At 40.9% G+C, this 1,153,433-nt stretch overlaps 5 protein-coding genes, 2 long non-coding RNA genes and 1 pseudogene across 13 annotated transcripts; 5 read left to right on the top strand and 3 right to left on the bottom strand.

Annotated features, from left to right (window-relative positions):
- The first annotated feature begins 89,868 nt into the window (after positions 1-89,868).
- LOC309658261 lies at positions 89,869-567,456 on the top strand. Of its 2 annotated transcripts, none has more exons than XR_014262152.1 (4): positions 89,869-97,789; positions 117,538-117,620; positions 139,295-147,675; positions 567,095-567,456. It is a non-coding gene; the product is annotated as an uncharacterized lncRNA (long non-coding RNA). The 2 variants fall into 2 exon arrangements; XR_014262153.1 differs by having other exon boundaries at positions 89,869-97,746.
- Positions 110,932-136,871, bottom strand: LOC309658237 (large ribosomal subunit protein uL30m-like; annotated as a pseudogene). The gene is made up of 2 exons: positions 117,147-136,871; positions 110,932-117,019 (listed from the first exon to the last, which is right to left on the bottom strand). The product of its transcript is annotated as a large ribosomal subunit protein uL30m-like (transcript).
- LOC309658220 (uncharacterized protein) lies at positions 431,748-523,997 on the bottom strand. Of its 3 annotated transcripts, XR_014262058.1 has the most exons (10): positions 517,742-517,855; positions 514,157-514,335; positions 493,181-493,501; positions 487,204-487,299; positions 481,768-481,910; positions 475,839-481,141; positions 471,807-472,018; positions 459,256-470,917; positions 454,940-455,095; positions 431,748-442,760 (listed from the first exon to the last, which is right to left on the bottom strand). XR_014262058.1 is itself a non-coding variant. In XM_082456616.1 (8 exons), the coding sequence occupies exons 2-6, from the start codon at positions 493,031-493,033 to the stop codon at positions 470,875-470,877; spliced, it is 447 nt and encodes a 148-aa protein (XP_082312742.1). In that variant the 5' UTR covers positions 493,034-493,501; positions 514,157-514,335; the 3' UTR covers positions 442,593-442,760; positions 454,940-455,095; positions 459,256-470,874. The 3 variants fall into 3 exon arrangements, 2 of the variants coding, with proteins under 2 accessions (XP_082312742.1, XP_082312743.1); XM_082456616.1 differs by lacking the exons at positions 475,839-481,141; positions 517,742-517,855 and having other exon boundaries at positions 442,593-442,760; positions 481,825-481,910; positions 493,024-493,501; XM_082456617.1 differs by lacking the exons at positions 431,748-442,760; positions 454,940-455,095; positions 459,256-470,917; positions 471,807-472,018; positions 517,742-517,855 and adding an exon at positions 523,980-523,997 and having other exon boundaries at positions 474,270-481,141; positions 481,825-481,910.
- On the top strand, positions 518,536-534,648 carry IL12B (interleukin 12B). Of its 2 annotated transcripts, XM_082456538.1 has the most exons (7): positions 518,536-518,625; positions 522,840-522,927; positions 526,338-526,613; positions 527,186-527,303; positions 528,925-529,142; positions 530,598-530,755; positions 532,385-534,648. In XM_082456538.1, the coding sequence occupies exons 2-7, from the start codon at positions 522,840-522,842 to the stop codon at positions 532,514-532,516; spliced, it is 990 nt and encodes a 329-aa protein (XP_082312664.1). In that variant the 5' UTR covers positions 518,536-518,625; the 3' UTR covers positions 532,517-534,648. The 2 variants fall into 2 exon arrangements, with proteins under 2 accessions (XP_082312664.1, XP_082312663.1); XM_082456537.1 differs by lacking the exon at positions 518,536-518,625 and having other exon boundaries at positions 522,829-522,927.
- UBLCP1 (ubiquitin like domain containing CTD phosphatase 1) lies at positions 559,425-589,470 on the bottom strand. The gene is made up of 11 exons (XM_082456539.1): positions 589,320-589,470; positions 586,068-586,265; positions 584,816-584,907; positions 584,324-584,409; positions 584,127-584,242; positions 583,018-583,116; positions 580,685-580,722; positions 580,023-580,121; positions 577,370-577,486; positions 564,919-565,046; positions 559,425-563,377 (listed from the first exon to the last, which is right to left on the bottom strand). The coding sequence occupies exons 2-11, from the start codon at positions 586,219-586,221 to the stop codon at positions 563,350-563,352; spliced, it is 957 nt and encodes a 318-aa protein (XP_082312665.1). The 5' UTR covers positions 586,222-586,265; positions 589,320-589,470; the 3' UTR covers positions 559,425-563,349.
- Positions 589,471-622,535: 33,065 nt separating this feature from the next.
- LOC309658085 (CCA tRNA nucleotidyltransferase 1, mitochondrial-like) lies at positions 622,536-624,496 on the top strand. The gene is made up of 2 exons (XM_082456266.1): positions 622,536-622,709; positions 622,801-624,496. The coding sequence occupies exons 1-2, from the start codon at positions 622,562-622,564 to the stop codon at positions 623,967-623,969; spliced, it is 1,317 nt and encodes a 438-aa protein (XP_082312392.1). The 5' UTR covers positions 622,536-622,561; the 3' UTR covers positions 623,970-624,496.
- A 13,831-nt stretch (positions 624,497-638,327) lies between these two features.
- Positions 638,328-702,215, top strand: RNF145 (ring finger protein 145). Of its 2 annotated transcripts, XM_082456431.1 has the most exons (11): positions 638,328-638,467; positions 645,124-645,327; positions 653,407-653,515; positions 673,720-673,811; positions 681,130-681,365; positions 683,821-683,996; positions 687,376-687,516; positions 690,014-690,196; positions 696,850-696,997; positions 697,918-698,274; positions 700,593-702,215. In XM_082456431.1, the coding sequence occupies exons 2-11, from the start codon at positions 645,144-645,146 to the stop codon at positions 700,974-700,976; spliced, it is 2,010 nt and encodes a 669-aa protein (XP_082312557.1). In that variant the 5' UTR covers positions 638,328-638,467; positions 645,124-645,143; the 3' UTR covers positions 700,977-702,215. The 2 variants fall into 2 exon arrangements, with proteins under 2 accessions (XP_082312557.1, XP_082312558.1); XM_082456432.1 differs by lacking the exons at positions 638,328-638,467; positions 645,124-645,327 and adding an exon at positions 667,469-667,628 and having other exon boundaries at positions 653,405-653,515.
- An 82,232-nt stretch (positions 702,216-784,447) lies between these two features.
- On the top strand, positions 784,448-800,811 carry LOC309658002. Its single transcript, XR_014261989.1, has 2 exons — positions 784,448-785,206; positions 785,261-800,811. It is a non-coding gene; the product is annotated as an uncharacterized lncRNA (long non-coding RNA).
- The last annotated feature ends 352,622 nt before the right edge of the window (positions 800,812-1,153,433 follow it).

Here is a 1,153,433-nt window from a genome sequence, read left to right on the forward strand (position 1 = left end):
CTTTTTCTCTTCTTCTTCTGGGACCCGTATAATTCGAATGTTGGTGCGTTTAATGTTGTCCCAGAAGTCTCTGAGACTGTCCTCAATTCTTTTCATTCTTTTTTCTTTATTCTGGTCTGTGGTAGTTACTTCCACTATATTATCTTCTGGGTCACTTATCCGTTCTTCTGCCTCAGTTATTCTGCTATTGATTCCTTCTAGAGAATTTTTAATTTCATTTATTGTGTTGTTCATCACTGTTTGTTTGCTGTTTAGTTCTTCCAGGTCCTTGTTAAACGTTTCTTCTATTTTCTCCATTCTAGTTCCAAGATTGTGGATCATCTTTACTATCATTACTCTGAATTCTTTTTCAGGTAGACTGCTTATTTCCTCTTCATTTGTTTGGTCTGTTGGGTTTTTACCCTGCTCCTTCATCTGCTGTGTATTTCTCTGTCTTCTCATTTTGCTTAACTTGCTGTGTTTGGGGTCTACTTTTCTCAGGATGCAGATTCATAGTTCCCATTGTTTTTGGTGTGTGCCCTGAGTGGGTAAGGTTGGTTCAGTGGGTTGTGTAGGCTTCCTGGTGGAGGGGACTGGTGCCTGTTTTCTGGTGGATGAGGCTGGATCTTGTCTTTCTGGTGGGCAGGACCACATCCAGTGGTGTGTTTTGGGGTGTCTGTGAACTTATTATGATTTTAGGCACCCTCTCTGCTGATGGGTGGGTTTGCGTTCCTGTCCTGCTAGTTGTTTGGCATGGGGTGTCCAGCACTGGAGCTTGCTGGTCATTGAGTGGAGCTGGGTCTTAGCACTGAGACAGAGATCTCTGGGAGAGCTCTCGCCAATTGATGTTACATGGGGCCAGGAGGTCTCTGCTGGTCCAGTGTCCTGAACTCAGCTCTCCCACCTCCAAGGCTCAGGCCTGACACCTGGCCGGAGCACCAAGACCATGTCAGACACATGGCTCAGAAGAAAAGGGAGTAAAAAAAGAGGAAGAAAGAAAAAAAATAAAGTTATTAAAATAAAACATTTAAAAAGTATATTATTAAATTTAAAAAGTAATAAAAAAAAGAAGAGAGCAACCAAACCAATAAACAAATCCACCAATGATAACAAGTGCTAAAAACTAAACTAAGATAAGCATATAAATCAGAAACTAGTCAGTCGCATACAGCAAACGCCAAGTCTACAGTTGCTCCCAAAGTCCACCGTCTCAATTTTGGGGTGATTAGTTGTCTTTTCAGTTATTCCACAGATGCAGAATACATCAAGTTGATTGTGGAGATTTAATCCGCTGCTGCTGAGGCTGCACGGAGAAATTTCCCTTTCTCTTCTTTGTTCGCACAGCTCCTGGGGTTCAGCTTTGGATTTGGCCCCGCCTCTGCATGTAGGTTGCCCTCTGGTGTCTGTTTTTCGCCCAGACAGGAGGGAGTTAAAGGAGCGGCTGATTATGGGGGGTCCGGCTCACTCAGGCTGGGGGGAGGGAGGGGTACGGAATATGGGGTGAGCCTGTGGTGGCAGAGGTCGGCGTGACATTGCAACAGCTTGAGGCGCACCATGTGTTCTCCCGGGGAAGTTGTCCCTGGATCATGGGACCCTGGCAGTGGTGGGCTGCATAGGCTCTTGGGAGGGGAGGTGTGGGTAGTGACCTGTGCTTGCACACAGGCTTCCTGGTGGCTGCAGCAGCAGCCTTAGCGTTTCATGCCCGTCTCTGGGGCCCATGCTGATAGCCGCAGCTCGTGCCCATCTCTGGAGCTCGTTTAGGCGATACTCTGAATTCCCTCTCCTCGCACACTCCGAAACAATGGTCTCTTGCCTCTTAGACAGGTCCAGACAGGTCCTGGCTAGCTGTGGTGCACTAGCCCCCTCAGGCTGTGTTCACGTAGCCAACCCCAGTCCTCTCCCTGGGATCTGACCTCCGAAGCCCAAGCCTCAGCTCCCAGCCCCCACCCGTCCTGGCAGGTGAGCAGACAAGCCTCTCGGGCTGGTGAGTGCTGGTCGGCACTGATCCTCTGTGCGGGAATCTCTGCTTTGCCCTCTGCATCCCTGTTGCTGCTCTCTCCTCCATGGCTCCAAAGCTTCCTCCCTGCCCACCTCCCGTCCCCGCCAGTGAAGGGGCTTCCTAGTGTGTGGAAACTTTTCCTCCTTCACAGCTCCCTCCCAGAGGTGCAGGTCCCGTCCCCATTCTTTTCTCTCTGTTTTTCCTTTTTTCTTGGGCCCTACCCAGGTACTTGGGGAGTTTCTTGCCTTTTGGGAAGTCAGGTCTTCTGCCAGTGTTCAGTAGGTATTCTGTAGGAGTTGTTCCACATGTAGATGTATTTCTGATGTATTTGTGGGGAGGAAGGTGATCTCCGCATCTTATTCCTCCACCATCTTGAAGGTCCTCTTGCTAGTTCATTTCTTTACAAAACATAGCAGCGGAACTAAAGACAAGTGTCAAATCACACAGAGGTCTTCCCATTGCAAACTATACAATCTTAGGTAAAGTAGCATCTTTAAGTGTGAGTTGCCTCATCCATAAAATGGTGATAAAAATGTGAAGATTACTTGAAACAATTAGTGTAAAGAATCTAACATTCAGGGCTTCCCTGGTGGTGCAGTGGTTGAGAATCTGCCTGCCAATGCAGGGGACACGGGTTTGAGGCCTGGTCTGGGAAGATCCCACATGCTGCGGAGCAACTGGGCCCGTGAGCCACAACTACTGAGCCTGCGTGTCTGGAGCCTGTGCTCTGCAACAGGAGAGGCTGCGATAGTGAGAGGCCCACGCACCGCGATGAAGAGTGGCCCCCACTTGCCACAACTAGAGAAAGCCCTCGCACAGAAACGAAGACCCAACACAGTCATAAATAAATAAAGAGGATGCATTTCAAATTGTCTAAAAAAAAAAATTATAAAAAAAAAAAGAATCTAACATTCAATTAGATGGGTACCGGGGAGATATGTATTCCCAACTCCTGATGCTCCATTAGCTAGAGTAAGTGCTCACCCTGGCTTCTCTCCCCTAACTTCAGGAGCCCCTCTCTAGAGGAAGAAGAAAAACCTACGCATTGACTGATTGGCAAGTTTAAGAAGAAGGAAGCGACTTTCAAAGCCTGTCTGTGATAGGCGTTCATTTAAGATCTGCTTACCTGAACAGATGCTAACATTCTGATCTGCTCAGTACCTCTGTGCAGTAAGGGACCCACCCCTGAAAATGTCTACCTCGACCATGCCTGCTAGAAAAGCCCACCTGACTCAAGAGTAAAGAATGGGCAAGTCCACTTTGCCATAGACTCAAAGCCACGTTCTCTAATCCTGTGGTAATCAGCAGTAAAGTTGAAATTTCAATTCTCTAAAAAAAAAAAAAAAAAATCACTCATCTCAAATGACTACTTGCTTCATCCATGGGTGGGGCTGGTCAAGACACAGCCAAATCAGCAACTGGGAGAGGTAGAGGAGTCCAGGAAAATAGCCCCTGGAGTCCAAAACACTGCACTTCCATCCCAGCTCTGCCACCTCCTTGCTGTGTGACTTTGGGTCAGTTGCCTGATTGTCTTAGCCTTGATTGCCTCCTCAACAGCATGGAGATTAAATAAAGCCATTGTCAATGGGCCTCAAAGGGCTGTTGGGGGAAAAAAATGAAAGGAAAGAAATTCAGGCCATTTCCAAATTTCCCATATTATGTAAATAATTATTTGGAACCTGGACAGAATTTGGTTACATGGAGCTTTTTTTATTACTACAAAAGGGAATTCTTGGATTCTTATGTGCTGGGCACTGAGTTAGACACTTACCCTGCTATCACTGAATATGTACAATGATCCTGTATCTTTCTGTCTTATTGACTTGGAGGAGTAAAATGCTTGATCTGCCCTGTGCTAGGCAAATCTCTGTCTTTGAGAATTTTTTCCAGGGGCTTGCTAAATACATCTGAGATTCCAGTGGAGTGTGCCTGATGAGGGTGTTTCCTGAGATCATCACACCGTGAAACAAGAACGGATTTGACAGAGAACCCAGTGTGCTCTTCTACATGCAGTTGCTTTCACATTATATTAAATTTCCAAGCCCTGTGAAATAAGGGACTCATGGGCCCCTATCCTTCCTCTCCACCCTTCTACACCCACATTCACTGAACAATAGAGATCGTCAGATATTCCCTCCCGTCCCCGAGCACACACCTTCCATCTGAGTCAGGAGGAACACTTGAGAATTCCAGGAACACATTTAATCACTTAAATTTGGTCGGTGCCATCAACCTCTGGGGAATTGATACCAATGCTGGGAATTACAGCAAATGTTCTTGTGGAAGCACATTGCCAAAAAGATGTCTCTTTTCGGGCTCAGGTTTGGTTTCAAATCCAAGGCTTTTAACATTTTAAGTTTATCTGAATTGATCTTGAGTAACTGAATTAAAAAGTGATCTCTCTTCTTTCTTTGCCTATTGGTAGCTTGTTTGTTTATTTAAACAGAACATCCCATTTAAAATTCATTTTCTTTTGAGTTCAAGGTAACAGAATTAGAAACTCTTAGTTCTACTTAATCTGTAAGTAACAGGAGTGTTATTTAATGATTCCACAAGTCTTTATTGAGCTCTTTCTATATGCCAAGCACTGTGCTAGGTATTGGGATACCAGGTTCGTGGGTGGATACCCAGCCATTCTTTCGTCTATCCATTCATTCATTCAACAAGTATTTATTGAGCACCGCCAGGAGGTGTCAGGCACTGCACTATGTGAAGGGGACACAGAGCTGAATGAGACAGAAATGATCCCTGCTTTCATAGATCTTACAGTCTTCAGGGAGCCCTAAGACATGGGCTGTGCCTTCTAGGAGCTCTTGGCTTGGTAGGCGAGGAAGAACTTTAGTAGAGCTGTGTAGCAGAGCACTCTGGAAAGCCTAAGGGAGAATGGGAGCGGTACTGGGGAAGGCTGCGGCTGGAAATACTGAGTGCAAGCTTTGGAGGTCTGAGAGCCGAGTTTGAGGTCCAGCTCTGCCTCTGGTTGCTCTGTGACCTTGGCCTCCCCTTGCCTTAGTGTCCTCTTTTGTGAAATGAGGGTAGTAGTGTCATCTACCCCAGGATTATGAAGCTTCAACAAGGCGCTAGCACAGTGCCTGGAGGCTACTCCTCTTCTTTGATTCCCCAGAGTCCATTCTGGACACATTCCTAGGAAGGTGAAGATTCCATTGGGTCTAAGATGTGGAGTGAGCTGGGGAAATGGGTCCAGTTGGTCTTTGCTGCCATCCTGGTCTAGAAAGGCAGTGCCTGGCAAGAGGAAGACTGTTGGGCTCAGGCTGAGTTCCGCTTGTTGGCCTACAGGTCAGCATTTCTCAAAGTGTGGTCTACATAGATAACGTTTAGGTAGCGTTGAGGCAAACATTTTTATGTGTATTACAAAGATACTATCTTTCCACTTATGGTAGTTCTATAATGCTTCCTTTAAAGATAAATTTATGTAAGTTACAAAAACTGATTTGATTTAAAGGAGAACCTTAAGGACTAGCAGTGTGGTACGTGAATGTGGTAAAACCACGAGTGGTATTTGTTTGTGGAGATTTGGGAAATGCTGGCGTAGAATGAGGTTCTGAATGGTACCAGTTCTCCAGCTCCTTACTGTAAAATGGAAGAGACAGTATTACCTCTCAGGGAGTAGAGGGATGACATGAGACAATGTGTATGAGGGTCCTGCGTGGTGCTTCAGATAAGAACCCATCTTACGTGAAGTCGCTCTCTCCCTGCCTCACTCAGGATTATATGATCCTTTTTGATTATCTTCATTGCCTGTATCACTATCTAAAATTATCTTGTTTACAGTCCTCCTCTGTAATTCTGAAATTCCAAATGCCCTCAAGGTAGAACATTAAAAAAAATAGTTTGGGCACGCATCAGTTTGTTTTTGATATAAATCTGCAGTTTTTGTAGCAAAATATGACCTGAACTGATGTGAAACTATCTTTTTTCTTAATTTATCCCTCTTAGTGTAAACATGGATATGTGCAGCTACAGAACTGTTAATGTGTTTGACTATGAAGAGCTGGCCCAGACTCTAAGGGGTATAATGTATTACATGGAATTTGAACAGCATGACCTCTCTAAAATGTGAAAAATTCTCTATCCCCAAAACACATCTGTGGTGAATGTTTCAGATAAGGTATTGTGGCTCTCTAGCTGTTTGTTTCCCCAACCTGAGCATATACCCCAAGGGGGCAGGGACCTCATTTGTTTTATTCAATACTGTATCCCCAGGCCTAGACCAGAGACTGGCACATAGTAAGCTCTTGGTACATGTGAGTGGAGCTACTGAGTGCACGTCTCCCTGTGGGCCTGGCTCTAGTGAGGGGGTTTCTGGCAGTTCAACAAGGACCGCTTTTGGCTGGCTGGCCCCTTGCGGTGGTAGGTAGCTGCCTGTTTTGGACATGTGAGGGGCAAGCCTGAGACCCCTGAAACCAGGTCTGTCTCAGAGCTTGGCTCTAAGAGTGATTAGGTTTACTTAGGATGGTCCAGACTGGACAGGGCCATTCAGGGAGGCCTTTCCAATTTAGTCCCCGATGGCATCTTAAACTCCTAGAACCTGGTGGCAGATTCAATGTCTGTGAGGCTACTTGAACCATGGCAGAAGGCTGCGAGTCCTTACTCTGTTTCCTGATGCACCAGCATAGCCCCACATCTCTGGACTGGTATTTCCAAAAGTCTTTTGATGATATTTGCACTCCTGACTGCCTCTCTGCCCAGCTTTCTCAGACAGCACCAGTTCCTGTATTCCTTTTGGCACTACAGAGCTTCTTGCATGTAGCAGGGGTCTGGGAAATGTTTACTGAATGACTGAATGGACGAACGAATTGAAGAAATAGTGAATTGCATCTTTCTTGATATTTGACCTTCTCCCTTTTTCCTAGCTTGGTGCAATCCCCCAGTCATTACCTCTGAGGAGCTGGCATGCATATTTTGTTCCCCACTTTGTTTCGCAGTATATTCAACTCTCATTCTTGGTTTCCAGGCTCTGACTGCCACCTGGAGACCCTCCTGCTAGGCTGCATCCTCAACCTCATCTTCATCTTCATTAAGCATTGAGTGAATGATCACTTCTTGTGGGCCAGGGACTATACTTAAGCTCATTATCTTGTTTAATTATTTTATCCCCTCTTTACAGAGAGGTGAAGTAACTCACCCAAGGTCACATAGCTAACAAGTGGCAGAGCTGGAATTCCAATCTAGGCCTGGCCAGTCATTCTGACATTCTCTCTACCTATGCTGGGCCTGTGAGAACCTCTCCATTTTCCTCCTTTGAGTTGTCTCCACAAATCACCAAGGTATTCTAAACTCTTAGTTCAGCCTGCTAAGCCCTGCAGCCCAAGATGAACTCTTGGATGCCTGGCACTAACCCCTCAGGTCATGGAAGATACACCCATTACCAGCATGCGGTTCTATGGCTTTGTGGTTAATGTGTCAGGCTGTGGAATCCCAGAGAAGCAGTTTTAGTCCCAGCTCTAACAGACATACCTCAAAGAATATAAACTCTAGGAGACCATGATAGGTACTCAATAACATGTGTTTGATTAATTTGATTAATCAATCAAATTCAATAACACCTGTGAAGAGCATGGCTCAGTGATTGGCACAAACTAAGCATCTTCAAAGGATGGCTATTATTTTTATTTACTATGAGAGGCCCATTTCAAATTTGAGCATTGATAACTACAGCTTTTTGACAAGTGCAAGTGACTCCTATTCTACAGTCATGGTAGAAACCTAAAGCGATTCTCCTCCATCAAAATCAGGGACTAGAATCTCTACGCTGTTGAGCAGTCTAGAGTTTTTACCCAGTTCCGGCTTCCCTGACATGACTTTGCCCTCGTCTCACACAGAGTCAGTCCTGGCCTACAGCAAAGGACTGAGGAAGCAAGGCTGCAGGAGGGTATTGTGAAAATTCTCAGCAATGAATCCCTGATGCTTTACCTAAGGGCTAAAAGCCCAGTCAATTTATTTGTTGCCTTTCCATCTCCAAATCATCCAGCTCCTGCAGGATCCTTACTTGGGAACATTAACTCAAGTTTAGGGCCTTCTCTTCCTGTTGTGTAAGCCACCTTCCTACCCCACCTTGTTGGGTTTCCTCTCCCACCTCAACAAGCTTGCTGATGTGGAATGCATTTTATGCTGAGGTGTCAGCCCTTGAGGGGCTGGGTCTTCATGAATATAATTCCAGGTGGCAGAAGTTGAGTGGGGAAAGTGTAGTGTGAGCAATTTTCGAGCCATGTTTGTACTTAACTCTGTGTAGTTTTATTTATTTTTTTCATCAGAAAAATCACCTTGGAGTTATTGATTAAATGAGCTGTGCAAGCAAAAGCGCAGTGTGAACCATAATGCGGTGTACAGCTCCGAGGAGTCAGTGAAATCAGTATCTTTGGGTTCGTGTGTGTAGCAGAGAGCTCTATTGAGAAGACATTTGCATTTATTTGCTTTTCTTCAGAAGAAGGATCCAGAAGAGCACCTGGGACACACTGAGTGCAGTCCCCTTCCTAGAAGGTAGGTGGACTCACTGAGGACGGGTATACTTAGAAGGTCAGGTACAGAGCAAGTTGCTACATGATCAAAGGAGAATGAGTCCAAAGAAGCCTTTTAAACCTGAGAATTACTGAAGGTGACTGGGGCAGAAAATATTTTCAAGAAAACTTCATCAATATATCTTCCATTCCACGGGCTTGTCTTACAATGTGACAATGATATTCCTCCACTGAGACGTGGAGGTCTTTGTGTCCTTCCCTTGAAATGGGGTGGATCTTTGTAACTGGCTTGGCCAACAGAATGTGGTGGAAGCGATGCCACATGACTTCTGAGGTTAGAAGGCAATATTGCTTCCACCTGTTTCTTGGAAAGCAGCTGCCATGTTGTAAGGAAGCCCAAGCCATGGAGAAGCCATGTGTGGGAGGTGTTTCAGTTGGTCACCCCAGCTAGGTCTGCAGCCAGCAGCACCTGTCAGATATCTGAATGAATGAGCCCTCAGATGAGTATAACCTCCAGCATTTGAATTTTCTAGCTGAGACCCTCAAACATTGTGGAGCAGAGATAAGCCATTCCTATTGTGCCCTGACTGAATGCTTGACCTCCAGAAACCATGGGAAGTAATAAATACTACTAGCATTTTAAGCCACTAAGTTTTGAGGTGATTTATTATGCAGCAATAGATGACTAATTTAATAGATGATGATTTAGAGTAAGAGAGATCCTTGGAAATTGCTGACTGATGTTGCAAGGAGGCTGGAGGTTCTGAAATTGCAAGCATGTAGAGGCTAATAATTTCTGACAGAACTTGGCTTGGGAGAGGGAAGGAGATGCAACAAAGTCAAGAGCTTCCTGGGTGCAGTGAACCTTTGTGGGAGAGATATGAAGATGATCCAGTCTCTGCCACTGGGTTTTGAACTTAACCCTCAAGGCAAGTGACTCTTCTCCATGGTCATGGCTGGGGATAGCTTGATTCCATACCTATGGATGCTGGAGGCTGGTAGCACATCCCAGCCTCTCAGGACGTCTAGAGGGTTCTAGGCCAAAGTCTACTTATTTGCCATTGCCTATTTCTCTTGGATACTGTAGGAGATGAAGCTCCCTAAAACTCATGGGCAATCATAAGGGCTAGACTGAAGATATAAGATCTCTGGTCACAAAACAAGGAAGGAGTTTATGCTAGTAGAGGTTCTTTGTTGTGAGCAACAGACAATTATTCTAGATGATTTAAGCAGAAAGTGAAATTATTAGAAAGATTTGGATAGTTTTCAAAATCCCTGGGAGGCTAGAGATTAAGGGCCAGGTCACATGTCAGACCAGTTTGGTAAGGAAACAATTGCCACAGCACTTGGAACCTGGATGTGGCTACTTCTCCATCAGGATGGAACCTCCCTGTTTCTACCTCTTTGGGTCACTAGCTCCTGATTCCAAGTCTAGGAACAGATGTATCTGACTGGTGGAGCCTTGGTCATGTGCCACCTCCTAGCTGCAAGTAAGCTGGGAAATCCAGGATCTAGAGCTTCATCTTTGTACAATGGGGGATTCCCCCCAGATAGGAAGAGACTTCAGGTACTGAACAGAAAAAGAATTGCAAATGTCCACTACTGGGTTGCTACTGTGGGTATATCACTGTGTCAATGTGTGTTTGTAGGGGAGAGGGAGCAAGACCCTGGGGAAATTTCTGGGAAGAATATTACATTTAGAAAATATGGTGTGCTGGTTATTTCCTGCTTATTCTCAGCACCATTCTTGCCTTTACACATGCTGCTCTGCATTACAGGGCCTGGACCCCTGCAAACCAAAGATCCCAGACCCCCTTTGCAGGTTCAGCCAAGGGGAAGCACTGGTAGGAAGTTGGACGGTGGGAGGAAGTGAGACGGTGTGTTCTTTGTGTGATCTTTGGGAGTGACTGAATCTCTGCCAATTCCAACCTCAGTCACAACAGCTCAGTACCGGCCTGGGAGAGCCCTCCCTGTTGGTCCTCCTTCATGGTTCCATCACCCTTTCTGGCACCCCCAGTGGTGCAGTCATAAGTGCATTCCTGCACTTGGATAATAACATGTTCTCGTCTTTGTCCCAACATAGAGCTGCTTTCTGCTTTTTCCTAGTCTCCAGCTTACCTCAACTTTTCCTTTTTGTTCTTTTAGCATTTCCAACACTTTGTAAGTACTTTGCTGGATTAAATCCTCTGATTTGAAATATTAATCTGCTTGCTGTTTCCTGACTGGACTCTGACTGCTACACTTGGTAATTTGGTGAGAACAATAGGACTTACATTTATAACATTGTTCTCAATTTCAAAGAGGTTTAATGTTTGGAATACTCCCATTTCTTCCCTTTTTCACCTGCTAAACTCATATGTAGCATTCAAAACTTTGTCCAGGCATTCATTCTCCAGAAGCCTTCCTGATATTAGCCCTGCACTCTGCCCCTCTAAGCCCTAAAGTGCCAAATATAGTATCATATGCTCACAGGGAGGTATATGACAGCAGTGTTTGTTGATGTTCACAGTGACAGTCATGAAGACTAAAAGTGTATGTTTGCAAGAGAACGCTTCAGTAGCTTTTCTTGGGCAACTTGTGCTGGTGTCTGAGTCTGGAATTCTAGTCAGATTCCGTTAGTAGCTAGCTGTGCAACCTTGGAAGTCAGATGACTTTTCTGGGCTGTAGTCTCCTCTTCTGAAAAATGAGTGGGTTCAATCAGGAGGGTGATGTCCAAACTTTAAAAAATTTTTGAGTAACATCACATGGAAACTCAGCAGGGAAACCAGAAATAGATGATCTGGTTGAAGTCAGGGGTGGGCATTCTAGAGTTTCATAAACTCCAGTCTTCCCCTAGCCTCAAACCCTTGGCAGTACCTTCATCATTCCACCAAGGATCCATGGAGCACAGTTATAACTCTGCACTAGATCATCTCTTCTATGTATTTCAGTTTTACACATACAGGCACAAAAGGAGGGGATCCAATTAAATATGATGCCCACACATTGCTCAAATGATAGTCTGTACATACCTTACTTCAACCAATAGACTTAGAAACCTGGGTGCAAATCTTCCCTGCTACCTTGTCAGATAAGACATGTATATTTTGGCCAACTGGATAACTACATCATATTCAATGGCAGATAAAATGAAATCCTGGGGAGATATTTGAATAAAGCATAGTCCAAGTCTTCACACCATGAACCTGATAAGATCATTATAATAGCTTTGAATACTGAGGCTTAGTTACCCTGTAACCAACATTTTCTCTTGAAAGTAACCATACCTGTGTTGGTTCACCTTTTCCAATTCTGTATGTAGCCTGACTAATTGGCTCTACTGAGTTGAGGTGGGTGTTCACCATTAACACAGCTTGATACAATAGGAAATCATCTTTGTAGTCAGTCACAGAAGATCCAGTTTCTTGGGTAAAGTTCAAGTGCACCAAACTGTGCTTTCCTTAAGGAGGGAAGAAACATGGGAGCATGGGGCAAAATAGAAGCGGAGAGTCTCAAGTATGGGACCTGTCTGGAGTTGTTATTAAGAAGAAATTTTGACCATGAGAATTAACACATGTTCTCTATCCACTCAATTTTTCATCATTATTGTCATATTATTGCAGCCAGTATCATTATCTTCAAAGGCGCTGAGCATTTACTATGTTCCAGAGTAATGCTCATCAGGTCTAATCCCCACAATCATCCTACCCTTATTTTTTACAGAAGAGGAAACTGAGGTTCAGGGATGTTCCATTACTCACTTTTTTGCATTCACTAGTTAACAAGTAACTGAACTGGGAGTCAGATCCATATGGGCTTAATTATGGGACCACGCTCAAAACCACGACATCCTACTGCTTTCCCATGTCTAGAACCCCACAATGCAAGGGTGGGCTCCTCATTTTTCTTTGTCCTATTAGCATGATGATATCAGTTTGTCATGCCATTGTCAGTCTGTCTTTCACTCATGGACAATCAAAGGCCTGTGAGGTCCCTATGGGGGAGCTCCTGGTGACCCATCCTCAGCTTAAAGCAGCTTCAGGTGTCTGCCTTCTTTCCATGTCTGGGACTTCTGGCCACTATTGAGCTGTCACCTGGCTTGGGAGACGTGCTGAATCAAGACTGAAACCAATTAGCATGGGAAACCTGCCAACTCATCCTGCAAGTCCCCAGCAGACAGCCTAATTTCCCTGGTGGTGAGAACTTCCCACTGGCAATGATGTAACCCCTGTCATGGCAGGGGTTTCCAGGATAATCATGTCTCTCTTCAATGGCTGCAAAAAGTCAATTAATGAACTGAAAAGGCACAAATGAAAAAGGAGGTGGAAGGGCATAGAGAACCAGGTAATATGGCTAATGATTAAAGAGAAAGGCTAGTCATTCAAGCCAGAGTATAGGTCTCGTGAGAAGCGATGCCTTGGTTAAAGGAGAGACCACACTGGCTCCTGATCTCTGAAATCATCACCATCCTTACGGGCATTGAAAGAGCACTGGACCTTGGTTTCAACCCTTGGATGATACTGACTTATGGTGTTTTTGGAACAAATCTTTTCCTTTTCTGTTATAGAGCATGGAGGCTAAAATTGTAGGTCCTGGAGTCAAAGTGCTTAAATATTGAATCTAGTCTCCACCACTTACCAACTGATTCTGACAAATTATTTAATATCCCTAAGACTTAATTTCCTCAATTGTAGAATCAGATAACAATGATATTCATCTCACAGGGCTGCCACAAGGCAAATAAGGGAAAATTATTTCCCTTTAGCTTATAGGGTACCAAGCACAGTGGCTGGCACATGGTAAGCATTCTCTAACTTGGGATGTTTTTGGCTGCAAGTAATTGAAACTCCATCTCAGAGTGGCTTAAAAAGGGAAGTGTAATAGCTCATGTGACTGAAAGTTTAGGGAGAGGATGTCTTCAGGATTAGTTAAATTAGTTCCTCAGTGACTTCATCAAGAACCTGGCTCTTTCCATATTTCTATTTGTGATCCTGAGTGCTAGCTCCACTCTTAGGCTGGTATCAGGATGGGTGCCTTACTTCCAGGCACCACATCTTCATATGTCAACGTCCTGGGGAAGAAAAAGGATGTCTCTCCTATGACTCTCTATTTGAAGCAAAGTAACTTTTTTTTTTTTTTTAAATCCCACCAGCAAACTTCTGCGTATATCTTATTGTCCAGAATTGGGACACATGCCTGTTCTGACCAATTACTTGTAAGACACATTTAACCAATGGAACTTACCCTGGCTCTGAGGGGTACAGTCAGCTTCACCTGAGGCTACATGGAGGGAGGCTGGATGTCCAAAGAAAACTGAAGTTCTGTTGGGAAAGAAGAAAGGAGATATGGATGCTGGCTAGGCATCTGAATAAAACCTCTACAATCCATAAGTTTTACTATTATTATTCTTATTATTACTCTTTTTATCATCAGTTTTTGCTTTGGACTGCTTGCTCTCCCAGTCTCTCTTCCTGTTCTGAGAGTCATGAGTCTGATCTTACTCAGCATTCTCAGGGTCTGCTGGGCTAAGTTTGGTCCCTGCCTCTTCTAACGAGAGGGCAACTGAAATGTACCATTTCTATTTCCAACTTTCATTCCCTTCTCGGAAATACCTCAAGCCAAACACTCCAGGTGTGCAGAGTTACTCAGAACAAGCCAAAGGAAATTGATTTCAAGATCCCGGCAACTGTCACTCACAACAGTGAGTTGTGTAACTCACTGAGCTTGTGTAACTGAGCTGATGATACAGTTGACTAAGTGCCAAAGTGTCTGCCTTTTTCTACTTCAGGAACATACCTGGGAATCCCTCCTCTACCCAAGATGGCAAGCCCACCTCAAATAGTGTTTTGGATTGAAGGGCAGTACATCTGGACATTTCTAGCTCCTCTGTGTGTTGCGGTCACATATTGTATGGCTAACATTTTTTTTTTTTTTTTTTTAAGAAGGATCAGTGCAAATGGTTGATAAAAACCATTCCCATTTTGAAGGAACAACTCAAAACATAATGGCATGCCATTTGGGGGTTGGGAAAATATTCTTCAGTTACATGGGACAACCAATTTTTTTTTAGTTTCCTCACCATGAAACATAGCTTAGGCACATGCATAACTGAATTGATTTTTTCTTTTGAATTTATCCTTGGCTTTTGGTCACAATGAAGGTTGCTTGCAGAGCAGATGGCACAGACCATTTTTTCTGTCTGTTGCAAATGGTCTGTTCAATCAACCATCAGCAACCCCTCAGCCGCTGGTCAGTCGGCCTGAGTCAACCAGAGCGTGATGTGTTTGGTTCCGAGGGTAGACAGGGTCTATCGCCTCATAGCTTAGATAACATTTTTCCTCCAAGGGTCAGGTCAGACTCTGTCTGATGTCATAACTCCCAGGCAAATGGCAGAAGTTCAGCATTATGGTAGTATTCTCAATGATCAGCCAGGAAGTCTCCAGAATCCGGCAGAATGAATTATGGTTCATTGAGTAAGATGTTTATCACCCTCTTCTTAGAAATAAATTCTCTTTGTTTTCATCAGAGAATCATGAACACTCAGAGCTAGAAGTGACTTTGGAGGTTATGTGTTTAAATGTTTTTGCAGCAAAGTCCATGGGGTGGACCTAATTTGTGTCTGCTGCCGGGACTCTGATGTAGGGATTCAGTCTGTATGAAGTCCCCATAGACCTTCTAGGAGAGCCAGTGAGGAAATATGTTGGAGCTGACTGTTTGCTCTAGGCTAAAATTCATGAACCAAGATGGGGAACAAAGGTTGCCCCTTAACTCTTGAACCAACTCTAAGTTTGAGTCCAGTTCTTAGATGGTCTGTCAAAGAAGGGGGATAATTCTGTATGCTACACTTTTTTGCATCTTGCCCTCTATCCTGGTCCCAAAGAAACCATTCCCAGATTCCCAAAAGAGAGGGCACAGTAAGAGACTGTATTTGTGAGTCAAAGGAATCATAACACCAGGCTGCAAGATACTGAGAGAGCATGGAAACTCTACTTAGGGGTATGACAAGAGTTTGGTGTTATGATTCTTAGAGTGGTAGAAGCATGACAAAAGCCAGGTCAGACTGGGAGAGGGGAGAAGGAGCAAGGGCCACTTGTGGGCTAGGTAGCCTGTGACTGCTTGAGCCATGCCACCCAAGACTTGGCTCAAGGGAAGCAGTAAATATGGTGACCTGGAGAGCCTGGAACCAGCAGTTGTACAAAGGAACCTCAGTGGACACTAAGGAGGTGGTCATGTGAACTGAGTTCATCCATCTGTTTCCCTCTCCCATGACCCTGCAATCTCGGGAAAATTGGTTGACTTTCATTCATTCCAGCCACGGTGCCTCGACACTGTCAGTTTGGAGGACTCCTCAATACTCTCTCTCAATCTCTCTTTTAGGCTAGTTAGAGTCGGGCTCTGTTGATTGCAATTAAATTACCCTAACTGTTACAGGGTCCCTTTATGAATTAGCTAATTGCAAAATAGACAGACACCTAAGGAGTGAGTTTGGCCTTTTAGGGGGCTTGAGCCCTAAAGCTGCCACTTCATCACTGTCCTGCTGCTTGAACACTGCCAAGCACAGCTGTATACCTGGGCTATCGGGCAATGGAAACGTGTCAGTAGTGAATGCCTCACACTTCGCTGCAGGAGGAAAACACAGATGGTTAGCTATCATGATACTTCTCCATGTCAAAAATCATTGCTTTCTTTTTCTTTTTAATTTATTTTTATTTATTTATGGCTGTGTTGGGTCTTCGTTTCTGTGCGAGGGCTTTCTCTAGTTGTGGCAAGCGGGGGCCACTCTTCATCGCGGTGCGCGGGCCTCTCACTATCGCGGCCTCTCTTGTTTCGGAGCACAGGCTCCAGGCGCGCAGGCTCAGTAGTTGTGGCTCACGGGCCTAGTTGCTCCGCGGCATGTGGGATCTTCCCAGACCAGGGCTCGAACCCGTGTCCCCTGCATTGGCAGGCAGATTCTCAACCACTGCACCACCAGGGAAGCCCCCTGCTTTCTTTCTTGTCTCAATATGACCTGTGCTGTGCCAACACAACCACACCTGTGCTGTGCCAACAGAGAGAGGGCTCTGGGAGTCATCACAGCTGGAGCCAGCTCAGCTCAGACTCTAGCTAGCTGTGCGACCCTGAGCCAGTCATTCCCCTCTCTGCAGTCAGTTTACTCACCTATAAAAGAGTGAGATAACACACAGCAACCTAGCATAGAATATTAAGAAGAGCAGAATTTCTCTGGTTGCTGGAAAAATGCTGGTGGTCCAGGTGGTGGTGGTGGGTGGAAATCTGCCTGCCAGTTGTTCCTGTTTTACCTCCTTCTTTGGCTCTTGAGGAACCCTAGAGGTCCGAGAGACACAGTTTGATGACCACATGGCTAGATGATCACTAAGGGACTTTCCAGTCTATGAGTCAGTCAATTTTAATTTCCTTTACAAAACAGCCATATTTCCCTTTTCTCTAGCCCTTACCTAACCATAACCCTCACTACTCCATGTACACATACCTTTTCTATGAATATAGGGAAGAAGAAAATGGGCTGTTTATGTGGTTAGCACTTGCTGATTGGATCTTCTATATTACCAGAGATGGCCAAGATCACTGACAGGATCTAAGGTGCCACTAATAACTCCGGTAGAACATTCCCCTGCAGGTGGGAAGCTTGAGCCCTCTCCAGAGCACCTATGGCCACTGGTCAGGCTTTTCAGGGCCTCATGGCACTGAAGTAGAATTACAGAAGCACAAGAAGTTCTGAAAGGCCCTAGTCCCTAGAGCTCATGTTTGGACATCCTAAGGATAAAGTGCTTCTCCGAGAGCACCATAAGTCATTCAGACAAATTTATAATACTCATACTTAAAGGTGTACAAGAGATGCCAGCATTTCTAGTCACCCATACTCCTTTACCAAAGAATCTTCCCTTCCTTCTGAACAAACCCTTTGAACCCTTGCTAAGGAGGTGCTGAAGGATGCATGTTTGTACTAGATGATCCCTCCTTCCTGCCTACTAGCTATTGTCGATTGGTCTAGGAGTAGCTACCTGACTCAAGTATGACCAATCGGTTCCTCTCTACCGGGACACAGAGCCCCTGTTACTTAATGCTGATGGACATGGAGCTGTATGGGACTACGGTTATGGGACAGCCACCATGTTGGGCCATGAGCAATAGTGGAAACCAGCATGTCAAGAAGTGTACATAGTAGACACATGAAGTGAAGGTAGAGATCAGAGAACAGAAGGAAGTGGGGGTAGTGGTGGTGGTGGGGCTTTCTGATATTGTTCTCATTCTACAAGTCCCTTTAATTCCTCCACATTTAGCTTACTTTAGAATCCCTTGGATGCTTCCTTTAAACCTGAATTTTCACTTGAACTAGCTACAATAGGCTCTTTTCCTGGCAACCAGGAAATCCTTAATTAAGACAAAAGACTTAAGGAAACAAGTCATGGCACCATCTACCGTGAAAGGGCTTGTTTACCTCTCTCTCTTTTTTAAGAATGAATTTATTGGATTCTTCAATATACGCAAATCAATCAATGTGACACACCATATTAACAAATTGAAGAATAAAAACCATATGATCATCTCAATAGATGCAGAAAAAGCTTTTGACAAAATTCAACACCCATTTTTGATAAAAACTCTCCAGAAAATGGGCACAGAGGGAACCTACCTCAACATAATAAAGGCCATATACGACAAACCCACAGCAAACATCATTCTCAATGGTGAAAAACTGAAAGCATTTCCTCTAAGATCAGGAACAAGACAAGGATGTCCACTCTCACCACTATTATTCAACATAGTTTTGGAAGTCCTAGCCATGGCAGTCAGAGAAGAAAAAGAAATAAAAGGAATCCAAATTGGAAAAGAAGAATTAAAACTGTCACTGTTTGCAGATGACATGATACTATACATAGAGAATCCTAAAGATGCTGCCAGAAAACTACTAGAGCTAATCAATGAATTTGGTAAAGTTGCAGGATACAAAATTAATGCACAGAAATCTCTCGCATTCCTATACACTAATGATGAAAAATCTGAAAGAGAAATTAAGGAAACACTCCCATCTACCACTGCAACAAAAAGAATAAAATACCTAGGAATAAACCTACCTAGGGAGACAAAAAACCTGTATGCAGAAAACTATAAGACACTGATGTAAGAAATTAAAGATGATACCAACAGATGGAGAGATATACCATGTTCTTGGATTGGAAGAATCAATATTGTGAAAATGACTATACTACCCAAAGCAATCTACAGATTCAATGCAATCCCTATCAAATTACCAATGGCAGTTTTTACAGAACTAGAACAAAAAAATCTTAAAATTTGTATGGGGACACAAAAGACCCCAAATAGCCAAAGCGGTCTTGAGGGAAAAAAACGGAGCTGGAGGAATCAGACTCCCTGACTTCAGACTCTACTACAAAGCTACAGTGATCAAGACAATATGGTACTGGCACAAAAACAGAAATATAGATCAATGGAACAGGACAGAAAGCCCAGAGATAAACCCAGGCACCTATGGTCAACTAATCTATGGCAAAGGAGGCAAGGATATACAATGGAGAAAAGACAGTCTCTTCAATAAGTGGTGCTGGGAAAACTGGACAGCTACATGTAAAAGAATGAAATTAGAACACTCCCTAATATCATACACAAAAATAAACTCAAAATGGATTAGAGACCTAAATGTAAGACCAGACACTATAAAACTCTTAGAGGAAAACATAGGCAGAACACTCTTTGACATAAATCACAGCAAGATCTTTTTTGATCCACCCCCTAGAGTAATGGAAATAAAAACAAAAATAAACAAATGGGACCTAATGAAACTTCAAAGCTTTTGCACAGCAAAGGAAACTACACACAAGACGAAAAGACAATCCTCAAAATGGGAGAAAATATTTGCAAATGAATCAACAGACAAAGGATTAATCTCCAAAATATACAAACAGCTCATGCAGCTCAATATTAAAGAAACAAACAACCCAATCCAAAAATGGGCAGAAGACCTAAATAGACATTTCTCCAAAGAAGATATACAGATGGCCAAGAAGCACATGAAAAGCTGTTCAACATCACTAATTGTTAGAGAAATGCAAATCAAAACTACCATGAGGTATCACCTCACACCAGTTAGAATGGGCATCATCAGGAAATCAACAAACAACAAATGCTGGAGAGGGTGTGGAGAAAAGGGAACACTCTTGCACTGTTGGTGGGAATGTAAATTGATGCAGCCACTATGGAGAACAGTATGGAGGTTCCTTAAAAAACTAAAAATAGAACTACCATATGACCCAGCAATCCCACTACTGGGCATATACCCTGAGAAAACCATAATTCAAAACGGCACATGCATCCCAACGTTCACTGCAGCACTATTTACAATAGGTAGGACATGGACGCAACGTAAATGCCCATCGACAGATGAATGGATCAAGAAGATGTGGTACATATATACAATGGAATATTACTCAGCCATAAAAAGGAACGAAACTGGGTCATTTGTAGAGACGTGGATGGATCTAGAGACTGTCATACAGAGTGAAGTAAGTCAGAAAGAGAAAAACAAATATCGTATACTAACGCATATATGTGGAACCTAGAAAAATGGTACAGATGAACCGGTTTGCAGGGCAGAAACTGAGACACAGATGTAGAGAACAAACGTATGGACACCAAGGGGGGAAAGCAGTGGGGGGTGGTGGTGGCGGTGGGATGAACTGGGAGATTAGGATTGACATGTATACACTAATATGTATAAAACGGATAACGAATAAGAACCTGCTGTATAAAAAAATAAATAAAAGAAAATTCAAAAAAAAAAAGAAAGAATAAAGCTGCTATAATCATCAAAAAAAAAAAAAAAAGAATTTATTTGTTTATTTATTTATTTTGGCCGCAGCATGCGGGATCCTAGTTCCCCAACCAGGGATTTAACCTGCACCCCCTGTACTGGAAGTGTGGAGTCTTAACCACTGGACCACAAGGGAAGTCCCTTGTTTATCTCTTTATTCACTCAGCTGATATTTACCTAACCAAAATGTGCCAGCACGGTAGATACCAGCATGAAGGATACAGTGATGAACAACATTTAGGGATTCGAAATTATTTCAAGTGTGGAATGGTTGAAGGGTTTAGTTTGGTGAGGAAACAGCATGACGGCTGTCATCCTTTATTTGAAGGGAAGTGACAGGAAAAGGAATTAGACTTTGTTAGCCCCAGAGGGCATAAGAGTTGACGAGCAGAAATGAGAAGGCGGTAGATTGGGACTCAACATAGGAGAGAACTTTCCAGCAGTTTGGCACTATCTACAGATAGAACAGTTTGCCTTGAAAGTTGAGTTTCTCTTATCAAGGGGCCAAATGACCAGTTTTCAGGGATTTTTGTAGGGTTGATGCAAACATTATATGAAGGTTTAGATGAGATGACCTCTAAGATTCTGCCTCAAAACTCTAGGTTCTAATTTTACCTTGGCCCTTTATGGTCTTCGTGATTTCAGGTAAGTTATTTAACTTCTCTGAGGCTGTTTTCTCATCTGTGAGATGTTGTGAGAAATAAACGATGCAGCACTTAGTAAAGACCTGGTACAGAGAAGGAACTCAGTAATTGAGTGTTTTCTTGATTCTTCTCTGCTGCAGGTGAGGCTTTTCTTTTCTTGAAATGCTGCTTTCTCAACTGCCACTGCCAATTCAGGGATTTGATTTGCTTTAAGCAGCTGTAGTCCTTGAAGATGAAATAGCTTGTGTCTTATTCTCCTTGCTTAGCATAGGGCTGTGCACAAAGAAAGGCCTTAATAAATACTAGTAGATGCGATCTAATATGGAGTCTTAGCTAACAATCTTTATGGCAAAATTTATGTAAGAATGCATGTCCCCTCTGTCCTTTAAAATTAAATATCGAGTCACAAATAGATGCAGTATACACACAGAATTCCACGCACAGATATGCATGCATGCACCCAGACTGCACCTAAGTAAATGCACATGGCATGCAGACAAGCATGGCCATGCACACCCACTCGCGCAGACAGGCACAGACTTTCACTTCCCCCTCCCTGTAATCAAGAAGATGGAAGAAGAATCTGCCTGTGGGATGAGTCACAGAGGCGATGGGGATAAAGGGCAGAATTCAGCATCCCTGGGGAATCTTTATTTATAGCCCTGACTGCTGGAGAGGGGGCTGAAATCATTCCTAAGGAGCTTCAGTGATGGAGAGTGATAAGATAACCAAGAGATGTCATTCCCACCATCGTGCTCTCTTAGAAGCAGGCGCCTGTTGCTGCCGGAGCCCAGAGAAGTGCTGTGTCACTCCAGGGTTGCGGTCCACAGGGAGGAGTTGAGCTGACTGTGTGCTAGCTGGTCCATCGGCAGCCACTGGGCCCCTTTCCCTGGTGCACAGAAAATCTCTGTGCTAATCTGGGCAAATCCTCCCAGCTCCAAACAAACAGAACCCTCTCTGGGCCTGCAGAGGCCACTGATCACAGAGGATGCAGATTAATCCACTGACCCAGTGGTCCTGCCTCTGTCAACAGTGTGGTTTCTGTAATGAGCAGAGCAAGCTCATGCGGCAAATGCAACAGCAGGCTCAACCTGCCCTCCCAAGGGCCAGGGCAGGATAGGGAGAGGCAGCTGGCTCTTTGCCAGGCTTTGAGGGACACTGGAAAGTCCAGTGGGAGGGGTGGGCAGTGAGTTCTTTGAATGCAGACTCTGTCTCATCTCCTGTTGCACCTGAGGCACCCAGCACACTGCCTGACATACAGGCAGTACCTAGAAGATCTTAGTTGACAGCTGGATACATGCATGATCTCTTTAATTTCCTGGTATATGAGGATGCCAGTTAGGGTTCTTAGGTAAGATGCATGCTAGAGAGGAAAGAACATTTTCTAGGGAGTCAGGAAGACCAGGGCTCCAATCCTGCCTCTTCTGCTAGAAGACCTTGGGCAGGTCACCTAATCTCTTCAAGCCTCAGTTTGCTCACCTGTAAAATGGTAACTCACTGATACCTACTATGTTTTGGGGGCTATGCTAAGGATAAGAGATGGTACAAGTAAGTTACTTAATTATATACTACCTGAGAGGGATGGATATGAAGGTACTATCAGCCAATAACACTTCAGTTGAATTAATTGGTCACATTAATTAATTGGTCCTGGAAGGGAACAGGGACCCCAAGGCTGTCTGGGACTGTTTGGTCTATTGGCCCCTTACTTCTAAGCCCTTCTGCATGGCCTGGAGCCCTGTTCTGAGTGTGGGTTCTCCTTTTAGCTCTCATGGTTCTCAGCTGGCTTAGGTGTGAGCCTGGACCGTTGTTCCTAGCTGAGGCGGGCGATCCCTTGGACTGGATACCTGTTGTCCAGTGCAGGCCCTGTGTTCTTTCCTCACATGCTCCTCCTCTTGGCCCCTGACCGTCACATTGGCTTCTGGCCCTGAATGTGGCATAGGTAAGAGCTGCTGCTCATCTTTGACATCTTGATTCAAGTGGCTCCTTTTGGGCTTGCTGATCCTGACCTCCCTGACATGTCAGGGTTGGCTGAGACTGGCCTGGTGTTTGGTCTTGCCAGTTTCCACCTCTGATTCTCAGGCCTAGTTCAGCCCTGGAGTCCTGACGGGACCAAGCTGAAGAGCCCTGAACCTGTTCTTCTAGGATACAGAGAACCAAACCTAGCATGAGCCTTGAAGTTTTTCCCGGGGGAAAGTCAGAGGGCAGGGGAGAGCAGGAAGTGAGTCTGGGGAGAGAAGGAAGAATCAGGAAGTGGAGGGCAGTCACAGTAATGGTAGAGTGCCCATCCTTATCCTTGAGATGAAGAGTAGTCAATCCAGCCATCATTAAAACACCACTGAAAGAATAACAGAGCGGTTACTAAAAGTCCATGCTTTTGAACCTGAGAGACCTGAGCTTGAGACCTGGCTCTGTCGCTTGCTAGCTTGGGCAAGTTGCACCATCTTTCTGAGTTTTGGGTTTCTCACTTGTAAAACGGGGTCAGCAATGTACTTGTCTCCCAGGGCTGTTGAGAGCATTAAATGAGGCGCTGGATGTAAAGTGCTCAGCACGGTGCCTGGCATGCAGCAGGCAGTCAATAAAATGGTGGCTATGATGACAGACTTGTTCTTCGACCCCTGCACTGGTAGCTCTTCGGGGTCACTGGGAGGATCTGACGAGATCGTGGATTTGAACATGTTTAGGAGGCTGGAGAGCGTGATGTCAATATAGAGTATTGAAATAATTATTTTAGTTCTCAGCTTTTGAAATTTGCTAACTGATGTGCTGTTGGACATGGATTGGGCACCTGGCAAACAGAGGGCATGAAGGACTCCCTCGACGAGGCTCCTATATGACACTGTAATCTGGTGCAGTGGGATGGAAAGGGCTTTGACGGGGTCCTCCTATTCTTACAGAACCTTCTGGGACCATCAGTGTTGCTCAGTCCTTCCAGCTTAGCACAGTGGTTTATAAGTGGGGAGAGCACATAGGACCAGGAGCTAAAGCTTTATTTGCTAACCATTTCCCAGAGCCTGTGACTCTGAGGCTGCCTGGGACTGAGTAAGCCAAGGAAGAAGTGACACGGGACCAGGCCACAAACACTGATTTACGACCTGAGGCTCCAATTCCAGAAGCCATATCATCAGTTCCTTGGGGAAAGAATTTTAACCAGATGAAATGCCCTTCCAGCTGCAGGACTGAGTCCCAGGCCTGCTCCCAAGGGCAATGCCTTTTTATGTACCCTCAGGGGGAAAAAAACCTGGAGAGCAAATTCTGGCATGTGGTCAGGATGGGAATCGACCCTTCCACTGGCCAGATGAATACCTGAAACAAAAGTGCCAGGCCCCTAATTGTGGAAAGGGGTGGTAGAGTTTATAGCAAGATGATCTTACTGTCAGGTGGGCAAAATGGAGCTCATAAGAAGGGGCAAATAGTCCTTTACTTTGTATTCCAGCCTTATCTTACCACCCTTATAGACACCACAGGGGCTGATTCTGCTCAGCCATATTTTAGGTCTTCCCCAGCATCCCAGGTGACATGGAGCCATTTTAGCAGAATCTTGAGATGTCCTGTGTGGCCACACCTTTCACAGGTGGTAGGTTTTACAAACAACTACATTCTCCCCTTCTTCCTTTTTAGTAGAACTGGGTGGGCAGCAATGTGCACAGTGGACCCCTCTGTTAGATGCAGGGATGAATCATGTTTGGTCTCACTCAAACATGATGATCCCATTCTCATTTGCTAACAATTGGCTTAGGGGTGGTCATGTGGTCCAGCTCCAGGCAATGGGGCCTGTGGCAAAGTCTTCTGGAATCTTCTGGAAAGATTTTTCTCTTTGATAAGAGAGAGACAAGAGAGGAGAAACTCTGGTCTCTCTTTTCTTTCTTTTCTATGTCATTGGGTGCGGATGTGGTGCTTGGAGCTGTGGTAGCCATCTTGTCACCATGAGGCAAAAGCAAAGAACACTTCAGAGAAGCTGACCCAGAGCCATGAAATTGTTGATTCACTGATCTAAGCCTGATCTAACTGCCAATTTGCCAATTTCTGTTAAAGCATTAGAAGTCCTTACTGTTTAAGCAAGTTTTACTCAGATATTTTGTAACATATATCCCAAAGCACTTTAACTAATACATCATGGATACATGTTGTGTAAATAGTACCTCTTCTCATTTGACCTTTTCTCTTTCCTCTCTCTTCCCTGCCTTAACCCAAGAGACTCAGACTTGGATGCCTGTAGGGGCCAGGGCATGGATATAGAAAGGTGAAACAGGCCCTGTGTAAGAGAAGCAAATTGGAAAGTGAGGGCTTCTTGTAAAGGGGCTGGTGTTGGTTAACCAGCTCTAGCTGGTAGTGGCCAATGCTAGCATGGCAATGCTAGCATGATGTGGTCAGATGGTTTTACTTTTCAAGAGAAATTGGAAAACCATAGTTTTATGTAGAATCTCACAATTTTATATGTGCATTTAAATTTTAAAGAAAGATACTGCATGGACTAAATGGACACATCTGAGAACTATGTATAGTCTAGAGGTCACACATTTGTGAGCTGGCTTTAGCCCCAGAGTTCTGTCTCTTCCTTGGCTTGATCCCAAGTGTGGGCTGTCAGTTACTTCTTTCAGATTTTGCTGTTGGGTAGGGCTATGTTTGTGGGCTTGGGTGATATAGAGATGGGAGATAGAGGGATGGGGGAAGGGAGGGCAAAGGCCATAACTGTTGCCTGCCATCAAGGCAGGACATCTGCAAGACCACTAACCTTTACCCTGCAGGATAAACTTTCTCTTTTTATACTGCACGTGATTTTACTAAAAGGGTCACTGTCACTTTCTCCACTAAGTCCCATTAACAGAGGCCCCCTTCTCTTATCCATGCATCACTATGGTTCAGGCTCTAAGAATGGGAGTGAGGAGAATCTATCATACCAAACAGCCATGAGGCTAGGAAGTTGGATGCAACCTCCTAGGAAGTCGCCATCCTATATGACTTCATTAGTGCTGTGGACACAAATTTTATCTGGGAGCAAGCCTCCTCAGTCCCATTTAGCCCAATAAGTGCCAGTGCTTTTCAGCAAAAGAAAAAAAAAAATCCCATGGAAAATCCAAAGACATTGTCTGTAGAAAGAGGCTTGCATTGAAGTATCATTCCTCTTCCATGTTAAGAACATTTTGGGGGGCGGGGGGTAAGTTCAAACACATCCCCCTAGAGAAGGCTCTGGACATTTTAGACTCTTGCTAAACTAGCCTGGGGACTCTGCTTCCCCAGGGCAAGTCCAGAGTCCTTGGGTCCCTGCATGCCCCAGGAAGGTGGCTTAATTTAAATCTACAGGTTATAAAACTGGAAATCTTCATGTTTTCCTCTAGGTCATCAAATTAAAAAGTTTCCAGGGCACCTCTGTTGAAAGGCATCAGAGAAGAGCTAACACGGACTTCATGGAGTGCACTGTACACAGCCCAGTGATGCCCTTCGATGACAGGAGACGATGAGTCACCACCAGCTTCAGGGATTGAGAAGAAATGTCAATGAAGCCGTGAATAATAGGTGCTGTACTGACACCTAAGAAGGTTAAGGGCAGGAATTAGTTGGCAGGGAAGAAAACAGTATGTGGGGGAGGCCCGCTACAGTCCTACAGAGCTTCTGTAGCTCATTGCCCTCTGATTGGATAGTCAAGAAAAAAGAGAATTTCTTTCATTTTATGGATTAAAGACCTAAATGTAAGGCCAGACACTATAAAACTCTTAGAGGAAAACATAGGCAGAACACTCTATGACATAAATCACAGAAAGATCCTTTTTGACCCACCTCCTAGAGAAATGGAAATAAAAACAAAAATAAACAAATGGGATCTAATGAAACTTAAAAGCTTTTGCACAGCAAAGGAAACCATAAACAAGACGAAAAGACAACCCTCAGAATGGGAGAAAATATTTGCAAACGAAGCAACTGACAAAGGATTAATCTCCAAAATTTACAAGCAGCTCATGCAGCTCAATATCAAAAAAACAAACAGCCCAATCCAAAAATGGGCAGAAGACCTAAATAGACATTTCCCCAAAGAAGATATACAGATGGCCAAGAAGCACATGAAAGGATGTTCCACATCACTAATCATTAGAGAAATGCAAATCAAAACTACAATGAGGTATCACCTCACACCAGTCAGAATGGCCATCATCAAAAAAATCTACCAACAATAAATGCAGGAGAGGGTGTGGAGAAAAGGGAACCCACTTTCACTGTTGGTGGGAATGTAAATTGATACAGCCACTATGGTGAACAGTATGGAGGTTCCTTAAAAAACTAAAAATAGGACTACCATATGACCCAGCAATCTCACTACTGGGCATATACCCTGAGAAAACCGTAATTCAAAAAGAGTCATGTACCACAATGTTCACTGCAGCTCTATTTACAATAGCCAGTACATGGAAGCAACCTAAGTGTCCATCGACAGATGAATGGATAAAGAAGATGTGGCACACATATACAATGGAATATTACTCAGCCATAAGAAGAAACGAAATTGAGTTATTTGTAGTGAGGTGGATGGACCTAGAGTCTGTCATACAGAGTGAAGTAAGTCAGAAAGAGAAAAACAAATACCGTATGCTAACACATATATATGGAATCTAAAAAAAAAAAAAACAAAAAATGGTTCTGAAGAACCTAGGGGCAGGACAGGAATAAAGATGCAGACGTAGAGAATGGACTTGAAGACACGGGGAGGGGGATGGGTAAACTCGGACGAAGTGAGAGAATGGCATGGACATATATACACTACCAAATGTAAAATAGATAGCTAGTGGGAAGCAGCCGCAGAAGACAGGGAGATCATCTCGGTGCTTTGTGACCACCTAGAGGGGTGGGATAGGGAGGGTGGGAGGGAGACGCAAGAGGGAGGAGATATGGGGATATATGTATATGTATAGCTGATTCACTTTGTTATAAAGCAGAAACTAACACACCATTGTAAAGCGATTATACTCCAATAAAGGTGTTAAAAAAAAAAGAATTTCTTTCATTTTAAAGGAAAAACATGGGTGTGCTGGAGAGAGGAGTCCTTCTTCAAGGGCAAAGAGGCAGGCTTGATGTCTTCTAGAATCCCCTTCATCATGGCTGAGAGGGGTGGCAGTCAGAAATCAGTGAATTTAAGCACTTCTCCAAGCGTTCTGGGTGCTTCAGAAGGAATATTCTGCAGAAAGGTAGAGCCCAACCTTGAATACTTCCAGGTAGACCTTAACGCATCACAACTCTACAAAGAACTAAACCCTCAAAGACATTTGAAATCGGCATACAAAGCCTGTCAAAATGGAGCGTCAATCCACTTTTTTTTTTAACATCTTTATTGGAGTATAATTGCTTTACAATGGTGCGTTAGTTTCTGCTTTAGAACAAAGTGAGTCAGCTATATGTATACATATATCGGCATATCCCTTCCCTCTCGCATCTCCTTCCCACCCTCCCTATTGCACGCAGAAGTGTTAAGGAACGTTAGGATGGGTTTCAGTCCCTGCCTTCAAGACAGTAAGGGGTTCAGAAGACATTTCCTACCCTCTGCATAAGAAACAAGAGGTGAGGTTAAAGAGCTGGGGGCTGTGTTTACACAGTTCTGATCAAATGCTTTCCTGGTGATTCATTCTGGGTGGACCAGCAAAGGATGAACATCAAGAAAATGACCAAATTCCTCACCATCTGAGAGCATCTCCAGTTGCTTGTCAGTCTAAATTAATCAGAACAATTTCAGTGAGTGCAGGTTTAGAAGCCTGCAGAAAGTCTAAGAGGAAAGTAGGTGACACCACCCCTATTGCTTCCACTATAATGGATACTGCTGCACCATCGACTAGTATGTGTAGATTGAGGGGTTATGGGCAAAGGTGAGAACATTAATCACAACAGAGCCCATCACAGTTTGGGTTCTCTAGAAGCAGGTATTGAGACAGGGTTTGTTGTTAGGAACCAACACCTGTGGAAAGGAGAAGACTCAGGACTGGGCAGTGGGAGAAGTGGAACTGTGATGTACATTTGTGTTGTTCGGCCGCAGTGGGTCCAAAAGACCCAGCCTTTATCAGTTATTGGACATGGGCTGCCAGGGAAGGGCAGAGACTTGGGCAAGGTGTCTCTCTGAAGCTGAGACAGCTCTGCTTGAGCTGATAGCATTCACAGTAGCAGGCATGGCAGGTCCTTGCTTGAAGGGAGATCTGAGTGGTACATCTGTGTCCTTCACGAAATACAAATCTCAAACCCAGAGAAGCTCCTCTTGCAGATGTGATAGCCCTGAAACAGCCTCTCAGAACCCCAAGCTACCTCTTGACCAAGGCAGTTGGAAAAAGCAATTGAAATGTCCATGATGGTAGGGAAAGTAGAACACGGCAAGAACTCAGGTTTTGAATTCAGACAGACCTGGACTCATACACTTTTAGTAATACTTACTAGCTGTGTGACTCTGGGCAGTTAATAACCTTTGCTGAGCTCCATGACCTGCTCTGTAAAATGGGGATAATCATATGTGCTGGTCCTGGGCCTATGTGTCCTCAGATCCATGCCTTTCCCTCCCTCCTCTATTATGTGTCACAGGGAGCTGATTTCTGCAATCTGTTGTTCCCAGGCTCCTCTGTCAGCTGGCTTCTAGCTGGGTTTGGACAATGGTGGGAGATCTGGGGGCAAGAAGAAGGGGCTAGCCAGGGCATTTCTCCCACTCCCATCAGCTTCAGGTGGTGTCTCCTGCAGCAGCTGCGTCTCCCCAGAGGGAGCTTGTATCAACACTATCACACTTTCGGGGTGATGCGCATAGGTTTTAATAATGTTGATGAGGCAGTGCCTTAATAAAGATTATTTTAGTTAATTAACCATCAATCGTGTAGAGGATGGGATATGGCAGGGGAATTTTGATTAGGACATGGAAATGCAGACACTGAAGTATGTTGAGGCTTCTTGAACTGCAGGGATCCCAATGAGTAATTAAAGTAAGGAGAGGAGGGTTGCAGGGTGTCAGATACTGGCAGTGAGGCAGAGGAGGGGACCCTACAGTACAGGTGTTTAAACAGTTGTTGAAGTCAGTGTTGCTAGCATCACAACTCTACAAAGAACTAAACCCTCAAAGACATTTGAAATCGGCATACAAAGCCTGTCAAAATGGAGCGTCAATCCACTTTTTTTTTTAACATCTTTATTGGAGTATAATTGCTTTACAATGGTGCGTTAGTTTCTGCTTTAGAACAAAGTGAATCAGCTATACATATACATATATCCCCACATCTCCTCCCTCTTGCGTCTCTCTCCCACCCTCCCTATCCCACCCCTCTAGGTGGTCACAAAGCGCCAAGCTGACCTCCCTGTGCTATGCGGCTGCTTCCCACTTGCTATCTATTTTACATTTGGTAGTGTATATATGTCCATGCCACTCTCTCACTTCGTCCCAGCTTACCCTTCCCCCTCCCTGTGTCCTCAAGTCCATTCTCTACATTTGTGTCATTATTCCTGTCCTGCCCCTAGTTTCTTCATAATCATTTTTTGTGGAGAAAAGGGAACCCTCTTGCACTGTTGGTGGGAACGTAAATTGATACAGCCACTATGGAGTACAGTATGGAGGTTCCTTAAAAAACTAAAAATAGAACTACCATACGACCCAGCAATCCCACTACTGGGCATATACCCTGAGAAAACCATAATTCAAAAAGAGTCATGTAACAAAATGTTCATTGCAGCTCTACTTACAATAGCCAGGACATGGAAGCAACCTAAGTGTCCATCGACAGATGAATGGATAAAGAAGATGTGGCACATATATACAATGGAATATTACTCAGCCATAAGAAGAAATGAAATTGAACTATTTGCAGTGAGGTGGATGGACCTAGAGTCTGTCATACAGAGTGAAGTAAGTCAGAAAGAGAAAAACAAATACCGTATTCTAACACATATATATGGAATCAATCCACTTTTATTACTCTCTTTCTTGAACCTTGTAGTGGGTTGAGTGGTGGCCCCCAAAGATATGTCCAAGTTCTAGCCCCAGGTACCTATGCATGTAATCTTATCTGGAAATGAAGTCTTTGAAGATGCTAATTAAGTTAAGGATCTCAAGGTGAGATTATCCTAGATTTAGAGTGAACCCTAAATCCAATGTCTTTTTTTTTTTAATAAATAAATTTATTTATTTATTTTATTTTTTTTGGCTGCGTTGGGTCTTTGTTGCTGCATATGGGCTTTCTCTAGTTGCAGCAAGTGGGGGTTACCATTCGTTGTGGTGAGCGGGCTTCTCATTGCCGTGGCTTCTCTTGTTGCGAAGCATGGGCTCTAGGCATGCGGGCTTCAGTAGTCGTGGCTCGTGGGCTCTAGAGCGAAGGCTCAGTAGTTGTGGCGCACGGGCTTAGTTGCTCCGTGGCATGTGGGATCTTCCTGGACGAGGGCTCGAAAACGTGTCCCCTACATTGGCAGGCAGATTCTTAACCACTGCGCCACCAGGGAAGTCCCTCCAATGCCTTTTTAAGAAAAGGGAGAGAGAAGACTGAGACACAGAGACACAGGGAAGATGGCCACAGGAAGACAGAGGCAGAGATGGGAGCTATGCTGCCACAAGCCAAGGAATGCCAGAGCTACCAGAGGCTGGAAGAGGCAAAGAAGGAAATCTCCCCTAGAGTCTCCAGAGGAAGTATGGTCCTGTTGACAACTTGATTTCAGACTTCTGCCTTCCAGAACTGTGAGAGAATAAATTCCTGTTGTTCCAAGCCACTCAGTTTGTGGTAGTTTGCTATGGCAGCCCTAGGAAACTAATACAGACCCCAACTTTCAGCTATGTTGTGTAAGTAAGCTGTTTCCTGAAAGCACAACTCTTTGCTGACCTCAGGTCTTTGATTATGTTACATTGGACACACATCATTTCTATATAACGCATGCAAATCTAAGTATTTGGCAAAAAATAAGAGATAGGCTAATTGATAGATCGATAGAGAGAGGCAGAAAGTAACAGTGAACTAATAGTTAAGCTACTGGGGCAGCTCTGCCCCTTTCCACATGGTAAGTGGTGAGTGCCACCCTGGAGGATGCAGGAGATGTGGCAATGACTGCTTCTCTGCTCTCCCGTGGACCCCACACTATGTGTGACCTCGGCATTTAAGAATTCATATTTTTCACCCAACATGTGTGTATGTATGTATGTATGTATGCATGGATGGATGGATGGATGGATAGACTGATGAGTTTATAGACTCAGAGAAAAATCATATGGGAACTAATAGGCAAAGCAAAGAGAGCTTGCTTACACTGACTAATGTGAGGCTTGATATACAAATTGGGACTCAGACAGATAAGTAACTTTATACCCTAGCATATAGCTGGTTTGCTTTCTTTGCTGACTTAAAATAAGGCCAGGCATTAGGGCACCCCTTTAAACTACTGGTGCTGGGATATGTCTCTATTACAATAGCTTCTCAAAGAACTCTTCCCTGCACCTCCCAGTCTAAACGAGTTCCCGTCTCTTCTGTCAAATGCTATCATAGCATCCTCTTTTTCCCCTTCATAGCAATTGTCATAGTTTGAAACTATGTATTTTTTGACTTTTTGTCTAATATCTTTTATACCCTACTGGATGACTTTACACTCAAGAAAGGTAGGATTCATGTCTGTTTTCTTAACCGTGGTGATTTAATGTCTAGCTCAATGCCTGACATATACTACTACTGCTACCAATGTTTGCTATTAATTGACTGTGTATTATGTGTCAGACACTGTTCAAAAGTGCTTTACACAAATTATCTCTTTTCATCTTTACAGCAACTCTATGAGCAGGAACTATTAGTATTCCCATCTTATAGATGAGGAAACTGAGATACAGAGAAGCTAACTTGCCCAAAGTCTCATAGCTAGGAAGTAGCAGAGTTGAGATTTAAATCCAGCCACGATGGTCCTAAAGTCAGGACCAGTCACTAAATATCTATTGGATAAATGAATGAACCATGATAAATATGACTGTGTATGGTGCAACTTTGGGACTCAGAACTGGGAGAACATGTATACATCTTCTGGGCTAACCTCTTAGACCCTGTGGAAATGTCTCCTACAGCTACACTGAGAATTAGTTCTCCAGATCCTTCTGAAACACATCTGGTAATGGGGACTCGCTAACTTTTCTAATTGGGCAACTCTCACTATTGGGATGCTCTTCCTTACACGAAGCTGAAATTCACTTCCATGGAACTTCTACCTGTGGATACTTGTTCTGCCCTCAGTAGTTTAAAAGAATTTTAGTCCCTCCCACATAGCTCTAATAGGAATTTCTAATTAGGTGACAGCTTCTGACCCAGCAGTAGCTCCAGCTTCTGGCCAAACCATAGTGTATTGGTATCTCTATTAAACTGTGGTGTCCATGTCTGGATACAAGGCTTCCCAGGCATGCTAAGTGCAGGGTGGGATTATTCATCTTTGTATTCCTGGGGATTAATGAGCTGCTTGTTGAATTGAAATAGAGTGATTTCATAATGGTAATAAAAATCCCTTTATTTTATAGTTGAAAAGTTACACAACACTTCTGCATGCTTGATTTCAGTTGATTTTCTATACAATATGACATTTGATCTCCATTACCTTTTTGATCAGAGGTTTAAGGATATTAGTGTTATAAGCAGTGTGAGAGGTACTCTGAGGTCCAGAGAGAATGAGTGGCTTACTTAAGGTAAAACTAGTAATAAAATTAAGATTCCTTCTAAAATTGTACTTTCTGGAAGCTATGCCCTCCAGCCTTATGATCTCCCATAAATCTGGTGGATTTCCCCAGCTCTGGTTCTTTTCAATATGTCAACTGCGCTCAAAATTGTATTGGCAATTAGCCTCCTGTCATTGGAGGTGTACAAACTGATAATCAGATGACTTTTGGGCAGGGATATTGTACCTACAGCAACAGTTGAGACATTTAATGAATATTGGTCTAAATGACCTTTCAGGTAATGTAATGTCCAGTCTTATACTTCTATGCCACCCACAGATGGCATAGGAGTCAGATAGAATTTTAGCCATAAAACTTTGAAGAGTTCTACCAACCAAATCATTTCTGAATATAGTAGCATTGCTTCTTACTCCCAGTTGGAGCCAAGATCATCATCCTTCAAGACTGAAACACTGCCAGAAACATACAGCTTTTTAACACTGATTACCAACTCCTTGTGGGAACTTCCCAAGACCATTTGTCCAAATCCTACTCATTTTTCATGCCTCCTTCATCTACTTCCATCTACTCTGACTAGTCTTTCTCAATCCTTTGAACTAGAATGAAACTTTCCCTCCCACATACCACCTTAGCACTTTGTATCACTCCTATAAAACTTATTCAAGTCTGCCTTATATTATGTATGTTTTCCTGTTTCATTCAGGAATCAGTATTGATTTATATTTTTGCCCTCCTTTTATTATTATTGTTAGCCATATGCCAAGCCGAGCACTTTACATGTTTTGCCTTTTCTTTCTTTATTTCATTTACTCTTTGCAATGACCCTATGAGGTAAATGTTTATAACACCATCATTTTACAGATGAGGAAACTGAAGTTTGGACACTGTCATTTTCCTAAGATTACGTAGTAAGTTTACGCCAGAGATTAGCTTATGAGTTCTTGGAGGACAGAGCCATGATTCTTTATTCTCCCCGGACCCCAGCATAGTGTTTTGTACACAGTAGGTGTTTAATGATTTTTCTTTCTGTTGCTTATTGCACAGACCCAGAAAACATCATACCACACTCAGGGTAGGGAAAGCATGTGGTGCAAGAGAATCAAAGCCAGGTGGATAGGCAGGGCATTGGATTGAGGTGAAAGCAAACCTTAGGTTTGCATTGAGAAACTATATTACAATAGGAACTCTCTGCCACCTTTCATCATGTGGCCACAGGAAATACTGCAAAAAAGGGCAGTGGTCTACAGTTTTGATTTTAGTCTTGGGTGGAATGAAAGGCAGGAAATTCTTATTATCTTAGCAGTTGGTCTGAGAATTCTTTCTAAGGAGAGATTCACCTTGCTAACCCTTGATAAATCCTCCTACAGTAGAAACTGGGACTCTGGATATATAGTATACTGTGCCTGAGCAAAGAGGAAGGACATATTCGTTGCTCTGGAAAGGGAGTGGGAAATATGAGAGAGGGAGAAAGGGGGGGTGGTAGAATCAGCAAGATGGTGAATCAGCTGTGCTGGGTCGTGCATGACGTAACTACCCTCCATAACTGTCTGATGTTCAGTCAGTTCTTAGAAGCTTAGCAAATGGTTTGTATAGATTTCTCTTGGAAAATGGGGAAAAGACTGTGCCTTGGGACGTGGGAGTAGAATGGCGACAGTGAATTCACTTATAAGATTCTCAGCATTAGGAAAAAGCCAAGATCTTGAGGATGGTTTAAGGCTTTCCCATGCTGTGGAACTGGGTGTTTAAGGCAACATCACTGAGATCTCAAAAGTTTTTTGGGGCAAGTGTCTGTCATTTGGTAACGTAGCCACAAGCGGTCACATGACTAATTTGAATTCAACTGGACAAACAGTAAATAGACGGTTTTTGAGGACTAACCCAAAGCCAGGCACTGTGCCAGACTGGACATCTTCTCTGGACTAACTGGGAGAAACTGTAAACTTGACCTCTGGGAATGCTTCCCTCAGTTGTTCTGCTGAGAATTCTTTCTCAGTTCTGCTGGTCATGCATTGGTTCCTAAGGTAATTAACCCAGATTATTCTTCTAAGAGGCAGGACCTCAGTCTGGGAGCTTTCTTTCCCTCACTTTTTCCCATCAAAATGTGTCAATTTACAAAAAGCTATAGGACTTCTTTGAGAGTGTTCTGAACTTAGACTTGGGAGACCTAGGAGGAAATCTCTCTCCAGAACTTTCCAGCTGCTTGACTTAGGGCAAAGCATTTCACTTTTGGGAGTTGTATTCATTTTAACTTGTCTCCCTATAATGATTTTTACCTGTCTGTCACACAATATACTGTGAGTGGCTCAAAGGCAAGCAGTGTTATCTTGTCTCTATTCTTAGCACCCTAGAATAATGCTTGACAGTCAGTAATGTTTGTTGTAGAAATGAATTAATGGGGGGACTTCCCTGGTGGTCCAGTGGTTAAGACTCCATGCTCCCAGTGCAAGGGGCCCAGGTTCGATCCCTGGTCAGGGAACTAGATCCCGCATGCCGCAACTAAGACCCGGTACAGCCAAATAAATAAATGAATTAAAAAAAATAAGAAATGAATTAATGAATGAGCACATACCTGTCCTTGCTACTTCTGTGAAGCTTGAATGAGTTAATGAATATGAAAGAGGTTAAAAAAACCCCGTAATTTGCTTGTTTATTAGACATCACATCACAGCTAGCTGCCACATTTGAAATTATAAAACTAAGCCAGTTGACTTAAGGCATTAATATTTGAGAGTCAGCTTTATGGGTTACCTCTGCTGGGGGCTACTTGTGTCTTTGTATGTGGGTTTTGGGGAAGAGTATATTTTACAAAGGGAATTTAATTAACTCCTAGTAATTTTCGAAAGCCATAATGGGTATACTGAAAAAGATTTTTTGGACTAAGAGGGGGCTTTCTTGGTTTCTTCAAGCAGGAAGTAAAATCTGCCAGCTTCAATTGTCCCCACAAATGCCGCTACTACAGCATCTGTTCTAAGACTCCTGGAAAAATGCAGTACAGTTGTGACAGGCTATATCTTTAACTCAGTCTCCATTTAAAATGAAGCACAGGAAGCCCGAAACAAATGACCAAGCCACATAGCGACTGCGAGAATTAGTGATCATTGTGAGTTAAACGAACCATAGAAATTACGTTTTTCTTTGGGTTTCATGCAAAAACTTCTCCCATTTCATTTTAAGTTGCATGCTTTGCACAAGTGATTTTTTTTTTTTTTTTTCCGGAGCACCATGAATGATTTATGACGTTCTGACGCCGCATCCCACAAGATTACATAAGGAACAGAGAAAAACAAGAGATTGAGCCAAACTTAAAAAAAAACAAAAACAAACATTTAAAAAAAGTAGATTTCATCTTGGCTTCAGTCAGGTAACAGTGTTCTACTCACTGAAAGTGCCCGCTCATTCCAAAGCGCACCCCATTTATGCGAGGATCCCCTCAATTTCCTCTCACTGTGGCCAGCACACTACTGTCAACTTTATGTTTGGCCCCCAGCGATGTCCTGGAATGTCCAACTGCCCCGATTCCTCCCCTTCTTCCCCAAAGTGAACTTGGCAGTTGGATTGTATAAACGGCCTCATTAGTTCGGTTGATGATTCGACAAAAACATTGATGGGAGTAATATCTACCAGGCTTGTCATTTCCTTAATCATGAGCTAATAGAATTTCAGAGTTGGCAGGGGCCTGGGACCATCTATTTCTACCTGTTGTGTGACAGATAAAGAAACTGATGACAAGAGAGCTGAAGTGACTTGCCTGAAGCCACACAGCGAGATTAGCTCAAGCAGGGTGATGGATGTAACTCAACTTCAGGGTAGTGTAGTCTGTGTATATTTACCCAAAAACTTTTGTCTCCTTATTTAAGTTGTAACATTGGATATTATTTTCAAACTACAGGGAATTTAGAATTCCTGTTGCTGACGTGTTTATGAAGCCGGAGTCAGTCTAGGGAAGGTGGCAAGTGCTAGCAAAGCAAGGTCCTGTGTTGAGGGTTCCAGTACTGGGTAGCAGGCTGGGTGGGGTGAGGTGGCTCACCAGAGTGGTCAGAAGTGGCCAGATCATGGGGATGAGAGCTTGTTTGAAACCTGAGGTCTGGTCAGTGGGCCTCTATGCAGTATCTGGTTTGAAGGGTAGGTATAAGATGACAACCTGAAGGTGCGACCAATGTGAGGAGTCGAGGTGTGACAGAGGGCAAGACAGTTGAGATGAGTGGTCAGGGCGTGGGCTGTGATTGAGTAGTGGGGCCACCAGTGGTGGGACAGGGGCCAATCACGGGCTTAAGGGAGCAGGACTGAATCATGTCATTTCAAATTTAAAGGCAAGGACTGAAAACTCACTACCTTTACCTACGAGAAAAACAAATAAGTTATAGAACAGTGTGCAGACTATGACTCCACATATACATAAATCTGTCTAGACCAGTGGAATGGAGGGTACGATGTATTTTCCTGGTTAAGAGCACCACGGATTTAGGAGTCAAAAGTCTTAAATCTGCTTTTTGGCTCTGCCTGTTACCAGCTGTGTGATTCTGGGCAAGTCACTTAACCCCTCTATGCCTTAGATTTCCCAGCAATAGAATAAAACCTACTTTATCAATTTGCTGTCCTAAGATAATGTATATAAGACACTTAGCACAGTGTCTGGCACATAGTAAAGGTATAAAAAATGGTCCCTATGTATTTTTTTAGACTTGTTCTTTGGAATAAGGTAAACCTGGATTTGAAACCTAGCTCTGTCACTTGTTAGCTGTGTGCCCTTGGGCAGGTCATAAACTCTCTGAACCTCAGTTTCCAAACTGTAAAACGGGGATGATAAATGCCACGTTGTGGGGATGTTGTGAGAATTACGTGAGGTAACATCGGGGGCTCAGCCCAATGGAGTCAAAGAAAAGTAGTACTAGGGGAATGGAAGCAGGAGGATGAAGTTAAAATGTTGGGTGACAGAGTCAGAGAAGTGAAAGGAAGAATGCTCACAAAAATGTTGACGGTGATTTTTATTTTCTTCTCTGTTAGTGTGTGTGCTGTTTGAAAAAAAATTGTTTACAGTTAGACTGTTTTATTGAAAAGAAAAGAATGGCTAGTAAATAGCAAACTTCAAATCAACAAAAATAAAAGCTACTGCTTGCTTTACAATGCTCTAGTGCTAATGATAAGTAGATAAAGCCAAAGAAAGACAAGCTTAGTCTGCAAAAGAGAAAGACTGATGTCTAGAGATTTCTCTCTTAGGTGGAAATCACTGTAGCTGTTTTGGATCAAAATAACCTCTTTTTTTCCAAATCACCTTATCAAGTTAAGTATTTTGGGGGTGTAGACATGATCATAGACAGTAGCAGAGGTATCCTGATTTTTAGTCAATTGGTGTACTGCATTGCGGAATTTTAGAACTGGAAATAATTTCAACCTTGCCATGAGGCAAGTTCTTGATGACTTTCTCCCTGCCTTAGGTCATGGGGAGGGGTCTAAGAACCCTCCAGGGAGGTGCTGCTGCAGTGGTATTCTCAGTTGCTGCCAAATGCCACATATTCTCCATCACTCCTTTTAATTTTGAACTCTGAACTGCATCACCCGCCATCCAGTAACTTCACCTTCCATCAAGGATGCAGTCTGTTTAGAACTAATAAATGAATTCAATTTTGCAGGATGGAAAATTAATGTACAGAAATTATTAGAGAATAGTGTATTGCATTTCTATACACTAATAATGAAGTATCTGGAAGATAAATTTTTAAAAACCCCATTTACAATTGCATCAAAAAGAACAAAACACCTAGGAATAAATCTAACCAAAGAGGTAAAAGATTTATACTCTGAAAACTGTAAAACATTTATGAAAGAAACTGAAGATGATACAAACAAAAGGAAAGATACACCATGCTCATGGATTGGAAGAATTAATATTGTTAAAATGCCACACTACCCAAGGAAATCTACAGATTCAATGCAATCCTTATCAAAATACCAAAGGCATTTTTCACAGTACTACAACAAATAATTTAAAAATCTGTATGGAAACACAAAAGACCCTGAATGCCAAAGCAATCTTGAGAAAGAAGAACAGAGCTGGAGGTATCATGCACCCTGATTTCTAACTATGCAACAAAGCTACAGTAATCAAAACAGTATGGTACTGGCACAAAAAACAGATGCACTGATCAATGGAACAGAATAGACAGCCCAGAAATAAACCCATGCTTATATGGGCAATTAATCTATGACAAAGGTGACAAAAATATACAATGGGGAAAAGACAGCCTCTTCAGTAAGTGGTGATGGGAAAACTGGACAGCTACATGCAAAAGAATCAAACCAGACTACTTTCTCACACCATATACAAAAATAAACTCAAAATGAATTAAAGACTTAAATGTAAGACCCGAAACCATAAAATTCCTAAAAGAAAACATAGGCAGGATGCTCTTTGACATCAGTCTTAGCAATATTTTTTTGGATCTGTCTCCTTAGTCAAGGGAAATGAAAGCAAAATAAGCAAATGGAACTACATCAAACTAAAAAGCTTTTGCACAGTGAAGGAAATGATCAACAAAATGAAAAGGCAGCTTACTGAATGGGAGAAGATATTTGCAAAATATATATCTGATAAGGGGTTAATATCCAAAATACATAAACAGCTTATACAACTCAACATCAAAAAAACAAACAACCTGATTAAAAATGGGCAGAGGAACTGAATAGACATTTTTCCAAAGAAGACATACAGATGACCAACAGACTCATGAAAAGATGCTTAACATCACTCATAATCAGGGAAATGCAAATCAAAACCATAATGAGATACAACTTCACACCTGTCAGAATGGCTATCATCAAAAAGACCACAAATAACAAGTGTGGGTGAGGATGTAGAGAAAAGAGAACCCCTGTGGTGGGATTATAAATTGGTGCAGCCACTATGGAAAACAGTATGAAGGTTCCTCAAAAAATTAAAAACAGAACTACCATATGATCCAGCAATTTCACTTCTGGGTATTTACCTGAAGAAAACAAAGACACTAATTCAAAAAAGATACATGCATGCCAATGTTCATAGCAGAATTATTTACAATAGCCAAGATATGGAAGCAAACTAAGTGTCCATCAATAGATGAATGGATACACACACACACACACACACACACACACACACACACACACACACACACACACACACACTGGAATATTACTTGGCCATAAAAAAGAAACCTTGCTATTTGTGACAACATGGATGAATCTAGAAGGTATTATGCTAAGTGAAATAAGTCAGACAAAGACAAATACCATATGATCTCACTTATATGTGGAATACAAAAAACAAAACTAACAAACAAACAAACAACACAAAATGAAAACAGATTCACAGATACAGAGAACAAATGGGTGGTGCTGCAGAAGGGAGGGGTGTGGGAGGGGAGAAATAGGTGAAGGGGACTAAGAGGTACAACCCTCTAGCTACAAAATTAATCCACGGGGATGTAACATACATAAGGAATAAAGAATATGGTAAAAAATATGGCAATAACTTTGTATGGGGACATATAGTCATTAGACTTACTGTGGTGATCATTTCATAATGAATGCAAATGTCAAATTACTATGTAGTACACCTGAAACTAACATAAAATCATATGTCAACAATATTTCAATTAAAAAAAGAATGCAGTTTGTCCAACATGCTTATGTTTGTACCATTTGGAAGATCTCTGAAGGTAAAAAAATCATCTTTTAAAAAAAGTTCCAAGGACTTCCTTGGTGGTCCAGTGGTTAAGAATCCGCCTTCCAATGCAGGGGATGTGGGTTCGATCTCTGGTCGGGGAACTAAGATCCCACATGCCATGGGGCAACTAAACCCACGTTGCAACTAAACCCACGTCGCAACTACTGAGCTCACGTACTCTAGAGCCCCTGCGCCACACCTAGAGAAGCCCACACGCTGCAACTAGAGAGAAGCCTACAACGAAGACCCAGTGCAGCTAAATAAATAAATAAATATACTTAAAAAAAAAAAAAGAAAGTCCCAAGATTTCCCTTAGAGGGGAGATTCATTCATATATTCATATAATCCTTCATTCAACAAATGTTTGATGAAAGTTTTATGTGCCAGGGACAGAACTAAACAAATGAACAAAAAAACAAACAAAAAAACAGAGACAAAGAAAGAAAGAGAAAAAAAAGCACAGCTAAAGGAAAAAAGATTTTGTCTACAATTAGTATAGAAAAAAGGCACTAGACAAGGAAAAACTGGTATTTTAGTCACAGATGTTCTATAAATAATGTGAGATCTTAGGCAAGTCACTTCTCCTTCTTTGGGCCTTAAATTTCATCTGCAAAAATGAGGAGTTTGGCAAGTTGCCCCAGTTGGAATGATCCACTGAGATTTCCTCTTAGGAGAATAGACTGAGATGAAGAGCTGATTTCCACTGGGATTCACACTAAACCATTCCTTATTATTTCTTTTCTCTTTCTTGTCAGCAGAGGGAAGGCCTAGGTGCTCCAGAGAGACTAAGGAGGAGGGATTTCCGTCTTGCACTGATAAAACTGGTAGGTGGCCTTGGCTGCCTCACCTGGTTTTCTAACTGATCTCAAGATTGGAAGGAAGGCAGCTGAGCTGGGAGTTTTCAGTGTTGGCAGCAAGAGACCTAGCCTCAGAGGGTGGGCGCCATGCACAGATCCAAACGTTGCCACAGGAAATCCAAAAGCTCCTGGAAGACAATGCTGAAATCTTTCCTTCCACATCTCAATCTCTTTCTCTCTGTCCAAACTGTGAGTTCATTCCAGTTTAGTGGCCTTAATCTTGGCTTTCTAGCAGAAACTTGTGTTTTCAAGTTCTTCAGTATTCTTGCTCCTGGCCACCCCCTCAAGACTTGCTTGGCACACCTTCCCAGGGAAGAGAGGACCCAATTCTGCATGGGACTGTAGAGTCTCTACGTCCAAGATGACAGTCCTTCTGGCAGATGTGGAAAGCAGATTTGGGTGATGGCAACAACCGAAGGTGCCAACATCCCCCTTGCCTGCTAACATGTGGTTCTGGAGTGATGCGACGTGAATGAGAACAGACTTAATCACCTGTGTTCTTGGAGACTGATGAGGTGTCAAGACTTTGCAACAGATGATTCTCTCTTCCCCTGCCAGTCTTGGGGGAGGAGCATCCCAGTTCTCAGTTAGAGCTTTCCAGGTGCTTCCAGGGGAAGGTCCTGCTGACACTGAGCCAATGCTTAGGGTCATGCCCACTCCCACTGACCAACTCCCTGAGCTGCCTTTGGCTTCCAGCACTAACTCGTGGTGTCAGCAGAGACATGGTACCTCAATTTTCTCTTTTGTAAAATGAGGGGGAGGAATTAAATCAGGGCTTTCCACTCTGAGGCACCCTGCATGTTCCTCACAGCTGTCTGTGTATTGTGAGAGGAGGTGATGAGGCTTCAGTCCTTAAATCAGGCAACTCCTTTTTAATCTCATTTACATTCTGAACTTTGCTCATAAGATTTCCTTTGAAGAAAGTGCCCTCCTTAAAAATTTTTTTTATAAAACCAATAGAATAAATGCATTCATTTGTGCAACTTTGTTTTTGAGCACCAGCTATATGCCAGGCACTGCTGTAGGCATTGGGGAGTCCAGTTAATCAGCCACTGTCAGTGCCCTGCTCCTACCACCAGATTCATCCTTCTCGTGCTCACCAGCTTCTACTGCTTGCACTTGTGACTCGGCCTGGAAGCTTTCTTGGGCTGCATGCTCAGCCCATGAGCAGGGCAGTCTGGCTTCTGATAGCTGCAGGAATAGCCTTCAACTCACAGATGGGAGTTGGTAGAAGATACCCTTTGGTGGGGGGCAACTCTGAGGCATGCTCTCCATTTTCTCCCAGAGGCCTCCATTGGGAATATGATTCAGTTGCTCATTTACACACCTTGTCTTGGCTGCCTTCCTTTCCATCTTACTTCCCTAAACCTCTATGGATGCTGCCTCGGATCACTGCCCAAATGAACCACTTGCCCTTGAGCCCCTGATTCAGAGGCTGCCTTGGGAAAGGGGGGATCCCGACCTGTCCTTGTAGAGCTTACACTTGTATGTGTGCATGTTTATTAGATGGTGGCAAAGGTCTCTGTAGCTCTAGTCAAGGAAGCAGAGCCAAGACCTGAAGCTGCCTTTGATTGAGGTAAGTAAGCCCCAATCAGCCCTTTATCCAAACTTCTCATTGAGTTGCCAACTATTTACTGAGTGTCGACTATGAGCTGGTTCTGTACTGGGCTCTGGGACAGGGAGCCAAGCACTGGATGGGGAAATGCACCTTTAAGATCTCCCCTTTAAGATCCACTGTAATTCTCTTGATTTAGAAAAACAAGAGAGCTCTATTTGCAATGGCCAGGACACGGAAGCGACCTAGGTGTCCATCAACAGATGAATGTATAAGGAAGATGTGGCACACGTATGCAGTGGAATATTGCTCAGCCATAAAAAGAAATGAAATTATTTTTAGTGAGGTGGATGGACCTAGAGACTGTCATACAGAGTGAAGTAGGCCAGAAAGGGCAAAACAAATACTGTATGCTAACACATATATATGGAATCTAAAAAAAAAAAAAAAAAGGTTCTGAAGAACCTAGGGGCAGGTCAGGAATAAAAACGCAGACATAGAGAATGGACTTGAGAACACAGGGAGGGGGAAGGGTAAGCTGGGACGAAGTGAGAGAGTGGTAGTGTATATATGGACATATATACACTACCAAATGTAAAATAGATAGCAAGTGGGAAGCAGCTGCATAGCCCAGGGAGATCAGCTCGGTGCTTTGTGACCACCTAGAGGGGTGGGATAGGGAGGGTGGGAGGGAGATGCAAGAGGAAGGAGATACGGGGATATGTGTATATGTATAGCTGATTCACTTTGTTGTACAGCAGAGACTGACACACCATTGTAAAGCAATTATACTCCAATAAAGATGTTAAAAAAAAAAGAATGATACAACAGGATTATTATATTTGAAGAAAAAAAGAAAGAAAAACAAGAGATATTCATAGTCTGGTAAGAAAAGGAAAGACTTACTCATGAAGAAGTTTGAGAATAAATGAGTGGCAACAGGAGATGAAGTCTCTTGGGCTGTATTACAGCTCACAGGTACAAGATAGATATAACATTGACATTAATATTAATTATATACATATGTGTATATACACATACACACTACCTCTTAAAACTGGAGAATAAGTGCACCAGTAGCAAATGAGTACCTGTCTTAGCCTTTGGAGGCAGAGAGGGGCTTGGTTCCTTAAGCAGGCTGGTCTGCAGAGCACATCTGATTAGGGACAGAGCGACCCTCTCCAAGGGGCAGACCCAGAAGTCAGGGGTTATTGCATTACAAAGTTCAGCAGCAGAAAGGTTCAGTCTAGAACTGTCTGATTCTTGATCCTTTCAGTATTTACAAGTGAAACTCCACTGGGGGAAGATCTAACGACTTAATAGGGTGTAGCTCCAAAGAGCACTGTTTTCCTCTGAGCTCTCAAAGGGCCTTGGACCTACATTACACCTAGGCTGCTGTGTTTGACTGTCCTCTCCAGCAATCACCTTGGCTCATGGCCCTAGATGATTAAGTAGTATGTTTCATCAGCTCGGAAAGGCAGGCAGGCAGGCTGTTATGTGAGTAACTTTGCTAAGCTGCAGGAGAATACGAAGGATTTGCTGCTTGGCACTCAAACAATTGGTCTATTTGTTCAAATAAAACAGGTCAATTTGTTTAAAGAAAAAAAGAGAATGTGGTGGGTTGTTTGGCGCGATGTAGACAAAACCACTGGCTGAAGGAGGATGTCCTCATCTTTCACAGGCAGGCCAGTCATGTGCAGTCTCAGACACTCTATAATCACACTTGGTCAATTTTTTTTCTTTTCTCTTTTTATTTTTAATAAAATAAACTTCTGCATTCAACAGCTCAGATCCCAGTTGGCTGGAAAGGATCTCTTTTCTTGGCTCCCCCATCTCTCTCCTGTCATCAAGATTATGAATTATCAAGTGGCTGGTGGCTGGGGCAGAGGAAGGGGGCTGATTTGGATGGAGAGAGGCTCTGTAGCCTTTGTTTCCTCAGCTCAAAGTCTGAGTCCCAGCCCAGTTGCGACTGTGCCTCCAGGCCAGGAAGCTGTTCCTTTCATTTCCCCACATACCCAGGAAGAGGTCCGGCCTAGCCGCTAAACAACATGGAGTACCTGGGAAGGGGGCGGGGGTGTTGGTGGGTGTCTGCTGGGTGAGACCCGGAATATCCTGAGGGTCTGGACAGTCCCCTTGTAGAGCTCAACTTGGCTTAACCCAGTTCCCTTAGCCTTCAGAGACTAGACCCAAATACCATGTCCAGGCTTCTTCATCATTTGGCTCCTCAGTGATCAGCTTAGTCCAATCCCTCCTGTGGCAGACAGTGAAGAGGCATCGCCCTCCAGATTCGTGGCATGGTCAGGACAAGAAGCTTGCTCTCCTGCCTTCCCATCAGGCTCTCTGATGGTCCAGAGAAGGAAGCATAACTTCTAAGGGAACCGGGTTCTTTTTTTTTTAAAGAATTGGCTTTTTATTATTTTTTATTTATTTATTTTTGGCTGTGTTGGGTCTTCATTGCTGTGCACGGGCTTTCTCTAGTTGCAGCGAGCAGGGGCTGCTCTTTGTTGCGGTGTGCAGGCTTCTCATTGTGGTGGCTTCGCTTGTTGCGGACCACGGGCTCTAGGAAGGCGGGCTTCAGTAGTTGTGGCACGAAGGCTCAGTAGTTGTGGCAGGAGGGCTCAGTAGTTGTGGCACATGGGATTAGTTGCTCCGTGGCATGTGGGATCTTCCCAGACCAGGGCTCGAATCTGTGTCCCCTGCATTGGCAGGCGGATTCTTAACCACTGTGCCACCAGGGAAGTCCTGGGAACTGGGTTCTAACGTGAGCAAGTAAGGAGAAAAATTGTGTGTGGTCAAAATTTTCCTTGACCATCCCTTAGACGGACTTGCCTTGGTTGGAGACTGATGGAGTCAAAACACTGATGGAGTCATTTTTCTCCCAATATTGGACCTGACTGCTGCTGCTTCTCAAATGACATAGCTGGCTTACATTTAGGTCAAATGAAAAATCATAGAATTACTCTATGTGCTGTGGCAAGGATGTTACAAAAGGCATGTGGCTGTAGACCGACCATCAGAGCACATCTTCTATCTGACACTCTCCCTGTGGTTCATGGTCAGTGGGTAGGACAGGTGGGACCGCCTATACTATTGTATTATCTCTCTGTTTTGATTGTTAGAACATTAGCGGAAATTGTGTAAGTTACATGTGGGAGTAGAGTGAGTCCACTGTATACCATGGTTAAGAGCAAGAGTTTTGGAGTCACACTGATGTGAATTCCAATTGTGGCTCTGCCCCTGTCTTGTGATCTTGTCCTATGTACTTAATTCTCTACTTCTTTCCTTATCTGTAAAAATGGGAACAATAATACTTACCTCATAGGGTCCTTGAGAGGTTCAAATGTGTACAGAGTACCTAGAACATGGCCTGGCGCAAACAAACACTCAATGGCTGCCAGCTCTGAGGATGCACATGAGGCCATCATGGTGATACTTTAACGGTGCTTCTGGGGGTTAGACACTGTACATATCCAGAATCCTTCTAATTTGGGATTTCAAGCATTCTATTTTCTCCCTTCTCTCTTATTTCCTCCCTATATCCTTTAATTTGGCTTGGTTTGCTCTTCCATTATTTTGAAAATAAAAGCCAAAGTAAAGCAACAGAAGGTGAAGGTTCTTGGGTTGTTTCGCAGATCCCAGGCACAAGGTATATAATACGTATTACATATCTAAGTGAGAGTCCCCATATCCCTGGATGTGAGATAATATCTTCTTAACCCATGTCTTAAAGTAGAAGAAGCATATTGGACTGAGTGTAACTTTGATTAAGGACAGAGTAGTTGCATTGGGGATAGTAATTATCCAATAACTAATAATTTAGACTAATTATTATTTATGCTTAACAAAGGTTTGGAGACATAAAAGCCAGTCTTGTCTCTGATTTATATTCACAAGGTATCCTTGGGCAAGTCACTTCCTCTGGGTCTCAGGATGCTCTCTTTGTACAACAAAGAGGTAGAATTACTTTTACTAGTGAACAATTTTCATCAAGCAAAAATTCTACACTGAGCTCCAATATAAGAAAACAGATCAAAGTGGAGCCCTTCTGGATGAAGAGCTCATGGGAGGTCTAGAGCTTCTCTAACTTGGGGTTCTCTTGGTCTCCCCAAAAAGCTTCTTACAGACCTTCAAGATACTCTCTGGCAACAAAGGAAAAAACCCTCTGTCCTCAATAGTCTTAATTAAATGATGCATTCACCCTTAACAGTCTAGACATCTTCCAGATCTCAATGAGAAAGGGACTAGATCTAAGATGGAATTCCAAAGTGGCTGTAGAAGAAGACATGCTATCTACCATTTGTGGACTGCTTTCTCTGAGGGAAACACTGTGCTCAGTGTCCTGCAAAGGTCAACTCATTGAATCTTAAGAACCTCACTCGAAAGTAGCTAATATTATTCCCACTTTACATTTGGGGAAACTGAGACTCAGAGAGGTTAAGTAAATGGCCCCAGGTGACAGAGCTAAGCTTTGAATCAGGTCTGTCTGTCTCCAGAGCCCATGTTCTTGACCATTTATCCAGCTTCCAGCTGCTGAAGTCAAGGAGATACTCTGCAGGCTTGAGGACAGCTGCTCTATTTTATTATCTTGCTCACTATTTAAAACCACAGTTACTGTAATTGTTTAGAAGTAGTTGCCAGATATAATTTTCATTAATGGCTCTGTGTTAACTTGCATGTTATGAACATAAATAATTCACACCCTGAATGAGCTTGTTCACTGGAGTGCCCTCTTTACCAACAGTGAGACCCCAGTAGAATTGTTGTACATGTACCCTTGGAGGCAGACTGTAGGATGAGTTTCATAGACAACCCAGTTGTCCTTGGGCTGGACAGGGAAGGCTGCTTTCTTTCTTGGCTGCTGTCTTAGCTTTCTCCAGTCACTGGCCAGGTTCAGGAGCTCCTCCCCGTTTAGTCATCCAATCAGCTTGGAGTCAAACTCCTGGCTGGGCAGGCACCTGCTAATCAGGATGACTGAAGCCAACGGCTAAGCCAACAGCTGCCTTGACACGTTAAATGATGCAGACGCCCAAGAAACACGTTGGCTCTGCACTGTCCTTCTGACTCATCATCCTCTACGTGACTTGACTCTCCTGTCCCCCTCACCCACTTCTGGGGTGTTTTTCAGTTTACAAAGCATTTTAAATTCCATTATTTCATCTGATCCCCACGTCACCTCTAGGAGCTAGATAACTCTGGCCCCAGTTTCCAGATGTAGAAACCAAGACCCAGTGGGGTTCCATGACTTGCCCCAAATCACGTGACTAATAATTTGCAGAACAATGACTCAAATCCAAGCTTTCTGTCTCTAAATGATATATCCCAACTTTGATCCAGGCTATGGAATTTAAAATTCTCTCTTTCTTTTCTCCCCTAGTTTGACCTCTGATTTCATAGGCTCCAGTCTCTCCATCTGTGATTTCATTACAGTGGCTGATAATTTCTGCTTCAGATGCTGGTTATTATCCCTTATGGACAACACAGCGACTCCATTTGTTTTCCAGTTTATTCCTTTATTTTATCATCCATTCACAAACATTTATTAAGCACCTACTGTGCGCCGGGCACTGTGTTCAGCGTTGGGGCTACCAAGAAGAACAAGAGGCAATTCTGAGCTCTGCCATGTTGGATGCCATTGACTAGGCTCTTCTCTTTCCTTCGTTGCCTCCCTCTCCTTCATCCATGCCTTTAATGTTGGTCCAAAACAAACAAACAGAAAAAAACAGGAGAACCTGAGCTGAGAAAAGCAGATCTAGAGCACTGGTGAGGGTGAGGCTGTACTGTAGCCTGGGGATTCACTGCTCACGCTTTGTGCTTGAAGCTCAGAAGGGAATGAGACTGCTTAGGGAGAGGCCACAGAGCAGAGTTGCCTGCAGGCTGGATCTGGTGCTCAGATGCTTGTGTGAAGCCTACACTGTGTTCTGGAAAAAAGTGAATTAGTCACTGACATTTAAAAATCAAAAAAATTTACATAAAAAAATCTAGGTTACTGGCTTCTCTTTAATGATGGAAAGATGTGGCAATACCGGGCCCACATCACAAGGCAACAGGTGAGTGGAGCTGAGTTGCTGTGGCCCTTTAGAGAGGCACACATTTTCCAGGTCCCCACTGTTGCCAGAGGGCCTGGTCTTCTCATTTCCATTATCTGCCTGGGCCCTGAAGACTTCTGAGTTTGTGATCCTCATAGAGTAATGGGTGGGACGTACAGCTGGGGAACACGCATGTTCATCAGATAATGTACTCCAAGGTAGATCTCTTTTTCTGGTTTCACCTCAAACTCTTCCTCTTTGCTCCAGATTCTATTCACAAGACATGAGTTCCATCTTCCTAAAGGGAAGGAAGGACCTCTTTAGAGGTGAAGTTCAGTACGCTGCTTATTGCAGTGGGTGTGGGTGGAGGTTGTTATTCCTACTAATAGAATGAAGCCCATTCCCCGGTCTCCAGAGCATTCGCAAGTAATCAATGCCAAAGAAGGGTGGAAATTAAAAGACCCCCCACCCTGGTCCTGCCTATTAAAAAGAAAGGCTAAAGAGGGTTGGGTGTTCAATGTTCAGTTTTGGAGTCAGTAAACACTCAGACCATGGCTAGGGAAAAATTTTTTTTTGCTCTCCAGTTGCCACTGGACTGATTTCCCCGCCTGCTATGTAATCTTGTTATGTTGTGGTTACACTGGACCATGTAAGTTCATCCTTTGTTCTCTAATGAGACAAACACCCTCTTGCCTGCCCTTTTTGCTTTTTAAAAAAAAAAATCATCACAGTATTTTCTCCTTTAGTCTGAAAATGCTTTTATGAGGAAAAAAAAATTAGGAACCCGAAGGCATATCTTGTACATGCTCCAAAGAAAACAGTATCCTGGGTTCTGAGTTGTTTTCGTGCCCTGCTTGAATTATCTGAAACTCCAAAAATGATATTATTTCCTTTTTTGTGTGTGTGAGCAAAGTGTCTCATTGTAGCTGAGGCCTTCCATAATAATAGCTCCAATTCTAGGTCTTCAAAGGGAGTGGCTACTCACTTCAAAGTTGCCTTTTAATTTGTGTTTCCTTAAAGCACTATCAACTTAGTGACTTGAGTACAGTGTGCTGGGTAAAACACTTGGCTGAGAGTTAGGGTTCTGGATTCTAGAGGTATTCTGCTTGAAACTTTCTGTGTGACCTCAGGAAAGTCACTTTCCTTCTCTGGGCTTTAGGTCTTCACTTGGAAAATGAATGGATTAGACTGGATCTTCCTTCCCAAAATTCAGTTGTTCAAGTACCACTTTCAGTGATTTTTGCCACAGTTTAATATTACCTGTTTTATTGTTAGTATACTATTTTTGACTGACATTTAAGTACATCTCTTTTATAAATCATTTCATATTGCTACTAAAAATGGAAAACCATATCATGTCCCCCAAGTAGAAGAGAACCTTAAAAATAAGTACAATAAGAACAAAGCTATTATATTCCAGTCAGATACTGTTGGCTGTCAAATAATAGTAGCTCACATTGGCTGACTGCCCTGTGCCAAGCCTGCTTCTCATGAAATTGCTCATTTGATCCTCATGGTAACTCTGTGAAAGAGGGACTATTATTATCCCCATTTTACAGATGAAGAAACTGAGCCACAGGGAGGTTGATTAACTTGCCCAAGGCCTCAAGGTCAGTGTGTGTCTTAGCTGGGATTTTACCCCAAGCAGGTTGTCCTGTGTTGCCTCTCTGTGTGGGCCAGCTGTCTCTTTGTTAAAAAGGAAGATTAGCTGGTGTCACAGGATATTAAAGACACACTAGCTCTAAAGGAGAGTTTCTCACTGATGCAACTGGAAGGCATTAAAGAGAATCGGAAGAGGACAATTTGCTCACCAAGTGATTCAATATCCTCTACTCCTTAACTCATCCTGTGTGTCTGCCATCTCTAATGTCTACCTGATTCTTCTGTGATTCACTTGCTCTGTACCTAAACCCTTATCTTACTCATTTTCAATGGCTGAATATCACATTTGGCCCCTAGTTATTTTTCTTAAACTAAATTTTAGAAGAAAAGCACAAAATGGGATTTTTCACACAAGGCCACTCCCCTCCATTAGGAACACAAAGGGAGTCTGAGATTAGCGAAGTCCCCATAATGTCACAATAATGACTTGGAGTATCTTTTAATAGCAGTTAACAAATCCTGGAGGGCCAGTGTGGCTCTTTGGCAATTGTCATTCACATCACTCAACATCTCTCTCTTCCAATGTGGATTCCTGGGGTATTCAGGGTGGTGGCTGGTGACAGCAGGTAGGGGTGGAGGGAGGGTCATGGCGTGCAGGACCAACTCTGGAGGAGTGTGGCACTGAGTCGGGACTGCAAGACTGACTCATAGCAGGCCTGGGGCCAGAGTCATGAGAAGTTGATCCACACATTTGTGCAAAGCGCCCCCTGATGTGCGATAAAGCGCCCCCATAAATGTGACACATTCCCCATTTTCTAAGAGAAGCAGTGGCAGATGCGGCTGGCAGGTGCAGTGGCCTGGAACTTCCTGCAGAAGTACGAGTCATTCACACTGCCCAAGCCCACACACCCTGGGTCCTCCTCACAGCATCTGAGGAGGGGGTCAGGTGGTTGTGGTGTGGTGGGCTTATTTCACAGCACAGGGATTGCAGGCCTGTTCTTACTTTTACCTTAATAATTATACCAGGAACAGTTATGGAATCCATGCTGTGTATCAGGTATTGGGCTAAGTGCTCGGCGTGCATTATCACGTTCAATCTTCTCAACCATTCTATGGGGTCAGTACTATTATTATCCCTATGCTACTGATGAGAAAACTGAGCCTTGAGGCAGTGAAGTAACTAATAAGTGGCGAAGTCAGGGTTTGAAGCCAGGTAGTCTGGTTTCAGAGCCAAAGTTTGTAAGCTGTAATATACACAAGGAAAGGGTTTATTGGACAGATCCTAGGGGGCTCACGGAATAAAACGGAGATGAACGTCAGGCAGGACAGGAACCAGGGCAGATCTAGGACTGTTTGTTTAGGTCACTGTCATTGAGTGACTCAGCTCTAACCAGCCTTCAGCAGTGGATGATATACCAGCAGTTGCTTTTCTGCTCTGTAGTTTGGAGGGGCAGCTGATCACAGAATGCGTTGTGCTTTATTAATCTCTGCTCTGGGCTCAGCTCTAGAATCGGAGGTGTAAGGACTGTGTGCTATGTGATCTTGGGCAAACAATTTAACCTATAAACAATTTATCTATAAAACAGGGGCAAAAATAGTACCTATCACACAGGGATGTTTCGGGGATGAAATTAAATATCGGCCAAGTGTTTAGATAGTGCTTGGCACTCAGCAAGAGTGACTGTCCATTCTGCATAGCACAGGGAGATCAGCTCGGTGTTCTGTGACGACCTAGAGGGATGGGATAGGGAGGGTGGGAGGGAAGCTCAAGAGGAAGGGGATATGGGGATATATGTATACGTATAGCTGATTCACTTTGTTGTACAGCAGAAACTAACACAACATTGTAAAGCAATTATACTCCAATAAAGATGTGAAAAAAATAAAATAAAATAAAACTCAGATCCACCAGGGACAGACCTGGTAATATGTATATTTAAAAAAAAAAAAAAAAGAGTTACAGTCAATAAAGGAAGAGCAGCTGGCAGGACCCTGATGGCTGGGGATCTTGAATGCTCTCGCAGGTTCCTACACCCCTCCTTAGACTTTGCTGTCAGCTCACCCTGAGGAATGGGACCACTTTGCCTGCGTGGTCCTCTAAAGAATCTTGCTACTCAAAGTGTGGTCCACGGACCAGCAGCAGTAGTATCACCCATGAGTTGTTTGAAATGTAGGTTCCACCCTAGACCCACTGAATCAGACTCAGCACTTAGTGAGACCCCCATGTGATTTGTAGACACAGTCAAGTCTGAGAGGCACAGCTTTAGAACCTTTAAAAACAAATAAAAGAAGAAAAAAAATCTAGAATCTCCTCTTTGTTGGAGATTGAGTCCAAAGCATGTACTTTTGGTTTCCTAAGCTAGAACATTTAGGATAACAACAATTCACACACTGGTAGCACTTTACAATTTGACTAAAGGGCCTTCACACCTACTTTTTGCTTGCTTTGCAGTACCACCCTGTACGGTACACAGAGCAGCCAATGTTACCTCCATTTTACAGATGTGAAAACTGAGGCTCAGAGCTCTGATTTTCCAGAGTTACCTTGCTACCAAATGTCAGAGTCAGGAGTAAGCCCAGGTATTTTGATGTCCTAATTCAGGGGTCATTGAAATTTCCACACTGTTCATCAACAATGAGCGAATCATTGCTGATTCTTCCTCCATCTCAGTTACCTAGACACAGCCTGTCATCAAGTCCCATGACTTTGTTCCATCAGGATGACTTGGATTCAGCCTATTGTTATGATTTCCCTGGTTCTAGCCTCAGCTAAGCTCTTGTGACAATAACATTATTAGTTATTGCGTATTGAGACTTATTCTGCTAAGACCTTTCCTTGTATCAATCAACTCATTTAACTCTCCCAGCCACCCTATGAGATGGCAATATTATTATCACCATCTTATCACAGATGATGAAAAACTGAAGCTCCAAGTGAGGAAGTTGTCCAAGATCAAACAACAGCTTATTTGATAGGTGGGGTTTGAATGCGAGGAGCTGGCTATGCCTCAATTTCTGCACTAGCTTCTGAGCTGGTATGTCCACCCATGGTCTGCTCTTCAAGTCTTTGTAGCATGGGTCCTTGTCTTCCCTCCTCTTCCTTCTGCCCTTCCCAGGAAGACTTCTCTTGAATAGCATGTTCCAGTCAAGCTCCCTTCTTTTTGTATTTCACAGCACTCAGAAATATCCATCACACTTTATTGCAAATTTTTCATTTAATTTCTTGTCAGTCTCATGAGAGTGTGAAGTCCATGGAGGCAGGGGCTGGTCACTGTTTTTGTTCCAACACAGTGACCAGCACACAGTAGGTGTTCAGTAACTGTTTAATGAGTGCTCATTGCGTGAGTCTGGTTTCTTCACCTAGGAGAATCATTATACGGAGAGCATCCAAAACTACATCTGTATCCCCACAGCATGTAAAATAGCTCTGAAACCATGTAGATCCTTAATATTTATTGATATGAAGCCATGTGTTCCCCTCAGTTATTCATTCACTCAATAAGCATTCACTGACGGCTGACACAGGCATTGGTATTTAGTCCTCTGGGGTTCTTATCTCTGTCTAGGACAAGGCAGGGTGAGGCCCTTGTAATCACTGTGCTTATCACCACCAGGATCCCGTTGGAGATTTCTGGCCAAAGAGGGCCTGGGTAAGGAGATACTGTACCTCGGATGATATCTTGGACACAGCTCGAGGACCTGAGGTCCAGTGGCTCCACTGGCCATAGCCTTGAGTCTGGGCTTGTGTGTCAGCAGGGACCCATGGTGGGCCAGAGCCTGTGTTGGCTACCCAGTTCCTTGGCAGAAACCAGTGCTGATTAACTACAGGAGGAATTTCTGCCTTTGGGTCACAATCCAACTGACTGGCTGCTACAGATCAGCTAACAGAATAAGTCATTCCAGCCACTTGTGGTTCACCCTAAAGTTGGTGCCACAGTGGAAGCTGGGCACACCTTCCCTGGAGGGCTGGGAGCTGCTAGAGACAACAGCTGAGCTCAGGTGAAAGATTTCTGGATGGGGACATCCAGGCTTGAGGGTGTGTGACTAACCCTCAAGATTAGAGAGGGTGACTCTTCCATCTTCAGGCCACAGTCTCACAGTCCACCCCTTGGCTGCCTTCTAACCACTGAGAGGCCATAGCTTCCTCACAGGAAACCCTCAGAGGGTGCATTTAGGTAATTTGGATGGGCAGGGGCCATGGGGTGAGAAGATCCTTCTGGTTGATTAGCTGTGAAGGAGCTGGCCTGTGCTCTGTTCTGTCCAGCAGTCAAAATCGGGAGGGCTTGTTCCACCCACCGCCCACTACCCACCACCCATCCTCTGCAAGAGTCCCGTTCTTAAGTGCTGACATTCCTGCCTTCCCAGACTAAACCCAACTGAAATCCCATGAAGTGTGCCTTAAAGCAGTATAGGGAGGAAGGGGGCACTGGTTGTGACTGTGAGGAGGGGGAAGAGTCTTCTCGTGCAGGTTTTTGGGAAATGTGCTACCAGATGCCCCACCTCCTGACTCTCAGTTTTTCTAGTAGCCCCCAGTGCCACTTCAAGTTCCTTTCTTTTCTCTGAGCCTCAACTCCTCCCATGGGGCTGAGCCCCGGCAAACAGAACCTTCTTGCAAATGACAGTTGGCTCAGGAAGGAAGTGGGGGTGTGTGAGGCATCAAAGTGACTTGTGAGGCAAGATGATTTAATGGAATATTAACTTGTTTTTGAGTTTCCTCAATTCTCTTCTTCCTACCGATTTTAAGCAGGTAGCTTGGCCCTTCTGGGCTTCTTGCTCAGGGAGTCCTGTCAGCAGAAGCAGCCTACAGCCCACAGCCCATCTGCAACTTGTGAAGAAATATCACTGGGTGTCCCTGGGGGAGCAGAAAGAGGAGGCAATGAGCAAGTCGCTTCTGGCATGGAAAGGGAAGAGAGGTCTGGGGCAGGAGCAGGCTGGGGTAGGGAGCAGGAGATGCAGCTCCTAGGCACCTTCTCCAAGAATGATGCTTTCTGATCTGTGTGGAGGTCCTTCAGGCAATGTGGACTGGTGCACCTTTCTGTGGCAACTCCCTAAGGGCAAGAGGAGACCTTGTGGGGATGGCAGCTTGGTGCCCCCAGGAAGATAGGACTTGGAACTTGAGACCTGGGTCACAACAGAGTTCTGTGCCCCATGCAGAGCATGGGGAGGAAGTAGGGCTGCCAGGCTTCAAGGATCACCGTAGGAGGTGGACCTTGACAATTTGATTTCAGCAGTTTCCATGGTAGGCTGGAGGTTGCAGACCCTTTTTCTGTTTCTGGAGCATCATGTGACTGTGCTGATTGTCCCGTCTTCTTATTCATGGCTGGGAGGGGATGGGGTGCTCCAATAAAGACTTTACCCCTCCAGGGTGTGGAGAAAAGGGAACCCTCCCACACTGTTGGTGGGAATGTAAATTGGTGCAGCCACTGTGGAAAATACAGTATGGAGGTTCCTCAAAAAACTAAAAATAGCGTTGCCATATGATCCAGCAAGCCCACTGCTGGGCATATATTCAGACAAAACTATGAATCAAAAAGATACAGGCACCCCTATGTTCATAGCAGCACTATTTACAATAGGCAAGACATGGAAACAACCTAAATGTCCATCAATAGATGAATTAATAAAGAAGATGGAAGGTGTGGTGTATATATATATGGTGTGTATATATATATGGTGTGTATACACACACACACACACACACACACACACACACACACAATGGAATATTACTCAGCCATAAAAAGAATGAAAGAATGCCATTTGCAGCAACATAGATGGACCTAGAGATCATCATACTACGCGAAGTAAGTCAGACAGAGAAAGACAAATACCATATGATATCACTTACATGTGGACTTTAAAGTAGGACACAAATGAACATATCTATGAAACAGAAACAAACTCACAGACATAGAGAACAGACTTGTGGTTGCCAAGGGGGAGGGGGGTGGGGGAGGGAAGGATTGGGAGTTTGGGATTAGCAGACGCAAACTATTATATATAGGATGGATAAACAATAAGGTCCTACTGTATAGCACAGGGAACTATATTCAATAGCCTGTGATAAACCACAATAAAAAAAAATATGAAAAAGAATATATATATGTATAACTGAATCACTTTGCTGTACAGCAGAAATTAACACAACACTGTAAATCAACTATACATCAGTAAAATTAAAAAAAAAAAAAAAAAAGACTACCCCTCCATGTCCGGTATGGCAGATTGAGGGCTCAGAATAGGAAACAACCAATTTAAAAAATAAAGAAGGTGATATCCCTTTCAAACTTGGAATTTGAGGTCTGCAATTTGTACTTGCCTTCTTGATTCCAGGGTGCCGACTTATCCAGGTCTTTTCCTTTGACATGGTTTCCTTTACAACTTGCACACACCCTCTATTCTTTTGGCATTTCCATTTATTCATTCATTCCATAAACATTAATTGAGGGTCTACTGTTTGGTAAGTACTCTGGTTAAATGTGGAGGATTATAATGATATACAAAGCTGGCTCCTGCCCCCCGCACCCCCCCTCCGGACCTTACAAGTCTTATGGGAGAGACATTTATTCATCAACTACTTCTACAAATATTTATATATACATATATACACCTGGATAAAGACGTAAAGAAAAATAGATGCTGCTATAAGGGTGAATAGTAATAGATCTGATATAGTCTGGGGTGCGGTTGGAAATGGGGGGTGTTTAGGAGAAACAGGTAGTGATGTTTGAGCTGAGCTTTTAAGACTAGAGGAGGTGTGTGAGTGTGAATGCATGTGTAAATGTGAGCATGAATGCATATGTGTGTTGCATGTATGCACACATGTGTGCACATATGGGGGGGCATTTCAATGAGAGGGTAGAGCATTCTGGAAGGCCCTGAGGTGGAGGAAGGAGTCTGGTGCCTTGAAGGAATGAGAGAAGGCTGTGTAGCTGCCAGAGGTGAGGCCAGGGAGGAAGTGAAGAGCAAGGTCACCTAAGGCCTTAGAGATCAGATCGGGCAGTTCGGCCTTTGTCTTAAGAGTAATGGGAGGTCACTGAAGGTTTTTAAGCCTGGAGGTAATAAGACCCGATTTACATTTTAAAAAGACTGTTCTGATTGCTGTGTTCAGCAAGGAAGATGAGAAAGCAAGAGCCAAAGCAGGGAGACCAGGATTTTATAAGGAGGTAGATCTAGCTGGAATCACGGGGAAGATGTTCAAAACATAAGTAGTGAAAAAAAAAATGACAACAAGCTGTAGAAACATACATGTGATTCTATTTGTCTTTTTAAAAAGAATATGCATAACTTTGTATATAAATAGTCTGCATATATATGTGTATATATTCACAGCATAGAAGTTTGTGCTGGCCTAGCTTGTTTCCAGCCCTTTGCTATTACTAGCACTTTTTGTTGAATGGAAAACACCTTGGACTTGAGATCCACAAGCTTTAGCTACTGTTCCTAATTCCCACCTTTAGGCATGTCATTTAGCTTCTCTGTACCTCAGTTTTCTCATCTGTAAAATGAGGGTGTCAGGTCAGATGAGCTCTAGACATGAATTCTTTCTGCTTCTGGATTCTTGTAACTCTGGGCAGAAAGAATGTGCAAAGAGGGGGAAGCAGCACACATTATACAGGCAACGCGTGTACCCCAGCTCTATTTCAGCAGTGCAGAGTTAGGGCGACATTCTAGAAGAGCGGCAACAGGACTGTGGAGAGTGAGAACATCTCACAGGGCAGCCTGACAGTAGGAGGAGTGGGCAGCTGCCTCTGTGCTGTGATTTACCACCTGCCTGGACCAAAATAGCCCCATCTCCTGGCCTGCTCCAGGAAGCTCCTTCCTAGTGAGCATGAAATTCACTTACCAAGGACTAGTGCTAGATCGACATTAAATTATTCCCCTCCAGGATCCCACGAGCCCAGATGAAGTAATTATATCGGCAGAAATGAAAGAAGGGGACCAGAGGAAGGAGGACTCAAGGCCTAGCTAACCTTGGACAGGGGAATCTTGGTGGCACTCTCCCTTATGATTGGGGTGAGGGTGTAAGCAGCACTGGAGCAGGGTGGGAGAATTGTTTTCATAAGGCTGTACCTTGGAACACAAGTTTGCAGGATGCATGTAGGTGTTATTCAAAATGGGGATTCCATGGTCAAATAAGTCAGGGATACACTGGCTTAAACAAGGTTGACAGGGTTTTTCTACCATAGGACTTCTTAGAGCTTGTAAAGATGACTTCATGCAAGCTTGAGGAGGAGCAAAATAATACACCATATAGCCACCTTTCTAAAAAGAACACTTGGCATACATAAAATAGATAAACAGCAAGGACCTACTGTATAGCACAGGGAACTACATTCAGTATCTTGTAATAACCTATAATGAAAAACAATCTGGGAAAGAATCTGTATACATACAGATTTCCCTGGTTCTAGCCTCAGCCTATTGTTATGATTTCCCTGGTTCTAGCCTCAGCTGAATCACTTTGTTGTACACCTGAAATACTGTAAATCAACTACACTTCAATTAGGAAAAAAAAGAGCACTTTGCAAGAGAGGCCTTCCTCAAATCACACCATAGGAACAACAGACTAGGTTATAAGTTTGATTTTGGGGGGAGGGGACCTGGGTCTTACTTTCACTTGAGCACCCAGTACCTACCACACTGATAGGTCCACTCTGAGTACATGATGATGACTGAACTGAAAATTTCCAATCTAAGTTTGCCTATTTTAAGATATGGCTAGGGATACATCTGGGTATCTAAATTCCCGTATATTACAGACTGAATACTTGAATCCCCTCAAAATATGTTGAAATCCTAATCCCCCAGTGTGATGGTATTTGGACTTGGAGGTGGGGGTCCTTTGGGAGGTGATGAGGTCATAAGAGTGGCACCTTCATGAATGGGATCAGTGCTCTTAAATGAAGAGACATGAGAGCTTGTTCTCTGCTCTCTACCATGTGAGGACACAATGAGAAGACGACCATCTGCAAAGCAGGAAGTGGGCCCTCACCAAACATGGGATCTGCTGGCACCTTGATCCCAGACTTCCAACCTCCAGAACTGTGAGAAATAAATGTCTGCTGTTTAAGTCACCCAGTCTACAGTAACTTGTTATAGCAGCCTGAACTAAGGCACCATATAACACTTCTTGGTTCTTATCATATGGGTTTCCTACTAATATCAGTAGATTGACTATAACACCCTCCCTCAGAAAACTTTTCTAATGAACTTTAAGAGCTTTATTCTTTCTTCCTTGATAAAACCTCAACGTGCAACTATGGAAGGGTAAATTAGTAACCTAAATATTAGGAAACCTGAATAGTTCCACTTAGCGCTATTGCTAAGGATTAAATAGCTATGCTGGTCACCAAATTGTTAGGGTCTCAATTTCTCTGTGTATGGAGGTTGAGGATGGATTATGTATTAGTGACAATAAATAATCCCCAAATCTCAGTGACTTATAATAACAAGGGTCTATTTCTTGCTCATGTTTCATGCTGGCCATGGATCAGTTGTTTCTTTGAGCTAGTGACTGGGAACTCTGGGCCCTGGCTGAAGGGGCAGTCCTGGTGGGGCATACTGAGTTATGCAATGGCTCCTAAAACTTCTGCTTGAACAGGGTCTACTTCATATTTGCTCACATCCTATTGTCCAAAGCAAGCCATATGAGAAGGCCTAACATTAACAGGGCAGGGACGTATACCCCTCCCATGGGAGGGCACAGAAAGTCACATGACTATTGATGGGAATGTAAATTGGTGCAGCCACCATGGAAAACAGTATGGAGGTTCCTTAAAAATCGAACTACCATATGATCCAGCAATTCCACTCCTGGGCATATATCCGGAAAAAAGAAAACACTAATTCAAAAAGATACATGCACCGCAATATTCACACCAGCACTATTTACAATAGCCAAGACATGGAAGCAATCCAAGTGCCCATCAACAGACAACTGGATTAAGAAGATGTGATATATGTGTATATAAACACATACAATGAAATATTACTCAACAATGAAAAAGAATGAAATACAGCCATTTGCAGCAATGTGGATGGACCTAGAGAATATTATGCTTTATGAAACAAGTCAGAGAAAGACAAATACTATATGACATAACTTTTATGTGGAATCTAAAAAATACTACAAACGAATGTATATACAAAACAGAAACAGACTCACTGATATAGAAAACAACTTGTGATTACCAAAGGGGAGAAGGAGGAGGTAGGGACAAATTAAGGTATGGAATTAACAAATAGAAACTACTATATATAAAATAGATAAGCAACAAGGATATACCGAATAGCACAGGGAATTATACCCACTATCTTGTAATAACCTATAATGGAATATAATCTGCAAAAAATACTGAATCACTATGCTGTACATCTGAAACACAAAATTGTAAATCAACTATACTTCAATTTTAAAAAGTCACATGACAATAGTGAAGATGTCTAATCCTTTTACTGGGGATCATCAGGAACCTTGATATAGCCTGCCACAGACTAGATGATATTCAAGCTCTTTCAGCTCTAGCTTTAGTATTCCTAGTCTCTCCTAGAATAAATCCAAGCTTTAGTATCCCTAATTTTTTTCTAGAACAGAAAACTTTGAAAAACTGGTTTTTAATAGAACTTAATGAAAAAGAGAGACAATAAGCCTCCATCTGTTGGTACTCAGCAGCAAAATTTTAGAATTTTTTTTTTTTTTTCACAGACAGTGATAAGCAATTGGCTTAAGGAGTGGTTGCTGTCCTTCAGCCTGGTTCTCTAAAAATCATGCTGTATGTATCTTATTTGGTTTTAGAGGGATTGTGAGACTGGTGGCTCTGGGGAATGACATAAACGATGAGGCTGGGTTTCAGCAGAACTTTGATAGCATCTCTTTTGGGCGAGATGAGAAATGTGACTAGGATGGTTTACGTTTTTTTTGCTGAGGGAGCAACTGTATCTGGCAAGTTAGAATGAAGAGGTTGAGGTTTGCCTCACGGCTCTGCACTCAGGCACCCTGCATTGGGTCCATACTTCTAGCAGCATTTTGGTTGAACCATGGTTCATCACATCTGTCCTTGACACCAGCCTGGGAAGAGTAATGAATGCATGGTATAACGGAATTGGGATCCCTAAGTGAATCATCATAGGTAAGAATCATGGGTAAAACCAGCAGAATGAAGTAAATATTAAGGTATAGTATTTAGATACCAATAACCAATTACATAAAAAGAATATCAGGGAGATGTGACTTGGTAATTGTCCTTCTGTGGAAAGATTATAAACCCTGGAAGTCTGGTTAAGAATAAGTTTAATATGAACTAATATAAAATGATTGCTAAAAATATGGTGAGGCTAACTGTAGATTTCATTAATAGAAGTATAGTAAAGTCTAGTTTCAAGTCTATGGACTTGCATGGGGTAGCAGGATTAGAGAAGGAGAGAGAGAGAGAGACAGAGACAGAGAGACAGAGAAACTTAAAATTGTACAGAGGCTTTGCTTGCCTTGCAACTCAGTTGAGTGTGCATGCCTCAGATTGAGTAAGAGCTGAGATGTGCTAGTTTCATTTCCTTTGTGTCTCTCTAAACACGAGTACTTCTTTGTGTCGAGTCTGATTCTACTCTCTATAGGTACATATTATATATAATACCATGTGTTAAAATGCAAGCGGCTCCCTAATGGAGCAAATGATCATCATGTGATCAAGCAAAGAGCAATGATCTGTTCTAACACTGGTGGAAAACTAGAGGTGTTAGCTTTCTTGAGAGGTGACAATGCTGTTCTCCAATGTGGCCTCTTTTTTCCAGGGTAATTTAGGTGGCACTCAGTTTTTGCCTTGTGTGCTGATTTTAGAGTTGACTTTTTATGTGACCTATGACTCCAATCTATAGGGGCAGGATGGATGGATGTGACGGTTCTGCTCTAATCTGAGAGGAACATTGACAGGTCATGGTTCACAGGGAGGAAGGTGAAACATCATTAGAAGAACCATTGAGGGAACTGGGATGTTTCGTCTGTAGAATGGGAACTTGAGAGGACTATGGAAACTATCTTTGATTATCTGAAGGGCTGTAATGTGCCTGGATGTGCTCCTTCTGTATTGCTGCGGGACCACAGTCAGAGTCTATGGAAGTTATACATGACCCGATGTAAGGACAGTTTTTCTAACAATTTAGCACAAAAAGTGGAGTAGATCGCCTTCACAAGGTATTGAGCTTCCTTCCCTTAAGGGAACCTAGTAGGAGCTGAATGACCATGTGTCTGAGATGTTCATAGGGGGCTTTTGTTTTGCCAGCAAGCAACCATTTCCCCTACTTTTGGTTATCATACTTGATTTTCCTCTAAGAACTCCTAATAATAAGAACTCCACTCACAATCCATATGCTTTGAGTGAAGTAATACTGGCTTGGCTTCAGGCATGGGCCTGTGTGATTCAGATCCGGCATCTCATCCTTCTGGCTGTAGTGACTGGTTAGGGATGGGCATGTGACCCACCTCTGGACAAAGAGGATTGGTGAGCAAGAAGCATGCCCATATTTTCAACTGGGTTTGAAGCAGAAAGGATGTAAGTCAGGAGAGGGTAGCCCACTTGACACCACGGAGAGCTTGAGAATGGAGAAATCATGAATGGGAGCAGAGTCAAGAGATGGAGAGAGGCCAGGTCCTGATGATGAGGATGACTATCAAACCATGAATGAAGTAGCAATCCTGCAGGACCTGTCAGTTATATGAGCCAACACCTCCCATTTTGTAGGAAGACAGTTTGAGTACGGTTTTCTATAACTCACAGACAAGAGCCCTTGATAGTTATAGTATGTCCCGTGAGGTTTTTGCCTAAGATTCTTCATGTGGTGAATTACAACGTTATTCACCCATCCATCTCTCAGATGTATCAGTGGAGGAGCTAAATGCCATCGTGAGCCTCATGAGCAAGAAATACGTGGCAAGTGGCAGAACACTCCTGGGCACAGAGCTAGAGCCAATTTCTCTTAAATATTTCTGGATACATCTCCTCCAGATGAGGCTGACAAGACAGGCTGGGTCTTATGCGGGGCTTTGTTGTTCCTGCTAAGACTTTAGATTTTATTCCAAATGTGATAAGAAAGAGCTGAAAAGTTTTGGTCAAGAAAAAGACACGATTTGATTTAATGATGGTGAAGACCCCTCTGGCTGTTGTGTGAACAGATCATGGGGGCCAGGGCAGAAGTGGAAGCAGAGAGATGAGCTGAGAGGCTTCTGCAGTTGTCCTGGAGGGAATGAGGGCATGGACTCTGGTGTTGGGTGGAGGTGGTGAAAAGTGATCAGATCAGGGATACGTTTTGATGTTAGAGCCGACAGGACTTGCTGACAGATTGGATGTGGAGTGCAAGGGAAAAGATGTGTCAAGGATGACACGATTTTAGCCTGAGAACCTGGGAGAATGGGGTGCCATTTAAGCTATAAAGCACTGGGGGAGGAGAAGATTTTTTTAAAGTGGGAACCAGGGGGGGAAATCAAGAATTCTGCTTTGGACATATTAAGTTTGAAATGCCTGAAAGACATTAAGAGTGAGAAGTTAGATAATCCAAGTGTGGAGTTCAGGGGAATAGCTGAACAGAAGGTATATGTTTGGGAGTTAGCATATGGATGTATTTAAAGCCACAGGCAGGACTGGATGAGTTCATCACGAGAGTGAAGATAGAAGTTGGAGACAAGAGGATCCAGGGCAGAACTCTAGGAGCCCTCCAACAACGAGAGGTCAGGAGTATGTAGCAGTAAAAGAAATAGAGAAGGAGGTCCAGAGAGTTGATAGAAAGACTGGGAGAGGATGGGGTCCCTAGATGCCTAGTGAAGAAAAAGGAGGGGTGATCATCTGTGCCAAATGCCACTGTGGTTCAAATAAGAATTGCTAGTGGTGGGGGGGCTTCCCTGGTGGCGCAGTGGCTGGGAATTCGCCTGCCAAGGCAGGGGACGTGGGTTCGAGCCCTGGTCTGGGAAGATCCCACATGCTGCGGAGCAACTAAGCCCGTGCACCACAATTGCTGAGTCTGCGCTCTAGAGCCACAACTGCTGGGCCCGCGTGCCACAACTATTGAAGCCTGCACACTGCAACGAAGAGTGGCCCCCGCTCGCTGCAACTAAAGAAAAGCCCGCACACAGCAACAAAGACCCAATGCAGCCAAAAATAAATAAATAAATTTATGAAAAAAAAAAAAAGAATTGTTAGTGGGGGATAAGGATTGGCAGCCCTTTGGGTTGGTGACATGGAGATGGCTAGGGACCTTAGGGGGAGATGCTGTACAGATTTCTGTATAGCAGAGGTGTGGAAGCCTGGTGGAAGAGGATGACAAAGACAATGCATGGGTAGGGATAGAAGGCGGCAAGTAGAGACAATTTTTACAGGAGGTTTGCTCTGGGAAGACAGAGGAAAGAGGGTGGCCGCTGGAGGCAGATGTGGGTGCCAAGGTGATGGGAGATATTACAGCCAGCCTGTAGGCCTAGGGAATGATACAGTGAAGAAGGAAAGCTCGTTCACAAAGGAGCACACGGGAAGAAAGATGTTAGCAAAGTCCCTGAGGAGGAGAGAAGCACTGCACAGATGGAGGTGTTGGCCTTAGGAGGATGATCAGTGGGGATCCGAGATCTGAGGCCTGAAAGTTAAAGTAAGACTTGGCGGCCTTGTCTGTGTCTTCTTTTCTAGCCACAGTGAGCTGCTCAGGGTGGCAGGAAGTTGGATTTATTCAGGGCTCGGGTTTTGCCAGGAGGTTAGGACAGAGTGGGAGTGTGGTGAGGAGCTGAGGGTGTGGGCAGGGAGTGACAGCACGGATCACAGGGAGGGGAAGGTGGGAAGTGAGGAGCCGCAGGTTTTGAGCCAGGCATTATCCCAGCCCAATATGAACGCAGCTCAGAGTTGTGTGAACTTCCTGAGGAGTCCCTGTACCTCTTTCTTCTGGGATCCGTGGGCCTTGTTGCCAACTTACTGGATCTAAATCTTTGGAGACGGGTCCAGTATCTACCTATGAAGTAAGGGTCTCAGTGCTCCTAGCCACACTGCGGTTGAGAACCGATGCCTTTGGAGTATCAACTCGCTTTTAAAAGGAACCTTCACTTAATTCTGTGCTCTAGGTCAAATTCACTGCTTGGTTTGGAGAAACTGCCAGGAAATTTTGATTCTTCCACCATTCTTCCTTCTAATCAGCACTGAAACTTTCCCTTACTTTTCTTTTTTTTTAATTTTGATTCCCCTTTCCTCCTGAAAAGCTACCACTGATCACTGGCCTTCCAGCAGAAATTCCTGAAACACGCTAATATTTGGTACCTGGAGGTTCCTGGGGTGTGCTGTGTTTGGCTAAAAAAAGCCGAGGTTTGTGGACTCATGAATAAACTCAAAGGACATATTCTAACTCTCCTTGAAAGTTTATTTCCCAACAGGAAAACCATCTGTTTTTCCACCACCACCCACAACTCCACAATATATGAAAGCTTGTTTGCCCCTTCCTTTTGGCTATGAACACATGGCATTTGGCTTCACAGAGGTATCCATCATACTCAGAAAGTTATTTCACATAAGATGTCAAATTTTAAAATGAGGACTAGCAGGATACATGTTCAAATAAATTTGTTCCTCTTGTCAATAGGTCAATGTCAGTGGCTGTGAGAATCACAGTCTTTGTTCTACTAATGACCCAGCTCTCCTGGTATGCTTTAAGTTTCTTTTTCAGACAGGGCTCTTTTCTGCCCTAGGTCCTTTGCATACGCCATCACCTCTATTGCAAATCTCCACCCTCCACTCCGATTTTATATGGCTGGTTCTTTTTCATTCTTCAGTTCTCTGTTTAAACATCACGTCCTCAAAGAAACTTCTCTGACTGCCATGTCTACTGTAGGGCTTCTGATCACCGCTATCACCCCCATTCCTTTTCTTGGGACCATATTTATTTCCTTTATTGTTCTTGTTAAATTTTGTGATTATCTCATTATTTATTTACTTGATCATTAGCCATATCCTCCAATAGACTCCAAGCAATAAGAGGGCAGGACTTAGTCTGCTTTTTCCCTCATTTTGTCCCCAATGCCTGGCACATTATGGGTTCTCAATTTGTTGCTTGACTAATCTGAGCAAGCCCTACACAGGGAGTGGTGTGACTAAAACACATTTTGGTTCCTATTCCTTCTGTGCCAGTTAGAATTAGGTTCAGCAGCAGACAGAAAACTAAAAATAACAGAGGCTTGAACAATATAGGACTTTATTTCTTCCTCTGGTATGGTGGTTCCATGGCAATCAAGGGCTCGGATTCCTTCCAGTGTTTAGCTGTTAGGCTATGGGTATGGCCATTGTACTCAAGGTCCAAGGTGACAGCTAGAGCTCCAGCCATCACATCCATATTCTGGGGAGAAGTTCACAGGAAGAGGTGAAACATGAGGGAAAAAAGAGCCTGTGCCAGTTGTCTTTTAAGAAAGTTTCCCAGAAGATGCCACCACACATTTCTGCTTTCATTTCACTAACCAGCACTTAGTCACATGGCTATATCTATCTGCAAGGGAGCCTGGGAAATGTAGTCTGTTTTAAGGACACATTTCTGCTCCAAATGAATCTGGAGGTTTTGTTAATAAGAGTGATGCGGAATATAGATACTTGGGTAGGCAAATCTCAGTCTCTGCCATAGTCTCCTTCTCAAAAACCTTCTATGGCTCCCTAGTACTTATGTCAACAGTTCTTAAGCAGGGTTGTATATCAGAAACACTTTGGAAACTTTTCCAAGAGACATGCTTGGGCTTCAGCCTCTGAGATTTAGTAGGTCTGGGGAGGGGTTTGTTGTTGGGGCTTCAGGGGGTCAACCATACCTTTCCACAACTCCACTGCAAGCCTGAGCTCTGAACCATTTGAAGAAACACAAGAATCAGGCAAGCGAGGAACAAAAATTTGCCTTTCTTTTTGATGAGGCTGTTTGAAGAATGCCGCTTTTAGTCCTACTGACCAATAAGCTTTCTAGTACTTCCATCCCTGGATTAGACTGACTTAGTTGATTGCAGACAGAGAAGGACCACCATGTGCCTCCCTGGGGGGAGACCTCGGCCTCTGATGCCATGGCAGGGAACAGGCCAGCACACAGGTGCTCTGTGGACCGGCAGGTCCACGGGACCTAAGCTACCCATATCTGTTTCTTCCTCCCAAATCCAACTCACAGATCAGATGAGTTGTGCCTATTTCCCATCCTCCTGCAGGGGCGGCATGGGTAAGGAGTGGGGTCAAGAGGCCAGGAGGGCTGCTCTGGGAAAGCCGAGGAGCAAGGAACAATATAAAAACCCCTGAACTACAACATAAGGCCTAAGTTCCTTGACAAAGCATCTGAGCACCTTTGTGATCTTTCTGGGACCTACATTTCCAGCTTCATCTCTTCCTTCTTTATGTTCCCTCTGCTCCAACATTTTCTCACCCCAATGCCTTTGCCTGTGCTACTTTCCTGTCTGGACGGACTTTCCTTTTAACCTCTGCAGGTTGGACTCCACCTCCCTTCAGAGTCCAAAGCCAATGCCAAGAGGTCTCCATCAACCCCATCATGCCACATCCAACTCCCTCTGCTCTGTGTTCCCATGGCACCTTGCCACTTACACCACCTTCTCATTTTTTACACATGCATCTATGGTAGACATTGCTAGTTGCCCAGCAGGGAAAAAGAGAGAGGCTCGCTTGGAAGGAGATAGAAGTCGGAGGGCTGGGAGGCAGGGAGGAGATAACCGCAGGGCTGCATTTGTTTGCAGCACCTTGGTGGCTGTCCCAGTTAGACTGGACATGTGCTCTCTGGTTACCATTGGCCTCACCATGGCCAGCATTGCTTACACTGTGTCTGCCTCACATAATAACATTACCTGCCCGGCCCTTGTAGGTGTTTAGCCTTGTGAGTCATGTTCTACAGCCTCCCCAGGAAGTGGCTGAGCCCACTTTGCCTGAAATGCCTTCAGAAACAGAGAAATGCCCTCATACGGGTCAGCCCATGGCCTTGCAGACACCACCATTTGTCATCCTGAAACTTGCACTCAGTGGCCCCAGTCCTATCTTTTGGGGCTGCACAGATTGTACTGTCTCTTGCACATGACAGTTCCTCTGACATTCAAAGTCAGTTGTGTTGCCATTGTTTCAACCTCCTCTCAACAGTAAGCACTCAATAACTATCAGCTGTTTTTATGAAGGATGTTAGCAATGTTATGACTGATTGTTAAATGCCAAACGTGAGCATTTAACAAATGAATAAGCCTGGGTCAGCAAAGGGAAACCAGAGTGTCATAATTTTATGGGCATTTTAGAAATCATTAGCCCAGGGATAATAGACAGCCTCATGTGTTCACTGATAAATGGAGAGTGGTTACTTGAAGCACAATGCTGATTCTCAGGGCACACCTGGGCTCACTGGGAAAGGATTAGTGATGGCTGCCAGGAAGAGGAAGGATGGGACAGTGGAGGGATATCAGTCATTTGCCATCTCTGATTTTACCCAACTTCACAGGCCCAGAGAGGTGGACAAGGTGTAAGTGTGCAGTAAGGTGCAGTAAGGGATCTAGAATTCCTGGCTTCTGGAGTCTTCCTTCTGCCCAAGCTGCTTCACTGCTGTTAGCGTCTTGCAGAAAAATTCAGAGGCTAATGAAATACTTATTAAGACCTTAGTGGTTTTTTTGACTGTTATTCCCTCACTTTCTTACCTGCTAGCTCTCTCAGCTACCTCCTCTAAAGGCTGCCTTTTACATTAATCTGCCTATGCATCTCTTTCCCTCGTTAAATAATAAAGAATCATCCTGCTTCTTCCGCTGCCATTCTTTTTGGAAAAGCACAATAATCAGTCTTTAATGAGCTTGTGACTCTGAACCGAAGTATAATAATTTTGGTGACTCTGCAGCTTCCGCTGATGGAAATATATTTATTTTAGAAGCTGATGACCTGTGGGAAAAGACTATTATTCTAAATATCATGATGAGGTCATGGGAGCTGATGGAGGTCTTGGGGAGAGGGGGAGGAGAGGGGAAGAGAACCAGTGAAAATTAGAATTGCATATGAATGAAAATAGACTACTTTCTATTCTGAGCAAGAGATACTGGTTTAGTGATTCCTTAGGGGTGTTGAAGCAAAATGTACACAGATGGGAGAAGTTTCTTGAGGCTAGCTCAGCCCTTTGCCTAGGGTTCCATTAGGAGACATGAGAGATGGTAGCCGAGGTCAGTCTTCGGTCCTAGGACAGAAGGCTAGTGGGTGCTAGAACCTAAGGCTAAGAATAGGAGTAGGAAATGGGATGGTCAGTGACCAGGCTTCATATCTTTATAATAGACTTGTTTCTGTAGTGAAATTTACATAAAGTATGACACTTTGAATTATATAAAAGCTAGATGAGCCAAAAACAAACTAATGAAAAAACAAGTGCATAGTTACCCATAATGCCATCCCTCAGTCATTTCAACTAAGTGAATTTTATACACACACACACACACACACACACACACACACACACACACACACACATTTTGTAAGATGGGTATCTTAGTTGACATACTCTTTTTAACCTAATTTTTACTGTCAGTATGTTGTGATCATTTTCCTTGGTCAGTGAATCAGATCCGTGATGTCGTATTGGACATTCATTTGATTACCTTCCAAAGAGCTACTGTTACCTTCTCATTTCTTAACAGAATGCAGAATTTCTAAGCCATGTGGTTTGGATACGTCATTCTATCCCTAGCTCCAGAGTAAACTTTGATTAGATTGAGCCAATCAGCTTATCTTATTACCCAGACCTTGGAGATTAGTTAAAGGATGGGCACCTGACCCAGTTTGGATCCAAGAAGAGACATTTGCTAAGGACTTCTAGGTTAGAAAGTTCCTCTCTTTCATGGAAGCTTCTGGAATTAATTCTATCTTTTACCTCAGGTAATGTGGCATAAGGTGGGATTAGAAGTCCAGTGGTCACTGTTATTAACAGGAGGGGGAACTAGCTGAGACTGAAACTGTATAGAACAGAGTGGAGAGTATAGTAGAAAACATGAATCAGAGCCTGGACTCCATCAGGATCCTCTGGATCAAACCATGCCTGAGGATCATGCCACCTCTATACTTTTCAGTTAAGTCCATAAATTTAAGCTTGTTTGAGTCATGTTATCTATTACTGGCAACCCAAAGCATCCTAAATAATACAATCATTTTACATAATGGTATAATATCCTATTACATAGATGTGTTAAAAGCATTTTCATGCCTACTATTCAATTTAATCTTTAAGCCATCTTATGAAGTAAACAAGTATCTATTTGGCAAGTGAATAACTAAGACCTAGAGGGGACAACTGATCTATCCAACATCACACAGCTAGTTAGTGGCAGAACCAGAGTTCCTGACTTTTTGAACAGAGCTTTTAATACTCAATGACACCTCAAGGCAGAGGGATTATGGACCAGTGAATAGAATAATTCTAAAGACTGAGGCCATATTATTAGGCTTTCAGGTAGGACGTGACCTGTCATGTCAATCAGATGCACCTCAAATTTGAAACCTAGGATGTAAGCCTTACAATGTAAGGCATGAAAAGGTTTAGAGATTAGAGTAGTGGTTCTCAAACTGTGGTCTGGGGACCCCTGGGGGTTCCTGAGATCTTTTCAAGAGGTTTGTGTTAAAACTATTTTCATAATAATGTTAAATGATGGTTGCTCCTCTTCCATGCTCATTCTCTCGTAAGTATACAGTGGTGTTTTCCAGAGGACACATGACATGTGACACACAACAAAATGAATGCAGAAGGAAATATGAGAATCTAACTATCTTCTATTAAGCCAGACATTAAACAAATTTGCAGGGAGCTAAGTGGATCCGAGAGCTGCGGGCGGGCTCGACATACCCCACCGTGGGATGGTGCTCTGACCACGGCAACTGTTGAAGGGCTGCCTCTGTGGAGGCAGCGAGGCGCCACCGGTCCCTTAAACATCTTCTTCTGAAGTACATTCTACGCTAGGAGGAATGACTGCACTATTTTCCTGAGCTACGGCAGTCAGACCTGGTGCAGCTAACTTCTCTACAGAAACCCCAAACCTGCCAAGGATGGTTCAGATTTTGGCTGACTGTCGCTTCATCCCCACCCAACACCGATAATATCAGCAGAGAGGGCAGACAGCAGAAGCAAGAACAACTATATTCCTGCAGCCTGTGCAACAAAAACCACATTCACAGAAAGATAAAGATGAAAAGGCAGAGGGCTATGTACCAGATGAAGGAGCAAAATAAAACCCCAGAAAAAAAACTAAATGAAGTGGAGATAGGCAACCTTCCAGAAAAAGAATTCAGAATAATGATAGAGAAGATGATCCAGGACCTCAGAAAAAGAATGGAGGCAAAGATCAAGAAGATGCAAGAAATGTTTAACAAAGACCTAGAAGAATTAAAGAACAAACAAACAGAGATGAACAATACAATAACTGAAATGAAAACTACAGTAGAAGGAATCAATACCAGAATAACTGAGGCAGAAGAACAGATAAGTGACCTGGAAGACAGAATGGTGGAATTCAATGCTGCAGAACAGAATAAAGAAAAAAGAATAAAAAGAAATGAAGACAGCCAAAGAGACCTCTGGGACAACATTAAACAAAACAACATTCGCATTAGAGGAGTCCCAGAAGGAGAAGAGAGAGAGAAAGGACCCGAGAAAATATTTGAAGAGATTATAGTCGAAAACTTCCCTAACATGGGTAAGGAAATAGCCAGCCAAGTCCAGGAAGCGCAGAGAGTCCCATACAGAATAACCCAAGGGGAAACACGCTGAGACACATAGTAATCAAACAGGCAAAAATTAAAGACAAATAAAAATTATTGAAAGCAGCAAGGGAAAAATGACAAATAACATACAACCCATAAGGTTACAGCTGATTTCTCAGCAGAAATTTTACAAGCCAGAAGGGAGTGGCATGACATATTTAAAGTGATGAAAGGGAAGAACCTACAACCAAGATTACTCTACCCGGCAAGGATCTCATTCAGATTCGACGGAGAAATCAAAAGCTTTACAGACAAGCAAAAGCTAAGAGAATTCAGCACCACCAAACCAGCTCTACAACAAATGCTAAAGGAACTTCTCTAAGTGGGAAACACAAGAGAAGAAAAGGACCTACAAACACAAACCGATAACAATTAAGAAAATGGCAATAGGAACATACATATTGATAATTACCTTAAACGTGAATGGATTACATGCTCCAACCAAAAGACTCAGGCTCGCTGAATGGATACAAAAACAAAACCCATATATATGCTGTCTACAAGAGACCCACTTCAGACTTAGGGACACATACAGACTGAAAGTGAGGGGATGGAAAAAGGTATTCCATGCAAATGGAAATCAAAAGAAAGCTGGAGTAGCAATACTCATATCAAATAAAATAAACTTTGAAATAAAGAAGGTTACAAGAGACAAGGAAGGACACTACATAATGATCAAGGGATCAATCCAAGAAGAAGATATAACAATTATAAATATATATGCACCCAACATAGGAGCACCTCAATACATAATGCAAGTGCTAAGAGCTATAAAAGAGGAAATCGACAGTAACATGATAATAGTGGGGAACTTTAACACCTCACGTACACCAATGGACAGATCGTCCACACAGAAAATTAATAAGGAAACACAAGCTTTAAATGACAAAATAGACCAGATTTAATTGGTATTTATAGGACATTCCATCCAAAACCAGAAGATTACACTTTCTTCTCAAGTGTGCAAGGAACATTCGCCAGGATAGATCACATCTTGGGTCACAAATCAAGCCTCGGTAAATTTAAGAAAACTGAAATCATATCAAGCATCTTTTCTGACCACAACGCTATGAGATTAGAAATCAATTACAGGGAAAAAAAAAACTACAAAACACAAACATATGGAGGCTAAACAATACGGTACTAAATAACCAAGTGATCACTGAAGAAATCAAAGAGGAAGTCAAAAAATACCTAGAGACAAATGACAATGAAAACACACGACAATCCAAAACCTATGGGATGCAGCAAAAGCAGTTCAAAGAGGGAAGTTTATAGCAATACAAGCCTACCTCAAGAAACAAGAAAAATCTCAAATAAACAATCTAAACCTACACCTAAAGGAACCAGAGAAAGAAGAACAAACAAAACCCAAAGTTAGCAGAAGGAAAGAAATCATAAAGGTCAGAGCAGAGATAAATACAACAGAAACAAAGGAAACAATAGCAAAGATCAATAAAACTGAAAGCTAGTTCTTTGAGAAGATAAACAAAATTGATAAACCTTTAGCCAGACTCATCAAGGAAAAGAGGGAGAGGACTCAAATCAATAAAATTAGAAATGAAAGAGGAGAAGTTACAACAGACACCGCAGAAATACAAATCATCCTAAGAGACTACTACAAGCAACTCTATGCCAATAAAATGGACAACCTGGAAGAAATGGACAAACTCTTAGAAAGGTAGAAACTTCCAAGACTGAACCAGGAAGAAATAGAAAATACGAACAGACCAATCACAAGTAATGAAATTGAAACTGGGATTAAAAATCTTCCAACAAAGAAAAGTCCAGGACCAGATGGCTTCACAGGTGAATTGTATCAAACATTTAGAGAAGAGCTAACACGTATCTTTCTCAAACTCTTCCAAAAAGTGCAGAGGAAGGAACACTCCCAAACTCATTCTAGGAGGCCACCGTCACCCTGATACCAAAACCAGAAAAAGATATTACAAAAAAAGAAAATTATAGACCAATGTCACTGATGAATATAGATGCAAAAATTCTCTACAGTATACTAGCAAACAGAATTCAAAAACACATTAAAAGGATCATACACCATGATCAAGTGGGATTTATCCCAGGGATGCAAGGATTTTTCAATATATGCAAATCAATCAATGTGATACACCATATTAACAAACTGAAGAATAAAAACCATACGATCATCTCAATAGATGCAGAAAAAGCTTTTGACAAAATTCAACACCCATTTATAATAAAAACTCTCCAGAAAGTGGGCACAGAGGGAACTTACCTCAACATAACATAAACAACAAACCCACAAAGCAAAGATCATTCTCAATGGTGAAAAAATGAAAGCATTTCCTCTAAGATCAGGGACAAGACAAGGATGTCCACTCTCACCACTATTATTCAACATAGTTCTGGAAGTCCTAGCCACGGGAATCAGAGAAGAAAAAGAAATAAAAGGAATCCAAATTGGAAAAGAAGAAGTAAAACTGTCACTGTTTGCAGATGACATGATACTATACATAGAGAATCCTAAAGATGTCACCAGAAAACTACTAGAGCTAATCAATGAATTTGGTAAAGTTGCAGGATACAAAATTAATGCACAGAAATCTCTCGCATTCCTATACACTAACAATGAAAGATCAGAAAGAGAAATTAAGGAAACACTGCAATTTACCATTGCAACAAAAAGAATAAAATACCTAGGAATAAACCTACCTAGGGAGACAAAAGCCCTGTATGCAGAAAACTATAAGACACTGATGTAAGAAATTAAAGATGATACAAACAGATGGAAAGATATACCATGTTCTCAGACTGGAAGAATCAATCTTGTGAAAATGACTATACTACCCAAAGCAATCTACAGGTTCAATGCAATCCCTATCAAATTACCAATGGCAATTTTTACAGAACTAGAACAAAAAATCTTAAAATTTGTATGGAAACACAAAAGACCCCAAAGAGCCAAAGCACTCTTGAGGGAAAAAAACGGAGCTGGAAGAACCAGGCTCCCAGACTTCAGACTATACTACAAAGCTACAGTAATCAAGACAAAATGGTACTGGCACAAAAACAGAAATATAGATCAATGGAACAGGATAGAAAGCCCAGAGATAAACCCATGCACCTATGGTCAACTAATCTATGACAAAGGAGACAAGGATATACAATGGAGAAAAGACAGTCTCTTTATAAGTGGTGCTGGGAAAACTGGACAGCTACATGTAAAAGAATGAAATTAGAACACTCCCTAACACCATACACAAAAAATAAACTCAAAATGGATTAGAGACCTAAATGTAAGACCAGACACTATAAAACTCTTAGAGGAAAACATAGGCAGAACACTCTTTGACATAAAACACAGCAAGATCTTTTTTGATCCACCTCCTAGAGTAATGCAAATAAAAACAAAAATAAACAAATGGGACCTAATGACACTTTAAAGCTTTTGCACAACAAAGGAAATCATAAACAAGACGAAAAGACAACCCTCAGAATGGGAGAAAATATTTGCAAACGAATCAACAGACAAAAGATTAATCTCCAAAATATATAAACAGCTCATGCAGCTCAATATTAAAAAAAAAAAATCCAATCCAAGAATGGGCAGAAGACCTAAGTAGACATTTCTCCAAAGAAGACATACAGATGGCCAAGAAGCACATGAAAAGCTGCTCAACATCACTAATTATTACAGAAATGCAAATCAAAACTACAGTGAGGTCCTCACACCAGTTAGAATGGGCATCATCAGGAAATCAACAAACAACAAATGCTGGAGAGGGTGTGGAGAAAAGGGAACCCTCTTGCACTGTTGGTGGGAATGTAAATTGATACAGCCACTATGGAGAACAGTATGGAGGTTCCTTAAAAAAACTAAAAATAGAACTACCATATGACCCAGCAATCCCAGTACTGGGCATATACCCAGAGAAAACCATAATTCAAAAAGACACATTCACTGCAGTGTTCATTGCAGCACTATTTACAATAGCCAGGTCATGGAAGTAACCTAAATGCTCATCAGCAGACGAATGGATCAAGAAGATGTGGTACATATATACAATAGAATATTACTCAGCCATAAAAAGGAACGAAATTGGGTCATTTGTAGACATGTGGATGGATCTAGAGACTGTCATACAGAGTGAAGTAAGTCAGAAAGAGAAAAACAAATATTGTATATTAACGCATATATGTGGAATCTAGAAAAATGGTACAGATGAACTGGTTTGCAGGGCAGAAATCAAGACACAGATGTAGGGACAAACGTATGGACACCAAGGGGGGAAAGTGGCTGGGGGGGGTGGGATGAATTGGGAGATTGGGATTAACATGTATAAACTAATATGTATAAATGGATAACTAATAAGAACCTGCTAATAAAAAAATAAATAAAATAAAATTCAAAAATTCAAAAAATAAATAAATAAAAATAAAAAAACAAATTTGCAGAAATGTCAAACAATGCCCCCCTTCTTGCTAATTTTTTTGTAGTTTGGAAAATATAGTTATTTTAAAAATGTGTTATTTATATTAACATGTAATGTTTTTATTATTTTTGAAAATAAAATTATAATTTTTTTTCAGTTTTAACTTTGAATACAGTAGGTGTGGATAGATATAACCTACACAGACAAACGTTGTTTGGGTCCTCAATATTAAGAGCGTAAAAGTGTTTTGAGGATATAATGTTTGAGAACTGTTGGGTTAAAGGATAACTATGATTTCCAATTAAACTTCTTTCAGAAAACTCATTCAGGCAAGCCTAGTTTCGTTTTGGCTTCTAACACCTAGACTCCAGGCACAAAGTGCAGTATGAACTGGAGATTTAGCCATTGATGGGTACTATGATCAGCACAGTTTAAACCAATTTGTATAACTTTGGCCAAAAGTTCCTTTTGGGATCAAAATGAGTTTGTTGCCTACTTTGATCAAATTGATCAGAAATGGACTGGCTCTACTCGTTACTATGTAGATACATAAAGCAATTGGGGTTCTGTGTGGTGAGAGGTATCATTCTGGTGGCAAGCAACAGAAGGTGACTCTGGTTAATTGGGTAGAGAAGTTGTTTATCAAAAGGATCCTGGGAGCTCTCAGAGTTGTTAGGAGAAATGGAGAGCTAGGCTTGAAGCTGAGCTTCCAGGAGCAATGAAAACATCACTCCCTAGAACTGGACTGAGGGGGGATCACTGCCCCTTCTGTGGTGGAGGGACCACCAAGCCCCCGAGGAAACCACCGCTGCCTCTGTGCCAGGATCTCAACCTTACAAGTGTTGTCATCCCAAAAGTCAGACCTCTTGCCAACATTCTGCCAGCAAAACGGATCTCCTGGAAATTTCTTTCCTTAAGTTGCTCTCTTTGGAATCAAAGTGTATAGGAGTGTGTCCGATTGGTGGAACCTGAGACGCATGTCTTCATTCAAGTTGCAAGAAAGGCTGGAATTTGCTTTGAGATTTCTAAGTCCTGCTTAGGAGAAGTGGGATGCACAGAGCTGAAATTATCCCAAACATAGCAAAATCATTTAACAGGAGCCAAGAAGTCAGAAAACACAACTGATTTTTGCAGTACGTGGTGTAAGAAGTCGTAGAGTTGTGGCTATGTAGAAAGCTCCAGGGTTAGGCAGATTTGGGTTCAAATTCTGACCCTGTTAACTGCTACCAGCTGTAGAACCTTAAGAAAGTCACTTAAATTCTCAAAGCCTCAATGATCTCACCTGCATCCTTGGGTAGGTATGAAGATTAAGTTAATTTCCTGGATGAAATAACATGTAATATAATATTGTGTGTACCCAGTAGGCACCCAAAAAAATGATAGCTATTAATATTACCAATCTTCAGGCTCTGCAATAGACAGACACATTTTTCCCTAAAGGGGTAAGGGGAAGCCGAGGCACAGGGAGGCCAAGGGACTTGCATAAAATTTGAGCAAGAGCTAACTAACATCAGGACGTGCTTCTGAGCTCACTGATTCTGGGTCCAGCTCCCATCCCAGTTCCTAACCCTCATCACCTCCTTCTGCAATCAAAATGTGGCACAAATAATAAAGATCTCATTTTAGCCAGTTATTTTTGGGTGGCTTTACTTATCCTTATATTTAAGGTGAGCTTTACTTATCTTTCTTATTCTTTTCCGCATTCTTTGAAAATTTACTAACTAGTACATAGTATTAAAAATAATTTTAAAATAGCCATAAAGATGTTTTTATTCTGGGGAACAAAGATCTGTTTCAGTTTGGGTTCCCCTCAAAGCTGAGCCTAAAATGAGGATTTGGGATTTGGGGGTAGTTTATGTAGGAGGTGATAGAAGTCGAAGTCCTGGTTTTCTAATGAACTAGACATATTAAGCTAGATGACTATTTCCCAAGTGTGGATCAGTGATCAAGAGGGTGCTACCAGAGATTATCTAAATAATAGGGTTCCATGGTGAAGTTAATGTGGGAGATGCTGGGAGAAAAAGGTATTTTTACCATAGGACTTCTCAGGGCCTTTGGCCTGCTAATGCACACTGAGAGTCTCTGAGAGGGACTCATAGCACCACTCCCCACTGCTATCCCAAAAGGACTTTGTAGGATTAATACCCTCATGAGTATTTTGGGAAATGTTGCATGATCTCAGAGGTCACTTCAAATTAGATAGTTAGTAATTTCTATAATCTCATTTAATCTTCCTCCCAAGTCAGCAAGATGAGGAACCATGTTGAAAATCACTTGTCAAAACCAAGAAGCCAGTTATGGGCATAACTGAAATCAAATCCAAATCTTTCGGGCCATTTTTTTTTCTACAGAGTGAGAAGGGCAGGCATTATGGGCTGAATTGTGCTCCCCAAGAAGATATGTCAAAGTTTAACCCCTACACCTCAGAATGTGACCTAATTTGGAAAAAGAGCCTTTGCAGAGGTAACCAAGTAAAAATGAGGTCATTGAGGTAGGCCCTAATCCAAATGACTTGTGTCCTTCTAAGAAGGGGAAACTTGGACACAGGTGCTCCAAGACTGAAGACGGTGTGAAGATACGGGGAGAACGCCACGGGGGAGGCAGAGATTGGAGGTATGAGGTCACAAGCTGAGGAGTCTCTGGAGCTACTGAGACAGGCTGGGACCTGGGACCCTTTACCGGAGTGCTTACACCTGGACAAACGTCTCCTCCGAGCAACAGAATACAAAGAAACTATAAGGGACTAAAAGTAACTGCACGTGTCCACAGTTGGAGCAATTACGAACAATAAGATACACAAAGGTCACAAACCAACTGTCACTTCTGAGGTGCCAGGAGCAAAAGCAGGGTGCAACACAGGACCCCTGCACACGGGGTGGGCAGACCACCGAAACCAGCCCTGCGGCCCAACACATCCATCTGCCCCTACCCTCCTTCCACTTATGGAACCAGCTCACCCCTCCTCAGGGAGTGAACAAAGGAAGCTGTTACTTGTTTTTGCTCCCTCATCCTGTAGCAAAGGTCCCAGTAAAGCCTTGCCTGACTTCCTTGTCTAGCCTATCAATTTCTATTGATTAAAGAGTCCAAGGACCAGAGTCAGTAACACTATCAGAAGCTGAAAGAGGCCAGAAGGATCTTTCTCTTATACATTTCAGAGGGAATATAGCCTTGCCACCACCTTGATTTTGGACTTCTAGCCTCCAGAGCTGTTAAACAATACATTTCTATTTCTCTAAGCCACCCAGTTTGTGGGTACTTTGCTACAACAACTCCAGGAAATGAACACAGCAGATGTGATAGGAGCCCTAGAATGATGCTTCCAGGCTCCTGTTAATCAGACCCAAGTCTGAGCTGTGAACACAGCAGAGCATAGCCAGCCTGTAGAGAAAGCTATTGGCCTCAGCCTGGGGGAGACAGTGCTTCTGTTTAACAGCTAAGAACAAGGAGATCCTCCATGCTTTCCTTGGACCCAGTCTCTCTCCTCCCTTGTCTTCTCACCTTGGCAACAAACAAGAGAACTTGGAGGCTCATAAAACTTTTATAAACCAACAGAGCCCCTTTGATGTTCATTTTCCTTGTGTCTGAGCAGGGCTGTTTCCTGGTGCTGGGCTGCCAGGCCGCGGAATGTGACTTCTCTCCGTGGAAAGAGCCAAGAGCAAGCTTTGCCAGCAGAATTGGCTGGGTCAGAGCTGCCCCCCGGTGCAGACACCTGTTACTCCAGTCTACTTGTGGAGACCTCCTGGGTGCTCAATGCCCCAGGCAGGACTTGAACCTCTGACTATGTGAGTCACTTCTGCATCGACATAATAAGACCTTTCGATTATGTGTCCCAAACAGGTTTCTGAGGTGTTAGGAGCAGAGGATTAAATCCCTACATTGACTATAAAAAAGGCAGGGCATCCCCATTTTATTGATAAGCAAACTGAGGCCCAGAGAGCTTAAAGGACTTTTTCCAGGGTCACAGAACTAATTCATGGCAGAGCTGAGACTCCCCCGACAAATGAGCTGCATGTGGGAGGAACTGGATGTTTATGTGAGAAAATACAGCTGCAAGGCAATGGGTACTTGGTGGGTAGAGAAAGGGGCAGCTGCCCAAGGGAAGCACTGAGAAATGGGATATTGGTGGGCCACAGAGCCCCAGCTTTGGAGTCAGAACCAGCTTTGAATCTAGGTTTCGCCAAATACCAGCTGCAAGTTGCTCTCTGTGCCTCAGTTTATCTGATAAATGAAGAAAATAGTTGTACCTACTTCATTAAGCTGTTCTGGCCATCAGATGACAGGATACATGTATTAAACTTGACATCCACCATGTGGGAATCGAGTCATTCGATAGATCACAAGTATTTTGGTGGTGGTGGTCATTAACAGCTCTAGTCATCCTGCACCTCTGCCTGGAGCTGACCTGGTGAATGTTGGTCCCCCTGTGGTAGGTCGGCTCAATTTTGGAAAGATGACCATGCTGATGAGGAGTTGGGTGTGGCTCCAAGCCAGGAAAGGCCCTCGGCAGCTCGTGGGAGCGGGAGAGCAATAGGAGATCCAAGCCCGCAGAAGCCTATTCCTGCAGCTTACTCTGAGGGCCTGTGAACAAAACAAAGCAAAACCTGGTATGAAGTTTCCAAACAGCTCTCAAGTGCTGCCAAGCCTGGATCTGTTTTCTGAGTCACACCGAGGCAGCTTCACCCCCCACTCCTTCCAGGGGCAAGGCCTCATGACCCTTGGGAGCTGGAATCCCTCCTGAGCAATGGAGCAACTGATGGACAGAGCTTGTGTTCCCAGGGAGGCTCCTGGCTCTCGCCCCTGCAGCTCTCACGCTGAGCCATGCCAAAAGGTGGAGACGCAGGGTTGCAATAAAATCCAGAAGGTCAACTCGGCTGAAAGTGAATATTAGCCCCTCAGGTATTAAATAGGAGGGCGAGTCCTCAGACTCTTCACTCTTCTCACATAGAAATGACTATTCCCTGCCTATCCCCGAGCGTAGGTCTCACAGTGATACTTCCCTGCTTCTGAGTCTTCCATGGCTCCCTATTATCTGTGCCCTATAGGATAAACTTAAAATTCAAGATCCTTGAAGACCTGGCTTTGGACTTCCTCTGCACCCTGGCCCTATTTTTTTTTTTTAACATCTTTATTGGAGTATAATTGCTTTACAACGGTGTGTTAGTTTCTGCTGTATAACAAAGTGAATCAGCTATATGTATACATATATCCCCACATCCCCTCCCTCTTGTGTCTCCCTCCCACACTCCCCATCCCACCCCTCTTCTAGTGGGACACAAAGCACCGAGCTGATCTCACTGTGCTATGCAGCTGCTTCCCACTAGCTATCTGTTTTACATTTGGTAGTGTATATATGTCCATGCCACTCTCTCACTTAGTCCCAGCTTACCCTTCCCCCTCTCCATGTCCTCCAGTCCATTCTCTACGTCTGCGTCTTTATTCCTGTCTTGCCCCTAGGTTCTTCAGAACCTTTTTTTTTTCTTTAAGATTCCATATATATGTGTTAGCATACAGTATTTGTATTTCTCTTTCTGACTTACTTCACTGTATGACAGTCTCTAGGTCCATCCACCTCACTGCAAATAACTCAATTTCGTGTCTTTTTATGGTTGAGTAATATTCCATTGTATATATGTGCCACACCTTCTTTATCCATTCATCTGTCGATGGACACTTAGGATGCTTCCATGTCCTGGCTATTGTAAATAGTGCTGCAATGAACACTGTGGTACATGACTCATTTTGAATTATGTTTTTCTCAGGGTATATGCCAAGTAGTGGGATTGCTGAGTCATATGGTACTTCTATTTTTAGTTTTTTAAGGAACGTCCATACTGTTCTCCATAGTGGCTGTATCAATTTACATTCCCACCAACAGTGCAAGAGGGTTCCCTTTTCTCCACACCTTCTCCAGCATTTACTGTTTGTAGATTTTCTTGATGATGGCCATTCTAACTGGTGTGAGATGATATCTCATTGCAGTTTTGATTTGCATTTCTCTCATGATTAGTGATGTTGAGCATCCTTTCCTGTGTTTGTTGGCAATCTGTATATCTTCTTTGGAGAAATGTCTATTTAGGTCTTCTGCCCATTTTTGGATTGGGTTGTTTGTGCTTTTGATATTGAGCTGCATGAGCTATTTGTATATTTTAGAGATTAATCCTTTGTCAGTTGCTTCGTTTGCAAATATTTTCTCCCATTCTGAGGGCTGTCTTTTCATCTTGTGTATAGTTTCCTTTGCTGTGCAAAAGCTTTTCAGTTTCATTAGGTCTCATTTGTTTATTTTTGTTTTTATTTCCATTTCACTAGGAGGTGGGTCAGAAAGGATCTTGCTGTGATTTATGTCATAGAGTGTTCTGCCTATCTTCTCCTCTAAGAGTTTTATAGTGTTTGGCCTTAAATTTAGGTCTTTAATCCATTTGGAGTTTATTTGCGTGTATGGTGTTAGGTAGTGTTCTAATTTCATTCTTTTACATGTAGCTGTCCACTTTTCCCAGGACCACTTATTAAAGAGGTTGTCTTTTCTCCATTGTATATTCTTGCCTCCTTTATCAAAGATAAGGTGACCATATGTGCCTGGGTTTATCTCTGGGCTTTCTGTCCTGTTCCATTGATCTATATTTCTGTTTTTGTGCCAGTACCATACTCTCTTGATTACTGTAGCTTTGTAATACAGTCTGAAGTCCGGGAGCTTGATTCCTCCAGCTCCGTTTTTCTTTCTCAAGATTGCTTTGGCTATTCAGGGTCTTCTGTGTTTCCATACAAATTGTGAAATTTTCTCTACTAGTTCTGTGAAAAATGCCATTGGTAGTTTGACAGGGATTGCATTGAATCTGTAGATTGCTTTGGGTAGCATAGTCATTTTCACAATGTTGATTCTTCTAATCCAAGAACATGGTAGATCTCTCCATCTGTTTATATCATCTTTAATTTCTTTCTATCAGTGTCTTATAGTTTTCTGCATACAGGTCTTTTGTCTCCTTAGGTAGGTTTATTCCTAGGTATTTTATTTTTTTTCTTGCAATGGTAAATGGGAGCGTTTCCTAAATTTCTCTTTCAGATTTTTCATCATTAGTGTACAGGAATGCAAGAGATTTCTGTGTATTAATTTGGTATCCTGCTACTTTACCAAATTCATTGATTAGCTCTAGTAGTTTTCTGGTAGCACATTTAGGATTCTCTATGTATACTATTATGTCATCTGCAAACAGTGACAGTTTTACTTCTTGTTTTCCAATTTGTATTCCTTTTATTTCTTCTTCTTCTCTGATTGCTGTGGCTAAAACTTCCAAAACTATGTTGAATAATAGTGGTGAGAGTGGGCAACCTTGTCTTGTTCCTGATCTTAGTGGAAATGGTTTCTGTTTTTCACCATTGAGAACAATGCTGGCTGTGGGTTTGTCATATATGGCCTTTATTATGTTGAGGTAAGTTCCCTCTATGCCTACTTTCTGGAGGGTTTTTATCATAAATGGGTGTTATATTTTGTTGAAAGCTTTCTCTGCTTCTATTGAAATGATCATATGGTTTTTATCCTTCAATTTGTTAATATGTTTTATTGCATTGATTGATTTGTGTATACTGAAGAATCTTGCATTCCTGGGATAAACCCCACTTGATCATGGAGTATGATCCCTTTAATGTGCTGTTGGATTCTGTTTGCTAGTATTTTGTTGAGGATTTTTGCATCTATGTTCATCAGTGATATTGCCCTGTAGTTTTCTTTCTTTGTGACGTCTTTGTCTGGTTTTGGTATCAGGGTGATGGTGGCCTCGTAGAATGAGTTTGGGAGTGTTCCTCCCTCTGCTATATTTTGGAAGAGTTTGAGAAGGATAGGTGTTAGCTCTTCTCTAAATGTTTGATAGAATTCGCCTGTGAAGGCATCTGGTCCTGGGCTTTTGTTTGTTGGAAGGTTTTTAATCACAGTCTCAATTTCAGTGCTTGTGATTGGTCTGTTTATATTTTCTATTTCTTCTTGGTTCAGTCTCAGAAGGTTGCGCTTTTCTAAGAATTTGTCCATTTCTTCCAGGTTGTCCATTTTATTGGCATATAGTTGCTTATAGTAATCTCTCATGATCCTTTGTATTTCTGCAGTGTTAGTTGTAACTTTTCCTTTTTCATTTCTAATTCTACTGATTTGAGTCTTCTCCCTTTTTTTCTTGATGAGTCTGGCTCATGGTTTATCAATTTTGTTTATCTTCTCAAAGAATCAGCTTTTAGTTTTATTGATCCTTGCTATTGTTTCTTTCATTTCTTTTTCATTTATGTCTGGTCTGATCTTTATGATTTCTTTCCTTTGGCTAACTTTGGGGTTTTTTGTTATTCTTTCTCTAGTTGCTTTAGGTGTAAGGTTAGATTGTTTGTTTGAGATGTTTCTTGTTTCTTGAGGTGGGACTGTACTGCTATAAACTTCCCTCGTAGAACTGCTTCTGCTGCATCCCATAGGTTTTAGGTCGCTGTGTTTTCATTGTCATTTGTTTCTAGGTACGTTTTGATTTCCTCTTTGATTTCTTCAGTGATCTCTTGGTTGTTAAGTAGTGTATTGTTTAGCCTCCATGTGTTTGTATTTTTTACGATTTTTTTCCTGTAATTGATATCTAGTCTCATAGCGTTGTGGTCGGAAAAGATACTTGATATGATTTCAATTTTCTTAAATTTACCGAGGCTTGATTTGTGACCCAAATATGATCCTGGAGAATGTTCCATGACCACTTGAGAAGAAAGTGTATTCTGTTGTTTTTGGATGGAATGTCCTATAAATATCAATTAAGTACATCTTGTTTAATGTGTCATTTGAAGCTTGTGTTTCCTTATTTATTTTCATGTTGGATGATCTGTCCATTTGTGAAACTGGGGTGTTAAAGTCCCCTACTATGAGTTAAAGTCCTCTAGTATGATTGTGTTACTGTCAATTTCCCCTTTTATGTCTGTTAGGATTTGCCTTATGTACTGAGGTGCTCCTATGTTGGGTGCATAAATATTTACAATTGTTATATCGTCTTCTTGGATTGATCCCTTGATCATTATGTAGTGTCCTTCTTTGTCTCTTGTAATAGTCTTTATTTTAAAGTCTATTTTGTCTGATATGAGCATTGCTACTCCCGCTTTCTTTTGAATTCCATTTGCATGGAATATCTTTTTCCACCCCCTCAGTTTCAGTCTGTATGTGTTCCTAGGTCTGAAGAAGTGGACAGCATATATACTGGTTTTGTTTTTTTAACCATTCAGCCAGTCTATGTCTTTTGGCTGGAGCATTTAATTCATTTACATTTAAGGTAATTATTGATATGTATGTTCCTATTACCATTTTCTTAATTGTTTTGGGTTTGTTATTGTAGGTCTTTTCCTTCTCTTGTGTTTCCTGCCTAGAGAAGTTCCTTTAGCATTCGTTGTAAAGCTGGTTTGGTGGTGCTGAATTCTCTTAGCTTTTGTTTGTCTGTAAAGCTTTTAATTTCTTCCTTGAGTCCGAATGAGATCCTTGCTGGGTAGAGTAATCTTGGTTGTAGGTTTTTCCCTTTTATCACTTGAAATATGTCCTGCCACTCCCTTCTGGCTTGCAGAGTTTCTGCTGAAAGATCAGCTGTTAACCTTATGGGGATTCCCTTGTATGTTATTTGTTGCTTTTCCCTTGCTGCTTTTCATATCTTTTCTTTGTATTTAATTTTTGATACTTTGATTAATATGTGTCTTGGCATGTTTCTCCTTGGATTTATCCTGTATGGGACTCTCTTCACTTCCTGGACTTGAATGACTATTTCCCTTCCCATATTAGGGACGTTTTCAACTATAATCTCTTCAAATATTTTCTCAGTCTATTTCTTTTTCTCTTCTTCTTCTGGGACCCGTATAATTCGAATGTTGGTGCGTTTAATGTTGTCCCAGAAGTCTCTGAGACTGTCCTCAATTCTTTTCATTCTTTTTTCTTTATTCTGCTCTGCAGTAGTTATTTCCACTATTTTATCTTCCAGGTCACTTATCCTTTCTTCTGCCTCAGTTATTCTGCTATTGATTCCTTCTAGAGAATTTTTAATTTCATTTATTGTGTTGTTCATCATTGTTTGTTTGCTCTTTAGTTCTTCTAGGTCCTTGTTAAACGTTTCTTGTATTTCTCCATTCTAGTTCCAAGATTTGGGATCATCTTTACTATCATTACTCTGAATTCCTTTTCAGGTAGACTGCCTATTTACTCTTCATTTGTTTGGTCTGTTGGGTTTTTACCTTGCTCCTTCATCTGCTCTGTGTTTCTGTTTTCTCATTTTGCTTAACTTCCTGTGTTTGGGGTCTCCTTTTCTCAGGCTGCAGGTTCGTAGTTCCCATTGTTTTTGGTGTCTGCCCCCAGTGGGTAAGGTTGGTTCAGTGGGTTGTGTAGGCTTCCTGGTGGAGGGGACTGGTGCCTGTTTTCTGGTGGATGAGGCTGGATCTTGTCTTTCTGGTGGGCAGGACCACATCCGGTGGTGTGTTTTGGGGTGTCTGTGAACTTATTATGATTTTAGGCAGCCTCTCTGCTAATGTGTGGGGCTGTGTTCCTGTCTTGCTAGTTGTTTGGCATAGGGTGTTCAGCACTGTAGCTTGCTGGTTGTTGAGTGGAGCTGGGTCTTAGCCTTGAGATGCAGATCTCTGTGAGATTTTTCACCACTTGATATTACATGTGGCTGGGAGGTCTCTGGTGGACAAGTGTCCTGAACTTGGCTCTCTCACCTCAGAGGCTCAGGCCTGACACCCGGCCAGAGCACCAAGATCCTGTCAGCCACTCCGCTAACGTTTTAGGAATAATCCTTTGAAGAGCTAATTTACTGAGATTCCAGCCTGAAAAATATGATCTCAATCACTTCTTAGCAGAGATGTTCATGTTGCGCTCATCCTGGGGCCAACCTGGCTGTCGACCCCCGCCTGGACCCCAGCATAAGCAACGGAAGCAGCCTGGTCCTTTTTGGGCCCCACAGGAACCCACTCTCCAGCCATATCCAGGACGTGCAGTTCCTCAAATGCACCTGGGGATTCTATCCCACTGTGCCTTTTCTTGTGCCCATGAGAAAACTGATGTAGTGAAGACAAGGTAGGGGCTTGTTATATATCTGTTGAATCAAATCATACTTTATTTTTCCCTCTTGTCGTCTTTAAAAAGCACAACAAAAATAAAGACATAGATCAACATAGCTATGAAAACTGTACCTTAAACAACAGGGTAACTGAAATAAATTCCTGATGCTGCTTTGTCCATCTTGAGCCAGGATTGCAAGAGGCTTGTCCTAGCACTAAAAAGGGCAAATTGGAGCTTTTGTCTTATCCTTTGTCTGGGGGCTAATAGCCCTGGAATGGAATATCCCTCCTACCACTAGGCTCCATCACTCTTTGTCCCTTACTCCACATTACTTTTACTCAAGTAGAGAACCGGAGGCTACAGAAGAAGGCTGTATGCCACAGAATATGGACGTAAAACAACATTTTGTAAGAGGGCATTTGTCTTTTCTCTGTTGGGGACCAATTCATGCTGCCCCTAATTTGGTGACTAAAACCATTTTGGATGCAGGATTCTTGGGTTAAGAAAGACTCAAGTCAGCCCCAGTAACCTTATGGTGTTAGCTACAGTAGGGTCCATATTAGTTCTCATCTGGGGGCATTTCTGTCCCCCAGGGATACTGGCAATGTGCAACGTTTGGAAATGACTTGCGGTGCTCTTCTCCAGATGATCCCATGACACAGCTCAACTGGAGCCCCCTCAGAGGGGTCTTCCCTGTCCATCTTACAATCACCATCTATGGTAATCACTTCATTTCATATTCTTCATAGCATTCAACAATACCTGAAATTAGCTTATGTATTTGTGTACTTGTCTAAGTCCCCCACTAGCAAGTAAGTTCCATGAAAGCAGGACTCCCTCCTGTCTTGTTAACCCTTACATCCCAGTGCCTAAGGCAACGGTAGGCAGTAGGAAACTTTCATTCCTGGTAGATCAGTGAGTAACTGAAGCCACTGTTCCTTCCTGCCCATCCTCATCTATTCATCCTTCACTACTAGTCTAAAGTTCACACCCTAGGCCTATGTAACTCCTTCCTTTTTTGACTCCTCCTAGCACTTTATAACTCTGATTGACTTTCATCTTACTCTGCTGTGCATTTGGATTCTGTGGCTGTTGTGTTGACCTCTCTGCCCTACTGTAATCTCCTCAAGGACAAGGACTGGGCTTTACTCCTGGATGTATTTCCTGGTATCCTCCCAGAGTCTACACTGTATAGACTGCTGCTTAGCTATTTGTTAGTGTCTGTTGCATTGAATTCCACTTGGATTGCCCCCCACAGGGCGGACAGGGAGCTTTCTTCTCCTTCAGTATCTTCAAGGTAGAGACACATCCTTTAGCAAACTGTGGAGGGGGCTGGGTAGAGTGTGTCCTGTGCTAATTTCACACCTAGTGAATTTTCAAGCAGACGAGCAGTTGTTAAGGTAAGAGACTGCTGAGTCAGGCTATTGTTTGAGCTCCTCTAAGTGTATATTCTCAGCAGAATCAGAGAACTTATGAAAGGATAAGTAGAGCACTGCGAAACGTGCAAAATTCCATGCTATCAATGAAATGTGGTTCTGATCTCCGCTCAGCTGCTCTTTTAAGCTGGCCCGAACAATGTTCTGAGATTCTCTTTTACTAGAATAATTCCACTGAAGAATAGTAAGCATTACATTCAAGAGAGTTAGAGCTAGGACGGATCTCACAAATAATCCAGCCTGACTCTCCTTATTAAGAGACGAGGAAGCTGAAGTTTCAGGAGTGGTTGTGTCCAACATTACACAGAAGTCAGGGGCAAATGTGGGATACCCAGGCAGGCCTCCTGACCCTTGGTCAGTGCTGTTTTCAACTCAAGTTTCGTCCCTTTATCTCCGCAGCTCTTCTGACGCTGTCACGTAACATGTTTCTTCCCCCAAACTGCAAGTTTTATTCTTTTCTGCACCCTGGCTGGTGGAATGGGGACTTGCCTCTATGGTCTGAGTTCAAGGACATTGGGAAATCTTCTCTGTTTCCTTCTTGCCCCAGTCTCCCACCCTAGTCAGTCACTGCTGCCAGAATTGCACCATAAGAGACAAGCTACTTTATGTCTGGACATAATCCGTCTTTAGAGCAAAGGTTCAACCTCAAATGCCTATGGGGGCTAAGAAGGTAATACGAATGGTAAGCTTGCACAGGTCGGGCTCTGGGGGGCTGGAGAGCACAGGCCATGTCCAATGGGCCTAAAGAGGCAGCTGTGGCTCCACTCCAGACGGAGAGGCCATATCTTCTGTGTTTTCAAAAGAAGCTACAAACGAGGAATTTTTTCATTGGAACTCTTCTGAATTTTAAGCACTGGCAACAACAACAACAGAAAAATTAAAGTACTGTCTGGCTAAAAAACAAACAAACAGAAAGACCTCTCCAAGCTGGACTTGATCTTTTACATAGGAGTGTAAAGCCATGTATAGATTCTTTCTAATGGATGGAGTTTGGGAGAGATCAGAGAAATAAAATATATCCTCAGGGACCAGGTTTAGGCAGCATGTGCAGGACCTGCAGTAGGATGGGGGGAATGAGACACGCAGGGTGCAAAAAACACTGAACTTGCATGACCTGGAGAGTGACTGCCTCCTTCAATTTTGCACCCTGGGTCCCTCACTTACCTCACCCTACCTGCAACCCTAAGCATGGCAGGGGTGGGGTGTAGGGGAGAGAGGTGATGTGAGTCAGGGGAAACCATATCTACAGGTCAGGCTGAGTGAAGCAGACAAAGTGGTGTGAAGGCCACTGAAGGCCAGTTTTGCAAGCTGTATGATGCTGCTCTGATTCCCCTGCTGTGGAGGGGGCTGGGTAGAGTGTGTCCTGTGCTAATAGCACCACTGTTTGCTTCCACGCTGTTGCCAGACCTTCTGGAAGTCTTGACTCAGTCTTGCCCCAAGTGACCTCAGTGGAAATTGTGAGAAAGCAAGAAGCAGCAGTTGTTTTTATCTCCAAACCAAGCTAAGAAAACAGTTGTGGACACTGCCTGGGTCTCAGGCCTCAGCCTTTTGACTCTCTGGGAGCCCCCAGAGCTGCTGGGGACCATTCCTGGCAGGTAGGGAAGGGGGTATCAGCTAACTCAGAGGCCTCAGGAGCTTGCATAGGCCTCTGCCTCCTATGAGCCACCTGGGGGGCAGGGCAGACTTGTTGCCCTTGAGGTGCTGTCCTGCTTAATTGTGAAGAAGGGGAGGCTGGGCCTTTGCAGAACACAGCCTCCCTGCCTCCTGAGTGGAGCCCAGCAGGAATCTGGAGGAGCAAGACTCTGAGCAGCTCCTCCTGCTGCCTCTTTGGCTCCCCAGCCACACGCCTGTGGTTTGGGCCCAGCACTGGGGACAGCTGGGTTTGTTTTGGTGTTCAAACCAGGGGGGAGGGACATGATTTTAACATCGAAAAAATAAAGTGTTTTCAAGAGAGAGAGAAGGCTTCCAGTGGGAGCCTTTGAAGGCTCTAACCCCGCCTGCTCCCTCCCAATGTCAGAGAATTTAATGCCTGATGGGAGCCAGCAGTTAGCAGCAGCCATAGGGAAATGAACAAGCAGTGCTGTGGGAGTTGGACCAGTAATCCCCAAGATGTTGGGAGGGTCCACATAACCTTTACAGCGGGGGTCTCTGTGACCTCCTTGTTTACCTGAATCCTTGCTGCTACTGGCTGTTCTTAATAACTGCAGCACGTATCTGGGTCTCCAAACCCTGTGGGGCTGCTTGAAGGGGTCCAGGTGGAGGAGGGACTTGAGGGGATAGGAGAGATGTGACAGCTGTCTGCAAATGCTGGATGTTGGAGAAGCTGTCAATTGGAAATGGGAAAAAATAGACTTTTCTGGGACCCCAGACTATAATTAGGACCCGACATGGAGCTAAAGGAGACTTATCTTCCTATTAATATAAGCAAAACAACAACAACAAAAACCTCAAGTTTTCTTTTCTTTTTTTTTTTTTTAAACAATCATGGATGTCTGCCAATTGTTGTGTCTGGTCTCAGTCACCTCCTCAGAGAAGACTTCGACGAACTCCTCCCCCTCTCTTCCTCCACTACATTTGATCCTCCCTCAGTTATTCTGTGCCAGCAATCTGCTTGTTTCCCTCAAGTTACTTATCAAAGTCAATAAACATTGCGCCTACTGCCTGCTCACTTGTTCGGTTTCTGTCTACCAGTCTGGATGACAAGCTTCATGAGGGCAGAGATCTTGTGCTTCGTTCATCCTTGCTTCCCCAGTGCCTAGCATGTGGCCTGGCACGTAGTAGGAACTCAATAAACATTAGTTCTAACCAAAGCAATCTACAGATTCAATGCAATCCCTATCAAAATTACAAATGGCATTTTTCACAAAACTAGAACAAATAATTTTAAAATTTATATGGAAACATAAAAGACCCTGAATAGCCAAAACAATCTTGAGAAAGAAGAACATAGCTGGAGGAATCATGCTCCCTGACTTCAGACTATACTACAAAGCTACAGTAATCAAAACAGTATGGTACTGGCACAAAACAGAAATATAGATCAATGGAACAAGATAGATAGCCCATAAATAAACCCATGCACTGATGTTCAATTAATTTATGACAAAGGATGCAAGAATACACAGTGGAGATAAGAGAGTGTCTTCAATAAGTGGTGCTGGGAAAACTTGTAAAAGAACGAACTTAAAACATTCTCTAACACCATACACAAAAATAAACTCAAAATGGATTAAAGACCTGAATGTAAAGCCTGAAACCATAAAACTCCTAGAAAAGAACATAGGCAGAACACTCTTGGACATGAATCATAGCAATATTTTTTGGATTTGTCCTCTAAAGCAAAGGAAATAAAAGCAAAAATAAACAAATAGGATCTAATTAAACTTAAAAGGGAACCATTGACGTAACAAAAAGACAACCTACTGAATGGGAGAAAGTATTTCCAAATGATAGGACTGATAAGGGGTTAATATTCAAAATATATAAACAGCTCATCCAACTCAACATTACAAAAAAATCAAACCAATTTAAAAATAAGCAGAAGATCTGAACAGACATTTTACCAAAGAAGACATAGATGGCCAATAGGAACATGAAAAAATGCTCAACATTGTTAATCACCAAAGAAATGCAAGTTAAAACCACAATGAAATATCACCTCACACCTCTCAGAATAACTATTATCAAAAAGAACACAAATAATACACATTGGAGAGGGTATGGAGAAAAGGGACCCTTCATACACTGTTGGTGGGAACGTAAATTGGTGCAGCCACTGTGGAAAACAGTATGGCGGTTCCTCAGAAAACTAAAAATAGAACTATCATATGACCCAGCAATCCCACTACTGGGTATATATCTGAGAAAAATAAAAACACTAATTCGAAAGGATACATGCACCCCAATGTTCATAGCAGCATTATTTACAATTGCTAATGGAAGCAACCTAAATGTCCACCAACAAATGAATGGATAAAGAAGATGTGGTATATATATATATAATGGGATACTACTCAGCCACAAAAAAGAATGAAATTTTGCCATTTGCAATAACATGGATGGACCTGGAGGGTAATTATGCTAAGTGAAATAAGTCAGATAGCACTTAAATGTGGACTCTAGAAAGTAAAACTAGTGAATGTAACAAAAAGACTCACAGATACAGAGAACAAACTAGTGGTTACCAGTGGGGATATGGAAGGTGAAAGGGGCAAGATAGGGTTAAGGGATTAAGAAGTACAAACTCTTATGCATAAAATAAATAAGGGACAAGGATATATTGTACAACACAGGTAATATAGCCAATATTTTATAAATAACTATAAATGGAGTACAACCTTTAAAAATTGTGAATCACTATGTTGTACACCTGAAACTTATATATATATATTGTACTATATACCTCAATAAAAATCAAACCAAACCAAACAAAAACTCATTAGTTGATTGACTGAATGAAGAGTGAACGAATACTTCAGGAAGAAATGAATTCCCTACCACTGGAAAGATTTAGGCAGAGGTTGGGTGGTCAATAGTCAGGAATGCTAGAAAGCTCTCCTTCCTCCTATTTCCTGCACTGGTTAGTCAGGCTAGCTGCTGGGACAAACAGACCCAAACTATAGTCAACCATCAGAGCGAGTTGGACTCGCTCAACCATCAGAGCGAGTTCTTTTTGCTTATGCTTAGTTTCAGCTGGGCAATTCTGATGGGTAGGCAGCACCTCTCTAAGGGGTGGTTCAGGGAGTCAGGGCCCTTCCATCTTGTGGATCCGTCATCTTCAATACAGTAGTTCTCCCCTTAACTGCAGTTTCACTTTCTGCGGTTTCAGATTCCCATAGTCAACTGTGGCCCAAAAATATTAAATGGAAAATTCCAGAAATAAACAATTCATAAGTTTTAAATTGCACGCCGTCTGAGTAGTGTGATGAAATCTCATGCTGCCCGGCTCTGTCCCACCTGGGACGTGTATCCTCCCTTTGTCCAGCGCATCCTGCCCATTATCACTTAGTAGCCACCTCAGTTATAAGATTGACTATCACAGTATCGCAATGCTTGTGTTCAAGTCACCCTTATTTTATTTACCAATGGCCCCAAAGTGCAAGAGTAGTGATGCTGGCAATTTGGATATGGCAAAGTGAAGCTATAGTGCCTCCTTTAAGTGGAAGGGTAAAAGTTCTCTACTTAATAAGAAAAAAAAAATCAAATGCTGAGGTTGCTAAGATTTATGCTAAAAATGAATCTTCTATCCATGAAAGTGTGAAGAAGGGAAAAGGAATTCATCCTAGTTTTGCTGTCACACCTCAAACTACAAAAGTTATGGCCACAGTGCTTGATAAGTGCTTAGTTAAGATGGAAAATGAATTAAATTTATACATTAAGATAACAAGGTTTGGGTCATGGCCCAGGAGAGAGAGGGCATGAGTTTGGTTCATAATCCGTCAGGCTGTGCTGTGCCTACATGGGCAGGAGGTGGGAGCAGATCTTTTCTGGAAGCCTCTCCAGTCCCCAGCATTTGTGTTTAAAGGTTTGTGTTTCCTTTTTGCAACAGCTTAGTACGTAAGGAAAAGTCAGATACTTATCACCTCTCTTTCTAACTTTTTAAATCCTTTTTCTTTTGCTCAAGAGTTCCCTTAAGCATTTCTGGTGTGTCATTAGAGACAGTGAGAATATTTGCTTAGGCAACCACAAAAATGCTCAGGTCTAACAGACCTGTCTAGGAATCCCAGCTTTATCACTCCCTAGGTATGTGGCACTGGACAAGTGATTCAACCTCTCTGTCCCTCTACTTTCTCCCCTGGAAAATAAGGACAATAACAGTACTACTACCTACTCTGTAATGTTGTGAGTTTTAAAAGAGCAGAGGTATGAATCATTCATGGTGCATTCACTCCAGGTTGTTGTCCCAGGTGCTTTATTTTTATCATCTTTTTTAATTCTTCACAGGAATTCTATGACTTACAGACTATTGTTCGTCCTAGTTTTATAGAGGAGAACACGGTATCACTGAGAGAGAAAGCAGCTTGCCTAAAGTCATGCAGCTAATAGATTAGGAACACGGACTCGAACAAAGTCATCCAATTTCAGAGTCCACAAGGTATGTAAAAGATGATAGCAATCATGATTCCCAAGAGGATGATTTTTTTGGTTGTTATCATTTGCTCTCAAGCCAGTTCTAGGCTTACTTATAATATTAGTCATGATTTGCAAAACATTTCACAGTCTATAAAGTGCTTTTGTGGCTCTTAGCTAGATAGTTCTTCACAATGACTCTGAGGTACAATCACTATGGTACCCCTTTTATAGGTGATAGAAATGAGCCTCAGAAGGCACGAGTCACTGGCCCAAGGTCACACAGCTAGAATATGGTGGAGGTGGCTCTCAAACTCTAATTTTTGACAAAGCTGTTGCCCTGGTTAAATTCAAGTTAATATTTGTTAGAATGGTGCCTGGCACATAGTAAGCATGATATAAGTGTTTGTTAAATAAATTAATTAAATAAATATCACATGTCACTGATCTCCTCAACAAATATTTCTCTAGCACCTGCTACCATCTGGGAAGTGAGGGGGGCTGTAACTGTGAGCCTGGGTCTCTTGTCCCCATCCACCCCCCCCACCTTGTGTCCAGTGTCCTTAGGCTGCCTCTTGGCTGGGCTGGTCTGTTTCTGTTCACCTTCCCCCTTGCTCTGGCCTGCTTTTTGGCAGCTCCCTATGATCTGGGCTCCTCCCCACAATTAAAAAAAAGATTGGCTTCTCACTGTTCCTGTTTTTCAGGCCTCTGCTTGCTACAGTCTGACGGAATTGTCTTCTAGAAGGTGTTGTTAACTAACAGTGATCTGATGGGTCACAGTGCCCTCTCACATAACTGATTTACAGTGGGCTTCAATTAACCTGAAGGAATTATTAGTGGTGGAATTTCAGGCCTCTGCATAGGCCAAGGGGGAGACAATTTGATGAGAGGGCCAGAAGTCACAGCACAGAAACTTGTGAAGCAGGAGGGCCAACTCTGCTCAGGGTTTTACATGAAGTCCACTCTGACTGGAAGATTGGTGATGCTTCTTTCACTCTGCCCTCTTTCGTAAAAGCTCTTCCTTAAGCTGCTTCAGAAGATTCCTAACATTCCTTGTCAAATGGAGCCCCACATGATTTCTAACTCATGTTTTTTATGGAACAGACCCAGAAATTCCCAAACAATGAGGAAATAGAATTGAGAAATATGTGTACACTTAGTCAACAAGTTTTATTGAGTCTCTGTTATATGTCAGGTACTGTTTGAAGTGCCGAGGAGGCGAGAAAAAGCAAGTAAGCCATGGGTTCCTAAGAGCTTTGAGACGGCCTGTAAAATGTGTTTCTGCCTTTTAAACCTTGAGGGGGAGTTGTACCAGGTGATCCCCTAAAGTATCTTGGGCTTTAAGACCTATGATCACATGACATGACAACCTATTGTTTTTGCTAGTTCAAAGAACTCCTTCCTTCTACAAGTAAAGACATCATGAAAATGGGGTGTGTCTGAGACTTCTGGTCATATCCTAGTACCCCTTCTTTCTTCACCTGTAGTAACAGAACTTCTGATTTATAGCTGGGCATTTGGCTACAGGGGATAAAGACTGTATTTTCCATCTTCTTTTGCAGCTGAAGGTGGCCATGTGACTAAATTCTGACCAAGGAGATGTGAGCAGAAACACGTGTGCAACTTCTTCTGGCCGCACTCTTAAACTGAAGGGATATGCTCCCTCCCATTTCCTCTTCTGACTCTCAGAGAGTGAGGATGTGGTGATGAGCCATCAAGGGCCATGGGGATAAAGGTATACCCTGGGGATAGTGGAGCAACAAGATAGAAGAAGAAATGTAAATTGCTTTTTTTGTTGTTGTTTAAGCTACTGATATTTGGGGGCCTCCATCATAGCACCCAATTAGCTCTATCAATTAGTGAAAGAGTGAGTTAAATTTTTCTATTATGATTGCTGATTTGTCTATGTATTTCTTTGATTCTGTCCATTTTCATGTCTTTTGAAGCTTTTTATTAGACATTTACCTATTTATGATTACATGTATTTTTGATGAATTGACACTGTTATTTTGAAATGCCCCTATTTATCTCTGGTATCACTTTTTTGCCTCAAAATATATTTAATTTTAATTTAATATAGCCACTCTAGCCTTCTTATGCTTATATGCATGGTATAGTGATTTACTCCATGGATGTGCATGGGACATCCATCTACTTTCAACCTGTATGTGTCTTTATGTTTGAAGTGTGAGTTGCAGGCAGTATATAGTCTAGTCTTGCTTTTACATACATTCTCATAATTTAGTTGAAGTGTTTAGTCCCATCACATTTAAAATAATAAAATTTGTATTTTAAAAGAGTTTAAGAATTACAGAAGAATTGCAAACACAATCCAGAGAGTTCCCATAAACTATCAGTACATACACAGTTTCCCCTATTAGTAACATCTTACCTTAGTAGCCCATTACCTTTAATATAATTATTGATGTGGCTGGATTTAGATCTACCATTTCAATATTTGATTTCTGTTTTTCCCTCTGTTTTCTGCTCTTGTTTTCTTCTGAATTACTTTAATTTTAGAATTCTCAATTTCTCTTTTGGCTTTTTAGCTATACCTCTTTGCATTACATTTTTAGTGGTTACTCTAAAGGACTACAATATAAAATTTTCACTTTTCGAAGTCTGATTAGAGTTGATACTGTGCCACAGCACATAAAATGTAGAATACTTGTGATGATATAATTCATTTACTTCCCCGTAATCTGCCATCTTTTATGGTATAGTTGTCATATATAGTCTATCTACCTATGTTATAAACCCTTATAGTTTTTCCTTAGACTGTCATATGCATTGAAAGAAATTAAGAGTAAAAAACAGCTTTTATATTTATCCAGATACTTATTATTTCTGATGCTCTTAATTCCTTCCTGAAGATTTGATTTTTCCTCTGGTATCATTTGCTTTAAGCCTGATGAATTTTCTTCATCATTTCTTGTAATACAAGTGCTCTGGCAACAAACTGTCTTAGTTTTCTTTTAACTGAAAATTTCATTTTAGTCTCCTTTTTAAAGAGGCTGGGTATAGAATTATGTCCCTGGATATAACAATATGGATTGATTGTTTTTTTGCTTGTAACATTTTAAAGCTGCTGCTCCCCTATCTTCTGACCACTATGATTTCTGATAAGAAGTTCATGGTCATTTGAGTCATTGGTCCCTTGTATATAACGTGTTTTTCTCCAGCTTCCTTAAAGATTTTCTCTTTATATTTATTTTCCAGCAACTTAACTATAATCTGTTAGGCATTTTTCCCCTTCTGCTTTGATTTTTCTATTTTGAATCTATAAATTTATGTCTTTCAACAAAATTTAGAAAGTTTTCAGTCATTATTTCTTCACATATTTTTTCTATCCCATATTTTTCCACCTTCTCCTTCTGAGAATGTAATTACACATATGTTAAATATTTTGATCTTATCCCATAGTTTTCTGAGGCCACAGCCATTGTTTCAGATTCACCATTTCTATTCCTCTGTTTTTCAAGTTTACCAATGCTTTTCTATCAACTTCATTCTGCTATTAAACCCAACCAATGGCTTTTAAAAAAAATTCAGGTATTACATTTTTCAGTAACCATTTTTCAGCAAAACATGGTGATAAGTTTGAGTAGGTGAATCAGAAACATATGGACTATATTTTGTCTGAAACTACATAGAGATTTTAATACACAGAGAAGAATACTCTCAAGAGAACTTTTTAAATTTTGGGTTTAAAAATATTTTCCATTTATCTGTTTAGATTTCCTATGTTTTTATTCATTACAAGTATATTTTCTTTTTTCTCATTATGTGGTTATATTAGCTGCTTTACAGTCCTTGTATAATTCCAACATCTGGGTCATTTTGGAGTTTGATCATCCTTAGAGAATGATTCACATTTTCTTGGTTCTTCATTTGCTGAGTAATTCTGAATTATACCCTGGATATTACAAATGCTACATTGTGATGACTCTGGTTTCTATCATATTCCTTGAAAGAGTGTAGATGTTTTAGTTTCAGCTGGAAATTAACTTGGTTAGACTCAAACTGCAAATTCTTGCCTGTGGTTAGTGACAACTCAGATATTGGTTCAGTTCTAGTTGCAAGATGCTGTATGTCTGATTTGCTCATGCATGGTGTATGAGTTAGCCAGACACTAGGGAAGAGTTTTTGCATAGAATTTGGGGCACCCCCTTTCTGGTCCTCTCTTTTCTGAGTTTTGCTCTCACTGTCTAGCAGCTGCGTTTACCTAGTCTCTGTTCTCTAGTTCTTCAGGTTAGAAAGATGGTGGGTTTTCTTTGGGATTTTAGCTGCTTCATGCTGTACTGCTACTTAGGTCTCACCTGAGGCTAAAGCTATAAGAACTGGAAATTCTGTACTAGTACCTTCTTTCAAGTTTTGATTTTCCTCCAAATATGCCTGCTTTTGTTAATTTTCTGGAGCCTTCTGATAGTTGTTTTTAAAAATGTACTCCAGAGTTCATAGTTTTTGTTTGAAGGATGGTCAGTCTGTTAGGAGTTTAATTTGATGCACTGAAATGGAACTCTGGAATTCTGAATGTATTAACTTTTTATACTTATGTTTAAAACTATTTGGAAGAATCTAAAAATTCTGAACTTATATTATGGAACATCAACTTAATGGCATATTGTGCAGACATTAAAACAGAGTTAAGACTAAATAACAACTAAAAAAAATGGTACAAATGAACCTATTTACAAAACAGAAATAAGAGTCATAGATGTAGAAAACAAACTTATGGTTACCAAGGAGGAAAGAGTTGGGGAGGGATAAACTGGGAGATTGGGACTGACATATACACACTACTATATATAAAATAGATAACTAATAAGAACCTACTGTATAGCATAGGGAACTCTACTCAATACTCTGTAATGACCTAATTGGGAATGGAACCTAAAAAAGAGTGGATATATGTATATGTATAGCTGATTTGCTTTGCTGTACAGCAGAAACTAACACAACATTGTAAATCAACTATACATCAATAAAAACCAATTTAAAAAAGACTAAGTAATAACTAAGAAACATTTATGATTAAGTGAAATTTTCATTATGTAAAATCATGTCTCCACTTTGATTACAGCTTTGTAAGAATTTGTGAATATGTGTAAAAAACAAACGGGAGGAAACAGGAAGAAAAGGAAAATGTTTTATTTTTAATGTATTCTTTATCTTTTAAAAAAGCATTTCTGTTGTCCTTGCAGTAAATTTCAATGCAATTAAAAATAATTCAGGGAGAGAAATATTTGATTTCAACCCTATGCCAAATTTTGGACAGAGTATTGGAAGAAAAGGAAGATGAAACAGATTCTGATTCTGGGCACTGAGTGAAGTGTTTCTGGACTGAGGCTTCCAAGAGAGGAGTGGAGAAGCAGAGCCCAGCCAGGATTGGAAACCACATGCACCTTGGAGCTTGGAATACATCCTCCTCCCTTTGGGGGTCAAGTCCAATGCCCTCATGGGAAATTTAACTTCCTGCTCTAAAGACAAGTAGCTCAGAGAAACTCCAAAAGTCATAGACTTTAAATGAGCCTTGCAAAACATGGCGATAAGTTTGAGGAAGTGAATCAGAAACATATGGACTATATTTTGCCTGAAACTACACAGAGATTTTAATACACAGAGAAGAACATTCTCAAGAGAACTAGCACATTTTAGCATTCCTTACCCAAATCCCAAACATCTGAGAGATGCTTTTGAATAACTTCTTTAAAAAACAAAACCAAAAAAGCCCCCAAACCCTCCTAGTTTCAGAACTTGAAAAGAAAGTTCTGGATTATTATGTCTTTCCATAGCTTGTCCCAATCACTCTTTCTCTATATCAAAGGATTTCACTGGTATAATACTGCCTCAGAGAGGTAAAAGGAAAAAGATCTGTGATCTGCCATTTACCTCCTCTGGGAACTGGGGGAGTTTATTTTAGTGGCATGAGCTCTAGTTTCCTCATCTATAAAACAGGGCTATTATATCTTCTTTGCAGAGTTGTGGATGAGAGATAATATCTATATACAATGTCTCTGTATAAAATGTCTGCCATAGTTAACTTTTGGTAAGCACCTAGCAATTATTATTACATTGCTAAATAAATCTGTCCATTCAACATAGGGTTTTACTTATTCTCTAAACATACAGTAGTAATTTTTTTCTAGTTAAATTACTATTTAATTTATTGTTTGCATTAAAAGATGGGAGAAGATAAGGATTGAGCTAGAAAGTGGGTTAAATATGCTATTTTTAAGTCATTAGAACTGGGTTAAAAATTTGTCTCTACTACATATGGGCTATATGACTAAGTTAAGAGATTTAAATTCTTTTATCTACAAAATGGAAACAATAGCACTTACCTCTTAGTGTTGTGAAGATGAAATAAGACAAGGGATTAATCTCCAAAATTTACAAACAGTTCAAGTGGCTCAATATCAAAAAAAAAAAACAATCAAAAAATGGGCAGAAGACCTAAATAGATATTTCTCCGAAGAAGACATACAGATGACCAAGAAGCACATAAAAGATGCTCAACATTGCTAATTATTAGAGAAATGCAAATCAAAACTACAATGAGAGGGTTTCCCTGCTGGCGCAGTGGTTAAGAATCTGCCTGCCAATGCAGGGGACGAGGGATCAAGCCCTCGTCCGGGAAGTTCCCACACGCTGCTGAGCAACGAAGCCCGTGAGCCACAACTACTGAGCCTGCACTCTAGAGCCTGTGCTCCGCAACAAGAGAAGCCGCCACAATGAGAAGCCCACACACACCGCAACGAAGAGTAGCCCCCGCTCACCGCAACTAGAGAAAGCACGCACGCAGCAAGGAAGACCCAACGCAGCCAAAAATAAATAAAATAAATAAATTAAAAAAAAAAAAAACTACAGTGAGGTATCACCTCACACCAGTGAGAATGGCCATCATCAAAAAGCCTACAAACAATACATGCAGGAGAGGGTGTGGAGAAAAGGGAACCCTCCTACACTGTTGGTGGAAATGTAAATTGGTACAGCCACTGGGGAGAACAGCATGGAGGTTCCTTAAAAAACCAAAATTGAGCTACCATATGATCCAGCAATCCCACTCCTGGGCATGTATTGGGAGAAGATCATGGTGTGAAAGGATACATGCACCCCAATGTCCACTGCAGCACTGTTTACAATAGCCAAGACATGGAAGCAACCTAAAGGTCCATCGACAGAGGAATGAATAAAGATGTGGTACCTATATACAATGGAATATTACTCAGCCATTAAAAAGAATGAAATAATGCCATTTGAAGCAACATGGATGGACATAGAGATTATCATACTAAGTGAAGTAAGTCAGACAGAGAAAGACAAATATCATATGATAAGGCTTACATGAGGAATCTAAAAAAAAAAATACAAATGAACTTATTTACAAAACAGAAACAGACTCACAGACTTAGAGAAGGTTACCAGGAAGGAAGGGGGAGGGGGAAGGATAGATGGAGCGTTTGGGATTGACATGTTCACACTGCTATACTGATTGATTGATTGATTGATTTTTTTCCCTGTTCAGCCTTGATCTTTATTTTTTTAATTTAATTTAATTTTTTTAGCATCTTTATTGGAGTATAATTGCTTTACAATGGTGTGTTAGTTTCTGCTGTGTAACAAAGTGAATCAGCTATATGTATACATATATCCCCATGTCTCCTCTCTCTTGCATCTCCCTCCCACCCTCCCTATCCCACACCTCTAGGTGGACACAAAGCACTGAGTTGATCTCCCTGGGCTATGCGGCTGCTTCCCACTAGCTATCTATTTTACATTTGGTAGTGTATATATATCCATGCCACTCTCTCACTTCATCCCAGCTTACCCTTCCCTCTCCCTGTGTCCTCAAGTCCACTCTCTATGTCTCCGTCTTTATTCCTGTCTTGCCCCTAGGTTCTTCAGAACCTTTTTTTTTTTTTTTAGATTCCATTTATATGTGTTAGCACACAGTATTTGTTTTTCTCTTTCTGACTTACTTCACTCTGTATGACAGTCTCTAGGTCCATCCACCTCACTACAAATAACTCAATTTCATTTCTTTTTATGGCTGAGTAACATTCCATTGTATATATGTGCCACATCTTCTTTATCCATTCATCTGTGGCTGGACACTTAGGTTGCTTCCATGTCCTGGCTATTGCAAACAGAGCTGCAATAAACATTGTGGTACATGACTCATTTTGAATTATGGTTTTCTCGGGGTATATGCCGAGTAGTGGGATTGCTGGGTCAAATGGTAGTTCTATTTTTAGTTTTTTAAGGAACCTCCATACTGTTCTCCATAGTGGCTGTATCAATTTACACTCCCACAAACAGTGCAAGAGGGTTCCCTTTTCTCCACACCCTCTCCAGCATTTGTTGTTTATAGATTTTTTGATGATGGCCATTCTGACTGGTGTGAGGTGATACCTCACTGCAGCTTTCATTTGCATTTCTCTAATGATTAGTGATGTGGAGCATCCTTTCATGTGTTTATTGTCAATCTGTATATCTTATCTGGAGAAATGTCTATTTAGGTCTTCTGCCCAGTTTTGGATTGGGTTGTGTGTTTTTTTGATATTGAGTTGCATGAGCTGCTTGTATATTTTGGAGATTAATCCTTTGTCAGTTGCTTCGTTTGCAAATATTTTCTCCCATTCTGAGGGTTGTCTTTTCATCTTGTTTATGGCTTCCTTTTCTGTGCAAAAGCTTTTAAGTTTCACTAGGTCCCATTTGTTTATTTTTATTTTTATTTCTATTTCACTAGGAGGTGGGTCAAAAAGGATCTTGCTGTGATTTATGTCATAGAGTGTTCTGCCTATGTTTTCCTCTAAGAGTTTTATAGTATCCAGTCTTACATTTAGGTCTTTAATCCATTTTGAGTTTATTTTTGTGTATGGTGTTAGGGAGTGTTCTAATTTCATTCTTTTACATGCAGCTGCCCACTTTTCCCAGCACCACTATTGAAAAGGCTGTCTTTTCTCCATTGTACATTCTTGCCTCCTTTATCAAAGATAAGGTGACCATATGTGCATGGGTTTATCTCTGGGCTTTCTATCCTGTTCCATTGATCTATATTTCCTTTTTTTGTGCCAGTACCATATTGTCTTGATTACTGTAGCTTTGTAGTATAGTCAGAAGTCAGGGAGCCTGATTCCTCCAGATGTACTTTTCTTTCTCAAGATTGCTTTGGCTATTCGGGGTCTTCTGTGTTTCCATACAAATTGTGAAATTTTTGTTCTAGTTCTGTGAAAAATGCCATTGGTAGTTTGACAGGGATTGCATTGAATCTGTAGATTGCTTTGGGTAGTATAGTCATTTTCACAATGTTGATTCTTCCAATCCAAGAACATGGTGTATCTCTCCATCTGTTGGTATCATCTTTAATTTCTTACATCAGTGTCTTATAGTTTTCTGCATACAGGTCTTTTGTCTCCTTTCCTAGGTATTTTATTCTTTTTGTTGCAGTGGTAAATGGGAGTGTTTCCTTAATTTCTCTTTCAGATTTTTCATCATTAGTGTATAGGAATGCAAGAGATTTCTGTGCCTTAACTTTGTATCCTGCTACTTTACCAAATTCATTGATTAGCTCTAGTAGTTTTCTGGTAACATCTTTAGGATTCTCTGTGTATACTATTATGTCATCTGCACACAGTGACAGTTTTACTTCTTCTTTTCCAATTTGTATTCCTTTTATTTCTTTTTCTTCTCTGATTGCCATGGCTAGGACTTCCAAAACTATGTTGAATAATAGTGGTGAGAGTGGACATCCTTGTCTTGTTCCTGATCTTAGAGGAAATGCTTTCAGTTTTTCACCATTGAGAATGATTTTTGCTGTGGGTTTGTCGTATATGGCCTTTATTATGTTGAGGTAGGTCCCCTCTGTGCCCACTTTCTGGAGGGTTTTTATCATAAATGGGTGTTGAATATTGTCGAAAGCTTTTTCTGCATCTGTTGAGATGATCATATGGTTTTTATCCTTCATTTTGTTAATATGAGGTATCAGATTGATTTATTTGTGTATATTGAAGAATCCTTGCATTCCTAGGATAAACCCCACTTGATCATGGTGTATAATCCTTTCAGTGTGCTGACACATTGCTATATTTAAAATAGATAAACAACAAGGACCTACTGTGTAGCACAGGGAGTTCTGCTCAATACTCTGCAATAACCTAAATGGGAAAAGAATTTGAAAAAGAATAGATACATGTATATGTACAACTGAATAACTTTGCTGTACACCTGAAACTAACACAGCATTGTTAATCAGCTATACCCCAATATAAAATAAAAATTAAAAAAACACAATATATGTAACTGGCATAGCACCTGAATGTAGTAATTGCTCTAAAAACAGTAACTGTCATCATCATCATATCAATATTCTATCAGATGGCAAATATTCTTTCTTTTCCTTACTCTTCCCTATCTTAAATATCCCAATCTAGTTAGATACCAAAAATCACCATCTACAATAAAACACTACACACAGTACACTAGATTTTTGGGTTCTTCCATCCTTTTCTTCTTGGGTCAACTTTACGTAATATTATTATTCACATTTACCTCTTGGAAGCATTTGCAGCTATAGTTTGCTGGAAAGATGGTGTCTAACCACATATTCTTTACAAGTAGATTCACTACTAGTGTGAAATTGGAAGTTTTGGTGACATAGGGAATGATCATTGAATGAGTCAATTTCATGTTTCTTAACTGAACCCCGAGATTCTCAGGCCCTCATTCTACAAAAAGAGCAAGCAACCCCAGGTGTAATTTTACCCTCTGTATCTCCTTGAGAGGTCTGTTGGAAGTAGTTATAGCATGTAAAAGTTGAAAGGCACTTTGGAGGCAATCTTTTGACCGATACTTATTGATCACTTGCTCTGTGTTCAGTACTGTGCTAAATGGCATAAAAAGGCATAAAAAGGAAAATCTGTAAGGTACAATCCCTAACCTCAGCGAGCTCACAACCCAAGTAGGATATTAAAGGCTACTAAAATGCAAAATTTCCCCAAGGATTAATATCTTCAGCAGGGGACATTAATTGACTTGGCCTAGGGAAGAAAGGAGGGGAAGACCTAGTGGTGCTTTGCATGAATTATCTCATTTAATTCTTCTAACATCCTATGACACAAGCACTTCATTATCCCCATTTAACAGATGAAGAAGACCCAGAGAGGTTATATAGTCTCTCCTACTAAGACAAAACAAAACAGTGAGCTGACTTTATGATTGTGCTGAAAGTCAGACAGAAATGATCCTTCTAGTTTAGGGGGAAAAAAAAGGAGGACAAGCCTTTCCACTTTGCCCATCTGTAAAATGGGTTAATAGCTACTAACAAGCAAGGAAAAAGGAGACAAAGTGAAATCCTCTATGGGAAATACATATTTTTTTATGGTTAGAATACTATAAAAATGTTACAGTTCAATTCAGACCTCTAAGCTCTTTCCTCTTGTTGTGTCAACTTCCCTAAATCGAGTTGGCTTCTAAAAGACTGCTCTGAATGTACTAAAACATAATCTCACTTCACATAATAAAACACCATGCAGCCTACATGCAGATCATTTTTGCAATAATGTTATAGTGACAAAAACTGACAAGTTTCTTGTCAGAACATCTTGGTTATTAAAAATATATTAATAGCTCATTTTTCAAGATACTGTACTAATTCTGCTCATTTCCTATTGAAACTTATTGAATACTAAGAGCCTAATCAACCAGAAGTAGTGTTCAGTGGCCACAAAGAGTATGCTCCATTAAAGAAAAAAAAGAATTATGACCAAAAAGGTAATTATAATACATTTTATTTATCTGGCGCTGAGCTCCTCTAATGGCTGAATGGCTTTATAATTCACATAGGAAAGGGTTGAAGACGTAATGTGTCCAAAAGTAAAATTAAAGACAGCGGCAGGCAATAAGGCTTAAGAGCTTTTCCGAACTCTTCAGAAAAGAGGGTCTGCTTAAAGTGCTTTTGCAATGGGTTTTCCTTTTTCCGTTTTCTTCCCCCACTATCTTAATATCTACATATCTGAATGATCAGAAACAACTACGAGCCACCTCGAAACCAGAAATTTCCCCTCTACTACATATTAGCAGTGTGACTTTGGACATTCTTAACACTTTATTTAGTCCAAACGACTATCAGATTTTAGGTGTCATTCTCCGGGTATCAGTAAAATCATACTGAAATAATATGTCATACCTTGCAGGGGTTGTGCTAAGACTTAAGATTAATGTATGTGGAATATAGGCACATTGTAGACACTCAATAAATGATGGTATTACTGTTCTTACTCCAAATAGATGAGACTTTTTAAGGGTGGGGATTATATTTTATTCAACTTTGTATCCACAGCACTAGCACCATGCTTGGCATACGGTAGATATTTAGGATATGTTTGTCACACTACACTGGAGTCCCAGATCTGAAGCAATGTCTGATCTTAAAATCCCTCTAAGCATCATAGCATCTTGTTCTCTCTGGGTGCTCAATAAATGTTTGCTTTTGACTACACAATAACAACTTAATGATTATTGATTAAATATTGAGCTTCATTTTTACCCTCAAGGATCTTAAAATTGATTTGGAAAAGCTAGGTTTATACATATGAAACGATGGGAGAACACAGCCTGTGATGGATTTTCATTTCTCTTCTCTGCCCAACCTCCATTTCTTCTTTTTCCTCTTTTTCTGGTAACACATCTTGGTTTTCCTTGCTGGAACTGACACTCCACACTCCATGCTATTAGGAGCTGTTCAGCATTCTCCAGAAAATATATACTATTAAAGAATCCAACACTATAGTCATTTCTGCCATGTGGAGCTACTCAGGTCATCATGTGACTCAGGCCAGACTAATTGGAGCATCACATTCCTGTGGCTACAGCAATTGACTCAGAGGTGGGTAGAAAGTCATCAGAAGCTTGTCAAAAATGTACCCTCTGAACTGAATCTTACAGAAGTTACAGACTACTCTGATAAGCTCAAAGAATATATTATCAGCAGAACACCAGGAGACCACAGGCTGTAGGATGTTCAGAGACTTCAGCTGCTTGAGATGCTTCAGCTTCCCATGGACGATGCTCTTGGGTTGGTGATGATGGAACTGGGCCCATCAGGCACAAGGTCCTGACAGTCTCAGGAAATTCCCAGTGAGGCATCACACTGTAAAACTGTAGCTTCGTGGTTGCAAAAACTGACTTTAGCAACTCCTGTCAATTTCTTAGTTCGCCATGAACACCAGTATGCTGCACTGTGCACAAGTCATGTAATAATAGCCAAGTGTCCCTATGCTGGTGCCACAGTTATCTAATGATGACAGTCATCTCCTGGGTCTAGGAGGAGGTGAGCACAGCAGGCCAACAACAAGCATGTGCCCAGTCAGACCCAATGATACTCCTACATGGGAATTCTGTGGAACTGCTGGGAAACAGGAAATCTGCTTCCTGCTGGTGTTATTAAGAGGACAAGATTCAACTTGGAGCTGCTGGCAGCTATCATGCCATCGTGAGGTGGAGATCTTGAGAAAGGAGCTCACCCAGAGGAAGAGGGAGTGGAGAAAATTGAGCTGAGTCCTGATGGTATCATTTGAGCCTCAGGATCCAGTCATGCCTGAAGTAAGTTTACCCCTGGACCTTTCAGTTTTGCAGCAAACAAATAGTCTCTTTTTGTTTTTGCTTAAGACAGTTTAAATTGTAAACCGTCATTTGCAAGCTACCACACAAACAAATGCGTGACTCAGATTACAAATGTGATTTCAGAGAACGAAGCAGAAATTATTCTTAGAATAACTAGGTTAACTTCTTGAAGCACATGGAATATAGACTGGTTCTTTGCAAACTAGAGAATATTTGCGTTAGTACAAAAGGGAGGATTTCTACATGCTGAAACAGATTTTTAAAAACAACATAAAAGAGGATAAACGAAGAAACGGAATGTGGAAACAGTCTGATGACAGAAAGAGCACCAGAGGGTCAAGGTTCTAGTCCCTACTCGGCTATCAACCAACCTGATGGCCTTAGAAAGACTGCTTTTCCTCTTCAGGACTCAGTCTCCCCTTATGTCAAGCACAGAATTGGACTCGTAGGTCTCTAAGATTCTCTCCAACTCTACCTTCTAAGGGCCTATGAAATCATAAAAGGCTGTTCACAATCCTGTATATTTAAACATCTCCACAGTCACTTATCCGTTCTCGGAATATAGACTCTTCCTGGTCTTTTGTCTTTCCCTCCACCCCCCATTTCTTATCTACTAGACAAAGAGCAATCTCTTTCCTTCATGTTCTGAATGAAATGGAAATAGACAAGCTACATTCGCTGAAAAGCCATGACTTTTAAGCTTTGAAAGCACTTGATTGTGCCCAGAGAAAGCTCCTCTCTGAGTGAGGGTGATGAAAGCAATGGGAAGGGGCCGCCTGGTTAATTGTACCTCTGTGGAGATTAAAGCGTGAGGGAGGAATTTGGAGGAACTTTGCTCTTTCTGAGCTGTCTTCCTCTGCCCTCTTCCTTTTCTGTGGAAAAAGGCTTTGGCATCAAGGTCTAAATTAAGATCCAAGCTGTATTGTATGCAAAATAGATACTGAACTAGCTTATAACTGTGCAGCCTGTAGCATCTGCTAAAATAGAGTCATGTGTCCCCCAAAGAAACATTTTCATGTTCATAATCCAATGAAGATTGACACCAATTCTCACCAAAGCTTGCATTCTTGGTTGGAATGTGTTCTAGCTTAAAGCCATTGCAGGTAGCACAGGGAGATCAGCTCAGTGCTTTGTGACCACCTGGAGGGGTGGGATAGGGAGGGTGGGAGGGAGACGCAAGAGGGAAGAGATATGGGGATATATGTATACGTATGGCTGATTCACTTTGTTATAAAGCAGAAAGTAACACACCATTGTAAAGCAGTTATACTCCAATAAAGATGTTAAAAAAAAAACAAACCATTGCAGGAAGATATGTAAAAATAATGAGAACTCTTCAGGCTGGATTTGAAAGGGGGGCTTACAAAGGCATATATCTTCAAATTCTAAGTGCCCAAGTCATTATCTAACACTATTATACAAATTTATTTGTTTACATATTGTCTGCCACCACCTTGAAGGCAGTGACTTCATCTTGTTTACCACTGAATACCGGAGCCTGGCACAGACTAATTGATCAATAAATGTTTACTGAATGAGTGAATGATCAAATTTTAAGTAGTAAAGGATTTAGCTCTTTTAATTAACCAGAAACATAACAGTTGTTATCAGAATTTGGTGAGAAAACCACAGATACCACACAGACCTGATATAATTCTAGCTTAAAGCAAAGACACCTGACATTGTATGTACCTTCACTGTAGATAAATGTGTAGTATTAATCTGGCTTTTGAAAAGAGTTCATGGTCCTGGGGTTCAGAGAACCCAGTCTGGGCATCTTTGATCTCTCTTAACCTCTTCACTTTACATTTAATGTATAGAAAAAGATTTGTGTTCTCAGCAGATGCTCGAGACTCCCATTTAAAGTAAACCCTGGCACTATTGAGACAATGCTTGGTTGGCTACACCTGCTTGGCCAGGGAGTCCCTGCAGTCAACGAACATTGGCCAACCTCACGGCTTTCAAGAAAGGGCCAGAACTGCTGCACCCAAGACATTTTGGGGTCCTGGGGGAAGGAGAGAGAAGAGACAGTTGGCCAGATGGAGTGGGATGAGGGCGAGGCTGAACTGTGACCTGTGACTCCTCCCGTGACCTCTCATGTTGTTTTTAAACTCACTACACCCATGGACTCCTAGCTGCACTTCCCTTTTTTTCTTTTTTGGATGCATGGGACCTGAGTTTCTCATCTGGGAATGTTGGTATGGGATGGACGGAGACAGGACTTGCAGATCCAAAGTCAAAAATGCCCATGATAAGGGATGCCCTTGAGGATTTGGAGAAATTGAGATCTGCCACAGGCAGTGGATGGGGAGATGTTTGAGTTGAGGTTATTTAGATGTCTGAGAGATGGTGGCTTCAGTGCCACTGGGGTTGCATGCAGTTGAGGAAGCCAAGGCAACAAGACATTGGTAAAAACAAACAAACATAACACAACAAAAAAGATTCTGGTTCTAGAGCCAAATGCCCTGTAATTGAGTTAGAATCCCAGCTGTCATAACTGTTCCAATGGGCCCTACTCAAGTCAAAAGCCCTTTGAGCCTCCATTTCCTTGGCCACTACCTTAGAAGGTTGCAGGAGACAAAGCTTATCAGCTCTTAGCATGGAGCTCAACAAGGAGTTCATATTATTTTGAGTTTAAGAAATCTGCCCAAAGCATCCAGACCAGAAACGAAAACAAGGACAAGAACCTGGCCCTCCTGTTACCTCGTTTGCTGCCCTTTTCCCAAACTCTGAGGATCCATCCCTATTTTCAAGGTAACAGCACAGATGGAAGTGCCAGCTTTATGTTTTTTAAAGGCCCAGCTGCTTACTTGATGGAAACATCCTGCCCAATGTGACTTCATAAAAGTGAGAACAACATGACTACTTTAAATAATAGCAGTGAATTATGACTTCCTGTGTATTTATTAGGACAACACTATAAATGGGAAATTGTTGTGGTGTCCTTGGGGAGAGGAAAAATTTAATTCCATGGGAATCCCATTGTCTTCTCCTATTTGGGCTCTCTTTGCTGGGGAGAAGTCACATTTATCATCTGATGTCTAACATGACATTTATAGTCTTGTTGAAGTTGTTTGCAGTGTTGATGGGCTGCTGGCTAGAGATGTCTGAGCTTGGAGCTTCACTGAGGCAGTGAACCAAGGAGGAAGTCCGGCTGGACGTGGAGCCCAGCCGTCTGTGTCCAAGAACCAACTCGATTTTTTATGCAGACATAGGAAGATAATTCCCCATCTCAGCACCTCAGTCAATGCAAGTGAAAGGTTTAAAGCTTTGGCTTAGACAAATTTCAAGGGTCTTGCCATCTGTAATATCACATTATTCTAATAATTGAAGCCAATTTCATTGCTGGTCGAAGGGAAATCATTCCTTTGCTGACATTTGCTTTGCGTGCTCTTTGCATTGGGTCTCCATATGTCCACGTGCTGGCTGCACAGTAGACAGATTTCTGTTTTCAAAGTGAACTTCCAGGCAGCTGAGCTCTCTGTTAATTTCAAATTGTCAGCTTTGTCTAGCTACCCAGTATCCTTCTCTTCACCCTGTGCTCTGCCCTTGGCATCTGCCTGGGCCTGTCCAAGGGGATTCAGAATTATGTGGAATTCATGTTGTCTTCTTTGAAGATGACAGACTTCTTAGGGCTGCAATGAGGAAAATGTGGGACTTGGTGTATGAGAAATTGTGGCGGTTTTAGATGATGTCATCTTTCTCCAGAGAAAACTTTATTTTCTTCTGGCCAGCAGTGAGAGGAAGAACAGATCCTGCCTATCCAATCAGGAATGGAGATGGGTCTCAACTGAGAGTTAGTAGGGGTTAGTCTACTTCCAGTTTGTCAATCTGTCTTTACTCTTGGTCTTAACTGGAAGCCCGGAGTGTTTAGTAGGGCTCCTCATTCTAACGTCTATGAACTTCACCTTTGTCTCTCCACCTCTGTGTGAGTTAGTTTTTTAGCTTCTGACCAGCTGCCTTCTGCTTGGTTTCTTGACCTTTCACTCCCACCCAGTTTAGGATGCAACAAATTCCTTAAGGTAAAAAGCAGAGCAGAATATCAGGCTCACTTCTCTTAGAGTCTCTGTCCCCTGGAATCTCGTGCCCTCAAGTCCTGGCTGCCGTAGTTGTTCTCTGATGCCATCAAACAGACTCTTTTTCTTTTGTCTTTGAATTTAATCTAGCTTTTATAGTTATTTTAATTAAGATTAATGGGAGGGTTGGTCTAAATCAAGGCACTCCATCATAACTGGAAGCAGAAATTATATAATGATTTAATTTTAACTATAACCTTCAAGGGGCAATTGTCTGCATGCTCTGGTTTGGAAGAACATCAGAGTCATACTGAACCCACTTTGAATGCCAATGCTGACTTTCATTCATTCATTCAAGAAATATTTATTTAGTGCCAACAATATTCCAGGTATTGCATATTAGGCACTAGGGAGACAATGGTGTACAAAACGCGAGGTCTCTATTCTTATAAAGTCTTCTTGGGAAGTATATACGTTAAATAATACATAGATATAGATTACAGTAAGATCTTTGAAGAAAAAGAACATGATGCCTAGTCAGAGAAATAACAAGGTAGAAGTAATTTAGAGGGAGATGGCGCTCAGGGAAAGTCTTTGAGGAGTCATGAAGGTTGAGAGCTGAAGGCTACGTTGCAGTTAGCAGGATGGAAAGTGTGGGTGCTGGGCGGGTGGGGAGCATTTCAAGCATAAGGAGCAGCCCATGCAAAGACCATGAGATGGTCCAGTCTGATGAACGAGAATAACTAAAAGTAAGTGCATCTGGATGAAACACAGAGATCAAGGATGAGATGAGGTAGGACTGGGATAAGGACTAGGACTGCTGGCCTAGGAAAAAGTTCAGGTTGTACCCCAGGAGGACTGGGGAGCCACTGCAATATTTTTCAGTACGGGAGTGATGAGGTATGATTTATTTGATGAAGATTGCCCTGGCTATTTTGAGGAAAATGGATTTGAGTTGGGATAGGGCAAGAGTTAAGGAAACCTGATACAAAGTGGTTATGATGATCCAGCTGAGAGATGATGGTAGCTTGAAGGACAGAAATGGCAATGGAGATGGAAAGAGGTGATGAATCAGAAATATTAAGGAGGAAAAGCATCAGTAGGATTTGGTGATGGACCAGATTGGAGGGTAAGGGACGGTAAGGAATCAGTAATGACTCCCACGTTTCTGACTTGAACAACTAAGTGGTCATGTGTGGATCCACAGTCACTTATTTGCCACAGCTACTATAACAATGTATCACAAACCAGTGGCTTAAACAACAGAACTTTATTATGTCACAGTTCTGGAGGCTAGAAGTCTGAGATCAAGGTGTTGGCAGAGTTGGTTTTTTCTGAGGGCTGTGAGAAAGAATCTGTTCCATGCCTCTCCCCCAGCTTCTGGTGGTTTGCTGGCAAGCTTTGGCATTCCTTGGCTTGCAGATGCTTCACCCCACTCTCTGCCTTCATCTTTACGTGGTGCTTTCCCTCTGGGCATGACTCTATGTCCAAACTTCCCCTTTTTATAAGGATACCAGTCATATTGGATTAGGGCCCACTCTGATGACCTCATCTTACTTACCTGATTACATTCCCAATGATGCTTTCCAAATAAGGTCACATTCTGGGGTACTGGGAGTTAGGACTTCAACATGTGTGTTTTGGGGGAAGATGCAATTTGACCCAAATAGTCACATAGCATCTCTGGGCCTCAGTTTTTTCATCTGCAGACCGGGGACAAAAATACCTCACAGAGGTATTATGAGGAATAAACAAGAAGATATGTTTAACATGCTAAGAATAGTATTTGAAACATAACGGAATTGAGGAATTGTTAGTCCCTTTCTGCTCCGTTGCCTAACCCAGATAGAATGGGGAACTTCAGATCAGAAGGGAGGAAAATCCATTAGGGAGGCCTCCTGGGGCAACTGGGGGTCTCAAAGTGCCCCCAAAATCATGCTCTGTTGGTGAATGCCTCCAAAACATGGCAGGCTTGATTCCCTGGGACTAGGCCAGCCAAGAGTTGGAGGAATGATTGAGACTTGACTGCTCTGGTCAGGGAAAGAGCACTGGCCTGGGAGTTGGACGCCTGAGTTCTAATGACTGTGTGAGTAACCTTGGGCAGGCATCTGCCTCCTCTGGGCCTGAGATTTCTACTCAAATTATCAGGCACTATTTATTTGTTGGCTGAACACATGTTGAATGAGTAAGTCACAGAGTACTTGCTGTGTGGCAGGCCCTGTGATAGATGGTTTCTATCCATGCTCTAATTTAATGCTATCAAGAGCCCCATGAGATTTCATAGGTGGGGAGCCTTGGCCTTAGAGAGGTCCATCACTTGTCTAAGCTGACACCAGGTCTGTCCTCCCTTACCATCTGGGTTCTGAACTTCCCTGTTCCCAGGCTTTAGTAGTCCAACATTCCATACATTCCCGCCAACATTCTCATGCTTCTTCCTCTGCCTCTGATGCCCCATGGATGACGCTGGACCCTGGTACAGCACAGGCACGTGACACGAGGGAGACCCAGAATGCAGCTGTTGCATAGTTTCCCAGCCTTGCCCAGGGAAGCCCATTAAACATGAAAGGAGCAATTACAAGCCGCAATCAAAGGCACATGAATCAGAGATTCCTTCCCTTTAAATATTTTGACTCACTTGCCACTTATTTGAGTTCTAATCTACATTTTTGTCTCTGTCATTCTGACACAGATTTCGAAAGGGATAGGAGAAGTGGGCACGGAGATGGAAGTTTCTCTTTCTGGACAGTTAGCTAGCATTGTTTACTGCAGGCTGATTTTTACCCTTAGGTAATTTTGGGCTTCCTTCTTCTTGTTGGCTCTAATAATATTAATTCTGATTTCTTCTGCCAATATTTGGGCTGTCCCTGTAATGATGAGGAATTGTGTGGTGATTCAGAGGCAGCAGCTATGGCAGTGTCATTTGAATATTAGAACCTGAAATTTGCTCAGATGGGGTCCCTAGTATAGGATGTGACTTTGATGGGTATATGATCCTCATTGTGCTTTCTTTCATAATGGATGGAGGAAAGGTACAAATGACAGTAAGAAAAGGACAACCACTTGGGTCTGACCTAGAGTACATCAAGAGCTCAGACCTGCAAAGGGAAGGTAAACCAATTGGGAACTTGCCTTTTTTTTTTTTTTTTTGTATTTAAAATATATTTTAATAGAAACACTTTCTCACCATCTTTAAATAAAGATGATTTGCATTTTTTAATCTGAAATGCTCTGGCATTAGGACTTAATTGCTCCCTGGTCCACAGGGTTTAGATGCCACGCACTACTAATTCTCCAGTGTTCATGAGGCAGGCGTTACACATGTCCTCCTCTGCTGGAAGTCCTTGTGGCAACTTCAGGGACTTGATTCTTTTTTTGTTTGTTTGTTTGTTTCCAACAGCTTTATTGAGGTATAATAGACATACAACAAAATGCACACATTTGAAAAGCATATGGTGCTAAGTTTGACATACGTATACACCCATGAATCCATCACCTCAACAGGGACTTGATTCTTAGCAAATGTTTAACCACTTTCTTTTTTGCCTTCACTGAAGGGATATTCTTGTGAACCTGAGGAGTAGGTGCTTTTTCTAATCCAAGCATCTTTATTGTAACCTTTTTCCCAAATGGATGTCTTTTCCTAGTTTTTATTCTGGTAACAATATGCAGTTGATGAAGGTGATCCCCACCATATTTTTCATGGTCTGCAGGTGAAGGCTGAAAAACTTTACCTGGAATTCTTGACCTGGTAAATTTGTGATGAATCAAATCTGTACAGATGAGAGGCTCTATACCTTTTGTCACTGTTTGTAGTCTGCCTGCTGGCCGCTGACCTACCGAGTGCAAAACCCCCGCAGTGAATATGGTGATTATTCTCTTTATAGGCCACTGAGGGAAAGCCAAGCAGAAGAAGGACCTTGCCTTTGTCATATTAACAATAGTAACCACCTTTTGAGAGTTTGCTAAGGTAGGTACTGTCATCACCCCCATTTTGTACTTTAAAAAAAATGAGGCTCACTGAGGATACATAATATGTCCCAACTCACTCCTTTGGAAAATGGCAGACTTGGGATCCAATCTCTAACTGTCTAAACGATAGCTCTTATACACTTGACCACTATACCTACAAACTCAGACTTGCAAAGTAAAGTCATCTAAGGTCCCAGGACTGCTGATGGGCATCTTGGGAAAACAGCCCTGCCCAAACCACAGCCCTTCACAGGGCTTATGATGAACCATCACTGTACTTAATACACACTTAAATGCATTATTTAATTTAATTCTCACAATGTTCCTAATGAAGTAGGTACTATTATCATTCCCATTTTATAGGTGAAGAAACTTGGGTTCAGAAAAAAAGAAGTGACATCCTTGTGCCATGCCACTAGTAAATGGTACATCTGTATTTTATTTTACTTTCATTATTCTACTCTCAACATCAATGACTCGGAAACTTTTTACCAACTGGAGATTTAAATTGGGGGCATTTTTATGAATCTAAAAGCAATGTTCTTTTATAAGAAAGCATTTGCTGTCTTCTCCTCTGTAAGAATATATTCTGAGTGAGTCTTTCTTTAGCATCTTAAACCCACATGGCCCTAATAATCATCCATTTCCTGGGCAGCTACAGGGCTTTTTGCTAACTCTAATTCTCTTCCCTTCAGGGCTCAGATCACATCATTCTGTCCTCAGACCCTGTGAGGACTGGCAAATCCAGTGTAGCTCAAATGGAGCCCTTTGTAGTGTCCTCTGCTCACCTGAACCCCAGGCCTTTCCCTCTTTTGAACAACCCTCCCTCCACACCAAACTGCCATCTACCCCCTTCCACCTTCCCTCTCACTTATGCCCTCCATCCCAAATGTCCTAGTCTCCATTCTTCCTCCTGTAAATAGTTTTTAATGGTGCACTGGAAAGAACCTCATGGTCCCTTAAAACCATAGTCAGATTATTGCATTCTTGCCTGGGGCGGGTCTCTTATTCCTTTCCAAAGGAGCTGAGAAATACAGAAAAGAAAAATGGCGAAACACGCTGTGTGATTATGGATAAAAGGAGAAGTCAGCACAATCATTTCCTGATATATATGGTAAAACCTCGACTAAATGAAAACAGCAGAGTGTGGAATTCTGGGTAAAGGAATTTTCTGGCTATTTCAGGATTAATCCTCTACAGTCTACTTTCCTGCTTCTATCAGAGTAGCACGCCAGACAAAATGACCCTCTGTTGACTGAGGACTTTACACAGTCCTGACATCGTTGTTCTGGGCAGCCATGGCTTCCACAGTTCCTCAGGCAGACCCAAGCCTGCAATTCCCCTCCCCTTGTGAGATGTGCTACATCTAAAGAACTTCGTCTTCTCTCTTCATTCCTGGCAACTGCAGATTTTCTTTCCTGATTTTCAGCCAATACATTTTGTGAAAAATTAAAAATAATATTTAGCTTGGTATTTCTAATGTTGAGGGGGCAGGACTTCTTGCCTCTGTTCACTCTGCCATCTTGACTGAAGTTGGCCCCGTGTCTCCCAGTATCTAGTACTCAGCCATCAGGCCATTAACAATGGGGGAGAGCTCTCTTATTTGCCAAGATCTGTCTACTAGCCTATTTCACTGAGGTGAATCGGGAGGAGAAGGAAGGCACCTACTACTTACTTCTTATAATCCTTACAAAAATCCAGAAACACAGGCATTTATTATCTACAACTTTAAAGCCTGGGGAAACAGAGGTTCGAAGAGGTTAAGTTGTCCAGGGTCAGTGAGGAAGTGGCTAAGAGAGGATCTGAATTTAGGATTCTCTGCCTTCAGTGCAGTTGCTTTTCCCACTAGCCTCCACTGGCTGGGATACAGTACAAATCTGGAAAACTAATTCCCCCCAATTTGTAGCAGTCCTTCTTCCCTTAGGCGGTGGCCTTGAGCAAGGGTGGGCTATTGGGTGCCTGGCAAAGGTACATTCTGGAGGCCTCATCCTCCTGTAAGCTCTAACTACACCAACACGGTCATGGAATGGCCTCATCGAGAGCATCCCTCCCTTTCCTGATCTCTTCCACCTGCCCTCCTCCCTCCCCAGCAAATAAACTTTCCTTTAGTAAGGTCAGCTGGGGAGCCATCTTCTTATAATCTCTGAGGTGAGCTCATTTCCCAAACCAGTGATGCCTGGCTATGCAGCTTGGCCAAATCTGGTAACATTTCTGAATTTCATTTACCTCCTTGTATATAGGGACTCATAATTCCTCACAATAATATACAGTGTCCCAAGAACATTACTATTCCTGTGGTTTTATTTTGTTTCCAGGAAGTTAAATTAAAAGTACTTTTTAAAAGCTCACAGTTATTGAGCACTGAAGTGCCAGGGGCCAAATCTGTTTATATTCATGTTCTCATTTATCCTCACAACTCTTCTATAGAGTATGCATTTCATTATTTCCATTTTGTGGACTAGGAAACTGAGATTAAGTAACTCATCCAAAGTCACATACCCAAGAAGTGAATGAGACTGTCTGAATTAACAGCTCAAATACGTGACTTCTATCTTCCGATCTTGATTAGATTATAAAGTGTTCTTTCCATTTTTCAGGTGTCAAGAGATATGTTTAAATTCACACATGAGCAGGATGAGGAGCAGATCTGGCCTGGGGCTTAGCTTTATGGACGGGGCTTTTGTGACACAATCACATGGTTTCATAAGGATGTGGAGACTCGGAAATGTGGTGACTCCATGAACCGAACTGTGTTTGGATACAGCCTCTAGGCACAGCCTCCTCCCTGCCAAGGTCTGGAGGCTGCCTGAGGTCTTTCCTCAAGCAGTTGGCCCTCCCTGTCCACTGCTCTCTAAGTGAGCTTGCTGGCTCTGTGCCCACGCCCAGGCCTGGGACTTACAGCCTGGGCTGCCCTCACACCCCTGGGGGGCCTCCCACAGCCTCCCGAGCCTGGACTGTGGCCTGTGGCCCGAGGACCTGGCTCCCCCAGAAGGCATTGCTCCCTGCTGGCAAGGTGCCAACTGTGGGTGGGTTGGGCTAAGCCCAGGGCAAGGGAGGAACGAGTAGAGAGACAGCTTGATTCTGTGCCCTGACCTTGGCATAGAGAGATGCCTGGGGGAGTGTGAATCCCAGTGACCAGCCCCAGAAGCTTGCAGGAATTTTAAATTCCTGAGTTGGCCCTGAATAACCCCCTGCTGGCTCTGCAGATGTCTCCATTGCCAAAAAGCCCAAGGATGACCCAAGTCCTCTCCCACGGAGACCTCCCATCCCTGAGCCCCCCTGGATGTATACACTGGGGCCCTCCACACAAGGACAGTGTGCCTCACTCACGGAGGTCAACTGAGGCTGGAAGGACAGCTGGGGTCAACAACACCCAACTCCCAAGGGTTGATGGTTTTGTTTTATGCTTCAACTCCCCCTCCTCCCCTCTTCCTCCAACTTCTTATCTCTTTTCTCTTCTCTCCGATCACAGAGCCAACATAGTCTGGGTTCAAACACCAGTTCCACTTATAATCAGTCATGTGTCTACTGGAAAACTACTTAACCTCTCTGTGGCTCAGCTTTTTTTACCTGTAAAATAAGGGTGATAAAATCTCTGCCATTTCTAAGAATTGGAAATAGAGCGTGCTAAATGCCAAATACTTGATAAATGGTAATATGATAATAACTTAGTATTACTATTATGCAGTGTGGTAAGGAAATTAGCTAAAGGGATTTCACTGTATCTCCAAGTATACCTACCAGGTGTGTATAACATTACAGCTCAAGACTTTTAGGAATAAGCCCTTAATCAAGGTTCAAAGGCTTTTAAGAATAAAAATATGGGCATTACAGCTATGGAAAACATTGCAGAGACTGCGTGAGGATCAATCGCACATGTCACCCTCTGTGTGTGCAGATTTTTCTGTTCCTTCGGGTCTCTCTAGGTCCTCAGATACAAGTTCTTTTATCTGTCACTGCACAACACACACACACTTACAGACCACTCCCACTTTGGGTCCTTCAATCTTGAAGAGAGCAGAAAGATGAATTACAAGTTCACTGCTCAAGAGAGAGCAAGAAATCTGCTGTGATGTTGGATGGGCTCAGCATCCCTGTCAGCAGAAGACCCTACGGCTGATGAAGCTGACCACAGGGACATGATGGAGGTGGGCTAGCTCCACAGAGGCAGTCCTTGGGAAAGAATGGTGTCAACAGTCTCTCGCAGGTATTTTACTGTCCCAGATTAGAGTCTACCCCACATCATGCCAAGCCCTCTCTTCTCCAACCAAATGGCTCTCTGTGTGTCTCACACTAGGAACAGATAACCAGATCTAAACTGGGAGATCAGAAGGCTAGCTCTCCAAACTGGGAGACTTTGCAGGGTCGGGGGAGGGTGCTAAAGCATCAAGTGCAGGAGGCAACAAACAGACTGCATGTTCTTAATGTTCAAGACTAATTATTCACTAGAGTAAAAAATGAGAGAAAGAGAGAGAAAGAAAACAAGCCCCTGATCTAAAATATCTAAAACTGAAATCCTTCCCCTGAAGAAGCACACATCTGGAATTCATTCCCTATTGCAGCAAGCCATGGACTAGCTCTCCACCAGGACCCTGCCCAGCCACCGCACGACAGCGACTGAATGCAGGCTGTGCTGCACGGAGGGCTGATAGAATTTTTCACAGATAAATATTCCTGCCAAAGTTCGTTTTCAAGCCACGGTTCATAAATATACAGTATTCCAGCAAAAAAGTACAGAATGTCCTCCTGGGGTTGACAAGCAAATAGTTTCATAAATAATCCTCTTGACACGTGCAAGATGTTAACATTTTTGAGGTTTTGGGTAGGGGCAGATGCAGATTTAATTGCTCGATTCAGACTGGAGCCACTCTGGACTTGGATGTTACCTCTTGGGCGCCTATGGAAATGTATTTCTTGGTTTGAGAGAGTTTATGTTGCTTGTCAGCACTGAGGACAAAGGCTTCTTCTCAGAAAATTCTGGGCCAGTGTGCTGCACAGGTGAGTCTGACCAGATCTGTAAGCGAAGGGACCTGCACTGGGGTGTCAAATAAATTGCAATCCCTTATGTAGGAAGAGGGCTAGGCTGAGCCACAGTGTTGACTGTTGTAGAGGCACTGAGTGCCCAGCCCAGGCAATGTGTACATGAAAGAAGGAAAACGTTCCAAAGAAGCCTCATATATATATTTTTAAAATTATATTTGTTGCCTAAAGCATTTTTTAAATTAATTAATTAATTTATTTTTGGCTGTGTTGGGTCTTCATTTCTGTGCGAGGGCTTTCCCTAGTTGCGGCGAGTAGGGGCCACTCTTCATCGCGGCGCGCGGGCCTCTCACTATCGTGGCCTCTCTTGTTGCGGAGCACAGGCTCCAGACGCGCAGGCTCAGTAGCTGTGGCGCACGGGCCTAGTTGCTCCGCGGCATGTGGGATCTTCCCAGAACAGGGCTCGAACCCGTGTCCCCTGCATTGGTAGGCAGATTCTCAACCACTGCGCCACCAGGGAAGCCCAAGCCTCATATTTTGATAGTAATTTTATTTTCTTTTTTAACAGCAAATTTTGGGCAGATCCTGGAGTGGGCCAGATAAACACTGAGTCTAGGGGGATTTTAGTATCAGAAACACCACTGGATCTTAAATTAGTGCGTGGGACAGATTGAGGTTTGTCAAACACGCTTTTCATACTGACCCTAACACACTGCTAGATTTCCCACCTCTTAAGTCCACTGGGGTCCAGCCTATTCACATGCAGAGTGTTATCTGGACTTAATGAGGACATTACACTCCTGAGCATCTCAATGTCATTTATATGGTGCTTTACAGTTTTCCAAGCCCTCTCACATCCACAATGGCAATTGAACCCCAGAGTAGCCCTGTGAGATAAACAGGGCAGGCACTACAATTCCCGTTTTACAGATGGAAATGCAGAAGCCAGGTGAAAGGAAGAAAATTGCCCAGGGATCCCAGATAGTAAATGGCAGAACAAGGATTCACATTTAGGCCCTTGGCCTCTTGAAGCTCTGTCAACAAACTGCTTGGTTTATCAGACATGCTAGGAAAGCAGAGAGCAGGGCCAGAAGGAAATGAGCACTAGGACAGCAAGATTTTGATGAGGGACAATGAGAGGAAGGCTCATGCCGGGGACTCTGTTCTAACGGGAAGCCCACAGTGTCTGACTTTCATTACAACTTAACCAGGAGTTGGGAAGATAACCAGTCACATCAGTAACCTCTCGCTCCAACTCTGTGGCTGAAGCTGGTGACAGGCACAACATCGCCATGATGTTCTGGGGTGTGAGAAGGGCCTTTGCAGCTCTCAATTACAATATATCGACGTACTGCACGGCAACCTGATTCTGTAGGTAGTTCTGAATTTGCCGGTGAAGAGAGGAGCTTCCTAAGTTTTTTAAAGCAGAGTAAGAAATCTCTCCTTCCTCTCACTTACTAGGCGTACTGTGTTTTTGTACATTGACTAAAAGGTCTAAATCAGTTTGCAATGAATGTTAAGATAAAGATAATAGTAGTAATCACTGTCATCTAACAGCTGAGCCAGGCTGCAGTGCCTCAGTTAAGCACTTGACATATGTACCCAATTTACTGAGTGGGCTGAACTCAAGGGAGGCACAACCAAGCAGTGGATGTCTTTTGCCTTCCAAATGCTGTACCCCCAATGCTCTGCAGACTCCCGCCCAGCCCCTTGATGACATCTTGGACAGTTCCATCTGCTGCTTTCTCATCAGTTTAAGTTAAGAAAACAAGTTCTGTTTTGTTTGTTCACACTCAATTCAGGTATTAAATGGTCCCCTTGAGGTGAGATCAGAACTTCAATATCCCATCTCACTCAGACTCCGCCTCCCCCGCAACCTCTCCAACTCTAACTACAGGGATCTGCAGTGGGGACTGTCGGGGGCTGTAATCTCTTTTATCACTTAACTTTCTTTCCTGTCCCTGTGACTGGCTGGCTTTTTCAGAGTCAGGGTAGAGGAGGGGATTAAGGGAAAAGGGACCCTCTTACAGGGCTGCTGGAATCAGTCATCAGTGCCCTCTTTGGCAGGTGCCTGCTTGGTGGCCTCATGAGCACACTTGTAGATTCTCAGAGGCTCTGGTTGTACACTCAGGCTAACCTCTTGTGACATTCTTAGCTCCTGTCCTGGTTGTCTGTGCTAGAGCATCTTATTGCTGGGGGCCCATCATGAGGGCTCAGGCTCTGCTGGCTTCTGCAGCATCCCCTTGGCCCATGGGAAACTCATGCATTCTTGCCTTAGCAATGGGTAGGCTGTTGTCTACGAAGTCCTATCTCCTGGCCCCAGTGTGGTGTGTATCACCACCCTACCTCCTGTCTTTTGTAGACTAGCCTCTGTGGTCACGAATGTCACCAAAAGCATGCCATGCTATCCCAGGAGTCCTCCCACTGTTCTTGGCCCTAGCCCCAAAACAGCACTGGATCCTGTGGTTCTGCACCTTTGTGAAGATACAGCCAGGTGTTAAGTGCCTGCCTCAGCTTCTTCTAGGCATCCCCAATCTCTGTGAATGTTTCTCTTGGCTGCACTCCCACCTCCAACACATTTGGGTTTTGAAGGGACACTCCTGAGCTGGGGAGGGGACAGGCAACAAAATCCCTTTCTAGGCTCTTCCAACACCCTTTGAACCTCCAGTCTTCTTTACCATTGCTGGTTCATGGGGTTATTGTGCTGAATTGGTTCTGCTCTCCTATTTTTTAAATTACATCTGCCCCAGGGAACTAGCATCCCTGTTTAGCATATGGGAGTACTTACCGTTTATTGTACTCTGTGTGGGAGATATAACTGAATTTTAGAGACAACAGGAGGAACTTAAATCTAACATCCTATCTATATACCTAAACCTTCCAAAAACACATGCCAGCTAGCTCTAATTATTCCTAGAGCTAGGGAATACTGAACACGGGGACACTGAGGCTCGGAGAGTTCAGCGAGTTGCCAGACCACACACAGCAAGGCAGTGGACTGGGTCTCACTCTGGTCTGTCTGACCCCGAAGTCAGTGCTCTTAACATAGAACGTGAGGATGGTGAGGAAGTCATTAGCCAAAAAGTCTGCAGACACAGCTAAAGACAGAAGTGGGAAGGACAAATCTCAAACCTGTGTCCTGTTTATACTTGTTTTCTTTCAAATAATTGTCATGTGTTAGTCCAAACAACAGTATCCAAAAGCCTTGATTTTGGTTGTCTATAAGCCTTGATTTCGGTTGTCTATAAGCAATGGTGGGGCAGTTAATCTTGTGAAAACTCAATCACGCTGGCCTCAATTGATAAGCACAAATGGCTGTGACGAAGGTGAGAGAGCCAAGTGCAAATAACAATGCCATTAGAGTCGACAGCAGAAGTGTGATTAAAGAATGTGCTAACCAGAGTTCCCTGTGTGATGTAAGTCCTCTCACCGATCTCCTGCTTATAGTCAAATGAAAAATTATACTCAACCTGTGAACACGGATTTTCCCTTTCAAAATGCATTCACATCTGTGACCGCTTTTTTTTTTCCATTGGCGTATAGTTGCTTTACAATGTTGTGTTAGTTTCTACTGTATAGAAAAGTGAATCAGCTATATGTATACATGTATCCCCCCTTTTTTGGATTTCTTTCCCATTTAGGTCACTGCAGAGCATTAAGTAGAGTTTCCTGTGATATACAGTAGGTTCTCATTAGTTATCTATTTTATACATAGTATCAAAAGTGTATATATATATCAATCCCCATCTCCCAATTCATCCCACCCCCTCCCTTCCCCCTTGGTATCCATACGTTTGTTCTCTACATCTGTGTCTCTATTTCTGCTTTGCAAATAAGATCATCTACACCAGCGGTCCCCAAACTTCTGGGCACCAGGGACCAATTTCATGGAAGACAATTTTTCCATGGATGGAGGGGTGGGAGGGAGATGGTGCAGATGGTAATGCGAGCGATAGGTGGGATGGTTCAGGCAGTAACGTGAGCCATGGGGAGTGCCAGATGAAGCTTCGCTTGCTCGCCCACCACTCACCTCCTGTTGTGCAGCCCGGGGGTTGGGGACCCCTGCTCTATACCATTTTTTTACATTCCACATATATGCGTTAGTATGCAATATCTGTTTTTCTCTTTCTGACTTACTTCACTCTGTATGACAGTCTCTTGGTCCATCTACATCTCTACAAATGACCCAATTTCATTCCTTTTCATGGCTGAGTAATATTCCATTGTATATATGTACCATATCTTCTTTATCCATTCCTCTGTTGATGGGCATTTAGGTTGCTTCCATGTCCTGGCTATTGTAAATAGTGCTGTAATGAACATTGGGACCGCTTTTAATGTGGCCCCTGCAATACGGCAGTTGGAGCCGGGATTGCGTTGTTGTCCGGTTGTCACATAAGAAAGCTGAGACCTGTGAAGATGAAGGCATCACAAGTGCCCCCAGCAGGTGAATGGCAGGGTAAGGACTGGAGTCTTTTGCTCAAGTGACACTCTTCAACAGTATATTCAAAGAGACCTCAAGGAAAGCAACTGTCCTTGGCTGCCTATGAAGCTGAGTTCCTGCCAGCTGCTTCTGTGGGCACAGGGGAGAACCCTTTCCACCTGCCTGAGTCTTGCTTTTGTTCCATCTCGCTGTCTGAACCCTCACGGTATACATTCATTTCCATGCATTTTTTTATTTTTCAGGAGAAAACAGAAGACAAATCAAAGGGCTAAAAACATAGGGACAAACTTGATCCTGTCCTATGTATCTTCAGGGGACCCACAGACCCTGCCTCCTGAATTCCCTTCCCCTCTGTCCAAGGGAAGCACCGGGATGAACAATAACTTCAGTAATAACTCCTGTTTGTTGAGCACTTACTTTGTGTTAGGTATGGTGCTCAGTGTCTTACAAGCACTTTTTCCTTCCCTTCAGGTCCATAGTGTCTGCTCTAAAATTTTGAGGCCAGGTGTGTTTCGGAAATCAGTTTTTTAGTTGTTAGAAAGCTAAATGGTACACCTGCTATATGTTATTCTAAGCCCAGCAGGGTCTGCAGCAGTGTTTAATTATCAAAACCATTCAAATTTCTGTGATGAAACACAGAAATAGTCATAAGAGGCATAAAATAAAAGCTGTAGACAGCCTCATGTCAATATATGTCAGCTTTTCCTGCCAGGTCACAGTGTGCCAAACAGTGAAGAAACTTACAGTTTCAGAGCTCTTTGGACTGTGGAATCACAGATGACACATGGTGGATCTGTATTATTATGCTCATTTTACAGATTAGATACAGATATTCAGAGAGTTTCCATAACTCGCCCAAACCACAGAGCTGCTGAGGAGCAGAACTTGGATACCAACCCAGGCCTCCTGATTCTAGCACCTGCTCATCAACCTCCATAGAACATTTGTCTGTGGAAGCATCAGACACAGACACTTCCACCAACAAGCAGCTGTAATTTCCATTCATCGAGGGCAGGGGCAGCAGAACCTTTGCAATCTCTCAATCCAGTTTTAATAATAATCTACCATGTCTGGACACTGATCTAAAATCCTTGCTACTAAGGGATGGTCCATGAACCAGCAATATAGGCATCATTGGGAGCTTGTTGGAAATGCAAGATCTCAGGCCTCATCCAAGACCTATGAATCACAAATACATGTTAACAAGCTCCCTGAGTAGTTTGCTGGCACAGCCTAGTTTAAGCAGCTCTGGCCTGAAACTCTTTTCTTGTATGATTTCATTTAATCCTCACAATAACCCCATAAGGTAGGTGCTATTGTCATCCACCTTATACAGCTGAGGAAAGTGAGGTCCAGAGAGATTAATAACTTGCCCAAGGTCACACAACTGGTAGGTTCCAGACATGAATGCGGGTTGGCCTGACTCCAGGGCCCAGGCTGTTCACTACTACACTGTCCTTTTTCTGGCAGGCAGGAAGTGAGGCTCAGCACACACTCAGGGACATTGGATAAGCCTGCTCCTCTTGATTAGTAAAGACAGAGACGAAAATCAAATTGCAAATTGGTGGTTCCAAGGAGACTTCCCTCCACTGTCCCCATCCGCCCTCCCTCAGCTCCTTTATCTGACTACAGTAGTCGGCAGAGTTGTTTACACCTTTTCTCATTCTCTTCCTCCTGGACACATGGTATATCTTCACTTCCTAATCCCACTTCAACACAAGCAGGGCCATGTGACTTGCACTGGCCAATGAAATGCGAGCGAAGGTGCTATGCATCATTTCCAGGCTGGTGCATTCAGTTGTCAGTGCCCGACAGTGCAGCAACCCCTGACCCCTGTAGTGATCCTGGAAGCACACGGGGAGATGAAGCCTTTATCAGCCTGGGTCCCTGACTGATTACAAGGAGCAGAGCCCCTACTAAACCCACACTGGACAGACAACAGGAATGAGAAACAAACCATTGTGCTTTGAAGCCTCTGAGATTTGAGGGGTTGTTTGTTACCCTGGCATAACCTAGCTTATCCTGGCTGATCCTCTGACTCATCATCCTCTGCTCTGGAGGGACTGATTTACGCTGTAGGAATGCCAGCCAGCAGCTCTGTGGGTGGGAAAAATGTACCTGTTTTTAGGTACCCAAGCTAATAACCTCTTTCTCCCTATTTCTTGTGAGAGTTCGTCTCCTTCTCCTCCTTTCTTTCCTGGTGCCAAATTTATTTCTGATTTGTTTTCCTTGTTGAACCTCTACAACTCCTTATTTTCCAAGGCTATTTTTAGTGGCTCCATTCTACCCTGAAGGAAATAGTTCACATCTTGGTGCCCAGGGCTTTTTTAGCTCCTTTTAATGGGAGAGGATAGTACATATCAACAATTCTTTTAGCCACCATGTCATTTCCCCAAGAGGCTCAGAGAAGAACACAATGTCTCCATCAGATGAGTTGTGGTTACTAGTCTCCAAACTCCTCACTGTACATAGTTCTCTCCGGTACAAATGAGATACTAACTTTCCGTTGCCTCTTTCCTTTTGGAGGTTAAGCCTATGTTCCTTCTGCCTGGTGATTTCCTAGTCCTACTGAATCAGTCTTTGGGAGTGGGGCTCAAAAATCTATGCCTTCTATAAACTCCTTGAGAGATTTATCTACAGACAATTTGGGGACAGGTGTTTGGGAGGCTTTGGGTTGACTATGTATCCTACTTACTGAGCCACATATGTTTGTTGTAACTCATCCTTGCTCATGTAGAAGTTATCATTGATTAGAAATATAATTAGAAACAACATTCCCCATGAATGTTTATAGCAACTTTGTTCATACTTGCCAAAATGTGGAAACAATCAAGATGTCCTTCACCAGGTGAATGGATCAGTAAACTGTGATACATCCAGACAATGGAATATTACTCAGTGCCAAAAAGAAATGAGCTATCCAGCCATGAAAAGACATGGAGAAACTTAAATGCATGTTACTAAGTGAAAGAAGCCAATCAGAAAAGGCTACATACTGTATGATTCCCATTATATGACATTGTGGAAAAGGCAAAACTATGGAGACAGTGAAAGGATCAGTAGTTGCCAGGGGTCACAGGGGATGGACGGATGAACAGGTGGAGCACAGAGAATATTTAGGGCAGTGAAACTCTTCTGCATGATACTGTAATGGTGGGTACATGTCAGAATACATTTGTCAAAACCCATAGAATATACAACACCAAGAATGAGCCCTAATGTAAACTACAGACTTTGATGATAAGGATGTATTCATGCAGGTTCATCAACTGTAGCAAATGTTCACTCTGGCGCAGGATGTTGATAGTGGGGGAGGATGGGCATGTGGGGGGATGGGGGTATTCGGGAACCCTGTGTTTCTGTTCAACTTCGCTGTGAACTAAAAACTGCTCTAAAAAACAAAGTCTGTTAAAAAAAAATAACATTCTCTTTCATGTTTCTGGAGGAAATTGTGTCCCTGTGAGCAAAGCTGAGGGGATAAGTTGAAACTCCACTTCTATGGATTTGCCATTTTCAGTGTCTTCCATCTTACCAGGAAGGCTGGTCAGGATAAAAAAGAAGCATCAGAGTGTAGCTGTGATCATGTGAGGAAGAGCTTAGGCCATGGACTGGATAACAAGAATGAGCAAGGCCCTGCTTGCAGCAAGTTGTGACCTATTTCTTGTCCAGCAATTTTCAGCCAGACTGCTAAGTTCTGTCACTTCCAGGGGGTGTTGGGAAAGGTATGGCTCTATATCCTCTGTATTTCTTCTGTTGGGGAAGGCATGGTCATGATGGCTTACAGAGACTAGGTAGGAAGCTAGGAGGAATCGGGCAAAAGGGCAGCATGTATTGAAGGAACATCTGGAGGAGAGAAATCCAAGCAGACCAGGGACAAGGAGTCAAGAAATATATGGAATTCGGAAGGTAGGCGATCAGAAGCCAGGCAAATAGACTGGGTAATGGATAGGAGAAAGGAGCACCTGACCAGTGAGAAAGCCTCTTATCAGCTTTCTTCCACAGGGGAGCCGTGTGAAATGGAGACAGGCACCCTGGGGTACGGTGGTGGCTGCCGTGGTGAAGAACAAGTAGGGTAACCTCCCTGCAGAGGAGGGAAGTGCTCAGAGGCAAGGATGCTACTGACTCGTCACTGGAACATGTAACAACGAGCTTAACCAGTTTTTACAAAGTCCTCCAAAACCAGCCACTGAACTGAGGGTCTCCCCTCCATGGGAAGGAGAAGAAACTGGTTAAGAGACAGTCAAAGACATGTGTCTCTATTAGACCACAACTCTATCTTGTGCTTATTACCCCAAAGAAATCCTTTCCTCTTAGTTCCAGTTCTGTTTAAGTTAACTAGCCATCAAAACCTTTCCCTTTGATACAGTTTGTGAATATTTTAAGAGAACATCTTAAACAGCCTGGGTCCCTGACACTTAGTGAGTAAAAACAAAAGGATCAGCCTCCTTATGAATAGCTGTGAAAACGTAATTGACACTTGAGCTTACATGTCACAAAGGAAGCTGAAATTTGCTGGACTCATGTTTAGATAGGAGAAACACACTAATGGTAATAGCAGTAGTAGTTGTTGTAATAATAATAGCAATAATAAAAAGATGTTAGTAACTGATGAACCGCTCTGCTATGGTTCAGAGATTTGTGGCTGGGAAGGTCTGGATGGAGCCAATTATCTGGACTTTCCTGTGCTTTTCCAGCTTTCTTTCCTCTGTGTTATAATCCACCTTCAGCATAGGATCTGGTATAATTTACACTACCGTGTTAGAAAATGTGATTATCAATGTGATGCCTGTTTTAGGGGAGGTAGTCTCTAAATCTTATTATTATTTTTTTTCTAAATCTTATTTTAACATGGAATGAAAGTTTAAATTTGCTGATGCTGGACTTTAAGGTTGAGGGAGTTGGGGTTAGGGGCAGTATTTGGGTGGGAGCAGCCTGGGTGATATTGGGGCTTATTAGGGGTTCTCCCACAGTCCTTGAAACTGTACTTTACATTAATAAGTGAAAACCTTTGCAAGCTGTAAAGGATCACTAGATGCCAAAACAAATTATTTTTCTTAGTACAGGTGACCAAGAGCAGATGCTGACACCAGGGTAAGACCAGAGGGAACTGGAGGAGTGACGGCCGAAAGGTGAATTACTAACAATTTCCAAGTATTAGAGTGCAGCAATTAAGAAACAGCTGTTCTCTATAGCCACCAAAGCCAGAAAAATAAGTACTGATGAGCGCAGGAGGAGAAAGTTAAGAAAGCTATAGAACGATACTAACTACAGGAGGGGGTGGGAAGTAGGACTCATTCATGCAGTCATTCAGCAAGCATTTATTAAGCACCCACTACGCAGCAGGAACTGGGCTAGGTGCTGGGAGTATAAAGGCCAAAGCCTCTGCCCTCAAGTGCTCAAAGAATCATGAGCTTGCCTGACTGTAAAGCTCCTAAGGGCAGGAGCACAGCAGTCCAGTCACTACATCCCAGATATATGTCTTCCTCCTAGAAGATACCTCATAGATATTCCTTGCATGAACAGCTGAACTAAGATTGAACCAGTAGGCAAGGCAAGGAAGTCATTAGGTATCACAGAATCTTTCCTCTAGCCTGCAGCTGATGTATTTCTGCCTGAAGGCAGGAGGCTGGCTGACAGAGCTATATATTCAACCGAAGCCTCCACTTATCTTTAGGCCTGATTCCCTGGAGTGCTGTTTTTGGATAACACTGCCCAGTCTTTGGAAAAAGCTAAGTTTAACAAGTCAGACCTGAAACTTCACCAACCCTCCAAGTTGAGTTCTTGGGCCGAGCATTTATATTTAATTGTATGTTGTCACCAGTCATCTGCTGCTCCAAGAACACAGAACGCTGCTTCCAAAGCAGATACCTTTTTTGGAGCTGCACTTCTCGAATCTTGACAACTGGAGTCAAAACAGCGCCTGGCAGCGTGAATGACAACTGCACATCGGCGAGCGGCTGGAGTCACTCAACTCTGAGAAAGATCTGGAAAGCTTCCACTTCCCTGCCTGCCTCAATGCAAAGAGCTGGGCTAAGCATGGTTGCCGCGAAATACTCACACACCATTTGCATCTGGCTGGACGTCTAACAGGTAGAGGCGGCAGCTTTGTCTGTGAATCCCAGCCTTCTCCCTTCCGCGTATCCTAAGCTGTCCCTGATTCCCTTGAAGCCCACTGGAAGACGCCCACACAAAGGCCTTTCTGCCTACATGAGCTCCTCCCTGCTGCTTTGCCTTCCTTTTTTCTAACATCTCAATAAACCCTTCTCATCTCATATTTATCAAATGCAATCACAAAGGGACCACTTAATTAACAGGCTGCCATTGTGTGGAAGATGACTTGGAAGCTTAAAGCCATTTTAGAAACCTCACACTGTTCCTGACGACAAAAACAGTGGGACGCACCATCTGGGAGGGAGCTTCCGCCGAAACAGATGCCAGTGTTTCCATGATTAAGAACCTAATATTATAACATCATAGTATGTGGTGCCATTTGGTTAGGAGAGACAGCCTTGTGAGCGAGTGTTCTCAGGTCTCGCCTGCTTGGATGCAGCCAAATCATTCAACACCACAATATTTGCTCTGGCAAGGTGCCCCGGTTTATACTGCTCTTGTATGTATTCCCCAATAGACCCTATGTGGGGCTGAGCACCCTGAAAAAACTCAATTGAAACTTGCTGAGGCATTTGTTGGCTGTGACTAGCATACACTGAGGTTATTATGGTCATTCTGTGCTATGATGGTGACTAGAGGTGAATTAACAGTTTCAACAGTTTGTTTCAAGGCTGATTGATTTTTGACACGAGGACCAGAAATTTGTTTCAGAATAAAGTGCCAGACTTGCCCTTCTACCATCCTTAATCCTATCTCTAATTATTTTATCATTTAACTTATTTTATTGAGCACCTACTATGTGCCCGGCATTGTGCTGGGCTCCATAGGACAATAAAAATAAATAAATACGATGTAGATGCTGCCTATGAGAACTGAAAAAGCTTACATGATCCCCTGAAAATATAACTGCTAGTACTTCCCCTATTTATGCAAGAAACAAATTTTCATCATGGAAAATTAAGAAAACACAGTCAAACAAAAATTAAACAATAAAAATTACCCATAACCCTTAGAGATAAGTTTCTGAGAGCAAACTCTTTGTACTTTTCCTTCCAGTCTTTTTTTCTGCATTATGTTCTATGTAGGCAGTTCCTGCACTGCTTCTCTTTCAGGCCATTCTTTGTTTCATCTCTATACTGCTGATGACTTGCCCTTACAGGGAAAGCCTTTTCACCTCCCTTCTGGCTATCCAAGTCCTACTTTACACTAACTTCTGGTCCAGTCTTCTGGGAGACTAATCTCATTCCCATTAGAAAGATCAGGGGTTACAGAGACTGTTGTTTGGGTCTTCTACTTAGCAAACTGTGGAGGAGGGCAAATCACTTAACTTCTTTGAACCTCAGGTTTCTCACCAAGACACTGGAGATTAGAAACTGGCAGAGTTATTGTCAAAGTTAAACGAGGTCAGATGAATAAAGAATGAGGTCAGTAAGTGATGTGTCTCTGTTTCCTCTCTGGTTCTCTGCACACCCAGAGCACTTGGGGTGTGTTGCCCACAATTTTGCCCAAGTTATACACACTTCACGACCTCTACTGTTGCTAGGATACACTCCCCAGTCGTTACGGTGGTTCATAAGACCCTGCTCCCCAGCCTCATTTTATCCCAAGCTCCCCCTCATTCTCCATCCCAGTCACCCTTCCCTCCCTTCTCTGTCTTGTTACCTATTTATCTTTCAGACCCTGGCTCAATTGTAACACCATTAATATTCTTGCCTGGGCTCTCCAGAATAGAGTAATCCTCTCCTGCCTTTTCATAGCACCACATACCTATTCATGGGTCTTATTCATTTATTTGGGTCTTTTTTTACATTAATATTTTCCCTTCCAGAATTAGTCTCCATGAGGGTAGCCCACGTCCTTTTTTGTTCTCCACTGGATTTCTAATGCCTAACACAGAAACCGCCACATAGTAGGTGCTCTATACACATTGTTGAAGGCTTAAGCAATTCTGTTTTCTCGTTAGTTGCTGGCACCAACGAATGGTAGCCTCTTAAGGAACAGGGCTGTGTCTTCTGCTTTCATGGTGTCATTGTGGGCTACTTCATCCACACCACACACATTCAGGCCTAGAAGTATCATGCTGCATTAGCCCTGGTTCTGTGAATATCTCTCTGGCCTTTCCAGAAGGTCCATAAAGAGCTGGATGAGGTTCTATGTCATCCATCTTGCTTCCAAGATGACTCCTCTTGCTCTCTCCCCTTCCCCTTTCAACAGAAAGTCTATCAACCAGGCACAGCCTAAATGCCTCCTCCACCATGTAGCCTTCTATGGTATCCCTTTCCCATCAGCATGGCATTTTTTTTCTGCCCTCTTTGGCACAAATAGAAATGATATCAATCTGCTCCTCATAAAAGAAGCTGGCTGTGTGCCGAGTTGTTAGCTCGTTTGCCCTCTGGCTGAGTCCCAAGTCCTTAGTGAGTTTCCCTTCCCCACCTGGCTCTTACTTCCTGTTTCTCAACACTCTTGCTCCTTTGCTCTCATTTTTGCAGGTATACTGAATGCTTTTCAGTTCTTCAAATCCAGCATGATCTCTCACATTTCTGGGCTTAGGCACAAGCTGTTCTCTCTGACTGAAACTCTCTTCCCACCTCCTGTCCACATGCCTAACTTCCAATTATCCCACAAGACTTGGCGTCAAGTTTGCTTCACCAGGAAAGCTCCCTTGATTGCCTGGGTTAGGCTGGGTGCTCCCTCTCTGTGTTGTGTCCCTCTAGCACCCGATGTGGCACTTCTTCCACCTTGTTCTCCCATCTTCCCCAGGGGGTGTAAGCTCCATTTGGGCAGCAGCCAGTCAGGGTTACCTTGCTCACCTGGAGCATAGTAGGTGCTTAATAACTACTCGGTGGATGAACAGATGAATGAATTAAGGCTGCCATAGTCACCTTTGTAACCCTCATTCTGTCCCCTCTGCCACTGTGCTCTGCACAGAGTAGGGCTCAGAAATGTTTGTGGAGTAGAAAGGGATGGAATTGAGCTCCCCCAGGTAAACACTTGTGGAAATGGCACAGAAAGAGCATCCGTCAGCTCCACCCAGCAGGGTCCATGCTCATCCGTCTCAGTGCCACCAGCACAGGCCTGGGCATGCAGCAGGGGTTCCACAGTATCTGTCAAATTACAATTTTACTGAATATACTGAGAGACTTGGTTGTACCAGCTGTGTCATATCTAGCAAGTTCCTTTCTCTCTGGCCTTAGTATCTGATCTGCAAAGGAGAGATAAACAGGTCACCTCCCTTAAGGGCTGTTTTGAGGGTTAAGTGAATTAAGATCAAGAGAGCGCTTAGGAGAACGGAGTGTGAGCCACCTGCCATTTGCCACCTGCCACATGGGGTTCTTTATGCCACAAAGGCTGCCTCTGAGCTCGCAGCGGTAGAACCCAGGCTGGGCGGCCAGGTTGAGGCAGGGGAGTTGCTGCCGGCCCTGGGGACTCCCGGGCTCCCTCCGGACCCTGTGCCACCGTCCTAGCCACCGTGCTTTCGAGCCACACCTGGCCGCAGCCCGGCGCCCCGGGCGCCGCCACAGGCCTCCATCCCCACCCCTGCGCCGCCCGCGCTCTCGGAAGTTTCCGCCGTGAGTCACTGCCCTTTTTTTAGCAGCAGCGCTGGATGTGCATCATAACTCACGGCGGACCCCAGAGAGCCCGCGCCGCGCCGCCGCAGACGTCAATGCAGACGAGCAGGCAAAGGCCAGGCGCTCGGCCGCCGGGTGTGGGGCGAGCGGGTGGGCGGGGCACTGGAGAGGAGAGGGGAGGCGATGCCGGCCCACGCTTCTCTGCACTGCCCCGCGGGTCACAGCACCACGGCCTGCGGGTCCTCAGAGCTCCGGGGCAGCCGGGATGCTCGTCAAGGAAGCTCACCCCTCGGGAGCGCCCTGGCAGGGTCGGTCTGCGTGCTTCGAGGCCTCAGAACTGAGGACGGATGGGCTACGGTGATGGAGGGGGAGAAAAGCAGCCTTCTGTGCGTCTGCCCATCTGTCAATCATCCATCCTGTTACCTGCCCAACTACCAGCCTTCCCATCTATCTGGGCCTTCCCCGCACACGAAGTCACTGAAGACTCGTCCTCCCATCCATCCATCCACTCGCTCATCCACCCATCCACCCATCCCATCATTTATCCACCCTTCTGCTCCACCACTCAACCACCTGCCTTCCCAATCAGGCATTTGACATACTAAGTCACCTAAGGCCCTCCCTCCCCACATCCACCCACCAGTAATGCGCTCATTTACCTCCCACCAATCTATTTGTCTCCGTCCATCTTTCCATCCATCTATCCATCTACCTACTCATCAATTCAAATTAGCATCCACTATACTGGATGCTCAGAATTCAAAGATGATTTGAGCAGCATCTCCACTCTTGCAGAACTCAGAATCAGCATGGTTTAATGTGCCCCAGGAGAAAAACACTTGCCCTTATTATTCTCAGAATTAAAGAAATATGTGTACTAGAATCCTATTACAGCAGGATGCTAATATAATAAAAATAGTAGCTAATATTTATTGAGCATGATTTGCCAGGCAATGTTCTAAACTTTTCACATGTAGTATCTCATTTGATCCTCATACCAACCCTGGAGGTAGGTACTACTATTACACCCAATTTTCAGATGAAAGAAAAGAGGCTCACATAAGAAACTTCTGTGGCTACACAACTGTTAAATGACCAAACATTTAGAAACTAAACTCCGACTCTGAAAGCAGTACTTCTAGTCGCTTTACTGGCATTTGTTACCTGAGAGAGGTAACACATTAAATGGAGTTAAGTTGGATCAGCTTTGGTTTTCTTTTCTGTAAAAGTATTTTCAGAGATATTGTATATATTCAGTCTAGTATCCATTTGCAAGGACTAATGTATCTGATAAACTTGTTACTAGCCAAGATTAGAGAATAAGAGTGGGATCCAGGGGAAATGAGACATATCTATTATTAACCATGCTCATTATAGAACAATTAAAAGTAATTTTTAAAATCTCTTGTGATTCTATTATCTAAAAACAACAGCTGCTAACATTTGGTTTGTGTTCTTTAAAATGTTTGCTATCCATATACACAGATGCATGTGTATATATTTTTTCTTTGCAAAAATTGGATATTTATACACATTTTAAAAAATGTAGTATTTGCCATGGACATCTTTCCATAGGTTTACCATACTTTAAGAAATCTATAAAGAGATTTCTTTAATAAATAAGCTGCCTTCTTGATTGCTGCTCCTCTTGTGCTTATTTTCCTCCTCCCCTCCTCTTTCTGCTTCTTTCCTTCCTCCTCCTTGATATTGGTTAGAGGTCCTAGTTGTAGGCAAAAGAACCCACTCTAGTAAGTTGTAGTAGGAGGAGGTTTATTAATAAATAGATCAATAGTGTTTATTACTATTTTTGTTGTTAGGGTATTATTTTTAAATAGTTCTTATAATTATTGGGTGGGCTGAATAGAGGGCAACTCTGCAAATGACAGGACAGAAGTGGGCCTCCAACAGAGCTGCAAAATGAGAAACTGCCACCATGGCCACTGACCTTAGAAGCATGCTACCTCTGCTACCATTCACTGGCAAAATTATGTCTCTTACTCTGTCCTCTCTCCTACATTCAGTTCCAGATCAAAGTCTTGTGCACATATATCTAGTGGGCAGAACTTAAACCACATCTGAAGCCTAGCTAAAAGGGAGTCTGTAAAGCACAGATTTTAGCTTTCCAGTTTTTGCACACTAGAGTGAGGCTGAAGAGGGCATCGAGTGAGCCAGTCCACAGGACCAGCTATGGGTTATTTTAGCAGAAGAGTTAGTAGGCCTCATCCTGTTGAGCACCCTCATTCTACCAATAGGGAAACTGAGGCCTATGGGGGGGAGGCTTCCTCATAAGTTTATATTGAAAGATGGCCGGAACCCAGAGCTGAAGCAGGATCACGTCATGGGACCTTGAGGACACTGGGGATCTATCATCTCCCTGGGCTCACATCGAAGACTTCACATGATTGGATCTACCCTGTATTCCTTTTGTCACCACCCCGTCACCATTTTACCTGAAAATTCATCCTTAAAATCCCCAGGGTTGTCAGCATCAGAGGAGCCCATGTGTTAAATGATTGTTATAATTGTTGCTGACATCCTCGTTTCCCATCCTCTTTGTTTCTTTGCCAGGCTGGCATCATGGGATGTCCATCTGTACAACAACTCCACAAGGTTGGTACTACTTTCCCCATTTTAAAGATGAGGAGGGCTTCCCTGGTGGCGCAGTGGTTGAGAATCTGCCTGCCAATGCAGGGGACACGGGTTCGAGCCCTGGTATGGGAAGATCCCACATGCCGCGGAGCAACTGGGCCCGTGCGCCACAACTACTGAGCCTGCGCGTCTGGAGCCTGTGCTCCGCAACAAGAGAGGCCGCGATAGTGAGAGGCCCCCGCTCGCCACAACTAGAGAAAGCCCTCGCACAGAAACGAAGACCCAACACAGCCATAAATAAATAAGTAAATAAATAAATTTAAAGATGAGGAAACTGAGGCTCGGAAAGGTGATTTAATTCCTGCAGGATAAAACCACTAATAAGCAGTTGAGTTGGGAGTAAAGCCCAGCTGTGCTAACTGCTGATTCTCATGAAGCTCTGCTCTTGTTAAACACATTTATCTGGCAGGCTCACTCCCAACCTCTGTCTTTGTACATGCCTTTCCCTCTTGTTATACAAACTATCCCTTGCATCTAGATTGAACACTTATCTCTTTCTCTTTGGGGGTGAGGGGGTGGGGGGAGGGCTTATTTATTTTGAATGATAAACAAAAGCATTTGTAAATTGCAAATGCCAACTCAACCATAATGAGATGGAAAAAAAAATACCGTAGTTGCTCTGTTACAATTTATCTATCAGATATTTATTGAGGGTCTTTTGTGTGTCAGCTACTATGCTAGGCACTGAGATACAAAGTTGAGGATGAATTAGACACAGACCCTGATCTCATGGACAGTGTGTGCTAGTAGGAAAGACAGTAATCAGACAGCTGCAATATAGTAGGACACCTGCTGAGCTATGACAGGGGTACACCAAGCTTGACATGGGAACACAGAGAAAAGGCACCTAACCTACTCTGGAGGTCAGGTGTATTAGTTATTTATTACCAAAATAATTCTGCATAACAAATCACCCCAAAACTCAGTGGCTTCAACAAGCATTCATTTAGTTCATGAGTCTTTGGGTTAGCTGGTTGGTTCTTCTGGTCTTGGTTGGGTTCACTCAAATCTCTGTGGTCAGCTGCAGGTCAGTTAGTTGGTCCAGCTGATGATCTTGGCTGGGCTCTCTCACACATTTGGGCATGGACTGGCTGTTGGTTGGTCAGTGATGGCCTTGGCTGGGGTCTGCTCTGCTCTAACTCTGTTCTGTTCCAGGTACCTCATCCTCCAACAGGCCAGTCTGGGCAGGCACTCATGGTGAAAGCAGAGAACAAAAAAGTGCAAATGCTTTTGTAAGTTTCTCTTTGTGGGACAACTGTTAAAATTCCATTGCCATTGGCCAAAGCAAGTCACATTGTCATACTAAGAATCAAAACGTGGGGAAGTAGATTCTACCTCTTAACTGGAGGAGCTATTCAGCCACCTTGCAAAGGGTGAGAATACAGAGAGGAGGGAGGAATTCAGGCCAGTTTTGCCGTCTATCACATCAGGAAGACTTTCTGGAGGAGGTGGTAACTGAGCTAGTTTTAAAGAACAAATTTTCAGGTGAAAAGCTTTCGGGGTGGTGGGAAAGGAAATGCAGGGGAGATGTGCCAGCATGTTCAAATGTCCAAATGCCTTATTAGGGAATTGCTAGTAGTTCCATGTGGTTAAAGGCTAAGAGAGCAAGAGGAGGGTATCAGGAGATGAGGTAGGCAGAGGCCAGATTACGAGGGGGCTTACGTTAAGGAGCTTGGATTGTGTCCTGGTAGTGGTAGTGGAACTTTATGAGTTTTAGGAGAATTAATGTTTGTGTTTTCAAAAGAAAACTCTGGACAACAATTGGAGACAAGAGTAGCAGTGAAGAGCTTGTGGTAGTAATCCAGATTAGAAGTAATGATGGCTCAAACCAAGGTATCAGTAGTAGAGGTGGAAAGAAGTGAATTTAGTTGAGAGATAGTAAGAATCAATAGGACAGGCTCATTAACTGGATGGGGGGAATGAGAGAAAAGGAGGAGCCAAGGATGATGCCATGTTTCTGGCTGGCCCAGTGGGGCGGATGATGGTTCATCACCAAGATAGAGGCATCTCAGTTCGAAAGAGGTTTGGATATGCTGAGTTTGATTGGTGCTGTAGGCAGAATAATGACTGCCCAAAGATGTCCACATCCTAATTCCCAGAACCTGTGACTATGTTACTTTACATGGCAGATGAGATTTTGCAGATGTGAGTAAGTTAAGGATTTTGAGATGGATTATCCTGGATTATCTGGGTGAATCCAATGCAATCACAAGGGTCCTTATAAGAGCAAGGCAGGAGGGTCAGAGTCAGGGGAGCTATGACCACAGAAGCATAAGTTGAAGTTTCAGAGTCATAAGCCAAGAAATGCAGGCAGCTATGGAAGATAAAAAGGTAAGGAAATGGATTCTCCCCTGAATCCTCCAGAAGGGACACAGCCCTGCAGACACCTTGATTTCAGCCCACTGAGACTGATTTTGGGCTTCTGACCTCTAGAAATGTAATATTATAAACTTGTGTGTTTTAAACTATTATGGTTGTGGAAATTTGTTACAGCAGCAATAGGAAACCAATGCAAGAGGCTTGTGGGATATCCAGATGGGGATGTACAGGAGTTGAGAAAACATGTGGGATGGAGAATTGAACATGATGTGAGTCACTGGCAAATGGACTGGACCATAGCATAAGATCTTCCAGTAAGACAGCTTCAAGTGAGAGGTTAGGACAGCCTGGAAAGGGCTCAATTCAGGGGAAATCTTTGAAGGAAAGTGAAAAGGAGGACCTGGAGAAATATGAGAAAATCTAGTGATGGGAAATCGAGAGTAGAGTTTCAAGAAGGAAACCCTTCCTGTCCATCATCACAGAGCAAGACTGCTGGATCTGATCATCAAGAATACAGTCATGGTGTGAGCAGTTTCAGAGGCAGAAGAGGAGTGGAACCCGTCTGACTGCAGGGAGAAATAGTGGGGGGTGAGGAATTAAAGACATAAGGAGAGACAAGTTCCTTAGATCATTGGCTTTGATGGGGAAAGAGATAAGATAATAGCTGGAAAAGGATGGGGGATCAAGGGAGGACTTTATTTTTTAAGATGAGAGAGAGCTGTAAGCTTAGTTGCTTCTGGGAAGGAGCCAGCTAGGGGGCTGGGGGATGGCTGAAGATGAAGGACAGAGGGAGAGTTTATGATGCAGTCAGGTCTCTGAGGAGGTACGTGTTGGGGGTGGGATCCAAAGTGCCCGAGGGATTAGCCTTAGACTGAAGGAGGATGATCCTTCCATCAGGGAAGGAGGCAAAGACAGCTGTGGAGGTGTTAAGGTGTGTAAGTAAGGATCGTATGGGGGACAACTTTCCACATGCTAGTTAAAGCATTCCAACATTTTAGGACAATTGCTTTCTGACTTGCTATAGTGAATTGCCACCAAAATTTCACTACTCAGATCAAGAAAGTAGAATTTAGAGGGAACAAAGAGACTGGGGCTAGCGGTCAGTGGATCAGCATAGGAACCAAAGTAATAGCTGAGAAAAATTTTTATCTTAAGAATCATAACACCATAAAATATAGGAATTGCCATACTGGGGCAGACCCGTGGTCCACTCAGACCGACACTCTGCTGCCAACAGAGGTCCCATGGGATGGGCACCCAGAGGGCACAGTCATGCTGTACCCACTCTTGATCTTGCTTAAGAGACAGAGAAACCACTTCCCTCCTGACGTCAACCATAAAGGTTAGGTATATCCCAGCACCCATTTATGGCCCTGTCATGCATAAATACACCCAAACCCTCTCCAACTGCCTGCACCATCCCCCTTGGGGTTATGTGTTTCATTAGTTTATTTCCCACTGTGTGACACAGAATTTCTAAAAAAATCTATTTCTAGCTTATTTTGTTTGGGGTTTAAAGAGTGGCCATTTATCCCAGTAGGCATGAAATGTAATAGTGCAAATGAAGTACATTTAGCACATCATAAAACCTGACACATTATAAATGATTCATAAAGGCTAGTGATGATGATGATGATAAAGATAATGATGATGTTTCAATCCTCATTAACTCTCCCTGCTATGCATTACCTTCCCCTTTTACAGAAGGGCAAACTAAGGAAGGCTCAGTGAGGTTACTAGACTTGATAAAGGAGATTGGGGAAGAAAAACATTGGAGATCAGAGAGCAGTTAATTGAAAAGTGGAAGCTTGGGCTGTGGGCTAGAAGCTTAAGGAGAAGCAGCTTGGAAGCACCCTCTGCCGACTTCCTGTAACCCACCCACCCCCTGCCACCCTGTGGCTGCATTTGCTGGTCATCTTCCTTTACCATAGGTGGAAAGGCTGCACCCAGCTCAACCAAGCCTGGGGCCAACCAGCCTGACATGATCCTTCAAGTTCAGAGAGCAAAAGGATCCGGCTTATTTATTCTACCCTCGTGATGGAAACAGCCCCAGAAAATGTCCTTGTGCTTACTAAGCTATTTCCCCGCCAGAGCCAGCCAGAGAATGTTAATTATCTCATCCTTTCTTCCCCCTCCATGACGAATTATTGACTTCCAGTGCACGCTGTCTTTAATTGTGAGGTATTCCAGAATGAGTAGGTTATCAAAAATGTGCAGAGGGGGAGAGCTTTGGTCCAGCCCTGGGAAGCTAAGGTGGGGAAATTTATCCTTATTTATTTACATGGTAATGGGATGAGATTTTGCCAGCTTGCTAATGGGTTCTTAAAGAGAAATCGGCTTCCTGTGGCCTAGTTAGAACGACTGGTTGCCTGCCACCACATAAAATACCAAATCAAGAAGGCAGTGGCTCTTTTTTCTAGAATTGTCTTCTGTTTGGGGGACTATCTGAATTATTTGCATGGGAGAGGGATGTGTAATTTATAGTGGGAGGCAGGGAGGTAGGGTGGACACAGCTGCTGCATGGTTTAAATGCACCAGGCCTTGGCTCTGCAACCAAACAGCTATTTGGACTCAGATGGTGCATTTAATCACCCCTAAGTCTCAGTTTTTCTATCAGTCACATGGGGATGGTTATGATTTGCCCTAAACCAACTTAGCAAGCTTGCTGTAAAGACAAGATGAAAAAAAGTTGGTTTTAGGAGTGCTTAATGATTGTATTTTGTATCTCTGAGAAGCTCACGTGATTTTCCAGAAAACAAGAGACAGGTCCTAATCACATTTAAAAATAAACCTTAGCATTTTCTAAGTACTTGACCAATTACTCCAAATAACATTCATTCTAGAGGCTGCTGGGGGTGGGAGGATGGGGGTGTGAGTCACGTGATGAATGTATGGGCTGGCCAAAAATTCGTTCAGGTTTTCCTGTAAGCTCTTACGGAAAAAAAGCCAACCCAAATACTAGACTGTGGAACAGCCAGAGATGGGCTTTGTAGGGTATCATTCCAAAATCAAGGAGGAAGGATCCAGGTCCAGAGATAGCCCCAAATCTCTCTCACTGCAGCCATTGGTTTCTCTTCCCTAGAGATGTCTGGAAACCTCTCTGGGTTCTTCCTACTTTGTCTTCTTTACCCTTTTGGTCTTTTCATTGATTCAGTACGTGTTTGTTGAGCACCTCCTATGAGCCAGGCGCTGGGCTAGGCAATGAGTAGAGATACAGCCTGGGAGGAGGGAAGAATTTAAACTAACCCACAAATAAATATGCAATTACAAAGGGAGGTAGGTCCATGGGCTTTCAGAGAGCAGGTAAGGGGCAGAGGCAGTTTACATCAGAGGGTCAGGGAAGGCCTCTCTGAGGTCCTTACATTTGAACGAAGGCACAAAAGATTCACTGGTCAGAGAGCAGGGAGAAGAGCATTCTGGTCAGAGGGAACAGCAGCTGTGAAGGCAGGTGTGCGTGGGAAGAGCTTGGCACGTTGGAGGACTGAAAGTGGAGTGTGTGGTGTGTGTGACTGTGTGTGTGACTGTGTGTGTGTGCAGGTGTGTGTGTGTGTGTGTGAATGTGGTGTGTGTGAGCATGCACATGCAGATGCATGAATGGACAGTAGTGAGAGAGGGAAGGGTAGAGTCAGGTGAAGGAGAAGGGGCTAGGTAGGACTGGGTTTGAATCCTGGCTCTGCTAACTGTTTTCCGTATAATCCTTGGCAAGTCACATCAGCTCTTTGAGCCTCAGTCCCCTCCTTTGCAAGGGAGAATGGATGACAAGTAGCTCGTGAGTTACCTGAGGTTCAAAGGTCAATCAACCTGAGGTTCAAAGGTCTCCACAATAGCCTACGAGGCCCTCTTAATCTGGCCTATGTTACCTCTTGGACCTTCTCTCTGATTAGTCTCTCCCTCCCTCTTTCAGCTCCAGCCAAGTGGCCTCTTTGCTGCTCTTCATACACACTAGGCACATTCTACCCCAGGGCCTTTGCACTTGCTGCTCTCTCTGTTGGCAGTGCTCTTCATCTGCAAGTCTCACTCCTTCATTTCCTTCAGATCTTCACTCAAATACTGTGTTTGCAACTAGGCCTTCCTGATCACTTTATTTAAGATCATCACTCTATTCTTTTCCAAACATCCATCCCTGCTCCCTGCTTTATTTTTCTCCATGGCACTTAGCACCATCCAGCCCACTAAATATTTATTTTGTACATTATCTGCTCTCCCCATAAGAAGGGGGGTTCTATGAAGGCATGGAGTTTGTCCATTTTGTTCATTGCAGTGCCCCTAGCACCAAAAGAGAGTGCCTGGCGTATATTAGGTGCTCAATAAATAATGATGAATGTAAAGATATGTGATAAGTAAATAGAACGGTTGCATCACTTTGAGAAGCTTTTTTTGCTTCAAGGTCTCATTCAAGTCCCATCTCCTCCTCAAATCCTTCTTTTACTTCCTTCCCCAGGCCACAGGGATCTCTCCCTCCTCTAGTCACTTTCAGTACTTTCAATTCTTATCTCTTAAATGAGCCTTATTATTGAACGCTTTGTGACATCTCCCGTTCTGTCATTTAACCTTTTGATATATAGGTTCATCTATCTATCTTCATCTACCTTGTAACCAAGACTTAAAACCATGAATTCTAGAATTTTAGAGTGGGGAGGGATCTTAGTGATCCTTTTCTTCAGTTTTACACAGCAGGGCACTTTCTGCAAGCTCCTTGACGCACAGGGTTTTATGCTAAATTTCTTGTAACCCTTTTATTAATTTATTTGGCAAGTGTTTGTTGAATGTTGCTGTGTGCCAAGTCATGGATTAGGTACCGTGCTATGCTGGTGAACCTGACACAGTTTGAACTCTCAATTTCTGACCTGTTGGAGCTCTGCACACAGTAGATGATGAATAAATGTATGCTAAAGGAATGAATAAATGAATGAGTGTTCATAGCCAATTTGAAGTTGACTGTGGTCAAATGACTTACAAATAATGAGGTTGTCTTTATAAGTTACAGGAGGTCAGTCTTTTTAGAAGAGTAAATATTACTCCATGAAGATTTGGGATGGATAGAGGTGTGGAGGGTACTTGAATGATATGGAGAGGTCTTGAATTAAGATTCTCAAGAGGGCCAGAAGAGGGAGTTGAATTGACCTCCCTGTGGGAGACCCATCAAAGCTTGGAGGATGGGTGGGTACGGGGTGTGTGGTGGTTACTACTGGCTTAGAGGTGAATCAGCTCTTGATGTTAATAAGGCGAAGGTGAAGGATGCTACATTCTGGCATCTAAGAGCTACTTGGGAAGACCCTGAGATCTACCAGGAGGTTCTAACCTTCTCACTGGGGACCCCTTCTCTAGAGGACAGAATTCTCTTACTGTCTTGCAAGTGATTGCTTACGGGAAACAGTTTTATGCTTGGTAATAGCAAACACTGTCAAGTTCATTTATTTCACTTCCAGTTTGCTTCCCGAGGGGGACGTTGTACTGCCAAGTGGTTCGGCCTATGTGCCAGGCTCCAGTGGCTTCCAGCACCTGGGGGTCTGATTTCCAGTGATGCTACACTCCATCACTCAGCCTGAGAACATCTTAATTTAGCACAAAGTGTGACTGCCAAGGCTGAAAGCTGCTAAGGGCAAAGAGTTGTCATTGGTGGTCACTGCTAGTTGCAAATGTGGTCAATCTCTGGATCCTGGTTCCTTAGAGCCTGCTACCCATTTGGAGTTATTTCGCATTCCAACACTGTATCCTCCTCATCATCATCCATCACCACCATCATTATCATCATCATCAATCACCATTACAAATTAAGCCCCATCAGATAGGTTTGTAATTATCCTATAATAGGGGCAATTTTCTGGGTGAAGAATCGCTAATCAACAAAATCTGCTTGGCCCTACCACAACCTCCAAAATGTTTGTCAGCCAAGAAGGTGCTTCTATTCTACCAAATTCAAACTAGGAATCACAATTCTGAGAACAATGCTACAAAACTGGCAGGTGCAGAAATGAAGTGTGGGGGAAAAGTTGAGGAAGATTTAACAAAAGAACCTGAGCTAAGAAGCAGAAGACCTGGGCTCTAGTCCAGGGATTTTGTTTTAATTTGGGGACTCCCATTGAGAGCAACAGTAACTCAGCTTCTTCGGGTTAAAGTTAATGCTTTTATCTACTGGGATCAATAATTCTTACCCTGTTCTACTTCAGAAAAGTGTGGTAAGAATTGAGTAAGTTACTGGATGGCCAGGTTTAGGAAGAACAAGTAAAAGGTGATAGTGTGAGATGTTCTTTGTGAAGTGTGTTAGATGTTATAGTCAAGATGTTATACTGAAGTGAGGCTAAGGACTTTAACACTAAGGACTCTTGGTTATAAATGACAGAAACTCAACTCACAATAGATTAATCAAGAAAAGGGACTTGATTGGGGTATGCAATTGAAAAGTCCACAGTTGGAACTTGCTTTAGGCATAGCTGGATTCAGGACTCTGTTTCTGTGTGGTGCCATCATTTTCAGGCTTTGCGCAAAAGGAAGGGAGCTGGAGCAAGTCCAACCTCTCAAGTGCAAGCCTGGTGGGGAAGTGTGCATGCCTCTTTCTTTTCGGTCTTACAAGTGAAGTTCCTCAATGAACTTCAAGTGAGCCTGACTAGTTTGGTGTGGGTCACACATCTATCCCGAAGTCATTGCTGTGGCTAAGGAATGGAGTTGACTTAGACCTCGGTGCTGGGATGCAAGTTTTATCCTTGGAGTAAAAGATGGGGAGGCCAATATGTATCACCATATGAAAATTAAGGTAAATATAGTGATGTTGGGTGGTCAAAACATTTCTAATGTCCACCAGGATGACTAACCAATCAGGAACTCTTTAGAGGAAAAAAAAGTGTTGATCAGTCATTACTACCAGCAAATAGTAATGTAATGTAACTAAAATCTCCTTATTATCTTACTAATCCTGACAGGTGATGTGTTTGCATCTCACATGTATGTGCTGTGCATTTCACATCTTAGGTTTTCTAGAAAGGACTCAAACTCACCCAACATTTTCTCCTAATGACAGAAATGATCAAGGCCATAACTAATGTCTTCATGCTCTCTCCATCATTCTAATTCAAAGCACTCATTTGGCAATTAACCATGCAGTGACTGTGATATAGTTTGCATTATTATTTGTATTATTTTAGCTCATATAATTAAAAAAAACTTTTAATGGGTTCATGTTTTCCCGTCCAGACAGATTTCCTTGAAGGCAGAGACTATACCTCATGCTCCTTTGCCTAATACTGTATGCTCAAAAAGTTGGTTTCCTTTAAATTCAATATTCTAATTAAAGCTATAACCTCTAATAAACAAAAATACCATGTAAATACCACTAGAATTTTAGGCAAAGAAGCTCATTTTCGTATTAAAAGTATAACCATGAAAGCTTATTTGGTGACTATAGAATGGGATGGTAGTTATTCAAATACCCTTGAGAAGATGGCAAAATTATCAAGGGTATTTGATAAGTGCTACTCGTTTTTCCAGGTCCATGGTAGCCAAAACTAATTAATCATGCCACTCTTTAAATCTGGATGTGGCTTTAGAATCTGAATGTGGTTTTAGGACTTTAGGAGGGCATTACTAATTGATGAAGGTGTTGGCCCAAGCAAGAAACCCATTTGTCATCATGGAAATCCTGTTTTCTGTCTTGGGTTGTTGCCCTCTTTGCCCGAATTAAGAGTTTAAGGGGAGCTAGATGGGATGAAAGGGACACTTGCTCAGTTAGCCAGAGAAGTCAATGCAACTCAGCAACTGGAGGTGACAGAGGACAGAGCCAAACCACCCTCACAGTTGACATTAAACTATACTCTCTTTATTACCATATAATCCTGAGTACTAAGATAAAGTATCTGGTAGTCTCTAGTAGGACCAAATTCTCTTTTATGTTTAAGAGTCCGATAAGATGCATTCATTCATGTGAGCCTGTCTTAGAAAACTCACTCGTTCATTCACAAATCTGAAGTAGAAATTATCATGTGCTACATTATCCCAGGGAAACTCCTTTTGGAAGGGATCAGGGGAGCTTTTTTCAACTGGTCTTTTCAGGGTGTGTAAAACTTTTCCAGTGAAACAAAGTATGTATGTAGGGAAGGAGGGGTCAGACTGTTGGTGTAGAGAGGATGGTAACATTTTTTTGTAATATTTGCAAAGGAAATACATGAGTATGACAAACAAAATACAGTTTGTGATTAAGGAATAATGAGTCATCAACTGTGGGTACGATGTAGGGTTCATGAAGAGATGTGTCAAGAGGTAAAGCTGAAAGAATAGAGTGAGATCCTATTTTGAAGATCCTTGAATATCATGTTAAGGAGTTTGGATTTATCCTATAAACAATAGGAGCCACTTATATTATTAAGTAGGAGAGGGGATAGAGTGGGAATTAGTAGATGGGCTTGGATGCAGTGCACAGTTTGGCCAGGAGGGGTTGCAAGACCAGGAAAATGGGCAGGGAGAAGCCACTGCACCTGTCCAGATAAGCAATTATGAGAATCTGAGCCAGGACAGTGATCACGGTATAGGGACAAGGGAAAAGAATAAAGAAAGTCATTGAGTTCATGAGATGCCTAAAGGGCAGGGTGGGAATCAATGAAATTATTGAGATTTCTGGGCTTGATGATGCTTTTAATTGAGATAGAAAACACAGGAGGAGGACCATCTTCAGGAAAGAGCTAGTGTGGTTTAAGGCATGTGAGGTTAAGATTTTAATGGGACACCCAAGTGGAGATATCCAGTTAATTGTTAGGTGTGCCTATTTAGGGCTTGTGAGGCACGATGAAATTGGCAGTGGATATCTGGAAGTCAGCATAAATGAGATGAAACCACAGAGTGGATAAGTTCACATAGAACAAGAAGAGTGCTGAAATGTAACCCTGGGAACACCAACATTTATAGTCCAGATTAAAACAGAAGAACTCTCAAGGAGATAGAAAAAGAGTAGTTACAGAGGTAAGAAGAGAAATATAATGGTGTCCTGAGACTACAGAAGATTCCAAAGAAGAAGTAACTGCACAGAGATCAGGTTGGAAGAGGGGAAAATTGCTAGAGTTCTCAGATTTAATAATAAAAATACAGGACGCCCAGTTAAATGTTCATTTCAGATAAATTATATATATAATTTTATATACCTATGTGTGTGTGTGTGTGTGTGTGTGTACCCAAATAATGCATATAACTGGGAATTTTGTATTTTATCTGTGAACCCTACAAGTTGACCAAAGGATGACAGGAAATCACTGGCTTCGACAATCAGGAAGCTGTTGATGTGCTCTGCATGGGCAGTTTCACCACAGCAGTGTGAACAGAATCTGAAAGTTGGTGAGCTCGTGACAAGGAAACAAATATGGTGAGGAAGTGAGGTGGTAAGGAAGCAAGATTAGTGAGGGAGTCAATTCTGTGGAAGATTTTTGTGTCCAAGGAAGGTGAGAAAAAGAAAAGTAGTCTGAGAAGAAAAGAAAATCAGGTAAGATGTTTTCTGTTTTGTTTTAGAAAAAGAGGGAAACTTCCACATTTGTAGGCGGACAGGGAAAAAAATGTAGAGAGAAAAATGAATGAAAGAAACAAAAAAGAGGAGGTAATTGCTGGAGTGGGATTCTGAAGGAGGATTAAGAGAACAGTGGAGAGGTCAGCCTTGGACAGGAGATGGAACAGCTTTTCCATGAGCTGAGAGGCAAGGAGGAAGGATGAACCATGGTATAAATAAATCTGGGAATATAGGAGAGAAGTTGGAGCTCATGCATGACAGTCTCTCTTTTTCTTTGTGATCTAGGAAGGTTCATCATTTGATGGAAGCTGGTAGAAGGGCTTCTGAGAGCAGGATTTTGAATCTAACGAAAACAGTAAAAGAAAATGTCTTGAGTGCTGGAAAGGAGAAGGCTTAAAGGCATGGGTCTGAAAAATCAGTATCTGTCAGTGAGGCTAAAGCAGACTGGAGTGGATAGACAGGAATGTGTGATGGATAAAAGGGCATCAAATTTGGAGGTATATAGGCCTGGGTAGGGATCCTGGCTCTGTCTGTATTTAGTAGCTTTTACTAGGGCATGGTGTATGACATGCAGCCCCCAAGTCTCAGTGGCTTACAAAAACATTTCCTTCTTTCTCATGTTGCATGGAAATGGCTGCAGGTCAGGTGACACAGCTCTTCTCCAGGCAACGGTTAGGGTACAAATCCATTTCATACTCCAGGATTCATGTTAGCAGAAAAGCAGCTACTGTGGCATGACTCCTCATGGCAGGGGACAAAGGAGCAAGAAACCAAATTGAACCAAGCACTTGCATTTAATTTTTTTTCTTGGATGATTTATGTCGTGTTTGCTCATGTTCCATTGGCCAAAGCAAGTCAAATGGCCAAGCCCCCCACCTCCTAGAGAAATGGAAATAAAAACAAAAATAAACAAATGGGACCTAATGAAACTTAAAAGCTTTTGCACAGCAAAGGAAACCATAAACAAGACAAAAAGACAACCCTCAGAATGGGAGAAAATATTTGCAAACAAAGCCACTTACAAAGGATTAATCTCCAAAATATACAAGCAGCTCATGCAGCTCAATATCAAAAAAACAAACAACCCAATCCAAAAATGGGCAGAAGACCTAAACAGACATTTCTCCAAAGAAGATATACAGATTGCCAACAAACACATGAAAGGATGCTCAACATCACTAATCATGAGAGAAATACAAATCAAAACTACAATGAGGTATCACCTCACACCGGTCAGAATGGCCATCATCAAAAAATCTAGAAACAATAAATGCTGGAAAGGGTGTGGAGAAAAGGGAACCCTTTTGCACTGCTGGTGAGAATGTAAATTGATACAGCCACTATGGAAAACAGTATGGAGGTTCCTTAAAAAACTAAAAATAGAACTACCATATGACCCAGCAATCCCACTACTGGGCATATACCTTGAGAAAACCACAATTCAAAAAGAGACATGTACATACCACAATGTTCATTGCAGCACTATTTACAAAAGCCAGGACATGGAAGCAACCTAAGTGTCCATCGACAGATGAATGGATAAAGAAGATGTGGCACATATACACAATGGAATATTACTCAGCCATAAAAAGAAATGAAATTGAGTTATTTGTAGTGAAGTGGATGGACATAGAGACTGTCATACAGAGTGAAGTAAGTCAGAAAGAGAAAAATAAATACTGTATGCTAACACATATATATGGAATCTAAAAAAAAAAAAAAGGTTCTGAAGAACCTAGGGGTAGGACAGGAATAAAGACGCAGACATAGAGAATGGACTTGAGGACACGGGGGTGGGGGAAGGGTAAGCTGGGACGAAGTGAGAGAGTGGCATGGACATATATACACTACCAAATGTAAAACAGATAGCTAGTGGGAAGCAGCCGCATAACACAGGGAGATCAGCTCGGTGCTTTGTGTCCAAATAGAGGGGTGGGATAGGAAAGGTGGGAGGGAGACGCAAGAGGGAGGAGACATGGGGATATATGTATATGTATAGCTGATTCATTTTGTTATACAAAAGCAACTAACACACCATTGTAAAGCAATTATACTACAATAAAGATGTTAAAAAAAAATGGCCAAGCCCAACATGTATGGGATAGGGAAATATTTTCCAATATGGGGAAAGGGAAGTGAATATTTACAAATAATAATACAACTACCATATGATCTAAAGATTTTGTAACTCTGGTCAAGTTACTGCAGCATTCTGGGCTTCAGTTTCCCCACTTGTAATATGGTGATATTAGCATCTGTTTCCTATGATTACTGGGAGGATGAAATAAGATTAATGTGTCTAAAACCTACTATAGTGCCTAATACGTAACAGATACTTTATATGTACGAGATTGACTCACCTTGGTGCTAAAATTCCACAAATTCATGATCATAGGAAGTCAAATTAAACTTTCTGCTCTACATTTTCCTTCTCCCAACTGACTGGGTGAACTGTAAGACCCTTTCTGGCTCTAAAACCTGTTCTAAAAATCTTATACCAAATAACCAAACAGTCCCTTACCTCCAAAGAACCCTCTGGCTTAAGAGGAAATTACAAGATTTGGTTTATATCTCATTTGGTTTATATCTCCTTGGCTCAGCCAATTACCAAGGGCAGAGAGAAGACTTGCTCAAATAAACATAAATCTATACGAACCAAAGTGTACGGCAGACCATCTCATCATCCATTAGCAACACTGTTTAAAGCTTACAGAAAGGGTGATGCTTCACAGAGAAAGATCAAGATATTCTCACTTCACCCGGAGGAGTTTAGCCACCTTGAATAATAAGCTCTGATGATGAGATGTGAAATCTGACAGCAAGTGAGGAAATAGTTGAAGAGGAGGCATTGGAAATGCCCAGAGGCTTCTCAGGTGCCACCTGCTGCCTTGAAAATGTGTGAAAGCCTTGAAATGGTGTCTGGCAGAGCCCCGGAAACTACCCACCATGTATCACTGACTGTTTCAGACTGGAAGCAGGTAGAGACATGTCTGAACAATGTTTAAGTGACCAATTATATCAATTAGGATTGTGGGTGGCTACAAGGTACAGAGACCAGACCACAATGGCTTATATAAAACAGAGGTTTATTTTCCCAGCTAGCCATCCTTTGGAAGTAAATAGGCAACTATTTCACCACGGTATCAACGTCATGGGAATTTCTGGTGTGCATTAGTCTAGAAGAAGGTTGGCATGGAATGTTTTACTAGTTGGCAGGTTGAAATTCAAGCTCAAACCCAAGGATTTCACAGGTGCATTCCAACTTTAGTGTATAGCTTAAGGGGGTTGATCAGGTACCCAACGTAAATACCTAGCTTTAAAACCAAGCAGGGTTAATTGGTCAAATATTTAAGTACCTACCACAGGTCCTATTCTGGTTTGGGTTTGTAAATAATAGAACAAAACACAAGATTCAGTCCAAATTTAACAGCAAGCAGACAACATACAGAGGAAAGAGATTATTACATTCAGGGAAAAGCTGGTTAAAAAAACTATGACAATTTTTCTCCCATCTTTGTCCAAATCTCTATTATTTTTAGTGGAAAAGCTATCACACTCTATCTTTCCAGTTAATCTAGTCTCAACACAGCAGTCAAAAGGATCTTTAATAAACATTAATCAGATATCACTTCTATGCTTAAATCCCTCCAATACTTCAATTGCATTTAGAGCAAAATCCAAACTCCTTACGCTGACATACTTGGTAGGCCAGCCCTTCCTCTCCAGTCCTATTCTGCACTACTGAATTCTCATCCTCTCTGTTCTAGCCACACTGCTCACAAGACTAGTTTCTGCTTCAGGGCCTTTGCATTTGTGATATCCTTCACCCAGGCTGCTCTTTCTGCAGAGGAGAGGGTTGGATCTTTTCTTTTTTTTTCTTTTTTTAAGTTTGGGAATTTTTGGGATCACCCATGTTTTATGTTCCTAAATGTTATCAAGCTAAACACAATTAATCTTCCATTTTTCATGGATGTAATAAACAAATGTCCAGGACCAGACGGCTTCACAGGCGAGTTCTATCAAACATTTAGAGAAGAGTTAACACCTATCCTTCTCAAACTCTTCCAAAAAATTGCAGAGGGAGGAACACTCCCAAATTCATTCTACAAGGCCACCATCACCCTGATAGCAAAACCAGACAAAGATATCACACAAAAAAAGAAAATTACAGACCAATATCACTGATGAACATAGATGTAAAAATCCTCAACAAAATACTAGCAAAAAGAATCCAACAACACGTTAAAAGGATCATATACCATGATCAAGTGGGATTTATCCCAGGAATGCAAGGATTCTTGCAAGGATTCTATACGCAAATCAATCAATGTGATACATATTAACAAATTAAGGAATAACAATCATATGATCATCTCAATAGATGCAGAAAAAGCTTTCAACAAAATTCAACTCCCATTTATGATAAAAACTCTTCAGAAAATGGGCATAGAGGGAACCTACCTCAAGATAACAAAGGCCATATATGACAAACCCACAGCAAACATCATTCTCAATGGTGAAAACTGAAAGCATTTCCACTAAGATCAGGAGCAATACAAGGATTTCCACTCTCATCACTCTTATTCAACATAGTTTTGGAAGTTTTAGCCACGGCAATCAGAGAAGAAAAAGAAATAAAAGGAATACAAATTGGAAAAGAAGAAGTAAAACTGTCACTGTTTGCAGATGACATGATACTATACATAGAAAATCCTAAAGATGCCATCAGAAAACTACTAGAACTAATCAATGAATTTGGTAAGGTTGCAGGATACAAAATTAATGCACAGAAATCTCTTGCATTCCTATACACTAACAATGAAAAATCAGAAAGAGAAATTAAGTAAACAAGCCCATTTACCATTGCAACAGAAAGAATAAAATACCTACCTAAATGGGAAGGAAATCCAAAAAAGAGGGGATATATGTATATGTATAGCTGATTCACTTTGCTGTACAGCAGAAACTAACACAACATTGTAAAGCAAATATACTCCAATAAAAATTAATTTAAAAAAGAATAAAATACCTAGGAATAAACCTACCTAAGGAGGCAAAAGACCTGTACTCAGAAAACTGTAAGATACTGATGAAAGAAATCAAAGACAACACAAAGAGATGGAGAGACATACCATGTTCCTGGATTGGAAGAATCAATATTGTGAAAATTACTATACTACCCAAAGCAATCTACAGATTCAGAGCAATCCCTATCAAGTTACCAATGGCATTCTACACAGAATTAGAACAAAAAAGTGTATGGAAACACAAAAGACCCTGACTAGCCAAAGCAATCTTGAGAACAAAAAACGGAGCTGGAGGAATCAGGCTCCCTGACTTCAAACTATACTACAAAGCTACAGTAATCCAGACAGTATAGTACTGGCACAAAAACAGAAATATAGATCAATGGTACAGAATAGAAAGCCCAGAGATAAACCCACGCACCTATGGTAACCTAATTTATGACAAAGGAGGCAAGAACATACAATGGAGAAAAGACAGCCTCTTCAATAAGTGGTGCTGGGAAAACAGGACAGCTACATGTAAAAGAATGAAATTAGAACGCTACCTAACACCATACACACAAATATACTCAAAATAGATTAAAGACCTAAATGTAAGACCACATACTATGAAACTGTTAGAGGAAAACATAGGAAAAACTCTTTGACATAAGCCACAGCAAGATCTTTTTTGACCTACCTCCTAGAGTAATGAAAATAAAAACAAAAATAAACAAATGGAACCTAATTAAACTTAAAAGCTTTTGCACAGCAAAGGAAACCATAAACAAGATGAAAAGACAACCCTCAGAATGGGAGAAAATATTTGCAAATGAAGCAACAGACAAAAGATTAATCTCCAAAATATACAAACAGCTCTTGGAGCTCCATATCAAAAAAACAAACAACCCAATCCAAAAATGGGCAGAAGACCTAAATAGACATTTCACTAAAGAAGACATACAGATGGCCAAGAAGCTCATGAAAAGATGCTCAACATCACTAATTATTAGAAAAATACAAATCACAACTACCAGTATCACCTCACACCAGTCAGAATGGCCATCACCAAAAAATCTACAAACAATAAATGCTGGAGAGGGTGTGGAGAAAAGGGAACCCTTTTGCACTGTTGGTGGGAATGTAAAGTGATACAGCCACTGTGGAGAACAGTATGGAGGTTCCTTAAAAAACTAAAAATAGAACTATCATATGACCCAGCACTCCCACTACTGGGCATATACCCTGAGAAAACCATAATTCAAAGGACACATGTACCCCAGTGTTCATTGCAGCACTATTTACAATAGCCAGGACATGGAAACTACCTGAATATCCAACAACAGATGAATGGATAAAGAAGATTTGGTACATATATACAATGGAATATTACTCAGCCATAAAAAGGAACAAAATTGGGTGATTTGCAGAGATGTGGATGGACCTAGAGTCTGTCATACAGAGTGAAGTAAGCCAGAAAGACAAAAACAAATATCGTATATTAACGCATATATGTGGAATCTAGAAAAATGGTACAGATGAATCTATTTGCAGGGCAGGAATAGAGAAGCAGACATAGAGAACGGACGTGTGGACACAGCGGGGGAAGGGGAGGGTGGGACGAATTGGGAGATTAGGATTGACATATATACACTACCATGTGTAAAACAGATAGCTAGCAGGAACATGCTATAAAGCACAGGAAGCTCAGCTCAGTGCTCTGTGACGACCTATGTGTGGGATGTCGGGGGTGGGAGGGAGGTCCAAGAGGGAGGGGATATAGGTGTACATATAGCTGATTCACTTCACTGTACAGCAGAAACTAACACAACACAACATTGTAAAGCAATTATACTCCAATTTAAAAAAATTCAGTTTTTTTGAGGTATAATGACATAAAATTGTGAGATATTTAAAGATGCATCGTGGTGACTTGATATGTGTATGCAATGTGAAAGGATTCCCCCCAAGAAGTTAATTAACATTCATCACCTCACATATTTCCCTTTTCTTCCACCCTCCTTCCCTCCTTTCCTTTTGTGAGAATATTTAGGATTTTCCCTCTTATCAAATTTCAATTATATAAAACATATTAACCATAATCACCATGTTTTACATTAGATCCTCAGATCTTTGTTTTTTTACATCTTTATTAGATTATAATTGCTTTACAATGTTGTGTTAGTTTCTGCTGTACAACAAAGTGAACCAGCTATATGTATATCTATATCCCCTCCCTGTTGGCCCTCCCTCCTACCCTCCCTATCCCACCTCTCTAGGTCATCACAAAGCACCAAGCTGATCTCCCTGTGCTATACAGCAGCTTCCCACTAGCTATCTACTTTACACATGGTAGTTTATATATGTCAATGTTACTCTCTCAATTCGGGTTGGATCTTTTCAACACAAATGTCACCTTCCTAGAGATCTTTTCCCCCATCACCTTATATGAAGCAGCCCTCTGATCCTCCTATCATTCTATTCCATTATCCTATTTTTAAAATTATTATTATTACTACCTGACTATATCTTATTTATTTGTTTGTGGCTTCACTATCCTTAGTAGACTGTAAGCTCTCTGCAGGTAGAGCCTGGCACATGTATACACTCAGGTAGTATGTGCTAAATAATTTCACAATCAAGTGTTTCAGACTCTAATCATTCAGAAAAGAGGGATATTGTCATGATCCCTGAATCAGGGAACTCTTCATGGAGGAGAAGCAAATGGGTTGGCCTTGGAAGAAGAGAAGGATTTGGATTAGAGGTACCCAGGTGATGCCATGGGTAGGGTTTGTGGGGAGTGGAGGCATGGCCTTAGTCTGTGGCGATGTCATTTCAGAACTGACAGCAAACAGCGTCCACACCCCTGCCCCTGGCAGATCAGAGAGGCCAACCTTTCTTAAGGAAATACGATCAAGGGCCTGGAAGCAAAATACTCTGATGACTTAATCAAAAGAAAACATGTGACTCTTGCATAGACCAAAATAAATTCCCAGACCGAGGGGGTGTGGCTGAGCAACAGTTCTTGAGCTGAAGAGAAAAGCAGGACCTTCCAAAGCACTCTGTGAAAAATGCTCTTTGGATATAACTGCAACTTAAAAATAACTTCTGTTGGGTGTGGAGAAAACAACTCAAATATTGGGCCCAGAAACCCAGAATGAGGGCCAAATTTGGGCTAAGAAAATGCTAGATTCTTGAGATCTTTGGAAGGCAATTCCCCTCCCATCATTTATTTACAATGAACAAAGTTGCTTAGAAACAAATATGAGGAAATTGACAATTTGTGATTTTTTTAAGTGTGAAACCAATATGCTAATAAATAGATCATCTTCCAGTGTGATGAGGGAAGAAAAATATCTGAGAAAGACAGGTCTATGATCCAAGATAAACAAATATGACACCATTGGAGAACAAGATGGTATCTAGAATAAGGCCAAGGGGTGTGGTTCTGACCTTGGGAGCAAGGGGCATAAGGCAGCCAAATACAGCAGAAATTGAGAACTGTCATGGGAAGCAGGCTCACCTGGGGGAGAATTCACTTCTGCCACTCTTTCCGTGTGACCTTAGGTAACTTACTTCACCCCTCTTGCCTCAGTTTCTTCATCTGTAGAATGGAAAAATGTCTATCTACCTGCCAAGGATATTGTGGAGATTAAATGAAGTACTTCATAAAAACTGCTTCACAGAGTACCTAAACGTTAGAAAGCTTTAAAAATCTTGGAATTCTATTTCTCTCCCTTCTCCTGAGAGGGTTGGGGAAATTGGAGAGCTTCAGAATTACAATGGATAAGATATAAGACAAGATTTTTGCTTTCCTAGTTAGGGAGTATAATGCTTATCTTTTGCCATAATAATGATGTGGAACAAACCAATAGTAAATTCGGTGGCTTAAAACAGAGAGCATTTATTTAGCTCACAAATCTGCCAGTTGGCAGTTTAGTCTGGACTCAGCTGGGCAGTTCTTCTGGTTTAGGCTCATCTGTCTGGGGGGTTGACTGACTATTGGTTGGTCTAGGGTGGCCTCGCCTGGGGTAACTTACTGGTTGACCTGGCTCTCCTCCAGGAGGCTAGCCCAGGCATGCTCTCATGGTGAAGGCAGAGGAGCAAAAGTGAGCAAGCCCAGTTGTGCAAGTGTTTTTCAAGGCTCCGTTTATGTCACATCTGCTAACATACTACTGGCCAAAGCAAGGCACACAGTGAAATCCAGAGTCAGAGCTGGAGGGCACTACAAGGTTGCATGTTATAGGATGCAGATATAGGACAGATTAAGAAATGAGGCCATCGATGCAATTAACCTACTGCAGGGAGACTGGACAGATGCATGCACAGATAATTAAATTTTATATAAACACATAATAAAATACATATATAATTAACACAAGATGGAAGATAATGGCTTGTAATCCCATAGCATTTCACTGATTCTAAAGAACTTTTTCCCAAAATCTTCTGCCTTAATCACCCCCTGTGATTAGGGAACAGGCATCACTGTCCCATCTTACAGACAGTAAAGAGAGAAACCTAGACGTGAACTTCTGATGACAAAACTCCCCTTTACTCCATGGCCTCTTAAACCAAGACTCAAACAAGTGGAACACACACAAAAGGGGCAGGGATCTCCATGAGCTTGGGTAGCCAAGAAGACTTTGTAGAGACCAAATCTACCTGGGACGTGGATATATGCACAATGATGAGTTTTCAACCTTTTAAATGCAGCAAACCCACTCTTTTTGGACAAATTTTTATGTAGAAATTGCCAACTGTACTGTATAAACTAAAAAAAGAGCTATTTCATTAGCATACATTTACTTTTAGATTCACATGTATAACATTTACTTATTACCAAGTCAATATATAAGTATGATGAGGTCATTTTTGGGGAACTCAGGAGTTTGAAATCAGGGACTGGTATCAAAGGGAGACAGTGAAGTCTTGGGGGAGTTTGCTTAGTCTGCCCAGTAGGATGGACTTCTGTTGTTTTGCTGCCCAGTCCCTATTCCTCATTTCCCATCTCACTTCTGGTCAAGTGGCTCTGGAGTGGCTGGTCCCACTCCCAGCTACAAAGGTGGGTCTGGAAGGTAGGGCCAGGGAGTGCTGGAAATGGAAGTGCTTCCCAAAAACTGCAAGAGTGTCAGCCTGGAGTTTCTGGGGACTATTGCACACAGACAACCCTGTCAAGGAGGCCAACCCAGGGGAAAGCTCTGCTAAGGGAAGGAGGACGTGGTGTCACCATCAAAGTGTCTGGATCTAGCTGGAACTTAATCCAGCCTGACCCTTGGACTTTTGTGTTATGTAAAAGACAATATCCCTTTTGTCTTTCAGGCCAGTTTGACTTGGATTTCTGTCTCTTGCAACCAAAACATTTCTGACTATTACCCAGTATTAAGGAAATCTGATTCAAACAGATAAGTAGTTGCAAGAAGTAATGGTTTTAAAAGCAGTTCATCTTGCAATATCAGGACATTCCTTCTAAAAAAAATAGGAGAAGCTTCATTCCAAATCTCTACCCACTCACCCATGAATGTTTAACCCAACAGCACAATTTTATATTATAGACTCAAAGGGCTAAAATTTAGTATATAGCACATTTGAGGAGATGTTTGTTTATTACATATTTTACAGTTGATTATATGTATTTAAAAATGAAACGATGAATTTTTTAAGGACTCAAGATGTCCTTTAAATCCCTTCGGTTGCCAGGATGTGGTTGAAAAACTATTGATAGAGCAGAACAGAAGGGGTCTATGAGAATATTCTAGGCCTCTGACAGTTGCCTTTTAGCACCAGAATGAAACTAACAATGCCACCTAAGAAATATTAATTCACTGACAAGTCCCACTTAGTTGTTCTGATTGAAGCCAGAGCAGTTCTGTAATCATCTGGTGGACTGGATGCAGGGTGGTGGGGGACATAACCACTGCCCACGCCTTCACCTTTCTTTCATTTCACCAACTCTCATGTCCCGTCCCAGGACAGCACACTCCTTCTGCCCCTGGGGGGTGGGGGTGGGTGGGTTTCTAGCAGCGAGAGCAAGTGACTAACTGGTATGGCTCTGACCCCAAACCCTGTGAATCATCAAATAGGGGGTAAAAAGGACTGAATCTCCAGGGATGGGAACAACCTCATAACCTGTGAGATTGTTAAGAAATGTCCAATGGTAATTGGGTGCAGGTAGAGAAAGCCCCGTGCTGTTCTAAGCTTTGCTGTGTGATTAAATCCCATCCTACCTGGACGTGGAGGCAGGTGGTGCATCCTCCTCACCTTCCCAGGGACAGGCTAGAACCTGTCCTTCTCTTTCTTCCCTCCACCTGGTCTCTCTACACTCTCCTGTGGACAAAGTCTGGCTTCTCTGTTTCTCCTGATCAGTGGTCCATCGCCTCATACCACTTTTCTGCTACTTAGCATCCCTACCCTGCCGATATCTGCCTGCCCTCCTGACCCCTGGATCCTTGCTTACTGCTTTTTCTTCACCAAAACTTAGCTCCCCTCTGTCCCATGCCCTCCAGGTCTTACTAGGTGAGGGAAGTTAGTTCACAGTGCTTTCATTGATATCACAACATTTGATCAGCACACCAATCCTGAAGGCAGGTAAGGCAACTATGATGGTTTTCCACCCCACCTTACAGATGAGGAAATTGAGATTTTGACTCATAAGCCACAGAGCAGGGAAGTGAGAGAACTGACTCAAATCCCAAGTGTTACGATTCCCACCCCCTGCCATTAGTATAGATAATAAGACACTAAGTACAAATAACCAGTTAATAGTCTATGTTTTTAGGATAGCTTTTTATAGTGAAATGGTACTTTGCATACAGTTGGTAGTCAATAAATATTTCTTGTCTGATTCTAAAGATCGGCCACACCCTTAGCTCATTAATTCAGTCACATAGTAAACTTTTATGGAGCATTTATAATATCCTAGGCACTGTAATAAGCACTGGGGAACCCAAAACCTGGCCCGTCATCACCAGCCTTAAGGAGGCACTAATCTGTTCAGGGGATGGATGGGAGTGAATCCCTAAAAGAAGGAGGAATATTAATGGAGCTCCCAGGAGAGAGGAATAAATCCACCCCACTTCCCCACCTCTAGGGATGGTATTGGTGACAAGGAACCAGGGGAAGAGTTCATGGAAAAGGTAACTTGTGAGTTATATTTGGAAGGAATTTCTGGAAGCAGAAAGGAAAATTCCTGGCAGAGGGCACAGCTTGAAAGAAGGAATGGAGGTGTGAAAGCACATGTGTGCTTTAGGGTTGCAAGCAGCACAGAATGGCTACAGCACAGTGTATATGGAGATGGAGGGTGTGGGGTGACAGGAAATAAAGCTGAAAACATAGGTTGGAGTCTGAGTAAGAGGATAACTGAATGCCATGCTCATAATACAAGACTTGACCTCCTAGGCAATGAAACCATTAAAGCTTTGCTTATGGTCTGCTTTTCAGAAGTAGAAAGTGGGCATGATTCTATCTGTGCTTCAAAAAACAAAAATTGTCCAGGTAGCAATACGAAGGTTACATGAAAGACACAGTGAGTGGGAAGGAGGCACGTGCAGGGAGAGAGAGAAAATATGCCCCAAGTCATGTATGCAGTTACTTTCTTTGCCCACCAACCAGATAGCAAAGTAACTGAGAGGCTGGAAGTAACTGTGTGGTTAGATGTGCTGTTACCATCAGAACAGAGGCTCAGTGATACCACTCCTCCTACACACAAGGGTCTAGGTTAAATGGGAAACGCATGTACCACTTGATTATTAGCTGGTCTTGGGCCTGACACCCCTGCGCAAGCTCTTTGACAAACTGGGCTGGAACACTGAGCTTAGGCTCAAGACCAAAGCTTTCTAGCACACATACAAGGACTTTGCCTACTGTTATTGGGACCCAACTAGCCTCCTCAAATGGAATCCATTAGATAATTCTTTCCTCCTGGAAAAAGGTGGACAGGGAGGTGCTGGGAGAAAATGGCTAAGACCTTCTCCTTCCCTCCTCCCCCCAAACCAGTAAAACCAGTGTTCTAAAAAGGTTTGACTTTTTTATTTTTGCAAAATATAGCTGGAAGCAGTGTTTGTAAGAACAGCAACAAAACCTTTGTTGCACAAGCTTTTTTCTTTTAAAATAAAGATACAGAAGTTTCTCTCCATTAATGCACATATCCAAAAAAAAAGAGAAATTGTCTCCTTGAGGCGAATATTATTTTCGGGGTTCCTGAAGAATATGAGATGAAATAAATATAAAATCATGACAACCAATGCTGTTGACTCAGAGTATGAGTTCATGGAAAGCAGGAGCAATGATTGCCACTTTGGACGGTGTCTAATGCAGTCAAGCAAAAATGGAACTTCTTTTATAATAGCATTTGCATGTCTATAATTATGAATATGTGAGTAGAGGATTCCAGTCTCGTTCTGGTGACCTCTGGAAGTCTCAAATTCAAAGGCATGGTGATTCAAACGCCAGGGATGCTTACTGCTATCTTAAGATAAGATTGATTAAAAGAAGCTGGGAGTTCTTGGGGAGTTCTTCCCGAGTCAGGTCTTAAGACACTAGAGATGGAAGGGATTTTAAATCTGTAGTCCAACTTCCTTCCACTATGGGATTCTTTGATCTCTTTTCAGCTCTGTTCATTGCTAAATGTTTTAAAATGATCTCTTATGTTGAGGTAAACCCTGTTGTGAAGAAATATAGACCCATCTTGCCAGAGCATACCGATTGTTTCCACCCCCAGAGACAGAAAGTGGGGTTGGGTGGATCACGAGGCAGGTGCCTGTGGGACACATTTGGTGGTCTTCCATGCATAAGGGAGAAGCCAGGTCTGGACAGGGTCCTGTGATCGAAGGAGGACTCAAGAGTTCTAGGGGATTTGGGAAGATGAGAGTGGTGATAGAATCATTTTGAATTTACCCCAATCTCCACATAAAAACAAACAGAGCAAATACATAACAAAATCAAACCAGAATTAGATGGTGTTCCCATGAATCCCAAAATATAAGCTATGGGGACAATGCAGCAACTGCCCCCAGGCTCACATGGTATCAGTGCCTGTTGGTGAGGAAGGAAGAAAGCGATGGGGTATCTGACAGCCCTGAGAATAGGGGAAATCCAACATAGGCAGCAGGTACTTACTGGAAAACACATGAATCAATCTGAGAGTGGCAGCGGAACCTGGGAGGATTTTGCCCAAGCCAGCAGTGGAGGAGTACAAGGGGTCCAGAGACAGGCTGGAGGGCTGGAGTAGTCTAGCCATCATGGGCTCCCAAAATTGACCACCAGGGATCCCCTTCCAGGACAGGGACCCACATGAGAGAGAAACTGCTGGGAGCAGAACAAGAATTGAGCAGGAAATGGACAACAGAGGTGAAAAAAAAGAAGTCTAGTTAAAAGTTGGGGGTGAGGAAAGAGTTGGGAAACCTCAGAAAACAAGCTAGAAAAAGTGTAAGAGAAAGAACTGGAAGTGGAGGTGAAGTGGGGGCAGAAGCCTATAGATTAAAAGAGACAGAAAGCATCCTAATGGATAAGCAAAGCTAGCTATACTGTCTAGGGATGCACAATGGGTTAGAAAACTAAAAGGAAATTCAGCAAAATTATTGCAATGGACCAAATGTTTGTATCTCAACCTCCGCCCCCCCCTCCAATTCCTATGTTGAAATGTTACCTGGCAATGTGATGGTATAAGAAGGTGTGGCCTTTGATACATGGTTAGGTCATGAGGGTGGAGCCCTCATGAATGAGATTGGTGGATTATGAAAAGGATCCCAGAGAGCTCTCTTGCTCTCTTTCCACCATGCAAGGACACAACGGGAAGTTAACAATTTGCACCCTGGAAGAGGGCCCTCTCCAGAACCCAACCATGCTGGCACCCTGATCTCAGACTTCCAGCTTCCAGAACCATAAGAAATAAATTTCTGTTGTTTATAAGCCACCCAATCTGTATAGCACTTTGTTATAGCAGCCTGAACTGACTAAGACAGGTATTTCCACAGAAGTCAAGAGCACAGTTACTTTTGGTGGGCATCTGTGATTGGATGGGGCCTTTGGTGCTTTATTTATTTTATTTATATCTGTGCTTTACTTTACCATAAACAAGTAATAAAAGGAGAGAAGGATTAGGGGACCTGAGGTCCCAACTAAATACTGAACATTAATACTAAAGCCAATGTAATTCTAGCTCATATCTATTGAACATGTTCCCATACGCAAGGTGCTGTGCTAAGTACTTCACCACAGTGGTTATGTGCGCTGAGTCTACATCAAGTGGTTTGGTTAGTTTCCTATACTAGCTGTGTGACTTTAGGCAAGTAACTAATTCTCTTTGAGCTTCTGTATCCTCATCTGTAAAATGGGATAACAGTAGTATATCTCTCATAAGGCTGTTGGGATAAGTGAGTTTTGCTTGTAAAGCCCTTAACACAGTGCCTAATTCATAGAACATGCTCCATCAGTCGTAACCACTGCTACACCCCAGTGAGGTTGCTGTTATTACTCTCATATTATGGGTGAAAAAAATCAAGGCTCAGAGAGGTTAAGTCGTAGAATTATTCAGTGTTGAAGCTAGGCTCTCAACCTTTTCCTTTTGCTTTCCCAACTCATTAACTTCCTTCAAAAGAAAGATAGTGAAATGGCAAATGACAGTGACCTGGCCTGGTTCCACAGCTCTGTTTTGAAGGATATCTGGGGTCTTGTTCCCTCCCTTGCCCTAACACATGATGTTGCAATTTCACTACAAGACAGAGAATCCAGCAGTGCTGTCTGAAGCACGTCTTTCTGAAGCAATCTTGGAAAAGGGAGTAAGGGCGAGAAGGATGCAGGGCTATGAGCCCCCTTCAGCAGAGCCATAAACAATCCCCCATTCCCAGAGGGGTCAGGAGCCCAGCGAGGCAGCTGGCTGGATGCGTCCCACACATCATGCCGAAAGAGAAAATAAGTGGCATTCCTCAGTGCTAAAGTTTAAGCGTAAACAAGGAGCAAGTAGTTTTCATGATAATTACCAAATATTAGAAATGTATTGTTCCTTTCCCACTCCCAAGACACTTATAGGAGCTCCAGCTGTGCTAATAATGTTACGTGCACCACTTCTGGGGCCAGAAGTATTGTTCCAAGACAAAGGCTCTTCATCTGTGTTTGTTCTTGTTTTCCATCAACACTTGAAACCTAGTTCACCTAGATTTTCTTAGGGCTCTGTGTTTTGTTTGGTAAAACAAACAAACAAACAAACAGCATTTGGAGTTAAGATCTTAATTTGGAGTTAAGGTCTTAATTTCTCTGATCCCCATCTATCAGAAGGGGAAGTAATATTTACGTGATAGAACTGACCGGAAGAGCCTAGCATATAGCTTGGCATATAGTAGACACCATAAATGAAGGTGCCTCCCTCACTCCCATGCCAGCACACCTTGAAAACAAGAGCCAGTATGGCAGATACGTAGCACATGTGCTTCCTTCCCCTACGGTATCCATGGTAGACATTATTAATTGATCACAATATTCTTTCCTGCTTGGATTAGTTTGCTACTGCTGTGGTAGCAACTTACCACCAACTTAATGGATTAAAACAGCGCAAGTTTATTACCTTACAGTTCTATAGGTCTGAAGTCCAACAGTTCTCACTGGACTAAACTCAGTTTTGGCAGGGTTGCTTTCCTTTTTGGAAATGCAAGGGGAGAATTCATTTCCTTGCCTTTTCCAACTTCTAGAAGCCTCTCTCCAGTCCACGAACATAGCTCCCTACATCTCGGAATCAGCAACAAGGCATCAAATGCTTCTCATGCTGCTATCACTCTCTGACCATAGCCAGGAAATGTTCTCCACTTTTAAGGACCCGTGTGATTAGATTGGGCCCACCAGATAATCCAGGGTTATCTCCCCATCTCAAGATCCATAACCTTCATCAATCAGCAAAGTCCCTTTTGCCATGTCAGGAAGCATAGTACATGTTTCCAGGTTTAGGATGAGGACACCTTTCGGGTCTATTGTTCTACTTACCCCACTTCTCAACGCACTGCAGCCACTACCTATGGATTAGAATTTGACCTGTGAGATCAAATCTATTTATCCTGTGAGATCAAAGTTGTCCCTACTTTAGAGATTCACCAGGAAAGAAAGAAAGAAAAAAAAAAAGCAAAGCCAATCAGAGGATAATTGGAATCAAAAGAAAGTACCTACCACATGCTAAATACTTAAAAAAAAAAAAAAAAATCTGCCTGGATTCTCTTACTGCCACAGTCAGGAGTAGAAGCAGTAGCAGACCAGTCCTCAGCAGCTACAGAAGGGGGAATGTTCTTTTGGGGTTGCCTTTCTACCAATGGGGTCCTAGAGTGCCACCTCCAGGTCTCTCAGCTTGGGGTCCCCTTCATGTGGGATCATGCGTGGTTGCACATTGGCCTAAACTTTTTAAAAAACAGCTTCACTGAGGTATAAATGACATACAACAATCTGTACATGTTCAAAGTGTACAAAGTGATATGTTTTGACACGTCTATACCTGTGAAACTATTACCTTATTCAGGATTATGAACATATCCATCCTTACCAAAGTCTGCTTGTGCCCTTTTGGAATCCCTCCCTATCCCCACCTGTTCCCAGATAACCATTGATCTGCTACTGTCACTATAGATTAGTTTCCATTTTCTAGAATTTTATATAAATGATATCATATAATAAGTACCCTTTTTGGCCTGGTTTCTTATAGTTAGTGTAACGATTTTGAGATTCATCCATGTTGTATGTATCAATAGTTCACTGTTTTTACCGCTGAGTAGCATTTCAATGTAAACTGCAGTTTTGTTTATCTTTTCACCAACTATCAGAAATTTTCAGTTTTTGGCTATTACAAATAAACTCTTATGAATATTCATGTACAAGTCTTTGTATTGGGCATACACTTTCATTTTTCTTGGGTAAATATCTAGGAGTGCAATCACTGGGTCATACAGTAGGTATATGCTTAACTTTATAAGAAACTGCCAAACTGTTTTTCAAAATGGTTGCACCATTTTATATCCTCATCAGCAGTGTATGAGAGCTTCAGTACTTCCATGTCCTTGGCAGTACTTAGTATGGTTAGTCTTTTTAATTTTGGCCATTCTAACGGGTGTATGGTAGTATCTCATTGTTTTATTTGCATTTACTTAATGACAATGATGTTGAGCATATGTGTAATTTGCTTATCTGCCATCCATGTTATCTTCTTCAGTGAAGTGTAAGTTCAATCTTTTATCCATTTTTAAAATTAGATTGTTTTCTTATTATCAGGTTTTAGAGTTCTTTATATATTCTGAATACAATTCTCTTGACACATATATGATTTACAAATATTGTCTCTCATTTTGTGGTTTGTCTTTCCATTCTCTTAACAGTGTAACTCAAAGAGGAGAAGTTCTTAATTTTGATGTAGTATAAGATATTGATTTTTCTTCATGAATTGTGCTTTGTGTTATATTTAAGAAATCTTGCCCAAACCAGGGTCATAAAGATTTACTCCTATGTTTTCTTCTAGGAGTTTTATGGCTTCAGGTTTTACATTTAGGTCTATGAGCCATTTTGAGTTAATTTTTGTATATAGTGCAATGTATGAATTAAAGTTCTGTCTCCCTAACCCCATACTCATATTCAACTGTTCTAGCACTATTTGTTGAAAAGACTTTCCTTTCTCCACTAAACTGCTTCTGCACATTTACTGAAAAACAGTTGTCCATATGTCTCTGGACCTATTTCTGGACGCTCTATTCTCATCCATTTATTTATTTATCATGACACTAACATCACACTGATGGTTAGTGTATCATTATAATAAGTGTTGAAATTAGGTAGTGATTCATCTGTAATGGTGGGCTCACAGAATGAATTGATAAGTATTCCTTCCTCTTCAATTTTTTCAGAGTTTGTATATTATTTCTTTCTTAAATATTTGATAGAATTCTCCAAGGAAACTGCCAAATCCTTGAGTTTTGTTTTTTTTCTGAGAAAGTTGTTAACTACAAATCCAGGTTATTTCTTCTTGAGTGAACTATGGTAGATTATGTCTTTCAAGGAATTTGTCCATTTCATTTAAGTTGTCGAGTTTATATGCATTTATTAGTTATTTTATAGGCATGTTCATAATATCCGCTTATTATTGCTTTAATAGCCATAGAATCTGTAGGGTTGTCACTTTTTTCATTCAAGATATTTAGCAATGTATGTCTTCTCTCTTTTATCCTATTCAATTTGGTTAGAGGTTTATGAATTTTATTGATCTCAAAGAACAGCATTTGAGTTTAACAATTTTCTTGTTTTTCTATTTCACTGACATGTTCATTTTTATTTATTATTTCCTTTCTTCTGCTTACCTTGGCTTTAACTTACTCTTCTTTTTTTTTAGTTTCTTAAAGTGGGAGCTCATATCATTGATTTAAGACCTTTCTTCTTTAAAGCATAGGCATTTTAGTGCTATAAATTTCCCCTTAAGCACTGCTTTAGCAGCTTCCTGTAAATTCTGATATGCTATGTTTTTGTTTTCATTCAGTTAAAAAGACTTTGGGCTTCCCTGGTGGCGCAGTGGTTGAGAATCTGCCTGCCAATGCAAGGGACACGGGTTCGAGCCCTGGTCTGGGAAGATCCCACATGCCGCGGAGCAACTAGGCCCGTGAGCCACAACTACTGAGCCTGTGCGTCTGGAGCCTGTGCTCCGCAACAAGAGAGGCCACGATAGTGAGAGGCCCGCACACCGCGATGAAGAGTGGCCCCCGCTTGCCCCAACTAGAGAAGCCCTCGCACAGAAACGAAGACCCAACACAGCCAAAAATAAATAAATAAGTAACTTAATTAATTTTTTAAAAAAAGAGTTTATTTCCCTTCGACTTCTTCTTTAACTCAAGGGTTATTAAGAAGTGTTTTATATAATTTCCAAACACTTGGGGATTTTATAGATAGCTATCTGTTATTGATCTCTAACTTAATTCCATTTTATTCAGAAAATATACTTTGTATGACTTGAATCCTTTTAAATGTATTAAGACTTGTTTTTTGTCCCAGAATATGGCCTATTTTTGTAAATGTTCCAAAGAGTATTGAGCACTTTAAATATTTTTTCATATATAATCTTCACAACAATGCTTACTGTTTTATCTCCATTTTAATGAAGAGGAAATAGGTGATATTTGATACCTGTTTTAAAGAGAAAAGGCTGAGGGTTAATCAATTTAAATAACAATTTAGGGCCAGACAGCCATTAAGTAGTAAAACCAGGATATGCTCCCAGGTCTGACACCAAAGCCAAGCTATTGGTATCACTCTTGTATAATTCCTCCATACCCATCCCTCATCCTGATAGGCAGGGAGAACCACTTGTGGTCAAGAGGCTGAGTTTAGAAGTTAATTTCCTCTTTCTGAAAGTGTGGGGATCTATTTCCTCAATTGCTCCTTCCTAGCATAAACACAATTGCTTCAACTGTTGATGCAAACATAAAGGTGGGTTCTGTCTGATGGTAAGAAATGCCCCAACCCACAATTGCTAATCTGAGTCAGAACCTTGCTACTGAGCCCTGCTGCTGACTGATGCTCAATCACTAGGTCATTCCAATAACACCCAAAACCAAAGACTGACATCAGGTGCTTTTGCCTCTTCCTAGCAGAGAGCAGGGGATGGCTGATTATCCTTCAGAGCCCAGTGATAACTCAGGAAGCCTCTGGACTAACAGACTCTATTTATCTGTTCCTTGAATTTGCATAATAGTCTTCAAGTCAACCTGGATGGAAATGACTATTTCCTTACTCCTTTCTTGAATTTAACTGTCAGGTATCAAAGGCATGATCTTATTGCTAGTAAATGTGATTACAGTTCTTGTTCACTGGGACTGATGCCAATTTGGGACCTATAATTCAATTCAACAAAAGAGTTTTTGATCATCTGCAGCTCCAATTATCTAAGTGATCCAGTCCCTTTCTTCCTCCTATTACCACAGTCATTTGACTGGCCTGTTAATGATCTTTTTGGCTGCATCCATGGTCCTGCACAATGGTTATTTGAATAGATGTCTTCCAGGAGTTTATTTGTCTTACAAAGTCAATTTAACTTCCACAGTTATTTGCAGGATCCCAAATTGTCCATAATTGACTGCTTCCTAATGCCAATTAGCCTAAAATCTGAAAGGAAAAGAGTGTGCTGCCTAAGTGAGCTATTCATTCCAAGTGCCATTTCTTCACCACTTGAAATGCTAAATGGTCAGCACCAAAGGAAGGAAAAGAACTCCTGGGGATTTTCTTTGAGTACCTAAGCATCTAACCTTTCACTGAAGTAGACTGGCTTCTACACGCTAATTATTAGCCTGCAGATTACTAAGGAGTTAAATAAAACTCTTTGCTAAGAGTATGCAGTCCCCAAAAGTTAATCTGTGGTGTGCAGTATCTGACTTTTTAAATTTCTTCTGATGAGTGATGTAAAGGATGTAGAATGGAAGAGTTCTGCAGCAACGTCAAAGCCTAAAGCAGCCACTATTCTGGTTGATAGATAATATCTAGTTGATAGATAACTGCTTAAGTCTCTACTTTCTCCTAAATGGAAACTGCATGGTTAAAGAAATCTTTCCATAAGATTCTGCAAACCTTTGACAAACTACTATAGTTAGAAATAGCAAATCAGTTTTAACGTATGTGTCAACTGATTGGCTGGCCTTAGATTCTTGGGATTCTGAGACCACACTCTTTTTTTAAATGAAATATAGTTGATTTACAATATTATATTAGTTTCAGGTGTACAGCATAGTGACTTAGTATTTTTATAGATTATATTCTATTAAAAGTTATTATAAAATAATGGCTATAATTCCCTCTGCTATACAATATATCCATATATATATCCATGTGTGATTGATATATATATATGGATATATATATCACATCTTCTTTATCCATTTGTCTGTTGATGGACACTTGGGCTGCTTCCATAGCTTGCCTATTGTAAATAGTGCTGCTATGAACACTGAGGTGGCATATATCTTTTTGAATTAGTGTTTTCATTTTCTCTGGATACATATCCAGGAGTGGAATTGCTGGTTCACATGGTAGTTCTATTTTTAGTTTTTTGAGGAACCTCCATATTGTTTTCCATAGTGGCTGTACCAATTTACATTCCCACCAAAAGTGTACAAGGGTTCCCCTTTCTCCACATGCTCACCAACATTTTTTATTTGTATTCTTTTTGATGACAGCCATTCTGACAGGTGTGAGGTGATATCTCATTGTTGTTTTGATTTGCATTTCTCTAGTCATTAGCGATGTTGAGCATCTTTTCATGTGCCTGTTAGCAATCTGTATGTCTTCTTTGAAAAAATGTCTATTTAGATCTTCTGCCCATTTTTTAATTGGGTCATTTGTTTTCTTGATAGAGTTGTTTATATATTTTGGATTTTAACTCCTTGTCAGTCATATCATTTGCAAATATTTTCTCCCATTCAGTAGACTTTTTGTTTTGTCAATGGTTTCCTTTGCTGTGCAAAAGCTTAAGTAGGTCCTATTTGTTTCTTTTTGTTTTTATTTCTTTTGCCTTAGGGGAGAGATGAAAAAAAATACTGCTGTGATTTATGTCAAAGTGTGTTCTGCCTATGTTCTCTTCCAGGAGTTTTATGGTTTCAGGTCTACTTTAGGTCTTTAATCTATTTTGAGTTTATTTTTCTATATGGTGTGAAGAAATGTTCTAGTCTCATTCTTTTACATGTAGCTACCCAGTATCCCCAACACTTTTTAAAAAAATAATTTATTTATTTTATTTATTTAATTTTGGCTGTGTTAGGTCTTCGTTGCTGTGCGCGGGCTTTCTCTAGTTATAGCGAGCAGGGGCTATTCTTCGTTGTGGTGCGTGAGCTTCTCATTGCAGCAGCATCTCTTGTTGCGGAGCATGGGTTCTAGGCATGTGGGCTTCAGTAGTTGTGGCTCATGGGCTCTAGAGTGCAGGCTCAGTACAGTAACTGGGGTGCATGGGCTTAGTTGTTCTGCAGCATGTGGGATCCTCCTGGGCCAGGGATCGAACCCATGTTCCCTGCATTGGCAGGCGGATTCTTAACCACTGTGCCACCAGGCAAGTCCCAACACCACTTATTGAAGAGACTGTCTTTTCTCCATTGTATATTCTTGCCTCCTTTATCATAGATTAATTAACCATAGGTGCGTGGGCTTATCTCTGGGCTCTCTATTTTCTTCCATTGATATATGTGTCTATTTTTGTGCCAGTACTATGCTGTTTTGATTACCATAGCTTTGTAGTACAGTCTGAAGTCAGGAAGGGTGATACCTCCAGTTTTGTTCTTTTTTCTCAAGACTGCTTTGGCAGTTTGGGGTCTTTTGTGGTTCCATATAAATTTTGGGATTATTTGTTCTAGTTCTGTGAAAAATGTCATGGGTATTTTGATAGGGATTGCATTAAATCTGTAGATTGCTTTAGGTAGCATAACCACTTTAATAATATTAATTCTTCCATTCCAAGACCCCAGGGTCTTTCCATTTCTTTGTGTCATCTTTAATTTCCTTCATCAATGTTTTATAGTTTTCCAGAGTGTAGGTCTTTCACCTCTTTGGTTAAGTTTATTCCTAGGCATTTTATTCTTTTCAATGCAACTTTAAATGGGATTTTTTTTTTAACTTTCTCTTTCTGATGGTCCATTATTAGTGTATAGAAAAACAACATATTTCTGTATATTAATCTTGTATCCTGCAACTTCACTGAACTTATTAGTGCTAATAGTTTTTTGGTGGAGACTTCAGGGTCTTCCATATAAAGTATCATGTCAGGTGTAAATACTGGCAGTTTTACTTCTTCTCCTGCCATCTGGATGCCTTTTATTTCTTTTTCTTGTCTGACTGCTGTGGCTAGGACTTCCAATACTATGTTAAATAGAAGTGGTGAGAGTCAGCATCCTTGTCTTGTTCCTGAATTTAGAGGAAAGGCCTTCAGCTTTTCACTGCTGAGTATGATGTTAACTGTGGGTTTGTCATAAATGGGCTTTATTATGTTGAGATATGTATACCAACTTTGATGAGAGCTTTTATCATGAACGGATGTTGAATTTTGTCAAATACTTTTTTTGGATCTATTGAGATGATCATGTGATTTTTATTCTTCCTTTTGTTAATTTGGTGTATTGCATGGATTTATTTGCAAATATTGAACCATACTTGTGTCCTTGGAATAAATTCCATTTGATCACAGTATATGATCCTTTTTATATATTGTTGGATTTGGTTTGCTAATATTTTGTTGAGGATTTTTGCATCAAAGATACTGGCCTATAATTTTCTTTTTTTGTAGTGTCTTTGTCTGGTTTTTGTATCAGGGTAATGGTGGCCTCGTAGAATGAACTTGGGAGTGTTCCATCTTCTTCAATTTTTTTGTAATGGTTTGAGGAGGATAAGTATTACCTCTTCTTCATATGTTTGGTAGAATTCCCCTGTGAAGCTGTCCAGTCTTGGCCTTTTGTTTGCTGGGTTTCTTTTTTTTAATTGCCAAGTCAGTTTCACTGCTAGTGATTGGTCTGTTTAAATTGTCTGTTTCTTCTTGATTCAGTCTTGGCAGATTGTATATTTCTAGAAATTTGTCCATTTCTTCTGGGTGGTCCAATTTGTTGGCATATAATTGTTTGTGGTACTCTCTTATGATTTTTTTATATCTTGGTATTGGTTGTTATTTCTCCTCTTTCATTTTTTTTTCCTCTTTCATTTTTTACTTTATTTGGGTCCTCTTTCTTCTTCTTGGTGAGCCTGGCTAAAGATTTATCTATTTTGTTTATGTCTTCAAGAAAACCAGCTCTTGATTTTATTGATCTTTTCTATATATATATAGGTCTCTATTTTATTTATTTCCTCTCTGATCTTTATTATTTCTTTCTTTCTGCTAACTTCTGGGCTTTTTTTGTTCTTCTTTTTCTAATTCCTTTAGGTGGTAGTTAGGTTATTTCTTCTGAGACCATAATCTTGGATCAATGGAAAAGTAAGGTGATTGATCAGTGATGCCTGCCACAAACAGTAATAAGGAATGTGTGCTAGACACTATGCCAGACACTGGGAATATAGCAGTGAACAAGATGGATTCAGCTGATGAACTCACAAATCTACAGGGTGGGAATGATAAAGTCACTTTTTATTTTGTTATTCTAAAATTTGATGGTCCTTGTTCTGCCCACCACTGTTAATGGATTATTATAAAATAGCCACAATGTCAATTAAGACCTCTTAGTACAGTTCTTGCAGGAAAATGTAACAAGAGGAAAGGTGTTTATCACAGCAAGTAAGATGTGTCTTTCAGTTGTATTTTCTTTCTCTTCAAGAGCACACTGGCCAAGAAGACCTTCATCTTCATGAAGATGCTCCTTGCCAAACCAGTACATTTCTCCATGGTGGTAGGTAGCTGCAATCCTGGCCAGGGTCAACTCTTGCTAATGGAGAATGGAAAAAAATTGACAGGAAAAGATCAAGTGCAAGCGTGGAATGGTGAACTACTGTCTTTTCTGGGGTCACATGAAAAGGTAATTCCTGAGACAGAGCAATCAGATTGAGCAAAGGGCATTCACCTTCTTGCTAACTGACCAGCAGCTGTCCCCAGATGTTCCCCCATGCTGGTTATGTAAAAGGTGTTCAGTCACATGCAGAGTTTCTCTTAACCTAGTCAGCAGATGCCATCAATGGCTCTTCAGTCTGGTGGGGACAGGCTCTCTCTGTGCGGGCCTCATAAGTGCAACTTTGAAATGCTAGCACCGAAGTCAGAGTCCTGAGTTTGCTGCAAAAGGCCCCCCTCCATGCACAGATGATGCAATGGATTGGTATCCTTCTCACCATGGTGACAGCAGTTGACATGGAAACAGTTGTTCCTGCTTCTACACATAATCATTGTCCCTTACTTAGGCTTGCAAAATACCAAAAATATTTGCCTGCCCAGTACCCATTTCTTCTATCTCTCGGAACTGTATAAAGATTACCTTTTGGGAAATCATCCTTTCCGAACATCCAAACCAGTGGTGTTGGATAATATCTGTCCCACCCTATGCCTAAGCTCAGCAGGTAACCAATACCTGATCAAGCTGAGTCACAGGAATTTGTTTAGGTATAGACATGTGGCCCATTCTGAGTCTATGAGTGTCAGGTCCAGATTCTGTTAAAATGATTGGGAAAGTGACAGGGTTTTGCCTTTTGTTGTTAAGCTGACAGAACATAAGCCTGAAGCTGTTGGCAGCTCCTTGCCACCAGCTGTGTAGAACATGCTTGAAAATTTAGAAGGAAAACAGAGTCAAGGGACTGAGAGAGACATATTCCTGCTGATAAAATTTGAGCACCTGGATCCAGCTTTACCTGAACTTAACTATACCTTTGGACTTTTTCAGTTATATGAACCAATTTCTGCCCTTTTTTGCTTAAGAAAGTTTGAGTTAGGTTTCTGTCACTTATACCCTCAAAAGTCTTGATGAATATATAATTTTTTCCCTTTAGAGAGATTTTCATAGGAACTGGGCAAAACTATAGACATGCCTCTGAAATTTCTAGCATTTGAACAACATATATTTTTCTATAAGCATTGCTGATGAAATATAAGCCTAAAGCTGTTAGGCCTGATATCAGTTCATCAGCACATGACTAGTTAACAACAGCTACATGCCAACCACTATGCTGGGTACCATGATGGGGAGGGAAGAAGTCAGCCAGGGTCCCTGTCCTCACAGAGTTTACAGTCTAACCAGGAAGGCAGAACTAACACAAGTGAAAACTTGAGCAGAAGTTCTCACCTTCAGGGCCACAGCGCACTGGTGAGTCACCATATATTATGAGGTCTGCCACATGGAATGTGTGACTCATGAAGCTACAGTACCAATGTTGGCAGATGATTAAAAAATAAAAATGAATTAGAGTGGATTCAAGGTTATCACAATAATAATGCCACATTCATTCACTTAGCTCCCCAGAATGTTTTCCTCAGGGGAAGAGAAAGGGTTGGTATAACAGCTAACGCCCACGCACCCACATCCCCAGCAGTGTGTTGTTCCCAAGGATGCCATCCACCATGTGTCCCCAAGCAGCGACAATAATATCGATGTGAAGGAGGAGGAGGAACAGCAGCAGGGGAACTGCCAGCGCTTACCGTGCACTGATTAGGTGCCAGGTACTGTGCTGAGTGCTTATAAGAGTTCTTTCATTTACTCTACATGAAAAACTTTAGAGCAGTCATCTTCCCTGGTTGGCAGAGTAAAGAATAACTTCAGTGCTAAACAGTTTGAGTCTGTCTCTAGCACAACCTGAATTCAGAGAAGGGAGAGATCAGCATAGGCTGGAGTTGTTGGAAAAGGTTCCAAGCAGGGCATGAGCTTGAACAGGGCCGTGGAGGACAAATAGGCTCCACACAACCAGGCGAGAAGGGAGGGCATGCAGGCTCCGGTATAAATGAGACAAATGCACTACACTGGTGCCAGTCTCACATTCTGGGCACCTCTGAGCAGGGACCAGGGCGTTGCAAGACAAGTGCAATTGCCCGATACCCACTTGGCTATTGCATGCACTGCATCCTACCTCTGGACCTTTGTCTGTGCTCTTTCCTCCACCCTTGTCCCCTTCAGTTAAGAAGCTCCCGAGGGATACTCTGGAAGCTCTGAGGTCCTCTCTACCCTCTCTTGAGAAGAGGAACTGCTTCCCTGAGACAACTAAAGCAAACTATTCCTCCCTTGGCTGCCGACAAAGTTCAGCTTCCCTTCAGGCTCCCCAGTGCAGTGCTGCCTGTAGGCCCAACCCCACCTGCACACTTGCCCCCATCCTTCCCCTCAGCCTACCCCAAATTCTGGACCAGCGCCTCCTTATGCCAGAATGCAGCCACCCTGCCTTCCACTCCCTCAGTTTCCTTCACTCAGCCAGGCAGCGTGTCTGGGTAGCCACAAGCTGTACCCTGAAAAAACCAACCCACCAACAAACCAAGCACCCCTCAACTTAATCACTTCCCTTACCAAAACATTTATAGTTAATAATGAGCATTTATTAACTGCTTAGTGTGTGCCCAGCGCTGTTCTAAGCAGTTATATGCATTACTTTATGAAAATTTTACAAGGAGGCTGTGAAATAGGACAAGTGCCACCTACGTTTTATAGACCAGGAGACTGTGGTTCTGGGAAGTAATTTCAGTGATGCCCTGAGCAAGGACAGCAGCATGAGGCCAGGCAGACCGGTGCCCCTAAGCATGCTGCTCTCCTGCATCAGCCGCGGCCTTCAGGATCAACCCTCACAGCCTCAAGCTGGCAGTCCAGGCCCTCCACCACCAAGACTGGGTTTAGTTCTCTAGTCTTAAATTCCCACGTGGCCTCACAGCATGTTCCAACCACCAGACCAGATAACACGTAGCTGCTGGGCATACTCTGCCTTTCCCCAACACCATGCCTTTGCTTATGCTGGGTCCTCTGTCTGGAATGCCATCCCTCGTTACCTCCACATGTAGATTCACCCTTTAAAAGCTGCCTATTCCTCGAGGTTTTTCAATTTACCCTATCGTCTCATTGCCATCAAAATTAATCCCTGCCTTTCCCATGTACATCCTTCATATCCATTTCATAGTGCACGTCCCTTGTTTTACTGTTATTTGTGTGCAGTTACTTTATCATGAATCCCTGACAGGCAGGAACTGGGATTTCTCTTAGTGAGTTCCACTTGGGCATTTAGATCAGTGCCCTGCATGTGGGAGCTGCTCAAGAAATGTTAGCAGACTTAAGCTGAATGGCCACAGTTCTACCTTTCTCCAAACAGCTTCCCACAGCAGCCTACCAAAATATGTGAAAGTTCCACCGTTAGAGTCACTCCCTTGATTTAAAACCTTGCCTCCAGAAGGTCTCTGCTGAAATGTAGATATAATAGCTAGAAATGTAATGGATTGATTCATTAATACCTCAGGTTATTAGTTACTCAACCACTGGAGTTAAATCACCACTGGTCTGGAAAGAATGGACTCATTTTCCAAGGTAAGCAATGCCTCATTTCTTGGTGGTGGACACAGGTGAGGAAACTCTCAAACCTGCCTCCTTCACCAGCAAAATGATTCCCAAGTGGTTGTAGGCTTCTAGCGCATTCCTTGTGATGATTCAATAGCTATTTACAGAGAGGCAGCATGACCTTTCTGGTTCTAGAGGTGATACAGGTGAAACAAGGGGGATGCAATGCTCTCCAGGTTCTGACTATGAAGCCTGCTATATCTCACTCAAAAATCTTTGCTCAGAAACCCTGCAATGGAGGAGAGAGGTTAGGAAGGAACTGTAGTGAGTTGAATAGTGTCCCTCCCAAATTCATGTCCATCTGGAAGCTTGGAATGTGACCTTACTTGAAAAAAGGGTCTTAGCTGATATAATTAAGATGAGGACATACTGGATTAGGATGGGCTCTAAATCCAATGACTGGTGTCCTTATAAGAAGAGGAGAGGAGGGATTTCCCTGGTGGCGCAGTGGTTGAGAGTCTGCCTGCCAATGCAGGGGACATGGGTTCGAGCCCTGGTCCAGGAAGATCCCACATGCTGTGGAGCAACTAAGCCCATGTGCCACAACTATTGAGCCTGTGCTCTAGAGCCCGTGAGCCACAACTACTGAGCCCACATGCCACAACTACTGAAGCCAGTGCACCTAGAGCCTGTGCTGCTCCGCAATGAGAGAAGCCACCACAATGAGAAGCCCGCGCACCACAACAAAGAGTAGCTCCCGCTCACCGCAACTAGAGAAAGCCCGCAAACAGCAACGAAGACCCAACACAGCCAAGAATAATTAATTAAAATGAAATAAAATAAAAATTACTGGCTTAAAAAAAAAAAAAGAGGAGAGGACATGCAGACGCATGGAGTAGAACAGGTGGAAATGGGGGCAGAAATCAGAGGGATGCGGCTAGAAGCCAAAGCATGCCAAGCGTTGCCTACAACTAGTTCTCATTCAGAAGCTAGAACCAGGGGCAGGGAACAGATTTTCCCTCAGAGCCTCTAGAAGGAACCATTTCTGCCAACACCTTGATTTTGGACTTCTGACCTTTAGAACTACGAGAGAATACATTTCTGCTATTTTAAGCCACCAAGTTTGTTATGGCAGCCCTAGGCAACTAATACAGTAACCAACTTGCAGAGATGGCCTAACATGTACCAGGCACTTTACTTTGGTACTACAGGACCCTCAAGAAGGGAGTTGTTACCACTTTTTTACAGATGAGAAAGACTGACACCCAGAGAGGTTAAGAACTTGTCCAATGTCACAAAGCTGGGAAAATGGCAAATATGGGTTTTGAGTCTATGAAGCTGTATTAGGTTGTAGGTGGTCTTCTTCTGTCACTGACACTCTCTTCATTTCTTTCCCTGAGGGCTTGTTAAGTGCCAGGAACTCCTCTAGAAAGCCTACATGTTGGCTCCTAGCACAGGTATCTCGACCTATTTCATTCACAGATGTATCCCAAGTGCACAGGGCAGCTCCTGGCACAAAACAGTTGCTTAATAAATATTTGCTGAATAAATGAATCCTCTCCTAAATCCCATGGGATAGATATAATTATTATACTCCTTCTGCAGAAGGTGAAAATGAGGCACAGAGGGGGTCAGGGACTTTCCCAGAGTCCTGACCCTTGGTATCAGATAACGTGATGTGATTCATTCCCTGACCCACAACCCAAGTGACATTGACATTTATAAACCCAGTTCCTTAGAATTAACTGCACTTCATCATCTTCACCATACCATTTGTTGAGCATTGCTCAGGGCCAGCCCCAGGCTAGGTGTTTTGTAGACAGTCTCACCTTTAACCCTTATTATACTCCTATGCACTAGTTACTATTAGCATCCTGATTTAACATACTGGAATCTGAGACACAGAGAAATGAAGTAATGTTTTTGGTGTCACACAACCAGTAGGTGACAGGATCAGTGTTCAAGGTCAAGTCTCTCTGATTCCAAAGCCTGTACTCAAAGCCATTAAGTAGACTGCCTCTCTTAGCAGGAGCCCCACCCAATGTGAACAATGTCCAAAGAACGGAAGCTGACGCTGGTGATGGGCTCCGCTGCCCTGCCCTCCTGGCCCCCTCCAGGTTTCCTCCTTCTGTGGCCTGTGGATGGGACCTCCAACTCTAAGCAGCTCTGAATTGTCTCTGCTCACTCAGCTTATCTTGGGTTGGTTCTGTTCACCCTCTGCCAGAAAGCATGAAGCTCTTCCCAGGACTTCTCTCTACCTTCCTTCATCTAAAGCTAAGGACTGTTCATTCACTTCTCTGTCAAATAAAGATGGGCTTAAAGATAGAAGAGGACCGTGGATATACCAGGAATATAGCAGTGAAAAGACAAATGCTGTTTCTCCTCCCCAGAGACTTCATCTAATGTTTTCTCCCTGCTAGTTCCCAAAAGCCCTTATTTATTCCCCTTGGCAACTGCCAGCTTCACACCACAGTGAAAGTTTTTTAATGCAATCCCAAGACGCATTCCTCTTTAGAGCTAAGGATACTTAAAGCTAAGATTCTGTAATGATACTGCATTTTAACATGGATTCAGCCTTCCTAAATGATTATAATTTGGGAGAGTTTCTGTCATCAGGAAGGTGGAAGGGCCTCCCATTCCTGGAATTACACCATAGAGGTAGATGTCTATCCTGCTTGTAAGAAATCCTGGCTTTGCCTAGAGTGACCCTGTATCCCCTTCCATCTGTCTGAGTGTCTAAGAAGATCTTTTGAATATGATAGTGATAACAGTAAGGAAACCCAGAGAACATCTTGACCAGCCTTCCCAGTTCACTCATGGAGAAAATGGGACTCCCCAGAGGGAAGTCACTCTCCCAGCTGACAAGCACCAGATGGCCTGAATCCCAGTACCTTCCCATACACACTATTGGGCCATCACATCACTGGTCTTTCTGGATGTCCTTGAAATGCCCCAGAGTAGGAGGAAAGAGTTTGTCCTGTGAGAAGAGAAGGGAAGCAGGTTCATCCAGGCCCTCTCCTAGAACTTGCCATTTATAATCATGTCAAGGTGACCTGTCATGGACTTGACCCTGGACCCAGGAACAGGAATGTGAGGAGGAAAGAGAGTCCGGGAAGGGGCCTTAGTGCAGAGCAGGCAAAGGCAGCAAAGGTGGTGTTGAGTGACACAACGGCTTGAGAATTTATCATCCACTCACAGGCAGACAACAGATTGAGCAGAGGACCTCAGCAGTCCTGCAAAGCATGGAGGCCCTCAGGGCAGGCTCTTACCACTGAACTGTGCATTCTCTGGAAAGAACCACCTAGCTTAAGAACAAAGCCAAGTGGTGTGCCTAGTCTAGGGCCATGTGGTAGGAGGAGGGGGCACTCTTCATCTCTCATGACCCCACTTTGGACTGAGTCTTGGAGGTTCTAGAACTTCCTACATGCATCCCTACATCCAGGGTGAAATAGTGAATGCTCAATCAATATTTATTGAGTGAATGAGTCCCCTGGGAAGGGTAATATATTAACATATTATCTGCTGCTAATAGCTTTGTGCAAATTAGTTTAAAATTAAAATGAACACTTCTTCAGTACTTTGCATCTTATTAATGTAGCACATGAAGAATCCCATTTAGTTTTCAAAGTATTCTTGGGAAAGGTGTATTTGTGACCTTGGGTAAAACATTTAACCTTTCTTTGCCTTAGTTCCCCCATCTATAAAATGAAATTAATAGTACCTACCCTATAGAGGAAGAATTAATGGATAATACCTGTAAAGCATTAGAGTCTTTCCATAGGGACTGTTATTTCTATGTACTGTGGCCTGTTCTATATTTCTGGGAGACAGGCTATTTAAATGGTACCTTGGGATGTGGGGACAGAGCTGTGACTAATGTCAGCTCCTTCTCAAGGTCGCCATCCTGGACCCTGACCACTAGCAGACAGTTTCCCACCAAGACAGAATGTGGACTGGTGTCCACTCCGGCCTCACAACTTTAGCCCAGAATTTTGCTTTGGAAGGCATTAGAAATTCTTTCTTTGGTTGTTTACTTATTGTTCTCAGATCGTGTGGAAAGCTCTCTGGAACCTTCGGACAATGTTATCATGAGACTGGAGAACTGATGAGGGAGAAGCTGAGAGGAAAATAAGAGAAGAGCATGGGGGTTGCTGGGGCCCCTGCCTTGGTGTTTATTTGCCACATTTTTCTAAGCTGGATCTTCATAAGTACTCAGGGGCTACAGCCAAGCCAAGTTCCCTCACTGCACTCTGTTGCCTTCCACCGCAAGCCCCCAGTCTGAGCCTGGTAACCGGGTCCCCACTCTTCCTTGCCCCACCTTTCTTCTCTCCACTAACTCTGCCTTGTGAGGGAACGCAACTCTGTAAACATCAGAGCACAGAGAGAGCAAAAGAGAGAGAAACTAAACTAAAAAAAAAAAAAAGGAGTACATGCTGGGCTGTGTGTGTGTTTGGGGGGCGGGGGGGTGGGAACTGAGGAGGAGAGTAAGACAGGAAGATGAGGTCCCAGGAGGTGGAGTGGGTTCAGCCATCGATAAGGACTCTGAGCCAAGTACACTTAACATCAAGTTTGCAAATAGCCAGCCTGTGGGCTGAATCCAGCCCTAAAAAAGTTGGGGGCTTTAAAATTTGAAAAATTTCCCATAAAAACCCAAATATCCAGCTTGAAGAACCTGGTCACGCAGGGTTCACATTTCATGGCAACAATGGACTGGAGCTGCGGAGTCACTCTCTCCTCTAGAAGGGGCACATGCCAGCCCTATTTGCCATAGTCTCCACCACTCTCTATTGTGTGGCATTCAGCCTTGTTCACTTACTTAAATTATCTAAGTCCCTGAGTTTGGGAGCCTTAGTTTTTATGTATCATTTTTTAGTACCAGTTGGTGAAACCACCTCCTTCTTACCCAGCTACCCCCAAAATACAGACCTGAGGGCAAAGGCAATAAGTGAAAGATGGTTTTGAAAGGCAGAGTAGAGAAGGGTGGAGATGGGGAGTACAGCTGAAAAGGGAAAGAAAATTTGCAAGTGGGAAAGGAAAAAAATCCAGGATGAGGAGAGGAAGGTTTGACAAATGGAGAGAGAGGGAGGAGTCAGAATTCTGCTTTCTCATCCATCCCCAATGGCTCCCTGGATTTCCTTAAACAAGGCATGTAATCTTTGTGGGTCAGTAACTCTCCTCATTAGTACAAGGTTGCATCACCATGTTCATCATCAAATAATGAAATTTCCATGGAGCTCCTCTGAGAGTAAATCAGATGGTGATTCTTAAATAAATTAATCAACGATAATACACTGTTTATATTGGCTTCCCTGGATGATTGATTTAATATTTATCAAGCCTAGAATTTGTGCACCCGTATAAATGTTACCATTACTACCTTCTTCCAGCTTGCATTAATTTCACAAAACAAGGCATTTGGTCTCAAGCATTTCTAGGTTAAAGCTTTCAAAAGGGTGGTCGAGTTGTGTGGGTGGGGTAAGGAGAGAGAGAAAGGTGAAGGTTATTGTATGTTGTTTCATTAAAGCATCGATCTTAACCACCCTTTAAACAGCTCTCATCTCCCTGACTACCGGTGTTTGCCAATACTGCAGCTGATTTGCTGTAAAAATGCTGAAATTGTACGCTATTTCTGAAAGAAAGAGCTCTTATGCTAGAGAGATTTAAGGACTTCCTGTTTATTTGTTTGCATCTATCAGTATTAACTCTGATCGGCTTTTCCTAACCCAGACACCAAGTTGGTCTAGACACCGCACATTTCATTGATTCACTGAATAACTCCTGAGCACCAGCTACATACCAGGCATTGTTCCAGATGCTGGAACAAAGCAGGAGAGGCCTTCCTCTCATGAAGCCTCCAGCCTAGAAGGTGGAGACAGGCATTAAATACACCCACACAGGTCCAGATTAATTCCCAATGGGGGTTGGGAATGAAGTAGTTTAAACCAAGCCGAGTGAGGTAGTGTGAGGGGAGAGGGCTCTTTTAGCAAGGTGCACAGTGAGGAATGAACGTGCCCTGGCACCAGTAATGAGAAGGAAACTTCTCTGTGAAGATCTGGGGGAGGGTGCTCCTGGCAATGGGAACAGCAAATGCAAAGGTCTGGAGGCATGGAAGAGCTTGCTCTGTGCAAAGAAATGGCAGCACCGGAGCTGGGCGACATGGGCTTGCTGGAACCAGTGAGAATATCAATTACAAAATTTTTTTAAAAATTAATTAATTTATTTATTTTTGGCTGTGTTGGGTCTTCGTTTCTGTGTGAGGGCTTTCTCTAGTTGCAGCAAGTGGGGGCCACTCTTCATCGCCGTGCGCGGGCCTCTCACTATCGTGGCCTCTCTTGTTGCGGAGCACAGGCTCCAGACACGCAGGCTCAGTAGTTGTGGCTCACAGGCCTAGTTGCTCCGTGGCATGTGGGATCTTCCCAGACCAGGGCTCGAACCCGCGTCCCCTGCATTAGCAGGCAGATTCTCAACCACTGCGCCACCAGGGAAGCCCCACAAAATATTTTAAGGGACATGCAGTGTTGTTACTTTTAAGCACCAATACTATTTGGAAGCAGGCTAATAAATAACTGTACCATAGAAACCCCTTAGGGAACCTACTTTAATGAATAGAGAAGAAGTGTTTGCAATTATCATAACAGGGCTATCTGTAAATAAATGCTTCTAAAAACGCCTAATTTGACATTTTAAAAATAATTTGTCCTTTTAAGTAATTTAAACACACTGTTTCCCAAATGTTGTTAAGACCTTCCATTTGCATTCTAAATCTTTTGTCTCTTCTTTCCCTCTTCCCCTCAAATAAGTTCTGAAGAGCTCTTAAGAGCTTAGAGTTCTTCATAGTTTTTACCTGAACTATCACAAATTTTTAATTCATAAAGTCTAGAATTTTTGAGGCATTCCTAGAGTGGTAATAGTTGATAGTTATTATATTAGTTATATCGATTTACAATGTGGGTACATTATTAACTCCATTTTGCAAATGAAGAAAATGAGGCTTAGAAAAGTTATGTTACTTCATCAAGGTTACAAGGCAAGGAAATGGAAGAGTCAAGATTAAAACCCAGGTCCTCTGAACTACATACATATAAGTATAGTAAGTATGCTGTATTAGAAGTTAAGTGGCCTAGTTTCTAGTCTCTGCTCTGCCGTTAACTAGCTCATGACCTTGGGTGAGGTGCTCAACCTCTCTAAGGGCTTAGTTACTTTATGGGGAAAAATGCTGCTCATGATACCTGCTTAGTCTAACTAGACTGCATCCATTCCACAGATGTCTCCTTGTGCCATGAAGTGTGCTGGGGGCTGCAGATAGCAGGGAACCAGTGTAGAGAAGCTGGCTTCATGGAGATTACCATCATGGGAAAGGAATAGATACTATTCAAATGATCCCACAAATAAGTATAAAATTACAGTGAAAGCAGGTGTTCTGAGTCCTTACATAGGTGGGCCCTGCCTTGCCCAAAAGCCCAGGCATGGCAACCTGAGTCTGTGACTTTAGAACTAAGAGCTGAGTGTTAAGTGCAGTTAGATAGATAAAGGGCAGGTTGTACCAGTGGTGCGGTGCGGGATGTTCCAGGAGCTAAGACAGCTTGTGCAAAAGGCCCTGTGGAGGGAGGGAACTTGGCCCTGAAATAAGGCAAGTGTGTCTAGGGAACAGGGTGTGAGGGGGTGTGAAGGGAGAGGAAGCTGAAGAATTAGAGGTCAACCATGCAGGGCCTTAAAGGACATGTAAAGAGTCCTTAGGTATCTAACATTTTCCTGATTTTATGACTTCTTTGTGTTGACTTCTGCCTTTCTCCTTTCCAAGCACCCGGTTCCCCTAACCATGCTATCCTCTTTTCTTTCAAAAGAATGGGAAGCCCTGACTAAAGGGGTACCATGCTGAGGGCCTTGGCATAGCTTCAGGCCAATCTTCATTGCAACTAGTCAACAACCAGCACATACAAGGCTCTGACCTGGCATCTGGTGTCTCAGGAACCTGCTGCAGGCCAGTGAGACAGCACATTCCCTTCTAAGACAAGAAAGTCCCTGACATTTGTTCTTTGGCAAAAAAAAGCCAGATCTGTCAGGAAAACTCGGTGGCCAAGGCCTCAAATGCTAGAAAGGAAATTAGTTTCAGCAAAAACACAGGGCTGAACATTAGGCCTTTCCACTACCTGCCTCAGATGCTAATCTGGCTGGTGACAGTGGTCTACAGGAGACAAAAGGTCACATAGATACTCTGTAATGTATGCCTCCCCCCACCCCCCAAACACCTTTTTTATTTCTAATGGTGTGATGAAGGATTGGGGATGCTGGGATCCTGCGTTAATCAGATTCATTCCACTCTGTTAGGGAGGGCTGTTCTCTGGTGTCTCTGAGGAAATAAAGATGATAAATAGAGGGAGGTCTCATACTTTATTAGCATGGATGGGCAGAGAGATCCCAGTAGTAATTAATCCCAGGATGTTTACAAATTTTTTCTTCTTTGTCAACCAAGAGTCACAGTTTGCAGGTGTTGCCATAAAGGAAGAATGGAAGCTAAACAACTATGTCTTCCTCATGGAGTTGAAAAGAGAGATGGCAAAATACTGATTAATCATCCCATGATGCTTAACAAATAGCAGCATCCTACAAGTCAAGACCCTAGGTCCTTAAGGAAAAACAAGTTTTAGGCATGCAGGACCCTCTTAGGACAGCTTAGAAAATCCTGTGGCTTAAGCCTGAGTTAGCAAAGACCTTTTTTTTTTTTTTTTTTTTGATAGGGCAAAAGGGGATACAGAGAATGTAAGGGCCCCCCAGTGATGCAAAACAACAATGAATGCTTATGGAAATTGGGTTGTTTGGGAACTTTTGTGTGTAATTAAGGGTGAGGTAAAAAATCCTTTTGCTCCAATCCTGGGATAGTTCAACATCTTTCCAGAATGTCCATGTTCTCTTTCTTACCTAGTAAGGACTGCAGAATGGCTAAAGGTCAGTCATTCCAGGACAGTCATTCTGGGATGATCTGAGCTGTTGTGAGGCTTTGGGAACAGTACTGTGAATATTAATTCTTTTTATGCTCTGACCTGAGAACAGGAGATTCAAGTTTTGGTTCCGGCTCCATAAAGCATGAATCATGTGACCTTGGGTAAATCACTTCACCTTTCTGAACCTCAGTTTACTCATCTGAAAAATCAAGGTATTATGCTCTAGAGAGCTTGAAATTTCTATGTTCCTGACTTTAAAAGTCTGCACTTACAGCAATTTTAGAATACTGGGCTGAGTATGAAATCAAACCAGGACAGACACCTCTCAGGCTTTTAAAATGTATTTTAGCTGTGAGATGTATATTTGTGGAGTGGTGGTGATGGGAGGGCATTTATCTCTTTCTTCTTAAAGATTTTGGGGAATCATTAAAAATAAACAACTAAGTATCTCTCAAACTCTTGCAAAAGATGTAAGAGAAGGGAACACTCCCAAAGTCATTCTCTAAATCCACCATCGTCCTGATACCAAAACTAGACAATACCAAAAAAGAAAACTGCAGGCCAATATCTTTGATGAATATAGATGCAAAAATTCTCAATAAAATATTATCAAAATGAAGCCAACAACACATAAAAAAGATCATACACCATGATCAAGTTGGATTCATCCCACGGTCACAAGGATGGTTCAACATATGCAAATCAATCAATGTGATAACCATATTAACAAAAGAAAAAACCAAAAATCACATGATCATTTCTAGATGCAGAAAAATCATTTGATAAAATTCAGCATCCATTCATGATAAGAACTCTTACCAAAGTGGGTATAGAGGGAACATATGTCAATATAATAAAAGGTATTTATGACAAACATAATACTCAACACTGAAAAGCTGAAAGACTTCCTGCTAAAATCTGGAACAAGACAAGGATGTCCACTCTCACCACTTTTATTCAACAGAGTACTGGAAGACCTAGCCACAGCAATCAGACAAGGAAAAGAAATAAAAGGTATCCAAACTGTAAGAGAAGAGGTAAAACTGTCATTGTATGCAGATGCCATGATACTATATATAGAAAACCCTAACGACTCCACACAAAAACTACTAGAACTGATCAATTCAGCAAGGTAGCAGGATACAAGATTAACATACAGAAACCTGTTGCATTTCTTTATACTAACAATGAAATATCACAAAGGGAAAGTTTAAGAAAAACCCTTTTAAAATCACATTAAATAAAATAAAATACTTAGGAATAAACTTGACCAAGGAGGTGAAAGACATATGCTGAGAACTATAAAACATTGATAAAGGAAACTAAAGATGATTCAAAGAAATGGAAAGATAGCCCATGCTCTTAGACTGGGAGAATTAATACTGTTGAAATGGCCATACTACCCAAAGCAATCTACAGATTTAATGTGATCTCTATCAAATTACCCATGACATTTTTCACGGATCTAGAACAAATAATCCTAAAATTTATGTGAAAGCATAAAAGACCCAGAATTGCCAAGCAATCCTGAGGAAAAAGAAAGCTGGAGGCATAACCCTCCCAGATTTCAGACAGTACTACAAAGCTACAGCAATCAAAATGGCATGGTATTGGCACAAAAACAGACATATGGATCAATGGAACAGAATAGAGAGCCCAGAAATAAACCCACACACCTAGAGTCAATTAATCTTTGACAAAGGAGGCAAGAATATACAATGGAGAAAAGACAGTCTCTTCAGCAAGTGGTGTTGGAAAAGCTGGACAGCCAAGTGTAAATCAATGAAGTTAGAACACACCTACAAACTGTACACATAAATAAACTCAAAATGGCATAAAGACTTAAATATTAAGACACCATAAAACTCCTGGAAAGAGAACGCAGACAAAATATTCTCTGACATAAATCATACCAATGTTTTCTTAGGTCACTCTCCCAAGGCAATAGAAATAAAAGCAAAAATAGACAAATGGGACCTAATCAAGCTTACAAGCTTTTGTACAGCAAAGGAAACCATAAACAAAACAAAAAGACAACCTACGGACTGGGAGTAAATATTTGCAAACAGTGTGACAAACAAGGCCTTAATTTCTAAAACATACAAATAGCTCATACAACTCAATAAAAAACAAAACAAAACAAAAACAAACAAACAACCCAATCAAAAAATGGGCAGAAGACCGAAATAGACTTTTCTCCAAAGGCAACATACAGATAACCAAGAGGCACACGAAAAGATACTCAACATCACTAATTATTAGAGAAATGCAAATCAAAACTGCAATGAGTTACCACCTCATACTGGTCAGAATGGCCATCATTAAAAAGCCTACAAATAACAAATGCAGGAGACGGAGAGGAATTCCCTCTTACACTGTTGGTGGGAATGTATATTGCTACAACCACTACGGAAAACAGTATCAAGGATCCCTAAAAATGAAAAATAGAACTACCATATGATCTAGCAATCTCACTCCTGAGGAAACTATAATTTGAAAAGATATATGCACCCCAAGGTTCACAGCAGTACTATTTACAATAGCCAAGACATGGAAGTAACCTAAATGTCCATTGACAAATAAAAGGATAAAGAAGATGTGGTACGTATATACAATGGAATACCACTTAACCATAAAAAAGAATGAAATAAGGCCATTTGCAGTAACATGGATGGACTTAGAGATTATCATACTCAGTGCAGTAAGTCAGAAAGAAAAACAAGGAGATTGGTTCAAGATGGCAGAGTAGAAGGATGTATGATCACTCCCTCTTGCAAGAGCACTGGAATCACAACTAACTGCTGAACAATCATCAACAGGAAGACACTGGAACTCACCAAAAAAGATACCCGACATCCAAAGACAAAGGAGAAACCGCAATGAGATGGTAGGAGGGGCACAATCACAATAAAATCAAACCCCATAACCGTTGGGTGGATGACTCACAAACTGGAGAACAATTATACCACAGAAGTCCGCCCACTGGAGTGAAGGTTCTGAGCCCCACGTCAGGCTTCCCAACCTGGGGGTCCAGCAACGAGAGGAGGAATTCCCAGAGAATCAGACTTTAATGGCTACTGGGATTTGATTGAAGGACTTCGACAGGACTTGGGGGAACAGAGACTCCACTATTGGAAGGCACACACAAAGTGGTGTGTGCATCAGGACCCAGGGGGAAGGAGCAGTGACCCCAGAGGAGACTGAAGCAGACCTACCTGCTAGAGTTAGAGGGTCTTCTGCAGAGGCGGGGGGTGGCTGAAGCTCACAGTGGGGACAAGGACACTGGCAGCATAGGTTCTGGGAAGTGCTCCTTGTTGTGAGCCCTTCCAGAGCCCAAGGAGTCCGCAGGCTCCAGTGCAGGGTTGCCTCAGGCCAAACAACCAACAGGGAGGAAACTCAGCCCCACCCATCAGCAGACAAGCACATTAAACTTTTACTAAGCTCTGGCCACCAGAGCAACACCCAGCTCTACCCACCGCCAGTCCCTTCCATCAGGAAGCTTGCACAAGCCTCTCAGATAGCCTCATCCACCAGAGGGCAGACAGCAGAAGCAAGAACAACTACAATCCTGAAGCCTGTGGAATGAAAACCACATTCACAGAAAGATAGACAAAATGAAAAGGCAGAGGACTATGTACCAGATGAAGGAACAAGACAAAGCCCCAGAAAAACAACTAAATGAAGTGGAGATAGGCAACCGCCCAGAAAAAGAATTCAGAGTAATGATAATGAAGATCATCCAGGACCTCAGAAAAAGAATGGAGGTAAAGATTGAGAAGATGCAAGAAATGTTTAACAAAGATCTAGAAGAATTAAAGAACAAACACCTAGAAGAATTAAAGAACAAACAGAGATGAACAATACAATAACTGAAATGAAAACTACACTAAAAGCAATCAATAGCAGAATAACTGAGGCAGAAGAACGGATAAGGGACCTGGAAGACAGAATGGTGGAATTCACTGCCACAGAACAAAATAAGGAAAAAGGAATGAAAAGAAATGAAGACAGCCTAGGAGACCTCTGGGACAACATTAAATGCATGAGCATTCACATCATAGGGGTCCCAGAAGGAGGAGACAGAGAGAAAGGACCAGAGAAAATATTTGAAGAGATTATAGTCGAAAACTTCCCTAACATGGGAAAGGAAATAGCCACCCAAGTCCAGGAAGCGCAGAGAGTCCCATACAGGATAAACCCAAGGGGAAACACGCCGAGACACACAGTTATCAAATTGGCAAAAATTAAAGACAAAGAAAAATTATTGAAAGCAGCAAGGGAAAAACGACAAATAACATACAAGGGTACTCCCATAAGGTTAACAGCTGATTTGTCAGCAGAAACTCCACAAGCCAGAAGGGAGTGGCATAATATACTTAAAGTGATGAAAAGGAAGTACCTACAACCAATATTACTCCAGCCAGCAAGGATCTCATTTAGACTTGATGGAGAAATCAAAAGCTTTACAGACAAGCAAAAGCTAAGAGAATTCAGCACCACCAAACCAGCTCTACAACAAATGCTAAAGGAACTTCCCTAAGTGGGAAACACAAGAGAAGAAAAAGACCTACAAAAACAAACCCAAAACAATTAAGAAAATGGGAATAGGAACATACATGTCTATAATTACCTTAAGCGTGAATGGATTAAATGCTACAACCAAAAGACACAGGCTCGCTGAAGGGACACAAAAACAAGACCCATCTATGTGCTGTCTACAAGAGACCCACTTCAGACCTAGGGACACATACAGACTGAAAGTCAGGGGATGGAAAAAGATATTCCACGTAAATGGAAATCAAAAGAAAGCTGGAGTAGCAATACTCATATCAGATAAAATAGACTTTAAAATAAAATATGTTACAAGGCACAAGGAAGGACACTACATAATGATCAAGGGATCAATCCAAAAAGAACATATAACAATTATAAATATATATGCACCAAACATAGGAGCACCTCAATACATAACACAACTGCTAACAGCTATAAAAGAGGAAATCGACAGTAACACAATAATAGTGGGGGACTTTAACACCTCACGTACACCAATGGACAGATGATCCAAACAGAAAACTAATAAGGAAACACAAGCTTTAAATGACACAACAGACCAGATAGATTTAATTGATATTTGTAGGACATGCCATCCAAAAACAGATTACACTTCCTTCTCAAGTGCATATGGAACACTGTCCAGGATAGACCACATCTTGGATCACAAATCAAGCCTCAGTAAATTTAAGAAAACTGAAATCATATCAAGCATCTTTTCCGACCACAATGCTATGAGATTAGAAATCAATTACAGGGAAAAAAACGTAAAAAACACAAACACATGGAGGCTAAACAATACGTTACTAAATAACCAAGAGACCACTGAAGAAGCCAAAGCGGAAATCAAAATATACCTAGAGACAAATTACAATGAAAACACGATGATCCAAAACCTATGGGATGCAGCAAAAGCAATTCTAAGACGGAAGTTTATAGCAACACAATCCTACCTCAAGAAACAAGAAAAACCTCAAATAAAGAATCTAACCTTGTACCTAAAGGAACTAGAGAAAGAAGAACAAACAAAACCCAAAGTTAGCAGAAGGAAAGAAATCATAAAGATCAGAGCAGAGATAAATAAAATAGAAACAAAGAAAACAATAGCAAAGATCAATGAAACTAAAAGCTGGTTCTTTGAGAAGATAAACAAACTTGATAAACCTTTAGCCAGACTCATCAAGGAAAAGAGGGAGAGGACTCAAATCAATAAAATTAGAAATGAAAAAGAAGTTACAATGGACACTGCAGAAATACAAAGCATCCTAAGAGACTACTACAAGCAACTCTATGCCAATAAAATGGACAACCTGGAAGAAATGGACAAACTCTTAGAAAGGTAGAAACTTCCAAGACTGAAGCAGGAAGAAATAGAAAATATGAACAGACCAATCACAAGTAATGAAATAGAAACTGTGATTAAAAATCTTCCAACAAACAAAAGGCGAGGACTAGATGGCTTCACAGGCGAATTCTAACAAATGTTTAGAGAAGAGCTAACACCCATCCTTCTCAAACTCTTCCAAAAAGTTGCGGAGGAAGGAACACTCCCAAACTCATTCTACGAGGCCACCATCACCCCAATTCCAAAACCAGACAAAGATATTACAAAAAAAGAAAATTACAGACCTATATCACTGATGAATATAGATGCAAAAATCCTCAACAAAATACTAGCAAACAGAATCCAACAACACATTAAAAGGATCGTACACCATAATCAAGTGGGATTTATCCCAGGGATGCAAGGATTCTTCAATATACACAAATCAATCAATGTGATACACCATATTAACAAACTGAATAAAAACCATATGATCATCTCAATAGATGCAGAAAAAGCTTTTGACAAAATTCAACACCAATTTATGATAAAAACTCTCCAGACAGTAGGCACAGAGGAAACCTACCTCAACATAATAAAGGCCATATACGACAAACCCACAGCAAAAATCATTCTCAATGGTGAAAAACTGAAAGCATTTCCTCTAAGATCAGGAACAAGACAAGGATGTCCACTCTCGCCACTATCATTCAACATAGTTCTCTAAGTCCTAGCCACAGTAATCAGAGAAGAAAAAGAAATAAAAGGAGTACAAATTGGAAAAGAAGTAAAACTGTCACTGTTTGCAGATGACATGATACTATACATAGAGAATCCTAAAGATGCCACCAGAAAACTACTAGAGCTAATCAATGAATTTGGTAAAGTAGCAGGATACAGAATTAATGCACAGAAATCTCTTGCATTCCTATACACTAACAATGAAAGATCAGAAAGAGAAATTAAGGAAGCAATCTCATTCACCATTGCAACAAAAAGAATAAAATACCTAGGAATAAACCTACCTAATGAGGTAAAAGAGCTGTACTCAGAAAACTATAAGACACTGATGAAAGAAATCAAAGATGACACAAACAGATGGAGAGACATACCATGTTCTTGGATTGGAAGAATCAATATTGTGAAAATGACTATACTACCCAAAGGAATCTACAGATTCAATGTAATCCCTATCGTATTACCAGTGGCATTTTTTACAGAACTAGAAGAAGAAATCTTAAAATTTGTATGGAGACACAAAAGACGCCGAACAGCCAAAGCAATCTTGAGGGAAAAAAACGGAGCTGGATGAATCAGGCTCCCTGACTTCAGACTATACTACAAAGCTACAGTAATCAAGACAGTATGGTACTGGCACAAAAACAGAAATATAGATCAATGGAACAGGAGAGAAAGCCCAGAGATAAACCCATGCTCCTATGGTCAACTAATCTATGACAAAGGAGGCAAGGATATACAATGGAGAAAAGACAGTGTCTTCAATAAGTGGTGCTGGGAAAACTGGACAGCTACATGTAAAAGAATGAAATTAGAACACTCCCTAACACCATACGCAAAAATAAACTCAAAATGGATTAAAGACCTAAATGTAAGGCCACACACTATAGAACTCTTACAGGAAAACATAGGCAGAATACTCTATGACATAAATCACAGCAAGATCCTTTTTGACCCACCTCCTAGAGTAATGGAAATAAAAACAAAAATAAACAAATGGCACCTAATGAAACTTAAAATCTGTTGCACAGCAAAGGAAACCATAAACAAGATGAAAGACAACCCTCAGAATGGGAGAAAATGTTTGAAACGAATCAACGGACAAAGGATTAATCTCCAAAATATATAAACAGCTCATGCAGCTCAATAGTAAAAAAACAAACAACCCAATCCAAAAATGGGCAGAAGATCTAAATAGACATTTCTCCAAAGAAGACATACAGATGGCCAAGAAGCACATGAAAAGCTGCTCAACATCACTAATTATTAGAGAAATGCAAATCAAAACTACAATGAAGTATCACCTCACACCAGTTAGAATGGGCACCATCCGAAAATCTATAAATGACAAATGCTGGAAGAGGGTGTGGAGAAAAGGGAACCCTCTTGCACTGTTGGTGGGAATGTAAACTGATACAGCCACTATGGAGAACAGTATGGAGGTTCCTTAAAAAACTAAAAATAGAATTACCATGTGACTCAGGAATCCCACTACTGGGCGTATACCCAGAGAAAACCATAATTCGAAAAGATACATGCACCCCAATGTTCACTGCAGCACTATTTACAATAGCCAGGTCATGGACGCAACCTAGGTGCCCATCAACAGACGAATGGATCAAGAAGATGTGGTATATATATACAATGGAATATTACTCAGCTATGAAAAGGAACGAAATTGGGTCATTTTTAGAGACGTGGATGGACCTAGAGACTGTCATACAGAGTGAAGGAAGTCAGAAAGAGAAAAACAGATATCATATATTAACGCATATATGTGGAACCTAGACAAATGGTACAGATGAACCAGTTTGCAAGGCAGAAATAGAGACCCATATATAGAGAACAAACGTATGGACACCAAGGGGGGAAAGTGGGGTGGAGGTGGTGGTGGTGGTGGGATGAATTGGGAGATTGGGATTGACATATATACACTAATATGTATAAAATATATCTATTTTTACTAATATACAAATATATTTTTACTAATTAGTAAAATAATATATTTTCCTAATAAGAACCTGCTGTATAAAAAATAAATAGAATAAAAATTTTTAAAAAAGACAAATACCATATGATATCACTTATATGTGGAATGTAATATATGACACAAATGAACTTATTTACCAAACGTAAACAGAGTCACAGACATAGAAAACAAACTTGTGGTTACCAAAAGGGAAAGGGGGTGGGGAGGGATAAATTATGAGTTTGGGAGTAGCAGATATAAACTACTATGTATAAAATAGATAAACAACAAGGTGCTACTGTATAGCATGAGGAAGTATATTCAATATCCTGTAATAAACCATAATGGAAAAGAATATGTATATATATGCATAACTGAATCACTTTGCTGTACAACAGCAAAATAACACAACATTGTAAGTCAACTATATTTCATTTAAAAAATTAAAATAAACAACTAAGAATTGTTTGTAATTTGTACACTGAATATTTAGGTGTTTCTAAAGAGTTTTACGGTGTTAAAATATTTGCTCTCTTGGACACTTTAAACGTTCCTTTTTTTTAAAAAATTAATTAATTAATTAATTTTTTGGCTGTGTTGGGTCTTCGTTTCTGTGCGAGGGCTTTCTCTAGTTGCGGCGAGCGGGGGCCACTCTTCATCGCGATGCACGGGCCTCTCACTGTCGCTGCCTCTCTTGTTGCGGAGCACAGGCTCCAGACGCGCAGGCTCAGTAGTTGTGGCTCACAGGCCCAGCTGATCCGCGGCATGTGGGACCTTCCCAGACCAGGGCTCGAACCCGTGTCCCCTGCATTGGCAGGCGGACCCTCAACCACTGCGCCACCAGGGAAGCCCCCTGGACACTTTAATTTTATTCCTCCAAAGAGTTTTTGTTTGGGGTTTTTTTTTGCATACATTCTCACTTTGTTTTCAGATATTTTATTCTTAAAAACATGGAGAGGTCAACCTCAGCCAACAGATTATATATGTGTACTGCATGAATTAAGGAAAGCTTCTTATTCCTTCTGGAGCTTTGAGCATCTCATGTTGAATCTTCTGAGTTCTGGAAAGCTCCAAATCCATTTGCTGAGGCAAGAAGAAGAAAAAATTGCTTGGAGGTTATCCAAAATAGAATTAGACTGCATTTCCAGTGGTCTTATGTTCAACGCTAGCCTTTTTGACTTGCTGTGGTTCCTGCCCATCACACTCTACTAATGAGGAAATGGCCAAGAAACACCCATAAGTTTTTAGCAAACAAACTCTACTTCACTGGAGATGTGCTATTATGCATTAGACCACAGGGCAAAGCTAACAGTGCCAAACAATCAGTCAATCAATCAATGGAAACAAGAGGTCTTTTTTTAAAGATGTGAAGTGGGGGAGAACATCATTTTCTCTCTCTTGGGACTCAACCTCCACTGTGAACCAAAAACCAGAGTTCACCACCCTAATACTCTAAACCTATTGAACCAGATCAAAATCTCTGTATCTAAATATGCTACCAGCTGAACCTGAACAGAGCCAATATTTCATCTGGTTCAAATTCATGTTCTTTTTTCTGCTCACAGAATTACCAAAGTGATTTAGTAGCCAGCATTTCTCACTTGAAGAGTCTTCAGAAATGGTGCGTGCGTGCGTGTGTGTGTGTGTGCTATGCGGTCGTGACCAGGATGAGTGCTTTTATTTTTCTTAACGTGAAATATCTATTTCCAAAGCTGTAGTTCAGGTTCCTCCTATCTTTGGTATGTGGTAGAACAAAATTTTGTGGATTTGAGGGTTTTCTTGTTGTTGTTTTTTTTGTTACAAAACCAACACAGCTTCAAGACTTTCACATACAATAACCCAAGATAGTTCCTGCTTGCCCAGTTCCCAGATAAAAGAAAAACAAAACAAGTGCGGGGCAGTTGATCATTTTTTTGAAACAGGATACATTTTTCCCACGTTCAGATCTGAAAATACTCAACTGTAATTTAATCTACCTTTATTAGATTACACAGTTATGTCCACAAAATTGTGGAAACCATCCTAAATTAGTAAGGGCAGGGAAGAAGCAGGCTGGATGTGAGAATTCCTGCTGCTCTTGCCTGACATGTCTTCCGAATAGAGAGGCAAGTCGTGGGCAAAGCACTCGATATATCAGGGACAGGGGAGCTCAGCACCCTTTGAGTGTCCCCAGTGGGAAGCCCACCTTCTACTTCGGAGTAACCCCAGCTCTCAGAGAGTATGTTGGATGGCTGTACAACAGGTCAGAAATGGCCAGGTCATCCAAAAGTCACCCTTTACTGGTCCAAATATGCTTTATGCTTACAGAGCCCTACATACTGGTATTGAATAAAATATAGCACACCCAATTATATTTGTACTTTAGAGAAATAAAGAATAATTTTTAGTATGTCTCAAATATTGCCTAGGATATACTAATACTAAAAACAATTATTTGTTGTTCATCTGAAACACAAATTTAGTTGGGTATCTGTATTTTGATTTACTAAATCTGGCAACAAACTTCAAATCACCCCAAAAGTTCATAACATCATTTATAACAGCAAATAAAATAACCCATGTGGTAGGTAAGAATCTTAGGCTGTAAAAACAGTTGTGCAACTTATATAATCTTTTTCATCTTTTAAAGAGCAACCTTTTCTTCTTCCAAGTGCCCAAGCCAGCAGGAAATTCAGCCTCAGTCATTATGGACCCTGCACCTTTCCAGGGCCCCATGTCAATCCAGAACCTCAGGTGGTGTCCAAAGAGTAGGGGTAGTGTTCCAAACTCCAGGCTATCATGGTGTCTAGTCGCTCAGTGGTCACTTTAGGTATGGGGGCTCTATTGTGAGCTCCCTGTGGGGCTAGGGGAACTTTTTTTGAGGCACAGCATCTCTGTACTTAGGAGCCACGTTTTGGCCAATGATTTTTCCATCCTCACTGACTTCTACTTAAATTCTGTGAACTCTCTTCCTTTTTCCTCTGGTTAACTTCAAAGGCATTCTCTCACTTCCGGTTGACCTCAAACATATATATATATAGTTGCTTCAGTAATTTTTAGGCTTTTATGACGAACAGGAAAAGTTTCTGTCTTCAAGTATTTCTACTCCTGCTGCCTCTTAGACACAAAATAATCCCTGAGGAAGTAATCCCTTATGGGACTGAATACCTGCTTGAAATAGAAGGTAAGAACATGGAGACTGTCCAAGATGGGTTATTGCCCAGTGAATATTCTCTTCCCCTACCTCTATTCCACCTCCACTGGAGGAGTCTTCTTCCCTTACCCATTGATGTTGGGATTTGTCATGTGACTTGCTTCATCCAGTGGGATGTTAATGGACTTGACCAAGCTAGCCTTGAAATGTACTTGTGTGGTTAGGTGTGCTCTTTTGTACTCTGCCATTATCAATGTCACGTGTCCAAGGAGGATAAGAGACATGTAGAGCAGACCTGGAACAACTCACAGCTTAGAGCCAAACCCAGCCAAGTCCAGCCCAGATCAGCTGAATCGCAGGCAATCTTCAGACACACAAACAAGAAATAAATATTGATTACTGTATGCCACTGGGTTTTGGGGTAATTTGTTATATAAAATAACAAATACAGGTACAAATGAAAAATTCGTATTTCATCAGATTAGTAAATTGTCTTGACACACTTAATGTTCAACTGTAATATTAAAATATTTATTGTATCCAAAAATCACAGCTATAAGCCTGTGATCCTATGGCTTGCGTGCTCTCTCTCCTAAACATCTGACATCATTTTCTAAGTTATTTATTCCTTCTAAAAGCTAATATTCATATAATGCCTTGCAATTCACAAAGTGCCCTCACATCCATTACCCTATTAGATCTTTTTAACAATCCAGTTGTAAGGTGAGGTCCATATTACTAGCCCCATTTGGGAGACAAAGAAATTGATTCAGAATGAGGTCAAGGATTACCCATGTGAACAAAGCCAGTTCTGAGTTCCAGATCAGAGCTGGGGCTCTAACCAGGTCTTCTCACTCCTCCTACAAGCCTCCTTCCACCATACCATGGCTGCCTCTAGAACACCCAGCACAGGGCTGGGCACATTACAGTTCTCAGTAAACACCTGAGGAATGATGGAGAGGCCAGATCTCTTTACCAGAGAGGTGTGAGTGTAAAGTCAAAGTTCCCAGGAAACATCTCACTAGCAGTTGTCTCCCCATAGTTTCTATTAATATGTGTTAATAGGTGTTTTGAGAGGTGGGTAGAGGGATGGAGGTGGAGAAGATTGGATGCTATTTAATACATTTTAGAAATTCTGCTTAAGCAAATTAAATGCCTTTACTGCTGGGCTTTTAAGTGAGTTTGAGGGGCTTATTTGCATGACTTTCTAGGTAAGGAATAGAGTATACTGCATTTCTCCAACTGATTTGACCATGGAATCTTTTAAATCAGAAATCATTTTGCTGGATTAGGGTCCCACGGAACCCAGTTTAAGAAATACTGGCCTACAGCCTTGAACTGCAATGGTTCTGTCCTTTGGCATCTTCATTTTGCATCATCCAGAGCTGTTTGTGTAGCAGGCACCCTCCAGGCCCTTTGAGCTTTTGTTAATGATTCAGTTCTAATTCCAAGAAGCTTTTAATTAATGGGATGATAACTTGGTGTATTAATTAAAGTTCTTTTGGTTGCAAACACAAAAAGCAACTCTGGCTAACTTCCTTTAAGATATTAGGAAAACCCACAGAATCCTAAGAGTTGCCAAACAATTAGGATTTGAAAGGAGCGGGGACGAGGGCAGCTTGGGGGATTTCACCCCTGGGAGTCACTGAAGCTGCCACTCAAATAACTCTGCTGTGGAGATGTCTCTGTCTGCATCTCTTCACTCAGATTTCAGGTTCCTGGGATGGTGAGTCTGGTTGTCCTTGCTTAGGCCATGTCTTTGCCCCAGGATTACTCAGCCAGGGAAGACGGGACAGAAGGTGCTACTGAGGAAACTGCTACAATCTGGGCAGCCACACTGATTCATGTCTCCTACATCTGGCTTGCAGTAGAGTCCCACCTTTGTGGGGGTTGGTTTGAAGTTGGTGCATAAAGCTGTAACTACCCTTCAAAGTCCATTACGTTTCTTTCTAGGAGTGGAAGATATTGCTTTTTCTTCTTTTTATTACCAAATAAAGAAGTTTTAAGACCACACTATAAAAAAATTTGAGTTTCCAGAACTAAACTCACACTTAGTCTGGAGAAGAACTTTTGCAATTAGTGCATCCCATGAAACCAATAATCATTTGCTCACGGGCCAGTGGAATAGAGGGTGGACTTGCTCACACTTTTCAAATCCTGTCTGCTTCTCTCCTCTTTTGCCAAATGCAGGCAGCTGAATTCACAGAGTTTAATGTGTATTTGATGCAACTCCACTGTACACCAGAGATGGACTAATACAATGACCTAAACAATAAAACAGCCCTACACAAACCTTAGAAGTAGGAGGCTAGTATCCCCCTTGTTAAACAAAATTGGTGAGGGACTTCCCTGGTGGCGCAGTGGTTAAGAATCCGCCTGCCAATGCAGGGGACACGGGTTTGATCCCCAGTCTGGGAAGATCCCACATGCCGCGGAGCAACTAAGCCCGTGTGCCACAACTACTGAGCCTGCACTCTAGAGTCCACGAGCCACAACTACTGAGCCTGCACGCCACAACTACTGAAGCCCGCACACTCTAGGGCCTGCGTGCCACAACTACTGAGCCCACGTGCCACAACTACTGAGCCTGCGTGCTGCAACTACTTAAGACCGCGCACCTAGAACCCGTGCTCTGCAACGAGAAGCTACTGTAATGAAAAGCCCGTGCACCGCAACAAAGAGTAGCCCCAGCTCACCACAACTAGAGAAAGCCCGCACACAGCAAAAAAGACCCAATGCAGCCAAAAAATAAATAAACAAATAATTTAAAAAAAAATAAAATAAAAAATTGGGTGAGATAATAATCAAGAATCGTGTCCTGGAAGAGAGCTTTGAGGAGGCATTTTTTGGTCTTGATTCAAAAGCAATCTAAGCTATTTTTTTAAAAAGTCAAAACTGAGGTTTTCTTCTGCCTTCTGAAATTTCAAATTCAGAAGCAAATGAAGCATTTAAAAAAAATTAAGCCCCCAAGGGCTTCACCACCTACTACTATGCTACACTGTGGGGCTTTATTTGAACATATTTTGCTTTTATTGCTTTGTTCTTTTCCCTCTCTATGATTTACAAAGCAGTGTGGGAAAATGGTTAATACCGAATAAAAGTTAAAATTAAAACCACTTTTTCCACTATGGTGCTGTCTCCTTCCCACCCCCTCATCCCTGGGGGCCTGTTCAACTGAGTTTAGTAGCACAAAGGCTACTGAGTTCCAGAACTATAGTCATAATCTACCTAAAATGGACTGATTTCTTAGCTCTAGGACAAGATAAATTAGTTGACTACATACAGTTGATAATGTGGAGAGAACTGATAAATAATGAAACAAGCTCATTTTAAGATACCTGTAGAACTCTGGAAATTTGTGGCATTTATTAAACAATTCAGGTTAGTTCAAATAATTTATGTTTGGAGCTGAGCTTGCTTTGGGGCCCAAATAGTTTCCAAGGAGAACAACTACTGTTTATAGCCCTCTGACATGAGACTTGTTAGACTGGCAGGAAAAGCTTGTTTCTCTCTGCCCACCTGAGGAATGACACCTAAATCTTTTCAACCTGAGGAGAAGAATCTGTCAGAGAGACATACACCATCCCAATCGGTGACCCAGCCCAGGCTCTGACAATCCCCCAAGTCTTTGTCAAATACTTATTATGTGCCAGGCACAGTGCTGGTCACTTTTATATCCATTTTTTGGTTTAACCCACAAAACGTTTTACACATATTAAAATCCCATTTTACACCTGAGAATACTGAGACTCACAATGATCAAGAATCTTTCCTTTGTCAGACAGTTCTACTCCCTATAATAATAATAACCAAAGCAGACAGGAAAGAGGGTTCAGAGCACGGGGTAAATGTGGAAGACAAAATTGGCATCCATGAGATGAGTTAATGCAGTAACAAGTGTGTCTGAGACATAGTGCTAGGTATCTTTAGGTACCATCTTTAATCATCACATCAAGGCTAGAAAGTATGTGGTAAAATGGGCTCTATTTTAGAGCTGGGAAAATGGAGTTCTGAGAGAGGTTAGGAAAATTGCCAGTAACTGAGCATTGCATGGTAACTCCTACAGACACGCTTGTACAATAAAACAGATATTGGTGCAAAGGACATTGAGATAAGTCAGGATAGCTTCAGGCTGCAAGTAATGACAATGAAGACTCCAAGTGGGAAGAAAGGCCTTCCACTTCAGCAAGTAAATAGGCTGTAACACACTCAGTCCAAGTATTTGGTGGCATGAGCAGAAAGTTATATCTGAGTCACAGCTCAGTGGGAAGTCAAAAAGGAGAGGCTGACTGGTTGCCACGAGTCAGGGAGCTTCTCTAGGAGAAACGACATGCCACGTGCCCTGCGGCACAAGGGCACTTGGTTATGGCTTCTACTGCCAACCACACTGCAGTGTTTTCATGGGGAAGTCGGGAGGAGTGTTTGTGGATGAATAAGTCACCTTTATACCTGAGCTTTTTCTCCACCACTACCATCCAGCAAGCAAAGGGATTCCATTTTTAAGTCAAACTGTGCATTGGGTATCTCTGTGAAACACAAGCTGTGCTGAATTTTTAAAGGGATCAAAGCCTTACAATAAAGCAATGAACTTTAATGAGTCAGTTAGTAGAGTGGCAGGTATCAGAGAAAGGAACAGTGGGATTTGGATAACAATGTCTCCCCAAGGTGCTGGAAAATACTGAACAGAGAGATAAAATGACAAGATTCCCAGTATTTGCTTCAAAATATTGTTAGGGGTGGGGGAGGGTGATAAGAGTAGCTGGGAGTATAGATAAAATTAGGTAGGCCATAGGTTGATCACTGTTGGATCTCTGTGATTAGTATGTTGGAGTTCAGTATACTCTTCTAGTTTATGTATGTTTGAAATTTTCTATTATAACTTTTTTTAAAAAAGAAAAGAGTATAGATATGATCTAGTATTCTATTCCATAGAAAATTGCATCTCACTGGGAATATAAATGTGACCAGGGGGATGGCCTGGATTTTCTGCACAAAGTTGTGGGTTCCACCTACATCCAAACAACCTCTAGGTCCTGTACCTCCAACCTCCAAAATTTATCTCCAATCTGTCCACTTCTCTCCGTCTCCACTGCCACTACCCTAGTCCTGACCACCACCAACATTGCTTGTTTAGACAACTGCTGTGGCCTCCAAATTTGCCTCCCTATTTCCAGTAGGATGTCCGTTTCCAATCTCTTCTGCCTACAGGAGATGGAGTGATCTTTTCAAAATGCTACTCTGATATTCTCATGAGAAACAAGCAAGATGCAGAACGGTATACATAACTTTGTATAAGAAAGGGGAAACCACATACATGCTTACACACACATATGTATATACTATTTGTTTATATTTGCAAAGGAAAATTCTGGAAGATAAACCAAAAACTTATAAAAATACAAGAGAAGGAAGTGCACAATTGAGGACACAGGTTGGCAGCAAAACTTCTCTGAATGTGTCCTCTTATAAATCTTGACTTTGGAATCATGTAAATGTTTACATATTCAAAAAATAACATTAAGTAAAAGTAAAATAAAATAAGAGATTTCTAAAAATTAAAATGAAAAAAATAAAAACAACTGTTTATTAACCACACGAAGAAAATAATTATTTCAAGTAAGTTTCATAAAAGTATTTTGACTTTACATTCTTATAAAATATATTTTAAGAACCAAGAAAAGTTGCAAATAAATCTTAAACTTCATTCAGTAGTCTTATTGTTAGTATTAGGTTGAACCATATGAAATTGCCAATATTTTACCATTTTTGACCTATAAAATGACAATTTCTTATATTGCAAATATACTAATATGTTATTATAAATATAGTAATATTATTTTACACTATAAATCTAACATATTTTACATGTAATTCATATAAATATATTCTAAATATAGTATAAATTATAGCAATATTGGTATTACTTTTAGAAATATTTTGTATATATTGTAGAATAAAACAAGTTATTAATCATATTAATGTTGTTAGAACAAAGATTTTTAGCAAAATAAGACAACTATTATTTTAGAAGTTAATAAATACCTTAATTTTTAGAGATATAATTGACATATAACATTATGTAAGTTTGAGGTGTACAACATGTTGGTTTGGTACATTTATATATTGCAATATGATTACTACAGTGACAGTAATCATCATCTCTTCTTTGTACTGAGAACAGTAAAAATCTAGTCTAATTAGCAATATTGAAGTTTACACTAAGCACTGTTGACTACAATCACTACACTGTGCATTAGATCTCCAGAACCTACTTGTCTACTAGTTGCAAATTTGTACCCTTAAATGACATCTCCCAATTTCCCCACCCCCCAACCCCTGGTAACCATCATTCTACTCTGTTTTTACACATTCAACTTTTTTAGGTTGCACATGTAAGTGATAGCATACAGTACCTGTCTTTCTCTTTCTATCTCACTTATCATAATGCTCTAAAAATAAATTGCAAATATCAGTGTGAACTCATGATTCTTTTTCAAAAATACTTATTCCTAATTGTCCACTAAAAAGGCCTAGAAGCAATGGTGACCCAGGAATAATGAGTAAGCCCAGGACCCAGATTGTGGGCTCTAAATACCTTCCCACTAAAAGGAAGCAGAAATGCATGTAGAAATGGCAGGAAATAGAATAACTGAGTTGGGGATATGTTATTGTATAAGGAAGCAAGGAAACTATCAAAGAGTAATGAGGTCCAGTTAAAAAAACAAAGATCTGACATGAGGGACTTTGCACTGGCTAAAACAAGACATTTTATGCCTCAATAGAATTATGACTAAAATTGATTAAAACACATTGAATATATAAAAACCATACATTCAAAATGATACTCAAAAAAAGAGAAAGTGAAAAGAAAAGGAAGGGGATAAAAAAGGAAAGAAGGAGAAAAAGACATCATTGGACACAATTAGCAGTAACTAGGTCACCAACACCTTACTCTGCAAACTTGCAATTAAAGGGAAAGAAACAAATATATATCCTGCCTTTCCTGGAGGAAGTGTATTCCAGAGTAGCATAATAGTCCTAGTTGATGCGGGAAATTTTTTTATCTTTTACAGAGGGATTCTAACTAACAAATGTGTTAGGAAGGATAGCATTAGAAATTCATCATTCTGCAATTCTTAATGAAATAATTGATTCAGACAATGATCATCAGTGGATGAAATCATTGGATTAAAGATTGATGAGGAAATTTACAATGGAGGGATGTAGGCTTTTACCCCCTTGAATGTTAAACCAATTTTGCTTTCCTGGGATAATTCTCACTTGATCATAATGTCTAACCTTTTATGACATTGGACTTGGTTTGATAATATTTTGAGGATTTTTATGTCTATATTGAGGACATTGGCCTAAATTTTTTATTTGTGTTATGCCTTTGGCTTTGGTATCAGAGTAATACTGGTTTCATAAAGTGAGTTGGGAAGTGTTCCTTCCTCCAGTATGTTCTGGAAGAATTTGTGAAGGATTGCTATTATATCTTTAAATGTTTGATAGGATTCACCAATGAAGCCACCTAGGCTTAGGCTTATTTTCCAGGAAGATTTTTAATTACTAATTCAATTTCTTTACTTGTTATGGATCTATTCAGATTTTTTATTTCTTCTTGGGTCAGTTTTGGTAATTTGTGTCTTTCTAAGAATTTAAAATTTTTTCATTTGGTCTATTTTTTGGTATAAAGCTATTCATGGTTTTCCCTTATCTTTTTAATTTCTGTAGAGTTAATGTGATATCCTCTATTTCATTCCTGATTTGATGATATGTGTCTTTTCCTTACTCTAGCTAAAGGTTTGGTCAATTTAGATGATCTTTTCAGACATTCAACTTATGATTTCATTGATTTCCTTAACTTTTTGTTGTGTATTTCATTGACTTGCCCTCTAATCTTTATTATTTACTTTCTTCTCCTTACTTTGTGTTTACTTTGTTCTTCACTTTCTAGATTCTTAAGGTGGAAGATTTGGTTACTGATTTGAGATTATTTTTGTTTAACATAGGTATTTAAAGCTATATATTTCCCTCTTAGCACTGCTTTAGTTGCATCCCATAAATTTTGATATATTTTGCTTTCATTTTAAATCAATTCAAATTTCCCTTGCGGTTTCTTCTTTGATCCATGAATTATTTAGAAATGTGTTGTTTAATTTCCAAACATTTGTGGTTTCTCAAATTTCCTTCCACTGTTGATTTCTAATTTAATTCTGTTGTGGTTGGAGAACATACTTCCTGTTATTTCAATTATTTTAAATTTATTGAGACATTTTATGGCCTAGTATATGATCTATTCTGGAGAATGTTCCATGTATGCTTGAAAAGCATGAATATACCAACCAATTACTACAAGTGGGACAACTAGACATTATGCACCTTATGATCTGATGCAATATGTTAGTCAAAATGGACAAGATTATGCTGCAATAACAAATATACCTAAATTTCAGTGATTACTTACCTAATCAGGGCCCAGGCTGATAGAAGAGCATCTCAACATGCCCTCCCATGATCACACTGGCAGAGGAAAAGGAAAAAGGCAAATCATATACTGGCTCTTAGAGCTCTTCCCAGGAACATACACGTTTTGCTTCCACTCATTTAATTAACCAAAACAAGTCACATGATCATAGTTAATTTTAATGTGGCAAGGAAGTGCTATTCTACCATACACCGGGAAGGAGACCTGAACATTTTTGGTGAAAAGTGCTTATAATTGGCACACTACTATGAAATATTCCTGCCAAAATCTGCTGAACCCAAATCTAATCAAAATTTTAGAGTTACCTTCCAATTTATAGGAAAACTGTGGTATAGAGGAACAAGTTAAATGACACCATAAATAAGCAAAAAGACAAATCTAATTCTTTTCAGAAAACCTGTGGTATGAAAAAAAAAAAGGATTAAAAAGACCAAGAGGCTTAAAATTGAATGTAATATGTAGGCATTTTTTAGGTCCTGATTTCAACCAACTAAGAAGACATTTGAGACAACTATAGAAATCTGAATATAGAGTGAGTGTTAGATAACACCAAGGGATCAGTAATGGTAAGAATGATAATGCCATGGTAGTCTTGTTAAGAAAATATCCATATTTTTACAAGGTGCATTCATAGGCATGTAAAGATTCAGTTATGTCTGTGATTGTTTTATAATACTTTAAAATTCTTAAGCAGAGAAAAAATTGATAGATGAGGCAAATGTGGCAAAATCTAGATTATTTATGGAATCTAAGTGGTATGTATATGAGAGTATATTAAAGTATGCTCTCTGCTTTTGTGTATATTTTAAATTTATTTAATAAAAATATTTTTAAAATTTAACCTGATCATGTCACTTCTTTGATTAAAACCTTTTATTGGCTTTGGTAGTTGAAGAGGAAGTCCAAATTCATCACAACGCTCTTCATATTCAGCATCTGTTTATCATCCTCCTCCTCATCATCTTCTTCATGGTAACACTTTTATTGAACACTTACCATGTGTCCAGCACTAAGTTGAGCCCTTTGCCTGCTTTATTGTTTTTAATAACACAATAACCAGAGTTATTTTGTCATCCACTTTTTGCAGATGAGGAAACTAAAGTACGGAGAGGTTCAACAACTAGTCCAAAAATCTCATAGCTAACAGGTTGGGAAACTGGGATTTGAACCCAGGCAGGCTGACTCCATCACCCATGCCATTAACCCCTTGATTTTATGCCCACCTGGTATTTCTCTCTCTTGTATGCCCACAAATTAGTATGGTGCTTAGCACATGGTAGAGGCTTAAAATTTTTTTTGTTAAATGGATGTTGTTAGCTAGGTTTCTATCACTTTTTCAGTTTCCTTATCTTCTCATTAATTATCTTATAAATAGTTATTTTCCTGTGGATATTGCATTGCTGTCATGATGACCCATAAGTACTTGCTGAAAAGGAGCATTACAAACATAGAGAGAAAACACCCCCTGAGTCCTTTCCTCAACATGGCCTTTCCTTATGACCCTCTTGGGTTCTCTCAATGACTCTTGCTCTCAACATATTGCAATGTAATTCTTTGTTTATATATTTACCTCTTGTCTAGTCTATGAGTTCTGAGAGGCCAGGGACTCTATCTTACGTATCTCACCCTCCAATGCCGAACACAGTAATTGGCATGCCCTGAGCTATTAAGTTTATTGAGTGGATCAGTGCACAAGAGCTACTAAAGAACTCCTGTTTATCCTTCAAAGCCTAGCTCAGATGTTGTCTCTGTAAAAACTTCCTGCTGCCTCCCAAAGTTAATCTGTCCCTCCTCTGTGCCATTATTTTACCCTCTGAACACATTTATAATTTCCTTCATATTGCACTGTACTTTTTTTTTTTTGGTCCACTTATCTTCCCAACCAGACCATGAGCTTTGCAAATCTGGGACTGTGCTTTATTCATCTCTGTCTTCCTAACACTCAGCAACATTCTTGGCACAGAGCAGGGGCTCATTTTTTGTTCAAATGCAAAACTATCAAAACTTTCAAAATTACCAAAATGTACAATTATTAATATATTCATATATTGTCTTTAGCAGATATTACAAATAAAGGAATGTTTTACATTCTGTCTTAGAAAAAATTTCTGATGTGACTTAGGAAATGGGACACACTCCTTAGTAGAATAATACTATCACCACCATTTCAAGTCTTCTGTCACTTTCTGCTACTTGCCTTTGAAATATAAGCTAGTCATGGTCACTTTGTATTTATGTTGCTTCTTCTCTGCTAAAGTTGCAGTATGTCACATGCCATTAATTTATTTGTTATTTTTCAAAAGATTCCCATGTGGGAAATTTGATGACCATAACTGGGGAGATAAGGTTGGAGAAAGAATAAAGCAAATGAATACGGACGGCGCTGTGGAAAGACTGGCAGCCTGCTCTTCCCTCTGTAACTTTGGACAAGCCATTTCCCTCCTTTGGGCCTCAGTTTCCTCATCTGTAAAATCTGATTTCACCAGATGATCCCAGAAGCCTCTCTTATGTTCTAGAATCTATGATATCTTTACCTCAAAGAAGTCAAAGAAAAGGCAACAATAGACTTCTGCAGCAGTCTGGTCTCGTGCACTGGAGAGATATCTGTTTGACCAGGTGATCACCCCTCTGGAAGAGGAAAAACAAACACAAAGATGTTATCTGGCTAGCCCAGGACCTGACTTTGCAGCTTATCTTCTTATCACAGGTAGGATGGGGAGTAATCTGGAGTGATGATTCACAGTCATTCTGACCATGTGCAAAATCAAATACACCATGGAATAAACAGAAATACAGGGCCTGTCTAGGAAGAAGGAGAGAGAGTACAATAGGTCCAACTTAACACTGGACCTTCCCACCCCTACCCCTGCTGCAACTACCTGTTGGCCCAGTCTTCAAGGTCAGCAAACTTCCTCTGCCTGTTGTCCATGGCAGACACTGCTAATTGATTACAGTACTATTTTCTCCTAGAGCCAGACTGGGAATCTTTCACAACACAGTGCTGCTCCAAACGCCAACAACTGTTTGGAGTTGGAATGTCAGCTGAGATCTATTTGCCATCCTGGGCTCAAATTTCCTCCTTATTCTGGCAAAGAAAAGTACTACAAAGAGGGTTGTAATTTCAACTAAATAAGGGACCTTGGGCAAGTTCCTTACTTTGGGCTCTGATTTGTAAATGGAGAATTGCCTAGTCCTCTCCATTCAAGCATTCTGTGTTGTGGGGATTCTAGAAGTTCTCATCTCTTTTGGAAAATAGGAGCATTTATGTGACACTGCTATCCCAAAGCTCAGCCTCTCCATGACATGGTAGCATTTAGGCAACCTGGACTGTATCTGGACACATCCAACATGACAAGTGTTAGGTGTCCACACAACTGCAGGGGCCATGAAGTATGGTTTATTAACCCTCCCCGACTCCCAGACAAGTTCTCTGGAGTCGTAACAATCAGATTAAGCTCAAGTGAAGCTTGACTGACAGAGTCAAAGAAAACCCACAGGGCTGTCACCTGTTAAGCAGTCAATGCTAGCATCTTCCTTGGCAAGAAACTACATTTTCTCGTCTGGTTTCAGCCTTAAATTGCTTGTATTTGTCCTGGAAACTAGATCAATCATCTCAATCTCTCTCTCTCTCTCCCTGCTTGTAGATCTGAAATAATTTTATATGAAGAAAAGTAAGGCAAATGGCAGAGCAGCAGAGGGTAGAAAAGTCAGTATGTAAGAATGCTAATAGGAAGAATAATACATAATATTTATTGTACGCTTTGTGTGTGTCAAGCGCTGCATTATCACATTTAATCTTGACAACCTAGGAGATATGTACCATCATTAATCTCCATTTTACAGAGGAGGAAATTTAGGCACAGGGTGTTAATGAATTTTTCTAGGGTGCTATAGTGTTTTTGTTATAGAGGGAAATCTGAGTCAGGTCTCTCTGACTTCTTCCATCACACCACACTGACTCTCCCAATTCAACACTGAAGAACTTTCTCAAACCACCTCAGGTGCCTTAGTCAAGTCTCGTTCAGTGTAAATAACAGAATATTCAGTATCAGGAAACTGTTCTTCTTCATCTATTGGCTCTGCTTTCACTCTATTCTTAGGCAATCTGTCCCTTCATGGTGGCAAGATGGCCACCATCAGCACCAGACCTAGATCCTATGCCTTCAGCAACCCCAATAGGAGAAATGATTCTCTCTCTCCTTGGTCCTAGTAAAAACCTGGGATTGTGTCTTTTTGGCCTGGCTTCCAGAGTCCCTACCTCTGAAGCATCACTATCGCCAACTGAAAAGAAATGACTTGATTGTCCAGACCTGGGTCAACTGTGCATCCCTGGAGGTAATGGGAGAAAAACGCTTCCAAATTGCAGGGGCTAAAAATTCGGAGGGGATATTCTCCTAAGCAAACTTCAGGTATGGTGTCTTGAAGAAAAGTGGATGGGTATCACCAAGCAGGCAAAAACATTAGATGTCCACTCACTAAACTTGTATCTATGCAACACCACAATATTCCCAAAGAATTGGCCTTGTGGTCATGCTGTATATAGCAGCAGTTAGAAGCTTTGTTCTGGTCAAATTCTAGAAGTTTAGAATTTCTCTTGGTACCAGAACTTGGGCCCAGGTGTAATGTATTAATACTGTCATCCTGGGCAGCCTCTCCATTGTTCCTCCTTTTGCGCCTCCGGCCAGCGCTTCATAAAGCCCCCACAGGCAGAAACAAGGGCAGGTTTCTCTCATTCTGGAAAAGGTTGCACATTTGCCCTAAGAAAGTTTTAAGTACTGCCTTGTCACTACACTGGGTGGTAGGAGGGACTCTACCTCCCCTTCAGTCACTTGCTACTCAGATTAGTTTCATTGTTCTTCAAATCCTATTTGTAATTCAAGGCCAGGTTCTCATCCACCTTCTCCATGAAGCTCTTTCCAGTCTTTCCACTGTAGCACTTATCCAGTATCTCTCATGATGCAGGATTTTCTTTCTTTAAAAAGATTTTTTAAATTTCAAAATGTTTGACACATACAAAAAAGAGTACTTGTAATATATGTGCAACTTGTAAAGCATAATTATAAAAAAAAAGTCCATGAACCTACCACCTGATGTAAGAATTCTCTCTGTTTTGGCTGGTGTTTAGGAATGCAATTGATTTTTACATTTTAATCTCATGTCCGGCCACTTTCTTATTTACTTGTTATTATCTTCCTATAACTCTGTTTTCTTCATGTCTTAACGGCTTTGCTTAGATGTATAGAATATGTAAGTTTCATGTGTAAAACATTATATTTCAACTTCTGTATACACTACAGCGTGTGCACCACCAAAAATTTAGTTTTCACCCATCAGCCTGCAGTTGACCCCTTTTACCCATTTTGCCCTCCGCCGCCCTTCCCCACTGGTAACAACTACTCTGTTCTCTGTATTTATGTGTTTGTTTCTGTTTGGTTTGGTTTGTTTATTTATTTATTTATTTTTGGTTGGTTTATTTTTTATAATTTACATATAAATGAAATCATATGGTATTTGTCATTTTCCATCTGACTTATTTCACTTAGCATAATACCCTCTGGGTCCAATCATGTTGTTGCAAACAGCAAGATTTTATTCTTATTTATGGCTGAGGAATATTATATTATATATGTATATACCACATCTTTTTTTTTTTTTTAGTTTTATTTATTTATTTATTTATTTATTTATTTATTTATTAATGGCTGTGTTGGGTCTTAGTTTCTCTGCGAGGGCTTTCTCTAGTTGTGGCAAGCGGGGGCCACTCTTCATCGCGGTGCGCGGGCCTCTCACTATCGCGGCCTCTCTTGTTGTGGAGCACAGGCTCCAGACGCGCAGGCTCAGCAATTGTGGCTCACGGGCCCAGCTGCTCCGCGGCACGTGGGATCTTCCCAGATCAGGGCTCGAACCCGTGTCCCCTGCATTAGCAGGCAGACTCTCAACCACTGCGCCACCAGGGAAGCCCCCACATCTTCTTTATCCATTCATCTATTGATGGGCATTTATATTGTTTTCATATCTTGGCTATTGTAAGTAATGTTGTGATGAACATAAGGGTGCATATATCTTTTCGAATTAGTTTCATATTCTCCAGGGAAATACCAAGATGTGGAAAACCTGAATCATATGGTAGTTCTATTCTTAATTTTTTGAGGACTCTTAATACTGTTTTCCATAGTGGCTACTCTAATGTACATTCCCACCAACAGTGTATGAGGGGTCCTTTCTCTCCACATCCTCACCAACACTTGCTATTTCTTGTCTTTTGGATAATAGCCATTCTCATGGGCGTAAGATAATGATATCTCATTGTTTTGTTTTTCACTAATAATTAGAGATGTTGAACATTTTTTCATGTGCCTATTGGCCATCTGTATATCTTCTTTGGAACAATTCCAGACAATATTGAATAGAAACTGTGTTAATAGGTAGACTGTGGTGGATGATGTAATGTACTATCCAGACAACCCTTTGAGAATCAAAGATTCATTTTCACAGCTGCTGGGAGTGCTGCTGGAAAACGGCCCTCAGTTGTGAGTCCTTTCTGGGGATCGCCTTGGTTGAAGAAACCTGTCATACTCAAGGTACGGTTCCTCCTAGGACCAACCCTCATCCAATGACTGACTGACAAGATGGTATAAAGGCCTAGCCTCTTTGTCCCAATTGGGTACACTTCTAAAGGGCCATCCTGGCTCCAGAACTCTGTGAGTTTGGTTGAGGTCTTCATTAGAAATGTTTCCTAGCTCAATTTGTCCCTCTGCCTAAGCCAGCTTTCTTCCCCTCCCTTCCACATATATCGATCTCAGGAGAACTCTTCAACAAGCATTTTGTAGGCTGCTCTCTCTCAGGTTCTGCCTCCTGTGGAACACAGCCTGTGACAGCTTCCTTACCTGGTCCTCACTTGCAAGAGAATGTTGGTATATCACCACGAAGAATAAGATCGCAGTAGGGGTTTTGAGAGGTATCCTTTATTGCTTAAGGGAATTCCCTTCTATCTCTCATATGCTGAAAGTTTTTATTATGAATGGGGTCATTTTTCTTCCCCCCTGAAAGACAACAGAAGTTCTGTGATGAGGATGTGCTGGAGGTAAATTTCCCCAGTTTATCTGAAAATATTTTTTGTTTATCCCTCATTCTTGAAAGATAGTTTTTAACTAGCACAAAATTTTAGTCTGATAGTATTTACTCTCAGCACTTTGAAAACTGTTTTCCTCTGTGATTTGATACCCACTGTTACTATTAAGAAATCAACATCAGTCTTTATGGGGGGCACATATTTTCTCTCTCTGGCCATTTTTAAGATTTTTTTCTTTGTCTTTGATTTTTCTTCAGCTTCACCGTAGTACATGTAGATATGGGTTTCTTTTTATTTATCCTACTTATTATACACTGTGCTTCCTGCATCTGTAGACTCAGGTTGGTTATCAATTCTCGGAAATTCTCAGCCATTATCTCTATGAATAATCCCCTCCTCCATTCTCTTGTCCTGGGTCTCTGTTAGACAATGCAAGCAATGATACTTTCTCTTTCTATTTTCCGTTTCTCTTAATCACTTATATTTCCCATCTCCTTGTCCCATTTTATTTATTTATTTTTATTTTATTTTTGGCTGCATCAGGTCTTAGTTGTGGCTCACAGGATCTTCACTGCGGCACACAGGCTCTTTGTTGCAGTGTGTGGGCTTCTCTCTAGTTGTGGCGTGCGGGTTTTCCCTCTCTAGTGGAGCACAGGCTCCAGGGCTCGTGGGCTCCATAGTTGTGGCACACAGGTTCCAGAGCACGTGGGCTCTGTAGTTTGTAGCACATGGGCTCTCTCGTTAAGGCTTGTGGGCTCAGTAGTTGTGGTACGTGGGCTTAGTTGCGCCACGGCACGTGGGATCTTAGTTCCCCGACCAGGGATCGAACCTGCGTGCCCAGCATTGGAAAGCAGATTCTTTACCACTGGACCACCAGGGAAGTCCCTCCTTGTCTCTTTACAGTGTATTCTAGGTAATTTCTTCAGCTCCATCGTCTGTAAGATAAGTTTACTTCTTGTCTTTCAAGCTATACTTACTATGCTATTTAGCCCTAACACAGGCTTAATAGCAATAATTATAATCTCTAAAATGTTCACTTTTTCATAATGGCTTGGTCACACTGATAGCTAATTCATCAAATAAAAATATTTCATTTAAAATATATTTTACACATAGTTATTTTATAACCTATATTTGGTAATTTCAAAATCTGAAGTCCTTGGGAATCTAATTAAAATTAAATTTGGTGATTTTGATTACTTTTTCCTCATGGTGCCTTATCTCTTGTGTTTTTGGTGATTTTTTAAATTGTGAGCTTATATTTCATTTAATTTAATGGGAATCATGGGATTAGTAAAGAGAGAAAGAGACAAGAGCTCTCTTTTAAAAAGAGGGAGAGACACGAGATCTTGTGCATGCACCAAGGAAAGGCCATATAAGAATATAACCCCGAAGAGAGCCTTCACCAAGAACCTAACCATGCTGGTACCCTGATCTCAGATTGCCAGCCTTCAAAACCAAGAGAAATAAATGCTGTTTAAGCCACTGTCTATGGTATTTCATTACAGCAGCCCAAATTGCCTGAGATGTATATATATGCTCAGAAACTATTTTCTGTTTTTGTTATCATCCATCTTCTTATTTTAAGCAATGTCAAACCTACTAGGTGCTAAATAAACTTTTTGTTTTAAAATCAGTGGATCCATGAAAGACTTTGCAGATGAATCTCTCTGCATCTTCCTTGCCTGGTTCTGTTTCAGCAATGATTAATTGTTACCTCTTCCTGCTCTGGGTCTTGTCCCTTCCCAGTCAAGAAGCTAAAGCATTTGGGATCAAGCCATCATTCACTTCTTTTCACTGATCTCTACTAATTTCAGAGTTGAACATATTTTAATCAGGGATCAGATCAGCTCCTTGCAGACAGGTATTTCTATTCTCTTCTTTCAAATGTACATCCAAGGGCAGAGTTCACAAGAAGACCCAGGCAAAAAATGCTCCTCTGGCTTCCTCCCACGTCAAGAAGCTCATTCTGGGAAGAGTCCCATGTAAATCTCAAATCTGATGCTACCCGTCAAAAAATATCATTTGAATCTAGTGCTGCTTTAGCATGAGGCCTACTGAAATGTTGATTATATTGGCTGTCTGAAAACTAGCTTTTACAGTTCTACTATGGGAAGCCTAAGAAAAATAACTCAGCAGAGTCAGGGAAGAGCAAGCAAGAGACAATGCCCACATAGACAATTTTAATGGGGCTCAGCTATTCTGAGAGTGTCTAGCAGCTGCCGTGGGGTGCTCCTGCAGTTTTGAATGGGTGTGTTCTAGCATTGCCCTGAAAGAAGGAAGGAAGACACTAGGGCCAAACTACTGACCCATTTTCCAAGGGCAAATCGCTTTACTGTGGGGGACACCAAACAGATGCTTTCTCAGGATAGCCAGCAGGGGCGGACAAATTAATGAGATGGTGGCATTTTTGCTTTTATCCTACAAGCTCCAACTGTGATATTTTCTTGGAATCCTCAGATAGATCCCTCTTCATCCTTAACCCAATCCCACATCAACAGAACTCTGACCTGATTCTACCAAGTAGTGAGAACTTGCTTCTCTCCATCTTTGTTTTCTTGCCTGGCCAGCATTTTGCAGGATTGGGTTAAGATTCCTGGTGTAGTCCCTGGAGCCAGAGAATTTGCTGGCTCAATGTTGTCCAGTCTGTTCATTTCAAGTGTCCCGGTGAGGGGAAATTAGAGGGACTTGTGTTTAGCTGAGAACGAAATCTCATCACATGGGAGAGAGGGAGGAGGATGAAGGAAGAAGAGAACAGAGCCAACAAAGTAAAAGCCCCAAGGCCATGGTTGGGCTGGGAAAGAGCATCAGCAAGGGGTAGTGGTTAAGGTAAACAAAACCTCATTCAAATTCCAGCACTGTTCCTTCCTGCCTGTGGGACTTAGAGGAAGTTGCTTAGTTTCACTTTCCTCTTCTATGAAATGATATAAAAGGGACTCCTTGGTGGCACAGACGTTAAGAATCCGCCTGCCAATGCAGGGGACACGGGTTCAAGCCCTGGTCCGGGAAGATCCCATCTGCCGTGGAGCAACTAAGCCTGTGCGCCACAACTACTGAAGCCCATGTGCCTAGAGCCCGTGCTCCACAACAATAGAAGCCACCGCAATGAGAAGCCCGTGCACCACAACGAAGAGTAGCCCCTGCTCAACGCAACTAGAGAAAGCCTGCATGCAGCAACAAAGACCCAACACAGCCAAAAAGAAAAAAAAAAAGATATAAAAATATTATTTTGTTGTAAGAAAAGTGCAGTGCATAAAACATACTGACTGATCTCTTAGTAAATTATTACCTGTTATTATTATGATTATCCCTTCCTCTAGATTGGATCTTCCTGCTTTTCTAAGACTGAGTGCTAGCTACACATCACAGACACTATTATTGTTATAGGTGATAATTTGGTATAATTTGAGGAACCAGAAAAACCACCCCCACCCCCACCAAATAACTCCCTGACCAGCCAGGTGAATGGGGCCTGAAATTCCCATCTTTGGAGTTAATCCAATGGGCAGGAAACTTCCTCCATTACCTGTTTGTCACTTAATATAAATATATTATCTAAGAGTCTATAGTATCCTAAGGCCAAGAATCTTAATTCCTGCATTACACAGTCATGTTTTATTCTATTTTCTTTCTTTTATTGGGGGAGGAGTGCTTTTCTGATTACTCTTAGACAATACAAAGTGCCCTGATGACTTTAACTCCTGGAGTGCAGTCTTACTTGGTCCTAAGAAGGTCAACAGATCAAACCTCCGACATTCACTCGTATTTGTCACCACCCTCAACTAGGTTGGGGGTGTGGGAGAGGGACCAGTGTCTTTCTTTCTCCATCTTCCCCACCGCCCACCTGGTTTTCCTCACTCATGGCCCATGTCTGGTCCACAGGGATCCCTGACTCTGGAAAATTCTGGGAGTTCCAGATGATCCCAGCACAGCCATCTCTCCTCAGCTTACCCATGGTTCTAACCAGTCCTTCTCTCACCCTTCAGATTCAGTCCCTGTGTGCCGTCAAGCCCCCGGCTACCTTTCAAGCTCCAGGTAAAGGCCTCAGGTTAGAGGGAAGTGGACTGAAGAGGAGAGTTAAGACTCGCAGCTCAGCTTTCTCCAAAAAAATGCTCACCACAAATCCTCTCTCTCAGCACCTTTATACCCTCACTATGGGATTTAAGAGTCACCTAACCAATTCCCAAAGAAAATTTCTGCATTATGATCTGCCTCAACTGACTGTAGCATTTGAGGTCTCAGTTAAAACTTCTAGTTTAACACATTGTTACATAAACCTATCCCCAAGGGCACCATGGTAAATGTGGTGTGTCTTCTCAGAGCACAAATATTAGTCACAGATTTGTGGTGGGACGGGAGGAGGGCTATGCAGGGTAGGGGTTTGACTGCTTTACCTGCTAAGAAATACAAATTAAAAATTAAACCAGATTATATTGTGGAGTAGAAAGCAAAGTTGAATGCACATTAAAGTATAACCTGAGACTTCAAAGAAATGTCTCACTTGTGGTGGCTTTTGCAAGCAAAGCCTCCAGCCCACCTCCACTCTCCACCACCTCCAGGAATGAATATTCACACATCTCTCCTATTAGGTGCTAAGGGTGGGTGGGAGGAGGCACTCCTTGCAGCTCTGCATGAAGACATTATCAGCTATTTACTAATTGTAGTGGAGATAGTAATCAAGTCACCCAGAAGCTGCACTGGCCTACCGACATTCATTATCACATTTTTTGCAGACTTGTATATTAAATTATCAGGGATGAGGAAACAGAACAGTAGGCTGTTGCTTTGTGTTTTTTGACAGAATATGGGAAACAGGTACAGAGTAGGAAAAAAACCTCTTAGAACTGTGCTGTCCAGCATGGTAGTCTCTAACCACACGTGGCTGCTGAGCCCTTTGTAATGTGGCCAGTCCAACTGAGATGGGCTGGCATGTAAAGTACAGCCTAGATTCTGAAGAACTAGTATAAAAAAAAGAAGGGAAACTATCTCATGGATAAGTTTTCATGTTGATTATATGCTGAAATGGTCATGTTTGGATATACTAAGTTAAATAAAATATATTATTGATATTAATTTTACTTTAAAAAAAAGAACTTTAAAAAACAGTGGCTATCAGAACATTTAAAATCACATATATGGCTCGTATTTGTGGCTTGCATTCTAGTGCAGTTGCATAGCTCTGTCTTTTGATGATCTAATTCAATGGTCAGCAAACTATGGCCTGTGGGCCAGGATCCAGCCCACTATCTGTTTTTGTCAATAAAGTTACAGTGGAACACAGTTATGCCATTTCTTTGCATATCGTCTGTATGAGTGTTTTCATACTATAAGATTTGAGTTGTTGCAAAGGGACTGTACGGGCTGCAAAGCTTAAAATATTTATTATTTGGATCCTTATATAAAAAATTTGCAGAGTCCTGATAATCCAACTCTATATTTTCCAAGGGAGAAAGCAAAGCCCAGAAAGAGAAAATGACTAACCCAACGGCCCGTGAACACGTGAGGCAGTGGCAGGGCTGCATCTGTTCCTCCTCCTTGCATTACACTGTGCCTCAGCTTACTTGATGGGGCTGAGATGGAGGAAGTTATTCCACGTAGGAGGATGAACTCAGCCTCCACTTCACAGTGAGAGACTCAGTTCCATCCCAGGGCACAGAAGGGCCCTGAACAAAAAAGCAAAGCACAAGGAAAAGGCTCACAGAGAAGGCTAGAGCCCACCTTGGGGTTGTGGAGCTGGTGGGAGTTCCAAGGCTAACTCTCCTACCATACTACTACTTTGTTTCATATTATTTCAGAAATATCTTCACTGGGTCACAGTTTACTGCTATTTCCACTACATCTTAGAGAGTTGATACCAAAAAAAAAAAAAAAAATCCCACTCCATTTAAAAAATATTGCTGAATTATTTACAAAACACTTTTCAAAGCTCTGACCCTTATATTACTCAATGGTCTTTAATAAGGATAAACCACATGACATATTTCTCCTAGGACTTAGAGAAAGGAAATATGTTGTCCCTCCAGATGGACTCACATAGGTTTTTAAATAATAGAATGAGAATTCTACAACTCAATATGTTGCTCTTTTTGTGTGGGCTCCCAGGATGACTGGAGCTAAACCTGCTTAATTTCAATTACTAGCTCATCCAAGGGGTCTTGTGATGGTTAATTTTATGTGTCAAATTGACTGGTGCATGGCATGTCTAGATATTTGGCTAAACATTATATCTGGGTGTGTCTGTGAGAGTGTTTCCAGATGAAATTAGCATTTGAAATCAGTGGACTCAGTAAAGCAGATTGCCCTCCCCCATGTGTGTGGGCACAATCCAATCCGAATAGAACAAAGATGGAGGAAGGGAGAATTTGTTCCTTGCTGGCTGGGACATCAGTCTCCTGCCCTCGGACTGAGACTTACACCATCAGTTTCCCTGGTTCTCAGGCCTTTAGATTTGGACTGAACTACACCATCGGCTTTCCTGAGTCTCCAGCTTGCAGGTGGCAGATCTTGGGACTTTTTAGCTTCCATAATTGAATGAGTCAAGTAGGATATATATATCCTATTGCTTCTGTTTTTCTGGAGAACCCTGACTACTACAGGTCTATTACATTATACCCTTCCTTCAGTCTCACCCAACTTTTATTTACTAGCATATTTCTTTCCACACTCACTGTTACTTCCTTTGTGCTTTTTTCAACAAATATTTATTTAGGGCCAACTAAGAGCCATAACCTTGAAATACAAAAAGAAATAGTTTATATTCTCAAGGAATTTACAATATAAATGTTAAAGTGAAGAAAATCACTTACCCACCAGAAATATATAGTGGCAGCCAACCTGTTGAGTGGAGTAGGTGATACCCTTTACAATGTGATATCATGAACTGTGAAGAAGTCTCCCTGCTACACTAAATAATACTGCTTTCTCCTATGAGCTATAATCAGGAGGGTATATACATGATTTATATATGGCCACTCCCAATTTCTGTGCCCATGGCAGATATCACAATGTATCATAGCATTATTTTTCACAACCCTATTGTATACAGGATATGACATGAATCAGACAGCCACTGACTATCAAAAAGGAATATATGCCATCTCCTAACATCCATAAATAGAGGATCAGTCATCGTGATACAATTTCAGCTTCTTATTAAAGAGTAAATAATTGTGGGAGGAGTAAAGCTAGATGGAAAGTGATATCAGCCATTAACAATTTAGTATAAGTTAAATAACTCTCTCTCTCTCTTTTTTTTTTCTCCCTGATAGCAGGTTCACAGTAGTTTGATTGACCTTAAAGATGCTGGCCTCCAGGGGCTGGTAAAGAAGGAAAAATTAGAGACCTGAGAAGGTTTTGGAAGAAATATTGCTTACTGCATCATTTTGCAAATTAATTATATTCCACCTGAATAATAAACGATACCCAAACTTTCTCCCTGGCCCTCAATAGGACTTTTGCCTTGAATCTCTACCTTGTTCCTTTCCCCTTTGCTTTCTGTCTTCTTTCTCATTACACATTCCTCCTAACTGTAAAATTCCTGAACATACATGTATTTAAAGGAGATTAATCATTCAGATACCATAATTAGTTCAAGAATTGTGTCTTTTCGAGATGGAATGAACTAATTAATTTTTTTTTTCTCCCAGGGAACCTGCTCTCAGATGTGAGCTAATTAGTGAGCTGCACATCAAAAGAAGTGAAGTGTATCTTGTAAATAGGATTTCATTTAAAACAGATCAAAGGAAGATTTACCCAAATCACTCCCCCCACCCTCTGAGTTCTGCAAGCATCAGGCAGACAGCAAAGGGAACAACACGTCACCTCATGATAAACGTAACTCCGAAAGAAGAACTGTGATGCCCAAGTCAGATATTAATGAGGAAGGAGAACCAAATATGTCTGAGGATGGAATTTCACCTCTTAGAACTTTTACAGTTGGGTTTCTGAGGTAGGCCAACAGGGCAGCAATCCATGTCTGTGATTCACTCTACGCGTAAAGCTGGAGGGTTGGAAATATGGTCTCTAGACTTGGTGCTCTCTGACTGAAAGCTGTGCAACCTTGGGCAAGTTGCTTAACCTCTCTGGGATTCACTTTCCTCATCTGTAATATATGAATCCCAATCCCTTCTCTATCCACCTCTCAAGAGATTTGTAAAGATCAAGTGAGATGATTAATGTGAAAAGGGTTTCGAAAAAAATCTAAAGTGGCTATACAAATGTGAAGCATTTTTGGCATGGTTAACAATGTCTCCATAGGCAGAATAAATTAGAAGAAGAGGAAAGTTTCCCAGATGATTTTGGCCAAAATTATAGCTCCTCAGGAAAACAGTATCCCAGTGGGCTGCCTCTGTAGATCAGATTCACAGCATAATTACTCAAACCTCCTTTCTCTTGTGATTACAGTTAGAAATTAGCTTCCAAAGAAAAAGCAACTCAAACTAAGGAAAGGGATGAAAAGATCCTTTTGTTTTCCTTTGAAGTTCCAGATTTCTGAACATGACAGATTTCACAAAAATGAGATAACTTGTCCTTCTAAACCTTCAGTCACGTGTCTATCGGCCTAGAAGGGCAAATGGAACTGAAGCAGCTGGTGATTGACTGTGAAAAGGGCCCTTTGACTTGAATTTAAAATGCAAACTGATGTAAAGGAAATCAGTAACTACATTTTTTACTACACAAATAGCTTCGTGTCACTTTTTGGTGGTTGTCGTTGAACACTGAGAACTTCAAGGTAGATGAGAAAGCAGGTAAGATGTTCCCTATAGAAAAACTCTTCCCAGAGAAATGAAGCCAATGTATTCCTGCAGACGAGAGCGTGAACACAGATGGAGAGGTACACTTTGACCTAGTGATGGGGCAGTGACTCAGGGAGCAGCTGGTGAGGAAGGAGGTGGCTCTGGGCAGCACTGGAAAGGCCTCAGGTCCTTTTGTGTATATGCAGTAAAACTGGTAACACTATAAACCCGGAGCTGCTACCTAGGTCTGTGGATAACCTTAAGACAAAGACATGAGACAATTTACTTCCCTTCCCTAACCCCACCAATCTGGGAAGGCACACCTCTTCTCACAGGGAAGAGAAAATAAGAGAGAAAAGAAGTTCTGGAAGCTACCTCCTCGATGCTTCAGACAAGCAGAAGGTCCTGTTTAATGGGTCGAGGTGGGAACAGGGGCTGGAGGAAGGTGGTGGTAGAGGATGGTTAGCCCTACCATGAACAACAGTACTGTAGGCACTATGGCACTTGGCAGAGGCAATATTTTTTTACTTTTCTTACTATTTTTATAGAGGAGAAACTCACGTAATATAAAATTAACCACTTTACAGTACACATTTAGTGGTATTCAGTACATTCACCATGCTATACAACTATCAGCTCAATCTAGCTGCAAACTTTTTCATCACCCCAAAGGAGACTCTATACCCATTAAACAGTCACTTCCCATTCCGCCCTCCTCAGAGGCAATACTTTTAATAGGGGCTTTCTGTTGCCCAGCCCCACCCAAATAACAGCCAGGGCTCACTAGTGTCTTCTTCAAGCCTACTTGCAAACCCTCAATCATGTCAAGTGTGTAGACACAGTCTTTGCATCTCTGGACTTGACTCAGGCAACCAGAGGCCCTCCCCAAGGCCCTGTGCCTAGTGCTGTCACAGGCATCTTTGGCTGAAGGACCATATCTCTAATAGAGGATCATCAGGCCTTTGGAGAGGAGTTCGGAGGTGTGTGGTGACCAGCATTCACGCACATCTAAGGCTGTCTCTGGATCCCACTCAGGGGTGGAGCTTTACTTTTGACCATGGAACAATTTCCAATTGGCTACACACTGCTTGCTCTGGATCAGTGCTTGAAGTGATGACAGACAGCTTCTTGAAGGACTTGACAGAGGCATATCTCTCATGATATCCCCACAAGGCCAGCACGCTACAGTAGGCGCTCACTCAACAATGGTTGAATTACCCACTAGGAGGGAAGGCTGCCGAACGTTTGAGTACCAGTTAGCTCTGAGGCAAGGCCTGGCTTAGAGTCACACTTCTGTTCCTGTGCACCCAGACCTTGGTATTTCTGAGCCTCAGTGTCCTCGTTTGCAAAATAAATCCATAATACTGCTTCTCTCTTAGGGCCCGAGTGAATATTATATAAGCTATAATAGATGTAAAGTGCTTAGGACAGCTTCTCCAATATTGGAGGCCTCTGCACACTGTAGGAAAGGACGATCTCAGTGGTAGAAATGAGGGAGAGGGCTAGAAGGTACATAACGTTGTTGAAAAAGTAAGAAAGAGTCTTAGCTCAAGAAACAAGACTACAGGATCAGCTGGGGGATACAGGGATGCTTTAAGCCCAACTAACAAGAAGCGATGTTACTTCTGCTTCTGGTTTCTTGAGTCCCAGCAATGATACTCTGGAAGACCTCTTCAAACAGCAGGGGGCCAAAGAAAAAGACTGATGGGGTCTGTATTGTACAAACAACCAGCCCAGCCCTTGGTTCCGTGTGCTCTTCCATTACTAAAACAAAAAACAAAACCCAATGACCTTTCTTGGTTAAACTTCTACGATAGGAATCAAATGTTCCATGGAGGCCTTGTCCCTTGGCATCCCAGTTGAACCTTCCAGGCTGGGGTGTGAGAACAGAGTCCGTGTTAAGCCGCAAGAGGCAGATTCCCAAATACCAGGAGGAGGTTGTATTCTCATGTAGAGTTATATTCCCGCCCTGCAGATCTGGATTCCCATGGGACGCAGGACACAGCTCTCCCACTCCATGTTTGCCCCTAAATTCTTCCTACATCAAGCTAAACAAACTGTTGACATAAGCCAAACTGATTCTGCTTCACCCAAGCACATTGTTTTCCAGGGCCGGGGCATGGTGCTTCCTGCAACTTGCCATGTTGGGAAAAGAAAAGTATTTTATTTTGGAGCTATGATGGACTTAGCTAAGACAGATCAAAGTTCTTTCTCTTCTTTGTTAGAGAATTGCTTTTTGTCCTGATTGAACCCTGCAGGTTCAATCAATTTAGGTATGACTGGTTTATTTTACCAGGTCAATCAAAAACAGAAAGAAAGAGAATGGAGATGTAATAGCACTTGAATGTATATGTGTGTGTAACTATATTGCACTTGGTATTTTCCCATTCCAGAATCAGTTTTGTTGTTCACAACTGGAATCAACTAGAGAGTGACGTTTTGAGACATACCAAGGACTCAGTTCTTGGCCCTTCCATTTTTCATTGATCAAAACAGACATGGCTTGCCCTTATGGATGGCATGAAACTTGAAGTATAACAGAAACTTGAATGAGAGAACCAAGACTGAATAAGATCCCAACAGATTAGGACGATAGGCCAAATCTGGCAAGATAAAACGTTATGAGTAAAAACATCATGTTATGAAGTTTAAAAAAAGTCAACTAGAATGTATGAGGAAGGAATAACATGGTTTAACAGTTCACCTGAAAATAACCTGGAGAGAGAAAATAGTTTCATCTTTCATGGAAACTGCTGTCGATTTGTACCAGCTTCCAGGAACACTGTGTTGAGCAGGATTCTGAAATATATGCTGAGCTCACTGGGCAAGGGGGTTATGACTGATTTCCATGGTTGGCCGTGGGCAAGGAATGGGAGGGCACCGATACAGATATTGCCTATTTGTCAATAGTGGGACAAAATTGATGTGTATCCATAAAATGTGTAAAGTTACCTGTTGTTTTTCCTTGCCCAATACCCATTCACCTTTCTGCTGGTAAGTGAAACCTGTTTTTCTCTGGATACACACCCCTCCACCACTCAGTGCAAATGATTCCAGTGTCGCTGATTCTACTCCCAGTTCTGGTATAGAGAATACCAGGCTTGCCCCATCAGTGTATCACATCCCCATGGCCACAATGATTATTTCAAACATAATCAGGTTCCCAGCAGAATGAATCAAAGGCAATTCTGAGGTTTCTATTTAAAATGTTGGGCAAAAGGAAATCTCTCTGTTTAGCATGGTTATGGGGAAAGTAAGAAGTGACCCTGAAGCTGCTTGGCAGTCTTTTTATCACCATGAGGGAGAAAGCAGCCTGATAATAGAACCAAAAAGAAGAAAATAAAGAAAAGAGAGACCTCTAATGAAATTATTTAAGCAACTGGATTCAACTGTGCCTGAAGCCTACTATCCTTGATCTTTCAGTCATATGAGCTGGCTTTTTGTTTCTTTTTGCTTTTAAGACATTTTGAGTTTGGTTTCCTGACACTTTTAACCAAAGAAATCTTAATATTGTGATTTAATAAAGGTAAATACACCACATTCAAGGAGGTGATGGTCCCACTGTTTTCTGTGCTAGTCACAAAGTTTAAGGTTAAGAAAGGGATTCCTGGACTTCCCTGGTGGCACAGTGGTTAAGAATCCGCCTGCCAGTGCAGGGGACATGGGTTCAAGCCCTGGTCTGGGAAGATCCCACATGCCACAGAGCAACTAAACCCATGTGTCACAACTACTGAACCTGCACTCTAGAGCCCTTGAGCCACAACTACTGAGCCTGCGCACCACAACTACTGAACCTGCACCCTAGAGCCCTAGAACCACAGCTATTGAGCCTGCGCACCACAACTACTGAAGCCCGTACGCCTAGGCTCTTGCTCCACAGCAAGAGAAGCCTCCGCAGTGAGAGGCCCGCACACCACAACGAAGAGTAGCCCCCACTCGCTGCAACTAGAGAAAAGCCCACACGCAGCAACGAAGACCCAACACAACCAAAAATAAATAAATAAATAAATAAATATAAATAAATTTTTTAAAAAAAGAAAGGGATTCCTGGTTGTAGGAGGAGATGAGCATTACAACAGGAGCCAGTATTTACTGAAGGCTTACTATGTGCCTGGTACTGTCCTCATTAGATCTTCATTACAACTCTATGTAGAAATAGGAATTATTATTCCTCATATTACAGATTAGGAAACTGAGGCTTAAAGAAGCTAAGAAATTTCCTTAAAGTCACACAGTTGGTCAGTGAAGGAGCCAAATTTGCATCCATGACTGCCTGACCCCAGATCCCATGTTCCTGACTTCAAAGCTGAACTGCTTGGTCCTCTTAAGACTTTTCTAATGTAAAATTCAGAGAAATATCCACTTGCCAGTACATATGTATTTGAAAAAAATACGTTTTTCTTCTGAAGAAGATGGGATCTGGTAACAGAAGTTCTATTTACTAGCTGAGGCCAGCGATGGATTTGACATGAAAATTTGAGAGCAATAACACTATAAGCCACAGTGGAATTGCTCCTCATGGTAAACGGTTGAGGAATTTAGAGGCCAAGGAATGATCTGGAAAGAAAGAGAAGCCAGGAAAACTGAATACCGCAAATAAGAAATGGAGGGAAAAAAAGATTCCCTCCACCCCTTCCCTTATTTTCCCTTGTTCCCCAACCCTCCTTGGGAAGAACAGAGATAAATGGACCTCAGAGATGAAGAATATCTAAGTAGTAATGATGGTCATTACTGCTGTGTACCAAACATCTCTGCCTTTCTTCCCAGCCATACACAGTCACATTTCCCTACATCCTTTAAAGTCAGGTGTGACATGCGACTGACTTCAGTCAACGTGACATGTGCAGAAGCGAGGAGAAGAGACACGTGTTACTTATGGGCATTGTTTTTTCCCCTTGCTGAGGTGATCATGGAAGCACATATCAAGATGGAATCTCTATCAGTCTTTCTCCCTGAGTAAGCACACTGAGCAGAATCTCCCTGTCAACCCATTCTGGGCATTCAATGTGAGTGAGAAATAAACTTTGGCTGTGCTAAGACCCTGAGATGTGGGGATTATTTGTTACTGCAACATCACCTCAATTTTCCTGACTGATGAAGATTTCAAGTTTGTTCACTGTAGTTAAACTCTGTCATCTCTCCTGTGAGGTCCTCAGTTAATCCAACATTGTTCACTAACCCTTTGCTGTGAGGGGATTCCTCTGGGGAAGCTCCAGAAAGATGAAGGAACTGCTGATGTCTGGATTTCATACATAGTTTGTATGCTTATCTACTTTTGCCTGTGATTTCAGTTTGACAGTTTTTCTTTTCCACCTAGTGTAATATAGGTCGTTTTGTTTAATAGGTTCTCTAAATATTTGAGGACCTTGGGGGAAACTGTATTACTTATGAAGAAAAACTGCCATTGAATCTAAAGTGTTTTGTGGAAAAGAGAAAAAAATAAAACCAAACAAGAAAATCCAACAATTTACCATAATCACCAAAGAAAATTACTTAAATAAGATTTACTATTATTTTTGAAAGGACTTCTATTCCACAATTTACAGAATTATTTCCTAATTTCCTTTCAGTTTCACATTTCAACTTTTCCTCCTGCCCCGCTCATTTAATAATTTAACCATTTTATATAAGTTCCTTCACATTTATCATTTCATTTGCTCCTGTAGATAATTCCCCTCTGAGGTGGTTAAGGCAACTGTTCCTTAAACCTTATTTTTATATCCATTTTCTCATCTACTCCATCCAACAAATCTATGAGGTGAGCAATACTTCTGTTATTATCTCATTCGACAGATGGAAGCACTAAGCCTGAGAGAGACCAAGTGACTTGCATGGGGCAACAAAGTGGTGGAGAAAGGCCCAAAAACTAAATCTCCTGGCTCAGAGCATTAATGAAAAAAAAAAAAACAGGAAGACCTAGATTACCATTTTTTAAAAAATTACCCTGCATTTGGGAAAAGGCTGGAAAAGAATGGGAAAAATGAAATGAGTTGTGGAAGTGCCTATTGTTTAAAACATTTACTTTAATGTTTTTATAATGGTGGTTTAAATATGAATGAATAAAAATCGGAAAAAGGAAATAGAAAACTTGCTTAAGTTGCATGGAAAGCGGTCTTGTCTTCTGTATTCCTGAGAGGGAGGGGACCAATTTCAGCTCAAATATTTCTAGAGTTCAAGATCCAGCCCGTGGTTAATTTTATGCTTATAAATCTGTCAATTTTGAAAACAATCAATAACTAATATTTATTGATCACTTACTGTGTCCTAGGCAGTGGACTAGGTGCTTTTCATGGATTATTTTATGTTATCCTCTGCAACTATCTGATGAGTTAGATAGGGTTATTAATTCTATTTTAAAGATGATGACACTGAGGCTCAGAGAGGTTAAGTAACTTGCTCACAACTACATGGATAGAAAACTGTAAAACAGGGACTGCAACCCAGCTAGCTTGACATCAGTGTTCATGTTCATAATCACTGTGCTACATAGTCCCTAAGCTGTTCTATTTGTCATTGCTGCGGAAGCCTGAAGACATAAAGCTCACAATATTTTCTCAGAATATAGATTTGTCCCTTCCTGCTTATATCTAATTACATTACTCCCTTCTCACATCTGTTAGTTTTTTTCATAATCAGGATGAAAAGTGTCATCTCTAATGCCACCCCCTATCGATTAGCAGCGTCTGCTAGAGTGTGGTATTGACAAGGATTCTAAGGCTACAAGAAAAATTGCCATGATTGATTTACAATGTCTGCTGTGGGCACAAGAGGGGGAAGTGTTGACCAAGTGCAAGCAATTTGCCCGCCAGCATCTGAAGGTGGTAAAAGGAAGCATTTGGATAGCAGGTCTAGGACCATTGCTTCTGATGTTCCCCAAGTCATTCAAGGGCAATAGAAGTGATTTTGACTCCAAACCACTTAAAAGTGATTAGGGAGAAACCATGAGTCCCAGGTGAGTGACAGGAGCCTGGCCAATAACAGGTCTTCATTGCTCCCACCTCTCATTAGTGGAAGAATCTTGCTCTTTTTTTCTGTTGTGCTCACTTATTTACTTGACAAATACCACGTGCCAAACAGTAATCTACCTACTAAGGAAGGAGCATAGAACAAGATGGACATAATCTCTGCTTTCCTGAAGTTTATCTTCTAGTGGGAAGAAAGGCAATAAACTGGTAAAGAAGCAAACAATTTCATATAATATTTCAGTGTTAAGTGCTGTGAAAAAGTCAAGCAAATAAGGGGATCTAGCAATGGGGCTGGGGTGCAGGGTGAGAGGTGGAGACTTAGGTAGGGGTTGCGGGGGAAGGTCTGGTTGTCCAGTTGTCAACTTCACAATGACACTGATACATTTGTACCCTCAGGCTCTCAGCTGCAATAAGTTGTACGTCAACATGCACAGCTTAGTAAAGGAGATGCCTTGGTTCCCAAATCCGCTCACTTCTGCTGTGTGGTCTTTGAATCACTTGCTACAGCCATATTCCTCACGTTTCTCAGCAAATTTTATTTTCTTCGTGGATTTTGTGTGTGTGTGTATTTTTCAAATTTCTACAATGTTTCAATCTACGTATTTTATCATTATTATTGTCTCTTCCTATGCTGTTTCCCCCACCTAGACTATGTTTCCCTCTTCTCTATCTCATGAACGTGACTTATTCTTCAAGATCCAGGTTGTTATACCAAATCCACCCAAGTGAAGTTAGGTATCTCTTCCTGAGGTCACCATGACCCTCTGCACACTGTTTTTTGGGTGTTCCAGTGACAACCTCTGAGACCACTGCGTTTCTGACTCCAAAGCTTCTAGTCGATTTCAGCTTCACCTACCCCAGAATTAGTGCTGTAGGGGCCTTATTGAAGGTTCCTTTGTAGTCCCAATGCCTAATCCAAAGCATGATACATGGCAGGAACTCAACAGCTACAATATGGAGGAGAGGAAGATTGGATCAATGGGTCTGTGGGTCTGACACATGCTCTCTGCTTGACCTTCCACAGATCACTTAAGCTCTCTGAGCTAGTTTTCTCATCAATTTAAGGTAAAGACAAAAACCCAGTTCACAGGATGGTTATGAGGATTAAATGAGATGATTCATGCAAAACACTTTGTAAAATACTTGACACAAACTTAGCCCTCCATAAATGATAGTAATTAATAGTAAGTCCGAAGTTGAACAATTAATAGTTGTGATAGCAATAGTACAGCTGATAGATAATGAAATATGGGTGAATGGATGGATGGGTAGATGCTTCGGCTTTTGTGATTGTACTTGACTTGGAATGACTGTTCTGTTCTGAACTCCTCTGGCTTCATGTTCTCCTTGGCTGTTGACTACTTAACACCCCTTCTGTCTCTAGCCTTTGACTTCAGTACCTTTTTCGGGGGCTTAAAGTCTATTTTCTTAATCCACCACTGCTCATGGCTTGGGGTAACATCCAGAGATTTATTAAATAGGAGACTGACATATGCATTATATACAGTTGTGCTATTTTTACTCCTTCATTCACCTTCTTTTTTTCATCTACACGTCAAAAACTAGTCATTTATGTGGCATTTAATGCCTCATAAATGTTATGAGGCTTTATACAGCACTCACTGAGAGGAATATGGTGAAAAGAGTTTATTCAGTATTTTAAATCTAATTTCTCAAAGTTATCCTTGTGTTTCCCCCCGGTGGTGTGCATATTTAAGTCCAGCACCCAGGGTTTTGCCAAGCAAATTGTTATTGATGTGTGGAGTTAAAAAGGCAGGAACAAGAGGTTTCTTACTGTGCTAACTGGTAACTCTGCATGTCTTAAAATAAATCATGCCTGGAACTGCCAAGCCATCCTGGCTTTCTGCTTGCTGATCTGTGAAGAGGCTTAGACCTTTTCCTGAGTGTATCTTATTCCCATTCTGCAGGCTGCAGAGCCCTCCTGGCTCATGGGCAGAGGGATGAGCATCGGCAAGATGGCCTCTGCTTCCAACATCTCTGACACAGTCTCCTTCCTGGCTGCAAGCTGAGCTGTGGGGTGTAGGGCTGGTCACCAGGGCCCTGAACACTGAGACACAGGCCAAGGAATACAGGTAGAAGCCAAGCATGACCCTCCGCCCCCACAGCCCTTGGTATCCTTCCTGGTTCCAGAGCAGAAGGTTCAATCAGGAAAGATGTCAAGCACTAGGAAGCACAGAGAAGTCAGTGGAAAGACATACCCACACACACACGCACATTATGCTGCCATTAAGATCTTGCTTTCAAAAATATATAACATGGGGGAATGCACCTGATATAGTGTTAAGAGAAAAAGGAAAGAACCTTATATATGTAGAACCTTATTGTGTATATATGTATATATAAATGATTAGAAAAAAGACTGGAAGAAAACAAAAATAATAGTCTTGAATTGGTTGTATCACATACAAATGTTATGACATCTTCATTTAAGATATCTTCTTTATATTATCTTTTTATATCCTCCAAATTTCTACCATGTTCGAATATTATTTTCTTAAGACATTATTATTTAAGGCAAGGCAGTAAGACAAGAGACAGAATGAGAGAGGATGGGAGGCAGAATGTTTTAGGCAAGCTGCAAGGAACAGAAACCTAATTCAACCTGACTTAAGTAAAAAAAATTAAATATATTGGGTTACCACTAGGAATCCAGGAACCCTGGGTTCAGGATCCAAGGACTCCAGCAATGTTCTAGGGACCCATGTCTCCCTCCTCCTCCCCCTTCCCCTCTCTCCCTCTCCTCCTCCTGTACCCCGCTTCCTGTTCTGTCAATAGTGCTAGAGGCCACAGAGTGAAATGGTTGAGAGCACAGGCTCAGGAGCCAGACTGCCTAGGTTCAAATTGTGCCTTCCCCACTTAAGAGCTTTTTTTAACCTGGAGTTATTTAACCCCTAAATGTCACAGTTTTCTCATCTGTGAAATAGGGATAATAATAGCAATAATAATGATAATAATGATCATTAAGTATAAGGTCTATGAACATTAAATGAGTTAATATACGTAAAGCACTTAGATTAGTTCTTGGCATATGGATGGCACTCAGTAAATGTTATCCATCACCACCACCGCCACCACCATCATCACTTGCCTTTGTTGACTACATTTTGCAGACAAAATCTCATCATGGCAAAACGGCTGCCAGCAGCCATACACCTACATCCTCTGAGCATAGCATCCTCAAAGGAAAGAGGATTTCTCTTTGTCTGTGTTCGATTGTCAATCTCAGGAGACTCTAAATGGCCTGGCCTGGTTCTATGCCCAGACATGAGCCTGTCACTGTGGCCCAGGAGGTCAGGGACATGTGGATTGGCCAGTCTGGGTCACAGGTGTTTTCTATGGTGGAGCTGGGACACCGTAATTGACAGCCACACCAGGGCCTCAGAGAATGAAAGAGTTCCTCCAGAGAAAAAAGAAGACTGTGAATAGGCAATCAAAAAATTATTGCTATCCAAGAGGGACTTTCTTGAATTGAGTATTCTAAACCTCTTGCCAATCAATCACAGAAACCAGTGATTGAATCCTCACATAATGGCCTCAAATTGGATTCCATAGGCCCATAACTTGCAGCAGAAAAGTGGGCTCTATCCCAGGTGGATTATAAAATGCAGGCTGGGGTGGAATGAACAAATATGTGAAATACTACCCATCCCACCCTATGGGCACGTGGCACCTAGACACCAGAAAAGGATACCTTCTCAGAGTTAAGGTGTTACAGGTTGGAGTGAGGGAGACCAGTTAGGAGCCATAGCTGTCATCCAGACAAGAGATTTTGGTGTCCTGAACCAAAGGAAGTGGACAGATATGAGAAGATAGGGAGTAAGCTCAACAGCACTTAGGAGTAGGCTATGAGGAGAGAGAGGAGTCCAGATGGTGCCCATGGTTTCCTCTCTGGTCAGGTGGGTGAATGAGTATCACTTAATGAGATGTAAATACATGGGGAAGAACAGGTTGGGGACAGTGGGAGATGGAAGAGAGATGAAGACACCAAGGCCATTCACTACCAAGTGGTATCACATGTCCCTTTCCCAGCAGACTGTGTTGGCAGCACCACTGAAAAAATGTTAAATGAACCCTGGCAATTTCTACATGTTGACAAGGAAGACTAAAGACCACTGTTTCGTAAGCAAAACACGGTGGCTCTGGCTATAAGACCACCAAGTACTTCTTAAAGTTCATTTGCATGGTGGTGAGTCAGTAACAAAGGCCCTGGGCCTCACAATGCATTTGCAACATTTCCAAACTCAGGAGAAAACCTGCAGGGTTTCAGAGATCAGCATGATCAGTTCAAACAACCAATTTGTCATGAAGTAATCTGTGTAAATTACCATAGCGAGAATATTTTCTATCATCTGCATGGTTTCATGGAAAGCATTTTCTTCTATTATTTAATCCCTTGGGCTGCAGGGACTTGTTTTACAGTGATCTAATACAGCAGAAGCTGGGTTTATTTACAGGACTTGTTAGAAATGATTCCGCCTTCTCACTCCTTGGCTTTGAGGCTAAAATAATGGGTGCACGGAGCAAGTCTGGAGATTCTTGACAAGACTGGAGGACAAGGAAGTCAACATATAGTACAGACATCATTCACATTCTCAAGGCCTTTTAAGATTCATGTGCTAATTTTAAAATGGGCATTAAAAAAGAAAGGCATGAAAACATATTCTACATTGGTGGGTCTTAACTCTTACGGGTCTCAGGCACCTTTGAAAATCTTACAAAACTATGGAACCTATGGCCAGGAGAATCCACATGCACGTGCACACATGTCATACACAACATAGCAAGGACTCATGGAATGCTTTAAGCCCATCTGTGGACTCCAGGTTAAGGATACCTACTATGTCCATAAGGACACCTACTACTGTCCATGAATTTTCATCGCCTCTCCTCTTCATTGTTCTCCATTTTAATTTTCAGTATGAGAACAATGAACAAATGAACAGCATGGTGTGTGTACGTAACACACACTTCTGGATTGTCCAAAGATTAGTATGTAGCAGCCTAAATTACCAGAACACAACTGAGAACCCAAAAGGAAGGAGGATACAAAACTACAGGGAGACCATGCACTAAAGCTGAAGAGTTACTCTGGTGCCTGCAGGAACCCATTAACTCTGTTTTTCACAAAATTCTAGTAAGATTAACTATCTGCTCTCCTAGCCACCAGCAAATCAAACAGTGGAAAATGGGCTGCTATAGACAGGCAGCCTCAAGAGCTCAACTTATTGAGAAACTGACAGCAAGGATAGAGGGGGAAAAAATTCTCAATGTGTTGTCAAGGGCCTACTTTAAGCCTGCCTTTGAGTTAGGTGCTAGGGATACAAAGATGAATAATTTCAGGTTGATTTAGGAATTGGGGATTGGTGAGAAAGAAACAAATAATCAAAATGCATCATGGTAAATGTTTCAGTAAAAATATGTACAAACTGCTACGTTGAGAACAAAAGAAGAAATACCAGGCTTTGCCTTTAGAGCCTAGGAAGAGAGTAAAGGGAATAACAGAGTTGAATCTACAAGGATGAGTCAGAATTGACCAGGTAGTTATAGCGATGAATGAATTTCAGACCGAGACATGGAGTGGAGTTTGGACAGATATATATGAGCACGTATGGATAGGCAGGTGAATATGGGCAGAGGTGGCTAAGCAGGTGTGAGGGGCAGATGTACACAGGTGAGTGCAGATGTGAAGTGTGGATGGGCAGGAATGAGTTAGGATCAGGAATGGAGGAAGCCGTGCTGACAAGGAGATCAGTGTAATTCTATAGCAGTCCTTGAACACTATACCAGGGGATTTGGATTTTTTTCCCAATAGGCAATGAGGAGCCATTAAGAGGGTTTTCTCACAGGGTAGGAGCTTGAAGGAATCAGATTTATGAAAGATAACTCCAGCAGCAATTTGGAGGATGAACTAGAGCTGGTGTTGACTGGACTGGCAAATCAAGCAGTTAGGAAACTATTATAATGGCCTGACTGCAAAATGATGAGGACCTGAACCAAGGCAGTGTTGGCAAAGATAAATATGAGTGTATGTGCACGTGGGTATGCATATGTGCAAGAAGAAGAGAGAAGGAAAGAGAAGGAGAGATATTATTTGTGTGTGTGTTGTATATATGTGTGTCGGTTGAAATATTTTTGTGAACTAAGATCTTCAGGGATTGGTGAGGTATTGAGAAAGAGGAAGGAAGAGGAAGAAACTCAGTAATTTCATTGTATGTATAAGCACAATATTTATATCTTATCCCAACCTCACATATTGAGATCCTTGCCAGTTTAGAAGATATGGTTATTTGAGTAGCACAATCTCAAGTTTGCCTTTGAAATATCCACGAAAACAGTGGTTACCAAATGCCAGACAATGGGTTTTCCATATTAGAATCCCCTGGGGTCTTCATTAAAAACAGATTCCTGGGAACTTACCACAGATCTAACAAATCACTCTGGGTGGGAGCCCAGGGAATTCATATTTTTAACTATCTGGTCAAATGACTCTGCTGGGAAGCTGTGATTGGGAACAACCACTTTTAACAACTCAACTATCAGTCAACTTGAAGAAGGATGTACAAATGCTCAGAAGAGTAAATCTCTCATGCAACATTCAAGAATGCATATACTACCAATATTTTCATTATACAAAGAAACAAAAGGCCCTCCATTTGATACCACTTTTGGGGGGGGCCTCATCTCAAAGTAACTGCATATGCTTTAGAATAGCTCATTGCATTTCTTTCAGCATATTCCTTAATTTAGTCTCTTCAGTAGTTTACCCTCAGCCTAATGTTTTGATAGATATCAATGAGTAACAGGCCAAGCTGAAGCTAAGCAGTCTGCAGAAAATATTCAGATGTAAGTCCTATTTCTTTTTCTCTTTACCTCCCACCCTAGGTGAACTCATCCAGTCCTGTTGCTTAAATAGCATCTATATGCCGACGACTCACAAATTTTTACCTCCATCCTGAATCTCTCATCTGTACTTTAGGGTCATATATCCAACTGTCTCCTTGTCATCTCTAGTTGGCGTCTCATACGAATCTCGATTTTAAGAAAGTCGAAAAGTACTGAACTCTTAAATCACTCCACCTTACCTTTTCTTCCCCATCTCCAATCTTCTCAACCTCAGCAAATGGTACCACCATTTACCCAGTGGCTCTAGCCAAAATCCTCGGGGAGATCATTTTTGATCCCTCCCTCTTCCTAACCACCCCCTTCCACGTCTATTTCTAAATCTTGTGAATTTTACCTCCCAAATGTATTCCAAATCTGCCCATGACTCTTCATCTCTACTTCTGTGACCTTGATCCGAGCCACCACCATCTTTTGCTTTATCTAACAGAAGCTGGGACAATTTCTCTTCCAAGCCACTCTGACCACTGCGGCCAGAGGGCTCTTTAAAAATTACAGCACCTCATGCCCCTGCTTACAACCCCCGAGTGGTGTTCCAGTGCACTCAGAATCATATCCAAACCCCTTTTCAGGGTTTCCTTTCTCTTCCATCTCATCCAGGCCCTGTGTCCTTCCATCACTACCCTCCAATCAAATGGACCTTCCTCTAGGTCCTTGAACACACCCAACTGCTCCCCACTGCAGAGCCATCACTCCTGCTCCTCCCAATGTATGCAACTCCTCACCAGGCTAAATTTTCGTCCTCCAGTCTGAGCTAAATCTCTATTCCAAGAGGTTTGCCCTCTTCATCTAGGCTAAGATTCAGCACACCTTTTCTGTAGGGAGCCAGATAGAACATATCTTAAGCCACGCAGGCCATGTCTGAGCTAAATCTCTATTCCAAGAGGTTTGCCCTCTTCATCTAGGCTAAGATTCAGCACACCTTTTCTGTAGGGAGCCAGATAGAACATATCTTAAGCCACGCAGGCCATGTGGTCTCTATCATGACTACTCAACTGTTTTTGTAGCAAATCATCCATAGGCAATGTGCAAATGATATGCGTGACTGTGTTTCAATAAAACTTTATTTACAAAAAAAGGGAACAGGCAGATTTGGCCTCTCGGCTGTGGTTTGCTAATTCCTGACCTAAACCAAAGTATGACTCTTCTGCTGTTCTTCCTCAGAGCTTCTCATAAGTCCTAAACATGTGCCCACTGCCTGTGTCTCCCACTAGTCTCTTAGCTCCATGAGGAGCTCAGGCTCTTATGTATTCCCCATCAAATATATAGTTCCTGGTAGAGTGCCTACTGCAGTGCGGCCTCAGTAAACACTGGTTGGATAAAGGAAGAAAAGGACAGTTGAGGAAGGAAGGGAGAATTTCTCTTTGAAGCCCAAGTACTTTTTGTAAAAAGGCAGCAGCCATGTCTGGCCTGTACTTTTTAACTCCTTTCTCAACAGAGTTCCTGGGTGAATCACTTATTCATTTATTGCTTTGTTCATTCCGTCATTTCTTCAGCAATGCAGCATTTACTAACATCCAAGATGGCAGGCTGAGGGCTCTTCCCAGATCTCTGCTCCCAGAAGCCTTCTTTCTGGTTTTTCTGCTGGGAGGCCAGTGCAAGATTCAAGCTTTGTGAAGTGAAATTGAGAGGCTAAAGCGATTAGTAAAAAAGGCCAGCAGGGTCGCCTCTCAACCAGAAGGGAGCCCTGCCCTCTCCACCCTGACTCATTACCCTGAAACAGCCCTCCACACAACTCTTCACTGTTTCTCCACTTTGACAGATGAAAAGCGAATAACTGGATACCCTGAAAGTTTAGCACCAACACTGCTTTGAAAGAGATGCCACCCGAGGGTTGCATGTCCCACTCCTCCCTCCCCACCCCACCCCCCCCAATCCCTATGCCCTTCCCCATCTTCCCCATCCTCCTCCAGGCTGACTGGAATGCCAGCGAGGAAGCTGAGAGATGGGCAGTCATTAAAGATCATCAACTAAAGAGCTCTTCACCAGGCAGGATTATGTTTAATAGACAGCAAGAGTATTCCTGCTGGCTCCTGTTAAGTTTCATCAAAACTGTGCCTAATTAAAATCTTCAATTTAATTATGCTCTTCTGCATTACAAATTTTGATCAAATTGATTTAATTTGGTGCAGGGAGAGATGTTCCTTCACATGCAAAGTGAACCCGTCCTGAGGTTAGGTTCTGTGTCCAGAAGCTTCTTGGGATCCCTCTAATCTGGATTGCCTTTACCCTCCCGCATCCTGGGAATTGGTGAATCGCAGGCGGCTCAGGGAATTGGCAATTGTTGCTCTGCCCACATCTGCAAGAGCTGTCCTGAAGCCACAAAGAAGCTGACAGCTGTCTTCCCCCACCCACCTCCCCCCTCTCAGCCTCCCTTTCCTCCTCTGCTTTAAGAAATACCCCCATCTTGGGAAAAATCGCACCCAATCTGTCAGTGAAATATGCTGTGGGACTGAAGTTCTGGCAATCTGTTTCCACTCTGGAGACAAATCTCAGCTTGTTAGTGGCCCTACAGAGAACTTTAGAGTGTCCTTAGTTCACAGAGCCCCAAAGCAAACAGTGCCCTGATCACCCAGGCCAAGGCATTCTACCCCTCCTTCCACTTATGATCAAAAGTCCTGCGAAGACTCAACTTCCCAACCCTTCTTTCTCCTTTCCAGGGTCCTTCACTCCATCCTATAAGGCCCTAAGACCTGACATCCCTCAGACAACCCCCTCCACCATATACCCACTTGGCAGCCAGACCCTTCCTGATGGTCTCACCCTCATCAAAACATCCCTATGTGAGGCCCCACTCACTCTCCAGGGCTTCTCCTATTAATTGACTAGCCAATCTGATGATCAAATTTCTTCCCAAACAACAAAAGCAACAACAACAAAAACTTAAAAAAAAAAAAATGCTCCTTACTGCATTAGCCAAAGTGCGAGCTCCCTTCCACGTGGGTGTGCCCAGGGTTAATTTGTCCTATGTGAAGCCACAGACTAAACGCTCCCTGTCATCCTACAGAGTCAGTTTTACTCCGAAATAATTTAAACTCTTATTTGTATACTGCAGAATAAACTAGAAAATTCACACGATGTATTAAGACAGAAGAGGAGACTTGAAAGGTAAGCCTGTTGGGGGCTGCAGCCCCAGGCCCCTTGGGTCTCAGTCAATTTCCTCCATCTTGGGCAAAGAAGCATACGTAGTCCTGGTGATGCCTTTCTCACCATTGTTAATGTGTGTCCCCTCACTAGGACCTCTGACACCAGAAGACTTTTACTTAAAGTGTGGCCATCCCCCCTGGGAAGAATGTCTAAATCTACTTCTGCCTCTTCCTCTCCCTTCAACTCCATTCCGAAAACTGTCAACTGCTTGATTGGAAATTTTCATTTGCATGGTCTGCCACAGCCTTGAAATGAACTTGCCTACAATTCTAAACCTACCATTTCCTGCCAGTACCATCAAACTTGCTCTCCCCTGTCATTCCCCAGTTTCTCCTAATGGTGCCCCAATTTTCCCAGGCACTGCACGGGGGGGAAACATAGCAGACATCCTCAACATCATCCATCAAATAAGTAAATAAATAAATAGGAGTTGCTTTTAGTGCTGTTATTTCAAAACCATCACATAACAAATCCTTACTTGTTCTTTAATGGGTAAATAGATTAGACCTTGGTGTTGTTGTTTTTTTTTAAACAAATATGCTTTTGGTTACTGATTCTATTTGAGCATGCACTCCATAATAGTTTAGGACTAGATGTTTCAACCCAACTTAATAATCCTCTATCCCCTAAGCAAGGCCATTGCCAAGTCCTGTCAGCACATAGTAGGGCTCAACAAATGCTAGGTGTTAATGGAAATAATAATAAATAAAAATATATCATAACATGGTAAAAGATGTCAGTGGATGGTATGCAATTAGCTGCCAAGCAAGCAAGGAGAGAAGGCTAAGAAAGCAGAGAGAGAGCTGAGAGGTCAGGAGAGAGTGGTCCCTCCCACCCTGACAGTGTGGTGAGACATACCATCCAGGGAAATTTAGAAAGGTAGCCAGGAGACTTTGAGGCCTGCTTGTGAGACAGACAAACCAGCTTCCCCAGAGCTTGTGGTTTATGCTTCTTTGGCAAGATGATGCTGACTTGAGAGCAGAATCCAATGGAAGGAGGAGAGTCATGCTAGGGCAATGGCTGGTGTGGCACAAAGCCAGAAGGCCTGAAATGAAAAGTATAAAAGGCATTACAGAGGAGGCACTCAAGAATTTATGTAGTGAATTAATTATAACAATATCTTAATGGCTAAAACACTTATTGAGAGCTTGCTCTGGGCTGAGCAGCATTTAAGTGCTGTACAGGCATTACTTGTTTAATCCCTGCCATGGTCCGGAAAGGGACCTTTTATTACTCTGATTTGATAGATGTGAAATGAACCTCAGAAAGGTTAAGTAATCTGTGCAAGGTTGCACAGCTAGAAAGTGGTGGAGTTAGGGTCTGAATCCAGAGCCTGAGTGTTTCATCCTCAAATTTTTCTTCCTCCTACTTAAATGTCTGCATTTTTATTTAAATTTCCTCTTTTTTCCTCTGACAATGTTTCAACTCCACACTCAGCAAACTCTTTGAAGGTAGAGGTAGAGTCTCAGAGTGCTTCAAATTCTTCTCAATGCCTCACCCAATACCTTCTATAGTAAATACTTAATAAATCTGATTGATTTATTGATAGAAATATTTGTTAATGGCACAACGTTGAGAAAATCAGGCACTGTAGCAAACAGGGGAAAACTTTCTAGAAAGGATCACTCAGTCTTATCTGGTGAAGCCTGTGTACTATCAACAGGCTGTATGCAACAGTCTCTCCTGGCCCACACAGCACTGCTGGTTCTGTTGCCTGGGACCCTCTTTTCTTACCTTCCCCCTTTTCCTGGTTTATTCCCTCCTGTACTATAGACCTCAGCATATATACATTTTCCTCCAGGAAGACTTCCCTGATTCCCCCCAAATTTGGATTAGAAGCTCCCACAAAATCCTATACTTCTCCCATCACAACATTTATCCCACTGCATTACAATTATCTAGTTCACTCTTCAGTCCTTCCCAAGTAGATCATAAGCTTCTTGAAAATAGGGTTGTCCTCACTACCTAGCACATGGTATATATTTTTTAAAATATATATATTCTATATACATACATACACTGGGTATACTATATACTTGTTGAATATATATTTATTGAAATAGTTGTAATGAGAGCTCTCTTACCTCACCCAAATCAAGGTCAATATGCCCCAAATCTTCAAGGCACAGTGGAGGAGCAGTGAACACAAATTTCCCTATTTCACAGTTTTGTCTAAGCCAGGACTCGCATTCTCTCAGGATATACCAAGGAGAAAAAGTGATGGAGAGAAGCTGGAAAGGTAGACAAGTTTACTGACCTCATCTACAAGACAGCCCCAGTTACCCGGGCTTTGTGATTTGGGGCAAGTTCCATATCCTCTCAAAGTTTAGGTGAGGAAGTGGTGAAGCACTCTGCCTCCCTCATGGGATTGTTGCAAAGATTCATTAAGACGTAAAACAGTTAGAACAGTGACTGGCACATAGTATCTGCCCAGTAAGTGTCAGATGCTGTTATTATTTTATAGCATCAGCTGGTATTTGAGTGTGAGATTTTCCATTTTTACTCATACGGAGTAACTCTGCCTGAACACTTTAATGTCACTGGTATATTATTATGCAATTAATATACACAAGTAATATTGCCAGTAATACATGCAATTAATTAAATGTTTGGAGATGCTGATGTCTTGGAAACAAAGTCAGATTGATTAAACCCCAGCTGGTCTAAGTGACCACAAGTGTGGTCTGACTGGCTACATGAAGCAGCCAGGCTTTGGCCGGACCAGAGGATTCATCAAAAGTCTCAGATCCCTGGCTCGGCAATAGTTCTCACTCCTCAGCACCTTTCCAATCCAGTTCACAAAGCTGAAAATTAAAACAAGTTAATAAGAACCATAAAATTTTGATACCAACAAATGTTCTTAAATTTTACTCAGCCATAAAGCTGTTTACGACAGGAGAGTAGAAAGTTTCCCTCTAATTTTTTAAGCTGTGAGCAGCAACATGAACAAACGATGTAGACTGTACATTCAAGAACAAAGTTTGGAATTGTGATCAGATAAATCAACAATAAAAAGTGAATCTGACATATTTAATGATAAATCTTTTTATTGTGCTGTGCAGTAATTAGACAAAATGAGAAGCTCACATAACGGTTGTAATTATTTAGTCATATTACTTTCATACTGTCAAACCAAACTTTCATGGATTTTCTCTTTCCATTTTGTTAGTTATTCTGCATTTATAAAAAGCCCCTGTGTTGACTATTTTCTCTGATGCTACTTAAGATTTCAATGGACTCCTCATTGCACGAAGGCATAATTAGACATAAGCACACACCCACATGTTGGAAGATAGAGATCTAGGACCCGAGTCTCCATGTTCTGAGCTCCTGCATGCTTCTCTGGCTCAGGGCAATAGCTCCTGAGACCACCTATTTTCCAGCCTGTGAGGTCCAAACCTTCCCCTGTACTTCTCATTCTCTCCTGAGATAAGAGTTTCTGAATAAGAAGATTGCTATAGTCCCTTTTCCATAGAAGGATCATTAACCTCATTTGATGATGTTACCTGCTCTAACAAATAGAACCCTAATTACAAATAGATCACAGCTTATTATGTTACATAACGGCTGTAACGTAATAGTTGTGTATTTCTGCTCACTTAACAACCCAAGGCAGGTATCCCTGTTTGTCATGAGACGCTCTTCCATCCAGTGATTTGAAGACCCAGAACTCCTTCTATCTTGTGGCTTCACTGTTCCCTAAAGCTTTGTCTTCATTGTTTGCACTCATCTAGCAAAAGAGAAGAGCATGGATGAGATCTCGCTACTTCATAAAAACCTTGACCCTGACATTGCACCCATCACTGTCATTAGAACTTGGCCACATAATCACACACCTAATTTCAAGGGAGACTCAGAAACGAGATCAAGCTATTTGCTCAGGAAAAAGAAACAGGTTTTGATGTACAGCCTGCAATCTCCACCCTTCCTGAAATCAGTGTGGAAATGAGAAGGTAGAGTCAGCAAACCAGATGTATAATTGGGGGGGGTGGGGGGATGAAATGAGATAGCAGGGAAAATAAAACAAGAAGCTGTAAAGTTCATTACTGGGAAAACTGGGGAAATATGAATTTTTCCTGTACAATAGTATTATATTAATGCTAAATTTCCCAAGTGTGATAATTATGTTGTGGTTATGGAGGAGAATGACCTTATTCTTAGATGGTGGCTCCCAAAATACTCAGGGGTGAAATACCATTGATGGCTTCAACTTACTCTCAAATGCTCCTCCAAGTGCACATACAGAAAGAGAGGGAGAGGGAGAGGAAGAAGGAGAGGGAGAGGGGGAGGGAGAAGGAGAGGGGAAGGGTAGGGGGAGAGGGAGAGGGAGAGAGGGAGGGAGGGAGAGAGAGAGGGGGAGAGGGAGAGGGAGAGAGAGAGCTCAAATGTGCTTAAATGTTAACAATCTGTGATTCCTGATGAAGCCTATTCAAGGAGCAAAGGCCTGTAGGTATGACATAGGCCAGGAAGGACACAGTATGCTGAAGACAGGAATCGGGCCAGGGTTGCTGGAGTATAAAATGCCCAGCAGTGAGGGCAGGAGATGAGCCCAGAGAAAGGTCAAGATCATGACAGGGTTTGCACAGTGTGAGGCTTGACTTTATCTTGCAGCCAATGAGGACACATTTAAGGGCAGGCAGGGATAGATCTGGTGGGTCTTTTAGGTAGAATGTGCTCAGGTAAGATTTAAGGGAAACAATTCTGGATGAAGTGATGCAATTTCATTCACTTAACAATTTCAGGTGCCAGCCCTGTGCTAGAGGCTATAGATATGCAGTACCGGGATAGCCACCGGATATGCGGAAGAGCAAAATCAGACGTGGTTCCTGCCTTCTTGGAGGTTAGGGTCTAGTGAGTGGAGATATACATCAAGTAATCATTGTAAGAACAAGTGTAAAATTACAGCTGTGACAAGAGTTAGGAAGGAGATGTTCGTGACGCCCTAGGAACCTGTGATGGCTGCACTTGGTTTGGTCAGGGAAAGCAGCATCTCCAAGAAACTGGTGTTTGAGATAAGACTCATAGAATGAAAAGGAGTTATTTAGGGAACGCTGTATCAGGCAAAGGAAATAGCATGAATAAAGGCTCTTTGGTTGGAAGGAGCACGACATATTTGACTAAAAGAAAGACCAGAGTGGCTAGGAGGCAGTGAGTGAAAAAAAGTATGCCTGATGAGACTGGAGAGACACACAGGCACCAGCCCTTGTAGTGCCTTGTAAGCCATGTTAATGGATTTTGACCTTTACCCCATGTGCACTGGGAAGCCATTCAGAGCATGTAAGTGTGTGAGTGCTGAGAGAGGGATAAGTGACATAATCCTGTAGCTGCACGGTGGAGAATGGGTTATGCTATAAACTTCGGCAGACCAGTAAGGAGGGATGATAAGAGATGGAGAAAGGGGATGGAGTCAAGAAATCGTTAGATCACGAAGTGAGTATTATTTGGTGTTTGGTGTTTGATTGGAAATGCCACAGTTATGGGGTTGAAGTTGACAAAAGCAGGTGATGGTGTTATCAAGTGAAAGAGAGAATACTAAAGAGGAAGCAGCTCATGACAACCACAGGGAATTCAGATTGAGACAGGATGTGTTTGGGATGCCAGGTGGAGCCATCCAGCAGAGGATTAGATAAATGTCTGAAATTTAGGAAGTAGTGACTTGTGAGTACTCAACATTTAGATTTAGATTGAGGTGATGTCAACGCCACAAGTACACCATCTTTTAAAGTCAGAGAAGACAGAGCCCATTTCAGATATAGGGAATCAAAGTTCAGAGAGAGACAAAAATAACCAGGAGATTATGGTATAACAAGAAGCTGGGTGTAGGGAGATTCAGATTGTCAAACGTCCAGCATGTCACTAGAAAATAGGAACTGAAGAACATCCAGGACCATGCTGATTAAGAATATCATTGGGCACCTCAATAACAACAGTTTCAGCAGAGTGATGGGGCAGAAGTCAGAAACCAGCTACATCAGAGTATAGGAAAAAGAGACAGTGGGCAGAAATCACTCTTGGGGGTAGTTTAGATAACAGAGGTCATAGAGAGATTTGACAGTGGCCATGGGGATTTGGGGTCTGTGTTGGAGGCACTTAATTCCATCACTCATTCACCACACTTATCTTGAGTATATTTTATTTGTCAGTCATGAAACAGATACACAGGGCTTCCCTGGTGGCGCAATGGTTAAGAATCCACCTGCCAATGCAGGGGACACAGGTTCAAGCCCTGGTCCGGGAAGATCCCACGTGCTGCATAGCAACTAAGCCCATGCGCCACAACTACTAAGCCTGCGCTCTAGAGCCCGCGAGCCACAACTACTGAGCCTGTGTGCCACAACTACTGAAGCCTGTGCGCCTAAAGCCTGTGCTCTGCAACAAGAGAAGCCACGGCAATGAGAAGCCTGTGCACCGCAACGAAAAGTAGCCCTTGCTCACCAGAACTAGAGAAAAGCCCGTGCACAGCAACGAAGACCCAGTGCAGCCAAAAATAAAATAAATTAATTTAAAAAAAAAAAAGAAAGAAATAGACACACAAAAAACTAAGTCAGAACCCTGCCCTCAAGAAGCATGTGTGCTGAGTGATTTTCAAACTCCATTCCATGGAACCCTGGGTTCTGGGGACACCACTGTGGGAGGGGAATCAGGAAAGGCTAAGCTCGTGGACTCCGTGATTCATATCCCTCCCCATATCACCCCTTATCTTTCTCGTGGGCGTCTACATTTAAAACATTCTTTACAAAAATGCACTCTGTCGCCAAGTGAAAAGTTTATAAAGTAGTCCTCTAGGGGATACAACATTCTAGACCAGGGGTCAGCAAACTTTCTGCAAAGGAGCAAATAGCACATATTTTGGGTGTTGTGAACCATACGGTCTGCTGTAACGACTCTGCTGATGTAGAGTAAAAGCAGCTTTAGACAATAGGAATGGGCATGGCTCTGTTCCAATAAAACTTTATTTACGAAAACAGGAGGCAGATGGCAGTTTTTTGACCCCTGTTCAAGATGTTGACGAGATGCAGCAGGACTTTTCAGCCGATTATTCCTGAAAGTATTTCTATAAGACACAGGCTATCATAAAAGGGTAACTATGTTCTGGCCCCTCAGTTTTGCTAGTTTCCAGCATTCTCTGACCCTTAGCTGCCTGACTTTGCTGTCATACCAACTGGAGGGTCTGTCACCTCCCATCCCCCACTGAAGATTGCTAACATTAGTCTTTTTCTCAACCCTGCCCACCCCCATTTATCTTCTTGATCTACTGTCCATTTTATTTTTCCTCTCAATTTAAAAGAAGGAAGTTAAAGAAAAATATCGTTCCCTCAAACCAAACAAAAACAATCTTTCAAAATGTTGGGTGAAGACACACTGCCCTCATCAAACACAGTACGCATGAATGAGTTTTCATTAATGTTACTTTACGGAAACATCTGCCTTGAGAATTCTGATACGATGAGCCCCATGTCACACCAGAAATCCGTAAACAGAAAAGCAGGGCTCCCTGGGCCAGGCCCTCCCCAGAAGGGAGGCTGCCGGCTCCCTGCAAAAGGAACTGGCGGCATTTAGGAAATCTATGGCAGCCATCTCAGATCAGAGTCGAAGTCGACACTCTCTGGAGCTGCGTAATAAAGTGACGAAAGGCCAGGGGAAGGAGACCTTCCACTTGCAGAAACACCCTGTTGCCCTATTTTGAAAAGTAAAGGGAGAGCACAGGAGAGAGAGTGAAGGAGTCTAGGAATCAGGCTGACCGGCATGAAGGCCTGCTGGCCTGGCTTGTGATGGCTACACGGGCTGGGGGGCAGGGATCCTTTCCCCAATATTATCCTGGCTGACCTGGTGCTGATGACTCATTCCTCTACTGGAATTTTTCTAGGAATGCCTTGACAGAATGCTTTGATAAAATGATAAAATGCAAACAATCTGTTTAAAAACAAAAGTTGAGCCTTAAGAGTGCCGGAACATACCAACAGCATCATGGAAAGCGCCCTGGGGTCAGGCAGCTTAAGAACTGGCAGGAGGGGAACCAGTTTTGATGAGGGTGATGATCCTGCAGCAGAGGTCAAAGGCTGCGGCAGTGTGCAGCTAGACCGGCCAGGGGCCAGGTAAAAAGAGCGGGGGGGATAGAGGAGAAGGGTGGGAGATAAAGGAGAGGATAAGGGCACAGAGACACAGTTCATTCTTGGGCCACAGGAAGTAAGGAAAAGGCCTGCAAGATCACATTCAACTCTCAGGCCCCCAACTTCCATTATTACCATGCCCAGTGACTCCCCTACTTTTAATATAATACAAATGATCTCTGGCATTATTAAAATGGCAGACTCCCTCCCACAATCCTGGAGACTCTGATTCAGAATAGAGCTCCAGAATCTTCCCTTTTTATGCATGCAGCTGGCAATTCTGAAAACCACTGCCTTCCAGCTTGTGACAACTGTGTTTGGCATCAGCCATTACAATGCACCAGGCTTCCTTTGGTTCACTGAGCAAAGGTGCTTGGGTCTGGGGATGCTGAGGGTGAGTATGCCATCATTAGATTGAAGAGGGAAAACATTGCCTCTTTATAAAAGACTTCTAATATGTAATGTTTTATAAAGTTATTTCTCATTTGATCCTCCTGACCCAGTGACGTAAACAGGGTGTGAATTATGGGCCCCATTCTACAGATGAGGCACTGAGCCTCCCAGTGACATTTGCCCAAGGTCACATGGCTAATAAATGACAGGGTAAGGACTGGAAACTGAACCTTCCAATCCCTTATCTGTTATCTCTTCTCTCCATCCCACTACTCCTCACTGCCCCACCCAGAATCCTCATGACTGGCAGACTGAGGCCACAGAGTTAGCAGTTAGCTGACTCAGGTTGCAATTGGCCCCGTGACTTATAAACTTAATAATATCACACTTTAATGCAGCAGTAGCAGGTTAGAACCACCCAGGCTTCTGTTCAACATGCAGATGCCCTGGCTCCAGTCTAAATGTGCTCAGTCAGGACCTCTGAGGGTGGGGCCTGGGAATCTGCAGTTTTGTAAAAGCGCTCCAGGTGATTCTGATGCTGAAATGTTTGTGACCCAATGCAACAAACTAAGTAAAGCAAAATCAACTCTCGACTGGACTCATTACCCAGGGAATGGTTTCCTCAGCATTTAGATTCTGTCCCCACTTTCACTCCCACCCTCAATTCTACATTTTCCCGTTGTTTTGTTCATTAGCAGTATCTCTGAAGTGAAGAGAGAGGCATTATAATCTGGGTTAGCCTTTCAATTTGGGAGTGCCTCTGATGGTTTTTGCATAAGAAGATAGAAATTCTTCTCTCCCCTACCCCAAAATCAGGTGCAGTCTGTCAGAAACCTTAGAGGGGAAGGATATTGTTTAGAAACCTGATTAAAAAAAAAAAAATCTTGACTCTCACAAACTGCAGTAGATGCTTCAAACACACACCTGGCATGACTGCTCATTCTGTGAGGGTTCTGCATCGAAAAGATCAACCCGCTCTCAAAATAGAATCTAGAGATACAAAGGAATCTGCAATAGCCTCACGTATTTGTGCACAATGCAGTGTAGCTCCTGGTATTTTTATTACCAATCAGAAGAGGCTTGTCACAGTCAGCCATCTGCTTGAGTCAATGCCCAGCTGCAGTGGCCGTGGCTTAGAGAAGGAACACTGAAATCAAAGCCTAGACTCATGGAAGAGTCACAAAGAAGGGAGCCAACAGTGCCCTGCAAGTGACACCCTTCAGTGTCCTGAAGGACCCAGTCATATCCTACGTCAGGAAAACTCTCCTAACACGCTTGGATTTTTAAAGAGAACAAGCGGCTGTGACATCAGGTGGAAGCTATTATATTTGTTCTCATGGAAATGTTCAATATTTCAAAGTGCTCTCTGCAGTCCCATTAAAATTACAGACTCCCCCCCTCCGCCCAACCCGTGCCACTGCTTTTCCACATTCTAGTACAGGCTTCTGAAAGAACAAAATGTGAGTGAGCTAGCATGGGATTTTTCTCCAGTCAAAGAAATCCTGACCTTACATCCAAGAAATCATCTTATTTTTTCCTACTCTTTTTTTCTTTCAATCAATGTATAAAATCCTTTCATGCCAATAGAAAATTTTCTGAATCTGAGATTACTGTCTGACTACGAAGTTAATAAAATGTTTTAAACTCTTTTTTCCACATCTAATCCTGACACTGAAGGTTTAGGGAGCAGAAAGCAAAGACTTGCCAAACCAAGGGCTCGCCTAGTACACTCTGCACCGATGAAGATCTATAGCCTAAAAGTAAAGGATGTAAGAAAACAGGATTTTTAAAAATTTGTAATACAACCGGCACCAAGGAGAAAGGTGTTTGGAGTTGGGGATCACCACAGAAAACAGATTAGGAAAAAATTATTCTGAGATCTGGAAACAAAGGTGAGTAGGTCCCCCCCTGCCCCTTGCCCCAAATAATAAGGGGTAGTGTTCTGAAGGATAAAGAAAAAGAACAAATGGCCCGTTGTTAACCAGAACGTAGTCAAGCTTTTGCAAATATACTGTCTATCATGGAGCACAGTGATGATCTCACAGGGTCCTTAATCCATCATGTAAATGTTACTTGGCATTTGTGCTGGGTAAATCAAGGACAAAATAGGTGAGGGAACGTAACAGCTATTTCTCTAGAAAATTATCCCAGATTTGTGGGAGGAGGTCAAGGAACAAGCAGAAGGAGGGTCGGCGTACTTCAGGGAAATGGCAGGCCCTGCATATGAAAACACACAATTGACGGAATCTGTTCTCAAGCCAACTTGGAGCCAGCCACAGAACTCAAGCTTGATGTTTCCTATACTTCTCCAGCCTTCACAGCTAGGAGTGCTTCACATTTGTGCAGCCATATCCCTGAAACCTTTGTACAGCCAGAGAAGTTTTCTATTTGTCTCTTTTCCTTTTTAAAAAAAGGACTCCAAAGTCTATTTCAAGCTAACAGATAGATTTAATCATTCATTATTATCATCATCATCATCATTATTTCTTTGTGGTAATCATCAGGAAGCAAAAGACCAGAATGCAAAATATCAACTGTGTAATTTTAATTGTTTTCAAAGGAAGAGAAAATAAATGTCAGGTCCAACAAGGTCATGTGCCCTTCAGCAGATAATTGTCTCCACAAGACTCCTGATGTATTGAAACTGAAGTAGATTGCTAATGCCTTTCATTTACAGAGAGGAACTCAAGCCTCTGTAGCATTCTATAGTTTAGAGTCTAAAGCAAGCCCCCCCAGGCATTAGTCACTCTTTCTGGTAATATCTAAAAATACGAATGGTCTTTCCAGCTACCCTTTGTAGTTGAAAATATGATAGAGGTGCCTTCTAATGTCCATTTCATAGATTCTCTCTGACCCTATTTTTTCTTTTCTCCTCCAAACTCTCATGTTTGGGGGTAAGGAAGAACCTTATATTAAAGGTTAAGAAATTGGACTATGTTTCCTGACCTGTAGCTAAAACAAGATTTTTTGGTACTGTATAAACAGAAACCCACTCAGACAAAAATAAAATAGAGGGAGTTTATTATAGGAGTGCAGGAATGAAACCCTGAGAAAGAAAGTTCAAGAGGAATGTTCATGGGCTCAAGTGGAACCAGCAAATGGAAAGCCATTGGACACCAGGGTTACTGTCTCCAGAATGCCACATTCTCTTGTGTCTGTACCCATCTGCAGTGGATTCATCCTCTTCCTCTGGTCAGACTTTTTCCACATGCCATGGCACCATGGCAAAGATGGCTGCTCTATAGGCCTCAAGTTCAAATAACAATCAGAGACTGACTAGTGCCTCTCAGGATCAATTTAGATTCCCTGGAGAGGAAATCAGATGGCCTAAGGTGGGGGCTGGTGTCTACCTCTGTTCCAATAACTAGGGCAAAGGAGCAGAGTAGTGTAGTACAAACATGGCTTCTGGGACCCACCAATTTAATATGCAGCAGTGCTCCAGAATGGGGGACCATGTGCAAGGTAGAGACCCCCAGATGAACCTACTACAACCTATTACTAACTTCTTTCCTTCAACAGTTGAGGTTGAGACCTGCCTGTGACCTGAGAAATCCTGGTTTCTAGTTAGGAAGCTGACAGTTGAGCAAGGGACCAACACAGACTAATAAATGGAAGATTCAAGCAGCATGGTAAGTACCATGTTTCAAATAATCATAGATCAGGATTGCTCAGCACTCTCGACATTCTGGGCTGGCTAAATTCTTGGTTGTGGAAGAGGAACGGTTGCCCTATGCATTGTAGGATGCTCAGTATGCCTGCCTCTACTCATTAAATGCTCATAGCACCCTGCCCCAACACCAGTTGTGACAACCAAAAATGTCTCCAAACATTGCCACTGTCTCCCGGGGAGGGGACATTTTGCTCTCTGTTGGGAAATCACTGCATAGAGCAATATGAAATCACAGAAGAGAACACCAAAATCAGGTCTGTAGACCCAGAAAAGCTACCTGGAGAGGATATGCTGAAATGAGATGTTGAAGTTTTGAGAGGCAAATAGGAATTAGCTGGAAGAACCAGGGCTATAGGATTGGGGAATGTCAGAGAGAATCCATGTTTCCTAATTTAAAGTTCGTTCTATCTATCTATCTATCTATCTATCTATCTATCTATCTATCTATCTATCTATCTATCTATCTATCTATCTATTATTTTACTTCACCAGTATTTGCAGAGCTCTGCTCCTCATGACACTAATCCTTCAAAGTCCTGCTAGATATCTGATGAATAGAGAGTTCCATGGTCAATGATTTAGATCCCCCTCTTGGAGGTTCTAATACATTTTATTTTATACAATACATTCTAGTACAGTAAAGGCTCTGAGAAGTCCTAGGGCAAGGCAATCTTTTTAGCTTTGTAGCATTCTTTCATAAAGAGGGCTGGCTTTGGAAAGAGACTTCCTTGATCTCAGTCTTAGTTCTGCCACTTACCAGCTGTGTGTCACTGAAAAAGTTATTTAAACTGTCAAAACTTGGATTACTTACCTGTAAAAATGAGATGATCATAGCAGAAGCTATGTCACAAGGTTGCTGAGAGGATTACATGAGACAGTACATCTAAGGCACCTCACACAGTTCTTGTCTTACGAGGTACTCAGCAAGAGTTAAACATAGCTTCAACAGTTTCAACAGCAAGTTTTAAACAGAGTCCAAAGATTTTGACCAGAGAATCCAGTTTTCATTCTAAGAAACACATTGTAGAAAGCTCTACAGAGCACTCCGAGCCACTCACCTATTAGGGTCTAACTTTATTTATCTTTAACACACAGAACCTACCTGGCTACCTGGCAGGTTGTGATGATGAAACAGGATAGAATATGAGAACAAAAGGGCGTGGGAAAGGACACTGTATGGCAGTTGTGGCAGATGCTATGAGGAGCCCACCCCACAGTCATCTCAGCTTCCTTCCTGGTAAGAGAATCCTGATTTTGTACAAGGAAGCACCTTTTCCAGGCTCAAAAAAAAAAAAGAATCGTGATTGTTGTAAGCCAATCTTGACACACATTCACTTTTACTAGTCAGACTTTTTCCCGGTTTCACTTGCATCTAGGCATGGCCATAAGACCCAGTTTTGTCCAGCAATATATATGTGAAAGTCTGCTGGGAAACTTTTGGAATAGAATTTGGTTTTTATAAAAGATACAAGTAAATGAAGAGAGTTTGCTGGTACTAGCCCTTCTTCTTTTTTCCTGCCTTGAGCACAGATGTGATGTCTAGAATTGTAGCTTCCATTTTGCAATAGTGAGGCAACAAGCACAAGGGCACTTGCCAACACTTAAGGATGATGAAATAAATAGAAAGAAACTAAATCTTTAACAGCATTATTGAGCTCATAAACTAGTTCAGGAGCCATTTACCTGTGGGCTTCTTGTTAGGTGAGGTAACAAATGTCTGTATTGTCTCAGCCACTGCTGATCCGGTATTCTGTTGTGTATGGACAAAAGTATCCTAACTGATAGAACACCAATGTGAGATGTAAGTATTATCACTTTGCTCTAGGAACTCTTATTAAGCCAAAGTTGTGAGAGCCTGCAACTTATGGCTAGACAATTTTGAATTCTGGATAGAATTCTGAGAAATCCTAGGAATACTTAAACATGTGTGCATATAAGAGGAAAGAAATATTGTTATTTTCCAAGAAAGTCTCAAAGCCAAGCAAAATGATTTTTCTCTGACTTTCTGAGGCCAAGGACCACCGTGCAAAGTGACAGGTGCACTCTACACGTCCTTTTCTCAGAACCTTTCAGGAAAATTTTCATTTCCACCAGTCCCTTTCCATGCAGCTGACTTCTCAAGCTGCATGCACACTTGCAGGGGAGGTCTTCTTCCCTAGAAGGTGTGTTTATAAATCAGACATGGAGGCAAAACTGCATAGAAAATAGGAACTTAACTTGTTTTGACTATAAAATTGGATCTCTTTCATTGCCTATGTTGGGAGAGTCAGTTTTCCAGCGTTTTATTGAGGATTTTTGTATCCATATTTGTAAAAGGTATTAGTCTCTTCTTTTCTTGTGATGTCTTTGTATGTCTTTGGTGTCAGGGTAATACTGGCCTCATGAGTTCAGAAGTGTTTCCTTCTCTACTGTCATTTGGAAGAGTTTGTGCAAAGTTGATATTAATTCTTCTCTAAATGTTTAGTAGAATTCAGCAGCAAAACCATATGGGCCTGGGGTTATCTTTGGGGTAGATTTTGATTATTAGTTCAATCTCTTCACTTGTTACAGGTCTATTTAGATTGTCTATTTCTTCTCGAGTCCTTTGCAGTCATTTGTGTCTTTCTATGAATTTGTCTATTTTATCTAAGTTATCTAATTTATTGGCATACAATTGTTCACAGTATTCCCTTATAATCTTTTTTATTTTTGTAAGTCTGATAGTGATGTCCTCTCTCATTTCTGATTCTAGTAATCTGAGGTTCTCCCCCTGCACACCATCAACACCTTAGTCAATCTGGCTAAAGGTCTGTCAATTTTGTCAATGTTTCTGAAGAACTAGCTTTTGGTTTCATTGATTGTCTATATTGTTCTTCTATCTTCTATTTTGCTCTGATATTTAATATTTCCTTTCTTCTACTTTCTTTATGTTTAGTTTGCTGTTTTTTTCCAGTGTCCTAAAGTTGAAGAATAGGTTACTGATTTCAGATTTTTCTTCTCCCTTAATATAGGCATTTATAGCTATAACTTTCCCTCTAAGCAATGCTTTACCTACATCTCATAAATTCTGGTATGTTGTGTCTTCATTTTCATTCATCTCAAAGTTTTTTTTTTTTAATTTTTTAAATTTTATTTATGGCTGTGTTGGGTCTTCATTTCTGTGCGAGGGCTTTCCCTAGTTGCGGCAAGTGGGGGCCACTCTTCATCGCGGTGCGCGGGCCTCTCTCTATCGCGGCCTCTCTTGTTGCGGAGCACAGGCTCCAGACGCGCAGGCTCAGCAGTTGTGGCTCACGGGCCCAGTTGCTCCGCGGCATGTGGGATCTTCCCAGACCAGGGCTCGAACCCGTGTCCCCTGCATTGGCAGGCAGATTCTCAACCACCGCGCCACCAGGGAAGCCCTCAAAGTATTTTCTGATTGTCATTTTGACTTTTTCTTTGACCCGCTGCTTAAGAGAGTGTTGTATAATTTTCACATATATGGGTTTCCCGTATTTTTTTGTTATTCATTTCTTTTTTTTTGAATTTTTAAACTTAATTTTATTTTTTATACAGCAGGTTTATTTTAAATTTTATTTATTTTTTTATACAGCAGGTTCTTATTAGTTATCCATTTTATACATGTTAGTGTATACATGTCAATCCCAATCTCCCAATTCATCCCACCCCCCAGCCAGTGTCCCCCCTTGGTGTCCATACTTTTGTTCTCTACATCTGTGTCTCTACTTCTGCCCTGCAAACGGGTTCATCTGTACCATTTTTCTAGGTTCCGCATACATGCATTAATATACGATATTTGTTTTTCTCTTTCTGACTTACTTCACTCTGTATGACAGACTCTAGGTCCATCCATCTCACTACAAATAACTCAATTTCGTTCCTTTTTATGGCTGAGTAACATTCCATTGTATATATGTGCCACATCTTTTTTATCCATTCACCTGTCAATAGGCATTTAGGTTGCTTCCATGACCTGGCTATTGTAAACAGTGCTGCAATGAACACTGGGGTGCATGTCTCTTTTTGAATTATGGTTTTCTCTGGGTATATGCCCAGTAGTGGGATTGCTGAGTTATATGGTAATTCTATTCTTAGTTTTTAAAGGAACCTCCATACTGTTCTCCATAGTGGCTGTATCAATTTACATTCCCACCAACAGTGCAAGAGGGTTCCCTTTTCTCCACAACCTCTCCAGCATTTGCTGCTTGTAGATTTTCGGATGATGCCCATTCTAACTGGTGTGAGGTGATACCTCATGGTAGTTTTGATTTGCATTTCTCTAATAATTAGTGACGTTGAGCAGCTTTTCATGTGCTTCTTCCCATCTGTATGTCTTCTTTGGAGAAATGTCTATTTAGGTCTTCTGCCCATTTTTAGATTGGGTTGTTTGTTTCTTTAATATTGAGCTGCATGAGCTGTTTATATATTTTGGAGATTAATCCTTTGTCCGTTGATTCATTTGTAAATATTTTCTCCCATTCTGAGGGGTGTCTTTTCGCCTTCTGTATGGTTTCCTTTGCTGTGCAAAAGCTTTTAAGTTTGATTAGCTCCAATTTGTTTATTTTTGTTTTTATTTCCATTACTCTAGGAGGTGGGTCAAAAAGGATCCTCCTGTGATTTATGTCATAGAGTGTTCTGCCTATGTTTTCCTCTAAGAGTTTTATAGTGTCCAGTCTTACATTTAGGTCTCGAATCCATTTTGAGTTTATTTTTGTGTATGGTGTTATGGAGTGTTCTAATTTCATTCTTTTACATGTAGCTGTCCAGTTTTCCCAGCACCACTTATTGAAGACACTGTCTTTTCTCCATTGTATATGTTTGCCTCCTTTGTCATAGATTAGTTGACCATAGGAGTGTGGGTTTATCTCTGGGTTTCCTATCCTGTTCCATTGATTTATATTTCTGTTTTTGCGCCAGTACCATACTGTCTCGATTACTGGAGTTTTGTAGTATAGTCTGAAGTCAGGAAGCCTGATTCCTCCAGCTCCGTTTTCTTCCCTCAAGACTGCTTTGGCTATTCGGGGTCTTTTGTGTCTCCATACAAATTTTAAGATTCTTTGTTCTAGTTCTGTGAAAAAATGCCATTGGTAATTTGATAGGGATTGCACTGAACCTGTAGATTGCTTTGAGTAGTATAGTCATTTTCACAATATTGATTCTTCCAATCCAAGAACATGGTATATCTCTCCATCTGTTGGTATCATCTTTAATTTCTTTCATCAGTGTCTTATAGTTTTCTGCATACAGGGCTTTTGTCTCCCTAGGTAGGTTTATTCCTAGGTATTTTATTCTTTTTGTTGCAGTGGTAAATGGGAGTGTTTCCTTAATTTCTCTTTCTGATCTTTAGTTGTTAGTGTACAGGAATGCAAGAGATTTCTGTGAATTAATTTTGTATCCTGAAACTTTACCAAATTCATCGATTAGCTCTAGTAGTTTTCTGGTGGCATCTTTAAGACTCTCTATGTATAGTATTATGTCATCTGCAAAGAGCGACAGTTTTACTTCTTCTTTTCCAATTTGTATTCCTTTTATTTCTTTTTCTTCTCTGATTGCTGTGGCTAGGACTTCCAAAACTATGTTGAATAATAGTGGCGAGAATGGACATCCTTGTTTTGTTCCTGATCTTAGAGGAAATGCTTTCAGTTTTTCACCATTGAGAATGATGTTTGCTGTGGGTTTGTCATATATGGCCTTTATTATGTTGAGGTAGGTTCCCTCTATGCCCACTTTCTGGAGAGTTTTTATCATAGATGGGTGTTGAATTTTGTCAAAAGCTTTTTCTGCATCTATTGAGATGATCATATGGTTTTTATTCTTCAATTTGTTAATATGGTGTATCACATTGATTGATTTGCGTATATTGAAGAATCCTTGCATCCCTGGGATAAATCCCACGTTATCATGGTGTATGATCCTTTTAATGTGTTGTTGGATTCTGTTTGCTAGTATTTTGTTGAGGATTTTTGCATTGATGTTCATCAGTGATACTGGCCTGTAATTTTCTTTTTTTGTGACATATTTGTCTGGTTTTGGTATCAGGGTGATGGTGGCCTCATAGAATGAGTCTGGGAGAGTTCTTTCCTCTGCAGTTTTTTGGAAGAGTTTGAGAAGGATGGGTGTTAGCTCTTCTCTAAATGTTTGATAGAATTCACCTCTGAAGCCATCTGGTCCTGGACTTTTGTTTGTTGGAAGATTTTTAATCACAGTTTCTATTTCATTACTTGTGATTGGTCTGTTCATATTTTCTATTTCTTCCTGGTTCAGTCTTGGAAGGTTATACCTTTCTAAAAATTTGTCCATGTCTTCCACGTTGTCCATTTTATTGGCATAGAGTTGCTTGTAGTAGTCTCTTAGGATGCTTTGTATTTCTGTGGTGTTCATTGTAACTTCTCCTTTTTCATTTCTAATATTATTGATTTGAGTCCTCTCCCTTTTTTTCTTGATGAGTCTGGCTAAAGGTTTATCAATTTTGTTTATCTTCTCAAAGAACCAGCTTTTAGTTTTATTGATCTTTGCTACTGTTTTCTTTGTTTCTATTTCATTTATTTCTGCTCTGATCTTCATGATTTCTTTCCTTCTGCTAACTTTGGGTTTTGCTTGTTCTACTTTCTCTAGTTCCTTTAGGTGTAAGACGAGATTGTTTATTTGAGATTTTTCTTGTTTCTTGAGGTAGGCTTGTATTGGTATAAACTTCCGTCTTAGAACTCCTTTTGCTGAATCCCATAGATTTTGGATCGTAGTGTTTTTGTTGTAATTTGTCTCTAGGTATGTTTTGATTTTCTCTTTGATTTCTTCGGTGAACTCTTGGTTATTCAGTACTGTATTGTTTAGCCTCCATGTGTTTGTGTTTTTACAGTTTTTTCCCTGTAATTGATTTCTAATCTCATAGCATTGTGGTCAGAAAAGATGCTTGATATGATTTCAATTTTCTTAAATTTACCGAGGCTTGATTTGTGACCCAAGATGTGATCTATCCTGGAGAATGTTCTGTGCGCACTTGAGAAGAAAGTGTAATCTGCTGGCTTTGGATGGCATGTCCTATAAATATCAATTAAATCTATCTGGTCTAAAGCTTGTGTTTCCTTATTAATTTCCTGTCTGCATGATCTGTCCATTGGTGTAAGTGAGGTGTTAAAGTCCCCCACTATGACTGTGTTACTGTCAATTTCCTCTTTTATAGCTATTAGTAGTTGCCTTATGTATTGAGGTGCTCCTATGTTGGGTGCATATATATTTATAATTGTTACATCTCCTTCTTGGATTGATCCCTTGATCATTATGTAGTGTCCTTCCTTGTCTCTTGTAACATTCTTTATTTTAAAGTCTATTTTATCGATAGAGGATTAACCAAGTTGGCGGAGTAGAAGGACGTGCTCTCACTCCCTCTTGCGAGAGCACCAGAATCACAACTGGCTGCTGGACAATCACTGACAGGAAGACCCTGAACTTCACCAAGGAGGATACCCCACGTCCAAGGACAGAGGAGAAGCCACAGTGAGACGGTAGGAGGGGCGCAATCAGAGTAAAATCTAATCCCATAACTGCTGGGTGGGTGACTCACAGACTGGCGAACACTTATACCACTGAAGTCCACCCACTGGAGTGAAGGGTCTGAGCCCCACGTCAGGCTTCCCAACCTGGGTGTCCGGCAACGGGAGGAGGAATTCCTAGAGAATCAGACTTTGAAGCCTAGTGGGAATTGATTGTAGGACTTCGACAGGACTGGGGGAAATAGAGACCCCACTCTTGGAGGGCACACACAAAGTAGTGTGCGCATCGGGACCCAGGGGAAGGAGCAGTGACCCTGGGGGAGACTGAACCAGACCTACCTGCTGGTGTTGGGGGGTCTCCTGCAGAGGCGGGGGGGTGGCTCTGTTTCACTGTGGGGACAAGGACTCTGGCAGCAGAGGCTCTGGGAAGTGCTCCTTGGCGTGAGCCCTCCCAGAGTCTACCATTAACCCCACCAAAGAGCCCAGGTAGGCTCCAGTGTTGGGTTGCCTCAGGCAAAACAACCAACAGGGAGGGAACCCAGCCCCACCCATCAACAGTCAAGTGGATTAAAGTTTTACTGAGCTCTGACCGCCACAGCAACAGTCAGCTCTACCCACCACCAGAGCCTCCCATCAAGCCTCTTAGATAGCCTCAACCACCAGAGGGCAGACAGCAGAAGCAAGAAAAACTACAACCCTGCAGCCTGTGGACCAAAAACCACAGTTACAGAAAGACAGACAAGATGAAAAGGCAGAGGGCTATGTACCAGATGAAGGAACAAGAAAAAGCCCCAGAAAAACAACTAAATGAAGTGGAGATAGGCAACCCTCCAGAAAAAGAATTCAGAATAATGATAGTGAAGATGATCCAGGACGTCGGAATAAGAATGGAGGCAAAGATTGAGAAGATGCAAGAAATGATTAACAAAGACCTAGAAGAATTAAAGAACAAACAAACAGAGATAATCAATACAATAACTGAAATGAAAACTACACTAGAAGGAATCAATAGCAGAATAACTGAGGCAGAAGAACGGATAAGTGACCTGGAAGACAGAATGGTGGAATTCACTGCTGCGGAACAGACTAAAGAAAAAAGAATGAAAAGAAATGAAGACAGCCTAAGAGACCTCTGGGACAACATTAAACGCAACAACATTCGCATTATAGGGGTCCCAGAAGGAGAAGAGAGAGAGAAAGGACCAGAGAAAATATTTGAAGAGATTATAGTCGAAAACTTCCCTATCATGGGAAAGGAAATAGCCACCCAAGTCCAGGAAGAGCAGAGAGTCCCATACAGGATAAACCCAAGGAGAAACACGCCGAGACACATAGTAATCAAAGTGGCAAAAATTAAAGACAAAGAAAAATTATTGAAAGCAGCAAGGGAAAAACGACAAATAACATACAAGGGAACTCCCATAAGGTTAACAGCTGATTTCTCAGCAGAAACTCTGCAAGCCAGAAGGGAGTGGCATGATATACTTAAAGTGATGAAAGGGAAGAACCTACAACCAAGATTACTCTACCCGGCAAGGATCTCATTCAGATTTGATGGAGAAATCAAAAGCTTTACAGACAAGCAAAAGCTAAGAGAATTCAGCACCACCAAACCAGCTCTACAACAAATGCTAAAGGAACTTCTCTAAGTGGGAAACACAAGAGAAGAAAAGGACCTACAAAAACAAATGCAAAACAATTAAGAAAATGGTCATAGGAACATACATATCGATAATTGCCTTAAACGTGAATGGATTAAATGCCCCAACCAAAAGACATAGACTGGCTGAATGGATACAAAAACAAGACCCATATATACGCTGTCTACAAGAGACCCACTTTAGACCTAGGGACACATACAGACTGAAAGTGAGGGGATGGAAAAAGATATTCCATGCAAATGGAAATCAAAAGAAAGCTGGAGTAGCTATACTCATAACAGATAAAATAGACTTTAAAATAAAGAATGTTACAAGAGACAAGGAAGGACACTACATAATGATCAAGGGATCAATCCAAGAAGAAGATATAACAATTATAAATATATATGCACCCAACACAGGAGCACCTCAATACATAAGGCAACTGCTAACAGCTATAAAAGAGGAAACTGACAGTAACACAATCATAGTGGGGGACTTTAACACCTCACTTACACCAATGGACAGATCATCCAAAATGAAAATAAATAAGGAAACAGAAGCTTTAAATGACACAATAGACCAGATAGATTTAACTGATATATATAGGACATTCCATCCAAAAACAGCAGATTACATGTTCTTCTCAAGTGCGCACGGAACATTCTCCAGGATAGATCACATCTTGGGTCACAAATCAAGCCTCAGTAAATTTAAGAAAACTGAAATCATATCAAGCATCTTTTCTGACCACAACGCTATGAGATTAGAAATGAATTACAGGGAAAAAAACGTAAAAAAGACAAACACATGGAGGCTAAACAATACTTTACTAAATAACCAAGAGATCACTGAAGAAATCAAAGAGGAAATAAAAAAATACCTAGAGACAAATGACAATGAAAACACGACGACCCAAAACCTATGGGATGCAGCGAAAGCAGTTCTAAGAGGGAAGTTTATAGCTATACAAGCCTACCTAAAGAAACAAGAAAAATCTCAAGTAAACAATCTAACCTTACACCTAAAGAAACTAGAGAAAGAAGAACAAACAAAACCCAAAGTTAGCAGAAGGAAAGAAATCATAAAGATCAGAGCAGAAATAAATGAAATAGAAACAAAGAAAACAATAGCAAAGATCAATAAAACTAAAAGTTGGTTCTTTGAGAAGATAAACAAAATTGATAAGCCATTAGCCAGACTCATCAAGAAAAAGAGGGAGAAGACTCAAATCAATAAAATCAGAAATGAAAAAGAAGTTACAACAGACACCGCAGAAATACAAAGCATCCTAAGAGACTACTACAAGCAACTTTATGCCAATAAAATGGACAACCTGGAAGAAATGGACAAATTTTTAGAAAGGTATAACCTTCCAAGACTGAACCAGGAAGAAACAAAAAATATGAACAGACCAATCACAAGTAATGAAATGGAAACTGTGATTAAAAATCTTCCAACAAACAAAAGTCCAGGACCAGATGGCTTCAGAGGTGAATTCTATCAAACATTAAGAGAAGAGCTAACACCTATCCTTCTCAAACTCTTCCAAAAAATTGCAGAGGAAGGAACACTCCCAAACTCATTCTATGAGGCCACCATCACCCTGATACCAAAACCAGACAAAGACACTACAAAAAAAGAAAATTACAGACCAATATCACTGATGAATATAGATGCAAAAATCCTCAACAAAATACTAGCAAACAGAATCCAACAACACATTAAAAGGATCATACACCATGATAACGTGGGATTTATCCCAGGGATGCAAGGATTCTTCAATATACGCAAATCAATCAATGTGATACACCATATTAACAAATTGAAGAATAAAAACCATATGATCATCTCAATAGATGCAGAAAAAGCTTTTGACAAAATTCAACACCCATTTATGATAAAAACTCTCCAGAAAGTGGGCGTAGAGGGAACCTACCTCAACATAATAAAGGCCATATATGACAAACCCACAGCAAACATCATTCTCAATGGTGAAAAACTGAAAGCATTTCCTCTAAGATCAAGAATGAGACAAGGATGTCCACTCTCAACCACTATTATTCAACATAGTTCTGGATGTCCTAGCCACGGCAATCAGAGAAGAAAAAGAAGTAAAAGGAATACAAATTGGAAAAGAAGAGGTAAAACTGTCACTGTTTGCGGATGACATGATACTATACATAGAGAATCCTAAAACTGCCACCAGAAAACAGCTAGAGCTAATTAATGAATATGGTAAAGTTGCAGGATACAAAATTAATGCACAGAAATCTCTTGCATTCCTATACACTAATGATGAAAAATCTGAAAGAGAAATTATGGAAACACTCCCATTTACCACTGCAACAAAAAGAATAAAATACCTAGGAATAAACCTACCTACGGAGACAAAAGACCTGTATGCAGAAAACTATAAGACACTGATGAAAGAAATTAAAGATGATACCAACAGATGGAGAGATATACCACGTTCTTGGATTGGAAGAATCAACATTGTGAAAATGAGTATACTACCCAAAGCAATCTACAGATTCAATGCAATCCCTATCAAATTACCAATGGCATTTTTTACGGAACTAGAACAAATCATCTTAAAATTTGTATGGAGACACAAAAGACCCCGAATAGCCAAAGCAGTTTTGAGGCAAAAAAATGGAGCTGGAGGAATCAGACTCCCTGACTTCAGACTCTACTACAAAGCTACAGTAATCCAGACAATATGGTACTGGCACAAAAACAGAAACATAGATCAATGGAACAAGATAGAAAGCCCAGAGATTAACCCACGCACCTATGGTCAACTAATCTATGACAAATGAGGCAAACATATACAATGGAGAAAAGACAGTGTCTTCAATAAGTGGTGCTGGGAAAACTGGACAGCTACATGTAAAAGAATGAAATTAGAGTACTCCCTAACACCATACACAAAAATAAACTCAAAATGGATTAGAGACCTAAATATAAGACTGGACACTATAAAACTCTTAGAGGAAAACATAGGAAGAACACTCTTTGACATAAATCACAGCAAGATCTTTTTTGATCCACCTCCTAGAGTAATGGAAATAAAAACAAAAATAAACAAATGGGACCTAATGAAACTTCAAAGCTTTTGCACAGCAAAGGAAACCATAAACAAGACGAAAAGACAACCCTCAGAATGGGAGAAAATATTTGCAAACGAATCAACCGACAAAGGATTAATCTCCAAAATATATAAACAGCTCATGCAGCTCAATATTAAAGAAACAAACACCCCAATCCAAAAATGGGCAGAAGACCTAAATAGACAGTTCTCCAAAGAAGAGATACAGACGGCCACAAAGCACATGAAAAGATGCTCAACATCACTAATTATTAGAGAAATGCAAATCAAAACTACCATGAGGTATCACCTCACTCCTGTTAGAATGGGCATCATCAGAAAATCTACAAACAACAAATGCTGGAGAGGGTGTGGAGAAAAGGGAACCCTCTTGCACTGTTGGTGGGAATGTAAATTGATACAGCCACTATGGAGAACAATATGGAGTTTCCTTAAAAAACTAAAAATAGAATTACCATATGACCCAGCAATTCCACTACTGGGCATATACCCAGTGAAAACCGTAATTCAAAAAGACACATGCACCCGAATGTTCATTGCAGCACTATTTACAATAGCCAGGTCATGGAAGCAACCTAAATGCCCATCAACAGATGAATGGATCAAGAAGATGTGGTACATATATACAATGGAATATTACTCAGCCATAAAAAGGAACGAAATTGAGTCATTTGTTGAGAAGTGGATGGATCTAGAGACTGTCATACAGAGTTAAGTAAGTCAGAAAGAGAAAAACAAATATCGTATATTAATGCATGTATGTGGAACCTAGAAAAATGGTACAGATGAGCCGGTTTGCAGGGCAGAAGTTGAGACACAGATGTAGAGAATGGACATATGGACACCAAGGGGGGAAAACTGCGGTGGGGTGGGGATGGTGGTGTGCTGAATTGGGCGATTGGGATTGACATGTATACACTGATGTGTATAAAATTGATGCCTAATAAGAACCTGCAGTATAAAAAAGCAAACAAAACAACTAATACTAAACTTTCATTGGGTTATTTGTATGGAAATACGTTAATATAAATGTTTCAGACATTACATGAAATTTCTAACAATCTTATATTTGTATTTGTATGGAAATATGTATGGAAATATGTTAATATAAATGTTTCAGATATATGAAACTTCTAAAAAGCTTATATTTGTATTTGTATGGAAATATGTAAGGAAATATGTTAATATAAATGTTTCATACTTTACATGAAATTTCTAAAAATCTTATATATTCTGGTATAATGTTATAAGTAATAGTCCTAGTTATTACTTTAAAATGTGTATCTCAGGGGCTTCCCTGGTGGCACAGTGGTTGAGAATCTGCCTGCCAATGCAGGGGACACGGGTTCGAGCCCTGGTCTGGGAGGATCCCACGTGCCGCGGAGCAGCTGGGCCCGTGAGCCACAATTACTGAGCCTGCGCGTCTGGAGCCTGTGCTCCACTACAAGAGAGGCCGCGATAGTGAGAGGCCCGCGCACCGCGATGAAGAGTGGCCCCCGCTTGCCGCAACTAGAGAAAGCCCTCGCACAGAAACGAAGACCCAACACAGCCATAAATAAATAAATAAATAAATAAATAAATAAATAAATAAATAAACCCAAAGTTTAAAAAAAAAAAAAATTTATAAAATGTGTATCTCAGAAATAACTAATTTTCTTGTCAACTGCATTATTATGAACTTTCATCAAATCTTTAACAGTGGTCATTTTCAAGTCTTTTGTCATTTACAGACAGTTCTGGGTGTACTCTGATGCTTTTGCAAATATGTTCCTATAAAAGGCTTTCATCTTCAAGAAATTCATGGAAAAGACTCTGACAAGTACAGGTTTCTGGTAACTGACTGTACTGCTGAACTGAATGAATAAGCATTTTCAGAACTCTAATGAAAAACTGATGAACTCATAAAAGTGCTAACAAAAGATCAAGATAAAAAAAAAATCAATTACATGGGACTGAGTGAACTGATGAGGATGAGTATAATTTTTGTGACTTTCTGTCTGAATTAAAAAAAAAAAATCCCACAAGGACTCAGAAGCAAAGAATATACAAATCAATTTTCACTGCAAAGTAAAGGAGCTGTTACAGTGGAGGATTACTGGACTGAATGTCAATATTATGACATAGTATGAGTGTGTTTCATGTTTGGTAATTGCAATCATTGTTGCTTTTGTTGTGGTCATCCATGTACAATGCTTGGTGTCAGTCTATTTATCTCTTGTAAAAATAAAATACAGTGTGTGTGTGTGGAAAAAAAAAGATATAAATATATATATTTTAAAATTAAAAAATAAAATAAAATAAAAATAAAGTCTATTTTATCTGATATGAGTATTGTTACTCCAGCTTTCTTTTGATTTCCATTTGCATGGAATATCTTTTTCCATCCCCTCACTTTCAGTCTGTATGTGTCCCTAGGTCTGAAGTGGGCCTCTTGTAGACAGCATATATATGGGTCTTGTTTTTGTATCCATTCAGTGACCCTGTGTCTTTTGGTTGGAGCACTTAATCCATTCACTTTTAAGGTAATTATCGATATGTATGTTCCTATTCCCACTTTAATTGTTATGGGTTTGTTTTTGTAGGGCTTTTTCTTCTCTTGTGTTTCCCACTTAGAGAAGATTCTTTAGCATTTGTTGTAGAGCTGGTTTGGTGGTGCTGAATTATCCTAGCTTTTGCTTGTCTGTAAAGCTTTTGATTTCTCAGTTGAATCTGAATGAGATCCTTGCCAGGTAGAGTAATCGTGGTTGTAGGTTCTTCCCTTTCATCACTTTAAATATATTGTGCCACTCCCTTCTGGCTTGCAGAGTTTCTGCTGAGCAATCAGCTGTTAACCTTATTGGAGTTCCCTTGTATGTTGTCATTTTTCCCTTGTTGTTTTCAGTAATTTTTCTTTGTCTTTAATTTTTGTCAATTTGATTACTATGTGTCTCGGCTTGTTTCTCCTTGGGTTTATCCTGTATGAGACTCTCTGCGCTTCCTGGACTTGGGTGGCTATTTCCTTTCCCATGTTAGGGAAGTTTTCGACTATAATCTCTTCAAATATTTTCTTGGGTCCTTTCTCTCTCTCTTCTCCTTCTAGGACCCCTATAATGCAAATGTTGTTGCATTTAATGTTGTCCCAGAGGTCTCTTAGGCTGTCTTCATTTCTTTTCATTCTTTTTTCTTTATTCTGTTCCACAGCAATGAATTTCACCATTCTGTCTTCCAGGTCACTTATCTGTTCTTCTACCTAAATTATTCTGCTATTGATTCCTTCTAGTGTATTTTTCATTTGTTATTGTATTGTTCATCTCTGTTTGTTTGTTCTTTAATTCTTCTAGGTGTTTGTTCGTTAATTCTTCTAGATCTTTGTTAAACAACATTTCTTGCATCTTCTTGATCTTTGCCTCCATTCTTTTTCCGAGGTCCTGGATCATCTTCACAATCATTATTCTGAATTCTTTTTCTGGAAGGTTGCCTATCTCCACTTCATTTAGTTGTTTTTGTGGGGTTTTATCTTGTTCCTATCTGGTACAAAATCCTCTGCCTTTTCATTCTGTCTTTCTGTGAATGTGGTTTTCCTTCCACAAGCTGCAGAATTGTAGTTCTTCTTGATTCTGCTGTCTGCCCTCTGGTGGATGAGGCTATCTAAGAGGCTTGTGCAAGCTTCCTGATGGGAGGGACTGGTGGTGGGTAGAGCTGGGTGTTGCTCTGGTGGCAGAGCTCAGTAAAAGTTTAATCTGCTTGTCTGCTGATGGGTGGGGCTGGGTTCCCTCTCTGTTGGTTGTTTGGCCTGAGGCGACCCAGCACTGGAGCCTACCCGGCTCTTTGGTGGGGCTGATGTGGGACTCTGGGAGGGCTCTGGGATGGCTCTCGCCAAGGAATACTTCCCAGAACTTCTGCTGTCAGTGTCCTTGTCCCCACGGTGAGCCACAGCCAGCCCCTGCCTCTGCAGGTGACCCTCCAATACTAGCAGGTAGGTCTGGTTCAGCCTCTTATGGGGTCACTGCTCCTTCCCCTGGGTCTCGATGAACACACTACTTTGTGTGTGCCCTCGAAGAGTGGAGTCTCTGTTTCCCCCAGTCCTGTCGAAGTCCTGCAATCAAATCCCACTAGCCTTCAAAGTCTGATTCTCTAGGAGTTCCTCCTCCCATTGCCGGACCCCCAGATTGGGAAGCCTGACGTGGGGCTCAGACCCTTCACTCCAGTGGGTGGACTTCTGTGGTATAAGTGTTCTCCAGTTTGTGAGTCACCCACCCAGCCGTAATGGGATTTGATTTTATTGTGATTGTGCCCCTCCTACCGTCTCACTGAGGCTTCTCCTGTGTCTTTGGATGCGGGGTATCTTTTTTGGTGGGTTCCAGTGTCTTCCTGTCGATGACTGTTCAGCAGTTAGTTGTGATTCCGCTGCTCTCGCAAGGAGTGAGCACACGTCCTTCTACTCCGCCATCTTGAACCAATCTCTGTTATTGATTTCTAATTTCATATGGCATATGGTCTATCCTGGAAAATGTACCCTGTACGCTTGAGAAGAATATATATTCTGTTGTTGGGTTGAGTGGGTTGAGTGCTCTATAGATGCCTATTAAGTCTAGTTGGTTCATCGTGTAGTTCAAGTCTTCTATTTCCTTGTTGACCTATTGTCTAATTGTCCTATTCATTATTGAAAGTGAAGTACTTAAGTCTTAACCTATTCCTATTGAATTGTCTGTTTCTCCCTTCATGTTTGTCAGTTTTTGCTTCATGTATTTGGTGCCATTATTACATGCATATATGTTTACAACTGTTATATTTGCCTGGCATATTAAACCTTTTACCATTATAAACTGTCCCTGTTTTCTCTCTAGTACCATTTCTTGTTTTAAAGTCTATTTTGTCTGACATTGGTATAGCCACTCTAATTTTCTTGTGGTTGTTATTTGATGACATATTTTTCCATCCTTTTACTTTCAATCTATTTATGTTTTTGAAGCTACAGTGTGCCTCTTATAGATAACATATGGTTGGATCTCGTTTTTTTTTTAATCCAATTTGACAATCTCTTCCTTTTGATTGGATTGTTTAATCCATTTACATTTAGGGTTATTGTTGATATAATCAGATTTATGTCCATCATTTTACTCTTTATCTTCTATGTGTCTCATGTCTTTTTGTTCCTCTCTTCTTCTTTTACTGCTTTCTTCTGCATTAAGTATTTTCTTTTTTTTTTAAGAAATTCACGTTCTTTTATTTATTTATTTATTTATTTATTTATTTATTTATTTATTTATTTATAACTGTGTTGAGTCCTCGTTTCTGTGCGAGGGCTTTCTCCAGTTGCAGCAAGTGAGGACCACTCTTCATCGCGGTGCGCGGGCCTCTCACCATCGCGGCCTCTCCTGTTGCGGAGCACAGGCTCCAGATGCACAGGCTCAGCAATTGTGGCCCACGGGCCCAGTTGCTCCGCGGCATGTGGGATCTTCCCAGACCAGGGCTCAAACCCGTGTCCCCTGCATTGGCAGGCAGACTCTCAACCACTGCGCCACCAGGGAAGCCCGCATTAAGTATTTTCTAATGAAGCATTTAATGATTTTTTAGAGTTTTGTCTTTTATATGGTAAACCCTGCTCTAGGATTATATACATTGTATTTGTTAATCTTATAAACCTAACAATATATTATTATAATTACTACTTTACCATCTATAGTCATTTCCTTTGACCAATACAGCTTTGCTCCCACATCCTTCCTTTGTACTGTTATTGGCAAATACATTTCAAATATATTTCTATATATTATAGGCCAAGAATACATTATATACATATTAGGCTGTACAACTGCTTTCTCTATTGTTGGGGAAGCAGCCATTGCTTGATGTGTTGCCCTTCCCTGGGATTTCCCAAACAATGCCCTGAGTCTGGAACATTCCCTTACATGGTGGACAGGTGCCAAGCTATTGCTTGGCCTCAGATTCTTCTTCCTTATGAGAAGAAATTTTTCTTCTGATTATACCGTGAACTTCCTTGTACTGCTTAAGTGTGTGCATCATATAGCACCTGGAACGCTTCCCTAGTATATCTTCCCCCAGGGGAGAGAACAGGTCTTCATCTGAAGCATGAGAGGTGTGCATGTAGGCCATCACTCTGTATCAGCTACTCAGAGGGACCCACTGGCCATGGGAGATAGGGCATACTGCAGATGATGATCTTGCTGCATCTTTTCTCCTTTCTGTGAGTAAAGTGTTGTTTCAACCAGAACTTGTATTGACTCCTCCTTGATGACTCCAAACCCATAGAGGATGCAGTGGGCCAAGATCTGTGGGCTCCTACTACTGATGACTGGCATTGTTACTGTCTTTGCCATTCTTCACACAGTAGGAATCCTTACTTGGGATTGGTAGTTGGATTGTCCTGCTCAATATGCATCAGTTAACAGAAGAAAGGAGAAAACAGACAGCATTTATACTGTCTCTGATAATTACATAATTACTTTCGTTGGTGCTCTTTGGTTTTCTGTGTGTGGATTTGCATTACCACTCAAGAAGTACTTGCTTTCAGCCTGAAGAACTTCATTTAATATTTCTTATGAGTCTTATAGCAACAAATTCTCTCCATATTTATATATCTGGGACTGTTTAAACATTTTATTTATCTTGCCTTCATCTTTTTGAAAGATGGCTTTGTTAACTATAGGACTCTTTGTTCACAGTTTTTTCTTTGACTGCGGTATGTTATCCCATTGTCTTCTGGCCTCCTTTGTTTCTACTGAGAAACAGTAGATTAACAACTGATTAACAGTTGTTAATCTTACTGTGGTTCCCCTGTAAGTAAGAGTCATTTTGTTCTTGCTGCTTTCAACATTTTCCCCTTGTGTTTTTCTTGGGTTTTTTTTTTAATTTTTATTTATTTATTTATTTATTTATTTTTGGCTGTGTTGGGTCTTCGTTTCTGTGTGAGGGCTTTCTCTAGTTGCGGCAAGCGGGGGCCACTCTTCATTTCGGCGCGTGGGCCTCTCACTATCGTGGCCTCTTTCGTTACGGAGCACAGGCTCCAGACATGCAGCCTCAGTAGTTGTGGCTCACGGGCCTAGTTGCTCCACGGCATGTGGGATCTTCCCAGACCAGGGCTCGAACCCTTGTCCCCTGCATTACCAGGCAGATTCTCAACCACTGCGCCACCAGGGAAGCCCCTCCCCTTGTTTTTGACCATCAGCATTTTTACTATGATGTGTCTGTTTGTCACTCTCTTTGTGTTCAGCCTGTTGGTATTCACTGACTTTCCTGGATGTGTACATTAGTGTTTTTCAGTAAATTTGGGAAGTTTTCAGCCATTATCCTTCAAAAAAATATTTGTTTCTTTCTCTCTCCTCTCATTCTGACACTTCCATCATGTATATGTTGGTATACCTAATGGTGTTCCACATTTCTCTGAAGTTCTCTTCACCTTTCTTCACTTCTCTATTTTTTGGATTGCATAATCTCTATTGATTTATATTCAAGTTTTCTATTACTTCTGCCAGTTCAAATGTACTGTTGCTTCCTCTAGCGAATTTTTCATTTCAGGTATTGTACTTTTCAGCTCTAGAATTTCCATTAGTACTTTATTATAATTTCCACCTCTTTATCAATATTCTCTATTTGGTGCAATAATGTCATATCTTCCTTTACTTCTTTAATTATGGTTTCCTTTAGTTCTTTGAACACATCTATAGTAGCTACTTTGAAGGCTTTTTCAGTTAAATCCAACATCTGGTCACTTTCTCAGGTACTTTCTATTGCCTGCTTTCTTTTCCAGTGAATGGATTATACTTCCTTGTTTCTCTGCATGTCTCATAGTTTTTTATTGGAAACTGGACATTTTATTTTACTGTATTTTTTAATTAATTAATTAATTATTTTATTTATTTATGGCTGTGTTGGGTCTTCGTTTCTGTGTGAGGGCTTTCTCTAGTTGTGGCAAGTGGGGGCCACTCTTCATTGCGGTGCGCGGGCCTCTCACTGTCACGGCCTCTCCCGTTGCGGAGCACAGGCTCCAGACGCGCAGGCTCAGTAGTTGTGGCACACGGGCTTAGTTGCTCTGTGGCACGTGGGATCTTCCCAGACCAGGGCTCGAACCCGTGTCCCCTGCATTGGCAGGCAGACTCTCAACCACTGCGCCACCAGGGAAGCCCCCGAAACTGGACATTTTAGATAATACGTTGTAGTAGCTCTGGGTACTTCCTTATCCCCTGGTGCTATTACCTTTACTTATTTATTGATTGGCTGGATTATTTTAGTGAAGTCCATCCCCCTGCACCCCAACTCTGTCACAGTGTGAAGACTCTGATGTTACAATTCAGGGAAGCACAGTTTGGGGTATACACACAGTCACGCTGGATGACAGTGATTTGTCAGAGTGCTCTTCATCTCCTTCTCTGACCATGCCCAGTAAGGCTCTACTGATTGCTAGCTTATTACTCTATTTTTTTCAAGAATGCCCTTGGGCATAAGTTGCTCTGCAACCTAATCCAATCAGATTTGGTCTCCCTTGAAGAAACAGTTCCTGAGGTCAGTGTTTGTTATTTGTTCTGACTAAAGGAGGGTTCCTCCCAGCTGCCTCCTTTCCTAGCTTTCTCCCACAAGGTATAGTCAGCCTACAGTTTAGCCTATATCTTCTTTGAATCTAGGAATCTCCTCCCAATTGCTTTTCACCACTACCTCCACTGTTTTTGAGAGTACCCTTTGGCTTGAACTCCACACTTTGTTGCAAACAAAGTTCATTCCTTTAGAAAGAGATTAGATGCTATCTGTTTTATGGCCTGTTTCTCCCACAGGGAGAATCTTGAAACCAGAGTTCTGGAGCTGGGAATAGAGACAATGGCATGCTTCTTTCAGAGTAACACTCCCACTTTAGGAGCTGAGCACTCAGTGGAGGGATACAATAGTCTCAGGTCTTCTCAGTTTGCTTCTCTTGGCATGAAACCCAAAACTTATGAGCCAGGGCAAGGGCAACCAGGGTGCACACCATGCCTAAGCTAGAGCATCATCCCATGAGTGGGGAAGGGGCAGAAGAAGGAGCCTTCACCTCTACACCACACTCAACTGGGACTTAGTCTCAGAAACAGGTCACTGGGGACATGATAAGAAATGTTGAAATGCTCCTCCCAGGAAGAAAGCCCTCCAGCTGGGAGATGGAGGTAGAAGGAGTCCTGGGTTCTTGGCTGTACCAGTCTGGAGTGAAGTTTCACTGACCTTGGAATGGGGATAGAGGGAATTTTTTTTTCCCAAAAACCAAAGATTCTCACTTTTCTTACAAAATTTTCATAGATTCTCTTGAACACGTTTCTTCATTTGTTATATACTCTTAGGACCATTTCCAGAGGCTTTTTTTTCTTTAGAATATATATATATATTTTTTTAAATTAATTAATTTATTTTTATGGCTGTGTTGGGTCTTCGTTTCTGTGCAAGGGCTTTCTCTAGTTGTGGCAAGCGGGGGCCACACTCATCGCGGTGCGCGGGCCTCTCACTATCGTGGCCTCTCTTGTTGCGGAGCACAGGCTCCAGACGCACAGGCTCAGTAATTGTGGCTCACGGACCCAGCTGCTCCGCGGCGTGTGGGATCTTCCCAGACCAGGGCTCGAACCCGTGTCCCCTGCATTGGCAGGCAGATTCTCAACCACTGCACCACCAGGGAAGCCTTCCAGAGGCTTTAAATGGTTGTTTTCAAATAATTTTCACCAGATTCACTGGGGAGTAAGTTCACAAAGCCCCTCATGCTGTCACTGAAGAAACTGATCCCATCTGCATTTCAGATCTTTGTATTTGACGGGTTTATATCTGGGATATGGTACTCTTAATCATTAGAGAAGGCTTAGGCTGGTTTTCAAAAAAGGACTGATTCTATTCTTTTTTAAAATTGGGTTTATTAGTAGGAACCAGGAGTCTGAATATTCTTTACATGGTTAGTGAGATATCTAGTTCTACCGGTTTATTCGTTCATTAAGCAAGTTGATGTCCAATGTCCAGCAATCGCTAGCACTGTTCTAAATGCTAATGACACCAAGTTTAAAACAAACAAACAAACAAAATAACAAGTTCTTTTCACCTCTGGAGCTTGAAATCTAGTGGGTGAAGACAAGCAATAAGCAATAAAGAGACACATAAGCAAGGTAATCAGAGATTATGTTAAGTTCTATGAAGGAAGTAGGATCACCTGACAAGTGCAAAGCTGTCTAAGTTGAGGAACAGGATCTGAGACTGGAAAGATGAGAGGCCAGTGATGCAAAAGCCAAGAAAGAGAATTCCAGATAGAGGAACCAATGAATGCAAAGGACATGAGTTGGGCACAAGTATGACATGTTCAAGAAACAGAAACCAGACTAGTGTGGCTGGAGGAATAGAGGGGAGAGTGGAATGAGAAGAGGCTGGGAAGGCAGACGGTAGCCAGTTCAGGTACAGACTTGTAGGCCATGGGAAGGAGTTTAAGTTTTATTCTAAGTGCAGCGGGACACCACTGGCAGGTTTTAGGCAGAAAAGTGGGGACAGTGAAATGAGGGATGCTGTGGAAAGCAGACTTTAAAAGTTTAAAATCAAAATATCCAACACTGAACTCTACCCTCAGCAAAATTCCACGTAAATTTTATATGTTTTTGACTCTGTTTCCTAAACATCCTCTCTAATTAATGGAAGTTGATCTGACTGATTCTCTACTCCACTATCAGAGCAAGATGCACATTGGACTTCTCCCTGTAGAACCTTATTTCTGACATAGGTTCCTCTCTACTCTCAGGAAAAGAATAGCAGGTGTACCTCCATTTTGGTGAAGGAAGTCCTCTTGAATTTGTCCTGTGTAATGCAATTCTCTTTCCCCACTAACTTTTATATCCAGAGGTATTTCTGCCTGTGAAGCAGCTCCAAAATCTATGATTACACAATGCCTCCCTGCCCTCCTTCCGAAGAAGAGATTTCCCAACGATCACTGGAGGCTAGAAGTTCCCTAACACTCTAGTTGAATTTCTCTGACGCTGCCAAGCCCCTAAGTCAAGTAGTAAAGTCCATGAAAACAAACACTTTAAGTGCTCCCAGTGGAGTGCTGGATTTAAACAACAATGTGTTTCTACTACAAGGAAATACATCTGCTTTATAGCTTCAGATTTTCCTTTACATGGCTTTCTTAAAGAAAGGCATGCCCTGAGCATCATTTTCTCCCTACTCACTCCCATGTTAAGGGTCTGCAGCAATGGAGGCTGCAGAGCCATGGTTGAGAGTGTGGCCTTGAATTCTTGGGACCAGGTCCTGGCTCAACCACTTCACTTCTTGGGTCTTTGGACAAGTTGACTTCTATAAAATTTCCATGCTTCATATGTAAAATAGGGATAAAATAGTTCTGGCCACACAGGGCTGTTGTGAGAATTAAATGATGTGATCATGCACCCAATAAGTGTTAGTATTCTCCTCACATAAGAACAAGTGACTAAATCAGTTTATTGACATAAAAAGACACATGACGTGGGGAGACAGGGAGAGAAAGCACAATGACCACACTCTGTCCTGACTGATGTCATGGCTCTGTCTGGGAACTAGGACACAGAGTTTGAGGGCAGATGCCAAGGCTGATGAGAAATGAGGATTAGGGAGGCTTCTGGAAGCTCTGAAATGCAATCTCATCTCAATCCCCGGGCAGATGACTAGGCTGAGGAATGCAGCTCATCCATTCTATCTAGGAACACTCACCCTGGCTGTCCTCACCACCCAAAGGGATGGGCTCATAGTCCAGATATTGTCTGATAGGCATTTATTTCTCTCTCCAAGGAATATCCAATGTCCAGTTTGGTAGTTAAGTTTGGAAATTATAATGAAGAAACAGCACAGGGAGGCAGAAAAAGCAGTGGATTCGGGATCAGAAGGCTTGAGTCCTAGTCCTGCCTCAGGTACTAGTGGCTGGAAAATTCTGGAAAACTCATCTCCTCCCGCTCAGTTAGTTTTCTCATCTGTATAATGAAGAAGTGAGATAGATGATCTTGAAAGACACCTCTTCAGTTCCAATATTCTATGATGGTGAGGACAGAGTTGTCCCTGTGTTCCCAAATTCCCTAGCAGAGGCAGCAGAGGAGAGGATGGGGCCAACTACAACAGGAAGTGACCAGGAAAATGCCACGCAGTCTTGGAATTAGTACCTCACTAACGTGTGTTAGAACTCACTACTTGTGTTCACCCAAGAAACAAGCTGGCTAAAATCCTAACATAAACTAGAATGACTAAAATGAAAAAGAAACAATAAAAGTATTGAGAAGGATATGGAGACAACGGCACTCTTGTATATTAATACAATCAGTCTGGAAACTGTTTGGCAGTGTCTTCTAAAATGGAACCATACTCTAGCACCCAGCAATTCCTCTCCTCAGATTATTCCAAACAGAAATGCCCACCTATGTGCACCAAAAGATACGTACACGAGTGTTCATAGCAGCACTATATGCAATAGCTAAAAACTGAAAACAGCCCAAGTGCCTCTCTAGAGCAGAGTGGATTGGATACACAGATCCTGGAATAGTCATACAAGGAAACACCTTATAGTCACAGGATGAAATGAACTACAGCTACATGTGACACCATGGATGAATCTCACAAACATGTCCAGCAAAAGAAGTCAGACACAAAAGACTACCCTTTTGATTGATCTCATGTATATACAGTTTAAAAACATTCTAGGGAATTCCCTGGTGGTCCAGTGGTTAGGACCCCGCACTTTCACTGCCGCTGCCGAGGGCATGGGTTCAATCCCTGGTCAGGGAAGTAAGATCCCACAAGGCGCGCGGCGTAGCCAAAAAGAAAGGAAAACATTCTGAACGACTGTTTGAAGTCAGGAGAGTGGTTACCCACTAGGGGGAATTAGTGTGATTGGAAGGGGGTGTGCGAAGGCTTCTGCAATGCTAGTCACGTTCTGTTGTGTGGGTGCTGGCTACATGGGTGAGTTTACTTTGTGAATATTAGTCGAGCTGTGTACTTTTGCTTTGATACATGTTCTACTTCGATAAATTTACCGAAAAATAATAATAATAAATACAAGCTCAAATATGCAAATCATGTCTGAGCGTATTTCCCCTCTGGGGAAAGAAAAGAGTCATTTTCTTATGGCAGGTATACATCTCTCTGCTCAATCTTTGAGTGTAAAAAAGCCACTTTGGGTTTTCTAAACTGAACTTCATTTATATTCTGGGTCCCTCTTCTCACCCTGCCCCCCAGTACACATCTCATTCTGCTAGAGGTGGAAGCAGTATCAGTCAAGCCTGCATCTCTCTCCTCCCTTGGTCTCCCCTGGATTGTGTCTGAGCTTCAGGGGTCTTGCACAGGCCACAGTAGGGCTGAGGAGGGCTCAACCTAGCGCCACAGCCCAGTACCCAGGTGGCACCCACTTAGAGGGCCCTGTTCTTATCTATCTCTGATTATTTGCCCACACAGATCACTGCTCTGTTCTCTTCCTCCTATTGTAAGGCTTCTCTGCTTCACCCTGTAAACTCAAAACCAAGACCTACTTGTGCACTCTTCCGAAGCAATGAGAGCTGGCATCCAGCTGTCCAAATGTGAGGGGTGGCATAGGGAAAAGTGGTAGTGGTTACAGAAAACACAGGGTAAAACTATAGGTCAACATTTCGAAGGTACAATCTCCTCACATTCTCATCTACTAAACATTGTGTTCATCTTGATAGCCTGCATAATCTATGTTGTGAGTACCTTTTCCAAAGGAAGAGGAATAAGAGGTGGGATGGCGCGGAAGGAGAGGGAAAGATAAAGGGTCGGTGTGTTAGTCTCTAGGACTGCCATAACAAATCACCATAAAGTGGGTGGATTAAAACAAATTGCATTCTCTCATAGTTCTGGAGGCTTGAAGTGTAAAGTCAAGGTGTTGGCAAGTCTGGTTCCTGCTGGAGGGCTCTGAAGGACAATTGGTTCTGTGCCTATCTCCTAGCTTTTGGTGGTTGCTGGCAATCACTGGCATTCCTTGGTTTGTGGATGCATCACTGTGATCTCTACCTCCACTGTCACATGGTGTTCTTCCTTGTGTGTGTCTCTCCAATTTCCTCTCATATAAGGACATCAGTCTTAGTGTTTTAATTTGCTAAGGCTACTGTAACAAAGTATCACAAACTGAGTGGCTTAAACAACAGAATTGCACTGTCTTTCAGTTCTGGAGACTAGAAGTCCAAAATCAAGTTGTTAGTAGGATTGGTTCCTTCTCAGGGCCATGAAGGAAGGATATATTCTAGGTCTCTCTTTGGCTTCTAGATGGCCATCTTCTCCCTGTGTCTCTTAACATCCTCTTCCCTCTATACATGTCTGTCTCTGTGTCCAAGTTTCCCCTTTTTATATGGACATCAGTCATATTGGATCAGGGCCCACCCCAATGATGTCATTTTAACTTAATTACCTCTATAAAAACCCTATCTTCAAACAGAGTCAGATTCTAAGGTACTGGGGGTTTGGACTCCAACATACCTTTTTTTTTCCTTTGGCAGGGAGGGGAGCACAACAATTCAGCTCATAACAATCTACAGAGACCCTATTTCCAAATAAGGTCACATCCACAGGTACCAGTAGTTAGGACTTCAACATATCTTTTTTGAGAGACACAATTCAACCTGTAACAGTCAGATTCCATGAACCCCTGAGAACTGCCAGAGTGCTGACCTCATTACCCCTCAGGTCAGGATATGATTCTAGGGAACGTCTGATCGAGTGCTCTGAGCTGCTCCAGCAGCTCCCATGTACCTCTAACGTAGTACTTACTACATCATGTTGAAACCTACATGAAATCTATTTATGTGTCTTGTCACCAACCCTCCCTACACTGCGCAGGACTGCGAGCTCCTCCAGGATACAAACTAAATCTTATTATTCATCTTTATATCCCCATTTCAGGGCCTGGCATAATACAGGTGCTCAATGAGTTTTGGACTGAACTGAATTGTGTGCCTATCACTTAGAAAAATTGTCTTGCTTCATACTTTGCCATCAAAATGAGCAAATAAGCAAGCCAAGCATGTTCTTGGTTGATTAGATAAATCATGCAATGACAGGCTGTCAGAATCGGGGGGTACCCTAGAGATCTTCTAACCTAGGAATAGCAGACAGCCAACATGCATCTCACCATTTCCAGCTCTGCACCTGTGCAGACATCACTAATCTATCATGGCATTCTTTCCCACACTAAGCTTGGATACAGCTTCAGAATCATTCTCAATATGTAACTACAAAAGCTGAAACCAATTTGCTATTTCTTGGGACGTTCAACTCTATTCCTCCCAATAGATGAGAAAATTGAGACCCATGGTAAAGAAATGTGTCCAAGATGATGGTGACAGAGCTAGAACTGAAACCCCCATCTCCTAATTCCTAGGGCCCTGTTGGTTCTGCCCTCTCCCTCATGGTGTTCTGAAATGCTCCAGTAAAACATGAATCACTGATATACTACTGCATTAAACAACACTGACTCACACAGTGAGGAAAACTGTTACTTTTTCAAACTTTCTGATCGTATCAAAGAAGTCCCAGGTTGATGCTATCATGTTTTTAACACTGTAATTCCCCTCCCCCCCTTTTTTTTAAGGAAGAGGAGGTCCAAGACCAGAGTCTTCAGCAGGCAATAGTATCCAGTTAGAATTTAATATTACTATATTGTCTTCCTTTTCCTTATGATTATGATCACCATCCAATTATAACAAACTTTCCACATGTGGCAGTAATGACATTTTCTTGTTTAAATAAATTTATTAAAATTTTTCAAGAGTCAGTATAAAGCCAAACATTAACGAAATATAGTATAGGTAGCACAGAAATGTGGTAAAAAAAAGCAGCAGCAGCTTGGGAATTATTGTGTAGCCATGCAAGCATCCTTATTCAGGGCTCCTTGATATTCTCCCCTCTAAGACAAATACTATTTTCCCCCTTTCTTTACCAGATTTATCCGAAAATGTTTCCTTTTGCTTTGTCTCCTGCCTCTCCCTTAGGTTTTCCTCCTGCTCCCAGCCTCCTGCCCACGTTCTCGCCTTCCAGCCCACTCGCCTCCCCAGTTGCTAGACTCTGTCATTTTCAGCATAGCTCCCTCCATCTGCCAAAACCCAGTCTGTGGCTGTCCCTCTGCAAACCATATGGCCTGGCAGACAAGGCAGCCTCAATGTTGATTCAAGAGTTAAAAGCAAATCCAGCTTAACCCCCATCCTCCCTTCTTAGCAGGAGAGGAAGCAGACTTTGTTTCCCGTCTCTCCTATCTTCAGCCAGAGAAAGGCAGTTCCCAGCTAGCTGCATGGTGCCAGGTCCTACCTGACCTGGATCCTGCTGCCTCCCTTCTCCACAAGGGCTGTTTTTAGACCCTTCTGTGCCCTCTCTTAGAAAGGAGCATCTTGTGCTCCTCACTGGATGGACTTTGAGCTGACAAACCTTCCTTGGATCAAAAGGGATGGGCCAGTCAGCTCCCTCATAGTTCAGGGCAGTGAAGGCCCACAGAGGCTTGCCACCCGTGGAACAGGGCCTCGGGGCAGGCCAGGCAGCCTCAAGGGTATGCACACTTATTCTCTGGTGGTGCTGATCCAGGGAGCCCCACGGCTGGTCCTGCAGGTTAGAATCACCATGTGTCCTCTGCCAATGGACAGAGTGAGGTAAAGTCACACCACCCCATCGGAAATAAGGAAAAGAAGAAGGAGAAGATGAATGAAGGGGAAAAGGAGGGAGGAAGGGAAAAGAAGAAGGTGGAGAGGACCCACCCAAGACTAGGTATAGAGTTTTCTGAGACCAAACAAAAAGTATCATAAAAGGGCATCCCAAATCATAGTGGGTATGACTTGCCCGTTCACAAAGGTTCTTTGATGGTAGGAAAAAGTGCTCCCTGAGCCCCACCATGCACTGACTGGCTTTCATTCAATAAGCAACATTGAGTGTCTACTACCTGCAAGGAGCTGGAGCTCCAGCAGTGCACAAGACAGACAAGGTCCTTGTCCTCTAGGAACTGACACTGGAGTGGAACAATAGAGTCATGATGGCACTTGGGCACTGGAACCAGACTGCTGAGTTTTAAGTCTGCTGCCCTGCATCTTAGTTATGGGAACTTGAGTCTCCATTTAACACAAGTATCCTTATCTGTAAAATGGAAATAAAAAGAGCCTCACTTAAAAGGTCTTGGTAAAGATTCAAAGATATAATTAATATATGGCATAGTGAACTTGTGGTGATATCCTACTGCAGCTTTAATTGAATTTCCCTAATGTCCAATGATGTTAAGCATCTTTCCATGTGTTTATTTGCTATTCCAGTATCTTTTTTGGTAATGTGTCCATTCAAATCTTTTGCCATTTTTTACTGGGTTGTTTTATTACTAAGCTATAAGAAGTTATTTTACTGTCTGGATTCAAGTCCTTTATCAGATATATATTTTGCAAATATTTTCCCCATATTGTGACTTATCTTTCTGTTTTCTTAATGGTGTCTTTCTAAAAGCAAAGGTTCTTAATTTTTATGGAGTCCAATTTATCAATTTTTTGATAGATTTTGCTTTTGATAGTACATCTAAGAAATTTTTGCCTGACTTAGGTTTTATAGTTTTATTTCTTACATTTAGGACTTTGATTCATTTTAAGCTAATTTTTGTACATAGTGTAAGGTAAGGGTCAAGGTTCATTTTTTTGCATATGGAAAATGAAATTGTTTATGATTCCCTTTATACAGACTGAAAAAGAGACCCAAGGAGGCCAAGTAAGGAGCTCCAAATCACACAGATTATAAGAGATTGGGCTACACGGGAACCCAGACCTCCCGATTCTCAGTGAAGAGCGGTTTGCATGCTCCCTCCACTTGTCGAGGTGCCTGCACTTTCTTTAAGGCGGTGGTAAGAGCAGGCTCTGAAGCAGACTGACCTCATTTCAAGTCCTGGCTCCATCACTCACCACAGCCAAGTTACTCACACCTTCTAAGCCTCCATTTTTTCCATCTGTAAAATGGGACTAATAAGAGTACCTCCCTCATCAGGTTGTGAGGACTATTTAAAAGAATACATATAGGGCTTCCCTGGTGGCGCAGTGGTTGAGAATCTGCCTGCCAATGCAGGGGACACGGGTTCGAGCCCTGGTCTGAGAAGATCCCACATGCCACGGAGCAACTAGGCCCGTGAGCCACAACTACTGAGCCTGCGTGTCTGGAGCCTGTGCTCCGCAACAAGAGAGACCGCGATAGTGAGAGGCCCGCGCGCCGCGATGAAGAGTGGCCCCCGCTTGCCACAACTAGAGAAAGCCCTCGCACAGAAACGAAGACCCAACATAGCGAAAAATAAATATAAAAATTAATTAATTAATTAAAAAAAAAAAAGAATACATATAAAGTGCAGAGCACAAGCCTGGCCTTTAGCAGGTGCTTCATACAAGTCAGTGTATTGGAATGGTTTTTCTTACCCTCTCAGCCCTTGCCTTAACTGGAGCCCACACCCAGCCTTTTCTGAGCCTTGGAACACTCCAAGCTGGCACAGCAGGAGATTTGGAGTAAACTGAGAGAAGGGACAGACACTTTCTACCTTAATCATCCACTGGAGTTGCACTGCATGAGTTGTTTGGCCTCAACAATAGAACAGTATATTTGACTAACAGACATTCCACCTTGAAGCTGTTTTAGCAACTTTTCCCATGCCTGTCTCCCAAGCTAGCGCTGCACAAGGTACAGACATTAGAAGCTGTGGTGGACCCACTCCAAGATGTCCCCCCAACTATCCTTGCCTTCTGGTATTCACACCCTGTATAAGCTCTCCAGTGACCTGCTTCCAACCAACAGAACCGATGACAAAGGTACTGGGATGTCAAATCTGCAATTACATTACAAAAGCTTGTAACACCAGTCTTGCAAAACAGGCTCTGTCCTGCCGGCTTTGGTGAAGCAAGTGGCCATGATCAGAAGGCTCATGCAGCAAAGAATTGAGGGCAGCCTTCTACAAAAAAATGGCTAGATCCTGAGGGTAGCTTTCTTCTATCAGCCAGCAAGAAACTGAGGCCCTTAGTCCACTAGGCCACAAGGAACTGAATTCTGCTAACAGCTGCATGAGCTTAAAAGCCAATCTTTCCTCAGTGGAAGCTTGAGAAGAGATCACAGTCCCCGCCACACCTCAGTTTAAGCCTTGTGAAAGGCACCCAGCTAAGCCAGGCCTGGACTCGGGACCCACAGAAATGATGAGATGACAAATATGTGCTTTTATTAAGTCACCAAGTTTGTGGTAATTTGTTACACAGCAATAGATAACTGATCTAGAAACCAAGATAAAGAAGAAATGGAAAGCTGGGGTGAAGAGCAAAGGAGGTAATAAAGACCTGGGGAAGGAATAGGAGAGGGTGTCCCTTTATGCCATCTGAGGAGTCTCCCTCTATCCTTTTAAATGTACTCAGTGACCCAGATGGAAACTCCAGCAGGCCCATGACTTTTTGTAACACTCTTGGGTAAATACAAGTCCTAACACCACCTTAACTGGAAAACATGGTCTCGTTGGGGTACTTAAGATGCCTACTCCCTTGTGATAATCAAAAGTGGACTATAAATGAGACATGGTTTCTTTCTCCTTTCCTGCATATGGGGCCAGCCACAGGCCAGCCTCCTGCCTCCTGAATGGGCATGGGGTCACCTTTTCATTTCTTTCTCTACTTCTCTTTCCTCAAACTGCTAACCGTGGCTTCCGTTTTCCCCATGGTTGGAGTATGGAAAGGGATGGAAGGAGGTAGATGGAAGAGAAGAAGGAAAGTACTTATTTCTCTGGAACTGTTGTTAGATGACTCTGGGCTCTCTGGGCCTGGCAGAGGTTTACACCCATTCTTTATTTTCTGAGCACTCTGGCTCTCCAGTTGTGTCCCTCCGTCTGCTATTCTCATGATTCAGGCAAATTCTCTCCTTCATGTGATTGTTCCCCACTGCCCTCCTCAGCTTCAGTTTATTTTCTGAAGAGACACACCATACAGGCTCCCTGTTGGGGTAACTTGCTTTCTGGAGAAGCTTTTTGGGGCAAGATTCCTTTTTTGATAGCCCCATGCAAACATTCCTACCATGGATTCTACATCTGGTCCCCAGTATCCATGTACCTTTCACCTGCCAATGGTGGAGATAGCAGTTGCTCCCAATACAGTAGCAACTCCCATTTCCTTCTGCCTTGACATCTCCACCTAGAAATCCTTCAGATCTCTCAAGTGTGTATCAAACATTAGTCTGTCATGCCTACCACATCTCCAAGGGACATATATCACCATGCCAAGAGGTTCTGACAAAGCTCTCTCCTTACACTTGAGGTAAGGGGTAAACCACCCCCCACCTCTCCCTCTGGAAGGTGGGACTCACCAAATAGCATCAGATCAATCCAAAAATGGTTTCTCACAAATGTTTCTTCCAACTCTACTCTTGATCATTCAGTACCCTGAAACTGATTATTTTTTTATGTTGTATTTTGGTTTATCATCTCACTTTGGAATTTCATTTCTCTTGTATTGTGGTCCTTCCTTGAAATGATCTCTGTTTAAAACCTTGTTATATGTGACATATTGGTCTGGTGGTCTCGTCAACAGCCATCGCCTTTTCTTCCCTGGCAGACTCAAGTGAACAGACATAAGCTAATTTGACCATTTGGCAAATATCAGATTCCTTTTAGTGTGTGTTGGTAGCCTCTGGTGGTTAGAGGCCGGAGGAAGTGAAATAGTCCTATTCCTGCAACCTTGTTCCATGGTGGCATCTTCAAGTAAAACCAAGTCTCAGGCAAAAATCACCAAGCATGCAGATATTTATTAGCTAGAAGGCAAACACTCTGTGTCTAAGGACAGACTACTCCTCTCTCTGCCTTTAGGTTCCCTGGCAAGCCCTTTGCAGGAGCGACTCCCTCAGAAACAGATGCCCTTCAAGCATAATCAGAGGCCTCATTACCAGACCAGGTAGAGGGCTTCTCCACAGGAGGATGCAGGCCAAGGGGTTCCAGAACTTCCACCTCTGGTACTGACAGCTGAGCATGTTCATTTCTTCTATCTTGTTCATGCACAGTTTATGGGTCTTGCTACCCCACTCCTGACTGATCTTAAACACAACTCATTTCACCAATAAAATATTATTCCTAACATTCCTTATGCTAATTAACTAACCCAAAGGTAATCATTCAGATAAGGACTCTTCATATACTAATTAACCACTCATTCCTAGAGTGCTGATTAATATTAACCTGCACACATACACATCACACCACTTATACTGAAGTATTTTAAAGTAAATTACCATGCACACAATATAGCACTAACTGAACCCTGATTTTGTTTGGGTTGTGAAGTACACAGCCATGAGAAGTGAATCATGATTGCTTCTGCTAATTCAATCATGGCAAACTCATCCTCTTTTTGTCAGATACTCTCCAGCCTCTCCTTGAGGCCACATGATCGAGTACCGGTCTATGAAATGGAAGGGGAAGTATGCTGAGAAATACTTTTCTCCCTGATAAAGAGAGAGAGACACACAAGGCAATTTCTCAACATCTTAGCTGCCTTTGTTTCTGTCTTTGTATGGTTAGAAGAAAATGTGATGCTTGTAGCTCAGGCACCCACCTTGCATTCATGAGGCCTCCAGGATGAGGGTGAAAAAGTAAAATGCTGAGGATGGCAGAATGGAAAGGCCTGGGTTCTAATGACCTTGTTGAGTTACCAACCATCCCTGGGACTTCTACATTTTTTCCGTGAGAAATAAATCTAACTATGATTTTAGTTGTTGTTAGTTAGGTTTTCTATTATTTTCAGACCAAAGTATCCCAACTGCTACATTTGGCCTGGAATAAAGATGTAAGGGAGGGATCTTTCCTTAACAACTAACGCGCCAAGGTCACACACACATACACACACATACTTCCCTCCCACCCCCAAGGCTGAAGACCTATTCTCCTCAGAAAGTTACTGCAAGTCCCTCATTTCAGAGTGTTGTGGTCAGTTCTAGCCTCAGTTTCTTCATCTCTAAAATAAGAAGAGTAGCATCTTCCCATGGGCTTAGGATAAGAATTATAAGGTAGTTTAAATGAGAGATGATTTAGGATGGTGCAAAGAAGCATGTACCCTGGAGCTAGACTGTCTGAGTTAAAATCACAGTTCCACCACTTGTAAACTGAATGAGCAAATTACTTCTCTGTGCCTGAGTTTCCCCATCTGCAAAGAGAGGATAAAAATAATACCTGTTTCAAAAGGATTTGTTAGGCTTTAATGACTTAATACATGTAAGGCACTTACAACAGCAACCAACAAAAGTAAGCACTATACAAGTATTAGCTATCATCATCATAGTTATTATTATTACAACTCAAAGGGCTTTGAAAAATATAAGTGCACTATGGAAAGCATAAGAAGATAATAAGATAACACTGATCACCCCAAGTTAGGAATAAAGGAATATTAATGAAACCAACAGGACTTATGATTATAGGGAAAGAAGGAAAAGAAAGAAAAAAAGAAAGGGAAGAGAAGGGGCTGGGATGTCAGAAGAAAAGCAAGAGCAGAGGAGAGAAAATGTATGCCAAGTGAAATTGCACGGAGTGGAAATAAGGGCTAAGTGACAAGAGCAGGAAGAAACTGCTCATTTTCTCTTCAGCAGGCATCACTGTAACTATGGGAGAACATCATTCAGAATGTACCATTTCCCACAGAGAATAATGTAGCTTCCCCACAATTTCATCAGTTGTGCCCAAGCTGCATTAAAAGCATCGAAGTCAGCCCTTCACCTTAGGGCACTGCCATGTGGTGTCATTATTTCCATGACAAACAAAATCTTTCCCAGGAAACAGAACAGAGAAAGTAAGTGAAATGTCCGTAATGTAGTGAGAAATTCAGGGTCGCTAAGCATTCCACATTTGTGAGATTGTCCTACGTTTGAGACTCCCACTGTGGTGGCGCCTACGGGGTCCTATTTTTGAACAAGGAAGCAAGCATCAGCATGTACATCATACGTGCGGGGGCCAGATGCCTCATTTCCTGGCTCCTGGTACACACTAAATCAGGAACAAGTAAATTCATTCCCAAGTCCAGCACTAACTACTTGGCTCCCCTCCTCCCTCAGAAAGACCTATTCCTCATCTCTATCCGTGTTCCCTGGCTGGAATCTTGATCCTGTGGTTCCCATGCAAACTCCAGCTCTACCAGTTTCCTCCACCCCAGTGTAAATGCCCAATAAACATTTTTGCATTAAAAAAATTAAAGTATTATATGTAAAGGGCCAAGCAGAGCTCTTAGGGACACACTACATCCTAGCACTTAACAAATATTAGTTACCCTTCATTTCCCTTCCGTAAATTAGGTCTTTCATATCATCTCTATGTCAACCTCTCAAGGAGGCAAGGAAGTACGATCTTGAAGGTTAGCTGGCTTTGGGCACTACAGTTGGGAAAAATCATCTGCAAGTGGATTATAATTTCATATATCCTTAATCACCTTATTTTTAAAATAAAATGTGCTGTTAAAGGAATCTATTGTTTAACTCAACAGAATCAAATTCGAGAATTCTACTATCAGTTAGGATACTGAGGTTCATAAAACACCGTCTCTCCATAACAACAACAAAAACCCAGGTATACTAAAAACCCAAAAATCTTACTTCTCTTTAAAGCCTTTGAAGGCTGTAAATGAAAAGAAAGATCTAAATAAACTGAAATGCAGACTGGGAGAAAAACTTTTTTTAGATGAGCACAGACTGGAGACCATTTCAATCTATAGGGAGTTGCTGAGTCTGGGGGAGAAGCAGGACTGCTATAGGCAGAGCAGCTTTGTGGGAACAAGGAGAAATCAGGCAAGCTTTTAAAGGCTGTGCAAAGGCTGGCATGGCACACTGGAATCTGGAAGAGCCCCAGACTCAGAGTCAGCCCTCCCCACCACCAATTTTCCCCCAAGGGCATTTCATTCAATAAGTGGAATTATCAGAAAGCGTAGAATAAAGTGAGGAAAGCAGAGAGAGATCCCATGGTCTTATAGTGCTTACATCTCCAAACCCTGTTTGAGTGGGGGGATGCCAGTCTCCCTGAAGAATTTAAACCAGAGGTGAACTAAAACTAATTCTACTGGCCATCTAGTCCCAATTCAGCTCAACTGCTAATTAGATTGATGAGATCAGCCCCTAATAACAGCTGCATGTGAAACAAAAGGGTCAGCCCTTTCTGGAGGAAATGATCATCTACTTCAGTCTCTCCTGGTCTTTTACTTACTATGTCTTTATACGATAAAAAAACTATGACATGTGAAGAGGCAGGAAAAGGTGACCCATAGTTAAAAGACGTAAAAACATATCAATAGACTCAGACCCACAGATGAGCCATATGATGAAATTTTCAGAGAAGGACTTATAATTATTACAAATATGTTAAAGAATTTAGAGGAAAAGAATGAGTTAAGGGGGTTAGAGATTGAGAATGTCACCAAATAAATGAAAACTCTACGAAAGAACCAAATAGAAATTCTGTAACTAAAATATACTGTATCTTAGGAAAAGGGAATTTGGGGATGGGCTTAACAGCAGACTGGAAAGAGCAGAACAAAGGATTAGTGAACTGGAGGTAAGTCAACAGAGGTTACTTAACTGAAGTACAGAGAGAAAAATAAAGTGAAAAAAATAACAATACCAAAGGCCTGTGAAAAAATATCAATTCAACTAACAAAAGTGTAATTGGAATCTCAGGAGTAAAGAGAGAGAACAGAGAAGAAAAAATATTTGAATTGATGATGGCCCCAAATTTTCCAAAACAGATGAAATACTTCAACCCATACAGTTTAAAAGCATGACAAACACAAAACAGAATAAATACAAAGAAAAACCACACTTAGGTATGTTATAGTCAAACTGCTAAAATATCTAAAATAAGTAGGAAATCTTAAAATCAGTGAGAGGAAAAAAATCATTACATTTATGGGAATATCAACATCAATTACAACTGATTTCTCACTGGAAACAATAGAACAACATCTTGAATGTGCTGAAAGAAAAAGAAAACTGTGAATCTAAAATGTTCTACTCAGTTAAAATATCCTTCAAAAATGAAGGCAAAATTCAAACATGTTCAGACAATCAAAAACTGAGAGAATTTACAATCAGCAGATCAGCAGACCTGCAGTACAAAAAGCTAGAAAAAATCTTCAGGCTGAAGAAGGAATGATCCAGACTAAGTCCACAGCTGCAGGGAGAAATGAAAAGCACTTAAAAGGATAAGTATGTGCATAAATATAGAGGAAGATTTAAAAATTTTTCTCTATAAGACTATTTGTTTAAAGCATGTATAACAATATAGCCTCAGGTTTATAATATATCAGAAGTAAAATAGATGACAAAAGGCAGAAGAGGGATAAACAGAATTATACTTTTGTAAGGTTCTCACATTGTTTACAGATTGGTATACTAGTAATTTAAGGTGGACTGTGATAAATTAAAGGATAAATATTATAATCTCTAGATGACTAATTACTAAAAATAATACAAAGACATATAGGCAAAAGCCACTAGAGAAGATGAAATGGAAAAACAGAAAATACCTGACCAACCCCAAAGAAGGCAGGAAAAGTGGATGGACAAATAGCAAGAGAGTAAATTATTGGTAACTGTATTAAACATAAATGTATTAAACATTCCAACAAATGAATAATTTAAAAATAAAAACACAAAATTTTAAAATAGGAAAAAAACTATAGCAGGCGTTTCACAAAAGAAAGTATCTGAATGGCCAACAAGCATATGAAAGGGTGATCAGTGATATTATCCATCAAGGGAATGCAAATTGGAACCACCATGAGAAACCACTCTACACAGGCACTAGGATGACTAAACTTAAAAAGACTAATGGTACCAAATGTTGGTAAGGACATGGAACAACTGGAATGCTCACAAATTGCTGATGGGAGCATAAACTAACACAACGCTGCGGAAAACTGTCAGCTTCTCACAAGGTTAAACAGACACCAACTCCATGGCTTAGTAATTATACTCTTAGTCTGTACCAAAGAGAAATAGTGGATATAAAAAGACGTAAAAGAATGTTCATAGTGCATTTATTCATCACATCCCCAAATGTCCCTTAACAGGAGAATAAATAATGTTGCATATTCATACAATGGACTACTATTCAGCAAAAGGAGTGAACTACTGATACCTGCAGCCACATGAATGAATTTTTTAAGTGTAGGGTGAGCAAAAGAAGTGAAACACAAAGGATTAGACACTATTTGAATCCACTTACATGAAGCTGAAGCTAAAGAACAGAGGAAACTGGTCTATTGGGATAGAAGTGAGAATACTATTGACTACTTTGGGGAGTGCGGGGGAGAGTATATTAACTGGAAAGGGGCATGAGATGATTTTCTGGGGAGATGAAAATATTCGACATCTTGATCTTGGTGGTGGTTACATGGGTTTACTTGATAAAAAGACACGGAGCTGTATGTTCAAGATGTGTGCATTTTACTATGTATAAATTATACCTCAGTAAAACTACAGGGAAAAATTAAGTAGAAGTACAGGTGATGTAGGTAAACTATTCCCTTGGTAACACCACTCTTTCTGGATTTCCTCCTGCCTCTACCCCAGACATTCCTTCTTAGTCCCTTTTATGAGGTCTTCTCCGATTGATCGCCTTTCTAGGTGTGTGTATGTGTGAGATGCTTTTGTTTTATAAGTTTATTTTCTTTAAGAGAGATTCCTGCTTATTGTAACAAATAAAACAGAATGGTTATATATAAAGAAAATTTAATCTCATCTGCCATGCAGTACTGTCTCTTTAAAGAGGGATACAAACTGATCTCAGCCCTACTCAGTTACTCAATTCAAGACAATACCATCCATCTCCATCAGATTCTACTGCAGAGCAGCAGAAACCCTGGACCATGGACTGGGTCTGACCACTTACTAAATTTCATCAGGCCACAGAGCATGAGCCCCAAATTAAATGTCCTAATTGGGGCTCAGCATTAGAAAATTTAATAGCTGCCTTAGAAGAGTATTAGAGAGTAATGCTACCCTCTGAAAATGTCTGGTATTACATTTATGCATTTGTGTCATCTGTATCCGTCTCATTTTTCACTTTTACTCTTTCTCCCTATGCCTTTTTCTTCCCCTTTTTCTTTTTCTTTTATCCTTTACTTTCTCTCCCACTTCTCTTCCATGAGGTATGCTTACTATGTATATTTTTTTAATTTATCTTATTTATTGAATAATTATATATATATATATATATATCCATTTTTTCTTGGAGAGGCAAAATGTCTTACATTTTCTTTTAGAAAAATGAAGTGGATTTTTACTGTGACCCTTTGTTAATTTTTCAGGTGAGTCATATTGATCTTTGCTCTAGGATTACACATTAATTATTTCTTTTCTGAGTGAACTCAAGAGTGCATATATATATATATACACATATATATATACACATATATATATATACACATATATATATATACATACACACATATATATACTTTCCCCCCCCCATGGGAGCAAGTCCCAAGCTCTGTATTAAAGACAATAAATTTGTAAATTTCTCTAGCTTCACTTGAGTTCAACGCATTCTGAAGTGGCTGAGAGAAAGTAAATGGAATTGGAAACAGCATGTCTGGGTGGTGGGGAAAATATTCTATTTCTCCAGGGGAGGAATTTGAGACATATTTCAAACGGCTGATTCATATAATTTGTTAAGTTACAATTGCTTGCTCATTTCAAACAAGAGGTACCAGCGATGTGCATGCACGCACACACTTGCACACGCTGTAGGATCTTTCAAAATAAACAGTCAAATATGTCTTATAACAAATTCTTTCTTGAAAATCTGAACCACTATCTACTTGTAGTTTCTGAAGAGAATTAACTTTCCTTGGCAACCACATTTTCCATAAACCCAAGGCTGTCCACCCTGGTGTTCTCTGCAGTCAGGAAAAAAGTAGACCTGAGAATGAGGTGACCTGCCATTGGGGCAACACATTAGCTGTTGGAATGTTCTTCTTATCTTCCTGGCAAATTCACTGGAGAAACATTTCACCCTGGCCGCTCCACAGCATAGCTGCTGTAACTCCAGTGTGGTATGTGTGGAAGGATCCCAAGTGCACTTGGAAACTTGCCCACAGTTCGTTACCAGAGAGCCCAGTCTATTTTGATCTCAATCAAGTGAAGCTTCCGGAAGTGTTCATTTTGCGGTGAGTCCAAACTTTCTGTGTCATTGACCCTTATTCCTCTCAGAGAACCAAAGTGGAGAAAGCTAATCATGATTTGGGTCCTGAGGTTTTTTTTTCCGATAGTAAAAAAGTCAAAGTAAATGCCATGCCACAGCCTGTCTTTCTATAATGAACAGTTGTTTTCCTAAGAAAAACAGCACTAACAAAATTCTCCCTATAATAAATTCTATTATTTATTGACTGTTTATTGTCTGCTAGGCACTGTCCTAAGCTTTACAAGATTATTTCACTGACTCTTCATAATCCTGAGATAAGCACTATTATTATCCTTATTTTACAGATGAAGAAACGGAGGCTAAGAGCTTAAGTTATTTTTACGCTATTCTTGATGGGGCCTGGACTCAAAGTCTAATTCAAAGAAGTCTAATTCATGGGGCTTTTTCATAACTACTATCCTTGACTGCTTCCCCTGCTTCCCATTTAAAACAAAAACACAAGAAAGTTGTAGCAGTGGAGAAAAAGAGATTAGGAATTAAAGAGCTTCTTTTACACAGTTTTATCCCCTTGCTATCCATTGTTAGCACAAAATGAAATAAATTGTAGCTGAATTCACAACTACCAAGGGCAAACAAAAGAAAACCCACACTGAGAAACTCAATACCCTGACTGGTAGCAATGTGCTTCCCTGCCTTGGGAGACCACCTTTTCTCATTCAAGTGGTACCAATTCCCCTGCGGTTACATCAGAGCCCTAATGTTCTGCACAAACTGTATGTTTTAATTGATCAATGCCACATCGTCTAGTTTGCGTTACGAAAACTCAGGTTGTGGGAGAAATATCTGTGAATACAAGACAGATTTTCCAGTATGAATAGGTCAGATCCCTTTAGCAAGCCCCTGTGTTTAAATCTTGCCATGTGTGGATCCCAGGCCTCATGACGTATGGAAGAAAGTACTGAGTTCACTGCATTGACTTTTTCTTTAACAGTCTGCAACCTGCAGGGGATTGGGGGCATTTTGTGTCCTGGGAAATATCTACAGCCACATAGCCTTTTCCTTACGTCTCATACCCTCACCAAAGTCATTAGATGAATACTCAGTGTATGTCAGATTTCTGCTGTGACAATGCTGTGCAAAAGAACACCACCCTTCGCAATCTCATTGGCTTACAAAAAAGTATCTATTTCATGTTTATGGGAATGTGGGTTGCCTGAGGACTGGCTCCTCTCAGCTAGCCTAAGCTAAACTGCAATCTATGGCTTAAATTTAAATCTGCTCCATGTGTCTTTATTCCAGGACTCAGGCTAAGAGAGCAATGGCTACCTGGAACTTACTCTTTATGGGCAAATTGTGAGATGTCTGACAAAAACTTATTATTTTCTTAAACTGTCTGCTCGGAACTGGCACATTATGACTTTACTTCTGCTTAAATTAATTGGTCAAAGCAAGTCACATAACCAAGTCCCAAGTGAATGGGATGAGAATATATATACTGCCTACTCTTGTGACATGCACTGGAAAGTATGTGGCAGAGGGCATGGGAATAATAATCCAATCTACCACACTCAGTATTTCCCATAGCAATTTGCTCATATCTCTTTCATAGGATCTATCATATTTTATTCCAATTTGTTTACATATGATTCTCCTAGTAGATTGACAGGGTCACCACTCATCCCCAGCCCCAGGGCACTGCTTCCCCCATCAGCAGATATTCAATAAACAGCCAAGTAATAAATGTATGAGTGAAGACACTTATAAGCCAGGTATTATGAAATACATAAATCATTTAATTCTCAAAATAAGATTAAACCAGAGCATCACCTATAGCAAGTGGGTAATCACTAGTATAGAAAATAATTATATGAAATCTTATTTTGAAATGCTCCAGTCTTGGATGGTTTCATTCATTCATTCATTCAGTATATATTTACTGAGTGCTAACTATGTGCCAGATGCAAGGATACAAAAGTGAGTAAGACAGACACAATTACTGCCCTCACCAAGCTAGTGGGCAAGAAAGACAAACAGGAAATTATTACACTGAGTGATAAGTGGCATGGTTGTGGAAGTGTGGGAACACCTAACCAGTCTTGGTAGACCAGCAAAGGTTTCCTGGGCACCATGACTTTTAAGCTGAAATCTAGATAAGTAGGGCAGGAAGGGGAGACAGAGAATTAACATTCAAAGATGAGGAAACAGTATAGAATGTGAGCTAGAAGAATTAAGGGTAAAACCCAGGTTTCAGATTTGGGCAGCTGGGTGGATGGCGATATGATATTTACTAAGAGGAAATACAGGAGGAAGAGTATATCTGTTGGATAGGGTGGTGGGATGGGGAGAGGGCTTTATTTTTAGACATTGATAGATTAGAGGAACCGTGGCATCCTTAAAAAAGACACTCAGGTAGCAACTGGATCTGAGAGTCTCAATTTCAGAGGAGAGGTATGAGCTGAGATAATGAATTTGTGATTCATGTGTATATATGTGTCTGATATAATAAAAAATATATCTGGTCTTTGTCCCCAGTTCCTGGCACAAAGGGATAAATTGGGAGATTGGGATTGACATATACTTACCACTATATCTAAAATAGATAACAATAAGGACCTACTGTATAGCACAGGGAACTCTTCTCAGTACTCTGTAATGACCTATATGGGAACAGAATCTAAAAAAGAGTGGCTGTATGTAAAACTGACTCACTTTGATGTACAGCAGAAACTAACACAACATTGTAAATCAACTATAATCCAATAAAAATTAATTAAAAAAAAAACTTGGAATTACCTGAATGACAGGAATGTCTTTGTTATGCTAATGAGATGATCCTTGGTGGGCTCTAGATGGTGTCAGGACGGGAGCTGGTCACCAGAAAGACCAAACACATGATTAAAGGGTTGGAACTTTGGGCCAGCCTAACCCCCAATGAGGGAAGGGGGCTGGAGATTGAGTTCAATGACAGGACCATTGATTTACTCAATCCTGTCTACATAATAAAACTCCATTAAAAACTCTGGACACCCAGGCTCAGAGGAGCTTCCTGATTGGTGAGCACATTGCTGTGATGGGAGGTTGATGTGCCTGGATTCCATGAGGAGAGGGCATAGAAGCTCTGTGTCCCTCCTCTCTCCTCAGATCTTGCCCTATGCATCTCTTGGTTGTTCCTGAGTTACATCCTTAATAATAAAACTACAACCATAAGTATAGCACTTCCAGTGGGTTCTGTGATTTGTTTTAGCTAATTATTGAATATGAGGGGGTCATGGGAACCCCTAAATTTATAGCCATTCAGAAGTGTGGGTAGTCCCTGAGGCTTGTGGCTTGTGTATGAAGTGGGGGCAGTCTCTCAAAGACTTTGCCCTTAACTTACAGGGTCTGCACTAACTCCAGGTAGTTAGGGTCAGAATTGAAATAAATCGCAGGACACCCAGCTGGTATCAGAGAATTGCTGTCTGAACAATGTGGAAAATGAGACCATTTGCTACTGATAAGTTTACCCGTGGATACTATATAGAAAAGGCCATTTAGGGCAGAACCTCAAGAAATATGGGCATTTAATGCAATGTTCCCCAAAATGTCATTTCAATACCACTGGAATTAAGTTTAGTTTGGGTGATATAGAAATAAACTTTTGTTTATTTAATAGCTATGTATTTATTATAAACATGTTGAGGCATACTTTTTACTTATAAAAAATGATACTGGTTTTTCCATTAATAACAGTGATATAAAGTTTCCATGTAAGAAAATTAATTTGAGTTTAAAAAGTGAGCCAATTAAAACAAACATATTGGCAAAAACTGTAGCAGTGATACTCAAATGACTAAATTCATTCACTCAGTGAACATTTATAGAGTCCTTATTATGTGCCAGGCCTAGGAATCCACTAGTAAACAGAAGACAAAAAAAAAAAAAAAACCCTGTCCTACGTAGTTTATATTCCAGTGGGCGAGAGAGAGAATAAAGATTAAAAAGTGAAAAATATATAGTATAGCAGATAATAATAAGTACCAAGGAGATAAAAAGGTGGGAATGTGTATAAGTTTGAGGAAGGAGAGTAGAAATTTTTGATTTCATGGCCAAGGATGTTTTCATCAAGAGGATGACAACTGAGCAACATCTTGAAGGAGGAAAGGAAACTTACGAATATTTGGGAGAAACGCATTCCAGCAAGAAGCAGTAACTGCCAAGGTCCTGGAGCAGGAGTAAGCCAGGAAACAAGGAGGCTAGTGTGGCTGGAGGGGAATGAACAAGAGTATGGGAGACAGCTGAGAAGAGCCTCTCCACCTATAATGCAGATGGAAGAAGATACCAGCGGAGAGGGAGAGGCTGCAAGTATACAAGAGAAGTGACAATTACTGGCAATCAACTGATCCAACACAAGGATGGGAGGAAGGTGCTCAGGGCACATGTGAAGAGGTGTGCCTTAGATGAGAAGGGTGTGGCTTCCATTGGAATAGGTGGAAAAACAACAAAGTAGGTGCTGCTGAGCCATCCTAGGGAGATCTTCAAGTTTCCAAACTAATTCTTTCTCCACTAAAAAAGCCACTCGCAGGCCTCCCACCTCTACTGACCCCATCCCAGCTAATTCCATTCTCTCTCTAGTCTGTCTTGTTTGAGGCCTGGTGTCCTTAAATCTAATCCCTCTAATTAGCAAAATAGCTCTACTCATTTGCATTACTTAAGCTACATTTACCTAGAAAGTCCTGAAGGTGATATGCAAATCACAAGGACAGTCTGGAGATCCCAAAACTGAGGTTATAGAACTATAAGCTAATTAAACCTTGAGATCCCAGAACTGAGGTTATGAAACTATAAGCTAATTAAACCTCATCTGGTTTGCGGCGCCACTGCAGAAATCCTGCTTCCCAAAGTAAAATAGAAAACAAAACCTACACAGTATGCTGTCGTCAGAAGGAACTCAGGGATCTCCTGTCTCATCCCTCCCCACCCACTTCAAATTCTTTTAGGCCAGAGGAGCTACTAAGTACTCCAAGGCCATATAGTTCTTAATAAACAATGTTCAAGAACTCCCAGTTACCCTCCAGGCTTTTTAAACTTCTTCACCAAAGTTTTATTGACACAGTAGAGTATCAATTTGTATTGGGAAGGGGACTGGCACTCCAGGCCAAAAAGCCTGAATTTCTTCATCTTCTAAACTGTACTTTTATTTTAAAGGTTATACAAATTTCATATTATCCTTTATAACGTATCTGTGTTGTATGTTGGATTTAATGTACTCCTGCCACACCCAATTCTGAGTAAAACTGAGGCACCAGGAAAAATGATCAGCTTTAATTCAAGCTCCTTCTATCCCAAGATCCCAATTTGAGAAAGCCAGCACTGTGTGTGCTGTCATCCTTGATTACATGAGCGCCCTCTTCACATGCCTCCTCCAAATAATCAATGACACATCAGCTATATGCAGTGCAGTCTTTTATCACCAATGCTTCCATACATAAATCTTAACCCCCCACTCAATTGTAAGATCCTGTGGGCAGATACACTGGAGGCAATGTTTACTCTTTGTTACCGACAGAATGTTTGTGCCCTCCCAAATTCATATGTTGAAACCCTGACTCCCAATGTGATGGTATTTGGAGATGGAGACTTTGGGAGGTAATTAGAGTTAGATGAGGTTATGAGGGTGGGGTCCTCATGATGGGATTAGTACCGTTATAAGAAGAGACACTGGAGCGCTAGTGCTCTCTCTCACTCCCCTCCTGGGCTATTGCACAATGAAAAAGTCAAGTGAGGACACGGAGAGAAGGTGGCTATGTGCAATTAAGTAAGAAAGCTCTCACCCAAACTCAACCATGCCAGCACCCTGATCTCAGACTTCCAGCCTCTAGAACCATGAGAAATAAATGTAAGTTGTTTAAGCCACCCAGTTTATGATATTTCATTATGGCAACACCAGCAGATTAAGACAGTCTTCCAAGGCTTTCCCTCCCTCCTTTTCTGGGACTATGCTCTGCACTTTTACCCCCTTCCACAAGGGGAAGCTATCTTCTTAGTACAACAGAAGCCATCCCAGGTCACAGCTGACTGGTTCACATTGAATGAGTACCTCCCTCCTTCCCCACCCACGCCATGGCTGATTGGTTCAGGGACAGGCACCTGACCTAGGTTAGACCAATCAGAGAATTTTCATAGGCTCTGGAGAACTCACAATGAGGAAGTCATTCCCCAGTGACAGAAGCAGAAAGTGTAAAATTAGGAAACATTGGTGGACATTTTTCTACCATGTTGAGAACGACGCCAATGCAGGGCATAGTAGATGCGAGGACCGAACAAAGAGTCCTGTATTGCTGAGTTTCTGCTTCTAGTTTTTCCAAGGCCCAGCTGTGACCCTGCCCTTCCCATGACTTGATATTCATGCTTGGATTTCTGGAGCCAATAAGTTCCCCCTTTACTTAAGCAGATGTCTGTCACCTGCTCTAAGAGGAATTAAATGTAATACTTCTTCAGAAAGTGGAATAAAGATCAGGGGACTAATAAGTACTTGTTGATTGCCTGCTTGCCACTTTTTGGCTTCAGTCTCGCTGAGAGATAACATCCTGGGAAAATATTGACTGCCATAGACTCCAACCGGGAGATGCAACCCAGACAATTCACATTTGCAGCACTTGTGAAATTCATGACCACTGACTCGCTGGGAGAGTGAAAACATACTAAGGGGCCTCCACTGGGAGGGGGAGAAATAGATGTCACACCAAGGTAACACACTCAAAATGATAACAAGATAAAAAGGAGCAGAGAATAGTCTGGGCCAAGGATCAAAGAACCTGTATCTTCATCCCTGGTCTACTTCATTCCCAGTGTGCCAAGCTCTGTAGACGGCAGCCACCAGTACAGATCTACTGTCTGGGAAGAGTTGAGATGGTCCTTGGGAAGTTTCTTCCTTAGATAGAGCCTTGGATATCACCAGTCTGGACCAGCCAGACTCTACAGGAGGGGACTTAGGGGCCACCAAATTTACCAAGGAGAAGAACAGGGGCTTCCAAATCAAGGTGGCTGAGTGACAAGGCTGCAAGGACAGAGAACTGTGCCAGGCAGAAATGGGGGCTAAATGGAGGGCTAAATGGAGAGCAAATGGCTGCTCCTGTTTGGCTGCTGCTAATAAGGACTTAGGGAAACTAGATCTTGTGATAAAAGAAACAAACAACAAAAGTCAGATCATCATGTGAAATCTCACTGCTTTAAAATGTGAGTGTCAAAAACAACAACAACCACAACAATAAAAACCCAAACAGAATGGGAGAAAATATTTGCAAATGAAGCAACTGACAAAGGATTAATCTCCAAAATATATAAGCAGCTCATGCAGTTCAATATGAAAAAAACAAACAACCCAATCCAAAAATGGACAGAAGACCTAACTAGACATTTCTCCAAAGAAGACATACAGATTGCCAACAAACACATGAAAAGATGCTCAACATCGCTAATCATTAGAGAAATGCAAATCAAAACCACAATGAGGTATCACCTCACACCAGTCAGAATGGCCATCATCAAAAACTCTAGAAACAATAAATGCTGGAAAAGGTGTGGAGAAAAGGGAACCCTCCTGCACTGTTGGTGGGAATGTAAATTGATACAGCCACTATGGAGAGCAGTATGGAGGTTCCTTAAAAAACTAAAAATAGAACTACCGTACAACCCAGCAATCCCACTACTGGGCATATACCCTGAGAAAACCATAATTCAAAAGGAGTCATGTACCACAATGTTCACTGCAGCTCTATTTACAATAGCCAGGACATGGAAGCAACCTAAGTGTCCATCGACAGATGAATGCATAAAGAAGATGTGGCACATATATACAATGGAATATTACTCAGCCATAAAAAGAAACGAAATTGAGTTATTTGTAGTGAGGTGGATGGACCTAGAGTCTGTCATACAGAGTGAAGTAAGTTAGAAAGAGAAAAACAAATACCGTATGCTAACACATATATATGGAATCTAAAAAAAACAAAAGAAGTGGTTCTGAAGAACGTAGGGGCAGGACAGGAATACAGACACAGAAATAGAGAATGCACTTGAGGACACAGGGAGGGGGGAAGGGTAAGCTGGGACGAAGTGAGAGTGGCATGGACTTATATATACTACCAAATGTAAAATAGATAGCTGATGGGAAGCAGCCGCATAGGACAGGGAGATCAGCTCGGTGCTTTGTGACCACCTAGAGGGGTGGGATAGGGAGGGTGGGAGGGAGACACAAGAGGGAGGAGATATGGGGATATATGTATATGCATAGCTGATTCACTTTGTTATAAAGCAGAAACTAACACACCATTGTAAAGCAATTATACTCCAATAAAGATGTTAAAAAAATAAATAAGTGAAAAATTATTTTAAATTTTAAAAAGATACATGTACCACAATGTTCACTGCAGCACTATTTACAAAAGCCAGGACACAGAAGCAACCTAAATATCCATCAACAGAGGAATGGATACAGTAGACGTGGCACATATATACAATGGAATATTACTCAGCCATAAAACGGAACGAAATTGAGTTATTTGTAGTGAGGTGGATGGACCTAGAGTCTGTCACACAGAGTGAAGTAAGTCAGAAAGAGAAAAACAAATACCATATGCTAACGCATATATATGGAATCTTAAAAAAATGGTACTGATGAACCTAGTGGCAGGGCAAGAATAAAGACACAGACGTATAGAACAGACTTGAGGGCATGGGGTGGGGGAAGGGGAAGCTGGGACGAAGTGAGATAGTAGCACTGACATATATACACTACCAAATGTAAAATGGATGGCTAGTGGGAAGCTGCTGCATAGCACAGGGAGATCAGCTCAGTGCTTTGTGATGACCTAGTGGGGTGGGATAGGGAGGGTGGGAGGGAGGCTCAAGAGGGAGGGGATATGGGGATATATGTATACATACAGCTGATTCACTTTGTTATACAGCAGAAACTAACACAACATTGTAAAGCAATTATACTCCAATAAAGATTAAAACAAAAAAACAAAACAAAACAAAAAACCCCAAACACTCTCAGGGCAAAACTACACAACAACAAATAACTATGCCTGCAGACCGAACATGAACCATGGCCTTTTCAAAGTATGGTGTATATGTTAAATTATGACTCAAAGTCATGTAATACCTTATCATACCAATGTTGCCAGGAGGGCCACCATGTACTACCAGGATATACACATTAGAGTTGCCTGATTTGCATAAATGTAAAGTCTGTGCCTTTACAGCTTGACAGGTGGAACTGATGGAGCCAGCATGTACACTAGCCAAACTAGTAGGGCGTACCAAGTATGAGAACCCTGAGCTTCCATAGCGCCATGACACTTGCTCCCCATGCAGGGCTCATGCTGTCCTGATGCTCTCCTGGTGCTTGAGGGTCCTGTCTCTGCCTGGGGACTCTGGACCTCACCCTAGATCCAATCCCCAGTGCTAGGCTAGGTGACTGCTGGAAAGAGAGCTTCAATCCACCCTCACATGGACCGTAGCAAGCTCCCATGGAAAGGCTGGGGTACTATGGCCTCCCCCTGTCTCAAAGGAATGTGTATGTGCCTATGTGACGGTGTACCTTAAGAGGAAGGTTTGGTTTAAATGAGATAGTTCATATTGGATAATCTTTTGTTACGTTCAATAATTTTATAAGAAATAGGAAGTGTGAATACATTGTTCAATAAAGTTCTTGGTGAAAATGAAAAAAAAAAAAAAAAAAAAAAAAGAAATAGGAATCATTTGGAAAGCATACCTCAGGTGTTTTCCACTTATTACACCAAAACCATGGAGCAAATGTAATGTTATTCACAGAAGGCCTTAGACCTCCAAACCTAAGCAGCAAGCCCCCCAAAAATGACAAAGAGAAATGAGGCTGGAGTATGTGTCTCAATGGACACTGATTCCCAGTTTCTTGATCTTTTATTCTTTCTCTCCCTCTATCCTGAACCCAACTCTATTTCCTGGCTCTCCAAGGTTAGAAGACCCAAAGGAGTTCAAAGTCATTAGCCAAAATTTTTCTTGTGCAGAGAAAATGGTAAACTCATAAACAGACCAAAGAGAAAAATAAATAAATAAATAAGTGGTAGAAAATCAGGGGGTGGGCATTCTAAAATTAACTCATTCAACTATATTTAATTCTGTTGGTTCTTTATGCTGTTCAACACTTACTTTCCCTTTACTTCTGTTTGTTTTAATGATTAGGAAGCAAAATTCAGATGTTTTTAGTGCCTTAAGGGAAGGATATTACAGCCACCCTTGTAGCTAAGCCCCTCGGACATGCAGACACATATCTCAAGCTCAGTTCAGTGGAAAGAGATTGGGGATTTTCTCCACCTAAGTCCCCAGTGTTAGGGGCTGTCAGCTCTAATCATCTATCTTGTTGATTATAAGGTGCTTTGGATTTTTTGCTTCATCCTGTCTACTGCCTGAATCGGCACGTCAGGTTATCACAATCTGTGGCGAATGAGGAAGCAAGGGAGAGGGGCCTTAAGGAAAAGAGCAGAAACACACTCTCCACGACGTTGGAAGGAGTCCTCTGAAAGCTTACCGCTGGTCCCTAAACTAGAGCCGCTCATGTTCTTTCCTCTCCAAGCAGGTGGTACCTGGGGACATCAGCCTAGGCAGTTACTGAGTGGTATAACTAGTAACCCCAACACCCTACTTGAACAGAGTTCTAGACTCTTCTTTTCAATCCAGGGCTGAAAGTCATCTGAGAGATGTAGACGTATGTCAGACAAAGAAGTAAGGTAGGGGCCTGAAAGCTTGGAAGACCAAAGAGTCATCTAGACAGCCTGGAGAGTGAAAGGAAGCACTGTTCACAGTTATGTGAGGACCTCAGCCATAAACTGGCACTGTCTGGTGTGCTCATCCTTCCTACGAATCATGGAGACAAGCAGTTCCAACCCTGTTTTGGTCACAGACCCCTTTGAGTATGACATTAAATTTATGAACTTTCTCCCTGCACAAACGTACATTATTTTGCATAAAACTTCTGGACTTCCAGAAGCCCCTTTCACCCCATCCATTGATCCCAAGCTAGGAAACTTTTATAGCTAAGATAATAATCATGGCATATAAAAGCACCGATTCCCTAGCCTCCACTAACTAATCGTAGGGATAAAGAGAGGGCCCCAGAATTCTGTGTGCTCCTGAAAGACCGTCACCCCCATCTCGTCCCCGAATGCTCTCTGCCTCAACACTGTCAGGTCAGAACTAATCTCTTTATGCCTCCTATCCAAGAATTCTCCAGTCATCACAACCTGCCAATACTCCCAAGCCTTTCCTTGTATCCCACACTGCAGTCCTCACACAGCTCCCAGGTGGGAGGTCAGGAAAATGAGCCGAGCCCACCCTACCATTCCACAGCACCCTCCCCTGCTTTGTGCTTGTGATAGCCCTTATTACCATGTAAGTTCCATTTACTTGTCTGACCCTTTAGGCACAAAGGCAGGGATTCCTATCTGTTTGTTCACTGCTTTAGCCTCAGTACCTAAAAACAGTACTTGGTGCATAAAAGGCAGCCCATAAATGTTTTGTGAATGAAAATCCAATGAATAGAAAGCTACCATTTACTGAGCACCTACTGCATGCCAGGCATGTAATCACTTTTACAAATACTGTTTCATTTCTTCTTTGCAACAACCCAATGAGGGAAGCACTTTTATTACTTTCATTTTACAGATAAGGAGACTGAGACTTAGCAAGGTTATGGCAGGTGGCCAAGACCACAGAGCAGTGAGTGGTGGAGCCAAGATTCACCCAGCATTTGTGCTCCTAGGTACTGTGATTTAAAGTCATTACATGAAATACCCTAAGGCACAGGTTATTCTGTGTCACAAATGGGACCTCTTGACCTCTGTTTCCTGTTTCTGCCTGAGCTGTTTTCTGTTATTCTAACAGATGAGGAGATAGATCTGATCTGTTTTACACACACACACTTACATCATTTCTTCCCATAGCACATATGGCAATGCGATTCGGAACTCTGGACCTTGAAATACTTGATTAGAACAAGTATCTTCACGAAACTACAGGACACAGCTCACTGTCCACCACCCCTACACAAGCAATATCCACTAGATGAGAAGTCAGGCAGGAGAAAGCCAGTGGTCCCAACTGAGCACTCACGGCATGCTTGAAGTGGAAGCCAAGGAGCCCTGCACTTACTCAGAATGATGCACAGCACCTGCAAGACTGCAATGGCACGATCATTTCTCGTTCTGGGGAGAGTGGGACACCTCTGCAAAGAATGGGCCTGGAGCAGGCCACTGGGGATTGACCAAAAGGCAAGCAAGTTGTCAACTTGAAAGGATAGGACCACCTTCCAAAACAGAGCTCTCACTGCCTCGCGCTGTAGCTAAGATGCTGCTGTAAGGAGATAGATGTGAGTGCTTAAATCACCAAGCAGGAAAAAAATCGTTTGTTCAAAATCTGCATTAACCTCCACATTCCCATAAATGCCAAACTTCTGTGTGCTAAGTAGAGTCACCCCTTACTTATTTGTATCAGTGATATTATAGAAGGTTCAAATGCAGATGATCCCCTTTTTCCCCCTCCGAAGCCACAGTGCAGCTAGAGATGTCCACATTAAGGTATTAAAGGTTTCTGATAAAATTAACTCATTTGGTATGCATAGACATGCCAGGAATTGGTCTAGAGGACACAGGAATGGAAAAAAGAACAACAGACCTTTCGTCTCTTGTCCTCCTAGGGCTAGACTCCAAGCGGAACAGTTATGCTAAGGGTGTAATATTAGGTCATTATCATCAGCAGTATATCAGCAAAAACTGTGCTGCCACTGAGTCGTTCAACAGGACCAGAGACCCAGAGATGGACATCTCAAAGCATCTCGGTTACAACACTCTGATTACAGGGTTTTCTAGCAGGATCTCAGAAGTTGTGATGCCTCCCACTGGACATAGGATACCTAGACCAGAATCACCGTGGGATCTGGTCTAAAGGCAGATTCCTAGGTAACATCCTGTGTCTATGAAATCAAAATCTCTGAGGGCTCAACCCAGGAATGTGTGTGCATGTTAACAATCTCCCCAAGAGAGTCTGATGCTGACCCTTCAGGTGACCACTAGCCTAGTGATCACGGCTCTAGATCCCTAAGCCTACAACTGAGATCAAGAGATTCAACTTGTTACTTTATGTTATTTTTCACTTTGGTGATTTTCTCATTGTGCTAGAATAAAACCATCTATTAAGAGCTAGTAGAGAATTTATTGAGAGCTTGGGATTTATAACTCAGGAGAGCCAGGTCCAAATCTGTCACTAAGTAGTTACAGTAACCTTGGACAAGTTACTTAACTCTCTAAGCCTCAGTCCACTCATCTGTTACATGGGGAGTGATACTTACCTCTTGGTATTTTTGAAGGGATTAATGTAATAATGCCTGCAAGGTGACAAGTACAGTGCTTGAAAGGAGCAGGATAATGACAGTGTTGGCGGCGGCGGTGGTGTTGACATTGAGGCTCACAGCCAGAAGGAAGGGTCGCTGACAGAGCCATGAGGAGTCCTGGGGTTTGGAATCTGAGAACTTGGTGAAGTGAGATAAGGGGATGATGGGGACATGTGTGTGAGGGTGTTTGTCAGGGACAAAGGAAGCACTCTAATTCTAGGGTTCTGCAAACTGTATCCCTTAGGTCAAATCCAGCCTATCTGTTTGTAAATAAAGTTTTATTGGAACACAGCCACCCCACGTGTTTACATTTTGTCTATGGCTACTTTCAAGCTAAAATGGAAGAGCTGAATAGTTGTGACAAAGACCATATGGTGCACAGAGCCTAAAATATTTACTGTCTGGTCCTTTTCAGAAGAAGTTTGCCAATCCCTACCCTTGTGGGTTGCAAGAGGGGCTTTTATGCCAGAAGAGGGGGCCCAAGAGAAGACACTGAATAATGAGGAAGACAAAAGTGCAGGCTGAGCTGACTTGTGCCGCCCACCAACACTCCACACACACCACAGACCACACATACATGTGCCTGCACACACAAGCATAACATACCCCACGCTTACTACCCGTGACACACACAAACCCACTACATAGCCTCTACACCTGCAAGCACTCCACCTCCCCAGACACTCCTACACATTCCACATGCCCCCTCCACACGCAACACATATCCCACGTCTCATACACACGCCACACACTCCACACAAAACACACTCCCCCAACCCAGTTGTAAGTGCCTTCCTCCGACACCGTCCACAGTCCCCTCCACACAGTACACCACCCACTTCCAGGAGATTGGTCAGTATTCTCCTTTTAAGGGTTTCTCAGGACACCCATCTCCCAGTCTGGCCAAAGGGAAGAAGCACAAAGCTGGGAGCCAGAACACTTAGACTCAGTCCTGCCCCTGCCATTAACCAGCTCTATGACCCTGGGCAGGTCATTGTATCTTTCTGAGCTTCAGCGTCCTAATTTGTAAAATGAGGATGTTGGAATCGTTGGGCTATTTACTAATGCTAAACATACCCTAAGTACAGGCATTCCATGCAGGGGTTATAGCCTTTATGCATCTGTTAGGGACAAAGGACTTGAGAGGTAAGGAGTTGATTGGATTGCTGGATATCCCCTTGGTTCCTTTCAGCATCAGGGTTCAGGCTCATGCTCTGGGAATGGCATTCTTAACCTCTACCTTTGGACATAATGGTCATTATATGAACACCAAACAAGTGTTGATTAGTGTTATGAAATGAATTATGTCCCCTACCCCAACCAAATTCGTATGTGAAGCCCTAACCCCAGTGTGAGGTACTGGAGACAGGGCCTTTAGGGAGGTAATTATTCTGATCTAATAGGGTTCGTGTCCTTATAAGAAGAGGAGGAGACACCAGAGCTTGCTCTCTCCATGCCTGCATAGAGGAAAGGCCATGTGAGGACACAGCGAGAAAGTGGCTGTCTACAAGCCATGAAGAGAGACCTCACCAGAAACCAACCATGTTGGTGCCTTGATTTTGGAATTACAGCCTCCAGAACTGTGAGAAAATAAATTTCTGCTGCTGAAGCCACTCATTCTGTGGTATTTTGTTATGGCAACCCCAGCAGACTAATACAGCTAGATTCCAGGCTTGGTGACTTTGTAAGGAGTAACAATGACACAGTCCTTGGCTCAAAGGGATTTTTCAGTAGATGAAGATTAGGAAGGAGTAGTGGCAGACACTGAGTAGTATCACTGTGTTTCACCCCTAGTCTTGTTCAGTTTCAATCTTAACTTTATTTAGACTGTGGGTTGATGGACCTGGTCGTTGTTTCTATGACAAATAAGTGGAAAAAATGAAGTCAGGAGGTCTGCATTCCAATGTCAGCTCCACAGTATTATGCAAATTAAATCTAGCTTGGGGTTCATCAGATCTGAGGTCAAAAACCTGTTCCACCTTTAGCTGTGTGACCTTGGACAAGTTACCCAACCCTTCTGATGGACAGTTGCTTTTATTTATAAAATGAGAGTAGCATTAGTCACTTACCAGGTCACTGTGAAGATCAAATACAATAGAGCATATAAAGAACTTAGCTCATAGTAGGTAATGCTATGCAATATAACAAATCTAGCTTACAAGTAGTTGGTTGCATTAGTTACCTTTTGCTATGTAACAAATTACCCTAAAACTTAGTGGCTTAATACAACATTTTAAAATATTTAAAAAATTGTCTTAGCTTATTGCCTCTGATACTCAGATTTCTTACAAGGCTACAATTAACATGTTGGCCAGGGCTACAGTCTCATCTAAAGCTTGACTGGGGAGGGATCTGCTCACTCAGGAATTGGTTCTTTGCTGTATCAAGGGTCTCATTTCTCTGCTGGAACTATCAATTCCTTGCCATGTTAGCCTCTCTATAGGGCAGCTCATACCCATGGTATCTGGCTTCCCACAGAGCAAACAAGAGAGTGAGGGAGAATGTCCAAGACGGAAGCCACAGTCTTTTTGTAATTGAATCTTGAAAGTGACATCTTATTACCTTAAGCCACATTCTATTTATTAGAAATCAATCATTAGGTCTAGAACACTCTCAAGGGTAGGGGATTACCAAGGGCATGAAAGCCAGAAGGTGAGAATCACTGGGGGTTATCTTAGGGGCTGCCAACCACAGCAGTGTAAAGTGTGAAGAAGAGCAGAAAGATGCCCTGGAATAAGATTACAGCCAATCCTCATTATTAACAGATTCCATATTTTTGAATTTTCCAGCTTGCTAAAATTTATTTATAACTCCAAAATCAATACTCATGGCACTTTGCAGTCGTTTACAGACATGTGCAAAGCAGTGACCAATTTGAGTCACCCAACACACACATTTACAGCTGGTGTGGGACAACAAGAGGACCCTACCCCTGTATTTCCCCTAAAAGCAACGGTTCAGTATTCACTAACTCACTGTGGAGACTTTATAGAATATAACCATCATAAATAACAAGAATCAATTGTAGTGGGTTTGAAATCCAATTCCACCACTTACCCAGCTGTGCTATCTGGGGCCAGCTTTTTAACCTGTTTTATTTTCATTAAGAGTAAAATGGGAATGACAGTAGACATACAGCTGAGGGCTTTGGGGAGGATGAACTCTAATGTTCCCAGCACAGTGGACAGCACAAAGTAAGTACTTAATAAATAGGAGATATTATAATTATTATTGTCTGAGCTCAGTTTCATCTGAATTACACCAAATTTTCTGGAGACTTCCTTTCTTCTATTCTGGGACAGTGCTGGGTACAGAGTAGGCACTCATAAACTACCTGTTGAATGAAATAAGGATACCCTGACTCCATTAGGCAGAAGATCTAGAGCTGGAGGAGAGTGAAGACTTCTGTGTCTGGCCTCTGGGTTTGATATCATAATTGTGGCCAGTGCAGGTGAAAGTGTGTAAAGCATTATAAAAACTCTCACACCGGAACCCATATCAAGACACTAAATCCATAGTATTGACAGACTGTTGACTCACTGCCCCTGGGAACCAAGAGAATGCCTGGCAGATGGAAATGTACCCAAGACACAGCAGCCATGGTATTTTCCCCCACATTACCAGGAGTGAGGCCAGAAATGGATTTGGCCATAGTACACAATGGGATCAATAATCTGTAAATAGGTCACCTACGTAGTTTTGGAGATGATTTTTCATCTCTAAATGCCAAGTCATAGCCATAGGAGCTGAGATGTAAAATCTCTATGGCCTCTGGGTTTAGGATCTGACCTTGCTTTTGCAGTTTGCTCTGCAAGCCAAGGGCCCTGTCTTCCTCCAAAAGGGACAGCATTTGGAAGCTCTCCAATACAGACTGTCTTGGAAAGGGGCCCAGGTGGATTTCAAGGGCTACCACCTCTAGCCCTCTCTTGGGAAGGCTGAAAAGTTATTTGGGAGGATTATTAGGATCACAGCTGAAAGGGGGTAGGCATTATATCCTGTTTCTTGAGGGCATCTTGCAGAAGCTATGTGACTCAGGTCCAATTAATCTCTTTGTGACTTGTTGCCCTCCTAGATGAAACAGGAATGGTAAACAGTGACTACTTTGGAAAGCCTATGAAGACTGACCTACATGAAAGAGAAAGCAACTTAAATATATTCCCAGTAGAGTCATTCATCACCCTCCTCATCTTCTCAGAGTTTAGTAATAGCTTCTAACAATAGTTAACTTTTATTGAGCACTTATGTCCCAGGCATCATCTTATCTATTCCTCCCCAAACCCTATTATTATTCCCATTGTTACAGATGCTGGCACTGAGGCACAGAGACATGAAGTAACTTGCCCAAGGTCACACGCTAATAAGTGTCAGGACTTACATCCAGTTCATCTTTCACCTCCAGTAAAAGATATCTGGATTTTAACAAGAGTAACATTTTAACCTAAATATGCAGTAGGAATTTCAGGTGGTACATCCAGCTGGTGAGAAAGACATCTGGGGAAGACAGGTCCTGCACTGCACTTTATCCATGATTATCTTACTTCTGTTTAGGAGCTGACCAGGGATTGGAAAATTAACCTCACTTATCATTTCTCCCTTCTCAGACATTATTCCTCAATCTTAAAAAAGGAACTGTGATTGATGTGGTGCGTTAAGAGATTTTACAGTTTCAGAGTTTAGGGAGCTGAGCGGCCCCCTCAAACTCCACAGACACCACCAGTCCTGCTTTATTTTTTAAGAAAGTATCATTTATCCCATTCAGGGCCAGGCACTGGACTCAGTACCTGACCGGCTTTATTGCTACCCCTCACAAAAATTCATGAGCTAGCTACTAAAAGTCCATTTTACAGATGAGAAAGTGAAGTCAGAATAGTCATGTGGCCTCTCAAGGTAGACAACCAGTAATAGGTGATTCTGGGGTTCCTGTCCAGGGCTACCTGGCTCCAAAGCCAGACCTCCCACTTCGCTACATTATGATCCCAGAAAGCTTCCTTGATGCTATAAACCTGCTCCTTGTGTCAAAAGTTTTCATTAGTCCAGCTGCTACTGAGTGGCAGCTGAAACTGCTAGGGTGGATAAAGGCTGTTGAGCTTGGCAGGAGATGGAAGTGCCACATAAAACAAAAGCCTCTTTGGAGGCAGGAGATATGGCCCAGAACACCAGCTAACAAATACTAGGGGTATAAAGTGACTCAGGTTGTAACTTAACTTTTATCACACCAAGGAGAGGTGAAACAGGAAAGGTTCATGTGCCAGGATTCCTACCTTGGATGTCAACCACAGCTCTTATTCTGCCACAGAAAGTTCAACTAATAGGCCAGCACTACAAAAATCCCTTCAAACATGGAAATTTTTTTTTAAAATTTATTTATTTATTTATTTATGGCTGTGTTAGGTCTTCGTTTCTGTGCGAGGGCTTTTCTCTAGTTGTGGCAAGTGGGGGCCACTCCTCATCGCGGTGCGCGGGCCTCTCCCTGTCGCGGCCTCTCTTGTTGCGGAGCACAGGCTCCAGACGCGCAGGCTCAGTAATTGTGGCTCACGGGCCCAGTCGCTCTGCGGCATGTGGGATCTTCCCAGACTAGGGCCCGAACCCGTGTCCCCTGCATTAGCAGGCAGATTCTCAACCACTGCGCCACCAGGGAAGCCCAAACATGGAAATTTTTTCAAGCAGTAATACCTTGAGCTGGAAGCAATAGAGATTTTTTTTTTAAGTCATAGGACAGATTCTGACGCTGAACTCTGGGCAATTTGGTGCCTACTGACCAAAACTGGCCTCAGCCACACAGATGGGTAGAAGTATAAATTAAAATGACATTTCTGAAGAGCAATTAAGTAATACTGATCAAAGAGCTTAAAAATGTGCATCGCCTTTTATCCAACCATTCTGCTTATAGAACTGTATCCTAAGGAAATAATCAGAGATATGCACAAATGAGGTTATCACAAAATTATTTCTTAAAGAAAATAATACAAATAATCTGCATGTCAAACAACAGGGATGAGTTATAGTCACCCACTGTGGTAAACGAGGCAGGTGCTGGCTCAAATCTCATGCCTTTCCCTCTCAATCCTGCTTCTGCTCCAGTGCTCCCTACCCAGTTGATGACACCCTCATCCAACCAGGTGCACCAGGTAGAAATCTGGGAATGGTCTTGGATGCCTCTCTCTCCTTAGCTCCCCTATCCAAGTCATTCACCAAGCCCTGTCCCACACAACTCCTAAAAGAGATCTCAAATCCATCTACAGATGAGAAAAAATGTTTTACTTTAGTGCATTTTTTACCAACTGAAGGTTTGTGGCATCCCTTCATGGGGCAAGTCTATCAGGGCCAGTTTTCCAAAGGTATTCACTCACTTCATGTCTCTGTATCACATTTTGTCAATTCTCAAAATATTTCACACTTTTTCATTATTATTATATTTGTCACGGTGATCTGTAATCAGTGATCTTTGATGTCACTGTTGTAATTGTTCTGGGGCACCATGAACCACACCCACATGAGACTGCAAACTTGATAAATGCAGTGTGTTCTGACTGCTCCCTTGACCGGCTATTTCCCCATCTTTCTCCTTCTCCTTGGGCCTCCCTATTCCCTGAGACACAATAATATTGAAATTAGGCCAATTAATAACCCTACAATGGCCTCTAAGTGTTCAAGTGAAAGGAAGAGTCACACATCTCTCACGTTAAATCTAAAGCTAGAAACAAAGAAGTGAAGCTTAGTGAAGAAGGTGTGTCGAAAACCAAGATAGGCCAAAAGCTACGCCTCTTGTGCCAAACACTTAGCCCAAGCTGTCAATGCAAAGGAAAAGTTCTTGACGAAAATTAAATGCACTATTCCAGTGAACACACAAATGATAAGAAAGCAAACCAGAATCATTGTTGATATGGAGGAAGTCTTAGTGATCTGGATAGATCAAACCATCCACAATATTCCCTTAAGCCAAAGCCCAATCCAGAGCAAGGCCCTAATTCTCTTCAATTCTATGAAGGCTAAGAGAGGTAAGGAAGCTGCAGAAGGAAAATTTGAAGCTAGCAGAGGTTGGTTCATGAGGTTTAAGGAAAGAAGCCATCTCTATAACATCAAAGTGAAAGGTGAAGCAACAAATGCTGATGTAAAAGCTGCAGCAAGTTATCCAGAAGATCTAGCTAAGATAATAAATGAAGGTAGCAGCACTAAACTATAGACTTTCAATGTAGATGAAACAACCTTATATTCGATATACTGGAAGAAGATGCCATCTGGGACTTTCATAGCTAGAGACGAGAAGTCATCGCCTGGCTTCAAAGTTCTAAAGGACAGGATGACTCTCTTAGGGGCTAATGCAGCTGGTAACTTTGGGTTGAAACCAATGCTCAATGACCATTACAAAAATCCTAGGACGCTTAAGACTTATGTTAAATCTACTCTGCCTGTACTCTATAAATGAAACAACAAAGCCTAGACGACAGCACATCCGTTTACACCATGGTTTACTGACTATTTTAATACTACTGTTGAGACCTACTGCTCAGGAAAAAAAATTCCTTTCAAAATATTACTGCTCATTGATAATGCACCTAAGAGCTCTGATGGAGATGTACAATGAGATTAATGTTATTTTCATGCCTGTTAACACATCATCCATTCTGCAGTTCATGGATCAAGGAGGAATTTCAACACTCAAGTTTTATTATTTAAGAAACACATTTCGTAACACTATCGCTGCCATAAATAAAGATTCCTCTGATGGATCTGGGCAAAGTAAATTGAAAACTTCCTGGAAGGATTCACCATTCTAGATGCCATTAAGAACATTCATGATTCATGGGAAGAGGTCAAAATATCAACATTAACAGGAGTTTAGAAAAAGTTGATTCCAACCCTCATGGATGACTTTGAGGGGTTCAAGTCTTCAGTGGAGGGAGTCACTGCAGATGTGGCAGAAATAGCAAGAGAACTAGAATTTGAATTGGAGCCTGAAGATGTGACTGAACTGCTGCAATCTCATGATAAAAATTTAATGGGTGAGGAGTTGCTTCTTATGGATAAGCAAAGAAAGTGGTTTCTTGAGATGGGATCTGCTCCTGGTGAAGATGGTTGAAATGACACCAAAACATTTAGAATATTGCATTAACTTAGTTGATAAAGCAGCAACAGGGTTTGAGAGGACAGACTCTAATTTTGAAAGACACTCGACTGTGGGTAAAATGCTATCAAAGAGCATTACATGCAGGCTACAGAGAATCGTTCATGAAAGAGTCAATTGACGCAGCAAACTTCACTGTCGTCTTATTTTAAGAAATTGCCTCAGCCACCTCAACCTTCAGCAACCACCACCCTGATTGGTCAGCAAACATTGACACTGAGGCAAGACCCTCCTCCAGGAAAAGACTATGACTCGCTGAAGGCTCAGATGATGGTTAGCATTTTTTAGAAATAACCTATTTTTAATTAAGGTATGTACATTGTTTTCTTGACATAATGTTACTGCATACTTAGTATATGCATTAGACTACAGTATACTGTAAACATAACTTTTATATGCATTAGAAAAGCAAAAAATTCATGTGACTCTCTATAGCAATACTCCCTTTATTGTGGTGTACTTGAACCAAACACCCAACGTCTCCAAGGTATGCATGTACTTCTCTCTGTGTGCACTTGCCAGTGTCCACTTGGCATGACCCTAGTCCAAACCACCAGCTCTTCTCTCCTGGACACTCTTAGGTTCCCTGTATCTGCAAAGGGTCACCACTGTGCCTAGAGTTCTCCTTTTAAAAGGAAATCAGACTAGGCTCCTTCCCTGCTTTCCTCTCAAAGCCTTCCCATTGCATTTGTGATTAAAAAATTTCACCGCATGCCCAACTGCAAGACCTTAAGCAGAGGTCAGCACACTTTTCTGTAAATGCCAGATAGTAAACATTTTAGGCTTTTCAGGTCACTCAGTCTTTGTAGCAACTATACATTTTCGACATCAGAGCATGAAAACAACCATAGACATTACATAAGTGAGTACACATGTCTCTGTTCCAATGAAACTTTATTTTAAAAAGTACGTGGTGTGCTGGATTTGGCCCAAGGACAGTAGTGTGCTGATACTTCCCCATAGGATCTGACTGCTATTTCCCTCTCCAACTTCCGCAAATCCCCCGTCTAGTCACTGTCTCCTCATCAGGACCCCAGGAAAGCTGTTCCCTCCACAAAGAGTCTTCCCGTTCCCTTCTGCTTCCTGCCTGCCCACTGCCCTTATCTCCTTGGCTCAACACATGCCTGCCTTTTCTGGCCAGCAATTTCTCACTATTCTGGTCTCAGTTTCAGGGTCCTTTCTTTAGGTGATCCCCCTGATGCACCATAGGCTAGGTTAGGACCCCCATCCTCTCAAAAGACTCAGGGTTTGTCCTTTGTCGAGTTTGCCGAATGTGAGATTAAATACCTCTTAGTGCAGTTGTGTGTCACTTCTGCTAGACCCAAAGTTTCATGAGGTAAAAGATCATGCATATTATTCATCACAACTGTATTCCCAGTGCCTAGCAAGGTACTTGATACACACAGAAGCATTAAATATTTGTGGAAATGTTGACTGAATAAGTGATCACACAACTAGGGAAAAAACCCAAATGGATATATACTGAAACATTAAGTATAGGTGTAAGTGTATAGGTGATTTTTATTTTCTTCTTATACATTCCTCCATTTCTCGAATTTTTCACAAAAAACATATATTACTAATATCCTCAAAAAAATAATCAATGTCCAAAGAAAAAGAGGAGGGAAGAAAGAGACTCTGCTTCTGTCTTCAACTAAGCTGTAAGATGCCGATTTTTGGTACACCCCAAATTTTAGACCATCATCTTTCCTCTGCTTCTTCAGAGCTGCCTAATAAACCCCTCTACTTCCCTGCTTATTACCTTTACCTGGCCATTCCTCATGTTCTACAGGTGACTCCATCAGATCCAGGAACACCTGTGTACCCGGGTAGTGACTTGAGTTGAGCCACCACTCCCAGGAATGCCTGTAACAGATGGACACTAGTGTACCCACACTCAGGAGGTCTAACTGACCTTCCAGGGTCTTCCAGTTCCAAGTTTAGGAAGGGGTTAAGTGATCAATTGCAGCCTTGTGACATAATTGGTACCAGTGGCTTTGCAATGCAGAAACTGTCCATGCAAATGGGAAGTATGACAGCTAACTTATTTCTTTCACTCACCAGTGGCTCAGCTTCAAACATCTGGTCATTTCCATGCCAGGCTGATCTCCAAATAGTACTCCGGGGCAATAGGCCACATGGCCACCACATTCCTATTCTTTCAGCCAGTAATTCCCTCCACATTCAAGAGGAAGCCAGTGAAGATGAGACTAATTATTATCTCCATTTAGAGATAACATTTTAGTCATCTTCTGAAAGAATCTGTGTGAGTGGAATAAATAAACAGAAACGTGTCGATTATGTGAAAGGCTGTGGGGCTACAAAGAAGTAAAAGGCTTTACCTCTGTCCTTGATTCAAAAAGTTTCCAGACTATTGGTTATTCAAAAAATAACAAAAAGACAAAAATACAAGGGCAAGTAAATAGCAGCAATAGTTGTCAAACAAGTGACAGAGACAGGAAGTGACAGGCAGGTCACACTTGCCCCAGTTCTCACAAAATCAAGGCCATTATCTCACATCCTTAAGTTTCTCAGAATCTCAGAGCATTATTGGTTATTCTGTTATTGGTAACAGAAAATTCCAACTCAAAAAGGACTTAGGTAATAAAGCAAGTATCACTTCATATTTAATGAAGTCCAGAGGTAGGGAAGGGATTGGTTGCTTAGCAGCCCACACAGTCATCCAGAATCCTGCTTTTTTTCCATCTCTTCACTCTACCATCAATAACTGATTCAACCTCAGACTTGGAAATAAAATGGCTGCAGCCATTACAGGCATGACATCGAGACATGGCAATCCTTTCGCTTTTCTGTTAGGAATGAGAAAACTTTCCTTGGAAACCCTCCAAGAGATTCCCTTAGTATACCATTGGCTAGAGTAGGGTCATGTGCCCCATGAAACAAACCCTGGCAAAGGGACAGTTGTGACCTTTAGACCAATTAAATCCACCCGTGGAGCTGGGGTAGGATCAGCTTCTCTTGAAGCATGTGGTTACATGGGAATGGCTGTTGTTAGGAAGGGGAGGAAAAGAATGCTAAGCAGGCTCCCAATAACATCTACCACTCATGGTTAATTCTAAAGGTAAAAGACATTTTACACCTCCAGAACCTGACATTGCAATTACCTTTCCAGCTTCATCTCTCACTACTCTAACTCCCCCCCACCCCAACACACACACACCCTAGACTAGCCAGATTGCAATTCTTGCAGCTCTTCGAAAGCAATGTGCTTTCTCATACCACTCTGGAAATTCTTCCTGTGTCTCAGCTCTAGGCTAATCACAATCTCTGTTTGCCTAGAGCAGTCCTGATTTATACCAGTTGTCCTGGATTAACTACTAACTGTGCCCCCTTCATTCTTGAAGTGTTCCAATTTAGACAGGAGCATGTAAGATATTAAGGAAAGGAAAAAAAGGGTTTGGGGGAATTGGGTGTGGAGAGTCAAGGAGAGAGGAGTCTAGGATGACTCGCAGGCATCTGAAATTGAGAGGTTGGATAAGTGTCATTCATCAGGGAATCAAAGAGGGAAGATGGTTTAGGGGGAGATGTTAATGAGTGAAGTTTTGGACTTTGGAGACAGTCGAGTACAGATGACCATGTAAAAGCTGATTAAGTTTAGAATTCAAGAGAGAAAGCCCTTACCTGGAGACAGAAATCTGTGAGTCAACAGCATCTCAATAACCTGAAGTCATGAATATAAGTGAGACAGCCCAAAAGAGATATAGAATTAGAAGATGGCCATAGCAAGAACTGTGGTGAAGTCAAAATTTAGAAATTGAACAAAGGGAGAGGAGACACTAATGGAGACTGAGAAAAACTGGCCCGAGAGAAAACTGGAGAATCAGGAGAGTGGAGGCATTGCAGCCCAGCAAGATGAGAGTTTCAAGAAGAAAGTAGTAGTTAATGAAGTTTACACTTTACAGAGAGCTCAAATAAGGTAAGGACCAAAGAGTTTACTGACATCAGGAATTCATTGGCCACCTTTCCTGGAGTATTCAGAGAACAGCAGAGAATCATAATTTTAGGGTCGAAGAGGACATCATTGATGACCTAGTTTTTAATAGGAAAACAGGTTTCAATGAGAAATCACAAGATTAGTTAAGTCTCAGTGGCAGAGCCTGAACAAAAAACTGACACTTGACTCATTATTGTCTAACATATTATGCTGTCCCTTTCTGTGTGCTGAAACTGTAGAGATGGGTAGAAGTCGGAAGCATGCAGGATCAATACAAATCAGTCACTATTAGTCTAGGCAAACAGTTCTAGTTCTTCTGTCTTCACTACTGCTGCCTTGGTTGTGACCACTATCATATCAAGTCTGGACTGCTGCAGTAGCCTCCTCATGGATCTCCCCACTGCTTCCCATCCACTTCCCTCACATCAGTAAATACATCACATTCGGGCTTCCCTGGTGGTGCAGTGGTTAAGAATCCGCCTGCCAATGCAGGGGACACGGGCTCAAGCAGTGGTCCGGGAAGATCCCGCGTGCCGCAGAGCGGCTAAGCCCGTGAGCCACAACTACTGAAGCCCGCGCACCCTAGAGCCCATGCTCTGCAACGGGAGAAGCCACCACAGAGGCCTGCGCACCACAACGAGGAGCGGCCCCCGCTCGCCGCAGAGAGGGCCCGCGCGCAGCAACAATGACCCAACGCAGCCAAAAATAAATTAAGTAATTAATTTTTAAAAAAATACATCACATTCCTTCTGTGCTTACTATCCTTCAAAGAATCACCAAAGCAGTTCAAAAAGAGTAGACTGGCACTGGAACAACTGGATAAACATCTGGGAAAAAAAAGAAATTAACCTCTATATGGTCAAAAATATAATTCAAAGTGAATCATAGATCTGAATATAAAAAATAAAACTCTACTGCTTCTAGAAGAAAACTTAGGAAAATAATTCACAACCTTGAAGAAGTCAAAGCTTTTTTAGATACAAAACATAAAGCACTAACTGTAAAAGATAAAAGATCAAATGGACTTCATCAAAGTTAAAAACTTAATGCTCATCAAAAGACACAATCAAGAAAATGAAAAAACAAGTCATAGACTGTGAGAAGATGGATTAATATGTGTGTGACTGTGTGTATAAAAATAAATCAATAGTACAAAAACAAAAATCCCAATTAAAGAAACTTCACAAAAGAAGACATATGAATGGCCAAAAAGCAAATGAAAAGGTACTCTAAATCATTAGTTATCAAGGGAAGGCGAATTAAAATTACAGTGAGGTACCACTTCATACCCATTAGAATCCTGAAATTAAAAAAAGATAGGCAATCCAAATGTTGACAAGTTTGTGGAGAAACTGGAACTTGAATGCACTGCTGTTTGGAGGATAAAATCCACAACTACTTTGAAATACTGCAGGCAGTTAAATATACAACTTTTCAAAGAAGAAAACTGGAGGACTTAAACCATACAACTTCAAGACTTACTGTGACACTACAATAATCAAACAGTGTGATAATGATGTAGGGAGAGACATATTAAACAATGGGACAGAATAAATAATCCATAAATAGACCCACAATATATGGTAAATTGATTTTTGACAAAGGTGTCAAGGTGCTTCAGTGAGGGACAGGATAGCCTTCCAACAAATGGTGCAAGAACAAGTGGATATACATATACAAAAAATGAACTCAAAATGGATCATAAGCCTAAACATAAGAGTAAAGTTATAAGCCTTCTAGTATAAAATCTTGTGACCTTGGGTTAAGGAAGGATTTCTTAGAAAGGACACAAAACATGAACCATAAAAGGGAAAAATTTATAAATGTAGATTCATCTAAAAAATGTAATTGCTTTTGAAAGATACCATTACAAAAACTGAAAATATATTCTGCAGACTGGAAGAAAATGTTGGCTAAACATATATCTGATAAAGAATTTGTGGGGCTTCCCTGGTGGCGCAGTGGTTGAGACTCTGCCTGCCAGTGCAGGGGACGCGGGTTCGAGCCCTGGTCTGGGAAGATCCCACATGCCGTGGAGCGGCTGGGCCCGTGAGCCACAACTGCTGAGCCTGCGCGTCTGGAGCCTGTGCTCCGCAACAAGAGGGGCCGCGATGCTGAGAGGTCCGCGCACCGCGATGAAGAGTGGCCCCCGCTTGCCGCACTAGGGAAGGCCCTTGCACAGAAACGAAGATCCAACACAGCTAAAAATAAATAAATAAATAAATAATAAAAATAAAGGAATTCCTTTAAAAAAAAAAAAAAAAGAATTTGTGTACAAAATACACAAAACATTCTCAGAACTCATTAGCAAGAAGACATACAACCTAATTTGTAAAAAATGAAAACAGATTTGAGCAGACATTTCATCAAAAAATATAAGAATGGCACATAAGCACATGAAAAGATACTCAATATTATTAGTCATTATGGAAATGCAAATTAAAACCAAATGAGGAAAAAGGCAGAGTAAGGATCTCTGAAGATCCTCTCCTCCATAAAAGCAATGAAACACTGGCGAAAAAAAAAAATGGTTAGAATCAACTTTTTCAGAACTCTGGAAATTAAACAGTCTAGCAGAAATCTGGGGAGCATTTATTCAAGAAAAACGAATGAAAGTCAACAAGAACACAAGCTTTGCAGCATTTTAACTTGCCTTGTTCCATCCCCACTCTCCAGCTTCAGAGTATGCTTGAAAGCTAATAGTCTCAAATCATGGTAAAAACCAGCATCCTGGCACCCACTGGAGGAGGTATTATGGGGTTGGAACTACTTCAAAGCCCCATTCTCAAAGAATTGTCATTACTTGACATGTCTGGTAGTTCTCTGGAAGATCTCACTGGAAAGGGTGTATTTGTTTGACCTGAGTCAGAACTCACCCAGTTTCTCCTTATGGGCATTTGTCAAAAAGAGTTACAAGCAATTGTTTAATTTCATGGTTGTCTGAGGTGGGTGATAACACAATGAACTAACAAAAAGCTTAAAAGGAGAACTTGGGGAATGAGATATCTGTATGGGGCTTTGAAAAGCTCTGACATATTCCTGAGAATCTAAATGGCCATGTGAATGCATGGTACTGTGTACAGGCACAGGAAAGACCTGAGAAAGCCCTACACTCTCACCTCTGGCTGACCTTGAGGTTCTGTGCAAGCAGGAATTGAGAGAGAAAGTAGAGTTGTCAGTTGCCTGGCTGAGTGTTCAAGGCATGCTCAAACATTCATACACAGCTCCTTTGCAAAGACTGGGAGTCATATTGGTTCCTGGTGTTTTAAAGCAATCTCTGTCTAATCATTAGCTGACCACTAAGCTAACCAAGCAGTGTCTTCAGTGGCCACACTCAACAAAGAATACTGATTTTACAGAAATAGGTCAGAAAAGTCAGGAAACAAACTAACAACAATAACCACAACAAACAGCAACAACAACAAACCCCAGGGGGGAGAAAGAATCTGATTTCCAGAGTTGCCATATTATATTCCTTAAAATGTCCCGTTTTCAATAAAAAAAATTATGAGATATATAAAGAAATAAGAAAGCATGACCTACATACAGGAACAAAAATAAAAAGCAATCAGGCAATTCCTACCACAAAACCCAGGAACTCCTCTTAAATATGAACCCAAGAGAAATGAAAACATACAGCTTCACAAAGACTTACATTTAAATATTTATACCTTTTTTCATATCAGCCAAAACTATAAACAACTTAAAAGTTCATCAACTGATGAATTAAACAAATTGTGGCATATGCATACAACAGAATACTACTCAGCAATGTACAGGAATGAATACAGTACTGATACATGATCATCCCCACCCTCCAGGCTTATCAGCTTCTTTCAGGATCTTGAGCATGCACTAGTAATCCAGGGCTTTGCACGTGCTGTCCCCTTTGCTAGATACCCTCCCACGTACCTTCACATGGCTGGGTCATTCTCATGCTTCAGGACTCGGATAAATGCCACCTCCTCCAAAAGACCCTCCTTGACCACCCCCAAAGTGGCTCTCCTTGGTTGTTTGCCTCTGCCCCTAGTTTGTCTCACTCATTCCACCTATTAACAATTCTTTGCATTCTGTGGTCTAGTTACTTCTTTTTGCCTGCCTGCAGGACAAAAGTTACCAGCCATGTCAATAATAGTTCAGTGTTTTATTTTTCATTGTTCGGACATGAGGAGATAAAGCGCTAGAATTTGTTCTTATTAAAAAGTAATACAGGGGGGGCTTCCCTGGTGGCGCAGTGGTTGAGAATCTGCCTGCTAATGCAGGGGACACGGGTTCGAGCCCTGGTCTGGGAAGATCCCACATGCTGCGGAGCAGCTGGGCCCGTGAGCCACAATTACTGAGCCTGCGTGTCTGGAGCCTGTGCTCCGCAACAAGAGAGGCCCGCGCACAGCGATGAAGAGTGGCCCCCACTTGCCACAACTAGAGAAAGCCCTCGCACAGAAACGAAGACCCAACGTAGCCATAAATTAAAAATAAATAAATAAATAAAAATTAAAAAAAAAAAAAAAAAAGTAATACAGGGACTTCCCTGGCGGTCCAGTGGTTAAGACTCCACACTCCCAATGCAGGAGGCACGGGTTTGATCCCTGGTTGGAGAACTAAGATCCCACATGCCGCACGGTGCAGCCTTAAAAAAAAAAAAAGTAATACACATCACTTTTTTTCTCTAAACCTGTCTCAAGCACTTTTTCATCCCCACCAGTACTAACTTTCCAAATTAAATTAAAAGTTTCTAAGGGTAGGTGTCAGATTTATTTACTTCCAAATGGGACTCCCTAGACTCACTTGGTTTAATTTGACCAGGTACAAAAGCCCTACCTACCCCCAAATTGTTCAACTTATCTGCTACTATGTCAGAGTATCAGAATCCCCAACATTAGAGAACTTTGTTGGGTTCAAGATATAAATATCACTAGAAGCACAAACTACTACATATGAAATGAATTAGATATAAGGATGTAATGTACAGTACAGGAAATACAACCAATATTTTATAACTTTAAATGGAGTGTAATCTATAAAAATATTGAATCACTATGTTGTACACCTGAACCTAATATAACGTTGTAAATCAACTACACTTTAATTTTTAAAAAATTGCTAGAAGGCCCGTGTGGAAATACAAGTATATTCTCTGGGTATATAAAATATTGTCATGTAGGTATAATTATTAAGAGCACTCTTTTACTCTTAAAAGTGTCCTGGTTTTCATCAATGAAACAAAAAGACAACCTATGGAATGGGAGAAAATATTTGCAAACCATGTGACTGACAGGGGTTAATATCCAAAATATACAAACTGCTCATGCAACTCAGTATCAAAAAAACAAACAACCCAATCGAAAAATGGGCAGAAGACCTAAACAGACATTCTTCCGAAGAAGACATACAGATGGCTGACAGACACATGAAAAGATGCTCCACATCACTAATTATTAGAGAAATGCAAATCAAAACCATAATGATCACCTCACACTGGTCAGAATGGCTATCATCAAAAAGTCTACAAATAATAAATGCTGGAGAGGGTGTGGAGAAGAGGGAACCCTCCTACACTGTTGGTGGGATGAAAATGGTGTAGCCACTATGAAAAATAGTATGGAGGTTTCTTGGAAAACTAAAAATAGAGCTACCATATGATCCAACAATCCTTCTTCTGGGTATTTATCCAGAAGAAATGAAAACTCTAATTTGAAAAGATACATGCACCCCAGTGTTCATAGCAGCACTATTTACAATAGCCAAGTCATGGAAACAACCCAAGTGCCCATCAACAGACGACTGGATTAAAAAGATGTGTTATATATATACAATGGGATATTACTCAGCTATAAAAAATAATGAAATAATACCATTTGCAACAACATGGATGAACTTACAGAATATCATACTTAGTGAAGTAAGGCAAAGACAAATACTATATGATATCACTTATACGTGGAATCTAAAAATAATGCAAATGAATCTATACACAATATAGAAACAGACTCATAGAGATAGAAAACAAACATGGTTACCAAAGGGGAGAAGAAGGGACAAATTAGGAGTATGGGATTAACAGATATAAACTACTATACATAAAATAGATAAGCAACAAGGATTTACAGTATAACACAGGGGATTATATTCAATATCTTGTAATAACCTATAATGGAATACAATCTTAAAAAATAATCACTTTGCTGTACACTTGAAACTAACACAGTATCGTAAATCAACTATACCACAATTTTTCTAAAAAAACTGTCCTGGTTTGGACACTAAATTCTATGGGCATCCAACCCAGCAGGAAACCTCATTGACACAGGGGCACATAGGAGAGGTAAGTTGTGGTGGGGGCTGACAGACAGGTGGCTAGCAGTTAAGACAGGTGCATAAAGACAACAGGAGGTGCCAGGGATGCAGGCAGGCATAGGAATGGCAAATGGTGGGCAATACAAGGGAACAGGAGACCCTAAGACAAAATTTGCTCCTTTACAACTTCATCAGGTACCAATTCAGCCTGCAACACTCAAAAACACATTCACCTTTCCTTGGGGCAAAGGGGATTAGCACAAGTCTCATCCAGAGGAAAATTAATACATGTTCACAATTTATGTTCAACCCAGAATCTTTGTTTATTCTGGAAAAGGACTTAGAAGCTTCTCTTTCAACACTTTAATCCTTTGGCCTAATCATCTTCCAGCAATGGCTGAAACAGTGTACAGGGTAAGTGCTGAGGGAGGCCTGAAGGGGAAATCCTTCGTGAGTCTGGCAAGCAGTCAGATTCAGTACCAAATGCTGGCTAGACAGTGCCAGTTTCTCAGTCCCTCTGGGAATGTTACTGCAATTCCCACTAATGCCTACTTCAAGGTTCCCTGGCCTGACAAGCTCACAGTTAGCATCTATCAAGCAGGGCTGGTCTGTGGAGAAAAACTCCTTTTCAGACTTATATTTCCCCTAAGCCTGGAAAACAATCTTCTTCTTGCTGTGACCTCCGCCCATGACTATTGGCAGGAGGTGTAAAACCCAGGGCCCATCACCCAGAAAAACATTTCCAGGTGTTTCTATTCAAGGTCTGCTACAGAAGGCCGAATTTACTTTTTTGCTCCATTCTCCACCATAAGCCAAAAATGCAAAAGGCAATCCCACCCCTGAGCTGTGTCACACCCATGCTCACCATATACCATGCAAAGGGGGAGAAAAAAAATCATGGTCTTCATGAACTGTAGAAACTCGTACCCAGAATATGGCCACTTGGCAACTTTTTGGGTCCCCTCACTTTTTCCACCCCAGCTGGGTTCTTCCTCAGAATTGTTTTCTAAGTGGCAGCTTGTGTTTATTCTATTGGGGTTTTGGAGAACTTAGGAAAAGGAAAAATCAACAAAGTGTAGTTAGGCACATGGAAAACCATATGCTTCATAAAACTGCATATGTGCTGTGTTTAAGATGTAAAGAAAGATATGCAAAAATAAACACCTGCCAACTTCAGAATCTACCTAGATTCGAAAATTCAAAAAGCCTATGTTCATATGCAAAATATACAGCATGCTTTAAATTTCACAGATTATTAAAGCTGAAAGAGCTCATTCAAGGGTTGCAAATTCAAACTCCCATGGGGACCAGGAAGGTAATACAAATGAGTGAAGTGGGCCAGGTGGGGCCTTGGGAACTGGGAGGCGGGGGTGCTGCCTAAATAGGTGAGTTCTCCTGACTTTTTCAATGTTGTTCAGTCATTCAGATTTATTTTAAAATACTGTGGACTTCCCTGGTGGTCCAGTGGTTAAGACACCGGGCTCCCAATGTAGGGGGCCCAGGTTTGATCCCTGGTCAGGGAACTAGATTCCCCCATGCCACAACTAAGAGCCCGCATGCTGCAAGGAAGATCCCGCGTGTAGCAGTGAAGATCCCATGTGCCACAACTAAGACCTGGTGCAGCCAAGTAAATAAATAAATATTTTAAAAAATATATTGTATTGGCCAAACAATACACATATGCATTAAGATTTGATCCATGGACTTCCAGCTTGAGACATCTATTCTAGAAAGATTTCATAATTAATGAATAGATAATGTGATGTAAAGAAAGATATCTTCTCAGAGTCCCATGGATTGTGAATCCCAGATGTGTCACCAAGGCTCAGTTCTTCTAATTCTCACCCTGATACTCTTTCTCCTCATTCTGATATTGTATGACCTGCTAAACACAAGAGGTTTCACATACAGGTCAATTTCACATGGTCAATTTCACTGTGTGTTTGTCCTGGTTATTTTTCATTTGCCAGTCAAGATCCATTCTGCATCCTTCTTTACCTTGTATCACTGTGTCTCAGGAGGGTGACTTATATAACCTATGTCAATGGGCTCCTTTGTCCTCTGTTTTTAGTTGAGTTAAGCCAATGGGAGGCCCCAACAGGAGCTCAGAGGGAAGGTAAGAGGAAATTGTTGTGTTTCTCTCCACTAAAAGCTCCTATCAGGCAGCACACTCCACGGAGCTTATTTATTTAGCTTATCTGGGTTTCAGTAACCACACCCTCTCCTTGCCCCTTCAGGCTTAGGGGTGGTAATGGCTCCCCATTACTGTTAGGTTCAGGGTACTGCATTCTTCCTTGCTGGGTTCCCCAAACTCTGTCTACAAGTTTATAAATGGTCCCTTTATTAAAATCTCTTCAATTACCAGCTGAAACAGTGTGACCAACCATCCTGGTTTGCCAGAGACTCTAATAGCAGTGAAAATCTCATGTCCTGGGAAGTCCCTCAGGCCTGGGCAAAGCGAGACAGTTGGCCAACCTATGTACAAGTTCTATCTGTATATTTCTTTAAAATCTTCTGCTTCTTTTATCATACTATTCCTTCTCTCACATCTTTAAGCATTTCAAATATACTTATTTTACAGTCTCTTATATTTATGTCTATTATTTCTGATTCTTGGGGCACTAATTATCCTTTCGCTGCACCTGCTGGCTCTCTCTCACGGTGGTTAATTTTCTTTTGTGAGTTCTTTGTGCCTTGAGTTGTAAAAATATCCCAAATAAAACAGTTCTACAATTGCTTGGATTGTATCCTATGTGTCTAATTGACCTGAGCAGTTTGTGCTAACTTATCAGCAGTACACAGTTGGATACCATACCCGTTTGTGGCACAGACCTGGGGTTTTACTTTCTTGGCTGTAACTTTTTTTCTTATTTTAAACCAGGGCCCTAGACAAGTTGCAAGCTTTCTTCTTTCCTAGACGCAAATGTAGAGTTGTTACAGTTGCCATTCCATGGGAAGTACAACTTGTCAAGGTTCCCGGCTTTATGCCGAAGCTTAGTTCTAGTTTTCCTACCTAGTGAGGGCTTGAGGTCACATCTCCTATACCTCTAGTGGGTGTCAGGTCCCCAACCCTCAGGTCTTAAAGCCTATATCTGGGTCAGAAATTTTGCTGAAATGTCAGCCCTCCATTATTGTCCTGGCTTTGATCTGTATCTTCATTTATTGCACCTGGAGATTTTTCTGTCTTTCGTGCCAGATGTTTTATAAAATTCTATTTTTTTATTCAGTCTTTCTATGACTTTGCTCTGTCATACTGTCAGAACCAAAGACCACTTGGAAATACTGGAGTTCATACCCAGCATAAACTGGAGACAGGCTTATGTGGTTCTGCTTCCATGCTTGCAGGGTCAGTGACGGAATTCAGCTGACCACTTGAGGCCAAAATGCAGCAAGTCTGGGGTATCTAACCAAGTGTGAGGCACTGCTGAGGTTATACTGGTCTCACTTAAGGTGAATGGCACCATGAGGCAAGGTGGAAATGAAATATTCATTGCCCATTCAATATTACCTAATTTGTGTGTCCAAGTGTTGACAAAAGAGAAGCCTTTGCCGTCTACTTTATGAGTAATTGTAAATTAACATGCAACCCTGCACCCATTCTGGTGAGAAGAGAATAACTTAGATTTGCCAACTGTTTGATAACATGGCCTGGTTTCAACTGCAGATGTCACCCATCCTGTTTCCAACTGTTGGAAATTCAGCGGAATAGAGAGACTTCCTAAGAGAAGCGATTTTGTATAACATGATAGAACCTGGAATCTAAAAATCTTAAATAATCAAAATTAAAAGACATTTTAAAGATGAGGTCCAACTTGTATTTCAGGTTTAGACATTCCTTCAAACTCTTCCAAGCATGTTTACAGCACAGCCAAACACAGTCATTTTGCTCCTGCAGTTATTATCTTGTTATGCGGCTTGCTGGCTTTTTTTTTCACTTGAGAAGTTGTACTGAACAGATCCTGGAATGCTTGATAGCTATACAGATCTGGCAGGCAGGACTAGAGTGCTGCATCCATCAGCATGACCTAGGGCCCAAAGATTCTTCATTTGCTTAAAACATTGGGCCCTGAGGTTCCCTGGGGCTCAGTTAGAAAGGAACTGCTCAGAGCTTTGACACTTAGCAAATGCCAACTTGAAGTTCCAGACATTCCTCCCAACATGTAGGCTGCTGGCACAAAAACCAGGCCCCCACAGGACAAAGCAGGTGCCTCCGCCACTCCCCAGCCAGAGCGCTCTCTATGGGGGATTCAGCTCAAGTCAAGAGCTAAGAGTGGGAGGTCATCTCTATGAATCTAATTTCTTCATTCAATAATAGGGGCAGGGGCCAATAGGAGAGGATACCAGAGGAGTAAGGCAATGTGTTGTGAGGCACACAGTAAAAGCATTACTATAATGGGAAAAGGAGGAAATAGTCATGATAAAACTAATACTGCTTACATCCTTTGCACTCCTTATCTTATTTAATCATCAACAAAAAAGCATGTTATGTCATATTCTGGGGCGCGCCATAGTTCAAACATAATATTTATCTATTCCTTGTGAGCTTTCTTAGGCCTGCTCCTTCCTTTCTCTTATAGTTTTAGGTTTTAATAAAAATACATACTGAATACTTCTTATATAAAAGCACTTGGTTAAGTGCTTTATATGCATACATTATCTTTTATCCTCACAATTCTATGTGGTATTATTGTCCTCATTTTATTGATAAGAAAACTGAGGCTAAAAGGAAGCTAAGTTACTAGCCCAAGGTCACACAAGTAGTAAATGGCAGAGGCCACATTCAAATCTAGACCATCTAATTTTAAAGTCTGAGCTCTCATTACTATGACCCTGGATCTCAAACATTAATGCATACCTTGGGAGTCTTTTAAGAAAGCAAATTTCAGGGACTTCCCTGGTGGTGCAGTGGTTAAGAATCCGCCTGCCAGTGCAGGGGACACAGGTTCGAGCCCTGGTCCAGGAAGATTCCACGTGCCACGGAGCAACTAAGCCCATGTACCACAACTACTGAGGCTGTGCTCTAGAGCCCGCAAGCCACAACTACTGAAGCCCGTGCGCCTAGAGCCCGTGCTCCGCAACAAGAGAAGCCACCGCAATGAGAAGCCTGCGCACCGCAACAAAGAGTAGCCCCCGCTCACCGCAACTAGAGAAAGCCCATGTGCAGCAACGAAGACCCAACGCAGCCATAAATAAATAAATAAATATTTATTTTTAAAAAAAACTCACAAGATAGACCTTCCTTCTAGAGAAGCTGTAAAATGCACCCTAACCCTGTCTTCCATGTTTCCAGACCTCAGTAGGGCCCGGAGTCAAACAAAGAGTGTGCATTTGCCTAGGGTAGGGGGTTTCTAGAATTTTCCAGGACTCGCATTACTCTCCATCTCTTTAAAGAATGGGCTCACAAAAGAATGAAGTGATAGATATTTTCACCAAAGGATTTTCTTATCGAGTGGAGGATAAGAACAGAACTCAGCAATCAGATGGGACATGGAAGAGTAGAACCAGTATCCCACAGGGGATGTGCTCCAGACATCCTGGTAGCAATTTACCTCCCATTAACACCCCACAGTTGGAAAAGAGCAAAAAAGCAGTCACGCAAAGGGCCTGCTGTGAGGTAGCACTTCTGACACATGGCCTTCCCGAGGGGAATGAATTTCCACTTGGTCTCATTCCTCATTATTGGTCTTCCCACCTTAGGCCTGGTGTTTCTCCATCAGCGACAAAGTTGGTTGCACCCTATAGCTGGCCTCGGTGCTTCCCTAACCCAGTGCTTCCATTTGAGGAAAAAGAAATTAAAAAGCTTTTGAAATGAGTAACTCTAAAAGTAACTCATTTTTGTCCTAATGCGTAAGTAGGGTATTTGAGAGTTGAATGGAAAACTTCCTTTTCAGAGCCCTTCCCAGGCTCAGGAACAAGTTATTCCAAAGCCATCACGGGCAACTGCCTCAGCAGAGAGACAAAAACAGAAGAAACTATTGCTATAATTACGACTAATTACAATCTCATGATTCCATTTAATCTTCACATAAGAAGTTCACCAATTGGAGAATGCCATTGATCCTCTATGCCTGAGCCAATTAGTTATTTTGGTCCAATCCAAAATGATTGCCCAGCCTTTGCCAGAATGAAACTGTGTTCAGAATTTTATTTTTACAGCTTTAAGGCATCCCAGAGTTTAACAGGACATTGGAAACCATCCATTTGTGACACATCTGCTCCAACAAGATCGGCATATTTCAAACATCATTAAGAAGTTATATTTCAAACATCATTAAGAAGTTAATACTGAAACCCATTCTAACTTTCTCTCCAATGACAAGTTGTTTTTTAACGTTCAAGTGTTTAGATTTCTTTTAGAAAAATGGAAATGATTCTTTAATACCTTCGAATTTTGGTCCAGATAGTCTAGGAAGAAAGAGATTATAAGTAACATCTCAATTTTGGGCACCTCATTAGTCAGGGGGATTGGGTTTCTGATGACTGCTCTTCTAATTGACTAGCAGTGGACTGTTGCTCTCTGGGGTGTTGGAGAATTCCATGAATCCTGCTTCCAGCCCTCCAGAGTTTACAGAGACTGCAGTCTTTCACTGCCTGCAGTATCCCTGAGCCTCAAGAAATCATGGGAGGCAGTGGGCCTCTGCCACTTTACCTATGCTGTAATCTGAAGTGAGTTATTTATCCCCTCAGACACTCCACTTTCTCGAGGTATAAAATGAATAAAACACTACCTGCCCAAAAATTTGATGGGAGAATGAGAGGTACAATATGTACTGTTCCAGGGCTGGGCACAGAGTCAGTGCCCAAACAAAATTGTTTATTTGTTTATTCAACCAAAAGTTAAGCACAAGAGTGAGTGCACAATATACAGGCTCTGCTTTCCTGTCTGTTATGGTCTGGTAGATAAAACAGGTATGAGTCAAATAATTACTCAATTTAATTTTTAAAAGGAGATAAAACAATAAAAAAGGAGAATTTAAAGCAGAGGAACTGCTAGTTAGGTGGGGATAGGGACAGGGAAAGGGAAGGGGAGGGGGAGGGGTGAGTTAGGGAAGATTGAGGAAGTAACACTAGAACCAAGATATGAAAGATGGGGGTGCTGAGAGGGAGCCTGTGGGGGTCAGAATCAGGGAAGGAGGACCTCAGAGAGAACAAGGAGGAAGCATGGCAGAGATGGGGCTGAAACTAGTCACAGGCAATTTCACATAAATTATTACCATGCTTTCTTCAGTGAAGCCTTTGATTTAAATGACAAAATTTTACAAGTATGTCTTAGGAACAAACTTTTAACCTTGTTATGAAATAATTTATTGACAGGAATACTTCATGATCCATTTCACTAATTTCTCTGAAAAACTGCCTAATTTATGTGAAAGAGAAAAAAGGGGGAAACTATACAGCTACATGATTACATGCAGTAGAAAGATAATACAAAATCAATGCATTATAATTTATCATAAATTATAAGGAGTGGACTTGGAGTTGATGAATGATCTGAGATAGAGGCTCACTGCTGGTTGTGTTAGCCTAAGCAAGTCATTTACAGTTGTCCCTTGGTATCAATAGGAGATTGGTTCCAGGACCTCCCCAATCCCCATATCAAAATCCAAGGATGCTCAACCCCTGACATAAAATGGCACAGTATTTGCGGATATCCTACACACATCCTCCCGTACACTTTAAATTATCTCTAAATTACTTATAATACCTAGTACAATGTAAATGCTATATAAACAGCTGTAAATAAAATACAAATGCTATGTAAATTCAAGTTTTGCTTTTGGGAACTTTCTGGAATTTTTTTTTCAAATATTTTTGATCCGTAGTTGGTTGAATCCGAGGATTTGGAACCTGTGGATATGGAGGGCGACTGTACTTAGGGTTTTCTCTGTGCCAGACACTGTGCTAAGTGCTTACATGACATGTATCATTGAATTTTCACAACCCAGTAAGCTACCAAATGTCCTCCTCCTCCTCATCATTATCATCATCTGCCCTTTACAGAAGGAGAGACAAGCTTAGAAAAATGAACTAGCATGCCCAATATTACATAGGTAGTAAATAACAAAGTTCATATTTTAATCCTAGCAACTAGCTCCCAAGTCTGCACTCTTAAAACCGCAGTACAAATCATTTGCTCTGTCTAGACTGGAAGGTGGTTGTGAAGATGAAACAGTCATGAACATCCTTTGTAAAAAACACCCACAAACCCCCACACCAAGGTAAGAGACCACTGGGATGAACACCTCTGCTCTCTTGCCGTGAAACCCAGACCCTTTCAGGTTCACTCCAACTTTATTCCAACTGTCCAGGCTGGGACTTCAGAAGACTTTTTCTTAGCAGGGTGCTTCACCTGAGCCCAGGGGCCCATGGGTCCACTGAAACTGTTTGCAAAGTATTACATGCATATCCACATGTGTATTTTTCATATGGTTGGTTACCCAAAATGTTTATGAACTTCTGGGAAGAGGAACATTCTCACTAAATTCCGATTTAATGAAGTTGATTCAGGACAATAAAGGACTGGGAGTTAAGAAGAGATTTTTAATTCTCTCCTGGAATCACCTGCTCTCTAAATACTTGAGGTGGGCCTATAATGTGTGAATCCAGAGGTCTAGCCATAGTGGGGCTCCTTTAAAAATTACTCTTGTTTACTCACTTTCCAAAAAAAGTCCTTACTTCTCTATATAAATTTGCATATTTAGGAGTTAAGTAAACTTGCAAGAAAAAAAAGTCTGAAACACATTAAACTCTGAACTATCTAAATCCTTCAAAATTCTGCACAGTCTGTGCCACTGTATATTAAAATTACTTTAGCAGAGTTGCAATCATACATTCCCCTGTGCACTGGGTTTCCCCAGTGCTATTTCACATAAACATTTTCCTGTATTGGCATAGCCCACACACTTGTGATTTTAATAACGTGAGAGAATCCCATTCTATTAACATATATTGAAAGCATTTAAATTTTAAAAAGAAAGAAACCCTCAATTTTAGATTCGCAAATCTCTGATTTTCACTTTAAGATTAAAAAAACTGATATAGAAAATGCTAGTAATGTATAATGTAATGATTTCAGAGTATGGGCTTTGGAATCCAATAGACCTGTATTGGAATCCCATTTCTGCCTCTTACAAGCTATGTGACCTTGAGTGAGTCACTTAAGCTCTCTGAGCCCCAGTTTCCTCATTGTAAAATGGGGATAATAGCAATATCTCCCTCTTCAAAACTGTTGCAAGATTAAGCTACATAATATACTTAAAGTGCTTTACAGAGTGCCTGGTACATGCTAAAAGATTGGTAAGTGATAGCTACGGGCATAATAGACAGAAAATAGAGAACAGGACCCACCCAGAGCATTTTCTTTAGGAGGGGTGAATACATATTTTTCCAAGGTCATACGGAAAGAAAATCTCGGGAAATAAGAAAGAGATGAATTGGCCACATGTTGCTATAGATTTACTGGGCTATTCCAAGTTTGGGTGCCTGAAACGAACATTTTCAGCCCTAAAATAAGGATGGCAACTTAGGGCTGGTGAGCATGAATAAACATAGCCAGAGAATAAATATACCCAGCGTGTCCCTGGCACAGTGCCTCTGTTCAGCCTCACTGCTCCCCACCTCCCTACAAAGCAAAACCTTCCAAGCCAAGCCATCCCTCCACCATCAAGGAAGGTTTTCGGACACTTCCCCTGACCAAATGCTAGAATATTCAAGCTAAACAGAACCATGGCAATTCTCTCTTGTCCAACTCACCCACTTTACAGATCAGAAAATGGGGGACTCAGGCATGGGAAATGAATTTCCAAGGTTGCATAACTCCTGAAGGGCAGAGCTGGTATAGAACTCAGTCCCAAACCATCAGCCCAAGGATTTTCTAGTCAGTCATTTGTGTTCCACCTTCGTGATATTTTATTTTACTGTGGAGCTCCTATACTCCTATAAAAATTTACTTAATTTTTAATTATCTCTTTCAGGGAGACCTTCAAGACAGTGGAGGAGTAAGACGTGGAGATCACCTTTCTCCCCACAAATACATCAAGAATACATCTACATGTGGAACAACTCCTACAGAACACCTACTGAATGCTGGCAGGAGACCTCCGACTTCCAAAACGGCAAGAAACTCCCCACGTAACTGGGTAGGGCAAAAAAAAAAAAGAAAGAAAAGAGACAAAGGAATCGGGACAGGACCTGCCCCTCTGGGAGGGAGCTGTGAAGGAGAAAAAGTTTCCACACACTAGGAAGCCCCCTCAGTGGTGGGGACGTGGCGGGGAAGCTTCGGAGCCACGGAGAAGAGCGCAGCAACTGGGGTGCAGAAGGCAAAATGAAGAGATTCCTGCACGGAGGATCGGCACTGACCAGCACCCACCAGCCTGAGACACTTGTCTGCTTGCCCGCCCGGATGGGTGGGGGCTGGGAGCTGAGGCTCGGGCTTCAGAGGTCAGATCCCAGGGAGAGGACTGGGGTTGGCTGCGTGAGGACAGCCTTGGGGGGGCCAGTGTGCCACAGCTAGCCAGGAGGGAGTCCGGGAAAAAGCCTAGGCCTGTCAGAGAGGCAGGAGACCTCTGTTGCAGGGTGCCTCGGGGAAGCACAGGAGCTTCCTGTCCTGTGCGCTCACAGATGGCAGGGCAACACCTACGGGAGCACGAGCGCAAGCCGCAGCTGTTATCTTGAACCCCAGAGGCTGCCCCCGCTGCCATCAAGGGTCCTGTGTGCAAGGCAGGTCACTGTCCACACCCTCCCAGCAGCCTGTGCAGCAGTCCCCCACTGCTGAGGGTCCCGTGATCCAGGGCCAACCTCCCTGGGAGAATGCACACCGTGCCTCAGGCTCTTGCAACTTCACACTGGCCTCTGTTGCCACAGGCTCTCCCCAAACATCCCAGTTGTGACTGCCATATCCCTCCCTCCCCCCGGCCTGAGTGAGCAAGTGAGCCATAATCAGCCGCTGCTTTCACCCCCTCTTGCCTGGGCAAGGCACAGATGCCTGAAGGCAGCCCACACACAGAGGCGGGGCCAAAACCAAAGCTGAACCCCAAGGGCTGTGCGGCCAAAGAAGAGAAAGGGAAATATCCCCATGCAGCCACAGGAGTAGCAGATTAAATCCCCGCAGTCAGCTTGGTAAACCCTGCATCTGTGGAATACTTGAATAGACAACGAGTGCTCCCACAATAGAAGCTGTGGACTTCGGGGGCAGCTGTGGACTCTGGGGGCAAATACACACAGGACTAAGGCCAGATCAGAGTCTGAGCTGGCCCCAGAGTGCCCACAGCAGGTCCAGAGACTACCTAGAAGTACTGGAGGACTTCCTGGGCAGGCAGGGATTGGCCATGGCTCACTGTGTGGGCAAGGACACTGAAAAATATCACTAATTCTTTTGATGCGGTTCTGTTGTTCTTTTTTATTGTTCTTTTAATTTTCATTTACTTTTTCTTTTCTTTTTTATGCTTTTATTTTTAATACATTTTAATTTTTTTTCCTATTTCTACTGTACTTTTTCATTATATTGTGTTTTTTCCTTGTGTTTGCTTTTTTCTGGTTTTTGTTTTCATTTTATTTTTAACTATATTTTATATTTTTCTATTTTTACTTTACTACTTTGTTGTTTTGTATTTTTTCCTTTTGTTTTCATCTTTGTCTTTACATTTTTTTGATCATTTTTGTGTGTCTGTTTTACGCTTTCATTGCCTTTTTTTAGTTTGCTTTCTGCATTTAATTTGTTTCCGGTTTTATTTTTTTGTTAGTTTAGTTTCTAGTGTTTGTTTTCGTTTTTGGGTTTGTTTATTGGTTTGGTTGCTCTCTTCTTCTTTGTTTTCTCTTTTTTTTCCTTTTCTTTTTGTGAGTGCATGTGTGTACATTTCTTTGTGTGATTTTGTCTGTTTAGTTTTGCTTTTACCAGTTGTCTTGGGGTTTTGTCTATTCATTTTTTGTTTGTTTGTTTTTGTTTTTTTGGTTTTGTTTTTCTTCTTCCTTTTCTTCCATGCCGTGTGGCTTTCAGGGTCTTGGTGCTCCGGCTGGGGGTTGGGCCTGAGCCTCCGACATGGGAGAGCCAAGTCCAGGACGCTGACCACCAGACAACTCCCGGCCCCATGGAGTAATAATCAGCGAGAGCTCTCCCAGAGGTCTCCATCTCAACACTAACACCCAGCTCCACCGTACAGCCAGCAAGCTCCAGTGCTGGACACCTCATGCCAAACAACTAGCAAGACAGGAACACAACCATACCCATTAGCAGACAGGCTGCCTAAAATCATATTAAGATCACAGACACCCCAAAACACACCACCGGACGTGGCCCTGCCCATCAGAGGGACACTATCCAGCTCCACCCACCAGAACACAGGCACCAGTCCTCCCCACCAGGAAGCCTACACAAGCCACTGGCCCAACCTCACCCACTGGGGACAGACAACAGAAGTAAGAGGAACTACAACCCTGCTGCCTGTAGAAAGGAGACCCCAAACACAGTAAGTTAAACAAAATGACAAGGCAGAGAAATATGCAGCAGACAAAGGAGCAAGGTAAAAACCCACAAGACCAAACAAATGAAGAGACAGGCAGTCTACCTAAAAAAGAATTCAGAGCAATGATAGTAAAGATGATCCAAAATCTCGGAAACAGAATGGAGAAAATACAAGAAACGTTTAACAAGGACCTAGAAGAACTAAAGAGCAAACAGTTTTTTGTTGTTTTTTACAAAATATATTTATTTATTTATTTATTTTGGCTGCATTGGGTCTTTGTTTCTGCGCAGGCTTTCTCTAGTTGCAGCGAATGGGGGCTACTCTTCGTTGCGGGGCATGAGCTTCTCATTGCAGTGGCTTCTCTTGTTGCAGAGCACTGGCTCTAGGTGCACGGGCTTCAGTAGTTGTAGCATGTGGGCTCAGTAGTTGTGGCTCACAAGCTCTAGAGTGCAGGCTCAGTAGTTGTGGCACAGGGGCTTAGTTGCTCCGTGGCATATGAGATCTTCCCGGACCAGGGCTCGAACCCGTATCCCCTGCATTGGCAGGCAGATTTTTAACCACTGTGCCACCAGGGAAGCCCAAACAAACAGTTTTAAACAACACAATAACTGAAATTAAAAATACTCCAGAAGGAATCAATAGCAGAATAACTGAGGCAGAAGAAGGGATAAGTGAGCTAGAAGATAGAATGGTGGAAATAACTGCCACAGAGCAGAATAAAGAAAAAAGAATACAAAGAATTGAAGACAGTCTCAGAGACCTCTGGGATAACATTAAACGTACCAATGTACGAATTATAGGGGTCACAGAAGAAGAAGAGAAAAAGGAAGGGTCTGAGAAAATATTTAAAGACATTATAGGGAAAAGGAAATAGTTAATCAAGTTCAGGAAGCGCAGAGAGTTCCATACAGGATAAACCCAAGGAGAAACATGCTGAGACACATATTAATCAAACTATCAAAAATTAAATACAAAGAAAAAATATTAAAAGCAGCAAGGGAAGAGTAACAAATAACATACAAGGGAATCCCCATAAGGTTACCAGCTGATTTTTCAGCAGAAATTCTGCAGGCCAGAAGGGAGTGGCAGGATATATATTAAATGATGAAAGGGCAAAACCTACAACCCAGATGACTCTACCCAGAAAGGATCTCATTCAGATTCAACAGAGAAATCAAAAGCTTTACAGGCAATCAAAAACTAAGAGGATTCAGCACCACCAAACCAGCCCTACAACAAATGCTTAAGGAACTTCTCTAAGTGGAAAACGCATAAGAATAAAAGGATCTACAAAAACAAACCCCAAAGAATTAAGAAAATGGTAATAGGAATATACATATCAATAATTATCTTAAATGTGAATCAATTAAATGCTCCAACCATAAGAAACAGACTGGACCCACTTCAGACCTAGGGACATATACAGACTGAAAGTGAGGGGATGGAAAAGATATTCCATGCAAATGGAAATCAAAAGAAAGCTGGTGTAGCAATTCTCATATCAGACAAAACAGACTTTAAAATAAAGACTATTACAAGAGATAAGGAAGGATACTACATAATGATCAAGGGATCAATCCAAGAAGAAGATATAACAATTGTAAATATTTATGCGCCCAACATAGGAGCACCTCAGTACATAAGGTGAAAGCTAACAGCCATAAAAGGGGAAATTGATAGTAACACAATAATAGTAGGGGACTTTAACACCCCACTTACAGCAATGGACAGATCATCCAAACAGAAAATAAATAAGGAAACACAAGTTTTAAATGACACGTTAGACCAGATGCACTTAATTGATATTTATAGGACATTCCATCCAAAAACAACAGAATACACTTTCTTATCAAGTGCACACAGAACATTTCCAGGATAGATCATATCTTGGGTCACAAATCAAACCTCAGTAAATTTAAGAAAATTGAAATCATATCAAGCATCTTTTCTGACCACAACGCTATGGTACTAGATATCAATTACAGGAAAAAATCTGTAAAAGATACAAACACATGGAGGCTAAACAATACACTACTAAATAACAAAGAGATCACTAAAGAAATCAAAGAGGAAATCAAAACATACCTAGAAACAAATGACAATGAAAACATGATGACCCAAAACCTACGGGATGCAGCAAAAGCAGTTCTAAGAGGGAAGTTTATAGCAATACAATCGTACCTAAAGAAACAAGAAAAATCTCAAATAAAGAATCTAACCTTACACCTAAAGCAATTAGAGAAAGAAGAACAAAAAAAACCCTCAAAGTTAGTGGAAGAAAAGAAATCATAAAGATCAAATCAGAAATAAATGAAAAGGAAATGAAGGAAACAATAGCAAAGATCAATAAAACTAAAAGCTGGTTCTTTGAGAAGATAAACAAAATTGATAAACCATTAGCCAGACTCCTCAAGAAAAAAAGGGAGAAGATTCAAATCAACAGAATTAGAAATGAAAATGGAGAAGTAACAACTGACACTGCAGAAATACAAGGATCATGAGAGACTACTACAAGCAACTATATGACAATAAAATGGACAACCTGGAAGAAATGGACAAATTCTTAGAAATGCACAACCTTCCGAGACTGAACCAGGAAGAAATACAAAATATGAACAGACCAATCACAAGCACTGAAATTGAAACTGTGATTAAAAATCTCCCAACAAACAAAAGCCCAGGACCAGATGGCTTCACAGGGAATTCTATCAAACATTTAGAGAAGAGCTAACACCTATCCTTCTTAAACTCTTCCAAAATATAGCAGAGGGAGGAACACTCCCAAGTTCATTCTAGGAGGCCACCATCACTCTGATACCAAAACCAGACAAAGACGTCACAAGAAAAGAAAACTACAGGCCAATATCACTGATGAACATAGATGCAAAAAGCCTCAACAAAATACTAGCGAACAGAATCCAACAGCACATTAAAGGGATCATACACCATGATCAAGTGGGGTTTATGCCAGGAATGCAAGAATTCTTCAATATACACAAATCAATCAATATGATACACCATAATAACAAACTGAAGGATATAAACTATATGATAATCTCAATAGATGCAGAAAAAGCTTTTGACAAAATTCAACACCCATCTATGATAAAAACTCTCCAGAAAGTGGGCATAGAGGGAACCTACCTCAACATAATAAAGGCCATATATGACAAACCCACAGCAAACATCATTCTCAATGGTGAAAAACTGAAAACATTTCCTCTAAGATCAGGAATAAGACAAGGGTGCCCACTCTCATCACTATTATTCAACACAGTTTTGGAAGTGTTAGCCATGGCAATCAGAAAACAAAAAGAAAGAAAAGGAATGCAAATTGGAAAAGAATAAGTAAAACTGTCACTGTTTGCAGATGACATGATACTGTACATAGAGAATCTTAAAGATGCCACCAGAAAACTACTGGAGCTAATCAATGAATTTGGTAAAGTTGCAGGATACAAAATTAATGCACAGAAATCCCTTACATTCCTATACACTAACAACAAAAAATCAGAAAGAGAAATTAAGAAAGCAGTCCCATTTATCATTGCAACAAAAAGAATAAAATACCTAGGACTAAAGCCACCTAAGGAAGCAAAAGACCTGTATGCAGAAAACTGTAAGACACTGATGAAAGAAATCAAAGATGATACAAACAGATGGAGAGATATACCATGTTCTTGGATTGGAAGAATCAACATTGTAAAAATGACTATACTACTTAAAGCAATCTACAGATTCAATGCAATCCCTATCAAATTACCAATGGCATTTTTCACAAAAGTAGAACAAAAAATTTTACAATTTGTATGGAAACACAAAAGACCCTGAATAGCCAAAGCAATCTTGAGAAAGAAAAACGGAGCTGGAGGAATCGGGCTCCCTGACTTCAGACTATACTACAAAGCTACAGTCATCAAAACAGTATGGTACCAGCACAAAAACAAATATAGATCAATGGAACAGGAGAGAAAGCCCAGAGATAAACCCACACACATATGGTCACCTTATCTTTGATAAAGGAGGCAAAAATATACAATGGAGAAAAGACAGCCTCTTCAATAAGTGGTGTTGGGAAAAGTGGACAGCTACATGTAAAAGAATAAAATTAGAACACTCCTTAACACCATACACAAAAATAAACTCAAAATGGATTAAAGACCTAAATGTAAGGCCAGACACTATAAAACTCTTAGAGGAAAACATAGGCAGAACACTCTATGCCATCAATCACAGCAAGATCCTTTTGACCCACCTCTTAGAGTAATGGAAATAAAAACAAAAATAAACAAATGGGACCTAATGAAATTTAAAAGCTTTTGCACAGCAAAGGAAACCATAAACAAGACAAAAAGACAACCCTCAGAATGGGAGAAAATATTTGCAAACAAAGCAACTGACAAAGGCTTGATCTCCAAAATTTACAAGCAGCTCATGCAGCTCAATATCAAAAAACCAAACAACCCAATCCAAAAATGGGCGGAAAACCTAAATAGACATTTCTCTAAAGAAGACATACAGATTGCCAACAAACACATGAAAAGATGCTCAACATCACTGATCATTAGAGAAATGCAAATCAAAACCACAATGAGGTATCACCTCACATGAGTCAGAATGGCCATTATCAAAAAATCTAGAAACAATAAATACTGGAGAGGGCGTGGAGAAATGGGAACCCTCTTGCACTGTTGGTGGGAATGTAAGTTGATACAGCCACTGGAGAACAGTATGGAGATTCCTTAAAAAACTAAAAATAGAACTATCATATGACCCAGCAATCCCATTACTGGGCATATACCCTGAGAAAACCATAATTCAAAAAGAGTCATGTACCACAATGTTCACTGCAGCTCTGTTTACAATAGCCAGGACATGGAAGCAACCTAAGTGTCCATCGACAGATGAATGCATAAAGAAGATGTGGCACATATATACAATGGAATATTACTCAGCCATAAAAAGGAACGAAACTGAGTTATCTGTTGTGAGGTGGATGGATGTAGAGTCTGTCATACAGAGTGAAGTAAGTCAGAAAGAGAAAAACAAATACCGTATGCTAACTCATATATATGGAATCTAGAAAAATGGTACTGATGGACCTGGTGGTAGGGCAGGAATAAAGACACAGACATAGAGAACAGACTTGAGGACACAGCGGGGGAAGGGGAGGCTGGGACATAGTGAGAGTGTAGCACTGACATAAACACACTACCAAATGTAAAATGGATGGCTAGTGGGAAGCTGCTGCATAGCACAGGGAGATCAGCTCAATGCTTTGTGATGACCTAGGGGTGTGGGATAGGGAGGGTGGAAGGGAGGCTCAAGAGGGAGGGGATACGGGGATATATGTATACATATAGCAGATTTACTTTGTTGTAAAGCAGAAACTAACACAACATTGTGAAGCAATTATACTCCAATAAAGATGTATAAAAATCTATCTTTCTTTTTTGCTAAAAAAAAAAAAAAGGAAACTTTATATTATGTGTACTATTAATGGTAAAAACAGTATTACTTAATTTAAATAAAAGATAGTCATAGGGACTTCCCCAGTGGTCCCGTGGTAAAGAATCCGCCTTCCAATGCAGGGGATGCGGGTTCGATCCCTGGTCAGAGAACTAAGATCCCACATGCCACGGGGCAACTAAGCCCGCATGCCGCAACTACTGAGCCTGCGCGCCTCAACGAGAGAGCCCGCGTGCCACAAACTACAGAGCCCATGCACTCTGGACCCTGCGCGCTATAACTACAGAGCCCTGGGTCCTGGAGCCCAGGCGCCACAACTGGAGAGAGAAAACCCTCATGCCACAACTAGAGAGAACCCCACGCACCGCAACGAAAAAGGTCCCACATGCCTCAACGAAGACCCCACATGCTGCAACTAAGACCTGACACAGCCAAAAAATAATGAAAATAAAGAAAAAAAAATAAAAATAGGGCTATTATTTTAAAAAAAGATAGTCATAAAACTTATTAGCAGAATAATGATATTGAATTCCAGCTAAAAATATACAATATTCTATCAAAGGATTACAGCCCGAGGTACAGGCTCCTCTTTACAAAAAAAAGGAGATTAGCAAGGGTTCAAGTGGAGCCAAACAAGGACCACCAAACTGATTCTATCAAATGAAAATTCCATCACACTTTTCTCTCTGAGAATGGAAAAAGAGTGAAAAGGGAATAACTACACTGACGTGGTATGAGGGCTGCGAATTTGAGAAATACCGGTCTGCTCTATCCTGCTTTGTTTTACACACACTATCTTTCATCTATCTCTCACTTTGGAATGGTCCCTGGAGGCCTTTTGTATTTTGAGGTTGATTCTAAGCTCCAATAAACTAAGCTCCATCAACTTCTTTGCTTCCTTTTACAATGGGAAGCCCTAGTCAAACCCTCAATATTCCTGCACAGTTAAATTGTTCATGTTCTCATTTGCAGCTAATCTTGGCTGTGGGTTAGCCTTGTGTATATTCATTATCTTTTTCAGTCTTCATCAACACCTTTTTAAGTGGGCTCTACTAAAATTCACATTTTACAAACGGGAAAATTTAGGCACAGAGAAATTACTGAACCTGTCTAAGTCCTTAGCTGGTAACTTAGAAACCTGATTCCACAGTCTATGCTCTTAAAGGCTGTGATACAGTGCTTTTCAGTCTAACTTCTGTTCATTTAATTTGCTTCAAAAATATTTTCTGAATATTTCCGAAAAATGGTGGGAGCAGCTGGCAGCTCAATTTCGGGTTTTGTGGAAGTGCTTTTAAACGGACATTGTGCTAATCTCATCATCTTCTATAAAAAATTTAGACTGTTTACTTTGTGATGACTTTACACGTTCACTGAGATATATTAGAAAGTAGTAGGAATAATAAAAACAACAAAAACCATAATATCAAGCCCTTGGCTCAAAAATGTCCTCCAAGCAGACTCATGCAAAAAGACCAGGGCAGGTGAAGCGGATCATTTTGAAATTGAAGGTAGTTTAAAGGAGCAAATCAACAGTTCTAGAATTTGTGTACAGAGTCTAAAGGCATGACCTGGGAGGGAAGTTAGGCTTGTTTTGGCAGGAGGTGTGTGATCATGGGGCTGAACCTAGCTGGGACCAGAGCTGTGTGCCCTCAATCTCACGAATCACCTCTGGTGAGCTTCAGTGGATATACAAAATATGTATTTTTGTTGCACAGCAAAGGAAACGATAAACAAGATGAAAAGACACCTATAGACTGGGAGAAAATATTTGCAAATGATGAGACCGACAAGGGATTAATTTCCAAAATATACAAATGGCTTATATACCTCAATATCAAAACAAACAAACAAACAACACAATCAAAAAATGGGTAGAAGGTCTAAATAGCCATTTCTCCAAAGAAGACATACAGATGGCCAACAGGCACATGAAAAGATGCTCAACATCACTAATTATTAGAGAAATGCAAATCAAAACCATAATGAGGTACCACCTCACTTTGGTCAGAATGGCCATCATCAAGAAGTCTACAAATAATAAATGCTAGAGAGAGTGTGGTGAAAAGGGAACCCTCCTACACTGTTGGTGGGAATGTAAATTGGTGCAGCCACTATGGAGAGCAGTATGGAGGTTCCTTAAAAAACTAAAAATAGAGCTACCATTATGATCCAGCAATCCCACTGCTGGGCATATATCCAGAGAAAAGTCTAATTCAAAAAGAAACATGCACCCCAATGTTCATAGCAGCACTATTTACAACAGCCAAGGCATGGAAACAACCTAAATGTCCATTGACAGATGAATGGATAAAGATGTGGTATATATATACACAATGGAATACTACTCAGCCATCAAAAAGAATGAAATAATGCTATTTGCAGCAACATGGATGGGCCTAGAGATTATCATACTAAGTGAAATAAGGCAGGCAGAGAAAGATATATATAATATCGTTTATATGTGGAATCTAAAAAAGAATAAGAATGAATTATTTACAAAACAGAAACAGACTCACAGACTTGGAAAACAAACTTATGGTTACCAAAGGGGAAGGGGGAGGATAAATTGGGAATTTGGGTTTAACAGATACACACTATTTTATATAAAATAGATAAACAAGGACCTACTGCATAGCACAAGGAACTACGTTTAATATCTTATAATAACCTATAATGGAAAAGAATCTGTAAAAGAATAAATATATAGAACTGAATCACTTTGCTGTACATTTGAAACATTGTAAATCAATTATATTTCAATAAAAAAAAGTCTACACAATTATTCAGCCTTACAAAGGAAGAAAATTCTGATACATGCTGCAACATGGATGAACCTTGAAGACATATGCCAAGTGAAATAAACCAATCACAAAAGGAAAAAACAAAATTAAAAAATCCAAAACACAAACAAACAAACAAAAATATTTTCTAAATGTTTCTTATGATCCCATCAATGGACTCAATATAGTGGGGGCTAGCAAAGAAGGATATAATTCAGTCCTTGTCCTTAAGTTTTACATATCATTCATTATATTCAACAAGTACTTGGAGGCCTATTTTCAAGTTGTAATCTTGTTGAAGAACCAAGACATATACATATTAAAAAGTTCAAGAATAAATAATATAATCAAATACCAAAGTATAGAGTAATTGGTAAGAGTTATAGGCAGGCCAGGAAGGAGGTGTAGCACTGTGGTCTGGCATTATTGGGGAAGGCTTCTTGGAAGACAGGACTGTTGAAAGGAGGGAGGGCATTCCAGGCAAAAGGATGGAGGTAAGCAAAGGGACCAACATGGCACCAAGCATCAGGGCAACAGGAAGCTCCTTTTGTTAATATCTGATAAACTAACAACAGGACAAACAAACAACCCAGCCACAGGACAGCAGGGGCTTATACATCTTAGCTATAATTTTCAGGAATCAACTTTGATAAATTCTACGAGAAAAAAGTTCCTCCACTCTTAAGAGTGTCATTGAATCAAGGGGGAGGTTTCCCAAGGATGCTTTAGTCTTCAACTGTGTTCCTGACTAAGGTCTGCTATAGGCATGGCCTAGAATATCAACTCAGGGGCAGGAAGCTTTCAGTCAGCCTGAATGCTGCAGAGGGAGGGAAAAAAACCTACTCATTAGGATTGTTCACCTCGGAAGCCTTGAGGTACACTGGCAAGGCAAGAGCTTAAGAAATAAGACTTGCTCCTTACAGCTAAGTGCCAAGTGCTGTCAATAACTTAGGGCTGGCTCATTATGGACCTATTTCAGCTAATCCTCTACAGGCAACAATCCTCCTCTTTCCAGGGACTATAGAAGCCTGGGGGAAGGCTATTCCTTTTTCAGTCAGGTGTGAGGGCAAAGAGCCACCCATCTTTAATAAATCTCCAGGCTCACTGCATTCTTCTTATTGTAGATAGTGAAGAATTTGCAGGTCTCTGAAATGTTCAACATCCATTCTGCCCCTTCCTGATTAAAGAACAACAATAACCTATTTATTAGACATCCTATCTATCCTATTAGATGGTGAGCTTCTAGAAGTGTCATCCATATATTCACTTACCTGTGCATTAATTCAATCAAAAACTGAATGTCTCCATTCTATGCACCTCCATTTTAGCATCTAAACACTAGACTGCACTGATTTCCTCTTGGGGTCTAGTCCATATCTCCATCTCCGGCCTCATCTCCCACTACCCTGTGCCTAAAACTCTAGGCTCTATCCACAATGACTCTGCTTCCTGGTCTGTGAGCTGGGCCTCCTCGTTCGCATCATAAGGCTTTCACATATGCTTATCATGCCAATCTTAGCTCAAGTCTCACTTTGCTTGTCCCCCTCCAACTCTCAGACTAGGTCAGCTTCTTGAGTTACAGGCAACTGAATATCTGTTTCCTCACTAGTCTCTAAGCTCCATGATGCAAGGATCTTGTCTGGTTTTGTTTTGTTTTGTTTTGTTTTAATAAATTTATTTATTTATTTTTGGCTGCATTGGGTCTTTGTTGCTGTGCACAGGCTTTCTCTAGCTGCAGTGAGCGGGGGCTATTCTTTGTTGGGATACGCGGGCTTCTCATTGCTGTGGCTTCTCTTGTTGTGGAGCATGGGCTCTAGGCACGCAGGCTTCAGTAGCTGTGGCTCATGGGCTCTAGAGCTCAGGCTCAGTGGTTGTGGCGCACGGACTTAGTTGTTCCGCGGCATGTGGGATCTTCCTGGACCAGGGCTCGAACCCGTGTCCCCTGCATTGGCAGGCGGATTCTTAACCACTGCGCCACCAGGGAAGTCCCTCTTGTCTGTTTTTGCTTCCCGGCACCTAGCACAGTGCCTGGCCCCCTGTAAGCATTCAACATAAGTCTGTTGTTTGAGAGACTGAATGCATGAACAAATGTGGTCCTTTCTTTCTCCCAGGGTGCTGTCACACCCTTGAAGGCAATGATGGCATCTCATGGTCCTAGTGCCTAGCACAGAGCCTGGCATATGAGCACTTAGTAAATGTGTGTTGAAATGAATGAATGAAACTTCTGTGTGCAAGCCACCACTTTAAAGTACTGTGAAGAACAAAAAACAAACATTAAAATGACAGACATATAAATACATGGTCCCAAACCTCAAGGAGCTTTCAGCAAAAGAGAGGAAAGGGGGCACGCACACAAATAACCATAATACATGGTGAAGAGAAATAGGTGGCTCAAAAGGAGTGCAGACCAAGAGGCTCAGAAGTTCAGAGTCAGGGAAGACAACATCCAAGGAAGGGGTAGGAGAAGGGGGAGCACACAGCACAGGAAAATGAACAGAGAGGTTTTAGGAAAGGAGCAGCCCTGAGCTTAGTGGAACCATATGTCCAGTGCTCTGTTGTGCAGGGCTATTCTTGGTCTAACCAGGGTGGAGGGGGTACCCTCTACCACCACCCCACTTCTGAGGCCTTTCTCTATTTATGAAGACGCAAAACAGGGCGGACTATTTAAAAACCTACAGGAGCCAGGAAGCTAAGAGAATCAAAAGATATAGGTTGGCTGTAAAACTCTGGCCGATTTTCAAAGCACATCCCCTGCCGGACAAGCAGAGGCAGTTGCCTCTCAACAACTGCCAGTTGTTGTCAGGTGTGAATAAGGGTTCTGTGTAGTGATGTCATCTCATTTTTCTCTCAAGAAAAGAAACCAGAAATCCAGATTCTTAAGTGAAATCTTCCAATTTTCAAATGTTGGCAACTAATTCAATTTTTTGATTCAAAAACACCCTTCGGTCAAACACAACACATCCGTGGATGGCATCCAGACCGCAGGCCTCATTCAGCCATGCACAGCTGGTTGGCGACCTCTGGCCTAAACAGATGGGACTCATGAAAATTGAAACCACCATTTTGCACCCACGAGATTAGTAAATGTTAAGAAATCTGTTCAAATCAAATGTTGCCAAGGAACTGGAGCAACAGGAACACTCAGACACAGCTACTGGGAGTGATGATTGCCAACAGCCACTCTGGGAAATAAATGGTGTTATCTTGTAAAGATAAAGATATGCATATCCTATTACTTAGCAGTTCCACTGCTAGGCATATGCTCTAGGGAAATCGTTGCAAATGTGCACAAAGAAACATACATAGGAATGTTGATACCTGCATTGTTTACTATAGCAAGAAACCGGAAACAAACCAAATGCCAATTGCCAGAAGAATAAATAAGCTGCAGCATACTCATAGAATAGACTGAAGAAAACAAAAGTGCTATCAAGTAACATGGATCTGGTATTAGGTCCACATAACCTCCAAGGTCTTTCTATCTCTAAAGTGAAACATTCCTGGATTTAACTAACTTACTGTTATAATATCTTACTTACTTACTGTAACTTTTATTCATCCAGCAACTATAAGCATCCACATGCCTGGCACTCTGCTGGGTGCTAGGAAAGCAGTGGTGAACCAAACAGATACTGTCTCTGCCCTCACAGTAAACAACCAAACAGGCAAACAGAGAATCACAAATGGTGAAAGAGCAGGGTGCCATGAGCAAGCTCAATGGAGGAAGAACACAGTGCAGATGGAATGGGGAGGAGTACAGAGAGTTAGGGACATCTTCTCTGTGGAAAGGATATTAAAACTGAGACCTGAGAAGTTAGCCAGGACAAGAGAGCAGAATAAAATGTACCAGACAGGGGGAACAGCCCTGCAAAGGCCCTGAGCCTGGGAAGAGCTTAGATGCTCGGGGAACGGAGCAGCTCAGTGTGGCAGGAACATGGAGCACTAACACTTGAAGGCTTGCTAGCAATGAGGAATAATCTGTGTTCATCCTTCTACCCAATTTTCAAGATGGGTGACAAGCCAGAATGATGCACGAAATCTCAATGACAGAACAAAACTAACTGGATTTAATCCACAGGCTCTTGCTGCATTAACATGAAATTCTACTAAACTACCCACTGGCTAGAAGGAAAAGAAGACTAAGTTCCGATTTCTCCCTTCTGCTCACACTGAGGGTTCAAGATAAGGTTAAGCCCAGACACTCAGAGGATCAGAATTCATTACCCAAAATAGTTTCAGATATTGAAGACAGACAAATTCATGTGAGATACTCAGCTCCATGTAAGGAAGGTATTACAATCATTCAGTGGTTGCTTTTCTCATGGTTTCTAATTCACAGATTGTTGCATCTCTATGCCATTTCCAGTTTTTTTTTTTTAATTTTTATCTTCTAGGTTAATTATAAACAGGACAACAACAGGGAACCTTGCAGCAGACCACCCAGGGCCTCACAGTGCACACCACCACTTTTTAGGAACAGGCAGGCGGTCTTTTAATCTCAGTAGTGGCTTTTGCCAAAAGCCATCCATAACTAATTTTGCAGTCAGATCCCACAAGACCTATTCAGTTTGGCTAAATCTCATGAAACATCTCATTTCATTTCAATTTTTCATTAGTTTGAATTAAAAATAAAAAAAGCTAACAAGCATGGCTTGCATGGATATTTGTAAGTTAAAACACAGCAGCATTCTCATTCATTCTGTTGTTTACAGGGCCAACTCCCACTCCCTTTTCTCCCCCAGTCTGAAACCACTCCATATCCAGAGCTAGTTTTGCAATGACCTCTCTGCGCTCTCAAAGAGCATGACCCGATCTTGTTCCAAGCAAAAGATGTGGAGAATGACTTCTTTCCTTTCACATAATTCTTTGATAGTTCACATAATTCTAGGTGCATTGGGCATTTGCATCCTAAGCTCACACCCAACAGCTCCTGTTTCTAAGAGATCCAAATGGAACTAGCAATCAAGGAAGGGTGGTGTTCAGGGAGGATGCAGAGTAGAAGTGTCCTGGAACTGTGGGCAAATGAATTTCTCTTGCAGGATCCACACCTGAGTCAGGCGTCTGTGAAACTTTCCATGAAAAAAGATAGTCCACTTATATGTGCAATCCACTTAAATGAGCTCACTGGATTCGTAAAGTCTATTGTTTTCTGCTCTCAGATTCTTTTTGAAATTGTGAGGTCACATCTTCCTTGAGTTTCTGAACAATGCCTATCCTTTGATCTTCTCCTACCTTTCTGATTATGTTCAAGCATTCATTCATTCAACAAATATTTTTGAGCTCCTGCTAGGTGCCAGGGATTGTACTAAGCACGAGGGTTACTTTGGTGGGAGGGGTAAGTTGTGGTTTGCAATCTTTCACCCTCACCCACATCTCTGTAAGAGGGTTACACATTCACTCAGAGCAATGTAACTTGCTGTGCTTCCTGGAGGTTGCTTTTGGCTTGGCCATGTATCAAGCCCTAGCCAAAGGAATGGGAGCAGGCGTGACATACACCACATCCAGGCAGAAGCTTTCAGAGCTATCACCAATTTCTGCAGACCTCTTGCTCCTCCTCTCCTTCCTAATAACAGCATGTCCCAGATAAAGACTGTTCTCTCCACTGAATCCTGGCACGAGAAAGTACATGGAGCAGATGGCTGCCTGGAACAGAGCTACTGTTGACCAACAGCAGAACATGAGTATTACAAAAGTGAAAAAGAAGTGTTTGTTGCTGAAAGCCACTGAGATTATGGGGTAGTTTGTTACTGTAGGAAACCTGATTAATGTACTTATTAATGCAGCAAAACCAGATTTGATCATTGCTCTTACGGATCTAAAGTCTAGTCAGGGAAGCCAGACAGTAAGCATATGAACCAACTAATAATTATGTAACTATTTAATAACATCTCTTTATTCTACACCAGCTTCTCTTCCTCACCCAACCAAATGTGGCTCTGGGCCCTCCTCTATTCTGGCTACTTTATCACCCTTAACAACTTATCTATTCCCACAACTTCAGAGCTTCACATCTCTTCCATTAACACTTCAATCTAATTCCCTAGTCTGGCCTTTACTTATAAATGCCAAATCCATATTCCTCACAGACAGCTGGATATCATGTCTGCAGGATCCTTTTGTATACTCAACATGACTGGAACCAAATATACCTATTATTTGTCATAGTTTCTGTGGGTCAGAAATTCAGAAAGGGCTTAGCTGGGTGGTTCTTCCCTGGTGTCTCTTAATAGTGCTAGAACAGTGAGGGGCCGGCTGCACCTGCTGGGTCCATTCAAGCATCTCTCTCTTTCTCTCTGAGTGTGGTCTTGGGGTCTCTTTGCGGTCTTTCCATGGGGACAAGTTTGGGCTTTCTTAGAGCATGGCAACCTCTGAGTAGTCAGGCTGTTTACAAGGTGACTGAAGATATCAAGGGTAAAATTATTCCAGACAGCATGGCAGAAGTTGGGTCACTTTTTATGACTTCCCATCAGAAGTCTTGTATGTCACTTCCACCATATTGTTTTGGTTGCAACTGAATGATAAGCCCACTCAGATTCAAGAATAGGGGAATTAGGCTTTATTTTTGATGTGGTGGGAAAGAAGATACTGTTGTGGCCATCTTTGGAAAATACAATTTGCCCCACAATCCCTCAGATCCTCTTCCCAACTTCTTTTCTGAGACTGGTACCAAATCTGCCATTTTACTTCCACAGCTGTTCTCCGCTTTCTATTCTAATAACACTGTCTTCACGATCAGGCTCCAATAACTTTCAATATGCGTTAATAGTGATGTTAGCTGACTCTCTACTCCAATGTCTCTTCTTTCTCTCCACTGCTACCCAGTCTCTCTTTCTAAAGCACAGCCCTGATCATGTCACACATCTGCAGAGTGAATGACACAGAGTTGGTGCTCATTAAATATTGAGTTTTCCTTAAATTTTCTGAGGACCCTCCATTATCTGTTGAGCTGGGTACAAAGCCCTTGGTCTGACTTTGAAAGCCTTCCATAATATTCATTAATTTATTCAACAATACTTACTGAGCATTCACTCTGCCAGACACTGCTCTATGAGTTGGGGATAAAACGGAGACCAAGAACATGTTGCTGCCTTCGTGGGGTTTCTGTGTAGTGGGGGAATGGGGTAAACATTCATTCATTCATTCAAAAACATTTAACGTTTTGAAGATACAGCTGTTTACCAAACAGACATGGTCCTAGGTGGAATGACATTAGTATAATATTAATGTGGCCACATTTTGTCATATTTGACACAACGAACTGAATTTTCTGATACATGCCCTTTTGAAATACCTGCTCTGAAAAATCTGGACTTTCCATTTATTCCCCTTTTGTGTCCAGAAAATTTCCATTTCTACATTTTAGTTCATGTTGGTCTCTTTCTCTGGAATTGTTCTTGTTCCTCCCCAATCTTCAAATTCTACCTCAAATCCTATATACTATAGGAAATGTCGGGCTTCCCTGGTGGCGCAGTGGTTAAGAATCCGCCTGCCAATGCAGGGGACACGGGTTCAAGCCCTGGTCCGGGAAGATCCCACATGCTGCGGAGCAACTAAGCCCATGCGCCACAGCTACTGAGCCTGTGCTCTAGAGCCCGCGAGCCACAACTACTGAGCCCGAGTGCCACAGCTACTGAAGCCCACGCGCCTAGAGCCCATGCTCCGCAACAAGAGAAGCCACCACAATGAGAAGCCCGTGCACCACAATGAAGAGTAGCCCCCGCTCACTGCAACTAGAGAAAAGCCTGCGCGCAGCAACGAAGACCCAACGCAGCCAAAAATAAAAATTAATTAATTAATTAAAAAAAAAAAAAGAAATGTCTTACTCTACTCTCCAACTGAGTGTGGACTCTTCCTCCTTTACACCTCCACAGCATACTGTTTGCATATCCCCCAGGCCACTTTTACCTTCTACTTTGTATGTTAGACACTTAAGTATGAGTCTTCGCTCCCCTGCTAGACTAGTAGGCAACTGAAGGCAAGGGCTGTGTCCTGCTCATCTTTATCGGTCTTTGTTACCTATACTTATGGTAGATACTCAATATTTATCTAAGTAATGGATAGTCTAGGAACAAACTTGAGAAAATACCAATCTATTGGTATATTAGGAGTATTGCAGAATTGTTTATAAATTCTCAGAAATCCAACTCAAACTGGCTTCAATGAAAAATGAAAGTACTGGCTGATATCATTAAGTCCACGGATTGTCACTGTGTTGCTTTGTTCTCTGACAGGATCTCAGGTTGCCCACCAGGCTTATATCCTATGAGCTTAGCAACTCCTTAGGAAAGAGAATAAACCTTTGCTAAGTCCCAAGAGTGAGTGTCATTGACTCAGATGAGGTCACATGCACAACCCCAGACCCATCACTGTGGCCTAGGGATGTGGTCCTCTACACCACCACATCCTAGGGGAGAGGAAGGACTGTTGAGGCTCTGGAGAAGAGAAGGGATGAACTGTCAGGCAGAGTTGTGAGAAAAACAGTCTGATGGGAAAGTGAAGGGTGGACTGATGACAATGACAGATGAAAGACAGGAGTCAGAAATGACATTTTAACTCCAAGACTGGGACCTCAATTCTCCCTTTGCAGGAAAGATCAGCCAAAGCACAGGAGCAGGAAGCATCCTAAGAGACCTAACTTGAAAGGCCACGGGCAGCAGCTGGACAGGACTTACCATCAGGACCACACAGCAGTGAGGGAATCATGGATTGACAACAGAACAGGAGTCAGGACACTTGAGTGGTCTCCCTGGCTCTGCCTCTGACTCTCTACATGATCTTAGGCAAATCACTTAACCTTTCTGGACCTCAGTTTCCTCATTTCTAAAATAAGTCGGGAGGACTGTGCGGTCACTGACTTCCTTTTCCACTCTGACATTCTGCACTGTTATTTCTGGAGATGAGCAGAGCTCATCCTTCCTCATAATAGCTCTGGAATTCATTTCTCCCTGCCTAGTGGCCCAAGTCTTCATAGAGTCACTGAGAGTGTGACTTCTTCCACTCACCAGCTGAAGGATCGTGGGCGAATCACCCCATCTCTCTTTGCCTCAGTTTCTTTATCTACAAAACAGGGATAATAACAACCTTTTGGGTTGTTCTGAGGATTAAACTACGTGAATATGTGTAAAGTGCTTAGGATAGAATAAGGCATATTTTAAGTGCAACATAACTGTTAGCTATTATCGAAGTTACTATGTTGTTTCCTGACTTCTTAGAATGAAGGCTCTTGAAGCCAGGACATGGGACGATGGACAGTGTCTGATAGATACATCCCCTTGGTCATGCTTATAACTCAGAAGTGGCCACAATGACAGTCTCCTCTGGGCTTGAAGGAGGAAAGCAGTGCATTATGGGTATGGTGGCCATAGTTTTGAAGCCCCAAATTAGATCATATGTATTTCACAATTTTGATTTTGCTAATTGGGGAAGTGAGAAAGATCATCTGAAACAAAAACTGTCCTACATTCCTGCGATAATTATGAGTAGATTTCATTAGTCTGAATCCACAGCCCTGTCTCTTCAACAAACACTTTAATAGCCCAAGAAGAAATACCAATTGCATTAGACACAGACCCAGTCATACTGTGCTCTTGCTCCCTGAGAACTGCTTTCCAGATGCTTCAGTGACAGAACAGAACTTAGGAACATAAATCAATTTCCCTCTCTCTCTCTCTCTCTCTCTCTCTCTCACACACACACACGCACGCACACACACACACGCACACACACACACACCCCTCCTTTTTTTCTCCCAAAGGCTGAAGTTCTACCAATTTCAGGCACTTCCAGCAAATTCCAGATGAGTCATTTTCCAAAATGACTCTTGTCAGTACTGCCTCTTACTGCCAACCTCCTATGTGCAGAAAATAAAAATAAAACACAATAAAATAAGAAGACCTGAAATTGATGGGCTTTGGTTGGCTTCTGAAAACAGCTCTATTTCATTTACAATGGTTACTAGGAACTGTTTTCAAAACCCAGGCCCCTTCTACTACAAAGATGTCTTGAGGCTGAGGGCAGAGGAGGAGAGACCCTGATTGGCCCTGAAAGCTAAGGGCCTTGGTCAGAACAGCAATTCGCATCTGTGTTTTTATTTCCAAGGGCTACAGTGTCTATTATTATACCCATTTCTCACAACAACCCTGTAGGTAAGTACTATCATTTTACAGACATGGCTACTGAGGCTTAGAAAAATGAAATGACTTTAAAAAAAAAAGTTCATGTTTCAACTGGACCAAAAATCTGTCTCCCCTCAGGCTTTTACTTCAGTGATTTTTCTCAAGAATAACAAATAGGATTTTCTTCATATGCCATTTCTACTCTATTGAGGGTGGCTGACCAGATATCTATCATTGAAAAGGATTCTAAAGTCATGCCTGGGGTTGTGATTGATTAGCAATGTCCGGCATGGCATGGATAAGAAACTGGTAGCAAATGTGCCAGCTATTTGCCATCTTAGGCTATGTGATGGTATCTATACTCTCACCTTATCCCTGTGTTTCAGCAATTGATAGATAGATCATTGCATCTCAGAAGTACCTCTTTTCATTGCAAGTAAGCTCAAATAGACTTAAGCCAAAAAGGACATTTTATTAAAAGAACATGGAGTTGCATCTTAGAACCAAATGATTGGAAATGCTGACAGGCCTCTCCATGGACTGAAAACAAGAACCAAACTGTCATCAGGAACCCAGGCAGACTTTTCCTGTTACTTTCTTTGTCTCTGTCTGATTCTCTGTCTCTGACTCTTTCTGGCCCACCCCCAGCCCCACCCCTTCTTCTCTCCCCCTCCCTCCCCTCTCTCCCTCTCTTCCCCTCTCCCTCAATCTCTCTCTCTCCTTCTGGAGCCATATGTTCATCTGTATCTGCATCTCTCTGAGCATTTGCTTCATTCTTATTTCCCTATGGATCAGTTTTCTCTCTTTCTCCAGGAACATGTGAAAAGATCAAGAGTAGCAATTTCCAAGAGAAATACAATGTGAGTCACAAACGTAATTTTAAAAATTTTAGTAGACACATTAAGAAATCAGTTTAAAAGTAAAATTATTTCTTAAATATAGCTTTCATCAATATATTCAAAACACAATTCAACATGTGATCAATATAAAAATTTTTAATGAGATAGTCTAAATTTTTTCTTCATGTCAAGTCTTTGAAATCTAATGTGTAGTTTACACTTACAGAATATCTCAATTTGTACTGGCCACGTTTCAAATGACCAATGCTTAGTGGCAGAAACTAGACAACAGAGATCCAGAGCTCCTATGTCTTTGATTCTAGCAACCAATTGGAAATGGATGGCATCTCTGGATCTTCATTTCAATCTTTCAGGACAGAGAACTTGTTTGGCCCACACTGACTCAGGTGTCCATACCTCATCCTGTCAGCCTTGGCCAGGAAGGCAAGGATCACATCCTATAAACATGGCAGCCAAAGGGAAGGCAGCTCTCAGAGAAGAGGATGGAGGGCTGGCCTGGGTCTCAAGGATACATAACACAACATTTACAGAGGACTTGTTCGGAAGCAACATCTAGTGTCACCTGAATTCTCTGGAAGATTCCAGAAGTTCTCAGTAATCTTGCATTTGGGGGATATAAGACAGAGACGCTCCCCACGGCAAGAACAGCACAAGAAGAAAAGTCTGCTGCCACCTGGGGAAGATGAACCGACGGTGCATCCCTAGTTCAAGAGTGACCCAGAGCTGCTCAGAGAGAAGGCACGGCCATGCAGGATAAACTCAGTGCTGGATCAAAAGTCTGAGGCAGAGGCTGGGAAACAGGCATGATTATGATCACTTCCTCAGGTTCACGATTCATCTTCAAGAACAACATTAATCCAGAAGAACAATCCCTTGCAGCTTGGGAATCTGCCCTGGCCCTCTGGCCCCCCAGGCCTCTGGATCATGCCATTCGCCAACACCAAGAGCCCCCCTTTTACAGACGCCTTTCAATTACACAATTTTCGTGGGAACATCCAATAATCTCTGGTTTTGTTTATGGAAACTCTTTAATATGAAGAAGGCTTAAGTCCTTAATGAGCACAGAGGAAACAGCTGTTCTTTCTCTCTTCAGGACACCAGGGACTTGCCCCTTACTTAATCAGCTACAACCATTTTATGAGGTGACTGTGTCAACTGTTTGTCACGGCTCCTCAGCCAAATGTGTCCACTTAGCCCCCAGGTAATAACAGTGACAGAGAAAGATGACCACCACTGCATATGGCAGCTACCCTGAGAAGAGCAAATGATGGGGACAGGGTGGGAAGGTGATAAGGTGAGTTTCCCAGGAGCCTGTTTCTTTGGCTAAGGCCAAGCCACACTATCAGTGTTTCTCAAAGTGTAGTCTAAGGATAATGGCTTTCTGCTGCTTCAATACTTTCTAAAGCTTCACACTGCTCTTAGGATAAAATCCAAACTCACTATCGTGGCCTACAAGGTGTTATATGATCCGGCACCTGCCTCTCTCTCTGACCTCATCTTGTAGCTCATGTTAGTCCAATCTTGGTCTCCTTTTTGTTCCTTGAACACAGCAATCCCACAGAACCTTTACCTAGAACCTTCTTCCCCAGCTCTGTGTATGGCTGGTTCATTCTCACACTTCAAGAATCAACTCAAATGTCAGTTCTTCACAGAGGCCTCACCTGACGCCAACGTATAAAGTAATCCCTCACCCCTCCCTGCAGGCCATTCTTCAACCCTACTTTATAACATTCCTACTTCATAACATTCTTCCCAATTTGGAATGATCTTACTCATCTTTATCTTCTCTGATAGAGATTACGCTGGGATGTAAGCTCCTTACAGGTAAGGACATGTCTAGCTTATTAACTGCTGAACCCCAGTTTCCAAAACAGTGACTGGCACATAGTAGGATCTCAAGAAATATTTGTTGAGTAAATGAATCAATGATCTTGAGTGCTCCAGACCCACTAAATCATATCCTCTGGAAGCAGTGTCTGGAATCATCATTTTTCACAAGTACCTAAGATGATTTGTATATACCCTAGGGTTTGAGAGAAACTGCATTATTTTTTCTTGCCTAGTCAACAGCTCACTTTTCCCCCTTATTCTCAACCTAAAGGCTCTGTCTTGCCTGAGACTCTGAGGCATGTTAGAATTTAAGGCTCCTCCAGCTCTGTGGCTCAATTTGTCCTTCCTGTGACTATTCATTGCACAATGATGCATTAGGGGTGTGGGATAACGAGCTTGATTCAAACAAGAGACAGGTGGGTCTTCTTCATTGCTTATCCCCACACTTAGCAGAGTGTCTGACATACAGAGGGCCTACAGTAAATATTAAACAATAAATATCAATCAGTAAACAAAGTAATGAGCACTAATATGAGTTCCAGGCAATGTGCTGGACACCAAATGTAACAGATCTGCATGTAACCAAGTTGCTCAAAGTCTAGAGAGAAGACAAAAATGAAAATTTATAATTAGAATATAAGTTATACATACAAGATGCTGTGGGCTTCATAGTGAAGGTAAACTTTAGCTACACAATGTTTTATTTTTTTCTGCATCCCCTGGATAACCTCTCATATCAATTAAAAGTAGGTAAGATATTTTAGTTTTCTCGAGATATAGTAGAGAATAGTAACTTGTTTCGTGGCTCCATCATTTTCCTACTAACTGTGCAAAATTAAGCAAACCTTGCTAGGCCTCAATTTCCTCATGTACCAACTTCATAGGGCTGAGGTGAGAATTAGATAAATTAATACACATGAAAAGTTTAGCCCAGTACCTGAGACACACTAAGCCCTCAGAATATATCAGCTATTATTATTATGTAGTTTTAACTCCCTCTAAACCCCATGTCCAGGCTTCCACTTCATGCATATGGAAGAAACAAATCCATTTTTACAAATCCATTTACCAATAGCTAAAGCAAAAGGGAAGACCAGTCCCAGCCTCTGCCAAATTTAACACAAATCCCAGGTTAGCAGAGTCTGAAATTAATTGGCTTTCTTCTCCTTGTGACATCGTAATTTAGAATGAAAGTCTTTTCTCCCGAGGTGGGAGAGGAATTTTCTGTTACATCACACAGAACAGTATCCCCATGGCTTGCTGAAGCTTTTACAAATAAAAATTCTAATATAATAAAGTCACAAGTACAAACCAAAATCTTTTGTTAGGTGAAACTCTGACGTAAGAAAGAACTCTTACATAGGTAGATTATTGCCCATGCCTTGGAGAGGCTTTGAACCCCATGACATGTGGGGGCAATGGGTTTGTTAATATCTCTTCAGTAGCCAGTAAATTCCTGGACAATAGGATCTGGGCTTTGTGGTTACAGAAACCACACGTCCTGGCTTACCAGGGATAGTTTCAGTTTATACCCATCATTACTGTTTAATTAATAACAGTACTTTCTTGCACTCTCAAAATTGTCTCAGCTTAGGTGACAATTATTTGGTCACCCTAGTCATGGTTCTTTATATCTTCCCAGTGGAGAACCCAAGGTCCGATGTGAAGAAATAATGATGAAAAACCGCATGTGCAAAGCCCTTGCTATGTGCTGGGCACTATGCTGATCACTCACCATGCATTACTTCATTCACTCCTCCCAACGGGGTTGAGATAAGACTTCCAGAAGACTTGGGCACAGGAAAAATGACAGTGCACCCCCTCAACTATATTCAACGTAAAGATAACTACACGTGGCAAAACAAATTTTAAAAGCCTGCATGCATTTTGAAATTAAAATAGCTTCTTTCTTGATGTGTCTTTGCAAAATTCGGAATTCATTCATCAAAGCTGAACTTCTCACATTTCTTGTCCTTCTTCCCTGGTACCTTGAGAACATACTCAATCTGCCTGTGCTCACAAATCTAGACCTGCTCACAATAACCTGGCAAGGTAGGGGTCCCTGCACCCATTTTGTAGATAACATACCTGAGGTTTGGAGAAATTGCCCCACTGTCACACCCTATACCCTTGATTCCAAAACACCATGTTTATTCACCCTCACATTTTAACATCTCTGGAATAAAGATAATCTCGTAACTGATGTACATTTTTGGTATAGTGTATTTCCCCGACCCATTTTTATTACCTTAATGATATTTCTAATAACTGATAAGTTCTTAGGTTCCAGGATATATAATGAATGGGGGAACTGACATTCAAATCTGTTCCATCTGATTCCTTACCCTAACCACTGTGCAACACTGCATTTAATGAATATTTATTTAATGTCATTATAAGTGAAGAGAAAAATTATTAATAACACCTAGCTGGCTATGCATGGTAGTCCAAAAGTACAAGAATCCCCACTTCCACAGTTTCCAGCCTTTAAAATTCTCCTTTCTATCAATAATATTCTGTGTAACCAATGGGGGTGGGGATGGGGAGATACAGGTGGGGGGTGGTGAGAAGGTAATAATACCAAAAGGGTGAGGAGAGGCGCCTAGAAAAAAACAAGGCATGAAAACAAGAGTCCCCAAGTTAGGCTTTCTGATCTCATATTTTGCAGGGAACAGACACTGCAAACTGTTAGTAGATCAGGTCCTACCTGACTGTGACCCTGGTTAATCATTCTGTGCCTCAGTTTCATCATCTGTGAAATGGATATGATAAGCGTTGTTGTGAGCATTAAGGAATTACTACAGGCAAAGCACTTAGAACATGGCCTGGCACACTATAAGTCCTCAAGAAGTATCATCTATTCTTATTAGTCATCTCTTCAACCTCATTTGGGGCCACTTCTCCACCGACACCCCCCCCCCACACACACACACACACTCCCCAGCCATGTTGGTTTTTTTCCAGTTATTCCAACAAGCCAAGTTCTTTGACCTCTTCAGAGTCTACACACACACTGTTCCTTCTTCCTGGAATGTCCTTCCTCTCCTTTTTGAAGGGCCAATTCATGCTCACGCTATAAGCCTTACCTAAATTATCATCTCTTCAAAGAGGCCTTCCCTGACCTCTTCAAATTACAGTCTCACTCTGTCTCTTCCTATTATATTTCTCTGCTTATTTCCTTCTTAGCCCTCGACGGAATCTAAAATGGTCTTATTTACTCATTTGTTAGTTTATGTACTTATTATGTCCTGCCACCTCCCCTCCCAGAGATGTTAACTGTCTTGCTAGTCTTGGGTCCCTGCACCTACCACAGTGCCTGGCATGATGGATGCTCAATAAAGATTTGTTGAATTGCATTTCCCAAACTCAGTAAGTGAAAACTTCAGATTCTAAATCCAGGTCAGGTTACAGCCAGAGGCCCCACATGGAAAGGGAAATGGTTTGTTGTACAAACAGATTTCTCTCTCATAGGAACCCCAGTCAAGGTCAAGAGCTCTGAGTCAATGACTCCGCATTCCGTCCCAGGCACCCCCTCCCATTTATCTCCTGGCATGCATGCCCGGATAGTAGAGTTAGATTGCCACGTTCATGCATTTGATGATTTGGGTCCATTTCTGACATCCTGAGGGGAAGCAGGAGTCTTCCAACGTACATTCGCTTAGAAAGCAATGAAAGCTGACTCAAAAAACTCTCATTATTTGTGCTGTTTGGGGAGCAACAGCTTTATTGAAGGCCTCACCACATGGCTTCTTAAGTAAAACATTTTCAAACCGATGCCTGTGGGTTTTGGAGAACTCAGAATTAGGTTGGGGATTTTTCCTGTCCTTGACAGAGACAGAGTGCAGGGTCATCAACTTTCTTGCGCATAAGAGTCACCTACAGATCTCAGTTAAAAATGCACATCCCCAGCGTCCCACTCCCTGAGAGTGTGAATCAATGGAACTTTTGTTATTTGTAGTATTCAGATATATAGATATACAGATAGGGCTACACCTTTTATAACTGCTAACACGCTAGGCGGTGTGGCAAGCAGTCTTCTATACGTTATTTGGTTTAATCCAGCTAACAACCCTATGATGTACGCACTTCTTTCTCCCTCTTTATAAAGAACATGGGGCTGAGAAAAATTAAGTACTTTTCCCTAGGTCACATAGCTCATGAATGGAGCTAGGAAGCCTAGCAACTCAAAGTGTGGTCTGTGGACCAGAAGTTTCAGCCTCACCTGGAATTTTGCAAGAAATGTAGACTCTCGGGCCCCACCTCAGACCTCCTGAATCTGAATTTGCATTTTTAACAAGATCCTCGACTAACTAAAGTGCACATTCAAATTTGAGAACCCTGCTCTGGTTTATCTGACCCAAAGCTGGCATTCTTTTTCATCTCTTCCCTTCTCCAGTAGTTCTCAAACATGAGTTGCCATAGGATTCATCTGGAATCCTTATTAAACAGGTAGTTATCCAGGCTCCACATCCAGAAGTTCTGACTCAGTGGGTGGGTTGAAGCCCAGGCATCTGTACTTCTAACAGCAGCCCAGGTAGTTCTGAAGTGGGTGGTCTGAGGATCACACTTAGAGAAACACATGTAGAAAAGGCCATAAACTTCCCTTCCTTCTGCTCAGCCATCAAAAAGAATGAAATTTAGCCATTTGCAGCAACATGGATGGATCTGGAAGGGTGTTATGCTAAGTGAAGTAAGTCAGACAGAGAAAGACAAATGCTGTATGATATCACTTACATGTGGAACCTGAAAAATACAATGAACTAGTGGATATAGCAGAAAAGAAGCCGACTCACAGATATAGAGAACAAACTAGTGGTTACCAGTGGGGAGAGGGAGGTGGGAAAGGGGCAGCATACAAGTTGGGGAGTAAGAGGTACAAACTATTAGGTATAAAATAAGCTACAAGGCTATATTGTACAACACAGGGACTATAGCCAATACTTTCATAATAACTGCAAATGGAGTATAACCTTTAAAAATTGTGAACCACTATTGTACACCTGCAATTTATATAACATTGTACAGCAACTACACTTCAATTTAAAAAAAAAAAAAGGCTGGGGGGGAAAAAAAGGCATCAGCCTCCCTTTCCTTTTCTGTTAAGAGTGAAATAGGAACATTTTTAAAATGAGCTTCCAGCTATAAAGACTACGCTATTAAGATGGGTTCCCATATTTGTGATAAGGAGAGAGGGCAGACCCCTCAAAACATTGAAACTTGAAGGTAGAAGAACTTTAGAGATCATGGGGTCAAAGCCCTTCCCTTTTTTTTTTTTTTGTGGAAAACCTTTCTTTATAAAGTCATAAAATGAGTTTTACAAGAAGTCAGTTCCTCATGCCCCTTTTTAAACAAACATCGAAGGCTACAACACCCTTATCCCATGCACATAGATCCAGGACAACAGGATTCTAAATAGTCCCTGACTGGGCTGTGAACCTGCAGTTGCTCAAAATGATGCCAGCTGCCAGCTTGAGTGTTTCATACTGTCAAGACCAAATGCACTGAATAAATTCAAAGCCCTTCCTTTTGCAGGTGAGAAAACTGAGGTTCAAGGGTGACAGATAACCTGCCCATGGTCACATGGCTCTTGGGGGCAGACCTAACCCAGAGCCCAGGACTCCTGATTCTTTTCACTGAAACACAGATCACCAAACACATCCCTCAGCAGCAAGAGCAACATAAGGACGATTATAATGCTCTTAGCATGGAGCAGGCATAGTTCTAAGTGCTTTTATAAATGAACTCAACAACTCACGAGGTAGGCACTATTATCCCCAGTATACTGATGAAAAAACGAGGCACAGAGAAGGGAAGTCACCTGCTCAGCTAGTAAGCGGTAGAGCCAGGATTCAAACCCATGCAGTCTGGCTTTAGAGTCCAGACTCTTAAGGCACTGAATAAGCAGAGAATGAATGAAAGAATGGCTGAGCTAATTAGTTAAATATCAAGTGCCTTCAAATTGTTCCAGAATACACCCTTTCTGTTTTATCCTTCTCTTTGTCCCCAAACAAATGAACTCATAAACAGGTTAGAATGGAAATGCATCAACACCTCGTGAGCATCTGAGGAAGAGCATGGGAGTGGGAACTACAGATCTGAATTTAAACCCAGCTTTCCTGCTCATTAGCTGTGTAACTTAGGGAGTCACAAAACCTACTTAAATCTTAGTTTCCAGATAGACAAAACAGAAGTGTTTAATAACAGTTACAATCTCCAAAGGTTGAGGTAATGAAAACAAGACAATGCTATTAAAATACATTACTGTTTTAAGCACTGACACACATTTTTACAGCCCATGTTTGGTTTTTAAATGAACTTGAAGTTGTTTTTAATTGTTCTAAAGCCCCCTGAGGATAAAGGACTGCTCCATGAACTTCCTTATCATTGCCACGGTCCCCAACTGGATGTATTCCTGAGCCCTTGCTCGGTGATAAGGAGCAGCCCCAGTCATGTTACTATGTTTACATACCAAGGGAGGGAAGAAACTCTCTTCAAGGCATAGTTTCCCTGACCCTTCCCTCACCCAGCTTCTCTTTTTACAGAGAGAATGCAGGAATGTACAGAGAAACTTCTACCAACTACAGAAGATGAACTTTGTTTTAGAGAAAAGTTACCTTGAAAAAGACTCGGGCTGGGCATCACCAGCAGACTTTTCCCATCCTGGTCTGTACCCTTAAGCAAATCACTTGCTCTCTCTAGGTCTCTAGTTCTCTCCCCCCAAAATAAGCAGGATAGTTGCTGAGCTCTCTCAGGGCTCTTGCCAGTATTAACATTCTAATTCTTTGAATATTTATGCAATGACTCAAATTGCCCATCCACCCCTCTTAAGCTTCACTGTAGGATACAGATAGGGAATGACAGGGTGTCATCAAATGGGAGGTGCATAAAAATTAAATACAGAATCTTTAGAACCATTAAAGCTACTACACATTGAGCATCTACTATGTGTCACATGCTGTGCTGGTACTTAACACACATATGTAACTTTCACAACAACCCTTGAAGGTGGATATTATTGCTCTGATTTTACAGATGAGAAACTGAGGCTCAGACAGCATAAGATACATGCCCAAGGTGATGTAAGAGGCACAGGTGGGATTTGAACCCAGTTTTTTTTGTGATTCAGGATACATTATCAAGTGTATAAAATGATAAAAAGTATGTATAATATACTATAATTTATGTGAGTGTGGATACAACTTCAACACAGGAAATATTATTTATCTATCTATATCTATATCAGTATCTATGCAACAGAAAGATAAATCATAAAATTTTAAGTGGTTACTTATAGCAAGAAGGAGGGAAATGGGTGGAAGTGGCAGGGACTTTTTAAAAACTATATCTTGGGCTTCCCTGGTGGCGCAGTGGTTGAGAATCTGCCTGCCAATGCAGGGGACGCGGGTTCGAACCCGGGTCTGGGAAGATCCCACATGCCGCGGAGCAACTGGGCCCGTGAGCCACAACTACTGAGCCTGCGCGTCTGGAGCCTGTGCTCCGCAACAAGAGAGGCCGCGACAGTGAGAGGCCCGCGCACTGCGATGAAGAGTGGCCCCCGCTCGCCACAACTAGAGAAAGCCCTCGCACAGAAACAAAGACACAACACAGCCAAAAATAAAATAAAATAAATAAATAAATAAATAATTTGAAAAAAAATAGTAAATATATATTAAAAAAAAAAGAAAAGAAGATACTTTACAATAAATAAATAAATAAATAAAAACTATTCCTTGTTGTACAAAGCACAAAATTCAAGGTAAAATGAAGCAAAGAAACTTAAATGTATAACCAGTTGTTGGCAAAGCCACAGAGAGAAGAACTATTCAAAGTGACTTTAAAGCATAGTTAGGGACCTCCCTGGTGGTGCAGTGGTTAAGAATCTACCTGCCAATGCAGGGGACACGGGTTTGAGCCCTGGTCCGGGAAGATCCCACATGCCGTGGAGCAACTAAGCCCGTGCACCACAACTACTGAGCCTGTGCTCTAGAGCCCACGAGCCACAACTACTGAAGCCCGCGTGCCTAGAGACCATGCTCCGCAACAAGAGAAGCCACTGCAATGAGAAGCCCTTGCTCACCGCAACTAGAGAAAGCTCACGTGCAGCACAAAAGACCCAACGCAGCCAAAAAATAAATAAATAAATAAAATTAAAAATTAAAAAAAAAAAGCATAGTTAACTGACTGCACATCCCCACTGAGACATATCCTAAAGACAAAAGGAACTGGGGGAAAAGAAGCTGTTTTTAGTAATTGTATTGATGCCAGTAGTGTTGGTATTGTTATACTGAGACTGTTGTGGGAGGAGTCAAATCAATAATTTTGTATCATGGAAAACCAAGATTTTCAACATGGGAGAAAGGAAAGATGGGTGTAAGATAGATGCTAGTGAGTAAAAGTCCTGTAATTCTGAATTTGAGGGGTAGGATAGGGAGGATGGGAGGGAGGCTCACGAGGGAGGGGATATGGGGACATGTGTATGCATATGGCTGATCTGCTTTGTTGTGTAACAGAAACTAACACGGTATTGTGAAGCAATTATACTCCAATAAAGATCTATTTAAAAAAAAAACTATCTGTATGATATATATCAGTATGATACATATTTCCTAGTTCTAGCCCCAGAAAAGGCCTAAAACCAACAATCCAGAAGCACTGAGCACTTCTGTGCCTAAACTGTTATCTCTAAACACCATTTCTCACTAAAAGAAACCAAGGTTCCTCAGAGAAATGACTGATTTCATGTCTGGGGCAGGAAATGTACAAAATGAGACTGGAAATTTTGTCATACCAGAAAGCAAAGAAGCTATCAAAGATTATAACAATTATATCAAAAAGACTGAGGAGCCAACTTGAAGAGACTCCCATCAGCCAAAGATGGAATAATTTGAGCATCTAACCAACACATCTAATATATTTAAATTCATGATATGTAAAACACTCATTAATCACCCATAGAGGTTGCTGTGGTACCAACATATTATTTATAAAACTGATAAATTAAGGAAAATAACTGAGTATTAATTATATTTTCCTATAAGAACTATGCCTCACCATAACCAAATAGTTGAAGTTTCTCTGCATAGAGGTATTCTAGCTAATAAAAAAAAGATGAAATATACAATTAGTCCATGCAGAGACTGGTTCAAGATGGCGGACTAGAAGGACGTGCTCTCACTCCCTCTTTCGAGAGCACCGGAATCACAACTAACTGCTGAACAATTATCAACAGGAAGACACTGGAACTCACCAAAATAGATACCCCACATCCAAAGACAAAGGAGAAGCCACAATGAGACGGTAGGAGGGGCGCAATCACAATAAAATCAAATCCTATAACTGCTGGGTGGGTGACCCACAAACTGGAGAACACTTATACCACAGAAATCCACCCACTGGAGTGAAGGTTCTGAGCCCCACGTCAGGCTCCCAAACCTGGGGGTCCAGCAATGGGAGGAGGAATTCCTAGAGAATCAGACATTGAAGGCTAGCGGGATTTGACTGCAGGACTTCAACAGGACTGGGGGAAACAGAGACTCCATTCTTGGAGGGCACACACAAAGTAGTGTGTGCATTGGGACCCAGGGGAAGGAGCATTGACCCCATAAGAGACTAAACCAGACCTACCTGCTACTGTTGGAGGGTCTCCTGCAGAGGCGGGGGGTGGCTGTGCCTCACCATGAGGACAAGGAAACAGGCAACAAAAGTTCTGGGAAGTACTCCTTGGTGTAAGCCCTCCCAGAGTCCGCCATTAGCTCCACCAAAGAGCCCAGGTAGGCTCCAGTGCTGGGTCGCCTGAGGCCAAACAACCAACAGGGAAGGAACCCAGCCCCACCCATCTGCAGACAAATGGATTAAAGTTTTACTGATCTCTGCCCACCAGAGCAACAGCCAGCTCACCCACCACCAATCCCTCCCATCAGGAAACTTCCACAAGCCACTTAGATAGCCTCATCCACCAGAGGGCAGACAGCAGAAGCAAGAAGAACTACAATCCTGCAGCCTGTGGAACAAAAACCACATTCACAGAAAGACAGACAAGATGAAAAGACAGAGGGCTATGTACCAGACGAAGGAACAAGATAAAACCCCAGAAAAACAACTAAATGAAGTGGAGATAGGCAAACCTCCAGAAAAAGAGTTCAGAATAATGATAGTGAAGATGATCCAGGACCTCGGAAAAAGAATGGAGGCAAAGATCGAGAAGATGCAAGAAATATTTAACAAAGACCTAGAAGAATTAAAGAACAAACAAACAGAGATAACCAATACAATAACTGAAATGAAAACTACACTAGAAGGAATCAATAGCAGAATAACTGAGGCAGAAGAACGGATAAGTGACCTGGAAGACAGAATGGTGGAATTCACTGCTGCGGAACAGAATAAAGAAAAAAGAATGAAAAGAAATGAAGACAGCCTAAGAGACCTCTGGGACAACATTAAACGCAACAACATTCGCATTATGGGGGTCCCAGAAGGAGAAGAGAGAGAGAAAGGACCAGAGAAAATATTTGAAGAGATTATACTCGAAAACTTCCCTAACATGGGAAAGGAAATAGCCACCCAAGTCCAGGAAGCGCAGAGAGTCCCATACAGGATAAACCCAAGGAGAAACAAGCCGAGACACACAGTAATCAAATTGGCAAAAATTAAAGACAAAGAAAAATTATTGAAAGCAGCAAGGGAAAAACAACAAATAACATACAAGGGAACTCCCATAAGGATAACAGCTGATTTCTCAGCAGAAACTCTACAAGCCAGAAGGGAGTGGCATGATCTACCTAAAGTGATGAAAGAGAAGAACCTACAACCAAGATTACTCTACCCAGCAAGGATCTCATTTAGATTTGATGGAGAAATCAGAAGCTTTACAGACAAGCGAAAGCTAAGAGAATTCAGCACCACCAAACCAGCTCTACAACAAACGCTAAAGGAACTTCTCTAAGTGGGAAACACAAGAGAAGAAAAGGACCTACAAAAACAAACCCAAAACAATTAAGAAAATGGTCATAGGAACATACATATCGATAATTACCTTAAAAGTGAATGGATTAAATGTTCCAACCAAAAGACACAGGGTCGCTGAATGGATACAAAACAAGACCCATATATATGCTGTCTACAAGAGACCCACTTCTGACCTAGGGACACATACAGACTGAAAGTGAGGGGATGGAAAAAGATATTCCATGCAAATGGAAATCAAAAGAAAGCTGGAGTAGCTATACTCATATCAGATAAAATAGACTTTAAAATAAAGAATGTTACAAGAGACAAGGAAAGACACTACATAATGATCAAGGGATCAATCCAAGAAGAAGATATAACAATTACAAATATACATGTACCCAACATAGGAGCACTTCAATACATAAGGCAACTGCTAACAGCTATAAAAGAGAATATCGACAGTAACACAATAATATTGGGGGACTTTAACACCTCAGTTACACCAAAGGACAGATCATCCAAACAGAAAATTAATAAGGAAACACAAGCTTTATTTTAATTAATTAATTTATTTATTTTTGGCTGTGTTGGGTCGTTTCTGTGCGAGGGCTTTCTCCAGTTGTGGCAAGTGGGGGCCACTCTTCATCACGGTGCGCGGGCCTCTCACTATCGCACCCTCTCTCGTTGCGGAGCACAGGCTCCAGACACACTCAGTAGCTGTGGCTCACGGGCCTAGTTGCTCCGCGGCATATGGGATCCTCCCAGACCAGGGCTCGAACCCGCGTCCCCTGCACTAGCAGGCAGACTCTCAACCACTGCGCCACCAGGGAAGCCCAAGGAAACACAAGCTTTAGATGACACAATAGAACAGATAGATTTAATTGATATTTATAGGACATTCCATCCAAAAACAGCAGATTACACTTTCTTCTCAAGTGCGCACGGAACATTCTCCAGGACAGATCACATCTTGGGTCACAAATCAAGCCTCAGTAAATTTAAGAAAACTGAAATCTTACCAAGCATCTTTTCTGACCACAATGCTACGAAATTAGAAATCAATTATAGGGAAAAAAGCATAAAAAACAGAAACACATGGAGGCTAAACAATATGTTACTAAATAAACAAGAGATCACTGAAGAAATCAAAGAGGAAATCAAAAAATACCTAGAGACAAATGACAATGAAAACACGATGATCCAAAACCTATGGGATGCAGCAAAAGAAGTTCTCAGAGGGAAGTTTATAGCTATACAAGCCTACCTCAAGAAACAAGAAAAATCTCAAGCAAACAATCTAACCTTACACCTAAAGGAACTAGAGAAAGAAGAACAAACAACACCCAAAGTTAGCAGAAGGAAAGAAATCATAAAGATCAGAGTAGAAATAAATGAAATAGAAACAAAGAAAACAGTAGCAAAGATCAATAAAACTAAAAGCTGATTCTTTAAGAAGATAAACAAACTTGATAAACCTTTAGCCAGACTCATCAAGAAAAAAAGGGAGAGGACTCAAATCAATAATATTAGAAATGAAAAAGGAGAAGTTACAACGGACACCACAGAAATACAAAGCATCCTAAGAGACTACTACAAGCAACTCTATGCCAATAAAATGGACAACGTGGAAGACGTGGACAAATTCTTAGAAAGGTAGAACGTTCCAAGACTGAACCAGGAAGAAATAGAAAATATGAACAGACCAATCACAAGTAATGAAATAGAAACTGTGATTAAAAATCTTCCAACAAACAAAAGTCCACGACCAGATGGCTTCACAGGTGAATTCTATCAAACATTTAGAGAAGAGCTAACACCCATCCTTCTCAAACTCTTCCAAAAAATTGTAGAGGAAAGAACACTCCCAAACTCATTCTATGAGGCCACCATCACCCTGATACCAAAACCAGACAAAGATACTACAAAAAAAGAAAATTACAGACCAATATCACTGATGAATACAGATGCAAAAATCCTCAACAAAATACTAGCAAACAGAATCCAACAACACATTAAAAGGATCGTACACCATGATCAAGTGGGATTTATCCCAGAGATGCAAGGATTCTTCAATATACGCAAATCAATCAATGTGATACACCATATTAACAAATTGAAGAATGAAAACCATATGATCATCTCAATAGATGCAGAAAAAGCTTTTGACAAAATTCAATACCCATCTATGATAAAAACTCTCCAGAAAGTGGGCACAGAGGGAACCTACTTCAACGTAATAAAGGCCATATACGACAAACCCACAGCAAACATCATTCTCAATGGTGAAAAACTGAAAGCATTTCCTCTAAGATCAGGAAGAAGACAAGGATGTCCAATCTCACCACTATTATTCAACATAGTTTTGGAAGTCCTAGCCATGGCAATCAGAGAAGATAAAGAAATTAAAGGAATACAAATTGGAAAAGAAGAAGTAAAACTGTCACTGTTTGCAGATGACATGATACTATACATAGAGAATCCTAAACATGCCACCAGAAAACTACTAGAGCTAATCAATGAATTTGGTAAAGTTGCAGGATACAAAACTAAGGCACAGAAATCTCTTGCATTCCCATACACTAATGATGAAAAATCTGAAAGAGAAATTAAGGAAACACTCCCATTTACCATTGCAACAAAAAGAATAAAATACCTAGGAATAAAGAGACAAAAGACCTGTATGCAGAAAACTATAAGACACTGATGAAAGAAATTAAAGATGATACCAACAGATGGAGAGATATACCATGTTCTTGGATTGGAAGAATCAATCTTGTGAAAATGACTATACTACCCAAAGCAATCTACAGATTCAATGCAATCCCTATCAAATTACCAATGGCATTTTTTACAGAACTAGAACAAAAAATCTTAAAATTTGTATGGGGACACAAAAGACCCTAAATTGGCAAAGCAGTCTTGAGGGGAAAAAAACGGACCTGGAAGAATCAGACTCCCTGACTTCAGACTATACTACAAAGCTACAGTAATCAAGACAGTATGGTACTGGCACAAAAACAGAAATACAGATCAATGGAACAAGATAGAAAGCCCAGAGGTAAACCCACGCACCTATGGTCAGCTAATCTATGACAAAGGAGGCCAGGATATACAATGGAGAAAAGACAGTCTCTTCAATAAGCGGTGCTGGGAAAACTGGACAGCTACACATAAAGAATGAAATTAGAACACTCCCTAACACAATACACAAAAATAAACTCAAAATGGATTAGAGACCTAAATGTAAGACCAGACACTATAAAACTCTCAGAGGAAAACATAGGAAGGACACTCTTTGACATAAATCACAGCAAGATATTTTTTGATCCACCTCCTAGAGTAATGGAAATAAAAACAAAAATAAACAAATGGGACCTAATGAAACTTAAAAGCTTTTTCACAGGAAAGGAAAACATACACAAGACAAAAAGACAACCCTCAGAATGGGAGACAATATTTGGAAATGAATCATCAGACAAAGGATTAATCTCTAAAATACATAAACAGCTCATGCAGCTCAATAGTAAAAAAACAAACAACCCAATCCAAAAATGGGCAGAAGACCTAAATAGACATTTCTCCAATGAAGACATACAGATGGCTAAGAAGCACATGAAAAGCTGCTCATCATCACTAATTATTAGAGAAATGTGAATCAAAACTACAACAAGGTATCACGTCACACCAGTTAGAATGGGTATCATCAGAAAATCTACAAACAACAAATGCTGGAGAGGGTGTGGAGAAAAGGGAACCCTCTTGCACTGTTGGTGGGAATGTAAATTGATACAGCCACTATGGAGAACAGTATGGAGGCTCCTTAAAAACTAAAAATAGAATTACCATATAACCCAGCAATCCCATTACTGGGCATATACCCAGAGAAAACCATAATTCAAAAAGACACATGCACCCCAATGTTCATTGCAGCACTATTTACAATAGCCAGGTCATAGAAGCAACCTAAATGCCCACTGACAGACGAATGGATAAAGAAGATGTGGTACATATATACAATGGAATATTACTCAGCCATAAAAAGGAACGAAATTGGGTCATTTGTAGAGACGTGGATGGACCTAGAGACTGTCAATAGAGTGAAGTAAGTCAGAAAGAGAAAAACAAATATCGTATATTAATGCATATATGTGGAGCCTAGAAAATGGTACAGATGAACCAGTTTGCAGGGCAGAAATTGAGACAAAGAAGTAGAGAACAAACGTATGTACACCAAGGGGGGAAAGCGGCGGGGGGTGGTGGTGGTGGGGGTGTGATGAATTGGGAGATTGGGATTGACATGTATACACTGATGTGTATAAAATGGATGACTAATAAGAACCTGTTGTATAAAAAATAAATAAAAAATAAAAAAACAAAAAGATATTCCCAATGTTGGGATGTTGGGATTATATACATATATACTAATATGTATAAAATAGATAACTAATAAGAACCTGCTGTATAAAAAATAAATAAAATTCAAAAAAAAAGAAAAATAGAAGTAAAAAATTTTAAGTGAACAATTAAAGAAAAAAAAGAATTAGTCCATGCCACTTTGTAATATGAATGAATGGATCTAAGCAATGATCAATGACCGCTCATATTGCAGAGACAATCAGACACTGTGTGCCTCCTGACAGAAGAACAGTGCACCACCAATGAAGCAGCATTGCCAAAAAAACCTGACTGTGAATGTATTCAAAATTCAACATCCAACTACCAATTTACAGTAGCACAAGGGACAAGGAATCTGTTAAATGCCACCAGAGAGATGTCATCCATAAGATCAAGGGGGGAGAGACTCTACCGGACACCCCACCCAGTTTCTTCTACAAAAGTCTTGAAAGAAAAAAATTTAAAAAGAGAGCAATGGAAGGAAAACCTATAGATTACCAGGGACCTAAAAGGCATAATAGTCAATCACAGTGTATGAACTTTATTTGGATTCTGATTCAAGTGAACAAATTAAACAGCAGAAACTTTTAAAATAAAACAATTAGGGAAAAGTGCACAAACATCTGTTAATTATTTGATGATATCAAAGAATCGCCTTAATGCATAACATTGTATCATGATTACAAATATATTTCCGACTGTTAATGTTTCTAAGCTTATTTTTTAAATTAAAGAGTCCCTACATTTTAAAACATAAGATATTTACAGATGAAATTAAATGCTGTCTAGAATTTGCTTCCAAGTGATACAGGGGAGAGAGGCCATGAGCTGCTCATTGTTGGAGCTTATGATGGGCTTCATGATACTATTCTTTTTTTTGAATAAGTTTGAAACTTTCCACAATAAAAAAGTTAAAAGCAACACTCTCACCATGCCGCTGATGGAGAATCCTAGATGTGTGGCCCTTGTTTCTGTGGCTCCTGTGTCTCAGGGAGTTGACAGTGACTCATGCACCGCCTTAGAACAGCATACACGTGAGTAAAGAACCCTGCTCTCCTCGAGCTCATCCTGTTCACAGCCATCGATCTCCACAGCCATGGTCTCGCTGCCCCCAGGTAAGAGCAGGATAAGAGGAGAGACTTGTAAGTGAAAATAAATGCCCCAATTAGAGTCTCAGCTGCAGAAATCAATATTCCTCTTCAGAACCTGAGGTGAAAGAAGGCACCCCAGCCTGAACTACAGCTCTGGGGGTGAAAACAAGTTGTGTTTGCCTCTCCTGTGACTTTCTCTGAGATTGCCACAAGCTGCCTTCCAGGGCTCAGAGCCTTTTGGTTGGTCCAGACTACCTGTGTGTTCCACAGGCTCCCAGGGCAGTAGGAGCTGACAGAAGAGGAACTGGCCACCAGTTCAAAGCCGTTTCCTTCCCACAGTCTTGACAGAGCTCCTCAGAGTTTTCTCTAACTTTACATCCATCATTTGGTCACCACACTGCCACCAGTTGCCTGGACTACTGTATAGCATCCTAACTATCCTCCCTCTATCCCTCATCTCTGCTCCTCCCACTTACCACCTACCACTCCAAACCATCTGATTCTCCATATTACAATTAGAGTGACCTTCTCAAAGCCCAAACCTTATTAGATCAACTTGTCCTGGCTTAAAACCCATCACTCTGAAGCTGAAGACCCAAGCCCTCAACACGGCTTCAAGGGTCTACAACGGGCTGTCCTCCTTTGGCCTTCTCTCATACCACACCCTCCATTTCTCCACTCTCTAGCCAAACTGGTTTTCCTGCCACAGAGATTTTGCACGTGCCCATCACTCTTTTTTTATAAGTTTTTTTTTTTTTTAACTTTCCGTTTATTTATTTATTTATTTATTTATTTATTTATTTATGGCTGTGTTGGGTCTTCGTTTCTGTGTGAGGGCTTTCTCTAGTTGCGGCAAGTGGGGGCCACTCTTCATCGCGGTGCGCGGGCCTCTCACTGTCGCGGCCTCTCTTGTTGCAGAGCACAGGCTCCAGACGCACAGGCTCAGTAATTGTGGCTCACGGGCCCAGGTGCTCCGCGGCATGTGGGATCCTCCCAGACCAGGGCTCGAACCCGTGTCCCCTGCATTGGCAGGCAGATTCTCAACCACTGCGCCACCAGGGAAGCCCCCACTCTTTTATTTATTAATTCATTCATTCAACAAATATTAGTTAAGGAGCTACCATATGTAGACATACAAACAACTTAAATGCCTTCACTGATTCCCCAGATCTCAGCTTGAGTACTAATTTTCAGGTTAAGTCTTCTCTGACTTTCTTTGTTATGACTTTGTTCTCTGTTTTTATGCTCTTATAACATCAAACGCCTCCCTAACTAGCCCTTTGATTCATCCAAGTACCTGTGTGGCTAACTGATTTCTTTCTCCTGCCACTAGACTATAAACTCACAAGGAGTAAAGATTATGTCTGATTTTGCTCACCATTAATATCCCCAAGAACCTAGCACTGTGCCTTGAACATAGTAGGTTTTGGTGAAGTGAAGATGGCCATAAATTCTCTGCAATTTATCATCAAAAAATTGACTCTATTTAACCTTCCCTTAAATCTGGACTAGCCCCACGATTTGTTTTGACCACAAGAATACTGCTGAAATGAGACTGTGTAACTCCTGAGGCTGTGCCTTAAAAAAGACCCACAGCTTCTGCCTTGGTCACTTAGAGGCCTTCTTTTAGGAATCTAGCAGCCATGCTGTGAGAGAGTCCAAGCAGCCATATGGAAGGGATAAACAGTCCCTCGTGACCTACTGGCATCTGAGTGCCCTAGCCAACACCATGTGAAGCAGAAGAACCTACTCATCAACCCATAAGATCTTGAGAAATACTCAGTTATTGTTGTTTTAGGCCACTAAGGTTTGGCATGGTTTGTTAACAACAAAAGATAACCAAAAAAACAGGGGTTCAGCAAACACTTGTAAAAATTACTGAATAGTCTCTTGTTCTCAAGTCTTATTCTTTAAGTCCAATAAGTGTTACATGTTCCATCTGTTGCTAGATGAGGTTAGAGTCCTGCTATAGCTTAGAAGTCTCTAATGAAGGAGTGGGTAAACTTCTCAGTCAAGAGCCCAGAACTGAAGAGACCCCAAGCACTGGGAAAACAAGGTCAAAGAGGCAAGGCAGCCCAACTTGGCATCGCAAAGTTCTATGGGAAAGCCTGAGCTCAGCAACACCATACCCACGTCTCCCTGGGGTCTCTTCAGGCCCCTCCAAGCTACCCTCGACACCCCTGAGACATGAAATAACCTCCATGAGGGAGCAATCATCCCCATGTAGGGGTTATTTGCTCAAACTCTGCAATTAGCTGATCAGGGTTCATATCCCACTTCTGTCACCACTCTTTGAGAGAATACTACACTTTGTCATTCAAACTTTACCAAGGATGGCTCACTATTTCAGAAAATCAGTTCACTCTCAGCATCACTGGTCACAGTATTTACTTCATTCCTTCAACACAGAGATATAAGTCTGCATCTATAGCTGTTGCATTCAAGGTGATTCTACATATACGTACAACCATCAACTACTTCCTAATGCTTCTAGAATAGTAAGGTCTGAGCATTTCCACTTTGAAATATGTATTACTCTATTATAAATTATGTTTGTTTTATTTTTATTTATATTACAGGTGGGCATTATATTGTTTTTTAAAATTATGTATCTAAATGAATATCATGTTTGAATTTCATTTCACAATAATATAGGAGGATTAAAAATATTTGTTAGGAAAGGGTGCTCTGGATCTGATGGGGCCAAGAGCAAGCTCTCTGTATCAGAATTTCAGCTGCATGGCTTTGAGTTACTCACCCTCCCTGGGCCTCAAATTTCATATCTACACAACAACAGGTGCAATATCAGTACCTACTTCATAGGTTTACTGTGAGGATTAAATAATAGTAATAGGTTTGTTTGTTTGTTTGTTTTTAGTAATAGGTTTAATGAATGTAATTATGATGATGATTACAATTATTATTATTAACTAATTACATAAAATTTCTCTTCACAGCTTTATCTACTTGAAACTGGGCCTTAGCTTAGTACATAAGGTCTTTGTGACCTGACCCCACCCAAAACACACCACCATGAACCATGTGGTCCAACTGCACATAAAAACTAGCAATCCCCTGAGTGATTTGTGCAGTTCCAAGGCTCCAGCCATGTGCATACTGTTCTCTCTTCCTAGAAGACCCTTTCTGTGACTCCACCCTTCCCAGTCTTCTCTCAAGACTCAATTCAACTATCACCTCTTCCAGGAAGCCTTCTCCCACTAACACATCTGATGTCACTGTTTCTCTTTTACACTCCAAGCACCATGCTTCCTCCTGCACCTCCCATAGCTATATTATAATAAATAGTTGGTTTACCCATCTTTCATATTAGACTATGAATCCCTTGAGAGCATAGAGGGTTTTTTGTGTCTTTGAAGTTTGATGCATGCGTTGGTGCTCAATAAATGTTTGTGGATTGACTGAATGAATAAATAAGTGAACGAATGAATGAATGAACAGTACCATTTTCCCCAGAAACCCTCACAAAGGCTGATAAGTAACAGAATCAGGCCTGAAATCTAGGTCTTTAAACATCCAGTCTAGGGTGCCTTCTTGTAGTAACCCAGCTCGCCACAGCGGTTTGGCTTGATCAGCACTACAGAACAAATGTTTTCCCTCCTGGGAAACTTTACTTCCAATTACAGGATTCCCAGGTGTCTTGAACAAAGTGCTACTTTCAAAACGATGAAGAGGAGCGATATGAAAATGAGAGGGCCTGGAAGGTGCAAGGGCTCTCAGGAATCAAACACCCAATGGGTTTCTAGTATACCATTCAGTTCTTCTTAGATTTTCTCCTGAGGGTTTGCCCTGGTGAGGATGCCAGCTTTCCCAGCACAGCCCCGTTATTCCAGGCAATTCTGTCTCCTCAGGAGGTACGTGATGGACCATAAAGGTACTCACTTAAGATTCTAACTTGACAACCACCATAAATTACCAGGCCCAACCAAGACTTGGGAAAACACCAGCAGTTTTGCTTTTCTCAAATCTGTGGCTGTTAGGTGACTTCTCAGTAGCAACCAGCTCCTTAGTGAAGAGGATCAGAGTCCAGCGTCCCAAACCGGGGACCACTGGCAGAGTGGACCTGGACATTGGCTTCCCCAGGTCCAGATGCTCCTTTTAAGCATTCATATTCTAGTGTGTCTGGCACCTGTTTTATATTCTTGCCTTGCTTCCTTCCTGGGGAAGTAGAAAGAGTGCTGAACTGGTAATAGTGGTTCTGCCACTAACCAGCTGTGTGACCTTGGGGAAGTCACACAACCAGTCAGGGCTCCAGGTGTCTTATTTGTAAAAGGATTGGATTCAAATTTATCTCTAAGGTTGCTTCTAGTTTTAAGCACTCTACAACCTTGCTACACTGTGTTGTCCACAGACCAGCAGCATCAGCATCTCCTGGGAGCTTGTCAGAACTGCAGGGTCTCAGGCCCCACCCAGCTCTCCTGAATTAGCATCTGCATTTTACCAAGACCCCCCAGGAGATTCCTATACTCTCAAAGTTTAGGAAGCACTGCTCTATGAGACCACACATGTAACAGCTGGGCCCTCTGGAAAGAGTTTCCCCTTTTTCCAGAAAAATACTTTTGAATTTGCACAAGAGCCGTGTCTAGTAGGAGATTAATGCCACTCAGAGAAGGAGGAAGGATGGCATTTTGAACAGGGTTTGTTCAACCCATACTACCTAAGTAAACTGTAAACCAGATTCCTTCTCTCCCTCTTTCCTTTCTTCCTTCCTCCCCTTCTTCCCTTCTCTCCTTCCTTCCTTCTTTTCTTTCCTACTTGGAAAATGGAGAGAAGAAGAAAGGTCCTATTATCTTCCAACAAAAGAATTATCCAACTTCCATTTCCCCAGGAGCGCTGGTCCCCTCTGGGATAATCCCTGCCCTAGAAGGCAGCCCCCTGGAGCATCCAGCTGAGGAGGCAGAAGAGAGGCCCTGGCAATGAGAAAATCAGAAGCAGGAAAGAGGAGCGGAGAGGGCTCTGCAGGGAGCCAGGCCCCACTGAGTGAGCTTCTAAAAACAAGCACTCTGGATGGCTTTTCTCTACTTTTGCCAATATTTCCCTTCTGGGAATGAGGCGACAAGGACCCTCTGTGGCCCCATCCTCAGGCAGCCTCAGAGCAGATTCAGAGACCAAAGCTACCCCCTGCTGCGTGCTTCGGGTATGCCCAGCCCCTGATAGAAGATGAATTTCCACTCGTCTGAGGAGTAGACAAAAATGAACATAGTGAGTGTTCCCAGTCCTCTCCCTATCCATGAAAGAGGAGTCCGGCTTTGCCTGTTTAATTTGTTCCTCTCAGGGAACAAACGCTTTCAGGAGGCCAGATGCATTCTCTGGCACTTGCACATGGCAGGAAAAGGGAAAGGGGGAAAGAGGTATAAGGTTTAGGGATCATAAAAGAAGATGGGTTTCTAGGTGAGTTTTAAGGACAGATCCTGAGAACAGTTAAGTGATGTAAGGGTCGTTGATGGGAGAGAAAAAAATTGATAAAGTGTCCTTTAAACCAGTGGTTCTCAAAGTGTGGTACTAAGACCAATAGCATCAGCATCATTTAGGAACTTGCTAGAAATGCAAATTCTCAGGCCCCATCTCAGACCTACTGAATCAGATACTCTGGGGATAGGGCCCAGCAATCTTTTTAAAATGCTTTCCAGGTGATCCTGATGCCTGCTCAAGTTCAAGAACTGTCATAAATTGTGTGTTATTTCCATAGTAAATGAGAATTGGAAGTAAAAAACTTGAGTTTATTTGAAATTTTTACATTCTTTCTTTGGCCATACACTTTGGCTGTAAGATTGACATGACGGGTTACACTTTTCTTCCTGATACTCATTGCATAGAAGAGTGGTTTGATGCCATGTATTCTTCATTATGCTCTTACGCAGAATCACCCTACAGTCAACAGACCTCTTTCTTGTCCCTGCACGGGCCAGTACGCCTGCTTGGAAAATAACTCATAGGATGTAGTCAAAGGACTGCTCTTTCATCCTTGGGGTATTGTGCTCAAGAACTGACATCTGCAAAACCCTCTTTTCATTCAGTAATGGATGGCACATTTAACTTCTGCCCCAAACTACAATCCTACCTAAAACTGTAACCAGAACTGGCCAGAAGTTGGGGGGCTGGAGATAAAGCATATATATCACTGTGATCCAAGTTTTCCTATCTGCCACCAGTCTGTAAGTACAGAGGAGTTTCAACACTAACCCAGACATTTCACTGTTTTTGTTCTACTTTGTTCACAGAAGACCTCAGCTTCCCAAGCCTCCCACCAGTATCTCATGTGACGTCATAAATCAGGCTGGCATTGCTACATGTCATCTGGCCCACGCAGAGATGTCCTCTCCTGGGCCCCACCCTAACCAGTAAGTTCACACTCATATGGAACACAGACATGTAAATAGGCTATTATGCTATAGGGAGATTTCTGTAAACCTTTTCAAAAAAATAAAATGAAGACATGCAAATCATTTTTTTAAAAACATGAATATGGGCTTCCCTGGTGGCGCAGTGGTTAAGAATCCACCTGCCAATGCAGGGGACACAGGTTCGAGCCCTGGTCCGGGAAGATCCCACATGCCGCGGAGCAACTAAGCCCGTGTGCCACAACTACTGAGCCTGCGCTCTAGAGCCCGTGAGCCACAACTACTGAGCCTGCGCTCTAGAGTCCACGAGCCACAACTGCTGAGCCTGCGTGCCACAACTACTGAAGCCCGTGAGCCTAGAGCCCGTGCTCTGCAACAACAGAAGCCACCACGATGAGAAGCCTGTGCACTGCAACGAAGAGTAGCCCCCGCTCGCCGCAACTAGAGAAAAGCCTGCACGCAGCAACAAAGACCCAAAGCAGCCAAAATTAAATAAATTAATTAATTAATTAAAAAAAAAAATGTTTAAAAACATGAACATAACAGAAGTGTAGGAAACAAAAAGTAAAATTGTTTTCTCTCACTCCTTACTACCCCATTCTCAACATTTTTTTGTGTCAATCTTTCCAGAAGTGTTTTATGCATACATTAGCATATATATTCTTTTTTATTCACACAAATGGGACCATTTTGTGCATACTGTTCTACAATTTGCTTTTCTCCTCTAAGAGTTTAGGAATGGCTTAGCACATTCTTTTTTTTTTTTTTTTTAAACAGAGACAATTTCTTTTTTTTTTTTTTTTAATTTTATTTATTTATTTATTTATGGCTGTGTTGGGTCTTCGTTTCTGTGCGAGGGCTTTCTCTAGTTGTGGCAAGTGGAGGCCACTCTTCATCGCGGTGCGCGGGCCTCTCACTATCGCGGCCTCTCTTTTGTTGTGGAGCACAGGCTCCAGATGCGCAGGCTCAGCAACTGTGGCTCATGGGCCTAGTCGCTCCACGGCATGTGGGATCTTCCCAGACCAGGGCTCGAACCCATGTCTCCTGCATTGGCAGGCAGATTCTCAACCACTGAGCCACCAGGGAAGCCCCTTAGCACATTCTTTTTAATGGCTGCATAATATTCCATTACATGAATATGCCATAACTGGAATAACCAACCCTATTTATGGCCTTTTCCAATTTTTCCCTTTTACAAACAATGTTGCAAGGAACATTCTTGTAGCTATAATCTGGTATATTTTGTGAATGTATGTGTGGATTAAACTCTTGCCCATGGATCAAAGGGTATATGCATTTACAATTAGGATTAATATTGTCCAAATGCCCAACTAAAATAGTACATCCAATAACATGCTCATCGACTGTGAATGAGTCTCTGTTTCTTTATTCACTCAACAATACTGGGTATTACCAAACTTTTTAGATTGTTGCCAATCTGATACATGAAAAATGGCATCTCGTTGTTGTTTAGATTTGCATGTCTTTAATTAGAAGAAAGTTGAACATCTCTTTATACATTTATTGGCTATTTGCATTTGCTGTTGTGTAAACTGCCTTTCATATCCTTTGCCCATTTCTTGGTTGGTTTGTTCATATTTATTCTTATTGATCTGTATGAGCTTTTTGTAAAATAAGGGAATTACCTCTTAGTCTACTGTATGTGTTGCAAATATTGTGTACCATTTTATTGTTGTTTCTTGACTTTGTGGAATTTGCTTCCATAAAGACATCAGAATTTTTATGTAGTCAAATTTATTAATTTTTTGCTCTATGGAAACTGATGTGATGGGGGACGAGTAGGCAAAGAATAGGCATTTACTTGGGCAGTTTGTCCTTTCTGGTGCCAGAGTCTTGGAGTTGATTTGAGGCTGAAAGAAGGGTGGATGGAAGGTTGTGGGTTGTGTTTCCACCTGTTGTAAGTGCCAGGAATGATGCTGGGTCAGCCTCTCCCACAGACCCAGAATGACACCCCTTTTGTGTCTCACCTTTGATGCAAAATACAGCCCATCTATTCGATCCTCCTTCACACTCACAGAGAATTCTCTTTCTGGGGCCTCATCGCCCTTTGCAATCTGACTATGGTGAGGTTACTACAGGCCATTGGGCAAATTTCAAACTCTGAGTCTCCAAGAGATTCAGGTGGCGTTTCTATGTCTTTGTCCCGGGGGGGCGGGGGGCACTGTGCTCCTAACCATATAAGGACAAAGAGCTCAGCCATCTTAAGAAAGAAATCAAGGCTTCTTCATACTAATGGAGGAGTAGGTAATGAGTCCCAGATTCAACCAAAATGTCCTGTTACAAAATTAATGAACCAACTGATCGCCCCTCAAGCCTTCCAGAGGAATATGTCAACATAATTGAATCTTTCATTGGTGGCATTTTAAGAAATATAAAAAGAGAGGTAAATAACATACAGGTTCTATGGGAAAGGATACTTGTGGGCAGGGTAGAGGGAGGCATGGGCACCTCTGACCAGGCATCACCAGCAAAGCCCATTAAAAATTCCTGGGGAATAAAAATAGAATCCATGTAATAAAATAGTCTAATCTGTGCGTGTGTAAATGTGTGAATTGGGCAGATCAATTTCACTGTCATGCCAAGAGCATCAGGCAACTTCAGGTATCTCTCGATACTAGTGGACATGTTTTCAGGGTGGGTAGAAGTATTCCCTGCTAGGACTGAAATGGCAGCCAAAGTGGCTGAAGTATTACTAAAAGAGATAATGCCCAGGTTTGGACTCCCAGGATCCCTACAAAGTGATAATGGCCCAGCATTTGTGTCTCAAATGACAAAAAGGATAACAAGTTCCCTAGGAATAAAACGGACCTTACACTCTTACACTCAGCCTGGAGACCCTAATCAACAGGGAAAGTAAAGAGATCCAATTAGACCTTAAAATGAACCGTAGCCAAGCTGCACCAGGAGACTCAAGAAAATTGGATTAAGTTTACTCCCAATTGCCCTGCTCTACATGAGGTTAGTTAGCTCCAACAGATAAGTTAAAGGTAACTGCGTTTGAACTCATGTATGGCAGACCCATTCCCCAAGCCTGAGAGAAGGGACACCCTTGAAATGGAACAACTCAAGTATGCCTCTAGGTAGGAGAAACCATGAAAGCCCTCACAGAATATGGTAACCAGGTGCTGCCAGCACCCACGGACCTGGCCTTCCACTCCTTCTGGCCAGGTGGCTGGGTGAACCTAAAAACCTGGAAAACCGGCAGCCCACATGACCAACTCACTCCTAAGTGGAACGGACCCTACTTGGTGATCCTAACCACTCACTCTGCCCTGAAGTTGCAGAGGATGACTCCGTGGGGACATCATACTCAAGTGAAGAGGCCCCCCCAAGCCCCAAACTCCAGAAAGACATACTGCGGCAATGGACCCCCTTGACTACTCGTAGGAACCTCTCCCTGACCTGAAGCTTCTCTTCCAAACAACAGCAAAAGTGCGACCAGGGATACTGAAGGACAGAACTTCACTGATCTGTCACACCCAACCTGAAACAGGAAAGGACTACTAATTGCAGGAATCACTGCACTCATAGGGGTGCTAGTGACCTTGGCCAGGGGAACCATATATAACACTGTCACCATAAAAAAAGGTAACAGCCACTGTGGCAATGGTGGCAAACAAGACCAGCCTTACCTTCAAACTATTCAGCATAATTTGGAGCGGGGGGAAACAGGCCCTCCTAGCATCGCTTGGTTTTTACCTTTCCTGGGCCCCTTAATGACCACCCACTAACTTCCTGCTAATATTTGAGCCACGCATCCTAAACTGTATGGTATCCTTTGTCTCCAAAAGTTAGAACCTATAAAACTTCAAATGGTGGTCGTTCAGGGCTACAAACAGGGCTGAGGCCTGGCGACAATGAAACACATCTAAAGGCTGCTGGGGAGAAGCTCTGCTCCTCTACCTGGGGTTACGACGACACCCGAAATCAGCAGGAAACATTTACAGAGGTGGACCATTGCCCCTCAGCGCCCCTCAAGAATGAGGAGCGGGACAGAGGAGGGATTTGTCACCAGAAAAACCCATTAACAATTCCCGCGGAATAAAACAGAATCCGGTAATAAAACAAAAGTCTAACCTTTTTTTTTTTCTTGTCCTTTGTGCTTAGTCTGGTTTCACTGGCTCCCAACTGGCTGCGTGAGGAGGCCTTGCACCCGGCACTTCGGACCAGAGTTCCTAGCGCTAAATGGCTGCACCTGACACCTCAATCCAAAATGGCGGCGGCAGGCGGCTGCCTGCAGAGACGCTGTGCCCCGCCCCGCAAACTGGAGCGGGAGCAGCACAGCTGTGCCGGCCCCGCGAGCACTCCGGCCCCTCCCCTCCCCGCTGACGAAAGCCCTATAAAGCAGCCCCGCCCACTGCCTGTTGCGGAGAACGCGTGCTCTAGAGTGCGAGCTCGCCTCGCTTCTGCTCTAGAGTGGGCACTCGCCTCGTTTCTGCTCTAGGGTGCGAGCTCGCCTCGTTTCTCCATTTTTTTTTTTTTAACATCTTTATTGGAGTATAATTGCTTTACAATGGTGTGTTACTTTCTGCTTTATAACAAAGTGAATCAGCCATACGTATACATATATCCCCATATCCCCTCCCTCTTGCGTCTCCCTCCCACCCTCCCTATCCCACCCCTCTAGGTGGTCACAAACCACGGAGCTGATCTCCCTGTGCCATGCGGCTGCTTCCCACTAGTTATGGGTTTTACATTTGGTAGTGTATATATGTCCATGCCACCCTCTCACTTTGTCCCAGCTCCATTTTTAAATCAAAGAATAAAGCCTTCCTTTGTTGAAGCTTTACTCCCCCAGTCCCTCAAAACGTGACTGTATTCAGAGATAGTACCTTTGAAGAGGTAAATAAAATAAGGCCATTAGGTTGGGACTTTATCCAGTCTGACTGGTGCCCTTGTAAGAAGCGGAGATCAGGAGACACACACACACACACACACACACAGAAGACCATATGAAGACACAGGGAGAAGACAGCCATCTACAAGCCAAGGAGAGAGTCCTCAGAAGAAACCAACCCTGCTGACACCTTAATCTTGGACTTCTAGCCTCCAGAACTGTGAGAAATAAATTTCTGTTGTTTAAGACTCCCACCCTGTGGTATTTTGTTACGACAGCCCTAGCAAATTAATACAATTGGTGACTCACTTCTAATGAGTAGAATGCTGTTTGAGTGATGCTGCAGAACTTCCCAGGCTAGGTTAGAAAAGGCGACACAGCTCTGCCTGGCTTTCACTCCCACAGTGCTCACCCTTGGAACCTGGCCACTATGTGGTGAAGAGGAAGCCCAGGCCACAGGAAGAGGTGTAGGTGTGCTGGCTGGCAGCCCCAGACAGGGCCCCAAGAGGGCAGCCAGCATGAATTGCCAGGCATAAAAATGAACAAACCATGAGAGGATTCCAGCCACCCCAGCTGAGTGGAGAGAGAAACACACTGTTCCCACCCAATCCTGGCCAAACTACCAATCCATGAGCAAAACAAACGTTGTTGTTCTACGTCACCAAGTTTTGGAATGTTTCTTTAAGCGGCAATAGATTTAAAAAGAAAAAAAAAAATCTTGAGGTATCAGCAGCTTCTTCTGCCTCTCTCTAGTCTGAAGAAATACTCCCTGTCTCCTCCTCCCCATTTCCAAAGAGTCCATATAATCTCCTTCAATTTGACTTTAGCTAAACAATGTTGCTTCTATTTCCAAGGAGTAAGGGTGGGAGGAGGAGAGGTTTATGCCAACCAGCTTTTCTTATTAATTCACACTAATACAGCAATCTGAGTACTTTCTGCATACCACTTTTTAAATCTCATGTGGAGGGTGAGATCTATATAATTAAGCAAGTAACTGCATCTTTATACAATAGTGATCAATACATGCAGGGTTCCCTTTGACTGCCTCTGCTCTTGCTTAACGCCAGCCTTGATTTTACATTCGTACTCTGCCACATTCCCCAAAACAAACCCAATTCCCCATACCTTGGAGATGAATGCAGGTGAGTTCAATTGGGGAAGGTTTATGTCACACACTACACAGGAAATCTGTTAGTCTACCACAGCATCACTACTTTCTCTCTCCAGTCTTCCCACAGTCTATTCCCTCTCCCCAGGCACCACGTCACTAGGGCTCTTGTCTCCACCCCTACCCCCGTCATTGAAATTCTACCTCCCTTCTGTTAGTGTATTACACCCAGCAGAATAAAAAACCCTGGGCAGCCAAGATGGAACAGCGATGTTCCTGAAGCATGCCCCTAAGGCTTTCAGCTCATTCCAACACACCCCCAATCTCATTTTCATGTTGTTACTCATGTTACTTGTTTCTTTCCCTTGGAGCGCGAGGAAATTGGCAAGAGTTGCACTGTTTTCTCTTCTCTTTGCTGCTCTGAGGAATGCAACCATGGCAGCCCTCCACCAAAGTCCTGAATGCCAAAGTCAACAATGGGGTGGAGAACCCAGAGCCAGTTACCCTGCATGTGGCATCCCAGTCCTGCTATGGCAGCGGCCTCACCTGCAAAAGGTACACAGCACACAGTTCCGAAATAGCAAGGAGCCAAGGCAGACGCAAGAGAAAATGCTCCCAGTGCGTCCATCTTTATTTTATTTGCCAGATACTGAGTACTGGAGTCTTGTCCTTACGCCAGAGGTAGGCAAACTGTAGCAATCATGCCAGTGGGGGGCACCATAGATGGTGGTTGGTGAAAGCCAACCACCTCCCAGACAGACACAAGACATAACAATTATAACAGGAACTCACAGCTACCATTATTTCAGCACTTATTATGTGACAGGCATCATGCCAAGCACTTTATGCACTATCTCAATGAATACACAGAACCTAGAGGCAGGTACTATTATTACTCCCATTTCACAGATGACAAAACTGAGGCTCAGAAGATGTTAAGTGGCTTATCCAAGACTACATAGCTAATGAAGTCAGGTAACTAATGAGCAAATGAGGACAGGTCCCTTGTCTCCTAGTCAATATCAAAGGAATCTGGTCCAAGAGGGCAGGGACCATCATGCTCCCCATAAGGAGAGTTACTATTCCTGAGTACACATGTGTGCTGACCCTTGAAGGTGAGGTCTCTCCTTTATTGCTCACATCAACCCTAGGAGGAAGGTGTGCTCACCATCCTCATCTTACTGATGAGGATTTTAAACAAGGAAGTGATGTGACCTGATTTATATTGTCAAAGGTCCTCTCCAGGTCTTTGCCCAGATCCCTAAAGTCACTTCCTCCTGTGTGGATAAAGGATCCACAGACACAAAAGCAGAAGCAAGGAAAGCAGTTACAGTGTTTGTAATTGTACAGGTTATGAAGTGAGTAGCAAGGAGAAGACAAGGGACTGATGAGAGATGCATGGTGGAGGTGGAAAACACAGGAATTCTGATCACTTGGATGGGGGTTAGGAAAATGAAGAAGTTGAGGATGTCTCCTGGGTTTCTGAACTGAGCACATGTGGAGCCAACTGCAATGGGTTCAATGGGTGGGATGGAATCAAGAAGGCAGGTGTGGGCAGGTAAGGTCGAGAGGTCTGTGAGTCATCCAGATGGGCTTGCAGGTAGTTTTTTAAGGTCTCCAGTTTTCAGGGGTCACTCTTTCATTTCAATGAACAGCAGTCTGAAACATTCCTCCTCCACTTGACCACACACACATGGATGAGTCATCTTCAATTTCTTTCCCTTGTTTTAATGCCACTCCCTGAAGAATGCTTACTGATTTGTCTAAATCCCTACAGGTCAATTCTTATCATCTTTAGACATTAGTTTATCTTGCTTTGCCTCCAGTGGAACTTTCTACAGCATTTAATGCGGAACATCAAAGTTTGCTTTCCCAGAGTTGACACCATGTTCCATCCCATCATTGGTGCATGAGAACCAGGCTCACCTCCTTGTAAGACAATAAGGTGCCCCCGCCACTGTGTGAATGCAGCAAGCCCTGATGAGAAGGCCCATCTACCATTTCACCACAAGCTCACCAGCACTGGGTATTAACATCTTCGCCAAGTGAAAAGTGAATTATATTTTAATTGGCATTGCAAAATATATCTTTTACAATGCAAAGCACAGTATAAACTCAAGTTCAACACATAAAGTCAGCTGACTTGCACACAGTCTACATGATGACAATGTTTAGGACTGTAGGGATAAAGTGACATTCACTGGGCACTTGCAAAGTACCAGGTACTCTGATAAACACTTTATATACCTCAGTTAGTCCTCAGAGTCACCCTCTGAAGTAGCTGCTGTTATTGTCCTTTTCCAGACAAGGAAGCAAAGGATGAGAGAGATGAAGAAACTTGCTCTTGGACTTATAGCTACCAGTAACAGAGCCAGGATTGCCCCACTGCTAAGGCTGGCACTTAGACTCTCGGTCCCTCTTCTTCCACTCACATTAGTGTGACGTAGGCATGAGATGTCCTTTCTACTCATCTGTAAAAGGTTGGAAACACACAAGGTTGGGAGAGGGAGGAGGGAAAGATGAAGAGGGAAGCAAAGAAGGAAAGAAGAAGGTGAAAGCCCTTGATTAACAGTGAGCTGTGTAAATATTTCATATTCTGATTATTTTCACTGAAGACACTTCTTCAAGTGAATTCTGGGCAAGGCAGTCACTCACTGTGGGTATGGAACCTAAGCCTGATCACTTCCCACTCCTTGGAAGTCTTTGTAAAAAAAACGAGACTGGTCATCCCTTAAGAGCCCATGGAGCTAAATGATGCGTCATGTTTGGGGTCAGTGTTTAGCCCCTACTCTCCTGATTCCCCCTTCCCTTGTCCTGTCCCTGTCACCAGCCAGGCACCAGGTCAGCAGGTCGCTGCAGCAACAACCTGCTGCATCTCCGAGCAGAAAACCCTGTGGCTGCTCAGGGTGAAGGCTCAGCAGCCAACAGTGGAACTTCACTGAAGTTGGGGCAAGGTCTTTGGTTTTCTTTAGATCTTGAGTCTGTGTTTATTAACCAATCTCATGCACCAGGGAGTAGAATTCTCAGGGAATGACCACTCTATTACCTGTTCCGCAAAAAAACAGCAGGGAATTTTGCACAATTCTCTCATCGATTCATTTAGGATTGATCTTAATTTCAGATGGAGTGGGCAATGGCTTCTGTTTTATTTCAAGAGTAGTAGGAAAGCATTCCTTCTTCCCCCACACAATTCTTTCTTCCCCAAACCCATCAAAGAAGATTAACTTGCTCCCATCATCAACTCATTTCTTCAGAGTTAGCTCTGACCTCTTTATGAAGACCACTATGAAAATACAAACCCAATGATGGAGATAATCCATTAAATCTCTACATCCTTCTGTGATCGACCATCAGACTGCTAATTTTTTTTTTAATGACTTATTTATTTATTTATTTATTTACGGCTGTGTTGGGTCTTCGTTTCTGTGCGAGGGTTTTCTCTAGTTGCGGCAAGCGGGTGCCACTCTTCATCGCGGTGCGCGGGCCTCTCACTATCGCGGCCTCTCTTGTTGCGGAGCACAGGCTCCAGACGCGCAGGCTCAGTAATTGTGGCTCACGGGCCCAGTTGCTCCGCGGCATGTGGGATCTTCCCAGACCAGGGCTTGAACCCGTGTCCCCTGCATTGGCAGGCAGATTCTCAACCACTGCTCCACCAGGGAAGCCCCAGACTGCTAATTTTAATTATTCAATCAATCAGGAGGAAATCACCTTGACTCTCTGTGACTCCATTTTCTCAGCTGGGAGTGGGAATAGCAGTTGTTGTAAAGATTAGATGGCACACCCCACATGCAGGGCCCCATGCCTGGTACAAAGTCAACACTGAATCAGTGGCAGGTGGTGATGCTGGTAGGAATGCCAGTAGCAGCAGCAGCAGTAGAAGGAGTTCGTATTGTCTATGTCAGAAGAGATGAGGAAAGATCAGCCCACACTGTACCTGGAAGGGAAAGGTGTGTTCAAAGGAAAGGTAGAAGACAAAGTCACCAACTGGGCCATTTTGCTGAGAGTGATCCTTGTGACCATGTGGTAAACAGAAGGAATGATAATGATACCAACCACCAGCTTAGTATGTGCCAGGTCCCAGGCACCTTGCTTCACACATTGAATTCATGCTCTTTGGATCCTCCTAAGAACTCAGTGAGGTAAGTTCTACTAATATCCTCCATTTATGATTGAGGAAACTGAGGCTCAGAGAATGAGGCAACAGAGCCAGGAGCCAAACCATCCTTGTCTGTCCCCAAAGCCCGGGTAGTGAACCCTGCACTGCCCCCCTGGGAAGCATATTGGTTTTGAGCAGCCCATTCTGCACCCCCTTCACATAGAGGAGGCTGAGAGGTGGGGGAAGCGGAGCACACTCAGCTCTTCTCTTTTCAAGGTCTGGAGATCATGGCCTTGCAGCAAGCAGACAAGCCCCAGGCCAGGCAGAGCCAGCCCTGCTATCTCCTTTATTTCATCAGGCTGCCGGCAGCCAAGCACAGGAAATTAAAAGCAACTCATAGATCACAGAGCGAGGCACCAAGTGATCTCAGACAGAATCTGTCCCCCTTCCCTCCCCCTTCTCTTTCCTGCAAGAAGTTGGCTCTTAGCAATTGGCTGCTGAACTTCTGCAGGGAGCCAAACTGTTCTAGTTGTCAGTACCCCAGAGGCAAATAAGGAGGCTCTGCCCTCAGAGGGCTCAGAGTCTGGGGAGCAGGCCCTCACAGTGGCAGCTGTTTGTGTGTGTGTGTGTGTGTGTGTGTGTGTGTGTGTGTGTGTGTGTTGTGCAAGGAGACACAGGAAAGAGTGGTGGCTTCTATGGGACAAACTGAGCTCAGAGGTGAAGGGAAGCCCAACTGTATCTTCACACCTTCTTGCATGGTTAAACTTTGTACCAGGTGCTTGTGTTAAGTATTTTCACAAACAATACATAGAGCAGCAACATCTCCTAGCTGAGGTACCCTGTGAGTGTGGACATTTGCTATTTCTGCTTGCCCAGCATCCCTTCCTCTGAGTTTTGGCTAAAGCACCCCCTTTCCTTTCTTTGAAAAGTCTCCTCTTATTCTCTCAGAAGATGGTCAATGATGACGATCAATGACTCCATGTTACTGCAGCCAAGTAGGGGGATGGGTGGTAGCACATGTGACCCAGACTCCTCCATAGGACTTCCTCTCTCTGAGGTCTGATCTTGGTGGGAACCTCACTAGCATGGCAAAAAGCTGGGCTGACTCACCTCCATGGGGATGCCTGAAGAGGTATCCTCTACTTCCTACTCAGTGTGACCTGACTATACAATTTTCTCTTCAGTTCTGTGAGCTACCCAGAATCCACCTAATAAAGTCCTTTAGTTGTTTTTTAGCCAAAATCCATTTCTGTTACTTAAAACCAAAGAACCCTAGTGAATGCTGCTGTTCTTTGAAGGTCAAATAAAAAATTGGTGTGAAATCCCATCCTACACGTGATGCACGATACTCATTCCTACCCACCCTTCTGAGGATATCTATTACCTCTTGTCTTAATCACCTGCTTCCATTGAATTATTTTAGTTTATAGATAATCTCACCATCCTGTGTGAGTTGTTTGTGCCAATACGAACAAGAAACTCAGCAATTTTTCTGCAATTTCTTTCTTTTCTCCCCCCACCAAGACCCACTTATACAGGGGTGTGTGTGTGTATGTGTGTGTCTTTACTGAAGACAGAAAATTTACAACACTCATACACAAAAAACGTGCAGTCAAAAATTACACATCCTGGGCTCTCCTGGTGGCACGGTGGTTGACAGTCCGCCTGCCAATGCAGGGGACACAGGTTCGAGCCCTGGTCCGGGAGGATCCCACATGCCGCGGAGCAACTAGGCCTGTGTGCTGCAACTGCTGAGCCTGCGCTCTGGAGCCTGCGAGCCACAACTACTGAGCCCATGTGCCGCAACTACTGAGGCCCACACGCCTAGAGCCTGAGCTCCCAAACAGGAGAGGCCACCGCAATGAGAGGCCCGCGCACTGCAGCGAAGAGAAGCCCCTGCTCGCCACAGCTAGAGAAGGCTCACGAGCAGCAACGAAGACCCAACAACGAAGACCCAATGCAGCCAAAAATAAATAAATAAATAAATAAATAAAATTACACATCCCTGTTCTTAAAATTTCCACTAATGCAAATTTCAAGTTCCACTATTCCCCTGCTGGGTCCTCGCCCTTCTATTTCCTCTCTTCTTTCAAATTCCCTCATGCAAACTCCCTATTATTTTTATGCAAAAAAATCAGTTCTCTCTTCATCACTTTGTCTCCTGCCAACTTTGTCCTCAGGGTCCCAAGATAGTTTTCCTCCAAAAGAGAATTCTGTGGCCAGGTGTTAACATAGTTCTACCCTATTACAATGATTTCTACAAACAGAATATTAGAATCAGGACAAATGACCTGTTCTAGCTCCTTCCAATAGTAAGAGCAATGATTCTGGGCTCAGGAAGGGTCACAATCCTTCTTTCTACTTTATTTCATGTTGAATTAGATTGGGCAATCATCTTTGCAAGAACTCAGGGCTCTTTCACAGGCCACATTCATTTCTACCCAGAGGCAGAGAGCCCTCTGAGGGAGGGAAGCTGTGGGAATCAGAGCCACAGGGGGGCTGAGGGTGTGGCCAGGGACCAGCAGTGATTCTGGACAGGGTAAGTGTCTGGTTGGTGCCTGACTTCTCTCTCTGCTGACTGTTTCCCATGTTAGTTTGTAAGCATAAGCCGATCACTAGACACTCAGCATCCTGAGGATGTAAGATCAACATGGTATTTACTCACCATGGTGCCCACTCGAGCAATGATCTTGGTGGTATCCGCATGGTGGGTGCTTGATCAACACCTGCAGAATTAGCATATTCATTCCCCAGAACTCATCCTTCTCACTAATCACTCATTCAATAAACATGTATTAAATTCCTTCTCTGTACCCAGCAATGGGGACAAAAGCAAAATAAAACCCAGCTCCTGTCTACAAGCGTCTAAAAATCTATTGGGGGATCTATAGGGACGAAACAGGCAGTTATTCAAAAGTAGGTAGGTTCTGGGTCATGCGTCCACTTTTCAAATAGCTGTTGAGCATCTTCGATATATCAGGCTTTGTCAATTACTTGAGATTCAAGGGAAATAAGACACATCTCTGAAAAAAAATCTGTGAGTTTTAGTATGTGTTGGGTACCTGGAGGGCAGGGAGAGTGGGTAGGAAAAAATTCACAAGCACCTAACACAATGCCAAACACACAGAATCACCCAGTAAATATTCATTAAATGAATGGTGAATAAAACATAATTACAGAATATGATACATGCCACAGCAGAAGCAAAAGGGTATTGTGGTTAATAGCTTGGAAATCAGAGAACATCTTTAAAAATGTGATGGCACCTGAATCTTGCCTGAGCAGGAATGTGTGTGGAGTGGAGCATGAGTTTGGTGGGGGTGATGGGGAAAAGAGAGGGATGAAGTTGAAAAAGAAGTCTGGGACTGCATTGCTGATGGCTTTGTATGACATACTAACAACTGAGAAACAATCAGGCCTGTCTTCTAGGCAGGGCTCTGAGCCTCTATGTATCTATGTTTTCACAGCAGAAAGTGGAAGGCACCACTCATCCACTTGATAACAGAGTAGACAAGAACATAGGGTTTAGAAGCAAGCAGACCTGGCTTCAAATCCCAGCTTTGCCACCTTTTTAATAGTGAGATGCTGGGCAAGTAACTTAACCTCTCTGAACGTCAATAGTTTCATCCCCAAAACAGGAATCATAACACCCACCCCAGAGGAGTGTTGTAAAAGATCAATAAGCTAATGTACCATAAAACAGAGTGCCTGGTTTAGAGTACGTATTTTTTAAATGGCTGTTTTGTTATCACTATTATAACAATTATTACTACTGTCATTATGTTTGGAATAATGTTGCTTCTCATCCATCCTCTACTGCCTACAAAGAAAGTTAACTGTGAGGCCTATCTTTTCCAGATTGGTCATCTCAACAGAGCAAATGAATTTAGACCAATCGTTTGATGGGAGGTGTAATTACTCACCAAGAGAAATCCTCCAAGAGCATGTGACCCAAGTTCCCTCAATGTACCATAAGGAGACTGAGGCTTGGCCCTGGTCCCACAACTGTTTAGAGAGAACTGGGTGAATCCCTGAGTCTCCAGACCTCTATCCGGTACCTCTCTGGGTACAGTTCACTGCCTCCCAGTTTACTCTGTTGCTGTGGAGACAGGGCCAAGATTAAAATCAGCTTCAAATGCCAACCCTCCAATTCCAAGACTTCCTCACCAAGCCCGCTCTGTAGGGGCTGCTTTCCTCACACTCTCTGCAGCCCGTACAGGCAGCTGCTCTGTGTCTGAGAACAGACTCTGCCCCTGAGCCCTCCTGACCCCTTGAGGAAGACGTGAGAGGCCCCGCTCCACCAGTGTCAGCTTACAGTGGGAACAAGGCCTGGGGACACGGCCGGAGACAGGCCGCCACCAGCAGCGTTACTGCTTCCCCAGGCTCTCATCCCCAGCAGAGACGGCTGCTGCGCTGGCTGGCTGGCCTCCCCACGGCATGGGCTTGTTTCTCACCGGCAGGCCTCAGCAGGTCCCTCTGGAGTCAGCCATCCTCTGGCAGGTGCTCAGGCTCCCGTGGCTTCACAGAACTCCCCCCTTGGTCTGGGGTCACTGCTCTCCTCTGGATGAGAAGCCCAAGGGGAGACCCTCAGCAGGACAGGAATAGCTCAGCTTTTCCTGGAGCTCCCCCAGTAGTTCTCCAAACCCTTCCCTGAGGGCTCAAATGGCCTGGACAAGCCAAGCTAAGTGTCAGGCTGCTATTCTGTCCCCTTTGTGAAACTCAAGAACTTGCTATCCCACAGTCAAATTAAACAATTCCTTATGCAAAAGAGGTTATTTTCTGCATCACAGATCCCTACCCACAACTGGCCTGACTTACTGATAGCCAAGCTGTAGACTGGCCAAGGCCCCGTGGGAGTCAGCGGCCTAGCCAATGGGACTCTCCTGGACTAGATGGTGACTGGCCAGCTGAACCAATCAGATCCTCCTTCATGCCCTGCTTTATTCCTATATACATATTGGGACCTTCTATGTTCCAGGAACTAGGCAGGGTTCCAGTGACACAAATGTAAAAGGGGCTTTGTAGATCCTTTTGCCCTTAGTAGGAACTCAATATATGACTCTATGCCTTATCAGTAACTTTGACTGGCTGTCAGATTTTGTGGTGACATATACACGTCTCATTTATAAGGTAGCCGTTACTTTAAACAGACCGATAAATTTATCAGGGTGCCTGACTTCAAGAGGAGCAGAAACCAAACCCAATCTGGCTTAAGGAAAAACCAGAATTCGCTGGCTCATATCTTAGAAGGTCAGGACTAGTATGTCCTCAGGAAATCAAATGATGAAATCATCTCTCTCACCCTTCCCCCTCCCTCCTCACCCCGTATCTCAGCTCCCTGCTTCTCTCCATGTGTTGGATTCATTCTCTCCTAAGATGGAAGAGCTTTATCCACACAGCAGGAGACCAGGCAGAAGCAGCTCCAGGCTTCATCAATCCAGATTAGCAACGCCCAAGGAGAAAGAAGATTTCTCTCTCCCAGAACCCACAAGTAAAATTTCAGGAGAAGGACACCAATAAACCAAACTTGGATCACGTGGCCACCACTGAGCCAACTGCTATGGCAAGGGAATGAGACACTACGATTGGTCGAGCTTTGGTCACATGACTCTCCTTAGCCCCCCCCCCCCCCCCCCCCCCCGCCACCAAGGACCAGAGGCTGTGAAAGAGGAACAGTTCCTGAAAGAAGGGAGTGTGCCCTTTCCACGGGAGAACGGAACAGATGCTGAACAGGATGGAGGGGAGAGGGCAAGGGAGAAATGTCTGTACACCAGAAAGAATAAAAGAAAAAGGCCGTGCTATATAGAAGAAAAAGTAGGGAAGGCTTAACCAAAGAGTAGTTAGCTTTAAGTTTGTTTCTAATGGCCAGCTGCTTTAGAATACAGAAAGCATGAATATATTTAAAAATATATAACAGATTGGCAACTTTTATAGGACATATAAATGTGGTGATTCATCACAGAGCTTATTCCCAAGGGGACAGAGGACAAACCAAATATCTTTTGGGGGGAGTTGGAGAATCCACATCTTTTGAGTATCTGCTGGGGTGCTGGGCCCTGTGCCTCCACATTACTCATGAAGCTACCGGGCCATCCTACGAGGCAGGTGCTATTGTTACCCTCCATTTACAGGAGAGGATAACTGATGCTCAAAGAAGTTTGAAAAAAAAACATCTCACTGGAGGCCCCACAGCAAGTAAGCAGTAAGAGCTGGGATGCGAACCCAAGTTTATCTAATTCCAAAGCTTGTGCTCTTTCCACAAGTCCGTTCTGCCAGCCAAAGGCAAAATATAGCCAGATGAAAGGTGGAGGGGCAAACAATGAGTCCCTCTTCTATTTATAGATAGAGAACAAAACGAGACAGCCCCAAAAGGCAGAAGTGCCAAGTAGAGAAACAGCTTTTCCAGGTCCTTCATGAGGACATTCTTTGCTCCCAAAATGGAGATGGCACTCAAAAGTAAGATTACACGTTATGAAGTGTTGGCAACGGCCAGGAGAACGTGCCCAAGAAGGAACAATGGATTCGGCGGCCCAGGGATCACGAGTGGCCTGCAAGAGGTTGCTTCAGTGGGGGAGTGTGTCTGGACCCCATATATAAAAGGAATTAGAGCAAGTAACTGGTCTAGACATGGAGGCTTCAAAGGCTGACCTCATCATTTGAGAAATGTGGCAATACATGTGAAGATATCTGCATATTTTAAAATTACAGGGAAGCAATGACTGAAGGAGAAGGGTTAAAAATTCAGATTTTGATGAAAACAAGTGTTTACCTTACTTACAGACAGAAAAGTACTACAAAGAATATGACATTAACAACAGAAATAAAAACCCAAATTAATGTGACTAGCTGAAATCCTAGGCCAGGAACACAGTGAGTCTGAACACAGTTCTCTGTTGGTTTGTCTTCCTGACACTATTTTCCAGTCCTTTCCTGTGGGTGCCAGGTGCAGCCTGTTACCACATAAGGTGCCATAGAAAGGGTCCAGCCTCTCTTACACTTTATTCCACTAGATGCAGTAGTTGATTGATTTGGTGTGACTCAAGCCAAGTGAGCCAGTCCCTCTCTAGGACTGACATATGGACGTTAGGGAGAACAGTCCTCTCTCTCCACGAGGTTAAGCTGGGATCACACAGCAAGAGACAGCTACAGGCAGCTCCCAGCCTCATCAACCCAGATTAGCTGGGCCCAAGACAAAAGAGGACTTTGCTCACCCAGTATTCACACGTAAAATCCAAGAGAAGGCAGGGACCTTGTGAAGGGAGCCCATTTTTAAGAGAATGAGGCCAGCCCAGAGAAGGAGAGAGACAGACAGACAGACAGACAACATCCTTCAAAACTCTGAATTCAACCATATTTCCTCTCCATCCTAGACTCTTTCCCTTTTTTTTAATAGAGTTTGAATTGAGCTTCTGTAGCAACCAAAGTAAAGCTCACTAACATAACTCTCATCCAAGCATCAATTAACAGGATGGGGTGTTCTGTGAATAGAAATGAAAATTATGACCTGCCAGAGCCACTGAGAATGAATATAATTAAAAAAAAAAAAAAAGACACGGGTCCCTGTCCTCAAGGACTTCACAGTAGTGGCAAGTTCTTTTGCTCTCCTGCTATAAGTAGGAAACCTCTCAGAAATGTGGGTACTATCAGCGTGTGTGTGGTCGGGGGGATGACAGGAAGAGTCTTATATAGTTGCAATCCTCTTCCAAAAGAAAAATAATAATAGCCAAGCTAATGATTGAACTTGACAAATACACAGAGAAACCAGGGGGTGGTACACAGAGCTTTGTATTTGAGACACCTCAGTGCCCACGGAGCCCCTCAAGGGGCTTCCAGAAGTCTCTTCTCTCTCACCTATCTGCTGCTCTTTCCTGGGGCTCCCTTGTCCTCTTGGCTGTGAGGGCCCCTCTGCCCTCCTTCCTGAGCTCCCAGAAAACCAGTTCCATTCATTCCCATGAGCAGCTGGAGGGAATCGAATCAGATTCCCTTGAGGAAGAGGCTTCGGGTCCCTTCATCAGAAGCCTAACAAATTTTTCTCTACCTGATAATGCCATCTCTCCTCTTGTAGCACCTCTTCCAGGAGATATTGCTTTACTTTACCAAAAACATTCTTCCAAAGAAGAGGGTTAGAAAAAGAAGAGAATTGGAGAGGGATGAATACTCAGGATAGTCCTTAGAAGTCAGCCCCCTGAGAAGACCACAAAGTGAAGAATTCTGGTCAGTCCCCCCTCCCTGTCACCACAAAACAATGCCAGCTCTTATGCTTGGCACACTGCTTTCAAATGATAAAACCACACTTTACACCTAATAGATATCATTTTTTAAAATCCTACTATAAAAGATTTTTTAACATACATAAAAGACCTACAATAAGGAGAGGTTTTAAATTGATAGATTTCATTGGGTTATAGAATTATTTTCAAACTCAAAGATCCCCTGCTCTGTCACACATACGTCTCACATAATAAGGATAAAACCTTTCTGGTGGGCCATTTGGCAATGTGTTTCAAAAGCCTTGAAAATGTTCATGTTTTTTGATCCCGCAATTTTAATTCCAGAGCATGGCCTCTCTGAGCCTCAGTTTCCTCATCTCTAAAATGGGGGTGATAATAGTAGCTACCTGATAGGCTGGTTGTGAAGATTAAATGAAATATATGTAATGCCTTAGAATAGTGTCCAGCATATGGTTATATATGTGTTAGCTAAGTAAGTGATCACAGATAGGAATAGAAATACATCTCAGTATTATTTCAATAAGCAAAATTTTAGAAAAATGTCTAATAATAGGTAATAGGCTAAAAATAATTATGGTGCATGCATAAGATGGAAAACTACATAGCCACTTTTAAAAATCATGTCAGAGAAGAATATTAATGATTTGGGAAGATGTTCATACATATTGTTAGGCCAAAGAAAACAAAATCAGGTTCCTTTTTTTTTGGGGGGGGGGTGGGGTGGGCCGTGCTGTGCAGCTTGTGGGATCTTAGTTCCCTGACCAGGGATCGAACCCACACCCTCAGCAGTGAAAGCGTGAAGTCCTAACCACTGGACCGCCAGGGAATTCCCAAAATCAGGTTTCAAATGGTATATACAGTATGATCCAAATATAAAAATAAAAAATACAGGAAATACTTCAAAGTGCTACTGGCAAGTATCTCTAAGTTGATTGTTCAGGCTTGCCTGCACACTGGAATCACCTCTGAAATTTAAAAAAGCACTAATGATACAGGACCCCATCCATAGTAATGCTGATTTAATTGGCCTGGGATGTTGTTGCCTGGGCCTCAGGATTTTTATTTTCTTCTGCGTGCTTGCTTTTCTTCTGCAAATTTTTTTCCCGAAATTTTCTAATATAAACATGTATCCCTTTTATAATTAGAAATTAAAACCATAAATGCTATCTAAAAATATTTCAATTACTCCCGTGAGTAGCTGACTAAGCAGCTATGCCAGTCCCTGGTTTACCAGGTTGTTTTCTTCCAGGGAGGGCTGGGATGGGAAAGCTAGTGGAGCTGGAGTTGGCAGAAGACTGAGAGGAGGCAGATTCAGAGCATGAGTCACTGCCCTGCAGAACAGACCTGGGAGGGGGCACTCGATGGCGGTGGTGGGGGGCCCCAAGATGAGGATGCTGGACACTTGAGGGGCCGGAGCAGGAGACAAAGAGCCCGTGGCCAGCTTCGCTAGCTGAGCGACTGTGCGCAGACGGCTCTGTAATTTATGGCCCTTCCTGTCTGAGGCCTTGCTCGGTGCCCATCGTGATACTGGGGTTTCATTTATGTATGTCAGAATCATGCTTTCTCTTTTTGAGCCTAGGCTCTTGGTAAGCGCTGAAAGGAGAGGGCACAACAAGGAGAGAGGAAGCGAAGGAAGGTCCACAGCTGCTAAAAAAAATGAAACTGACAAAAAGTCCAGGGCTACTGGTATTTTTTTCTCTCTGTGTCTAATAATAAATGTTTTGGGTCTGATGATTGAGCTTCTTCAGCCAGTATAGCATTTATTTATTTTTTCCATTCATTCAGCAAGTCCTTATTGAACTCTTACTATGTGCCAAGCCCTGTGCCAAGTACTTTTCATCATGTAATTCTTATCTAGAGCTTTAAACAAATGACCCAGGTGCTGTGGTTAGCTTGCCTTGTACAGATGAAGGATTTGAAGCTCAGGGAAGTTAACGGCCTAAAATCGCCCAGCCAATGTTACTCATCACCGTCATCATCAGAATGGATGGCTACCATTTACTGAGCGCCTCCTATGTGCCAGGCACTGTACTAAGATCTTTATACTCATTTTTCATTAACCAGCCCACTCCCTTACCCCATTCCACCTCCACCCCGCCCCCCAACAATAGCCCTATGAGACAGTGGTTATTACTATCCCCAATTTACAGGAAAGTAGGCACATAGAGGGAAATTTACACAGCTTTTAGGCAACAGCAAAGGATTTATATCCAAAAGTGTCAAACTCCTGGGCTCTTATTCTTAAGCCCTAAGTTATGCTGCTTCCACAATTTAGTGACCAAGCTTCAGAAGTCAGGCCAGGCTTGATGCCCTTAGTAGGCAGTATATTAAATGTCCATCGACAGATGAATGGATAAAGAAGATGTGGCACATACATACAATGGAATATGACGCAGCCATAAAAAGAAATGAAACTGAGTTATTTGTAGTGAGGTAGATGGACCTAGAGTCTGTCATACAGAGTGAAGTAAGTCAGAAAGAGAAAAACAAATACCGTATGCTAACTCATGTATATGGAATCTTAAAAAAAAAAAAAAATGGTACTGATGAATCTAGTGGCAGGGCAGGAATAAAGACGTAGACATAGAGAATGGACTTGAGGACACGGCGGGGAGGGGGAAGCTGGGGTGAAGTGAGAGTAGCATCAACATATATACACTACCAAATGTAAAATAGTTAGCTAGTGGGAAGCAGCCACATAGCACAGGGAGATCAGCTCGGTGCTTTGCTAGGACCAGAGGGATGGGATAGGGAGGGGGGAGGGAGGCTCAAGAGGGAGGGGATATGGGGACATGTGCATGCATATGGCTGATTCACTTTGTTGTACAACAGAAACTAACACAGTATTGTGAAGCAATTATACTCCAATAAAGATCTATTAAAAAATAAATAAATAAAGATACATCAATTAAAGATGTTCACCTGTCTTGGCCTGTTCTCAGTACCTGAGACTGCTACATCCTACAAGCAAATAGTGTGAGAAGCTGGAAATCTACTCCAATCTAACTTGCTTTTTTTAAAAAAAAAAAACTCTAATTCTCCTTTTAACTACTATTTCAGGCATGTGCCCATTATCATCCAAAAAGCCGTGGCAGAAGAGAATTATGGGAAGATGAAAGAGAAGGCAAGAAAAGGGCACCTGCTGGTTGCCACGGTGAAATGTTCACAGGAAGCAGAAGACAGCCATTAGCATTCAGTTTAATGGTGTGTTTAGCCCCATCCATAACTGGAAGTGTGTTTACTGCTTCATATTTCCTCTGTGAGAGGGAGCCACAAATCTCATTCTCCATATTGAGAGCAAGTTGATGGTTCGAATTATGCATCCACTCACACTGTTCCTCAGCCAAAGGATGGGGCAATCAGAGTTCCCCGGTTACCCCAGGCTGTGCAAGCAGATACCTCGAATCCTGGTCCCCAGTGGTTATTGCTGATCCAGAACTGCTAGAGATGTGGCCCAGAGTACCACCACACTGAAACTGAAATGGGGTCACGTCAAAGCCCCAGGAACACTTCATCCCAATGCTTTCCATTTAAGTGGCACTTTACAAGCTGTTTATCTACCCAGCACCCTGCAGTGTTCTCAAGCTCCATTGCCCACACACTGCAAATGGGGATACTGAGATAAAGGTATACCACCTGAAATATGAATCAGCCCCTTCCAAGGAAGAAGTGGAAAGGTTCCTAACCATGAGGAATTTGCTAACCCCCTCCTGACCTTCTTCTGCTGCTCCGGTGGTCCTCAAGCTTGGAAACCTATCAGAACCACCTGTGAAGCTCCACCTCCATCCAAGATCAAGAGCATCAGAGTCTTTGGGGGTCAGACCAGGCACCTCTAGCTCATGAATGCTCCTCAGGTGATTCAGATGTGCAGCAGGGAGTAAGAACCACAGGTCCCATCCCTCCATGGTCTCCACTGCCCCTGACTTATACATCTGGCATTTCACTCCCTCTGCCAAACAGACATCTTCATCAAGCCAGAGTTTCCGGAAGACAGTGTGGTTTGGTGGTAAGCATGTTGCTGCTGAGGCCCGGCTGGCCTGGGTTTGAATCCCAGCTCTGCCACGACCTGGCTATGGGCAAGTAACTCAAACATACTGGGCTGTAATCGTCTCATCTGCAGAACCAGGATGGGAATAGTGGCTGCCTTAGAGGGCTGTCAGGAGCATAAAGTTCCAGCACACATTTAGTGTTCAGTAAATGACAGCCGTCACCACAGGTAACCGCCATCTAAGCCATTTCTTATGGAAAATGAGGGGAAGGAGGGTTGTCCTGGCCCAGTGGGTTTCCATTGTGGGCAAATGAAGCAACGCCCAACTTTATATTCTCAAAGCAGTTTTCAGCACCCAGTGGGAGGATGGATTTTCCCCTTGTTTAGAGAAGAGGCCTGACAGCAGCAACAAGGACCTCAGACTGTGTATTTGAACACAGTCTGAACAGCCCTGCCCTTCTCTTTTCAGGTCCTGAAAATACTGAGGCTGGGTATTCAAAACACCCAGACGTAAACTAGGGGAAAAAACAAACAAAAATGAAAAACCACCAATTACCTGGTTTGGGGCAACACAGATAGATTCAGATAACTGCCCTGATTTTCCAGTTTCTACATAGGCATATAGGTTCCTCCTAACAAATATGCATTGAGTGCTTGCTGTATACCAGAGCCAAATTGTTCCCTTCCACACGTTGTCTCATTTAATTCTCACGATAGGCCCCTAAGACAGATGCTATTTTAAGTAAGCGACCAAGGCTCAAAGAGGTTATATGATTTATCCAAGGTTACACAGTAAGTGGCAACTTGAGACCTAAAATCTACATGCCCCAATCTTAAACCATATACTGTACCCCCTCCCAGGTTTCTGTTGGGCAGAGTAAATACATGGTGATCACTCCATGACCAGTGGGCTGCAAAGGCTTACCTGCAACCAGGTGCCAATCCCCAAAATCCAGCTCAGCAGCCTGACTGTCACCTACCTCCCCACACTCCCTGCTCCTTTGTTCACTGAAGGGCCTTTGGGAAATAATAACAGCACATTTGCACAGAGTTATTGGAGTCCCACAGAAATATCACATTACCTGAGGACCCCCCCATCATCACGATGTCAGCTTATGAAGCAATATCTCAACCTCTGCTTGCAAGACCCTTCAAAGCTAGCTCCTACCTCTGATTACATTCTATCCTCCAAACAATCCTGTAGGTAGCTGTGTTCCCATTGCAAAGAAAAGACAAATGCAAGAAGGAGTGAAAAACTAGGGACAGAAAAGAAGCCAAGCACTCTGCCTCCTAGTTGTTCTCTCTCTCTTCTTTTTTTTCTTTGCCTCTGTTGTACATCTTTAGGGAGGTGATATCATATATTGTAAGAATGGCAAAGAGACAGCACATGTACCACTACCACTAGACATCCCACCTCACCCCTTGCAGACACTACTAACTGATCTCAGCACTCTTCCCACTAAGTCAGGAAACTGCTTCAAAATTCTTCTAGCTAAAGGGCTCCTGGAAGCAACCGCCAATCAATTAATGCTGGCACTGCAGATAAAGCATATTCTATTCCTGGCATAGTGATTAAGAGCCTATATACTTTGTCAAACCCATATTAGAATCCCCGCTCTGACTGTGTGACCAGGAACATGTTGCTTAACCAGTCTGAGCTTTAGTTTTCTTATCAGTAAAATAAAGATTGTCATACTTCCTTGAGAGAACTGTCATTAAGAGGAGAAATGCCTATCCATCTCTGGGCTCCTCGCCTGGCGCAGAGAGAGTCCTCGGTAGATGTTATATATCCATCCCCTTCCTTAATGAACATTTTTTGGGCATTACCATGTACTACCCTGCCAGGAGCTGGAACTACAGGAATGAACAAGTTAGATAAGGTTCCTGATCTCATGGCACATTCTAGTGGAAAGAGCAGGGTTTTTTGTAAATAATTGCTTATCAAATAATTTCAGCTTGTGACAAGTGGTATGAAAGAATAGGGCTGAGTGATGAGATAAAGAACATCAGGATGGGGTGGGCAGCAACATGGGGGGAGTCTCAGACACTACAGAAAGTTTCACCACTCTCAAGTGCCAGCCCTTGAGTCCCTGGCAGAGGGGGAAAAAAGTGGAAATGGGACCAAGTGGTATTTTGAAGCACTGTGATGGTAAAGGAGGCAGGTTAATCATGGTGCCTCTCCCCCGCCCTCCGGCCCTCTCCTGTTTGATTAACTCTAGCCCCAGGATGAGAGAAATAGAACACTCAGTGCTGTATTCATGTGCTCTGATGAGGTCCCTTTTAAGTCCCGGCTAATCTGTTGCAATCAGCCTGCAATCTGCAGTGCAGACCCAGCTACCCCAGCAAATCAGCCCTGGCCCCCAGGAAGCCAGCCTGGAACATGACCCCCTTCCTCTCTCATCCCCCCTCCCCCTTCCCTGCTCCCACCTCTACAAGTTCCTCTCTCCACTTTCTCTTACCCTCCTCCTCTACTTCCCCATGCCTGTGGGTGCGCAGCTCTCTGAGGCTCTGCAGCCCCCTTGACAACTACTCGCTGCAGGACTGGATTTCATTCCCAGGTATGGGCTCGACAGCCCGAGACAGAGATAAGAATCAATGCCCAAGAAAGGGACATCTTAGGGAGACGTAGGTCTGGGGGCCACCAAAGGATGACCCTAAAGATATGTGTTCATTCAAAGGAAGGCATAACCAGATAATAATCACCTGCATGTGTGTGACACTTGACAAGTCGTTTTCATAGTATCTTTCTTCCAGCAACCTTGAGAGGCTTTAGGCAGGTGGGGAAACTAGAAGCTTAACAGTACCAAGTCTTGCTCAGAGCTTTTCAGCTGGTCAGTGGAAGAGCCAGGACCAAAACCTGTTTTGTTTTGTTTTTTAAACAATCCCTTCCCCAACACACACACACTCAAAGATCCAGAGTTTTCTCCCGCTGCATCAGTCAGGGTTCTCAAGGAATTAGTTCACATGATTGTGGAGGCTGGCAGGTACAAAATCTCTAGGGCAAGCCGGCAGGCTGGAAATTTAGGTAAGAGCTGATGTTATAGTCTTGACTTTGACATCCATAAGGCAGGCCACGCAGATTAGAAACTCGGGGAGGATTTCTATGTTACAGTCTTGAGGCAGAATTCCTTCTTCTCTGGAGAACTTCAACTGATTGGCTAAGGTTTGCTCATATTATGGAGGGTAGTCTGCTTTCCTTAAAGTCAACTGATTGTAACTGGTAATCACATCTACAAAATACCTTCACAGCAGCAACATCTAGACTGGTGTTTGACCAAACAACCGGGCGTCATAGCCTAGCCAAATTTACCATAAAAAATTCCCCATCACATTCTCGTTGGATCATTTTCATGCATCATTTCACTTAATCCTCACACTAACCTATGAGGGGGCTGCTTTCCATTTTACAGATGAGGAAACCAAAGAGATATCTCTTTATCTCAAAGAAACAAAGTCACTTACCAGGTCTCTCACACAGCTCAGGTGACTAAGCCAGGAGACCACCTCCCATTACAGAGACTTCTCAGGATCCCAATTTATCCCTAAGGAAGGCAACAGTTTATACCTAATGTCAGATAACTATAAAATAATGAGACTTGTGTTTGGCATAAACATATCAGAATTTATACACAATGTAGTGAAGTGATCCTGAAAGGCATTCAAGCAATGCTTCACTTATTTATAGATGCCTCTCTGGGCCTTCTTCAAGACATTTAAGGGATACACAGAGACTATCTGGAAGAATACATACAAAACCTGGAAGGAGAGCTGGGTGGCCGGGGGACAAGGATGGGAAACTGGCTTTTCACCGCTTATCCTATAGTGCCCTTTGAAATGTGAACCACGCAAATGTGTTGGTTACTCAATTAATGAAATTAAAAATAAATAAGTAAAAAACACAACAAAAAATTTTTAAATGAGCCTACAAGGACCTCAGCCTCATGACTGCATACTTGCACTTTGCTCTAGACACAGAAAAAAGCATGAGGCAGGCAGCTGTGCCAGCCAGCCTGTTCAACACTCAGCTCTCAATGACTCTGGCTTCTTCCAAAAATCAGAACCACTCTTAAAGAATGAGGATTTGCCACCAGTGAGGATATTCAAAGAATCTGCTTCAGGCTCTGAAAACAATTCCAAGAGGAGTTTGAAAATCCTTTTGAGCAAAAGCAGTATCGTTGGAAAAAGTGTGCATCACCCCCAAGGTGATGCTTTGAAGGACAAGAATTCACTGGGCTATGTAAATTCAAGTTCCATTCTTTTTCTTTTCTTTTTTTTCTTCTTCTTTTTTTTTTTTTTTATCTGTCACACTACAGTCTTCAAGTACCTGATCAAGTACCACATGAAAGAATTAGACCAGAATTGCAAAATCAAATCCCTTCAGGCAGGAGGTATAAACATTTGAAGCTCTCAGGGAATATGAAAACAGGGACTTGTGGAGACCACAGGGAAAAGACCGTGCCTGCCCGCCTGAAGCACACACGATCGACTGTATTTAAAACAGTGTGCTGGGCAATGATCTCATCTTGGACCAGATTTGGCCATAGTCTACCATTTTACCTCCAGTGAACTAAGGATTTCTCTTTATGGACACGAGAGAACTGAAGCCAGCAGAGAGTTACAAGGAGGAAGATTTCAGATCGCTGTAAGGACTAATAAGTTTAAAAAGGAGACAGCAGGCCCAAAATGGAGCCACTTATGCTAATCCGAAGTCACCAAATGGAGACATAATACCTAACTTAATTACAGTTTCAACCTCTTCCAGGAGTGGGATCTTAAACCAGTCAACTTGGAATTACCTGATTAGCACTAATGAGTTAATCTGCCTGATAGACTCTTGCTGTCCCATAAAGGAAGGTGATTTTGCCACAAACAATCCACTCTTTGCTAGTAACTTGTCCTGCCCCCTTCTGCCTATAAAAGTCTTTCATTTTGTACAGCTCTTCAGAGCTCCTCTCTTTGTGCTCGATGGGAAGCTGCTCAATTCATGAATCACAAATAAAGCCAATAAGATTTAAAAAATTTATTCAGTTGAATTCCTGCTTAAGGATTGGATCATGTGATCCAGGCCTGTGCAATCATTGTAATTTTATCCCAGGGGGCCGCAGTGATTGGTTCAGGGATGTGCACATGACATAAGGTGGTGCAATCAGAGTGAGTACAGATACCTGTATGGTAGTTTCAGGAAAACAACCCTCTTTTCCACTAGACTTGGACATGGAAGATGTAGACATAGAGATGCTGGCAGCCATTTTGCCACCATATTGAGCCTAAAAATGAAGAATACCGGGAGGACAGAGAATGTAAGAGATGGAGAGATACTGGGTCTAGAGCCTCCAGATCAAACTTTCTCTGGATTTTTCTGTTTTGTAAGATAATATACTATTTTGCTAAAGTCATCTTGAGTTCTGTTTTCTGTCATTTATCACCAAAATAGTTCTAATGAATATATGTGCCAGTAGTAATGTGTTCCTTTGGGTTTGAGAATTGAGAGATTCTAAATCTTCCAAAATTCCCCATGAAGACGCAAACACTTTGGGGAGGGAGACTGATAGAAGGGGAAGAATCTAAGATTTATAAAGATGGCAGGGGCTTCAGGAATTTCCTTTTCAAAAAGCCCAGTGATTTTCAAGTTTTATTTCAACAACAAAATGCTTTTTCAGAGAATGTCATGCACAGAATCCTAGATAGACATGAAGCTATTTTTTCCTGCTTATTCCACTCTGGTTGCACAAGTTCAGTGGGAGTGCCATTAGGCCTTTCCACATGCTATTTCTACTATCTAAATACCTTTCCTACTCACCATTTTCCCCCACTCACCCTAAGCCAGTTCACTAAATAAACTATCAACCTCTGGATAATTCAGATTAAACGTCACGTCCACTGAGATGCCTTCTCTGAAGTGTAAGGTTGGGCACCCTGCTAACATGCTCCCATATCACCCTTTACACCCCACTATAGCACATAGAACATGGTGAGTTGCAAACTCACATCTTTATCTGCATGCCCACCTGGAATTTGGCTCTGAGGGTACAGATTGTGTCTTGCACACTTCCATGTATGACATATATCATGCCCAGAGGTATTTGATAAATGGATGAGTGAATAAATGGATGAATGTGATCTTGTGCCCCCAGGAAGCAGTAGCCATCTTCTTCAGATCCAAGCTCATGTTTTAACCTCAGCTCAGAGGCTGAGTTACAGAAGTCACAATTAAGAGCAGTCTTCCCTACCTGCCCACAAACTGTCCTTCCCCACACTGTTTTTGACAATTCTACTTGAAAGTTTCATTTCTTTGAGTTAAGGGATAGCAGTCTCTTCTCTAAGCGCAAGCATCCTTTGGATGAGTGACATCAAATCCCGTTAGGATGTAAGCTCCATGAAAGCAGGGATTTGCTTGTCTCTGTTTTGTACAGTGAATAGTGTCTGCCCATAATAGGGGCTCTATAAACCTTTGTTAATAAATACATGAATCAGAGAGTATTCAATTTTGAGGGAACTTAGAGAACAGATTGTTCAATGATTTCCAAAAGACTGTTCAATTTTAAAGATTCACAGTGCACATTAAATAGTAAAAGCTGGGCTTCCCTGGTGGCACAGTGGTTAAGAGTCCGCCTGCCAATGCAGGGGACACGGGTTCGAGCCCTGGTCTGGGAGGATCCCACATGCTGCGGAGCAACTAAGCCCGTGTGCCACAACTACTGAGCTTGTGCTCTAGAGCCCGCGAGCCACAACTACTGAAGCCCGCCCCCGCTCACCGCAACTAGAGAAAGCCTGTGTGCAGCAACGAAGACCCAATGCAGCCAAAAATAAATAAATAAATAAATTTATTTTGTAAAAAAATAGTAAAAGCTAATAATTCCTGTGGTAATGATGCCTATTTAAGTTTGTTCAGCCCAGAGTTTTCTAAATTTATTTCACCAGAGAACATTTTTTTGTTTGTTTGATGGCTTTAGTGCAATACCTATTGACATCCCATGAAACTAATGTTCCAAGCAACACACTTTGGGAAATGCTACCCTAGTCCAATTTGCTCATTTTTCAGTGGAGTCAAAATGGTTTACATCTATACAATGTTTGTTTGTTTTTTTAAGTTTCAAAGGCTTGCTTTGGTACTATCTCTTTTAAGCCTCACAAAATTCTGAGAGATCACTGAGATAATATCCCTGTTTTGAAGATAAGGAAATAGAGGTACAGAGGTTAGGGATTTGCTCAAGGTCACACAGCTAGTTAGTGACAGAGATGAGAAGATAACCCAAGTCTCATATAAATCCAGTTATCACCAATGAACACCTTAGCAGGTGTCTAGCTAATCTTTTTCCATAACAGGAAAGCATGTTGAAAGCAACATCTTTCTCAAAGAAACCTGGAATGGATCATTTTTGCTTGAGGAAGACAGAAATATTCAAGAATATCAGAATTCTTGAAAAGAATTTGGATTGATTTTCCTCCTTGCTGACAACCTCAAAATATTCAGGATGACCCCAAGAATCCTGCTTACCCTTACGGTCTGTCACATGCATTCTTCAAGCCCAGAGCTGGCACCTTCATGGCATACATGCCATCCCAGCCCCTCCCTTGACCTAATTCAGTACCAGCCACTAAGGCTGGGCATGGCCTGAGATTTTCTGAATCAAGCACTTCAGGCAGCCACTATGGACAGATCAGAGTTGGCCCCAAGTTGAAGTCTATTTGGCATCTTTGATTCTTCCTTCTATACTGCCTCCTCAGGCCAATGAACTCTGCAAATGTACTCCTCAAAGTGTCAAGCAGGGTTTCCTTTTTATTTGCCTGGAGTATACATCTTTCAAATTTCAAGCACTGACGCTTATTCTTTTAAGAATAAAGTGATACATATATACGAATACATATATAAATGAAAGAGCTTTGGAACCAGAGAATTATACTATTAAAGGCATTATTATTATGGTTATTGCTCTTTTGATTCATCTGTATAGACTAGTGCCAGCACACTTTATCTTCCTACTTCCTACTTCTAATTTAGGTCCATGTGTTCTAACTATTAGATGCTCCATCCCAAGTAGCCTCAAATAATTTTTAAAAATCAAAACTAAATTGAGCATCATTTTAAATAGGCCCTTGATTAGTGTAGCATTTATAAATGTTTACTTAAAGTAAAGGGTAACTAGATACAAGTTGAAGAGCAAACAACACTCAGTTTAATTCCAACTATCATTGGATTTAGCACCTCCTTTAGACCTGGACAAGAGGGGCCCTGCCCAGGCCCCTGCACTTTAGAGAGCCCTGTCTGCTCCCTCCTCTGACCACACCTCTCCCCATGGAGTGAGGACTCCCAGGGCCCAAGGGAACTTGTCTACCTGGCTCCTGCACCCACCTCTTTCTTGCCTAAATGGCTCTGAGTTCACTTCTGGGACCATGCAGACCTCTTGCCCAGGGTCCACTTTCCTGAGAGGGTACGGATGTTGCTTGGTGTGGGGCTGGGTGTGCAATCACCTGCACTCAAGGCCCCTTGTGGTGCAGGATGGAGAGTGGAAGAGAAGGAGGGGCACCCAAGTCAGACTCTCCTTACCCCGCCATGTTCTACGGGGGAACTCCTCTGAGGTGTTCAAGAATTCTCAATTCAAAGCCGGCCTTCCAGAGCATTATGAAGGTCTACTTATCAAGGTAGGAGGATGGAATATATTTTATTTAGCAGTCTCCTGGCTTGGTTTACACATTTTAAATATTCATACATATGTAAGTGAACCTCTATTTGCAGGTACTCTCACTCTGGGCCCAGAAAATCTTAAATGTGGACCTGATTGGAACTTTTTGTACCTTTTAGTTCTCAAAACAGCCTTACCTGATTTTTTTAAATGTGAGCTGTCACTCAAGGTCAATCTGATGTATAATCCTAACTCTAAAGGGAACATGCAATGGTAGTTCTGTCTCAACATGGCACTCAAACAGGCATTCATTTATTTACTGAACACCCAGAAGATTCTTCAGCTTTATGAAGGATTTAAAATTTATCAGATGGTTTACTTTTTTTTCAATCAAATGCTATAACATAGGTAGAAATCCTTGTAAACTGCAAAGTGCTATTCAAAGGTAAGGGATTTTTATTTCTATCTTTCAAAAAAAAGATCTTACAGAGAGGACATGCTGTGATTTCCTTTATCATTATATGACTGGGGTTGTTAGAGATTTCATTTGTGATTCTAATCAGAAGCATGGAAAAATGAATGATTTTAAAAACTACCCTGGTTTTCCCATGTCCTTCTCATAAATGTGTTTATTTGGGGGTCCTCATCACTGAGGAAAGACACTTGCTTAAGTTAAATGATTTTAATTTCACATCCCGCAGGAGAATGTATAGAAAGCCACAAGCAGTACTAGCAAATGTATGGCCTTTGTATGTTTCCAAGTTTCTAGATTATCTCCAAACATCCGGGCAGGTGCTCAACTTTCCCTGAAGCCTGGAGGCATATCAAGGCTGAGGAGAGCGCATCACTGCAGAGCAAATCAATCAAAACTGACTGAGAGCCCATGTGAGTTTCCAGGGGGCAGCAGACTTTGCAGACTAGGAGAGCCCAGGATAGAAGGAAAGAACTTCGCTAAAGAGTTGCTTCTCAATTATCCAGGCAGTGAAGCATAGGAAAAATAGAAACCTGGGGAGGACACAAGTTTTATTCCAGTCGAGAGTTCCTGCCCTCTTCTCCCACTAAACCCTTCTAACTCAGACACTGACAAGCAGGCCGTAGACTTGAGAAATTGCATTTCGCAGAACCAGTTGCTGTCTATTGATCTCTTAGGGCTCTTGGTTGGCAGAGATTTACTATTCTATATATTTTTATTCAGCAGCTACTATGTACCAGGTTCTATTCTGAGCACTGGGAATAATGGTGAATAAGATGAATATGGTCCCAGCTCTCATGGAACTTTTTTACTCTTTAAAGAGTGGCCTCGGGCTTGCCTGGTGGTGCAGTGGTTAAGAATCCGTCTGCCAATGCAGGGGACACGGGTTCGAGCCCTGGTCTGGGAAGATCCCATATGCCGCGGAGCAACTAAGCCCATGTGCCACAACTACTGAACCTGCGCCCTAGAGCCCGCGAGCCACAACTACTGATCCCGCGCGTCAACTATTGAAGCCCATGCGCCTAGAGCCCATGCTCTGCAACAAGAAAAGCCGCCGCAATAAGAAGCCCGTGCACCGCAGTGAAGAGTAGCCCCCGCTCGCCACAACTAGAGAAAGCCCGCATGCAGCAATGAAGACCCAATGCAGCCAAAAATAAATAAATTTATTAAAAAAAAAAAAAAAAGAGTGGCCTCTTTGAGATTCCTTCTCTAAAACTTCACTTCTCCACACTTATCTCCTACCCCCCGGCAAAAAAAAATTTTTTTTGGGCAGATACCAGAGTGCTACCAAGGAAATAAACCAGGAGGTGTAATAAAGAGTTGACTGGAGGGGGCACTGTATTAGTCTAGGTGGTCAGAGAAGGCATTTCTGAGGATGTAAGCTCTGAACCGACACTTGGATAAAAGGAATAGGCAGGCAGCCCTCTGGGGTGGAAGCCCTTTCAGAGTGGCTGAATCCTGCCTACCCTCCACTGTGCCTACCCAGCCCATGGGAAACACATTCATCCTGTCCCACAAATGACACAGGACCGCTGCTGCCACTGCTCCCCTCCCTCCTGGCTCCACCATCGCAGACAGTTCCAGCCAGCCTCCTGCCTGCAGAGTCTTCTAGGCTAGGGGATGCACCCTCAGTACCTCCAGATATTCATTCCAGAGTTCTCTTATTTGTCTGGAAGTGGTAGTGGTGGTGGGGGAAACCAAAGTGCTCTCCTAAGACATCCCCTCTGTTAACCCCATCTTCTCCAATTTCTGGTCTTCCTCTTATGTAGGCTGGAAGTAAGCAATAGACAGCAGGCACCATTTTTGCTGACTCTTAGTAATCCTCCATGGATGAGTCTAGTGTCTAGCACCTTTTTTTCCCCAGAAATCATGAGTACTTATCACTCACTGCCCTCAACTCTGGGGACTTAGTTAAGCCTCTGAGAATACAATGAAAATCAATTTAACATCCTGGTACATTGGTTGATGAGCTTAGAAGCACTCGATTTTGTTCCATTAGTCATATCCAAGAAGTAACAGGATCTCTTTTCCTCTCCAAGAGAGGTGACTTCCCATATGGACAAAGTGGTTGACACCTTGGGGCAGGGAGAGAGATTAGGTTCTTCCTTTGATGCCTGACTGGTGGTCTCAGCAGGAAAGAATGCCGTCTTCCATTAGTGATGTCTGCTCCGGGTTTGGGAGAGAGAGTTGAGGTTCAAGTACCATGTATTTGCTATCCTTGGACTAGGGTCTTATACTTGTAAAAACCTCATGTATTGATAGAAACAGCCTCAGTAAATGCTAACCTCTGCTGGACCATAATGAAGTCCCTTCCAGACTAGCATGAGAATATGAACCACTCCATCACTGTATATTTTTCTGCACCATTCATGTTAATGAGATTTGCTTAAATAGACAGATATAAATGTGCATACATTTTCAGTCTTTCTCCAGGGGAAATGTGTTTGGGGGCATTTTATCTGCAGAATTGGATCTGATCCAATTCTGGACCTTGCCAGGTAGTTACTTAGGGAAAATTGAAAACAATTCTGTGCTATGTAAACTATTCAATGAGCTCAACATCCCCTCACAGAAAGGTTACCCCTGCCCACTGTCCCATGAATGTGCACCATCGCCCGGACCTGAGGCCACATGGCCATGACAGCATCCAACCAATCAGAGCTTGGCACCAACCTGGCTGCCTGCCAAGCAGACACCCACTGACGGTTGTTCATGTCAGTGATCCAAAATCTCTAGTCCAGACTTATCTCTAGTCCTCGTGAACGGAATATTTAATAAGCCACATAAGCCCATTTTAAAAAGTGACTCACCCATGGTTAATGACCAACAATAAAATAATACAGTTATAATCCATTGCATAAATGTCTACAAGTAGGAAAGAACTTGACAAGGGCAGAACATTAGAATCAAATTATGCAAATAGAGGAAAAAAGTGGCTTTCTCTGCAAGAATTTAGTTTGCTTTATGCCTGACTTTTGGCTAGTCTTGCAGGCCCCAGAGAAGCTTCTGAGCCCAAGGATAAGGGGAAAAGACACGTGTTTACTGATTCAGTTACTTCCTATCTGACAGCAAAGTGAAAGATATGGTTTGAGTACCACTGCCATTTGAAGTCAAACAATGTTGAAAAATCCAAAGTGAGTAACTTTAGAATCTTTGGCTATCAGAAGAGAAATTCCCCTTAAGATCCTATGGCCCACTCCCTGGTGAAATCCAGAGGTGTAAGTGGCTTCTCTAACACCACACAGCTAGTTGATGGCAAAGTAGGACTAGCATTCTGGGGCCCCGACTTCTCATTAAGTGCTTCTTCCTGGACCCCACTTGCATTCTCTTGATGAAAGCCCAGGTCCTAACATTCTTCATGCCTTTCAATTTCTTGCTAAAAAACATGTTCTTCTAAGTTGATAGAAGAGTCATGAAATATTTCATCACCTCTCTGGGTTTCATATTCATCCCAGTTTAAGGGCTGCTGGACTTAGATCACTGCCATGGCTCTCTGAAAGTACCTACTTCTGGAGATGTGCACTCCCCTGTTGCCAGGAGGTCTGAGAGGAAGATGCCCAGGACAGCATCAGCAACAGCCTCAGAACCTCACCTGCAGAATTCAGTCCTCTGTTATATCAGACGCACTCACTGCTTTGTAAACACTTCCCTTCCAGAATGGAAAAAAGAAACAGCTTCTCTACAGCATATTAAAAGCAGCAGCCCCTGAATTAATCAAATTAATGGGGAAGAAAATCAATAAAGGTAATTATTTCAAATAAACTCAAGAAAATAAACAACTTATTTACTGAATTGTTTGCTGTGCCACTAGGTGCTTTGACTTCAAAATGTAATTTTAAAGAGGTACAGGCTGAATATATGAGTACAGACTAGAAAGGAGTGAACATGAAGGTTCCCAAAAACGATAATGCTCAACGTGGGGCACAGAAAATGGGCGCACTCATACACACCACACTTCAAGAGTGAGTTTAAATTGATACAACTTTTCAGAAAAGTAACTTGGCAATAGGTATCAAGATACTTAAAAATGTTCACACTCTTTTATTCAGAAATTCCATTTCTAGGGGATGTATTTTAAGGAGGTAATCAGAGAGATGTTCAACGATTTTGTAGAACATTCAATAGTTTTATAATACAAAGGAAAAAGGAAACAACTAACAATAAACATCCAACAATAAGGAGGTACTGGATATTCCTGGGGGTTTTCTGCTAGCCATATCCTAATGCCTTTCCTGTTTGGGGAAAGGCCCTATTGGCTGAGTCTTGATGGGACACAGGGCCCCACTTCTTACTGTAAGTCTGTTCCCTTGTAGGTAGGGTGGGACTTACTTTCTAGGCTTGGCCAGAAAGATGCTCCTTCTCAGAACACTGACACCTAAGTATCAATAAATGCTAAAGGCATTGTTTCTGTGGTCAACCCTAAATACAGTTCCCAGTGCTGGGTCTATCTTGATTTCTGCTCTTGTTCTTAGCTTATTTTCCCAGCCCTTCCATAGATTCTATGGCTACGTAATATTATTCCAGTACATTCCTCTTCCACTTAATTTAGCCTGGGTTGAGTTTTGTGGCTTGGAAACAAAAACTCTGATGAACCCAAAGAGAATGATCAAATACATTATGAAACATCTACACAATACAGTATTATTCATCTATCAAAATCCATGTTTTCAATACATATTTAAAAGCATGGAAAAGACAGCAATGAAAGATACATAGAGATTATGATCACAGTTCTATAAACCTATGTATATCTGTATAATCATTATTATTACCATTTCTATATATCTACCTACCTGTCTGTGTATAGAAAAAAAAAAACCACTAGAATAAAACACACATAAATGTTAACAGTTCTTTTATCTGAGAAGGATTGTAGGTGATATAGGATGCTTCTGCACCACCCAAGCCATTTTATCTTCAGAACTAGACTGTCACCGCTTCCAGAAAGCCTTTGCCAACCAAGGTTAGGCCTCCTCTTTAGTGCTTTGAGAGCACCTAATTCATCCTGGTATCATACCACCAAATTGTGATTACCTGTGTCCCTCACCATTTTTTATTGCTCACTCTCTAACCCTTATGCTCACATACTGCCTGTTCATGGGAGACATTCAGCAAAATTGGTAGAATAGATACATGCAAGAATTATTATAATTTTAAAAATGATGGTATTAAAAAGAAAGGGCTAGGAACAGAAGATATTTAGGTGAGTAGTAAAGAGAGACAGAAAACTATTACTGTATAATGAGTAAATTACATGTGACAGTAAATTGACTATTTTGGACCCAGTGAAACAGACAGATGTCATGTTTTCTAGTATATTAGACTGCTGTAGACAGATACACCATGGCTTTTTTTCTTGGTCTAAATCACTGCAATAACTGCCTCCCCTCTCCGTTTTTTCTTTGCTCCCAGAGATACTGCCTGTTCATCCAGCGGCTTCTGTCCTCATCTCTCATATTCTGAGATTACCATCAGCTAAATATTGCATTGTCTTTGGATGATTTTCCTACATTGTAACTCCCCATCACATTTTCAATGCTTTTCTAGTTCCAGACATGCTACAGACTGTGAATTTACCCTTGCCTTTGCCTTGCCCAAGGAAATTGAAAATAAACTTTAATTTCCTAGTTGAGGGTTATGAGTGCTTTGTGTAGTTCAGAGAAAAGAATAATTACTGTTTGATGGAATTAGGGAATATTATGAGAGTTTCTGAAGTTAGTGAAGTTATATAGTATTTGATCACTTGTCCACATATTTGGAGTTCACTCCAATGAGCAGAGGTTTTGTCAATATCTGAGGTCTGTTTGATACCTGGCCTTGATCTGTCAATCACTCAGTAACCATATCCATAGACTTCAGATATGAATTTTGAATTCCATCAAAAGCTTTCAGCTGGCCTTGGAGATGCTATTGAAGCCATTCTTGTAGTTAGTTACCTCTCTGACTACACAAAATGAAAGAAAAACTTTCTTTGGGGCAAGTCAACAATCTCTGGAAGAATAATAAACAAGGGTGCTTTCAGAATTTCAGAAGCCCAAGCCTGAGCATCTGGAAGTAAAAGAAGAGTGAATAAGTCTTTATTGATAAATGTGACTGCCTGGAAGAATTTAACAGATGTCTTTGGAGTTATTCAGTGAAGTCCTAGAATGAGTCTAAGTGTAATGCAAAGCTGACTGGAGAAAGCAGAACAAATTGTTATTTCTGCAAACACATTAATTTTTGGCAGTTTGGATTTTTTGTTTTAGTTTTTATTTCTTCTTTGGGGAACTATTTTATTGTAAAAATGTATAAAGCTAGCAATAAAATAGTCAACAGGTATTTACTGTACCTGCTTTGTGATAGGAACTGGGTTCTATACACTAATGAACATGAAAGAAATGGCCCCCACATGCACACAAATATGTATTTATTATATGTCTTTTTTATGCCTATTTGCGATCATTTCTTGCATATAAATGTTTCCTTTTTCCTCAGCATTAGTATGTCCCACATTTTCCTGTGTTTCTCCATGATCTTCATGGTCAACAATTTAATTCTGACAAGTGACCATTACCCTACTGTAGGACGAATTGCTGCTACAGTAAATGAGAGCAAGAAGAACACTTCTGAGGCATACAGCATTTTTTTCTTCCATTGTAATTGTTTTCTGGGATAACACCTTGGAAATTAGATTCTTGCATCCTTGAAGAAGACAAATATAGTGGATGTATACCACCATGCTCCATCTTGATGACACTGGAATGCTTCCCTGTATCCATTATAGCACTGCTTCTGGCTGAGTCCAGACACTGCTTCAGAATCCTTCTTAACACAACACTCCAAGCACCCTTTAACATTCAGCCTCAGTAACCACACCTGGCAAACAAATTTATGATTTTGATATGTACTGCCACACCAAAATATTACCTGGGTGATACGTCAGGGGACAACGTCACTTTTATTTACTTCCCTCTCCTAGGAAATCAGCAGATTTCCTTTCAGCTGACCCCATCTTCCCTGTGGTTCTTGTGGTTACTCTTGTGTCTCTAAATATTCACTATTCACTGTTCATGGGTTCCATCAGACCCCAATGTGCCAAGATGCCAACTGTCTTTCTGGATGCAATGAATTTCTCCAGGGTTTAAACAAAAGAACTAAATTTCCTTAATGTAAACTGGCAGCCTTCCTGACAGCTCAATGACCACCAGCAATGGGAAAGAAACCTCCTAAAGCAGTGAGAAAGAGATCCTGACATCTTTGTTATTTAAGTTAGAGAAAATAAGTTTAAACCAAGAAGCCACCAAGGGTCAGTATGGTGCTCCCTCCAGCCAGGGATAGTCTGCTGACCTTTATGTAGGAAGAGGTGTGACTGGCTCTTGCAGTCACTTTTCCAGCAATGTCAGGGCCTGGCCAATGTCTTACCAACTTCCTCTCCATCCACACCTAAAGCCTCTAGCACCCTAAAGAAATCTTTAGGTATTGCCATCTACTTCAGAATTTCTCCACGTTCTGCCAAACCTTACTGCTCATTTTTTTCTTATTTCCCTAGTGTGGGAGACATCTGCTACTTTGCTTTATCTAATCTCTCTCTCCTCTGGTTCATTGGATAACAGCCTCCCCCCACACACACCTCCATTCATGGCATTGCTGCTGCTTCACTAGGCTTCCCTTGTTAGTCTGGTGGGACTGCCAATCCAGTTCCATGCCCATCCCTCCGAAATAATTAGTATATGGCCCATCCCCATTTCCCTGGCTGGAGAGACTGGTTCAAAGACAGGGCAAGGGACCCAAGACAGAGTAATAGAGTCTTTTCCGTTGTTCTAAGTCTTCTGAACTCTAAGTCCTCTGTTTTTCTCCCGAGGTTGCTAGGTTTGGTGACTGTGCACTTGGAGGTGACTGTGGCCATGCCCCTAGGTCCTCTGTCACATGGTAGAAGCCCAGCCACAGCAGAAGAGAAGGAGGCCTGCCTACAGAGATGGGGGGAGGGTTCTGTTGGCAAATGTGGGGCTCTGCATCTGGTGGCCAAGGGAAAGGCATAGATTCTAAGTGCCTCCTTTATCCCAAAGCACTCAGAGCCTTCCCTTGCCCCAGCAACAAAAGTGCGAGGTTGGCATGACCACTCTGAGAAAGAACTAGGTCACTGGTATAGACTTGTTGACTGGGTGGGGTGAAAGGAGCATGGTACGAGGTAGGGCCAGCTGGTCTTCTTAGTGTTTAAAATGCTGGCTTCTGTGTGGAGGTTCCTCAGAAAACTAAAAACAGAATTACCATATGATCCAGCAATCCCACTGGTGGGCATGTACCCAGACAGAACTATAATTCAAAAAGATACATGCACCCCTATGTTCATAGCAGCACTATTCACAATAGCCAAAACATGGAAACAACCTAAATGTCCATCAAGAGATGAATGGATAAAGAAGATACAATAGAACACTACTCAGCCACAAAAAGAATGAAATAATGCCATATGCAGCAACATGGATGCAACTAGAGATGATCATACTCAGTGAAGTAAGTCAGAAAGAGAAAGACAAATACCATATGATATCACTTATATGTGGAATCTAAAATATGGCACAAATGAACCTATCTACAAAACAGAAACAGACTCACAGACATAGAGAACAGACTGGTGGGTGCCAAGGGGAAGACGGAGGAGGGAAGGACTGGGAGTTTGGGATTAGCAGATGCAAACTATTATATATAGGATGGTTAAAGAACAAGGTCCTTTAAAAAACTAAAAATAGAACTACCATAAGATCCAGCAATCCCACTACTGGGCATATACCCTGAGAAAACTGTAATTCAAAAAGAGTCATGTACCACAATGTTCACTGCAGCTCTATTTACAATAGCCAGTACATGGAAGAAACCTAAATGTCCATCGACAGATGAATGGATAAAGAAGATGTGGCACATATATACAATGGAATATTACTCAGCCATAAAAAGAAATGAAACTGAGTTATTCGTAGTGAGGTGGATGGACCTAGAGTCTGTCATACAGAGTGAAGTAAGGCAGAAAGAGAAAAACAAATACCGTATGCTAACACATATATATGGAATCTAAAAAAAAAGAAAATAAATGGTCATGAAGAACCTAGGGGCAAGACGGGAATAAAGACACAGACCTACTAGAGAATGGACTTGAGGATACGGGGAGGGGGAAGGGTAAGCTGGGACAAAGTGATAGAGTGGCATGGACATATATACACTACCAGACGTAAAATAGATAGCTAGTGGGAAGCAGCGCATAGCACAGGGAGATCAGCTCGGTGCTTTGTGACCACCTAGAGGGGTGGGATAGGGAGGGTGGGAGGGAGGGAGACGTAAGAGGGAAGAGATATGGGGACATATGTATATGTATAACTGATTCACTTTGTTATAAAGCAGAAACTAACACACCATTGTAAAGCAATTATACTCCAATAAAGATGTTTAAAAAAAAGAACAAGGCCCTACTGTATAGCACAGGGAACTATACTCAATATCCTGTGATAAACCATAATGGAAAAGAATATAAAAAAGAGAATGTCTCTATGTGTGTAACTGAGTCACTTTGCTGTACAGCAGGGATTGCCACAACATTGTAAATCAACTATACTTCAATTTTTTAATTAATTAATCAGTTAATTAATTAATCAATTAAAATAAAATGCTGGCTTCTTAGCAGAGGCCTGAACTGAGCAGGTCAGCCCCAACATTGTTTCTCACAGGCACACAGGGGCACACTTGTTGGTCATGCACAGTTTTTAGGAATATCCCCTAAGTACCTGTAAATTCTTGTCAATAACCTTCTGCCCCTAAGAAGGCAGTTTCTCTGGGATACCAGCATCAAATGCTTCCTTTAGACAGAGCGGCGGAGAGATTAATGAGCAGATTAGCTCATCCGCCAATTGGGTGTGCTCGCCACCCCCTGGATGTTTCTTGTCCAGCTTTTCTCCGTACTCAGTTCTCTCACTCAATGTGCTTCCTCCTTCCTGCCATTGATTCCAGGGACATTCAAGATTTTCCAGTTGCGCCACTTGTCATCCAAAATCCATGTGTGGGTGTGGGCTGGCTGCTGGAGTGATTTACTGATCAGAATGGTGGGTGAGAGACTCCACAATTGGTATATGACTTTTGGATATGATTCAGTTGTTAGTCAAGGGTACATGGAAGCTTTATTGACATTTATTTTTCTTTTTGTCAGTAATCCTGCAGAAGGTCCAAGTTTTATGAGGTAATTTTAGTGGGGTGAAATTTAAGGACATCTAGATCGTATCACTTATTTATATTCAACTTCAATGACAATTACTAATGGATCCAAAAGTTCCAGCCAACACCCAACCAAACTGATGACAGATAATTTTGCTCCCATGGCCATAGACCTCCATAGCTACTCAGGGAGACATTTTAATTATACAATCTCAGATGAGCTATGCTCCAGTCTCAGGCCACAGAGGGATGGGGAAGATGACTCTAGGTGACCCTCCTCCATGAAGCCTTCTCTGAGCTCCTCTTCGTCTTGTGTTTCTCATTAGCTTCTGATCATTTGCTGCTTCTCATTCATAAACATTCACTGAGCAGACACCAAGTGCCAGACACTCTGTTAGGTACTGTGCGGCATCCTTTCCCCTTCTCCCTCCTGGAAGGACATGCTTCTGTCCCCCTCTCCATCCCCTACCTACTCCTCCACACAGGAAGAGGGGAGGATAATCCACCTGACCATCCCTTGACATTTACTGTGAGCAGTGTTACACCTGATGGTTTTGCTGGCCCATCCCGGCTGGATAGTGGAGGCAAGCTTGCCATCTCGGTCCACGCTGCAGGTTGGGCAAATAGATGTAGGATCCGCTGCATGTCTCCCACTGCTTGTCAGCATGCCTGAGTATGTGGTCCCCGGATTTAGATTCAGGATGCAAAGAAGAGGCCTAATTAGCCTTGAGCCTGAGCCGTATATTCTACTCCAGCTTTAACCAGAGCTTTTGCACATGGATATTGGGCACTCACTTGGCTGCCATGACTGCGACTCCCATCTAGATATTGAGACTTGCATGTCTGTCCTCCCTGGGTTAGGCAGACACATGTGTTGAGTGGCAGATCTCCAACTGCCAATCCCAGGCAGTACCGGTAATTGCACCCTTTCTTGTTAGGGTGACAGGTGAGCTTAAGAAAGACTAAGTCACCCAGAGTTTAGGAAAGGTACCCATCTCAAACTATTTTGTGATAGTCTTGTCTGGGCCACAGGACCTGACCAAAATTCCTTGAAGAGGATGGGGTTCACCCTGAAGAGAAATAGCATTCCCACCGCCAGTACTCCTGGAAAGAGGCCAGTCCTTATACAGGCATGAGAAGAAATACTTTCTGCTCTCTGGGATTCGAAAGACACCTAGAGCACTTCCAGAAAAGAGGAGGTCAGAAGTGGGAAGTCGCTACTCCAGGTAACACAGAGGTAGGCTGTGAGCAAGGCAGATCTGCCCTAGACCCAGAGGCAGTTCTATCCTGTGCGGTATTGCTCTTGCATGTGTGTTCCTCTTCCACTGTCCCCAGCCATCGCCATGTTCCCCTTAGAAGTTGTCTCCTGGCTTCTTGGCGCTGTGGGAATTGAGGGACCAGGTTTCTGCTCAGCCCAAAGATGGAGATGTACGGGGAGAGCAGATACCCCATCCTTAGAGCCAGAGAGGGTGTAGCAAGAACAGGCAGCAGTGGATGACAGCACAGTGACAAGACAAGGGGGCCGGGAGGAAGAGCAGGGATGTGGTGCTAACACAGCACACCACCATGAATAGCATCTCTTCATTTTTGTGTTACTCTCAAGAGTCAAAGCTCTGGGCAGAGGGGTGTCAAGCCTGGAGCATGTGCCCATGCCCTTGCTGTCTGGGGTTGGGGGAAAACAGAGAGGAGTTCCACAGGGAGGGCAGAGCACTACCTTGCACAATGGGGAAGTCCATCTTCTAGAACAAGAAGCAGGGTTAGGAAACTATTTATACTGGAAATTCTCTACACAAAAACAATCCCTTCTACTTTCTGTGAAAGCACCTGGAATTTTCTCATTACTAGCTCATTCTTAAAGTTATATGCTTGTTATTTAATCTTCAGGAGTTATCCATTAAATTGCAAATATGTCTGGGAGGAGCCATAATTTATTAAACCCTCATTGATTAATACCTGAATAGGAGTTTGGACAAATGACACCCAATGGTGAGCCAGCTGAAGGGAAGGCCCAGAGCAAACAGGGCCCTGAGGGCTGGCTCTCCCACTCACAGGTAGTGTTCTTTCTCCAAAGTATAAGGTTGTAGTTGTGATTACTGAAACATACATTCAATAAAAAGTACTACTATTAACCTCTCTAACGTGGAAAAAGTATTGAAGATACAAGTGAAAAAGAAAATGGAAGACAAATTGCATTAAGACAACTATCCAAAGATGGGAAAATTAAAAATTATATTTTTTATAGTATGCATAGAAAACAAAGGCCAAAAGAATATTCACCAAACTACTGACAATTAATATGTAGAAGGTGAGATTAGAAGATCCTTTTTTCTTTTGTTAAATTTAAGTTTCGATTTATCAGAGCAATTACTATAAAACCTTTAAAAAGTCAAATACTTCCACAGGGCCTTTGCCAGAAAAACAAGAGTTCCCTTTATCAGTCTTTGTACCCCTGATTCCCTCTCTAAGGCCAGTGACTTTCAGCTCTTTGAAATGTTTCTCCAGATATTTATTTTCATATATGAAAATAAAATTCATGAACCAGTATTTCTTGAATGTTCCATTTTAGGCATTATCTATAGACTTCCCACTGTGGCCTTGACCTTCTTCCACGGTTGCCCTCCCCATATGCGCCCGTCCTCTCTCTCCACTCGCCTAACATATTCTGATCACGATTTTGCTAACCATAATCTAGCACTTAAAATAATATAACTGTGTGTGTATTGCTCATAGAAGTGGTCATGCTATGACTTCATTTTCTTTCTTCCACAAGTTTTTGATTTTCCTGCAGTTGTCTTGCCTTATTTTTGTTGTGATTGTGACTGAGATTATTGTTTGCTTAGCTTTCTATGTGCCTGTTACTAATTTATCCCCAGACATTCCCATGGAATTCTAAGAATTTCTCTCAGCATACCCAAATCCATTGGCAATCTCTCAAGGACATTTTTGCTTAGGGACACCCATCCTGCAACCCTCCATCCTTTAGTTCCAACCTGTACTGGGTGCTCTCTAGACCAGCTAAGCAGCTGTCATTTTGGAACCTCTTTCATCATCTGCCTGGGAATTCCCTTCAGCTCTCATCTGTGTTGGATCCCCTATTTCCTGTATTCCATGAATTTCTCTTTCTTATTGTACTTCTTCAATAGGGTAGAAAACAAACTGAGAAAGGCTGCTATGGGATGTAAAATTTTTCAGATCATACATGTCTTTTTTCATTCCTCACAACTGATTCACAGCTTGTCTGGGAAATCAATTCCAGAATGAATGCTGTTTTCTCTCAACAATGTAAAGACACTTTTCCCCTAACTTCCAGCTTCCAATGTAGCTGTTAAGAAGCCCAATGCCATTCTGATTTCTCTCCTTCGTACATGACCTGTTTCTTCTCTCTGGAAGCTTTAAGGTCTCTGTTTCTGGCATTCTGGAATTTAACAATGATGCACCCTGTGAGGGTCCTATTGCTGTCTTTGTTTTGAACACTTTGGCGGACACTTTGCATCTAGAAACTTAGGTCCTTCAGTTACAGGAAATATTATTTCTTTGACATTATCTTTTCCTTTAGTTTCCTTTTCCCCTTTTCTAGAATTCCTATTAACTGATGTTTGACTTCCAAGATAGATCCTCTATTCTCTCCCTGTCTTCTCTCTTTTCTCTCCTTTCCACCAACTTTCAGGGAGATTTCCTCTACTTTATCACAGTATTTTTTATTGAAACTTTTACTCCAGTTAACATATATTTAACTGTCAGAAAGTTGAGTACTTTTTACAACATCTTATTCTTGTCTCGTAGATATAACTTCTTAGCTCTCTGAAGATACTAATTTTTTAAGCCATTCTTTATCACTGCATTGTCTTGGTTTCCTCCATATTTTGTTTTCCCCATTATTTTCTTTCAGTTTCTGTGTTTCCGTTTAGAAGCTATCCTCAGTACTTGGCTATAATGAGAGGAGGCTGCTATGGTCTGAATGTCTGTGCCCCCCACAAAATTCATATGTTGAAATCCTAATGCCTGATGTGATAGGATTAGGAGGTGGGACCTTTGGGAGGTGCTTAGGTCATAAGGATGGAACCCCTCATGGGTAGGATTAATGCTCTTATAAAGAGACCCCACAAAGGGTTGAGTCCCCTTCAACCATGTGAGGACACAGCAAAAAGGTCCTAGCTATGAACCCAGAAGAGGGCCCTCACCAAACCACTTCCCAGCCTCCTGAACTGTAAGAAATAAATTTCTATTGTTTATAAACTACCCAGTCTATGGTATTTTGTTAAATCAGCCCAAACAGACTAAAAGGCTTTGACTGTTCATTCACTTACAAGGGGAGCACTGACCAGGAAGGACCCAGTAGCTGTAGGATTGTTTCTTGCGTTGGTCCAGTCGCCCTGAGAACCACCATCCATCTTACCTGTGTAGAGGTGTGAGGCTGACCACTGCATTCTGGGAGCTGAGTGATGAAAGGAAGCGGAGGCTCTCAACGAAGAGCCTTTCACTTAATACCCATTTCCAATGAAGCACATCACCTCTATGCTCAGCTGTGTCCCAAGCCCAGAACCTCTCAAGTTCAACCTCTCCAGAGAAGACACATTCTGTCTTCAGCTGGGATGAGGAAGGGAGAGTTGCCCAGCTGCTCAGACTGGGAGCGGGGCCCTGGGGTCTAACTGCTCCTTAATCAGGTTTTAAACTCATCCTGTGTTCGGGACACCTGCACCCTGGCTTGCAGAGGAGCCCAGTGCCTCCAATTCCTGAATCTCTAGACATTTTGTGGGGTGAGTCAACACGCTTTTTACAGCCCCCCACCTTAAAGGTTCCTAGGTCTCAGCTTCCCTAACTCTTTATGAAGCCCCTTATCACTCCTACCTCCCATCTTCCAGCCTGCTGACTTCTCTCATTTTCTTTCTTTGTCTTTATGGGTTTTACCATCTTCAGTTAATTAACGTCATTTTAGCTGCGTTTGGGGAGGAAACCCAGACTAATAGAGCTGTTCACTCTACCACACTTAAATGGAAGTATTCAGGGTACCTTAATTTTTTATGTTAAAGCACCTTTTTAATGTTATTTATTTTATGTTCAAATAAATACATTTTATTTCCTATTATAATTAGGAATGAATTAGCACCTTAAAGAGCTTTTCTGAAATCTGATTAGCTTTGGCCATATATTTTCTCAAATAAAACAAAACAAAAAACACACAGAAGGTACAGTAAAAGTACCATCTCTGCCCATGACAGCTTCTTTACATTAAAAAACACAGCCCGGCATGGACATATATACACTGCCAAACGTAAAATAGATAGCTAGTGGGAAGCAGCCGCATAGCACAGGGAGATCAGCTGGGTGCTGTGTGACCACCTAGAGGGATGGGATAGGGAGGGTGGGAGGGAGACGCAAGAGGGAGGAGAGATGGGGATACATGTATATGTATAGCTGATTCACTTTGTTATACAGCACAAACTAACACACCATGGTAAAGCAATTATACTCTAATAAAGATGTTTAAAAAAAAGGTGTTAAATAAATAGATAGATAGATAAATAAATAAATAACACAGCCCGGGCCCCGGAAAGGGCTGGAGTTCCCTGGCCTGTAGGGCCAGTTCAGGTTGGAGAAAGAGGGAGAGCTGAGTGTGAGGAGCAGCGGAGGGAAAATACAAAGCGCAGGGGGCCTGGAGGGGACAGAGAGCGGGGAAGAGTGACTCAAACCAATCCCACCACCTTCACAGTCGTTCCTGGGGTCAGGGCCTGCCCAGGAGAACAAATACCATCTTAACGAAAGTCTCTCCAAAACAAAAAGAGTTTGAAAGCCCAGCTGACGCTGAGCCCAACACAAATCAATACCCCAAAATCCCAATAGAACTCAAGAATTAGGGCAGCCCCTGGTAATTTGTTGTGACGGGCTGTGACCCGCCCGTGTACCTGGCTTGGCTGGCAGGGAGGGCCGGCTCACTGGACCCGGGCCAAGGAAGCCATGGTTGTCTCACCTCCCTCCCTACACCCTCCCTGTTTCTCTGAGGAAATTTAATTTTCCTGTTTGGTTTTTTTTTTCCCTGACAGTATCCATTATTCTTGGTGAGGCCACAAAGAGCTTCACCTCATTTCTTTTTGCTTGGGTTCCCTGCTTTCACGTGCTTAGGCAGAAGCCGTATCTGAAATCCAGTTACCGTTATTCATTTGACTATTGTTTGAAAAGGCAAATAGATAGATCCTGAACCCTATTACGTCCTGTCTATGTCTCCTCTGGCCTCGGGTCTGCTGGAATGCTCCGTATCACCTCGCAGGATGACTTCCTATTAATATTTACTAGACGCCGTTCTCTGTCTAATCCTCTTACCCTCCAACGCATTTTAGCCACTTGCTGCAGCGTGAAAACACACCACGGTAACTATGTACTTACGAGCCTGTGTTCTTGGCCCTTGATTCTGAACCAGAGAGGAAACCAAATAATGATCAACTCATAAAATGAAATGCCCAAATTAGATTTTGTTCTTCCCGAAGCCCAGCCCCCAGGATTACGGGGACTAATGCAGCAAACGGAGTGAAGCACAGAGATTTTAGGCCCTTGGGGAGAGCCCGGCCTTGGCAGCAAGTCAGATGGTCATAGACCCAAGGAGGGGGTCAGCTTGGAGGGGTTCTGCCCTGAGCTAAAGCCATATGGGGATGTCTGGAAAGCACGAAAGTGGTTTTCTCATCCAATTCCATCTTAAAACTGCTGGAGGAAAGCCACAATAGGTGGTTTTCTAGCCTATACTTGCTCCTAGAAATGGTGGCTCAATTCCTATGGTGCTAGCCCCATGCAGCCCCAGCTTCACACTTTAGCAGAGTTAGAAATCAAGACAGTGGTTATGGTGGCCAGGAGGGGCAGGGGTATGATAGGAAGGGGTTGAGAAGCACCTTCTGGGGTCCTGTTTTTTGATTTGGGTGCTGGTTACTTAGGGATATTCAGATTGTGCAAATGCAGCAAGTTGTGCACTCATAATATGTGCACTTTTCTATATGTATATTATTCTTCAATAAAGTGAATTAAAATTACATCAGTGACTTGTACCTTTCTGGAGTCACAGAGCCCTTTGAGAATCCAATAAAGGATGTGGGCCCTCTCCCAGGGAAACTTGCAAACACTCTAAATTTTGCATCTAATCTTAGGAGTGTCTTTGATGACCTGAGTCACAGACAGAGGAGAGCCCCAGGTTAAGAGGCCCTGCCTTCCACGGTTCTCTGCTGACTCCCTCGTTTCTATTTAACTGCTGAGTTCCAGCCATTGCTCCTAGAGACAGACTGCCTGTCTCCATTGCCACACTGCCAGCCTGGCCCAGCTCTGGCCTCCACTGTCCCTAATCCATATTGAGCACTACTGTTTTCATCACAAAAAGGTTTCCATTCAAAAGCCTACATTGCCTTCTCTCAGCTAACTGGAACAAATAGAAATATCTTATCCCAGATCTGTAGACCCTCCATCAGTCACCCTTTTCTTACCTACCCAACCCCATCTCATACTCTTCTCCAATCATAACCTGCAATTTCAGTGAAGTTCCCAATGTGTCAACTCATTCCTGCCTTTGAACTTTCCATTTTCCTCAGCCAGTAGTTTCTCCCCTTTTGTTGAGGTTACAAAATACTACAATTACAATCCTGCCTTCCCCAAGAACCCTCCTTGACTACATCAACAAAGAGCTCTCCCTCCTTTGAACTCTATGGCAGTCTTCTCTCTACTTTGATTTCATTACATGATCCTGTATCACTCGTTCATTTATTCATTCATTTATTCTGTCTGGAATATCTTTTATTTTGTTTGAAGTCTATTAATTTTCTATTGCTGTTATAACTATCACAAACATAGTGGCTTGAAACAACACAAATTTATTATCCTACAGTTCTGTAGGTCAGAAGTCCAAAATAAGTCTCACTGGGCTAAAATCAAATTATCAGCAGGGCTGCATTCCTTTCTAGAGGCTCTAGGAGAGAATCTATTTCCTTGACTTTTCTACCTTCTAGAGGATGCCTGTGTTCCTTGGCTCATGGTCCCCTTCCTCCATCTTCAAGCCAGCAACAGTGAGTTGAGTATTTTACCCATCACATCATTCTGACATCCTCTTCTGCCTCTGTCTTCTCCTTTTAAGAACTCTTATGATTACATTGGGCATACCCAGATAATCCAAGATAATCTCCTTATTCTAAGGTCAGCTGATTAACAACCTTAATTCCATCTACAACTTAAATTCCTCTTTGCTATGTAAGGTAATATCTATTCATAGGTTCCAGGGATTAGGATGGGGACATCTTGGAGTGGGGGCATTATTCTGCCCTGCCACAAATTCTATAGCACTTTCCTCTCAATATCTGATTTTATTACTTGGTCCTATATAATTTATTCATTCACCCATTTGTTCATTGTATAGTGAACATCTATTGTTTTGTGGTCCAGCATCCAAAACCCCTCTTCTAATACAGTACCCCAAATTTCCCCTTGGGAATCACTACCTCTCTTACTCTCAGTCTATATGCTGCAGGAGAGGAAACCTATATCTCAACTTCACTCCTGGCCATAATGACTCTTTCAAGAATGAAATGGTGATAATAATATTGATAACTACCTTGAAGGATGGTTTTGAGGATTAAATAACACATATAAAGTACTTAGGATAGTGTCTGATATATGGTAAGGACACAAAAAGTGTTAGCATTTATTGGTACTGTTCTTATGCTGATTGTTATTATAATTATAATGCCACTCTAAAGCTAGATAGGTAAAATCCCCACCTGCCATTGAAGAAAAGGAAAATCTGGGCCTGAATTACCTCAGAGATTAGGACAGCTATTAGTCAGTCAGCAAGGTTTCTGGGGAGCAAGTCCTCTGTACTAGGTGTTGTTTACAATCTAGGAAGATTTAAAAGCTTGAGGAGCTTATGTTCTGGTTGTAGAGGCAAGACTTACACTTGGAAAACAAGCAGAGAGCCTTTTGCCTCCTAACCTTTGCACATACTCTTCCTTCTGTCTGCAACACCATTTATCATTACCTCACCCCATTCCCATTGACAACGATTAGGAACATGAGGCACAATTATAGACGGTAAGACGTGAAGAGAAGTCTGCTAGGAATCCTTGCTGACCAAAACAAGATACAGGAGAGGCACTCCCTTATCTGCCCCTGGACATTGTCACCTGCATGCGGTACCTAGAATTGGGGCTGCCATCTGGGGGCCATGAGGGGAGCCACCTAAAAGAACAGGCTGACAGACTAACAATGGCAGTGTGGAAAGATGAAAAGAACCCGTGTCCCTAACAATGTTGCTGAGTTGCTGAATTAGCCAACCCTGGCACTGCCCTCCCTCTGGCCTTCTTGTGATAGGATAAGCTGCATTTCTTCTAATCTAAGAGGCCATCAGTTGTAAGATGCACCACTGTGTTGTGTCCAACTAGAAAGAAAAAAATCCTGCCAAGTAAACTATGACACTATACTCTGATCATTTAGAATTTTTATATTATACTTGGTGAAAGAGTGCATTTAGACTTACTTATTCCTAGATTTTTTCTACCACTTATCACTCTTATACATTGATTAAAATATATATATGAAATAAATTAGTCAAGGTATTCCTAAATCTGCTTTACACTTAACGTCTAATCTCTCCTGAATCACTTCTGCATTGAGTCATCAATGTTCAAGTTTTTCCATATATGATTATCCTGTTCCATCAAGAGCTTTGGTGATACAGTGTTTCTCAAGAGGGTGTCTCTCTGTAATCTTTTAGTTTGGTTTCTGTTATTTGCAGCCAAAAGCAGCCCTTCTGATTCACTAAGGTCACCAGTATCATATGTGGCAGAGCTCACGTTCGAACCCAGTCATTCTGACTCCAGAATCACTACTCATCACTGTGCTGAACAACTTTTGTTTCAGCCAAAGTGACAAATCTGATTTATTGATAGCAACTCCCTGGAACGTTGTGTTGAGAGGGATTCTGAGGCCATGATCTATTATCTACGACTGCCATGGGACCCTGTATGGTGAGTTGTATTGTATAAGCCACATATTTACCTTTCCTAGATAATTATCTCAACTCTCAACTTTTATCCAAAGCCAAGATTCCTTCAGCTGAAATAGGACAAGCTTCAGCCTAAACACCTCAGGACTAATAGGCCAGACTGCCACAAAGGGCCATGCAGGTTGTGTATTATGCAGCTCCAAAGAATGCTTATTCACACATTCACTGTGGTGTAAATGGCAGCCCCTGGTTTTGTGCAGTATACAACCTGCACAATTGTACCTGGAAGCTATTCATTTAAACACCATGAATACAACCTTCACAGCTGATTACAATTGTTTACTCTGGAATTTTATACCCAGTATAAAGGTCAGGTTATTTTTATGGCTAATTAAATTTCTCCTGTTTAAAATTAAATTCTCTTCCTGAATGACACAGACTTAAGAATAATACAAAGCATTTAGTCTGGCTCTGTAGGGGCTCAATATTCATCAAACATAAGTGAATCATTAAAAATCCTTCATATATTTGAAGGCAATAATTAAGTCTCCTGTTCTCATTAGCTTCTCCAAGCTAAACAAACCCAATTTACTTAACAAGCTATTATCATGTGCCGGGAACTATGCTCAGCACTTTAGTTCATAATGTCATTTCATCCTCACTATAACCCTCTGAGGTAGATAGGTCATTACTCCCATTTTACAGATGAAGACTGTAGTGACTGGGAAAGCAGGTGCTGAAGTTATACTACCTGGACCCATGTGACCTTGGGTAAGTCACCTATGCCCTCTGTGCTCCAGTTCCCTCACTATGAAATGGAGATAATGGCAATGCCTACTTCATAGGATTGACTCAATATTTACAGAATTTAGCATTATGTCTCACCATCAGTAAATAACCAACATTATTTTGCTGCTGTTGTTATACATATTTCCAACATCCCAGTAAAGGAAGGGACTGAGCACGAAATTGAACTCCAGGATGTCTCCCCCCATCCCCCACCTTTCTAACTCTATCACAGATTTGAAAAGGACCTTGAGGCTGTGTCATCACCTCCTCATTTTGCAGACAAGGGACTTAAGGTCCATCGTGGATCATTATCATCCACTTTGCTAACTGGGAGAATCTGACTCTCAGTATAGTCACTCCTCTCTGCCACCTGCTACCTATCTTAATGCTTTGAACCTGATCTCAAGGGCCAAGTTTTTAGCCTCCCATTGTGATAAACAGAGAAATTTTTGAGAAAAAATTAGCCAACTCATAAGGGACCACTTGGAGTCATGTTCCGTTTTGTGGCACTGAGAGAGATAATCCTTCCACCACGCCAGGCTGGTCAAGGTTCCAGGGAGTTCCCAGGCCTGGCACCTCCACGCAGACCTGGTACCTCGCCCAGCCCAGGAGCCAGCACATACTTGGACACTGCAGAGACCCACAATAATTACAGTGCACCACTCATTTGCCCCGGGGACTTCTTGTATGAATTAGCATCTCCTATTAAAAATGAAATCCGGCCCCCTGGTGGCGCAGTGGTTGAGAATCTGCCTGCCAATGCAGGGGACACGGGTTCGAGCCCTGGTCTGGGAAGATCCCACATGCCGCGGAGCAACTAGGCCTGTGAGCCACAACTACTGAGCCTGCGTGTCTGGAGCCTGTGCTCTGCAACAAGAGAGGCCACGATAGTGAGAGGCCCTCGCACCGCGATGAAGAGTGGCCCCCGCTTGCCGCAACTAGAGAAAGCCCTCACACAGAAACGAAAACCCAACATAGCCAAATAAATAAATAAACAAATAAATAAATTTAGAAAATAACCCAGTGATATAAGCCAAAATGAAATCGCCTTTATTAAAAAAAAAAAAATTAAATCCAAGGGACTTCCCTGGTGGCGCAGTGGTTAAGAATCCACCTGCCAATGCGGGGGACATGGGTTCGAGCTCCGGTCCAGGAAGATCCCACATGCCGCGGAGCAACTAAACCCGGGCACCACAACTACTGAGCCTGTGCTCTAGAGCCCGCGAGCCACAACTACTGAATCCCATGTGCCTAGATCCCATGCTCCACAACAAGAGAAGCCACCGCAATGAGAACCCCATGCACCATAATGAAGAGTAGCTCCCGCTCTCCGCAACTAAAGCCCACGAGCAGCGACGGAGACCCAACGCAGCCAAGAATAAATAAAATTTAACAAAAACTGAAATCCAAGATAATAAATTGTCCTTAAGGGCGCAGATGTCTTTAATCATGGTTTTATCTTCTCCCCCAGGCCCAGTGACTTCTAATGAGTTCCAGCTCACATCCTGGATGAATTATTGCTGGAGGAGTGTGTGCACTCGGTGAAAATAAACCAGCAGTGAGACTAGTGTTTGCTCTTTAATTCACTCTATCCAAAAATAGTTGCCTTTTTAAAGAACATTTTTCAAATAGAGATGTGAATACTGATTAACCCTTTGTGCTTCGTACCAAAAAAGAAAGGGAGAGAGACATATACCCACTGTTGGATTTATGACTGTTGATTGATGGAGTAATGTGAACTTCAAACATCTGGGACTTTGACAAGTTTCTTCACATCCCGGGCCTCGTTTTACTCATCTACAGAATGAGGACAATAATACCTACCTCTTACAGATCTTGTGAGGATGCATGCAAGTAAACTATCAAGTTCGTTATATAAAGTAAATGTTAGGTTTTTGCAAAAGCTATTATTTTATAATGCTATGCAAAGTTGCATATACATTAAATTTGGGAAGTCCATCCTGCTTTCCCATTGATTTACATAATTTCAGAGGTACTTCATCTTTTTTCTTCATTCCTCCTGGATCTATAGCAGACAATGTCTCCTAACTATTTTTCTGCTTCTCTCTGCCTTCCATCCAATAGTCATGATCTATAAGCAAATTCCTAAATGCCTAGGGAGCAACTGCTCAAAGGAATCCCAGGCTGAAGCAAAGCAGTTGCCTATAAAGTGCATAATCAGCTCTTAATTGATCTGGTTTGTTAATTGGTATATTGAGTTTCTGTAAGTTGAACCCACACCGTGTAGGTCACCCCATTTCAATGTCCTCGGCACCCTCATTTGGTGCAAAAGAAATTAATTGGAATTGCTTATACTCCCAGGAAGGGAGTAGGTTTTTTTGGTTTTGTTGTTTTTTCCATAATTCCTTCCTCTTCCCGCCTTTGGAAGAGGCAAGGGCCTTAGGGCAGGGTCATTGCTAGCTGTTGTGGTGAGGAGAGGTTTTGTATGTGAGTGTGTGAATCTAAGAGTGGGTGTTGGAGAAGGGAGCTGAACTTCTGAGCTGGAGCCTGGGTCTGAGTCAAGATGGAGCCCCTGACAGGAAGAGCCCCTTGTTCAAAATAGCCACCACCTCTCTCCCAGCACCTCCTGCCCCTTCCCTTGTGCCCTCCTCACTGGGCCACCTTGACCCTACCTGGAAGGAACCAGAAGCCAGAGGGACTCTAGTCAAAGGCATCATGTCTTCCCCCTCAGCTTTGAAGGGTGAGTCATCCTCTAATTTCTCCATGATTAAAAGATGAATATGAATACATGTTCCCTCGGGGAAACCATGGAGTCAACACATGAAGCCTCAGCCATCATTCATAGGTTTAATATCTACTTGGTCCTGGCAGGCACTTCAGATTATGAGGAGGCTCTCTGAGAGGAAAGCCAAGAGTAGAAGACTAGAAAAGGAAATATTTGAGGATGTTTTTACCTAAATTCCTCTTGTGGATATAAACTTCTCAATCACAATTTTGCAACCACTCTTCCTGCAAATGGTGAATAAAACTCTTAATCTTTCCACATTAAGATAACGCCAACACTTGTCTGGCCAAAGCCCATCTCTTTGGGGTAATTTATTCCATTGAACTGAAAGTTCTTCCCTCTCTCTCTCCTTCTTGTCTCCCTGGAGGGGGAAGCTAAATTCCCAGGAGGATTTTTCCCACCCTCCTGGCTTCATGGGAAGGTCATCTGTTCCAGATAAAGCCTGTCATCCTGGCAGGTCCAGGTACCACCCAACATCATGGCTGGCCTCCACTGAGATACTTCATCACTCTGGGCTTGGGTGTTGGCTTCTCCCTTGTCATACCCACTTCTAAAGTGTTCACAGCTGATGTAATAGTGGCACAGTAAATGCAGGTTGTTCTCCGTGTGACTCAGCATCTCCTTGGCTCTGTTGATCCTGAGGCCCCAACTATGGCTCATCCATACAAAGACTCTGCCATGACATCACCTCAAACCACATCACAGTGACCCCATGGCTGGCATCTGGCTCTGACTTTTTAACTTCCTCTCCCCTATCAAGGGACATGGGGACATTTTTAGATCTCATCTACCCCTCTGGGCTTGAAAGAGACTCAGAGGCAAGGTGTGGGAGAGATATCTCAGGCCTCTGCCACCCAAAAATGCTGCCATTTCTGCTCTACTGAAGTCACCCCATGTTGGCAAAGGGCACCCCACCAACAAGTGGTCTCTTCCCAGAATTTCAGACCCTGAATTTAGATTTCCAACCCTCTCCCTTCCCTCGTGGATTCAACACGAAGCAGGAGGTAGGGGGTGGGGTGGAGGATATAAAGTTTAATTATTCTATCTTCCACCTGTCTCAGAGTGTTGATGTAAATCCTCAGAGGAGAAAAATTATGTATGGCATTAAGCACAGGGCTTGGCACAGAGAAAGTGCTCTATCAGTCTTACAAAGATGAAGATACCCCCATTAGCTAACTGACTCAAACATTGAGTCAGTTACTTAACTGATTTAATAGCTCTGTGTTCTCATCACCCATACCACCATAGTACTTTATACATAATAAGGGCTCAGAAATCATTTGCTGAATTCATTCATTTTAAGGGATGAAATCTAAACTGCTTGAAGACAAATCCTTTCCTTTCCACTGGACTGGGAGAAAAGGGGGTACTGATAGCTCATTTGGGGATGCTAAAGGGACCAGGACATGAGCTGGTAAAAAAAGGGGCAAGTATGTATGGGGCTTTCCCACCCACAGTAGTCCTACTTCATGTTCTTCTCTCTTAATTATTTGTCAGGGCTCCCCTTGAAAGCAAGGGGCTGAGTCGAGATTAGGAAATGGTTTTGAAATTGATGGGTTCTGGGAAGTCCCCTTGAGTGAAAACCTAAAGAAAGTGAGTATTGCTGAGCAAAGGAGCTCATCTTGACTCAGGATGGGAAGAAGTTGTGGGAAGGGACACAGGATCAAGCGGTTCAAACTCAGCATGGTGCCTAGCACACAGCAGGCACTCAGTTGAATAAATGAATGAGTGAATACTTGATTCCACATAGGCATTCTAAACTTTGCTTTTTATCCCGCTCTTTTTCAGAGAGTGACCACAATCCATGTTTACTAGACCACATCTTGGCCATCTTCACTCTGAAAACCAATGTGGACAAAATAGCAAACGACCCAAAGAATGTGATTCATTATTGCACATATGTGGATAAATCTCTGGAGTACCATATCCCCAGCCGCACTAGCAACTTAAACAACAGTTGGCTGCCTCACCATACCCTACAGTCTATTAAACAGGAGCCTCTACTATGTGTAAGAACCAGTAATGAAAGCTTTGAGGCAGGGATGCAGGAATAAAACATAATTTCTGCCCTCAAGAAATTTATAAGCTTATTGAGAGAAAAAATAAACACAGAGATATAAATTTAGTCATACCAGGAAACATATGTTAAATTACATTTGAGTAATATAGTCAGTTTCGTGCTACAGTTTTCAAAAGAGCAGGTGATGCCTTTGAGGACCAGAGAGGTGAGGGAAGACTTTGTCTAGGAGCTGAGATTGCCGCACTATGAGACATGAGTCAGATGCACACGGGCGGGGGCGGGGGGAGTCCCAGGACAGTGAGGAGCCTAAGTCTCCACTGGCCACTTTGCTGGGGGATCCTCCTCGGGGAAGACATTGGAAAGAGTCTCAGTTGGTAATGATAGTTACACGTCAGGCAATGGGCCAAGAGTTTGACATTTCTCAGGGAATCCTCTCAACAATCCCCAAGAGAATGTGGCAGATATGCTGGGGTCTCCCCCTCTTGCGTCCTCACAGGACCTCAGTTTTGTTTGAGGCAACAACATGTCCAGTTAAAATACTTGATATCCCAGGTTCCTTTGCAGGTAGCGTTGGTCATCCCAGCATAGCTGTGGCCGATGAAGGGTAAGATGGAGTCACTAAGTTGGGCTCTCCAGAAAGCTCTCCAAAGTGGGACAGACACAGTTGGCCTCTTGCCACTTTGCCTGGAACTGGAATAGCTACCTTGTGGCCCTGGATGCTGGGGCAGCAAGACCCTGGGTCCTTGAGGAGTCCCTTGAGCACTGGTACCAACTCCAGATTGCCCACCTCTGAACCACTTGTTGCATGAGAAATGTAAGTTTTTATTTGGTTAAGCCACTGCCATCTGACCTTTGTTATTTGCAGCAGAATGCAATCTTAGCACATACAGAGAGGTGATATTAATATCCTGTTACAGACTAGGAAACCAGCCTAGGAGAGTGTCACTACTCTTAAGTAGTAAATCCCACAGTCAAATCCAGACGGATACAGAACAAGGCTGGCTGACTACAAAAACTACACTGAGAGTGTATGAAAATACTCCAGAATCCCATAAAAAATAAGTTAAAAAAAGAAAGCAACCTTTAGCAACTTTTTAACCTCTCAGGTAGCCCTTATCACAGTCTACCTTTTATTGGATCCTGGTACGTGTCTCTCTCTCCCCTAGCACATCACTGTGGAATCTCCTGGAAGGCAGGACCAGGACATAATCATGCTGAGAGCACCTCCTCTCTCTTGCGCCCTCAATGCTTGGCTCAGGCTAACTAGACACCCCCAAAAGGCTGGTTGGGTTGAGTTTTAACAAACCACTCAGGATAATAACTGCTCCTGAGAAAGCCCATACCTTTGTGCACAGACGTATATGGTTGTGCTGGTGTGTACTTGAGGGGCACGTGTCTGCGTGTCTGAGAGGGAGGGCCAGAGGAGGAATTTTTTTATTGCTGTCAAAACCCATCCTCCTCCGTCTTGAATCCTACAGCCCTGCAGTGACAGCACCGATGATTATATTAGTGATAACTAAACTTTTGTGCATGACCTGAAAATTTAATTTCCTTGTGGAAAGCTATAGAGAACTAAGCTTATTTAGAGCCAAGAACCCATGAACCTCGCAGAAAAAGAAGAGTAAATACCAGATACAGCCATTGGCCTCTAGATTTTCTTGAAAAATTAAAAAGGCACCAGCTCATTTTTTAATGCTTCCTTTAGAAATAGCTCTAGATCCTTTTCTCTCTACACCCACCCTACAGCAGAGTGGGTGGGAAGATACAAGTAACCCTTGAGAAATGTCTAATTCATTCCAATTTATTCCATGATTGTGATTTTCTTTTCTCCATTGTTTAAAGAATTATAACTCCATCAATTATTTTTTCTCAAGTTGCTTGGATGGTCAAGACCCCGATGATATTTACTGAGTGTTCACCATGTGCCAGGCACATACTTTTGCATGCTTTAACTCATGGAATCCTCCCATTTTAAAGATTAAGAAACTGAGGCACAGAGAAGACAAGTAACTTGCCTAAAGTCACACAGCTAAGAAGTGGCAGAGCTGGGATTCAAATCAAGCAGTACAGCTACAAAGCTCAAGACCTTAACCACATCACCATATGGCCTGATAAGTCTGGAATCCTCCTCCTGGTGTTCAAGTGTATCCGTTTTTGAATGCATTCAACAAACACTACCTCTGATCAACTTAAGAAAAAAAAAAGGTAGAAGGCAAGGAGAGGGGTACATTTCCCATCGTTGGTGGATTTGAGAGGCTGATTCCCAGGGAGAGTCTGATCATCTCAGCCTGGGTTACAGCTCATTCCTCAGCTAGGGTTGAGGTAAGCATCCCTAGTCTGCTTCCAAGGAAATGGAGGGGATGCTACCAGATCAAGGTGGTGTGGATACAGGGTGGGAGAAGATGACTCAGGTATAAGCTCCCGTGTCTCTCAGGAAGGAACAGGTCTTGCTAAATTTAATGAATTTGGGGTTGAATCCTAACATAAACTTGGCACCATGGGATTTTCTAGGTGCCCCATCCTTAGAATTCATCCATTCACACAGTTGCACAGATATTCATTCACCAGATAGTTCCTTTTATGTGCAATCATGGTGCTGGGAGATTCACTGTTCCCAAAGACATTTATGGCCCATGAGAGGACATCAGACATATCCACCCACTCATTTCCCAAGCTCTATTGCACACCATTGCAAAGCAGGCACAGTGGTAGGCACCGGGAATACAGCAGTGAACAAGTTGGACACAATCCTTACCACATGCTTAATCTCCCAATAGATACAATAAATTAGAATGAGTATTATGATGGGGAAATGCAGTCGTCTGGAGTGGCAAACAGCGGAGGTACCTAGTTTGGGACGTGCTGGATATTTTCCATTTGCCGCTCCCAGATCCATTTTCCATCTCTTTCCATCCTTTGTGCCCTCGGGAGGCTAACATGTATGGATTGTTTCAACAGGATCTCTTGTCCTCTGGCTTCCAGTTAGATTCAGCCAATCAAGGCACTGGCAGGAGACTGGAGAGGCGGAGAGAATGAGGGCGAGATATTTACTTTCCCAGCTCCTTCCCTGGTGGGCTAGCTGGCCCCCTCTACCTGAGGTCACAGGTTCTGCCAGGCACCCTCTACACAATCCCTACAACTCCCACCACTTTCTCCTGGCCCCAAAAGCTGCTCCCACCCCTGCCTATTCAAGTCCAGCAGAGGTAAGGCTGCCAGCTCTTGCTAGCTCCAAGGAGGCATCAACTTTCCTTGTTGGAGTCCCTTAACTCTGCCCTCACCTTTGGAAAAGCACCCTTCATTTACCTTGTTTGAGTGAAGGGAACATCGTTTCCTATAGGGGATCAAGTAAGGTTTACCGAAGAAGTGACATTTAAGCTGATACATCCCATTTTAAGCAACAACACCAGACAATGATGCTTTAGGTGACCTGTAGAGTGACTGGCCCCAAAAGGAACTACCACGTTGATCCTGCTAAAGAACTTTTATCCTGAGATTTATTAATTCAGTATTTTAAATGATGTGTTAAATTTGGGGGATTTGCCAAAGAAGTACCCTAACATGAACGTGATGAACCTCTATAATGTGCATTTTGGGGTGATCTGCCCAACCTTCACAGCCAATTGTCTGAAGACATGCATGTACAGGTGAGCCTGCCTCCTGCAACAGCTGACTGAAGCACAGACAGGCAGACACCTGGCCCAGACTGGACCGATAAGTTTCTTTCTCTCGGGGGCTAGGACTCAGGAACGTTGATTCTTCTCTGTGGCTGCTTCTGAGGATAACTGGAGGCATCCTTGCAGTCACAGCACACAACTCTACAAGTGGTTCACTAAACAACTCTAGAGGGGACATTAACATTTGTGGTCCTCCCTTATTTGTGTGTTTTTAAGACAGTCCTCAGTAGACAGTTTCTGTGAAATGGCAGCTTTTCTAATTGGTACAAAAGCACCATTTGAGCTAGAGGCAGCACTGGGGATCCACATGTCATATGCCCACCGCAGCCATGAAAGCCAGTCCTGAGAGAGAGGAGTCAAGTAGACATTCCTCCACTCTCACCACTATTACTCAACATAGTTTTGGAAGTTTTAGCCACAGCAATCAGAGAAGAAAAAGAAATAAAAGGAATCCAAATCAGAAAAGAAGTAAAGCTGTCACTGTTTGCAGATGACATGATACTATATATAAAGAATCCTAAAGATGCTACCAAAAAACTACTAGAGCTAATCAATGAATCTGGTAAAGTAGCAGGATACAAAATTAATGTACAGAAATCTCTTGCATTCCTAAGTGGTGCTGGGAAAAGTAGACAGCTACCTGGAAAGGAATGAAATTAGAACACTTCCTAACACCATACACAAAAATAAACTCAAAATGGATTAAAGACCTAAATGTAAGGCCAGACACTATAATTCTTAGAGGAAAATATAGGCAGAACACTCTATGACATCAATCACAGCAAGATCCTTTTTGACCCACCTCCTAGAGAAATGGAAATAAAAACAATAATAAACAAATGGGACCTAATGAAACTTAAAAGCTTTTGCACAGCAAAGAAAACCATAAACAAGACAGACAACCCTCAGAACAGGAGAAAATATTTGCAAATGAAGCAACTGACAAAGGATTAATCTCCAAAATTTACAAGCAGCTCATGCAGGTCAATATCAAAAAAAAAACAAACAACCCCATCCAAAAATGGGCAGAAGACCTAAAGAGACATTTCTCCAAAGAAGATATACAGATTGCCAACAAACACGTGAAAGGATGCTCAAAATCACTAATCATTAGAGAAATGCAAATCAAAACTACAATGAGGTATCACCTCACACTGGTCAGAATGGCCATCATCAAAAAATCTACAAACAATAAATGCTGGAGAGGGTGTGGAGAAAAGGGAACCCTCTTGCACTGTTGGTGGGAATGTAAATTGATTCCCACCAACAGCCACTATGGAGAACAGTATGGAGGTTCCTTAAAAAACTAAAAATAGAACTACCATACAACCCAGCAATCCCACTACTGGGCATATACCCTGAGAAAACCATAATTCAAAATGAGTCATGGACCACAATGTTCATTGCAGCTCTATTTACAATAGCCAGGACATGGAAGCAACCTAAGTGTCCATCGACAGATGAATGGATAAAGAAGATATGGTACATATATACAATGGAATATTGCTCAGCCATAAAAACAAACGAAATTGAGTTATTTGTAGTGAGGTGGATGGACCTAGAGACTGTCATACAGAGTGAAGTAAGTCAGAAAGAGAAAAATAAATACCGTATGCTAACACATATATATAGAATCTAAAAAAAAAAGTTCTGAAGAACCTAGGGGCAGGACAGGAATAAAGACACAGATGTAGAGAAGGGACTTGAGGATACGGGAAGGGGGAAGGGTAAGCTGGGACTAAGTGAGAGAGTGGCATGGACATATATACACTACCAAATGTAAAATAGATAGCTAGTGGGAAGCAGCTGAATAGCACACGGAGACCAGCTCGGTGCTTTGTGATCACCTAGAGGGGTGGGATAGGGAGGGTGGGAGGGAGATGCAAGAGGGAGGAGATATGGGGATATATGTATATGCATAGCTGATTCACTTTGTTATAAAGCAGAAACTAACACACCACTCTAAAGCAATTACACTTCAATAAAGATGTCAAAAAAAGAAAGTAGACATTCCGAGAGGGGCAGAGATGAGAGACTGCGGCACCCAACACAGTGACAACGGTGAGAGCGCCTTCCTCCAAGCTTCCGATGCTGCCCGGCTCCTGAGCCCCGTCCTTTGTGACACATTTCTACCCCTGCCCTCCCTAAACTTCACTCTTACCATAAACTCCCCTAATTTGCTCAGACTGGCTTGACGAAGTTTCTATAACCTGTGTAGTGGGATTACATTTCTAAAACATGCACCGATGTGCTTTTTAATTCTGGCATATCCTCATACCCCTGTGCCTCTCTCCTGTTTTGGTCAGCCCGGCAGTCTGCATTCCTTCCCTCAAGGAAGCGATGGCATAAAAGAAAGCAGAGGAAAAGAGAAAAGTTAATGACTAACTTCGAGCTTCAAAAGCCTAGGCACAGGAGAATAAGAAGGGCTTGTGCATAGACAATATATTTGAGAGAATATAAGTAAGGGTGAAGCTACCTCTTCCCAGAATAGAAAGGTGTCCCTAGACTAGGGACTGAGGTGGGGGAAGAACGGGGACCAATTAGGACATAACTTGCAGGATCCAAGGACAAGGTGGAAAAGCATCTGGGGGTGGCTCAGCCTCCACTTGAGTCAGCACTGTCTTTTGATACCGCGCGGGAGTTACGCAGAGAGCTGTAGACATACCAGAGTCCATCTGCCGTGTGCCATATGTCACCTGAGCAAAGGCACCTGGTGGATATCCCCTCACAGCACTTGGCATCTCACCACCAACTGCAAAAGTGATGCCCATTGGGCTCTGGGACTGGGTTCCATCCACTCTGACCCACCCACCCACTGTGGGGTCCAGAGACAACCACCCAGTGACCATCTGAGCAAGCACCATACACAGCGTTGCTAGACTAGTAGGATCAAGCAATGTGGCCACTTAGAGAATTTGTAGTTCAGCAAGAAATTAGACATGACAAAAATATCATTTCATCCTTGTGGGCAAGCTGGGAAAATGTGGGTTAGATGGCAGTACATTTAGAGAGCTAGGGAGCCACCTAAACAACCAATATTCTAGACGCCTGATTAATTATGCCAGTGTCCTCTTAGAACACCGTCTCTGTTCTATTCAGGAGACAGCTGATCAAAGTTGAGGCCATATCCAGACTCAGCAGGAAAAAGACTCGTGATCAACTGCAATGCCAGCCACGGGCTTGGACGTGGGATGTGGGACGTGGCACAAGCTCCCAGTGTTTGCCTTCTCCACACTCTACCACTCATGACATCCGTGCCACACCTCCTTCCTTCCTACCTGTGGACTGCCCAGAAGTCAGTCCACGGCTTACTTTTTTGGCTGCAGGTAACAGCAAACCACTCAAACTAACTTAAGAGAAAAGGGAGGGTATATTAGAAGCATAGAGGGTATCTCCAGGTACCCAGGAAGGAGGAGCTCATCTGGGTTCTTTCTCAAGCAGGAGACACCAACAGGCAAAACCTAACAAACTACACAATGCTGTAGTCAGATTTGTTAAATCTCCAACTGCACCAATCCTAGATGGGTAGGAAAGCAGCTTGATGCTAGCACCTGTGGTAAGAACACTTAGGATTTGACTCAGGATGAGTCAATGGTGTGATGTGACTGCCAAAAAAACCAATGAAATCTTGGGCTGCACTAACAAAGGAGGAGGTGATGGTGCTGCCTTCAGTTCAGGAATCGTGTATTCAAGGCACAGTGAACAGAGAAGGGTGGCCAAGATGGACTCAAAAATTAGGCTCTCCGGGAAATGGTGGGAGTACCTGGGATATTGCTATCTGGCGTCCTTTTGGGGGATTGGTGGGAATTTCCAGGACTTGGGCTCACCAGTGTGGAGTCTGGAGTTAGACTACCTGATTGAAACCCCAATTCAGCCACTTCCTAGCTTTTCCCTACCTGCTAGTAATGTCCTAAACACTTCACATGAAATATCTAAATTAATCCTCACCACAACCCTCTAAAGGAGTGCCATCTTTATCCCTGCTTTACAGATGAAAAAACTGAGGCACAGAGAAGTTAAGTAGTTTGCCTAAGGTCACACAGCTAGCAAGTTGAAGAACTAGGCTTTGAAAGCAAGGAGAATATACTTTCTTTGCTCTGCCCCTAACCAAATGTATGTCCTTGAATCTTGTCACCTCCCCTTATTGTGCCTCAGTTTGCCCAGCTAGCGTATGGAGTAAATAATCCCTGTCCTACTCCATCCTGGAGGCATATGATGTGGCTGAAATGAGATTATTGATATGGAAGTGTTGGGAAAAGTTTAAAATGATGTAACAAAGGATGCCTTATTACCTTAGCCTACAGAGGGCTCGCAGGGAAGAGATGAGGGATGAACACCCCTTCCTAGGCTGCCACATACAGGACTTTCATCCTGGTTGTCCCTCATTTGCACAGTCCAAACCTTCCGGTCTCAGATGATCCAATTAGCCTTTATTGCCACTCATTAACTCCCAAACAGCCAATAGGAGTTGATACACTTTTTGGACACACTCAAAGGTCTGGGGGCTGGAAGAGCTGGGGCTCTACCTCTGAGGGGTCTCCCCACATGCTCTCTCCAGCATGGAGGCCACAGGGTAACCACACAACTTACATGTTGGCTCATGGCTCCCTGGGCATGTGTCTCAAGACAGAGTGAGAGAGCCAGGCACACACTTTTATGACCTAGACTCAGAGGTCACCTAGCATCACTTCCATCATACCCTGTTTGCCAAGGTGATTACCAAGGTACATCCTGGTTCAAGTGGAGGGAATCTAAACGCAATGGTCAATGCAAAAGTGTCACCATCACATGAGAAAAGGAGCCTGTGGGATGGAATAGATATTGTCATGGCCATCTCTGGGCAGTACCATCTGCCACGGACACTTACTATGTTCCAAGCATGGAGCTAATTATGCCTCATTATCCTTAAACTCACTCCAAAGTCCTGTTCCAGTGGGAGCTATTTTCTCATTTTACAAAAGAAGGAAGACTGAGATACAGAGAGGTAAGCAACTTGCCCAAGTCATATGCCAGCCCGTGGGAGGGAGCTAGGAATGAGCCCCGAGTGTGTTTGTGAGGCCAGGGAAACAGGGGAGGCAAAGATCTGCCTTCCACGAAGGAACACAGTGGGCAGCAGCCCTGTGACAAGGTGGGAGGCTTGACATCAGCCTGCTGGGGTTCACATCCCGGCCCCTCTACTTCAAACCACACAACCTCGCACAAGCTCCTTCCCTCTCCGAGCTTCCGTGTGTTCATTAGCAAAATGGGCACAACTACAGTGTCCAGCTGTGAGGATGAATTGGCAGCGCAAGTGAAATGCTTTGCACGTCGGCTGGCATCCAATGAGGACTCTATACATGTCAACTGTTATTATTTTAAAAGCAGCCCAAGAAAGACATCTTAAAAATACGAATGTGCTATGACTACCAAAATTATGTCATGTACCCTCAAAGCCCAGCAAATGCTTTTTGTTCACTGGCATCATTACTGACCCCGTGTAGACCAGACACTGCATCTCACTGGCCTGGGAGTCACACCCCCGCCCTCCCACCCCTCTGATAAACAAGGCAGGTGGTTCTCCAAGAGCCACTTGGAACCCTTCCCAGGAGGGGGACCTGGGCTGACTCAGCTAGGAGGGCGTCCAGTGACTCATTAAGTCGCAAGAGCTGATTCCTCTCGGGCCTCAGGAAGGGAGCTAACACCCAGGAGACCCAGTGACTCCTCAGACAGGAGATCTCTCCTCACCCCAGGCCCCCAGTGACTCCTCAGACAGGAGAACATGGGCATGAAAATTAGCAGGGTTTCCATATCAGCAGAGCATTAGTCATTCTGGGCACACACATCTCCAGCTTTAACAAGAAGAGTTTTCAGCTCACTTCCAAATATTCAAACTTATGGCCAGTATCCCTCCTTCCTCCATTCCCATGGCTTCAATTACCCCCCAGAGCTAATGAGTCCCAAATCCATGTCTCAATCCAGATTTCTTTCCAGAGCTGGAGACCAGCCTGCACTCAGTCAGATGTCCCACCGGCCCCTCAAAGTCAGCATGTCCCCACCACCACCTTGGACCCATCTCCGCCCCCCTCACCTGGACCAAGCTCTCCTCCAGGACTCTCAGTGACGATTTCCACGGTGCAACCAGGAGTCCAAACCAGAAATCTAACTCACCTTGCCCGCCTCACCCCCAGGTGACCCATCACAAGTTGTTGTTTCTACCCCCTGCACCTCCCCTCTGCCAGGTTCTCTTAGAGAGCATCCCCAGCACTTCTGAACCCATCCCTGTCCTTCTCCAAGTCTTCCCCCTCGCTGCTTCTATAAGAACTCTGTAAAATGCAAACATGACCATCATCACTCTGTGCGAGACTCCCTCTTGCCTTCAGAGGAAGTCCACACTCCTTCACACAGCTCCCGGGCCTTTCTTGATCTAGCCACTGCCCATCTGCTGTAGGCTGAATTGTGTCCCCTGCCAAATTTATATGTTGAAGCCTAGCCCCCAGTAACTCAGAATGGGACTATATCGCCAAAAGAAAGCCATTGTCTCATAAATCTGTGTTTCTTGGGCCTCCATATGGACTGTGAAAATAGGAGATGCTTGTGGGCCCTAAATAGAAGGTGACTGATGCTGATTTGGTTCAGGCACCAGAGCCCCGTTTAACATGTAGCAACGTGATGGGCTTATAGCCACATTCTGGGTTTATAGCCTCGCGTCAGGGAAAACCAAGCCCCAGAATTCCCCGCCATGTTAGCTGCCTGGCCAACTCCACAACATCCAGCAAGAAGCCCTCTGTCTCTCTGGGGCACCAGGACACGTGTCCATTCTGCGCTTTAGCACTGAGATCCACTAACAGAAGTACTGTTCCCACCCGCACCATTTGAGGGGGGGGCCAGCTTCCTGGGCGCACCCCCTGCACCCTGTCAGCTCAGCTCTGGGCACTGGCCCCATATGGAGCAGAGAACAGTTTCACCCTTAAGTCCCTCTTTGGCTCTGAGTGTCCCCTGCCAAATACTGGACTTGCCTGCATTTTACCTAAATGGAGTGGATCTGGGTTCTCTGAATAGTGACCTGCCTGATTAGAAGAAAGAGAACCTGATTCTAGCTCCATCTGGAACTAGAAAGAGGGTCCATATGCAGACAGAATCCAACCCACCAGCTCTCCCTGCCCCCCTTCCCCTGTTTGTTTTCATCCATGTCACTTGTCACCGTCATCTAATTTACTACGTATTTGCTTTATTTGCTCACCCCTGCCCCCCTCATTTCCAGCAGAATGGGGGAGGGGGACCATGAGGGCAAGGATTTTATCTGTTTTATTCCCTGCTGTTTCTGTAGCACCTTCAACACTGCCTGGCACAGAATAGGTGTTCGATGCGTGAATGCTGAGTGAATGGATGAATAACTGACACGGAGGTGGGTCTCCACCCTCCCCACTACCTTGGGAATCCCCTCAGGCGCCCCTCATACCTCACCTTCTTCTAAAAGAGATTTCCATTTGCGCCTAGTCCCTCTGTGGCTATGCCCCTGCCCTACAAATGTCCCTCCAGGGTCAAGGCAGTTTCTGGTCACAGATGTGAAACGAGTCAGGATTCCATGGATCCTAAAACCCACATAAACAGATCTGCCAGTGGCCTGGGGTTCCTGCCCCCTTAGGCAGAGTTCTCAGGTGACAAGAGCCTGAGGCCAGGATCTGTGGTGGTGTTGGGGACATTCAGGGCCCATGGGCGACTGCCGCCTGAGGACAGACAGGAGGGAGCGGTAGTGCCTAAAGGCTCTGAGGGCTGGAGGGCAGGGGCAACAGAGAGAGCACTGGGCCAGGGGTCAGGATCCGGCCTCCCAGGCTGCTCAGCAGTCTCAAGCCCCGCAAGCCAGTCAGACTCCCTGAGCCTCAAGGACCTTTCTGGAGCTGTTGTGACACCAGGAAGAGAACCACCAGGGAGGGAAGCAGGAGAGTGGTGGCTGCACTTGAATCTTCTACGTGACCCACAGGTTTCTAAACCAACTTCCACCTCTTACCTCATTATTATATCAGGGTCAGCATGTGGTTAATGAGCTATTATTATTATTATTCAGTGTAAAAGAATGCAAGAGAGTAACCAGATGCCAAGGCAGAGGAAAAGAAAGGCAGGTGTGGTGCAAAGGTACAGTCTTACTATAGTTGTCCTGCTCCCCAGTATTCTCCAGTATTCTCCCCTCTCCTGGCCCCCACCCACTTCTAGGTGGGGCACACATTGGTGGGCTGCCTTGGGTGTGGCTGTGCTTCTGGGCCTGGAATCCTCCCAGAAGCTGCAGTCTCTTAGTGACTGAGTTGAGATCATATGTGATCTCCACCTTAAAGAGGTTCTAGAGTCAGTCAAATGCCAGGTCTACCACTTAGCTGTGTGACCTTAGCCAAGTTAATTACCCTCTCTGTGCCTCACTTTCCTCCTCCATAAAATGCAAATCATGATAGGTAGCACCAGCCTCATACGGTGATGCATTACTGAACACATCCATGTCCCCAAAACAAACCTCATGCTTGCCAGCCTCTCTGCCTTTGGTCTTGTTGATTCCTTCACCTGTAAAGCCCTCTTCCCTCCTCATCTCTGCCTGCGGGAACCTGACCTAATCCGCAGGGCACTGCTCAAATGGCACCACCCCCATCAAGTTTTTCTGGGTCTCTGTCACATGTGCCCTCTCCTTCCCTTCAACTTCCCTGACACGCTACACCTCTCTATGACGTCAACGTGGAGTGGCATGAATGACGCCGCACGTATTTTATTCCCAGCCCCCTTCTCAACGGCAAGCTTTGGAGTCAGACCTGAGTTTGACTCCAGCTTTGCCACCTAATAGCTGTGTGATCTCAGCCCAAGTTTCTTAAATTCTCTGATCCTCCATTTCCCCATCTGTAAAAAGAACAGAATAAAACACCTACCTCACAGGGTTTGTAATGAGAATTAAAGAAGATAATGCCTATAGGACATTTAGCACAGTGCAGACCATATCATATGTGCCAGGAAATGTTATTATAATTATAATGATTATTAGCACTAAGTTGTAAAGGTCACCATTTGAAATTCTTTCCTCTGGGTCCCTCTCCCAATTCAGGTATCTCCTAAAACACAAATCTTGGGGTGAGTTAGTGGTAGCCCCAGGGAGGAGCAACTAGTTAATTCTCACTGAAGACTCAGCTGTTCTTTTGACAACAGAACTTTTTGTGCCTCATGCAAAAGGAGAAGAGAGAAGGGGAAGGAGCAGAAGCTAGAAGGAGTTCCCAAGGAGACTTGTGCCTACTTCTTGGTCTTGACCTTGGTCCCAAGCAAAAGGGGTGTAACATGAAAGATGGCTCCCATGTGCTAAGGGGTCTGCCTGAGGCACCAAGCTGGGACCTTTCCACGTGTTCTCTTTGAACCCCCATGACAAACCTGCAGTATCATTCCTCTCCCTCTTTACCAGTTGATGACTCTGACCTCCAAGAACATAAGTGGCACACAACCAGTGGCAACATAGCCCAGATTCAAAGCCAGCTCTATCTTACTCCAGGGCTTACTGGACAGGAGAGGGGGTGGGTGGAGTAAGGGGAAAGAATGTTCATCCACCGAGAGCACACAGCCCCCATGATAGGGCAGAAAAAGCAATCTGTGAAAATATATGGTTTTATTTACGGAAAATGAATTCAGCATACAACTTATCATAATACCATTTCTCGAAACATTAACTCCCATCAATGTTGTAAAAGCCTGGGAAGCTACAAAACATCTTTTTTAAAAAACTCCCTGTTATCTATAAACATCCACTTTTCAGGCCAACCAAGATGTCGACCCCCCCCCCCCCGCCTTGATCTGTTGATTTTAAATCTAGAAAGGTCAGGGGTGGCCACACGTGTTCCTGTGGTTTTGAAAAAGGTTCTCAGAGGCCTGCAAGCCCAGGGGAAAGCATTGCTCACTTTAATTGCTCTGTGAATTAGAGCCTCCCCTTTTGGTTGAAATCCACACCACAAACTTATTATTTTCTCCAGTCCTAGAAACAGTGGTGAAGCTACTGTTTTCTCTTGTCCGATCCCGCCCTCTAGCGGTCCCAACCTAATTGAAAAATAGAGAAAGTAACCCCACCAGAGAGACAAGTGTGCCACCCAGGCCCCTTCACTCCCTTACTCTCTCACCCACCCACCCAGCCAGCCAGCCAGCCAGCCAGCCAGCCAGCCATCCCTATGGCTACTCATTTAGGCATCATTGCTTGAGAACCTACTATGCGCCAAATGCAAGCAACAAAGATTCTGGATGCCCTAGGTACTCAGTGATTCATTTGCTAATGTGGAACTTAAGGGTCTGGGGGAAATAGGCCAGATCTGGAGTCCAGAAACCAGGGTTGGAAGCCCAGCTCTGCCCCTTAAAGCCTGAGTGACCCTAGGGACGAAGGTCAGTTCCCTGCTGGACTTGTTTCCTCCCCATGGGGGTAGTAATACCAACTTGCCCATCTTCAAAATAGTATTACATGCACCCCCTTAATCTTTATTTAATTTTCACAACCAACCTGTCCCTCTATTCCTGGAGCACACTTGGGTTTTCATCACAGAGGAAAGGCAGGGGAGCCCATGGGTAAGCCCAGACCACGGCTTCAGAAGCCCTGGGTTCAAATCCCAGTTCTGCCAGTTACCTGCCTTGTTACTTTGCACAAACTACTTAACCTCTCTTAGTCTCTTTTTTTTCTTGTCTGTAAAATGGGCATAAACATAGGGTTCAACAAGATAATTCACGTTCTCACATTTTAGTGTCAGCAAAAGCCCCTGGGGATTTTGCTAACAGGACAGCCCCTTCTCAAACTTACTGGTCCAGAATCTCTGAAGATGGCCCCAGGCATCTGAGCCAAGCTGCCCAGGTGATTCCGATGTACAGCAGCCTTTGACAACAAATGGAATACAGCTGGCCCCCTGGTCGTCAAGCTTGGCCTCACGTTGGAATCTTTAAAAATACCTCCCTCTCTAGATTCTGATAGAATGGGTGCGGGGTGGAGCCTGGCACTGGGATTTTTAAGAATTCCTGGAGTGATTCTCATTTGTAGCCGACGTTGAAAACCACTGCCTTAGTCCCGTGCCTGACACGGAGCAAATCCTTAACACATGTTAAAAGAAACCCTACCAACACATCCGGGTCATGACTCAAAACACTGTGCCTTTATTCAACAACAACACACAGTGAGCCTCTGTCAGGGGCTAGGCACTGGCAATAGAGCAGTCATCCAAACGAAACAGACAAAACTCTGTCCTCAGGGGGGTCACAATAATGCAGGGGCCAGTGTGTCATCTTGTACTGGGCCCCCAAGATTATGTAGCCCACCCAGGGAGTGGGGACTGCATTTCACACAGGGCCTTGTGGGTCACGGTAAGAACTTTTTCTCTTTGAGATGGGAAGTAGTCACACCTCCCACAGTTATCTGCCTTGGTAAAGACCAGATTTCGAGATGCCATTTCACCTTCAAAAAATGTGACCATCCGATAGCAAGATTTCCGTCGGTGGGGGGACCTGGTCGGGGGGAGACACATGGGTGCAGTGAGGCCTACTCTGACTTACCCTGTCCTGTGTGTCTGTCTGTTCCGCTTCGAGTAAGGCAGTCTGAGCAGGAGATGGACGACCATAGCCTGGAGCTTTCCCGGCCTCTGCTGCTCGCCGTCCTGCAGCCCGCAGCCTCCTTCCTCCCAGCAGACGCAACCGGTCAGATGTTTCCAGCTGTACAGGCAGATGGGAATACTGACTCGTAATCAGGATTTGAGCTTTGCACCTGCTCCCCTTGGCAGGGGCTGAGCCTGTTTCAGAGGCCAGAGGGTGGAGGGGAAACCCTTTTTTAATCCCTGCGGCTATTCAGCTAACCCCCAGCTGCTCGTTAGCATCCATGAGTGAGGCCAGGGAAGCCCCGTGAAATCTTGTTAAATCACTGAGAGCGTGCCAGGGAGGGAGGGTGGAGAGGCCTCTCCAGGTCTTCCAACTAAAATAACTGACTCAGTCACTCACTCTCCTCTCCCTGCATTATCTTTATTCATAGTGCCTATCACAAGCTGACACCTTATGTTTGTTGACTTCTCATAGTCTGCCTCTCCCCCTGGAATGTAAATTCTGTGTTCATCACCACAGTGTCCGCAGCACCAAGGGGAGGTTTGTTGAATGAATGAATGACTCGTTTTCAGCTGACTCCAGTTAATACCAACTTTGCTGCTACTAAATGCTCCAGGGAGGAGAACGGGGCTGGGGGAGAACTAACTGACAACAGCAGTTCTGTGTAAGCAGGACAGGAGACTGTCTTCCCCTCATAAAGAGAGAGGATTCGTTAGTTGAGTTTGCAGGGCTTTTTCCCTAGGAGGAGGAGGGGGAAGGGAAGGGATCAAATGGGATCACAAATGGGAATCCCAAGTACAGCCATCAGAAGTCCTGTTGGACCTGCGGGGTTTTTTTGTTTTTGTTTTTTGTTTTTCCTCCAAAAGCATGGTTCTACATTAGAAACCCAGCCTCCCTGGAAAAGCCTGCTGGCAACGATGGAGCCCCGTTCCTGCAGGGGACCAGCAGCCTGCTGCTGTGGAGCCACTGCCCCTTTACCCGGGCAGGGCTCTCCAGGATGCCCCCTCTGAGCTGCCTACTCCTCACATTCCCTGCCTGGCTCCAGGGCCCTGTATCGCGGGCCTCTCCTGCTTCTGCCCTTCTGGCTTTGCTCCTGATCTGGGCCTGGGGGCTTCCTTGCCCACTCCCAGTCACTGAACCCAGATTGTGCTGGGCAGTGGACTTCACCGGGTGCTCTGCCCTCCCATGGCTGCCAGGCACGGTGCAGCCTTCTAGACCTGCCTGCAGAGCTGCAGCCCTGAGCAGCCAAGGTCACCTGGGGGACGCCCAGCATCGCTCCTATGTAACCACAGGGCCAGCCAAGGGGGATTATTCTTTTTCCTTCCCTCATGTGGGAATTTGGCCACCAGAGTGATTTTATTCAGGTCACCTTCCCCAGCTCAGAAACCATCAGTCCCCTCCCCCTTTTTGCTTAGCCTGGTAGACATAAACCCCCAGCCTTCATGATCTCTGGCCCCCTCTCCCCTTTATCCCCCCACCTTAAGTATTTCTCAACCAATCTCATTCCTTTTCATTTCTTTCTGTGGCCTCAATCCTCCAGCCCTGCAAATCGACTCAACTGTCTCTGGCACGCAGCCTGTTCCTTCTTGTTATTAACAAGGCTGAGAAGAACGGATAATAAATAAGACCTTGCTTTCAAAGTGCTTTCACACCACCAACCCACAGTATCCCATGACCCATACAAGGTAGATACTGACAGGCAGAGTTTAACTGACTTGTCTACAATCAGCAGCTAGTTGGTGGTGGAGCCAATTACTTATGTCTTATCAGGAAATTATCATTTTAAAAAATAAGTGAGGGACTTCCCTGGTGGTGCAGTGGTTAAGAATCCGCCTGCCAATGCAGGGGACACAGGTTCGTGCCCTGGTCCAGGAAGATCCCACATGCCGCGGAGCAACTAAGCCCGTGTGCCACAACTACTGAGCCTGCGCTCTAGAGCCCGCGAGCCAAAACTACTGAAGCCCACGTGCCACAACTACTGAAGCCCACGTGCCTAGAGCCCATGCTCCACAACAAGGGAAGCCAGCGAGATGAGAAGCCCACGCACCGCAACGAAGAGTAGCCCCTGCTTGCCGCAACTAGAGAAAGCCTGGGCGAAGCAACGAAGTCTCAACGCAGCCAAAAGTAAATAAATTAATTAATTAAAAAAAAAAAATAAGTGAGTGGAAGAGACAGTCCAGATTTTAAAATATGACTTTATTATATTTCAAGGGCAAGATTTATTCCCCCTCCTTAGTACTGTAATTAAAGTAAATGGAATAAGATTTGGTATTATATTTGCCTTTCAAACAACTTTTCAGAGGCGCCTGCATTGCTCTGCAAAAGGAAAGCCATCTGCTCATTTATTCACTGCGTTAAACACCTGCTCATTCACTCAGTCAACAATTTTGTGTTGCACTCTTACTGTGTGCCAGGCCCTGGGCTTGACACGAAGCATGCACTGGCGAGCAAAACAGGCCCAGCCCTGTCCTCACGCACTTAAGAGTCCAGTGGTGAAGTCAGGTGTTAAACCAAGATTCACACCAAGAGTGTATGATCAGATAGAACCACCATATGATCTAGCAATTCTACTCCTGGGTATATATTTGAAGAAAATGAAAACACTAATTCAAAAAGATATGTGCACCCCAATGTTCATAGCAGCACTATTTACAATAGCCAAGATATGGAGGCAACCTAAATGTCCATCAACAGATGAATGGATAAAGAAGATGTGGTACATATATACAATGGAATATTACTCAGCCATAAAAAAGAATGAAATTTTGCCATTAGCAACAACATGGATGGACTTGGAGGGTTAAATGCTTAGTGAAGTAAGTCTAACAGAGAAAGACAAATACTGTATGTTATCACTCATATGTGGAATCTAAAATATAAAACAAATGACATATAATAAAACAGAAACAGACATAGCTACAGAGAACAAACTAGTAGTTACCAGTGGGAAAGGGTTGTGGGGAGAGGCAAGATAGGGGAAGGGGATTCAGAGGTACAACCTACTAGGTATAAAATAAATAATGGGAAGATGCCACATACCGCGGAGCAACTGGGCCCGTGAGCCACGATTACTGAGCCTGCGCGTCTGGAGCCTGTGCTCCGCAACAAGAGAGGCCGTGACAGTGAGAGGCCTGCGCACCGCGATGAAGAGTGGCCCCCGCTTGCCACAACTAGAGAAAGCCCTCACACAGAAACGAAGACCCAACACAGCCAAAAAAAAAAAAAACCCTTTAAAAAAAAAAAATGTATTGTACAGCACAGGGAATATAACCAATATTTTACAATAATTTTAAATGGAGTATAATCTATAAAAATATTCAATCACTAAGTTATACACCTGAAACTAATATAACACTGTAAATCAACTATACTTCTCCAACACTATGTTAGTTTGAGCATCCATTTGTCTCACCTGGACTACTGTAGTCACCTCCTAACTGGTCTTTCAGCTCCACCCTTGCCCCCGTACAGTCTATGCTCCACATAGCAGTCAAGGGGCAAGTGTTCAGTTTGTGCACATAGAGTCTGACCTGGGTTCAGACTCTTAGGCTCAACCCTGGGGCAAGCCACTTAAACTCTCAGCTTCCCCATCTCTCAACCAGGAGTGATAAAACCGATGTCACAGTATTGTTTGAGCATTCGGTGGATGGTGTGTGTACCACACTCAGCCTGACTCCTGGTTCATAACGAGTGCTCCATAAACGTGAGTTATTGTCACACTGATCCGGGATTCCCTCAAGGCCAGCTCTGCATGTTGAGCATCAGTTGATGCTGATGCTGGTCAGGAAACCAGGCAATGCCTGATTCATTATATGCCAGCCTCTCAGTTCTTCCCCGGCCTTTGGTGGCCACTGAACAACGATTCCAGCTCCATCACTTGGTGTCTGTTACTCATCAGGGATGCACACCGATACCATCGCCTTGAAGCAGAATTTTGAAATGTGACATGCGATGGGGTTTGGACAGAAGTTTTCTGCACTCAGAATGAAACCACTTCCTGAAACACCTATTCCCCAGACCCAGAGGGGAGCCCTGACTTTTGCAGGCTCCAACTCTGAGGCAAGATTTTGCTGTCACATCCTGAAAGCAGTCTTGGCCAAGAGCGGAGGTGGGTGTAGCTGGGGCAGAGCCATTGCTCATGATGTTTGTGTCCTACTGTGGGATTTCCAAACCATGAAAACAAAACTCATCCTTTTGAAGACACTAGACCCAAACATCACAGGCTGGGGAACACCTGCCCTGTGGTGAGGGATTCCAAGCCGGGCCCCTATACTTACCTTTTCTTATCTTTTCTCACTCCTTCCCCTTCCTGTGAGACAGGGTTCAGGATGCAGAGTCTGATGGACGTGAGTTCAAGTCCCAGCTCTGCCACTCGCTGGCTGTGTGACCTGGGGCAGCTGTGAATGCTCTTTGAACCTTGGTTTCTTCATCTATGAAATGGGAAATAATAATAGGAGCTATGATCATTGCAAAAATAATAAACATCATATCTGAAAATGGAGAAGCAGCAGAGGACAGCAGTTAAGAGGATGGGCTCTGGAGTTTGAATCCCCCTCTTCCACTCACTGGCTGACCCTTGAACAAGTTACTTAATCTCTCTGATTGTCTCACCTGTAAAATGGGAATAACAACTGTTCTTCCCTCAATGACACACGGTGGGAACTAAAGGTGTTAACACAGGTAAAGAGCCTTGAACAGAGGCTGACACTTAGAAAGTGCCCACCCTTGCTGTTATTTCCACCCAATTCCTATAGCCCTCAGAGGACTGTGTGAGGAACTTGGGTGGAAGGGAGGTCCCGAGATCAGGTGTAAACCCATCACTCTCTCCACTACAAGGAGGATTCATTGCAATCTTCCTTGTTTCCCAGAATGCTTTGCAAATGGTCGTGAACTGACTCCTGAAAAAGAGGCAGCTGGGACCTGCCCGGGACAAGCCTTCCCGTGGATCTGTCAGGGAAGACACAGAGGCAGGCACAGTCTCTGAAGGGACAATGGACTAACACAGACACGTGGAAGATGGACATGTCTCCTGCAGTGGTGCCAGCATACGTGGTTTGCGGCCTCTCTGTGAGGTTCTGCTCTCTAGGACTACGTAGCATCCGAGGTCCAGCAGGACAGGAAGGGATGTCTCATCGGAGGGCATGGTGAAGGTGGCTCCCTGCCCCGGATGGTCACTTGCCTGCTCGCTCATTGCCACATCACAGGCACAGAAGGTGAGCCAGCCTATGGGTGGCCCAGTCATCTGGTGAAGAAGATGCACAGAGAGGGCATGGCTGGATGCAGAGACAATACGTGGCCAGATGCTTTGCGGTACTACACACAGACGATAGGTTCCCCAGAACCCCGAGAACTGGGACATCGGCTGTCTGGGGCTGCTCTGGGGCCTCAGGACAGAAGGGACCTGGGGCAGGATCACTCTTGTTGCGGTCCTCCTCCCTATCCTCTATGTCATATTGGTGTCTTATCTGACAGACCTGGGTACGAATCTAGCTAAGTAATCCTGGGGGCAAGACTTATCCTGTCTGAGGTTTAATTTCCCCCATCTGTCAAATGGAGTTGATGGTGGGACTGATGTCATAGGGTTGTGAGAATTAAATGACTCACTCCAGATACCTGCTGAGAACAACACCAGGCATGTTTTTCTGTATTCAGTGATTTGCTTCCAGTAAGTGGTTACTGCCATTGTGGTTGGAAATACTCTGACCGTTTTTATTCTCCAAATTCTACCACACATCCAGCCTCTCAATTCCCTGGCACAAAGTAGCATCCAATCTCTCTATAAGCCTCAGAGAAATTGAGGGACTGCCCAGAGAGATAAAGCAAGGTAAAAGTGAGGTTCAACCTATGTTTACAGGGAACAGATAAGCAGATGCAGAGGAGGACTGGATTTGGTTATTTGTGTATTTATTCATTCATTCAATTATCCAACAGCTATGAATTGAGGGACCATTGTGTGTCAGGTCCTGTTCTGGCTCCTGGGACCTGAAGTGAACAGGACAGAGATAGCCCCTGCCTTCAAGGAATTCACATTCTAGAGCAGTGTTGTCTGATAGAAATGTCATGTGAGCACATATGTGACTTTAATTTTCTTATAGCCACTTTTTTTTAAAGGTGTAATGAATTTTAATGATATATTTTATTTAGCCCATTATATGCAAAACATAATCATTTCAGTAAAGTCAGTATTAAAAATTATTGATGAGATATTTTACATCCTTATTGCACTAGGTCTTCTAAACCCGGTGTGTATTTTACACATACAGCCATGTGAGTTCAGACTGGAGACATTTCAGGTGCTCAGTAGCCACGTGGCTAGTGGCTACCACACTGGACAGCACAGCTCTCGAGTGTGTGCGTGGAGTCAGCTAGATTGGATCAGAAAGACTGTGACGGCTTTGGGGAGAGAGGACCAAATTGCGTCCATCTCTGCACCCTCGTATCTAGCATCTAGCACAGAGGGGGCATTTTATCAACCTCAGGTGAATGAATGCAGGGTGGACGCAAAGACCACAGGCTGAGCGGACAAGGTTTCAACCCCACTGCCTGTGACATTAAGCAAGTTATTTAACCTCTCTGCCTCTTGTTCTTATTTGGAAGATGGGAATTATAAAAGTTGCTCATTACAAGGTTTGGTGAGGATCAAATAAACATACAGCACTCAGAACAGCATTCACTGAGTAGAATGTCCTCAGTAACTGTTGGCTCTCACCATCATCAACATCACCATCTCACCTCTGTCTCATTTTACAGGTTTCATTTGCATCTTGTACCTCTGCTCAGGCTCGTCCCTCTCCCTAGGGCTGCCGTAACAAAGTGCCACAAAGCGGGTGGCTTAAAACAACAGAAATTTTTTCTCTCGCTTTATTCTTCTGGAGGCTGGAAGTCCAAGTTTATCTTCAGGGCCATGCTCTCTCTAGAGGCTCTAGGGGGGAATCTGCCCCATGCCTTTTTCTCAGCTTCTGGTGTTGTCAGCACTCCTTGGCACTCCTTGGCTTGCTAGATGCATCCCTCTAATCTCTGCCCCGTCATTACGTGGCTTTCTTCTCTCTACGTGTGACTGTCTCTGTGTCTCTTCTCTTAAGGACAAGAGTCATATTGGATTAAGGGCAGCCCTACACCGGTACGACTTTGTCTTCATTTACATCTTGATGACATCTGCATAGACCCTATTTCCAAATAGGGTCACATTCACAGATACCAGGGGTTAGGACTTCAACATAACTTCGGGTGGGGGAGACACAATGCAACCCACAACCCAGGGTTACTGTGAGGATGAGACACTCCAGTGCATGTAAACACCCTGGCACCTCACAGATGCACCTCCTCTAGGTTACGTTGATCTCCTCTGCCAGCACCATGGCCACCAGTGTTCACCAGTGAGACTCAGACTCAGAGAAATTGCCAGCTGCGGGGCCTGTGACTTGAACTAAAAATGCATGAGAGTTAACTCCCCCCAGGGTGAACTTTAGCCACTGGGGGACCAGAAATAGGAAAGAACCAGAAGAAATAGTTCCTCTCCATCCCCCACACAGGATACTGCAGGGACAGAGCTCCATAAGGCCTCTCGGAGGATGCCCAGACCGATGGAGCAATCAGCCAGCTCGTTTCCGTTTCTCTCCACACACTCACCTCTTCCTCACGCCTGCTTCCCTGGGGCTGCACTTCTCCATAGTATCAGCGCATAATCCCTCAGACTTGCTCTTGCAGAGAACCTGGACTAAGATACTCAACAGATGGCAGTTCCACTGCCTTTTACAGATTCAACCCAAATGATGTCACCTCCTCTAAGGAAGCTCTGATGTGCCCCCCACTCCTACCCCAGTTCCCCCATGCACCCACAGTGCTCTGAACACTCACATCTATATAGCACTGACCAGATCGTATTACCGTTACTTGCTTCCTTGCCTGTCTCCCCACCCAAACTGTGACTCCCTCCATGGACCGCAGTCTACTCATCACTGTGTCCCCAGCACTCAGCATCCAGATATTTGATAACTGAATTTTTCTGATTCAAGTAGTTAGCATCTACGGACATGATGTCACTGGGGACGGGGGTGTCTATAAAATCTCTCCATGCACTTCTACCCTGCTCCTGAGAAAACGCCTCTTCTATCTACTCACTGATGCTAAAAATGACTTTTCCAGGTGTCAAAAATCACAATGAGAGCTAAGATGTAAAATGCAAGTATCTCTGAGAGAGAAAACTTAAGTCCTTAAATTCTCACTAAAATGTAAATGACTGATAGGGTGTTTCTTTTCTGATAGAGGCAACAGAGATGACCAGCCTAAGGCATTTTATTCCACATAGAGCCAACACCATGCATAGAGCAAAGAGCTTTGGGGTAGTCTGAGGGGTGAAAGGGTGAGGGGGTAATTTAACTCCCTCAAGTTAGCTCTGCCAATCTGCTATGGTGCCCCAAACTCCTACTCCCCCATGGACAGAGCCTGTGAGGCAGTAAAGGAAACTAGCCCAGAAGCCAGAAGACATGGTTCTTTCACTGACGTTTCTGCCTGCTGGCTATGGGATCTTGGACAAAGCCCTTACTCTGTCAATTCCTTTAAACAGAAAATTAAGATGCTCACGATAATGAAGATGATGATTCAGCCTCTGGTTTTCTACAGGGCTATTGGGAAAATCAACTAAGTAACATATAGGAACCTGCTTCCCAATATGTGAAGCAATTTACGTATGTGAGGAACTTACTATTTTTAAATTTGTCATAAAGACCTTCTTGACAGAAGGACCTTCTTTCGCAGAAACAGAGCTCTCAGGGGAAAGTCAAGAGGGAAAAATTCAGTTCCCTGTGTGACTCTCAGCCACACACCTGTCGGTGTTCTCCTGCCTTTAGGGCTCAGGCTACCAGGAGTCTGCTGGCCTCTTCGGCTCAGGGGAGCTACCATCATCCCGGGCGCATCCTCACGCACACTCCCATCCCCTCTGAGCTCCCAGACGAGGATCTGGCCTCCAGGCCTTTCTCCTGGCGTCACTGGGCTCTTCACTAAGGACTAAAGCTCCACCTGAGTTGGAATGTATGAAGCACCCAGGTCTAATCTCAGGTTTAACCCGAGGGGGTATTAGCTAGATATGTTTTTTCCTTTTGGTGGAAAGTTTAAATGAAGAACCTTGAGAAATGAAAAGGACTACAAAGTGAAATCAGAATAAAAAAAACAAAAACAAAAAACACTGCATGTCTCCTCCCAGGGATGTTTCTGTTCTCTCTAGGAAATACCCCAAAATGTAGACTTTTCCTCTCTAACTCTGGATTCATGCTCACACATCATCATTGCTGCCAAGTTTGGTTAGTCGAGATAGTTACAAAGGTCTGCCCAGGTGTGAGGGGAGAGAAAGCGGACCCTCCCCCACCCCAACTTCAATGGAGATGTGTCACATTATAAAAATGTCCCATCAAAGAGCAGCATGTAGGATGGGATATACGTTACTGTGGCTATCTTTGGAAAACTTTATCTGCCACACTAGCTTTTTAATGAAAGAGGAAAAGCTTTCATTAAGAATTACTAAATCAGGCTGAAAAATAAAATGTAAAGCAGTGAATTATTATAGGCATTAATATTGCAAGAAAACAGCATGCTTACCAAAGCATCCCCTTAGAATATAGTTTGACAATAATGATACTTATGATGCTTCTCAGCCTGTACAGTGTCTCCATATCATGCTCTCCTTTAATCCAGCAATGCTGTCAAGCAGGGGCACCCACTTCCAAGCGAGGGAGACTGAGGTTGCCAGCAACAGGTGCCTTGCCCTGGGTCACACACTGTGTAGTGACAATATTAGGGCTTGAACCCAGGGCTTCTGACTTAAATTGTGGTGTCCTTTCCACATCTGACCAGCATCCAGTTTGAGTGATATTTAGCCCCCATTTTAGAGAGCTCAAAAACCCATAAGACATTTTCAGTCTAGTAATCGGGTTCTAGACGTGGCTTTGCTACAGTTTGAGTCTGAGCAAATCACTTTCCTCTCTGAGACTCAGTCTCTGCATCTGTAAATGCAGGGGATTGCACTGGAGGAGTTTAAACTTTTTCTTTAAAAAAAAGAAAAATTTAAGCAACCACACCCTTTCCCCAAGTGAAACCTTATGAGGATTCCCCATTCTATGCAACATCTATTCAAAAGCAAAGCTGCTCTACCCACCAGAGCTAAACATGCAGCGACCCCACTATACGTCCATGAGTATACACTCGACAGAAATGCGTTCATTTGTCCACCACAAGACTTGTGCGTGAATGTTCATGGCAGCTATGTTCATAATACCAAAACCTGGAAACAACGCCAATGTTCATCAACAGTGGAAAAGATCAATAAATCGCGGTGTAGTCATACAATTCCACACAGCAACAAAAAAGGACAGGCTACTGTTACACACAAAAACATGGATGAAACTCTCAGATATAATTTTGAGCAAAAGAAGCCAGACACAAAAGAGGATAAACTTTGTAATTCCATTTACATGAAGTCCAAAAACAGGGAAGATCAAGTAGGTGGTTACCTTTGGGAGGGGACAGCACAGAGCCTGCCCAGGGGTGCAGAAAGTGTTCTTTATCTTGATCTGGGTAGTGGCTACACAGATGTATACATGTATAAAAACTCATCAAGCTTTATCTTTGAGATTCCTGTGCTTTATGTCATGTAAGTTGTACCTCAAAAGAAAAAAAGAAAAAATTGGAATTCCTGTGGCTGAAGTAAACAAGAGGGTTTTGAAGATCCATTTGTTAAGCCTTCACCCCACAATCTCCATCCACCCACCCCTTGGGGGACTCTAAGGGACCAGCAGACTAGACCATCTCTAAGGAAAGAGTAGATCCAATAGATTCAGTTTGGGAATTCAGCTTCAGTTGCTTTACCTCAACATCATCTTACAGGTGACAGCTGCTTCAAACACCCAACTCCCCATTCCATGGGTTTCTTGTCTTACCCTTGTTCTTGTCACCTTCTTCCCCGCCCTGCAATGCCCAAAGCCCACGCGCTGCCCCCAGGACCAAAGCCCCCTATATACCCTCCCTAATTATCACCACCTCCTTCCAATTTCCCAAGAAGGCCCATGCAAGCTTACCTCCTGGTGGTGAGCACAAGCACCCAGGTCCATCCACTGAGGTTCAATTCCTGGCTCCTCTACTTGTAGCTGGATGTGCTTTTTCTTTGTGCACTGAGGTTGTTAACTGTACAGACCTCATTAAATTGTTAGGAGAACGAATGAAGATAGTACATGGAGAGGACTTAGCACAGTGTCCAATCCATCCTGGGTGCTCAGTAAGTGTTAGTTACCGTTCTGATCACTGTTTTCTATTCTTCTGTTCTGTCATTGCTTGTTCATGACTAGAGAATATATAGCTTTAAAAAATTAAAATAGCCTTGTGAAATATTTACCACATGCTTTGTTGGACTTCATCCTCACAGCCTAGACTCCTTTTGAGTAGACTGAGGCTAGGTTTCCAAAGTCACACAACTGATCAATCAGTGATGGAGTCAAGACTCAAACCCACTCCCTCCTGCCCCCAAAGTCCATCACAGTCTGAGCTCTTGGCTACTTGCTTAGTGAACCATGTAACAGAGTTTACACAGAAGGCACCCAATCCTAAAAGAGTGAATATATACTGGGCCCACTGGTGTGATAGAGTTTGGAATCAAACAAATCCAGGTTCTAATCCTGGGCTGTGTGGTTTACCAGCTGTATGAACTTGCTCTAATTGTTTTATTTCTCCCTGCCTCAATTAGCTCATCTGTAAACTGAGACACAGCAGTGGAATGCATTAAATGAGATTCCTAACTCTACCAAAAGGAAAGAAAAGTTAACCCCGGGGATTTCCATCATCATGGGATACTGAGGAGGAGTGATTTGGGGAAGAGACCCTATATTTCATCCATGTTCACCCAGTTCAGAACAGAACCACTTATCTAGGGACAACCCCTCCTAAGACTAGGGAGTTTTTTAATGATCAAATGATTCTGAAGTATGAAATGTTAACTTTGTCTGTGGTCCTGGTCTTTTTTCCTCTGTTGTTAGTTTTAAAAAACAGTTACTAAAAACTAACCTCCCCTCTCAGTCTATCTTCCTCTTCCTGTTTCCAAGACAGAGCCTATAATAGGCAGTTTTGGTTTTCAAATAGCCCATCTTTCTAATTCTCTGTTCCTGATTTATCAGCCATGATATTACTTTCATTCTACTCTAAAGGGACAGCTATGCCTTGAGAGGAATTAGGGTGACATCCTAGACCCCATTATTTTAGGACTTCCAGGTTGCTGTGAGAAGCAGGTGGCTGGAACAGTGACTTAGAGTCGGAAGGGAAGGATTTGGCAATAAACATGGGTTTAAAAGGTCTGACATTCATACACACTCACTTCACAACTTTTCATCACCCCCAAGAGGTAAGTGGGGTAGTCATGCTCTCCCACTCACTTCCACACAAATTACTGAGGCTGCATTTTCTTCTGTTGACAGTCCCCCTTCTTCCCCTGTAGCACTGCCTTTGATGGCCAATGGATCAAGATTGCACCTCTCCAGGCCTGACAGAACATCATCATGTGAAGTGGGCATATTCAAGCAGCTGGCGGGAGTCCAGTCTACCTGGAAGGGCACTTGGCCATCAGAATTGAGTCTTTAAAAGGCTGATACCCAATAACTCCAATTATACCCAATTTATTAAGGAGCCTCAGATTGCCAGGGTTTCAGACACAAACATCACCAATTGTGTGCTCTCAAACCCTGTTTAACAATGCTTAAAATCATCTTGGTCCAATTGTATTATAGGTTATTCAGTCCCATTTTATTTCTATAGAGCTCTGTAGAACTGGATGTTTTTGCTGAGGGAGGATCACAGAGAGTTATAATGATCAGACGTCAATGAGAAGTAAACCCCCCAAAGGATCTAAAAACCTGAGAAGAGAAAACAGAAAGGTTAGAACGGGAGGCTAAGAAGTGACAAGAATTTCCAGAAGGAGTTCAATTAATGCTGTCATCCTGGGTGAGGAGCAGTCCTGGGCTGCCCTCCTTCTCAGGATGCAGAAGGCAGGCAGGCAATGGTTAGGAACACTCTCTCTGACCTGGGGTGTGATTCCCAGCTATGTCATTTGGACAAGTTACTTAATTTTCCTTGGCCTCAGTTTCCTCATCCATTATATGAGAGATGATAATAACAGGTACCACATTTGGGATGCTATGGGGATTAAAAGAGGTATCACGACTGCAGTGCCTGGCACACTGAGGGATTTCAACAAATGGTAGCCACTGTTATTATCTGCACCCTGAAATTTCTGAATAATTAATCGTGATTGTGAGCACTTGAATGATTCTGTGTATTGCAATTTACACAGAGAGAGTGCTTTATTGTTTAAAAGCACATCTTTGCAATACAAATTGAAACGTGTCACCATCTATCACCTATCAAATTGGCAAATAATACTGCCCGATGTTGGTGAGAATGTGGGGAAATAGGCCTTTGCTGTTGATGGGAAGAGCTTTTTGGCACTATGTATCAGGTCCCTTAAATGTGTCCACGCTGGGACCAAGCAGGATGAGGAGAGAAGTCATGTGGTAGCGAACGGTTGGGCAGAGATGGGAGCAGGATGTCTGGTGGAGGCAAAATGTAGAATCTAGGATGGATCCATGGAATTCACAGATCTTCTTTAGAGTCCCAGACATTCCAGGGAAGAGATATAAAATGTGTGGTCAAGCAAATCAAGTCTCACGAGATTGTTGTTTGGGTGTTAGAGAGAATGCTAACCCTTTAAGACTGGAGACACACAAAGAATATATCTCCAGCTGCCAACTGCACGTCCCCACCTGGAGGTGTCACAGGCATCTTCGCCTCAGCACACCCATGTTGGACCAACTGACTGCCCACACTCCCCACACTCCCCACCCAAAACTAGCATTCCAGTCTCAACAAACAACGTAAAAGATACCACAACCTACTGGCTGTTCAAGCCCCAGCCTGAGTGGTCATCCTCAATTTCTGCTTTCCCTTCACCTAGTACCACCACCAGCACCACCCCAAATGCCTACGTCTAATCGCTCAACAGGTCCTGTTTCTTCTGCTTCCAAAATATATCCTGAATCCAGTGACTTCTCTCAGTCTCCATGGCTACTGTCTGATCTAGACCACCATTATTTCCCACCTGGACAAGCCTTGTTGATTATCTTACTTCTACTCTTAATCCCTCCAAGTCATTCTCCAGGTAACAGCCTGGATGCTCTTTTAAAAATATAAACCAGATTGAGTCACTGGATTGCCCAGATGAAAACTCATCAATTTCATGTTGTCAACCTCTTCATCTTTGTCTACCATCCATCTTCCCCTCACCCACCACCCTGCAGACACACACACCTTCCCTCTGTACCTCGAACAGTGCACACTCATGGCCTTTGCCCCTTGCTCTTCCCTTAGCCAGAAGGCTCCGTCGGTGGCTCTTCTCATCCTTCAGGTCTCTCCTCAAAGAGGTCTTCCCTTGCTAGACCAGCCAAAAGAGCCTCTCTAGTCATTATCACAATACCTTGTTCAATTTTGTTCACAGCACTTATCTCCAGTTGAAATTCTTTTATTTGTTGACTTGTACATTATGTTCCCCACCATCTCATACCACTAGAATGTGAGCTCTGTGAGGGCAGAAGCCTGCTTACGTCGTTCATTGTTTATCCTCAGCATCCAGTGCATGGGAAGTGGTCAATAATTAGTGGGAAAACAAATCAGTGAATGAATATCGGGGTCACGCAAAGTTGTGGCACCTCCCACTCCAGGGTCCTCTGGTCATTTATGACTTTGATGTTGGTGGTGGGAGAAAGGGGCAGAGAAGTGACAGAATAACAGGTCACCGGTTCTGATGGAAGGACAAGGATGAGTGCTTCTTGTTTAACCAAGGGGAAAACCAGAGGAGAGCTCAGGATTTGGTCCACATTACAGAGCAAGTTGACAGCAGGAGGAGAAGCTAAAGTTTCTGGATCCTTGGCAATTGTCCAGTTGATTGCTCCAGGTGTGTCTTGTCACTATCTCTATGGGGCTAGTTCACAATGGTATACAATGGATGAGAATTAACTCCATCCCAAAGGAAATTCTCTTGGGACATCTGGTCACAGGATATGTAGGAAGTTGATCAATGAATAAACATTCAAATGATGAAATGCTGAAACATCACTAGCTGGTACATGGCACAACAGAGATCCCTTACATTAGTATTCAAGGCACACCACTCTTCAGCTTCTTTCCAGATCTGGGGTCTCTTTTGACCTCGATTTCCCCATCAATGGGAAATACAATGAGAAGCAAATAATCAGCAAAGTCCCTTCCAGCCCTGATATTTTAGAATGCTTCTCTTGGACATGAGTTCCTTCCTCAAGCCAAACTGATTTACTTACTGTCCTCCCTGTCCCCTACCTACATGTAAACCTAAAAATACTTGCTTTTGTCTATACTGGCCCTCTATTAATAATGCTGCCATGTCCTCTCTGCTCTTTGAAATACTGTGTAGCCTTCAATGATCAATGGAATTTCTACTCCCACTCTTCTTTCTTATTTGTCCCAGCTGAAAATATTTTCCTTTTATAATCTCTTGGGCATTTACTGTCGAACCCAGGAGTTAGTAAACTACAGCCTGCAGGCCAAATCCAGGCCATGGGCCAAATCTGTTTGTTTTGTAAATAAAGTTTTATTGGAACACAGCCATCCAATTCATTTGTATATTGTCTATGGCTGCTCTTGATACACTACAAGACAGGGTTGAGTATTTGTAACAGAAACAGTATGGCTCACAAAGCCTAAATGTTTATTGTCTGGCTCTTTACAAAAAAAAAAAATGTTTGCCAACTCCTGGCTAATCCATGCTTCTCAAACTTGAGTACACAAAGCTCCAGGCTGGTATCCACACATAAGATATCCAAAGTCACTGGTCAACACAGGGTATCTTCTTGGAGCATCGATTTTACTAGAAGACTGGGGAGAAAAAATGGTTAATAGAATGTAAATGTGGACATTAAAGCAACATATTTATATTAAGAAGTGGATTCCAGCATTTGCATGAAATAGTATGTGAAAATCCCAAATGTGACCAAAATTCCAAGCTTGGGAAGGGCTGCTTCACATTGTTGCTGTTCCTCCACTGTTACAAATATTTTGATATAAAATTTTGGCAGGTACCCATCCATGCCATTTAATTTGAGGTGAAAGTACGTATCTTATATGGTTTTGTATCCTAACCACTTCTGACACAATGCTTGACTATAACAACTCCAGAAGGTCTGAAGTCATTTATCTAGATAAATCGTAAAAGGTCCTCACCTGTCAGGATGGTTAATGGGGTCCTGCCTAATGGCAGAGGAATGGACCAGAGGACTTGACCAGCAGAGGTCTCCTTCGCTATGGGGGGCAGGGCAAGGGGCTTATTAGTGCTTTGACTGTCTCTATGGCAACAAAAAATCTAATAACATTCTGTTACCTTAACAATATTTGCAACAATACCATCACCGATTCAAACCACTAATTAGTTCCTTCCTGAGCTGAAGGCAGAACCTATCTTATGATGACCTAGTTGCTTTTTGTTTATATTTGCCTTTTCTTTTCCTATTTACCTATTTTGGAGGAGAAGGGAGAGGAGATACTAGAAAGTTTACTCCGGCCCTGGCTGCCAACACCACCACTGTTAGCGTTTCTGCCAACCATTCCCCTCACCCCAAAGCATCTCTCTCTGACTTCTGAGGGCAGAATAATCCCTATTGCATAAAATGGTGACCACTCAGTTTGTTGTTGAATGTTGTTGCTTATCTTTGCTTTGTTTTTTAAAGGCAGATGTCCCTAGGAAAGGATAACACATAAAGTTACTAACCTTTTAGAATCGGGAGGTGTTTTTGGCACTGGGCGAGGGGGTAGATAGGCAGCCAGACTCCCAGTCAGGGTGGGAAGATCTGAGGTCAACCCCAATTCTGCCCCAAATCTGCTGGGCCAACTACCTGCCATTTTTGCACCTTCAGTTTTCTTTCTTGTAATGTGAAAGTTGAGAGCTGGGTAATCCCAAGGAGTGTTTTCAGTTGTAAGATCCTACAGTTCAAGGCAGCATAATTAATGGAAAGATTAAGGTCATGACCACATGGATAGGCCTCGAAAACATAAAGCAAACTGGAAAAGGTTAGTGGCAGAATGACATGTACTGTATGACACCACTCTAACTTTTTAATTTAATTTTTGGAATAGGTAACATAGTCCATCCACACTGTTCAAAAAAATCTTTAAGGAATTCATTTAAATATCTTCCTTCCCTCCTCTCACCCCTCTTTCCTCCCACACGCAAAATTGTTTTTAGTTTTTTGTATGTAAACTTTCAGACTTTCTTTATGCACATACAAAAACCAGTGGATAAGCAGGCTCATTTTCCCCTTTGCTGCACAAAAGGTAGCATACTATACACATTCTTCTGCACTTTTTTTGTTTTCACTTAATATGTATTAGAGAAATTTCCATATTATCATAGAGAGTGTCTTCATTCTTTTTTAGAACTGCAGAGGATTCCATTAAGGGGATGCCCCATAATTTATTCAGCCAGTCCCCTATTGATAGATATGTGGATTTTTTCTAGTCTTTTTTATTACAAGTAATACTTCAATGAATAACCTTAAACACATGTGCTTTCGAACAAGCACAAATGTATCTAAAGACAAATTCCCAGAAATGGAATTTCCTTTGTAATTTTCTGCATTTGCTTTAATGATAGAGATTGTCAAATTACCATTTATAGAGATTATACCAATTCACTCACGCACGATCAGTCTGAGTGCCCCTTTCCCCACAACCTCTTCTATGCAGTTTTACCAAATCTTGAGTGCCTGTACTGACCAACTTGACAGGTTTAAAAAATATCTCAATGTGATTTAATTTGTATTGCTCTTTTGATGAATGAGACAGTGAATCTCTTCTTATAGTTAATAGCCATTTGTATTTCTTTCTGTGTAAATAAATACTTTTAGCCCTTTTTCATATACGTAAAATTTTAAAACACACCATACTATATAACATTTATGGCCATGGACATACATAATGAAGGACTGAAGTGACATTCACTAAGGTCAGTTGAGAGGTTGCCTCTAGATAGGAAGGCAGGGGGATGAGACAGGGGAGGGACACAAAGGGAACTCCACTAAGTGTGTGACATTTTTTTTCTTTTAAAAGAAGATATGAAGCAAGCATGGCAAAAAGAAAATAGAAGAGGAAGAAAGGAAAGGAGGGAGAGAGGGAGGGAGGGAAGAGGGAGAGAGGGAAGGAAGGAAGGGAGGGAGGGAGGGAGGGAGGAAGGAAGGAAGGAAGGAAGGAAGGGGAAAATAAACTTTAAAATCAATGAACCTGAACTTGAATCTCAGCCCCACCACACATGCTCTGTGGTCTTTGACATTTCTCCTAATCTCTCTCTTTCCCAACTTCGATATCTGCAGGATATAGATAATGCCTACCTTGCAGAGTTAGTGTAATGACTAAAGATAATCCATGTAAAACCATGATTAGCACATAACTGTGCCTCAACAGTCATATTATAATTCTTAATATTAATTTGGTTATTATGATTCAAATATATAAAATACCTCAAGCCGAAGAAAGTTCTAGTAGCTTTTCTTGGCTCCACTATCTCTTTTTCCTTTGGGTTTCCCAAGGAGTATGCTTGAAGACACCACAGCAATGGTTTCAACCCCTCTAATGCCTTTGCCAAATGTCCTGCCCAGAGCTGCCTCTGCTGGAATGATTTGTGTGACTGGGTGAGAGAAGCCAGGGTGTGGTCAGGGAAGGAGGGGGGAGTTTCCTCTGTGTCACAACCTCTGTTCCCAAGAGCTGTGACCTCTGTTAACACTCGATGAGACTCTGGCTTCCCACTGTGCAGCATCTAGAAGGTCCAAGCCCAACACATACCTTCTCTGGGAACAAACTGTGAGCAAGAATCTCCCCACCATACCTCTCCAGGACGACATGTGGGAGAATGACAACCGCACTTTACCTGAAATCTATAACCACCTGTGGCCTCAGAAGTGGCCATTTCCTCCCTCTGGCCTTAGTTTGCATTACATCAACAGGCAGCAAACTGCCACCCACTCCCCAAGGCAGTGGTACTTCAGCCTCTTATTGCCTCATTCCCCCAGAGAGAACCAGGAAATATATTCCTTTGCTGTAAATTCCTTTTATCAGAACAGGGAAGATTACAGCAGTAAACTTTGTTTTTTGGGGGGGAAATTATGCTCAGAGTCTGAGACTGTCTTGTCAATATTTAATACAGGTTCACTGCAGGAATTATAATAATTTCACAAGCTAATAGCATACAGGATAATGTCTCTTAATAAGCCAATAAAGAAATAACATACTCCAAATCAATAATAGATTAATTACACTATTGTTCCAGGCAAGAGGAAATGAAAGGAATGAAGTCCCAATTTAATTGAGGTGTGCCTTTCTACATGAGTTGGTTCCTGGGAGAGTCAGCTTAACCAACTGAGAGCCTGACATCCAGCTACCAGCAAAACGCAAGTTCCCTGTTGCTGGAGCACGTTGCTAGGGAACCAAGACGCCGGTGTTGACAAGCAACATGATCTCCTGAGAGAGGCGCTGCACCGCTTTCCCCACTGCCCTTACCCCGTTACGCACACAGTAACTAATGCCCCAAGGTCTTCAGAGAGCTGCTTAGGTCAGCAAAGGGTCACCCTGCCCAGACCTAAATTCTCAGATTGTCCTCACAAACTCTGGGTATTTATAGTCTAAAGGTCCCCTGGCCATAGATGCTTCTTCATATTATTGCTAAGCCCCCAGTGGCGCCCCTGGGCAGCTGAGCTACTGAGGGCTTATCGGCAGCCACAGATGTCGAGAGATGTCATCCTGATGCAGCTTCTTCATATCAAAACAACTTTACTTATAAAGACAACTTCATTCTTATATCAAAACAACTTCCCTCTTAAAAACAATTTCATTTTTGTCATAAGCAAGTGGATTTGATATCATATCCAACCACCGCACAACAACTTTGCACACTCTTTTTTTTTTATGGTTTTTTTTTTTTAATGTGATGATCCATTTATTTATATTTGGCTGTGTTGGGTCTTCGTTTCTGTGCGAGGGCTTTCTCTAGTTACGGCAAACGGGGGCCACTCTTCATCGTGGTGCGTGGGCCTCTCACTGTCGCGGCCTCTCTTGTTGCGGAGCACAAGCTCCAGACGTGCGGGCTCAGCAATTGTGGCTCATGGGCTTAGTTGCTCCGTGGCATGTGGGATCTTCCCAGACCAGGGCTCGAACCCGTGTCCCCTGCATTGGCAGGCAGACGCTCAACCACTGCGCCACCAGGGAAGCCCACTTCTTTTTTTTTTAATAAATTTATTTGTTTATTTATTTATTTTTGGCTGTGTTGGGTCTTTGTTGCTGTGTGCAGGCTTTCTCTAGCTGCGGTGAGCAGGGGCTACTCTTCGTTGCGGTGCGCGGGCTTCTCATTGTCGTGGCTTCTGTTGCTGCGGAGCACGGGCTCTAGGCACTCAGGCTTCAGTAGTTGTGGCTTCCAGGCTCTAGAGCTCAGGCTCAGTAGTTGTGGCGTACGGGCTTAGTTGCTCCGCAGCATGTGGGATCTTCCTGGTCCAGGGCTCGAACCTATGTCATTTGCATTGGCAGGCGGATTCTTAACCACTGCGAAGGGAAGCCCCTGCACAGTCCTTCTTACACCTTTGGATTATTTCCTGAGTTGAATTGGTTCCTGTTCTTTTCCATTATTTTGATCCTAAAACAACAGAAAACTAGAAAGAAAAGAATAGAGGAAGGAGGGAGAAAGGAGGATGGCAAAGAGACAGAAAGAAAGAAAAAGAAAAAGACTCGAAACAGACAGCATCTTAGCAAAATAACTTACTGGACTCTGTGGAGAGGAAGATCCAGAAATGACGTAAAGGTCCGTGTCACACACCACCAGGTCCTTGATTAGTGGCTGAACCCACTATAGGAGCCATGACAGCATTCAGAGCCAATGCCATGAGCTGGGTGAGCCAAAGTCATGCCTGTTCTGATAACATCTGGAAGCTTCACCAAGCCAGCAAAGAAAACATCCTTCAATTATTGGTAGCAATGAACCAATAACAACCCATCAATCAACGAATTAAAATCATGGGGCAAGGTACTAATGGTTATTCATGGCAGGTGAAGATTACTTCCTCCTTGGCAGAACAGATCAGAATCAGAAAGGAAACTATAAGACACACAAAGTTTAACTTTCTGGCATTTGTTAAGTATTTCTTTCTTCTTTGAGCAACCTGGCTTCCATGAAGCCAAGAACCTCTTTCTGTAGCATCCCTCGCAGGCCTGCTAACACATTTATGGTCAATGCCTCATCTCTCTTCCCTTTATCCAAAATTCCCTTCCACTGGCCTCATTTCCCATAGCTCTTTGCTGAGAGAAAATTACCTGCTCTGAGAAGCCAATCCTTCCAAAGTGATACTGGATGCAGTGGTAGACAGAGTAATAACTCTCCAAAGATATTCATGACTTAACCCCAGAATCTTTCAATTTTTCCAGGGGATTTCATGAGTGGGATTAAGGTTAAGGACCTTGAGATGGGAGGAGTAGCCTGGATTATCCAGGTGAACCTAATCTAATTACTTGGCTCCTTAAAGATGGAGAACCTTTCTGTGCTGGGTCAGAAAGATGAGAGGGAAGAAGAAGAGTTGCTGACTTTCAAGATGGAGGAAGTGGACACAAGTCAAGGAATGTGAGTGGCTCTAGAAGCTGGGAATAGTCCTCAATGACAGCCAGCAAGGAAACAGCATCTCAGTCCTACAACCACAAGAAACTGAATTTTGCAAACAATCCAAATGTGCAAGGTAACAGATCCTTCCCCTAGAACCTCCAGTAATGAACACAGCTCTGCTGACACCTTGATTTTACCCTGCTGAGACCCATGTCAAAAGTCTGACCTACAGAACTGTAAGGTAATAAATTGGTGTTGTTTAAACTGCTATATTTGTGGAAGTTATTTTCTAGCAATAGAAAACTAATACAGATGTTAATATGAGACTCAGTCAGCAGGGCTTTCAGTTAGTTTGCTTTCTGAAGCAACTATTATGGTACCAGATAAGAAAAAAAAAATCTCTCATATATTTTGGAACAGGCAGATTGTTTTACAATTCGTGGCCAGATGTGTCATCCACTTTGTTCATTCACCTGTTCCATAAATATTTATGGAATGCCAACTAGGTACCAGGTACATAGTTCCCTACACATATGGCTCCTTCTAGATCATGTCTACTACACAAGCGGATCCAGTCAGCAAGTCAATCAACAAATGTTCATTGAGCATCTACTGTGTATTAGGTACAAGGGCAACTCAATCAAGATTCACTGAAAGGGTCTTTTAGCTGCCTGGGAAGGCTGGGAAGCCTGAGATACCAAATTGTGCAGTGGAATATTGGAATAGACAGCATCTGAGCCTGTCTACACAAGAGCTAGGAGGTATTACTGTCACCCTTTTACATATGCAAAAACTGAGGCTCAGAGAGATTAACAGCCAAATCACACTGCCTGTATGTGATGGAGCTGGAACTTAAAACCTTTTTTTTTTTTTTAAAAACCTTTTTTAAATTATAGTAAAACACAGATAACATAAAATTTACTATCTTTTACCATTTTTAAGTATACAGTTCAGCAGTATCAAGTACATGCACATTACTGTGCAGCCAATCTCCAGAATTCTTTTCATCTTGCAAAACTGAAACTCCATGCCCATTAAACAACTCCCCATTCCCACCTCTTCCTAGCCCTTGGCAACCACCGTTCTACTTTCCGTCTCTCTGAATCTGACTATTTTAGGTACCTCATGTAAGTGGAACTTTAAAGTATTTGTTTTTTTGTATCTGGCTTATTGCACTTAGCATAATACCCACAAGGGTCATCCATATTGTAACATGGGTCAGAATTTCCTTCCTTAACATGTGTCAGAATTTCCTTCCTTTTTCAAGTCTGAATAATATTCCATTGTATTTATATACTACGTTTTGTTTATCCACTCATTCATGAATGGACATTTGGGTTGTTTCCATCTCGTGGCTATTGTGAATAATGTTGCTATGAACATGGACATACAAATATCTCTTCGAGACTCCACTTTCACTTCTTTTGGATATATACCAATGGAGCTGGAATTTGAACACAGATCTCTCTGACTCTGCTGTTCATTCTCTCCTGGGGTGCCACACAGCCTAGGGTGAAGTTACGGCTTTCTGTGCTGTAGCTAACCAGATACATGAAGTTTTCTGCTCACAGTCCATTCTACATAGAGCTAGTTTTATTCTATGATTTTCCAGTGATTAAAATACAACCAGATATTCTGCACTAAGAATAAAACTCAAACTCCTTGACCCTATATGATCTGGCCCCTGCCTATATGTCTAACCTCATTTCCAACCACTTGCTGTACTTTAGTCATACTGTCTCTGTTTCTACTCTTCAAACACAAAGAGCTGTTCCTGCCTCAGGGTCTTTGCATTTGCTGTACATTCTCCCTGGGACTTTGCATAACTGGCTCCTTCTTATCATTCAGGTCTCAGCTCAAACGTGACCTCTTCAAAGAGACCTTCCCCTGCCACACTTTATAAAGTAGCACCTCCTATCACTATCTAGCACATTGTTCTCCTTTATTTTCTTCATAACTAGCTAAAATTTATTTTGTTGTTGTTGTTTTCTCGTTTATTATCTATCTCCCTCACAAGAATGTATTTTCCACACAGTTATCTTATCTATCTTATTCCTCCAGTATCCCCAGGGCATAGAACCATACCTTGTACATAACAGGTGCTTATCAAATATTTGTTGAATAAAGGAATGTATGAGGAACTTCACTGCAGTATTGTTTATCATATCCAAAAAATGGAAACAGAGTGATTTGAATCAAACTGATTTTATAATTTATCACCTAGTACAGGTCACTTAGAGAATGAAAGAGGTTATTGTTAATTATTATACCAGATCTATAGGCAAAACCAGGACTGCATGACGGCTCTACCTTAATCATTTATTCCAATCTCCTCAATTAGCAGATGAGGACACTTAGGAGACCCAGAGAGGGAAAGTCACTTGATGAAGGTTGCACAGCAAGTTAGGTGCAGAGGTGGAAAAAGCCTCAACTGCTGACACTCAGGCTGGGGCCCTTGATTCTTCACTGCTTGGTTGCTCTGAAGCTCAGTAAAACATGCCCCCCATCTGCCACTGTGCCCTCACATGACTCTGGGAGAAAACAGAGCTCATTTTTCTGTCCCAAGAAGCATGCGGTTTGGAGCTCTTCTCTTTCTCTTACTTTTTCTTCCCCCTTTTTGTGGTCGTATACTGGGCTGGCTGGAGGGGAAGCACTTAGGTATCGTGGGATTTCACTGCTGTTCCATTACATAAGTGAAAGCCCTACCAAGGGGAGAATGAAATGCAAAGCAGGGCCATCTGACCACTTCCTTGGCTGGTCCCGGGACTGCCTGGGTCACCCCAGGGCTTGGTTCTGGGAAATGCTCATTCAGTACATTCCTCATCCAACAACTATTTCTTGAGCATCTTCTAGGTTCCAGGCTATACTGTGCTATACACATGGTATATAAGAATGGATCAGCAAGACATGATCGCTGCCCTCATGGGGAGCCCATTATGGAAAAGGGTGAGTGTTGGATAATAAACATATACAGACAAATTAATTACAGACATGGTTAGTTCTAGAAAGGAAATAGAGCACTCTGATGAACAGTAATAATAGCTGACACCTATTGAAGTCATCTTTGTCTCTACTTTGTGAGATAAATATTATTATGATCATCATCTTATACATGTGGAAACAGAAGCACAAGAAGTTTGGGTGACTGCCCAAGGTCACACAGCTGGTATGTGTCAGAGCTGAACTTGAACCCCAGAGACTTGCTTCAGAGCCTGAGTCCTTAACCACAAGCTATCTTGGGCAGGAGAGGGTCAGAGGGGAGTGCATGCTTTCAATAGGGCAGGGAAGGCCTTTCTGAGGAAGTGGCATATAAACTGAGATGAACTGTAGAAAGAACTGGCAGAAGAATGTTCTAGGCAGAAAAAGGAACATGTGGACAAAGGTGGGAAAGAGGCTGGTGTGTCCTATAATCCGTCAGAAGGCCTGGGAGATTGAGGCGGAGGTTGGATTTTATTCAAGGTGCCCCTCACAAAGTGTCTTTGCAGACGTATATTTTCTCATTTGATCAAACAGCCTGGTCAGGCCAGTCGAGCAAGTGTTATCATCCATGTTTTACAGAACACTGTATGTTGTTTCTGGGAACTTGGGGTCAGAGGTGGCCCCAAGACTTTGAACTTGTGTCAAGAGCTCTTTCTACTCAACCTCCCTGCTGAGTCCCCAGCTGGCCCTTCGCTGTCCCTATCGTCCCTTAACTATAATGTACCCCTGTCTCCCCAGCACCTCCTCCTCCTCTCACCTCAGAATTTACCTCTTCAGCTGCCTTAACACCTTAATTTCTAGGGGAATCTGATAAACAAATCTGTTCTTATCTGCTAATGGGGAATAAAGCCCTGTAGAAACCTAGCGTGAACTTGTTTTTCTATCCCTATGAAAACCTACAACAGCCTTCCTTTCTTCCAGTCATAAGATCAGCCTCCAGCTATTAGCATTCCCTTTCTGCCAAAGTGGCCGTCATTATTTGATTCATGGCCTATTCCCAGAGGAGCCTGGCAGAGTTTGAGCCTTGGGCCTTTGGTTAACAGGTAGCAGCTGACAGATGCCAATAATCCAAGCACTGTTCAGATCAGCTAATTCCCTGCCTGTGAATGTGATCGCATCCACTCTCAGAAACCATCCCCAGGAGATGGGGCGGCAGGGCTGTGGGCTCCTCATCATGGCACACAAGCTGTCCAAGTCCCAAACACTGCCTTCCTCTCCACCTCAGCCTGTCCTGCTTCCTACCTTGACCTTGGGGCCCAGACTCACCAGACGTTTCTCACCATGAGCTCTGAGCACACACCACGAGCTTTCACACCTGCGTGCCGCTCCCTCTGCTTGTGACACCCTCCCCACCTTCTTTACCGGCTCCCCCCTTGGCCTGAATACAACCCAGATACCGCTCGCCCGGGAAGCCTCTTCCGACTGCACCTCGCTGAGCCTCACACTCCCCTCCTCCGTGCTTCCAATCTTAATGAGCAGCATTCTTTGAGTACCTGTAATACACCACACACTCTGTTAAGCTCGTTACACAGATCATCGCAATATGAGAGCATTTTAAAGAGGCAGATTCTCTCATCCTACTATTTTACCATTGAAGAAACTGAATCATAGTAATGCACCCACGGCTGAGCAGAAAGTGCTGCAGGTGGGATACAACCCAGGTAGACTGCGTTCAGGATGTGGATCATCACCATCTGCTGTGTTCACCATCACAACTAACACTTACTGGGCACTTACAGTATACCTCCATAGCTCTAGGACATTGACATACACCTTCTCATTGAACTTTCATAAGTCCTATAAAATTTAGTCACTACAAGGTAGGTGTTATTATGTCCATTTTAAAGGTGAGAAAACTGAGGCCTAGAGTGTTTTCATTATTTAGCTAAACCACACATTGAGCAGAATGCATGGAATGCACCACCACGCACTGAAATTGCCCAGATTAGCTGAGGCTGCTAGTGATCTACCCAACACCCCTTCTCCTCCTCTTTCGTAATATCAAAGACTGTATTGTCAGAGATAACAATGTGTCCAATTTAAGAAAACAAATAAGGTAAACAAAACCTCTCCCAGACACCTCTGCAGATAGGGTAGCTGAGGAAACGTAAGTCAATACCTTGGTGTGGGGTTTCCAGGAAATCATTCAAAGAGGGTATACTCTGCTATTATGTACCATTTGCATTTGGTCCTTTCTCCTTCTTCCTGTTTGAGACACGCAGACTGGATCTCCAACAGCCATCTTTTGACCATGAAGCAATCCTACAGAAAAAAAAAAAAAAAAAGGATCAGAAGAAAAGAAGGAACCTGGGATCATGGTGACACCATGTTGACAGAGCAACCAGACCAGCCTTGGGCCATCCAGCTCCAAACTTCACGGAATGTGGAAGAAAAAAAAGAGTTGTTTAAACTCTGTTGTTTGATTCTCTGTTACTTGAAGCCAAATGCAATTCCTAACTCACTTACTTTGCTATGTGGCTGACCAACCATCCCACGGAGCTGTGTGGTCCTCAAGAGTGAACTCAAAGTACCACTTGCCTCTGTACCAATGTCAGGAGCACAGCACCTGGGTCATTGTATTGACCTCGACCAACTCTGACTTTCTTGCCATTTTACTCAGCCTCCTTGGAGGCAAAAGAGATGAAGTTAGGAAACAGACATTTCTTTCTTTTTATTTATTTATTTATTTTGCGTGTTGGGTCTTCATTTCTGTGCGAGGGCTTTCTCTAGTTGCGGCGAGCGGGGGCCACTCTTCATCGCGGTGCGCGGGCCTCTCACTATCGCGGCCTCTCTTGTTGCAGAGCACAGGCTCCAGACGCGCAGGCTCAGTAGTTGTGGCTCACGGGTCTAGTTGCTCCGTGGCATGTGGGATCTTCCCAGACCAGGGCTCGAACCCGTGTCCCCTGCATTGGCAGGCAGATTCTCAACCACTGCGCCACCAGGGAAGCCCCGGAAACAGACATTTCTGATTCCATGGCACAGAATTAAGGGAAGGGCGAAGGAAAGCGTGAAGAGAAGTTGGCTCCAGCATGTGAAGCGCAGACACTGGGGAGAACCGACCCAGCCTCCAACCTGCTCAGGTGTGGGAGGGCAATGCTGTCTGAGTGCCAGGAGCTCCACTTGCTCCTCTGCTTCAAGCAGTGATGGTGCCATTTCCATGCCTGGGAAACCCAGGGCCAGGAGCCAATTTAAACCTGGTAAGTGAAGTCAGGAGAGTACCTGAACCAGAGCTGGCTGTCAGCTTGTGCAAAATAACCAGCCTCTCCAAGTACTGCAATTTGAGGAATTATCTTACATCTCCACCCTCTCCTCACCACACCTGAAATCCAACCACAAGACTGTTGGTGCCAATGAGGTGTAAGGCTTGCCATGCCAATACCCCTAAGACAATGAGTGCACTGGCTGTTGGGAAAGTCAATCTCTGGGAACCTCAGTTTCCTCATCTGTACAGTGGAAATAATACTGCCTACCTCTGTTTCCATATGGGGAGTTGGTAAGAGGATCAAATATCATGATGAACAGGAAAGCCCTTTTGTAAACAGTAAAACATTATACAAACCCAAGATAGTGCATGTATTCATTTTTCTGGGGCCTCAGCTTCCACAATTATGGAAAATTCCTTCCAGATCCCTCATTCTATATTTATTACAATGTTTTCTACACTCAAGTGTACACAGCATAAAAAAGTTGTTGAGAGAGTAAATCCTAAGAGTTCTCATCACAAGGAGAAATTTTTTTCCTTTACTCTTTTCTTCTTTCTTTTCTTTTTATTGTATCTGTATGAGAAGATAGATCTTAGCTGAACCTACTGTGGTAATCATTTCACAATCTATGTAAACTGAACTATCATGCTGTGCACCTTAAACTTACACAGTGATGTATGTCAATTATTTCTCAATAAAACTGGGGAAAAATGACTTTAAAATTGTCATGGTTCCCCCACCCCTGCCACCTCCCACCTCCTATGGGGCCACCACATAATACGGAAACCAGAGTTTTTTGTCCAATCATTAGGCTCTGGCCATTTTATTGATGCCATAATTGCAGGGAAAGAAAGCTGGGTCACATGTCAGTTCCTGTCCAGCCCTGTGCTGGGTGCTGTTCCCAGGGTGTAGTTGCAGGGATTCTGGGTATAGAAGTGTGAATTCCCACCATTTGTCAGTCCCCCAGCTCAAGATCAGAAGGGAGGTGCTTTAATCCAATTTTGGCATTAAGTCATGGGAAGAGTTGCCCATTAGCTAGTTTGCCCACAGTAGAGATTAGCTTATCTGATTAGCTCATTACCACCACCCACTTCTACCAACAGAAAGCAGAGCCTGAAGAGAACAGAAAAAGAATATGCTAGTTTTGATGGGAGGCAAAAAAAATTAAACGTTGGAACTCAAAAGGACCTAAGAGATGATCTAGTCAGGATGCTGTAAACTGAAAAACTGGCTTTATTGATCCTGTTCACCAGTGTAACGGTGTGTTTTCCTCACACCTGAATGCTTTTATATGCACTTTTCGTTTATCACTCTCCTCTCCCTGTTATCCTTTTCCTGATTGCCACCCATAGCCATGTTATCTGCTTGGCCCATGGAGTGGCCCTGCCAGGGCTAGTCTCCAGCCTTTTGGTACCTATCCTGGTGCCCTTTGGTTAGGGCTAAGCATCTATAAGGATACAGGCACTTAAAGCAGAAGGGAATGGAAAAAAGAGTGGAAGAATTGGACAGACAATACAATCTCTCCAAATCTTAGAAACCTCTGAATATCTCTTATAAAATGGAGTTAATACTGCCTATCCTTAAAAAAAATCTGATCAGAGAAGGCATGTGAATTGCCTGGGATACAGTATGTCCTCACTGAATGTTTCTTTCCTTTTCTTCCCAGAAGACTCAAGATGCTTTCCAACACTCTTGCCTTGTGACTCTACATCCCTTACCTAAAGAAGTAGGTAAGGAGCTCATGTGATTATGGTGCTTCAGAAGGGTGAACGGAGGCAGAGAATCAGGAAGTGATCTGCCCCTCATCACTCAAGGCAGGCACTTGCACTACAACTGTCACCCAGTTACCCAGCCAACTCCTAACAGCAGTAGGAGCTATGCCGCCAATGCTACCCATGACCTGGGTGCTGCATGGTGTCAATACTACTGCTTTTGGCCACTGATTCCACACAAGTGAAGCAGCCAATGGCAGAGACCAGTAACAACAAACAAGCTAAGAGGTTTCTCACTGGTTTCTTTTCCCTGCTTTATTCCTCTGAAGAACAATGCATCCCCCAGTCAGATTCGTGTCTTTTGGGTTGTCCCCTGGGTCAGCTCACTGTCAGCCCACGGAGCCCAACCCAGCCAGTCATCTCAGCAACCTGGCTAAAACTTCAGTCAACAGGGGCAAAATGATCCTTTGACATCATGGAAAGTCACCACCAAGGCGCTGGGCACTGTCTGGCCTCATGAGCTGGGTGCCCAAAAGGACTGCCCAGCTCCAATTAGCTGGTCCATTGGTGGGACTCCTGTGCCCTGGGCCAGTCTCCTGATCTGTTTGTTCGTGACCATTAACCCGACTTTCAATGACACCATTAACTTGACTTTCAATGACTAAGTCAATCAGATCACAATAGAAACCAGGGGGGTCCAGCCCTGGCTGAAATCTTGGCATTTTGGTCACTAGTAAGCAGTGACCTTACAGCTGAACCCCACCTCCTCTTTCTCTCTCTCCTCGTGGTATTATCTTTCTTTGGATTTTCCATGTAGTTTCATTGCTTAGCAGCTGGCTCCCTGGGTTTTATCATCACTAATTTCCTCTTTGTCTAAGTCCTACTCTCCCTCTGCCTCTGCCTCCCTCCACATTACTCTTTCTTCCTCCTTCTCCTCCTCCCTGTCTCCTTTCTGTAAACATTCCTGGAAATGCTTGTGCTCCTGATGAGAACTGAAGAAATCTGTCGAAGAGAGAGAGCTAGGAGAATTTACTGGTTAAAAGCAGAAGCTCTGAGGACCTCCCTGGCAGTCCAGTGGTTAAGACTCCACGGTCCCATCACAGAGGACATGGGTTAGATCCCTGTTCGGGGAACTGGGATCCCACATGCCACGCTGCATGGCCAAAAAATAAAAAGCAGAATCTTTGGTATCAGCTTTCAGTTTGAAGCCAAGACTTGCCACTTAGCAACTGTGTAAGTTTGGCCATATGATCTAGCCACCCTGAACCTCAGTTTCCTCATCTTGACAACAGGTGTAACAATACTCATTTCATGGGGTCAAGGGTAACACTGTGTTATGTAAACTGTTTTGTTAGCAACTTGCCTAGCATATGATATACTCTAAATAAAATTTAAATTAACACAGTCTTTGTTCTGTATCGTGGTTTAAAACAGTAAGGTTCCAGCTGGGTTCCTTGAAGGTCTGAGGCTCTAAGACTTGCCAGGGATGGAGAGGTGTGTGGTGGATGGCAACAGGTTGAGCCCTACTTACTCTCCCACTTTCAAAACAGATCCTATTTTTTCTCTTTTTCATGTTGGGTCTCTGAAGAATATTCTGAAAAAAGGATTCCATTGTCGTGAAAAAAATTCTGGAACTGGCTTAAACTGATTTTTCACCTGTCCTTTTCCTAGTATTTTCCTCTTTGCGTTCATTCCAAAGGCACTTAGAACCTACGAAATCATCGTTCCACTCCCCGTTGCTTCCTTGAACTTGAACCTCCCTCTCTCCATGAAAAATTGTAACTGACATTTCTATTCTGTAAAGAAGATATCGAGGAGTTTAGCCCACCCAGCAGACTTTCTTGGGAGTTTGTTTCACAGGCCTATCAGATAGTGAAAGACAGTTATCAGGTGCTTGGTTTCATTTGAAAAAAGCTGATTGCCCATTTTCTTTACCATTTGAGAAATGTGGTTACACCCTGAATTTCACACGAGAGCCTGTGGTTGTGAATTACATCTGAAAAAGCGCTCTCCATACTAGGCAATGTTGTTTCACTACCTTAAAAAAATTCTCTAAAAAAAAAAAAAAAAAAGACCTTATTGAAAACAAAACAGACCAGAAAGAAAAGTCATCTTTATGATCTGTAATTCCCTCCATGTTCCCCTGGAGGTAGAGGTCCGGGTAACCTGATGCTCACAAACGCATTCAGGCTTCCAGGAGGTTCTAGGCTTCTGGCACGTAAGCTCAGAGGCCTCCTTCTCCAGCCTTATCCGTTTTGCATGCCCCCATTTGCATCCCTTGTGTTTTGCCAAGAGAGGTAGGATGTTGCGGGTGCCTACAGAGGAAAGAATTCTACGTGGTTACTCGCCCCGGTGGTGAGCCCATATGAAGATGCGTGTGGTTGAGATGAACCACTCTAGGATTAATGTTCACTAAAGATCATGTGTACAGACAGCACTGTGTGAGGACCCAGGAAACCAAGAGGCACATTTGATTGAAAGTTCAATGGTAGCAAAGTTCATGACAATATCATATATCAGTGTAGTCCCAGGGCCTAACACATTGCTGACACATAACAGACACTCAAGAAAGAGCCACTGAATGATGAATGAATGAATAAATAAGAAAAAACAGCTTAAGAAAGAGCCATTCTCCCTTACCTCCCCTGCCTATTCCACAGGAGTTCACAGTGGGGCTGATGGCCTTTCTGCTTCCCCTCCAATCCATCCTTCCATGCTGCAGCAAGAGTGAGTCAGCTGAAATATAAATAAAGTCTTGTCACTCCTGTGCTTCAAACCCTCCACCTAGGACTTAAAATATAACCAAAATCTTTGCCTTGGCCTACCAAGCCTGTGTGGTATGGTTCCTGGCTAGCTCAGTGACCTCATCTCCTTTCCTCCTATCCCCTTAATCTCTGAGCCACTCTGACCTATTGCATGTTGCCTGGACAAGCCAAGCTCAATCCTGCCTCAGGGCCTTTGTACTTGCTATTTCACTAGCCTGAAACACTCTTCCTCTAGATTTTTAAATGAAAAGATATTTTCTTGTCATTCAAACCTCATGTCAAATGATACTCCTCAGAGTGGCCTTTCTTGAGCACTCAATCTAAAGTAGCCACCTGTTGGGACTTCCCTGGTGGCGCAGTGGTTAAGAATCTGCCTGCCAATTCAGGGGACATGGGTTTGATCCCTGGTCCAGGAAGATCCCATGTGCCGCAGAGCAACTAAGCCCATGTGCCACAACTACTGAGCCTGCGCTCTAGAGCCCACAAGCCGCAACTACTGAGCCTGTGTGCCACAACTACTGAAGCCCGCTTGCCTAGAGCCCGTGCTCCACAACAAAGAGTAGCCCCCCCTCACCGCAACTAGAGAAAGCCTGCGTGCAGCAACAAAGACCCAACGCAGCCAAAAATAGATAAATAAATAAATATTTTTTAAATTAAAAAAATTTTTAAAGTAAAAAATAAAAAATAAATAAAGTAGCCACCTGTTCATTCTCTATCACATCACCATTTTCTTTTTCTTCATAGCAATAAGCACTTGGAAATAGTTTCACTCATTTCTTTGTTTTCACAATTATTGTCAGTCTTGTGCTCTAAAATGCAAGCTCCTTCTATTGTGTGCACCACTGATAACTCTCCAATGCCTGGAACAGAATTGCACCTGCAGGCCTTGATGGATATTTTGGATGAATTAATAAATGCAGCCTTGGCATCCTGAGGGTTCTGGGCAACACCAAGTGAATTCTCCCAGGGGGCCAATGCATCAGAAACAGAAGATAGATGCCTCAAATAGAAGGGTCAAGAAGGAAGAATTATAAATGATAATAGCTAACATTTGTAGAGCACTTACTATATGTTAGATATTTTTCCAAGCCCTCAATATTTATCTTTTATAATTCTCACAACCATCCTTGGAGGTAGGTCAAATTATTCCTATTTTATAGTTAAGTAACTGGTACAAAGAGAGTAAACAACATATCCTCTGACAAAGGTGGAAAATGGAAGATCAAAGAAGCAAACCAAACTATGAACCACTACGCTACAATGCTTCTCTCAAACTGTCTTCCTCAGAGCATACATGGGCTAACAGCCACCCTTGGGGAGAGACTGTAGGAGGCAGGTAGAAATATGGAGCAAGTCATAACATCACTAATCATTAGAGAAATGCAAATCAAAACCACAATGAGGTATCACTTCACACTGGTCAGAATGGCCATCACCAATATGTCTACAAATTTGATTATGCTGTAGAGGGTGTGGAGAAAATGGAACCCTCCTACACTGTTGGGAATGTAAATTGGTGCAGCCACTATGGAAAACAGTATGGAGATTCCTCAAAAAACTAAAAATAGAGTCACCATATGATCCAGCAATCCCCCTCCTGGGCACATATCCAGAAAAGATGAAAGCTATAATTCTAAAAGATACATGCACCCCAATGTTCATAGCAGCATTATTTACAAATAGCCAAGATATGGAAACAACCTATGTATCCATCAACAGATGAATGGATAAAGAAGATGTGGTATATATACACAATGGAATACTACTCAGCCATAAAAAAGAATGAAATAATGCCATTTGCAGCAACATGGATGCACCTAGAGATTATCATACTAAGGGAAGTAAGTCAGACGGAGAAAGACAAATATCATATGCTATCACTTATATGTGGAATCTAAAAAAAATGATACAAATGAACTTATTTATAAAACAGAAACAGACTCACAGACATAGAAAACAAACTTATGGTTACCAAAGGGGAAAGGCAGGGGAGGAATAAATTAGGAGCTTGGGATTAACAGATACACACCATTATATTAAAAATAGATAAACAATAAGGTCCTACCATATAGCACAGGGAACTATATTGAATATCTTGTAATAATCTATAATGGAAGAGAATCTGAAAAAGAATGTACACATATGTGTGTGTGTGTATACATATATATATATATATATATATATATATATATATATATATAACTGAATCACTTGCTGTACACCTGAAACTAACACAACATTCTAAATCAACTATACTTCAATTTAAAAAAAAGAATTTGCCAATGAAAAAGAAAGAAAAATGAAATATGGAGTAAGGCAGGTATTGATATCAAAGTAAACACAGATGTACCTCCAGGCTGGCAAAGTCTAAAGCCATGAGTAAACCTAATGAATGGTCTCATGTTGATAGAAAATGCTCTGGAGTCTGCCATTTAGCCCTGTGACCAAAAACATGTCTGGTAAAACTGCATGTCCACAGCTGTAGCAGTACCTGGGCAGTCTCTCTGCCACCACCCAGGCTTGTGTGGCCTATAGGCTGACAGCCTACAGACAAGTTTTGCTTAATCCTCATGGTATGACCTAAATAAACATTTTTAAAAATTATACCTGTGGCCAACCTTTAAAATCAGGATACTTCACATTTAAGTTCAGATTTCTGGCTTCCATCAAAACATCACAAGAACTGGTAACACTAATCTTGGTTTTGCACTTGGCACGGTCAGCCAGAACTGAGTCACAGCTGTCTTTCTGGAAAGGAGCATGTGCATCCAGTTCACCACGGTCCCCATCACTCCCTAGTTTGTCTTTAATACTGAGCCATATATTTCTACCTACGTGTATTCACTTACATGAGTCGTGTATACTCTGAGCGTTTGAGTTAATGATCCCTGGTGGGCATTTAACACCACACCCTGCACTGCTGAGACAGCTCTGACTGGCCTCCCAGCCTCCAGTCTTTACCGCTCCACAGCCATGCTTCCCAGTGCCACCAGATCCCACATAACAGTTAGGAAAGGGATCAGCCACATAGCCATAATTCAAAACCAAGTTCATCCCTGGCACTGTGTTGCTGTCCTCCCCTCCCCACACTTTCCTCACCTTTAAAATAGGAGAATAATAACACCCCCCTTGGATGGCCAAAAAGCATTTTAAATACTAACAAATTCCATGGCACATATGCCATTCTGGGCATCATATATTATTTATCTCTGTCTCTATTGTTCTTTTACCCAGAATGTTCAGCACTTTATTGAAAATAATAAGAGACACAAAGAAGCAAGAAAAAAAAAATACTCTCCTGTCAAGAGATAAAATATGCAACAGAACCAGACCCAGAAATAACCTAGATGTTAGAAGCATCAGACAGGGACATTTTAACTACTCTAATGAATACGTTAAAGGACTTAGTATTAAAAAGGTGGACGAAATGTATGAATCATAGGGAATTTCAGCAAAGAGATGGAAGCTATTAAAAAAGGGTCAGATGGAAATGCTAAACATGAAAACACAACATCAGAGATGAAGAACTGCCCAGGCAGGCTTGTCAACAAATGGGACACAGCAGAAGAAAGGATAAGTGAATTTGAAGATAGAGGTTATTTTTACAAATATGAAAAGAGAAGAATAATCAGTGGAAAAACACCCAGGAGCTGTGAGACCATATCAAATTGCCCGACATAAATGAAACTGAGTGCCAGAAGAAGAGAGAGAATGGGGCAGATGAAGTATGTGAACAGATCATGGCCAATAAGAGAAATAGACAAATCAACAATTATAGTTGGAGATTTCAACTTTTTTCTTGTCAATAATTGATAGAAAAATTAGACAAAAATTATTAAATATATAGATAACTTGAACAATACTGTCAAGCAACTTGACCTAATGTATAGAATACTTCATCTCAGAGAATTTACTTTCTTTTCAAATGTTCATGAAATATTCAAAAGTAGTCCATATTCTGGGGCATACAACTAATCTCAATAAATTTAAAAGGATTAAAAACACAGAAAGGTATATTTTCTGATGACAATGGTGTTCAACTATAAATCAGCAACAGAATGACACCAAGAAAATTCTTAAATATGTGGGTAATAAACAGAACACTTCTAAATAATCTACAGGTCAAAGAAGAAATAACAAGGGAAATTAAACATATGTTTAAATTGAAATGATAAGAAATCTTAAAATTTGTAGGATCCAGCTAAAGCAGTGTTTAAAGAGGAACTGATGGTATTAAATGCTCATATTAGAAAAGAAGAAAGGTCTAAAATCAATTATCTAAGTTTCCACCTTATGAAACTAAAAAATTAAGAGCAAATTAAACCCAAAGTAAATAAAAGGAAGGAGATAATAAAGATAAGAGCAGAAAACATTGAAATAGAAAACAGAAATTAGTAAGCAAAACAATGAAACCAAAAGCTGGTGCTTTGGAAAGATCAATAAAATTGGTAAACCTCTATATATACAGATCAAGAAAAAAGGACAGAGACCCAAATTACCAATGTTATGAATGAAAGAAGGACTGTCACAGCAGATCTATCAGATGTTAGGAAGGATAATGTTATTTTATGAACAACTTCCTGACAATAAATTTGATAACATAGATGAAATAAACAAATTCCTTACTAAAACTCATTCAAGAATAAAGGGGAAACTTGGGTGGCCTTATATCTATTAAAGAGATTGTATTCATAGTTAAAGTCCTTCCCACAAAGAAGAACTCCAGTTTTACCAGGGGATTCTACCTAACATTTAAAGAAGATACAGTATCAATTCTACATGAACTCTTTCAAAAAATAAAAGAGGAGAAAACACTTTCCAACTTGTTTTACCAGGCTGGCATTACCCTGACATTAACCACACAACCCAGCAATTCTATTCTGAGGAATTTACCCAAGGGAAATGAAAACATACGTCCTCCCAAAGATTCATACAGGAATGTTTATGGTATCTTTATTCCTAATAGCCCCAAACTGGAAAAAACACAAACGTCCATCAGTTGGTGAGTGGATAAACAAATTGTGGCATATAGTGGAATACTACTCAGCAATAAAAAGGAACAAAACAGTGATTCATTCAGAAACATGGATGAATCTCAAAAGCAATATTCTAAGTGAATAAAAAGACACAAAAGACTACATACTGTATGATTCCATTTAAAAGACAGTCTAGAAAAGGCAAAAGTATAGGGACAGAAAACAGATGAGTGGTTTCTAGGGGCTGGGAATGGGGAGAGGGGGTTAACTGCAAAGAGGCATGAAGAAACTTCTTGGGATGATAGAAATGTTCTATCTTTTGATTGTGATAGCAGTTACTCAGCTGTATATATTTGTCAAAGCTCATCAAACTGTACACTTTAAAAGAGTGATTTTTATCATATCTAAATTATACCTCAGCAAATTTTAAATCTCTTTAAGAATGTTACCATTAGGGGAGACTGGGTAAAAAGTACACAGGATTTTTCTGTAGCATTTTGTACAGATGTATGTGAATCTATAACTATAACAAAATAAAAATTTTTTAAATAATAAAAATTTTTAAATTATAAGAGACTTTAAAATCTCTTTAAGAGAAGGATGGAGCAGAAAACGTTACTTCTATTCATTAAAATAAGAAGAAAAAGGTTTACACGATAAATCAGGGCTCAGAAAGAATGTAGATTACACCCCTAGGTAAAGAGTTCAAGGTAATTTACCCAAAGTCATATTCGTGTGAGAGAGGGCGATGGCTTCTCCCCCTGAGCTTGCTCAAGTTGCCATCAGAAAGCCACTGCCAGTTATGATTCAAAATGTTCCCAAAGATTAGAAGGAATCCTGCAATCCTCAACAACAAACTTCAGCTTGCGATCTTACCAAAAAAGCTCATGGTGACAGTCGTGCCAAGAATCAAAGTCAAACAGCAACCATTCCAAATCTCCCAGCCGTACTTTCCACCAGTAGAGAAGGCCAAGACAGGACAAGTGACCTTTGCCTAATGAGAGACTGGTGAGCCACAAAAATACTTCCCCAAAAGTCCACGGGGGCATGAAGTGCTAGAGCTGTCCACAGCAGTTGGTGAAGTTCCTCTTTTGGGTTCCACATCTGCCTGGCAGACTTCCTCCATTTGGTCTGGCAGACCAGGTTCCAATGACCACAGGCTGGCATCACTATGGACCAAGCAGGGGATGAGGCATTCTGGGAGGAAGCAAAGGGGCAAATGGTCAAAGAGGGTCTGAACTTTGGTTTAGGGACAAGGCCCTCCATGCATTCCTCTAGAAGCTGGAACTTGACTTTCAGCAGAGGACTTGAGGTTCATCCTGGTTTGGTTATTGTGGGACCTTGTGCAAATTCTTTAACCTCAGAATTCTCAACACTGATGGTCATAATATTTCATAAGAGAGATATTAAGATGTAATGAGGTCATGGTTATTCAAATGTTGGATTTCTCTTTTTCCCTAATCCAGTGTTTCCCAAGGTGTAGCACCAAGGGGGTACATCAGAAAATTTTGGGTTATAATAGACTTTTAAATTTTAATACTTATAAACTTAATTTAAAGGGTATTAGAAAAGTAGAACTAGCCCATCTACCTTGCTAAGAAGAAATTAAGTTTAAAATGGAATCCAAGGGACTTCCCTGGTGGCACAGTGGTTAAGAATCCACCTGCCAACGCAGGGGAAATGGGTTCCGGCCTTGGCCCGGGAAGATCCCACATGCCGTGGAGCAACTAAGCCCATGCGCCACAACCACTGAGCCTGTGCTCTAGAGCCCGCAAGCCACAACTACTGAGCCAACGTGCTGCAACTACTGAAGCCCACGCACCTAGAGCCCATGCTCCACAACAAGAGAAGCCACCGCAATGAGAAGTCCACGCACCGCAACGAAGAGTAGCCCCCGCTCACCGCAACTAGAGAAAGCCCGCGTGCAGCTACAAAGACCCAACGCAGCCAAAAATAAATAAATAAATAAATAAGTTTATAAAAATAAAAAAATAAAATAAAATGGAATCCAAGTGAAACCTATGTTAGAAATATATTAGGTTAATAATTTTTTAAATGTAGTAAGTAGATATAGCAGAAATTATAAAGATGATTAAAATTTGAGAAATAATACTGCCAGGGCTGTGAATATCATCCTTGGGTCTCCTGGAAGGAGCACTCAAGGTCTTTTACATTATATAACACAGTACTGTCTTTGTAAGAACCCAGGGACACATTGTTTTTGGTCACAGGATCAGATGCAGTTGTACTTCTCCCAAGGATTTGCTTTGGTTTATCTCATGAACATTGCAAACTGTGTAATCAATTAGGTTTCCCTGTTTGCACTGATAAGAAAGCTTAAAGCCTAAATTGGGGACCAGTTATCACATAATGTGTAGGACTGTATCATATTCATTGTTTATGAGCCTCACTCCTAACTCTTATTGTCATTTATTTTTTCAGTTCTCTTCTATGTTTAACTTATTGTCTTCCTATATTTTCATATCCTTTTAAACCACCTTAAATCTTCTTTGAAATAAAAGAGGAGATAAATTGTTAAATGTCCTAAGTTCTTTTTCTTTTCTTTACTTAAAGACAGCATAAGCAAAGTTTGTCCTTAAACTCCAGGGATTGTTCTTTCTGAATCTCTTGGTGTCCCTAGGTTAATATAGATTCAAGCGTGCTTTGAGAAGAGTGAGACAATCAGCATTCAGTTTCATTTTGAAATCAGCCCTTGTCAAAAGCCATCCTTGTCAGTGTTACATCCCTGAGGTACAGAGAGTTATGACTGACTTCACACCTGGGTAACCCCACGGACCTTAAGTAAAATGGGAAATAGGTGCTGTGGTAGAATTGGGTTTCCTCCTTTTCCCTCAAAAGCCAAGCTTTTGCTGACAAAAAAACAAAAAACGAAAAACGCAAGCTAAAATGATATCAAAATTTGGCATCAGAGCACTCAGAATACCCACAGCAATGGAAAGCTACTTTATTCATAGTCTATACACTGAGTCTCCTAAACTAGCAGACTTTTCCTGCCTGCATCTCCCTGTACCTACCAGTGTTTTCTCCAGTGTGAGAAGTTTTGGATCAACTTCTCATATTTTACAGTGTCTTCATTACATTATATTTTCTGAGCCTCATTTTCTTCTCTATGAAATAAAGATAATCTCTACTCTACCTATTTCAACATGAAGTTACAATAAAACAAAATACAATACAATATTCGCCAGGACTCTCTAAGTTGCATATGACAAAAATTCAACTCAGACTAGCTAAGGGCAAAAGATAGATGGGGGGTCGGGGGGTGGAGTGGGGGAGGAGATTATTTAGAAATTATTCATATGAAGATTGAATAACCAAATCAGTGCATAATGGTGGATCTCAGAGACCTCTGGAATCAGAAACTTAAATGCCACCAACACCCTCTCTGTGTGTCTCATGTGTTTCATTCTGTAGGTCAACTTTATTCTTTCTTGAACTATACTCATAGCTTCCGTATCTCAAATCTCACAATGCACAAACCCACAGAGGAACTGAGACTTACTTTCTCTAGTCCCAAACTCAAAAATCCTACAAACGGATCTAACTGGCTAATCTTGGGTCAGCTACCCACCACTGAACTCATCAACTATGACTGTAAGTTTGGGTATTAGGACTGGCTCATATCAGATCAAGTGTCTATCTGTGAGCCATTAAACACTATCTAGGACAAAGATCTTTAAAAAGATGAAGCTCCCACTCAAGTCACATTTTTTAACTTAGTGTAGAGAAAGAAGAGAAGAGAATATGGAGAAAGATAGACTGTTATGGGCAGAAAAAAAATGAGAGAATTACTAAAGAGTGTTTAGGAAATCAGGATTATGAGACAAACATATGGTTTTCAAGTCACCCAGGACTTCAAGACTCATATCAAGTGCCACCTACTCCAAGAAACCTCTGCTGATAATTACTGCCAATTATGAAACCCTTCCCTCACTGGTCTACCCATTATGTTTATGTGAAATATAACTTCCACTAATTATATTTAATTTCTCATTTGAGTATATACTACATTAAATTGCCTTCTAGCACATTGACTATTTTAAGTTTTGTCTTCTCTGCTTGATTATTCCCTGATGATAGAAATTGGCTGTTTCTTGCTGATGTAGTCATAATGATTGGTGTTAACTTATTATTGCTCCCAGGAAAGATATTTGCATTTTAACTCGGGTCTGCTACATGCAAAGTCTGAACCCAAAGGAGTAATTATAATGTTGGGAATGTTACACGTACAACAGGACATCTTTGGCAGTCTAACTTAGAGCCCAAATGCTGTCAAATCAAATATAACCACCACCATATGACTACATTTATCATCATCATGTCGTCATCATCAATTTTGGTTTGTTGATAAACTTAACGGCAGTTATACATCCAGGACGTACACTATCTGGAGATGGGGAGGGGTGGGCAGCACTGAATTATGGTTAAGATCATGGCCTCTGGAGCCAAGCAGACCTGAATTTGGTCTAAGTTCTGCCACTTAGTTGTGTGATTAAAGTCAAATTACTTCACACTGCTGAACATCGGTTCCTCACTATAAAGTGCGTACAGCAAGAGTACCTACCTCAAGGAGTTGTTTTCAGAATTATAATAAATGAGATAAGATGTCTAAAGCCCCTGGTACCTGGGAGTGTACCTGGTACATAGGAAGTGCTCAATAAATGGTAGCATTTTGTTAAAGTTCTAATTCAAATAATGTGTCCCATTCCCGCATAAACATATATATTCATCAAGATACACCACACACACACATACACACACACACAAAAGATATATGACACAACTTTTAGTTGGAGAATGCAATAATTGCATCTAAACTCTATGTGGAAGGGGCTACAGAATCACAATAGTATATTCAAGTATATTCCTACATAAACTCTAAAATCTTCTGCCAGGACATAGGACTGCAATTATCTTATAAAACTTTATTAAATTTATTAAAGTTGTTTAATTAAGACTTCCTACTAAGTCCCACACACAGACATATATAATAACACAACTATTCCTGCCTCCATCCCCTGGAGGGTAGCATGGACTCACAGCATACTTTATATGGACAAGAAACTAACCTTTTCTTGGTCACACTACTGAAATTATGAGGTGGTTTCTTTATTGTAGCATAACCTATCCTTACCTGACTAATAAAAGACTTCTTAATTTTTTCCCCAGTGTGCACTTAAAACTGCCCTTCCAGAACTTCCTCTCCCCATGCTTCAGATCTTTACTTGCTGCTTTCTCCATTGAAACACACCTCTCCTATATCCCATGCCTTCAGGGACAATGAATTCTATGTGAATTCCTGCTGACTTGTTAAAGGCTACAGAAGCATAAAAATGTTATCCTTTCAAGAAACATACTTATAATTTAGCTAGAGCCAAATGCAACAAAAGGTCTTATCCCAAAGGAGTGAATTTTTAACAGCATGGAAGTCCAAAGAGAAAGAAATTTAAACATGTTAAGACATTTCTGACTAGCATATTAAAAATGTCTCATTATAATTTTATACTTCATAAGGAACTTGTATATTCAGTATCTCAGGGCAACATTATTATCCCCATTATGCAAATAAAGGAACTGGGGCTAAGAAAGTTTCATTTGATTGCTCAAGTTCACATGGCTGATAAATGATAGATTCAGAAATATTTAATCCAGATCTTTTAATCCAGATCTACTCCAAGCACAGAGTCCATTCATTCAATGAATAATTGTATATTATCTACTATATTCCAGACACTGTTCTAGACTTTGGAGATACAGCAGTAAATAAAACAGAAAAAAAAAATCTCCAATCTCACAGAGCTTACATTCTAGAGAGGGGAGATGAGGAGAGCCAAACAAAACAAAACAAAAAAACACATAAATTTATTTGGTGTCAGTTGGCAAAAGGCATAATGAAGAAAAATAAACAATGGTAAAGAGGACAGAGTATGCTAGAGGGTGCTATCTTATATAGGTAGTCACAGAAGGCCTTTATGAAAAGGTACATTTTAACAGAGACCCGAATGAAGGAAAGCAGCAAGCCATGCATCTATTTGAAGTATAGGCTTTCCAGATATGGGTGGCAGCAAGTGCAAAGGCCCTGAGACAAGAGTGTATCTGATGTTTCCAAGGAACAGCAGGAGGGCCAATCTGGGATGGATACAGGAGTGAGTAAACAATAGGAGATGAAACCAATGAGGAAGCAGAGGCAGATCACGGAGGGACAAGTGGGCCAATGCAAGGATTCTGGCTTTCTCCTGAATGAAATAAGAAGCCTTTGGAATACTTTGAACATAGGGGAGACTGGGCACTCTGATAGGAACTGGTGATGTAACAATAGATAACCAATAATAATTAATTAATTTGGGGGCACCAATTAAGATCATGCTTATAGGGAAACTTACAATCTTAAGACCCTTATATTAAGAAAGAAGAAAGACTGAAAAAAGTCAATGATCTATGCTTCCATCTCAAGAAGTTAGACATGAAATAACAAATTAAACCCAAAGAAAGTGGGAGGAAAAAAAATGGTAAGAGTAGAAAGTAATTAAATAAAAAACTTATCCCTAGTGAGAAAAATTGAGATCAAAGAGAAGACACAAATAACCAATATCAGAAATGAAAAGGGCATCACTCTAGATATTTTAGACATTAAAAAGATCATAAGGGACAATATATTGAAACATATTTCTAAATTCCAAATTTTTGAAGAAATAATCAAATTCCTAAAAAAATATAAATTATCAGAACTGACAAGAAGAAAGAGAAAATTAAAATAATACTGTAACCATAAAATAAATTAATTACATAATTTAAAATCTTCCCAAAAGAAAACTGTAGGCCCAGATAGCATTACTGATGAGTTTTACCAAACACATAAAGAAGAAATCATGTCAGACTTTACAATAAATAAAATGGAACTCTCATCCACTGGTTTTGAGGCCACCATAGCCTTGACACCAAAAACTGAGGAGGGTATTCTGAGGAAGGAAAATTATGGACTAATCTTATGCATGAACACTGATACATTAAAGCCAGCAATATGTAAAGAACAACGTATCACAATCAAGTAGAGTTTATTCCAGGAATGTAAAGTTGAGTTGACATTTATAAACCTATACATGTAATTTACCATATTAAAAGAGTAAGCAGAAAAATCATGATTATCTCAAGAAAGAAGGGAAATATGTCGAGTACTTCGAAGAGGAGAAAAATGTTCATTCATCATATTTTTCATATGGGTAATGTCACCTATTTCATTTCTAATTTTATTTATTTGAGTCCTCATTGTTTTTCTTGGTAAATCTAGCTAACGGTTTTCTCTATTTTATCTTTTAAAAAAAACACTCTTAGTTTCATTTATCTTTTCTATTGTCTTTTTAGTCTCTCACTTATTTCCACTCAGATCTTTGTTATTTCATTCCTTCTGCAAACTTTGGGCTTAGTTTGCTCTTCTTTTTCTAGTTTCTTAAGGTGTAAAGTAAGATTATTTCTTTGAGATTTTTCTTTTTACTTAATGTAGGTGTCTATCACTATATACCTCCATCTTAGAGCTTTAGCAAAAGCAACAAAAGAAAAAATCGATAAATTGAACTTTATCAAAATTTAAAACTTTTGTGCCTTGAAGGACACCATCAAGAAAGTAAAAAGACAGCCCACAGAATGAGAAAAATATTCACAAATCACATACCTGATAAGGAACTAATATCTAGAATACATAAAGAACACATATATCTACATAATAGAAAGACAAATAACCCAATTAACAAATGGGCAAAGGATTTGAATAGACATTTCTACAAGAAAGGTATTAAATGGCCAATAAACACATGAAAAGACACTCCATATCATTAGTCATCGGGGAAATGCAAATCAAAACCACAATGAGATACCACATCACACCCACTAAAGATGGCCAGAATCAAAAAGTCGGGTAAACAACAAGTGTTGGTAAGACTGTAGAGAAATTGGAACCCTCATACACGGCTGATGGGGATGTAAAATGGTATAGCCACTTTGGAAAACAGTCTGGCAGTTCCTCAAATGATCAAGCATAGAGTTACCATATGACCCAGCCATTCCAACCCTAGGTAACAACCCCAAGAGATATTAAAACGTATGTCCACACAGAAACTTGGATACAAATGTCATAGCAGAATTATTCATAGTAGCAAAAAGGTGGAAACAACCCAAATATCCATCAACAGACAAATGGATAAACCAAATGTGATACAGTCATACAATGGACTATTATTTGTGCATAAGAAGGAATGAAGCACTGACATTTGCTATATATGGATGAAGCTTGTAAACAAAAGAAGAAAAGAAGCTAGTCACAAAAGACCACATATTATATGTTTCCATTTGTATGAAATGTCCAGAATTGAAACCTATAGAAACAGAAAGTAGATGAGTGTTTGCGTAGGGAAGCAACCAGGTTATTAGGAGCATAACAGCTAAAGAATATGGGGTTCATCTCAAGGTGATGAAAAGATTCTAAACTTGACTATGGAAATGGTTGCACATATGTGAATATACTAAAAATCATTTAATTGTACACTTTAAATGGGAGAATTGTATGGTATGCAAATTACAGTTCAATAGAGCTATGTCTTAAAAAAGGAAAAAACATTAGATTTCAAGGACTGAGTACAAAAAGGAATGTAAGGTATCTCATTAATTAATTTTTGTTTTTGGCTGCATCGGGTCTTCGTTGCTGCGCACGGGCTTTCTCTAGTTGTGGCAAGAGGGGGCTACTCTTCGTTGCAGTGCGCGCTCTTCTCATTGTGGTGGTTTCTCTTGTTGCAGAGCACAGGCTTTAGGCGTGTGGGTTTCAGTAGTTGTGGCACGCAGGCTCAGTAGTTGTGGCTCACGAGCTCTAGAGCGCAGGCTCAGTAGTTGTGGCGCACGGGCTTAGTTACTCTGTGGCATGTAGGATCTTCCCGGACCAGGGCTCGACCCCGTGTCCCCTGCATTGGCAGGTGGATTCTTAACCACTGTGCCACCAGGGAAGTCCCTCATTAATTAATTTTAACATTGATTATATTTTGAGATGATAATGTTCCAAGTTGATAAAATATATTATTAAAACTAATTTCACTTGTTTCTTTTCACTTTTTTTAAACATAACTACTTGAAAATTCAAAATGACATATGTGACCCACATTATATTTCTATTGGATGGTGCTGTTTTAGAGATCTTACTTAAAAGATAAACTCTCTGAGCCTCAATTTCCTCATTCTTTATGAAGCAGTTATAATAGTACTGACCTCACAGGGCTGTGGCAGGGATTAAATGAGATAATGGTTTTAGAGAATTTAGCATGTGAACCTTAGCTCTTATTATAAATGCTGGGTCTTATTATCAAGGAAGCCCCTGGGTATCACCGAATACAGCCATCATATCAAAAACCTCTAGCAGAAACTCTGAATTTATTTTACTATCATAAACTTATTTTTAGAACTGAAAGGGATCTTAGAAACTACCGCATCCAAGAATCGCCAACTGTCATCTTGCAGATTTATTGTTTAGACCACACCATGGTTTTTAGAAATTGGATCTGAATATTTTTATTGTGAGACTGTGCTCTCCACTTGGCCACAGGCCCAACCACTCCCAATTCGCTTGGCAGAGCCTTACATTTGGGTCACCTCTTTGGTGCTGAAGGCATTTGAGTTTGGACTTCGTCTTCAACTGGTCCAAGCCCCTCACTTATCTGCTGAAGAAACGGCAGCCCATGGAGGAGGACACTCAGCTGGTAGGTGCAGAACCAGGACTATAATTCAGTCTGCAGAGAGCCAGGCCAGCACCTCCTCCATACACACCAACGTCTGGAAGATCCTGACTGAGGGGGCAGGAACACAAGATGTCCAGCTGTTGTTATAACATGCAACCCTTGGAGGCCTTGGTGGGACTGTGAGTTGCTCTTTAGTTTACCACTGGAGCAAATCAATCATTACTGTAGGTAATTACTGTAGGTTATGATAACTTTACTGGAGACCAGTGGGTCATCCTGGTGGGGAGAGAGAGAAGATGGTACCTGGAAATCAGTACTTCCAAATAGCCTGGTCTAAGATGCCCCAAATCCAGCCCTCAGTAAATCTGCCAATTAGCCCTCCCTGCAGCACTATTTCCTTCCTCACATTTGTTTAGCAAATCAAACTTAACAAAGCTCAATCATTTGATTCCCAGAGTAAACCCACTGAGAAAAAGGTGACCTGGAATAATTATTTCCATTTTATTTTTGAGGAGACTGGACCGACAAGAGGTCAGAAATTGTAGCACGAAGCAAGGACCCAAAGATTTCCCAAAGTTCACTCCATGCATATTTTGTTTCGAACATATCCAAATGCCACCTGCACTATTCCATTTTGTGGGATTTTCTTAAAAATGGGCACTTACTAATTTTCTTAAGTCAATTGATACTGAGAATAAATTTTACTTCATTACCTGAAATAGAAAACCAGCATCACTTGCCAAAAATAGATTAATAAATACAATGTAAAATTCTAATTAGAAACTGTTGCCTGGAGAGCTTTGAAAAGTCCCAATGCCCAGGCCATACCCCTGGACCTACTAAAGCAGTATTCCGGCGGAGGGAGGAGGAGACCAGACAAAAGTAATTTTTAAAGCTCTTTTCAAGAAATAGCAGTGTGAGCCAAGGATGAGACCCTCTAGAATTGATACTTCTGCCTTCTAAAACCTCTGCACGTGAGGCCCACTCTCTGTTAAAGAGATCAACAAGTGGTGGAGAGGCGTTAAAGACACATCTAGCCCCAAACTGAGACCTCCGCCTCGATGCCTTCAGAAAAACTTTGAAATGGAAAAAAGTTCTCATTTGTGATTTGTAACTGTTTAATGGGTTGTTCCCTTACAGTCTAAAATCACCTCACATAGCACTTGCCCTTTGGAAAACACGGGACCAGAAGACCCCAGGTGGTCTGGTTTCTATTTCTGTGCACATTCCACTCCCACTTCCCAGCCAAAGACTCCATCAAGGTAATTCTGGAGAACCCCTACTCACCTCTGTGTGTTCTCCAGGAGGGACTCCAAATGATTGCACTTACATCACACTTTCAGGCCCATCTTTCTATTTCAAAATGAATCCGTCCAGCGTTTCACATTAGAAAATCTTAAGGCAAAACCACATCTCCGTCTTCTTTCATTTCCTCCCAAGAAGCCCCTCATTTTCACCCAGGAATGTCTGGCCCTGGAGATGGTTTAAGCCAGCTGTGCCCTTTTGAATCTTAAACGGAAGTATCAGCAAGAGAGATGGTGCAGAAAGCCACATGACTTGCAGAGGGGCTTCTGCTATTCAGTTTCTTTTTCTCCCTTCATCCCTGAGCACACACAAGCACTCAGTGACAGCCTATCCTGATCAAGGGATGGGTCTAGAATGAAAGCTGGACTTTTGAGTGGAGACTCCTGATCTCCAAGACGTTTCCTCTTCTGGCCTGGGCATCACCCCTAGAACTGGGTACCTGGCTGCATGGACTCAGGTTTGCAGAGCTGCCCCCGGAGGACAGCATGGCCTCAAGAGCAGGCAGCTTGGTTCACAAACAGAAAATTGAACAAAGCTCTGATCTCCTCACTGCCTATATTTAAAACTCAAATGCTGACACACTGTCTACCACCAGCTGAACCCTTCTCTCCTGTTTCCCTTAGAGCCTATGATCCAGCCTCCAGGTCTCCTCCCTGATTCTCTATCCCAAAGCTGCAAAGCTCCTGCTATGCCCCTAAGTCTAAAATGTCCTTCTGCTCCATCCCCACCTGTCCAAAGCCTACCCACCCTCAAGGTTGATTGCAAATGTCACCTCCTCCATTAAGCCTGAGATGACTTCTCCAGCCAAATAATAATAATAAGAATAGAATTAATAATAATAAAGTTAACATTAATAGCTAGCATTTATCAAGCACTTGCTATTGGCAGGCACTAAGCTAAGAGCTCACATGTTTGATCTTGACCAAATCATACACTAGACAGTATCTCATTATCCCTGCCCTGCCATTTTCTATCTCTGTGACCTCTGTCAAGTTACTTTTTCTCTCTATGCCTCATTTTCCTCAGACATCAGTGGGGATTATAATGCATCTTCCTCATAAGGTTGTTGTAACAATAAAATAAATTAATGCACATAAAGCATGACACATGGTTTTTACTCAGTAATTAGCATTAGTTCTTGTAAGAACATTACAAGAAGTAAATAATAATGCGTTAGTATTATCCTCATTTTACAGGTGAGGAAACAAAGGCACAGAGAGTTTAGGGTAAACAGCCCATGTTCAGTGAAGAGCAAGAATTTTACTTCTCTCTCTGGTCCTAAATTGGGCTTTGCTCATAGTGCTCAACCGTTCTTGTCAATTATTTGCATACCTGTCTGCTGTCATCTTTCCAGCTTCATTGTTTCACTTTTCCTCCTGTGGACACTAAACTCCAGGGTAGAACAAATGGGTGTCTCCTGGACACTGGGCCCCTGCATTTTCCTAGCTCCTTTTCCTAGCCCTCCCCGACTGACCCTCTTCTTGTAACAATACAGCCTCTCCTTCAAATCTACTGTGACTCCTCCTCCTTCATGTAATCTTGCCTTCAACCTCCCAAGTGGGCGTGGTCTCTCCACCCCTTCTGTTCCCCTAGCAGTTCATTTGGACTTTGAGCCTTCTCTCATCCTGCCCTGTTTAATAGCCATGTGAGCCCTTGGCTTATTTCCACCGCTAAACTGTAAACTCCTTATGAAAAGGGATTAGGGACTTCCCTGGTGGTGCAGTGGTTAAGACTCCATGATCCCAATGCAGGGGGCCAGCCAGGGGTCGATCCCTGGTCAGGGAACTAGATCTCACATGTATGCCACAACTAAGAGTTCACATGCCACAACTAAGGAGCCAGTTAGCCGCAACTAAGGAGCCCACCTGCCGCAACTAAGACCCAGCACAACCAAATAAATAAATAAATAAATAAATAAATATTTTTTAAAAAAGAAAAAGAAAAGGGATTCACTCTCAACCAAACAATACACTAGGAATTCAATAAAAGTGTGATGGATGAAGGAATGGCTGAATAAATAAATAAATAAATAAATAAATAAATAAATAAATAAATGCACTTGTTTTCATGTTTCCTTGGAGAGGATCCCTAGCTTCCTGGATGTGTTTAGTATCTGCATTGCATAGAAAACACTTATATCCTGAGCATTTTGAAGAGGAGATAACTATTCATTCATCGTATCTTTCATGTGGACCGAGGAGATATTAAGAGAAGTTATATTCACTATGACTCCTAGTGTAGAATTCTGAGCTGTATTATACCTCGGCAAGTTTTACGCACCCTTTCCAGAGGTTACAATCAGTCAGTACAGTCAAATTCCACCCATAGACATGTTTGTTGTAGTGATCAAAATATTGTTTTCAAAACTGAATTGAGGTATAGCCACTTTGGAAGACAGTTTGACAGTTTCTCATAAAACTAAACATACTCTTACTATACAAGCCAGCAATCATGCTCCTTGGTATCTACCCAAAGGAGTTGAAAACTTATGTCCACACAAAAACCTGCACATGGTTTTTATAAAGTTTATAGCAGCTTTATTCATAGTTGCCAAAGATGTCTTTCAGTAGATTAATAGATAAACTATGGTATATCCAGACAATGGAATATTATTCAGCACTAAAAAGCAATGAACTATCAAATCATGAAAAGACACAAAGGAACTTTAAATGCATATTTACAAAGTGAAAGAAGCCAGCCTGAAAAGGCTACGTACTGTATGATTTCAACTACATAACATTCTGGTAAAAGCAAAATTATGAAGACAGTAAAAAGATCAGTGGTTGCCAGGAGTTGAGGAGGGGAGGGATGAATAGGTAGAGTGCAGAGGATTTTTAGGACAGTGAAAATACTCCATATGATACCACAATGATAGATACATGTCATTATAGATTCGTCTAAGCCCACAGAATGTACAATGCCAAGAGTGAACTCTAAGGTAAATTATGGGCGCTGAATGATAATGACATGTCAACGTAGGTTCATCAGTTTTAACAGAGGTAGCACTCTGATGGGGATGTTGATAATGGGGGAGGCTGTGCCTGTGTGGGGGGCAGGGGGTTTATGAGAAACCTCTGTACCTTCCCCTCAATTTTGCTGTAAACCTTAAACTGATATTAAAAATAAAGTGTAAATTTTGAAAAATTGAATTCGAATGCATTTAGATGGGACATGACTGTCCTAGTGTTCTGATGTCTCCAGGACCATCCAGAAGCATATACACGGCACCCTTCGCTTATTTACCTTTTCTACCTGGCTCCTAAAAGCCCTAGATTTTGTCATCCTGCAAGTTTAGGCTAATAATGGGTCTTTACTTCAAGCCTTAGCTCCAAAATTTCCAATAGAACAATGAGATAATCTCAACAAAGACAGAATACAATATTCAGGACTTCCCTGGTGGTCCGATGGTTAAGAATTGGTCTTGCAATGCAGGGGATGCTGGTTCGATCCCTGGTCTGGGAACTAAGATCCTGCATGCTGCGGAGCAACTAAGCCTGCGCACTGCAACTACTGAGCCTGCGCACTCTGGAGCCCGTGTGCCACAACTAGAGAGAAGCCCACATACCACAATGAAGAGCCCACGCACTACAAAGAAAGATGTCGCGTGGGGCAACTAAGACCCGACGCAGCCAAAAAATAAATAAATATTTAAAAATAAATAAATACAATATTCAAGTGGATATTGAAGAAAATGAGATATGAGCATCTGGAACTGTAATCAAGGACTATCTTGGTGTGTTTCTTAGTTTTATGACCAAGTACCCTGAGAACTCTTGCAGCTTTCAGAAGTGCCTGAGTATTCACTGGGAAATATTTTTATAAGTTATTAATCAACAGCACCAATTTTGTGCTCAACATTGTTCTAAAGATTGAAAGACATACAAGAGAAAGAGAAAATAGGCATCTTGACTCAAAGAACCTCATAATCTATTTATCTAGCCCTGGATGACAGGAGTCTCAAAAAAAAAAGAAAAAAAACAATTACTGAATGTCTGTTGTAAGCCAGGTCCTGTTCATAGAGCATATGAATCCTCTTTGTGCAGTATCTCCTTCAATCTTCACAACAGCCCTTTGTGGTAGGTACTAGAAAAACCATCCCCATTGTAACATGAGGAAAGTACAGCACAGAAAGATCGAGTACCCTTCCCAATGCCATATAAACAATAAATGGTAGTCGGTGTTTAAGCATGTGGGCTCTTAGAGACCATTACATTTAACTATGCCCTACATTCCACCTCAGAAGGTAGCACGAGCTGACTTTAAATGTAATATGTAGTGAGGAAAGGTGGCTCCAGTTCAGGTCATCCATGTTCAAAGGGATATATTGCTATTTTCCATCCCCACTCCCAGCCCCCAATAAAGCCATGCTTTTTTAATTTTGTTAATTAACCACTCTCCATGTGGCAAACCGTGACAAGTCAGTGGATCCAGGAGGGAACTCAGATGACTACACCTTGCAAAGAGAACTTGGACCCTTCAATAGGCCAACAAGTGCAAAATTTCCAAGGCTAGGGATTTCCCCCAGGGAAGTATCTCTCTCTCTGTCTCTCTGATCATCTACCAGATAGAAGGAGATGGCCTAAGCCAACCTAAGAGCGCCTCTTCATTCAGAGTGGATTTTCTCATGCCTAAAGTGTTGACCAATGAGGACACATTTCACCTCTGAGTGATACTGTGGATTCTCCAGCTGATTTCCTGGGTCCAGCCATCACAAGGATGATATAAGGTTATCTCCATGCAAACTGGTTTCATCAGTGTCTCAACCAGCCTGGAAAATTTGCATATATGATGTCATGCAGAAAGAGAAAGTTAAACTGCCTTAAAGTCAACTGGTTCTACTGGCTACTGTTCATTGAAACAACATGGTGCTTATACTGCATCAAGGTTCCGGGGCATTCCAAAGACAGGTCTGCTCATCTGCTCACTAATCCTCACACTTCTCTCAGTCACCAAGAATGGCATCCAGCTAAAGAAACAGATGAGAGCAACCAAAGGAATGTGTTGGTAGAGCTGGGTGTTGAATTGCTTTTCTGCATGTTCTATAATCGTCTTCTGGCAGGATATTCCTGATTATGAGGGACAACGCCCCGAGGCTTAGCCAGCTTAACTGCAGGTTCTGACAACAACCAACCCTTCAGAATCCTGGCATTTATTGCTTCATCAGGGGCCCCCAAATCTCTATTGCACATTGCATACTCATTTCCTCTGTTCAACAGCACATGCTTTCATGCTATTGCTGAAGATCTGTACTCATTTCTCACCTTTTCCCTCCTCTCCTCTATCCATAGCAGCCAGGCTGGCTTAGCACTCTGGGGCCACCTCTATTGATTTATGCGCAAATAGGACACAATTTCCAGAAAGGTGGCGATTTTCCTTCCTGGAATCCTCACACATAATGTTACTATGTGCTCAAATATGGATTTGAGAAAGGATTTAGCGGCAAAGGAATATCTTCGTTCCATAGTCTGAAAGTAATATGTCTATTTCTGTGGTCCCCCAACTGTATACCAAGTCACCCCAGGGCAACATATAAATTCACAGAAGTGCTGGGAGATACTTGAAATTCCCTAAGGGAAACGTGAAATACTCAGCATCTGTTGAACACTGCACCAATTTAGGGTTGTTCAGTGTCAACATTAGATCATGCTGCATTCCTTTCAATGATGGCATATCTTTGCAAAATCATGTTTTGTGCAGTAACTGTGATAAAACAAACAAACAAAAAGTCCCATAAGGAAATCTGTGGAACAGGAAATGAAGGTGGCAGCGTCCAATCTGATTCCAAAGTTTGAGTTGTTGCCCAGTGCCCAACAGGCATGTGCATCCCATTAGTAACCAGGTGATTTAACAGTGCAATAAAAATAGGATTATTTTCTTTCAATTTATGAGTATCATTTTTTCAAACGACTGCTAAAAAGTTGTTAGGACATAAAGACATTACATTGTTTGGACCTAACTACTTAATAAATGGAACCATTATGTATTTCTTTTGGCCTAAGGGCATCATGAAAAAAATCACTGGGGTACTAAGGGCTCCATAAACTGAGACGCTTTGGAAACCTCTGGTCCAGTCAATAATGCTTTGCAGCTCTCGGGGACCTCATTTGTACCTGATCTTGGTTTGGATGTTGGGGCTGCTTCAGCTCAGTGGCTTTTCTACCTTTTGGTGCTCAAGGTGCCAGTACACAAGGTCTTTGTGATATAGCATCTAGCCCAGGCCTGTCTCAGCCTTGCTGGGCATCCCTCCTCTCTGTCCTCCATGCTCTGCTCACATTGACCTCCTTTCAGTTCCTCACACACAGCAAGCCCTTTCCCATGATGGGGATGTCTTGCTGGCACGTCTTGCTGCCTCTTATCCTGGTTTACTCTCAGGTCCCATCTTAAATTCCACCTCATCAGAAAGGCCTCCCCTGACCTTTTTTTTTTTGGCCACACTGTGCAGCATGTGTGTGGGATCCTAGTTCCCTAATAAGGGATTGAACCCGCGCCCCCAAGATCTGAAGCACGGAGTCTTAAACAATGGACCACAAGCCTCCCCTGACCTATTACAGTGAGGTCTCCCTGTTATCCTGTCTCACCCACAGTTCATTTCCCTCATATGATTTTATCCTTTGCACATATGTGTTTACCTCTGTGGGGACAGTCTGTCTGCTCACAGCTGTGTCCACTGAACTTAGCACAGTGACTTAGCACATAACTGTCATTCAAGAAATCGCTGTGGGGGCTTCCCTGGTGGTGCAGTGGTTGGGAATCCGCCTGCCAATGCAGGGGACACGGGTTCGAGCCCTGGTCCAGGAAGATCCCACATGCCGCGGAGCAACAAAGCCTGCGAGCCACAACTACTGAGCCTGCGCTCTAGAGCCCGAGAGCCACAACTACTGAAGCCCATGCGCCTAGAGCCCGTGCTCCACAACAAGAGAAGCCACTGCAATGAGAAGCCTGCGCACCGCAACGAAGAGTAGTAGCCCCTGCTCGCCACAACTAGAGAAAGCCCGCAAGCAGCAACGAAGACCCAATGCAGCCAAAAATAAATAAATAAATAATTTTTTTAAAAAAAAGAAAGAAATCGCTGTGAAGTAAACAAATGCCAGGATTTTGACTATGGCCCTGTCAAGCCCAAAGTGTTCAGGAGGCTTTTCTGGCAAACAGTCCTTCAAATAAAAATGAGGGCCAACTGTATCACCATCCCTGGGCAGAGGCGGTCCAGGGCAGTGTTTGAGATCATGAATCCCAGCTCCACCACCCCCTTGCTGGCAGACACTGGGCAAGTTACTCATTCTATCTCTCTACCCTCAGTGACTTTCTCGTAAAAGGGTTGTTATGAGGACTAACTGCAAAGCTCTCAATTGGTGTCTGGCAAGAAGCAAGTGTTCTAAATAAATGTTTGCTGCCATTATGAGGACAGCATTCAAGGACTCCCCATGGAGCCCCACGAATCATTCTTAGGGGAAGTTTCTGCCTCAGAAACTGATGGGTCCAAGTGACTCTTGCTCATTTTAGAATACACAGATCAGTGCAAAAAGTGATACATAAGCAAGCAGTTAATTCCTAGACCCATCAGTGCTCCTGGCTCAGCTCACGATTGGAACCAAAAGGAATTTGTATGGAACTTTGATTATCCACTTGGATGACAGAAATGGAAAGTAGCAGCTGGGTTATTGCTAATTTGTCTATACTTGGCCTGAGCTGTGGCCCCAAGCACTGAGTGTGTTTGCTTGATCCTCCCAACCCTTTGCTTGTTCCCTCTTAACCAGCCCTCTTCATGTTCTAGGCTTAAAAGTAAGCCCAGTGTACCCCAGTGTCTGCCCAGTGGTACCTGTGGAGCCCACCATCACAGAGCAGATATGTCATGTGGCTCCCCTCCTTGCAGGGGGAGGAAGCATGAGGCCATCTTCATCCATTCACACTGGATTGCTGCGCACTCTCTCTCCTGAGCCTTCTGCCCCAGTCTCTCCCCACCCAACCCTCATATCTGGATGCATCATTCTCAGAAACCACTGGAATCATATCCCTGTCCTCCTCAAGAGCTCTCTGCACCTCCTATTGCACGTGTATCCACCTCTCAGAAGACCATTTACCCCTTTGGCCTCCCATATATGTATGGCTTAGGTGAGGATAATGCCTTTCCTGCTAACCTGAATTGTCCTCACTGTATAAACATAACATAGGGTGGCCTTTCATGACGGGTGAGACCAATGAACTCAAACACGTGATGTGTTTTGATCCCAGTTTCTCCACTTACTAGCTACATTTTTTTAATATAAATTTATTTATTTTTGGCTGCGGTGGGTCTTCGTTGCTGCATGTGGGCTTTCTTTAGTTGTGGCGAGCGGGGGCTACTCTTCGTCGTGGTGCGCAGGCTTCTCATTGCAGTGGCTTCTCTTGTTGCAGAGCATGGGCTCTAGGCGTGCAGGCTTCAGTAGTTGTGGCTTGCGGGCTCTAGAACGCAGGCTCAGTAGTTGTGGCGCACGGGCTTAGTTGCTCTGCAGCATGTGGGATCTTCCCGGACCAGGGATCGAACCTGTGTCCCCTGCATTGGCAGGTGGATTCTTACCCACTGCACCACCAGGGAAGTCCCACTAGCTACATTTTCTATGGCAAGTGAACTATTACATCTATGAGCTTCTGTTTCCTCATCTGTAAAGTGGGCAGGATAGTACTTACCTCATAGTTTTGTTCTGAGTACTAGATAAGAAAACACAAGTGAAACACCCAGCCCTATACTTAGTAGACAGGAGTGCATTCAAAAAGTTAGCTGTTATTGTTTCTCTTACAAACGCCTCATTCTTCAGTTCTCAGCTTAGATATCACGTCTCCTGGGAAGCCTTCCCCGACCACCACCCCAAAAATGTGGGTGCTTCTAAAGCACCCTGCCCCAATCACCATAGTAAGATGCGTTACACTGCAGTGTCCTTGCCTCTTGGCTTTTTGGCTGCCCGCTAAGGTCCTATGACACATCACTAGCAGGGACAGTGTTCCTCCTGCACTGACATAGCATCTGGCACAAAGTAGGTACCCAGTAAAAGTGTGGCCAAATAAAAAGTAATTAATTAAATAAACAACCAAATAAAGAGAAAATAATTGTTAAAACTTTGCTGTGTCATCTGACCTAACGATCACTCCATTGTAAGACCCGAGGCTTGTCTGACAACCAACCACATTCCTTTTTTATATTATTTAATTTTGTTTTGTTTTGTTTTGCTTTGCTTTGTTTTGTTTTTTGGCCTCGCCCTGTGGCATGCGGGATCTTAGTTCCCCGACCGGGGATCAAACCCATGCACCCTGCAGTGGAACCACGGAATCCTAACCACTGGACCGCCAGGGAATTCCCTATATTATTTAATTTTAATAGGAGTTACCATCTATTGATCCACCTTGTACACAAAACATAATTCGATCCTGATAGCTCCTCTGAGGTAGGTACTATGAGCAGTGCCATCTTCCTCAGATGAGGACACAGAGGCTCAGAGAGTTGAAGGAATTTGCCCAAGATCATCCAGCTAGTAGAACAGAGCTGAGGCCAAAACCCAAGACTGTTCAACTCCAGGGTCTGTTTGCTGTGCTGCTTCTTGCTATACTTGAGGATGCTGTTTTTCCTTTTTGCTAAATTTCTCTGGCCTCTCAAAGCCTACAGAGTGGTGTTTCATCACCACTGGTGCTTACACCACAAACATGATAATGCCTTAGGCATCAATTCATTTGGTTACTAATCACCCATTCAGTGCCTTGCCACATTTTTGTCTTGGCATCATATAACTTTCATGCCTTATCAAGTCTACTCAACATGAGCATAACCTGTTGGTGGCAGTGCCCAAGTCTTACAATTCTATCTCCCAAGGCCTAAAAGAACATGTTTCACATGGTAAAAAAACATAAATAAAATTAAGTTTCTGTCTATTTGTTTGTAACATATTCAAGTACAATGACTAAGAGATTATCCCCAAATGTGAAGGGTAAGTTTAGCACAGCCTCACTTGGCTGTGGTATAAACAATTTTCCCACTGGGGAGTCCAGGAGGCACCTCAAGAAAGTAAACACATTTAATAACCTTTGTACTATTTGATTTTTTTAAACCAGAAGCATGAGTTATTTTTTTAAAGCACCATCAAAAATAAAGATAGATAAATAGACAGGATTTTTAAACCCAAACATTCGCGAGAAAATGACAGGGCAAGAGACTAGGGTCAATAGTTATCTTCCTGAGCAGACTTCCAGAGCAAGATATAATAATAGCCTAGAAGAATATAAATTCCTATGAATAGAGAAATGAATGTAGCCTCAAATGGGAGTTCCAAACCAACAGTCACAATGGAAGTTGCACCAAATCACGGGCCCTGATTTTTGGTCATGTTACTTCTTGGTTAGAGGATTCTATGTGCACCAGGATGAGTAGCAACAGGAATATGCTTTATTAAATGGTGGTTTAACAATTCATCCTACAAATGCAGGGGTGGCCAGCTGATATGCAATGATTGTCTTTTGGTTTGAGTTGATGTAGAAAGGGACCATCAGACAGTAGATGGTAGGGCTTTGCCCCAGATGCCTGCCCCCTCCACCTTTGTCCCACTTTGCCTTGTTCTACCTGTCTCTGCTAACTGCAAGACCAGACCAACTGTTCCCACTCCTTTCTAGCATAAGCATTTAAACACCTCAGCAATTCTACAGCCCAGGACACACCCACTTCCTTCCAGTTGTCCACACACCCATTCCTTTCACTGGGATTAACATAAAATTGCACTTAGAGAGGAAGAGAAAAAGATTTCCATATGCAAATTGAAAAATCAGTTTCAGAGTGGACTATTTGACTTACTTTGCAGTCAGTCCAGTAGAGCAGGTCAAAGATGCCCACTTGGATGATGAACTTCAGAAGTGACTACATCTGACACATGCTGCCTTCAAAGCACAGGCCAGGGAGAGAAGGATGACACCACAGAAACGTGATCAGAGTCATTGCCGAAGGGGAGGTGGCTGGTGAAGACATCTTAGCCTCTGTAAAAATGAAGCTGACTTTAGGGATCTTTTACAAAGCACTAAAACAAAAAATAGGCATTTGAAGGACACTTGAAATAATTGAATGAGATTACTTCAGGCAGTCTTCTGCCTCTAGGAAACATCATACCTAGGACAGACGCCTCTCCATCACTACCCATAAAGCATAGCACTTCACAGTGACTTGGCAACTTTCATCCCAGGAGAAGGTTATAATCCAGGAGCACATTCAATTATATTGGACATACGGATCATGTTCTAACCCAGGTCTGTCTGGCTGTAGAAGGCAAATTCCTAACCACTAAACATTCTGCCTTTTTTGTATATTTCATTCATCTCTTTTTTCAATGACATTTTTCCAATTAGAAAAGTAATACAAGTTCATTGTGGACATACTGGCATATTTAGGAAATCACAAAGAAGAAGACAAAAATCACGTACGGTCATTACCACTCAGATATATCAATATACGGTTAAATTTTTGTCTATAAAATCTTCCAGTCTTTTTTCTGCAAGAGCACACATTTCTGAGATGGCAGGTGGGAATGACTGCCAATGCCTTTAAACTCCAAGTGTCCCTTCAAAAGCAGCTGACCATTTGGGGGAAGAAGACTTGGTCCTCATGAGCTACAAAATGGCCATATTTCTTCACTTCACTGGCAGCACTAACCAGTCGGGCTCACCTAAGAGACACATTTGACTCTTGCTGCACTGCCATTTCCACCTCATTGGAGTATCCACTCCTGTGGGATCTCGATCCTCTAACAGCTCAGGGGCAAACCTGACTTGGCTAACACTTTCATTGTAAGCCCATCCTCCTTCTCAATGATTGACTCAAGGGGACCAAGCAGACAAAGAGAAGGCCATGGGAGCTTCTGGGACAAATTCTTTGCTCTTAAGAGAGACACACCAGAAAAGACAGTCTTTTATTATCCCAGATGCTGCCCTGTGTGGATTAATGCCTGGAACTGAAGAGCCATTTTAGGAGCCTGAGAGAAGCTGGCTGGGGAACAAAACCTGAAGCGATAGAATATTCTAGATGACCTGTAGGAAGACACAGGAGGCCGCCGGACACAAAACAGACTATCACAAGGAAAGAGCAATTTGTGGAAGAATATGTACAGTATGATCCCATTTAGATAAGGAAGGAAGGAAGGAAGGGAGGGAGGGAGGGAGGAAGAGGAATGAAAGGCATAGAAAAGAGCCAAGAGTAGACTCTGGAGGAATATACACCAAAGTGTTGGCACTGGTGACCTCTGGGAGCCATGTGAACCAGGGTCTCAACTTTTTATTCTATCTTTATTTGTATGGTTTGAAGTTTTTACAATAGCACGCATACATGTATTGCTCGCGTAATTTTCTAAAAATATTTCAATTTTAAAGAGTATATGTGGCTTCCCCTTTATTTGAAACTTTAGAAGTTCAGAGCATTCTTCTAGAAAAAAAAAAAGGTTTGTGGTAAAAAATTCTTCAAGTTATTTTCAGTTTCTAGGGGGATCCTCTCTATCTTACAGCTCAGCACTCCTGCTGTTTGTCAGCATAGCTTCCTTTCCCACAGGAAAAGCCACTGGGAGATCATGAGCTTTGGTTCAGTTTGCCTGGGGTCAGTGTCTGAATGGTGAAGTGGGACAGGATGATAAAACTCTTCTGTGAAATCAGGACATGGGCATTTGGCTGACATCACCAGAGTGCTGGCTGGCCTTGTAGGGTGTCCAGAGATGAGTAAGGCATGGGATGTATCTCCAGGCACTACAGCACGAGGGTTGTGTAGCATGTCTCAAAGTGTGGGCCACAGTCCCCACGTCAGAGTCACCTGCAAACTTGTTAAAATGCAAATTCCTGCACCCCACTCCAGATCTACTGAGTCACCATCTCTGAGGGTGGGTCCCCCAAACCTGAATATTTTTCTTATCTGTAAATAAAGTATGAGAACTACTTTCCTCAGTGGGTGAAGTGGCCTCATCAGAATAGGTAGTCAGTCCTCTGGGGCAGAGGTGGCGCAAGTACAGGTTCTTCTTTCTCATCCTGGCTACCTGGATGCTCAGAGCCAAAGTAATGGCCCAACTGTAGTTATGTGGTTTCACGGCATGAGGACGATTAGGAGCCCTAATCCTGGTTCCTCATATTAATTCCCTGACTTCTTTCATTCCTCTTGCCATCTTCGATGTCCCCCAGTGAGTTACCTGGGACAAGCAGGGTAAATGAATAAATGAGTAAGAGCAGTGCTTTATTAAGCACTAAGCCAGATGCTGTGCTAAGTGCATTGCATCATACCTCATTTAATCTTCACAACAAACCTAAGACCAGGTACTATTATTAATCACACTTTAGAGATGTGGGAACTGAGGCTTAGAGAAGTTAGGTAATTTTTAGAGCAGGTACTGGAATCCAGGTCTCTAATTCTAAAGCCTATGTTCTTAAACACCTACTACTTGCCCTTGGCATTGGTGAACAGTGGTGGTCCCACACTTTTCATATAAGACTCGCCCTGGGGCTGCAATCTCAGCGGAAAAGGGGGGCCAAGGCTAACCTTGAAGGTTTTTTTGCATAACTAGCACACTATTTTTACTTAGATTTTATGTTTCAGACCAATTTTTTAAAATTTTGAAGATGTTTTTATGAACACATTTTTTAAATGTTTTGTCTCATTTTACGTATGTATATATTTACGGAGGGTCACAAAAGGGCTCATCTGTAGTGGTGCTGCCATTGTAAATGAGTTAGTGTTAACTATTTCATGTCAAATTCATTTTAAATTTTCTGTTCAGTAACCGTTGATGATTTGCAGGGGGAAATGAAAGCATTTTTACAGGAAGAACCTCCCCCCAACTTGGTACATATTTTAATACATATTTAATACGTCTGTGTATCATATAACAACAACAGCAACAACAGAAAGTCAAACTGTGAAAAGGTCCCATCACCTCCTAGCTGTACTCCTCAGGGACACCCACTGTAAAAAGCGCATGCGCTCGCTCTCTCTTTTTTTCTCTCTCTCTCTCTCTCACACACACACACACACACACACACACACACACACACACAGGATCATACCACCAACATGCAATGCAACCTACTTTGTTCACATAACCATATATCTTAGATATATGACATTTGCTTTGTTGTTTAACTTGAGAAGAACTTCCGTTCCTCCTTCAAGCCTAGAGGGCAGAGGAGACAGGAGAAGGCCCTCTGAGCTGGAGGTAACGTCTCTCCGCCCAAGCCAGAGCTCAAGGCCGGATAACCAGTGGGACTGCCAGCTAAGCAGGCCCCCGCCCTCCCACGGCCCGGACAAATGGCGGGAGGGAGGAAGTGTGCAGCTGGGAAGCTCCGCCGCTCTCGCCCGGGTTCCCCGTTTTCCCCGACTGAGACTGCGAGGAAAGTTAGTGCGGAAATCTGCACCCACCTTAAACCCGGACGGTCCCAGGAACTTCCCCCGCCGCTGGGACCAGAGGCCGGGATAGAGAAGTCACCAGAGGGTGCGCTCCCGGACCCGGGTGACCGCGCGGGGACCGCCTCGCTGCAGCGCCCTCTGTCGGCAGCGTACGTATTTGAGTACGGCCCGCATCTCTCTGCCTGTGGTACTTGGTGTAGGTGTTCGTGTTTATGTTCCTGTTCGTGTGCAGATGGGTGTCGGGGTGTCTAACGCCGGTGTACACCTTTGCACCCCTATTAGCAATGTTAAATTCCGCTGGAAATTTCTAGATAGTTCTGCTAACTCTGTGCATCTGTGTAGAGCTCCTAGGGACATAGATTTGTGTGAAAATGAGTCTGGGCACCCAAAGTGGTGTTCCTTGAGTGTGGCATCAGTTGTATATATGCCTGTGGATATTTCACTTTCTGCTCCCATCCATCTATGAGTGAGTACCTATGAGCATAGGCAGTATTCCTACAGATTTGAATGTTATTAGTAATACACACATTTATCATCTTCCCAGGGCCGTGTCTGTATGAATGTGCGTGCGTGTGTGTGTGTGTGTGTGTGTGTGGCGCATGAAGCACAAGGGGTGGTAAGAGTGTGTTTCTGAAATCCAGATGTTAAAGGAGTTAGGTTGGGGGAGGATGCTCCGGACATACTAAATCTTTTGCACTTCATCTCATCCTCTTTAACCTCAGGAGAACCACAGATTTTGCTTTTGGACCCTCTAGCATACAACTGCTGGACCCTGACCTGAACTCATCCTCCTGTGTGACCTCTCCTTGGCCTTCCTTCTTCTGTAGTCTGTGGAGCCCAGGGAGGCTGCCTGTTACTGTCTCTAAGCACTTTGGTCATGATGTCAACCCAAAGAAGTGAGCATCCCATCTACTTCCTTTTTCCCCACCCAAAAGTCATTTCCTCTTAGTTCATTACCTGGGATTTTGATGCCTGTGTTCCCTCTGCCTTATTGATACACACAAAGAAAAAAAAAAAAAAGGAACTTCTTGAAATTCCCCAGATGGTTGTGAGAGTTCTTTTCAGTGTTGCAACTTGGAACAAGTCAGTTTCTAGTTTAAGTTTCCATCAGAAAACTTGGTAGGAGTAGGGTATATAAGCTCCAATAGTAGCAGCAGCAGAAGAAGAAACAAACGGTTTCAGACCCAGGGAACACTGCAGCCTGACCAGAAGCAAGGTAAGCACTTGCCTAGGCCCTGCCACCCCTTCCACAGGCCCACAGGCTGTCCAAGGGTAGACACCATTCATGTGCTACCCCTGTACCAGGCATTGTGGAGTGGGTGAATTCCTGGAAGCATTCCTGGTGACTTACCTGCTGGGACACTAGTGAAAAGTCAGTGCTTTGGGGATTAATATATAAAGTATTCATTTTAAAAGTCAACTAATAATAGTTGTATATTAAGGTCTGTGAACAAATGTACATTTTATAGAAAGGTTTGTCTTGTTTTAAAGTGGTATGTATATAAAAGTGTGTTCCTCAATATTAATACTCATCAGTTAAAGGATTGTATAAAGTGAGTGGTGCTTCCCTTATTATTGTAAACTTTTTAAAAGCCTTTTATTCAGTAAGTAATAATGAATCCAGTAAGTAATTGAATTCATTCTTATACCTCATAATTGAATGTTATAAGCATAGTTGGTCCCATATTTCTCGTGGGCTTGTGACAGTCAACTAGATTGACAGTTAAGTTATCCAGATCTTTTGGATTAACTAATCACTTAAAAAATGGAAAGCAACACCAATGTTTAAAACTACTTTCTGAAGTTTAAAATCTGTGAGAAGGAAAAAAAAGATAATCTTTACTGTGTCTTATAGTTGCCTAGGTAAATCGTGTGCAATAATTTTCAGGTTAAAAAAATAATGGTCAGTTTAAAATATCATTTTAACAAAGAGATTACTAAACCTGAGCTGATGGCCCACTTTTTTCAAATAAGGAATTTCAAGGTATTAGAAAGAATTTGGGCAGCCTCTTAGAGTTCACTTTACTGGGGTCTGAAATTTTATTATTTCTGTCCATTCATTCATTCTTCTAATAATTAATGAAATCCCTCTGAGCTAGACTCTCTCTGCTAGACTCCAGGGACATAGTGTGGAATAAGACAGACATGATCACTGCCATCAGAGAGCTCAGTGTGGTGGGGAAGACAAACATGAAAGAAGTAACTATATGATTGCAATTGTGTTATATAAGCGCTGTCAAAGGAGGAATGGGGCTCTGAGAGGAACCAGCCAGGAGTCCTGACTTCATCAGGGCACCATGCTGGATACTTTATGTGAATTATTTCATTACCTCTTCATCACAGCAGGGTTCCCATTTTACAGATTAAGAGTGTGAGGCTCAAAGACTCGTCCAGAGTCACACACCTAACAAGTGGCAGAGCTGAGATGCCAACACAGCACTGCCTGTCTCTAGAACTGGGACCCTTTGCATGTGCTACACAAGCCTTCTGTGACTATGTTTTTTTATTTTTAAATAATAATTCTCTTTTCTAATTAAAAAGAAATGAACAAAATAAAACTTGAAAAAGAGATGCCTAGCCAATTGTCACTGGCATGCCCATGTTGGCACCAGAGTTAGGGAGCCTTAACACACCACAGGACCTGGGGTCCCTGGGTCCCTCATACAAGGGTTTCAAGAGTTTAGAAAACCTATGAAATTCCATTTTAAAATGTTTAATCCTTAAAACTCTCAAATTTAGCAGGCCGAGAAAATGTGATCTGTGGGATACAACCAAACAACCCTTTGAGATGGGTATTATGTCCATTTTACAGCTGAGGAGACTGAGGCTTAGAAAGTAATTTGGCCAATATCATATGATTAGTGAGTGGTCAAATCGGAATCCAAGCCCTTGGTATCAGATGATCTAGAGAACAACAGGGTAACTGCATGCTGCCCCTTATTGGTTTCCCCTGGGTTTGATTAAGAAAATGACCCACCACCATCTCTACCTTCTGCCAGTGTCCTGTGGTTTAAAATGTAGGTGATACAAAAATGGGAGCTGTTTCTTAGAACCATCACCAGGGCTCCCTTGACCCTGAAGTGTTGTTCACCTGAAGTTCTCAGATGCATCTGAGGCCCAGAGGGGAAGGGCTGGGCACTTAGCCAAAGGGAAAATCCCAGTGTTAAGAGAGCATAAAGGATTCACCAGGAGGTGCCAGGAATCTCTACCATTTCCATTCCCAGAGTGCTAACATCCGAGGTTTATAGGCCTGTGTAATTGCAGTACCTCTGTGGGCATTTCCCTACAGCCAGGCATGACTTTTTTGTTTATCCATCACAGACAACACAGAGAGAAATCAAATTTTTCCTTTATCTCTTCTGCTGGGTACAAGCTAACACATTTGGTTGGCTTCTATAATATGTCATCTCATTGCATTCTCCCAACAACCCTTTGAGATGGGTATTACACCCATTTTGTAGATGAGGAGACTGAGGCTCAGAGAGTAATTTGGCCAATCTCACACAACTAATGAGTGGTGCAACCAGAATTCAAGTCCATCCTGCTGGTCTCCAAGCCTACAAATGTACTAACTGGTGCTCCATGGCAACTAGAACTTTGCTACAGTCATAACTTGGACTAAACTGATAGATGTGCCCTTGAAAGTTGCCTGCTGCAGTGACAAGAGTGCTGACAGTGTACGGGAAGGCCTGACTTCTGCTCCTGACTCTGCCACTCAGAACCTGTATGATATAAGGGAATAAAATACGTGGCAAAGTTCCCCTAGGATTAGCAGCAGTTCTGACAAAGCCACGATTTGTCAGTATTCTGTTACCCCAACCAAGGGGTGCTTATTTTTAAGGTATTTCACAGAAAACTTTGAGTCTTGTTCTTCATATGGCCCAGTGGTTTCTGAAACCATGTTCCTACAGAACACTGGTGCTCTCCAAGATGGATGGAGGTGTGTCAGACTGAAAATAAATAATAATCATCTCCACCTAATTCACAGGTGGGGTGTAATTGTCAGTCTGAAGATTTTCATAAACCCTGGATACTAATCTAGACTGAGTTTCATTATAAGTGAAACTAATTTAGCACAAAAGTATGCATTTCATTATTTCATATTGAATATATTCTATGGTCTTCTCCCAAAGAACATCTTGATTTGCAGGGGCTCTGAACCCTGAACATGGATTAAACCAATGGATCTCAAAGAGTAGTCCTCAGACCAGCAATATCAGCTTCCCCTGGAAACGTGCAGGAATGCAGATTCTCAGGCCCCCCCAGACCTGCTGAATCAGACATTCTAGGGTCAGGGTGGGAATGGGGGCCAGCAATCTGTGCTTTAGCAAGGCTTCCAGGTTATTCTGACATATGCTCAAGTTTGAGAACTACTGGTTACCTTATGTGGGAAGAAGTAATCTTTGTGTTTGGAACAGTTACAGTCTTAAGCAGGGAGAGAAAGGAAACCTCACCAACAAGGGCTGGACTCATTGCCAGAAATTGAAAGATCACTTCAGTATTACTCCCCCTGCCCCCCAACCCAAGTCCTTTAGTCCTGGGTGTCACCGCACATACTGCCTTGTGCTGCTGTAATACGGGTATGTAGCTTATCTCCCCAACTGGAGGGTAGGCATTTAACACACTGACTTAAGAAATATTTGTTGAATGAAAGTATTTGCTCCTAGAAGTCGGGTCCAGGTAAAAATCATTTTTCACTCTCAGCTGCTCTAGCTCAGTGCCCTTTACACAGGAAGTACCAAGTAAATAATGACTGAATGTTGATCTAGACAAGTCACATTCCTCCTCTGAGCCTTAGGTTTCTCATCTTAAAAATAAGAGGAGCATATCAGATAGCTGGCCTTAAGGATCGTTCAGCTGCAGATCGTCTGCGGTTCTCTATTTGGAGATGCTCTTACCCAGAGACTGGCAGAGGGCTCCTGGAATTCACTGAGTATTAACCTGACAGTGTAGAGAAGAAAGAGGAAGATAAAGATTAACGACAATGTACATAGAATGTGAATATGGTTTCCAAAGGAGATTGCCTAACTACTGACATTCTCTCTTCTCTTATCCCTCCTCTTCTTTCTCTTTTCCTCCATCTCCTCCTCTGCTTCTCCCCCTCCTGCAGATGCACCCTCAGCAGTTGGTTGTCTCCTGGTTTTCCCTGGTTTTGCTGGCATCTCCCATCACGGCTATATGGGAACTGGAGAAAAATGGTAACCAGCCTTTCCTGATTCTCTATGAAGGCCCCAGGATCTAAGACAGGACTGTCAGGCAGCCCCTGATGGGAAATCAGACTGAAATGGGCAGTCCTTGGGGCTTCCTAGTGAAAGCCATCACTCTGGGATAACACGGGCCCTATGTCCTTGTTCCACCTTTGAGGGTATCTATTATTGTATGGCTTGAGGGTATCTATACTGTTTGGCTTTCACGTTAGATGCCAGAGAAGAAGCTTTTTATGGACTATGGTGGGAAAAGAGAGATGGATTTTGCCAGTATTACTAAAAACCAGCTGTGTCATATGATTAAGATTCCAAAGTGAAAGATTAGAAAAGTATAAGAACTATGCTCTAACATCTTCCACTCCACCACGCAATACTACCCCCTCAGTTGGCACCGAGATGACTTACCTCTGACCAAGCACTTTGGGGAAAGCATGGAATTTAGACCCACACTGACTTGGGTTCAAGGCTGATTCTGCCACTTATTGGTTATGTGACCTTGAGCTGGGTCACCTCTGAGCCTGAGTTCCCTCGACTGTAAACTGAGGATTACAAAGTGATATCTACTACATAGATTATTAAATGTACTAGTGAATGCAGAAGACAACTCAACAGATGATGAAGTGACAGTAAATGTTAGCTAGTATTATTGTTTTGGTTATTTAAAATAATGTCTCTGATGATTCAAGAGAACCTGTTTATTTTCCCAGTGATCAATAAAAATTATTAGTAGAATAATAGATAGGTATTATCAGAATAAGGGGTTCCCTCTGTCCTTCTAGTATCTCACACACGGTAAGTATGTATTAACTGATTGTTAGTTGTTCCTGAAAGACGCTCAGATATTTCTCATTGAAGGCAACATAATAATGTTGGCAATTACTCTCTTTAATAATAAAATAATAATAATAGTTGATATTTATTGAGGCCAGCATCTCATTTAATTCTCACCACAACCATAAGCGATAGGGACTGTGTGTACCCCATTTTACAGATATTAAAAATAGAGGCTACAGAGATTAACTAACTTACCCAATTTCACATACCTGGTAAGGGTGGAACAGGAACTTGATCCCAATTCTGTCTCACTTCAACACTTATGAACTTAAGTATTTGAAGAAGGTTTTACCAGAAGGACATGAAGCAATTGTTTCCTCTGTCCTTGGACAGCTGAGCAAGAGGAAATAGGCATACATTTAAAATGAAGACATTGCAGCTGATGATGAGAAATGATCTTTCAATAGTGAGGAGAATACAACACTAAAATGGGTCCCTGAAAGAAATTTGGGGCTCTTCCTCCATTCTTAAGAATTTCTGGAAGATGACAGTCCAGCCATCCCTGCTCTGCCCCAGGAGGTTCTGAGTGTTTTAGACCCTCCCTTGAATAAAGACAAAGCCCTGAGCCAGATGATTATGCCAGATTCCTTCCAACCCTGGGATTTTTAGTGAGCTCAGGAGCTTTGGCCCTTTCATAGTACACCGTTACTTACTTCTGATTTGGTAAACCACAGAAATTCCAGAAAGTCAATGTGAGAAACACTGAGAGAGCATGCAGCTTTGGAGACAAGATGAGATGCAGCTAAGCATTAGGTTCTAGATGTGCCTCATCAGGCTGCCCCCTGCAGCTGTTTCCCCTACTCTTGGGCAAGGGTCTTCGGCTTCTGAATCTTAGTTGTGACAGGAAAATAGCCATGCTGGTCAGTCACCAGTGGGACAGAGAGAAACCAGAGAAAGCCAAAGGTGCCACATGGTTTTATGTCATCACAGCTGACCATTTTCCAAGAGTTGGGGCCCAGATGCTTTTTACCTCTCGTCTCTGTTACCCATTCAGTAGTTTTAAATCCCTTTGATGTCAAGTGGGAACTTTATATTCCACAACAGCTTTACATTTGGACACCAGTCACAAGAGCCAGCAGTTACAGCTCATTTAAGGGCACTGTGTCAAGCTCTTATATGAATTAGCTTATGTGATCCACATCTCCACCTTCTGGATCAAGTACTATAATATGTTGCTTATTTTAAAGATAATGACACTGAAGCTTAGAGTAATTGAATGCCTTGCCCAAGGCCACAGGCCAGTGTAAGAGATAGAGCTGAATCCTAACTCAGACCTGTGTGATTCCAACATCCAGGCTTTTCACCACTGTGGCTCTCAAACTAGAGTGGGTTTCAGAATCACCTGGAGAGGTTAAAAACAGGTCACTGGGCCTGTCTCAAAGTTCTTGATTCAGCGACTGAGAATTTGCAACGCTGAGTCTCACGTGCTGCTGGTAGTAGTTGGATGATCATGCTTTGAGAAGTACTGCGTTAAACAATTCTATTTAATTAATAATTGATGCATGAATGAATGAATGAAGATTTGATGTGAAATACACTTTGAAATACTATATTAGGCCATTCCTCAAGTGCCAGTTTAGATACTGGTAGTAAAGGTTCAATGCAGGGAATTCCCTGGTGGTCCAGTGGTTAGGACTCTGCACTCTCACTAGCAAGGGCCCGGGTTCGATCCCTGGTCAGGGAACTAAGATCCTGCATGCTGCGCGGTGCAGCCAAAAAAAGATCCAATGCAAAGCTGCAGAGACAGAAGTTCTGAGATATAACTCTTGTGCTTCTCACTTGATGTAACCTTGCTTAACCTCTTGGTCTCAGTACCCTTCTCTACAAAATGGAAAGATTAAGATCTACTGAACTGCCTCGTAAGAAGGTAAAATAGCTTTTAAAAACACAGAGAGAATGAAAATCTCCATTGGTGAGTTTCACGCAGTCGGAAATAAATCCTTCAATCCCCGTGGAAAATTGGAAGGCAGTTTCTCATGCAGTTGTCTGAACTTTGGTGTGTGAATAACAATAACAACCAATGCTGAGTGACAGGTTCTGTGCTAAGTGTTTTACATGCTTTTTTCATTTAATCCTCACAGCCAAACCTACAAGGCAGATACTATTATTATTGTCATTTTACAGACAAGGAAACTGAGGCTCATGGTAATTAAGTATCTTTCTCCAAATTCCCCAGCCAGCTACTGGGGACAGGATCTCAGTCCTGGTCAGTCTTTCTCAACACTTATTCTCTATGAATGTGAACTGTGCTGGAAGTTTCTTACATCCACCAGGCCTTCGGGAAAGAATATTGTGCTGTTTGCATTTTTCAGTATATCAAGGTTTTCCTCATCTGCCAGCTAATTAGAGGTTAATTATTCATGGCAGCCTGGCAGTTAACAAGTCGATGGCAGCTATTAAACTCTTTGCTTCTCTCTTCTACAACCTTGAACTCAAGTGGTGCCCAAAAACCTGAGATCATCTTAGCAAGCATTTGCTGTTATGAGCAAGGTTGTGCTGCTTTAGCCATCCAGATACCGGGTGATCCAAAAAACACAGTCTGATTCTCCAACCCCTGTGCTCTCCAGTTTATGTTGTAGAATTGGATTGGTATCCTGACGCCCCTGGAGAAATGGTGGTCCTCACCTGTGATACCCCTGAAGAAGACGGCATCACCTGGACCTCAGACCAGAGCAATGAGGTCTTGGGTTCTGGCAAAACCTTGACCATCCAAGTCAAAGAGTTTGGAGATGCTGGGCAGTACACCTGTCACAAAGGAGGCGAGGTTCTGAGCCATTCGCTCCTCCTGCTTCACAAAAAGGAAGACGGAATTTGGTCCACTGATATCTTAAAGGACCAGAAAGGTAATTCCATTCCCTTGGGTAGCATCAATTTTCTCTTTTGCTCCATAAGAGATAAAAAAATTAAAAATTTAAAAGGCAAGACATGATTAGTATAGTTAATGAAGTAATACCACGTCCCTTACTGAAACCACCCCAAACCTACATTTTCCTTTGTTTTTCATTTGCCGGACACTTTGGGTTATCAACCATCAAAATCTCCTGTTGAGTTTCATGGGAAGTCTAGATGCTTTTCCTGAGATTCTTTTTAAATAACAGTGATATTATTGGATGGCTAATGGGAGTTAGTTAATGTGCATAGTGCGTAACTCAGCACTGGGCTGATAGCCTTGAAAAATATTAATACCTCCTTGCGATATGTTGGGTGTGTGGCACACAGAATCAGCATCCTATTGGGACATTCCCAGTCCTCGCTGACTGTCTGCCTGGGGAACAGCAGATTTTCCAAGGAAATAAATGAAAGATCTTCACTCTTGTACCATTTGTTGGCCTGTGATTCATCGCAATAAAAATCTTTGCAATTTTAAAAGAAAGAAACCCCCTAAATATTGAATTCTTGTTCTTTTCAAATCCAGAACCCAAAAATAAGAGCTTTCTAAAATGTGAGGCAAAGAATTATTCCGGACATTTCACCTGCTGGTGGCTGACAGCAATCAGTACTGATTTGAAATTCAGTGTCAAAAGCAGCACAGGGTAAGTGAAACCACTCGGGTTTCTCAGCATTTTGCTAAAACTTTCTCATTAAGAAAATAAGGGCAACCTAGCAATGGCCTTTCAGTTAATGATAAGGGAGAAAATAAAGCCAATCCTATATTTTTAACCCCCCATCCACACACACACACCCTTGCCTAAATTAGGGAAAGGACATGGAGATTTAAGCTAATTGCCTGAACAAATGTATGCATTAGAACAGGATATTATTGGGGCCTGGGAAGAGCCTCTGCTGTATTTGAACCCACTCATCCAAATTGTCTGGCGATGCCTCATTAAGGCTCATAGCACCACGGCAGGGGTGGGTAGTGGTGATAAGAGGGGAAATTGAAGCTGTGAAGGACTTGTCGAAATTGCACCTCGAGTTGAAAATAGAAACAAGAGCTCTAGGGCATCGATCTTGCAAGCCCTGAGGCTGACTCCAAAACTCTGTGAGGCCTCTAGAAATTTTCCCTGGGCCACTTCAATTCCTTTCTCTTCTGCTGACACCACCAATCTGAAGTTCACTGTTTGTCCTATGCAGTTGGGCTTACCCCAAGAAACCAATTCCCTTGGTACAGAACCTACATTAACACTCTGTGTGACTTCCTTCCCTCTCATCAAAGTTCCCAAACAGTGTAGGATAACAGAGTAAACCCTAGGTGATCATCCTGACCTGGCCACTATTTAACTGAGTAAATTAACCTTTGGGGACTTACTATTCCATCTTTAAAATGAAAATGCTTGCTAAAGAAATGCTTATACAAGTGCACAGAGACATAGATGCAAGAGTTCATCGTGGTGTTCTTGGTGATCAGCAGGGCAAATGTTAAGTAAAGTGTAGTACATTATACCCCAGCTTAATGTGCAGTCCTCAAAATGAATAACCCAATCCATGTGGTCTGTCATGGAGCACTCCCCATAATATGTTCAGAAGGGGGAAAGATGGTTGCAGAATTATGTATACCAAATTTTATATATAATATATATATATATATAATTTGATATTATTTCATAAAAATAAAATCTATGTGTGTATATATAAATATGTGTGTATGCATATATATTGATACATGTGGATATATGATTGCTTTGAGTATTCACAGAATAATGTCTGGAGAGATACAACAAGCCAGGAATAGTATTTATATCTAGGGAGTGACATTAGGGTTAAAAAGGGGATTAGGGTTAAAAGAGGCATACACATTTCATTTATACACCATCTTTATCTTTTTAATTTTTTAAAATTGGTATGTACTGATTTTGTCGTTAAAATCCAGAAAATGAGTTAAAAATTTTAATAAGGAGATTTAATCAGGAGCTTTGGATCTAAAAGTTTTCAGATTCATTTAGGCCAGAGGCAAACATCTGTATTGGGTTGGCCAAAAAGTTCATTAGGGTTTTTCCGTAAGATCTTATGGAAAAACCTGAACGAACTTTTAGGCCAACCCAATTATTACCTCTCAAAGCAAAGCTTGTTCTCATGGGGAGGGCAGCTTCTTATCCCCTTGAGAGAAATCAAACCAGTTGGAGAAATTGTGTCCTCAGACAGCTGTCTGGTTACAACAGCTAGGGATGCACCTGCAATCATGTGACACAGGATAATATCTGTCTTTGATTTCAGCTCCTCTGACCCCCGAGGGGTGACGTGTGGAGCAGCGACGCTCTCAGCAGAGAGGGTCAGAGTGGACCACAGGGAGTATAAGAAGTACACAGTGGAGTGTCAGGAGGGCAGCGCCTGCCCAGCCGCCGAGGAGAGCCTGCCCATTGAGGTCGTGGTGGAAGCTGTTCACAAGCTCAAGTATGAAAACTACACCAGCAGCTTCTTCATCAGGGACATCAGTGAGTTTGCTTGATTATATGTGCTTAAAAAGGATAGATGCCGTTCATCATGTTACAATGCCCCATGCACTGGGGTTAGGGGTTTATATGCATTATCTCTTTTATTCTGTACCCTGCCCCGAAAAATAATTATAATGTAGATACAATTGTCTGCATTTTAAGGAAGTGGAAATTAAGTCCTAGCTAGGTTAAACAACTTGCCCCAGATCTCACACGTAGCAATTCAGACCTGGATCTGCCCCTCTAGAAAAAGCAGGCTCTTGGCTACACTTCTATTCTGCTGCTCAGGCACCTTCCATGCTGAATTCAAGAGCAGCCCCTCAAGCATAACATTCATATGCAGAACCAGAGCTTCCCCTACTAACTGCAATTATTCCCAACCAATCTTTCTCTAGCATTTGAAAAAGAGACTTCTTTATTGGAATATAAACCCCTCCAAAATGGATGTCTGTTTTTTTCAGTTGGAAGATGGAGATTTTTGCCATTTGTCATTTCCTTTACCATTTATCCAATGTACATGCATCATGAAATAAAAAGTGATAGAATCACAGAACCTGCTCAAGCATTTGTGGGGAGATTGCCTTTGGTGGAAAGGAGAGGGTGGGGTCTTGTTCACATAGGGTACCAGGGAAGGTCTCTATGAGGAGGTGGCATTTAGCTGAGTCCTAAAGGAAAGAAAATGCCATTGTGTTGAGAAGAGGAAAGAATATTTGTGCAGCATCTGCTAGGAGCCTTGGTCTTTGTGTGGAGAGGTGCTAGATCCAGAGAGCCCAAGCCCATTCCATGGACTCTCTCCCCTCCCCTTCCCCTCCTAGAAAAAGGTACACTACTTGAGGACAGAGTCTGACACTCACTGTTGTGCTTTCCATGCACTGTCCAGTGGCTGGCACATAATGGGGGCTTTTTATTGAATGAATGAGTGACTGAGCACAGAGACAATTTGGCTGTAACTGCCTCAGGACAGGTCAGTGTCAGATTCCACGAAAGGGCTAAAGAAAGAGCACTAAGTGGAAAATCTCTCATCTGGTCCCCAGCAAGAGGCTCAGCCCAATTCTGAGTCTGGTGCAGAGGGGGATTGATTACAGAGAGGGTGGTCCTTCACTGCAGGCCCAGATGTAAGCATCTTGTTGTCTCTAAGAACTTTCCTCTGAGCATCACACAGAGGTGGTTCCACCACCAGGCCCCTGTGACTGCACAGGGATGAGAAGGATTCTGAGCCTCTCTCAGGTTCAGCCGTAGAGGAGGCAGCAGTTGGTGAGGGCTGCCTTGTACAGGCACCAGCGTGAACGCCAGCCGCAGGGGTGCCTCACATCTGCCAACCAGGCGCTCAGAGAAGTTAAGTAACTATGATATGGACTCAGAGCTGGTCAAAGGCGAAAGTGAGACCAGAAGCCAGAACTACCTTACCCCAAAGCTCCATTAGCAAAATAAAGAGTGTTTCTCTCTCTTCCACAGTCAAACCAGACCCACCCAAGAACCTGCAGCTGAAGCCATTAAAGAATTCCCGGCATGTGGAGGTCAGCTGGGAGTACCCTGACACCTGGAGCACCCCACATTCCTACTTCTCCCTGACATTTTGTGTTCAGGTCCAGGGCAAGAACAAGAGAGAAAGGGTAAGATGTGATTCAGGTGCCGTCTATTCTGTAGTCAGGTTTATGTAGGCCCACATCAAGGAGATTAATGATGATAATAACAGCGAATGTTTATTTGGCACTTTCTATGTGCCTGAAACTGTGCTAAGGGTTTTCCCTGCGTATCTCACTTAATTCTCACAGTAACCCTAGAAAGGCAGGCAGTGTTACTCGTACCACTTCACTAGTGAAGATTTTGAAGCTCAGAGAAGTTAAGTGACTTGCCCAAGGTCACCCAGCTAGAAAGTGGCAGAACCAGGACACAAAGGCCATGCACCTAACACCCTACTGCCAGCATGGTTGATCATTATCTTGCTCTCAGAATTGGTCCTCGGCTTCCCTGGTGGTGCAGTTGAGAATCTGCCTGCCAATGCAGGGGACACGGGTTTGAGCCCTGGTCTGGGAAGATCCCACATGCCGCGGAGCAACGAGGCCCGTGAGCCACAATTACTGAGCCTGCGCGTCTGGAGCCTGTGCTCCGCAACAAGAGAGGCCGCGATAGTGAGAGGCCCGCGAACCATGATGAAGAGTGGCCCCTGCTTGCCACAACCAGAGAAAGCCCTCGCACAGAAACGAAGACCCAACACAGCCAAAAATAAATAAATAAAATTTAAAAAAAAAGAATTGGTCCTGATATAGGAAATCTGGGCTCTAGGAGCCTAAAAATGTTTCAAATTGATGAATATAATGGGTGGTAGAACATTCATGCTATATCTCATCCAAAATAGATAATTCCCGGCTGTTCCACATATTGTGAAATTATCTTATTGAACAGAATGTTGGCTAAGACAATGGCTTTCAAACTTTCTTGCCTGAGCATCATAATCCCAAGGTCCTAGAGGCCCTCTTATAGAGCCTGAGACTCCTTGGACGCCAGTTTTAGAAATCACTAAACAAAGGCCTTATTCGGCATAGTGTTTAGCACGTGGTAGAAATTCAGTGATTCAGGTACTCCCTGAGAATTTTTTTGTGGAAGGGAAGGGCTATTCTGGAGTAGATTTTACCTAAAAATTATTTAAAATCTTGATATGTACTTCCCAATATAAGATCTATATTATTAATAGGCAGTATTTATAGAGCACTTTCTACATGGTTAAATACCTTGCTACTTTAACTCTGTGAGGGAGTGAGTATTATTATCCCTCTCTTACAAGTGAGGAACTGAGAAACAGAGAGTCTAAGATATTCTCCTGTGGCCACATAGCTAATAAATAGCAATGCCTGGGCTTGAACACAGATTTTATTCTGATAAAAGGATCAGGATATGGAATTTCAGAATATCCAGGGGACAGCTAGAGCAAATCTGTCTCAGTCCCACCATTGACCTGCGGTGAGCGCACATGGGGCCTTCATGCAAGGCAACTGTGCTAGAAAGATGAAAACTGGACCAAACAATTTCTCCCTCAGGGCTTTGGGCTTATAAAGTAGAAAAGCCGCATCTGTGTTGAGAGCTTCCGTCAGCAGGTGGCACAAGTTCTACACACACCCCTATGAATTGCAAGTGTGGTGCCCTGAGACCAAGGTGTGGCTGTTTTGGGAGACTGTACTTTGCCAAAATATGCCCAGCCCACCTTGTGATTGCATTGCCAAAAATTTCCCTCTCCTTTGCAGAAAGATAAACTCTTCATGGACAAAACCTCAGCCAAGGTCACGTGCCACAAAGATGCCAACGTCCGCGTGCAAGCCCGGGACCGCTACTACAGCTCATCCTGGAGCGAATGGGCATCTGTATCCTGCAGTTAGGTGAGCAAGCCTGCAAAGCCCAGCCCAGACCTGCACACTCAGTGTACCCAGGTGCAGGACAATGGTGGGGGCTGTGTGGGACAGGAAAGAGGGGGTGGGATGCCCAACACGCAGTCACCAGAGGCAGAAACATACATTTGTTCATTAACAGATACTGATTGATGCCCATAGTATTCCAAGCACTATGCTGGGCACAGGGACACTGCAGTAAAGAAAGCAGGCACAGGTCCTGCCCTTCCAGGAGGGTAGGCAGTGGGAGAGAGAAGTAGCCAAGAGTCAGAGCACAGGTGTCCTGCAAGCTGTTTCCAGGAATTAGAATCTTATCTGGAGACCACTGGGGGCCACTGAAGGGCTTTAAGCAAGGAAATGACATGATCAGATATTCTTTTAAGAAAACTCTCGAGACTTCCCTGGCGGTCCAGCAGTTAAGACTCCGTGCTCCCAATGCAGGGGGTACGGGTTCGATCCCTGGTTGGGGAACTAAGATCCCACATGCCTCAAGGCACAGCCAAAAAAAAACAACGAAAAGAAAAGAAAACTCTCAAGACAGCCTCTGGTAAGCATGGTATCAGCAAAATCCTAGGCCACATAAGAAAGGGCTGGACCCTTCTGACGAGGAACCCCCAAAATCCAACTGCCCCAGATAATGTGTTGTGCGAAATAAGAAGGGTTTGCTACTGAATTTCAAATCCACATAGACACTCGCCATTCTTTTTCAGGTTCTAATCTCAGGATGAAACTTTGGAAGAAAAGTGGAAGACATTATGCTAAATTTTTAAAAGATGCAGTGGAACAGGACCCTCCCCCTAAAGATATTTTCTACCAATTTGCTTTTTTTTTTTTTTTAGGATTATAAAGATGTCTTTGCTGTATTTTTATATTGAAATGCTAAATGCCCATCGAAACAATCAGCTAATTTATTTATACAGTTTCCAGCTAGCAGGTCAAGCTGACTTTTATGTTATTTACATATTTAAGTAATTTATGTATTTATTAATTTATTACTGTTATTTAACATTTGTGTGCCAAGATATATGTTTCATATACTCATGACCTGATTTATAAGGAATGGGCCCTATTATGCAAAATGTGAATTTATGTGTTATTTATACTGACAACTTTTCAATCGAGGCTGCAAGTGCATCAGTTTTATGGCAACCAGTAAGAACACAGTGTTCTGATGCCAGCGCCATAATATATTTGTGATGGATTAGAACACAAGAGATAGTTAAATAGACATGGAGACACAAACTCTTTGAGGAGGTCCTGGAGAGCAGATATTAGTTCCCGTGTCCATGAAGACTTCCTTGAAGTAGTGGTGATAATTCAGAGCTGTTTGCACCTCTAAGCAAGTTTAGTCTTTGGATGCCTGAAATTAGAAAGAGCTAAAAATGATGATTGGAATTGAAATTCAGCTTCAGCCTTCCTGGCAGCCCCCTTCTATCTGTAAGATGAAGGAGAATGACATGGAGATATCGTAAGTGTCTGGAAAGTAAAAAGATCTTATGATTCAAGAGAGAAGACAAGCATAGTTATGGCTAAGGACAAAATTGTCAGAATTGCCGGTTGTTCCTTAATAGGCACACAAAGAAGCAGACAGATGCGGAGAAAACAGCCATGAATCTCTTACTTGTCAGCATGAGGGAACATGACAAGCAGATATGACTAGAAAGTGCCGAGCCATTAAAATGCTACTTTTAAGTAATGAATGTGCTTTCTGTAAAATGATTCCATTTATTTTCTGTTTACTTATTTATTTTTATATTCTGATGGTGAACTAATAAAAACATAACTCTTCTTTGCAATAATATTTTGGGCTTTCTCAGTTGACTGGGTATCCTGTTCCCACGCTTACCAGGGCTGTGTTATTTTTCCCTTACCATTGAAGGATTGCCCCACCGTGAAGCAATTTCATTTCTGGTTTTGCACAATGGGCCCTTTCCCTTTATAGGAAAGTCAGTGTCTTGCCAAGCTCAGGAAATGTCCCTGTGATCTGACCACGGAGGACTCTGCAAGGGCACTAAACTGCATTATGCCCCTTCAGGGGTTGGATACTCTTGCTTCTGTCACCTTCTAAGCTGGAATCAACTCTACTGGTTTCCAAAACATCATGAAACAAATTTCTCACCTGGTAGAGCCATGGGCAGCCCATCCTATAGGTCCAGCTCCAGTGTTCATGGAGGGTTTGCCATCTGTCTGGCCAACTGCTAGGCCCTGGGGTTGAGGAGTTCCAAAACACCTTGGGTTTGCCACCCCGAAACAGTGCCCACTCGTGGCAAAGCCTATAAGACTGGGATGAAAAGTTAACTTCAATACCACTAAATGTGAAAATATTCAGTGTATATGGTGCATATGGTGCCCTGGGGTAAGAATGAAGAAGGATCAGTAATAACCTGGAGTCACCCAGGAAGACTCGATAGAGAAGGGGAGGTGCCCACTTTGGGCTCAAAGGATGGCCAGGGCCTGCCAGTTCCGAGGAACTGGCAGGCCCTGGCCACGGAAAAAACAAGTGGTGGGATCAGAGAGAATGGTGTCCATTCTCTGCTATCTTCAAAAGCCAAGTGCACACATCTGGCTTCCTTGCAATGGCAAGGTAATTATAATAGGGATGTTTGTTTACATTCCTTATTTTAAGTGTCACCTGGACCCCTTATTGCACTCTACTCCTGGCCTGGAGGTATAGTGTAAAGTTTCTATCATCCTAATCCAACATTTGAAACGTATCATCTTGTGTTAATAAACCCACACTTGATAGCACGTGGTTGGTTAATAACAACTATGCATTCTTCTAAGGGCCTTTCATCTAGAGATACCAAAACACTTACTGGGCACTTAATGAACAAAACTAACCAAGAAAAACATAATCACATTTCATAAGCACAGAGACCTGGGTACATTTCCCAAAACTTCCGGCAAGCCTGGGGCACCGCTCAGGTGTCCTGGCTCCACCAAGGCCCAGTGCTTTCCTAACACAGCCTCTTAGCAGTTGATTAATTTCAGTTACATGTAAGCAATGGAGAGTTTTTCTCTTTGAAAAATATTCTCCAGGACAGTCCTTTCTATTGGGAAACTAGCCACTACAAATGCATCAAATGTCCTAGCAAAAGAGCTCAGGACGGGGCACTGGGAGCCTGGGCCCTGGGCCTACCCAGCCCTGCTATGTGACCAGTAACCTTCGGCAGGGCACTGGACCCCATCAGTTCTCCCAACTGCCTTCTCCCCTGATGTCCCTCCTCAGCTCAAAGGTTGGGAAGCTAAGTAATCACTTTTCCAGTTGCTCTTGCTGCCCAGCAAGGTCATGAGACCCAGTTCTGGCTCATGAGATATAAGAAAATTCTTCTGGGGGTTTTCCTGTTAAAAGACAGAGCTATGGCTTACATCTCCCTTCCCCTCCTTCTTCCTTTCTTCAGCAGATGAAATTTAAGAAGTCTCAGAGGATGCCTTGCACCCAGGATAGAAGCCATCATGCTAAGACAGGAAAGATAAAAAGACTCTGGGACCCTAGTGAAATCATCAAGGAACTGAACCAACCCCTGTAAGTACCTACCCCAGACATCTTGTTGTGTTAGAAAAGCAGACTCATATTTGTGGTTTTTTAATTGTGGTAAAATATACACAACATAAAATTTACCATTTTAACCATTTTTAGGTATAGAGCTCAGTGATATTAACTACAGCCACATTGGTGTACAACAATCACTACCATCCATCTCCAGAACTTACTCTTCTTCCCAGACTCTGTACCCATTAAACAACAACTCTCTGTTTTTAAAATAGAAAATGAATAAACTGAAAATTGAATAAAGACATTCTCCTAAACATTCAGATCCTCATCTATGAGAGGCTGTCGGCCAAGTCAGAAAAAGGAGCCAGGCCAGCACAGGAAGGAACTGACATCAGAAAATCTGGTTCTGCCCCTTACAGCTGGCACAACGCTGGGGAAGGCCTGGAGTACTTGATTTCCAACGATGCCAGGTTGGGTCCTGGTGATACCCTGCCTGCCTGCAGAGAGGTAGCCATGGTCAGGAAGCCTGCCGCAAGGGCAGCCTGAGTGTCAGGAGGATTCACATGTCTTGGTGTGTGTGTGTTGGGGGGTGGTCTGGGCAAGTAGCTCCCATAGGGCAGACACCTTTGCTGTTCCTTCATTCACTCCACAAACATTGTTTATCACTCTGCCCCTGGCACCATCCTCTATTTTCTGGATACAGGGGTGAAAAAGACCTTGCCCTCACATGGTTTCCAAAGGCTTAAGCTTTAAATTCTAAGCACTGGAGGTCACTTCCTGAGGGTTAAGAGCACTATGAAATGAGATCACCGGTTTAATGGGATTGGCACGATTCCTGGTCCACAGTAAGTACCCAGAAAATGGTAGCTATTTCCACTGACTAGCTCTGTGATTTTGAGCAACCCAAGCCCCAGTTTCCTCATGTGTAAAATGGGATAATAACATTTCCTATTTCACAGGGTAGTTGTGAGGATTAAATGGAATAACACTTAGAAAATGCTTAGAAAAATACCTGATCCAGGCCTTCCCTGGTGGCGCAGTGGTTAAGAATCCGCCTGCCAATGCAGGGGACACAGGTTCCAGCCCTGGTCCTGGAAGATCCCACATGCCGTGGAGCAACTAAGCCCGCAAGCCACAACTACTGAAGCCCGCACGCCTAGAGCCCGTGCTCCGCAACAAGAGAAGCCACGAAAAAGAGAAGCTTGCACACCGCAAGGGAGAGTAGCCCCCGCTCGCCGCAACAAGAGAGAGCCTGAGCACAGCAACGAAGACCCTACAGAGCCAAAAATAAAAACAAATTAATTAATTAATTTTTAAAAAATACCTGATCCATAGAAGTACTCAATAAAAGCTTGGTGTTAATATTCTTACCATACTACTTATCGCCTGAAAGAAGCATAACTCTAGACCCTGTGTTTTTGGGGGCTGGGGAGATGAAGGAGTCATTGTTAGGAGGCCCCGATGTCTCTAAGAACTAGGTTGGGAAGGAGGCAGTATTAATCAGCCAATGGGGAAGAAAGAGACAGCTCAGTCCCTTGAGAGTAAAAAACCTCTGCAGTGTAGAATCCCTTTCTTATAAATAAAATTGCCCAAGATGCAATGAACCCAGTTCTTGCCTTCGGGGATTGTACAGTCTAGAGAGAGAGAAAAAGGGGACAAACATGGTAGAATATATTAAAATATAGCCTGGCTGGCATAAGAGCACGTGCACCCTAAATATTTCTTTTTATAAAGGTTTCCAGCTCCTAGGAAGAGGCTGTCATTCCCTTTCACCTTCCTGGATGCAATAATTTGGCATAAATCTACCAATTCACCTTACCTATAAATCAGATCTTAATCATCTCTTTCCATTTCATTTCAGTACGGCCCCTCTACCAGGACAGAATCTGTGAGCAAAATGTATTTGGACAAGATTACTCCAGAGGCTCATATTATACCAAGGAAATGAATTCCCTCTCTCAAGCTCATAAAATGCAAAAATAAAATCAGCATTCGGGCCAAAGAGGGAGAAGACCAGGTACGCATACTGAAAAGCCTCCTTCTGCAGGAAGCAGAATTGATTCGCATTTTCCTCCACGCAGGCCTGGGTCCCGGGGCCTGCGGTCGTGCTCATGCTCTCACCTGGTGGGTGCCCGTGCAGGATGGGCCGCAGGGCTCTGCAGCTGCTCGCTAATCTCCCATCTCCTTTCCTGAGGAGCACAAACCGGCTCTCCCCTGCCCTTCACTCCAGCCCACCTGGCGTCTTCCCTGGCTGCTTGCTAACCTGAGCAACGGGGGCTCCAGGGAACTGAGCATTCTGCCCATGGCCCTGGAGTTTGAGGGAGAGGGAAAGTCAGGGGGACAAATCTTAGACAAACCACAGTGTCCAGTCAGCTGTCCTTCCCACACCCACCACCCAACACTCAAACAGGTGGGATGGAGTTAAGATGGCAGCAGGCAGTGCCTGGACATAGGGCAGAGTGGGGGGGGAGGGGGGTGTGCATCTGGCCCTGGGCTCAAATCCCCACACCCTACTAACCAGTGATGTGCCCCTAGGCAATTCCTTAATCTCTTCCTGCCTCAGTTTCCTCACCTCTAAAACAAGTATGCTGGCAGTGCCATCACCTCCCAGGGATGCTGTGAGGGCTACCCGAGACCAGGCTCGGAGCACCCAGCACCCAGCAAGTATACAACAAATGTTAGTTGCAGTTGCTGTTTTTCTAAAGTCAGGCCAAAAATAAGCAGTCCTAATGCCACCTCATCTTCCCTCCCCATGGAAATGAGGGCAGGTTTGGGACATGTACACAAGCCTTCCCATTCTAACTCATAAATCTATGTCCTCCCCCCCACCAGCCCTCTCCTGGGTACACTGCCAGTACACAGCAGTGACATTGCCCCCAAATTACAGCACCCAGAGCAACACTGCATTTCAACAAACCATTGCATGGGTTTCCACTCAACCTTGTGGAACATTCTCCAGCAGTGGCTTGCCCTTTTCTCTGAAATCCCTCTTTTTTGCACTTTTGGGGTCCTTAGAGGCTAACCAGACCAGTGGTTCCCTAACTTGTTTGAGCCAGGATCTCTTTGTTCAAACGGAAATCTTAAATGAATTTCCAACATACAAGGGGACTGGGGAGGATGGGTACCAAAGGGGCTTTAATTGTGTCTGCAGTGTTCTAATTCCTTACAGGAAGGATATATTAGTAGATTTCCTGCATAATTAAAAATTAATTTTTTTATAAAGTCCTACATGTAAAGCAAACAAAAGCAGAACTGCTCTGACTGAAGCTTCCTACCCACTCAGTCCCACCTCCCTATTCACCATTGAGAGCCCTGGGGTGCCACCTCAACATACCTAAACTCTGCAGGATACAGTTTGAGAACCTCTAATTTTATAGGTGAGGAAACTGAAGGCCAGAGAAGGTTGCTGCCTTACCCAAGCACTCAGAGCCTGATTAATGCCAGAGCTCACGCTTGAATTTGGGTCTCCTGACTCCCATTTTGGCAGTTCCTGTTATATTAAGTTATAATTTCCAGAAGAATGGTATTAAAATGACCAGCCTATTGCCAGAGAAGGGCTGTACATTAAAACCTGGGAGCTCCACAAGCACTTTAGTACTAATCAGTTTCTCAAAATAGTCACTGCGCTCCTTGGAACATGGTGTCCAGGACCCAAAGAGCATCCTCTGCTTCACTCCTTGGGAGAGTGGAAAACAAACGGCAAGGGCGTGTACCCTATCAGAAAAGAAAAGTCAGAATTTAGGCTGCCACAGTACTGCTACTAGCCTAGAGCACCTTACTGCTAATAAGAAAAAACGTGTCCTTTCCCCTGGGCAGGCACGGCCCCATGCCAGGATGCTGGCTTACCAAGTGGAGAACAGGCTAGATTTCAGCCCTTATTTGCCCCCTAGACCAGGGACCCTTGTGCAGGACACAGCCTGCCCAACCATACATGGCAGCCCTTGTCATAGTGAGAGTGCTTGGAGTAGAGGATATTGAAGGAGAGGGAGAGCTTTCACTCATTCATTCATTCAGCCAATAATTGCTAGGTGTTTACTGTGCCAGGTGCATAGGTGCAGGAGAGAGTACATGAGCAAGGTGGGCAGGTCGACTAAAAAGCGGCTTGAGCAATAACGAACAATTAGGGCAACCTAAGAAAAAGCCTGGAGGTAAGTTGTGGTGGGACGTAACTCAGTAATTCAATGGTGTCATCAAGAACTCAGACTCCTCTCAACTCTCTTCTCCACTAGCTCCAGTGTGCTGGCTTTTGTCCTCACGTGTGCCCCTCGAGATGGCTTCTGCAGCCCCCAACATCATGTCCTCATAGCACCATGCCTGAAGATCAGAAAGGCCGTTCTCCTCTAAGTTTTTTTTTTAATCAGAGAAGACATCTTTCCCAGAGTCCTCCGGCAGATGTGCCCATGCCCTACCTACAAGAGAGGCTGGGAAAGCAAAAACCTGGCATTTTCACCCTCTAAAGTGAGAGGCAGGCTCTGATAGCAGGAAAGTAGCTGAGAGTGGGAAATACTTATTGGTGAGGCAACCAGCAGTGCCTGCCACTGGAGCAAAAGGGAGGGACACAGAACCTAGATTTGAAGGTGGGCATCTGTGATAGGCAAAATAATGCCCCCCCCCCCAAAGATGTCCATGCCCTAGTTCTTAGCACCTGTGGCTATGATGAGATTATCCCAAATTATCCAGGTGGAACAAGTGTAATCACATGAGCCCTTGAAAGTCAAAAAGATGGCACTAGAGGGAGAAGTCACAGACTTTTGAAGAATGAGAAGGGTTTGACCTGCCATTGCTGGCTTAAATATGGAGGGGCCACATTTCCAGGAAAGGGGAACCTCACTCCTACAACCACAAGGAACTAAATTCTGCCAAAAACCTGAATGAGTTTGGAAGCAGACTGTTCCCCAGAGCTTCCACAAAGGAATGCAGCCCTGCCTTGTGAGACACTAAGCAGAGAACCCAGCCAAAACTACCTAGACCTGTGACCTTCAGATCTGCACGATAATAAATGGGTATTACTGCAAGCAGCTAAATATAGGCCATTTGTTGCAGCAGCAATAGAAACTAAAACAAGATCCCAAAGTACCCAGGCTGTGGCTTTAAGTATTAAGAGGAATTGCCAGGTGAAGCGACTAACATGAGCACAAGTCTGGAAGAGGGAAAGACATGTTTGGAAACCCGCAGAAAACTCATTTTAGCTGAAGCAAAGTAGGGGAGGAGGAGAAGGAAAGGAGAAAGATGAAAAATAAGGATAGGGAGATAAGTAGGAACTAAATTAAGTGGGTCCTCAAATATCAAGCTTGGGCTTCATCACGATGACAACAGAAAGTCATTGAAGGGTTTTAGGCAGAGAAGTGATGGGGTCAGATTTCTGTTTTTACCAGTTCACTCAAGTTGCTACATGGAGAACAGATTGGGAGGTGGCAAGAGAGAAGCCAAGAGGACCAGGTAAAGGTCACAGTAGTGGTCCGGGTGAGAGATTGTGACAGTTTGGACTGGGAAAATGCTGGTAAGGGATGGAGACGAGAGGACTACTTTGAAAGAAATGATGGAGAGAAATGACAGGGCCTATGGGTTGGACATGAGTGCTAAGAGAGAGAAGAATCAAGGATGCAAGAATGAAGCCCATTCATTCATTCGCTCATCAGGTCGTTATTAGTACCTTCCACAGTACATGGTCCAAGACTGAGCTAGACACAGAATGTTGCCTCAGAATAAACAAACAGTCCTTACTTACTGTTTCTGAGAGGTTTCTGACTTGATCAATTTGGTCACTGGTGGTACCATTCACTGAGAGGGGAGGAGGAGGATTGAGTGGGGAAGGAACAAAGTTGAGGGAATAAAGATGATGAGTTCCACTTTACATCTGTGGACATATATATGGGACAACCAATTGGAGCATCCAATAAACTTTGGATATATGGATCTGGAGCCTGTAAGTGAAATTTGGACTGGAGATAGGGAGCTGGGGATCACCAGCATATAATACAAGAAAATTAGCTTCAGTCGTTCAGAAAACAATGCCTATGAGGAGATGGGTTACGAATTGGGAAACGGTGATTTGCTTTCAAAAGCTTTCACCTCCACCTTTTTTGCCTTGGGACCAACCCTGAATGAGAGACTAACTGAAAGCTAGGACTATCTTCTTCGTCAATTTATGCTGGCTGAGCCCGGCACCAAGAAGCCCAGGGGTGCTCAACAAAGGTTAATTGAATGAAGGAATGACTCAAGAAGGCAAACAAATGAAACCCAGTGGGCAATTCTCAGATTCTTTGCTCTAAAATAGAGAAAATGTTTGCTCTCCACTTTTTTTTAAGTAGCTCCACTGCCCCAGAGTGCAGTCTCCCATGTATCTAAATGACTGAGTTTAATCCCAAATATTTGCTTAAATTAGTTGCTCACTTTCAAAATGGAATATCTCCTTAATGACTAACACTCCTTTCTTGGGAGAACTCGGACATAGGAAGTTCAGTGTTTCCAAGGAGGCAGACATTTGATTCCACCAGACTGGGGTGGTTGTGGAGGAATGGGTGGTAAGGAAACAGGGTAGGGTACCCACGTGTGCACTTGACTATTTTTCATCTCTGGAATTTATATATGATGTATAGAGAGAAATTAATCAAAGGTAACCATTTCACATCTCATAAGAAATCTTTGTCATTGGAATCCAGAAGTGTGTGCAGTGGATAGGAACATGCTGGTGTCAGACTATAGAGGTTTTAACCCACCCCGCCATTTGCTAGCTGTGTGACCCAGGGCAAGTTACTTACCCACTCTATGCATCAATCCTCTCAGCTATAAATTGGAAGCAGTAATAACACCTTCTGCAAAGGGATGGGGTGAAGATGAAATGAGATAATGCATGTGAAGAGCTCAACGTTCTAAGTTCTCAAGAAATGCTAACTAGTGTATTAGTTTGTTAGGGCTAATGTAACAAAGTACCACAAACCAGGTGGCTTAAGCAACAGAAATTTACTGCCTCACAGTTCTAGAGGCTCGAAGTCCAAGATGAAGCTGTCGGCAAGATTGATTTCTTCTGGGGGCTGCAAGGGAGAATCTGTTCCATGCCTCTCTCCTAGCTTTTGGTGGTTTGCTGGCAATCTTTGGCGTTCCTTGACTTCTGCTACATCACCCCAATCTCTGCCTTAATCTCCACATGGTGTTCTCCCTGTGTGCCTGCCTGTGTCCAAATTTCCCCTTTTTGTAAGGACATATTGGATTAGGGGGACACCCATCTCCAGTATGACCTCACCTTAATTACATCTGCAGTGACCCTATCTCTAAATAAGGTGACATTCCTGAGAGTATTAGAACTTCAACCTGTGAATTGGAGTGGGGGACAAAATGCAACCCATAACAGCTAGTATTACTACTGTTAACATTATTACCATGCTCAGTTCAGATTACCAAGTAAATATACCTATCTTTTTTTGAGTTTTTATTTTGAATTCATTTCATAGAAAAAAACTGCAAAAATAGTATAAGAGTTGCCTTATAACTATGACCCAGCTTCTCCTAATGTTAGCTTCATCCATAATCTTAGTACAAGTATTTAAACCAGGAAATTAACATTGATACAAGACTATTAACTAATCCATAGATGTTATTCAAATTTTGCTAATTGTCCCACCGATGTCCTTTTTCTGGCCCAGGATCTAAACCAGGATCCAACATGGCATGTAATTTCAAGTCCCCATCATCACCTCAAATCCAAATTCCTTGGTCTTCCTTAATCATTCATTATCAGTACATTTTTGAAGAGCAGCTATCAGTTATTTTGTAAAATGTCCCTCAGTTTGGGTTTGCCTGATATTTCCTCGTGATTAAATGTGGATTCTTGGACTTCCCTGGCAGTCCAGTGGTTAAGACTCCACGCTTCCAATGCAGGGGGCATGGGTTCAATCCCTGCTTGGGGAACTAAGCTCCCACATGTTGTGGGGCATGGCCAAAAAAAAAAAAAATGTGCATTCTGCATTTTTGCCAAGGATCCCACACAGTGATATTGTGCCTTCTCAGTGAATCACATCAGGTGGTCCTCAGAGTTGATGTACCAGATCCTCAGGACTAGTGATGTTAACTTCAATCACCTGGTGTAGGTGGTATCTCCCATGCTTCTCCACTGTGAAGGTTCTGTTTTTCCCTTGAGAATTAATATAGCTATCTTGTGGAGAGATACTTTGAGGCTGTGTTAATATCCTCTTTCTCATAACACTTTCACCCACTAATTTTAGCATACAGTGATGACATCTGCCTGCAGCAATAGTTTTGCCTAATGGTGATTTTCTATTTCCATCATTCTTTATACATTAATTTGAATTCTACCATAAAGAAGGCTTTCCCTTCTTCCTATATTCTTTTTAATAAATTTGAGGTTATCAGAGGCCACTGAGTTAACTTCCCAGGATCCTTAGAATCTGATTCTTGGGTCTACCCATTTCTGAGGTATTCACTTGCGTGCCTGCATAAAGAAAAAAAATCTCCTTTATTTTGCATTTCAACCTCATGATTTCAGTTCCCATTAATAAAATCTTTGAAGGAAGAGTGTGCTAAATGCCTTGTAGGGTGAAGAGGATGTTTAAATTATTCAAGAGAACTGCTTTTATACAATTTGGATATACCCATTTACACATAAAAATTAATGCTAATTAGATATAATTTTCATCTATTCATTAAAAGAAATCCCAAGGCATTCCAGAAATCCTTAGTTAGCCTAATGTCATTCTAGGTACTTGAAAACAAAATTGCTTTTCTTAAAAAACGAAAAATCATGACTTTGTCTTTTATGAAAACATTTATTAGCACCAATGGTGGGGCCTGCTGGCTCCTCTTTCCAAGTACCCACCTCCTTTCCTTCTCCTAATCAATCAGGCATTCATTCAACAACCACACACTGAGAACCTACTGTGTGCCAGCCTCTTCTCTAAGTGCTGGGACCAAAGTGGTGAATAAAAAGACCTGAACCCCTGCCCTACAGAGCTTCCAGTTTCATGGGGGAGATAAACTACAAACAAAATAACAAATCCTGTAAGTGGTAGCTGCTTCAAAGAAACATAAAGCCGAGAGGGAAGAGAGAATAACAGGGGCAAGGGAACCTCTATTCAGATGGTGTCAATGAACAGGATGACCTCTCAGATGAGGTAGAGGAGGTAAGACTTGACAGAGACTGAAAGAAGTGAGGGAGAAGCCCGGGGTGGGGGAGTGGGGGGATGGAGAACATTGTAGGAAAAGGAGACGCAAGTGCCCTAGGTCTCAGTTCTGTCTTAGGAGCCATGATTGGGCTGCATTTGCTAGTGGGAGTGGTTGTTGTGTGTCCATCCCCAAACTGGTCCATTTTTGCTATATATAAAACAGTCTTCTTCTGCTAAGTCTTAAGCTTTTTGTGCCTTCCAATTTACCCCCCACTTAATTTTTTTAACATGTAGTTTTGAGTATCTTTCCTCATCTGGAAGAATACTTTATATAACTAGATAGATAGATAGATAGATAGATATTAATATATACAGATACACACATACATAGAGAGAGGTCCTTTTTTTGTTGATTGACAACCGACAGCTTTTAAGCCTTGCCTCTCCCTCTTACCTCTGCCCCACACGCACATCTGGGCAAGCTGGTAAGAGAGCCTGAGTGCTCCCTCCTTTGGTACAACATCGGAACCAAATTTTGAGTGAAGGTTCACAGAGTGCACGCGCGCACACACAGCCCTGAACTGATCAATATTACAGGCACTGACCACACGTGGCTACTGAGCACTTGGAATGTGGTGAGATGTACTATACATGCAAAATACGCACTAGGCTTCAAATATGGTATGAAAGAATGTAAAATATCCCATTAATAATTTTAATGGTGATCATCTGTTGATATGATATTTTGTATATATTAAGTTAAAGTACTATTTAAATTCATTTCACCTGTTTCTTTTAACCTTTTTTAACGTGGTACTAGAAATTTTAAGATTACAAGCACAGCTCATATTTGTAGTTCATCTTCTCTTTTTGTTGGACAGCACTAATATATACTAAAGTGATAACAGTGGGTATATCTTTTTTTAAAAAATATCCTTCTTTCGACTTCTCTGTATTTTTCGAACATGTATTTAAAAATTAAAAGACACTTTCATGCAGTTGTTATCAGTGGAGTTAGTGGGGGCCGCTTAGGGGCTTGGAGGAGGAGTGATTGCCCTGCTCAAAAAGTCCAGAAAGTAAAAATATTTTCCAATCAGCCATAATCCAAAACTGAAGTCCATCCTCTGTCCACACAAGCTCTGTGAGGGACAGGCAGCCTCTCTGTAAGCTTTGGAGGACGTGACTTTCTAATGGTGATTCTAGAGTCTGCAAATGCATTGATGTGCCCTGGCCTATAAGCCCTGGGTCCTTAGAGGCAGAACCTGCTAGCGCTAATGCGCTGCTGTCATAGGAAATGTGAGGCATGGCTGTCCCACTTCCCTGTGCGCATCCCTGGCGTGGCCATTTGTGTTTGATCCAGTCCATGGTCAACTCCATACAAGCCTTCAGTATTCAGATCCTTGTTCACAAACCATGAGGACCAAGCTTGGGATGCTGTCTAGGCACAGACCATCCTGCTTTGCAAGGTAATGTTTTGGAACAAACTGTGCAGACTTAATCATGCAAAAATGTTATTGTATTGAAGAGGTCAGAATTCAAAACATGCTTGCCTGGCCCAGCAACTGAATATATTGCTACCAACTCTCACCCCAGCCACTTGTACTTAGACAGGCTGCTCTTTCTACCGGAAGAATGGATAATAAGAGAAGATGGAGCAGGGGAAAAAAGTGTAACCAAGCAGGACCCTTTGGGGCCTTCCCCCATATCCTCTGCTTTAGCTCCTCTCTGAAGTACCTAGATAACAGTATCTAATGCACATTTGAAATCGCTAGGTGGCATTTAGGGGGCTCAAAGAAGCTCCGGTCCTTTATGTCTCAGTGCAGAAAGAATTCAGTGAGAGGCAAAGTGATAGATAAGAAGTGATTTATTAGAATAGGACGCTTTTGGGCTCTCCTGGTGATGCAGTGGTTAAGAATCCGCCTGCCAATGCAGGGGACACGGGTTCAAGCCCCGGTCCGGGAAGATCCCACATGCCGTGGAACAACTAAGCCCGTGTGCCACAACTACTAAGCCTGAGCTCTAGAGCCCGTGAGCCACAACTACTGAGCCCACACGCCACAACTACCGAAGCCCGCATGCCTAGAGCCCGTGCTCTGCAACAAGAGAAGCCACTGCAATGAGAAGCCTGCGCACCGCAACAAAGAGTAGCCCCCGCTTGCCACAACTAGAGAAAGCCTGCACGCAGCAAAGAAGACCCAACTCAGCCAAAAACATAAATAAATAGGACACCTTTCACAAGTGGGAGGGTGAGAGGGTGCCGTGCCCTGAGAACTTAGTGGGCTACAGTTTTATAATCAAAGGAAAAGTAGGGAGAAGGCCACCTTCTTCCTCATTCTTGAGTAGATGTCACGCTTCCATCATCAGCTCCTCCTCCACGTCAGGCAGGGGAGTTTTCTTTTCCTTACATGGTCAAGCTGGGACTGTCATGGCACAATTGAAATAAGCAAAAAGGCAACAACATACGTTAAAAATGGCAAGTCATCTCAGGTTTTAGTATACTGTCACCTTTTCCTTATATTTTTTTCTGGTGTGCGCAGAGGAGCATGTCCTAGGAATCGTTAACTTACTAGCTCACTGGGCAGGATGTGGGTCTCATGCCACCATTGTTTTATTCTTTTGGGGCATGTCTCATGCTTCTGTTGCATGGTTTTGTTGCTAAGCAAGACTGCTTGGTTTTGTGGTTAAGCTTTTTTCAGTAATCATTAATTTACAGGGGTCTCCCATACTTTTTTCTTTAATTACAATCCCTTAGGTGGGATTAACTATTTAATCACCTACTTTTTCCCTTTACTCTGTCCCTATCATATTCACTGAGTTGTTTTACAGATGTTAAAACCCCACCAAATGAAAGAAATTAACTACTTGATGACCATGAACACGTAGCCCCCAGACCTACTGGAGCGTAAGGATTGATAATGTTAACCCCTGTGACACCACCCTGTTACCTCACCATCAACCAGTCAGAGAATTGTGTACAAGCTGATCGCATACCCTGGGACACCCCTCCTTCACCCTGCCTTTAAAAATGCTTTGCTGAAACCCATTGAGGAGTTTAGATCACTAGCTGCCCTGGACTCCTTGCTTGGCACCATGCAATAACCACAGCACTTTCCTTCACACAACCTGGTGTCAGTAGATTGGCTTTACTGAGCAAGCAAGCAGACCTAAATTTGGTTCAGTAATAAAACAAAATGGATTTAACTGGATCATGACATGAAAACTGCAAATGTTGTATCACTTTTCAGAAAAATTCACTACCTGCCTTCAAATGCTTTTGCTTTGTATATTTTCTGTACATAAATAAATTCTGAAAATTAAATCTGAGTAATTTCAATTTTGTAAATTTTGAAACTGAAACCGAGCAGGACCCTGTGGGACCCTCCCAGGTACGAGTCCTTTCTGTGTCCTCCATTTCTCGTTTGTAGGAAATAGGCTTCATTCAGCCTCCTAGACTTTCCCTTAGTTCCAAAAAGCAGATTCAAACAGTTGCTAATCGGGAAAGTGAGGGAATGCAGAAACAAAGGAGGTGCAATCAAGAAACAGTAATGCAGCTGTTAAAGCAGGGTCCTGGTTCCTCCTCAAGGGATATACATAAGAATATCTTTAAATTCTTCTGCAGGAACTAAGGCCTCCACCCTGGTGGAAGATGGTAACTATACATGCTGAGACTCCAGACTGGTTGAAACCAGAAAGCTGATGATTGACAATCCTGGAACACCCCCTATTACCTCACCAGCAACCAATCAGAACACAGTTACACACCCTCCAGCCCTCACCCCAAATTTTGCCTATAAAATCTTCTCCCTGAGGGCTTCCCTGGTGGTGCAGTGGTTAAGAGTCCGCCTGCCAATGCAGGGGACACGGGTTCGAGCCCTGGTCCGGGAAGATCCCACATGCCGCGGAGCGGCTGGGCCCGTGTGCCACAACTACTGACCCTGCGCTCTGGAGCCCGTGAGCCGCAACTACTGAGCCCACGTGCCACAACTACTGAAGCCCGTGTGCCTGGAGCGTGTGCTCCGCAACAACAGAGGCCACTGCAATGAGAGGCCCGTGCACCGCAACGAAGAGTAGCCCCTGCTCGCCGCAACTAGAGAAAGCCCGCGCACAGCAACAAAGACCCAACGCAGCCAATAAGTAAATAAATAAATAAATAAATTCTTTAAAAAAAAAAAAAATCTTCTCCCTGAAAACCATTGGGGAGTTCGGGTTTTCTGAGTGTGAGCCACTGGTTCTCCTTGCTTGGCCCTGCAATAAACCTTTTGTAACAGGGAAGAGCAAATTCTGACTCCGTGTTGGTTCTGTTTCTTTTACTTTAACCTTTGCTTTTCGTTGCTTTTTATTATAATCACTGTCTATAGCCATAAGCATACATAATGGCCTGCCACAGGGAACCCTGCCCCTCTGCCTGACTGTTAAACTAAAAGGCCTTTGTTCAGCTCACAGAGAGACATTCTGACCCTGCCCACCTGTGAATGGCTGCAGAAAAGAAGAAATTAATACATCCCCTCCCCAATGAGGGCCAAGTGAGGAGATATTTTGCAAGATAAATGGCCTTCTTACTTTACTTCCTCACCTCCTCCCCCTCTCTGTTCTATAAAAGAAACGGGCATCCAGACCCCAATAAGATGGTTTTTTGGGTACACTAGTCTACCATCTTCTCGGTCTGCCAGCTTTCTGAATAAAGTCGCTATGCCTTGCCTCAACACCTCGTCTCCGGATTTATTGGTCTGTCGTGTGGTGACCAGAGTGAACTTGGACTCAGTAACACTTTCTCTGCCCCAAACTCTGGCATTTCAGTTTGTTTGGCCTCACTGTGTGTCAGGCACACAAACTAGTGTTCGGTAATAAAACTTCATTGGGTAAGAGAAATACTGAGTACTGGCCCCCAAAAGGCTAATATATACCAATAAGGAATTTGTGAGTTTACATTCAGCCCTAGATCTACAAAAAAGAAAACATTTCACTTTTAAATAATGAAAAAGTTATTCAAATACATAGAAACAAACTCTCATATTAGGCTTCACTTTTCTAACTCTATAAACTGAAGCTACTACAATTTAAATATCAAGGGTTTTTTTTTTAACAGCTATAAGGAGTATAATTTACACACTATGTAACTGACCACTTAAAGCATACAATTCAATGGCTTTTAGCATATTCAGAGTTATGCATCCATCACCATAATCAATTTTAGAATATTTCCAATACTCCAGAAAGAAACCCAGCACCGCTTAGCCATCAGCCCCAATCCCATTTCTCTCCTCCCCTGGCAGCCCTAGGCAACTACTAATCTACTTTCTGCCTCTGTGGGTTTGCTTATTCTATTTCATATAAATGGAATTATATGATAAGCAGTTTTTGTGACTTCCTTCTTTTCCTTAGCATAATGTTTTCAAGGCTCAAACATGTTATAGCATGTATCAGTATGGATTCTTTTCATTGCATTGCACTGATATGTCACATTATGTTTATCTATTCATCAGCTGATGGACATTTGGGTTGTTTCCACTCTCTGGCTATTTATGAGTAATGCTGCTATGAATATTCATGTACCTAATTTTAAACTTAAGTAATTCTTGCTTTAGGGCTTGGATGCATCCAAGGAAAGTGAGTATAAAACAAAATTTGCTTTATCAGTGATTGCCACTCATAAATCATCTTTTCCCAAGGAAAACATTCCCTAACAGCCTGATTTGAAGGCATCAAGAAAGTGCCTCTGAAAACTGTTTGATCCTTTAACAGATTCAAATACACACATATTTATTGCATGGCTACCGGAAGCAACATACCGTTTATGATGGACTGATAAATTTGAAATATTAAACATCCCCCCCCCCCCACCGCCCCAGTATTTCTTTGCACTTCTTGCTCTTCTCCCTCATTCAGCCATTCATTGCCTTGGGGAATGGATACCTCAGAGAAGAGCAGAGAACAAAGTAATTGGCTTTGGGCTTTTGAATCTCAAAAGCCATGCAACAAACTTGGGAACATAGGTGATGAATTAGATCAAAGCTTCCTCCCAAGAAGATTAGGTTCTTTGGAATTGAGGAAGAGGGAGTGTATGAGGAAAAATGAGCCCAGGAGGGGAACATGGAGAACTCCATGAAGGTTCTTGAGATCAGAGAGCAAAGTGAATGCATGCCTCACTTCTCAGGTAGTGCCCACTAGGGGTACCATGATCTCAGAGAAGAAATGTCCATGTGGTGTGCCTAGGCAGAGAGAACCTAGACAGCCTCCCAGAGTCTTCCCTTGGCTCAGCTTCCTCTTCTGTGAAGGGAGAAGGCTGACATTATGAAGTCTGCTGAGAGTGGCTCTGGGGTAGCACAGGGTTTTAGCTTCACAAAGTGATTCAAGGCTGAGGAAACGCAGGAATTCTGTGCATTCAGCAGAAATACGGAGCATAGCAAGGAACATCCCTGGACCTGACTTGGAACAAGGGTTGAGGTAGCAATGACCCATGTGGACCAGTGACCAAGGTCCAGAGTAGATTTCTGAGACTTTAGCAGTTACCAGTGTGGCTAAGTGACAACCAAAGACCAGACCCCTCCCCATCTTAATCCCATGCCCCAGGAATGTTGTCAAAATCCTTATTCCCTGGGTCACAAGATTGTATCCCTTTTCTGGAGATGGCCTATCTGTTTTCACTGGCCCCTCCAAATTTGGCTACCTTCCTGTCCTCGCATCTGACCTCACCTTGAGAGGGGAAGGAAGGGAGAAGGGTGCAACCATTAAAAGAACGACAGAGCTATTAAGAAAAACAGGATACAACAAAAACTGGTTAGAACCAACTAGACCCAAGACGGCAGAAGATGTGACTTCCAGTAGACTTTGAGCCTCATTATATGCTCATTGTAATACATTAGCATGCTAAATGACACACCCACCAGAGTCATGACAGTTCTGAGGCTGACCATAAAAGGCCAAAAAGTGGGCAGTGGCCCAATTCCTGGAAATCCCTACTCCTTCCCTCAAATAATTAGGATATTCCTCTCTCTCATTAGCATATGAAATTAACCAGCTCATAAAAACTAACAACCCCATATCCCAGGGCTGCTCTCGCTTTCTGAGACAGACCACATTCTGCCTATGGAATGTGTATCTCTCTAAATAAACTTGCTTCCACTTTGTTTTGGCGTGCTCTTGAATTCTTTCCTGGGCAAAGCCAAGGACCCTCACATGGCACCCATTCTAGGGACTCACCCAAGACAAGCGACATGACCATTCTCTCGCTCCCCCTTGTCCTGCAACATACTCACCCTCCTCCCTACTATATTAGGTCCTCCTATAACACACACCCCATACTTGGAATTATTTGTTTAATGCCTGTAATCTTTGACTATGAAGACCATGAGGGAAGGTAGCATATCTGTCTTATTTACTCAGCACTTAGCACAATGTCCGATATGATACATAGTAAGCTGTCAATTAATGGTTGAATAACTTTTTCCTACAGGAACACACAAATGTACAGAATATACACAGAAGGCTGTTGATTGCAGCACTGTTGGTAATAATATAGATTCAAATTAAATGTCCATCAATAGGGAAGGAGTTAAGTAAATTAGAGTAATTAGACTTCCTCTGTAATATGGAATAATTTGCCTAAGCAAAAATAATCAGAAAGAAAAAAAAAAACCTTAAAGTTTATTTCAAAGTCAAGTTAGATATTATTCCTGAATTTTGTACTGCCTTAGATAATCAATGCCATCACCATCCTCCCCATATCACATAGACAACTGACTTGACGCTCTCCTTTGAAAAACACAAGTTCAAAACTTGAAATTCTGTATACTCTCATGAGTTCTTACAAGGGTCCCCATGATTGAGGAAGATTGTAAGCATTTGTCAGGATAGCCATTGGTTATCACCAATGATTGTCACCATCATCATCACTGACATTTACTGAATGCTTACTATGTGTCAGGCACCCATGCAAATACTTGCTATATGTTATCTTATTTTGAATCCACATAACCACCCTTATTTTTATACCAACTTTACAGATTAGGCTCAGGGACTGTGGCAGAGACACCATAAAATAACTCAACGATTCTACCTCCTGGTGTTCACACATTTGTGTAATCTCCTCCCCTGAATGTGGGAGGGACCTGTCACTTGGCTCTAACAGAACATGGCAAATGTGGTGGGGTGTCACTGCCGTGATTACCTCATGTCACATAAGACAAATCTGTTTTAGCAGGCTGCACTCAGAGACTCTCCCTGCAGGTTTGATGAGGTAAGCAGCCATATGGGAGAAGCTCATGTGGCAAAGAATTTCGGGAAGCCTCTAGAACCTGAGGGCAGTTGACAAGCACCAAAAAGTGGGGGACTTCAGTCATATATTCAGTCATACAGCCTCAAGGAAATGAATTCTGACAACAACCTGAATGAATTTGGAAGCAGATTCTTCCCCAGTACAGCTTCCAAATAAAATCCAGCCTGTCAGATACCTTGTGGCAGCTTCGTGAGACCCTGAACAGAGAGGATTCAACTAAGCCACGCTCAGACTCCTAACATCATGAGGCACTAAACATGTGTGGTTTTAAGCCACTAAGTTTGCCGTAATTTGTTATGCAGCAATAGGAAATAAATACAGAAAGGTTACGTTTCTTACCTTAGACCCCACATAAGTTGTGGGACTGGATATCCTACCTGGGTCTGTCGACTCCCCTGTTCGTCAGGGCCAAGCCCTGCCCCGCTGCATCTACGTGGTGCTTTCAAGATTGTTTCAGATCCAAGAATGGGGATCATCAGAAAATCTACAAACAACAAATGCTAGAGAGGGTGTGGAGAAAAGGGAACCCTCTTGCACTGTTGGTGGGAATGTAAATTGATACAGCCACTATGGAGAACAGTATGGAGGTTCCTGAAAAAACTAAACATAGAACTACCATACATACGACCCAGAAACCCCACAACTGGGCATATACCCTGAGAAAACCCTAATTCAAAAAGTCATGTACCATAATGTTCATTGCAGCTCTATTTACAATAGCCAGGACATGGAAGCAACCTAAGTGTCCAGTGACAGATGAATGGATAAAGAAGATGTGGCACATATATACAATGGAATATTACTCAGCCATAAAAAGAAACGAAGTTGAGTTATTTGTAGTAAGGTGGATAGACCTAGAGTCTGTCATACAGAGTGAAGTAAGTAAGAAAGAGAAAAATAAATACCATATGCTAACACATATATATGGAATTAAAAAAAAAAAAGGTTCTGAAGAACCTAGGGGCAGGACAGGAATAAAGACGCAGACGAAGAGAATGGACTTGAGGACACGGGGAGGGGGAAGGGTAAGCTGGGATGAAGTGAGAGAGTGGCATGGACATATATACACTACCAAATGTAAAATAGATAGCTAGTGGGAAGCAGCCGCAAAGCACAGGGAGATCAGCTCAGTGCTTTGTGACCACCTAGAGGGGTGGGATAGGGAGGGCGGGAGGGAGACGCCAGAGGGAGGGGATATGGGGATATATGTATACGTATAGCTGATTCACTTTGTTATACAGAAACTAACACAACATTGTAAAGCAATTATACTCCAATAAAGATGTTAAAAAAAGTTGTATCACCTTTGGACATCATCTAGAAGTCATTCTTCTTCACCATTTGAATAAAGGTCACCTTTGTCTTCCATGAGAAAAAAAAATGTAATCTTTAAAAAAAATAAATAAATAAAATATATAACCAACAAGGGGAAAAAAAAAAGTTGTTTCAGATCCAAGCCTGCACTCCAAAACATGACTCAGCTGAGTTCCTCTAATCACTCAGACCTTCCCTGTCTTGGATCACCCAGCAGACCTCACTACTTTCTCATGCAGGCTACAGCTGCGTGATGGAGCAATAATAATACGGGCCCATCTTGGGCCCTGTTTGATAAGTGTCAGTGATTAGTGGCCCTGGAAGGACTTCCTAGAGATGTGGGCTCCCATGCACATTCCCTTGGCCCCACAGTGGGGCTGGATGTGGGGATGCTTAGTTACTCAGTGAACTGGACGGCAGCAGGCATATTGTAGCACTTTGCTTTTGATGATTTGCTGCTCAGTGGCATTAGTATGATACCTATCAGTGTCCTGTTAATCAGAACAATCATCTAGTCTTGAGCTCCCAGAATTCCCTAAGAATATCAACTTATGAGAAAGGATTATGGCATTTAGATATGGTACTGTGCACTTCTATTATTGTCTGGTGAAAGCATTTGTAAACTACATGAATCAGTTTACTACTACACTAAACAATGTACCTAAGAAACAAATGAAACTCTCTCTCGTATATCATGAGCCATAAAACTATAGCAGTTCAACCATCCAACATCACATCAGTAACTAGAACTTACAAATTTCTTCTTTACAATAAGCTTTCATGAAAATATTTTCCTTATATCAATATATCCTCCTATAAAGGTAGATGGAAAAAATCAATATGCAGGGCTGCAAAAAGAAAAGGGAAATAATACATATCTTGTATTGTCATGAGTCTCGTTACAGTTGGAAGCATTTAAAGAAGCAAATGTTTAAAATAATGACATTATGTAAGTGCATAGTTTATGGCTTGTTTACACATTCATTAGTTTAACTCGCATTTGTCATATATCCACCAAGTTCAGATGCCTACTATGTACCTGGAAAGAATTCAAAAGAAAAAGAAATATGGTCTCTGCTTCCAGAGGCTTTCTAACTATATGGATCTGAAAATAACCACATGGGCTAATTCAAGCACAGAGAGCCACTGAGGCATATCTTGCCATTCTTGTACATGTATTTCACCAGTACACATGAACATAGAGAAAAGCTTGGAAGTACATCACAGTGTTAATCGTGGCTATGTTTAGGTGGTGAGATTTAATGTAATCTTTAAAAATTATATTTATTTCCTAAATAAAACAGCCCTTAAAAATAAAAATAATCATGCATAGCTATTAAAGATCTTTTAAACTACTAGGTCTAGGGAATTCCCTGGTGGTCCAGTGGTTAGGACTCAGCGCTTTCACTGCCGTGGCCCGGGTTCAATCCCTGGTCCGGGAACTAAGATCCAACAAGCCTCGAGGCCAAAAAAAAAAAAAAAAAAACATTAACCACTAGGCCTAACATTAACTAAACAAATCCTCCAAAACAATGATGCATATCCATTCCTCTCTGAGCAAAGAACCATTTAGGGGAAAAGAAAGAATATTAACAGTCTCATATTCTTTTTAAAAAAAAATATGTCTTGGGAATTCCCTGGAGGTCCAGTGGTTAGGACTTCGCACTCTCACTGCCAAGGGGAAAAAAAACAAAAAAAAATAACAGACCAAAAAAATGTCTTAAAGTTGAGTGATATATACAATAGTGCTTAAGTGTTCCTTCATTAATCCCCTCAGTAGGGGGGAATAAGTTCTGGCTTATTTTTTCTGTTTTTGCTTTGACTAAAACTTCAAAAACTTTATAGAAGTGCATGTTCTGAAAGATCTGATCGTAACGCAGCACCTCTGAATCAGTTTGCAGGAGATGAGCCCCAAGAAGGCTGGAGGAAGGGGTTCCAGGGATTGGGAGTTAAGGAAATATCTGGCAGAAGTCAGCCACAGATTTAGGGCACACACTGTAACTCCATTAGATACTGGGAAGAAGTGGCAGTATATTGAGCACGAAAGCAAAATACTCTGTAAATGATTTTCTTGGCTGCCTGTGTATGAAATGGCTAGAAGGGGATGTTCTCGCTGCGACTCCCCAGAGAAACAGAAGGGGCCTCTGATCTATCTTGCTGAGCACTCTCCCGACACTGTCACAGGCCACTCACACTCATGCTGGACACTCCATCCTGGGTCCACTTCTGGACAGCACAGAGGGCTTTTTCACTGTGGGTGGCGGGTGAAATGAGAAGGGCTCTTTATATGTTGACTTTGATATGTGAGTTCTCTATTCTTCAAATGAAATCTCTTAGCAAGTGGTGAAGCCCAGAGGGCTGAGTTTGCTATATGTTACCTCATTTTGAATCCACATAACCACCCTGTGAAATAGGTTATTTTTATACCAACTTTACAGATTAGGCTCAGGGACTGTGGCAGAGACCATAAAATAACTCAATGATTCTACCTCCTGGTGTTCACACATTTGTGTAATCTCCTCCCCTGAGTGTGGGAGGGACCTGTCACTTGACTCTAACAGAACATGGCAAACGTGGTGGGGTGTCACTGCCGTGATTACCTCATGTCCCATAAGACAAGTCTGTTTCAGCAGGCTGGACTCAGAGACTCTCCCTGCAAGTGTGGTGAGATCAGCAGCCTCATCAAACCTGCGAGGAGACACACAGTCCATGCACTGCTGCGTGCTCCACAGGGCGGGAGGGATCACAGCTAACATCATCTTCATCACTGGAGACCTGGTTCCTGGCATAGGGCCCAGCACAATACAGGGGCTCAATAGGTAGTTGGGAAGTGAGGCAATGAAGGAGTGAAAAAATGCCAACTTTCCTTCGGTCACTTTGAAAATCTCTCACCTGGGTAACATCAGTAGCCTCCTGATCTTGTCCTTTATACTTTCACCCCTGTATAATCCATTCTCCACACAAGAGCCAGGATGATCTTTTAAACAACAAATCAGGTTCTAAAATTAGATCGTGGTGATTGTTGCACAACTCCATAAATGTTAGAAACCACTGAATTGCACATTGAATTCAAATGGGTGAATCTTAAGAGTATGTAAATTATATCTCAGATTGTTTAAAAATTGTCATTCCCTTAAAACCTTTCACTTGTTCCCATTTCACTTAGAATAGTCACTCAGAATTCACCAGGTTACTTACAATGACCTACAGAATCCTACCTATCCCATGGGCTCTGCCTCCCTCTCCATTCTCAGCTCTCATTACCGCTTGCCTTCCACTAGTCCCTGAATCTGCCCATCTTGTTCCTGCCTTAAGGTCTCGCACTTGCTCTTAGCTTTGTCCAAGACTCTTCTTCATCATATTCTGAGTGATGCCTCTTACCGTTCAGGTTGTCCCACGTTAGCCCATGCTATTGTCAATCACCACTCTACAACTCCACCACTCCACACACTTTCTATCATATTACTATTTATAGCACTTCTTGCTCTTTGAAAAAAATTTTTTTAATTGTTTTCCGTACTGGAATATACACTCTTTGAGGGTAGAGAATCTTGGTGCTTACCTCTGAAGAACATGTCTGAAACATACAGTAGGTACTAACAAATACAAGTTAAACGTTGATTGCCTGGTTCCTGCATAGACAGTTTATTCTGCCAAGACTGTCGGGGAAAAAACTAGTATCTACCTTAGTGTATCTTTCTAAGAAAAAAAGATGTTTTAGAAAATTCATTGCTTTGGAACGATTTGTTATTTTTTACATGGCATGGCAAAATTAGCAAGCTTCTAATTTCAGTGAACAGATTAAAATAATGTTCAGTGAACAGATTAAAATAATGTTAATATTCCACTATACAAGATGTATTATAACACTGTGAAATTTTCAAACATATACACCCCTATGGGGGGGTGGGGTGGCAGCAGATCTTCCATCCAGACCATTATTAAGTGGCATTTGCAGACTTAAAAGCATTTGGATATTTACAAAAACATCTAGATCATAAGAAGAGTTTCCTCATTCTACTTTCCTTGATTGTTTAGAACTCTTAGAAAGCCAAGGTAATATTTGTAAAAAATATACTTAAGAAAACTTTTCCTTTTAATACTACACTCCTGTTAATTATAATTTCAATGATATAGTTCAATCATAGCCACATGCTCTGAACTACTTTTAATAACATCTAATTCACACAAGCCTTTGCTGCTTCAAAGTGCTTACACACTGTCTCATTTGACCTTTGCAACAGCCTATGGGTTATATCATTAGCACTTTCGTGAAGAAGGAAAAGTTCAAAGAGTTAGAGACACTTACCCAAGGTACCACCACTCGTAAGGAGGGATTCTCCCCAAGTGTTTTTCTGACAAATCACTTGCCCTTTCTTCTTAAGGCCTCATCTGGGAAATCATCACTGTTCTCCTTACAAATTATACAACAAGAAGTGATAGCAATCTAAAGTACTCTAGGTAATTAAGAACTGGGAATAGTAAATAATGCAACTATGAACACTGGGGTGCACGTATCTTTTCGAAGCAACCTAAGTGTCCATCAACAGATGAATGGGTAAAGATGGAATATACAATGAATGATGAATGGATATACAATGCAATACTACTCAGTCATTAAAAAGAAGGAAATTTTGCCATTTGCAACGACATGGATGGACTTGGAGGGCATTATGCTAAGTGAAACAAGTCAGACAGAAAAACACAAATAGTTTATGATATCACATATGTGTAAGCTAAGAAATACAACAAATTAGTAAATATAACAACAAAAAAAGCAGACTCAGAGATACAGAGAACAAACTAGTGGTTACCAGTAGGGAGAGGGAAGTGGGGAGGGCAATATAAGGGTAGGGGAGTAAGAGTTACAAACAATTAAGTATAAAATAAGCTACAAGGATATATTATACAACACAGGGAATACAGCCAATATTTCATAACTATAAATGGGGTATAACCTTTAAAAATTGTGAATCACTATATTGTATACCTGCAACTCATAAAATATTGTACAGCAACTCTACTTCAAATAAAAAAATCTCAAAGACATTATAATGAGTGAAAGAAAAGAAAGAACTGTAAATAGAATTAAGTGATTGGCATTCAATCAAAAATTACTTCATTTTGATAATCTATATATTCCTGAAAAGTCATCAATTTGGCCTTTAGCATCACAAATTATACACAATCTAATATGTTTGTTGTGGCAATATTGACTTATGGAAATATCTTTGTTTTTGGTATTTTTAAAGACTGGTTTCCCATAGTTTATATCAATACAAACTATAGGTTCAACTTTTAAAGCTTTTCAGAAGGAAATCAGTGTTTTAGTAAGTAACACTGTATATCAGGAAATATCCTTATACTAGCATTTAAGAAGTGCCTGCCTACATCCAGAGTTTTAAAAAATCATTAGCGTGGGAGGTTTTTAAGATTTTACGTTCTACATGGAACCTCGTTGACATTAAATGATTGACACCCTTTTCTAAATCTACGGGATGCCTGATACTGACTTCTGTTTCAATTGTTAAAATGCATTAGTTTCTCAGAAGTCTTTGATAAATCTATCCAACTAATCTTCAAGGATTTCTCCTTAAGCTCTATATACTTAGCATTCCCACACAGACCCACACAGTTTTTCCAAAGCAATTCTAAAAACCAGTATATCGGGCTTCCCTGGTGGCGCAGTGGTTAAGAATCCACCTGCCAATGCAGGGGACACGGGTTTGAGCCCTGGTCCGGGAAGATCCCACATGCCACGGAGCAACTAAGCCCGTGCACCACAACTACTGAAGCCCGTGCGCCTAGAGCCCATGTTCCGCAACAAGAGAAGCCACCACAATGAGAAGCCCGCGCACCACAAGGAAGAGTAGCCCCCGCTCTCTGCAACTAGAGAAAGCCTGAGCGCAGCAACAAAGACCCAACACAGCCAAAAATAAAATTAAAACCAGCATATCCTTACATAAATATCTAAGCACTTAATCTCTAGAGACACCACTTGGACTGCTATTCCAGCTAATAAGATTAATAATTTTTTTTTTTTTAGTTTTATTTATTTGGGGCTGCATTGGGTCTTTGTTGCTGCACGCGGGCTTTCTCTAGTTGCAGTGCGCAGGGGCTACTCTTTGTTGCGGTGCGTGGGCTTCTAACTGCGGTGGCTTCTCTTGTTGCGGAGCACGGGCTCTAGGTGCATGGGCTTCAGTAGTTGTGGCACACGGGCTCAGTAGTTGAGGCGCACGGGCTTATTTGCTCCGTGGAATGTGGGATCTTCCCGGACCAGGGCTCAAACCCGTGTCCCCTGCATTGGCAGGCAGATTCTTAACCACTGTGCCACCAGGGAAGCCCAGATTAATACATTTTGATGTATCAATACTTTAGGGAAAACTAACAATTTGTTCCTCGAGAGAGTTGTTGATTGCTTGGGATGAGAAAAATCCTCAACCAGTTTATTCACTATTCACATATTTTATTACTATTCTTGGCAACTGTCATTTAAAAACCAAGAAATACCCTACATAATTTGCCTTTTCCCATGTGTTGTTGTTTTGCATACCCTTCTTTACCAACCCCTATTCCCACACAGCTTTACCTCCTCCCCGCAAAAGACAACCATTTTCCTTTCTATGAATGAAGATCATGTTGCAGTTCCTTACTGTAATGACCTGCTTATCCTTTACCTTTAAAACTGAGTAAGTCCTACAGGTATCATTAATCCAATAACCTGATTTTCATAAAGGACCTGAGGGGCCACCAGGTCTCAAACTGCCTTCTAAATCAAAGATTTAATGATGTTCTGCAGTTTTTAGATTAAATATACTTTATTAGGCACTAATTGTTTGAAAGTCTGGAACATGTATATCATAAAACTAATTTGCTGTTTCACTAGAACATGAATCTGAATTAAGTCATCTCCTGGTTCTGCTGTGTACGCCACATACATAGAAATACAGAGATAGATCTGTTCAATAAATTATGAGACGCACAAGACACACTAAAACTCTCACACTCTATGAATGTATTAACCACACAAGCACATGTGATTTCAATAAGCTGACAATGACAATGTTCTCCCAGGACTGCTTAATTTAGCATACCAGCTAATAAACTTTGGTTTGGGCACCACCTAATGGCAGAAAATATTTTTTTTTAGAACCTACTTTGCTTTGCTTCCTGAGGCTTGCTAATTTTTGTAGTTCAGTTTACACTGATTTAGAAAATGTTTGCTCTTCATCAACCTATATAAATAGTTTTAAGTGTTCAGTTTTTTTAAAAAGATAAAGCCTTACCTTGGAATAATAAACTACTTTTCACACTGGGAAAATGTGCCAATTAAATGCTTTAAAAAATTGTATTCGATCCTTAAATATTTAAATTGAGCCTCATAATTAAGACGTTCTCATTGAATCATCTTAATTAGGGGTTCCCAAACTTTTAAACCATACACATTTAATTTTTTTCAAGAGATGCCTGCCCGAACCTAGTGTTTGTTTCATGATTCAACAAAGAGGCAAAATATTTGGGATAATATAGAGCAGATAACTGATGTTTTAAGAAAAGGAATTTATTATTTACACCACTGAAATAGTCCCCCGTAAGAACAATACATACCATGTTTATTTGAAAGAATCAGATTCCTTTCAAATAGAAGAACTGTATAAAGCAATACTGTCAACACAAAACAGTGATCACATTACATATCTGCAGGCATAAGCATTGCAAATAAATTTTTTTAAAAATCTTATGGCTAGATATTTTCACTGCAACACAGTGTTTGCACTTAGAGAAGACAGAGCTGGAACAGAACAAAAACTTTTTGTTCATGCTTTTTAGGACTGAACCAGTGATACGTCCCATTTTAAAATGTACTGCTTTTAACTTCTTTTAGGACAACGGTTTTAGGCAGGAGTGCTTCTACTTGGCCACCACAAAGAAACACACTCTTGTTCCTTCGTTTCATTCCTCAATCTCATGTTTTCTATTTGTCACACTATGACATATCTGTATCAGAGCAGACGTTTTCCAGTTTTACTCAAAGAACACTGACACACATACACACCAAACTGAGACAGCTCAGAATTTAGAGATGTAAGTAGTGGAGTAATAAGAGAAATTGTGTTTATGACAAAGGAATAAGAAAAACTCTCGGTGGTTTTAAGCACACTAAACTAGGTTCCTTACTAAAAACTTTTCTTTTTTTTTGGTTTTAAAAACAGCAGTTTCAAGGTGAGTTTGGGCTTAGACAACAACACAGTGAGACAAAAACACAAGACATACTTATTTCCAAAGTCACAAAATGACATTGTTAAGCATACATTTTTGTCCACTTTTTGTGTGTGTGTGGGGAATAAAATTTAGTACACTATGCTGGAGAAAATATTTTTCAAGAGTTACAGTATATTCATAGAGGGGGAAAAAGGTTTTTTTTTTTTTTTTTTTTTTTGGCGTATTGCTATGATCTTCAAAAAATATAAAATTAAATTTACAAAAAACTGGAAGACCAAGTATAAGCAGTCTGATATTTGCTGCAGTGTCCAGCACTATCATAATGATCTTTAGCATAAAAGCAAAAAGAAGTTCATGGATCTCAAGTATCTTCAATAACTGGCAGTATAGCTTGTAACTACTGTCCTTGCTTCTTTGAGAGATACCTGCAAGAAATAAAATAAGATGTCTAAGCTGTATCACATTAAATTTAAGTTAACAATCTAACTCTCCTACCCAAAGAAAGTTGTTTATTTTAATAACAAAACTTTTCAAGATAAGTAATAACTGTTAATAATCGCTAACACGTGTTGTTTATGTGCCAAGCACTGTTCTAAGTACATGCATTAATTCATTTAGTCCTCACAACAGTTCTATGAGTGTTCAGTGAGAACTTATTTCTATTTTACAGTCACAAAGAGGTTAAGCAATTTGTCCAAGTTCATACAGCAAGAAAGTGGCAGAGTTCAGATTGAAAACAAGGCTCTGGAGGCTACATGCTATCACTCCACACTGCCTTACTTCCAAATGTGAAAGCAATATATTAACTAGTATTATAATTTCCCCCCAAAACTCAAAGTCCATTTGAAGATCTTCTTGCATAAAGGTAGTGAGCCAAAGCTGCTAAAGAACTCTGATCAAGAGTGTAAAGATGCAAAGATGTTAATTCACCAAGCAAATTTTTCTTCATATTATTTTATACGAGTCTACCAATAAATTAAAATGTTTACATCTCTATTTCTCACATTTATGAATTACTATACTCAGAGCTATGGGGGTGGGGAAAGAGTTCTTAAAATCAGGAGACCTGGACAAGTTTTGATGGTAAAACTTGCTCACACTGTGGCATTTACTATCTCTGACTTAGTTACACCATCTACAGGAAATGTGGATAAAAATGCCAGCCTTACCCTAATAGGATTATGAGACTCTAATAAGAAGTATATAAATAAGTATTATGTAAGTATATAAGTACATAAGTATATGAGTGATCTGAAAAGCCAAAAGTGTAATTTGAAAAGCCAAAGTGTTATATTACATGAAGTTTCTTTTGTTGCTGTATTGGTGAAGTCAGCTCTTCAAAGATCTACTTCCAAGAAAGTACTTGCAGTACCTAATAATCCTGTTCACTTCTCCAGAGGTTTTTCCTGCCTCAAAATCTTGACGTTTATATGCAGTCCATATGTAGATTTGTACTTATGTTTGTGCTCAGAAAAAAGACTAGAAGACTAGACACCAAGCTGGTAACAGTGGTTATCTTTCATAATCACAAGTAATTGTTTCCCTAAAGGAATAAATTTTCTAATTTTTCTGATACACAGAGGTTACTTGTAATTTTTAACAGAAAACTTTTTAGTACATTTTATTTTATCCTGACATTATTTTACAGTATGAGAACAGATTCATAAAAGAGTAACCCATTTAATGTCACAAAATAATTAACAGGTAGCATCACAAACATGTACTAGTCTCTCAAATCCTCTCTACTAGAGAAGTATTAAAGATCTTAAGAGATGTGGGTTTATGGACAAGTTAGAGGTTAAGAGAAAGGGAAAAATCTTCCAGGGGAGATGTCACTGGATTAGAAAATGGCTTTAGAATTCACCCATTTTAAACAAAAAATAAGAGTTATGTGTATACCAGAGCTGCCAGACAATTTTTTCATTCATTAATATAAAGAAGAAATGAATAAGCAATTAGCACTTACCTTTCCCAATATTTGTGATTTAGGTCCAAAAAGTCATCTAACTTTGCTATTTCCTTGAGGTACTGGGTTAATTTTAAAAGTTCTTTGTCTTTATCTCGATTTAGGTGTGCTTTCATAAAAGGTCTTATCTATTAGAAAACAAACATTATCCAACACTTCACATTGTAGTAAGAAAACTAGTACAAATCTACACTATTCTATCACTTAAATTACAGTTGAGATTAAAATATTACCAAGGCTGTCAATACTAAGAATTACTTTTACATTATCTCACTGACAGTCATGGTATGTTTATAGTAGAAGTTCTTCCACTTAATTTACCTTCTGTTATCTCTTCAGTCTGAACCTCACAACACCAGCTATCTTATAGCACTTGAACCTTATGTGGCTTCTCTACTTTGCAAAACTGCTTAGACGTTTCCCCCTTCTATCAATTCAGTTGCTTCTTACTAATTAAATAATCTCATTCACGTCACTTTATTCATAAAAAGGTACCCAATACAAGCTTGATCTACAGGGGAGTGAGATAAATTTTAACACTGATGATTTTCACATCAGTATTTTCTATGAAATTTTTATATAGCTAAAATATTACACATTTGTATAACCTATTTTCACTCACATTTTATCATAAGCATTTTTATCAGTAAAGTCTCCATTAAAATATTTTTAATTATATGAGTTTTCCCATAAAAAACAGCCATATTTTCTAAATTTTTAAGTTCAATATATTTTATGATAAAAAGTATTCATTTCAAAAGCATAAAAGTCAGGATGGTGGACAGGGTTGAAGACTATAATTAGTAAGGGATTTTACATCTTGACTTGAATGGTAGTTACATATGTTCTTTATAAAACAATTTGTTAAACTGCACATTTTATGCACTTTTCTTTATGTTACACTTCCAATAAAGAGTTCTACTTTTTTAAAGACACCAGCTCATCTATACAGCACTCAAGACAGCATTTCAAAAACTTTTAACTAATTTTAGATGAAATAATGTATCTGGGATTTGCTTCAAAATGCAGGTAAGGTATAGAGCAAACATCCATGAATTAACAAGTTGTTTAAACAGGATAATGCATACATGGGGGTTAGTTTATACAATTCAATGTAGTTCTTTTTATGTTTGAACTTTTCCATTATAAAAAAATATCTTTTAAAAATCACACATACTCCTGTAAGGACTGAATAAATCATTTTAGTAAAGCATTAATATATCCTTATTGTGATTGGGAGAAAATGCAAACCGGTCAATTTTACATAGTGACATTTAAAAACAGATGACATTTAATCATTGTCACCTGTTGAGAACAATGAGCCCATAGGAGTCGTTACCATATCTATCAAGGGTAGAGGTTTTAAATTTTTTTTTAATATACTTCTCTGTCATTGGAAAAACACACCACCAGCTTGAAACAGTAAGAAGAAAATTTTCCCATACGTTCCAGGTTCTATTCACATCAGAACAGTTTAGGGCCAGGGACCTCCACAGCTGTTAGTCAGCTGGGCTCTGGCTGAAGGGCACCAATAAGAGCTTTCAGAGTCTGCACAGAAGCAAACTCTTGTAGGAGATCCTAATTCCAAACAGGCAGCGTGGGCAGTGCTGCTTCACAGCAGCAGCAGTGACTGCAGGAGATCAAGAAAATTCTCTGCAGGGACCTGCTTAAGCCCTACAGTTAGGTGTAAATAGGCATGATATCAGAATGTAGTGAAATGAGTTTCAGCATAATCCTGGGCAATACTGTAATGTTTTAAAGTACTCCCTCATTTAAAAAGATTGTAAAGGCAACATATTGACTTCTAAACTATTAATATACAATGTACCAAAGTGATTCCAAGTATAGAAGCAGGAAGGGGTTGAGACTGAAAGAGAAAGTACAGAGTCAGTGGCTGGTAAGTAAGATTTTCAACCCAAGGCCCTGCTAAGTTACTTTTACTTTCTAAACATTTGGTCTTAAGCACTATTAAGTAACAAAACTAAAATACCCCAAAAATTCTGGATCTAAAAGTTAAACTAGTTAAGTGGAAAAAATTCACCTAACTGACTTCAACTGTTTTAGTATAATCACTGTTCCATTCTTCAAGAATGATCAAAGTGATCACTAGAAGGGCAGGCAACATATATTACCACCGCTGCTCATATCAAAAAACATTTTTAGAGTCCTCGGGAAGATGGCGGAAGAGTAAGACGCGGAGATCACTTTCCTTCCCACAGATACAGTAGAAATACATCTACACGTGGAACTGCTCCTACAGAACACCCACTGAACGCTGGCAGAAAACGTCCGACCTCCAAAAAGGCAAGAAACTCCCCCCGTACTTGGGTAGGGCAAAAGAAAAAAGAAATAACAGAGACAAAAGAATAGGGACGGCACCTGCACTAGTGGGAGGGAGCCGTGAAGGAGGAAAGATTTCCACGCACTAGGAAGCCCCTTCGCGGGCGGAGACTGCGGGTGGCAGAGGGGGGAAGCTTCGGAGCCACGGAGGAGAGCGCAGCCACAGGGGTGCGGAGGGCAAAGCGGAGAGACTCCCGCACGGAGGCTCGGCGCCGAGCAGCACTCTCCAGCCCGAGAGGCTTGTCTGCTCACCCGCCGGGGCGGGCGGGGCTGGGAGCTGAGGCTCGGGCTTCGGTCGGATCGCAGGGAGAGGACTGGGGTTGGCGGCGTGAACACAGACTGAAGGCGTTAGTGCACCACAGCTAGCCAAGAGGGAGTCCGGGAAAAAGTCTGCAGCTGCCGAAGAGGCAAGAGACTTTTTCTTCCCTCTTTGTTTCCTGGTGCGCGAGGAGAGGGGATTCAGAGCGCCACCTAAACGAACTTCAGAGACGGGCGCGAGCCGCAGCTACCAGCGCGGATCCCACAGCAACAGGGGCGCAGAGGGAAAAACGGAGAGATTCCCGCACAGAGGCTCGGCGCCGAGCAGCACTCTCCACCCCGAGAGGCTTGTCTGCTCCCCCGCCGGGGCGGGCGGGGCTGGGAGCTGAGGCTCGGCTTCGGTCGGATCGCAGGGAGAGGACTGAGGCTGGCGGCGTGAACACAGCCTGAAGGGATTAGCGCACAACAGCTGGCTGGGAGGGAGACCGGGAAAAAGTCTGCAGCTGCCGAAGAGGCAAGAGACTTTTTCTTGCCTCTTTGTTTCGCGGCGCGCAAGGAGAGGGGATTCAGAGCGCCGCCTAAACGAACTCCAGAGAAGGGCGCGAGCCGCGGCGATCACCGCAGACCCCACAGCAACAGGGGCGCAGAGGAAAAAAACGGAGAGACTCCCGCACAGAGGCTCGGCGCGGAGCAGCACTCACCAGCCCGAGAGGCCTGTCTGCTCGGCGGGCGGGGCTGGGAGCTGAGGCTCGGGTTTCGGTTTCGGTTGGATTGCAGGGAGAGGACTGGGGCTGGCGGCGTGAACACAGCCTGAAGGGGTTAGCGCACCACAGCTGGCTGGTAGGGAGTCCGGGAAAAAGTCTGCAGCTGCCGAAGAGGCAAGAGACTTTTTCTTGCCTCTTTGTTTCGCGGCGCGCAAGGAGAGGGGATTCAGAGTGCCGCCTAAACGAACTCCAGAGAAAGGCGTGAGCCGCGGCGATCAGCACGGACCCCAGAGACGGGCGTGAGACGCTGGGGCTGCTGCTGCCGCCTCCAAAAAGCCTGTGTGTGAGCACAAGTCACTCTCCACATCGCCCCTCCCGGGAGCCTGTGCAGCCCGCCACTGCCAGGGTCCCGTGATCCGGGGACAAGTTCCCCGGGAGAACGCACTGCCCGCCTCAGGCTGGTGCAACGTCACGCCGGCCTCGGCCGCCGCAGGCTCACCCCGCCTCCTCTGTACACCTCCCTCCCCGCGGCCTGAGGGAGCCAGAGCCCCCGAAGCAGCTGCTCCTTTAACCCCGTCCTGTCTGGGCGGGGAAGAGACGCCCTCAGGCGACCTACACGCAGAGGCAGGTCCAAATCCAAAGCTGAACCCCAGGAACTGTGCGAACAGGGAAGATAAGGGGAAATCTCTCCCAGCAACCTTAGAAGCAGCGGATTAAAACTCCACAAACAACTTGATGTGCCTGCATCTGGTGAATACCTGAATAGACAACGAATCATCCCAAATTCAGGAGGTGGACTTTGGGAGCAGGATATATTAATTTTTCCCCTTTTCCTTTATTTGTGAGTGTATATGTATATGCTTCTGGGTGCGATTTTGTCTGTATAGCTTTGCTTTACAATAGCTTTATTTTACTTCACTATATTATAGCCTCTTTCTTTCTTTCTTTCTTTCTTTCTTTCTTTCTTTCTTTCTTTCTATTTTTTCTCCCTTTTACTCTGAGCCGTGTGGACGAAAGGCTCTTGGTACTCCAGCCAGGCATCAGGGCCGTGCCTCTGAAGTGGGAGAGCCAACTTCAGGACACTGGTCCACAAGAGACCTCCCAGCTTCACGTAATACCAAACGGCAAAAATCTCTCAGAGATCTCCATCTCAACATCAAGACCCAGCTTCACTCAACGACCAACAAGCTACAGTGCTGGACACCATATGCCAAACAACTAGCAAGACAGGAACACAGCCCCATCCATTAGCAGAGAGGCTGCCTAAAATCATAATAAGGCCACAGACACCCCAAAATACACCACCAGACGTGGACGTGCCCACCAGAAAGACAAGAGCCAACCTCATCCACCAGAGCTCAGGCACTAGTTCCCTCCACCAGGAAGCCTACACAACCCACTGAACCAACCTTAGCCACTGGGGACAGATACCAAAAACAACAGGAACTACGAACCTGCAGCCTGTGAAAAGGAGACCCCAAACACAGTAAGATAAGCAAAATGAGACGACAGAAAAACACACAGCAGATGAAGGAGCAGGGTCAGAACATACCAGACTTAACAAATGAAGAGGAAATAGGTAGTCTACCTGAAAAAGAATTCAGAATAATGATAGTAAGGATGATCCAAAATCTTGGAAATAGAATAGACAAAATGCAAGAAACATTTAACAAGGACGTAGAAGAACTAAAGAGGAACCAAGCAATGATGAAAACCACAATAAATGAAATTAAAAATACTCTAGATGGGATCAATAGCAGAATAACTGAGGCAGAAGAAAGGATAAGGGACCTGGAAGATAAAATGGTGGAAATAACTACTGCAGAGCAGGATAAAGAAAAAAGAATGAAAAGAACTGAGGACAGTCTCAGAGACCTCTGGGACAACATTAAACGCGCCAACATTCGAATTATAGGGGTCCCAGAAGAAGAAGAGAAAAAGAAAGGGACTGAGAAGATATTTGAAGAGATTATAGTTGAAAACTTCCCTAATATGGGAAAGGAAATAGTTAATCAAGTCCTGGAAGCACAGAGAGTCCCATACAGGATAAACCCAAGGAGAAACACACCAAGACACATATTAATCAAACTATCAAAAATTAAATATAAGGAAAACATATTAAAGGCAGCAAGGGAAAAAAAACAAATAACACACAAGGGAATCCCCATAAGGTTAACATCTGATCTTTCAGCAGAAACTCTGCAAGCCAGAAGGGAGTGGCAGGATATACTTAAAGTGATGAAGGAGAAAAACCTGCAACCAAGATTACACTACCCAGCAAGGATCTCATTCAGATTCGATGGAGAAATTAAAACCTTTACAGACAAGCAAAAGCTGAGAGAGTTCAGCACCACCAAACCAGCTTTACAACAAATGCTAAAGGAACTTCTCTAGGCAAGAAACACAAGAGAAGGAAAACACCTACAATAACAAACCCAAAACATTTAAGAAAATGGGAATAGGAACATACATATCGATAATTACCTTGAATGTAAATGGATTAAATGCTCCCACCAAAAGACACAGGCTGGCTGAATGGATACAAAAACAAGACCCATATATATGCTGTCTACAAGAGACCCACTTCAGACCTAGAGACACATATAGACTGAAAGTGAGGGGATGGAAAAAGATATTCCATGCAAATGGAAATCAAAAGAAAGCTGGAGTAGCAATTCTCATATCAGACAAAATAGACTTTAAAATAAAGACTATTACAAGAGACAAAGAAGGACACTATATAATGATCAAGGGATCGATACAAGAGGAAGGTATAACAATTGTAAATATTTATGCACCCAACATAGGAGCACCTCAATACATAAGGCAAATACTAACAGCCATAAAAGGGGAAATCGACAGCAACACAATCATAGTAGGGGACTTTAACACCCCACTCTCACCAATGGACAGATCATCCAAAATGAAAATAAATAAGGAAACACAAGCTTTAAATGATACATTAAACAAGATAGACTTAATTGATATTTATAGGACATTCCATCCAAAAACAACAGAATACACATTTTTCTCAAGTGCTCATGGAACATTCTCCAGGATAGATCATATCTTGGGTCACAAATCAAGCCTTGGTAAATTTAAGAAAATTGAAATCGTATCAAGTATCTTTTCCGACCACAACGCTATGAGACTAGATATCAATTACAGGAAAAGACCTGTAAAAAATACAAACACATGGAGGCTACACAATACATTACTTAATAACGAAGTGATCACTGAAGAAATCAAAGGGGAAATCAAAAAATACCTAGAAACAAATGACAATGGAGATACGACGACCCAAAACCTATGGGACGCAGCAAAAGCAGTGCTAAGAGGGAAGTTTATAGCAATACAAGCCTACCTCAAGAAACAGGAAACATCTCGAATAAACAACCTAACCTTGCACCTAAAGCAATTAGAGAAAGAAGAACAAAAAAACCCCAAAGCCAGCAGAAGGAAAGAAATTATAAAGATCAGGTCAGAAATAAATGAAAAAGAAATGAAGGAAACAATAGCAAAAATCAATGAAACTAAAAGCTGGTTCTTTGAGAAGATAAACAAAATTGATAAACCATTAGCCAGACTCATCAAGAGAAAAAGGGAGAAGACTCAGATCAATAGAATTAGAAATGAAAAAGGAGAAGTAACCACTGACACTGCAGAAATACAAAAGATCATGAGAGATTACTACAAGCAACTCTATGCCAATAAAATGGACAACCTGGAAGAAATGGACAGATTCTTAGAAAGGCACAAACTGCCGAGACTGAACCAGGAAGAAATAGAAAATATGAACAGACCAATCACAAGCACTGAAATTGAAACTGTGATTAAAAACCTTCCAACAAACAAAAGCCCAGGACCAGATGGCTTCACAGGTGAATTCTATCAAACATTTAGAGAAGAGCTAACACCTATCCTTCTCAAACTCTTCCAAAATATTGCAGAGGGAGGAACACTCCCAAACTCATTCTACGAGGCCACCATCACCCTGATACCAAAACCAGACAAAGATGTCACAAAGAAAGAAAACTACAGGCCAATATCACTGATGAACATAGATGCAAAAATCCTCAACAAAATACTAGCAAACAGAATCCAACAGCACATTAAAAGGATCATACACCATGATCAAGTGGGGTTTATCCCAGGAATGCAAGGATTCTTCAATATACGCAAATCAATCAATGTGATACATCATATTAACAAACTGAAGGAGAAAAACCATATGATCATCTCAATAGATGCAGAGAAAGCTTTCGACAAAATTCAACACCCATTTATGATAAAAGCCCTGCAGAAAGTAGGCATAGAGGGAACTTTCCTCAACATAATAAAGGCCATATATGACAAACCCACAGCCAACATTGTCCTCAATGGTGAAAAACTGAAACCATTTCCACTAAGATCAGGAACAAGACAAGGTTGCCCACTCTCACCACTATTATTCAACATAGTTTTGGAAGTGTTAGCCACAGCAATCAGAGAAGACAAAGAAATAAAAGGAATCCAAATCGGAAAAGAAGAAGTAAAGCTGTCACTATTTGCAGATGACATGATACTATACATAGAGAATCCTAAAGATGCTACCAGAAAACTCCTAGAGCTAATCAATGAATTTGGTAAAGTAGCAGGATACAAAATTAATGCACAGAAATCTCTTGCATTTCTATACACTAATGACGAAAAATCTGAAAGTGAAATTAAGAAAACACTCCCATTTACCATTGCAACAAAAAGAATAAAATATCTAGGAATAAACCTACCTAAGGAGACAAAAGACCTGTATGCAGAAAATTATAAGACACTGATGAAAGAAATTAAAGATGATACAAATAGATGGAGAGATATACCATGTTCCTGGATTGGAAGAATCAACATTGTGAAAATGACTCTACTACCCAAAGCAATCTACAGATTCAATGCAATCCCTATCAAACTACCACTGGCATTTTTCACAGAACTAGAACAAAAAATTTCACAATTTGTATGGAAACACAAAAGACCCCGAATAGCCAAAGCAATCTTGAGAACGAAAAATGGAGCTGGGGGAATCAGGCTCCCTGACTTCAGACTATATTACAAAGCTTCAGTAATCAAGACAGTTTGGTACTGGCACAAAAACAGAAATATAGATCAATGGAACAGGATAGAAAGCCCAGAGATAAACCCACACACATATGGGCACCTTATTTTTGATAAAGGAGGCAAGCATATACAGTGGAGAAAAGACAGCCTCTTCAATAAGTGGTGCTGGGAAAATTGGACAGGTACATGTAAAAGTATGAAAATAGAACACTCCCTGACACCATGCACAAAAATAAACTCAAAATGGATTAAAGACCTAAGTGTAAGGGCAGACACTATCAAACTCTTAGAGGAAAACATAGGCAGAACACTCTATGACATACATCACAGCAAGATTCTTTTTGACCCAGCTCCCAGAGAAATGGAAATAAGAACACAAATAAACAAATGGGACCTAATGAAACTTAAAAGCTTTTGCACAGCAAAGGAAACCATAAACAAGACCAAAAGACAACCATCAGAATGGGAGAAAATATTTGCAAATGAAGCAACTGACAAAGGATTAATCTCCAAGATTTACAAGCAGCTCATGCAGCTCAATAACAAAAAAACGAATAACCCAATCCAAAAATGGGCCGAAGACCTAAATAGACATTTCTCCAAAGAAGATATACAGATGGCCTACAGACACATGAAAGAATGCTCAACATCATTAATCATTAGAGAAATGCAAATCAAAACTACAATGAGATATCATCTCACACCGGTCAGAATGGCCATCATCAAAAAATCTAGAAACAATAAATGCTGGAGAGGGTGTGGAGGAAAGGGAACACTCTTGCACTGTTGGTGGGAATGTAAACTGATACAGCCACTATGGAGAACAGTATGGAGGTTCCTTAAAAAACTACAAATAGAACTACCATACGACCCAGCAATCCCACTACTGGGCATATACCCTGAGAAAACCATAGGTCAAAAAGAGTCATGTACCAAAATGTTCATTGCAGCTCTATTTACAATAGCCAGGACATGGAAGCAATCTAAATGTCCATCGACAGATGAATGGATAAAGAAGATGTGGCACATATATACAATGGAATATTACTCAGCCATAAAAAGAAATGAAATGGAGGTATTTGTAATGAGGTGGATGGAGTTAGAGTCTGTCATACAGAGTGAAGTAAGTCAGAAAGAGAAAAACAAATACAGTATGCTAACACATATATACGGAATCTAAGGGGAAAAAAAAAAAAAAAAAAAAAAAGAGGCCATGAAGAACCTAGTGGCAAGACGGGAATAAAGACACAGACCTACTAGAGAATGGACTTGAGGATATGGGGAGGGGGTGGGGTGAGATGTGACAGGGTGAGAGAGTGTCATGGACATATATACACCACCAAATGTAAAATAGATAACTAGTGGGAAGCAGCCGCATAGCACAGGGAGATCAGCTCGGTGCTTTGTGACCATCTAGAGGGATGGGATGGGGAGGGTGGGAGGGAGGGAGATGCAAGAGGGAAGAGAAATGGGAACATATTGTATATGTATAACTGATTCACTTTGTTATAAAGCAGAAGCTAACACACCATTGTAAGGCAATTATACTTCAATAAAGATGTTAAAAAAAAAAAAAAAAAAACATTTTTAGGAAATTAAGAATGTTTAGATTATCCGCATTCTCTTAAATCACCATTTCCTTATATAAATAATAAAAGTGAAGTTCAGAGTAACTACTGATTAATCCATGACCAAAATTCAAGTTCCTTTAGTTCAGTACTATATTCATAATTGACAAAGCCTCCTATGTTATATATTTCAAACCTTAAGATTAGCAAGCTTATATTAGAAGCTAACTATTTTAAAAATAAGCAGTCTTTAAGATATCTGTGAAATCTCTGAGATTTCTACCAGAAACACTATGGAACTGTGCTAACAAAACAGAATTTAGAATATTTCACAATTTCAAAACCACTTCTGTGTCAACGTGGGCAGATCATTAATTACTATCTTCTTAAAAGAGGCTTTCAAAAGGAGACATGCGAGAGATTACCTGTAGAATGCTTAAAAATACCTCTCCTGAATTAGAATTTTTGGAGGCAGAAACTTACATATTTTTAGGAATTCCTTCAATGATTCTACTGAGTACTCTGCTAAAAAACAAACAAACAACTTGCTCTAAAGTAACATAAAGAACTAGAAGTTTATATCATCATCTCTCTGCATCCAGAGATGAGGAGGGCCCAAACGTTGGCTGGGAAAATAATGTTTCTTCTAAAAACACACATGAAACTAATATATATATTTTTTAAGTTAAAGCTCTTCTCAAAAACCATTCCCTGTCTCACTTATATGTAGAATCTAAAACAAAAACAAAAACAAAACACATACATAAAGCCAAGCTCATACACACAGAGAACAGAAAGAACATACTGGTGGTTGCCAGAGATGGGTGGGTGGGAGAAATGGGTAAAGGGAGTCAAAAGGTACATACCTCCAGTTATAAAATAAATAAGTCATGGGGATGTAAGGTATAGCACAGCAACTATAGTTAACAATACCATACTGCATATTTGAAAGTTGCTAAGAGAGCAGATCTTAAATGTTTTCATCAGAAGAAAACATTCTGTAACTATGTATGGTGACAGATGTTAGTTAACTAGACTTATTGTGGTGATCATTTCACAATATAAACAAATATCAAATCATAAATTATGTTGTATACCTGAAACTAATATTATACCTCAGTTAAAAAAAATTTAATCATTCCTTAAATACCATGACTTTACCTCCTTTCCAGTACAGACACTATTAGTTTCATACAAAATTTGGCTTAGATCAATTGAATCTTTCCTCAAGACTGAAGAACGTACTTTTGTACCTTATACCTCATAAACTACACACAGGGAAAGCACTTCTCCTAAAGCCTCAAACAGAAATCATTTTTAAAGGACAGCATAACCACCAGTCTACACCAAGTACTTTTCTTCCAAGTCAACAGCTTTTATATTTGTGGCAATTCACTACCTAGATTAATATTCAGTCCCTAAACTATCCTCATTGTACACTAAAGACCACATCAACAGTCTGTACGGAGAGCTTCAAAAATCTACCTTCTTCAAGTTTTTCTCTCTTGTCTTTTAAAGTCATCAAGAATTCAGCTGGTGGGGACTTCCCTGGTGGCACAGTGGTTAAGAATCTGCCTGCCAATGCAGGGGACACAGGTTCAAGCCCTGGTCCGGGAAGATCCCACATGCCGCGGAGCAACTAGGCCCGTGCGCCACAACTACTGAGCCTGTGCTCTTGAGCCTGCGAGCCACAACTACTGAGCCCACATGCCACAACTACTGACGCCCACGCACCTAGAGCCCGTGCTCTGCAACAACAGAAGCCACTGTGATGAGAAGCCTGCGCACCGCTACAAAGAGTAGCCCCCGCTCACTGCAACTAGAGAAAGCCCGCGCTCAGCAACGAAGACCCAACGCAGCCAAAATAAGTAAATTAATTTAAAAAAAAAAAACAAAACATTAAAAAAAAGAATTCAGCTGGTGGAAAAGTTCAGGACTGAGATTAAAAGTATCTTAGTGTCAGGACTTACACTTCAAATGGAGACTCCATTTGCATTGTACCATAATACAGAGCTATCTTTTCCATTTTCATATTGTATTTACACATAGGCAACCACAGGTACCAGGCTCTAGCCTGCGCTCTAGAGCCCACAAGCCACAACTACGGAGCCCACATGTCACAACTACTGAAGCCTGTGCGCCTAGAGCCGGTGCTCCACAACAAGAGAAGCCCCCGCTTGCCACAACTAGAGAAAGCCCACACGCAGCAACAAACACCCAACACAGCCAAAAATAAATAAATAAAATAAATTTATGTAAAAAAAAAAATTAGAAAAACAAAACAAAACAAACCATCTGGATGAGTTGGTTAACTAAGGAGATACCAAGCAAAAAAAGAGAATGCTCAATTTTATATGAATTTTTCTAAACACTTAAGCTTTTCTTGCCAGGATAATACACTACTTCCAAAAATTTATAAAATTCAATAGTACTAACGTTCTACTACATAATCCAGCATATGTGAGAACAGCAAGTAAAATTATGTCTTACCTTTAGTCCATTCTGTGGGTTCATTAGAAAATTTCTTCCTATGTCATCAAACATGATGGTGTTTTTTTTGCTGTAAAACTCCGAAAACTTTCCCCATATAACACCAAGAGGCTTTACCTTAGAATAAAAGTTTAGATTTAACTCAAATTTCATCAATAGTTCATCCTTTCTTAAAAGCAGAAATACTGCAAAATGCTCTGCAGAACTATGCCAGAGCGTTCCTTTACCATGAGACAGTGATGGCTGGCTGTGTGAACAGAACAGAACCAAGATGCAACACACTGTAAGGGACAATATATCTCTCAATGTCAACTTCTGAAAGGTCTGTTCGTGTCTAATGGAACTAAGCCCATTATAAGACTTCCTATAATTTCAATATGAAGATTTGGGATCAAAAAAAGTATTTAATTTTTAAAAAATCTAGTATTTGTTTAGATGTCTGCTGAGCATTCACATGTCCCCTCAGGGCTTGAGGTTTCACATGGGGTCTGTTTTCAAAACTAGAAAACCTTAATGACAATGTACCTCGTTCTTTTATTACAATATTTATATATTTTGTAAAGGAAAAATGGACTTTCTCCTTAGTTCAGTGGTATAGGTGCACAATTTCTAGGGCATCTGATTATTTAACTTCAAAACACTGTAATTTGTAAATTCTTGCTTTTATTTCTGAATTCTTAAAATGAGCCTTCAAAAAGGTAATTCCTCAGTTATTCATATCTATTGATACCTGCATAAATTCTCTGTAAGATCACACAAGAAATAATAGTGATTGCTTGAAGGAAGGAAAGTTAAGTGGCTGGAGGGTCCAGGAGGGAGGAATACTTTTCACTATACACTTTATTTGTGAATCATGTGAATATATTTTACACACTCACAAAAATATTTTAAATACATTAACTTTTAGAAGAAAAAGTACTTTTTGCTGAAGGCAGTAGTCTCATTGATGGTAATGTGAGATTATATGATGATAATAATAATTATATGAGATTAAATGGTAGTAAATAAATGGTGACAAGGGTTGTCATTAATTTTAAAATGTTTTTTCTCCTCTATAATTTCTTTTAATATGGAGAAAACCTTTTATTTTCCTTAGTGTCCTCATTACTGCAAAAAATGTTATTCAAATATTTTAATTTCACTAAAATTTTATTTGCTGTATTTGTCTGCACTATTTGTTTACTACTGAAACAACCCCCCCAAATACTTGAAGCCAAATATATAGAAACTGACACAATAAACCAGATTCTTGGTTTTCTTAGCCAACATAAAGCCTCAAAAAATATAAGAGCTTTATGACACCAAGGGTTAGAAATCCTACATCTTCTTAAATAGTGCTGTCATTTTGCAATTAGGGCAAGCACCATATGTTCTCCAAAACATGAGCTACCTTGTTTTCAATTAGAGAAGTAATATTGCTGACTGTAGAAAAAAATCTGAAAACACAAAAAAGCACAAAGGAAAATATTTAATTACCTATAATCCAGTTAGTACCAAAGAATGCAACTAGATATTCTGATATATTTCTCCGGTCTTTCTGATAAACAGCAGCAACCTCAAAGAGTTCACAGATCTTTTGTTAAGCTAAGGGAACCCCTGAACCAAACAACGGTTAAAAACTATTTTCTAACAGTTTGCAAATACTGCTAAAATACTTCTTTCACTTTAATAATGTATCATGAAAAATTTCTGAAGTACTAAATACTGCATCAAATAATTAGCTGCATTCCATTAAATGGATGAACAAAAATGTGTACAACCAACTCACTACTGCTGTAGGGATTTGTTATTGAGGATTTCTTTTTGTTCCTTTAATTTTTCATTATTATAAACACTCCTGTTTAACACTTCCCAAACTTCTTTTTACTGTTTAGACTTTGTACATGTACCACTTTAGTAGGTAATAAATTATATTTTTCCTTGATGTACGCAGTATTTCCTTTATTGAAAACTCCACACACACATAAACAATTCTATTTATGACTTTTATGACTTTGACAATTTTAATACTGTCTTCCCTAAGCATTCCTAGTTTGCTAAGTTCTCCCCAATTCCTATTAGTCTGTGTTTCCAAAAGGTATGGACCATGTCTCCTCATCTCTTTATTCCCAACAGTGCCCATTACAGGGCCTTGCAGATCATAGAAGTTCATAATATGACTAGTTACTTGACAAGTAAACAAAGTGAAGAACCTTAATCTTTTTAGCCCAACTCTTTCCTGATGGTTCTTATTGCTTTCTCTAGGGCTTCATGTACATCACCCCAAAGTACATGCATCATGATATATCTGCTTTTATTTATCAGTTTCATAGAGGGCAGGGCAAGTGTGTCCTGGTCTGTTTCTAGTATCTTCCTTGACAACATTCAGTATTTTTTCACACCTACTCTGTCTTTAGCAACACTGTGCTGTTATCATCACAGGACAATTAACCATGACCTTTCTTGACAGTCCTTCCTCAAGATCCTTAACTTTGTCACTAAAATTCAAATCTGTTAACCTGAAATACATCTTCCTATGTCAAAACTCAACTGATATTTTATTATCCACTCAGATATATTTCTAAACTCTGTGTAGTTTATTCCATCAATATAAATATAAAAGTACACCAGAAAACAAGCAAATCTTTCAATAAAAAGTAAAATGACTTCTTACATCTATTAATCCTCTCCTTGGAGTATGCACTGTTATCATAGCAGCACTGTCCAACATGAAGGTTATCTTGTAATTTGCATTTGTACTCACTCCCAGCTCCTATAAATACAAATATTCATGTGGTTAAAATACAATAATGTGGAAAATTCCAGGCTTTATGAAAAGTCCAGCTATAATTTCCCATAATGCCAACTTTCTACCCCCCTGGCTACCACACCTTGCTCAACAACTAGCAAGCATTTTAGTTTCACGAAGCGAAATCGATAAATGGTAGTCCAAAGAACCCTAGTCTATTTAGCTCCAAAATGAGGGGCCCTTTTCAATGTACTACCAGAAACAGGTTACTTCTCAATTTAATATTTTAGAAGAGCATCACTCCTTTAAGTATCACATACCAGAGAAAAGAAGGAAAAGAAAGTATTAGCGTAAAATGGGAGAAAGAGGAGAGGAAGCTTTGCTGTACTTTTTCTTGAAAAAGACATAGGTAATCAATGCAAACCACCATTAAGCAGACTTTAAACACACCTCTAACTCCTGATACTGGCATTTGTTTTGCTACTAAATGCCTTCCAATGACAATGAAATTAATTCAATTCGGAACTTTCTAAAAAGACAAATGCAGTTTCAAAACGTTCTTAAATGGATTGTTTTCTAACACTTACTTTCATTTTAGCTTCAATCCACTTCATATTTGTTGCAGCTAAAACATGAGGAATGATAACACAATATGTATGAAAAGCTTGAATTTCATTTAAAAAATCTTTCTTCTGTATAAATCAGTTAAGTTTTCTAAGCAAGACTAAAAGTTCAAATACATCACAAATAATCCCTAGCATATTTATGGTAATTTCCTTTTAACTATTTATAAAAATAAACTTATTTTGGTATGTCTTCAAGACAATAACATTGAAACAACTTTTATCTAAAAGATAAGGTAACCAATGCTCAAAAGAACTCTGAACCTAGGAAATTCATATATCAAGACCTAACCACCCTTTTAAAAACAGCCCTAATACTGTTCTCTATTAGTTCTAAACTTGAATTTAGGGTGCCTGGATCTCCATTTTCTTCTGCGTTCCTACTGCCAGGCAACACACAGGTATATATGTCAACATAAGCAGATTAATGTTATGTGTCAAAAGTTTTTGCTGAAGACTGCTAGGCTGAAGACTGTCAAAAAATGCTAATGAAAATTAGCATTTTGCCAGGCTCAGCAAACTTAGTGCTCATTGAGTCCAGCAGCTTTTAACAAGAAGTCTGAGGCAACTAAATTCACAAACCCTATCTATGTTACGTGCCTGCTCACTGTCAGACACCAACCACTTCTGAGATCACTGATAAAAATTCAAACTTCAGTTTTATGTGCCCTACTCATCTCAAGTTATTGGACTAAACTATATAGGTATTACAAAGTAAAATGTTTAAAAATGGAAAAAGGAGTTCAATTATTTAAAGTGTGTATATGAGTGTGTGTATATTATTTAAGGGCAAAGAGGTAGCTGAGTCCTCAAAATAAAAATCTTTAGCACACATACAAGAACCAAAATCACCTTACATGCAAAACTGGTCAGTTGAACTAAAATTTTAGAGATTGATGTATCTACAATGACAACAATCAGGCGATAGGGAAAAACAATTTTTTTAATTCAGAATATACTTTAGGACTATAATCCCCAGATGAAAAACAGAAAGATTTACAGCTAATAAAAAGAGTTTCTAATTATTAAGAAACCATTACATGTCAGACATGTTACTAGTTGCTATACCAACATTTTATTCTTACAACTACCCTGTAATATAGATTTATTTATCTTCATTTCTCAGATGAGGAAGCTAAGGCTCACAGCAATTAACTGACCTGTCTAGTGTCACAAAGTGAGGTCAGAGCCAGGATTAAAACCCTATTCTATTTAGCTCCAAAATGAGGTGCTCTTTTCAACGTACTACCATGAAATTCATTTTTTTTAAAAAATTTATTTTAAACATGATTGTAAAAAGTTCTCAAAGTCCCTAAGTCTACTCTAACATTTAGAGGATAAACTTTTTTCTCAAAGGTCATCTCAGATGTCAGAGTTGCTGAACAAAAAACTGCTTCCCAGAAAGCTTTCTTCTCTGTATCTTAAAAACCAGAAAATTACGTATTTAACTACGTACTGAATTGTAATGGCTATGCACTCATAGTAACACTAAACTATTGAGATACTCTGATTATAAAAGAAAATACAAAGGAAATTTACAAACTGCAGAACAACTATGTGGCCTCTCATCAAAAACCTAGTACGATTACCATCTTTAGGGATTTTATTTAATTCCCAATTAGGATAGCTCTTTTCTGCTTATGACATTGCCAAGAGGTAACTTTAAATGTCTGTGGGAAGGTGAGATGTAAATCAATACACTCCCCTTCCCTTTTCAGAAAGTCGTGCCACAAAAAGATTGTCACCTGAACTAAACAGTGTGCTCAGTAATGTAGTAAATTTACTTTTTGGAGCAAACTCACTGTTACCACAGACCTGTAAGTTCCTGGAATGGCAGACCACAAGCTGAGTAACATTGCTTTAGCCCATTTATTGATTTTCCTTGAGTAAATTCATATTGCCTTTATTTCTGAACTACATCACTGTAAAATTTTTTTTAATACTTATCTTTCTCCAAGTGTTTTGAGACTAGAGTGACGAAGAAAGGAGAAAGCAACAATATACTAAAGCATCAAAGATTCTATAGTAAAGATCAGAAAGAAAAGATCCTAATCAAGGTGGGGTCTTGTGAAAATAAGGCCATTTTTTTTTCCACACCATAATCTACTCTCTTCCTATATTTAATTATTTCAGTGGTATTTGGCAAATACACATAAGTTTATATTGTGATGCAAGAAAGTCAAACATGCTTCATCAGAAATTTGCAAAATATAAAATTTAAGTCACATTTTATAAAGCAGAGTAATATAAGGAACAACCTTATTTTCATGGAAATCTGAACAAGAAATATAGCTTACACCAAATAACAATGTCATAATCCTCATATGCAGACGTTAGGAATTCATGAAGATATGGCCGCATTAATTCTACCCCAGTCTCTGCACAAGACCTATGGTCTAAAAGAAAATCAGTTAGAGATGATGATTAGTTTATTATCATGGACAAGCACCTAATATCAATTAAACTTCTGAAATGTAACAGAAACACTCAAATACAAACTACTTCAGACTAACTTACATCAGCTGACAAAGGGATGTCTTCAAAGCACACAATTCAGTATTCTTGCAATCCAATTTTAATTGATCAATTCTGTTCAATTTGCAAAGACCGATACCCAGAATTCAGGTTTATATAATAAACAGTAAATTTTTTTCTCATCTAATCTCTAAAACGTAGATGTTATTTTAGGATATGAAAAACTAGGGCCACATATACTCACTTTTTAGCCATTTACCTACCAAATATAATCACATTTCACCAAAATAACAGGTTTGATTAACTTAATAATCAAATTTTTAAAAAAATTTACGCTAACTTATGACATGTACTTAAAGTTAAGGATTAGAGGTAAATAAATTCATTCTAATATCAAGAGTTAACTAATCATTTCTGGCAATATTAGAGGATGAAAGAACAAATTTCTTTTTTTGTTGACATGAAATTTTAAATTCAAGAATCTGCCTTGAACATAATTAAATAGAAAACCAGGAATAAAATATCAAAAATGATTTTTAAATAATCATAAAATGTTAAGTGTTAATCAATAGGGAATCACTTGATTAAATCATCACACATCCATAAACTAGAAAAGCGCCTGACCAAAAAATACACATATTTAACTCACAATGAATGTTAAATGACTGCAATGTTCAATATATCATTAAGTAAGCATAAAAAGGACATACATACAAACACCCTGGAAGATGCACATAAAAATATGAGTAGTCATCTTTGGATCTTGGGATTACAGATGACTTCTTTTTTTCTCTTACAATAAAATGATTTACTTTTAAAATAAAAGGAAAAGCTTTCAAATATTTCATATTGCAAGGGAAAAACAAAGAAATAAAAGGGGAAAATGCCATTGTGGATAACAGAAGATGGAGCACAGTTTTAGCTGACTTACCAAATAATGTATAATCAACATCTAGTACCAAAAGTTTTTTCCCTTCCCTGGGAGGATTCAAAATTTCCACTTTGTACTCTTTTACTCTGCGGGAAATTTTCAGTAGGTTTTCCTCCCTAACGAAAAATAAAATCAGATGAAATATTCACTTTTTCTCAAATTACAACCAATTTCCTTTGATGATGAAAAGCACTCACCTATTTTCTACTTCAACTACTTCATCTTCAATATCAAAGTCGTTAATAACATCATCATTGTCAGGAGGTGGACCTAAGACATCTTCCTATTAAGATGAAAAATAGTTTTGTTTGACCATATTATCATTAACATAACAAATACATTCATAGCATAAAAAACAAATAAGAGGTACAATTTGAGTCCAAGAGTCTTGCAAGCACACACTACGGGAAAACGTCCACATTTTATATTTTGTTATATATGTTCACTGGGCAGATTTACCATGTTAAATTTGACCATTAGCACTACTACTACACTTACAGCTAGCTATACACTAACAAATTTCCCAGTATTTGCTTTCTGCTGAGTTAATAACACATTCATTGTGCAGCTTTTACTTTTCATTGACTGCTAAACTGACAATTTTACCACAATTAAAACTATGATACAACAGTGTGATATAAACCATAATATCTTCAAAGGGACAAATGGTAACAAAAGTAAACATTTACCAAGCTCTCCTCACGAGTTCCCATCATCATGATTTTAGTATTTGGTTTCAGTTTGAGAGCTCCAAGCTTAACATCATTTTCTGCAGGTTTGCCTACAATACAAGCAAATGACTGTTTTCTCACTAAAGTTCAGGTGCTGGTTTCACTATCCCATTACACAAAACCCTAACATTAAAAGGTTTGGTACAGGTTCCACAGCAAGTTTTTTTCCTTAAATTAACAAACTGTTACTGCTGAATTAGTAATTTCTAACACACTAAGAAGTAGTAATTAACACAAGGTTGGAATTTTTCCCAAACTCTTAGAGGAACACCTTTAATTCAACTAACTAAACAAAATAAATTCATGTTTTATTCTGTTGTTCAAGATGAAGATGACTGTTTTCCAGAAAGTCCTGAAAATTGAGTGCCTGAGATTACTGTACATTTACTGCTACTCAGAACTCACTGTTCAATGATAAGACAAACACCTTGAAAGTGCCTTTTAACTGAATGTGAACACTGCCTATAATTTTCAAATCATTATTACTTTCGAAACAGAAAAGATAATTTGGGGAGAGTAAAAGGCCCAAGCTGTAATGAAAAGGCTGTGCTAAAAGACACATACTAGAAATTACACTGGGGACTTCCCTGGTGGTCCAGTGGTAAAGAATCCGCCTTACAAAGCAGGGGACGCGGGTTCGATCCCTGGTCAGGGAAATAAGATCCCACATGCCGCGGGGCAACTAAGCCCGCGCGCCACAACGACTGAGCTTGTGTGCCTCAACTAGAGCCCGCATGCTACAAACTACAGAGCCCATGCACTCTGGAGCCTGCGTGCCACAACTAAAGAAAACCCGTACACCACAACTAGAAAGAAGCCCACACGCCACAAAGAAAGATCCCGCATGCCTCAATGAAGATCCCAAGTGCCGCAATTAAGACCCACCCCGACATAGCCAAAAAAAAAAATTAAATAAATAATATATAAGTCTTAAAAAAAAGAAAGAAATTACACTGTTTACCTGGGACTTCCATGTCACAGGTTTAACAAGCAAACATCAACTGTCAGAGGAAATCAAAAGTAATCTTAATAGTGGTGGTATTTTCAGGTATCCTTAAATATTCTTACTTGCACCATCAAAAAAATTTTAGGGATATCCCTATCAAAGAAATCTCCAAGAGGAAAGACTTACTAAAGTGAACAGATAATAGCTATTATAAAGATTCATAAATATATCAATGCAATAAATGTGAAGAAGGGAGAAAATTACCTTTAACTTTGAGTCCAAGTAACTTCTGGCGTTCTGGTAACACTCCCGTAAGGGTCTTGAGAAACTGTTTGAGATCTAGCACAGTATCATCTTCTGAAAGTGTGGTCACTGAATATTCCTGTCCACCCCATTTTACAATGATAGGAAGAGCCATCCTTGAAACATACGATGAGGCAGCTTTTGTTCAGAAAAAGATACCTAGAAAGAAAGGCATATACAATTTAAAATAGATATATCAAAGATGTATGTAAACTTGTAACTTTAAATTTTATAAACTGTGTCATTTGAGTCCTATTTTACAACTTGATGGTAGAGAAACAGGATTTTCTACTTACAGAAATGTTATCAGAATGCCAAAAGTTATCAGGAGTCAAAGTTAAAATTCTCCCACCCTCTCAATTTTTGGCTTAAAGTTACAACTTCCTAATATTCTATCAGATTCTCCCTGTTCAAGTGGAAAGTTGCAATAAATGAGCTAACTATTCCTCCCTCTCTGATCAGGTTTATGCTACTGGCAAGTTCCTCCATGATGGACCGTCCATGTTCATTTACCATTTGCAAGGTAGGACAGTGAGTTGTTAAGAGCATAAACTCTAGAGACAGATTACCTGGGTTCAGAGCTCAGCTCTCCCACTTATTAACTATTTAACCTTGGAAAGCTAACTGACTCTTAGTGCCTAGGTTTCCTCATCTGTAAAATAGGGATGCTAATACTACCTACTTCTCAGGGTTCTTAAGAGGAATAAATTAATTTTTGTAAGTCACATACTACCTGGCACATAGTAAGCTCTAAACAAGTAAGTACTGGTTACATAAATTGTTTTAAAAACTAGAACTGAAGTGTTCCAGGCACTGCGCTAAATAAATAGTAAGTGGCCATTATTTGTTTCATATTTAATACACTGGACAGTTTTTACTCAATCTCCTTTAACAAGGTTGTTTGATAAGAACTGTCCCTCTTTTACAATTAAGGAAATAGGAGTTCAGAGAGGTTATGTAATCTGCTCATGGGCACACAGCTGATAACAGAACAAGTCTTCTGACTAAATCTCATGTTTCTTCCCTTACACAACTGTCTCTCTTGAATTGCATCTACAGGAGTTAAGGCACCAAAGATCAGTAAATACAAAACCTACAGGCACAGATATAAGTACACAAAGATTATATAGCAGCTGCCACTCATCAACAATAGCATGTAGGTCTCCTCCCCCTATAAAGCTTTCTACCAGTTTTCATAGGTTTGTTCCCCCAACAGGTCAGAGAACTAGATTTTCTAATCTCAAAGTAGTGGTATTTCCAAATGCTGTCATATATTTAATACATTTGACTTCACTCTTCAAGTATTACAACCAACTGCAAGAAAGAAGGCAAATTATAAATCTTAACATGCAAACGTAATTTGGAAATTTAAGGTGTCTTCAACATGCCCATTAGAAAAGAGCACCGTAAATTCACTTACATTTATTCTATGTTTACAACCTGCTCTACTAAAACTTTAAAGAAGATGTGTTACTTTAGGGCAGTGTATTCTATTTGGAGAGAACTTGCTCTAACAAACGTTTTAATCCTCAATAAAAAGCCAAATGGCCCTTTTGAGTCAAATTGAAATATCATTTAAATATTATTTTTCTGTGAGAAGTGGAAATAAAACTGAAAATTTACAAGAGCTAGGAATGCAAGTAGCACTAATACAGCATATTGTGTTGGGCAGAGCAGAACATGTGAAGTGAGATCACCTGAACTCTAGGTGAGCGTGGACAAGTCACTGCACCTCTAGACCAGTGTTCTCAAAGTGTGGTCCCCAGACCATCCAACAGCACTGACCCCGCTTGGTAACTTGTTGGGAATGTAACTGGGTCTGGTGAGAAGAGACCTAGCAAATCTGTGTTTTAACAATCTCTGTCTTCCCCTCTCCCATCTCTGAGGCATGCTAAAGTTTGAGAGCCAGTGCTCTAGGCTCTTCAGTTTTCTCAGCCTTAAAAAAAAAAATGTGCCAGATGGCATGGGCTCTATGTGCTTAATAAAACAGTATACAAACGTCATCACCCATGCCACAAGTGGGATCTCCAAGTTGACAATTGCTCTAAAGGACCAAGCACAACAAAACAAACACCATAAAAAATTTTACCGCATAAAGTCCTTAAAACTGTTTTTCAAAGTTACTGAACCTCATTCCTTCAATATTTAGATCATTAACAACAATGGAGCAATGCAATGCAAATGCATGAGTCATTTTATGTTTTCACATTTAGCCTTCTTTCTTACACAATTTTAATGTTTTGTATCACTGCAGACCCTATCAGATTTATAAACTGAAGAATGATTTTAGGGGTAAATGTGGCAATCAAACCCGAAAAAGTAAGCAAGGAGCACACCTTTATGGTGAAACTACAGTCAAGAACGGCTGTTTGGGTAAATTCTTCTAACATACAGTGGTGACTTGCCTAGTCAAGGCAGGAATGTTTACTTGACAAGAATAGTGTTAATCCCTGCGATAACAGCCGTGACATCACTTTGTATACTATAAAAAGCAATACGAATGGTGGTGAAGATAGGAAAATGATAACATGCTCAACAACTTAATTGAATAATCTCATTTAATCTTCACAATCCTAAACTGACAACTACTGTCTTCATTATACAACTAAAAAATTGAAAAAGAGGAAAAACAAATTGCCCGAGACCACACAACTAAAAAGTAGCAAAGGCAGTTAATTTGAAAGTAACAGCAGCAAAAGTTAACACCTTGGGAATTGAGGGGAGGGAGTTAAATTTAAACACGCCCAGTAAAGGGTAACTGTTGAAGTACCGTCAACTCCTCCTCGGGAGAGCAGGGCAGCAGCAACTGCGAGGGAGTGCAGAGAAGAGAGCTGTGGGAAGTGACTGGTATGAGACAGCACAGAAGGCAGGCAAAGACCCCAAAACCCGAGAGGGCCGGGATACATTCAACAGGGAGGAGGGAGAGACGGACAAACCCCAGAAGAGGGAGGAATAAAGGTTTGGGGACGCAAAATACACTGAGGCGCCGGAAGCCCTCCACCTAGGCGACGAGGCTGGATGGGAGGGCGTCGGCCCCTGTGAAGAGCCGGCCGGGGCCGGAGGCCTGGGCCGCGAACCTGGGCAGCCGCGGGCGGGGCCCCCACGAGCAGCCACCAGCCCGCCCGCCCGGCCACAGTGGAGGCCGGGTCGCGAGGACAGCAAAGCTGCGTCCCCCAGCCCCACGGCGCGCCGTGGTGCCCCGCATCCCCTCACCTGGAGCGCGGCGGAACCGGCAGCAGTGAACGCAGAAACCGACCGCAGCGGAATCCAAGGCGACCGGAAGTGAGAGGCGGGGACCGGAACCGGCTAACGAACCGGAAGTTAGGGTTTGAAACGGAAGCGCGCCGGAGAGTGGAAGGTCGCTTCCCTTGTTTCTCTTCGGGCAGTGATGTTACATAGTCGTTGCCAGGGAGTTCCTCACCGCGACGAGGGAACCAGGCCTTTCCGAGAATGTGACCGCTGTACGGATGCCTGCGAGTCCCGGATGGCTTCCGCCCCCCTCGCCCGTTCTGCGCATGCGTCCGCTGGCGGGCTTTGAGTTGGGCAGGCCCTGCGGGGGTATGAAGTCTCTGGTATTGCTTCGCCAAACTCGGAGCTGGAGTCGGTGCGCTGGCTTCCCTAGGTGTGCTGAGATCTTCCTGGGACTCGGGCCTAAGACTTGTGTGGCTTTGTCATGTTCCGAATGAGGCCTGAAAGGTGATGTTTGAGGACTGAAAACTTGAGAAGTCTACCTGGCACTAGGGGCCACCAACACTAGTAATTTCAGGAGTTCAGAAGTCTACCCGTTTTACCCAATCGAAGAGGAAACTGAGGATCGTCAGGGAAGGGGCAAGCCCAAGTCTCAGAGAACCAAGGAAGCAAATCTCATGAGAGCTGCATCGAGATTACTGTAGTCTTGTATCGAATTAGTCTCCACCCGCCCATTCCCAGGTCCATTCCATCTTCCCGCAGAATGCTAAGAAAGCCAATTACAAACCCTGACAAAAGAATTCCAGGGTTTAATGGAAATTCGGAGCAGCCGCTGTCTGGTACAGCGAACTCCCAACGTGCATCACTTTATGATAGGCAAGAAAAAGAAGTTAATAATTGCCCACTAGATTCTTGTATGTGGCGGCAAACAAAACTTAGGTTTTGAAAAGGAAGGGAAAGGGAGAAAATAATATTGGCCCCAAGTATGCACTAGTCCTTGAATTACTTGTATTTTTCCTTCTACTTGACAGCAGTGTCACTGATCCATGTTTCCCTTTTGGCTGTCATGGAACGGAAGCAAAGAGCCAAGATTTGTGTCTTAACAGTTTTTTAGTCAAGACACACAAACTATTTTACATTTTCCTTCCCTCTTCTGGTAATTTTTATTGCACTAGTAATGTATGAGTATCTGCTCATTTTTAAAAATGAAACATATTTTCAGTAACAAGTATTCCTGCTATCCTTCAAAAAATGGGAAACGGAAAACCCAAAGTTAAAAGAATTTGTACAAAAGTCACACATTAGCAGTCTAGCCAAAGAGATGGCCAAAAGACAAGGGACTGGACTCCAGAATGAATTTTCTTTCAACCTAATCTCTTTTTTGCTTTGTTCACGTGCCAAACAGCTTCTTGGCGACTTTATATTTTTGCTGTTGTGGTTAGAGAAACTTGTTTTTGTTAACGTAACGGTGAACTAAAACATTTTTAAGCTTCACTAATTCTAAACAACAGGATACATAAGGAGGTTCCTTTTAATCATGGAATAGCCATTGTGCAGAGTCTGATAAGTCTGGTATTACTAGAGTGTAAATAATTTAATAATTACAAATTATCTAGCCAAGTGTTGAACAGTAGTATTTCTCAGAGAATAATGGTAGCAGAGATTTACCAGATGATTTTAAGTTATGCCCAAATCTCAGTTCCTCCAAGTCCATTTATAGACTTGGTCCATTTACCAGATGATTTTAAGTTATCTTATGCCCATATCTCAGTTCCTCCAAGTCCATTTATATTTAGCTAAACATTCATTAAATCAAAAATAATGTTAAGGGCTTCCCTGGTGGCGCAGTGGTTGAGAATCTGCCTGCTAATTCAGGGGACACGGGTTCGAGCCCTGGTCTGGGAAGATCCCACATGCTGCGCAGCAACTAAGCCTGTGAGCCACAACTGCTGAGCCTGCGCATCTGGAGCCTGCGCCCCGCAACGGGAGGGGCCGCGATAGTGAGAGGCCCGCGCACCGCGATGAAGAGTGGCCCCCGCTCGCCGCAACTAGAGAAAGCCCTCGCACAGAAACGAAGACCCAACACAGCTAAATAAATAAATAAATAAATAAATAAATAAATAAATAAAGTAGCTATTAAGTAAATAATAATAATAATAATAATGTTAAGAAAACACTTGGAGTGGATTGAAAGATAACATTGAATAAAAGAACTGGACTCGTGGTAACTAGGAATGTATATAAAGTGGACCTAAAAAGGGGCTCACAGCCACTCACAACTTCCAATAAGAAGAGAAAAATTAAACGTCTGCCTCCTGTTGCTCACTAGAACCTTCTTCTAATGTGTGGAGGATGATATACTTGTGCCTCACTCATACTTCTCTGCAGCAACTAAAGATGCCTGGGAATTCCTGCATAGGGTTGTTTTTTTTTTTTATAAACATCTCTATTGGAGTATAATTGCTTTTACAATGGTGTGTTAGTTTCTGCTTTATAACAAAGTGAATCAGTTATACATATACATATGTTCCCATATCTCTTCCCTCTTGCGTCTCCCTCCCTCCCACCCTCCCTATCTCACCCCCTAGGTGGTCACAAAGCACCGAGCTGATCTCCCTGTGCTGCGTAGGGTTTTGATAGGTTGTCAGGCCTAAGTGATTAAAAGAAATGTGGAACAATTTCAAAAAATCAGATGGTAAACTACTGATACCACTGTGCCCATGTTTGGATTGGAAGACAAAAGGACATTCCTGCACCCCAGACAGAAAGCTACCACCCCTCTGCATGTATCTCCATCTTCCCCTGACTTCTTTACTTCATTCCCTTTCTCAGGCCGTTTTCTTCCTCTCCTTCCAGTTGAAAAACAATCCTCTTTCTAATTTCTTTTTTTTTCATTTAGTGCACTACAGCACTTTGTTTCTCTCTTTTAATGTTTATACCCTTGTTTTTTCCCTGACTGCAATTAGTGAGCTGAAATGGTTAGAATCTGCCCAATAGAACAGATTCTGCAGGCCCTTAACTCACCCTGGCAAGTGAACTACTGCCTTTCTCTATTCATCTTGCTTTCTCAAACGACTACTTAAAACGTCAACTCTCTTCCAACCTCAGATCTTCCAGTTTACATCCTTGCTCTTGGCAGATGACTTTGTCTCATATTTTGTTAAGAAAATAGAAAGTCTCAAAGAGGAATTGCCTGAACTTCAGACCTCCAGATCTACAAACTAAGTTATATCTGCACTTGTCCTCACTTCTTTTGCTTGTTTCAATGTGGCAATTTTCTTCTACCCGAAGTCAACCCTTATATTTGTGCTCTGGCTACTTCCCTCTCAGGAAACTTTATATAAATCCAGTATCCCTCTCTCTTGCTCTTGTATTTTTAACCTCTCTCTCTCTACAGGCTCATTTCCATCAATGATAAACATGCTACAGGATCTTGCCGTCATAACTACTATCCTTTCTTTTCACAGTTGGGCATTTCAAAGCATTGTTTGCATTTGTCTAAACTTGACATAATCCGTAACTGTGTATTTCAGACAATTTGTTTAGTGACAATCTTTTACTATACTGTAAGCTTTGTGAGGAAACAGACCATGTCTGCTCTATTCACCACTGTATCCTCAGAGCATAGCATGATGTTGGCTAAAGCAGGTACTCAATACATATTTGCAAATGGATGAATAATGAATAGAATGTCAAGTAATGAAAGATTATATAATAATACATATTATACATATAATAACATATATCAGTGATTTATAATGATTATAATTTGTAATTGACTCTGGATGCACAGGGAAGTTCTGAAATACACACCAAATGTTAACAGTTCATGGCACCGTAGGATGCACTCAGTAAGTATTTGTTAAATGAATGAAAGAAATTATCTCTCGATGGCATCATAGAGCAGGTGAGTTTCACCTTGTTTATATTTTTCTGTATTTGCATTTTTTACAATAATTTTGCATTCTTTTTCTCTTTTATTAAAAATAGTACAAGGGGGCTTCCTGGTGGCGCAGTGGTTAAGAATCCGCCTGCCAATGCAGGGGACACGGGTTTGAGCCCTGGTCCGGGAAGATCCCACATGCCACGGAGCAACTAAGCCTGTGCGCCACAACTACTGAGCCTGCACTCTAGAGCCCATGAGCCACAACTACTGAGCCCACGTGCCACGACTACTGAAGCCCACGCGCCTAGAGCCCGTGCTCCTCAACAAGAGAAGCCACCACAATGAGAAGCCTGCGCACCACAACAAAGAGTAGCCCTCGCTCGCCGCAACTAGAGAAAGCCCGTGCACAGCAACAAAGACCCAACGCAGCCAAAAAATAATAATAATTAAAAAAAAATAGTACAAGACTTCCCTGGTGATCCAGTGGTTAAGACTCTCGCTTCCACTGCAGGGGGCACAGGTTCGATCCCTGATCAGGGAACTAAAATCCCACATGCTGTGTGGCATGGCCAAAAACAACAACAACAAAAATAATACAAACATATCCTTACCACTATTAATTTTTAGGCCTATCCTTGAAAATCTTTTCTGTGCTTTAGATATATACACGTGTATACAGTTTATACATATTTTAAAGTAATTATGTATACACAGGAGGTTGCAAAAAGAGATTATGTGTACACTTCACTCAGTTTTTTCTAATGATCTCATCTTATGTAATTATAGTACAATACCAAAACCAGGATATTGACATTGGTACAATGTGTGTGCATATAATTGTATGCCATTTTATCACATGTAGATTCATATAGCCATCACTGCAATCAAGGTACAGAACTCTTCCATCACCACAAAGATACGCCTTGTGCTCCCTCTTTATACTCACACCCACCCCCATTTCTGTCACCATTCCTAACCCTTTGTCACTAATCTGGTTTCCATCTCTATGATTTCGTCATTTCCAGATGTTATGTAAACGGAAATATATGGTATATGCTTTTGAGATTGGCCTTTTTCACTCAGAATAAGGCCTGTGAGATTTATTCAAGCTATTGTGTGTATCAGTAGTCCATTTCCTCTTATGGCTGAGAAGGATTCCCTGGTATGGATTTATCACAGTTTGTCTAACCACCTGTTGGACATTGTGGTTGTTTCCACTTTTTGGCTTTTACAAATAAAATAGACCGTTTGTATGTAATGCAATTATTGATATTTTAAGGCTTCAGGCTGCCACTTTATTGTTTTCTGGTTTTTGTTTTTCTATTTTCTTTTTCCTGTCTTTCTGTTGGTTACTCAAACATGAGTTAAGAATTCCATTTTGATTTGTCTGTATTGTTTTAAAGTGTATCTCTTTGTATACATTTTTAGTGATTGCTCTGAGTATTATATATACATAACTTAGCAGTCTACTGGTGGTAATATTTTACTAGTTCCAGTGACGTATAAAAACCTTGACCGCTAATTAAGTTCCTTTACTGTCTCTAGTTTATAATTGTCTTAAATATTTCCTCTACGTACATTGAGAACCATATCGAACAACGTTATAATTTTTGCTTCAATCATCAGATACAACCTAGAAATTTCAAGGAGAAGGAAAGTCTGTTGTATTTACCCATATTTTTATTCTTTCCATTGTTCTTTCTTCCTAATGTCCCAAGATTCCTCTTTGTTTAGAGAACTTCTTTTAGTCATTCTCTTAGGATAGGTTTGCTAGCAACAAATTCTTTCAGGCTTGCTTCATTTGAGAATGTCTTGACCTCTCCTTTATTACTAAAGCATATTCTCACTGCTTATAGAATCTGGATTGACAGTTCTTTTCTTTTGGCACTTGAAAAATGTGCCACTTCCTTCTGGCCTCCATAGTTTTAGAAGAGAAATCTGTCAATAAAATTGTTTTTCCTGCTGTTTATAAGCTATTGTTTCTTTCTTGCTGCTTTCAAGAATTTTTTTCTTTGTCTTTAGTTTTCAGAAGTTTGACTATGCTGTGTCTTGGTGGAGATTTATTTAGGTTTATTCTATTTGAGATTCACTCAACCTTTTTATTCTATATGTTTATGTCTTTTGCCAGTTTGGGAATTTTTAGACATTATTTCTTCAGATACTTTTCGTGGTTGGGGTAGAAGTCCAAGCTCCTCATTAGGCCTCCTTTGACACCCCATGTGGGCAGGAAAGGGCAACCCATTACTCTTGTACAGGGGTGAGGGTTCAGGTTCTCCACCAGCCTCCAGTGATACCACCCGAGTTGGGAGGTAGAGGGGTGCTTCATCACTACACCCCACATGGCCTCCACAGGAAGACAGTAAAAGTTCTGGCTTCCCACTCAGTCTTCTCTGACACCATCCTGGAAGGGAGTTGGAGTACCTCATTATAGCCTGGCAAGGGTGAAAGGCTAGACTTCCCACTGGGCTAATGCTGACAGAGGTGGTGGAACTACCACTTTTTCTTGTGATATTTGGTTGGAGTATGGCAATGTGTCAGGGGTCTCCAAGAACACTCCTTTGTTCAATGATTCACCAGGAGGACTCACAGGACTCAATTTATTGTTGTATTCACAGTTGAGATTTACGGCAGAAGTTTACAAAGCAAAATCAGCAAAGGGAAAAGCTTCAAGGAATGAAGTCTAGAGGAAACAAAGCACAAGATTCTTCTAAGAGTTCTCTCTCAGTGGAATGGCCCAGGGTGTGCTCAGTTTTTCAATCAGTGAATTGTGACAACACATATGAAGTGTTTTCTCCTGGGAAGCTCTTTAGAGATTCAGCACCCCAGGTTTTTGGAGGTCTGGTCATGTAGGTACTCACTTCCTAATATCAATTTCAGACTCCCAAAAGGAAAGCAGGTGAGCAGCATAAACCACGTGGTTTCCATGAACAATCTAGGCACAGTGAGACACTCTTCTCATTTAGGGAAGGTTTAATATCAGTGCAGGAAAATATCAGTGAAGTTCCCAGATGCCAGCCAAGGGCCAACCTCGCAAACAGGACTTTTTGGCGACAACAGGCTCAGGCCTCCCACGTTGACTCCTTTCTGCACAAGTGGTTATTTTACTTTATTTTTTTAACATCTTTATTGGAGTATAATTGCTTTACAATGGTGTGTTAGTTTCTGCCTTATAACAAAGTGAATCAGTTATACACATACATATGTTCCCATATCTCTTCCTTCTTGCGTCTCCCACCCTCCCACCCTTCCTATCCCACCCCTCTAGGTGGTCACTCAGTGGTTTGTGACCATAAGTGGTTATTAACTAAATATTTTCTCATTTGCTAGGCTGTGGCTTTCCTGGTTCTTTGTCTAGAGAGAACAGGCTTTTTGTCTGAGCCCACTGACATTTCCAGGTTGCCAGTATCTCTAGTACCCCAACTATGAAGTAAAAAGAAAACTCAGAGAACTCACTGCCTTGTCTTTCCAGGTAACTAGAGAACTCACTGCCTTGTCTTTCCAGATAACTAGCCAATCTGCCTTCTCTCCACCTTTCAGTCTTCTTATATTTGTTTTATAGCATCCAGGGTTTTTAGCTATACTTGGCAGAAGGAATGGGGAGAAATGCAACTGCTCTGTCTCATCCCGGAACAGGAAGTCTCTGTATTACTCTTAAAATTAAGAAAAAAGTGATTTTTAAAATTTTCATTTTGAAAACAGAGTATATATATATATATATATATATATATATATATATATACATATATAAACAAAACATACACACATATATATACACATACATATATATATTAAAAATAGGCTTAATTTTTAAAATTGGATTTAGAACACAACGTGGGATATATCCTCTTAAAAAAAATTCTAGATATACAGTATAGTATCCCTGCAGGCAGTTACACATGCAGAGTGTTAACTGTAAAACCTGTGCTTCTGGTTTATATCCAAAGTCATGTGCATAGGAGACAATATCTTCTTAATCATGGGGGAAATAATTACAAATGTCCCTACTCACACATTCTAGACTAATGAACTATTCCTGAGATGAAAAATTTAGTATGATATACTGCCACCTAATCAACATTCAATTTGAAATCTTAAACAAGAACATCAAATTGTTATTATGTTGCAGTATTTCACATTATGAGGGAAATTTCATTTATTTGGTTTTTATATCTACAGAGACTCATAAGTGAACAAATTAATGTCTCCCAACTTCAATAAATATTAATGAAATGTCTAGACTGTTAGAATCTAAACATTTACAATGTGACAAAGCAAGTTTTGATCACCAATAAGCTATCTGTAATGACTAGTTTACCATTGTTTTATTCATTATACTTCTAATTGTCAGGAAACATTTCTTTAACAATGTGTTAATGTCCAAAAAGCATTAGATGGGGTTCTAGAGGCAGCCTTGCCTAAAATTATCCTCCTGACTTTGAGGTAATCAATTTCCCCTGACCTCAATACCTGTTTATAAAAATGAGCTAATCGAATAACCAAAAGATGCTTTTAAATTCTATATTTTAAATCTCTAGGGCTTCCCTGGTGGCACAGTGGTTAAGAATCTGCCTGCCAATGCAGGGGACATGGGTTCAAGCCCTGGTCCAGGAAGATCCCCCATGCCACGGAGCAACTAAGCCTGTGCGCCACAACTACTGAGCCTGCACTCTAGAGCCCGCGAGCCACAACTACTGAGCCCACATGCCACAACTACTGAAGCCCGTGTGCCTAGAGCCAATGCTCTGCAACAAGAGAAGCCACCGCAATGAGAAGCCTATGCACCACAACGAAGAGTAGCCCCCGCTCGCCGCTACTAGAGAAAGTCCGCGTGCAGCAACGAAGACCCAGTGCAGCCTAATATAAATAAATAAATAAATTTATTTTTTTAAAAAAGAAATCTCTAGGGGACTTCCCTGGCAGTCCGGTGCTTAAGACTTTGCCTTCCAATGTAGGGGGTGCGGGTTTGATCCCTGGTGGGGGAGCTAAGATTCCACATCCCTCGAGGCCAAAAAAACAAAAAACAGAAGCAATATTGTAACAAATTCAATAAAGACTTTAAAAAAAACTGGTTCACATAAAAAAAAAATCATTAAAAAAAATCTCTAGGTTTTAGTTCAATAGTTCTCAAACAACAGCCTATAGACCTATTTGTGTCATGGTTTCCATCAATCTTTCACTTTCAAAATTAGAAATATAAACATCAGGTAGTGCATTTTCATAAAGCCAAATGGAAAAATCATGTTCTTTTTCATTGATAGTTTTTATTACTTCTCTCATGTCTGTGTTTATCCTTCCTGGAATTTCCAGAGCTTCATTATTCATAGTGAAATAAACTTCATAGAGAATTTACATTTAGTATTTAAGATTTCATTGATAACATCAAAGTGGTACATTTTTTTCTTGATGCTGTATAAGTATTACCTCAAGTGATTTGTTTTGAAATATTATTTATGGTGTTAACTAACAGAAACTTAATCAGGCTAGCTTGTGCTAAAAAAGTGGGGACTGGGGTGGGGAAGAAGGGAAGTATTACAAGGGCACAGTACCTGACAGAGGGTATTAATTAAATGTTGCTGAACCAGGTACCAAGACAAGTCTAAGATCTTTCACAATAAATCCACAGACCTTATCCTTAGAGTACTGCTATTAATATGACCCTGATTCCCAGTCTCTGTATCACTCAACTTCAAATCCCCAAATCCTGGGATCAGATATTGTGGTGGCGTAACTTAGGTGACATGTCTGTCTCTGAACCAGTCAACTCCTGCAAGGGCATCAGGTTCTGCCTAAGCCTGCCTTGGCTACTGGGAAGAGTTCTCAGGGAAGAAGGCCTCCCTGTAGGTCAAACAGCCACTCCTGAAGTATCTTCTATACTGATAGTTAAGGGTATTAATTCTCTTCCTGACAGGTCTCAACATTATTCTTTTTCTCTTCTTAACATTCTAGTTAATTCAATATTTATTTATCCACTCTATTCTTTAGTAATAGTCACTTTTTTTTTTTTTTTTTTTTTTTTTAGTAATAGTCACATTTTATCTGTAAGCAAATCATTCATTTTCATCCTCTCCATCCATATCTCAGCTCTTTGGATGTACACTAAGTTTATTTTATTTTGTTTGAACGAATATTTATTTTGCGTTTTCTTAACACCATAAAATTCACCATTTTAAACTGTACAATTCAGTGGATTTTCGTATATTCACAACCGTCATCACTATCTAACCTCGCAAATTTCCGTCACCCTGCGAAGTGATCCAATATTTGTGAGGTGTTCCATTTCCCCCTTCCTCTAGCCCTTGGCAACCGCTAATTTGCTTTCTGTCTCAACCGGTTTGCCTACAATGGACATTTAATATAAATGGAATCATACAGTGTGTGGATTTACGTCTGGCTTCTTTCACTTAACATAGTGTTGTGGGGTTCTTTTAAATTTTATTTATTTATTTATTTATGGCTGTGTTGGGTCTTCGTTGCTGCGCATGGACTTTTTCTAGTTGCGGCAAGCGGGGGCTACTCTTCGTTGCGGTGCGCGGGCTTCTCATTGCGGTGGCTTCTCTTGTTGCAGAGCACGGGATCTAGGCGTGCGGGCTTCAGTAGCTGTGGCTCTTGGGCTCTAGAGCGCAGGCTCAGTAGTTGTGGCGCACGGGCTAGGTTGCTCCGCGACATGTTAGCCACCAGGGAAGCCCATCGTAGTGTTTTAAAGGTTGATCCATATTCTCATCTGTATTAGTATTTTGTTCCTTTTTATGGTTCTATTGTGTGGCTATGCCACATTTTGTTTATTCATTCATCAGTTGATGGACATTTGTGTTGTTTCCACTTTTTGGCCATTATAGATATGCTGCTATAGACATTTGTGTACAAGTTGTGTGGACATACATTTTCAATTCATTTGGGTAGATGCCCAGAAGTGGAATTTCTGGGTCATATGGTAACTCTCTTGTTTAACTTTTTGAGGACCTGCCAAACTGGATTTACACAAATTTTAAATTCTACCACCTACAAATGTATTTTATGCTATCATTGCTACTAACATATGAAAAAATATTAAATAGTTCCAAATTAGTTCATGGTTCTCAAATACTGAAATTTTTTATATTTTAACTTAACACAAAGACTTCCCTGGTGGTGCAGTGCTTGGGAGTCCACCTGCCAGTGCGGGGTACTTGGGTTCGAGCCCTGGTCTGGGAGGATCCCACATGCCGCGGAGCAACTAAGCCCGTGCACCACAAGTACTGAGCCTGCTTTAGAGCCCGCGAGCGACAACTACTGAAGCCCGTGCCCTTAGAGCCCATGCTCCGCAACGAGAAGCCACTGCAGTGAGAAGCCCACTCACCGCAAAGAAGACCCAACGCAGCCAAAAATATATATAAATAAATAAAATTTTAAAAAAATGAACACAAATCTCTCCATTATTTTTTTCTTAGAATTGCCCCCTCAGAATTTGATTACATTTGAATAACTCTGATTTTGACATGAGTCACAGTTACTATTCCCTTTTTGGTATAGTGAATCTAAGTGTAACTTCTTTTTCATTACTTTCCCCTAATAATATTCCTAATTAACAATGACAATGATAACAGCTATTGTTTATTCATGTAAGCACCTTAGATGTATTATTTCATTTAATTCTCATAACAAACTAAAGAGCAAACTATATATTCTGCATTTTACTCATTGTTTGAGAAAATCACGGGCAGCTGTCTGTTTAAAAGCACAATTTGTGGGCTTCCCTGGTGGCGCAGTGGTTGAGAATCGGCCTGCCAATGCAGGGGACACGGGTTCGAGCCCTGGTCTGGGAAGATCCCACATGCTGCAGAGTAACTAGGCCCGTGAGCCACAACTACTGAGCCTGCGCGTCTGGAGCCTGTGCTCCACAACAAGAGAGGCCGCGAGAGTGAGAGGCCCGCGCACCGCGATGAAGAGTGGCCCCCACTTGCCGCAACTAGAGAAAGCCCTTGCACAGAAACGAAGACCCAACACAGCCATAAATAAATAAATTAATTAATTAATTAAAATAGCTTTACAAAAAAAAAGCAAAATCATTAAAAAAAAAAAGTACAATTTGTTACTTGCTGTTCTACTTTTAACCTTGGTTTAATTCAGTTTCTGATCCCTCAACAAGGCTGGAGAATGCAACCTTAGGACTCCAATAAACAGTGACAGACATATCATTGGCACTGCTTTTTAGTCGTACTGGTTATTATTTCTAATCAATGGTCAGCACATCTGATATCTGGTACTATTCCCTCCAGATGTCTTCTGTATCAACTGATTTGGACATGGTGCTTTTATGATCATGAGAAATGGAACTTCAAACATTACTTAATTAGGTGCCTGTTTGCCTTCTGTTTTTGTTTGTTTGTTTCAATAAGCTGCTCCAGTGATACTTCCATTTCTGAGCTATATCCCACTTCCAATTCTGTTTTCTGAACTGCTCACTCTTTGATCTTTCTGCTGGTTCGCTTATTATTAAGTTACTAACCACTGACACATGCCCATATCAACATGTCCAAGAAATGCCTTTAACAGGTTAAGTATTATCATTACACCCATTGTGCAGATAAGGAAACTGAGACATAGTGAAGTGCTTAAGTCACACTAAGGAGTTAGTGGAAGATTTGCACCCAGGTAGTTTGACTGCAGAGCAAAATTATCCAATAGAAACATAATTTGAACCACATATGTATAATTTTACATTTTCCAGTAGTCACATAAAACAAGTAAAGACAGGAAATATCCATTTTAATAATATTTTTATTCAACCCAATATATCCAAAATATTATAATTTCAACATGTAATTAATATAAAATATTAATGAGATATTTCATCTGCTTTTCTTCATACTAAGTCTTTGAAATCCATTGTGTCTTTTCATTTCTCCAAAGAAGACATACAGATGGCCAACAAATGCATGAAAAGATGCTCAACATCACTAATCATTAGAGAAGTGCACATCAAAGCCACAATGAGGTATCACCTCACACAGGTAAGAATGGCCATCATCAAAAAGTCTACAAACAATAAATGCTGGAGAGGGTGTGGAGAAAAGGGAAGCCTCTTGCACTGTTGGTAGGAATGTAAATTGATAGAGTCACTATGGAGAACAGTTTGGAGGTTCCTTAAAAAACTAAAAATAGAACTACCATATGACCCAGCAATCCCACTACTGGGCATATACCCTGAGAAAACCATAATTCAAAAAGATACGTGTACTGCAATGTTCATCGCAACATTATTTACAATAGCCAGGACATGGAAGCAAACTAAACATCCATCAACAGATGATTGGATAAAGAAGATGTGGCACATACATACAATGGAATATTACTCAGCCATAAAAAGTAATGAAAATGAGTTATTTGTAGTGAGGTGGATGGACCTAGAATCTGTCATATAGAGTGAAGTAAGTCAGAAAGAGAAAAACAAACACCATATACTAACGCATATATATGGAATTTTAAAAAACGGTACTGATGAACCTAGTGGCAGGGCAGGAATAAAGACACAGACGTAGAGAACAGACTTGAGGACACGGGGTGGGGGAAGGGGAAGCTGGGATGAAGTGAAAGAGTAGCATTGACATATATATACTACCAAATGTAAAATGGATGGCTAGTGGGAAGCTGCTGCATAGCACAGGGAGGTCAGCTCAGTGCTTTGTGACCTCCTAGAGGGGTGGGATAGGGAGGGTGGGAGGGACGCTCAAGAGGGAGGGGTTATGGGGATATATGTATACATATAGTTGATTCACTTTGTTGTATAGCAGAAACTAACACAACATTGTAAAGCATTTATACTCCAGTAAAGATGTGAAAAAAAAAAAAAAGAAATCCATTGTGTCTTTTATACTCAGAGCACATCTCAGTTCATACTAGCCATATTTCAAGTGCTCAGTAACCACACGTGGCTGGTGGCTACTGTACTGGGTAACGTAGCTTTAGAGTATGCCTTTTTAACCCTTTATTCTGCCTCCCCCAGTACTTCTCTATACTATTATATCTTCATTATGATTTTGTAAAAGTTTCTTTGCCTTTCCCCAAATTTTATCGTATTGGAATTGAAATAATCCATAACTTGCCCATGGAAATTTTTACAATCACACCACTCAAAAGGAAAAATTTAAACACCCCTTCCAAATGCTTAGAATGCTATTATTGCATTCATAATTCATTTGTGGGGGAAAATGAAGTTGTTGGTATTCTTTAGTCTTTAAAACATCATAAAAAAATAACTATAATTAGTATCTGTGGGTTCAAACTGGAATTTAACTCACTCAACATTTGTTGTGCACCTGCAGTGACAGAAACTACCAGCTGGCAGAAGGAAGGAAAGATGCCCTGAAGGAGGGAAAGTATATGGGAGAGATGAGATCTGAGTGTAAACACATCTGTTACCTGCTTTTCCCGTCTCCTCCCTAGGGAAATTCCAATCTTAATTGTCAGTGTGCACTGTAAGTCTTTTTTATTTTCTTTTTACGTTTTATACCTAATTTCTCATATAACAATAGTGTTATATACTGAATTTACTTATAGTACCAAGACAATCTTGGCATTTTGTAAATACTTTCTTTTTTTTTTAATTTTCTAATTTTATTTTATTTATTTTTTTATACAGCAGGTTCTTATTAGTCATAAATTTTACACACATCAGTGTATACATGTCAATCCCAATTGTCCAATTCAGCACACCACCACTCCCAAACCCCCGTGGCTTTCGCCATATGTTTGTTCTCTACATCTGTGTCTCAATTTCTGCCCTGTGAATGGGTTCATCTGCACCATTTTTCTAGGTTCGACATATATGCATTAATATACGATATTTGTTTTTCTCTTTCTGACTTACTTCACTCTGTATGACAGTCTCTACATCCACCCACGTCTCAACAAATGACCCAATTTCATTCCTTTTTATGGCTGAGTAATATTCCATTGTATATATGTACCACATCTTCTGGATCCATTCGTCTGTCGATGGGCATTTAGGTTGCTTCCATGACCTGGCTATTGTAAATAGTGCTGCAGTGAACATTGGGGTGCACATGTCTTTTTGAATTATGGTTTTCTCAGGGTATATGCCCAGTAGTGGGATTGCTGGGTCATATGGTAGTTCTATTTTTAGTTTTATAAGGGACCTCCATACTGTTCTCCATAGTGGCTGAATCAATTTACATTCCCACCAACAGTGCAAGAGGGTTCCCTTTTCCCCACACCCTCTCCAGCATTTGTTGTTTGTAGATTTTCTCATGATACCCATTCTAACTGGTGTGAGGTGATACCTCATTGTAGTTTTGATTTGCATTTCTCTAATAATTAGTGATGTTGAGCATCTTTTCATGTGCTTCTTGGCCATCTGTATGTCTTCTTTGGAGAAATGTCTATTTAGGTATTCTGCCCATTTTTGGATTGGGTTGTTTGTCTTTTTAATATTGAGCTGCATGAGCTGTTTATATATTTTGGAGATAAATCCTTTGTCCGTTGATTCATTTCCAAATATTGTCTCCCATTCTGAGGGTTGTCTTTTAGTCTTGTTTATGTTTTCCTTTGCTGTGCAAAAGCTTTGCAGTTTCATTAGGTCCCATTTGTTTATTTTTGTTTTTATTTCCATTACTCTAGGAGATGGATCCAAAAAGATCTTGCTGTGATTTATGTCAAAGAGTATTCTTCCTATGTTTTCCACTAAGAGTTTTACAGTGTCCGGTCTTACATTTAGGTCTCGAATACATTTTGAGTTTATTTTTGTGTATGGTGTTAGGGAGTCTTCTAATTTCATTCTTTTACATGTAGCTGTCCAATTTTCCCAGCTCCACTTATTGAAGAGACTGTCTTTTCTCCATTTTATATCCTTGCCTCCTTTGTCATAGATTAGTTGACCATAGGTGCATGGGTTTATCTCTGGGCTTTCTATCTTGTTCCATTGATCTATGTTTCCGTTTTTGTGCCAGTACCATATTGTCTTAATTACTGCAGTTTTGTAGTATAGTCTGAAGTTAGGGAGTCAGATTCCTCCAGCTCCGTTTTTTTCCCTCAAGACTGCTTTGGCTATTTGGGGTCTTTTGTGTCTCCATACACATATTAAGACCTTTTGTTCTAGTTCTGTAAAAAATGCCATTGGTAATTTGATAGGGATTGCATTGAACCTGTAGATTGCTTTGGGTAGTATAGTCATTTTCACAATATTGATTCTTCCAATCTGAGAACATGGTATACCTCTCCATCCGTTGGTATCATCTTTAATTTCTTTCATCAGTGTCTTATAGTTTTCTGCATACAGGTCTTTTATCTCCCTAGGTAGGTTTATTCCTAGGTATTTTATTCTTTTTGTTGCAATGGTAAATGGGAGTGTTTCCTTCATTTCTCTTTCAGATTTTTCATCATTAGTGTATAGGAATACAAGAGATTTCTGTGCATTAATTTTGTATCCTGCAACTTTACCAAATTCATTGATTAGCTCTAGTAGCTTTCCAGTGGCATGTTTAGGATTCTCTATGTATAGTATCATGTCATCTGTAAACAGTGACCGTTTTACTTCTTCTTTCCCAATTTGTATTCCTTTTATTCCTTTTTCTTCTCTGATTGCTGTGGCTAGGACTTCCAAAACTATGTTGAATAATAGGGGTGAGATTGGACATCCTTGTCTTATTCCTGATCTTAGAGGAAATGCTTTCAGTTTTTCACCGTTGAGAATGATGTTTGCTGTGGGTTTGTCATATATGGCCTTTATTATGTTGAGGTAGGTTCCCTCTATGTCCACTTTCTGGAGAGTTTTTATCATAAATGGGTGTTGAATTTTGTCAAAAGCTTTTTCTGCATCTATTGTGATGATCATATGGTTTTTATTCTTCAGTATGTTAATATGGTGTATCACATTGATTGATTTGCATATACTGAAGAATCCTTGCGTCCCTGGGATAAATCCCACTTGATCATGGTGTATGATCCTTTTAATGTGTTGTTGGATTCTGTTTGCTAGTATTTTGTTGAGGATTTTTGCGTCTATATTCATTAGTGATATTGGTCTGTAATTTTCTCTTTTTGTAGTATCTTTGTCTGGTTTTGGTATCAGGGTGATGGTGGCCTCATAGAATGAGTTTGGGAGTGTTCCTTCCTCTGCAATTTTTTGGAAGAGTTTGAGAAGGATAGGTATTAGCTCTTCTCTAAATGTTTGATAGAATTCACCTGTGAAGCCATCTGGTCCTGGACTTTTGTTTGTTGGAACATTTTTAATCACAGTTTCAATTTCATTACTTGTGATTGGTCTGTTCATATTTTCTATTTCTTCCTGGTTCAGTCTTGGAAGGTTCTACCTTTCTAAGAATTTGTCCATTTCTTCCAGGTTGTCCATTTTATTGGCATAGAGTTGCTTGCAGTAGTCTCCTAGGATGCTTTGTATTTCTGCGGTGTCTGGTGTAACTTCTCCTTTTTCATTTCTAATTTTATTGATTTGAGTGCTCTCCCTCTTTTTCTTGATGAGTCTGGCTAATGGTTTATCAACTTTGTTTATCTTCTCAAAGAACCAGCTTTTGGTTTTATTGATCTTTGCTATTGTTTTCTTTGTTTCTATGATTTCTTTCCTTCTGCTAACTTTGGGTTTTGTTTGTTCTTCTTTCTCTAGTTCCTTTAGGTGTAAGGTTAGATTGTTTATTTGAGATTTTTCTTGTTTCTTGAGGTAGGCTTGTATAGCTATAAACTTCCCTCTTAGAACTGCTTTTGCTGCATCCCATAGGTTTTTGGATCATCGTGTTTTCATTGTCATTTGTCTCTAGTTACTTTTTGATTTCCTCTGATTTCTTCAGAGATCTCTTGGTTATTTTGTAACGTATTGTTTAACCTCCATGTGTTTGTGTTTTTTACGTTTTTTTCGCTGTAATTCATTTCTAATCTCATAGCGTTGGGGTCAGAAAAGATGCTTGATATGATTTCAATTTTCTTAAATTTACTAAGGTTTGATTTGTGACCCTAGATGTGATCTATCCTGGAGAATGTTCTGTGCGCACTTAAGAAAGTGTAACCTGCTGTTTTTGGATGGAATGTCCTATAAATATCAATTAAATCTATCTGGTCTATTGTGTCATTTAAAGCTTCTCTTTCCTTATTTATTTTCATTTTGGATGATCTGTCCATTGGTGTAAGTGAGGTGTTAAAGTCCCCCACTATTACTGTGCTACTGTCGATTTCCTGTTTTATAGCTGTTAGCATTTGCCTTATGTATTGAGGTGCTCTTATGTTGGGTGCATATATATTTATAATTGTAATATCTTCTTCTTGGATTGACCCCTTGATCATTATGTAGTGTCCTTCCTTGTCTCTTGTAACTTTCTTTATTTTAAAGTCTATTTTATCTGATATGAGTATAGCTACTCCAGCTTTCTTTTGATTTCCATTTGCATGGAATATCTTTTTCCATCCCCTCACTTTCAGTCTGTATGTGTCCCTAGGTCTGAAGTGGGTCTCTTGTAGACAGCATATATATGGGTCTTGTTTTTGTATCCATTCAGCAAGCCTGTGTCTTTTGGTTGCAGCATTTAATCCATTCACGTTTAAGGTAATTATTGATATGTATGTTCCTATGGCCATTTTCTTAATTGTTTTGGGTTTGTTTTTGTAGGTCTTTTTCTTCTCTTGTGTTTCCCACTTAGAGAAGTTCCTTTAGCATTTGTTGTAGAGCTGGTTTGGTGGTGCTGAATTCTCTTAGCTTTTGCTTGTCTGTAAAGCTTTTGATTTCTCCGTCGAATCTGAATGAAATCCTTGCCGGGTAGAGTAATCTTGGTTGTAGGTTCTTCCCTTTCATCACTTTAAGTATATAATGGCACTCCCTTCTGGCTTGTAAAGTTTCTGTTGAGAAATCAGCTGTTAACCTTATGGGAGTTCCCTTGTATGTTATTTGTCATTTTTCCCTTGCTGCTTTCAATAATGTTTCTTTGCCTTTAATTTTTGCCAATTTGATTACTATGTGTCTCGGAGTGTTTCTCCTTGGGTTTATCCTGTATGGGACTCGCTGAGCTTCCTGGACTTGGGTGGCTATTTCCTTTCCCATGTTAGGGAAGTTTTCAACTCTAATCTCTTCAAATATTTTCTCTGGTCCTTTCTCTCTCTCTTATCCTTCTGGGACCCCTATAATGTGAATGTTGTTGTGTTTTTTTTTATTTTATAAATTTATTTATTTATTTATTTATTTATTTATTTATGGTTGTGTTGGGTCTTCGTTTCTGTGCGAGGGCTTTCTCTAGTTGCGGCGAGCGGGGGCCACTCTTCATCGCGGTGCGTGGGCCTCTCACTATCGCGGCCTCTCCCGTTGCGGAGCACAGGCTCCAGATGCGCAGGCTCCGTAGTTGTGGCTCACGGGCCCATTTGCTCCGTGGCATGTGGGATCTTCCCAGAACAGGGCTCGAACCCGTGTCCCCTGCATTGGCAGACAGATTCTCAACCACTGCACCACCAGGGAAGCCCTGTTGTTGTGTTTAATGTTGTCCCAGTGGTATCTTAGGCTGTCTTCATTACTTTTCATTCTTTTTTCTTTATTCTGTTCCGTGGCAGTGAATTCCACCATTCTGTCTTCCAGGTCACTTATCCATTCTTCTGCCTCAGTTATTCTGCTATTGATTCCTTCTAGTGTAGTTTTCATTTCAGTTATTGTATTGTTCATCTCTGTTTGTTTGTTTTTTAATTCTTCTAGGTCTTTGTTAAACATTTCTTGCATCTTCTCGATCTTTGCCTCCATTCTTTTTCCGAGGTCCTGGATCATCTTCTCTATCATTATTCTAAATTCTTTTTCTGGAAGGTTGCTTATCTCCACTTCATTTAGTTGTTTTTCTGGGGTTTTATCTTGTTCCTTCATCCGGTACATAGTCCTCTGCCTTTTCATCTTGTCTATCTTTCTGTGAATGTGGGTTCTGTTCCACAGGATGCAGGATTGAAGTTCTTCTTGCTTCTGCTGTCTCTGTAAGTCTTTAAAGTACATTATAGGCAGACTTTTCCCCTTTATTTTAAAGATATATTTTGTCTTTAATTGGTATAAGGTTGTAATGGTAAAAGAAAACCCAGATCCCCAAGAATCCATATAGCATGATTGACGTAAGAAAATTAAGAATGTAGCTTTTTCCTAGATTGCCTCTTATAAGTCATACAGAAGAGGAAATTATTTTAACACAGCTTTTTTTTTAAGCTAAAATTTGTTTTGATAAAGACATTAGCCTTTAATTAGAGTAAATTCAGCCTCTGGTATAAAGAACTAGACTTTGAATTTCAAATGTCTCTATGTGTTATAATTACTCATGTAAAACTCTTACTACAACTACAGTTCATGTTATTGAGGACTTTAAAGTAAACACCAACAATTGAAATACTGTCTTCGTACTGTCTACATATAGAAGAAAATGACATTCACTTTTACATAAATTTATAAACACTATTTTTAAAATTACAGTTCTATTGAGCTTTCATTTGAGCAACTGTGTAATCACATAACTACAGCAGAAAAACTAAAGAAGAGAACGCTGAAAAATACCTTAAGAGAAAAAATTACTGTGTTTTCCTCGATCAATAGACTTGTTAAATAGCAACATCAAAAAATAGTATATGTAGATATTGAATAAAATGGAAGCAATTTACTAATAAAACTCCCATTCATATAATGTATATGTGTAAAACATCCTGAGAATATTTCTATCATGCTTCCATTTGAGCACTTTTATATCACTTAACTAATAGCAATGAAACTAAAAGAGAAAATAATCAAAATTATTTTAGAAGACAAAATTCTTACTGTGTTTCTGGATTATTTTAGTGGATGTGTCAACAACAAAAATACTGTAATTACTCTACCTACAAATATAATAAAATGGAAACAATTTACTTTTAAGATTCACATTTAAATAGTCTACAGTTGTAAAACAGTGTCTTAAGAATTATAATTCTATCTTCCATTTGAGGCTTGGAATGATCGCTTAATAGGAATGAAGCCAAGAGAGAAAATATCCAAATTACTTTAGTAGAAAACAAAGATGTATTTTTCCTATGATTGTGATCTTCAGAAATAGGCTCGTTAGAAGCTGCATCACTTCTGTTTTCAGGTTGTGTGGACAAAAACCAAAATCCAGCACTTGTCTAGAGATGTTTACTGTTGAAGTGAAGGATGTGCTGGGCCATGCTGTGAATGTAGTAAAAGACATTGAACTGTAAACTTTAAAATGGTTACTATGGTGAATTTTATGTTATTTGAATTTCACCTCAATAAAAAAATTTTGTTAATAGTCTATGAAATGTCCACTGTCTGAAACATTCATTATATCCAATTCCAAGATCCCATCCATGTTCCTTTCTCCAATAACAGCAGTCCATTCTCCCATCTTCTCCAACTTTTTCTGTTTATTAAGTTCACTCATTCTTTCTTTCTAGGATTCTGTCCTTGGTCCTCTTTCTATCTCATGTTACTGGGTGACTTTAGTGGGTGATTTCATGACTTTCAACTTCCACTTAAGTAGTGATGATTCACAAATTTGTGTCTTTCTTAAACTCCAGACCCACACATATAGCTATTCATTAGACCTTTCCACTTGTTGGTTCTGTAATGCCTCAGATTCAGTTTATCTAAAACGTAACTCATCACCAACCAGATTCACTCTCCCAGTATATTTTTCCTGAATTTTACTTAGTTGCTCATGGACAGTATTTAGAAATCACCCAAGACATTCCTTTCCTCTGATCCCTTTCCCAATTATAATAAGTCATCCCAAGTCCTGTCACTGCTACCTCATTTAAATCTCTCAAAGATGCACTCTAAAATTTTATTAAACGTATATAAAAAGTATTAAAGATATGATATGAGTTGAATTGTGTCCCTTCAATTCATATGTGGGAGTCCTCACATCTAATACCTCGATGTCACCATATTTGGAAATAGGGTCATTATAGATGAGGTCATACTGGAATAGGGTGGCCCCCTAATCCAATATGACTTGCAACCTTATAAAAAGGGGAAATTTGGACCTGAACAGGCACACAGGGAGAGTGCCATGTGGAGAAAAAGGCTGAGATGGGGGTGATGCAGCAGAAGGCAAGGAACGCCAGAGGTTGCCAGCAAACCACCAGAAGCTAGGAGAGAGGCATGGAACAGATTCTCCTTATGGTCCCCAGAAGAAATCAACCCTGCCAACAGGTTCGTCTTGGACTTCAGGCCTCCAGAACTATGAGACAATAAATTCCTCTTGTTTAAACCACCCAGGTGTGATACTTTGTTTCATCAGCCCTAGAAAATTAATGTAGTATGTGTGCTCTTTGACCAGAGTATTCACAACTAGTAATTAATCATATGAAAATAATTGCACAACTGAATAAAGGACAACAACAGTGTTTATAATTGTATAACAGGGGAAACAACCTAAGTGTCTTACAGTGGAGACAAAGTTCGTAAATTATGGCATATTCAAACAATGGAATGTCATGTAGCTCTTAAAATTGATGATGTGCATATAAAGCGTAAGACAGAAAGAAATTCATAATATAGTTAAGTTGCTTGAATGGGACTACAAAAGTGTATATATTACGAGGCCATTTTTTGTCATTTATATTTTGTGTGTTATAAATAGGAAAAAGTCTGAAAGTATATCAACATGTTTACAGTAGTGGAATTTCAGATAATTTAGTTTCCTCTTTTGCTTATCCATATTTTCTTAGGAGATGTGGTTAAGAAATTAACCTTTAAGTTTTTCTAGTTTTCTCTTTCCCCACTATCTTCTCATAAAGATGCTGCTCTCTTTGCCTGAGTAGATTCACAATTCTTCTCTACCTTGGGAGGGAGGCATGAAGAAAAAGAGAAAGAGGAGGAGGGGAAGAAGGAAAGGGAAGTTAAATCGATCTACTAAAAAACTAAGAAATAAAGATTAGGGAATTTAGAAAGCAAATTATCTAGTGCAAACTGTAGGAGAAAACGTTTTGGGGAGGTAGAGAGGTATGAGCAGAATGTGGAAGAGAGAAAAGGGCAGAGGAAGAATGTTCCTGGGGGGTTAGAAGATTTTTGAGCAGTGCAAGCTAAAGCTCAGAATTTCATTTGCATTGTTCTTAGCTGTTTGGATTGTACTTCTTTGAATGCAATGTCATAGAGTGAAAAGATCCAATGAGTCTTGGATTTACAAAGTTTACGCTGTTTTTTTCTATAATAATGAACATACGGATTCCAGTGCACAAACTGAAGTATGTAAGAAATGTGACTTTATTTTTCTATATCTGGACCTTAATTTTATTTTTTGTTATTATTCCACCCAGGGACAAAAACTTATCCTTAGATAATGTGAGTTTTTCTGAGATAATATTTAAGTGGAGGCAGGGTGGGGGGCACAGGCTTAAGTAATGTTGAGTCACATGTGGGGCACATCTGGGCTTCAGCTCTTAGAAAAATGGCATCTTCTGAGATGTGGCTCATCCCACCTGGTCTTTGGTCATCCGTGCACCTAGGATCCTGACTTTTCTGGTCTGGTGAGTCTCTTTGGTGGGCACATGCTGTTTTTAAGGCAAGGGACACACTCACTGGGCTCCTGAGCCATACTGGTCCATGCCCACTTTATTCCCTTACACCCTGGGCTGTGGGTAAACTCTGGGATCTTGTCACCTTCCGGGCTCAATATAGGACTTGGGTAGGGAAAACATAGATCCACTTAAGCCATACAATGAGAGTCTGTAATTCTCAAATGCTTCTAGGGTTTTTGCCATTGTATTCCCAACCTTCTAGCCACCTCCCAATACAGATACCGCGAGTTTGACCTCTTTCCTCAAGGACACTTACTGATATTTAACTCTTTGGAATTATCTCAGATTCTGTCTCTCCCCTTGGTCCTGGGAAATCTTGCCACAGTTTTGTGCTATCTAGATTCTTCTTAGGTCTCTGAGCATCCCTTCACTGTCTCTTTCTTGGACTTTTGTTCCATCTTTTGCCCATGAAGTATTCAGCTTCCCAGTGTTCCTTCTTCGGCCCATTGTCTCTCTCAGTTTTCCCAGGTTACCTCTTCCATTCCCAAAGATTTAACCACCACCTCTAGGCTAATGACTCCCGAATCTGCAGTTCCAGTGCAAAATCTATGTCCAGTTGCTATATATCTCCTCTTGATCTCCCACAAGCCAATAACAACTCAACTAATCCCAAACTCTATATATCTTCTGGAAACCTTTCTCCTGCATTTTCTTTCTCTCTCCTTCATTTGGTAGATACGATTATAAACTGCTAAAGTTACTAAGGAAAAGTGTTTAGTGCTCTGAGGATGTTCACTGGAGGTGCTCTTCATCTGTCTCGGATGGCGAGTAGGGATAAAACAAAAGGTTCTCTCACTGACATGTTACTGCCACCAGGATCTCTGTATCTGCACGGGTCAGGAAGCTGATTATGTCACTTCCTTGCCCCAGATCTTCAGGAAAAACATGCAGTGGTGCATTCAGTGGGGTGGCCACCTTGAAAGAGAGGAGTATTTTATTATTGTTTAGAATTGTTGGCAATTTATTCATAATTGCTTTCAAATACCCCACAGATAGTGCACCCCCTTTTTGCCTGCACCTGGGGCGAACCACTCCAGTTGCCCTCTCCTTGGTATACCATTGAAAATTTGAAAGTCTCCAACCTCCTCACTTATGCCATCTGCCTTTCAGGTAAGGATCTAAAGCTGCATCACTCTGTCATTTCTCACTTCTGTGTCTTTTGGCATGCTCTCCTCTCTGCCTGGAATTTTCTCACTCCATACACACACTTCATCTGTTTAAGATGAAGTTTAAGATTCAGATTGACATCATCTCCCCAAGAAGCCGCCTCTGTTCCTCCAACACTGAGTTGTGTGCACTGCTTGGGTTTCCATAGTATCTTCTAAATACTGAATTCCTGCATTGTCCACATTGTACTCTAGTCTGTTTATGACTCTATCTTCCCCAATTAGTGTGCCCAAATTATTCATTTTCCTATCGCCAGGATCTAGGGAACTACTTGTCACATGGAAGCCTTCAACAAAGGTTTGCTGAAAGAATTAAGAAATAATAAAATCATTATCACTTTATTTTATTTCGTTATTTTGGTTTTTTTCCAGTTCTATTGAGATATAATTGACATACAGTACTGTATAAGTTTAAGGTGTACAGCATGATGATTTGACTTACATACATCATGAAAAGATGACCACAAGAGGTTTAGTGAACATCCATCATCTAAAATAGATACAAAATAAAAGAAAAAAACATTTTTCCTTGTGATGGGAACTCAGGATTTACTCTCTTATCAACTTTCATATATAACATACAGCAGTGTTAATTATATTAATAACCTTGTACATCCCTAGTACTTATTTATCTTATAACTGGAAGTTTGTACCTTTTGACCACCTTCATCCAATTTCCCCTCACCCCCACCTCTGGTAACCACAAACTTGATCTCTTTTTCTGCGAGTTTGTTTCTTTGTTTTTGAAGTATACTTGATCCACAGCACTGTGTTAGTTCCTGATGTACAACACAGTGATTTGATATTTCTATACATTACAAAATGATCACCGTGATAAGTCTTGTTACCATCTGTCACCATACAAAGATAGTACATTATTATTGACTATATCTCCCATGCTGTACATTTCATCCCTGTGACTCATTTTTGTAACTGGAAGTTTGTATCTCTTAATTTCCCTCACCTATTTCCCTAGTTCCCCTCATTCCCCTCTCCTCTGGCTACTACCTGTTTGTTCTCTGTATCAATGACTGTTTCTGTTTTGTTATGTTTGTTCATTTGTTTTGTAGACTCCACATATAAGTGAAATAATATGGTATTTGTCTTTCTCTGTCTGACTTATTTTACTTAGCATAATACTCTCTAGATCCATCCATATTGTTCCAACTGACAAGATTTCATTCTTTTTTATAGCTGAGTAATATTCCATTGTGTGTATATTATATGTGTGTGTGTATATATACATATAAATATATTATATATGTATAAAATCTCACATCTTATTTAACCATTCATCTGTTGATGGGCAGTTAGCTTGCTTCCATATCTTGGCTATTGTGAATAATGGTGCAATGAACACAGGGGTGCATATATCTTTTAGAATTAGTGATTTTATTTTCTTTGGATAAATACCCAGGACTGGAATTGCTAGATTGTATAGTGGTTCTATTTTTAATTTTTTGAGGAACCTCCAACTGTTTTCCATACTGGCTGCACCAATGTACATTCTTACCAACAGTGTAAGAGGATTTCCTTTTCTCCACATCCTCACCAACACTTATTTGTTGTCTTTTTGATAATAGCCATTCTGACAGGTATAAGGTGATATTTCATTGTGGTTTTGATTTGCATTTCCCTGATGATGAATGATGTTGAGCATCTGTTGGTCATCTGTATGTCTTCTTTGGAAAAATGTCTCTTCAGGTCCTTTGCCCATTTTTTAATTGGGTTGTTTGGGTTTTTTGGTGTGTTGTATGAGTTCTTTATATATTTTAGATATTAACCCCTCTTATGAGGTATATCATTTGCAAATATCTTCTCCCATTCAGTAGGCTGCTTTTTCATTTTGTGGATAGCTTCCTTCACTGTGTAAAAGCTTTTTAGTTTGATGTAGTCCCATATGTTTATTTTTGCTTTTGTTGCCCTTTTCTGAGAAGACATACCCCAGAAAAGTATTGATAAGACTGATACTGAAGAATGTACTGCCTATGTTTTCTTTTAGTTTTATGGTTTCAGGTTTTACATTTAAAGTCTTTAATCCATTTTGAGTTTGTTTTTTAATGTATTTTATATATTTATATGTTTTTATGTAATTATATTTTTAATATTAATTAGGAGTTAACACATTTAGTACCTCTGAAATGCTGCATGTATGAGTTTATGATAAAAGGTGTTTAGTATTATTCTTGAGACATAAGATTTCAATTCTACAAAATACTTATTTTCATGTAAAAAAATGTTTGGAGCAATCCCTTAGTATCTCCTTCTACTTCCTTGGCTGATGCCCTTTAGAAGCCCTTATGTGAACTTTCCACACATCTATTTAAAGCCAGGGTTTGTCTCCACCCATGCTGCCTTGATTCTGCGACATCACAAAGTGGAAGATGTTTTTGAGTTTTAAAGAATGTTCTTCTCCAGATCTCTGCAGAGCTTTTGTTTTGGCAAAACAGTTACACTCAGTGACTTAAAGTTTGGGATTCAATTATTATTCCATTCATTTAATTCCACCAGTAAATGGTGATAGAATTCAGAACTCTGAGCTACAATAATGTGGAATTTTAAAAAGGTACTTGAAATCCTTGACAGCTGAAGCAGGAACATTTTAAATACATATGACAGGGAACCAAATTGTGTAATATTCTCTCTGTTATCTTCACCAGAGAGATGGGCTCTGGAAATGATTCCTTATTCCAGGTGATAAAATACAATCTGTTCCTCTCTTCCCATTGCCACCATTTATAAACCATCAAATCTTACAGAATTTTTTCTTCCCAGTGTCTCTCATAATTACCTCTTTCATTTTAACTATAGCAGCCTTGTGAATGTTCCATAACTTCATACCATATCTTATGCACTGATTCTATAAATAGTATTCTAGTGTTGAAATATCAAAAAGAGCTGGGAGGAGTGGTGTGCTGGTAAATGTATCACAACCAATTCTCTGGAGAAAGAAGCTCCGTTTGTAGCACTTGCCAATTTCCATGGTTTAAATACCCCTACCAAGACAGATTTCAGACTATTAACTTGGTGTCACTGAATGAGGAATTAAGGAGAAGTACAGACAATTAGCTTTTATGAGCCAGTGTGTGCTGCTACAGATCAGCTCCGGCCTGCCACTGGCTGGAAGATTAATTTTTCAAAGCACATTTAAATCATGTTGCTCTCAAATTTAGGAATCTACCTGAGCTTCTACTGCCTACCATGGAAACAGCAAATATGATCTGTCCAATTTTCCCTATCACAAATATTATGCTAGACCACTTGATTGAAGACTGCATTAACCATTTAAATGAGCTCCCTGCTTCCACTCTGGCCCTATAATTCTTTTCCACACAGTACCCAGAGTGTTCTTTTAAAAACCCTAATTTGACTGTGTCACCTGCAGGGAGGCAATGTGCCACACTAGGGACTTTGTCAGCAGTGTCCCATTGAGTGGTACAGTGCCCATACTCAGCACCTAAGGCCTTTTTTAAAATCCTCAGTGGTTTTCCGTTACACTTAGGAATTTGTATAGTATTTGTATTTGTGTAATAGATGACTTAACATGACTCTGAAGGTCTGTATGACCAGGTCCAAACTCCCTCTCCATCCAGCCCCATCTGTGTTTCTTTCCCTCTGATTCATTTTGTTCCAGGTACACTGGACTTGTTCAGTTCCTCCACCCCACCAAACTCTTTCCAGGATCCCACCTGGAACTCCCCTCTCCTTGTTCTTCCCCTGGTAATCCTTTTTTCTGAGGTTTCTGCTCACAACACATTTTCTTAGAGAAGCCTTCCTTGAACCCCTAACCTAAATTAAACTCCTTCAGTTACTCTCTTTCATGGCATCATACTCTTTGCCTTCAAGGCACTGTAGTGGGTTCTGTCAGTATGAGCTTTTTGGTGGCAGTTTTTGTGTCTAGAAAAGATTAGCAATGATTAGTTTGATTTTAAAATTTAATGCTCCACTTAAGGTTATAATGTCAAAAATCTATTCATCTTTAAGCCTGTTGACTGAAGAAAAATGAGCAACCTAAAATTTGCAAGTTATGTTTTATTTGGGGATCTTACTAAGGACTTTAGCCCGGGAGACAGCCTCTCAAATAGCTCTGAGGAACTGCTCATAAGATGTAAGGGAGGAACCAGGATATATAGGAGTTCTGGCTGAAAAAAAAAATAGTTGTCAAACATGAAAAGATTGTTGTTGCTAATCTTAAAAAAAACAGACATTTCAAGTTAATGATTTTAGTGCTTCTCTAAGTATGTGAAGATGCAAAAGTCTGAGCTCACTGAAATCATTCCTTAGATATGCATCTTAACTATCTAGGGCTGGCATCCTGTTTTCTCCATCATGAATTCCCTTCAGGGTGTACCGTTGGAGACAGCTGCAGTGGCTGATGGCTTGATTGTGGGCAACATCTGTAGTTTACTGGAATGGCAGGCAACATTCTTTGTTTACTGAAATGGCAGGCAGTATTTTTTGTCCACAAGCCTCTAAATTCAAAATAAAAATACATTGCTCTATTTATAAGTAAACAAGACTTTTTTTTCCATAAATAAATTTATTTATTTATTTTTAGCTGCGTTGGGTGTTAGTTGCTGCGCGCGGGCTTTCTCTCGTTGTGGTGAGCATGGGCTACACTTCGTTGCGGTGCCAGCTTCTCATTGCGGTGGCTTCTCTTGTTAAGGAGCACGGACTCTAGGCGCGCAGGCGTCAGTAGTCGTGGCACGTGGGCTCGGTAGTTGTGGCTCCTGGGCTCTAGAGCACAGGCTCAGTAGTTGTGGCGCACGGGCTTAGCTGTGCCACGGCGTGTGGGATCTTCCCGGACCAGAGCTCGAACCTGTGTGCCCTGCATTGGCAGGCGGATTCTTAACCACTGTGCCACCAGGGAAGCCACTAGACAAGACTTTTTGCATTCACTTTTAAGGAGACCTTCATTAATGTGTGAGGCCATTTACGAACTTAATTTTAGTTTCTCAAACATTTTAAATTACATTTATAAATGTAGTGTAATTGTTGTTATTTTGTCATTCAATTGTCTAACAAAAATAATTTAAGTAACTAATATATTAAACACATAAATATGGTGAATATTAGATTCTCTTAAATATTTCAGTACTGTCTTTAAATTTAGTAAAATATTCTTATTAACTGAACTTAAAATCACAAATCAAATGATTGTTCAATTTATACTACAATTTGAAATCACAGGCAATTCTGTTTGATTTGCTAATATACAAAATTCTCCAAAACATTACAAGTATTCTAAACAGCAAGCATACCCCTATTATTCCTCTACTTACCACAGTATATCAATATAATAAGCTTGACTTAATCAGTTATCATCATTTACTCCATTATCTCTAATTGCAATTCTAAACCTTCCTGGAATTACTTAGAGAACGAACTTGTGGTTACCAGGGGCAAAGTGTGGCAGGAAAGGATAGTTAGGGAATTTGGGATTGACATGTACACACTGATATATTTTAAATGGATAACCAACAAGGACGTACTGTATAGCACAGGGAACTCTGCTCAATATTCTGTAACAACCTACAAATTCTTTTAAGAAAGAATTTGAAAAAGAATAGATACATGTATATGTATAACTGAATCACTTTGTTGTACACCTGAAACTAACACAACAATGTTAACCAACTATACTCCAATATAAAGTAAAAAGTTTTAAAAAAAATATGACAGTTCAGAATGCACCCATACTTTTATAAATATAAGACAGTCATAGTGTTTTCATAGTCTGGTTAGGGATCCAAGAGATCCTTATATATAGTTACCCTGCAATTAAAAATCTCATCTTACTTGTTAAAAAAAAAAATCTTCCTGGAATTAAAATGGACAGATGAAGCAGACAGTTACACTAAACCAAGCAATTTGGGGTTATCTTTCAGGCAGAATGGCAATTAGGATACAAATTGACCCATGATTGTCTGGGACTTAGGATTTTGTGTTCTCCCAGCACACTGAGGCCTGTTTGTTCATTATAACAGGGATTCCATAGCCAGAAAAGGTCCCATATCCACTTCCCTAATTCTAACCAGATTTGAGTCTATAATCCCTCACCTAGGTTGTTTCACTTTATAATTGAATTTATTTAATCTCTTAAATTATCTTCTAAGTTAAATTATTTCTAAATTAGCTTTTTCTTCCTAGCTGGTCCAGCTTATCTCTTATTGATATTTAAATAGCATACAATTGGATTTTCACATATCTCGTATAGTTTCTACAGCCCTGTTTAAAGACAGAGATGGATCTCAATCTACAAACTCAGTTCTGCAAAAACTCTTACTTTTTAAAAATATAACTGACCTTAATTAATAATTTGAGCCTCCATTCAACCAGAAATTAAAAACAATATTAGAATCATTACTCACCCTCCTTTTCTTCCTGGGGTCCCAGGGACTTATTTAGCGCCACGACATTAGGGGAGGGGGAATATGGTCCTTGATTGTCATTCATTCAAGCTGATGACTGCTGTGAAGTCCCTTGTCGCCTCAGTTTCTCAGTAACAGCCTACACTGGTCTCTTCTGTCACCTTCTGGCTCCCACCTATAGGACTCTCCAGGTACAGCTCTGCCTGGCTTCTTCCATTTATCCCTTAGGGGTGGGGCAATCCATTCTGCTGCTCCAGCACCACGCTAAGTTTTGGAAAATTCTCTGTGTGTATTATAATAAAAAATATATATATATTTGGTTTTTGTTCCTGGTTCCTGGCAGAGAACTCCTGAAACCCTGGGAATTTCCAATAGGAATGTCTTTTGTTATTCATAACAAGCTCCTTTCCTGCATACCTGAAATTATGCTCATGAGGTGATTCTTGGCTTCTAGATAGCTTCAGGGTGGGGGCTGGTCATTAGAGGAACCAACCACATGATTAGAAGGTTGGAACTTTCAGCCACACCTCCAACCTTGGGGAGGGGAGAGGGGACATAGATTGAGTTCAGTCACCAGTGGTCAGTGATTTTATCAATCATGCCTATGTAATGAAGCTTTAATAAAATCTTTGGAACAACGAGGTTTGGGGATCTTCCAGGGTGGTGAACAAACACATCCATGTGCTAGGAGGATGGCGCACCCAAGGAGGACATAGAAGCTCTCTATGTACGCCTCACCCCACCCCCCACCCCTTGCCTCATGCATCTCTTCCATTTGGCTGTTTCTGAGTTGTATCTTTATAATAAAACTGTAATGGTAGGTATAGAGCTTTCCTGAGTTCTATGAGTTGTTCTAGTGAGTTATTGAACCTGGGGAGAGGGGAATAGTGGGAATTCCCAAATGCGTAATCAGCTGGGCAGGTGTGAGTAGCTTGGGGATCCCATTTGTGGCTGGCATGCGAAGTAGGGGCATTTTTGTTGGACTGAGCCACAAACTCCCTTAACTTATGTGTAGGCACTAATTCCACGTAGTTAGGATCAGAATTGAATCGAATTGTTGGATACCCTGTTGGTATCAGAGAATTAGAGAATTGGTTGTTGTTGGAAAATGACAGGCTTGCTGTCAGCAAAACAATACTAAGCTCTTTTTGAGTTTTATTCCTCTGTGCCCTTGGATCACTTTGCTTTCTGCACCAAAGAGAAGCACTGGCGACTATGTGAGGCTTCAAAAGTCAAGTGCCTAGACCTATCACAAAGCCATTTCTACTCTGAGGTTGGTCGGCTTGCTAGGCTCCATGTGAGAAGGGGACCACCATTCTCTTCTGGTTTCATGCACCACAAACCTACCTTGGATTTCTGTCATTCACCAGATCATGGGCTGGCAATGAGATAGGATAGAGGCTCCTTTTCCCAGAGATCCAGCAACATCTAAGCTCTAATCACTTCCCTTCTGATTCTCCTCTTCTCCAACCTGGAAATGTGCTAGTCTTTGGGCCAGGAAGATTTGCTCTGACTCATCAAGTATTTTCCAAAATCACTCTTCATGCCAGAGTTATATTCTTTGCCTCCTGAAGACTGGAATTTTAAAGACAAAAGCTGGGACCAGGTTCCTGTTAGTTATATATTGGGTTCTGCTGTGTCATACCTTTTCTGAGTCATTACATACAGAATACTAAGCTGAGTAAATGAGTAAGGACCAAAGGGGAACAGAAAACACATTGATTAATGTTATCAAAATATTAACCCAGCATACACTTTGGTGGTTTGTTTGGCAATTGCAAATGTTTATGGAATATTATTATTTGATGTCAATCTTCCACTAGATTGTAAACACCATGAGGACAGAGATTATATCTCTCTTGCTCATTATTGTATAAAAAGCACCTAGATGGTACCTAGCACCCAGCAGAAACTCAATAAATATCTGTTGAAGGCATAAATGAATTTAAACTCCTTAAGTTGACATTCAATATGATTAACCAAATGATGATGACTCCCTGCTCTGATAAACTAATTTTACTTGGGTATTGACCAACTTTCCACATCACCTGAATTAGTATGGTTACTAGCCTCTGTTTGTCACTTATTCAAGACTGGATCACTTCTTTGAATATCTTCTTTGCTAAAAATGTCCTTTCTCCACTCTAATAATTCATCATCTTCCCTACTTTCAGACTATGATTTAAAACTGACCTCCAGGACTTCCCATTCGCCGTCGACCGGCGCGCGTCAGTGACGTCCCCTCGCCTGCCGCCGGGAAGTGCGTGTGGCGATGACGGCGCAGCGGGGCCGGTGCGTGGTTGGTGACTTTCTCTCCAGATGCTAAGGTGCCTGGATCCCTGGCGCAGGCAGTTGCTGAGCTGCAGCTGGAGTAGACTGTGCCTTCTGAAGCACTCTCTGTTTACAATGAAGTTGCAATCTCCAGAGTTCCAGTCACTTTTCACAGAAGGCTTGAAGAGTCTGACAGGTATAAGTGCTTTGTGAAACAACTGAAGGTAGAAGGAAGTGGGAGTTACGTCCATTTGTGCACATGCAAAGCTTATCTGGAAGGACCACAGGAAACAACTTGAAATTATTCATCAAAGAAAATCATGAGTTAAGAATAGCAGGAGGAGCAGTGAGGGATTTATTAAGTGGAGTAAAGCCACAGGATGTGGATTTTGCTACCACTGCTACCCCTGCTCAAATGAAGGAGCTGTTTCAGTCGGTTGGCGTTCGTATGATCAACAACAAAGGAGAAAAGCACGGGACGATCACTGCCAGGCTTCATGAAGAAAATTTTGAAATTACTACACTACGGATTGACGTTGCCACTGATGGAAGACATGCTGAGGTTGAATTCACAACTGACTGGCAGAAAGATGCTGAACGCAGAGATCTCACTATAAATTCTATGTTTTTAGGTTTCGATGGTACTTTATTTGACTACTTTAATGGTTATGAAGATTTAAAAAATAAGAAAGTTAGATTTGTTGGACAAGCTAAACAGAGGATACAAGAAGATTATCTTCGAATTTTAAGATATTTCAGGTTTTATGGGAAAATTGTAGATACACCTGGTGACCACGATCCTGAGACTTTGGAAGCAATTGCAGAAAATGCAAAAGGCTTGGCTGGAATATCAGGAGAGAGGATTTGGGTGGAACTGAAAAAAATTCTTACTAGTAACCACGTACATCATTTGATTCACCTCATCTATGACCTTGATGTGGCTCCTTACATAGGCTTACCTGCTAATGCAAGTTTAGAAGAATTTAACAAAGTCAGTAAAAATGTTGAAGGTTTTTCCCCAAAGCCAATGACTCTCTTGACCTCACTGTTCAAAGTACAGGATGATGTCACAAAATTGGATCTGAGGTTGAAGATTTCAAAAGAAGAGAAGAATCTCGGTTTATTTATAGTTAAAAACAGGAAAGATTTAATTAAAACAACAGATAGTTCAGAACCTTTGAAACCCTATCAAGACTTCATTATAGATTCTAGAGAATCTGATGCAACTGCTCGTGTGTGTGAACTCCTCAAGTACCAAGGAGAGCACGGTCTTCTGAAGGAGATGCAGCAGTGGTCCATTCCTCCATTTCCTGTAAGTGGCCATGACATCAGAAAAGTGGGCATTTCTTCTGGAAAAGAAATTGGGGCTCTCTTACAGCAGTTGAGAGAACAGTGGAAGAAAAGTGGTTACCAAATGGAAAAAGATGAACTGCTAAGTTACATAAAGAAGACCTAAAATTGATGAGAGCTGGCTACTAAAACAGCAGAAACGTTTTGGTAAGACTAGTTTTTTCCCCTCCACCCTTAGTGAGATTTAAGAGACTGGAATAGTGAGATTTAAGAGACTGGAATAGTGAGATTTAAGAGACTGGAATAAAAGCCAGCTTAGAGGATTTCTTCAGAAGAATAAAGGTCTTACTTTGTGAAATACAATTATATTTCAGGCACTAAAGGAAAGTCTACGTCCTCTTAATCTGATTTATATCACTGAACCTTGTAATTCTTTTGGAATAGTTCCTACTGAGGAAAAAAAAGAGTTGGCTTCGCTTAATCTGTCTAGGTTTTTTTAAAAAAGTGGGTTTTTTGGTTTGTTTTTGCACAGGGCAGTACTAAGATTAATCCTAACACGTGGTAATAACTGTTTTGAAAAAGATGTTTCTTAGTATTTGCAATTGAAATACCTGGTTTAATTTTCTACAACAATTGTGTATGATAAGTGTCAGTTTTTATCTGAATTCCAGAATAAACCTGTGCTTGAAAATAGCTGACAAAAAAAAATAAAAAATAAAAAATAAAACTGACCTCCAAACAGCCTTCCGTGATTGACCTCACTCATACATTCACTCATTTTCATTCATTCACCCATTTAAAAATATATACAGAACAGTTGTTATGCATTGGACACCATTCTAGGCATTGAGGATATAACTGTAATTAAGACAGAGAACGTCTCTATTCAAATAAACAAATATATAAATACGGTATTTTCAAATAGTGATAAATGCTATTAAAACACAAACATAGGGCGATGTGATAGAGAGTGATTGGGGAACAAAATTAAACAAGGGTTCAGAAAAGGACTCTGAGCTGAGACCTGCATAGTGGGAAGATGATATTAGGGTAGAGCATTTATGACAGCATTTCCAGCTTGAAGGTGAACAGGTACAAAGGACCTGGTACAGACACAAGGTTAGGGTGTTCTGGAAAAGCAGGGGTGAGGGCGTGCCTGGAGCTACATGAGCAAAAAAGAGAGTGGTAAGAGTGAGGGCAGAGAGGTGAGCAGGGCCAGATCAAGCAGGGATTTGTAGGCTAAGAACAAGAGTGTGCATTTTATTCCAAATGTAAGCAGGTACTTTGGAGGCTTTGACACTTGGGTGTGTCATTCTGATTTATGTTTCAAAAAACTAATTTAGCTGCTGGATTACAGATAGACTACAAAAGTGAAAGCAGAAAGACCAGGTAGAAGGTAATTGCAGTAACTCGAGAGATGATGATAACTCAGTGTGAACTGGAATGGTAGTGAAAATGTAGAGAAATGGACAGATCAGGGATTGATTGATTGATTGATTGATTGATTGGCTCACTGATGGATTCGTTGGGGGTGGTAATGGAGGAAAGGGTGGATGGGGAAAGAGCAGAATCAAATTTGATTTCTACACATTTTAATTTGAGCAACTGGGTGTTGGTGGTGCCATATACTGAGATGTGGAAACAGGGAAGGAAAGATTAAGGTGGTAGTTTAAGATTAAGGGGCATTCTATTTAGTTCGTGTCTAAGATGTCTATTAGACATCTAGGCGCAGATGTCAAGTGTGTAGTTGAATATGTGAGCCTGGAGCCCAGTAGAAAGCCAGAGTATATAGTGGTCAAGAGAGAAGACTTTGGACCCAATTTACCTAGTTTCAAATCCTGGCTTCTCCTTGCTATGTGGGCTTGAACAATTTACTTAACCCCTTTGTGCTTCAGTTTCTTCATCTATGAATTAGGGATAAAAAGAGTACTCAACCCATAAGTTTGTTTTAAGGATTAAATGAGTTAATACATGTAAAGCACTTACTATAGGACCTGGCACATGGTAAGTATTCAACAAATGTTAACTACTATTATCAATATGTGGCTGGGATTTGGATATAGATGAGGGCTGGAGCATAAATTTGGGAGTCATCAGTGGAATTTCAAAATCATGGTATTAGATGATATTCCCTCAGGAGAGAGTGCATTTAGAGAAGGCAAGGGGACCCTGGGCCAAGCCTTGGGTGGTCGCAACATTTTGAGCTGAGGCGGGGGAAACAAAGTTACTACCAAAGAAGAGCAAGTAGGAGCCAGCCAGGAAGTAGGAGGAAAGCCAGCAGACTGCGCAGTCACAGAACATGTACTGGGTTGAATAGTGTGTGTGTGTGTGTGTGTGTGTGTGTGTGTGTGTGTCCCCGTCCCCCCACCCCTGCAGAATTCATGTCTATCTGGAATCTCAGAATGTGACCATACTTGGAAATAAAGTTTTTGCACATATAATTAGTTAAGTTCAGATGAGCTCTTTACTAGATTATGGTGTGCCCTGGATCTAAAGACTGATATCCTGTACAAAGGCCATGTGATGATGGATACATCATCTATAAGCCAAGGGACACCAAGGATTTCTAGGGGCTGCCAGAAGCTAGGAAGAGGCAAGGCGTGAGTCTTCCCTAGAGCCTTCAGAGGGAGCATGGCGCTGTCAATACCTTGATTTTGGACTCTCAGACTCCAAAACTGTTAGGAAATAAATTTCTGTTGTTTTAAGGCACCCATTGGTGGTTAATATGTTACAGCAGCCCTGGAAATTCAATGCAGAAATCAAGAAATGGAAGTGTTTTCCAAAGAAGGATTGATGGACCCATGGGATGCTGCTGAGAAGTAGAATAAGATGAGGACTGACAAGGGATCATTGGATATGACAATGAGGAAGTCTTTGATGCCCTTGCTTGGAACAGTTTCAGCTGAATATTTGGGATGGAATTCTGACTGGAGCTGATTGAGGGGAGAATGGGGAGTAAGGAAGTTGAGACAGTAGCTATAGACAGCTTTTCAGAACATGTTCACAGTGGGGATGATGGTAGTGGGGCATGAAGTCAGGAAAACGTTTTTTTAAAGATTGCCATCCCAAGTATGCTTATATGCTAGTGGCAATCATCCAGTAGGGAGAAAAGTTGACGGCACAGAGGAGAAAGGGAATTACTGCAGATTTTTAAGTCCTTAGAAAGCCAGAGAGGCTGAGATTCAGATCACTGGTAGAGATCTGGTCTTTGATAGGAGCAGGGAACTTTCTCCCACTGTACAAGAAGGAAGGCCCAGAACATCATTCTAAAGCTGGTAGATTCCCGGTGGAAGGATGAGGAGCTTGATAGATTGTTTCTATTTTCTCAGCTACTCACTCAGCTGAAAGTGAGCGGAGGAGACAGAGGGCAGGTGGTATTGGAGGTTTGAGTACAAAGTAGAGTGAGCCACTCTGGGGAATGAAGAAAAACTTATCAGGACAATGCAGTGAGTTTGTGGAGCAGTGCTGAGGGCTAAGCTTTGAGATTAGTGATCCAGTTGTGCGGTTTATCCAGCAATATCAGCCTCTCAGGTGCAGAGCTGATAGAGGGGAGAGAAAGTTAAGAACATTTACAGGCAAGAATTTAAATGGTAGACTATAGAATTTACGGTGGGTAGAGAGAGATGTAAAGACCTAAGAGGGGTATATAAAGAGTTGGTTGGCTCAGTGGATTGGAAGCTTGATGCTGAGAAGAACACGAGTGTAAGCACTATAAAAAGCAGAATCAGAATGTTTGTAGGAGTGACCAGAGAGAAAGATGCTTGAAATAGAGGTTTTCGAAGTTGATGTTAAAGACAGTTTGAGAGGTAACTATGGGTGTAGGTGGGTTGGAGAAAAAGATCATTTAAGTGGGAGGGTTAAACTAGGAGATTGGGCAGGGGGGAATGGGAAACAATTGCTTAATAAGTACGGGGTTTCCTTTTGGGGTGATGAAAATGTTTCGGAACTAGGTAGAGGTGGTAGTTGTACAACATCGTGAATGTACTAAATGTCATTGAATTTTTCACTTTAAAATGGTTGATTTCATCATATGTAAATTTCACCTCAATAATAATAATAAAAAGAATAAAATACACATGGATTATCTGTGTGGTTGTTGAAGTCACCAAGAATGAGGACATAAGCAGAGACAGAGAGGAACTCAGTGAGCCAGGTGTAAAGTTATCAGTGAATGGGGGAGAGAGACTAAGCATGAAGTCATTCCATTTATACTGTCCCAGCGGTGTGTAATCCTATAAATTTGTTCCTCATTTGCTTCATGTTCACTCAACCACATTTTAAAAGACTTAGCTATATACAATATCCTAAACAGAAGGGAAAGAAGGTGAGAGATTCAAAAGAAAAATAAACATTGGTTCACACCATGAAAGAGTTTATAATCAAGCAAAGGCGAAAATACACACAAAGCAGCTTTAAATCAAGGCATCATAAGTAGTCCATCCATCTAACATCAATAAGAGGCTTGAAGGCAGGAATTATCTGTTTCATTTATATCATACTTAACATCTGCAGGAATTGTGTGTTCTGATTCATTTATATCCTATCTAGCATCTAACAAATGCTATGAATGTGCTTAATAAATATTGACTGACATTTAGTATCTTTACTATCTTTGAATAGTGAAGTTATTAGCATGATGAGCCAAAATAGAAACAACAATAATAACAATAACAATAGTTAATGCTGCTTTTCTTGTGCTAGGCACTGTTCTAAGCAATATATGTATAGTGCGTGTGTATAAAATTTAATCTACAAGGTAGGGGTTATTACATGGGAAATTAGGCACAGGAAGGTTGAGTAACTTGCTCAGACTCACACAACTAGGAAGTGGCAGAACCAGGTTGTGAATCCAGGTGGAGTAACTCCCAACTCCACTCTCTTAACCACCATCTCTATTTCCTATTTAAGAAAAGGCAATTTTCCACACTGTACTCTGAAGTCTATGGCCCAAAGCAAACTTTCTCAATTTGTGCAATCTTGTACAGACATCAAAGAGTGCTCACAGGGAATACTCCTGAAGTGTTACTCTCCTTCCTGTTTATATAGGTAGTTTAGGGAAAACTAATACCAAGGTATTCATTACCAAAGGGAGACCAGTGGAGTTTGTGTTCTAGACTCTGAAATGTGCCTCGTGAACAAACTCATTAGCTCTCTGGTACAGTCAGTCCGACAGAGGGCAGAGTACAGTGTGGTCAGGGACACAACACAACCAACCCAGATGCATCTGCGTTTAATCTGAGCTCTGCTCTTGACTAGTTAGTTGTGTGACATCAGGCAAGTTACTTGACCTCTCTCTACCTCAGTTCCCTCACTTTAAGGATGGAGATAATTATCCTATCTACTTCCTAGGATATTTGTGAGATTAAGTGTGATAATTCATGTAAACCACCTAGTACAGAACCTAGAGCAGAGTGAATGTCCAATACAAACTACTCTCCTGCACAAACTCCTCAGCGGTGCTCCATTTCCCGTTAAAGTCCAAACTCCTTAGTATGGCTTGGAAAGTCTTTCCTCAACTCCCAAACAGACCCCAGCTTACCTTATCTCTCCCCACTTTCCCTCTGTAAATCTAAGATCCTGTCATAATTGTATGCTTGTCATTTCTTGCATGCACTTCACTTTCTGGGCATACCTAGCAATATTCGTGATGTAGTCAAAGCACAACCCAATTTTGTCACCCACTAGCCCTTAGCATTTTTATTCAGAAGAGCTAATTTTGCCCTGCCCTCCAGTGCAAACTTGGGCAAATCCCAAGACATCTTAATTAATGGACAGTGCTACTCATTTTAAGTCACAAATAACAGTCTTGATTCATAATTAGAATGTGTCTAGTTAAGAGATTAGTTAAATACCTCCATCTCTGTTCAAAAAGTGACAGTTCTCTCCATGTGTGAAGGCCTGTGGTCAACCAGCAGCTACATCAGACCCCACCTGGGTGGAAGCCACCTGAAGCTTTTTATTGAAAAGGATATATGGACATATAACAGAAAGTGATATAATTGATAGAAGAGGACCCACAGTATCACTGATTCTCTAATCGCTCTGGGAAACTACTGCATACAGTGACTAGAATAGGGTCCTGGTTGCAGAGTGCACAGGCTGCTTCCACACTGGTTACTAGTTATTTTGTAGGATCTGAACAATCAGCAACCTACTGCTACTGCTACTTCAAGTAGAGGAAGCTAGCTGGCTTTTTTTGTTTTGTTTTGTTTTTTAATTGACATATAGTTGATTTACAATGTCATGTTAGTTTCAGGTGTATAGCAAAGTGATTCAAATATGTATATAGATTCCATATATATGTGTTAGCATACAGTATTGGTTTTTCTCTTTCTCACTTACTTCACTCTGTGTGACAAACTGTAGGTCCATCCACCTCACTACAAATAACTCAATTTCGTTTCTTTTTATGGCTGAGTAATATTCCATTGTATATATGTGCCACATCTTTATCCATTTATCTGTTGCTGGACACTTAGGTTGCTTCCATGTCCTGGCTATTGTAAATAGAGCTGCAATGAACATTGTGGTACATGACTCATTTTGAATTATGGTTTTCTCAGGTTATATGCCCAGTAGTGGGATTGCTGGGTTGTATGGTAGTTCTATTTTTAGTTTTCTCAGGAACCTTCATACTGTTCTCCATAGTGGCTGTATCAATTTACATTTCCACCAACAGTGCAAGAGGGTTCCCTTTTCTCCACACCCTCTCCAGCATTTATTGTTTGTAGATTTTTTAATGATGGCCATTCTGACTGGTGTGAGGTGATACTTCATTGTAGTTTTGATTTGCATTTCTCTAATGATTAGTGATGTTGAGCATTGAGGAGTCTTGGAACTAGTTTACTCACATTCCTTTTATAAATTATGGCCATGGGGGAATTTGCCTTATACTTTTGCTAGTCTCTGAATCTGTTGTTTTGGCACCTCATTTGTCACTGAGGTAGGAAGTGTTCCATCTTACCATTCTGAAATGTGTGTGTGAAGTATGTCTTCTCCTCCCCCTCTATTTGCCTTACCTTTTACTCACCTAGCTGACCCTTGTCTATTTTCAACACTTAGAATGTCTCTCCCTTCCTCCCACCCCATGACCCCATAGAATGGGCTAATCTCTTTTATTTGTATTTCCATGGTAACCTTTGCCTACCTGTCATAACCAATCCAGTCCACTTCATATTAAAGCCATGTCTGTGTTTGTCCCTAACCCCATGAGACTGGAAGTTCTGGAAGGCAGGGACTCTTGAGATGTACTGTTATATCTTCAAAGTCTAACAAAATACAATTTAAATTACCATTGGTGATAGCATAAAAATCCTCAAATAACTTAGGAATTTATGTAATAAAAGATATGCAAGACCTCTATGTTGAAAACTTAAAATCTCAGTGGTGTCTTGGAAAACTCAACAAGCCAAAATTCCAAATTTGACTCCAAAATTGATAAGAAAATGCAAAGAGCCAAGATCCTCTTGAAGAAAACAAAACAGAAGAAAGGAAACCTGGTGCGAAGACTTGTTCTTCCACATATCAAGTCTTCTTCTTTAGCCAGAGTAATTGAAACTGTTGGTATTGGCACAAGCATAGACAAACAAATCAGTTGTTTGGAATAGAAAGTTCAGAAACAGAGCTCCTCAGATATGTACATTTGATTTATGATAGGGAAGGCTCTATGGAGCAGGAGGAAAACACGCTTAAAACAAGTATTAAACATAAAAATATTAAATTTAAATGAAGAAATTATGTTCATCAAAAAAAAATAGCACTTAGAGAATGAAAAGGGAAGCTACAGAACAAAAGAAGATTTTTGCAGCGTATATAATTAACAAGGCGTTTGCATTCAGAATATACAAAGGATTACAAAACAAAAAGCAAAAGATAAATAACCCAGGAGAAAATTGGGTAACAGACTTGAACAATTCACAAAAGAGGAAATATAAAAGGCCACCAAATATATGAAAACATACTTGACCTCATCAGCAATTAGGGAAATGCAAGCTAAAAACTCCACTAGAATGGCTAAAATTAACAGGACTGACAATCTTAATTGCAGGCTAGAATATAGAGTAATAGGAACCCTGACAGATTGCTGTTGAGAGTGTAAATTGGTAGAAACATCTTGGAAGACAGTTTGGAGTTATCTAAGAAAGTTGAACACCTGCGGACCCTTGGGCCAGCAGTTCTCTTCAAGAGAAATGTGTGCACGTGTGCACCAGGAGACAACTGCAGAAGTGTTGATATCAGCATCATTCATAGTAGCATCAAACTGGAATTTGGGTGTTCCTGAATCCAAATGTTCATAAATAGCAGAATGAATAAATAATAGTGTTATATTCATAAGATAGAATTCTATACTGAAGTGAAAATTAATGAACTGCAGTTTCACACAAGAATATAACTGAATCTCAAACACAACGTAAAGCAGAAAAAGCTTGTCACAAAACAACAGTTACCATATTATTTCATGTATAAAAAATTCAACAACAGGCAAAGGAAACTACAGTATTTAGGGATTCATACTTAGGTGGTCAAACAAAGAAAAGGAAGTCACTATATTACATCAGAAAAATGGTTACCTTTGTGGTTAGTGAGACCGTTTTGAATAGGAAAGAATATGTGGGAGACTTCTGAGTATTAGCAAGCTTCTATTTCTGGATAGTAGTTAAATGGCTGTGTTTCTCAATAACTTGTTCAGTTGTACGATTGTGTTTCTTTGTACTTAATCATCATCATTTTTTGTAGTTACTTCCTTATCTTCATAACAGCATATTATACTGACTAGCAAATTAAAAGGATTGAAGGCCTTGGGACTCTTTTCACTACAGATAACAGAAAACACAACCCAAACTGGTTTAAGCAAAAAAGATAATTTATTGACTAATATAATTAAAGAATAGGGGGTGGACATGCTGGCTGCAGATGAGGCTTAGATCAGGGCTTATACACTGTGACCAGGTCCTGGTTTCTTTTTACGCCTCGGGTTCTTTTACTTCCTTTGGCAAATTTTCAGATTGGCTCTTCCCTTTTGGATCCAGGATGGCTGCCTGTAGTCCATGAAATTATAGGATTCCTTCTTTAGGTCTAGCAGGAAAGAGAAACTTTACTCTCTCAATAGTTCAGTCATAAGCCCTATTGTGTCTTCCCTGATTGGATTGACTTGGGTCATGGGTCCTTCCCTGGACTAATCACTATGGGAGATAGGATAAACTGATTGATCCATCCATGGCCAATAGCCAATAGACTACATGGCTAGAACATTCAAGGTAGTATTAAAAAAAAAGAGAGAGAGAGAGAAATAGATATTGAGGAGGCAAAATAAGTAATGTCTATGACAATCAATATCCATTCTGTTTAGTTGGATGTCATCATGCTTGAAAAGCAACACACAGTTTTATGCTATTAACCATCTCAGGCTTACTTAGAATCAAGACAAAGAAGGTGGCTGGGTAGGATAGAGGTACACCAGCTGAGCTTAAATCTGAAAACAACAACAAAACATTTTTTTCTCTGCTGATGTTAGAGATTCAAAACAGTCACAAGCTCTCAGACTGATTAAAAGCAAAGCTGGCTTGTAAGACATAGCAATAAGGCAATGAGTGAAACTTGATTGGATCTAGATTAGAAAAGATCTTGATTGGATCTTTGTTCTAGTTATCTGTAAAAGATATTTCAAGGAGAACTTGGAAAAACTGAGTATTGGCTGGACAGTAAAAGATTTAGGGAAATTATACTTCATCTTATTAAGTGTGGTAATGGCATTTGGTAATATTGGAAAAAGCTCTTATTATTAGAAGAGGCAGGCTAGAGCATTTAGGGGTGCAATGTGTTGATGTATACAACTTACTCTCAAATAGCTTAACAAAAGACACACACATATAGATAAAGCAAATGCTCAAAACTTTAACAGTTGTTGATTCTAGATGGTGAGTGTATGAGTGATGATTGTAATATTCTTTTAATTCTTCTGTATATTTGAAACTCTTCAAAATAAAAAGTTGGGGAAATAAAAAAATGTTTGAGGGAAAAGCTAAAAAATCTTGACCAAACAAAAAGCTGACGTGTTTCTATGCTTTTTCCTCCTGCAGTCTAGGTCTTAGTTCCACAAGAGGTAGAAAAAAATAAATTTATTTTGGTATTAAAACAATATACAAGTGCTATTGCTTTTCCAATTATCCATGAAAAATATTTATTCAGCACCAACTATGTGTATGCATCTCATTGTTAATAGGGAGTTATAATTTTATCTCTATCTGATTTTATTACAGAATAAATGCTGCCAACCAAATACCAAAGGCAGAAGGAAGGGAACTAATAACATTTACTGAGGGATTACTTTGTACCAGGAATATTAGCATACATCGTTTCATTTATTTTTCATTATAACCCTGTGAAGTAGATACTATCATTATTCCTGATTACAGATGACAAATGGAGGCGTTTGTATACTTGGCATAGGGTCCCACATCTAACAAGTAGGGGACATCTGAATCTAAGAGTAAATCTTTCCTTGTCACTGCTGGTGGGAATGTAAAAATGGAGCAGCCACTTTGAAAAACAGTCTGGCAGTTCCTCAGAAAGTTAAACATTGAGTTACCATATAACCCAGAAATTTAATTCTACTCCTAAGTATATACCCAAGACAAATGAAGATGTGTTCACACAAAAGCTTGTAGTACATGAATGTTTATAGCAGCTCTATTTCTGAGTCAAAAAGTGGAAACAACCCAAATGTCCATCAACTGATGAATGGATAGATGGAATGTGGTATATTCATACAATAGAATTTTATTTGGCAATAAAAAGAAATGAAGTACCTATACATGCTACAACACGGATGGACCTTGAAAACATTATGCTAAGTGAAATAAGCCAGATGTGAAAGGCCACATCTTACATTACTTCATTTATATGAAATGTCTAGAACAGGCAAATCTGTAGAGACAGAAGGATTAGTGGTTGCCTAAGGCTGGGGGGAAGGGAGAGTGACCTAATGGATGCAGGGATTTTTTCAGAAGGGAGATAGTGATGAAAATGTTCCAAGATTGAGGGCAGTGATGGCTGCACAACTCTGTAAATATACTAAAACCCACTGAATTTTACAATTTAAAATAGGTGTAATGTATGGTATGTGAATTATATCTCAATTATATCTCAAAAAGAGTGACTCTCCCCTTTACTGACCCATGTTACCTGAGAAAACTATAGTTTTTCTCTTAGAACAGGCTTTCAAAATCAAACTATGGAGGTGCCAGGTTGAATGAGATTTTATATATCAAAACTTCTATTCTAGAGAGTTAACTCTTTGAATTGGACAGAGAAAACCCTTGAAGTTCCCAGAAAACATTAGGAATGAATAAAGTGAGTGAATAAGTGAATGCATGAAAATTTTCCTCTCCCCGTGTTTCCAATGTTGGCTATCCAAGTTCTTTGGATTTTGGCCCCATTATGTGAAGTTTGGTATATGAGCTTTTATCTCTGGATCTAAAAGGCAGGGCATAACTGGCCACCGGATATCTGCAGGTTGGAACCAAAGGACTATTTCTATGTGATTATTAGCAAGAGTTGGTTTTATAAGGAATTCAGAGACTTGCCTTTTGGAATGGCTTGAACTGTAACAAATATGCACTCTTCCAAACTTTGAACTGACTTCCTCCTCCATGTTGAATACAGTTAGTGAACAGTAAGATAACCTTTAGAATCCTGAACAGTTTATGACTATTCCATAGTCATAAACACTCCACTTCTTTCCTTCTAGCACATGAAGCTAATTCCTTTTATGACTAAGCTGTGGCATTTGGGTATTTCCTTAAGCTTGGTTCCAGGTACTTACCATGTTTTTTCTCCTGACCTTTCCTTATTGTGTGGGTTTGGGTGCCTCTAGAAAGTACTTACTCTGCACTGTGATTGCTTTCTTTTATTTGAGCAGTCCTCTCTAATACCCCACCCCCTTGCTCTTTTTCCGTCTGCTTTTCCCTTTAGTTTGATTTGGTTACCTGTTTCTGGCTATGTGGAGCTTTCCTGAAACTGGATTAGCAGCGCTAACAGCAGTAACCCTTTAATTACCAGAGTAATTTTCTTTGCTTGTTTTGAGCTCCAGTGTTTTACAGGAAGCTGCTGTAAAAATCAAATGTGAAAAAGACACGTGACTTTTTCCTGCTTTTACCAGTCCAGAGAACTTAAGTGAGGGTTACAGGGCTTCGCACCAATGTGTTTTTCCCTTTAAAAAAGGAAAAGTGAGAGCTGAGGTAGGCTTCTCCTCCATTTAAACAAAACACACAAATCCAGTAACAGTGCTAAAGTAATACTTTCAAGATTCTGTAATTCACCCTAGAAGAATAAATCAATCCAGTTCGAATCTGTTTATATAGGTTTTGACTTCATTGTAATCTTGTTTCTGGCCTTATGTTTTCTTGACTGAGTCAGTAGTAAAATTGTTAAAACAGGGAGGAAATCAAAGGAAAGGCCTTGCTATGTTGGGCAGTTTCCTACTCCAGTCATTAGTCATGTGGCCTCTGTAATTTCTCATTTACCAGGCTATATAAAGAGACTTATAAAACTACCTCCTGGCAATGTAGCAGGCTTAATGATTACTCTTAAGTAGTCTAAGGCACCAGGATGAAAGGTGGCTATAAAGAGTTATGAACGCAATTCCCAGAAATTTTATAATAATTTTTTTTAAAAGATTTATTGATTGATTGATTGATTGATTGTTATGTTGGGGCTTCGTTTCTGTGCGAGGGCTTTCTCTAGTTGCGGCAAGCGGGGGCCACTCTTCATCACGGTGCGCGGGCCTCTCACTATCGCGGCCTCTCTTGTTGCGGAGCACAGGCTCCAGACGCGCAGGCTCAGTAATTGTGGCTCACGGGCCTAGTTGCTCCGCGGCATGTGGGATCTTCCCAGACCAGGGCTCGAACCCGTGTCCCCTGCATTGGCGGGCAGATTCTCAACCACTGAGCCACCAGGGAAGCCCCCAGAAATTTTAAAAACTTGATTTCTGTAGAGATATCAAACTGGTGGAAGGGAAGTTACTCTGAATTTGATTGATTGATGCCTACAGGAATTACATCTTCTAAATGTAGAGTTTGCATTTACAATTTTAGCCAGATACAAAGGTCGCTCAGAATTGGGGATTTACCAGAGTACAGAGGCCAGAGGCTTGAATTTCCAAGGAGAGCCCGCAACACGAATCTAGGTTGAAGGACGTTAATTTCTTTTCTAACACGCAGAAGTTGAGGCTTTACAATTTCAAGATGCTCCAATCTAGTGGCAACATTTTATCCACTACTGGGTGTGTATCTTCTGTGTATGTAGGCATTGCCAACCTCAAAGGCCAGACTGGTTTCTAGTAGCAACTGGCTCTCAGGAACTAACCAAAGACAAAGCAAGGAACAGTGTAGGGGTATTTTTGGGAAGGGGCCGAGGGCCAGGGGATTTGTGGAGGGTCGTGGTGAGGCAGGGAAGTAGAAAAACTGGAGAATAAGGAGTCCTGCCAAAGCCCAGAAGACCAGCAACATCCTTGATTCATTCTGTGCACAATGTGTTTCAGGCTTTGTATCGTGGGTAAGTGCGGAACAGTTCCTGCCAAGGTGTGTTCACATTTAAATTAAGGTAGGAATGCTGGTCAGTGCTAGGGACTTGGACAGAACAAATGGATTTCCTAACCTTGGGAAGGGGGCGTGTACACTAATCTGTTTTTAACCGTGGACTAAAAGACAAACACATACTACTTGATTTCATACTACAGTAAAATTCTTTGAACAAATTCTTTAAACCAAGGGGTCGGAATTTTAAAATTACAGATAGTGAATAGTTCTAATTCATTTATTCATACATCCACTCACTTATTCAACAGAAGTTTATTGAGCGCCTATTCTGTGCTAGGCACTGCTGAGCCATCACAGATGTGGTCTCTGACGCCAAGGAGTTGACAGTCTAGACCAGTCAGTAAGGGAGTTAAAAAAAATTCTGGCATCATTGCTCCTGCGGCTGCATCGGGTGAGGATCAGCCCTTCCAACTCTCCCCCGTGGTCCTGGCAGGTAAGTATGGGTGTGAGCGCGTGTGGCTCCTGGTGTTTGGGGAGTGTGAAACAGCACGTGTCAGAATGGCGCGTGTCACAGTGCGCGTGCAGATGTCGGCGTTGTACGCGTCTCCATTGCGGCGGGAGCCCGCCAGTGTGGGCTGCGGGAGGCTTGTGTCTCCCGCCCACTTACCGGAGGCGGCGCGGGAACCACCCGCCCAGAGCGACTGCGAGTGACCGCGTGTGCGCGCGCGCCCGTGCGGGGGAGGGGCGCGCCGCGCTGGCAGCGCCGCGCGCAGGCGCAGAGCGCGGGAGCGCGGCCACCGCCGCGGCAGAGCGCCGGGGGCTGGAAGAGTGAACGAAAGGGGTCATGGCTGCCGCCGGCTGCTGAAGAGCTCGGCCCGCGAGCGCCTGCCGCCGCGTACGATGGTGACCGCACGGGTCGGGCCGCTGCCGCCGCCGCTGCCGCCGCCTCCCAAGACGCTGCATCCAAGGCCTGGCGCGGAGGAGCCGCCGCTGTGAGCCGCGCCGTCCCGGCCCCCGCCGCCACCGCCCGAGGAGAAGGAGAGGGCAGGCGAGAGAGCCGGGGAGTTGCGGAGTCCGTCTGTCCGCCGGCGGCGCTGCCCCGCGGGGAAGGAGGCCGCAGCCTGAGGTGACCGAGCCGTCCGCCCCGGCCGGCCCACTCCTATCCCGGCGCCCGGTCCGCATGCCATATCCTCTCTCACCCCCCTCCCCCTTCCCTCCTCCCTTCCCCCATCCAGTCGCCCGCTCTGTCCTCTTCTCCCCCTTCGCCTCTTCCCCCGTTCGCCTCCCTCCTCTTCTCCCAAGCTTCGGCGGCGTCCACATCCCCTCTTCACCCGCAGCGCCCCTTTCTCCCTCCCAACCGCCAGTCCCTCCCGCGGTCCTCCTGGCCCCCCCCCTTCGGCTGTCTCCGACTCTGCCCTCCCCTCCCGGGGCCCAGCTTAGAGCCCCCTTTCCCGGCTCCCGGGCCTTGTTCGCCGCCTTTCCACCCTCCACCCTCCTGGAGCTCTCTCATCTCCCCCGGCATTCCTTAGATGCCCTCGCTCTGAGCGCTCCCCCATCGCCTCCCCAGTACCCGATTTCGGGGCCTTTTTTAAGCCCCTTTCTGAGCTGCCCCTTTCCTAGCTGCTCTTTTCTAGCTCCTTTCTTCCAGTTCCCACTTCCAACTTTCCTTCTTTTTCGTTTTTGTCCACTTTGCTCACAAGCTTCCCTCCCTCTTTTATTTCACCCTAGTCTTCTTTGGTTTACGCAGCCCCAAACTCAGCTTCTCCCCTTTCATTCGGTTTGAGGTTGTTTGGGGGTGCGGAAAGGCCTGCCAAGTCATTCTTCAAGTGGGGACCCATTTGCTTTGCATGGCGTCTGTCAGTCCTTTTTTTACAGTAAAAGGGGTCCTCATCCCTTTTTGTCCCCATCGCTTCCTCTCTCGTTTGCCATCCTTTCCGCATCCCCCTCCACTTATGCTTTTACCAACCAAGGACCCCGAGACCTTTGCCCTCCTTCAGGAATTGGTCCCCTTTCTGTTCAGGGATGACGAACTTCGCCCGTGTCTTTCTTCAGAATCTTTTTGGTGCGTGGCGCGGCCGAGCCAGCACCCTTGGCCAGACAGGAGGGGAGCTCCCTGGCACGGGCCTCTCTCCTGGCAGAGTTTTTGTGGACGTAATCCCTTAGCCCCGCGGCAGCGCCTGCTTTGCAGCGAGCTGGGTTGGGGTTACTATAGTTCAAACGCAACTGAGATCAGCAGGCGTGGGGGGCGGGGGAGGAGGTGCGGGGAGGGAGGAAGGGGGCTTTGCAGTGAGAAGGCATCAAAGATTAATGGATGGCTTTGCATCGCAGTCTGCAGTAAACAGGAAACTAGTTTGAAAGGAAAGGAGAGGGACTGTGTCTTTTTATTTTTTAAAATACGGACTGTGCAGTTCTGGTGAATCTTGAATCCTGCCCAAAGGATGAGCTGTCGGTGCTGCAGTCATGACCCAGGCTGAGCGCCCAATGACAGAGAGAGCAGTTTTTATTTCCTCTGTCTGGCTGCTTAAGTTGAAGGATGGCCCTTGTATTCAGAGTGGACTCCCTATCTTTGTCGATTTGGAGATGACCAGAAACCACAGAATTGCTAGTAGTTTATGTGGAAATCAGGTACAAAGTTAGCTAGCAGTGAGTGGGAGTGGGGAGGGCCAGCTATATTTAAAACTTGTGCCAATGCTTATGTAAGAAGTGCGTTCTCCCTGGTATCTAAGTTTTTGGCTGAGTTTACTTATGATTTTAGGTTTTTGCTCTGCCCCCTGACATTTTCAGGGATATGGACAGCCAGAAAATCTGTCTTTCTGAAGATTGGCTTTAGCTGATGGTAGAATTTTGTTTTGTTTTTCAAATTGGATTGGACAAAGATGATGAATGATAGTTTTTCTTCTGTGCTGAGGGAAAGAGGTGTAAAAACTTTCGGCATTAAATTATCTAATACTGTACTGAATAATTTTAAATTGGATTATATGGCATTCTTTGTTTTGTCCAGGAGATGTGAATTCTGTTCATTTTTTGGGTAAGATAACATTTTCATTTCTTTTTCTTATTTAACATAATTCTTCAGCAGATGAGAAGAGCTATGACTTTAAAAACTTAGGTTTTTCGTATTGTTGATGATTTGTTTGATTTCTTCATATTCAAAACCAAAATGTAGTGTTTTCAGGAAAGTGTAGAATGAGGCCCCGTGTGTGTCCTAACCACAAACGTGAAGGATGAACTGTGCAATGTTATACTTGTACAGGACATTCTTGTGTTTTTAAGTAGCAACTTGCTGCTTCCAAGCCTGGGAATGTCATTTAATGAAATCGTTTGGTCCTCTTTTTGGTTAGCTTTTTTTTTTTTTAAATTTTATTTATTTATTTATTTATTTATTTGTTTGTTTGTTTGTTTGTTTATTTATTTATGGCTGTGTTGGGTCTTCGTTTCTGTGCGAGGGCTTTCTCCAGTTGCGGCGAGCGGGGGCCACTCTTCATCGCGGTGCGCGGGCCTCTCACTGTTGCGGCCTCTCGTTGCGGAGCACAGGCTCTAGACGCGCAGGCTCAGTAGCTGTGGCTCACGGGCCTAGTTGCTCCGCGGCATGTGGGATCTTCCCAGACCAGGGCTCGAACCCGAGTTCCCTGCACCGGCAGGCAGACTCTCAACCACTGCGCCACCAGGGAAGCCCTGGTTAGCTTTTGTTGAGCCTTTTTTTTTTTTTTGCTGTTATTGGAAAGAAAGGATGGATTTTTTTTTTTAAAGCTGTTTTACTGTGTAAAGCATCTATGAGTCGTATTTAGTTTTCATTACTTTCTGAGATGGTGTGGTGGAGTGTTATTTTCCCAGTTCTTTTCACATTTCAAGGAGGAAATTTAAAAATCATGCACATTTGTGACCACCTAGAGGGGTGGGGTAGGGAGGGCGGGACGGAGACGAAAGAGGGAGGAGATATGGGGATATGCGTATACGTATAGCTGATTCACTTTGATATAAAGCAGAAACTGGTGCACCATTGTGGAGCACTTATACTCCAATACAGATGTTAAAAAAAATCATGCACAGAAGGCAAAATGTACGTAACTGAACAAGGCAGGAAGTATCTTATATACTTGGCTTTAGAGAGTGTCAGGCCTTTGAATTTTCTTTGCCTTCAGCTCTTCTGCTTATTTTCGAGGCTTATTTGGTATTGTTGTGGTTTTAAGAGAATTTTGAGCTCCCTCTGACTTAGAATATGCTCATTAGCACTAACAAATCTAAGAAAAAGATAAATTAGGCTTGAACCAAACATCTTAGTGGTATAATAATCTCTTTACCCCAGTAGAGAAGGCTCCATTTTTATTTCACGTTTTTAAGTTAGTCATTTGGCACATGTGAGTGATTTCAGGTATCTGCAAGTAAGATATATTTCAACATTTTGTTTAGGTGTTGGTTTAGTTTGTGGTGCCGGAGTGTGGTTTATGGTATTTGTCTGTGATGGTCACCACCCTATCATGTGACACTTCTACTGCAGAAAGGTTCAAAATGTGTTTTCCCCCCACCTCTCATTTGTTTCCACAGCTCTTGTGGGTAACATTTTAGATTTGGTTTTCTGTGTGTTAAACTTGTTTCCTCCATGTCCCTCCCCTATACATGGCCAGTTTGCCAGTGATGTACTGAAATATCACTCATATACAGAAATAAATGAAACATGTAGTAAGCAATATATTTGTTATTCAATGGGATATTTCGTTCTCTGCAGGCAGTAGAGTTTAGGGATCTGTCTTGGATGTTCTTTTGTATCAGTAGCTTTAGGAACCCAAGATTTTCTTTTTATCCTTGTTCTGTTTGTGAGGCAAGAGTAGTGGTAATTAAGAGGGAATGTATACCATTCTGCTAATGGCCATTTGTAATAGAAATATGGTCCTCTGTAAGAACTGGGAGATTTTTTTCCTTAGCATTTCAAATTTTGATTTCTAATGCAGGATTGGTTTAAATTTTTTTCTTTACCCCTGTAAGAGCTACTACAATAAATAGTGAAAGTGGGCACAGTTAAAAATAATGAAAACATTAAAAACATACAAAGGCTCTAAGTCAGATGAAATAAATATGGACCACGAATATTTTTTATTTATGTGTGTATGTATGTATTTATGGTTGCGTTGGCTCTTCGTTGCTGCGTGCGGGCTTTCTCTAGTTGTGGCGAGCGGCGTCTACTCTTCGTCACGGTGCGCAGGCTTCTCATTGCGGTGGCTTCTCTTGTTGTGGAGCACGGGCTCTAGGGCTGCGGGCTTCAGCAGTTGTGGCTTGCGGGCTCTAGAGCGCAGGCTCAGTGGTTGTGGCACACGGGCTTAGTTGCTCCGTGGCATGTGGGATCTTCCTGGACCAGGGCTCGAACCTGTGTCCCCTGCATTGGCAGGTGGATTCTTAACCACTGAGCCACCAGGGAAGTCCTGGACCACAAATATTAACTCAGTAATTGTCTCTTTTTGTTGTTGTTGTTACTTATAAAAGCAGTAGTGATTTATATTGGATTCTAGAATATGGAAAAATACTTTTCCATTATAGAATAAAGCCTGTCAGTGATATTTTTACCTAGGTCCATGGTAATTTTCACACTGGTGACTGGTGGTTTGTGACAGAAATCTATCATTTGTGTACTTTGAAATGAATTCCAAGAGTGCATTGAGTTACCAGTTTGACCACCAGAGTAAGTAGTTACTTTCTGTGTATTTCCTTAAGTCATCTAGATAGCTTAGGCACATTACATTACACTTTTTACCAAGAATTTATTTTTTCAAGTGGGCTGCTCCCCACCAAGTAATACATGGGTATACTGAAACATTTGGCAAACAGAAAAAGATAGAGGGGAATAAAAATCACCCCAGGGCCACTGTTGAAAGGATGTTAATGTGAATATTTTGGTGTATATCTTCCCAGAATATTTTTTTTTCTTAATAATATTATGAGCTTTGAGAAATTTAGGTTCCTGAATGGCATAATTTGTAATAAATGTTGATTAGAGATTTTATTTCTCAGCGCTTTTTTCTCCTTAGGACACAGCTATTTGGTTGTGATTCTCTCACAATATTATCTTTTTCTTATGTAGGAAAATTATTAAAGCGGTGTTGTTCTTTTAAAGTAATCAGAATTACAGTTCTTATTTATAAAAATGTTAATTCTGCATTATTGGTAGGATATACATAACATTTGGGTAGTGGGAATGATATGTAATAAATCAGTTTTTAAGTGATTGAAAAACTTATATTAATGGTTTGCCAAGTTGAGCTGCCTTTTTTTTCCCCCAGCTATCTGAGCTAGGAAGCTATGAAAATTAGAGGGTGAAATGGAAATACTGACAAATATTTAACCATAGCATAGCAATCTGTCACTATAATTTTCTTCAGAAATCAATGTTTTCATTTGTCCTGTAATGTCTGAAATTACTGCCAAAGCTAGAAGTGTGTTTTGCTTTCTCAGCAAAGTTCTTAAAAGAATATTGTCAGAGCCAACAATCTAGAATTATCATTACTCCTAAAATTGTCCTTTACCACTTCAGTTTGTTCTCTTCTCTTGTCTATAATTCCTTGGATTAATTTGCAGCTGTATCATATAAAGCAGTATTACGCCAAATTGTCCTTTTAAATAGTAGATTGTCTGGGAGATCCTTCATTTCCTTCCTTTTTTTTCTTCTCCCCATTCCACCACTACTAATCAACAGCTAAGCAAAGACAGAGGCTGCAGACCCACAATGCCTGACTTCTTCCATGTGCCAGCATGTTTGTGTGTCAGGCGAAGAATTTAATGAGCTTTTTCCTACTTTGAAGGCAGATTGTGGGAATTTCAGACTAAGTTTAATTTTAATGATTCAAGGAAACAATATTGCAAATAATGTTATCTTTACCTATATCATGAGTTCTCTGAACTGTATCTATATCACATAAATTCAGTACTTCACTTTTGATTTTAAGTAATAAGGAAAAGGATAGACTACGAGAAGCTGTGCGCTAAATGTGCAATCATGAAATTCTTATTGAGTAACTTAGGCTTTTTCATGTAATAACTACTTAAAATTTGCCCTCTTTTTAAAAAGCTGCATAAATCTCAAAGATTTTTATAGGAGTGAATTTTTGAAGATAATTGGACAAAGGTTACAGTATTCTTACAGGGTGTTTTGTTAAATGCCTAGATTTGGAATTAGGAGGTTTTTTTGTTTTTTTTTTTTGACCATGCCATGCAGCTTATGGGATTTATTTATTTACTTATTTATTTTTAGCTGCATTGGGTCTTCGTTGCTGTGTGCAGTCTTTCTCTAGTTGCGGCGAGCGGGGGCTGCTCTTTGTTATGGCGCGCAGGCTTCTCACTGTGGTGGCTTCTCTTGTTACGGAGCACGGGCTCTAAGCGCACAGGCTTCAGTAGTTGTGGCGCGCAGGGTCAGTAGTTGTGGCACACAGGCTTAGTTGCTCTGCGGCATGTGGGATCTTCCTGGACCAGGGCTCAAACCCATGTCCCCTGCATTGGCAGGATTCTTAACTACTTTGCCACTAGGGAAGCCCAGGAGCTTTTTATAAACAAATTTTGAGGTCTGAACATTTCATCAGAGTCTTAAAGTTGAGCAGACCTGAGAGAGTCCATGTGAAAACACAATACAAAGCTTATTTCCTAAATATCCAGAAGTAGTAGATGTGTCTAAGGAGCTTTTTTTACATTGTAACATAGTTTTTGTGTAGTATGTGAGAATCCATTAGATTGATAAGAGGATATCTGAAAGCTATTTGAGGTAACTTATTTTTATATATTGTGTCTCCTGAATTTTAGGTCTGCTCCAAGAAAAAAACATGGCTGCAAAGGAGAAACTGGAGGCAGTGTTAAATGTGGCCCTGCGGGTGCCAAGCATCATGCTGTTGGATGTCCTGTACAGATGGGATGTCAGCTCCTTCTTCCAGCAGATCCAGAGGAGTAGCCTCAATAACAACCCTCTTTTCCAGTATAAGTATTTGGCTCTTAATATGCATTATGTAGGTAAGTGTCTACAGTATCTTTCTTAAGCTTCTGGTGAGCATTCTGATTTATTTTATGTCTTTGAATATTCTTAAATTTGGGTAAAATGAAGTCCTTTTACATTGAGATGACAGTAATATAGTTGATGAATATGAATCTTGTTTATAGTCTTATTTGTCTTACAATTGCACATGAATTATTAGGGGTAGAGGAAAACAGACAGTGTTGGATTTATTTTACTGTATGAAACGAGAAGGCAGAAGAAAACATTTTATTTTTTAATTTATTGTTTTCTTCTAGGTTTATAAGATATAATTGATGTACATAGAAGAAAACATTTTAGATTTTAATATGAATAAAATAAATAACAGGAAATACCTTTCCAGGCATTTGGCCTGTTCTAATTTGTCATTATTTTGGGATTTGGTAGTAATTCAGAAAGTAAGCTTTTTAAAATGCAGTATTTTTATTGTTCCAAAACATTAGTATCATTTGAAGGTAAAGTATTCATTTCAGTTAAATGAAATATGGAAAATGATATTATAATATTAAGAAAAGTGCTCCTTGAAATATAATTGATATGATTTGGAGTTAGTGGTAGAAATAATGTGGAAAGAAATTAGAGTTAAAGGTTAAAGAAATTAAAGTCAAGAAATACAGGCAGGAAGCAGATAAAATCCATCTAGAATAAAAGTCATGATTCTTAATTTTTAGGTTAGTTTTTGTTTTATATGTAATGATAGCAACAATATATTTTCATTTAACATTGCTGTTTTATAACTCAAGATGTGGTTTGAATGATGTACTGTAGTGGTTTTATTAATATTTTTATTATTAGAATTGTCTGTCAACAAGTATATCTTTTTAAAATTTGTAAAGCTTATCTTTTATAAAATTGTTAAGGGTTGTCCTGTCTCTATGAGACTTATTTTTATCTATAAAAGAACTTTCTGCGTTTCAGAACTTAGCCCTGAGAACCCCTTACAGCTCTAAGAGATTACCAAGTAAGCCATTGTGGGAAGGAGTGTGGTATAGTAGAAAAGACAGTGCACGAGAGGCAGAACATCTGGGTACAATAAACTCATCTCTCTTAGTTGGTACTACCTTGGGAAAGTCTCTGAAATGAGAAGGTTCTTTTATGCTGCAAAACACTAATTCTCAGCCCTTTATTCAAGGCTTGTATGTTAGCCAATTTATGGAAAATAATTCCAGTCTGTAGTAGAAGAACAATTGGGTACTTAGCTTAGAATTTTAGCTTGATCAGCTAAAGTAATTCGTACTGTGGTTTTAAAAATGTGATTATCATATGTATTATTTCTGAATAGATTGAAATATTTATTATAAAAACAGCTGCCTAATAACCAGAAACATTAATTGCAGAAATTGTATGGGTCCTAGTACAGTTGCAGTTCATACTCACCAGCTTATAACTTTGGGAACTCAACTGAGCCTTCTTTTTTTTTTTTAAAGAATTTATTATTTATTTATTTATTTTAAAATACAGTTTTATGCAAATAAAAACAAAGGACAGATCATTGGAATTTCTGCCCTCCTTAAGGAAAGACATCAATACTTTTACAAGCTTAGCCTCATTCAGATAGAATTTGGAGGCTTTCGGTCTTCTTTTATTTTTATTTATTTATTTTTCATTGCTGCATGCGGGCTTTCCCTAATTGCGGAGAGCAGGGGCTACTCTTCGTTGCGACGCGCGGGCTTCTCATCTGCGGTGGCTTCTCCTGTTGCAGAGCACGGGCTCTAGGTGCACAGCCTCAGTAGTTGTGGCACACAGGCTTAGTTGCTCCACGGCATGTGGGGTCTTCCTGGACCACGGCTCGAACCCGTGTCCCCTTCATTGGCAGGAGGATTCTTAACCACTGCGCCACCAGGGGAGCCCCAGTTGAGCCTCCTTAAATACACTTATTACATGCTATGGTAGAGTAAGCTCAGTGATTGCATGAGTAGATATTTTCAGCTTGAACAGTTTTTTGGTTAGAGTAACCTCTGTGTCAGTATTATGTAGTGTTTATGTAATGTTCCAGTTTACAGAATTTCACCCTTAAATAAATTTTTAAAATTGGTAGTTTATGGTTCAAAAACCAAAAAGCATAAAAGGTACACAGTGAAAAGTGCCTTCCTTCTATCTCTGTTCCTCATCCACTAAGTTCTCACTTTGAGTCCCAACAAGTAGCTATTTTTATTTCCTTGTGTATAATTCTACGGATATTTTTATGCATGTATAAGTAAATATAAAGATATATTGATATATAAATGTAAATATAATATAGAAGTACAAATGTATATATTTCCCTTTTTAGTACAGATGATAATACTACTCTTCTGAAACTTTGTTTTAACTTAATGATGTATCATAGAGCCATAACTGCTGTTTTTAGATATTTACTGTTTTTTTACGTTGACACTTTCTGTTCTGCCAAATCTTAAGATTCTGATTAACTCTTGAGGCCTCACTCTCCCCCCAGCCCTCCAATTCTGTTTCATAGTGGCACAGTACCCTTGTATGGCTGTACCGTAATTTATTGCACGAATTACTTCATTGGAGGATGTTTTAGATAGCTTCTGTCTTCTGCTGTTTCATTCAGTGTTGTACTAAATAATTTTGTATAGCCATCATTTCAAAAGGTGCAAATATAGCCTTGGGATAAGTTATTAGAAGTGAAACTGCCGGGTTAAAGAGTATATATACATTTGTACTATTGATTGATAACGCTCTCCATAGGATTTTACTATTTTGTACCTCCACAAACGGTGGATGAGAGTTCCTGAAATCCTATATCCTTATCAAAACAGAGTTATCATACTTTAATATTTGGCTGCTCAGTAAGTGAAAAATGGTTGTTTTTTAATGTAGTATTAATTTGTATTTCTCTTATGAGTGAGATTGAATTTATTCACGTGTTTTAAAAAAACGTGTATTTCCTCCTCTGAGTTGTCAGTACATGTCCCTTGCTCACTTTTCTATGGGTTTGTTAGCCTTTTCTTACCAATTTATGGGAGTTTGGTATATACTAGGGAAATAAACCCTGTGTGATGAGTTGGAATTATATTTTCCAATTTCAGTTCTGTTGATTTTGCTTCAGATTTTTTTGACATGCAGAATTTGTTTTATGTGATTGAATTTATCATTTTTTTCCTATAGCTTTAGGATTTTGAATCAATTTAAAAAAGCCTTCTCTGTTTTTGAGTTTATAAAGAATTGTCATGTTTTATTGCATTATTTTTGTTTTATCATTTTTTACATTTAAGTCTTTTGCTCCATTTAGAATTTATCTGCTTGTACAGTGTGTTTTATTCCATTTCTAAACTTTTTCTTCTGTTTTTTTAGTTTCTTATTATTGAGGATTTAGATTATATTTTACTGTCTGATAGAATTAGTCTCTTCATTTTTCTTTATTTCCCTCTCTGAGTTTTTTTGTTATTATTAGTTTTCTATATAAACTTCAGAATTATCTAATCTTGTTCCAAAAACAACCCTGTTGACCTTTTTGCTGAGATTGCAAACTATTAAAATTTTAAGTTAGGATGAAGAGAGAACTTAAGGATGCTAACTCTTCCTTAACACAGAGAGACTTGCTATGTTCAGATTTCTTTTGAGCCCTTCTGGAGTGTTTAAAGTTTTCTTTATATAGGTCTTAGACTTATTGTTAAGTTTGTTCCTAGGTATTTTATCTTTTTTATTACTATTATGAGTTTTTTTCCCCTTTATAGCCTCTAATTGTTTGTTATTAAGAGCTTAAAAATCAAGGTGGGCAGTGTTAATATTTTTGCTTATGGAGTATAATTGTACCTTTGAACTTAGAAGCTTTCCAGTGTTGGTTCTGTCTGAGAACAGCAAAGAAAAGTGACTGTCCAAATGTAATTGGTGGAATGTTAATTATAGAACTGTTTTGCAGCATATAGGATATAAAAAGGGGAATAGAAATAATATTGAAAAGGAAGAATGGGGCCATTTGTGAAAAACCCTGAATACAGATGTTAGGTATTGTGCTTAATTTGGTAGCTAATGATGGGTCAGTAAGGAATTTTGAGCAGGTGAGCTGCATCTTAAAATTGATTAGGCAATGTTGTATAGGATAATAGGTTGGGGAGGGGAGAAACTGGAGGTAAGAAGACCAATTAGGATTTTAGGCAAGAGGTAATGAGAGCCAGAGCTAGCATGGTAGCAGTAGCAAAGGAAAGAGTGGATATGAGAATAGTTCTGTTGTAACTGCAGTCATTAAAATCATTAGCGACCTAACATGTAAAACTCAAACTTCATTTATATCCCTATTCTGCAGACCCTTCCATGTTTGTGAAGCTGTTGACCACTTTCTCTTTTTTAAAAATGTTTCTGGATTCTTCTAACTTATTGACCATTCCTTCTGACTCTTTTGCTGTATTTTTTTCTTTGGACTTCTTTAGTCTTGATATTCCCAGAATTTGTGTTTAATTTTCATCTTCTGTTGTTTGGGTGATTTCACATAGTTTTGGCTACAAATCTCTATCTACACTTTTCACAGCTTTTTTGACCACCTTAGCCTATGGTAGTGTTCCTCCTCTTTGATCCCATGGTATCCAGTTCATACCTCCACCATAGCACTTATTGTGCTGCATTCTAAGGGTCCATATGCTCATCTATCTTCCTAACTAGATTGTTAACTCCTTTAAGGTAGGATTGGGGTTGTCTATTATCTCAGTATTCCCAGTACTTAGCTAGTGCCTGATGCTGAATAAATGAATTTCTAACTACCGTTAGATATCTCCACCTAAATATTCTACAGACACCTCAACTTATTACTGAACTCATCATCTTTACTTCAACTCAAACCTCTTCCTTCTTGTGTATTTCCTGTCTTAATAGCAAAGCCATCCTCTCAGTTACCTAAGCTAAAAACATCAGAACCATCTTCACTTCCTTGTTCTCAACCACTCACCAGTAGATCACCACTAAGACGTATTTGAATATGTATCTCATAGCTGACCCTGTCAACTCTATATCCAAAGCTACTGTTTTATTCCATGTCCTCATTTTTTCCCCCACTGCTAAAATAATCCTTTAAATATTAGAAATTTCTATATTTTGTTAGGAAGATTCATCAATGTTATTTTAAGCAGGTCATCATTTTTAAATACTGCCAGTCTTGCTTTTTAATTATACATTACTGTTGGGTTAGCTTCATCATTATCAATTTAGTTTGTTGTGTTCTGTTTGGATAATCCTATAGCATGAATAGTGATGCATATTTGCATCTGCAGTAGTTTTGTATTTTTCAAATAATTAGATTATGTATACAGTTGACCCTTGAACTGTGCAGGTCCACTTATATGTGGATTTTTTCAGTAGATACGTACTACAGTACTACATGATCCACAGTTGGTTGAATCCGTGGATGTGGAACTGTGGATACGGTGGGCCAACTGTAAAGTTACACTCAGGTTTTCTACTGAAGAGGAGGGGGAGGGGTTGGTGCTCCTAACCCCGGCATTGTTCAAGGATCAACTGTTTATTGTAGTTCGGATGATTTATTCCTACTGCTCTTATATCAGCATAAGTATTCATAATCTCTCAAAAATCTTCTTGTGTGAGATATTTTATTATCACAGAATTATTTTTTCACTGGAATGTGAAAATGGGGGTATAGGTGAGCCATATGGTTTTTGTTGTTTTTTGTTTTCTTACCTCACCTAAATGGTATCTAAAGGATCTGAGAACGTTAGCCCAGGCTAAGCTCCTTATTATCATATTTAAGTCTTTATACTGAGGCTTTAGCCACCAGTTCTATCAGCATCATCTCCCAGTACCCTCCCAATACTCTTTCTATTTACACTGAATCTAGTCTAGCCTATAGAATTTACTGTCTCCTGAAAATATCCTTCGTGCTTTCATGGCTTTTGGACCTGCTGTGTTCTTTTTTCTTAGAATGTTTCCCCCTTTTCTTAGCCTAGTAAAGATCCATTCATTCTTTGAGGTCCAGGTGAAACTTAATCACTTAACCATAGCCCTTCTAATTTTTGTTTAATAGAGCACCAGTAATGTATCATACTTTTGTTCTTGTTTGTTTTTTCACTAGACTGTGAATCTTTTTTTTCCTTTGGATTTTCCATGTCTAGGAATGCATATGGATCATACTTTACACATAATAATGTTGGTTGAATGACTGAATAATTGAAAGAATGAATGAAATGAGTATGTTCCATCTAGAGGATTTGGCAGCTCATTTTATGAGATGTGCAGGAGAAGGGAAAGATAATATCTGGAAAGGAAAACGATAGTTCATTAAAAGTCAAGAATTTAAGGAAACGTTTCATGCAGTAGACTGATTAGAAAATCCTTCAGCCACAAACAGTAAAAATGCTTGCTAAATATAATAAACATCCTTTTAAATACTTCTAAGGTCCTGTGAGATAGGGATTAACACAATTATTTGGGGGAAATTATTTTAAGAAGTGAAAAGCAGATAGAAATATGTATCTCTGGCTTCTGCTGGGTTGTTCTTGAAGTTCGGATGTGTGGGAAGTCTGTAGTCTGTAGCACCACTCCTGTTTCTTTAGCTTTAAGCATGATCGATTCAGCATGAGCGAGACATTAGGTGCTAAGAAGGGACATCTGTGCCCTAATAAAGACTCATTCATAAGAGGAAAATAAACTAGGATCAGATTTTTGCAAGACATAGAATGTTACACTGAGAGGTTCAAAACTTTTGAAGGTTTTAGAGCAAGAGAGTTGTCTAAATGAAAGTGATAGTTTTGGGAATATTACCCTGGTAACAAAGCACAGGATGGATAAGGATGGGAAGAGACAAAGAAAAATAGCAATTAGTATCAATAAATTATTACATTACAGAGCGGATTAAGACGGGGCATAGGGACTGGAAAGGAGGGGTAATGTAAGAGATCTGTTGAGGAAGACTCAGTGGGACTGGGTGATAACAGGGGACTCAGGTTTGAGTCAGAGTGAATGGGATTTAGGAGAGTGAAAGAGGGTGAGGTGAGCTAGCTTGTTGAGGGAGGAGGATGGGATCTCAGTTTGTACTTATTGTATATGAGAACCTTTAAGTGGAGTATATCTCAGGCATCATGAGCTACGAGACGTCTACTTAGAATAGGAAATGAGTAAGGTTTTTTGCTTATGCAATGGGTTCTCAGAACTATTGTTGTGTCATCTGGAATGGTATATTTGAAACAAGAAAATAGAGTCTTTGAGCTAGATACTTTATATAGAGAATAGAAGTTGTTCAGGAACTAAATTTTCTGTGTTCACTTGAGAGGGTGAAAAGAAAGTAGAGAGGAGGATTTAGAGGGTAAAAGGAAATCCACGTCACAGAGCCAGAGAATAAGTTTTGAGGGTAGTTGCTTCAGATGCTGGGACAAGGATTAAACTTGAGTCTTAGATTTGTCAAGTAGGTAATTGTTGACTTTCAAGTTTCTTTAGAGAAAAGAAAAGGGGGTTTGTAGAGGATCTAAGATTGTAATGGGTAAAGAGGGAATAATAGTTAGAAAATAGAGGCTTTGGTACAGATAATTTATAACATTTGTCAGTGGAATGAGAAAAATAGGTAATAGGAAAAGGAGAAATCAGTGTGGAGAGAAGTTTTTCTTTAAGACTGGGGAGAAGAGCCCTGCACATCCTTTGAAAAGAGAGTTGAGGATGGTGTCAAGGGAATGATTGAAGATATAGGAGGTAGAGGGTCTTTTGGAGTTGGAAAAATAAAATCTGAGTCACATAGAAAGCGCGGTCATAGAGAGGGACAGTAAGACACTCAGTTCTTCTGGGACTAGAGAATGAGAGAAATGGCATAGAAGAAATAAGGAGACAAGGAAAGGTAGATGATGGAGTAAATCCTCTTGTACCTTTGTGTGATATATTTGATTATAAAGTAGAAAAATTTACAAAGGAAATGAAAAATGCTTTATATTTTTAATAGAAAAATCCATACTGATTTTGCTGTCCTAAACTTGCTTTGGTAGTGAAGTAAAAAACCTCAAAGTTGTTGAAACCTAATTGGGAAGTAATTTACTTCAAGCTCTTTTTATTATTGTAATTAACTGGAAGACTAAATTAGAATCGAATTTTATTTATATCTCTCTTAACTTCTACTACAGGTTATATCTTAAGTGTTGTGCTACTAACCTTGCCCAGGCAGCATCTGGTTCAGCTTTACCTATATTTTTTGACTGCCCTGCTCCTCTATGCTGGACACCAAATCTCCAGGTAAGAATGTGAGCCATTTTTGAAATGTATGACTGAATTTAAAGTTTTCCTTTACCAATAAAATACTTTTCATGAACACTGTTAAGAAGCTGAGGCTTTGGTAGGTATCCAAAACAGACTTTTTTTTGATACTTGTTTTCTAAATGAATATTATCATATAGGATTAATAGCTGGGGTTATGTCTCAAAATTTTTTTCTGCTTTTAAAAACAATCTTACTATGAAACGGACCTTAAGGGTATGTTTACAAAGATACCCATGAGCTTTTCTTTATTACCTGAGAAAAGAATATCCAAAGACAGGATACAGGAACCGTTTAACAATTACGGACTTCATTACTGTCATCATTTTAGGAAGTCGGTTTATGATGCATGAGTTATCAGCATAAGGTGCAACCATGTATATAGTGGATGACTGATATAAATTATTTCAGGAGGTTAATTGTATAGCTCAGAACTTCTGCCTCTTTAGAAGTATTGTCTGTTTGTCTTGGTCTGCTGGTCGTAAATTTTAAGACTCTGGTCTGCCAATGAATATGAGCTTCTTACTTTGAAACAATATTAAAATTGTTAATATTGTTAACAGTAAATGTAATGGGGTAGAATAAGTTTTGTGGGTACAATATTTGTTTTGATTGAAATGTATAACTATAGCAAAATGTACTCCCAATTCTAAGAAGAGTGGCAGTTACTTTGCATATATAACAGGATATAATTTTCTAGAGGTTTGAAACACAGATTTTGGTGTAGGTTTGAAATTTAATCTTAGAAATAGCATTTTTGTATTACTAGAATTGAATGGTTGACTTTTAAAAAACCTTTTTCCCCCTGATTATAAAATTATACTGTTCGCTGTAGGCAGTTTTTGGGAAATATAGAAAATTTAAAGGCAGTAGCAATCACCTGAAATTATACCACCCTGAGATAGACCTGTTAAGATTCTGTTATTTCCTTCCAGTTTTTTAATACCTTCCACTTTTCACCACTTCATTGGGTACAAAAGAGTGACAGTTACTAACAGTCACTGACTCTTGGTCCCTTTTGCTGAAGCAGGACCTCCATCTTCCTTATTTCATCTAGTTATTTCCTGAAGTCCCCCAAGTATTTCCCAGAAACTCAGTCTTCTCACATTCTTCTCCTCTGTTCCTATCTGGTTGATTTCCTCTGCTCAAAATGGTACCTGGAGGGTGGTGTCTTACTCTTTAACTTCTGCTGCTATCCTTGCCCAGGGTATGTTCTTGGATGTCAGAATTGCAAAATATGGAGCTGCAAGAGCAGTGCTGCATGTTTGTAATTGTCACAGTGTTTCAAATCAAGCTGCTTTACTCTAGGCTTTTCTAATTTCGTGTCACACAAGTATGTCCCTGTGTCTTAGCCTCCTTCTCGGGAACAGCTTGAGCCTTTTCCTACAGCATCTTTCTCCATAGAGCCTAGACTAGGAGTCCAAGGGCCAGCACTGACTCAGACAACAGGATATCCTTCCCATTCCAGGACCACCAGTCCCAAACCCTGACGCAGTCTGTTCCTGTGGCCTTACCCAGACACTTCTGAATCTCAGCTCAAGCTGGAGACACTAACCTATCTTAATTTATTCATTTTTAAATAAAAATGGTATCTATGGAGTATAATGCAGTAGTTAGAGCATGGGCTCCTTAGTCACCATTTTAGTGTGTAAAATGAGTGTTTGGGCACCTAAGAATGACATATCTTTTGGAAGAATGGATGGGGATTGGATATGTTCAAATCCATGTTTCTCATTTACTGCTCTATAACCTTAGTGTCACTTATCAGAAAGGTACATCTCAGTTTCTTCACCTGTAAAATGCTGATAATATTTTAAGGGGCTATTATAAAGATTCATTAAGATTAAGCATTTAAAACTCTTAGCACAATTTCTGATACATCATAAGTGCTCAGTGAATTTTAACTTTCTTATGTCTTGCTTTTATTATGCAGCGATGTTTTGTGAGCATTTTCCTGTGTTGTTAGTCTTTAAAAAATGATTTTTTTTCATGGCGGGGTATTCCATGGTATAGCTATATAATGCTATCTTTTTAGAGTTGATAGGATTTTGATGATCAATCAAAGAAATCTGAAAGTTGAAGGTAGAGCTATTAAAATTGTTATTTTTATATGTTGTTATAATTCCTGGTGAAAGAACAGTGAACCAGCACTTTCCCCTTATGGTTTTTTGGTTTCCATGAGGTTTAGTGATGTAGTGATGGCTAAAACCTTGTATCTCTATTTTTATCTGCAGTATTATCATCCAGGCTTTTCTAGAGAGATCAAAATTCTGTTATGTAGGGATAAAGGGGACCCTAACAGTGTCAGAGATAAAGAAAGCCTTTTTCTAACCATTTTTCTTTGCCAATTTCAACGTTTTACTTTTAGTTTATAGGAATGTTTTTTCCAATATTTAAAGTTTGTTTTCATTATCAGAAAATTTACATTTATTTTAAACAGTAAAAAGAATTGTAATAAAATTTTACAGTGTGCAAAAACATTTCTTATTTTTTATTTCATTTTGATCCTTCTTATAATCCTTTGAGATTTACAGATGAAAAAACTGAAATTGGCCAACATCTAGGAAGGCATGATCCCAGACTTTAACTTGAATCCAGGTTTTCGGATTCCTAGTTCAGTCCTGTTAGGGAAATAGAATGGTTAGTGGAAAGAAAATTAGTTTTAGAATCAGTAGGATATGAAGTAGTTTCCCTACTTAGTAAATATGTTACCCTGGCAAGTTGATTCTTCGAAACTGTAAAGTAAGACAATGCCTATCTTATGGAGTTAGTTTTGGTGTTAAACTAACAAATTTCAAGTTATGGCATATTTTAGTATTTCTCTTTTTAGTATAATTGACACTGCATGGTGCTATCTCAAAAAGATTAGCAAAGATGTGTTAATCCTTGAATTATTAATAAAATGTCACGTTTAATAAACTTTGTGTCTTGAAGGTGTCTCATTTATAGACTATTAAGGCTGAATTTTTTAGTTTAAAAAGTATAAAGGTTCATATTTCATGTGGCAGCTTCCTAAACAAGTATCTTTTTAAAAAAATAACAGCTTTATTAAGATATAATTCAGATACCTGTTTAAAGTGTACAGCTCAATGGTTTTGAATACGTTCACAGATCTGTGTAAATCATTACCCCAATCAATTTTAGAACATTTTTATCACTCCAGAAAGGAACCCTGTATCCATCGGCAGTCACTTCCAATTTCCTACCAGTCCCCTTCCCCTAGCCTTATGCATGTCAGTCTGTTTTCTGTCTTTGTGGATTGGCTTATTCTGGACATTTTATATACATTGAATTGTATAGTATGTGATCCTTTGTGCCTAGCTTCTTTCACTTAGCATGTTTTCAAGGTTCATCCATGTTGTAGCATGTATCAGTACTTCATTTTTCTGTCCAGATCATATTTTATTGTATGAATATAACACATTTTGTTTATCCATTCATCCATTGATGGACATTTGAGTTGTTTCTGCTTTTTGGCTGATACGAATAACACTATGAACATTTATGGTTTTTGTGTAGGTGTCCTTTTTGTGTGGGGGGGTGCATATACCTTGGAGTGGAATTGCTGGATCATATAGTATCTATGTTTAAACTTTTGGGGAACTACCAGACTGTTTTCTAAAGTGGCTGCACTATTACATTTCCACCAGCAGTGTATGAGTGTTCCAGTTTCACCACATCCTTGCTAATACTTGTTGATATCTGTCTTTTTCAGTATAGCCATCATAGTAAGTGTGGACTGATATTTCATTGTGCGTTTGATTTGCATTTCTCTGATGGCTAATGACGTTGAGCATGTTTTCATGTGTTCATTAACCATTTGTAAGTTTTCCTTGGAGAAATGTTTATTCAGATCCTTTGCCCATTATTTACTTGGGTTATTTGTCTTTTTAAAAAAATTGAGTTGTAGGAATTCTTTACATATTCTAGATACAAGTGCCTTCTCAGTTAAATGATTTGCAAATATTTTCCAGCATTCACTCCAGTCTACTTATATCAAGGTAGAGTGTAGTATGGTCCTGAGAAGGAAAATCAATACTTGGATAATTTAAATAATTAATTTGATACTTCAAAAATTGGCTGTAGAAAAAGACATTTGCAAGTATTAATTCCTTATATTGAAAATTTCATGAACTCTTGAAAAGCTGGGTCTCTCTTTGCTTTAATTCATGTATAGGCATACCTTGTTTTATTGGGGTTTGCTTTGGTTTGCAGATACTGCAGTTTTTTTTACAAATTGAAGGTTTGTGGCAACCCTGCATCAAGCAAGTCCATCAGTGCCATTTTTCTAACAGCATTTGCTCACTTCATGATTCTGTCACATTTTGGTAATTCTTGCAGTGTTTCAAACTTTTTCATTATTATATTTGTTATGGTGATCTGTGATCAGTGACCTTTGATGTTACTATTGTAATTATTTTAGGTCACCACAGACTGCACCCATATAAGATGGCAAACTTAATAAAATGCTCTGTGTTCTGACTGCTCCACTGACTGGCCATTTCCCCATCTCTCTCCCTCTTCTTGGTCCTCCCTATTCCCTGAGACACAATAATATTGAAATTAGGCCAATTAATAACCCTACAGTGGTCTCTTAAGTGTTCAAGTAAAAGGAAGTGTCATGTCTCTCACTTTAAATCAAAAGCTAGAAATTATTAAACTTAATGAGGAAGCCATGTTGAAAGCTGAGATAGGCTGAAAGCTAGGCCTCTTGTGCCAAACACTTAGCCCAGTTGTGAATATAAAGGAAAGGTTCTTGAGGGAGATTCAAGTGCTACTTCAGTGAACACATGAATGATAAGAAAGCTAAACAGCTTTATTGCTGATATGGAGAAAGTTTTAGTGGTCTGGAGAGAAGATCAAACCAGCCACAACATTCCCTTAAACCAAAGCCTAATCCAGAGCAAGGCCCTAATTCTCTTCAATTCCATGAAGGCTGAGAGAGGTGAGGAAGCTGCCCAAGAAAAGTTTGAGGCTAGCAGGGGTTGGTTCATGAGGTTTAAGGAAAGAAACCATCTTCATCACATAAAAGTACAAGGTTAAGCAGCAAGTACTGATGTAGAAGCTGCAAAAAGTTATCCAGAAGATCTAGCTAAGATCATTAATGAAGGAGGCTACACTTAAGAACAGATTTTCAGTGTAGACAAAACAGTGTTATATTTATAAGGAAGAAGATGCAGTCTAGAACTTTTATACCTAGAGAGGTAAGTGGCTACAAAGCTTCAAGGGACAGGCTGACCCTATTAGGGGCTAATGCAGCTGGTGACTTTAAGTTGAAGCCGATGCTCATTGACCATTATGAAAATCCTAGGACCCTTAAGAATTATGCTAAAATCTACTCTGCCAGTGTTCTATAAATGGAACAACAAAACCTGGATGACAGCATAACAGTTTACAGCATGGTTTACTGAATATTTTAAGCCCACTGTTGAGACCTACTGCTCAGAAAAAGATTCCTTTCAAAATATTACTGATCATTGGCAATGCATTTGGTTGCCCAAGAGCTCTGTCAGAGATATATAACAAAATTGAATGTTTTCATGCCTGCTGATATAACATCCTTTCTACAGCCCATGGATCAAGGAGTAATTTTGATTTTGATCTTCAAGACTTACCATTTAAGAAATACATTTCATAAGGCTATAGCTGCTGAAGATAGTGATTCCTCTGATGGATCTGGGCAAAGGAAATTGAAAACCTTTTGGAAGGAATTCACCATTCTACATGCCAGTAAGAACATTTGTGATTCATGGGAAGAAGTCAAAATATCAACATTAACAGGAGTTTGGAGGATGATTCCAGCCTCATGGATGACTTTGAGGGGTTTAAGTCTTCAGTGGAGGAAGTCACTACAGCTGTGGTAGAAATAGCAAGAGAACTAGAGTTAGAAGTTGAGCCTAAAGATGTGACTGAATTGCTGGAATGTAACAACAAAAACTGTAGCACAGGGCTTCCCTGGTGGCGCAGTGGTTGAGAATCTGCCTGCCAATGCAGGGGACACGGGTTCAAGCCCTGGTCTGGGAGGATCCCACATGCCGCGGAGCAGCTGGGCCCGTGAGCCACAATTACTGAGCCTGCGCGTCTTGAGTCTGTGCTCCGCAACAAGAGAGGCTGCGATAGTGGGAGGCCCGCGCACCACGATGAAGAGTGGCCCCGCTTGCCACAACTAGAGAAAGCCCTCGCACAGAAACGAAGACCCAACACAGCCATAAATAAAATAAATAAATAAATAAATATAAAAAAGTGTATATTAAAAAAAAAAAAAAGGAAAAAGAAACTTAAAAAAAAAACAGAACTGTAGCACATGAGAAGTTGCTTCCTATGAATGAGCAAAGACAGTGGTTTCTTGAGACGGAATCTACTCCTGGTGAAGATGCTGTGAAGAGTATTGAAATGACAACAAAGGATTTAGAATACTATATATTACATAAACTTAATTGATAAAGCAGCGACAGGGTTTGAGAGAATGGATTTTAACTTTGAAAGAAGTTCTACTGCCGGTAAAATGCTATCAAACAGCATTGCATGCTACAGAGAAATCCTTCATGAAAGGAAGACTCAGTGTGGAACACTTCATTCTTGTCTTTTTTTTTTTTAACATCTTTATTGGAGTATAATTGCTTTACAATGTTGTGTTAGTTTCTGCTGTATAACAAAGTGAATCAGCTGTACGTATACATGTATCCCCATATCCTCTCCCTCTTGCTCTCCCTCCCACCCTCCCAATCCCACCCCTCTAGGTGGTCACAAAGCATGGAGCTGGTCTTCCTGTGCTATATGCATCTGCTTCCCACTAGCTATCTATTTTACATTTGGTAGTGTATATATGTCAGTGCTACTCTCTCACTTCGTCCCAGCTTCCCCTTCCCCCACCCAGTGCCCTCAAGGCTGTTCTGTATGTCTGCATCTTTATTCCTGCCCTGCCATTAGATTCATCAGTAGCACTTTCTGAAATTCCATGTATATGCGTTAGCATATGGTATTTGTTTTTCTCTTTCTGACTTCATTCTGTATGACAGATTCTAGGTCCATCCACCTCACTACAAATAACTCAATTTCGTTTCATTTTATGGCTGAGTAATATTCCATTGTATACATGTGCCACGTCTCCTTTATCCAATCTTCTGTTGTTGGACACTTACATTGCTTCCATGTCCTGGCTATTGTAAATAGAGCTGCAATGAACATTGTGGTACATGACTCTTTGAATTATGGTTTTCTCAGGGTATATGCCCAGTAGTGGGATTGCTTGGTCGTATGGTAGTTCTATTTTCAGTTTCTTAAGGAACCTCCATACTGTTCTCCATAGTGGCTGTATCAGTTTACATTCCCACCAACAGTGCAAGAGGGTTCCCTTTTCTCCACACCCTCTCCAGCATTTATTGTTTGTAGATTTTTTGATGATGCCCATTCTGACCGATATGAGGTGATATCTCATTGTAGTTTTGATTTGCATTTCTCTGATGATTAGTGATGTTGAGCATCCTTTCATGTGTTTGTTGGCAATCTGTATATCTTTGGAGAAATGTCTGTTTAGGTCTTCTGCCAATTTTTGGATGGGGTTGTTTGTTTTGTCGATATTGAGCTGCATGAGCGGCTTGTATATTTTGGAGATTAACCCTTTGTCAGTTGCTTTGTTTGCAAATATTTTCTCTGATTCTGAGGGTTGTCTTTTCATCTTGTTTATGGTTTCCTTTGCTGTGCAAAAGCTTTAAAGTTTCATTAGGTCCCATTTGTTTATTTTTGTTTTTATTTCCATTTCTCTAGGAGATGGGTCAAAAGGATCTTGCTGTGATTTATGTCATAGGGTGTTCTGCCTATGTTTTCCTCTAAGAGTTTTATAGTGTCTGGCGTTACATTTAGGTCCTTCATCCATTTTGAATTTATTTTTTGTGTTATGGTGTTAGGGAGTCTTCTAATTTCATTCTTTTACATATAGGTGTCCAGTTTTCCCAGTACCACTTATTGAAGAGACTGTCTTTTCTCCATTGTATATTCTTGCCTTCTTTATCAAAGATAAGGTGACCATATGTGTGTGGGTTTATCTCTGGTCTTTCTATCCTGTTCCATTGATCTGTATTTCTGTTTTTGTGCCAGTACGATACTGTCTTGATTGCTGTAGCTTTGTAGTATAGTCTGAAGTCGGGGAGCCTGATTCCTCCAGCTCTGTTTTTCTTTCTCAAGATTGCTTTGGCTATTTGGGGTCTTTTGTGTTTCCATAAAAATTGTGAAATGTTTTGTTCTAGTTCTGTGAAAAATGCTATTGGTAGTTTGATAGGGATTGCATTGAATCTGTAGTTTGCTTTGGGTGGTATAGTCATTTTCACAATGTTGATTCATCCAATCCAAGAACATGGTATATCTCTCCATCTGTTGGTATCATCTTTAATTTCTTTCATCAGTGTCTTATAGTTTTCTGCATACAGGTCTTTTGTCTCCCAAGGTAGGTTTATTCCTAGGTATTTTATTCTTTTTGTTGCAATGGTAAATGGGAGTGTTTCCTTAATTTCCCTTTCAGATTTTCCATCATTAGTGTATAGGAATACAAGAGATTTCTGTGCATTAATTTTGTATCCTGCAACTTTACCAAATTCATTGATTAGCTCTAGTAGTTTTCTGGTAGCATCTTTAGGATTCTTTATGCATAGTATTATGTCATCTGCAAACAGTGACAGTTTTACTTCTTTTCTGATTTGGATTCCTTTTATTTTTTTTTTTCTTCTCTGATTGCTGTGGCTAAAACTTCGAAAATTATGTTGAATAATAGTGGTGAGAGTGGGCAACCTTGTCTTGTTCCTGATCTTAGTGGAAGCGGTTTCAGTTTTTCACCCTTGAGAATGATGTTGGCTGTGGGCTTGTCATATATGGCCTTTATTATGTTGAGGTGAGTTCCCTCTATGCCTACTTTCTGGAGAGTTTTTGTCGTAAATGGGTGTTGAATTTTTTCGAAAGCTTTTTCTGCATCTATTGAGATGATCATATAGTTTTTCTCCTTCAGTTTGTTAATATGGTGTATCACATTGATTGATTTGCGTATATTGAAGAATCCTTGCATTCCTGGGATAAACCCCGCTTGATCATGGTGTATGATCCTTTTAATGTGCTGTTGGATTCGGTTTGCTAGTATTTTGTTGAGGATTTTTGCGTCTATGTTCGTCAGTGATATTGGCCTGTAGTTTTCTTTTTTTGTGACATCTTTGTCTTGTTTTGGTATCAGGGTGATGGTGGCCTCATAGAATGAGTTTGGGAGTGTTCCTCCCTCTGCTATATTTTGGAAGAGTTTGAGAAGGATAGGTGTTAGCTCTTCTCTAAATGTTTGATAGAATTTGCCTGTGAAGCCATCTGGTCCTGGGCTTTTGTTTGTTGGAAGATTTTTAATCACAGTGTCAGTTTCAGTGCTTGTGATTGTTCTGTTTATATTTCTTATTTCTTCCTGGTTCAGTCTTGGAAGGTTTTGCTTTTCTAAGAATTTGTCCATTTCTTCCAGGTTGTCCATTTTATTGGCATATAGTTGCTTGTAGTAATCTCTCATGATCCTTTATTTCTGCAGTGTCAGTTGTTACTTCTTTTTCATTTCTAATTCTGTTGATTTGAGTCTTTCCCTTTTTTTCTTGATGAGTCTGGTTTCTCGATTTTGTTTATCTTCTCAAAGAACCAGCTTTTAGTTTTATTGATCTTTGCTATTGTTTCCTTCATCTCTTTTTCATTTATTTCTGATCTGGTTTTTATGATTTCTTTCCTTCTGCTAACTTTGGGGTTTTTTGGTTCTTCTCTCTCTAATTGCTTTAGCTGTAAGGTTAGGTTGTTTATTTGAGATTTTTCTTGTTTCTTGAGGTAAGATTGTATTGCTATAAACTTCCCTCTTAGAACTGCTTTTGCTGCATCCCATATGTGTTGGGTCATCGTGTTTTCAGTTTCATTTGTTTCTAGGTATTTTTTGATTTCCTCAGTGATCTCTTGGTTATTTAGTAGTGTATTGTTTAGCCTCCATGTGTTTGTATATTTTACAGATTTTTTCCTGTAATTGATATCTACTCTCACAGCTCTGTGGTCGGAAAAGATACCTGATATGCTTTCAGTTTTCTTGCATGTACCAAGGCTTGATTTGTGACCCAAGATGTGATCTATCCTGGAGAATGTTCCATGACCACTTGAGAAGAAAGTGTATTCTGCTGTTTTTGGATGGAATGTCCTATAAATATCAATTAAGTCCATCTTGTTTTTTTTTTTAAATTTATTTATTTTTTGGCTGTGTTGCGTCTTCGTTTCTGTGGAAGGGCTTTCTCTAGTTGGGGCAAGCGGGGGCCACTCTTCATCATGGTGCGCGGGCCTCTCACTATCGTGGCCTCTGTTGTTGCGGAGCACAGGCTCCAGACGCGCAGGCTCAGTAGTTGTGGCTCACGGTCCTAATTGCTCCGCGGCATGTGGGATCTTCCCAGACCAGGGCTCAAACCCGTGTTCCCTGCATTGGCAGGTGGATTCTCAACCACTGCGCCACCAGGGAAGCCAGTCCATCTTGTTTAATGTGTCATTTAACACTTGTGTTTCCTTATTTATTTTGATTTTGGATGATCTGTCCATTGATGAAAGTGGGGTGTTAAAGTCCCCTACTATTTTTGTGTTACTGTCAATTTCCCCTTTTATGGCTGTTAGCATTTGCCATATGTATTGAGGAGCTCCTTTGTTGGGTGTATAAATACTTACAATTGTTATATCTTCTTCTTGGATTGATCCCTTGATCATTATGTAGTTTCCTTCTTTTTCTCTTGTAATCGTCTTTATTTTAAAGTCTATTTTGTCTGATATGAGAATTAGTACTCCAGCTTTCTTTTGATTTCCATTTTTTCAGTCTGTGTGTCCCTACGTCTGAAGTGGGTCTCTTGTAGACAGCATATGTATGGGTCTTGTTTTTGTATCCATTCATCCAGTCTGTGTCTTTTGGTTGGAGTATTTAATCCATTTACATTTAAGGTAATTATCGATATGTATGTTCCTTATTACCACTTTCTTAATTGTTTCGGTTTTGTTATTGTAGGTCTTTTTCTTCTCTTGGGTTTCCTACCTAGAGACGTTCCGTTAGCATTTATTATAAAGCTGATTTGGTGGTGCTAAATTCTCTTAGCTTTTGCTTGTCTGTAAAGGTTTTAATTTCTCCGTCAAATCTGAATGAGATCCTTGCTGGGTAGAGCAATCTTGGTTGTAGGTTTTTCCCTTTCATCACTTTAAGTATGTCCTGCCACTCCCTTCTGGCTTGCAGAGTTTGTGCTGAAAGATCAGCTCTTAACCTTATGGGGATTCCCTTGTATGGTATTTGTTGCTTTTCTGTTGCTGCTTTTAGTATTTTTTCTTTGTATTTAATTTTTGATAGTTTGATTAATATGTGTCTTGGCATGTTTCTCCTTGGATTTATCCTGTATGGGACTCTCTGCGCTTCCTGGACTTAAGTTTGACTGTTTCCTTTCCTGTATTAAGGAAGTTTTCAACTATAATCCCTTCAAATATTTTCTCAGTCCCTTTCTTTTTCTCTTTTTCTTCTGGGACCCCTATAATTTGAATGTTGGTGTGTTTAATGTTGTCCTAGAGGTCTCTGAGACCGTCCTCAGTTCTTTTCACTCTTTTTTTTACTCTGCTCTGCAGTAGGTGTTTCCACTATTTTATCTTCCTGGTCACTTATCCGTTCTTCTGCCTCAGTTATTCTGCTATTGATTCCTTCTAGAGGATTTTTAATTTCATTTATTGTGTTGTTCATCATTGTTTGCTCTTTAGTTCTTCTAGGTCCTTGTTAAACATTTCTTGTATTTTCTCCATTCTATTTCCAAGATATTGGATCATCTTTACTATCATTACCTGAATTCTTTTTCAGGTAGACTGCCTATTTCCTGTTCATTTGTTTGGTCTGGTGGGTTTTTACCTTGCTCCTTCATCTGCTGCATATTTCTCTGTCTTCTCATTTTGCTTAACTTCCTGTGTTTGGGGTCTCCTTTTCACAGGCTGCAGGTTCGTAGTTCCCATTGTTTTTGGTGTCTGCCCCCAGTGGCTAAGGTTGGTTCAGTGGGTTGTGTAGGCTTCCTGGTGGAGGGGACTAGTGCCTGTGTTCTGGTGGATGAGGCTGGATGTTGTCTCTCTGGTGGGCAGGACCACGTCCACTGGTATGTTTTGGGGTGTCTGTGAACTTATTATGATTTTAGGCAGCCTCTTTGCTAGTGGGTGGGGTTGTGTTCCTGTCTTGCTAGTTGTTTGGCATGTGGTGTCCAGCACTGGACTTCGCTGGTCGTTGAGTGGAGCTGGGTCTTAGCGTTGAGACGGAGGTCTCTGGGAGAGCTCTCGCTGATTGATAATTACGTGGGGTCAGGAGGTCTCTCGCAGACCAGTGTCCTGAACTCGGTTCTCCCACCTCAGAGGCTCAGGCCTGAGACGCAGCTGGAGCACGAAGATCATGTCAGCCACACGGCTCAGAAGAAAAGGGAGAAAATAAATAAATAAAATAAAATAAATAAAGTTATTAAAATAAAAAATAAGAAAATATTATTAAAATTTAAAAAGTAATTTTTTAAAAAAAGAGCAACCAAACCAATAAACAAATCCACCAGTGACAACAAGCACTAAAAATTATACTAAGATAAACCTAAAAATCAGAAACTAGTCTGTCGTGTACAGCAAACCCCAAGTCTACAGTTGCTCCCAAAGTCCACGGCCTCAATTTTGGGAAGATTCCTTGTCTATTCAGGTATTCCACAGATGCAGGGTACCTCAGGTTGAGTGTGGAGATTTAATCCACTGCTCCTGAGGCTGCTGGGAGAGATTTCCCTTTCTCTTCTTTGTTTGCACAGCTCCTGGGGGTCAGCTTTGAATTTGGCCCCACTCTGTGTGTAGGTTGCCCTCTGGTGTCTGTTCTTTGCCGAGACAGGAGGGGGTTAAAGGAGCAGCTGATTAAGGGGCTCTGGCTCACTCAGGTCGGGAGGAGGGAGGGGTACAGTAGTTATAATTGGAATGTGGGGCGAGGCGCCGTAATGTTGCACCAGCCTGAGGCGCGCCATGCGTTCTCCCGGCGAAGTTGTCCCTGGATCACGGGACCCTGGCGGTGGCGGGCTGCACAGGCTTCCGGGAGGGGAGGTGTGGATAGTGACCTGTGCTTGCACACAGGCTTTTTGGTGGCTGCAGTAGCAGCCTTAGCATTTCATGCCTGTCTCTGGTGTCCGCGCTGGTAGTCGTGGCTCATGCTGTTCTCTGGAGCTCGTTTAGGCGGTGCTGTGAATCCCCTCTCCTCGTGCACCCCGTAACAAGGGTCTCTTGTCTCTGAGGCAGTTCCAGACTTTTTCCCGGACTCCCTCCCAGCTAGCTGTGGCACACTAGCCCCCTTCAGGGTGTGTTCAGGCAGCCAACCCCAGTCCTCTCCCTGGGATCCGACCTCCGAAGCCCAAGCCTCAGCTCCCAGCCCCCAGCCCCCACCCGCCCTGGCGGGTGAGCAGACAAGCCTCTTAGGCTGGTGAGTGCTGCTTGGCACTGATCCTCTGTGCGGGAATCTCTCCGCTTTGCCATCTGCACCCCTCTTGCTGTGTCCTCCTCCGTGGCTCCAAAGCTTCCCCGCCACCCTTACCCTGGTCTCCGCTCGCGAAGGGGCTTTCTAGTGTGTGGAAACTTTTCCTCCTTCACAGCTCCCTCCCAGAGGTGCAGGTCCTGTCCCTATTCTTTTGTCTCTGTTTTTTCTTTTGTCTCTGTTTTTTCTTTTTTCTTTTGCCCTACCCAGGTACTTGGGGAGTTTCTTGCCTTTTGGGACGTCTGAGATCTTCTGCCAGCATTCAGTAGGTGTTCTGTAGGAGTTGTGCCACATGTAGATGTAGTTTTGATGTATTTGTGGGGCAGAAGGTGATCTCCACGTCTTACTCCTCCGCCATCTTGAAGGTCCTCCATCCATTGTTGTCTTATTTTAAGAAATTGCCACAGCCACCCCATCCTTCAGCAACCACCATCCTGATCAGTCAGCAGCCATCAACCTTGAGGCAAGACCCTCCACCAGCAAAAAGATTATGACTCGCTGAAGGCTCAGATGATGGTTAGCTTTTATTTAGCAACAAAGTATTTTTAAATTAAGGTATGTACATTTTTTTTAGACATCATGCTATTGGACACTTAGTAGACTACAGTATAGTGTAAATGTAACTCTTATATGCACTGGGAAACCAAAAAATTCATGTGATTTGCTCTATTGTGGTATTCACTTTGTTGTGGTGGTCTAGAACTGAACCCACAGTATCTCCAAGGTATGCCTTTACTCATATAATGAAGCTGATTCTCCTTAAGTGAATAAAAACTTGTTTAGAATATGTTTATAAAATGGGTATAACTTGCAGTTCACAAGAATTAAACTTTAGAAAATCCGTGGGCACAGCTCAGTTAGTATGAACATTTAATATTAATACTCTAATTGAACTCATTAGAATTTGATAAATGTCAGGTTCTTTAATACTTAAAATTCTAAACTATGCTTTTCATTTTGAGTGATCTAAGGAATGTATTTTCCAGTGTCAATCCTACTTTAAAATTGAGACTATCCAGAACTACAGGGAAAAAAAGAGAAATTGTACAAAGTGACATGACCATTACTGTGAGAGTGTTTTCATGGTTTACATCCACATTAAGTGTTTTTCTCTAAAATTTTAAACTTCATTATTTTTAAATGCCTTGTGTTATTGTTAGGTTTATGAACCAGTGTATCAATTTTGTACATGTATGACTTAAGAGCCCATGGGTTTCAAATGATAAAAGTGTACTCTTTTTCATCCTTGTCTTGGGTGTGTAACTATGATTTCAAATGTAAAACTTTCCCAGGAGTTACTTATGTGTCAATACAGATAACTAGGTCTCCATTTTATGAAAGCTTGTGTAATTCAAAGCTATAGATGAGGGGTTCTCTCTTTTGGAACTGTTAGCATTTTGGGCTGTGTCATTCTTTGCTATGGAGCAGTTGCGTGCATTACAGGATGTTAACAACACCCTGTCTCTGCTAACAGATAGCAGAGTACCCCTTCCCCACAATTGTGAAACCAGAAAGTACCACTAATTGCCAAACGTTGCCACCCGGGGAACAAGATTTTTTCAGTTGAGAACTGCTGTTAGATAAAGGAATTGTAAAATGAATTTTATCATTATATACTCAACTCCTAATTTTGACAGGAATAAAATTGGTCCATTTCAGTGTCCGATATGTTTTCTTCTTTTGAACATTATCAGATCAAGGCACTAAATATTTAGTAGCTGGTCAGAAAGAAGCTGAAGAGAGAAAATAGGGTGGCCATGTGGCAGAGAAGATTTAAATGATGAAACTGGGTAAATGAACTGTTCAGTTGCTAGTACAGCGCTTAGGGTGTGGTAGGTACTCAAATCCCGGTGTTTGAACATCTCGGGAATTCCCTAGTGGCCCAGTGGTTAGGACTCTGCACTTCCTGGTCGGGGAACTAAGATCCTGCGTGCCGTGCTGTGCGGCCAAAAGAAAAAAATGAACATCTCACTATCTGGGATCTCTTAAATTGAGCAGTGCCTTTTGTTTGCACATATTGCGAAATATAACTTGGAGGGCTCACCACTTCGTTCTGTGTACAAATAGATTAGGTTTCTTTGGAATTAATATTGTTTGAAAGCTTTAAGTGGCCAGAATGTACAGATTGTTCCTACGTTGTTCAGTGACGCAGCCAGGTTGCTTGAGAGACTTAGAAATAAAGGTCTTTAATCAGCTGATGAATTGATAAGCTTCTAGGTTTTGTTGTTACTTATTTTTTAATAACTTGTATACTTCTCTTTATAGCAAGAGTTTTTCCTATTGTAAGCTATCCTTGGGGCTCTTTTTTATACATCTTACACATTCCTTATGCCCCCAAATAGTTGCAACCACAGGAAAGTAGTGTACCACAAGGGGTGTAGAGAAGTAGATTTTCAAAGTGTTCAGTTTACTGGTGCTCAGCGTTAATTGTTAGCATTGTACAGATTGCACAAGTGAAAAAAGAGGTTTAAGAAGGGGAAGATTTTATTCAGTTACAAGCAGAATGCAGGAATTCTTGCTTCTGACTAAATTAATGCATTCTACTCTTTAAATCTAAATTTAAAAATTCTAATACTGCTTTTGAACATCTCATCTGATTCAGTCTTAAAATAGGTATAAAATTCTGTTAAAAATAGAATTTCATGGCTCTTGCCTCAGAGTAAATTTTGGCCTAAAATGACTCATGGAATTTTGGATAATTCTTTCTCTGGATCCTTCTTATTTAGGCTTACTGTCTTGTTTTTTACTGTTGTAAGTGACCCACTCTGTTGAGACTGAGTAACCAAGAGTTTTCATTGCCAGCATGAGATTCCCTGAAGTTGTACATAACTTAGATATAGAGATCTTTGTTAATGTTGCCAGTTTTTTTTTCCCCCCAGTTTTTCTGTATAGTTTGGGAGGCAGTGCTCAGATTCTTCTCTCAGAAGAGATAGGTAAGTAGTGGCTGCCTGGCAAGACTAGTAGTTTAGCCTCCACCAAAGCCACTGCCCTGGCTCTGGCAAGCCAAGCTCGGCCGACCCAAAGGGGCTGCAGGCTTTCTGGGTCTGGCTGTCTTTACTGAGGTGGGGCCTATTGGTGAGTCAGCCAAACAGAGAAATTCTGAAGACTGTCTTGAGAGATAGGAGTTGAGCAAAGGGGAGAGGGTCTGAGGTGCTTAGGAAAGATGTTAATTTCTGTGGTAGGGTGATTGATGCAATGACAGGTCGGGCAGTCCTGGGAGAGGTTGCAGCATTGAGAGAGAGCTATTCATAGGGTCTTAGAAGAGGGCAAAGTGGGAGAGCTAGTGGGAGGAAACTGCTTAACCTCAGGGTGTTGTCATTGTGGCCTAAAGGTTGGTGATTATTCTGGAACGTAGTCATCCCTTAGTGTCCTATAATCTCAACAAATCACAGAGTGATGAAACATGGAAAGAGAAAAAGAACTAAAAAGAAAATCATAAAAAGAATTAGAAAGTTAAGAGGAAACTTTAAAAACAACAACAACAAAACAACCAAAGGAACATAGGGTAGGATAAAAGAAAAGGAAATAGTTGCATTAAACCCTTTAAAATAACCCTATGAAATAGAATGAGAGGTAAAATAAGTGATATTTAAAATAAAAAGGCAGAAAAAACTAGCTAAATGGAAAAATATGAATCTAGAAGTGAAGATAATAGAAGATAATTTTTAAATAAATAGAGTTGTGAATATAAAAATAAAAATTTAAAAAACCATTACAACATTCTATATTTTTTAAAATTTTTTTTAATTTTTAATTTTATTTATTTATTTATTTTTTTCATGCTTAGTGTTTTATTTCATAAAACAAGCCACGCTTCGGCCCTCAAAACCACGTCCCTGTGTCCCTCCCGTTTCCGCCTCCCAGCCGTCTGGCTTCTTATATTTTTTTCTTACAGCATTTGACACAATTGTAATTTACTAATTGTTAGCCTAAGTATTTGTTTAATGTATGTCTCCTCTCCTGGTTTGTAAGCTTCATCCTAACAGCAAGTGTGTCTTTCTTGTCTACTGCAGTATTTTCAGGGCCTAGCAGTGTGCTAGCAACATAGGTATACAGCAAATTCTTTTTGAGTTAGGATAAAAAAGTATAGAAAATATTAATTTTCCTTAGAAGTTTTGTTATGTGAAATTAGAATTTAAGGTAAGGGACTAAAGAAAAACAAAGAGGCTTTTAAAAAGAGGGTAAACTAAAGTAGCCTAGGAAATAATACAAAACAATTAACAAATGTCTCAGCAGTAAGAAATTCTTGATAATGTTGAGTTTCCTGAGTTTATTATGAAACATCAGTAATACGATGACAAAAGCAAACATGCGAGAGAAAATAAGACAGGGAACCCAACTCTGTCATCTCCTCCCCTCGCCCCTCTCTGTGAGAGAGCTCCTGGGACTGAGGTCCTTTTGGTCCATCTTTTGGCTTTTCCCCTTGGAGATAGTGCTCTTGTAGGCCCCCCTTTTTTATTGAGGTGAAATTCACGTAACAAAATTAACCTTTTAAAGCGAACAGTTCATATAGTACGTTCATAATGTTGTGTAACCGTCACCATTATCTAATTCCATTTTCATCACCCCAGAATAAAACCTGCTACCCTTAAATAGTTGTTTCCATTCCCCCTCCCCCTATCCCCTGGCAAACACCAACCTGCCTTTTGTCTTTATGGGTTGTCCCTGCCCTCTTTTTATTTTTTTTTTATTTTTTAATTTAATTTTTTTAAAGTCTTTATTGGATTTGTTACAGTACTGCTTCTGTTTTATGTTTTGGTCCTTCAGCCGCTAGGAATGTGGGATCTTAGCTCTCTGACCCAGGATCAGACCCGCACCCCCTGCATTGGAAGGCAAAGTCTTAACCACTGGACTGCCAGGGAAGTCCCACGTGGCCTCTTTTTAAACTGGATCTATTTGAGAGGGATGTGCTATGGCCAAAAAGAAATTATTTGGCTTTAAAGGCCTAGGTAGTACTGGGACTCAGAGCTACATATCTTTTAAATATAAATTTATTTCTTTAATAGCATTTTCAAAGACTTCGTAAACGTAAATGGTAGTTATGTGTCTATTTTATTTTAAACTTCATAATTCTCTTAATTCTTTAGCTTTCTATCTTAAAGCTATATAAAATATAATTACATTGACGGTTACCTATACTACTCTAGTAATCAGATATTTATATATAATTTGCACGTGTAGCGTTCGTGTCTCTCTACATTAAAACAGGATTTCGACCACTGACCTTCTGCAGTGGGTAATTCTTTGTTGTGGGGGCTGTTCTGTGCACTGTAGAATATTTTAGCAACATCTTGGCTTAGGTGCCAGTAGCACCCCTCCACCCTTCCAAGTTGTGACAACTAAAAATGTCTCCAGACATTGTGGACTATCCCGTCAGGGGCAAAATCACCCCTGGTTGACAGCCACTGCATTAGAATCATTCCCCTTGAGAATTTGGCTTTCTCTTTACTAGAAAGAGACTATTAATATGTTATTTGTTAAAAATAATCCTCCTAGAGTTATAGAGGAGAATTGCTAAATTACCCAAGAAGCTTAGTCATTCATTGGTTTTTATAATTGTTCCCAAAACTGCTTTAAATTTTTATTTTAGTTTTTAATGTTGATTTTTGGCAATACTCTCCTTGCTAATTATGTAAGGGTCATTTCTTGTTTGGCTATGTTATGCTAAAGGAATTCAACTTGATTGCCTAATAGGAAGTAATTTCATGGAAAAAGTAAATACAGCCATCTGAGTTTTTCAGAAATACTTGAAACATTAAAACTGTATTAAAGTACAGTGAATAAAGCATTCAGCAGGTGAAGAAAAGGAGAATTTTTTTAACACAAACTTTCCTACTTTGATGTCAGAAGAATTTAAGACAACCATGTTCTACTATTACCACTGAACTTATTGATAATAAATTAAATTCTCCCTTTTTGTGCTTCCCTCCTCTGCCCTAAAAGTTCTGTTTTCTCAGAGTGTAAAGGCTCTTTGGCCACTACTTAAATCTTGTTATTTCTCAGTGATCAATGTTAAATGAATTAAGTTTTAAAAGGAATATTTGATTTGATTTAAAATATATCTCAAAATAAGTTTGTAGCCTACTAAATATTATAATTCTAATTATAGATTCCCTGTAGACTTGAAAGTGACAGTTTTTAAGGACTGTCCTGCTACAAGCTAGTTTGCTAGCTAGTTTGTGATTTTACCTGTAACTAATTAAGTATAACTTGGGACAAAACTTTGGGGAAAAGAAGATGGGAGGGATGTTGGAAGCTAGTCAAAAGAGGGGAAATTCAATGTAATAGTATTAGGTGTTATCAGTTAAGTAGTAGGGTTGAGAGATGGCATCTCAACTGGCTTTTTCCTGGGCATAAATTATTTAATAAGGTCGTGGGAAGAAAGAAAATCCCACAAAGTGGAGCTTTGGCTGCTTCTCTGCATAGTAAAATTCAGTTTCAGTAAATTCTCTTTCCAGTGCATGGACGAAGGAGATGAAGCCCATCCCTCTAATTTTTTGTACCTAAATTTTTCCTTAGTATAGATGTGGAGAGAGGTGTTATTAACATAATATGCTTTTTATAAGAATGCTTTGCTGTAGCAACTTCTGTCTCCCATATGTGCTTGGAATGTATCTAATGCATTCTTATCATTTTACTTATTTAGGGACTACGTTAGGAGTGAACTGGAGTCCGCCTATGAAGGACCAATGTATTTAGAACCTCTCTCCATGAATCGGTTTACCACAGCCTTAATAGGTAAGTATTATAAAAGAATTAAAAGTGTACGTAGGAACCAACCAATCTTAATTACTATCTTCTAAAATTGGTTCATACTTAATACAAAAAATTGGAAAACTCAGTTATTCATGACGACTTTCAAAACATAGCCATTGTTAAATGTTAGTCTTTTTCTTTCATACATAGGTGTTTCTTATTTTACATGTTTATGATCACATATAGCCTGTAGTTCCTTGTGTTTTTTTAAGGGTAATGTAAGTATTTGGGAAGATTAATTGTAAAATAAAGCTAATAATTACTTTGTAAGATTAAAATGAAATATGTAATGTCTTAATATTGTTTACTGTTGTTGAAAGCCAGTATCCTATAGTCAAAAATAAAGTGCCAGAAACATCAAGAACTTGAGACATGATTGAAATATTCAGGTAGCAGAATGCTTAAAATAGAAGTGTTGGCTGGGACCCCAAAACAATATAGATACAGTCCAAAGTGAAATACTAGACCCTACCATGCCAAAGTTGCAAAAAAGAAAGTGAGAGAAAACCAGTATGTGATTCTTAAATTCACCCATGTAGAGGGTGTTAAGAGGTTGAATGTTGGGATTTGAAGGAGGATTTCTTTAGGGAGCTGTTTTCTCTAAAATACCTGCCGGGCCCTTCTCATTTAGAGAATTTAGTGGTAGACCATTTGGAGACACATATTTTTTTGTGGCTTAGGGGGGATACTACAGACTGGTATCCAACCTAGGCCTGCAATATCTCAAGCTACACCATCCAAAACAAGACACATGTGGCTTGTGAGCCCTTGAAATGTGACTAGTCCAAATTAAAATATACTGTAGTGTAAAACACACCCAATTTCTCAAACGTAGTACAAAAATGATGTAGAATGTCTTGTTAATTTTTTAATATAGATTGAATGTCTATGTGATAATATTTGGGATATATTAGGTTAAATAAAATATATTATTAATTAATTTTACTTTTTTTTTTTTTTACCTTTATAAAATGATGCTACCAGAATATTAAACATTGTATATATGGTTTGTATTATAATTCTAGTCTGATATAAAGGCCAGCACTGGGCTGGCTGGCTGGCTGTTGAGTTTCTGACTGTGGAGTGAAAATGTCTTGCAGGGTTCTCCTGTATCATCTAATCTGTGTAGGCAAACGATGTTAGTTTACTATGGACTAGATGAGGGCCCCAAGAGTCAGTGGAATTTTCTTAGGTCCTCCCAAGAGGGCCCTTATAAAGATGAGAAGACTCCAACAGGGACTGAACTTCTAGATTCCAAGGAGCTGAGGAAAGAACCAAAAACAGCCAGAGGAGGGTACATAACAAGCATCAAGGGTACTGCAGGTGAGAGATCCACAGTGATGGGAACAATCAGAAGAATCCTTAAAAGTGCCCAGGAGAAAGGAGATCCATTTTAAATACCCCAACTGCAGGGAGCACCAATACCATACCATTGTAAGAACATAGTTCAGTAAGAATTTTCTACTTCCCTCCCTCTCCTTCCCTGCCTGCTTCAGTCGTGAGTAAGTCAGGAAAAGAGTGAGACTGTGCTGGCAGAGAAAGAGGAAGAAGCTTGCCTTAACCTCTCTACTCCCTCTCACAATTGCAGGTTTTCTGTGATGCCATAGGAGGCCTCAGCTGTAATAAAGGAAAACTCTCAACTTTAAATCAGTTTCAAAGTTTTGTTTGTTATTAGATTGAGGTTAGATTAGATTAGATTAGATTGTGTAACCTGTGCTAGATTAGAAAAGGTATGGGACTTGCCTTAGGGGCAGGAGAACACTCAGTTCACAGAGTGGCTTTTAAAACAGTAGGACACAAAAATAATGTTGCTTTATGGCTGTTTCCCATGAATTGGTATATTCAGTAGTGGTAACATCCAAGTATGAAAATATTTGCTAGGTTAGAAAACTCATGAAGTGTTCTCTTTTATTCTATAATGGACACAATTTAGTATAAATCTGTATATTTCCTTAAATTTTTCCTATCAATGGTTATGATAGTGTGTTTACTCAACTAAGATTCAATTAATTGGAAATAAAACAAAATCCATAAACTATTAAGTAGCAATTTTCTTTAGACTTTGATTTTAAAGTAACTTTCTACTCCTTTTCTTCCATTTCACTAATGAACTTTTAATGAAAAATTAAGTAATTTGAATATGCCATCATTTCTTAGGATTACAGACTTCTTAGAGATAGTTCTTACAGTGGAATCCTGAAATCCAAAGAGTACATTGTGATTTTGATTTATTCAGAATTGTCAGTTGGAATAGGCATGTCAAGTTAAACAACTTCCTATTCTTCTGGAGCTATAGGAAAGATTTCCACTAACAGTATGACTCCTTCCTTCTTTCACCTAAATAAGAGGAGTAGTCTTCTCTTAAAGAGAATCACAGCATATGAATCATACTCTTCTGTGAAAGAAGATAAATGAAGCCTGTAACCCCAGAGCTGAACACCGAATGTGCTGTCCTAGACTTATGGGAATTTTCAGAGCTTAAAGGAAGTTTACATCATGCTGAACAAGGAAAAATTTTTTTTTTTTTTAAGAAGAAAAAAGAGAATTTTATTTGAGCCAAACTGATGATTATAACACCAGGCAGCAGATTCTCAGAAAGCTCTGAGAACTTGAACAAGGAAATTTAAATATCATAGCTATGAGTACAGTGAAAGTAAGACATACCAGAATGAAAATTCCTAATCATTCCTAATATTAAAGCATTTCCTCTGAGTATTTTATTTCTTTCAGAGTTTTAGCTAATTTTTTAATCAAAGAAATATACTTACTTTTAAAAGTCAAGAAATACCACAATTTTATGATGAAAATTGGCTTTCTCCTGTACCACTCCTCTCTACTCTCAGGTATCATTCCCCAGAGGCCTCTCTCCTTTCAACTCACCGTAACTTTTCCCTGCTGTTTTCTCTTTTGTCCCTTTCTGGAAATTCTCTTAATTGGATAAGGTTCCTCCCACATTGAGCCCCTAATTTTCTTACTGTTCCATTTTCCTTTTTCTCTCTCTCTGTCTCTCTCTTTGTCTTTTGTTTTACTTTCTGAGATTTCCCAACTTTATCTTACAACCCTTTTGTTGTTATATATTTTAATATCCTGGAGTTTGTTTTCTTTTTATTGTGACAGTCTTTTAAATTTCTTAGATATATTATTTACTTTGAAGCTTTCTTTTGTTCCTTGCGTTTTCTCCATTTGTTTTGGTCTTTGCCTTACCTGGGACAGCAGTATTTCTTAAGCCTGGATTAGAATCACCTGGTTATATTACATAAAAAATTATAAATACTGATGCCTAGACCCCATATGAGGCTGATAAACTGTAACTGTTACTTAAATATCCTTGTGTGATCATTTGTATTAAAGTGAGTTATTAAGTTGTCGATTGGAATCTCTTTAAGGCTTACCAACGGGTATGTTTCACATTTGGTGTCAAGTGGGACTGGCTGTTTTTGGGGGGACCCCTAAGTGTGCGTATTTGTAGGTCTTTTCACTTGGACTTGGGTCAGTTTCCCCAAAGAAGAATCTTTCTATCTCCTGTAGGGGAGGCTAGTGTCAGTGACAAGAGCTGGGTGGCAATAAACATGGCAGCAGTGTTTGGAGATCTAGAGCGATCTCATCTTTCTGGGTGCAGACTTTTATTTTAATCTCCGTTTTTCATTTGGGCACTGCACCTCACCTCTGCCCTGAGCTGTGCACGGTGCCCAGGAGCCTATTTCAGCCTTTCCGGAGAGCAAAATTCAGTCTTCTTCTCAGGGTGGGGAAAGAGTAGTGGCCTGATGGTTGTTTTCTAGCCCCTAAGATTTTGTTGACTTATCTTACTAGGTGGCCTCTCTTCTCAGTTTTCTTTTTCTATTTCTTTCTTTCTTTTTTTTTTTCTGAGGGTAGAAAGCAAGATTTATTGAGTACACTGCAGGGGAGCAGCGGGGGAGACCAAGAGGGGGTCTGCGCTGGGGGAAGGAGACTGGGCTTCTTTTATGGTCCGCTCTGGTCACCCTTGGGTTAATGTTCCACCCGTTTGGTGGTTAGGGCTCAGTGTGTCATAGCTCTATCTGCCTGGAATGCCAACTGCTTGTGACTGCTGGTAATTTCTGTTGGGGGGAGAGTGCATTTGTCTTATCTTAAAAGGACTGCCCCAGCCTAAGATGGCTGTTCTTTTGTTAAGCTCTACATTTCCCCCCGTCAGATCAGCAGAGTCGAATCATTGACATCTGGGCAACGACATCATCTTGGGCTACTTCCTGCTGAGAAGGGGCGACATTGGGTCCCAGTTGGCTTTGCTGGTCGGCTATGGGGCTGTGGGATTCTGTGTGAATAGAAATTTTGGGAGGCCTGTTTGAGAGTAGTCAACTGTATTGATTCTAGAGGTTGGAATCCTTGTCTTGTCACCATTTGTAACTTGATGGAATGAAGTCGGTTTTGTAGCAACTTGTTTGAAGTACTTGGTGACGTTGGTGGATCAGGATGGAAAGAGAAAAGAGGATCTCACAGTGTGCCTGGATTTGCCACAGACGAGCTGCCGCTGCCGAATGCACCAGGTGTTAGAAGTGAGGAGTCCCAAGGCTAGGCCCAAAGGACACTGCCACCCCATCGGGCAGGGACAGTCAGTCGATATGGGACTGGGCTTTAGGTCCGCCAGAGAGTCAGGATGTGCAATCCCTGGTCTCCAGGGACCTTAGACCATCGGCAGTGTTGAAGAGGAGAAAAGACTTTCCAGAACGTAGGCCTTGGGGTGACAGTGAGTCGGAGCCCGTCCGGAGGCCTTGGGTCCCGCTGAGCAATAACCCTGGACGGGGACCTTCAATTGCCCCAAGTCATTAGGTCGATCATTACTATCGGAAGACTGATTAGAAAAGGCAGAGAGAGGAGAGAGAGGCATTCCCTGTATGGGCCACCAAAATGCTGTGGAGTGCGGTGATGGGGCTGGCAGTGTGGGTGGTAAAAGAATTTACCAAGCCAGAAGTGAGGGTAGAAAGCGAGATCTATTGAGTACACTGCAAGGGAGCAGAGGGTGAGAGCAAGGCGGGGGGATCTGCCTCAATTTTCTTTATTATTAGGTGTTTTTCTCTTTCTTAATGCCTTTATGAATGTTTTTCATATGATTTGAATATCAGTTCTTTAAAAGCTAAAATTAGTACTTTGTGGGAAAAAATACCACATATGTTACATACAGTGTAGTAAATTGTTAATAAATTTTCAGCTTTGTATAAAAATAGTTGCCGTTTTTGAATTCTAACAATAATATGAATAGAACACAAATTAGAATCTAAAAATATTGTTTTGCTTTTCATTGGCAAGAAGGAAAAGAATTTGACTGATTCTTAAATTAATTTGGAAGATGACATGTTCAAGAATTTCTAAGAAATTCTGAGAGGAGCAATAAGAGGAGACTTGTCCAGTCAGTGAAAAGGAATACTGGGCACTGTCATCAGAGTAGAGCACTGAAAAAAAATAACAAGTTCCGACACAGACACAAAATATACAGAAGATTTTGAAGTATACCAAAGTGGCATTTCAAATTAATGAGAAAAGAATTGGATGATTCCAATAGCTAGTTTTGAGACAACTGACTACACATCTGGAAAAACAAACATAGATCTTTACTTTTTACCTTATTCTAAAATAATTTCCATATATATTAATTTTTAAATTAAAGAATATATATGTGATTACATGTATAATCTTGAGTAGGGGGAGCCATATAATTAACCATGGCACCAGAAGTAGAAACCATTAAGGAAAAGATTGATAGGTGTGACTCTTTATAATAAAAACTTTTATACTATGAGAGAAAAAAGTTATTAAAATACTCAAATGACAGATTGGTAAAATACAATCATATGATAAAGGAGGTTAATATCTTGATCAAACAACAGAAGGCTACATATCCTAGTAAAAGAATAGACAAAGAATGTGAACAAACGTTTTGCCAAATAATTGCAAATGCTTTTACATATTGATTGGCCAAAAAGTTCGTTCGGGTTTTTCCGTAACATCTTACAGAAAAACTCGAACGAACTTTTTGGCCAACCCATTATTTATTGGTAATGTTCAGTGCTACTGGTAAACGACAAAATACAAATTTAACAAAAACTTAGAAAATATTCCTTGCCCTTCCCTTTCTTAAATTATTTTCACTGTTGACAGGTAGGTGGGAAAATGGGCACCCTGTACACTGTGTGTTTTGTTTCTGTAGGGCAATTGACAGTATGTGTCAAAAGCCTTAAAAAATGTTTCTTCTGACTCAGTAATCCCACTTATAGGAATTTAGGCTAAGAAAATATTAGGAAATGTGCTCCAAGTAGTTTATACAGTGATGTAAATGTACGAGCTTATTCATAACAAAGCATTTTATAATTATGAAATATTTGAAAATAGCCAAATGCTAATATTGTCATATGCATTCAGTTTTTTAACTAAAAAAACAACAAAAGGCTTTATTTACTTATTTATTTGTTTGAGAGATATATGCATAATGTATTAAATGAAAAAAGCTGATTGTGTGTATGCTATAATCTCCTTTATATAAAACATTTGTGTATATTCACATGCATAGAATAAATCTGAAAAGGTAACAACATGAATAACTTTGAGCACTGCCTAGGTTTCAGATAAAATGCTAAGGCTTTACGTGCAATACCTTATTTAATGAACACGACATTAACAGTGCTACCTTTGGGTGACAGGATTGTAGGAGATTGAGGCTTCTTTTTCCTTTTTACTTCTCTGTATTTCCTAACTTTTCTATAATCATGCATAATCCTCTGTGAGAAGAATTTGTTGTTTAAACTTTTCAGTTTTAACTTCTCATTACTGAGTCATTTGGGAAGGCTTGCACGGTCCTGTAGAAGCAAAGATTGAAAACCTCAGAATAAATCTTGTCACAGCATGATCTTGGACAAGTAACTATATCTCTTGGATTTTATACTTTTACCTCTAGACGAGAACAGTTAAATATTGAGGGCCTTTGTAAAAGGAGCTAAATATATTTAGTTGTGGCTGAATTATTGTTTGAGTGAGACATTTAAAAAAATTGCCATATTATATATGCCATCTGGAATGTGATAAAGACCAGTGGATATTTGTGGTGTTTTTTTTAAGTCAATCCTAGGGAATGGGTGCTCAAAATTCACAGAACATGTGAATATGTAATTTTGGTCAGATGAAATTAAAATTTGATTTAAAATATTATCTAAGAGATCCTAACTAAACTCCTTCAAAAGCTGTGTCATCATCCCTATTAACAGTGTCTTGTTTTTATTTTGTGGATACCAAATCTCAAAATTAAATACGTTCTCCCCCCCCCCCCTTTTAGGTCAGTTGGTGGTGTGTACTTTATGCTCCTGTGTCATGAAAACGAAGCAGATTTGGCTCTTTTCAGCTCACATGCTTCCTCTTCTAGCACGCCTCTGCCTTGTTCCTCTGGAGACAATTGTTATCATCAACAAATTTGCTATGATTTTTACTGGATTGGAAGTTCTCTATTTTCTTGGGTCTAACCTTCTAGTACCTTATAACCTTGCCAAGTCTGCATACAGAGAGTTGGTTCAGGTAAGACTGTAGATAAAATTCTACATAAATATTAAGTATATTAAAGATTTAGTTCACTTTTATTTCACAGTCATGGTCATGGTAACATTATGTTTGACAGTTTCAAAACAGTAACTATTTTCAACCTAATTAGGAGCATCTGAGATTCTTTATTAAGTTCTATTGAGAGGCAGTAAAGTGAGGTAAGTGCTTCTCCGGAAGCAGATGGTCTGGGTTCTCACTCTGATGCTGCTGTTTACCAGCTGTGTAACCTGGAGTTACTCACTTAAGTTTACTCATCTGTAAAATGGAGCTAATAATAACTGTTGTACTTAACGCATAGGGTAGCCGTGAGATTTGAATGAGTTCAGTGCCAGGTAGATGATATTCAGTGTTAACTACGATAACAAAGACAAGAATGATGTAGAATTGAATACCTAGAGGTCAAATCCTGTTTTTTTCCTGATTATAGTCCTGTGAGTACAGTTTTTTCCTTACATTTGTTTAATAGACTGAGAAGTTAAATAGTTCTGGTATGGTATGACAGATTTCATTTAGATGTGGTGCTTGGACTGATTTTGCCAACATAACGTGCTTCTGTTTCTCCTACTTTTATCAGCCTTTGCTCTCAAACAGATTATTTCCAGACACAAACAGTAGGTATTCAGCAGATAAATAGTTCTATTTGATTTAATCAGTGAATTTCAGTATATAAAATAGGTCTTAAAACTGACATTGGTATAAAGAGAGAATTAAAATGGGCATTCTTTCCTAGCTCTTTACTGTGTGCATGACCGTAAGGTACAGGAAGCTTTCAGATTGGTCAAACTGATACTACTAAATGAATCCTTTCCTTGTTGTTATTGTTGTGGCCCCAGGGGCAGATTTCCCAGAAAAATTACCTAAGCTCTTGGCCTTACCCTGATTCTACTGATTTCTTCACCTTACGTAATGATTAACTTGAGCAACTTTCTTGAAAGTAGATCTTCCGAAGAAGATGAAGTTATTTTCATACTCTGATTGAACAGTTTCTTCATGGGGAAGGGTTGTTGTATTCAGAGTCAGAATGACGAATTTATGTATTTTTTATTTGAATTCAATCTTGTGGAACTACCCTGGTTTGTAAGAAGCGGTAGATATTCAGTAAATATTACTTGGATACTGTTTATTTAGTCACTGTAAGGACAAAGCCTCCGTTTTTCAGTGTCATGTTTACCTTCTCGCTTGCCATAAGGTTCTTGTAGCACAAGGTGTTGCAGTTGAAAATAAAGTATAGGTTATGAAATTCGTGACCTGGAAAGAATTGGATAGACAAGAGATGGAAACTGTCAGGTATTTTAGTGGTCTTTTCCTTGAATGGAAAGGAGGAAAAGTACTCTACCTCTCAGTGATTAGTTTGCTGCTAATAATAATTTTGCAGCTAGCTGGACAATTTCCTTTTTCTTTCAGTATTTTCTAGTTGGGAAAAAATAGGGGTTAATCATGACTCAGTTTTAGAAAAAATATTTGATTTACAGATGAAAAAATGTAAATTTAGAATAACCTACAAGTCAGTATATTTTCATTTAAGGTCTTTATAGTTTTTGAAACATTCTGGTGTCACACCGAGCATTCCGGCAAGACCAATTGGCTGCTTAGGTTAGAGTTTGTAACCTACTTGGCAAAACCCTGTTGTGTTGCCAGGATCCGGTCCCTGGCTTAGTAACTCCAGAAACTTGGTTACGGCTATACTCTTAGGCTGAATCAGGTTATGAGAATTAATTCCTCCTAATCAGTCTCATAAGAAATTGTTTTATAAACTAGACAGCTAATTTATTGACTTATAGTAGTTTAATAAACTTTTTTTAGGTGTACCTTTTTTCCTGGTGTTAATGCACTTGGCAAACCAAATCATTTGAGAAATGTTGCTTGATAAATACACAGTAGGAGCAAGGGGAATTGATTTGTCTGGGGGAAAAGACTTCCTGTCTTTGCTCCATAATAAACTTCTCCAGTGATTATTCTGTCTTCCATCAAACTACTTCTCATCTATGACCTTCCTGAATAAACTCTGGAAAATTCTTTTATATTTCCCTTCCTCCTAGCCCCTCAAGCAGTATTGCATCGTTCATGCTAGTCCTGTTAGACATGAGTAAGTTTACCAAGGCTCCTCAAACTCCCTTGATGTAGTTTTACTCTGACTGTGACTTTATTTTGACATTATCCCTGAACTGTTAGGGCAGTTTACTGTTGCCATTTGATGAATGTGTGTCAACTGTTAATAATAATGCAAAATCAGAAAATTAACAAAGACATGCTAATTCCTACTTGTATGTATAGAGCTAACTTTGAAGGAATTGAGTTGAAATAATCTTGCAAGAAAAGAAAAGCTACTCAGTTTTTCTCTTTAAGTACTTTAGGTTAAACTCTTTTGTGTTTAAATGTGTTTATTGAAGTGATACAAGGTGTTTTCCTAAAGTCGTATTTTCTTACTCAGGTAGTGGAGGTATATGGCCTTCTAGCCTTGGGGATGTCCCTGTGGAATCAGCTGGTAGTCCCTGTACTGTTCATGGTTTTCTGGCTCGTCTTATTTGCTCTTCAGATTTACTCCTATTTCAGTACTCGAGATCAGCCTGCATCACGAGAGAGGCTTCTTTTCCTTTTCCTCACAAGGTAATTAATAAGAGTATACGATACTATATATAACCTTAGGAAGAGAAAACTTTGATCTAGGAATAGTAAGTTTTTCAAATTAACTTTTGTCAGTCTTTTTATAGTGCTTCATATTCAATTAAAATAGGATTTTCACTCAGTGGATGCCTAGGTCTGGCAATGTAGGGAGGTGCTAATATAATAATGGTGGTATATTTGGCTGCACTGTAGACTGTAGTACAGCAAATGATTTGTGGAAAGGTATGTAGCAAATTGTAAAAATGTTTTTTCAATTTCAAGTTAAACTACTGGAAAAGAAATATGTTACTAAAAACTGTCACTTTAATTGAGTAATATGTGCCAGCCACACTAATAAACACTTCTTCACACTTAATTTTATAGCAGCCCTGCAAGAAAGGTGCCTTTATTATCATTAGCATTTCAGAGCTAAGGAAACTGTACCAAGAGTAACTTGCCCAGGTGCCAGTGCCAAAAGAAGGGGTGCTGACACTCAAACCCCATCTGAGTCCAAATCCTATGACTTACCTATATACTTTCACTATGCCCTGTTATTTTCAATGTTTTGCTTCCATACTAAGATAGAGTCAAATAATGGTAAAATGAGTATATCATAGTATTTTACTATTTAACCTAAAGGAATTCTAAGACTTGGTTTCTAAAGTAAATTATTAAAAAAAAAATCTTAAGTCATTAGAGTCCTTTTTCCACCTCATTATCTTTGTTGTGAGCTTATCTAAACATTTGTCACTGTTAAATTCCAAGTTTCCATCTCAAGCCCTCAGAATCTAGCAAATGGGTCTACATCTTCATTCCCTGGCTCATTGTCACTTTAAAAGGCAAGAAAGAAACTCTCCTCCTGGGAAGTAAGTACAGGCGAATACAGCTTTAGAGTCTTAGTTAGTAGAGCTGTTGTTTCCCAGCCATCCAAAATGATGGAGTGTTGTGCACTAAGTGGTGTAGGGGAGGAGAAGTTTAAGACAAATTTACTCTCTTTAAGGAGCATGTTACTTGTTAAGATTGAAAATGTTACAAAGTTAAACAGCAATAAAAATGTCATGGGGCAATACCTATTTTGACAAGTAAGTAAAATAAACTTATTGATACTGAGTCAGATTTTGTACTTTCTGAGACTTTTAATTAAAAAGTAGCTTTTATAAACATGCAATAACTGATATCAAACATATTTTAATGGCCAATTCATTGTTTCACTGCTATTTGTTTTTATGTAAGTATTATGGAGATTTTATGCAGAGTTTTAAAATGGTCCAAAAAGTAACTGAATTTAAAGAGAAAGAGAGATATACAGTTCTGTGGTTAGGATAACCTAAGTGTGGGACTGGGATTGGTCATGTTTTAAACCAAATTATTATCCATTGTGAAGCACAATCAAATGAAGCATAGTATAATGTAAGAGGCTTAACAAATCAGTAAGCTATGAATGAATTTGGACTTAACAAAGTAAGAAAATAATGCTGAGATTTTAGGTGAGGCTTAGATATCTTGCCAAAATAATTTTCTTCTTTATTCCTTTTCCATACATAGGATAGGTTGCCCCTTCTCTATATAAGAATATTTTAATTTGGTGTTTTATAGAGAAGTTCCTGTGTGGTTCTTTCATTAATTTGTATCTCTGTAAGCATTGTTCTTTGTCCTTCTTGATGCTCTTGTGAGTCAGGTTATGTGTGTATGTTGCCTTGCCAAAGAACAACTTACTTTCAAAAAGGAGGATCACAAGTTTACCAGGATACCCTGACTAAAACAAACCAACAAAGCACGGCAAACAAACTGAAAAACAAAAAGAAGGGTTTTTTTGCAGCCAGGAAATAGAAACTAAAATCAATAAAATGTCTCATTGAGGAGAGATGGGAAGAAAAGTTTTATAAATTTCCCAGCCTCTTTCACTTCCCCAAAGCTAGGTTGAAACCTTTCGTTTTCTTTAGTATGCTCTTGAAAAATAGCACCACACTCCTTTTTAAAGTAAGAGAAAAAGAATGTGCTCCTCTTGAAAATGTAATTAAATCATACTGTTTGGGTAAAAAAGATTTCTTTAAATATAGATACAAGAATAGAGAAATTGTATGGACATTCAGTAAAACTTTCAGACTTTTCCAATGGGAATGAAGTAAAATTTTTAGTGTTATTTTTAGCCGTGATTCTCATATTTTTAAATTACCGGACAATTTGTTGAAACATGTTATATAATGATTTTTCTGAGAAAAATATCAAACATTTCAGAAATTAGACTTGTAAGAATGCCATAAAATTATTTATTCATTAGCTGTCAACTACCATGATTGGTAGATATTTTGGCTCCTAATGGAAAACCAAACACTTTTTTCCACATCATAATGCACAGTGGTCTACGTAAAATTAGATGTTTTCACATAAAAAGTAACTTAAAAACAGTTGTGTAAGAAGGATAACTGTGTAGCAGAGGCATGGACCTACATAGTAAAGGGCAGATACTGATTTGCCTGAATGAATTCCTCATCCATGCAAGACACTCTTCACTGAAATTTCAAAACTTAAGATACTGTGCTTTGAACGGTTTTTTATTAGTTGCTTTGTAAATGCTAAATCCAAATTATTGGTACATAATATTACATATATTTGCAAAATACTTGTTAAATTATTCTCAAACATGTTCAATAAAAGTATTGAATGTATTTCTATAAAATATGAAAGTATTTCCAAGGTTTAGTGCAAGTCCAGTTCTCCTTATTAAAAATTGGTATTAAAATTATTTTTAAATGGTCTTGGGCTGTATTCTTGGACATGCTTTTGAAATAACCCAGAAAAAAACCTGCATTTACCTACGCCTAAATTAATTAAAATGTAAAGCACCAGTAGCATGGAAGGCACTGTTGGAGTGAGAGGAGTCAGGGGCTGCAGAGTCTGCACAGGCCCTACCCCATAGCAGTTTGGTCAGAGAAGGAGTTTTGACAAGGAACCACATTAGCAGTATAGTCTGATCGATTTGAACAGCCAGAACCTTTCAGAAGAACAATGGGCAACTATACACGTTTCTTTTGAATATTATCAGCATGTTAATTAGATATTTCTTAAGGTTTGAACAAGATTTAAGCCTTCAGAGTTTTACTACCTTTGAAGGAGATGATAGTTAATAAAAATAAAAAAGACTGTGTTTCAGATTTGGTGCTATGTGCTGAATATTTGCCAAAGAGTTAGAAAAATGAGGTTAGAATAATAATAAGAATGGATTTAAATTATTAACAGAGTGGTTAGGTGATCTCATCTCAAATTTTGGGTGTTTTCATTGAGGATCAGATCAAGCTTGGTGGTTATTTAAAGGCCTAAGATGTTTCAATTCCAAATAAACAATTTTTATCGGTCAATATTTCCCCCCCTTCTTTTCTAGTATTGCTGAATGCTGCAGCACTCCTTACTCACTTTTGGGTTTGGTCTTCACGGTTTCTTTTGTTGCCTTGGGTGTTCTGACACTCTGCAAGTTTTACTTGCAGGGTTATCGAGCTTTCATGAATGATCCTGCCATGAATCGGTAAGTTCTTCACCCTGAATAGCTCTAGGCATTTAAATCTTATGTAACTTGAGGAAGGAATGATGAATTTCTTTGTTGATGAATCTTAGAGGAAATGGAATTTTGAGGACTTTTTTTTTGGAATGGTTGCAATATTTAGATTAAAATACTATGAAAAAATAACTAAATTTCTGTGTATAAAAGATGTATTTTTATTGTATGTACGTAACAATGTATATTAGACACTTTCCTTTCCTAGATTTATTTAAGAGATTTTTGGATAGCTTGCTTTTTCCCATTTGACATTTGTGTCGCTCTGTTAAAATCAGATTTCTAAATTTGATACTTTCTTAAAGATTTTTTTTTTATGTTTGAACATAATTTTGATACTGATTGAAGTTTCAAAGGATGCATTAATGAGGATGCAGAATAGTTATTCCAGTTGTTATTAAATCACTAAGATCAGGTATTAGGAAACTATTTCTAAAACTTGTCATGATTTCTGTTATCTGAATTAACATAGAGGTTTAATGGTTTCATTTATATAAATTTATGTAACCTCTTAAAGTATCTAAATTTTTATGGGATATTTCATAATTAGTAGATGCTGAGTACCTTGTAAATTGAGGGGAAATTTTAATTTGTTGTATATTAGTTTTTTAATGACAGAAAAGAAAAAACCTATGCTCTGTAATTTTCCTGCCAGTCCCAGCTAACACCTTTATAATGGAAAAAGGGAGTGGGGACAAGACAGAAAAATAATTCATGTTTAAGTTCACAGAATTCATACCATTCAGAAAGCACAAAATGGAAAATGACAACTTTCTTCCCCTACTTCCCATTTCCTCTCCCCAAAGGTAACAGCTATAGATGGTAATTTAAAACATTTCTTATAGGGAAAAGTATATATAGTCTTTTCCACATACTATACACATTGTTCTGTACCTTATCTTGTCACTTAATATGGTTTAGATAGGTTTTTTTGTTTTGTTTTTATGTCAACACATATACCTCGTTCTTTTCAATGAATGCATAGTATTGCAAAAATAATGTATCGTTTTTTTTTTTTGCTATTTAAAAATAATGCTGCTATGAGTATCTTTGTTCATGTCTCTCTTTTTAAACCCTTAATTAGGAAAATTTTAAACCAGGAAAGCTGAGAAAATAGTAAAATGAACCCCTATGTATGTACCTGGCACCCATCTCCAGTAATATGGCCAGTGTTGTGTGTTGTGTGCCCCTGTCAATTCCACCTACCTTGTCCCATAACACTCCCTAGCTGCATTTGTTTGGAGCAAATCCCAGATATAATATTATTTTACCTCTAAATCTTTTAGGAAAAAACCGTAACTACAATAGAGCATTCATTTCTGATAGAAGAATTCCTTGACATCAAATACCCAGTTGGTGTTCATATTTCCCTAATTATCTGTCTAAATTTTTAAAAACATTTTGTTTGCTCAACTCAGGATCCAAATAATGCCCATATTGTAGTTGACTGGTATGCCTCTTAAGTCTCTTTCAATATTTAGGTCCCTGCTATCTCTGTATTTTTTCCCTTTAATGTTATTTGTTGAAGACATCAGATTGTTTGTCCTACTTAGTTTTTCAGTCTGGATTTTACTGATTGTATCCCCATGATGTCACATAACATGTTCCATTGTTTACTTTATCTCTCAAATCTATGTGTGTGTGTGTGTGTGTATATATATATATCTTAAAAATCTATATCTATATATCTTAACTTTTATAGTACATCCATAGGGTAAATTACTAATAATATTATTGAACTGAAGGGTATGTACATTTTAAATTTATTAGCAATTCTTCTCCAGAAACATTTTACTGGTTTATATCTCAATATTAGTCTGCCCATATTTTTTTACATTCCTTGTCAGTACTTGGGTCATCAAACTTTGAAATATTTGCTAATTTGTGTATCTGAAAACTGTACCTGTCCTTTGCTCATTTCTCATTTATTTGTGAGATTCTTTATAATTCAAGTCAATAGGATAAAAAGGTCTTAGGACTTTGTATATATTTTCCATATGGAAATTGAATTTGAAAAAAGTATTTTTGTTTACATCTCTGGTTCTTATGGTCTTCTTAAATAGACCTTCCCTACTCCAAGATTATAGAGACATTCACCTGTGGTTCTCTATTTTATAATCGGGATATAGCTCATGATGTAAATATGTATAATTCAGTGGATATCTAAGTATGGTAGGAGTGTCTGACTCATTAGCAAAGCCTGGTTAGAGCACTTTTATTTATCTGAGAAGTTGCTTTTTTCTCCTCACTGTATGCTAAAATTATAGCTATTATGTTTTGCACATGTAGTGATACATTATGCTTGTATATTATTACATTGACATTAATATTCTGATCAAGTTTTTTTGTCGAAGTCAGAATAGATCACAAATATGTAATAACAGTCTAAGCCTTTGAATTATTTTCCCTCAGAATTAAATGTGATTCTGATTATTGTTTGTTTTTCCAAAAACGTGTGCTTTTCTAGGGGCATGACAGAAGGAGTTACGCTGTTAATCCTGGCGGTGCAGACTGGTCTGATAGAGCTGCAGGTTGTTCACCGGGCATTCCTGCTCAGTATTATCCTTTTCATTGTTGTAGCTTCTATCCTGCAGTCTATGTTAGAGATTGCAGATCCTATTGTTTTGGCGCTGGGAGCATCTAGAGACAAGTAAGAAACTTCCTAAAAGAAATTTTTGTCATATTGTTTACATAATTTGTTGTCTGAAGATCTAGGTATTGTTTAGAGACAAGGTGGATGAATAATTGGTATTAGCTTATTAACAAGTTTACATTTTTTTTTTGTATGTATTTGACTTTTCTGTTTTTTTTTTTTCTCAACATTCCTGTATATAAAAGTCACATTAAAGGCCAAGTAATTACAAATCAGCTTTTTCTTCTTCAGAGAAATGTAGTACTTTTTTATACTTATCCAGTTTTTAAATTAAGAATGTAGAGCATAAAATTCAGTACAGTAAATATAACAAATAATATACAGTTTTATTCTGTGCAATGCTAAAGGAGAGGAAACATTGAGAGAAAGGGCAAATGAAGGAGAGAAAAATAAAGGTGGTCAGACAGTCATAAAGATAGGCATTTATGGAATAACAAGTCTCATCTGATGGCGTTTTGCAACTAACTGAGGTTATAATGGGGATTCTTGATACCTTATGGGACTAGCTGGATTCATATTCATCTCATATTATAGAAATTTTCATAAGGAATAAAAGTCAAATTATTATTTGGCTCTTTAACATACTATGATATAAATATGTATAATTCAGTGGATATCTAAGAGTGGTAGGAGTGTAACCTACCTAATGGTAGGCTTATGGTAATATATACAAGGATTTTCTATAAGGAATTGCTTAAAACTCAGTGCCACTATTTTTTTCCAGCATCCTTCTACACACTCTGATTATTGATTATTGAAATACCCGATTTAATTGCTTCCTTGGTGGTGCTTTGTAAGTAAGGAAATTAACATTTTAATTATAGTTAATCAGATTTATCTTTCTATCCCCATATCCCATATTGCCAAACATTCTGAAAACTTGTCAAACCGTAGAATGGCTGAAAGAGTCAATTTAATTTAAATAAGCTCAAAGCTCTTGGATATGTTTCAGATAATTTTAATCATTATACTTATTTGAGATTTGGTTTTTAGGTTTAAGGTTTCTCAGCAGAAGCATTTAAGATGTTGAATTCAATGGTGAACTTAGTTAAATAGTCACTTAAATTGGGGTTTTGACCTAAGTACAATTACTATTTTGTCCTATCTGGCAGTATCCTTTAGTATTATTAATTATACCAATTAAAAGACTGATATAATACAATAGAAAGTTTGGAAAAGAGAGAGAAATAAGACCATAATTTCACTGCCATAGGCACCAGTAAATTCAGTTCTGGGTCCTTCCAGGGTGCTGAACTAGCATCATTTTACTGGCTTCTTCCTCCAAGATCAAATACAGAGGAAATTTAGAGGGAAAGAAGCAAGACTGAGAAGCCCTGGGTGTTGGTGTGGAGTGGTTATTTTGGATTGGTGTCACTGTTGTTACTCGTGTCTGTAGCAGCATTAATTGGCCTGAGGCAAGAGAGGCTCTTGGCTGTGACAGGATGAGATAGGAATGAACAGTTAGGGTTCTGTTCTTACTTCTCTCCCACCACTGCCTATGGTAATTAGAAAATACAATCAACAGTTAAATGGCAGTACTTCTTTAAACAAATGATATGGGAAAGTTGTGAGAAAAATAAAACTTATTAGAGCTGACTTAAGAATTAAAAAGCTTGGATAGTTCTGTTAAAGAAATGGAAGCAAATGGTAAACATCCTGACTCAGATGGTGTTATAGGCAAGTTCTGCCAAACTTTGAAGGAGCAGATATCCCTGTTTTAAACAAATACTTTCAGACAGCAGAAAGACTATGCCCCTACCCCTGCTGATTCTTTGAAACCAGTATAAATCCATATTGAAATCAGACAGACAATTTGAGAAAGATAAATTAAAGTTTATTTCACTTACAATAGGAGATATTGTGAAGTTTTTATAATAATTGGCTCAAGTATAGACAACTTGACCAATGGAACAGAGCCCCCAGACAGGTCCATATATATATGGGACTTTGGTGTATGACTGAAGTGGCATGTCAGATGAGTGGGGCAGGTGGTTCTCTTCTGTAATGTAGCTGGAAAAAAATGGTTTCTAATTGGAAAAAGATGGAATTGGATTCCTGTCTCACGGCCGTAAACAAAAGAATCAACTCCAGAATGGTAGAGCCTTAAATGTCAAAATAAAAAATTAAATCTGCATAGAGTAGTATATTTTGGACCTTCAAGTAGGAAAAAAAATTCTTAAACTGATGGAACTGGCCGTGAAAGACTGAGACTAAGAATGACTATGATTATGAAAGAAAAGAATGATAAATCTAACTATCAAAATTAATAACATTTTCTAAACCTAAAGGAAACTTGTATTAGAAATGATAGTTACAAACCTGGGAGAAGATATTTATAGTATTCACACTTGCTCAAGAATTAGTATCAAGAATATGTAAATAGCTCAGATTGGTGAGAGAAGTGGATAAAATACATCATCAGGCTTTTAGTGAAAGCGGAAACAATGAATATGAAGAGAGGTTCAGTGTCTTTAGTGGTCAGAGAAATGTGAATCAAGACTGCTGTGAGATACTGTTTTAAACCTATGGAAGTGGCAATGAAAAAATAATAGAAAAGAAGGAAGGAAGGGAGAGAGAGGAAAGAAAGCTGATACCTAGGGTAGAAGAAAACATAGGTCCCCAGATATCCCAGGTTTCTGGTAGGAGTGTAAATTAGTGTAATCACTTTGGAAAACAGTTTAGCATTGTCTCCTCCTATGTAGATACTCAAGACATTCTTGTGCATGTTCAGGAGGGACGTGTAGAAGAATGTTCATAGCACAATTCACAATAGCAAAAGCCTGGGAACAAATCATATGCCAATCAAACAGGAAAGGGGGTGAATAAATGTGATAATAGTCACAGTGGAATGTTAAAAACATAGTGATGCATTAAACATTATGAATGATTCATAGCAATAGATGAAGTAAATCCAAAAAGATGACAATATAGAATGTTATTTTTATGTCAAAAACAGAATTTTAAAATACACTCTTTAGGAGTACATATGGATAAACAAAACTGTAGAAAGGGAAGCAAGCAAGAGCGTGAAGAGCACAGGACTCATGAAATGGTTTCATTGGGTGGAGGGAGGCAGGACATGGACTAGCCTGGCCTGCCATGTGGTCCAGGGCCTCTTTTGTACGGGGAGATGGGTTCATGAATGCTTGCTACATTTCAGGTATTTAAAATAGCTAATTGGATTACGAACTAATAAAAAGAGGGACATGCACAGACCATAACGATAGTGCATTCTAAACAGAGGATTGTGATTAATTCAGTTAAGTGTACCAGGATTGTAATTAATTCAATTAAGTGTACCATTAAAAAAGGAAATGAAAAATATCCTAATTCTCACATTAGGAGAACAATTAAAAGGTAATATTGAAACTCTGCTTCTCTCTGTCGTTAAGGAAGTAATTATTAGGGGAAAATCCTCACACGTCTTGGTGTTGCTTGGACTGGAGGTAACTTCCAGTGTTTAAACTTAAAAATGTGTCTCAGATAGTTTTAGCCGTAGATGTAATTGTTACTTTTATCCAGGAATTTTATTACAGTTGTTAACAAGGAATTTTACAACTAGAGTCTACTGTATTCAAATGATACAGCAGATTTTCAAATGACTAACTTTTCATGAAATGGGTTGAGGTGAATTAAAAACATTTTTTTTCACTTTATAGTGCTTAACCTGTTAATGGGATGTGATTCTAGCATCATTTTCCGCTATTCGTTTTATGTTTAATTTTAAATTAGATTTTTATTGAATTTTAACTGCTTAAATAAGGATAAATATGTATGTAATGTCTGTGTGTATATAAAACACAGAAATTAGACGTAAGTTTAAAACTGTTGGCATAATGTTATATTTACTTTTCTGTGTACATGTATAAATATATGTTTGTATATATATGTAAATTATATAAGTGGATCACAGCTAGCTTGATTTTGAAAAAAATATTTAAAGTTTTAAGGCAAATTGCCCTATTATAACTACTGTTACAGTAATTCCTTTCTGCCTGCTTTTCTTCAAAAAAAGTAAAAGTTTGGAATCTCAAAGCAGAGCTACTGTGGCAGGTTTATATTTGTCCCTTAACTTCTCGTAAGAAAAATGTTTGACAAGAAAAGATGTAAAACACTTTCCAAAGTACCTAGCTTTAATTTTAACCAGAATAATAATTTACTTTCTTATCAGACTTGCTAATTGTGGACAGTCCCACACAGTATAGCATTTAACTTAGTGTGGTTATTTTTCCTCCCACCTATGTTGTAATAGAGTTAAAGGTAGGCAGGATGATTTTTCTGTCTCCTTGAGATACTTCACATGGACTTGAGAACATATCACAGATGCTGATATTTAATTAAAACAGCATAATTATTGTGGCTATGAGCTTTAAACTATTTTGGTTGAAATTCACATTTCCTCATAATGTTTTTAAATAATCTGTGTTTGTTTTTATTAGGAAATCATTAAATGATTTAAGTCTTGATATTCAGTTTACATAGATTGTAATTGAGTTTTGTTTTTAAGAGAGGGAATGGCTGTTTGGGGCTCACGCTGATTTCTTTCTAGATTTGTGATCCTTATGTTAAAAAATTACTCCAACTTTGGCTTTTATTTATCAAGGAAATGGAAGTATCTAGCATCTTTGTTTTTTTTTTTAAAATCCCTTGTTGGAGTAATAAGTCATTACATCATCATTTGTCTTATAAATTGGATATATAAAGTAAACAATAAACTTGTAGGGGGTGGAAATCATACCTTTTTTTTTTATTGCACAAAAAGATTTTTTCAAGGTTCTGCTTAAGGCACTTGTTGGGGGAGGGTTTTGTGTCATTTTTCTTTTAGAAGTTGGTTTACAATCTGTATTAAATTGGGGGTATATTTAAGGAATGATCTATTAGAATAGTACAATGTATGAAGAACTAAATAAAAGAAAAGATTATGTTCCTTCTCCTTTTGCCATAACTAGGGGACTCCTGCTGTGTATTCCACTATTGACAAGGAGGGTTCAAGTGGAATCAGAAGCTGAAATCTAAGTCTAAGAAATTTCTTGACTTGTTGGGTGTCTTAAAAGCATAAAGTTATACATGGAACTATTCTGCTGTGTAATGACCACAATTAACTTTTGTCCTGCTTATATCATAGGGCTTTGCACTTGGGTGGATAGGTGGGTAGGTAAGAAAAGGTAGTAACTGATGGAAAATAATTTGAAAAATATCAAGCAGAAATAAGTTTTCAAGTTTTATTTGGCACTTATTTCAAACAAGCCTCTGTGCTTAGGAGCTGGAGTTATCCTATTTTTGAGGAGATTAAATATGGGTGATAAGACTTTTTTTAAATGTGTGTACATATATAAAATATTTTTATTTAAATAATAAATATAAAATAAAAATATAAGTAAGAATGTTTAGGTGTATATGATACATAATATATAAAATATTATATATAAATATCTATATATTGAAGCAGTGCTGCAATTTATTGTATGATTGTTTGGTACAGATGTTAAGAATTCTGAGAGGGTAGGTGATTCCTGGGGAAAGGATATCATTACCTGTGTAAATATGTTTGTTTAGCTTGAGCTAGTCTAAAGGGTTTAGAAAAGGAGAGAGTGGGATGCAGGCATTTCTGGTGGGATTTTTAAGAGTGCTTGTGTTTTCTTGGGAAGAGAGTTAACCATCTTTGCTTGTAGTGAGGGACAGATGTTGGCAAGTTTGGACCAAAAAATTGGGAGTGATGGGGACTTCCCTGGTGACGCAGTGGTTGAGAATCCGCCTGCCAATGCGGGGACATGGGTTCAAGCCCTCGTCCGGGAAGATCCCACATGCTGCGGAGCAACTAAGCCCGTGGGCCACAGCTACTGAGCTTGCATGCTGCAACTGCTGGAGCCCGTGCTCTGCAACAACAGAAGCCATCGCAATAAGAAGCTTGCACACGGCAACAAGAGTAGCCCCCGCTTGCCACAACTAGAGAAAGCCCACATGCAACAACGAAGACCCAACCCAGCCCAAAAAAAATAAATAAAAAAAGGCTAAAAAAACAAAAAAATTGGGAGTGGAGGACCTAAAATACCAGGCTAGGAAGTTTAGAGAAGGTATTGACAGTATTATGCTAGCAGAGCTTTGGAATGATTAATCTCTCTAGGAACAGGGGCTAGAAGGGAGGAAGATCAGCTAGTAGGTCTTAAAGTGCAGTGGTTCATAGTTTTTCCCCAACCTCAACAGATGTGAGGGGTAATACCCCTGCTCATCGGAGAGCCATTCCTCTTAGTAACACTGAACTCACGGTTGCAGAGATTTTCATCCAGGGTGGTGCAGGTGAGGAGAGGACGTCACGACTTAAGACAGCACATTACTGTTAAAATTGTTGAAGTTTAATGTTATAAAAGCCTGACATCGCTTTGAGATTGCTTGGAATGGGAATGAGATTGAAAGCAAACTATTCAGAAAAAAAAAAAAGAATTGGTGGTACTTGTCAATTGACTGAGTGTGGGGTGTTAAGAGAAAAGGTGCTTTGAAGCCTTTGACATGACTTGTCCTGAAATCTAGCACTGTGACTGGCATGGAGAAGGGTGTGCAGTAAAATGCTGTGAAATTGAAGCATGGCACAAGATCGGTTAGTTGTGCTGCTAGGTGACAGGCACGTTAAAAGAATACTTTTCTTTCTCTAGGAGTTTATGGAAACACTTCCGTGCTGTGAGCCTTTGTTTATTTTTACTGGTGTTCCCTGCTTATATGGCTTATATGATTTGCCAGTTTTTCCACATGGATTTTTGGCTTCTTATCATTATTTCTAGCAGCATTCTCACCTCTCTTCAGGTAAGCCCAGGATTAATTAACTTTATATAATAACTGATTTTCTTATTTTTCCTTCCAGAAAAGGAATTAAACTTTTTCAAGATTAATGATGATAAGTGGTCTATTTAGGTGATTACTTCCCATCCTCTTTACTAGAATGCATTACATTTATTTGAGCATAGGAGTTAGAAGGTAGGTTATTAAAATACTAAGCCTATCTGTCACTGTAGTTTTTTTTAATCAAGGTAATTAAACTTCGCAATATCTCTTTTTCAAAATGGTATGATACAGAACTGTCATGTAAATCTTAAATAGATAAGTAACTATAAAATATTAAAAGATTTTAGTGCTTGTTTGGAGCACATTTTGCCCACTCAAAAATATCCATAGTTTCATAATGTATATAAATAAATGATACCTGTGTATGTATTACATGGACATGATATATACTTTACACACACACACTCACACACTCACACACACACACAATGTTACCATGGAATGGATAAACTTACTGTAACTTAAAAGTGTATCTTGGCTGCCTAATCAGTAACAAGTAAAAGAAAAATGTAGCACTGGCGATAAAGATTTATTCATTGTTCCTTGTAGAAGTAAACGTTCTTTGAAAGTTGAGGCACAGATATGAGTACAGAATTAGGAAATTTTAGATAGAATTGTGAGGGTTTTGGTGACCAGGGGAAAGAGAGAAAGAATGTCAGAGAAGACTGATTACTAATCAGAATCATTTTAGTAAAGTTGTATCTCAGGGTACTTTTCAGTATCAAAGACCTGTATTACTGAGATCACCCACATTTTAATTGTACCACTGTCTCCTCTGGATATGAAATCTGGTATACTAAAGATATTAGTAATGTGTTATCACTTAAAGTCTAGGAAAAACCTTTATTAGTGATTATATACATACTTTTTTTTTTTTTCAGGTTCTAGGAACACTTTTTATTTATGTCTTATTTATGGTTGAGGAATTCAGAAAAGAGCCAGTAGAAAACATGGATGATGTCATCTACTATGTGAACGGCACTTACCGCCTGCTGGAGTTTCTCGTGGCCCTCTGTGTGGTGGCCTACGGCGTCTCTGAGACCATCTTTGGAGAATGGACAGTAATGGGCTCAATGATCATCTTCATCCATTCCTACTATAATGTGTGGCTTCGGGCCCAACTGGGGTGGAAGAGCTTCCTTCTCCGAAGGGACGCTGTGAATAAGATTAAATCATTACCCGTTGCTACGAAAGAGCAGCTTGAGAAACACAATGATATTTGTGCCATCTGTTATCAGGTAACTCATACAGTAAGAAGCCATTTGGGTGGTTCATACCATGTATCCCTTGGGACTTTAACCACATTATCCAAATTCAAGTTAAATTTCCAGGCAGAAATTATCTCCTGGGTAAAAAAAAAGTGGGCCTCAGATATTATTAAAGACCTGATAAAATATTTCCATTTTATTTCTAAAGTAAGCTTTAAATTTAGTTCCTCAAGTTCTAATTTATTGTTATTTTCAACATTATTGCTCACCCATAAATAAAGGAAAAACAGGTCAGGTGTATTTTATATTTACTCCTGAATACACACACACACACACACACACACACACACACACACACACACACACACACACACACACACACACACACACACACACACACACACACACACACACACACGTGTACTATCAAATACATACTATCAGTCAGGAGTCAGCAACTTCTGAAAAGTGGTGTGCCAAGATTCTGACTCTTTCCCTCTGGTATTTCCAGGGTAGGGAGTAAACGTTCATTCACTTGACGTGGGTGGAGAGTAGTATGTGCTTCCCTGTGGGCTGAGGTATATCTGAGGTGGATGCAGCCTCTATGTGGAAGTAGGGGGCAGGAGATATGGCAGAGGCACCCAGTTGGTATACATTATGGTTGGCCTCCCTGGCATCTTTGGCACATGAGCCCTCAATAGCTGATGACTGCCTTCTAGCAAGAATTGAAAGATAGTTTTTAAATCAGCTTGGAAATATAACAGTAACAAACAACAGGCCTAGAGTTTAGTCACCAGTCACCTGTGCAGGAGGGTGATTGAGTAGCAGCTTTTACAGCTAAACTGTACTGTTGGAAGTATGGGCAGAAATTCTGCGCCACAACACAAACTGTTCCTTTAAAATCACTCTTAAAAAAGTGTGGGCTGGCGGAATAAAACTATAGATAGTGTCAATGAGTATACAGGGGAGGTACTTGCTCCAAGGCTGCTTTACAGTGTAGAAGGGATGTGTGTTTGTGCGTGAAGGCCATCTAGAGTAAGAATTTTTCCTAAGAGTAAAATTAAGCTGCCACTTTTTGATTGTTATTAGAGCATACTTTTGGGTACTAGCAAAATAATATTTTCCAGGTTGTTTTTGCATTTGGGGGGATTGAGGAGCCATGTAGATTCCCCCAAACTTAAGTGGCCATTGTCTTCTTTTGGGTCCTTTGTGCTCGGTAGCCTTGTTGTATGCAGGACAAAGCATAGCCAAGACAGATTTGGGGCACATCAACTTCAGCAGCCTATGTCTAAATATACCATCTCTGGGATTTGAGAGTCCTCTTTTTGTATTTCCTGTTGTCACATCACTTTTTTTGAGGTGCTTGAACTACCTGCTGATACCACACTGAAAATAAAACTCAAATTGCTTACCTTCCTAGCTGGCTGCTCTTCTTGGATGGCTTTCTGCTTAAAAGTTGACTCCCAGGTGTTACCAGTTCTTGGCAAGGAATTTCTATTATAGCCACAACTCCTTGTTTTGGGACTTTAAACAAAATTAATGGTTGATCAACCAAATGTATGTTGTTACAATTTAAACTTCATATCCCTAGCCTTCCCTCCCCAAATATATCTTATGCAGGGACTACTAGTGCAAAGTATACCATTTCTTATTCCAGTGGTTATTAAACTTAAGTGTGCATTAAAGTCACATGGGTGGCTTGCTTTACCTATGGATTTGTGAATGCCATCTTCAGGTATCCAGTAGGTCTGGGGTGGCCCCAGAATATGCATGGTTAGCCAGCACTCCAGGTGATTCTGATGCACGTTGAAAAAACACTGGCTTATATCATGAAAACTGGGATGTACATTGTCCCTAATGAAGTTGCCACTTCCTTGCCAATACCCTGGTGTTATGTGGCTGATTTTGTCTCCTTGCCAATAATCTCATCATGGAATAATGTGTTGAGCTGTGTTGAAGCAAAAAAGTGGAAAAAGTCCAATCTTCATCAGATTTCCTGAGGTTCTAATTATACTCGTGGAGACCCAGCGATCATACTGCTACAGTTTTATAACCTTTGTTTCATACTAAGTCCGAACCCCATCACGAAGGTCGTTTCTTCCTCATTTTTGGTTTTTACTTCTTTTTAAACATTGCTTAGCCAGTGGTTCCTGTATTATTTGTATAAAGGGGTCTCTGATGGCAAGAGGATTATTACAAAAATATAAAATGAGTTTTATTCTAAGATCTGTGTTGCAAATTTTCGATGGAGAATTTGTGATAAAGAAATGTTGGAACAAGAACTCGAGCATAGCAGCAAAGATTTTAGATAATAGACATTTACGAGTTATCTTTTTCCCCCTTTTTAGGACATGAAATCTGCTGTGATCACACCTTGCAGTCATTTCTTCCATGCAGGCTGTCTCAAGAAGTGGCTGTATGTCCAGGAGACGTGCCCTCTGTGCCACTGCCACCTCAAAAACTCCTCGCAGCTGCCAGGGTTAGGAGCTGACCCGGTTCCACAGCCTCCTGCTGGAGCTGAGCAAAATGTGCTTCAGGAAGGTACGGAACCCCCAGGCCAGGAGCGTCCTCGGGGGACCGGGGTGCAAGAAGGTTCTAGGGACAATGACGAGTGCATTGCCAGAAGATCAGATAGCCAGGAAGGGGCTTGTGATCCCAAGGAAAATCCTCTTAGTGCAAAAGATGCAGCACATCCTGTTGAGGTCAGCCTAGAAGAAAAGCAGCAGGAGTAATGCTTTGCTACTCTGGAGGAGAAGTTAACTCATGATGGAATTCGTGCCCAGATTTGAGGAGTGAATATATGAGGTGATTAGGCAGGAAACTTGACATTCCAAGGATCTAATCCAGGAAGTACTCTCAGTGGAGACCACCTGCTTTCATCCCCTTGACTTTGTGGGAGAAATTTTGCAAAGTATGCTAATCAAAATGTATTTATATATTCTATGCTGATGTTTGGTAGAGGTTTGCCAAGAAAATTCAACCTCAGCAACTTCAGAAACGGCCCCTGATTTGTAAGGGATAAATAAAATCAGATTTGAGTGTCTGAAAGGGGCTAAAGAAAGGAGGATAAAGAGCATGAGGACACCATGGGAGGAAGCAGGCAGAAGTGGAACTGATATTTCACTTTCTATGGGACAGGACCATTCTTGTTACAAAGTATGAGTGCTGACCAGCCCTTTTCTCTACCCCCTTTTCCCTCAGTTAATTGGAACTCATTCAGGTGATTATTTGTACAGCACTGAAACGAAATCAAAGACGTAAAAGCATTGATTGTATTCAAAGATTGAAGCACGCTCATACTTCGTATGTGCTTTGGGGGAAGGGGTGGGTGGGCACTTGGGCCTTGTGGGTGCATTCATGTAATCTGAGACTCTTGAACTTTATGATGGAGTCTTCAATATTTTGATGTATATGAAACTTTTGTTAATACATCGTATACTGTGTTGGCTGTGTGAAGTAAACTAAAACTCTAATGAACACTTTGGAGTCCACATTAGTATAGGAGACCAAAGTGGGAAGGGCTTTAGGGCACTGATAAAGGCCCTAAGTGTACTTTTCAATCCTGTGTAATGTTTAATTCTTGCAACTGAATCAAAACAGTGTTAAATTATGGCAATATTTGCACTTTGGGAATGAGTACATAGCTGTATGATCACACTCTGCAAATGCCACTTTTAAAGCTGTTAATAGACTTTGCACCTTTTCTTTGACAAGGATTTGTCATATTTAAATTTTTACATTCATCATGGCTACAGGTGGAACTGGGGAGGGGGGGAATGTAATTTTTTATGGGAATTTTGATATGAAAAGAAACTAGTCATTTATTTATACAATAGGCTTGGCTCAAAAAGTGTTTTTCAGACTCGGTATTCCTAATGTGGGATGTGACTTTATTTTATTTTTAGTAGCAAATTTGGATGTAGACTGACAGACATAGCTGAATGTCTTAATAAATTTAAATTTGAAGATAACAGTGTTTTATTTCTGTGATGATTATTATTGTAAGGTGTCTTGTCGAAATTCTGTTCTCAGGAGGTTTTGCTTATCCAGCTGGGCTTCTGATATCTTGATCCCTGTCAAAAAATGCCCTGCAGATGGCAAAACATTTTGATTGAAAAGGATCAGTTCTTTGAAATCTTCTACACCAGTGGTAGCAAACCTAGCTCTGCATCAGAAGTATCTAGGGAACTTTTTAAAAAAATTACACATTTCTGAACCCCACTTCAGACCTACTGAGTTAACCTTTGGGGTGCCTGAGAATGTGCATTTCATAGCTTCCTGGGTGATTCTATCCAACTAGCCTGACACCAGCATGATTTTACATTTAGAAAGGAAGTGGCTAGACCAGAATGAATTTCTCCCCAGGTATAGCCGAAAGTTTCTCACTGTCCTTTTGGTGATCCTGGTCAGGCAGAAAACAGCAGATGGCACCCTCTGGTGGTAGTCAGGCTGTTGTGCAAAAACCTAGCAGTAATCTTGGATTTCAAACTGAATTTCAGCCCTTGTGTAAAAGGTACATATTCAAATATTAAATATTTGGTGCCTTGTTTAAAGGAATAAAATTGCCTATGAAGTTGAAATTATTTATGGCACAGTGAACTCGGCCATCCTTAAGCACCAAAGGACTGACTCTCTCATAGACTTCAGGAAAAGTTCTCAGATGTTTTCATAAAACTATTTATTTGTCATAGTTTAATATTACAAAACACTTTTTATTTTTTATAAATTTATTTTCTTTTATTTATTTTTATTTTTGGCTGCCTTGGGTCTTCGTTGCTGCGCGCGGGCTTTCTCTAGTTGCAACGAGCGGGGGCTACTCTTGGTTGCAGTGCACAGGCTTCTCATTGTGGTGGCTTCTCTTGTTGCGGAGCACGGGCTCTAGGCACGTGGGTTTCAGTAGTTGTGGCACACGGGCTCAGTAGTTGTGGCTCGTGGGCTCTAGAGTGAAGGCTCAGTAGTTGTGGCGCACAGGCTTAGTTGCTCCGCAGCATGTGGGATCTCCCCGGACCAGGGCTCGAACCTGTGTCTCCTGCATTGGCAGGCGGATTCTTAACCACTGCGCCACCAGGGAAGCCCCTACAAAACACTTATTAACCTCCTAATAGCACAGAGACCCCAGCTGTACTTAACCAAGTCACATGAGCCTCTCAGCCCAGCAGCCTGGTGGGCAAATAACACTCTTTTTATCAGCGTGTATCCTTTTGTTTCAGTCAGGAGAGCAAGATTATGTTGTAGTAACAAAACCCCTCAAGATCTCAGTGGCTTCAAAACAGAGTTTTATGTCCCACACACTGCATATGTGTCTGTTGCAGAGTGGGTGGGGTGCTGTATTTGGTGCAGGTACTCAGGGATCTAGGCTAGTGGAACAGTCACTGTCTTGAACCTTCCTGATGGTCATGGCAAGGGAAAAGGCTCTGGAAGGCTGTCCTCTAGCAGTTACTTGCTCCTCCCAGCAGTGGATGCACCACCCCCTGGCCAGAATTGTGGTCCCACCTGCACAAGAGGCTGCGGAAGTTCAGTCTTCCTCCTGGGCCTGGAAAGAGAATGCATCAGATGTGCTGATGACTGCCACACCTCAGTGGAAGCACCACTTAATTTTTTATTTACACATTATTCAAAATCTGGGAGCACACCTGTGAATGATTGAAAATATACCAGTTGAGCACCTCTGACTTAATTTGTTCCTTGTTCTAATATGCTGGGACAGTAACACTGTATAATGCCATCTGTATTTCAAATTTCTATTTTCTGGTCACTTTTTTTTAATAGTATTCAACTCACTGTCAGACCTCTGATTTAAGAAGAAGACATAAAGTTTAACCACCTAATTTGTACTACTGAAGAGAAAACCAGAAAATTAGATTCAATTTCCCTTCTATGATACTTGATCAAATTAAGTGAGAAAATATCACATCCCCGTAAGCCCTGTCTGCTTAATGATTTCCACTGTTTTTCAGACAGTGCATACGTATTTTCCGTCATGATCAGTTTCCTCTTAAAAACTTTATCACCTTATGAACTTTGACATCAAAGTTAGTACTAAACAGTTGAAACTGTCATACTTGTTCAACTTATATTTCCACTTTGTGTTGCTTTTCATTTTTTTCATGTGAAACTGTTGTCCTAATGATCTAAATCATGCTATTTGCACAGCATGTCTCTAGAGGTCTGATTTTCCAACACTGAACATGTGGCTCCCTGAAATCCCTCATTAGGGCTTCCATGTTTTCTCTTAAGAACATGCCCTGTTTTCATAAGCCTTTTACATCGGAAACACTCTATTTTCCCAGAAGGTTTTAATGTATGTCAAATTGTAAATTTAATTGGTTAATGGAGAAGGAAAAATTTTGTAGTCTCCGCGTTTAAGTGGGAAGGCTTTTTTCTATGTCTGTGGTAATGGGACAAGAACCTTACAGAGATTTAAGTATTACTAAATCATGTGCCGATCTTGGGGGGAAAAGAAAAAGCTGTAAAGAACAAGTTTTACATTCCAGTTGCTTCTACTCTGGCTTTCATATTAAAAATAGAATTTCTCCAGTTTTAGAATTATGGCAAGTTGAAAACAGGAATTAATTATTAGATTTTGATTATTTTTTTAAAATGCTATATGATTTAAAAAAATACTTTTCCCTCATTTTTTCAACACATTATTTGGAAAGTAAAGAATTTAAAAAAACAAAAATCACCCATAATCTCACTTTTGGAATTAGTCTCTTCAAGTTGCTTTTATATTCAGTGATAGCAGAACTACCCCCATTGACAAGCACTCTGCCCACCCAAGGATCTCTTTCACATCTCTTTTTGAAGTCCGCTGCCTGTCATTAGCTTCTGAAATTCAAATACATTCCAAACAATTTTGTGGTTTATCAGTTAAGGCACACCTGTTTCTCCCACCTTTGAAGATAGAGAATACTCTTAAAAACAGGGTTGTAGGGCTTCCCTGGTGGCGCAGTGGTTGAGAATCTGCCTGCTAATGCAGGGGACACGGGTTCAAGCCCTGGTCTGGGAAGATCCCACATGCCGCGGAGCAGCTAGGCCTGTGAGCCACAAGTACTGAGCCTGCGCGTCTGGAGCCTGTGCTCCGCAACAAGAGAGGCCGCAATAGTGAGAGGCCCGCGCACCGCAATGAAGAGTGGCCCCCGCTTGCCACAACTAGAGAAAGCCCTCGCACGGAAACGAAGACCCAACACAGCCATAAAAATAAATAAATAAATAAATAAATAAAAATTAGAAAAAAAAACAGGTTTGTATTTGTAGGTAGTGCTTACTTAGAAAATAATCAAGAATACTGGGAGCAGTTTATAGAATGAGTGATTGTGGCCACTCAGAAAAATACTTTCTTTCCTTCCTCCAGTGGACTGGACATTCGGTTGCAGTATGGTTGAGAGTAAAAGGTAGGACATTGCCAGTGAAGACAGTAAACCCTGCTATTAACCACACTCCTGGTGTCCTGTTCATCTTACTTAATCTCGCTGACACTGATCTTGGTGTTCTTTTCCTAACCTATTTTTTTATGAATGTTGGCTGTTTGACCCGTAATTTTTATTTCTATTCTTAATAGATATAAGCAATTTCTTGCTTTTCTATTGTTTTATATGTTCTAAGGTAAGAGAGAATGGCCTCTGACTAGCTGGAAATAATAATCTCCATGAATGTAGATGAAATTCTGAGTCAGTTCTAGATGGAATATTCTATTATTTTCCAAATGACAGCTTGCCAAACTTAACTCATCTCTCTGATGGGCATCAAGCCTGCTAATTTCCTTTGACGATCCTTTATCAGTCCCCTTGTATTTAGGGAAGTAGGCAGCAGAAGGGGTGAGAGGAGCTTTGAGTAAAGGCAGAAGCTCTGAGTTACCATTTTTACTCCCTTTCAAGCTGTATGATCCTTGGCCAGCCTTTGTTTTTCTGGGCTTCAACCTCATCTGAAAAAATAATCTTTGAGGTACCATTTTGCTCTTAAGGCTTTGCCCATCTGTATTTTTAATCTTTACCAGTGATGGAGTGATGAGCTTTATGTACTTTTTATGTGCTATGCCGAATATTAAACTTAACTAAGTTTTGGTTTACTGCTGTGTTCTCAGTGCCTGGCATAGGGCAGGAGCCCTCTGCATACCTACTGAGTGAACAGAGGGACTTAGTACGTAGCTCCTTGTGTAAACCCCTTAGTTCAAAAATGGCAGAGACTTCTATTAGTTCTAGAGGCAGAGAGCATAACGTTACGTGTCAGCTGGAAGTAATTTCTGTGAGATAATTTTTGATTATCTAACCGAATTCAGATACAGAACTCAGAACTCGTAGAACAGAACTTAAAAACTTCAGATATTCAGGTGAAATCTGGGTTGATGAACTTTGCTTTGTTTTATTGTTGGGCCTCAATGGTGCATTTTTAGATGATGTTTGAAGAAACCATTTGATTTAGTTGCCAACCATTTAAAAATTGCAAGACTATACATACAAAATTTCTAGCTTCTTTTGGAAAATTGGAAGAGCTGGCCACTTGAGGTTACTCATTCCTGCCTGGTGGCAGTTGCCAGGAGTTGAGGTGGGTCTAGGGGGCTTTCTAATCCACCCCAGATACCCTCCCCACCACTACCTGCTCTAGAAAATTAGATTGTAATCATCAAACCCCTCTGTTCACATGAGAGATGCTGTGATTACTGGGCAAGGTTGGTTTCTCATTTAATAAAATCGTATAGTGCAAATATTCTGTATTGATCAAAGTGAAAAATATGAGAACCAGAAGCAATGTGGATAAACCTCATTTTCCTTTAATTACATTAGTCATTAAAAAAAAAATCAATGACCAAGTGTTTCACTTGAATGTATTTTCAGTTTGGATCTACATCTGAATTTTGCATTGTTGATATCACCAAATTGTTACAGTGTTTCTCCATCTTTGTTAGGCATTAGAAGCAGGTGGGAAGCTTGTGAAAAATACAAGTGCCTGGGCCCACCCTGTACCTTCTCACTGGGTAGGTTTGGGATGAAGCCTGAGTATTTACCTTTTTACAGATTTTGCAGATGATTCTGATTCCATTGGAAGGTGAGAGTGTTTGATCTGGAACAAATACTCCTGCTCTTTTGGTGAGGGTGGGGGCGGGGGTCCTTGTTTTTGGAACTACTGCTTTTACAGAAGAAGATTCTTAGAGAAGAAATAGACATGAAGATGTTTGCCTCTGAGGAACACTTGTGGTTAAGGATTGCAGCCAATGTAACAGCCTACAGGGCTTCTGCAGTGAAGCAGCAAAGCCTGGCTGGCACATCAGCGCAGGTGCACGCATGAGATCTGACCTAGGTTACTGACCACTTTGGTTGATTAACCACCCAGAAATGCCTGAAACTATTTATATTTGAAGGTAAAACATTGTCAGTTTCTTTCCCACAAGCATACAGAATTACAGAACTATAGAATTTTTGGAGGTAAACCAGCCTTCAGAGATTTCGATCATTTATCCTATTTTATAAGAAAGCAAACTACCAACTCGTCCAAGGCCACACAGTTGATGGCAGAGCTGGGAACAGTGCTTGGATCTCCTGAATTCCAGTCTGGTGCTCTTTCTGTTATAATCTGCTCACCTCAAAACAATATCCAAATACCTGTGTCTATTACGTTGCATTCACGAGAGCCGTTTCATTACATTTAAAGGTATTATATGTAAGCTTTGGTGAAAAGATGAAGCAGAATTTCTGGGATATTATAAAATGTAAAACTATCAATTTGACATCAAAATTTTGGTGAATTGCTTAAAAAGGGAAAAGGACAAGTAAATAAAAATTGGGGTGCAGAATAAATCAATATATTGCAAGCCACAGCCCATCAAGACATGGAAGTTGTAAGCTGCTGGCTATAAGGTGTCCTTGTACCATTTATTTGGAAAATGCTGTCCATGTTGTTAGAACCACAAATCATGCAGACCCTGTGATCACACTGTGAGGACAGATGGGAAGTATTTGAGACTGGGAGTCAAGTCTTGGTTTGGAGAATTTTAAAATAAAACTGCTTCCTTCCCTAGATAAATATTAACATCGCTCTGAGGGACAACATGTGACGGATAGATAGATGTAAATATATATATAAATTCCTGTCTTCTCTCTAGCTGTTTAATCTTTTCCAAAGCCTTCCCTAAATTACCCTGAAACTCCTCCCTCTCCCTTAAAAAAAAGAAGCGCAGTTTTTTACATTTGTAAAAACCAAATGTTTTGTGCTACTCAAATAGAAGTCAGCTTGAAAGATGCGAGCCTCTGTGTTTTCGTGTTGCTGACAGTAGAAGATTGATTCCTAAAAGGCCATGTGTGTGAGGAAGTATGTTGCCAAGGGAAGGAAACCAATTAACTGAGCTACTTTGTATCATGAGAACATTTAAAACTTTCAATCTGTATCTCACAGGCCCACAGCCTGCCTTCATGCCACCGCCATTTATCTTATGTTAGGGGTTTAGGTTTTTGTCATTTCTTCCACATTTAAGAAAAAAAAGCAAACAATAGCTTGAAGAAATGATACCTAAGAAATGCATTTGCGTCTAGAGTGGAAAGTGAAAGGAGCAGCCAAAGTACACTTGGTCATTTGGGAGGAAGAAAAAAACCCAACTTTTATAAAAAAAAAAAAAAAAAAGCAGTATTAACTACTTAGAAGAAGAGTCCTTTTACTGAAATATGGAGCAGACATTTCCTAGGTCACAAATGCAAACACAAACTAACATTTTGCTTTGTCAGATGGATGTGCATACATTTTACATCACCTCTGAAGACAGAGGTGGGGGGAGTTCAGTGGACTCAGGTCCACTTTAGATGCCTTTAGAATCCAATGTGGAGGCACAATTAATAACACACCATGGACATTGTAGGACATGGACTTTGAAGGTCCCCCGCTGACCACCCCCAGCATGGGGGTGAGGGGATCAGTGTAAGCACAGTCATTTCACTGAGCCACCCAATCTTTCTAGTGACTATTGCCTTGTATTTAAAGAGAGTTAGATAGGGCCTGAGAACTAGGGAACTGAATCCCCTCCCTTTCCCCTTAGGGTTGACCCCAAGGCGTTATGAATACCTGCTTTCTAGTTAACTGAGCTCGTGGTCCATGATTTCCAAATATCTGACATGTTTATCCCAAAGTAGCATTACATCCTCTTTTTTTCTTGTGTTCTCCCACAAAATAATGGCTAACCCTTGCCCTGTGCCAGGTTCTCTTTTAATCTCTTTACACAGACAAAAAAACCTCCTTTGTCCCTTATACCATTCTGTTGAGGTAGGTATTATCATCCCCATTTTCCAGATGAGGAAACTGAGGCACAGAGGAGTTCAATGACCTGCTCAAAGTCCAAAGTGCTAAGTATTTGAACCCAGGCAGTCTGGCTTCAGAGTCTACTTAATAATTACATTATGGTGCATGCCTGTTCACAGACGCAGGCTTTTAGAATTTTTCATTCTTATCCTTAAAATCGGTGGAGGTGATAAGGAAGACATCTCAGGGACTACTTCCTGGACACTTCTCTGTGCTGGGTACTTTGTAGGTTTCATTTGTTCAGTAGCTGACAGATGATCTCCAAACTCCACCTGTGTTCTTTGATATGGACAACTGATATTTTCTCAGTTCTGTGTAAGGTGTTGTAGAAACATAGCTCCAACCAGTATCCCATCTCACATCCTCCCCGTTCCCCAACTAGTTTACATTCCCTATGTCCCCAGGGCATCTAATCAACACATGTTTGTAAGTAACTCCTGGGCACCAGCCATGAGCTCAATGCCAGGTGTAGTCACTGCCCTCTTAGAGCTTTCATAGTCCATTCGGAAGATACGCAGTTAAATAAGAACAATAAAGTGTGATGAGTTCCTTTATGGGGGGCCCAATTTCTCAGGTTACCTGTGGCTCTTTGTGAAGTCCATTGTTCATAGTCCAAAGTGACTAAGGAGGGGGTTTAAGCTTGTTACTCCTGGATTCATTTTCCACCAAATGTGAGAAACCTTCAATATTTAATATTGAAATAGTCTTCTTGCCTTCTGTAAGGCATATTGAAGCATGTTTTACTTCCAAAGACCAGCTTTATCAATGTTGTGGAGACAGGTTCTTGGAATCATAGAGCATCCCTTAGCATAGTGGTTCTCAAACTTTGCTGTACATCGGAATCCTCTGGGGTCCCCCCTTTCCCACAGACATTCTGTTAGGCTGAGGTGAGACCTGGACATCAGGATTTTGAAAAGCTTCCTCAGGGATCCCTATGTGCATCAAAGTCTGGTAATCAGTGTTCAAGAGATCAGCGTTCTCTGCTGCCCTGTCACTTGAATGCCCTGCAGTTGGATCTTGATGAGCTGGGGGCCTTTGCAACCAGGGTCCCTGGGTTTTGCACAATTCCCCCCACCCTGAACCTTTGTATTCTCAATGTCCAGTCTTCTCTTGACTCAGCCTGGCAAGTGGATCTCTGCTGCCACCACCAAACTATGGACTCAGACTTGGCAAACTGGTACCTGGGGACCAAATCTGACTGGTAAACTTGTTTTATTTTGCTTGGACAGTGTTTCTAAAAAATTTGAGTTAATATTTAAAAATTAGGAGATTTCACATAAAGAATCTGGGTTCCTGAGTTCTCTGGAAAAATCAGAAAGTAGAAGCCCACTCCCACTTGTAATATTCAACAGGAGCTTAGGGGCTCCTGCCCTTTAAGCTGGCATTGACTCCCCTGACCCCCTACTTCATCAGGTCCTGCCAAGACTCCATGATTTATGTTACCTTTGCCCCCTGCAGGTCACATACTCAGGAATTACTGCATTTGACAGGTGCTGTTGCTCACCTTTTGTTGAGCATTGATTACATATGCACAGCACTTTCTAACCACAGTTTGCTTCCTGCTTGAATAGTTTCTACCAAGGAAGCACTGATCAGACACACACACACACTATCCAGGTTTATTATCTCTACTTTCGTAACCACTTTTTCAGATCACTTCTAGCTCTTACTCCTTTTATACTTTCATGACCAGATAAGGTTGGTGGTATTTTCCAAAACATTGCAAAACTAAGCAGAAACCCCAACGCACATGGTAGCCCAGGTTCTCAAGTTCAAATGCCTACAGGGGTCAGGGAGGTAACATAAAGGGATGAAGTGGGCTGGCTGGGGACCACAGAGACCTGAAGAGCTGTTTCTCCAACTGTGAGAGGCAGCACTCCCACTACCCTCTAGGTAATGCAGCTCAAGAGCACATTTTATGATGAAGGAAATGGCCAATAGGGCAGCCTTTAGCCAGATATGGCTTGAGCACTTGAAACGTGGCTAGTGAGACTGAGGAATCGAATTTTCAATCTTATTTAATTTTTATTAATTTAAATATAAATAGCCACATGTGCCTAGTAACTACCACATTGGAGAGAGTCCAGCTGATTGTTGCTGAGCAGAAGTGAATGTGGGCCCAGATGTTCCAGTCTTTCCAGAGCATCCATCCAGGAATCCAGATTTTTAGTGAAGTCTGTTTGCTTCATTTAAAAAATGTTGTGAAGATCAAATAAAATATACTGATGGGATGAATCATGGCCTGTGATCAACCATCTATGTCCTCCTCCCACTGGATCAGTGAAAAGCCAAGGGCAAAGAGAAAAACACCTTGCAAATCATCCATGGCAAGTAAAGGGCATAGTTAATGTGTTCTTGCTCTGAAATATAAACTTTTTTGCACCACTGAAAGTTTGTTGGTTGAAAGTTGTTAGTGGCATAATTTATATACATCCTATCCTATGAAACATATAATAAGTGACATGGAGGCTGAGACAAAGGTTGAAGAGAAGGTCTTCTAATAAGAGGGAACAGCAGGGCAAGGACCCAGAGGCAAGAGAGGACATAGCTGGTTGGAAACCTAAAGAAGTTTTGCGTGTCTGCTCTGTCTACTACGGTAGCCACTAGCCACATGTGGGTATTTAAATAAAAATTGAAAAAAATTCAGTTCCTTGGTCACAGTAGCCACATTTCAAGTGCTCAGTAGCCATGTGTGGGTAGTGGCTACCATACTGGATCTTGCAGATATAGAACATGTCCATCATTACATAAGTCTACTGGACAGCACTAGAGCTTAGAGAGTGGAGGAAATGAAAGGAAGAGGGTTGGGAAGGGGCATCATGAGAAAGGCTGGAGAGACACTCAGGGACGAGGTCAGAAGGTCACGAAGGGGCTGATGCTCCGCATTAGGCAGTTTGGACTTTGAGCAGAAGATTCACCATTTAGGAAGTTCATGCTGCTGTTGTGTGGAAAATGGATTGGAAGGAGGAAAGGAATGGTTGCTAGAGACCTGATAAGAAGCTGTGGTAGTTTAGGTAAGAGATCAGGATGCCCCAGCAGTCAGACATTATCCATTCATTATCCACTATCCATAGTGCTTGGCTCAGAACCTAGAGGACAGGGATTGCTTATAGTGCCAGGTAAAGAACACCCACCCAAAATAGCCCCAATTCTGCAAATGAGGAAACTGAGGTTCATAATGGTTAAATAAATAGACCTCACAGACCACATAGCGAGTAAGTTCCAGAACTGTGATTCTAACCCATGTCCATTTAGTTGCAAAGCCTGAGATTATTTTTTATTTTTATTTTTCTCTATATACAGTGTTCACACCAACTTCCCCCCAAACCAAGTGAGCCACTCTCTACGACTGTATCCTCAACAGTATTCATTTTCTGTTCCTCCTTAGATGGGGAGAATTATATTTCACAGCAATTCTTCTTCATAGCCAACTTCATTCTAAATTAAGGGTAATCACAGTTGGTTGGTTGGTTGGGTTCAATGCCAGAACCCAGCCTTGATAAAAGTCTTTTGTACATGATGATATTAAATGTGTGAGCTTTTATAAAATATGTGTACCTTTGAGGGATTCTTCAGGCATCTGAGGAATTTGAACTAGTAATTTATAATAGATTTCCTTGACTAGCAAGATAATTCCCTAATGAAAAGAGCAGCAGTGGAAAGAAGCTTAGTAGCTAAAACTTTGAAATTCTCAAGCCTCTAGGTGCAAGTTTATGTATTTACTTTGATCTTTTTAAAATTTGTTTTTTAATAAATAAGACAAAAAATTCCTTAAAACCTTATTTTACCTTTTTTTGTCATTACTATTTTGATGTAAATTTTAAACTTACAGAAAAGTTGCTAGAATAGTACAAAAAAATCTGTGCACCCTTCACCCAGATTCACCAATTGTTCACATTTTGCCACATTTGCATATCATTTTCTTTCTCAACACACACGTAATATTATTATTTTTTGAACCACTTGAAAATAAGATGAAGATATAATGCTGCTTTACCCCTCAATATTTTACAGTATATTTCCTAAGACAAGGACGTTTTCTCACATAATCACAGTAAAATGATCAAGACAGAGAATTTAACATCAGTACAGTATCATTATTTAATCCATGCTAGGTGATTCACAGGATTACTCAAATTTCATTAATTATCCCAAAATGTCCTTGATAACTAAACTGAATCCAGGATTAAACATTGCATTGAGCTGTCATAGCTCTTCAATCTCCTTAATCTGGAACAGTTTCTCATACTTTTTGGACTTTCATGACATTTTTATTTTTGAAGAGAAATAAAAATAGTGATAGAGTATAGATTATGTATAGTAAACATTATAATTTATAATATATACATGAATATATAATCTACAACATATCTAACATATATAATATGTACCATATAATGCATACGTGAACATACTCATTAATTCTTTCATAATCTATAATCTATTGGGATTAGGTCTTCGAGTGAGAGGGAACAACAGCAAGGGCAAAGTTCCAGAGGCAAGAGAAGACATAGTTGGTTGAAAACCTAAAGAAATTTTTTGTTTCTGCTCTGTCCAGTATGGTAGCCATATTGAATATCTATACATATAATCTATTGTATAGATGATAGATGATGTAAGAATTCATGAATCCAGACTAAGAAATAAATATAAACAAATAAGAGAATAGGGAAATGTCTTCTTTCAGTAAAATAATAACTAATACAAATGTAGGAAGGAATGACATAATTATGGAATTACCATTTTGTAACCATTATAAGTAATAACAGATTCAGGCAAGAATCATCAATGAATATTAAAACTAGCGGATGAAAGTTTGAAAAGGAAAAAGATATTTATATAGCCTCAAAATATTGCTCCATAAATCATTTATTAACTAGAAAGGAAAAGACAGTAAGTTTAAGGCGGGTAAACCAAATCATCAAAGTTAGTATCACCAATGATGGGACCATGTGTCCCCAAAGGAACACTTTGTGGTTACAAATGGATACATGGAGCACAGGGCTAGTTTCTGAGTTGCCAATACCATTCTATTCCTTGACTTGGATGGTGGTTAACAAATGTTCACTCTATAGCTGTTTCTTAAACAATGTATATAATTGTATGCATGTTTCTGTATGTATATTACAGGGGACCCCTGCACAATGAGGGCATGTATCACCATGTGTCTTTCGGTATGATGCATTAAGGAAGGCACAACTTCATGTATGTTATATTTCTGTTAAAAATTAATCCTATTTATGAGAAAGCAGACCAACCCCAGATGACAGAACAATATTCGCTTTTTTACGACAAGCTTGCTTAAACCGAGAGTTGCATCAAAAGTTGCATTATCAAATAGCACCACTAGATGTCACTGTGGTTTTGCAAGTTGCACAAGTTTTAACAGTGTCAATAAAGAACATAAATTCCTCTGTGGCCTGCCTCCTGACACCTTTGTGGACTGGACACATTTAGCCAATTCTAACACATATGGATTTTTTTTTTTAATACATGTATCCACTTATTTATTTATTTATTTATGGCTGTGTTGGGTCTTCGTTTCTGTGCGAGGGCTTTCTCTAGTTGCGGCAGGCGGGGGCCACTCTTCATCGCGGTGCGCGGGCCTCTCACTCTCGCGCGGGCCTCTCACTCTCGCGGCCTCTCTTGTTGCGGAGCACAGGCTCCAGACGCGCAGGCTCAGTACTTGTGGCTCACGGGCCTAGTTGCTCCGCGGCATGTGGGATCTTCCCAGACCAGGGCTCGAACCCCTGTCCCCTGCATTGGCAGGCAGATTCTCAACCACTGCCCCACCAGGGAAGCCCCACATAGGGCTTTTGACAGGGCTACAAGTTAAATAACGGTACAGCGCTGGAGGAGGAGGTAGCAAGCTTAGATTAAAGCTTGTCTCTGCCATTACAAGCTGTACTGTCAATTCTTTGGCAGTCCTGCCCTGTCTCTGGGCCTCATGTAAAACGAGGGGATTCAGATTGTCTGCTCCTAGTCTCCTCTAGCTCTGACAGTCTATGATTTTAAGTTGATATTTTCTTTTTTAAAAATATTCATTTATTTGCTTGTGCTGGCTCTTAGATGCAGCCTGCGGGCTCCTTAGTTGCGGCTCACCTGCTGATCCTCACTCCACTTCCTTGAGTCCATCCAAAGCAAATCCTTCAGATGTTTGATGTTAGCTTGCAAGTCCTTCCTGTGTCACTTTCTCCTTCTCCAGACTTTTCTGAGCTCTGAACTTGTTATTTTCTCTCCCTGAAGTATACTTCCCGTAAGTATGTGCCTTTCACTTACTCCAAATTATTATATGAGATGCCTCACTCTCCAGTTCTCAAATGTCATCTCCTCAGAGAGTCCTGCTCTGACAAATCTGGCTCAAGGCTCTCATCCCCAACACCTTCCATTGTGTGTAGCCCTGTTTTTTGTACTCTTTATTGTAATCTGAAATTACTTTTTATTGGCTTACTTTTTACTATCTCCCCACAAAGCTGTAAGCTCCATGAGAATAGAGACCTTCTCTTTCTATTACTGTATGCTCGTTGGAACTGTGCCTTTCATCCTAAAGTTGCTCCATAAGTATTTATTGAATAAATTAACAAATTAATAGTATGACTTCTACAATTTTTTATTATGAGATAGTTAGCTAAACCTTGAACAACATGGGTTTGAACTGAATGGGTCCACTTAATATGCAGATTTTTTTTCAATAAATATAGTACTTGTATTTTCATTGTATAGATCTTTAAGTGTGGGGAAAAGTTTGTATTCAATTAGAAATCACAATATGTGGAATCAAAAGAACTAGGGTTTGAGTCCTGATTCTATCCAAACTGTTTCAGCTTCATGCCTTTGGATGAGTCATTTATCAATTCCTTTGTTTTTGAGGCGCAGATTAAAGTACCCCTATTTTTGACTGCATGGGGTTGTCACCCCTAATGTAATATACATACAGAAACATGCATACAATTATATACATTGTTTAAAAAACAGCTATAGAGTGAACATTTGTTAACCACCATCCAAGTCAAGGAATAGAATGGTATTGGCAACTCAGGAAACTATCCCTGTGCTTCATGTATCCATTTGTAACTACAAAGTGTTCCTCCTCCAAAAGGTAGCTACTGTCCTCACTTATATGATAATTATTTACTTGTCTTTCTTCATAGTATTTTACCACTTAGACACACATCCCTAAGCCATGTAGTTTAGGAATTATGGAATTATACTGTATGTACTCTTCTGCACCTTATTTCACTCAAGGTTATGTTTTTAGAGGTGGGAACCCCAACACTGACAGATGTGGAGACCAGGTGACTTTTCCAATCTCTTCCAGCCCAGAGGGTCCACCATCCTTTGGGCGCTGAGGCATGATTTAGCTGTAGGGGGTCTTGCCTGGACCTGGAGAATTTGGATCCTTGTAGTGGGATCAGGCAGTGCAATTCCAGGGGTGCCTCATTTGCTGGCACTACTTCCCCAGCTCCCTCAGCCCCATGACAGTGCCGCCTGGGGACCCAAGCCAGCTCTGGCTCCAGGGATGTGAGGCCAAGCTGGGTCACAGCACCTCAAGAAATTTAGTAACCATTTCTCTCTTTATTTTTGGAACTTAATTTTAATTGTATAGAGGACTATAGCTATTTTACAATGTTGTGTTTCTTTTTGGTGTACAGCAACTTGAATTACTTATACAGAGACGTCTATATATTCTTTTTCAGATTCTTTTTCCTTTGAGGTCATTGCAGTGTGTTGTGTCGAGTTCCCTGTGCTACACAGTAGGTCCTTACTGATTATCTATTTTCTCTCTATAAGGGTATGTATGCTAATTTAAACCTCCTAATTTATGCCTCCCCTCCTCCCCCACCTTCCCCGTTGGTAGCCATAAGTTTGTTTTCTAAATCTGTGACTCTGTTTCTGTTTTGTAGTTCATTCATTTGTATCAAGTTTTAGATTCCACCTATAAGTGGTATCATATGATATTTCTCTTTGTCTGACTTATGTCACTTAGTATGATTGTATCTAGTTCCATCTGAGTTGCTGCAATGGCCTTATTTCATTCATTTCATGGTTGAGTTGAGTAACATTCCATTGTATATATGTACCACATCTTCTTTATCCATTCATCCTTCAGTGGATACTTTTGTTGCTTCCAATTCGAGGCTCTTGTAAACAGTGCTACAGTGAACGTTGGGGTGCATGTGTCTTGTCGATTTATGGTTTTCCCTGGATTGACACCCAGGAGAGGAATTGCAGTATCCTCTGGTAGCTCTGTTTTTAGATCTTCAAGGAACTGCCATACTGTTCTCCAGAGTGGCTGTTAGCAATTTACATTCCCAGCAGCTGAGTAGCAGGGATCCATTTTGTCCATGCCCTCTACAGCATTTCTTCCTTTTAGATTTTCTGATGACAGCCATTCTGACTCCTGAAAGGTGATACCTCCTTGTAGTGTTGATTTGCATTACCCTCCTAGTTTGCCATGTTGAGCAGCTTTTCATGTGCTTTATGTTTTTCCAAACAGTGGGAGTAAAATTTTCCACTTGAAATCCGGTTCCTGAAATTCTGCCTTGTTCTGAAGTCGTTTTAGATGACTAGCCCCAAGACACAGGTGTCATGTACAGTCTCGAGGGCCTTGTGAATATGCAGTGTTCTTAAGCACCAGTTTTCAAGTTGTTTTGGGAAATGGCCGCAAGGCAGCAGGATTTCTTCATGCCTCACTTTGTTTATTGGGGCAACCTGAGCCTTAGGGAGAATCCTTTTCCTGATTGGAAATTAGAGGGGAATGTGCCAGCCCAAACATTCAAGGGCTTGTATCTCATTCCTTCTCCCCCGCTACCCATCATGCCCTGGACTAATTCCAAGCCCCACCCAACCGCCTGTTGAGGATGCTGTCTCCTGCAGGTGGGGCGACTGTAGAAAACAAAAGGCTAGCTGTGGGAACGCCAACACCGGGAGATGTGGAGAGCAGGTGACTTTTCAAATTTCTTCCAGCTCAGAGGGTCCACCATCCTTTGGGTGTCCTAGGCATGATTTAGCTGTAGCCGGGCTTGCCTGGACCTGGAGAATTTGGTCCCGTGTAGCTGGCACCAGGCAGTACAAGTCTAAGGAGGCTGAACTTGCTGACACTACTTCCCCAGCTCTCTCAGCCCCATGACAGTGCCGCCTGGGGACCTAAGCCAGCTCTGGCTCCAGGGATGTGAGGCCAGTTTGGGTCACTGGGACTCAAGAAATTTAGTAACCATCTCTCTTTTTTTTTTTTATTGTAACTTAATTGTATAGAGGAGTATAGCTGTTTTACAATGTTGCATTTCTTTTTGGTGTACAGCAACTTGAATTACTTATACAGAGACATCTATATTTTCTTTTTCAGATTCTTTTTCCTTTGAGGTCATTGCAGTGTGTTGAGTCGAGGTCCCTGTGCTATATAGCAGGTCCTTATTGTTTATCTATTTTCTCTATATAAGGGTATGTATGCTAATTGAAACCTCCTAATTTCTGCCTCTCCCCTCCCCCACCTTTCCTGTTGGTAGCCATGAATTTGTTTTCTAAGTCTGTGATTCTGTGTCCATTTTGGAAGTTAGTTCATTTGTATCGATTTTTAGATTCCACCACTAAATGATATCATATGAAATTTATCTTTCTCTGTCTGACTTATGTCATTTAGTATGATCATATCTAGGTCTGTCTGAGTTGTTGCAACTGGCCTTATTTCATTCATTTCATGGTTAATATTCCATTGTTTATATGTACCATATCTTCTTTATCCATTCATCCTTCGATGGAGACTTTTGTTGCTTCCAAGTCAAAGCCTCTTGTAAACAGCGCTACAGTGAACGTTGGGGTGCATGTGTCTTGTCAATTTATGGTTTTCCCTGGATTGACACCTAGGAGTGGAGTTGCAGTATCCTCTGGTAGCTCTGTTTTTAGATTTTCAAGGAACCACCATACTGTCCTCCAGAGTGGCTGTTAGCAATTTACATTCCCAGCAGCCACTGTAGCAGGGTTCCTTTTTCTCCACGTGCCCTCCAGCATTTCTTCCTTTTAGACTTTCTGATGAGAGCCATTCTGACTCGTGAAAGGTGATACCTGTTGTAGTGCTATTTGCATTTCCCTCCTCTTTGTGATGTTGAGCAGCTCTTCATGTGCTTTATGTTTTTCCAAACAGTGGGAGTAAAATTTACCACTTAAAATCCAGTTCCTGAAATTCTGCCTTAATTTGAAGTCATTTTAGATGACTAGCTTCAAGACGCAGGTGACATTTACAGTCTCGAGGGCCTTGTGAATATGTAGTGCCGCTAAGCACCGGTTTTCAAGTTGTTGTTTCGGGAACGGCCGCAAGGCGGCAGGATTTCTTCATGCCTCACTTTGTTTACTGGGGCAACCTGAGCCTTAGGGACAATCCTGTTCCTGATTGGAAATTGGAGGGGAATGTGCCAGCCCAAACATTCAAGGACTTGTATCTCATTCCTTCTCCCCCCATACCCATCATGCCCTGGACTAATTCCAAGCCCCGCCCAACCGCCTGTTGAGGACGCTGTCTCCTGCAGGTGGGGCGACTATAAAAAAAAAATAAATAAATAAAAGGCTAGAGGTGGGAACCCAAACATCGGGAGATGTGGAGACCAGGTGAATCTTCAGATCGCTTCCAGCCCAGAGGGTCCACCATCCTTAGGGTGTTGAGACATGATTTAGCTGTAGGGGGGCTTGCTTGGACCTGGTGAATATGGATCCATGTAGTGGGGACCAGGCAGTACAAATCCAAGGGGGCTGAAGTTGCTGGCACTACTTCCTCAGCTCCCTCAGCCCCATGACAGTGCCGCCTGGGGACCCAAGCCAGCTCTGGCTCCTTTGACGTGAGTCCAGGGTGGGTCACTGCACCTCAGGAAACTGAATAACCATTTCTCTCTCCCCCCCCCCCCCTTTTTTTTGTAATTTAGTTTTATTTGTATAGAAGAGTATAGCTGATTTACATGTTGTGTTTCTTTTTGGTGAACAGCAAGTTGAATCACTTATGCAAAGACGTCTATATATTCTTTTTAGATTCTTTTTTCTTTGAGGTCGTTACAGTGTGTTTTGTTGAGTTCCCCGTGCTACACTGTAGAAACTTATTATCTCTTTTCTCTATATAAGGGTATGTATGCTAATTTAACCCTCTTAATTTATGCCTCCTCCCTCCCCCACCTTTCCCGTTGGTAGCCATAATTTTGTTTTCTAAGTCTGGGATTCAGTGTCTGTCTTGTAAGTGAGTTTTTTGTATCAATATTTAGATTCCACCACTAAGTGATAGCATATGAAATTTATCTTTCTCTATCTGACTTATGTCACTTAGTATGATCCTATCTAGGTCTGTCCGAGTTCCTGCAAATGGGCTTATATCATTCAATTTAGGGTTGAGTAATATTCCATTGTTTATATGTACCATCTCTTCTTTATCCATTCATACTTGAGTGGACACTTTCATTGCTTCCACGTTTAGGCTCTTGTAAACCATGATACAGTGAACGTTTGGGTGCATGTGTCTTGTCGATTTATAGTTTTCCCCGGATTGACACCCAGGAGTGGAATTGCAGTATCCTCTGCTAGCTCAATTTTTAGATTTTGGAGGAACCACACCCTCTCAGCATTTCTTCCTTTTAGACTTTCTGATGAGAGCCATTCTGACTCGTGAAACGTGATACCTCGTTGTAGTGCTGATTTGCATTTCCTTCCTACTTGGCATTGTTCAGCAGCTTTTCATGTACTTTGTTTTTCCAAACAGTGGGAGTAAAATTTACCACTGGAAATATGGTTCCTGCATTCTGCCTAGTTTTCAAGTCCTTTTTGATTACTTATCCCATGACATTTTTCGAGCACAGGTGTCATTTACAACCCTGCAGGCCTTGTGAATATGCAGTGCCCCTGAGCATCAGTTTTCAAGTTGTTATTTCGGGAAAAGGCACAAAGCGGAAGGATTGCTTCAAGCCCCATTGTGGTTACTGGGGCACCACGAGCCTTCGGGAAATTCCTCTTCCTGATTGGAAGTTAGAGTGGCACGTGCCTGTCCAAACACCTAGCGGTGGTGTCTCATTCCTTTCCCCCCTTCCCCTTCATCCCCCGGACAAATTCCAAGCCATGCAAAACTGGCTGTTGAGGGTGAACCTTCCCCAAGTGGGGAGACTCTAAGGAAAGAGGCTGGAGGGGGGAACCCAAGCACCAGGAGATGAGGAGATGAGGTGACTTTTCAAATCTCTTCCCGCCCACAGGGTCCACCATCCTTTGTGTGTCCCAGGCATGTTTTAGCTGTAGGTTGGCGCCCCTGCAACTGGAGAGTTTGGACCCATGGAGTGAGGATCAGGCAGTATAACTCCAGTGGGGCTGCATTTGCTGGCCCATCCTCACCAGCTCCCGCAGCCCCATGACAGTCCAGCCTTGGGACCCATGCCAGCGCTGGCTCCAGATGCTGTGACACCAGGTTGCCTCACCACCCCTGAACAAATAGTAACAATTTCTCTCTCACTCTCTTTGTTTATGTACCTTAACTTTATTTTTATAATGGAATGTAGATGATTTACAATGCTGTGTTTCTTTCTGGTGTACATCCACTTGAATCACTTACAGAGAGATAAATATATATTCTTTTTCAGATTCTTACCAGTCATATATTCTTTTTTGGTTATTGCAGTGTGTTGAGTCGAATTCTATGTGCTGTACAGTAGGTCCTTATTGATTACCTATTTTCTCTATGTAAGGGCATGTATGCTAATTTAAACTTCCTGGTTTATACTCCCCCCCCCCTCCCCGATTCCTTTCCCCTCTGGTAGCCATAAGTTTGTTTTCTAAATCTGTGATTCTGTTTCTGTTTTGTAAGTTTTTTCATTTGTATCAATTTTGAGATTCCACCTAGGTGATATCATATGATATTTCTCTTTGTCTGACTTATGTCACTTAGTATGATTGTATCTAGATCCATCCGAGCTGCGGCAAGTGGCCTTATTTCCTTCCTCTTATGGCTGAGTAATATTCCATTGTACATAAGTACCACATCTTCTTTATCCATTCTTCCTTCCAAGGACAGTTAGGTTGCTTCCAAGCCTAGCATCTGTTTTTTTTTTAAATTTATTTTTGGCTGCATTGGATCTTCGTTGCTGCGCGCGGGCTTTCTCTAGTTGCGGCGAGCGGGGACTACTCTTTGTTGCGGTGCCCGAGCTTCTCATTGCGGTGGCTTCTCTTGTTGCGGAGCACGGGCTCTAGAGTGCAGGCTCAGTAGTTGTGGCGCACGGGCTTTGTTGCTCCACGGCACATGGGATCTTCCCAGGCGAGGGCTCGAACCCGTGTCCCCTGCATTGGCAGGAGGATTCTTAACCACTGTGCCACCAGGGAAGTCCCAAGTCTAGCATCTTTTAAACAGGGCTGCACTACATGTTGGGGTGCATGTGCCTTGTCGATTTATACTTTTCCCAAGATATATGCCCACGAGTGGAATTGCCGTATTTTCTGTAGCTCAGTTTTTTAGATTTTTAAGGAAACTCTATAATGTTCCCCAGAGTGGCTGATAGCAGTTTACATTCCCACCATCAGCATAGCCGGGTTCCCTTTTCTCCACGTCCTCTCCAGCATTTCTTGTTTTTAGACTTTGTGATGATGGGCATTCGGACTGGTGTGAGCTGATACCTCTTTGTAGTGTTTACTTGCATTTCCCGAATATTGGATTGGCCAAAAAGAGCATTTGGTTTTTTCGTTAATACCTTATGGATAAAGCTGACTGACCTTTTTGGCCAAGCCAGTCATCGGCGATGTTGAGCAGATTTTCATGTTTTTTAATGGCGGGTCAAATGTACCTCTTAAAATCCGGTTCTTGCAGTTCTGCCTTGTTTTCAAGTCCTTTTCAAATACTTACCCTAAGACTTGTTTCGAGGATAGGTGTCATTTACAACCCTGCGGGCTTTGTGAATTGCAGTGCCCCGAGCACCGGTTTTCAACTTGTTGTTTCGGGAAATGGCCACAAGGTGTCAGGATTTCTTCAAGCCCCACTCTGGTTACTGGGGCAACCTGAGCATTTGGGAAAGTCCTCTCCGTGATTGCAAATTAGAGTGGCCTGTGCCTGTCCAAACACTCCAGGGCTTAATGTCTCCTCCCTTCCCCCACAACCCTCCATCCACCAGAAAAATTTAAACACGTGCAAAGCCGGCTGTTGAGTCTGTTGTGTTCCCCTAGTGGGGAGACTCGAAGGAAAGAGGTTGGAGGTGGGAACCCCACCATCAGGAGATGTGGATATTAGGTGACTCTTTAAATCTCTCCCCTCCCCGCCCCCCCTCCCAGAGGGTCCACCATCCTTTGGGTTTCCCAGGCATGTTTAACTTTAGGTTGGCTCCCCAGCACCTGGTGATTTTGGACCCATGAAGTGGGGATTAGGCAGTACAAATCCAATGGGGATTATTTGCTGGCAGAACCTTATCAGCTCTCTCAGCCCCACGGCAGTCTAGCCATGGGTCCCCATCAAGCTCTGGCTCCAGATGATGTGACACCAGGTTGGGTCACTGCCCCTGAATGAATTTAGGAACACTTTCTCTCTCTCTCTTTTTTTTTTTAAGTTTATTTTTCTAATGGAGTATAGCAGGTTTACAATGTTGTGTTTCTTTCTATTGTACAGCATCCTGATTCACTTACAAAGAGACGTCTATATATTCTTCTTCAGATTTTTGCCATTCTCATATATTCTTTTTTGGCTATTACAGTGTATTGATTCGAGTTCTATGTGCTATACAGTGGGTCCCTATGGATTAACTATTTTCTCTATGTAAGGGTATGTATGCTAATTTAAACCTCCTGGTTTATACCTCCCCCCCTCACACCACCCTTTGGTAAATGTAAGTTTGTTTTCTAAATCTGTGATTCTGTTTCTGTTTTGTAAGTTTGTTCATTTGTATCAATTTTTAGATTCCACCTATAAGTGATATCATGTGATATTTCTCTTTCTCTGTCTGACTTATGTCACTTAGTATGATCGTATCTAGGTCCATCTGAGTTCCTACAAATGGCCACATTTCCTTCATTTCATGGCTGAGTAATATTCCATTGTACATAAGTACCACATTTTCTTTATCCATTTTTTCCTTCCAAGGACATTTAAGTTGCTTTCAAGTAGAGGCTCTTGAAAGCAGGGCAGCACTAAACGTTGGGTGCCTGTGTCCTGTCGATTTATTGTTTCCCCAAGATACACCACGAGCAGTGGAAGTGCTGTAGCCTCTGTAGCTCTATTTTTTCGATTTTTAAGGAAACTCCATACTGTTCTCCAGAGTGGCTGTTAGCAATTTACATTCCCACCATCAGCGTAGCAGTGTTCCATTTTCTCCTGGCCCTCTCCAGCATTTCTTGTTTTTAGACTTTGTGAGGATGGCCATTCTGACTGGTGGTTCGGGTTTCCCGAATGCCCTTTTTGGCCAACTGAATCATTGGCAATGTTGAGCAGCTTTTCATGGGCTTTAATGGCAAGTCAAATGTACCTCCTGAAATCCGGTTCCTGCAAGTCTGCCTTGTTTTCAAGTCCTTTCGATTACTTATTCCAATACATTTTTCTAGGACAGGTGTCATTTACTACCCTGCAGGCCTTGTGAATTGTAGTGCCCTTGAGCACTGGTTTTCCACTTCTTGTTTCGGGAACCTGCCACAAAGGGGCAGGATGCTTCAAGTTCCACTCTGGTTACTGGGGCAACCTAAGCCTTCAGGAAATTCCTCTTCCTGATTGGAAATTAGAATGGCTTGTTCCTGTCCAAATACCCTAGGGCTTGTGTATCATTCCTTCCCCCTCTTCCTGTTCATCCCCGAGACAAATTCCATGCTGTGTACTGTCTGTCTTCATCGGTGGGGTGACTCTAAAAACAGGCTAGAGGTGGGAACCCCAACACCAGCAGAAGTGGAGAATAGGTGACTTTTTAAATCTCTTCCAGCCCGGGGGGTCCCCCATCCTTTCGGTGTCTGAGCCATGTTTTAGCGGTAGGGGGGCTTGCCTGGACCTGGGGATTTTGGATCCTTGTAGTGGGATCAGGCAGTGCAATTCCAGGGGCGCCTCATTTGCTGGCACTTCCTCCCCAGCTCTCTCAGCCCCATGACAGCGCAGCCTTGGCACCCAAGCCAGCTCTGGCTCCAGGGAGGTGAGGCCAATTTGGGTCATTGCACCTGAAGCAATTTAAAAACCATTTCTCTCTCTCTCTCTGTTTTTTAATTGTTTTTTTTGGAATTTAATTTTCATTGTATAATGGAGTATAGCTGACTTACAAAGTTGTGTTCCTCTTTTGAGTACAACAACTGGAATCAGTTATACAAAGATGTCTATATATTCTTTTTTGGATTCTTACATATTCTTATGTATTCTTTTTTGGTTATTAGAATCTGTGGGGTCGAATTCCCTGTGCTGTACAGTAGGTCCTTACTGATTATCTATTTTCTCTATATAAGAATATGTATGCCAATTTCAACCTCCTGGTTTATGCCTCGCCCCCCACCCCCGCCACCTTTCCACTTTGGTAGCCATAAGTTTGTTTTCTAAATCTGTGACTCTGTCTGTTTTTTAAGTTAGTTCGTTTATATCAATTTTTAGATTCCACCTCTAAGTGATATCATATGAAATTTATCTTTCCCTGTCTGAATTATGTCACTTAGTGTGATCGTATAGGTACATCCGAGGTGCTGCAACTGGCCTTATTTCATTCATTTCATGGTTGAGTAATATTCCAGTGTATATATGTCTAACATCTTCTTTATCCATTCATCCTTCTGTGGACACTGTCATTGCTTCCTAGTCTAAGCTCTTGGAAACAGTGCTACAGTGAACGTTGGGGTGCATGTGTCTTGTCGATTCATGGTTTTCCCCGGATTTACACCCAGAAGTGGAATTGTTGGATCCTAAGGTAGCTCTATTTTTAAGGAACCTCTATACTGTTCTCCAGAGTGCCTGTTAGTAAATTTTATTCCCAGCAACAGTATAACATGGTTCCCTTTTCTTCACACTCTCTCCAGCATTTATTCTTTTGAGACTTTGTGGTGATGGTCATTCTGATTGGTGAGAGGTGATACCTCGTTGCAGTCTTTTTTGCATTATCTACAATTTCCGATGCTGAGCAGCTTCTGGTGGGCATTTTTTCAAAAAATAATAAAATCACTCTGAGGGAAATTTACATCTTGATATCTGGTTCCTGAAATTCTGCCTCGTTTTGAAGTTGTTTTCCATAAATAACCCCAAGACACATGTGTCATTTACAGCCTCGAGGGCCTTATGACTATGTAGTTCCCCCAAGCACCAGTTTTCAAGTTGTTGTTTCGGGAATTGGCCGCAAACCAACCGGATATCTTCATGTCCCGCTCTGGTAATTGGGGCAACCTGAGCCTTAGGGAAAGTCCTTTTTCTGATAGAAAATTAGGGTGGAATGTACCTGGACAAACACCCAGGGGCTTGTGTCTCATTCCTTCCCCGTTCCTTTTTGTAGTTAGGATTTGTATGACCCTAATAATTTGTGATATTGAGCATTTTGCCATGTCCTGTTTTTTTAAGTGTGAGTAAAATTTACGTCTTGAAATTGTCTTCTTGAAAATTTGCCCTGTATTGAATTTTTTGGTCTATTACCGACCTCAGGACAATTTTTGAGGGTAGGTGTCATTTACAGCCCTGCAGTCCTTGTGAATATTAAGTGACTATTAGCACTAGCTTTAAAGCTGCTGTTGCGGGAAATGGCCACAAGGCAGCAGGATTTCTACATTCCCAACTCTAGTTATTAGGGCATCAGATATTTCCTGGAAGTCATGTTCATAGGTTGTAAATTGGAGAGGAATGTGCCAGGAAAAACCCCCGAAAGCTTATGTCTCATTAATTCTTGTTTGTTTTTTAATTTAATTTTTATTTATCAGAGTAAATCTCTGTGGAAATTTGTTCATTGGTATCAATTTTTAGATAACACCTATAAATGATGTCATAGGATATTTGTCTTTCTCTTTCTGACTTACTTCATGTAGTATGGCTATATCTAGGCTCATCTATGGTGCTGAAAACGGCATTGTTTCATCCTTTTCTGGGGCTAATATTTCACTGTGTACATGTACCACTTCTTTTTTGTCCATTCATTGTTGATGGACATTTTGGTTGCTTCCATGTCTTGGTTATTGTAAATCTTGCTGCGGTGGACGTTTGGGTGCCTGTGACGTTTTTATTCCAGACTTCTCGGTTGATAGGCCCAGTAGTGGGCCTGCTGGATCATATGGTAGCTCAGTTTTTACCATTTACAGGCACCTCCATTCTGTTTTCATTAGTGGCTGTTACCAGTCTACATCCCACCAACAGCACAGAGGATAAGCATTTCTCCAAAACCACTTCAGTATTTATTGTTTGTAGACTTTTTGCTCATGGCCATTCTGATTGATGTGAGGTGATATTTTTCGGTACTTTGAATTTGCATGTCTCTAATAATTCGTGATGTTGAGTATTTTTCCATGTTATTTTTTATTTCTTTAAAAATACAGTGAGAAAAATTTACCTCTTGAAATTATCTTCATGAAAGTTTGCCCTGTTTTGAAATTTTTTGTTAATTGCTGATCGCAGGATATTTTTTTTTATTAATTAATTAATTTATTTTTGGCTGTGTTGGGTCTTCGTTTCTGTGTGAGGGCTTTCTGTGCTTGCAGCAAGCGGGGGCCACTCTTCATCGCGGTGCGCGGGCCTCTCACTATCGTGGCCTCTCTTGTTGCGGAGCACAGCCTCCAGACGCGCAGGCTCAGTAGTTGTGGCTCACGGGCCTAGTTGCTCCACGGCATGTGGGATCTTCCCAGACCAGGGATCGAACCCGTGTGCCCTGCATTAGCAGGCAGATTCTCACCCACTGTGCCACCTGGGAAGCCCCGCAGGGCATTTTTTGATTGCAGGTGTCATTTACAGCCCTGCAGTCGTTCTGAATATTGTGACCTTTAGCACTGGAGTTAAAGCTGCTGTTGTGGGAAACAGCCACAAGGTGGCAGGATTTCTACGTTCCCAGCTCTGCTGTCTAGGGCAGGAGAGCCTTCCTGGAAATTGTGTTCGTAGGTTGTAAATTGGAGTGGAATGTGCCAGGACAAACTGCCAAAATCTTATGTCTCATTACTTCTTGTTTGTTTTTTTAATTTAATTTTTATTTTCTTTCAGAGTAAAATTGATTACAGTGTTGTGTTTGTTATAGGTGTAGAGAATCTGGTTCCTTTATACATATACATATATCTATTCATCTTCAGATCCTGTTCCCATGTAGGTTATTACACAGTGTTGAGTAGACGTTCCTTGGTACAAGGTGGTCTTTGGTGATTACATATGTTACATGTGTTAGTATATGTATGTTAACTCCCGTATCCTAACTTATCCATTCCTCCCACCTTTCCTTTTGTTTAACCATAAGTTTGTCTTCTAAGTCTGTGAGTGTCTTTCTGTGTGAAAATATGTTCCTTGGTATCAATTTTTAGATAATCCCATAAATGATATCATAGGATATTTGTCTTTCTCTTCATGACTTATTTCACATAGTATGATTATTTCTAGGCTCATCTATGGTGCTGCAAAGGGCAATCAATGTTTCAATCTTTTTCCCGGCTTATATACCACTGTGTACATGTATCACTTATTCTTTGTCCATTCATGTGTCGATGGACATTTTCGTGGCTTACAAGTCTTGGCTGTAGTAAATATGCTGCAGTGCACGTTTGGGTGCCTCTGCCTTTTCAATTCTGGTTTCCTCGAGTTATAGGCCCAGTAGTGGGTCTGGCAGATCATATCGTAACTCAATTTTTACCTTTTAAAGACATCTCCATTCTGTTTACATTAGTGGCTGTTAAAAGTTTACATATCTCCAACAGCATAGGAGGGTACGCATTTCTCCACAACCTCTTAAGCATTTACTGTTTGTAGACTTTTTGCTGATGGCCATTCTGCCTGGGGTGAGATGATACTGCTTTGTTGTTTGGATTTGCATATCTCTAATTAATCATGATGTTGACAATTTTTTCATGTCCTTTTTATTATTTTATTTTATTTTTTAAACATCTTTATTGGAGTATAATTGCTTTACAATGTTGTGTTAGTTTCTGCTGTATAACAGTGTGAATCAGCTATGTAAGTATACATATATCCCCATATCCCCTCCCTCTTGCGTCTCTCTCCCACCCTCCCTATCCCACCCCTCTAGGTGGTCACAAAGCACTGAGCTGATCTCCCTGTGAGATGCAGCTGCTTCCCACTAGCTATCTATTTTACATTTGGTAGTGTATATATGTCAGTGCTACTCTCTCAATTCGACCCAGCTTAACCTTCCCTCTCCCTGTGTCCTCTGGTCCATTCTCTACGTCTGCATCTTTATTCCTGTCCTGACCCTAGGTTCATCAGAAACATTTTTTCTTTTTTTTTAGATTCCATATATATGTGTTAGCATACGGTATGTGTTTTTCTCTTTCTGACTTACTTCATTCTGTATGACAGACTCTAGGTCCATCCACCTCACTACAAATAACTCAATTTCGTTTCTTTATATGGCTGAGTAATATTCCACTGTATATATGTGCCACATCTTCTTTATCCACTCATCTGTCTATGGACACTTAGGTTGCTTCCATGTCCTGGCTATTGTAAATAGTGCTGCAATGAACATTGTGGTACACGACTCTTTTTGAATTATGGTTTTCTCAGGGTATATGCCCAGTAGTGGGATTGCTGGGTCATATGGTAGTTCTATTTTCAGTTTTTTAAGGAACCTCCAAACTGTTCTCCATAGTGGCTCTATCAATTTACATTCCTACCAACAGTGCAAGAGGGTTTCCTTTTCTCCACACCCTCTCCAGCATTTATTGTTTGTAGATTTTTCTGATAATGGCCATTCTGACTGGTGTGAGGTGATGCCTCATTGTAGTTTTGATTTGCATTTCCCTAATGATTAGTGATGTTGAGCATCCTTTCATGTGTTTGTTGGCAATCTGTATAGCTTCTTTGGAGAAATGTCTATTTAGGTCTTCTGCCCATTTTTGGATTGGGTTGTTTGTTTTGTTGGTATTGAGCTGCATGAACGGCTTGTATATTTTGGAGATTAATCCTTTGTCAGTTGCTTCGTTTGCAAATATTTTCCCTCATTCTGAGGGTTGTCTTTTCGTCTTTTTATGGTATCCTTTTCTGTGCAAAAGCTTTTAAGTTTCATTAGGTCCCATTTGTCTATTTTTGTTTTTATTTCCATTTCTCTAGGAGTTGGGTCAAAAAGGATCTTGCTGTGATTTATGTCATGGAGTGTTCTGCCTATGTTTTCCTCTAAGAGTTTTATAGTGTCTGGCATTACATTTAGGTCTTTCATCCATTTTGAGTTTATTTTTGTGTATGGTGTTAGGGAGTGTTGTAATTACATTCTTTTACATGTAGCTGTCCAGTTTTCCCAGCACCACTTTTTGAAGAGGCTGTCTTTTCTCCATTGTATATTCTTGCCTCCCTTATCAAAGATATGGTGACTATATGTGCGTGGGTTTATCTTTGGGCTTTCTCTCCTGTTCCGTTGATCTATATTTCTGTTTTTGTGCCAGTACCATACTGTCTTGATTACTGTAGCTTTGTAGTATAGTCTGAAGTCCGGGTGCCTGAATCCTCCAGCTCCGTTTTTCTTTCTCAAGATTTCTTTGGTTATTCGAGGTATTTTGTGTTTCCATAAAAATTGTGAAATTTTTTTTTCTAGTTCTGTGAAAAATGCTATTGGTAGTTTGATAGGGATTGCATTGAATCTGTAGATTGCTTTGGGTAGTATAGTCATTTTCACAATGTTGATTCTTCCAATCCAAGAACATGGTATATCTCTCCATCTGTTGGTATCATCTTTAATTTCTTTCATCAGTGTCTTATAGTTTTCTGCATACAGGTCTTTTGTCTCCTTAGGTAGGTTTATTCCTAGGTATTTTATTCTTTTTCTTGCAGTGGTAAATGGGAGCATTTCCTTAATTTCCCTTTCAGATTTTTCATCGTTAGTGTATAGGAATGCAAGAGATTTCTGTGCATTAATTTTGTATCTTCCTCCTTTACCAAATTCATTGATTAGCTCTAGTAGTTTTCTGGTAGCATCTTTAGGATTCTCTATGTATAGTATCATGTCATCTGCAAACAGTGACAGCTTTACTTCTTCTTTTCCGATTGGGATTCCTTTTATTTCTCTTTCTTCTCTGAATGGTGTGGCTAAAACTTCCAAAACTATGTTGAATAATAGTGGTGAGAGTTGGCAACCTTGTCTTGTTCCTGATCTTAGAGGAAATGATTTCAGTTTTTCACCATTGAGAATGATGTTGGCTCTGGGTTTGTCACATATGGCCTTTATTATGTTGAGGTATGCCTACTTTCTGGAGAGTTTTCCTATCATAAATGGGCTTTGAATTTTTTCGAAAGCTTTTTCTGCATCTATTGAGATGATCATATGGTTTTTCTCCTTCAATTTGTTAATATGGTGTATCACATTGATGAATTTGCATATATTGAAGAATCCTTGCATTCCTGAGATAAACCCCACTTGATCATGGTGTATGATCCTTTTAATGTGTTGTTGGATTCGGTTTGCTAGTATTTTGTTGAGGATTTTTGCATCTATGTTCATCAGTGATATTGGCCTGTAGGTTTCTTTTTTTGTGACATCTTTGTCTTATTTTGGTATCAGGGTGATGGTGGCCTCATAGAATGAGTTTGGGAGTGTTCCTCCCTCTGCTATATTTTGGAACAGTTTGAGAAGGATAGTTGTTAACTCTTCTGTAAATGTTTGATAGAATTTGCCTGTGAATCCATCTGGTCCTGGGCTTTTGTGTGTCGGAAGATTTTTAATCACCGTTTCAGTTTCGTTACTTGTGATTGGTCTCTTTATATTTTCTATTTTTCCCTGCTTCAGTCTTGGAAGGTTGTGCTTTTCTAAGAATTTGTCCATTTCTTCCAGGTTGTCCATTTTATTGGCATATAGTTGCTGTAGTAATCTCTCATGATCCTTTGTATTTCTGCAGTGTCAGTTGTTACTTCTCCCTTTTCATTTCTAATTCTATTGATTTGAGTCTTCTCCCTTTTTTTCTTGATGAGTCTGGCTAATGGTTTATCAATTTTGTTTATCTTCTCAAAGAACCAGCTTGTAGTTTTATTGAGCTTTGCTATTGTTTCTTTCATTTGTTTTCATTTATTTCTGATCTGATCTTTATGATTTCTTGCCTTCTCCTAACTTCGGGGTTTTTTTTGTTCTTCTTTCTCTAGTTGCTTTAAGTGTTAGGTTAGGTTGTTTATTTGAGGTTTTTCTTGTTTCTTGAAGTAAGATTATATTGCTTTAAACTTCCCTCTTAGAACTGTTTTTGCTGCATCCCATAGGTTTTGGATTGTCATGTTTTTATTATAAAGAATAATGTTTTTATTTTTTTCTAGGTATTTTTTGATTTCCTCTTAAATTTCTTCAGTGATCTCTTGGTTATTTAGTAGTGTGTTGTTTAGCCTCCATATGTTTGTATTTTTTACATTTTTTCCCTGTAATTGATATCTAGTCTCATAGCATTGTGGTTGGAAAAGATACTTGATACGATTTCAATTTTCTTAAATTTACCAAGGCTTGATTTGTGACCTAAGATATGATCTATCCTGGAGAATGTTCCATGAGCACTTGAGAAGAAAGTTTATTCTGTTATTTTTGGATGGAATGTCCTATAAATATCAATTAAATCCATCTTGTTTAATCTGTCATTTAACGCTGTGTTTCCTTATTTATTTTGATTTTGGATGATCTGTCCATTGGTGAAAGTGGAGTGTTAAAGGCCCCTACTATGATTGTGTTACTGTCAATTTCCCCTTTTACGGCTGTTAGTATTTGCCTTATGTATTCAGGTGCTCCTATGTTGGGTGCATACATATTTACAATTGTTATATCTTCTTCTTGGATTGATCCCTTGATCATTATGTAGTGTCCTTCTTTGTCCCTTGTAATAGTCTTTATTTTAAAGTCTATTTTGTGTGATATGAGAATTGCTACTCCAGCTTTCTTTTGATTTCCATTTGCATGAAATATCTTTCTTCCATCCCCTCACTTTCAATCTGTATGTGTCCTTAGGTCTGAAGTGGGTCTCTTGTAGACAGCATATATACGGGTCTTGTTTTTTGATCCATTCAGCCAGTCTATGTCTTTTGGTTGAAGCATTTAATCCATTTACATTTAAGGTAGTTATCAATATGTATGTTCCTATTACCGTTTTCTTAATTGTTTTGGGTTTGTTTTTGTAGGTCTTTTCCTTCTCCTGTGTTTCCTGCCTAGAGAAGTTCCTTTAGCATTTGTTGTAAAGCTGGTTTGGTGGTGCTGAATTCTGTTAACTTTTGCTTGTCTCTAAAGGTTTTAATTTCTGTGTTGAATCTGAATGAGATCCCTGCTGGGTAGAGCAATCTTGGTTGTAGGTTTTTCCCTTTCATCACTTTAAATATGTCCTGCCACTCCCTTCTGGCTTGCAGAGTTTCTGCTGAAAGATCAGCTGTTAACCTTATGGGGATTCCCTTGTATGTTATTTGTTGCTTTTCCCTTGCTGCTTTTCATATCTTTTCTTTGTATTTAATTTTTGAAAGTTTGATTAATATATGGCTTGGCGTGTTTCTCCTTGTCATCTATGGGACTCTCTGTGCTTCCTGGACTTGATTGACTATTTCCTTCCCCATGTTAGGGACGTTTTCAACTATAATCTCTTCAAATATTTGCTCAGACCCTTTATTTTTCTCTTCTTCTGAGACCTCTATAGTTTGAATGTTGGTGCATTTAATGTCCCAGAAGTCTCTGAGACTGTCCTCAATTCTTTTCATTCTTTGTTCTTTATTATGCTCTGCGGTTGTTATTTCCACTATTTTATCTTCCAGGTCATTTATCTGTTCTGCCTCAGTTTTTCTGCTATTATTTCCTTCTAGAGAATTTTTAATTCCATTTATTGTGTTGTTCATCATTGTTTGTCTGCTCTTTAGTTCTTCTAGGTCCTTGTGAAACGTTTCTTGTATTTTCTCCATTCTATTTCCAAGATTTTGGATCATGTTTACTGTCATTACTCTGAATTCTTTTTTCAAGTAGACTGCCTATTTCCTGTTCATTTGTTTGGTCTGGTGGGTTTTTGCCTTGCTCCTTCATCTGCTGCATATTTCTCTGTCTTCTCATTTTGTTTAACTTACTGTGTTTGAGGTCTCCTTTTTGAAGCCTGCAGGTTCGTAGTTTCTGTTGTTTTTGTTTTTGGTGTCTGCCCCCAGTGGGTGAGTGGCTTATGTAGGCTTCTTGGTGGAGCAGACTAGTGCCTGTGTCTGGTGGGTGGGGCAGGATCTTGTGTTTCTGGTGGGCAGGGCCATATCCGGTGGTGTGTTTTGGGGTGTCTGTGAACTTAGTATGATTTTAGGCAGCCTCTCTGCTAATGGGTGGGTCTGTGTTCCTGTCTTGCCAGTTGTTTGGCATGGGGTGTGCAGCACTGGAGCTAGCTGGCCGTTGGGTGGAGCTGGGTCTTAGTGTTGAGACAGACATCTTTCGGAGAGCTCTCGCTGATTGTTATTATGTGGGGCCGGGATGTCTCTGGTGGTCCAATGTCCTGAACTCAGCTCTCTGACCTCAGAGGCTCAGGCCTGACACCAGGCCAGAGCACCAAGACCCAGTCCCTGGTCAATGTTGGAATCCGACCACTTGGTGGGGGACAGTGAGTACTCAGCAGAGTGCAGGCCCTCGCCAGCCTAACCATGCTATTTTAAGTTTTGTCCTGATGCTTTTACAAAATGAAGATTTTTAAGAAGACTGATAAAAAGGAACTTTGCAACAAATATAAGTTTCTGATAGCCTTTAGATAATATCACTGGACTGGACAACAAATGACAAAACTAATGGGAAACCTGATTATTTCATCCAGATCAACAGGAATTAATGACATGGGACTGAATAAACTGGTAAATATGATTTATAACTTTATGACTTGGGAAATATACTGGCTTTAATCTTCGTTTTTTGGAAAAACATTTTCTCTTATGCTATGACCTACAACAAGTTGATAAAGTATGACTTTGTAAACAAAGACAAAACATTTATCTTTTTCTCTCTACTGGATCCTGTCAGAATTTGTCGTCTCCACCTGGCTCTCCTGTGGACTTGATATTATGCTAATCATAGTTTTATTTTATTTTTACTTCCAAATTTTTTGTGCTTTGTGTCTCCCTGCTGCACTATGTCTTTGTCAGTGTTACTAGCTGCATTACTTATATCCTGTCTATTTTGTAATATTGTTGTCTCTTGCAGTACCCAGTGTGTAACCAGGCCTCCAGCAAAACTTCTGTGGCTGAAAATCTTAAGGAAGTAGATCATGTTTATAACATAAAATAATTGTAATAATGTGATTCTAAGTTTGGGAAGGAGCAACAAGGGAAAATGTCGACTGGATCATAATTAGACAGAGGAGCCAGAGAATCTTTAATTATCAATAGGGCCTAATCCGAAAATTAGCACCTGGAGTGGCATACTGAGAATTTTTGCCTGCCCTGGGATGAGCTTCCCAGCACCATGGGACAAAATTTGATCGCGAAATGTCTCCCTAATATTGGTCAAATTCCTGACCAAGAGGAGAGGATCAGTCATCAGTGATTGCAGCCCTCCAACATGAGCCGGTGAGCCCTGAGGAAACTCAGGATATGCAAATATTGGATGCAGGTCCCAGATAGCTGTGGTACATATTAAAAAAATGATTTTGGTGAGCCCAGACTCTTGCATCTTCCCACACATTAAAAAAATGCTAAATTCCTTAACTTGAGATGCGGCCTCCTGGGCTTGAAGCCCTCAAAGTTCCTGATAACTCTCAATTTTTAGGTTGTGAATATTTTTAAATCTACAGGTGTAAAGTAAGCACTTCCAAAGCAGAACAAAAGACAAATCTCACCATTTGGAACACTGACACCGATGGCGGACACTCCCAGAAAGATCCATCTGACTGGGCAGTTAGAACGTTGTCACCCCTTTTCCCACAAGACTGTGGAATGGACATTGACAGTGGGGAATTTTAACAGGGAAGAGCTAAATAGGACTCCAAGTTCGATCTGTTTCTTTGACTTTAACCTTTGCTCTTTGCTGCTTTTGTTATTATAGTCATACATAATGGCCTGCCTCAGGGAACCCTGCCTCTCTGCCTGAATGTTAAACCAAAGTGCCTTTGTACATTCTGACCCTGTCTATCTGTGTATGGCGTCAAGAAAGAAGAAATTGACACATCACCTCCCCGAGGCTGGCCATTCCAGGGGACATTTGCAAATCTTATGACATTTTTACTTTACTTCCTCATCTCCTCCCTCTCTTTTCCATAAAAGAAGCTGGCATCCAAACCCCGATAAGATGGTTTTTCAGAGACACTAGTCTGCCATCTTCTCGGTCTGCTGGCTTTCCGAATGAAGTCATATTCCTTGCCTCAACACCTCGTCTCTGATTCATTGGCCTGTCGTGCAGCGAGCAGAGTGAGCTCGGACTTGGTAACACCCTCACGGTGCATCTCATATCCCATCCCGGTGTGGTCTTTCTGAAGCATAAATGAGACTGTGACTCTCTCCCTCCTGTGATTCCCCCCAAAGGTTTTCCCTCATTTGCTGTGGTGTCTGGTGAGAGAGACATCTGCCATTGCCCTGAGAGTCCCCGGCATCCCTACTAGACTGCTGTCTCCTTGGTTCCCTGACACTGAGCACCTCAGCAAACCAGGCAATATGGCACAAAACCCCAGAACTGCTCACCTCAGGAAGGGGCTGGCACTGCTGCTGTGTGATCAGATAGAGCAGAGAAGGGTTCCCCAGCTGGGACACAAACACTGCAGGAGTGGCCTCTCCCTGGGCCATCGCATGATTCCCGTGTGACTTGAGGGAAAGAGGGACCAAGGCATGTGTTTTTTGCTAAGCAGGATGGCGTGGGCTCAGTCGTGTACCCTCAAAATTCATATGCTGAATCACTAAGCCCCAGAACCCCAGGATGTGGCTATATTGGGAAATGGAGTTTTTAAAGAGATGATCAAGGTAAAATGCAGTCAGTAGGGTGGATCCTAATCCAATAGGACTGATGTCCTACAAGAAGAGATTAGGACACATTTAGGCACAGGGGGAAACCATGTGAGAACATGGGGAGAAGATGGCTGTCTATATGCCAAGGAGAGAGGCCTCAGGAGAAACCAGCCTGTGGACAGCAACCGGGGCTAGAGATTGGTCTGTTGTTTAAGCTGCCCTGTCTGTGGTATTTGTTATGGCAGCCCCGAGCAGACTCACACACAGGGTAACTCAGGACTCAGACTGGACAGAGCCCACTCTCCATTCCCTTGTACGTGAGTCACAGGAACCTCAGGAACTGAAGAGGGAGTCCCTGAGGAGAGGCACAAGATAGAAGATTTTAGGCATAACACGACTGCATTCATGTTAAACGTGCCTGAACTGCATTCACACGAGGTGGTTTTGTTCTGTATGTACATCGACACCTTCAGTCTGAACTGCAGACCTTTGGCTTGACCACCTCCACTGAGAACATTAGCTTCACATGCTGTGAACCATCCCCTATAGGATTTGCAGAACCACAGAGCATCGAAGAGCTCATGCTGATGTGTAATCACATTTCACAGGACCCAGAGACTGTGTGTTGGTGTCCGGGTGACCCTCGCGGCAGGGCTGCCCAACTGCCCACCAGAACCCGCTTCCCTTTTCCCTGTTCATGGCTCCCCTGCACCTCCCAGCCTTCCCACCCCTTGCAGCTGGGGCACAGTGTCTCCTGTTACCAAGGGGAAGTGTTGGAGGAGGTGAGGGTCTTGGCCAGTCTGCATGCTAGGACAGAGGGCTTTGTGCCCACGTGGTCACCCCACCTTGCTGGTTGGAGCTCTCCACCCAGAAGCAGGGAGGAGAAACAAGGGGGACAGAGTCTGGGCCCTGACACCCACCTTCCCTGGACTCTTGCATGAAGGGGAAAGAAACACCTTGAGGCTCGGCCCATTTTGGGAGACACTTCGTTCCAGCAATGAACCTTTGCCCTAAAAACCAAGGTACTTTACAAACCCCTCCCCAGCTGTCACAGAAAGTAAGGCTTAGTCTCATCACACTTTTCTCAAACCACAGCTCATGCTGAGACCACTACTCAGGTAATGGTGCTTCAAAGCAGTTTCCTTGACAACCTGGACAAACCTGCTTGGTTTCCTTGACAACCAGGGAAGATTGGTTCAAAATCTCCCTAAGAAGATTCCTTCCCAATCTCCCAAACTCTTCTCCTTCAAACATTCCTAGTCTAGGCTTATGAGCCTAAAGTGACAGTGCCATCATTATACACCAGAAAGCGATTCCTCCAAGACCATAGTTATTGGTTACATGATGCTATTGATGATGAAATCCCAGAAGAGCCAGCTTTGCAAGGTAACTAATTTTGGACTTGGCACTGGGACCCTTTCCACGGACAGAGTGGACTGGCTGTTTTCACGGCCCCATGGTGGAAGAGCTCACCACGACTTGATCCTTTCCAGGTGCTTCCTGGGTCCTCATTCTCCCCAGACCCCCACTCACATGGCTGATGTCTGTGCCAGTCTATACAGGACCTTGGCAATCTCCTAAAATGAGAGGGTTATTTCATGCACAGATAATGGGTTGAATGTTGGCCCCAAAAGATGTGTCCCCCCAGAACACAAGAACAGGACCATATTTGGGAAAAGGGTCTTTGCAGATGTAGTTAAGGATCTCGAGATAAGGTCATCTTGGGTTAGAGTGGCCCTAAATCCAATGACATGGTTCTGGTAAGAGACAAAAGAGGAGAGACACAGACACAGAGGAGAAGCGACGTGAAGATGGAGGCAGAGACAGGAGGGATGCAGCCACAAGACTGGGGATGCCTAGAGCCCCCAGAAGCTGGAAAAGGCAGGAAGAACCCTATCCTGGAGCCTCTGGAGGGGACTTTAGTTCTGCGACACCTTGATCTCAGATGTCTGGTCTCCAGGACTGGGGGAGGATGAATTCCTGTCGTTTTAAACCACCCAGCTTGTGGTCATTTGTTAGAGAAGCTACAGAACAGTCACACAGACTCTGCTCTGTAGGATCCTGGAAATGTGGGTCTCACTTAAGGCAGACAGAGGCTGGATTATGAAACCCTTAGAGTCAGCATTGGGCCCCCAGAAATCCTAAAGCAGTGCTGGACACCAGAATGTTGAGGGGTCAAGTCGGAAGCCCTAAGGGTGCTGTGTGCACACAGCCTCCCCAGGTTCTACACCTGTACATGTGGGGGGTATTTCAATCCTGATTCAGGACCTTTGATATCACCATTCAGGCTGCTAATTAAGAACCCATTTACACAGATGAAAACCTTATCAGTCAGGAAGAACCTAAGGGCAAGACGGTAATAAAGACGCAGACCTACTAGAGAACGGACTTGAGGACACGTGGAGGGGGATGGGTAAGCTGGGACGAAGTGAGAGAGTGGCATGGACATATATACACTACCAAACGTAAAATAGATAGCTAGTGGGAAGCAGCCGCATAGCACAGGGAGATCAGCTTGGTGCTTTGTGACCACCTGGAGGGGTGGGATAGGGAGGGTGGGAGGGAGACGCAAGAGGGAGGGGATATGGAGATATATGTATATGTATAGCTGATTCACTTTGTTATAAAGCAGAAACTAACACACCATTGTAAAGCAATTATACTCCAATAAAGATGGAAAAAAAGAAGAAAAACCCTATCAGGACACTTGCTACACTGATGAACAATTCTGAAGTTGGTCAGAGGTGGGGAATTTTCTCACATGCAGCCAGCAGCCTAACTTCCAGCACCCCCTTCAGCCCCGCAAGGAGCGTCCTCATTGCAAAGCTGGTGCGGAGGCGTCTCTGAGTGAACCTTAGCTGACCCCCAGGCCAGCTGCTCCTGAACTTTATCCACCCTTCCCAGGGAAGCAAACCTAAATATGTGTAAGGACCTTACAGGCTGGAGGAAAGGGCTTGGAGCCACGCCAGTGACAGCACGCTTGAGAGTTGGCTCCCGCAAGCCATGCAGGATGGTCCTGGCCCCGGGTGCTCTTCTGGAAGCTTTCCATTTACCTACCTGAGCTACCCCTCTTCTCCTGACCCCCACTGCCTCTTTTCTTTTTTTTTTCTTTTTTTTCTTAATCAGTCATCAATTTTATACACATCAGTGTATACATGTCAATCCCAATCGCTCAATTCAGCACACCACCATCCCCACCCCACCGCGGTTTTCCCCCCTTGGTGTCCATACGTTTGTTCTCTACATCTGTGTCTCAACTTCTGCCCTGCAAACTGGTTCATCTGTACCATTTTTCTAGGTTCCACATACATGCGTTAATATACAATATTTGTTTTTTTCTTTCTGACTTACTTCACTCTGTATGACAGTCTCTAGATCCATCCACGTCTCAACAAATGACTCAATTTCGTTCTTTTTTATGGCTGAGTAACATTCCATTGTATATATGTACCACAACTTCTTTATCCATTCGTCCGTTGATGGGCATTTAGGTTGCTTCCATGACCTGGCTATTGTAAATAGTGCTGCAATGAACATTGGGGTGCATGTGTCTTTTTGAATTATGGTTTTCTCTGGGTATATGCCCAGTAGAAATAATTTTTCATCATTAGTGTATAGGAATGCAAGAGATTTCTGTGCATTAATTTTGTATCCTGCAACTTTACCAAATTCATCGATTAGCTCTAGTAGTTTCTGGTGGCATCTTTAGGATTCTCTATGTATAGTATCATGTCATCTGCAAACAGTGACAGTTTTACTTCTTCTTTTCCAATTTGTATTCCTTTTCTTTCTTTTTCTTCTCTGATTGCCATGGCTAGGACTTCAAAAACTATGTTGAATAGTAGTGGTGAGAGTGGACATCCTCGTCTTGTTCCTGATCTTAGAGGAAATGCTTTCAGTTTTTCACCATTGAGAATGATGTTTGCTGTGGGTTTGTCGTATATGGCCTTTATTACGTTGAGGTAGGTTCCCTCTGTGCCCACTTTCTGGAGAGTTTTTATCATAAATGGGTGTTGAATTTTGTCAAAAGCTTTTTCTGGATCTATTGAGATGATCATATGGTTGTTATTGTTCAATTTGTTAATATGGTGTATCACATTGACTGATTTGTGTATATTGAAGAATCCTTGCATCCCTGGGATAAATCCCACTTGATTGTGGTGTATGATCCTTTTAATGTGTTGTTCGATTCTGTTTGCTAGTATTTTGTTGAGGATTTTTGCATCTATATTCATCAGTGATATTGGTCTGTAATTTTCTTTTTCTGTAGTATCTTTGTCTGGTTTTGGTATCAGGGTGATGGTGGCCTCATAGAATGAGTTGGAGAGTGTTCCTTCCTCTGCAATTTTTTGGAAGAGTTTGAGAAGGATAGGTGTTAGCTCTTCTCTAAATGTTTGATAGAATTCACCTGTGAAGCCATCTGGTCCTGGACTTTTGTTTGTTGGAACATTTTTAATCACAGTTTCAATTTCATTACTTGTGATTGGTCTGTTCATATTTTCTGTTTCTTCCTGGTTCAGTCTTGGAAGGTTCTACCTTTCTAAGAATTTGTCCATTTCTTCCAGGTTGTCCATTTTATTGGCATAGAGTTGCTTGTAGTAGTCTCTTAGGATGCTTTGTATTTCTGCGGTGTCTGTTGTAACTTCTCCTTTTTCATTTCTAATTTTATTGATTTGAGTGCTCTCCCTCTTTTTCTTGATGAGTCTGGCTAATGGCTTATCAATTTTGTTTATCTTCTCAAAGAACCAGCTTTTAGCTTTATTGATCTTTGCTATTGTTTTCTTTGTTTCTATTTCATTTATTTCCACTCTGATCTTTATGATTTCTTCTGCTAACTTTGGGTTTTGTTTGTTCTTCTTTCTCTAGTTCCTTTAGGTGTAAGGTTAGATTGTTTACTTGAGATTTTTCTTGTTTCTTGAGGTAGGCTTGTATAGCTATAAACTTCCCTCTTAGAACCGCTTTTGCTGCATCCCATAGGTTTTGGGTCGTCGTGTTTTCATTGTCATTTGTCTCTAGGTATTTTTTGATTTCCTCTTTGATTTCTTCAGTGATCTCTTGGTTATTTAGTAATATATTGTTTAGCCTCCATGTGTTTGTGTTTTTTCCCCTGTAATTCATTCCTAATCTCATAGCGTTGTGGTCAGAAAAGATGCTTGATATGATTTCAATTTTCTTAAATTTACTGAGGCTTGATTTGTGACCCAAGATGTGATCTATTCTGGAGAATGTTCCATGCGCACTTGAGAAGAAAGTGTAATCTGCTGTTTTTGGATGGAATGTCCTATAAATATCAATTAAATCTATCTTTTCTATTGTGTCATTTAAAGCTTCTGTTTCCTTATTTATTTTCATTTTGGATGATCTGTCCATTGGTGTAAGTGAGGTGTTAGAGTCCCCCACTATGATTGTGTTACTGTCGATTTCCTCTTTTATAGCGGTTAGCAGTTGCCTTATGTATTGAGGTGCTCCTATATTGGGTGCATATATATTTATAATTGTTATATCTTCTTCTTGGATTGATCCCTTGATCATTATGTCGTGTCCTTCCTTGTCCCTTGTAACATTCTTTATTTTAAAGTCTATTTTATCTGATATGAGTATAGCTACTCCAGATTTCTTTTGATTTCCATTTGCATGGAATATCTTTTTCCATCCCCTCACTTTCAGTCTGTATGTGTCCCTAGGTCTGAAATGGGTCTCTTGTAGACAGCATATATATGGGTCTTGTTTTTGTATCCATTCAGCAAGCCTGTGTCTTTTGGTTGGAGCATTTAATCCATTCACGTTTAAAGTAGTTATCGATATGTATGTTCCTATGACCATTTTCTTAATTGTTTTGCATTTGTTTTTGTAGGTCCTTTTCTTCTCTTGTGTTTCCCACTTACAGAAGTTCCTTTAGCATTTGTTGTAGAGCTGGTTTGGTGGTGCTGAATTCTCTTAGCTTTTTCTTGTCTCTAAAGCTTCTGATTTCTCCATCGAATCTGAATGAGATCCTTGCGGGGTAGAGTAATCTTGGTTGTAGATTCTTCCCTTTCATCACTTTAAGTATATCATGCCCCTCCCTTCTGGCTTGTAGAGTTTCTGCTGAGAAATCAGCTGTTAACCTTATGGGAGTTCCCTTGTATGTTATTTGTCATTTTTCCCTTGCTGCTTTCAATAATGTTTCTTTGCCTTTAATTTTTGCCAATTTGATTACTATGTGTCTTGGAGTGTTTCTCCTTGGGTTTATCGTGTATGGGACTCTCTGCACTTCCTGGACTTGGGTGGCTATTTCCTTTCTCATGTTAGGGAAGTTTTTGACTATAATCTCTTCAAATATTTTCTCTGGTCCTTTCTCTCTCTCTTCTCCTTCTGGGACCCCTATAATGGGAATGTTGTTGCGTTTAATGTTGTCCCAGAGGTCTCTTAGGCTGTCTTCATTTCTTTTCATTCTTTTTTCTTTAGTCTGTTCCACAGCAGTGAATTCCACCATTCTGTCTTCTAGGTCACGTATCCATTCTTCTGCCTCAGTTATTCTGCTCTTGATTACTTCTAGTGTAGTTTTCACTTCAGTTATTGTATTGTTCAACTCTGTTTGTTTGTTCTTTAATTCTTCTAGGTCTTTCTTAAACATTTCTTGCATCTTCTCGATCTTTGCCTCCATTCTTATTCTGAGGTCCTGGATCATCTTCACTATCATTATTCTGAATTCTTTTTCTGGAAGGTTGCCTATCTCCACTTCATTTAGTTGTTTTTCTGGGGTTTTATCTTGTTCCTTCATCTGGTATATAGCCCTCTGCCTTTTCATCTTGTCTGTCTTTCTGTGAATGTGGTTTTTGTTCCACAGGCTGCAGGATTATAGTTTTTCTTGCTTCTGCTCTCTGCCCTCTGGTGGTTGAGGTTATCTGAGAGGCTTGATGGGACGCTCTGGTGGTGGGTAGATCTTCCACTGCCTTTTTTCTTGCTTCTTCTCCTCTACGTGGGGAGAACTTCCAACAGCAGTATGCGTGACACATCCTCTTCCTTAGCAGGTGGCAGCCTGGCAACTCCTGCAGAAAGTCCAGCAGAGCCCCACTCACATTGGGCCACCCACAGAGCCGTGGGTCCTACTCCCTCCCACCAGCCCAGCCCCGAGACTGCTGACGGGGCAGAGAATGTGGCATCAGGCACAGCTGCAGGGGCTCTTGCTGCCTGGAGGGGTGTTTATATTGACCTCAGACCAGGCACACCTGAGGAGGGCTGGCTGGTCGGGTCAGCCTGCCCATGTCAGCCAATCCTCGCCCCTCAGGGGCTCATAGCTGCAGAAAATGGGCCTTGCTGCACCAGCCAGGTCCAAGGAACAGGTGTGGCATCCAGGGGATCAGGATAGACAAGGGGCGGCAGCTCTGGCTTGTTTTCTAATCATTTTATCTGGTCCAAGAGTGGGAGACAATTTCAAGAAGACCCTCTCCTACTGAGAAGAACCCAGGAGTCAGGGAGAGGAGGGGTGGTGGGTGGAGACAGAGGCCTGGTGCCCCGGCTGCAGTGGAAGCCCCTGGAAGACCAGGCGGAGGGAGGCCGCACAGAGTGAAGCCTAGGGTCACAGACCTGTTGGAGCTGCTGTTTGTTAGTTCAAGCCCTGCTCTGAGGTGCTCTGTGTCAGCTCTGAGCGACAGGTGTGCTGGGGGTGCTCTGCAATGAGGGTTATGTGCACGGTTCCTGTGTGCCAAGCCCTGTAGGGGTGCCTGCCCAGATGGGCCCTGTGCCCTTGAAGGGGCCTGTCCACGTGAGCCCCGTGGGCTGCTGGGTGCCTGCCCTGGTGTCCTCCATATCCTGGGAGGGGCCTGCCCACGAGAGCCCTCTGTGCTGTGAGGGGCGTGTGAATAAGTGTCCTCTGATTCTTTCCTGAGAATATTGGTGGAAGGGGGCATTCAGGCAACAGAGCAAACCGCTTGCTCTGGATGCTCTTGTAGGGAAGTGGGGTCATAGCAACAGGGGCTCAGCCTACAAAACCCCAGGACCACTCCCAGATCAGCTCCAGAACCACTTCTGGAATGGCAAGGAGAAGTGGGTATTCCATCTACTAGGCTTGGAGGAAAGGGGTGGGGTCTGCAGGGCTGCCCTCACCTTCGGGGACTTGCTGGGCGGCTCACACGAACTCAGCACACATTTGTGTGCTCACAGATGGGTCACGGCGTACAGTAGGGATGCACAGGTGGGAGGGCCCCTCCTGCTCCAGTCACCTCATGACCCTTCATGCCCCCTCCTTCCCTCAAGGGTCTCTAGGGTGTCTCTTTCTCCAGTGATGAAGAGCAGAACCATGACATTTACCCACACCCCCAGGGAAGCTCATTAGAGCTCTGGCACCCAGCTGGGGGGCTGGTCACGTGGTGTTGTCTGCCCTCACCCTCCAAAATGCCAGTGCCCAGAAGGGGAGCTGGGGTTCAGCATGAACCACATGGCTTGTGCAAAGAGCACAGGTGCAGGGGGCTGCCCCTAATGGGAGGCGGGAGGGTTTAGATCAAGGCAGGGAGCTGCTCACCAGCTGTGTTAGCTTCCTGGGGCAGCTGTGACAAACGACCACAAACTGAGGCTCAGAACAAAGGAAACCTGTCCTCTCTCAGCCCTGGAGACCAGACGTCTGAGATCAAGGTGTCCCAGTGCCATCTTCCCTCCAGAGGCTCCAGGGGAGGATCCTTCCTGCCTCTTCTAGCTTCTGGGGGCTCCAGGCGTCCCTGGGCTTGTGACCACATCTCTCCCATCTCTGCCTCCGTCTTCACCTGCTGTCTCCTCTGTGTCTGTGTCTCTCCTCTGGTCTCTTAGAAGGACACTGTCATCGATTTAGGGCCACCTTGATCCAGGATGACCTCATCTCCAGATCCAGAACTAATTATACCTGCAAAGACCCTACTTCCAAAAAAGGTTCCATTCTCAGATTCTGGGGGGCATGACCTGGACATAACTTTTTGGGGGACCCACCCATTCAACCCACTATAGCACCGAGTTCCCAGATGCCAGCCGACCTTCCTCAGGACAGCATCAGGCTGGTGATGTTCTGTCTATCTGCACGGAGTTGTCTTTTTATCTTGTGGTAACAGTGAGGTTGGGTCGGGGGTGTTGCTGGCCGACCTCCTGGTCATTCCAGGGACCATGCTGGTCCTTCTCGGGAGTGTGCGAGCACGGCCAGGGCTCCCTGTGAATACCCTACAGTGACCGCTCGGTGGTCAGACACCTGCATGGGCTGGACTGGTCCCCGGCACCTTCTACCACATCCACAGCCTGGTGCACTGTGTGCAGGCCTATGACCATGACATGTAGACTGGCAAGATGGGTGGGTGCCCTCCTGCCTACCACGTGGCCTCCAGCCCACCACAGACCCTCCAGTCCTGCTGTGGACACCCCCATCCAGTCATGGACCCCTGCTCCTCCCATGGAACCCCCATCCCATTAGCCTTCAAGAGGCCTTCTGGGAGGGGTGAGAACTTGGCCATGAAGAAGACAGGGCAGGCCCTAACTGCAGTAGATGTAGGCAAGTACTGGGGGTGCTTGGGTACTTGTCTCCCAAATGCCCAGAATATGGGTGTCTGAGCCATGAGGGCTCTGACTTGAGGGGTCCACCTCCACCTGGGCTCACCTGGGGGTCACTACAGGGAGAGCGTCCTTGGGTGACTTTCCAACTCTCCCCACCCCCAGCTTCAACCCCTGGGCCCCCCTGGCCCCAATAATAGTCTTTAAATTGTGTCTCTCACCCAGCAGGCCTGCGTGGGAGATTTTAATATTGTGTGGGAGTCCAGTGGCCAGCGCCCACGTGTCTTGTGTGTCTTGGGAGGTGAAGGAGCCTCGCTCTCACGTTTCTGCCCCCAGTGTGCCTGGGGGCGGGGGCAGGGTGGGGTGGCGGCAGACCCAGGCTTTGTTCTGGTAGAAGCTCCCTTTCTGTGCACAAGTTTTCCCCCACTCCCGTTATCCTCACTGGAGGCTCAGGAGGCCACAGCTTTGGGGCACCTCCAGCACCAGGACCGCACCCTAGGGAATTTCTCAAGAGCAGGGGCCAGGCCTGGGGGCCGAGGGGAGGAGGGAGCCGTCCTCTTTGTGATCCACGGGGGCCAGGATGCCTCCTACCCAGGAGGGCCTTGGACTCAGCTTAACTCACCCGGGGTCTCCTACCCCTCCCCTGGTAGGGGGGCCCTTCAGATTCCAGAGCCCAAGACCGCCCCTGACTTCTGACCCTGACTGCAGAGTCGGGAACCCAGAGACCCCCTCCCTGGCTTCTTTTTTCTTGGAGGCTCCCAGAACTCCCTAAAGCTGTTACAATCTGGGTTTATTATGGTGAAGGATGCAGATTAAAATCAGCGAGGACAGAGGTGAGGAGCAGGGTCCAGCGTCCTTGGCTGTGGCAGCCCAGGGAAGCCCACCTAAGTCCTGAGGTGCAGGGTTTATTGGGGTCTTTCATGTCAGCGTGGGGACCACCATGTGCCTAACCTTGGCCTCCAGCCCCCGGGGGGACTCAGGAAGCGCCACTATGCATCACGCCGTCAGCACAGACCAGCCTGGAGCGAGGCCCATGGAGCACAGACACTCCCATCAGACTCACGGTGACCTCCCGGAGTCAGGAGCAGAGGCCCGGCCTCCCTGTGGGTGGGTGAACCTGCACTGCATAGGCCCTGGTGCAGTGCTCATTCCGTGTGGTCAGCATGGGTGCATGCTGGTCAGCCAGTGCCTGTGTGCCTCAGCCTGTGACCGCTGACCACACTGTCCTGCTCTGCTCACAAGAGCAAGGCCAATGGAAGGACAAAAGGGTTGGAAAAAAAGCCGGTCACAGTCAGGCTGGGTGAGAAAGGGTCCAAGGAGCAAGAATCCAGCTGCCCTTGCCTGGTGAGCCGAGAGCTGACGTCCACCCTGCGGTCAGTCGTCTCCCCACGTCCCACTGTAGGGCTGCTTTTCCTGAGTGCTGGGGCAGGGTCATGCCTGTGTATACAGCAGGACACACAGCAGTGCACGTAGCAGTCCTGATGCCTGCCCTCGCCATGGAGTTGGGGTCTTGGTGATGGTGGAACATCCCGACGGGACACGGGGCCTACCCCGGGGAGGATGTTGGGGTGAAGCATTTGGGAGCACCTGGAGGGGATCCTCACCTGTCTGCACAGGTGGACTGAGGACACCGACTAAGGGTGGGCAGGCGGGGGAGCCCAGGAAGGGTCCTGGGTCATCCCTGAGGCTGGACGAGGGGTGTGGAGCTGGGGGTGATAGCGGTGGGGAGGAGGGGCTGATCGTCGAACAGTGAGGAGACAGACCATCTGAGACAGCAGGGAAGGTGAAGACTGTGCCTGACGGGAGGACGGAGAGACCAGCAGACGGCGCTACATGTGCGGGTATCAGGGCTGCTCCCTGCTGGGCGGCGCCCAAGCCCCGCACCGCTGGAACCCACCCGGTGTCCCACCAGACCCCAGCCGAGAAGAGAAGGGAAGCCACATCTACACTGCTGAAAACACCAGTGCCGGACATTCAGCCTGTTCTTCACCTGGCGGGGAAACAGGCAAATTGAAGTGGAGAATGATGGGGTTGAGGTGGGAAATGTGGGTGCTTGGAGACTGGAGAGGAGGGTTTCCTGAGGGGGTGAGACCACAGGGAGCAGGAGAGGGACAGGGGGATGGGCAGGGGGATGGCCAGAGTGTCCGGCGCTGGAGCACGTCCATCCTCCCTCAGGCCGGCCCCACCTCCCCAGAAGGCTGGGTCTATTAACACAGGGGACCCTGGAAGGGGGTTTTCTGTCTGGCTGGTTCACTGAAGCTGGGTGTTTGTGGGGACGTGGGTCAGTCTGGAAGCCCCGGTGAAGACATTGTTCAGTCTGAGGGAATGAGGTGGACACTCAGTCCCTAGTCTGTGGATGGTCTAGTCCTCTGGGTGTCATGTCTCTTCTTGGTGGTCACTGGGGCTTTATCCTCACTCCGTGGGGTACAGCAGGGGAGGGATGGACACGTCCTGGGCTCACTGTGCCTGGGCTACTGGGGAGGATCTCTCCGGCCCACATGTTCACAGGCTCAGTCACCCCTGCTTGACACCCCATCCAGGAACTCGGCACGAGGACATGCCCTGTGAAACGGGGCGCGTGGGTCGGGGGGCTGGTGGGTCCCTTCTCAGAGGGCCACACTCAGGTCTCAGGGTGGGTGCGGCCACTCACCGTGGTCACCACGCCGCTGTAGCTCCTTTCTGGGGTCTGAGATGCCCCAGGGGTGGCTGGGTGAGGGGAGGAGGTCGCCGTGACAAGGACGTGTGGGACGAGGGTCCTGGGCCCTGGGTCCCTCCCCGAGGAGGAGTGGGGGGTCATGCCCAGAGGGCCGGCGGCCGGTGACTGTCCTGGGTGTCAACAAACACAGCGCCGCCCCCTGCAGGCCGGGTGTGGGATTCCTGCAGCCCCGTCACAGAACACCGCGGGGGGGAGGGGGCAGGTTGGAACAGGGGACGCTTACTCTCAGGCCTGGAGCCCGAGGTCAAGGTATTGGGGGCCCGCTCCTCTCGCGGGTTCTGGGGTCAGTCGGTCCCATGCCACTCCCAGCCCCAGCTCTGTCTCTGCCATCACATCGCCTTCTCCCCCATGTGGCTGTGTCCAAATTCCCCCCATGAAGACCCCCACACACACAGGTCAGTGACCTTGTTTCAACCCGGCCACTTCTGCGGTGACCCATCTGCACACAAAGTCCCATTCTGACGTCCCGGGGAGTCCGTCTTCCGGGGCCTCTTGAGGTGACCAATCCTGGTGGTCGACACAGCTCATGGGGACGTGGGGGGGGGCGGGGCCCCAGGCCGGAATCCAGGAGCCTCACGGAGGAAGTGGTGTCCTGACTCAGGGAGGATGGACGGACAGGCAGAGGCGAGACGGAGGCCGAGGGGCGGTCAGCCCTGCCCTCCGGGGAGTGAGGAGTCTCTAGAGGGCCGGGCCGGAGCTGGCGGGTGGGACGCGGAAGTCAGAGGCGGGCGGCCTGGTCTGCGACGTGCGGGGTCACTTAGGGGCAGAGGCACGGTGGCCTCAGGGATGCCCTCTGTCTGCTCCTGCAAAGGCGGCCGGCCATGGGCTCCCTGCCAGGTTGGGCCAAACGTGGAGCGGTTTGAAGACACCTCACAGGGCCACCTTCGAGAAGGGTCTTGTGCCTGGGGACACAGAGCCTCCAGCCTGCCGGTGAGTGTGTGGGGTTGGTGGCACGTGGGGCTGCATCCAGGGCCCTGAGGAGCTCGAGGTGCCCGCTCCAGGCCTCACCTCGTCCGGGACGGAGGGCGGCTGCCCAGGGCCTCCTGCTTCGGGCACCGCCCCTGGGCTGGGAGGGACCAGCAGGTCCCCTGACCTGTCATTGCAGCCAAGCTGAGGCTGCTGAGTGGCCACGGCCGGAGCACGGCCTGTGGGTGGGATGTGCGTGGGGAGGTCGCATCAACAGAGGCTGGTCATCCACTGGACATACGACAAGAGTGAGCTGGACAGCAAGGCCAGCCCGAGGCACAGCTCAGGTGGGGAAGCGGCTACCTGTCCTCCATCTTCAGGACCCAGATGTTTGTAGAGATGCTCATCCAGATACCGAGGGGCTCTTTCCTCAGATGCCTCATGTCTCATCATCTGGCAGGTGTGGGGATCCTGGGGCGACCGTGACAACATGCCACAAGCTGGGGGAGTCACAACAGCAGAGATTTTTCTCTCACAGCTCTGGACGCTGGAAATACAAACTGAAGGTGTGGTTGGTTCCTGCTGGAACTTCCGGGAATCTGCCCTGGCCTCTCCCGGCTTCTCTGGTTTCCAGAAATCCTTGGCACCCCTGGACTTGGGGCTGCATCACCCCCACCTCTGCCTCTATCGTCACGTGGCTTCTCCTCTGTGTTTGTGTCCAGATTTCCCTCTTCTTATAAGGACACCAGCTGTTGGAATTAGGGCTCTCCCTAATCCAGCATGACCTCATCTTAACCACATCTGCAGACACCCTGTTTCAGAAATAAGGCCTGATTCTGGGGTCAGAATGGGTATAAATTTGGGGGGGGGACACTATTGAACCCACAGTAGTAGGTGAGGTGTTAGAGGATGGAGGGAATGAGAAGTGCCCACCGAACTGACAGGGCATCGTGAGACCGAAAACCGAGGCAGGCAGCTCCAGGTAATTAACGGATCAGTTTATTAATGGGTAATTTACTCACAGAGTGGGATTGGGATGTGGTGGACAACGATCGGAAGCATGTGCAGCCGCGCTCTGCATGGCCAAGGGGTCACCGGGACAATTTATGGTTAACATGGGGGGTGGTGCTTGGAAACAGGACGTACATTCCTAAGTCAAGGTTCATGAATGGGTAACTGGCCTCATGGGCGCCGGGAACACATCAGAGAAGGTCTTCCTTGTTTGGGGACTAACAAAGCATAGAGGCCACCTGGTCCTGATAATTATTAATCAGCCTCTATTAACTAGAAATGCCTTGAGGACAGAGAAGTGATTGACCACACAGTACAGTCCTGGGTAGGGTCAGCGGAAGGACGAGCCCAGGATGGCATCAGTTATGCTGACAGCCTTACATGGCGGGAAGGCAGGGCTGGGGAAGGTGCGGGCTTGAGTCCCGCAGGTGCCCCAGAGAAAGGGACGCGGGCCGGGCAGAGGGGTGGCCCTTGCACCTTTAGCGGGACAGGGGCGTGGCCCTAAGAAGTAACCTGACACTTGTTCGTAGAGACCCAATCTGTGCAGGGTGGACATGCCTGTGTCCAGGGTCACATCCTGCTGCTTTGGAGCCCGACCGCTGCGTGACCTCTGCAGGCCGGCCTGAGTGGGAGTATATTGTGTCAGGAGCCTCAGGCAGGACACATCCTCAGGGTTTGGGGAGGACCCCCAGGAAGCCTTGGAGGTCAATTCTTGTGGGGGAGGGGTAAGGGTTCAACTCTGCCGCCTAAGGGTGGCATCCACACATGGAGGGGGCGGTGTTATCAGTTTACCTGAGAAAACACACTTTCAGGTCCCCCGTGCGTTATGGAAAAATCATGTTTCTAATATGCGGGTTTTCAGGTAGCTGGAAGTGCTCCGGCCTTACTCTGTGGCTGTGCGCGTGCTCCAGCAGCTCCCGAGGACTGAATGCAGCGCCGTTTGCTTCACCTGGAAGGTTCCAGCCTTGGGGCGAGGGAAATCAGGCCACAGCCCTGGTTTCCAGGGCTGCAGTCAGGCAGTACACGGCCACCGGCCCCATGGGGCTGTTCACAGTGCGATGATAAATCCAAATGGATTCTGTCCTGTGCTACTGGGGATGAGCCCTGGGTCTGCCTCTGGATCGTCCCTGAGAGGGGTTTTTCATGCCCTCATTTACACTCCACGGCCCCCTCGAGGTTGCCCGGGGTCCCAGGAATCACCTGGGCAAGCAGACAGGGTCTCTTGGCAGAAATGGAAATTCCCTGAGGTGTCAAGTTGTTGATGTGACGAATAATTTATTTTTAGTTGTGATTAAAATATATGCAACATAAAATTCACCATTTAGCATTAACTTGAACAACTCAGTGGTATTTATCACATTCACAATGTTGTGCCAGCACCACCTCCCTCTGGTTCTAAAACATTCTCATCCCCCAAAAAGGAGACCCCCCCTCCCCCTCCCTTAGCCCTTGGCACCACTAACCCACTTCCTGGCTCTGTGGATTTGCCTGTTCTGGACTTTGATATAAATGGAATCAGTTTGTGGTTGTTCTTGGCTGAATGTTTGTGTCCCTCCAAAATTCACATATTGAAATCCTTACCCCCAAGGTGATGGTATTAGGAGGTGGTGCCTTTGGGAAGTGATTAAGTCATGAGCGTGGAGCCCCTATTATGGGATTAGTGTCCTTATAAAAGAGACCTCAGAGAGCTCCCTCACATCTTCTCCTTGTGAGGACACAGGGAGAAGATGCCACATACAACCAAGAAGAGGGCCTCACTGGGACCTGACCGTAGTGACACCCTGATCTCAGACTTCTGTCCTCCAGAACTGTAGGAAATATATTACTGTTGTTGAAGTCCCCAGCCTGGTAGTTTGCTATGGCAGCCCAAGCAGACTAAGAGAGTGTCCTTCTGTGTCTGGCTTCTCTCACTGGGCATTGTGTTCTCGAGGATTGTCAACACTGTAGTGAGTGTCAGTGCTTCACTCTTTTTCATGGCTGAATAACATTCTATTGTGTGGATGGAGCACATTGTGTGTATCTGTTCTCTGTTTACCTGTTGATGGTCATTTGGGTGGTTTCCACATTTTGGCTGTTGTGAATCATGCTGCTATGAACATGCATGTACAAGTGTTTGTGTGGACGTGTGTTTTCCTTTCTCTTGGGTTTATACGTAGGAGTGGAATTGCTGGGTCTTGTAGTGACTCCATGTTTGACATTTTGAGGAACTGCCAGACTGTCTTCCAAAATGATGGCACCATTTCACGTTCCCACTAGCGCTGTTTGAAGGTTCCAATTTCTCTCCTTTTTATTGTCTGTCTTTTGGATTCTAGTACCTTAGAGGGAATGAAATGCTATGTCATGGGTGTTCTGTCAGCCCGTCAGACTCTCACCCCTTTTATACCAACTACTTTGTAACACTCCCCTCACTTTCTGAAATCAGAGGCAGAGACAAGATAATCTCTCTACACATACAATATAAGTATAATTATGTATATGTGTGTATGCAGCTATAGTTACAATAGAGAGGAGAATTAAAGATAAATACATTTTAATGAAATAACACATAATTTAATAGGTGAATGCTTGGCTTCTACTACACTAAGTAATCAGATGTTTGCTGAAATTTTTCTTCAATTTAGATTTAAGAAAAGGCAGGTAACATTCAACTCGCTTCAAGCTTTATATTTAATGCTTTTAAATGAGGACAAATAGGCATTGTTGTATATAATTCGAATTACTGTGGTGACAGCAATCCTGGTGCATTAACTGGCAACTCAGAAACTCTGAGCCACTTTACCAGGAGATTGGATTTTCCAAAATGTCAGAGAATTCTTGGTAAAGTTCTGAATAACTGCGAACAAGCTTTCCTAGAATCACATCGTTGTTCTATTCCTGCAAAATTCAGCCTATCTTAAAGCCATATAGAAATAACTTGTGTGTAAAGTAGAACAGAGTCAGATTCTCAGCTCAGAAAATCACGAGCAGGTCCTTCCCAGGAAGGGCGGGCAGGCACAGGACAGTGTCTAAAACAATTGTCAAATGCATAGTTCTATAAGATCAGTGATTTTAATAGTATAACTCTAGATATGGGAAGACGCTACAAGAGGGAACCATTTCCTGGACCATAACAGACTAGTAGGACAGGCGACCCAGAGGCTTTGGGCTACTGTTAACAGGGTCTAGTCCAGTAACAGCACATTGAGTGGCCTATTAAGGAAATCCTCGCCTGAACTGGGAATGAGTATTCCAGGCACCATGGGATAAATTGGTCATGAAACGCCTCCTAAACCTTGGTCAAAATTAAGACCAAAAGAGGGGGGATTGTAACATAAAGAATGTTGCCCACCATTCAGTTGTACAAGAATTAAGTCATCAACCATCACCATCACGGACTTACAGGACACCCGGAAAGGAATTCAGGGCGAAGATCAGGATGAGGCACTTTGTACTCTGAGAAAACTGGCAGAACTGACCCTCAGAGAGTTCGATATTTTCAGGAGAAAATATTTATGAACCTGGATTCTTCCCTCTTCCCACATTTAGAAAAGCACTACAACCATTAAGGTTTGTGTCCCTCCTGAATAGCAGTAACCTCCTACCAAGCTGTGTGCTTGGTTACACGTACCCCTGCGTCTAATTCACACAAATGGGTCACTTTTTAAATACAGGCAGTTGTTTTCAGCTTTCACGTAGAGAAAAGCCGGTCATGAAGAGCATTTCACAGGAGTGCAAACTGAGTGGGCCAATCGACAGTGGTGAGATGGTCCTCCACACGCGCCGTGTCCTACGTGGTCTGAGGTCCCACGTGGCTCTCCTTTCACCCACCGTGTTGGGGAAGATGAACCAGAATGTCCGGCCCTGTGTGTCTGACATGCCCCGCTGGCCCCCCTGAATATGGGGCTCCTGGTGGGAGAAAGCGCAGCCCCTCAAGTCCTTCTCTTTGGTCTCAGGTGCAGGGACGAGCCCTCTGCGGCCCGGATGACTTGATGCAAGCCACCACTGGCGGGGGCGTCCCCGCTGAAGCAGCAGAAGAGGAAGGTCGCCGTCACCACGGAGGTGACCCTCTTCAAGAAGTACTTGCCCAGGGGAAGTACTCTGCTCAGGTGCAGCCACTGCGCAGTTGCGGACGTGGGAGCTGCTGGGGCACGTGGTGGGGGAGGGATGCTCCACACCAGGCAGGGTCGGTGGCTCGAGCCTGTGGCAGCACTGCAGCCCTGTGGTGCCCTGCCCGCTAAGATGCCACGTGAACCTGATCACGTGTGTGTGTACCACACCTGATCTCTCAGACATGTGTGCTCACCTGCTCACTGCAGGCCGGTCACATTCACTTCATCATACACCCACTCACTGCTGCCTGTTGCCCCCAGTCCACGTGGGTTGAATCCTCTAAGGAGGTCGGGGTCGCCCTGCTGGACCTCATCAGCTGGTCCAGTGCTGCAGCTGCGAAGGGGAGCCTCACACAGGGGCTTCCTGGTGTCCTTCACACTCGGGTCCTGAGCCGCACTCTCCTGCCAAGTCAGTTTCCAAGAGACCAGGCAGACTCAGACCTCTTCGAGGGGCTGGCTTAGGTAAGGGTCTTGCTTGCTTTCTGGACAACATTATCTGTTATCTCAGAGTGAAGGGGGATTGTGTACCCCCAGGGAAAGAGACATCCATGTCCTGACCCCAGGGCCTCAGGACATGACCTCATTTGGAAGTAGGACCTGGTTGTGTAAGTAGGTAAGACAGGGGCCTTAGGGTGGTCCCAATCCAGTGTAACTGTGTCCTTATAAGATGAGCGGAGACACAGACACAGACACAGAGGGGAAGCCACATGAAGATGAAGGCAGAGATGGGAGGGATGAAGCAACAAGCCCAGGAATGCCTGGAGCCTCAAGAAGCTGGAAGAAGCAGAGAGGACCCTCCCCTGGAGCCTCAGCACTTTCCAACTAGACAGTTAGTATGAGTGGGCCTGAACTGAAGGCAGCACCATGGTCCCTGACCATTCTGTCTTGCCCTCTTGGCACGTTGGGGAGCAGCTCCCACGGAACACTGACCAGCGAGTTGGTTTCACATGAGACCGTAGGACGCTGGTCTTGTAAATAGGCAGGCCCATCTCACCCTTCCTCCTGGGCTCTGGTCACATAGGGCGACTGTGCACCGTGTGGGGCTGGGCTTTCAGCCTCTTCACAGGACCCCTTGGTGTTGGTTAAAAGTTCAGCTTACAGCCCAAGAATGATGGAAGGTGAAATTCTCATCAGCCCTGTGCAGTGCAGGCAGGGAGACACAATTAATTATAGAGTTAAAAGCAGAGAGGGTAGGGGTGACTCAGCCATGGAAGAGGAGTGAAACACTGACACAGGCTATGATGTAGATGAACCTCGAAAACATGATGCTCAGTGAGAGAAGCCAGACACAAAAAGACAATTAGTGGATTCCACTTACATGAGACATCCAGAACAGGCAAGCCCACAGAGACAGCAAGTGGACTGGGGATTCTGGGGCTGTGGGAAATGAGGGGTGACCTCTAAAGAGTGGAGTTTTGGGAAGATGATGGAAATGTTGTCAAATGCATTGTGCTGGTGGCTGCACAACCCTGTGAATATGCACCACTGAGTTTAATACTTAAAATGGCTTAACTGTGTGGTATAGAAATTCAAACTCAATAAAGCTGTTATCAAAAGTGAAAACCTGGAGGCTTCCAGGCCCACCTCCAGAATGTGACAGCAGAGGTGCGGGGTCGGACAGGACCTGCGTGTCTGAAAACCCCATTGTGTCCAACCAGGTGGTCTGAGGGCACCTTGTGAAATTCTCCCTGTGGCATCAGAAGTGTGGGGCGCTAGTGTGGCTAGGCCTCAGGCACAGAGGCTGGATTCCGTGGCCTTGCTGTCCTCTCTTAGGGACTGTGGCATCGTCTCCATAGAAGGAGGTGGGTCAGCTTGAAGCCCGGTTCCCTCTTCTGCAAGTTTCTTCTTTCTCTCCCAGCAATGATGCCGGCTGAGCTGTGCCAGAGCAACCAAGGCAAAAAGGTCATGCACAGAATGACTGAGAACTTTGACCAGGTGCCCTGGGCTCCTCAGGGGAAGTGACCCAGGACTGAGGTCCCAGAGCCTCCTTCTGAGTGTCGTGGCCCCAGTGCCCCTCTCACGGGAGTTGTTGTCAGGTTTGATGGTTGAAACAGCCATGGTATCGAGATTTCACTGGTAGAAACTATTCCTTTTCTTCCCTGGGAGAAGCAGGTCTCCTTCTACTTTGTTGGGGAGACCCCCTTTTTAATAAACAAAAATGATAAACTGTAAGTACATATTAAGGATTAGGTTATATATATGTAAAGAATAATCATAAACATCAAGAAACGGAACATGATGAGTGGACACCCAGGAATACCCTTCCCTCGTCACAGCGTCCTCCCCACCGTGAGGTAGCTGTTCTCCTGATTTTGTGTCAGTGGCTTGTCCTCATAGTTTACGCCCAGGCACGCATCCCTAAATAACGCAGCCCAGCTTTGCCTAGTTCCAAAGTCTGTAAGTGGGTGTACCGTGCAGGCTGCTTTATTGCTATTGATGGCTCAGCATTGTGTCCATGAGATTCTTTCATCTTGTGAATACAGTTTTTTTAAAAATAATTTTTTATAGTTTTACTACCTTTAAACAAAATGTACTCCATTGCTGTGGAATAGTCCTTCATAGGAGCGTGCAGGGCTCATTTCTGCATCCGCTTGTGATGGCCTTCAGGTTCCTTCAGGTTTGGCTCCTGTGGCTGCAAGTCCATGTCCGTGTGTCCTGGTGCAGGGCTGGTGGGTTTGTGTTCAACTGGGAGGAGCACTGTGGGTCTCTGTGCACGGACTTCGCTATCTGAGGCCCGATTGCTTCAGAAGTGGTTGCATCCCCCCGTTGCGTACCAGGCTTTCCATTGTTCCACATCCTGCTGATATTTGATACTATGTCTTTCATGTCTGCCATTCTGGTAGGTGTATGCACAGTATTTTTCTTATGGCTTTAATCCCTCGGTTGTTAGTGAAGTTGTGCATCTTGTGGTATTCATGGACTATTTCCTGTTGTTTTTAAAAAAGTTTTAAAAATTGTGGTCAAATACACATAACATAAAATTTACAATCTTAACCATTTTTAAGTGCACATTTCAGGGTCAAGAAGTAATTCACACTGTTGTGCAAACCTGACCACCATCATCCTCCAGAACTTTTTCATCTTGCAAAATTGAAACAGTCCCCATTAAACACTCACTCCCCATTGTCCCTCCCTCAGCCCCTGGCACTCAACATCCTACTTTATGTCTCTATATTTCCGACTGCTCTAGGGGCCTTGTATGAGTGGATCAAGCACTGTTTGTTTTTTTGTGTCTAGCTTACATCACTGAGCATAATGCCCTCAAGATTCATCCCTGCTGCAGCCTGTGTCAGAATTGCCTTCCTTTTTAGGCTGAATAACATTCCCTTGTATTGATGGACCATGTTTTTCTTCTCCATTCATCCATTAGTGGACACATGTAATATCTACATTCATTTCTACTGTCATAATATTTGTGGAATAACGTCAGAAAGTCCTATGAATCAAAAGTCATTTGCCATTAACTTTTTTCTTAAACCTTTTATTGTGAAAAACATCAAAGCTAAGAAAAGGGAAAAATACATGTCAGCTTCACTTGTGTTCAGGAATTAATGCTTTATGGATTCACTTTATTCCCTGTGTGTGTGCTATGCATGTGCATGTGCCTGTTTGCCTACATATGCTGTGCATGTGCATAGGTATGTGCACTTGCACAGGTTAGTGTGTGCATGGGCATAAGCATGCATGTGTGTTCATATGCTAGTGTGTGAATATATTTGTGCTGTGCACGTGCATATGTTTGTGTGTGTGCTGTACCTGCCTGTGCGCACGCCTGTGTGTGTGCTGGAACCACTTGCAAGTTGGCTGCAGACTGAATTGTGCCCCAGATATATCCGCACGCAGCTGCTCTAACAATCCTGCGTAGCCACGTAAAGGTCACAGATCTCAGGGATTTAAATGGATGGAGCAGGATGTCCTGACACAGAGTCTGTCTTCCAATGACTGTCACTGTCTCAGTAACATCCTTCACACCTTCTTTCAGCCCCATTCAGGGTCCAGTTTAGACTCCCATTACATTCAGTCACCTGCCCCAGGTCCCCTAAAGCAACAATGTCACCGTTGGAGAGCCCGGCCAAGGCTGGGGGTGCCCCTCCTGTTGGCCTGGCCTCCAGGCCCTGCACTTGGCTCCTGTGTTCCCATCTCTCAGCCAGGCCCCGACTTGGATGGGGCCGCCACCTCTTTCCTCACAGGGTCCCATCGCCCAGTCAAGGGGGTTCATTCTCCCCAAACACAGCATCAGGAGTCGGGGGCTGACAGTCCCCACTGGGTCTCCTTCATGTGAGACCCTGTGCTGTTGAAAGAGCAGGCACCCTGCCCTCGGGGGTGGGGGACTGGGGGGCGACATGCGGCCCACGATGGGCAGGCGGGTCTCCGGGTGGGGCGAGCCAGTGTGCAAGGAGTTCCGCGGTGGGTTCTCCTCTCCAACGGCTTCTGTGCCCCTACCTCTCCCCGTGCCTCCCCTCGAAGACAGCGCGGTGCCCGGGACGGGAGCCATGGGAGCCATCAGCCACCACCCCCTCTATACACACGCACACGCACACGCACACGCACACGCTGCAGGGAAGCAGGAACTGAGTGCAGGGCTCTCAGCGGCCCTGAGCGCCCCGCCCGGAATCGGCCAGCGGAATGGACAGACCGGATCTCCCGGCCCGGACCATGCAGGACTCTCCTGCCTGGGCTTGCAGTGTGGCCGCCTCCTTCTGGAAGCCTGGGAGGCTGGAATCAGGCCACTTCTTGTCTGTCCTGGCAGCAGACTGGGCTGCACTCTAAGAAGTTCGTGGCTCACCCGTGGATCCTGACCATCAGGTGGCCAGAGAAATTGGGAACATTTCTGTTTTGCCTGTTGAAATGTTTAATGACAAAGATGTTGTTCAGTTTCCTGATGTGAGTGTCCAAAGATGAGAGACCCATGTGTGTGATCTGTACCTCCTATGAGATCAGCCCTAAGCTAGCTTAAACATGATCAAGTTCTGTCTACACGGTAGATTTAGACCTCTGCATGTCCTGTCTACTGATTATGTTTAGAGCTGACCATGTGTTGTCTATAATAAGAAGATTTAGACCTGACCATGTTCTGTGTACGCTAGGACTATGGGGACCTGGGTAGAGACCCGGCCTGGCCTCAGTACTGGGAAGCTCCTTGCCTGCATCTGAATGTCAGTGCTTAGATGTCTGGGGTCTGGAGCTGAGGTGGGCTTGTCTATGTAACAGACTCTCTTCTGAGTGTGGTGACCTGGTCCTCCCAAGGGTCAGTGCTATGGTCGAGGCCTAAGTCTTAATCCCTGCAAGGTTCACCTTCCCTGGGGCTCGTGGAGAATCCTCAGGAGGGCTACCTGGCAATAATTCCAATTTACCAGCACGTGCATGGTGCATAGGGAAGCAGGTTTAGCTGCTGAATTGATTGCAGGGCACGCAGATCGGGCAAAAGGCCGATGGGTAACAGCTGAGGCTGCTGCTGAGCTCTCCCTCCAGTCTACCGTCCCTACTCAGCAGAGTCCAGAGCTGCCCCTCGGCTTTCAGCCCTGCTGTCCTGTGAGTTTTCTCAACATGTAAGTGAGACGAGAAAGGACTGAGCCTGCCAGCGCCAAGGTCGTGTGTTCAACTCTAGTATGAAAGCTTTAAAAACAGTTAAAATCACACAGAACCAAAGTGAGAAGAGGAGGACTCCTCTGGGACAAGTGTGGGGAAAGGAGACCCACCCGACACTTTTTCCCATCCCAGGAGGTCCCAGGGACCCAGCTTGTTTCCACATTGGGGGAGCCCCCTGCAGAGCCATGGTGTCCTGACCAAGGGGACGTGTGACCCCAGGTGCAGGGTCTGGGGAGGTGAGGTCACCCTGGGACTGTGGACATGTGACCCAGGTGGAGGGGTCTGGGGAGGTGGGTCACCCTGGTGAGTGTGGATGTGTGGCCCCAGGTATAGGGTGCGGGGACTGTGTGGGTCTCACCACATCTGCATGGGTCAGGATCACATGTCTGGGGAGACCGCATATGCGCTCTTTGCCTGCAGTGTGTCCTGTCCCCTTTGAGATTTCCAACCTCTGCATTAAGGGTGTTGCCCTGATTAACCTGTGGTTCCTTTTCTTCTCTGAATCTTGTCACAATCATATGAGGTTAGGCATGTTTGAGTGGGTTGCTGCTCTGTGTTCTGGTGAGTGACAACACTTGGTGGTATCATATTAATATCATAGCATATCATATGTCTAATCTATGGGGGTCACCACTGCCTGGGTCCCCCTGGACAGAGGTCAGGTGAGCACAGACTAGCCCCCCCTAAGAATGGTCTCCCACGTGCTCTGTGAGGGTACCGTGATGGCCCCTAAGGTAGGGGACTGTGTCTGGGCCTCCGACATTTGTGATGAAGGGGAGTCGAAAGGGAGTCTCAATTAACAAGACATTATTTTAGGAATTTATTTTAAGTGAAATAAAACACACGTCACATACCCTTTACCATCATCACCATTTTAAGTGCACGTTTCTGAGGCATCAGATATATTCACTTTCTCGTGGAGCCATCACCACCATCCCTAGAACTTTTCATCTTGCAAAACCAAAATTCCACAACCATGAATGTCTCACTCCCCATTCCCTCCCACTGCCCCTGGCACCGATATTCACTTCAGTCCCTGAGTTGTCGACTCCAGGGCACCCACTGGAGTGGAATCCTGCAGTGTTTGCTGATGGGTCATTTTGGAAGAGCTGACTTTCAGTCTGCAGCTCTGCCTGTTTGCATCTGAAGAATCTGCATTTAAGGAGAGGGTGTATGAGGAAGGGGGTGTATGCGGGACAATGGTGTCCGGGGTGCAGGTGAGCCAGGACCTGACCAGCTGCCTTTTGGGTCCTCTGGTCCCATCTCTTGGTCTGTGCCTCATCTGCATCATCACTGTCCCCGCTGGCACCCCTGGGGTGTTGTTGTCTGAGTGAGATTCCCCTGGTGCCCCTGCTCTCCTCCCCTCCTCCTGCTGGTTGGGGAGGGAACTGCTTGCTGTGTGGTCTCTACTCCTGAGGCATGAAGGACCCTGTAGCATGGACCTGCAGAGTGTGGGGTGTGGTCCCAAGAGCATGGGGCCCACATAGGACACGACATCGGGGCGTGACAAGTGCTAGGGCTGCCTCATCACTGACAGGGAATGTTTCCCAGATCCTGCTCGGGAGGGCGTGGTGGGTGGCCTGGGACCCTAGAGGCCCCATTCCTATCCTGGAGCTTGGAGAGTGCATATCCCCATGGGCTCCAGATTCACCCCATATCTCAGCCGTATCCCTCTGTCCTGTCTTTGAACTCAGGAAAATGAGCTCTCTTGTCCACAACATAGGCCTGGTCCTGTTGGTATTAGGATTCTTTAAGTTAGGCATCCTGGGATAGCAGCTCTTTTTAGGCCTGAGAAGGAACAACTCAGGAGTGTACAACAATTTCAGATGAAACTAATATTCAATGACTATCTCTAACTACTCGGTTGTTGACTTCTATTAGTCATTATTCTCCTGGTTTTAGCTCTGATGTGGGGATTACAGAGGAGTCAGCATTTAAATCTTCATAATCTGTGTATTTGTAGCTTCAGTATCATTACTGACCCATAGTTTTTTATGGTTTGGGAAGAGTTATTGATTTCATGTATCATGTAAAGGATTCACAATGATGATAGGGCAATTAAGATTACAATAATGGCTAGTAAATTGTTCACATTTTCTCTACCTGTGCATCTATTGTATGCATATGAGTTAGTTTAGATGTCAATATTAGTGAAATGATATAGAGGACTAGAGAACTTATTTTAAAAATCACTATTAGTGTGTGATGATGAAAATGTGAAAGTTCTTCCATAATCGGTGATATTGTATCTTGAGAGCCTAGATGAAATTGATATGCCTTAGTGATATACAGGATTTTAGCCTATCATTTAACTTTGACAAAGCTACATCACTTTTTACTTTTATCTCATTTATTGAGGAAGACATAATTGTTATGGTGTTGGCTTGAAACTGGTTGAAAAGGACTTGAGTCCTTCCTTATTTTACATTTACATAGGTAGGATCTTGAAACATAGGATATGGTGGAGGGCATTTGTGTAACCATTCTAGGTTAGGAGTAGCAGTTTCCACTGCTAAGACTTCTTGTTTAGACGCAAATGCTTTTCAAAGTATGAAGATTATTAGCATTACTGCTGCTACTGAGATGAATGAGCCTAAAGACAGAATATTTCATGTTGTGTGTGCCTCAGGGTACTCAGACTAACGTAGTGACATCCCTGAGAGGCCACGAAAGTGCTGCAGGAAGTCATATTTACTACTACAAATATACTTGTGAAGTGAATTTTTGCTCATGCTGAGTTAACTGTATAACCTGAGAATAGTGGGAATCAGTGTAGGAAGCCTCCTATAATAGTGAAGACTGCTCCCATGGACATTAGGTCATGGAAGTGTGCTACTACATAGTATGTATCCTGGAGGGCAATGTCTGGGGATGAGTTGGCTAAGATGATTCCTGTCAAACCACCGACTGTAAAAAGAAAAACTAAAGCCTAAAACTCATAATATAGTGGGAGGTCATATAATATTACCACCGTGAACAGTTGCTAACCAGGGACTTCCCTGGTGACGCAGTGGTTAAGAATTCACCTGCCAATGCAGGGGACACGGGTTCGAGCCTTCGTCTGGGAAGGTTCCACATGCCGCGGAGCAAAAAGCCCGTGCGCCACAACTACTGAGCCTGCCCTCTAGAGCCCGCAAGCCACAGCTACCAAAGCCCACGCGCCTAGAGGCCGTGCTCTGCAACAAGAGAAGCCACTGCAATGAAAGGGCTGCACACCGCAACGAAGAGTAGCTGCCGCTCACCGCAACCAGAGAAAGCCCACGTGCAGCAACCAAGACCCAACTCAGCCAAAAAAAAAAAGAAAAGAAAAAGAAAAATTAAATAAAGAGTTGCTAATCAGCTAGATACTTTTACTCCTGTAGGGATAGAAGTAATTACGGTAGCTGATGCAAAGTATGCTCCTGAGTCGACAGCTATCCCTATGGTAAACATATGATGGGCCCACAAGAGAACTCCTAAAAAGCCAGTGGACATGACTCATACTATTCCCAGATAGCTGAAAGGCACTTTTTGTCCTAAATAATATGTAATGATATGTGAGTTTATAACAAACTCTGGTAGGCCATGAATACAGACTTCAGGGTGAGCAAAGAATCAAAATAGGTGTTGGTATAGGATTCGGTCTTCTCCTGCAGGGTCAAAGAAAGTAGTGTTTAGATTTCTATCTCTAAACAGCATGGCAATTCTGGCTGCTCGGACTGAGATTGGTAATTATAGTAATATGGCTATAGTTGGGGAAGATTAAACAAATAATGGTGTTTGGTATTGGGATATGACTGCTGGTTTTGTATTAAAGACTATAGTAATAAAAGTAATAATACCAAGAATTGAAGAGACACCTGCTAAATGTAAGGAGAAAACAGTTAGGTCGACAGAGCCTCCTGCATGGGCCAGATTGCAGGCTAGAGCTGAATACACGGTCCCACTGGTACCAGAACCAGCTTCTACTATTGGTGATATGAGTAGGAGTAAGAATGATGGGGGAAGTAGTCAAAAGTTTATATGATTTATTTGGGGAAATGCTACTTAAGGTGTCCGAGTTATTAGTGGCCCAAGTCAGTTTTCAAAGCCTGTAATCATAATGGGTACAACTATAAAGAAAATTATTACAAGTGCAGGGACTGTTATGACTACCTTACAGATTTGGGCATCTCCAAGTAGCGCTCCAGGTCAGCATAGCTCAGCCCGGATTAATGCACTTAAGGTGCTGCCTGTTACTCCAGCTCAAGCACCAAATAGTAAATATAAAATGCCGATATCTTTGTGATTTGTTGAAAATAATCAGCAGTGTATGAACAGAGGTAAAATGACTGAGTTAGCAGTAGACTAAATCTAAAGACAGAGATTGAGCCCTCTTTCCGGCAAACCCTGTGGTGAATCAACAAATTGAATTGTAACTTCAGAGAAGCAGCTTCAATTCTGCCAGTGATTTTCCTGCCTTTTTTTTTCTTTTTTTCTTTCTCAAATGAAGGAGAAGTAGACTGAAGCCAGTTGACTAGAGGATTTGCCTGTTAACTAAAGTTTCCTGGGGTTAAAACTCATCAATCTCATAAAGATTTGGCTTAAAAACAATGTTTGCTTTACAGTCAATTGATGTAGAAAAAAAGTCTTGCAATCCTTATTTTTAGGAATTAAGTAAATTTTACTTGTTTAGGGTTTTGAAAGCTCTTGGTCTGAACTAACGTAAATTCCTTGTCCAGCACCGATAGAATGGGTGTTGTGTGTAGTAATCGTGTGGGTATTATGATTGGTAATGACAGGAAGGTTATTTCTTTGTATGTTCAAATTGTTTTGTCTTTGTGTTGTTTAATGAAGGGAATATAGTTAGTGATGTGGAGTATGTTAGCTGCAAGTAGAAATATATGCTGAGGACTGCTATGATGGCTATTAGTGTTGGTAGAATGATGTTGTCATTTTTGTTATCTCTTGGATAATTATTCATTTGGGTAAAAACCCTGATAGTGATGGGCGATGTCCTAATGATACTATAATGGTGAGGAAAAGGATTGTGATGGGAGGTGTTTTATCTCATGTGTGTGAAAATGACACTCTTGTAGTACATGATCTGGGCATAATTAAGAAGAGGATAGTGTTGTTATGATATAAATTAGTATGTTTAGGATTGTTATAATCTGAATATACATTATAATAGCTGTTATTCATCCTATATGGGCAATTGATGAGGAGGGTGTAATATTTTCCAGGTGAGTATGGCGAAGTCTGCCTCAGCCTCCAGCTATGATTTATAATATCACTATGATTAATAGTATATTTAGGTTGATGGATGGTGACATGTGGTATAAAACTGATAGGGGTGCAATTTTGTCATGTTGATAGCATCAGGTCTGCTGTTCATGGGATGCCTTGTGTGACTTCAGGCACTCAGAAGTGAAATGGGGAAAGCCCTACTTTTGTGACAAGGGCGATTGTCATGAGGGTGGATGCTGCTGGATTAAAGATTTTTGTTATTCATTGTGTTCTTTGTCCAGAGTATATTAGATTAATGATAATAGCCATTATAAGTAGCATTGATGTGGTGGATTGTTTTAGGAAATATTTGTTGGATGCTTCTGTAGCTTATTGGTTCATGTTTTTTATTAGAATGGGGATACCATTAACCAGTGTGAGCTTGTTATACAATTATATTTCCTGAGATAATGGTCAGTAGAATGATAGTAAAAGCAATGAGAGTTTATTAGCACAGGAAGGATATACAACAACATTTTTGGGGTATGGGCCTAAAGCTTAATTAGAGAACCTTACTGTATAGCATGTGGTGTAATGTGGTAGCATGGAGAATGTAAAATTCTTAGGAAGAATTCAATTCCAGGAATAAGAGCATGGAAACCTCTATGATTTACTCTATCAAAGTAACTCTTTTGTCAGACATATTTCTTAAGTTTGTGGTGGGTTGCCTGGTATGATGACAGGTAGTGAAAACTCTCATATACATAGGGTTAATGTTAGTAGTAAAAAAACCTTTTATATGAGATGTATACGTTGATCATATCAAAATTGTGGGTAGGATGCTCAAATTCATAGAAAGGAGATTGTTAGATGTGTTTTAATGATGACTTGGGCTGTATATAATTCTGGCACCTAGGGATTGTCGAATGCTCCTAAAAATAGATTGTTGTGGAAATGTTTATTATAGGGAAATGGACATATTCTCTAGGAAGGACTGGGTGAATGGGCCTGCTACATTTTCTACATTGAAGACATATACAGGTTTTGATCCTACTTCTGTTAAATCCAGTGGGGCTTCATTGGATTTCTGCTACTGCGGAGATAATCAAATTCTGGGTAGGGGTCAGGGGAAAATTAGTCATAGGTGTTCTTGTGTAGTAATTACTGTTGAAAGTGTAAATGATCCATTTATCAGTAAGACTGAGAATAGAATAACTGCTACATTACTTCATATGAGATTGTCTGTTCTACTGTCCCTAGAGCTCCAGTGAGTGAGTATTTTGAATGTGAAGCTCATCCAGATCTGAGGATGGAATAAATGGCTAGGTGTGATATGGCTAATATAAATAATATGCCTACATTTATATTAATTAGTGGATAAGATATGGGAAGAGGAATTCATGTTGTGAGAGCCAGGGTTAAGGCTAGCATTGGGGCAATAATATATAAATTGATGATGTTGCTGGACATAGTGGTTCTTTAATAAGTAATTTGAATGTCTCAGCAATGGGTTGTAATAATTCATGGGGGCTGATGATTTTTGGCCCTTTCTGGATTTGTATATAGCCTAGGATTTTCCATTTAGTTAATACGAGGAATGCTATGGTGAATTAAATTGGGTAATTTGTGAAAGAATGTTGATTATAAACATATTCTTAGGAAGAGGACTTGAATCAGTGCAGATAAAGGTTTCAGTTTTACATAATTACCGGGCTCTGCCACCGTAACAAACCCTGTTCTACAGTAGGGTATGTATAAATTAATTGAATGTAGATTGTATCATCATTTAGTTTGAAATCGTTTTGTAAAGTAAGCCGTATTGCTCTTGTCCTTTCATACTGGAAGAAATCTGCAATAGACAGAAACCAACCAGGATGACTCCAGTCTGAACTCAGATCACGTGAGACTTTAATCGTTGAACAAACAGACAATTAATAGCAGTTATACCATTGAAATGTCGTGATCCAGCATCAAGATCATAAACCATATTGCCGATATGAACTCCAGAATACAATTACACTGTTATCCCTAGTAAAACTTGTTCCGTTGATCAGTGTTTTAGAAGAACAAGTGGTAAAGCATTTTGACTAGCTGGTCTAAATTTTAATCACTCAGAGGCGGTTTTATTCTCCAAAAAATAAATGGCGCACGGGCTCAAGGCACACCGGCTTCAGTACTTGTGGTCACAGGCTCAGTAGTTGTGGCCCACTGGCTTAGTTGCTCCGTGGCACGTGGATCTCCGTGAGATCTTCCCGGACCGGGGATCGAACCGGGTCCCCTGCATTGGCAGGCGAATTCTTAACCACTGCATCACCAGGGAAGTCCCAGAATCGCAGTCTCCCTTTTAATATACCTTAAGCCCAAAGAATCCATGGAAAATTGTTACAGAAAATAAGACAATAAAATATTGTAAGGACTATAACAGAAGCATATAGTACACCGTTCATATAGACACATCCCAAGCAGTTACAAAGTATATTAAAAGGGAGGCTGCAATTTTAAAAGAATAAGATAAATTATACCCACAAACTCCCAATCTTTCCTGAAACGTTGCAATCTGAAACCCTATTGTAGGAAGCAGAAGATTCCAGGAGACATTCTACAAATGAAGGACTCTAAACCCTGTGGTTGGATAAGGAATTCTGGAAGGAAGGTATCCTCACCCAAGGAGAGCAGGTTCCTATACTTCTCTAACATCACATCCCTGTACAATTCCCATTGATCTTGGTCCAGACATTCTCACTCCTCTTGAGAGAAATCTATGGCCACATCCTGGAATGTCAGCAGTCCCTGAAATTAAACGTACACATGCCATGTGGCCACGGGAAGAGTTCATAATGTGACCCAAGAAGAAAACAGCAAGTTAAGAGAACTGGTTTTAATTTAGAAGAGTGTCTTCAGTTATCCACTAATATATATATATATCTCCTTATTTCTAACTACAAGAAAAGAATATGGCATGTGATCCACAAAACCAGTATAGAGACTATACTTATCTGGAAAAGAAATGATAAAATGATGGTTTCAACACAGGCATATGCATTTTTGAGTGTTTTATTTATACCAAACTGGATGAAATGTGTGTATTTCTCAGACAGAAAAGACATGTGGAGGTAGAAATGTACCTTTCAACTATTCATGGGTACACAAGTACACTAAGGAGATTGTAAAAGTGCAGATTGTGATTTAGTAGGTCTGGTGGGCCTGAGTTCTATTTTTTTCACAAGCTCATTTTTAACTAGTGATGCCACAGTCTCTGATTCATTAACCACAATTGTGAATAGCAGAGACATAATTAGAAAGGTAAAAATTCATATTTAACTTTGAACTTAAAGCGTTTTATGGATTTTACACCTTTAATAGAATAGTGAGCACAACAGCAACAATCATTTGTGAATATTTACTATAGACTGTGTATCTTTCTAACTTTTTTGTGTAGGATTCCAGGAAAAAGGCCTGGGCTGCGGTCACAGTGGGCGTGGCCCCCAGGCCGGGCCGCCCCTCCAGGACCCCCGACGGGGCCCTGCGCTCCTGGCGGTTCCTCCCCCGGCCCCCCCCCTTCCTTCCCGGAAGGCCTCGGGGCAGAGCGGTCCCACCCACTGCTCCGTGAACAGAGCCCGCGTTTCCGCAGAGCTGGAACTCCCGGCTCGGGGTCTCTTCCCTCCCCCGTCACGAACTGCCCCGGAGCCCGAGGGGAGGGCGGTCTCACTGAGGCTGCCGGCTCTGGAGGGTCCCCGGCGGCCCAAGCCATGACAGTCGTGGGGACGGCGGGCCGGGTAAGTGGGCGCCGACCCTCCGCCTGGTCCGGTGCCCAGGCTGCAGCGCAAGACCAGCTTCTGAGGGTCAGGGGTTCGCTGCCACCCGCCGCTGCTGTGCAGAAAGAGCGGCCCCCAGCGTCTGGTCCCAGGGAACTTCGGTCCCTCCTCTTGCCCCTGCCCTCGGCCTGGCTCGTGGGGCCTGGTGGGCGTGGGGAGAGGGTTGGCCTGAGTGTCCTGAGGGGAAACGGGGCAAGGGAGGCGCAGGGTCCGGCTGCAGCGTCAGCGCCCCTCCTCCCAACTGCGGGGAAGCGGCTGAAAACTCCTCCCGAGGCGCGCAGGCCCCTTATCCAGCTGAGTCCCTCTGCGCTCCTTCCTCCCTGAGCTAAAGTACCGGGGGGGAGGGGACAGGGGAGGGGACTGGCGCAGGTAACGGGGAACATCCAAAGATGATTGTTAACTAAGGAAAACCAGCTATCCCAAGGTGAGGAATGTAGCGCTTTTCTTTGTATGGGAAGATGCAAGAGTCTGGGCTCACTGAAATCATTCCTTTCATATGCACCTCAGCTCTCTGGGGCCTGCATTCTGTATTTGCATATCCTGAGTGCCTCAGGGCCCACCGGCTCACATTGGAGGGCTGCAAGTGCTGATGACTGTGACATCCTTTGTTTACTGATATGGCAAGAAATAGTCCATTTCTCACAGGCTTGAGGGGCAGACAGTGAAAAAAAAGTCGGAGAATCTCACTCAGCATGTACTTTGGTTTACATATAGATAATATTTATACTTAACTGTGCTAATAGAGGTTCTCAAGTCCAATCAACTTGTACTACTGCCCTCTATGTATCAATTTCATCAGTATCATAAGATAAATGCCTATAGAATTGACTTAATCCATTTAAATAGGATAATGATTTTTAAAGGAAACATAATAGAAATATAACAACACAACCTTTACCACTAAAGGCTGGGTCTGGAACAACGTAAATAAATGTTCCATTGTTAAAATATTGAAAGATGTATTCAATAGAAATATCAACAAAAATGACAAATAATAAGGGTAGCAGAATGTTGAAATGTTCTATCTTTATCATTAAAGTGGCAGAAAATCATTTATTAATAGGCACTGGGGGCAGAAGATGCCTGATTTTATATCTGTGTCATATTTGTGCAGTTGTTTCAACAAGTAACTTAAAGACAAAATGGAAAAACAAGGAGGTTTGTGCCTGAGATCATGTTGATGTGAAACCAGGGATGGCCACCTTGTGCCAGGTGAGTTAAGTTTACCTGGCAGGTAGACCGCAGAGCTCCTGGGAAGCAAGGGTTTAAATTTTTCTGCTGGGTGCCCCTTAGGTTCTGTGACTTGACTGACTATGAGTCATGTTTCGGGAAAGACCTGATCACAGGAAAAGGGTGGGAATCGAGTGATTTGGGGAGCAGCTAACAACATTCATCACAGCTCACGGCCTGAATGAATTTTAAAGAAACAGGAAAACAAATGCTTCTTATGGAATCAGAGAATGTGAGGGCTGGACAATCCCAGAAAATGAGGAACACCCATCCCATTTTCCAGATGAGAAAGCAGAGGCCCAGCAAGGTGAAATCCCTCACCCAAGTTGCACCCGTCTCTCCTCCCCACTACATGGTTCATGAAAACAGGACTCTTCCTGTCTTGATCACTGCTGAACCCCCAAAAGGACCAGGCATCTAGCAGCTGCTCCAAAAATTTTGGTTGACTGTAGGAACAATGCTATTTCTTTGTTTCTCACTCTTATTCAGGATGGTGACAAGAACTCCCCAGGTTGCAATGTAATTCGATAAATGTAAATATTAATTGAGTTTTGTTGTGATGAGGACTTAGGCTTTGAAGGTAACAGACTTGGTTCAGATCTTGGTTCTGCCACTCAATAGCTGTTTGGCTTTGGGAAAATTACTAAAACTCTCTGAGATTATTTCCTCCTTTGTAAAGTGGGGATAAATCTATCTGAGCCAGCAGAGCACCTGCATGAGAGATGTGCACTAAATATTGGTCTTTCTCACTCTCCTACGCCATCTCTCTGTTCTTCCCAGAGAAGTTGTACAGAAGGATACAGTACTTTTTAAAAATAGTTAACTAATTAATTAATTTGTTTTTGGCTGCGTTGGGTCTTCGTTGCTATGCGCAGGCTTTCTCTAGTTGCGGCAAGCGGGGGCTACTCTTTGTTGCGGTGCGCGGGCCTCTCATTGCGGTGGCTTCTCTTGCTGCGCTTGTTGTGGAGCACCGGCTCTAGGCGCGTGGGCTTCAGTAGTTGTGGCCTGCAGGCTCAGTAGTTGTAGCGCATGGGCTTAGCTGCTCCGCGGCATGTGGGATTTTCCCTGACCAGGGCTCGAACCCATGTCCCCTTCCTTGGCAGGCAGATTCTTAACCACTGCGCCACCAAGGAAGTCCGATATAGTACTTTTTAAAGAGGGGTTTTAATTTATTTCAGATTGTGTACATTTTTCTTGTAGAAAAGATTATTCCACTATAGAAACATAAACACGCAAAACCACTACAAATGCAGTATTCTATGGGTTAGATATTATCAGTCACATTTTATAAGTAATTGGGCAAATGCCAAAGCACTAGGTACTGGGGAGTAAGAAGACTCAAATCTGGGGTGACCCCACCCCAATTTCAAGAGCAGGGTGTGCTTTTCAAATCCATGTTTCATCTGGTCTTTGTTTCTCATCCATCCTCTGTGTCTGCCTTTCTCAAGACGGCTCAGATCCTTGGCTTTCACACCCTCCCGGCTGGCTGTGCCCCAGCTCCCGGCCTGGAACCTCTGCGTGCCTGAGTGTGCCTGCTCCCCCTGTGCATCACCAGCTTTGCCAGGGAGCTGCTGTATCGTGCACTGCTTGCTGTACCCAGAGTACCTGGACCCTTCTGGTACATGAAGTGCACCCTCCTCACCATGTGTGCAGCCCATCCCCTTACCTTATATCCTGCCTCTAAGCCAGGCTTGGGGGTGACTACAGTGTGCATTCAGCTGTGTGAGGTGCTGGGATCAAAGTGAAGTTCCCAACTTTTGAAGTTGCAGGCTTGAGGGGCACACAGTGATTTAAAGTTGGGTCACCTGACTTAAAGGGGGGACTGATTGATTTAAAGCCAAGGCAGCTGACTTAAAGCCTGCGTCCCTCAGCTGCAGGACGAGACCAACTTTGGCGGTGCACGGGTTCGCTCCAAGCCAGCACTGCTGTTCAGGAAGAGCTTCCAGCGGCGCCTTAGTCCACGGGGACTTGGTCCGTTGTCTTGCCCCTGCCCTCAGAGGGGGGCCACCTGCTCTTCTGGAGGAGAATCAGGGAGGGGGAAGTGCAGAGTCCCGGCTGGAGTTGCGGCACCCTTGTCTGATGGCAGGGAAAGGGGGGCGGGGCTGTGTGGTGTCCTGGGGCTGGACTCACCAGGTCGACTCAGCCTCTCAGCCTCCTAACCTCCCCCCAACACACCCCACAAGAGTTTCCAATAATATGTAATTGCGCCTTAGCTTCTCGGTCTTCAAACTCATTCCCAGGCTCCCAGGTCCCTTGATTCAGCCAATTCCTCTGTGCTTTTTCTTCTATTAGATACAGTCCCAGAGGGAGGGGCTGGGGGATGGGACTGGAGGGATGCCGGCAGCACTGGCCTCAGCTGACTAAAGAGATCCGGGGCCTTCACTATCACACATGTGCGAGGACCCTTAAGGCGTAATCGAGGGGGCCAGTTAGAGGCAGTCCTTGCTGCCTCAAGTGAGTATGGATCACCGTCGGGTGGGGAGCACGCTGACCCCTGAGAAGTAGTGTTAGGAGGATGTGTTCCTCCCTCGGCTTCAAGGACGTGGGTGGGCTTCAGGGCTCCAGTTCCCCTCCAGGCCTCCAGGTCCGACTGCACCGCAGCGGCCTTGCAGACCCGCCTTCCTGTCCCAGAACTTGCCAGGCTCCAGGAAGAATCCAGACTGCAGAGATGGTGCCTGAGCGCTCCAGCTTAAGAAGTGCTGTCGGGCTTCCCTGGTGGCGCAGTGGTTGAGAATCTGCCTGCCAATGCAGTGCACACGGGTTCGAGCCCTGGCCTGGGAAGATCCCACATGCTGTGGAGCAGCTGGGCCCGTGAGCCACAACTACTGAGCCTGCGCGTCTGGAGCCTGTGCTCCGCAACAAGGAGGCCACAATAGTGAGAGGCCCGCGCACCGCGATTAAGAGTGGTCCCCGCTTGCCGCAACTGGAGAAAGCCCTCGCACAGAAACGAAGACCCAACACAGCCAAAAATAAATAAATAAATAATTTAAAAAAAGTGCCGTCCCTGGGGACCCAACAGTGGAGGGAGGAAGGGTGAAGGGAGTGGGGGGGTGGGGTAGAGAGGGGTGGCTGCCCTGGGAGACGTTGAGAGAGAAATATCGCCCCCCATACCCCCTGCCCCTGCAACTGACCCATTGATGCCATAGGATCTCAGGGCCTTTTAGTCAGAGATGCCTCTGCTTCTTTACTCCTGTGTTCAAAACTATGCAAAACCAACTCTTCATCCTCTTGCTGCCTTGCCAGGACTTTTAAAGCACTGTTCTTTTGAAGCACTCGTTCCCTAAACTGCAGTTTGGAGCTGTCCCAGCTATTTAAGTGTTCTCCTAAACTGAGACTAAATCCTACTCTTTTGGAAAAACTACCTTCACTTCAGAGGAGATAGTCTTTTCTGCCCATTCGTTCCTTCTACTGCCCTCTTAAGAACCCCTGTGCTCAAAGAGCTTGGTGATTTATTTTTTGCTTGATGTCAAAAAGAAACCTTCCCCATGCACCCCAAAAAGCTTTCCTGGAACATAGGTGTTTCACAACCATGACAGTGTTTTGCAGTTAGTATACACTGGGTAGAGTGCCTAGCAATCCCTCCAAGAGCCAGAGGTGAGCAGACCTTTACTTATTTGATTGGAGGCCCTTCAAGTTTAGGAAGGTCCCATTCTTATGACCCAGCAGGTAAGACAGAGCCCTGGATGGCTGTGGCTGTGATTAGATAACTTCTGATGATTTTATTTCCCTTACTGAGCTGCTGCTTCTAGGTTAAATTCGTTTTATTACCTGTCCATTTTTAAAGAAAGGCTGACAAAGTCACTGTAATAGGTCAGGAGTCGGAACTCAGGGTTGGTCAAAGGTACTCACAGGGAGGAAGGTGGATAAAAATAGGTGGGTAAAATAGGAGGGTTGGCAAGTACAGCCAGGACACCCGTGTTCATCATGCATACTAATAAAGGCCAGAATCTCCTCATTTATCTCTGGTGGGAAGTTCTGACGGTTTCACAGGATCAAACTCAAATCATATTCAAACTAGGGGATTTCCCTGAGCATAAAAGGAAGTATCCGTCCCTAGCAGGAGTCGCTGCAGAGGAATAAAGATGTAGATGTAGAGAACGGACCTGAGGACACAGGGAGGGGGAAGGGTAAGCTGGGATGAAGTGAGAGAGTGGCATGGACATATATACACTACCAAAGGTGAAATAGATAGCTATTGGGAAGCAGCTGCATATAGCACAGGGCGATCAGCTCAGTGCTCTGTAACCACCTAGAGGGGTGGGATAGGGAAGGTGGGAGGGAGACACAAGAGGGAGAGGATATGGGGATATATGTATACGAATAGTTGATTCACTTTGTTATACAGCAGAAGCTAACACAACAAGGTAAAGCAATTATCTCCAATAAAGATGTTAACAACAACAACAAAAAAACCCCCAAAATCTAAGTCAATCAAGCCAACGGAGACAATGTATGTGCTTACAGTTCAAGAAATCCACAAGGGAATCCTTTATTCTGTAGGCAATGAATGGTCCATTCGAAAAGGAAAAAACTTTCTAAAATGTTGTCTTTCCATTTATTGTTCAGAACATCATTTTTATACCTCTGCATTTCTTACTATTCAAAGCCAAGTCACGTGAGTTACAGGGAAGCAGCTGATGGATTTAAAGTTGGGTCACTGGATTTAAAAACCAGTGGCAGTTGATTGATTTAAATCCCAGTCATATGACATGAGGAGGGGGTGCTAAAAACTGCTTTTTCATCTCTGGCTCAGAATATCATATTTACCTTGGTTTTTCTTATGATTTAGAAAACTTGAGCTGTCTCTCCTTGGAATCATCAGGAGAAAAATACAGTATTTCAGGTTCATTCTTGAAACCAACTTCTCACGGTTAAGGTGTATTGGCTAAAAGATCTTCCTTCTTCAAGAGATTCCAAACCTCTGTAAGACACTTCATTGTAATTGGAGGAAAAAGAAGAATGAATTCAGGCCAGCAGCTGCAGGAGGCCAAGGCAGCCCCCAGGACTAGGGAAGGAGGAGGAGGAAGGGCTGAGAGTTGCCATTAGAGCAGACAACCTCCAGAGGGCGCTGAAGCACCGGCAGAGCCCACCTGCCACTCCCAGTTTGGCACTCCAGGGTCAGATTCGGGTTTGGAGATGGGGTTGCTGTAACCCCAAGGAGGTGAGCAGAGAGGAGGAGTTGATTACCAGTCTCCTCTGACTCTCTGACCCAAATTGCCTGGCTTCACAGGGGGGACAGGGTTTTGCTTTCAGCAAACTGGTGGGGCACTTCCAGGCTGGTCGGGTTGCCCAGTGGCATTTGTTTATCAGTTCTAGTAGTGTTTGTGTGGAATTTTTAGGGTTTCCTTTATATATGTTATCATGTCATCTGCATATAATGACAACTTTACCTCTTCCCTTCCGATTTGGTTAGATTATATTTCTTTTTCTTGTCTGATTGTTGTGGCTAGGACTTCCAATACTATGTTGAAGAGAAGATGTGAGAGTGGGCATCCTTGTCTTGTTCCAGATTTTAGCAGGAAGGCTTTCAGCTTATGAACGTTGAGTATTATATTGGCTGTGGGTTTGTCATAAATAGCTTTTATTATGTTGAGATATGTTTCCTCTGTACCCACGTTGGTAAGTGTTTTTACCATGAATGGATGTTGAAGCTTTTCAAATGCTTTTTCACCATCTATTGAGATGATCGTTTGTTTCTTGTTTTTCCTTTGTCGATGGGGTGTATCATGTTGATTGATTTGCATATGTTGAAACAGCTTTGTGAAACTGGGGTGAATCAAATTTGGTCATGGTGTATGATCCTCTTATGTGTTGTCAGATTTGGTTTTCTAATATTCAGTTGAGAATTTTTGCATCTATATTTATCAACGATATTGGCCTGCAGTTTTCTTTTTTGGTAGTGTCTTTCTCTGTGTTTTTTTAAAAAGTCTTTATTGAATTTGTTCCAATATTGCTTCTGTTTTATGTTTTGGTTTCTTGTTTGTGAGGCATGTGGGATCTTAGCTCCAAAACCAGGGATCGAACCCGCACCCCCTGCACTGGAAGGCAAAATCTTAACTGCTGGACCACCAGAAAAGTCCCCATCTGTTTTATTTGGTTTTTTAAAAAGTAAATTTCTTTCTTTCTTTATTTTTGGATGCATTGGGCATTCGTTGCTGTGCTCGGGCTCTCTCTAGTTGCGGTGAGCGGGGGCTACTCTTCATTGTGGTGTGCAGGCTGTTCATTGTGGTGGCTTCTTTTGTTGCAGATCATGGGCTCTAGGTGCATGGGCTTCAGCAGTTGTGGCTATCAGGCTCAGTAGTTGTGGCTCGTGGGCTGTAGAGCGCAGGCTCAGTAGTTGTGGCACACAGGCTTAGTTGCTCCATGGCATGTGGGATCTTTCCAGACCAGGTCTCGAACCTATGTCCCCTGCAGTGGCAGACAGATTCTTAACCACTGTGCCACCAGGGAAGTCCCCCCTCCCCATCTGTTTTTGATATCAGCGTGATAGTGGCTTCATAGAATGTCTTTGGAAGTATTCCTTACTCTTCAATCTTTTCGAAGAGTTTGAGAAGAATCAGTGTAAGTTCTGCTTTTTATATTTGGTAGAATTTGCCTGTGAAACCATCTGATCCTGGACTTCTGTTGGTAGGGAGTTTTTTTAAATTACAGATTCTATTTTTTTTTAATTCTATTTATTTATTTATTTATTTTGGCTGTGTTGGGTCTTCGTTTCTGTGCGAGAGCTTTCTCTAGTTGCAGCGAGCGGGGGCCACTCTTCATCACGGTGCGTGGGCCTCTCACTATCGTGACCTCTCTTGTTGCGGAGCACGGGCTCCAGACGCTCAGGCTCAGTAGTTGTGGCTCATGGGCCCAGTTGCTCCACGGCATGTGGGATCTTCCTAGACCAGGGCTCGAACCCGTGTCCCCTGCATTGGCAGGCAGATTCTCAATCACCACGCCACCAGGGAAACCCTCTATTTTGCTTTTAGTGATCAGTATGTTCAAGTTATCTATTTCTTCTTGATTCAGTTTTGTTCGGCTGTAAAAAAACAAAATATATTTTTAAGTTATGTTAGCACCTAAATACTTACCATGTATTAGACCACAAAAGAGAGAAGAAAAAATATTAAAATATTTTTTCAGATACAACAAGTATTGAAATGTTTTAAAGAAATTGGTAAAATAATACTAATTACAATAATGACAAATTGTTCTGAACTTAAAGACTACTTATATCTAAGATGCATATTATATGCTTATTGTTTTATTGTTTTTAAATACATGGAATGTTTTCTCCTTTCTAATGTAATTCTTTTATTTTACCTGTATATTGTGAAAAAATTTAGTTGCACATAATATAAAAAATTACACTTTAATAGGAGATATTAATCCATTTACATTTACTATAGTACTGAAAATACTTAGGTTTAGCGTTCCATGTCATTGAGTGCTCTTTTTTATTTATTTATTTTTAAAAAAGATTTAATTTGGAGGGGGGGGGGCATAAATTATTTATTTATTTATTTATTTAATTTTAACATCTTGATTGGACTATAATTGCTTTACAATGGTGTGTTAGTCTCTGCTTTAGAACAAAGTGAATCAGCTATACATATCCATATATCCCCATATCTCCTCCCTGTTGCGTCTCCCTCCCGCCCTCCCTATCCCACCCCTCTAAGTGGTCATAAAGCACTGAGCTGATCTCCCTCTTCTATGCAGCTGTTTCCTACTAGCTAGCTATTTCACATTTGGTAGTATATATAAGTCCATGCCACTCTCTCACTTCGTCCCAGCTTACCCTTCCCCCTCCCCATGTCCTCAAGTCCATTCTCTATGTCTGCGTCTTTATTCCTGTCCTGTCCCTAGGTTCTTCCCAACCGTTTCTTTTCCTTTTCTTTTTAGATTCCACATATATGTGTTAGCATACAGTATTTGTTTTTCTCTTTCTGACTTACTTCACTCTGTATGACAGACTCTAGGTCCATCCATCTCACTACAAATAACTCAATTTCATTTCTTTTTATGGCTGAGTAATATTCCATTTTATATTGAAGATGTGCAACATCTTTTTTACCCATTCATCAGTTGATGGACACTTAGGTTGCTTCCATGTCCTGGCTATTGCAAATAGAGCTGCAATGAACATTGTGGAACATGACTCTTTTTGAATTATGGTTTTCTCCAGGTATATGCCCAGTAGTGGGATTGCTGTGTCATATGGTAGTTCTATTTTTAGTTTTTTAAGGAACCTCCATACCGTTCTCGATAGTGGCTGTATCAATTTACACTCCCACCAACGGTGCAAGAGGGTTCCCTTTTTTCCACACCTCTGCAGCATTTATTGTTTGTAGATTTTTTTGATGATGGCCATTCTTACCTGTGTGTGGTGATACCTCATTGTAATTTCGAGTTGCATTTCTCTAATGATCAGTGATGTTGAGCATTCTTTCATGTGTTTGTTGGCAATCTGTATATCTTCTTTGGAGAAATGTCTATTTAGGTCTTCTGCCCATTTATGGATTGGGTTGTTTGTTTGTTTTTTTTTGATATTGAGCTGCATGGGCTGCTTGTAAAGTTTGGAGATTAATCCTTTGTCAGCTGCTTCGTTGGCAAATATTTTCTCCCATTCTGAGGGTGGCCTTTTCGTCTTGTTTACGTTTTCCTTTGCTGTGCAAAAGCTTTTAAGTCTCCTTAGGTCTCATTTGTTTATGTTTCTTTTTAATTTCCATTTTCTAGGAGGTGGGTCAAAAAGGATCTTGCTGTGATTGATGTCATAGAGTGTTCTGCCTATGTTTTCCTCTAAGAGTTTGATAGTGTCTGGCCTTACAGTTAGGTCTTTAATCCATTTTGAGTTTATTTTTGTGTATGGTGTTAGGGAGTCTTCTAATTTCATTCTTTTACTGGTAGCTGTCCAGTTTTCCCAGCACCACTTATTGAAGAGGCTGTGATTTCTCCATTGTATATTCTTGCCTCCTTTATCAAAAATAAGGTGACCATATGTGTATGGGTTTATGTCTGGGCTTTCTCTCCTGTTCCATTGCTCTATATTTCTGTTTTTGTGTCAGTACCATACTGTCTTGACTACTGTAGCTTTGTAGTATTGTCTGAAGTCAGGGAGCCTGATTCCTCCAGCTCTGTTTTTCTTCTCAAGATTGCTTTGGCTGTTCGGGGTCTTTTGTGTTTCCATACAAATTGTGAAATTTTTTTGTTCTAGTTCTCTGAAAAATTCCATTGGTAGTTTGATAGGGATTGCATTGAATCTGTAGATTGCTTTGGGTAGTAGAGTCATTTTCACAATGTTGATTCTTCCAATCCAAGAACATGGTATATCTCTGTATCTGTTTGTGTCATCATTGATTTCTTTCATCAGTGTCTTATAGTTTGTTGAGTAAACGTCTTTTGTCTCCTTAGGTAGGTTTATTCCTAGCTATTTTATTCTTTGTGTTGCAGTGGTAAATGGGGGTGTTTCCTTAATTTCTCTTTCAGATTTTTCATCTTTAGTGTATAGGAATGAAAGAGATATCTGTACATTAATTTTGTATCCTGCAACCTTACCAGTTCATTGATTAACTCTAGTAGGTTTCTGGTAGCATCTTTAGGATTCTCTATGTATAGTATCATGTCATCTGCAAACAGTGAGAGCTTAACTTCTTCTTTTCCGATTTGGATTCCTTTTATTTCTTTTTCTTCTCTGATTACTGTAGCTAAAAGTTCCAAAAGTGTGTGGAATAATAGTGGTGAGAGTGGGCAACCTTATCTTGTTCCTGATCTTGGTGGAAATGGTTTCACTTTTTCACCATTGAGAACGATGCTGGCTGTGGGTTTGTCATATATGGCCTTTATTATGTTGAGGTAAGTTCCCTCTATGCCTACTTTCTGGAGGGTTTTTATGATAAATGGGTGTTTAATATTGTCAAAAGCATTTTCTGCATCTATTGAGATGACCATATTGTTTTTATCCTTCAGTTTTTAAATATGGTGTATCACATTGATTTGCATGTATTGAAGAATCCTTGCACCCCTGGGATAAACCCCACTTGATCATGGTGTATGATCCTTTTAAGGCACTGTTGGATTCTGTTTGCTAGTATTGTGCAGTGGATTTTTGCAGCTATGTTCATCAGTGATATTGACCTGTAGTTTTCTTTCTTTGTGACATCTTTGTCTGGTTTTGGTGTCAGGGAGATGGTGGTCTCATAGAATAAGTTTGGGAGCGTTCCTCCCTCTGCTATATTTTGGAAGAGTTTGAGAAGGATAGGTGTTAACTCTTCTCTAAATGTTTGATAGAATTTGCCTGTGAAGCCATCTGGTCCTGGGCTTTTGTTTGTTGGAAGATTTTTAATCATAGTCTCAAGTTCAGTGCTTGGGATTGGTTTGTTTGTAGTTTCTATTTCTTCCTGGTTCAGTCTTGGAAGGTTGTGCTTTTCTAAGAATTTGTCCATTTCTTCCAGGTTGTCCATTTTATTGGCATATAGTTGCTTGCAATAATCTCTCATGATCCTTTGTATGTGTGCAGTGTCAGTTGTTACTTCTCCTTTTTCATTTGTAATTCTATTGATTTGAGTCGTCTCCCTTTTTTTCTTGATAAGTCTGGCTAATGGTTTATCAATTTTGTTTATCTTCTCAAAGAACCAGCTTTTAGATTTTTTGATCTTTGCTGTTGTTTCCTTCATTTCTTTTTCATTTATTTCTGGTCTGATCTTTATGATGTCTTTCCTCTGCTGACTTTGTTTTTTTTTTTCTTTCTTTCTCTAATTGCTTTAGGTGTAAGGTTAACTTGTTTATTTGAGATATTTCTTGTTTCTTGAGGTAGGATTGTATTGCTATAAACTTCTCTCTTAGAACTGCTCTTCCTGCATCCCATAGGTTTTGGGTCTTCATTGTCATTTGTTTCTAGGTATTTTTTTATTTCCTCTTTGATTTCTTCAGTGATGTCTTGGTTATTAAGTAGTGTATTGTTGAGCGTCCATGTGTTTCTATTTTTTACAGATTTTTTCCTGTAATTGATATCTAGTCTGATAGCATTGTGGTCGGAAAAGATACTTGATACGATTTCAATTTTCTTATATTTACCAAGGCTTGATTTGTGACCCAAGATATGATCTATCCTGGAGAATGTTCCAGGAGCACTTGAGAAAAAGTGTATTCTGTTCTTTTTGGATGGAATGTCCTATAAATATCAATTAAGTCCATCTTGTTCAATGTATCATTTAAAGCTTGTGTTTCCTTATTTATTTTCATTGTGGATGATCTGTCCATTGGTGAAAGTGGGGTGTTAAAGTCCCCTACTATGATTGTGTTGCTGTCGATTTCCCCTTTTATGGCTGTTAGCATTTGCCTTATGTATTGAGGTGCTCCTATGTTGGGTGCATAAATATATACAATTGTTATATCTTCTTCTTGGATTGATCCCTTGATCATTATGTAGTGTCCTTCTTTGTCTCCTGTAATAGTCTTTATTTTAAAGTCTTTTTTGTCTGATATGAGAATTGCTACTCTAGCTTTCTTTTGATTTCCATTTGCATGGAATATCTTATTCCATCCCCTCACTTTCCATCTGTATGTGTCCCTATGTCTGAAGTGGGTCTCTTGTAGACCACATACATACCGGTCATGTTTTCGGATCCATTCAGCCAGTCTATGTCTTTTGGTTGGAGCATTTAATCCATTTACATTTAAGGTAATTATTGATATGTATGTTCTTATTACCATTTTCTTAATTCTTTTGGGTTTCTTATTGTAGGTCTTTTCCTTCTCTTGTGTTTCCTGCCTAGAGAAGTTCCTTTAGCATTTGTTGTAAAGCGGGTTTGGTGGTGCTGAATTCTCTTAGCTTTTGCTTGTCTGTAAAGGTTTTAATTTCTCTGTCGAATCTGAACGAGATCCTTGGTGGGTCGAGTAATCTTGGTTGTAGCTTTTCCCCTTTCATTACTTTAAATATGTCCTGCCAGTCCCTTCTGGCTTGCAGAGTTTCTGCTGAAAGTTCAGCTGTTAACCTTATGGGGATTCCCTTGTATGTTATTTGTTGTTTTTCCCTTGCTGCTTTTAATATTTTTTCTTTGTATTTAATTTTTGATAGTTTGATTAATATATGTTTTGGCATGTTTCTCCTTGGGTTTATCTTGTATGGGACTCCCTGCGCTTCCTGGGCTTGATTAATGATTTCCTTTCCCATATTAGGGAAGTTTTCAACTATAATCTCTTTAAATATTTTCTCAGTGTCTTTCTTTTTCTCTTCTACTTCTGGGACCCCTATATTCGAATGTTGGTGTGTTTAATGTTTTCCCAGAGATGTCTCAGATTGTCCTCAATTCTTTTCATTCTGTTTTCTTTATTTTGCTTTGCAGTAGTTATTTCCACTATTTTATCTTCCAGGTCATTTATCCATTCTTCTGCCTCAGTTATTCTGCTATTGTTTCCTTCTAGAGAATTTTTAATTCCATTTATTGTGTTGTTCATCATTGTTTGTTTGCTCTTTAGTTCTTCTAGGTCCTTGTTAAACGTTTCTTGTCTATTCTCCATTCCAGTTCCAAGATTTGGGATCATCTTTACTATCATTACTCTGAATTCTTTTTCAGGTAGACTGCCTATTTCCTCCACATTTGTTAGGTCTGGTGGGTTTTTACCTTGCTCCTTCATCTGCTGTGTGTTTCTGTGTCTTCTCATTTGGCTTTGGGGACTGTGTTTGGGGTCTCCTTTTCAGAGGCTGCAGATTCGTAGTTCTCGTTGTATTTGGTGTCTGCCCCCAGTGGCTAAGGTTGGTTCAGTGGGTTGTGTAGGCTTTCTGATGGAGGGGACTGGTGCCTGTGTTCTGGTGGGTGTGTCTGGATCTTGTCTTTCTGGTGGACAGATCCGCATCTGGTGGTGTGTTTTGGGGTGTCTGTGACCTTATTGTGATTTTCGGCAGCCTCTCTGCTAATGGGTGGGTCTGCATTCCTGTCTTGCTAGTTGTTTGGCATGGGATGTCCAGCACTGGATCTTGCTGGTCTCTGAGTGGAGCTGGGTCTTAGCGTTGAGACGGATATCTCTGGGAGAGCTTTCGCCATTTGATATTACAAGGTGCCAGAGGTCTCTGGTAGACCAATGTCCTGAACTCGGCTCTCCCACCTCAGAGGCACAGGCTTGACACCCGGCTGGAGCACCAAGACCCTGTCAGCCACACAGCTGGGGGTGAGAGCAAGAGGTAGCTTTGGTACATCTCAAAGACCACCAATGAGGTTCACTGACCATTTTCTCTCCAGAAGTGAAGAAAACAAAATTCAGACTTTGGCTAGTCAGCCACTTTGGTAGCCAGCCTCCAAGATGGACCTAATTATCCCCTAATTATCTTCCCGTCTTCATGTACCAGTGTGGCTCCTCACACTTGAAAAGGGTTGACTGTTTAACTAATAAGAAATTGCAGAAATGACAAAGTGCAGCTTCCAAAGTTATAAAAGACATTGCAGCTTCTGCTTTGGTTTCTGCTAGATCACTCATCCTGGGGTAAGCCAGCTGCCATGTCATGAGGACACTCAAGCAGCCCTAAGGAGAGATCCATGTGGCAAGGAACTGAGGCCTCTTACCTACAGCCACGTGAGTGAGTCATCTCAGAAGTCAAAAGATTTAATTTTTTAAATTTTTGGTTGTGTTGGGTCTTCGTTGCTGCACAGGGTTTCTCCAGTTGTTACTAGAGAAGCAGGGGTTACTCATCGTTGTGGTGCACGGGCTTCTCCTTGCGGTGGTTTCTCTTTTTGTGGAGTACGGGCTCTAGGTGCATGGGCTTCAGTAGTTGTGTCATGCAGGCTCAATAGTTGTTGCTTGCAGGCTCTAGAGCACAGGCTCAGTACTTGTGGCACACGGGCTTAGTTGCTCTGCGGCATGTGGGATCTTCCCAGACCAGGGATGGAACCCCTGTTCCCTGCATTGGCAGGCAAATTCTTACCCACTGTGCCACCAGGGAAGTCCAGTGTGCTCTCTTTTAAACCTAGTCTGTTTTCATTATTTTCTATCTTAACGATTCTGTATTAAAGAAAAAAAAATAATACTCCTTTCTACCCCTCCTCTTTGAGGATTATATGTGAAGAAGTATGTCTTATTTATTAACCTCAAATTTTCACCTTACTTTTAAGAAGTAATCACAATGTCAAGTATTTAATACTTTTCACTTCCACCTTGAAAAGCATGGATATTAAAGTGCTAATACAATTACCTTCCCTGGTCTATCTTTTTTAGTTTTTGTTATGTATAAAAAACAACGAAAAACATGCATGGTTTGTAAGGAAATGACAAATTTCAGAAAATTCAGCATCTGAATACACTCTAAACATAGCTTCTAGATAAAGACACAGAAAATTGCCAGATACTCAGAGGCCCCCTGGTCCCATTCTAGTGACTCCCCTTAAGGTTTAATATTGTTCTGGTTTCTAACAAAAAGATAACTTTACCTGTATTTTGTATTTTATATAAATGTTATGGCACAGTAAAATCACATTTGGATTGGGCTTTTTTATTTTATGTTGTTTGTGAATATGCCTATATGGTTGCCTGTTGTTGTGATCATGCATTGCCACTGTTGCATAGGATTCCATAGTGTAAATATTTAACTATTAATTAATTTATTCCAATGTGTATTACAATATGAGTGATTTTCAGTTTGTGTCTACTGAGAACAGCACTGGTATATAAATTCTAGAACTTGAGCTTTGGTGGTGTGTGTATAAATTATTGTTCAGTATACACGTAGTAGTAAAATTTTCGAGTCATAGCTTTCTTGTGTTTCTCTTTTTAGATATTTCTAAATATTTTCAAAACATTTGTATGATTTTTCATCTTCAGCAGCAGTGAATGAGATTCAAGGATTATACACATTCTTGTCAAACTTGATAATACCTGTCATTTTCATTTGAACTTTCTGGTTGGTGAGTGATAATTCCAGGTATCACGCTTTTGCATTTAATTGACTACTAAGAAGCCAAACATCTTTTGATATGTTTACTTAACATTCTGTACTCTCTTTTTTGAAATATCTTTTGGTATATTTCCCCCATTTTGCTATTCCATTATCTTCTTATTGAAGACTTCCTTTTTTTTTAACATCTGAAGACTTCTTATTTAGGAGTTTTTAATACATGCTTGAGATGAGTTCTTCTCTCTTTCTGTCTCTCCTTCTCTTTCTTTAGATGAGTGTCAGTTTTTAATGTTAATAACATCTAATTTGTTATTTTCCTCTTTATTTATTTAGCCTTATTTCTATTTATTTATGTAGTCTTCTTACCTGTAGCAGAACACATTATTTATTCTAAACCACAAATATGTTTTCATTTCTTCAATAAATGTAATTATTAAGCTTTAAATTTAACTTTCTAAGCTAAATATGTTGTATCATAGTGAGTATTAATTTTTCTATGACAGCTGAAAGGTTACATTTATTCAGAAAATGTTGTATCAGCTTTCTTTTCATTTGCTCCTACTTCTCATTGATTCACAGTGGTAAACATCACTTCATCCATGGATCTGACTTTTCTCTGATTTCTCATGGTCATTCTCACTAATTCGTCTTGCCTCCTGAAATCTTTAGCAATCCCATTATTCCACAGAAGCAAAAACCTTCCTTGGGCCTTTTTCCTCAGAAGATTGATTATTCCCACATTTTAAATGGGAGATTGCAATAAGTTAGGAGAAAATGCCACAAGGGTCTCTCATTTTTTTTTCACATCCTGTATCAGCCTCTGCTTGCACTCTCTGTTCAAAGATATTTGTGCAACACATTGATGGAAGATGTCACTTGTTTCTCTCCTTGGGGAAAAGACAGATTAATTACCTAACAAATAAAATAAAGAGAGTGTCTTGCTCTTTTCAAATGTTGGACAGGATTGCTTGCATCCTAATTTAAATGTTTCAGGTGACTGAAGCTTAAGATTCCTAAGCTTTAATCCATACTTGCACCATGCACAGCACCCAACAGGAGAGCTTTACATAACCCCATGAGACACTTGTGTGCAAGTGGAACAGATAAAAATATAAAACTATTGCTGTCTTTTTGTGTCATAAAAATGATTTTTTGTCTCATTTAAAATATATTTTTCTAAAATCCAAAAACGTGTCAGGTTAAAATATTGTTATTTCAAATATGGTAAAATCGAAGACCCTTCAAATTTCTTTCCAGTTTTGTTGATGATGGGATGCCGTCAGAGATATGACTTCATTAAACACAATAGGTAAGATTCCTTCATAGGCCTGATTGGGGAATATGAAAATAAACCCCAGAAAAATCTGGACATTTTCTAGTTCTCAAATATTGGTTAAGATGGTACAAAGGGCCCTTCATTGTCCTATATGTTAATGCAGATCAATTGTGAGAGGTGGGGATAAAACAAGCAGCCTAAATATCCTTTATGTTTGTTGTACTACTAGTAGAAAGAGGAAGGGTCAACATGTCACCATGGTTGATATAGCAAATAAGCTGCTTGAAACTACACAGAAATGTACCTGCTTGTATTCTCTGTGCAGTTACCCTCTCTTTTGGTGTGCCCTGATACCTCCCTCAACTTATGTACCAACTCCAGCAGCATTAAGCAGAAATCCAAAGAAATCTATTCTTTGGAATTATGAGGAAGGGAAGAGTCAAACATTTTATAACATGCTCTATACAAGGATACACGTCACCATCCTTATCTATGTCATGCCATGCATGGAGGGTCAGTAGGTTCAGGGGATTCTGGAAGAACCAAGTTCTGTGGGGTTAATCACAGTTGCATTCATGGGCAGTAAAAGAGAAGGGCCTTATCTTGGTCACTTTCTCAATGCTAGTAGCTACAAAAAGAAGAGGATAGCAGACATCTTAGGGAGAAGAACCAACATTAAATGAAATGTCCTAATTACTCTAGGCAACCTCTCATGGTGGCCTCCCATAGCTCCTCAAATCCCTACATACTTGCACAAGGGATAGTGTAATATTACTGGAGTGTCTGACTGCAGATTAACATTATTTTTGTTGAAAAAATAAAAATAGGTTCAAGTGATAGGGTTTGAAAAGGGTTCACAGTGTGAGGGAAACTATTGTAACAATGTGGACAGAACCCTTTGGATGGATTCATCATGTTTTTTTGTTTTTTGTTTTTTGCTGCTTCAGAATCTGTAGTAGAGATTGGTGTGTTCCATGATACATCGCCGCTTCTTATAAGTTTTAGATGGAATACCCCATTAGGAAGAAGTGCACGTAAGGAAGATTAGTGAGTCAAACTCCTCTGCCCTCTGTCAGCAGTGGGTGCAAAGGGATTTAGACCAAGTGCTTTCATCCTTTGATTTGCAAAGTTTTCACTATATGAATGATGTTTTGTTTGTTTGCAGGTCAGGAGCCTTGGTCTCAATATCCCTGTTTAAAAAGTGTTATCACGTGTCTGCCAGAAAGAATTGCTGATGATACTGGGAAAAATTGAGAGTTATCCTTAACAATTAAGGGTTTTGTAGCGACATGGATGGACCTAGAGATTGTTATACTGAGTGAAGCAAGTCAGACACAGAAAGACAGATATCATATGATATTGCTTATATGAGGAATCTAAAAAAGAAAAAAAAGGTACAAATGAACTTATTTACACAACAGAAATAGAATCATGGATATAGAAAACAAACTTATGGTTACCAGGGGATAAGTGGGGAAGGGATAAATTGGGAGATTGGGACTGACTTATACACACTACTATATATAAAATAGATAAGTATTGATAAAGACCTGCTTTATAGCACAGGGAGCTCTACTCAGTGGTCTGTACTGGCGTATACGGAAAAAGAATCTTATAAAAAAAACAAGGGTTTTGGGATTATATAATAAATATAAATGTGCAAACCTTTAACATGAAAGGAAAAATCAGTTAACTCTGTGGTCCCTGTTATGGTGTAAATATTTTGTACCTCTAATTTTAAAATTTTGAAACCCAGCTCCCATGTTGATGGTATTAGGAGGTGGGGCTTTGGGGAGGTGATTAGGTCATGAGGCCAGAGACCTCAAACATGGGATTAGTGACCTAATAAATGTAGCACACAGAAGATCTTATGCCCATTCCATGATTTCATTGCCGAGCGAGAAGACCCACATTATGAACCAGAAATTGGTCCCTCACCAGACAGTAAGTCAGCTGGCAACTTGTTCTTTTTTTAAAAAAATTAATTAGATAATTAATTAATTAATTTTTTAGCTGTGTTGGGTCTTTGGTGCGGTGCGCGGGCTTCTCATTGAGTGGCTTCTCTTGTTGCAGAGCACGGGCTCTAGGCGTGTGGGTTTCAGTAGTTGTGGCTCACGGGCTCAGTAGTTGTGGCCTGTGGACTCTAGAGCACAGGCTCAGTATTTGTGGTGCACGGGCTTAGTTGTTCCATGGCATGTGGGATCTTCCTGGACCAGGGCTCGAACTCTTGTCCCCTTTATTGGTAGGCAGATTCTTAACCACTGCACCTCCAGGGAAGCCCCTGGTTACTTGTTCTTGAACTTTTCAGCCTCAGCAATTATGAGAAAACAAAAATATTCTGTTGTTTATAAAATACCAAGTCTCTCGTATTTTGTTTTAGCAGTCAAAGAGCTGGCTGAGGAGAAATATCTGTGAGCTTGAAGACATATCAGGAGAAACCTTTAAATCTCAAAAGAAAAGAGAAAATGGGCAGGAAAGAAATCAACAGAACAGAGTAATCAATAATTGTGGAACAATGAAAAATGCTGTGACCTATACATAATGGGTATAGCAGGAGGAGAATAAAGATAATAAAGAACAGAAAATATTTTTTAAAAATGACTGAGAATCTCCCCAAATGAATGTCTGACACTAAATCCACAACATCCAAAATTAGAAGAACATATGAATAGTAAAGAAAACTGACCAATATCTCTCAGGAACATCAATGCAAAAATGCTCAACAAAATATTACCAAATCGAATCCAACAATATTTTGAGAGAATTTTATATCATGAATGAGAGGAAATAATCCCAGGTATGAAAGGCTGGTTCAACATTCTAGAATCAAATAATTATATCCATCATATCAACACCTTAAAGACAATCATTAGCATATCAATAGATTCAGAAGACCTTTGAAAAAATCTAACACCCATTCTTCATAAAAACTCTCAGTTAAAGAAATAGACTGGAGCTTTCTCAAGTTGATAACAAAGATTTACAGGAAACTTTTATCTTACGTCATGATTAATGGTCAAAACCATGAAGCTTTTCCACTAAGTTCAGGTAAAAGCAAGGATGTCCCCTTTCATGACTCCTTTTCCATATTTTACTCCAAGTCCTTGCTAATGCAATAAGGCACGAAAATAAATAAAACAAATACAGATTGGGTAGAAAAAAATGAAAGCAACCTAAATAAAATGTGGACCAATATACTTTATGGACACCTCACCAAAGAAAATAGACACTATGCATATAAGTATACAGAAGAATAATCCAGATTACATGCTGCCATGAAAAAGCAAATTAAAAATACAATTACATACCACTATGTAACACTTAGAATGGCTAAAATGTGAACAATGACAAGAACAAATTTTGTAGGAGATGTGGAACAATAGGAAATGTCATTTGTCATTGGTGGAAATGAAAAATAATACAGCTATTTTGGTAGTCTGATTGACACTTGCTAGAATATTGAGCATTCCCTTACTGTACAATCTGTCAAGTGTTCTCATGGATATTTACTGAAAGTAGTTTAAAACATACTTCCAGAGGAAAACCTGCATATGGATATTTATAGCACCTAATTCAATATTGCCAAAATGTGAATGAAACTAAGGTGTCCTCCAATAGGTGAATGAAATGATATAGTATTAATATATTCTGGGAATGGGATAATATTGAGCACTAAAAAAGTAAGCTATCAAGCCATATAAAGAGATGGGAATTCTTTTTTTTTCTTTTGAAATATAGGTGATTTTCTTTATTTTGAAATTTAAATTTTATTGGAGTATAGTTGATTTACAATGTTGTGTTCATTTCAGCTGCACAGCAAGTGATTCAGTTACACATATGCATATATTCATTCTTTATCAGATTCTTTTCTGATAACGGTATTCCCAGAATACTGAGTAGAGCTCCCTGTGCTATACAGTAGGTCCTTGTTGCTTATCTGTTATATATAGTAGTATTCGTATGTTTACCCCAAGCTCCTGATTTATCCCTACCCCCCACCTCTCCCCTTTGGTAACCATAAGTTTGTTTTCCAAGTCTGTGAGTCTGCCTCTGTTTTGTAAGTTAGTTCATTTGTATCAATTTTTAGCTTCCACCTAGAAGTGATATCATCCAATATTTGTCTTACTCTGTCTGACTTACTTCACTTAGTACAATCATCTCTAGGTCCATCCATGTTACTGCAACTGGCATTATTTTCTTCTATTTTATGGCTGAGTCATATTCCATTATATATATGTATCACATATTCTTTACCTATATTCATATGTTGATGGACATTTTGGTTGCTTCCATGTCTTCGCTATTGTAAAGAGTGTTGCAGTGAACATTGGGGAAGATGTGTCTTTTCGATTTATGCTTTCCTCCAGATATGCACACAGGAGTGAACTTGCTGGATCATCTGGTAGCTCTATTTTATTTTATTTTACTTCATTTCATTTCAATTTCAATTTTTTTGGAATAGAGTTGATTTACAATGTTGTGTTACTTTCTGCTGCACAGCACAGTGAAGCAGTTATACATATATCCAATCCTTTTTGGATTCCTTTCTCATACAGGTCATTACAGAGTATTGAGTAGAGTTCCCTGTGCTATACAGTAAGCCCTTATTTGTTATCTCTTTTATATATAGTGGTGTGTATATGTCAATCCCAATTTCCAATTTATCCCTCCCACCTCCCCTTACTCTGGTAACCTCCATTCTGTGCTCCATAGTGGCTGTTACCAATTGGCATTGCCACTGATAGCATAGAATTGGTGGCGCAGTGGTTAAGAATCTGCCTGCCAGTTCAGGGGACACAGGTTCGAGCCCTGGCCCGGGAAGATCTCACATGCCACAGAACAAGTAAGCCCGTGCACCACAACTACTCAATCTGTGCTCTAGAGCCCACGAGCCACAACTACTGAAGCCTGTGTGCCTACAGCTTGTGCTCCACAACAAGAGAAGCCACCACAAAGAGAAGGCTTCGTACCACAACGATGAGTAGCCCCCGCTTGCTGCAACTATAGAAAAGCCGCGTGCAGCAATGAAGACCCAACGCAGATTAAAAAAAAATAAGTAGTAGGTTTCTCTTTTTTCCACATCCTCTGAAGCATTTCTTGTTTGTAGACATTGTGATGATGGCTCTTCTGAGTGGTTCCAGGTGATACTTCTTTGTACATCTGATTTGCATTTGTCTAACATAAAGCAATGGTGAGTATCTTCATATGTGCTTTTTTTTTTGAACAGTGTCAGTAAGATTTACCCCTTGAAAAAGGGTTATTGAAAGGTTGCCTTGTTTTGAAGTCTACTTCGATTACCTACCCCAAGACATTTTTTGAGGGCTGTTGTCATTTACAGCTCCCCAGGCATTGTGAATATGAAGTGCGTATAAGGTCCAGTTTTAGAATTGTTGTTATGGGAAACAGAAGGCGGCAGGATTTCTACTGTCCCTCTCTGGTTACTGACACAACCTTAGATGTAGGGCAAGTCCTGTTCTTGGGTATTAAATTAGAGTGGAATGTGCCTGACCAAACATGTAAGGGCTTCTGTCCCATTCCTTCTTCCCCCTTACCCTTCATCCCCCGAACAAGTATAAACCCCTGCAAAATCACCTGTTGAGGGTGCTGTCTTGTAGAGTGGGATGACCCTTACGAAGGAGTCGGGAGGTCGGAACCCAAACACCAGGATATGTTGAGAGCAGGTGATTTTCCAAATGTCATCCAGCCCAGAGAGTCCACCATCCTTTGGGTGTCAGAGGGTTGGTTTAGTAGTATGAGGGCACACTTAGATCTGGAGATAGTGATCCCATGCAGAGGGGACCAGGTACTACATGTTCAAGGGGGGCGATTTAGCTGGCATATCCTCCCGAGGTCCTCAGGCCCACAACAGTCCAGCTTTGGGACCAAATTGTGTCTGTGTCCAGGGATGTGACACTAGTACGTTCACTGCGACTAAACAAATTTAGTGATCATTTTTCTTTTTTTAATTTAATTTTAAATTTATAATGGAGTATATAGTTGATTTATCATATTGTGTTCATTTTTGACATACACCAACATGATTCATTTATACAGAGATAACTATATATTCTTTTTAGAATTATTTTCCCATTGAGGTTACTAAAGGGTGTTGAGAAGAGTTCCAAGTGCTCTACAGCAGGTCCATGTTGATTACAAGTTTTCTCTCTGTAAATATGTATATACTAACTCCAACCTCATGATTTATGCCTCCAACACACCTTTCCAGTTTGGTAACCATAAGTTTGTGTTCTAAGTCTGGGACTCTGTTTCTGTGTTGTAAGATAGTACCTTTCTATCAATTTTTAGATTCCACCGATAAGTAATATCATATGATATGTTTCATTGCCTGATTTATGACACTTAGTATGAATGTATGTAGGTCCTTCTGAGTGGCCCTAAATGGCCTTATTTCATTCACTTCATGGCTGAGTAATATTCCATTGTACATATCTACCATAATTTCTTTATCCATTCTTCCCTCCAAGGACTTTTAGGTAGCTTCTGAGTAGAGGCTCTTGTAAACAGGGCTGCATAAATTTTAGAGTGCCTGGGTCCTGTCAATTTACGTTTTTTCCAAGATACAGGCCCAGGAGTGGAAGCGCCATATGCTCTGAAGCTCTGGTTTTTAGATTTTTAAGGAATCACCACCCACTTCTCCAGAGTGGCTGTTAGCAATTTACATTCCCACCATCAGCTTGTCAGGGTTCCCTTTTCTCCACGCTCTGTCCTGCATTTCAGGTTTTACAGTTTGTGAGGTTGGCCATTCTGACTGGTGCGAAGTGATATCTCTTTGTAGTATTAATTTACATTGCCTGCCTGTTTTGTTGGCCAAAAATGGAGTAAGGGTTTTTCCTGAATATATTAAGGAATAACGCATACGGCCTTTTTGGCAAACTGCATCATTGGCGATGTTCAGCAGCTTTGCATGTGCTTTAATGACGAGTGCAAACTACCCCTTGAAATCCCTTTCCTGCAATTCTGCCTTGCTTACAAGGCCTTTACGAATACTTGGCTCAAGAAATGACTCCATTAGAGGTGTTAATTACAACCCTGCATGTTTGTGAATTGCAGTGCCCCTGAGCACCGGTTTTCAACTTGTTTAGGGAAGCAGACACAAAGGGGCAGGATTTCTACAGACCCATTCCAGTTACTGGGGCACCTGAAGGATAGGGAAATTCTTCTTCCAGGTAGGAAACTAGAGTGGCATATGCCTGTCCAAACATCTAAGGCTTGTGTCTCATTCCATCCCTCCATTCCCCTTCTTCACCGGAAAATTCCAAGCCGTGCAAAACCGGCTGTTGAGTGTGCTGCCTTCCCAAAGTGGGGAGACTGTAAGGAAAGGAGCTGGGGAACCCGAATACCAGGAGACGTGGAGATGAGGTGACTTTTCCAAACTCTTCCCGATCAGACGGTGTACCATCCTCTGGATGTGCCATGCATGTTTTAGCTGTAGGAAGGGTCCCCTGCACCTGGAGATATGGGACCCATGGAATGGGGGCCAGGCAGTATTACTCTAAAAGTGTTGCATTTGCTGTCCCATCCTCACGAAGCCTGTCAGACCAACGAGTGTAGAGCCTTAGCTCCCATCCAGCTCTGTGTCTAGATATGGTCAGTCCAGGTTGCATCACAGCCCTTGAACAAATTTTGTAAGAATTTCTCTCTCTCTCACTGTCTTTATTTTCTTCTTGTTATTTAATTTTATAATGGGGTATAGCTGATTTTCAATACTGTGTTTCTTCCTGCTCTACATCTATCCACTTGATTCACTTAAAGAGAGACATCAATAAATTCTTTTACAGATTCTTACCAGTCTTATATATCCTTTTCTGGTGACAACACTGTGCTGAGTCCAGCTCTTTGAGCTATAGAGTAGGTCCTGTCGAATACCTATTTTGTTTATGGAACCGTATCTGTGCTAATTTCAACCTCCTGGTTTATGCATCACCCCGCCCCACCTTTCTCCTTTAGCAGCCATAAGTGTGTTTTCTAAATGTGTGACTCCGTTTCTGTTTTGTAATTGCGTTCATGTGAAGGCATTTTTAGATACTATCTATAAGTGATACCTTATGATAAGTCTCTTTTTATGTCTGACTTAGGTCACTTAGAATGATCGTACCTCAGTCTCCACGAGTTGCTGCCACTGGCCTTATTTCATTGATTTAATTGCTGAGTAATATTCCATTGTACATAAGTACCACATCTTCTTTATCCATTTTTTCCTTCCAAGGACATGTAAGTTGTACCCAAATCGAGGCATTTCTAAACAGAGCAGCCCTAAACTTTGGGGTGCCTGTGTCTTGTCGATTTTTTGGTTTTCCCAAGATATACGCCCATGAGGGGAAGTGCTGTATGCTGTGTAGCTCTGTTTTTTAGAAGTTTGAAGATACAGCATACACTTCTCAAGAGTGGCCGGTGGCAATTTACATCCCGCCGATCAGCATAACAAGGCTCCCTTTTCTTCGTGGCCTGTCCTGCATTTCTGGGTTTTACACTTTTTCAGCATGGGCCTTTTGACCAATACGAAGTGAGACATTTTTGTAATGCTGATGTGCATTGCCCGCTTGTTTAGTTGGCCAAAAAAAGCATCTGCGTTTTTTCCAAAATTTATTCAGGAAAGAACGCAGGTGCCCTTTTTGGCCAACTGCATCATTGTCGAAGTTCTGCGGAATTTCATGTGCTTTGAAGGCGAGTCCAATCTACCTGTGAAAAACTGTTTCCTGCAATTCTGTCTTGCTTTGAAATCCTCTTCCTTGCCTTACCTCAATACATTTTTAGACGAGAGTTATCATTTATAACTCTGCAGATTTGTGAATTGCCGTGCTCCTGAGCTCCATTTTCCAAATCGCTTTTTTGGGAGCTGGCCGCAAACCCGCAGAATTGCTTCAGGCCCTATTCTGGTTCCGGGGGGCAGGCTGAGCCTGTGGTTAATTCTTCTTCCTGATGGGAAAATAGAGTGAGCTGTGTCTGTCCCAACAGCTAGAGCTAGTCTCTCATTGGTTCCCCCTCTTCCCGTTCATCCTCAGGACAAATTGCAACCTGTACGGAACAGGAAGTTAAAGGTGCTGATTCTCCAAGGAGGGAGATTGCTAGTAAAGCGGCTGGAATGGCGAACCCGAGCACAAGGAGATGAGAAATCAGGTGCGTTTTAGAAACCTTTCCCGATCACACGGTGAACCATCTTCTGGGTTTCTCATGCATGCTTTGGATGTAGGGAGATGCCCTTGAACCTGGAGATTTGGGACCCATGGGATGGGTACCACGCAGTATTACTTTAAAGGGTCTGTGTTTGCTCACCCAACCTCACCAAACCTCTCAGCCCCAAGAGTGTCCACCCTTATGTCTCAATCAGCTGTGGGTCTAGATATGGTCAATCCAGGTTGCATCACAGCCCCTGAACGAATTTTGTAAGAATTTCTCTCTCTTTCACTGTCTTTGTTTCACGGGTTTTTAAAAGTAATTTATTTTTTTAATGGGGTTTAGCTACTTTTCACTGCTGTGTTTATGCTGCTTTACACCAACTTGACTCACTTACAGAGCGATATCAGTACATAGGTTTTAAGATTCTTACTAGTCAGATATATTCTTGGGCGGTGAATAGGGGGTGTTGAGTCCAGTTCACTGAGCAAGGAGTCGGTCTTGTCTATTACATATTGGGTTTATGGAACGGTATCTGAGTTAATTTGAAACCATTGTTTTATGCATCACCCCACCTCACCCTTCCCGTTAAGCAGCCATAGTGTGTTTTCTAAACGTGTGACTCTGTTCTGTTTTGCAATTCAGTTCAAGTTTAGCGGTTTTTACATTCCTTTATAAGTGATATCTTATGATCAGTGTCTCTTTCTGTGTGACTTATTTCACTTAGAATCGTCATACCTAAATCCACTCATCATGCTGCTACTAGCCTTATGACGTTGATTTCATGGCTGAGTGATATTCCATTGTACATAAGGACCACAACTTCTTTATCCATTCTTCTCTTTCCTGGGATATTTAAGGTGTACCAAAGTGGAGGTTCTTGTCAACAGAGCAGCCCTAAACTTTGGGGTGCCCGTGTCTTGTTGATTTTTAGATTTCCCATTGTATACACCTATGAGTGGAAGTGCCCTATGCTCTGTAGCTGTGTTTTTTAGATGTTTCAGGAAACACCATACCCGAGTGACCATTGGCAGTTTTCATTCCCGCCCATCAGCCTAACAAGGCTCCCTTTTCTCCCTGGCCTGTCCTTCCTGCATGTCTGGTTTTTACACTTTTTTAGGATGGCCCTTTTGACCTATGGGAAGTGAGACTTCTTTGTAGTGCTGATTTTCCTTTCCGGGTTGCTTGGTTGGCCAAAAAGGGCGTATGCGTTTTTTCCTAAATATATTCAGGAAAAAACGCATACGCCCTTTTTGGCCAAGTGCATCATTGTCGACGTTTTCCCGCTTTTCATGTGCTTTAAAGACGTTTCGTATCTTCCTCCTGAAATCTGTTTCCTGTAATTCTGTCTTGCTTTCAAATACTGTTCGTTGCCTCCCCTTAGTATATTTTTGGATGAGAGTTATCATTTATAACCCTGCAAGTTTGTGAATTACAGTGCCCCTGAGCTACATTTTTCAAATGGCTTTTTTGGGAGCTGGCTGCGAAACCGCAGGATTGCTTCAGGCTCTATTCTGGTTCCATGGGGCAGGCTGAGCCTGTGGTTAATTCTTCTTCCTGATGGGAAATTAGAGTGACGTGTGCCTGTCCCAACACCTAGAGCTAGTCTCTCATGGGTTCCCCCTCATTCCGTTCATCCTCAGGACAAATTGCAACCTGTATGAAACAATAGGTTAAAGATGCTGATTCTCCAAGTGGGGAGATTGTTAGTAACGCTGCTGGATGGGGGGAACCCGAGCACCAGGAGATGTGAAATGAGGTCCATTTTAGAAACCTTTCCAGATCACACGGTGTACCATCTTCTGGGTTCCTTATGCATGTTTTCGATGTAGGAAGATGCCCTTGAACCTGGAGATTTGGGACCCATGGGATGGGTACCACGCAGTATTACTTTAAAGGATCTGCGTTTGCTCACCCAACCTCAGCAAACCTCTCAGCCCCAAGAGTGTCCACCCTTATGTCTCAATCAGCTGTGGGTCTAGATATGGTCAATCCAGGTTGCTTCAAAGCCCCTGAATGATCTCTGTAAGAATTTCTCTCTCTTTCAATGTCTTTGATGTTTTTTTTTTTGAAATTTATTTTTATAATGGGGTTTAGCTGATTTTCACTGCTGTGTTTATACCGTTTTACACCCACTTGATTCACTTACAGAGAGATATCAATACATAGGTTTTAAGATTCTTACTAGTCAGATATATTTTTTGTGCGTTGAATAGAGGGTTTGGAGTCCAGTTTACTGAGCAAGGAATAGGGCTTGTCTGTTACATATGTGGTTTATGGAACGCTATCTGTGCTAATTTCAAACCCTTGTTTTATGCCTCACCCCACCTCACCTTTCCGTTAAGCAGCCATGGTGTGTTCTCTAAATGTGTGGCTCTATTTTGTTTTGTAGTACAGGTCCTGTGTAGCGATTTTTACATTCCCTCTATAAGTGATATCTTATGATAAGTGTCTTTTTCTGTGTGACTTATTTCACTTCTAAACATCGTACGTAAATCCAGTCAGCATGCTGCTACTAGCCTTATAACATTTATTACATGGCTGAGTGATATTCCATTGTACATAAGTACCACAACTTCTTTATCCATTTTTCTCTTTCCTGGGATATTTAAGGTGTACCGAATTGGAGTTTCTTGTAAACAGAGCAGCCCTAAACTTTGGGGTGCCCTTGTCTTGTTGATTTTTAGATTTCCCAATTTATACGCCCATGAGTGGAAGTGCCCTATGCTCTCTAGCTGTGTTTTTTAGATGTTTTAGGAAACACCATACACTTCTACAGAGTGGCCATTGGCAGTTTACATCCCCCCCATCAGCCTAACAAGGCTCCCTTTTCTCCATGGCCTGTCCTGCATTTCTGGTTTTTACACTTTTTTCAGCATGGTCCCCTTTGACCCATGGGAAGTGAGACTTCTTTGTATTGCTGATTTGCATTTCCGGCTTGCTTGGAGAGTCATAATTTATAATTCTACAGATTTGTGAATTGAAGTTTCCTGAGCTTCATTTGTCACCTCGCTTTTTTGGGAGCTGGCCGCAAAACCGGTGGTGTGCTTCTGCCCCTACTGTGGTTTCGGGCGGCAGGCTAAGCCTTTGCTTAATTCTTCTTCCTGATTGGAAATTAGAGTGACATTTGCCTGTCCGAACATCTAGGGCTTGTCTCTCATTGTTTCTCCTCCTTCCCCTTCATCCTGTGGACAAATTCCCAACTCTGTGCAACAGGACATTGAAGGTGCTGACATCCTCAAGTGGGGAGATTTTTAGGAAAGAGGCTGGTGGGGTGAACTCGACCACCATGAGATTAAGAGATGAGGTGCCTTTTCCAAAATCTTCCTGATCCAACCGTGTACCATCTTCTGGGTGTCACAGGCATGTTTTAGCTGTAGGAAAGTTCCCATGTATGTAAGGAGAACACCAGGGATTTTTCCAAATCAGTGTCTCCCCGAACCCCAATCTGGCGAATTTTTAAGCCACTGGTACATGTATGTTCATTAAGGGACTTGGGCCGTAAGCAGAGTCCGAAATTTAGGTGAGTGAAGTCTTCAGGGTCAGAAACGCTCGCCATCGGCCTCCTTTAGGTTCCTTTTTATCTGTAGTTGATACATGATGTCAATATAGATATCTATTGTTTTTCAGATTATTTCCCCTTAGGGGTTATTACAAAATATTGGGTATAGTTCCCTGTGCTATACAGTAGTTCCTTGTTGATGATATATTTTATACATAGAAGTGTGTATATGTTAATCCGAAACTGTTAATTTATCCCTCCTCCCACCTTTACCCTTTGGTAATAAAATATATAAGATTTTATACTTCGCAGAAATCCAGGAGCTGAAAGAGAGGTATAATTTTCAATGGAAAATCATTCAAAACAAGATTGAACCTTCAGCCAAGATTAGTAGATCCACATCCTTGGAAAGAAATCACTGCATTTCTCTAATGTTGACCTGACAAATACGACAAACCCCTCCACTGAACTTGCTTATAATAAAGTGATGGAAATATCAAATGGAAGTGTTAGAAACATCTTATTTTACACGAGCCTTATACACTGCTCTATGTTAATAACAGTTTGGCTCACGCATCTATTCTTTGAAGTTACAATGTTCTCAAATTCTGTTACTGATCCTGCAGAGTCGGCCCCAACAAGGGTCCCCCTGCCCAGTGTCATTGGAGCCAACAGATCGAGACTGAGTTTGGTTCAGAAGCAAAGGAAAACTTTATATTTTGATCAGAGAATGGAGAGGTGAGAGCGTGCGCTCCCCCGCGGGCTGTGGGCCGGGCTGCTGTGTAGGGATCCCGTCAGCGTCAGCAGGAGGGACGGGGCGGAGCTCTCGAGGGCTGGGTTGGCTGGAGCTCAGGCTCTATGTGGCGGAGTCTGCACGGGGCCCCGAGAGCTGAGGTGTCGGCCCAGCCATCTTGCACTAGGAAATCGGGTCTGAAGTGCCGGGTGTGGGACCTCTGCCTGTGGAAACCTAGGAACAAGTGAAATTAGAAAAAGCACAAAGGAAAAAAAGGTTAGACTTTATTTTATTGCCCAGATTCTATTTTTATCTCCCAGGAATTTTTAATGGGCTTTGCCGGTGACAAACCCCTCCTCTGCCTCTTGTCCCATTCCACATTCTTGGGGCGCTGAGGGTGCAGACACCTCTTCTGTAAATGCTTCGTGCTGAGTTGGGTGTCCTCATACCCGGGGGGAGGGGCAGGACTTCTCCCCAGCAGCCTCCAGGTGAGGTTGATTGTCCCCAGGCCTCCTCCCTCACTGCTCGTCCGCCTGAGCACCAGCGTTGGAAGTTTTATAGATTCTAATGACCTTTAAGGGTCCAGGAAAGAGGTGCGCAGGGACTCTGGGGGGCCGGTTTTACCCTGCTCCACATTGGTTCGGCCCCCTTAGGCTGATGGTTTCTGCCAGCCTAGATGCTCTGACCAGTAGTCTGCACTTTCTTCAGTTAGGCCACTGACTTAACGTACAAACAGCACCAGGTGTCAGAGCCCTGCCTGGTCAACTCCCAGACAGTCCAGGGCCAGTGGTGATCCAGGACCATGACGGCCACTCAGTCAATGGCCTTTTGAAGTAGCCAGGAGTCCAGCCGGTCTCATTGGTCGCCGTCACCGTGGTGTCTGTAGGCTTTTCTATGGTGGCAGCGTTATTTACGGTTCCCCTGCCAAGTTTATTAGCTCTGCTCTGGGTGCAGTAAGTTCTGCAAGCAATAGTCTGCTCTTTTGGGGCACACTCTTGTGGTTTTCTGTGAGAAGCTCCAGGTCAAGTGATGGTCACACGAGTCGTCATGGGGGCCCGTTGCCCCAGGTTGTCTCTCTGGAGGTTGGAGTTGGAGGGCCTCCTCACTCGAGGTCATTGTGCGCACGGAGCGATCCCTGCAACTTCAGGGCATGGTGGGTGGTTAGGATCACCAAGTGGCGTCCTTTTCCCTTAGGAGGGAGCTGGCCTTGCAGGCTGCTCATTTCCAGGTTTTTAGATACCCCCAGTATCCTGGTCGGATGGGGTGGCTGGCCAATGCCTGGAGGGCATTCTTGCGTTGTTCCATTTCAAGTGGTCCCAGTTTTTGCACTAATAATCCAAGGGCAATTCGCCTTCGACCAGGAATGTAAAGGTCAAAGCGTTTAGCTAAATTAGGGAGGTCCAGGGCAAGGGTCTGAATTGACTGCTCTTTCCTTTCTTGAAAGGCCGCTTCTGGATTCTATTCAAAAGGATCATCATCTTTTCCTTTCAGTGTTTCATATAGAGGCCCAGCTATTAGACTGTAGTTAGGGATCCAGATGCAGCAAATCCCGGTCTCCCCAGGAACCCCTAAGCTGTCTTCTAGTTTTAGGAAGGGTGAGGCTGCAAATGGCTTCTTCCCTTTCCTGGGATGGGCTTCTCCGACCTTCTGTGCGAATGAAGCCCAGGCAGGTCACCTTAGTCTGTGATATTTGAGCCTTTTTCTTGGACACCTTCTATCTTTTATTGGCTAGGTAGTCCAGAGGCCTCCTTAGTAGGGCTGGCGATCAGAATGTCGTCTGCATATTGAAGGAGGGTTCCCTTCTCCCGAGGTAGATCTTTTAGGGCTTTAGCTAACGTCTCCCCAAAGATGGTGTGGGAATTTTTGAACCCCTGGGGCAGGATGGCCCAGCAGTATTGTTTTTGTTGTATGTTGAGTCCTGCCACTCACAGCCAAAATTTCTTGTGACTCTGGGACTAATGGAATACAGAAGAAGGCATCATTGAAGTCTAATACAGAATACCATGTCCTGGTGGATGGTAGAATGACCAGCAGGGTGTAGGAATTAGGAACTACTGGATGTATATCCTCTGTGGCTTCACTGACTGCCCTGGCGTCCTTTACCAGGTCCCCAGCAGCCCACAGGGCTCTCATGGTCAGGCCCCTCCCAGGATATGGAACTCACCTGGGCAGGTACGCAGCAGCCCATGGGGCTCTCATTGTCAGGCCCCTCCCAGGATATGGAGCTCACCTGGGCAGGTACCCAGCAGCACACGGGGCTCCCGTGGTCAGGCCCCTCCCTGGATATGGAGCTCCCTTGGACAGGTACCCCAGCAGAGCTGGGCACACAGGAACCGTGCACATAGCCCTCATTGCAGAGCACCCCCAGCACACCTGTCGCTCAGAGCTGACACAGAGCACCTCAGAGCAGGGCTTGAACTAACAAACAGCAGCTCCAACATGTCTGTGACCCTAGGCTTCACTCTGTGCGGCCTCCCTCCACCTGGTCTTCCAGGGGCTTCCACTGCAGCCGGGGCACCAGGCCTCTGTCTCCACCCACCACCCCTCCTCTCCCTGACTCCTGGGTTCCTCTCATTAGGAGAGGGTCTTCTTGAAGTTGTCTCCCACTCATGGACCAGATAAAATGATTAGAAAACAAGCCAGGGCTGCCGCCCCTTGTCTATCCTGACTCTCGGGACCCTACATCTGTTCCTTGGACCTGGCCGGTGCAGCAAGGCCCATTTTCTGCAACTCTGAGCCCCTGAGGGGCGAGGATTGGCTGACCTGGGCAGTCTGACCCGGCAGGCCAGCCCTTCCCAGGTGTGCCTGGGTTGAGGTCAATGTAAACACCCCTCCAGGCAGCAAAAGCCTCTGCAGCTGTGCCTGACGCCATATTCTCTGCCCCGTCAGCAGTCTCGGGGTTGGGCTGGTGGGAGGGAGTAGGGCCCAGGGCTCTATGAGTGGCCCCGTGTGAGTGGGGCTCTGCTGGACTTTCTGCAGGAGTTGCCGGGCTGCCACCTGCTAAAGAAGAGGATGTGTCACCCATACCTGCTGCTGGAATTTCTCCCTGGGCAGAGGTGAGGAAGGAAAAAAGCAGTGGGGGCCGGGACAGGAGGGGTACCTCAGGCAGGGAAATGGAAAGCTTCCAGAAGAGCACCCCGGGGCCAGGACCGTCCTGGCTGGCCTGCAGGCACCAAGTCAGCCTGCGTGCTGTCGCTGGTGTGACTCCAAGCCCCTTCCTCTAGGCTTTAAAGTCTTTGCACACTTTCAGGTGTTTTACCTGGGAAGGGTGGGAAAAGTTCAGCAGCAGCTGGCCTGGGGCTCAGCTCACGTTTACTCAGAGACGCCTCCTCATGGTCCCCCAGCTTTGCAATGAGGACGCTCCTTGCGGGGGGCTGCTGGCTGCATGGGAGACGATTCCCCACCTCTGACCAACTTCAGAATTGTTTACCACTGGAGCAAGTGCCCTGATAGGGTTTTCCTCAGTATGACGAGTGGGTTCTGTTTTTTTTTTTCTTTTTTGGTTCAAGGTAGGTTTTATTCCTCTTTTTGTATTTATAGATATAAGCATGGAAATAATTCATTCATATAAATACGTCTATGGGAAGGAAAGAACTTTTTTTCTGTTTTATTTTTTTAAAATATTATTTTTTAATTTTTAAATTTTATTTTATTCATTTTTTTTATACAGCAGGTTCTTATTAGTTATCTATTTTATACATATAAGTGTATATATGTCAACCCCAGGCTCGCAATTCATCCCACCACCACCACCCTGCCACTTTCCTCCCTTGGTGTCCATACATTTGTTCTCTACATCTGTGTCTCTATTTCTGCCTCACAAACTGGTTCATCTGTACCATTTTTCTAGGTTCCACATGTATGCCCTAATATATGATATTTGTTTTTCTCTTTCTGACTTACTTCACTCTGTATGACAGTCTCTAGATCTATCCACGTCTCTACAAATGACCCAATTTCGTTCCTTTTTATGGCTGAGTAGTATTCCATTTTATATATGTACCACATCTTTTCCATTCGTCTGTCTATGGGCATTTAGTTTGCTTCCATGACCTGGCTATTGTAAATAGTGCTGCAATGAACATTGTGTGAATATCTTTTTGAATTATGGTTTTCTCTGGGTGTATGCCCAGTAGTGGGATTGCTGGGTCATATGGTAATTCTATTTTGAGTTTTATAAGGAACCTCCATACTGTTCTCCATAGTGACTGTATCAATTTACATTCCCACAAATAGTATAAGAGGGTTCCCTTTTCTCCACACCCTCTCCAGCATTTCTTGTTTGTAGATTTTCTGATGATGCCCATTCTAACTTGTGTGAGGTGATACCTCATTGTAGTTTTGGGTTATATTTCTCTAATAATTAGTGATGTTGAGCAGCTTTTCATGTGCTTCTTGGCCATCTGTATGTCTTCTTGGGACAAATGTCTATTTACGACATCTGCCCATTTTTGGATTGGGTTGTTTGTTTTTTTGCTGTTGAGCTGCATGTGCTGTTTATATATATTGGAGATTAATCCTTTGTCCATTGATTCGTTTGCAAATATTTTCTCCCATTCTGAGGTTGTCTTTTCGTCTTGTTTGTAGTTTCCTTTGCTTTGCAAAAGCTTTTAGGTTTCATTTGCTCCTATTTGTTTATTTTTGTTTTTTATTCCATTACTCTAGGAGGTGGATCAAAAAAGATCTTGTTGTGATTTTTGTCAGAGTATTCTTCCTATGTTTTCCTCTAAGAGTTTTATAGTGGCTGGTCTTACATTTCGGTCTCTAATCCATTTTGAGTTTATTTTTTGTGTATGGTGTTAGGGAGTGTTCTAATTTCATTCTTTTACATGTAGCTGTCCATTTTTCCCAGCACCATTTATTGAAGAGACTGTCTTTTCTCCATTGTATATCCTTGCCTCCTTTGTCATAGATTAGTGGACCATAGGTGTGTAGGTTTATCTCTGGGCTTTCTTTTTTTTTCTTTTAGATCTTTATTGGAGTATAATTGCTTTACAATTGTGTGTTAGTTTCTGCTCTATAAAAAAGTGAATCAGCTATCTGTATACATATAACACCATATCCCCTCCCTCTTGCACCTCCCTCTCACTCCCTTATCCCACCCCTTTAGGTGGTCACAAAGCACCGAGCTGATCTCCCTGTGCTATGTGGCTGCTTCCCAGTAGCTATCAATTTTACATTTGGTAGTGTATATATGTCCATACCACTCTCTCACTTTGTCCCAGCTTACCCTTCCCCCTCCCCGTGTCCTCAAGTCCTTTCTCTACGTCTGTGTCCTTAATCCTTTCCTGCCCCTAGGTTCTTCATAAATTATTTTCTTTTAGACTCCATATAGATGTGTTAGCATATGGTATTTGTTTTTCTTTTTCTGACTTACTTCACTCTGTAGGATAGACTCTAGATCCATCCACCTCACTATAAATAACTCAATTTCGTTTCTTTTTATGGCTGAATAATGTTCCATTGTATATATGTGCCACATCTTCTTTATGCAGTTATGTGTTGATGGACACTTAGGTTGCTTCCATGTCCTGGCTATTGTAAATAGAGCTACAATGAACATTGTGGTACATGACTCTTTTTGAATTATGGTTTTCTCAGGGTAAATGTCCAGTAGTGGGATTGCTGGGTTGTACGGTTGTTCTATTTTTAGTTTTTAAGGAACCCCCATACCATTCTCCCTAGTGGCTATATCAATTTACATTCCCACCAACAGTGCAAGAGCGTTCCCTTTTCTCCAGTAAATGCCTCTCCAGCATTTATTGTTGGTAGATTTTTTGATGATGGCCATTCTGACTGGTGTGAGGTGATACCTCACTGTAGTTTTGATTTGCATTTCTCTAATGATTAGTGATGTTCAGCATCCTTTCATGTGTTTGTTGGAAACCTGTATATCTTCTTTGGAGAAATGTCTATTTAGGTATTCTGCCCATTTTTGGATTGGGTTGTTTGGTTTTGTGATATTGAGCTACAGGAGCTGCTTTTTGGAGGTTAATCCTTTGCCATTTGCTTCATTTGAAAATATTTTCTCCCATTCTGAGGGTTGTCTTTTCATCTTGCTTATGTTTTCCTTTGCTGTGCAAAAGATTTTAAGTTTCATTAAGTCCCATTTTTTAATTTTTGTTTTTATTTCCATTTCTCTAGGAGGTGGGTCAAAAAGGATCTTGCTGTGATTTATGTCATAGACTGTTCTGCTTATCTTTTCCTCTAAGAGTTTTATAGTGGCTGGTCTTACATTTAGGTCTCTAATCCATTTTGAGTTTATTTTTGTGTATGGTGTTAGGGAGTGTTCTAATTTCATTCTTTTACATGTAGCTGTCCAGTTTTCCCAGCACCACTTACTGAAGACACTGTCTTTTCTCCATTGTATACCCTTGCCTCCTTTGTCATAGATTAGTGGACCATAGGTACGTGGGTTTATCTCTGTGCTTTCTATCCTGTTCTATTGATCTATATTTCTGTTTTTGTGTCGGTACCATATTATCTTGATTACTGTAGCTTTGTAATATAGTCTGAAGTCTGGAAGTCTGATTCCTCCAGCTCTTTTTTTTCCCCCTCAAGACTGCTTTGGCTATCCGGGGTCTTTTGTGTCTCCCTACAAATTTTAAGATTATTTTTCTAGTTCTGTAGAAAATGCCAAAGGTATTTTGATAGGGATTGTATTGAATCTGTAGATTGCTTTGGGTAGTATAGTCATTTTCACAATATTGATTCTTCTAATCCAAGAACATGGTATATGTCTCCATCTGTTTATATCATCTTTGATTTCTTTCATCAGTGTCTTATAGTTTTCTGAGTACAGGTCTTTTACTTCCTTAGGTAGGTTTATTCCTAGGTATTTTATTCTTTTTGTTGCAGTGGTAATGGGATTGTTTCCTTAATTTCTCTTTCTGTTCTTTCATTGTTAGTGTATAGGAATGCAAGCAATTTCTGTGCATTAATTTTGTATCCTGCAACTTTACCAAATTCATTGATTAGCTCCAGTGGTTTTCTGGTGGCATCTTTAGGATTCTCTATCTATGATATGATGTCATCTGCAAACAGTGACAATTTTACTTCTTCTTTTCCTTTTTGTATTCCTTTTATTTCTTTTTCTTCTCTGATTGCCATGGCCAGGACTTCCAAAACTATGTTGAATAGTAGTGGTGAGAGTGGACATCCTCGTCTTGTTCCTGATCTTAGAGGAAACGTTTTCAGTTTTTCACCGTTGAGAATGATGTTTGCTGTGGGTTTGTCATATATGACCTTTATTATGTTGATGTAGTTTCCCTCTATGCCCACACTCTGCAGAGTTTTTATCATAAATGGGTGTTGAATTTTCTCAAAATCTTTTCCTGCATCTATTGAGATGATCATATGGTTTTATTCTACAATTTGTTAATATGGTGTATCACATTGATTTGTGTATATTGAAGAATCCTTGCATCCCTGGGATAAACCCGCTTGATCATGGTGTATGATCCTTTTAATGTGTTGTTCAATTCTGTTTGCTAGTATTTTGTTGAGGATTTTTACATCTATATTCATCAGTGATATTGGTCTATAATTTTCTTTCCTTGTAGTATCTTTGTCTGGTTTTGGTATCAGGGTGATGGTGGTCTCATAGAATGAGTTTGGGAGTGTTCCTTCCGCTGCAATTGTTTTGAAGAATTTGAGAAGGTTGGGTGTTAGCTCTTCTCTAAATGTTTGATAGAATTCACCTGCGATGCCATCTGGCTCTGGACTTTTGTTTGTTGGAAGATTTTTAATCACAATTTCAATTTCATTGCTTGTGTTAGGTTTGTTCATATTTTCTATTTCTTCCTGGTTCAGTCGTGGAAGGTTATCCCTTTCTAAGAATTTGTCCATTTCTTCCAGGTTGTCCATTTTATTGGCATAGAGTTGCTTGTAGTAGTCTCTTAGGATGCTTTGTATTCCTGTGGTGTCTGTTGTAACTTCTCCTTTTTCACTTCTAATTTTGTTGATTTGATTCCTCTCCCTCTTTTTCTTGAGTCTGGCTAAAGGTTTATCATTTTTGTTTATCTTCTCAAAGAACCGGTTTTAGTTTTATTGATCTTTGCTTTCGTTTTCTTTGCTTCTATTTCATTTATTTCTGCTCTGATCTTTATGATTTCTTTCATTCTACTAACTTTGGGTTTTGTTCTTCTTTCTCTAGTGCCTTTAGGTGTAAGGTTAGATTGTTTATTTGAGATTTTTCTTGTTTCTTGAGGTAGGCTTGTATTGCTATAAACTTCCGTCTTAGAACTGCTTTTGCTGCATCCCATAGGTTTTGGATCATCGTGTTTTTGTTGTCATTTGTCTCTAGGTAGTTTTTGATTTCCTCTTTGATTTCTTCAGTGATCTCTTGGTTATTTAGTAACGTATTGTTTAGCCTCCATGTGTTTGTGTTTTTTACGGTTTTGTCCCTGTAATTGATTTCTAATCTCATAGCATTGTGGTCAGAACAGCTGCTTGATATGATTTCAGTTTTCTTAAATTTACTGAGGCTTTATTTGTGACCCAAGATATGATCTATCCTGGAGAACGTTCCATGTGCAGTTGAGAAGAACGTGTAATCTGCTGTTTTTGGATAGAATGTCCTATAAATATCAATTAACTCTATCTGGTCTATTGTGTCATTTAAAGCTTGTGTTTCCTTATTAATTTTCTGTCTGGATGATCTCCACTGGTGTAAGTGAGCTGTTAAAGTCCCCCGCTATTATTGTGTTACTGTCGATTTCCTCTTTTATAGCTGTTAGCAGTTGCCTTATATATTGAGGTGAGGTGCTCCTATGTTGGATACATATATATTTATAATTGTTATATCTTCTTCTTGGATTGATCCCTTGACCATTATGTAGTGTCTTTCCTTGTCTCTTGTAACATTCTTTATTTTAAAGTCTATTTTATCTGATATGAGTATTGGTACTCCAGCTTTCTTTTGATTTTCATTTGCATAGAATATATTTTTCCATCGCCTCACTTTCAGTCTGTATGTGTCTTTAGGTCTGAAATGGGTCTCTTGTAGACCGCATATATATGGGTCTTGTTTTTGTATCCATTCAGCGAGCCTGTGTCTTTTGATTGGAACATTTAGTCCATTCACGTTTAAGGTAATTATCGATATGTATGTTCCTATTACTATTTTCTGAATTGTTATGGGTTTGTCTTGTTGGGTCCTTTTCTTCTCTTGTGTTTCCCACTTAGAGAAGTTCCTTTAGCATTTGGTGTAGAGCTGGTTTCATGGTGCTGAATTCTCTTAGCTTTTGCTTGTCTGTAGGGCTTATGATTTCTCTGTCAAATCTGAATGAGATCCTTGCTGGGTGGAGTACTCTCGGTTGTAGGTTCTTCCCTTTCATCACTTTAAATTTATGCCTCTCCCTTCTGGCTTGTAGATTTTCTGCTGACAAATCAGCTGTTATCCTTATGGGAGTTCCCTTGTATGTTATTTGTCATTTTTCCCTTGTTGCTTTCAATACTTTTTCTTTGTCTTTAATTTTTGTCAATTTGGTTACTATGTGTCTTGGCATTTTTCTCCTTTGATTTATCCTGCCTGGGACTCTCTGCGCTTCCTGGACTTGGGTGGCTATTTCTTTTCCCATGCTAGGGAAGTTTTCGACTATAATCTCTTCAAATATATTCTCGGGTCCTTTCTCTCTGTCTTCTCCTTCTGGGACCCCTATGATGCGAATGTTGTTGCGTTTAATGTTGTCCCAGAGGACTCTTAGGGTGTCTTCATTTATTTTCATTCTTTTTCTTTATTCTGTTCCATGGCAGTGATTGCCACCTTTCTGTCTTCCAGGTCACTTATCCGTTCTTCTGCCACAGTTATTCTGCTACTGATTCCTTCTAGTGTATTTTTCATTTCAGTTATTATATTGTTCACCTCTGTTTGTTTGTTCTTTAATTCTTCTAGGTGTTTGCTCCTTAATTCTTCTAGGTCTTTGTTAAGCATTTCTTGCATCTTCTCGATCTTTGCCTCCATTCTTTTGCCAAGGTCTTGGATCATGTTCACTATCATTATTCTGAATTCTTTTTCTGGAAGGTTCCCTATCTCCACCTCATTTCGGTTTTTTTCCCTAGGGTTTTATCTTGTTCCTTGATCTGGTATAAAGTCCTCTGCCTTTTCATTTTGTCTATCTTTCTGTGAATGTAGTTTTCCTTCCACAGGCTGCAGAATTGTAGTTCTTCTTGCTTCTGCTGTCTGCTCTCCAGTGGATGAGTCTATCTTAGAGGCTTGTGCAAGCTTCCTGATGGGAGGGACTGGTGGTGGGTAGAGCTGGGTGTTGCTTTGGTGGGCAGAGCTTTAATCCGCTTGTCTGCAGATTAAATAAAACTTTAATAAAAAGTTTAATCTGCTTATCTGCTGATGCATGGGGCTGGGTTCCCTCCCTGTTGGTAGTTTCGCCTGAGGTGACCCAGCACTGGAGCCTACCTTGCTCTTGGTGGGGCTAATGGCAGACTCTGGGAGGGCTCACACCAAGGAGTATTTCCCAGAACTTCTGCTGCCAGTGTCATTGTCCTCACAGTGAGCCACAGCCACAGGCACCACCTGCCTCTGCAGGAGACCCTCTAAAACTATCAGGTAGTTCTGGTCATTCTCCTACGGGGTCACAGCTCCTTCCCCTGGGTTCTATGTGCTCACTACTTTGTGTGTGCCCTCCAAGAGTGGAGTATCTGAGTGGAGTTGAGACTCTGAGACTCTATGTGGAGTCGCACAGACTCTGGGTCCTGTGAAGCTTCGATGCTTTGTGGTTCTAGAAATCCTATAGGAGACGGTCCACAGCAGGTGAAGCTAATGCTGTCAGTAGAGGTGGTGAAGCCAAAGATCTGCAGTTCCGACTAGAGGTGCCGATGTACATACAGGACAAAAGCATCTCGTGTGAATGTAGTTCAGGCATGTTTAAGATGAATGCAGTCATGTTAATGCCTACCATATTCTATCTTGAGCCTCTCCTCAGGGACCCCCTCCTCAGTTCCTGAGGCTCCTGTAAGTCATGTACAGGGGACTGGAGAGTGGGCTCTATCCAGTCTGAGCCCTGAGTTACCCTGTGTGTATCCTAGGATACTTTGTATTTCTGTGGTGTCTGTTGTAACATCAACTCTTTCATTTCAGATTTATTTGGGCCCTCTCTTTTTAAAAAAAATACTACTGTTGTCTTTTATTCGTTACAGAAGTTTAATAAGTGTTTGATCTACCAGACTTACTCTATGAATACTTTTTGCAGTGAGATTTTTACTTTTGTTTGTTTTCTTGTTACTATCAATAATTAGTGAGACTTCTTTTAAGCTACCCTCAACATTGATTATAAAGCTGCTTTATTAGTGATGACAGAGCCTTAATGGAAGTCATGTTCTGGTTGTAAATTAGAATGCAATGTGCAAGCAAAAAGCCCCTTAAGTTTATTTCTCATTACTTCTTGTTCTTTATTTAATTTAATTTTTATTTTGTATCAGAGCAAATTTGATTAAAATGTTTTGTTTCTTCTAGGTGTGCAAGATGTGGTTCTTTTAAACATATACATATATCTATTCTTCTTTGGATCATTTTCCCATGTAGGTTATGATACAATGTTGAGTAATCTTCTCTTGGTATTACGTAGGTCTTTGGTGATTACACATTTCACATTTGTTTCTATATCTATGTTAACCCCAATATCCTAATGTATCCAATGGTCACACCTTTCCATTTGGTGAACCATAAGTTAGTTTAGTGAATCTGTGATTGCATTTCTCTGTGGAAATATCTTCATTGGTATCAATTTTTAGCTAAGACCTATAAGTGATATTATAGGATATGTGTCTTTTGCTTTCTGACTTAGTACAATTTGCCTGATTACCTCAAGAATCATACATGGTGCTGCAAATGGCATTGTTTCATTTTTTTCCCTGCCTAATATTCCATCTGTACGTGTACCAGTTCTTCTTTGGCCATGCACCTCTTGATGGACTTTTTGGTTGCCTCCATGTCTTGGCTATTGTAATACTGCTGCAATACACATTTGCTTGGCTGTGTCTTTCCAGTTCTATCTTCTTATGTTATAGGCCAAGGAGTGGGCTTGCTGTATCATATGGTAGCTCAGTGTGTACGTTTTAAAGGCACCACAATTCAGTTCTCATTAGTGGCTCTTTCCAGGTTACGTCCAACTTAAAGTTGAGGGTATGCATTTCTCCAAAACACCTTCAGTATTTATTGTTTGTAGTTTCTTGCTGAGGGTTATTCTGACAGGTGTGAGCTGAGACCTCTTTGTGGTTGAATTTGCATGTGTCCCATAATCTGTTGAAATTGAACTTTAAAGCATGTCCTTTTTATTTATCAAACTGTGATTACAGCTTAATTCTTAAAGGTGTTTTCTTAAAGTATGTGTCACATTTTGAAAATTTTTGGCCATTACCTCCCTCGAGATATTTTGAGGGCAGGTTTCATTTACAGCCCTGCCTTACTTGTTCATATGAAGTGACCATTAGCACAGGCTTTAAAGCTGCTTTTGCAGGTAATGGCCTGAGGGCGGCAGCCTTTCTACGTTCCCCACTCTGGTAACTATGGAAACAGACCTTCCGGCCTGTGGTGTTCCTCGGTTATAAATTAGAGTGCAATGTGCCCGGATAAACCCACAAATGCTGATGTCTCCTTACTTTGTTTGTTTTTTTAATTTAATTTATATTTAGTATTGGAGTAATATTCCATTGTGTACATGGACCACTTCTTATTCGTGCATTCCTCGGTTGATGGACATTTTCATTGTTTCCAAGTGTTGGCTATGGTAAATATTGCTGGAGTGAAGGATTGCCAGCCTGTGACTTTTTGATTCTCATTTTCTCAGGTGATAGGTCCAGCAGTGGTTTTGATTGATTGACTGGAAGCTCAATGTTTCCCTTTTCAAAGCACTTACATTGTGTTTTCATTAGTGGCTCTTAACATGCCCCCCTTACAACCGAGGGTACGCATTTCTCCACAATCCCTTCAGCATTTATTTTTTGCAGCATTTTTGCTAATGGCCATTCTGACTGCTGTGAGCTGATAGGTTTTTGTAATATGGGTATAAATGTCATTAAATATTCTAAAATTCATCATTTTTCCACGCCTTTTTCTTTTCTGTTAAAAGAAAAAAGAAAAAAAGTGTGAGTACAATATACGTCTTGAAAGTGTCTTCCTGGAAGGTTGCCCTCTTTGGAATTTTTTGGTCAGTTTTCAACCCCAGGATTGTTTTGGAGTTTAGGTGTCATTTACAGGCCTGCAATGAGTGTGAATATTTAGTGACCATTAGCACTAGGCTTAAGCTGCTGTAGTTCGAAACGGCCACAAGGCAGCAACATTTCTCCATTACCAAATCTGGTTACTAGGGCAGCAGAGCCGTTCTGGAAGTCGTTTTCCTAGGTTGTAAATTTGAATGGAATGGGCCGGAAATCGCCCCATAAGTTTATGTCTGATTAATTCTTTTTGGTTGTTTTAATTTTTTAAATCAGGGTAATGGTTAGAATGTTGTTTGTCCAAGGTGTACACACTCTGGTTCATTTACACATTATTTATATCTATTTATGTAGAGATCCTCTTCCCATGTAAATTATTACAGAGCGTTCTGTAGACCTCCCTTATTATATGGTCGGTCTTTTTGTAATATGTATATAATATGTATTTGGATCATATCCATATCATATAGTAACACTAATCTTCATTTATCCATTCCCCCCACCTTTCCCTTTACATGAGCAAAGTTGGTTTTCTAAGTTTGTGAGTGTTTTTCTCTGTGAAATGTGTTCATTTGTGTCAGTTATTAGATAACGCCTATAAGTGATATCATAGGATATAAGTCTTTTGCTTTCCGACTTACCTCATGATTTGTGATTATCTCCAGGCTCATTTGTGGTGCCTCAAAGAGCAGTGTTTCGTTGTTTTCCATGGCTAATATTCCATTTTGTACCTGGACCATTTATTCTATATCCATTCACTTGTTGATGGATATTTTTGTTGCTTCACTGCCTTGGCTATTGTGAATAAGGCTGCATTGCAGCTTTTGCAACCTGTGTCTTCTAGATTCTTGTCTTCTCAGGTGAGAGGACCAATGGTGTGCCTGCTGGATTGAATGGTACCTAAATTTTTACTTTTAAACACAGCTCCTTTCTGTTCTCATTATTGGCTGTTACCCTTTTATGTCTCACCAGCAGGTATAGGGTACACAGTTCTCTAAAACCCCTTCAGCATTTATTGTTTGTAGACTTTTTGCTGATGGTCAGTCGACTGGTGTAAGTTGAAACTTTTTGTAGATTAGATTGCATGGGTCTAACACTTCCTGAGGTTGAGCTTTTATTCATTTTCCTTTTTTTTTAAACGAGAGTGAGTGAAACTTACCTCTTCATACTCACTTCTTGAAACATTTGCCTCTTTTGAATTTTTTTGTCCATTCCCTACTTCAGCACAATTATTTAGGGCAGGTGTGCTTTACAGCCCTGAGTCCTTGTGAAAGTTAAGTGACCATTAGCTCTGAGTTTAAACCTGCTCTTGCAGGAAACGGCCTCAAGGTGGCAGCATTTCTCCTTTACCGATTTTGGTTACTAGGGAAACAGAGCCTTAATGGAAGTGGTGTTCTAGGTTGTAAATTAGAATGGAATGTGCCAGGAAAAAGCCCTTTAAGTTTATGTCTCATTACTTCTTGTTCATATTTGTAATTTACTTTTTATTTTTTATCACAGCAAATTTGATTACAATGGTTTGTTTGTCCTAGGTGTGTAAGATGTGGTTCTTTCACACATATACATGTATCTATTCTTCCTCACATCCTTTTCCCATGTAGGTTATGACACAAAGTTGAGTAGTCTTCTCCTGGTCTTCCGTAGGTCGTTGGTGATATCTATTTCACACGGTGTATATATCTCTGTTAACCCCAATATGGTAATGTATCCAATCCTCATACCTTTCTATTTGGTGAACCATAAGTTTTTTTTAATGAATCTGTGATTGCCTTTCTCTGTGGAAATATCTTCATTGGTATCAATTTTTAGTTAACTCCTAAAATTGATATGACAGGATATGTGTCTTTGGCTTTCTCACTTACTAAAGGTGGCGTGATTACGTCTAGACTCATCTATGTTACTGCAAATGGCATTGTTTCATTTTTTTCACTAGCGAATATTGCATCTGTACATGGAGTAGTTCTTCTTTGTCCACCCATCTGTTGGTGGACTTTTTGGTTACTTCCAGATCTTGGCTATTGTAATACTGTGCAAAGCAGATTTTCCTGCCTGTGTTTTTCCAATTCTCTCTTCTCAGATTATAGTTCGAGGAGTGGGCCTGCTGGATCACATGGTAGCTCAGTGTTTACCTTTTTAAGGCACCTCCATTCTGTTCTCATTCGTGGCCCTTTCCAAGTTACGTCCCACGGAGAGTTAAGGGTATGCATTTCTCCACAACACCTTCAGCATTTATTGTTTGTAGTTTTCTTGCTGATGGTTATTCTGACAAGTGTGAGCTGATACCTCTTTGTGGTTGAATTCGCATGTGCCTCATAATCCGTTGAAATTGAGCTTTAAGGCATGTCCTTTTTAGTTTTCAAGCTGTGATTAGCCCTTAGTTCTTCAGAGTGTTCTATTAAAGTATGTGTCACATTTTGAAATGTTTTGGCCATTACTTTCCTGAAGACATTTTGAGGGCAGGTTTCATTTACAGTCCTGCAGTACTTGTTCCTATGAAATGACCATTAGCACAGGCTTTAAAGCTGCTTTTGCAGGTAACTGCCAGAGGGCGGCAGCCTTTCTATGTTCCCCACCCTGGTAACTAGGGAAAAGCCCTTGCGGCCTGTGGTGTTTCTCGGTTATAAATTAGAGTGGAGTGTGCCCGGACAAACCCACAGAAGCTGATGTCTCCTTACTTTTGTTGGATTTTTAAATTTAATTTTTATTTTTTATTGGAGTAATTTTCCACTGTGTACATGGACCACTTCTACTTTGTGCATTCCTCAGTTGATGGACATTTTCATTGCTTCCAAGTGTTGGCTCTGGTAAATATTGTTGGAGTGCAGGATTGCCAGCCTGTGACTTTTGGATTCTCATTTTCTCAGGTGATAGGCCCAGCAGTGGGTTCGATTGATTGACTGGTAGTACCGTGTTTCCCTATTCAAAGCACCTTCTTTGTGTTGTCATTAGTGGCTCTTACAACGTCCCCCTTAGAATTGAGGGTACGCATTTCTCCACAATCGCTTCAGCATTTATTGTTTGCAGCATTTATGCTAATGGCCCTTCTGGCTGCTGTGAGCTGATAGGTTTTTGTAATTTGGGTTTGCCTGTCTTTGAAAATTCGTAAAACTCATCATTTTTCTCCGCCGTTTTCTTTTCTGTTAAAAAAAGGAAACAATTGGGAGTACAATATAACCATTGAAATTGTCTTCTTGGAAGGTTGCCCTCTTTTGAAATTTTTGGTTGATTTTCCACCCCAGAATTTTTTTAGAGAGCAGGTGTCATTTACCGAACTGCAAGTTTGGTGAATATATAGTGACCTTTAGCAATGGGTTTAAAGCTGCTGTTGTGGGAAGTGGCCTCAAGGAGGCAGCATTTCTCCATTCCCAAATCTGGGTACTAGGGCAGCAGAGCCTTTCTGGAAGTCGTGTTCCTAGGTTGTAAATTACATTGGAATGTGCATGGAGAAACCCCCATAAGTTTATGTCTCATTATTTCTTCTTGGTTTTTAAAATTTGTTTAATTGGGGTAAAGCATAGATTATTGTTTGTCCTAGGTGTACCCAATCTGGTTCATTTGTACATTATATATGTCTATTCACGTACAGATCCTCTTCCCATGTAAAATGTTACAGAGGGTTCCACAGACCTCCCTTGCTATATGGTCGGTCTTTTTGAGATATGTATATAATATGTGTTTGTATACATATAGTAACACTAATCTTAATTTATCCATTCCCCCCACCTTTCCTTTTAGATGAGCATAGTTTGTTTTCTAAGTCTGTGAGTGTCTTTCTCTGTGGAAATATGTTCATTTGTGTCAGTTATTAGATAACGCCTATAAGTGATATCATAGAATATAGGTCTTTTGCTTTCCGACTTAGCTCATGTTTCCTGATTATCTCCCGACTCATTTGTGGTGCTTAAAAGAGCAACGGTTCATTGTTTTCCATGGCTAATATTCCATTGTGTAGATGGACCACTTCTTCTTTATCCATTCACCTGTTGTTGGACATATTGTTTGCTTCACTGTCTTGGCTATTGTGAATAAGGCTGCACTACAGCTTTTGCAGCCTGTGTCTTCTCGATTCTTGTCTTCTCAGGTGAGAGGTCCAATGGTGCGCCTGCTGCATTGAATGGTACCTCCATTTTTACTTCTAAACACAGCTCCTTTCGGTTCTCATTATTGGCTGTTACCCTTTTATGTCTCACCAGCAGGTATAGGGTACACAGTTCTCTAAAACCCCTTCAGCATTTATTGTTTGTAGACTTTTTGCTGATGGTCAGTCGACTGATGTAAGTTGAAACTTTTTGTAGATTAGATTGCATGGGTCTAACACTTCCTGAGGTTGAGCTTTTATTCATTTTCCTTTTTTTTTAAACGAGAGTGAGTGAAACTTACCTCTTCATACTCACTTCTTGAAACATTTGCCTCTTTTGAATTTTTTTGTCCATTCCCTACTTCAGCACAATTATTTAGGGCAGGTGTGCTTTACAGCCCTGAGTCCTTGTGAAAGTTAAGTGACCATTAGCTCTGAGTTTAAACCTGCTCTTGCAGGAAACGGCCTCAAGGTGGCAGCATTTCTCCTTTACCGATTTTGGTTACTAGGGAAACAGAGCCTTAATGGAAGTGGTGTTCTAGGTTGTAAATTAGAATGGAATGTGCCAGGAAAAAGCCCTTTAAGTTTATGTCTCATTACTTCTTGTTCATATTTGTAATTTACTTTTTATTTTTTATCACAGCAAATTTGATTACAATGGTTTGTTTGTCCTAGGTGTGTAAGATGTGGTTCTTTCACACATATACATGTATCTATTCTTCCTCACATCCTTTTCCCATGTAGGTTATGACACAATGTTGAGTAGTCTTCTCCTCGTGTTCCGTAGGTCGTTGGTGATATCTATTTCACATGGTGTGTATATCTCTGTTAACCCCAATATGGTAATGTATCCAATCCTCATACCTTTCTATTTGGTGAACCATAAGTTTTTTTTAATGAATCTGTGATTGCCTTTCTCTGTGGAAATATCTTCATTGGTATCAATTTTTAGTTAACTCCTAAAATTGATATGACAGGATATGTGTCTTTGGCTTTCTCACTTACTACAGGTGGCGTGATTACGTCTAGACTCATCTATGTTACTGCAAATGGCATTGTTTCATTTTTTTCACTAGCGAATATTGCATCTGTACATGGAGGAGTTCTTCTTTGTCCACCCATCTGTTGGTGGACTTTTTGGTTACTTCCAGATCTTGGCTATTGTAATACTGTGCAAAGCAGATTTTCCTGCCTGTGTTTTTCCAATTCTCTCTTCTCAGATTATAGTTCGAGGAGTGGGCCTGCTGGATCACATGGTAGCTCAGTGTTTACCTTTTTAAGGCACCTCCATTCTGTTCTCATTCGTGGCCCTTTCCAAGTCACGTCCCACTGAGAGTTAAGGGTATGCATTTCTCCACAACACCTTCAGCATTTATTATTTGTAGTTTTCTTGCTGATGGTTATTCTGACAAGTGTGAGCTGATACCTCTTTGTGGTTGAATTCGCATGTGCCTCATAATCCGTTGAAATTGAGCTTTAAGGCATGTCCTTTTTAGTTTTCAAGCTGTGATTAGCCCTTAGTTCTTCAGAGTGTTCTCTTAAAGTATGTGTCACATTTTGAAATGTTTTGGCCATTACTTTCCTGAAGTCATTTTGAGGGCAGGTTTCATTTACATTCCTGCAGTACTTGTTCCTATGAAATGACCATTAGCACAGGCTTTAAAGCTGCTTTTGCAGGTAACTGCCAGAGGGCGGCAGCCTTTCTATGTTCCCCACCCTGGTAACTAGGAAAAAGCCCTTGCGGCCTGTGGTGTTTCTTGGTTATAAATTAGAGTGGAGTGTGCCCGGACAAACCCACAGAAGCTGATGTCTCCTTACTTTTGTTGGATTTTTAAATTTAATTTTTATTTTTTATTGGAGTAATTTTCCACTGTGTACATGGACCACTTCTACTTTGTGCATTCCTCAGTTGATGGACATTTTCATTGCTTCCAAGTGTTGGCTCTGGTAAATATTGTTGGAGTGCAGGATTGCCAGCCTGTGACTTTTGGATTCTCATTTTCTCAGGTGATAGGCCCAGCAGTGGGTGCGATCGATTGACTGGTAGTACCGTGTTTCCCTATTCAAAACACCTTCTTTGTGATGTCATTAGTGGCTCTTACAACGTCCCCCTTAGCATCGAGGGTTCGCATTTCTCCACAATCGCTTCAGCATTTATTGTTTGCAGCATTTATGCTAATGGCCCTTCTGGCTGCTGTGAGCTGATAGGTTTTTGTAATTTGGGTTTGCATGTCTTTGAAAATTCGTAAAGCTCATCATTTTTCTCTGCCGTTTTCTTTTCTGTTAAAAAAAGGAAACAATTGGGAGTACAATATAACTCTTGAAATTGTCTTCTTGGAAGGTTGCCCTCTTTTGAAATTTTTGGTTGATTTTCCACCCCAGAATTTTTTTAGAGAGCAGGTGTCATTTACCGAACTGCAAGTTTGGTGAATATATAGTGACCTTTAGCAATGGGTTTAAAGCTGCTGTTGTGGGAAGTGGCCTCAAGGAGGCAGCATTTCTCCATTCCCAAATCTGGGTACTAGGGCAGCAGAGCCTTTCTGGAAGTCGTGTTCCTAGGTTGTAAATTACATTGGAATGTGCATGGAGAAACCCCCATAAGTTCATGTCTCATTATTTCTTCTTGGTTTTTAAAATTTGTTTAATTGGGGTAAAGCATAGATTATTGTTTGTCCTAGGTGTACCCAATCTGGTTCATTTGTACATTATATATGTCTATTCACGTACAGATCCTCTTCCCATGTAAAATGTTACAGAGGGTTCCACAGACCTCCCTTGCTATATGGTCGGTCTTTTTGAGATATGTGTATAATATGTGTTTGTATACATATACTAACACTAATCTTAATTTATCCATTCCCCCCACCTTTCCTTTTACATGAGCATAGTTTGTTTTCTAAGTCTGTGAGTGTCTTTCTCTGTGGAAATATGTTCATTTGTGTCAGTTATTAGATAACGCCTATAAGTGATATCATAGAATATAGGTCTTTTGCTTTCCGACTTAGCTCATGTTTCCTGATTATCTCCCGACTCATTTGTGGTGCCTCAAAGACCAATGGGTCATTGTTTTCCATGGCTAGTATTCCATTGTGTAGATGGACCACTTCTTCTTTATCCATTCACCTGTTGTTGGACATATTGTTTGCTTCACTGTCTTGGCTATTGTGAATAAGGCTGCACTATAGATTTGCAGCCTGTGTCTTCTCGATTCTTGTCTTCTCAGGTGAGAGGTCCAATGGTGCGCCTGCTGGATTGAATGGTACCTCCATTTTTACTTTTAAACACAGCTCCTTTCTGTTCTCATTATTGGCTGTTACCAGTTTACGTCTCACCAGCAGGTAGAGAGTACACAGTTCTCTAAAACCACTTCAGCATTTATTGTTTGTAGACTTTTTCCTTACGGTCAGTCGACTGGTGTAAGTTGCAACATTTTGGAGATTAGATTGCATGGGTCTAACACTTCCTGAAGTTGAGCTTTAATCCATTTTCCTTTTTATTTTTAATTAATTAATTAATTAATTAATTAATTATTATTTATTTTTGGCTGTTTTGGGTCTTCGTTTCTGTGCGTGGGCTTTCTCAAGTTGTGGCAAGTGGTGGCCACTCTTCATCGCAGTGCGCGGGCCTCTCACTGTTGCGGCCTCCCATTGCGGAGCACAATATCCAGATGCGCAGGCTCAGTAGTTGTGGCTCACGGGCTTAGTTGCTCCGCGGTATGTGGGATCTTCCCAGACCAGGGCTCGAACCCGTGTCCCCTGCATTGGCAGGCAGATTCTCAACCACTGCGCCACCAGGGAAGCCCCTTGTTTTTTTAAAGGAGAGTGAGTAAAATTTACCTCTTCATATTCACTTCTTGAAACATTTGTCTGTTTTGAATTTTTTTGTCCATTCCCTACTTCAGCACAATTTTTTAGGGCAGGTGTCCTTTACAGCCCTGAGTCCCTGTGAATGTTAAGTGACCATTACCTGTGAGTTTAAAGCTGCTCTGGCAGGAAACGGCCACAAGGTGGCAGCATTCCTCCTTTACCAATTTTGTTTACTAGGGAAACAGAGCCTTAATGGAAGTGGTGTTCTAGGTTGTAAATTAGAATGGAATGTGCCAGGAAAAAGCCCTTTAAGTTTATGTCTCATTACTTCTTGTTCATATTTGTAATTTACTTTTTATTTTTTATCACAGCAAATTTGATTACAATGGTTTGTTTGTCCTAGGTGTGTAAGATGTGGTTCTTTCACACATATACATGTATCTGTTCTTCCTCACATCCTTTTCTCATGTAGGTTATGACACAATGTTGAGTAGTCTTCTCCTGGTCTTCCGTAGGTCGTTGGTGATACATATTTCACATGGTGTGTATATCTCTGTTGACCCCAATTTGGTAATGTATCCAATCCTCATACCTTTCTATTTGGTGAACCATAAGTTTTTTTTAATGAATCTGTGATTGCCTTTCTCTGTGGAAATATCTTCATTGGTATCAATTTTTAGGTAACTCCTAAAAGTGATATGACAGGATATGTGTGTTTTGCTTTCTCACTTACTACAGATGGCATGATTACGTCTAGACTCATCTATGTTACTGCAAATGGCATTGTTTCATTTTTTTCACTAGCGAATATTGCATCTGTACATAGAGGAGTTCTTCTTTGTCCACCCATCTGTTGGTGGACTTTTTGGTTACTTCCATATCTTGGCTCTTGTAATACTGTGCAATGCAGATTTGCCTGCCTGTGTCTTTCCAATTCTCTCTTCTTAGATTATAGGTCGAGGAGTGGGCCTGCTGGATCATATGGTAGCTCAGTGTTTACCATTTTAAGGCACCTTCATTCCCTTCTCATTCTTTGTTCTTTCCAAGTTACCTCCCACTTGAAGTTGAGAGTATGCATTTCTCGACAATACGTTCAGCATCTATTGTTTGTAGTTTTCTTGCTGATGGTTATTCTGACAATTGTGAGCTGATACCTCTTTGTGGTTGAATTCGCATGTGCCTCATAATCCGTTGAAATTGAGCTTTAAGGCATGTCCTTTTTAGTTTTCAAGCTGTGATTACCCCTTAGTTCTTCAAAGTGTTCTCTTAAAGTATGTGTCACATTTTGAAATGTTTTGGCCATTACTATCCTGAAGACATTTTGAGGGCAGGTTTCATTTACAGTCCTGCAGTACTTGTTCCTATGAAATGACCATTAGCACAGGCTTTAAAGCTGCTTTTGCAGGTAACTGCCAGAGGGCGGCAGCCTTTCTATGTTCCCCACCCTGGTAACTAGGAAAAAGCCCTTGCGGCCTGTGGTGTTTCTCGGTTATAAATTAGAGTGGAGTGTGCCCGGACAAACCCACAGAAGCTGATGTCTCCTTACTTTTGTTGGATTTTTAAATTTAATTTTTATTTTTTATTGGAGTAATTTTCCACTGTGTACATGGACCACTTCTACTTTGTGCATTCCTCAGTTGATGGACATTTTCATTGCTTCCAAGTGTTGGCTCTGGTAAATATTGTTGGAGTGCAGGATTGCCAGCCTGTGACTTTTGGATTCTCATTTTCTCAGGTGATAGGCCCAGCAGTGGGTGCGATCGATTGACTGGTAGTACCGTGTTTCCCTATTCAAAACACCTTCTTTGTGATGTCATTAGTGGCTCTTACAACGTCCCCCTTAGCATCGAGGGTACGCATTTCTCCACAATCGCTTCAGCATTTATTGTTTGCAGCATTTATGCTAATGGCCCTTCTGGCTGCTGTGAGCTGATAGGTTTTTGTAATTTGGGTTTGCATGTCTTTGAAAATTCGTAAAGCTCATCATTTTTCTCTGCCGTTTTCTTTTCTGTTAAAAAAAGGAAACAATTGGGAGTACAATATAACTCTTGAAATTGTCTTCTTGGAAGGTTGCCCTCTTTTGAAATTTTTGGTTGATTTTCCACCCCAGAATTTTTTTAGAGAGCAGGTGTCATTTACCGAACTGCAAGTTTGGTGAATATATAGTGACCTTTAGCAATGGGTTTAAAGCTGCTGTTGTGGGAAGTGGCCTCAAGGAGGCAGCATTTCTCCATTCCCAAATCTGGGTACTAGGGCAGCAGAGCCTTTCTGGAAGTCGTGTTCCTAGGTTGTAAATTACATTGGAATGTGCATGGAGAAACCCCCATAAGTTCATGTCTCATTATTTCTTCTTGGTTTTTAAAATTTGTTTAATTGGGGTAAAGCATAGATTATTGTTTGTCCTAGGTGTACCCAATCTGGTTCATTTGTACATTATATATGTCTATTCACGTACAGATCCTCTTCCCATGTAAAATGTTACAGAGGGTTCCACAGACCTCCCTTGCTATATGGTCGGTCTTTTTGAGATATGTGTATAATATGTGTTTGTATACATATACTAACACTAATCTTAATTTATCCATTCCCCCCACCTTTCCTTTTACATGAGCATAGTTTGTTTTCTAAGTCTGTGAGTGTCTTTCTCTGTGGAAATATGTTCATTTGTGTCAGTTATTAGATAACGCCTATAAGTGATATCATAGAATATAGGTCTTTTGCTTTCCGACTTAGCTCATGTTTCCTGATTATCTCCCGACTCATTTGTGGTGCCTCAAAGACCAATGGGTCATTGTTTTCCATGGCTAGTATTCCATTGTGTAGATGGACCACTTCTTCTTTATCCATTCACCTGTTGTTGGACATATTGTTTGCTTCACTGTCTTGGCTATTGTGAATAAGGCTGCACTATAGATTTGCAGCCTGTGTCTTCTCGATTCTTGTCTTCTCAGGTGAGAGGTCCAATGGTGCGCCTGCTGGATTGAATGGTACCTCCATTTTTACTTTTAAACACAGCTCCTTTCTGTTCTCATTATTGGCTGTTACCAGTTTACGTCTCACCAGCAGGTAGAGAGTACACAGTTCTCTAAAACCACTTCAGCATTTATTGTTTGTAGACTTTTTCCTTACGGTCAGTCGACTGGTGTAAGTTGCAACATTTTGGAGATTAGATTGCATGGGTCTAACACTTCCTGAAGTTGAGCTTTAATCCATTTTCCTTTTTATTTTTAATTAATTAATTAATTAATTAATTAATTATTATTTATTTTTGGCTGTTTTGGGTCTTCGTTTCTGTGCGTGGGCTTTCTCAAGTTGTGGCAAGTGGTGGCCACTCTTCATCGCAGTGCGCGGGCCTCTCACTGTTGCGGCCTCCCATTGCGGAGCACAATATCCAGATGCGCAGGCTCAGTAGTTGTGGCTCACGGGCTTAGTTGCTCCGCGGTATGTGGGATCTTCCCAGACCAGGGCTCGAACCCGTGTCCCCTGCATTGGCAGGCAGATTCTCAACCACTGCGCCACCAGGGAAGCCCCTTGTTTTTTTAAAGGAGAGTGAGTAAAATTTACCTCTTCATATTCACTTCTTGAAACATTTGTCTGTTTTGAATTTTTTTGTCCATTCCCTACTTCAGCACAATTTTTTAGGGCAGGTGTCCTTTACAGCCCTGAGTCCCTGTGAATGTTAAGTGACCATTAACTGTGAGTTTAAAGCTGCTCTGGCAGGAAACGGCCACAAGGTGGCAGCATTCCTCCTTTACCAATTTTGTTTACTAGGGAAACAGAGCCTTAATGGAAGTGGTGTTCTAGGTTGTAAATTAGAATGGAATGTGCCAGGAAAAAGCCCTTTAAGTTTATGTCTCATTACTTCTTGTTCATATTTGTAATTTACTTTTTATTTTTTATCACAGCAAATTTGATTACAATGGTTTGTTTGTCCTAGGTGTGTAAGATGTGGTTCTTTCACACATATACATGTATCTGTTCTTCCTCACATCCTTTTCTCATGTAGGTTATGACACAATGTTGAGTAGTCTTCTCCTGGTCTTCCGTAGGTCGTTGGTGATACATATTTCACATGGTGTGTATATCTCTGTTGACCCCAATTTGGTAATGTATCCAATCCTCATACCTTTCTATTTGGTGAACCATAAGTTTTTTTTAATGAATCTGTGATTGCCTTTCTCTGTGGAAATATCTTCATTGGTATCAATTTTTAGGTAACTCCTAAAAGTGATATGACAGGATATGTGTGTTTTGCTTTCTCACTTACTACAGATGGCATGATTACGTCTAGACTCATCTATGTTACTGCAAATGGCATTGTTTCATTTTTTTCACTAGCGAATATTGCATCTGTACATAGAGGAGTTCTTCTTTGTCCACCCATCTGTTGGTGGACTTTTTGGTTACTTCCATATCTTGGCTCTTGTAATACTGTGCAATGCAGATTTGCCTGCCTGTGTCTTTCCAATTCTCTCTTCTTAGATTATAGGTCGAGGAGTGGGCCTGCTGGATCATATGGTAGCTCAGTGTTTACCATTTTAAGGCACCTTCATTCCCTTCTCATTCTTTGTTCTTTCCAAGTTACCTCCCACTTGAAGTTGAGAGTATGCATTTCTCGACAATACGTTCAGCATCTATTGTTTGTAGTTTTCTTGCTGATGGTTATTCTGACAATTGTGAGCTGATACCTCTTTGTGGTTGAATTCGCATGTGCCTCATAATCCGTTGAAATTGAGCTTTAAGGCATGTCCTTTTTAGTTTTCAAGCTGTGATTACCCCTTAGTTCTTCAAAGTGTTCTCTTAAAGTATGTGTCACATTTGGAAATGTTTTGGCCATTACTATCCTGAAGACATTTTGAGGGCAGGTTTCATTTACAGTCTTGCAGTACTTGTTCTTATGAAATGACCATTAGCACAGGCTTTAAAGGTGCTTTTGCAGGTAACTGCCAGAGGGCGGCAGCCTTTCTATGTTCCCCACCTTGGTAACTAGGAAAAAGCCCTTGCGGCCTGTGGTGTTTCTCGGTTATAAATTAGAGTGGAGTGTGCCCGGACAAGCCCACAGAAGCTGATGTCTCCTTACTTTTGTTGGATTTTTAAATTTAATTTTTATTTTTTATTGGAGTAATTTTCCACTGTGTACATCGACCACTTCTACATTGTGCATTCCTCAGTTGATGGACATTTTCATTGCTTCCAAGTGTTGGCTCTGGTAAATATTGTTGGAGTGCAGGATTGCCAGCCTGTGACTTTTGGATTGTCATTTTTTCAGGTGATAGGCCTAGCAGTGGGTGCGATTGATTGACTGGTAGTACCGTGTTTCCCTATTGAAAACACCTTCTTTGTGTTGTCATTAGTGGCTCTTATAACGTCCCCCTTAGATTCGAGTGTACGCATTTCTCCACAATCGCTTCATCATTTATTGTTTGCAGCATTTATGCTAATGGCCCTTCTGGCTGCTGTGAGCTGATAGGTTTTTGTAATTTGGGTTTGCATGTCTTTGAAAATTCGTAAAACTCATCATTTTTCTCCGCCGTTTTCTTTTCTGTTAAGAAAAGGAAACAATTGGGAGTACAATATAACTCTTGAAATTGTCTTCTTGGAAGGTTGCCCTCTTTTGAAACTTTTGGTTGATTTTCCACCCCAGAATTTTTTTAGAGAGCAGGTGTCATTTACGGAACTGCAAGTTTGGTGAATATATAGTGACCTTTAGCAATGGGTTTAAAGCTGCTGTTTTGGGAAGTGGCCTCAAGGAGGCAGCATTTCTCCATTCCCAAATCTGGGTACTAGGGCAGCAGAGCCTTTCTGGAAGTCGTGTTCCTAGGTTGTAAATTACATTGGAATGTGGAAGAAGAAACCCCCATAAATATATGTGTCATTATTTCTTCTTGGTCTTTAAATTTTTTTTAATTGGGGTAAAGCTTAGAATATTGTTTGTCCTTGGTGCACACATCTGTTTCATTTGTACATTATACATGTCTATTCACGTACAGATCCTCTTCCCATGTAAAATGTTAAAGAGGGTTCCACAGACCTCCGTTGCTATATGGTCGGTCTTTTTGAGATATGTATATAATATGTGTTTGTATACATATAGTAACAGTAATCTTAATTTATCCATTCCCCCCACTTTTCCTTTTAGATGAGCATAGTTTGTTTTCTAAGTCTGTGAGTGTCTTTCTCTGTGGAAATATGTTCATTTGTTTCAGTTATTAGATAACGCCTATAAGTGATATCATAGAATATAGGCCTTTTGCTTTCCTTCTTAGCTCATGTTTCGTGATTATCTCCAGACTCATTTGTGGTGCCTCAAAGAGCAACGGTTCATTGTTTTCCATGGCTAATATTCCATTGTGTACATGGACCACTTCTTCTTTATCCATTCACCTGTTGTTGGACATTTTGATTGCTTCACTATCTTGGCTATTGTGAATAAGGCTGCACTGCAGCTTTTGCAGCCTGTGTCTTCTCGATTCTTGTCTTCTCAGGTGAGAGGTCCAATGGTGGGCCTGCTGGATTGAATGGTACCTCCACTTTTACTTTTAAACACAGCTCTTTTCTGTTCTCATTATTGGCTGTTACCCTTTTATATCTCACCAGCCGGTAGAGAGTACACAGTTCTCTAAAATCCTTTCAGCATTTATTGTTTGTAGACTTTTTGCTAATGGTCATTCGACTGATGGAAGTTGAAACTTTTTGTAGATGAGATTGCATGGGTCTAACACTTCCTGAGGTTGAGCTTTTATTCATTTTCCTTTTTTTTTTAAATGAGAGTGAGTGAAACTTACCTCTTCATACTCACTTCTTGAAACATTTGCCTGTTTTGAATTTTTTTGTCCATTCCCTACTTGAGCACGTTTTTTAGGGTAGGTGTGCTTTACAGCCCTGAGTCCTTGTGAAAGTTAAGTGACCATTAGCTGTGAGTTTAAAGCTGCTCTTTCAGTAAACGGCCACAAGGTGGCAGCATTTCTGCTTTTCCAATTTTGGTTACTAGGAAAACAGAGCCTTAATGGAAGTGGTGTTCTAGGTTGTAAATTCGAATGGAATGTGCCAGCAAAAAGCCCTTGAAGTTTATGTCTCATTACTTCTTTTTCACATTTGTAATTTACTTTTTATTTTTTATCACAGCAAATTTGATTACAATGCTTTGTTTGTCCTAGGTGTGTAAGATGTGGTTCTTTCACACATATACATGCATCTATTCTTCCTCACATCCTTTTCCCATGTAGGTTATGACACAATGTTGAGTTGTCTTCTCCTGGTCTTCCGTAGGTCTTTGGTGATATATATTTCACATGGTGTGTATGTCTCTGTTAACCCCAATATGGTAATGTATCCAATCGTCATACCTTTCTATTTGGTGAACCATAATTTTTTTTAATGAATCTGTGATTGCCTTTCTTTGTGGAAATATCTTCATTGGTATCAATTTTTAGGTAACTCCTAAAAGTGATATGACAGGATATGTGTCTTTTGCTTTCTCACTTACTACAGGTGGCGAAATTACGTCTCGACTCATTTATGTTGCTGCAAATGGCATTGTTTCATTTTTTTCATTAGCGAATATTCCATCTGTACATGGAGGAGTTCTTTGTCCACCTATCTGTTGGTGAACTTTTTGGTTACTTCCAGATCTTGGCTATTGTAATACTGTGCAAAGCAGATTTTCCTCCCTGTGTTTTTCCAATTCTCTCTTCTCAGATTATAGATCGAGGAGTGGGCTTTCTGGATCATATGATAGCCCAGTGTTTACCTTTTTAAGGCACCTCCATTCTGTTCTCATTCGTGGCTCTTTCCAAGTTACATCCCTTTGAAAGTTAAGGGTATGCATTTCTCCACAACAACTTCAGCATTTATTGTTTGTAGTTTTCTTGCTGATGGTTATTCTGACAAGTGAGAGCTGATATCTCTTTGTGGGTGAATTCGCATGTGCCTCATATTCCGTTGAAATCCAGCATTAAGGCATGTCCTTTTTATTTTTCAAGCTGTGATTACCCCTTAGTTCTTCAAAGTGTTCTCTTAAAGTATGTGTCACATTTTGAAATGTTTTGGCCATTACCTCCCTCAAGACATTTTGAGGGCAGGTTTCATTTACACTCCTGCAGTACTTGTTCCTATGAAATGACCATTAGCACAGGTTTTAAAGCTGTTTTTGCAAGTAACTGCCAGAGGGCGGCAGCCTTTCTATGTTCCCCACCCTGGTAACTAGGAAAAAGCCCTTGCGGCCTGTGGTGTTTCTCAGTTATAAATTAGAGTGGAGTGTGCCCGGACAAACCCACAAAAGCTGATGTCTCTTTACTTTAGTTGGATTTTTAAATTTAATTTTTATTTTTAATTGGAGTAATTTTCCACTGTGTACATGGACCACTTCTAGTTTGTGCATTCCTCGGTTGATGGACATTTTCAATCCTTCCAAGTGTTGGCTCTGGTAAATATTGTTGGAGTGAAGGATTGCCAGCCTGTGACTTTTGGATTCTCATTTTCTCAGGTGATGGGCCCAGCAGTGGGTGCGGTTGATTGACTGGTAGCACCGTGTTTCCGTTTTCGAAGCACCTTCTTTGTGTTGTCATTAGTGGCTCTTACCACGTCCCCCTTAGAATCGAGGGTACGCATTTCTCCCCAGTCGCTTCAGCATTTATTGTTTGCAGCATTTATGCTTATGGCCCTTCTGGCTGCTGTGAGCTGATAGGTTTTTGTAATTTGGGTTTGCATGTCTTTGAAAATTTGTAAAACTCATCATTTTTCTCCGCTGTTTTCTTTTCTGTTAATAAAAAGGAAACAATTGGGAGTACAATATAACTCTTGAAATTGTCTTCTTGGAAGGTTGCCCTCTTTTAAAATTTTTGGTCGATTTTCCACCCCAGAATTTTTTTAGAGAGCAGGTGTCATTTACCGAACTGCAAGTTTGTTGAATATTTAGTGACCTTTACCAATGGGATTAAAGCTGCTGTTGTGGGATGTGGCCTCAAGGCGGCAGCATTTCTCCATTCACAAATCTGGGCACTAGGGCAGCAGAGCCTTTCTGGAAGTCGTGTTTCTAGGTTGTAAATTACATCAAAATGTGCATGGAGAAACCCACATAAGTTTATGTCTCATTATTTCTTCTTGGTTTTTAAAATTTGTTTAATTGGAATAAAGCTTAGAATATTGTTTGTCCTAGGTGTACAAAATCTGGTTCATTTGTACATTATATATGTCTATTCACGTACAGATCCTCTTCCCGTGGGAAATGTTACAGAGAGTTCCGCAGACCTCCCTTGCTATATGGTCGGTCTTTTTGAGATATGTATATAATATGTGTTTGTATACATATAGTAACACTAATCTTAATTTATCCATTCCCCCCACCTTTCCTTTTAGATGAGCATAGTTTGTTTTCTAAGTCTGTGAGTATCTTTCTCTGTGGAAATATGTTCATTTGTGTCAGTTATTAGATAACGCCTATAAGTGATATCATAGAATATAGGTCTTTTGCTTTCTGACTTAGCTCATGTTTCGTGATTATCTCCAGACTCATTTGTGGTGCCTCAAAGAGCAATGGTTCATTGTTTTCCATGGCTAATATTCCATTGTGTACATGGACCACTTCTTCTTTATCCATTCACCTGTTGTTGGACATTTTGATTGCTTCACTGTCTTGGCTATTGTGAGTAAGGCTGCACTCCAGCTTTTGCAGCCTGTGTCTTCTCGATTCTTGTCTTCTCATGTAAGATGTCCAATGGTGCGCCTGCTGGATTGAATGGTACCTCCATTTTTACTTATAAACAAAGCTCCTTTCTGTTCTCATTATTGGCTGTTGCCCTTTTATGTCTCACCAGCAGGTTGAGGGTACACAGTTCTCTAAAACCCCTTCAGCATTTACTGTTTGTAGACTTTTTGCTAATGGTTAGTCGACTGGTGTAAGTTGAAACTTTTTGTAGATTAGATTGCATGGGTCTAACACTTCCTGAGGTTGAGCTTTTATCCATTTTCCTTTTTTTTCTAAACGAGAGTGAGTAAAACTTACCTCTTCATACTCACTTCTTGAAACATTTGCCTGTTTTGAATTTTTTTGTCCATTCCCTACTTCACTATTTTTTAGGGCAGGTGTGCTTTACAGCCCTGAGTCCTTGTGAAAGTTAAGTGACCATTAGCTGTGAGTTTAAAGCTGCTCTTGCAGGAAATCGGCCACAAGGTGGCAGCATTTCTCCTTTACCAATTTTGGTTCCTAGGGAAACAGAGCCTTAATGGAAATGGTGTTCTAGGTTGTAAATTAGAATGGAATGTGCCAGGAAAAAGCCCTCTAAGTTTATGTCTCGTTACTTCTTGTTCATATTTGTAATTTACTTTTTATTTTTTATCACAGCAAATTTGATTTCAATGGTTTGTTTGTTCTAGATGTGCAAGATGTGGTTCTTTCACACACATATATGTATCTATTCTTCCTCGCATCCTTTTCTCATGTAGGTTATGACACAATGTTGAGTAGTCTTCTCTTGGTCTTCCGTATGTCTTTGGTGATTATATATTTACCTTGGTTTGTATATCTCTGTTAACCCCAATTTGGTAATGTATCCAATCCTGATACCTTTCTATTTGGTGAACCATAAGTTTTTTTAATGAATCTATGATTGCCTTTCTCTGTGGCAATTTCTTCATTGGTATCAATTTTTAGGTAACTCCTAAAAGTGATATGATAGGATATGTGTCTTTTGCTTTCTCACTTACTACAGGTGGCGTAATTACGTCTAGACTCACCTATGTTGCTGAAAATGGCGTTGTTTCCATTTTTTCACTAGCGAATATTCCATCTGTACATGGAGGAGTTCTTCTTAGTCCACCCATCTGTTGGTGGACATTTTACTTACTTCCATATATTGGCTATTGTAATAGTGTGCAAAGCAGATTTGCCTGCCTGTGTCTTTCTAATTCTCTCTTCTCAGACTATAGGTCGAAGAGTGGGCCTGCTGGATCATATGGTAGCTCAATGTTTACCTTTTTAAGGCACCTCCATTCTGTTCTCATTCGTGGCTCTTTCCAAGTTACCTCCCACTGAAAGTTAAGGGTATGCATTTCTCCACGACACCTTCAGCATTTATTGTTTGTAGTTTTCTTGCTGATGGTTATTCTGACAAGTGTGAGCTTATAACTCTTTGTGGTTGAATTCGCATGTGCCTCATAATCCGTTGAAATTGAGCTTTAAGGCATATCCTTTCTATTTTTCAAGCTGTGATTACCCCTTAGTTCTTCAAAGTGTTCTCTTAAAGTATGTGTCACATTTGGAAATGTTTTGGCCATTACCTCCCTCAAGACATTTTGAGGGCAGGTTTCATTTACAGTCCTGCAGTACTTGTTCCTATGAAATGACCATTAGCACAGGCTTTAAAGGTGCTTTTGCAGGTAACTGCCAGAGGGCGGCAGCCTTTCTATGTTCCCCACCCTGGAAACTAGGGAAAAGCCCTTGCGGCCTGTGGTGTTTCTCGGTTATAAATTAGAGTGGAGTGTGCCTGGACAAACCCACAGAAGCTGATGTCTCCTTACTTTTGTTGGATTGTTAAATTTAATTTTTATTTTTTATTGGAGTAATTTTCCACTGTGTACATGGACCACTTCTACTTTGTGCATTCCTCGGTTGATGGACATTTTCATTGCTTCCAAGTGTTGGCTCTGGTAAATATTGTTGGAGTGCAGGATTGCCAGCCTGTGACTTTTGGATTGTCATTTTTTCAGGTGATAGGCCTAGCAGTGGGTGCGATTGATTGACTGGTAGCACCGTGTTTCCCTTTTCAAAGCACCTTCTTTGTGTTGTCTTTAGTGGCTCTTACCACGTCCCCCTTAGAATCGAGGGTACGCATTTCTCCACAATCGCTTCAGCATTTATTGTTTGCAGCATTTATGCTAATGGCCCTTCTGGCTGCTGTGAGCTGATGATAGGTTTTTGTAATTTGGGTTTGCATGTCTTTGAAAATGCGTAAAACTCATCATTTTTCTCCGCCGTTTTCTTTTCTCTTAAAAAAAAGGAAACAATTGGAAGTACAATATAACTCTTGCAATTGTCCTCTTGGAAGTTTGCCCTCTTTTGAATTTTTTGGTCGATTTTCCACCGCAGAATTTTTTTAGAGAGCAGGTGTCATTTACCGATCTGCAAGTTTTGTGAATATTTAGTGACCTTTAGCAATGGGTTTAAAGCTGCTGTTGTGGGAAGTGGCCTCAAGGAGGCAGCATTTCTCCATTCCCAAATCTGGGTACTAGGACAGCAGAGCCTTTCTGGAAGTCGTTTTCCTAGGTTGTGAATTACATTGGAATGTGTATGGAGAAACCCCCATAAGTTTATGTCTCATTATTTCTTGTTGGTTTTTAAAATTTGTTTAATTGGAATAAAGCTTAGAATATTGTTTGTCCTAGGTGTACACAATCTGGTTCATTTGTACATTATATATTTCTATTCAAGTACAGATCCTCTTCCCATGTAAAGTGTTACAGAGGGCTCCACAGACCTCCCTTGCTATATGGTCGGTCTTTTTGAGATATGTATATAATATGTGTTTGTATACATATAGTAACACTAATCTTAATTTATCCATTCCCCCCACCTTTCCTTTTAGATGAGCATAGTTTGTTTTGTAAGTCTGTGAGTGTCTTTCTCTGTGGGAATATGTTCATTTGTGTCAGTTATTAGATAACGCCTATAAGTGATATCATAGAATATAGGTCTTTTGCTTTCCGACTTACCTCATGCTTCTTGATTATCTCCAGACTCATTTGTGGTGCCTCAAAGAGCAATGGTTCATGGTTTTCCATGGCTAATAGTCCATTGTGTACATGGACCACTTCTTCTTTATCCATTCACCTGTTGTTGGACATTTTGATTGCTTCACTGTCTTGGCTATTGTGAATAACGCTGCACTGTAGCTTTTGCAGCCTGTGTCTTCTCGATTCTTGTCTTCTTAGGTGAGAGGTCCAATGGTGCGCCTGCTGGATTGAATGGTACCTCCATTTTTACTTATAAACACAGCTCCTTTCTGTTCTCATTATTGGCTGTTACCACTTTACGTCTCACCAGCAGGTAGAGGGTACACAGTTCTCGAAATCCCCTTTAGCATTTATTTTTTGTAGATATTTTCCTGATGGTTAGTTGACTGGTGTGAGTTGAAACTTTTTGTAGATTAGATTGCATGGGTCTAACACTTCCTGAGGTTGAGCTTTATCCATTTTCCTTGTTTTAAAAAAGAGAGTGAGTAAAACTTACCTCTTCATACTCTCTTCTTGAAACATTTGCGTGTTTTGAATGTTTTTGTCCATTCCCTACTTCAGCACAATTTTTTAGGGAAGCTGTGTTTACAGCTCTGAGTCCTTGTGAATGTTAAGTGACCATTAGCTGTGAGTTTAAGGCTGCTCTTGCAGGAAACGGCCACAAGGTGGCAGCATTTCTCCTTTACCAACTTTGGGTACTAGGGAAACAGAGCCTTAATAGAAGTGGTGTTCTAGGTTGTAAATTAGAATGGAATGTGCCAGGAAAAACCCTTTAAGTTTATGTCTCATTACTTCTTGTTCATATTTGTAATTTATTATTTTTTATCACAGCAAATTTGATTACAATGGTTTGTTTGTCCTAGGTGTGTAAGATGTGGTTCTTTCACACATATACATGTATCTATTCTTCCTCACATACTTTTCCCATGTAGGTTATGACACAATATTCAGTAGTCTTCTCCTGGTCTTCCATGGTCTTTGGTTATATATATTTCACATGATGTGTATATCTCTGTTAACCCCAATATGGTAATGTATCCAATCCTCATACCTTTCTATTTGGTGAACCATAAGTTTTTTTAATGAATCTGTGATTGCCTTTCTCTGTGGCAATTTCTTCATTGGTATCAATTTTTAGGTAACTCCTAAAAGTGATATGACAGGATATGTGTCTTTTGCTTTCTCACTTACTACAGGTGGCGTGATTACGTCTGGACTCACCTATGTTGCTGCAGATGGCATTGTTTCCCTTTTTTCACTAGGGAATATTCCATCTGTACATGGAGGAGTTCTTCTTTGTCCACCCATCTGTTGGTGGACTTTTTGGTTACTTCCATATCTTGGCTCTTGTAATACTGTGCAATGCAGATTTGCCTGCCTGTGTCTTTCCAATTCTCTCTTCTTAGATTATAGGTCGAGGAGTGGGCCTGCTGGATCATATGTTAGCTCAGTGTTTACCATTTTAAGGCACCTTCATTCCGTTCTCATTCGTTGCTCTTTCCAAGTTACCTCCCACTTGAAGTTGAGAGTATGCATTTCTCGACAATACGTTCAGCATCTATTGTTTGTAGTTTTCTTGCTGATAGTTATTCTGACAAGTGTGAGCTTATAACTCTATGTGGTTGAATTCGCATGTGCCTCATAATCCGTTGAAATTGAGCTTTAAGGCATAGCCTTTCTACTTTTCAAGCTGTGATTACCCCTTAGTTCGTCAAAGTGTTCTCTTAAAGTATGTGTCACATTTTGAAATGTTTTGGCCATTACCTGCCTCAAGACATTTTCAGGGCAGTTTTCATTTACAGTCCTGCAGTACTTGTTCCTATGAAATGACCATTAGCACAGGCTTTAAAGGTGCTTTTGCAGGTAACTGCCAGAGGGCGGCAGCCTTTCTATGTTCCCCACCCTGGTAACTAGGGAAAAGACCTTGCGGCCTGTGGTGTTTCTCGGTTATAATTTAGAGTGGAGTTTGCCCGGAAAAACCCATAGAAGCTGATGTCTCCTTACTTTTGTTGGATTGTTAAATTTAATTTTTATTTTTTATTGGAGTAATTTTCCACTGTGTACATGGACCACTTCTACTTTGTGTATTCCTCGGTTGATGGACATTTTCATTGCTTCCAAGTGTTGGCTCTGGTAAATATTGTTGGAGTGCAGGATTGCCAGCCTGTGACTTTTAGATTGTCATTTTTTCAGGTGATAGGCCTAGGAGTGGGTGCGATTGATTGACTGGTAGCACCGTGTTTCCCTTTTCAAAGCACCTTCTTTGTGTTGTCATTAGTGGCTCTTACCACGTCCCCCTAGAATGGAGGGTACGCATTTCTCCCCAATCGCTTCAGCATTTATTGTTTGCAGCATTTATGCTAATGGCCCTGCTAGCTGCTGTGAGCTGACAGGTTTTTGTAATTTGGGTTTGCATGTCTTTGAAAATGCGTAAAACTCATCATTTTTCTCCGCCGTTTTCTTTTCTGTTAAAAAAAAGGAAACAGTTGGGAGTACAATATGACTCTTGCAATTGTCTTCTTGGAATGTTGCCCTCTTTTGAAATTTTTGGTCGATTTTCCACCGCAGAATTTTTTTAGAGAGCAGGTGTCATTTACCGATCTGCAAGTTTGGTGAATATTTAGAGACCTTTAGCAATGGGTTTAAAGCTGCTGTTGTGGGAAGTGGCCTCAAGGAGGCAACATTTCTCCATTCCCAAATCTGGGTACTAGGGCAGCAGAGCCTTTCTGGATGTCGTGTTCCTAGGTTGTAAGTTACATTGGAATGTGCATGGAGAAACCCCCATAAGTTTATGTCTCATTATTTCTTCTTAGTTTTAAAAATTTTTTTATTTGGGGTAAAGCTTAGAATATTGTTTGTCCTAGGTGTACAAAATCTGGTTCATTTGTACATTATATATGTCTATTCACGTACAGATCCTCTTCCCGTGGGAAATGTTACAGAGAGTTCCGCAGACCTCCCTTGCTATATGGTCGGTCTTTTTGAGATATGTATATAATATGTGTTTGTATACATATAGTAACACTAATCTTAATTTATCCATTCCCCCCACCTTTCCTTTTAGATGAGCATAGTTTGTTTTCTAAGTCTGTGAGTATCTTTCTCTGTGGAAATATGTTCATTTGTGTCAGTTATTAGATAACGCCTATAAGTGATATCATAGAATATAGGTCTTTTGCTTTCTGACTTAGCTCATGTTTCGTGATTATCTCCAGACTCATTTGTGGTGCCTCAAAGAGCAATGGTTCATTGTTTTCCATGGCTAATATTCCATTGTGTACATGGACCACTTCTTCTTTATCCATTCACCTGTTGTTGGACATTTTGATTGCTTCACTGTCTTGGCTATTGTGAGTAAGGCTGCACTCCAGCTTTTGCAGCCTGTGTCTTCTCGATTCTTGTCTTCTCATGTAAGATGTCCGATGGTGCGCCTGCTGGATTGAATGGTACCTCCATTTTTACTTATAAACAAAGCTCCTTTCTGTTCTCATTATTGGCTGTTGCCCTTTTATGTCTCACCAGCAGGTTGAGGGTACACAGTTCTCTAAAACCCCTTCAGCATTTACTGTTTGTAGACTTTTTGCTAATGGTTAGTCGACTGGTGTAAGTTGAAACTTTTTGTAGATTAGATTGCATGGGTCTAACACTTCCTGAGGTTGAGCTTTTATCCATTTTCCTTTTTTTTTTTAAACGAGAGTGAGTAAAACTTACCTCTTCATACTCACTTCTTGAAACATTTGCCTGTTTTGAATTTTTTTGTCCATTCCCTACTTCACTATTTTTTAGGGCAGGTGTGCTTTACAGCCCTGAGTCCTTGTGAAAGTTAAGTGACCATTAGCTGTGAGTTTAAAGCTGCTCTTGCAGGAAATCGGCCACAAGGTGGCAGCATTTCTCCTTTACCAATTTTGGTTCCTAGGGAAACAGAGCCTTAATGGAAATGGTGTTCTAGGTTGTAAATTAGAATGGAATGTGCCAGGAAAAAGCCCTCTAAGTTTATGTCTCATTACTTCTTGTTCATATTTGTAATTTACTTTTTATTTTTTATCACAGCAAATTTGGTTTCAATGGTTTGTTTGTTCTAGATGTGCAAGATGTGGTTCTTTCACACACATATATGTATCTATTCTTCCTCGCATCCTTTTCTCATGTAGGTTATGACACAATGTTGAGTAGTCTTCTCTTGGTCTTCCGTATGTCTTTGGTGATTATATATTTCCCTTGGTTTGTATATCTCTGTTAACCCCAATTTGGTAATGTATCCAATCCTGATACCTTTCTATTTGGTGAACCATAAGTTTTTTTAATGAATCTATGATTGCCTTTCTCTGTGGCAATTTCTTCATTGGTATCAATTTTTAGGTAACTCCTAAAAGTGATATGATAGGATATGTGTCTTTTGCTTTCTCACTTACTACAGGTGGCGTAATTACGTCTAGACTCACCTATGTTGCTGAAAATGGCGTTGTTTCCATTTTTTCACTAGCGAATATTCCATCTGTACATGGAGGAGTTCTTCTTAGTCCACCCATCTGTTGGTGGACATTTTACTTACTTCCATATATTGGCTATTGTAATAGTGTGCAAAGCAGATTTGCCTGCCTGTGTCTTTCTAATTCTCTCTTCTCAGACTATAGGTCGAAGAGTGGGCCTGCTGGATCATATGGTAGCTCAATGTTTACCTTTTTAAGGCACCTCCATTCTGTTCTCATTCGTGGCTCTTTCCAAGTTACCTCCCACTGAAAGTTAAGGGTATGCATTTCTCCACGACACCTTCAGCATTTATTGTTTGTAGTTTTCTTGCTGATGGTTATTCTGACAAGTGTGAGCTTATAACTCTTTGTGGTTGAATTCGCATGTGCCTCATAATCCGTTGAAATTGAGCTTTAAGGCATATCCTTTCTATTTTTCAAGCTGTGATTACCCCTTAGTTCTTCAAAGTGTTCTCTTAAAGTATGTGTCACATTTGGAAATGTTTTGGCCATTACCTCCCTCAAGACATTTTGAGGGCAGGTTTCATTTACAGTCCTGCAGTACTTGTTCCTATGAAATGACCATTAGCACAGGCTTTAAAGGTGCTTTTGCAGGTAACTGCCAGAGGGCGGCAGCCTTTCTATGTTCCCCACCCTGGTAACTAGGGAAAAGCCCTTGCGGCCTGTGCTGTTTCTCGGTTATAAATTAGAGTGGAGTGTGCCTGGACAAACCCACAGAAGCTGATGTCTCCTTACTTTTGTTGGATTGTTAAATTTAATTTTTATTTTTTATTGGAGTAATTTTCCACTGTGTACATGGACCACTTCTACTTTGTGCATTCCTCGGTTGATGGACATTTTCATTGCTTCCAAGTGTTGGCTCTGGTAAATATTGTTGGAGTGCAGGATTGCCAGCCTGTGACTTTTGGATTGTCATTTTTTCAGGTGATAGGCCTAGCAGTGGGTGCGATTGATTGACTGGTAGCACCGTGTTTCCCTTTTCAAAGCACCTTCTTTGTGTTGTCTTTAGTGGCTCTTACCACGTCCCCCTTAGAATCGAGGGTACGCATTTCTCCACAATCGCTTCAGCATTTATTGTTTGCAGCATTTATGCTAATGGCCCTTCTGGCTGCTGTGAGCTGATGATAGGTTTTTGTAATTTGGGTTTGCATGTCTTTGAAAATGCGTAAAACTCATCATTTTTCTCCGCCGTTTTCTTTTCTCTTAAAAAAAAGGAAACAATTGGAAGTACAATATAACTCTTGCAATTGTCCTCTTGGAAGTTTGCCCTCTTTTGAATTTTTTGGTCGATTTTCCACCGCAGAATTTTTTTAGAGAGCAGGTGTCATTTACCGATCTGCAAGTTTTGTGAATATTTAGTGACCTTTAGCAATGGGTTTAAAGCTGCTGTTGTGGGAAGTGGCCTCAAGGAGGCAGCATTTCTCCATTCCCAAATCTGGGTACTAGGACAGCAGAGCCTTTCTGGAAGTCGTTTTCCTAGGTTGTGAATTACATTGGAATGTGTATGGAGAAACCCCCATAAGTTTATGTCTCATTATTTCTTGTTGGTTTTTAAAATTTGTTTAATTGGAATAAAGCTTAGAATATTGTTTGTCCTAGGTGTACACAATCTGGTTCATTTGTACATTATATATTTCTATTCAAGTACAGATCCTCTTCCCATGTAAAGTGTTACAGAGGGCTCCACAGACCTCCCTTGCTATATGGTCGGTCTTTTTGAGATATGTATATAATATGTGTTTGTATACATATAGTAACACTAATCTTAATTTATCCATTCCCCCCACCTTTCCTTTTAGATGAGCATAGTTTGTTTTCTAAGTCTGTGAGTGTCTTTCTCTGTGGGAATATGTTCATTTGTGTCAGTTATTAGATAACGCCTATAAGTGATATCATAGAATATAGGTCTTTTGCTTTCCGACTTACCTCATGCTTCTTGATTATCTCCAGACTCATTTGTGGTGCCTCAAAGAGCAATGGTTCATGGTTTTCCATGGCTAATAGTCCATTGTGTACATGGACCACTTCTTCTTTATCCATTCACCTGTTGTTGGACATTTTGATTGCTTCACTGTCTTGGCTATTGTGAATAACGCTGCACTGTAGCTTTTGCAGCCTGTGTCTTCTCGATTCTTGTCTTCTTAGGTGAGAGGTCCAATGGTGCGCCTGCTGGATTGAATGGTACCTCCATTTTTACTTATAAACACAGCTCCTTTCTGTTCTCATTATTGGCTGTTACCACTTTACGTCTCACCAGCAGGTAGAGGGTACACAGTTCTCGAAATCCCCTTTAGCATTTATTTTTTGTAGATATTTTCCTGATGGTTAGTTGACTGGTGTGAGTTGAAACTTTTTGTAGATTAGATTGCATGGGTCTAACACTTCCTGAGGTTGAGCTTTATCCATTTTCCTTGTTTTAAAAAAGAGAGTGAGTAAAACTTACCTCTTCATACTCTCTTCTTGAAACATTTGCGTGTTTTGAATGTTTTTGTCCATTCCCTACTTCAGCACAATTTTTTAGGGAAGCTGTGTTTACAGCTCTGAGTCCTTGTGAATGTTAAGTGACCATTAGCTGTGAGTTTAAGGCTGCTCTTGCAGGAAACGGCCACAAGGTGGCAGCATTTCTCCTTTACCAACTTTGGGTACTAGGGAAACAGAGCCTTAATAGAAGTGGTGTTCTAGGTTGTAAATTAGAATGGAATGTGCCAGGAAAAACCCTTTAAGTTTATGTCTCATTACTTCTTGTTCATATTTGTAATTTACTTTATTATTTTTTATCACAGCAAATTTGATTACAATGGTTTGTTTGTCCTAGGTGTGTAAGATGTGGTTCTTTCACACATATACATGTATCTATTCTTCCTCACATACTTTTCCCATGTAGGTTATGACACAATATTCAGTAGTCTTCTCCTGGTCTTCCATGGTCTTTGGTTATATATATTTCACATGATGTGTATATCTCTGTTAACCCCAATATGGTAATGTATCCAATCCTCATACCTTTCTATTTGGTGAACCATAAGTTTTTTTAATGAATCTGTGATTGCCTTTCTCTGTGGCAATTTCTTCATTGGTATCAATTTTTAGGTAACTCCTAAAAGTGATATGACAGGATATGTGTCTTTTGCTTTCTCACTTACTACAGGTGGCGTGATTACGTCTGGACTCACCTATGTTGCTGCAGATGGCATTGTTTCCCTTTTTTCACTAGGGAATATTCCATCTGTACATGGAGGAGTTCTTCTTTGTCCACCCATCTGTTGGTGGACTTTTTGGTTACTTCCATATCTTGGCTCTTGTAATACTGTGCAATGCAGATTTGCCTGCCTGTGTCTTTCCAATTCTCTCTTCTTAGATTATAGGTCGAGGAGTGGGCCTGCTGGATCATATGTTAGCTCAGTGTTTACCATTTTAAGGCACCTTCATTCCGTTCTCATTCGTTGCTCTTTCCAAGTTACCTCCCACTTGAAGTTGAGAGTATGCATTTCTCGACAATACGTTCAGCATCTATTGTTTGTAGTTTTCTTGCTGATAGTTATTCTGACAAGTGTGAGCTTATAACTCTTTGTGGTTGAATTCGCATGTGCCTCATAATCCGTTGAAATTGAGCTTTAAGGCATAGCCTTTCTACTTTTCAAGCTGTGATTACCCCTTAGTTCGTCAAAGTGTTCTCTTAAAGTATGTGTCACATTTTGAAATGTTTTGGCCATTACCTCCCTCAAGACATTTTCAGGGCAGTTTTCATTTACAGTCCTGCAGTACTTGTTCCTATGAAATGACCATTAGCACAGGCTTTAAAGGTGCTTTTGCAGGTAACTGCCAGAGGGCGGCAGCCTTTCTATGTTCCCCACCCTGGTAACTAGGGAAAAGACCTTGCGGCCTGTGGTGTTTCTCGGTTATAATTTAGAGTGGAGTTTGCCCGGAAAAACCCATAGAAGCTGATGTCTCCTTACTTTTGTTGGATTGTTAAATTTAATTTTTATTTTTTATTGGAGTAATTTTCCACTGTGTACATGGACCACTTCTACTTTGTGTATTCCTCGGTTGATGGACATTTTCATTGCTTCCAAGTGTTGGCTCTGGTAAATATTGTTGGAGTGCAGGATTGCCAGCCTGTGACTTTTGGATTGTCATTTTTTCAGGTGATAGGCCTAGGAGTGGGTGCGATTGATTGACTGGTAGCACCGTGTTTCCCTTTTCAAAGCACCTTCTTTGTGTTGTCATTAGTGGCTCTTACCACGTCCCCCTTAGAATGGAGGGTACGCATTTCTCCCCAATCGCTTCAGCATTTATTGTTTGCAGCATTTATGCTAATGGCCCTGCTAGCTGCTGTGAGCTGACAGGTTTTTGTAATTTGGGTTTGCATGTCTTTGAAAATGCGTAAAACTCATCATTTTTCTCCGTCGTTTTCTTTTCTGTTAAAAAAAAAGGAAACAGTTGGGAGTACAATATGACTCTTGCAATTGTCTTCTTGGAATGTTGCCCTCTTTTGAAATTTTTGGTCGATTTTCCACCGCAGAATTTTTTTAGAGAGCAGGTGTCATTTACCGATCTGCAAGTTTGGTGAATATTTAGAGACCTTTAGCAATGGGTTTAAAGCTGCTGTTGTGGGAAGTGGCCTCAAGGAGGCAGCATTTCTCCATTCCCAAATCTGGGTACTAGGGCAGCAGAGCCTTTCTGGATGTCGTGTTCCTAGGTTGTAAGTTACATTGGAATGTGCATGGAGAAACCCCCATAAGTTTATGTCTCATTATTTCTTCTTAGTTTTAAAAATTTTTTTATTTGGGGTAAAGCTTAGAATATTGTTTGTCCTAGGTGTACAAAATCTGGTTCATTTGTACATTATATATGTCTATTCTCGTACAGATCCTCTTCCCGTGGGAAATGTTACAGAGAGTTCCGCAGACCTCCCTTGCTATATGGTCGGTCTTTTTGAGATATGTATATAATATGTGTTTGTATACATATAGTAACACTAATCTTAATTTATCCATTCCCCCCACCTTTCCTTTTAGATGAGCATAGTTTGTTTTCTAAGTCTGTGAGTATCTTTCTCTGTGGAAATATGTTCATTTGTGTCAGTTATTAGATAACGCCTATAAGTGATATCATAGAATATAGGTCTTTTGCTTTCTGACTTAGCTCATGTTTCGTGATTATCTCCAGACTCATTTGTGGTGCCTCAAAGAGCAATGGTTCATTGTTTTCCATGGCTAATATTCCATTGTGTACATGGACCACTTCTTCTTTATCCATTCACCTGTTGTTGGACATTTTGATTGCTTCTCTGTCTTGGCTATTGTGAGTAAGGCTGCACTCCAGCTTTTGCAGCCTGTGTCTTCTCGATTCTTGTCTTCTCATGTAAGATGTCCAATGGTGCGCCTGCTGGATTGAATGGTACCTCCATTTTTACTTATAAACAAAGCTCCTTTCTGTTCTCATTATTGGCTGTTGCCCTTTTATGTCTCACCAGCAGGTTGAGGGTACACAGTTCTCTAAAACCCCTTCAGCATTTACTGTTTGTAGACTTTTTGCTAATGGTTAGTCGACTGGTGTAAGTTGAAACTTTTTGTAGATTAGATTGCATGGGTCTAACACTTCCTGAGGTTGAGCTTTTATCCATTTTCCTTTTTTTTCTAAACGAGAGTGAGTAAAACTTACCTCTTCATACTCACTTCTTGAAACATTTGCCTGTTTTGAATTTTTTTGTCCATTCCCTACTTCACTATTTTTTAGGGCAGGTGTGCTTTACAGCCCTGAGTCCTTGTGAAAGTTAAGTGACCATTAGCTGTGAGTTTAAAGCTGCTCTTGCAGGAAATCGGCCACAAGGTGGCAGCATTTCTCCTTTACCAATTTTGGTTCCTAGGGAAACAGAGCCTTAATGGAAATGGTGTTCTAGGTTGTAAATTAGAATGGAATGTGCCAGGAAAAAGCCCTCTAAGTTTATGTCTCATTACTTCTTGTTCATATTTGTAATTTACTTTTTATTTTTTATCACAGCAAATTTGATTTCAATGGTTTGTTTGTTCTAGATGTGCAAGATGTGGTTCTTTCACACACATATATGTATCTATTCTTCCTCGCATCCTTTTCTCATGTAGGTTATGACACAATGTTGAGTAGTCTTCTCTTGGTCTTCCGTATGTCTTTGGTGATTATATATTTCCCTTGGTTTGTATATCTCTGTTAACCCCAATTTGGTAATGTATCCAATCCTGATACCTTTCTATTTGGTGAACCATAAGTTTTTTTAATGAATCTATGATTGCCTTTCTCTGTGGCAATTTCTTCATTGGTATCAATTTTTAGGTAACTCCTAAAAGTGATATGATAGGATATGTGTCTTTTGCTTTCTCACTTACTACAGGTGGCGTAATTACGTCTAGACTCACCTATGTTGCTGAAAATGGCGTTGTTTCCATTTTTTCACTAGCGAATATTCCATCTGTACATGGAGGAGTTCTTCTTAGTCCACCCATCTGTTGGTGGACATTTTACTTACTTCCATATATTGGCTATTGTAATAGTGTGCAAAGCAGATTTGCCTGCCTGTGTCTTTCTAATTCTCTCTTCTCAGACTATAGGTCGAAGAGTGGGCCTGCTGGATCATATGGTAGCTCAATGTTTACCTTTTTAAGGCACCTCCATTCTGTTCTCATTCGTGGCTCTTTCCAAGTTACCTCCCACTGAAAGTTAAGGGTATGCATTTCTCCACGACACCTTCAGCATTTATTGTTTGTAGTTTTCTTGCTGATGGTTATTCTGACAAGTGTGAGCTTATAACTCTTTGTGGTTGAATTCGCATGTGCCTCATAATCCGTTGAAATTGAGCTTTAAGGCATATCCTTTCTATTTTTCAAGCTGTGATTACCCCTTAGTTCTTCAAAGTGTTCTCTTAAAGTATGTGTCACATTTGGAAATGTTTTGGCCATTACCTCCCTCAAGACATTTTGAGGGCAGGTTTCATTTACAGTCCTGCAGTACTTGTTCCTATGAAATGACCATTAGCACAGGCTTTAAAGGTGCTTTTGCAGGTAACTGCCAGAGGGCGGCAGCCTTTCTATGTTCCCCACCCTGGTAACTAGGGAAAAGCCCTTGCGGCCTGTGCTGTTTCTCGGTTATAAATTAGAGTGGAGTGTGCCTGGACAAACCCACAGAAGCTGATGTCTCCTTACTTTTGTTGGATTGTTAAATTTAATTTTTATTTTTTATTGGAGTAATTTTCCACTGTGTACATGGACCACTTCTACTTTGTGCATTCCTCGGTTGATGGACATTTTCATTGCTTCCAAGTGTTGGCTCTGGTAAATATTGTTGGAGTGCAGGATTGCCAGCCTGTGACTTTTGGATTGTCATTTTTTCAGGTGATAGGCCTAGCAGTGGGTGCGATTGATTGACTGGTAGCACCGTGTTTCCCTTTTCAAAGCACCTTCTTTGTGTTGTCTTTAGTGGCTCTTACCACGTCCCCCTTAGAATCGAGGGTACGCATTTCTCCACAATCGCTTCAGCATTTATTGTTTGCAGCATTTATGCTAATGGCCCTTCTGGCTGCTGTGAGCTGATGATAGGTTTTTGTAATTTGGGTTTGCATGTCTTTGAAAATGCGTAAAACTCATCATTTTTCTCCGCCGTTTTCTTTTCTCTTAAAAAAAAGGAAACAATTGGAAGTACAATATAACTCTTGCAATTGTCCTCTTGGAAGTTTGCCCTCTTTTGAATTTTTTGGTCGATTTTCCACCGCAGAATTTTTTTAGAGAGCAGGTGTCATTTACCGATCTGCAAGTTTTGTGAATATTTAGTGACCTTTAGCAATGGGTTTAAAGCTGCTGTTGTGGGAAGTGGCCTCAAGGAGGCAGCATTTCTCCATTCCCAAATCTGGGTACTAGGACAGCAGAGCCTTTCTGGAAGTCGTTTTCCTAGGTTGTGAATTACATTGGAATGTGTATGGAGAAACCCCCATAAGTTTATGTCTCATTATTTCTTGTTGGTTTTTAAAATTTGTTTAATTGGAATAAAGCTTAGAATATTGTTTGTCCTAGGTGTACACAATCTGGTTCATTTGTACATTATATATTTCTATTCAAGTACAGATCCTCTTCCCATGTAAAGTGTTACAGAGGGCTCCACAGACCTCCCTTGCTATATGGTCGGTCTTTTTGAGATATGTATATAATATGTGTTTGTATACATATAGTAACACTAATCTTAATTTATCCATTCCCCCCACCTTTCCTTTTAGATGAGCATAGTTTGTTTTCTAAGTCTGTGAGTGTCTTTCTCTGTGGGAATATGTTCATTTGTGTCAGTTATTAGATAACGCCTATAAGTGATATCATAGAATATAGGTCTTTTGCTTTCCGACTTACCTCATGCTTCTTGATTATCTCCAGACTCATTTGTGGTGCCTCAAAGAGCAATGGTTCATGGTTTTCCATGGCTAATAGTCCATTGTGTACATGGACCACTTCTTCTTTATCCATTCACCTGTTGTTGGACATTTTGATTGCTTCACTGTCTTGGCTATTGTGAATAACGCTGCACTGTAGCTTTTGCAGCCTGTGTCTTCTCGATTCTTGTCTTCTTAGGTGAGAGGTCCAATGGTGCGCCTGCTGGATTGAATGGTACCTCCATTTTTACTTATAAACACAGCTCCTTTCTGTTCTCATTATTGGCTGTTACCACTTTACGTCTCACCAGCAGGTAGAGGGTACACAGTTCTCGAAATCCCCTTTAGCATTTATTTTTTGTAGATATTTTCCTGATGGTTAGTTGACTGGTGTGAGTTGAAACTTTTTGTAGATTAGATTGCATGGGTCTAACACTTCCTGAGGTTGAGCTTTATCCATTTTCCTTGTTTTAAAAAAGAGAGTGAGTAAAACTTACCTCTTCATACTCTCTTCTTGAAACATTTGCGTGTTTTGAATGTTTTTGTCCATTCCCTACTTCAGCACAATTTTTTAGGGAAGCTGTGTTTACAGCTCTGAGTCCTTGTGAATGTTAAGTGACCATTAGCTGTGAGTTTAAGGCTGCTCTTGCAGGAAACGGCCACAAGGTGGCAGCATTTCTCCTTTACCAACTTTGGGTACTAGGGAAACAGAGCCTTAATAGAAGTGGTGTTCTAGGTTGTAAATTAGAATGGAATGTGCCAGGAAAAACCCTTTAAGTTTATGTCTCATTACTTCTTGTTCATATTTGTAATTTACTTTATTATTTTTTATCACAGCAAATTTGATTACAATGGTTTGTTTGTCCTAGGTGTGTAAGATGTGGTTCTTTCACACATATACATGTATCTATTCTTCCTCACATACTTTTCCCATGTAGGTTATGACACAATATTCAGTAGTCTTCTCCTGGTCTTCCATGGTCTTTGGTTATATATATTTCACATGATGTGTATATCTCTGTTAACCCCAATATGGTAATGTATCCAATCCTCATACCTTTCTATTTGGTGAACCATAAGTTTTTTTAATGAATCTGTGATTGCCTTTCTCTGTGGCAATTTCTTCATTGGTATCAATTTTTAGGTAACTCCTAAAAGTGATATGACAGGATATGTGTCTTTTGCTTTCTCACTTACTACAGGTGGCGTGATTACGTCTGGACTCACCTATGTTGCTGCAGATGGCATTGTTTCCCTTTTTTCACTAGGGAATATTCCATCTGTACATGGAGGAGTTCTTCTTTGTCCACCCATCTGTTGGTGGACTTTTTGGTTACTTCCATATCTTGGCTCTTGTAATACTGTGCAATGCAGATTTGCCTGCCTGTGTCTTTCCAATTCTCTCTTCTTAGATTATAGGTCGAGGAGTGGGCCTGCTGGATCATATGTTAGCTCAGTGTTTACCATTTTAAGGCACCTTCATTCCGTTCTCATTCGTTGCTCTTTCCAAGTTACCTCCCACTTGAAGTTGAGAGTATGCATTTCTCGACAATACGTTCAGCATCTATTGTTTGTAGTTTTCTTGCTGATAGTTATTCTGACAAGTGTGAGCTTATAACTCTTTGTGGTTGAATTCGCATGTGCCTCATAATCCGTTGAAATTGAGCTTTAAGGCATAGCCTTTCTACTTTTCAAGCTGTGATTACCCCTTAGTTCGTCAAAGTGTTCTCTTAAAGTATGTGTCACATTTTGAAATGTTTTGGCCATTACCTCCCTCAAGACATTTTCAGGGCAGTTTTCATTTACAGTCCTGCAGTACTTGTTCCTATGAAATGACCATTAGCACAGGCTTTAAAGGTGCTTTTGCAGGTAACTGCCAGAGGGCGGCAGCCTTTCTATGTTCCCCACCCTGGTAACTAGGGAAAAGACCTTGCGGCCTGTGGTGTTTCTCGGTTATAATTTAGAGTGGAGTTTGCCCGGAAAAACCCATAGAAGCTGATGTCTCCTTACTTTTGTTGGATTGTTAAATTTAATTTTTATTTTTTATTGGAGTAATTTTCCACTGTGTACATGGACCACTTCTACTTTGTGTATTCCTCGGTTGATGGACATTTTCATTGCTTCCAAGTGTTGGCTCTGGTAAATATTGTTGGAGTGCAGGATTGCCAGCCTGTGACTTTTGGATTGTCATTTTTTCAGGTGATAGGCCTAGGAGTGGGTGCGATTGATTGACTGGTAGCACCGTGTTTCCCTTTTCAAAGCACCTTCTTTGTGTTGTCATTAGTGGCTCTTACCACGTCCCCCTTAGAATGGAGGGTACGCATTTCTCCCCAATCGCTTCAGCATTTATTGTTTGCAGCATTTATGCTAATGGCCCTGCTAGCTGCTGTGAGCTGACAGGTTTTTGTAATTTGGGTTTGCATGTCTTTGAAAATGCGTAAAACTCATCATTTTTCTCCGTCGTTTTCTTTTCTGTTAAAAAAAAAGGAAACAGTTGGGAGTACAATATGACTCTTGCAATTGTCTTCTTGGAATGTTGCCCTCTTTTGAAATTTTTGGTCGATTTTCCACCGCAGAATTTTTTTAGAGAGCAGGTGTCATTTACCGATCTGCAAGTTTGGTGAATATTTAGAGACCTTTAGCAATGGGTTTAAAGCTGCTGTTGTGGGAAGTGGCCTCAAGGAGGCAGCATTTCTCCATTCCCAAATCTGGGTACTAGGGCAGCAGAGCCTTTCTGGATGTCGTGTTCCTAGGTTGTAAGTTACATTGGAATGTGCATGGAGAAACCCCCATAAGTTTATGTCTCATTATTTCTTCTTAGTTTTAAAAATTTTTTTATTTGGGGTAAAGCTTAGAATATTGTTTGTCCTAGGTGTACAAAATCTGGTTCATTTGTACATTATATATGTCTATTCTCGTACAGATCCTCTTCCCGTGGGAAATGTTACAGAGAGTTCCGCAGACCTCCCTTGCTATATGGTCGGTCTTTTTGAGATATGTATATAATATGTGTTTGTATACATATAGTAACACTAATCTTAATTTATCCATTCCCCCCACCTTTCCTTTTAGATGAGCATAGTTTGTTTTCTAAGTCTGTGAGTATCTTTCTCTGTGGAAATATGTTCATTTGTGTCAGTTATTAGATAACGCCTATAAGTGATATCATAGAATATAGGTCTTTTGCTTTCTGACTTAGCTCATGTTTCGTGATTATCTCCAGACTCATTTGTGGTGCCTCAAAGAGCAATGGTTCATTGTTTTCCATGGCTAATATTCCATTGTGTACATGGACCACTTCTTCTTTATCCATTCACCTGTTGTTGGACATTTTGATTGCTTCTCTGTCTTGGCTATTGTGAGTAAGGCTGCACTCCAGCTTTTGCAGCCTGTGTCTTCTCGATTCTTGTCTTCTCATGTAAGATGTCCAATGGTGCGCCTGCTGGATTGAATGGTACCTCCATTTTTACTTATAAACAAAGCTCCTTTCTGTTCTCATTATTGGCTGTTGCCCTTTTATGTCTCACCAGCAGGTTGAGGGTACACAGTTCTCTAAAACCCCTTCAGCATTTACTGTTTGTAGACTTTTTGCTAATGGTTAGTCGACTGGTGTAAGTTGAAACTTTTTGTAGATTAGATTGCATGGGTCTAACACTTCCTGAGGTTGAGCTTTTATCCATTTTCCTTTTTTTTCTAAACGAGAGTGAGTAAAACTTACCTCTTCATACTCACTTCTTGAAACATTTGCCTGTTTTGAATTTTTTTGTCCATTCCCTACTTCACTATTTTTTAGGGCAGGTGTGCTTTACAGCCCTGAGTCCTTGTGAAAGTTAAGTGACCATTAGCTGTGAGTTTAAAGCTGCTCTTGCAGGAAATCGGCCACAAGGTGGCAGCATTTCTCCTTTACCAATTTTGGTTCCTAGGGAAACAGAGCCTTAATGGAAATGGTGTTCTAGGTTGTAAATTAGAATGGAATGTGCCAGGAAAAAGCCCTCTAAGTTTATGTCTCATTACTTCTTGTTCATATTTGTAATTTACTTTTTATTTTTTATCACAGCAAATTTGATTTCAATGGTTTGTTTGTTCTAGATGTGCAAGATGTGGTTCTTTCACACACATATATGTATCTATTCTTCCTCGCATCCTTTTCTCATGTAGGTTATGACACAATGTTGAGTAGTCTTCTCTTGGTCTTCCGTATGTCTTTGGTGATTATATATTTCCCTTGGTTTGTATATCTCTGTTAACCCCAATTTGGTAATGTATCCAATCCTGATACCTTTCTATTTGGTGAACCATAAGTTTTTTTAATGAATCTATGATTGCCTTTCTCTGTGGCAATTTCTTCATTGGTATCAATTTTTAGGTAACTCCTAAAAGTGATATGATAGGATATGTGTCTTTTGCTTTCTCACTTACTACAGGTGGCGTAATTACGTCTAGACTCACCTATGTTGCTGAAAATGGCGTTGTTTCCATTTTTTCACTAGCGAATATTCCATCTGTACATGGAGGAGTTCTTCTTAGTCCACCCATCTGTTGGTGGACATTTTACTTACTTCCATATATTGGCTATTGTAATAGTGTGCAAAGCAGATTTGCCTGCCTGTGTCTTTCTAATTCTCTCTTCTCAGACTATAGGTCGAAGAGTGGGCCTGCTGGATCATATGGTAGCTCAATGTTTACCTTTTTAAGGCACCTCCATTCTGTTCTCATTCGTGGCTCTTTCCAAGTTACCTCCCACTGAAAGTTAAGGGTATGCATTTCTCCACGACACCTTCAGCATTTATTGTTTGTAGTTTTCTTGCTGATGGTTATTCTGACAAGTGTGAGCTTATAACTCTTTGTGGTTGAATTCGCATGTGCCTCATAATCCGTTGAAATTGAGCTTTAAGGCATATCCTTTCTATTTTTCAAGCTGTGATTACCCCTTAGTTCTTCAAAGTGTTCTCTTAAAGTATGTGTCACATTTGGAAATGTTTTGGCCATTACCTCCCTCAAGACATTTTGAGGGCAGGTTTCATTTACAGTCCTGCAGTACTTGTTCCTATGAAATGACCATTAGCACAGGCTTTAAAGGTGCTTTTGCAGGTAACTGCCAGAGGGCGGCAGCCTTTCTATGTTCCCCACCCTGGTAACTAGGGAAAAGCCCTTGCGGCCTGTGGTGTTTCTCGGTTATAAATTAGAGTGGAGTGTGCCTGGACAAACCCACAGAAGCTGATGTCTCCTTACTTTTGTTGGATTGTTAAATTTAATTTTTATTTTTTATTGGAGTAATTTTCCACTGTGTACATGGACCACTTCTACTTTGTGCATTCCTCGGTTGATGGACATTTTCATTGCTTCCAAGTGTTGGCTCTGGTAAATATTGTTGGAGTGCAGGATTGCCAGCCTGTGACTTTTGGATTGTCATTTTTTCAGGTGATAGGCCTAGCAGTGGGTGCGATTGATTGACTGGTAGCACCGTGTTTCCCTTTTCAAAGCACCTTCTTTGTGTTGTCTTTAGTGGCTCTTACCACGTCCCCCTTAGAATCGAGGGTACGCATTTCTCCACAATCGCTTCAGCATTTATTGTTTGCAGCATTTATGCTAATGGCCCTTCTGGCTGCTGTGAGCTGATGATAGGTTTTTGTAATTTGGGTTTGCATGTCTTTGAAAATGCGTAAAACTCATCATTTTTCTCCGCCGTTTTCTTTTCTCTTAAAAAAAAGGAAACAATTGGAAGTACAATATAACTCTTGCAATTGTCCTCTTGGAAGTTTGCCCTCTTTTGAATTTTTTGGTCGATTTTCCACCGCAGAATTTTTTTAGAGAGCAGGTGTCATTTACCGATCTGCAAGTTTGGTGAATATTTAGAGACCTTTAGCAATGGGTTTAAAGCTGCTGTTGTGGGAAGTGGCCTCAAGGAGGCAGCATTTCTCCATTCCCAAATCTGGGTACTAGGACAGCAGAGCCTTTCTGGAAGTCGTTTTCCTAGGTTGTGAATTACATTGGAATGTGTATGGAGAAACCCCCATAAGTTTATGTCTCATTATTTCTTGTTGGTTTTTAAAATTTGTTTAATTGGAATAAAGCTTAGAATATTGTTTGTCCTAGGTGTACACAATCTGGTTCATTTGTACATTATATATTTCTATTCAAGTACAGATCCTCTTCCCATGTAAAGTGTTACAGAGGGCTCCACAGACCTCCCTTGCTATATGGTCGGTCTTTTTGAGATATGTATATAATATGTGTTTGTATACATATAGTAACACTAATCTTAATTTATCCATTCCCCCCACCTTTCCTTTTAGATGAGCATAGTTTGTTTTCTAAGTCTGTGAGTGTCTTTCTCTGTGGGAATATGTTCATTTGTGTCAGTTATTAGATAACGCCTATAAGTGATATCATAGAATATAGGTCTTTTGCTTTCCGACTTACCTCATGCTTCTTGATTATCTCCAGACTCATTTGTGGTGCCTCAAAGAGCAATGGTTCATGGTTTTCCATGGCTAATAGTCCATTGTGTACATGGACCACTTCTTCTTTATCCATTCACCTGTTGTTGGACATTTTGATTGCTTCACTGTCTTGGCTATTGTGAATAACGCTGCACTGTAGCTTTTGCAGCCTGTGTCTTCTCGATTCTTGTCTTCTTAGGTGAGAGGTCCAATGGTGCGCCTGCTGGATTGAATGGTACCTCCATTTTTACTTATAAACACAGCTCCTTTCTGTTCTCATTATTGGCTGTTACCACTTTACGTCTCACCAGCAGGTAGAGGGTACACAGTTCTCGAAATCCCCTTTAGCATTTATTTTTTGTAGATATTTTCCTGATGGTTAGTTGACTGGTGTGAGTTGAAACTTTTTGTAGATTAGATTGCATGGGTCTAACACTTCCTGAGGTTGAGCTTTATCCATTTTCCTTGTTTTAAAAAAGAGAGTGAGTAAAACTTACCTCTTCATACTCTCTTCTTGAAACATTTGCGTGTTTTGAATGTTTTTGTCCATTCCCTACTTCAGCACAATTTTTTAGGGAAGCTGTGTTTACAGCTCTGAGTCCTTGTGAATGTTAAGTGACCATTAGCTGTGAGTTTAAGGCTGCTCTTGCAGGAAACGGCCACAAGGTGGCAGCATTTCTCCTTTACCAACTTTGGGTACTAGGGAAACAGAGCCTTAATAGAAGTGGTGTTCTAGGTTGTAAATTAGAATGGAATGTGCCAGGAAAAACCCTTTAAGTTTATGTCTCATTACTTCTTGTTCATATTTGTAATTTACTTTATTATTTTTTATCACAGCAAATTTGATTACAATGGTTTGTTTGTCCTAGGTGTGTAAGATGTGGTTCTTTCACACATATACATGTATCTATTCTTCCTCACATACTTTTCCCATGTAGGTTATGACACAATATTCAGTAGTCTTCTCCTGGTCTTCCATGGTCTTTGGTTATATATATTTCACATGATGTGTATATCTCTGTTAACCCCAATATGGTAATGTATCCAATCCTCATACCTTTCTATTTGGTGAACCATAAGTTTTTTTAATGAATCTGTGATTGCCTTTCTCTGTGGCAATTTCTTCATTGGTATCAATTTTTAGGTAACTCCTAAAAGTGATATGACAGGATATGTGTCTTTTGCTTTCTCACTTACTACAGGTGGCGTGATTACGTCTGGACTCACCTATGTTGCTGCAGATGGCATTGTTTCCCTTTTTTCACTAGGGAATATTCCATCTGTACACGGAGGAGTTCTTCTTTGTCCACCCATCTGTTGGTGGACTTTTTGGTTACTTCCATATCTTGGCTCTTGTAATACTGTGCAATGCAGATTTGCCTGCCTGTGTCTTTCCAATTCTCTCTTCTTAGATTATAGGTTGAGGAGTGGGCCTGCTGGATCATATGTTAGCTCAGTGTTTACCATTTTAAGGCACCTTCATTCCGTTCTCATTCGTTGCTCTTTCCAAGTTACCTCCCACTTGAAGTTGAGAGTATGCATTTCTCGACAATACGTTCAGCATCTATTGTTTGTAGTTTTCTTGCTGATAGTTATTCTGACAAGTGTGAGCTTATAACTCTTTGTGGTTGAATTCGCATGTGCCTCATAATCCGTTGAAATTGAGCTTTAAGGCATAGCCTTTCTACTTTTCAAGCTGTGATTACCGCTTAGTTCGTCAAAGTGTTCTCTTAAAGTATGTGTCACATTTTGAAATGTTTTGGCCATTACCTGCCTCAAGACATTTTCAGGGCAGTTTTCATTTACAGTCCTGCAGTACTTGTTCCTATGAAATGACCATTAGCACAGGCTTTAAAGGCACTTTTGCAGGTAACTGCCAGAGGGCGGCAGCCTTTCTATGTTCCCCACCCTGGTAACTAGGGAAAAGACCTTGCGGCCTGTGGTGTTTCTCGGTTATAATTTAGAGTGGAGTTTGCCCGGAAAAACCCATAGAAGCTGATGTCTCCTTACTTTTGTTGGATTGTTAAATTTAATTTTTATTTTTTATTGGAGTAATTTTCCACTGTGTACATGGACCACTTCTACTTTGTGTATTCCTCGGTTGATGGACATTTTCATTGCTTCCAAGTGTTGGCTCTGGTAAATATTGTTGGAGTGCAGGATTGCCAGCCTGTGACTTTTGGATTGTCATTTTTTCAGGTGATAGGCCTAGGAGTGGGTGCGATTGATTGACTGGTAGCACCGTGTTTCCCTTTTCAAAGCACCTTCTTTGTGTTGTCATTAGTGGCTCTTACCACGTCCCCCTTAGAATGGAGGGTACGCATTTCTCCCCAATCGCTTCAGCATTTATTGTTTGCAGCATTTATGCTAATGGCCCTGCTAGCTGCTGTGAGCTGACAGGTTTTTGTAATTTGGGTTTGCATGTCTTTGAAAATGCGTAAAACTCATCATTTTTCTCCGTCGTTTTCTTTTCTGTTAAAAAAAAAGGAAACAGTTGGGAGTACAATATGACTCTTGCAATTGTCTTCTTGGAATGTTGCCCTCTTTTGAAATTTTTGGTCGATTTTCCACCGCAGAATTTTTTTAGAGAGCAGGTGTCATTTACCGATCTGCAAGTTTGGTGAATATTTAGAGACCTTTAGCAATGGGTTTAAAGCTGCTGTTGTGGGAAGTGGCCTCAAGGAGGCAGCATTTCTCCATTCCCAAATCTGGGTACTAGGGCAGCAGAGCCTTTCTGGATGTCGTGTTCCTAGGTTGTAAGTTACATTGGAATGTGCATGGAGAAACCCCCATAAGTTTATGTCTCATTATTTCTTCTTAGTTTTAAAAATTTTTTTATTTGGGGTAAAGCTTAGAATATTGTTTGTCCTAGGTGTACAAAATCTGGTTCATTTGTACATTATATATGTCTATTCTCGTACAGATCCTCTTCCCGTGGGAAATGTTACAGAGAGTTCCGCAGACCTCCCTTGCTATATGGTCGGTCTTTTTGAGATATGTATATAATATGTGTTTGTATACATATAGTAACACTAATCTTAATTTATCCATTCCCCCCACCTTTCCTTTTAGATGAGCATAGTTTGTTTTCTAAGTCTGTGAGTATCTTTCTCTGTGGAAATATGTTCATTTGTGTCAGTTATTAGATAACGCCTATAAGTGATATCATAGAATATAGGTCTTTTGCTTTCTGACTTAGCTCATGTTTCGTGATTATCTCCAGACTCATTTGTGGTGCCTCAAAGAGCAATGGTTCATTGTTTTCCATGGCTAATATTCCATTGTGTACATGGACCACTTCTTCTTTATCCATTCACCTGTTGTTGGACATTTTGATTGCTTCTCTGTCTTGGCTATTGTGAGTAAGGCTGCACTCCAGCTTTTGCAGCCTGTGTCTTCTCGATTCTTGTCTTCTCATGTAAGATGTCCAATGGTGCGCCTGCTGGATTGAATGGTACCTCCATTTTTACTTATAAACAAAGCTCCTTTCTGTTCTCATTATTGGCTGTTGCCCTTTTATGTCTCACCAGCAGGTTGAGGGTACACAGTTCTCTAAAACCCCTTCAGCATTTACTGTTTGTAGACTTTTTGCTAATGGTTAGTCGACTGGTGTAAGTTGAAACTTTTTGTAGATTAGATTGCATGGGTCTAACACTTCCTGAGGTTGAGCTTTTATCCATTTTCCTTTTTTTTCTAAACGAGAGTGAGTAAAACTTACCTCTTCATACTCACTTCTTGAAACATTTGCCTGTTTTGAATTTTTTTGTCCATTCCCTACTTCACTATTTTTTAGGGCAGGTGTGCTTTACAGCCCTGAGTCCTTGTGAAAGTTAAGTGACCATTAGCTGTGAGTTTAAAGCTGCTCTTGCAGGAAATCGGCCACAAGGTGGCAGCATTTCTCCTTTACCAATTTTGGTTCCTAGGGAAACAGAGCCTTAATGGAAATGGTGTTCTAGGTTGTAAATTAGAATGGAATGTGCCAGGAAAAAGCCCTCTAAGTTTATGTCTCATTACTTCTTGTTCATATTTGTAATTTACTTTTTATTTTTTATCACAGCAAATTTGATTTCAATGGTTTGTTTGTTCTAGATGTGCAAGATGTGGTTCTTTCACACACATATATGTATCTATTCTTCCTCGCATCCTTTTCTCATGTAGGTTATGACACAATGTTGAGTAGTCTTCTCTTGGTCTTCCGTATGTCTTTGGTGATTATATATTTCCCTTGGTTTGTATATCTCTGTTAACCCCAATTTGGTAATGTATCCAATCCTGATACCTTTCTATTTGGTGAACCATAAGTTTTTTTAATGAATCTATGATTGCCTTTCTCTGTGGCAATTTCTTCATTGGTATCAATTTTTAGGTAACTCCTAAAAGTGATATGATAGGATATGTGTCTTTTGCTTTCTCACTTACTACAGGTGGCGTAATTACGTCTAGACTCACCTATGTTGCTGAAAATGGCGTTGTTTCCATTTTTTCACTAGCGAATATTCCATCTGTACATGGAGGAGTTCTTCTTAGTCCACCCATCTGTTGGTGGACATTTTACTTACTTCCATATATTGGCTATTGTAATAGTGTGCAAAGCAGATTTGCCTGCCTGTGTCTTTCTAATTCTCTCTTCTCAGACTATAGGTCGAAGAGTGGGCCTGCTGGATCATATGGTAGCTCAATGTTTACCTTTTTAAGGCACCTCCATTCTGTTCTCATTCGTGGCTCTTTCCAAGTTACCTCCCACTGAAAGTTAAGGGTATGCATTTCTCCACGACACCTTCAGCATTTATTGTTTGTAGTTTTCTTGCTGATGGTTATTCTGACAAGTGTGAGCTTATAACTCTTTGTGGTTGAATTCGCATGTGCCTCATAATCCGTTGAAATTGAGCTTTAAGGCATATCCTTTCTATTTTTCAAGCTGTGATTACCCCTTAGTTCTTCAAAGTGTTCTCTTAAAGTATGTGTCACATTTGGAAATGTTTTGGCCATTACCTCCCTCAAGACATTTTGAGGGCAGGTTTCATTTACAGTCCTGCAGTACTTGTTCCTATGAAATGACCATTAGCACAGGCTTTAAAGGTGCTTTTGCAGGTAACTGCCAGAGGGCGGCAGCCTTTCTATGTTCCCCACCCTGGTAACTAGGGAAAAGCCCTTGCGGCCTGTGGTGTTTCTCGGTTATAAATTAGAGTGGAGTGTGCCTGGACAAACCCACAGAAGCTGATGTCTCCTTACTTTTGTTGGATTGTTAAATTTAATTTTTATTTTTTATTGGAGTAATTTTCCACTGTGTACATGGACCACTTCTACTTTGTGCATTCCTCGGTTGATGGACATTTTCATTGCTTCCAAGTGTTGGCTCTGGTAAATATTGTTGGAGTGCAGGATTGCCAGCCTGTGACTTTTGGATTGTCATTTTTTCAGGTGATAGGCCTAGCAGTGGGTGCGATTGATTGACTGGTAGCACCGTGTTTCCCTTTTCAAAGCACCTTCTTTGTGTTGTCTTTAGTGGCTCTTACCACGTCCCCCTTAGAATCGAGGGTACGCATTTCTCCACAATCGCTTCAGCATTTATTGTTTGCAGCATTTATGCTAATGGCCCTTCTGGCTGCTGTGAGCTGATGATAGGTTTTTGTAATTTGGGTTTGCATGTCTTTGAAAATGCGTAAAACTCATCATTTTTCTCCGCCGTTTTCTTTTCTCTTAAAAAAAAGGAAACAATTGGAAGTACAATATAACTCTTGCAATTGTCCTCTTGGAAGTTTGCCCTCTTTTGAATTTTTTGGTCGATTTTCCACCGCAGAATTTTTTTAGAGAGCAGGTGTCATTTACCGATCTGCAAGTTTGGTGAATATTTAGAGACCTTTAGCAATGGGTTTAAAGCTGCTGTTGTGGGAAGTGGCCTCAAGGAGGCAGCATTTCTCCATTCCCAAATCTGGGTACTAGGACAGCAGAGCCTTTCTGGAAGTCGTTTTCCTAGGTTGTGAATTACATTGGAATGTGTATGGAGAAACCCCCATAAGTTTATGTCTCATTATTTCTTGTTGGTTTTTAAAATTTGTTTAATTGGAATAAAGCTTAGAATATTGTTTGTCCTAGGTGTACACAATCTGGTTCATTTGTACATTATATATTTCTATTCAAGTACAGATCCTCTTCCCATGTAAAGTGTTACAGAGGGCTCCACAGACCTCCCTTGCTATATGGTCGGTCTTTTTGAGATATGTATATAATATGTGTTTGTATACATATAGTAACACTAATCTTAATTTATCCATTCCCCCCACCTTTCCTTTTAGATGAGCATAGTTTGTTTTCTAAGTCTGTGAGTGTCTTTCTCTGTGGGAATATGTTCATTTGTGTCAGTTATTAGATAACGCCTATAAGTGATATCATAGAATATAGGTCTTTTGCTTTCCGACTTACCTCATGCTTCTTGATTATCTCCAGACTCATTTGTGGTGCCTCAAAGAGCAATGGTTCATGGTTTTCCATGGCTAATAGTCCATTGTGTACATGGACCACTTCTTCTTTATCCATTCACCTGTTGTTGGACATTTTGATTGCTTCACTGTCTTGGCTATTGTGAATAACGCTGCACTGTAGCTTTTGCAGCCTGTGTCTTCTCGATTCTTGTCTTCTTAGGTGAGAGGTCCAATGGTGCGCCTGCTGGATTGAATGGTACCTCCATTTTTACTTATAAACACAGCTCCTTTCTGTTCTCATTATTGGCTGTTACCACTTTACGTCTCACCAGCAGGTAGAGGGTACACAGTTCTCGAAATCCCCTTTAGCATTTATTTTTTGTAGATATTTTCCTGATGGTTAGTTGACTGGTGTGAGTTGAAACTTTTTGTAGATTAGATTGCATGGGTCTAACACTTCCTGAGGTTGAGCTTTATCCATTTTCCTTGTTTTAAAAAAGAGAGTGAGTAAAACTTACCTCTTCATACTCTCTTCTTGAAACATTTGCGTGTTTTGAATGTTTTTGTCCATTCCCTACTTCAGCACAATTTTTTAGGGAAGCTGTGTTTACAGCTCTGAGTCCTTGTGAATGTTAAGTGACCATTAGCTGTGAGTTTAAGGCTGCTCTTGCAGGAAACGGCCACAAGGTGGCAGCATTTCTCCTTTACCAACTTTGGGTACTAGGGAAACAGAGCCTTAATAGAAGTGGTGTTCTAGGTTGTAAATTAGAATGGAATGTGCCAGGAAAAACCCTTTAAGTTTATGTCTCATTACTTCTTGTTCATATTTGTAATTTACTTTATTATTTTTTATCACAGCAAATTTGATTACAATGGTTTGTTTGTCCTAGGTGTGTAAGATGTGGTTCTTTCACACATATACATGTATCTATTCTTCCTCACATACTTTTCCCATGTAGGTTATGACACAATATTCAGTAGTCTTCTCCTGGTCTTCCATGGTCTTTGGTTATATATATTTCACATGATGTGTATATCTCTGTTAACCCCAATATGGTAATGTATCCAATCCTCATACCTTTCTATTTGGTGAACCATAAGTTTTTTTAATGAATCTGTGATTGCCTTTCTCTGTGGCAATTTCTTCATTGGTATCAATTTTTAGGTAACTCCTAAAAGTGATATGACAGGATATGTGTCTTTTGCTTTCTCACTTACTACAGGTGGCGTGATTACGTCTGGACTCACCTATGTTGCTGCAGATGGCATTGTTTCCCTTTTTTCACTAGGGAATATTCCATCTGTACACGGAGGAGTTCTTCTTTGTCCACCCATCTGTTGGTGGACTTTTTGGTTACTTCCATATCTTGGCTCTTGTAATACTGTGCAATGCAGATTTGCCTGCCTGTGTCTTTCCAATTCTCTCTTCTTAGATTATAGGTCGAGGAGTGGGCCTGATGGATCATATGTTAGCTCAGTGTTTACCATTTTAAGGCACCTTCATTCCGTTCTCATTCGTTGCTCTTTCCAAGTTACCTCCCACTTGAAGTTGAGAGTATGCATTTCTCGACAATACGTTCAGCATCTATTGTTTGTAGTTTTCTTGCTGATAGTTATTCTGACAAGTGTGAGCTTATAACTCTTTGTGGTTGAATTCGCATGTGCCTCATAATCCGTTGAAATTGAGCTTTAAGGCATAGCCTTTCTACTTTTCAAGCTGTGATTACCCCTTAGTTCGTCAAAGTGTTCTCTTAAAGTATGTGTCACATTTTGAAATGTTTTGGCCATTACCTGCCTCAAGACATTTTCAGGGCAGTTTTCATTTACAGTCCTGCAGTACTTGTTCCTATGAAATGACCATTAGCACAGGCTTTAAAGGCGCTTTTGCAGGTAACTGCCAGAGGGCGGCAGCCTTTCTATGTTCCCCACCCTGGTAACTAGGGAAAAGACCTTGCGGCCTGTGGTGTTTCTCGGTTATAATTTAGAGTGGAGTTTGCCCGGAAAAACCCATAGAAGCTGATGTCTCCTTACTTTTGTTGGATTGTTAAATTTAATTTTTATTTTTTATTGGAGTAATTTTCCACTGTGTACATGGACCACTTCTACTTTGTGTATTCCTCGGTTGATGGACATTTTCATTGCTTCCAAGTGTTGGCTCTGGTAAATATTGTTGGAGTGCAGGATTGCCAGCCTGTGACTTTTGGATTGTCATTTTTTCAGGTGATAGGCCTAGGAGTGGGTGCGATTGATTGACTGGTAGCACCGTGTTTCCCTTTTCAAAGCACCTTCTTTGTGTTGTCATTAGTGGCTCTTACCACGTCCCCCTTAGAATGGAGGGTACGCATTTCTCCCCAATCGCTTCAGCATTTATTGTTTGCAGCATTTATGCTAATGGCCCTGCTAGCTGCTGTGAGCTGACAGGTTTTTGTAATTTGGGTTTGCATGTCTTTGAAAATGCGTAAAACTCATCATTTTTCTCCGTCGTTTTCTTTTCTGTTAAAAAAAAGGAAACAGTTGGGAGTACAATATGACTCTTGCAATTGTCTTCTTGGAATGTTGCCCTCTTTTGAAATTTTTGGTCGATTTTCCACCGCAGAATTTTTTTAGAGAGCAGGTGTCATTTACCGATCTGCAAGTTTGGTGAATATTTAGAGACCTTTAGCAATGGGTTTAAAGCTGTTGTTGTGGGAAGTGGCCTCAAGGAGGCAGCATTTCTCCATTCCCAAATCTGGGTACTAGGGCAGCAGAGCCTTTCTGGATGTCGTGTTCCTAGGTTGTAAGTTACATTGGAATGTGCATGGAGAAACCCCCATAAGTTTATGTCTCATTATTTCTTCTTAGTTTTAAAAATTTTTTTATTTGGGGTAAAGCTTAGAATATTGTTTGTCCTAGGTGTACAAAATCTGGTTCATTTGTACATTATATATGTCTATTCACGTACAGATCCTCTTCCCGTGGGAAATGTTACAGAGAGTTCCGCAGACCTCCCTTGCTATATGGTCGGTCTTTTTGAGATATGTATATAATATGTGTTTGTATACATATAGTAACACTAATCTTAATTTATCCATTCCCCCCACCTTTCCTTTTAGATGAGCATAGTTTGTTTTCTAAGTCTGTGAGTATCTTTCTCTGTGGAAATATGTTCATTTGTGTCAGTTATTAGATAACGCCTATAAGTGATATCATAGAATATAGGTCTTTTGCTTTCTGACTTAGCTCATGTTTCGTGATTATCTCCAGACTCATTTGTGGTGCCTCAAAGAGCAATGGTTCATTGTTTTCCATGGCTAATATTCCATTGTGTACATGGACCACTTCTTCTTTATCCATTCACCTGTTGTTGGACATTTTGATTGCTTCACTGTCTTGGCTATTGTGAGTAAGGCTGCACTCCAGCTTTTGCAGCCTGTGTCTTCTCGATTCTTGTCTTCTCATGTAAGATGTCCAATGGTGCGCCTGCTGGATTGAATGGTACCTCCATTTTTACTTATAAACAAAGCTCCTTTCTGTTCTCATTATTGGCTGTTGCCCTTTTATGTCTCACCAGCAGGTTGAGGGTACACAGTTCTCTAAAACCCCTTCAGCATTTACTGTTTGTAGACTTTTTGCTAATGGTTAGTCGACTGGTGTAAGTTGAAACTTTTTGTAGATTAGATTGCATGGGTCTAACACTTCCTGAGGTTGAGCTTTTATCCATTTTCCTTTTTTTTCTAAACGAGAGTGAGTAAAACTTACCTCTTCATACTCACTTCTTGAAACATTTGCCTGTTTTGAATTTTTTTGTCCATTCCCTACTTCACTATTTTTTAGGGCAGGTGTGCTTTACAGCCCTGAGTCCTTGTGAAAGTTAAGTGACCATTAGCTGTGAGTTTAAAGCTGCTCTTGCAGGAAATCGGCCACAAGGTGGCAGCATTTCTCCTTTACCAATTTTGGTTCCTAGGGAAACAGAGCCTTAATGGAAATGGTGTTCTAGGTTGTAAATTAGAATGGAATGTGCCAGGAAAAAGCCCTCTAAGTTTATGTCTCATTACTTCTTGTTCATATTTGTAATTTACTTTTTATTTTTTATCACAGCAAATTTGATTTCAATGGTTTGTTTGTTCTAGATGTGCAAGATGTGGTTCTTTCACACACATATATGTATCTATTCTTCCTCGCATCCTTTTCTCATGTAGGTTATGACACAATGTTGAGTAGTCTTCTCTTGGTCTTCCGTATGTCTTTGGTGATTATATATTTCCCTTGGTTTGTATATCTCTGTTAACCCCAATTTGGTAATGTATCCAATCCTGATACCTTTCTATTTGGTGAACCATAAGTTTTTTTAATGAATCTATGATTGCCTTTCTCTGTGGCAATTTCTTCATTGGTATCAATTTTTAGGTAACTCCTAAAAGTGATATGATAGGATATGTGTCTTTTGCTTTCTCACTTACTACAGGTGGCGTAATTACGTCTAGACTCACCTATGTTGCTGAAAATGGCGTTGTTTCCATTTTTCCACTAGCGAATATTCCATCTGTACATGGAGGAGTTCTTCTTAGTCCACCCATCTGTTGGTGGACATTTTACTTACTTCCATATATTGGCTATTGTAATAGTGTGCAAAGCAGATTTGCCTGCCTGTGTCTTTCTAATTCTCTCTTCTCAGACTATAGATCGAAGAGTGGGCCTGCTGGATCATATGGTAGCTCAATGTTTACCTTTTTAAGGCACCTCCATTCTGTTCTCATTCGTGGCTCTTTCCAAGTTACCTCCCACTGAAAGTTAAGGGTATGCATTTCTCCACGACACCTTCAGCATTTATTGTTTGTAGTTTTCTTGCTGATGGTTATTCTGACAAGTGTGAGCTTATAACTCTTTGTGGTTGAATTCGCATGTGCCTCATAATCCGTTGAAATTGAGCTTTAAGGCATAGCCTTTCTACTTTTCAAGCTGTGATTACCCCTTAGTTCGTCAAAGTGTTCTCTTAAAGTATGTGTCACATTTTGAAATGTTTTGGCCATTACCTCCCTCAAGACATTTTCAGGGCAGTTTTCATTTACAGTCCTGCAGTACTTGTTCCTATGAAATGACCATTAGCACAGGCTTTAAAGGTGCTTTTGCAGGTAACTGCCAGAGGGCGGCAGCCTTTCTATGTTCCCCACCCTGGTAACTAGGGAAAAGCCCTTGCGGCCTGTGGTGTTTCTCGGTTATAAATTAGAGTGGAGTGTGCCTGGACAAACCCACAGAAGCTGATGTCTCCTTACTTTTGTTGGATTGTTAAATTTAATTTTTATTTTTTATTGGAGTAATTTTCCACTGTGTACATGGACCACTTCTACTTTGTGCATTCCTCGGTTGATGGACATTTTCATTGCTTCCAAGTGTTGGCTCTGGTAAATATTGTTGGAGTGCAGGATTGCCAGCCTGTGACTTTTGGATTGTCATTTTTTCAGGTGATAGGCCTAGCAGTGGGTGCGATTGATTGACTGGTAGCACCGTGTTTCCCTTTTCAAAGCACCTTCTTTGTGTTGTCTTTAGTGGCTCTTACCACGTCCCCCTTAGAATCGAGGGTACGCATTTCTCCACAATCGCTTCAGCATTTATTGTTTGCAGCATTTATGCTAATGGCCCTTCTGGCTGCTGTGAGCTGATGATAGGTTTTTGTAATTTGGGTTTGCATGTCTTTGAAAATGCGTAAAACTCATCATTTTTCTCCGCCGTTTTCTTTTCTCTTAAAAAAAAGGAAACAATTGGAAGTACAATATAACTCTTGCAATTGTCCTCTTGGAAGTTTGCCCTCTTTTGAATTTTTTGGTCGATTTTCCACCGCAGAATTTTTTTAGAGAGCAGGTGTCATTTACCGATCTGCAAGTTTGGTGAATATTTAGAGACCTTTAGCAATGGGTTTAAAGCTGCTGTTGTGGGAAGTGGCCTCAAGGAGGCAGCATTTCTCCATTCCCAAATCTGGGTACTAGGACAGCAGAGCCTTTCTGGAAGTCGTTTTCCTAGGTTGTGAATTACATTGGAATGTGTATGGAGAAACCCCCATAAGTTTATGTCTCATTATTTCTTGTTGGTTTTTAAAATTTGTTTAATTGGAATAAAGCTTAGAATATTGTTTGTCCTAGGTGTACACAATCTGGTTCATTTGTACATTATATATTTCTATTCAAGTACAGATCCTCTTCCCATGTAAAGTGTTACAGAGGGCTCCACAGACCTCCCTTGCTATATGGTCGGTCTTTTTGAGATATGTATATAATATGTGTTTGTATACATATAGTAACACTAATCTTAATTTATCCATTCCCCCCACCTTTCCTTTTAGATGAGCATAGTTTGTTTTCTAAGTCTGTGAGTGTCTTTCTCTGTGGGAATATGTTCATTTGTGTCAGTTATTAGATAACGCCTATAAGTGATATCATAGAATATAGGTCTTTTGCTTTCCGACTTACCTCATGCTTCTTGATTATCTCCAGACTCATTTGTGGTGCCTCAAAGAGCAATGGTTCATGGTTTTCCATGGCTAATAGTCCATTGTGTACATGGACCACTTCTTCTTTATCCATTCACCTGTTGTTGGACATTTTGATTGCTTCACTGTCTTGGCTATTGTGAATAACGCTGCACTGTAGCTTTTGCAGCCTGTGTCTTCTCGATTCTTGTCTTCTTAGGTGAGAGGTCCAATGGTGCGCCTGCTGGATTGAATGGTACCTCCATTTTTACTTATAAACACAGCTCCTTTCTGTTCTCATTATTGGCTGTTACCACTTTACGTCTCACCAGCAGGTAGAGGGTACACAGTTCTCGAAATCCCCTTTAGCATTTATTTTTTGTAGATATTTTCCTGATGGTTAGTTGACTGGTGTGAGTTGAAACTTTTTGTAGATTAGATTGCATGGGTCTAACACTTCCTGAGGTTGAGCTTTATCCATTTTCCTTGTTTTAAAAAAGAGAGTGAGTAAAACTTACCTCTTCATACTCTCTTCTTGAAACATTTGCGTGTTTTGAATGTTTTTGTCCATTCCCTACTTCAGCACAATTTTTTAGGGAAGCTGTGTTTACAGCTCTGAGTCCTTGTGAATGTTAAGTGACCATTAGCTGTGAGTTTAAGGCTGCTCTTGCAGGAAACGGCCACAAGGTGGCAGCATTTCTCCTTTACCAACTTTGGGTACTAGGGAAACAGAGCCTTAATAGAAGTGGTGTTCTAGGTTGTAAATTAGAATGGAATGTGCCAGGAAAAACCCTTTAAGTTTATGTCTCATTACTTCTTGTTCATATTTGTAATTTACTTTATTATTTTTTATCACAGCAAATTTGATTACAATGGTTTGTTTGTCCTAGGTGTGTAAGATGTGGTTCTTTCACACATATACATGTATCTATTCTTCCTCACATACTTTTCCCATGTAGGTTATGACACAATATTCAGTAGTCTTCTCCTGGTCTTCCATGGTCTTTGGTTATATATATTTCACATGATGTGTATATCTCTGTTAACCCCAATATGGTAATGTATCCAATCCTCATACCTTTCTATTTGGTGAACCATAAGTTTTTTTAATGAATCTGTGATTGCCTTTCTCTGTGGCAATTTCTTCATTGGTATCAATTTTTAGGTAACTCCTAAAAGTGATATGACAGGATATGTGTCTTTTGCTTTCTCACTTACTACAGGTGGCGTGATTACGTCTGGACTCACCTATGTTGCTGCAGATGGCATTGTTTCCCTTTTTTCACTAGGGAATATTCCATCTGTACATGGAGGAGTTCTTCTTTGTCCACCCATCTGTTGGTGGACTTTTTGGTTACTTCCATATCTTGGCTCTTGTAATACTGTGCAATGCAGATTTGCCTGCCTGTGTCTTTCCAATTCTCTCTTCTTAGATTATAGGTCGAGGAGTGGGCCTGATGGATCATATGTTAGCTCAGTGTTTACCATTTTAAGGCACCTTCATTCCGTTCTCATTCGTTGCTCTTTCCAAGTTACCTCCCACTTGAAGTTGAGAGTATGCATTTCTCGACAATACGTTCAGCATCTATTGTTTGTAGTTTTCTTGCTGATAGTTATTCTGACAAGTGTGAGCTTATAACTCTTTGTGGTTGAATTCGCATGTGCCTCATAATCCGTTGAAATTGAGCTTTAAGGCATAGCCTTTCTACTTTTCAAGCTGTGATTACCCCTTAGTTCGTCAAAGTGTTCTCTTAAAGTATGTGTCACATTTTGAAATGTTTTGGCCATTACCTGCCTCAAGACATTTTCAGGGCAGTTTTCATTTACAGTCCTGCAGTACTTGTTCCTATGAAATGACCATTAGCACAGGCTTTAAAGGTGCTTTTGCAGGTAACTGCCAGAGGGCGGCAGCCTTTCTATGTTCCCCACCCTGGTAACTAGGGAAAAGACCTTGCGGCCTGTGGTGTTTCTCGGTTATAATTTAGAGTGGAGTTTGCCCGGAAAAACCCATAGAAGCTGATGTCTCCTTACTTTTGTTGGATTGTTAAATTTAATTTTTATTTTTTATTGGAGTAATTTTCCACTGTGTACATGGACCACTTCTACTTTGTGTATTCCTCGGTTGATGGACATTTTCATTGCTTCCAAGTGTTGGCTCTGGTAAATATTGTTGGAGTGCAGGATTGCCAGCCTGTGACTTTTGGATTGTCATTTTTTCAGGTGATAGGCCTAGGAGTGGGTGCGATTGATTGACTGGTAGCACCGTGTTTCCCTTTTCAAAGCACCTTCTTTGTGTTGTCATTAGTGGCTCTTACCACGTCCCCCTTAGAATGGAGGGTACGCATTTCTCCCCAATCGCTTCAGCATTTATTGTTTGCAGCATTTATGCTAATGGCCCTGCTAGCTGCTGTGAGCTGACAGGTTTTTGTAATTTGGGTTTGCATGTCTTTGAAAATGCGTAAAACTCATCATTTTTCTCCGTCGTTTTCTTTTCTGTTAAAAAAAAGGAAACAGTTGGGAGTACAATATGACTCTTGCAATTGTCTTCTTGGAATGTTGCCCTCTTTTGAAATTTTTGGTCGATTTTCCACCGCAGAATTTTTTTAGAGAGCAGGTGTCATTTACCGATCTGCAAGTTTGGTGAATATTTAGAGACCTTTAGCAATGGGTTTAAAGCTGTTGTTGTGGGAAGTGGCCTCAAGGAGGCAGCATTTCTCCATTCCCAAATCTGGGTACTAGGGCAGCAGAGCCTTTCTGGATGTCGTGTTCCTAGGTTGTAAGTTACATTGGAATGTGCATGGAGAAACCCCCATAAGTTTATGTCTCATTATTTCTTCTTAGTTTTAAAAATTTTTTTATTTGGGGTAAAGCTTAGAATATTGTTTGTCCTAGGTGTACAAAATCTGGTTCATTTGTACATTATATATGTCTATTCACGTACAGATCCTCTTCCCGTGGGAAATGTTACAGAGAGTTCCGCAGACCTCCCTTGCTATATGGTCGGTCTTTTTGAGATATGTATATAATATGTGTTTGTATACATATAGTAACACTAATCTTAATTTATCCATTCCCCCCACCTTTCCTTTTAGATGAGCATAGTTTGTTTTCTAAGTCTGTGAGTATCTTTCTCTGTGGAAATATGTTCATTTGTGTCAGTTATTAGATAACGCCTATAAGTGATATCATAGAATATAGGTCTTTTGCTTTCTGACTTAGCTCATGTTTCGTGATTATCTCCAGACTCATTTGTGGTGCCTCAAAGAGCAATGGTTCATTGTTTTCCATGGCTAATATTCCATTGTGTACATGGACCACTTCTTCTTTATCCATTCACCTGTTGTTGGACATTTTGATTGCTTCACTGTCTTGGCTATTGTGAGTAAGGCTGCACTCCAGCTTTTGCAGCCTGTGTCTTCTCGATTCTTGTCTTCTCATGTAAGATGTCCAATGGTGCGCCTGCTGGATTGAATGGTACCTCCATTTTTACTTATAAACAAAGCTCCTTTCTGTTCTCATTATTGGCTGTTGCCCTTTTATGTCTCACCAGCAGGTTGAGGGTACACAGTTCTCTAAAACCCCTTCAGCATTTACTGTTTGTAGACTTTTTGCTAATGGTTAGTCGACTGGTGTAAGTTGAAACTTTTTGTAGATTAGATTGCATGGGTCTAACACTTCCTGAGGTTGAGCTTTTATCCATTTTCCTTTTTTTTCTAAACGAGAGTGAGTAAAACTTACCTCTTCATACTCACTTCTTGAAACATTTGCCTGTTTTGAATTTTTTTGTCCATTCCCTACTTCACTATTTTTTAGGGCAGGTGTGCTTTACAGCCCTGAGTCCTTGTGAAAGTTAAGTGACCATTAGCTGTGAGTTTAAAGCTGCTCTTGCAGGAAATCGGCCACAAGGTGGCAGCATTTCTCCTTTACCAATTTTGGTTCCTAGGGAAACAGAGCCTTAATGGAAATGGTGTTCTAGGTTGTAAATTAGAATGGAATGTGCCAGGAAAAAGCCCTCTAAGTTTATGTCTCATTACTTCTTGTTCATATTTGTAATTTACTTTTTATTTTTTATCACAGCAAATTTGATTTCAATGGTTTGTTTGTTCTAGATGTGCAAGATGTGGTTCTTTCACACACATATATGTATCTATTCTTCCTCGCATCCTTTTCTCATGTAGGTTATGACACAATGTTGAGTAGTCTTCTCTTGGTCTTCCGTATGTCTTTGGTGATTATATATTTCCCTTGGTTTGTATATCTCTGTTAACCCCAATTTGGTAATGTATCCAATCCTGATACCTTTCTATTTGGTGAACCATAAGTTTTTTTAATGAATCTATGATTGCCTTTCTCTGTGGCAATTTCTTCATTGGTATCAATTTTTAGGTAACTCCTAAAAGTGATATGATAGGATATGTGTCTTTTGCTTTCTCACTTACTACAGGTGGCGTAATTACGTCTAGACTCACCTATGTTGCTGAAAATGGCGTTGTTTCCATTTTTTCACTAGCGAATATTCCATCTGTACATGGAGGAGTTCTTCTTAGTCCACCCATCTGTTGGTAGACATTTTACTTACTTCCATATATTGGCTATTGTAATAGTGTGCAAAGCAGATTTGCCTGCCTGTGTCTTTCTAATTCTCTCTTCTCAGACTATAGGTCGAAGAGTGGGCCTGCTGGATCATATGGTAGCTCAATGTTTACCTTTTTAAGGCACCTCCATTCTGTTCTCATTCGTGGCTCTTTCCAAGTTACCTCCCACTGAAAGTTAAGGGTATGCATTTCTCCACGACACCTTCAGCATTTATTGTTTGTAGTTTTCTTGCTGATGGTTATTCTGACAAGTGTGAGCTTATAACTCTTTGTGGTTGAATTCGCATGTGCCTCATAATCCGTTGAAATTGAGCTTTAAGGCATAGCCTTTCTACTTTTCAAGCTGTGATTACCCCTTAGTTCGTCAAAGTGTTCTCTTAAAGTATGTGTCACATTTTGAAATGTTTTGGCCATTACCTCCCTCAAGACATTTTCAGGGCAGTTTTCATTTACAGTCCTGCAGTACTTGTTCCTATGAAATGACCATTAGCACAGGCTTTAAAGGTGCTTTTGCAGGTAACTGCCAGAGGGCGGCAGCCTTTCTATGTTCCCCACCCTGGTAACTAGGGAAAAGACCTTGCGGCCTGTGGTGTTTCTCGGTTATAAATTAGAGTGGAGTGTGCCTGGACAAACCCACAGAAGCTGATGTCTCCTTACTTTTGTTGGATTGTTAAATTTAATTTTTATTTTTTATTGGAGTAATTTTCCACTGTGTACATGGACCACTTCTACTTTGTGCATTCCTCGGTTGATGGACATTTTCATTGCTTCCAAGTGTTGGCTCTGGTAAATATTGTTGGAGTGCAGGATTGCCAGCCTGTGACTTTTGGATTGTCATTTTTTCAGGTGATAGGCCTAGCAGTGGGTGCGATTGATTGACTGGTAGCACCGTGTTTCCCTTTTCAAAGCACCTTCTTTGTGTTGTCTTTAGTGGCTCTTACCACGTCCCCCTTAGAATCGAGGGTACGCATTTCTCCACAATCGCTTCAGCATTTATTGTTTGCAGCATTTATGCTAATGGCCCTTCTGGCTGCTGTGAGCTGATGATAGATTTTTGTAATTTGGGTTTGCATGTCTTTGAAAATGCGTAAAACTCATCATTTTTCTCCGCCGTTTTCTTTTCTCTTAAAAAAAAGGAAACAATTGGAAGTACAGTATAACTCTTGCAATTGTCCTCTTGGAAGTTTGCCCTCTTTTGAATTTTTTGGTCGATTTTCCACCGCAGAATTTTTTTAGAGAGCAGGTGTCATTTACCGATCTGCAAGTTTGGTGAATATTTAGAGACCTTTAGCAATGGGTTTAAAGCTGCTGTTGTGGGAAGTGGCCTCAAGGAGGCAGCATTTCTCCATTCCCAAATCTGGGTACTAGGACAGCAGAGCCTTTCTGGAAGTCGTTTTCCTAGGTTGTGAATTACATTGGAATGTGTATGGAGAAACCCCCATAAGTTTATGTCTCATTATTTCTTGTTGGTTTTTAAAATTTGTTTAATTGGAATAAAGCTTAGAATATTGTTTGTCCTAGGTGTACACAATCTGGTTCATTTGTACATTATATATTTCTATTCAAGTACAGATCCTCTTCCCATGTAAAGTGTTACACAGGGCTCCACAGACCTCCCTTGCTATATGGTCGGTCTTTTTGAGATATGTATATAATATGTGTTTGTATACATATAGTAACACTAATCTTAATTTATCCATTCCCCCCACCTTTCCTTTTAGATGAGCATAGTTTGTTTTCTAAGTCTGTGAGTGTCTTTCTCTGTGGGAATATGTTCATTTGTGTCAGTTATTAGATAACGCCTATAAGTGATATCATAGAATATAGGTCTTTTGCTTTCCGACTTACCTCATGCTTCTTGATTATCTCCAGACTCATTTGTGGTGCCTCAAAGAACAATGGTTCATGGTTTTCCATGGCTAATAGTCCATTGTGTACATGGACCACTTCTTCTTTATCCATTCACCTGTTGTTGGACATTTTGATTGCTTCACTGTCTTGGCTATTGTGAATAACGCTGCACTGTAGCTTTTGCAGCCTGTGTCTTCTCGATTCTTGTCTTCTTAGGTGAGAGGTCCAATGGTGCGCCTGCTGGATTGAATGGTACCTCCATTTTTACTTATAAACACAGCTCCTTTCTGTTCTCATTATTGGCTGTTACCACTTTACGTCTCACCAGCAGGTAGAGGGTACACAGTTCTCGAAATCCCCTTTAGCATTTATTTTTTGTAGATATTTTCCTGATGGTTAGTTGACTGGTGTGAGTTGAAACTTTTTGTAGATTAGATTGCATGGGTCTAACACTTCCTGAGGTTGAGCTTTATCCATTTTCCTTGTTTTAAAAAAGAGAGTGAGTAAAACTTACCTCTTCATACTCTCTTCTTGAAACATTTGCGTGTTTTGAATGTTTTTGTCCATTCCCTACTTCAGCACAATTTTTTAGGGAAGCTGTGTTTACAGCTCTGAGTCCTTGTGAATGTTAAGTGACCATTAGCTGTGAGTTTAAGGCTGCTCTTGCAGGAAACGGCCACAAGGTGGCAGCATTTCTCCTTTACCAACTTTGGGTACTAGGGAAACAGAGCCTTAATAGAAGTGGTGTTCTAGGTTGTAAATTAGAATGGAATGTGCCAGGAAAAACCCTTTAAGTTTATGTCTCATTACTTCTTGTTCATATTTGTAATTTACTTTATTATTTTTTATCACAGCAAATTTGATTACAATGGTTTGTTTGTCCTAGGTGTGTAAGATGTGGTTCTTTCACACATATACATGTATCTATTCTTCCTCACATACTTTTCCCATGTAGGTTATGACACAATATTCAGTAGTCTTCTCCTGGTCTTCCATGGTCTTTGGTTATATATATTTCACATGATGTGTATATCTCTGTTAACCCCAATATTGTAATGTATCCAATCCTCATACCTTTCTATTTGGTGAACCATAAGTTTTTTTAATGAATCTGTGATTGCCTTTCTCTGTGGCAATTTCTTCATTGGTATCAATTTTTAGGTAACTCCTAAAAGTGATATGACAGGATATGTGTCTTTTGCTTTCTCACTTACTACAGGTGGCGTGATTACGTCTGGACTCACCTATGTTGCTGCAGATGGCATTGTTTCCCTTTTTTCACTAGGGAATATTCCATCTGTACACGGAGGAGTTCTTCTTTGTCCACCCATCTGTTGGTGGACTTTTTGGTTACTTCCATATCTTGGCTCTTGTAATACTGTGCAATGCAGATTTGCCTGCCTGTGTCTTTCCAATTCTCTCTTCTTAGATTATAGGTCGAGGAGTGGGCCTGCTGGATCATATGTTAGCTCAGTGTTTACCATTTTAAGGCACCTTCATTCCGTTCTCATTCGTTGCTCTTTCCAAGTTACCTCCCACTTGAAGTTGAGAGTATGCATTTCTCGACAATACGTTCAGCATCTATTGTTTGTAGTTTTCTTGCTGATAGTTATTCTGACAAGTGTGAGCTTATAACTCTTTGTGGTTGAATTCGCATGTGCCTCATAATCCGTTGAAATTGAGCTTTAAGGCATAGCCTTTCTACTTTTCAAGCTGTGATTACCCCTTAGTTCGTCAAAGTGTTCTCTTAAAGTATGTGTCACATTTTGAAATGTTTTGGCCATTACCTGCCTCAAGACATTTTCAGGGCAGTTTTCATTTACAGTCCTGCAGTACTTGTTCCTATGAAATGACCATTAGCACAGGCTTTAAAGGCGCTTTTGCAGGTAACTGCCAGAGGGCGGCAGCCTTTCTATGTTCCCCACCCTGGTAACTAGGGAAAAGACCTTGCGGCCTGTGGTGTTTCTCGGTTATAATTTAGAGTGGAGTTTGCCCGGAAAAACCCATAGAAGCTGATGTCTCCTTACTTTTGTTGGATTGTTAAATTTAATTTTTATTTTTTATTGGAGTAATTTTCCACTGTGTACATGGACCACTTCTACTTTGTGCATTCCTCGGTTGATGGACATTTTCATTGCTTCCAAGTGTTGGCTCTGGTAAATATTGTTGGAGTGCAGGATTGCCAGCCTGTGACTTTTGGATTGTCATTTTTTCAGGTGATAGGCCTAGGAGTGGGTGCGATTGATTGCCTGGTAGCACCGTGTTTCCCTTTTCAAAGCACCTTCTTTGTGTTGTCATTAGTGGCTCTTACCACGTCCCCCTTAGAATGGAGGGTACGCATTTCTCCCCAATCGCTTCAGCATTTATTGTTTGCAGCATTTATGCTAATGGCCCTGCTAGCTGCTGTGAGCTGACAGGTTTTTGTAATTTGGGTTTGCATGTCTTTGAAAATGCGTAAAACTCATAATTTTTCTCCGTCGTTTTCTTTTCTGTTAAAAAAAAGGAAACAGTTGGGAGTACAATATGACTCTTGCAATTGTCTTCTTGGAATGTTGCCCTCTTTTGAAATTTTTGGTCGATTTTCCACCGCAGAATTTTTTTAGAGAGCAGGTGTCATTTACCGATCTGCAAGTTTGGTGAATATTTAGAGACCTTTAGCAATGGGTTTAAAGCTGCTGTTGTGGGAAGTGGCCTCAAGGAGGCAGCATTTCTCCATTCCCAAATCTGGGTACTAGGGCAGCAGAGCCTTTCTGGATGTCGTGTTCCTAGGTTGTAAGTTACATTGGAATGTGCATGGAGAAAACCCCATAAGTTTATGTCTCATTATTTCTTCTTAGTTTTAAAATTTTTTTTATTTGGGGTAAAGCTTAGAATATTGTTTGTCCTAGGTGTACAAAATCTGGTCATTTGTACATTATATATGTCTATTCACGTACAGATCCTCTTCCCGTGGGAAATGTTACAGAGAGTTCCGCAGACCTCCCTTGCTATATGGTCGGTCTTTTTGAGATATGTATATAATATGTGTTTGTATACATATAGTAACACTAATCTTAATTTATCCATTCCCCCCACCTTTCCTTTTAGATGAGCATAGTTTGTTTTCTAAGTCTGTGAGTATCTTTCTCTGTGGAAATATGTTCATTTGTGTCAGTTATTAGATAACGCCTATAAGTGATATCATAGAATATAGGTCTTTTGCTTTCTGACTTAGCTCATGTTTCGTGATTATCTCCAGACTCATTTGTGGTGCCTCAAAGAGCAATGGTTCATTGTTTTCCATGGCTAATATTCCATTGTGTACATGGACCACTTCTTCTTTATCCATTCACCTGTTGTTGGACATTTTGATTGCTTCACTGTCTTGGCTATTGTGAGTAAGGCTGCACTCCAGCTTTTGCAGCCTGTGTCTTCTCGATTCTTGTCTTCTCATGTAAGATGTCCAATGGTGCGCCTGCTGGATTGAATGGTACCTCCATTTTTACTTATAAACAAAGCTCCTTTCTGTTCTCATTATTGGCTGTTGCCCTTTTATGTCTCACCAGCAGGTTGAGGGTACACAGTTCTCTAAAACCCCTTCAGCATTTACTGTTTGTAGACTTTTTGCTAATGGTTAGTCGACTGGTGTAAGTTGAAACTTTTTGTAGATTAGATTGCATGGGTCTAACACTTCCTGAGGTTGAGGTTTTATCCATTTTCCTTTTTTTTTTAAACGAGAGTGAGTAAAACTTACCTCTTCATACTCACTTCTTGAAACATTTGCCTGTTTTGAATTTTTTTGTCCATTCCCTACTTCACTATTTTTTAGGGCAGGTGTGCTTTACAGCCCTGAGTCCTTGTGAAAGTTAAGTGACCATTAGCTGTGAGTTTAAAGCTGCTCTTGCAGGAAATCGGCCACAAGGTGGCAGCATTTCTCCTTTACCAATTTTGGTTCCTAGGGAAACAGAGCCTTAATGGAAATGGTGTTCTAGGTTGTAAATTAGAATGGAATGTGCCAGGAAAAAGCCCTCTAAGTTTATGTCTCATTACTTCTTGTTCATATTTGTAATTTACTTTTTATTTTTTATCACAGCAAATTTGATTTCAATGGTTTGTTTGTTCTAGATGTGCAAGATGTGGTTCTTTCACACACATATATGTATCTATTCTTCCTCGCATCCTTTTCTCATGTAGGTTATGACACAATGTTGAGTAGTCTTCTCTTGGTCTTCCGTATGTCTTTGGAGATTATATATTTCCCTTGGTTTGTATATCTCTGTTAACCCCAATTTGGTAATGTATCCAATCCTGATACCTTTCTATTTGGTGAACCATAAGTTTTTTTAATGAATCTATGATTGCCTTTCTCTGTGGCAATTTCTTCATTGGTATCAATTTTTAGGTAACTCCTAAAAGTGATATGATAGGATATGTGTCTTTTGCTTTCTCACTTACTACAGGTGGCGTAATTACGTCTAGACTCACCTATGTTGCTGAAAATGGCGTTGTTTCCATTTTTCCACTAGCGAATATTCCATCTGTACATGGAGGAGTTCTTCTTAGTCCACCCATCTGTTGGTGGACATTTTACTTACTTCCATATATTGGCTATTGTAATAGTGTGCAAAGCAGATTTGCCTGCCTGTGTCTTTCTAATTCTCTCTTCTCAGACTATAGGTCGAAGAGTGGGCCTGCTGGATCATATGGTAGCTCAATGTTTACCTTTTTAAGGCACCTCCATTCTGTTCTCATTCGTGGCTCTTTCCAAGTTACCTCCCACTGAAAGTTAAGGGTATGCATTTCTCCACGACACCTTCAGCATTTATTGTTTGTAGTTTTCTTGCTGATGGTTATTCTGACAAGTGTGAGCTTATAACTCTTTGTGGTTGAATTCGCATGTGCCTCATAATCCGTTGAAATTGAGCTTTAAGGCATATCCTTTCTATTTTTCAAGCTGTGATTACCCCTTAGTTCTTCAAAGTGTTCTCTTAAAGTATGTGTCACATTTGGAAATGTTTTGGCCATTACCTCCCTCAAGACATTTTGAGGGCAGGTTTCATTTACAGTCCTGCAGTACTTGTTCCTATGAAATGACCATTAGCACAGGCTTTAAAGGTGCTTTTGCAGGTAACTGCCAGAGGGCGGCAGCCTTTCTATGTTCCCCACCCTGGTAACTAGGGAAAAGCCCTTGCGGCCTGTGGTGTTTCTCGGTTATAAATTAGAGTGGAGTGTGCCTGGACAAACCCACAGAAGCTGATGTCTCCTTACTTTTGTTGGATTGTTAAATTTAATTTTTATTTTTTATTGGAGTAATTTTCCACTGTGTACATGGACCACTTCTACTTTGTGCATTCCTCGGTTGATGGACATTTTCATTGCTTCCAAGTGTTGGCTCTGGTAAATATTGTTGGAGTGCAGGATTGCCAGCCTGTGACTTTTGGATTGTCATTTTTTCAGGTGATAGGCCTAGGAGTGGGTGCGATTGATTGACTGGTAGCACCGTGTTTCCCTTTTCAAAGCACCTTCTTTGTGTTGTCTTTAGTGGCTCTTACCACGTCCCCCTTAGAATCGAGGGTACGCATTTCTCCACAATCGCTTCAGCATTTATTGTTTGCAGCATTTATGCTAATGGCCCTTCTGGCTGCTGTGAGCTGATGATAGGTTTTTGTAATTTGGGTTTGCATGTCTTTGAAAATGCGTAAAACTCATCATTTTTCTCCGCCGTTTTCTTTTCTCTTAAAAAAAAGGAAACAATTGGAAGTACAATATAACTCTTGCAATTGTCCTCTTGGAAGTTTGCCCTCTTTTGAATTTTTTGGTCGATTTTCCACCGCAGAATTTTTTTAGAGAGCAGGTGTCATTTACCGATCTGCAAGTTTGGTGAATATTTAGAGACCTTTAGCAATGGGTTTAAAGCTGCTGTTGTGGGAAGTGGCCTCAAGGAGGCAGCATTTCTCCATTCCCAAATCTGGGTACTAGGACAGCAGAGCCTTTCTGGAAGTCGTTTTCCTAGGTTGTGAATTACATTGGAATGTGTATGGAGAAACCCCCATAAGTTTATGTCTCATTATTTCTTGTTGGTTTTTAAAATTTGTTTAATTGGAATAAAGCTTAGAATATTGTTTGTCCTAGGTGTACACAATCTGGTTCATTTGTACATTATATATTTCTATTCAAGTACAGATCCTCTTCCCATGTAAAGTGTTACAGAGGGCTCCACAGACCTCCCTTGCTATATGGTCGGTCTTTTTGAGATATGTATATAATATGTGTTTGTATACATATAGTAACACTAATCTTAATTTATCCATTCCCCCCACCTTTCCTTTTAGATGAGCATAGTTTGTTTTCTAAGTCTGTGAGTGTCTTTCTCTGTGGGAATATGTTCATTTGTGTCAGTTATTAGATAACGCCTATAAGTGATATCATAGAATATAGGTCTTTTGCTTTCCGACTTACCTCATGCTTCTTGATTATCTCCAGACTCATTTGTGGTGCCTCAAAGAGCAATGGTTCATGGTTTTCCATGGCTAATAGTCCATTGTGTACATGGACCACTTCTTCTTTATCCATTCACCTGTTGTTGGACATTTTGATTGCTTCACTGTCTTGGCTATTGTGAATAACGCTGCACTGTAGCTTTTGCAGCCTGTGTCTTCTCGATTCTTGTCTTCTTAGGTGAGAGGTCCAATGGTGCGCCTGCTGGATTGAATGGTACCTCCATTTTTACTTATAAACACAGCTCCTTTCTGTTCTCATTATTGGCTGTTACCACTTTACGTCTCACCAGCAGGTAGAGGGTACACAGTTCTCGAAATCCCCTTTAGCATTTATTTTTTGTAGATATTTTCCTGATGGTTAGTTGACTGGTGTGAGTTGAAACTTTTTGTAGATTAGATTGCATGGGTCTAACACTTCCTGAGGTTGAGCTTTATCCATTTTCCTTGTTTTAAAAAAGAGAGTGAGTAAAACTTACCTCTTCATACTCTCTTCTTGAAACATTTGCGTGTTTTGAATGTTTTTGTCCATTCCCTACTTCAGCACAATTTTTTAGGGAAGCTGTGTTTACAGCTCTGAGTCCTTGTGAATGTTAAGTGACCATTAGCTGTGAGTTTAAGGCTGCTCTTGCAGGAAACGGCCACAAGGTGGCAGCATTTCTCCTTTACCAACTTTGGGTACTAGGGAAACAGAGCCTTAATAGAAGTGGTGTTCTAGGTTGTAAATTAGAATGGAATGTGCCAGGAAAAACCCTTTAAGTTTATGTCTCATTACTTCTTGTTCATATTTGTAATTTACTTTATTATTTTTTATCACAGCAAATTTGATTACAATGGTTTGTTTGTCCTAGGTGTGTAAGATGTGGTTCTTTCACACATATACATGTATCTATTCTTCCTCACATACTTTTCCCATGTAGGTTATGACACAATATTCAGTAGTCTTCTCCTGGTCTTCCATGGTCTTTGGTTATATATATTTCACATGATGTGTATATCTCTGTTAACCCCAATATGGTAATGTATCCAATCCTCATACCTTTCTATTTGGTGAACCATAAGTTTTTTTAATGAATCTGTGATTGCCTTTCTCTGTGGCAATTTCTTCATTGGTATCAATTTTTAGGTAACTCCTAAAAGTGATATGACAGGATATGTGTCTTTTGCTTTCTCACTTACTACAGGTGGCGTGATTACGTCTGGACTCACCTATGTTGCTGCAGATGGCATTGTTTCCCTTTTTTCACTAGGGAATATTCCATCTGTACATGGAGGAGTTCTTCTTTGTCCACCCATCTCTTGGTGGACTTTTTGGTTACTTCCATATCTTGGCTATTGTAATACTGTGCAATGCAGATTTGCCTGCCTGTGTCTTTCCAATTCTCTCTTCTTAGATTATAGGTCGAGGAGTGGGCCTGCTGGATCATATGTTAGCTCAGTGTTTACCATTTTAAGGCACCTTCATTCCGTTCTCATTCGTTGCTCTTTCCAAGTTACCTCCCACTTGAAGTTGAGAGTATGCATTTCTCGACAATACGTTCAGCATCTATTGTTTGTAGTTTTCTTGCTGATAGTTATTCTGACAAGTGTGAGCTTATAACTCTTTGTGGTTGAATTCGCATGTGCCTCATAATCCGTTGAAATTGAGCTTTAAGGCATAGCCTTTCTACTTTTCAAGCTGTGATTACCCCTTAGTTCGTCAAAGTGTTCTCTTAAAGTATGTGTCACATTTTGAAATGTTTTGGCCATTACCTCCCTCAAGACATTTTCAGGGCAGTTTTCATTTACAGTCCTGCAGTACTTGTTCCTATGAAATGACCATTAGCACAGGCTTTAAAGGTGCTTTTGCAGGTAACTGCCAGAGGGCGGCAGCCTTTCTATGTTCCCCACCCTGGTAACTAGGGAAAAGACCTTGCGGCCTGTGGTGTTTCTCGGTTATAATTTAGAGTGGAGTTTGCCCGGAAAAACCCATAGAAGCTGATGTCTCCTTACTTTTGTTGGATTGTTAAATTTAATTTTTATTTTTTATTGGAGTAATTTCCCACTGTGTACATGGACCACTTCTACTTTGTGTATTCCTCGGTTGATGGACATTTTCATTGCTTCCAAGTGTTGGCTCTGGTAAATATTGTTGGAGTGCAGGATTGCCAGCCTGTGACTTTTGGATTGTCATTTTTTCAGGTGATAGGCCTAGGAGTGGGTGCGATTGATTGACTGGTAGCACCGTGTTTCCCTTTTCAAAGCACCTTCTTTGTGTTGTCATTCGTGGCTCTTACCACGTCCCCCTTAGAATGGAGGGTACGCATTTCTCCCCAATCGCTTCAGCATTTATTGTTTGCAGCATTTATGCTAATGGCCCTTCTGGCTGCTGTGAGCTGATGATAGGTTTTTGTAATTTGGGTTTGCATGTCTTTGAAAATGCGTAAAACTCATCATTTTTCTCCGCCGTTTTCTTTTCTCTTAAAAAAAAGGAAACAATTGGAAGTACAATATAACTCTTGCAATTGTCCTCTTGGAAGTTTGCCCTCTTTTGAATTTTTTGGTCGATTTTCCACCGCAGAATTTTTTTAGAGAGCAGGTGTCATTTACCGATCTGCAAGTTTTGTGAATATTTAGTGACCTTTAGCAATGGGTTTAAAGCTGCTGTTGTGGGAAGTGGCCTCAAGGAGGCAGCATTTCTCCATTCCCAAATCTGGGTACTAGGACAGCAGAGCCTTTCTGGAAGTCGTTTTCCTAGGTTGTGAATTACATTGGAATGTGTATGGAGAAACCCCCATAAGTTTATGTCTCATTATTTCTTGTTGGTTTTTAAAATTTGTTTAATTGGAATAAAGCTTAGAATATTGTTTGTCCTAGGTGTACACAATCTGGTTCATTTGTACATTATATATTTCTATTCAAGTACAGATCCTCTTCCCATGTAAAGTGTTACAGAGGGCTCCACAGACCTCCCTTGCTATATGGTCGGTCTTTTTGAGATATGTATATAATATGTGTTTGTATACATATAGTAACACTAATCTTAATTTATCCATTCCCCCCACCTTTCCTTTTAGATGAGCATAGTTTGTTTTCTAAGTCTGTGAGTGTCTTTCTCTGTGGGAATATGTTCATTTGTGTCAGTTATTAGATAACGCCTATAAGTGATATCATAGAATATAGGTCTTTTGCTTTCCGACTTACCTCATGCTTCTTGATTATCTCCAGACTCATTTGTGGTGCCTCAAAGAGCAATGGTTCATGGTTTTCCATGGCTAATAGTCCATTGTGTACATGGACCACTTCTTCTTTATCCATTCACCTGTTGTTGGACATTTTGATTGCTTCACTGTCTTGGCTATTGTGAATAACGCTGCACTGTAGCTTTTGCAGCCTGTGTCTTCTCGATTCTTGTCTTCTTAGGTGAGAGGTCCAATGGTGCGCCTGCTGGATTGAATGGTACCTCCATTTTTACTTATAAACACAGCTCCTTTCTGTTCTCATTATTGGCTGTTACCACTTTACGTCTCACCAGCAGGTAGAGGGTACACAGTTCTCGAAATCCCCTTTAGCATTTATTTTTTGTAGATATTTTCCTGATGGTTAGTTGACTGGTGTGAGTTGAAACTTTTTGTAGATTAGATTGCATGGGTCTAACACTTCCTGAGGTTGAGCTTTATCCATTTTCCTTGTTTTAAAAAAGAGAGTGAGTAAAACTTACCTCTTCATACTCTCTTCTTGAAACATTTGCGTGTTTTGAATGTTTTTGTCCATTCCCTACTTCAGCACAATTTTTTAGGGAAGCTGTGTTTACAGCTCTGAGTCCTTGTGAATGTTAAGTGACCATTAGCTGTGAGTTTAAGGCTGCTCTTGCAGGAAACGGCCACAAGGTGGCAGCATTTCTCCTTTACCAACTTTGGGTACTAGGGAAACAGAGCCTTAATAGAAGTGGTGTTCTAGGTTGTAAATTAGAATGGAATGTGCCAGGAAAAACCCTTTAAGTTTATGTCTCATTACTTCTTGTTCATATTTGTAATTTACTTTATTATTTTTTATCACAGCAAATTTGATTACAATGGTTTGTTTGTCCTAGGTGTGTAAGATGTGGTTCTTTCACACATATACATGTATCTATTCTTCCTCACATACTTTTCCCATGTAGGTTATGACACAATATTCAGTAGTCTTCTCCTGGTCTTCCATGGTCTTTGGTTATATATATTTCACATGATGTGTATATCTCTGTTAACCCCAATATGGTAATGTATCCAATCCTCATACCTTTCTATTTGGTGAACCATAAGTTTTTTTAATGAATCTGTGATTGCCTTTCTCTGTGGCAATTTCTTCATTGGTATCAATTTTTAGGTAACTCCTAAAAGTGATATGACAGGATATGTGTCTTTTGCTTTCTCACTTACTACAGGTGGCGTGATTACGTCTGGACTCACCTATGTTGCTGCAGATGGCATTGTTTCCCTTTTTTCACTAGGGAATATTCCATCTGTACATGGAGGAGTTCTTCTTTGTCCACCCATCTCTTGGTGGACTTTTTGGTTACTTCCATATCTTGGCTATTGTAATACTGTGCAATGCAGATTTGCCTGCCTGTGTCTTTCCAATTCTCTCTTCTTAGATTATAGGTCGAGGAGTGGGCCTGCTGGATCATATGTTAGCTCAGTGTTTACCATTTTAAGGCACCTTCATTCCGTTCTCATTCGTTGCTCTTTCCAAGTTACCTCCCACTTGAAGTTGAGAGTATGCATTTCTCGACAATACGTTCAGCATCTATTGTTTGTAGTTTTCTTGCTGATAGTTATTCTGACAAGTGTGAGCTTATAACTCTTTGTGGTTGAATTCGCATGTGCCTCATAATCCGTTGAAATTGAGCTTTAAGGCATAGCCTTTCTACTTTTCAAGCTGTGATTACCCCTTAGTTCGTCAAAGTGTTCTCTTAAAGTATGTGTCACATTTTGAAATGTTTTGGCCATTACCTCCCTCAAGACATTTTCAGGGCAGTTTTCATTTACAGTCCTGCAGTACTTGTTCCTATGAAATGACCATTAGCACAGGCTTTAAAGGTGCTTTTGCAGGTAACTGCCAGAGGGCGGCAGCCTTTCTATGTTCCCCACCCTGGTAACTAGGGAAAAGACCTTGCGGCCTGTGGTGTTTCTCGGTTATAATTTAGAGTGGAGTTTGCCCGGAAAAACCCATAGAAGCTGATGTCTCCTTACTTTTGTTGGATTGTTAAATTTAATTTTTATTTTTTATTGGAGTAATTTTCCACTGTGTACATGGACCACTTCTACTTTGTGTATTCCTCGGTTGATGGACATTTTCATTGCTTCCAAGTGTTGGCTCTGGTAAATATTGTTGGAGTGCAGGATTGCCAGCCTGTGACTTTTGGATTGTCATTTTTTCAGGTGATAGGCCTAGGAGTGGGTGCGATTGATTGACTGGTAGCACCGTGTTTCCCTTTTCAAAGCACCTTCTTTGTGTTGTCATTCGTGGCTCTTACCACGTCCCCCTTAGAATGGAGGGTACGCATTTCTCCCCAATCGCTTCAGCATTTATTGTTTGCAGCATTTATGCTAATGGCCCTGCTAGCTGCTGTGAGCTGACAGGTTTTTGTAATTTGGGTTTGCATGTCTTTGAAAATGCGTAAAACTCATCATTTTTCTCCGTCGTTTTCTTTTCTGTTAAAAAAAAAGGAAACAGTTGGGAGTACAATATGACTCTTGCAATTGTCTTCTTGGAATGTTGCCCTCTTTTGAAATTTTTGGTCGATTTTCCACCGCAGAATTTTTTTAGAGAGCAGGTGTCATTTACCGATCTGCAAGTTTGGTGAATATTTAGAGACCTTTAGCAATGGGTTTAAAGCTGCTGTTGTGGGAAGTGGCCTCAAGGAGGCAGCATTTCTCCATTCCCAAATCTGGGTACTAGGGCAGCAGAGCCTTTCTGGATGTCGTGTTCCTAGGTTGTAAGTTACATTGGAATGTGCATGGAGAAACCCCCATAAGTTTATGTCTCATTATTTCTTCTTAGTTTTAAAAATTTTTTTATTTGGGGTAAAGCTTAGAATATTGTTTGTCCTAGGTGTACAAAATCTGGTTCATTTGTACATTATATATGTCTATTCTCGTACAGATCCTCTTCCCGTGGGAAATGTTACAGAGAGTTCCGCAGACCTCCCTTGCTATATGGTCGGTGTTTTTGAGATATGTATATAATATGTGTTTGTATACATATAGTAACACTAATCTTAATTTATCCATTCCCCCCACCTTTCCTTTTAGATGAGCATAGTTTGTTTTCTAAGTCTGTGAGTATCTTTCTCTGTGGAAATATGTTCATTTGTGTCAGTTATTAGATAACGCCTATAAGTGATATCATAGAATATAGGTCTTTTGGTTTCTGACTTAGCTCATGTTTCGTGATTATCTCCAGACTCATTTGTGGTGCCTCAAAGAGCAATGGTTCATTGTTTTCCATGGCTAATATTCCATTGTGTACATGGACCACTTCTTCTTTATCCATTCACCTGTTGTTGGACATTTTGATTGCTTCACTGTCTTGGCTATTGTGAGTAAGGCTGCACTCCAGCTTTTGCAGCCTGTGTCTTCTCGATTCTTGTCTTCTCATGTAAGATGTCCAATGGTGCGCCTGCTGGATTGAATGGTACCTCCATTTTTACTTATAAACAAAGCTCCTTTCTGTTCTCATTATTGGCTGTTGCCCTTTTATGTCTCACCAGCAGGTTGAGGGTACACAGTTCTCTAAAACCCCTTCAGCATTTACTGTTTGTAGACTTTTTGCTAATGGTTAGTCGACTGGTGTAAGTTGAAACTTTTTGTAGATTAGATTGCATGGGTCTAACACTTCCTGAGGTTGAGCTTTTATCCATTTTCCTTTTTTTTCTAAACGAGAGTGAGTAAAACTTACCTCTTCATACTCACTTCTTGAAACATTTGCCTGTTTTGAATTTTTTTGTCCATTCCCTACTTCACTATTTTTTAGGGCAGGTGTGCTTTACAGCCCTGAGTCCTTGTGAAAGTTAAGTGACCATTAGCTGTGAGTTTAAAGCTGCTCTTGCAGGAAATCGGCCACAAGGTGGCAGCATTTCTCCTTTACCAATTTTGGTTCCTAGGGAAACAGAGCCTTAATGGAAATGGTGTTCTAGGTTGTAAATTAGAATGGAATGTGCCAGGAAAAAGCCCTCTAAGTTTATGTCTCATTACTTCTTGTTCATATTTGTAATTTACTTTTTATTTTTTATCACAGCAAATTTGATTTCAATGGTTTGTTTGTTCTAGATGTGCAAGATGTGGTTCTTTCACACACATATATGTATCTATTCTTCCTCGCATCCTTTTCTCATGTAGGTTATGACACAATGTTGAGTAGTCTTCTCTTGGTCTTCCGTATGTCTTTGGTGATTATATATTTCCCTTGGTTTGTATATCTCTGTTAACCCCAATTTGGTAATGTATCCAATCCTGATACCTTTCTATTTGGTGAACCATAAGTTTTTTTAATGAATCTATGATTGCCTTTCTCTGTGGCAATTTCTTCATTGGTATCAATTTTTAGGTAACTCCTAAAAGTGATATGATAGGATATGTGTCTTTTGCTTTCTCACTTACTACAGGTGGCGTAATTACGTCTAGACTCACCTATGTTGCTGAAAATGGCGTTGTTTCCATTTTTTCACTAGCGAATATTCCATCTGTACATGGAGGAGTTCTTCTTAGTCCACCCATCTGTTGGTGGACATTTTACTTACTTCCATATATTGGCTATTGTAATAGTGTGCAAAGCAGATTTGCCTGCCTGTGTCTTTCTAATTCTCTCTTCTCAGACTATAGGTCGAAGAGTGGGCCTGCTGGATCATATGGTAGCTCAATGTTTACCTTTTTAAGGCACCTCCATTCTGTTCTCATTCGTGGCTCTTTCCAAGTTACCTCCCACTGAAAGTTAAGGGTATGCATTTCTCCACGACACCTTCAGCATTTATTGTTTGTAGTTTTCTTGCTGATGGTTATTCTGACAAGTGTGAGCTTATAACTCTTTGTGGTTGAATTCGCATGTGCCTCATAATCCGTTGAAATTGAGCTTTAAGGCATATCCTTTCTATTTTTCAAGCTGTGATTACCCCTTAGTTCTTCAAAGTGTTCTCTTAAAGTATGTGTCACATTTGGAAATGTTTTGGCCATTACCTCCCTCAAGACATTTTGAGGGCAGGTTTCATTTACAGTCCTGCAGTACTTGTTCCTATGAAATGACCATTAGCACAGGCTTTAAAGGTGCTTTTGCAGGTAACTGCCAGAGGGCGGCAGCCTTTCTATGTTCCCCACCCTGGTAACTAGGGAAAAGCCCTTGCGGCCTGTGGTGTTTCTCGGTTATAAATTAGAGTGGAGTGTGCCTGGACAAACCCACAGAAGCTGATGTCTCCTTACTTTTGTTGGATTGTTAAATTTAATTTTTATTTTTTATTGGAGTAATTTTCCACTGTGTACATGGACCACTTCTACTTTGTGCATTCCTCGGTTGATGGACATTTTCATTGCTTCCAAGTGTTGGCTCTGGTAAATATTGTTGGAGTGCAGGATTGCCAGCCTGTGACTTTTGGATTGTCATTTTTTCAGGTGATAGGCCTAGGAGTGGGTGCGATTGATTGACTGGTAGCACCGTGTTTCCCTTTTCAAAGCACCTTCTTTGTGTTGTCTTTAGTGGCTCTTACCACGTCCCCCTTAGAATCGAGGGTACGCATTTCTCCACAATCGCTTCAGCATTTATTGTTTGCAGCATTTATGCTAATGGCCCTTCTGGCTGCTGTGAGCTGATGATAGGTTTTTGTAATTTGGGTTTGCATGTCTTTGAAAATGCGTAAAACTCATCATTTTTCTCCGCCGTTTTCTTTTCTCTTAAAAAAAAGGAAACAATTGGAAGTACAATATAACTCTTGCAATTGTCCTCTTGGAAGTTTGCCCTCTTTTGAATTTTTTGGTCGATTTTCCACCGCAGAATTTTTTTAGAGAGCAGGTGTCATTTACCGATCTGCAAGTTTGGTGAATATTTAGAGACCTTTAGCAATGGGTTTAAAGCTGCTGTTGTGGGAAGTGGCCTCAAGGAGGCAGCATTTCTCCATTCCCAAATCTGGGTACTAGGACAGCAGAGCCTTTCTGGAAGTCGTTTTCCTAGGTTGTGAATTACATTGGAATGTGTATGGAGAAACCCCCATAAGTTTATGTCTCATTATTTCTTGTTGGTTTTTAAAATTTGTTTAATTGGAATAAAGCTTAGAATATTGTTTGTCCTAGGTGTACACAATCTGGTTCATTTGTACATTATATATTTCTATTCAAGTACAGATCCTCTTCCCATGTAAAGTGTTACAGAGGGCTCCACAGACCTCCCTTGCTATATGGTCGGTCTTTTTGAGATATGTATATAATATGTGTTTGTATACATATAGTAACACTAATCTTAATTTATCCATTCCCCCCACCTTTCCTTTTAGATGAGCATAGTTTGTTTTCTAAGTCTGTGAGTGTCTTTCTCTGTGGGAATATGTTCATTTGTGTCAGTTATTAGATAACGCCTATAAGTGATATCATAGAATATAGGTCTTTTGCTTTCCGACTTACCTCATGCTTCTTGATTATCTCCAGACTCATTTGTGGTGCCTCAAAGAGCAATGGTTCATGGTTTTCCATGGCTAATAGTCCATTGTGTACATGGACCACTTCTTCTTTATCCATTCACCTGTTGTTGGACATTTTGATTGCTTCACTGTCTTGGCTATTGTGAATAACGCTGCACTGTAGCTTTTGCAGCCTGTGTCTTCTCGATTCTTGTCTTCTTAGGTGAGAGGTCCAATGGTGCGCCTGCTGGATTGAATGGTACCTCCATTTTTACTTATAAACACAGCTCCTTTCTGTTCTCATTATTGGCTGTTACCACTTTACGTCTCACCAGCAGGTAGAGGGTACACAGTTCTCGAAATCCCCTTTAGCATTTATTTTTTGTAGATATTTTCCTGATGGTTAGTTGACTGGTGTGAGTTGAAACTTTTTGTAGATTAGATTGCATGGGTCTAACACTTCCTGAGGTTGAGCTTTATCCATTTTCCTTGTTTTAAAAAAGAGAGTGAGTAAAACTTACCTCTTCATACTCTCTTCTTGAAACATTTGCGTGTTTTGAATGTTTTTGTCCATTCCCTACTTCAGCACAATTTTTTAGGGAAGCTGTGTTTACAGCTCTGAGTCCTTGTGAATGTTAAGTGACCATTAGCTGTGAGTTTAAGGCTGCTCTTGCAGGAAACGGCCACAAGGTGGCAGCATTTCTCCTTTACCAACTTTGGGTACTAGGGAAACAGAGCCTTAATAGAAGTGGTGTTCTAGGTTGTAAATTAGAATGGAATGTGCCAGGAAAAACCCTTTAAGTTTATGTCTCATTACTTCTTGTTCATATTTGTAATTTACTTTATTATTTTTTATCACAGCAAATTTGATTACAATGGTTTGTTTGTCCTAGGTGTGTAAGATGTGGTTCTTTCACACATATACATGTATCTATTCTTCCTCACATACTTTTCCCATGTAGGTTATGACACAATATTCAGTAGTCTTCTCCTGGTCTTCCATGGTCTTTGGTTATATATATTTCACATGATGTGTATATCTCTGTTAACCCCAATATGGTAATGTATCCAATCCTCATACCTTTCTATTTGGTGAACCATAAGTTTTTTAAATGAATCTGTGATTGCCTTTCTCTGTGGCAATTTCTTCATTGGTATCAATTTTTAGGTAACTCCTAAAAGTGATATGACAGGATATGTGTCTTTTGCTTTCTCACTTACTACAGGTGGCGTGATTACGTCTGGACTCACCTATGTTGCTGCAGATGGCATTGTTTCCCTTTTTTCACTAGGGAATATTCCATCTGTACACGGAGGAGTTCTTCTTTGTCCACCCATCTGTTGGTGGACTTTTTGGTTACTTCCATATCTTGGCTCTTGTAATACTGTGCAATGCAGATTTGCCTGCCTGTGTCTTTCCAATTCTCTCTTCTTAGATTATAGGTCGAGGAGTGGGCCTGCTGGATCATATGTTAGCTCAGTGTTTACCATTTTAAGGCACCTTCATTCCGTTCTCATTCGTTGCTCTTTCCAAGTTACCTCCCACTTGAAGTTGAGAGTATGCATTTCTCGACAATACGTTCAGCATCTATTGTTTGTAGTTTTCTTGCTGATAGTTATTCTGACAAGTGTGAGCTTATAACTCTTTGTGGTTGAATTCGCATGTGCCTCATAATCCGTTGAAATTGAGCTTTAAGGCATAGCCTTTCTACTTTTCAAGCTGTGATTACCCCTTAGTTCGTCAAAGTGTTCTCTTAAAGTATGTGTCACATTTTGAAATGTTTTGGCCATTACCTGCCTCAAGACATTTTCAGGGCAGTTTTCATTTACAGTCCTGCAGTACTTGTTCCTATGAAATGACCATTAGCACAGGCTTTAAAGGCGCTTTTGCAGGTAACTGCCAGAGGGCGGCAGCCTTTCTATGTTCCCCACCCTGGTAACTAGGGAAAAGACCTTGCGGCCTGTGGTGTTTCTCGGTTATAATTTAGAGTGGAGTTTGCCCGGAAAAACCCATAGAAGCTGATGTCTCCTTACTTTTGTTGGATTGTTAAATTTAATTTTTATTTTTTATTGGAGTAATTTTCCACTGTGTACATGGACCACTTCTACTTTGTGCATTCCTCGGTTGATGGACATTTTCATTGCTTCCAAGTGTTGGCTCTGGTAAATATTGTTGGAGTGCAGGATTGCCAGCCTGTGACTTTTGGATTGTCATTTTTTCAGGTGATAGGCCTAGGAGTGGGTGCGATTGATTGCCTGGTAGCACCGTGTTTCCCTTTTCAAAGCACCTTCTTTGTGTTGTCATTAGTGGCTCTTACCACGTCCCCCTTAGAATGGAGGGTACGCATTTCTCCCCAATCGCTTCAGCATTTATTGTTTGCAGCATTTATGCTAATGGCCCTGCTAGCTGCTGTGAGCTGACAGGTTTTTGTAATTTGGGTTTGCATGTCTTTGAAAATGCGTAAAACTCATCATTTTTCTCCGTCGTTTTCTTTTCTGTTAAAAAAAAGGAAACAGTTGGGAGTACAATATGACTCTTGCAATTGTCTTCTTGGAATGTTGCCCTCTTTTGAAATTTTTGGTCGATTTTCCACCGCAGAATTTTTTTAGAGAGCAGGTGTCATTTACCGATCTGCAAGTTTGGTGAATATTTAGAGACCTTTAGCAATGGGTTTAAAGCTGCTGTTGTGGGAAATGGCCTCAAGGAGGCAGCATTTCTCCATTCCCAAATCTGGGTACTAGGGCAGCAGAGCCTTTCTGGATGTCGTGTTCCTAGGTTGTAAGTTACATTGGAATGTGCATGGAGAAACCCCCATAAGTTTATGTCTCATTATTTCTTGTTGGTTTTTAAAATTTGTTTAATTGGAATAAAGCTTAGAATATTGTTTGTCCTAGGTGTACACAATCTGGTTCATTTGTACATTATATATTTCTATTCAAGTACAGATCCTCTTCCCATGTAAAGTGTTACAGAGGGCTCCACAGACCTCCCTTGCTATATGGTCGGTCTTTTTGAGATATGTATATAATATGTGTTTGTATACATATAGTAACACTAATCTTAATTTATCCATTCCCCCCACCTTTCCTTTTAGATGAGCATAGTTTGTTTTCTAAGTCTGTGAGTGTCTTTCTCTGTGGGAATATGTTCATTTGTGTCAGTTATTAGATAACGCCTATAAGTGATATCATAGAATATAGGTCTTTTGCTTTCCGACTTACCTCATGCTTCTTGATTATCTCCAGACTCATTTGTGGTGCCTCAAAGAGCAATGGTTCATGGTTTTCCATGGCTAATAGTCCATTGTGTACATGGACCACTTCTTCTTTATCCATTCACCTGTTGTTGGACATTTTGATTGCTTCACTGTCTTGGCTATTGTGAATAACGCTGCACTGTAGCTTTTGCAGCCTGTGTCTTCTCGATTCTTGTCTTCTTAGGTGAGAGGTCCAATGGTGCGCCTGCTGGATTGAATGGTACCTCCATTTTTACTTATAAACACAGCTCCTTTCTGTTCTCATTATTGGCTGTTACCACTTTACGTCTCACCAGCAGGTAGAGGGTACACAGTTCTCGAAATCCCCTTTAGCATTTATTTTTTGTAGATATTTTCCTGATGGTTAGTTGACTGGTGTGAGTTGAAACTTTTTGTAGATTAGATTGCATGGGTCTAACACTTCCTGAGGTTGAGCTTTATCCATTTTCCTTGTTTTAAAAAAGAGAGTGAGTAAAACTTACCTCTTCATACTCTCTTCTTGAAACATTTGCGTGTTTTGAATGTTTTTGTCCATTCCCTACTTCAGCACAATTTTTTAGGGAAGCTGTGTTTACAGCTCTGAGTCCTTGTGAATGTTAAGTGACCATTAGCTGTGAGTTTAAGGCTGCTCTTGCAGGAAACGGCCACAAGGTGGCAGCATTTCTCCTTTACCAACTTTGGGTACTAGGGAAACAGAGCCTTAATAGAAGTGGTGTTCTAGGTTGTAAATTAGAATGGAATGTGCCAGGAAAAACCCTTTAAGTTTATGTCTCATTACTTCTTGTTCATATTTGTAATTTACTTTATTATTTTTTATCACAGCAAATTTGATTACAATGGTTTGTTTGTCCTAGGTGTGTAAGATGTGGTTCTTTCACACATATACATGTATCTATTCTTCCTCACATACTTTTCCCATGTAGGTTATGACACAATATTCAGTAGTCTTCTCCTGGTCTTCCATGGTCTTTGGTTATATATATTTCACATGATGTGTATATCTCTGTTAACCCCAATATGGTAATGTATCCAATCCTCATACCTTTCTATTTGGTGAACCATAAGTTTTTTAAATGAATCTGTGATTGCCTTTCTCTGTGGCAATTTCTTCATTGGTATCAATTTTTAGGTAACTCCTAAAAGTGATATGACAGGATATGTGTCTTTTGCTTTCTCACTTACTACAGGTGGCGTGATTACGTCTGGACTCACCTATGTTGCTGCAGATGGCATTGTTTCCCTTTTTTCACTAGGGAATATTCCATCTGTACACGGAGGAGTTCTTCTTTGTCCACCCATCTGTTGGTGGACTTTTTGTTACTTCCATATCTTGGCTCTTGTAATACTGTGCAATGCAGATTTGCCTGCCTGTGTCTTTCCAATTCTCTCTTCTTAGATTATAGGTCGAGGAGTGGGCCTGCTGGATCATATGTTAGCTCAGTGTTTACCATTTTAAGGCACCTTCATTCCGTTCTCATTCGTTGCTCTTTCCAAGTTACCTCCCACTTGAAGTTGAGAGTATGCATTTCTCGACAATACGTTCAGCATCTATTGTTTGTAGTTTTCTTGCTGATAGTTATTCTGACAAGTGTGAGCTTATAACTCTTTGTGGTTGAATTCGCATGTGCCTCATAATCCGTTGAAATTGAGCTTTAAGGCATAGCCTTTCTACTTTTCAAGCTGTGATTACCCCTTAGTTCGTCAAAGTGTTCTCTTAAAGTATGTGTCACATTTTGAAATGTTTTGGCCATTACCTGCCTCAAGACATTTTCAGGGCAGTTTTCATTTACAGTCCTGCAGTACTTGTTCCTATGAAATGACCATTAGCACAGGCTTTAAAGGCGCTTTTGCAGGTAACTGCCAGAGGGCGGCAGCCTTTCTATGTTCCCCACCCTGGTAACTAGGGAAAAGACCTTGCGGCCTGTGGTGTTTCTCGGTTATAATTTAGAGTGGAGTTTGCCCGGAAAAACCCATAGAAGCTGATGTCTCCTTACTTTTGTTGGATTGTTAAATTTAATTTTTATTTTTTATTGGAGTAATTTTCCACTGTGTACATGGACCACTTCTACTTTGTGCATTCCTCGGTTGATGGACATTTTCATTGCTTCCAAGTGTTGGCTCTGGTAAATATTGTTGGAGTGCAGGATTGCCAGCCTGTGACTTTTGGATTGTCATTTTTTCAGGTGATAGGCCTAGGAGTGGGTGCGATTGATTGCCTGGTAGCACCGTGTTTCCCTTTTCAAAGCACCTTCTTTGTGTTGTCATTAGTGGCTCTTACCACGTCCCCCTTAGAATGGAGGGTACGCATTTCTCCCCAATCGCTTCAGCATTTATTGTTTGCAGCATTTATGCTAATGGCCCTGCTAGCTGCTGTGAGCTGACAGGTTTTTGTAATTTGGGTTTGCATGTCTTTGAAAATGCGTAAAACTCATAATTTTTCTCCGTCGTTTTCTTTTCTGTTAAAAAAAAGGAAACAGTTGGGAGTACAATATGACTCTTGCAATTGTCTTCTTGGAATGTTGCCCTCTTTTGAAATTTTTGGTCGATTTTCCACCGCAGAATTTTTTTAGAGAGCAGGTGTCATTTACCGATCTGCAAGTTTGGTGAATATTTAGAGACCTTTAGCAATGGGTTTAAAGCTGCTGTTGTGGGAAGTGGCCTCAAGGAGGCAGCATTTCTCCATTCCCAAATCTGGGTACTAGGGCAGCAGAGCCTTTCTGGATGTCGTGTTCCTAGGTTGTAAGTTACATTGGAATGTGCATGGAGAAACCCCCATAAGTTTATGTCTCATTATTTCTTCTTAGTTTTAAAAATTTTTTTTATTTGGGGTAAAGCTTAGAATATTGTTTGTCCTAGGTGTACAAAATCTGGTCATTTGTACATTATATATGTCTATTCACGTACAGATCCTCTTCCCGTGGGAAATGTTACAGAGAGTTCCGCAGACCTCCCTTGCTATATGGTCGGTCTTTTTGAGATATGTATATAATATGTGTTTGTATACATATAGTAACACTAATCTTAATTTATCCATTCCCCCCACCTTTCCTTTTAGATGAGCATAGTTTGTTTTCTAAGTCTGTGAGTATCTTTCTCTGTGGAAATATGTTCATTTGTGTCAGTTATTAGATAACGCCTATAAGTGATATCATAGAATATAGGTCTTTTGCTTTCTGACTTAGCTCATGTTTCGTGATTATCTCCAGACTCATTTGTGGTGCCTCAAAGAGCAATGGTTCATTGTTTTCCATGGCTAATATTCCATTGTGTACATGGACCACTTCTTCTTTATCCATTCACCTGTTGTTGGACATTTTGATTGCTTCACTGTCTTGGCTATTGTGAGTAAGGCTGCACTCCAGCTTTTGCAGCCTGTGTCTTCTCGATTCTTGTCTTCTCATGTAAGATGTCCAATGGTGCGCCTGCTGGATTGAATGGTACCTCCATTTTTACTTATAAACAAAGCTCCTTTCTGTTCTCATTATTGGCTGTTGCCCTTTTATGTCTCACCAGCAGGTTGAGGGTACACAGTTCTCTAAAACCCCTTCAGCATTTACTGTTTGTAGACTTTTTGCTAATGGTTAGTCGACTGGTGTAAGTTGAAACTTTTTGTAGATTAGATTGCATGGGTCTAACACTTCCTGAGGTTGAGGTTTTATCCATTTTCCTTTTTTTTTTAAACGAGAGTGAGTAAAACTTACCTCTTCATACTCACTTCTTGAAACATTTGCCTGTTTTGAATTTTTTTGTCCATTCCCTACTTCACTATTTTTTAGGGCAGGTGTGCTTTACAGCCCTGAGTCCTTGTGAAAGTTAAGTGACCATTAGCTGTGAGTTTAAAGCTGCTCTTGCAGGAAATCGGCCACAAGGTGGCAGCATTTCTCCTTTACCAATTTTGGTTCCTAGGGAAACAGAGCCTTAATGGAAATGGTGTTCTAGGTTGTAAATTAGAATGGAATGTGCCAGGAAAAAGCCCTCTAAGTTTATGTCTCATTACTTCTTGTTCATATTTGTAATTTACTTTTTATTTTTTATCACAGCAAATTTGATTTCAATGGTTTGTTTGTTCTAGATGTGCAAGATGTGGTTCTTTCACACACATATATGTATCTATTCTTCCTCGCATCCTTTTCTCATGTAGGTTATGACACAATGTTGAGTAGTCTTCTCTTGGTCTTCCGTATGTCTTTGGAGATTATATATTTCCCTTGGTTTGTATATCTCTGTTAACCCCAATTTGGTAATGTATCCAATCCTGATACCTTTCTATTTGGTGAACCATAAGTTTTTTTAATGAATCTATGATTGCCTTTCTCTGTGGCAATTTCTTCATTGGTATCAATTTTTAGGTAACTCCTAAAAGTGATATGATAGGATATGTGTCTTTTGCTTTCTCACTTACTACAGGTGGCGTAATTACGTCTAGACTCACCTATGTTGCTGAAAATGGCGTTGTTTCCATTTTTCCACTAGCGAATATTCCATCTGTACATGGAGGAGTTCTTCTTAGTCCACCCATCTGTTGGTGGACATTTTACTTACTTCCATATATTGGCTATTGTAATAGTGTGCAAAGCAGATTTGCCTGCCTGTGTCTTTCTAATTCTCTCTTCTCAGACTATAGGTCGAAGAGTGGGCCTGCTGGGTCATATGGTAGCTCAATGTTTACCTTTTTAAGGCACCTCCATTCTGTTCTCATTCGTGGCTCTTTCCAAGTTACCTCCCACTGAAAGTTAAGGGTATGCATTTCTCCACGACACCTTCAGCATTTATTGTTTGTAGTTTTCTTGCTGATGGTTATTCTGACAAGTGTGAGCTTATAACTCTTTGTGGTTGAATTCGCATGTGCCTCATAATCCGTTGAAATTGAGCTTTAAGGCATATCCTTTCTATTTTTCAAGCTGTGATTACCCCTTAGTTCTTCAAAGTGTTCTCTTAAAGTATGTGTCACATTTGGAAATGTTTTGGCCATTACCTCCCTCAAGACATTTTGAGGGCAGGTTTCATTTACAGTCCTGCAGTACTTGTTCCTATGAAATGACCATTAGCACAGGCTTTAAAGGTGCTTTTGCAGGTAACTGCCAGAGGGCGGCAGCCTTTCTATGTTCCCCACCCTGGTAACTAGGGAAAAGCCCTTGCGGCCTGTGGTGTTTCTCGGTTATAAATTAGAGTGGAGTGTGCCTGGACAAACCCACAGAAGCTGATGTCTCCTTACTTTTGTTGGATTGTTAAATTTAATTTTTATTTTTTATTGGAGTAATTTTCCACTGTGTACATGGACCACTTCTACTTTGTGCATTCCTCGGTTGATGGACATTTTCATTGCTTCCAAGTGTTGGCTCTGGTAAATATTGTTGGAGTGCAGGATTGCCAGCCTGTGACTTTTGGATTGTCATTTTTTCAGGTGATAGGCCTAGGAGTGGGTGCGATTGATTGACTGGTAGCACCGTGTTTCCCTTTTCAAAGCACCTTCTTTGTGTTGTCTTTAGTGGCTCTTACCACGTCCCCCTTAGAATCGAGGGTACGCATTTCTCCACAATCGCTTCAGCATTTATTGTTTGCAGCATTTATGCTAATGGCCCTTCTGGCTGCTGTGAGCTGATGATAGGTTTTTGTAATTTGGGTTTGCATGTCTTTGAAAATGCTTAAAACTCATCATTTTTCTCCGCCGTTTTCTTTTCTCTTAAAAAAAAGGAAACAATTGGAAGTACAATATAACTCTAGCAATTGTCCTCTTGGAAGTTTGCCCTCTTTTGAATTTTTTGGTCGATTTTCCACCGCAGAATTTTTTTAGAGAGCAGGTGTCATTTACCGATCTGCAAGTTTTGTGAATATTTAGTGACCTTTAGCAATGGGTTTAAAGCTGCTGTTGTGGGAAGTGGCCTCAAGGAGGCAGCATTTCTCCATTCCCAAATCTGGGTACTAGGACAGCAGAGCCTTTCTGGAAGTCGTTTTCCTAGGTTGTGAATTACATTGGAATGTGTATGGAGAAACCCCCATAAGTTTATGTCTCATTATTTCTTGTTGGTTTTTAAAATTTGTTTAATTGGAATAAAGCTTAGAATATTGTTTGTCCTAGGTGTACACAATCTGGTTCATTTGTACATTATATATTTCTATTCAAGTACAGATCCTCTTCCCATGTAAAGTGTTACAGAGGGCTCCACAGACCTCCCTTGCTATATGGTCGGTCTTTTTGAGATATGTATATAATATGTGTTTGTATACATATAGTAACACTAATCTTAATTTATCCATTCCCCCCATCTTTCCTTTTAGATGAGCATAGTTTGTTTTCTAAGTCTGTGAGTGTCTTTCTCTGTGGGAATATGTTCCTTTGTGTCAGTTATTAGATAACGCCTATAAGTGATATCATAGAATATAGGTCTTTTGCTTTCCGACTTACCTCATGCTTCTTGATTATCTCCAGACTCATTTGTGGTGCCTCAAAGAGCAATGGTTCATGGTTTTCCATGGCTAATAGTCCATTGTGTACATGGACCACTTCTTCTTTATCCATTCACCTGTTGTTGGACATTTTGATTGCTTCACTGTCTTGGCTATTGTGAATAACGCTGCACTGTAGCTTTTGCAGCCTGTGTCTTCTCGATTCTTGTCTTCTTAGGTGAGAGGTCCAATGGTGCGCCTGCTGGATTGAATGGTACCTCCATTTTTACTTATAAACACAGCTCCTTTCTGTTCTCATTATTGGCTGTTACCACTTTACGTCTCACCAGCAGGTAGAGGGTACACAGTTCTCGAAATCCCCTTTAGCATTTATTTTTTGTAGATATTTTCCTGATGGTTAGTTGACTGGTGTGAGTTGAAACTTTTTGTAGATTAGATTGCATGGGTCTAACACTTCCTGAGGTTGAGCTTTATCCATTTTCCTTGTTTTAAAAAAGAGAGTGAGTAAAACTTACCTCTTCATACTCTCTTCTTGAAACATTTGCGTGTTTTGAATGTTTTTGTCCATTCCCTACTTCAGCACAATTTTTTAGGGAAGCTGTGTTTACAGCTCTGAGTCCTTGTGAATGTTAAGTGACCATTAGCTGTGAGTTTAAGGCTGCTCTTGCAGGAAACGGCCACAAGGTGGCAGCATTTCTCCTTTACCAACTTTGGGTACTAGGGAAACAGAGCCTTAATAGAAGTGGTGTTCTAGGTTGTAAATTAGAATGGAATGTGCCAGGAAAAACCCTTTAAGTTTATGTCTCATTACTTCTTGTTCATATTTGTAATTTACTTTATTATTTTTTATCACAGCAAATTTGATTACAATGGTTTGTTTGTCCTAGGTGTGTAAGATGTGGTTCTTTCACACATATACATGTATCTATTCTTCCTCACATACTTTTCCCATGTAGGTTATGACACAATATTCAGTAGTCTTCTCCTGGTCTTCCATGGTCTTTGGTTATATATATTTCACATGATGTGTATATCTCTGTTAACCCCAATATGGTAATGTATCCAATCCTCATACCTTTCTATTTGGTGAACCATAAGTTTTTTTAATGAATCTGTGATTGCCTTTCTCTGTGGCAATTTCTTCATTGGTATCAATTTTTAGGTAACTCCTAAAAGTGATATGACAGGATATGTGTCTTTTGCTTTCTCACTTACTACAGGTGGCGTGATTACGTCTGGACTCACCTATGTTGCTGCAGATGGCATTGTTTCCCTTTTTTCACTAGGGAATATTCCATCTGTACATGGAGGAGTTCTTCTTTGTCCACCCATCTGTTGGTGGACTTTTTGGTTACTTCCATATATTGGCTCTTGCAATACTGTGCAATGAAGATTTGCCTGCCTGTGTCTTTCCAATTCTCTCTTCTTAGATTATAGGTCGAGGAGTGGGCCTGCTGGATCATATGTTAGCTCAGTGTTTACCATTTTAAGGCACCTTCATTCCGTTCTCATTCGTTGCTCTTTCCAAGTTACCTCCCACTTGAAGTTGAGAGTATGCATTTCTCGACAATACGTTCAGCATCTATTGTTTGTAGTTTTCTTGCTGATAGTTATTCTGACAAGTGTGAGCTTATAACTCTTTGTGGTTGAATTCGCATGTGCCTCATAATCCGTTGAAATTGAGCTTTAAGGCATAGCCTTTCTACTTTTCAAGCTGTGATTACCCCTTAGTTCGTCAAAGTGTTCTCTTAAAGTATGTGTCACATTTTGAAATGTTTTGGCCATTACCTGCCTCAAGACATTTTCAGGGCAGTTTTCATTTACAGTCCTGCAGTACTTGTTCCTATGAAATGACCATTAGCACAGGCTTTAAAGGCGCTTTTGCAGGTAACTGCCAGAGGGCGGCAGCCTTTCTATGTTCCCCACCCTGGTAACTAGGGAAAAGACCTTGCAGCCTGTGGTGTTTCTCGGTTATAATTTAGAGTGGAGTGTGCCCGGACAAACCCATAGAAGCTGATGTCTCCTTACTTTTGTTGGATTGTTAAATTTAATTTTTATTTTTTATTGGAGTAATTTTCCGCTGTGTACATGGACCACTTCTACTTTGTGCATTCCTCGGTTGATGGACATTTTCATTGCTTCCAAGTGTTGGCTCTGGTAAATATTGTTGGAGTGCAGGATTGCCAGCCTGTGACTTTTGGATTGTCATTTTTTCAGGTGATAGGCCTAGGAGTGGGTGCGATTGATTGACTGGTAGCACCGTGTTTCCCTTTTCAAAGCACCTTCTTTGTGTTGTCATTAGTGGCTCTTACCACGTCCCCCTTAGAATGGAGGGTACGCATTTCTCCCCAATCGCTTCAGCATTTATTGTTTGCAGCATTTATGCTAATGGCCCTGCTAGCTGCTGTGAGCTGACAGGTTTTTGTAATTTGGGTTTGCATGTCTTTGAAAATGCGTAAAACTCATCATTTTTCTCCATCGTTTTCTTTTCTGTTAAAAAAAGGAAACAGTTGGGAGTACAATATGACTCTTGCAATTGTCTTCTTGGAATGTTGCCCTCTTTTGAAATTTTTGGTCGATTTTCCACCGCAGAATTTTTTTAGAGAGCAGGTGTCATTTACCGATCTGCAAGTTTGGTGAATATTTAGAGACCTTTAGCAATGGGTTTAAAGCTGCTGTTGTGGGAAGTGGCCTCAAGGAGGCAGCATTTCTCCATTCCCAAATCTTGGTACTAGGGCAGCAGAGCCTTTCTGGATGTCGTGTTCCTAGGTTGTAAGTTACATTGGAATGTGCATGGAGAAACCCCCATAAGTTTATGTCTCATTATTTCTTCTTAGTTTAAAAAATTTTTTTTATTTGGGGTAAAGCTTAGAATATTGTTTGTCCTAGGTGTACAAAATCTGGTTCATTTGTACATTATATATGTCTATTCACGTACAGATCCTCTTCCCATGGGAAATGTTACAGAGACTTCCGCAGACCTCCCTTGCTATATGGTCGGTCTTTTTGAGATATGTATATAATATGTGTTTGTATACATATAGTAACACTAATCTTAATTTATCCATTCCCCCCACCTTTCCTTTTAGATGAGCATAGTTTGTTTTCTAAGTCTGTGAGTATCTTTCTCTGTGGAAATATGTTCATTTGTGTCAGTTATTAGATAACGCCTATAAGTGATATCATAGAATATAGGTCTTTTGCTTTCTGACTTAGCTCATGTTTCGTGATTATCTCCAGACTCATTTGTGGTGCCTCAAAGAGCAATGGTTCATTGTTTTCCATGGCTAATATTCCATTGTGTACATGGACCACTTCTTCTTTATCCATTCACCTGTTGTTGGACATTTTGATTGCTTCACTGTCTTGGCTATTGTGAGTAAGGCTGCACTCCAGCTTTTGCAGCCTTTGTCTTCTCGATTCTTGTCTTCTCATGTAAGATGTCCAATGGTGCGCCTGCTGGATTGAATGGTACCTCCATTTTTACTTATAAACAAAGCTCCTTTCTGTTCTCATTATTGGCTGTTGCCCTTTTATGTCTCACCAGCAGGTTGAGGGTACACAGTTCTCTAAAACCCCTTCAGCATTTACTGTTTGTAGACTTTTTGCTAATGGTTAGTCGACTGGTGTAAGTTGAAACTTTTTGTAGATTAGATTGCATGGGTCTAACACTTCCTGAGGTTGAGCTTTTATCCATTTTCCTTTTTTTTTTAAACGAGAGTGAGTAAAACTTACCTCTTCATACTCACTTCTTGAAACATTTGCCTGTTTTGAATTTTTTTGTCCATTCCCTACTTCACTATTTTTTAGGGCAGGTGTGCTTTACAGCCCTGAGTCCTTGTGAAAGTTAAGTGACCATTAGCTGTGAGTTTAAAGCTGCTCTTGCAGGAAATCGGCCACAAGGTGGCAGCATTTCTCCTTTACCAATTTTGATTCCTAGGGAAACAGAGCCTTAATGGAAATGGTGTTCTAGGTTGTAAATTAGAATGGAATGTGCCAGGAAAAAGCCCTCTAAGTTTATGTCTCATTACTTCTTGTTCATATTTGTAATTTACTTTTTATTTTTTATCACAGCAAATTTGATTTCAATGGTTTGTTTGTTCTAGATGTGCAAGATGTGGTTCTTTCACACACATATATGTATCTATTCTTCCTCGCATCCTTTTCTCATGTAGGTTATGACACAATGTTGAGTAGTCTTCTCTTGGTCTTCCGTATGTCTTTGGTGATTATATATTTCCCTTGGTTTGTATATCTCTGTTAACCCCAATTTGGTAATGTATCCAATCCTGATACCTTTCTATTTGGTGAACCATAAGTTTTTTTAATGAATCTATGATTGCCTTTCTCTGTGGCAATTTCTTCATTGGTATCAATTTTTAGGTAACTCCTAAAAGTGATATGATAGGATATGTGTCTTTTGCTTTCTCACTTACTACAGGTGGCGTAATTACGTCTAGACTCACCTATGTTGCTGAAAATGGCGTTGTTTCCATTTTTTCACTAGCGAATATTCCATCTGTACATGGAGGAGTTCTTCTTAGTCCACCCATCTGTTGGTGGACATTTTACTTACTTCCATATATTGGCTATTGTAATAGTGTGCAAAGCAGATTTGCCTGCCTGTGTCTTTCTAATTCTCTCTTCTCAGACTATAGGTCGAAGAGTGGGCCTGCTGGATCATATGGTAGCTCAATGTTTACCTTTTTAAGGCACCTCCATTCTGTTCTCATTCGTGGCTCTTTCCAAGTTACCTCCCACTGAAAGTTAAGGGTATGCATTTCTCCACGACACCTTCAGCATTTATTGTTTGTAGTTTTCTTGCTGATGGTTATTCTGACAAGTGTGAGCTTATAACTCTTTGTGGTTGAATTCGCATGTGACTCATAATCCGTTGAAATTGAGCTTTAAGGCATATCCTTTCTATTTTTCAAGCTGTGATTACCCCTTAGTTCTTCAAAGTGTTCTCTTAAAGTATGTGTCACATTTGGAAATGTTTTGGCCATTACCTCCCTCAAGACATTTTGAGGGCAGGTTTCATTTACAGTCCTGCAGTACTTGTTCCTATGAAATGACCATTAGCACAGGCTTTAAAGGTGCTTTTGCAGGTAACTGCCAGAGGGCGGCAGCCTTTCTATGTTCCCCACCCTGGTAACTAGGGAAAAGCCCTTGCGGCCTGTGGTGTTTCTCGGTTATAAATTAGAGTGGAGTGTGCCTGGACAAACCCACAGAAGCTGATGTCTCCTTACTTTTGTTGGATTGTTAAATTTAATTTTTATTTTTTATTGGAGTAATTTTCCACTGTGTACATGGACCACTTCTACTTTGTGCATTCCTCGGTTGATGGACATTTTCATTGCTTCCAAGTGTTGGCTCTGGTAAATATTGTTGGAGTGCAGGATTGCCAGCCTGTGACTTTTGGATTGTCATTTTTTCAGGTGATAGGCCTAGCAGTGGGTGCGATTGATTGACTGGTAGCACCGTGTTTCCCTTTTCAAAGCACCTTCTTTGTGTTGTCTTTAGTGGCTCTTACCACGTCCCCCTTAGAATCGAGGGTACGCATTTCTCCACAATCGCTTCAGCATTTATTGTTTGCAGCATTTATGCTAATGGCCCTTCTGGCTGCTGTGAGCTGATGATAGGTTTTTGTAATTTGGGTTTGCATGTCTTTGAAAATGCGTAAAACTCATCATTTTTCTCCGCCGTTTTCTTTTCTCTTAAAAAAAAGGAAACAATTGGAAGTACAATATAACTCTTGCAATTGTCCTCTTGGAAGTTTGCCCTCTTTTGAATTTTTTGGTCGATTTTCCACCGCAGAATTTTTTTAGAGAGCAGGTGTCATTTACCGATCTGCAAGTTTTGTGAATATTTAGTGACCTTTAGCAATGGGTTTAAAGCTGCTGTTGTGGGAAGTGGCCTCAAGGAGGCAGCATTTCTCCATTCCCAAATCTGGGTACTAGGACAGCAGAGCCTTTCTGGAAGTCGTTTTCCTAGGTTGTGAATTACATTGGAATGTGTATGGAGAAACCCCCATAAGTTTATGTCTCATTATTTCTTGTTGGTTTTTAAAATTTGTTTAATTGGAATAAAGCTTAGAATATTGTTTGTCCTAGGTGTACACAATCTGGTTCATTTGTACATTATATATTTCTATTCAAGTACAGATCCTCTTCCCATGTAAAGTGTTACAGAGGGCTCCACAGACCTCCCTTGCTATATGGTCGGTCTTTTTGAGATATGTATATAATATGTGTTTGTATACATATAGTAACACTAATCTTAATTTATCCATTCCCCCCACCTTTCCTTTTAGATGAGCATAGTTTGTTTTCTAAGTCTGTGAGTGTCTTTCTCTGTGGGAATATGTTCATTTGTGTCAGTTATTAGATAACGCCTATAAGTGATATCATAGAATATAGGTCTTTTGCTTTCCGACTTACCTCATGCTTCTTGATTATCTCCAGACTCATTTGTGGTGCCTCAAAGAGCAATGGTTCATGGTTTTCCATGGCTAATAGTCCATTGTGTACATGGACCACTTCTTCTTTATCCATTCACCTGTTGTTGGACATTTTGATTGCTTCACTGTCTTGGCTATTGTGAATAACGCTGCACTGTAGCTTTTGCAGCCTGTGTCTTCTCGATTCTTGTCTTCTTAGGTGAGAGGTCCAATGGTGCGCCTGCTGGATTGAATGGTACCTCCATTTTTACTTATAAACACAGCTCCTTTCTGTTCTCATTATTGGCTGTTACCACTTTACGTCTCACCAGCAGGTAGAGGGTACACAGTTCTCGAAATCCCCTTTAGCATTTATTTTTTGTAGATATTTTCCTGATGGTTAGTTGACTGGTGTGAGTTGAAACTTTTTGTAGATTAGATTGCATGGGTCTAACACTTCCTGAGGTTGAGCTTTATCCATTTTCCTTGTTTTAAAAAAGAGAGTGAGTAAAACTTACCTCTTCATACTCTCTTCTTGAAACATTTGCGTGTTTTGAATGTTTTTGTCCATTCCCTACTTCAGCACAATTTTTTAGGGAAGCTGTGTTTACAGCTCTGAGTCCTTGTGAATGTTAAGTGACCATTAGCTGTGAGTTTAAGGCTGCTCTTGCAGGAAACGGCCACAAGGTGGCAGCATTTCTCCTTTACCAACTTTGGGTACTAGGGAAACAGAGCCTTAATAGAAGTGGTGTTCTAGGTTGTAAATTAGAATGGAATGTGCCAGGAAAAACCCTTTAAGTTTATGTCTCATTACTTCTTGTTCATATTTGTAATTTACTTTATTATTTTTTATCACAGCAAATTTGATTACAATGGTTTGTTTGTCCTAGGTGTGTAAGATGTGGTTCTTTCACACATATACATGTATCTATTCTTCCTCACATACTTTTCCCATGTAGGTTATGACACAATATTCAGTAGTCTTCTCCTGGTCTTCCATGGTCTTTGGTTATATATATTTCACATGATGTGTATATCTCTGTTAACCCCAATATGGTAATGTATCCAATCCTCATACCTTTCTATTTGGTGAACCATAAGTTTTTTTAATGAATCTGTGATTGCCTTTCTCTGTGGCAATTTCTTCATTGGTATCAATTTTTAGGTAACTCCTAAAAGTGATATGACAGGATATGTGTCTTTTGCTTTCTCACTTACTACAGGTGGCGTGATTACGTCTGGACTCACCTATGTTGCTGCAGATGGCATTGTTTCCCTTTTTTCACTAGGGAATATTCCATCTGTACATGGAGGAGTTCTTCTTTGTCCACCCATCTGTTGGTGGACTTTTTGGTTACTTCCATATCTTGGCTCTTGCAATACTGTGCAATGCAGATTTGCCTGCCTGTGTCTTTCCAATTCTCTCTTCTTAGATTATAGGTCGAGGAGTGGGCCTGCTGGATCATATGTTAGCTCAGTGTTTACCATTTTAAGGCACCTTCATTCCGTTCTCATTCGTTGCTCTTTCCAAGTTACCTCCCACTTGAAGTTGAGAGTATGCATTTCTCGACAATACGTTCAGCATCTATTGTTTGTAGTTTTCTTGCTGATAGTTATTCTGACAAGTGTGAGCTTATAACTCTTTGTGGTTGAATTCGCATGTGCCTCATAATCCGTTGAAATTGAGCTTTAAGGCATAGCCTTTCTACTTTTCAAGCTGTGATTACCCCTTAGTTCGTCAAAGTGTTCTCTTAAAGTATGTGTCACATTTTGAAATGTTTTGGCCATTACCTGCCTCAAGACATTTTCAGGGCAGTTTTCATTTACAGTCCTGCAGTACTTGTTCCTATGAAATGACCATTAGCACAGGCTTTAAAGGCGCTTTTGCAGGTAACTGCCAGAGGGCGGCAGCCTTTCTATGTTCCCCACCCTGGTAACTAGGGAAAAGACCTTGCGGCCTGTGGTGTTTCTCGGTTATAATTTAGAGTGGAGTGTGCCCGGACAAACCCATAGAAGCTGATGTCTCCTTACTTTTGTTGGATTGTTAAATTTAATTTTTATTTTTTATTGGAGTAATTTTCCGCTGTGTACATGGACCACTTCTACTTTGTGCATTCCTCGGTTGATGGACATTTTCATTGCTTCCAAGTGTTGGCTCTGGTAAATATTGTTGGAGTGCAGGATTGCCAGCCTGTGACTTTTGGATTGTCATTTTTTCAGGTGATAGGCCTAGGAGTGGGTGCGATTGATTGACTGGTAGCACCGTGTTTCCCTTTTCAAAGCACCTTCTTTGTGTTGTCATTAGTGGCTCTTACCACGTCCCCCTTAGAATGGAGGGTACGCATTTCTCCCCAATCGCTTCAGCATTTATTGTTTGCAGCATTTATGCTAATGGCCCTGCTAGCTGCTGTGAGCTGACAGGTTTTTGTAATTTGGGTTTGCATGTCTTTGAAAATGCGTAAAACTCATCATTTTTCTCCGTCGTTTTCTTTTCTGTTAAAAAAAAGGAAACAGTTGGGAGTACAATATGACTCTTGCAATTGTCTTCTTGGAATGTTGCCCTCTTTTGAAATTTTTGGTCGATTTTCCACCGCAGAATTTTTTTAGAGAGCAGGTGTCATTTACCGATCTGCAAGTTTGGTGAATATTTAGAGACCTTTAGCAATGGGTTTAAAGCTGCTGTTGTGGGAAGTGGCCTCAAGGAGGCAGCATTTCTCCATTCCCAAATCTGGGTACTAGGGCATCAGAGCCTTTCTGGATGTCGTGTTCCTAGGTTGTAAGTTACATTGGAATGTGCATGGAGAAACCCCCATAAGTTTATGTCTCATTATTTCTTCTTAGTTTTAAAAATTTTTTTATTTGGGGTAAAGCTTAGAATATTGTTTGTCCTAGGTGTACAAAATCTGGTTCATTTGTACATTATATATGTCTATTCACGTACAGATCCTCTTCCCGTGGGAAATGTTACAGAGAGTTCCGCAGACCTCCCTTGCTATATGGTCGGTCTTTTTGAGATATGTATATAATATGTGTTTGTATACATATAGTAACACTAATCTTAATTTATCCATTCCCCCCACCTTTCCTTTTAGATGAGCATAGTTTGTTTTCTAAGTCTGTGAGTATCTTTCTCTGTGGAAATATGTTCATTTGTGTCAGTTATTAGATAACGCCTATAAGTGATATCATAGAATATAGGTCTTTTGCTTTCTGACTTAGCTCATGTTTCGTGATTATCTCCAGACTCATTTGTGGTGCCTCAAAGAGCAATGGTTCATTGTTTTCCATGGCTAATATTCCATTGTGTACATGGACCACTTCTTCTTTATCCATTCACCTGTTGTTGGACATTTTGATTGCTTCACTGTCTTGGCTATTGTGAGTAAGGCTGCACTCCAGCTTTTGCAGCCTGTGTCTTCTCGATTCTTGTCTTCTCATGTAAGATGTCCAATGGTGCGCCTGCTGGATTGAATGGTACCTCCATTTTTACTTATAAACAAAGCTCCTTTCTGTTCTCATTATTGGCTGTTGCCCTTTTATGTCTCACCAGCAGGTTGAGGGTACACAGTTCTCTAAAACCCCTTCAGCATTTACTGTTTGTAGACTTTTTGCTAATGGTTAGTCGACTGGTGTAAGTTGAAACTTTTTGTAGATTAGATTGCATGGGTCTAACACTTCCTGAGGTTGAGCTTTTATCCATTTTCCTTTTTTTTTTAAACGAGAGTGAGTAAAACTTACCTCTTCATACTCACTTCTTGAAACATTTGCCTGTTTTGAATTTTTTTGTCCATTCCCTACTTCACTATTTTTTAGGGCAGGTGTGCTTTACAGCCCTGAGTCCTTGTGAAAGTTAAGTGACCATTAGCTGTGAGTTTAAAGCTGCTCTTGCAGGAAATCGGCCACAAGGTGGCAGCATTTCTCCTTTACCAATTTTGGTTCCTAGGGAAACAGAGCCTTAATGGAAATGGTGTTCTAGGTTGTAAATTAGAATGGAATGTGCCAGGAAAAAGCCCTCTAAGTTTATGTCTCATTACTTCTTGTTCATATTTGTAATTTACTTTTTATTTTTTATCACAGCAAATTTGATTTCAATGGTTTGTTTGTTCTAGATGTGCAAGATGTGGTTCTTTCACACACATATATGTATCTATTCTTCCTCGCATCCTTTTCTCATGTAGGTTATGACACAATGTTGAGTAGTCTTCTCTTGGTCTTCCGTATGTCTTTGGTGATTATATATTTCCCTTGGTTTGTATATCTCTGTTAACCCCAATTTGGTAATGTATCCAATCCTGATACCTTTCTGTTTGGTGAACCATAAGTTTTTTTAATGAATCTATGATTGCCTTTCTCTGTGGCAATTTCTTCATTGGTATCAATTTTTAGGTAACTCCTAAAAGTGATATGATAGGATATGTGTCTTTTGCTTTCTCACTTACTACAGGTGGCGTAATTACGTCTAGACTCACCTATGTTGCTGAAAATGGCGTTGTTTCCATTTTTTCACTAGCGAATATTCCATCTGTACATGGAGGAGTTCTTCTTAGTCCACCCATCTGTTGGTGGACATTTTACTTACTTCCATATATTGGCTATTGTAATAGTGTGCAAAGCAGATTTGCCTGCCTGTGTCTTTCTAATTCTCTCTTCTCAGACTATAGGTCGAAGAGTGGGCCTGCTGGATCATATGGTAGCTCAATGTTTACCTTTTTAAGGCACCTCCATTCTGTTCTCATTCGTGGCTCTTTCCAAGTTACCTCCCACTGAAAGTTAAGGGTATGCATTTCTCCACGACACCTTCAGCATTTATTGTTTGTAGTTTTCTTGCTGATGGTTATTCTGACAAGTGTGAGCTTATAACTCTTTGTGGTTGAATTCGCATGTGACTCATAATCCGTTGAAATTGAGCTTTAAGGCATATCCTTTCTATTTTTCAAGCTGTGATTACCCCTTAGTTCTTCAAAGTGTTCTCTTAAAGTATGTGTCACATTTGGAAATGTTTTGGCCATTACCTGCCTCAAGACATTTTCAGGGCAGTTTTCATTTACAGTCCTGCAGTACTTGTTCCTATGAAATGACCATTAGCACAGGCTTTAAAGGCGCTTTTGCAGGTAACTGCCAGAGGGCGGCAGCCTTTCTATGTTCCCCACCCTGGTAACTAGGGAAAAGACCTTGCGGCCTGTGGTGTTTCTCGGTTATAATTTAGAGTGGAGTGTGCCCGGACAAACCCATAGAAGCTGATGTCTCCTTACTTTTGTTGGATTGTTAAATTTAATTTTTATTTTTTATTGGAGTAATTTTCCACTGTGTACATGGACCACTTCTACTTTGTGCATTCCTCGGTTGATGGACATTTTCATTGCTTCCAAGTGTTGGCTCTGGTAAATATTGTTGGAGTGCAGGATTGCCAGCCTGTGACTTTTGGATTGTCATTTTTTCAGGTTATAGGCCTAGCAGTGGGTGCGATTGATTGACTGGTAGCACCGTGTTTCCCTTTTCAAAGCACCTTCTTTGTGTTGTCATTAGTGGCTCTTACCACGTCCCCCTTAGAATCGAGGGTACGCATTTCTCCACAATCGCTTCAGCATTTATTGTTTGCAGCATTTATGCTAATGGCCCTTCTGGCTGCTGTGAGCTGATGATAGGTTTTTGTAATTTGGGTTTGCATCTCTTTGAAAATGCGTAAAACTCATCATTTTTCTCCGCCGCTTTCTTTTCTCTTAAAAAAAAGGAAACAATTGGAAGTACAATATAACTCTTGCAATTGTCCTCTTGGAAGTTTGCCCTCTTTTGAATTTTTTGGTCGATTTTCCACCGCAGAATTTTTTTAGAGAGCAGGTGTCATTTATCGATCTGCAAGTTTTGTGAATATTTAGTGACCTTTAGCAATGGGTTTAAAGCTGCTGTTGTGGGAAGTTGCCTCAAGGAGGCAGCATTTCTCCATTCCCAAATCTGGGTACTAGGACAGCACAGCCTTTCTGGAAGTCGTTTTCCTAGGTTGTGAATTACATTGGAATGTGTATGGAGAAACCCCCATAAGTTTATGTCTCATTATTTCTTGTTGGTTTTTAAAATTTGTTTAATTGGAATAAAGCTTAGAATATTGTTTGTCCTAGGTGTACACAATCTGGTTCATTTGTACATTATATATTTCTATTCAAGTACAGATCCTCTTCCCATGTAAAGTGTTACAGAGGGCTCCACAGACCTCCCTTGCTATATGGTCGGTCTTTTTGAGATATGTATATAATATGGAGTTGTATATATATAGTAACACTAATCTTAATTTATCCATTCCCCCCACCTTTCCTTTTAGATGAGCATAGTTTGTTTTCTAAGTCTGTGAGTGTCTTTCTCTGTGGGAATATGTTCATTTGTGTCAGTTATTAGATAACGCCTATAAGTGATATCATAGAATATAGGTCTTTTGCTTTCCGACTTACCTCATGCTTCTTGATTATCTCCAGACTCATTTGTGGTGCCTCAAAGAGCAATGGTTCATGGTTTTCCATGGCTAATAGTCCATTGTGTACATGGACCACTTCTTCTTTATCCATTCACCTGTTGTTGGACATTTTGATTGCTTCACTGTCTTGGCTATTGTGAATAACGCTGCACTGTAGCTTTTGCAGCCTGTGTCTTCTCGATTCTTGTCTTCTTAGGTGAGAGGTCCAATGGTGCGCCTGCTGGATTGAATGGTACCTCCATTTTTACTTATAAACACAGCTCCTTTCTGTTCTCATTATTGGCTGTTACCACTTTACGTCTCACCAGCAGGTAGAGGGTACACAGTTCTCGAAATCCCCTTTAGCATTTATTTTTTGTAGATATTTTCCTGATGGTTAGTTGACTGGTGTGAGTTGAAACTTTTTGTAGATTAGATTGCATGGGTCTAACACTTCCTGAGGTTGAGCTTTATCCATTTTCCTTGTTTTAAAAAAGAGAGTGAGTAAAACTTACCTCTTCATACTCTCTTCTTGAAACATTTGCGTGTTTTGAATGTTTTTGTCCATTCCCTACTTCAGCACAAGTTTTTAGGGAAGCTGTGTTTACAGCTCTGAGTCCTTGTGAATGTTAAGTGACCATTAGCTGTGAGTTTAAGGCTGCTCTTGCAGGAAACGGCCACAAGGTGGCAGCATTTCTCCTTTACCAACTTTGGGTACTAGGGAAACAGAGCCTTAATAGAAGTGGTGTTCTAGGTTGTAAATTAGAATGGAATGTGCCAGGAAAAACCCTTTAAGTTTATGTCTCATTACTTCTTGTTCATATTTGTAATTTATTATTTTTTATCACAGCAAATTTGATTACAATGGTTTGTTTGTCCTAGGTGTGTAAGATGTGGTTCTTTCACACATATACATGTATCTATTCTTCCTCACATACTTTTCCCATGTAGGTTATGACACAATATTCAGTAGTCTTCTCCTGGTCTTCCATGGTCTTTGGTTATATATATTTCACATGATGTGTATATCTCTGTTAACCCCAATATGGTAATGTATCCAATCCTCATACCTTTCTATTTGGTGAACCATAAGTTTTTTTAATGAATCTGTGATTGCCTTTCTCTGTGGCAATTTCTTCATTGGTATCAATTTTTAGGTAACTCCTAAAAGTGATATGACAGGATATGTGTCTTTTGCTTTCTCACTTACTACAGGTGGCGTGATTACGTCTGGACTCACCTATGTTGCTGCAGATGGCATTGTTTCCCTTTTTTCACTAGGGAATATTCCATCTGTACATGGAGGAGTTCTTCTTTGTCCACCCATCTGTTGGTGGACTTTTTGGTTACTTCCATATCTTGGCTATTGTAATACTGTGCAATGCAGATTTGCCTGCCTGTGTCTTTCCAATTCTCTCTTCTTAGATTATAGGTCGAGGAGTGGGCCTGCTGGATCATATGTTAGCTCAGTGTTTACCATTTTAAGGCACCTTCATTCCGTTCTCATTCGTTGCTCTTTCCAAGTTACCTCCCACTTGAAGTTGAGAGTATGCATTTCTCGACAATACGTTCAGCATCTATTGTTTGTAGTTTTCTTGCTGATAGTTATTCTGACAAGTGTGAGCTTATAACTCTTTGTGGTTGAATTCGCATGTGCCTCATAATCCGTTGAAATTGAGCTTTAAGGCATAGCCTTTCTACTTTTCAAGCTGTGATTACCCCTTAGTTCGTCAAAGTGTTCTCTTAAAGTATGTGTCACATTTTGAAATGTTTTGGCCATTACCTGCCTCAAGACATTTTCAGGGCAGTTTTCATTTACAGTCCTGCAGTACTTGTTCCTATGAAATGACCATTAGCACAGGCTTTAAAGGCGCTTTTGCAGGTAACTGCCAGAGGGCGGCAGCCTTTCTATGTTCCCCACCCTGGTAACTAGGGAAAAGACCTTGCGGCCTGTGGTGTTTCTCGGTTATAATTTAGAGTGGAGTGTGCCCGGACAAACCCATAGAAGCTGATGTCTCCTTACTTTTGTTGGATTGTTAAATTTAATTTTTATTTTTTATTGGAGTAATTTTCCGCTGTGTACATGGACCACTTCTACTTTGTGCATTCCTCGGTTGATGGACATTTTCATTGCTTCCAAGTGTTGGCTCTGGTAAATATTGTTGGAGTGCAGGATTGCCAGCCTGTGACTTTTGGATTGTCATTTTTTCAGGTGATAGGCCTAGGAGTGGGTGCGATTGATTGACTGGTAGCACCGTGTTTCCCTTTTCAAAGCACCTTCTTTGTGTTGTCATTAGTGGCTCTTACCACGTCCCCCTTAGAATGGAGGGTACGCATTTCTCCCCAATCGCTTCAGCATTTATTGTTTGCAGCATTTATGCTAATGGCCCTGCTAGCTGCTGTGAGCTGACAGGTTTTTGTAATTTGGGTTTGCATGTCTTTGAAAATGCGTAAAACTCATCATTTTTCTCCGTCGTTTTCTTTTCTGTTAAAAAAAAGGAAACAGTTGGGAGTACAATATGACTCTTGCAATTGTCTTCTTGGAATGTTGCCCTCTTTTGAAATTTTTGGTCGATTTTCCGCCGCAGAATTTTTTTAGAGAGCAGGTGTCATTTACCGATCTGCAAGTTTGGTGAATATTTAGAGACCTTTAGCAATGGGTTTAAAGCTGCTGTTGTGGGAAGTGGCCTCAAGGAGGCAGCATTTCTCCATTCCCAAATCTGGGTACTAGGGCAGCAGAGCCTTTCTGGATGTCGTGTTCCTAGGTTGTAAGTTACATTGGAATGTGCATGGAGAAACCCCCATAAGTTTATGTCTCATTATTTCTTCTTAGTTTTAAAAATTTTTTTATTTGGGGTAAAGCTTAGAATATTGTTTGTCCTAGGTGTACAAAATCTGGTTCATTTGTACATTATATATGTCTATTCACGTACAGATCCTCTTCCCGTGGGAAATGTTACAGAGAGTTCCGCAGACCTCCCTTGCTATATGGTCGGTCTTTTTGAGATATGTATATAATATGTGTTTGTATACATATAGTAACACTAATCTTAATTTATCCATTCCCCCCACCTTTCCTTTTAGATGAGCATAGTTTGTTTTCTAAGTCTGTGAGTATCTTTCTCTGTGGAAATATGTTCATTTGTGTCAGTTATTAGATAACGCCTATAAGTGATATCATAGAATATAGGTCTTTTGCTTTCTGACTTAGCTCATGTTTCGTGATTATCTCCAGACTCATTTGTGGTGCCTCAAAGAGCAATGGTTCATTGTTTTCCATGGCTAATATTCCATTGTGTACATGGACCACTTCTTCTTTATCCATTCACCTGTTGTTGGACATTTTGATTGCTTCACTGTCTTGGCTATTGTGAGTAAGGCTGCACTCCAGCTTTTGCAGCCTGTGTCTTCTCGATTCTTGTCTTCTCATGTAAGATGTCCAATGGTGCGCCTGCTGGATTGAATGGTACCTCCATTTTTACTTATAAACAAAGCTCCTTTCTGTTCTCATTATTGGCTGTTGCCCTTTTATGTCTCACCAGCAGGTTGAGGGTACACAGTTCTCTAAAACCCCTTCAGCATTTACTGTTTGTAGACTTTTTGCTAATGGTTAGTCGACTGGTGTAAGTTGAAACTTTTTGTAGATTAGATTGCATGGGTCTAACACTTCCTGAGGTTGAGCTTTTATCCATTTTCCTTTTTTTTTTAAACGAGAGTGAGTAAAACTTACCTCTTCATACTCACTTCTTGAAACATTTGCCTGTTTTGAATTTTTTTGTCCATTCCCTACTTCACTATTTTTTAGGGCAGGTGTGCTTTACAGCCCTGAGTCCTTGTGAAAGTTAAGTGACCATTAGCTGTGAGTTTAAAGCTGCTCTTGCAGGAAATCGGCCACAAGGTGGCAGCATTTCTCCTTTACCAATTTTGGTTCCTAGGGAAACAGAGCCTTAATGGAAATGGTGTTCTAGGTTGTAAATTAGAATGGAATGTGCCAGGAAAAAGCCCTCTAAGTTTATGTCTCATTACTTCTTGTTCATATTTGTAATTTACTTTTTATTTTTTATCACAGCAAATTTGATTTCAATGGTTTGTTTGTTCTAGATGTGCAAGATGTGGTTCTTTCACACACATATATGTATCTATTCTTCCTCGCATCCTTTTCTCATGTAGGTTATGACACAATGTTGAGTAGTCTTCTCTTGGTCTTCCGTATGTCTTTGGTGATTATATATTTCCCTTGGTTTGTATATCTCTGTTAACCCCAATTTGGTAATGTATCCAATCCTGATACCTTTCTATTTGGTGAACCATAAGTTTTTTTAATGAATCTATGATTGCCTTTCTCTGTGGCAATTTCTTCATTGGTATCAATTTTTAGGTAACTCCTAAAAGTGATATGATAGGATATGTGTCTTTTGCTTTCTCACTTACTACAGGTGGCGTAATTACGTCTAGACTCACCTATGTTGCTGAAAATGGCGTTGTTTCCATTTTTTCACTAGCGAATATTCCATCTGTACATGGAGGAGTTCTTCTTAGTCCACCCATCTGTTGGTGGACATTTTACTTACTTCCATATATTGGCTATTGTAATAGTGTGCAAAGCAGATTTGCCTGCCTGTGTCTTTCTAATTCTCTCTTCTCAGACTATAGGTCGAAGAGTGGGCCTGCTGGATCATATGGTAGCTCAATGTTTACCTTTTTAAGGCACCTCCATTCTGTTCTCATTCGTGGCTCTTTCCATGTTACTTCCCACTGAAAGTTAAGGGTATGCATTTCTCCACGACACCTTCAGCATTTATTGTTTGTAGTTTTCTTGCTGATGGTTATTCTGACAAGTGTGAGCTTATACCTCTTTGTGGTTGAATTCGCATGTGACTCATAATCCGTTGAAATTGAGCTTTAAGGCATATCCTTTCTATTTTTCAAGCTGTGATTACCCCTTAGTTCTTCAAAGTGTTCTCTTAAAGTATGTGTCACATTTGGAAATGTTTTGGCCATTACCTGCCTCAAGACATTTTCAGGGCAGTTTTCATTTACAGTCCTGCAGTACTTGTTCCTATGAAATGACCATTAGCACAGGCTTTAAAGGCGCTTTTGCAGGTAACTGCCAGAGGGCGGCAGCCTTTCTATGTTCCCCACCCTGGTAACTAGGGAAAAGACCTTGCGGCCTGTGGTGTTTCTCGGTTATAATTTAGAGTGGAGTGTGCCCGGACAAACCCATAGAAGCTGATGTCTCCTTACTTTTGTTGGATTGTTAAATTTAATTTTTATTTTTTATTGGAGTAATTTTCCACTGTGTACATGGACCACTTCTACTTTGTGCATTCCTCGGTTGATGGACATTTTCATTGCTTCCAAGTGTTGGCTCTGGTAAATATTGTTGGAGTGCAGGATTGCCAGCCTGTGACTTTTGGATTGTCATTTTTTCAGGTGATAGGCCTAGCAGTGGGTGCGATTGATTGACTGGTAGCACCGTGTTTCCCTTTTCAAAGCACCTTCTTTGTGTTGTCTTTAGTGGCTCTTACCACGTCCCCCTTAGAATCGAGGGTATGCATTTCTCCACAATCGCTTCAGCATTTATTGTTTGCAGCATTTATGCTAATGGCCCTTCTGGCTGCTGTGAGCTGATGATAGGTTTTTGTAATTTGGGTTTGCATCTCTTTGAAAATGCGTAAAACTCATCATTTTTCTCCGCCGTTTTCTTTTCTCTTAAAAAAAAGGAAACAATTGGAAGTACAATATAACTCTTGCAATTGTCCTCTTGGAAGTTTGCCCTCTTTTGAATTTTTTGGTCGATTTTCCACCGCAGAATTTTTTTAGAGAGCAGGTGTCATTTATCGATCTGCAAGTTTTGTGAATATTTAGTGACCTTTAGCAATGGGTTTAAAGCTGCTGTTGTGGGAAGTGGCCTCAAGGAGGCAGCATTTCTCCATTCCCAAATCTGGGTACTAGGACAGCAGAGCCTTTCTGGAAGTCGTTTTCCTAGGTTGTGAATTACATTGGAATGTGTATGGAGAAACCCCCATAAGTTTATGTCTCATTATTTCTTGTTGGTTTTTAAAATTTGTTTAATTGGAATAAAGCTTAGAATATTGTTTGTCCTAGGTGTACACAATCTGGTTCATTTGTACATTATATATTTCTATTCAAGTACAGATCCTCTTCCCATGTAAAGTGTTACAGAGGGCTCCACAGACCTCCCTTGCTATATGGTCGGTCTTTTTGAGATATGTATATAATATGGAGTTGTATATATATAGTAACACTAATCTTAATTTATCCATTCCCCCCACCTTTCCTTTTAGATGAGCATAGTTTGTTTTCTAAGTCTGTGAGTGTCTTTCTCTGTGGGAATATGTTCATTTGTGTCAGTTATTAGATAACGCCTATAAGTGATATCATAGAATATAGGTCTTTTGCTTTCCGACTTACCTCATGCTTCTTGATTATCTCCAGACTCATTTGTGGTGCCTCAAAGAGCAATGGTTCATGGTTTTCCATGGCTAATAGTCCATTGTGTACATGGACCACTTCTTCTTTATCCATTCACCTGTTGTTGGACATTTTGATTGCTTCACTGTCTTGGCTATTGTGAATAACGCTGCACTGTAGCTTTTGCAGCCTGTGTCTTCTCGATTCTTGTCTTCTTAGGTGAGAGGTCCAATGGTGCGCCTGCTGGATTGAATGGTACCTCCATTTTTACTTATAAACACAGCTCCTTTCTGTTCTCATTATTGGCTGTTACCACTTTACGTCTCACCAGCAGGTAGAGGGTACACAGTTCTCGAAATCCCCTTTAGCATTTATTTTTTGTAGATATTTTCCTGATGGTTAGTTGACTGGTGTGAGTTGAAACTTTTTGTAGATTAGATTGCATGGGTCTAACACTTCCTGAGGTTGAGCTTTATCCATTTTCCTTGTTTTAAAAAAGAGAGTGAGTAAAACTTACCTCTTCATACTCTCTTCTTGAAACATTTGCGTGTTTTGAATGTTTTTGTCCGTTCCCTACTTCAGCACAATTTTTTAGGGAAGCTGTGTTTACAGCTCTGAGTCCTTGTGAATGTTAAGTGACCATTAGCTGTGAGTTTAAGGCTGCTCTTGCAGGAAACGGCCACAAGGTGGCAGCATTTCTCCTTTACCAACTTTGGGTACTAGGGAAACAGAGCCTTAATAGAAGTGGTGTTCTAGGTTGTAAATTAGAATGGAATGTGCCAGGAAAAACCCTTTAAGTTTATGTCTCATTACTTCTTGTTCATATTTGTAATTTACTTTATTATTTTTTATCACAGCAAATTTGATTACAATGGTTTGTTTGTCCTAGGTGTGTAAGATGTGGTTCTTTCACACATATACATGTATCTATTCTTCCTCACATACTTTTCCCATGTAGGTTATGACACAATATTCAGTAGTCTTCTCCTGGTCTTCCATGGTCTTTGGTAATATATATTTCACATGATGTGTATATCTCTGTTAACCCCAATATGGTAATGTATCCAATCCTCATACCTTTCTATTTGGTGAACCATAAGTTTTTTTAATGAATCTGTGATTGCCTTTCTCTGTGGCAATTTCTTCATTGGTATCAATTTTTAGGTAACTCCTAAAAGTGATATGACAGGATATGTGTCTTTTGCTTTCTCACTTACTACAGGTGGCGTGATTACGTCTGGACTCACCTATGTTGCTGCAGATGGCATTGTTTCCCTTTTTTCACTAGGGAATATTCCATCTGTACATGGAGGAGTTCTTCTTTGTCCACCCATCTGTTGGTGGACTTTTTGGTTACTTCCATATCTTGGCTATTGTAATACTGTGCAATGCAGATTTGCCTGCCTGTGTCTTTCCAATTCTCTCTTCTTAGATTATAGGTCGAGGAGTGGGCCTGCTGGATCATATGTTAGCTCAGTGTTTACCATTTTAAGGCACCTTCATTCCGTTCTCATTCGTTGCTCTTTCCAAGTTACCTCCCACTTGAAGTTGAGAGTATGCATTTCTCGACAATACGTTCAGCATCTATTGTTTGTAGTTTTCTTGCTGATAGTTATTCTGACAAGTGTGAGCTTATAACTCTTTGTGGTTGAATTCGCATGTGCCTCATAATCCGTTGAAATTGAGCTTTAAGGCATAGCCTTTCTACTTTTCAAGCTGTGATTACCCCTTAGTTCGTCAAAGTGTTCTCTTAAAGTATGTGTCACATTTTGAAATGTTTTGGCCATTACCTGCCTCAAGACATTTTCAGGGCAGTTTTCATTTACAGTCCTGCAGTACTTGTTCCTATGAAATGACCATTAGCACAGGCTTTAAAGGTGCTTTTGCAGGTAACTGCCAGAGGGCGGCAGCCTTTCTATGTTCCCCACCCTGGTAACTAGGGAAAAGACCTTGCGGCCTGTGGTGTTTCTCGGTTATAATTTAGAGTGGAGTTTGCCCGGAAAAACCCATAGAAGCTGATGTCTCCTTACTTTTGTTGGATTGTTAAATTTAATTTTTATTTTTTATTGGAGTAATTTTCCACTGTGTACATGGACCACTTCTACTTTGTGTATTCCTCGGTTGATGGACATTTTCATTGCTTCCAAGTGTTGGCTCTGGTAAATATTGTTGGAGTGCAGGATTGCCAGCCTGTGACTTTTGGATTGTCATTTTTTCAGGTGATAGGCCTAGGAGTGGGTGCGATTGATTGACTGGTAGCACCGTGTTTCCCTTTTCAAAGCACCTTCTTTGTGTTGTCATTAGTGGCTCTTACCACGTCCCCCTTAGAATGGAGGGTACGCATTTCTCCCCAATCGCTTCAGCATTTATTGTTTGCAGCATTTATGCTAATGGCCCTGCTAGCTGCTGTGAGCTGACAGGTTTTTGTAATTTGGGTTTGCATGTCTTTGAAAATGCGTAAAACTCATCATTTTTCTCCGTCGTTTTCTTTTCTGTTAAAAAAAAGGAAACAGTTTGGAGTACAATATGACTCTTGCAATTGTCTTCCTGGAATGTTGCCCTCTTTTGAAATTTTTGGTCGATTTTCCACCGCAGAATTTTTTTAGAGAGCAGGTGTCATTTACCGATCTGCAAGTTTGGTGAATATTTAGAGACCTTTAGCAATGTGTTTAAAGCTGCTGTTGTGGGAAGTGGCCTCAAGGAGGCAGCATTTCTCCATTCCCAAATCTGGGTACTAGGGCAGCAGAGCCTTTCTGGATGTCGTGTTCCTAGGTTGTAAGTTACATTGGAATGTGCATGGAGAAACCCCCATAAGTTTATGTCTCATTATTTCTTCTTAGTTTTAAAAATTTTTTTATTTGGGGTAAAGCTTAGAATATTGTTTGTCCTAGGTGTACAAAATCTGGTTCATTTGTACATTATATATGTCTATTCACGTACAGATCCTCTTCCCGTGGGAAATGTTACAGAGAGTTCCGCAGACCTCCCTTGCTATATGGTCGGTCTTTTTGAGATATGTATATAATATGTGTTTGTATACATATAGTAACACTAATCTTAATTTATCCATTCCCCCCACCTTTCCTTTTAGATGAGCATAGTTTGTTTTCTAAGTCTGTGAGTAGCTTTCTCTGTGGAAATATGTTCATTTGTGTCAGTTATTAGATAACGCCTATAAGTGATATCATAGAATATAGGTCTTTTGCTTTCTGACTTAGCTCATGTTTCGTGATTATCTCCAGACTCATTTGTGGTGCCTCAAAGAGCAATGGTTCATTGTTTTCCATGGCTAATATTCCATTGTGTACATGGACCACTTCTTCTTTATCCATTCACCTGTTGTTGGACATTTTGATTGCTTCACTGTCTTGGCTATTGTGAGTAAGGCTGCACTCCAGCTTTTGCAGCCTGTGTCTTCTCGATTCTTGTCTTCTCATGTAAGATGTCCAATGGTGCGCCTGCTGGATTGAATGGTACCTCCATTTTTACTTATAAACAAAGCTCCTTTCTGTTCTCATTATTGGCTGTTGCCCTTTTATGTCTCACCAGCAGGTTGAGGGTACACAGTTCTCTAAAACCCCTTCAGCATTTACTGTTTGTAGACTTTTTGCTAATGGTTAGTCGACTGGTGTAAGTTGAAACTTTTTGTAGATTAGATTGCATGGGTCTAACACTTCCTGAGGTTGAGCTTTTATCCATTTTCCTTTTTTTTTTAAACGAGAGTGAGTAAAACTTACCTCTTCATACTCACTTCTTGAAACATTTGCCTGTTTTGAATTTTTTTGTCCATTCCCTACTTCACTATTTTTTAGGGCAGGTGTGCTTTACAGCCCTGAGTCCTTGTGAAAGTTAAGTGACCATTAGCTGTGAGTTTAAAGCTGCTCTTGCAGGAAATCGGCCACAAGGTGGCAGCATTTCTCCTTTACCAATTTTGGTTCCTAGGGAAACAGAGCCTTAATGGAAATGGTGTTCTAGGTTGTAAATTAGAATGGAATGTGCCAGGAAAAAGCCCTCTAAGTTTATGTCTCATTACTTCTTGTTCATATTTGTAATTTACTTTTTATTTTTTATCACAGCAAATTTGATTTCAATGGTTTGTTTGTTCTAGATGTGCAAGATGTGGTTCTTTCACACACATATATGTATCTATTCTTCCTCGCATCCTTTTCTCATGTAGGTTATGACACAATGTTGAGTAGTCTTCTCTTGGTCTTCCGTATGTCTTTGGTGATTATATATTTCCCTTGGTTTGTATATCTCTGTTAACCCCAATTTGGTAATGTATCCAATCCTGATACCTTTCTATTTGGTGAACCATAAGTTTTTTTAATGAATCTATGATTGCCTTTCTCTGTGGCAATTTCTTCACTGGTATCAATTTTTAGGTAACTCCTAAAAGTGATATGATAGGATATGTGTCTTTTGCTTTCTCACTTACTACAGGTGGCGTAATTACGTCTAGACTCACCTATGTTGCTGAAAATGGCGTTGTTTCCATTTTTTCACTAGCGAATATTCCATCTGTACATGGAGGAGTTCTTCTTAGTCCACCCATCTGTTGGTGGACATTTTACTTACTTCCATATATTGGCTATTGTAATAGTGTGCAAAGCAGATTTGCCTGCCTGTGTCTTTCTAATTCTCTCTTCTCAGACTATAGGTCGAAGAGTGGGCCTGCTGGATCATATGGTAGCTCAATGTTTACCTTTTTAAGGCACCTCCATTCTGTTCTCATTCGTGGCTCTTTCCAAGTTACCTCCCACTGAAAGTTAAGGGTATGCATTTCTCCACGACACCTTCAGCATTTATTGTTTGTAGTTTTCTTGCTGATGGTTATTCTGACAAGTGTGAGCTTATAACTCTTTGTGGTTGAATTCGCATGTGCCTCATAATCCGTTGAAATTGAGCTTTAAGGCATATCCTTTCTATTTTTCAAGCTGTGATTACCCCTTAGTTCTTCAAAGTGTTCTCTTAAAGTATGTGTCACATTTGGAAATGTTTTGGCCATTACCTCCCTCAAGACATTTTGAGGGCAGGTTTCATTTACAGTCCTGCAGTACTTGTTCCTATGAAATGACCATTAGCACAGGCTTTAAAGGTGCTTTTGCAGGTAACTGCCAGAGGGCGGCAGCCTTTCTATGTTCCCCACCCTGGTAACTAGGGAAAAGCCCTTGCGGCCTGTGGTGTTTCTCGGTTATAAATTAGAGTGGAGTGTGCCTGGACAAACCCACAGAAGCTGATGTCTCCTTACTTTTGTTGGATTGTTAAATTTAATTTTTATTTTTTATTGGAGTAATTTTCCACTGTGTACATGGACCACTTCTACTTTGTGCATTCCTCGGTTGATGGACATTTTCATTGCTTCCAAGTGTTGGCTCTGGTAAATATTGTTGGAGTGCAGGATTGCCAGCCTGTGACTTTTGGATTGTCATTTTTTCAGGTGATAGGCCTAGCAGTGGGTGCGATTGATTGACTGGTAGCACCGTGTTTCCCTTTTCAAAGCACCTTCTTTGTGTTGTCTTTAGTGGCTCTTACCACGTCCCCCTTAGAATCGAGGGTACGCATTTCTCCACAATCGCTTCAGCATTTATTGTTTGCAGCATTTATGCTAATGGCCCTTCTGGCTGCTGTGAGCTGATGATAGGTTTTTGTAATTTGGGTTTGCATGTCTTTGAAAATGCGTAAAACTCATCATTTTTCTCCGCCGTTTTCTTTTCTCTTAAAAAAAAGGAAACAATTGGAAGTACAATATAACTCTTGCAATTGTCCTCTTGGAAGTTTGCCCTCTTTTGAATTTTTTGGTCGATTTTCCACCGCAGAATTTTTTTAGAGAGCAGGTGTCATTTACCGATCTGCAAGTTTTGTGAATATTTAGTGACCTTTAGCAATGGGTTTAAAGCTGCTGTTGTGGGAAGTGGCCTCAAGGAGGCAGCATTTCTCCATTCCCAAATCTGGGTACTAGGACAGCAGAGCCTTTCTGGAAGTCGTTTTCCTAGGTTGTGAATTACATTGGAATGTGTATGGAGAAACCCCCATAAGTTTATGTCTCATTATTTCTTGTTGGTTTTTAAAATTTGTTTAATTGGAATAAAGCTTAGAATATTGTTTGTCCTAGGTGTACACAATCTGGTTCATTTGTACATTATATATTTCTATTCAAGTACAGATCCTCTTCCCATGTAAAGTGTTACAGAGGGCTCCACAGACCTCCCTTGCTATATGGTCGGTCTTTTTGAGATATGTATATAATATGTGTTTGTATACATATAGTAACACTAATCTTAATTTATCCATTCCCCCCACCTTTCCTTTTAGATGAGCATAGTTTGTTTTCTAAGTCTGTGAGTGTCTTTCTCTGTGGGAATATGTTCATTTGTGTCAGTTATTAGATAACGCCTATAAGTGATATCATAGAATATAGGTCTTTTGCTTTCCGACTTACCTCATGCTTCTTGATTATCTCCAGACTCATTTGTGGTGCCTCAAAGAGCAATGGTTCATGGTTTTCCATGGCTAATAGTCCATTGTGTACATGGACCACTTCTTCTTTATCCATTCACCTGTTGTTGGACATTTTGATTGCTTCACTGTCTTGGCTATTGTGAATAACGCTGCACTGTAGCTTTTGCAGCCTGTGTCTTCTCGATTCTTGTCTTCTTAGGTGAGAGGTCCAATGGTGCGCCTGCTGGATTGAATGGTACCTCCATTTTTACTTATAAACACAGCTCCTTTCTGTTCTCATTATTGGCTGTTACCACTTTACGTCTCACCAGCAGGTAGAGGGTACACAGTTCTCGAAATCCCCTTTAGCATTTATTTTTTGTAGATATTTTCCTGATGGTTAGTTGACTGGTGTGAGTTGAAACTTTTTGTAGATTAGATTGCATGGGTCTAACACTTCCTGAGGTTGAGCTTTATCCATTTTCCTTGTTTTAAAAAAGAGAGTGAGTAAAACTTACCTCTTCATACTCTCTTCTTGAAACATTTGCGTGTTTTGAATGTTTTTGTCCATTCCCTACTTCAGCACAATTTTTTAGGGAAGCTGTGTTTACAGCTCTGAGTCCTTGTGAATGTTAAGTGACCATTAGCTGTGAGTTTAAGGCTGCTCTTGCAGGAAACGGCCACAAGGTGGCAGCATTTCTCCTTTACCAACTTTGGGTACTAGGGAAACAGAGCCTTAATAGAAGTGGTGTTCTAGGTTGTAAATTAGAATGGAATGTGCCAGGAAAAACCCTTTAAGTTTATGTCTCATTACTTCTTGTTCATATTTGTAATTTACTTTATTATTTTTTATCACAGCAAATTTGATTACAATGGTTTGTTTGTCCTAGGTGTGTAAGATGTGGTTCTTTCACACATATACATGTATCTATTCTTCCTCACATACTTTTCCCATGTAGGTTATGACACAATATTCAGTAGTCTTCTCCTGGTCTTCCATGGTCTTTGGTTATATATATTTCACATGATGTGTATATCTCTGTTAACCCCAATATGGTAATGTATCCAATCCTCATACCTTTCTATTTGGTGAACCATAAGTTTTTTTAATGAATCTGTGATTGCCTTTCTCTGTGGCAATTTCTTCATTGGTATCAATTTTTAGGTAACTCCTAAAAGTGATATGACAGGATATGTGTCTTTTGCTTTCTCACTTACTACAGGTGGCGTGATTACGTCTGGACTCACCTATGTTGCTGCAGATGGCATTGTTTCCCTTTTTTCACTAGGGAATATTCCATCTGTACATGGAGGAGTTCTTCTTTGTCCACCCATCTGTTGGTGGACTTTTTGGTTACTTCCATATCTTGGCTATTGTAATACTGTGCAATGCAGATTTGCCTGCCTGTGTCTTTCCAATTCTCTCTTCTTAGATTATAGGTCGAGGAGTGGGCCTGCTGGATCATATGTTAGCTCAGTGTTTACCATTTTAGGCACCTTCATTCCATTCTCATTCGTTGCTCTTTCCAAGTTACCTCCCACTTGAAGTTGAGAGTATGCATTTCTCGACAATACGTTCAGCATCTATTGTTTGTAGTTTTCTTGCTGATAGTTATTCTGACAAGTGTGAGCTTATAACTCTTTGTGGTTGAATTCGCATGTGCCTCATAATCCGTTGAAATTGAGCTTTAAGGCATAGCCTTTCTACTTTTCAAGCTGTGATTACCCCTTAGTTCGTCAAAGTGTTCTCTTAAAGTATGTGTCACATTTTGAAATGTTTTGGCCATTACCTGCCTCAAGACATTTTCAGGGCAGTTTTCATTTACAGTCCTGCAGTACTTGTTCCTATGAAATGACCATTAGCACAGGCTTTAAAGGTGCTTTTGCATGTAACTGCCAGAGGGCGGCAGCCTTTCTATGTTCCCCACCCTGGTAACTAGGGAAAAGACCTTGCGGCCTGTGGTGTTTCTCGGTTATAATTTAGAGTGGAGTTTGCCTGGAAAAACCCATAGAAGCTGATGTCTCCTTACTTTTGTTGGATTGTTAAATTTAATTTTTATTTTTTATTGGAGTAATTTTCCACTGTGTACATGGACCACTTCTACTTTGTGTATTCCTCGGTTGATGGACATTTTCATTGCTTCCAAGTGTTGGCTCTGGTAAATATTGTTGGAGTGCAGGATTGCCAGCCTGTGACTTTTGGATTGTCATTTTTTCAGGTGATAGGCCTAGGAGTGGGTGCGATTGATTGACTGGTAGCACCGTGTTTCCCTTTTCAAAGCACCTTCTTTGTGTTGTCATTAGTGGCTCTTACCACGTCCCTCTTAGAATGGAGGGTACGCATTTCTCCCCAATCGCTTCAGCATTTATTGTTTGCAGCATTTATGCTAATGGCCCTGCTAGCTGCTGTGAGCTGACAGGTTTTTGTAATTTGGGTTTGCATGTCTTTGAAAATGCGTAAAACTCATCATTTTTCTCCGTCGTTTTCTTTTCTGTTAAAAAAAAGGAAACAGTTGGGAGTACAATATGACTCTTGCAATTGTCTTCTTGGAATGTTGCCCTCTTTTGAAATTTTTGGTCGATTTTCCACCGCAGAATTTTTTTAGAGAGCAGGTGTCATTTACCGATCTGCAAGTTTGGTGAATATTTAGAGACCTTTAGCAATGGGTTTAAAGCTGCTGTTGTGGGAAGTGGCCTCAAGGAGGCAGCATTTCTCCATTCCCAAATCTGGGTACTAGGGCATCAGAGCCTTTCTGGATGTCGTGTTCCTAGGTTGTAAGTTACATTGGAATGTGCATGGAGAAACCCCCATAAGTTTATGTCTCATTATTTCTTCTTAGTTTTAAAAATTTTTTTATTTGGGGTAAAGCTTAGAATATTGTTTGTCCTAGGTGTACAAAATCTGGTTCATTTGTACATTATATATGTCTATTCACGTACAGATCCTCTTCCCGTGGGAAATGTTACAGAGAGTTCCGCAGACCTCCCTTGCTATATGGTCGGTCTTTTTGAGATATGTATATAATATGTGTTTGTATACATATAGTAACACTAATCTTAATTTATCCATTCCCCCCACCTTTCCTTTTAGATGAGCATAGTTTGTTTTCTAAGTCTGTGAGTAGCTTTCTCTGTGGAAATATGTTCATTTGTGTCAGTTATTAGATAACGCCTATAAGTGATATCATAGAATATAGGTCTTTTGCTTTCTGACTTAGCTCATGTTTCGTGATTATCTCCAGACTCATTTGTGGTGCCTCAAAGAGCAATGGTTCATTGTTTTCCATGGCTAATATTCCATTGTGTACATATACCACTTCTTCTTTATCCATTCACCTGTTGTTGGACATTTTGATTGCTTCACTGTCTTGGCTATTGTGAGTAAGGCTGCACTCCAGCTTTTGCAGCCTGTGTCTTCTCGATTCTTGTCTTCTCATGTAAGATGTCCAATGGTGCGCCTGCTGGATTGAATGGTACCTCCATTTTTACTTATAAACAAAGCTCCTTTCTGTTCTCATTATTGGCTGTTGCCCTTTTATGTCTCACCAGCAGGTTGAGGGTACACAGTTCTCTAAAACCCCTTCAGCATTTACTGTTTGTAGACTTTTTGCTAATGGTTAGTCGACTGGTGTAAGTTGAAACTTTTTGTAGATTAGATTGCATGGGTCTAACACTTCCTGAGGTTGAGCTTTTATCCATTTTCCTTTTTTTTTTTAAACGAGAGTGAGTAAAACTTACCTCTTCATACTCACTTCTTGAAACATTTGCCTGTTTTGAATTTTTTTGTCCATTCCCTACTTCACTATTTTTTAGGGCAGGTGTGCTTTACAGCCCTGAGTCCTTGTGAAAGTTAAGTGACCATTAGCTGTGAGTTTAAAGCTGCTCTTGCAGGAAATCGGCCACAAGGTGGCAGCATTTCTCCTTTACCAATTTTGGTTCCTAGGGAAACAGAGCCTTAATGGAAATGGTGTTCTAGGTTGTAAATTAGAATGGAATGTGCCAGGAAAAAGCCCTCTAAGTTTATGTCTCATTACTTCTTGTTCATATTTGTAATTTACTTTTTATTTTTTATCACAGCAAATTTGATTTCAATGGTTTGTTTGTTCTAGATGTGCAAGATGTGGTTCTTTCACACACATATATGTATCTATTCTTCCTCGCATCCTTTTCTCATGTAGGTTATGACACAATGTTGAGTAGTCTTCTCTTGGTCTTCCGTATGTCTTTGGTGATTATATATTTCCCTTGGTTTGTATATCTCTGTTAACCCCAATTTGGTAATGTATCCAATCCTGATACCTTTCTATTTGGTGAACCATAAGTTTTTTTAATGAATCTATGATTGCCTTTCTCTGTGGCAATTTCTTCATTGGTATCAATTTTTAGGTAACTCCTAAAAGTGATATGATAGGATATGTGTCTTTTGCTTTCTCACTTACTACAGGTGGCGTAATTACGTCTAGACTCACCTATGTTGCTGAAAATGGCGTTGTTTCCATTTTTTCACTAGCGAATATTCCATCTGTACATGGAGGAGTTCTTCTTAGTCCACCCATCTGTTGGTGGACATTTTACTTACTTCCATATATTGGCTATTGTAATAGTGTGCAAAGCAGATTTGCCTGCCTGTGTCTTTCTAATTCTCTCTTCTCAGACTATAGGTCGAAGAGTGGGCCTGCTGGATCATATGGTAGCTCAATGTTTACCTTTTTAAGGCACCTCCATTCTGTTCTCATTCGTGGCTCTTTCCAAGTTACCTCCCACTGAAAGTTAAGGGTATGCATTTCTCCACGACACCTTCAGCATTTATTGTTTGTAGTTTTCTTGCTGATGGTTATTCTGACAAGTGTGAGCTTATAACTCTTTGTGGTTGAATTCGCATGTGCCTCATAATCCGTTGAAATTGAGCTTTAAGGCATATCCTTTCTATTTTTCAAGCTGTGATTACCCCTTAGTTCTTCAAAGTGTTCTCTTAAAGTATGTGTCACATTTGGAAATGTTTTGGCCATTACCTCCCTCAAGACATTTTGAGGGCAGGTTTCATTTACAGTCCTGCAGTACTTGTTCCTATGAAATGACCATTAGCACAGGCTTTAAAGGTGCTTTTGCAGGTAACTGCCAGAGGGCGGCAGCCTTTCTATGTTCCCCACCCTGGTAACTAGGGAAAAGACCTTGCGGCCTGTGGTGTTTCTCGGTTATAAATTAGAGTGGAGTGTGCCTGGAGAAACCCACAGAAGCTGATGTCTCCTTACTTTTGTTGGATTGTTAAATTTAATTTTTATTTTTTATTGGAGTAATTTTCCACTGTGTACATGGACCACTTCTACTTTGTGCATTCCTCGGTTGATGGACATTTTCATTGCTTCCAAGTGTTGGCTCTGGTAAATATTGTTGGAGTGCAGGATTGCCAGCCTGTGACTTTTGGATTGTCATTTTTTCAGGTGATAGGCCTAGCAGTGGGTGCGATTGATTGACTGGTAGCACCGTGTTTCCCTTTTCAAAGCACCTTCTTTGTGTTGTCTTTAGTGGCTCTTACCACGTCCCCCTTAGAATCGAGGGTACGCATTTCTCCACAATCGCTTCAGCATTTATTGTTTGCAGCATTTATGCTAATGGCCCTTCTGGCTGCTGTGAGCTGATGATAGGTTTTTGTAATTTGGGTTTGCATGTCTTTGAAAATGCGTAAAACTCATCATTTTTCTCCGCCGTTTTCTTTTCTCTTAAAAAAAAGGAAACAATTGGAAGTACAATATAACTCTTGCAATTGTCCTCTTGGAAGTTTGCCCTCTTTTGAATTTTTTGGTCGATTTTCCACCGCAGAATTTTTTTAGAGAGCAGGTGTCATTTACCGATCTGCAAGTTTTGTGAATATTTAGTGACCTTTAGCAATGGGTTTAAAGCTGCTGTTGTGGGAAGTGGCCTCAAGGAGGCAGCATTTCTCCATTCCCAAATCTGGGTACTAGGACAGCAGAGCCTTTCTGGAAGTCGTTTTCCTAGGTTGTGAATTACATTGGAATGTGTATGGAGAAACCCCCATAAGTTTATGTCTCATTATTTCTTGTTGGTTTTTAAAATTTGTTTAATTGGAATAAAGCTTAGAATATTGTTTGTCCTAGGTGTACACAATCTGGTTCATTTGTACATTATATATTTCTATTCAAGTACAGATCCTCTTCCCATGTAAAGTGTTACAGAGGGCTCCACAGACCTCCCTTGCTATATGGTCGGTCTTTTTGAGATATGTATATAATATTTGTTTGTATACATATAGTAACACTAATCTTAATTTATCCATTCCCCCCACCTTTCCTTTTAGATGAGCATAGTTTGTTTTCTAAGTCTGTGAGTGTCTTTCTCTGTGGGAATATGTTCATTTGTGTCAGTTATTAGATAACGCCTATAAGTGATATCATAGAATATAGGTCTTTTGCTTTCCGACTTACCTCATGCTTCTTGATTATCTCCAGACTCATTTGTGGTGCCTCAAAGAGCAATGGTTCATGGTTTTCCATGGCTAATAGTCCATTGTGTACATGGACCACTTCTTCTTTATCCATTCACCTGTTGTTGGACATTTTGATTGCTTCACTGTCTTGGCTATTGTGAATAACGCTGCACTGTAGCTTTTGCAGCCTGTGTCTTCTCGATTCTTGTCTTCTTGGGTGAGAGGTCCAATGGTGCGCCTGCTGGATTGAATGGTACCTCCATTTTTACTTATAAACACAGCTCCTTTCTGTTCTCATTATTGGCTGTTACCACTTTACGTCTCACCAGCAGGTAGAGGGTACACAGTTCTCGAAATCCCCTTTAGCATTTATTTTTTGTAGATATTTTCCTGATGGTTAGTTGACTGGTGTGAGTTGAAACTTTTTGTAGATTAGATTGCATGGGTCTAACACTTCCTGAGGTTGAGCTTTATCCATTTTCCTTGTTTTAAAAAAGAGAGTGAGTAAAACTTACCTCTTCATACTCTCTTCTTGAAACATTTGTGTGTTTTGAATGTTTTTGTCCATTCCCTACTTCAGCACAATTTTTTAGGGAAGCTGTGTTTACAGCTCTGAGTCCTTGTGAATGTTAAGTGACCATTAGCTGTGAGTTTAAGGCTGCTCTTGCAGGAAACGGCCACAAGGTGGCAGCATTTCTCCTTTACCAACTTTGGGTACTAGGGAAACAGAGCCTTAATAGAAGTGGTGTTCTAGGTTGTAAATTAGAATGGAATGTGCCAGGAAAAACCCTTTAAGTTTATGTCTCATTACTTCTTGTTCATATTTGTAATTTACTTTATTATTTTTTATCACAGCAAATTTGATTACAATGGTTTGTTTGTCCTAGGTGTGTAAGATGTGGTTCTTTCACACATATACATGTATCTATTCTTCCTCACATACTTTTCCCATGTAGGTTATGACACAATATTCAGTACTCTTCTCCTGGTCTTCCATGGTCTTTGGTTATATATATTTCACATGATGTGTATATCTCTGTTAACCCCAATATGGTAATGTATCCAATCCTCATACCTTTCTATTTGGTGAACCATAAGTTTTTTTAATGAATCTGTGATTGCCTTTCTCTGTGGCAATTTCTTCATTGGTATCAATTTTTAGGTAACTCCTAAAAGTGATATGACAGGATATGTGTCTTTTGCTTTCTCACTTACTACAGGTGGCGTGATTACGTCTGGACTCACCTATGTTGCTGCAGATGGCATTGTTTCCCTTTTTTCACTAGGGAATATTCCATCTGTACATGGAGGAGTTCTTCTTTGTCCACCCATCTGTTGGTGGACTTTTTGGTTACTTCCATATCTTGGCTCTTGCAATACTGTGCAATGCAGATTTGCCTGCCTGTGTCTTTCCAATTCTCTCTTCTTAGATTATAGGTCGAGGAGTGGGCCTGCTGGATCATATGTTAGCTCAGTGTTTACCATTTTAAGGCACCTTCATTCCGTTCTCATTCGTTGCTCTTTCCAAGTTACCTCCCACTTGAAGTTGAGAGTATGCATTTCTCGACAATACGTTCAGCATCTATTGTTTGTAGTTTTCTTGCTGATAGTTATTCTGACAAGTGTGAGCTTATAACTCTTTGTGGTTGAATTCGCATGTGCCTCATAATCCGTTGAAATTGAGCTTTAAGGCATAGCCTTTCTACTTTTCAAGCTGTGATTACCCCTTAGTTCGTCAAAGTGTTCTCTTAAAGTATGTGTCACATTTTGAAATGTTTTGGCCATTACCTGCCTCAAGACATTTTCAGGGCAGTTTTCATTTACAGTCCTGCAGTACTTGTTCCTATGAAATGACCATTAGCACAGGCTTTAAAGGCGCTTTTGCAGGTAACTGCCAGAGGGCGGCAGCCTTTCTATGTTCCCCACCCTGGTAACTAGGGAAAAGACCTTGCGGCCTGTGGTGTTTCTCGGTTATAATTTAGAGTGGAGTGTGCCCGGACAAACCCATAGAAGCTGATGTCTCCTTACTTTTGTTGGATTGTTAAATTTAATTTTTATTTTTTATTGGAGTAATTTTCCACTGTGTACATGGACCACTTCTACTTTGTGCATTCCTCGGTTGATGGACATTTTCATTGCTTCCAAGTGTTGGCTCTGGTAAATATTGTTGGAGTGCAGGATTGCCAGCCTGTGACTTTTGGATTGTCATTTTTTCAGGTGATAGGCCTAGGAGTGGGTGCGATTGATTGCCTGGTAGCACCGTGTTTCCCTTTTCAAAGCACCTTCTTTGTGTTGTCATTAGTGGCTCTTACCACGTCCCCCTTAGAATGGAGGGTACGCATTTCTCCCCAATCGCTTCAGCATTTATTGTTTGCAGCATTTATGCTAATGGCCCTGCTAGCTGCTGTGAGCTGACAGGTTTTTGTAATTTGGGTTTGCATGTCTTTGAAAATGCGTAAAACTCATCATTTTTCTCCGCCGTTTTCTTTTCTCTTAAAAAAAAGGAAACAGTTGGGAGTACAATATGACTCTTGCAATTGTCTTCTTGGAATGTTGCCCTCTTTTGAAATTTTTGGTCGATTTTCCACCGCAGAATTTTTTTAGAGAGCAGGTGTCATTTACCGATCTGCAAGTTTGGTGAATATTTAGAGACCTTTAGCAATGGGTTTAAAGCTGCTGTTGTGGGAAGTGGCCTCAAGGAGGCAGCATTTCTCCATTCCCAAATCTGGGTACTAGGGCAGCAGAGCCTTTCTGGATGTCGTGTTCCTAGGTTGTAAGTTACATTGGAATGTGCATGGAGAAACCCCCATAAGTTTATGTCTCATTATTTCTTCTTAGTTTTAAAAATTTTTTTTATTTGGGGTAAAGCTTAGAATATTGTTTGTCCTAGGTGTACAAAATCTGGTTCATTTGTACATTATATATGTCTATTCACGTACAGATCCTCTTCCCATGGGAAATGTTACAGAGACTTCCGCAGACCTCCCTTGCTATATGGTCGGTCTTTTTGAGATATGTATATAATATGTGTTTGTATACATATAGTAACACTAATCTTAATTTATCCATTCCCCCCACCTTTCCTTTTAGATGAGCATAGTTTGTTTTCTAAGTCTGTGAGTATCTTTCTCTGTGGAAATATGTTCATTTGTGTCAGTTATTAGATAACGCCTATAAGTGATATCATAGAATATAGGTCTTTTGCTTTCTGACTTAGCTCATGTTTCGTGATTATCTCCAGACTCATTTGTGGTGCCTCAAAGAGCAATGGTTCATTGTTTTCCATGGCTAATATTCCATTGTGTACATGGACCACTTCTTCTTTATCCATTCACCTGTTGTTGGACATTTTGATTGCTTCACTGTCTTGGCTATTGTGAGTAAGGCTGCACTCCAGCTTTTGCAGCCTGTGTCTTCTCGATTCTTGTCTTCTCATGTAAGATGTCCAATGGTGCGCCTGCTGGATTGAATGGTACCTCCATTTTTACTTATAAACAAAGCTCCTTTCTGTTCTCATTATTGGCTGTTGCCCTTTTATGTCTCACCAGCAGGTTGAGGGTACACAGTTCTCTAAAACCCCTTCAGCATTTACTGTTTGTAGACTTTTTGCTAATGGTTAGTCGACTGGTGTAAGTTGAAACTTTTTGTAGATTAGATTGCATGGGTCTAACACTTCCTGAGGTTGAGCTTTTATCCATTTTCCTTTTTTTTCTAAACGAGAGTGAGTAAAACTTACCTCTTCATACTCACTTCTTGAAACATTTGCCTGTTTTGAATTTTTTTGTTCATTCCCTACTTCACTATTTTTTAGGGCAGGTGTGCTTTACAGCCCTGAGTCCTTGTGAAAGTTAAGTGACCATTAGCTGTGAGTTTAAAGCTGCTCTTGCAGGAAATCGGCCACAAGGTGGCAGCATTTCTCCTTTACCAATTTTGGTTCCTAGGGAAACAGAGCCTTAATGGAAATGGTGTTCTAGGTTGTAAATTAGAATGGAATGTGCCAGGAAAAAGCCCTCTAAGTTTATGTCTCATTACTTCTTGTTCATATTTGTAATTTACTTTTTATTTTTTATCACAGCAAATTTGATTTCAATGGTTTGTTTGTTCTAGATGTGCAAGATGTGGTTCTTTCACACACATATATGTATCTATTCTTCCTCGCATCCTTTTCTCATGTAGGTTATGACACAATGTTGAGTAGTCTTCTCTTGGTCTTCCGTATGTCTTTGGTGATTATATATTTCCCTTGGTTTGTATATCTCTGTTAACCCCAATTTGGTAATGTATCCAATCCTGATACCTTTCTATTTGGTGAACCATAAGTTTTTTTAATGAATCTATGATTGCCTTTCTCTGTGGCAATTTCTTCATTGGTATCAATTTTTAGGTAACTCCTAAAAGTGATATGATAGGATATGTGTCTTTTGCTTTCTCACTTACTACAGGTGGCGTAATTACGTCTAGACTCACCTATGTTGCTGAAAATGGCGTTGTTTCCATTTTTTCACTAGCGAATATTCCATCTGTACATGGAGGAGTTCTTCTTAGTCCACCCATCTGTTGGTGGACATTTTACTTACTTCCATATATTGGCTATTGTAATAGTGTGCAAAGCAGATTTGCCTGCCTGTGTCTTTCTAATTCTCTCTTCTCAGACTATAGGTCGAAGAGTGGGCCTGCTGGATCATATGGTAGCTCAATGTTTACCTTTTTAAGGCACCTCCATTCTGTTCTCATTCGTGGCTCTTTCCAAGTTACCTCCCACTGAAAGTTAAGGGTATGCATTTCTCCACGACACCTTCAGCATTTATTGTTTGTAGTTTTCTTGCTGATGGTTATTCTGACAAGTGTGAGCTTATAACTCTTTGTGGTTGAATTCGCATGTGCCTCATAATCCGTTGAAATTGAGCTTTAAGGCATATCCTTTCTATTTTTCAAGCTGTGATTACCCCTTAGTTCTTCAAAGTGTTCTCTTAAAGTATGTGTCACATTTGGAAATGTTTTGGCCATTACCTCCCTCAAGACATGTTGAGGGCAGGTTTCATTTACAGTCCTGCAGTACTTGTTCCTATGAAATGACCATTAGCACAGGCTTTAAAGGTGCTTTTGCAGGTAACTGCCAGAGGGCGGCAGCCTTTCTATGTTCCCCACCCTGGTAACTAGGGAAAAGACCTTGCGGCCTGTGGTGTTTCTCGGTTATAAATTAGAGTGGAGTGTGCCTGGAGAAACCCACAGAAGCTGATGTCTCCTTACTTTTGTTGGATTGTTAAATTTAATTTTTATTTTTTATTGGAGTAATTTTCCACTGTGTACATGGACCACTTCTACTTTGTGCATTCCTCGGTTGATGGACATTTTCATTGCTTCCAAGTGTTGGCTCTGGTAAATATTGTTGGAGTGCAGGATTGCCAGCCTGTGACTTTTGGATTGTCATTTTTTCAGGTGATAGGCCTAGCAGTGGGTGCGATTGATTGACTGGTAGCACCGTGTTTCCCTTTTCAAAGCACCTTCTTTGTGTTGTCTTTAGTGGCTCTTACCACGTCCCCCTTAGAATCGAGGGTACGCATTTCTCCACAATCGCTTCAGCATTTATTGTTTGCAGCATTTATGCTAATGGCCCTTCTGGCTGCTGTGAGCTGATGATAGGTTTTTGTAATTTGGGTTTGCATGTCTTTGAAAATGCGTAAAACTCATCATTTTTCTCCGCCGTTTTCTTTTCTCTTAAAAAAAAGGAAACAATTGGAAGTACAATATAACTCTTGCAATTGTCCTCTTGGAAGTTTGCCCTCTTTTGAATTTTTTGGTCGATTTTCCACCGCAGAATTTTTTTAGAGAGCAGGTGTCATTTACCGATCTGCAAGTTTTGTGAATATTTAGTGACCTTTAGCAATGGGTTTAAAGCTGCTGTTGTGGGAAGTGGCCTCAAGGAGGCAGCATTTCTCCATTCCCAAATCTGGGTACTAGGACAGCAGAGCCTTTCTGGAAGTCGTTTTCCTAGGTTGTGAATTACATTGGAATGTGTATGGAGAAACCCCCATAAGTTTATGTCTCATTATTTCTTGTTGGTTTTTAAAATTTGTTTAATTGGAATAAAGCTTAGAATATTGTTTGTCCTAGGTGTACACAATCTGGTTCATTTGTACATTATATATTTCTATTCAAGTACAGATCCTCTTCCCATGTAAAGTGTTACAGAGGGCTCCACAGACCTCCCTTGCTATATGGTCGGTCTTTTTGAGATATGTATATAATATGTGTTTGTATACATATAGTAACACTAATCTTAATTTATCCATTCCCCCCACCTTTCCTTTTAGATGAGCATAGTTTGTTTTCTAAGTCTGTGAGTGTCTTTCTCTGTGGGAATATGTTCATTTGTGTCAGTTATTAGATAACGCCTATAAGTGATATCATAGAATATAGGTCTTTTGCTTTCCGACTTACCTCATGCTTCTTGATTATCTCCAGACTCATTTGTGGTGCCTCAAAGAGCAATGGTTCATGGTTTTCCATGGCTAATAGTCCATTGTGTACATGGACCACTTCTTCTTTATCCATTCACCTGTTGTTGGACATTTTGATTGCTTCACTGTCTTGGCTATTGTGAATAACGCTGCACTGTAGCTTTTGCAGCCTGTGTCTTCTCGATTCTTGTCTTCTTAGGTGAGAGGTCCAATGGTGCGCCTGCTGGATTGAATGGTACCTCCATTTTTACTTATAAACACAGCTCCTTTCTGTTCTCATTATTGGCTGTTACCACTTTACGTCTCACCAGCAGGTAGAGGGTACACAGTTCTCGAAATCCCCTTTAGCATTTATTTTTTGTAGATATTTTCCTGATGGTTAGTTGACTGGTGTGAGTTGAAACTTTTTGTAGATTAGATTGCATGGGTCTAACACTTCCTGAGGTTGAGCTTTATCCATTTTCCTTGTTTTAAAAAAGAGAGTGAGTAAAACTTACCTCTTCATACTCTCTTCTTGAAACATTTGCGTGTTTTGAATGTTTTTGTCCATTCCCTACTTCAGCACAATTTTTTAGGGAAGCTGTGTTTACAGCTCTGAGTCCTTGTGAATGTTAAGTGACCATTAGCTGTGAGTTTAAGGCTGCTCTTGCAGGAAACGGCCACAAGGTGGCAGCATTTCTCCTTTACCAACTTTGGGTACTAGGGAAACAGAGCCTTAATAGAAGTGGTGTTCTAGGTTGTAAATTAGAATGGAATGTGCCAGGAAAAACCCTTTAAGTTTATGTCTCATTACTTCTTGTTCATATTTGTAATTTACTTTATTATTTTTTATCACAGCAAATTTGATTACAATGGTTTGTTTGTCCTAGGTGTGTAAGATGTGGTTCTTTCACACATATACATGTATCTATTCTTCCTCACATACTTTTCCCATGTAGGTTATGACACAATATTCAGTAGTCTTCTCCTGGTCTTCCATGGTCTTTGGTTATATATATTTCACATGATGTGTATATCTCTGTTAACCCCAATATGGTAATGTATCCAATCCTCATACCTTTCTATTTGGTGAACCATAAGTTTTTTTAATGAATCTGTGATTGCCTTTCTCTGTGGCAATTTCTTCATTGGTATCAATTTTTAGGTAACTCCTAAAAGTGATATGACAGGATATGTGTCTTTTGCTTTCTCACTTACTACAGGTGGCGTGATTACGTCTGGACTCACCTATGTTGCTGCAGATGGCATTGTTTCCCTTTTTTCACTAGGGAATATTCCATCTGTACATGGAGGAGTTCTTCTTTGTCCACCCATCTGTTGGTGGACTTTTTGGTTACTTCCATATCTTGGCTCTTGCAATACTGTGCAATGCAGATTTGCCTGCCTGTGTCTTTCCAATTCTCTCTTCTTAGATTATAGGTCGAGGAGTGGGCCTGCTGGATCATATGTTAGCTCAGTGTTTACCATTTTAAGGCACCTTCATTCCGTTCTCATTCGTTGCTCTTTCCAAGTTACCTCCCACTTGAAGTTGAGAGTATGCATTTCTCGACAATACGTTCAGCATCTATTGTTTGTAGTTTTCTTGCTGATAGTTATTCTGACAAGTGTGAGCTTATAACTCTTTGTGGTTGAATTCGCATGTGCCTCATAATCCGTTGAAATTGAGCTTTAAGGCATAGCCTTTCTACTTTTCAAGCTGTGATTACCCCTTAGTTCGTCAAAGTGTTCTCTTAAAGTATGTGTCACATTTTGAAATGTTTTGGCCATTACCTGCCTCAAGACATTTTCAGGGCAGTTTTCATTTACAGTCCTGCAGTACTTGTTCCTATGAAATGACCATTAGCACAGGCTTTAAAGGCGCTTTTGCAGGTAACTGCCAGAGGGCGGCAGCCTTTCTATGTTCCCCACCCTGGTAACTAGGGAAAAGACCTTGCGGCCTGTGGTGTTTCTCGGTTATAATTTAGAGTGGAGTGTGCCCGGACAAACCCATAGAAGCTGATGTCTCCTTACTTTTGTTGGATTGTTAAATTTAATTTTTATTTTTTATTGGAGTAATTTTCCACTGTGTACATGGACCACTTCTACTTTGTGCATTCCTCGGTTGATGGACATTTTCATTGCTTCCAAGTGTTGGCTCTGGTAAATATTGTTGGAGTGCAGGATTGCCAGCCTGTGACTTTTGGATTGTCATTTTTTCAGGTGATAGGCCTAGGAGTGGGTGCGATTGATTGCCTGGTAGCACCGTGTTTCCCTTTTCAAAGCACCTTCTTTGTGTTGTCATTAGTGGCTCTTACCACGTCCCCCTTAGAATGGAGGGTACGCATTTCTCCCCAATCGCTTCAGCATTTATTGTTTGCAGCATTTATGCTAATGGCCCTGCTAGCTGCTGTGAGCTGACAGGTTTTTGTAATTTGGGTTTGCATGTCTTTGAAAATGCGTAAAACTCATCATTTTTCTCCGCCGTTTTCTTTTCTCTTAAAAAAAAGGAAACAGTTGGGAGTACAATATGACTCTTGCAATTGTCTTCTTGGAATGTTGCCCTCTTTTGAAATTTTTGGTCGATTTTCCACCGCAGAATTTTTTTAGAGAGCAGGTGTCATTTACCGATCTGCAAGTTTGGTGAATATTTAGAGACCTTTAGCAATGGGTTTAAAGCTGCTGTTGTGGGAAGTGGCCTCAAGGAGGCAGCATTTCTCCATTCCCAAATCTGGGTACTAGGGCAGCAGAGCCTTTCTGGATGTCGTGTTCCTAGGTTGTAAGTTACATTGGAATGTGCATGGAGAAACCCCCATAAGTTTATGTCTCATTATTTCTTCTTAGTTTTAAAAATTTTTTTTATTTGGGGTAAAGCTTAGAATATTGTTTGTCCTAGGTGTACAAAATCTGGTTCATTTGTACATTATATATGTCTATTCACGTACAGATCCTCTTCCCATGGGAAATGTTACAGAGACTTCCGCAGACCTCCCTTGCTATATGGTCGGTCTTTTTGAGATATGTATATAATATGTGTTTGTATACATATAGTAACACTAATCTTAATTTATCCATTCCCCCCACCTTTCCTTTTAGATGAGCATAGTTTGTTTTCTAAGTCTGTGAGTATCTTTCTCTGTGGAAATATGTTCATTTGTGTCAGTTATTAGATAACGCCTATAAGTGATATCATAGAATATAGGTCTTTTGCTTTCTGACTTAGCTCATGTTTCGTGATTATCTCCAGACTCATTTGTGGTGCCTCAAAGAGCAATGGTTCATTGTTTTCCATGGCTAATATTCCATTGTGTACATGGACCACTTCTTCTTTATCCATTCACCTGTTGTTGGACATTTTGATTGCTTCACTGTCTTGGCTATTGTGAGTAAGGCTGCACTCCAGCTTTTGCAGCCTGTGTCTTCTCGATTCTTGTCTTCTCATGTAAGATGTCCAATGGTGCGCCTGCTGGATTGAATGGTACCTCCATTTTTACTTATAAACAAAGCTCCTTTCTGTTCTCATTATTGGCTGTTGCCCTTTTATGTCTCACCAGCAGGTTGAGGGTACACAGTTCTCTAAAACCCCTTCAGCATTTACTGTTTGTAGACTTTTTGCTAATGGTTAGTCGACTGGTGTAAGTTGAAACTTTTTGTAGATTAGATTGCATGGGTCTAACACTTCCTGAGGTTGAGCTTTTATCCATTTTCCTTTTTTTTTTAAACGAGAGTGAGTAAAACTTACCTCTTCATACTCACTTCTTGAAACATTTGCCTGTTTTGAATTTTTTTGTCCATTCCCTACTTCACTATTTTTTAGGGCAGGTGTGCTTTACAGCCCTGAGTCCTTGTGAAAGTTAAGTGACCATTAGCTGTGAGTTTAAAGCTGCTCTTGCAGGAAATCGGCCACAAGGTGGCAGCATTTCTCCTTTACCAATTTTGGTTCCTAGGGAAACAGAGCCTTAATGGAAATGGTGTTCTAGGTTGTAAATTAGAATGGAATGTGCCAGGAAAAAGCCCTCTAAGTTTATGTCTCATTACTTCTTGTTCATATTTGTAATTTACTTTTTATTTTTTATCACAGCAAATTTGATTTCAATGGTTTGTTTGTTCTAGATGTGCAAGATGTGGTTCTTTCACACACATATATGTATCTATTCTTCCTCGCATCCTTTTCTCATGTAGGTTATGACACAATGTTGAGTAGTCTTCTCTTGGTCTTCCGTATGTCTTTGGAGATTATATATTTCCCTTGGTTTGTATATCTCTGTTAACCCCAATTTGGTAATGTATCCAATCCTGATACCTTTCTATTTGGTGAACCATAAGTTTTTTTAATGAATCTATGATTGCCTTTCTCTGTGGCAATTTCTTCATTGGTATCAATTTTTAGGTAACTCCTAAAAGTGATATGATAGGATATGTGTCTTTTGCTTTCTCACTTACTACAGGTGGCGTAATTACGTCTAGACTCACCTATGTTGCTGAAAATGGCGTTGTTTCCATTTTTCCACTAGCGAATATTCCATCTGTACATGGAGGAGTTCTTCTTAGTCCACCCATCTGTTGGTGGACATTTTACTTACTTCCATATATTGGCTATTGTAATAGTGTGCAAAGCAGATTTGCCTGCCTGTGTCTTTCTAATTCTCTCTTCTCAGACTATAGGTCGAAGAGTGGGCCTGCTGGATCATATGGTAGCTCAATGTTTACCTTTTTAAGGCACCTCCATTCTGTTCTCATTCGTGGCTCTTTCCAAGTTACCTCCCACTGAAAGTTAAGGGTATGCATTTCTCCACGACACCTTCAGCATTTATTGTTTGTAGTTTTCTTGCTGATGGTTATTCTGACAAGTGTGAGCTTATAACTCTTTGTGGTTGAATTCGCATGTGACTCATAATCCGTTGAAATTGAGCTTTAAGGCATATCCTTTCTATTTTTCAAGCTGTGATTACCCCTTAGTTCTTCAAAGTGTTCTCTTAAAGTATGTGTCACATTTGGAAATGTTTTGGCCATTACCTCCCTCAAGACATGTTGAGGGCAGGTTTCATTTACAGTCCTGCAGTACTTGTTCCTATGAAATGACCATTAGCACAGGCTTTAAAGGTGCTTTTGCAGGTAACTGCCAGAGGGCGGCAGCCTTTCTATGTTCCCCACCCTGGTAACTAGGGAAAAGACCTTGCGGCCTGTGGTGTTTCTCGGTTATAAATTAGAGTGGAGTGTGCCTGGACAAACCCACAGAAGCTGATGTCTCCTTACTTTTGTTGGATTGTTAAATTTAATTTTTATTTTTTATTGGAGTAATTTTCCACTGTGTACATGGACCACTTCTACTTTGTGCATTCCTCGGTTGATGGACATTTTCATTGCTTCCAAGTGTTGGCTCTGGTAAATATTGTTGGAGTGCAGGATTGCCAGCCTGTGACTTTTGGATTGTCATTTTTTCAGGTGATAGGCCTAGCAGTGGGTGCGATTGATTGACTGGTAGCACCGTGTTTCCCTTTTCAAAGCACCTTCTTTGTGTTGTCTTTAGTGGCTCTTACCACGTCCCCCTTAGAATCGAGGGTACGCATTTCTCCACAATCGCTTCAGCATTTATTGTTTGCAGCATTTATGCTAATGGCCCTTCTGGCTGCTGTGAGCTGATGATAGGTTTTTGTAATTTGGGTTTGCATGTCTTTGAAAATGCGTAAAACTCATCATTTTTCTCCGCCGTTTTCTTTTCTCTTAAAAAAAAGGAAACAATTGGAAGTACAATATAACTCTTGCAATTGTCCTCTTGGAAGTTTGCCCTCTTTTGAATTTTTTGGTCAATTTTCCACCGCAGAATTTTTTTAGAGAGCAGGTGTCATTTACCGATCTGCAAGTTTTGTGAATATTTAGTGACCTTTAGCAATGGGTTTAAAGCTGCTGTTGTGGGAAGTGGCCTCAAGGAGGCAGCATTTCTCCATTCCCAAATCTGGGTACTAGGACAGCAGAGCCTTTCTGGAAGTCGTTTTCCTAGGTTGTGAATTACATTGGAATGTGTATGGAGAAACCCCCATAAGTTTATGTCTCATTATTTCTTGTTGGTTTTTAAAATTTGTTTAATTGGAATAAAGCTTAGAATATTGTTTGTCCTAGGTGTACACAATCTGGTTCATTTGTACATTATATATTTCTATTCAAGTACAGATCCTCTTCCCATGTAAAGTGTTACAGAGGGCTCCACAGACCTCCCTTGCTATATGGTCGGTCTTTTTGAGATATGTATATAATATGTGTTTGTATACATATAGTAACACTAATCTTAATTTATCCATTCCCCCCACCTTTCCTTTTAGATGAGCATAGTTTGTTTTCTAAGTCTGTGAGTGTCTTTCTCTGTGGGAATATGTTCATTTGTGTCAGTTATTAGATAACGCCTATAAGTGATATCATAGAATATAGGTCTTTTGCTTTCCGACTTACCTCATGCTTCTTGATTATCTCCAGACTCATTTGTGGTGCCTCAAAGAGCAATGGTTCATGGTTTTCCATGGCTAATAGTCCATTGTGTACATGGACCACTTCTTCTTTATCCATTCACCTGTTGTTGGACATTTTGATTGCTTCACTGTCTTGGCTATTGTGAATAACGCTGCACTGTAGCTTTTGCAGCCTGTGTCTTCTCGATTCTTGTCTTCTTAGGTGAGAGGTCCAATGGTGCGCCTGCTGGATTGAATGGTACCTCCATTTTTACTTATAAACACAGCTCCTTTCTGTTCTCATTATTGGCTGTTACCACTTTACGTCTCACCAGCAGGTAGAGGGTACACAGTTCTCGAAATCCCCTTTAGCATTTATTTTTTGTAGATATTTTCCTGATGGTTAGTTGACTGGTGTGAGTTGAAACTTTTTGTAGATTAGATTGCATGGGTCTAACACTTCCTGAGGTTGAGCTTTATCCATTTTCCTTGTTTTAAAAAAGAGAGTGAGTAAAACTTACCTCTTCATACTCTCTTCTTGAAACATTTGCGTGTTTTGAATGTTTTTGTCCATTCCCTACTTCAGCACAATTTTTTAGGGAAGCTGTGTTTACAGCTCTGAGTCCTTGTGAATGTTAAGTGACCATTAGCTGTGAGTTTAAGGCTGCTCTTGCAGGAAACGGCCACAAGGTGGCAGCATTTCTCCTTTACCAACTTTGGGTACTAGGGAAACAGAGCCTTAATAGAAGTGGTGTTCTAGGTTGTAAATTAGAATGGAATGTGCCAGGAAAAACCCTTTAAGTTTATGTCTCATTACTTCTTGTTCATATTTGTAATTTACTTTATTATTTTTTATCACAGCAAATTTGATTACAATGGTTTGTTTGTCCTAGGTGTGTAAGATGTGGTTCTTTCACACATATACATGTATCTATTCTTCCTCACATACTTTTCCCATGTAGGTTATGACACAATATTCAGTAGTCTTCTCCTGGTCTTCCATGGTCTTTGGTTATATATATTTCACATGATGTGTATATCTCTGTTAACCCCAATATGGTAATGTATCCAATCCTCATACCTTTCTATTTGGTGAACCATAAGTTTTTTTAATGAATCTGTGATTGCCTTTCTCTGTGGCAATTTCTTCATTGGTATCAATTTTTAGGTAACTCCTAAAAGTGATATGACAGGATATGTGTCTTTTGCTTTCTCACTTACTACAGGTGGCGTGATTACGTCTGGACTCACCTATGTTGCTGCAGATGGCATTGTTTCCCTTTTTTCACTAGGGAATATTCCATCTGTACATGGAGGAGTTCTTCTTTGTCCACCCATCTGTTGGTGGACTTTTTGGTTACTTCCATATCTTGGCTCTTGCAATACTGTGCAATGCAGATTTGCCTGCCTGTGTCTTTCCAATTCTCTCTTCTTAGATTATAGGTCGAGGAGTGGGCCTGCTGGATCATATGTTAGCTCAGTGTTTACCATTTTAAGGCACCTTCATTCCGTTCTCATTCGTTGCTCTTTCCAAGTTACCTCCCACTTGAAGTTGAGAGTATGCATTTCTCGACAATACGTTCAGCATCTATTGTTTGTAGTTTTCTTGCTGATAGTTATTCTGACAAGTGTGAGCTTATAACTCTTTGTGGTTGAATTCGCATGTGCCTCATAATCCGTTGAAATTGAGCTTTAAGGCATAGCCTTTCTACTTTTCAAGCTGTGATTACCCCTTAGTTCGTCAAAGTGTTCTCTTAAAGTATGTGTCACATTTTGAAATGTTTTGGCCATTACCTGCCTCAAGACATTTTCAGGGCAGTTTTCATTTACAGTCCTGCAGTACTTGTTCCTATGAAATGACCATTAGCACAGGCTTTAAAGGCGCTTTTGCAGGTAACTGCCAGAGGGCGGCAGCCTTTCTATGTTCCCCACCCTGGTAACTAGGGAAAAGACCTTGCGGCCTGTGGTGTTTCTCGGTTATAATTTAGAGTGGAGTGTGCCCGGACAAACCCATAGAAGCTGATGTCTCCTTACTTTTGTTGGATTGTTAAATTTAATTTTTATTTTTTATTGGAGTAATTTTCCACTGTGTACATGGACCACTTCTACTTTGTGCATTCCTCGGTTGATGGACATTTTCATTGCTTCCAAGTGTTGGCTCTGGTAAATATTGTTGGAGTGCAGGATTGCCAGCCTGTGACTTTTGGATTGTCATTTTTTCAGGTGATAGGCCTAGGAGTGGGTGCGATTGATTGCCTGGTAGCACCGTGTTTCCCTTTTCAAAGCACCTTCTTTGTGTTGTCATTAGTGGCTCTTACCACGTCCCCCTTAGAATGGAGGGTACGCATTTCTCCCCAATCGCTTCAGCATTTATTGTTTGCAGCATTTATGCTAATGGCCCTGCTAGCTGCTGTGAGCTGACAGGTTTTTGTAATTTGGGTTTGCATGTCTTTGAAAATGCGTAAAACTCATCATTTTTCTCCGCCGTTTTCTTTTCTCTTAAAAAAAAGGAAACAGTTGGGAGTACAATATGACTCTTGCAATTGTCTTCTTGGAATGTTGCCCTCTTTTGAAATTTTTGGTCGATTTTCCACCGCAGAATTTTTTTAGAGAGCAGGTGTCATTTACCGATCTGCAAGTTTGGTGAATATTTAGAGACCTTTAGCAATGGGTTTAAAGCTGCTGTTGTGGGAAGTGGCCTCAAGGAGGCAGCATTTCTCCATTCCCAAATCTGGGTACTAGGGCAGCAGAGCCTTTCTGGATGTCGTGTTCCTAGGTTGTAAGTTACATTGGAATGTGCATGGAGAAACCCCCATAAGTTTATGTCTCATTATTTCTTCTTAGTTTTAAAAATTTTTTTTATTTGGGGTAAAGCTTAGAATATTGTTTGTCCTAGGTGTACAAAATCTGGTTCATTTGTACATTATATATGTCTATTCACGTACAGATCCTCTTCCCATGGGAAATGTTACAGAGACTTCCGCAGACCTCCCTTGGTATATGGTCGGTCTTTTTGAGATATGTATATAATATGTGTTTGTATACATATAGTAACACTAATCTTAATTTATCCATTCCCCCCACCTTTCCTTTTAGATGAGCATAGTTTGTTTTCTAAGTCTGTGAGTATCTTTCTCTGTGGAAATATGTTCATTTGTGTCAGTTATTAGATAACGCCTATAAGTGATATCATAGAATATAGGTCTTTTGCTTTCTGACTTAGCTCATGTTTCGTGATTATCTCCAGACTCATTTGTGGTGCCTCAAAGAGCAATGGTTCATTGTTTTCCATGGCTAATATTCCATTGTGTACATGGACCACTTCTTCTTTATCCATTCACCTGTTGTTGGACATTTTGATTGCTTCACTGTCTTGGCTATTGTGAGTAAGGCTGCACTCCAGCTTTTGCAGCCTGTGTCTTCTCGATTCTTGTCTTCTCATGTAAGATGTCCAATGGTGCGCCTGCTGGATTGAATGGTACCTCCATTTTTACTTATAAACAAAGCTCCTTTCTGTTCTCATTATTGGCTGTTGCCCTTTTATGTCTCACCAGCAGGTTGAGGGTACACAGTTCTCTAAAACCCCTTCAGCATTTACTGTTTGTAGACTTTTTGCTAATGGTTAGTCGACTGGTGTAAGTTGAAACTTTTTGTAGATTAGATTGCATGGGTCTAACACTTCCTGAGGTTGAGCTTTTATCCATTTTCCTTTTTTTTCTAAACGAGAGTGAGTAAAACTTACCTCTTCATACTCACTTCTTGAAACATTTGCCTGTTTTGAATTTTTTTGTCCATTCCCTACTTCACTATTTTTTAGGGCAGGTGTGCTTTACAGCCCTGAGTCCTTGTGAAAGTTAAGTGACCATTAGCTGTGAGTTTAAAGCTGCTCTTGCAGGAAATCGGCCACAAGGTGGCAGCATTTCTCCTTTACCAATTTTGGTTCCTAGGGAAACAGAGCCTTAATGGAAATGGTGTTCTAGGTTGTAAATTAGAATGGAATGTGCCAGGAAAAAGCCCTCTAAGTTTATGTCTCATTACTTCTTGTTCATATTTGTAATTTACTTTTTATTTTTTATCACAGCAAATTTGATTTCAATGGTTTGTTTGTTCTAGATGTGCAAGATGTGGTTCTTTCACACACATATATGTATCTATTCTTCCTCGCATCCTTTTCTCATGTAGGTTATGACACAATGTTGAGTAGTCTTCTCTTGGTCTTCCGTATGTCTTTGGTGATTATATATTTCCCTTGGTTTGTATATCTCTGTTAACCCCAATTTGGTAATGTATCCAATCCTGATACCTTTCTATTTGGTGAACCATAAGTTTTTTTAATGAATCTATGATTGCCTTTCTCTGTGGCAATTTCTTCATTGGTATCAATTTTTAGGTAACTCCTAAAAGTGATATGATAGGATATGTGTCTTTTGCTTTCTCACTTACTACAGGTGGCGTAATTACGTCTAGACTCACCTATGTTGCTGAAAATGGCGTTGTTTCCATTTTTTCACTAGCGAATATTCCATCTGTACATGGAGGAGTTCTTCTTAGTCCACCCATCTGTTGGTGGACATTTTACTTACTTCCATATATTGGCTATTGTAATAGTGTGCAAAGCAGATTTGCCTGCCTGTGTCTTTCTAATTCTCTCTTCTCAGACTATAGGTCGAAGAGTGGGCCTGCTGGATCATATGGTAGCTCAATGTTTACCTTTTTAAGGCACCTCCATTCTGTTCTCATTCGTGGCTCTTTCCAAGTTACCTCCCACTGAAAGTTAAGGGTATGCATTTCTCCACGACACCTTCAGCATTTATTGTTTGTAGTTTTCTTGCTGATGGTTATTCTGACAAGTGTGAGCTTATAACTCTTTGTGGTTGAATTCGCATGTGACTCATAATCCGTTGAAATTGAGCTTTAAGGCATATCCTTTCTATTTTTCAAGCTGTGATTACCCCTTAGTTCTTCAAAGTGTTCTCTTAAAGTATGTGTCACATTTGGAAATGTTTTGGCCATTACCTCCCTCAAGACATGTTGAGGGCAGGTTTCATTTACAGTCCTGCAGTACTTGTTCCTATGAAATGACCATTAGCACAGGCTTTAAAGGTGCTTTTGCAGGTAACTGCCAGAGGGCGGCAGCCTTTCTATGTTCCCCACCCTGGTAACTAGGGAAAAGACCTTGCGGCCTGTGGTGTTTCTCGGTTATAAATTAGAGTGGAGTGTGCCTGGAGAAACCCACAGAAGCTGATGTCTCCTTACTTTTGTTGGATTGTTAAATTTAATTTTTATTTTTTATTGGAGTAATTTTCCACTGTGTACATGGACCACTTCTACTTTGTGCATTCCTCGGTTGATGGACATTTTCATTGCTTCCAAGTGTTGGCTCTGGTAAATATTGTTGGAGTGCAGGATTGCCAGCCTGTGACTTTTGGATTGTCATTTTTTCAGGTGATAGGCCTAGCAGTGGGTGCGATTGATTGACTGGTAGCACCGTGTTTCCCTTTTCAAAGCACCTTCTTTGTGTTGTCTTTAGTGGCTCTTACCACGTCCCCCTTAGAATCGAGGGTACGCATTTCTCCACAATCGCTTCAGCATTTATTGTTTGCAGCATTTATGCTAATGGCCCTTCTGGCTGCTGTGAGCTGATGATAGGTTTTTGTAATTTGGGTTTGCATGTCTTTGAAAATGCGTAAAACTCATCATTTTTCTCCGCCGTTTTCTTTTCTCTTAAAAAAAAGGAAACAATTGGAAGTACAATATAACTCTTGCAATTGTCCTCTTGGAAGTTTGCCCTCTTTTGAATTTTTTGGTCGATTTTCCACCGCAGAATTTTTTTAGAGAGCAGGTGTCATTTACCGATCTGCAAGTTTTGTGAATATTTAGTGACCTTTAGCAATGGGTTTAAAGCTGCTGTTGTGGGAAGTGGCCTCAAGGAGGCAGCATTTCTCCATTCCCAAATCTGGGTACTAGGACAGCAGAGCCTTTCTGGAAGTCGTTTTCCTAGGTTGTGAATTACATTGGAATGTGTATGGAGAAACCCCCATAAGTTTATGTCTCATTATTTCTTGTTGGTTTTTAAAATTTGTTTAATTGGAATAAAGCTTAGAATATTGTTTGTCCTAGGTGTACACAATCTGGTTCATTTGTACATTATATATTTCTATTCAAGTACAGATCCTCTTCCCATGTAAAGTGTTACAGAGGGCTCCACAGACCTCCCTTGCTATATGGTCGGTCTTTTTGAGATATGTATATAATATGTGTTTGTATACATATAGTAACACTAATCTTAATTTATCCATTCCCCCCACCTTTCCTTTTAGATGAGCATAGTTTGTTTTCTAAGTCTGTGAGTGTCTTTCTCTGTGGGAATATGTTCATTTGTGTCAGTTATTAGATAACGCCTATAAGTGATATCATAGAATATAGGTCTTTTGCTTTCCGACTTACCTCATGCTTCTTGATTATCTCCAGACTCATTTGTGGTGCCTCAAAGAGCAATGGTTCATGGTTTTCCATGGCTAATAGTCCATTGTGTACATGGACCACTTCTTCTTTATCCATTCACCTGTTGTTGGACATTTTGATTGCTTCACTGTCTTGGCTATTGTGAATAACGCTGCACTGTAGCTTTTGCAGCCTGTGTCTTCTCGATTCTTGTCTTCTTGGGTGAGAGGTCCAATGGTGCGCCTGCTGGATTGAATGGTACCTCCATTTTTACTTATAAACACAGCTCCTTTCTGTTCTCATTATTGGCTGTTACCACTTTACGTCTCACCAGCAGGTAGAGGGTACACAGTTCTCGAAATCCCCTTTAGCATTTATTTTTTGTAGATATTTTCCTGATGGTTAGTTGACTGGTGTGAGTTGAAACTTTTTGTAGATTAGATTGCATGGGTCTAACACTTCCTGAGGTTGAGCTTTATCCATTTTCCTTGTTTTAAAAAAGAGAGTGAGTAAAACTTACCTCTTCATACTCTCTTCTTGAAACATTTGCGTGTTTTGAATGTTTTTGTCCATTCCCTACTTCAGCACAATTTTTTAGGGAAGCTGTGTTTACAGCTCTGAGTCCTTGTGAATGTTAAGTGACCATTAGCTGTGAGTTTAAGGCTGCTCTTGCAGGAAACGGCCACAAGGTGGCAGCATTTCTCCTTTACCAACTTTGGGTACTAGGGAAACAGAGCCTTAATAGAAGTGGTGTTCTAGGTTGTAAATTAGAATGGAATGTGCCAGGAAAAACCCTTTAAGTTTATGTCTCATTACTTCTTGTTCATATTTGTAATTTACTTTATTATTTTTTATCACAGCAAATTTGATTACAATGGTTTGTTTGTCCTAGGTGTGTAAGATGTGGTTCTTTCACACATATACATGTATCTATTCTTCCTCACATACTTTTCCCATGTAGGTTATGACACAATATTCAGTAGTCTTCTCCTGGTCTTCCATGGTCTTTGGTTATATATATTTCACATGATGTGTATATCTCTGTTAACCCCAATATGGTAATGTATCCAATCCTCATACCGTTCTATTTGGTGAACCATAAGTTTTTTTAATGAATCTGTGATTGCCTTTCTCTGTGGCAATTTCTTCATTGGTATCAATTTTTAGGTAACTCCTAAAAGTGATATGACAGGATATGTGTCTTTTGCTTTCTCACTTACTACAGGTGGCGTGATTACGTCTGGACTCACCTATGTTGCTGCAGATGGCATTGTTTCCCTTTTTTCACTAGGGAATATTCCATCTGTACATGGAGGAGTTCTTCTTTGTCCACCCATCTGTTGGTGGACTTTTTGGTTACTTCCATATCTTGGCTCTTGCAATACTGTGCAATGCAGATTTGCCTGCCTGTGTCTTTCCAATTCTCTCTTCTTAGATTATAGGTCGAGGAGTGGGCCTGCTGGATCATATGTTAGCTCAGTGTTTACCATTTTAAGGCACCTTCATTCCGTTCTCATTCGTTGCTCTTTCCAAGTTACCTCCCACTTGAAGTTGAGAGTATGCATTTCTCGACAATACGTTCAGCATCTATTGTTTGTAGTTTTCTTGCTGATAGTTATTCTGACAAGTGTGAGCTTATAACTCTTTGTGGTTGAATTCGCATGTGCCTCATAATCCGTTGAAATTGAGCTTTAAGGCATAGCCTTTCTACTTTTCAAGCTGTGATTACCCCTTAGTTCGTCAAAGTGTTCTCTTAAAGTATGTGTCACATTTTGAAATGTTTTGGCCATTACCTGCCTCAAGACATTTTCAGGGCAGTTTTCATTTACAGTCCTGCAGTACTTGTTCCTATGAAATGACCATTAGCACAGGCTTTAAAGGCGCTTTTGCAGGTAACTGCCAGAGGGCGGCAGCCTTTCTATGTTCCCCACCCTGGTAACTAGGGAAAAGACCTTGCGGCCTGTGGTGTTTCTCGGTTATAATTTAGAGTGGAGTGTGCCCGGACAAACCCATAGAAGCTGATGTCTCCTTACTTTTGTTGGATTGTTAAATTTAATTTTTATTTTTTATTGGAGTAATTTTCCGCTGTGTACATGGACCACTTCTACTTTGTGCATTCCTCGGTTGATGGACATTTTCATTGCTTCCAAGTGTTGGCTCTGGTAAATATTGTTGGAGTGCAGGATTGCCAGCCTGTGACTTTTGGATTGTCATTTTTTCAGGTGATAGGCCTAGGAGTGGGTGCGATTGATTGCCTGGTAGCACCGTGTTTCCCTTTTCAAAGCACCTTCTTTGTGTTGTCATTAGTGGCTCTTACCACGTCCCCCTTAGAATGGAGGGTACGCATTTCTCCCCAATCGCTTCAGCATTTATTGTTTGCAGCATTTATGCTAATGGCCCTGCTAGCTGCTGTGAGCTGACAGGTTTTTGTAATTTGGGTTTGCATGTCTTTGAAAATGCGTAAAACTCATCATTTTTCTCCGCCGTTTTCTTTTCTCTTAAAAAAAAGGAAACAGTTGGGAGTACAATATGACTCTTGCAATTGTCTTCTTGGAATGTTGCCCTCTTTTGAAATTTTTGGTCGATTTTCCACCGCAGAATTTTTTTAGAGAGCAGGTGTCATTTACCGATCTGCAAGTTTGGTGAATATTTAGAGACCTTTAGCAATGGGTTTAAAGCTGCTGTTGTGGGAAGTGGCCTCAAGGAGGCAGCATTTCTCCATTCCCAAATCTGGGTACTAGGGCAGCAGAGCCTTTCTGGATGTCGTGTTCCTAGGTTGTAAGTTACATTGGAATGTGCATGGAGAAACCCCCATAAGTTTATGTCTCATTATTTCTTCTTAGTTTTAAAAATTTTTTTTATTTGGGGTAAAGCTTAGAATATTGTTTGTCCTAGGTGTACAAAATCTGGTTCATTTGTACATTATATATGTCTATTCACGTACAGATTCTCTTCCCATGGGAAATGTTACAGAGACTTCCGCAGACCTCCCTTGCTATATGGTCGGTCTTTTTGAGATATGTATATAATATGTGTTTGTATACATATAGTAACACTAATCTTAATTTATCCATTCCCCCCACCTTTCCTTTTAGATGAGCATAGTTTGTTTTCTAAGTCTGTGAGTATCTTTCTCTGTGGAAATATGTTCATTTGTGTCAGTTATTAGATAACGCCTATAAGTGATATCATAGAATATAGGTCTTTTGCTTTCTGACTTAGCTCATGTTTCGTGATTATCTCCAGACTCATTTGTGGTGCCTCAAAGAGCAATGGTTCATTGTTTTCCATGGCTAATATTCCATTGTGTACATGGACCACTTCTTCTTTATCCATTCACCTGTTGTTGGACATTTTGATTGCTTCACTGTCTTGGCTATTGTGAGTAAGGCTGCACTCCAGCTTTTGCAGCCTGTGTCTTCTCGATTCTTGTCTTCTCATGTAAGATGTCCAATGGTGCGCCTGCTGGATTGAATGGTACCTCCATTTTTACTTATAAACAAAGCTCCTTTCTGTTCTCATTATTGGCTGTTGCCCTTTTATGTCTCACCAGCAGGTTGAGGGTACACAGTTCTCTAAAACCCCTTCAGCATTTACTGTTTGTAGACTTTTTGCTAATGGTTAGTCGACTGGTGTAAGTTGAAACTTTTTGTAGATTAGATTGCATGGGTCTAACACTTCCTGAGGTTGAGCTTTTATCCATTTTCCTTTTTTTTCTAAACGAGAGTGAGTAAAACTTACCTCTTCATACTCACTTCTTGAAACATTTGCCTGTTTTGAATTTTTTTGTCCATTCCCTACTTCACTATTTTTTAGGGCAGGTGTGCTTTACAGCCCTGAGTCCTTGTGAAAGTTAAGTGACCATTAGCTGTGAGTTTAAAGCTGCTCTTGCAGGAAATCGGCCACAAGGTGGCAGCATTTCTCCTTTACCAATTTTGGTTCCTAGGGAAACAGAGCCTTAATGGAAATGGTGTTCTAGGTTGTAAATTAGAATGGAATGTGCCAGGAAAAAGCCCTCTAAGTTTATGTCTCATTACTTCTTGTTCATATTTGTAATTTACTTTTTATTTTTTATCACAGCAAATTTGATTTCAATGGTTTGTTTGTTCTAGATGTGCAAGATGTGGTTCTTTCACACACATATATGTATCTATTCTTCCTCGCATCCTTTTCTCATGTAGGTTATGACACAATGTTGAGTAGTCTTCTCTTGGTCTTCCGTATGTCTTTGGTGATTATATATTTCCCTTGGTTTGTATATCTCTGTTAACCCCAATTTGGTAATGTATCCAATCCTGATACCTTTCTATTTGGTGAACCATAAGTTTTTTTAATGAATCTATGATTGCCTTTCTCTGTGGCAATTTCTTCATTGGTATCAATTTTTAGGTAACTCCTAAAAGTGATATGATAGGATATGTGTCTTTTGCTTTCTCACTTACTACAGGTGGCGTAATTACGTCTAGACTCACCTATGTTGCTGAAAATGGCGTTGTTTCCATTTTTTCACTAGCGAATATTCCATCTGTACATGGAGGAGTTCTTCTTAGTCCACCCATCTGTTGGTGGACATTTTACTTACTTCCATATATTGGCTATTGTAATAGTGTGCAAAGCAGATTTGCCTGCCTGTGTCTTTCTAATTCTCTCTTCTCAGACTATAGGTCGAAGAGTGGGCCTGCTGGATCATATGGTAGCTCAATGTTTACCTTTTTAAGGCACCTCCATTCTGTTCTCATTCCTGGCTCTTTCCAAGTTACCTCCCACTGAAAGTTAAGGGTATGCATTTCTCCACGACACCTTCAGCATTTATTGTTTGTAGTTTTCTTGCTGATGGTTATTCTGACAAGTGTGAGCTTATAACTCTTTGTGGTTGAATTCGCATGTGACTCATAATCCGTTGAAATTGAGCTTTAAGGCATATCCTTTCTATTTTTCAAGCTGTGATTACCCCTTAGTTCTTCAAAGTGTTCTCTTAAAGTATGTGTCACATTTGGAAATGTTTTGGCCATTACCTCCCTCAAGACATGTTGAGGGCAGGTTTCATTTACAGTCCTGCAGTACTTGTTCCTATGAAATGACCATTAGCACAGGCTTTAAAGGTGCTTTTGCAGGTAACTGCCAGAGGGCGGCAGCCTTTCTATGTTCCCCACCCTGGTAACTAGGGAAAAGACCTTGCGGCCTGTGGTGTTTCTCGGTTATAAATTAGAGTGGAGTGTGCCTGGAGAAACCCACAGAAGCTGATGTCTCCTTACTTTTGTTGGATTGTTAAATTTAATTTTTATTTTTTATTGGAGTAATTTTCCACTGTGTACATGGACCACTTCTACTTTGTGCATTCCTCGGTTGATGGACATTTTCATTGCTTCCAAGTGTTGGCTCTGGTAAATATTGTTGGAGTGCAGGATTGCCAGCCTGTGACTTTTGGATTGTCATTTTTTCAGGTGATAGGCCTAGCAGTGGGTGCGATTGATTGACTGGTAGCACCGTGTTTCCCTTTTCAAAGCACCTTCTTTGTGTTGTCTTTAGTGGCTCTTACCACGTCCCCCTTAGAATCGAGGGTACGCATTTCTCCACAATCGCTTCAGCATTTATTGTTTGCAGCATTTATGCTAATGGCCCTTCTGGCTGCTGTGAGCTGATGATAGGTTTTTGTAATTTGGGTTTGCATGTCTTTGAAAATGCGTAAAACTCATCATTTTTCTCCGCCGTTTTCTTTTCTCTTAAAAAAAAGGAAACAATTGGAAGTACAATATAACTCTTGCAATTGTCCTCTTGGAAGTTTGCCCTCTTTTGAATTTTTTGGTCGATTTTCCACCGCAGAATTTTTTTAGAGAGCAGGTGTCATTTACCGATCTGCAAGTTTTGTGAATATTTAGTGACCTTTAGCAATGGGTTTAAAGCTGCTGTTGTGGGAAGTGGCCTCAAGGAGGCAGCATTTCTCCATTCCCAAATCTGGGTACTAGGACAGCAGAGCCTTTCTGGAAGTCGTTTTCCTAGGTTGTGAATTACATTGGAATGTGTATGGAGAAACCCCCATAAGTTTATGTCTCATTATTTCTTGTTGGTTTTTAAAATTTGTTTAATTGGAATAAAGCTTAGAATATTGTTTGTCCTAGGTGTACACAATCTGGTTCATTTGTACATTATATATTTCTATTCAAGTACAGATCCTCTTCCCATGTAAAGTGTTACAGAGGGCTCCACAGACCTCCCTTGCTATATGGTCGGTCTTTTTGAGATATGTATATAATATGTGTTTGTATACATATAGTAACACTAATCTTAATTTATCCATTCCCCCCACCTTTCCTTTTAGATGAGCATAGTTTGTTTTCTAAGTCTGTGAGTGTCTTTCTCTGTGGGAATATGTTCATTTGTGTCAGTTATTAGATAACGCCTATAAGTGATATCATAGAATATAGGTCTTTTGCTTTCCGACTTACCTCATGCTTCTTGATTATCTCCAGACTCATTTGTGGTGCCTCAAAGAGCAATGGTTCATGGTTTTCCATGGCTAATAGTCCATTGTGTACATGGACCACTTCTTCTTTATCCATTCACCTGTTGTTGGACATTTTGATTGCTTCACTGTCTTGGCTATTGTGAATAACGCTGCACTGTAGCTTTTGCAGCCTGTGTCTTCTCGATTCTTGTCTTCTTGGGTGAGAGGTCCAATGGTGCGCCTGCTGGATTGAATGGTACCTCCATTTTTACTTATAAACACAGCTCCTTTCTGTTCTCATTATTGGCTGTTACCACTTTACGTCTCACCAGCAGGTAGAGGGTACACAGTTCTCGAAATCCCCTTTAGCATTTATTTTTTGTAGATATTTTCCTGATGGTTAGTTGACTGGTGTGAGTTGAAACTTTTTGTAGATTAGATTGCATGGGTCTAACACTTCCTGAGGTTGAGCTTTATCCATTTTCCTTGTTTTAAAAAAGAGAGTGAGTAAAACTTACCTCTTCATACTCTCTTCTTGAAACATTTGCGTGTTTTGAATGTTTTTGTCCATTCCCTACTTCAGCACAATTTTTTAGGGAAGCTGTGTTTACAACTCTGAGTCCTTGTGAATGTTAAGTGACCATTAGCTGTGAGTTTAAGGCTGCTCTTGCAGGAAACGGCCACAAGGTGGCAGCATTTCTCCTTTACCAACTTTTGGTACTAGGGAAACAGAGCCTTAATAGAAGTGGTGTTCTAGGTTGTAAATTAGAATGGAATGTGCCAGGAAAAACCCTTTAAGTTTATGTCTCATTACTTCTTGTTCATATTTGTAATTTACTTTATTATTTTTTATCACAGCAAATTTGATTACAATGGTTTGTTTGTCCTAGGTGTGTAAGATGTGGTTCTTTCACACATATACATGTATCTATTCTTCCTCACATACTTTTCCCATGTAGGTTATGACACAATATTCAGTAGTCTTCTCCTGGTCTTCCATGGTCTTTGGTTATATATATTTCACATGATGTGTATATCTCTGTTAACCCCAATATGGTAATGTATCCAATCCTCATACCGTTCTATTTGGTGAACCATAAGTTTTTTTAATGAATCTGTGATTGCCTTTCTCTGTGGCAATTTCTTCATTGGTATCAATTTTTAGGTAACTCCTAAAAGTGATATGACAGGATATGTGTCTTTTGCTTTCTCACTTACTACAGGTGGCGTGATTACGTCTGGACTCACCTATGTTGCTGCAGATGGCATTGTTTCCCTTTTTTCACTAGGGAATATTCCATCTGTACATGGAGGAGTTCTTCTTTGTCCACTCATCTGTTGGTGGACTTTTTGGTTACTTCCATATCTTGGCTCTTGCAATACTGTGCAATGCAGATTTGCCTGCCTGTGTCTTTCCAATTCTCTCTTCTTAGATTATAGGTCGAGGAGTGGGCCTGCTGGATCATATGTTAGCTCAGTGTTTACCATTTTAAGGCACCTTCATTCCGTTCTCATTCGTTGCTCTTTCCAAGTTACCTCCCACTTGAAGTTGAGAGTATGCATTTCTCGACAATACGTTCAGCATCTATTGTTTGTAGTTTTCTTGCTGATAGTTATTCTGACAAGTGTGAGCTTATAACTCTTTGTGGTTGAATTCGCATGTGCCTCATAATCCGTTGAAATTGAGCTTTAAGGCATAGCCTTTCTACTTTTCAAGCTGTGATTACCCCTTAGTTCGTCAAAGTGTTCTCTTAAAGTATGTGTCACATTTTGAAATGTTTTGGCCATTACCTGCCTCAAGACATTTTCAGGGCAGTTTTCATTTACAGTCCTGCAGTACTTGTTCCTATGAAATGACCATTAGCACAGGCTTTAAAGGCGCTTTTGCAGGTAACTGCCAGAGGGCGGCAGCCTTTCTATGTTCCCCACCCTGGTAACTAGGGAAAAGACCTTGCGGCCTGTGGTGTTTCTCGGTTATAATTTAGAGTGGAGTGTGCCCGGACAAACCCATAGAAGCTGATGTCTCCTTACTTTTGTTGGATTGTTAAATTTAATTTTTATTTTTTATTGGAGTAATTTTCCGCTGTGTACATGGACCACTTCTACTTTGTGCATTCCTCGGTTGATGGACATTTTCATTGCTTCCAAGTGTTGGCTCTGGTAAATATTGTTGGAGTGCAGGATTGCCAGCCTGTGACTTTTGGATTGTCATTTTTTCAGGTGATAGGCCTAGGAGTGGGTGCGATTGATTGACTGGTAGCACCGTGTTTCCCTTTTCAAAGCACCTTCTTTGTGTTGTCATTAGTGGCTCTTACCACGTCCCCCTTAGAATGGAGGGTACGCATTTCTCCCCAATCGCTTCAGCATTTATTGTTTGCAGCATTTATGCTAATGGCCCTGCTAGCTGCTGTGAGCTGACAGGTTTTTGTAATTTGGGTTTGCATGTCTTTGAAAATGCGTAAAACTCATCATTTTTCTCCGTCGTTTTCTTTTCTGTTAAAAAAAAGGAAACAGTTGGGAGTACAATATGACTCTTGCAATTGTCTTCTTGGAATGTTGCCCTCTTTTGAAATTTTTGGTCGATTTTCCACCGCAGAATTTTTTTAGAGAGCAGGTGTCATTTACCGATCTGCAAGTTTGGTGAATATTTAGAGACCTTTAGCAATGGGTTTAAAGCTGCTGTTGTGGGAAGTGGCCTCAAGGAGGCAGCATTTCTCCATTCCCAAATCTGGGTACTAGGGCAGCAGAGCCTTTCTGGATGTCGTGTTCCTAGGTTGTAAGTTACATTGGAATGTGCATGGAGAAACCCCCATAAGTTTATGTCTCATTATTTCTTCTTAGTTTTAAAAATTTTTTTTATTTGGGGTAAAGCTTAGAATATTGTTTGTCCTAGGTGTACAAAATCTGGTTCATTTGTACATTATATATGTCTATTCACGTACAGATCCTCTTCCCATGGGAAATGTTACAGAGACTTCCGCAGACCTCCCTTGCTATATGGTCGGTCTTTTTGAGATATGTATATAATATGTGTTTGTATACATATAGTAACACTAATCTTAATTTATCCATTCCCCCCACCTTTCCTTTTAGATGAGCATAGTTTGTTTTCTAAGTCTGTGAGTATCTTTCTCTGTGGAAATATGTTCATTTGTGTCAGTTATTAGATAACGCCTATAAGTGATATCATAGAATATAGGTCTTTTGCTTTCTGACTTAGCTCATGTTTCGTGATTATCTCCAGACTCATTTGTGGTGCCTCAAAGAGCAATGGTTCATTGTTTTCCATGGCTAATATTCCATTGTGTACATGGACCACTTCTTCTTTATCCATTCACCTGTTGTTGGACATTTTGATTGCTTCACTGTCTTGGCTATTGTGAGTAAGGCTGCACTCCAGCTTTTGCAGCCTGTGTCTTCTCGATTCTTGTCTTCTCATGTAAGATGTCCAATGGTGCGCCTGCTGGATTGAATGGTACCTCCATTTTTACTTATAAACAAAGCTCCTTTCTGTTCTCATTATTGGCTGTTGCCCTTTTATGTCTCACCAGCAGGTTGAGGGTACACAGTTCTCTAAAACCCCTTCAGCATTTACTGTTTGTAGACTTTTTGCTAATGGTTAGTCGACTGGTGTAAGTTGAAACTTTTTGTAGATTAGATTGCATGGGTCTAACACTTCCTGAGGTTGAGCTTTTATCCATTTTCCTTTTTTTTTAAACGAGAGTGAGTAAAACTTACCTCTTCATACTCACTTCTTGAAACATTTGCCTGTTTTGAATTTTTTTGTCCATTCCCTACTTCACTATTTTTTAGGGCAGGTGTGCTTTACAGCCCTGAGTCCTTGTGAAAGTTAAGTGACCATTAGCTGTGAGTTTAAAGCTGCTCTTGCAGGAAATCGGCCACAAGGTGGCAGCATTTCTCCTTTACCAATTTTGGTTCCTAGGGAAACAGAGCCTTAATGGAAATGGTGTTCTAGGTTGTAAATTAGAATGGAATGTGCCAGGAAAAAGCCCTCTAAGTTTATGTCTCATTACTTCTTGTTCATATTTGTAATTTACTTTTTATTTTTTATCACAGCAAATTTGATTTCAATGGTTTGTTTGTTCTAGATGTGCAAGATGTGGTTCTTTCACACACATATATGTATCTATTCTTCCTCGCATCCTTTTCTCATGTAGGTTATGACACAATGTTGAGTAGTCTTCTCTTGGTCTTCCGTATGTCTTTGGTGATTATATATTTCCCTTGGTTTGTATATCTCTGTTAACCCCAATTTGGTAATGTATCCAATCCTGATACCTTTCTATTTGGTGAACCATAAGTTTTTTTAATGAATCTATGATTGCCTTTCTCTGTGGCAATTTCTTCATTGGTATCAATTTTTAGGTAACTCCTAAAAGTGATATGATAGGATATGTGTCTTTTGCTTTCTCACTTACTACAGGTGGCGTAATTACGTCTAGACTCACCTATGTTGCTGAAAATGGCGTTGTTTCCATTTTTTCACTAGCGAATATTCCATCTGTACATGGAGAAGTTCTTCTTAGTCCACCCATCTGTTGGTGGACATTTTACTTACTTCCATATATTGGCTATTGTAATAGTGTGCAAAGCAGATTTGCCTGCCTGTGTCTTTCTAATTCTCTCTTCTCAGACTATAGGTCGAAGAGTGGGCCTGCTGGATCATATGGTAGCTCAATGTTTACCTTTTTAAGGCACCTCCATTCTGTTCTCATTCGTGGCTCTTTCCAAGTGACCTCCCACTGAAAGTTAAGGGTATGCATTTCTCCACGACACCTTCAGCATTTATTGTTTGTAGTTTTCTTGCTGATGGTTATTCTGACAAGTGTGAGCTTATAACTCTTTGTGGTTGAATTCGCATGTGACTCATAATCCGTTGAAATTGAGCTTTAAGGCATATCCTTTCTATTTTTCAAGCTGTGATTACCCCTTAGTTCTTCAAAGTGTTCTCTTAAAGTATGTGTCACATTTGGAAATGTTTTGGCCATTACCTCCCTCAAGACATGTTGAGGGCAGGTTTCATTTACAGTCCTGCAGTACTTGTTCCTATGAAATGACCATTAGCACAGGCTTTAAAGGTGCTTTTGCAGGTAACTGCCAGAGGGCGGCAGTCTTTCTATGTTCCCCACCCTGGTAACTAGGGAAAAGACCTTGCGGCCTGTGGTGTTTCTCGGTTATAAATTAGAGTGGAGTGTGCCTGGACAAACCCACAGAAGCTGATGTCTCCTTACTTTTGTTGGATTGTTAAATTTAATTTTTATTTTTTATTGGAGTAATTTTCCACTGTGTACATGGACCACTTCTACTTTGTGCATTCCTCGGTTGATGGACATTTTCATTGCTTCCAAGTGTTGGCTCTGGTAAATATTGTTGGAGTGCAGGATTGCCAGCCTGTGACTTTTGGATTGTCATTTTTTCAGGTGATAGGCCTAGCAGTGGGTGCGATTGATTGACTGGTAGCACCGTGTTTCCCTTTTCAAAGCACCTTCTTTGTGTTGTCTTTAGTGGCTCTTACCACGTCCCCCTTAGAATCGAGGGTACGCATTTCTCCACAATCGCTTCAGCATTTATTGTTTGCAGCATTTATGCTAATGGCCCTTCTGGCTGCTGTGAGCTGATGATAGGTTTTTGTAATTTGGGTTTGCATGTCTTTGAAAATGCGTAAAACTCATCATTTTTCTCCGCCGTTTTCTTTTCTCTTAAAAAAAAGGAAACAATTGGAAGTACAATATAACTCTTGCAATTGTCCTCTTGGAAGTTTGCCCTCTTTTGAATTTTTTGGTCGATTTTCCACCGCAGAATTTTTTTAGAGAGCAGGTGTCATTTACCGATCTGCAAGTTTTGTGAATATTTAGTGACCTTTAGCAATGGGTTTAAAGCTACTGTTGTGGGAAGTGGCCTCAAGGAGGCAGCATTTCTCCATTCCCAAATCTGGGTACTAGGACAGCAGAGCCTTTCTGGAAGTCGTTTTCCTAGGTTGTGAATTACATTGGAATGTGTATGGAGAAACCCCCATAAGTTTATGTCTCATTATTTCTTGTTGGTTTTTAAAATTTGTTTAATTGGAATAAAGCTTAGAATATTGTTTGTCCTAGGTGTACACAATCTGGTTCATTTGTACATTATATATTTCTATTCAAGTACAGATCCTCTTCCCATGTAAAGTGTTACAGAGGGCTCCACAGACCTCCCTTGCTATATGGTCGGTCTTTTTGAGATATGTATATAATATGTGTTTGTATACATATAGTAACACTAATCTTAATTTATCCATTCCCCCCACCTTTCCTTTTAGATGAGCATAGTTTGTTTTCTAAGTCTGTGAGTGTCTTTCTCTGTGGGAATATGTTCATTTGTGTCAGTTATTAGATAACGCCTATAAGTGATATCATAGAATATAGGTCTTTTGCTTTCCGACTTACCTCATGCTTCTTGATTATCTCCAGACTCATTTGTGGTGCCTCAAAGAGCAATGGTTCATGGTTTTCCATGGCTAATAGTCCATTGTGTACATGGACCACTTCTTCTTTATCCATTCACCTGTTGTTGGACATTTTGATTGCTTCACTGTCTTGGCTATTGTGAATAACGCTGCACTGTAGCTTTTGCAGCCTGTGTCTTCTCGATTCTTGTCTTCTTGGGTGAGAGGTCCAATGGTGCGCCTGCTGGATTGAATGGTACCTCCATTTTTACTTATAAACACAGCTCCTTTCTGTTCTCATTATTGGCTGTTACCACTTTACGTCTCACCAGCAGGTAGAGGGTACACAGTTCTCGAAATCCCCTTTAGCATTTATTTTTTGTAGATATTTTCCTGATGGTTAGTTGACTGGTGTGAGTTGAAACTTTTTGTAGATTAGATTGCATGGGTCTAACACTTCCTGAGGTTGAGCTTTATCCATTTTCCTTGTTTTAAAAAAGAGAGTGAGTAAAACTTACCTCTTCATACTCTCTTCTTGAAACATTTGCGTGTTTTGAATGTTTTTGTCCATTCCCTACTTCAGCACAATTTTTTAGGGAAGCTGTGTTTACAGCTCTGAGTCCTTGTGAATGTTAAGTGACCATTAGCTGTGAGTTTAAGGCTGCTCTTGCAGGAAACGGCCACAAGGTGGCAGCATTTCTCCTTTACCAACTTTGGGTACTAGGGAAACAGAGCCTTAATAGAAGTGGTGTTCTAGGTTGTAAATTAGAATGGAATGTGCCAGGAAAAACCCTTTAAGTTTATGTCTCATTACTTCTTGTTCATATTTGTAATTTATTATTTTTTATCACAGCAAATTTGATTACAATGGTTTGTTTGTCCTAGGTGTGTAAGATGTGGTTCTTTCACACATATACATGTATCTATTCTTCCTCACATACTTTTCCCATGTAGGTTATGACACAATATTCAGTAGTCTTCTCCTGGTCTTCCATGGTCTTTGGTTATATATATTTCACATGATGTGTATATCTCTGTTAACCCCAATATGGTAATGTATCCAATCCTCATACCTTTCTATTTGGTGAACCATAAGTTTTTTTAATGAATCTGTGATTGCCTTTCTCTGTGGCAATTTCTTCATTGGTATCAATTTTTAGGTAACTCCTAAAAGTGATATGACAGGATATGTGTCTTTTGCTTTCTCACTTACTACAGGTGGCGTGATTACGTCTGGACTCACCTATGTTGCTGCAGATGGCATTGTTTCCCTTTTTTCACTAGGGAATATTCCATCTGTACATGGAGGAGTTCTTCTTTGTCCACCCATCTGTTGGTGGACTTTTTGGTTACTTCCATATCTTGGCTCTTGCAATACTGTGCAATGCAGATTTGCCTGCCTGTGTCTTTCCAATTCTCTCTTCTTAGATTATAGGTCGAGGAGTGGGCCTGCTGGATCATATGTTAGCTCAGTGTTTACCATTTTAAGGCACCTTCATTCCGTTCTCATTCGTTGCTCTTTCCAAGTTACCTCCCACTTGAAGTTGAGAGTATGCATTTCTCGACAATACGTTCAGCATCTATTGTTTGTAGTTTTCTTGCTGATAGTTATTCTGACAAGTGTGAGCTTATAACTCTTTGTGGTTGAATTCGCATGTGCCTCATAATCCGTTGAAATTGAGCTTTAAGGCATAGCCTTTCTACTTTTCAAGCTGTGATTACCCCTTAGTTCGTCAAAGTGTTCTCTTAAAGTATGTGTCACATTTTGAAATGTTTTGGCCATTACCTGCCTCAAGACATTTTCAGGGCAGTTTTCATTTACAGTCCTGCAGTACTTGTTCCTATGAAATGACCATTAGCACAGGCTTTAAAGGCGCTTTTGCAGGTAACTGCCAGAGGGCGGCAGCCTTTCTATGTTCCCCACCCTGGTAACTAGGGAAAAGACCTTGCGGCCTGTGGTGTTTCTCGGTTATAATTTAGAGTGGAGTGTGCCCGGACAAACCCATAGAAGCTGATGTCTCCTTACTTTTGTTGGATTGTTAAATTTAATTTTTATTTTTTATTGGAGTAATTTTCCACTGTGTACATGGACCACTTGTACTTTGTGCATTCCTCGGTTGATGGACATTTTCATTGCTTCCAAGTGTTGGCTCTGGTAAATATTGTTGGAGTGCAGGATTGCCAGCCTGTGACTTTTGGATTGTCATTTTTTCAGGTGATAGGCCTAGGAGTGGGTGCGATTGATTGACTGGTAGCACCGTGTTTCCCTTTTCAAAGCACCTTCTTTGTGTTGTCATTAGTGGCTCTTACCACGTCCCCCTTAGAATGGAGGGTACGCATTTCTCCCCAATCGCTTCAGCATTTATTGTTTGCAGCATTTATGCTAATGGCCCTGCTAGCTGCTGTGAGCTGACAGGTTTTTGTAATTTGGGTTTGCATGTCTTTGAAAATGCGTAAAACTCATCATTTTTCTCCGTCGTTTTCTTTTCTGTTAAAAAAAAGGAAACAGTTGGGAGTACAATATGACTCTTGCAATTGTCTTCTTGGAATGTTGCCCTCTTTTGAAATTTTTGGTCGATTTTCCACCGCAGAATTTTTTTAGAGAGCAGGTGTCATTTACCGATCTGCAAGTTTGGTGAATATTTAGAGACCTTTAGCAATGGGTTTAAAGCTGCTGTTGTGGGAAGTGGCCTCAAGGAGGCAGCATTTCTCCATTCCCAAATCTGGGTACTAGGGCAGCAGAGCCTTTCTGGATGTCGTGTTCCTAGGTTGTAAGTTACATTGGAATGTGCATGGAGAAACCCCCATAAGTTTATGTCTCATTATTTCTTCTTAGTTTAAAAAATTTTTTTTATTTGGGGTAAAGCTTAGAATATTGTTTGTCCTAGGTGTACAAAATCTGGTTCATTTGTACATTATATATGTCTATTCACGTACAGATCCTCTTCCCATGGGAAATGTTACAGAGACTTCCGCAGACCTCCCTTGCTATATGGTCGGTCTTTTTGAGATATGTATATAATATGTGTTTGTATACATATAGTAACACTAATCTTAATTTATCCATTCCCCCCACCTTTCCTTTTAGATGAGCATAGTTTGTTTTCTAAGTCTGTGAGTATCTTTCTCTGTGGAAATATGTTCATTTGTGTCAGTTATTAGATAACGCCTATAAGTGATATCATAGAATATAGGTCTTTTGGTTTCTGACTTAGCTCATGTTTCGTGATTATCTCCAGACTCATTTGTGGTGCCTCAAAGAGCAATGGTTCATTGTTTTCCATGGCTAATATTCCATTGTGTACATGGACCACTTCTTCTTTATCCATTCACCTGTTGTTGGACATTTTGATTGCTTCACTGTCTTGGCTATTGTGAGTAAGGCTGCACTCCAGCTTTTGCAGCCTGTGTCTTCTCGATTCTTGTCTTCTCATGTAAGATGTCCAATGGTGCGCCTGCTGGATTGAATGGTACCTCCATTTTTACTTATAAACAAAGCTCCTTTCTGTTCTCATTATTGGCTGTTGCCCTTTTATGTCTCACCAGCAGGTTGAGGGTACACAGTTCTCTAAAACCCCTTCAGCATTTACTGTTTGTAGACTTTTTGCTAATGGTTAGTCGACTGGTGTAAGTTGAAACTTTTTGTAGATTAGATTGCATGGGTCTAACACTTCCTGAGGTTGAGCTTTTATCCATTTTCCTTTTTTTTTTAAACGAGAGTGAGTAAAACTTACCTCTTCATACTCACTTCTTGAAACATTTGCCTGTTTTGAATTTTTTTGTCCATTCCCTACTTCACTATTTTTTAGGGCAGGTGTGCTTTACAGCCCTGAGTCCTTGTGAAAGTTAAGTGACCATTAGCTGTGAGTTTAAAGCTGCTCTTGCAGGAAATCGGCCACAAGGTGGCAGCATTTCTCCTTTACCAATTTTGGTTCCTAGGGAAACAGAGCCTTAATGGAAATGGTGTTCTAGGTTGTAAATTAGAATGGAATGTGCCAGGAAAAAGCCCTCTAAGTTTATGTCTCATTACTTCTTGTTCATATTTGTAATTTACTTTTTATTTTTTATCACAGCAAATTTGATTTCAATGGTTTGTTTGTTCTAGATGTGCAAGATGTGGTTCTTTCACACACATATATGTATCTATTCTTCCTCGCATCCTTTTCTCATGTAGGTTATGACACAATGTTGAGTAGTCTTCTCTTGGTCTTCCGTATGTCTTTGGTGATTATATATTTCCCTTGGTTTGTATATCTCTGTTAACCCCAATTTGGTAATGTATCCAATCCTGATACCTTTCTATTTGGTGAACCATAAGTTTTTTTAATGAATCTATGATTGCCTTTCTCTGTGGCAATTTCTTCATTGGTATCAATTTTTAGGTAACTCCTAAAAGTGATATGATAGGATATGTGTCTTTTGCTTTCTCACTTACTACAGGTGGCGTAATTACGTCTAGACTCACCTATGTTGCTGAAAATGGCGTTGTTTCCATTTTTTCACTAGCGAATATTCCATCTGTACATGGAGGAGTTCTTCTTAGTCCACCCATCTGTTGGTGGACATTTTACTTACTTCCATATATTGGCTATTGTAATAGTGTGCAAAGCAGATTTGCCTGCCTGTGTCTTTCTAATTCTCTCTTCTCAGACTATAGGTCGAAGAGTGGGCCTGCTGGATCATATGGTAGCTCAATGTTTACCTTTTTAAGGCACCTCCATTCTGTTCTCATTCGTGGCTCTTTCCAAGTTACCTCCCACTGAAAGTTAAGGGTATGCATTTCTCCACGACACCTTCAGCATTTATTGTTTGTAGTTTTCTTGCTGATGGTTATTCTGACAAGTGTGAGCTTATAACTCTTTGTGGTTGAATTCGCATGTGCCTCATAATCCGTTGAAATTGAGCTTTAAGGCATATCCTTTCTATTTTTCAAGCTGTGATTACCCCTTAGTTCTTCAAAGTGTTCTCTTAAAGTATGTGTCACATTTGGAAATGTTTTGGCCATTACCTCCCTCAAGACATTTTGAGGGCAGGTTTCATTTACAGTCCTGCAGTACTTGTTCCTATGAAATGACCATTAGCACAGGCTTTAAAGGTGCTTTTGCAGGTAACTGCCAGAGGGCGGCAGCCTTTCTATGTTCCCCACCCTGGTAACTAGGGAAAAGCCCTTGCGGCCTGTGGTGTTTCTCGGTTATAAATTAGAGTGGAGTGTGCCTGGACAAACCCACAGAAGCTGATGTCTCCTTACTTTTGTTGGATTGTTAAATTTAATTTTTATTTTTTATTGGAGTAATTTTCCACTGTGTACATGGACCACTTCTACTTTGTGCATTCCTCGGTTGATGGACATTTTCATTGCTTCCAAGTGTTGGCTCTGGTAAATATTGTTGGAGTGCAGGATTGCCAGCCTGTGACTTTTGGATTGTCATTTTTTCAGGTGATAGGCCTAGCAGTGGGTGCGATTGATTGACTGGTAGCACCGTGTTTCCCTTTTCAAAGCACCTTCTTTGTGTTGTCTTTAGTGGCTCTTACCACGTCCCCCTTAGAATCGAGGGTACGCATTTCTCCACAATCGCTTCAGCATTTATTGTTTGCAGCATTTATGCTAATGGCCCTTCTGGCTGCTGTGAGCTGATGATAGGTTTTTGTAATTTGGGTTTGCATGTCTTTGAAAATGCGTAAAACTCATCATTTTTCTCCGCCGTTTTCTTTTCTCTTAAAAAAAAGGAAACAATTGGAAGTACAATATAACTCTTGCAATTGTCCTCTTGGAAGTTTGCCCTCTTTTGAATTTTTTGGTCGATTTTCCACCGCAGAATTTTTTTAGAGAGCAGGTGTCATTTACCGATCTGCAAGTTTTGTGAATATTTAGTGACCTTTAGCAATGGGTTTAAAGCTGCTGTTGTGGGAAGTGGCCTCAAGGAGGCAGCATTTCTCCATTCCCAAATCTGGGTACTAGGACAGCAGAGCCTTTCTGGAAGTCGTTTTCCTAGGTTGTGAATTACATTGGAATGTGTATGGAGAAACCCCCATAAGTTTATGTCTCATTATTTCTTGTTGGTTTTTAAAATTTGTTTAATTGGAATAAAGCTTAGAATATTGTTTGTCCTAGGTGTACACAATCTGGTTCATTTGTACATTATATATTTCTATTCAAGTACAGATCCTCTTCCCATGTAAAGTGTTACAGAGGGCTCCACAGACCTCCCTTGCTATATGGTCGGTCTTTTTGAGATATGTATATAATATGTGTTTGTATACATATAGTAACACTAATCTTAATTTATCCATTCCCCCCACCTTTCCTTTTAGATGAGCATAGTTTGTTTTCTAAGTCTGTGAGTGTCTTTCTCTGTGGGAATATGTTCATTTGTGTCAGTTATTAGATAACGCCTATAAGTGATATCATAGAATATAGGTCTTTTGCTTTCCGACTTACCTCATGCTTCTTGATTATCTCCAGACTCATTTGTGGTGCCTCAAAGAGCAATGGTTCATGGTTTTCCATGGCTAATAGTCCATTGTGTACATGGACCACTTCTTCTTTATCCATTCACCTGTTGTTGGACATTTTGATTGCTTCACTGTCTTGGCTATTGTGAATAACGCTGCACTGTAGCTTTTGCAGCCTGTGTCTTCTCGATTCTTGTCTTCTTAGGTGAGAGGTCCAATGGTGCGCCTGCTGGATTGAATGGTACCTCCATTTTTACTTATAAACACAGCTCCTTTCTGTTCTCATTATTGGCTGTTACCACTTTACGTCTCACCAGCAGGTAGAGGGTACACAGTTCTCGAAATCCCCTTTAGCATTTATTTTTTGTAGATATTTTCCTGATGGTTAGTTGACTGGTGTGAGTTGAAACTTTTTGTAGATTAGATTGCATGGGTCTAACACTTCCTGAGGTTGAGCTTTATCCATTTTCCTTGTTTTAAAAAAGAGAGTGAGTAAAACTTACCTCTTCATACTCTCTTCTTGAAACATTTGCGTGTTTTGAATGTTTTTGTCCATTCCCTACTTCAGCACAATTTTTTAGGGAAGCTGTGTTTACAGCTCTGAGTCCTTGTGAATGTTAAGTGACCATTAGCTGTGAGTTTAAGGCTGCTCTTGCAGGAAACGGCCACAAGGTGGCAGCATTTCTCCTTTACCAACTTTGGGTACTAGGGAAACAGAGCCTTAATAGAAGTGGTGTTCTAGGTTGTAAATTAGAATGGAATGTGCCAGGAAAAACCCTTTAAGTTTATGTCTCATTACTTCTTGTTCATATTTGTAATTTATTATTTTTTATCACAGCAAATTTGATTACAATGGTTTGTTTGTCCTAGGTGTGTAAGATGTGGTTCTTTCACACATATACATGTATCTATTCTTCCTCACATACTTTTCCCATGTAGGTTATGACACAATATTCAGTAGTCTTCTCCTGGTCTTCCATGGTCTTTGGTTATATATATTTCACATGATGTGTATATCTCTGTTAACCCCAATATGGTAATGTATCCAATCCTCATACCTTTCTATTTGGTGAACCATAAGTTTTTTTAATGAATCTGTGATTGCCTTTCTCTGTGGCAATTTCTTCATTGGTATCAATTTTTAGGTAACTCCTAAAAGTGATATGACAGGATATGTGTCTTTTGCTTTCTCACTTACTACAGGTGGCGTGATTACGTCTGGACTCACCTATGTTGCTGCAGATGGCATTGTTTCCCTTTTTTCACTAGGGAATATTCCATCTGTACATGGAGGAGTTCTTCTTTGTCCACCCATCTGTTGGTGGACTTTTTGGTTACTTCCATATCTTGGCTCTTGCAATACTGTGCAATGCAGATTTGCCTGCCTGTGTCTTTCCAATTCTCTCTTCTTAGATTATAGGTCGAGGAGTGGGCCTGCTGGATCATATGTTAGCTCAGTGTTTACCATTTTAAGGCACCTTCATTCCGTTCTCATTCGTTGCTCTTTCCAAGTTACCTCCCACTTGAAGTTGAGAGTATGCATTTCTCGACAATACGTTCAGCATCTATTGTTTGTAGTTTTCTTGCTGATAGTTATTCTGACAAGTGTGAGCTTATAACTCTTTGTGGTTGAATTCGCATGTGCCTCATAATCCGTTGAAATTGAGCTTTAAGGCATAGCCTTTCTACTTTTCAAGCTGTGATTACCCCTTAGTTCGTCAAAGTGTTCTCTTAAAGTATGTGTCACATTTTGAAATGTTTTGGCCATTACCTGCCTCAAGACATTTTCAGGGCAGTTTTCATTTACAGTCCTGCAGTACTTGTTCCTATGAAATGACCATTAGCACAGGCTTTAAAGGCGCTTTTGCAGGTAACTGCCAGAGGGCGGCAGCCTTTCTATGTTCCCCACCCTGGTAACTAGGGAAAAGACCTTGCGGCCTGTGGTGTTTCTCGGTTATAATTTAGAGTGGAGTGTGCCCGGACAAACCCATAGAAGCTGATGTCTCCTTACTTTTGTTGGATTGTTAAATTTAATTTTTATTTTTTATTGGAGTAATTTTCCACTGTGTACATGGACCACTTCTACTTTGTGCATTCCTCGGTTGATGGACATTTTCATTGCTTCCAAGTGTTGGCTCTGGTAAATATTGTTGGAGTGCAGGATTGCCAGCCTGTGACTTTTGGATTGTCATTTTTTCAGGTGATAGGCCTAGGAGTGGGTGCGATTGATTGACTGGTAGCACCGTGTTTCCCTTTTCAAAGCACCTTCTTTGTGTTGTCATTAGTGGCTCTTACCACGTCCCCCTTAGAATGGAGGGTACGCATTTCTCCCCAATCGCTTCAGCATTTATTGTTTGCAGCATTTATGCTAATGGCCCTGCTAGCTGCTGTGAGCTGACAGGTTTTTGTAATTTGGGTTTGCATGTCTTTGAAAATGCGTAAAACTCATCATTTTTCTCCGTCGTTTTCTTTTCTGTTAAAAAAAAGGAAACAGTTGGGAGTACAATATGACTCTTGCAATTGTCTTCTTGGAATGTTGCCCTCTTTTGAATTTTTTGGTCGATTTTCCACCGCAGAATTTTTTTAGAGAGCAGGTGTCATTTACCGATCTGCAAGTTTGGTGAATATTTAGAGACCTTTAGCAATGGGTTTAAAGCTGCTGTTGTGGGAAGTGGCCTCAAGGAGGCAGCATTTCTCCATTCCCAAATCTGGGTACTAGGGCAGCAGAGCCTTTCTGGATGTCGTGTTCCTAGGTTGTAAGTTACATTGGAATGTGCATGGAGAAACCCCCATAAGTTTATGTCTCATTATTTCTTCTTAGTTTAAAAAATTTTTTTTATTTGGGGTAAAGCTTAGAATATTGTTTGTCCTAGGTGTACAAAATCTGGTTCATTTGTACATTATATATGTCTATTCACGTACAGATCCTCTTCCCATGGGAAATGTTACAGAGACTTCCGCAGACCTCCCTTGCTATATGGTCGGTCTTTTTGAGATATGTATATAATATGTGTTTGTATACATATAGTAACACTAATCTTAATTTATCCATTCCCCCCACCTTTCCTTTTAGATGAGCATAGTTTGTTTTCTAAGTCTGTGAGTATCTTTCTCTGTGGAAATATGTTCATTTGTGTCAGTTATTAGATAACGCCTATAAGTGATATCATAGAATATAGGTCTTTTGCTTTCTGACTTAGCTCATGTTTCGTGATTATCTCCAGACTCATTTGTGGTGCCTCAAAGAGCAATGGTTCATTGTTTTCCATGGCTAATATTCCATTGTGTACATGGACCACTTCTTCTTTATCCATTCACCTGTTGTTGGACATTTTGATTGCTTCACTGTCTTGGCTATTGTGAGTAAGGCTGCACTCCAGCTTTTGCAGCCTGTGTCTTCTCGATTCTTGTCTTCTCATGTAAGATGTCCAATGGTGCGCCTGCTGGATTGAATGGTACCTCCATTTTTACTTATAAACAAAGCTCCTTTCTGTTCTCATTATTGGCTGTTGCCCTTTTATGTCTCACCAGCAGGTTGAGGGTACACAGTTCTCTAAAACCCCTTCAGCATTTACTGTTTGTAGACTTTTTGCTAATGGTTAGTCGACTGGTGTAAGTTGAAACTTTTTGTAGATTAGATTGCATGGGTCTAACACTTCCTGAGGTTGAGCTTTTATCCATTTTCCTTTTTTTTTTAAACGAGAGTGAGTAAAACTTACCTCTTCATACTCACTTCTTGAAACATTTGCCTGTTTTGAATTTTTTTGTCCATTCCCTACTTCACTATTTTTTAGGGCAGGTGTGCTTTACAGCCCTGAGTCCTTGTGAAAGTTAAGTGACCATTAGCTGTGAGTTTAAAGCTGCTCTTGCAGGAAATCGGCCACAAGGTGGCAGCATTTCTCCTTTACCAATTTTGGTTCCTAGGGAAACAGAGCCTTAATGGAAATGGTGTTCTAGGTTGTAAATTAGAATGGAATGTGCCAGGAAAAAGCCCTCTAAGTTTATGTCTCATTACTTCTTGTTCATATTTGTAATTTACTTTTTATTTTTTATCACAGCAAATTTGATTTCAATGGTTTGTTTGTTCTAGATGTGCAAGATGTGGTTCTTTCACACACATATATGTATCTATTCTTCCTCGCATCCTTTTCTCATGTAGGTTATGACACAATGTTGAGTAGTCTTCTCTTGGTCTTCCGTATGTCTTTGGTGATTATATATTTCCCTTGGTTTGTATATCTCTGTTAACCCCAATTTGGTAATGTATCCAATCCTGATACCTTTCTATTTGGTGAACCATAAGTTTTTTTAATGAATCTATGATTGCCTTTCTCTGTGGCAATTTCTTCATTGGTATCAATTTTTAGGTAACTCCTAAAAGTGATATGATAGGATATGTGTCTTTTGCTTTCTCACTTACTACAGGTGGCGTAATTACGTCTAGACTCACCTATGTTGCTGAAAATGGCGTTGTTTCCATTTTTTCACTAGCGAATATTCCATCTGTACATGGAGGAGTTCTTCTTAGTCCACCTATCTGTTGGTGGACATTTTACTTACTTCCATATATTGGCTATTGTAATAGTGTGCAAAGCAGATTTGCCTGCCTGTGTCTTTCTAATTCTCTCTTCTCAGACTATAGGTCGAAGAGTGGGCCTGCTGGATCATATGGTAGCTCAATGTTTACCTTTTTAAGGCACCTCCATTCTGTTCTCATTCGTGGCTCTTTCCAAGTTACCTCCCACTGAAAGTTAAGGGTATGCATTTCTCCACGACACCGTCAGCATTTATTGTTTGTAGTTTTCTTGCTGATGGTTATTCTGACAAGTGTGAGCTTATAACTCTTTGTGGTTGAATTCGCATGTGCCTCATAATCCGTTGAAATTGAGCTTTAAGGCATATCCTTTCTATTTTTCAAGCTGTGATTACCCCTTAGTTCTTCAAAGTGTTCTCTTAAAGTATGTGTCACATTTGGAAATGTTTTGGCCATTACCTCCCTCAAGACATTTTGAGGGCAGGTTTCATTTACAGTCCTGCAGTACTTGTTCCTATGAAATGACCATTAGCACAGGCTTTAAAGGTGCTTTTGCAGGTAACTGCCAGAGGGCGGCAGCCTTTCTATGTTCCCCACCCTGGTACCTAGGGAAAAGCCCTTGCGGCCTGTGGTGTTTCTCGGTTATAAATTAGAGTGGAGTGTGCCTGGACAAACCCACAGAAGCTGATGTCTCCTTACTTTTGTTGGATTGTTAAATTTAATTTTTATTTTTTATTGGAGTAATTTTCCACTGTGTACATGGACCACTTCTACTTTGTGCATTCCTCGGTTGATGGACATTTTCATTGCTTCCAAGTGTTGGCTCTGGTAAATATTGTTGGAGTGCAGGATTGCCAGCCTGTGACTTTTGGATTGTCATTTTTTCAGGTGATAGGCCTAGCAGTGGGTGCGATTGATTGACTGGTAGCACCGTGTTTCCCTTTTCAAAGCACCTTCTTTGTGTTGTCTTTAGTGGCTCTTACCACGTCCCCCTTAGAATCGAGGGTACGCATTTCTCCACAATCGCTTCAGCATTTATTGTTTGCAGCATTTATGCTAATGGCCCTTCTGGCTGCTGTGAGCTGATGATAGGTTTTTGTAATTTGGGTTTGCATGTCTTTGAAAATGCGTAAAACTCATCATTTTTCTCCGCCGTTTTCTTTTCTCTTAAAAAAAAGGAAACAATTGGAAGTACAATATAACTCTTGCAATTGTCCTCTTGGAAGTTTGCCCTCTTTTGAATTTTTTGGTCGATTTTCCACCGCAGAATTTTTTTAGAGAGCAGGTGTCATTTACCGATCTGCAAGTTTTGTGAATATTTAGTGACCTTTAGCAATGGGTTTAAAGCTGCTGTTGTGGGAAGTGGCCTCAAGGAGGCAGCATTTCTCCATTCCCAAATCTGGGTACTAGGACAGCAGAGCCTTTCTGGAAGTCGTTTTCCTAGGTTGTGAATTACATTGGAATGTGTATGGAGAAACCCCCATAAGTTTATGTCTCATTATTTCTTGTTGGTTTTTAAAATTTGTTTAATTGGAATAAAGCTTAGAATATTGTTTGTCCTAGGTGTACACAATCTGGTTCATTTGTACATTATATATTTCTATTCAAGTACAGATCCTCTTCCCATGTAAAGTGTTACAGAGGGCTCCACAGACCTCCCTTGCTATATGGTCGGTCTTTTTGAGATATGTATATAATATGTGTTTGTATACATATAGTAACACTAATCTTAATTTATCCATTCCCCCCACCTTTCCTTTTAGATGAGCATAGTTTGTTTTCTAAGTCTGTGAGTGTCTTTCTCTGTGGGAATATGTTCATTTGTGTCAGTTATTAGATAACGCCTATAAGTGATATCATAGAATATAGGTCTTTTGCTTTCCGACTTACCTCATGCTTCTTGATTATCTCCAGACTCATTTGTGGTGCCTCAAAGAGCAATGGTTCATGGTTTTCCATGGCTAATAGTCCATTGTGTACATGGACCACTTCTTCTTTATCCATTCACCTGTTGTTGGACATTTTGATTGCTTCACTGTCTTGGCTATTGTGAATAACGCTGCACTGTAGCTTTTGCAGCCTGTGTCTTCTCGATTCTTGTCTTCTTAGGTGAGAGGTCCAATGGTGCGCCTGCTGGATTGAATGGTACCTCCATTTTTACTTATAAACACAGCTCCTTTCTGTTCTCATTATTGGCTGTTACCACTTTACGTCTCACCAGCAGGTAGAGGGTACACAGTTCTCGAAATCCCCTTTAGCATTTATTTTTTGTAGATATTTTCCTGATGGTTAGTTGACTGGTGTGAGTTGAAACTTTTTGTAGATTAGATTGCATGGGTCTAACACTTCCTGAGGTTGAGCTTTATCCATTTTCCTTGTTTTAAAAAAGAGAGTGAGTAAAAGTTACCTCTTCATACTCTCTTCTTGAAACATTTGCGTGTTTTGAATGTTTTTGTCCATTCCCTACTTCAGCACAATTTTTTAGGGAAGCTGTGTTTACAGCTCTGAGTCCTTGTGAATGTTAAGTGACCATTAGCTGTGAGTTTAAGGCTGCTCTTGCAGGAAACGGCCACAAGGTGGCAGCATTTCTCCTTTACCAACTTTGGGTACTAGGGAAACAGAGCCTTAATAGAAGTGGTGTTCTAGGTTGTAAATTAGAATGGAATGTGCCAGGAAAAACCCTTTAAGTTTATGTCTCATTACTTCTTGTTCATATTTGTAATTTATTATTTTTTATCACAGCAAATTTGATTACAATGGTTTGTTTGTCCTAGGTGTGTAAGATGTGGTTCTTTCACACATATACATGTATCTATTCTTCCTCACATACTTTTCCCATGTAGGTTATGACACAATATTCAGTAGTCTTCTCCTGGTCTTCCATGGTCTTTGGTTATATATATTTCACATGATGTGTATATCTCTGTTAACCCCAATATGGTAATGTATCCAATCCTCATACCTTTCTATTTGGTGAACCATAAGTTTTTTTAATGAATCTGTGATTGCCTTTCTCTGTGGCAATTTCTTCATTGGTATCAATTTTTAGGTAACTCCTAAAAGTGATATGACAGGATATGTGTCTTTTGCTTTCTCACTTACTACAGGTGGCGTGATTACGTCTGGACTCACCTATGTTGCTGCAGATGGCATTGTTTCCCTTTTTTCACTAGGGAATATTCCATCTGTACATGGAGGAGTTCTTCTTTGTCCACCCATCTGTTGGTGGACTTTTTGGTTACTTCCATATCTTGGCTCTTGCAATACTGTGCAATGCAGATTTGCCTGCCTGTGTCTTTCCAATTCTCTCTTCTTAGATTATAGGTCGAGGAGTGGGCCTGCTGGATCATATGTTAGCTCAGTGTTTACCATTTTAAGGCACCTTCATTCCGTTCTCATTCGTTGCTCTTTCCAAGTTACCTCCCACTTGAAGTTGAGAGTATGCATTTCTCGACAATACGTTCAGCATCTATTGTTTGTAGTTTTCTTGCTGATAGTTATTCTGACAAGTGTGAGCTTATAACTCTTTGTGGTTGAATTCGCATGTGCCTCATAATCCGTTGAAATTGAGCTTTAAGGCATAGCCTTTCTACTTTTCAAGCTGTGATTACCCCTTAGTTCGTCAAAGTGTTCTCTTAAAGTATGTGTCACATTTTGAAATGTTTTGGCCATTACCTGCCTCAAGACATTTTCAGGGCAGTTTTCATTTACAGTCCTGCAGTACTTGTTCCTATGAAATGACCATTAGCACAGGCTTTAAAGGCGCTTTTGCAGGTAACTGCCAGAGGGCGGCAGCCTTTCTATGTTCCCCACCCTGGTAACTAGGGAAAAGACCTTGCGGCCTGTGGTGTTTCTCGGTTATAATTTAGAGTGGAGTGTGCCCGGACAAACCCATAGAAGCTGATGTCTCCTTACTTTTGTTGGATTGTTAAATTTAATTTTTATTTTTTATTGGAGTAATTTTCCACTGTGTACATGGACCACTTCTACTTTGTGCATTCCTCGGTTGATGGACATTTTCATTGCTTCCAAGTGTTGGCTCTGGTAAATATTGTTGGAGTGCAGGATTGCCAGCCTGTGACTTTTGGATTGTCATTTTTTCAGGTGATAGGCCTAGGAGTGGGTGCGATTGATTGACTGGTAGCACCGTGTTTCCCTTTTCAAAGCACCTTCTTTGTGTTGTCATTAGTGGCTCTTACCACGTCCCCCTTAGAATGGAGGGTACGCATTTCTCCCCAATCGCTTCAGCATTTATTGTTTGCAGCATTTATGCTAATGGCCCTGCTAGCTGCTGTGAGCTGACAGGTTTTTGTAATTTGGGTTTGCATGTCTTTGAAAATGCGTAAAACTCATCATTTTTCTCCGTCGTTTTCTTTTCTGTTAAAAAAAAGGAAACAGTTGGGAGTACAATATGACTCTTGCAATTGTCTTCTTGGAATGTTGCCCTCTTTTGAAATTTTTGGTCGATTTTCCACCGCAGAATTTTTTTAGAGAGCAGGTGTCATTTACCGATCTGCAAGTTTGGTGAATATTTAGAGACCTTTAGCAATGGGTTTAAAGCTGCTGTTGTGGGAAGTGGCCTCAAGGAGGCAGCATTTCTCCATTCCCAAATCTGGGTACTAGGGCAGCAGAGCCTTTCTGGATGTCGTGTTCCTAGGTTGTAAGTTACATTGGAATGTGCATGGAGAAACCCCCATAAGTTTATGTCTCATTATTTCTTCTTAGTTTAAAAAATTTTTTTTATTTGGGGTAAAGCTTAGAATATTGTTTGTCCTAGGTGTACAAAATCTGGTTCATTTGTACATTATATATGTCTATTCACGTACAGATCCTCTTCCCATGGGAAATGTTACAGAGACTTCCGCAGACCTCCCTTGCTATATGGTCGGTCTTTTTGAGATATGTATATAATATGTGTTTGTATACATATAGTAACACTAATCTTAATTTATCCATTCCCCCCACCTTTCCTTTTAGATGAGCATAGTTTGTTTTCTAAGTCTGTGAGTATCTTTCTCTGTGGAAATATGTTCATTTGTGTCAGTTATTAGATAACGCCTATAAGTGATATCATAGAATATAGGTCTTTTGCTTTCTGACTTAGCTCATGTTTCGTGATTATCTCCAGACTCATTTGTGGTGCCTCAAAGAGCAATGGTTCATTGTTTTCCATGGCTAATATTCCATTGTGTACATGGACCACTTCTTCTTTATCCATTCACCTGTTGTTGGACATTTTGATTGCTTCACTGTCTTGGCTATTGTGAGTAAGGCTGCACTCCAGCTTTTGCAGCCTGTGTCTTCTCGATTCTTGTCTTCTCATGTAAGATGTCCAATGGTGCGCCTGCTGGATTGAATGGTACCTCCATTTTTACTTATAAACAAAGCTCCTTTCTGTTCTCATTATTGGCTGTTGCCCTTTTATGTCTCACCAGCAGGTTGAGGGTACACAGTTCTCTAAAACCCCTTCAGCATTTACTGTTTGTAGACTTTTTGCTAATGGTTAGTCGACTGGTGTAAGTTGAAACTTTTTGTAGATTAGATTGCATGGGTCTAACACTTCCTGAGGTTGAGCTTTTATCCATTTTCCTTTTTTTTTTAAACGAGAGTGAGTAAAACTTACCTCTTCATACTCACTTCTTGAAACATTTGCCTGTTTTGAATTTTTTTGTCCATTCCCTACTTCACTATTTTTTAGGGCAGGTGTGCTTTACAGCCCTGAGTCCTTGTGAAAGTTAAGTGACCATTAGCTGTGAGTTTAAAGCTGCTCTTGCAGGAAATCGGCCACAAGGTGGCAGCATTTCTCCTTTACCAATTTTGGTTCCTAGGGAAACAGAGCCTTAATGGAAATGGTGTTCTAGGTTGTAAATTAGAATGGAATGTGCCAGGAAAAAGCCCTCTAAGTTTATGTCTCATTACTTCTTGTTCATATTTGTAATTTACTTTTTATTTTTTATCACAGCAAATTTGATTTCAATGGTTTGTTTGTTCTAGATGTGCAAGATGTGGTTCTTTCACACACATATATGTATCTATTCTTCCTCGCATCCTTTTCTCATGTAGGTTATGACACAATGTTGAGTAGTCTTCTCTTGGTCTTCCGTATGTCTTTGGTGATTATATATTTCCCTTGGTTTGTATATCTCTGTTAACCCCAATTTGGTAATGTATCCAATCCTGATACCTTTCTATTTGGTGAACCATAAGTTTTTTTAATGAATCTATGATTGCCTTTCTCTGTGGCAATTTCTTCATTGGTATCAATTTTTAGGTAACTCCTAAAAGTGATATGATAGGATATGTGTCTTTTGCTTTCTCACTTACTACAGGTGGCGTAATTACGTCTAGACTCACCTATGTTGCTGAAAATGGCGTTGTTTCCATTTTTTCACTAGCGAATATTCCATCTGTACATGGAGGAGTTCTTCTTAGTCCACCCATCTGTTGGTGGACATTTTACTTACTTCCATATATTGGCTATTGTAATAGTGTGCAAAGCAGATTTGCCTGCCTGTGTCTTTCTAATTCTCTCTTCTCAGACTATAGGTCGAAGAGTGGGCCTGCTGGATCATATGGTAGCTCAATGTTTACCTTTTTAAGGCACCTCCATTCTGTTCTCATTCGTGGCTCTTTCCAAGTTACCTCCCACTGAAAGTTAAGGGTATGCATTTCTCCACGACACCTTCAGCATTTATTGTTTGTAGTTTTCTTGCTGATGGTTATTCTGACAAGTGTGAGCTTATAACTCTTTGTGGTTGAATTCGCATGTGCCTCATAATCCGTTGAAATTGAGCTTTAAGGCATATCCTTTCTATTTTTCAAGCTGTGATTACCCCTTAGTTCTTCAAAGTGTTCTCTTAAAGTATGTGTCACATTTGGAAATGTTTTGGCCATTACCTCCCTCAAGACATTTTGAGGGCAGGTTTCATTTACAGTCCTGCAGTACTTGTTCCTATGAAATGACCATTAGCACAGGCTTTAAAGGTGCTTTTGCAGGTAACTGCCAGAGGGCGGCAGCCTTTCTATGTTCCCCACCCTGGTAACTAGGGAAAAGACCTTGCGGCCTGTGGTGTTTCTCGGTTATAAATTAGAGTGGAGTGTGCCTGGACAAACCCACAGAAGCTGATGTCTCCTTACTTTTGTTGGATTGTTAAATTTAATTTTTATTTTTTATTGGAGTAATTTTCCACTGTGTACATGGACCACTTCTACTTTGTGCATTCCTCGGTTGATGGACATTTTCATTGCTTCCAAGTGTTGGCTCTGGTAAATATTGTTGGAGTGCAGGATTGCCAGCCTGTGACTTTTGGATTGTCATTTTTTCAGGTGATAGGCCTAGCAGTGGGTGCGATTGATTGACTGGTAGCACCGTGTTTCCCTTTTCAAAGCACCTTCTTTGTGTTGTCTTTAGTGGCTCTTACCACGTCCCCCTTAGAATCGAGGGTACGCATTTCTCCACAATCGCTTCAGCATTTATTGTTTGCAGCATTTATGCTAATGGCCCTTCTGGCTGCTGTGAGCTGATGATAGGTTTTTGTAATTTGGGTTTGCATGTCTTTGAAAATGCGTAAAACTCATCATTTTTCTCCGCCGTTTTCTTTTCTCTTAAAAAAAAGGAAACAATTGGAAGTACAATATAACTCTTGCAATTGTCCTCTTGGAAGTTTGCCCTCTTTTGAATTTTTTGGTCGATTTTCCACCGCAGAATTTTTTTAGAGAGCAGGTGTCATTTACCGATCTGCAAGTTTTGTGAATATTTAGTGACCTTTAGCAATGGGTTTAAAGCTGCTGTTGTGGGAAGTGGCCTCAAGGAGGCAGTATTTCTCCATTCCCAAATCTGGGTACTAGGACAGCAGAGCCTTTCTGGAAGTCGTTTTCCTAGGTTGTGAATTACATTGGAATGTGTATGGAGAAACCCCCATAAGTTTATGTCTCATTATTTCTTGTTGGTTTTTAAAATTTGTTTAATTGGAATAAAGCTTAGAATATTGTTTGTCCTAGGTGTACACAATCTGGTTCATTTGTACATTATATATTTCTATTCAAGTACAGATCCTCTTCCCATGTAAAGTGTTACAGAGGGCTCCACAGACCTCCCTTGCTATATGGTCGGTCTTTTTGAGATATGTATATAATATGTGTTTGTATACATATAGTAACACTAATCTTAATTTATCCATTCCCCCCACCTTTCCTTTTAGATGAGCATAGTTTGTTTTCTAAGTCTGTGAGTGTCTTTCTCTGTGGGAATATGTTCATTTGTGTCAGTTATTAGATAACGCCTATAAGTGATATCATAGAATATAGGTCTTTTGCTTTCCGACTTACCTCATGCTTCTTGATTATCTCCAGACTCATTTGTGGTGCCTCAAAGAGCAATGGTTCATGGTTTTCCATGGCTAATAGTCCATTGTGTACATGGACCACTTCTTCTTTATCCATTCACCTGTTGTTGGACATTTTGATTGCTTCACTGTCTTGGCTATTGTGAATAACGCTGCACTGTAGCTTTTGCAGCCTGTGTCTTCTCGATTCTTGTCTTCTTAGGTGAGAGGTCCAATGGTGCGCCTGCTGGATTGAATGGTACCTCCATTTTTACTTATAAACACAGCTCCTTTCTGTTCTCATTATTGGCTGTTACCACTTTACGTCTCACCAGCAGGTAGAGGGTACACAGTTCTCGAAATCCCCTTTAGCATTTATTTTTTGTAGATATTTTCCTGATGGTTAGTTGACTGGTGTGAGTTGAAACTTTTTGTAGATTAGATTGCATGGGTCTAACACTTCCTGAGGTTGAGTTTTATCCATTTTCCTTGTTTTAAAAAAGAGAGTGAGTAAAACTTACCTCTTCATACTCTCTTCTTGAAACATTTGCGTGTTTTGAATGTTTTTGTCCATTCCCTACTTCAGCACAATTTTTTAGGGAAGCTGTGTTTACAGCTCTGAGTCCTTGTGAATGTTAAGTGACCATTAGCTGTGAGTTTAAGGCTGCTCTTGCAGAAAACGGCCACAAGGTGGCAGCATTTCTCCTTTACCAACTTTGGGTACTAGGGAAACAGAGCCTTAATAGAAGTGGTGTTCTAGGTTGTAAATTAGAATGGAATGTGCCAGGAAAAACCCTTTAAGTTTATGTCTCATTACTTCTTGTTCATATTTGTAATTTATTATATTTTATCACAGCAAATTTGATTACAATGGTTTGTTTGTCCTAGGTGTGTAAGATGTGGTTCTTTCACACATATACATGTATCTATTCTTCCTCACATACTTTTCCCATGTAGGTTATGACACAATATTCAGTAGTCTTCTCCTGGTCTTCCATGGTCTTTGATTATATATATTTCACATGATGTGTATATCTCTGTTAACCCCAATATGGTAATGTATCCAATCCTCATACCTTTCTATTTGGTGAACCATAAGTTTTTTTAATGAATCTGTGATTGCCTTTCTCTGTGACAATTTCTTCATTGGTATCAATTTTTAGGTAACTCCTAAAAGTGATATGACAGGATATGTGTCTTTTGCTTTCTCACTTACTACAGGTGGCGTGATTACGTCTGGACTCACCTATGTTGCTGCAGATGGCATTGTTTCCCTTTTTTCACTAGGGAATATTCCATCTGTACATGGAGGAGTTCTTCTTTGTCCACCCATCTGTTGGTGGACTTTTTGGTTACTTCCATATCTTGGCTATTGTAATACTGTGCAATGCAGATTTGCCTGCCTGTGTCTTGCCAATTCTCTCTTCTTAGATTATAGGTCGAGGAGTGGGCCTGCTGGATCATATGTTAGCTCAGTGTTTACCATTTTAGGCACCTTCATTCCGTTCTCATTCGTTGCTCTTTCCAAGTTACCTCCCACTTGAAGTTGAGAGTATGCATTTCTCGACAATACGTTCAGCATCTATTGTTTGTAGTTTTCTTGCTGATAGTTATTCTGACAAGTGTGAGCTTATAACTCTTTGTGGTTGAATTCGCATGTGCCTCATAATCCGTTGAAATTGAGCTTTAAGGCATAGCCTTTCTACTTTTCAAGCTGTGATTACCCCTTAGTTCGTCAAAGTGTTCTCTTAAAGTATGTGTCACATTTTGAAATGTTTTGGCCATTACCTGCCTCAAGACATTTTCAGGGCAGTTTTCATTTACAGTCCTGCAGTACTTGTTCCTATGAAATGACCATTAGCACAGGCTTTAAAGGTGCTTTTGCAGGTAACTGCCAGAGGGCGGCAGCCTTTCTATGTTCCCCACCCTGGTAACTAGGGAAAAGACCTTGCGGCCTGTGGTGTTTCTCGGTTATAATTTAGAGTGGAGTTTGGCTGGAAAAACCCATAGAAGCTGATGTCTCCTTACTTTTGTTGGATTGTTAAATTTAATTTTTATTTTTTATTGGAGTAATTTTCCACTGTGTACATGGACCACTTCTACTTTGTGTATTCCTCGGTTGATGGACATTTTCATTGCTTCCAAGTGTTGGCTCTGGTAAATATTGTTGGAGTGCAGGATTGCCAGCCTGTGACTTTTGGATTGTCATTTTTTCAGGTGATAGGCCTAGGAGTGGGTGCGATTGATTGACTGGTAGCATCGTATTTCCCTTTTCAAAGCACCTTCTTTGTGTTGTCATTAGTGGCTCTTACCACGTCCCCCTTAGAATGGAGGGTACGCATTTCTCCCCAATCGCTTCAGCATTTATTGTTTGCAGCATTTATGCTAATGGCCCTGCTAGCTGCTGTGAGCTGACAGGTTTTTGTAATTTGGGTTTGCATGTCTTTGAAAATGCGTAAAACTCATCATTTTTCTCCGTCGTTTTCTTTTCTGTTAAAAAAAAGGAAACAGTTGGGAGTACAATATGACTCTTGCAATTGTCTTCTTGGAATGTTGCCCTCTTTTGAAATTTTTGGTCGATTTTCCACCGCAGAATTTTTTTAGAGAGCAAGTGTCATTTACCGATCTGCAAGTTTGGTGAATATTTAGAGACCTTTAGCAATGGGTTTAAAGCTGCTGTTGTGGGAAGTGGCCTCAAGGAGGCAGCATTTCTCCATTCCCAAATCTGGGTACTAGGGCAGCAGAGCCTTTCTGGATGTCGTGTTCCTAGGTTGTAAGTTACATTGGAATGTGCATGGAGAAACCCCCATAAGTTTATGTCTCATTATTTCTTCTTAGTTTTAAAAATTTTTTTTTATGGGGTAAAGCTTAGAATATTGTTTGTCCTAGGTGTACAAAATCTGGTTCATTTGTACATTATATATGTCTATTCACGTACAGATCCTCTTCCCGTGGGAAATGTTACAGAGAGTTACGCAGACCTCCCTTGCTATATGGTCGGTCTTTTTGAGATATGTATATAATATGTGTTTGTATACATATAGTAACACTAATCTTAATTTATCCATTCCCCCCACCTTTCCTTTTAGATGAGCATAGTTTGTTTTCTAAGTCTGTGAGTATCTTTCTCTGTGGAAATATGTTCATTTGTGTCAGTTATTAGATAACGCCTATAAGTGATATCATAGAATATAGGTCTTTTGCTTTCTGACTTAGCTCATGTTTCGTGATTATCTCCAGACTCATTTGTGGTGCCTCAAAGAGCAATGGTTCATTGTTTTCCATGGCTAATATTCCATTGTGTACATGGACCACTTCTTCTTTATCCATTCACCTGTTGTTGGACATTTTGATTGCTTCACTGTCTTGGCTATTGTGAGTAAGGCTGCACTCCAGCTTTTGCAGCCTGTGTCTTCTCGATTCTTGTCTTCTCATGTAAGATGTCCAATGGTGCGCCTGCTGGATTGAATGGTACCTCCATTTTTACTTATAAACAAAGCTCCTTTCTGTTCTCATTATTGGCTGTTGCCCTTTTATGTCTCACCAGCAGGTTGAGGGTACACAGTTCTCTAAAACCCCTTCAGCATTTACTGTTTGTAGACTTTTTGCTAATGGTTAGTCGACTGGTGTAAGTTGAAACTTTTTGTAGATTAGATTGCATGGGTCTAACACTTCCTGAGGTTGAGCTTTTATCCATTTTCCTTTTTTTTTTAAACGAGAGTGAGTAAAACTTACCTCTTCATACTCACTTCTTGAAACATTTGCCTGTTTTGAATTTTTTTGTCCATTCCCTACTTCACTATTTTTTAGGGCAGGTGTGCTTTACAGCCCTGAGTCCTTGTGAAAGTTAAGTGACCATTAGCTGTGAGTTTAAAGCTGCTCTTGCAGGAAATCGGCCACAAGGTGGCAGCATTTCTCCTTTACCAATTTTGGTTCCTAGGGAAACAGAGCCTTAATGGAAATGGTGTTCTAGGTTGTAAATTAGAATGGAATGTGCCAGGAAAAAGCCCTCTAAGTTTATGTCTCATTACTTCTTGTTCATATTTGTAATTTACTTTTTATTTTTTATCACAGCAAATTTGATTTCAATGGTTTGTTTGTTCTAGATGTGCAAGATGTGGTTCTTTCACACACATATATGTATCTATTCTTCCTCGCATCCTTTTCTCATGTAGGTTATGACACAATGTTGAGTAGTCTTCTCTTGGTCTTCCGTATGTCTTTGGTGATTATATATTTCCCTTGGTTTGTATATCTCTGTTAACCCCAATTTGGTAATGTATCCAATCCTGATACCTTTCTATTTGGTGAACCATAAGTTTTTTTAATGAATCTATGATTGCCTTTCTCTGTGGCAATTTCTTCATTGGTATCAATTTTTAGGTAACTCCTAAAAGTGATATGATAGGATATGTGTCTTTTGCTTTCTCACTTACTACAGGTGGCGTAATTACGTCTAGACTCACCTATGTTGCTGAAAATGGCGTTGTTTCCATTTTTTCACTAGCGAATATTCCATCTGTACATGGAGGAGTTCTTCTTAGTCCACCCATCTGTTGGTGGACATTTTACTTACTTCCATATATTGGCTATTGTAATAGTGTGCAAAGCAGATTTGCCTGCCTGTGTCTTTCTAATTCTCTCTTCTCAGACTATAGGTCGAAGAGTGGGCCTGCTGGATCATATGGTAGCTCAATGTTTACCTTTTTAAGGCACCTCCATTCTGTTCTCATTCGTGGCTCTTTCCAAGTTACCTCCCACTGAAAGTTAAGGGTATGCATTTCTCCACGACACCTTCAGCATTTATTGTTTGTAGTTTTCTTGCTGATGGTTATTCTGACAAGTGTGAGCTTATAACTCTTTGTGGTTGAATTCGCATGTGCCTCATAATCCGTTGAAATTGAGCTTTAAGGCATATCCTTTCTATTTTTCAAGCTGTGATTACCCCTTAGTTCTTCAAAGTGTTCTCTTAAAGTATGTGTCACATTTGGAAATGTTTTGGCCATTACCTCCCTCAAGACATGTTGAGGGCAGGTTTCATTTACAGTCCTGCAGTACTTGTTCCTATGAAATGACCATTAGCACAGGCTTTAAAGGTGCTTTTGCAGGTAACTGCCAGAGGGCGGCAGCCTTTCTATGTTCCCCACCCTGGTAACTAGGGAAAAGCCCTTGCGGCCTGTGGTGTTTCTCGGTTATAAATTAGAGTGGAGTGTGCCTGGACAAACCCACAGAAGCTGATGTCTCCTTACTTTTGTTGGATTGTTAAATTTAATTTTTATTTTTTATTGGAGTAATTTTCCACTGTGTACATGGACCACTTCTACTTTGTGCATTCCTCGGTTGATGGACATTTTCATTGCTTCCAAGTGTTGGCTCTGGTAAATATTGTTGGAGTGCAGGATTGCCAGCCTGTGACTTTTGGATTGTCATTTTTTCAGGTGATAGGCCTAGCAGTGGGTGCGATTGATTGACTGGTAGCACCGTGTTTCCCTTTTCAAAGCACCTTCTTTGTGTTGTCTTTAGTGGCTCTTACCACGTCCCCCTTAGAATCGAGGGTACGCATTTCTCCACAATCGCTTCAGCATTTATTGTTTGCAGCATTTATGCTAATGGCCCTTCTGGCTGCTGTGAGCTGATGATAGGTTTTTGTAATTTGGGTTTGCATGTCTTTGAAAATGCGTAAAACTCATCATTTTTCTCCGCCGTTTTCTTTTCTCTTAAAAAAAAGGAAACAATTGGAAGTACAATATAACTCTTGCAATTGTCCTCTTGGAAGTTTGCCCTCTTTTGAATTTTTTGGTCGATTTTCCACCGCAGAATTTTTTTAGAGAGCAGGTGTCATTTACCGATCTGCAAGTTTTGTGAATATTTAGTGACCTTTAGCAATGGGTTTAAAGCTGCTGTTGTGGGAAGTGGCCTCAAGGAGGCAGCATTTCTCCATTCCCAAATCTGGGTACTAGGACAGCAGAGCCTTTCTGGAAGTCGTTTTCCTAGGTTGTGAATTACATTGGAATGTGTATGGAGAAACCCCCATAAGTTTATGTCTCATTATTTCTTGTTGGTTTTTAAAATTTGTTTAATTGGAATAAAGCTTAGAATATTGTTTGTCCTAGGTGTACACAATCTGGTTCATTTGTACATTATATATTTCTATTCAAGTACAGATCCTCTTCCCATGTAAAGTGTTACAGAGGGCTCCACAGACCTCCCTTGCTATATGGTCGGTCTTTTTGAGATATGTATATAATATGTGTTTGTATACATATAGTAACACTAATCTTAATTTATCCATTCCCCCCACCTTTCCTTTTAGATGAGCATAGTTTGTTTTCTAAGTCTGTGAGTGTCTTTCTCTGTGGGAATATGTTCATTTGTGTCAGTTATTAGATAACGCCTATAAGTGATATCATAGAATATAGGTCTTTTGCTTTCCGACTTACCTCATGCTTCTTGATTATCTCCAGACTCATTTGTGGTGCCTCAAAGAGCAATGGTTCATGGTTTTCCATGGCTAATAGTCCATTGTGTACATGGACCACTTCTTCTTTATCCATTCACCTGTTGTTGGACATTTTGATTGCTTCACTGTCTTGGCTATTGTGAATAACGCTGCACTGTAGCTTTTGCAGCCTGTGTCTTCTCGATTCTTGTCTTCTTAGGTGAGAGGTCCAATGGTGCGCCTGCTGGATTGAATGGTACCTCCATTTTTACTTATAAACACAGCTCCTTTCTGTTCTCATTATTGGCTGTTACCACTTTACGTCTCACCAGCAGGTAGAGGGTACACAGTTCTCGAAATCCCCTTTAGCATTTATTTTTTGTAGATATTTTCCTGATGGTTAGTTGACTGGTGTGAGTTGAAACTTTTTGTAGATTAGATTGCATGGGTCTAACACTTCCTGAGGTTGAGTTTTATCCATTTTCCTTGTTTTAAAAAAGAGAGTGAGTAAAACTTACCTCTTCATACTCTCTTCTTGAAACATTTGCGTGTTTTGAATGTTTTTGTCCATTCCCTACTTCAGCACAATTTTTTAGGGAAGCTGTGTTTACAGCTCTGAGTCCTTGTGAATGTTAAGTGACCATTAGCTGTGAGTTTAAGGCTGCTCTTGCAGGAAACGGCCACAAGGTGGCAGCATTTCTCCTTTACCAACTTTGGGTACTAGGGAAACAGAGCCTTAATAGAAGTGGTGTTCTAGGTTGTAAATTAGAATGGAATGTGCCAGGAAAAACCCTTTAAGTTTATGTCTCATTACTTCTTGTTCATATTTGTAATTTACTTTATTATTTTTTATCACAGCAAATTTGATTACAATGGTTTGTTTGTCCTAGGTGTGTAAGATGTGGTTCTTTCACACATATACATGTATCTATTCTTCCTCACATACTTTTCCCATGTAGGTTATGACACAATATTCAGTAGTCTTCTCCTGGTCTTCCATGGTCTTTGGTTATATATATTTCACATGATGTGTATATCTCTGTTAACCCCAATATGGTAATGTATCCAATCCTCATACCTTTCTATTTGGTGAACCATAAGTTTTTTTAATGAATCTGTGATTGCCTTTCTCTGTGGCAATTTCTTCATTGGTATCAATTTTTAGGTAACTCCTAAAAGTGATATGACAGGATATGTGTCTTTTGCTTTCTCACTTACTACAGGTGGCGTGATTACGTCTGGACTCACCTATGTTGCTGCAGATGGCATTGTTTCCCTTTTTTCACTAGGGAATATTCCATCTGTACATGGAGGAGTTCTTCTTTGTCCACCCATCTGTTGGTGGACTTTTTGGTTACTTCCATATCTTGGCTCTTGTAATACTGTGCAATGCAGATTTGCCTGCCTGTGTCTTTCCAATTCTCTCTTCTTAGATTATAGGTCGAGGAGTGGGCCTGCTGGATCATATGTTAGCTCAGTGTTTACCATTTTAAGGCACCTTCATTCCGTTCTCATTCGTTGCTCTTTCCAAGTTACCTCCCACTTGAAGTTGAGAGTATGCATTTCTCGACAATACGTTCAGCATCTATTGTTTGTAGTTTTCTTGCTGATAGTTATTCTGACAAGTGTGAGCTTATAACTCTTTGTGGTTGAATTCGCATGTGCCTCATAATCCGTTGAAATTGAGCTTTAAGGCATAGCCTTTCTACTTTTCAAGCTGTGATTACCCCTTAGTTCGTCAAAGTGTTCTCTTAAAGTATGTGTCACATTTTGAAATGTTTTGGCCATTACCTGCCTCAAGACATTTTCAGGGCAGTTTTCATTTACAGTCCTGCAGTACTTGTTCCTATGAAATGACCATTAGCACAGGCTTTAAAGGCGCTTTTGCAGGTAACTGCCAGAGGGCGGCAGCCTTTCTATGTTCCCCACCCTGGTAACTAGGGAAAAGACCTTGCGGCCTGTGGTGTTTCTCGGTTATAATTTAGAGTGGAGTGTGCCCGGACAAACCCATAGAAGCTGATGTCTCCTTACTTTTGTTGGATTGTTAAATTTAATTTTTATTTTTTATTGGAGTAATTTTCCACTGTGTACATGGACCACTTCTACTTTGTGCATTCCTCGGTTGATGGACATTTTCATTGCTTCCAAGTGTTGGCTCTGGTAAATATTGTTGGAGTGCAGGATTGCCAGCCTGTGACTTTTGGATTGTCATTTTTTCAGGTGATAGGCCTAGGAGTGGGTGCAATTGATTGACTGGTAGCACCGTGTTTCCCTTTTCAAAGCACCTTCTTTGTGTTGTCATTAGTGGCTCTTACCACGTCCCCCTTAGAATGGAGGGTACGCATTTCTCCCCAATCGCTTCAGCATTTATTGTTTGCAGCATTTATGCTAATGGCCCTGCTAGCTGCTGTGAGCTGACAGGTTTTTGTAATTTGGGTTTGCATGTCTTTGAAAATGCGTAAAACTCATCATTTTTCTCCGTCGTTTTCTTTTCTGTTAAAAAAAAGGAAACAGTTGGGAGTACAATATGACTCTTGCAATTGTCTTCTTGGAATGTTGCCCTCTTTTGAAATTTTTGGTCGATTTTCCACCGCAGAATTTTTTTAGAGAGCAGGTGTCATTTACCGATCTGCAAGTTTGGTGAATATTTAGAGACCTTTAGCAATGGGTTTAAAGCTGCTGTTGTGGGAAGTGGCCTCAAGGAGGCAGCATTTCTCCATTCCCAAATCTGGGTACTAGGGCAGCAGAGCCTTTCTGGATGTCGTGTTCCTAGGTTGTAAGTTACATTGGAATGTGCATGGAGAAACCCCCATAAGTTTATGTCTCATTATTTCTTCTTAGTTTAAAAAATTTTTTTTATTTGGGGTAAAGCTTAGAATATTGTTTGTCCTAGGTGTACAAAATCTGGTTCATTTGTACATTATATATGTCTATTCACGTACAGATCCTCTTCCCATGGGAAATGTTACAGAGACTTCCGCAGACCTCCCTTGCTATATGGTCGGTCTTTTTGAGATATGTATATAATATGTGTTTGTATACATATAGTAACACTAATCTTAATTTATCCATTCCCCCCACCTTTCCTTTTAGATGAGCATAGTTTGTTTTCTAAGTCTGTGAGTATCTTTCTCTGTGGAAATATGTTCATTTGTGTCAGTTATTAGATAACGCCTATAAGTGATATCATAGAATATAGGTCTTTTGCTTTCTGACTTAGCTCATGTTTCGTGATTATCTCCAGACTCATTTGTGGTGCCTCAAAGAGCAATGGTTCATTGTTTTCCATGGCTAATATTCCATTGTGTACATGGACCACTTCTTCTTTATCCATTCACCTGTTGTTGGACATTTTGATTGCTTCACTGTCTTGGCTATTGTGAGTAAGGCTGCACTCCAGCTTTTGCAGCCTGTGTCTTCTCGATTCTTGTCTTCTCATGTAAGATGTCCAATGGTGCGCCTGCTGGATTGAATGGTACCTCCATTTTTACTTATAAACAAAGCTCCTTTCTGTTCTCATTATTGGCTGTTGCCCTTTTATGTCTCACCAGCAGGTTGAGGGTACACAGTTCTCTAAAACCCCTTCAGCATTTACTGTTTGTAGACTTTTTGCTAATGGTTAGTCGACTGGTGTAAGTTGAAACTTTTTGTAGATTAGATTGCATGGGTCTAACACTTCCTGAGGTTGAGCTTTTATCCATTTTCCTTTTTTTTTTAAACGAGAGTGAGTAAAACTTACCTCTTCATACTCACTTCTTGAAACATTTGCCTGTTTTGAATTTTTTTGTCCATTCCCTACTTCACTATTTTTTAGGGCAGGTGTGCTTTACAGCCCTGAGTCCTTGTGAAAGTTAAGTGACCATTAGCTGTGAGTTTAAAGCTGCTCTTGCAGGAAATCGGCCACAAGGTGGCAGCATTTCTCCTTTACCAATTTTGGTTCCTAGGGAAACAGAGCCTTAATGGAAATGGTGTTCTAGGTTGTAAATTAGAATGGAATGTGCCAGGAAAAAGCCCTCTAAGTTTATGTCTCATTACTTCTTGTTCATATTTGTAATTTACTTTTTATTTTTTATCACAGCAAATTTGATTTCAATGGTTTGTTTGTTCTAGATGTGCAAGATGTGGTTCTTTCACACACATATATGTATCTATTCTTCCTCGCATCCTTTTCTCATGTAGGTTATGACACAATGTTGAGTAGTCTTCTCTTGGTCTTCCGTATGTCTTTGGTGATTATATATTTCCCTTGGTTTGTATATCTCTGTTAACCCCAATTTGGTAATGTATCCAATCCTGATACCTTTCTATTTGGTGAACCATAAGTTTTTTTAATGAATCTATGATTGCCTTTCTCTGTGGCAATTTCTTCATTGGTATCAATTTTTAGGTAACTCCTAAAAGTGATATGATAGGATATGTGTCTTTTGCTTTCTCACTTACTACAGGTGGCGTAATTACGTCTAGACTCACCTATGTTGCTGAAAATGGCGTTGTTTCCATTTTTTCACTAGCGAATATTCCATCTGTACATGGAGGAGTTCTTCTTAGTCCACCCATCTGTTGGTGGACATTTTACTTACTTCCATATATTGGCTATTGTAATAGTGTGCAAAGCAGATTTGCCTGCCTGTGTCTTTCTAATTCTCTCTTCTCAGACTATAGGTCGAAGAGTGGGCCTGCTGGATCATATGGTAGCTCAATGTTTACCTTTTTAAGGCACCTCCATTCTGTTCTCATTCGTGGCTCTTTCCAAGTTACCTCCCACTGAAAGTTAAGGGTATGCATTTCTCCACGACACCTTCAGCATTTATTGTTTGTAGTTTTCTTGCTGATGGTTATTCTGACAAGTGTGAGCTTATAACTCTTTGTGGTTGAATTCGCATGTGCCTCATAATCCGTTGAAATTGAGCTTTAAGGCATATCCTTTCTATTTTTCAAGCTGTGATTACCCCTTAGTTCTTCAAAGTGTTCTCTTAAAGTATGTGTCACATTTTGAAATGTTTTGGCCATTACCTGCCTCAAGACATTTTCAGGGCAGTTTTCATTTACAGTCCTGCAGTACTTGTTCCTATGAAATGACCATTAGCACAGGCTTTAAAGGCGCTTTTGCAGGTAACTGCCAGAGGGCGGCAGCCTTTCTATGTTCCCCACCCTGGTAACTAGGGAAAAGACCTTGCGGCCTGTGGTGTTTCTCGGTTATAATTTAGAGTGGAGTGTGCCCGGACAAACCCATAGAAGCTGATGTCTCCTTACTTTTGTTGGATTGTTAAATTTAATTTTTATTTTTTATTGGAGTAATTTTCCACTGTGTACATGGACCACTTCTACTTTGTGCATTCCTCGGTTGATGGACATTTTCATTGCTTCCAAGTGTTGGCTCTGGTAAATATTGTTGGAGTGCAGGATTGCCAGCCTGTGACTTTTGGATTGTCATTTTTTCAGGTGATAGGCCTAGGAGTGGGTGCGATTGATTGACTGGTAGCACCGTGTTTCCCTTTTCAAAGCACCTTCTTTGTGTTGTCATTAGTGGCTCTTACCACGTCCCCCTTAGAATGGAGGGTACGCATTTCTCCCCAATCGCTTCAGCATTTATTGTTTGCAGCATTTATGCTAATGGCCCTGCTAGCTGCTGTGAGCTGACAGGTTTTTGTAATTTGGGTTTGCATGTCTTTGAAAATGCGTAAAACTCATCATTTTTCTCCGTCGTTTTCTTTTCTGTTAAAAAAAAGGAAACAGTTGGGAGTACAATATGACTCTTGCAATTGTCTTCTTGGAATGTTGCCCTCTTTTGAAATTTTTGGTCGATTTTCCACCGCAGAATTTTTTTAGAGAGCAGGTGTCATTTACCGATCTGCAAGTTTGGTGAATATTTAGAGACCTTTAGCAATGGGTTTAAAGCTGCTGTTGTGGGAAGTGGCCTCAAGGAGGCAGCATTTCTCCATTCCCAAATCTGGGTACTAGGGCAGCAGAGCCTTTCTGGATGTCGTGTTCCTAGGTTGTAAGTTACATTGGAATGTGCATGGAGAAACCCCCATAAGTTTATGTCTCATTATTTCTTCTTAGTTTAAAAAATTTTTTTTATTTGGGGTAAAGCTTAGAATATTGTTTGTCCTAGGTGTACAAAATCTGGTTCATTTGTACATTATATATGTCTATTCACGTACAGATCCTCTTCCCATGGGAAATGTTACAGAGACTTCCGCAGACCTCCCTTGCTATATGGTCGGTCTTTTTGAGATATGTATATAATATGTGTTTGTATACATATAGTAACACTAATCTTAATTTATCCATTCCCCCCACCTTTCCTTTTAGATGAGCATAGTTTGTTTTCTAAGTCTGTGAGTATCTTTCTCTGTGGAAATATGTTCATTTGTGTCAGTTATTAGATAACGCCTATAAGTGATATCATAGAATATAGGTCTTTTGCTTTCTGACTTAGCTCATGTTTCGTGATTATCTCCAGACTCATTTGTGGTGCCTCAAAGAGCAATGGTTCATTGTTTTCCATGGCTAATATTCCATTGTGTACATGGACCACTTCTTCTTTATCCATTCACCTGTTGTTGGACATTTTGATTGCTTCACTGTCTTGGCTATTGTGAGTAAGGCTGCACTCCAGCTTTTGCAGCCTGTGTCTTCTCGATTCTTGTCTTCTCATGTAAGATGTCCAATGGTGCGCCTGCTGGATTGAATGGTACCTCCATTTTTACTTATAAACAAAGCTCCTTTCTGTTCTCATTATTGGCTGTTGCCCTTTTATGTCTCACCAGCAGGTTGAGGGTACACAGTTCTCTAAAACCCCTTCAGCATTTACTGTTTGTAGACTTTTTGCTAATGGTTAGTCGACTGGTGTAAGTTGAAACTTTTTGTAGATTAGATTGCATGGGTCTAACACTTCCTGAGGTTGAGCTTTTAACCATTTTCCTTTTTTTTTTAAACGAGAGTGAGTAAAACTTACCTCTTCATACTCACTTCTTGAAACATTTGCCTGTTTTGAATTTTTTTGTCCATTCCCTACTTCACTATTTTTTAGGGCAGGTGTGCTTTACAGCCCTGAGTCCTTGTGAAAGTTAAGTGACCATTAGCTGTGAGTTTAAAGCTGCTCTTGCAGGAAATCGGCCACAAGGTGGCAGCATTTCTCCTTTACCAATTTTGGTTCCTAGGGAAACAGAGCCTTAATGGAAATGGTGTTCTAGGTTGTAAATTAGAATGGAATGTGCCAGGAAAAAGCCCTCTAAGTTTATGTCTCATTACTTCTTGTTCATATTTGTAATTTACTTTTTATTTTTTATCACAGCAAATTTGATTTCAATGGTTTGTTTGTTCTAGATGTGCAAGATGTGGTTCTTTCACACACATATATGTATCTATTCTTCCTCGCATCCTTTTCTCATGTAGGTTATGACACAATGTTGAGTAGTCTTCTCTTGGTCTTCCGTATGTCTTTGGTGATTATATATTTCCCTTGGTTTGTATATCTCTGTTAACCCCAATTTGGTAATGTATCCAATCCTGATACCTTTCTATTTGGTGAACCATAAGTTTTTTTAATGAATCTATGATTGCCTTTCTCTGTGGCAATTTCTTCATTGGTATCAATTTTTAGGTAACTCCTAAAAGTGATATGATAGGATATGTGTCTTTTGCTTTCTCACTTACTACAGGTGGCGTAATTACGTCTAGACTCACCTATGTTGCTGAAAATGGCGTTGTTTCCATTTTTTCACTAGCGAATATTCCATCTGTACATGGAGGAGTTCTTCTTAGTCCACCCATCTGTTGGTGGACATTTTACTTACTTCCATATATTGGCTATTGTAATAGTGTGCAAAGCAGATTTGCCTGCCTGTGTCTTTCTAATTCTCTCTTCTCAGACTATAGGTCGAAGAGTGGGCCTGCTGGATCATATGGTAGCTCAATGTTTACCTTTTTAAGGCACCTCCATTCTGTTCTCATTCGTGGCTCTTTCCAAGTTACCTCCCACTGAAAGTTAAGGGTATGCATTTCTCCACGACACCTTCAGCATTTATTGTTTGTAGTTTTCTTGCTGATGGTTATTCTGACAAGTGTGAGCTTATAACTCTTTGTGGTTGAATTCGCATGTGCCTCATAATCCGTTGAAATTGAGCTTTAAGGCATATCCTTTCTATTTTTCAAGCTGTGATTACCCCTTAGTTCTTCAAAGTGTTCTCTTAAAGTATGTGTCACATTTGGAAATGTTTTGGCCATTACCTCCCTCAAGACATTTTGAGGGCAGGTTTCATTTACAGTCCTGCAGTAGTTGTTCCTATGAAATGACCATTAGCACAGGCTTTAAAGGTGCTTTTGCAGGTAACTGCCAGAGGGCGGCAGCCTTTCTATGTTCCCCACCCTGGTAACTAGGGAAAAGCCCTTGCGGCCTGTGGTGTTTCTCGGTTATAAATTAGAGTGGAGTGTGCTTGGACAAACCCACAGAAGCTGATGTCTCCTTACTTTTGTTGGATTGTTAAATTTAATTTTTATTTTTTATTGGAGTAATTTTCCACTGTGTACATGGACCACTTCTACTTTGTGCATTCCTCGGTTGATGGACATTTTCATTGCTTCCAAGTGTTGGCTCTGGTAAATATTGTTGGAGTGCAGGATTGCCAGCCTGTGACTTTTGGATTGTCATTTTTTCAGGTGATAGGCCTAGCAGTGGGTGCGATTGATTGACTGGTAGCACCGTGTTTCCCTTTTCAAAGCACCTTCTTTGTGTTGTCTTTAGTGGCTCTTACCACGTCCCCCTTAGAATCGAGGGTACGCATTTCTCCACAATCGCTTCAGCATTTATTGTTTGCAGCATTTATGCTAATGGCCCTTCTGGCTGCTGTGAGCTGATGATAGGTTTTTGTAATTTGGGTTTGCATGTCTTTGAAAATGCGTAAAACTCATCATTTTTCTCCGCCGTTTTCTTTTCTCTTAAAAAAAAGGAAACAATTGGAAGTACAATATAACTCTTGCAATTGTCCTCTTGGAAGTTTGCCCTCTTTTGAATTTTTTGGTCGATTTTCCACCGCAGAATTTTTTTAGAGAGCAGGTGTCATTTACCGATCTGCAAGTTTTGTGAATATTTAGTGACCTTTAGCAATGGGTTTAAAGCTGCTGTTGTGGGAAGTGGCCTCAAGGAGGCAGCATTTCTCCATTCCCAAATCTGGGTACTAGGACAGCAGAGCCTTTCTGGAAGTCGTTTTCCTAGGTTGTGAATTACATTGGAATGTGTATGGAGAAACCCCCATAAGTTTATGTCTCATTATTTCTTGTTGGTTTTTAAAATTTGTTTAATTGGAATAAAGCTTAGAATATTGTTTGTCCTAGGTGTACACAATCTGGTTCATTTGTACATTATATATTTCTATTCAAGTACAGATCCTCTTCCCATGTGAAGTGTTACAGAGGGCTCCACAGACCTCCCTTGCTATATGGTCGGTCTTTTTGAGATATGTATATAATATGTGTTTGTATACATATAGTAACACTAATCTTAATTTATCCATTCCCCCCACCTTTCCTTTTAGATGAGCATAGTTTGTTTTCTAAGTCTGTGAGTGTCTTTCTCTGTGGGAATATGTTCATTTGTGTCAGTTATTAGATAACGCCTATAAGTGATATCATAGAATATAGGTCTTTTGCTTTCCGACTTACCTCATGCTTCTTGATTATCTCCAGACTCATTTGTGGTGCCTCAAAGAGCAATGGTTCATGGTTTTCCATGGCTAATAGTCCATTGTGTACATGGACCACTTCTTCTTTATCCATTCACCTGTTGTTGGACATTTTGATTGCTTCACTGTCTTGGCTATTGTGAATAACGCTGCACTGTAGCTTTTGCAGCCTGTGTCTTCTCGATTCTTGTCTTCTTAGGTGAGAGGTCCAATGGTGCGCCTGCTGGATTGAATGGTACCTCCATTTTTACTTATAAACACAGCTCCTTTCTGTTCTCATTATTGGCTGTTACCACTTTACGTCTCACCAGCAGGTAGAGGGTACACAGTTCTCGAAATCCCCTTTAGCATTTATTTTTTGTAGATATTTTCCTGATGGTTAGTTGACTGGTGTGAGTTGAAACTTTTTGTAGATTAGATTGCATGGGTCTAACACTTCCTGAGGTTGAGCTTTATCCATTTTCCTTGTTTTAAAAAAGAGAGTGAGTAAAACTTACCTCTTCATACTCTCTTCTTGAAACATTTGCGTGTTTTGAATGTTTTTGTCCATTCCCTACTTCAGCACAATTTTTTAGGGAAGCTGTGTTTACAGCTCTGAGTCCTTGTGAATGTTAAGTGACCATTAGCTGTGAGTTTAAGGCTGCTCTTGCAGGAAACGGCCACAAGGTGGCAGCATTTCTCCTTTACCAACTTTGGGTACTAGGGAAACAGAGCCTTAATAGAAGTGGTGTTCTAGGTTGTAAATTAGAATGGAATGTGCCAGGAAAAACCCTTTAAGTTTATGTCTCATTACTTCTTGTTCATATTTGTAATTTACTTTATTATTTTTTATCACAGCAAATTTGATTACAATGGTTTGTTTGTCCTAGGTGTGTAAGATGTGGTTCTTTCACACATATACATGTATCTATTCTTCCTCACATACTTTTCCCATGTAGGTTATGACACAATATTCAGTAGTCTTCTCCTGGTCTTCCATGGTCTTTGGTTATATATATTTCACATGATGTGTATATCTCTGTTAACCCCAATATGGTAATGTATCCAATCCTCATACCTTTCTATTTGGTGAACCATAAGTTTTTTTAATGAATCTGTGATTGCCTTTCTCTGTGGCAATTTCTTCATTGGTATCAATTTTTAGGTAACTCCTAAAAGTGATATGACAGGATATGTGTCTTTTGCTTTCTCACTTACTACAGGTGGCGTGATTACGTCTGGACTCACCTATGTTGCTGCAGATGGCATTGTTTCCCTTTTTTCACTAGGGAATATTCCATCTGTACATGGAGGAGTTCTTCTTTGTCCACCCATCTGTTGGTGGACTTTTTGGTTACTTCCATATCTTGGCTCTTGCAATACTGTGCAATGCAGATTTGCCTGCCTGTGTCTTTCCAATTCTCTCTTCTTAGATTATAGGTCGAGGAGTGGGCCTGCTGGATCATATGTTAGCTCAGTGTTTACCATTTTAAGGCACCTTCATTCCGTTCTCATTCGTTGCTCTTTCCAAGTTACCTCCCACTTGAAGTTGAGAGTATGCATTTCTCGACAATACGTTCAGCATCTATTGTTTGTAGTTTTCTTGCTGATAGTTATTCTGACAAGTGTGAGCTTATAACTCTTTGTGGTTGAATTCGCATGTGCCTCATAATCCGTTGAAATTGAGCTTTAAGGCATAGCCTTTCTACTTTTCAAGCTGTGATTACCCCTTAGTTCGTCAAAGTGTTCTCTTAAAGTATGTGTCACATTTTGAAATGTTTTGGCCATTACCTGCCTCAAGACATTTTCAGGGCAGTTTTCATTTACAGTCCTGCAGTACTTGTTCCTATGAAATGACCATTAGCACAGGCTTTAAAGGCGCTTTTGCAGGTAACTGCCAGAGGGCGGCAGCCTTTCTATGTTCCCCACCCTGGTAACTAGGGAAAAGACCTTGCGGCCTGTGGTGTTTCTCGGTTATAATTTAGAGTGGAGTGTGCCCGGACAAACCCATAGAAGCTGATGTCTCCTTACTTTTGTTGGATTGTTAAATTTAATTTTTATTTTTTATTGGAGTAATTTTCCACTGTGTACATGGACCACTTCTACTTTGTGCATTCCTCGGTTGATGGACATTTTCATTGCTTCCAAGTGTTGGCTCTGGTAAATATTGTTGGAGTGCAGGATTGCCAGCCTGTGACTTTTGGATTGTCATTTTTTCAGGTGATAGGCCTAGGAGTGGGTGCGATTGATTGACTGGTAGCACCGTGTTTCCCTTTTCAAAGCACCTTCTTTGTGTTGTCATTAGTGGCTCTTACCACGTCCCCCTTAGAATGGAGGGTACGCATTTCTCCCCAATCGCTTCAGCATTTATTGTTTGCAGCATTTATGCTAATGGCCCTGCTAGCTGCTGTGAGCTGACAGGTTTTTGTAATTTGGGTTTGCATGTCTTTGAAAATGCGTAAAACTCATCATTTTTCTCCGTCGTTTTCTTTTCTGTTAAAAAAAAGGAAACAGTTGGGAGTACAATATGACTCTTGCAATTGTCTTCTTGGAATGTTGCCCTCTTTTGAAATTTTTGGTCGATTTTCCACCGCAGAATTTTTTTAGAGAGCAGGTGTCATTTACCGATCTGCAAGTTTGGTGAATATTTAGAGACCTTTAGCAATGGGTTTAAAGCTGCTGTTGTGGGAAGTGGCCTCAAGGAGGCAGCATTTCTCCATTCCCAAATCTGGGTACTAGGGCAGCAGAGCCTTTCTGGATGTCGTGTTCCTAGTTTGTAAGTTACATTGGAATGTGCATGGAGAAACCCCCATAAGTTTATGTCTCATTATTTCTTCTTAGTTTAAAAAATTTTTTTTATTTGGGGTAAAGCTTAGAATATTGTTTGTCCTAGGTGTACAAAATCTGGTTCATTTGTACATTATATATGTCTATTCACGTACAGATCCTCTTCCCATGGGAAATGTTACAGAGACTTCCGCAGACCTCCCTTGCTATATGGTCGGTCTTTTTGAGATATGTATATAATATGTGTTTGTATACATATAGTAACACTAATCTTAATTTATCCATTCCCCCCACCTTTCCTTTTAGATGAGCATAGTTTGTTTTCTAAGTCTGTGAGTATCTTTCTCTGTGGAAATATGTTCATTTGTGTCAGTTATTAGATAACGCCTATAAGTGATATCATAGAATATAGGTCTTTTGCTTTCTGACTTAGCTCATGTTTCGTGATTATCTCCAGACTCATTTGTGGTGCCTCAAAGAGCAATGGTTCATTGTTTTCCATGGCTAATATTCCATTGTGTACATGGACCACTTCTTCTTTATCCATTCACCTGTTGTTGGACATTTTGATTGCTTCACTGTCTTGGCTATTGTGAGTAAGGCTGCACTCCAGCTTTTGCAGCCTGTGTCTTCTCGATTCTTGTCTTCTCATGTAAGATGTCCAATGGTGCGCCTGCTGGATTGAATGGTACCTCCATTTTTACTTATAAACAAAGCTCCTTTCTGTTCTCATTATTGGCTGTTGCCCTTTTATGTCTCACCAGCAGGTTGAGGGTACACAGTTCTCTAAAACCCCTTCAGCATTTACTGTTTGTAGACTTTTTGCTAATGGTTAGTCGACTGGTGTAAGTTGAAACTTTTTGTAGATTAGATTGCATGGGTCTAACACTTCCTGAGGTTGAGCTTTTATCCATTTTCCTTTTTTTTTTAAACGAGAGTGAGTAAAACTTACCTCTTCATACTCACTTCTTGAAACATTTGCCTGTTTTGAATTTTTTTGTCCATTCCCTACTTCACTATTTTTTAGGGCAGGTGTGCTTTACAGCCCTGAGTCCTTGTGAAAGTTAAGTGACCATTAGCTGTGAGTTTAAAGCTGCTCTTGCAGGAAATCGGCCACAAGGTGGCAGCATTTCTCCTTTACCAATTTTGGTTCCTAGGGAAACAGAGCCTTAATGGAAATGGTGTTCTAGGTTGTAAATTAGAATGGAATGTGCCAGGAAAAAGCCCTCTAAGTTTATGTCTCATTACTTCTTGTTCATATTTGTAATTTACTTTTTATTTTTTATCACAGCAAATTTGATTTCAATGGTTTGTTTGTTCTAGATGTGCAAGATGTGGTTCTTTCACACACATATATGTATCTATTCTTCCTCGCATCCTTTTCTCATGTAGGTTATGACACAATGTTGAGTAGTCTTCTCTTGGTCTTCCGTATGTCTTTGGTGATTATATATTTCCCTTGGTTTGTATATCTCTGTTAACCCCAATTTGGTAATGTATCCAATCCTGATACCTTTCTATTTGGTGAACCATAAGTTTTTTTAATGAATCTATGATTGCCTTTCTCTGTGGCAATTTCTTCATTGGTATCAATTTTTAGGTAACTCCTAAAAGTGATATGATAGGATATGTGTCTTTTGCTTTCTCACTTACTACAGGTGGCGTAATTACGTCTAGACTCACCTATGTTGCTGAAAATGGCGTTGTTTCCATTTTTTCACTAGCGAATATTCCATCTGTACATGGAGGAGTTCTTCTTAGTCCACCCATCTGTTGGTGGACATTTTACTTACTTCCATATATTGGCTATTGTAATAGTGTGCAAAGCAGATTTGCCTGCCTGTGTCTTTCTAATTCTCTCTTCTCAGACTATAGGTCGAAGAGTGGGCCTGCTGGATCATATGGTAGCTCAATGTTTACCTTTTTAAGGCACCTCCATTCTGTTCTCATTCGTGGCTCTTTCCAAGTTACCTCCCACTGAAAGTTAAGGGTATGCATTTCTCCACGACACCTTCAGCATTTATTGTTTGTAGTTTTCTTGCTGATGGTTATTCTGACAAGTGTGAGCTTATAACTCTTTGTGGTTGAATTCGCATGTGCCTCATAATCCGTTGAAATTGAGCTTTAAGGCATATCCTTTCTATTTTTCAAGCTGTGATTACCCCTTAGTTCTTCAAAGTGTTCTCTTAAAGTATGTGTCACATTTGGAAATGTTTTGGCCATTACCTCCCTCAAGACATTTTGAGGGCAGGTTTCATTTACAGTCCTGCAGTACTTGTTCCTATGAAATGACCATTAGCACAGGCTTTAAAGGTGCTTTTGCAGGTAACTGCCAGAGGGCGGCAGCCTTTCTATGTTCCCCACCCTGGTAACTAGGGAAAAGCCCTTGCGGCCTGTGGTGTTTCTCGGTTATAAATTAGAGTGGAGTGTGCCTGGACAAACCCACAGAAGCTGATGTCTCCTTACTTTTGTTGGATTGTTAAATTTAATTTTTATTTTTTATTGGAGTAATTTTCCACTGTGTACATGGACCACTTCTACTTTGTGCATTCCTCGGTTGATGGACATTTTCATTGCTTCCAAGTGTTGGCTCTGGTAAATATTGTTGGAGTGCAGGATTGCCAGCCTGTGACTTTTGGATTGTCATTTTTTCAGGTGATAGGCCTAGCAGTGGGTGCGATTGATTGACTGGTAGCACCGTGTTTCCCTTTTCAAAGCACCTTCTTTGTGTTGTCTTTAGTGGCTCTTACCACGTCCCCCTTAGAATCGAGGGTACGCATTTCTCCACAATCGCTTCAGCATTTATTGTTTGCAGCATTTATGCTAATGGCCCTTCTGGCTGCTGTGAGCTGATGATAGGTTTTTGTAATTTGGGTTTGCATGTCTTTGAAAATGCGTAAAACTCATCATTTTTCTCCGCCGTTTTCTTTTCTCTTAAAAAAAAGGAAACAATTGGAAGTACAATATAACTCTTGCAATTGTCCTCTTGGAAGTTTGCCCTCTTTTGAATTTTTTGGTCGATTTTCCACCGCAGAATTTTTTTAGAGAGCAGGTGTCATTTACCGATCTGCAAGTTTTGTGAATATTTAGTGACCTTTAGCAATGGGTTTAAAGCTGCTGTTGTGGGAAGTGGCCTCAAGGAGGCAGCATTTCTCCATTCCCAAATCTGGGTACTAGGACAGCAGAGCCTTTCTGGAAGTCGTTTTCCTAGGTTGTGAATTACATTGGAATGTGTATGGAGAAACCCCCATAAGTTTATGTCTCATTATTTCTTGTTGGTTTTTAAAATTTGTTTAATTGGAATAAAGCTTAGAATATTGTTTGTCCTAGGTGTACACAATCTGGTTCATTTGTACATTATATATTTCTATTCAAGTACAGATCCTCTTCCCATGTAAAGTGTTACAGAGGGCTCCACAGACCTCCCTTGCTATATGGTCGGTCTTTTTGAGATATGTATATAATATGTGTTTGTATACATATAGTAACACTAATCTTAATTTATCCATTCCCCCCACCTTTCCTTTTAGATGAGCATAGTTTGTTTTCTAAGTCTGTGAGTGTCTTTCTCTGTGGGAATATGTTCATTTGTGTCAGTTATTAGATAACGCCTATAAGTGATATCATAGAATATAGGTCTTTTGCTTTCCGACTTACCTCATGCTTCTTGATTATCTCCAGACTCATTTGTGGTGCCTCAAAGAGCAATGGTTCATGGTTTTCCATGGCTAATAGTCCATTGTGTACATGGACCACTTCTTCTTTATCCATTCACCTGTTGTTGGACATTTTGATTGCTTCACTGTCTTGGCTATTGTGAATAACGCTGCACTGTAGCTTTTGCAGCCTGTGTCTTCTCGATTCTTGTCTTCTTAGGTGAGAGGTCCAATGGTGCGCCTGCTGGATTGAATGGTACCTCCATTTTTACTTATAAACACAGCTCCTTTCTGTTCTCATTATTGGCTGTTACCACTTTACGTCTCACCAGCAGGTAGAGGGTACACAGTTCTCGAAATCCCCTTTAGCATTTATTTTTTGTAGATATTTTCCTGATGGTTAGTTGACTGGTGTGAGTTGAAACTTTTTGTAGATTAGATTGCATGGGTCTAACACTTCCTGAGGTTGAGCTTTATCCATTTTCCTTGTTTTAAAAAAGAGAGTGAGTAAAACTTACCTCTTCATACTCTCTTCTTGAAACATTTGCGTGTTTTGAATGTTTTTGTCCATTCCCTACTTCAGCACAATTTTTTAGGGAAGCTGTGTTTACAGCTCTGAGTCCTTGTGAATGTTAAGTGACCATTAGCTGTGAGTTTAAGGCTGCTCTTGCAGGAAACGGCCACAAGGTGGCAGCATTTCTCCTTTACCAACTTCGGGTACTAGGGAAACAGAGCCTTAATAGAAGTGGTGTTCTAGGTTGTAAATTAGAATGGAATGTGCCAGGAAAAACCCTTTAAGTTTATGTCTCATTACTTCTTGTTCATATTTGTAATTTATTATTTTTTATCACAGCAAATTTGATTACAATGGTTTGTTTGTCCTAGGTGTGTAAGATGTGGTTCTTTCACACATATACATGTATCTATTCTTCCTCACATACTTTTCCCATGTAGGTTATGACACAATATTCAGTAGTCTTCTCCTGGTCTTCCATGGTCTTTGGTTATATATATTTCACATGATGTGTATATCTCTGTTAACCCCAATATGGTAATGTATCCAATCCTCATACCTTTCTATTTGGTGAACCATAAGTTTTTTTAATGAATCTGTGATTGCCTTTCTCTGTGGCAATTTCTTCATTGGTATCAATTTTTAGGTAACTCCTAAAAGTGATATGACAGTATATGTGTCTTTTGCTTTCTCACTTACTACAGGTGGCGTGATTACGTCTGGACTCACCTATGTTGCTGCAGATGGCGTTGTTTCCCTTTTTTCACTAGGGAATATTCCATCTGTACATGGAGGAGTTCTTCTTTGTCCACCCATCTGTTGGTGGACTTTTTGGTTACTTCCATATCTTGGCTCTTGCAATACTGTGCAATGCAGATTTGCCTGCCTGTGTCTTTCCAATTCTCTCTTCTTAGATTATAGGTCGAGGAGTGGGCCTGCTGGATCATATGTTAGCTCAGTGTTTACCATTTTAAGGCACCTTCATTCCGTTCTCATTCGTTGCTCTTTCCAAGTTACCTCCCACTTGAAGTTGAGAGTATGCATTTCTCGACAATACGTTCAGCATCTATTGTTTGTAGTTTTCTTGCTGATAGTTATTCTGACAAGTGTGAGCTTATAACTCTTTGTGGTTGAATTCGCATGTGCCTCATAATCCGTTGAAATTGAGCTTTAAGGCATAGCCTTTCTACTTTTCAAGCTGTGATTACCCCTTAGTTCGTCAAAGTGTTCTCTTAAAGTATGTGTCACATTTTGAAATGTTTTGGACATTACCTGCCTCAAGACATTTTCAGGGCAGTTTTCATTTACAGTCCTGCAGTACTTGTTCCTATGAAATGACCATTAGCACAGGCTTTAAAGGCGCTTTTGCAGGTAACTGCCAGAGGGCGGCAGCCTTTCTATGTTCCCCACCCTGGTAACTAGGGAAAAGACCTTGCGGCCTGTGGTGTTTCTCGGTTATAATTTAGAGTGGAGTGTGCCCGGACAAACCCATAGAAGCTGATGTCTCCTTACTTTTGTTGGATTGTTAAATTTAATTTTTATTTTTTATTGGAGTAATTTTCCACTGTGTACATGGACCACTTCTACTTTGTGCATTCCTCGGTTGATGGACATTTTCATTGCTTCCAAGTGTTGGCTCTGGTAAATATTGTTGGAGTGCAGGATTGCCAGCCTGTGACTTTTGGATTGTCATTTTTTCAGGTGATAGGCCTAGGAGTGGGTGCGATTGATTGACTGGTAGCACCGTGTTTCCCTTTTCAAAGCACCTTCTTTGTGTTGTCATTAGTGGCTCTTACCACGTCCCCCTTAGAATGGAGGGTACGCATTTCTCCCCAATCGCTTCAGCATTTATTGTTTGCAGCATTTATGCTAATGGCCCTGCTAGCTGCTGTGAGCTGACAGGTTTTTGTAATTTGGGTTTGCATGTCTTTGAAAATGCGTAAAACTCATCATTTTTCTCCGTCGTTTTCTTTTCTGTTAAAAAAAAGGAAACAGTTGGGAGTACAATATGACTCTTGCAATTGTCTTCTTGGAATGTTGCCCTCTTTTGAAATTTTTGGTCGATTTTCCACCGCAGAATTTTTTTAGAGAGCAGGTGTCATTTACCGATCTGCAAGTTTGGTGAATATTTAGAGACCTTTAGCAATGGGTTTAAAGCTGCTGTTGTGGGAAGTGGCCTCAAGGAGGCAGCATTTCTCCATTCCCAAATCTGGGTACTAGGGCAGCAGAGCCTTTCTGGATGTCGTGTTCCTAGGTTGTAAGTTACATTGGAATGTGCATGGAGAAACCCCCATAAGTTTATGTCTCATTATTTCTTCTTAGTTTTAAAAATTTTTTTTATTTGGGGTAAAGCTTAGAATATTGTTTGTCCTAGGTGTACAAAATCTGGTTCATTTGTACATTATATATGTCTATTCACGTACAGATCCTCTTCCCGTGGGAAATGTTACAGAGACTTCCGCAGACCTCCCTTGCTATATGGTCGGTCTTTTTGAGATATGTATATAATATGTGTTTGTATACATATAGTAACACTAATCTTAATTTATCCATTCCCCCCACCTTTCCTTTTAGATGAGCATAGTTTGTTTTCTAAGTCTGTGAGTATCTTTCTCTGTGGAAATATGTTCATTTGTGTCAGTTATTAGATAACGCCTATAAGTGATATCATAGAATATAGGTCTTTTGCTTTCTGACTTAGCTCATGTTTCGTGATTATCTCCAGACTCATTTGTGGTGCCTCAAAGAGCAATGGTTCATTGTTTTCCATGGCTAATATTCCATTGTGTACATGGACCACTTCTTCTTTATCCATTCACCTGTTGTTGGACATTTTGATTGCTTCACTGTCTTGGCTATTGTGAGTAAGGCTGCACTCCAGCTTTTGCAGCCTGTGTCTTCTCGATTCTTGTCTTCTCATGTAAGATGTCCAATGGTGCGCCTGCTGGATTGAATGGTACCTCCATTTTTACTTATAAACAAAGCTCCTTTCTGTTCTCATTATTGGCTGTTGCCCTTTTATGTCTCACCAGCAGGTTGAGGGTACACAGTTCTCTAAAACCCCTTCAGCATTTACTGTTTGTAGACTTTTTGCTAATGGTTAGTCGACTGGTGTAAGTTGAAACTTTTTGTAGATTAGATTGCATGGGTCTAACACTTCCTGAGGTTGAGCTTTTATCCATTTTCCTTTTTTTTTTAAACGAGAGTGAGTAAAACTTACCTCTTCATACTCACTTCTTGAAACATTTGCCTGTTTTGAATTTTTTTGTCCATTCCCTACTTCACTATTTTTTAGGGCAGGTGTGCTTTACAGCCCTGAGTCCTTGTGAAAGTTAAGTGACCATTAGCTGTGAGTTTAAAGCTGCTCTTGCAGGAAATCGGCCACAAGGTGGCAGCATTTCTCCTTTACCAATTTTGGTTCCTAGGGAAACAGAGCCTTAATGGAAATGGTGTTCTAGGTTGTAAATTAGAATGGAATGTGCCAGGAAAAAGCCCTCTAAGTTTATGTCTCATTACTTCTTGTTCATATTTGTAATTTACTTTTTATTTTTTATCACAGCAAATTTGATTTCAATGGTTTGTTTGTTCTAGATGTGCAAGATGTGGTTCTTTCACACACATATATGTATCTATTCTTCCTCGCATCCTTTTCTCATGTAGGTTATGACACAATGTTGAGTAGTCTTCTCTTGGTCTTCCGTATGTCTTTGGTGATTATATATTTCCCTTGGTTTGTATATCTCTGTTAACCCCAATTTGGTAATGTATCCAATCCTGATACCTTTCTATTTGGTGAACCATAAGTTTTTTTAATGAATCTATGATTGCCTTTCTCTGTGGCAATTTCTTCATTGGTATCAATTTTTAGGTAACTCCTAAAAGTGATATGATAGGATATGTGTCTTTTGCTTTCTCACTTACTACAGGTGGCGTAATTACGTCTAGACTCACCTATGTTGCTGAAAATGGCGTTGTTTCCATTTTTTCACTAGCGAATATTCCATCTGTACATGGAGGAGTTCTTCTTAGTCCACCCATCTGTTGGTGGACATTTTACTTACTTCCATATATTGGCTATTGTAATAGTGTGCAAAGCAGATTTGCCTGCCTGTGTCTTTCTAATTCTCTCTTCTCAGACTATAGGTCGAAGAGTGGGCCTGCTGGATCATATGGTAGCTCAATGTTTACCTTTTTAAGGCACCTCCATTCTGTTCTCATTCCTGGCTCTTTCCAAGTTACCTCCCACTGAAAGTTAAGGGTATGCATTTCTCCACGACACCTTCAGCATTTATTGTTTGTAGTTTTCTTGCTGATGGTTATTCTGACAAGTGTGAGCTTATAACTCTTTGTGGTTGAATTCGCATGTGCCTCATAATCCGTTGAAATTGAGCTTTAAGGCATATCCTTTCTATTTTTCAAGCTGTGATTACCCCTTAGTTCTTCAAAGTGTTCTCTTAAAGTATGTGTCACATTTGGAAATGTTTTGGCCATTACCTCCCTCAAGACATTTTGAGGGCAGGTTTCATTTACAGTCCTGCAGTACTTGTTCCTATGAAATGACCATTAGCACAGGCTTTAAAGGTGCTTTTGCAGGTAACTGCCAGAGGGCGGCAGCCTTTCTATGTTCCCCACCCTGGTAACTAGGGAAAAGCCCTTGCGGCCTGTGGTGTTTCTCGGTTATAAATTAGAGTGGAGTGTGCCTGGACAAACCCACAGAAGCTGATGTCTCCTTACTTTTGTTGGATTGTTAAATTTAATTTTTATTTTTTATTGGAGTAATTTTCCACTGTGTACATGGACCACTTCTACTTTGTGCATTCCTCGGTTGATGGACATTTTCATTGCTTCCAAGTGTTGGCTCTGGTAAATATTGTTGGAGTGCAGGATTGCCAGCCTGTGACTTTTGGATTGTCATTTTTTCAGGTGATAGGCCTAGCAGTGGGTGCGATTGATTGACTGGTAGCACCGTGTTTCCCTTTTCAAAGCACCTTCTTTGTGTTGTCTTTAGTGGCTCTTACCACGTCCCCCTTAGAATCGAGGGTACGCATTTCTCCACAATCGCTTCAGCATTTATTGTTTGCAGCATTTATGCTAATGGCCCTTCTGGCTGCTGTGAGCTGATGATAGGTTTTTGTAATTTGGGTTTGCATGTCTTTGAAAATGCGTAAAACTCATCATTTTTCTCCGCCGTTTTCTTTTCTCTTAAAAAAAAGGAAACAATTGGAAGTACAATATAACTCTTGCAATTGTCCTCTTGGAAGTTTGCCCTCTTTTGAATTTTTTGGTCGATTTTCCACCGCAGAATTTTTTTAGAGAGCAGGTGTCATTTACCGATCTGCAAGTTTTGTGAATATTTAGTGACCTTTAGCAATGGGTTTAAAGCTGCTGTTGTGGGAAGTGGCCTCAAGGAGGCAGCATTTCTCCATTCCCAAATCTGGGTACTAGGACAGCAGAGCCTTTCTGGAAGTCGTTTTCCTAGGTTGTGAATTACATTGGAATGTGTATGGAGAAACCCCCATAAGTTTATGTCTCATTATTTCTTGTTGGTTTTTAAAATTTGTTTAATTGGAATAAAGCTTAGAATATTGTTTGTCCTAGGTGTACACAATCTGGTTCATTTGTACATTATATATTTCTATTCAAGTACAGATCCTCTTCCCATGTAAAGTGTTACAGAGGGCTCCACAGACCTCCCTTGCTATATGGTCGGTCTTTTTGAGATATGTATATAATATGTGTTTGTATACATATAGTAACACTAATCTTAATTTATCCATTCCCCCCACCTTTCCTTTTAGATGAGCATAGTTTGTTTTCTAAGTCTGTGAGTGTCTTTCTCTGTGGGAATATGTTCATTTGTGTCAGTTATTAGATAACGCCTATAAGTGATATCATAGAATATAGGTCTTTTGCTTTCCGACTTACCTCATGCTTCTTGATTATCTCCAGACTCATTTGTGGTGCCTCAAAGAGCAATGGTTCATGGTTTTCCATGGCTAATAGTCCATTGTGTACATGGACCACTTCTTCTTTATCCATTCACCTGTTGTTGGACATTTTGATTGCTTCACTGTCTTGGCTATTGTGAATAACGCTGCACTGTAGCTTTTGCAGCCTGTGTCTTCTCGATTCTTGTCTTCTTAGGTGAGAGGTCCAATGGTGCGCCTGCTGGATTGAATGGTACCTCCATTTTTACTTATAAACACAGCTCCTTTCTGTTCTCATTATTGGCTGTTACCACTTTACGTCTCACCAGCAGGTAGAGGGTACACAGTTCTCGAAATCCCCTTTAGCATTTATTTTTTGTAGATATTTTCCTGATGGTTAGTTGACTGGTGTGAGTTGAAACTTTTTGTAGATTAGATTGCATGGGTCTAACACTTCCTGAGGTTGAGCTTTATCCATTTTCCTTGTTTTAAAAAAGAGAGTGAGTAAAACTTACCTCTTCATACTCTCTTCTTGAAACATTTGCGTGTTTTGAATGTTTTTGTCCATTCCCTACTTCAGCACAATTTTTTAGGGAAGCTGTGTTTACAGCTCTGAGTCCTTGTGAATGTTAAGTGACCATTAGCTGTGAGTTTAAGGCTGCTCTTGCAGGAAACGGCCACAAGGTGGCAGCATTTCTCCTTTACCAACTTCGGGTACTAGGGAAACAGAGCCTTAATAGAAGTGGTGTTCTAGGTTGTAAATTAGAATGGAATGTGCCAGGAAAAACCCTTTAAGTTTATGTCTCATTACTTCTTGTTCATATTTGTAATTTATTATTTTTTATCACAGCAAATTTGATTACAATGGTTTGTTTGTCCTAGGTGTGTAAGATGTGGTTCTTTCACACATATACATGTATCTATTCTTCCTCACATACTTTTCCCATGTAGGTTATGACACAATATTCAGTAGTCTTCTCCTGGTCTTCCATGGTCTTTGGTTATATATATTTCACATGATGTGTATATCTCTGTTAACCCCAATATGGTAATGTATCCAATCCTCATACCTTTCTATTTGGTGAACCATAAGTTTTTTTAATGAATCTGTGATTGCCTTTCTCTGTGGCAATTTCTTCATTGGTATCAATTTTTAGGTAACTCCTAAAAGTGATATGACAGTATATGTGTCTTTTGCTTTCTCACTTACTACAGGTGGCGTGATTACGTCTGGACTCACCTATGTTGCTGCAGATGGCGTTGTTTCCCTTTTTTCACTAGGGAATATTCCATCTGTACATGGAGGAGTTCTTCTTTGTCCACCCATCTGTTGGTGGACTTTTTGGTTACTTCCATATCTTGGCTCTTGCAATACTGTGCAATGCAGATTTGCCTGCCTGTGTCTTTCCAATTCTCTCTTCTTAGATTATAGGTCGAGGAGTGGGCCTGCTGGATCATATGTTAGCTCAGTGTTTACCATTTTAAGGCACCTTCATTCCGTTCTCATTCGTTGCTCTTTCCAAGTTACCTCCCACTTGAAGTTGAGAGTATGCATTTCTCGACAATACGTTCAGCATCTATTGTTTGTAGTTTTCTTGCTGATAGTTATTCTGACAAGTGTGAGCTTATAACTCTTTGTGGTTGAATTCGCATGTGCCTCATAATCCGTTGAAATTGAGCTTTAAGGCATAGCCTTTCTACTTTTCAAGCTGTGATTACCCCTTAGTTCGTCAAAGTGTTCTCTTAAAGTATGTGTCACATTTTGAAATGTTTTGGCCATTACCTGCCTCAAGACATTTTCAGGGCAGTTTTCATTTACAGTCCTGCAGTACTTGTTCCTATGAAATGACCATTAGCACAGGCTTTAAAGGCGCTTTTGCAGGTAACTGCCAGAGGGCGGCAGCCTTTCTATGTTCCCCACCCTGGTAACTAGGGAAAAGACCTTGCGGCCTGTGGTGTTTCTCGGTTATAATTTAGAGTGGAGTGTGCCCGGACAAACCCATAGAAGCTGATGTCTCCTTACTTTTGTTGGATTGTTAAATTTAATTTTTATTTTTTATTGGAGTAATTTTCCACTGTGTACATGGACCACTTCTACTTTGTGCATTCCTCGGTTGATGGACATTTTCATTGCTTCCAAGTGTTGGCTCTGGTAAATATTGTTGGAGTGCAGGATTGCCAGCCTGTGACTTTTGGATTGTCATTTTTTCAGGTGATAGGCCTAGGAGTGGGTGCGATTGATTGACTGGTAGCACCGTGTTTCCCTTTTCAAAGCACCTTCTTTGTGTTGTCATTAGTGGCTCTTACCACGTCCCCCTTAGAATGGAGGGTACGCATTTCTCCCCAATCGCTTCAGCATTTATTGTTTGCAGCATTTATGCTAATGGCCCTGCTAGCTGCTGTGAGCTGACAGGTTTTTGTAATTTGGGTTTGCATGTCTTTGAAAATGCGTAAAACTCATCATTTTTCTCCGTCGTTTTCTTTTCTGTTAAAAAAAAGGAAACAGTTGGGAGTACAATATGACTCTTGCAATTGTCTTCTTGGAATGTTGCCCTCTTTTGAAATTTTTGGTCGATTTTCCACCGCAGAATTTTTTTAGAGAGCAGGTGTCATTTACCGATCTGCAAGTTTGGTGAATATTTAGAGACCTTTAGCAATGGGTTTAAAGCTGCTGTTGTGGGAAGTGGCCTCAAGGAGGCAGCATTTCTCCATTCCCAAATCTGGGTACTAGGGCAGCAGAGCCTTTCTGGATGTCGTGTTCCTAGGTTGTAAGTTACATTGGAATGTGCATGGAGAAACCCCCATAAGTTTATGTCTCATTATTTCTTCTTAGTTTTAAAAATTTTTTTTATTTGGGGTAAAGCTTAGAATATTGTTTGTCCTAGGTGTACAAAATCTGGTTCATTTGTACATTATATATGTCTATTCACGTACAGATCCTCTTCCCGTGGGAAATGTTACAGAGACTTCCGCAGACCTCCCTTGCTATATGGTCGGTCTTTTTGAGATATGTATATAATATGTGTTTGTATACATATAGTAACACTAATCTTAATTTATCCATTCCCCCCACCTTTCCTTTTAGATGAGCATAGTTTGTTTTCTAAGTCTGTGAGTATCTTTCTCTGTGGAAATATGTTCATTTGTGTCAGTTATTAGATAACGCCTATAAGTGATATCATAGAATATAGGTCTTTTGCTTTCTGACTTAGCTCATGTTTCGTGATTATCTCCAGACTCATTTGTGGTGCCTCAAAGAGCAATGGTTCATTGTTTTCCATGGCTAATATTCCATTGTGTACATGGACCACTTCTTCTTTATCCATTCACCTGTTGTTGGACATTTTGATTGCTTCACTGTCTTGGCTATTGTGAGTAAGGCTGCACTCCAGCTTTTGCAGCCTGTGTCTTCTCGATTCTTGTCTTCTCATGTAAGATGTCCAATGGTGCGCCTGCTGGATTGAATGGTACCTCCATTTTTACTTATAAACAAAGCTCCTTTCTGTTCTCATTATTGGCTGTTGCCCTTTTATGTCTCACCAGCAGGTTGAGGGTACACAGTTCTCTAAAACCCCTTCAGCATTTACTGTTTGTAGACTTTTTGCTAATGGTTAGTCGACTGGTGTAAGTTGAAACTTTTTGTAGATTAGATTGCATGGGTCTAACACTTCCTGAGGTTGAGCTTTTATCCATTTTCCTTTTTTTTTAAACGAGAGTGAGTAAAACTTACCTCTTCATACTCACTTCTTGAAACATTTGCCTGTTTTGAATTTTTTTGTCCATTCCCTACTTCACTATTTTTTAGGGCAGGTGTGCTTTACAGCCCTGAGTCCTTGTGAAAGTTAAGTGACCATTAGCTGTGAGTTTAAAGCTGCTCTTGCAGGAAATCGGCCACAAGGTGGCAGCATTTCTCCTTTACCAATTTTGGTTCCTAGGGAAACAGAGCCTTAATGGAAATGGTGTTCTAGGTTGTAAATTAGAATGGAATGTGCCAGGAAAAAGCCCTCTAAGTTTATGTCTCATTACTTCTTGTTCATATTTGTAATTTACTTTTTATTTTTTATCACAGCAAATTTGATTTCAATGGTTTGTTTGTTCTAGATGTGCAAGATGTGGTTCTTTCACACACATATATGTATCTATTCTTCCTCGCATCCTTTTCTCATGTAGGTTATGACACAATGTTGAGTAGTCTTCTCTTGGTCTTCCGTATGTCTTTGGTGATTATATATTTCCCTTGGTTTGTATATCTCTGTTAACCCCAATTTGGTAATGTATCCAATCCTGATACCTTTCTATTTGGTGAACCATAAGTTTTTTTAATGAATCTATGATTGCCTTTCTCTGTGGCAATTTCTTCATTGGTATCAATTTTTAGGTAACTCCTAAAAGTGATATGACAGTATATGTGTCTTTTGCTTTCTCACTTACTACAGGTGGCGTGATTACGTCTGGACTCACCTATGTTGCTGCAGATGGCGTTGTTTCCCTTTTTTCACTAGGGAATATTCCATCTGTACATGGAGGAGTTCTTCTTTGTCCACCCATCTGTTGGTGGACTTTTTGGTTACTTCCATATCTTGGCTCTTGCAATACTGTGCAATGCAGATTTGCCTGCCTGTGTCTTTCCAATTCTCTCTTCTTAGATTATAGGTCGAGGAGTGGGCCTGCTGGATCATATGTTAGCTCAGTGTTTACCATTTTAAGGCACCTTCATTCCGTTCTCATTCGTTGCTCTTTCCAAGTTACCTCCCACTTGAAGTTGAGAGTATGCATTTCTCGACAATACGTTCAGCATCTATTGTTTGTAGTTTTCTTGCTGATAGTTATTCTGACAAGTGTGAGCTTATAACTCTTTGTGGTTGAATTCGCATGTGCCTCATAATCCGTTGAAATTGAGCTTTAAGGCATAGCCTTTCTACTTTTCAAGCTGTGATTACCCCTTAGTTCGTCAAAGTGTTCTCTTAAAGTATGTGTCACATTTTGAAATGTTTTGGCCATTACCTGCCTCAAGACATTTTCAGGGCAGTTTTCATTTACAGTCCTGCAGTACTTGTTCCTATGAAATGACCATTAGCACAGGCTTTAAAGGCGCTTTTGCAGGTAACTGCCAGAGGGCGGCAGCCTTTCTATGTTCCCCACCCTGGTAACTAGGGAAAAGACCTTGCGGCCTGTGGTGTTTCTCGGTTATAATTTAGAGTGGAGTGTGCCCGGACAAACCCATAGAAGCTGATGTCTCCTTACTTTTGTTGGATTGTTAAATTTAATTTTTATTTTTTATTGGAGTAATTTTCCACTGTGTACATGGACCACTTCTACTTTGTGCATTCCTCGGTTGATGGACATTTTCATTGCTTCCAAGTGTTGGCTCTGGTAAATATTGTTGGAGTGCAGGATTGCCAGCCTGTGACTTTTGGATTGTCATTTTTTCAGGTGATAGGCCTAGGAGTGGGTGCGATTGATTGACTGGTAGCACCGTGTTTCCCTTTTCAAAGCACCTTCTTTGTGTTGTCATTAGTGGCTCTTACCACGTCCCCCTTAGAATGGAGGGTACGCATTTCTCCCCAATCGCTTCAGCATTTATTGTTTGCAGCATTTATGCTAATGGCCCTGCTAGCTGCTGTGAGCTGACAGGTTTTTGTAATTTGGGTTTGCATGTCTTTGAAAATGCGTAAAACTCATCATTTTTCTCCGTCGTTTTCTTTTCTGTTAAAAAAAAGGAAACAGTTGGGAGTACAATATGACTCTTGCAATTGTCTTCTTGGAATGTTGCCCTCTTTTGAAATTTTTGGTCGATTTTCCACCGCAGAATTTTTTTAGAGAGCAGGTGTCATTTACCGATCTGCAAGTTTGGTGAATATTTAGAGACCTTTAGCAATGGGTTTAAAGCTGCTGTTGTGGGAAGTGGCCTCAAGGAGGCAGCATTTCTCCATTCCCAAATCTGGGTACTAGGGCAGCAGAGCCTTTCTGGATGTCGTGTTCCTAGGTTGTAAGTTACATTGGAATGTGCATGGAGAAACCCCCATAAGTTTATGTCTCATTATTTCTTCTTAGTTTTAAAAATTTTTTTTATTTGGGGTAAAGCTTAGAATATTGTTTGTCCTAGGTGTACAAAATCTGGTTCATTTGTACATTATATATGTCTATTCACGTACAGATCCTCTTCCCATGGGAAATGTTACAGAGACTTCCGCAGACCTCCCTTGCTATATGGTCGGTCTTTTTGAGATATGTATATAATATGTGTTTGTATACATATAGTAACACTAATCTTAATTTATCCATTCCCCCCACCTTTCCTTTTAGATGAGCATAGTTTGTTTTCTAAGTCTGTGAGTGTCTTTCTCTGTGGGAATATGTTCATTTGTGTCAGTTATTAGATAACGCCTATAAGTGATATCATAGAATATAGGTCTTTTGCTTTCCGACTTACCTCATGCTTCTTGATTATCTCCAGACTCATTTGTGGTGCCTCAAAGAGCAATGGTTCATGGTTTTCCATGGCTAATAGTCCATTGTGTACATGGACCACTTCTTCTTTATCCATTCACCTGTTGTTGGACATTTTGATTGCTTCACTGTCTTGGCTATTGTGAATAACGCTGCACTGTAGCTTTTGCAGCCTGTGTCTTCTCGATTCTTGTCTTCTTAGGTGAGAGGTCCAATGGTGCGCCTGCTGGATTGAATGGTACCTCCATTTTTACTTATAAACACAGCTCCTTTCTGTTCTCATTATTGGCTGTTACCACTTTACGTCTCACCAGCAGGTAGAGGGTACACAGTTCTCGAAATCCCCTTTAGCATTTATTTTTTGTAGATATTTTCCTGATGGTTAGTTGACTGGTGTGAGTTGAAACTTTTTGTAGATTAGATTGCATGGGTCTAACACTTCCTGAGGTTGAGCTTTATCCATTTTCCTTGTTTTAAAAAAGAGAGTGAGTAAAACTTACCTCTTCATACTCTCTTCTTGAAACATTTGCGTGTTTTGAATGTTTTTGTCCATTCCCTACTTCAGCACAATTTTTTAGGGAAGCTGTGTTTACAGCTCTGAGTCCTTGTGAATGTTAAGTGACCATTAGCTGTGAGTTTAAGGCTGCTCTTGCAGGAAACGGCCACAAGGTGGCAGCATTTCTCCTTTACCAACTTCGGGTACTAGGGAAACAGAGCCTTAATAGAAGTGGTGTTCTAGGTTGTAAATTAGAATGGAATGTGCCAGGAAAAACCCTTTAAGTTTATGTCTCATTACTTCTTGTTCATATTTGTAATTTATTATTTTTTATCACAGCAAATTTGATTACAATGGTTTGTTTGTCCTAGGTGTGTAAGATGTGGTTCTTTCACACATATACATGTATCTATTCTTCCTCACATACTTTTCCCATGTAGGTTATGACACAATATTCAGTAGTCTTCTCCTGGTCTTCCATGGTCTTTGGTTATATATATTTCACATGATGTGTATATCTCTGTTAACCCCAATATGGTAATGTATCCAATCCTCATACCTTTCTATTTGGTGAACCATAAGTTTTTTTAATGAATCTGTGATTGCCTTTCTCTGTGGCAATTTCTTCATTGGTATCAATTTTTAGGTAACTCCTAAAAGTGATATGACAGTATATGTGTCTTTTGCTTTCTCACTTACTACAGGTGGCGTGATTACGTCTGGACTCACCTATGTTGCTGCAGATGGCGTTGTTTCCCTTTTTTCACTAGGGAATATTCCATCTGTACATGGAGGAGTTCTTCTTTGTCCACCCATCTGTTGGTGGACTTTTTGGTTACTTCCATATCTTGGCTCTTGCAATACTGTGCAATGCAGATTTGCCTGCCTGTGTCTTTCCAATTCTCTCTTCTTAGATTATAGGTCGAGGAGTGGGCCTGCTGGATCATATGTTAGCTCAGTGTTTACCATTTTAAGGCACCTTCATTCCGTTCTCATTCGTTGCTCTTTCCAAGTTACCTCCCACTTGAAGTTGAGAGTATGCATTTCTCGACAATACGTTCAGCATCTATTGTTTGTAGTTTTCTTGCTGATAGTTATTCTGACAAGTGTGAGCTTATAACTCTTTGTGGTTGAATTCGCATGTGCCTCATAATCCGTTGAAATTGAGCTTTAAGGCATAGCCTTTCTACTTTTCAAGCTGTGATTACCCCTTAGTTCGTCAAAGTGTTCTCTTAAAGTATGTGTCACATTTTGAAATGTTTTGGCCATTACCTGCCTCAAGACATTTTCAGGGCAGTTTTCATTTACAGTCCTGCAGTACTTGTTCCTATGAAATGACCATTAGCACAGGCTTTAAAGGCGCTTTTGCAGGTAACTGCCAGAGGGCGGCAGCCTTTCTATGTTCCCCACCCTGGTAACTAGGGAAAAGACCTTGCGGCCTGTGGTGTTTCTCGGTTATAATTTAGAGTGGAGTGTGCCCGGACAAACCCATAGAAGCTGATGTCTCCTTACTTTTGTTGGATTGTTAAATTTAATTTTTATTTTTTATTGGAGTAATTTTCCACTGTGTACATGGACCACTTCTACTTTGTGCATTCCTCGGTTGATGGACATTTTCATTGCTTCCAAGTGTTGGCTCTGGTAAATATTGTTGGAGTGCAGGATTGCCAGCCTGTGACTTTTGGATTGTCATTTTTTCAGGTGATAGGCCTAGGAGTGGGTGCGATTGATTGACTGGTAGCACCGTGTTTCCCTTTTCAAAGCACCTTCTTTGTGTTGTCATTAGTGGCTCTTACCACGTCCCCCTTAGAATGGAGGGTACGCATTTCTCCCCAATCGCTTCAGCATTTATTGTTTGCAGCATTTATGCTAATGGCCCTGCTAGCTGCTGTGAGCTGACAGGTTTTTGTAATTTGGGTTTGCATGTCTTTGAAAATGCGTAAAACTCATCATTTTTCTCCGTCGTTTTCTTTTCTGTTAAAAAAAAGGAAACAGTTGGGAGTACAATATGACTCTTGCAATTGTCTTCTTGGAATGTTGCCCTCTTTTGAAATTTTTGGTCGATTTTCCACCGCAGAATTTTTTTAGAGAGCAGGTGTCATTTACCGATCTGCAAGTTTGGTGAATATTTAGAGACCTTTAGCAATGGGTTTAAAGCTGCTGTTGTGGGAAGTGGCCTCAAGGAGGCAGCATTTCTCCATTCCCAAATCTGGGTACTAGGGCAGCAGAGCCTTTCTGGATGTCGTGTTCCTAGGTTGTAAGTTACATTGGAATGTGCATGGAGAAACCCCCATAAGTTTATGTCTCATTATTTCTTCTTAGTTTTAAAAATTTTTTTTATTTGGGGTAAAGCTTAGAATATTGTTTGTCCTAGGTGTACAAAATCTGGTTCATTTGTACATTATATATGTCTATTCACGTACAGATCCTCTTCCCATGGGAAATGTTACAGAGACTTCCGCAGACCTCCCTTGCTATATGGTCGGTCTTTTTGAGATATGTATATAATATGTGTTTGTATACATATAGTAACACTAATCTTAATTTATCCATTCCCCCCACCTTTCCTTTTAGATGAGCATAGTTTGTTTTCTAAGTCTGTGAGTGTCTTTCTCTGTGGGAATATGTTCATTTGTGTCAGTTATTAGATAACGCCTATAAGTGATATCATAGAATATAGGTCTTTTGCTTTCCGACTTACCTCATGCTTCTTGATTATCTCCAGACTCATTTGTGGTGCCTCAAAGAGCAATGGTTCATGGTTTTCCATGGCTAATAGTCCATTGTGTACATGGACCACTTCTTCTTTATCCATTCACCTGTTGTTGGACATTTTGATTGCTTCACTGTCTTGGCTATTGTGAATAACGCTGCACTGTAGCTTTTGCAGCCTGTGTCTTCTCGATTCTTGTCTTCTTAGGTGAGAGGTCCAATGGTGCGCCTGCTGGATTGAATGGTACCTCCATTTTTACTTATAAACACAGCTCCTTTCTGTTCTCATTATTGGCTGTTACCACTTTACGTCTCACCAGCAGGTAGAGGGTACACAGTTCTCGAAATCCCCTTTAGCATTTATTTTTTGTAGATATTTTCCTGATGGTTAGTTGACTGGTGTGAGTTGAAACTTTTTGTAGATTAGATTGCATGGGTCTAACACTTCCTGAGGTTGAGCTTTATCCATTTTCCTTGTTTTAAAAAAGAGAGTGAGTAAAACTTACCTCTTCATACTCTCTTCTTGAAACATTTGCGTGTTTTGAATGTTTTTGTCCATTCCCTACTTCAGCACAATTTTTTAGGGAAGCTGTGTTTACAGCTCTGAGTCCTTGTGAATGTTAAGTGACCATTAGCTGTGAGTTTAAGGCTGCTCTTGCAGGAAACGGCCACAAGGTGGCAGCATTTCTCCTTTACCAACTTCGGGTACTAGGGAAACAGAGCCTTAATAGAAGTGGTGTTCTAGGTTGTAAATTAGAATGGAATGTGCCAGGAAAAACCCTTTAAGTTTATGTCTCATTACTTCTTGTTCATATTTGTAATTTATTATTTTTTATCACAGCAAATTTGATTACAATGGTTTGTTTGTCCTAGGTGTGTAAGATGTGGTTCTTTCACACATATACATGTATCTATTCTTCCTCACATACTTTTCCCATGTAGGTTATGACACAATATTCAGTAGTCTTCTCCTGGTCTTCCATGGTCTTTGGTTATATATATTTCACATGATGTGTATATCTCTGTTAACCCCAATATGGTAATGTATCCAATCCTCATACCTTTCTATTTGGTGAACCATAAGTTTTTTTAATGAATCTGTGATTGCCTTTCTCTGTGGCAATTTCTTCATTGGTATCAATTTTTAGGTAACTCCTAAAAGTGATATGACAGTATATGTGTCTTTTGCTTTCTCACTTACTACAGGTGGCGTGATTACGTCTGGACTCACCTATGTTGCTGCAGATGGCGTTGTTTCCCTTTTTTCACTAGGGAATATTCCATCTGTACATGGAGGAGTTCTTCTTTGTCCACCCATCTGTTGGTGGACTTTTTGGTTACTTCCATATCTTGGCTCTTGCAATACTGTGCAATGCAGATTTGCCTGCCTGTGTCTTTCCAATTCTCTCTTCTTAGATTATAGGTCGAGGAGTGGGCCTGCTGGATCATATGTTAGCTCAGTGTTTACCATTTTAAGGCACCTTCATTCCGTTCTCATTCGTTGCTCTTTCCAAGTTACCTCCCACTTGAAGTTGAGAGTATGCATTTCTCGACAATACGTTCAGCATCTATTGTTTGTAGTTTTCTTGCTGATAGTTATTCTGACAAGTGTGAGCTTATAACTCTTTGTGGTTGAATTCGCATGTGCCTCATAATCCGTTGAAATTGAGCTTTAAGGCATAGCCTTTCTACTTTTCAAGCTGTGATTACCCCTTAGTTCGTCAAAGTGTTCTCTTAAAGTATGTGTCACATTTTGAAATGTTTTGGCCATTACCTGCCTCAAGACATTTTCAGGGCAGTTTTCATTTACAGTCCTGCAGTACTTGTTCCTATGAAATGACCATTAGCACAGGCTTTAAAGGCGCTTTTGCAGGTAACTGCCAGAGGGCGGCAGCCTTTCTATGTTCCCCACCCTGGTAACTAGGGAAAAGACCTTGCGGCCTGTGGTGTTTCTCGGTTATAATTTAGAGTGGAGTGTGCCCGGACAAACCCATAGAAGCTGATGTCTCCTTACTTTTGTTGGATTGTTAAATTTAATTTTTATTTTTTATTGGAGTAATTTTCCACTGTGTACATGGACCACTTCTACTTTGTGCATTCCTCGGTTGATGGACATTTTCATTGCTTCCAAGTGTTGGCTCTGGTAAATATTGTTGGAGTGCAGGATTGCCAGCCTGTGACTTTTGGATTGTCATTTTTTCAGGTGATAGGCCTAGGAGTGGGTGCGATTGATTGACTGGTAGCACCGTGTTTCCCTTTTCAAAGCACCTTCTTTGTGTTGTCATTAGTGGCTCTTACCACGTCCCCCTTAGAATGGAGGGTACGCATTTCTCCCCAATCGCTTCAGCATTTATTGTTTGCAGCATTTATGCTAATGGCCCTGCTAGCTGCTGTGAGCTGACAGGTTTTTGTAATTTGGGTTTGCATGTCTTTGAAAATGCGTAAAACTCATCATTTTTCTCCGTCGTTTTCTTTTCTGTTAAAAAAAAGGAAACAGTTGGGAGTACAATATGACTCTTGCAATTGTCTTCTTGGAATGTTGCCCTCTTTTGAAATTTTTGGTCGATTTTCCACCGCAGAATTTTTTTAGAGAGCAGGTGTCATTTACCGATCTGCAAGTTTGGTGAATATTTAGAGACCTTTAGCAATGGGTTTAAAGCTGCTGTTGTGGGAAGTGGCCTCAAGGAGGCAGCATTTCTCCATTCCCAAATCTGGGTACTAGGGCAGCAGAGCCTTTCTGGATGTCGTGTTCCTAGGTTGTAAGTTACATTGGAATGTGCATGGAGAAACCCCCATAAGTTTATGTCTCATTATTTCTTCTTAGTTTTAAAAATTTTTTTTATTTGGGGTAAAGCTTAGAATATTGTTTGTCCTAGGTGTACAAAATCTGGTTCATTTGTACATTATATATGTCTATTCACGTACAGATCCTCTTCCCGTGGGAAATGTTACAGAGACTTCCGCAGACCTCCCTTGCTATATGGTCGGTCTTTTTGAGATATGTATATAATATGTGTTTGTATACATATAGTAACACTAATCTTAATTTATCCATTCCCCCCACCTTTCCTTTTAGATGAGCATAGTTTGTTTTCTAAGTCTGTGAGTATCTTTCTCTGTGGAAATATGTTCATTTGTGTCAGTTATTAGATAACGCCTATAAGTGATATCATAGAATATAGGTCTTTTGCTTTCTGACTTAGCTCATGTTTCGTGATTATCTCCAGACTCATTTGTGGTGCCTCAAAGAGCAATGGTTCATTGTTTTCCATGGCTAATATTCCATTGTGTACATGGACCACTTCTTCTTTATCCATTCACCTGTTGTTGGACATTTTGATTGCTTCACTGTCTTGGCTATTGTGAGTAAGGCTGCACTCCAGCTTTTGCAGCCTGTGTCTTCTCGATTCTTGTCTTCTCATGTAAGATGTCCAATGGTGCGCCTGCTGGATTGAATGGTACCTCCATTTTTACTTATAAACAAAGCTCCTTTCTGTTCTCATTATTGGCTGTTGCCCTTTTATGTCTCACCAGCAGGTTGAGGGTACACAGTTCTCTAAAACCCCTTCAGCATTTACTGTTTGTAGACTTTTTGCTAATGGTTAGTCGACTGGTGTAAGTTGAAACTTTTTGTAGATTAGATTGCATGGGTCTAACACTTCCTGAGGTTGAGCTTTTATCCATTTTCCTTTTTTTTTTAAACGAGAGTGAGTAAAACTTACCTCTTCATACTCACTTCTTGAAACATTTGCCTGTTTTGAATTTTTTTGTCCATTCCCTACTTCACTATTTTTTAGGGCAGGTGTGCTTTACAGCCCTGAGTCCTTGTGAAAGTTAAGTGACCATTAGCTGTGAGTTTAAAGCTGCTCTTGCAGGAAATCGGCCACAAGGTGGCAGCATTTCTCCTTTACCAATTTTGGTTCCTAGGGAAACAGAGCCTTAATGGAAATGGTGTTCTAGGTTGTAAATTAGAATGGAATGTGCCAGGAAAAAGCCCTCTAAGTTTATGTCTCATTACTTCTTGTTCATATTTGTAATTTACTTTTTATTTTTTATCACAGCAAATTTGATTTCAATGGTTTGTTTGTTCTAGATGTGCAAGATGTGGTTCTTTCACACACATATATGTATCTATTCTTCCTCGCATCCTTTTCTCATGTAGGTTATGACACAATGTTGAGTAGTCTTCTCTTGGTCTTCCGTATGTCTTTGGTGATTATATATTTCCCTTGGTTTGTATATCTCTGTTAACCCCAATTTGGTAATGTATCCAATCCTGATACCTTTCTATTTGGTGAACCATAAGTTTTTTTAATGAATCTATGATTGCCTTTCTCTGTGGCAATTTCTTCATTGGTATCAATTTTTAGGTAACTCCTAAAAGTGATATGATAGGATATGTGTCTTTTGCTTTCTCACTTACTACAGGTGGCGTAATTACGTCTAGACTCACCTATGTTGCTGAAAATGGCGTTGTTTCCATTTTTTCACTAGCGAATATTCCATCTGTACATGGAGGAGTTCTTCTTAGTCCACCCATCTGTTGGTGGACATTTTACTTACTTCCATATATTGGCTATTGTAATAGTGTGCAAAGCAGATTTGCCTGCCTGTGTCTTTCTAATTCTCTCTTCTCAGACTATAGGTCGAAGAGTGGGCCTGCTGGATCATATGGTAGCTCAATGTTTACCTTTTTAAGGCACCTCCATTCTGTTCTCATTCGTGGCTCTTTCCAAGTTACCTCCCACTGAAAGTTAAGGGTATGCATTTCTCCACGACACCTTCAGCATTTATTGTTTGTAGTTTTCTTGCTGATGGTTATTCTGACAAGTGTGAGCTTATAACTCTTTGTGGTTGAATTCGCATGTGCCTCATAATCCGTTGAAATTGAGCTTTAAGGCATATCCTTTCTATTTTTCAAGCTGTGATTACCCCTTAGTTCTTCAAAGTGTTCTCTTAAAGTATGTGTCACATTTGGAAATGTTTTGGCCATTACCTCCCTCAAGACATTTTGAGGGCAGGTTTCATTTACAGTCCTGCAGTACTTGTTCCTATGAAATGACCATTAGCACAGGCTTTAAAGGTGCTTTTGCAGGTAACTGCCAGAGGGCGGCAGCCTTTCTATGTTCCCCACCCTGGTAACTAGGGAAAAGCCCTTGCGGCCTGTGGTGTTTCTCGGTTATAAATTAGAGTGGAGTGTGCCTGGACAAACCCACAGAAGCTGATGTCTCCTTACTTTTGTTGGATTGTTAAATTTAATTTTTATTTTTTATTGGAGTAATTTTCCACTGTGTACATGGACCACTTCTACTTTGTGCATTCCTCGGTTGATGGACATTTTCATTGCTTCCAAGTGTTGGCTCTGGTAAATATTGTTGGAGTGCAGGATTGCCAGCCTGTGACTTTTGGATTGTCATTTTTTCAGGTGATAGGCCTAGCAGTGGGTGCGATTGATTGACTGGTAGCACCGTGTTTCCCTTTTCAAAGCACCTTCTTTGTGTTGTCTTTAGTGGCTCTTACCACGTCCCCCTTAGAATCGAGGGTACGCATTTCTCCACAATCGCTTCAGCATTTATTGTTTGCAGCATTTATGCTAATGGCCCTTCTGGCTGCTGTGAGCTGATGATAGGTTTTTGTAATTTGGGTTTGCATGTCTTTGAAAATGCGTAAAACTCATCATTTTTCTCCGCCGTTTTCTTTTCTCTTAAAAAAAAGGAAACAATTGGAAGTACAATATAACTCTTGCAATTGTCCTCTTGGAAGTTTGCCCTCTTTTGAATTTTTTGGTCGATTTTCCACCGCAGAATTTTTTTAGAGAGCAGGTGTCATTTACCGATCTGCAAGTTTTGTGAATATTTAGTGACCTTTAGCAATGGGTTTAAAGCTGCTGTTGTGGGAAGTGGCCTCAAGGAGGCAGCATTTCTCCATTCCCAAATCTGGGTACTAGGACAGCAGAGCCTTTCTGGAAGTCGTTTTCCTAGGTTGTGAATTACATTGGAATGTGTATGGAGAAACCCCCATAAGTTTATGTCTCATTATTTCTTGTTGGTTTTTAAAATTTGTTTAATTGGAATAAAGCTTAGAATATTGTTTGTCCTAGGTGTACACAATCTGGTTCATTTGTACATTATATATTTCTATTCAAGTACAGATCCTCTTCCCATGTAAAGTGTTACAGAGGGCTCCACAGACCTCCCTTGCTATATGGTCGGTCTTTTTGAGATATGTATATAATATGTGTTTGTATACATATAGTAACACTAATCTTAATTTATCCATTCCCCCCACCTTTCCTTTTAGATGAGCATAGTTTGTTTTCTAAGTCTGTGAGTGTCTTTCTCTGTGGGAATATGTTCATTTGTGTCAGTTATTAGATAACGCCTATAAGTGATATCATAGAATATAGGTCTTTTGCTTTCCGACTTACCTCATGCTTCTTGATTATCTCCAGACTCATTTGTGGTGCCTCAAAGAGCAATGGTTCATGGTTTTCCATGGCTAATAGTCCATTGTGTACATGGACCACTTCTTCTTTATCCATTCACCTGTTGTTGGACATTTTGATTGCTTCACTGTCTTGGCTATTGTGAATAACGCTGCACTGTAGCTTTTGCAGCCTGTGTCTTCTCGATTCTTGTCTTCTTAGGTGAGAGGTCCAATGGTGCGCCTGCTGGATTGAATGGTACCTCCATTTTTACTTATAAACACAGCTCCTTTCTGTTCTCATTATTGGCTGTTACCACTTTACGTCTCACCAGCAGGTAGAGGGTACACAGTTCTCGAAATCCCCTTTAGCATTTATTTTTTGTAGATATTTTCCTGATGGTTAGTTGACTGGTGTGAGTTGAAACTTTTTGTAGATTAGATTGCATGGGTCTAACACTTCCTGAGGTTGAGCTTTATCCATTTTCCTTGTTTTAAAAAAGAGAGTGAGTAAAACTTACCTCTTCATACTCTCTTCTTGAAACATTTGCGTGTTTTGAATGTTTTTGTCCATTCCCTACTTCAGCACAATTTTTTAGGGAAGCTGTGTTTACAGCTCTGAGTCCTTGTGAATGTTAAGTGACCATTAGCTGTGAGTTTAAGGCTGCTCTTGCAGGAAACGGCCACAAGGTGGCAGCATTTCTCCTTTACCAACTTTGGGTACTAGGGAAACAGAGCCTTAATAGAAGTGGTGTTCTAGGTTGTAAATTAGAATGGAATGTGCCAGGAAAAACCCTTTAAGTTTATGTCTCATTACTTCTTGTTCATATTTGTAATTTACTTTATTATTTTTTATCACAGCAAATTTGATTACAATGGTTTGTTTGTCCTAGGTGTGTAAGATGTGGTTCTTTCACACATATACATGTATCTATTCTTCCTCACATACTTTTCCCATGTAGGTTATGACACAATATTCAGTAGTCTTCTCCTGGTCTTCCATGGTCTTTGGTTATATATATTTCACATGATGTGTATATCTCTGTTAACCCCAATATGGTAATGTATCCAATCCTCATACCTTTCTATTTGGTGAACCATAAGTTTTTTTAATGAATCTGTGATTGCCTTTCTCTGTGGCAATTTCTTCATTGGTATCAATTTTTAGGTAACTCCTAAAAGTGATATGACAGGATATGTGTCTTTTGCTTTCTCACTTACTACAGGTGGCGTGATTACGTCTGGACTCACCTATGTTGCTGCAGATGGCATTGTTTCCCTTTTTTCACTAGGGAATATTCCATCTGTACATGGAGGAGTTCTTCTTTGTCCACCCATCTGTTGGTGGACTTTTTGGTTACTTCCATATCTTGGCTCTTGCAATACTGTGCAATGCAGATTTGCCTGCCTGTGTCTTTCCAATTCTCTCTTCTTAGATTATAGGTCGAGGAGTGGGCCTGCTGGATCATATGGTAGCTCAGTGTTTACCATTTTAAGGCACCTTCATTCCGTTCTCATTCGTTGCTCTTTCCAAGTTACCTCCCACTTGAAGTTGAGAGTATGCATTTCTCGACAATACGTTCAGCATCTATTGTTTGTAGTTTTCTTGCTGATAGTTATTCTGACAAGTGTGAGCTTATAACTCTTTGTGGTTGAATTCGCATGTGCCTCATAATCCGTTGAAATTGAGCTTTAAGGCATAGCCTTTCTACTTTTCAAGCTGTGATTACCCCTTAGTTCGTCAAAGTGTTCTCTTAAAGTATGTGTCACATTTTGAAATGTTTTGGCCATTACCTGCCTCAAGACATTTTCAGGGCAGTTTTCATTTACAGTCCTGCAGTACTTGTTCCTATGAAATGACCATTAGCACAGGCTTTAAAGGCGCTTTTGCAGGTAACTGCCAGAGGGCGGCAGCCTTTCTATGTTCCCCACCCTGGTAACTAGGGAAAAGCCCTTGCGGCCTGTGGTGTTTCTCGGTTATAATTTAGAGTGGAGTGTGCCCGGACAAACCCATAGAAGCTGATGTCTCCTTACTTTTGTTGGATTGTTAAATTTAATTTTTATTTTTTATTGGAGTAATTTTCCACTGTGTACATGGACCACTTCTACTTTGTGCATTCCTCGGTTGATGGACATTTTCATTGCTTCCAAGTGTTGGCTCTGGTAAATATTGTTGGAGTGCAGGATTGCCAGCCTGTGACTTTTGGATTGTCATTTTTTCAGGTGATAGGCCTAGCAGTGGGTGCGATTGATTGACTGGTAGCACCGTGTTTCCCTTTTCAAAGCACCTTCTTTGTGTTTTCATTAGTGGCTCTTACCACGTCCCCCTTAGAATCGAGGGTACGCATTTCTCCACAATCGCTTCAGCATTTATTGTTTGCAGCATTTATGCTAATGGCCCTTCTGGCTGCTGTGAGCTGATGATAGGTTTTTGTAATTTGGGTTTGCATGTCTTTGAAAATGCGTAAAACTCATCATTTTTCTCCGCCGTTTTCTTTTCTCTTAAAAAAAAGGAAACAATTGGAAGTACAATATAACTCTTGCAATTGTCCTCTTGGAAGTTTGCCCTCTTTTGAATTTTTTGGTCGATTTTCCACCGCAGAATTTTTTTAGAGAGCAGGTGTCATTTACCGATCTGCAAGTTTTGTGAATATTTAGTGACCTTTAGCAATGGGTTTAAAGCTGCTGTTGTGGGAAGTGGCCTCAAGGAGGCAGCATTTCTCCATTCCCAAATCTGGGTACTAGGACAGCAGAGCCTTTCTGGAAGTCGTTTTCCTAGGTTGTGAATTACATTGGAATGTGTATGGAGAAACCCCCATAAGTTTATGTCTCATTATTTCTTGTTGGTTTTTAAAATTTGTTTAATTGGAATAAAGCTTAGAATATTGTTTGTCCTAGGTGTACACAATCTGGTTCATTTGTACATTATATATTTCTATTCAAGTACAGATCCTCTTCCCATGTAAAGTGTTACAGAGGGCTCCACAGACCTCCCTTGCTATATGGTCGGTCTTTTTGAGATATGTATATAATATGTGTTTGTATACATATAGTAACACTAATCTTAATTTATCCATTCCCCCCACCTTTCCTTTTAGATGAGCATAGTTTGTTTTCTAAGTCTGTGAGTGTCTTTCTCTGTGGGAATATGTTCATTTGTGTCAGTTATTAGATAACGCCTATAAGTGATATCATAGAATATAGGTCTTTTGCTTTCCGACTTACCTCATGCTTCTTGATTATCTCCAGACTCATTTGTGGTGCCTCAAAGAGCAATGGTTCATGGTTTTCCATGGCTAATAGTCCATTGTGTACATGGACCACTTCTTCTTTATCCATTCACCTGTTGTTGGACATTTTGATTGCTTCACTGTCTTGGCTATTGTGAATAACGCTGCACTGTAGCTTTTGCAGCCTGTGTCTTCTCGATTCTTGTCTTCTTAGGTGAGAGGTCCAATGGTGCGCCTGCTGGATTGAATGGTACCTCCATTTTTACTTATAAACACAGCTCCTTTCTGTTCTCATTATTGGCTGTTACCACTTTACGTCTCACCAGCAGGTAGAGGGTACACAGTTCTCGAAATCCCCTTTAGCATTTATTTTTTGTAGATATTTTCCTGATGGTTAGTTGACTGGTGTGAGTTGAAACTTTTTGTAGATTAGATTGCATGGGTCTAACACTTCCTGAGGTTGAGCTTTATCCATTTTCCTTGTTTTAAAAAAGAGAGTGAGTAAAACTTACCTCTTCATACTCTCTTCTTGAAACATTTGCGTGTTTTGAATGTTTTTGTCCATTCCCTACTTCAGCACAATTTTTTAGGGAAGCTGTGTTTACAGCTCTGAGTCCTTGTGAATGTTAAGTGACCATTAGCTGTGAGTTTAAGGCTGCTCTTGCAGGAAACGGCCACAAGGTGGCAGCATTTCTCCTTTACCAACTTTGGGTACTAGGGAAACAGAGCCTTAATAGAAGTGGTGTTCTAGGTTGTAAATTAGAATGGAATGTGCCAGGAAAAACCCTTTAAGTTTATGTCTCATTACTTCTTGTTCATATTTGTAATTTACTTTATTATTTTTTATCACAGCAAATTTGATTACAATGGTTTGTTTGTCCTAGGTGTGTAAGATGTGGTTCTTTCACACATATACATGTATCTATTCTTCCTCACATACTTTTCCCATGTAGGTTATGACACAATATTCAGTAGTCTTCTCCTGGTCTTCCATGGTCTTTGGTTATATATATTTCACATGATGTGTATATCTCTGTTAACCCCAATATGGTAATGTATCCAATCCTCATACCTTTCTATTTGGTGAACCATAAGTTTTTTTAATGAATCTGTGATTGCCTTTCTCTGTGGCAATTTCTTCATTGGTATCAATTTTTAGGTAACTCCTAAAAGTGATATGACAGGATATGTGTCTTTTGCTTTCTCACTTACTACAGGTGGCGTGATTACGTCTGGACTCACCTATGTTGCTGCAGATGGCATTGTTTCCCTTTTTTCACTAGGGAATATTCCATCTGTACATGGAGGAGTTCTTCTTTGTCCACCCATCTGTTGGTGGACTTTTTGGTTACTTCCATATCTTGGCTCTTGCAATACTGTGCAATGCAGATTTGCCTGCCTGTGTCTTTCCAATTCTCTCTTCTTAGATTATAGGTCGAGGAGTGGGCCTGCTGGATCATATGTTAGCTCAGTGTTTACCATTTTAAGGCACCTTCATTCCGTTCTCATTCGTTGCTCTTTCCAAGTTACCTCCCACTTGAAGTTGAGAGTATGCATTTCTCGACAATACGTTCAGCATCTATTGTTTGTAGTTTTCTTGCTGATAGTTATTCTGACAAGTGTGAGCTTATAACTCTTTGTGGTTGAATTCGCATGTGCCTCATAATCCGTTGAAATTGAGCTTTAAGGCATAGCCTTTCTACTTTTCAAGCTGTGATTACCCCTTAGTTCGTCAAAGTGTTCTCTTAAAGTATGTGTCACATTTTGAAATGTTTTGGCCATTACCTGCCTCAAGACATTTTCAGGGCAGTTTTCATTTACAGTCCTGCAGTACTTGTTCCTATGAAATGACCATTAGCACAGGCTTTAAAGGCGCTTTTGCAGGTAACTGCCAGAGGGCGGCAGCCTTTCTATGTTCCCCACCCTGGTAACTAGGGAAAAGACCTTGCGGCCTGTGGTGTTTCTCGGTTATAATTTAGAGTGGAGTGTGCCCGGACAAACCCATAGAAGCTGATGTCTCCTTACTTTTGTTGGATTGTTAAATTTAATTTTTATTTTTTATTGGAGTAATTTTCCACTGTGTACATGGACCACTTCTACTTTGTGCATTCCTCGGTTGATGGACATTTTCATTGCTTCCAAGTGTTGGCTCTGGTAAATATTGTTGGAGTGCAGGATTGCCAGCCTGTGACTTTTGGATTGTCATTTTTTCAGGTGATAGGCCTAGGAGTGGGTGCGATTGATTGCCTGGTAGCACCGTGTTTCCCTTTTCAAAGCACCTTCTTTGTGTTGTCATTAGTGGCTCTTACCACGTCCCCCTTAGAATGGAGGGTACGCATTTCTCCCCAATCGCTTCAGCATTTATTGTTTGCAGCATTTATGCTAATGGCCCTGCTAGCTGCTGTGAGCTGACAGGTTTTTGTAATTTGGGTTTGCATGTCTTTGAAAATGCGTAAAACTCATCATTTTTCTCCGCCGTTTTCTTTTCTCTTAAAAAAAAGGAAACAGTTGGGAGTACAATATGACTCTTGCAATTGTCTTCTTGGAATGTTGCCCTCTTTTGAAATTTTTGGTCGATTTTCCACCGCAGAATTTTTTTAGAGAGCAGGTGTCATTTACCGATCTGCAAGTTTGGTGAATATTTAGAGACCTTTAGCAATGGGTTTAAAGCTGCTGTTGTGGGAAGTGGCCTCAAGGAGGCAGCATTTCTCCATTCCCAAATCTGGGTACTAGGGCAGCAGAGCCTTTCTGGATGTCGTGTTCCTAGGTTGTAAGTTACATTGGAATGTGCATGGAGAAACCCCCATAAGTTTATGTCTCATTATTTCTTCTTAGTTTTAAAATTTTTTTTATTTGGGGTAAAGCTTAGAATATTGTTTGTCCTAGGTGTACAAAATCTGGTTCATTTGTACATTATATATGTCTATTCACGTACAGATCCTCTTCCCATGGGAAATGTTACAGAGACTTCCGCAGACCTCCCTTGGTATATGGTCGGTCTTTTTGAGATATGTATATAATATGTGTTTGTATACATATAGTAACACTAATCTTAATTTATCCATTCCCCCCACCTTTCCTTTTAGATGAGCATAGTTTGTTTTCTAAGTCTGTGAGTATCTTTCTCTGTGGAAATATGTTCATTTGTGTCAGTTATTAGATAACGCCTATAAGTGATATCATAGAATATAGGTCTTTTGCTTTCTGACTTAGCTCATGTTTCGTGATTATCTCCAGACTCATTTGTGGTGCCTCAAAGAGCAATGGTTCATTGTTTTCCATGGCTAATATTCCATTGTGTACATGGACCACTTCTTCTTTATCCATTCACCTGTTGTTGGACATTTTGATTGCTTCACTGTCTTGGCTATTGTGAGTAAGGCTGCACTCCAGCTTTTGCAGCCTGTGTCTTCTCGATTCTTGTCTTCTCATGTAAGATGTCCAATGGTGCGCCTGCTGGATTGAATGGTACCTCCATTTTTACTTATAAACAAAGCTCCTTTCTGTTCTCATTATTGGCTGTTGCCCTTTTATGTCTCACCAGCAGGTTGAGGGTACACAGTTCTCTAAAACCCCTTCAGCATTTACTGTTTGTAGACTTTTTGCTAATGGTTAGTCGACTGGTGTAAGTTGAAACTTTTTGTAGATTAGATTGCATGGGTCTAACACTTCCTGAGGTTGAGCTTTTATCCATTTTCCTTTTTTTTCTAAACGAGAGTGAGTAAAACTTACCTCTTCATACTCACTTCTTGAAACATTTGCCTGTTTTGAATTTTTTTGTCCATTCCCTACTTCACTATTTTTTAGGGCAGGTGTGCTTTACAGCCCTGAGTCCTTGTGAAAGTTAAGTGACCATTAGCTGTGAGTTTAAAGCTGCTCTTGCAGGAAATCGGCCACAAGGTGGCAGCATTTCTCCTTTACCAATTTTGGTTCCTAGGGAAACAGAGCCTTAATGGAAATGGTGTTCTAGGTTGTAAATTAGAATGGAATGTGCCAGGAAAAAGCCCTCTAAGTTTATGTCTCATTACTTCTTGTTCATATTTGTAATTTACTTTTTATTTTTTATCACAGCAAATTTGATTTCAATGGTTTGTTTGTTCTAGATGTGCAAGATGTGGTTCTTTCACACACATATATGTATCTATTCTTCCTCGCATCCTTTTCTCATGTAGGTTATGACACAATGTTGAGTAGTCTTCTCTTGGTCTTCCGTATGTCTTTGGTGATTATATATTTCCCTTGGTTTGTATATCTCTGTTAACCCCAATTTGGTAATGTATCCAATCCTGATACCTTTCTATTTGGTGAACCATAAGTTTTTTTAATGAATCTATGATTGCCTTTCTCTGTGGCAATTTCTTCATTGGTATCAATTTTTAGGTAACTCCTAAAAGTGATATGATAGGATATGTGTCTTTTGCTTTCTCACTTACTACAGGTGGCGTAATTACGTCTAGACTCACCTATGTTGCTGAAAATGGCGTTGTTTCCATTTTTTCACTAGCGAATATTCCATCTGTACATGGAGGAGTTCTTCTTAGTCCACCCATCTGTTGGTGGACATTTTACTTACTTCCATATATTGGCTATTGTAATAGTGTGCAAAGCAGATTTGCCTGCCTGTGTCTTTCTAATTCTCTCTTCTCAGACTATAGGTCGAAGAGTGGGCCTGCTGGATCATATGGTAGCTCAATGTTTACCTTTTTAAGGCACCTCCATTCTGTTCTCATTCGTGGCTCTTTCCAAGTTACCTCCCACTGAAAGTTAAGGGTATGCATTTCTCCACGACACCTTCAGCATTTATTGTTTGTAGTTTTCTTGCTGATGGTTATTCTGACAAGTGTGAGCTTATAACTCTTTGTGGTTGAATTCGCATGTGACTCATAATCCGTTGAAATTGAGCTTTAAGGCATATCCTTTCTATTTTTCAAGCTGTGATTACCCCTTAGTTCTTCAAAGTGTTCTCTTAAAGTATGTGTCACATTTGGAAATGTTTTGGCCATTACCTCCCTCAAGACATGTTGAGGGCAGGTTTCATTTACAGTCCTGCAGTACTTGTTCCTATGAAATGACCATTAGCACAGGCTTTAAAGGTGCTTTTGCAGGTAACTGCCAGAGGGCGGCAGCCTTTCTATGTTCCCCACCCTGGTAACTAGGGAAAAGACCTTGCGGCCTGTGGTGTTTCTCGGTTATAAATTAGAGTGGAGTGTGCCTGGAGAAACCCACAGAAGCTGATGTCTCCTTACTTTTGTTGGATTGTTAAATTTAATTTTTATTTTTTATTGGAGTAATTTTCCACTGTGTACATGGACCACTTCTACTTTGTGCATTCCTCGGTTGATGGACATTTTCATTGCTTCCAAGTGTTGGCTCTGGTAAATATTGTTGGAGTGCAGGATTGCCAGCCTGTGACTTTTGGATTGTCATTTTTTCAGGTGATAGGCCTAGCAGTGGGTGCGATTGATTGACTGGTAGCACCGTGTTTCCCTTTTCAAAGCACCTTCTTTGTGTTGTCTTTAGTGGCTCTTACCACGTCCCCCTTAGAATCGAGGGTACGCATTTCTCCACAATCGCTTCAGCATTTATTGTTTGCAGCATTTATGCTAATGGCCCTTCTGGCTGCTGTGAGCTGATGATAGGTTTTTGTAATTTGGGTTTGCATGTCTTTGAAAATGCGTAAAACTCATCATTTTTCTCCGCCGTTTTCTTTTCTCTTAAAAAAAAGGAAACAATTGGAAGTACAATATAACTCTTGCAATTGTCCTCTTGGAAGTTTGCCCTCTTTTGAATTTTTTGGTCGATTTTCCACCGCAGAATTTTTTTAGAGAGCAGGTGTCATTTACCGATCTGCAAGTTTTGTGAATATTTAGTGACCTTTAGCAATGGGTTTAAAGCTGCTGTTGTGGGAAGTGGCCTCAAGGAGGCAGCATTTCTCCATTCCCAAATCTGGGTACTAGGACAGCAGAGCCTTTCTGGAAGTCGTTTTCCTAGGTTGTGAATTACATTGGAATGTGTATGGAGAAACCCCCATAAGTTTATGTCTCATTATTTCTTGTTGGTTTTTAAAATTTGTTTAATTGGAATAAAGCTTAGAATATTGTTTGTCCTAGGTGTACACAATCTGGTTCATTTGTACATTATATATTTCTATTCAAGTACAGATCCTCTTCCCATGTAAAGTGTTACAGAGGGCTCCACAGACCTCCCTTGCTATATGGTCGGTCTTTTTGAGATATGTATATAATATGTGTTTGTATACATATAGTAACACTAATCTTAATTTATCCATTCCCCCCACCTTTCCTTTTAGATGAGCATAGTTTGTTTTCTAAGTCTGTGAGTGTCTTTCTCTGTGGGAATATGTTCATTTGTGTCAGTTATTAGATAACGCCTATAAGTGATATCATAGAATATAGGTCTTTTGCTTTCCGACTTACCTCATGCTTCTTGATTATCTCCAGACTCATTTGTGGTGCCTCAAAGAGCAATGGTTCATGGTTTTCCATGGCTAATAGTCCATTGTGTACATGGACCACTTCTTCTTTATCCATTCACCTGTTGTTGGACATTTTGATTGCTTCACTGTCTTGGCTATTGTGAATAACGCTGCACTGTAGCTTTTGCAGCCTGTGTCTTCTCGATTCTTGTCTTCTTGGGTGAGAGGTCCAATGGTGCGCCTGCTGGATTGAATGGTACCTCCATTTTTACTTATAAACACAGCTCCTTTCTGTTCTCATTATTGGCTGTTACCACTTTACGTCTCACCAGCAGGTAGAGGGTACACAGTTCTCGAAATCCCCTTTAGCATTTATTTTTTGTAGATATTTTCCTGATGGTTAGTTGACTGGTGTGAGTTGAAACTTTTTGTAGATTAGATTGCATGGGTCTAACACTTCCTGAGGTTGAGCTTTATCCATTTTCCTTGTTTTAAAAAAGAGAGTGAGTAAAACTTACCTCTTCATACTCTCTTCTTGAAACATTTGCGTGTTTTGAATGTTTTTGTCCATTCCCTACTTCAGCACAATTTTTTAGGGAAGCTGTGTTTACAGCTCTGAGTCCTTGTGAATGTTAAGTGACCATTAGCTGTGAGTTTAAGGCTGCTCTTGCAGGAAACGGCCACAAGGTGGCAGCATTTCTCCTTTACCAACTTTGGGTACTAGGGAAACAGAGCCTTAATAGAAGTGGTGTTCTAGGTTGTAAATTAGAATGGAATGTGCCAGGAAAAACCCTTTAAGTTTATGTCTCATTACTTCTTGTTCATATTTGTAATTTACTTTATTATTTTTTATCACAGCAAATTTGATTACAATGGTTTGTTTGTCCTAGGTGTGTAAGATGTGGTTCTTTCACACATATACATGTATCTATTCTTCCTCACATACTTTTCCCATGTAGGTTATGACACAATATTCAGTAGTCTTCTCCTGGTCTTCCATGGTCTTTGGTTATATATATTTCACATGATGTGTATATCTCTGTTAACCCCAATATGGTAATGTATCCAATCCTCATACCGTTCTATTTGGTGAACCATAAGTTTTTTTAATGAATCTGTGATTGCCTTTCTCTGTGGCAATTTCTTCATTGGTATCAATTTTTAGGTAACTCCTAAAAGTGATATGACAGGATATGTGTCTTTTGCTTTCTCACTTACTACAGGTGGCGTGATTACGTCTGGACTCACCTATGTTGCTGCAGATGGCATTGTTTCCCTTTTTTCACTAGGGAATATTCCATCTGTACATGGAGGAGTTCTTCTTTGTCCACCCATCTGTTGGTGGACTTTTTGGTTACTTCCATATCTTGGCTCTTGCAATACTGTGCAATGCAGATTTGCCTGCCTGTGTCTTTCCAATTCTCTCTTCTTAGATTATAGGTCGAGGAGTGGGCCTGCTGGATCATATGTTAGCTCAGTGTTTACCATTTTAAGGCACCTTCATTCCGTTCTCATTCGTTGCTCTTTCCAAGTTACCTCCCACTTGAAGTTGAGAGTATGCATTTCTCGACAATACGTTCAGCATCTATTGTTTGTAGTTTTCTTGCTGATAGTTATTCTGACAAGTGTGAGCTTATAACTCTTTGTGGTTGAATTCGCATGTGCCTCATAATCCGTTGAAATTGAGCTTTAAGGCATAGCCTTTCTACTTTTCAAGCTGTGATTACCCCTTAGTTCGTCAAAGTGTTCTCTTAAAGTATGTGTCACATTTTGAAATGTTTTGGCCATTACCTGCCTCAAGACATTTTCAGGGCAGTTTTCATTTACAGTCCTGCAGTACTTGTTCCTATGAAATGACCATTAGCACAGGCTTTAAAGGCGCTTTTGCAGGTAACTGCCAGAGGGCGGCAGCCTTTCTATGTTCCCCACCCTGGTAACTAGGGAAAAGACCTTGCGGCCTGTGGTGTTTCTCGGTTATAATTTAGAGTGGAGTGTGCCCGGACAAACCCATAGAAGCTGATGTCTCCTTACTTTTGTTGGATTGTTAAATTTAATTTTTATTTTTTATTGGAGTAATTTTCCGCTGTGTACATGGACCACTTCTACTTTGTGCATTCCTCGGTTGATGGACATTTTCATTGCTTCCAAGTGTTGGCTCTGGTAAATATTGTTGGAGTGCAGGATTGCCAGCCTGTGACTTTTGGATTGTCATTTTTTCAGGTGATAGGCCTAGGAGTGGGTGCGATTGATTGACTGGTAGCACCGTGTTTCCCTTTTCAAAGCACCTTCTTTGTGTTGTCATTAGTGGCTCTTACCACGTCCCCCTTAGAATGGAGGGTACGCATTTCTCCCCAATCGCTTCAGCATTTATTGTTTGCAGCATTTATGCTAATGGCCCTGCTAGCTGCTGTGAGCTGACAGGTTTTTGTAATTTGGGTTTGCATGTCTTTGAAAATGCGTAAAACTCATCATTTTTCTCCGTCGTTTTCTTTTCTGTTAAAAAAAAGGAAACAGTTGGGAGTACAATATGACTCTTGCAATTGTCTTCTTGGAATGTTGCCCTCTTTTGAAATTTTTGGTCGATTTTCCACCGCAGAATTTTTTTAGAGAGCAGGTGTCATTTACCGATCTGCAAGTTTGGTGAATATTTAGAGACCTTTAGCAATGGGTTTAAAGCTGCTGTTGTGGGAAGTGGCCTCAAGGAGGCAGCATTTCTCCATTCCCAAATCTGGGTACTAGGGCAGCAGAGCCTTTCTGGATGTCGTGTTCCTAGGTTGTAAGTTACATTGGAATGTGCATGGAGAAACCCCCATAAGTTTATGTCTCATTATTTCTTCTTAGTTTAAAAAATTTTTTTTATTTGGGGTAAAGCTTAGAATATTGTTTGTCCTAGGTGTACAAAATCTGGTTCATTTGTACATTATATATGTCTATTCACGTACAGATCCTCTTCCCATGGGAAATGTTACAGAGACTTCCGCAGACCTCCCTTGCTATATGGTCGGTCTTTTTGAGATATGTATATAATATGTGTTTGTATACATATAGTAACACTAATCTTAATTTATCCATTCCCCCCACCTTTCCTTTTAGATGAGCATAGTTTGTTTTCTAAGTCTGTGAGTATCTTTCTCTGTGGAAATATGTTCATTTGTGTCAGTTATTAGATAACGCCTATAAGTGATATCATAGAATATAGGTCTTTTGGTTTCTGACTTAGCTCATGTTTCGTGATTATCTCCAGACTCATTTGTGGTGCCTCAAAGAGCAATGGTTCATTGTTTTCCATGGCTAATATTCCATTGTGTACATGGACCACTTCTTCTTTATCCATTCACCTGTTGTTGGACATTTTGATTGCTTCACTGTCTTGGCTATTGTGAGTAAGGCTGCACTCCAGCTTTTGCAGCCTGTGTCTTCTCGATTCTTGTCTTCTCATGTAAGATGTCCAATGGTGCGCCTGCTGGATTGAATGGTACCTCCATTTTTACTTATAAACAAAGCTCCTTTCTGTTCTCATTATTGGCTGTTGCCCTTTTATGTCTCACCAGCAGGTTGAGGGTACACAGTTCTCTAAAACCCCTTCAGCATTTACTGTTTGTAGACTTTTTGCTAATGGTTAGTCGACTGGTGTAAGTTGAAACTTTTTGTAGATTAGATTGCATGGGTCTAACACTTCCTGAGGTTGAGCTTTTATCCATTTTCCTTTTTTTTTTAAACGAGAGTGAGTAAAACTTACCTCTTCATACTCACTTCTTGAAACATTTGCCTGTTTTGAATTTTTTTGTCCATTCCCTACTTCACTATTTTTTAGGGCAGGTGTGCTTTACAGCCCTGAGTCCTTGTGAAAGTTAAGTGACCATTAGCTGTGAGTTTAAAGCTGCTCTTGCAGGAAATCGGCCACAAGGTGGCAGCATTTCTCCTTTACCAATTTTGGTTCCTAGGGAAACAGAGCCTTAATGGAAATGGTGTTCTAGGTTGTAAATTAGAATGGAATGTGCCAGGAAAAAGCCCTCTAAGTTTATGTCTCATTACTTCTTGTTCATATTTGTAATTTACTTTTTATTTTTTATCACAGCAAATTTGATTTCAATGGTTTGTTTGTTCTAGATGTGCAAGATGTGGTTCTTTCACACACATATATGTATCTATTCTTCCTCGCATCCTTTTCTCATGTAGGTTATGACACAATGTTGAGTAGTCTTCTCTTGGTCTTCCGTATGTCTTTGGTGATTATATATTTCCCTTGGTTTGTATATCTCTGTTAACCCCAATTTGGTAATGTATCCAATCCTGATACCTTTCTATTTGGTGAACCATAAGTTTTTTTAATGAATCTATGATTGCCTTTCTCTGTGGCAATTTCTTCATTGGTATCAATTTTTAGGTAACTCCTAAAAGTGATATGATAGGATATGTGTCTTTTGCTTTCTCACTTACTACAGGTGGCGTAATTACGTCTAGACTCACCTATGTTGCTGAAAATGGCGTTGTTTCCATTTTTTCACTAGCGAATATTCCATCTGTACATGGAGGAGTTCTTCTTAGTCCACCCATCTGTTGGTGGACATTTTACTTACTTCCATATATTGGCTATTGTAATAGTGTGCAAAGCAGATTTGCCTGCCTGTGTCTTTCTAATTCTCTCTTCTCAGACTATAGGTCGAAGAGTGGGCCTGCTGGATCATATGGTAGCTCAATGTTTACCTTTTTAAGGCACCTCCATTCTGTTCTCATTCGTGGCTCTTTCCAAGTTACCTCCCACTGAAAGTTAAGGGTATGCATTTCTCCACGACACCTTCAGCATTTATTGTTTGTAGTTTTCTTGCTGATGGTTATTCTGACAAGTGTGAGCTTATAACTCTTTGTGGTTGAATTCGCATGTGCCTCATAATCCGTTGAAATTGAGCTTTAAGGCATATCCTTTCTATTTTTCAAGCTGTGATTACCCCTTAGTTCTTCAAAGTGTTCTCTTAAAGTATGTGTCACATTTGGAAATGTTTTGGCCATTACCTCCCTCAAGACATGTTGAGGGCAGGTTTCATTTACAGTCCTGCAGTACTTGTTCCTATGAAATGACCATTAGCACAGGCTTTAAAGGTGCTTTTGCAGGTAACTGCCAGAGGGCGGCAGCCTTTCTATGTTCCCCACCCTGGTAACTAGGGAAAAGACCTTGCGGCCTGTGGTGTTTCTCGGTTATAAATTAGAGTGGAGTGTGCCTGGAGAAACCCACAGAAGCTGATGTCTCCTTACTTTTGTTGGATTGTTAAATTTAATTTTTATTTTTTATTGGAGTAATTTTCCACTGTGTACATGGACCACTTCTACTTTGTGCATTCCTCGGTTGATGGACATTTTCATTGCTTCCAAGTGTTGGCTCTGGTAAATATTGTTGGAGTGCAGGATTGCCAGCCTGTGACTTTTGGATTGTCATTTTTTCAGGTGATAGGCCTAGCAGTGGGTGCGATTGATTGACTGGTAGCACCGTGTTTCCCTTTTCAAAGCACCTTCTTTGTGTTGTCTTTAGTGGCTCTTACCACGTCCCCCTTAGAATCGAGGGTACGCATTTCTCCACAATCGCTTCAGCATTTATTGTTTGCAGCATTTATGCTAATGGCCCTTCTGGCTGCTGTGAGCTGATGATAGGTTTTTGTAATTTGGGTTTGCATGTCTTTGAAAATGCGTAAAACTCATCATTTTTCTCCGCCGTTTTCTTTTCTCTTAAAAAAAAGGAAACAATTGGAAGTACAATATAACTCTTGCAATTGTCCTCTTGGAAGTTTGCCCTCTTTTGAATTTTTTGGTCGATTTTCCACCGCAGAATTTTTTTAGAGAGCAGGTGTCATTTACCGATCTGCAAGTTTTGTGAATATTTAGTGACCTTTAGCAATGGGTTTAAAGCTGCTGTTGTGGGAAGTGGCCTCAAGGAGGCAGCATTTCTCCATTCCCAAATCTGGGTACTAGGACAGCAGAGCCTTTCTGGAAGTCGTTTTCCTAGGTTGTGAATTACATTGGAATGTGTATGGAGAAACCCCCATAAGTTTATGTCTCATTATTTCTTGTTGGTTTTTAAAATTTGTTTAATTGGAATAAAGCTTAGAATATTGTTTGTCCTAGGTGTACACAATCTGGTTCATTTGTACATTATATATTTCTATTCAAGTACAGATCCTCTTCCCATGTAAAGTGTTACAGAGGGCTCCACAGACCTCCCTTGCTATATGGTCGGTCTTTTTGAGATATGTATATAATATGTGTTTGTATACATATAGTAACACTAATCTTAATTTATCCATTCCCCCCACCTTTCCTTTTAGATGAGCATAGTTTGTTTTCTAAGTCTGTGAGTGTCTTTCTCTGTGGGAATATGTTCATTTGTGTCAGTTATTAGATAACGCCTATAAGTGATATCATAGAATATAGGTCTTTTGCTTTCCGACTTACCTCATGCTTCTTGATTATCTCCAGACTCATTTGTGGTGCCTCAAAGAGCAATGGTTCATGGTTTTCCATGGCTAATAGTCCATTGTGTACATGGACCACTTCTTCTTTATCCATTCACCTGTTGTTGGACATTTTGATTGCTTCACTGTCTTGGCTATTGTGAATAACGCTGCACTGTAGCTTTTGCAGCCTGTGTCTTCTCGATTCTTGTCTTCTTGGGTGAGAGGTCCAATGGTGCGCCTGCTGGATTGAATGGTACCTCCATTTTTACTTATAAACACAGCTCCTTTCTGTTCTCATTATTGGCTGTTACCACTTTACGTCTCACCAGCAGGTAGAGGGTACACAGTTCTCGAAATCCCCTTTAGCATTTATTTTTTGTAGATATTTTCCTGATGGTTAGTTGACTGGTGTGAGTTGAAACTTTTTGTAGATTAGATTGCATGGGTCTAACACTTCCTGAGGTTGAGCTTTATCCATTTTCCTTGTTTTAAAAAAGAGAGTGAGTAAAACTTACCTCTTCATACTCTCTTCTTGAAACATTTGCGTGTTTTGAATGTTTTTGTCCATTCCCTACTTCAGCACAATTTTTTAGGGAAGCTGTGTTTACAGCTCTGAGTCCTTGTGAATGTTAAGTGACCATTAGCTGTGAGTTTAAGGCTGCTCTTGCAGGAAACGGCCACAAGGTGGCAGCATTTCTCCTTTACCAACTTTGGGTACTAGGGAAACAGAGCCTTAATAGAAGTGGTGTTCTAGGTTGTAAATTAGAATGGAATGTGCCAGGAAAAACCCTTTAAGTTTATGTCTCATTACTTCTTGTTCATATTTGTAATTTACTTTATTATTTTTTATCACAGCAAATTTGATTACAATGGTTTGTTTGTCCTAGGTGTGTAAGATGTGGTTCTTTCACACATATACATGTATCTATTCTTCCTCACATACTTTTCCCATGTAGGTTATGACACAATATTCAGTAGTCTTCTCCTGGTCTTCCATGGTCTTTGGTTATATATATTTCACATGATGTGTATATCTCTGTTAACCCCAATATGGTAATGTATCCAATCCTCATACCGTTCTATTTGGTGAACCATAAGTTTTTTTAATGAATCTGTGATTGCCTTTCTCTGTGGCAATTTCTTCATTGGTATCAATTTTTAGGTAACTCCTAAAAGTGATATGACAGGATATGTGTCTTTTGCTTTCTCACTTACTACAGGTGGCGTGATTACGTCTGGACTCACCTATGTTGCTGCAGATGGCATTGTTTCCCTTTTTTCACTAGGGAATATTCCATCTGTACATGGAGGAGTTCTTCTTTGTCCACCCATCTGTTGGTGGACTTTTTGGTTACTTCCATATCTTGGCTCTTGCAATACTGTGCAATGCAGATTTGCCTGCCTGTGTCTTTCCAATTCTCTCTTCTTAGATTATAGGTCGAGGAGTGGGCCTGCTGGATCATATGTTAGCTCAGTGTTTACCATTTTAAGGCACCTTCATTCCGTTCTCATTCGTTGCTCTTTCCAAGTTACCTCCCACTTGAAGTTGAGAGTATGCATTTCTCGACAATACGTTCAGCATCTATTGTTTGTAGTTTTCTTGCTGATAGTTATTCTGACAAGTGTGAGCTTATAACTCTTTGTGGTTGAATTCGCATGTGCCTCATAATCCGTTGAAATTGAGCTTTAAGGCATAGCCTTTCTACTTTTCAAGCTGTGATTACCCCTTAGTTCGTCAAAGTGTTCTCTTAAAGTATGTGTCACATTTTGAAATGTTTTGGCCATTACCTGCCTCAAGACATTTTCAGGGCAGTTTTCATTTACAGTCCTGCAGTACTTGTTCCTATGAAATGACCATTAGCACAGGCTTTAAAGGCGCTTTTGCAGGTAACTGCCAGAGGGCGGCAGCCTTTCTATGTTCCCCACCCTGGTAACTAGGGAAAAGACCTTGCGGCCTGTGGTGTTTCTCGGTTATAATTTAGAGTGGAGTGTGCCCGGACAAACCCATAGAAGCTGATGTCTCCTTACTTTTGTTGGATTGTTAAATTTAATTTTTATTTTTTATTGGAGTAATTTTCCGCTGTGTACATGGACCACTTCTACTTTGTGCATTCCTCGGTTGATGGACATTTTCATTGCTTCCAAGTGTTGGCTCTGGTAAATATTGTTGGAGTGCAGGATTGCCAGCCTGTGACTTTTGGATTGTCATTTTTTCAGGTGATAGGCCTAGGAGTGGGTGCGATTGATTGACTGGTAGCACCGTGTTTCCCTTTTCAAAGCACCTTCTTTGTGTTGTCATTAGTGGCTCTTACCACGTCCCCCTTAGAATGGAGGGTACGCATTTCTCCCCAATCGCTTCAGCATTTATTGTTTGCAGCATTTATGCTAATGGCCCTGCTAGCTGCTGTGAGCTGACAGGTTTTTGTAATTTGGGTTTGCATGTCTTTGAAAATGCGTAAAACTCATCATTTTTCTCCGTCGTTTTCTTTTCTGTTAAAAAAAAGGAAACAGTTGGGAGTACAATATGACTCTTGCAATTGTCTTCTTGGAATGTTGCCCTCTTTTGAAATTTTTGGTCGATTTTCCACCGCAGAATTTTTTTAGAGAGCAGGTGTCATTTACCGATCTGCAAGTTTGGTGAATATTTAGAGACCTTTAGCAATGGGTTTAAAGCTGCTGTTGTGGGAAGTGGCCTCAAGGAGGCAGCATTTCTCCATTCCCAAATCTGGGTACTAGGGCAGCAGAGCCTTTCTGGATGTCGTGTTCCTAGGTTGTAAGTTACATTGGAATGTGCATGGAGAAACCCCCATAAGTTTATGTCTCATTATTTCTTCTTAGTTTAAAAAATTTTTTTTATTTGGGGTAAAGCTTAGAATATTGTTTGTCCTAGGTGTACAAAATCTGGTTCATTTGTACATTATATATGTCTATTCACGTACAGATCCTCTTCCCATGGGAAATGTTACAGAGACTTCCGCAGACCTCCCTTGCTATATGGTCGGTCTTTTTGAGATATGTATATAATATGTGTTTGTATACATATAGTAACACTAATCTTAATTTATCCATTCCCCCCACCTTTCCTTTTAGATGAGCATAGTTTGTTTTCTAAGTCTGTGAGTATCTTTCTCTGTGGAAATATGTTCATTTGTGTCAGTTATTAGATAACGCCTATAAGTGATATCATAGAATATAGGTCTTTTGGTTTCTGACTTAGCTCATGTTTCGTGATTATCTCCAGACTCATTTGTGGTGCCTCAAAGAGCAATGGTTCATTGTTTTCCATGGCTAATATTCCATTGTGTACATGGACCACTTCTTCTTTATCCATTCACCTGTTGTTGGACATTTTGATTGCTTCACTGTCTTGGCTATTGTGAGTAAGGCTGCACTCCAGCTTTTGCAGCCTGTGTCTTCTCGATTCTTGTCTTCTCATGTAAGATGTCCAATGGTGCGCCTGCTGGATTGAATGGTACCTCCATTTTTACTTATAAACAAAGCTCCTTTCTGTTCTCATTATTGGCTGTTGCCCTTTTATGTCTCACCAGCAGGTTGAGGGTACACAGTTCTCTAAAACCCCTTCAGCATTTACTGTTTGTAGACTTTTTGCTAATGGTTAGTCGACTGGTGTAAGTTGAAACTTTTTGTAGATTAGATTGCATGGGTCTAACACTTCCTGAGGTTGAGCTTTTATCCATTTTCCTTTTTTTTTTAAACGAGAGTGAGTAAAACTTACCTCTTCATACTCACTTCTTGAAACATTTGCCTGTTTTGAATTTTTTTGTCCATTCCCTACTTCACTATTTTTTAGGGCAGGTGTGCTTTACAGCCCTGAGTCCTTGTGAAAGTTAAGTGACCATTAGCTGTGAGTTTAAAGCTGCTCTTGCAGGAAATCGGCCACAAGGTGGCAGCATTTCTCCTTTACCAATTTTGGTTCCTAGGGAAACAGAGCCTTAATGGAAATGGTGTTCTAGGTTGTAAATTAGAATGGAATGTGCCAGGAAAAAGCCCTCTAAGTTTATGTCTCATTACTTCTTGTTCATATTTGTAATTTACTTTTTATTTTTTATCACAGCAAATTTGATTTCAATGGTTTGTTTGTTCTAGATGTGCAAGATGTGGTTCTTTCACACACATATATGTATCTATTCTTCCTCGCATCCTTTTCTCATGTAGGTTATGACACAATGTTGAGTAGTCTTCTCTTGGTCTTCCGTATGTCTTTGGTGATTATATATTTCCCTTGGTTTGTATATCTCTGTTAACCCCAATTTGGTAATGTATCCAATCCTGATACCTTTCTATTTGGTGAACCATAAGTTTTTTTAATGAATCTATGATTGCCTTTCTCTGTGGCAATTTCTTCATTGGTATCAATTTTTAGGTAACTCCTAAAAGTGATATGATAGGATATGTGTCTTTTGCTTTCTCACTTACTACAGGTGGCGTAATTACGTCTAGACTCACCTATGTTGCTGAAAATGGCGTTGTTTCCATTTTTTCACTAGCGAATATTCCATCTGTACATGGAGGAGTTCTTCTTAGTCCACCCATCTGTTGGTGGACATTTTACTTACTTCCATATATTGGCTATTGTAATAGTGTGCAAAGCAGATTTGCCTGCCTGTGTCTTTCTAATTCTCTCTTCTCAGACTATAGGTCGAAGAGTGGGCCTGCTGGATCATATGGTAGCTCAATGTTTACCTTTTTAAGGCACCTCCATTCTGTTCTCATTCGTGGCTCTTTCCAAGTTACCTCCCACTGAAAGTTAAGGGTATGCATTTCTCCACGACACCTTCAGCATTTATTGTTTGTAGTTTTCTTGCTGATGGTTATTCTGACAAGTGTGAGCTTATAACTCTTTGTGGTTGAATTCGCATGTGCCTCATAATCCGTTGAAATTGAGCTTTAAGGCATATCCTTTCTATTTTTCAAGCTGTGATTACCCCTTAGTTCTTCAAAGTGTTCTCTTAAAGTATGTGTCACATTTGGAAATGTTTTGGCCATTACCTCCCTCAAGACATTTTGAGGGCAGGTTTCATTTACAGTCCTGCAGTACTTGTTCCTATGAAATGACCATTAGCACAGGCTTTAAAGGTGCTTTTGCAGGTAACTGCCAGAGGGCGGCAGCCTTTCTATGTTCCCCACCCTGGTAACTAGGGAAAAGCCCTTGCGGCCTGTGGTGTTTCTCGGTTATAAATTAGAGTGGAGTGTGCCTGGACAAACCCACAGAAGCTGATGTCTCCTTACTTTTGTTGGATTGTTAAATTTAATTTTTATTTTTTATTGGAGTAATTTTCCACTGTGTACATGGACCACTTCTACTTTGTGCATTCCTCGGTTGATGGACATTTTCATTGCTTCCAAGTGTTGGCTCTGGTAAATATTGTTGGAGTGCAGGATTGCCAGCCTGTGACTTTTGGATTGTCATTTTTTCAGGTGATAGGCCTAGCAGTGGGTGCGATTGATTGACTGGTAGCACCGTGTTTCCCTTTTCAAAGCACCTTCTTTGTGTTGTCTTTAGTGGCTCTTACCACGTCCCCCTTAGAATCGAGGGTACGCATTTCTCCACAATCGCTTCAGCATTTATTGTTTGCAGCATTTATGCTAATGGCCCTTCTGGCTGCTGTGAGCTGATGATAGGTTTTTGTAATTTGGGTTTGCATGTCTTTGAAAATGCGTAAAACTCATCATTTTTCTCCGCCGTTTTCTTTTCTCTTAAAAAAAAGGAAACAATTGGAAGTACAATATAACTCTTGCAATTGTCCTCTTGGAAGTTTGCCCTCTTTTGAATTTTTTGGTCGATTTTCCACCGCAGAATTTTTTTAGAGAGCAGGTGTCATTTACCGATCTGCAAGTTTTGTGAATATTTAGTGACCTTTAGCAATGGGTTTAAAGCTGCTGTTGTGGGAAGTGGCCTCAAGGAGGCAGCATTTCTCCATTCCCAAATCTGGGTACTAGGACAGCAGAGCCTTTCTGGAAGTCGTTTTCCTAGGTTGTGAATTACATTGGAATGTGTATGGAGAAACCCCCATAAGTTTATGTCTCATTATTTCTTGTTGGTTTTTAAAATTTGTTTAATTGGAATAAAGCTTAGAATATTGTTTGTCCTAGGTGTACACAATCTGGTTCATTTGTACATTATATATTTCTATTCAAGTACAGATCCTCTTCCCATGTAAAGTGTTACAGAGGGCTCCACAGACCTCCCTTGCTATATGGTCGGTCTTTTTGAGATATGTATATAATATGTGTTTGTATACATATAGTAACACTAATCTTAATTTATCCATTCCCCCCACCTTTCCTTTTAGATGAGCATAGTTTGTTTTCTAAGTCTGTGAGTGTCTTTCTCTGTGGGAATATGTTCATTTGTGTCAGTTATTAGATAACGCCTATAAGTGATATCATAGAATATAGGTCTTTTGCTTTCCGACTTACCTCATGCTTCTTGATTATCTCCAGACTCATTTGTGGTGCCTCAAAGAGCAATGGTTCATGGTTTTCCATGGCTAATAGTCCATTGTGTACATGGACCACTTCTTCTTTATCCATTCACCTGTTGTTGGACATTTTGATTGCTTCACTGTCTTGGCTATTGTGAATAACGCTGCACTGTAGCTTTTGCAGCCTGTGTCTTCTCGATTCTTGTCTTCTTAGGTGAGAGGTCCAATGGTGCGCCTGCTGGATTGAATGGTACCTCCATTTTTACTTATAAACACAGCTCCTTTCTGTTCTCATTATTGGCTGTTACCACTTTACGTCTCACCAGCAGGTAGAGGGTACACAGTTCTCGAAATCCCCTTTAGCATTTATTTTTTGTAGATATTTTCCTGATGGTTAGTTGACTGGTGTGAGTTGAAACTTTTTGTAGATTAGATTGCATGGGTCTAACACTTCCTGAGGTTGAGCTTTATCCATTTTCCTTGTTTTAAAAAAGAGAGTGAGTAAAACTTACCTCTTCATACTCTCTTCTTGAAACATTTGCGTGTTTTGAATGTTTTTGTCCATTCCCTACTTCAGCACAATTTTTTAGGGAAGCTGTGTTTACAGCTCTGAGTCCTTGTGAATGTTAAGTGACCATTAGCTGTGAGTTTAAGGCTGCTCTTGCAGGAAACGGCCACAAGGTGGCAGCATTTCTCCTTTACCAACTTTGGGTACTAGGGAAACAGAGCCTTAATAGAAGTGGTGTTCTAGGTTGTAAATTAGAATGGAATGTGCCAGGAAAAACCCTTTAAGTTTATGTCTCATTACTTCTTGTTCATATTTGTAATTTATTATTTTTTATCACAGCAAATTTGATTACAATGGTTTGTTTGTCCTAGGTGTGTAAGATGTGGTTCTTTCACACATATACATGTATCTATTCTTCCTCACATACTTTTCCCATGTAGGTTATGACACAATATTCAGTAGTCTTCTCCTGGTCTTCCATGGTCTTTGGTTATATATATTTCACATGATGTGTATATCTCTGTTAACCCCAATATGGTAATGTATCCAATCCTCATACCTTTCTATTTGGTGAACCATAAGTTTTTTTAATGAATCTGTGATTGCCTTTCTCTGTGGCAATTTCTTCATTGGTATCAATTTTTAGGTAACTCCTAAAAGTGATATGACAGGATATGTGTCTTTTGCTTTCTCACTTACTACAGGTGGCGTGATTACGTCTGGACTCACCTATGTTGCTGCAGATGGCATTGTTTCCCTTTTTTCACTAGGGAATATTCCATCTGTACATGGAGGAGTTCTTCTTTGTCCACCCATCTGTTGGTGGACTTTTTGGTTACTTCCATATCTTGGCTCTTGCAATACTGTGCAATGCAGATTTGCCTGCCTGTGTCTTTCCAATTCTCTCTTCTTAGATTATAGGTCGAGGAGTGGGCCTGCTGGATCATATGTTAGCTCAGTGTTTACCATTTTAAGGCACCTTCATTCCGTTCTCATTCGTTGCTCTTTCCAAGTTACCTCCCACTTGAAGTTGAGAGTATGCATTTCTCGACAATACGTTCAGCATCTATTGTTTGTAGTTTTCTTGCTGATAGTTATTCTGACAAGTGTGAGCTTATAACTCTTTGTGGTTGAATTCGCATGTGCCTCATAATCCGTTGAAATTGAGCTTTAAGGCATAGCCTTTCTACTTTTCAAGCTGTGATTACCCCTTAGTTCGTCAAAGTGTTCTCTTAAAGTATGTGTCACATTTTGAAATGTTTTGGCCATTACCTGCCTCAAGACATTTTCAGGGCAGTTTTCATTTACAGTCCTGCAGTACTTGTTCCTATGAAATGACCATTAGCACAGGCTTTAAAGGCGCTTTTGCAGGTAACTGCCAGAGGGCGGCAGCCTTTCTATGTTCCCCACCCTGGTAACTAGGGAAAAGACCTTGCGGCCTGTGGTGTTTCTCGGTTATAATTTAGAGTGGAGTGTGCCCGGACAAACCCATAGAAGCTGATGTCTCCTTACTTTTGTTGGATTGTTAAATTTAATTTTTATTTTTTATTGGAGTAATTTTCCACTGTGTACATGGACCACTTCTACTTTGTGCATTCCTCGGTTGATGGACATTTTCATTGCTTCCAAGTGTTGGCTCTGGTAAATATTGTTGGAGTGCAGGATTGCCAGCCTGTGACTTTTGGATTGTCATTTTTTCAGGTGATAGGCCTAGGAGTGGGTGCGATTGATTGACTGGTAGCACCGTGTTTCCCTTTTCAAAGCACCTTCTTTGTGTTGTCATTAGTGGCTCTTACCACGTCCCCCTTAGAATGGAGGGTACGCATTTCTCCCCAATCGCTTCAGCATTTATTGTTTGCAGCATTTATGCTAATGGCCCTGCTAGCTGCTGTGAGCTGACAGGTTTTTGTAATTTGGGTTTGCATGTCTTTGAAAATGCGTAAAACTCATCATTTTTCTCCGTCGTTTTCTTTTCTGTTAAAAAAAAGGAAACAGTTGGGAGTACAATATGACTCTTGCAATTGTCTTCTTGGAATGTTGCCCTCTTTTGAATTTTTTGGTCGATTTTCCACCGCAGAATTTTTTTAGAGAGCAGGTGTCATTTACCGATCTGCAAGTTTGGTGAATATTTAGAGACCTTTAGCAATGGGTTTAAAGCTGCTGTTGTGGGAAGTGGCCTCAAGGAGGCAGCATTTCTCCATTCCCAAATCTGGGTACTAGGGCAGCAGAGCCTTTCTGGATGTCGTGTTCCTAGGTTGTAAGTTACATTGGAATGTGCATGGAGAAACCCCCATAAGTTTATGTCTCATTATTTCTTCTTAGTTTAAAAAATTTTTTTTATTTGGGGTAAAGCTTAGAATATTGTTTGTCCTAGGTGTACAAAATCTGGTTCATTTGTACATTATATATGTCTATTCACGTACAGATCCTCTTCCCATGGGAAATGTTACAGAGACTTCCGCAGACCTCCCTTGCTATATGGTCGGTCTTTTTGAGATATGTATATAATATGTGTTTGTATACATATAGTAACACTAATCTTAATTTATCCATTCCCCCCACCTTTCCTTTTAGATGAGCATAGTTTGTTTTCTAAGTCTGTGAGTATCTTTCTCTGTGGAAATATGTTCATTTGTGTCAGTTATTAGATAACGCCTATAAGTGATATCATAGAATATAGGTCTTTTGCTTTCTGACTTAGCTCATGTTTCGTGATTATCTCCAGACTCATTTGTGGTGCCTCAAAGAGCAATGGTTCATTGTTTTCCATGGCTAATATTCCATTGTGTACATGGACCACTTCTTCTTTATCCATTCACCTGTTGTTGGACATTTTGATTGCTTCACTGTCTTGGCTATTGTGAGTAAGGCTGCACTCCAGCTTTTGCAGCCTGTGTCTTCTCGATTCTTGTCTTCTCATGTAAGATGTCCAATGGTGCGCCTGCTGGATTGAATGGTACCTCCATTTTTACTTATAAACAAAGCTCCTTTCTGTTCTCATTATTGGCTGTTGCCCTTTTATGTCTCACCAGCAGGTTGAGGGTACACAGTTCTCTAAAACCCCTTCAGCATTTACTGTTTGTAGACTTTTTGCTAATGGTTAGTCGACTGGTGTAAGTTGAAACTTTTTGTAGATTAGATTGCATGGGTCTAACACTTCCTGAGGTTGAGCTTTTATCCATTTTCCTTTTTTTTTTAAACGAGAGTGAGTAAAACTTACCTCTTCATACTCACTTCTTGAAACATTTGCCTGTTTTGAATTTTTTTGTCCATTCCCTACTTCACTATTTTTTAGGGCAGGTGTGCTTTACAGCCCTGAGTCCTTGTGAAAGTTAAGTGACCATTAGCTGTGAGTTTAAAGCTGCTCTTGCAGGAAATCGGCCACAAGGTGGCAGCATTTCTCCTTTACCAATTTTGGTTCCTAGGGAAACAGAGCCTTAATGGAAATGGTGTTCTAGGTTGTAAATTAGAATGGAATGTGCCAGGAAAAAGCCCTCTAAGTTTATGTCTCATTACTTCTTGTTCATATTTGTAATTTACTTTTTATTTTTTATCACAGCAAATTTGATTTCAATGGTTTGTTTGTTCTAGATGTGCAAGATGTGGTTCTTTCACACACATATATGTATCTATTCTTCCTCGCATCCTTTTCTCATGTAGGTTATGACACAATGTTGAGTAGTCTTCTCTTGGTCTTCCGTATGTCTTTGGTGATTATATATTTCCCTTGGTTTGTATATCTCTGTTAACCCCAATTTGGTAATGTATCCAATCCTGATACCTTTCTATTTGGTGAACCATAAGTTTTTTTAATGAATCTATGATTGCCTTTCTCTGTGGCAATTTCTTCATTGGTATCAATTTTTAGGTAACTCCTAAAAGTGATATGATAGGATATGTGTCTTTTGCTTTCTCACTTACTACAGGTGGCGTAATTACGTCTAGACTCACCTATGTTGCTGAAAATGGCGTTGTTTCCATTTTTTCACTAGCGAATATTCCATCTGTACATGGAGGAGTTCTTCTTAGTCCACCTATCTGTTGGTGGACATTTTACTTACTTCCATATATTGGCTATTGTAATAGTGTGCAAAGCAGATTTGCCTGCCTGTGTCTTTCTAATTCTCTCTTCTCAGACTATAGGTCGAAGAGTGGGCCTGCTGGATCATATGGTAGCTCAATGTTTACCTTTTTAAGGCACCTCCATTCTGTTCTCATTCGTGGCTCTTTCCAAGTTACCTCCCACTGAAAGTTAAGGGTATGCATTTCTCCACGACACCGTCAGCATTTATTGTTTGTAGTTTTCTTGCTGATGGTTATTCTGACAAGTGTGAGCTTATAACTCTTTGTGGTTGAATTCGCATGTGCCTCATAATCCGTTGAAATTGAGCTTTAAGGCATATCCTTTCTATTTTTCAAGCTGTGATTACCCCTTAGTTCTTCAAAGTGTTCTCTTAAAGTATGTGTCACATTTGGAAATGTTTTGGCCATTACCTCCCTCAAGACATTTTGAGGGCAGGTTTCATTTACAGTCCTGCAGTACTTGTTCCTATGAAATGACCATTAGCACAGGCTTTAAAGGTGCTTTTGCAGGTAACTGCCAGAGGGCGGCAGCCTTTCTATGTTCCCCACCCTGGTACCTAGGGAAAAGCCCTTGCGGCCTGTGGTGTTTCTCGGTTATAAATTAGAGTGGAGTGTGCCTGGACAAACCCACAGAAGCTGATGTCTCCTTACTTTTGTTGGATTGTTAAATTTAATTTTTATTTTTTATTGGAGTAATTTTCCACTGTGTACATGGACCACTTCTACTTTGTGCATTCCTCGGTTGATGGACATTTTCATTGCTTCCAAGTGTTGGCTCTGGTAAATATTGTTGGAGTGCAGGATTGCCAGCCTGTGACTTTTGGATTGTCATTTTTTCAGGTGATAGGCCTAGCAGTGGGTGCGATTGATTGACTGGTAGCACCGTGTTTCCCTTTTCAAAGCACCTTCTTTGTGTTGTCTTTAGTGGCTCTTACCACGTCCCCCTTAGAATCGAGGGTACGCATTTCTCCACAATCGCTTCAGCATTTATTGTTTGCAGCATTTATGCTAATGGCCCTTATGGCTGCTGTGAGCTGATGATAGGTTTTTGTAATTTGGGTTTGCATGTCTTTGAAAATGCGTAAAACTCATCATTTTTCTCCGCCGTTTTCTTTTCTCTTAAAAAAAAGGAAACAATTGGAAGTACAATATAACTCTTGCAATTGTCCTCTTGGAAGTTTGCCCTCTTTTGAATTTTTTGGTCGATTTTCCACCGCAGAATTTTTTTAGAGAGCAGGTGTCATTTACCGATCTGCAAGTTTTGTGAATATTTAGTGACCTTTAGCAATGGGTTTAAAGCTGCTGTTGTGGGAAGTGGCCTCAAGGAGGCAGCATTTCTCCATTCCCAAATCTGGGTACTAGGACAGCAGAGCCTTTCTGGAAGTCGTTTTCCTAGGTTGTGAATTACATTGGAATGTGTATGGAGAAACCCCCATAAGTTTATGTCTCATTATTTCTTGTTGGTTTTTAAAATTTGTTTAATTGGAATAAAGCTTAGAATATTGTTTGTCCTAGGTGTACACAATCTGGTTCATTTGTACATTATATATTTCTATTCAAGTACAGATCCTCTTCCCATGTAAAGTGTTACAGAGGGCTCCACAGACCTCCCTTGCTATATGGTCGGTCTTTTTGAGATATGTATATAATATGTGTTTGTATACATATAGTAACACTAATCTTAATTTATCCATTCCCCCCACCTTTCCTTTTAGATGAGCATAGTTTGTTTTCTAAGTCTGTGAGTGTCTTTCTCTGTGGGAATATGTTCATTTGTGTCAGTTATTAGATAACGCCTATAAGTGATATCATAGAATATAGGTCTTTTGCTTTCCGACTTACCTCATGCTTCTTGATTATCTCCAGACTCATTTGTGGTGCCTCAAAGAGCAATGGTTCATGGTTTTCCATGGCTAATAGTCCATTGTGTACATGGACCACTTCTTCTTTATCCATTCACCTGTTGTTGGACATTTTGATTGCTTCACTGTCTTGGCTATTGTGAATAACGCTGCACTGTAGCTTTTGCAGCCTGTGTCTTCTCGATTCTTGTCTTCTTAGGTGAGAGGTCCAATGGTGCGCCTGCTGGATTGAATGGTACCTCCATTTTTACTTATAAACACAGCTCCTTTCTGTTCTCATTATTGGCTGTTACCACTTTACGTCTCACCAGCAGGTAGAGGGTACACAGTTCTCGAAATCCCCTTTAGCATTTATTTTTTGTAGATATTTTCCTGATGGTTAGTTGACTGGTGTGAGTTGAAACTTTTTGTAGATTAGATTGCATGGGTCTAACACTTCCTGAGGTTGAGCTTTATCCATTTTCCTTGTTTTAAAAAAGAGAGTGAGTAAAACTTACCTCTTCATACTCTCTTCTTGAAACATTTGCGTGTTTTGAATGTTTTTGTCCATTCCCTACTTCAGCACAATTTTTTAGGGAAGCTGTGTTTACAGCTCTGAGTCCTTGTGAATGTTAAGTGACCATTAGCTGTGAGTTTAAGGCTGCTCTTGCAGGAAACGGCCACAAGGTGGCAGCATTTCTCCTTTACCAACTTTGGGTACTAGGGAAACAGAGCCTTAATAGAAGTGGTGTTCTAGGTTGTAAATTAGAATGGAATGTGCCAGGAAAAACCCTTTAAGTTTATGTCTCATTACTTCTTGTTCATATTTGTAATTTATTATTTTTTATCACAGCAAATTTGATTACAATGGTTTGTTTGTCCTAGGTGTGTAAGATGTGGTTCTTTCACACATATACATGTATCTATTCTTCCTCACATACTTTTCCCATGTAGGTTATGACACAATATTCAGTAGTCTTCTCCTGGTCTTCCATGGTCTTTGGTTATATATATTTCACATGATGTGTATATCTCTGTTAACCCCAATATGGTAATGTATCCAATCCTCATACCTTTCTATTTGGTGAACCATAAGTTTTTTTAATGAATCTGTGATTGCCTTTCTCTGTGGCAATTTCTTCATTGGTATCAATTTTTAGGTAACTCCTAAAAGTGATATGACAGGATATGTGTCTTTTGCTTTCTCACTTACTACAGGTGGCGTGATTACGTCTGGACTCACCTATGTTGCTGCAGATGGCATTGTTTCCCTTTTTTCACTAGGGAATATTCCATCTGTACATGGAGGAGTTCTTCTTTGTCCACCCATCTGTTGGTGGACTTTTTGGTTACTTCCATATCTTGGCTCTTGCAATACTGTGCAATGCAGATTTGCCTGCCTGTGTCTTTCCAATTCTCTCTTCTTAGATTATAGGTCGAGGAGTGGGCCTGCTGGATCATATGTTAGCTCAGTGTTTACCATTTTAAGGCACCTTCATTCCGTTCTCATTCGTTGCTCTTTCCAAGTTACCTCCCACTTGAAGTTGAGAGTATGCATTTCTCGACAATACGTTCAGCATCTATTGTTTGTAGTTTTCTTGCTGATAGTTATTCTGACAAGTGTGAGCTTATAACTCTTTGTGGTTGAATTCGCATGTGCCTCATAATCCGTTGAAATTGAGCTTTAAGGCATAGCCTTTCTACTTTTCAAGCTGTGATTACCCCTTAGTTCGTCAAAGTGTTCTCTTAAAGTATGTGTCACATTTTGAAATGTTTTGGCCATTACCTGCCTCAAGACATTTTCAGGGCAGTTTTCATTTACAGTCCTGCAGTACTTGTTCCTATGAAATGACCATTAGCACAGGCTTTAAAGGCGCTTTTGCAGGTAACTGCCAGAGGGCGGCAGCCTTTCTATGTTCCCCACCCTGGTAACTAGGGAAAAGACCTTGCGGCCTGTGGTGTTTCTCGGTTATAATTTAGAGTGGAGTGTGCCCGGACAAACCCATAGAAGCTGATGTCTCCTTACTTTTGTTGGATTGTTAAATTTAATTTTTATTTTTTATTGGAGTAATTTTCCACTGTGTACATGGACCACTTCTACTTTGTGCATTCCTCGGTTGATGGACATTTTCATTGCTTCCAAGTGTTGGCTCTGGTAAATATTGTTGGAGTGCAGGATTGCCAGCCTGTGACTTTTGGATTGTCATTTTTTCAGGTGATAGGCCTAGGAGTGGGTGCGATTGATTGACTGGTAGCACCGTGTTTCCCTTTTCAAAGCACCTTCTTTGTGTTGTCATTAGTGGCTCTTACCACGTCCCCCTTAGAATGGAGGGTACGCATTTCTCCCCAATCGCTTCAGCATTTATTGTTTGCAGCATTTATGCTAATGGCCCTGCTAGCTGCTGTGAGCTGACAGGTTTTTGTAATTTGGGTTTGCATGTCTTTGAAAATGCGTAAAACTCATCATTTTTCTCCGTCGTTTTCTTTTCTGTTAAAAAAAAGGAAACAGTTGGGAGTACAATATGACTCTTGCAATTGTCTTCTTGGAATGTTGCCCTCTTTTGAAATTTTTGGTCGATTTTCCACCGCAGAATTTTTTTAGAGAGCAGGTGTCATTTACCGATCTGCAAGTTTGGTGAATATTTAGAGACCTTTAGCAATGGGTTTAAAGCTGCTGTTGTGGGAAGTGGCCTCAAGGAGGCAGCATTTCTCCATTCCCAAATCTGGGTACTAGGGCAGCAGAGCCTTTCTGGATGTCGTGTTCCTAGGTTGTAAGTTACATTGGAATGTGCATGGAGAAACCCCCATAAGTTTATGTCTCATTATTTCTTCTTAGTTTAAAAAACTTTTTTTATTTGGGGTAAAGCTTAGAATATTGTTTGTCCTAGGTGTACAAAATCTGGTTCATTTGTACATTATATATGTCTATTTACGTACAGATCCTCTTCCCATGGGAAATGTTACAGAGACTTCCGCAGACCTCCCTTGCTATATGGTCGGTCTTTTTGAGATATGTATATAATATGTGTTTGTATACATATAGTAACACTAATCTTAATTTATCCATTCCCCCCACCTTTCCTTTTAGATGAGCATAGTTTGTTTTCTAAGTCTGTGAGTATCTTTCTCTGTGGAAATATGTTCATTTGTGTCAGTTATTAGATAACGCCTATAAGTGATATCATAGAATATAGGTCTTTTGCTTTCTGACTTAGCTCATGTTTCGTGATTATCTCCAGACTCATTTGTGGTGCCTCAAAGAGCAATGGTTCATTGTTTTCCATGGCTAATATTCCATTGTGTACATGGACCACTTCTTCTTTATCCATTCACCTGTTGTTGGACATTTTGATTGCTTCACTGTCTTGGCTATTGTGAGTAAGGCTGCACTCCAGCTTTTGCAGCCTGTGTCTTCTCGATTCTTGTCTTCTCATGTAAGATGTCCAATGGTGCGCCTGCTGGATTGAATGGTACCTCCATTTTTACTTATAAACAAAGCTCCTTTCTGTTCTCATTATTGGCTGTTGCCCTTTTATGTCTCACCAGCAGGTTGAGGGTACACAGTTCTCTAAAACCCCTTCAGCATTTACTGTTTGTAGACTTTTTGCTAATGGTTAGTCGACTGGTGTAAGTTGAAACTTTTTGTAGATTAGATTGCATGGGTCTAACACTTCCTGAGGTTGAGCTTTTATCCATTTTCCTTTTTTTTTTAAACGAGAGTGAGTAAAACTTACCTCTTCATACTCACTTCTTGAAACATTTGCCTGTTTTGAATTTTTTTGTCCATTCCCTACTTCACTATTTTTTAGGGCAGGTGTGCTTTACAGCCCTGAGTCCTTGTGAAAGTTAAGTGACCATTAGCTGTGAGTTTAAAGCTGCTCTTGCAGGAAATCGGCCACAAGGTGGCAGCATTTCTCCTTTACCAATTTTGGTTCCTAGGGAAACAGAGCCTTAATGGAAATGGTGTTCTAGGTTGTAAATTAGAATGGAATGTGCCAGGAAAAAGCCCTCTAAGTTTATGTCTCATTACTTCTTGTTCATATTTGTAATTTACTTTTTATTTTTTATCACAGCAAATTTGATTTCAATGGTTTGTTTGTTCTAGATGTGCAAGATGTGGTTCTTTCACACACATATATGTATCTATTCTTCCTCGCATCCTTTTCTCATGTAGGTTATGACACAATGTTGAGTAGTCTTCTCTTGGTCTTCCGTATGTCTTTGGTGATTATATATTTCCCTTGGTTTGTATATCTCTGTTAACCCCAATTTGGTAATGTATCCAATCCTGATACCTTTCTATTTGGTGAACCATAAGTTTTTTTAATGAATCTATGATTGCCTTTCTCTGTGGCAATTTCTTCATTGGTATCAATTTTTAGGTAACTCCTAAAAGTGATATGATAGGATATGTGTCTTTTGCTTTCTCACTTACTACAGGTGGCGTAATTACGTCTAGACTCACCTATGTTGCTGAAAATGGCGTTGTTTCCATTTTTTCACTAGCGAATATTCCATCTGTACATGGAGGAGTTCTTCTTAGTCCACCTATCTGTTGGTGGACATTTTACTTACTTCCATATATTGGCTATTGTAATAGTGTGCAAAGCAGATTTGCCTGCCTGTGTCTTTCTAATTCTCTCTTCTCAGACTATAGGTCGAAGAGTGGGCCTGCTGGATCATATGGTAGCTCAATGTTTACCTTTTTAAGGCACCTCCATTCTGTTCTCATTCGTGGCTCTTTCCAAGTTACCTCCCACTGAAAGTTAAGGGTATGCATTTCTCCACGACACCTTCAGCATTTATTGTTTGTAGTTTTCTTGCTGATGGTTATTCTGACAAGTGTGAGCTTATAACTCTTTGTGGTTGAATTCGCATGTGCCTCATAATCCGTTGAAATTGAGCTTTAAGGCATATCCTTTCTATTTTTCAAGCTGTGATTACCCCTTAGTTCTTCAAAGTGTTCTCTTAAAGTATGTGTCACATTTGGAAATGTTTTGGCCATTACCTCCCTCAAGACATTTTGAGGGCAGGTTTCATTTACAGTCCTGCAGTACTTGTTCCTATGAAATGACCATTAGCACAGGCTTTAAAGGTGCTTTTGCAGGTAACTGCCAGAGGGCGGCAGCCTTTCTATGTTCCCCACCCTGGTAACTAGGGAAAAGCCCTTGCGGCCTGTGGTGTTTCTCGGTTATAAATTAGAGTGGAGTGTGCCTGGACAAACCCACAGAAGCTGATGTCTCCTTACTTTTGTTGGATTGTTAAATTTAATTTTTATTTTTTATTGGAGTAATTTTCCACTGTGTACATGGACCACTTCTACTTTGTGCATTCCTCGGTTGATGGACATTTTCATTGCTTCCAAGTGTTGGCTCTGGTAAATATTGTTGGAGTGCAGGATTGCCAGCCTGTGACTTTTGGATTGTCATTTTTTCAGGTGATAGGCCTAGCAGTGGGTGCGATTGATTGACTGGTAGCACCGTGTTTCCCTTTTCAAAGCACCTTCTTTGTGTTGTCTTTAGTGGCTCTTACCACGTCCCCCTTAGAATCGAGGGTACGCATTTCTCCACAATCGCTTCAGCATTTATTGTTTGCAGCATTTATGCTAATGGCCCTTCTGGCTGCTGTGAGCTGATGATAGGTTTTTGTAATTTGGGTTTGCATGTCTTTGAAAATGCGTAAAACTCATCATTTTTCTCCGCCGTTTTCTTTTCTCTTAAAAAAAAGGAAACAATTGGAAGTACAATATAACTCTTGCAATTGTCCTCTTGGAAGTTTGCCCTCTTTTGAATTTTTTGGTCGATTTTCCACCGCAGAATTTTTTTAGAGAGCAGGTGTCATTTACCGATCTGCAAGTTTTGTGAATATTTAGTGACCTTTAGCAATGGGTTTAAAGCTGCTGTTGTGGGAAGTGGCCTCAAGGAGGCAGTATTTCTCCATTCCCAAATCTGGGTACTAGGACAGCAGAGCCTTTCTGGAAGTCGTTTTCCTAGGTTGTGAATTACATTGGAATGTGTATGGAGAAACCCCCATAAGTTTATGTCTCATTATTTCTTGTTGGTTTTTAAAATTTGTTTAATTGGAATAAAGCTTAGAATATTGTTTGTCCTAGGTGTACACAATCTGGTTCATTTGTACATTATATATTTCTATTCAAGTACAGATCCTCTTCCCATGTAAAGTGTTACAGAGGGCTCCACAGACCTCCCTTGCTATATGGTCGGTCTTTTTGAGATATGTATATAATATGTGTTTGTATACATATAGTAACACTAATCTTAATTTATCCATTCCCCCCACCTTTCCTTTTAGATGAGCATAGTTTGTTTTCTAAGTCTGTGAGTGTCTTTCTCTGTGGGAATATGTTCATTTGTGTCAGTTATTAGATAACGCCTATAAGTGATATCATAGAATATAGGTCTTTTGCTTTCCGACTTACCTCATGCTTCTTGATTATCTCCAGACTCATTTGTGGTGCCTCAAAGAGCAATGGTTCATGGTTTTCCATGGCTAATAGTCCATTGTGTACATGGACCACTTCTTCTTTATCCATTCACCTGTTGTTGGACATTTTGATTGCTTCACTGTCTTGGCTATTGTGAATAACGCTGCACTGTAGCTTTTGCAGCCTGTGTCTTCTCGATTCTTGTCTTCTTAGGTGAGAGGTCCAATGGTGCGCCTGCTGGATTGAATGGTACCTCCATTTTTACTTATAAACACAGCTCCTTTCTGTTCTCATTATTGGCTGTTACCACTTTACGTCTCACCAGCAGGTAGAGGGTACACAGTTCTCGAAATCCCCTTTAGCATTTATTTTTTGTAGATATTTTCCTGATGGTTAGTTGACTGGTGTGAGTTGAAACTTTTTGTAGATTAGATTGCATGGGTCTAACACTTCCTGAGGTTGAGTTTTATCCATTTTCCTTGTTTTAAAAAAGAGAGTGAGTAAAACTTACCTCTTCATACTCTCTTCTTGAAACATTTGCGTGTTTTGAATGTTTTTGTCCATTCCCTACTTCAGCACAATTTTTTAGGGAAGCTGTGTTTACAGCTCTGAGTCCTTGTGAATGTTAAGTGACCATTAGCTGTGAGTTTAAGGCTGCTCTTGCAGAAAACGGCCACAAGGTGGCAGCATTTCTCCTTTACCAACTTTGGGTACTAGGGAAACAGAGCCTTAATAGAAGTGGTGTTCTAGGTTGTAAATTAGAATGGAATGTGCCAGGAAAAACCCTTTAAGTTTATGTCTCATTACTTCTTGTTCATATTTGTAATTTATTATATTTTATCACAGCAAATTTGATTACAATGGTTTGTTTGTCCTAGGTGTGTAAGATGTGGTTCTTTCACACATATACATGTATCTATTCTTCCTCACATACTTTTCCCATGTAGGTTATGACACAATATTCAGTAGTCTTCTCCTGGTCTTCCATGGTCTTTGGTTATATATATTTCACATGATGTGTATATCTCTGTTAACCCCAATATGGTAATGTATCCAATCCTCATACCTTTCTATTTGGTGAACCATAAGTTTTTTTAATGAATCTGTGATTGCCTTTCTCTGTGACAATTTCTTCATTGGTATCAATTTTTAGGTAACTCCTAAAAGTGATATGACAGGATATGTGTCTTTTGCTTTCTCACTTACTACAGGTGGCGTGATTACGTCTGGACTCACCTATGTTGCTGCAGATGGCATTGTTTCCCTTTTTTCACTAGGGAATATTCCATCTGTACATGGAGGAGTTCTTCTTTGTCCACCCATCTGTTGGTGGACTTTTTGGTTACTTCCATATCTTGGCTATTGTAATACTGTGCAATGCAGATTTGCCTGCCTGTGTCTTGCCAATTCTCTCTTCTTAGATTATAGGTCGAGGAGTGGGCCTGCTGGATCATATGTTAGCTCAGTGTTTACCATTTTAGGCACCTTCATTCCGTTCTCATTCGTTGCTCTTTCCAAGTTACCTCCCACTTGAAGTTGAGAGTATGCATTTCTCGACAATACGTTCAGCATCTATTGTTTGTAGTTTTCTTGCTGATAGTTATTCTGACAAGTGTGAGCTTATAACTCTTTGTGGTTGAATTCGCATGTGCCTCATAATCCGTTGAAATTGAGCTTTAAGGCATAGCCTTTCTACTTTTCAAGCTGTGATTACCCCTTAGTTCGTCAAAGTGTTCTCTTAAAGTATGTGTCACATTTTGAAATGTTTTGGCCATTACCTGCCTCAAGACATTTTCAGGGCAGTTTTCATTTACAGTCCTGCAGTACTTGTTCCTATGAAATGACCATTAGCACAGGCTTTAAAGGTGCTTTTGCAGGTAACTGCCAGAGGGCGGCAGCCTTTCTATGTTCCCCACCCTGGTAACTAGGGAAAAGACCTTGCGGCCTGTGGTGTTTCTCGGTTATAATTTAGAGTGGAGTTTGGCTGGAAAAACCCATAGAAGCTGATGTCTCCTTACTTTTGTTGGATTGTTAAATTTAATTTTTATTTTTTATTGGAGTAATTTTCCACTGTGTACATGGACCACTTCTACTTTGTGTATTCCTCGGTTGATGGACATTTTCATTGCTTCCAAGTGTTGGCTCTGGTAAATATTGTTGGAGTGCAGGATTGCCAGCCTGTGACTTTTGGATTGTCATTTTTTCAGGTGATAGGCCTAGGAGTGGGTGCGATTGATTGACTGGTAGCATCGTATTTCCCTTTTCAAAGCACCTTCTTTGTGTTGTCATTAGTGGCTCTTACCACGTCCCCCTTAGAATGGAGGGTACGCATTTCTCCCCAATCGCTTCAGCATTTATTGTTTGCAGCATTTATGCTAATGGCCCTGCTAGCTGCTGTGAGCTGACAGGTTTTTGTAATTTGGGTTTGCATGTCTTTGAAAATGCGTAAAACTCATCATTTTTCTCCGTCGTTTTCTTTTCTGTTAAAAAAAAGGAAACAGTTGGGAGTACAATATGACTCTTGCAATTGTCTTCTTGGAATGTTGCCCTCTTTTGAAATTTTTGGTCGATTTTCCACCGCAGAATTTTTTTAGAGAGCAAGTGTCATTTACCGATCTGCAAGTTTGGTGAATATTTAGAGACCTTTAGCAATGGGTTTAAAGCTGCTGTTGTGGGAAGTGGCCTCAAGGAGGCAGCATTTCTCCATTCCCAAATCTGGGTACTAGGGCAGCAGAGCCTTTCTGGATGTCGTGTTCCTAGGTTGTAAGTTACATTGGAATGTGCATGGAGAAACCCCCATAAGTTTATGTCTCATTATTTCTTCTTAGTTTTAAAAATTTTTTTTTATGGGGTAAAGCTTAGAATATTGTTTGTCCTAGGTGTACAAAATCTGGTTCATTTGTACATTATATATGTCTATTCACGTACAGATCCTCTTCCCATGGGAAATGTTACAGAGAGTTACGCAGACCTCCCTTGCTATATGGTCGGTCTTTTTGAGATATGTATATAATATGTGTTTGTATACATATAGTAACACTAATCTTAATTTATCCATTCCCCCCACCTTTCCTTTTAGATGAGCATAGTTTGTTTTCTAAGTCTGTGAGTATCTTTCTCTGTGGAAATATGTTCATTTGTGTCAGTTATTAGATAACGCCTATAAGTGATATCATAGAATATAGGTCTTTTGCTTTCTGACTTAGCTCATGTTTCGTGATTATCTCCAGACTCATTTGTGGTGCCTCAAAGAGCAATGGTTCATTGTTTTCCATGGCTAATATTCCATTGTGTACATGGACCACTTCTTCTTTATCCATTCACCTGTTGTTGGACATTTTGATTGCTTCACTGTCTTGGCTATTGTGAGTAAGGCTGCACTCCAGCTTTTGCAGCCTGTGTCTTCTCGATTCTTGTCTTCTCATGTAAGATGTCCAATGGTGCGCCTGCTGGATTGAATGGTACCTCCATTTTTACTTATAAACAAAGCTCCTTTCTGTTCTCATTATTGGCTGTTGCCCTTTTATGTCTCACCAGCAGGTTGAGGGTACACAGTTCTCTAAAACCCCTTCAGCATTTACTGTTTGTAGACTTTTTGCTAATGGTTAGTCGACTGGTGTAAGTTGAAACTTTTTGTAGATTAGATTGCATGGGTCTAACACTTCCTGAGGTTGAGCTTTTATCCATTTTCCTTTTTTTTTTAAACGAGAGTGAGTAAAACTTACCTCTTCATACTCACTTCTTGAAACATTTGCCTGTTTTGAATTTTTTTGTCCATTCCCTACTTCACTATTTTTTAGGGCAGGTGTGCTTTACAGCCCTGAGTCCTTGTGAAAGTTAAGTGACCATTAGCTGTGAGTTTAAAGCTGCTCTTGCAGGAAATCGGCCACAAGGTGGCAGCATTTCTCCTTTACCAATTTTGGTTCCTAGGGAAACAGAGCCTTAATGGAAATGGTGTTCTAGGTTGTAAATTAGAATGGAATGTGCCAGGAAAAAGCCCTCTAAGTTTATGTCTCATTACTTCTTGTTCATATTTGTAATTTACTTTTTATTTTTTATCACAGCAAATTTGATTTCAATGGTTTGTTTGTTCTAGATGTGCAAGATGTGGTTCTTTCACACACATATATGTATCTATTCTTCCTCGCATCCTTTTCTCATGTAGGTTATGACACAATGTTGAGTAGTCTTCTCTTGGTCTTCCGTATGTCTTTGGTGATTATATATTTCCCTTGGTTTGTATATCTCTGTTAACCCCAATTTGGTAATGTATCCAATCCTGATACCTTTCTATTTGGTGAACCATAAGTTTTTTTAATGAATCTATGATTGCCTTTCTCTGTGGCAATTTCTTCATTGGTATCAATTTTTAGGTAACTCCTAAAAGTGATATGATAGGATATGTGTCTTTTGCTTTCTCACTTACTACAGGTGGCGTAATTACGTCTAGACTCACCTATGTTGCTGAAAATGGCGTTGTTTCCATTTTTTCACTAGCGAATATTCCATCTGTACATGGAGGAGTTCTTCTTAGTCCACCCATCTGTTGGTGGACATTTTACTTACTTCCATATATTGGCTATTGTAATAGTGTGCAAAGCAGATTTGCCTGCCTGTGTCTTTCTAATTCTCTCTTCTCAGACTATAGGTCGAAGAGTGGGCCTGCTGGATCATATGGTAGCTCAATGTTTACCTTTTTAAGGCACCTCCATTCTGTTCTCATTCGTGGCTCTTTCCAAGTTACCTCCCACTGAAAGTTAAGGGTATGCATTTCTCCACGACACCTTCAGCATTTATTGTTTGTAGTTTTCTTGCTGATGGTTATTCTGACAAGTGTGAGCTTATAACTCTTTGTGGTTGAATTCGCATGTGCCTCATAATCCGTTGAAATTGAGCTTTAAGGCATATCCTTTCTATTTTTCAAGCTGTGATTACCCCTTAGTTCTTCAAAGTGTTCTCTTAAAGTATGTGTCACATTTGGAAATGTTTTGGCCATTACCTCCCTCAAGACATTTTGAGGGCAGGTTTCATTTACAGTCCTGCAGTACTTGTTCCTATGAAATGACCATTAGCACAGGCTTTAAAGGTGCTTTTGCAGGTAACTGCCAGAGGGCGGCAGCCTTTCTATGTTCCCCACCCTGGTAACTAGGGAAAAGCCCTTGCGGCCTGTGGTGTTTCTCGGTTATAAATTAGAGTGGAGTGTGCCTGGACAAACCCACAGAAGCTGATGTCTCCTTACTTTTGTTGGATTGTTAAATTTAATTTTTATTTTTTATTGGAGTAATTTTCCACTGTGTACATGGACCACTTCTACTTTGTGCATTCCTCGGTTGATGGACATTTTCATTGCTTCCAAGTGTTGGCTCTGGTAAATATTGTTGGAGTGCAGGATTGCCAGCCTGTGACTTTTGGATTGTCATTTTTTCAGGTGATAGGCCTAGCAGTGGGTGCGATTGATTGACTGGTAGCACCGTGTTTCCCTTTTCAAAGCACCTTCTTTGTGTTGTCTTTAGTGGCTCTTACCACGTCCCCCTTAGAATCGAGGGTACGCATTTCTCCACAATCGCTTCAGCATTTATTGTTTGCAGCATTTATGCTAATGGCCCTTCTGGCTGCTGTGAGCTGATGATAGGTTTTTGTAATTTGGGTTTGCATGTCTTTGAAAATGCGTAAAACTCATCATTTTTCTCCGCCGTTTTCTTTTCTCTTAAAAAAAAGGAAACAATTGGAAGTACAATATAACTCTTGCAATTGTCCTCTTGGAAGTTTGCCCTCTTTTGAATTTTTTGGTCGATTTTCCACCGCAGAATTTTTTTAGAGAGCAGGTGTCATTTACCGATCTGCAAGTTTTGTGAATATTTAGTGACCTTTAGCAATGGGTTTAAAGCTGCTGTTGTGGGAAGTGGCCTCAAGGAGGCAGCATTTCTCCATTCCCAAATCTGGGTACTAGGACAGCAGAGCCTTTCTGGAAGTCGTTTTCCTAGGTTGTGAATTACATTGGAATGTGTATGGAGAAACCCCCATAAGTTTATGTCTCATTATTTCTTGTTGGTTTTTAAAATTTGTTTAATTGGAATAAAGCTTAGAATATTGTTTGTCCTAGGTGTACACAATCTGGTTCATTTGTACATTATATATTTCTATTCAAGTACAGATCCTCTTCCCATGTAAAGTGTTACAGAGGGCTCCACAGACCTCCCTTGCTATATGGTCGGTCTTTTTGAGATATGTATATAATATGTGTTTGTATACATATAGTAACACTAATCTTAATTTATCCATTCCCCCCACCTTTCCTTTTAGATGAGCATAGTTTGTTTTCTAAGTCTGTGAGTGTCTTTCTCTGTGGGAATATGTTCATTTGTGTCAGTTATTAGATAACGCCTATAAGTGATATCATAGAATATAGGTCTTTTGCTTTCCGACTTACCTCATGCTTCTTGATTATCTCCAGACTCATTTGTGGTGCCTCAAAGAGCAATGGTTCATGGTTTTCCATGGCTAATAGTCCATTGTGTACATGGACCACTTCTTCTTTATCCATTCACCTGTTGTTGGACATTTTGATTGCTTCACTGTCTTGGCTATTGTGAATAACGCTGCACTGTAGCTTTTGCAGCCTGTGTCTTCTCGATTCTTGTCTTCTTAGGTGAGAGGTCCAATGGTGCGCCTGCTGGATTGAATGGTACCTCCATTTTTACTTATAAACACAGCTCCTTTCTGTTCTCATTATTGGCTGTTACCACTTTACGTCTCACCAGCAGGTAGAGGGTACACAGTTCTCGAAATCCCCTTTAGCATTTATTTTTTGTAGATATTTTCCTGATGGTTAGTTGACTGGTGTGAGTTGAAACTTTTTGTAGATTAGATTGCATGGGTCTAACACTTCCTGAGGTTGAGCTTTATCCATTTTCCTTGTTTTAAAAAAGAGAGTGAGTAAAACTTACCTCTTCATACTCTCTTCTTGAAACATTTGCGTGTTTTGAATGTTTTTGTCCATTCCCTACTTCAGCACAATTTTTTAGGGAAGCTGTGTTTACAGCTCTGAGTCCTTGTGAATGTTAAGTGACCATTAGCTGTGAGTTTAAGGCTGCTCTTGCAGGAAACGGCCACAAGGTGGCAGCATTTCTCCTTTACCAACTTTGGGTACTAGGGAAACAGAGCCTTAATAGAAGTGGTGTTCTAGGTTGTAAATTAGAATGGAATGTGCCAGGAAAAACCCTTTAAGTTTATGTCTCATTACTTCTTGTTCATATTTGTAATTTACTTTATTATTTTTTATCACAGCAAATTTGATTACAATGGTTTGTTTGTCCTAGGTGTGTAAGATGTGGTTCTTTCACACATATACATGTATCTATTCTTCCTCACATACTTTTCCCATGTAGGTTATGACACAATATTCAGTAGTCTTCTCCTGGTCTTCCATGGTCTTTGGTTATATATATTTCACATGATGTGTATATCTCTGTTAACCCCAATATGGTAATGTATCCAATCCTCATACCTTTCTATTTGGTGAACCATAAGTTTTTTTAATGAATCTGTGATTGCCTTTCTCTGTGGCAATTTCTTCATTGGTATCAATTTTTAGGTAACTCCTAAAAGTGATATGACAGGATATGTGTCTTTTGCTTTCTCACTTACTACAGGTGGCGTGATTACGTCTGGACTCACCTATGTTGCTGCAGATGGCATTGTTTCCCTTTTTTCACTAGGGAATATTCCATCTGTACATGGAGGAGTTCTTCTTTGTCCACCCATCTGTTGGTGGACTTTTTGGTTACTTCCATATCTTGGCTCTTGCAATACTGTGCAATGCAGATTTGCCTGCCTGTGTCTTTCCAATTCTCTCTTCTTAGATTATAGGTCGAGGAGTGGGCCTGCTGGATCATATGTTAGCTCAGTGTTTACCATTTTAAGGCACCTTCATTCCGTTCTCATTCGTTGCTCTTTCCAAGTTACCTCCCACTTGAAGTTGAGAGTATGCATTTCTCGACAATACGTTCAGCATCTATTGTTTGTAGTTTTCTTGCTGATAGTTATTCTGACAAGTGTGAGCTTATAACTCTTTGTGGTTGAATTCGCATGTGCCTCATAATCCGTTGAAATTGAGCTTTAAGGCATAGCCTTTCTACTTTTCAAGCTGTGATTACCCCTTAGTTCGTCAAAGTGTTCTCTTAAAGTATGTGTCACATTTTGAAATGTTTTGGCCATTACCTGCCTCAAGACATTTTCAGGGCAGTTTTCATTTACAGTCCTGCAGTACTTGTTCCTATGAAATGACCATTAGCACAGGCTTTAAAGGCGCTTTTGCAGGTAACTGCCAGAGGGCGGCAGCCTTTCTATGTTCCCCACCCTGGTAACTAGGGAAAAGACCTTGCGGCCTGTGGTGTTTCTCGGTTATAATTTAGAGTGGAGTGTGCCCGGACAAACCCATAGAAGCTGATGTCTCCTTACTTTTGTTGGATTGTTAAATTTAATTTTTATTTTTTATTGGAGTAATTTTCCACTGTGTACATGGACCACTTCTACTTTGTGCATTCCTCGGTTGATGGACATTTTCATTGCTTCCAAGTGTTGGCTCTGGTAAATATTGTTGGAGTGCAGGATTGCCAGCCTGTGACTTTTGGATTGTCATTTTTTCAGGTGATAGGCCTAGGAGTGGGTGCAATTGATTGACTGGTAGCACCGTGTTTCCCTTTTCAAAGCACCTTCTTTGTGTTGTCATTAGTGGCTCTTACCACGTCCCCCTTAGAATGGAGGGTACGCATTTCTCCCCAATCGCTTCAGCATTTATTGTTTGCAGCATTTATGCTAATGGCCCTGCTAGCTGCTGTGAGCTGACAGGTTTTTGTAATTTGGGTTTGCATGTCTTTGAAAATGCGTAAAACTCATCATTTTTCTCCGTCGTTTTCTTTTCTGTTAAAAAAAAGGAAACAGTTGGGAGTACAATATGACTCTTGCAATTGTCTTCTTGGAATGTTGCCCTCTTTTGAAATTTTTGGTCGATTTTCCACCGCAGAATTTTTTTAGAGAGCAGGTGTCATTTACCGATCTGCAAGTTTGGTGAATATTTAGAGACCTTTAGCAATGGGTTTAAAGCTGCTGTTGTGGGAAGTGGCCTCAAGGAGGCAGCATTTCTCCATTCCCAAATCTGGGTACTAGGGCAGCAGAGCCTTTCTGGATGTCGTGTTCCTAGGTTGTAAGTTACATTGGAATGTGCATGGAGAAACCCCCATAAGTTTATGTCTCATTATTTCTTCTTAGTTTAAAAAATTTTTTTTATTTGGGGTAAAGCTTAGAATATTGTTTGTCCTAGGTGTACAAAATCTGGTTCATTTGTACATTATATATGTCTATTCACGTACAGATCCTCTTCCCATGGGAAATGTTACAGAGACTTCCGCAGACCTCCCTTGCTATATGGTCGGTCTTTTTGAGATATGTATATAATATGTGTTTGTATACATATAGTAACACTAATCTTAATTTATCCATTCCCCCCACCTTTCCTTTTAGATGAGCATAGTTTGTTTTCTAAGTCTGTGAGTATCTTTCTCTGTGGAAATATGTTCATTTGTGTCAGTTATTAGATAACGCCTATAAGTGATATCATAGAATATAGGTCTTTTGCTTTCTGACTTAGCTCATGTTTCGTGATTATCTCCAGACTCATTTGTGGTGCCTCAAAGAGCAATGGTTCATTGTTTTCCATGGCTAATATTCCATTGTGTACATGGACCACTTCTTCTTTATCCATTCACCTGTTGTTGGACATTTTGATTGCTTCACTGTCTTGGCTATTGTGAGTAAGGCTGCACTCCAGCTTTTGCAGCCTGTGTCTTCTCGATTCTTGTCTTCTCATGTAAGATGTCCAATGGTGCGCCTGCTGGATTGAATGGTGCCTCCATTTTTACTTATAAACAAAGCTCCTTTCTGTTCTCATTATTGGCTGTTGCCCTTTTATGTCTCACCAGCAGGTTGAGGGTACACAGTTCTCTAAAACCCCTTCAGCATTTACTGTTTGTAGACTTTTTGCTAATGGTTAGTCGACTGGTGTAAGTTGAAACTTTTTGTAGATTAGATTGCATGGGTCTAACACTTCCTGAGGTTGAGCTTTTATCCATTTTCCTTTTTTTTTTAAACGAGAGTGAGTAAAACTTACCTCTTCATACTCACTTCTTGAAACATTTGCCTGTTTTGAATTTTTTTGTCCATTCCCTACTTCACTATTTTTTAGGGCAGGTGTGCTTTACAGCCCTGAGTCCTTGTGAAAGTTAAGTGACCATTAGCTGTGAGTTTAAAGCTGCTCTTGCAGGAAATCGGCCACAAGGTGGCAGCATTTCTCCTTTACCAATTTTGGTTCCTAGGGAAACAGAGCCTTAATGGAAATGGTGTTCTAGGTTGTAAATTAGAATGGAATGTGCCAGGAAAAAGCCCTCTAAGTTTATGTCTCATTACTTCTTGTTCATATTTGTAATTTACTTTTTATTTTTTATCACAGCAAATTTGATTTCAATGGTTTGTTTGTTCTAGATGTGCAAGATGTGGTTCTTTCACACACATATATGTATCTATTCTTCCTCGCATCCTTTTCTCATGTAGGTTATGACACAATGTTGAGTAGTCTTCTCTTGGTCTTCCGTATGTCTTTGGTGATTATATATTTCCCTTGGTTTGTATATCTCTGTTAACCCCAATTTGGTAATGTATCCAATCCTGATACCTTTCTATTTGGTGAACCATAAGTTTTTTTAATGAATCTATGATTGCCTTTCTCTGTGGCAATTTCTTCATTGGTATCAATTTTTAGGTAACTCCTAAAAGTGATATGATAGGATATGTGTCTTTTGCTTTCTCACTTACTACAGGTGGCGTAATTACGTCTAGACTCACCTATGTTGCTGAAAATGGCGTTGTTTCCATTTTTTCACTAGCGAATATTCCATCTGTACATGGAGGAGTTCTTCTTAGTCCACCCATCTGTTGGTGGACATTTTACTTACTTCCATATATTGGCTATTGTAATAGTGTGCAAAGCAGATTTGCCTGCCTGTGTCTTTCTAATTCTCTCTTCTCAGACTATAGGTCGAAGAGTGGGCCTGCTGGATCATATGGTAGCTCAATGTTTACCTTTTTAAGGCACCTCCATTCTGTTCTCATTCGTGGCTCTTTCCAAGTTACCTCCCACTGAAAGTTAAGGGTATGCATTTCTCCACGACACCTTCAGCATTTATTGTTTGTAGTTTTCTTGCTGATGGTTATTCTGACAAGTGTGAGCTTATAACTCTTTGTGGTTGAATTCGCATGTGCCTCATAATCCGTTGAAATTGAGCTTTAAGGCATATCCTTTCTATTTTTCAAGCTGTGATTACCCCTTAGTTCTTCAAAGTGTTCTCTTAAAGTATGTGTCACATTTTGAAATGTTTTGGCCATTACCTGCCTCAAGACATTTTCAGGGCAGTTTTCATTTACAGTCCTGCAGTACTTGTTCCTATGAAATGACCATTAGCACAGGCTTTAAAGGCGCTTTTGCAGGTAACTGCCAGAGGGCGGCAGCCTTTCTATGTTCCCCACCCTGGTAACTAGGGAAAAGACCTTGCGGCCTGTGGTGTTTCTCGGTTATAATTTAGAGTGGAGTGTGCCCGGACAAACCCATAGAAGCTGATGTCTCCTTACTTTTGTTGGATTGTTAAATTTAATTTTTATTTTTTATTGGAGTAATTTTCCACTGTGTACATGGACCACTTCTACTTTGTGCATTCCTCGGTTGATGGACATTTTCATTGCTTCCAAGTGTTGGCTCTGGTAAATATTGTTGGAGTGCAGGATTGCCAGCCTGTGACTTTTGGATTGTCATTTTTTCAGGTGATAGGCCTAGGAGTGGGTGCGATTGATTGACTGGTAGCACCGTGTTTCCCTTTTCAAAGCACCTTCTTTGTGTTGTCATTAGTGGCTCTTACCACGTCCCCCTTAGAATGGAGGGTACGCATTTCTCCCCAATCGCTTCAGCATTTATTGTTTGCAGCATTTATGCTAATGGCCCTGCTAGCTGCTGTGAGCTGACAGGTTTTTGTAATTTGGGTTTGCATGTCTTTGAAAATGCGTAAAACTCATCATTTTTCTCCGTCGTTTTCTTTTCTGTTAAAAAAAAGGAAACAGTTGGGAGTACAATATGACTCTTGCAATTGTCTTCTTGGAATGTTGCCCTCTTTTGAAATTTTTGGTCGATTTTCCACCGCAGAATTTTTTTAGAGAGCAGGTGTCATTTACCGATCTGCAAGTTTGGTGAATATTTAGAGACCTTTAGCAATGGGTTTAAAGCTGCTGTTGTGGGAAGTGGCCTCAAGGAGGCAGCATTTCTCCATTCCCAAATCTGGGTACTAGGGCAGCAGAGCCTTTCTGGATGTCGTGTTCCTAGGTTGTAAGTTACATTGGAATGTGCATGGAGAAACCCCCATAAGTTTATGTCTCATTATTTCTTCTTAGTTTAAAAAATTTTTTTTATTTGGGGTAAAGCTTAGAATATTGTTTGTCCTAGGTGTACAAAATCTGGTTCATTTGTACATTATATATGTCTATTCACGTACAGATCCTCTTCCCATGGGAAATGTTACAGAGACTTCCGCAGACCTCCCTTGCTATATGGTCGGTCTTTTTGAGATATGTATATAATATGTGTTTGTATACATATAGTAACACTAATCTTAATTTATCCATTCCCCCCACCTTTCCTTTTAGATGAGCATAGTTTGTTTTCTAAGTCTGTGAGTATCTTTCTCTGTGGAAATATGTTCATTTGTGTCAGTTATTAGATAACGCCTATAAGTGATATCATAGAATATAGGTCTTTTGCTTTCTGACTTAGCTCATGTTTCGTGATTATCTCCAGACTCATTTGTGGTGCCTCAAAGAGCAATGGTTCATTGTTTTCCATGGCTAATATTCCATTGTGTACATGGACCACTTCTTCTTTATCCATTCACCTGTTGTTGGACATTTTGATTGCTTCACTGTCTTGGCTATTGTGAGTAAGGCTGCACTCCAGCTTTTGCAGCCTGTGTCTTCTCGATTCTTGTCTTCTCATGTAAGATGTCCAATGGTGCGCCTGCTGGATTGAATGGTACCTCCATTTTTACTTATAAACAAAGCTCCTTTCTGTTCTCATTATTGGCTGTTGCCCTTTTATGTCTCACCAGCAGGTTGAGGGTACACAGTTCTCTAAAACCCCTTCAGCATTTACTGTTTGTAGACTTTTTGCTAATGGTTAGTCGACTGGTGTAAGTTGAAACTTTTTGTAGATTAGATTGCATGGGTCTAACACTTCCTGAGGTTGAGCTTTTAACCATTTTCCTTTTTTTTTTAAACGAGAGTGAGTAAAACTTACCTCTTCATACTCACTTCTTGAAACATTTGCCTGTTTTGAATTTTTTTGTCCATTCCCTACTTCACTATTTTTTAGGGCAGGTGTGCTTTACAGCCCTGAGTCCTTGTGAAAGTTAAGTGACCATTAGCTGTGAGTTTAAAGCTGCTCTTGCAGGAAATCGGCCACAAGGTGGCAGCATTTCTCCTTTACCAATTTTGGTTCCTAGGGAAACAGAGCCTTAATGGAAATGGTGTTCTAGGTTGTAAATTAGAATGGAATGTGCCAGGAAAAAGCCCTCTAAGTTTATGTCTCATTACTTCTTGTTCATATTTGTAATTTACTTTTTATTTTTTATCACAGCAAATTTGATTTCAATGGTTTGTTTGTTCTAGATGTGCAAGATGTGGTTCTTTCACACACATATATGTATCTATTCTTCCTCGCATCCTTTTCTCATGTAGGTTATGACACAATGTTGAGTAGTCTTCTCTTGGTCTTCCGTATGTCTTTGGTGATTATATATTTCCCTTGGTTTGTATATCTCTGTTAACCCCAATTTGGTAATGTATCCAATCCTGATACCTTTCTATTTGGTGAACCATAAGTTTTTTTAATGAATCTATGATTGCCTTTCTCTGTGGCAATTTCTTCATTGGTATCAATTTTTAGGTAACTCCTAAAAGTGATATGATAGGATATGTGTCTTTTGCTTTCTCACTTACTACAGGTGGCGTAATTACGTCTAGACTCACCTATGTTGCTGAAAATGGCGTTGTTTCCATTTTTTCACTAGCGAATATTCCATCTGTACATGGAGGAGTTCTTCTTAGTCCACCCATCTGTTGGTGGACATTTTACTTACTTCCATATATTGGCTATTGTAATAGTGTGCAAAGCAGATTTGCCTGCCTGTGTCTTTCTAATTCTCTCTTCTCAGACTATAGGTCGAAGAGTGGGCCTGCTGGATCATATGGTAGCTCAATGTTTACCTTTTTAAGGCACCTCCATTCTGTTCTCATTCGTGGCTCTTTCCAAGTTACCTCCCACTGAAAGTTAAGGGTATGCATTTCTCCACGACACCTTCAGCATTTATTGTTTGTAGTTTTCTTGCTGATGGTTATTCTGACAAGTGTGAGCTTATAACTCTTTGTGGTTGAATTCGCATGTGCCTCATAATCCGTTGAAATTGAGCTTTAAGGCATATCCTTTCTATTTTTCAAGCTGTGATTACCCCTTAGTTCTTCAAAGTGTTCTCTTAAAGTATGTGTCACATTTGGAAATGTTTTGGCCATTACCTCCCTCAAGACATTTTGAGGGCAGGTTTCATTTACAGTCCTGCAGTAGTTGTTCCTATGAAATGACCATTAGCACAGGCTTTAAAGGTGCTTTTGCAGGTAACTGCCAGAGGGCGGCAGCCTTTCTATGTTCCCCACCCTGGTAACTAGGGAAAAGCCCTTGCGGCCTGTGGTGTTTCTCGGTTATAAATTAGAGTGGAGTGTGCTTGGACAAACCCACAGAAGCTGATGTCTCCTTACTTTTGTTGGATTGTTAAATTTAATTTTTATTTTTTATTGGAGTAATTTTCCACTGTGTACATGGACCACTTCTACTTTGTGCATTCCTCGGTTGATGGACATTTTCATTGCTTCCAAGTGTTGGCTCTGGTAAATATTGTTGGAGTGCAGGATTGCCAGCCTGTGACTTTTGGATTGTCATTTTTTCAGGTGATAGGCCTAGCAGTGGGTGCGATTGATTGACTGGTAGCACCGTGTTTCCCTTTTCAAAGCACCTTCTTTGTGTTGTCTTTAGTGGCTCTTACCACGTCCCCCTTAGAATCGAGGGTACGCATTTCTCCACAATCGCTTCAGCATTTATTGTTTGCAGCATTTATGCTAATGGCCCTTCTGGCTGCTGTGAGCTGATGATAGGTTTTTGTAATTTGGGTTTGCATGTCTTTGAAAATGCGTAAAACTCATCATTTTTCTCCGCCGTTTTCTTTTCTCTTAAAAAAAAGGAAACAATTGGAAGTACAATATAACTCTTGCAATTGTCCTCTTGGAAGTTTGCCCTCTTTTGAATTTTTTGGTCGATTTTCCACCGCAGAATTTTTTTAGAGAGCAGGTGTCATTTACCGATCTGCAAGTTTTGTGAATATTTAGTGACCTTTAGCAATGGGTTTAAAGCTGCTGTTGTGGGAAGTGGCCTCAAGGAGGCAGCATTTCTCCATTCCCAAATCTGGGTACTAGGACAGCAGAGCCTTTCTGGAAGTCGTTTTCCTAGGTTGTGAATTACATTGGAATGTGTATGGAGAAACCCCCATAAGTTTATGTCTCATTATTTCTTGTTGGTTTTTAAAATTTGTTTAATTGGAATAAAGCTTAGAATATTGTTTGTCCTAGGTGTACACAATCTGGTTCATTTGTACATTATATATTTCTATTCAAGTACAGATCCTCTTCCCATGTGAAGTGTTACAGAGGGCTCCACAGACCTCCCTTGCTATATGGTCGGTCTTTTTGAGATATGTATATAATATGTGTTTGTATACATATAGTAACACTAATCTTAATTTATCCATTCCCCCCACCTTTCCTTTTAGATGAGCATAGTTTGTTTTCTAAGTCTGTGAGTGTCTTTCTCTGTGGGAATATGTTCATTTGTGTCAGTTATTAGATAACGCCTATAAGTGATATCATAGAATATAGGTCTTTTGCTTTCCGACTTACCTCATGCTTCTTGATTATCTCCAGACTCATTTGTGGTGCCTCAAAGAGCAATGGTTCATGGTTTTCCATGGCTAATAGTCCATTGTGTACATGGACCACTTCTTCTTTATCCATTCACCTGTTGTTGGACATTTTGATTGCTTCACTGTCTTGGCTATTGTGAATAACGCTGCACTGTAGCTTTTGCAGCCTGTGTCTTCTCGATTCTTGTCTTCTTAGGTGAGAGGTCCAATGGTGCGCCTGCTGGATTGAATGGTACCTCCATTTTTACTTATAAACACAGCTCCTTTCTGTTCTCATTATTGGCTGTTACCACTTTACGTCTCACCAGCAGGTAGAGGGTACACAGTTCTCGAAATCCCCTTTAGCATTTATTTTTTGTAGATATTTTCCTGATGGTTAGTTGACTGGTGTGAGTTGAAACTTTTTGTAGATTAGATTGCATGGGTCTAACACTTCCTGAGGTTGAGCTTTATCCATTTTCCTTGTTTTAAAAAAGAGAGTGAGTAAAACTTACCTCTTCATACTCTCTTCTTGAAACATTTGCGTGTTTTGAATGTTTTTGTCCATTCCCTACTTCAGCACAATTTTTTAGGGAAGCTGTGTTTACAGCTCTGAGTCCTTGTGAATGTTAAGTGACCATTAGCTGTGAGTTTAAGGCTGCTCTTGCAGGAAACGGCCACAAGGTGGCAGCATTTCTCCTTTACCAACTTTGGGTACTAGGGAAACAGAGCCTTAATAGAAGTGGTGTTCTAGGTTGTAAATTAGAATGGAATGTGCCAGGAAAAACCCTTTAAGTTTATGTCTCATTACTTCTTGTTCATATTTGTAATTTACTTTATTATTTTTTATCACAGCAAATTTGATTACAATGGTTTGTTTGTCCTAGGTGTGTAAGATGTGGTTCTTTCACACATATACATGTATCTATTCTTCCTCACATACTTTTCCCATGTAGGTTATGACACAATATTCAGTAGTCTTCTCCTGGTCTTCCATGGTCTTTGGTTATATATATTTCACATGATGTGTATATCTCTGTTAACCCCAATATGGTAATGTATCCAATCCTCATACCTTTCTATTTGGTGAACCATAAGTTTTTTTAATGAATCTGTGATTGCCTTTCTCTGTGGCAATTTCTTCATTGGTATCAATTTTTAGGTAACTCCTAAAAGTGATATGACAGGATATGTGTCTTTTGCTTTCTCACTTACTACAGGTGGCGTGATTACGTCTGGACTCACCTATGTTGCTGCAGATGGCATTGTTTCCCTTTTTTCACTAGGGAATATTCCATCTGTACATGGAGGAGTTCTTCTTTGTCCACCCATCTGTTGGTGGACTTTTTGGTTACTTCCATATCTTGGCTCTTGCAATACTGTGCAATGCAGATTTGCCTGCCTGTGTCTTTCCAATTCTCTCTTCTTAGATTATAGGTCGAGGAGTGGGCCTGCTGGATCATATGTTAGCTCAGTGTTTACCATTTTAAGGCACCTTCATTCCGTTCTCATTCGTTGCTCTTTCCAAGTTACCTCCCACTTGAAGTTGAGAGTATGCATTTCTCGACAATACGTTCAGCATCTATTGTTTGTAGTTTTCTTGCTGATAGTTATTCTGACAAGTGTGAGCTTATAACTCTTTGTGGTTGAATTCGCATGTGCCTCATAATCCGTTGAAATTGAGCTTTAAGGCATAGCCTTTCTACTTTTCAAGCTGTGATTACCCCTTAGTTCGTCAAAGTGTTCTCTTAAAGTATGTGTCACATTTTGAAATGTTTTGGCCATTACCTGCCTCAAGACATTTTCAGGGCAGTTTTCATTTACAGTCCTGCAGTACTTGTTCCTATGAAATGACCATTAGCACAGGCTTTAAAGGCGCTTTTGCAGGTAACTGCCAGAGGGCGGCAGCCTTTCTATGTTCCCCACCCTGGTAACTAGGGAAAAGACCTTGCGGCCTGTGGTGTTTCTCGGTTATAATTTAGAGTGGAGTGTGCCCGGACAAACCCATAGAAGCTGATGTCTCCTTACTTTTGTTGGCTTGTTAAATTTAATTTTTATTTTTTATTGGAGTAATTTTCCACTGTGTACATGGACCACTTCTACTTTGTGCATTCCTCGGTTGATGGACATTTTCATTGCTTCCAAGTGTTGGCTCTGGTAAATATTGTTGGAGTGCAGGATTGCCAGCCTGTGACTTTTGGATTGTCATTTTTTCAGGTGATAGGCCTAGGAGTGGGTGCGATTGATTGACTGGTAGCACCGTGTTTCCCTTTTCAAAGCACCTTCTTTGTGTTGTCATTAGTGGCTCTTACCACGTCCCCCTTAGAATGGAGGGTACGCATTTCTCCCCAATCGCTTCAGCATTTATTGTTTGCAGCATTTATGCTAATGGCCCTGCTAGCTGCTGTGAGCTGACAGGTTTTTGTAATTTGGGTTTGCATGTCTTTGAAAATGCGTAAAACTCATCATTTTTCTCCGTCGTTTTCTTTTCTGTTAAAAAAAAGGAAACAGTTGGGAGTACAATATGACTCTTGCAATTGTCTTCTTGGAATGTTGCCCTCTTTTGAAATTTTTGGTCGATTTTCCACCGCAGAATTTTTTTAGAGAGCAGGTGTCATTTACCGATCTGCAAGTTTGGTGAATATTTAGAGACCTTTAGCAATGGGTTTAAAGCTGCTGTTGTGGGAAGTGGCCTCAAGGAGGCAGCATTTCTCCATTCCCAAATCTGGGTACTAGGGCAGCAGAGCCTTTCTGGATGTCGTGTTCCTAGGTTGTAAGTTACATTGGAATGTGCATGGAGAAACCCCCATAAGTTTATGTCTCATTATTTCTTCTTAGTTTAAAAAATTTTTTTTATTTGGGGTAAAGCTTAGAATATTGTTTGTCCTAGGTGTACAAAATCTGGTTCATTTGTACATTATATATGTCTATTCACGTACAGATCCTCTTCCCATGGGAAATGTTACAGAGACTTCCGCAGACCTCCCTTGCTATATGGTCGGTCTTTTTGAGATATGTATATAATATGTGTTTGTATACATATAGTAACACTAATCTTAATTTATCCATTCCCCCCACCTTTCCTTTTAGATGAGCATAGTTTGTTTTCTAAGTCTGTGAGTATCTTTCTCTGTGGAAATATGTTCATTTGTGTCAGTTATTAGATAACGCCTATAAGTGATATCATAGAATATAGGTCTTTTGCTTTCTGACTTAGCTCATGTTTCGTGATTATCTCCAGACTCATTTGTGGTGCCTCAAAGAGCAATGGTTCATTGTTTTCCATGGCTAATATTCCATTGTGTACATGGACCACTTCTTCTTTATCCATTCACCTGTTGTTGGACATTTTGATTGCTTCACTGTCTTGGCTATTGTGAGTAAGGCTGCACTCCAGCTTTTGCAGCCTGTGTCTTCTCGATTCTTGTCTTCTCATGTAAGATGTCCAATGGTGCGCCTGCTGGATTGAATGGTACCTCCATTTTTACTTATAAACAAAGCTCCTTTCTGTTCTCATTATTGGCTGTTGCCCTTTTATGTCTCACCAGCAGGTTGAGGGTACACAGTTCTCTAAAACCCCTTCAGCATTTACTGTTTGTAGACTTTTTGCTAATGGTTAGTCGACTGGTGTAAGTTGAAACTTTTTGTAGATTAGATTGCATGGGTCTAACACTTCCTGAGGTTGAGCTTTTATCCATTTTCCTTTTTTTTTTAAACGAGAGTGAGTAAAACTTACCTCTTCATACTCACTTCTTGAAACATTTGCCTGTTTTGAATTTTTTTGTCCATTCCCTACTTCACTATTTTTTAGGGCAGGTGTGCTTTACAGCCCTGAGTCCTTGTGAAAGTTAAGTGACCATTAGCTGTGAGTTTAAAGCTGCTCTTGCAGGAAATCGGCCACAAGGTGGCAGCATTTCTCCTTTACCAATTTTGGTTCCTAGGGAAACAGAGCCTTAATGGAAATGGTGTTCTAGGTTGTAAATTAGAATGGAATGTGCCAGGAAAAAGCCCTCTAAGTTTATGTCTCATTACTTCTTGTTCATATTTGTAATTTACTTTTTATTTTTTATCACAGCAAATTTGATTTCAATGGTTTGTTTGTTCTAGATGTGCAAGATGTGGTTCTTTCACACACATATATGTATCTATTCTTCCTCGCATCCTTTTCTCATGTAGGTTATGACACAATGTTGAGTAGTCTTCTCTTGGTCTTCCGTATGTCTTTGGTGATTATATATTTCCCTTGGTTTGTATATCTCTGTTAACCCCAATTTGGTAATGTATCCAATCCTGATACCTTTCTATTTGGTGAACCATAAGTTTTTTTAATGAATCTATGATTGCCTTTCTCTGTGGCAATTTCTTCATTGGTATCAATTTTTAGGTAACTCCTAAAAGTGATATGATAGGATATGTGTCTTTTGCTTTCTCACTTACTACAGGTGGCGTAATTACGTCTAGACTCACCTATGTTGCTGAAAATGGCGTTGTTTCCATTTTTTCACTAGCGAATATTCCATCTGTACATGGAGGAGTTCTTCTTAGTCCACCCATCTGTTGGTGGACATTTTACTTACTTCCATATATTGGCTATTGTAATAGTGTGCAAAGCAGATTTGCCTGCCTGTGTCTTTCTAATTCTCTCTTCTCAGACTATAGGTCGAAGAGTGGGCCTGCTGGATCATATGGTAGCTCAATGTTTACCTTTTTAAGGCACCTCCATTCTGTTCTCATTCGTGGCTCTTTCCAAGTTACCTCCCACTGAAAGTTAAGGGTATGCATTTCTCCACGACACCTTCAGCATTTATTGTTTGTAGTTTTCTTGCTGATGGTTATTCTGACAAGTGTGAGCTTATAACTCTTTGTGGTTGAATTCGCATGTGCCTCATAATCCGTTGAAATTGAGCTTTAAGGCATATCCTTTCTATTTTTCAAGCTGTGATTACCCCTTAGTTCTTCAAAGTGTTCTCTTAAAGTATGTGTCACATTTGGAAATGTTTTGGCCATTACCTCCCTCAAGACATTTTGAGGGCAGGTTTCATTTACAGTCCTGCAGTACTTGTTCCTATGAAATGACCATTAGCACAGGCTTTAAAGGTGCTTTTGCAGGTAACTGCCAGAGGGCGGCAGCCTTTCTATGTTCCCCACCCTGGTAACTAGGGAAAAGCCCTTGCGGCCTGTGGTGTTTCTCGGTTATAAATTAGAGTGGAGTGTGCCTGGACAAACCCACAGAAGCTGATGTCTCCTTACTTTTGTTGGATTGTTAAATTTAATTTTTATTTTTTATTGGAGTAATTTTCCACTGTGTACATGGACCACTTCTACTTTGTGCATTCCTCGGTTGATGGACATTTTCATTGCTTCCAAGTGTTGGCTCTGGTAAATATTGTTGGAGTGCAGGATTGCCAGCCTGTGACTTTTGGATTGTCATTTTTTCAGGTGATAGGCCTAGCAGTGGGTGCGATTGATTGACTGGTAGCACCGTGTTTCCCTTTTCAAAGCACCTTCTTTGTGTTGTCTTTAGTGGCTCTTACCACGTCCCCCTTAGAATCGAGGGTACGCATTTCTCCACAATCGCTTCAGCATTTATTGTTTGCAGCATTTATGCTAATGGCCCTTCTGGCTGCTGTGAGCTGATGATAGGTTTTTGTAATTTGGGTTTGCATGTCTTTGAAAATGCGTAAAACTCATCATTTTTCTCCGCCGTTTTCTTTTCTCTTAAAAAAAAGGAAACAATTGGAAGTACAATATAACTCTTGCAATTGTCCTCTTGGAAGTTTGCCCTCTTTTGAATTTTTTGGTCGATTTTCCACCGCAGAATTTTTTTAGAGAGCAGGTGTCATTTACCGATCTGCAAGTTTTGTGAATATTTAGTGACCTTTAGCAATGGGTTTAAAGCTGCTGTTGTGGGAAGTGGCCTCAAGGAGGCAGCATTTCTCCATTCCCAAATCTGGGTACTAGGACAGCAGAGCCTTTCTGGAAGTCGTTTTCCTAGGTTGTGAATTACATTGGAATGTGTATGGAGAAACCCCCATAAGTTTATGTCTCATTATTTCTTGTTGGTTTTTAAAATTTGTTTAATTGGAATAAAGCTTAGAATATTGTTTGTCCTAGGTGTACACAATCTGGTTCATTTGTACATTATATATTTCTATTCAAGTACAGATCCTCTTCCCATGTAAAGTGTTACAGAGGGCTCCACAGACCTCCCTTGCTATATGGTCGGTCTTTTTGAGATATGTATATAATGTGTTTGTATACATATAGTAACACTAATCTTAATTTATCCATTCCCCCCACCTTTCCTTTTAGATGAGCATAGTTTGTTTTCTAAGTCTGTGAGTGTCTTTCTCTGTGGGAATATGTTCATTTGTGTCAGTTATTAGATAACGCCTATAAGTGATATCATAGAATATAGGTCTTTTGCTTTCCGACTTACCTCATGCTTCTTGATTATCTCCAGACTCATTTGTGGTGCCTCAAAGAGCAATGGTTCATGGTTTTCCATGGCTAATAGTCCATTGTGTACATGGACCACTTCTTCTTTATCCATTCACCTGTTGTTGGACATTTTGATTGCTTCACTGTCTTGGCTATTGTGAATAACGCTGCACTGTAGCTTTTGCAGCCTGTGTCTTCTCGATTCTTGTCTTCTTAGGTGAGAGGTCCAATGGTGCGCCTGCTGGATTGAATGGTACCTCCATTTTTACTTATAAACACAGCTCCTTTCTGTTCTCATTATTGGCTGTTACCACTTTACGTCTCACCAGCAGGTAGAGGGTACACAGTTCTCGAAATCCCCTTTAGCATTTATTTTTTGTAGATATTTTCCTGATGGTTAGTTGACTGGTGTGAGTTGAAACTTTTTGTAGATTAGATTGCATGGGTCTAACACTTCCTGAGGTTGAGCTTTATCCATTTTCCTTGTTTTAAAAAAGAGAGTGAGTAAAACTTACCTCTTCATACTCTCTTCTTGAAACATTTGCGTGTTTTGAATGTTTTTGTCCATTCCCTACTTCAGCACAATTTTTTAGGGAAGCTGTGTTTACAGCTCTGAGTCCTTGTGAATGTTAAGTGACCATTAGCTGTGAGTTTAAGGCTGCTCTTGCAGGAAACGGCCACAAGGTGGCAGCATTTCTCCTTTACCAACTTTGGGTACTAGGGAAACAGAGCCTTAATAGAAGTGGTGTTCTAGGTTGTAAATTAGAATGGAATGTGCCAGGAAAAACCCTTTAAGTTTATGTCTCATTACTTCTTGTTCATATTTGTAATTTATTATTTTTTATCACAGCAAATTTGATTACAATGGTTTGTTTGTCCTAGGTGTGTAAGATGTGGTTCTTTCACACATATACATGTATCTATTCTTCCTCACATACTTTTCCCATGTAGGTTATGACACAATATTCAGTAGTCTTCTCCTGGTCTTCCATGGTCTTTGGTTATATATATTTCACATGATGTGTATATCTCTGTTAACCCCAATATGGTAATGTATCCAATCCTCATACCTTTCTATTTGGTGAACCATAAGTTTTTTTAATGAATCTGTGATTGCCTTTCTCTGTGGCAATTTCTTCATTGGTATCAATTTTTAGGTAACTCCTAAAAGTGATATGACAGGATATGTGTCTTTTGCTTTCTCACTTACTACAGGTGGCGTGATTACGTCTGGACTCACCTATGTTGCTGCAGATGGCATTGTTTCCCTTTTTTCACTAGGGAATATTCCATCTGTACATGGAGGAGTTCTTCTTTGTCCACCCATCTGTTGGTGGACTTTTTGGTTACTTCCATATCTTGGCTCTTGCAATACTGTGCAATGCAGATTTGCCTGCCTGTGTCTTTCCAATTCTCTCTTCTTAGATTATAGGTCGAGGAGTGGGCCTGCTGGATCATATGTTAGCTCAGTGTTTACCATTTTAAGGCACCTTCATTCCGTTCTCATTCGTTGCTCTTTCCAAGTTACCTCCCACTTGAAGTTGAGAGTATGCATTTCTCGACAATACGTTCAGCATCTATTGTTTGTAGTTTTCTTGCTGATAGTTATTCTGACAAGTGTGAGCTTATAACTCTTTGTGGTTGAATTCGCATGTGCCTCATAATCCGTTGAAATTGAGCTTTAAGGCATAGCCTTTCTACTTTTCAAGCTGTGATTACCCCTTAGTTCGTCAAAGTGTTCTCTTAAAGTATGTGTCACATTTTGAAATGTTTTGGCCATTACCTGCCTCAAGACATTTTCAGGGCAGTTTTCATTTACAGTCCTGCAGTACTTGTTCCTATGAAATGACCATTAGCACAGGCTTTAAAGGCGCTTTTGCAGGTAACTGCCAGAGGGCGGCAGCCTTTCTATGTTCCCCACCCTGGTAACTAGGGAAAAGACCTTGCGGCCTGTGGTGTTTCTCGGTTATAATTTAGAGTGGAGTGTGCCCGGACAAACCCATAGAAGCTGATGTCTCCTTACTTTTGTTGGATTGTTAAATTTAATTTTTATTTTTTATTGGAGTAATTTTCCACTGTGTACATGGACCACTTCTACTTTGTGCATTCCTCGGTTGATGGACATTTTCATTGCTTCCAAGTGTTGGCTCTGGTAAATATTGTTGGAGTGCAGGATTGCCAGCCTGTGACTTTTGGATTGTCATTTTTTCAGGTGATAGGCCTAGGAGTGGGTGCGATTGATTGACTGGTAGCACCGTGTTTCCCTTTTCAAAGCACCTTCTTTGTGTTGTCATTAGTGGCTCTTACCACGTCCCCCTTAGAATGGAGGGTACGCATTTCTCCCCAATCGCTTCAGCATTTATTGTTTGCAGCATTTATGCTAATGGCCCTGCTAGCTGCTGTGAGCTGACAGGTTTTTGTAATTTGGGTTTGCATGTCTTTGAAAATGCGTAAAACTCATCATTTTTCTCCGTCGTTTTCTTTTCTGTTAAAAAAAAGGAAACAGTTGGGAGTACAATATGACTCTTGCAATTGTCTTCTTGGAATGTTGCCCTCTTTTGAAATTTTTGGTCGATTTTCCACCGCAGAATTTTTTTAGAGAGCAGGTGTCATTTACCGATCTGCAAGTTTGGTGAATATTTAGAGACCTTTAGCAATGGGTTTAAAGCTGCTGTTGTGGGAAGTGGCCTCAAGGAGGCAGCATTTCTCCATTCCCAAATCTGGGTACTAGGGCAGCAGAGCCTTTCTGGATGTCGTGTTCCTAGGTTGTAAGTTACATTGGAATGTGCATGGAGAAACCCCCATAAGTTTATGTCTCATTATTTCTTCTTAGTTTTAAAAATTTTTTTTATTTGGGGTAAAGCTTAGAATATTGTTTGTCCTAGGTGTACAAAATCTGGTTCATTTGTACATTATATATGTCTATTCACGTACAGATCCTCTTCCCGTGGGAAATGTTACAGAGACTTCCGCAGACCTCCCTTGCTATATGGTCGGTCTTTTTGAGATATGTATATAATATGTGTTTGTATACATATAGTAACACTAATCTTAATTTATCCATTCCCCCCACCTTTCCTTTTAGATGAGCATAGTTTGTTTTCTAAGTCTGTGAGTATCTTTCTCTGTGGAAATATGTTCATTTGTGTCAGTTATTAGATAACGCCTATAAGTGATATCATAGAATATAGGTCTTTTGCTTTCTGACTTAGCTCATGTTTCGTGATTATCTCCAGACTCATTTGTGGTGCCTCAAAGAGCAATGGTTCATTGTTTTCCATGGCTAATATTCCATTGTGTACATGGACCACTTCTTCTTTATCCATTCACCTGTTGTTGGACATTTTGATTGCTTCACTGTCTTGGCTATTGTGAGTAAGGCTGCACTCCAGCTTTTGCAGCCTGTGTCTTCTCGATTCTTGTCTTCTCATGTAAGATGTCCAATGGTGCGCCTGCTGGATTGAATGGTACCTCCATTTTTACTTATAAACAAAGCTCCTTTCTGTTCTCATTATTGGCTGTTGCCCTTTTATGTCTCACCAGCAGGTTGAGGGTACACAGTTCTCTAAAACCCCTTCAGCATTTACTGTTTGTAGACTTTTTGCTAATGGTTAGTCGACTGGTGTAAGTTGAAACTTTTTGTAGATTAGATTGCATGGGTCTAACACTTCCTGAGGTTGAGCTTTTATCCATTTTCCTTTTTTTTTTAAACGAGAGTGAGTAAAACTTACCTCTTCATACTCTCTTCTTGAAACATTTGCGTGTTTTGAATGTTTTTGTCCATTCCCTACTTCAGCACAATTTTTTAGGGAAGCTGTGTTTACAGCTCTGAGTCCTTGTGAATGTTAAGTGACCATTAGCTGTGAGTTTAAGGCTGCTCTTGCAGGAAACGGCCACAAGGTGGCAGCATTTCTCCTTTACCAACTTTGGGTACTAGGGAAACAGAGCCTTAATAGAAGTGGTGTTCTAGGTTGTAAATTAGAATGGAATGTGCCAGGAAAAACCCTTTAAGTTTATGTCTCATTACTTCTTGTTCATATTTGTAATTTATTATTTTTTATCACAGCAAATTTGATTACAATGGTTTGTTTGTCCTAGGTGTGTAAGATGTGGTTCTTTCACACATATACATGTATCTATTCTTCCTCACATACTTTTCCCATGTAGGTTATGACACAATATTCAGTAGTCTTCTCCTGGTCTTCCATGGTCTTTGGTTATATATATTTCACATGATGTGTATATCTCTGTTAACCCCAATATGGTAATGTATCCAATCCTCATACCTTTCTATTTGGTGAACCATAAGTTTTTTTAATGAATCTGTGATTGCCTTTCTCTGTGGCAATTTCTTCATTGGTATCAATTTTTAGGTAACTCCTAAAAGTGATATGACAGGATATGTGTCTTTTGCTTTCTCACTTACTACAGGTGGCGTGATTACGTCTGGACTCACCTATGTTGCTGCAGATGGCATTGTTTCCCTTTTTTCACTAGGGAATATTCCATCTGTACATGGAGGAGTTCTTCTTTGTCCACCCATCTGTTGGTGGACTTTTTGGTTACTTCCATATCTTGGCTCTTGCAATACTGTGCAATGCAGATTTGCCTGCCTGTGTCTTTCCAATTCTCTCTTCTTAGATTATAGGTCGAGGAGTGGGCCTGCTGGATCATATGTTAGCTCAGTGTTTACCATTTTAAGGCACCTTCATTCCGTTCTCATTCGTTGCTCTTTCCAAGTTACCTCCCACTTGAAGTTGAGAGTATGCATTTCTCGACAATACGTTCAGCATCTATTGTTTGTAGTTTTCTTGCTGATAGTTATTCTGACAAGTGTGAGCTTATAACTCTTTGTGGTTGAATTCGCATGTGCCTCATAATCCGTTGAAATTGAGCTTTAAGGCATAGCCTTTCTACTTTTCAAGCTGTGATTACCCCTTAGTTCGTCAAAGTGTTCTCTTAAAGTATGTGTCACATTTTGAAATGTTTTGGCCATTACCTGCCTCAAGACATTTTCAGGGCAGTTTTCATTTACAGTCCTGCAGTACTTGTTCCTATGAAATGACCATTAGCACAGGCTTTAAAGGCGCTTTTGCAGGTAACTGCCAGAGGGCGGCAGCCTTTCTATGTTCCCCACCCTGGTAACTAGGGAAAAGACCTTGCGGCCTGTGGTGTTTCTCGGTTATAATTTAGAGTGGAGTGTGCCCGGACAAACCCATAGAAGCTGATGTCTCCTTACTTTTGTTGGATTGTTAAATTTAATTTTTATTTTTTATTGGAGTAATTTTCCACTGTGTACATGGACCACTTCTACTTTGTGCATTCCTCGGTTGATGGACATTTTCATTGCTTCCAAGTGTTGGCTCTGGTAAATATTGTTGGAGTGCAGGATTGCCAGCCTGTGACTTTTGGATTGTCATTTTTTCAGGTGATAGGCCTAGGAGTGGGTGCGATTGATTGACTGGTAGCACCGTGTTTCCCTTTTCAAAGCACCTTCTTTGTGTTGTCATTAGTGGCTCTTACCACGTCCCCCTTAGAATGGAGGGTACGCATTTCTCCCCAATCGCTTCAGCATTTATTGTTTGCAGCATTTATGCTAATGGCCCTGCTAGCTGCTGTGAGCTGACAGGTTTTTGTAATTTGGGTTTGCATGTCTTTGAAAATGCGTAAAACTCATCATTTTTCTCCGTCGTTTTCTTTTCTGTTAAAAAAAAGGAAACAGTTGGGAGTACAATATGACTCTTGCAATTGTCTTCTTGGAATGTTGCCCTCTTTTGAAATTTTTGGTCGATTTTCCACCGCAGAATTTTTTTAGAGAGCAGGTGTCATTTACCGATCTGCAAGTTTGGTGAATATTTAGAGACCTTTAGCAATGGGTTTAAAGCTGCTGTTGTGGGAAGTGGCCTCAAGGAGGCAGCATTTCTCCATTCCCAAATCTGGGTACTAGGGCAGCAGAGCCTTTCTGGATGTCGTGTTCCTAGGTTGTAAGTTACATTGGAATGTGCATGGAGAAACCCCCATAAGTTTATGTCTCATTATTTCTTCTTAGTTTTAAAAATTTTTTTTATTTGGGGTAAAGCTTAGAATATTGTTTGTCCTAGGTGTACAAAATCTGGTTCATTTGTACATTATATATGTCTATTCACGTACAGATCCTCTTCCCGTGGGAAATGTTACAGAGACTTCCGCAGACCTCCCTTGCTATATGGTCGGTCTTTTTGAGATATGTATATAATATGTGTTTGTATACATATAGTAACACTAATCTTAATTTATCCATTCCCCCCACCTTTCCTTTTAGATGAGCATAGTTTGTTTTCTAAGTCTGTGAGTATCTTTCTCTGTGGAAATATGTTCATTTGTGTCAGTTATTAGATAACGCCTATAAGTGATATCATAGAATATAGGTCTTTTGCTTTCTGACTTAGCTCATGTTTCGTGATTATCTCCAGACTCATTTGTGGTGCCTCAAAGAGCAATGGTTCATTGTTTTCCATGGCTAATATTCCATTGTGTACATGGACCACTTCTTCTTTATCCATTCACCTGTTGTTGGACATTTTGATTGCTTCACTGTCTTGGCTATTGTGAGTAAGGCTGCACTCCAGCTTTTGCAGCCTGTGTCTTCTCGATTCTTGTCTTCTCATGTAAGATGTCCAATGGTGCGCCTGCTGGATTGAATGGTACCTCCATTTTTACTTATAAACAAAGCTCCTTTCTGTTCTCATTATTGGCTGTTGCCCTTTTATGTCTCACCAGCAGGTTGAGGGTACACAGTTCTCTAAAACCCCTTCAGCATTTACTGTTTGTAGACTTTTTGCTAATGGTTAGTCGACTGGTGTAAGTTGAAACTTTTTGTAGATTAGATTGCATGGGTCTAACACTTCCTGAGGTTGAGCTTTTATCCATTTTCCTTTTTTTTTTAAACGAGAGTGAGTAAAACTTACCTCTTCATACTCACTTCTTGAAACATTTGCCTGTTTTGAATTTTTTTGTCCATTCCCTACTTCACTATTTTTTAGGGCAGGTGTGCTTTACAGCCCTGAGTCCTTGTGAAAGTTAAGTGACCATTAGCTGTGAGTTTAAAGCTGCTCTTGCAGGAAATCGGCCACAAGGTGGCAGCATTTCTCCTTTACCAATTTTGGTTCCTAGGGAAACAGAGCCTTAATGGAAATGGTGTTCTAGGTTGTAAATTAGAATGGAATGTGCCAGGAAAAAGCCCTCTAAGTTTATGTCTCATTACTTCTTGTTCATATTTGTAATTTACTTTTTATTTTTTATCACAGCAAATTTGATTTCAATGGTTTGTTTGTTCTAGATGTGCAAGATGTGGTTCTTTCACACACATATATGTATCTATTCTTCCTCGCATCCTTTTCTCATGTAGGTTATGACACAATGTTGAGTAGTCTTCTCTTGGTCTTCCGTATGTCTTTGGTGATTATATATTTCCCTTGGTTTGTATATCTCTGTTAACCCCAATTTGGTAATGTATCCAATCCTGATACCTTTCTATTTGGTGAACCATAAGTTTTTTTAATGAATCTATGATTGCCTTTCTCTGTGGCAATTTCTTCATTGGTATCAATTTTTAGGTAACTCCTAAAAGTGATATGATAGGATATGTGTCTTTTGCTTTCTCACTTACTACAGGTGGCGTAATTACGTCTAGACTCACCTATGTTGCTGAAAATGGCGTTGTTTCCATTTTTTCACTAGCGAATATTCCATCTGTACATGGAGGAGTTCTTCTTAGTCCACCCATCTGTTGGTGGACATTTTACTTACTTCCATATATTGGCTATTGTAATAGTGTGCAAAGCAGATTTGCCTGCCTGTGTCTTTCTAATTCTCTCTTCTCAGACTATAGGTCGAAGAGTGGGCCTGCTGGATCATATGGTAGCTCAATGTTTACCTTTTTAAGGCACCTCCATTCTGTTCTCATTCGTGGCTCTTTCCAAGTTACCTCCCACTGAAAGTTAAGGGTATGCATTTCTCCACGACACCTTCAGCATTTATTGTTTGTAGTTTTCTTGCTGATGGTTATTCTGACAAGTGTGAGCTTATAACTCTTTGTGGTTGAATTCGCATGTGCCTCATAATCCGTTGAAATTGAGCTTTAAGGCATATCCTTTCTATTTTTCAAGCTGTGATTACCCCTTAGTTCTTCAAAGTGTTCTCTTAAAGTATGTGTCACATTTGGAAATGTTTTGGCCATTACCTCCCTCAAGACATTTTGAGGGCAGGTTTCATTTACAGTCCTGCAGTACTTGTTCCTATGAAATGACCATTAGCACAGGCTTTAAAGGTGCTTTTGCAGGTAACTGCCAGAGGGCGGCAGCCTTTCTATGTTCCCCACCCTGGTAACTAGGGAAAAGCCCTTGCGGCCTGTGGTGTTTCTCGGTTATAAATTAGAGTGGAGTGTGCCTGGACAAACCCACAGAAGCTGATGTCTCCTTACTTTTGTTGGATTGTTAAATTTAATTTTTATTTTTTATTGGAGTAATTTTCCACTGTGTACATGGACCACTTCTACTTTGTGCATTCCTCGGTTGATGGACATTTTCATTGCTTCCAAGTGTTGGCTCTGGTAAATATTGTTGGAGTGCAGGATTGCCAGCCTGTGACTTTTGGATTGTCATTTTTTCAGGTGATAGGCCTAGCAGTGGGTGCGATTGATTGACTGGTAGCACCGTGTTTCCCTTTTCAAAGCACCTTCTTTGTGTTGTCTTTAGTGGCTCTTACCACGTCCCCCTTAGAATCGAGGGTACGCATTTCTCCACAATCGCTTCAGCATTTATTGTTTGCAGCATTTATGCTAATGGCCCTTCTGGCTGCTGTGAGCTGATGATAGGTTTTTGTAATTTGGGTTTGCATGTCTTTGAAAATGCGTAAAACTCATCATTTTTCTCCGCCGTTTTCTTTTCTCTTAAAAAAAAGGAAACAATTGGAAGTACAATATAACTCTTGCAATTGTCCTCTTGGAAGTTTGCCCTCTTTTGAATTTTTTGGTCGATTTTCCACCGCAGAATTTTTTTAGAGAGCAGGTGTCATTTACCGATCTGCAAGTTTTGTGAATATTTAGTGACCTTTAGCAATGGGTTTAAAGCTGCTGTTGTGGGAAGTGGCCTCAAGGAGGCAGCATTTCTCCATTCCCAAATCTGGGTACTAGGACAGCAGAGCCTTTCTGGAAGTCGTTTTCCTAGGTTGTGAATTACATTGGAATGTGTATGGAGAAACCCCCATAAGTTTATGTCTCATTATTTCTTGTTGGTTTTTAAAATTTGTTTAATTGGAATAAAGCTTAGAATATTGTTTGTCCTAGGTGTACACAATCTGGTTCATTTGTACATTATATATTTCTATTCAAGTACAGATCCTCTTCCCATGTAAAGTGTTACAGAGGGCTCCACAGACCTCCCTTGCTATATGGTCGGTCTTTTTGAGATATGTATATAATATGTGTTTGTATACATATAGTAACACTAATCTTAATTTATCCATTCCCCCCACCTTTCCTTTTAGATGAGCATAGTTTGTTTTCTAAGTCTGTGAGTGTCTTTCTCTGTGGGAATATGTTCATTTGTGTCAGTTATTAGATAACGCCTATAAGTGATATCATAGAATATAGGTCTTTTGCTTTCCGACTTACCTCATGCTTCTTGATTATCTCCAGACTCATTTGTGGTGCCTCAAAGAGCAATGGTTCATGGTTTTCCATGGCTAATAGTCCATTGTGTACATGGACCACTTCTTCTTTATCCATTCACCTGTTGTTGGACATTTTGATTGCTTCACTGTCTTGGCTATTGTGAATAACGCTGCACTGTAGCTTTTGCAGCCTGTGTCTTCTCGATTCTTGTCTTCTTAGGTGAGAGGTCCAATGGTGCGCCTGCTGGATTGAATGGTACCTCCATTTTTACTTATAAACACAGCTCCTTTCTGTTCTCATTATTGGCTGTTACCACTTTACGTCTCACCAGCAGGTAGAGGGTACACAGTTCTCGAAATCCCCTTTAGCATTTATTTTTTGTAGATATTTTCCTGATGGTTAGTTGACTGGTGTGAGTTGAAACTTTTTGTAGATTAGATTGCATGGGTCTAACACTTCCTGAGGTTGAGCTTTATCCATTTTCCTTGTTTTAAAAAAGAGAGTGAGTAAAACTTACCTCTTCATACTCTCTTCTTGAAACATTTGCGTGTTTTGAATGTTTTTGTCCATTCCCTACTTCAGCACAATTTTTTAGGGAAGCTGTGTTTACAGCTCTGAGTCCTTGTGAATGTTAAGTGACCATTAGCTGTGAGTTTAAGGCTGCTCTTGCAGGAAACGGCCACAAGGTGGCAGCATTTCTCCTTTACCAACTTCGGGTACTAGGGAAACAGAGCCTTAATAGAAGTGGTGTTCTAGGTTGTAAATTAGAATGGAATGTGCCAGGAAAAACCCTTTAAGTTTATGTCTCATTACTTCTTGTTCATATTTGTAATTTATTATTTTTTATCACAGCAAATTTGATTACAATGGTTTGTTTGTCCTAGGTGTGTAAGATGTGGTTCTTTCACACATATACATGTATCTATTCTTCCTCACATACTTTTCCCATGTAGGTTATGACACAATATTCAGTAGTCTTCTCCTGGTCTTCCATGGTCTTTGGTTATATATATTTCACATGATGTGTATATCTCTGTTAACCCCAATATGGTAATGTATCCAATCCTCATACCTTTCTATTTGGTGAACCATAAGTTTTTTTAATGAATCTGTGATTGCCTTTCTCTGTGGCAATTTCTTCATTGGTATCAATTTTTAGGTAACTCCTAAAAGTGATATGACAGTATATGTGTCTTTTGCTTTCTCACTTACTACAGGTGGCGTGATTACGTCTGGACTCACCTATGTTGCTGCAGATGGCGTTGTTTCCCTTTTTTCACTAGGGAATATTCCATCTGTACATGGAGGAGTTCTTCTTTGTCCACCCATCTGTTGGTGGACTTTTTGGTTACTTCCATATCTTGGCTCTTGCAATACTGTGCAATGCAGATTTGCCTGCCTGTGTCTTTCCAATTCTCTCTTCTTAGATTATAGGTCGAGGAGTGGGCCTGCTGGATCATATGTTAGCTCAGTGTTTACCATTTTAAGGCACCTTCATTCCGTTCTCATTCGTTGCTCTTTCCAAGTTACCTCCCACTTGAAGTTGAGAGTATGCATTTCTCGACAATACGTTCAGCATCTATTGTTTGTAGTTTTCTTGCTGATAGTTATTCTGACAAGTGTGAGCTTATAACTCTTTGTGGTTGAATTCGCATGTGCCTCATAATCCGTTGAAATTGAGCTTTAAGGCATAGCCTTTCTACTTTTCAAGCTGTGATTACCCCTTAGTTCGTCAAAGTGTTCTCTTAAAGTATGTGTCACATTTTGAAATGTTTTGGCCATTACCTGCCTCAAGACATTTTCAGGGCAGTTTTCATTTACAGTCCTGCAGTACTTGTTCCTATGAAATGACCATTAGCACAGGCTTTAAAGGCGCTTTTGCAGGTAACTGCCAGAGGGCGGCAGCCTTTCTATGTTCCCCACCCTGGTAACTAGGGAAAAGACCTTGCGGCCTGTGGTGTTTCTCGGTTATAATTTAGAGTGGAGTGTGCCCGGACAAACCCATAGAAGCTGATGTCTCCTTACTTTTGTTGGATTGTTAAATTTAATTTTTATTTTTTATTGGAGTAATTTTCCACTGTGTACATGGACCACTTCTACTTTGTGCATTCCTCGGTTGATGGACATTTTCATTGCTTCCAAGTGTTGGCTCTGGTAAATATTGTTGGAGTGCAGGATTGCCAGCCTGTGACTTTTGGATTGTCATTTTTTCAGGTGATAGGCCTAGGAGTGGGTGCGATTGATTGACTGGTAGCACCGTGTTTCCCTTTTCAAAGCACCTTCTTTGTGTTGTCATTAGTGGCTCTTACCACGTCCCCCTTAGAATGGAGGGTACGCATTTCTCCCCAATCGCTTCAGCATTTATTGTTTGCAGCATTTATGCTAATGGCCCTGCTAGCTGCTGTGAGCTGACAGGTTTTTGTAATTTGGGTTTGCATGTCTTTGAAAATGCGTAAAACTCATCATTTTTCTCCGTCGTTTTCTTTTCTGTTAAAAAAAAGGAAACAGTTGGGAGTACAATATGACTCTTGCAATTGTCTTCTTGGAATGTTGCCCTCTTTTGAAATTTTTGGTCGATTTTCCACCGCAGAATTTTTTTAGAGAGCAGGTGTCATTTACCGATCTGCAAGTTTGGTGAATATTTAGAGACCTTTAGCAATGGGTTTAAAGCTGCTGTTGTGGGAAGTGGCCTCAAGGAGGCAGCATTTCTCCATTCCCAAATCTGGGTACTAGGGCAGCAGAGCCTTTCTGGATGTCGTGTTCCTAGGTTGTAAGTTACATTGGAATGTGCATGGAGAAACCCCCATAAGTTTATGTCTCATTATTTCTTCTTAGTTTTAAAAATTTTTTTTATTTGGGGTAAAGCTTAGAATATTGTTTGTCCTAGGTGTACAAAATCTGGTTCATTTGTACATTATATATGTCTATTCACGTACAGATCCTCTTCCCGTGGGAAATGTTACAGAGACTTCCGCAGACCTCCCTTGCTATATGGTCGGTCTTTTTGAGATATGTATATAATATGTGTTTGTATACATATAGTAACACTAATCTTAATTTATCCATTCCCCCCACCTTTCCTTTTAGATGAGCATAGTTTGTTTTCTAAGTCTGTGAGTATCTTTCTCTGTGGAAATATGTTCATTTGTGTCAGTTATTAGATAACGCCTATAAGTGATATCATAGAATATAGGTCTTTTGCTTTCTGACTTAGCTCATGTTTCGTGATTATCTCCAGACTCATTTGTGGTGCCTCAAAGAGCAATGGTTCATTGTTTTCCATGGCTAATATTCCATTGTGTACATGGACCACTTCTTCTTTATCCATTCACCTGTTGTTGGACATTTTGATTGCTTCACTGTCTTGGCTATTGTGAGTAAGGCTGCACTCCAGCTTTTGCAGCCTGTGTCTTCTCGATTCTTGTCTTCTCATGTAAGATGTCCAATGGTGCGCCTGCTGGATTGAATGGTACCTCCATTTTTACTTATAAACAAAGCTCCTTTCTGTTCTCATTATTGGCTGTTGCCCTTTTATGTCTCACCAGCAGGTTGAGGGTACACAGTTCTCTAAAACCCCTTCAGCATTTACTGTTTGTAGACTTTTTGCTAATGGTTAGTCGACTGGTGTAAGTTGAAACTTTTTGTAGATTAGATTGCATGGGTCTAACACTTCCTGAGGTTGAGCTTTTATCCATTTTCCTTTTTTTTTTAAACGAGAGTGAGTAAAACTTACCTCTTCATACTCACTTCTTGAAACATTTGCCTGTTTTGAATTTTTTTGTCCATTCCCTACTTCACTATTTTTTAGGGCAGGTGTGCTTTACAGCCCTGAGTCCTTGTGAAAGTTAAGTGACCATTAGCTGTGAGTTTAAAGCTGCTCTTGCAGGAAATCGGCCACAAGGTGGCAGCATTTCTCCTTTACCAATTTTGGTTCCTAGGGAAACAGAGCCTTAATGGAAATGGTGTTCTAGGTTGTAAATTAGAATGGAATGTGCCAGGAAAAAGCCCTCTAAGTTTATGTCTCATTACTTCTTGTTCATATTTGTAATTTACTTTTTATTTTTTATCACAGCAAATTTGATTTCAATGGTTTGTTTGTTCTAGATGTGCAAGATGTGGTTCTTTCACACACATATATGTATCTATTCTTCCTCGCATCCTTTTCTCATGTAGGTTATGACACAATGTTGAGTAGTCTTCTCTTGGTCTTCCGTATGTCTTTGGTGATTATATATTTCCCTTGGTTTGTATATCTCTGTTAACCCCAATTTGGTAATGTATCCAATCCTGATACCTTTCTATTTGGTGAACCATAAGTTTTTTTAATGAATCTATGATTGCCTTTCTCTGTGGCAATTTCTTCATTGGTATCAATTTTTAGGTAACTCCTAAAAGTGATATGATAGGATATGTGTCTTTTGCTTTCTCACTTACTACAGGTGGCGTAATTACGTCTAGACTCACCTATGTTGCTGAAAATGGCGTTGTTTCCATTTTTTCACTAGCGAATATTCCATCTGTACATGGAGGAGTTCTTCTTAGTCCACCCATCTGTTGGTGGACATTTTACTTACTTCCATATATTGGCTATTGTAATAGTGTGCAAAGCAGATTTGCCTGCCTGTGTCTTTCTAATTCTCTCTTCTCAGACTATAGGTCGAAGAGTGGGCCTGCTGGATCATATGGTAGCTCAATGTTTACCTTTTTAAGGCACCTCCATTCTGTTCTCATTCGTGGCTCTTTCCAAGTTACCTCCCACTGAAAGTTAAGGGTATGCATTTCTCCACGACACCTTCAGCATTTATTGTTTGTAGTTTTCTTGCTGATGGTTATTCTGACAAGTGTGAGCTTATAACTCTTTGTGGTTGAATTCGCATGTGCCTCATAATCCGTTGAAATTGAGCTTTAAGGCATATCCTTTCTATTTTTCAAGCTGTGATTACCCCTTAGTTCTTCAAAGTGTTCTCTTAAAGTATGTGTCACATTTGGAAATGTTTTGGCCATTACCTCCCTCAAGACATTTTGAGGGCAGGTTTCATTTACAGTCCTGCAGTACTTGTTCCTATGAAATGACCATTAGCACAGGCTTTAAAGGTGCTTTTGCAGGTAACTGCCAGAGGGCGGCAGCCTTTCTATGTTCCCCACCCTGGTAACTAGGGAAAAGCCCTTGCGGCCTGTGGTGTTTCTCGGTTATAAATTAGAGTGGAGTGTGCCTGGACAAACCCACAGAAGCTGATGTCTCCTTACTTTTGTTGGATTGTTAAATTTAATTTTTATTTTTTATTGGAGTAATTTTCCACTGTGTACATGGACCACTTCTACTTTGTGCATTCCTCGGTTGATGGACATTTTCATTGCTTCCAAGTGTTGGCTCTGGTAAATATTGTTGGAGTGCAGGATTGCCAGCCTGTGACTTTTGGATTGTCATTTTTTCAGGTGATAGGCCTAGCAGTGGGTGCGATTGATTGACTGGTAGCACCGTGTTTCCCTTTTCAAAGCACCTTCTTTGTGTTGTCTTTAGTGGCTCTTACCACGTCCCCCTTAGAATCGAGGGTACGCATTTCTCCACAATCGCTTCAGCATTTATTGTTTGCAGCATTTATGCTAATGGCCCTTCTGGCTGCTGTGAGCTGATGATAGGTTTTTGTAATTTGGGTTTGCATGTCTTTGAAAATGCGTAAAACTCATCATTTTTCTCCGCCGTTTTCTTTTCTCTTAAAAAAAAGGAAACAATTGGAAGTACAATATAACTCTTGCAATTGTCCTCTTGGAAGTTTGCCCTCTTTTGAATTTTTTGGTCGATTTTCCACCGCAGAATTTTTTTAGAGAGCAGGTGTCATTTACCGATCTGCAAGTTTTGTGAATATTTAGTGACCTTTAGCAATGGGTTTAAAGCTGCTGTTGTGGGAAGTGGCCTCAAGGAGGCAGCATTTCTCCATTCCCAAATCTGGGTACTAGGACAGCAGAGCCTTTCTGGAAGTCGTTTTCCTAGGTTGTGAATTACATTGGAATGTGTATGGAGAAACCCCCATAAGTTTATGTCTCATTATTTCTTGTTGGTTTTTAAAATTTGTTTAATTGGAATAAAGCTTAGAATATTGTTTGTCCTAGGTGTACACAATCTGGTTCATTTGTACATTATATATTTCTATTCAAGTACAGATCCTCTTCCCATGTAAAGTGTTACAGAGGGCTCCACAGACCTCCCTTGCTATATGGTCGGTCTTTTTGAGATATGTATATAATATGTGTTTGTATACATATAGTAACACTAATCTTAATTTATCCATTCCCCCCACCTTTCCTTTTAGATGAGCATAGTTTGTTTTCTAAGTCTGTGAGTGTCTTTCTCTGTGGGAATATGTTCATTTGTGTCAGTTATTAGATAACGCCTATAAGTGATATCATAGAATATAGGTCTTTTGCTTTCCGACTTACCTCATGCTTCTTGATTATCTCCAGACTCATTTGTGGTGCCTCAAAGAGCAATGGTTCATGGTTTTCCATGGCTAATAGTCCATTGTGTACATGGACCACTTCTTCTTTATCCATTCACCTGTTGTTGGACATTTTGATTGCTTCACTGTCTTGGCTATTGTGAATAACGCTGCACTGTAGCTTTTGCAGCCTGTGTCTTCTCGATTCTTGTCTTCTTAGGTGAGAGGTCCAATGGTGCGCCTGCTGGATTGAATGGTACCTCCATTTTTACTTATAAACACAGCTCCTTTCTGTTCTCATTATTGGCTGTTACCACTTTACGTCTCACCAGCAGGTAGAGGGTACACAGTTCTCGAAATCCCCTTTAGCATTTATTTTTTGTAGATATTTTCCTGATGGTTAGTTGACTGGTGTGAGTTGAAACTTTTTGTAGATTAGATTGCATGGGTCTAACACTTCCTGAGGTTGAGCTTTATCCATTTTCCTTGTTTTAAAAAAGAGAGTGAGTAAAACTTACCTCTTCATACTCTCTTCTTGAAACATTTGCGTGTTTTGAATGTTTTTGTCCATTCCCTACTTCAGCACAATTTTTTAGGGAAGCTGTGTTTACAGCTCTGAGTCCTTGTGAATGTTAAGTGACCATTAGCTGTGAGTTTAAGGCTGCTCTTGCAGGAAACGGCCACAAGGTGGCAGCATTTCTCCTTTACCAACTTTGGGTACTAGGGAAACAGAGCCTTAATAGAAGTGGTGTTCTAGGTTGTAAATTAGAATGGAATGTGCCAGGAAAAACCCTTTAAGTTTATGTCTCATTACTTCTTGTTCATATTTGTAATTTACTTTATTATTTTTTATCACAGCAAATTTGATTACAATGGTTTGTTTGTCCTAGGTGTGTAAGATGTGGTTCTTTCACACATATACATGTATCTATTCTTCCTCACATACTTTTCCCATGTAGGTTATGACACAATATTCAGTAGTCTTCTCCTGGTCTTCCATGGTCTTTGGTTATATATATTTCACATGATGTGTATATCTCTGTTAACCCCAATATGGTAATGTATCCAATCCTCATACCTTTCTATTTGGTGAACCATAAGTTTTTTTAATGAATCTGTGATTGCCTTTCTCTGTGGCAATTTCTTCATTGGTATCAATTTTTAGGTAACTCCTAAAAGTGATATGACAGGATATGTGTCTTTTGCTTTCTCACTTACTACAGGTGGCGTGATTACGTCTGGACTCACCTATGTTGCTGCAGATGGCATTGTTTCCCTTTTTTCACTAGGGAATATTCCATCTGTACATGGAGGAGTTCTTCTTTGTCCACCCATCTGTTGGTGGACTTTTTGGTTACTTCCATATCTTGGCTCTTGCAATACTGTGCAATGCAGATTTGCCTGCCTGTGTCTTTCCAATTCTCTCTTCTTAGATTATAGGTCGAGGAGTGGGCCTGCTGGATCATATGGTAGCTCAGTGTTTACCATTTTAAGGCACCTTCATTCCGTTCTCATTCGTTGCTCTTTCCAAGTTACCTCCCACTTGAAGTTGAGAGTATGCATTTCTCGACAATACGTTCAGCATCTATTGTTTGTAGTTTTCTTGCTGATAGTTATTCTGACAAGTGTGAGCTTATAACTCTTTGTGGTTGAATTCGCATGTGCCTCATAATCCGTTGAAATTGAGCTTTAAGGCATAGCCTTTCTACTTTTCAAGCTGTGATTACCCCTTAGTTCGTCAAAGTGTTCTCTTAAAGTATGTGTCACATTTTGAAATGTTTTGGCCATTACCTGCCTCAAGACATTTTCAGGGCAGTTTTCATTTACAGTCCTGCAGTACTTGTTCCTATGAAATGACCATTAGCACAGGCTTTAAAGGCGCTTTTGCAGGTAACTGCCAGAGGGCGGCAGCCTTTCTATGTTCCCCACCCTGGTAACTAGGGAAAAGACCTTGCGGCCTGTGGTGTTTCTCGGTTATAATTTAGAGTGGAGTGTGCCCGGACAAACCCATAGAAGCTGATGTCTCCTTACTTTTGTTGGATTGTTAAATTTAATTTTTATTTTTTATTGGAGTAATTTTCCACTGTGTACATGGACCACTTCTACTTTGTGCATTCCTCGGTTGATGGACATTTTCATTGCTTCCAAGTGTTGGCTCTGGTAAATATTGTTGGAGTGCAGGATTGCCAGCCTGTGACTTTTGGATTGTCATTTTTTCAGGTGATAGGCCTAGCAGTGGGTGCGATTGATTGACTGGTAGCACCGTGTTTCCCTTTTCAAAGCACCTTCTTTGTGTTTTCATTAGTGGCTCTTACCACGTCCCCCTTAGAATCGAGGGTACGCATTTCTCCACAATCGCTTCAGCATTTATTGTTTGCAGCATTTATGCTAATGGCCCTTCTGGCTGCTGTGAGCTGATGATAGGTTTTTGTAATTTGGGTTTGCATGTCTTTGAAAATGCGTAAAACTCATCATTTTTCTCCGCCGTTTTCTTTTCTCTTAAAAAAAAGGAAACAATTGGAAGTACAATATAACTCTTGCAATTGTCCTCTTGGAAGTTTGCCCTCTTTTGAATTTTTTGGTCGATTTTCCACCGCAGAATTTTTTTAGAGAGCAGGTGTCATTTACCGATCTGCAAGTTTTGTGAATATTTAGTGACCTTTAGCAATGGGTTTAAAGCTGCTGTTGTGGGAAGTGGCCTCAAGGAGGCAGCATTTCTCCATTCCCAAATCTGGGTACTAGGACAGCAGAGCCTTTCTGGAAGTCGTTTTCCTAGGTTGTGAATTACATTGGAATGTGTATGGAGAAACCCCCATAAGTTTATGTCTCATTATTTCTTGTTGGTTTTTAAAATTTGTTTAATTGGAATAAAGCTTAGAATATTGTTTGTCCTAGGTGTACACAATCTGGTTCATTTGTACATTATATATTTCTATTCAAGTACAGATCCTCTTCCCATGTAAAGTGTTACAGAGGGCTCCACAGACCTCCCTTGCTATATGGTCGGTCTTTTTGAGATATGTATATAATATGTGTTTGTATACATATAGTAACACTAATCTTAATTTATCCATTCCCCCCACCTTTCCTTTTAGATGAGCATAGTTTGTTTTCTAAGTCTGTGAGTGTCTTTCTCTGTGGGAATATGTTCATTTGTGTCAGTTATTAGATAACGCCTATAAGTGATATCATAGAATATAGGTCTTTTGCTTTCCGACTTACCTCATGCTTCTTGATTATCTCCAGACTCATTTGTGGTGCCTCAAAGAGCAATGGTTCATGGTTTTCCATGGCTAATAGTCCATTGTGTACATGGACCACTTCTTCTTTATCCATTCACCTGTTGTTGGACATTTTGATTGCTTCACTGTCTTGGCTATTGTGAATAACGCTGCACTGTAGCTTTTGCAGCCTGTGTCTTCTCGATTCTTGTCTTCTTAGGTGAGAGGTCCAATGGTGCGCCTGCTGGATTGAATGGTACCTCCATTTTTACTTATAAACACAGCTCCTTTCTGTTCTCATTATTGGCTGTTACCACTTTACGTCTCACCAGCAGGTAGAGGGTACACAGTTCTCGAAATCCCCTTTAGCATTTATTTTTTGTAGATATTTTCCTGATGGTTAGTTGACTGGTGTGAGTTGAAACTTTTTGTAGATTAGATTGCATGGGTCTAACACTTCCTGAGGTTGAGCTTTATCCATTTTCCTTGTTTTAAAAAAGAGAGTGAGTAAAACTTACCTCTTCATACTCTCTTCTTGAAACATTTGCGTGTTTTGAATGTTTTTGTCCATTCCCTACTTCAGCACAATTTTTTAGGGAAGCTGTGTTTACAGCTCTGAGTCCTTGTGAATGTTAAGTGACCATTAGCTGTGAGTTTAAGGCTGCTCTTGCAGGAAACGGCCACAAGGTGGCAGCATTTCTCCTTTACCAACTTTGGGTACTAGGGAAACAGAGCCTTAATAGAAGTGGTGTTCTAGGTTGTAAATTAGAATGGAATGTGCCAGGAAAAACCCTTTAAGTTTATGTCTCATTACTTCTTGTTCATATTTGTAATTTACTTTATTATTTTTTATCACAGCAAATTTGATTACAATGGTTTGTTTGTCCTAGGTGTGTAAGATGTGGTTCTTTCACACATATACATGTATCTATTCTTCCTCACATACTTTTCCCATGTAGGTTATGACACAATATTCAGTAGTCTTCTCCTGGTCTTCCATGGTCTTTGGTTATATATATTTCACATGATGTGTATATCTCTGTTAACCCCAATATGGTAATGTATCCAATCCTCATACCTTTCTATTTGGTGAACCATAAGTTTTTTTAATGAATCTGTGATTGCCTTTCTCTGTGGCAATTTCTTCATTGGTATCAATTTTTAGGTAACTCCTAAAAGTGATATGACAGGATATGTGTCTTTTGCTTTCTCACTTACTACAGGTGGCGTGATTACGTCTGGACTCACCTATGTTGCTGCAGATGGCATTGTTTCCCTTTTTTCACTAGGGAATATTCCATCTGTACATGGAGGAGTTCTTCTTTGTCCACCCATCTGTTGGTGGACTTTTTGGTTACTTCCATATCTTGGCTCTTGCAATACTGTGCAATGCAGATTTGCCTGCCTGTGTCTTTCCAATTCTCTCTTCTTAGATTATAGGTCGAGGAGTGGGCCTGCTGGATCATATGGTAGCTCAGTGTTTACCATTTTAAGGCACCTTCATTCCGTTCTCATTCGTTGCTCTTTCCAAGTTACCTCCCACTTGAAGTTGAGAGTATGCATTTCTCGACAATACGTTCAGCATCTATTGTTTGTAGTTTTCTTGCTGATAGTTATTCTGACAAGTGTGAGCTTATAACTCTTTGTGGTTGAATTCGCATGTGCCTCATAATCCGTTGAAATTGAGCTTTAAGGCATAGCCTTTCTACTTTTCAAGCTGTGATTACCCCTTAGTTCGTCAAAGTGTTCTCTTAAAGTATGTGTCACATTTTGAAATGTTTTGGCCATTACCTGCCTCAAGACATTTTCAGGGCAGTTTTCATTTACAGTCCTGCAGTACTTGTTCCTATGAAATGACCATTAGCACAGGCTTTAAAGGCGCTTTTGCAGGTAACTGCCAGAGGGCGGCAGCCTTTCTATGTTCCCCACCCTGGTAACTAGGGAAAAGACCTTGCGGCCTGTGGTGTTTCTCGGTTATAATTTAGAGTGGAGTGTGCCCGGACAAACCCATAGAAGCTGATGTCTCCTTACTTTTGTTGGATTGTTAAATTTAATTTTTATTTTTTATTGGAGTAATTTTCCACTGTGTACATGGACCACTTCTACTTTGTGCATTCCTCGGTTGATGGACATTTTCATTGCTTCCAAGTGTTGGCTCTGGTAAATATTGTTGGAGTGCAGGATTGCCAGCCTGTGACTTTTGGATTGTCATTTTTTCAGGTGATAGGCCTAGCAGTGGGTGCGATTGATTGACTGGTAGCACCGTGTTTCCCTTTTCAAAGCACCTTCTTTGTGTTTTCATTAGTGGCTCTTACCACGTCCCCCTTAGAATCGAGGGTACGCATTTCTCCACAATCGCTTCAGCATTTATTGTTTGCAGCATTTATGCTAATGGCCCTTCTGGCTGCTGTGAGCTGATGATAGGTTTTTGTAATTTGGGTTTGCATGTCTTTGAAAATGCGTAAAACTCATCATTTTTCTCCGCCGTTTTCTTTTCTCTTAAAAAAAAGGAAACAATTGGAAGTACAATATAACTCTTGCAATTGTCCTCTTGGAAGTTTGCCCTCTTTTGAATTTTTTGGTCGATTTTCCACCGCAGAATTTTTTTAGAGAGCAGGTGTCATTTACCGATCTGCAAGTTTTGTGAATATTTAGTGACCTTTAGCAATGGGTTTAAAGCTGCTGTTGTGGGAAGTGGCCTCAAGGAGGCAGCATTTCTCCATTCCCAAATCTGGGTACTAGGACAGCAGAGCCTTTCTGGAAGTCGTTTTCCTAGGTTGTGAATTACATTGGAATGTGTATGGAGAAACCCCCATAAGTTTATGTCTCATTATTTCTTGTTGGTTTTTAAAATTTGTTTAATTGGAATAAAGCTTAGAATATTGTTTGTCCTAGGTGTACACAATCTGGTTCATTTGTACATTATATATTTCTATTCAAGTACAGATCCTCTTCCCATGTAAAGTGTTACAGAGGGCTCCACAGACCTCCCTTGCTATATGGTCGGTCTTTTTGAGATATGTATATAATATGGAGTTGTATATATATAGTAACACTAATCTTAATTTATCCATTCCCCCCACCTTTCCTTTTAGATGAGCATAGTTTGTTTTCTAAGTCTGTGAGTGTCTTTCTCTGTGGTAATATGTTCATTTGTGTCAGTTATTAGATAACGCCTATAAGTGATATAATAGAATATAGGTCTTTTGCTTTCCGACTTACCTCATGCTTCTTGATTATCTCCAGACTCATTTGTGGTGCCTCAAAGAGCAATGGTTCATGGTTTTCCATGGCTAATAGTCCATTGTGTACATGGACCACTTCTTCTTTATCCATTCACCTGTTGTTGGACATTTTGATTGCTTCACTGTCTTGGCTATTGTGAATAACGCTGCACTGTAGCTTTTGCAGCCTGTGTCTTCTCGATTCTTGTCTTCTTAGGTGAGAGGTCCAATGGTGCGCCTGCTGGATTGAATGGTACCTCCATTTTTACTTATAAACACAGCTCCTTTCTGTTCTCATTATTGGCTGTTACCACTTTACGTCTCACCAGCAGGTAGAGGGTACACAGTTCTCGAAATCCCCTTTAGCATTTATTTTTTGTAGATATTTTCCTGATGGTTAGTTGACTGGTGTGAGTTGAAACTTTTTGTAGATTAGATTGCATGGGTCTAACACTTCCTGAGGTTGAGCTTTATCCATTTTCCTTGTTTTAAAAAAGAGAGTGAGTAAAACTTACCTCTTCATACTCTCTTCTTGAAACATTTGCGTGTTTTGAATGTTTTTGTCCATTCCCTACTTCAGCACAATTTTTTAGGGAAGCTGTGTTTACAGCTCTGAGTCCTTGTGAATGTTAAGTGACCATTAGCTGTGAGTTTAAGGCTGCTCTTGCAGGAAACGGCCACAAGGTGGCAGCATTTCTCCTTTACCAACTTTGGGTACTAGGGAAACAGAGCCTTAATAGAAGTGGTGTTCTAGGTTGTAAATTAGAATGGAATGTGCCAGGAAAAACCCTTTAAGTTTATGTCTCATTACTTCTTGTTCATATTTGTAATTTACTTTATTATTTTTTATCACAGCAAATTTGATTACAATGGTTTGTTTGTCCTAGGTGTGTAAGATGTGGTTCTTTCACACATATACATGTATCTATTCTTCCTCACATACTTTTCCCATGTAGGTTATGACACAATATTCAGTAGTCTTCTCCTGGTCTTCCATGGTCTTTGGTTATATATATTTCACATGATGTGTATATCTCTGTTAACCCCAATATGGTAATGTATCCAATCCTCATACCTTTCTATTTGGTGAACCATAAGTTTTTTTAATGAATCTGTGATTGCCTTTCTCTGTGGCAATTTCTTCATTGGTATCAATTTTTAGGTAACTCCTAAAAGTGATATGACAGGATATGTGTCTTTTGCTTTCTCACTTACTACAGGTGGCGTGATTACGTCTGGACTCACCTATGTTGCTGCAGATGGCATTGTTTCCCTTTTTTCACTAGGGAATATTCCATCTGTACATGGAGGAGTTCTTCTTTGTCCACCCATCTGTTGGTGGACTTTTTGGTTACTTCCATATCTTGGCTCTTGCAATACTGTGCAATGCAGATTTGCCTGCCTGTGTCTTTCCAATTCTCTCTTCTTAGATTATAGGTCGAGGAGTGGGCCTGCTGGATCATATGGTAGCTCAGTGTTTACCATTTTAAGGCACCTTCATTCCGTTCTCATTCGTTGCTCTTTCCAAGTTACCTCCCACTTGAAGTTGAGAGTATGCATTTCTCGACAATACGTTCAGCATCTATTGTTTGTAGTTTTCTTGCTGATAGTTATTCTGACAAGTGTGAGCTTATAACTCTTTGTGGTTGAATTCGCATGTGCCTCATAATCCGTTGAAATTGAGCTTTAAGGCATAGCCTTTCTACTTTTCAAGCTGTGATTACCCCTTAGTTCGTCAAAGTGTTCTCTTAAAGTATGTGTCACATTTTGAAATGTTTTGGCCATTACCTGCCTCAAGACATTTTCAGGGCAGTTTTCATTTACAGTCCTGCAGTACTTGTTCCTATGAAATGACCATTAGCACAGGCTTTAAAGGCGCTTTTGCAGGTAACTGCCAGAGGGCGGCAGCCTTTCTATGTTCCCCACCCTGGTAACTAGGGAAAAGACCTTGCGGCCTGTGGTGTTTCTCGGTTATAATTTAGAGTGGAGTGTGCCTGGACAAACCCATAGAAGCTGATGTCTCCTTACTTTTGTTGGATTGTTAAATTTAATTTTTATTTTTTATTGGAGTAATTTTCCACTGTGTACATGGACCACTTCTACTTTGTGCATTCCTCGGTTGATGGACATTTTCATTGCTTCCAAGTGTTGGCTCTGGTAAATATTGTTGGAGTGCAGGATTGCCAGCCTGTGACTTTTGGATTGTCATTTTTTCAGGTGATAGGCCTAGGAGTGGGTGCGATTGATTGACTGGTAGCACCGTGTTTCCCTTTTCAAAGCATCTTCTTTGTGTTGTCATTAGTGGCTCTTACCACGTCCCCCTTAGAATGGAGGGTACGCATTTCTCCCCAATCGCTTCAGCATTTATTGTTTGCAGCATTTATGCTAATGGCCCTGCTAGCTGCTGTGAGCTGACAGGTTTTTGTAATTTGGGTTTGCATGTCTTTGAAAATGCGTAAAACTCATCATTTTTCTCCGTCGTTTTCTTTTCTGTTAAAAAAAAGGAAACAGTTGGGAGTACAATATGACTCTTGCAATTGTCTTCTTGGAATGTTGCCCTCTTTTGAAATTTTTGGTCGATTTTCCACCGCAGAATTTTTTTAGAGAGCAGGTGTCATTTACCGATCTGCAAGTTTGGTGAATATTTAGAGACCTTTAGCAATGGGTTTAAAGCTGCTGTTGTGGGAAGTGGCCTCAAGGAGGCAGCATTTCTCCATTCCCAAATCTGGGTACTAGGGCAGCAGAGCCTTTCTGGATGTCGTGTTCCTAGGTTGTAAGTTACATTGGAATGTGCATGGAGAAACCCCCATAAGTTTATGTCTCATTATTTCTTCTTAGTTTTAAAAATTTTTTTTATTTGGGGTAAAGCTTAGAATATTGTTTGTCCTAGGTGTACAAAATCTGGTTCATTTGTACATTATATATGTCTATTCACGTACAGATCCTCTTCCCATGGGAAATGTTACAGAGAGTTCCGCAGACCTCCCTTGCTATATGGTCGGTCTTTTTGAGATATGTATATAATATGTGTTTGTATACATATAGTAGCACTAATCTTAATTTATCCATTCCCCCCACCTTTCCTTTTAGATGAGCATAGTTTGTTTTCTAAGTCTGTGAGTATCTTTCTCTGTGGAAATATGTTCATTTGTGTCAGTTATTAGATAACGCCTATAAGTGATATCATAGAATATAGGTCTTTTGCTTTCTGACTTAGCTCATGTTTCGTGATTATCTCCAGACTCATTTGTGGTGCCTCAAAGAGCAATGGTTCATTGTTTTCCATGGCTAATATTCCATTGTGTACATGGACCACTTCTTCTTTATCCATTCACCTGTTGTTGGACATTTTGATTGCTTCACTGTCTTGGCTATTGTGAGTAAGGCTGCACTCCAGCTTTTGCAGCCTGTGTCTTCTCGATTCTTGTCTTCTCATGTAAGATGTCCAATGGTGCGCCTGCTGGATTGAATGGTACCTCCATTTTTACTTATAAACAAAGCTCCTTTCTGTTCTCATTATTGGCTGTTGCCCTTTTATGTCTCACCAGCAGGTTGAGGGTACACAGTTCTCTAAAACCCCTTCAGCATTTACTGTTTGTAGACTTTTTGCTAATGGTTAGTCGACTGGTGTAAGTTGAAACTTTTTGTAGATTAGATTGCATGGGTCTAACACTTCCTGAGGTTGAGCTTTTATCCATTTTCCTTTTTTTTTAAACGAGAGTGAGTAAAACTTACCTCTTCATACTCACTTCTTGAAACATTTGCCTGTTTTGAATTTTTTTGTCCATTCCCTACTTCACTATTTTTTAGGGCAGGTGTGCTTTACAGCCCTGAGTCCTTGTGAAAGTTAAGTGACCATTAGCTGTGAGTTTAAAGCTGCTCTTGCAGGAAATCGGCCACAAGGTGGCAGCATTTCTCCTTTACCAATTTTGGTTCCTAGGGAAACAGAGCCTTAATGGAAATGGTGTTCTAGGTTGTAAATTAGAATGGAATGTGCCAGGAAAAAGCCCTCTAAGTTTATGTCTCATTACTTCTTGTTCATATTTGTAATTTACTTTTTATTTTTTATCACAGCAAATTTGATTTCAATGGTTTGTTTGTTCTAGATGTGCAAGATGTGGTTCTTTCACACACATATATGTATCTATTCTTCCTCGCATCCTTTTCTCATGTAGGTTATGACACAATGTTGAGTAGTCTTCTCTTGGTCTTCCGTATGTCTTTGGTGATTATATATTTCCCTTGGTTTGTATATCTCTGTTAACCCCAATTTGGTAATGTATCCAATCCTGATACCTTTCTATTTGGTGAACCATAAGTTTTTTTAATGAATCTATGATTGCCTTTCTCTGTGGCAATTTCTTCATTGGTATCAATTTTTAGGTATCTCCTAAAAGTGATATGATAGGATATGTGTCTTTTGCTTTCTCACTTACTACAGGTGGCGTAATTACGTCTAGACTCACCTATGTTGCTGAAAATGGCGTTGTTTCCATTTTTTCACTAGCGAATATTCCATCTGTACATGGAGGAGTTCTTCTTAGTCCACCCATCTGTTGGTGGACATTTTACTTACTTCCATATATTGGCTATTGTAATAGTGTGCAAAGCAGATTTGCCTGCCTGTGTCTTTCTAATTCTCTCTTCTCAGACTATAGGTCGAAGAGTGGGCCTGCTGGATCATATGGTAGCTCAATGTTTACCTTTTTAAGGCACCTCCATTCTGTTCTCATTCGTGGCTCTTTCCAAGTTACCTCCCACTGAAAGTTAAGGGTATGCATTTCTCCACGACACCTTCAGCATTTATTGTTTGTAGTTTTCTTGCTGATGGTTATTCTGACAAGTGTGAGCTTATAACTCTTTGTGGTTGAATTCGCATGTGCCTCATAATCCGTTGAAATTGAGCTTTAAGGCATATCCTTTCTATTTTTCAAGCTGTGATTACCCCTTAGTTCTTCAAAGTGTTCTCTTAAAGTATGTGTCACATTTGGAAATGTTTTGGCCATTACCTGCCTCAAGACATTTTCAGGGCAGTTTTCATTTACAGTCCTGCAGTACTTGTTCCTATGAAATGACCATTAGCACAGGCTTTAAAGGCGCTTTTGCAGGTAACTGCCAGAGGGCGGCAGCCTTTCTATGTTCCCCACCCTGGTAACTAGGGAAAAGACCTTGCGGCCTGTGGTGTTTCTCGGTTATAATTTAGAGTGGAGTGTGCCCGGACAAACCCATAGAAGCTGATGTCTCCTTACTTTTGTTGGATTGTTAAATTTAATTTTTATTTTTTATTGGAGTAATTTTCCACTGTGTACATGGACCACTTCTACTTTGTGCATTCCTCGGTTGATGGACATTTTCATTGCTTCCAAGTGTTGGCTCTGGTAAATATTGTTGGAGTGCAGGATTGCCAGCCTGTGACTTTTGGATTGTCATTTTTTCAGGTGATAGGCCTAGCAGTGGGTGCGATTGATTGACTGGTAGCACCGTGTTTCCCTTTTCAAAGCACCTTCTTTGTGTTTTCATTAGTGGCTCTTACCACGTCCCCCTTAGAATCGAGGGTACGCATTTCACCACAATCGCTTCAGCATTTATTGTTTGCAGCATTTATGCTAATGGCCCTTCTGGCTGCTGTGAGCTGATGATAGGTTTTTGTAATTTGGGTTTGCATGTCTTTGAAAATGCGTAAAACTCATCATTTTTCTCCGCCGTTTTCTTTTCTCTTAAAAAAAAGGAAACAATTGGAAGTACAATATAACTCTTGCAATTGTCCTCTTGGAAGTTTGCCCTCTTTTGAATTTTTTGGTCGATTTTCCACCGCAGAATTTTTTTAGAGAGCAGGTGTCATTTACCGATCTGCAAGTTTTGTGAATATTTAGTGACCTTTAGCAATGGGTTTAAAGCTGCTGTTGTGGGAAGTGGCCTCAAGGAGGCAGCATTTCTCCATTCCCAAATCTGGGTACTAGGACAGCAGAGCCTTTCTGGAAGTCGTTTTCCTAGGTTGTGAATTACATTGGAATGTGTATGGAGAAACCCCCATAAGTTTATGTCTCATTATTTCTTGTTGGTTTTTAAAATTTGTTTAATTGGAATAAAGCTTAGAATATTGTTTGTCCTAGGTGTACACAATCTGGTTCATTTGTACATTATATATTTCTATTCAAGTACAGATCCTCTTCCCATGTAAAGTGTTACAGAGGGCTCCACAGACCTCCCTTGCTATATGGTCGGTCTTTTTGAGATATGTATATAATATGGAGTTGTATATATATAGTAACACTAATCTTAATTTATCCATTCCCCCCACCTTTCCTTTTAGATGAGCATAGTTTGTTTTCTAAGTCTGTGAGTGTCTTTCTCTGTGGTAATATGTTCATTTGTGTCAGTTATTAGATAACGCCTATAAGTGATATAATAGAATATAGGTCTTTTGCTTTCCGACTTACCTCATGCTTCTTGATTATCTCCAGACTCATTTGTGGTGCCTCAAAGAGCAATGGTTCATGGTTTTCCATGGCTAATAGTCCATTGTGTACATGGACCACTTCTTCTTTATCCATTCACCTGTTGTTGGACATTTTGATTGCTTCACTGTCTTGGCTATTGTGAATAACGCTGCACTGTAGCTTTTGCAGCCTGTGTCTTCTCGATTCTTGTCTTCTTAGGTGAGAGGTCCAATGGTGCGCCTGCTGGATTGAATGGTACCTCCATTTTTACTTATAAACACAGCTCCTTTCTGTTCTCATTATTGGCTGTTACCACTTTACGTCTCACCAGCAGGTAGAGGGTACACAGTTCTCGAAATCCCCTTTAGCATTTATTTTTTGTAGATATTTTCCTGATGGTTAGTTGACTGGTGTGAGTTGAAACTTTTTGTAGATTAGATTGCATGGGTCTAACACTTCCTGAGGTTGAGCTTTATCCATTTTCCTTGTTTTAAAAAAGAGAGTGAGTAAAACTTACCTCTTCATACTCTCTTCTTGAAACATTTGCGTGTTTTGAATGTTTTTGTCCATTCCCTACTTCAGCACAATTTTTTAGGGAAGCTGTGTTTACAGCTCTGAGTCCTTGTGAATGTTAAGTGACCATTAGCTGTGAGTTTAAGGCTGCTCTTGCAGGAAACGGCCACAAGGTGGCAGCATTTCTCCTTTACCAACTTTGGGTACTAGGGAAACAGAGCCTTAATAGAAGTGGTGTTCTAGGTTGTAAATTAGAATGGAATGTGCCAGGAAAAACCCTTTAAGTTTACGTCTCATTACTTCTTGTTCATATTTGTAATTTACTTTATTATTTTTTATCACAGCAAATTTGATTACAATGGTTTGTTTGTCCTAGGTGTGTAAGATGTGGTTCTTTCACACATATACATGTATCTATTCTTCCTCACATACTTTTCCCATGTAGGTTATGACACAATATTCAGTAGTCTTCTCCTGGTCTTCCATGGTCTTTGGTTATATATATTTCACATGATGTGTATATCTCTGTTAACCCCAATATGGTAATGTATCCAATCCTCATACCTTTCTATTTGGTGAACCATAAGTTTTTTTAATGAATCTGTGATTGCCTTTCTCTGTGGCAATTTCTTCATTGGTATCAATTTTTAGGTAACTCCTAAAAGTGATATGACAGGATATGTGTCTTTTGCTTTCTCACTTACTACAGGTGGCGTGATTACGTCTGGACTCACCTATGTTGCTGCAGATGGCATTGTTTCCCTTTTTTCACTAGGGAATATTCCATCTGTACATGGAGGAGTTCTTCTTTGTCCACCCATCTGTTGGTGGACTTTTTGGTTACTTCCATATCTTGGCTATTGTAATACTGTGCAATGCAGATTTGCCTGCCTGTGTCTTTCCAATTCTCTCTTCTTAGATTATAGGTCGAGGAGTGGGCCTGCTGGATCATATGGTAGCTCAGTGTTTACCATTTTAAGGCACCTTCATTCCGTTCTCATTCGTTGCTCTTTCCAAGTTACCTCCCACTTGAAGTTGAGAGTATGCATTTCTCGACAATACGTTCAGCATCTATTGTTTGTAGTTTTCTTGCTGATAGTTATTCTGACAAGTGTGAGCTTATAACTCTTTGTGGTTGAATTCGCATGTGCCTCATAATCCGTTGAAATTGAGCTTTAAGGCATAGCCTTTCTACTTTTCAAGCTGTGATTACCCCTTAGTTCGTCAAAGTGTTCTCTTAAAGTATGTGTCACATTTTGAAATGTTTTGGCCATTACCTGCCTCAAGACATTTTCAGGGCAGTTTTCATTTACAGTCCTGCAGTACTTGTTCCTATGAAATGACCATTAGCACAGGCTTTAAAGGCGCTTTTGCAGGTAACTGCCAGAGGGCGGCAGCCTTTCTATGTTCCCCACCCTGGTAACTAGGGAAAAGACCTTGCGGCCTGTGGTGTTTCTCGGTTATAATTTAGAGTGGAGTGTGCCCGGACAAACCCATAGAAGCTGATGTCTCCTTACTTTTGTTGGATTGTTAAATTTAATTTTTATTTTTTATTGGAGTAATTTTCCACTGTGTACATGGACCACTTCTACTTTGTGCATTCCTCGGTTGATGGACATTTTCATTGCTTCCAAGTGTTGGCTCTGGTAAATATTGTTGGAGTGCAGGATTGCCAGCCTGTGACTTTTGGATTGTCATTTTTTCAGGTGATAGGCCTAGGAGTGGGTGCGATTGATTGACTGGTAGCACCGTGTTTCCCTTTTCAAAGCATCTTCTTTGTGTTGTCATTAGTGGCTCTTACCACGTCCCCCTTAGAATGGAGGGTACGCATTTCTCCCCAATCGCTTCAGCATTTATTGTTTGCAGCATTTATGCTAATGGCCCTGCTAGCTGCTGTGAGCTGACAGGTTTTTGTAATTTGGGTTTGCATGTCTTTGAAAATGCGTAAAACTCATCATTTTTCTACGTCGTTTTCTTTTCTGTTAAAAAAAAGGAAACAGTTGGGAGTACAATATGACTCTTGCAATTGTCTTCTTGGAATGTTGCCCTCTTTTGAAATTTTTGGTCGATTTTCCACCGCAGAATTTTTTTAGAGAGCAGGTGTCATTTACCGATCTGCAAGTTTGGTGAATATTTAGAGACCTTTAGCAATGGGTTTAAAGCTGCTGTTGTGGGAAGTGGCCTCAAGGAGGCAGCATTTCTCCATTCCCAAATCTGGGTACTAGGGCAGCAGAGCCTTTCTGGATGTCGTGTTCCTAGGTTGTAAGTTACATTGGAATGTGCATGGAGAAACCCCCATAAGTTTATGTCTCATTATTTCTTCTTAGTTTTAAAAATTTTTTTTATTTGGGGTAAAGCTTAGAATATTGTTTGTCCTAGGTGTACAAAATCTGGTTCATTTGTACATTATATATGTCTATTCACGTACAGATCCTCTTCCCATGGGAAATGTTACAGAGAGTTCCGCAGACCTCCCTTGCTATATGGTCGGTCTTTTTGAGATATGTATATAATATGTGTTTGTATACATATAGTAACACTAATCTTAATTTATCCATTCCCCCCACCTTTCCTTTTAGATGAGCATAGGTTGTTTTCTAAGTCTGTGAGTAGCTTTCTCTGTGGAAATATGTTCATTTGTGTCAGTTATTAGATAACGCCTATAAGTGATATCATAGAATATAGGTCTTTTGCTTTCTGACTTAGCTCATGTTTCGTGATTATCTCCAGACTCATTTGTGGTGCCTCAAAGAGCAATGGTTCATTGTTTTCCATGGCTAATATTCCATTGTGTACATGGACCACTTCTTCTTTATCCATTCACCTGTTGTTGGACATTTTGATTGCTTCACTGTCTTGGCTATTGTGAGTAAGGCTGCACTCCAGCTTTTGCAGCCTGTGTCTTCTCGATTCTTGTCTTCTCATGTAAGATGTCCAATGGTGCGCCTGCTGGATTGAATGGTACCTCCATTTTTACTTATAAACAAAGCTCCTTTCTGTTCTCATTATTGGCTGTTGCCCTTTTATGTCTCACCAGCAGGTTGAGGGTACACAGTTCTCTAAAACCCCTTCAGCATTTACTGTTTGTAGACTTTTTGCTAATGGTTAGTCGACTGGTGTAAGTTGAAACTTTTTGTAGATTAGATTGCATGGGTCTAACACTTCCTGAGGTTGAGCTTTTATCCATTTTCCTTTTTTTTTTAAACGAGAGTGAGTAAAACTTACCTCTTCATACTCACTTCTTGAAACATTTGCCTGTTTTGAATTTTTTTGTCCATTCCCTACTTCACTATTTTTTAGGGCAGGTGTGCTTTACAGCCCTGAGTCCTTGTGAAAGTTAAGTGACCATTAGCTGTGAGTTTAAAGCTGCTCTTGCAGGAAATCGGCCACAAGGTGGCAGCATTTCTCCTTTACCAATTTTGGTTCCTAGGGAAACAGAGCCTTAATGGAAATGGTGTTCTAGGTTGTAAATTAGAATGGAATGTGCCAGGAAAAAGCCCTCTAAGTTTATGTCTCATTACTTCTTGTTCATATTTGTAATTTACTTTTTATTTTTTATCACAGCAAATTTGATTTCAATGGTTTGTTTGTTCTAGATGTGCAAGATGTGGTTCTTTCACACACATATATGTATCTATTCTTCCTCGCATCCTTTTCTCATGTAGGTTATGACACAATGTTGAGTAGTCTTCTCTTGGTCTTCCGTATGTCTTTGGTGATTATATATTTCCCTTGGTTTGTATATCTCTGTTAACCCCAATTTGGTAATGTATCCAATCCTGATACCTTTCTATTTGGTGAACCATAAGTTTTTTTAATGAATCTATGATTGCCTTTCTCTGTGGCAATTTCTTCATTGGTATCAATTTTTAGGTAACTCCTAAAAGTGATATGATAGGATATGTGTCTTTTGCTTTCTCACTTACTACAGGTGGCGTAATTACGTCTAGACTCACCTATGTTGCTGAAAATGGCGTTGTTTCCATTTTTTCACTAGCGAATATTCCATCTGTACATGGAGGAGTTCTTCTTAGTCCACCCATCTGTTGGTGGACATTTTACTTACTTCCATATATTGGCTATTGTAATAGTGTGCAAAGCAGATTTGCCTGCCTGTGTCTTTCTAATTCTCTCTTCTCAGACTATAGGTCGAAGAGTGGGCCTGCTGGATCATATGGTAGCTCAATGTTTACCTTTTTAAGGCACCTCCATTCTGTTCTCATTCGTGGCTCTTTCCAAGTTACCTCCCACTGAAAGTTAAGGGTATGCATTTCTTCACGACACCTTCAGCATTTATTGTTTGTAGTTTTCTTGCTGATGGTTATTCTGACAAGTGTGAGCTTATAACTCTTTGTGGTTGAATTCGCATGTGCCTCATAATCCGTTGAAATTGAGCTTTAAGGCATATCCTTTCTATTTTTCAAGCTGTGATTACCCCTTAGTTCTTCAAAGTGTTCTCTTAAAGTATGTGTCACATTTGGAAATGTTTTGGCCATTACCTGCCTCAAGACATTTTCAGGGCAGGTTTCATTTACAGTCCTGCAGTACTTGTTCCTATGAAATGACCATTAGCACAGGCTTTAAAGGTGCTTTTGCAGGTAACTGCCAGAGGGCGGCAGCCTTTCTATGTTCCCCACCCTGGTAACTAGGGAAAAGCCCTTGCGGCCTGTGGTGTTTCTCGGTTATAAATTAGAGTGGAGTGTGCCTGGACAAACCCACAGAAGCTGATGTCTCCTTACTTTTGTTGGATTGTTAAATTTAATTTTTATTTTTTATTGGAGTAATTTTCCACTGTGTACATGGACCACTTCTACTTTGTGCATTCCTCGGTTGATGGACATTTTCATTGCTTCCAAGTGTTGGCTCTGGTAAATATTGTTGGAGTGCAGGATTGCCAGCCTGTGACTTTTGGATTGTCATTTTTTCAGGTGATAGGCCTAGCAGTGGGTGCGATTGATTGACTGGTAGCACCGTGTTTCCCTTTTCAAAGCACCTTCTTTGTGTTTTCATTAGTGGCTCTTACCACGTCCCCCTTAGAATCGAGGGTACGCATTTCTCCACAATCGCTTCAGCATTTATTGTTTGCAGCATTTATGCTAATGGCCCTTCTGGCTGCTGTGAGCTGATGATAGGTTTTTGTAATTTGGGTTTGCATGTCTTTGAAAATTCGTAAAACTCATCATTTTTCTCCGCCGTTTTCTTTTCTCTTAAAAAAAAGGAAACAATTGGAAGTACAATATAACTCTTGCAATTGTCCTCTTGGAAGTTTGCCCTCTTTTGAATTTTTTGGTCGATTTTCCACCGCAGAATTTTTTTAGAGAGCAGGTGTCATTTACCGATCTGCAAGTTTTGTGAATATTTAGTGTCCTTTAGCAATGGGTTTAAAGCTGCTGTTGTGGGAAGTGGCCTCAAGGAGGCAGCATTTCTCCATTCCCAAATCTGGGTACTAGGACAGCAGAGCCTTTCTGGAAGTCGTTTTCCTAGGTTGTGAATTACATTGGAATGTGTATGGAGAAACCCCCATAAGTTTATGTCTCATTATTTCTTGTTGGTTTTTAAAATTTGTTTAATTGGAATAAAGCTTAGAATATTGTTTGTCCTAGGTGTACACAATCTGGTTCATTTGTACATTATATATTTCTATTCAAGTACAGATCCTCTTCCCATGTAAAGTGTTACAGAGGGCTCCACAGACCTCCCTTGCTATATGGTCGGTCTTTTTGAGATATGTATATAATATGTGTTTGTATACATATAGTAACACTAATCTTAATTTATCCATTTTCCCCACCTTTCCTTTTAGATTAGCATTGTTTGTTTTCTAAGTCTGTGAGTATCTTTCTCTGTGGAAATATGTTCATTTGTGTCAGTTATTAGATAACGCGTATAAGTGATATTATAGAATATAGGTCTTTTGCTTTCCGACTTAGCTCATGTTTCGTGATTATCTCCAGACTCATTTGTGGTGCCTCAAAGAGCAATGGTTCATTGTTTTCCATGGCTAATATTCCATTGTGTACATGGACCACTTCTTCTTTATCCATTCACCTGTTGTTGGACATTTTGATTGCTTCACTGTCTTGGCTATTGTGAATAAGGCTGCACTCCAGCTTTTGCAGCCTGTGTCTTCTCGATTCTTGTCTTCTCATGTAAGATGTCCAATGGTGCGCCTGCTGGATTGAATGGTACCTCCATTTTTACTTATAAACAAAGCTCCTTTCTGTTCTCATTATTGGCTGTTACCACTTTATGTCTCACCAGCAGGTTGAGGGTACACAGTTCTCTAAAACCCCTTCAGCATTTACTGTTTGTAGATATTTTCCTGATGGTTAGTTGACTGGTGTGAGTTGAAACTTTTTGTAGCTTAGATTGCATGGATCTAACACTTCCTGAGGTTGAGCTTTATCCATTTTCCTTATTTTAAAAAGGAGAGTGAGTAAAACTGACCTCTTCATACTCTCTTCTTGAAACATTTGCGTGTTTTGAATTTTTTTGTTCATTCCCTACTTCAGCACAATTTTTTAGGGAAGCTGTGTTTACAGCTCTGAGTCCTTGTGAATGTTAAGTGACCATTAGCTGTGAGTTTAAGGCTGCTCTTGCAGGAAACGGCCACAAGTTGGCAGCATTTCTCCTTTACCAACTTTGGGTACTAGGGAAACAGAGCCTTAATAGAAGTGGTGTTCTAGGTTGTAAATTAGAATGGAATGTGCCAGGAAAAACCCTTTAAGTTTATGTCTCATTATTTCTTGTTCATAATTGTAATTTACTTTATTATTTTTTATCACAGCAAATTTGATTACAATGGTTTGTTTGTCCTTGGTGTGTAAGATGTGGTGCTTTCACACATATACATGTATCTATTCTTCCACACATACTTGTCCCATGTAGGTTATGACACAATATTCAGTAGTCTTCTCCTGGTCTTCCATGGTCTTTGGTTATATATATTTCACATGATGTGTATATCTCTGTTAACCCCAATATGGTAATGTATCCAATCCTCATACCTTTCTATTTGGTGAACCATAATTTTTTTTAATGAATCTGTGATTGCCTTTCTCTGTGGCAATTTCTTCATTGGTATCAATTTTTAGGTAACTCCTAAAAGTGATATGACAGGATATGTGTCTTTTGCTTTCTCACTTACTACAGGTGTCGTGATTACGTCTGGGCTCCCCTATGTTGCTGCAGATGGCATTGTTTCCCTTTTTTCACTAGGGAATATTCCATCTGTACATGGAGGAGTTCTTCTTTGTCCACCCATCTGTTGGTGGACTTTTTGGTTACTTCCATATCTTGGCTATTGTAATAATGTGCAATGCAGATTTGCCTGCCTGTGTCTTTCCAATTCTCTCTTCTTAGATTATAGGTCGAGGAGTGGGCCTGCTGGATCATATGTTAGCTCAGTGTTTACCATTTTAAGGCACCTTCATTCCGTTCTCATTCGTTGCTCTTTCCAAGTTACCTTCCACTTGAAGTTGAGAGTATGCATTTCTCGACAATACGTTCAGCATCTATTGTTTGTAGTTTTCTTGCTGATAGTTATTCTGACAAGTATGAGCTTATAACTCTTTGTGGTTGAATTCGCATGTGCCTCATAATCCGTTGAAATTGAGCTTTAAGGCATAGCCTTGCTATTTTTCAAGCTGTGATTACCCCTTAGTTCTTCAAAGTGTTCTCTGAAAGTATGTGTCACATTTTGAAATGTTTTGGCCATTACCTGCCTCAAGACATTTTCAGGGCAGGTTTCATTTACAGTCCTGCAGTACTTGTTCCTATGAAATGACCATTAGCACAGGCTTTAAAGGTGCCTTTGCAGGTAACTGCCAGAGGGCGGCAGCCTTTCTTTGTTCCCCACCCTGGTAACTAGGGAAAAGACCTTGCGGCCTGTGGTGTTTCTCATTTATAATTTAGAGTGGAGATTGCCCGGACAAACCCATAGAAGCTGATGTCTCCTTACTTTTGTTGGATTGTTAAATTTAATTTTTATTTTTTATTGGAGTAATTTTCCACTGTGTACATGGACCACTTCTACTTTGTGCATTCCTCGGTTGATGGACATTTTCATTGCTTCCAAGTGTTGGCTCTGGTAAATATTGCTGGAGTGCAGGATTGCCAGCCTGTGACTTTTGGATTCTCATTTTCTCAGGTGATAGGCCCAGCAGTGGGTGCGATTGATTGACTGGTAGCACCGTGTTTCCCTTTTCAAAGCACCTTCTTTGTGTTGTCATTAATGGCTCTTACCACGTCCCCCTTAGAATCGAGGGTACGCATTTCTCCCCAATCGCTTCAGCATTTATTGTTTGCAGCATTTATGCTAATGGCCGTTCTGGCTGCTGTGAGCTGATGATAGGTTTTTGTAATTTGGGTTTGCATGTCTTTGAAAATTCGTAAAACTCATCATTTTTCTCCGCCGTTTTCTTTTCTCTTAAAAAAAGGAAACAATTGGAAGTACAATATAACTCTTGCAATTGTCCTCTTGGAAGTCTGCCCTCTTTTGAATTTTTTGGTCGATTTTCCACCCCAGAATTTTTTTAGAGAGCAGGTGTCATTTACCGATCTGCAAGTTTTGTGAATATTTAGTGACCTTTAGCAATGGGTTTAAAGCTGCTGTTGTGGGAAGTGGCCTCAAGGAGGCAGCATTTCTCCATTCCCAATCTGGGTACTAGGACAGCAGGGCCTTTCTGGAAGTCGTTTTTCTAGGTTGTGAATTACATTGGAATGTGTATGGAGAAACCCTCATAAGTTTATGTCTCATTATTTCTTGTTGGTTTTTAAAATTTGTTTAATTGGTATAAAGCTTAGAATATTGTTTGTCCTAGGTGTACTCAATCTGGTTCATTTGTACATTATATATTTCTATTCAAGTACAGATCCTCTTCCCATGTAAAGTGTTACAGAGGGCTCCGCAGACCTCCCTTGCTATATGGTCGGTCTTTTTGAGATATGTATATAATATGGAGTTGTATGTATATAGTAGCACTAATCTTAATTTATCCATTCCCCCCACCTTTCCTTTTAGATGAGCATAGTTTGTTTTCTAAGTCTGTGAGTGTCTTTCTCTTTGGGAATATGTTCATTTGTGTCAGTTATTAGATAACGCCTATAAGTGATAACATAGAATATAGGTCTTTTGCTTTCCGACTAAGCTCATGTTTCGTGATTATCTCCAGACTCATTTGTGCTGCCTCAAAGAGCAATGGTTCATTGTTTTCCATGGCTAATATTCCATTGTGTACATGGACCACTTCTTCTTTATCCATTCACCTGTTGTTGGACATTTTGATTGCTTCACTGTCTTGGCTATTGTGAATAACGCTGCACTGTAGCTTTTGCAGCCTGTGTCTTCTCGATTCTTGTCTTCTTAAGAGAGAGGTCCAATGGTGCGCCTGCTGGATTGAATGGTACCTCCATTTTTACTTATAAACACAGCTCCTTTCTGTTCTCATTATTGGCTGTTACCACTTTACGTCTCACCAGCAGGTAGAGGGTAAACAGTTCTCGAAATCCCCTTTAGCATTTATTTTTTGTAGATATTTTCCTGATGGTTAGTTGACTGGTGTGAGTTGAAACTTTTTGTAGATTAGATTGCATGGGTCTAACACTTCCTGAGGTTGAGCTTTATCCATTTTCCTTGTTTTAAAAAAGAGAGTGAGTAACACTTACTTCTTCATACTCTCTTCTTGAAACATTTGCGTGTTTTGAATTTTTTTGTCCATTCCCTACTTCAGCACAATTTTTTAGGGAAGCTGTGTTTACAGCTCTGAGTCCTTGTGAATGTTAAGTGACCATTAGCTGTGAGTTTAAGGCTGCTTTTGCAGGAAACGGCCACAAGTTGGCAGCATTTCTCCTTTACCAACTTTGGGTACTAGGGAAACAGAGCCTTAATGGAAGTGGTGTTCTAGGTTGTAAATTAGAATGGAATGTGCCAGGAAATACCCTTTAAGTTTATGTCTCATTACTTCTTGTTCATATTTGTAATTTACTTTATTATTTTTTATCACAGCAAATTTGATTACAATGGTTTGTTTGTCCTAGGTGTGTAAGATGTGGTTCTTTCACACATATACATGTATCTATTCTTCCTCACATACTTTTCCCATGTAGGTTATGACACAATATTCAGTAGTCTTCTCCTGGTCTTCCATGGTCTTTGGTTATATATATTTCACATGATGTGTATATCTCTGTTAACCCCAATATGGTAATGTATCCAATCCTCATACCTTTCTATTTGGTGAACCATAAGTTTTTTTAATGAATCTGTGATTGCCTTTCTCTGTGGCAATTTCTTCATTGGTATCAATTTTTAGGTAACTCCTAAAAGTGATATGACAGGATATGTGTCTTTTGCTTTCTCACTTACTACAGGTGGCGTGATTACGTCTGGACTCACCTATGTTGCTGCAGATGGCATTGTTTCTCTTTTTTCACTAGGGAATATTCCATCTGTACATGGAGGAGTTCTTCTTTGTCCACCCATCTGTTGGTGGACTTTTTGGTTACTTCCATATCTTGGCTATTGTAATACTGTGCAATGCAGATTTGCCTGCCTGTGTCTTTCCAATTCTCTCTTCTTAGATTATAGGTCGAGGAGTGGGCCTGCTGGATCATATGGTAGCTCAGTGTTTACCATTTTAAGGCACCTTCATTCCGTTCTCATTCGTTGCTCTTTCCAAGTTACCTCCCACTTGAAGTTGAGAGTATGCATTTCTCGACAATACGTTCAGCATCTATTGTTTGTAGTTTTCTTGCTGATAGTTATTCTGACAATTGTGAGCTTATAACTCTTTGTGGTTGAATTCGCATGTGCCTCATAATCCGTTGAAATTGAGCTTTAAGGCATAGCCTTTCTACTTTTCAAGCTGTGATTACCCCTTAGTTCGTCAAAGTGTTCTCTTAAAGTATGTGTCACATTTTGAAATGTTTTGGCCATTACCTGCCTCAAGACATTTTCAGGGCAGTTTTCATTTACTGTCCTGCAGTACTTGTTCCTATGAAATGACCATTAGCACAGGGTTTAAAGGCGCTTTTGCAGGTAACTGCCAGAGGGCGGCAGCCTTTCTATGTTCCCCACCCTGGTAACTAGGGAAAAGACCTTGCGGCCTGTGGTGTTTCTTGGTTATAATTTAGAGTGGAGTGTGCCCGGACAAACCCATAGAAGCTGATGTCTCCTTACTTTTGTTGGATTGTTAAATTTAATTTTTATTTTTTATTGGAGTAATTTTCCACTGTGTACATGGACCACTTCTACTTTGTGCATTCCTCGGTTGATGGACATTTTCATTGCTTCCAAGTGTTGGCTCTGGTAAATATTGTTGGAGTGCAGGATTGCCAGCCTGTGACTTTTGGATTGTCATTTTTTCAGGTGATAGGCCTAGGAGTGGGTGCGATTGATTGACTGGTAGCACCGTGTTTCCCTTTTCAAAGCATCTTCTTTGTGTTGTCATTAGTGGCTCTTACCACGTCCCCCTTAGAATGGAGGGTACGCATTTCTCCCCAATCGCTTCAGCATTTATTGTTTGCAGCATTTATGCTAATGGCCCTGCTAGCTGCTGTGAGCTGACAGGTTTTTGTAATTTGGGTTTGCATGTCTTTGAAAATGCGTAAAACTCATCATTTTTCTCCGTCGTTTTCTTTTCTGTTAAAAAAAAGGAAACAGTTGGGAGTACAATATGACTCTTGCAATTGTCTTCTTGGAATGTTGCCCTCTTTTGAAATTTTTGGTCGATTTTCCACCGCAGAATTTTTTTAGAGAGCAGGTGTCATTTACCGATCTGCAAGTTTGGTGAATATTTAGAGACCTTTAGCAATGGGTTTAAAGCTGCTGTTGTGGGAAGTGGCCTCAAGGAGGCAGCATTTCTCCATTCCCAAATCTGGGTACTAGGGCAGCAGAGCCTTTCTGGATGTCGTGTTCCTAGGTTGTAAGTTACATTGGAATGTGCATGGAGAAACCCCCATAAGTTTATGTCTCATTATTTCTTCTTAGTTTTAAAAATTTTTTTTATTTGGGGTAAAGCTTAGAATATTGTTTGTCCTAGGTGTACAAAATCTGGTTCATTTGTACATTATATATGTCTATTCACGTACAGATCCTCTTCCCATGGGAAATGTTACAGAGAGTTCCGCAGACCTCCCTTGCTATATGGTCGGTCTTTTTGAGATATGTATATAATATGTGTTTGTATACATATAGTAACACTAATCTTAATTTATCCATTCCCCCCACCTTTCCTTTTAGATGAGCATAGTTTGTTTTCTAAGTCTGTGAGTAGCTTTCTCTGTGGAAATATGTTCATTTGTGTCAGTTATTAGATAACGCCTATAAGTGATATCATAGAATATAGGTCTTTTGCTTTCTGACTTAGCTCATGTTTCGTGATTATCTCCAGACTCATTTGTGGTGCCTCAAAGAGCAATGGTTCATTGTTTTCCATGGCTAATATTCCATTGTGTACATGGACCACTTCTTCTTTATCCATTCACCTGTTGTTGGACATTTTGATTGCTTCACTGTCTTGGCTATTGTGAGTAAGGCTGCACTCCAGCTTTTGCAGCCTGTGTCTTCTCGATTCTTGTCTTCTCATGTAAGATGTCCAATGGTGCGCCTGCTGGATTGAATGGTACCTCCATTTTTACTTATAAACAAAGCTCCTTTCTGTTCTCATTATTGGCTGTTGCCCTTTTATGTCTCACCAGCAGGTTGAGGGTACACAGTTCTCTAAAACCCCTTCAGCATTTACTATTTGTAGACTTTTTGCTAATGGTTAGTCGACTGGTGTAAGTTGAAACTTTTTGTAGATTAGATTGCATGGGTCTAACACTTCCTGAGGTTGAGCTTTTATCCATTTTCCTTTTTTTTTTAAACGAGAGTGAGTAAAACTTACCTCTTCATACTCACTTCTTGAAACATTTGCCTGTTTTGAATTTTTTTGTCCATTCCCTACTTCACTATTTTTTAGGGCAGGTGTGCTTTACAGCCCTGAGTCCTTGTGAAAGTTAAGTGACCATTAGCTGTGAGTTTAAAGCTGCTCTTGCAGGAAATCGGCCACAAGGTGGCAGCATTTCTCCTTTACCAATTTTGGTTCCTAGGGAAACAGAGCCTTAATGGAAATGGTGTTCTAGGTTGTAAATTAGAATGGAATGTGCCAGGAAAAAGCCCTCTAAGTTTATGTCTCATTACTTCTTGTTCATATTTGTAATTTACTTTTTATTTTTTATCACAGCAAATTTGATTTCAATGGTTTGTTTGTTCTAGATGTGCAAGATGTGGTTCTTTCACACACATATATGTATCTATTCTTCCTCGCATCCTTTTCTCATGTAGGTTATGACACAATGTTGAGTAGTCTTCTCTTGGTCTTCCGTATGTCTTTGGTGATTATATATTTCCCTTGGTTTGTATATCTCTGTTAACCCCAATTTGGTAATGTATCCAATCCTGATACCTTTCTATTTGGTGAACCATAAGTTTTTTTAATGAATCTATGATTGCCTTTCTCTGTGGCAATTTCTTCATTGGTATCAATTTTTAGGTAACTTCTAAAAGTGATATGATAGGATATGTGTCTTTTGCTTTCTCACTTACTACAGGTGGCGTAATTACGTCTAGACTCACCTATGTTGCTGAAAATGGCGTTGTTTCCATTTTTTCACTAGCGAATATTCCATCTGTACATGGAGGAGTTCTTCTTAGTCCACCCATCTGTTGGTGGACATTTTACTTACTTCCATATATTGGCTATTGTAATACTGTGCAAAGCAGATTTGCCTGCCTGTGTCTTTCTAATTCTCTCTTCTCAGACTATAGGTCGAAGAGTGGGCCTGCTGGATCATATGGTAGCTCAATGTTTACCTTTTTAAGGCACCTCCATTCTGTTCTCATTCGTGGCTCTTTCCAAGTTACCTCCCACTGAAAGTTAAGGGTATGCATTTCTTCACGACACCTTCAGCATTTATTGTTTGTAGTTTTCTTGCTGATGGTTATTCTGACAAGTGTGAGCTTATAACTCTTTGTGGTTGAATTCGCATGTGCCTCATAATCCGTTGAAATTGAGCTTTAAGGCATAGCCTTGCTATTTTTCAAGCTGTGATTACCCCTTAGTTCTTCAAAGTGTTCTCTGAAAGTATGTGTCACATTTTGAAATGTTTTGGCCATTACCTGCCTCAAGACATTTTCAGGGCAGGTTTCATTTACAGTCCTGCAGTACTTGTTCCTATGAAATGACCATTAGCACAGGCTTTAAAGGTGCCTTTGCAGGTAACTGCCAGAGGGCGGCAGCCTTTCTTTGTTCCCCACCCTGGTAACTAGGGAAAAGACCTTGCGGCCTGTGGTGTTTCTCATTTATAATTTAGAGTGGAGATTGCCCGGACAAACCCATAGAAGCTGATGTCTCCTTACTTTTGTTGGATTGTTAAATTTAATTTTTATTTTTTATTGGAGTAATTTTCCACTGTGTACATGGACCACTTCTACTTTGTGCATTCCTCGGTTGATGGACATTTTCATTGCTTCCAAGTGTTGGCTCTGGTAAATATTGCTGGAGTGCAGGATTGCCAGCCTGTGACTTTTGGATTCTCATTTTCTCAGGTGATAGGCCCAGCAGTGGGTGCGATTGATTGACTGGTAGCACCGTGTTTCCCTTTTCAAAGCACCTTCTTTGTGTTGTCATTAATGGCTCTTACCACGTCCCCCTTAGAATCGAGGGTACGCATTTCTCCCCAATCGCTTCAGCATTTATTGTTTGCAGCATTTATGCTAATGGCCGTTCTGGCTGCTGTGAGCTGATGATAGGTTTTTGTAATTTGGGTTTGCATGTCTTTGAAAATTCGTAAAACTCATCATTTTTCTCCGCCGTTTTCTTTTCTCTTAAAAAAAAGGAAACAGTTGGGAGTACAATATGACTCTTGCAATTGTCTTCTTGGAATGTTGCCCTCTTTTGAAATTTTTGGTCGATTTTCCACCGCAGAATTTTTTTAGAGAGCAGGTGTCATTTACCGATCTGCAAGTTTGGTGAATATTTAGAGACCTTTAGCAATGGGTTTAAAGCTGCTGTTGTGGGAAGTGGCCTCAAGGAGGCAGCATTTCTCCATTCCCAAATCTGGGTACTAGGGCAGCAGAGCCTTTCTGGATGTCGTGTTCCTAGGTTGTAAGTTACATTGGAATGTGCATGGAGAAACCCCCATAAGTTTATGTCTCATTATTTCTTCTTAGTTTTAAAAATTTTTTTTATTTGGGGTAAAGCTTAGAATATTGTTTGTCCTAGGTGTACAAAATCTGGTTCATTTGTACATTATATATGTCTATTCACGTACAGATCCTCTTCCCATGGGAAATGTTACAGAGAGTTCCGCAGACCTCCCTTGCTATATGGTCGGTCTTTTTGAGATATGTATATAATATGTGTTTGTATACATATAGTAACACTAATCTTAATTTATCCATTCCCCCCACCTTTCCTTTTAGATGAGCATAGTTTGTTTTCTAAGTCTGTGAGTAGCTTTCTCTGTGGAAATATGTTCATTTGTGTCAGTTATTAGATAACGCCTATAAGTGATATCATAGAATATAGGTCTTTTGCTTTCTGACTTAGCTCATGTTTCGTGATTATCTCCAGACTCATTTGTGGTGCCTCAAAGAGCAATGGTTCATTGTTTTCCATGGCTAATATTCCATTGTGTACATGGACCACTTCTTCTTTATCCATTCACCTGTTGTTGGACATTTTGATTGCTTCACTGTCTTGGCTATTGTGAGTAAGGCTGCACTCCAGCTTTTGCAGCCTGTGTCTTCTCGATTCTTGTCTTCTCATGTAAGATGTCCAATGGTGCGCCTGCTGGATTGAATGGTACCTCCATTTTTACTTATAAACAAAGCTCCTTTCTGTTCTCATTATTGGCTGTTGCCCTTTTATGTCTCACCAGCAGGTTGAGGGTACACAGTTCTCTAAAACCCCTTCAGCATTTACTGTTTGTAGACTTTTTGCTAATGGTTAGTCGACTGGTGTAAGTTGAAACTTTTTGTAGATTAGATTGCATGGGTCTAACACTTCCTGAGGTTGAGCTTTTATCCATCCATTTTCCTTTTTTTTTTAAACGAGAGTGAGTAAAACTTACCTCTTCATACTCACTTCTTGAAACATTTGCCTGTTTTGAATTTTTTTGTCCATTCCCTACTTCACTATTTTTTAGGGCAGGTGTGCTTTACAGCCCTGAGTCCTTGTGAAAGTTAAGTGACCATTAGCTGTGAGTTTAAAGCTGCTCTTGCAGGAAATCGGCCACAAGGTGGCAGCATTTCTCCTTTACCAATTTTGGTTCCTAGGGAAACAGAGCCTTAATGGAAATGGTGTTCTAGGTTGTAAATTAGAATGGAATGTGCCAGGAAAAAGCCCTCTAAGTTTATGTCTCATTACTTCTTGTTCATATTTGTAATTTACTTTTTATTTTTTATCACAGCAAATTTGATTTCAATGGTTTGTTTGTTCTAGATGTGCAAGATGTGGTTCTTTCACACACATATATGTATCTATTCTTCCTCGCATCCTTTTCTCATGTAGGTTATGACACAATGTTGAGTAGTCTTCTCTTGGTCTTCCGTATGTCTTTGGTGATTATATATTTCCCTTGGTTTGTATATCTCTGTTAACCCCAATTTGGTAATGTATCCAATCCTGATACCTTTCTATTTGGTGAACCATAAGTTTTTTTAATGAATCTATGATTGCCTTTCTCTGTGGCAATTTCTTCATTGGTATCAATTTTTAGGTAACTCCTAAAAGTGATATGATAGGATATGTGTCTTTTGCTTTCTCACTTACTACAGGTGGCGTAATTACGTCTAGACTCACCTATGTTGCTGAAAATGGCGTTGTTTCCATTTTTTCACTAGCGAATATTCCATCTGTACATGGAGGAGTTCTTCTTAGTCCACCCATCTGTTGGTGGACATTTTACTTACTTCCATATATTGGCTATTGTAATAGTGTGCAAAGCAGATTTGCCTGCCTGTGTCTTTCTAATTCTCTCTTCTCAGACTATAGGTCGAAGAGTGGGCCTGCTGGATCATATGGTAGCTCAATGTTTACCTTTTTAAGGCACCTCCATTCTGTTCTCATTCGTGGCTCTTTCCAAGTTACCTCCCACTGAAAGTTAAGGGTATGCATTTCTTCACGACACCTTCAGCATTTATTGTTTGTAGTTTTCTTGCTGATGGTTATTCTGACAAGTGTGAGCTTATAACTCTTTGTGGTTGAATTCGCATGTGCCTCATAATCCGTTGAAATTGAGCTTTAAGGCATATCCTTTCTATTTTTCAAGCTGTGATTACCCCTTAGTTCTTCAAAGTGTTCTCTTAAAGTATGTGTCACATTTGGAAATGTTTTGGCCATTACCTGCCTCAAGACATTTTCAGGGCAGGTTTCATTTACAGTCCTGCAGTACTTGTTCCTATGAAATGACCATTAGCACAGGCTTTAAAGGTGCTTTTGCAGGTAACTGCCAGAGGGCGGCAGCCTTTCTATGTTCCCCACCCTGGTAACTAGGGAAAAGCCCTTGCGGCCTGTGGTGTTTCTCGGTTATAAATTAGAGTGGAGTGTGCCTGGACAAACCCACAGAAGCTGATGTCTCCTTACTTTTGTTGGATTGTTAAATTTAATTTTTATTTTTTATTGGAGTAATTTTCCACTGTGTACATGGACCACTTCTACTTTGTGCATTCCTCGGTTGATAGACATTTTCATTGCTTCTAAGTGTTGGCTCTGGTAAATATTGTTGGAGTGCAGGATTGCCAGCCTGTGACTTTTGGATTGTCATTTTTTCAGGTGATAGGCCTAGCAGTGGGTGCGATTGATTGACTGGTAGCACCGTGTTTCCCTTTTCAAAGCACCTTCTTTGTGTTTTCATTAGTGGCTCTTACCACGTCCCCCTTAGAATCGAGGGTACGCATTTCTCCACAATCGCTTCAGCATTTATTGTTTGCAGCATTTATGCTAATGGCCCTTCTGGCTGCTGTGAGCTGATGATAGGTTTTTGTAATTTGGGTTTGCATGTCTTTGAAAATTCGTAAAACTCATCATTTTTCTCCGCCGTTTTCTTTTCTCTTAAAAAAAAGGAAACAATTGGAAGTACAATATAACTCTTGCAATTGTCCTCTTGGAAGTTTGCCCTCTTTTGAATTTTTTGGTCGATTTTCCACCGCAGAATTTTTTTAGAGAGCAGGTGTCATTTACCGATCTGCAAGTTTTGTGAATATTTAGTGACCTTTAGCAATGGGTTTAAAGCTGCTGTTGTGGGAAGTGGCCTCAAGGAGGCAGCATTTCTCCATTCCCAAATCTGGGTACTAGGACAGCAGAGCCTTTCTGGAAGTCGTTTTCCTAGGTTGTGAATTACATTGGAATGTGTATGGAGAAACCCCCATAAGTTTATGTCTCATTATTTCTTGTTGGTTTTTAAAATTTGTTTAATTGGAATAAAGCTTAGAATATTGTTTGTCCTAGGTGTACACAATCTGGTTCATTTGTACATTATATATTTCTATTCAAGTACAGATCCTCTTCCCTTGTAAAGTGTTACAGAGGGCTCCACAGACCTCCCTTGCTATATGGTCGGTCTTTTTGAGATATGTATATAATATGTGTTTGTATACATATAGTAACACTAATCTTAATTTATCCATTTTCCCCACCTTTCCTTTTAGATTAGCATAGTTTGTTTTCCAAGTCTGTGAGTATCTTTCTCTGTGGAAATATGTTCATTTGTGTCAGTTATTAGAAAACGCGTATAAGTGATATTATAGAATATAGGTCTTTTGCTTTCCGACTTAGCTCATGTTTCGTGATTATCTCCAGACTCATTTGTGGTGCCTCAAAGAGCAATGGTTCATTGTTTTCCATGGCTAATATTCCATTGTGTACATGGACCACTTCTTCTTTATCCATTCACCTGTTGTTGGACATTTTGATTGCTTCACTGTCTTGGCTATTGTGAATAAGGCTGCACTCCAGCTTTTGCAGCCTGTGTCTTCTCGATTCTTGTCTTCTCATGTAAGATGTCCAATGGTGCGCCTGCTGGATTGAATGGTACCTCCATTTTTACTTATAAACAAAGCTCCTTTCTGTTCTCATTATTGGCTGTTACCACTTTATGTCTCACCAGCAGGTTGAGGGTACACAGTTCTCTAAAACCCCTTCAGCATTTACTGTTTGTAGATATTTTCCTGATGGTTAGTTGACTGGTGTGAGTTGAAACTTTTTGTAGCTTAGATTGCATGGATCTAACACTTCCTGAGGTTGAGCTTTATCCATTTTCCTTTTTTTAAAAAGGAGAGTGAGTAAAACTTACCTCTTCATACTCTCTTCTTGAAACATTTGCGTGTTTTGAATTTTTTTGTTCATTCCCTACTTCAGCACAATTTTTTAGGGAAGCTGTGTTTACAGCTCTGAGTCCTTGTGAATGTTAAGTGACCATTAGCTGTGAGTTTAAGGCTGCTCTTGCAGGAAACGGCCACAAGTTGGCAGCATTTCTCCTTTACCAACTTTGGGTACTAGGGAAACAGAGCCTTAATAGAAGTGGTGTTCTAGGTTGTAAATTAGAATGGAATGTGCCAGGAAAAACCCTTTAAGTTTATGTCTCATTACTTCTTGTTCATAATTGTAATTTACTTTATTATTTTTTATCACAGCAAATTTGATTACAATGGTTTGTTTGTCCTTGGTGTGTAAGATGTGGTGCTTTCACACATATACATGTATCTATTCTTCCACACATACTTGTCCCATGTAGGTTATGACACAATATTCAGTAGTCTTCTCCTGGTCTTCCATGGTCTTTGGTTATATATATTTCACATGATGTGTATATCTCTGTTAACCCCAATATGGTAATGTATCCAATCCTCATACCTTTCTATTTGGTGAACCATAATTTTTTTTAATGAATCTGTGATTGCCTTTCTCTGTGGCAATTTCTTCATTGGTATCAATTTTTAGGTAACTCCTAAAAGTGATATGACAGGATATGTGTCTTTTGCTTTCTCACTTACTACAGGTGTCGTGATTACGTCTGGGCTCACCTATGTTGCTGCAGATGGCATTGTTTCCCTTTTTTCACTAGGGAATATTCCATCTGTACATGGAGGAGTTCTTCTTTGTCCACCCATCTGTTGGTGGACTTTTTGGTTACTTCCATATCTTGGCTATTGTAATAATGTGCAATGCAGATTTGCCTGCCTGTGTCTTTCCAATTCTCTCTTCTTAGATTATAGGTCGAGGAGTGGGCCTGCTGGATCATATGTTAGCTCAGTGTTTACCATTTTAAGGCACCTTCATTCCGTTCTCATTCGTTGCTCTTTCCAAGTTACCTCCCACTTGAAGTTGAGAGTATGCATTTCTCGACAATACGTTCAGCATCTATTGTTTGTAGTTTTCTTGCTGATAGTTATTCTGACAAGTATGAGCTTATAACTCTTTGTGGTTGAATTCGCATGTGCCTCATAATCCGTTGAAATTGAGCTTTAAGGCATAGCCTTGCTATTTTTCAAGCTGTGATTACCCCTTAGTTCTTCAAAGTGTTCTCTGAAAGTATGTGTCACATTTTGAAATGTTTTGGCCATTACCTGCCTCAAGACATTTTCAGGGCAGTTTTCATTTACAGTCCTGCAGTACTTGTTCCTATGAAATGACCATTAGCACAGGGTTTAAAGGCGCTTTTGCAGGTAACTGCCAGAGGGCGGCAGCCTTTCTATGTTCCCCACCCTGGTAACTAGGGAAAAGACCTTGCGGCCTGTGGTGTTTCTCGGTTATAATTTAGAGTGGAGTGTGCCCGGACAAACCCATAGAAGCTGATGTCTCCTTACTTTTGTTGGATTGTTAAATTTAATTTTTATTTTTTATTGGAGTAATTTTCCACTGTGTACATGGACCACTTCTACTTTGTGCATTCCTCGGTTGATGGACATTTTCATTGCTTCCAAGTGTTGGCTCTGGTAAATATTGTTGGAGTGCAGGATTGCCAGCCTGTGACTTTTGGATTGTCATTTTTTCAGGTGATAGGCCTAGGAGTGGGTGCGATTGATTGACTGGTAGCACCGTGTTTCCCTTTTCAAAGCATCTTCTTTGTGTTGTCATTAGTGGCTCTTACCACGTCCCCCTTAGAATGGAGGGTACGCATTTCTCCCCAATCGCTTCAGCATTTATTGTTTGCAGCATTTATGCTAATGGCCCTGCTAGCTGCTGTGAGCTGACAGGTTTTTGTAATTTGGGTTTGCATGTCTTTGAAAATGCGTAAAACTCATCATTTTTCTCCGTCGTTTTCTTTTCTGTTAAAAAAAAGGAAACAGTTGGGAGTACAATATGACTCTTGCAATTGTCTTCTTGGAATGTTGCCCTCTTTTGAAATTTTTGGTCGATTTTCCACCGCAGAATTTTTTTAGAGAGCAGGTGTCATTTACCGATCTGCAAGTTTGGTGAATATTTAGAGACCTTTAGCAATGGGTTTAAAGCTGCTGTTGTGGGAAGTGGCCTCAAGGAGGCAGCATTTCTCCATTCCCAAATCTGGGTACTAGGGCAGCAGAGCCTTTCTGGATGTCGTGTTCCTAGGTTGTAAGTTACATTGGAATGTGCATGGAGAAACCCCCATAAGTTTATGTCTCATTATTTCTTCTTAGTTTTAAAAATTTTTTTTATTTGGGGTAAAGCTTAGAATATTGTTTGTCCTAGGTGTACAAAATCTGGTTCATTTGTACATTATATATGTCTATTCACGTACAGATCCTCTTCCCATGGGAAATGTTACAGAGAGTTCCGCAGACCTCCCTTGCTATATGGTCGGTCTTTTTGAGATATGTATATAATATGTGTTTGTATACATATAGTAACACTAATCTTAATTTATCCATTCCCCCCACCTTTCCTTTTAGATGAGCATAGTTTGTTTTCTAAGTCTGTGAGTAGCTTTCTCTGTGGAAATATGTTCATTTGTGTCAGTTATTAGATAACGCCTATAAGTGATATCATAGAATATAGGTCTTTTGCTTTCTGACTTAGCTCATGTTTCGTGATTATCTCCAGACTCATTTGTGGTGCCTCAAAGAGCAATGGTTCATTGTTTTCCATGGCTAATATTCCATTGTGTACATGGACCACTTCTTCTTTATCCATTCACCTGTTGTTGGACATTTTGATTGCTTCACTGTCTTGGCTATTGTGAGTAAGGCTGCACTCCAGCTTTTGCAGCCTGTGTCTTCTCGATTCTTGTCTTCTCATGTAAGATGTCCAATGGTGCGCCTGCTGGATTGAATGGTACCTCCATTTTTACTTATAAACAAAGCTCCTTTCTGTTCTCATTATTGGCTGTTGCCCTTTTATGTCTCACCAGCAGGTTGAGGGTACACAGTTCTCTAAAACCCCTTCAGCATTTACTGTTTGTAGACTTTTTGCTAATGGTTAGTCGACTGGTGTAAGTTGAAACTTTTTGTAGATTAGATTGCATGGGTCTAACACTTCCTGAGGTTGAGCTTTTATCCATTTTCCTTTTTTTTTTAAACGAGAGTGAGTAAAACTTACCTCTTCATACTCACTTATTGAAACATTTGCCTGTTTTGAATTTTTTTGTCCATTCCCTACTTCACTATTTTTTAGGGCAGGTGTGCTTTACAGCCCTGAGTCCTTGTGAAAGTTAAGTGACCATTAGCTGTGAGTTTAAAGCTGCTCTTGCAGGAAATCGGCCACAAGGTGGCAGCATTTCTCCTTTACCAATTTTGGTTCCTAGGGAAACAGAGCCTTAATGGAAATGGTGTTCTAGGTTGTAAATTAGAATGGAATGTGCCAGGAAAAAGCCCTCTAAGTTTATGTCTCATTACTTCTTGTTCATATTTGTAATTTACTTTTTATTTTTTATCACAGCAAATTTGATTTCAATGGTTTGTTTGTTCTAGATGTGCAAGATGTGGTTCTTTCACACACATATATGTATCTATTCTTCCTCGCATCCTTTTCTCATGTAGGTTATGACACAATGTTGAGTAGTCTTCTCTTGGTCTTCCGTATGTCTTTGGTGATTATATATTTCCCTTGGTTTGTATATCTCTGTTAACCCCAATTTGGTAATGTATCCAATCCTGATACCTTTCTATTTGGTGAACCATAAGTTTTTTTAATGAATCTATGATTGCCTTTCTCTGTGGCAATTTCTTCATTGGTATCAATTTTTAGGTAACTCCTAAAAGTGATATGATAGGATATGTGTCTTTTGCTTTCTCACTTACTACAGGTGGCGTAATTACGTCTAGACTCACCTATGTTGCTGAAAATGGCGTTGTTTCCATTTTTTCACTAGCGAATATTCCATCTGTACATGGAGGAGTTCTTCTTAGTCCACCCATCTGTTGGTGGACATTTTACTTACTTCCATATATTGGCTATTGTAATAGTGTGCAAAGCAGATTTGCCTGCCTGTGTCTTTCTAATTCTCTCTTCTCAGACTATAGGTCGAAGAGTGGGCCTGCTGGATCATATGGTAGCTCAATGTTTACCTTTTTAAGGCACCTCCATTCTGTTCTCATTCGTGGCTCTTTCCAAGTTACCTCCCACTGAAAGTTAAGGGTATGCATTTCTTCACGACACCTTCAGCATTTATTGTTTGTAGTTTTCTTGCTGATGGTTATTCTGACAAGTGTGAGCTTATAACTCTTTGTGGTTGAATTCGCATGTGCCTCATAATCCGTTGAAATTGAGCTTTAAGGCATATCCTTTCTATTTTTCAAGCTGTGATTACCCCTTAGTTCTTCAAAGTGTTCTCTTAAAGTATGTGTCACATTTGGAAATGTTTTGGCCATTACCTGCCTCAAGACATTTTCAGGGCAGGTTTCATTTACAGTCCTGCAGTACTTGTTCCTATGAAATGACCATTAGCACAGGCTTTAAAGGTGCTTTTGCAGGTAACTGCCAGAGGGCGGCAGCCTTTCTATGTTCCCCACCCTGGTAACTAGGGAAAAGCCCTTGCGGCCTGTGGTGTTTCTCGGTTATAAATTAGAGTGGAGTGTGCCTGGACAAACCCACAGAAGCTGATGTCTCCTTACTTTTGTTGGATTGTTAAATTTAATTTTTATTTTTTATTGGAGTAATTTTCCACTGTGTACATGGACCACTTCTACTTTGTGCATTCCTCGGTTGATGGACATTTTCATTGCTTCCAAGTGTTGGCTCTGGTAAATATTGTTGGAGTGCAGGATTGCCAGCCTGTGACTTTTGGATTGTCATTTTTTCAGGTGATAGGCCTAGCAGTGGGTGCGATTGATTGACTGGTAGCACCGTGTTTCCCTTTTCAAAGCACCTTCTTTGTGTTTTCATTAGTGGCTCTTACCACGTCCCCCTTAGAAACGACGGTACGCATTTCTCCACAACCGCTTTAGCATTTATTGTTTGCAGCATTTATGCTAATGGCCCTTCTGGCTGCTGTGAGCTGATGATAGGTTTTTGTAATTTGGGTTTGCATGTCTTTGAAAATTCGTAAAACTCATCATTTTTCTCCGCCGTTTTCTTTTCTCTTAAAAAAAAGGAAACAATTGGAAGTACAATATAACTCTTGCAATTGTCCTCTTGGAAGTTTGCCCTCTTTTGAATTTTTTGGTCGATTTTCCACCGCAGAATTTTTTTAGAGAGCAGGTGTCATTTACCGATCTGCAAGTTTTGTGAATATTTAGTGACCTTTAGCAATGGGTTTAAAGCTGCTGTTGTGGGAAGTGGCCTCAAGGAGGCAGCATTTCTCCATTCCCAAATCTGGGTACTAGGACAGCAGAGCCTTTCTGGAAGTCGTTTTCCTAGGTTGTGAATTACATTGGAATGTGTATGGAGAAACCCCCATAAGTTTATGTCTCATTATTTCTTGTTGGTTTTTAAAATTTGTTTAATTGGAATAAAGCTTAGAATATTGTTTGTCCTAGGTGTACAAAATCTGGTTCATTTGTACATTATATATTTCTATTCAAGTACAGATCCTCTTCCCATGTAAAGTGTTACAGAGGGCTCCACAGACCTCCCTTGCTATATGGTCGGTCTTTTTGAGATATGTATATAATATGGAGTTGTATGTATATAGTAGCACTAATCTTAATTTATCCTTTCCCCCCACCTTTCCTTTTAGATGAGCATAGTTTGTTTTCTAAGTCTGTGAGTGTCTTTTTCTTTGGGAATATGTTCATTTGTGTCAGTTATTAGATAACGCCTATAAGTGATAACATAGAATATAGGTCTTTTGCTTTCCGACTAAGCTCATGTTTCGTGATTATCTCCAGACTCATTTGTGCTGCCTCAAAGAGCAATGGTTCATTGTTTTCCATGGCTAATTGTCCATTGTGTACATGGACCACTTCTTCTTTATCCATTCACCTGTTGTTGGACATTTTGATTGCTTCACTGTCTTGGCTATTGTGAATAACGCTGCACTGTAGCTTTTGCAGCCTGTGTCTTCTCGATTCTTGTCTTCTTAAGTGAGAGGTCCAATGGTGCGCCTGCTGGATTGAATGGTACCTCCATTTTTACTTATAAACACAGCTCCTTTCTGTTCTCATTATTGGCTGTTACCACTTTACGTCTCACCAGCAGGTAGAGGGTAAACAGTTCTCGAAATCCCCTTTAGCATTTATTTTTTGTAGATATTTTCCTGATGGTTAGTTGACTGGTGTGAGTTGAAACTTTTTGTAGATTAGATTGCATGGGTCTAACACTTCCTGAGGTTGAGCTTTATCCATTTTCCTTTTTTTAAAAAAGAGAGTGAGTAACACGTACTTCTTCATACTCTCTTCTTGAAACATTTGCGTGTTTTGAATTTCTTTGTCCATTCCCTACTTCAGCACAATTTTTTAGGGAAGCTGTGTTTACAGCTCTGAGTCCTTGTGAATGTTAAGTGACCATTAGCTGTGAGTTTAAGGCTGCTTTTGCAGGAAACGGCCACAAGTTGGCAGCATTTCTCCTTTACCAACTTTGGGTACTAGGGAAACAGAGCCTTAATGGAAGTGGTGTTCTAGGTTGTAAATTAGAATGGAATGTGCCAGGAAATACCCTTTAAGTTTATGTCTCATTACTTCTTGTTCATATTTGTAATTTACTTTATTATTTTTTATCACAGCAAATTTGATTACAATGGTTTGTTTGTCCTAGGTGTGTAAGATGTGGTTCTTTCACACATATACATGTATCTATTCTTCCTCACATACTTTTCCCATGTAGGTTATGACACAATATTCAGTAGTCTTCTCCTGGTCTTCCATGGTCTTTGGTTATATATATTTCACTTGATGTGTATATCTCTGTTAACCCCAATACGGTAATGTATCCAATCCTCATACCTTTCTATTTGGTGAACCATAAGTTTTTTTAATGAATCTACGATTGCTTTTCTCTGTGGCAATTTCTTCATTGGTATCAATTTTTAGGTAACTCCTAAAAGTGATATGATAGGATATGTGTCTTTTGCTTTCTCACTTACTACAGGGGGCGTAATTACATCTAGACTCACCTATGTTGCTGAAAATAGCGTTGTTTCCATTTTTTTCACTAGCGGATAATCCATCTGTACATGGAGGAGTTCTTCTTAGTCCACCCATCTGTTGGTGGACATTTTACTTACTTCCATATATTGGCTATTGTAATACTGTGCAAAGCAGATTTGCCTGCCTGTGTCTTTCTAATTCTCTCTTCTCAGACTATAGGTCGAGGAGTGGGCCTGCTGGATCATATGGTAGCTCAATATTTACCTTTTTAAGGCACCTCCATTCTGTTCTCATTCGTGGCTCTTTCCAAGTTACCTCCCACTGAAAGTTAAGGGTATGCATTTCTCCACGACACCTTCAGCATTTATTGTTTGTAGTTTTCTTGCTGATGGTTATTCTGACAAGTGTGAGCTGATACCTCTTTGTGGTTGAATTCGCATGTGCCTCATAATCCGTTGAAACTGAGCTTTAAGGCATGTCCTTTTTAGTTTTCAAGCTGTGATTACCCCTTAGTTCTTCAAAGTGTTCTGTTAAAGTATGTGTCACATTTTGAAATGTTTTGGCCATTACCTCCCTCAAGACATTTTGAGGGCAGGTTTCATTTACAGTCCTGCAGTACTTGTTCCTATGAAATGACCATTAGCACAGGCTTTAAAGGTGCTTTTGCAGGTAACTGCCAGAGGGCGGCAGCCTTTCTATGTTCCCCACCCTGGTAACTAGGGAAAAGCCCTTGCGGCCTGTGGTTTTTCTCGGTTATAAATTAGAGTGGAGTGTGCCTGGACAAACCCACAGAAGCTGATGTCTCCTTACTTTTGTTGGATTTTTATATTTAATTTTTATTTTTTATTGGAGTAATTTTCCACTGTGTACATGGACCACTTCTACTTTGTGCATTCCTCGGTTGATGGACATTTTCATTGCTTCCAAGTGTTGGCTCTGGTAAATATTGTTGGAGTGCAGGATTGCCAGCCTGTGACTTTTGGATTGTCATTTTTTCAGGTGATAGGCCTAGCAGTGGGTGCGATTGATTGACTGGTAGCACCGTGTTTCCCTTTTCAAAGCACCTTCTTTGTGTTTTCATTAGTGGCTCTTACCACGTCCCCCTTAGAATCGAGGGTACGCATTTCTCCACAATCGCTTCAGCATTTATTGTTTGCAGCATTTATGCTAATGGCCCTTCTGGCTGCTGTGAGCTGATGATAGGTTTTTGTAATTTGGGTTTGCATGTCTTTGAAAATTCGTAAAACTCATCATTTTTCTCCGCCGTTTTCTTTTCTCTTAAAAAAAAGGAAACAATTGGAAGTACAATATAACTCTTGCAATTGTCCTCTTGGAAGTTTGCCCTCTTTTGAATTTTTTGGTCGATTTTCCACCGCAGAATTTTTTTAGAGAGCAGGTGTCATTTACCGATCTGCAAGTTTTGTGAATATTTAGTGACCTTTAGCAATGGGTTTAAAGCTGCTGTTGTGGGAAGTGGCCTCAAGGAGGCAGCATTTCTCCATTCCCAAATCTGGGTACTAGGACAGCAGAGCCTTTCTGGAAGTCGTTTTCCTAGGTTGTGAATTACATTGGAATGTGAATGGAGAAACCCCCATAAGTTTATGTCTCATTATTTCTTGTTGGTTTTTAAAATTTGTTTAATTGGAATAAAGCTTAGAATATTGTTTGTCCTAGGTGTACACAATCTGGTTCATTTGTACATTATATATTTCTATTCAAGTACAGATCCTCTTCCCATGTAAAGTGTTACAGAGGGCTCCACAGACCTCCCTTGCTATATGGTCGGTCTTTTTGAGATATGTATATAATATGTGTTTGTATACATATAGTAACACTAATCTTAATTTATCCATTTTCCCCACCTTTCCTTTTAGATTAGCATAGTTTGTTTTCTAAGTCTGTGAGTATCTTTCTCTGTGGAAATATGTTCATTTGTGTCAGTTATTAGATAACGCCTATAAGTGATAACATAGAATATAGGTCTTTTGCTTTCCGACTAAGCTCATGTTTCGTGATTATCTCCAGACTCATTTGTGCTGCCTCAAAGAGCAATGGTTCATTGTTTTCCATGGCTAATTGTCCATTGTGTACATGGACCACTTCTTCTTTATCCATTCACCTGTTGTTGGACATTTTGATTGCTTCACTGTCTTGGCTATTGTGAATAACGCTGCACTGTAGCTTTTGCAGCCTGTGTCTTCTCGATTCTTGTCTTCTTAAGTGAGAGGTCCAATGGTGCGCCTGCTGGATTGAATGGTACCTCCATTTTTACTTATAAACACAGCTCCTTTCTGTTCTCATTATTGGCTGTTACCACTTTACGTCTCACCAGCAGGTAGAGGGTAAACAGTTCTCGAAATCCCCTTTAGCATTTATTTTTTGTAGATATTTTCCTGATGGTTAGTTGACTGGTGTGAGTTGAAACTTTTTGTAGATTAAATTGCATGGGTCTAACACTTCCTGAGGTTGAGCTTTATCCATTTTCCTTGTTTTAAAAAAGAGAGTGAGTAACACTTACTTCTTCATACTCTCTTCTTGAAACATTTGCGTGTTTTGAATTTTTTTGTCCATTCCCTACTTCAGCACAATTTTTTAGGGAAGCTGTGTTTACAGCTCTGAGTCCTTGTGAATGTTAAGTGACCATTAGCTGTGAGTTTAAGGCTGCTTTTGCAGGAAACGGCCACAAGTTGGCAGCATTTCTCCTTTACCAACTTTGGGTACTAGGGAAACAGAGCCTTAATGGAAGTGGTGTTCTAGGTTGTAAATTAGAATGGAATGTGCCAGGAAATACCCTTTAAGTTTATGTCTCATTACTTCTTGTTCATATTTGTAATTTACTTTATTATTTTTTATCACAGCAAATTTGATTACAATGGTTTGTTTGTCCTAGGTGTGTAAGATGTGGTTCTTTCACACATATACATGTATCTATTCTTCCTCACATACTTTTCCCATGTAGGTTATGACACAATATTCAGTAGTCTTCTCCTGGTCTTCCATGGTCTTTGGTTATATATATTTCACATGATGTGTATATCTCTGTTAACCCCAATATGGTAATGTATCCAATCCTCATACCTTTCTATTTGGTGAACCATAAGTTTTTTTAATGAATCTGTGATTGCCTTTCTCTGTGGCAATTTCTTCATTGGTATCAATTTTTAGGTAACTCCTAAAAGTGATATGACAGGATATGTGTCTTTTGCTTTCTCACTTACTACAGGTGGCGTGATTACGTCTGGACTCACCTATGTTGCTGCAGATGGCATTGTTTCCCTTTTTTCACTAGGGAATATTCCATCTGTACATGGAGGAGTTCTTCTTTGTCCACCCATCTGTTGGTGGACTTTTTGGTTACTTCCATATCTTGGCTATTGTAATACTGTGCAATGCAGATTTGCCTGCCTGTGTCTTTCCAATTCTCTCTTCTTAGATTATAGGTCGAGGAGTGGGCCTGCTGGATCATATGGTAGCTCAGTGTTTACCATTTTAAGGCACCTTCATTCCGTTCTCATTCGTTGCTCTTTCCAAGTTACCTCCCACTTGAAGTTGAGAGTATGCATTTCTCGACAATACGTTCAGCATCTATTGTTTGTAGTTTTCTTGCTGATAGTTATTCTGACAATTGTGAGCTTATAACTCTTTGTGGTTGAATTCGCATGTGCCTCATAATCCGTTGAAATTGAGCTTTAAGGCATAGCCTTTCTACTTTTCAAGCTGTGATTACCCCTTAGTTCGTCAAAGTGTTCTCTTAAAGTATGTGTCACATTTTGAAATGTTTTGGCCATTACCTGCCTCAAGACATTTTCAGGGCAGTTTTCATTTACAGTCCTGCAGTACTTGTTCCTATGAAATGACCATTAGCACAGGGTTTAAAGGCGCTTTTGCAGGTAACTGCCAGAGGGCGGCAGCCTTTCTATGTTCCCCACCCTGGTAACTAGGGAAAAGACCTTGCGGCCTGTGGTGTTTCTCGGTTATAATTTAGAGTGGAGTGTGCCTGGACAAACCCATAGAAGCTGATGTCTCCTTACTTTTGTTGGATTGTTAAATTTAATTTTTATTTTTTATTGGAGTAATTTTCCACTGTGTACATGGACCACTTCTACTTTGTGCATTCCTCGGTTGATGGACATTTTCATTGCTTCCAAGTGTTGGCTCTGGTAAATATTGTTGGAGTGCAGGATTGCCAGCCTGTGACTTTTGGATTGTCATTTTTTCAGGTGATAGGCCTAGGAGTGGGTGCGATTGATTGACTGGTAGCACCGTGTTTCCCTTTTCAAAGCATCTTCTTTGTGTTGTCATTAGTGGCTCTTACCACGTCCCCCTTAGAATGGAGGGTACGCATTTCTCCCCAATCGCTTCAGCATTTATTGTTTGCAGCATTTATGCTAATGGCCCTGCTAGCTGCTGTGAGCTGACAGGTTTTTGTAATTTGGGTTTGCATGTCTTTGAAAATGCGTAAAACTCATCATTTTTCTCCGTCGTTTTCTTTTCTGTTAAAAAAAAGGAAACAGTTGGGAGTACAATATGACTCTTGCAATTGTCTTCTTGGAATGTTGCCCTCTTTTGAAATTTTTGGTCGATTTTCCACCGCAGAATTTTTTTAGAGAGCAGGTGTCATTTACCGATCTGCAAGTTTGGTGAATATTTAGAGACCTTTAGCAATGGGTTTAAAGCTGCTGTTGTGGGAAGTGGCCTCAAGGAGGCAGCATTTCTCCATTCCCAAATCTGGGTACTAGGGCAGCAGAGCCTTTCTGGATGTCGTGTTCCTAGGTTGTAAGTTACATTGGAATGTGCATGGAGAAACCCCCATAAGTTTATGTCTCATTATTTCTTCTTAGTTTTAAAAATTTTTTTTATTTGGGGTAAAGCTTAGAATATTGTTTGTCCTAGGTGTACAAAATCTGGTTCATTTGTACATTATATATGTCTATTCACGTACAGATCCTCTTCCCATGGGAAATGTTACAGAGAGTTCCGCAGACCTCCCTTGCTATATGGTCGGTCTTTTTGAGATATGTATATAATATGTGTTTGTATACATATAGTAACACTAATCTTAATTTATCCATTCCCCCCACCTTTCCTTTTAGATGAGCATAGTTTGTTTTCTAAGTCTGTGAGTAGCTTTCTCTGTGGAAATATGTTCATTTGTGTCAGTTATTAGATAACGCCTATAAGTGATATCATAGAATATAGGTCTTTTGCTTTCTGACTTAGCTCATGTTTCGTGATTATCTCCAGACTCATTTGTGGTGCCTCAAAGAGCAATGGTTCATTGTTTTCCATGGCTAATATTCCATTGTGTACATGGACCACTTCTTCTTTATCCATTCACCTGTTGTTGGACATTTTGATTGCTTCACTGTCTTGGCTATTGTGAGTAAGGCTGCACTCCAGCTTTTGCAGCCTGTGTCTTCTCGATTCTTGTCTTCTCATGTAAGATGTCCAATGGTGCGCCTGCTGGATTGAATGGTACCTCCATTTTTACTTATAAACAAAGCTCCTTTCTGTTCTCATTATTGGCTGTTGCCCTTTTATGTCTCACCAGCAGGTTGAGGGTACACAGTTCTCTAAAACCCCTTCAGCATTTACTGTTTGTAGACTTTTTGCTAATGGTTAGTCGACTGGTGTAAGTTGAAACTTTTTGTAGATTAGATTGCATGGGTCTAACACTTCCTGAGGTTGAGCTTTTATCCATTTTCCTTTTTTTTTTAAACGAGAGTGAGTAAAACTTACCTCTTCATACTCACTTCTTGAAACATTTGCCTGTTTTGAATTTTTTTGTCCATTCCCTACTTCACTATTTTTTAGGGCAGGTGTGCTTTACAGCCCTGAGTCCTTGTGAAAGTTAAGTGACCATTAGCTGTGAGTTTAAAGCTGCTCTTGCAGGAAATCGGCCACAAGGTGGCAGCATTTCTCCTTTACCAATTTTGGTTCCTAGGGAAACAGAGCCTTAATGGAAATGGTGTTCTAGGTTGTAAATTAGAATGGAATGTGCCAGGAAAAAGCCCTCTAAGTTTATGTCTCATTACTTCTTGTTCATATTTGTAATTTACTTTTTATTTTTTATCACAGCAAATTTGATTTCAATGGTTTGTTTGTTCTAGATGTGCAAGATGTGGTTCTTTCACACACATATATGTATCTATTCTTCCTCGCATCCTTTTCTCATGTAGGTTATGACACAATGTTGAGTAGTCTTCTCTTGGTCTTCCGTATGTCTTTGGTGATTATATATTTCCCTTGGTTTGTATATCTCTGTTAACCCCAATTTGGTAATGTATCCAATCCTGATACCTTTCTATTTGGTGAACCATAAGTTTTTTTAATGAATCTATGATTGCCTTTCTCTGTGGCAATTTCTTCATTGGTATCAATTTTTAGGTAACTCCTAAAAGTGATATGATAGGATATGTGTCTTTTGCTTTCTCACTTACTACAGGTGGCGTAATTACGTCTAGACTCACCTATGTTGCTGAAAATGGCGTTGTTTCCATTTTTTCACTAGCGAATATTCCATCTGTACATGGAGGAGTTCTTCTTAGTCCACCCATCTGTTGGTGGACATTTTACTTACTTCCATATATTGGCTATTGTAATACTGTGCAAAGCAGATTTGCCTGCCTGTGTCTTTCTAATTCTCTCTTCTCAGACTATAGGTCGAAGAGTGGGCCTGCTGGATCATATGGTAGCTCAATGTTTACCTTTTTAAGGCACCTCCATTCTGTTCTCATTCGTGGCTCTTTCCAAGTTACCTCCCACTGAAAGTTAAGGGTATGCATTTCTTCACGACACCTTCAGCATTTATTGTTTGTAGTTTTCTTGCTGATGGTTATTCTGACAAGTGTGAGCTTATAACTCTTTGTGGTTGAATTCGCATGTGCCTCATAATCCGTTGAAATTGAGCTTTAAGGCATAGCCTTGCTATTTTTCAAGCTGTGATTACCCCTTAGTTCTTCAAAGTGTTCTCTGAAAGTATGTGTCACATTTTGAAATGTTTTGGCCATTACCTGCCTCAAGACATTTTCAGGGCAGGTTTCATTTACAGTCCTGCAGTACTTGTTCCTATGAAATGACCATTAGCACATGCTTTAAAGGTGCCTTTGCAGGTAACTGCCAGAGGGCGGCAGCCTTTCTTTGTTCCCCACCCTGGTAACTAGGGAAAAGACCTTGCGGCCTGTGGTGTTTCTCATTTATAATTTAGAGTGGAGATTGCCCGGACAAACCCATAGAAGCTGATGTCTCCTTACTTTTGTTGGATTGTTAAATTTAATTTTTATTTTTTATTGGAGTAATTTTCCACTGTGTACATGGACCACTTCTACTTTGTGCATTCCTCGGTTGATGGACATTTTCATTGCTTCCAAGTGTTGGCTCTGGTAAATATTGCTGGAGTGCAGGATTGCCAGCCTGTGACTTTTGGATTCTCATTTTCTCAGGTGATAGGCCCAGCAGTGGGTGCGATTGATTGACTGGTAGCACCGTGTTTCCCTTTTCAAAGCACCTTCTTTGTGTTGTCATTAATGGCTCTTACCACGTCCCCCTTAGAATCGAGGGTACGCATTTCTCCCCAATCGCTTCAGCATTTATTGTTTGCAGCATTTATGCTAATGGCCGTTCTGGCTGCTGTGAGCTGATGATAGGTTTTTGTAATTTGGGTTTGCATGTCTTTGAAAATTCGTAAAACTCATCATTTTTCTCCGCCGTTTTCTTTTCTCTTAAAAAAAAGGAAACAGTTGGGAGTACAATATGACTCTTGCAATTATCTTCTTGGAATGTTGCCCTCTTTTGAAATTTTTGGTCGATTTTCCACCGCAGAATTTTTTTAGAGAGCAGGTGTCATTTACCGATCTGCAAGTTTGGTGAATATTTAGAGACCTTTAGCAATGGGTTTAAAGCTGCTGTTGTGGGAAGTGGCCTCAAGGAGGCAGCATTTCTCCATTCCCAAATCTGGGTACTAGGGCAGCAGAGCCTTTCTGGATGTCGTGTTCCTAGGTTGTAAGTTACATTGGAATGTGCATGGAGAAACCCCCATAAGTTTATGTCTCATTATTTCTTCTTAGTTTTAAAAATTTTTTTTATTTGGGGTAAAGCTTAGAATATTGTTTGTCCTAGGTGTACAAAATCTGGTTCATTTGTACATTATATATGTCTATTCACGTACAGATCCTCTTCCCATGGGAAATGTTACAGAGAGTTCCGCAGACCTCCCTTGCTATATGGTCGGTCTTTTTGAGATATGTATATAATATGTGTTTGTATACATATAGTAACACTAATCTTAATTTATCCATTCCCCCCACCTTTCCTTTTAGATGAGCATAGTTTGTTTTCTAAGTCTGTGAGTAGCTTTCTCTGTGGAAATATGTTCATTTGTGTCAGTTATTAGATAACGCCTATAAGTGATATCATAGAATATAGGTCTTTTGCTTTCTGACTTAGCTCATGTTTCGTGATTATCTCCAGACTCATTTGTGGTGCCTCAAAGAGCAATGGTTCATTGTTTTCCATGGCTAATATTCCATTGTGTACATGGACCACTTCTTCTTTATCCATTCACCTGTTGTTGGACATTTTGATTGCTTCACTGTCTTGGCTATTGTGAGTAAGGCTGCACTCCAGCTTTTGCAGCCTGTGTCTTCTCGATTCTTGTCTTCTCATGTAAGATGTCCAATGGTGCGCCTGCTGGATTGAATGGTACCTCCATTTTTACTTATAAACAAAGCTCCTTTCTGTTCTCATTATTGGCTGTTGCCCTTTTATGTCTCACCAGCAGGTTGAGGGTACACAGTTCTCTAAAACCCCTTCAGCATTTACTGTTTGTAGACTTTTTGCTAATGGTTAGTCGACTGGTGTAAGTTGAAACTTTTTGTAGATTAGATTGCATGGGTCTAACACTTCCTGAGGTTGAGCTTTTATCCATTTTCCTTTTTTTTTTAAACGAGAGTGAGTAAAACTTACCTCTTCATACTCACTTCTTGAAACATTTGCCTGTTTTGAATTTTTTTGTCCATTCCCTACTTCACTATTTTTTAGGGCAGGTGTGCTTTACAGCCCTGAGTCCTTGTGAAAGTTAAGTGACCATTAGCTGTGAGTTTAAAGCTGCTCTTGCAGGAAATCGGCCACAAGGTGGCAGCATTTCTCCTTTACCAATTTTGGTTCCTAGGGAAACAGAGCCTTAATGGAAATGGTGTTCTAGGTTGTAAATTAGAATGGAATGTGCCAGGAAAAAGCCCTCTAAGTTTATGTCTCATTACTTCTTGTTCATATTTGTAATTTACTTTTTATTTTTTATCACAGCAAATTTGATTTCAATGGTTTGTTTGTTCTAGATGTGCAAGATGTGGTTCTTTCACACACATATATGTATCTATTCTTCCTCGCATCCTTTTCTCATGTAGGTTATGACACAATGTTGAGTAGTCTTCTCTTGGTCTTCCGTATGTCTTTGGTGATTATATATTTCCCTTGGTTTGTATATCTCTGTTAACCCCAATTTGGTAATGTATCCAATCCTGATACCTTTCTATTTGGTGAACCATAAGTTTTTTTAATGAATCTATGATTGCCTTTCTCTGTGGCAATTTCTTCATTGGTATCAATTTTTAGGTAACTCCTAAAAGTGATATGATAGGATATGTGTCTTTTGCTTTCTCACTTACTACAGGTGGCGTAATTACGTCTAGACTCACCTATGTTGCTGAAAATGGCGTTGTTTCCATTTTTTCACTAGCGAATATTCCATCTGTACATGGAGGAGTTCTTCTTAGTCCACCCATCTGTTGGTGGACATTTTACTTACTTCCATATATTGGCTATTGTAATACTGTGCAAAGCAGATTTGCCTGCCTGTGTCTTTCTAATTCTCTCTTCTCAGACTATAGGTCGAAGAGTGGGCCTGCTGGATCATATGGTAGCTCAATGTTTACCTTTTTAAGGCACCTCCATTCTGTTCTCATTCGTGGCTCTTTCCAAGTTACCTCCCACTGAAAGTTAAGGGTATGCATTTCTTCACGACACCTTCAGCATTTATTGTTTGTAGTTTTCTTGCTGATGGTTATTCTGACAAGTGTGAGCTTATAACTCTTTGTGGTTGAATTCGCATGTGCCTCATAATCCGTTGAAATTGAGCTTTAAGGCATAGCCTTGCTATTTTTCAAGCTGTGATTACCCCTTAGTTCTTCAAAGTGTTCTCTGAAAGTATGTGTCACATTTTGAAATGTTTTGGCCATTACCTGCCTCAAGACATTTTCAGGGCAGGTTTCATTTACAGTCCTGCAGTACTTGTTCCTATGAAATGACCATTAGCACATGCTTTAAAGGTGCCTTTGCAGGTAACTGCCAGAGGGCGGCAGCCTTTCTTTGTTCCCCACCCTGGTAACTAGGGAAAAGACCTTGCGGCCTGTGGTGTTTCTCATTTATAATTTAGAGTGGAGATTGCCCGGACAAACCCATAGAAGCTGATGTCTCCTTACTTTTGTTGGATTGTTAAATTTAATTTTTATTTTTTATTGGAGTAATTTTCCACTGTGTACATGGACCACTTCTACTTTGTGCATTCCTCGGTTGATGGACATTTTCATTGCTTCCAAGTGTTGGCTCTGGTAAATATTGCTGGAGTGCAGGATTGCCAGCCTGTGACTTTTGGATTCTCATTTTCTCAGGTGATAGGCCCAGCAGTGGGTGCGATTGATTGACTGGTAGCACCGTGTTTCCCTTTTCAAAGCACCTTCTTTGTGTTGTCATTAATGGCTCTTACCACGTCCCCCTTAGAATCGAGGGTACGCATTTCTCCACAATCGCTTCAGCATTTATTGTTTGCAGCATTTATGCTAATGGCCCTTCTGGCTGCTGTGAGCTGATGATAGGTTTTTGTAATTTGGGTTTGCATGTCTTTGAAAATTCGTAAAACTCATCATTTTTCTCCGCCGTTTTCTTTTCTCTTAAAAAAAAGGAAACAGTTGGGAGTACAATATGACTCTTGCAATTATCTTCTTGGAAGGTTGCCCTCTTTTGAAATTTTTGGTCGATTTTCCACCGCAGAATTTTTTTAGAGAGCAGGTGTCATTTACCGATCTGCAAGTTTGGTGAATATTTAGAGACCTTTAGCAATGGGTTTAAAGCTGCTGTTGTGGGAAGTGGCCTCAAGGAGGCAGCATTTCTCCATTCCCAAATCTGGGTACTAGGGCAGCAGAGCCTTTCTGGATGTCGTGTTCCTAGGTTGTAAGTTACATTGGAATGTGCATGGAGAAACCCCCATAAGTTTATGTCTCATTATTTCTTCTTAGTTTTAAAAATTTTTTTTATTTGGGGTAAAGCTTAGAATATTGTTTGTCCTAGGTGTACAAAATCTGGTTCATTTGTACATTATATATGTCTATTCACGTACAGATCCTCTTCCCATGGGAAATGTTACAGAGAGTTCCGCAGACCTCCCTTGCTATATGGTCGGTCTTTTTGAGATATGT

Source organism: Balaenoptera physalus (assembly GCF_965194825.1).
Source record: "Balaenoptera physalus genome assembly, chromosome: 3".
In the NCBI taxonomy this organism is placed as follows: Eukaryota; Metazoa; Chordata; class Mammalia; order Artiodactyla; family Balaenopteridae; genus Balaenoptera; species Balaenoptera physalus.

What these genes read in the sequence shown, in the direction of transcription:
- LOC309658220 (XM_082456616.1), bottom strand. An exon ending in GAAAGGACCAAATGCAAATG is followed by an intron (nt 472,019 to 481,824) that starts GTACATAATAGC and finishes CTTGAACTGTAG; the next exon opens with GATCTTACAACTGAAAACAC. An exon ending in ACACCTCCCGATTCTAAAAG is followed by an intron (nt 470,918 to 471,806) that starts GTTAGTAACTTT and finishes TTTTCTCCCCAG; the next exon opens with TCTTCTAGTAAAATCGATGC.
- IL12B (XM_082456538.1), top strand. Translation starts at nt 522,840, where the DNA reads ATGCACCCTCAGCAGTTGGTTGTCTCCTGGTTTTCCCTGGTTTTGCTG. An exon ending in TATCTTAAAGGACCAGAAAG is followed by an intron (nt 526,614 to 527,185) that starts GTAATTCCATTC and finishes TTTCAAATCCAG; the next exon opens with AACCCAAAAATAAGAGCTTT. An exon ending in CTTCTTCATCAGGGACATCA is followed by an intron (nt 529,143 to 530,597) that starts GTGAGTTTGCTT and finishes TCTCTTCCACAG; the next exon opens with TCAAACCAGACCCACCCAAG.
- RNF145 (XM_082456431.1), top strand. Translation starts at nt 645,144, where the DNA reads ATGGCTGCAAAGGAGAAACTGGAGGCAGTGTTAAATGTGGCCCTGCGG. An exon ending in AATGATCCTGCCATGAATCG is followed by an intron (nt 687,517 to 690,013) that starts GTAAGTTCTTCA and finishes GTGCTTTTCTAG; the next exon opens with GGGCATGACAGAAGGAGTTA. An exon ending in CTGGGAGCATCTAGAGACAA is followed by an intron (nt 690,197 to 696,849) that starts GTAAGAAACTTC and finishes TTCTTTCTCTAG; the next exon opens with GAGTTTATGGAAACACTTCC.
- LOC309658085 (XM_082456266.1), top strand. Translation starts at nt 622,562, where the DNA reads ATGCTAAGGTGCCTGGATCCCTGGCGCAGGCAGTTGCTGAGCTGCAGC. An exon ending in AGGCTTGAAGAGTCTGACAG is followed by an intron (nt 622,710 to 622,800) that starts GTATAAGTGCTT and finishes GAAGGACCACAG; the next exon opens with GAAACAACTTGAAATTATTC.
- UBLCP1 (XM_082456539.1), bottom strand. Translation starts at nt 586,221, where the DNA reads ATGGCTCTTCCTATCATTGTAAAATGGGGTGGACAGGAATATTCAGTG. An exon ending in GAACTCGTGAGGAGAGCTTG is followed by an intron (nt 584,410 to 584,815) that starts GTAAATGTTTAC and finishes TCATCTTAATAG; the next exon opens with GAAGATGTCTTAGGTCCACC. An exon ending in ACCCACAGAATGGACTAAAG is followed by an intron (nt 565,047 to 577,369) that starts GTAAGACATAAT and finishes GTTTTCTAATAG; the next exon opens with ATAAGACCTTTTATGAAAGC.